The sequence below is a fragment of the Corvus cornix genome, chromosome 1A, assembly GCF_000738735.6.
Source record: "Corvus cornix cornix isolate S_Up_H32 chromosome 1A, ASM73873v5, whole genome shotgun sequence".
Lineage (NCBI taxonomy): Eukaryota > Metazoa > Chordata > Aves > Passeriformes > Corvidae > Corvus > Corvus cornix.
The window spans coordinates 45,398,205-46,419,980 of NC_047057.1; the positions used below are offsets into that span (position 1 = coordinate 45,398,205).

Sequence of the window (1,021,776 nt, forward strand, 5' to 3'; positions counted from 1 at the left end):
ACCATTCTTATTATCTCTTTGGAGTGTCAACACTCAAACTGTGTGATAAAAATGTCAGTGGCAATGTTATCCATTTTTGTGTTGATCACTTTCACAGAAGTATTCACCAACTGAGCCTATTTCTGAAACGCAGGTCATATTTGAAGCACTAAATCCTTCATTCATTTTTTTCTGTGCAACTGCCAAAATTTCCTCTTGCTACAATGATGTTGATAAGTCACTCTTAAAACTAAATTTACTTATTTAATACAAAATGCAAAGCAGGTGTGTTCATGCATTTGAATATGAAGTTCTGCCTCATTTCTTTTCTTTTCTTTTTTTTTTTTAAAGGAGATTAGCAATGACCTCTGTGATGGAAGAAAAGTAAATTGAATTTGATACCAGGGAATATTTTACTGACTGTCTTTTCAACTCACAGTTCAATAAAATTTGTCAGTTGCTGTGGAAGTATTTCCAACTTGTCTGGTAAAGTACCACAATTATAAAAGACTGACAAAAATCAGAGCACAAACTCTTCAGCCAAGTTCAGCATCAGAAGCAACAGGTGAGAGCACTGTAGTTCTAATCTATTTAAAAGCAGCTGATGATCTAGAAAACCTGAGCAAGACTTAGATGTGTGGATGCCAGGATCATGAATATATGCCTTCTCAAATGCCAGCCTCTGGTAGTTTTGTTAGTGCTTCTAGGTTTGACATACCACAGACACCAGGGAATAACATAACCGAGAGCACCTTCCTTGCCTGTGAAAAAACTCTGCCATATTTCAGGGGTTGAAAGCATCAGGTGCTCAGGAGCCCCAGTAACCCTGCTTGTGCCATGGTACCCCTCTAGCTCCCAGAAGCAGGGGGTGGGAGAGGAAGATGCTCTAGAGGAGGCCTAGGACAGTCAGCAAGCTACCTAGGACTTTTATCCCAAACAAAATAGGTACCTGTGGAAGTGACAACGAGGAACAAAAGTGACAAAGGAGATGTGACTAGACTAGGCTTCCATTTAAATAAGTGCAAGTCAGCACATTAGATGTGTAAGTAAAAGGCAGCAGAAGCAAAATGAAAATTTCTAATTTTTTCGCCAAACATTGCATAATTTCTGTCTTTGACTTTGGAAAAGAACTAGTACGTTATTGTAGGACCAATAAAATGGGTAGATTTGGGCATATAGTAAATCTATTGTGTATGTTCTAAAAAGAAAAATCTAAACAAGGCCTTAGTAAGACAATAGGAGACATTTTACAGAAAATATAAATATTTAAGGCTTGAAAATAAGGCAAAGTGTGATAAACGCAAGAGGGGTTTACTAAAGGTGCATTGTGCCAGGCAGAGAGGTTATCTTTGCTAAAATTAATGAATTTCTAGACCAAGCAGGTTTGGTTTACATCATCTGACTGTACTGGGTATCTGGTAATTAGTATCTGAACATTAATAGTCAAAAGTGAAAAACTGGGGATCTGCATAAGTAATAGAAGTGATTAGCTAAATGAAAGACAGCGCTGTTTAGTCCCGAATGAGAAAGTACAGGGTTGTGCAGGTGTCACTGTTGGAGTTCGTGGAGGATGAGTTTTGTGATCAGTCTTAAATTTTTCAAGTGACTTACTTGGGCATTGGAAATGAGAGCAAGTCGATGAAATTTACTCATGAGAAGGAAGAGAGTTGAGTCAATTAGTTGATCACTGAATGACTAAGTCACTGTTATTATACATCAGTTGGAAAGGGAGATGGAAAATCATAGGATGCATTTGAATTTGATTCTGCCCAGGTATTTTATACCAATTAAAGCACATGTTTAGTTTTTTGTGACCTAAACTGCAACAGTTAGGATTATTCTCACAATAGATCCATTTCTTTTGCCAGTAAGAGCCTTGCAGGTATGCATAGGCATATCTTAAATACTTTGCTTTACATGCAAATGAACCCTGCAGTGCAGTCATATGAGGAAAAAAAAAAAGGACAGGAAAGTGCTTTGGGAGACTTTACCCTGTGTGTGTGATGGTAGGAAGCACGGATTCTTCTGCAAGTTAAGCTGACTACCTCAGATTTGACACAGTGGTGAGTGGTTTGCAATGCGGGCTTGCACACCTCTGCAAACAAGACCATTTTTCCTGCAGAATCAATTTATGAGAACAGATCAGAGGGAAATGGTACAAAGGGGAGACTGAGAGAAGAGTGGTGCAGATAAGGAGACAGAAGAAACCAGAATATCAAAAAGATGGAAGGGAGAATAGTATAAAGATGAGCAGGGATAAGGGGCTCAGGAAGGAGGAGATGAAAAAAAGAGGAGAGGGCATGAGGGAAGGCAGGCAGAGGAAGGTTTGTGTGAATGCCAGTAGGAGCTGCTGAGAAAAGGCTCATGTGCACTGCAGTGGCAGAGGACGATGCAGGATGGATGCACGTACTGGGGGAGGGGGAGAGGCAGTGAATACTCTCAGCAGGAGGGGGAGAGAGATAGATGGCAAACATACACAGAGGAGTGGTGGGGAGAAATAGTGGATGTACACAGCAGGGAGAGAGCAAGTGAGAGAGAGACACAGCAGATGCACACAGCAGGGGGGAGAAATGCATAGAATGAGGAGGGGGGGGCTGCACAGGGAAAGTATCAAAAAGCCTCAACAAAATTTTACAATAAAAGAATAAGAAATAATAAAATTCTTGATTTGAACATTTATCATTATTTAACACAGGAAATCAAGAAGAGAATTGAAGAGAATTTCCATTAGTTAAAAATTTTAAGCACTTCAAATGTTAATAGTGTTTGGTTTGGAATAAGACTATGCTTGACTTAATGAATTCCTCTTCGCATTTGCAGTGAAGCAGATGTCTGCTTTCTGTGTCTGACAGGGGACCCAATCCATTGCTTTTTGACGTCAATAGGACTGGGGCTTTTTCAAGGGCATGCATTTATCTTGTCAATGTGGTCTAACCAGCTGGCCTCGCTTCACTGCTCTGGTCTCACACAGGTGAGGAGGGTGGGTGGGAAGTGTTGTCACCTAAACTTTCTGAAATCTAACAGCTGTCACATGCTTCTCAGTACTCCTATGCATGTTTGGGCACTGATCCCTGTTACTCAGTGCAGCAGTTAAGGGGAGGTTGCTGTGATGTGCCTCTGTGTGTGGCTTGTTGAGGTATCTGGCACCAGCCCAGTGGCACAGACAAGGTTAGACCACCTTGATGGTAAGTAAAAAGCAAGACCAGTAAGAAAGCAGTCAAACGATAAACTAGGTTAAGGAACAGTTTTTAGAGGATCCTTTATTCTGTTATTGTATTAAATGATGTGTATGTTTCCCAGATGCTGTGGAAATTATACAGGAAAACTCCAGCAATTTTTATGAGCATAACATGAACTCCACTGGTATGCATATGGAGAGAACACTGCCACTGGAGTGATTTTGTTAGTACACCTGTATATAAAGTTGCTTCTCTGTTACTGAGCTGGCAATTCAATACAAAAAAAATAATATGGAAAAAGGGACTCAGAGGGAGACAATTCTTATTCATAAGGACACAATGTTAGTACAGTAAAGTCATGAGGAACTGGAGGTTGAAGATGCTGTTTCTTAACAAAGCAAGGTTTGCTCCAATGGAAAGGGGGTGTCCCTGTGAAAGGAACAAAGTGTGGATGGACAATTTGGTTTGTTTTTGTGGGTGGAATCAAAGGAATGTACAGAAGTTGGGCATCAATAGGAAAGTCTCTTTCTCCTTCAAATGGTTTATAGCCCCTATAATGGTTTCTTGCCATTGCTGAGAGAAAGTCTCTACGTAGTGCTGATAGCATGCTCTTGAAGGGAGAGTGTCCCAATTCAAGGGACAAAGTGAGTACAGTCAATGTACCCATGCAGGCCCACACCTTTGATAACGGAATGGGAATGCGAGGTTTACGTATCTTCAGTGAAACATAGAATAGTGATTGGATTACTCTAAGGTGGAAATGTAGTAGAAGATATGCTCAAAAAACAATAACTGTTCTTATTCATATCACTCTTTTCCTTCCTTCTGAATTCTTACTTATTCTGAAAGCTCACAGAGAAAAGATTTATTCAAGTTTCATTTAACCTCTGCAATATGTTCTGTGGTTGCTGCCGTCCTCCTGTAGTGTAAGGAGCTTCATGGAGCACTGTGCTCTCTGGCCAAGCAGACACAGCAAAAAGAGAGAGAAGGTGGGTGAAATGTGTGGGTTTCAAGAGAGAAGATGTGTATGTCAGAGACTGGTATCAAAATGCCAGTGTTGTAGATCATACTGAGAAACAAGGAAGTTCTAGAAGGGTCTGTTTGTCTTGTCCAGATTTGGAAGGATCTCACTGCCCATTTCCTTCTGCCATGGTGAAGCCCGTTATGGTTTGACAAGCAATGTGGAAAAGGGGGGAAGGAGACTCTCCTGCCAAAAAGACTCTTTGTATTTTTGGACAAGTGGAACCAGAAATATGGTGTGGTGGGACTGATGCATTCGATTAGATTTTAGTATGTCTGAAAGGGCAGTTCAGAGACAAGCTGGGCCTTCTGCTTCTGTGCTCTGAGGGTCTATTAGTGATCTTAGTGTGAGTGCTGTATGTATTAATTGCCTGAAAGCATACTTCCATCAGTCTTCTGCTAGCTCAGGGTGATGAGTTTATGCTCCTTTTTCTGAACTGGTTGAATAGAAGGATTTTGCTTAGATGCTACTGCAGTGGGGAAGGGTTCATTCTGGACTGCTGTCATGGCCATCTCCACCCTCAGAGGCTCTGTTCTCTGGTAGAGTCAGTCCAGGCTTCTCTCATTCTGTGCCCTCATGCTGTTTTAAATACAGCAGGGCATGGTTAAGCTGCTTGAGTGGCCAAAACAAGTGCTGATGACTAAGTGCTCTCACTTGCACACATATACAACCACATTTTCAGAGTGCTTCTGGGGTTGAGGCAGAGGGAGGAACTCGCACCACTCCTGGGAACTGTGCAAAGCTGTCTGAAAGTGATGGGAGGATGTGTCTTTAAGCTGGGCCCAGTACACATAAAAGACTAAAAAAATGCTTTTTGAATGGTAAAAATAGCTAGGATATTATTATTGTCTCCTTTTGTGTTGGTAGAATAAGTTTTTTCTCTCTTCTTAGACGCTTTAAATCTCTACATGATTTTCAAAAGTAAAAATCCTGTTAGTCCAGATGTCTGAACGGGACTTGGAAAACATCTACCTTTGAATTCTGACAATTCTGATTTGTGACCAATGTTAGCCTGGGAAAGCAAGGGTTGTCTTGGGCAATTCAAGTGTGACAAGATGAGCTGAATCTTATTATCAGAAAGCCCCCCAAAAAAAGACTAAAGTACAGGGAATCATGTGATGGGGGTGATTTAAAAAAACCCCCAGTAGATACAGCTTCAGTAGGCCTATTACAAAAGCAAAAGCTTAACTGATAGTATCAGATGGGTGACAGCTGATAACTCGTGATGCAAATGTTGCCACTATATGGAACGCATGTGTGAATGTTGTGGGGACAGGAACACCATTTGGCCTCAGGTACCACAATTGCTCTGCAATTCTCTGATGAAATCTTTGCTTTTCAATAACTGTTAGTTTAGTTTCTTTAAGGTATGCTTATATGTCAATATATGTCACAAAAGTGTTTTGTGACATATATTCTCCTGCATAGGTATGTAATGCATCAAAAACCCTGAATCTTGTTTATGAAGTGACTGCTGTGAAGATTTAATTCTGGAAGGACAAGCTTGAGAAATATCTGTAAAATACTAAAACCTTTCTGGTTTTCATCAGCTTCTCTATTGAAATTAATTTTACCGAGTATCAAATTAGGTGCTGTTTGTTTAACTACTTGAACTGTAGGGGTTACATGCCAGATAAAGAAAAGTGTTCTGAATATAAAATAGTGCAAAATTAAGTCATTTTAAAATGAGAATGAATACTGTGAGAAAAGCTCGGTCCCCTTCAGCTCTGATTAGTGACTGCGTGATACTTAAAGGGATAGGCTTGAATATGAATATGGTTGATGTGTCCTATCTTCAATCTATTCTACAAAAATTACAATTAGGCGTAAAGCATAAATCACCTCTGATTCTGTTGTTTCATAAGATGTTCTGGGCTTTTTTGGGTTTAGAATTTTATAATTTTTGTGAGGCATGTGTGTTATTTGTTTTTAACTTCAGCATTAGCAGTGTTGTGATTTAAATTAACCTTCTCATATTCAGAATGAAATTAGAGGACCTTATCTGGATGTTGATTGCAGTTTTGCTGATTTTTGTTCAGAACCAGGTAGCATGCAGAAATTATAGCCTCTTTTTCCCTGTCAACAAGCAGAGGAAAAAACGTATAACTCTCACATATGATGAAAGACTGGAAGGAAGAGAGAGAGGAAGAGAGCAAAAAGTAAAATGGTAGGTAGGGTAAAGAGAGGAGTGTAATGCAGCTGAATTTCTGTGCATTTAAGTCCCAGCGCAAGCTGGGACTTAACACAGCAACGTGACAAAAATGTCAATTATGACCATTTCACTGCTATGTAACTAAAAGGAAAGGCCTGCTCACCTCTGGATATATAGCAATATCTTGATTTCAGTTATGTTATTGAAGTTGAATTTAAGTAATGTCATAATTCCAAATGTATTAAAAAGAAAGAAAGAATGGAGAGTTTATACGTGATCTTTCAGACCTATCTCACCATTGACATCTCACTTGACAGTTCAAAGCAGTTAGAACATACCATGCAATTTTTAAAGTATTTTTTACTTCATTATTAGTAAAGGTTTTCTTGGTGTATATTTGCATCAATTAGTGATACAATATGCACAAAAAGTATCTCAGTGACCTTATTTTGAAATACTGTTTTGGATATGTTTTTTCCTCCCTCTCCTCCCAATTATTAATATTGATTACAGATTCTGAGAATATTTTTCGATTCTATTTTAATTTTTTCTCTAGTCATTGTATTCAATCAGTTAACGTCTTTCCTTTCAAATGTCTTTGTGTCTAGGGGCTTGGCATATGAGGGCATGATGAGAGAATTCAGAGCATCATCTTCTTTCTTTATTGTTTTTCTTGTGAGAGATTTTTACCAGACTCTAGAGAAAATCAGTATATTTGAAAAAAATTAGACATCTCTTCCCTTAGGATTTTTTTTAGAAGATGGTTAAAATATTGACTTCCTGATATATTTTAAATAGGGAATAAACATTTTTACACCCTTAGAAATGCATGTTGTCTATGTGATTTGCATTAGACTGGAGCAGGATTGTAGCAATAGCCTGTATTTAGTATTCCTCAACTAATGACTCACACCATATAAATGCATCATATTCAATTCTGATAAATACAGATTTCCTTATTTCCTAAATGTGCTTTCATTTAGGAAATGAGTTAAAAATAAATATGACAGTTACAGATAAGATAAAACTCTGCCTTTGGGCACATTTGGAAGAGTATATGACAATAAAGTAATCTGTGAGTTGAGAGAAATTCTTCCTACCCTGTTAATGGATACCTGCTTGATTCCTCTCTTGAAGGATACTCAGGATGGGAAGAAAAGAAAAGGCCCAGTGAAATTCTTGGCTTTTGTGATGTCTTGTGGCGTTAAACTCTGAACTAAATTTGTGTAGTAAAAGCAATGGTTTCTTTTCAAGAGGCTAAAAATGCATTACTACATTCAAAAATTACTTTTTGTGTGGGTTGTGAGAAGAATTAGCCACTCATTTTTGCTCTACAATATGTGTATATTTATTTATTTACTTATTTTTGCAGATGGACACCCTAACTTAAGAGACTCCTGACCAACTGTGAGGTCTCAAGTAGGCTGAGGGAAAGATATCATGTCCTGTATTCTATATTGTTTTCTTTTCGTTGTCAGTCAGAGCAGGTCAGTTTTCTAATTATAGGGTGAAATGTTACAGATAGAATATAAGACATAAGGAATGAGAATAAATGAGTGAAAACCTGTTAGTATTCCTTTCTAAATAAGCAATAGGAATTGCATTTAAAATGCTAGGTGCAATATTGTATCGATGACTTGAGAATGTTGGAGACAATACAGAAAAACCTGAGCATTAAAAACACTTTTAAAAGGCAAAAGCAAAAAAGGCTGAAATTTCTTCCATCAAATAAGTGAGTTATTGTTAGCATTTTTTTATTAATAACAGGTTATACAGTAAAACAAATGTTTGAAAGCGTTCTTCCAGAGGGCTTCTGTGGAATAGTACTAAAACCAAATCAAGTTAATCAAGTGCAGTATAGTAGGAAATAGCTAACAGGTCTTTGACTTCTAAATCTAATTTACTTTGAACTTCAGACTATTTGTCAAATTCTTTACCAAACGATCTTCAGAAAAAAATGAAGTCAGTGTACCTAGATGACTTTGTCTACAAGGGCAGGCTGAACAGACTGGAATTTTTAAGCACAGAAGAGGTACATATGTGGGAAGTACTCTGGTAGAAGTGAATGACTGCTGCAGAGGGGATAAATATGGACTTATGAACTGCTAGACTTAAACAGGGGAGAAAAAGACCCTAACACACAGAATTTCTTTTTTCCCCTCTACCACAGAATTTAAACTGTGGAATGCAGCTCTACTATTTTTAGATGGTCTGAAGTGCAAACTGCTTTAAAAAGGGACTGGAAAAACAGGAGAGAACTGGCTAATGAATAGCTATTGAAGACAATTGTGTGGACACAACCTGTGACTTGAGATACTATCCCCATTTATTACTGACAGGTATTTTGCACATTCCTTGATGGTAGCAGCTCTGGAAACAGACTGTGTATTAGATGGACTAATGTTCTGATTGGCAGCTGCATTTTTCTGGATTTCCAATTTGAATATGAATGCATGTACAAAATCATCACTTTAATCTTTTTCCAGAGCGTAAGAAAGATCCAAAAATCACTTGCTGTAGTGTATCCCTGTAAAATACTCTGCATAAAGTATGGGTTGCTGTGTGGTTCATTGCCTGTTTTCTACTTGATAAAGGTGCATTACAAGACCAAAGGTGATAGAGTTTTGCTAAACTGGGTGGGCACAATAAGGTTAACAGTTGTTCTTGCGCTGGAAAATACTCTAGGGTGTGATGAGGAGAAATGTTTTTAAAAGTCAGCCTTTTCTGTATAAGGGGGACTACCTTAAAGCTTCTGGTGGCGATTACACCCGAGTTACGTTCTGCCTGGCTCCCGTTGATTGCATTACAGAATGACAATTGAACCTCTGGACGCTTTATAATGTATATACTGTTGGTGCATGAGTTGTGGTGGAAAGCAACATCCTTCTGCATCCCAGTTCAGGACTGAGGAAATAAATGCACTATGCAGTTTTGAGTAATTGCTTGTACTCTGTCCATGAATCTGTGTCTCTGCCATTTATTTAAACATAAACAACTCTCTGGTTGCCTCCAAGACTTTGGCTTTTGTTTAAAAAATTCTTTGGCAGAACAATGCTTTCTCTCCTCCTTCGAGCTTAGTTGCTTGTCAACCTGTTCAACTTGTCATTTCCTGAGAATACAGTTGGGGGACAGTCAGAGCAGGAGCCTGCTGTTGGGGGCCAAATTAAAGGAAGGTTCACTTTATATCCATCATGTTATATTTTTAACTGATAGGTTTTTTGCCTTATTTGAGCAAAATATTTTAAAAAATACGTATTTAAATGTAAAACATAAAAATGTTATTCAGTCAATTAATATATAGATCTAAGTACAACAGTCTTTGAAAAAGTATTTATTTTAAAACATAAGAATTATCTAGTTTAGAAACAGTAAATAAAAACGAATTCCTAGCATATGGATCTGGCCCTTCAGAAAACACACCCAATTGTGAAATGTTGGTGAATTAATACTTTTGAAGAAGCTAAAAGCTTAAGGAGCCACCTACTTAATATGCATAGCAAGTAATAACCTCTCTGCTGCATACGACTTCAGTTTAGCAACAGAGCCAAAGATTATGGTTTTGTGCAATTTCATCAGCACAATATTTGGGCTTATACTCAAATTTTCAGCATATTCTTATATTTCATTGGCTTCTGGACTGAAAGTGAAACCTATGCCCACTTACATTCCTTAATAGTGGTAGACCCCAGGACACTTCAATGCTTTTGTGTGCTTAGGCCTAATAAAGAAGTATATGGAATATAGGGTGTTTCTGGCATAGTCAAATATGTTACTGGTTTAACAGATCTCAAATCCAACCTTTTTTTTGGCATAGCAGTGTGTTTTTACAGAGTGGCTTGCTTTTACTTGCAAAATGTTATACTTGTGTAAGGACTCTCTTGTATGCCTTTCCTTTTAAAAAGAAAAGCAAAGAAACCACCCCAAAACCCAAAAGAGACAGAAGGTCTTGCATAACTCTTAATGGAAGAGCTGTGCTTTATTCTGAGGTTAAAAAGGAAAATTGAAACAAAAGATCGGCCAGTTAATAGAATGTAGGATGTTTAGGTAAAATAAAGTCATTTTATCCATGATGAAGATGCCTCCTGTCAAGCAAGCACAGTTTGAAGAAGGCATAGTAACTAATAACTTATTTGTACCTGGGTTATTAGGATAAATCTGCAGATAAGGATATGTGTATAATGGAAGCTTCAAAAGCTTCAAATCTGAGGTGATAAATGATTCAAAGTGAAACACATTAGCTTAGATTTTAATGTTTGTAAAATGAATGAAACAATACATCTATATACCAAAACCATATTATCATAAACGTATTTGCCAAACTGTAAGGCATAAATTGCACTTAAATTTAGTAATCTATGATGGTATGCTTGAATGTATCTTTGTGATTAAATGTGAACAATTGCTCCTTTAAGGTAAAGGTCTGTGTATGTGTGATTAATCAGATTGAAATGACAGGGCGGACAGCTCATGCCATGCCTGGTTATCAGAGTGATTGATTTTAGTCAATGCTGCTGAATGAAAAAAAATCTGTTAATAACTACAACTGCAAAACTCCTGATGTCACTGATAGCACAAATCACTTCTCACACTCATATTATCTGGCTCATTTGCAGATACGGAGCACACAAACCAATCCACTGAAACGCAAAATTATAACGTACAGATTTATGCAAGAGGGATGACTGCAAAGTGCGCTGCATGAGCAGTGTAAGAAGCTGAAAATTGCTGCTGTTGTAGCTGTCATAGGCACATTATTTTCTTTGGTATGTGTGGAGATTTTTCTGTCAGGCTTTTATCCTCCAGATTGTTTGTGCTGTACCTCTCTTCCTGCTTAAAATAGAAAATCAGTCACTGAACCTGGATGCTATTAAGTGTTCTTAGAATAGTTCTTAACTAAGTTGGCTGATTTTCACTTTCTGATGAAGGTACACTCGTTTGTTTATTGCAGGCTCTGAACAAACATGTTTTTCCAAAATCAACCAATAAGATTACAAATTGCATTTCATCAACAGAATTGTTTATCATAGGTATATTCCTTCCATCTAATATTTATCTTTTTAGTTGTTGTGTTTTTATTCTGAAAGATCTGGAGTTTGTCTGCATCCAACATTGTGTTTTATCTGCATTTTACAGGGATTAACACGGAATGTGAATGTCTTACGGACTTCAGAGGAGAAGGGGGACAAAAAATAAATCTCTGATGTTTGGTAGGATTGTTGTCCTAAATTCAGCCCCTTACCCAGCCTTTCTCCACTAGCTTTTCATCTGCCGTTCCCCACTGGCCTAAAGCAACACATTTGATATACCTCTAAGCATAAAAATCTTTTTGGGTTCCTATAGTCCCTTGTCCCCCCAGAATTCACAGATGCATCCATTTTCAGGAAGCCCATACAGTTACGGTCTGAAACACTGGGGCTCTTGATTTTTTGAAATGATAAAGTCATCCTTTGCTTTTTCAAGCTTCTCCCTTCTGCTCTGTAGGTAAGTCCTACTGCAAAAATATTTCTATGAAAGACCCCAGACTTACTAATGTGTATGCTATTTCATCACACTGCTCTTCAGTTCTGTCTGGTATTCTGCAGAAGACCAGAGTGTGCTTGTAAGGATACCAGTTTGCCCCAACACTTCATGTATGTAAATCACAAGGGAAAAAATGTTCACTTCAAGAAAGCAGAGATGATTCTTGCTTAGTAGTATATTAAAGCACTACTGTCATTATTATTTGTTCTTATTCCTCCAGAGGATCTGGGTCTTGATTGTGATTCTGTTGTGGTAAGTGCCTCTATCAATCACAGGGAGATCAAGTCCTTGCCTGAAGATGTGCATATAAAGGTACCCCATACAGTAGCACACCTTGAAGGAGCTTGATGGTAATTTCTTAGGTGCCAAATATATTAATGTGAGTTCAGGCATGTTTCTGAAGTCTGAGGTATTTAAAGATAAAACCTTCTGTTTATTTATTTGTTTAAATTATTCCTGTGATTCTCACAGGAATAATTGTGATGCAGAAACAAAGGACTTACCTGACTTTTAGATTTGTAACTTTCTGAACTTTGGATATTGTCCTTTAATATGTTGAGTGGGGTTGTGTAAGAGTTCTGTGTTAGGTGCTTTCATCAAAGGAATGAAAAACTGAAGATGAATCCTTGCCGCTAGTTCAGTTTACTTGGGAATTTACTGAGGAATTATCCCTTAATCTAAAGGTCATAACATTTTAAATAACATGCTTTTAATATTCAGAATGGACCCAGTTGCCCTCTAAGCAGCTGATAATTTTGAAATGCTTTTTGCCACGGACACCCATGCATTACCTTCTCTCACTTTCCTTTCATACAAATAATGAACCTTGAACTTTACTGCAAATATGCTTTTGTCTTTTGTTCAAGCAAAAGAGTAAGTGTTGACTTTAAGCCTGCTCATGTATGGTGTTCCTGAGTTCACTGCTTGATTTGTTTGCAGATATGGCAAACCGAGAAGATATGTTTAAAATACTGCCAGTTGTTTTTATGTGCAAGGAGAATCCCGTCCATGAAGGAATCTGAACTAGGAAGAGGAGACAGGAGTTCTTGGCTGCACTCTTTTGCTAGCATCATTAAGCCATTGCCATAAGATTGTATGAAGATGCACCACCCAAGAAATTTTAGATAAAAGGTCACAGTTTGACACCAAATACAGGACATATGTATACACATCCATTCCATTTCACATAGCATCCATTCTGTCTCCAGGCACAGCTGCAGGACTCTTCATAAATAAATAACCTCGTGTAAGACAGATTATGTTCCTCGGATATCAATCACTGGTACATATCGTGTTCCTACTTACGGTGTAAGAATACCAAATGGAAACTCAGGAAGATTTCAGATTGCCATTATATTTACAGTCCTGGAGCTTACTGCTGAGAATTATTGGATGTCTTTGCCTCTGAATGTGGGCTGAAAGCTGCAGTGGGACACTCATTCCTAGCTCACCTCTCAGATTTTCAAATCAACATCGATCGTACGTCTTAAAACCCTGCCTCTGAATCACTGTAAATACTGCAAAAAGATTCCAGTCTTTGCCAGATAGGGTCAGTGAGGAAAGAAAAGCCTAAACTCATCCTTTTCTGATTCCATATCTGGAAAATGTTTTGGACCAAAGTGTTCTGGGTATTGTGTGATTATAGGGACTAAATGAAGCAGGGGATATGGAGGGAAATATATGTCAAAAAAACCCCTGGAGTATTGGAGTGCCTTCTAGTAGCTGCACAATGAAAGGACAGTTATTTCATTCCCTTTCTTCTACTGGGTCATCAGCTCTTTTTCTGTCAGTGGTCAGACATTCCCCAATTCCAGCTGCAAATAATACATCCCTCCACATGCTGACATCAAGAAGTGGGGTTGGTTTAGTTCTGAATTTTTGCCATCCTTCAGAGGCAGTGAGTCCAATTTCTTTGGAATCCGTTTGAATGCTTCCCTCACCAGCCAGTGTTCTGCACTGGCCAGAACAAAGGTAAGAGATTGTTTACAAATTCAGTAATTCTGTGTTGGAGACTCAGTGTTTTGAATGAAGCCACAGTTGGGTGTTCTGAGAGGACTCTGATTTTTTCCAATGTGAATGCAGCTGCTGTTTCATTCCTTACTAATTTTGGCTTATTTATAAATAATTCCAGACAGGTTTCAATATGTCTTTTTCATATTCTATTCCATTCTGTTTATTCTTACAGGGAAAAATATAGTCAGAATATACAGATTCCCTTCCCCCCCCCATTATTTAATATATCACAGATTAGCTTGTGATCATTTTTATTGAACTATAAGGATAAGGAAAAACTCAAAGCTTCCTAAATACTCTTATTTTGATTAGGGAATGTATAAAGATAAATGGTTATCTGTTATCATTTACCTTCTTAACATAATTGCTCTTATTTTAGGGTTGGATTTCTTTAGTTCTGTAGCATTCTCATTAAATAGCAAAATGATGATCACAAACAGAGGAGTAGCCCAGCCACAGAAGAGTATCAGCAGGGCCAAGACCACCTTGGCCAAAATGTGAGCTAAGAGGGGTACACAGCACTTCTTACCCTGGTTTTGTCCAGGTACCCTGGAAGCAGACCTTTGGAGGTTATCTAGCCGAGACAACCAACCTGGCAAGAGAGCCACTGCAGCTTGGTGTAGCCATCTTTGTCCTTAATGATAAGGAGCAGTGGGATTCAGAGGGACCAAAATTCAGATGTTTGTTGAGGGATGATTGTTTTCGACTTGCATATAATAAGTATGATTTTTTTGTCCTCAAGTTTTTCTTATTTCTGTTTCGAGTTAAAGCTGCAAAAATTTAATTTTAATGTGCCTCTTCATTTGTAATTTTTGGGGTGATGTTCTACTTCATACAACATCGTGGTTAGTACACCATGGCCTTCATAACACAGCCTCCTGAATTTTCCAGGAAGATTGCTTCATTGTGGGGGAAAGCTTATTATCTTGCTATTAGTTTCTATTACAGAGTAAATAGTTTCCAGATAAGAAGTGATTTAGCTTTCCACAGAAATGGACAGTGTTTTCAAATGTAGAAATCAGAAGCTTATTTTTAATACTTCTATGAAACAGTCACTAGGAGAAAGCCATTTATGAATTGAAAAAGGGGTCTAGAGACTTTTTAGAGATGTATTCGGCTAATTTTGATTATCTTAAATTCTCTTAGGTTTTTTCAAGCATTTTTCTTCAGTGGATTAATATTTCAGACAGTATTTCTGACAATCTATTTTATGCTTCATTGACCACAAGGTTTGAAATTCTAGTTCATATTGGCATAGTAGTGTCAAATTTGTAGTGATAAATGGATAACTTTTTTTATTTCAAATAGGTCTCTTGTTTAATTTGAGATCTGTAATTTTTTTTTTTCGGTTCATTACTTCTGCTATTTTTCTGTCTAGGAAAAAGTGATTAAAAGAGACAGAGGGATCAAGGTGCTTTAGGCTTGTCCATGTGAAGAAATGGGTTGTCCAAGGCAGGGTAAAGGTACTCATGCTGTCTATTCATTTTGCTTTAAGAAAATTAATGTTACAGTTTTCTGATTTTTTTTTTTTTTTTTTTTTTTTTAGCAAACCAACACTGCTGCTCTTGGGAATCTGTTTAAAATGTGCAACCCAGGATTCATTATTGGGTAGTATGCTTGCTAATGTTATTTTCATAAGCAGAGATCTTTTATTTAGGTGTATTGTGAATTAAATTTCTTAAATTTCGACAGAGTAGTAGTGTTGCTAAATTATAACCTCCTTATACTTAAAGTGATAATATCTCCTATCATTATTTAAGTAAGTTCTACTATCTAATTGTAAGGTGAAGGAAGCTGAAGAGGAAATTAAGCACTGAGAAAATGCTTCTATTTTAGCATTTTCTCTGTTATTCTTTATCTATTTCATAACAAACCATATCTCCTCAAAAATGGGCCCTGAATCTAAAGTTATTCATGTTGCCTTCCCAAATTTACAGAAGTTTGCATTTTATATTAATCATGTAAGATAATTCTGATCTCAGACCTTACGCTTGTGTAGATTTTTTTCATCTCTTTTTTCTTAAAATTGATGGAAAATATTCATATGCTGTAATATCTGGGAGAGTCCACTTTTTATATAGACTGCTATTAAACAGAAAGGACACCGAGTGGGTTTATAATATGTCAGGAGGCAAAGAAGGGAGTTGCCTACCTGTGGCCAATGAATAGCTTGAGAGAGCTGAACAGAATTATGTTATATCTAAAAACAATACAGAAAAGTAACTATTCCTTAAAGTGGAATAAAGAGCGTGCTTCTGAAACCAGTGAGTGACAATGTAAAGGCACGGTGTGATGAGGAATAGGAGTATTCCCCTTATTTGGGTCTTTGGCTTGTATGTACTTATGTGTATTACATTTCCTTGTGTATGTTTTGTGTTGTGAACTATTCAAGTTCCTGCTTTTTGTGTGTATCAAACCTATGTGTGTTTATTTTCCCCAGAAAGATCTATTTGGCGTGTGTTTTTGATTGCCATTTGTCCAGGAACACATGATAGTGAATCATAGACTATCCTGAGTTGGAAGAGACTCAAGGATCAACTCCTGGCTCCGCCTGGGGCAAGCGAAAAGTTAAACCATATGTCTAAGAGTGTTCAAACACTTCTTGAACACTGACAGGCTGGGGACCATGACTTCACTGGGGAGCTTGTTTCAGTTCTTAATCACCTCTTTAGTGGAACTTTTTCCGAATCATGGAGTCAAAGAATACCAGGTTGGAAGGGTTCGCAAGGATCACCTGGTCCAACCACTCTTAGCACAAGCACTGTCTCAACAAGATGGTCCAGCACCCTGTCCAGCCAAAGTGTCCAGTGTTGGGGAAATCACCACTTCTCTGGGGAGGTTACTCCAATGCCTGATTGTTCTCATTGTGAAAAATTTTCCTTGTGTGAACAATCAGAATCTCCTCAGGAGGAACTTGTACACATTACGCCTTGTCTTTTACATGTGACTGCTTGCAAGAAGTGCTATAGAAGAGCTTCCTTTCACACTGGTTTCAAAAATCTGATTGTTTCTAGAAATGCTAAACTGCTATGTTATAGTACAAACAGAAAACCTTTTAGTTAAGAAAAGATGAAATGTTTCAACTGGCACATGTTGACGTGCAAATGTGTGTATATATACATATTCATATATGTAAAACACAGTCTTATGTATATAATACTTACATCATGAGTAAGTAAGAAATATAATACTTACATCATGAACTGTGATGATAATGTGCTAAAACTTGAACAGAAATTCCAGAATGACCGAATAGCATTTTGTCCTTAAAATTCTGGTGGAAAAGCTGCTGTTTTACCATTTTCTTTACTGTTAAAAATTCAAGAAAGCTGTCTTTCATTAAAAGTAAGAATAAGGGGAAATAAAAGTGCACAAACCCTTCTCTTCCGGATTCTTTTGACAGAGCTTACTGTTGGATTTCAGCAGGCACGTGTGTTTGAGGAGATGTTGGTTTGTATTCCAAACTGTGCTGACCTTACCACCATAAGCTACTGATATCATAAAATGCCTCAAATACTGTTTAGACATCAGATCACTATCCCACTCTCAGAGTTGATTATATTTGGCCAACAAGTTAAAAAATCACCGAACCTAGAAAAAAGCCATGATCTCATTAAGCTTAATTTCCCCCAGAAATCAGGCCAAAGTGTTAAGACAAAAAGATACAGTGTATTTGAGAAGGGAATGTAGAAATAGCATTTAGTGTTTTCAAAGAGAACTAAAGATTTTTTTGGGCTGGGAGTGGGGATTGGTTGCTGGTGAATCGCATATATAATTCGTCAGTTGTCCTCATTTATTTTGATACTTGTGAATTTGTAACACAGGCAGTGACACTTTAAAACAAAATGCTTCTCCTCCTCTTCTTTTTCTCACTGATTTTCTTTAACTTCATCTGTGTTGACAGAAAGGAGTCGGAAGGAAGGGAATTTGGACGAATTTATCTGTCATAATGGGAGAAGAAAGGCAAGGAAGAGCTTCTAATGTTTTAGCATGCATTAGAATGTTAATAGACAATTATCATAATTAAATAAAAACATTCTGGATTCTAAGTAGTGTGCCAGTTTTCGAAATGCAAGTATCCTTGTTGTCTCTTACTTGAGAGATACAAATCAAGTTGTCTACTAAATCCAGGAGATGTCAAAGCACATGTTTTATTTATCATGGTGTGTTCATCTATTTGTCTTCCCTTTATTGAAAATGTGGGTTGGTTTGAGATTTAAAATTGTTAATTTTCTACCCTCTCTCTCTACTTGAATGTCCTTTATTTTCATGTGCAGTCAAAGAAGCACGAGAATAAGCTTCCATGCTGTGCGGATAAATAACTCCTCTAGCAAGTGGAGAGAATTAAAACACGGCATTAGCAGCAATAGCTGCATTAGTTGGAATGGTTTACCCAGGATGTGCTTACTGATAAACTTGTATCTATTTAAGAAAGATCTAATTAGGTTCTTTTTGTTACATAAACGAAACCATATTATTATAATAAAATATACATAAAATAATGAATAGACATAATTTTTTATAATTTCATTCAAGTGAGATGACTTAAAGGTAATTTCTACATTTTAAGCACTTAGTTTCATGACATTTCCTAGCAATTTACCAATTATAATGCCTCAAATGTTTGCCATTATTAAGAAACATTTAATGTAAGATTAGATCAGTCATAAATATTTTATCAGGAGAAAATATATTATTTCAGGTACATCCCAACATCTTTATGCCTGTAATTCTGTGCATCTGCATACCAATAAAAGGGATGCTGTATTAGCATATTGCACTCCTACTACATCCTTCTGTTGTCGGTGAGTCAGTCTTGAAATAATCTGAAGATTGTTTCAATTTTGCTTCCAAAGTCAGCAAGATACATTTTGGGATGATTTTTCTTCTCTTTCTCTGCTACTGTCATCTCAGTAACCTTTGAAGTTAAGTTGTGGCTGTTCCCAGGCATCTGAAGATCTGTCCTTCACTGTCCATAGCATGGTTCTGCCGGGCACAGTAAGGGACAGGTCTGGCAGCCTCCTTGCTGTTTTTCTAGGCAGCAATCTAGAGACCACTGTGACAGATATGCCATTTTGGCTTATTTTTTAATGAAAAACTGAAGTACTATGATGTCTTAAGTGATGGTGAGGGGTTTTGAAGGGCTGTAGCATGGAGATGCTTTGCTCAGTACCTTTAACCACCTTTTGAACTGTATGACTGTTGAGGCATTGGTTTTCCTTCGCAGGAAAGAGAAGGTTTGCACCATGGCAGTCCCATGTGAGTAGGGCAAATCAGTCTTCATGACTCAAGCCAGTGAAGGGGAAAGTGGAGAGAAGGAAACTGCATTTAATTTCATATTTAATAGCCTATTATGGCAGGATTGCTGCAAACATAAATATTTTAATTTTTAGGCACACATTTTAAGGAAAAAAAGTGAATCTTCTGAGGAAACAAGACATATTCTGTAGAATTTTTCCCTCGTCATTCTCTTCACCTTTTGTAGTTAAGGAACTGCAGACCACCTGCTTCTGGTGCATTGTGCCAACATCCCTCCTGACTATACTCTCATTTTTATGACCCAAACAGCAGTTCCAAAAGTTCCTTTCTCAGGGGCTTACGACATGTGTCTGGGTTGTGACTCAACTGCAGCAGTCCAGGCATCCCACGGGTTGGTGACCACACAGCTGTAAGTACATCCTGTCTCACAGCAAATGGACCTTAACTGAGGAACTCTTGCCCTAAGCAGGAGGTGGACACAGGCAGCAGCAGCAGGAGCAGCCTGGTGTGGAACTTCCTGGAGAACACGCACTGTTTTACAAAGAAATAACACACCTCAGAAGACTTGCTTGGTAAGATTTCTCTGCTGTGTGCTTTAGGGCTGTTCTTCACTGTAGAGGTTTAATAAGCTTGAAGGAATCATAGTGTCTGCTCTGGAGCCTGTCTGCTCCATTTATTCTCTTGCAATCTGAGGACAAAACAGTGCTGGGTGATTCTATTTGGATCACACATTAATCAAATTTCTATCAATGACTTAAAATAGAAATAATACTAGCTGCTAAATACAGAATAGGGTATCACAGGACCATTTTAAACTGTCAAACCATCAAATTATCCGTAATTTCTTAAAGGGTTGTTTTTTAGTTTACGTCTATCCTCTGTTTTCTGCAGTTTTGTGCATCTATAAATTCTGACAAGTCTGTTTTTGTTGACAGGCAATATTGGTCTTTGAAAGTTTGATTTGCTTCCTGTGAGATTTCTTGATATATAGTAGAAGTCTAGTTATAACTTAGCTTAAAAAATCTCATCTTGACTGTTTCATTGCCTCTGTGATAACCTTAAAAATCTGTGTGATCCACATGCTATCACATGGGTTTTGAAGCAACAGCATTTCTTTTAAAAATGAGCACAATTATTAAGATAAGGGACTAAAATAATAAACCACAAAAATATATATATTCTTATGTAGAATATGGGATTCTTACAGTTTAAAATAGTTTCAGCTGTATACTTGGCAAAACTTCTTGAAATTTTATTTTCATTTAGCTATGGATTCCCCTTAGTCGTCTATACTAATGCAAACTGCAGTCGCCATTCAATGCATAGAAGGCTTTTATTAAGTTATAAGGGTAAGAACAGTGTCTTTGCTTTTCTATTTCTCCCCTTTTTTGGCAAACGGTTATTGGAAGGAGAGAGAATAGGCTGGCAATATCCTCTCTTGGTGCTTAATGAAAAGCTGTTAAAAATCAACGGTATGACAGACTTTATTTCCTTCCAGCAGACACAAAAGAAATACAAAGTTCTTTACAATAGCACCATTTTACCATTTATTTCCCTTTTTTCACTACGTGATAAACACAATATTTCTTGTGTAAGAAGACCATTTCTCTTCCTCATACCCCCTGTGAAGTAATAACAGTCATTAGTTCCTTGGTACCAGTTCCACTGGTACTACGAAATCTCTTCTACTGATTAAGCTTGTGGTTAATTTTACTTTGGAGCCTTGGAATGACATAAACATTGCTTGAAACTTTTCACAGGTTTTGTGCCTGAGCTCTTTCCCACGTTGGCTTCTCTGGTGCACACATTGAGGCCACAGCCTGTCCCTCTTTAGGGGTGTGTTCGAGGTCTCTCCCTTTCACCAGAAGTCTCTTTTGAGAATACCTGTGGGAAAAGTGTGTTTAACCTCTCCACCCCAAAGTTAAATTTCAGCAAAACTAACAGTTCAGAAAGTGATTAATGAGGGTGGTAAGCAGGCTGACAGGGCAGATAGTATTGACTTCATCAACCTGTTTAACTAGGGAACTGGGTAAAAAACCCATAAAAAATAAACGTAACCTCTAATGCTTCCTTGCCATGTGGTGTGGGAAGTGGGAATCACTCACAGTAAATTATAGTCCAAGGAAAATGTATGCCATTATGATAAATGTGAAATAAATAGGTAGATAGGCTGGCTTTCACTGCTGCCTTTTACTAAGTCATTGTCCCACCCCAGATTGGCTGTACTGTAGTGATTCATAGATAATTTCTTGTAATGAATTAGCATAATTTTGGTGGAATTTGGAAACTGGTAGTAAAGTTTGTTTTTAAAACACGTATTTATTTCTCTTAGTGATACAGTAGAAGCTGAAACTAAAATAAGAACAGAAGTCTCTTCCTTTTCTCCTTCAAATTCTTTTGGAAAGAACACAAGATTTGACTTTCACATCTTATAAAGGTATAATAAGGCAGATGTCCCTCTTTTTGAAATATCTGTCTTAATTAATTAGAAAAACTGAGTAACTCTTTGGGTTTGTACATTGCTTGAACCCAAAGTTGGAGATTAGCAGTCTCATCTGTGGTGGTGCTTGTCTACATCTTGCAAGAGAAACACAATTGAAAGGGCTCTTAACTTGGTTTGATTTTTCTAATAAAAGTATTTTTTTTTTTTTAATTCAAGTCAGGAAATGGAAAAGTGAATGTTCTCAAGCTAACACTAGCTCAGCTTCTTTACACAAATAGATTTTTTCCCCCAGTAGATTTCTAAAGCTTATTATATTACCATTTGTTTTGCTCTGCATGGAAGAAATTCCCTTCCTTGCAAGGTATACACTGCCTTCTGTACACTGTCAGAAACTAAACAATACTAATAGCAATGATTAAAGGATCAGATGTACAGTTCAATTAGTAGAAGTGGGCTTTCATTTCCTGAGTCTTGATTGGGGATGATATTGATGTGATCTTAATTTTAACTGTGTATATGTTTCGAAACGTAAATATAAAACAGCACATCCAGAAAATGTCACCAGGCATGAGTGGGATGTGCTAGGCTGTGTATCCCTCTGACACAAGAGCAAACAGCAAGGAAATAAGCAGCTAAGTTATTTGATACCCTGTGCTTCACTCAGGTCTGCATCGCAGCCTTATCTTCCTCCCTTTCATCACACGCAGCTCACATATCATTACCCTCCCCCATGCAAGCAATTTTGTTATCAGCCACAATTATTATTTGCCAACATACTGAAGAGAAATCATAGAACTGAAGTTTATAGATTAAAACTGTCATACAGTTCAACTACACCCTGCGTATTTCTGCTCATGAGTTGTGCTGGCTAGTGCAAGCTCGGCGATGAGACCATGTAGAAGGGCTTTTAAAAGTTCTTCTCAGGGTTTTTCTGCACTTCTGAGGACTGAAGAGGTGTCCTCAGCATTGAGTGTGCTGCCCTCTGCTGCTGCGTCCCTGCTCGTTGTAGCCTCCGCTCATGGGGAGCATCCCTCCCCCGGGCCAGGAGCCTCTTTGCAAGACCAGGGCTGGTGGAGGTGAGGTCAAGCAAGAAGCAGCAAGATTCAGGTCTGCCTGCAGCATAGCACGGGAGCAGACCAAGGGCTGGAGCTTAAATACAGCTCCTAAGCTGAGGGGCAGAGGCAGGTTCCTTGCAGCTCTTTTCCCTGCAGCCGATCCAGGGTTACCCAGCAGTGTTACCAGAGCTAGCCATGAGCACAGGCGGCTAACGCCCAGGATGGGCCAGGGGAAAGAGTGCAGGATGCCTCTGTGCCTCAGGCAGGGCTCTGTCATACACTCGTCTCTAGAGAGATAGGTTATCAATATAAATGGAGTTTAATTACTGTCTCTTCCTTCCCTGTTGAGAAATGGTGGGAGACTGGAACCAGGACATGGGGAACTGGCACCAGTGGGAAATTATCCCAAGTAGCATTTGTCTCTTATTGGCCACTTCTGAAACCCACACAGTGAGATTTACTATCATCAGAAGAGAAAATGTGGATCTGAACATTGCAGATCTGGTGACAATTCTGATCTTAGTGACTAATGCTCCCAGGGGAAAGGGAGGAGGTGATGCCTTGTGTGGGAAAATAGAGGTAAATGAAAACTGAGCTGGAGAAAAGTCAACTTTAAGAATTCTTTAACATTCTCAAGTCTTATAATAGACCTATTGCAACTCCAGAACTTCTGCTCAGATTTCAGAAAATAAGCTCCCATCCAGTATTTGACACTTTTGTTGCTCCCTGAAATTGTAAATTTTCCCCTCCTGTCTTAAGGTTCATGAACTATAATAGCAGCCTAAATATTTCACCTTTCTTTTGTCATTTTGTTTCTGTGGGAGTTGGGAAGCTGAGTTGTTTAACATATGAAAAGTGAATAATTAGGAGACCTCAATCCCTTCCCTAACGGATGTGAATGCCAAGAGTAGCTAATAATGAGGAGGAGACTTGCATTTGTTGATTTTTGTTAAGAAATGCAAGAAAGAAAGGAGAGAAAAGTGGTTTTCTCCTTTGTTTCCTCTGGAAAAGAATAGCAAACAGGCTGTAATATAATATTACTAATATTGGTCAAGGAAGAAGATATATTACAACAATGTAATTCCAGAGGTTCATTAAAGAATGGCTAATTGAAGGCCAAACAGTTCAAAAATGTGCCCTCAGGACTCTTTTTGTCCCTGCCGTTCATCACGTGGAATGATAACTTTTGCTTCTTCTCAATAATTATAAGGTGATCCATTTTATTTCCTAAAATTAATGAATTAAAGATGGTGAATTTTCCTTTCTATAGAAAGAAAGCAGAAAGAATACTAGAAAAGAAAAGGTCTAGAACTGCTATTTGGGTATCTTTCAGTCAGTGAGGAGGACCCCTGTGGTGTTATATTCAGAGACATTTATTCACTGTCTCAAAGTGAATCTTTTCTCAAAAATCTAAATTTCAGTTGTCAAAATTTTCTCCTTTCAGATATAGCAACAGAAGACTTTAAAGCCATGGGAATAACTTTTGGCTTGAATTTCAATGCATATCTCCAGGGACTATAAACTCAATTCAAACTGCTTTCTACTGAACAAATTGCAGGTAATACAACATAGTCCAGAAATTCTTTTCAGAGCCAGGCCTTGCCCAATCCACCACCACACACACTTTGAGGAAGGTGAAAGACGAACCCTCAGTACTCCAGACAGACACTTAAAATGCCTTTTGCTTATGTTCCCTGGCATTGGTTCTTTTTCACTCTACATCAGTTTTGCATGTTTTTAGCCCCTGGTGCTTGTTTCTATCTCTCTTTTAAACTGAGTTACTCATAGCTGTCTCTTGGTTTCATGGTACACAACACTTTCGCTCCAACTTTGGTTCCTTTGTTTTGGCTGGTGTGCTTTAGAATTCTCGAAGTGTTTTTCCATTTCAGACAAGGAGGTCTCTGAAAAACACAGGCCAGTCATCACAGCTTGATGCGGCATGACACTTTTGTTGGCTGTGAATGTGCTGAGGAGCTGTTAACATGAGGATTTTACATCTCTGTATAACATAGATGTGTGTGTACAGTCCTGCCTATGGCCTGTGTGGTGCATACACACACAGTCTTCTCTCTGCAGGCCACCCTAATTCATGAGGTACAGCTTTCTTCCTACACAAGAGGTTTCTGGGACCATGACCATTCATAATCATCATTAAACATTAAGGAATGATAATCCAGTGTCCTTGTAGGCATTATCATTTTGGTTTCAACTGTGTTGTGCATACTTCTTGTTCATCTCAGTGTAAGGATTTCTGTAGCACTGCCTGCTGTTTGATACCAGACAGAAGATGACCTTCACAGGTGATGAGCTTGTTTCTCAGAAAGCTAATGTTCTGAAAGAAGCTTTGCTCAGCCTTCCAGCTGCAGTGCCACAGCAGTCATATAATGCAATACAGTGGGAGGAGCATGTGTTAAAATGCTTATGAGAAGGACATATAAGTGTCATTAACTGAAATAAATTAATCAGTTATTTTTACATGTGTTGGGAAGGAGCAGCCTAAAACAGCAGTTCATTCCATCACAGACAGCAGCACAACCATGATGTGCTATTTTACCAAACCAGAGAACTCATCCTATCCAAGTCTTCACATGTATCACACTGTGCAGTGTTTTTTTATCCTGCATACACATTAAAAAGGAACAGAAAACAAGAAAATCACAAACCCTCAAGGTCAGTCAGTCTAAATAATGACAGGCAATACAAATGCGTTTTTATACATAAACAGAAAAGGAGTGGGGAAGGTCTTTCTCATTATGCCAAATGGCAGTCTGGCTATGATTTAATGCATTTGAAATTAAGTCTGTCTCTTCAGCTGTACATTTTTACTAGGTCTGCAGAACAGACTGGCAGACAGTATGAGCAGATGCTTCTGGTTGGATCAGGATAAATTTCTTTGTGCTGGCTTTTTGGTCTGATAAAGTCTTTTGAATCTTTTTGCAGGATGACAGCAGCCATGAGCTTTAGGTGTTTTCCAGATGAAGTGTTGGACCAAATGAGTCTACTGGTGTATCATTGTAAGGAGTCTGTAAAGGCAGCTTCTGTTTAAAGATCCCTGATTACTGCACAGGTGAAGAACAAATATGACTCCATGACTTCAGTATCTTTCTCCTTCTTTCCATTTTCTCATGGCCCCTAAAAAAATGCCATTTTTCTTGTGAATTCTTGTGATTTTTTTCACCCAGTCAGTGCAACATCTGGTCCTTTAGGGATTTACAGTATGTGAAATCAACACCTTGTTTCATAAGTAACCCAAAGAAATGGAGAATGTGGTTTGGTGTTTTTTTCTTCAGAATTTGAAGAAGTAGTAACCTACTCTTTTTCCTTCTGCCTTAGGTGTGTTGGTGTTCCTGGACAGTTCTAGTGGTAAGATATTTATCAGTACTCAAACTCAAAAAGTCCCAGATCCCTGTTTCCATCCCACAAGCAGACCCTGATGACAATGACATTTTCCTGAAGAGTGTGGAAAACACATTTTGCAGCCATCTATTATGAGCTGTTGTCTATCATACTTCAATACATAGCAATTTAAAAGCACTTCCAGAATGACATGAGACACAGTATAGCCAAAATCATGGCTGGGTATTGTTGACTGATATATTAGAGGTGCAATTCATTATTGCTGATGTAAACAGTTCAAAAGCTTAAATTTTTACTTTAAATCAGAAAATTATCTAGAATCCCTAAAAAGTGATTATGCTTGCTTAAAAGTCCAAATAAATTGAATTTATTAGAAAGGAACAAGAAAAAAGGGTTTAAAAGGCCCTTCTTGATAATTCTCTATATGCATGATTTTTCTTTGTTCCTCTTTTTTGTTCCTTTTCTTTTTTTTTTTTTTTTTCTACTTAGAAGCTTTGTTATCTGGATCTTTAGTTCTTCCTGCTCTTTTCATATCTTAGCTACTCTTTCAGCAAGAGTTTATGGCCTGTGAGCCAATTGCCTTTTTCTTCTTTAATTATGGAAGCTGAAGGCCACTTTGTCTGCCCTGAGTGCCTAATTGAAGGAGGACCATGCCTGCCTTTTTGTTCCTGGCTAGCTTGCCAAGAGTGTGGTGCACTGCACAGAAGGGACAACAGCTTCTTTGGTGATTTCTTTTCAACTAGTGTCCCAAAGTAAAAGGGGGAGCCAGTAAGGAGATTATAGTGTTCTGTCCCTTATTTAGGAGCGATTGTGATGGCTTAGTCTAGGTTAAGTATATGTAGCATGTTCTTCAGTTTTTCTTTTACATTGGCAGAAGATATGGAAAGAACTTTTTAAGGAGTTCACTTAACATATCCTGTCTCTCTCTTTTTCCCCATACTAAAAGGGGAAAGGGGTTATATTCACAAAGAAAGCTCCTAATTTCTACTGTTTCATCACTAAGTGATATTTTTCTCATGAGTTTATTTTGAAAGAAGTGTTTGTGTGGTCACTGCAAGCTGGTTGTTTGGCTTTTTATATGCCATTCCTATAAATCAGCCAGAATGTGACTTTGAACAATAATTATCTCCATTCAAGTTTTATTATTTATTTGCCTTTGTTTAATATATTTGCCCAGTTTGATATCTGAATGAGTCATTGTTTTATAGAAGGCATGTCTTTAAAATTATTCAATACAGTGATAAGATTTCTAAGCAGGGGAATCACTCTTACAGTATTTATGCTAAAATGACAATCAGACACTCTAGTTCTACCCTGAGATACTTGCTAAATTGGTAGTGGGATTGAACTTGGCTCTGACTTTTCAGAACATGCAGATCTTATGACTGAGTCATGAAAGGTGAGCTGTCACATATCAAAGCTTAATTATTGTTTAAGTTTATTCTTCAGTCATTCTCCTCTGATTTGCTCATACTAAAGAAAAGATATTTCCTGTTGTGATGTCTTTTATTTTCCCAGGAACAAATCCAATGATGCCAAAGTAAGCTGTGGTTGCAGTTTAGTGACAGAATACAAAAAAAATTGGGATAATTAAGTTATGCTATGAATATTGGTTATAAATTGTGTTGTCTCATGTAAGCACTTGGGACTTCTGTTGTCTTTTTCTTTCTAGTGCCTCATTTTTTCACAATATTGGAAGCTTGGCCATGTGCAGAGATTCTCTTATCTAAGGATACCAGCTGTTTACTGGAGGATGAAACTAGTTGTTCCTTTCTCAAGCAATGTCTGTCACAAGGAGACAAAAATGTGTGTATGACTTGATTTGTTTTCATAATGATGAATGTAGTTTAGTTGGGAAATTGATTATAAAAATAGAAACCAGGCTTTGAAAAGCAATTTGAAGATACAGTGTAGATCTGTTATGATCATTTCAAGGCTACTGAGAATATTTCACTTAATGTAGTTAATCTTTTCAGTGTCTAGCAATAATGTTAATGTGGGAAGCCAATGTTGAGAGTAGGATGCACGCTTGATATGCACCCAAATTATATGCTAACTACTTAATGTATTATTTCCATGGAATGAGTGCATAGAATGCAAATGTAATATAAAGCTGAGACATCAATCTTCAGAATATACAAGTATCAGCACTGAAGAGCAGTAATCTCATTTAGACTTTCTTCGAATAATGTTGAGAGGAGATTTTGACTCTCTACTGGTTTAGAGGCATAAGCAGCAATTTGAGAGTCAGGATCTATCAGATTAAGGCTACCTTTGAACCATGTTTCAAGTCCCAGCCTTGAAATATCTCAAAGCCTAAGCCAAAAGACGTATTTGTTGTATCAAGGGAGTACTGTCTTTGTATTACGCAGACAGGGACTGGGCTGTGTGCCATGCTTTTCCTCCACTCCTTCATGTGGTCAGTGTTGCTCACTGTTACTCTGTATTAATTCTGACCAAATTAAGGAAGCATCCTCTCTGTAGCTATGGAACAACTCTCTACCTGTTGATATCAACAAACTACGTGGTGTTTATCTTACAAACTGTATGCACGTTGGCTAGGCAGACCAGTTACTTCAAATTTGCTCAAGGCTTTATGTTCTCAGTACACTGCTGCCTTCTTTGAAAGTTCTTCCACCAAATGAGGAAATGAAGCAGGTGTCATTCAAACAAACAAACAAGTATACGAGAAAAGTAAAATTATCTTGGTCTTAAGTATGTTTGTTTGCCTTTTAGCATGCTAGAATTGTAAACTTTCAAGTTCTCTCGATTGAGTGTTGTCTTTATACATTCACTTCTGTGGTTATTTTGCTTTCGACAAAAGTAAGAGGGAGGCAAGAGAGGCATTGACAACAGCCCTAAGGAGGTGGAAAGTATATTTGAGCATGAGACTTGTTTTCTGTGATTTGGTTTAATCAAAATCAGTATGGAAATGCCTGTCTCTGCTTTGAGTTTTATTAGTCTGTGTAAAACTTTGCCATTTCATCTCTTTACTTTGCCTGACATATTTAATTTTTGTGGCATAAATGAGTCCATATCTTTAACAGAAGAAAATGTTGTAGATTATGAAAAGATTCAATTTTCTTTACAAAAAAACCCAGACATATTCTTCTTGATTCTAAACCCTAAGTATGTGTGAATCCACTGAAACAAATACCACTTTAGCTGAGAAGACCAACAGAACATCTACAGATTCTTTCCAGGCTGAGTCTCTCTCATTCTGTGAAGACCCAAGACTTGGTCAGGTCTCTGCACTTCTCAGGTGCTGCAATAGCAATTTTCAAGGCACTCTTTTGGGATATTTGGATACACACTGTTGGACACAGAAGACCTGGGATGCCTCATGGGTTTTTTCGTTTGTTTCCAATTCTATTGTACTGTTTTGCCAGCCTGAGTACAAGACTTCCTTGGGAGATGGGAGGGGCTGCAGGTAGAGTTAGAGGTGATTGCCCATGTTTTATTAAACACCAGTTTTTGCAATCCTTCTACACAATGACGTCTTCAAAACGTGATGGAGAATTAGTTAATCTGAAGCATGTTTAGCTTTGCGTGCAAGTGCAGATCTGGTTGTACATAAAAGAATTTAAACAGAGTTGTCATGCTAGCATTTAAATCTTTTCTTTCCTGCACAGCACCACAGTGGGTGTGTTACATAAATTGCCACAATGGGGTGTATTTCAGATCCTTCGTCTCAGAGCCCATCTGTCATTGTAAGTGGCACAGTCACCTGCGCATCACTTCTGCAGCAGTGTGTGCAGTAGATGGGGTACATCCCAATGAAGTTAACAACAGGAGCAGCTCTTCATACAGCTGACTTGGAAAGACTTAGTAATCAAGTCACTCTTTCAGATGGGAACAAACACCACAAATAGATTGTTCTTTCTGTCCAAGAGAACACCAAATGCTTTCTGTATTGCTTCAGAAAAGAGCAAACTAGTTCCCTGAGGGATATTTTTCTACTCAGTAGAATCCAACATTGCTTCTGTGAGCTCTTCTCTACTGTCTCTTACCTTTGACAGGTAATCACAGAATTCTAATAAGATAAATTATCCTCAAGTCCTTGAATGGATCTAGACAGGATTCAGCATTTTCATTTCACACATTTACATTTGTCTCTTCATTTTCCTTCCACCCTTGTATTTCCTTTAACTTGACAAAGTGGTAGTAAGACAGGCATGCTGTTGACCATTTCTAATATTATTTGTCTGGAGAGTTTATTGGGTTTGAGAATATGTATGCATTTCTGTATTTGTCTAACTTTTCCTTGTTCCCTATTTAATGCAAACTGTGTAAGTTGTTGAAAGAGGAACTTGACAGTGTGGATGTGTGCTCACAATTTGCTCAAAGAATTCCAACTATGGGTCAGAGATTTTTCTCTCTAATCAGTGACAATGTACATAACCTTTCTGTCTGCTGTAAATGTTCCTGTCTGTAAAATGAGGTTTTACTTGTCTGCCTCACAGGCATGTTGAAGCTTAATTAGTGTAGGTAATAAATGCTAAATATTATTTTAAAAGATCTATTGCTCTCTAAAATGGTCAAGTTTGGATCTTAATTCACAGCTTTATGAGCGAGGGTTCAGTATTGACTACCTTAGATTTTCGCAAAACCTCTCCTGAATTTAATAAGGGATTTAACAAAATAACTCTTGAAAACACTTAGGATTCTTCTTAATAAAAAGCTAACTTGTACTTGCATAAAACTCATAGAACTGTGCACATTATCAGAGTTTTCTTGAATGACAGTCTTTGAAATGCAAATGTTGTACAGGTCTTCCTTGTCTGAAGAATATATGGTTGTTATTGTATTACCATATGTAAAATGTTTTTCTGCACATATTTTCTTAAATTATTTTCTTCAGACTCCGATATACAGAAAGAGCATCATTTAAAAATCACATTCATGTGGCATTCTTTCAACATTTCATAAGTAAAAATAAATTACACAGTGGAAATTGATTCAATTTTTTAAGTTGGGAGAGCAAAGAGTAAAATATTGGAGTTTTGGAGTTCCTGGACTTGTGCCTCATCATGTTTGATCATGTTTAATCCATTTGTCAGAATTCCTTGGAAGATAAGCATTGCATTTCTTTGTTTTCTCTTCTTGTTTCAAACCTGGTCAAAGAGATCATACTTTTTTTTTTTTTTTAAATACATATCAAAGGTATTTCTGGAAAATTCTATCAATAAAGTTAAAATATTCAATATAACCCCAAGAAACAATAGGTCTTCTGCAAAGTTTAGAGAACAGTAAGAGGAGCTTTTTAGAGAAACTTCATATCTACTGTAAAGTTAGTTTTGTGTGTTTTGAATGCAATTTTCCTTTTTCTGCTCTTGTACTTTTTCTTGAGGCCACTTTTTGCTTTGTGGTATCTAATTAAAATTAACCTTACTTTATTCAGGGATTCTGAGAAAGTTCCTCCCATGAATTCTTCTAATCTAAGGGTTGTCTAAAGCTCCAAGATGAAAATGTGGTTGCAGGTGTCATTCTTTTCTACAATGTAAGCTTCTTTGGCAGTGTTAAAAATCATCTCATCCTTGGGGTTCATGTCAAGGCTCTGGGATTCTTCCAGAAGCTAAGAATCATAATAAATCTTGTTTCAATGTATTTTTTCATAGTTAGGAACATTTTTGAACTTGCCTGTGTAAATACCCAACAATAAATAGAAAACAATAAAATAAACCCCACCAGAGTTCCCTTCATTTTAATCCTTCAAACAACAGTTTAATGTGTACTTGCTGATGTGCCAAAATTCGTGGTGGTGGTTGTTGTTTTCAGTGCATGCACTGCAGTAACTTTAGATAGTTGCATTCACGGCTGTGCCAGATGATCTACAGAAGTGGTCATGCATAAGCTCGCACACATGTTCAAGTAGACATGGCTCAAAAAGGATTTATCTTTTGGTAGTTAGTTGCTGATTTCCAATGATAAGAAGGTGCCCTTGTACACTGGTGCAATTGTTAGGTACAACAGTAATGGCATTCAGGTTAGTTGTCTTCTAGCAAAAATTGCAATGTCTGAAAACCGTCCTTTTAGGATGGAGAATGAAATATGTTCAAGGATTTTCTGTCTAGCACAGTTCTGTCTCTCCATCTATTTGAAGGGGAAAATCTGCTTGTAAATGATCTGCTGAACTGTCATATGCAGTTAGTTATGTCCCTGATTCAGAGCTGACGCTCTTCTGGATGCATCTCATGCTTTCATTCATTAAGGAAGATTTCCAGCAAATGGTTTTATAGCTGCATATTTTAGCAAGTTGAGATGTCACTGAAAACAAAGCAGCAGAGCACTTCTGTATTCTCTAATATTGACCCAAATGAAGTAAGTGCTTAACTTTAGGAGCTTTAAACTGGCTCTGAATGACTGATCTGACACTTCATGCTGCACATCCTGTATTTTGGTATTTCTTTTCTTGTTCGGAAGCAAGTGACTTCTTAGTTTCCACTTACTGTACAAGAGAAATTCTTCGTGATCCTAAAGATAGTCTAAAAGGTTGCCTTATTGCTCTTTCTAAATATATATTTAAAGATCTCAGTGGAGATTTTTGGTTGTCTTTATCAGGAAATGATGGATACCTAAGATAGCAAATTCCTGATGCTACTGGCTTTGGTCCTGATAAAACAAACAGAAAATACACTACTGGCTTCTAGAGCTGGTGTGTAAGTAAATCAGGAGTTCATTTGGACATGAGGAAATGGAATGAAAATGTATCAGGAGAGGTTCAGAGTTAGCACTTGATAAAGGTTCCTCACGCAGAGGGTGTTTGATCGCTTGAATGGGCTTCCCTGGGAAGTTGTCATAGTACCAAGCCTGACAGTTAAAGAATGTTTGGATGAAACTCTTAGTAATACGATTTAGTTATAGGTAGTCCTCTGAGGAGCAGTGAGTTGGATTTGGTGATAGTTATGGGTCCCTTCCAACTTGAGATATTCTATGATTCAAGTCTGTAGTTTTTGACTGATTGAACTAGGATTGCAAACTTTAAAACATTTTGTAGTTCATGTCTCACAGGAGGTTGCAGATTTTCAGTATTTGATTAAACACACTTGATGTGGAGGATGGTTTTGGAAAATCAGAGAAAAAAGCAAACTGTTTTCCCCAGAAGGAAAAATTGATAAAACACTATATGAGTGAAAAGAAGGATGCTTCTTTTATCTTTTAAAGGAGAATATGTGTCCAGGAAAAATACTTTTATTTTCTTTTGTGGGTAGTTTGCAGGCTGGTATGTAGAAACCAATGATTATATAGTCTCTTTCTTTAGCTATGTACTCTGCTCCCCTGCCCCTTTCCACTCTAATCTGAAGAATGAGAAAAAGGGTCTCATTGCTGAAGAACTGTTGAGGAAGGGGAATTCTCTGTAGATATTTTTTTTTTTTAACTACAAATTTTAATGAATAAATGTGAGATCTAAAAGTGTTGGCCTCCAGTGCCTAAGCTAAAAGACAAACAGTGTTTGCGTGAGGTCTACCTGCAGATTGTGACGAGGGAAGGATTGTCACACTCTGAGCTTGACCTATTTTCCTTATTTGATGAAGAGAATGAGTGAATGTCCTGGATGCCCGTCAGCTGCATGACTGAAGAATCATTTATATTAGAAGAGATTTAACTAAAAGAGTATAGCAACAAATATTTGCTTTCTTTAGTTAGCACATTCCTGCTGTATTTAAGAATTTTCTCCAAGGAGAATATGCAGAGCTGTGTGCAAAGAAGCATGAAATTCTTTTTTTAATGTAGCCTGTTAGTCAGCTCTTCATTTCAAGTGCCCTGTTTAGTCTCTAACAGTTAAAAAAAAAAAAAAAATTAGTTTGTGTTTTCCTTTTAAAAAAGTAATTTCCTGAGGGTAAGTTGGCTTAGGGAAAGACTGGGGATAAGTTCAACAGTTTCATACAACCCCCAGAAAGTCAGTTACCTTGTGAATCTTACAGAAACCATTTGAACATCTTATATATGTAAAGTTTGGGAATAAAGTACTGTGAGAACATGATTTAGTGTTTTTAGGCAGGATGAAACTGACTTCAAAGATTTTTGTTTTGGAAAAGACATTTTTTTATCCTTACTCCTTCAGAGAAAAAGCTTTTCATATTTCTTTTTATTGATGAATTATTCTTAAGGATCTGCATTGTTGCACAGAATTTCTCCTCGATGATTCAGGTTTGTGCTGAGGTATGTGTGCATGCAGGATTTTAAAGTAGCTATAATGTTTAAAACAGGGAGTGTGAAAAGTCATACTCATATTGGAAAGTCAGGGTTCTACTCACTAATGTTTAGCATGGGTTATTTTTTTTCCCCCCAATGCATTAAAAATCTGCACAAAGACAATATTTATCATTGTGAGTCAGATAATGTTGATTACTTGAACACAGTGCTTAATTTGCTCATTAAATGGTCCTTGAGAGTGTTCTGGGGGAAAATAGGTATGAAGCGTAGGTTCAGATTCTGTCAGGTTTGCTACAAGGGACAGTTTAGTGTCTGCTTGCCAAGGGGTAACAGGACTTTAGGGAGCTCATCTAGCCCACCCTCATGTCCCAAGGCAGCAACAGCTGTCTCTGCATCTTTCCAAAAACTGCTGCATCTCTCTGTACCAGTTTTGGCCAGGACCACTTTTGGTGTATGTCAGTAATCAACACAATCTTAGTAACTCTCAGCTTTTTATTTACATTTAGTCCTTCGCTTACACCTTGCTGCAAATTCTTTTTTCCAATAAACCTTATTTAAGTATTAACATACTTCATGCTCACAGTTAGTGCCTACTTAGTGGCTGTGGATCCCTATTGATTTTAATATCCCAACAGCAAAAGTCAGTTGTATAATTCCCTGTATAAATAGATGACAATAAAATAGGGAGCTTGGTAGCTTTCTGTAGATAATCTCGTTGGAAATAAATAATTGTCATAAATGCATCCAAAAGGAAGTAGTCTGTTTTTTCTTCCCCCCCCCCCCCAAATTAGAATATCTGGTAAAGCCTACTATATTCTGTGGGTTTTTAAGATATTTGTCCATGTGAACTTTTCCATTTTTGTATGAAAGTAAAGAAACTTATTATTTTTATAATCACCTGAAAAAATTCCAGCTCAAAAAGTTTTTGTAATATATTTCTCTCTACATGATAGGAATCCAGTATTTTGAATGTTAGACCATTTTTGACTCACAAGTATAGAAACTCCCGAGAGTGAAGCAAATGGTTGGGGTTAACCTCACACCCAGTTTCTATTAAGCTGGTTAAAAGAGGGATAGGGAAATACTGTTCTTGCATTCTGCAACCTAAAGATTACATTTTTAAAGGAATGATAACTGAATAGAGGTGTTTACTTAGCTGAGTTCTGTTTTGTTGAGAAGATGATGGTTTGTTTAGCGAGGGGTTAAACAGAAACTAATCCTTTAGGCTTACTTTGAAAGGTGGTTACCTTTCCAGCAAGAGAGAGTGTTGTTTGCTTTGCCAGAAACAGTGTAAGTGTTCCTTAAATCATCATGTTCTCTAAAAGAATAAACTTCTTATAGGAAGAATGTCATTGGCATAAGCAATGTCTTTAGAAGATTCCAAAAATGAATGAAGGTGCTTTCATTTATATCTCACAAACAAGGCATTTTTCTTGATGTAGGCTGTATTAAAACTTTTTGTGAAGAAAGTAATTTTTTTGTGTGACAAGTACTCTAATAAAAGTATTGTAGGTTATGGGAAATAGAACAGAAGTGTGGTTGGCTCAAGTTAGTTACATTTATTCAGATGAAATACTATTCTACTGTACACTTCAGGACAAGCAGAGAAAATACCAAAATCTTTTTCAGCCAGTATTTATCTATTTCAATTATTTTTGACAGTTTGTGTTGCATGTGTGCTTTAGCTACAGTGCCTTTATATCGACAGTTGGTAGCACAAGCCTTTTAAAGCACAAAGGGTAGCAGTACTTCAGCCAATCTGTGATAAAAGGGAAAAAATGAAATCACTATGGAAACTGCAGGAAGAATCTAAAAGCTTTCTTTATAAAGTAAACGTCTGATGTTTGTGACTGCGGGGGCAAAAAATTCATAAATCTGTACGATGCTATCATCTCTGATTTGTTATCGCAGCAAATGCCAAGTCTAAGCAGTCTGACCTTAGCCTTATTAAGTGCTTTCTTTTCAGATACAGTTATTATTTGACAATAGAGAGACTGCAGTGCTGCAAGGGGGAAAACTAATATATTTAAAATATGTGTCTGTGTGTGTGTATGTCTACGTATATATATAACTATCCATCTTTTTTACCCTGTGAAGCTTGTAGAGTTGAGAGCACTGAATGTGGGAACTCAGGGACTACTATTCCGAGCACAATTGAGAAAACTGTGTTTCGTCCCATTGCATGTGCTTGTCTTTGATCTCAAATTGAAAATCTCTCAGCCTCTTCCTCCAATCCAAAAGCAAATAAATACTGAGAGAAAGAAACCTCTCTCCTCTCAGCACATAGGGCCTCCACAACTGAAAAATGAAGGCAGCTGTAAGAGCTCTGATGAACCTGTTTGGACAACAGACAGCAAAAAAAAATACCTGTCTTGGTGGAGGAGTTTAAGAACGCTGCAGAGATCATCAGACAGTACACAATATCTTGGCTCACACGGGCCATTCTCTTTATCTCAAAACAATACCAGCCAGGCTCCTCCGTACCTACAACTGAAGAGCTGCGGGAGCAGGAGGACAGTAACTGATACAGCTTTTAAATGTGAATCTCCTTGTCTTGTTAAGAAAAAAAAGAAAAAAGAAAAAGAAAGATAAATACATGAATTCAAAGCAAGGGAAGATATCTGGTAAGTATTTTTATTGCATTTGGCTGCTTGAGATGGAAGATTGTTTTTAGTTATAAGTGTCTGCTATAAGCAAGATTTGTATGAGTGTGGGGCTTTTGTGAAGTTTTTTAATGATAGATGAATTTCATGCCTATTTTTGCATATCCAACTTTGATAGCTTTAGGATTTCTTTTTTTGTTGTTGTGCTGTTATTAGTGTGCAAGCTTTCCAAGTCTGATCTTTCAAGATGCTCAGAAGAGCACTGTTATTCCCATGCTCTAGGAATATAAATATGCCCACGGGTAATACATATTATTGTATGTTATATATGAATACACAAAACCAGGCTTTAATATTTGTTTTAGAATGGCAGTTTTCAAATACGCTGGTAATGACCCAAGCCAGGCAAGTATTTTCCGACTGTTTCAAGGTCTCAAAACAGTGTGAATGTTTTAACTCCTATTGAATAAGTTTATATATGAAGATTTAATCTATGACAGCTGACAACACAAAGTTATTTGGCTATAAATGTGAGAGGCCAGAAGAATTCTTGATTATATTCGGATTTCATAGTACACTGGTGAATGCTACTGTAGTGTGTGCTTGTGTTACCAACAGAAAGATTCCAGGTTAACAGTAGAAAAACAGAGACAATGCAATCCTGTCAGAAGCAGGTCAGTCTTTCAGTAAAAAATATAACTGTAAGAAAAGATATAGTTTGACTTACTGGCTTCATTGCAGCTTTTTATACATACAATGAAAACCAATTATCTGTGGAGGAAATTTGACTTTGTGGAATGGAATTAAATTGCTTTTTAAAGGCTTGCTTAAACAGCACTAGCTGGAGGGAAGTCCAATAACATTTTTAGCTCTGAATTGTAATGACTTTGCTACATTAATAAATCAGGTTGTGTTCTGGCTTTTATCAAAAGATTCCAAGGAAGAAAACTAACCACGGCAGGTTGAAGCTACAGGGGCAGTCCTGACTTGCCTTTCTCCATCCAGCTACTTTACTTCAAAAAGTGTTCCTTCAAAAAGCAGCAGCTCCCAGGGATCAGTGCTTAAAACGGTAAGTCCACATCCATCCAAGGTGATGAAAACAAGTGATAAATGTTAATTCCTGCTAACAAGTGAATTGTCAAACTGGAATATCTGTGATGTAGTGTGCCTAGTTAAATCACTGTTCTTAAGGAAGTGTGTGTGGGGGGGAATCTTATTTATGTTCAACACATTTGGGGTAGTGTTGATACTGTTTTGGGGGTTTGGGGTATGTTTTGTGGGCTTTTTGTTTGGAGATTTTATAAAGAAAATATCTCGTTCTATTTATTCTATCTCTTGTCTTGATATGGGACTGGATACAAGATTGACTTAAAAAGTAAACTTTATCAAAAAGAGATAGTTTAATTCACTCTACATGTGTGAATGTGCCCTGTTGCTATAATTCATGTACTACTAGTTAGCTAATGTTTGGGCTCATTAGGGAAGCTTTACAAAGTATGTATTTGGGACTCAGAGTCTGAAACTTTACAAAAAGAAAAGGATATATTTGAACAGTGCTTTGCTCTACTGATGTTAACTCTAAAGTAATTGGGGGAGAACAAAAAAGAAGATACTGTCACCTTCTATTCATTTTCTCCAACAGATCACATATCAAACATGTAATCTGTAGGAGGAATGTGAACTGGTGAAATGTACCTCTGATGCTGGTTTCCTATGCCTTTATGTAGAATGTTTGTAATTATCTTGCTGAGTCGTAATCCCTGACATTTGGTTTCACAAAGCATCTAGTGGAGAATGCAATACTCTAATTATGTTTCTGTGAAAGAGTTGAGGGGAAAAAAAGTTGTGCTCTTTAGAACAGCATTTTAAAGAAGAGCAATTTCGTTAATAATATACATACCAAATTTTGGAAAGGTTAAGGATTCTTTATCAACTGTAATTCCAGGTTGTTTTATATTGCAGTATGCAAACATAGTTCAATGTATGTTAATCGTAAGTTCTTTTCTAAACTACATACTTTACTTGCCTACACCCAAAGCAAAATATGTACTGGTTTCTGTCGAAATATTTTTATATCTTTATGTTTGCTATCTTATATTTTTCAGTATTTTCTGAGATAAATGAAGTCTAGTTACCACATAATAAATAAACATGTTTTCGTTAAAAAAAAAAAAACAAAAAACACCAGTGCTTTCTTATATGATGTTTTACACTAGCTTTTATATTAAGGAAATGAAGATCAAGAATAACAATGAGTTAAATTTGAATTGCACTTCATGAAGATCGCCTCCTGTTACATTCATTTCAGTAGGGAACTAGCCACAAACAATGTGAAGTTGTAAAACTGACTTTTCATCACCGAGAGAGCTCACTTTTTATAGATAGGTTTGTCCGCAAAGTGAGGCAAAAGGTTAATTGAGGTTGCATATTTGAATACATTATGTGCATTTCACCTCTCTAAGACAGTTACTGAAACACAGTGCTTTTTTCATAGCTGGTACGAATAATTTCTCAATACAAAAATATTTACTACAGAATCATTAAAATGGAATCTCCAAAGGAAAATGGATACGTGACACTGGTGTGTGCCTTTGTTTGCCAAAGTGGGGCTGTGTGGATTAGCTGAAAGAAATGACTCCAGCGGTCTGTTCTCAAGCAAATTTCTCAGATGCAGAATTGTTATGCACGACATACCTAACTTTCTTTATGCTCTCTTTTTGGGAAATCAATTCAAACTGTTCAAATATCCCATGGTACATGAGATTAGTTACCCAATGTTGTGCCCATAATGCTTGCTTTTAGTAGATGACTTGTACAATTAAAAAAAAAAAAAAGCAAAATGGAAAAAGCCTTGCTTTTCCTCCCCCTTAAGTGGCCCCTTTTTTCCCTTCCACTTTGTGCTTGTGTGGATTTTGTTGTTTAAAATAAAAGAAAAAGATGAGAGAGAGAAAAAAAACCCCTAGGGCTAATCAGTGTATACAAACATCATCCTTTACATAAATCCCATAATGTGTACTTTACAGCAAGACATCTATTACTGGTGACTTGGGATAGACTTGACTGGGAAGAGTGGCCATTATCTCTCTCAAAGGTGACCTCCAAAGACTGAAAGTCTTTGGACAGAATACTCCTCCCCAGTCTTGTCTCAAAACCTGAAGAAAGATGTTTCCCTCATGAACACAGCCTGGGGATTGCTCCAGTAAAAGCAGGGAGGGTTTCTGAGGAAGAGGAGGAGGTCACACCTTCATATCAAGTGGCAGCTTCTCTGTCTTCCCATGACGTGCCCAGCTCCAACAAGAGCTCTCTCCAGAAAGTTTTCATTCTCATCCTCCTGTAAAGGGGTGTTTAGTAATACTGTGTTGCTTTTGAATTGCGTGTGTGTGTTCATGGAGATAGCAAGCCAGCAGCAGATGAGCACATACCAGGACAACACAGCACTGGAAGATGTGTGGGATTCTTGATTCAGGGTGAAATACCCCAGGGTTATTAACACTTAGCAGGGCCTTGCCAGAGGTTGAAATCAAATGTGACCATGCTCAGGAGCTTGTCACGTGGTCCTTGGCAGGGCTTCAAAGCAGGCTTTCCATGGCATGGTACTGGTGGTCTCCCTTTGGCAGTAGAGTACACGTGCTGGGCAGGGTAGGTGTTTCCAGACGGTAACGTGGCCACATTCTCACAGCTTTTCCATGCTGTACACCAGTAGCACAAGATCTTCCTGGCATATATTTCTCCAGAAATTTAAAATTCCATTTAGTGGCAAGAGTTTGTTACTAGTTTCCTCAATAGAAGGGAAACTGGTGCACAATGCTGCAGAGTTCATAATAAATTAATCTTTTTGTTTAAGAACACTATTAAATTGCAAACATATTTGTAACTGAAAGCTTTTTCCTATATAATGCCAGGCATTTACCTAAACTGATGATAAAAAGTACAGTCCAAAGATTATGTCTGTCATTAAGGACTATATTCCAATTGATATGAAAGAGATATTCTGGAATTAAACAGCAACAAGGTTTCTGAATGCAAAGTCCTGGTTGTTTAAAATGCACTGAGTAGACTAGAGGTATTCTGCCACACAGGGCGTTACACTGAAAAGAACTGATTTGCTTTCCTGTTTGTCTGTTTGTTTCCTTGCTGCACTGGAAGAATTTTGAATGGCTCTGAACGCCTGGAATTTTGGTAGGAATGTAATTAAATTCTCAAACATGCAGAAAAGGTTGCTTTGAAACACTCCAAAGTGACCACTGGCAACTTTCAAATTAAAGCACACGCAGATTTTTTAGCATGTTTTTAGCATGAAGTTGCTGATAAAATGATTGTGTATTTGTAATGGGTAGGAAGGCTGAGTTGATAGAGTCTGTCAGGGTAAAATACTGCTTTTGACATAATTTCTCTAATTTGCGCTTGTGTTAGCAGTCTCAATTTTTTTTTTTTTTTAAACTGTGCATTTTATAAATCTGATTGTATTGCCACTTGAAAACATTGCTGGTAATCTTCAACCTTTACACCTTAAACTTGCCTTAAAGCAATCCAAGCCACCCACCCTAATGCAAGCATACCCATGCATATACACATCCTACTGCAATCTGCCTCAAATGGAATTAAGACTGACTTACACAGAAGAAGGGAAAAAAGTGGTTTAGAGCTCAAGTCTGCACCTGGCTTGAACTTATACAATAGTTATCCAGAGTGAAGAATGATTAGCTTTTCATATAAAAATGCATTACTTCCTAAAAGTCAAGCACAGAGTGTAAATGTCAGGATATTTCCTCTAACAGCTTCATTGACCATGTCATTGCAAATAAATGCTTAAGCTCCATGTCATATAAAATTAAAAAAAAAAACCCAGAAATTTTTATGCAAATAAAATCTCCTTATAGAAATATATAACTGCTATGGGACTGAAATGAGTATCTCTGCTTTTTATGCCAGCTAATTGCTATTTACTTGCTCTAGCACAATTTTGTCCTGGAGATGCTAACTTCTTTTTCAGTCAATGCTTAAAATGTATGTCTGGTGGAAAGACTGCTGAAGCTTTTGCACTAAATTTCTCTGTTTCTTAATACCTAGATTATTTGAGCAAGGATGTATGTTATCTATTCCAACAGTTTTAGATCCCCATGAATTATGAAAATTCAGAGGAAGGCAGAGTAGGACTTATTTCCCTTACAGGACTGGAATCCTGTTTTACTGCTGGAGTGTACTACTGCTGTGTTGTCCAGCACCAGACTAGATGAGATTTCAAAATGAAAGTCAGTACTCCTAAATTTGCATAGGATTCCTGCCTATGTACATGAAACCGTTTTCTTAACAAAGCTAGAACAATTTACTGATTTTCTTTTTTTCCCTTCCCTGTCCCTTCCTCTCCAGGGCAAAAGGAAATCTTTGTAAAAAGTGAACTGCTAGTAAATAAAGAGTTAAACTGAAGGCAGGCTCACTGGTTTGTTGAGATCTGTCAGAGTCTGAGTGGCTGGCTACATATCTGTCTCAGGAACAATAGCTACCTGTATTCTGCACGGGCTGCTGGGCAGGCACTAGCAGTCTGGAGAAGGTCTGCCTCTGTTAGAGGCTTTTTAGTGGGAATCCCTAATGACAGCCCTACTTCTCATTGGGAGGGGGAAAGAAATCTTGTCTACTCTGCTGATGAGGGACAGAGCTTTGATCATTTTCATTCAGCCTTGACTTGGCCTGAGGTTTAGGTTCCCAGTCCTGAAGTCAGCAGGCTCTCTTTTCTCACACGCACACACACTCGCACACCCACACACACCCCTTTGCTGGTCTGTGCGGGCAGATTAGTGTCACGGCTGTAACTGAGGCACAGAGCAATAAACATAGCAGAACCAATCTCCATGGTGGCAAGAGGGGGCACTGGAGGTGACAACAATGAAGAAGGATCTTTCTTCTGACAAGTTTTAGGTAAGAGAGACTATTTATACCCTCTGCCAAGTATTTTATAGCCTTCTAAATAAGTTAGAAATTGGTAGATTGCAAACATGCCTTGTTATAGAAATATCTCAGTTTACTGCCGTATCCAGGCTGTTACTAGCGTTTAATCTGTAATTGTCGTGCTTTGTGCTAAGAGAATGTTTGCAGACAGGCTTTTTTTTTGTGCAAGTGGTGGCTACTATAGTTATATACTTGAAAATATAAGATATTTGCATTTTTAAAATTTATTTTGGCTATGTTAAAATTATGCTTAGCTATCATAAATATCCATATCTGATAAAATGTTGTATAGCTGATAGCCCACATGCAATATTAAAACAGTGCTCCCTCAACCCTAATTTGTAATTATTTTTACACCCTTAACTGCACTAGGGTCAGAGAGTTTTAAAAATTAATGAGGTTCCCTGCTGAGTTCACATAGTATAATCTACATGAGTTGTTGCTGCAGAGGGCTGAAATTATTCCTGCATGTTTTTAATTAGGTGTAGAATTTTTGTTTCGATATATTTCTGTCGAACACTCCTTTAAACATCAATTTATGCAACCTGCAGTAAGAAGGGAATGACAATCCAGTTTTAATAATGACAAGCTGAGCATGGGAAATACAGGGCATACAGTGGCAATACAACACAAACATTTGCTGGGTGTGTTTTTTGATTTCATGTCTTAGATCTGTGTTAGATTCCTGCAGCTGTGATCAGCTTCACCTATTTACAAATAACTACTGCTCGAGGGAGAGGAAAACGAGCAATACTTCGTGCTTTGTGTGAGATTGGAGTAATAGGTTACTGATGTGTTTGGAACATTAAAAAGAATTGTTTGAGTACTTGAAAAGATATATAAAAGAGAAGAGGAACAGTGTGAAAAGAGGCAGTAAAAATGAAATAATGTACTATCCCTTTTCCTGGAAACGCGAGACAGATAGATAGTATGATCAGTGCTCCTGGAAAGTAGAATTTGCTGGATATCCTCAAATGGAAAGACTCAAAGGAAAGGGGGAGGGAGCTGTTTACTATGAAATTTCCATATTGAAATTGTCAAAGTTTCATACCACAAGATTTAAAGTGTTGTTTATTATTTATTATAATCTACAGTGCATTATGTTTAAATGGCAAGCATTTTAAAGCTGAGTATAGTGTAATCAGTGCTAAAGACATGTCTTCCATTTGCAAGATCCACTCTGAGCTTCCTGTGATATATTGTTATGTAAATATGGTGCAGCAAGGGAAAGCAGCACTATGGAGATTCAATTTACTTTGAAAGTTCTTCATTATGGAAGGGATGAATGTTATTTATTGGATGTGAATCAAAGGCTAGAAATGACTTTTTCACTGTGAAGTCTATTGTGATGGGTGCAGCGTGATCTAATCTTTTTAATTTTGGCTTTCACACCAGTGGAGATGAAAAGAGATCTGAGCTCATTTATTGGTTGCTAAGTCTTACTGAAGGCCTAAGTACCATTCTTGGTTGCTATGGCCAATCTGACCTCAATCTATGCAGTTTTAGGGACTTAAGCAATCCCTTTTTTATTTAGGAGCATGTACCTTGATTTATGTCCAAAATTGTGCCTGAATGTCTTTGTCTACAAGTGATAAATGGTGGTGTACAATTCATCAGTTCTTACAAGTAAACACTGCTGTCCCACTAAAAATATGTTTTGTTCTGAGTTAATGGTATGGAACAAGCCAGTCTCCACAAATAGCTATCTTTTATTGTAGAGAGCCACTGAAAGTTGGAGCAAAGTGAAGGAAATTGGCATTCATCTTCTCTGCCATTAGCATTTCATTTGTGCTCTCTGGTGATGAGACTGCGTGTCCATGGACAATGAAACGCTAGCATTGTGTTTCCCCGCCTGAATATATAATTGATCAATTATGAATTTATTTACACTGAACAGATATTAAAAAGTCACGAATATGATTTCTTATGCTGTTTGCCTGCTACTTTGTTATTACTAACAGTAGAAGTATTTGCATTCAAATAAACTGTGTCTTAGCTGCAGGAAATTCTCAGTTTCCTAGGCAAGTTCCTTGTTTTCGAGTAATAGCAGATATATGAAACTTCCAGACATGTACTACTTGTGCGGTTCTGCGTGGTGCTTAGTCTTTCATCTATATTAGAACTTTTTTCAGTATAAGCTGTTCTAAGAGGTAATTGAGAATATAGAATGGTTTTTATAATACGAGTAATAATTTTTTTGCATGGAAATTGCTGGTAGCCATTCAAGATGCACACACACTGAACAAATGTGATATGGAATACACAGTAGTAAAAGCAAAATATTTTGCTGAGTTTTTGGTCATTCTTCTTCTTCTTATTATTTAGGTGTTTTTGTTAGGTTTTTTTTTAGATAGAGTAGTAATAAATACATAAAACTATATGAAGCTGGGTGTTAATATGGCTCCTGCAAAATTTGCTACAGTAGATTTACTAGTCCATAGAGGGAAAATCAGATCAATTGTTGATCTTAGTACTTACTATACGTAGACAGTATAATAAGTGTATTGTTTAAAAACCCAAAACTTTTTCTTTTTAAAAATGTAAGGAATAGCTGCATATAATAGAGTTCTGTATAGCTTTGGACAAAAATCCTTCTTCAGCTGTATGCCTTTTAAAACTAGTGTATTAGAAGAAAAAGTAGTATTTCCAGAAGCCTGATTTCTTTTCATAGCTTATTTTCGATATTAGGCTACAGTGAGGGTTAGTATTTTAACTGAGGCAATTTTTAGTCCTCCTGAGGTGGATTTTTAAAATTTGAATCTACAGTGGTAACAGATTTTCCTCCTATACTCAGTAGATGATAGTTGTTGAAATCAATTCTCAGAGATGGAATTTACAAAGGCTTCTGGAAATACTGAGCTGCTTTGCAGCATCAGATTGATAGCAGAATTTGCAGAGGTAGTTCCTTGGGGCTAGTTCACAATTGTGCTACTGCTTCAGGGCTTTTAAGAGTTATTAGCAGCTATTGCTAAAAATGGTCTGGGATGTTAGTTACAGAACTAACCTGGGTTGGTTGGTTTTTTTTTTGGTAAAGGTGCTTTGTAATAGTCCAGGGTTCACCTACTGTCTGCTTTATACAATAAGAAACTCTTAAATCAGTCCTGCACTTGGAAGTAGATTTATGAGATTTAATATAAGCACTACCAAACAAAAAGACCATGTTTTTAAAGAGAACTCTCTTAGAAAAAAAAACTAAAAATACTAATCAAGAGTAAGTTATTTTTACTATAATGTGATTTAAGTGTTTACTATTTGTTTCTACAAATGTAAGGAAAGAATAGCTAGTTCACTAATCTTAATGAAAATTTTTCATTTGATAGGACAGCGATTAAAGAAGCTTTGTTGAAGGGTTTATATCTTTTGTCTTTTGAACACCTGTGTTTAAGTTAACTGGTTTCTTACTGCAGAGGCAGAAATTGCTTTTGGAGTAAGGGTTTGTAGGATCAGGACGCACAGTATATCCTTACTCTTCTTGTTACAATTTGGTCATCTAAAATGCGAGTATGAAGTACTCTCTGCAAAGCTACAGAATTCTGCTTAAAAGAAGAGAATGCAGACATTCTTTGTGTTTCAGTAGATCATAATAAAAGAGTGTGGATTAACTGGCAAAATTGTCATTACCACCTCGGTGGAGTACCTGAGAGGAAAAAATCATTACTATTTTTTGGGAGTTCCTTCAGCTTATGAAAAAAGTTTCCTTTACTGGCAGTACAGTTTTAATTTTTGTAGCAGACTTTTCATTTATGAAAATATATAAGTAAGATCCATCAAATTGCAATTTGTTGCAAGAAAACAGGAAAAAATTATCATCTTATTTTAATCAGTGGTCATCTGTGAATAAAATCATTATTTTTTCTTGTCAACAGCTGCCTTATTAGCTAATTCATAGTCCAGGTATTGAAATAAAGGTAAAAGAGTGAAAAACCCCTGCATTTTTGCTCTATTAAATGCATGATTTTGCATGTAATCTTGCCAGTAACATGTATATATTTTGGATATACTCACTGTGAACTGTTAACTAACAGTTTGCTTTGAAAGCAAAATAAAGGAATATGTCATAATATGTATAAATAAGTGCATAATCATAAATCTTGCTGGTTTCCTTTTCTCTCCCTCATGTTTTCCATGACATGTACACATATTCTCTCACATGTACCAAGAGTGAGCAAGCTGTGACATGTAAAACCAGTTCCCCTGATTTTTTGAATTTTGGATGAAGCTGAAACTATACAAGAATAAATCTCTGAAAGGTACACCTAATTTTGGCTAAGGTTTTTTCTATGCCTACTAGGCTACAGTAGGTCATGCACTAGTAAATAATGCAAAGGAATTATAAACTAAATGTGTTGGGGTTTTTTTTTTCCTCTGACCTTTCTGGCAGCTTTGGCACAGTTCACATGTTGGGGACACCAAATGAGGTAGCTTCCAGATAACGTCTGTCTTACCCAGCCTGCTCTTGCCCCTGGCCATAAATACTGAGCACAGTATTGGGTTTATTGGTAAAAGGCCTTGGCTCCTCTTCCCTTCAACTGGGACAACAGAGTCACCCACCTGAGGCTGGGGGCAATCCTCTTGCTCTCACACAAGCAAACACCACATATTTGTCTCTATCACAGTCAATGTTTGTTGTCACACATGCATTTGTATTCAGCTACTAATGCATTCTTACTCTTAATTTCCTGGTGTAATTTGCCATAGCTCAGTGTATGACTCTCCACAGTTCTTGCCTCTCTCTTGAGATATCTTATTGACTAAAGTCTTGTAGAGGATTCAGTGTCTGGGTGGCTCATGTTGTTATTTTGCCTACAGAGGAGGACTTTTAAATTTGATGATGAACAGCACAAACCCCTTCAACATCTTATGGTTGACCCAGGTATCATCAATGTGTCATCCCTCCTCTCCTTCTCATTGTGGGTATTGTCTGTATATCACTCTGCAGACCAAAGATGCTTGAGAGTAGTTTGTATTAAATAATCCATTACTCAGTAATGGTCTTCCTGTGCACTTAATGAGATAGGGGTCCTATCAAAAAGAGAAAAAAGACAGTTGTGTAATTAAACATGGATAATGAGGTCCAGTTCTGATTTCATCATCAACCTTAATTTTGGTTCCTCTCTTATTGTTTATTTGATAATTCTCTACCCTCTATCATAATCTTAATATTAATTTCTGTGTGTTTATATAGAGAGAATGTGTGTGTGGTTACTTAAAGTTTGTGAGAATTGCGGCTTTGAATAGCATCCATTTTGTTGAAATGAGCTGGCAACCAAAATATACCCACAAGGTTGTCTGAATATTATTTCCCACATTGTTTTGTTTGCTGTAAATCAATACATTCTACCAGAGCCTGGCTAAGCAAGAGCACTTCGTTTTTTCTCTCTCTGTCAATTTCATCATCTTCAATCATTTTGATCATACTGTTGACCAATTATATCAAATATTTTCATGCTCCAAGTACAGGGTGACACATTGTTCTCTCTTCAGAATGCAAGGAAGAAGTAGTTACCATCTCTTTGGCTGGAGATATTTTGGGCCACTTGCTCTGTAATTTGAATCTACTTGAACTGCAGGCCAAGCTGTCCTCAACTAAATACTGCTGTGATGTGAAGCACCTGAGGAAGGGTCACCTGGTTAGCAGCACTATGATTGTGTGCATGAAGGAGTGAGCAGGAGCCTTTCATTGCAGCAGCTTTGCTGACCTGGGCCAGCAGTACCACAGAAACTGCTGGTCCTGTCTCCTCTTTGTTGTAGAAAGAGCTTGTAAAGCTTTGCTGATCAACTGAAAACTGATCTTCCTTTTCTTTCCCTTGTAGGGTTAGTTTTCAGATGGATCAATCACCTGATCCAGCTGACTGCATGGCTGCTCACATCCTGGTGTCTGCATTGGAGAGGCAGCTCTAGCAGGGTACGAGGCTGGAGAGTGCAGCTCAGCCCTTTGGGCTGCGTCCATCCTGGGCCCTCAGCAGGAGCTAAAGCAGTGTTTGTGGACAGGCAGCTCTGTTACACTCCCTTGCCCTTCTTGCTCCTGCACTTTTTGGAGCAAAAGCCATCTGCCTTGGTGATTTTGAGTGTCAAATAATGTTGTGATTAGGATGCTTCTCTTCTCTCCACTTGCATCATGAAAGGGATCTGATCCGGTGTTTCTTGCTCCACACTGTTAGTGTCATTTCTTGCAAAAACAGCATTTGGAACAGTCTGTAGGTCAATCTGCTAGACAAAGATATTATTCCCTTAAACCTGAATGAGAATGTAGACCCCCTTGAATTCTAGTTTCAATTCTCAATGCTCTAAATGTGCCATGCTGTGATTAAATTGCAGGTGCACTACTAAAATTGATAGGTTAAATTTTCCAGAGGTGTCTCTTACCTCTGTGGGGTTTTTTTTCTAGTCTGTCAAGGTATTTCCTTTAGCTTCTTCTGCTTTTGTTCAGTCTACTGTTATTGATTGCATGGGTTCCAGCCCTCTGCTTTAAAGAGGTAGAAGTTTGCTCTTTCATTTTGTGCTAGTAAATCCTCAAGCACTTCTACAAAATCATCATCTTCAATAACAGCTGTCATTTTCCTCTGGGCCTGTGGCATCAGAAAATGGTGGCAGTGTAGTCCTTGCTGATGGCATTGACTTGAATGAAGAAATTAATTTTTGTAGTGTTATTCTCAGCTTTCAACATTAAATTTTTCAATTTTGCTGAGCAATTATACTATCTGGGCAGCAACATGATCTCTACAAATAACTCGTGTAGCTATATTATGTTTATTACTGTTTAATATCTTCTTCTTAAAAATTTGCATTCCTGTTGTTGTGGCAGGGCCTTTGCATCTAAGAATGGAGAATGAAGGCATCCAAGACCTTCACTTGGCCCTCAGCTGGAAATCATAGCTTTGAAAAATGATCTCATTGTTGGAAACTGAACCAGCCTTCATTTTGCTGTTTAACATTTGGTTTCCGTCACTGAGGAAGTATGGTAAATTGAAAGAGAGTGAGTGTGATGGGGGCACTGTAAGATTCTCTGTCAAATTAAACTACGAGCTTGGCGTGTCTTGGCAGGGTTGTTGCATTGACACAGATGGCAACTGTATTGTCCCATACCAGGAATGCTGATTTGAGCAGACTGCTCTTCTTTCTATGATGAGAACACAAATTCACACCTAACATTCAGTGAAGTGAAACAGACACCAAAAAAAAAAAGCATAATACTGAGTATTATTTCCCCATAAATTACACCTTTGAAAATTTTTATTAGAAAACAAACTATTTGCTAGTAGGTTGAAGTGCATGGTTTTAGAAAATTTCTTTCTGGAAGCAGGAGCTACTAAATGGTTTGGACAAAAAATTTTGCCAATGTGATTAAATGTGTACTGATGTCACAGAAAATAACCATCATCTCGACAATAACTTGTGGTCACTGCTATCTGCATTCAGCACATTGGTTCAAAACTGTTATTGCACAAATCTGACATTTCTTCTTTCTGTTCACCACCTTCCATGTCCATGAAATGGACTTAAAAGCTAGTATTTGTCCTTACACATTCTTTATATTTAGAAATTCTTCACAACTCTAGATACAATAAAAACCAATATGCAGATACATTCTTTGCACAGCAACACGCATCTGGATTGTCAATTTGCTTTAGCATTTGGTTGAAAACAATAGACAAGGAATATCTACTACTTACTCTTTGTGTGTATGTATTATTGTGCAACCTCTAGACTTACCCACACCCACCAAAGCTCCAAATCTGTTCTGTAACCCATGGTTTGATTTTTCAGTAAGTACATATTTCATATAGAGGTTGAGGCTTTAATACATTGGAAAAACAAAATAAAAAATCAGTTCTGTTTCTTGTAGATTGTTCAGAGTTCTGGCACACTGTGCACGTATCTCTTGAACAGAAACTGTCTGCAGGGCCTAATAGCTACAAAGAGAAGAAACTGTGTTCATATACTGTTGAAGTAGTTCTGAAACATGGGAGGATAGCCCCTCCTTTCTCGGGGTTTCACAGGATACATTTTGTCACCCCTTACGCGGTGCTGAGTGTTTCCGTAGTCTCCCTTGTTGTTAGCAAGTTGCTAGACATTGTTATTGTGTTTTTGTTTCCGTAACCCACTTCTTCCTGTTTGTGTGCCCGAGAGCAGAGATTTTTTATTTTAAGAACAATTTACTCAAATGAAATGAGATTAACTGGGGCTGGCAGGGGAAACCATTCTGAGGGACTGTCTCCCTGAACATGCCCTCTCCTTCTGATGAGAGCAATTCCCCATCATGGAGTTTTTAGTAGTCCCCTTGGGCAGTCTGTAGAGAGTAGTAACTTCTTTTGCATTTGACTACTCAGTTTTGGCCACCTGGTGCCTCATAGCTGTCATCTCAAAATGTCACTTTTTTAGTATATTCCAGTTGGGATAATAGCAATGGAAAAGTTGAAGCAGGTAAAAGAAAAAGTTCATAAACTAAAACCCACAAAGTCTGGAAAATAAGTGAAAGGGAGGGATACTGAGCTACGTAATCCCAATCATCATGTATTCTTCTGTGCGAGGGTGATGGAGAAAAGGGAAGCAGCTAGGATTGGGATGAGCCTTCTGCCTCAGTCTGTGCAATGGGTTAGAGGTGACTTCTCTGTTTTGTACGCAGAGTCTCTGTGTGACGGGGCCAGCAGTGTGAACCTCAGCACTGGAGGGGTGCTGCCTTTATCCTCCCCCAGCTTGCCCAGCCAGGCTTGGCACCAGCCAAATCTGAAACTTCAGGTTAGTGAGGCAGGAGATGCTGCTGCAAGGTTTCTATGGAGACAGAAGTGGAAGATGAGAGACAGCTAATAGGAGCGCAACTCAGCCAGCTCCTGGATAGTGATTTGAAAATAAGGACTTTTAAAAATAACCCTTTACCTTATTTTCCCCCACCTAATCTTTGTTTCTGAAGAAAGAAATCAGAAAGGCAGTGGGTTGCCGGCAGCAGTGAATGAGAGCTCTCACTCACCACTTTCATCTGTTGGCTGTCATGCAAGACCTGTAAGTAGCAGTTTACTAAAACTGGCTGCAGGCTTACAAAGTGCGTAGTAATTGTAATTTCGGACTAGAAGAAAACGTGAAATGCATTTTAAAGGTATTTTTCCACTCTTGTTTACGTCCTTTTGAATGCAGTAACTTCAAGGATGGCACAAAGGCTCTTTCTAAGCCGTGAACTTGCACCAGATATTAGCTGTGGCAAAATGCATGTGTATTTTACTGCATTCAAAATACTTTTTGGTGTGTTGTACTCATATTGCAAACAAGATCTAGGTTGTTATTCCCTTTAATCTGTTTTGTTTCTCTTTATCCTCCACAGCGTTGTCCCTACACTAACTTCTAATGTAGACATTAGAATATTTCAAGAAAAAATTTATAAAGTTTTTTCCAAGAAAGATTTAGAAGAAGGTCATCATGTATCAGTGAAAAGGGGAATTCTTTGCCAAGTCCCTGTTTTACTTGGGTTTTTTTTTTTGTTTTTTTTTTTTTTTTTTTTTTTTTTTTTTTGCTTTCTCCTGAAAGGGTTTAGGAGGTGGGAAATTATGATTGTATCAATTTCTTACATAAAATTTAAAACTTGAACAACAGGCTGTAATTGGAATTAAGGGTGAATTTAGTGCTTTCAGTCTCATGCTGGATTGATTTTTGCTACTATTATGTTAATGTGATGCTTGGATGCTTGTATTAACCTTTAGATTAGAGAAGCTAGATGAGATTGTGACTCAGCTTCTTAATCAATTTTTAAAAATCTATCAAGAAATTAAAAATAAAGAAAAAATAGTACACTCAAGAGAAGTGGGAACTCCACAACTTAATATAATATGCCAGTCCCCATCCATGCTGATGCTAAACCAGAATGAGAAAACCAGCTAGTTGATACCCTTTTGCATCTGTGTGCCTCTTCTCAGACTGAGGTGTCCTGTTCTATCCCTCTGACCAATGCCTTAGGAATCCAGGGAAACCTGGGGCAGAGGTAGTGTGGTCTCTGCCTTCTCTGTCCTGTCACGTGTGCAGGAATATTTCTATTTTTCATATTGCACCCAGAGTCTTTATTTTCTCCCCAAAGCCACTTGTGTATCTGATGGGAATGTCTATGAACATGTGGTTGTGCCATGCTGCTGAGAAAACTCCCCAGAGAAACAAAGTGGTGGCAAAGATCAGAAATCAGCTGTTGGTGGGAACTGGGAGCACTGTTGGTTGATTTAGGTAAAGTTCAATTGGAATAAACTCCTGCACTTCATACCTCAGCTGAGAGGCACTTCTGAAATTTTAGAGAAAAAAATCTCTTTGTGTGGACAAGTGGGAGCAGAGAACAGTGTCTGATTAAGTTGAATGAGAAAAGTTATTTTGTTGGAAAAGGGCATAAGGAGGGCATTTGAACTCTGTGCATTTAGCAAAAATTTTTCTAAAGTGTCGTACAAAAATGCAATAACCTTTAGAAAAAGTTACCAAAACTGAAGCACCATTATAGTGTAAACCAAAGAAATTTCATTTACTTCTAAATTCAAATTGTTGGAAGTTGTGTAGGTTTCCATTACACAGACATCTCTTTTTTCTCAGTCGTGTTTTGGAAGCAGAGAGAGGAAAAGGAGTAGGGCGTTGAGGAAGGAGTAGCTAAGGCTTATTTTAATTAATAGTGATTTAAGTATGAGCAATTTCCAGCATCTTAGTATTTCTTACAGAAAAGAAGAAAATGGTTACTATCTACCAGGAGTTTTATTTTTCCCTTTGATGTACTCTGCATTCCTCCTGTTGATCATAATATACTTAACAGTTGTGCTTGCAGACTTGAAAGTGTAACACATGCTGATTTGTCCTCCCAGAGGCATGCTAGATTTGACATGCAATACACAATTTGACTTTTTCAAATACTGTATTTGTCACTGTTGAAAAGCTTCTAAGACTATAAACATCATTAGTTCATAAAAAACAACAACAACCAAACCAACCACAAAACACATCAATTGCTGTAGCTTGCTGTGTTTGTACATATATACAGGTATGTGTTTAGAATACTCATAAAAATATTGAATGTTGCAATGGTGTAGGTACCATAATATGTAAAACCAATTTTCAGTAGATTTTTACTGCTGTAAAATAATCCCTCTGGTCCTAAAATTTGTCTTCCACAGCACCATGCTGGTAAGAACTTGCTATTTTGAGTATCTCTTAGATGTCGGAAAAAAAGTAGGGTTATACTGCTGTCAGTACAGAAAGCAGGGCACTTTCCAGGGACAGTCCATGAAATTTAAGTCAGGTAAGTGTGGAAGGTCCCCTGGGAAGGTGATCTAGGTGCTTAAATACTTCCTAATTTTTATAGCACATTCTGGACTTTCCTGGATTTCCTTTTAAATCTTGCGCCAAGCAACAGCAGTGGAAATGCTGCCAGAAGGATTGGTAGACATACCTATCCATTCATGGAAATAATTGAGACTGTATGAAAGTAGTGAGGGTAGCACCCAGCACCACAACCTGGGAACATAATTAATTAAAATATTATTTTTTCTTTTATTTTCTTAACTAGCCCTGCTGGCACAATTTAAGCTTAAATTTAATATATTTAATGATGTTTAATACTTTTTAGACTAGTCCAGCTGGCATGAGTCACGCTAAGGGAAAAAAAGATAACATTTTTGATATCATTCGCTTAGATACTCATGTGATAGGTCCTAACACATGTGTGTAGAAATGGAACAGTGTTAACTTACAGTAGGACTACTGCAGGGCACCTTCAGGGTGTGGGGAGAAAATGTTAACATTTTCTCTGTATGTTTCTTTTGGAAGAGACATTTAGGAAGCAATTTTGCTTCTGTGTAAGTTTTTTTTTTTAATCCACCCTCATGAGTTTTTCTTCTGTTGCTTTACCAATTTCATTGTTCTGGAATGTTGCACTCACGTGAGATAGTGCCCTTGGAGGGAGAGAGTCAGAGAGAGAGGAGGGGGCCTTGAAGCAACTTGAGCTAATCTGATTCCTCCCTCAAATTATCCATGTTCCACAGGACTGTGTGCCTGGTGAGTATATGATAGCCATCCATCAGTATTTGCAACTCTGTAGAGATTGTTTCAGGCTGAGGTCAGATTTGCACAGCTTTTGTTAGAAGAGACGCACAGAAGCATGTTGGAAAATATATTTAATTTGTTTTCCCCCTCCATGTGGAATTATCTCTTTAAATGTTTTTTTTTTTTCTTATCTTTAGTTAAACTAAGAGATGGTCCTCTCTGTCAATGCAATTTACATTTCTGAGAATGTTTAAAGACAAATCTCACTGACTGATGGTGTTTTCTACTGTTCAATCTTATTTTTTCCCTTCTTTATGCCATCTCATTATAACTATCATATCTTCCACGTCACACTAAGTGATTTAATGAATCTAGTGAAATATAGACAAATGTGTTCCCTTGGCCATTGGTTCAGTCATCATCAGTTCTCTCTAATTGGAAGAAATTATGTCTTATTTTTAAACTTTATCATTCTCCATCAATTTCCTTTCCCTCCATTTTAGTCTTTTTGGTAGGGCTCAAGGCAAATGTGCTGTACCTCAGACGAGGTTTTTTTACCTCTTCTGAGAGGTCCCTGAGCCTTCAGCTTTCTTGAGATTGTGTATAAAGTGGCAGTTTTGGCCAGGTTGAACATTTGTTAAGATAAAGGAATCAGCTAGCAGGTCAGAGGGCTTTCCTGTGTGGTGACTTTAATGCTCACAAATACTATGGTTCATTTAAATAGTCATAACTAGATATAGGTGTCAGCTCAGGAAAGACTTGTGGACCAAAGTAACATACCAGGGCTGACTGCTAGAGCAGTCATAAGCCTCCTGACAGGAGCGTGCTGGAAGGAGAGAGTTTTTTAGAAGAGGAATTTACTGCTTTGTTCACAGGGTGAACGGGTTGAAACAAGAATTTGGGGGGAAAAAGAAGTCTCCCTGTCCTATGTTACAATTAATTCAGATTTGGCTCTCCTTACACCAGAACATGTGAGGAGAAGGTGACCAGAGAAGAGCCAGATAATGTTTCTTCTGCTGCCCAGGAAGAACAAGTTTTAAAACCCTTCCTGGCAATGTGAAGCGGAGTTGTGGAACTCAGTGCAAAAAGAAATTAAGGAGGACAAAGCTGTAAGTTAAAAATGGAATTAGTGAGGTTCTTGGAGGGTAGACATCACGGTGGCTATAAAATGTAGCTGTCATGAAGCTGCTCATTCAAGTTAAGTTTAAATCTCCAATTTAACCAGAAAGTGGGAGGAATATGTCTCTAGTTTTATAATCATCCTTAACTGCCTGGTCTGAGACATGGTCAAGGACAAGCATACACAGTACTGGCAAAGCTATTCTTGCAGGGGGCCTGGATTTTTCTTCTCCAGAAATGAGATGTTTATTTCTGTGTAGAGTTCTGTATTTCTTAAAGGTTGCACTGAAAATAAATTCTCAAATGATAGTATTCGGCCTTTTCCTCTGATTTGCATAAGGAGGAAATGCACAGGTGTTCATCAGGAACCTGTAGTGATCAGGCAAGTTGGATCTGTTACCAGAGTCTTCTGCTCTTCATGCAGCTCTGAGTCTCAGGTAGGGATTCAGTTACCTTGTTATCATCGCACCCTGTGCTTACAGAATGAATCCAACTGGGGTATCACTTTCATACCTCTAGAAACTGCTTCTTGTGATTTTCTCTCTTGCTTTTGAGATGGTTTGTATTCTTTAAAGTTATACTAGGAGCAGCTTAATTTTTTGTCAGACTAGCTAGATTTTTACGTCACACTTGTAATTTTGTGTCAGACAAGATAGATTTATTAGATTCTGACTCTCTTTCTCTCCCTGATAAGGATGATTTTTTTTTCTTTTTAATTTTGTACTGGGAAAGAAAGAGGGCTTTGGTTGAATCCAATCTATTTGAAGTTTGATTTTCTATTAAAAGGGAGGAAAAAATACCAGAAATCACTTCTTAGACTAATTTTTTTTTCTGTAGCTTCTTGATAGATGGGAATCTTGAACATTTTTGGAGTCAGCTCATTAAAGCACGTTTGAGGCTTAAATTTCAGGATTATGCTAGTATGCTAATTATTTCTGAAAAATGTGTCTGGCACATAGTGAATTATGCTGTTGAGTTCTTCAATCTTAAAACAAATATCTACAAGTGCATCTTGGTCCATTTCCCAGTGTTCTTTCACTGTTCTTTTCTCTGTTCCTGGAAGAAGTAAGACTGGGAAGCTGGTGGGGATGAGGTGAGTGGGAGAGACATTAACATAACTGAAGGCTGATAACTATTTTAGATTTTTAAAATCCCTACTTGGACTTCGAAGTTCAGTATATTTAGTAAAGAAAAAAAAATGCTAATTTAATTAGCATTTTCATTTATGGTTAATTCTGTTTCAAGTTGACCCTTCCCAAGACTAGTTTTAATATTGGTGTTATCTGTTCCAAGAAAATAGAAAGCAAAAAATGCCTTTCAGTTGGGGGTTGGGAATTTACTTAAACATGAATCCCTGAGGAGAATCACTTGAGTTTTCTTTAGCTCTACCTTAATTGTGTTGAAAAATTTCAGGAGATGAGAGAGAATATGAAATATTCTCCATCATTTAGAAATTTATGGAATATTATTTTAAAGATAGTACATTTATTTGAGTTACTAGTTCACAATTTTGAATTGTGCAAAAATTAGCCCATATATGTTGGGATGGATGTTAATTCTCTTGGTAACTGACTAAATTATACTGAAACATATATATATATATATGTGTGTGTGTGTGTGTGTGTGTGTATATATATATGTATGTATATATATATGTGTAATTAGTACTGCATCTATACACTATAACAACATTTTGGTGGAATTATACCACTTAGATGTATACCTCTTAGATGCCTTGAACCCGAGTTCCTGGAAAATATTTTCTGGTTATGTTAAACAGTATAGCGATATAGATTGTTAAAGCCCAGGGAAACATGTCTTTTTGTCTTTATTGCAAATCTTGTTGGCATGCAAGTCCATACGATGGCATGTGCATCCTTTGTTTTCTAGAATTCCAAAATCCAAGGAACACTCTTACAAAATTTTGCTATTCTAATCCACATTTTATATCTGTTTGCACAGCAAAATTTAAATGACTGAAACCTACAGATTCATAAGTTGTAAGTTTATATTTCATATTTGGTTCCTGAAAATGCCTCCTTTTCCTGGAAGAAGATCTGAGAGGATGCACATTGGTCAGAAATAGCCTCAAGTTCCCAAGCACCAAAGATCTCAGTATTTCATAGCTCTTCCCAGCTCGATTTCAACCTAATTTGGCACATAAATTGTAGTTGACGTCAGACAGAATAATTCAGATGTTTGAACCTCTTAGATGTGTAGCCAAAAGCGAATTGTCTGTTTGCATGTATTTTTAAACATCTGCAAGCTGAGCCGAGAAGCAGAATGCAAATTCTAGGACTTGAAGATACCTGTGAGGTTATGAAAATCCCTTTGGGACTGCAGGGAATCCTGGCGCCTATGAACACTTTTTTATTTCTAGACATGGTGTATTTAGAAATTTAGTATTTGCTTTAATTTCTGGTAACAGAAGTACAAATGACAATAGAAGCAGCTCATCAATAATTTAATAGTAAATGTACGGTCTGAGATAACAACTTTTGTTGAACCTTTTAATGCATATTCCATGAGGACTGAAGGAATTGTTTCCTGCAGTTTGTATTTCTGCTTTATTGGGATAGAAGAGCAATTTTTTGTTCATTCATGACAAAAAAGTTGTAGCAAATTAACACTAGCAGAATTGGTTCTTTCAATAGCTTTCTTTTAGTCAAGTAGATACCAGTATATAGACAAATGATATTTTCAATAGATTGCAGAGGAATTCCCATGGCTCTTAGGTAGGAATAAGAAACAGCTAACTTCTCAGCTCATGATAAGTGGGGTTTAGGTGGGGAGCTTCGAGCTCTTGGAAAATCTGACTAATATAAATATGTGGTGATTATTTCACGTAATTAAATGTTGCGTATATCTCTATAAATTCCCTATTTTCATGATACAGTAATTTTTCCTTGAGATATTTCATTCTCTGACTGTGTTTTTTTTAAAGTAGTGGGGCAAGCCTAAGTTTCAGCAGGATGTGCTACTTGCAAAAATTGACCTTTGAATTGTGTCTAAATACTGATTTTCAAAATGCTTTTATTATCTGAAACCAGGGGTTTGATTCCAAGATGGGATTGTTTGGTTCTTCACCATTATAAAGCCTATAAAATGAGCTCTATGAGATTTTTTCTGTGGATGTTGTTCTTACAAGCACCTATAATACAGGATTCTCTTGACTACAAAAGACATGACTCTTTTTATAACTGCAAGCTCTTTTGGCTAAACTTCTGTCTAGTCATAAGTCCATAACTTACACTCACCCTCTTCTACCAGCCATCCTGGACAAAGTTGCATGTCTGTGGTTGGTGAAAAGACTTGTCTGTGCACTGATTTATAAGATCCTCTCAAATCTTTGGAAAGTTTCAATATGTTTTCAGAAACATTGCAAGTGTTGATTCAAGCTGTAAGAAAATGGGTGTGTGGCACCATGTTTTAGATGACTTCGCATGATGTGCTATTACCCAACAACACAAATTCAGTAGGTTCAGAATTTGCCTTGGGCTTCCTTAGTTTGTCTATAGAGTTGTTAGTTCTGAAAGATGTTGTGTTCTGAAACAGAAGGCAATAAGTTACATGGGCTCCCACAAGCTTGTGAGTTCATTTGGCGTCCCCATACAGAATCTGCTGCCAGGATGCATCCACAGATGAGACCAAACATGCTGTCATCTCTCCACAGAGATCCCTTTTCTTCTGAAGATCTTGTTTTAAAAAATAGGCATATATTCTGGTCCAGGATAACAAGTTTTTTGGTTTGAGTTTTAGCAGTAGAAGCAGTAGAAATGGCCATATGTGTTTCCTATGACGTTGGGGTCATGTTTGCCTCTTCATCTTCAGTAATGAGGTGTGCAGGAGCTGCTTCTCTGAATAGTCCCCTCTCTGATCTTACTGGACTAGAAAATAACTAACATCCTGCCAGTGATAACTGAGTGTGGTATCTTTTGCAGCCACTGAAGGTAAGGAGCTGTGGTTATGATCTTTTTCCCCATCTGTGTCATGGAAATTAGCTGTTGTTTCCTCCCATGGGCCTCAGCAAAATGTTGGCCTTGAGCTTTGGAAACTTGAGGTGGAGAAAAAGGAACGAAATAACTGAGCTCCATTCCATAAAGCAAAATACCTAGGAACAAGATCCAGATGGGAATTCAAGAGTATTTTTGAGCACTAGGTCATCATATTTAGGAGCAATGATTTAGTATATCAGCAACCAGGAGTAGGAAGGGGCCTTAGCTGGTGTAATTTCAGTTGAGGATAATAGACTATTGTAGCTTTCTGACTATATACATTAAAACAGGTTGGAATACCAATACCTGATGCAGAAGAAATGTGTTAGAACTGCACCTTTAAATACCTTTCAACTTAAATAGGAATCTTTTCAAATCCAGGTTTGAAAGGCACCAGTGACTCACAGGGATGTACATTGTCTGGGAAAATGAAGCTCCTCTGAGACTGGCAGCTTTGGGATGTTGAGCTCAGAAACAGCTGCCTGAGCAGTGTTCCAGGAGAGTGTAAACAGGGAGGGAGATCTGCTATAGCCTATTTGAAGAAGACAATAGTGTGATGTGGTTTGCTGGGGTTTTCTTCCCTCATAACTGTGATGCTTTTGATTAATTAAAGTTTTTGACAATGTCTGATCATGAGGTAAACTGAAGTGTAGAGCCTGTTAGAGAACTAGTTCAGCTATGAAATGAAGGTTAATTTATTATGAGTTCAAATGGAAATTATGTTTTTGGGGAAACAACTTGGGGATCTATCAAGTCAAGCTTTTATGTGAGCCTAAGTGTATTTGACAGGTTAGCTTGTGGGTTTATTTCTGTCATGTCTTAAGACAGAAAGCAACATGTCTTTGTCACAAAGCAACTCCAATTATATAATTTCAAATGAGGCTATCACCTGTATTGTGGAAAACACACTTTTTACTTTCTGTTTCCCAGGACTTGCTGACAGAGCAGCAAATTTACCACAAATCACCTTTGTCTCACCTTGCACTTTCCCTCCACAGATGCAGGGGTCTTGCTGAGCCATTGCCAACCCTCGGCAGCGAGGCTGTGCCAAGCAGAAGGATTGCAGTGAGCCTCGTTCCATGTCCTGGGGGAGCCAAATCCCAAGTGTGGCAAAACCCTCTGGGGGGGGTAACACAGGTGCGTGAGAAATGCTGGGACCATGGCTCCATATTGATTTTATATTAATGTTTGACATGTAGAGTGGGAGTAATATTCCAGTGGCAATTCTCTCAAGACGTGCACCACTATACAAAATAAATGTCAGTGCTTGCTCTCCATGAATGCAGCCTTCTGATTCACACAGATAATTTGAAGATTTTGAAATTTAGGTTGTCCACTCCTCTTTCTTGGCAGCGAAAAATTAATTAGTGTGTCCTGAAATCATTGTTAAGAAAGCAACATCAGGAATTTTTCTGCTCCTTTTGCTCTTCTTTGGAGACTTTGAGCAACAGTAAATGTTCAGGCTCACCAACAAAGATAAATGCTGAGGTCTGATCCATCCTGCTTTTCTCCTGCTCTCTGCTGCACCTTCCCATATCTCCCTCAGCCTTTCTGATGAGTTCATAGTAAAAGTCGCATTTCAGATAGTCAGTACCAGAGAGCACAGAGATAGAACACTGATTGTAAGCATAAATATATTCTGATAAATCACAAGTCTGTGATTGGTAAAAGCCAAGTTTTGATAAAAAATGAGTCAAATTCAGATAAAACATAAGCCAGGCCTCATAAGCAATTCTGATATTTTTCTTGAATATGCTAATTTCTAAGCTATTACAATTATGTTCAGGTGCAATGTGAAGCTTTTGCAATTTTATTGCCAGTGAAAAGTGCACACTTCATAGCTGGAGACTGAAATCCACTATTCCTTTAGTCAAAAAATGTGCACAAAAAAGGGAAAAAAAAATTTCCCCGCTCTATACTGTCAGAGTATAGAGGCTGATGGTGTGGGAGCACCCTGAAATTTGCACAGAAAGGTTGTGTTCTCCTCTGCTGAGAATGACATCTGTAAACATCATGGTGGAGAACACTATCCATTGATACATGGAGAGAAATGTCTAATTAACTTACTTCATTGCCTGAGAAATAATTTGAATAATGTGAAATAATTTGATTGTCTCTATTCTGAACCTGAAGGCAAGACTGAGAAAGTCCAGGGTGTGAGTTTTCCATGGTGACTTAAATCAACCAGACTGGTGGGACTTGTATGCCTTGTGCACGTTGCTGGTACCTTCTGGGATGAGGACTTGATTCTCACTGCAAATTTTCTGAAGCTGTCTGTTCCTTTCTGTGGTCTTTAATTTCCTATAGACAGGGAAAAATTAAAATGAGTAAATTATCATGTCAGTAGGCTTTAGGAAAGGAAACATACTATTTTCATTAAACCAAATATATTCTTAGAAGTAATTACATTCCTTTGGTTGGAGAAAGTATGGTATCCTCACTTCCAGTTTCCCCTGTGACTTAAGAAAACAAACAGAAAAACCTCCATGGTGAGCTAGGATGTTTGCCTATTTTAACATTAAAGGAGTTACTTAGTCCAGTCACTTTAAAGTAGTAAGAAACCATAGATACTGTATTAGCTGCTCAAAAAAATTTAATTCTTTTTAGGAAAAACAGAAACACTGATTTCTTCACTTAAGCTTAAAAAGGAGTTACCAGGTGGTCTCTTTCCCAAGGTTTGGGCAGATAATACATTCAAGGCTTACAGAATAAAGAAGCATAAGCCTCAAGCAACTCTTCTCCCCATATTCTTTTGAATTACTGTACAGTTATTTATGTAAGGGGCTTCTGTTGCTCCCTTAATGACTACCTAATTTTCTTGCTGTGTTTCCTCTCACAGGATCACAGGATGACTACACAGTTACTTCAGTGATATCAGTACTAGAATAGATAATCTTAGATTTCTAGACTGAAATACCTTCACAGAACATGAAAAAAGGGAAAAAAATAATACGTTTTTCATGCTTGAACAAATATAACAGTGATGAGAAACTAGGTTGTTAAGATTAGGCAGTGGAGAGGTAATGCTTGAAACTGATAGCTTTCCATATCTTAGTTTTAAAATGATACCACAATGCATTTCACAAAAATACTGAATAAAAATATGACTTTTGACCATTTTCAGTGCTGTTATATTTACAGATATTTTCATTTCTTCCCTAGTAAGGTGCCAATTTTAGAAAAAAAATTATTATTCAGACTAAGTTTCTGTGCATGATTTTGAGTGGATATTACGCCGAAAGTATTGGTTTTTTACTTACTGGCAATATACTAAAGTGTAAATGGTATACCAAGTTAATTGAACAATATTTTCTTATTACCCTTTTGAGCACACAAATTTTTTTCAACAAGATAGAAAATGTCTTTCAATGTTCAGTTAGATAAAAAGACGTATACAAATATTGCTTAGTAGCACTCTTTTATTAAAATGATTTCTAAGAAAAGAAAATTAGGACTATTTAATGTTTTTCTTCACCAAGGAAAACAATACTGAGAACAGAAGAAACTGTTTATCTGGAGTATAAAATGCTTCTCTCTTCTTAGGAGATGCAAATACCTTTTGTTTCACCATATCAACAAATGTTTCTTCTTATGTTGTGGAGCAGAGTTCACTTATAGCTTCTGGTCCAGAAAATGATTTTAAGATGCAGTTTAAGCAGTAAGCTTCTAATAGTTTATTATGTTGTGAATTTCCATTGCTCATTCCTATTGTGCAGGTAATGACTTTGGGGGCAGAAAGTGAGATGAAATTCCCCATTGAGTAGATAAACACTCATTTATTACTGCTTCTCTGGGTGCCAAATTATAGGCTAGTTGATAGTGACAACCTCTATCAGTTTTTAGCCTTTGACTCCAGATGAGTGAGGTAATCACATGACTCATATCACCTCCAAAGGAAAAGCTTCTCTTCTGAAAGAGTGGTTAAAAGACTGTTGCTGCATTATTAATAAAAAACAGAGGCAACACAGAATCCCTGATGTCTCAGGATGATGAGGTGAGACTTTGAATTGTCCCACAGGAAATGGTTTTATTTTATTTATTTTCTTCCAGCAAGTTTTGCGTTTCCTTTGTTGCCACAGGCAGCTGTAGTGCTTTCATGTATGGGGTAAAAAATGCAAATAGCAACTCTACAGTTGATAAGTGGTTGGAAATGTTTAGTGCTACAGAATGGCAAACCTGCTTGCAATGTGTTCTCTCCTACATACACTTCTATTTTGTAGTACATCTGCTCAGGGTTCCTGGGTGACCTTGAGGAGCAAGGACACTCTGCTAAAGTCACAGTGAGGGTGATATGGGATGGTAAAATACTTGGAGCAAGCATCAAAATAGAGTATTATTGAAAAAAATCACTCTTCCTAATCACATACACACTGAATTGGTGAAGGGTATGTAGTCAGAGGCTCAGTGTTTCATTAATGATGGATGATGTAATTCAATAATGTAGTTTAAAATTAACATTTAGTAAGGACTCACCTATGGTTAATTTGTAATAACTTCACTTTTATTTTGATGATTTAGGTTCAATGCTCCAGCAGCCCTGCCTTGGGAACACTGTCTAACAAGTTTAGCTGGTAATGTTTAACAAGAGCCAGGGGAGCAATGACACCTAACCCATAAGAGATTTAAGGAGCAAGAGAGTCCCTCCGATCTAGAACATTCCTATAGCTCATAGCTCACTGTCATTGTCACCTCTATCAAAAGGAGCTAGTTATCTTCATACGATAATGCACTTCCTTGTATTTCTTATTTAACAGTTTTAATTTTTTCAGGTGTACGAACACACAATGTTCATGTTTTTGCCCCCTGATTTTGCACAGCAACTTGTAATGGGTGTATGTGAAATGCCTGTCAACCTACTAAGTACTTACCTAATGAAATAATATTTTTTAGTAACAATATACCTTGGCTAGGTGATACAATGAGGCTAGGGTAAGTCACACCACAAAACAGAGTGCAAAATTTAAATTAATGAGGTCTGGGTTTGGGGCTTTTTTTGGTGAAAGGGATTTGAAGTTAGGCATACGTTTATTGCCCAGTCAACAGTTTTATTAGTAAAAAGTGCTGAGGTACAGTTTTAGTAGAAGAACAGCAGCGCTCAGCAAGTGCTGAGTGCAGTAGGCAGGTACCATTTGTGTATGTTGGCAGTGGAGAGGATGGCGCTGTGGAAGTTAACAGTGTGTTTGTAGCTCCTTATCGTACTTTAGTTGATCCATGACTTTCACGCAAGTCCAAAGAAAATCAACCAGGATGGTCAGCATCCTAGAAAACTTTCCCCAAATCCACAATTTGAAAGATTAGTCAATTGAAGAAAAGGTTTAGGATTGAGATTCAAATACATGAGAGGCTGTTGCAAAGACGAAAGTACTAAACTGTCCTTTTGTCTGTGGGGAACAGGAGAAGAATAATAATGTTTTTACATTCTAGTGAGGGAGATTTAAGTTAGACATTAGGGAAACCATTGTAAGTGTAAGGTTAATGAAGCACAGCAGCTGATGGATTAGAGATGCTGAAGCATTCCTGTTGAAGATTCTGGGAATGAGTTAGGCAAACTTCTGTCAGAGGCAGGTTAGTGATCCTTGCTATGAGCAGAGGGGTGGCAAAGATGGCTCGTAGCATCCCTACCCACCCTGTCTAAGTCAGCTCTGTTTTCATACTGTGCTTGGGAGACAGTGAGGTTAAAAACTTTGAATTGGCTTCTTTATCTTGATCTGTTTTATGATTGTGTGTCTTACTTTGCTCCTGTTAGGGTATACGATAAAACCTAAATATACTTTTGACCAGCAAGTTTCCACAGCTTTCTTTTCCGAGGAAGGGGTATTAAAAGAAAATGCAGCATGTATTTTTAATACTGTCTTAGCTCTGGTTTTTTGTTATTCGGCAGTATTCTTTGTTCATATATTGTGAATGAAATATTTTTCTAATAATTTGAAACAAAATTTGCATCTTGTCATTGGGTAAAATTAAATCCCAGAAATTTATGGGTTAATTTCCATTGTTATTTAAGGAAGATTTGTGGAAATTAATTAATTGGGGGTTGTAAAATGCCCTTGTGCATTTTTTTTGGATATTGTAATATGAATAAATAAAGTCCATTTTTTTTTTTAAAGTCTGTGTAGCATTACATAATTTCCCACATCAATTTAAAGTTCTGTTCTCTAGAGAAGGTGTTATTCACAGTAAAATCCTATGGTATTCAAAGTAATACAATGTGCCTGGTCGCAGGTGATGAAGACATTGTTTTCTAGAATGGATGGTAAAGTTCATTGGAGCATTAAAAAGGGTATTCTTGGTATCTCATATGTAGATACAGCCTAAGCACTTGAATAACCAGCAGAGCCATTAGGATGTCTGCCTTTAAGAATACTAGTGTTGGCGGTGAGAAAATAGAAGTATTTTTTGCTCATCATTGTCTTTCTTCCTTATGTTTCCTTAGTATCTGACCTTTCTTGCTTAAATATTAATTTGCCTGACCTGTAGTTTGCCTTTTCATGTCTTCTTTTTGTTTCAGTTCAAGAGCTGGAACAGAAAAATAGTATTGGGTCCCCCCTGATATATTTCCATTGAATGGTAACAGAATTTAACTGACTGATATTATACATTCCTAATGAATTTTATTTACAGCAATGGAGATTAGAAAAACACATTCTAACAAAAAACCAAATCACTGTTTTCCACACAAGTGCTTGTTCCAATGTGCTCTTAGATTTGGAAAAAGAGCAGTGCAAAATTCCATCAACATTTTTTAATTAGGAAAGATTTTAATTGTGATCTCAGACTTCAGAAAGATTTGCGGTCTTTCTGAGTGGTAAAATAGTGGCATATATAGCTTCTGCCTCTCTTAAAACTCTTCGTTGAAAATCACAATTAAAAGTGTATTTTTGCTGCTACTGTCACCACACTTTAGTTCTGTGACAATTTTAAAGGAGGAATTTGCTTTGAGTCCAACAGGATGGGGCTGAAGTGCTACACATGAGAGAGAAGATATTCTAGTGGGTTTTTAATAGATTTAAAAAAAAGCACTGTTTGTCTTACAGAAACAAGTAAAGGGCCTCCTGTGACACATAAGATTTTGTAAGCACACTGAACTGGCAATCAGCTAATCTCTGGTGTCAGAACGCTATCAGTAATTGGATCCCCTATGAAACAACAGGAGTCAGCGGTGGGTGGATTGTTTCTTCGCGGTGCAGCGCAGGCAGCTGAGCGCTCCGTGCTCAGCTGCGAGGTTGTGGGAGCATGATTGCCACAGTATCAGGAGAATTGAGACAGGTTTTTAATTACCGCTTTATTGAATTATTTGGTATTATTTCTTGCAAGTGCGCAATGAAGCACCATGTGAGAATACTAATTTCTACTCGGTTAATCATGGATAGTAGGACTTCTGTTGCATGCTTGTAGCTTGCTTGTGTCTTTTAGTTTTATAGTAATCATGAGAGATACCACTTTTGCAGTTCTATACTTAATGTAGGTAAATTTTTGAGTCAGAAACAATATTGGTAATGTGCTTGAGATATTATGATTGAAAGTCACAGGAGGGATTTCAGCTTTTCAGGGCACCTGGCATGAGAATGCCTTGTTGTTTGAGAACAAAAAAAACCCATCAAAATTTAGAAGGCAGAAGTAAGAAATAATCTTATTTTCTGTTGTTTGTAATAAGTAGGCCTGTTTTGACTCAACTGATTATCAGAAGCCCCTGTTCTGCTGTGAGTATTTTCACCAAGAGCAATAACTCCTACAAGACAGATGTCCTGATATTTTTAAAGAGTGGTTTAAATATGTATGTGTATGGTTTTTTTGCATCTATTTGATGTTAAAATTAATTTTAGAGACAGCCATGATGTAAGATGCTCTTTTTCTTTTACTGCCTCAGTCCATACTTCTGTGAAATAGTATAGCATATTTTTCAAGCCATTTAGGGCCCTAAAAGGCTAACTTTTTAATCACCAAAGTACCAAATAAAGCCAAGTCTTTGAAACTGTATAAAAACATTTACTATCACTTATGTACTTAGCATAACTTGAACAACAGCTTCAAGTTTCTGAAGCTAATTTTTTCCCCCTGCTTTGACATAATTTTCCTTCACCAATCACCTGCGACTGTTATTTATGCTTGAATGAGTCAAAATACTTGAAAGCTGTTTTACTATCTTATTCTAAATCTGGAGGACCTCAAAGTCAGTCCCTACTCAAATTATATCCATTGAGTAGAATTGGAAATGGGGAGTATCCCTCTGGGGAATAGGGAATATATAGGCAGAGGAATACATAGGGGGAGCATTTTAAAAAGCATTTTATTTAAAATGAATGTTTGTGTGTTCTACATTTATACTCTATAACTTCAGAAATGAACATAATTTCAGCATTTATCATCCATCCACAGTGACACTTTTTTTACTTTGCAGACCAGACTAGGCAAATAGAGGGAGAGCAGTGTTGTGTCTTCTTAGCCATGTGTCATTACTATATGACTGTAACAACAGTAAACTGTTGTTTCATGCAGCTAAAGCAGGATTAGAACTGACTTTGTAAAGAGATAAAGGAAGGATATTTTAAGTCCAGTAAGTTTTAAAAACCTTTCACAGAAAGACAGCTTTTGATCTGATTTGGCATAGAAAAGAAGAGTTTTTTGTCTTTGAAATTAATTGCTCCTCTTCCAAGTATGGTTTCATGGAAATTAGTTCCTTAAATGAAAGTATTTACTACGGGTGAGCCCAAATCAGTTTTTTCTGCTCTCAGTGGTTAAATTGAAAAAACCCAAAAAAATCAGGTTTATTTGCATCATTTTATTATTTTGCCTGAATGAATGCTACACACAGAAGTGGAGTCTCCTCTTGCAGAGTCCTTAAATACCTGACTATGTCTTTATCTTCACTGGGGTTCTCTCCCTGGAGCATTGGTTCAGAGGGGGATTTGGGTTTTTCCTTGTCCTTTTCAAAACACACACACTGTTATGTTTTGGGTTTTATTTTTAAGATTGTTTCCTCAACCACTACCTCTTGCCATACTTTTCCCAGCCTTTAAATATTTTTCTCCCCTATTGTAGTTTTCTGTGAGAAGGCATTATGTGCAGGGTTTTGCTGCAGCCACTTTTCACATTTAGAGTTCTGCTTTTTCAGCTTATTTTGGCAGATTGAGCAAAGTGATAAGATCGCTATGTAGGAAAGTTAGACAAATATGTCGGTGCTGTCCTTGGCACCGATACTTTTCCAAATACTCTATTTTCTTAGCTGTCTTTTTCATATTCCACATAATGTCAGCATCACAGATTCAGGGTCTTAATCAGACCCCAACTTTGCCGTTATTGCCTCTCTTTTTACAGGTTTTTTTTCCAACAACATAAAAAGATAGTTTCCTTATCTTATTTTCTTTGTGTGAGAAACGCCATTTATGTTTTACTTTACTTTGACCAATTATACATTTTTTACACCTGCTGTTTCTGTGGCTGGGTGTGCAGTGAGGCAGCTTCTTGGTTCCCAGTGCTGGGTTGCTTGACAGGCTGTGTTGACTAATTGGTCTCTGCCATTTTCTCTGTCTTTATCTCCTTTCTCTCGCTCCCCCAGTCTGAGCAGAGTCTCACTGAGAACAGCCCACAGGAAAGCACTCTCCTAGAGCTTCTGACAATCACCTTGTCTTTGGTGCTGTTATTAGCGAAACAAAAGCAAAAGTCCTCATGTGGGCTTCCTGCAAGTAGTGAGGAGTCAAACTGTGAATTCAGCATCTTTTCCCTACTTTGCAGCCAGGAGTGAAACATATGAGTGATGTTTGAGGCACAGATCAGGCAGCTTTTTCAGAACACCAAAGAGACTGTTAAGTTTTTGATACAATGTTTATGTTTTGTCCTTTCAGGAGAAGTAATCATAGCATGTCACATTTGGTAAGGTAATAGATTTAAGAACTGAATCACAAGGTAGGTATAAGGACAGCACTCCATTCTCACACACTGTATATAAACTTTGAGCATCCTTTTGCTCTTCAAATTGAGTAAGCCCATATAGAAATGGATGGCTTTACCAGTGCTCAGAAAAGTGAAGGAAGTTAATGCCTAAAGTGATTTAATATGGTATTAAACTTCTTCACTAGAATTTTAATTCAATTTGAAAAGTGTAGAAAAGCTTTTTGTTCAAGGCATTTCATGACATCATTTTAACAGCATTTACTGGTAAATTGATGCCATCATAGAGCAGAACACTCAACTTTTTAATGTGTATTTCAAGGTTGGAATTTAAACATAACATTTGATGTATTCATGCTTGAAGTTCTACTTGAGAAAAGTGTCCTGAACAGAATACAGGAATTTAGAACTACAGCATCTAACCTCTCTTTATTCTGCCCAATCAAAATGTCCTGTAAGTATAACATGATTTAGTTTAAAACATTTCATCATTGAATAGTAAATTCACATATTTTCTTTTGTTTTAAGAAGATATATGGTCCAAAGTTAAGGCTTTTGGGGCATCTTAATTGTGTATCTCCCTGTTTAACCTGCTAACAGCTCTTTGCTTCTTTTTTTCTCTGGTCTGTGGTTCTGGACTAACCACTAGTCTGTTTAAAACCTATGTACGTATTTTTTTATTTCTGATATAAAGTCAGCCTTAATTCCATGGCAAGGTATTTTGCTCATTTTGGGATTAGATTGCTCTTTGCTATGATGTATTCCTAATGATCTGAAGTACTATGATTAAGTCTTGTATGAACTATAACTTTCCATCTTAGGTTAACTCAAACTTTAATTTGCAGCAGGGTAACTTTGATAATATCCCAAACACCTCTGTTAGAGTGACACAGTTGTCCAAGTGCACTATAAACTGACCTTGAGCTGCTACACGTTCTGCAATTGACTTGTTGGAGGATGTGCTTGGCAAGATCAGTGTCAGTGTCTCTGGATATTAAGGGTTTTCCTTGCACATCAGCTTCTTTGATGTCCACAGTAGGTACTCAAACCAATGCAGCTGCACAGTGTGACAAATACCACCAGCTACTATGGCAGATGGCCAGGAAAGTTGTTGACCTTCAGGCTAAATACTCAATTAATTTTAATTTTGACTCTTGGATCCATTCTTCCTTATCCTATTGACTCATAAAAATCAGTGGAAAGCATCAATAGAGAAGTTTCATTTACTTCTTTTTCACCTAAGATCACGTAGCTTGTATGTGTATGCATACATATCCATAAAAAAAATTCCCAAAGTATGTAGATTAAAGTTCATTGGTAACTTGGTTTAATTTCATCTTTTTCAAACTTAAACTCACAAAAGATTTAGGTTGAAAAATTTTGAAAGTGTGAACAATTGAATTTTAATTGTGGTCACTCAGGATTAAATCTAATCCTGACTGCTAGATTCCTTAGCCATTTGAAAACATTTTAATTACTAATTATACCTGTACAAAATTACTTTTTAAATAAATGCAAATCTGCATTTCAAGGACATAGTGTATTTTATAGTGTACATAGTGTATTACTTTCATCATCATGTTCTCAGTAATATACAAAGCAGAAGTTTTGTCAAAGAAGTTTACTAAGTTGAAGATTTATCTCACATCCCACTGTTTAAGCAATTAAGATCTGAAATCACTTACTTGGGAAAGTAAAAAACTTGATGACGTGCAAGGTATTATCTCTGACCACCAGTGGCCGTCTCCTCCACCAGTCTGTTCTCTGGGAGGAACTGAGGTCTGACTGATGGATACAAGGAGGAAGGTGATGAACCCCCCTATGGAGTTTGTCCCTCCTGCTCAGTCGTGGTTCCTCCTGCTGGTATCTGTGGAGGCTGGCCCTTTCCTTGACTTACCTTTGAGCAATGAGGGAGCAGAGCAGGAGAGAGCCAAGGAAAAGGCAGGACTGGCCTTGGCAGCAAACATCCTTTATGTGAAGACAAAAAGAGAAGCTTAGGGAGGAGGTGTGAGTGTTGTCTAGCCCATTTTGTCTGCTGTCAAATGCCTTTCTGCATTTCTAACTAGTCAGTGCAGACAGTTTCCTTAAAAATCTAAATAGGTAACGTTCTGGTGTACGTCAATGAACATGCACACAGACAAGTTTGGGGATCCTTTGACTTCAAATCTCTTAACCAAATGAGAAGTGTTAGAACACTTCATAGGGGAAACAAAACAGAACTAGGACAACTTACTCTTTTCTAGAATGCATCACTGCTGTCTTTAATTGCTCAAAGCTGTGGGTACAAATGACCACCTTTCTTTGCTGCTATTCTGTAAACAGGTTTAAGGTAACGCCCCTCACAAAAACCAGAATAGAAATGAATCCTAAATGAGGATCCTATCAAAGATTTCTCTTAAAACTAAAATTAGTCTTTAAAGGGCATGTTATGCAAAGTGCCTATGATGGTTTTTCTTGAAAATGAAGGTAAGATTTTGAGAAGAAATTAGAAGATTTTTTTGTATTTGTCATAAGTTTTTCTTCAATACCATATGAACCGCTGATCAGTTAAGTTCATTTGCAAATATGAAGTGAGGGGAAAGAGATTACTCAGAAGAAAATCTGTATGATATAAAGCCTTCTATTTCATAAAAGAGATCAGATCCAAATTCAACTAGTAGTGATTCAGTAGTTAGCAGTCAGCTGTAATCGCTTGGCCAATAGCAAAATGAGAAATCGAGATGATACCTACTTGGTATTTTTTAAAAACTCTTTTCCACCTGAAGCAAATGTATGTTAATGTTAATGAACATTGGAGCTGCAAGGGAACTGAAGCTGGAGACATTTTGTAAGGCATTTGATTTGTCTTTATTTAATGCTCTTGACTGATACTTGTAAATGGGGCCAGATGTTAGATAGAAAGTCCACAGTTTTGGCTGCGTTTAATTTCTTGTTGTAGACATTCTTTCTGTACTGTTTAAACCAGAGTACACTTTTCATTAACTTTAGTGGATGGAGGATCATGCCCTTGCATCATAATTTTATTGAGTCTTATTGGAAAAAGTATTCACATAGACCCTGAAAATGTTTTGTGTTTCAGAGGAAACAGACTACATTACGATTGTGTTTAGAAAATGGGAAAGAAGGCTTTAAAGTAGAACAGATTCCTACAGATGGTTTTGCATTAATAACAAGTGCTAGAAATGTTTACATGGTATGATTCTCACTTGGTGACTGGGGAGTATATTAAAGATGGAAGGTGTTTCCAAGCCACTGCTGTTACTTGTTAGTCTGTTCTATGAATACAGCAGAATTTCTGGCTGGTCTTACGGAAATGACTGAAAAATATTTGTGAAATTAAGAAAAAACATCTGAAAATTTACCATCTTCAGTAGAAGCTCATCCAATGTTAATGTATGCTGTGGGTTCAAATTTATGTCCCTTTGTCAGTAAGCTAATCTGAAAGAGTTTAATTGGGAAATAACTATTACCCTTTTCCTCAATGGGACTGAGCTTTCAAACCTATTGAAATTCATCATCAGTCTTATACAAATTATCTTAGAAAGCCTAAGGAAAATTCAATGGGTGTATTTCCCTCAGGGTCCACCATACTGATTACAAAAAATATCCATGCTTAATACTGAGTTTATGCTTATATCTTCACAACTGATCATGAAAGAGATTCAGTGTATACATTCATGTGGAGCCAGTGATGCTGCAAGTGCTTACAGCTCTGATAAATTCTCTAACGCCTTGCATTTATGCCAAACTGTGCTTTGCACTTCTGACAAAAATACATATGTAACTCCCAGGGCATAACATGTGTGTTCATTTTCTCACCACACATGCAAATCCGATGCATCAGACTTGACAGTGTATAACAGAACATTTCCTATTTTGAACTAGCTCTACTAACACTCTGTCACCTTCTGTAATAACCCTTTACCTTTCCTAGGGTGAACCACAAATGTTTGCACTCATGCAATGTTGACAATGTCATGCAACACTGATTTCTTGTCATCAACCACTTCTTGTCATATACCATCAGCTGCATGATCTTATATTGTACAATAGCAGCTGGAACTCAGTTGTGAAATAAAGACCACACAGTTGGCTTTTGGGACCTCCTACTTTAGTGTTGTGAAATTCCTATGGAGTATGATATCCTTTGTTTTTTAAGAATGCATAACTTTCTTAAAAGTAGTGTTGCTGTTTGTTTTCTATTAGGCTTGCAAAATTGTGCCTGGCACAGTCTCAATAGAAGCTTATTCTCCTTTTATTGTTTAACTTAAATTTTGCAGTGGTGGAAACTCAGCTGGATTTTTCATCAGGTTGAAGGTTAAATTCTTTTACAAATTAGGAAAAAATTAGGTTAAGTTCCCTATTTTTGGAGAACTTCAGTAATGTTAACATTTCTTCACTTCCTATATCAAGTTTCTGATGCCATCAGAAAGGACGGTTAGCAGCATTGCCATCAGAAAGGAGTGCAGGAGTGGCAGGGGTTCTTATTCACATGGGTATTTTTAAATCCATGACAGAATGGTGAAGGCAGTAGGAGACGCATATTTTCTTCAATGTCCACCTTATTGTAGACCTCTGCTGCCTGGTGTTATTTCAGTTTTACAGGCAAGGAGGTGTTAAATTTTGTCCCTTCTGTTCTCTTATGTTTAAACATTTGTGTTTCCATGTAAAATTCCTGACATCTTTAGCATCCTGTCCTTTTGCCCAAGAATGCTCTTTTGCATGTGACAAAAAGCTGTTCCTCCTACTAAAACAGGGCTCATATGCCAGGCTTACTTGAAGTCTCTGGAATGACAGCATGAAAGTTTCACCACAAACAATGAGTTGGTTGCCTTCTTAGGCATTTAGAGACCTGTTGGCTTCTCTTTGACCTGGTGGGTACCTGATATTCATACTTTTAGAGCTTTCTGGGAACCACAGGCAGGACCGTGAAGACAGTGTCCCGTTTATATCCAACCTAGACTCAGCAGATTTCATAGGAAGAATGGAATTCAGAAAGTGGTGCAACAGAAATCCAAAGCTAGGTGCCCTGTGCTGCTTCCTGCTGTGGCCAGCATGTTGCATCTGCAGTCAGTGGTTCTGATGCTCTCCTGGAGGGAGGGATAACTGCAGCTTGCTTGTTGTGGATGCTGGGTTTATCAAGCCCTGCTACTTAAAAGCATTGTTCATTAAACCAACCAAACAAGGGAATTAAACAGATTATAGGCTTATCGTAGAGCAAGTGAAAGACAGAAAGCATGTAATTGGAAGGTGGAGTGTTTTGACAGCTTCTGCAGATGGCAACAGACAGAAAGGGGGATTTTGTTCCTAAAGTGTAACTTTCTTTTAATAAGGCTCAAATAATTCTAGCAGCTCCTTTGAGGGTATTGTATTTGGCATGAAAAATATGGCTGCATCTCCTTCTATGTATTGGTTATGAAAATTTTATTTGGGCATTTTTTTCTTCTTCATGATCCAGAACATTTTGTGAGCAGTACCGTTGTTCAGTTTCTGTACTAATTTTTGAAGCAATGCTCTGATTTGTTTTTGCAATGTAGTGTTATCCAGAAGGATCAGGAATTTAGTATTGACTCAGAAACTTTGTGTTATTTTATCACTTGGCAGTGTTTTCATATTCAGTATGATGTCTGAAGCAAAATATTTACATGGAAGATTGTTTCAGAATACTTAATTTTCAGAAACTTATATAAACATAAAAATAATACGGTGAAGAATTTATTTTTACATGCTTTTTAAAGGCTTTTGCCTTTTAAAAACCAAAAGGATTTCCTGAGGGATATGCTTGTCTACATCTATTTTCTCTCCAGCATATGAAATGACAGGCTATACAAAGTGCCCAAATATTAATTTTTGTGGCATGTCTGTGTATTCATCTGTCAACCTTCAGTGAATTTTTTGGTTTTCTATTAGCTTGTCCCAAACTGCTGGCAAACTAAATTTCTCTAACAGACATCAATTCACTGCATTAAATTCCTATTCTACTCTGCAAGACATATTGATTATTTTTTTCTCAGCAAAGTGACAAATACCATTTTCATGACAATAATAGAGATTGATTATGATCTTATGGAACAGAGAAGGAACCAATATTGCTGAAAGAACCTTGGGGCTTATAAAAAATTGGAAAAAAGATCATTTGAATTAATAAAAAAAATAATTCATCTGTTGCTGATGAAGCTGAAGTATTTTTGATATAATGAAAACTACAGTGAATGCATGATCATTGCTGAAGTGAGTCAGATTTAAATCCGTTTGTAACATTTGGTGTCTGAAATCACTTGAAGAAATGCTAGTAATCCATTGCGAAGGGCTCAGACTATGAGCTCTAGAAGACTTTAAAAGTTTTTCCTATGCATGTAGGTATGCATGATGACATATACATTATCATGCTGTTTTATCTTGATCAGTGGAAGTTGAACCTGGAAGACTGAGGAAATATGGTTGGGCTTTGTATAGGGGCATCTATTGTAAACCTAATAGGAAATTGGTTGGTTTGGGGTTTTTTTGGTTTCGTTTAGTTCTTGTCTCTTTTTTTTTGTTGTTTGTTTTTGATTAAATTCAATTTGTATCTCATATTATCTTTGCTGGAGATATAAACTGCAGGTCGAGCTCCTTTACTCTTCTCTCATACCTGATCCACTCTAAATGAAGCTGGACCGAGAGACAGTGAGGTATCAAGATGAAACTTAAGTATTTAAATTTGACACAGAGTTTGTTTATTCATGACATGGTGTCAAAGCAAATTGCAACAACAGAATTCACGTGGGGTATAACAACATATACAGTTTGCATGTGCTATTATATCTTATCTTACATTTAAACAAAAAAAAGAATACCTGTTAATGGATGCTTTCATATAAGGCAGGGTTTTCTCTGTGTGATATGACTAAAATTCACCTCACATTTGACAACCTTGTATCAATTTTAATACTTTTTTTTACTTCAGAATATATTTTTCTGATTGATGTGTAACTGAAAAACCAAGGTTAGAGTAAAATGGATGTTAAGACTTTCAAACAAACTGGAAGTTAGGACAGAAAAGAAAAAAAGGTATGCTAATAACTCTAGTCCCTGAAATGACACTTCTTTTGCTTTAGCTTATTCTCTGATTTTCTCCATCAAGAAATACGAAGAACTACACTTTTAGTCTAGGAAACGAAATTCAGAAAAGTAAGCTTGTAGACATGAGCCAGAGTAGTATGCAAAACTAATTAATTCTGTGTCTCTTGCACACGTGAACATGTCAGTACAACTTGGAAAATTTTACTCCTGCCTCCATATAAAAAGTTTTAAATTATCACAGTTCTTATTTAGTGTTGAGCCAAACATAAGCCTGGTTTGAGGCAGACACAAAGAAGAAATGTTTCAGAATTAGGTGTGAGGGCAATACTTTTTGCCTTGTTTAGCATACTTACAAGTATGTCCAAATGTTTGGGTTTTTTCTTACAATTCCACATTAACTATAAACTTGTAAAAGATTTTTGTTGCTTTTTTTTAAATTTTACTTGAAAGAGTGAGAAAATGTATTATTTACCTTCTACCAATTCTATATACATAGATGTTTAAAAAAATTCAGAGCAACAGAGCTGGGGATGTAGTATGCAAATATAAAAGCAGAACAAATAAATGAGTACATACGTCCCACTGTGGGACTTGCATAGGAGCCTAGTGGTTAAATGAACAACAGAGATAACTTCTGTATCTGACTTATCATGACCTTCTGAGTGGCTCACATACTGTTCTAAAATTTTCAATGGTAAACTTTCAACACAAAAGTTACTTCAATAGTTCATGCAAAACTGTCCAGCAGGAGAAGGTAAATCATTACCTCATTATAAAAAGGAATGTTTATGACCTTTTAAATGACAGCTGTAGGACTAAAACAGCTGGGTAGACAGGTTGAAATTTTTCAAGGTGGCAGCTCTCTCTTGGGAGAAAAGTGTTTGAAACGCCTCTATGAAATCACTTGTGATTTGGTCTGAGCATATTGTGATTCGCCCACGGGCGGTGAAATTTGTGATAGTACATCCACCAGGTTACTTGGAAGAGCAGTTGGCTCAGTCTCTGCTATATATCTTACGTGATTTTTGCAGGATGTGCAGCTGGGATTTGCAGGAGCCCTGGTGTCATTTACTGTTGGCTGTAAATTGTAAAAGCTTGGGCTTCCACTTGACTAATTTACAGTGTGCTAACAAGTATGTTTATGCCCCAAGAAGTCAGGCAATTGGCATTGTTAATGATTTGGGAGCAATCTCAGTTTCCCCTAAGTTTTCCGCTTGGAGAGAAAGCTCTGTCCAGGTGAGATTGAGGGGTTGCAGTTAGACTCACGTGGAACAGAAGAGGATCCTGTGACTCCTTAGAGCAGCCGTGGTGCTGCACAGGTGGGGCTGCTCTGCCACTGGTGCGTCCTTTGGTCCACAAACAGGTGGAGCTGCTCTTGCGGGAAGCCGCTGCTGATCAGCCCTTAAGCACCCACATTACTTTTACATTGAAGCAGGGAGAAGTCTTGGTCCTGCACTCCCCAAAGGAGCCAGAGGGGCAGAGAATGACACGAGATACCCCATCTCCTGGTGCATACTTCAACCTTGCTCCTCAAAGCATGGTGAATGTGGGCTCTGTGGTGAGACACAGGCACGGTGAGCTCACTGCAGTTGTAGCTGGATGGCCTCCCACAGTGTGCTTTAGTGTTTTATTTAGGCTACATCCATGATGGTGCTGTCTGGCAATGTGTGATATCTTCAATGATGTATTTCACTGGTGTTTTCCAGTATAAAATGCTAAGTTCAGAGGGGTTCTATCAACAAACAGTGTGTTCATAACAGTATTGTGCTTCCACACCATTTTGTGAAGCAGGAAACTTCAGTGACCATAAAATGGTGTCAGAAAATAGTTAAAATGCTCTCTGTGACTTTTTGCCTGATTTGTTTATAGCTAAGTAATTCTATTTGACTGTGCAAGACCAGGCAAATCCTTTGGAAAGTTATTTTAAATATTATCCGCAACCTGAACCTATGCAATCACAAGTAATCTATCACCAATTTAACAACACGTGAAATTCCTCATTGGAATACTGGCTGACTTTTGTTTTCGTGTTCTCATTTTGGCTTGGTGTGCTGAAAGCAGCACTAGAAATCCTGCTTTAAATTGTGTTACAAAAATTAATATTTGCAACTGATTTTGGAAGTGCAATGAGAGAACATGCTTGTTTCTTATTTTAATTTCCACTTTGGAATATAAATTGAATTGAAATCATTAAAAACTGAATATAATGCTTGTATGTGATTGATGATTAAATTACCATTGCATTTGCTAATTTTTTAATATCCTGTTTTCATGGTGAAATCTTTAAGTATTTAGCCAGATTAGGGACTGTGGGATGAAGCCCTACTTTCATGCAGTAGGTGAAGGACTCTTAAATCAGTCTCTGGAGTTATTTAACGGTTACCAATTACTCCTGCATTGTAAACAATCAAAGTGCTTGTATCTGCAGGCAGTAGATAACCTGAAAATCAAATATATCAGCTCTGCCCAGATCCTTGAGGAGATTGTCCTGTCAGCTAAAACAAGAAAAAAATACGCGATTGTAAATAACATTCGTGGGACGAGCAGGTTAGTAACATTCATTTGAAAAATAAATATAGAACCACCTGTAGCCCGTGGTGGACATTAATTGTACACCTGTCAGAAAGCAAAGCCTTAAACTTGAGAGCACGTATGCATTCAAATGGCTTTGCTTCCTGATTGTTTTAAGTTACGGTTTGCCATCTTCTGATGTGAGGACTTCCCTTATCCGTTCTTTGCAAGGAGGTGTAATGCATAGCACTGATCCTGTCAGAGGTGTTGGAAACCCCTGCAGTTCTGATACTTTGAGCCATGGAGTGACTGCTAGCCCTACATTTTCCTTTTTTTTTGTGAGAGGGCTGTGTTTATGGCTACATGCATGTCATAGGAATTTTACTTTAATATGGGAGTTGATGAATGAATTAACTAAATTGAATAGTGTTTCTTACCTGTTGTTAACAACTTTTAACTTTTTTCTAGTTTTGTTTCATGTTACCAATCGTGACAGAAGAGAAACTAACCATTACCTATGAATTTTGATTGAAATGTCTCCACCTGTATCCATTATGTGGATGAGAAAAATGAAGATTTTTATATAAACTTACTTTAAATGCCATCAGTATTGGAAATAATATAAATTTTACTGACCATCACACTTAATCCCACAGCACTGAAGTTATTAGAGGTTTGGCCATTTACTGTGCTGGAGTACAAAAAGAGCTTCCAAACCAGTAATATTGTGACAGATAGCTTCATTGAGAATACTAGGCTGATCCCGCTATATGTGGATGGTAGTGTTGATAGTTTAACTGCTAAGCTTTTTTCTTTTCTTTCAAGGGAACGAGAGGGTGGTGATAACAATTTCTTTATAGTCATTTGTGATGGAAATATTTGGTAAATAAATGAAATGAAGGGGAAAGAGCAAATCTGTTAGCTGCTGTTTTCTTGTATGGGCTCTTTTTTTTTTTTTTCCCTCTTAAAGATAGCTATTTAGTCCATTAGTGGGTTTCTTTCCCCTTGCAGGCTGGCTTCCTGTAGGTTTCACTGTGGAGTAGCAGGTGTACAATTCCAAAGTGTCTTTACAAGTGGCTCAGCAGGGCTTCCTGTGCCATACATTCACTAGAGACAGCTCATCTGTTTAATCCCTATGTTTTAGTCAACCTTTCTTATTATGCGGACAGGGCTCCCATGCTCAGCTGGATTTTGACTCTCAGAATGAATTGATGGAGCTCTTTGATCTTTGCTGTGTATTGCATCTGTTTCATCTTTCATCTTAATGCATGATCTTCCTAACTTCTAGCTAAAGCTTTATTTTGTTTATTTTACTTTTTTCCACTTGAATACATCAATTTTACTTTGTTCTTTTGGCACGACTCTATTTTCAATGAACTTGATTGCACAGCTTTAACATTATGATAATTAAGTTGGTACGGGTATTTAAAACACAGGCAAAGACTCCGAGAGCCATGTTGTTTTCACGGTTGGCACTTTGCATTTTGGAGCCTTGATCAGACTCCTTAAAAGGGATTAGAGTAATTTTTTAAAAACTTACAGATTACTGCACCTGGTATTTGTGATAAAAAGTGGAAATGCCAAAGAAATAGGATGTGACAGTACAGGCATTTGGAGCAGCCTGCTACTGGGTGTCGACACCTAACTACAGTGGCATTGAGCAGTAGTCGGCAGAGCTGGTATAATGCAGAACTTGAGGTGTATCGCCTCGACAAGCTGACATATGGGCATATATTTAAGTTCTTCCCTTCTAAATTCCTGTTCAAATTAATCAGCTCCTTAAGAATTGTTAAGAAGTTATACTTTTTCTTAACTGTGGGTTTATTCTATTCCAGGCAATTTTGATTTAAAGACATCCAAAATTCCATGTTCTAGCTCAGTTAAATGCTGAGCTACAGTTACATTTTGGGTTATCTTCCCCACCCCCATCCTAAGTTTGACAACCAGCAAGGGATTACACTTTTTCAAATGAATTCAACAAATTAAAAATTTTCATTATACTTTTTAGTTGAAACTAGCACCATCAACAGAGCATTTTCTAATGGTATCATTGATTCCTTTACTTATACAATAGAGTTTAAATTCTGTTCTTAAAAATATTTATATCAATGTTCAGCTTTAAGTGAGAATAGCAGTTTAATTTTTCTCATGATCAATAATGCTGGAGTGGAAAGAGCATTTTCAAATGAGCAAAGAGGTCTACAGCAGCAAAACTCTTGAGTCTTTGCTCATAAGAGGTTTGATATATTTCACTGCAGTCTAGCATCTTATATGTGTGGCATACTCAGAGCTGTTCCCTATTTTGCTGCGTATACTCATCATATTTTGTCCCTTTGGGAACAGCTAGCATTTGGACACTGAAGTTTTTGTGGGGTTTTTTTAATGCTCTTTATCTGGAGAGGGCTCCTTATGCAGAACGTCCACTTCCATGTTTGGTGTGGTAAAACCTGGGGCAGTTGACTGTTGTGTGGTGGAGAAACCGACATTTAAAAATGGAGATGGATCCTCCAGCGGTGCTTCTTTGGTCAATGACATAAGACCCATTCAGTCACATCACAGGAGAATCTTTCAGTATCCTTGTGAAAATACCATCTTTATAAGTGAGGGGGGAAAAAAGCATAAAACAGTAACTTTTGGGAAAGAACAGCATTTTTACTTTTGAACTTGTTAGGCTTAATTTGAAAGGAACCGTAGCCTCACAAAATTACTTATGTTAGGCTTGATTTCACTGTGACATAGGTAGATAACATGTTCCTAATGATAATTTCTGTAATGAAAAAGTAAGAAGAGACCTGAATCTGATATAATACAATTACATCTACTGTTGCTGCAAAAAAGGTCATATGATAATTTTTGCCTGATACAATAAGTATCTTCTCCCCAAACAAGCAAACTAAAAACCTCCCAAACCCCCAGACTACGCTTCTCTTACTGTTACACCTTCTTCTTTTAGGTACTTCTTGACATAAGACTCTGTAAGAGCTCTCTGTCATCTAATGCTGAAAATAACAGAGAACTGACATTGATGTGAAAACCAGTTTAAAAATATATAAGAAAGAAATTAAGAATTTGGGAAAAAAAGTGATGACTGACTTGGCCTCCTTGTTATAATTTTTTTAATTCACCTTTGGAGCGGTTGCCTTTTTACTGCTCTGAAATTAATCAGTTGTAGAGTATTATCTGTCAGGAAATTAACTATTTGTATTGAAAGAAGATCATTAAGTGAATTTAGAAAATTATTAATATCCTGGAGGCCTGTGTTGGGCAGTTTCACAATTTGAGACATATCTTTTAGAATCCATACCCAAAATGTAGCTACATTAACTCTATACTTTATTTTTAATGAATTATAATCAGACAATTTTAGTGGTTTATGTTGTTGGATTTTACTTTTTTTTTTTAAATTTTCCTGTCAGTTTGGTGTTTTGGCTTATGTCACTTCGATTGAATCATTGAAGTTACAACCTTTCTAATGGGTCACGTACCAGAGTTTGTTTCTGCCACATTATTAGTGTTTTACATGTTCCAATTTTATTCAGACAAAATGGATAATTTTATGAGACTACTTCAGCTGTAAGCGCATTTTTTATTTTGGGGAAAAAGATAAAATGACACATTAAACGTAAGTACCATATAATCTAAAGAGATTGTGTTGCTGTAGCACGGCAATATGTTTCCTCCAATGTATTTTGTGTTTGTTGTCTCCAGTGCATTGGTTTAATTCAGTTGTTATTCTGTTCTATGTGTGTGTGTATCTGCCATCCCAGTTCCAGCTTACTGCAGGTGAGAACTTTTGCATAGGAGATGCCTTCAGGCTGTAGAAAAGACTTTTTAACCACAACACTGGGAATAAGTTTCCTGTAAAATAGTGCAAACAGTGCATTTAGGGAAGAACTGTTACTAGCTCCTGGAGTTGTGGTGCTCAGATGTCTCACTTGACCTAGTGAGTGGCTCTCTGGGAAGGTGCTTTATATACTGCCTTTTCATTAAGACAGTGCAAGTTTTTTATTGCCTCATCTTTACAGAATGATACAACCCCCAGCCCCACTTCAAATCCAGAATTGTTAGTCTGAATTTTAGCAAACAACTTTTTAAAAAATAGGCAAACAAACAGTTTAAGACAGATTAATTCTTTCAGCTCAGTCTTACTTTCTTATTCCCATGAGCATTTCTGTTACAGATATGTTGTCAGTTATTTAACCGTGCACCCTTGGTACTGATTTTTTGGGTCATTCTGTTATGTAGGTAACTGTATTAAAATTCTTGTCAAATGTGTTGCATTAAGCCATCCTGGCTTTGTGCTAAGTTCCATGCCATGAGTGGGTACAAGTTGGGAGCGTACATCAAGAAAGAAAATTGTTCCTTGCTTGCCCTTACGTTTTTTATTGGACACCTGCTGCTGGACATTGTCAGAGGCAGGATGCTGGTGTATATATATGCAGTGTCTATATTCTTAATGGTCAGTTTCAGAAGAGATATGTCTGACTACTAGTGTAAGTAACAAAATAACAGAGCATTGGTGAAAGGGAGTGGCAAGGAAAAAACATTTGCAGCTTTCAGGCTTGTTTGCATCTGGCCACAGCAGGACAGAACAAAAGTACTTTACTTCACGTGTCCTGACAATATTAAAGTGGGATAAAACTGGACCTGTTCATCATGCTGCAGGTAGAGAAATGTTCTTTTTAACCTTTTTCTTTCTTTGTCAGTTCCTAGAATACAGGCAAGATTGTTTTCCTTGCAATGAATTAATATTTCACCTCTGTTCATTCTGTGCTAAGGACTGACACAACACATGGCCTCTTCACATCTGCCTCATGGCGCTTCCCCCTCGAGAAGCTATGTGTGACCTTTGCAGACATTGTTCTGCACTGTGCAACTTTATTATTTCATTCTTTTCAGTGGAATATGTGTGCAGTTTATACTGCAGGCTAACTGCTTAAAGCAAAATTTAAAAGTAAAAACATCCATGACTATTTCAGATGCATGTGACGTGCCAAAATGAGAAATTATATCATAAGCTCCCTGTCTGTAGTTACATATGTTCTTTCTTGGAATGAGGGGGGAATCAGTGAGTGAGAGGGTCAGTCTGTCACCAAGCCTTCAAAGCTCCTGATTTCAGGAAAAGGTTCACTGCAGACAGGCTTGGGTCCTTGGACCCAGGCTCTGCTACATGTGTTCCCTTAAGGCTGTGCACTGGTATAAGTGTACCATCCTGCACTGGCTTTGTGCCCTTGTGTTACACTTTTCCTTCTCCTCGTTTGTGTTTTGTAGCACAATCAAACATGTAGGCTCCTCATTAATTGGCAGCCACTGAGCATTAAAAGTTAATTTAAAAGCCCTCTGGATTGCAACGTGAAGAGTGCTCCTTTCATTACATTGTTCATTATTTTAAATGTATAATTTACATATATTATTGCTTAATTTCACTGAATTTTTTGTAACGAGGTACTGAATGGAAGATTTACAGGATTTATGAGAGTACAATGGAAGGTTTATTAGATGGACATTTTCAAAGTTAAGCTTATGGATAGGTTGTTTTATTTTGGGTTTTTTTTTTGTTTAGATAATGGATCCTAGTCTTTTCTATACTTCTTTCTTCATTGGATCTTTGGGATTTTAAAGGGTTTTTTGTTTCTTTTGGTGTTTTGTTTTACCCCCCCCCAATATTCTGTGTTCTAAGAACGTAGCAAATACTGTGGAAATCCTGGAGTAATCCTGTCTTTACCAGAATAAACATCTCTTTTGAGCCTGTACCACCATTACTATGGTCATGGCTAATGTTTTCTTTTCTTAAAGTGATACTTTTAATTAACCATGGCCTATCCTTTTTTTATCTCCCTCCATTCTAATGAAATTTTTCTTTTATCTGACCCTGAGTTTACTCCGGCTTTACCACTTACTTTCCTTTTCTCCTCCTATATCAATTATGTTGTCTAGTTGCTTCCATGGAGGTCTTTTTGCACTTCCTTTGTGTATTCCCCTTGATATGTTTCCTTTTCTCTGAACCTCTTAATGTATGGAGGATTTGGTAATTCTAATATTTTTGTCTCAATGGACAGGGGACAAAAACCCCAAACAAATATGGCTGATTTTTCAAAAGGCTTAAGAAATTGAGGGCCAAAACACTCAGAGGAAGTGTCCTGCACTCCTGAAAAAATTACATATTTAATTCCTGTAATTTGGATAATCTCATAACTTTTAATATTTATGTTGCTTTTGCCTTAGTTCATAGATAAATAGAATAATTCAATTTGGAAGAGACATCCAGAGGTGAACTAGTCCAGCCTCCTGATTCAAGCAGCGTTAAAACTGAATTCAGACCAGTATTGCAGTATTCACGACAGATAGTAGAGAGAGCTAGTACATCCATCCAGTGTATAAGTTGTTCTACCAGTATCCAAGTATGGAAATGGGTATAATAATTCATGCTCAGCAGATTCCTGTCATGCTGTCCATCCTAGTGATGTCAGAGGAGATCATAGTGAAGAGCCTGGTTGCTTTTTTTTATTATAGCTGAGGGTAGGTGAAGTTAATTCCATATTTTTCCACAGTGAATTCCGAAGTAATGAAAAGGAAAAAAAAGTGTGAATAAGAGAAAAACCTGATGCAGTTATTGAAAATGGACAAAAGCATGTTCTGCTGGGGTCCCAAGTTTGATCCTTCTTTCATGCTTCTTTAAATAATTGGTCAGGTATATCTGAATCTGTCAGAGACCATCCTATTTGTTTTCTGTTTTGCCAGCTCAGATCTGTTCTGACAGCTTAGAAACCTAGACAGGTCTATGCTGGTGGCTGACTGGAGAGACTGCTGGGGATAGCCTTATGTATCTGATGATTTTGGTTAACCTTCCAGAAAAATGAATCGGTAGTTATGGCAGCATCCTATTTTCCTATCCTTCCCAAGTCCCTCATTCATTTGATACGCTCGGCTATTTCTTCTTGCCTTAAATCTCTGTGCTAAAATCAAGACTATTTCTTCATATTTAACTGCTGCGTAAAGAAAGCAAGGTCTGATTTGAGTACAGCAATAGAAATGAGAACAAATAGTTCACGGAGATCTTCCTTCTGAGTAAAATTCTCTTGGTGGTAGATATTTTAATGAAGTGAATTACTCAGGGGTTTCTAACAGTGTCTGCCATTGCATTGGTGACAATGTCTTGTGAAGGTACTTGAGCTAGATCTCAATTTGTTAACAATTTGGATATAGGATGCAAAGCAGAACTGGTGTAGCCTTCAATATCTGCCTGAGAAGCTGGTTGAATACTTCAGTCATCCAAGATTAATGAAACAATGACATCACATTTGAGAATGTAATTTATTTCTTGTCCTCATCCTTTCCAACAAATATTAGGAAGCAATTGGCTGTGTTTAATAATGAGTTATGAACACCATTACGATTCCTATATATTCAGCCTCCTAAACTTTCCAAATAAGGAAGTTGCACAGCAGAAAAATTTGACTTCTAAAGGCAAAGAAAGCTCTGCAACACTTGAATTTCAAGGGAGCAAGGTCAGGTAGCTGCTATTTTCTAACTGTTGATATTTTCTGTTTGCATTTCAAGAAAGTGTGAAAATGTTAGCTAAATTGCATGTGAAAACTTTCAAGAAAACGTGTATTGTTTTTAGTGAAAACAGAGATAATTTTATGCTGTAAAGTCCAGAAAATCATCTTCATGATTGAGACAGTATTGCTGGATACACCTTAAATATTAAACTAGCTTTCAGTTAAGGCGAAGTAAACATAAGATCACTTGGTCTGAAGAGATATGGTTTTGGAAAAACAGTCTTTGGTCCAAGTGCCAGGGCAGCCAATGTACCAAGAATCCAAAACTGATCCTAAAAATTTTTGCACGTCCTTATAAATTTATATTCATTGATTAATATACTCTTGTTAAATGGAGCTGTCGGCAGGCATTTCGAAATGTATCAAGTTAGTCAGTGGGGTTTCTTGTACCAGAATGCATTATTCTGATAGCTTTTGTTCTATTGTAACCTTTGTTTCTACTTCATATTAACTACCTTCCACTACTTTGCATTGTATTTGGTTTGTAAAAAAATGTCTTACACTAAGAGCGCATGATTGTTTAACGCTGCTCTAAGTGAAAAGCCCAAATATATTCCTGTTTTCTAGACCATTGCTGAAATTCACTGTCAGCTCAGATTCTGTTAGGATACTCTTATATTTTGGGTTTATAACGTATTTGAGTGTTTAACCTTCTCCACGCGTAGGCTTCACTTTGGGGTTTTATGTATGATCAGACTAGTTGGGAGGAAGATGTATACAGAGAAGCCTTTAATGGTAGCTAACTGCTTCTGTGGGCCCAATTAAGACTACCCAACTGTGAAACAGAGTCCCTGGAGTAACGCTGTGGTCTGCTTGCCTGGTCTTTCTGAGGTGGGGGGAAGGAGGCCTGGAATAAGAGAATATCCAGCGCAGCTTTGGAGAAAAAAAATTTAAGAGTTTTGTTAGGGGAAGAAGAACAATCAAAAAACCCCAAAAAACTCAAGACAAAACAAAGCTATAAAAGAACAGCCCTCAAACTTTTGGTATGCAGTATTAATGAAGGCTGAGGTCAGCTTTATGTATGCACTCCATTCTAGACTTGACACTGTAGTTGCTGTGCCTGAGATCTGGATGTGTTGTTGGTCCAAAATCAATCTTGTTGCTCCTCAGAAGGCAATGAGAGATAATAAGTACTATTCACCTGATTGCCTTCCTGTTCTGAGACAGCTGGTGACGCTTGTCTTCCCGATAACCAGGAGTTTCAGATCTAAGGCAGGGATAAAGAAAAGCTGGGAGCTTGCTGAATCTAAATTTGACAGTCGATGGCTGTGTAGAGGGTCAGGAGGGATAAAATCTGTGACACGTATAAGAAAGGAACAAAATTTATCTGCTCCTGTTGCAATGATTAGATGTCTCTTTGTCTGGCTTTCTTACAGTGGATGATTGATTGTACCCGCCAGCTGGCTAATATCATAATTAACAAAGTTGCTACCATGTCTGAGAAGTTTAATCGAAAAAATTGCCGGCAGTACGATGCCATTGTCACAGAGATCACAAGCGCAGCAGTGTTGACTTTTGTACTGGTGGAGCCGTAGGACTATGTAGATGTGCTGAAAAGTCGTTCACTGGGATAACTAAAGGTATGTTTCTTTCCCTATACATTTTTCCACTGTATGTTCTTTTGAAAAATGAAGTACGTGGTCCTTTGATGATACCTTTCGTTTCAGGGTGTCACATGCAGCTATTCTGTTGTATTTTAAAGCAGTTGCAATAGCAATCTGAAATACGTTTTATCAATGCGTCAAGAGGTGAATAATCAAAACTGTAGTTAGTGATACTCACCCTTTCGAAGTGGTCTTCGGTGTCTTGCCAGATGCTTTTTGCAAAAAATGTGGATGCAGTTGTTTCGTGGCTGATTTTCTCAGCTGGAAGGACAGTCTATGTTCTATGAACAGGTAGTTCAGCTTGGGTTTATGTTTTGCAGTATTTCTTTCATACATTACTTCAAGTTAGAATGTAACTTATAAGGCATATGAAAAACCCCCCAAAAAACAGAGAAAAAATGGTGTTCTTGCATCTGTAATTCAGCGTAAGAATGTCTTGCTAAAATGCTCTCTTTTTGTAGATGTATATTTGTGTTTGTGTGTGTGTGAAAAGAGAGAAGCATTGATGCTGTTAGCTGGGAATTCACAGCATCTTTGTAAAATAGTGCCTGAGAATCTCATTTACTCCTTTTGTAGGTTTACCCAGTTTTCCAAGTTAAACATTGTTCCACTGAGCTCTTTTTCTCTGCAATTGTATTTTAACGTGTGTGTGTGTGTGCACTGTGTGGTAGTTCAGTTATGCTCTGGAGTGTGTTGAAAATGCCAGCCTGACATATTGCTAATGAGTGTGCATATTGACAGTGACGGGGGCGTGTGTCTGTCTGTGTGCCATATATTAAAACAAAAAGAGGAGAGAGACAGAGACAGAGAGAGACAGAGACACAGAGAAGGAAATATTGGGATGGGAAAGAACAGTTTATTTACATTACGGTATGTCAAAATGTTATTATGGCTAAAAAATCCATTTTAAATAGACACAAGATTTCTTTCTCACAGGAGCTAATATGGCCATGGCAGGAGGATAAGGGAAACCCATGTATTTCGGTGGTATTAGTATTTTTCTGCCCAATAAATTTTGACTTTTTGGTAGCAGTTTCTAAAATTTGGGAAATGAATTGCTTGCATTGTGTTTCGGTTCTGTAACGAGCTGTCCCTGAGTTTTCTGTTGCTTTTCTCTGTCTCTTTACAGGTAAACTAGTTCTGAGCATTCAGATGGAATTGTTACAGTAGACCTTTGAAGGAATGTATTGTTGAGTAGCTAGCATAGCTGATGCTTATCTAAACTCAACATTTTTGAGGGAATGTGCTCTTTTATATTTGACAATTTTCTGTTCAGAGTTAAATAATTTTCTCGTTTTGAGCTGATATTGCAATGGTAATTTAAAACTAATGCTGATGTGATTTTTTCAGAGATTTTGCAGTTCTCAGTCAATTTAATAGCAGATAAATTGTTCTTAATTGGTAGACCAAATTGAAAGAACAAGCTGCTTTTTTAATTATTTATTTTTTAATGGGTTACCCCAAAAGAGACTTCTGTTTTGTGAGGAAATACTTCTTTCCAGGCCAGAAACATATTCCTATCATCATTATTATTCTTATCCTCAGTAATGGATTTTAGGTTTTAAGTTATCCTTGTAAATTATTGCTTTTCAAGAGCTGCTAAGCAAAATTAAAAATCTATATTTTGTTTTGAATAGAAAATGATGTGAATAGTGACAAAATAGATTAGAATTGTGATTGCAGACAATAGGGAAGATTAAGTTACTAAAACAGTATATTGTTGTTCTAAACTAAAGCCTGTAATATTTTCTGTAATTGAGACTTCGTGCATTGTTAGAACTCGGCTGAGTATCAAATGATTGTGAGGATTAGAGCAGACAACTAAAGCAATGTCACAGTAGATGTGGCTGGTTTTTAACAGGATTATCTTCTGAGATGTGTAGAAATGAGCTCTTGTAATAGTTTCGGAGGAATTAATAATTTTAGTAAAATGTTAATGGCAAATGTGCTAATGTAAAGAATTGGAAGATTAGCGATGCATCCTTTTGCATGGAAATAAGAATATAATAAATGTCCTGCAGGTGACTGAAGCTACTGCAATTTTATTGGAGATTAAAGTTTGATTGACCTTTGCTGAGGTGATTAACCCTTCTGAAATTAAAAGCCAGTAGTAAATTATTCTGTCCAATTTAAATGCAAACATGAATGATACAGCATACTGTTCTAAGTGTAAGAGAAAAAAATGTTTTAATTTTCGTTTTGCACTCAGTGAGATGTGATTGCAGACAGAGCGCGGCCGGGCTGCGGTAGAACCAGCCAGTGGCAACCTGCCTTTGCTCTGCTCGCTCCCGCCGGAGCAGCCGTGCCATGGGGACGCCGAACTTGGGAGCAGCTGCCTGCAATGAACCTTCACGTGCAGGAATACCGGCAGGAGCGCGTGGAAGCATCAGTGAGGTAAGCAGTGCGAGTCGCTGCGGATGTGCTTTATCTGCTCGTGCAGACCTCGAGCCAGCTGAACTGTGCAGGGGCAGCGTGACACAGGTGAGGGTCCCTGGCCAGCCTCACAGGGCGGCTCATCGCAGATGGGTTGCTCACCTGGGCGAGCCATCGCAGAATTAGGAATAAAGCTGTATCTATGTTGTTCTTTGAGTTGTTTTTTCCTTTTCCCTAATCCTTAAAAGTCAGATGTATGAGCTTGCAGAACTGTACTTTTTGACTGACAGAGCACTTCCTCCAGTGCAGGGTGAGTGCAGGTGTGTGAATTGCTGCGCTGCTTTAGGGTTGTGATTCCCATCCTTCCTACAAGTGTGAACAAGTGGCTTCTTAGGCTGTAGTCAGTACATCATGCTGGATGGGTAGGATCAGGACATGATCTTAGTAGTTGTCTAAAGCCTGTGGGAGTACTTGCATGTGTAAAGTCTTGCAGATGGTTGTCGCAGTTGCTGTGGCTATGCTCCTGAACAGCATTTAAAAAATCTAGAAAGTTAATTTCCAATAGATTTTATAATTCTGCTTCACATTACAGTTCCTATCTGTGCGTGCAAACTTTATTACTTAATATTAAATTGGAAAGACCTCAGCAATATGCTTGCTGCATTTTTTATAAATCTTTCATTAAAAGTTGAACACTTAGGAATTCCTCCCAGAGTGTCTGACTCTTTATTTTTATTTAGCAGACGAATGTCAGGGCAGTGATTTGTTTTATAACGAATTACACTTAACTTTTGCAGAGTAAGAGATCAGGGTGTTGTTATAAAGCAGCATACTGTCTAAAAGTCGTTCTGGAGGACTATAATGACTCTCTGAGGGCTTAAATTTACACTGACTAGAGCCATTATAAATGGGTCTAGTTCATGTATTTTTGTTGCTTTTGTTAGGAAATTACGTTTTTGTTAAAAGCACCAAAATAATGGTAAATTAGAAGTAGTTTTGTTATTTGAGGTTGGTTTAACTTGTGTAAACAAGTCCTTCAAGGATTACTGTCTCTTTCCTTCACCTGCCAGTCCAGAAGAGGGAGGCAAGTGCGTCCGGTCTGCACCTAGGACTCTTCATGGTCTTTGGCATACACTGTACTGGATCAGACTATGATGGATTTTTTTCTTTTCGGTTTGTTTTTTTTTTTTTTTCCTTTCTTTTTACTTCCTCTCCTTGAAGCCACCTCTCCCTGACCACCTGAGAAGAGATGAAATGGCTCTTTGAAGGCTTTTTCTTGCATGCCAACAGCAGTAGTGCTGGGAATTGGGCTGAAGGGCAGAAGGGCTGCTACAACTGTTTGGTCTTGAGTGGACTTTCTGCCTAGTAAAATTTCCTCTTTTTTCATGCAGCTGTAAGGCATTAAAATTATAATGAATGTGCCATCTGCATTCTGTATTTAGTTTATCTCCTCACTTTTCATCTAGGAAGATTTCATATTGCATCTGTCAAGGTAGGGAAGTCCAAGGAATTGCAGTTCAGAAATTAAGGACCCTGAGGTAGCAGCTCACTTCTGTCTTGTCTTTTCATTTACACTTTAAACAGTCTTCAGAGAGATAGGTTGCTGCTTCTGGGACCCAGTGAAGAAAGTGAGGAATAGATAAAAGCTAAACTTGTGGTGGAGTGACCTAAATGGAACAGCTGGCAAAAGTATAGAGGGGATCCTCCTGGGTACTGAATTATACCTTCAGGCTTGGATTAGTGGGATGTTTAACAAAGAGATCCATTTGCCAAAAGGATCTCTGCCTGATTTTTAATTATGGAACTAGCGCTTTCTTCAACATTTGCAAATTATTGAGCTTTTTCTCCTCATGTAAGGTGTAGAGTACTAATTGTTGGCTTTTAGCTCTTGCTTTTGCTTTTCTCAAACTAAAAATTTATTCATGTTCTTGAATTAACCATATGAACACCTGGAACATGAAGCATTTCAACAGTTTTTATGTTATGAATAATGGGTTGCATGCTCTATGGAGAAAATAAATCAAAACTTTAAATATTTATTGTTTTGCTTATAATTCTAGAATGCTCTTGAATGCTTGGAGTAGGATAAAACTTTTCTTTAAATTGAGGAAAACAGTATTTATAGATTTTTTAAAGTCATACATATCCATCATATTTTAATTAACAGTAATTGGTATGTAAAATCCAATTTTAAAGGGTTTTTTTAGTAGAAAGATGCCTCAATTATTTTCCATATTTTACAGTAGGGAAATACAGGAGAGAAAAAAAAATGGAGCTACATGTATCAGAAACACCTATTTACCAGCCAACCTTCATATATAGCATTTTCTTTTTTGAGATAGTATTAGCTGATAACAGACAAGGAAATCATGGCTACCATACATTTATTAAACAGAAAAAAACCCGCTCCAAATTGTATGAAATAACGATACTCCAGCATGATATCAAATTTTCAAATGGGCAGTGCGTCAGCAAAATTCATGATGAAGTAATGATGTATGCTAAATATATACGTGTTCAGTGAAGAGATTCTCCTAACTGTCTGCTTATATTTACTGAGGTAGTCAGGCAGAAGAGACAGGGCAGTGTAGTAAAGTATTTCTGGAAAGTTTCTTGGAACACTATATCTGACTACTTTAGCCAAAAAAATACTAACAATGTGGGTGGTGGAGGAGGGGGGCGCTAGGATGTTGTCACTGTCCTCACTTCCTACAGACTACAACATCCAAAATAAACACTGTTAGTCATTACAACTTCTGCTTTGCTCTTTTGAAAAACCATTTAGCACGCAGGTTCTTTCAGAGACAGGTCACATAAGATTGTTTTGATGATCGTCACTGTATGTCAATTTTAATAAGTCACGTGAGAGATCAGCAAGGTGCTTAGCATGTGATATGTCACATAGGTGACTGTTTCTCTCTTGCAAAAAACCTCAGAAAAAAGATGCAGTTAAAATCTTGTTTGTCCCCACCATTGCTCCTAGTGAGAATGGCATAGCAAACTGCATATACTTTTAGGCTGGTCTGATAATTGTTTAGAAATTATCTTTTCAGCATTTCTAACATTAGCAGTAGTCATTATGATTATTTGAAAAGAAAATAGTTCAGAATTTTATTCCTGCCACAGGCTTTATTTTTCTTCCCTGTCATTTCAATATTCTTTCAATATGCTACTCAGCCAATAGCTAAATGAAAATTGAACGTTTAAGGCCATTTTAACTGCAGCATTTAAAAAATATTTTTATAATGGAACAAACTGCAATTTTGCTATATAAAGAAGAGTTTCTGAGTAGTGAGATATGCATTGCATTACGTATGATGGCAAAAGAAACTGCAATTTCAATAGCTCCATAGGGTTAGACCTTAAAGTTGTAATGAATTCTTTTTCTTCACAATGATGTTTTTAGCAGAAGCTCTATATTCCATGTTGTAAATCTGCACAAAATGTATTGCGTATTTCCCCCCAGAGTTAGCGTAAAATCGGGGAGAAGATACAAAAAAACTAGATTGATTTTAGGCTTCTGTTAAAAAAAAGCAATTTCCTAGGTATTTCTTTTCATCATAGAAAATTAGCTGCAAGTTGATAATTGCATTTCTTGTTCATCAGACTTGTGTAGCTTTCTGAAAGTGTGTGTAACAGGGAATTGAATTTGAATAACTTGAATAGCTGCATATGAAAACTCGTGGAGTATAATGTTTCAATGAACATTCCTTCATTCCATTTCAATAGAAATTAAAATTCTGTTATGAATATGCAGTTTCTTACACTGCTGAAATGTTTGGGTTTGGGGTTTTTTGTAGTTTTTGAAAGGTTTCAAATTTTGGGTTGGGTGAGAGAAAGGGAAGGATGTGAAACTTTGTAGGTCAAGGCTGAATATTTTTGAAGTATTTACTACTTTACATTCTTGAAATGGATGGTGGTAGAAATTTCTAGCTTTTCTTTAAAGTAAACCAAAATGCACCTTCTTTGAAGAAATAAAACTTTTAATTTGAGGCCTTTCTCATTAAAGTTTTCTTGTCTGAAAATGAGAAAAAGTTGGACTATCATGTTCAACAGTTCAAAAAACACTTCAGGGAACATTAACTTTTAAAATCACTAAAGCTTCTGTCAAAAATGAATCCACTCTTTCAAGTAGAAACACTGAAGAAAACATTTATCTGAAAAAAATATAGTCAAATTTCTGAAAATACAGACCAATTAGTAAGATTTAATTTAGATATTTGTGACTGACTATATATCATGTATATGTTAGAGCTGATTTACCATTATATTCTTGCCTTATTTGCAAAAAGAGACCCCTACTTATTGAAATATTACTGAAGGATCTAGCTTTCCCCACAAATTACACATTTTTTGCATAAATGTGCCTAATTACCTGAATTCAGTTTTGATTAGCAGTGTTAATTGATGCAGCTGTGGATGGGCTCTGTTTACCTAAATTACCATGTGCAAACAGCAATACGTTTGAAAGTGAATATGCTAAACTGAAAATACTAATTAGCTAAGACAGATTGTTATTCAAGTCACATCTCAGAGCTTTTTAATGAAAGCCTGAATGTGTCAGGGCTTTATGATATTCAGACAGAAATGTCTATATTACATATGAATTCTAAATTTAATTCAAGGGACCAGATGGGATGTCGACCGGGGTTCTTCTCCATCACTTCCAGTATTAATGTGAATATTTTACTCCACTGGATACATTTTTGAGTGTGTGTATGTGAGAGAAAAAGAAGTGTGTGTGCGTGCGTGTGTGTGTGTGTGAGAGAGAGGAGGGAGCCTCTCTCATTGTGTGCATTGACAATGTGCCAGCCAAGAACATCTAAGTGGTCTATTTTTGACCAACATATTTGCAAATTATAGGCACCTACTTTCCCAGAATGAAGATAAACAAGCTATTTTGCAAATTTAATAAGTCTAGATAGTAAATGGAATAGAACCAAATAACAGAAAGATTAAACAGATCTCATTAACAGAACTTTTGCAACAACAGAGATTTCTCCTTTTGCAAGAATTAAAAAAAAATCAGTTTTGTGTATAAGAGGACAGTTGGGCTGCATGTATCAGATTGTCATGGAAAGGCTTTTAACCACTTTAATCTGTGCAGTGAAATACAAATAAAATTTAGTTTCTTGATTTTATTTAGAACAGCCCAGATTAAGGTATTCCATTTATGCATTTAATTCCTCTTAGTAGTTCAGTTGGATGCAAAACTGTAAATAAGTCTTAAAGTAGTACAAAAGAATATCTAGAGTGTAAGTGTTCTTAATATAGATCAGCCACCATACAGCGTATGTCCAGTTTTCAGTCCATTTATTCTTTTGCTTCAGAGCTTAAGTAATCAGAGGTCACCTCCCATGTGAAACTCAGTAATTCCATCAGAAGCTTTACCCTCAATGTCTTGACAAAATGAAAAGCAAGGGTTGTAAGTACTGTACCTATTAGTACCAAAATAATAATTAGAGTTGTAATGTTCTAATTATCTTATATGGAAAGTTCTTTCAAAAACGTTCTCAAGATATTTGTAGTGGTCCTGGTTCAATGTAGGTAGCTACGGTTATAGTTATAAAAAGTGTCAGATGTTTTGGTCTGAATTGGTTGGAATCTGTTTTCTTCTTTTGCCTCTGTTATTCCACAGTTATGGTGAATAGAAACTGTTCTGGTCACTTTAGTTTTGGGAACACAATACCCCTTTTTCAGAAGGTTCAATAGTTCTGGTTTTTTTGTTAAGTTGGCATGTGGAGCTGATGATATTTTCTGCAAGTAATTATCTAAGGTCTTAAACTTTATACCTGAATCCTTTAGTCATGGCCTCTTGTACTCCATTAGTGGAGGCTTTACAGATGGAACATATTCCTAAATAAATTAGTCCCAGGTACATTCATTGTTCAGCTGACAATTAACTCCGGCTGAAGAGGAGAACAGTAGTGGTGCAAGTCAGATTTGGACACCTATGATAAAAAAATCACTTCATTTCTATTACATTGCTAAATATGAGTGATCCTCTATAATGAACTGTCTCTTCAGTCCAGACATCTGACCTAGGAAAAAGCTTTTATCCCTAATAAATCACATTCATCAGGAGCTGTGAGTCATAAAATGTTACACCAGACCATTTAATGTCAAGTACTTCACCACCCTCAATAGAGCTTGACTTCTTTATGCAAGGAGTAGCTGAAAGAGAGAGAGAAGCATCAACTGCTGGAACACAGAAAGGCAAAGAGGAAGATAACTCTGTCCACGTTATTAATTGTTGTCTTCTGTGATGGGGGAGACATTCAGATTTTTGCCAGGAGAAAAAAGGAGGCGAATGGGACTTCATGCTTCTCAGTCTCCAGACAGGTGTTTATTAATTCTTATCTAAGGAGTACAAGCCACTGGCGTGGCCTAGACATAGCACAGAGCAGGGAATGCAGAAAGAAGACAACTTAGCAAGATTTCACAGCCTTTTTAAAGGTAAATTACCCAATGAAAACTTAAAATGCAAGATATTTTCACTTTTTTACCAATGTCCAACAAGTTCCTAAATCACGTAGACAGGAACTGTGGAATTCTTTATCCAATCATCCCAAACTACTTCTACTGCAGAATATGGAGTAGTAGAAGAAGAAGGTTTGGAGAACAACAATCCTCCATTTTGAAGTTTTTTGCTTTTATCTATTTACTATGCAAATAGAGCTAAAAACTCTAAATTTTTCACCCAGTGATAATCTCACATAGTATTCTATCACCTAGTTCACACCATTGTAGATTCAAATTCTTCCCAGAGGCTAGGCAAATTTTCCCATGGACAAAGGCCAAAAACAGTACTATCCAGGGGGGTAAAACCCTTCAAAACAGGCAGAGAAATATTCTCTGCATTCTGGGTTCCCACAGAAGACACACAAATCCAAACTAGTTTTAAGATGGAGCTTGAAAAAATCATGAAAATTTCCATCCAGACATTGCTCTCACTAGCAAATTTCTGGAATAAAAGATTCATAGACAAGATCTATTGGGCAGTTGATGATTTTCAAATAAACTGGTACATGAAAGAAAGAATGGATTAACCCATAGCTTAAAAGAATCTATCAAGGCCTTTTTTCCCATAGAAAATAAAGTAGCAACTTCCACATAAAGGTTTAAAGAAAGACAACACTTGGCACAGAAAATCTCTCCAAACTTTGACCTTTACTCAACCATTGTTTGAGAGCAAAATCAGTGCAAAAGAAGACTGCAGTATTTGCTTTTGGCCTTTAAAACAGAAGTTCAGGCCAGAATCTTGGTGGCAGCAGTCAGCTGTTACTCAGGGCATCTATATGATAACAGCTGCAAAAGTTGACTTAGCATTTCAACAGGTTCTTGTTTCCATTCAACAATGTAAAGGTGTGTTTGGTATCTTCTGACACCCAACACTGCTGTGCCCCAACTATGCATTCTAAAAATTTGTACAGAATTGCTTAGTAAAGAGATGCAATAGCATTTTTAAGATTATATAATTCTTTAGTTACAAAATTAACTAGTTTAAGCATAAATTAACCAAATAATGATAAATAAATACTTATGAGCTCTGTATTCAACCCTCAAATGACACAAAAAATCATGCCGGAAAAAAATAACATAGTGTCATGACTAATTGCCTATTTTGCTTTTATTTCCCAAAAAATTCTGCATCAGTAAATGTGAGTGGTCACCAAATTCCTATGGAAAATAGATCACTTTTGGTCTGCTTGAAGTGAAATGTTTTAAAGCTCTGGATGTAAGCACCCTCAGAAAAAGATCTGAAGTATCCAGAAGATTTGGTTCTTATGAAATATACTTAACCTGAACTGCAGATGTGAACCAAGGAGGAATAAAAGAAAAGGGGATTCCTCTTCCTCACTCAGCACCACCTTTGCAGATTTTATGTTCCCACATCATGTAGTGATGTTACATCTCTGGTCAGGGAAAAGCCCATCTAAGTATGGAAATGGTTTCTAGCACTCTTTATATGTATCTTTGATTTGAACTCATCTGTCTTGCTTCTTACTTAACCATTTATGTTGAATTTCACTTTTTTTTTTTTTTCTGCAACAGAAAGGCCAACCTGTTGCTAATGCAGAAATTCTCTCTTCATCTCCTCCTTAAATGCTTTTGGGCTTTTATTTTGCAGTCCCCATTACTGTAAATCTTGTCATACAGGGTTGACTTGGAAGAAAAGATGAGGCACTGTGCTGTCTTGGTTTCTGCTCTGTGAATGAGTTGAGTGACTATATAGATTCATCCCCTCTGTTCGGATGTTTCCAGTGGATTCCAGGGTTTTTTTCGGTTGCAGAATCAGAGCGATGCTTCTGGTCTTCCAAGCAATTAATGTGTCAGTTTTGGCTCTGTAGGCTACCTCTTTGACTTGTCAAGGAACTTCTCAAAACAAGGAGACTGCTGTTGCTGCACTGGGGAATCTTTTATAGAGTGTAAGTCAAAAAGCATCTTCTGCTTTTATAGATGATTTTTGACATTTTTCATCTCTGTTGTAATTTTCATTGTTAAGTTTTTGAGATCTGATGTGTTCTGAAGTAGTCTTTTTTTATAAGTTTACAGGAACATGTTCACTTACAGAAAATAACTTACAGCTCAGTTACTCACTTGAGTTTTTTAAAGTCAGTTTTAGTCTAAATCTATTGCACAATTAAATGTTGTCTGTTTCTGAAGTTCATTCCATAACATTAAGCAATTAACATTCCCCTCAGAGAAGAGAAGCATATATTACGTATTCTTTCTCTTTCATGTTCCATCTCGAAGTATCCATTGGTGTGAAGGGTCCCTGTTTAAAAATGCCTTCAGGACCCTGCCAGAAGTGAAGTTCTCCAGTCTCTTCCAGATTCTGTGTCCCCCTTCTCCTTATAGTCCAGTTGCTACTTTTATGTTCACTCTTGTTGCAGTGGCAAAGTCCACTTTACACCCCCATATTGCTTTGCAAATGGTCCCTCTGTAAACCTCTGTGCTAGAAAGTTCTCTCTTTACCAAGATTCCACTGATCCCTAACTCTCTCCCCCTCCCATCCCTTCTCCCATTGGCTCCTGTTATGTCACTCACCCTTGCCTCTGCCCCCTAGCCCTCAGACCATTGGCTTCTGATGCTTTGCCCACCCCGGCACCCTTTGGGATAAAACCATGTGCGCGTGTCGTTCTTGGTTCTTTGTCCCTGCTTGCTTCGGGTGTGTTGGTTTCCTTAAACCCCTTGGAACTGCGTGCAGAGAACCCCTCTCGCCTCTGCGGGTCGTGCACAGACTGTGTGTGTGAGTGGCTGCTCGCGGCTGCCTGCGAAGGTGAGATCGGGTGCACGCCAGGGTGCTGGCAGAGCAGAGCCTGAGCGTGTCCACGAGGACCCTGTGGGAAAAACACGGCATCGATCCACCGAAGCCCTCTTTCCATACACTCTGTTTCTATACTGCCACTGTATCTCACCTCATCATTTCCCCTGATTCTCTTTCGTGTCTGTCCCTTTCTCCTTGTGCTTGGTACAAAATTTGGGTAATTTTTATTTTTCTCGTTGATCATATTTCTTGTCTACTTAAAGATCTTTAGGCTGACCGTGAGTTTTAGTTTGGTCTTTATTATATTGCAATTGCTGTTTCTTTCTAATAATGTGTGAGTACTGCTATGCCCCTGAAAAAAGTTCTTCTACCTTTGAAAGGCAAAACCAAAGTGTGTTATGCCACTGGGCTACTCTAAACATCTGGAATTGCTATCACCAATGGTGAATATCTTTTCCTAAGTGTCTTGTGTCAGTGTGGATTTCAAAAAGTCTTGCAAACTCCTACTTGATCACCTATTTCTGTGCTATCACAGAATCACACTCACTTTGTGTGTGAACTTTTCCATATGCTTTTCCCTGGTAGATGCTCTAATGCCTCTTCTGCTCAGATTCATCTTCAACCTTCATTTTTTCATTAATTAATTTACTTCATGTCTATATTTCAAACCACCATATGTACATAAAGAGGGCAAGTATAGTAACTCTATGTTTTCTGAAAACTTCCATCAAATCAAGGCTGGTAACTAAAAATTTATTTTTTATATCACTGGTCTTTGTTAATTCTACTTTTAAATTAAATTTCCCAAATTTTTCTCTAATCTTCATTACCGACTAAATTGTTCCTGTTGTATTTCTTTACACTAGTTAGAAACAATCTGCTTTTAATCTAAAATTACTTTCAACTATCTAAAACTACAGAAGATAGTAAGAGAAGGAAAGTGGAGTAGGTCAGTGCTGTCTTTTCTGCCACATTGGAGATACTCTGCTTGGTGTGTGGTTTTCCATGTCTGTGCTCAGAAAGGAAGACTCAAGCTATGTGAATAAACTCCTTTCTTAGGTAACTCTATTAGGTTCTTTGTCAATAACATTAAATAGAGAGTTCTTGTCTTCTTTTAAACCTCGCATAGTTTTGTTCTTATTACCTCTCCTCAACAGTCCCTCATTTATTAATGTGTTTCCTCCATCTACATTCCTCATCATTGATGACAATGATGCTGCAACCCTTTCTTCTGGTAGATATTGCATGTGTGTTTGTGTGAGTGTGCATGTGTGTGAACCTATGAGGTTCATACTTTGGGCCAGTTCCTGTTTCAGACAGAACTGCCATGCAATGAATAAAGCCTCAGAGTAAGATAGTAAGTTTTCTTATGTTAGAATGTCTATTAATGAACCATTTCATGTTTCAATTGTCAGCTGTGCAAACTGAGAAGTAGAACAAACATTATGAGTATTTGAATTTAGTTTAATTCTTTCCTGCGTGTGTATGTATGCACTGAATGATGCTTGCGTGGTGGTTATGAACCAATATGTGTGTGGCATTTTTATGTTGCCATAAACATAGAGCATTTCATTTGGGTGAATATTGACTATAAAACATGGTATTTTTGAGTAATGGCTTTTCCAAGCCTATAGGGTTCTCAGAAAGAAAATTGCAAGACCAGATAAAAATATGCTGAAGTACATTTAGAGTAGTGAAAAGGCCTGTCTGGAAGCTGTTTGCACAATAAAGCGTGTTTCCATCTTGGCGTACTCACGTGTGTGCACGTACAAATGCATAGCCTGTCAAAATGACTGTAAAGATCACACAGAAAATTTATCAAAACTCTCACCATCTCTCTCATCTTTTTCTTGACAATTCCACTTTGGTTGATCATTTTTGGGGCATTTGGAGCATTTTCCAACAATTGCTGGTGTCTTTTTCCAAACAGCCTACAAAGTTCTTTTTCTCTTAGGTGAAAATTATCTGTATGCTTATTAGTCTCCAGAGCAGTATTAGACTGTTTAAATCAGAGACTATTTTTATGTTAATATTCTCTCTGGATGTAAGAATGGAAATTGTACTATTGGAAAGAAGGAAGAAAACTCGGCCAAATTCCCAGTGCAACAAAATACTTCTTTCCAAGCACATGAGCTCTCAGATGTGTAAAATCAAATCTTCACATTATTTTACCTAGCCCTTTTTTTGTTTTTTTAGGATTGTGTAACTTTTAAATCTTTTTACTTTGATTATCCTTTTTCTTTTGCACCTATACAATTCGCGTCTGCCTTCAACAATGTCAGCATGCTCCAAAATGTTATGCACAATATCAACTCTTTCCTCATTTCCTCATTGCAGTATGAACTTTGATTCCTCACTTGTTCAACATATTTCTCTATGAGGTCTCTTCCATCTCTTCAGAAAAAATCCAACCCTGTAAATTCATGGATGTGTGAGGGAGAGATAAAAGAAAGATTTTAGGCAAGTCACTTTGTTTCTCTTTCATTTCCAAATTCAGCTATAAGGCCTTTGAGGGAGGAAAGGGAAGAATGTGTTGGGTTGTAGTCTGTGCTAGAAGGAGCTGAGGGCTCCAGGTACAATTTTGGTACAAATAAAGGGAAAAAAAAAAACCAACAAAACAACTTATAAATAGCATGACATAGAAGAGAGGCATAAATACGAATAGTACCACTTTAACTGTTGTGGTTGTTTGTCAAAGACAAATATGTTGTAAGTGAAAAAATACTAAAATGTTTGAAGGCTGCAGTGGACAGCTACAAAATAATCAAAACACTGTAGTTTTTAACTCAAAGGATGACTTTCAAGGCAACAGGTGCATCCACTCTAGCTTGTACAGTACAAAGTAAAATGACTTCTTGGTCCTGACCATTCACTAATGGCTTTATTGTAATATATTATGTATTTATAGATGTATACCTACTTATATGTACATATTATGTAATTGAAAGGTTGGTTTCACTTGACAAGAAAGGGAATTCAGCCAAAAGGAAGTGCATGTTACTCCTTTCTAGCTTTCATGTGGCTGGAGATGGGTCAGGGCTCTGTCAGGGTGTAAAGCCAAAAGCAGTCCTCCAAAACTCTGTTAAAGAAATGATTGAATGCCTAAATTCATGGTAGATGTTAAAAAAGTCTGGCCTTAAAAAGAGGTTTTCTTACCACAGCCACTAGGTTTAAATTATTTTAGAATTAAATTTTTGGAGTAGAATCCACAGAGACTTTACTGAGAGCGAAATCTGAGGCCTAAAAAAGGACTTTCATCTATTAGGAATACAAAATTTGAAAAAGGAACCTGTGATGTCTGTGTTGCATTATATGTACTCTAATTTGCTTGACCATATATAAACAGCGTGAGGAGAACCTTGGCTGCATCTCCATTATACTTTTGTAGGACAGCCAGGCAGTTCGCTCACTTATTCTATTCTGGGTTCCAAAACCTGTTCTAATAACAAGAAAAAAATGTTCAAAATTTGACATTGTTTTATTAAATAGTCATTTATAGTAAGTACAACTTGGAGAGGATTCAACAATACACTGAAGAAAGATGCTTTCTGACTGTTGATTTAAATTTTACTCCAGAAAAATGATGAAAGGCTTAAAGTTCAATGTGCAATGCCCAAATCATTAAGGACTTTGTTTCAGAGAATTCTTTTAAAACAGCTGCTGATTGGAAATATATATTCACTTTTCATCTTAGAAAGATGGAAGAATTCAAGTGATAGCAACTGTTGATTATTCAAATGTTTAGATTCTCATTCTCCATGTGATCAACCAACACTGAATTGCTAGTTGAAATGCTGAGAGGAAAAATCAGTTATAAATTCCTCCTGTACCTGTGTATATTTTTTGAGACCCCTTCATTATAACTTTAATAACAAGAAAGGATTTTCTTTTTCTTTCTTCCCACTAAACATACATAAAATATTATCTCTTTCTGCTGCGGTACATACAGTATTTTAATTGCATTTCATTGTTCTCAAACCTAATTTGTTGCATGTTAAGTGTGATGATATTAGAGCTGGGAGCTGAATCAGCGTTCACATGAGAGAATTTGGCAAAATATACTATTATTCATAGTAAATCCAAAAGTGGGGGGTTTTTCTCTATGTCTTTAAGAAGGTCTAATTTATTTTAAGAATGAGTTGCCATTCAAGACATAAACATTACATCTAGTTAAGTGTATTGCAGCCTTTTTTGAGAGTGCTGTATTTCTTCTGTATAGCAAAAAATGACAGGTTCAAATTACACACATCACAGAGCAGCTTTTAAGAAAAAGCAAATGTTTACTAAGTGATTAACTGACAAAGAATCAGAGTCATTAAGTTGGAAAAAAACCTTTAGGACCATCAATATTTGGGACCTATTCTGAAGAATCAAAACAGGTTTAGCTGCCCCAGTATGGTGTAAGATACTGCAATGTTTTCTATGTCTTCATTGAGAAACTTTTTATATTGAGCTTAATAAAAACAAAGGCATAACCAAAAAGAACACAAACAAAGAAGCTCACCAGCCTTTTCCAGTAGCAGGTGCACATTCATAAAGAATGTGCACCTGTTGGAGCACATGGAAGTACTAAAACTGGTAGCCACCACCTAACACTGCTTTTTGGAGTTAATAATGATACTCATATCCATCTCGCAAGCATTTCTCCCTCATCCGTAAAATAGTTACCTAATTCTTTTGTGTGAACTGTGTATGTGAGCAACATGGTCTTCTGTAGATTGAAGCGATGCTGGAGCTCATCTAAAACTCGGATTGTGTCTGGGGCATGCTCTCAAGCCAGCTTTTTGTCGTTTTAGTTTTTGTGGGTTTTTTTGTTCGATTGGATTTTTTCCTCTTAGGGATACAGCCTAGGCATGTCTGCTGGTCAGAACAAAATTGGAGAATACATGGGCAACATCTAGTCTTGGTAAAACAAACATGACAATGCAGCCCTCCCTCTAGTCCTGTGGGGACTCTGGCTGGAGTCAGGACAGACAAAAGGTATTTTCCTTTGTTATCAGCTGTTTGGGGAGGCGGGGCTTTGTATCAGAAATTAAGGGGACAATTCATTCAAGTGAAAGACCTTGCAGGGAGTACCTGTCTTGTAGCTCTTATGGCTATGGGCTTCCAGTAGAAAAAAAATACTGTTTGGATTCATGTTTTTTGAATTGGCTAACATCACATGCTGAATGGATTTCAGTAATCTAGTGTTCACAAGACAAAGGCACCTACAATTTCTTTCATTGTTGGGACACAGAATTGCGAGGTCTTCATTTTCAAATTGAATATATGAATGTTGCAGTCTCCTGGTCACACACAGAAGGACAGAATATAAGACATCCTACTGGTGTGATCCTGTTACACCAACTGGCATTCCAATTGGATCACAATGCTTTAGACCTAAAAGGCTGGAGAGAAGTGTGATTCCTGCACCTAACCAAACAACTCACGGTTAAACTGTGAGAATATTGTTTAAATTGAAATACTGATTAGAAGTAACTGAAAATTTCTCACCTTTCTGAGCAAACTGTTTCAGTGGTTAACTAAACCTATTGTTACAGTTCATGTTAGCAATACTTTGAATTTTGTGCAATTTTACCATCATCATGGCTAATAATCACATGGGAGGCAAACAGTATCGTAAAAAGTGCTATAAAAAGGTGGAGAGTGTTGTCACCTGTTTGTGAGGATTAGATAGGATCAGCTTCTCACACGTGTTATGGAACATTTTAAAGATCTACCCCTTCTACATGTGGTACAATGAATTAGAGTTTAAGTTACTTGTCTGCTAGCATGTGCTGCCCTTGAGGAGACAGGGAAAAAAAAGGAACGGTAGCAAAGGTAGTGGGGGTCTTGTAAACATGGAATGATGTTATTGTGTTGAAAATGGCATCAAAATATGTTGATGTGGGAGTATTTTAGGAAAACTGAGTTCCGACGTTAAATGTTTGTGTCTTGAGCAAATATTTTTTCATGAAAAATAAGGGGTTTTTTTTGGGCAAAAAGATTGACAGGGTACGTGAGTTTGTCTTTGAGCTTAGGTCAGGAGGACGCCAGAACTTAATTTCTCTGTCACTCCTTCTGTTGGGAAAAAATGGGAATGAAAATCACAATGTAGTCATGTTGCCACAGAAGCTGGAGGGTTCCTCTATAGTTACACATCTGTGATCTTAGAAAACTAAATTCCTGTTTTAGTTTCAGCATCATCTTGAAGGTGACAGTGGGAATCTGATTAAAAACGTAAGAGTAGTAGAGTCTAAATCAATTGTTGCAAATCTAGTAAGTGACTACCTCTCCCAAGCCCCTTTTCCATAAATATAGGTGCACTTCTCTTCTTTCAACGGCTTCCTAAATTGTAGAAGAAAGTGTCACATTTAAATCATCCATGCATCTTCTCTGTCGGAAAGAGTCAATTTCAGTTGAAAGTACCAGCTGCCATTAGTGGAACAATTCCTGGTGCTTTTTGTTCTTTGCTGCAGCTAAGCAGTTTGTTTCTGACTTCCTTTCAGAGGTATAAAGTTCTGGAGGAGTGAATATATATATGCAACTCTTCTGCTACAATTTTATGTTACCCTCTGATGTACAGGGCTTGAAGGGAGGGAGTATGACCATATGGAGATGGCTTTCTTATCCAAGTAGAAACAGGTTTAGTCAGCTTACAGGAGGGGTGCATAAACAAAATACAGTAGAGAAACTCACAGAGCTGTACTTTAATGGCCATTAAAATTACCTCTGCAGTGCATTCAGGGTCAGGATACATGGAATGCATATGCTTGTATTATGAATGAAAGAAAGAGCAAAAGAAAATCTAATGTTAATTAAAATTTTCCAGGGGTTGGGTTGCATAATTCTTCTTTTGTGTTCTTAAATCTCTTTTGATTTTAATTGCATGACAAAAAAATTGACTGCGAGTGTAATGTTAGCAAATGTTCTTATTTGATTACAAGCATCTGTGAATGCTAAGTCAGAGAATTAAATGCCTTTAATTGGGGTTGGTTTGTTTTCTGTTTCTTCATGAGGTTTTTTGTATGTTGTTTTTTTTCCCAAGACAGCCACACTGGTAATAAAGCTTGTACTGTCAGTATGCTGAAGGTCATTCCTATAACCTATTCAGTAAGATCTGTTCCCCTTTAGGTGAAAAAAAAATCAACTGAGCATACCTAAAAATGTCTAGAAAATCCTATTACGCTTACTGAATTTCAGTTATGTATTTCAGATTCACATGGAATTCAATAAATGCTCAGATCAAATACGAAAAATTGTAGCAGGTTTCCAATGTTATGCAGAGTTTCCCTCCCTTCCCCCTTCTGTGCTGTCTTAGAGAAACAAGGAAATTCTTCTCAGATATGACAAAGGATAAAATGAAATGATTAGCATTAAAACATACCTAATAGTGTGTGATATGTTTTAAAACTGGAAACAAAGGTAGGGTATGACTTATCTGTCTGTCGTGACTCCTTCCGCATCTGTCTGTCTCTCTAGAGCAAGTCAATAAAAATGATTAGAGCTGGCATCTCACAATCGCACACCCTTAAAGCATGAAGCAATAATAACTGTGAAGGAAATTTTTTTTCTGACCTTTTCAAATTACATCCAACTGTCTAGGGAATTTCTCAGTGACTTGAGGTAATAAAGTTCAATCCGTTTTGCCGGTTGGCTTCAAATTTAGCTCCTCAGAAGCCCTAACTTATCTATTCTTTTTATCTTGGCCTTGGCATCTATTCAGTACAGTAATCCATGCATCTAATCTTTTTTTTCTCTCCCCTCTCAGGTTTAGCTGGTGGATCATATTGTGAAATCTGCAGCCATGAAAGGCCCTCCATTTACTGCACCCTTCAAAACGGAATGTTAGCATGGGAGGCTAAGCTGGTATGTTGCCTTTGAGAGGCTCTTGTTGAATTTAATTAGCTTTTAGATTTCATCTCCATCTCGCATCTCAGCTTTCACTATTGTGTGTGATTTAGGCTTCACTGACTTCCATTATTTAAAACTTTGCCGACTTAGATGTGCCACTTTAGAATACTGAGGGGAAAGTAAATTTTAAAGTTCATTGTCTTAAATTGATTTCTATTTAGTTTTTATGATAGGAGCTCAGAAACAATAGAGACATAGCCTCCCAGTAAGTTAGGATTTGAGTGACAAAGGCAAACAACCATTTCTGCATGTCTTGTTTCTCATTGTATTCCATGAAGTAAAACTGGAAACAGGTAAAGAACATTTCTAGCAAAATATTTCTTAAATTATTTTTAGGTTTATAAAAACTGGGCTTTACTGCTGTCACTTCCCTGAAATATTAAGTCTGTGTTTAGGTATATATCTGATCTGCTCTTGAATGACCTCCAGAATATTCAAAATGCATGCATATCTAAAAGCACATGTAAAACACTTGCATTTAATCATGGAAGTAATACACTGGAAGACACATATAGCTATCTTACATACATTTGCAAGGGAAAGGAGTAGCTACAAAATGGTTTGGTAAAGATAGGAGGTTTGGGTTTTTTTCTTTTTTTTTTTTTTTCTGAATTCATCTTCATTTTGATTCTCTCTTCTGAAGTGTAGGGAAACATGGTCAGATGGATAAAGTACAAAACTGGGAGTTTATAGGTCTTGCTCCTGTATGTAAATGGGCCTCTACTAGGCCTGTAATGTTTGTCAAGTCACTCAATCACTTTGTACCATAACCCTGACTACTGTGAAAAGCTCTCAGGGAGTGCTCAGCAGAGGATGAGCACAGGGTGGAATCTAACTGTTTCACTGTGTTTAGTTGATTTAGCTGAAATGAAATAGATTCATTTTTAATCAAAATGTATTGTACTCCATTGATACTAGCCATGTTGAAAGTGGGATAATCAGTAATCTGAAGGCCTTTTATGCCTGAAAGAATGACATTCTCAACAAAATTACTGAGGATATCTTAAATTTTGAAATTAATTTAGGAAAAACAGTACCCCACATTGGTAAGATTTCTCACATTGACCTTACTGTCACTTCCTGAAAAGAAATGTTGCTAAACTGACAGATCCAGTTACATTTTTAATCAAGCAGGAATAAGCATTTTGAAATTCTTTTATTAGTTTAGTGCAAAAGATAACATACCTGAATTCCCAATATGCTAAATAGTGTCCTTGTTTCAGAGGTGATATGAAGGGACACATTAGAGTGTACATGAACACCCAGCTTGGTACTAAAATAAAGTTAAATAAGTGTTTGTGTCAATGTGTTCATTTACTTTCACATCTTGGAAGCTCCATTAATACATGTAGAGTTATTTTTAGTAGAACCAACTGCTTTTCAGTCTACATGAATTAGGCTTCTCCTGATACTCCAGCATTCAGGTTGGTCTCTAGATACGGAGACAAGCAATCCAAAAGGGTCCATAGTTTACCAAGTATCAGAGGACTGAGAAATACCTCATGGAAGACTGAGAAATACCTCATGGAAGTAGCAAGTTTTAGCTTCTCAAAGCAATGTCACTGTTGTTGGCTGTATATATATATATATATATATATATATATATGTTTTTACAGTAGGTGCTTGAAAAATATACAATAAATACCCTCCCATAATATTTCAGGCAGAAATACATGGGAATGGGATTATTTTGAATACAAGTAGGATTTTAGAGATAGTGGCGATGTGAGTTTTCTTTCACTGAACAAGTTCTTATTTCCAGGATTCTTTCTAATTTGCAAACCTGAATGCTGGGCAGACGCAGCTGTTCTGCTGACAGGCTTTTCTACCATACTGATGGTTTCCAACTCAAAAGTTTTGAAAATTAATTTAAGGAGAAAGGATTTTTCTTACTCATTTATTTATTTGAATTCCGTTTATCACAGTATACGTTACATAAAAGGAACTGAGTAGTGATATGTAAATACTTACATTTCATTTTTTGGAGTGTCTGTGTGGACAACCAATAAGCTAATGGTGTTGTTTTCCACTTGGGATGTAGCTGAGTATGTTTTACTTTGTCATAGCCAGTCATTGTGGACCACTGAAGGCCTCAACACCTCAGAACGATATGCTAGTTTTTGGTATTACTGTGGAATGTCAAAATCTTCTTTGCAAGCTAATCCATTCCTTAAAGTAGCTAATTAAATAAAACCAAATGAACCACAAGTGTCTTTTAAATCAAACGTACTACATTATGTCTTATCGTGGGAAACAACAGATGTCCTGATGTTATTCTGGTTTAATGTCTTTATAGTTTTGCTGTCTGTTCCGTCTTTCCTGGTTTTCATAAATTGGGAGTACAATAATAGTGTTCCAGGGATAGGTATATGAATAGTGGTGTTCCAGCTTCGTTTTTTCCTCAGTTTGGAAATACCTAGTTTAACAAATGTTTGAGAAGAAAATACTGTAGATTGAATCAAAGTAACTCCTGTCCATGCATCAGTGGTGTTAAAATAGGAGATTGCATTGTGCATATCAAAGGGATTGTGTTCTTGTTATTGATACACTGTTGTTCAATGTTATTTATATTTTCATCATTAGTCCATAAAGTCTTAATAATTAGCTCTCTAATTTTCCAGCAAAAGCATGATAATTTGTTGAACTGATTGAAGGAAGGAAAAAAAAAGCTGACCAATCTGGCATTGTAAGTTAATAGTACAGACCAAAGCATAGTCATAATTAGTTGAGAAAAGGACTTTCCCTGTTCATTCCAGTTCATAATAAAAAGTGTCTCACTAAAGTGACTTAGAAAATAATGCATTCAGACTGAGCAGAATTACCGCCTAGCAGATTCTATTTATCTGTAGCTTAAAAAGCAGCTGCGTTTTTGTAAAAAGCAATGAATGTGGCAGTCCTACTTAAAGGTAGAAGAAAAAGAACACCCCTTGTTTTGTAATAAGGGGATTTTCAATTTAAAAGAGAGAGAGAGCCTGTTGTGTGAAGTATGGTTATTACATTCACTGTATTCTATCTCACCCACCAGGAGGCTAATAACGAAGGAGTCAGTGAAGGAGACCAATGCCACGAGGGTTATCTCGCAGCCCCAGATGCTGGATAAGTTGAAGGAGGCAGAATCGCTTTTGGATGACATTCAGGAAGGCCTTGAATGATTATCTGGCGAAGAAAAGACTATTCTTTCCAAGGTAAACAGTCCATTTCATCTGTCTGCTGTTGGTGTTGGTGTAAAATATGTTTATATAAATACCTCTAAAGTTCATTTTTTATCATTTTTCAGGTTTTTTTCTCCAGATGCAGCAATGATCTCTTAGGAATCCTTTTTGAGACAAAGGATCCACTCCACGTCCAACCAAACCTAAGGAAATGCTTTGAAGGAATTGACAAGCTCACTTTTAATCACAGGAGAGAAATTACCCACATGGAGTCAGCAGAAAATGAAAAAGTAGAGCTCATGCTGCGAATAATTTCAGCAAGTGCCAAGGGGCTAGTTGAGAAATGGCTTCATGAGGTGAATATCTTTAGCTCTTACTTAGGGTTTAGTTACTGTATGATCATTTTCTCTTTTAGGAGCAATGAATATTATAAGTGTATACTAAATAGCTCTCTGAATATTTTTCAGGATGTTGACAGATTTCAACCTTGTTGTTATGTATTGCAACTAATTTAGCTTCTGCAAACATGCAGAAATTAATCCTAATAAAAATCTCTCTTGAATCAAGCTGTCAGCTGTCAGTCTGTGTCTGAAACCATATGTGTGAATATATGTTTGAGTCTACATGTATGCGTTTTTGTGCTTATGTGGTGTAACGTCTGTAGTTCAGGAGGATAATGTGTAAAAAATAATTGAAGAAATGTAAGATTCTGAATTCTTCCCTCCACCCTGCAGAAAGTGTGTCCCATTGTGTTGGAGGGGTTTAATATCCAATCATTTTAACAAAAGGGAAGAGAAATTATGTCACTGATAACATCCTAACCTTTCCCCTTTGGGCCTCTAATCTAAATTCATTGGTTTCAGTGTGAAATTAGTTTGGTGACCTTTTTTGTTTGCTTTATTTAACCTTCCCCTCCCAGTAGATGGGAATGGGACCTTTCATTCTTTTTTCTTTCTGGGCATTTTTCTTCCATGTGCTTACTTTTCTCCTGGGGCAGAATCAGCCCCAGGAATTCCACTTCCCCTTTGTTTGCTGTTGTGGGTACTGTTCTTGTCCTCAGTGGCTTTTCCCTGGGTGCTCCCTAGGCAAGGGTAAGTGGCAGGGACTGGCACCCAGCTCCAGCAGGAGAGGGAAGGGGAGGCTGGGGGCTGCTGTTTTCATAGCCAGATAATTGGGCAGAGGCTGGGGGGAATCCCTGGGCAATGAAACCTGGAGCAGGTGATGGGTTAAAGGTGTTTGGCCCTATTGTGTGTTGTGTTTCTACTGGCTGGGTGAGCAAAGCTGGACTGCATAAGCCCACTTGTGAATCCCTGTTTCCCACCCAATGAAGCTGCACAGCAGCAATGTGCCAGCTTTGGATGGAGCCCCTTTAGGGACTGTCTGCACGCCGTTTAAAATGGTCCATCTGCATCATCATTCAGGATAGAAGGGAGAAGAGGGAGGGGATGATTTAGGCAAGCCCAAACACTTCCCATCCTGCTCTCTCTGTCAAGTCACTAGCTTGGTTTTGGACTAGTTTACAGACAAAACTTCCATAAAAAAAAAAAAAAAAAAGAGAGTGATAGTGGGTAAATGGCAGTCCTGAGGAGCTCAGAAAAACCCAGCATCTCAAGCCTGTGATACAATTCTTAGTTTTCACCAACAGGGTTGGGGGAGGTGAGCAGCTGTGTTTATTTTAATACATCTATTTTAACCCTCACCTAAAAACAAATAGGAAGGTTTGGGAGTGCATTAATCTGGATCTGATTAGTGTCTCTTTCTCCCTCAAAAGTGCAACCTGAGATTAATGAATATAAACTAGAGTTTCATATGCAGTCTTTAAGTCATTTGCATGTTTTATGCATGATAATTGAATTTATTTATGCACTTCCTTTCATTTAATGATTTCTCGCTCTTTTCTATGCTATCAACATTATATTATGCAAGAAGTAGGATTTGGTAGGCAAGAAAAGATAGCAGTATATAAATCAAACTCGAGTTAATTTTGAGTTCTAGTGTCAGCACTAGATCAGAATTAGTACTAGTCCCATGCCATGGGTTTACGTAGCTGGGAAAACGTAAAATATTTTTGGTAAAGCATAGACTTTTAGCTTGAGATGTTTCTGATGCAGCTTAGTTTGCTTGCAAGTGTACAAGCAAAATTATTTTTAAATGGCAGTTAAATTATTGTATTGACTTTTCAATGACTCTAGAGACTCGTGTTTCTACTTGGCCAATTAGTAGTAATAAGAAGATGAATACTAATTACACTAATAAATAACTGTGTTTAGACCAGGACCTCAGAATTATAGTCTGGCTTATAAAATAAGTGTATTTTATAATTTGTCTCATTTGGTCTTCCATCAGGAGAAATAGGGACTTTGCAGCTATAGTAAATTTATCATAGCCAAGAAGGTAAAGGTCCTAGGGATGAGAGGGTCATATTTGGTAGCAGCTCTGTGACAGTAGCTGTTTCAGTGCCATAGGGAGGGAATCTTGTTCTGTTTCTGCAGTTAAGCTCAGATGTCTTAAAGGTGTCTTAGTGTTGGAGTCCGATTTTTTTATAATGCATGCCAGGAAGTTAGTAAGGAAAATTAGGGAAAAGATGCTGGTAGTGGTGCTTTCATAGCGTTTATCTATACCAGTTTCTTTTGTGTCTCTTGTCTTTCCTTATGTCTTGAAAGATGTATGTGGAAGTGATATTTTTCTGTGGTGTCCTGTCTTTTTATCAGTGAATTAAATGGTTGTGTCTTGTGATTGTTTCTGATTCTCATAGGTAGGACTGTGTTTAAAGGCTAAAGCTCTGTTAATTTGTGATGTAACCATTTCAGTGTCTTTCTTGTCATTGAAATGTAGTTTAAAATGTTTAGTAATGTAGCATGAAATCATTGGTTAGTTTTGGAATGGTGGTGAAATCATGTGAAGAAAATAAGTATTGCATCTGATCAAGATAAATTCACTCTAGTGTTTTATGGCTTTTTATTCCTATGTGATAGTAATAAAGTCTCATGTAGGGATGGAAGCCATGAAATACATTGTGAAAAATCATCAACTCAGATGGGGCCATCAGGATAGCATGCTGTAGTTGTAGAGTTATTGAGAATGATTGGAAGATGGTTCAGTATGTCATCACTTTGACTACCATGTTCTTGCATTTTGTTTCTTCATCCTTCACCCACATAGTTTGATGAGAGGAAATCAGTTTGTAACAAGATGATCCATCTTTACATCAGTGTTCAGTCTTTAAATCGTTCCTACATCTTTCATTTTCTCCCAAAGATAATACTGTATATGAAACCCTTAGCTAAGAATTTAATATAGCTAATAAACACATGCTAAAATGAATACAAAGAAAAGCCCATGAACTTCTAAATGCTTGGAAATAAGGAAGGAAACAAAGCAAGGTCTGCCCTGTTAGCAACTGGTCCAGGTTCTTTATTTCCATATTTAAGAGCAGATCTGAGAGGTGATCCAGGGATTAAAAAAGAATTCTTTTCTCTGCCTGCATGTCTTTCTGAAAGTGCTTGTTCTTTTTCTCTCTGGAACTGAGGTGAAGGCTGACAGGGTTGGGCTCAAAACAATTTCTGACAAATTCCTTACACTGCTGCTATTCCACATATTGCCTTACTGCTTCGTCTCCTTTGCTTTTGTGTACCAGTTTCCTCTGGGAATATTTTGGGGAATGTTATTTATTCTGATGTAACTATTTATGACTTTTTGTTGTAGTATTTCTCTGAAGCATATGTTAATAAAACATTACTGATTTTTTAGTACTTTGACTCCTTTATTATTTCTCTTAGATGTGAATTTTTTCTCTGCTAAAAATACTGACTTTATTGTAACTAAAGTCATCTTCTGGTGAAAAGCCTCAGGAGTAATCAGGCAGGATGTGTATTTTCCATTGTATTATAGATTTTAATTTCTTCTTTAAATCAAACAGCACATGGAGAATTTAACCATGATTAAATTGACAGACATTGTGTGGCAATTATTTCAGTGTTACTTGGGCTTAAAAAGGGTAGACACAGGTTTGCTCCAATGGTGCCATGTGAAAAAAAAGTATAAAAACATGTAAAACACATTACCTTCAGACTCCTGTTAAAACTATTTTCCTCCCTATGTATTAACAGAATTTTTTACAATAGTGTCCAGGGTGTATAGCCAAGAGAATAAACTGCATTTATTTTTCAACTTCGTATTTGGCTAAGATAAAAATTGTCTTCCTGTTTTCAATACCTACTTTGGTGATAACTTTTCAGAGACCTGAGACAAAATCCTTTAAACATGGGTGTCTGTACTCTTTTTCTCCATTTCTGCTAGTTTGATGATGAATTGCAGTTAAACTGTTCTGTTGGTAAATACAATTCATCTTTGCTGCAGACTATATTTTGAAAAGTAGTCTACAATCCCACCTGTAGAGAATATTTTCAGTACTGCATTTTGTCTCCAAATTATTTTGAGAGTCAAAAGTTACAGTACTCTGAAATAACACCAGAGGTGAATTCCTCCTTGGAAACTAGGCACTAGAGTGACCTAAATGTGCTTCAGTAACTCTCTTCATAGCATGTTTGCAGATCTAACGCCACTGACTACTTAGAAGCAGCTCCAAGTGCCCACAAGTGTTCAGCCATGGAGTTAATGAGCAATGACCTGTCCTGGAGTGGTCACACCTTAAGGTGTTAGTGGAGGAGAGAATGTTACTTTGGGATTATACTTCTTTCTAGTAGCAGTTCATCCATAGATGTTGCAGAGAACCTTTTTTAGTCTATTCTTTCCTGAAAAAATTTCATTATTCATATCCTAATTATTTTCCTTTCCCTCTGCCTGCAGGGTGGACCTGATCTGTTTGGTTTGGGTTTTTTTTTCTGAGCAAGAAAAATGCTTTCTCATAAATCCTGAAATATTACTTCAGATACACCTCTTTGAATTATGTGTTGTAAGATCTTGAGAATCAGATTTTAAGTGACACCTTGCCATGATGGCAAAGAGAGTATTTTTTCTTGTCAGTGTCAAACTGAGTAAAAAGTGTGTATGTTTAAAGTGTAGTCAGTTGTCAGGAAAAAGCAAGGTCTTGTCACAAAGATGAAATGTTAAAGTTGCCACTTTGTTTAATGAATTGTAAATGTCCATATTGCATGTGTTCTTAATAAATTAACAGCCTTAGTCAAGAGCAAGACAGTGTTCTACCTACACCTTCAAAATACTGTCTGAGGTAGTGGACATACCAGCTTTCAGGAGAAGCAGCATCTTGATAATCTCAGATCCAAGCAGGACTTCCTAAGTCTTTCTTGGATAATGCAAACAGCTTGAGTGCCACCTGTAAAGGGGGAAGTGTCTGAAAGCAAGTGTCATGTGTTTTCCATGGCTTGAAATATAAAATCAAGAGCCATTGTTTTCTGCTGGAGCTAGTGCTTTAATGCAGTCTTCAAGGGCAGCATCATGGAGAATAAATTATTGCTGTTTGATCTGGATATAAGAGAGGCTTTGTTAATTGTTGGGAGGGCTGTGCCACTGGAAGGAGGAGAGAGGTTTGCACTTTCTTTACAAATACAGAATTGGAAAGGCTATTTCTGGAGACTGGCACTTACCTGTTCTCCCAGCAGTATCACTGTCGTGCTCGTGTCAGCATCAGTTCATTGTTCATCCACAACCCCATGGTGGGTTTTGAAAAAATCAGGTATGGCATTATGAGACAAAAGTTGGAGGAGCTGTGTTGTTCTGTGGAGTTAGGGGGTAGGAAGATTTATACTGAGAGAGAGAGAGAGAAAAAAAAGTTTTTCTGATCAAATTTTTCTGTGTTATTTGAATTCCTAGGATTAGTTTAAATGGTGCCTTGTCAACCTGCTGCTTTACTACCCTTTAAATTATTGTCTCTTCTAATTTTCTTAGTTTTTCTTGATTTCTTAAAAAAATATTACACACAATTTGTTATTTTTCATTCCTCTCCAAGACATGCTTTTTAATTATAAGCTATCACCCAGAACTTGACTGTCTGGCAAACATTAGATGAGTGGGTTTCTGGTTTTCTACTCTACAGCAGTTATGCTAAAATAAAACTAGTGCTTTCTTTCCATGGGAAAAGACACCTATGACAGAACTGTGCCCATCTTTTTCCAGCTCAACATGATTTACTCAAAGATGTTACGTATCCTTACAAACTTTCCTCTCATTATTTTATTACCCATATTTCTGGGTAGAACTCGGACTCCTTGTTCCTAATTATCTGCTTGGGCTGCTGAATGTTTTGAGAGGATTTTTTTTCAACTTTGAAATCAAACACCTTGGCTCGACCTAAGTTTTCAATAGCTTTGGTCAATCTTATGTGTTGTTTCGAATGAGTTAGCTTGGTTAGTTTTAGAACATCAGCAAGTAGGAAAATTCCAAGAGTCATTACAGAAAAAAAAGTTTGACCCCTATTTGGGACAAATAGGTTTTTTATTGTTATTTCACTTATGCTTTTTAGTGTTTATGGTCATTTTTCCTACCTCCACAAGAAAATACAGTGGGAAGGGTGTCTCCTTGGCACTTCAGCCCTGGAAGCATGTGCGCATCTGAAAATTGTAAGAGTAGGTATGAGGAGATGCCCTGGTCTGATAAAATCTGGAGACTAACAGTACTCAGAGGTGATAAAAATTTTTTGCTTAATCTCTGGCCAAAGTTCTTGCATTTTCTGCAGAATTTTTTGTGAGTGCAATTCTAGTCATGCTGAGGAGCTCCCCACTTATGGTCCACTTGAATACATTTCTGTAGGGTATTTTTGCTGTCTTCATTGTAGCCTTTTTCTATTGGCAATAAGACCAGACCAGGAAACAAAATGTAGGGGGACAGGGAGAGGTAGATAGGCAGTGGAGATGGGGAGCCAAAGAAAAGATCAGTGGGTTAGTGAAAGCTGCATGACTGGATTCATTCCAGCCCTCCTCTGCAGAGAAGCTTTTGTGAAACTCACTGTGGCTTCTGAAAGGAAGGTCCCTATTCATCCGGCCACTGAAGGAGATCATACTAATAGGCTCCAGGATCACAAAGACACTAACCACCTGCTGTCATGAGCACAGGTCAGGCTTTGTTTGCTCTGCTGAATGCTTTTTTTCTTCAAAAACTGAAGTGTAGGTATATATTTGGCAGAGTTTATGATTCTTTTATGTCAGCATTTCAAATTTTAAAAGATAAAAAAGAAAAACAGATATCATCCATATAGTTACAGGTAGACATAAGATGTGTTTCTTGCCACTGACGCAAGGTAGAGCTCATAAGAAATTTCTGGAATATGCAAAAGTGTAGATAATAAAACCATATCTCAAATAATTTGATTTAAAATTAAGACATTAAATTTCAGCTGAACTTTATTTTTATTGAGGAGCATTATTTTGGCAGACAATATTGGTTTACTCAAGTTTTCTTAAGTAACAATACATTTAAGTGCTCATTGAACTTTTTACCTTAATGAAACTTTTGTATTTAATTTCACATTAACAAAATGGATCTTTAATTTTACTTTTAATTTTATTTGGCTTGTTAGAAGAAAAAATTCTACATTTTTAACAAGGCTATCAAATTTGTCCTTTGAGAGAAACAGAAAATAAATGACCTAAAGTATAAAAAATATTCAGTGTAGACTGTTTCACATTCCCAGAATTCAAGTCATGGTAATCCTGGTTTCCCAAGATTGTTAAACTTTGTCCTGAAATAAGTAACCAAATTTGAAATGTAAACATCATAACCTGTATTTGAAATTATAAGAGTTCTGCTAGTGGTGTCTGAAGCGTTTAATGAGTCTTGTATGTGAAACAACAGATAGTGTCTCCTTTTTCTTATGTGACCTCATGCATGCCTATTTTAAGAAATCAATTTCTTACTGTGTTGAGATAATCGGAAACTTTAGAAGGAAATATTGTGATAAAAATTTAATTAAATCAGTACTTGAAGCAACAAATGTAAACATTTGTGGTATTGCATGCTTGATCCAAGTAAGAACACAGCTGCAAATAATTTGAAAACGAAACTATTTTTACATCAACACAGACAAAAATGCCTTATTAAGTAATTGCTATTGTGACATAAGCTTTATGCAGTAGCTGAATTACTTGGCAGAGCTAAAACATCAAGCTACCTTGGGAATCTACCACATTCTTTAATTTTCTGATTGATTAAATGGATTATTTGACATTTTGGCAGAGCTTTGAAATCACGGCATAACAAAGACTCCTTTCATTGCTCATTATTTGCTCTGTTCAGGCTTAGCACAGATTCCTTGAAATGAAAGGTTTAAGGTGCTTCTTCCCTGGGTAATTTTTGTTCCAGTTCACGTTTTTGCTAGGAGTGTCACATTTCCAACTTAAATTCCCTACTGTGTAAATGCAGTTCTTTAAAATGACAGTATAACCTATGAAGATATGTATTCTTGAAAAACACTTTTATGTACCTCACAACAGTGGGACTGAAGAATTCAACACAACTAGTCTGCTATCAGAGAGGCTCTTAACCCTTCCACCACCAGCATTTTCTGGAGTGTGGGAAGCTGGGCAAACTGCTGGGTGTTTTTGTTCAGGTTGTGACAATGTTCAGCTTTCTGCTGACCTAGGGACAAGAAGACAACTTCATGCAGCAACTTTGGGGCACAGTTCAGATATAACCAGGTAGGTTGGAGGTCAATTGCCATGGTCACCTTGACATCAGTGAGCAAATGAATTGCCTACTTCCAGTTCACATCAGTTTTGAGTAACAGACAAAACAATCTTACTTTCAACATAACTGCACAGTTCTCTCTACTGAAAAGCAGCTCATGAGGGTACCTACAAGCTTATAGGCTGTTCTGTGCCCTGCTGCTTCTCAAACACAAGTTTGATGGAGCTAGATAGCAAGCACAGAGATGAAGTGAGACCTTCAGTGTCTTGTACTCAAGCATTTTAATGGCAGAAATCCTTGGGCCTGCTCAGTGAGGGACTCCTGATTTTAAGCCTATGTCTTTTCTAATACTGTGAGTATAGTTGAGTCAAATTGCTTTGGTAGTTGCGCTCAGAGGGGTCTGTGTGTCCTCCCTCACAGATGTAGACAGCAGTCTGGGACTACACAATCCTGAGGACACAGCTGTAAGAATTCTACTGCCATGGTAAAATTTCTATTCCAAAATATTCCTTCCATGTGCCTGCCTCAGTAAGGGAGCTTCTAACATACAGCAAAATATTTACATGGGTTTCTGTGAGCTCCAGACCTGCTTTTGGAACTCTGGTAGGTTCATGAACAGTTGGGATTGTGCACACTGCTTGCTATTCATAAAACCTCTCTTGCAAAGCACAACTTTCTGTGATCCATCTCTGTCTCTTGTGCTTTTCAAGACAGAGAAATACCTTTTGAATATGGAAAACTGGGGTTATAAACTTAGAAAAATGTAGGTGTGATTCTTTCCTTTTCCCATACCATGGGAAGAAGAAACACTAGTCTCCTGTTCAATCTCCAGGCACTTACAGATGTGTCTGCAAGGTATGAAGTTCTGCTTGTGTGGCTAAGAATCCACATTTGTTTCCAGTCATTACAACTGGTTCAGAGGGGATGCTCATACCTGCCATGCTTTCCTGCCCAAGAGTGGGAGCAGGATCCCAGTAATTAGCAATCTTTTTCTGAGGTTATACCTTGAATTGGAATTTGTATGGTAGCCAGATTTGCCAACTTTGACAATTTTTCTCGCTGAGGGAAAACCAGTGTTTCTGATATTTCTCTACTATAAGGCAGTTCTAAATCTAAGGTTGAAAGACACTGTGTAAGTCTATATATAACTTTATTCATCTAAAGTAGTGATTCTTGAAGCCAAAGTTGCACAGTGCTTTTTTATAATATGTTGCTTTCAATTGTCAATACCTTTATCAGGTTGAAATTTTCTATGCCTGTAGTTTTCTTTGGGTAAATTACCAAAAAAATTCAACCGCAAACCCCAGAACCACAAGCCACCTAAGGAAAAAAGCTTCAACATTGCTGTGATATTTTGAGGTGTGGGATCTATCCACTGAATATAACCTTTCCAACACTCTTAATGAACTGTGTTGCTGCATTAGTTCCTCGGTAGTATCTATGTTCATTTGATAGCACTATGAAATAACATAAAAACTTAAGAAATAACGTACACAAAATCAAAGAAGAACAAAAAGATGCCCAATTCTCTGTTTAGGAGTGTAGGCAGATACAAATCTCAAAAGAAGGGAGAAGAAATCTTTTACATGCATTTTGACAAAGTCTTCGGTTACATATGAATAGTAGGTCCCACATTGCATAGCAAACCTAGTGGAAAGGGCACTTGGACCTAACCTTCTTCATGGCTACAAAGACAGGTAGTGTTTCACCTGAAATGGAACACCTTCAGTTGGAAAGGGTGAGGAATTTCCACTCCAGATATCCCAACTCAGATATCTGATGTGACTTCAAGAGCTTTCAGGCAAAGCCTTAAGCATCCTAATAACTCATGGGCTGGATAAGAAAGTATGAACACCACCAGTGTCCCATCTGGAATGGGGTGATTTTAGAAGTCAAAGGGTTTAGAGTACATTTACTAGTCGTGCAGCTGAGGTTGGGATGTATCAGAAGCAAACAGTTAATATGTGAAGTTTAGGAATTGGTGGGTTCCCAGAGCCAGAAAACAAAGGTATTTCTATGCCTAATTCCTGGCAAACCATGTAATCAGAAGTGAGATTTGTGGGAGGAAAAATGTGATTGTGCAACTTATAAATGGCAAAGGAGTCTGTGTAAAAAACATTACATGTCTCTTCATGTACCCTAATGGTTAAGGTTTCAGACGTGTGCTTGAATTATGGGTGAGGTAGCTGCAGAATGGGTGTTTATAACATTATAGCTGTCCATGTATATGCTTTTAGTCTGCTGCAAATTAAAGGAAATATGACTTTGTAGCTCAGTCATTTCAATTTGAATTTGCTGTGGGCTGGCAGCAGTTACTGGAGTTCAGCTGATGTGGGGCGGCTGGATTATGGGGCTGAACCTGGGGCAGGATATCAAGCACATGCATGAATCCTGCATGGGCAGCAGGTTCTAGCAGAGACAAAGTCATTACTGACTTGATTTAAAATGAAAGAAAGCAAAATTCCCAAAGGTTTTACATCTTACTGATAATGAGATCATACCACAGTTTTGTTTAGTGTAAGACTGCTTAAGCCACGGCTCTAGAGATAAAGTCATGCCCTTTGGGTCACATATCTGCATATGGTGTACCTCAGCTCTAGAAAGAGCAAGACCTTCAGGTTTCATTGCCCTCAGAGCAGTGGCATGTGTGTGATTAGCCATGCTGCTTAGAAAGACCTTGCTTAAGCACTTGTCTTAGTCTTTTCTTTAATGCCACCTTGTCGTCAATTTTAGTTCTCAATTTATCTTACCCTTATTTTAGACTCAAGCTGTCTACCACCATGGAAATAGCTTAGATGGACTCTAAATTTGCTGAAGAAAGGTTCTGTCTTTAAATATAGGCAGGATGGTGCATGAAATTTTGCTTGAATATGTCACAGGTAATTCTTCCTCAATCACAACACTGTATCTTAAGCCTAAGATTCACCTTGGCTGGTTATGCTTTGGTAGATATTCTGTTCCTTTCTTATGTTGCAGGATCTGCCTCTAGTTAGCTCAGTTAAGGAAAGCACCCTATGTAACAAAAATACAGTCTCAAAATGAGCACAGCTCAGCATATAATTTACATAGGGTTTTTTAAATGTCTATAAGATTTATGGTGTATTTTGCGTTGTGCATGTATTTGAGAGTAAAAGCTCGATGGGTTAGTTCTATCCAGAGTAAGTGGTAGTTAAGGAAACCTTTTATTAATAAAGTTTAGTTAATTATCTGGGTAATTGTACAGACAAATAATTCAGTAATCTGAAATTACTTATTCTGTGTATAATGGTACTTTATTCCCTTTAAATGCAGTTTAACATGTTAATTGCAGAGACTCAAGGGACTTTTGAAGAGTTATTGTAGTGATCATATGTTATTAATTCTCCAGGGACACTGCTTTTTTGGAATAGCACCTACAGAAAGATTCAAACCTCAAGCCAATATGCAACATTGGCAATTAAAGATTAAAAAACCCAACAAAACAGAAACCGACCTCCATTGTGAGGTGGGTTTCGGGTTTTTTTTTTGGTTGCTTGGTTTTGATTTTGAATTTGATTTTTGTATGAAAAGACATCACATCATTTCATCCTGTCTTTCCATGTGACAATTGCTGTACATTGCTGATCTTCAGGTTCTTACGATTGTAGACACCAGGGAGATAAATCTGGTATTGAAGACAACAGATCACTTGGTGTTGCCAGTCAATAATGTTAATACGTACCTCTGCTTTACTCTGTGATAGCATCTTTTCCATTGATACCTCAGTGATGTCTTTTGCAAATGCAGAGCACAGAAGTCTTGCAAACACTTGTTCTCTGTGAGTAATATCATGCATCTGATCCTCAGGTGTGGAAACAACATGCCCTGTGTCATTGGAGCTATTGCTATCTGATAAAACCCTCCCTTTTGTAAATGAAGAGGTTTGGTGTTTTTTTACTTTTTGGGTTCTTTGGGGGTTTTGTTTTGGTGGTTTGTTTTTTGTGGTTTCTTTGTTTGTTTGCTTAGGTTTGTTTTGGTTTTGTTTCGGCACATCTCTGATTACTTCAAGGCACAACTTCCTGAAAACCTGGCTCATTCCTGATGGCTGGTAAGAGAAGGCACAGCTGGAAGGCTTGTCATCTCTGGGCAGTTTGGGTGTGCTGGAGCTGTTACAATCCTTGTTTTTATGTGGTGGTTTGAGTACCAGCTTCATGCCAGGCAGCTGGGAGCTCCTTGTCACCCCAGGATATCAGAACTCCCACATTTCTCTGTGCAGCTGGGAGGGGAACTGCCTGGGCGCGGCTGTTGTAGACACAGAGGAGTGACAGAGTCACTGGGCACTTTCTGGTGAGTTGTTACTGAGAGGGGATAAGTCTTGAAACCTGCATGAATTAAGATTCCCAGTTGTGATTCTGCTCCATGTAAATGGGAAACTGAATAACACCAAAACAATGACAGTTGCTGTTCATCACCTGTGCAACCTGTGCTTCAGACAATTCTCCTGAGTAATTTGTCAATAGTAGTACATTCTGCCATGTCATATTCCTCACATGTGAACTGTGAAAGTTTGAATGGAGGCAGAGGGAGGGAAAATGGAATGATTTATTAGTAATAGATACCAAAACTGCAGTCATGCACACCAGGAATCCTGTTGGTGAGTTTCCACCTCAGTCCAGTCATATATGTAAATCCCACTGACCTCTTTTTAGAGTTAGAGCTAAAAATTTGTTGTTTAAATGGTTTGGATTACTCTGAATCCTCACCTGACCTTAAAATTGACAGGACAATAGGTGCATTTGAGGAGGCATCTTCTTTCCGTTACATAGAAATTTTTTTTTGCATTGACTATGTTTAGACCTATCATCCAAAAGACATCAGTGTCCAGAGGCATCCAACCCACTCAAGAAAACATGCTTTTTCCTTGGTCATATTATCATAATATGGGATTGTCTAGTCCCAGGTTTCACTTAGGTGGAACACCAGATCGTCTGGATAAAAAATATGCAGTTCTTAAAAGCAATGTATACTGTATATTTTCTAAAATGTCTAATTGTGTATTTTTACACAATTATAAGCAGTTTTTAGCATACTGTAGCAAAAATGAGGGGATTCCAGATATAGCAGAGGAGATACTGACATTAGAAGGCATTTCAAAACGTGCAGCAAGGAAAACGAAGTCCCATGAAATAGCAACATGAGGAATATAGAATACATAATTTATTTAGTAAATATACACATCACCATTCAGTGGTATTCAAAATGTGCTAACTGAGAATGAATGCTGTACTGATGTTATTAAAAAACCTTAGTAAGTTTGTACGTGATGGTTCATTAATGATTAAATCATTCATATGGTTTATCCATATATAAATATCCATAAAAATTGTGGATATTCATCATGCTATTATTGCATCTGATACACTAAAGAGATGTATATCTTATTAAGCTGGGAAAAACCTTGATAGCTGATATTTTATCTTTATGGCAATATATAAAGGGAGCCTCTCTAGCCATGCATAAATGTTCTGACATCATAACATACCATAACAATATTGTTCTCTCAAACTGACGACAGGTGGGAACAACTATGAAAAATCAGGAAATACCCAAAGGGATGGAAGTTGTGACAGGCTTCCAGATCTTGCAGGGATTCCCCAAATCCACTGGCTAGAGCTGCTAAAAAGAGGGAAGAAACATATTGGTATTAATTCACAGAATTCGAATTCCTGACTCAAATCCATCAAATTTCAGTTGTTTTGAGAAAAGATATTCCTAAAACTGAGTTGAAGAAGTAAAATGTAATTTTTAATGTGTTTCAGTACAAGGGCTTGCTTGTGGGAACATGCTGGGAGCTGCCAACATGGGGGTGAGAAGCAGAGGTTTTCCAGAGAATGACATGCTCCTAGTTTATGTTTCCCTGTGGTTCACTTGCTGTTTTTCCGCTGCTGCTGTTCAGAGTTCAAGAGGATGTCCTCAACAGGGGCAAATGGATATAGAGCATTGAAATAAGGAATAAATAAGGATTGCCATGAACTTATGTCAAAATAGATAACATGAAAGGTGAAACTAATTGAAGAGCTGATGTAAGGAGTACAGAGAAAAAAAGGCTTAAAAGTAACTTGGAATGTAAAATAACCAACACCTTCTAGGAGGATATCCATATGTGCAGCAATGTTGTATTATGTGTTTGGGCACCTAACATTATAGTGTATTGCATTATGTCTCCATAGCATGTGCAAGAGAGACTCCTCTCCCTAAGTGAACTGAACAAGGTTATTATAGAAGTGGTAAACTGACTGAAAATCTCAAGGGTTGTCTTTTTACATTGTCAGTGGGAGAAGAGAGAAAGGTGGGGGAGGAGAAGTGTTCTGAAGGTTTGGTCTGAATATTTTTTTCTTCCTTTTAGGTCTGTTAATAAACTTCTTTATATTCTTTTAAGTTTTGTGCCTGCTTTGCTTTCTCCTAATTCTTATCTCACAGAAGGTAAATAAGTAAGTAATGAGTATTTTTGGGCTAAACCACTACATTGAACTATGCTATTTTCTCATGAAACTCTTAGGCAATAGCGATGCAGTTGGATTGAAAAAAAAAAAGAAAATAAAAGCTTTTTGCAGCTATTTTTCATCTCAAGGCTTCCCTTTGTCTCTCCCACATTTTAAAGTCTCCTCTTCTCCTGCATTTGCTTTCAAATCAGGGACAACTTGGAGGAGATTGCTGAAAGAAGTAAAAGTACACAGCCAAATGGAAACCCTAAAGTGAGTGTTGTTTTTGAATATTTTATTCTCACTGAAAGCCTCTCAGGAAGTAAAATTTGATTTCTTTAAAAAACATTTTTGAACAAAAAAACAATCCCCTTTTTCTCTTGTGTTTGGCAAATTACCTTCAGGCAGTGAGATAAACAGAAGAGGAATTCTTTTACTGAAAACTCAGGAGAGGAGTTTCTTGTTGGCCAATTTACCCGTTAAGTTACTAATTCTTCTGACCTTGGAGAAGGGAACTGGAAATACATGTATGACACCTAAGCACCATTTCAGCTTAGAAAGAGGAAAGGAAACCTAATTTTATTCATGTTGTGGAAATTTACATCCAACCACAACTTTCAACCAAGTGTCTTACTGAGCCTGACACGTGCATTAAAATATTTTGGAAAAGGGATCAGATGTGTGATGGTAGGAAGATGTCCTTCTGATAGACAGCTGCAGAGTCATTCCTTGTCTCATTTCATGAGGCACAGTACTGGTCTTAGAGCTCCAGGAGCTATAAAACAAGGTCTTACTGAGCACTTCCCTTGCATCATCCTGATAAGAATTTCTGCTATGACAACATATTTTTTGGTCACTTCTATAACCAAATACTTGTGCAGCGAATATTATTTTTCACACTGGTGTTACATATTTATAGCAAGGGTAGAGAAAAAGCCAGTGGCTCACTTGGTTAAACACCTTCTGTAAATGTTATTAGAACTTGTCCATAATTTTTACTCTTTCTGCTATATTTTTTGGGGCTTCTCTTGTCTTTTTTACTAAGACCTTCCCCACTGCCTAGTCCCACCACCATAGAATAGTGTGGCTGTTTTGCTGATTATTGCAGACAAGTCCTAGGAAAAGCTTAATAAGAGGAAAGTAGGTTTGCCATAGCTGCATGACCTTTTCCAGCCTTGCCTTTAAACCAGTCTTTTTCTCAGGAACAATTAGCATTGGCAAAGGTTTGCAAATGATGACAGCAGCGTAGACACCCAGGAAAAACACCTGTGCTGAACTTGGTCCCCTGACACCAGCCCTGTAGAACAGAAAAGCCCAAGAGTTGCACACACAATGATACAGCTTCTTGTCTCTTCTCTTCTTCTTTTGCCTATGAGTTACAGAGAAACCCCAGGTCTTTATTACCACTGAACCATGGTCTGATGTTGGTTCTATGCACCACATCTACATTATGATGCTGCTCTGTCCTGTGCCATCAGATTAAATTCATATGGGCACTACTCAGCACTACTCTGGTAAAACTAGAGGTAGAATCTAGATTCTAGTGGGTTATGCTTGAGTTAACTATTCTTTCCAAAGGAAAGTACCAAATTTCTATGCTTGTTTCTTTTGTCTTGTGCTCACTGAGCGATAGTGTTCTCTGCAAGCTTCCCTGATTCCCACTGAGGACCAAATTGGCCTGCAGGTGATTTAGAGAGCATGTCCTGACACAGTGTCCTGTGCACAGGGAGAGGGGGGCCCTGAACTTGGCTGCAGAGCTACCGCGGTCGCAGCATGGGCTCCCCCAGTTTGGATCAGGGCAGCTGTAAGCAGCTGTGATCCACAAAGAAAGTCACAGTTCAGGCCATTTGTGAGACAAGAGACTCTTGATTCTTATATAAGCTTTTAATGCTGCTTAAAAGGAAGGAACTAAACACCTGAGGTTTATCTTGCAGCAGTTTCTCAAGAAAGATTTCACCTGTGCCATGCAGCAAATCTGCCACCCAAGGGATTCTTTCTCAAAAATCCCCAAAGCTAAAAATTATCTACCCTAGCAAACACTGAATTTGAAGTCATTCTTCCAGAGAAGTTGGATATATGTCACTGTTGTTGTGAAAACACTTCTAAAATATTTTAATGAACAAGAATTTTACTTGAAGAAGACTGCAGACTTGAACATATTATTGGCTTGCCTCTCTGCTGCAGAAATATAGATGAGATTTAAAAGCCACAGTAATTTATGAGCTGTACTTAGAAGCCATAAAGGGATATTTCGGTTTCAGAATTGTTTCATTCCTGATGTGATTTAGAAGATTAAACTGTCATATTTTAGCACAGATAGACGATCATCATTGCTATAATTAATCATGTACCATGAACTCTATTATTTAGAAGCTACTTCATATAAAAGTTGAAAATACTTTTTATACAGTGCAAAATTAAGTAGCTTTATAGTTATGTTTTAGAGATATATGTTGATTTGTTTCATATGCAGAGGATATTTACTTTGCAAAATAATCCAATATCCTAAATGCATACTGCAAAACAATACAGTAATAGAGTGTTTGCTAATGACTTCAATTTAAGAACAGCCTGTCTAATAGCTGAGATAAGATGTTACTAAAAGAGTGTGCTAATGATTTGAAAATTACTACCAAAATTGTGTTCGGTCTAGGAGGGGTTGCAGATGTAATTACGCTAATAAATATTGAAGTCGGCCCTGATTTTGAAGCTTGTATCATGATTGCTACAAGTTTTAGAAATCAGACAGAGCTAAATCATGCTGTTTTGCTCACATGAATAGCCTCTCTGGTGGCACTGCTCATTTGAGTAAAGAGAGCAGATACACCCATGCTAGAGAGAAATGCACTAAACTTTCATAAATGACTGGTTAAAATGCTTAGCTGTGCATGTTCCTTGCAATTCCACCTAATGAAATTTGGTCTATATACAATCCTGAATGTAAGTTCATATGTAGGTATATAGAATTTTAAAACTTGTTTAAGACAGGATTCTGTTCCTATCTGTACCTTACTGTAAAACATTGTGCGTGTACTAGTGTCACTGTCACCTTTTTATACATTTCTTAGGTGCTCAAAGTGCTCATCTAGGACAAGAGAGACCTGAGTTCAGTTTCTTCTCTGCCTGCATGGCACTAAAGTTAAGTGTTCCAGCTTCTAAGAAAATGACCTAAAAAGCAAGATAATAGAGAGGGTAAATCATAGCTTCTTATGGGAGCAATGTGTCAGTTTGACCATGGCTCAAAGAAAATCTGGTCTTGGCTTCTGTTCTCTGCTATGGGCTGCTTATGTAGTTTACCTTAAATAGGAAGAGAATAAAATGTATTGAATATATCTCGGGAGAGAAACTGAACCATAATTCATTGTTTCCAGTGAGCCAGCTTCAACATGGTGCCATCCCAGAAGACTCTTCAATTTGGTAATCAGTCTGTGAGAAGAGGGCTGCCTATTTGTGAGAAGAGGGCTGCCTGTTTGTGCCCTCTAATGAGGCATGAGCATGAGATGGGGTTAGAGATGGATTGTCTTAGCAATACTCAGATATTTCTGGGAGTTGCCCAATGCAAAATTCTGCAATCCCAAAGCAGATGTTTGGGAAGTTATGGTACTATTCCACAGCTGGATCAACAGATTGTAAATCACAATTTGGTGTTTAAGCATGAAAACCTCCCAAAGCTTTTGCACAACCTCCTATTTAAGTGTTGATATTATTTCAGCCTGTGTTCTTGAAAAAAAAGCTCTGCACTCTGGCACAGTGAATTTAATTTTTTTCCATTCAGAATCAGAATGAAAACCTCTGCACAGCTGCTCATAAGATGCAACATTTGAAAGCGATAGTTCTAAACTGAAGATGTGAAAAACAGTTTGTCCACCATTTCCCCAAGAAAGTATGGATTGTGTGTTCCTTCTGCTCCCCACTGCAAGGTGAGGCAGTGAACCAGCTAACCTACTGCTGTGTCAATCTCCTTGCTGCAAACTGATGGCTGAGGCTGACTCCTAAGGTACTTTATTAGGACACCTGCTTTACAAGCATGAAGTCAGTGGTGTGTGTTGGAGTGGCCTCAAGGGTGAGCTGGGAGGATGCCAAGGAAGGCAGATGTGCCTTTGGAGGAGCAGGTAAAAGAGGCAGCACCATGGTGTACCTGCCTTGGTATTGCAAATTCCCTACTAGTGACCAGAGGAGTGTTACAAGGCTCCTGACAGCCTCAGAGTGCTGCAGCTGCAAGCCATGAGGAGCAGTGGTAAAAGGCTGTATTCAGCTATAGGTCAGAAAGAGAAAAGCAAGGCTAAGTGAGGAACATGGGAGGCTTAATTCACTTGGCTGCTTCTCTTCCCATTGCAGCTGCTCTACTTCAGGTTATTTACCAGGCCTGAATTCTTTCTTTATTCATCATTGTTGACTGTAGCTAGCTTGCTTTGGGGTTGAAAGGAGCTGAGAGTCAATTATGTGTCTGGGTGCTTTTGAATGTCTTAAGTGTGGTAGATGGCTGCAACCCCTACTGCTCATGTCTAATGAGGCAAGGGGGAGAACTTCTAGCCTCTGGTCCAGCACAGGCCTGTGGAAATGCTCCAAAGAGCCAAATAAAAGCAAACAGGAAGAGAGAGAACCATGTCTCCACGGGTTTGCTGGGCACCTGCAGCTATAGCACTGTTTGCTCTGCCTCTCTGCTTGCTCTGGAAATGTCCGTGTGCAAGGCAGGGGTGTTGCTCTATGCCACGTCCAGTGCTGCCTAATGCAGGTGGACTGTTTTCAGGTGGCTTCAAGGTTTTGGGCAGGTAAGTGTAATAAGCAGTGAATGAGGTGCTGGGCTGCAGGTATTGTACCCTGTCAGAGCTCCAGCTAGCACTCATGGTGCCTGGCATCGCTCACCACCTGCTCATCTGCTGGGTTCTATCTTGCCTTTGCTCACGAAAGCTTGGGCTGACACAGTGGCGGTTGCTGACATATACTTTACAGCATCATTTACCTCACCTCTGCTTCTAGACCCCAATCTCTTGGATTTAGCCTAGAGAGTTCACATTGCTGTTCACCTCCTCTGACTCCTCTGGCTTGTATCTTAGTTAATTATCTGTAGACAAAGCCACAATTGATGCCTTATCAACTAGAAAGACTGAATTAATCAGCTTTGTTAGGCAAAGGTTATAGCAAGGGGGTGACCATCCTATCCATCTGTTCACTCATCTGCTGAAGAGTAACCATAACAGAACTCTTAAAAATCCTATTAATGGATTATAGGTCAATAACCTAGACACTGTGATAGCTCTGCAAGGAACTATGGACAAAATATCTGGGATTAATGGATTTTCTGAACATTTTAGTAAGGTCTTTTATAGATCTCTTTCTCTCAAATGCTAATATGTTCTGCAAGTAGAAAGAAAATGGCTTTTTACCACTGTATTCCCTTGATGTGGCTGGGCAAAGCTGGGAGGTACCTAAAACTATGTAAAAGGCATTGAGCTGATCAATTCATATGTAAAGTTCAAGGAGAAAACTTTGGCCTTTTGCCTTCAGAAGTAATCATCCAAGTCACAGAATTATCTCATCCTGACGCATGAGGAGTCTCATGCATTGAAATCCAAAAGTTCACCCAATTTACTACTGGTGATCAAATTGGCAAAATGTACTGGGGAAGCATCAGACAATTCACTGTGCAGCGTGCCTTGCTGAGGCAAATCCAATCTCCCTCAAATTCTGTCTTTTAGAAAAGTGTTATACAAGGAGGCAGAGAAATTCAGTCACCTTTTTTTTAATTATGGGAACTTTCATTTGGAGGTGTATTGTAGTCTATTCAAATGTTAGGGCTCTAAATACAGTGTTTGTGCTTTGTTTGTAGGAAGTATGGCTGTGAGGCAGGGTGACCATTTATCTCTGTTCTTTTTTGCCTTGACAGCTAGACTTGACATCTCTAATTGCTGCAGTGTAGGATGCACTCACACCCAGAATAGGGCACAATGCGTGCAGAACTGTTATGGAATCTTTGTCCCTGATGTCCATTAGTTGAAAGAACCTGAATGCCTAAATATGGGAAATTGAAGGTTTATGCCATTGTGGAGATTTGTTGCTATTATCTCCAGTGCTAAAATATTATTTAAAGTTTGCACCTTTCCCTGCTATTATTTTGCAAGAAGGAAGGGATCTGCAAGGACTGAAGATGATTTGGACTTGGTCTCAAATAAATAAGCAATCCACCTTTTCTGGAACAAAAGGTAATAGCAGGTTTTTAAAATACTATATTTATGCTCTGGAAATAATAACGTTTTTTTCCGAGAATTTTTTTCACTGGGGTGTGTTTGCATTATTAAAATTTCTGATTTTAAGCAGAGCAGATTTTTCTGTTCATTGGGTATACTAGTTTCCCAAAGCCTTTCTGTGCTTCTTCCAGGCTTACATAAAAGGACCCAGTACCGTGTCTTGCTTTTCAATCTCTCAGGATGAATGCCTGGGCTCATGTAGAGAAATATCTTCCTCCTTCCTGAGGCATGTGCCAGAGAACAGTGATGCTGAGATCCCCTCCTCTCACAGGCCTGGAGCTCTACAAGGAGCTAGTCTGCCCAAGTTGCTGAGGTTTCCTCTGCCACCTGCAGAGTAAAAAAAAAGTTTACAGAACAACCCTCTCCCTGTCCCTCAAGAGTGGAGATTTCAATGGGAGCCTGGAAAGTTGGCCAGGAAATGCCAGTTCTTCCTCCTCACTCAGAGGGGACATCATCAGAGAACTGACTTTTATTTTCAGGAACAACCCTGAAGAAAGTTGGCAAGCAGAGCTGGAACCAGGCTGAGAAAGTGGGGACACATACCTGAAGTGGCAAAGGTCTTTCTTGATAGCAGCAGCAGCTCTAGCAAAACCAGGGCAGCCACTGTCTCTCAGCACCATGCTCCTGAGGTGCTTCTGGATGTGTCTGACCCAGGAACTGACCCAGACTGCTGAGATTTAGCTTTGAGGTGTGAAAAGTGATCAGCATGAGCTCATCGGGCTGCTCTTCAGGCAGGATTCAAACACAGAGCTGTGCGGTGCTGCCAGGCTGTGTTTACTTATCGCCCTGGCTTCAATGACTGCCCAGCAAGATCAGCACTTAATTCTTTATGTCACATGTTACTTAGGAAAAAAGAAAAAACAGTAGAATCAACTTGAGAACATTTGTAAATCTTTATGATATATAAATTGCACACAAATTTTCTCTGAATATCACAAATTCTTTCCTGCCTTCTCATTTCTGGGAAAGGAGATGCAAGTCCTAAGGGATGAGCAATACAGGTATTATCTAAACAGTTCTGTGCACATCTTACTTGACCAATTCCCTAAAATCTGTGTCAGCAAGATGGTTTGTTTTGTCAAGGTTTTGTTTTTAATCTGAACTCACTCATCTGAACGGATGTTTCTTTTTTCTGCTTTCACATCTTATCTCTCATCTGTCACACATTTCTTCTGGAAGCATAGGAGTAACAGTTTCACTGGAGAGTAGGACACAACCAGAAAGTGGCTTATAAAGAAAGAGAGTTTAGACAGTAAGAGGTGAGGCCAAATCCCTTCCACAGCCCTATTGTAGTCCGTGAGACTACTTGTGTGAATAAAGCAAAGAGGATTTGGCTTTTGCTGCAGTCCCAACCACCTTTTATCATTGGAGAGAGAGAAAAACACCATAAAATTAAATAGGTATCATCCTCCCTGCATTCCTAGTGTAACTATTTTAACTGGAATGCCTCATAAACCAATAAAGGCACTCCTGAGCTTTGGGATGATAATTTTTTAAATGACCATTTAGGACTGGATTATGGTTTTACATTTTCACCTTGGAGCTTTTAAGGGCTGTTTGGGACATTAAATGCTAACATATCAGAGCTTAAACTGAAAGGCAATGTTGCTTGCGGTCTTACTGCCCAGCAAAATAATATAGTTTTGCTGCTGTTAATAGGTAAATACTTTCATTTGTGGGAGGAAAATGGTGATTCAAAATCGTTTGATGCCCCTTAAACTCTACAGCAGCTGGATATTTTACATTGGTTTCTATAATATTCTTATGATAACATTCCTATCCCGCAGGGGTCTGCTTGAATATCGAAGCACTCATCTTTTTTAAGTTTTGCATAATTTGAGATATTAAAATTAAGGCTGGTGTTTACTGTTCAGTTCTTACACACATATTCCACATTCACAGCTAGATATTATTTCCCTTGGAAATGCTTTCTGTCCCTGCCAGTTACTGAATGCAATCAGATAGCTTTGCATGGGCCAGCATACCAATTAAGTACCATGCCTGGGATGCACGCTGCTTCCTCCATCAGAAGCTCAATGGTTCATCGGCAAGTGAGCCGTGTATATTGATAAGGAAAAAGCCTGAACCCACAATGGAGGCAGAATCTATTTCTCACAAAAGCTTTCAGAGAGTGGTTTGAGGGGGAAAGGGGAAAGGGGGCAGGCGACATGTAAAATGGCTAGAAAAATGAAACAGGAGGAAAGATTAATGGAAGCAGGATCAGAAAAATATTCAATTAGAACTTGCAGGCCTGGTCACATTACTCTGTGTTATTGTACATCTTGTCATTACCCAAATCTGTTGCTAAAGTGTTGGCATTTGTCTTCATTATGCAGTAAAATGGTGTAATGAATAGGTTACAAATATGATGGAGGAAATGCCCTGGAATTATCACAATGCCTGAAAATGAAAAATGCCTTAATTTAAATTATTGGTGTGTGGCATCTGCCGAGTGCACAGACAGATGTGAAGAGTGTAACATGATTTTGTTCTGAGGATGCCTTTAAAGTTTCTGTTCCCCTTCAAAAGGGTTTCAGGCTGAACCCTTCCTTAAAAGCCAATGTCAGGGATGTGATACACAGAGAGCAGCATTTGACATATTTCTCAGCTGCAAGGAACTGCACAGCCTGATATCTATGGTCTGGTTTTAGAAACTTCTGCAAGCAGCACTCCCCCACATTTCAGGTGGAGAGCTGGTTAATGTATAGATTATGACTTTTAACAATTAAATTAAATTCGAGATGGGAAAAAGCTACTATCTCACCCTAGTTAATTAGACATGATTTAGTCTTCAAAATCGCAATGATCCATATAGACATGTTACCTTTCAAGCTCAATTTTGCATTTGACTGATTATTATCTTCTAGAAAGACCTTTTCAGGATATTTAAACCTAACATTTGGCCTACTTTAAAACTGCCACATTCTGAAAATCAGTACCAGTACGTAATAAAGAATTTTATATTAGGATCAGGATAGGAATTAATATTTTACTGAAAGTTCAAATAAAATCTTAAATAATATTGAAGCACTATTTCAGTAGTAAGGATCATAGCCCTCCTTTTCCTAGATGTGTATTAACTTTAACAAGGCTTCCTAATAACTGCAAGGACTATCCACCCAGGCTGACATCCATGCTTCCAAACTCATCAGGAAGTATGTATCATAAAAAATACCTGTACATGAGAGAAGGAGAATAAGAAGTCATGCAGTCATCCAGCCAGGATGCAAGACTGAAGCTGGAGGAAAGTCTGTCAGCTTAGTCCTCTGCTAGAGACTTTTTGTGTGATCTTCAGCAGATCTTGGTAGGTCCCTGGGCTTCATGTCTCCACCTGGAAACTGGGCATAAGCAGGAGTGGAGGAAGGAAGGCTGAAAGGGATATCCTATCAGGAATTGCTCTTTCTAAACTGAATTTTGTGGGACACTCAACAGTTAGAGCAGTGAGTTTGGTGGAAGGAAGCTATTAAATTATTTGCTTCAGTTTTTGAAAACTGTCACACATTGCCACAGTTCATGGCACTGCATGCAGATAGTGCAGTACATGAGAAGCTGTTTTCTACCTTGTGTGTGAAAAGTTAAGTACTCTGATGGAGATTTGTATAATTGTTTAGATACTCAATTCTTTATCTCATGCTGCTATCTTTATCTTGATTAACATGTGTTACTTTGACATAGATCAAACACTTGAGTGATATTTCTATATGAGCATCATTTTGTGTTTCATTAGATTTAATGATATATAGGTTTCTCCTTCACTGTGAATGGTAGATATATATTAAACATGTATGCTGAAGTTAATAGGATTATCCTTTCAGAGTGCAGTTCTAGTCTTATACTTCATAAATGCTACTAGATTCTTTTTGGTAGTATTTCACAATTAAATTTCACATTTGGAACCAGATGGCTGAGAAAATTGATAAGATGATACCAAATCTCTCGCTTCTCAGTCACTGTTGGGTTGAATCCAGCCTTGGTTCTGAGTAACCAAAAGTTGCTACTGTCTGATAGCTGTTTTGTGGCTTAGATGTTTCCAAGTGGACAGGTGTCCACCACAGGAAAAAAAAAACCTCACCTGCACAAATAGAGGGTTGCAGCAGAGGAGACTTTATGGGCACTGAAAACAGACTAACTTCTGTGATCACTGGATTAAGTATGTTGCAAAACGGAGTCCACAGCTCTTTCTGGAAATACCTAAAATGGCTAAACCTTGCTGTAACCCTTTAGTGCACACACAGCTGTCAGTAAGCTCCTGTAATGTCTTTCAAGAAATGCTGGTCAACAGCAGCTGAACATGAGCCAATGTGTGCCCAGGTGGCCAAGAAGGCCAAGGGCATCCTGGCTTGTATCAGAAGTAGTGTGGCCAGCAGGACCAGGGCAGTGCTTTTACCCCTGTACTTGGTACTGGTGCAGCTCTACCTTGATTCCTGTGTGCTCTACTGGGCCCTCACTACAAGAAAGACACTGAGGCACTGGAGTGTGTCCAGAGAAGGGCAACAGAGCTGGTGAAGGGTCTGCAGCCCAAGTCTAATGAGGAGAGGCTTATGGAGCTGGGGTTTAGCCTGGAACAAAGGATGCTCGGGGGGACCTTATTGCTCTCTACAACTACCTGAAAGGAGACTGTAGCCAAGTGGGTGTTGGTCTCTTCTCCCAAGTAAAAAATGACAGGACAAGAGGAAATGGCCTCAGGTTGTGCCAGGGGAGGTTTGATTGTGTATTAGGAAATATTTCTTCACTGAAGGGGCTGGTCAGGCATTGGAACAGGCCCCCCAGGGAAGGACACCATCCCTGGAAGCATTCAAAAAAATTGTGGACGTGGCAGTTAGAGAAATGGTTTAGAGGTGGACACAGCACTGCTGGATTAACAGTTGGATTCAATGATCTCAGAGCTATTTTCCAATCTTAATGATTTTTTGATTCTATCCTATGATTCTACTCTATGTTATAAATTCACCTAAATGTTGTGCTGGTTTTGGCTGGAACAGAGTTAATTTTCTTCTTAGTGGTAGTAGTATGGGAGTATGTTTTGTGTTTGTGCTGAAAACAGTGTCAGTAGACATTTTTACTCTTGGATAGAGGTTTTACCTAGCCACATTCATGACTGCTCCAAAGTGATTGGAGACCTGTACAGGCAAATGCATCTGACTTTAAAGGTTTGACTGTATGGTGGGATACAAGACTTAACTGACTGTGAAGTTTTGGAGATAGTTCTTGGTTGTAGGTGGCCCTAGCTATGGTACATGGCCAAAAGTTTTTGGTGCACTGTGTCCTGGTGTTGTGCTGCATTATCTGGTTGGACTTGATGGTCTTAAAAGTCTTTTCCAACCTAAGCAATTCTGGATTCTATGATTACTTCTGAGCAGTGCTCACATAGTGTCAAGGCCTTTCCTGCTTCTCACACCAGCCTGCCAGTGAGGGGACTGGGGGTGTTCAAGAGGTTAGAGAGGACACAGCTAGGACAGCTGACCCCACTGACCAAAGAGATATTCTATAGCAAATAGCATCATGCTCAGCATATACAGCTGGGGAAAGAAGAAGGAAGAGGAGGGATGCTTGCAATCATGACATTTGTTGACTTTGTTCTCAGGTAATCCTTGTGCATGATAGAGCCCTGCTGTCCTGAAGATGGCTGAGAACACATGCCTGCCCATGAGACGTGGTGAATGAATTCCTTGTTTTGCTTTGCCTGCATGCACAGCTTTCCTTTACCTACTAAACTGTAATTAAACGGATTCTCTTCCCTATCTCATGGAGGGGGAGCAAGTGAGTGACTGTGTGGTGCTTCGTTGCTGTCTGCAGTTAAACCACAACAAATGTGCATAAGATGAAATGCTATAATGTTTTCCCTCCCTTTGAAATAAAGCTCTGATCTTTAGAGCTTACAAGTTAGCTCCCTGATGAACAAATAGTTCATTACAGAACTCATGTAATGGTAACACTGTAGGAAAACATTTATAATGATAGGGATGCCAGAACTAAAGAACTAAAGAACTAAAGAACTAAAGAACTAAAGAAGCAGGATGATCTCCATGTTTTTTTAATCATTATTTCTTAGAATAATGTGACTGGTACAAAAGGGAAAAGAATAGTTCCCACTCTGAAGATGGAAACAGAGGGGAAAATCTATCCCTGATTGGAATTAGCTCTATATTTACTGGAAGGATACATGTTACAAGATCTAAACCTGTGATTCTGATTACTTATCATTAATGCCAGGGAGACTTGATGCAGGGGTTCATGTGGTAGCCCGAAACACAGGAGTGCCAAGTCCTTTTGCTGCTCTTGCCCTGAGAGCCTTTTTGTGTGTATTTGAACCAGTCCCTGTGCTTTAGTTTCCTAAATGTAGAAGAAAAAGAAGGATATCACTCCTGTTCCTAAATGCAGCAGCGTAAGTTAAGTATATTCAGGTTTGTGTACCAGTGCCTCACAGAGCTGGCCCTAGCAGGAGCTCCAGCTAGGCAGAGGGAGCTCCTGTTAGACCTCTTAGGATAGAAAAGATTTGTGAGTCTGGCTGCATTTGCTTTGCACTGTATTTTTATTTCTTTTCTTTTCTTTCTCACAAGTTCATGTTGATCCTGCACAGCGTGGCAATGGTATTCCCAACCTGCCAGCATAACATTGGCCAGAAGTATCTCTTCCTGAGCTGGAGCTGTGAGTCTTCTCCAGAGGTAAGCCAGGAACAAGGATGCATTCTTTAGTTCCTGGTGTTATCACGTCACCTACTTGAGCCAAGGCCGCACAGAACTACCTGGCAGAGCCAGCTGAAACAACCATCAGTGTTGATGCTGAGTTGAGAATGATTGTAAGCAACAGCAGTCTGATCTGCAAATTCAACTTGGTGTCTCCTTTCAGAAGGAAGACATGACTTTTTTACTGGGCGCTACTGGTGGACTGAGTATCGAAGTGGTAAATGTGGTAAAAGTAAAAAGTTGTATGCTTTCCAGCCCTTTGAGAATAATTACACAGCAATTAATTGAAGAAAATGACATCTGACACAGTCAGTGTTCTGAAGTGTCACATATTAGACCCCAAAAAGTAAATGAGACACATATTCATTTAAATTAAAATGTTATCAAGAGGTGCTGTTGACCAAGAAGCCCATTAACAATAATCTGCTTTAGTAACAAGTGAGCTAGTCAATTTATTGAACTGAACTAAAAAGCAAACCCAGTAACAGCTGCCCACTGAGCAAGCATTTGATCTTTGAGCTTTCTCTGATTAGCAGGGGGAGGCATTCCCTGAATATTACGGACTTTTGTCTACTTTCTCACTACTTTGTAGTTACTTGTAGAAACTGTCTCCATGGTGCAATCAGCATTTGCTCATCAGACTTAAAAGGGAGCTTTACTAGCAGATCCAACTTCAAAGAAGACATTTATAGAGAGAGCAGTTGCCAGGTACCATTATTTTCTTTTATGCCTCAGCTGTTAAAATCTTTGCACAGGATAGACTGTTTTCCTTGGAGATCTGGCTCTCTTACATACAGAGGCTAGTGCACAAGACTTGAGAGTTGCAACAGAGGCAGGCTACTTGCAATGTAAAATGACATGGTTGCACAAATTTACCTTTTCAACCTAAATTCATTAATTTCACTCTTTAGGATTGATTACTATGTGCTAAGGAGCATTAAACTGGCCAGATACTTCAGGAGCAGATTTCTGCCCTTACAGGAGATCTCAATATGAACATAAAGCTGGTGATGATGACCAAATTACTGCTTGTACCAGGGAGCACCAGGAATTTTGGTGAGGTATGCTTTGCTCTGCTCTCAGCATCAGAAATGGGAGCAGCCCTGCTGCAGCCCTCTGCCTGGGCCATTCTGGGGAGCCACCACTCCTGGCTGCATTCTTTGGCCACTTTTTGCTGTGCCTGTAAAATGGTGCCGATGTTTTTTTAGCCAAAGAAAATTTTAAAAATCCTTTCTCATGTTCCTTCTGCTCTTGATTGGTGAAAAAGGCCAAACCCGTTGCTATGTGAGCAATAGGCGTGGGAGTTTTTCTAGAATCAGCCATTATTTCAGAATAAATTTTAACAGTTTCATGCAAAAAAACCCAAAAGCAGAGTGGACTTCTGTGTCCAAAATACAGTACAAATGACAGCAGGTTAATTCTCTTTTTCACAGGAAGGAGTTCAAAGCTTTGGATTCTTCTGGAATCCATCGTCAGGCAAGATGCATCAGCTTTCTTGAGTGTGGGAGAGCATACCAGGTCCAGAAGCCCCCCAGATGCCTTTCTAAAAGCTCTGTTTTAATGGTTATGATCCAAGAAGAAGGAATTTTTATAGCCATTCTGCCAAATTCTGTCTGACAGAACATTTTAGGTGGGAAAATGAATCCTGTCAAAAAAGCACTGATGCCTTTTAAGTCCTACTGTGGACAATAGACACATCTGTCACTTACTGTTCAGAGGGCATACCGTGTTGAGCAAAACTGAAAGTCAATGGGATTTAGTGTACTTCAGTCATTTTGAAAACAGTATCCAGCAACCACTGGTCCAGAAGTTCACCCAGGAGTATATTTAAGGTAAAAGGAACAGCAGCAGCCACTGAAATGAAAAAGATTGATGCTAAAACTGAAATAAAAATTTCTTATTTTTTCATGTTTAATAAGTCAACATCCTTCTTAGAAACACAGACGTGTATGAAAATAATCTTAAATATTAGAATCTGAAGGATTCTTCTCATATTTTGTTGCAAAACATTTTGGAAGATTTGGCAAGAAATAAAGAAGGGAAATACTAAAAGAATGACTTCACAGAAATTTAAAATATCTTTTTAAAACTGAACTTCAGAGCAATTTTTTTTTTTTTTTTTACAATTCTAAAGTACTTGTATTGGCACTAGAACATTTGCAATTATTTCCAGTGGAGGAATTAGAGTGAGGAGTGAGCAGATAGTGGAACTCTTGAAAAAATTAATATAATGTAATCCTGTTATGTCTGATCTGCTGTCCATCAGCAGGGAAGATTATTGGCTCTACAAGACTCTTATTCCAGCTGAGTGTAACAGTATATTCAAACTTTAAATGCTGTGATAAAATAGCATCTAGAAATCTATGTTACTTCTTCCACACATTGTTGTTTAGTGAGATGCTGGTGACTTTACTTGTTTGCACTGAAGTCTTTTGAGGGTCCTTTATATATTTTATTTTTATTTTTTTAGTTGTTTGTAAGCTGATGCCTTTCATATTTTTTGGAATTTGTGTTTCTTCATGTCACTTTTCCTGGATATCCCAATCTAAGTTCAGTGGCAAGTTGATTTCCCACATACATACATTTTATTTTTAGGACCAATGGGTGGTTTCTCACGTGGGGTGCGGGCAGCTCTTCTGCTTGTGTGGATGTGGACTCAGCCCAGAGCTAAATGCCTTTAGCCTCACCAGAATAAGCAACAGGCACAAGCAGCCATCAGCCCTGTCACAGACTGATCTCTGTTGCAGAGATCCCTACTCACCCAGCCTGCACAGTGGTAAGTGGAAGAGTGAGAGAATTTGACTTGGAGGCTGCAATAGTCTGTGGTCCCAGTGGTCACTCTTGGCATAGAGCAGCAGTTGGTTTGAACATGTTGCAGATGGTGTTTTCCTCCTACAGTCCTTTCCTCAAGAAAGGGTTGCCTGCTTAAGCCTGCCTGGTTGTCTTTTGGAAATGATAGGCAAAAATAGAGCTCACTGAGGATCCAGACCATTTATTGTGTTTTTCTGGATTTTTTTGTGATGACTCAGCCACCATTTAGCAAAAACTCTTGGGAATTAATTAGGCCTGTTGCTGATAATAGATGGCTGACAACAAGTTATGTAAACTCTGCAAAATATACTGGGCATGGGAGAAGTTACAGACTACGACAGATTTAGCATTTAAAGGCTTGATTTTTAAATCTTAGTTGTTACTTAGTATTGCAGGAGTGGGGAACTTGGGTGGCTTAACCAGTCATTCAGGGTGTAGGTGCTATTGATGGTAAACACACAAATAGAGGTCCAGGCAAGGGGTCTGCCTTTAGAGGATCTTCTATTTCTTTCCATTTGTTGCATAATATGATGTTAATAACATGAATCGGTGTGTTTGGACTTCACAGGATTTTTTTACTTTAAATATAAATTAATGATGAACCATCCTAGTTAAATAGCAGGGCCAAAATCAAATGCTATTTCCAGACAAGAATCTCACTGAGAGGAATGTGCCTCTGGATTTTTAAAATCTTTTTTAATGGATGAGAAAGCAAACTGCAGAGGACAAATGGTGTTCAAAATTGTCTTGTCTCAGCGAAGTCCTTACATGTGTATGGAGAAGGAAATGAGACCACTGAGGATGAGTACTGACTATAATCAGCCACTGGTTTGCTGGAAGGTCTTCAAAAATTGTAACTGTTGTCCCTGTCCCCAGGTGCAGCATTGCTGAGCTGGCTGTGCCATTCACCTTCTTAGTCCCGAGCACTGATTCCAGCAGTGTGGCTGTGGTCAGGCACCCATTTGTGCTGTGGTAGTGTGTGGTCTGGTCACGTGAGATGTTTTTTTGTGTAACTTCTAGTGGTGACCAGGGGTGGAAAAATGTAAGACCATTCTCTTCATAACATATTTCGTAATACATTTAAAATGTAGAGTATCAGCAAGGAGAGGTAATATATACTTGTTCAGCCAGATCCTCTCTGAGGAGCCTGGAGCCCACTAAACTCTACTGAACAAAAACATCCAATACACATTAGCTACTTTTTTTACATAAGTTCCTATATTGCCAAGAAAAGAAAACCACAATGATAGTAAATGCAAAATTGTCAACATTCTCTATAATTCGTACAGGCTTTGGCAAGAAAATATGGATGGTAACCGTGATGAACTGAAAACAACATTACCAAAATAACTGGAATTTTCCCATTACCAGCAAAATGCAGCTATTACAGTCTACTATTATGAGTGTAGTTGAATGTGTAGACATGTTTTGAATGTGCAAAACAGCCTCAAGATTGGGCTTCTTGCAAACATATTTCTGAAAACTGCTTCTGTCTTAGTTTCTGTAGTAATACTAAAATATGTCATTTGAATCAAGCCAAGTATTATTTCCTCTTTACTGCTATCTCTTTTTTCAAATATCTTTTGGAAACTTACGGGGGGTTTTTTTGTGGCTTCCTCATGCTTGTCTTGGAGTTAGTGAAAGATGACACACCACTTGGTCGCAATGTCATCATCTTTTAAAGTGCATTCACAACCTGGGCCACTGGCTACTGAATCTGCAAGTGGGCCAGTAGACTTTTTTTCCCCCCTCTATTACTTCAATCCCAGGCTTATTTACAATTGTGGGCAAGTACCTGTGCTGGCCACCTGCAATGCTTTGGCTGAAATCTGGAGTTAATAACTGCTCTCTGCCTGGTGCCAGCCTTCACATTCCCACTGACACGCATCTGCTGCCCTTTTGAAGAGGGAAGGGGGAATAGCCTCACAGCCCTTCTTCTCTTGCACTGAAGCAACTTTTCTCATTGCCTCAAACTACTGCAGGGGAGGCACTTGAGCTTCTGTTTATAAATGTTCCAAACTTTAATTTTCCAAATTTCATGTTCTCTGGTTGACTGAAGGGTTTCTTTTATGGAAGGTAATCTGGTTTAGCCTGTCTCTTTCAGAAGAACTCATTTCTTTTGGAAAAAGTACACTTCAGGAAAAAAGAAAGTAGATTCTTAACTGGACATAGCATCAGATGAGCAAATACTAGATTTTACCTTTGAGAACAATCATGAAACTTAACAGTGAAAAAGAGCATGGGAGTCAAACCATAATCTGAAGGTACAGTAAAGACTAAATATATCTTATCTATGGAGCAGAAATATTTTCTAATGGTTCTGAAATATTATGAATGAAAAAAAAGTATGCAACTTTTCCCTTTATAACAGAATGTGTTGTATTTATTTGATGAAGCAATTAGCACCGTTTAATTAATTTTCTCTTTTAAGTGTCCAAATTGCTTTGATTATGCTCTTTGATAGTTTTTTTTGTTGAATTTGACATTATCTGTCACCAAGGTTAAATAAGGGAAACACTGCCTACTGGTAATACAATGGAAAGCTTTAGTGCAAAATCAATATTGTTTTAAGGACAATTTTCTTTAATTAGATTGAGATGATAACATGACTGATCTCTCAAGAAGTAAATTAACTTTCTATATATATGCAGGGTTTTGGTGAAAAGTATCATTTAAAAGGGGAGCGTACCTCAGATCAGGCAATTTGAGTTGAAAAGCCTCAGCTCCTGACTGGCCTGATGATAACTGTAGCAGGATTTTTCATTTGCAAAATATCAGATTCTTCCCTAATCTATTATTCATTAATTTATTTATGTGAGTGATTCAGATTTAAATATAATCTAGTACCAAGGAAAAGGAATATGTCAGTGCAATGAATTTACTGTCAGGGTGTTTTGTGTCATTAATGCCTGTCTGGGCTGAAGAAGAATGGGGTTTTTTATTTGTTTTTTTTTTAGGATGATTCATCATTATGTGATATAAAATAATATCAGTATAGGATTGGCTGTAACTTGTAGGAGTCTATCTGAGGGTAGGTTTCAGAAGACACTGGTTAAGTGAAGATGCTAATGGCAGAAGCTTTCTTAGGATCATAGAATCATAGAATATCCTGAGTTGGAAGGGAGCCACAAAGATCATCAAAGTTCAACTCATGGTCCTGGACAGGACACTCCGACTGTCACACCCTGTGCCTCAGAGATTGTCCAAACACTTCTTGAGCTCTGTCGGGCTGGTGCTGTGACCACTGCCCTGGGAGCCTGTTCCAGTGCCCAGACACCCTCTGGGTGAAGAACCTTTTCCTACACCCTGTTGAATCAAATATTTGTTTCAATGGTAGAAGTACAGTGAGAGATGATGTGAATAAGTGGTGAAACAATGAAAATGAAATAAAATAGATGCATTCTAGAGATGTTTCTCTGCTGTTATACAGAGATTGCTTTACATACGAGTTTCTGGGGAAAAAAGAAATAGGCAAACAGCTTCAATACAAGGACATGGAACTCACCAGAATTAATGCTTTTCTGTGGTATGCAGAAAGGTGACTCATTTTCTACAAGACATTACCTCCTTCACTTGCAGAGTAAACTGTTGAAAGTCCTGTCCGAAATCAGGGACACAATCAGAAACTGTGCTTTAAATGAAGGGCATGATTTTATTTTCATTTGTACTGTAGGTAAGCCAGATTTATCAGCGAAGATTATTGACTGATTTACCAACACTGGATCAATGTTAGGCTTTCTTGTTCAGGCACAGCAACTTGGAGTACCGCAGAGTTGTGCAGCCCTTGTCCCTTGCAGGAGTACACAGTGTGCATTTTACTATCTTTGTGTTCTAAGACAATTTTTTCAGGTCTGCATGATGTGATCTTCTGTTCTGCATGATCAAATGGGAAAGGCAACACAGAAAATCATTAGTTTTATTCAGATCTAAAAGACAGTGCTCGAAGTTGGATGTCTATGTACTAAAGATTTAGTCAATAAAAGAAAAAAACAATGTACAGTTGCTCACAGCGTGGCAGAAAGAACGTGGTTGAATTTGTTGTCTACAACTTCTATTTACATTTATGATTGAGTTTCAGTAGCAGATGATTGCAGCACATAATTTAATAATCAGCTCTTGGATGGTTCTGTAAATATAGTAAAGATCACTATCTCGTTTAGGTATGTAGTTTGTTGAGTAGATGATAAATGAGCCAGGAGACTGATCAAAACAAAGCCGTGACAGAGAAACTGTTGGAGATTTTCTTGAGTTTTTAGTGAACATTACATCTGAACCTAAGTATCTCTTCAATTTCCCTAGGGTCAGAGAAAGAGAATCAAAGGAGAATGGGACTCCAAATCTCCTGAGAAATGAGGTGAAAAGGGCATCAATGAAACCAATTTCAAAATCAAATTGCTATAGGTTTTAGGGATACTGATAACCTGCTAATACTCCAACAATAAAAAAGCAGATAAACAGCACCACCTGTTCCTGTCTTGTCTTTTTCATCAAGTTAAGAGGTGTCCTGATTTCACCGGATATTTAAAATGCTTAGACATTCAGTGACAAAAGGAGAAACAATGATTTCAGTGACAATCATGGTGGCAAACAGTCAAGTGAGACAAGGCTTTGGCAGGAAAAAAGTAATTTGCAGGACACACAGCTGGTTTTATTTCTTAATGTTCCCAAACCTTTTTAGGTTCATAAACATTACCATCCCTCCAGGTTAATATGGCTGTGACAATCTACTTTTCTATTGTCTCAGTAGCATTCATAACAGAGTCAGTTTAAAAGATCAAATTAAATGATGCCACCAAAGATGTCAGTTAATGCTTTCACCCTTCACTCTGGAGCTGTGATGGATGATGGACCACCTTCTAGATTGCAGATGAATCAGACCCTGCTCTGCTGGCTGATTTGGCTTATCCTCAGATGGAAGTTAAATCTGTAATACACCTTCTTCCTTTTGCTGTGCTGCCTTAGGGCTGTCTGTTTCAGGAATACTAAAATAATCACAGCTGCAGTGTAGCTCCACATCTTTCGGTTTAGCTCCAGCCTCTTTGGCACATGGTCTGTGTGACCTTGGTTATTCACTTAATCTCTCCATGTATTATTCTTTTCTTTCTCTTTTGTGTGTTTTGATTTTATAGTCTCCAGGGCAGAAAAGCCTGTTGCTTATCACAGCATGAGGGTATCTGGCTACTATTGTAATGCAAAATAAATTATGAAGTGAACTTATTAATACTAAAAAACTTATACTGGTAGAAATTCAGCATTTAATAACTCTTCCCTGTTTAAAAATGTTTTCTCTATCTAGTTTTCATAGCAGTTGAAGGCAAAAGGGCATAGAATTGAAGCTGTAGTGGAAGGGAAGCAGTGACAGATGCTGGGTTTTCCAGTAGGCCAGAGCGTTTGGTTGTAACTGTGCAGTTGTAAGATTGAGCCTAAAATTTTTACCACCTAGCCTAACATTTAAGCAGTATCTGTCTCAGCTACTTGCATGAAGTTACAGTGTGGTCATAAAACAGTCAAATGCTGCCTGCGGGTTCACCTCCCATCCTGGCAGAGCAGCAGCTCCATAGGTCATTGCCACCTCCTCAGCTTTCAGCAAAAGTTGCTCTCTTCTTCCAGACACCTTTCCCTGAACTTCTGTCAGGATTTGACCCTGGTTATATATCTGACTGGTTGCTTTTTGTATTTCCCTGAGTCCATTTTCACAGCATCTGGAAGAAATCTGAAAACATACTTTTTTATGGGGCACAGTCTTGGATGGGGTTAGTGGAGAGCATCACTATGTTTGGAGTTTTGCTGGGTGCACTTTTCAGTGCCTTAATTTTCCCCTCATGTCCCTGCTATTTTCCCTCATTTCCCTATAGTACAATACAATATACTGTTTTGCAATTATTGACAAACAAATGGGATAGACTTGAATAAAATACCGATCTCAGTATTTGAGGGAATAAATGTGCAGGCAAGTGACATTTCCTGGGGCTCTGGTGCAGTAAAAAAATGTGGGAAATGTTGCTTCTCAGATCTAGTGGTGTTTGCAGCCTGTAACCTAAGTACCATATGAGCAGAGGCAGGAGGAATATTAGCAGGGATAAAGCAGTGTTGGCCAGGACTTCCGTGGTCACTGAGATGCGCACTGAAAATAATGCATCCTCTTAAGCTGACCTCCTAAAAACATTTTTATTCTTTGATTAATGCATCTAGAAAATCTTAACTCTTAACAACTTTGTGCTGCCAGTACCTGCTGGCCTGTCAATGCACTCACATGCATGACTGAGGAGTCAATTGTCTGCTTTGCAACCGTAGTTCAGCTACATCTTTTTAAGAGTTAGCCACAGTTGTTTCTTGGGGGCTTTTATGCAGGTTGTTTTTTCTTTTAATGTGCTTTCTGCAATGCAGTTGTGTCTCGCTGGCAGGCAGAAGTGTCTGTAAGCTACTTTTTTTCCCTGTTTTCAAGTATTCATTCTGCATCTGCCATCTCTGCAACAGGGACTGTCCAATTTGCAAGTGGGCACTGTTCCATCTGAACAGACGGGGAGGAGTGGAGACAGACAAAAGATCATATGGAGTTGTCATCTAAAAAGTGTGGTGGTGAACTTGATCAAGTGGCATGGATTTTTCTTTATTAAAGTTTTGGGTTTTGCTTTGGTTTTGTTTTTTCTGTTGGCTTTTATTTTATAAAATTTAGAAAACCCTTCATAAACTCTATTACAGGGCAGCCATTAACACAATTGACGGTAATGCTGCTCCCTGAGTGAATGTAGGGTTTGTAAACTGAGTTTGACCTCTCCTCTCAGGCTGTGATTTCTTGTTCAAGGGATTAAAACAAACAAACAAACAAAAAAGCCCCTATTTTCTGTATTTTGTTTCTGTGCCTGCATCTAAAGTGTATTCAGAAGAATTCTTTTCAGTGGTCATGGCATAAAGTCTTACACAACAAGATGAAGAACTGGTGTCTAACTCTGTAACTCTTCGAAGTGAAGAAAAGCTTCCAATTTTTTAAGCTAGTTATACAGCTGGTTAGACAGGAGTCTAACAGGTAATTTGAAAATCAACCTCTGCCTCTGCTTATGTTATTGCAATGTAATCTGGGCACAAGGCTCAGAAAGATATTTTATCTGAAGTGGATTTTTTTCCTTTGTTTTACAGTATTTGTTCTGAGCTTTTCCAAAACCCTTTTTGTTTTCAGTTGCATGGTGTTAAGTGTCATAGGGTACAGAAGATTTAAAAAAATAACCTAACTTCTACTTCTTGCCTTTTTCATTTCCTTGTTTTTCAATCCTAGCCAGTTCCATCTGCTCTTTCCTTTGCCCTTGACTAAGCAAGCACAATTTAATCAGATTTATTGGGAGATAGGAAAGCAGAAACTGAGAAACAGATAAGAGAAGCAATTCAGCATGTTACAAGTTACTAGTGCATCTCACAGCCAATGCGAGCACATTCTGGGGGCCTTTTTTACCTTCATGTAGTCCTGTGGGTCATTTTAAATTGTTGAGTCAAGTAATGTTTTGGGTGGACCAATTAAATTATTTTTCTTCTCTCTTCCCCCCCGCCCCCCCCCCCCCCCCCCTTTCCAGAGCTTTTTTGGGACAAGCTGTTTGTTTGGTTCTTAACAGCCTACAAAACCTCCATTTTGGTAGGTTGTAGTGACTTTTACTTGTGTGTTTCTGAATAGAATTTACATTCCTAACAAAAATGTATTAGAGCCTGTTTCATTCCTGTGTTGTCTGAATTTGAAAATCCTATACCGGTTGTCACTGTATCAGACAATTTTTAGATGTAATATATGTGGTTTTATTATTTTTAACACTGCTCAACTTTTATTCATAGTGGTTGCTGGCAAAAAATTACCTCTCAGGGTAGAAGAGAATTTATCCCCATGTGAAATCCTGTCTTGGTAAGATGAATAGTAGATTGTGTTGCTGACTTTTTAAAACTCCAGACCTTGGTGCATACCACGTCAGGAGCAAGGCTCATTTACTATATCCCAAAATGACTTTTCTTAAAATCAGACTTCAGCTTTTTATTTTACCTGGTTACTTTAGAACCCATTATTAAAAAACAAACAGAAAGCCAAACAAAACCCAACCCAGGTTTCAATACAAGTCCCTTCCTTCCTGCTAAAGTTTATTAACTAGGTGGATTTTAACACCCTGAACTACTCAAGTGTTGCCTCATTTTGTGTTTCAATTGGGGTATATTTTAAAGTTCCAGATCTGTGTCTCTTTATTTTATTTTTTTAATGAAAATTTCAGTTCTTCAAAAATCTAAGTAATTTTTTTTAGCTCTTCTACAGGGGAAAAAATGAAAATGTAACTTGAATGCACCTTGCAGGCTTAGAAACCTGACCTGCAAATAAAATCAACCTGAAGCTTTTTAGGAAATCTGACAGAGTGGAATCCATACTCTGTTGAAATCAAATCTGCCATCTACTTCTCTAAGTCTTCATCTCAGATGTTTAAGGTGAATTTATGACTCCTGGAGGTCATGTATTTGTGTGTGGTTTTAGAATGCCCGGAGATGATACATCCGTGGTGTCTTTAAAAGTTTCCTTCACATATTCAGCTGTCTGAAAAAAGAATTTGCCCTTCATAATGGAATGTAGAAAAATATGATAACTGGAAATATGGACCCTTAAATTCTCCACACTGGTCTCATTTTATATTGCTTTTGGGTAGCTGTTGCAAAAGGTGGTGGAATACTTTCTCTTTCACAGAGACTCTTTTGACTGGGAAAAGGCTTTTTGGCTGGATGATCTGGCTACTTTGCTGAGCTCCTCAACATTTTATTTTAATTTCTTAAACCAGCCTTGCAATTGTCATCTGTAATGTTTACTGTCTGTGTTTTGACATTTGGGGCACTAGTGATTCCGTGGCTTTTGAACAGCTGGTGTCAAAACTGATGTACAGGACCCAATAATGGAGATTTGAAATCTTGGCATTACACCGCACACCAAGCATAACTGATTTAAGATTTACACTGTCTCATTCGTCTCAGCTGCTGCATCCCTCTCCATCAAAAGGCACGTAAGCAATAAACTTCAAGGAATATGTGTTTTTGTTATATGTATCCTGGTGCATTTTTCTTCCTCCATCTTTACACCAGTTCCACCCACCTATTTTCCAGTTGCTTCAGATTATAATGATTTCAAAAATCCATTTTATTTCTTTGAATTGACTAGGGAACATGCAAAATGTGGCAGCTGTAATGGGGAGTTTACAGAGTTTCTTGTGTATTGCAGTCAACAAGGGAACAAAACAATTTCGTTTTCAACTTGCATGATAAAACACACAGCTCTGTGGTAGTATCTCCAGGCAATTCACAGTATACATCTAGTAACGCAGTCTCATTTGTTAGAAATATGTGAGCTGTGTCTGTTGCTACATAGAAATATCAGTAATTTCATGTATATATAACTATATAAATAAAAAATATCCAGGAAGTCACTGAAGTTAAAAGATACCTTCTGTGTAGCTCTTATTCCGGAAAGAAGTTTGTCAGAGAAGTTATTTTCATAACCTTGCTGATACACAGCCCTGGAAGTCCTGCCCACTGAAGAGACATTTTAATATGTAGTGTTAATACAAGCCTAAGAAATGAGGTTTTGTTTCCCACCCGCTGAAAACAAGAACTGTCTCCTTCCAGCCCAGCAGTGACAAAGGAGGAAGACAGATCCTCATGCCTTGGGAATGACGCAGATACTGTCATTCTGGGAGCTCTAGGCTTGTCGTTCATGGCAGGGAACGTGCTTGGACTGGGTAAAGAAGCTGCAGTGAAGTCTGTGGCCTTACAGGTATGAAAGGGAGGCCTTACAGACCCCTTTCTTGCTCCACATTTTCCGTAACAAGCTGTGTGCAGGGCAATAGTAATAATACACTGCATTTGTACATAATGCACAGAAGGCAGGAATTCACTCACAGTATTTTGCTCTCAGTGATGCTTTCAGAAGAACAGTGGATGATTTTGTGCAAGAAGCCAGCTGTTTGTATGTGTTGACAACTATTTGTAAGCTGGAGCAGGGAGGGAGCAGCAAGTAGTTTCTGCCCAGCCTTGTCTCTAGCGCAAAGCTATTGCTGTCCTGCAGTTCACAGCAATTCTGGGTGGGTGTTCAGTGACAAATTTGCATTCACGTGGAAGAAATAGACCTGAATTCCACCTGTTTCCACTCTGAATGTTACAAGCTGAGTTAACATTCAGGAGTACATTATGGATCCCAGTTTAATACTCTTTGGGGCTGTTTATTAAGCAGCACACACTGCGGAAAGGTACTTTGGTTACCAAATGCCTGGTAGTTACTTCAGCAAAACGTGGAACAGTGGACTCAATGTGGACAGGTAATGTTTCAGCTAGGGGTTTGGATGGGACTTTGCAGTCTTGGTAGAGGAAGGGAGAAGAGATTTGATGCCCTGTTGAAAGCATGAGAAAGAATAGGAAGGAGGAAGAGAAACAGGAAGAGAAGCAAGAGAAATAACTCCAGTAAGGAAGTTTCAGTTTTTGATGATATTGATGTGTGTGGTAACTTCCTCCATTTGTTTTGGATGGGCAAACATTTAATTGTCACTGCCTAAGGAAAGACAGGAGGGGTCTTTGGAGGCATTGAAATTCAGTGATGTAAATACGCTGTTTTTTTCTTATTCTCCCTTTCTTTAGGGGAAAGAGACCACCAGGTAACAGGATGTTTAGGTGCAACACTGTGCAGTTTCTTTTTTGTATGTAGGCCCTTAGCTGCTTTAAGCTGCTGTTAGATGAAAGGGCACTGCCCAGGGATATATGGGTATTCTTCTTACATTTATAAGGGGGCATTGCATGGGATCATTGGGAAGTGGGCAGGGGTGAAAAATAGAATATAAATTCAGGACAAAGAGAAAAGTACAAGAAAATAAAGGGTAGCCCAGGGGAAAACCTATTGTATATTCATAAAATGAAAGAAGCATTGATGACCTTCACAGAAGACAGTAATTTAGAAGATGGTCAGTCAGATGGTGCCTAAATTATTAAAGAATTGTGAATACACTGGCATACTAATACCATGGAATTAAGCTACCATTACTGCAATTTGAGCAGAATTAACAAAATGGAAGTACCCTGAGAACTATCAAAGGAAAACAAGGTGATTTGTTTTGCAGCTGATATGTAGTGCTGATTGTAGTTCACTAGCTGATTTTTGTTGCCTGGTACCCCAAAAGCAGAATAGGAGGGGCAAGTACCCATCCCTTCACTCTTTTTAACAGGTTTAGAGGAAGTGCCATGAAGCTGAATCAGAGGATGTTTAGGTTAGATATCTGGAAAAAAAATTTTTCACCCAGAGCACTGGAACAGGCTCCCCAGGGAAATGGTCACAGAACCAGCCTGACAGAGTTCAAGAAGCAATTGGACAGCACCCTCAGGCACATGGTGGGAATCTTGGGGTGTCCTGTGCAGGACGAGGAGTTGGAATCAATGGTCCTTCCAACTCAGCATATTCTATAATTCTATAATCTGATAATGCTGTGGATTGGGGACAGTGTTCCTTAGGCTTTCCCTTTCTCACCCTGGTGTTTAGCGCACTAAGGTAAAGAAGTACTCTTCATCCTCTAACTTTTTTGTTGAAGTTTTGGGGCCCATTAGAGGCTTGAAAGCAGGATGGTGGGGTGGAGATTGGTGGTGAACAACATACAGAAAAGTAAGATGACCTGTACCGGATGCTGCCTACAGAGTTCCCAGACTGAACTGTGTCTCTAGAAGCAGTGGGCAAAGTGTTTATTTATTTAAATAGAAACAGGATCTGAATTCTATGCACTTTTAGTGGCTTACAGATAGTTTTGTTAATATTTTTAAAATATTTATTTATTCTGGCTAATAACAGCAGCTTTAACAATACAACTTCTAAGTTCCAATCTGTGCAATAAAAAGTACCCAGAGGTTATTTAGTACTACTTATAAGTAAAACTCTTATGTTTCATCTTTTTAATCAGAGTTTGACACGTAATGGTAATACCTTTGAAAATGTACCTGTTCCACAAACAGTAAGAAGTAATTGTAAAAGCAATTTCAGATTTTAGTTGTTCCCATTCTCACAATTTATGGCCTGAGAAGGCAATTGGCCTGTAGGAAGCTGAATACCCTTTAAGTCTAGCCAGGTTTCTCCTGCATATAACTTTTTTTTTTTTTTTAAGGCATGCCTATTGGCCAGGGTTTTATTTCCTTGACTGCTTCTTTCTAGGTAATGGAAAGAATGGTATCATTTTTCTGTTTTCCAAGGATAGTGTAAGCAGCATGAGCCTAGATGTAAAACATTTTTGGATTTAAGTAGAGATTGTCTTTTTGTGAAGTCTGTGAGAAGCAGATTGTTTTCCAATGAAATGAAGTAGCCTATCATTGCCCACCTAACTATTCTGCAATGTTCGCTTTTCAGGATATACAAAAGCAATAAAACTGGTGCAGTTTTCACTTTTTCTCCAGGGCAGATCCCATTCCCTAATTCCTATTTCTCTTTCCAAGGTGTGTTCATTGTTGCCATTTGCTCCTTTGGTTCATACTGCTGCATAATGCAGTGCGAGCCCAATCTTAAACCTGGACTCAGAATAGGAAAGGAGGAAAAGCTACTATGTGTAGCTGCCTTCATTGTCTTTCTCAGGCAGCTGAGGTTTCTCATTCTTCATTTTACACTCCTGGTTGCTGATTTTGAAAGAAAGGAGATATAGTTCTCTCTAAAAGAAGAGATTTTTCTTAAAGAAAAAAAATTAAAACTCACAACAATCCAAATTCTGGTGCCCAAACTGAATGGCAGATATGAAAATACTATTATTAGTTTTGTGATGAATTTCAGAAATCTTAGAACCTTTACAAATGTCTTCACTAGCATATTTGACCATTTTGACCCTCTAGTTTGGCATGAGGAAGGCTTTGCTGCTTCCAGCTGGACTCTGTGCCTGACTGGGGAGTAGCTTCAAGCAGGCTTGTTGTTTCCTTGCTTACTGGAGAAGTGAGACTGACAAAATTGCCTTGAAGCTGAGCTAGCTGATTTTGGATTAAAGGGCCAAATGAACACTCAAAAAGCTGATTTCAGGTCTTCCAAAGGGAGCAGTGGCCAGTAGCATTGCATGGCTGTTATGCCCAGTGCTGGCTGATGCCACAGCAAAGGTGCACTGGGAAGGTGTCTGGGCTGAGCCCTGGCACCCCCACCTGAGGTGAGACTATACCTGTAGGATGCTCCAACAAATGCCAGCCAGGAGTGAAAACTGTAGATCACCTAGACAGATTGTCAAAATTTTTCTACTACCCTGGTCTTCCATCCTTGGCACCATTGCTTGGATAGTAGTGGTTTGAAAGGTCATGCCTTAAAACAGGTTAAAGGAAACAGTGGAGGAGGCAGCAGTTGCCATAAGGGGCAAATTTAGGCCTGAGCCAGAGGGAATAAATGGATGTCTGTGGTGAATCAGACAGCTTCAACTAGACACCTGAAGTAGTATTGTTGATATTCAGCCTATCTTCTGCCAGTATAATACAACATCCCTGCAAAGGTTAATCAATTTGAATGTTAATATCATTCTTATTTTCCAACCATTATCTTTCAAATGTATGGTGTGCACTTGTCATCTTCCAGGATTAACAACATGACAAGTTTGAACTTTTAAAAGCAAGACACTTTTTGGTTATTGGAGAGCAGAAAAAGGTCACAACGCTTTGTACAAAACAGAACCATGTACACTTCCAGGCCCATAATTTGCCTGCTCTTCTCAATAATTTATAAAGCATGGAGAATGAAAGCCAATTTGGTAAGAAGAGGGACTTCTCTGCTTATGTGTACAGTGGAGGAATTATTGTACAGGATAAAAGGAATTATCTGTGTAGGTTGACTCTTGCAGCCTTGTTTTGGTTGGCACAATACAGCAATTTCATTTGTTTCCTAAGCATGAAACATAGTGGGCCCAATTCACCATTCTGCCTGATTCTCTCTAGAAGTTATTTCTTGGTTGCAAATAATAGTAACAGAGAAATGAGAAAATGTATTGGCATCAGTGTTCCCTTGATCAGTGTAAGGCAAAGGAAAACTCAAGTATTTACTTTCTGCTGTGGCTGCTATTGTCCTGGGGGACTGCTGAAACTTTAAATCAGAGTCCTAATTGGCACTCGGATAGCCATGAAATACCAGAAGCTTCAAAAAGAGCTTAAGAGAGTAGCTGCTGCCTTTTCCCTGCTCCATCCTTTGCTATCCACAGCACACACATCACAAGGATTTGGGAGGCAGAGTTATTGGCATTAAATCTTGCTGTGTGACTAGCTCAGGCTTTGTAAGACTAGGCACCCCTGAGCAAGGAGCTGACATAGAAGTCATAAACCTGCAGCAAATTACACTGTGCAAGTAAGTGACTGGAAATGTGACGTGATTTGCCTCAACTCACCCACTGTGTTTTTTCTGCTCTTCAGGTAAGCCTGCAATGCTTTTAGGAGTTGTGTTGTCATTTACATCTTTTTAAAATCAAGATAGCTTGCAAAAGTCAATGTATTCATGTGCCCATAGCCTAAGTAGTCAGGAAGGGTGGGATAGGAACTGAAGGGATGAATGAATGAATGCCACTTGCGGTAGACTGGAGGCAGAGACACTTCCTGCTTGGCTGACACAGTTGTGCATCCCTGGTTTGGAATTTGCCAGTTCAGAGCAACTTGGTTGTCTAATGGCTCCCTCCACTGCTCCCTCACCTCTGATATGTAATTTGAATTTATTAACGTGGCACCAAAACCTGCTTTTATCAGAAAGCCCCCTTTACAGTTGTAGTAATCAGGGTAGTTAGTACTCGGGGTAGTAGTGATCACAAAGCATTAATAGAAAGTCTTGGTGATCTGCACAGTGCTGGTCCCAGTGCTTTTGAATCCATTCCTGCAGTGTGGAGGTATGATGAAGTACAAACAAGCACAGCTGGAGCTGATAGTCTATTGTAGCCTAGCTGGATCATTGGAAACCAGGGAATTTTTTTAGTTTCTCCAGTTTAGGACTGCTATTCAGCTATTGAAAGCTGTTCTTGGTGATGATGTGTACACCATGATGGAGAGACAGCACAGCTGGAGTAGATGTTCTCTCTGCTTTCTGCTGGCAAAATGGAGGAAAGAGGGGAAACCACTCTAAATCTAATTCAAAGGCAATGAAAGTTGTTCTAAATTCACTTGAAACAGATGAACCTTTACTTTCAATAGAAAACAAGTTTTCCTTGTGCAGTGGCAGGGTGGGTCTACTCCACAAAGAGGATCATTGAAGGCCCGGATATTTTGAGCAATAATTTGCTGGGTTTTAAAGAATCCTTTGAGACTTAAAACCCAAAGATAACTCCAGAGCTGATGCCCTCAGGCACTCAGGCTACCACATATCAATTAGGTACGCTGAGAGGACATCAGAGAAACTTTTCTTGTTTTGTTCTCTTTCAGCTGATGCAATGTTAAGTCAGGCATGAATACTGAAAGGTGCCAGAACCCCCCTGTTGGTACCAGATGAGGTTTTCTTCTGTGCTTTGCAAAGAGAAGTGGGTACACCAAGTCCTGAACCACCTTTGCTCTAAACCTCCTATCCCAGTAGTCCCAAGAAGGGCTTCCTTGAGGACAGAAGACCCAGAATTTTAAAAGGAAGCCATTAAACTTGGTAAGAGACACCAGAAAATTTATAAGGGAGAAGTCAATACCATTTGTACAACTTTTGAGTCTGGACTGAAGCTCCATTGTCTGGAGTAGGTTGTTAGAGGTTTTGAGTAATTTTTTTTCAGTTTCATAAGTAACTATCGCTATTTATTGATCCTGATTGTTAAAGAGTTATGTCACAGAAATGGCATTATACAGGGAGTATGGGATTTTGGTTACTGAGGAGCAAAGAGTACAGCTTTATAAGATCATTCCCCTTCCTGCATGGGAGTGGGCATTTAGGCACTCACAGGCTCTGTACCCCCAGAAATCCATCACTCCACTGGGCTGAGACTGGTGCTGAGAGATCCCTGTGGTTGTGCTCACGTGACCACCACCTCAATCTGCAAGCTCATCAACTTTCTCTCTGAACACTTCCCCTTATCCCCTTCTGCCACAAAAGTGTGTGTGTGTGTATAAGTATACAGAAATAATATTGTCAAGCATAAAGATAAAATAATTAATTATAGCCATAGTGCAAAACAGTGGTGGGAACTACTTCCTAACCCTCATTTAGTTAATTCTTTGTGAATTCTCACATATCCATATTGTAGAAATTCTCTGATAAAGGACTTTAAGTTCTGTTTCTGAGGGTTTTTTTTAATTACACTTGACTAATTTTGTGTGCAATATTTTCAGCCTCCATCAAATGTAATGGGTTGTTCCTTTGCTTTTCAGCTGTGGAAGTGCAGCCTATAGCCAGAGTTAGGCTCAGTTTTTCCAGGTAATACCAGTTTTACGAGTAAAATACAGTGGCACCTGGGCCACCTCACTGACTATCCAGAGTTTGCTCATGTGTGACAGGCTGGAATTTAGCTAGCAATTCAGATGGCAAGGTAGTGTGATGTGGAGAAAACTGTCCATCCATCCATCCATCCATCCATCCCTCCCTCTGTCTGTATGTATGTCTCTTTCAATATTGTAAATTTGAAAAGTAACAAGTTTTTTAATTGGTGTAAGTAGAAAGTGCCTATTTCACATAGTCTTTTCCTGGAGGAGAGCTGCTTTTTAATGCCAGGCTCCTTGTTAGAGGAACTTGATAGGTCTAATCAGTGTCATGTCTGGGAGGGAGTATAATTAAAACATGATAATTAATTTATTTATGTATTTTCTTTTATATACAGAGTAACATTATACAGGATTATACAGGAGTATACAGGAGTAACTTATTTTTACTTCCAATTTTTTTACTGGAAACTTAGAAGCCACATTGAACAGCTGGAATGAAGAGCAACTTTCAATTATTCGGTAACTTGATTTCACCAAGGAAAATGGATACCTTCTTTCCTAATAGTACAGTGCATTTGAAAGAAGTAATAACATGACAAATACTGATTTTTGTCAAATAAAAGAAATTGCACCTGATAGCATTGCAATCACAAAAGAGCTGTATTATGTTATTAAAAAACTAAAGTTTATACTCATGAATATCTTCATTTACTGGAAACTTAGTTAAATACTTAGTGTTTGATGGCGCAGGCTGTTGTTTTCTGCTTTGTTAGAAGCTATATTTTGCAGGCAATTTAACTTTTGATATTGCTCTAATTTTAATACCTCCAAATGTTGCTGGCAGGGTTCTTTACCTTGAATAAAGGCTATTATTATTAAAAAAAAATCCCAATTCTGCCAATGAGAATGAGATAGTAATTTCTCCTGGGAGACTAATTTAGATAACTTCTCAGGTATGCTTTTTTAAGCAAGAGTTGCATGAGAAACATGAAAAATGTTATCACTTACCGGAAATGCAAATGTGGCATTTGTTCACCCTAATATGAATGCCTCTGCACCAGGCAACAACACCAGAAATGCCAATTAGGATGCAATCCTGGTTCCAAAAATTCACCCTTTCTTTTCAGCTAATATGACATTTATGTGTCGCATCTTTTTTCCTTTCAAAGCGTGGCTGTGTTTCGACCTACTTGCACAGAAATGCCAGTAGTGCTTGAATTTTATTTTAACTAAAAACCTGTTATTGTGCCAGGCATCAATACAGAATGGTTATGCATGTAATGTGTTTTATTATGGCTAGAATTTAAAGACCAGTGCCATATAGGTCAATCACTGTTACGAATGACAGCAGTTGTTATCTGCTAGTGAGGACAGCAGTGTAATAATAATGTTTATTGCACATCATTTTTCAATGATTTTATGCTATCATTTAGGAGATGAATGAAATGGCTCTCTAGCTGACATGAATGTAAATAAATTAAGCATTAAGAACCAGAGAGTTCTAATCATCTTTCTTTAAGATTGCACTAAATGGTTGCAATCAGTGAAATAGATGAGAGATTGCATTAAATTGCTCTTCCAGATACTATATCATGCCAGCTCAAACAAGGTTCACATGCATTACAAAACAGCTCAGGTTGAAGGAGCAGCTGGAATGCCTCATAGGCATGCATTAGCTGAGCGTAATGCATTGGATGTGTACCTCTGCTTACAGTCTTTTATATTAACATACATGGAGTGACAAAGAGAAACCCAAACAAATAGACAAGGGAAAACCTGTCCTGTTTTGTTCCAGGGATTTGCTCTCATTATAGATTTATATTAATATATGCCATGGTTTAGAGGATTATGCAGGAGCATTGGTTGCAGTATTTTCTCAGCTCTTTCATTCAGCCTCTGCTGGTTTTTTTTTTCAGGATGTTATTGGAAATTCACAGGGCAAAAAGATGACAGGTTGGAGAATGAAGGGAGGTTTGTTACTGTTATGAGGAGAAAATACAGGCACTGTCTTGTGGCTAGCAGATAGGCAGTATCTGAGAAGCTGTCAACAGGACACATTAAAGCTGGGTTTTCAGGAGCTGACCTCTTATTCTGCCAGTACAAATCCACAAATTAAATTGTGTGAGCAGTTAGGTCACAGAGAGGTAGAGACTTCTGTGTTCATCTGACCTAAGGCAGGCGCACCAAAGTGAATCTGGAATAGGAAGGGTCTCGGGGTCAGCGAAGACAGATTGGAAATTTGTCTCCTTATATCTTTAAATAGCAGCACAGTGAGGACAATTAAAAATGTGATTGTTCAGGTCCTCTGCTGCCAACAGTAGGAGCAGCATCCCTTTTCATTTAAGGGTAACATGGCCCAAAGTCATCTCATTACTGATAGTACTCTAGTCCTGGCTGTGTGGCATTGCCTTGGCAGGATGCTTCAAGCACCACTCCAGCAGTTGCTCTGGAGCCAGCTAAAGCCGAAGCCCTCAGCACAAGGCTGTGCTGGGAGGCGAGGGAGATTGTAACACTTCCCAGCTTCTGGGTTCATGTTCTGTTGATCTGTTGTCCTATTAAGAATTAGAAATTTCCATTATTTCTAGATTTCCTTCCCTCCTGCTGAAACATTCATTGGCTATGCCTAGCAGACATGCTAGTTCTTACTTAAATGAAAAAATGAGTCTGTGTTGAACATTTAGATATAGTATTTCTTCAGCACAGTACAAGAAAATAATGGATGAAAGAAAAAACTGTTTTCATGTTTTATCCAATATTTTCAGTGACTACTTAAACTGTAAACACAGTTGGTTTGGTTTGATTTAGTTTGGTTTGTTTTGGTTTTCTTGTTTTTGTTATTTTTGTTGGACTGGACATTCATTCAGTTTACTCAGGGCTAGACAGGAACCAGCCAGGTCATATCCTACACAATTATCAAACTCAAACACTTGGGTAAACATGTGGGTATCTGCCTTGTAATTGCACGCTCTTCACAGACCAATACCCTTTTCAAAGAGTGACACCTGCATCTTTCTTTAGATGCCTTAAGGTTCAGTAAAAAAAGCCTGCAATATGACTGCTCTTTCAAGCTACAGTGGGAGACAAAAGGAATGATTCTGGTTCTTTTTGTTTTTTGTAGTATTGCTCATCCTTCTCAGTGGGTTAAAATCTTTGGCAGGAAGAAGGAAGGATAAGAGAGGTCTTCACCAAGTTTTTCAGAACTGATACTTACTCATTCCATGAAGGGGAAAAACTTAATCCTTATCTCATAACTTCAGGGGAAAGAAAGATGGGGGCACCTGATTTTTCCCTGTGTCTCCCAGTTTCACTTATGATGTCACTTTTTTCACTGCAAAACTCATTGGGTGTCTACAGTGTCTGGTGCTTTTAAAATCCTGAAGTATTCCCAGTAAGAGTGCTTTTCTGAACCCACCAAGAATGCGGACTCTAGACTGTGAGATTCTTTAGCCTACAGAGGAGTTCCTTTCTGTCACAGGTGGTGCCCAAGCAGTGAAGACATTGATGGACTGTATTGCAAGGAGACATCATCTGCATTTGGTAAGTAGCATTTGAATGTATTGTGTAAGAGGCCACACAAAATTTCACCTGTGCTGTTCAGGTATGAGGTGATATTTTCAGTGCTATGGCTGGAGAAAGCTTCTATCTTAAGTCTCTAAATTAGGAAGTTTTAAGACCCCACAATTCTTGCTGAAGTTAACGGAAGGTATGAGAAAACTGTACTATAAGCTACAAAATTTCTGGTACCCAAGAGGTAGAGAGACTTATGTTATCTTTCCATTAATGTCAGCTAATACACTTGGGTGGCCTGCTGTCTTTTGGTTTATTTAAGACTTGAATCTTCTAACTTACAGACAAAAATAATGGCTTAGTCCTAAGTATGAGAGCTGGCCACATAACCATTACCACTCAGCTTATATAGACAACAGTTTGCTCTCTGCTGAAGGGAGGCAGAATGGTAATCCTATCACCTTTTTACTTTTTCTCTCCAGAATTTAACTGCAGAATTTAGAGCCTTCCTCAAAGCAGGTAGGGAGCACTGCTGAAGTGCAATTTTGCCCCTGTTTATGAAGTACTGTCTCATATTTCATTGAATTTCAGAGGTTTATTGCTTTAATTCCCAACCAAGTAAATTATATCATAACTTGAACAATAGTGTGATGCATAAAGGAATTTCAAGATGATGCTGACTGAATTGTTAGTAAATATTTGAGACATAGCTGTAGTCCAGAGTAGGAGGTTATAACATTGGCTTGATGGACATGGTAACCGAGACTGAGATTCAAATTCAGTGGTTGTTCTTAACAGAGACTCTGAAAGAACCCCAGTGCAGCTAAGAGCAGCCTGTTTTTCAGCATTTCCACATCACTTGCTCTGGAAGCCTTATGGTTTTTTCATTGCAGCTTGACACTGTTTGAATGGTTTTTAAATCCCACCCAGGTCAATTCTGATGCTTGATATCCATGTTCTGATAGTTAGCAATCTGCAGATGGTGTCTGCAGTCTGCAAAGAGAGAGAGCTTTTCAGCCAAGGCAGAAGTGCACCAAAAATGATGGAAGGCACCCCGACAAGATAATAAAGCCCATCTTTCTTTTACCTATGCAGCACATAAGAAGAGAGCAGGAGAAATCAAGGATATTATTGGTGTCTTGTGTTCCTGTAGCAGAAGTGATTTTGATAAGTGAAGTGTGGTTAGACTGCAAGAGAAGAAGGATAGATATTATCTGAAATTATACATGGTTTTGCTGGCTGATATTTTAAGAGCTTTCTGATATACATCCAGGTACCTGAGGCTCTACCTAGTCAACTAAAGCATATATGTGTAACAAGTTCTATCCCATTTCCAAAACACATAGAGAGTGGTGAAATAGGATGTGATGATGAAAACCTGTTTCTACAGTGCTAAAGAATTTGAAATGTGTGCTCTGTTCTTGTGGGGGTTGTGTGCTTGGTGTGGAAATGGAAGTAGGTCCATGTCTGGCTGGAGAGACTAGCAATGCAATGCCTTAAAATGCCTTAAAATGGTGATGGGGGCAAGGCAGTATTGCAGCTTGTGACATCATGGTGTGAAACCTTTGCTAACCAAACAGGACAATGCCCCACAAAGGGAGGATCCTTCTGTCCAGCAGCACCGGTTGCATGTGACAGCTCTGTGAGTTGAGACAGAAGACTCCCCAGCTTCATCTTTCTTTTTACCTTCTGGGTTAATTTTGCAACCAATTAACCCCCAGGCTGGTTTGCTGTGTGGTGCAGAAGCAGCTGTGCTGATAATGCTGAAATGTGCATGTGTGATTAGGTTGGGAGGTGGCCAGGAGAGCTGTGACTCTGTTCCAGGGTGTTGGCACCAGTCATCCTCCCGCGTGTACTCCCAGCTGGCCTGAGGTCCACAGAAGCAAAACATCATCAGCTTTTGTGCATGTATATTGCTTATGTTTTTCTAGGCTTCTACTTGGCTGAAGTTTTTTAATTGCTGTAACTGTCTGAGAGGGTTATAAGCTTTTTTCTCCCGAAGTATTACTCTGAGCACAGATAACATTAGACCAATACTACAGTACCTTCTATCAGTACAGTTTATTACCCTGCAGGAAATAAAAGCAAAAATCTTGTGCTGATAAAAGCGTTTTCTGTGGGTGCATCTGTGTTCATGTCCAGTTTTAACCCCAGAGTGTTTAAGACCACACACGTGTCAGGGCTTTATCCTTTTATCTGAAAACAACTGTCAGGTTGCCTCACACTGCTGGAACAATGCATTAACTATTTATGGTGGAAAGGCCTGTCCCTTGCACTGGCACAAGGGGTAGGTGATATCTGCCGGGGATGCTGTTTTCAGGGTGAGTCAAGTGCTAAGGCTGGGACACAGGTCAGCTGTGACTGGTAAAGAAGGTGTCATGGTTATGTTGATGCCATGCTCCAAAGATGACCAGGCCAAGTCTGTTAGAAGTGCAGCTGTTTCAAATACCACTGAGATAATATCCTGGGGAGTGCTGTTATTTCAAAGACCATCACAGAACCCCAGGAGCCCTTATTTTTCAAAGTTTCTATAACCTTCTACAGAAGAGTTGGACTTTTCTACAGAGCAGCAGCACTATAGCTGGTGTCTGCATCTCTTCTGGTTCACAGTCCACAGCCTGGAGACACTGCTCAGTACTGTGCTTAATGATCTGAAAGTCATCACGCTCAGGACTGTCCAAAGATGTCTTTAAGATCCAGAAACACTCACATTTCTTCTCACAAAAGCAAAATGAGAGATCTTGGAGGCTGCATGATTAGCCTGGAAAGCATTCATGTCTGACACTGTTTTCAGAGTAGCAGAAATCAAAGCTAAAATCAGTAAAGGGCATTGTGAAAGGAAAAACAGCAGGGGTTGGGTTTTAGGAGGGTACCAAAGTAACATGAAACATGTTAGCTTGGGTAAGTTATTGTAAGTGCCCCAAAGTCACCATCATGATGCTATTGAAATCTACTAAATAACCCAATTACATTTAGAAAAAAATTAAAATATGGAGCGAATCAAGTTTAATTGGCTTTAAGACAAATGATAGTAAAAGTAAAATACAGAATTCTGATTCAGATGTCTCTTTCTTCTGAATTTTATCTTTAAAAAAATGACAAGAAAATGAAACACTTTCCACTGTTTTGTAGAATAAAGGTCCTTGCAATTAATTACTTTGTTGACTAATGACACCTTTTCCATGGGGTTGAGACAGAGTCCTTTTTGTAGCAAATATTTTTAATAAAAGGAATTTGAAATGTACTGGTAAACCACAGACTTTGCTATTGTACTGCCCAGCTATGGGAAATGATGTTGGATGGGTGATAGAAAACATATTTGAAAACAAGTAATAATGCTAGTAAAGGAACTAAAGCTTTAAGCTGTTAAGGACATTTCTGTCGACTGCCTGATAAAGAATAAAAGGTGGGAATTGGAAGCTCCAAGAGTCATCAACTGGAATTATCTTTCTGGAGATTCAGGAGAAAATAGAAGTCTGTGGGAAAGACCATTTTTAACAGAACTGAACAGTAAAAGCTAACTCAACAGGCTATTTTTCTTGTTGGTAAAAGTGATTTCTTCTAGAAGACTATTTCATCCTCTCATTCCTGATTTTTCTCTTGATTGAGCAGGTATTGTTCAAGGGGCAAATGAGAATAAATTAGTCTTTGCCTTTGATGATGGTTATCTTTTACAATAATTTTTGTGTAGCAGGAATATAGATGGTCTCAAACACTATACTCTTAAATCAATAAAAAGAATAAGAGTCTTAAAGCAGATGGTCAACATGGCTGGAGAGCCAGTGGCAAGTATAACCCCTACCTCACCGTAATCATTGTGAATTTTTTGATAATATATTGTTAAATCTACATTTTTCTTCACTCTGTCACAGTAGCCAAGGATTTCAAGGATGGAATGTTTTAAAGGGGGTACTAATGGCTTATGGTATTTTGAATTTTTTACACAGAGTGGAAGGGCTGTGATGGTAAACAACGGAGGTAATTTCAGTGAGAACCTTGAGTGGAGCTAAGTTACACAAAGCAGACGAATGGAGGCAGTGTCCTCTGGGACCAGAAGAGTTGACTCTCCTGCTCAGCTTTGGCACTTGAATATCAGTACCAAACATGCAGACACAAAGAAGGATATAAGCAAATTCTTAATGACTTGACCTTTCAGAAGATACTGTATATGTGACTTTTACCCTTTTCTTTGTTACCATCCAGTACCCTTTCCTTAAAAAAGAGGGGAAAGAAGTCTAGGACAAAACAAATCAGCCCTGAATTAATTAACGTGAATATGATAAGTTATAGGATGATCCCTGGGAGCCAAGCAGAGATATGGCTGGGATTTTGAAGTGTCTTGCTTGCACATAAAGAATGACATTTCTGCACAGTCCTCATCACTGCAAATGATGAACTTTGTATCCTGGCTTAATGAGACTGTATAGCTTTTGTGTTTGTTTGTTTGTTGGTATGGGGTTTTTTTAACAGAAACAGCTAGTGGCAATAATAGAAAGGAGAAAGGAGCAACAAAGAAAATAAAGTCAGAACTAAACTATTTAAGAGAGAGAACCTAGTAATGGACTTTGACACAGGGCTTTTTCAATAAGCAAAGGCAGATTCACAGAGGTTTCCTCTGACAGAAATCCAGAGCTTAGGGTTTCTTCACACGCATCATTTCTTTCTGAGCATTTGGACTGACAACAGGCACAGCATGACAGTTTCCAAACTAGAACTTTAGTTAGTATAGTAGGGTATGTCAGAACCCAACTAAATTTCTGTAAATTTTTCCCAATATTTAACATTATTCAGGAGTTTGTAAAAATGGAAACCTAGTGGAAACCATGGGGAGTTCTTTTAGTAAAAGCAGACAGTACTGAAAATATATATCCTATAAGGAAATAAACTATAAATTGTAGTATGGGACACTTAAAGGTGATTTTGCTAAACTCCCGGGAAATGGGCTGCAGGCTGCAGCAGCATGGTAAGGAGCAAATTTATTGTAATATGAAACAGGCAGCAGTTCAAGAGAGGTGTTCTATGAGATGTGTCCATGAAGTTGGATAAGGGTCCTTCCCATATAGAACCCTGCATATATGAGCATCAAGGGAAGAAAACAATTACTTGTGGCATTATAAAAGAGGAGTCATGCTATGGAATACGGAGCTTGAAAATTCTGTCTAATTATTGTGAATGCTGATTCCAGCAGCAATACCAGGTGAAGGACTGACCATTTGATAAGAAGCATAGGATTACTGTTCCATGGGCCACTTAGTTACAGACACTTTGTACTATAGAATTGAGTACAGGACTCTGTACAGCATTTCCCTTTATTTTTTCAGTGATTAATTCTGTGAGGTGGGATGATACCACCTGAGGTTTTCTCTGATGCTAAATCAATTTTCTCTTGCTCATATTTTATTGTTATTGTTATTGGTTCTGAATAGCCTCTGAAAACTTACTGCCGTATATGAAACTGTTCTTTCATTAGTGTCTGACAATCCACAGGGTCATTTTCATGGAAGCTGCTACATCCTGATCTGTAAATTTTCTAGGATTTGAACAATCTTAATGTGAGCAAAAATCTCCGCTACTACGGAGAGGGGGAATTATTTATTTGTACAGTCAGCAGTGAGTGAACCCCTAAGATAGAATAAAAGTGTTGAAACCAAGTGTTCAGTAACTTCCTATCTAGAAACATTTTCTGAACCTTTCTCTCTATAGTTTTCTGTGGTTTGAATTATCATTTGTTAAATATACTATGACATACTATTTACCACAGATGACAGCTTTGAGACCTTTGTATGGCTATGTCCCCAAGGAATTTCATAAATAAATCACTGAAAACTAGACATATTCTTCAATCCCTCTTGCTGTATTTTATGTCTTCTGAATGATATCTTCTTTGACTAGGATGAGACCAGGTTTATTAATGTTGTTTTATCACCTGCTAAGGGATGCAATGTGCTGAAGCAGAATTTGGACACTGCTTGTTAACACGTGTGGCTTGTAGACCATAAAGCTGTTATCCCAGATGGGGGGCAGGGGGAAGGGAAAAAAAAGGGGGGGGGGAAAAGTACTTATTATTCAAGACAGTGGAGCAGATTGAGGACTCTTGGTTCATCTGAAAACCTCAACTGAACTCTCCCGAAACAGGAAAAGTAATGAAATGCTGCTTGACTATGTTTCTTTTCTGTATTGTATTTTGACATTGATTTGATCTGAAATTTCATCTTGACCAAAAGTCAACATCCTTAATATTCATATTTCTTTGGCGGCTCAGGTCTGTGCGCTCAAGGATTTGCTGATAAAGCAGCAGTGTTTTATAAAAGTTGGTGGGTTTACTTGGTTGCTTGCAGAAAGTAAATCTAAGAGAATTGGTCTGTTACTGGATGTTCATCTGATTCTGAGTTAGTGAGAGATGTAGGTGATCAGCACTTCTCATTATTGAACCATAAAAATAAGGAGGCACCTTATAATGGCTTGTGCAGGCCTTTGAAAGGAAAAAAAAAAATTGCTTTATTCTGAGCAGCTTGGTTCATATCTTATTGCCTGTCCTTCAGGCATCATTCGTTTAATAATGCAGCCTTATCATACAGCACATGTAAGCATATATCTAATTGAACCTTAATTGTTGATTTGGTGCAATACTGCATATGGATAGGCCCAAAGGATATGGGTTTAGATGTTGTTGCTGGAGTATATGTGAACTCAACAGAAGTAAGGCTCAGAACAAATGCCTGTACTTACTGCCTTGCCACAATGGGATCAATTGCCATCACACTTTCCTGTAAAATGAATTCCCTGTTCTGATTTTGTTTGAATTCAATATGATGCCTTTTGTACAGTTTTTGTCATACTTGTTTTGTGAGCAGAAGAAAGATTTTTAATCTGAGTTGCCTTTTTTGTCCTACCTCCATTAAATAACCAGATGATAATAAATCTGTTTAGATATTATATTTACTTTTTAAATAATAATTAGATGGGATTCTTATCTTCCAGAACTATTTTTTAATCACGCATCATTCTCTTGGACCTCCTTGGTCATATATATATACTCTTTGCCTGTATTCATATACATGCATTTCATATACACTGAAATAGAATTTTTTAAGTTGTTCTAATTCTTGTTACATAAAAATATTTGATTATTTTTCACCTTTCAATCGGGGAAGTTCTTTTTGTAAATCAGCTTGTTACTGTTACAATACAATCAGTACTGTCATGTTATATATTTCAGCAGTAGGCTTACCAATGTACTTTGGGCTGCAATGTACTGAGATCAGCCATCCATTTACGAAATGCCCTCCTGGCATTTAGAAGCAGTATCCATTCTGAAAGAGCAACAATGTGTGAAAACCTGTAGGAAGTAACATAAATAATGGTTTATCCAGTTGAAACGTGGAGCCATTGGTTTGTAAATGGCACAGATCTAACTCACATGCTGCAATTTGGACGCTACTCTGTCATAAAACCATCTAACTTTTGCCATGTCTAAGACTTGCCACACAGCGTATCACCTACTTCATACTCTGTAGCTGGTGGTTTATTTTTGGTGACCTCTGAGAAATTAATTATTACCTCTAATGGCTTCATGAGATTAAATAAATTCTCAAGCTGAAGTAGAACATCTCTATTCTAAGTAGAGCATCTCCCTCTATCTTGGGCCCTCTAAGTTGCCTCTCAAATAGTGAATATCCTATTTACTCTTAATTACAAATAGGTGATGTGTATTTGCATTAACCTTTGCTTATTCTGCCATTAGAAGAAGTAAATTAGTGGCACTGAGACTATAACCTTTTTTAAACAGTGTAGCCAACCGATCTGCTATAACCACAGAGTAAAAACCTGAAAAAGGTGTTTATGGAAACTTGATGAGATTTCGAAACCTAACAGTAGAGAATTAAGGTTTTTTTGTGTGCTGTGGAATAATTTGTCTTGTAATTTAGCTTTAATTCACATTTTCACAATTAATTAAACATCAACCTAATCATTATACACATAAAGCATTTAAATTGATGTATGAAGAATGATGGGGAATGAATAATGCTTTGAAGATCCATTTCAAATTAGTTGTTTGATTAATGAATATTCCGCAAGGGCATTTGTGTGATGACCTCTGTTGATGACTTAAAGAAAGGCATGTCTGTTTAGATAATGAGAAGACAAAGTGAGTGAGAGTTATCTCTGCGAATAAGCACTGTAGAATTACAAGGATTAATCTATACAAAGCCTATTACTCTTTTGCATTGCTTGTAAGAGATAACATAGAACTGTAAGTTCAGTAAATAAGTTTGGCACTTGTAGATGTTGCTTAATGATAAAATGTGCTGACTGTACATTCTGGTTGTCTTTCTCTAGATATGGAGGACTGTGGTGGAAGGCTGTTCTCTCTTCCCAAGCCCATTATGATCCTTCACAGCACCTGACATTGATTTCTTGCATGCGGAAACACTGCAGCTCATTCACTTCTCATTGTGTCTAAAATTAGCAGGATGAGTTGTAAATGTTTTACTTGGTAACCTTACTTAACAGATTTGATTTCCAGCTGTTTTATTTAAGCAGTGTACACAATGTATGTATAGAAGTAATAGTAATCTTATACCTTATCAGGGAATATTGGATAATGGAAAGAGAGATAGAAAACTTCTCATGCACTGGCTGATCTAGAACAGAGACAATGTGGGTTTCAGATACCTTCTCTCGCATTTTTTCCCATTCCCCTGAGTCCCTTTATTCCAGTATTTTTGTTCTCTCAGCTGCAGTCTCAGCAAAACTGAAACAAAATTCTAACATTTACTCTTAACCCAGAAAGTCAAGGAACAGCCAGGTTTATTTGCTTTCCCTGGAAGCAGAGACAAGAGGCAGCAGAGCATAGCCTCCTATCTCTGCTGGGTAAGAGATTTCAAATTTGCTATAAAATGTAACTTTTTTTCTAGATCCTATGTGATTTCAAGGGATTTCTACAAAGTCTGAATACAGGAAGAGCAGGTGTTCCCATTTCCCCAACCTACATAATATTAAAAATAATTAGAAGGTAAATTAAAGCAGACTTGAAACAAGGGCTAATGCAGTGAAAATGGTGAAATAAATTTTGAATTAGAGAATATCAGCACACAGCTGTCAATCACAGTATTTACACAAGAGAAATCTGAATCATGCCCGCTGTAATGTCTTCCAATATGCTCCTTTGGAAAGGCACTATTTAAAGCACAGTACAAGGCCACAAATAGTAGGACTTAAAATATAGAATACCTTTGCATTCATCAATGGGTAATAATGATTTGAAGTTTGTATCTCCAGAAGTTATCTCTTTGAACTTTGTCATTATTTTTTGCTATATATTCTTAATTTTGTTGCTGAGAAAATTAGCTGTCTTGTGATTACAATGAATATGTGAGAATGACAGGAAAACATATCTATTAATAAGTTTTTTTACATAATACTTCAAATCAATAGGTGCAGATGAAGCTGAACTTGCACAGAACATTAAGCTGTGACCAGAGAAAACTTTAAAAATAAAAGTTGTCCCTGCCCATGGCCTGGGGGTTGGAAAACTAGATGATCTTTCAGGTCCCTTCCAACCCAGGCCATTCTGTGATTCTGTGATGAAAATTTAGAAAGTTACTACATTGTGGAAGTTAGAAAAGTTACCTGCAGTGAGAAGCTAGGAGGTAGATGTTTTAGGCATGAGAAATGTCATTTCTTTATTCATGCATAACACCTAACTCCATCTAGTGTAATGTATAGCCTCTCATGTGGTATTGATTACACTAAAAGTAATCACTATTTATATAAAATATCCTTAAAACCTTCTTGCAATTAACTCATTTCTAATGATCCATGTAGCCTAAAGAAAAAAAAAAAATCCTAGGGAAGAAACAAGGACTATTCTGCCTCGAGAAAAGGGAAAGCAAGTGCTTCACTCCAAGTTTTCAGCTGGTGCAATCAGTGTCCTCGAGGGACCCCACTGCTCAGAGATTTGTTGCATTATGTATTTGTCTTTGCTTGTAGTATAGCTGAAGTGAAAAGAAGGCAATTGTTTATCTCTAAGCTTCTTATCTTGTGAACAATATGTGCTGGAGCATATGTGTGTGTGCGTGCATAGATTCAAAGTTAGCACCAGAGCAGAGGAACTACCATTTAACCGGAGATATTTCTAAAATTGTAATGCATACCCCCAAACCACTAAATGTTTTTATATACCCATAATAGAAGATCAATTGAAAGATCAATTAGAAGTTTTCAGCTGACTGCCCTGTGCAAACTGTCCTCCCAGGACAGAGCTCCAGTGGGAGTGGTCAGAGAAACCCTGCTCGGTTCAGCCAGCAGCCAGAGTAACAGCAGGCTGGCATTAGTATGCCTTCACTAAAGGGCGACACTCTCTGCAGTTTCTTTACCACCTGTGTATCTAGGTTTTTTTCCTATTCAAGTTTCTCCTCATTAGTGTCCTAGAAAGAAATAGCCTTTCTGTGAAAATGAAATGTTGAAACTCTACTTCTGAGTGTATACTATTCCACCCTTGCATTTTCAGTGTTGAAAACCAGTTGTTACATCTACAGCTGAACCGTTCAAATCCTGAGCTTATTGAAAGAAAAGGGATCAATTTTGAAACTGTGCTGGAGAGAAAAAAATCCAGAGAGGAAGGTATTCAATGGTAAGGTATCCAGCTGTGCAAAGCTGTTTGGAGGGGAGAGCTGCTGCCTTTATTCTTGAATGGCACAATTCAGAGAGCTTTTAGAGCAATAAAATCGCACCTTTGGCAATCATGGGGAATGATTTCTGCAGAGAAGTCTTGCAACGTAAAAGTAAGTGCAATGGACCTTGAGCTTGTTTACCTGGTCCACCTTGAGGGATCTGAGCTGTTGTTTATTCATCACTGTCGTGGTTCTCCAAACTTAGCCACAGAAGCCATTCATTTCCAAAGAGCCAGGTGGTTCAACACCTGCCTGAAGGGCCAGATATGATCTACTTCTGCACTTTGCAGGGCCAGATATAATCGACTTCTATACTTTGCAGACCCTGGTACAAAGAGATTTTTATCTTACTATGCAGGTGGATTCCTAAATTCTCATCCAATCTTTCCCTGCAATTTTAGGTTTAACCAAACATATCAAAATGAAATTCAGTGAAGTGATGGCTTTATTTTGCCTGGTGTCATTTAGAAAATGGTGTGGACTGTGAGGTATGTGGTCTGTCAGGTATCTGTCCTAGAAGAGAATGAACTGCAGCTCCCATGAAACACTGTGGCAGCTTGAGGAAAGATTAAGGTTGAACTGTCCTGAGACAAGAAATTTTAATTGTATTTAGGAAACCAAATTAGGCCTGCATGGATCAATCCAACCTAAGCCAATCTATTTCATTTCCATTTTGCACATTGGAAATTGAAACATGAGACAGAAAAATTCAGTTCTCACAAATTTGCTTTCTATTAAAAGTCTTACCCTCAAATTCTCTATTGAATTCTCAACTGACATGTAATATTTACTTTTTCCTGCTCATGGCTGAAAGCCAACTTCCTTCAAGGTTACTGTTTGCAAAATCCTTTTGCTGGACAGAAGGCATGCAAAGATCAAAGCTCTCCCTGAACTGCCTGGTTTCATCAAGGAAAGGTGCTTCTTCAGCTCATCCAAATATACACTCTAAAACCAGGCAAACATCTCAGAATAAATAATATATAATGATTTCTCTCAAAGGGGCAGGTTCGGGGTTGTAGCCATTCCGCCATGAACATGGACAGCTTTAGTCAGCTTGGACAGTGAGTTAATTGTCCTTGCTTCTGTCTGCAGTAAAATGAGCCATTTTGAAGAATCGCAAGCCAGCAAATTCAACAGCAGGAAGGGAGAGAGAGAGGGCATTGTGGAGTTGTTTCACAAGGACCAGTAGCTACTGCTTGCTGGTGAGAGCCATTCCAGACCTTATGCTTGTAACTGGCACTCTAAGATGCTTTTGCTTTTAATGTTTCCAAGTGAGCCATTCAGCTAACGTTAATTTCATTCAACGGCAGTAAAGGTGAAATCTCTCTAAAAATAATTCTCTTCTTTTGCATCAACATATGATGCCTAAGTAAACAGACTTTAATTAATGGCAGCGAGCATCCTGTCAGCCAGCAGCCCTCCCTCACTCTGTGCAGCTACGCTAAATCCATGGTGCTTTTAAAACAGCTCCTTAGACACAGCATCAGTGTCTTTCATCCTACTGCCCAACACCCCTCTCTGCAGTGAGACGCAGTGGTTTTGAGTGATGTGATACAAAAATAGCACCTAAGCAGCTGTAGCAAGCGAGCCTGCTGTGCTGTCGGAAAGGAGAAAATCTTTCAGTTTGTTTTGTGGAGGTTCATGCAGTGGTGGTATTTCCATGAGTTTTAAAAAGTCTCATCTTTTTTCGTGACCATATCGAGAGGTGATAGTCTCCAGCAAACATGGTATGCCTATCATTGTCAGCTTTGTCTAGGAGTTATTCTCACCAGAAGTCAGGGCATAAAATTGTTTTGATGACTCACAGGTTAGGTAAAAGGGTGTTGTACTTTTCATCAGCTGTCGCCTGTCTCTGTCTCGCTTTGGGTGCTGCGAGGACCAATGATGCACCAGAAGGGTCATTTTAGCCCTCAAAATTTTTTGGCAGCAACTTGCTCTTGGCCTGAGGTATCCCACTTCTTCTTTACCTCCACAGCTTGTCTGAGAGTTGGGCAGAGCAGACGCTGATGTTTCTGAGCGTTTTCTCACTGCATATGGCTATTTCAAATTAGCTCTCTGTGCTGGTAATATTTCCAAAGTGATGAGTGGCTGCCTGCTAGAGACTTACAAAGCAACTTGCCTTGCAAAGTGTTGCTGACAGGATCCACCCTGCCCATGCTGAAGGGACCAAGTCATTCCAGCTCCCTTCTGCCATGAAGGACCCATGCAATGCAAGGGAAAGTGCTTTGGGAAGTGCTTCATTCATGAAGACTTCAACACCTCACTTCTGTTCCCTCTGCAAGGGCACCTCATTGACAGCCTATGTGTGCTACCTGCTGGTGAGATTGATCTTTGCCCTGTGTCAGAAAGATGCTTAATGATCATTCAGGTTAATTTCCAAATGTCCTTGTGATATCTTTGGGAGAGGAAGATGAGTGGTGGGTTTGCTATATGTGACTGGGTTTTGTGAGAGATTTGTTTTGCTGGTGGATCAAGGCAGTGAAGAAAGGTTTGCCGGCAGCTATGACCTCACCAATGCCGCTGACCAGACGGAAGGGCAGTTATTTCTGCTGACTTGCCTGAGCACCTGCTAGAGCTTCTCCCTCTGCAAAGAGCAATGGAGATGCTAGTGGTAAGTGGAGCATTGCACATTGAGGAGTTGCTTGTTGAGGAACACAAGGAAAGAGATAGAACTTCACTTAGAGAGAGAATGATGAAAATCAAATAGGTGACAGACAGGGTGCTGTGGGCACAGCATGCTGAAAACTCCCCGGTGGGCGCATCAGCACAAGCAGTAGCTGCCCCTGCTGCTGGCTCTTGCCCTGCATTTCATGCCTCTCTCCTCATCCCGCAGTCCCATGCTGGCACAGCTGGTTTTTCCAGGAAACAAGTGGAGGAGGCTTTGCTTTACTTCTTCATTACTTTCTTCCAGAGGATATTCTTCAGCTGAATCAGGTTCCTCCAGCCTACCACACCACATGGACACAAATGCAGCAGCAGGGACACAATGATTCATGGCCAGGAGCAAGCCATTGGAAAGGACAGATGGATGGGGCAGGAACTGGTTGGAGCAGACCTGCCTCTAAATGCCCAACCAGTTCAGTCCCTGTGATATCATGGAAATGCTCTGTCTTTTTATTAATATGCAAAAGCCTGCAAGGCATAAATTATGCCAATTAATTAACTGGATTTCTGGAAAGGAGTCCCTATTTTTTTTTAAAGAACTTTGGTCATATAGTCAAAGGAACATGTACGCATAGCTTTGGATCTCCTGTGTCTTTTTCCAGCAAAGAATCAATATGTTTTTTTGAAGAAACTGGCAACTAGTTGCTTGTAAAATTTTTATTGTAGTTCTTGCCTTGCTTGACTGTTATGAGGAAGGAAGATTCACCACACTCTGTTAACTGGGAGATTCTGTGGAGTTGCTGGCAGGTTTCTGGTCTGATCTCTGCATTGACATAGGGAGCAAGCCCTCATCCCAGAGCTGCAGTATGGTTACTGGGCAGAGGTCTGGGGGCTAAAAGGGAAACCTGAGAACCCCTCATTCCTAGGCCAGGCAAGAAACCGTGAACTGGACTGTCTAAACCAAAAGTTAAATATTAAATGAAAGCAAACCATAAAAATGGCTCTTTCTCACTTTATACAGAAGGCTGCAGAGGAGTGTAAAGGGTTCCATCACAGATGGCATAATTACTACATGGCAAAATCCACCAAAATTGTGGCTTTAATATCAGTGATATAATCAAGATTTGGCCTACTTGTTGCATATTTCATTTTACAGGCAAGAGTTATGGGTTTATGTACTGGAACTCTCTTTATAACAGCTTATCAAAAGTGCTTCACACGAACATATGTTTTCCCAGGGTTGTGTTTTCCAAGCATGCTGAATGATTTAGTAATACTGGCTAATGATGCAAAATGGTTTTCAATAGCAATTTTAGTGGCTAAATGAATCATACTTAGATAAGGGAAATCTGAAACATTCCGTTTTATGCAAAGCTCCTAAATGACCTATCCAATGTATCTCTGAGGAGAAGTTAACACAGGGTGGTTCATGGAACTGGAAAAATACAATGATATTTTCTCCTTTACAAATGGTTCGGATTTTAAAGAGAACTCTAACATGCAATGCCAACAATTTTCTTTATGCTTGTTATCTTTGAAAAGATTCATGTACGTCTTTGGAGATGAACTCTTTTCTTCCTTTTTGCATGTAATATGCTGAAATACTGGTTTATTGTCATTTGTTTTCTTTTACCTGTGATTTCTGGGTCTTTTTCCCTTTTTTCTTTTTTATTAGATATTAATAAACAGGAAAATAGAAATATACAAGTGCTGTGACTTAAAAAAAAAATTATGTAATGCGTATTTTATCCTATTTTGTTCTGTAGACCTATCAAGCGAGTTATTTCCTCCAAAAAGAGTTTTTCAAATCAGCTTGGAAAATATGAGAAGATATCTTACACAGTTTTGGACATGCCAGAGTTGATTAACAAATGCATTCATATTTGTACAACTAAAATCAAATTACTGTAAAGCCTAGAGAAAATAAAAATGCAATTAGCCAAGTTCCATGCCATGATTTTTATCAGAAAATTATTTGCACTATTCACATGCTTTTTATTTTTCTTAGAGCCCTATCCAAAAGATGTGATCTACTTGCTTGTTTGGGTAAACAAGAAAAAAGGAGGGGAGAGCAAAAACAATGGAAAATCTGGTTGACCTAATAAAAGGCAAGCTGTCCAGAAAGGTAACTATTAGTCTTGAGACACTAATCACTAAAGATGTTCATTGTTTGTGAATTTCATTCAATATTCCAGGATCAGTAGATTACTTTACTAGAAGTGGTGCATGAAAAAGTGCTTCATTGAGGAAGCGTATACTATTCACTACAGCACTGGGTAGAATTTTATATTGTAAAACACTTCTTAACTTTTAAATAAATTTTATCCCTGGTGACAAGTTAATAGATATCACACTAGGCTATTTGCTAGGAATTGATTTATGTTGGTAGTAGACAGAAACAGTAGCCTTCTTATTCTGAGAGAAAATTGGGAGTGGGATGTGGAGGAGGAAGTAGAAGAAATATGAATTTTATGGTGATCTTAATTAGAAAAATATTATAGCACCAGGGTCACACGAAAGGGGTGAAGCATTGTTTTACTTTATGACAGAAAGATTGATAGTTTCCACCTAGGATTTGTGGCAAAAGCCCATTTTAAATTGCCATAAACAACAGATAAAAATTACAGCCGGAAACAATATTTTTATGCAACTGCTCTGCACAATCAGGATTTTTTTTCTATTTTATATTTTAAGATGAGAGATATGTTCCTATCTAGGGAATGTCCATATTTTCAAACCCATCTCTGCTGAGACATGAAAAAACTATCAATAGAATATAGAACTTAAAGATTCTGTGAGGTTATGTTATCCTCAAAGCATATAATGAGAAAAATAGAATACTTAAAGTTGACATTGACCTATTTCAATTATCTCTTTGCTTTTCAGACATGGAAATGAAGTTTAGGACCAGCAACACCTAGCATGTGTTCTCTCAATAGGCTGGAAGCATACTTGGGGACTCCATTGAAGTGTAAAGGAACATTATGGGTTCGCATGATAACTGACGGAAGATTACAGACTCTGATTAAATTACTGCAAGCCAAAAGCAGTTAAAAATGCACAAGAAATTAATTTACAGAGAAATCGGTCTTGAAATGTTTTCAAGCAACACTAATTTAAGATATTCATTGCTTTGAAGAAACGGTGTTACATGAAACTCAGAACTCATTTCAAAGGCCTTCAAAACCCTATGGCATCTAAAATTATTTCCAAATTACAGCCCTTCATACCTCTCTTTTCTTTTGGCCTCACTAAGAAGCATGATGGAGATCTGCATAAAGGTAAGGTGTGCATACTTACTATGTTTGGGAAGTAAAAAAACCTAGAAATCTGAGCCCTACACCTGGGCATGTCAAGTGATACCTTCCAAAAATTAAATCTGACTACCAGATAAGCAAACAAATGCCCGCAAACAGCTTCATGACAGTAAAATTCAGCAAACTCTTTATTTTTCTGGGCTTCAAATATTTTTTCTTTCTCAAGGCTGCAACTTGCGTTGCTCCAACCATGACAAACCCTGACCAGATCCTTGTTTCATTTGGTGTAATTCCATATACCTTAATAGGGCTCCTGTCTGCTTCCAACAGCTGCAGGCTGAAACCTACTCTTTGCCCCCAAGATACCTTTTATTTATCAAGTCTTCTGTAGGTTAAATGTTCACCATGTAGGAAGGAACTCCCCTTGATTTTGTTAAATTTGATGTTATGACATTCACATGCTGTCTTTCTTTTTATTATTTTAATACCTGAAATACAGAAGCTTAGAAACCAGGTTATTCCAATGATTCCGTATCAATATATTTCCAGAGAAAATACACCTTTGTATGTTAGAACAGAAATTGAGAGAGTAGAATATATTTTAATGTAAATCTAATGATTAGTTCTAAAATCAGCAGTTAAATATGTTTCTTAAGAAACTGATTTACAGTATCATTAACAGGTAATTATGCAGTGTTTATAGTCTTGCTCTTTTAAAACAAATTGTCTTCTCTAAATATTCTTTCAAGTCTCAAAGTAGCAGCTGTCTAAAAAGAAGACATATATTTTCCTTGAAATTAATCCTTGGCATAGCAAATATTAGAAAAAGATAAAAAATAAGATTGCATCCTTTCTCTTTATTTTTTTCCACTGTGAAATTGTACAAATGACTTTACAACATTTCAGAGTGTTTTCTTATAAATAATTTTCACTTTACTTTGAATACTTGCACATTAATAACTTGGGCATTTCGTCATTTTCAGTGTATTCTTCTTTCATGAACACTGTGATTATACATAATGAGCCGATGGTGTCTTTGAAAGTACTGCAGACTATGCAAGTAAGATTTAAAAAAAGTTTTAGTGACTGCAAATGAAAGACCTCATTAATCAACTAAATTCCATTTAAACATTAGCATTAGAAACTTCAGTATGTCATCATTATATGTTTAACCCCTTAAAGCCGTGCTCCTCTAAGTCACACCCTGGAACCTGTGTGACAGCATAACACAGAGAATCAGTATCCTGAGTTAACAAAATGTGTGCTCCAGACCAAGTGTGGAGCAGAATGCATTCTCAGACTTCTCTCTGTGCTTACTTAAAGTAATATTTGAGCATTGATGAGAGAAACATCTCCTGCTAAAGCATTTGGATGGGTTAAGAAACTGCTGATTCCTCAGTAAAAAGAGTATTTATGGAGCTAATGTTGACACATTTTTGTATTATAAAGTCAGCCCAGTAATGCTGACTGCATTTACATTTCTCTATGTGAGTGTGTGTATTAGTTTGCCATTTTAAAATTCGTTGAAGAAATATTTAAAGTATTTTAAGTTCTACCACTTTTCTCTGAGGAAGCTGTGGAGGCAGCTGCTGCAGTCCATGGTTAAATCTGGGACACATTTTTGCATTTATTAACCATTCAGCCGCTGTTAATTCTGAAGTATGTATTTTGGCACCATATTCTGGAAACACCACAAGTGACAGGGAAAACATCCTGAAACTATGTATCTCTCAAATCAGTTTAATGAGGAGATATAAGCATAAAACACAAAGTTTCTTACTTGCAAATTATAATAGGGTGTCACCAGAGATATTGCTTGCTTTACCTTTTTTAAAAGACAGTAAACCTTCTGTAAGCATAAAAATAAAGCAAAACAAATCCAAAATGAAACTAAAACCAAATAAACAAACAAAACCCAACTAAACACCCCCCACAAAAAACCCCTCAGAAGTCATTGAGCTCATAACTTGGTTTGTGCTCACTTAGGGCTCTAAGGAAAGAACAGAGACCTGAAACAGTGCCAGTCTAAAAGAACATTTGTTGCTGGTGAGGCAGCCACTGACAGCGGCATGGTACTAGGTTAGACTCAGGTCTAACTGAGCAAAGCCGTGGCTTCCCTAAACACCTGAGTGAGGACAGAAAATTAATGTGATCCTTGTGTGGTATTATAGGATGTGCATTTCATTTATGCTAATATAAAATTTGTATTCCACTGTGATCCCAAGGGGCTGTTTATAGGTTAGAATCTCCCATAATCTTTATTTTTACTAGCTTAACCTGGACTCCACAGCTGAGAAGTTTCTGGACAGAGAAGTTCATGGTGGGTACTAAACAAACTCATAATCGGTTCCTTTGGCCCGGGAAGAGGTGGGAGGTGGGACAAATACTGCCCTCACACCCTCCCCACGAGAGCTTGCGTACCTGCATCACCCCCACGGTGTCATTTCGTCCTCCTCATTAGCTTCCCACGATATGAGACAACAGAATTGTCCATGCAGACAAGCAACTTGTGCTTGATTTATTGTCACTGATGCTGACACAAGTAATAAATTCAAGGGAAGATGAAAATTGCCTAACAAGAATGATTCAAATAACACCTGCCTTCCTGGGCAAAGGAGCACTTATTTTCTTCTACTCCACTGACAGCACATTCACTGACCTTTACAGGAATGGTGAAAACTGCACACATGCCAATATTTAAGAAATTAATGCCTTTTTATATCTTGTCTCTAAACAAAAATAAAGGAAAACGCAGGTTCTGTGCTCTGGCACTTATTATATCACAAAAATATGAAGATTGACTTTCCTACTAACAAGGGGTAGAAATCTTACTTAATAAAAATTTAAAGACATATTACAATGATGTAGAAGATGCATTAATTCTGAAATGCTGATGAATATTTTGAAATGCTGTGTTGAATAAGTGGTTTTTGTAGAAGCTAGTGGCAATATAAGTTTCTGTCCACATATTAAGTATAAGCTGTGATTCTTCCAAGTGAATGATATTGAGACTTGAATTTGAAGAGTAATTTGCATCTTAAAACCACTATTCCTCATTGGGCACAGTTGATAGTATCTTTCTGCCTGTTCGCATACCTTCTGGGTTTCAAGACAGGAAATAATTGCTGGAAATGTATGTCTTTCTCTGACCTTACAGCTGGAGATCCTCCTATATATAAAAATATAGAGAAATACTCTTTTCCTCCCAAAGGCCTGCAGAGACAGTCGTATCTCCATGCCAGAGATCCAAAACTCAAGCTGAAGAGATCTTGAGCCTCCTTCCTTCAATGGACTCCCTTTGAGAACGAAGCTTCACCAGAAGACCTCTGGAGATCCCTTCCAGCTACTTTGCTCTGAATCCCTCAACCACTTTATGCTTACTTGGTGGTTCGTGCATGTGTAGCATTAAGAATCGAGTGATTTCTGAAGGAGTTAAAGGGCTAATAGATGATGCAAAGGGTTGGGAGAAGAAGCCAAAGGCGCAGATTGCCTTGGGTTAGGGCTGTCAACACTTCTAGTACCTGAACTGAACATCTCCAAGAGACTGAGGAACAGTGTTGCATAAAAGGTGTATATAAAAAGATATATGAAACTCAATCAGGATAGTGTTGTTGGTAGGGAGTACTCATCTTCTGGACTGATCTTACTGAGAGCTTGGTGGAGGAGTAGCAGTGGACAGTCTGAATATATACCATATATACCCAAGAGCAGTCTTTTGAGGAGGGAGATAACCAGTATATCACACAGCCACCTTGTGGGCTGATCTTCCTGCTGCATCCCAAAGCAGGAAGGAGCAGGGAAATGAAGGCAGAAAAATCTCCAAGACTTCTTTTTGTTCTCCCCTTCTCAACTGCACCATGGCTACTATGTCTAAGAGGATGACATGCTTCCGCCATTAAAAGACAGTCTAGTAATTGTGTTTCCTATTATAGGGACTAAGTGTCTACTAAGAGCATTCTTTAAATGCTATTTAGTTGGGGTTTTTTACCTTCTAGCATATTGGCCAACATAGCTATAGTTGTGTAAAAACATTTAAGCAATTAGCACTCAGTAAGTTTTAAAATAAATGAAAATATGTGTGTTCAAGTTAGAAATGCCAGCATAAAAGCATTCAGGTATGGGCTGTACCAAGCAGAACTCTTAAGCTCTTTTTACTCTTTTATGCTAAAATAACACATATTGGCATAAATCTGTGTAGCTGGGTACCTCTCTCTTTCAGTTGTGAGACCCTGGGAAATCTAGAGCGCCAAAATGTAAAGAAATGGACAGCTGATCTCTCCAGTCCCAATAGATTGGAGATGAACAGGTCTTCACACAGCCACAGCTGCACACCAGGACATGTGCTTCTTCATTTAACACTTTGGGACTGACCAAACCTGGAATCTGATGGACTGCTCAGTGGACGAGTATAAAAGTTCTTCATCCTAATTTGTGCTGCACTGTTTGGTCAGCTTCTATTATAGCTGTCTAATATGGTGATAGCACATAGCTTTTGAGTCACCCAATAGTCTCTCCCAAATTAAGGAAGGAGTAAAAGAGCTTGAAATATTTATAATGCAAGACTGCGTATCAAGTTATAGACAACTTCAGTTTGAGATGAAGTCAGATGTCCTCAATATTTTTTTGTTTGTAATTCTGGAAATTTTGATGTGATTCTGACACAGGTCATAGTCCATGTGTTTCTGAGCAGGAGGCTGATAACATTGTAAATTGTGATTGTGGGATTGAGAGATAGGAATATCCTTTAGAGTGTGAGTAATAGAGAGAAATGTTTTCTACGATGACCAAATATTATTTTTCATCAGCCCTCTAAAATATTTCAGCCTGCCCTGATTTTCTCCATTGAATCTAATAGAACTGGATTAAACTACAGGGGAGATGAGAACATAAATTTGATTCCTTTCATTCCATGTAATATTAGGTTTTGTATTCTTTCAAGCTGTAATAACCTCTAGACTTCAGCAAAATTGAAAACCTTTAAATAGCCTTTCACAACCTTTCAGTGTAGTAATGAAGTTTTAAGTGCTCACTGGGGATTTTCAGTTCAGAAAAATCTAAGCAGCAGTAGATATTAAAATCTAATGTTTACTTCAACTCTTTTAAAGCCTAATGGGTTTTTCTGACAGTGTAATTTTTAAAAGGTTGGGTTTCATTTATTGATATAGTATACTCACCCCGGAAATCTTTCTTCTTTAAGAACTCTGGTGGGAACCCTATACTTTGTTGGAGCACCTGAAAAGCCAGCTAGAACAGGGAAAAGGAAAAGTTGCCAAGACCTGACTAGAACAACAAGCAAGTTAAAAAAACCCAAACCCACAACTCATGATTTAAACACCACAGGAGGCAAAAAACAAATTAAGGATGTAGATTCCCTGTGTGCACATAATTACAAGTATGTGATTCACTGGAGTCAGCACGGTTGCTCATCTACCTAAAGACATGGAGAGGATGTCTGGCTGCACTCAACTCGGGGAGTAGCTAAGCAGATTTCATTTATTTATTTGTTTGTTTGTTTATTTATTTATTTATTAAGCTGTTGCTCAAGGGGGTAGCAGTGGGGAGAGAAAATTGCAGGGTGAATTTACACTGATTAAAGAAACACAGTCTGTGTACACAGGCATTTCTGAGGCACAGTGTGGGACTGCAAGGATTCTGGGTTTTTGTGCTGCTAAATTAGTGGCGAAAAGAGGATCTCCACTTCATTGAGACAGTAACAGTGTAAGTCCTAGAGGGATATTTTTCATTGCTGTACTGCTCTATATGCAATGTTTTATACATATCCATCTTTATTATGCATACAAGCAGTTATTAGTATTTGCTGGGAACATATAGTAAGGTGACTTGTAGGTTTGCTTCCTGTTATAATAATCAATTCAGACGTCACTTAGATATCTTTTGTTGATAGTTTTTCATCTTCTTAAATCATAAAAGCAGAAGGAAATACAGAAACAAGGAAATAAGAAAACGATCAAAAATTCTTGTATCTGACAAATAAAAGTCCAGAAAATACAGCAACAACTTACAGCTTATTTTCATTAAGAAAATAAGCATGTAGGAGAGAGGATTTGCTTATGAATATCTCTTAAATACATAAACTTATGCAAATGAAAAGAAACAGGTCCCAGCATAGATATATATGTAATAGCAAAACATCCTATGGTTGGTTTCTAATTTCTAGCTAATTTTGACTCATCAGTGTGTGCTTAACTTTAAGAGCATGTTTGTATCTATTGGTTAAACAAAATGTTCTCAGGCTAACTACCAGTGCAGTGTCCCAAGCTGCCTATTGAGTTCCTTGTTATAGGTCCTTGTTTATCCATTCAGGCCAGTGGTAGCTTCTCAGGGAAAGGAGCTTCCTGACTTTTCTGTGTTGCTCTGCTTTTGCCCTCAGACTGTACTTCACAGAGAAGTGCAAGGAGACTCACAGATTGATGGCTGAAAATTAAGAGTTAAGAACTATTACCAAAGAACATGAAGGCCTGTGCTCAGGGCCTTGCTCTTCCAGTTCTGGGCAGACATCCTTCCGCTGTCCAGCACTCCTGGTTCAACAGCAGCACAGTGTTAAGATATCATAGAATGTCAATTGTTGAGCAATCCACAATGGCACAACTCTTCAGCCTTCCCAAGCTGAAGGAGACTTTAGGTAAAGGGAAAAACTAAGAAGCCAGAGAAGTGTTCACAATATGGGAAGCAAAGCCTTAGAGAGAGAGAAAACATACAGTGAAAGAGGTTTGAGAGAGACATTGCTGGTCCAGAAAAAGCAGTCACAGGAACATTGCAGAGAAAGATGTTAGAAAGTTTAGGAGACTGAAATGTGTGATTGCCCATTTCGCTTGTACTCAGTATTAAATACTTCAGTTGATGGAGATATTTTCAAGGAGTCATTTGAGCACCTTTCATGGGTATGGTTCAGGCTACCGCTTCTATGAGGGACACAAAGCTCCAGTCAGCTTTCTCCCCTGTCTCCAGATATATGCACTTTCTAATCATGTGAATGTAGCTTTCTGCAGCACATAAGGTGTAGAAATGCAGTGCCAGCAGAGCACTTGCTTTTCATTTTGCAGGAAAAAGTCCCACTCACATTACTTTCCTGTAGATTTATGTAAATCAGTCTTGGGCAGATAGGAGACGGAAGAAAACAAAAGGTTAGGAGCAAGAGGGAATGCTGACAGAGAAGAAAAGCAGGTTAGAAAGAATAATTGAGACCTAGAATGAAAAAATGACAAATGGATTACCCAGACCTCTGTTCTCACACAGTAAAAGAAGGAAGCAGGGGAATGAACAAAAGGGAAAATGCAGTGCAAAGAAATGATAGTTTAGGGATATGAAAAGCTCAGAACAGCTGTGAACACATGCTGGGCCAGCTACTTCACTTGGTGTAACTACTGATTTTGTAGGTATCTGGAAGTGGCTTTATCAGAGTGGGTATGTGTGTCAGACCCACAGAGGGGAACAAAGTCAGGTTTACCTCTACAGTAGGTCCTGGTCTTTCCTTTAAATATTTGAAGCCCAGTCGTGGGAGATTTGTGTGCCTCTGCTGTTCCCCACTGGTCCCCAGCCTTATGCTTGGGTGGAGTAAAGCATGGAATTTAGGCAGACCAAAATGAAAGCACCAGGCAGCACAGTGGCAAATGAAAATACTGCTGACAGATACAGGCTAATGGACTTCAGAGAGAATAATCTGAGTTTTCATGCACATTGCTGCTTTGAAATTAGCTGTTAAACACCAAGGAAAAGGATAGGATATCATTGTAGACAGGTCACTCTAAACCCCTGCTTAAGGTGCAAATGTGAAGAAGTCAATTAAGAAGTGGCCCAGTAAAAGTGCTTTTTAATTAACTGGATACATAGTAATACTGAAAACATTTCCAATGCCATGATTCGGAAAGACTCCCATCTCCTTCAGCTCCATGCTGATTTTCAGCTAAAGCAATTCTGTCTTGGGAAGAAGCAACAAAAGGGAAGGTCTTCAAATGACAGATTTATGGCACATTTTAAGACAGAACAAAATTTCAGGTCTACCATATGATCTTACAAGGTCCCTTCCAACATGAGCTGTTCTATGAGCCTATGATTTTGAAATGAGAAGAAGCTGAAAAGTATTTTATATGATAGTTATACGTGAACAGGGCATTGCCCAGCAGAGGTACTTCACTCCTTTGTCCCTTTTTGCTTAACAACTCACGTAAGAAGACAAAGTAAAGATGAAAAACAATGAAGTTTAAAAAAAGTAAAATGAAAAAGTGTAGCCAGTTTATCCAGTTGATAAAGATACTTTCAGATCCTGGGAGTTGAAACAAGAATTTAATATTTGCAAGGGCAATTGAGACCTCCATTCTATCTTCACATAGGACACTTTTTTCCACACTTCTTATTATTTGGGATTATAAAAACTGAAGTTGCTAGGCACAAAGTAATTGCCAGGTGTATGTCTCCATTGCAGAAATGAGTGCTGTGCAGATATGATTGAATGAACTGAGAAAGAGGTGATGCACTCTCTGTGACTCACAGCACTTGAAATTGTTCTGTTAATTATAGTTTGGGTAAGCCTCCATGGCACTGCTACCTTAAAACTGACAAAGCAAGATGGGAACTTCTCTTGTCAGAGATTAGCTCATATGTCTTGCACCTTTCTCTGATCTTAGAATCACATGAAAAGATAGACTGAGAAGAGTTCAAGGTCATCCTAGTCTGTTTTACCTCAACAGAGCTGGACCAAAAAAGCTGTGTCCTCATGTACTTTTGTCTGTCTTTAAGACCAAAGAATGGACATCCCACAACCTGCCCATTCACCAGTGTCACTGCTCTCTTTGTTTTTAAAAACAGCCTGGTTTTTTTGATTAATCTTATTGTCTCTTTCCGTTTTCTGAAATGATGTATTGTAGAACATTCCTATTTCTCTTTCAAGATGTTCTCCAATGGCATACTGTTTTGTTCAGTTTCTTCAAAATTCAGCACACCATTTAAGCTGGAGATTCTCCAGTGATGGATGATTATTTTTGAGCATATCTCTATGCTTCTTGACCTCTCATCACAGCATTTTTGAAACAACAGGGCTTTATTTATTCACATTAGTGAATTATATGCTTTTTAAGTTTTACACTGTTCTGTCACGTAGGTGCCAAATGAAAACATCAGAGAACAGCAGACTCAGGTGTAATGCACTGCAGAGCCATGTTCGATATAGTCCCCTGCTTGATAATCAACCACCAGTAGCTCCATTTAAACTATTTTTCCAGCAGTTTCACGCACCCTGAAAAAAAATTCCCCCAGAACACTTTTCCGTAACTTTCTTCTAGACGGTGTCAAAAGCCCTACTGAAGAGAAGGTATTTGACATCTACTATGACTTCCATATCTACTCGTCAGTCTCCTGTCACAGGAAGAAATTAGACTGGTTTGGTGTGATTTTTCCCAACACTCAACCCAGACTGTTGTTTATCTTGTTTTCTTTTCAGAGTTTATGGACAGTCCTTTGTTTAGTTGTTTATTTCAGTGCTTTTTAGGGGATTTGAAATTGGGCTGGTAATTCTTCAGTTTCTCCTGTACAAATACCAGCTTTCTGTTGGTCCTTGCCAGTTTTCTGGTATCTCACTAGTCACCCACGAATCCTCAAAGACAGTGGGTAATGATTCTGACTTTGCTTCAGCCAGGTATTTAAATACAATAACTGAACAAATTGCTTTTTAACCTCTTACCTGCGTTAACCTGAGATATTATCCATTGGTGCTGTTGGCCACCACATGCGGCTGGCCTCTCTAGTAAAAAGATGCAAAAATTAGTAAGCTTGGATCTTCTCATCACTACCTGTTGCTGATTTTTCCTTTTTAATTTGTGTTCCAATGGTTTTTTTCATCTTCTAGTATAACTAATGTTCTCGAATGATTTCTAGTTACATACCATGTCACTTTGTAGTTGTATCTCGTTTCATGCTTTTGTGAGTCTGTCATCTTTGACTATTTCTGGAAGCCTGTCTGTAAGCAAATATAATTTTTGCCTCCTGTATGTCTTCCAGTATTTTTCGTATGTGAAAAGATTATTGTTTAGTGAACTTTTTCTCTCTTATTTTCTCCTTATTATAGTTTGCATTTATGTCCTAAGTACAGTCAAATTGGGGAACTGCCATTTCTTCTCAAATATTTTTCCCTTTCTACTTAGTTCCTGAAGAGCTGACCAGTCAATTTTTTGAGGTTATCAATATCTTGCAGTCCATTGGTTTCTGTTTTGCTGTTCTTTCTCCATAATGATGTTCACTTGAGCTCTTTTCTATATTCAGGTTTTCAAATGACTCATGTCATTAGACTCAACTACAGAATTTTTTTTTTCTGAAGGTTTATCTGCCATCTGCATTGAATGGCAGAGCATCTGAGGGAGAATGGGTTTGTGTGTCCTGCTGTATCCAGTTTCCGTTAGTTACATATGTAGCTGAAATGCTTGAGTGCCACTAAGTCCTTTCATTTAAATGGTTCTGCTCATGAAATTATCTTCTACCAGATCATCCTGTTTTGCTGAAATTTTATAGATTCCCCACTACATGTTTTTCCTCTACTCACTACTTGAGAGCTCTTCGGCTGCTCATCCTCTCTGGTATCTCAGAGGAAGTAAATATGTCCTTAATATTTGAAATGTCAGATTCTTCCTTTCTCCTCTACCTCTACTTCTTGAGAAAGTTTCCTACCACTTCCTTTGCTGGTTCTGAGAAAGTGGTTGGATTGAGCCTCTATGCCATGTAAGCAGTAATTTTGATCATGTTTGAAGACTTCAGTCCTCTTGTTTATTCTACTGTAGGTTTATTCCACATACTTGGTATGTAGATGTCAAAGATAATCACTGAATTTGATACATTATTCTCTTCCCAATTTTTGTGCCTTGACCAGATAACTCCTGCTAATGCTTATTCATGTTGACTTTCTTGCTTTGTCACCTCTCCCTTTCAGTGCCCAGGATGGCTCATATGGGCTTTAGCAGCTCATGTGCGAAGATCGACCTCTGGTGGATTAGAGGGGCTACTGGTGTGACCTGATTGGGTTATTCCTGCATCTCCTATATCATTGTACACTTTAGAGCTGAGGCTCCTGATAGTGGCAGGTGAGTCTCCACTTGGTGTTCTCCACCTCTGTATGAGCTGGAGCCTGAAGTCTCCACAAGTGAGCCATCTGTCTGAGTCTCGCTACGACATTTATCTTGAAGAATAAACATGAGAGTTTTAGATGTCTTTTCTTTATAAGCACAGTACAGGGAGAAAAGTTCAGCAAGCATAAAGCCAGGAGGAACAACTTACCTGCAGCTGCATCAGGTGTCCATCTGTGTTACCTAATCAGCAAACCAAAATGAGTGGTTATTTGTGGAAGAGCTTGTGAGTAACTGAAAGTCCCATTGTCTCGAGCTTGTAATGTAGGTTCAGAACTTCACTTTCCTTGTAATTCTTTCTTCTGTGTATAATTTGAGAATTTTGTTACTTTTATTCTACACTGTGTGCTGCCAAAATAGCTTTGCCACCAGTGATGCAGCATTTGCCTCTTCACCCACTGCACTCTTTAGCCCAGCTACAGTAACAGGAGTGTGCGCAGCACAATGTAAATCAGCGTGCTTATTTTTAGATTTTTCAAGCCATACCACTGTTGATGCTTGCATAGGTACTTTAGTTTCCACAAAAACACATCTGTGGGCAGTGATTTCTCCTGCCTGTTCTTCAGATGAGGCATATTCAGTTCCAGGATGGTATAAAGAACATGGAGCAAAAACAATGACTTGGTTTGGGGAACACCTGGGTTGCTATATTGCTTGTGTGCCCAGGGGCTGCCAAGGACAAGTGTCCAATGCAGGGTGTACCCAGTGACATACCTGCCCCTAGGCTGTACTGGAATTGGGCTCTTCTTGGGGAGCTTGGTCCTTCTCAGAATACCAGACATTTTGGTGAGAGAAGAAGACATGGGAATGGAGGAGGAAGCTGGGTCTCACCCAAGTGCCTCTTGGTAGTAACAGTCACCTCACCCTGGTGGGGGTTTCCTTGTGTCAGCAGAGAGAGGAGAGGAATCCAGGAGCATCTTTTCTCCCATTGACCTTTTCAAGCATGAAGCATTCCTCCCTTATCAGCTCATTACTTTCAGAGGGTTTTTCATTTTTTTTCCCTGAAAGTTACATCTTTTCTTAAAAAGAATTGATTGTTTATGAGTGATTTTGAGAAGCATATTCAAGTGGAGAAGTTGGGTGGACATGAAACTGCTGTTGTTCCTCTTTTAACTTCATTTTCCTGCTGTTAGAGATTTATTTTTTTAAATTGTGTGTAAATGTATTTCCCATGCTACTGTGAAAGACTGAGTTAGTTAAGAACTGCATGAGCTGTCTTTATATTACAGACTCAGATTGGATAAATAAGGGGAAATTCTGGGGCTGGAGAGTAACAGCAGGGGAGGCCGAATTACAGGCAGTAAATGTTGCTGAATCCTATACATTTTAAATAACAAAAAAAGAGATCTTTTTAAGGCCTTTTCTTTTGTCAATGCATTGTGTTGAACTGTTCTGATGGACGAGACTACAAAGCCATGGGGAAATTCTTCAAAGGTCTGGCACAATCTGGAGCCTTGGTGTGCTTTGATGAATTTAATCGTATGGAGCTGGAGGTAATTGTAGTACCAGTTTCTTAGCAAAGTTGGTATTCAACAAAAGTGACAAGCTTGACAACTTCATTAACAGCACTGGCATTAAACAACATTGACTGAATTTTACTGTTAAATGAAGAAAAAATACAATTTTAGTACAATTTAACCAAATACAACCGGTTGTCCATGGCAAATCTCTCCTTGTGATTTCCTTATAGTTTCTGCATTCCTTCCTGAAAAATATAGCAGAGAAATATTGCTGTTGCAACCTTCTGAGCATAGTGACAGAGGGAGGTTTGTGGGGAGACATTGTATTTTGTTCGTGATAGATTAGCGGCGAGATTTCTCTTTCGCTCTGGTATGCAACCTGCCACTCATAGCACTTTGAAAGACAGGAGTTAACTTTCATCTGCAGAAAGCTCACAGCCAGAGAGAGAGACTGCTTTAATACCACATTTATTACCTTGCTGGGGAGGGGGGAGCAACAAAAACTGAAAAACAGCCCTGCAAAGAGGGATCTGCAACAAATGAGAGCTCTGGGTTTTAAGACAGTGATTTATTGCACTTACACAAAGCATAATTAAGTGTCCGTATTGGCAGATAACTGCATAACTTATTTTCTTGTATGACCTGATCTGATTGCTCTTTTATAGCTCCAACATTTTTCTGATTTTTTTTCTTTTGGAGTCACAGCTACTGGCAACCCTAAGTAGAAGTTACAGACATTGAATTAGTTTTTGACTATTCATTTAAATTTCTGCTTCTGAGGTGGCACAAAAACAGACTTTAAAAATACAAAATGCTTGCTGTATTTTCCATTATCTTGTATTAGACTGTTAGAGATACACAGCTATTTGTGAAAGATGCTATAGCTTTAGCATTTTCATTCATTTAGCAGGTTATCCTTATTTGATGCATAGGGAATTTTTCAATGCACTGGGCAATTTATTAGCCTAAGGGTGTGATAGATTTTTGTTTTTATTACACTTAGTAACACATTAAAGCATCATTTTGAAGTTTAAAAAAAAAAGAGCACCGGTTTTTTCAAACTAAAATCACATCAAAAGTCTTGCTTTGTGCTTCACTTAGATGATCTTTATAGCTGTTCAGCAAATGTTGACCCTTCAGACAAGTGTGAGCAGATGTAGGTGCAGGAAGATATGTCTGTACTCACCTTCCACTACGTTTATTATCAACAGTTTTGGTGAGCTGGAGGAGTGGAGCTGTCAAACAATCCAAAAGGAACAATAGTGTAACCACTTTGCCACAGTGGACAAAATTATAGGATCGTTTCTTCCTTATTTCTGTTTTGCTTCTCAGCTAGACTTAGAGAGATTTTCTCCTTAGATCACAGTACCACAAAGAGCAACTGTGCCTTCATTGGTTCTTTTTCAATAAAGAGGCAGCAGGCACCCATTTTTCTATTAGAGTGCAGCATACACCAAGTAAATGCCTGAGCAAAATCTCTTTTGCCTTTGTGCACTTTTTTCCTTTGCCCACTGACAGGAGATCCCTCAAGACCAGCACTAAGCTCCTCTTCATTAGAACCCAGTTTTCAATTTAAATTTTAATTAGAATGGATGACTAGGATACTCACCATTTGGTGTGATTTCTGCATGCCACTAATTAACAACCAGGAAAATACTTCTTTTACAAATTTATTTATTTCTAAAAACTAAGCTCCTTTTCTGTAAAAGGTTTGTTGCTTTTAGTTAAAATTATTTTAGCTCACCTTATATAGTTGCATTTTTGAATGGGCTTCATTCTTGCAAAGTGATATTTTTTCATTCTTTTAATGTAAGGTCACCTAAAACCTGGATTCCTACATTAACTTAGGGCTAAGGGGTCGTTAGAGTTAAACTACATACACGTGCAGTCCTAAATGTGTTGTGGTTTTTAGCCCTTCTTTGACTCATAATGAAATATTATTTTATGTTAATGTATTATCATAAACTGGATATGATGATATCTACTTGATAAGAGTCAGCTGAAGGATTAAAGCTACCCAGTGTTGGTTTTACTTGTCTTTTGATAATTTGTTTGTTTGTTTGTTCTGAGACCTAGGCTGTATGTATTCCAGCTGGAAGATTAACCATTAGATCTAAATATTACCTATGTGGTATTTCTAGTCCTCAAATTGCTGAAGCAATGTATTTCCAGAGAAAAACATACCATATTAATGGCAAGGAATTTTATCTAAACGAAGGTCAATATATCTGTTTAAGGAATGTTTCAGCTTCTGGCGCCCACAGGCTGCCATAGGCGGAGTGAGATGGCAAAGGATAACTTTGGTAGAGGCCACACATATATCATTTGAAGTCTTTTTATAGCATGTATAGATCAGTGCCTGGAAATCAAACAGAGGTCAGTGGGTATTTTATTCTGGTTCGTGTTTTTGATCAATCCCTGCAACCACTCCCAGATACTGCTCATGTTCACTGCAATTGCCTGGCAGTAAGACAGTTCAGTCTGTGTTGGAGCACTAATATCAGAGCTGTGAGTCAGGAAAGACTCTGGGTTTGCTAAGGCTTTTCCATGTCTGAAAAAGAGCTCAGGCTTAATACAGTGCCTAGTCTGTAGATTTCAATTTTTAAAAAATCACCTTTACAATATGTCTGGTTTCTTCCCTCATTCCAGTACCGTGACATGTGTCTCATCTGCACAAGCCTGACACATCTGCTATCATCCACCCTGAATCTAGAAATTCACAAAGTTATTCATTTTTTGTAAGTCTTGTAATGGACTAGATTAAAACACAGACAGAAAATGTCCTGTAAGGAGAACCATTGGGAATTCCACTGGGAATTTTGCCATTGAAGTGTGTATATCCAAAATTTTGTCTCATTATCTTTAATTGCTCTTCAAAAGCTCTGATACTGTCACTTTTAATTTTGTATAAGTACACACAGAGGAACATTTAGAATACATGGTGGAGGATTTGAAATTTCTAAATATTTTTAAAGTCACATACTGGAACATTTTCTTAATGGCATACTATAGGAAAGAATAAATGGGAGAAATAGGAAATAAAATATTCCCTTAGAATTCTGAGTACTGAGATCTAACTGACTATAAGTTCACTGGTGTGTTACAAGGCCTGAAGCTGTGTAAGGGGCAAGTTTTTACAAGAATTTCAGACTGTGGAGAAAGCTAGCTAGCATGCCACTGCATCAGGCCAGATACTACATTATAATAGATCACACAATTCAAACAACTTCAGAATTTCTCTCATTTCACAGAAAGATATTATGCTGCTTCTGTGTGCTTAAAGAAAGTACTCTTTGACACAGCTATAATAACAAGAAAAGTAATATTCTAACTGGAAAATGAAATAGGACAGTATGTTGTGCTGGTAGATGGCAAAAGAAGTGAACTCATTTTTTCTGCAAGTATATTCCCCAAACTAGTGATGAAAAATGATTTAATTTCTGTAATAAATATTCTAAGAGAGAGAAATCCAACCTTTTGCTTTGTGACACCAAAAATATTTGTTATTCATAATAAAGTATTTGGATTACTAGCCTCAGCTATTTTTTCTCTTTTTTTGTGTGTGTGTAATCTGTTCCTTTGTGTTCTATTGCGGGTTTTCTTCAGAGCCTGAAAGAATGCAAAAACTTCTTCTTGCCATTGAGGTAGTGGTTGGGTTTGAGCTAATATCTGTTTTGCTATTGGTATTTATAAATAAAGAAAATCGATGGAATTATCTTCAAGCAGAGCTTTACTTTCAATTAACATCAGGTAAAACAGGAAGTCTCTGATTTTTGCCTCCCTAGACCCACTTGATTTGAACCACAGCAAGTGCTTTCTCATTGCCATTATTTGTATTCCCTGAGCAGCAGAACCCTTCTCTTCCCAGCTTCTTAATCTCACCTACACAATTTCTGCCACTGGTTAATGTCCAGATTGGGTTCCATATCTCCATATTACCTTGTAGAAGCTGAAGCATGCACACAGCTCCAAATTTAATGTTGTCTTCATAACCACATGCTCTACTCTGGAACAATGACACAAATGTTAATTTGAAATCTGAGAGTCCTCAAAAGATGAATTATTCGTGCTCCCTCCCACATCCAAGGAAAGGCCACATATTGCCTGATGGAACGTATCTTCTCAGTAATGCCAGGGCAGCTGTCTACTCCCAGGGCTGTGATTCAAACTGTCACACTAGAGTGACCTGTGTTGTAAGCAAAGGCTTCTGTGTTACAAGATCATCTCTCACTTTTGAAAACTATTAAATTTTAGAAACAGAAATTGGAAAGCACTCATTTCTAGCCTGTGTCTTCCAGACCAAAATCAGCAAGAGCAAGACAGCTTGTACCTTTTCCTTCCCTGTGACAGAGGCAAGGTAAGATCCATCCTGCTTTCAAGTGTGATTTCCTCATCTGTAACCAGTAGCCCCACCTGAAACCCACTCTGGCCTATTGATCTTTAAGCATTCAAAATATTGGTGAAATAGATTCAATACCACCTCCAGCTTTTCTGCCACCCTGAAAAGATGTGACACCCTCCAATATAGGATATGGTTAACTGAAGGCATTGAGTTGAGCAGGTAGAGTGCTAAGGAAATCTTGCACCACAGCCTTATACTGCCTAATGCTGAGCCTCTAAATTTTGTGCATGAATTCTTTCAAAAATGTGCTTTCCCAGCAGTCAAACCTTTTCTGATGTGTATCTCTGTATATCAATGATGGTTGTCTATTTATGTTAATTTTGCGATATTTTTTATTTTATGGGAGCTCACAAGGCTGTTCAATTTTCTCTACTATTCTGTGACATTCTCCTTTGCAAGGTACCACTTTGCTATTTCCCTGTTTAGTTTTTTTAATGGCCATGTGTTTACACAGCAGCCTTGCAAACAGCATGCCATCATCATTTTTCCTTACAAATGAAACAAATACTTGACTTTTCCTGTTCGTTTTCCAAATGTCACTATAAAGTCAGCTGGTTTTTATCCACTGAAACTGTTGTGGGTAGGACCTGCTATTTACTTATTTCCATAAGCAAACTTTAAGTTCATTTGTCCTCTTTCTAACATTTTCAATACTTTCTTGGAAAGCTTCAAGAAGACCTTGGATAATTAGTTTCAGTGCTGAAATCCCATTTTTTCTTATGTATTGTCTTGATATTTGTGACTATAGGGATGCAATGTCAGCTATTTGTAGGGGTTTTTTTAAAAAAAATATGAAAACATTTATTTTATTCTTAAAAGTAGAATAAGTAAAAATAATCCTTCTCTCTACCCTCCTAAAATTCTCCTGCAATGTATCTCTCACTGTCTTTTAAATCAATTGTGGTCAGTTTAGAAGACCGAACATAAGAGTATCTAAAGATGTAACATCTTAAGATGGATCTGGACCTTTTTCTGCTGCTTTTAAAATTTAATGCAGTGCAAATAGTGTGGACTGGGAATGCTTTCCAACACCTTTGCTAGCAATTCAGAAGACAGAAGAGGATTTAGATTGTTCCTCCAAAGCTCTACACTAGCACTGCAGTACCAGTCTCAGTAAAAATTTTTACTATACATGTAGTAAAGCAACTTGAAATCTTAACTTTAGAGCAGTCAAAGTGTGGCCATTAATTTCGAATGCATGATATGTTCTCTTGCTAATTTAGTGATGCATGTTGGCATGTGAAAAATGAAAGAACTACTCCAATTGGTTTACTTGGCTGAGGCTTGAATCTCTGCAGATTCCAAAACACATGGAATTTCTGTGGTTTGGTATTAATTTTTTCCCTTTTCACTAAAGTCCTATAAAAAATTGAATCTTATTGGACTGATTTTTTTTTAGGATGGTGATCCTATATTTAAGTGAAAAATTCACAATTCAGCATGGTATTTTCTTCTCAGACATATTCCCAAGTTTATCTAGAAATCCACTTTAAAATCTGTTCTTCCCTTACTATGTTTTTGCATATGTACAAGGAGTAGATATTCTGAATGCCCCAATGATGGCATTTTAGCAGATTACTTCATTACCCTGGCCATCTTGGATTTAACTCCACACTAATTTTTCAAAGATTTTGATTATTTGTCATTTAATGTATGTGAAAGTTGCACTCAGGTAATGGGACCAATATGTTTATAGCATGTAAAAGACTCACTTGCATTTCAGCAGTGTTTTTGATTATGCTGGTATTTATCTCAAGTATAGAAATTTGCCCAGCTGATGACCACATGTCTGTGTATGTATTTCATCCTGGTGAAAAGCTACAATATTTTCCTCAAAGAAAATACATGTCGTATTTCATTTCCTCACGCAGCTAATGTTGAGACAGTTGTTGTTTTAAACTGGGGGCTAAAGCCAATGTTTATTTTCTTACTTGTTTAAGAGAAGACCTAGGTTGCTATACTTCAGTGTACTGCCATTTTTCCTGGATAAACAGGCTTCTAGTTAACTAAAATGTTTTAAAGGATTTCTTCTGAAAAAGTGCATTCTTCTGTTGGGATTTTATATTTCCTTACCTTCAACAGGACTAGAATTTAAAGGCCTGAAAACAGGTCCCATCGATTTTTCTGGAAGTCCTTAATCAAGTAACCAAGAAATAAATTTGGCCCAAAATAGGGATTTTTAAGATAAGGAGAATTTGTCTGGGCACTCTACTTCTGAAAGAAAAAGCTATATTCTTTCCTCTCGTGAAGGACAGTTGAAACAAACATAAGGAATTATGGGCAGAAGGGAAATAAAAGGTTTCTAACGTGCAACTAGAAACAATATCTCTTTTGATGAAACTAATGATATTTTGTGTTAAAAGCAGAATTTAGGCTGGAGTTACACCCCTAGTGTGACGATTTCCTGCCTCGTGCCATCAAAGACTTACAAGCACCATTTTGACTAAAGCACCACTTGAAAACAAGGGGAAAACACCAGCCCTGAGCTGAAAGGTCATGAATAGGTGTTGCACTGTCTTTTTCAGAGGGAGATAGAGATCTCGAAGAGTAAAGTGACGGGGCAGAGACATGGTGGGGTGGAGTGTTTCAGCTGATGGCAGCATGGAGAGGAATTACATCCTGAAGGCAGCGTGAGGAAGCGTAATACTGCCCTGGAGGCTACTGACTTACTACCCACGCAGGTACCCCAGCCAAAACTGAATAGTTACCTGTTTCCCTTTTTTTTAAAATGGCTTCTTTCTGTTTGTTGTTTATTTAAATTATTTTTTTTAAAACCACATTCCTAACCAAGATAGCCCGTGACATAAAAATAAACAAAACAAAATCCAAAACTACCACGTAAATTATCTATCCACTACCTCAGCTTCAATAAACCAGCAGCTTCCTTTCAACTAAATAATTTATTTTTGCCTATCAAGGTTTTAAGCAATAGGTTACTACTGAGTAAATTTTCTGTCTGCTACCCTAGACTGGATAAACTAGTAGCCCCTTTTCAAGTAAGTCATTTATTTTTGCCTATTATGGTTTTAAGAAATAGGTTATCATGAGCATGCTCATATTAAAAGGGACTGTTTATCTATGTTCCTCTTAATACAACATTGGGAAAATGATTAAAAGTCAAAATAAAATGGAATATTTATTATTTTGCCTATCTGTTACTTACATTTAGGTTTTGCATCCCTGGACAGTGTGGAAAATAAGTTTGCATTAATTAATTCAACCAATTCTCTGTTGTACTATCCAAACACTGTGTGTAATATTTGCAGCCTATTTCAGCTTTCAAAATGGGCAAAGGGAAAAGATAGAGATATATCCAAGAGGTGAAATGATAACTTAGCAGGGGAATCTTTTAGGAATGAGAGAGGCTGTCATTTGAGGGGGTTTTTTGGTTGGTTTTGGTGGGGTTTTTTGGTGCTGTTGTTTTTTTTTTCCTGGTGTAATTGCCTTCACATATACATGAAAAAACTGTACAAATAACAACTGAACTTCCTCCTGACTACCTGCAGTTAAGTTGGAAACAATGCATCATTCCCTGTACCTTTTGCCCCTGCCCTGTGTGACAGCACTACATCTTTGATGCTAGGTTTCCAGTAGGTAACCTTGTTACTTTGATGAAATGTCTTTGAGAGGTGGGTTCACAGAAGTGAGTTCACTAGTCTTACAGTCATAAAATGGAATTTTAAAAGAAAGAAAAAAAAAGAATGGAAGCTGCTTGCTCTTTGCACTTAAGGAAGGCTTTGTTTCACTCCAAAGCATGAAAATTTCTGGCATAATCCAAACAGAAATTATTTTCCCATTAACTACACCATTTTTTCTGGCTAGTTTAGTTTGTTTAGTTCTTAATGTCTCATTTCAAAGCTGTGTCCAGCAGCCTAGTATGGAGTGCATGACATATTACTACTTCTCTACACATCCTGTCCATTCTCTAGGTTGGAAAAAGAAAAAAAGGACCTAGTATGGCTCCTACTTGGATCCTACCAATCTCCAGTAGGATTTCAAGATGGTCTACTGTGAGGGTTGAAAATGTGGCAGTCAGCATAGCTCTAGCATCCACTGTAAAACAAAACCACCGTTTCATGGTGTATCTTGTGGCAACTCATCAGCTTTCCGTTTTACCAATCAAAGTTGTTGTTAAATTATGGAAGAACAAAGCCTTCTGGAAAAGCAAATATTTCATCTAACACTGAACTGTCTCTGGTAAATAAATTTTTTAAAGGTAAATTTCTTTAGATTTGCCATTACATTCTGGAGAGATTTATCAAACCTTTTTCTGTGTGTAATTTTAGAAACTCCAACTAGGGGAATATTTTTACAGCTAAATAAGTAGCTCAGCTTCACTGGGGAGCAGGCTACAGAGATTGCAAACACTGACAGTTTTGCTGAGATAGTTTCATGGCCCTCTAGCACAAAGTGATGAGCAAAGAAAACTGCAACTCTTGATTAAAAAGAAATTCACTTATTTAACATTCTTGCTTTTAATATCAATTTAGCCTTCAAGTAGCCAGTGTGAAAGCAGATGCAACACTTCATGTCTTGCTCATATGCATTAAGTCCTTGAATTTTTTCATTTTAATATGGAGCTGAAGTTTGACCTAATTTAAAGTTTCCCAGTCTTATAATTATAAATTGGATGCATTCCAGTGGCTAGTGTTGTGTCAAATATGCTTTTAAAATGAGTTCCAGGTTTTAGTTCTTGTCACAAGATCTGTCTTTGCAACCCATGGGTGACAAGGGTAAAATCTGTCCTCTTCCTCACTGGAAATCTGAAAGTTAATTTCCAGACATTGGAAGTGTTGGTTTTCAGCAAAACAATCAGAGATGTCAGCTTGCCAAAATTAGCTCTTCTTGATGGTAGCAGAGGGCATTTTCCTTGGAGGCATCTATTTTATACTCACATTGCCTTTGTCTGCTTGTTCTCAGGAGGAGCTGATGGAGTGACAGAGCCAACTTCTTCCCTCCCTGCTGCCAAAATATCTTTCCTGACCATTACAGAAAAAACATCCCTGTGAAACTACTTCTGTTTCAAACCATGAAGTATCAACTACTTCTCTCAAATAGAAAGTTTCCTTGAATGTTTATATCCTGCTTTTGCATTGCATAATGCAGATGTGTGCATTCGCACACCTGAATTCATAGATTTGCTTACAGAATTTCTCTGTGCAGAGGGCTGTGAGTTTCTGGGGCACTTGGCTGGGAGGCAAGGAGCCAATACCCTCCTGCAGGAGCACGGACCCCCTCCTCAGCTGCTGCTCCGGGGTGGGAAGCACTGCTCAGCCCTCTGAGTCCCTGACAAAAGCACAAAGCAACATGTTTAACATCAGAACCAAACCCAACACCCTGAAAAAACCGAGCGCTCCACTGCACTCCCTGCTCTCCCCCACTGGAGGGAAGAGCACAGAGGGAATAAAACTTAAATGGAAGGTATTAGATGTGGTGTAGAACACATGACTACAGGGTGTACTTATAAAAGTTATAATATATACTAATAATGAATATAAATATGAAGTATAATACAAAATTATATCTATAAATATGTATTAACAATATGCTTGATTTACCACTTCTGAGGTAGCATTGTTAAAAACCTAGTATGGTTTTTTTTTTTAACGAAAAGCAACGTGTCTTATCAGGATGATTTAAGACCACATACATATATAAAAATAATCTATCAAAAAGAAGAGTTATGCTTTAGCTGGAAATGGGATTAACATGTGATTATCAGAGGTGTAATCAGAGGTACTGGCAATGGAATGTGTAACCACCTGCTGGAGGGGCTGCCCAAGCTGCCCCAGTGTGCAGGATGAGCATGGCTAAACTGGCAGGTAAAGTGTGTTAGTCCAAACCTCAAGGAAATAGACTGAGGCTAATGCAGTTAGAAAGAAGTTTCAGAGGCTGCATTTTGGCTCATCATTGAGGAAGTGTGCAGATGTTGGCTGGGATGGAGTTAGTTTTCCTCACAGTAGCTAGTGTGGGGCTGTGGTTTTGATTTGTGATGAAAACAGTGCTGATAATTAGGAAATGTTTTAGTTATTGCTGGGGAGTACTTACACAGAGCCAAGGCCTTTTCTGCTTCTCACACCAGCCTGCCAGAGAGGAGGCTGGGGGTGCACAAGGAGCTGGGATGGGATGCAGCAAGGACAGCTGATCCCACTGACCCACCTCCTACCACATGGCATCATGCTCAGCATATAAACCTGGGGGTAGAAGGAAGAGGGAGCATTCGAAATGACGGTGCTTGTTTTCCCACTCACCATCACATGTGATGGAGCCCTGCTTTCCTGTGGATGGCTGAACACATACTTGCCCATGCAAGTGGTGAATTTATCCGAAACAATTATTGTTTTGCTTTGTTTGCATGCACAGCTTTTGCTTTACGTATTAAACTGTCTTCATCCCAACCCATGAGTTTTCTCACTTTTACTCTTTCAATTCTGTCCCCCATCCCACCGGGGGCAGTGAGCGAGTGGCTGCATGAGGATTAGTTGCTGGCTGGCATCAAACCACAACAGGAAGGCTCTATCAAATGAAAGTTAGGGTTTGGGTGCTCCACTGAGAGGCAATAATTTATTAAGCTGTCGTAATTTGGTCTTGTTCATGTGAGAGCTTTTGTCTGTCATTGCTGCTCTGGGTGGATAGGTACTGGCTCACCTGTTTCGTGGCTCCTGAGCAGGGCATATCTGTGCAATGCTATAGTTTCTCACAGCCCACCCTTTTTTTACCCTCATGTCTTTTTGTTTTATTAGTGTTGTTCCCCGTTTTGTTTTTGGTCAATCATGAATATGTTTCTTGATATTTTACTCTAGGAAAAGCTACACAAGGCTTTTCAGAAGGAGAACCATCCTAGCAAGTCACCTCTAACAGTTGCTTCTTGCGTGAGTCAAACCTGAACTGGGATTTCCACTGTATTTAAATAAGCTATGATCTCTGCATATCAGAAATCATATCTCAGTGGAGACTTTATCAGACACAGTCAGTATGGCCCATTATGGTTAGCAATATGACCCTTTAAATCAAAATTATTTTAGGAGGCTATTTGTTGTCAGAAATGAAAAGTGATGTATTCTAAATGGGCTTTTAAACTAAAGAAATAAAGGACTCAGGGCTTCATTGCAGGGCTTGGAAACTCTCCAAGGAAGATTTTTAAAGTTTATATCTTATTTACGGTGTGTTCTCAGTCACATATCTGATAAAATGTTATGTTTTCTTTCCTTCACAGCTACAGATGAAAAAGTTTAGCAAACAACTGAATGCAGGAATTTACAAAAAATAATGTCCAGGAGGATATAGCAGACAGTTCTAAAATGAACAGTGTGACTCATCAAAGTAGAAATGTTTTATTTATTTTTACCACCAGTTTGGATGTAAATTCATGAGGATCACACCACGTTTGGATACTGTTCATTTTGTCTTATCTTTTTTTAAGACAAGAAAATGAGAACAAAGCCATTAGTATCTCTGGTTCATGTTTTCCCCAGTTTATAATGACACACCAGGAGACTCATAAGGACTAGAAATAAATGTCTGCAAAAGAACCTCTGTGCTCTTTCTCTTCTTACCAGGCAATTGTACAATCTGAATTGACTTTTAATTTCAATTAACGTATGAAAAAATCTATATAAGACATTGAAGATTCTCTTCAAAAATCAATCAAGCATTTTCCTCCCATGAAACCCCCAGTTCAGATTCACCTTATACTGTAAATAATGAAACAGGAGAAATTTTACTCTTTTGTTGCAGCTTAAAAAAAAATAGTGAATGCTATGCAATAAGGCTTCAGCACCTATGTTCTGAAGGTGTAATCCTACATCAGTATCAATTTGCTGAATATGAGTAATTTAATTTTTTTCAATAATGCTCATGTGCTTAGTTTGTTTTGCAGTCTGAAAGTGAGAGGCGAAATTTATAAAGAAAAGTGGTTGTCCCTTACATTTGTAGCTGCACCATATTTATGGAGACTTATAAAACCGTATGTACAGGGTCATCTTTTCAACAGCTGTTGAAAAGTTGCTGGTGAGTGGCCTACAACTACCACATTGACCTGGAGACTAGGAAATAGATACTGTTTGCTCTCTCCAGGCTGAAAAGCAAACAAACATGTGGTTTATGGAAGAATCAAGGCATTATCCAAAGGATTTTTGTTACTTGCAGGTCTCCCTAACCTTGATTACGTGCATAAGAAGCTGTGTCTGGTTAAGGGATCTTTTTGCTGAGTGTTTATTTCTTGTTTGTAACCTGAGAAGTAGAAGAATTCTGAGTAAAATACAGCCTTTTTGGTATCTATTGTCAATTTTATTTACAGCTCATGGCTACTGCTTGGTTTTAGTAGGACCAGACTTTGAAAATTGCATCTTTTGAGCCAGGGACACCAGGTACAACATTCTTAATTAGCTAGAGGACATTTTTTAATATGATATATCTTCAAATCCTTTGGATTTTTAAAGTGAGACTTTGAAAGGATTTATAATCTATTTATAAGTAGATTATAAAAGATTAAAGGATTTTTTTTACTTAGTGGATAACAAAATCTTACAGCATACCTCCTGAAAGGTAACTTATGTTGATTCTCTTTTATATCCTAGTGACCATTTGTACTTTGTAGCTGCCTTCTCCTTCAACCTCCTGAACATATGGGACTCTCGATGATCATGCATCAAGCACAATAAGCCATTAAACTCTTTGTTAATCTCTTTTGATTTCTATATAAAAATGGGATGCTCTGAATGCCCTCCTGAAATTCACCCAAAATAATTCTATGACAGTAGTAGGATTATGGCACCACCTATATATTATTAATAATACAATTTTAGCTCATTTTGAAAGATGTTGTAAATTTTGTGTTAGAAAAATTGGAAGTGATGATAATGTACAAAAAAAGGCCAAATTTCCAACAAACTATATAAATCAAGTGTTTTCTTCTGCTAAATACTAACTTTTCCATATGAAGAAATCTTTGCCTAGTTAACCAGACAGCAGCCCCAGAGCATTAAAAAATGTAAACTGTGTAAGGAAAACAAACAATGACTGCTGCTCCATTTTGAGCTAGGGAAGAGAAAGTATAGCAGCTATTTGGGTTTGAAAGATCACAGAATCACAGAATGGTTGGGATTGGAAGAGACCTCCGCAGACAATCCAGTCCAACTCCCCTGCCAAAGCAGGTTCACCTGGAGAAAACAGCATGGGATCATACCCAGGTGGGTTTAGTATATCTACACGGAAGGAGACTCCACAGCCTTTTTTCCCCAGGACTGCACTTTAAGTAAATCACTTGAGCTGGGCTACATTTCACCTGACTGATTAAGATGTATATGTTTGAGCCAATGACTTTTCACTGCCCTGGCAGGAGAGGTAGAAATTGAGATGTTTCTAGAGGATTACTCAGTGGATGAGCCTGGGGTGATATCTAACTTTAAAAACTTAAATTAGGGCAGGAAAACATTGGGCTTTTTTCCTCTGAATCATAAGATAATGCCCCAGAGAGGCTGGGCAATAAACATATTTAATACAGAGAGGTGCTGGGGAAGCCTGCTGTTGGAGGCAATATCAATATCTTAAATGAATACACAGACAGAATTTGCCAGGACATTCCCAGACAGGAGAGCACTTTCAGGGGTTCTGGGATTTATTTTTTGTTTATTTTTAGAATCTGTTTGTTCAAAGTGCAAGTGAGGGTTTAATTGAGTGGCAGCTTGGGAGAATAAAACTCCTTTAGTAAAATAATTAACATTACTTTAATTAATATTGAGTAATTAATGTTTCTTTAATATTACAGGAGAGAAGAGAAGAGAAGAGAAGAGAAGAGAAATTTACTGCTCATGCCCTGACTATGAATTAACCACTTCTGCAGGAACTTTAAAGAAATGTTCACACTTTTATTAAGAGTGTAGGTTTGAAGCTGCTGAGCTCCTGTGAACAAACTCATCTGGAAGTGGGAAAAATGAATCAGTACCACCAGATTTGCACTGATCTTGCTCTTCTTTATTCTTCTCATACCCTATCAATTTACTAAGTTCCCACCCCACAGCCAAAGAAAATTCCTCTTTGAATAGGTGCTATATGTCTTATAATAACTGAAAGCAGGTTGTGCTATACACTGAAAGCTAGGAATTTTATTTCAGATAACTATTAAATAGAAAGTGTAGTATTTAACATGTCAGTTTGTATATATTTATTTAATTTTTATATCAAAATTTTACTGCCAATTTTTATATCCCTGAAGCTGGTCCAAGGAAAACCTTTTCTTCAGTTAGAATTAATTTTTCTTCTTAATTTGCATGGTAAGAGGCATAGTTATTTGTGTTGAACATGAGCATTCATAGCAACAGATCTCAATTCTGCAAGAAAATTCCAATTGCCTATAAAAAAACTTAATATGTTATACTTTAAATTCTGAGGAGAGCACAATCTACTCTGGAACAAAATTTCGGAGCTCTGGAAAATAAATTGATAGAAATAGATTAGAAGTTAACCGAATTTTATTTAATTAGCACGTTGCTAAAGTTTTAAGTGGCAGATGTCACTTGGAATAGGTCCTATTCTCCAGATCCACAATCAAAATAATCAATAAAACATATTCGCTTCAATGCTTTCTCAACGTGTAGAAAATAGAAATTCTGTCTCATCTGCAATGTACAGCTCTCAGTTCTTGGGTGGTAAAGGTGGTATTTTCCTTGACAAAAATTAACAAGAAATGGTTTTTTGTATCCCCCGCTATCTGAGCTTGCTCCAAAGAGCCAGCTGGATCCAGCTGGTTCACACAGATGCAGACAGTGACAGTCAGATGGCTCCACAGGAACTGTTGCTCAGATTTGGGTGCAGTTCTGGCCGCATTCAGGCTGTGATTTTTTAGCACAACAGCACTGTCCTTTATCACCTATATAATTCCAAGGAGTAAAAGGGGGTAAGTGGGAGAGGGGGATGCATGCTCAGGATTTTGTGGGAATAGCAGCCATTTCTGTAGTATCTCTCTTAAAATGGAGACCAGTCAGGGTTTGCTCGTTCTACAGGGAGACAATTTTCTGCTTGAGATCCTGCAGATTAATTGCCAAGTGTCTCAGCTATCCCAGGAGAGGTGGTGCAAGGTGTATTGATAGTACCTGCAGATAGCCAGGAGATATGAGCAGTTAATGGGATTCAACAAGTCACCTCCCCGACTGGGAAAAAGCTTCTGGTCTTAACTTAAAAATCAAATTCACCTGTCAGAGAAGCTCTTTGACTTTGCAAGGTTAAGAGTTTCTCTATACACTCAGGATGCCTGAGCTTAACTGCATGATTTCTGCACAATGTGGGGACCCTTTGCTTTTGGTCAAGCCTTTTCCCTGTCACTGCAGTGCAAGGGCAAGCAAGAGCTCTCCTTGGGATAGCCTGGGTAATCTGCTCCTGCTAGAGCTCATTCCCAACCTAGTCCTGGGGATGGGCTTTGTGAAGGGGTGGGAAATTCCCCATGCTGATGATACACACTGTAAGAGGTGCATCATCATCTTACAGCCAAAGATGATGTAAGATCCAACCAGATCTATGTTTCAGGTCTGCCTCAGCGATGTGCAGCGCTGCCCACAGGGAGCTGAGGAACTGCGCTCCCAGCCGTGTGCTGCCACAGCGAGTGGACGCACAGCTTCCATTCTTCATCAGGCCCAGGAATGGATCAGTTAAATGCTGGGAAACAGCTGGCTCATAAGACTGCATTGGTGAGGCTTGTAAAGAGGCATTTTAGCACACTGCTGCCTGTGAAACCTGTGACCCCTTAAGAATAGTGGTAATTTTGTGTAATTCTTCCCCACTAGGTTGTGCAAGTAATTCCCTGCATATATAAACCAGGCATTAATGCATACTACGGCAGATTTCAAAGGCAGGATCATACCATGTGGAAAGGTTTAAGGAACACTGGAAGCATGTGCATGGATGGGGCTGGCAACCAGACAAAAAGGTAATATGCTAATATTTGCAGATTGTATTCAGCATTGAAAATCAGTAGAGAATACCTGGAGGAGTACAGCAGACCATGGAGTAAGGAGGTATTGAGCATTTGGGTAAACTATGTGCAGCTGGTTAGACAAGCCAGTGTGGTAGTAACTTGGGTGAAAACATAAGTGCTCCACAAATTCCTTGTTCACAAAAAATTTTACTCAGAAAAATAAATGCAAAGTCACTGTAAACAACTAATTCATGTAGATTAAATGCCTTGAGAATTAAGAAATGTTTTGAATAATAAATAAGAGGATCTTCTCATCTTAGTATTTTCAATAATGCCAATGAAATTGGGTGTCTGGGGTTGAGAAAGGGTTGAAAAACACTAGAATGAATCAGCTGAGTGTACAGAGAAATGTTGCAAATAAATTCTCCTTAATTCATGAACACATATACCAAGTTCTCTAGTACTGCCACCCCAAATGATAGCCTGTAAGGCTTAGTGAATACTGTGCTTATTTCTGTGTGTGGATGCCTAAGGTGTCTGATGAAATCAGAAATGTTGCAAGTTCTCATCTGCACATGAAAATGAAGAAAATTCTTTCCCAGGCTTGGAAATAAGTTCAGTTCTATGATTTTTTCAAGTCGTCATAGGTTTTTCAAACAATTATGCCCTGTCTGGGACGGAGGAATAAAAACATTCACCATCTCACACTTAAGCTTGTTTGCATGAGATTTAATGTTGGTCTTGCAGGCCCAAGGGGCTCAGCTAATCACCTGTATCATGTAGTGAAACAATCTCCAGGCTGTTAGAAGTCCACTCATCAGTGCTCTGCAACAAAACTAAAGGGTACGATCGCATCTTTGCACCTGGGGAGGAGGCACTTAGCTCTGCACTTTGTTTTGTATCATGCCAGGCATGATGGGCTCCCTGTGCCAGGTTCTCCAAATCCCCAAATGAGCCTTTCTCTTCACTTCCAGGCACCTTCCTTGCCTGCTCTCCTAGTTCTTCGCAGCTTCTCCTTCCAGTTCCAAGGCTCCTGTTAATCCCAGCAGGATGAGTCCACACCTCATGGGCCCCAAACAGCGTGTTTCAATTACTAAAGCTAACAGTGGAATTAACACATTTCCCAATTATGATGTGCAAAGACATCATGTTGAACAAACCTGAAACTCTGTTTTGCTTTTACAGAAATAGCAATGGAAGGGACAAGACTTTCCAAGAGATGGGAAAGGGGATGTGAGATGGAGGCTTGCAAGGAGGGTGTGCAGTGGTGGATCAGGACTGTACATCTGATCTGACTTGCCTTGTTCCATGGCTGGGCTGTTCAAGGCATTCAAATCTCAACTCTTTTCATCAGCCCCAGTGGCTACTTCTGGGATATGTGTGTGGGGAGGACTATTTAGTTGTCTTAGCCTATTTCCTGCATGGAAAATGAATAGATCTTGGAAATTTAAGACTGGGTCTCTGAAGAAACTAGCACTGTCCTTCCCTGATTACCCTCTTTCACCCTCATCTCCTCCAGCAACCCCTTTGTATTGAGATCTTCCCTGCCAATGGGCTAAATACAGGGTTATACATGTATTTGGTAAATAAAGGCATGATTGCCATTGCATCAGAGATCACAGGCTTCTCACAGAAAGTTGCCTTCTTGACTAAAAAAGGCTTGCAGGGAATCAGAGGGAAGGAACCATTTTGTCTGGGCTTAGCCACATCTGTCAAGCAAAGAAAGCATATGTAAATATAGCTAATTGCAGAAAGAGGACCCTAATATTTGCCTTACTTGGAGGTGAAGTTCCTTGACAGAGGGGGAAACAACTGGGACAAATCTAGACAAAGAAAACATGTCTGTACTAATGCATCCTTAATAGACTTCCCCAACAGATGAATAAGAGAATGTTTTCTTGCTCATATATATATATTGTGTATGTGCATGTACATACAAATATAATCAAAGCTTTATATCTTACCATGCCAAGTTTTCCTAAAGCAATTGACTACTAATCTCCTACTGAGCTCCTTCTTGTAGCTCCTGCTCTCTTCTTTCCCTGTGAAATATGGATTTGCAATGTCTGACAAGTCCACGTTGTCCTTAATGGAATTACTTTTAATCTATTCTAGCATCGATGAAAGGGACATCTTGTCCTTTTCCATGCCTACTGTCAGCAAAAAATCATTGTTTCATAGTTGCTACAAAATGCGGATGGGGAATGACTGGGATACTGTTGCAGATATTGGGAATTTGAAAGCGAAATGATTTTATTTATGTGAATCTAGTCAAACTAATCTGTGAGATAAATAGAACATAAAATTTCTTTGCTGATCAAACTTAATTTCATTAGCTAATGAGTCATGTAATTAAAAGCAATGTGTCCATTTTCCTGTCTCGCCAGACAGCTCCTGGTAGGTGCTGCTGACAATATCAAATGAAGGGGACTGCTGAGAGCACAAAACTAGAGAGAAACAGGATACTGATGGCCTCACTGCAAACATGGTTCTCTGCACTGTGGACATCTATACCTACTTTTTATAAAGTGTGATCATGCTGGGCACCTTCTCCAATGATAATCCTTAATTTAAGGGGCATGCTGTCACAAGACAATGGAGTGCATAGGAAATTACTAAGGATATTTTCTCTTTCTAAAACAAGACTTTTTTACTGTGAGAGAGATGTAAATTGCAACAGGGAAATTGGCCAGCTAAGCTACCAGGGGGCTAGGTCTGGGGAGAAATTAAAGTTGGTCTCTTTATTACACACCTTATGAAGATGCAGCATTTGAGATGCAGCCACAAGGATGGCAACCTCATGTCTCCTGCATCCATAGCCACAACAAGCTGGTCCTTGTGTCCCTTTTGGAGTGCTGCCTGCCCATCAGTCTAGCTGCCACAGGAAGTGCTGGCCTCTCCAGAGGCTCAATGCCTGCTTGGACAGAGAAAAACAGATCCCAAGAGCAGCTCCAGGGCAGTTTTTGTAAGATGGTCAAACTTCCCATGGATCTTGCATCTTACAGTTCCTCCAACCTGCTGCTGCCAGGTCCATGGAGCAAAAAGAGGAAAGTTTGTTTTCTATAGCTTTAGCCAACAGAGTCCTAAAGACATACTTTTTTACCTTTTTGTGATCTTGCACAGAAGGAGATGACTTGCAAATATGTCCCTCTATGCTAGATTCTAATTCTTTATTTTCACAATGTTCTGCATTGTGTATTTGCCAAGTAATTCCAGGTTGTAATTCACTCAAAACAAAGGGGTTTGTGTGGTGTTTATTCTTTAATGATTGGACTGAGTATTAGAGCAGACTTTTGGCAGAGATCCTTCAAACTTGTTTACATTTCCATCTGTCTCTGCATCTTCTTGAGGTTTTTCAGGTTATTATGCATGTACCTTATTTTATATTCCTAAGAGGAACTGGCATTTTAAAAATAGAAATAAATTAGTTGTTTCAGGTTTTGAAATTTTGCACTTAGGTATCTCTCAGAGTTTTACAGGCAGTTTTTTAGTTGCCTCAAAATTCTGAACACTTTTGTTTCTTCTACAGATAATTTATTATGCCCTCCTTGAGAAAACCAGATTGCTTGTTTTTCAGCCTTTAAATGCTTTGGTATAGCTTTTAGTCGTTGTCTTGCATTAATGTGCTGGATCTATAGTTAGGGAGAATAAGAAGCATTTTTCTTTCATGTGTTGGCTACAACACTTTGAAAAATAGATCTTAGACTGGGTGTTTCATATTCATCTCCATTTTGCTTTTGAACATGCATGGAAAAGTGGCACGGTAATTTGTTTTGGCAGGGAATTTGCTAGTAGCCTTTACTCCTTGAAATGCATTTGGAAATGTTTTTCATTGTTTGAAAAACCTTAAAGCATCAGTACAGCCCTGTAGAGTTATTAAATATATATTTTAATGGAAGCTATGAGATGTTATTTTCCCTTGGATGTGCATCTGTATGTGTATGGAGGAGGTAGGGGATTGACAGGCTTTTATTCTGGAAGTTGTCATTCTTTTTGTTGTTACGAATTATGCTTATTGAGTGATAAGTTTCTTTTTCTTAATGGCATGAAACCTCTCTTTGGTGTATTTATACTGCCTTGCAGCAACCAGAGTGTTTTAAATGTCGCAGTGAGCAATTGAGTTCAATGTATCTGTGATTTGATCACGGAGTGCTTTTCAACTGTTTCTTTTGGGCATGATTGAAACCTAATCTCTGATGGGACTAAAAACACGCTGACAAACAAGATGTTCTTTACCATTTGAAATTTGAATTTCAGACATTTTTGTGTGTTGAAATAATGACATTGTGATCTTAGAAATGTGAATAATGTCATTTTTACATACTTTATCTGAAACAGTAGCATTCCTTCAAACTACTTGTCTGTGAAAACCAACCTAGCTCTGCTAGCTCAAGAGGGTAGATCAAATTAGGACATCTCAGAAAGCCAACTGTTCAGATCAGTCTATTCAAATGTTGTTAAGCTGGACAACCAGAAACAATTCACTTTTGAGAATCTTTGGCATGTATATAGAACATATTATGCACATCACTGTGTTTTGCTCTTTCGTCCTTGCAAGCCAGGTTGGATGGGGCTCTGCGCAACTTATTCTAGTAGAAGGTAGTAGAAGCCCACGGCAGAGGGGCTGGAATGTCATTCTATGATTCTCTGTTTATATATCATAGAATATAGGGTTCGTCATTTAAAAGATACATGCAGCATGTACTCCTGTATTGCAGTGGTACACACAAGATATGCCTATTCAGGCATCCTGCTGAAAAACAACAACTTGCTGGTGTCAGCCTTCTTCCATGGCTGCAATATTATTACTAAAGTATCCTTACTTTTTTTAGTGATCTCAGGGGACACCTCTGCCAGGGTCCCCCTCTGTGCAAGCGGCTGGCAGCAGAAGTGATCTTACCTGCTCACTCCCTGCCTCTGAATCATTCTGATGCCACACACATTGGGAGGGTGAGGTTGGAAACTAGGGAGCACCGAAGAGGTTGGCTATTTGGATCCAGATAGGGTGTCACCTGCTTTCAAAGCTACAGGAGAGAACATCTCCAAAATGCAGAAACTTCCCGCATTGATTCCAAACATGCTGTTGAAGAAAGACAGGGAGCTGCTTGACCAAGGGGACAGATCCAGAGTAGATTGATTTATTTTCCTGGGTGCGTACACCTATCTCTCTATATACAAGAAAAACCTTATAAATGATGAAGGGTAATGCTGTCTCCTCTCGTGATAAAGCAATGCCATTTCCTAAATCTCTCAAGGCAACACTACTGCTCACACTGTGTCATTCTTGTGGTAGCAAATTTAGAATATCCCTTATGAGGAGAAAAAACAGGACACAGTTTTGCATGCACAGGTTCTTTCTCAGTTCTGGAGTGGAATCAGGAAAAGATTTCTTTTGTACCTGTTATTAAGCTGCTTGGTCCTGATTTGGTTTTTTAAGTATTTCCTCTAGGAGCACTTACTACACAACATGACATTCAAAGGTGAAAAAGATAGTCCTGGCTATACAACATACGAAAATGCAATCAGATCGAAAACAAATATATAGAGAAGAATGGAAAAAATCTCTCTTTCTATGGCTGTGTAGCTCTGGAGCTGGTCTGTGGTGCCTGCAGCACACCAGTGTCCTCTCTTTAGTCTCTGGCTTTGGTCAGAAGGGGGACTCCATCTTGTAGCTTTATTGTCTCTTCCCTGCTCTGCTTCCCTACAGTATCACAGTCTCTCTGGCAGGCTAGTGAGCAGGATGGGCTCTGTTGCCCCCAGGGCTGGTTGTGCCCACATGCTCCCTACTTACCCCACTGTCACCTTCCCACCTCCAGGCAGAGCAGCACCAGCTCCTCGGCAGAGCCCTTCGGTAGCTGGGCCATCCGAGCAGGGTTGTCCCACGGTGCGTTGCCTCACCTGGCAGCTTGGGTGGAAGGAGAAGGGAGGATGCACTGCAGCTGGGACTGCCTGTGTTCCCTCAGTGCAGGCTGAGCCCAGCATGGGGCTGTGAGACACTAATGAAGGGAAGGCACACAGGTGCTCTCCTGCCTTGCACACCACATCAAGCTTATCTCTGTACAGCAAACAGGACTTTGTTTAGCAATCTAGGGCTATGAAAATAGCCTTTTTGTTGAGTCACTTTTGCAAATACATCATCTGGGTCTAAATGAACACAAAATATGTGTATGTGCATTGCCTTTTTTATCTTGCTATTGCTGGCATTGCTGTTATGAAAGTCCACATTTAACATTAATTTGGGGTGATTTCCTTGTGCTTATTGCTTCTGTTCTTCCATATACTGGTCTGTGTGACCCTTATTAAGTATGAGAAAGATAATCTCGGCATCTTTAATGCATTTTCCAAAATAGATGGCATGTTCATTCCCTTTGATGACGGCTCAATATACCACCAAGCATCACCTTGGCTTAAATCTTTGCTACTCTGTGCTGGGATTTTGACAATAAAATGTTCGTTTTTGGCAGTTTTTTAACTTGTCATCCTCAGAGATATTTGAAAGAGACTTCTGATTCACAGAGTTATATATATATATTTTAGATGATGAAAGGCCAAAATTTTACTTTTATGTTTTAGCAATAAGTGTGGAACCCTCTGAACTAGTTTTTTTAATAGCAAATCTTATTAATTGTAGATGAAGGATTAAAGGAGTTTTAAATAAGAGAAGCTAGAATTATTACGTTAGTTATGGCCCTAGCAGCACATTTCTTATCTGTTTTGGTTTTGGTGTTTTTTAGTTTTCTGTGCCTGTCCCACAGTATTTTGTTCTCTGACAGCATCATTTCTGACCTCTTCACAGCGGTTGTCTCACCATCTCCTGACCATAGCATCCTGCATGTATTATTCAGGGAAATCATACAGAAAATGAAGCTGCAGCTGGTTCCTTGGTTCATTGGTTCATTTTTTAGATAATACAAACCAGGACGTGTTTCTATTTAATGCTTTAAATGCAGGATTCTTTGGTTTAAAAAATAATGTAAAAATATTCCAGTGAAATCATACATAATCTTTTGTATCTTTAAACGGTTATTGTTTTGAACTATGTATGCTCACAGTTTAAGCAAGCTGATAAATGGAACTCCAGGGCAAAACTTAACAAAGGAAAAAGGGTATCCCAGGAAAAAAATAACCTTTCCTTAAAATCCAGCCTTCTTGCCTTCCTTCCCCAATATCCCACCCTCTTTATTTAGGAAAGTTTTGATATTGCTACCTTTGTATATTTTATAATGTATTGTTTACATTACGGCTTTGTATATCACAAGGTTATAACTTCGAGGGTGCACTACCTGTCCTTCTGTCATCCTCCATTAGATAACAAACAAACAAACAAACAGACTCTTTCTAGGACATAATATACATCTAATCATTTTAGGAGGGGATTTAGGCTATGCATAGCAACTTCTGTCATGGAAAAGTGAATGAACACTTGGTTAAAAATTTTGTCTTCATAAATAAATATGAAAATATTTTTGTCTTTGAAAGTCTGTGAATGAGTGCTAGTTTGGATTGGTTTTAAGTTTGTGGAAAGCCCTCAAGGGTGTAAAAACCTCTACTTCAAAAGTACTTGTTAGATTCTTGAACAGCAGGAAGGGAAAGTTCTAATAGGTGACCATAGAGTAGAGCATGTTCTCATATGCCCCAGAACTATCACTGTGGAGCAGTTGTATAGCAGATTTGATCCAATTTCACATGAATGGAGTGATGGCTGGCATTTCAGAGAGCAGAACAGGGCTCCTGTAGTGAAAACTACTAACCACTTTAATTATATTTTCATGCATGGCCTATTTTATGGTGCAATTTTCCTGAAAGGCTTACCATTTGATTTCTCTGACTCAGGAGGTTAGTTTGGTTAGGGTTTTTCCTTGGAAACTAATGGACACCTGGCAAGTTTTTCTTTTTCTTTTTCTTTTTCTTTTTCTTTTTCTTTTTCTTTTTCTTTTTCTTTTTCTTTTTCTTTTTCTTTTTCTTTTTCTTTTTCTTTTTCTTTTTCTTTTTTCTTTTTCTTTTTCTTTTTCTTCTTCCTTTTCCTCTTCTTCTTCCTCTTCTTCTTCTTCTTCTTCTTCTTCTCCTTCTCCTTTTTTTTTTCTGTGCCTCATGTGTGAACGTATGTTACAAATCAACCTAACAAATAAAACACTTAAAACTATTTTTAAATGTGATAATAAGTTAAAGGCCAGTCTTAGCCAGCAGTGTTCAATGTGAATAAGTGAATTGCAAAAGGCTGAGGAGTTTCTTATGATGAAGTGCCTGGCTACAGTTCACTTCGGTCCAGAAAATTGCTTTGTGGAGAGGACTGAAGTGAACAAGATGACTGTAAGAATGCATGTGTATAACTATCTGTCTGTACAGCAATGGCTTGGCCTTTCTGGGTGTTTCCTGTTCTGAATTACAGGCCAGTGTACCCTGGAGTTAAGTGAGTTGAAGATCTGGACAGGATTTGGCTATGGGGAAGAGAATAAATTCTAAGTCCATGTCTCTGACTATAAAAATATTGAAGTTAAAACTGTCATGGACTCATGTTATTCACAGAAGGCATCTTCCTTTCAGAAGAGTCCGTGTTAGTGTTTTCTGTGAATTGGATGCTATAAGGAGATTACTTTGCAGTATAGTTTAATCTGATTCTGAAACAAACTGTCGTAAGGGAGCACAATGCCGAAGCTGTCCAGAGATATCAAAAGAGAAAGATATTTAGCCAACATGATTTTCCAAAAGGAAAACAAAACTCTGTCTTGAATCGTCAGTACATAATCATGAGCAGACACATTTTCATAACATCTTTGAAACAAATCTGCCATATGAGATAAAAACATAATATATAAAGATACTGTGGCAAAAGCTACTTCAGTATAAGCTGGATCCAAGAACCTGAGACAATATTAAATGACAGTATTAACATATAAAATGATATTGCTAAGAGAAAGGAAAAGGAATTAGGGAGGGAAAGAGAGAGAACACATTGCCAGCAGTGAATTAAAGTGAGATAGAAAATAGGTGAGAATTATATAGAACAAAGTTTCTCACAGATGGTGGGAGTGTGGAAGATGGTGGGTGAATGCCCCTGAGAGGAGCAGGAGTTTCAGAAAAGGGGGAAGGGCAGTGCTAGCTTAGTGGAAGGAAGGAGAACACAAAACCAGAAAATAATTCCGCATGCAATTATATGCTTGTTAAAAAACTGGCTCCAATGTAATTTATGGCATGTCTGTGCCAGTCATCAATGAAGATCTGGGTTTTAGTTTTTAGGGGCAGCTGCTCAGGATCTCAATAGTTCTCCCACATGAGGATTGCCTGCTCACAAAGAGCTGAAAATAAGCAAAATTTTTTTCTAATATTTTCAGGAAGATAAAAATCCATGGAGAATGTGTTCATTTTAACGAGGTCACAGGTTTGCCAGCAGGACTGCTCTGAGACTTATCTGGCAAGAAATGGATTGTTTAGCACAGGTCTTTTTTTCTGCCCTAGACTCCTTGTGTGCTCTCACTTCTTCAGACAGCTGGGACTTCATTACCCTCTTCCATATTGCTGGGCAAAATGGTTTACCTTTTCTTGAGTCATAGTTCAGGACATCTGTTGGGAGAAAAGGGTTAAAAGCAGAACAATGGAGAGGAGGATGGTAGACTCGCTCCAGTGACATCGCAGCTGGGAATGCCAAGGCCTGGTGAATAACAGTGTGGGAAAGCATATGTTATGCTTACTGCTGTTTATGCTCTCTCTCTTTTGAGAAATAGAATTTCTGTGTAAAGATAACATAGGTGCTTACAGAGGTCCTCTCCCAGACTTGCTTGAGCTCCCTGTCTTGGGACAGAGATCCAAGCAGAGATCATAAAAATCAGAGGTGATCACAGCATGGAGGTAGACTGTTTCTGCACGGGCCTTTGATAAATGGGTGCAGAGAGCAGCCCCTCTGGACGCTGGGATGGGCTGAGCCTGATGGTGCCTGTGTTCCCATTTCCTGTGTCTCTTCCTATGTTTCAGGATCCTCCAGCCAGAGAGGTAATGAAACACATTTACTGTTTTCGTTGCAGCTGTGGTTTGGTTGCCCTCACTCACCTGCTTGTGTTGATTCATGCAGCACCCAGCGTGTTAGTTCAGCTCTGGTTTAGCAGGACAGCCCACATTTCTTACTGCCAGCCTGTGTAGAGTAGGGCACAAAGACCTGGCACAGCAGCTTGTGCAGGAGCAGTCTGCCGGCTGCAGTTCCCTCAGTGCCAACGTACCCTGCCAGCACGGGCTCATCCTCCCTACCCAAATGGATGCAACCTAGGCCTCTAGTATTTTAGGGACTTGATTAAAGTTTGCTTGGGAATTGGTACATGAAACCAGAAGTGCCTTTTGGATGATACGTCCTGCCTTCAAGACCAAGGAAAATTTAATTTTTTCTTACTTTGAGGAATCTGTTCCACTCTTCTCCACTTCTCTCTTCTCAAGGATATTTGAGATGTATGGTCTCAATGAACATACGACACAGACACTGGAAGAGTAACTGTCAGCACAGATGTCCATCCTTCCCAAGAAAGTTGAGGAATTCTGGACAGGATACAGTGAAGTAGACTAGTACAGTGCAAGGAGACATGACACAATGAGACAAAGAGAAGACAATTCAGAGACCTCAAGACAAAGAAAAAAAATCCATTAAAAGGATTAACCCAAAAAAGAGGAGGCCTTGTAACCAGTTTTCTTTGTGCAAAGAAAAATCTCACAGAAGAGAATTAAAATATGTTAATACTTCTGCATAGTGCTCCAGGGATGTTGGGTAATTGTGACTGGGAGGCTGGGAGGGAGGGTGATCACTCTATTAGAATGTGGCCCACACTGTGAGAAAATAATAATAAATGGATTGCTGCTTCTTCAACTCTTAATTTAATTTAATTTAATTGCATTTAATTAATATGATTTTTTAATCAAGAAGCAAAATCTAATGTATGATAATAACTCTGCTCTTCAGGAGAGCCTGTAAAAATCATGCATCTTATTTGTGGATGATACCAAAAGCTGTTTAGTCTGGGGGATAGATGCCATAAATTTCAAGGATACTCAGTTCAAACTCTCTGCAGTCTGCATTTTCATTACGATTTCTGTTAACATTGTTTTATTGATATGGGACTTAATTTTTTTTGTTTTTCAAAGCAGAAATTGATGTATAAGAGAACTTATTTCTCATGTAAAAGAGAGAAATTAACTGAGAGGTAAAGTACTTGTTCATCAGCTAGTGAGTATCTTTATGAAATTTTGGCAATTCATTTATTTCCAATATTCAGCTTTAATACATAAACTATTCTTTAAAACACTCAGAAAACCTAAGATCTGATTCAGATGTTGCTCTGTTTTTAATCTTCTCACGTTATAAAGTTCACAACTCCACATTTGTATAAAGAAACATACAACAGGCTCCCATGAGGTGCCCAATGCCTAAACTAAAATGCCACAATGCTAAATAAATAACTTCATTTTTTCATACCCTGGATAAGTATGGACTGCCAGTGGAAATCACCTGTGATAATTCTATCTTTTTTTCCTTCAACAGAGTGAATGATTCCTTCAGAATGCTAATAAAGCCTGTAAGATGTGTTCTGCACTTACTGCATTCGCTGGCCCCAAACTGTACATTTCCATTGCCATGGGGCAAATTCCAAGTCCGCATTTGGGAAAGTCTTTTCTGACTATGTAGATGAACATACTGGTGGGGACAATCTGGCCTATAGCACCCACAACACGCTTGAGGCTTCTGTTTCTCATGTCCCAGTTGCCTGAAGCTAAAAGAACTACATAGAACTGTAGTATGTTTTGTCCAGGTGACAAGGGTGTTATTAAAATGCTGGAAGAATAGTAATAACTAAGTACTTGGTGCAGAGACAATTTTCATATACTATCCATAACTTTTTAAATTGTTGATATTTAAAATGCAACTTTCAGGCTTGATTCTGATTCCATTTGTCACATTGCTGTTTTTCAAGGTGTCTTTTTCCTATACTGATATATTATTCTTTGGTCTGAAAAGCAATTTCAAGTACTTGAGGCTCATAAGGGATTTGAATCCTTTGCTGACTAAGGATGTGGTTTAAATAAATGCTCATCATTAAGCAGGTACGTAAAAACTGTGTTACACGGGAACCTCAATCAGCTCTAAGTGGAATTTGGTGCTATAAAAGCAGAAAGATATTTTGCATAAAAGGCCCATTCTTGGAAAGGTCTCACATGAAAAAGAAGAAACAAGTAATGCAGGCAACTTTGAGCTGGTCTTTCACAGTCCTCTCTCTATCTTTTAATTCTTCATACATTGAAAAGTGACACAATTACCGTGATATTGAACTGTGAACAAAAACTGGCTAAATACATCTTGTGCTCTCTGGATGAGGCAGACCAGCAGTGTATGTACCTTCAGAGCACAGGTATGTCTGAGGACCTGCACAGCCAGGGTGACCTTTGGCCACTTGTTACCCCTTCAAGTTAGAGCTTCCTTCCCCAGGTAAATGCAGCAACAGTTTGTGGTTTGGGCTGCCTCACCCCCACCCCTGCCATTGTTGTTTTTTTTGTTGTCCCTTTGGCTTTCCAGAGCTGTCAGCAGCAATTTTGGCTGGTCTGTGAGGAGAGCACCACTGTATTCCTGGCATCAGGTGAAGGAAACTGCAATAAAATTCTGTTCTTCTCAACAGCTTTGCTGAAAAATTCCCGTTACTGTTCTAAACACAGGCAGAAGAAGTTGGAATACCCAACAGAGGTCGCAGCCACATACCTGTGCACTGTTTTTCTCCCTCATGTTTGAACACTGGTATCCACAGAACCATAGAATAGTTTGGGTTGACAGGGACCTTTAAAGATCAGGAAGTCTAACTATCCCTCAATGAACAGGGACATCTTCAACTCTATCAGGATGCTCCTTTCTTTTCTGTCTGCAAGATTCATAAAGCCAGAGAAGAGGCAAGGAAGTCCCTCAGTTGCAGACTCTCTGATTCTTCCCTTCTCTGGCCCTTCAGCAGCAACTGCTCAGTGAACTGGGTCCTCAGTGACCCCAACAAAGCATTTGCTCATCCCTCCACTGTACAGTGGCATAGGGAGCCACTCAGCTGCTCCTTCCTCTCTGCCTTTACTGTCTTGGGTTTGCTCTGCTCAAGCTGCCTTCATGTTCTCTTCTGTCCCCTGTTAAATCTGTGTGCTCCCCACAGTGCTCAGGAAAGGTAGTGTTGCAATTTCATACTGGTTTCTTTCAGCTTCTTGCTCTCAGTCTTAAAATCTCTTGGTGATGCTGCTGTGACCAGTAGTTGAAGGAGACTGGGGACAGGCATTGACTGTGTGATTTGTATCTAGATCATAAACCCATATATTTAAATGCATCCCAAAGGTTCTCTAGGCTAATGGTATTTTGACCCTGGGCTTCTTCAGAAACTAGGTTTCTGTGATGCTGTCTTTATGTTTCTGTGTCTAAGGCTTGGAAACCACTCTGTCAGTGTCAATCAGATCTGCCATAGAGACAAAGAGGTCAGACAACACATTCACAGACAGATTCACACTTTCCTGCCTATGTGTGGTACAGCTTGACCTGTGATCCTTGTATGGGAACAGGAATCCACCTTTTCTCCCTCTGCAGAGATTTAATTTCCAAATCCAGATGTTGGACATGCATCAGAGACTATGAAGAGCTTCTGTGTTCCATACTGCTGACAGGAAAAAAAGATCTTAAAATCCTTCAAGTTATGTGCAAAAAGAAGGAGCAGGAGAGGATCAAGATTTCTGGAGTGGTTCACACTGGAGGGACATCTGTGACCTTCCCAGCTGCACACAAAGCTTTGCTTGCAGCTTGCACTTTGTTAGCCACCAGGCAGACCAAGCTGAAGACACAAATACATTGGAAACTCAAGTTCATTAATTCTGCTCTTCATAAATACTTGTCTGAAGCAATAAAAGCACAACAATGTTTCCTTCCTCCTTTTTTCCCACTCCTCAGTTTTTATCTTTGCACTGTGCTAGCCCTAAGCCTCAGCCTGTGCAATATTTTGTTAGAGACTATAACTGTTTTAGAGGCTGAAAGTCAAAAGCTCTTGAGATTTAATCTCAAGCAATGTTTTCTAAGGAAAAGGGAGACTCTCAAAGGGGTTGAATGAACACCAGAATTAGATATTAGAAGTTGAATTTGTTGAATTATTATGTATAAAAAGGTTTTCTCTCAAGGCCTATAAAATAGCATTTGAAGTATTAAAATATCTCTTGCTTTTGTGTAAGTAGGTGATGAAACAATGCATTTAAAAAGCAGTGATTCAAAATATTTCTGAAACATGTAATCTATAAAGTATGTAGTGTATATAAAATATATTACTACATAAGGATCCCTTACCTAGGGCTAGAGCTTAGAAAAGTAGTCAGAAAAAAGCCCAAGGTGGGTTGAGGGTAGTTCAGGATAAATTTGACTTTGTGCATTGCCAGGAAGTCGCTAGGCAGCTCTCTTTGCTGAGCGAGTTACATGTATTTGCATTTTAAGTTGAGCACCCAGACAAATCCTATGAGCAGTGAGAAAGTAATTAGTTTTGTCTGTGAAGTCAGATGTGCAGAAAAGAGAGCATGGCCCATAGGTTGAAGGCTGAGGATGCTGAATTTAGTCTTTGGTTAAAAATCGTTTTCCTTGATACTCCTCATACTTGCAGGGTGGTTGTTGCATGAGAACCACATTCCTGGTAGAAACAGGTCTTGTGGGTAGGTCACTTCTCTTCCAGCATGTCCAGGAAAACAACCTGTCTGGGCTCTTTATCCCCACCTGTGCATGAGGGACTGGAACATCCTGTGCTGGAACATCTGGAGGTCAACAAGTGAATAAACTTCCATTTCATTAGCAGCAAAAGTAGTTGCACTGACAGGGATATACAAAGACAGAGGAAGAAATTATTTAAGTTTGAATAACTTTATGGATTCATCTACTGTTGTGACCTTGACTTTGTGACATTGCTCTTCTTTTAATTTACGGTTTATATCTGTATAAAAATGTGTGCTTATACAGACATGCATACATATGTTAATATAAATGTATATCTACGGTCATTTTCACGTGAGATATGGACAAGTATAGAGATACTATCAATATATCAAGCAAAAAAAAATGCTGGTAATAAGATCACCCCAGGGTAGAAAATGAGAAAAGGTGTTTAAAGACTGAGAGAATAAACATGGAAAATTATTTAAAGTTTCTTTGGGTAAGTTAAGCATGAATGTGATAAGAAAACACAAGGGAGGGAGGGAGGGAGGGAGGCAGGAAGGAAAGGAGGCAGGAAGGAAGGAAGGAAGGAAGGCAGGAAGGAAGGCAGGAAGGAAGGAGAATGAGTAGTAGGTTCAGGAACAAGTTATCAAAGAACATAGAATTTATTTAATAAAAAATTTATTACTTAACATTTGTAATAAAACATAACCAGATTTCAAGTGAGGAAAGTACCAAGATCTATCCCTGATGTGCATCAGTACGTATTATGTACAGGCCACAGGCTAATGATCCCTGGGTCTCAGACATTTTTTACCTCATTTACAGATTGTCAGACTGACCCTTCCCCTCCTTTCAGCTCTGCTCTGGGCTCTTCAGACACATGCAGTGACTTTAGTTTCAGTCCATTGGTTTGAAGTCATTCTTATTCTTGTTTGGATGTGTGACCAGAAAGACTATACTCTGCAATCTTGCAATCTCTTATCATATGCCTCCACCTCTTGAAAAACAGAAAACAGGATAAAATAATTTTTTATATATATATATGGCAAAAAGAACACAAAAGTTGCAAAGTCCAACATTCAAAAGTTAGGCAATGTCAGACTGAATTTCTCAAGGCATCCTTAATTTCACCTCCTGGTGAATATGCATTATGATACAGCTTTAATTACAAGGTTGCATACTATTACTTTTCCCCAGGACACCTGCTTCAGCAGGGCACAGGATGGATGGTGCTCACTTAATGAGCAGCTATTCAATATGTTCTTTTATCCTCATTGCTTGGCGTTTGGCCTCAGGCCTTATTTACTGCACACTGCTCAGACTTGGTTCTAAAGACAGAATTATTCATTTCCTACTTGACTGTTCTGCAGTTCTTGCTCTATCTGAACACATTACAAACTTAAATGAATCTTTATAATACCCTAGGAAGAGCAAGGTCCACTGACCCCCATTTATAGGTAGAGACCTGCAACATTTCCACTTATCCTTGGTTTTAGCATTCATTTGAATTGCTTTCTCTTCCCTCCTTTCAAGAGAAACCTTCTTTTACTAGATGTTTTCCACATCTTATTTACTAAATGTTGTGACTGAGAATTTTAAAAAGCAGTGCAATCCGAGGTAGCAATCCCAGATGGAAAATTCTGATTCTTTTGACAGAGCAATAAGCTCTCTCTACAGAGCAACAGCACTCTCTCTAGAGGGGAAAAGACTGACAGGTGCCACTTCAGTCACAGAAGCTGTAACTTTAAAAAAAGGCTCAAACCTTCCCTGAGCAGTCCTTCCCTGGGCTTCAGCACAGCTTTGTCCAGTTCCTCCAGCTGAGGAGCTGGTCAGTGTCTTCATGGCTTTTTCCTTAATTATATAATGAATGGATTTGCTCACAAATCTAAGCCTTATAAAATCCATTTATTTTAAACCCTGGACTCTGCATATCTGTTTCTAGTAATGTGCAGTTTTAGGCCACCTTTTTCTAGAAAGACAAGGAAGGTGGGCCCCAAAATTGAGTCTTCCCTGTCCTTGCTTAACCTCTTCTGTTTACCACATAAAAGTGGAGAGTTAAAATAAAGACCTGGTGATAGTATATCCTGGGCCAGTGAAATCCAAAATCCAATACCCTTTGGTGGATTTTTTGGCTTAACAAGGTGGCAGTGTGCAGGTGCTTCAGAGAGATTAGCCTCTCTAGGAATCACTGAGACAAAATGGTAGAAATGATAGCAGAAAGAATCTCTTTGTTGTGTATCTGGAAGATGATTAAAACATTGACAAATTTCTTACACATTGATTTTTTTTTTTATGTATAGATATAAAAAAAAAACAGTTGGGTAGGTTTTTGGTTGTTTGGTTGATTTTTTTAGCTGAATAAATCAGCAGCCAAGTTGAGATTAATTGAAGAGTTACTGGCATGCATGATGGGAACTGTTGAGCCTCCTGAACTAGGGAACCACCTTTTTTGGTAAGTGGAAGTTCATGGCCTGAGGTTCAAAGCCTATATAAGAATATATTCCTTTTCTAGACTATATGAACCTACCTAGTTGGAGAGGAGGATCCACTAGGTTATGAAATAGTGTCTGTAGAGAAACCTTTTCACTGTTCATGAGTGCCTATATCTGATGCTGCTGTTTTGAGTTCAGGTGTGAACTCTGATGCTGCCAGGTTTAGCAATTGGACACATGAGTTTGGAAAGCGAGATTTGCTTGAAAGTAGTGAAAGAAATCCTGGAGAGAGGACCCCAACCTAGGCCTACCCTCTGTGGCCTTTGTGCAAAGATTTTGTAGTTGCTCTGGTTTTCCAGTGGAAGAATGCTTCACTCCTCTTTCGGCACTGAGGATACGATGACATTTTTTTAGCTTTGGTAACTAATGAACACTGTCTTCTGAAATGCCATAAGATCAAGAATAGAACTTTGGGTGAACTACATTAATCAGGACTGTATTGTTTTTCCCTTTTCCAGTTCATGGCATGTTCTCATTTAGTTCACAGTTTACAGTGCAAGATAAATGGGAAAAACACAATTGCAGGAAACAGAATTTTCTTTCTTCTCTTTACTCATACTTGTTTTGTGTACATTCTCCTTCTATCTATCCTGCTCCTAGGCCTAAAGAGAAATTGAATCTTTCCCTAGGGACTGATGGAAGAAGGAAAATTTGGTTTCCTTTAAACAAATATATATTCAAAAACATTATTAAAATTTTCTTAGACTGTAATTTTAATTAAAAATTAACAATATGATAAATGTAACTTGATTTTCAGGTGGTTCAGGCTTCCAGTTGGAGCAAGAATTTCAGATGTGCTCCATCTCCTTCTGTTGTGTCCCATTCTACAAAAATCTTTTGACCATCTGCTGAACTACTTTTCAGAATGGTGGCCCATATTTTTGACTTCTGTTTTTCTAGTTTACCTTTCTTTTCTGCTTGGAATATTAGCAAAATTATTTTAAATTATGGGGTATGTAACCTGGTTAGAAAATAGCATCCATTTGGATAGTAATATAATTTGCACTACTTCTGCACTGTTAATTATTTTATAGAAAATCACCATGGTGAAGAAAAAGGATTTTGCTCCATAACACTTCCTGGCATTTCATTGTCCTTCACCATCGAAGATGTTCACACCCAGTTAGTTCAGCTAGCAAAGAAATGGCTAAATAAAGGGATAGTGATTGACAGGAACATGGAAATTAAAAAGCAACTTCATTGCACAGGTATTTCACTGTTCTGCTCTTCCTGTGATAAGCCTTAGCAAGTAAGTGCCTCCAAAAGCAATGGGGTTTTTTTAACACTGATTACCTTCCTCTGCTTCTATCATTATTTAAATCTGTAAGATATTTGTCCCAGAGCTTGCCATGAATTTCAGAGACTCCATTTGCAAGGAGCTCAATCTATTTTCTGTAATTAATACAGTTCAGATACTGGATACTACTGGTTTTTTTTGAAAGGGGAATACATTAATTTGTCACAATACTTTTTATTTTCACCTAAGCAACAAGAAAAAGGCAGACTCTGAGAAGGAAAGGGAAAAGTTCTTGTCCTTGTACTTGCCCTCTGGGGGTGCTCCAAACAAAAAAAATCCAGAAAGTACTCTGAAAAATCCAGTAAGTTCAACATCAATTATCTTTCTTTGGTGTTTTCCCCATCCTGTTGACTGGAGGCACATAATATGGTGCCAGAAAGTCATCAGTCTGCCAGCTGGGGTGTTTTTGTTTTGTTTTGCTTTGCTTTGCTCTGCTTTTCTAACACTGATCCAGTAAATATTTGCTGGGCCATTTGTACCATCTGCCATGCAAATGTTAGTCCAAGGAAGAATAGCAGACAGGGTGAATATCTATGTTAAAGCTCCGTTTAAAGTGGAACTGCTGGTGCCAGTGGCAGGAAACTGTGAGAACAAGTAAGTTAATCAAGAAATACAGAGCAGAAAAGGACACAGCCCCTGCAGCTTTTCTAGAGAATCATCTGTTTCCCCACATCTCTGACCAAAAGTGGGGCTCACACATTTCACATCCTTCTCTTTCCTCAAGATGCAGTGAACGTGGGAAACTAAGGACCTACATTTGAGTGGCTTGGAACTAGGAGAAGGCAAACTGTTTTGGCTCAATTAGAAAACAGAGACTTTGCCCAACATCTGCAAGCAAAGATACAAATTTATGTGGCTCAAAACCACTTTGGTTTCTGTCTGCTGCTCCTGTGTGCTCAGGGGCTGCTGTCTGACTCAGAAGCTGGAGGAGGCATGATTTAGAGCCAAGTTGGGGTCATCTTGGCATTTGAGAGTATTTTTTCAAGCAAAACACCATGAGATGCACTAAAGTAATGAAATGCCCATGTTGACTCAGGCCAAAGAGGAGAACTTGTGATATTCTTGTAAGTACCTGGGTTTTGATCCCCTCCTCAATTGTGTGAGTCAGCTCCTTATTTAATAGAAGAAAAACTCATCATGTTTCTGAATACTTTTCCTTTTAATGGAATCAGCTTCCTTTGGAGTTTCTTTGTTACCCACTGGATTATTTCAGATGAACTCTCTCAAAATTTTTTTTTAGAAAGAGACAAGAAAATACACCTTCCTTTTGTTTGACCTGTGATACAGAGAAAGGGGAAAAGACCATGGTATCGATTTTCAGATGACATGTACTTCACCACAGGTCAAGTCAGTGTATGGTAAAATGCATGGATCTGTGTAACACAAAAGGAAACAATAAAAGGTGATTTCCTGGGCATCAACCACTCACTGTTAGTGTTGCTGCAGCTATACAAAACCCTGTGTAGTCCTGTTGCTTGACCTTCAATCACTGTAACAGTGATGCGTGGTTAGAAAAGCACCAAATTTCACTTTCTTCCATTGTAGCATTCTCCACCGGCATTTGTGCTAAGAATGATTGCTGTCAGAGAAAATGAGGTGTCAGGATGCTTGGACAAAGCATCACAGACATCCACAGTGTTAGGAAATCACATAAACAAACCAACAATGTTATGCCCAGTGTACATTAATGGAAGAATGATTGTTTCAACAGGGAGAAATAAAAACAACCCTCAAAACAGAAAGTGTCTTTCTCCTTTGGAAAAGTGATGAAATTATTACCAGTGTTGTTGGTATTAGTGATTCCTGATCTTATGTTTCCAGCTAATATCTGATGCATTTTTGCTATTTCTGGTCATTTTTCTTCACTGTGTCAAAACCAAAATGTTTCCCTTTTGCAAAAACATGCAAAGTACCAACCTTCTAGCTCAGCTCAAGTCTGATGAGGGTTCACAGATAAAGGGACACCACTGACCCCTTTTCATGTTCCAATAGAAAGTAAAACCAAAACCTTCCTATTGGAAGAAAATATAGCAAATCAGAGTTTGGAAAGCCAGGGCTGAATGAACTTATTTGCTTTTATTGTATAAAAAGTAAAATTGTTTTCCATATGCTTGATTGCATTGGGTTGACAATTCTCATTGTGTATGCACATGACAGGGAGAGAGGTTTAATTTTTTCTTTCCCATCCATTGTCTCAGTGAATTTACTGATTCCCTCAAATCTGAAAAATACCAATTATACTGTCAGAAGGGAAATCAGGATGGCATTTCTTGCTTCCAGACTTCCTTTGCTGCCATGTAGGTTATACTTGCCTTTGTTGGAATGGAGAGTGCTGTGTGCTGTATCAGTGACGGAGTTGCTGTTGTGGATTAGCAAAAAGACAGTGATGTGAATTAATCTGAAACTGTCATCTTTTTATTGTTTTGTGAGACAAAAGGTAATTTTTAACTCAGTCCCATGTGTCACTCACATGTGCTCAGCATTCTCTGCAGCACCATCCATTTGCTACTTTCACCCAGCCTGAGGACTGGGAAGCCCAACTCTGGCAAATGGAAAGCATACATTAAAAATAATGAACACTTGTTTTTCAGCATTCCAGAGCAATTTTTTCAGTGATGTATATGTGTAAGCTTATTTATTTCAATTGAATTTTTTTCTACTGTTTGACCTTCATAATAGACATAGCAGCTATCAACCATTAATTGATTCATTATAGAAGTATTGATTAATCACAGGCATTGAAGAAGGTCAGTGCCCAGCTGATTCCAATTTTAATTCCAAATGATGCTTTTCACTGTCTTGATTTAGTGAGCTCGCACTATATTCTTTGTCTCTTGCTACGAGAGGGATGCATCTTCCTTTCCTCTCAAGCTGATTAACAGTCACTTTCAGGCAGGAGATAGCAGCTGCAGCAAACTCACATTCTGGTCTTCCTTGTTTGCCCCAAGTGAGATGAAACTATATAAAGGGAGTTTATTCTCTGAGATCACTAGAGCTGAGACTTGAGGCATTTGGTGCCACAGGACTGCCAACCCTGACTTTTTCAGAGACAAAATTTCACATGCTTTTCTGAAAGGAATTTAAGTTTTGGAAAAATGAAACATATTTCTGAAAGTACTTGTGTAATGACCAGATGTAGCAAAATTACTTTCATAAAGGCCATGTTGCTATGCTACAATTTGCAGTGTCACTGCTACTGGGACACTATAGATGTATGCAGTGCTTAAAAGGGCCTGCATAATTTAGTGGCTCACATGTAGTTTATTTCTCAGAGCAATTGCCTGTTGCCTGGAGGAGAGGAGAAATTTACTATATTAAGGAATAAATACAATGAGTAATTGTGTTTAAATGTAAACTCATATTTTCATGTAATTTTTTTTTAACTGGTCACCCTGAAGGTGGTAGTTAATTACGAATAATGGGTGGACATCAGGAGTGACTATGAAATTCTAAGGCATGCCTTGACATACAAAATCTCTTGGTTTACAATGCCTGCACATGCCAGTTTTTCATTTCCTCACTATTTTCAAATATCTAAGTTGGGCATGAACTGAACAACACATTATGTCAGTTGCAGACCCCACAAGGTGACAAAGCATCAGAGCATTCAGCCATGTCAGAGAGAGATGTATGGCAGGAAAGACAGTGTTGTGAGGGTCAGGTAGCATGTTTGGTATTGGCTCTGTGCCTGTGCCACTTCTGCATGATTGCTTTGCTTTTCAGACGGAGGGACCTCAGCACAGCTTTGTTTAGGACAGACTCCAACGTTTACATTCTTCAGGTATGTTCTCACTCTGTGCAGTTGTCATCTTGGGGTTTGAGAAAAGTCACTACCCTTACTCACAATGGGAGTAGCTGAGAGTGTGACAAGGTTTCTCCTGTTCAGAGAGTACCTGCTATCCATCATCATCAACGTGGAGTTTCTAGAGGTGTGCATGCTTGCCTTCTCTGGTTGGGCCATGTGGCAAAGCAATCTCTTGCCAACAGTGCAGAACTTTGCCTGAGTGCCAGTCCTGGACTTCTCCAAGAGCTGTGCTTTCAACATTGAGGGCAGAAAGAGAGAACTGCAAGACTTCTGGCTCAGTTCCTCTGGTGGGGGAAACTCAGGGTCTGGGACTGATGTGCTGAAACAAAATGGGATTTTCCAGATGGCATGCCAATGCAGAGGAAGGGGTATTTTGTACTATGTCTTCATTAAGTAAGTTAACTAAGTTAAACAGTAGTACTTCTCAGACTATTCTGTTTCCTGTATCAAGTATGATTAATGTGTATATAAATATTATAATTATGATTGAAGATAAAGATAAGTGAATTGCAACTAGCTTAAATTTTTTTTTCTGAAAAATCTCTTAAGAAATAAGTTCTTTTTCTAGTGGTTGATTTGTTTATTTTCTTGTAAGTCAATTTTCATTCATGCCTCAGAAGATGGGGGAAGGTGACTAAAACAATTTTGGCATTTTTGTCTTTATTCAGTATTTTTGCCTTGATTGAATCTAGTCAGTGAGCAAGCCACAGGTGACTCAGAGGATGACTGTATGGAAATAGACGCTGTTGCTGGGAGGAAGCATTTCTGAAGGATGGGAATGGGAGCTTCATGCAAGTACAACTACTCACATCCTGGTATGTCTGAAGCTCTGGGCTTTGGTCTGATACATATTGCAACCTGCAAGGCAGATCTTTTAGCAACTGATGGCATTCGTTACAGTATGACAATGATGGCATTTGTATTGGCATCTGTCTAGCAGCAAATATTTTAGTCTCATGCTAAGCATGATCAAGCCAAACAGGAATTGATTATAAACTCAAGTCAATATTTTGCTGGCAAAAGTAAAGTATTCAGTGAGAAAAAAGTGGCCACTTTTCAGCCAAACTTATTGTAATGTATTATTAATGCAAAGATGATCAGATAAAAACTGGAACTTGGCAAGCTGTCAAAAACTCAGAGTGAATCAAAAATTTATAAAACACTATTGAGTTAAAACAATCCTATTATAGATCCTAGCAATCATTTTTGCTGAAGCACGCTCCTTAGATTATTTTACTGTTGAGACATTAGTATACAAGGATTTAGAGCTTTGAAACTTCCCCCCCTCTCTCTCATTCTCTCTCTTTTCTTTTTCAATGGCATAAAATTAAAAATGAAATTTACACAGTAAATTATTTAGCTTCAATTCACATTTGGATTGAATAAGAACAATAGAGTTTAAAATAATGGCAGTACTTTTTCCTTTATGGATTGTATTTTGCTGACTTACATGAAAAATTACAGCTATTACATTCAAGCAGAATAAATTGCTTTATGAAATCTGTAAACTTAATTTGTGCATGCACTCAAGCACTAGCTGCAGACATGATGCTTTCAGGAAAGAAAATAACCCTGGTGAAATGCTTCTTCTTCTATGGATTTTTTCGGCTTGTGAATGCTTTAAATTTTTATTATCTGTGTCATTCTTAAACATGAGATCCATTTTTCCCAAATACTGGGCAGTGACACTTGGTGGATACATTCTGAAATGGGTGCCTGTAACTGTCTGTATCTCTGAGCATCTGTCCCTTTTTGTATGGGGTTTTCTAAAGTGCCTACATCACTCTTGCATTTAAGCTTCATTTTTCCTGGAGATAGCTTAAAGCAAGGGATGTCTTGAAATATCAGCTCTTCTAGATTTCATCTTTGTCCTTCTCACTTAGGAGTAGGCAATTTTTGTTCCCTAAAAGTAAGGTCAGCCCTGAAGGTTTGTTAATTTAAAGCAATGTAGTTCTGAAACAGGCATAAAACTTCTCTTTCTTTCTTAACCCGGGTATCTCAGAGCAGAACGTGAGCTTACCGGCAGGTCCTGTCAGTCACAGATACTGCAATATAACTGCCATAATTTCATTGAAGGAGTAAGGTGTTACATGTAGTTTCCTCTGCTGGGTTTTTGTCAGACTGCCAGCTCTTTCAATTTGTATTCACAAATTAATATTTCTAAGTGATGAAGTAATAATTATATATTACTTACTATAAAAGTAATAATATGCTTTGTAATAATTGGCTTTCAGCATAGGAGGAAAGGTCTTTAGAAGGGACCTGGAAGATCTTTCTTTTAAGCAGCATTTCCCTGAAAACCGAGGCACGCCATCCCAGGAGAGTGCTGCCAGGCACAGGTAGGGCTTGTCTGCAGGGTGCAGCACAATTCTTGGACAGAATGCAGGAAGCCACCTCGGCATGATGCTGCTGCTGAGCTGCTGTCCCAGCTTCCCCAGCTTCCCCAGCTGGCTGGCGAGCCATCCTCAGCATCACACTAGTTACGGCCTCCCAGCATCCCACCCTGGGTTAACACAGAGGCTGCAGGCTCAGAGTGCAAACAGAGCTCACCAGGATTTGCCCACCTCCCACTGTGCAGAATACATTGTGTTCTCACTTTAGCAGTGTGGGGAAAATGAAGACTCTTTGTAGGTATTTGAATAATTGATAATCTTAAACTGAAATAGATTAAGCTTTTCTTCGTTTACAAGCTCACCTAAAGCCTGAATGCCAGAGCAGCTTTTGTCTGCTCAGAGACATAAGGTAATGAAATCACAGTTGATACCATGACCCATGAATTGTTATTTTTAACTTGACATTTCTTTCGCGTCACTGCAGATATTTTGAGGAATAGAAAATAAATGAAATTACTGGGTTCTTTCTTTTGAACTAACAGTCTATTGTCAGGTTTATCATGTTACAATGGTAACAGCAATTGCCTTAAGTGATTTTTAATGGATAACAGTACACATCAAGTTATGATCTTGTCAGATGTGAAAACTAACCAGGGTAAAGTTTCATCAATATTTGAATAGAAAACTGAAGAAATTCCTGAGGGCTAAAGAAAGCTTTGAGAACAACAGGTTATTAGGAAAAGATAATAGCAACAGGAGAATGTATTGCTGCTAATTAAAATTAATTGACCATACTGTTTTCAAAAAAATTAATGTAATTGCAGCTATCTATGAAAAATAGGGATGATGAATTTGTAATTAGGAAGAACAGAAATTTTATAAACACAGTCACAATTACTTCATTTACATGTATAGATGTGTGGGTGTGGGGGTGTGTGTGTATGTATATGTATACTCACACATGATCAGCTTCATATTCTCCAGTCTGACATTTGTCAGGTGAAAATGCCACACTGCAATTATACACATACACAAACAGAAGCAAGTTCTGCTGTTTTGACGTTGCATAGGATCTAACATGTAACCAGTAGTTTAAGATCAATAATACAAAATTTTACTGGGATATAGTCCAAAAAGCCAGTTGCTTCCTGGCTCCCATTATGCTAGAATCTGGCAAATATAAAAAAGAAACTGTCCCTAGCTTTCCCAGTCAGACAGAGCAAAGGGGACTGGAAATAGACTGAGGAAACAAAGAGATGAGTAGCTGACTTCCACTAATTTAAATTAATTACAATTTTACTCATTTTAACTATGCTGAATAAGGGCAAGAGGGTAAGAGCAGCCACAGAGGAGAAGAGAAAAAGTCTTAATGCGTGACATTTTAAGACACCTAGGTTTAGGTGGCTATGTGAGTGTCTTCATCTGCTCTGGATGTCTAAGCTTCTACTGTGTTCAGTGGGTATTTAGCTGAGACAGGGGAATCAAAAAAGCCATTCAGCTCATATACCGAGAGGTTTATCAGCCAGATTGCTCCTAGAGACAGTGTTAAGGGTATGGAAAGGAACCTGATCCTGCACTATAAGGGACCTATCCTTCGAGTAAACCATTTTACAGAGCACTGTAATCACCTTCCTACCTGAATGCATTGCTTTGTAACATTCAATGCTCTTAATTTAAACAAATCCTTAGTTGAGACAATGTATGTGTGAGGTAAAATCTGCGGCATGGCTTCAGGATCACAGGCTTTCCTCTTCCTCTGTGAGATGAACGAGATACAGCTCAGCAACACAAATCTTCCCCAACCTTTCCATGGCACAGCTGTGAATTTCTGATTTGAGTGTAACTTTTCATATTTATTTTCATATTTATTATTTGACCTATATTTTGTCTTATTGGGTCTTCTCACTTGAATGGAGCTCCACGCATGTAAACTTAAACAGTTTTTTCTTATTCAGGCTTTCAAAAACATCCTTTGCTCTCAGCATCTGAACTCAGCACCTGTGCTGATCAGGTGAGCAGAAAACAATCTCCTGGAGTAATTTTAAGAGCTTTTCTCTAAATGATGCTGCACCAGTTATCTAATGATGCATGAAAAATGACATAAAACTGGAAATGTTCTTACCAATGTTTCTGTGTAATCACAACATTAGAATGTCAGATCTTTGGGCTTGAACTTTTTGAGTGGCGTAGTATAGTTCACTTGTATCGCTTGATGCTCAGGTGTGAGTCATCTCCCTTCTGCATAGTGGTTGACTTTAAAGCCATGGCAAGATTGTAGCTGTCAGCTTTCTCAGATGCTGTTTCAGGATCAAGAACAAGATTTTTATTAGCAGAAGAGTAGTTGAGTGGCCAGGGCTATCTTCTAACGTCTGAAGTTAATCTCGTTTCTCTCCATTTTCTACCTGTACTGCAGAAAAAGCAGATTTTTCCACAAATGCTGTTTCCACACAAGGATACCACCAGCCATGCCATTATCTCCGAGTTACCTAGAACTGAGTGTAGTTTCTTGAATGATCATGCTGGGGTTGCTCTCTCTCTCTCCCCGCTCTGGTCCCATCTGTGCTACTTGGCTGTTATCTCTGGCTCTGGACCATAGAAGGAGCATGCCATGGGACTTGTAAGAAGAGCTCTCAGCTTATTAGCATCTCAGCCAGTAAAGCATTTGATTCCAGAGGGGCATGTCAGTAAACCTCAAGGAAGATCTTGTCTGCATTAATATCTTTTTGGCTATTAATAGTGTTGACCAGCCCATAAAGCTATCAGTAATAAGAACTACCAGCTGCATCTGAAGCCCTGGTACTCTAAAAACCTTAAAAATTCCTCCAATGTGCATGGTGACACATTATCTCAAATAAGCTCATCACAAATAGAGTGTTTTGTGACTACTGCCTCAGTGTGATTCACTGGAGTGCTGGGTAATGCGTTGCTTGCTTTTGTTAGTTTCAAAAGAAAAACGGTAATAATCAATTATCAGCAGGTGGCGGTTTCCTCCATGTTCAAATACATCAATTTCCAGTTGCTGTCAAGCTCTGCTGGGTGCATCACAAATGGTCATAGCCTCCCAGAATTTCTGTCTCTGGTACTTTGCATGGCAATGATTTCTGACCATTTTTACTCTCTGTGCATTCATGTCGGCCCAATGAAGTCTACTTGTTGCCCAGTCTTTTGCATAGCATCATCTGAGGTGTCCTCATGAATCTTTTCAGGCTCTTGGTGCATTTTAATTGGAGTCTCTGTCTTCCCTTCTTTCTTCCCTTCTTCCTGCACTTGCTCTTTCTCTCAGTCACCTCTGGGTTTTTTCCATTCTAAAAGTGTCTGGTAATCAAGGGAACTAGTTTCTGTGCAGCCCAGTGAGAGCTTATTATCTTTTAAAGGACTCACTGCATTGTCACTCTTAGTTTCTCCATTTTCCAACTCCTGTGTTTTGCAGATCTGGTAACCATTACAGCAGTGTGTGTGTGTGTGTGTGTGCGCTTGTTCTTTCAAATAGTTTTCTCTGGCTTTTTGCTTCACTTTTTTCCATTCTGTGTTTTGTCCTTCTTTGAAACTACTCAGTTTTCTATTTCACATTTGAGCCGTACTTTTATAATTCTAACACTGAGCATGGAAGTCACTTTGGCACAAAAGACAAAGTTTTGTCAAGAATCTCCCTTTATTCACAATATATAAGAGCAGCCAGACCAAGCTGAGAAAAAGGTCTATCCAGCCCGGTGCCTTACCCCTGGCAATGGCTCACGGCAGATGCCAAAGGATGAGTTGAAAAACTGTTGGCCATCTATGATAATACTAAAATATTCTCCAAGCATTCTACAAGTTGCAGGTCAGTGGTTTCATAAGCCAATACAATGGGGATTTTGAGACGGTTATAGTATTTCTTTATTTCTCAATTCATTACCCTCGGAAGAAATGTTTTCTCTTCATTGGATAGGTAGCATTTTGAATCTCTGTAAGCACTTATGTAAACCCCCAGCAATGTGAAGCAAGAAATTCCACAGCTGAAATATAAGCTGTGTGAAGAACAACTTACTTTAATTTTGTTTTTATGAACATAACATCCCTGAATACCTATTCATGTTTTCTTGTTCTTTTAGAGGAACAGACTGCAAAGTCTTTCTGAAATGGTCTAACCCTGAAAATTTCATAATCTTCTGCCTCTCTCAGTCTTTGCTTTTCAAAGCATCATGTTGTTTTCCGGTTTGATCTGTGTTCTTTTCATTATAGTTCTTTATGTTGGCAATTTGGTTTTTTGATCATAACTCCTCCTTGTTAAGATTTTCAAGGAATTTTCTACTTATCCACTAGAAGCCTAGGATCTTGGTCCTGAAGGGTAGTATCAGACAAAATTGCCCAATTTTGTTTTAGAAGTTTTTCCTCATTGTACCTTTCTCTCCACTGAGTTATGATGCCCAGTCATTCAGCTTTAAGATGTCCTTAAACTTTTTTCCACTGCTGGTCTTCAACTTTCTGACCCCGAACAACCCAGTATTCTCAGTAAACTTTGCCACTTCACCATCCACACTGTTTCACAGCATTTTAAGAGTATGTTAAACAGCATGAGTTCCAGCATGGTCCCTGTAGGACTCCACTGGTGACCTCCCTCCACAGTGAAAACTGGCTGTTTACTCTTACCCTTTCTTTCAATTGTCTAATCAGTTGTTTATTCATGCAACAACTTCTTATCCCACACCCATTTAGATACTTTAGGAAATTTTGTGGAAGAACCTTGCTGAATGACTTTTGGAAATCCATATACACTGTATCAGACAGATCTCTTTCATCCACATGAATGAAACAGGCAGTTTTTAAAGTGTGAATAATCTGACCTATTTTCCAGTCACCTACACTAGGGTAAAAAGAAGCTACCCTTGGGGTGCTTATTCACTCCACTGACTTGAGAGGGACTCTAGACATACAACCACTGGCTTCAGTGAGCTTTCCACTAGACACCACAGGTACCCTGCCTTTACAAAATATATAAGGAAATATGTCTACAACTTCCTGTCCCACAGATCATTTATCCCATAGAATCCCATAGTTACTGTCCCATAGAATTAACCTCTTCTCTCCTAGACCAGTTTTCTGAAATAGCTCTTGCTCCAGATTCCATCCATTTGTTCCTTTTTTTCTTTTTTTTTTGGTCATTTTTCTGATGCTATGCATTAATTTCCTTTGAATGCTTACCAAAATGGAGAATTCCAAGGAAGTGTCATGGTATAACTCCATCATCAACCATGCCCCACACAGCCATTCACTCCCTATGCCACTCCAGTGAGATGGGGGTGAGAGTAGGAACGGTGTAGCAAAAAATCATGGTTCGATATAAAGATGGGTTAATAGGTAAAGCAAAAGCTGGATGTGCAAGAAAAACAAAACAAGAAATTCTTTTACCACTTCCCATGGGCACGCAGGTGTTCAGCCATCTCCAGGAAAGCAGAGCTCCATCACTTGGGAAGACAGAATCATAGAATATTCTGAGTTGGAAGGGACTCTTAAGGATCATTGAGTTCAGCTCTTAAGTGAATGACCCATACAGGGATCAAACCCACAACCTTGGTGTTATTAGCACCAGGCTCTAACCAACATCATCATCCCTCCTTCCTCCTTGTTCTCCCAAATTTATATACTGAGCATGGCACCATATGGTCTCGAATGTCCCTTTAGTCAGTGTGATCAGCTGTTCTAGCTGTGTCCCCTCCCAAATTCTTGAACACCCCCAGCCTCCTCTCTGGGGTGTTGCAAGAAGCAGAGAAGACCTCTGCTTCTGAGCAAGTGCTGCTCAGCAGTAACTAAAACATCTCTCTATTACCAGACCTGGTTTCAGCACAAATCTAAAACAGCCCCATACCAGCTACTATGAAGAAAATTAACTCTACCCCAGCCAAAACCATCACAGCAGAGCAGGGAAAGCTACTGGAGAGACGTTAATAGGGCTTTTAAAGGCTGAATTCACTCTTATCAGCTCACATCCATACACCTGGGCACAGAAGAAGAAGCAGGATGATCCCAAGATGCTTCCTTTATGCCCTCAAGGGTTCCCATCTGGCGAGTTGTCACACAATGCTGTCTGAACACATGCACTTTCCATTACTTAATGTTTATTTTCAGAACTGTGGAGCTTGGTTTTACACTGTATTTTTGATTTCTTTAGCTTGTGTTTTTTCACATAGACTAATTTCCTTCCAGATCGACCATTTTCCACAAATGAAAATGTACAGATTCATATGTTCAATATCTTGCTTAAATATTTCATCTGCTCATATAAATTGAGAGAAATATTGATATATTTGTCAGATATTCTTATTGTAATGGAGAAATAACCATTTATTTAATTCATCATATTACTCTAACAACCTACTACAGGCAATTTGACCTTATGAAAATGTTTTCTGTAGAGGATTGAGAGTTTCTTTATTCAAAGGTTTCAAACATTTTAGAATTAACCCAATCAGTTTTCCTTTATGTTAAATATATTAATTATTAGAACTCAGATAGATGTATTTTCTCTGTCTGTTTCATCTTAGCATAGTAATCCAGATTTATGTTACCGTTTGGTTGGCTCCATTTCTACTGATAAAGAATTAGTGTGGGATAGCTTCTTCGTCCTTCTGGTCCACTCTAGTTTTTTTCTTTTCCTAAGAGTGCCTGCTTATTTATATTTTCTTTTCCTTAATCTGCTGAGTTTATTATTTAGTATGATTAATTCTAAAGTATTTTCTTCTGTTTCCCAGATCACATTGTAGCACCTATTTCAAAAGCTTACTGGCAGTTTGCGATTAGAAAATTTTAGTCTGAATGAGCTTAAAGTCTTACATTTTACATATTATTCTTAGGCAACCACTACAGCTGTCTTCCTTGATTTAGACTAAATGCCTATAATTCTACAGCTAATTAAATTAAATCTTCAAATGCCCTATCTCTAGACTTAACTATCAGACCACTTTAGAAGTATGAATATTTTAGGGGGTTAAAATTAGATGATTTATAGTAATGTATCTGGGGATTTTATTATGCCTCCTTTGAAATACATAACATTACTTAATTCCAGATTAACATGTCTAGCAGCAAGTCCCTCAGTATTTCTGACTTATTCTATAAGCCCTTGTTCTACCATCTGGCTACTGTTGCTTTTGCCCATGCTTCCAGACCAGACCCATCAAATGTCACTTGGTTTTGGCCTCATCCCTGCTCTCTTTCATAGTGATATTTGTCCCTCTCATGTTTGAATTGAAGTGTTGAGCCTCTCTTCTGCTTTTGAGCCTCAGCAGTGGCTGTGGAGCCCAGGTCTTCTACTGAGGCGTGCCTGGCATGGGGTCTCCTTGCTGGAATAGCCATCGGTGCAGGCCACCAGCATCCAGCAGTAGGACCCTTTCTTTGTCAGGGTCATCCCTGTGGTTACCACCTGGGGTACCTGTCACTTTCTACTGTTTCCCACGTGCACAGGACATGATGCAAAGTGCCACCACATTGCCCCAGCCTAAGAAGGTGGTTCCCCAGTGCAGGGACAGCTCACACTAATCAGAGGGTCACATAGTGATAGATGTGTACAAACACAGCTCATCACATCCAATTTCTGCTTTTCTGATAAAGCAGGCAAAGGCTGGAAGACAAGGAGGCTGGTTGCAGCCATGTTTGTCATGGCAGAAGTGGAGTCCTGGAAAGATGGACTTACTTCTTCTCTGTTCTGCAGGAAGCACATGGCAGACTGGGGAGATAAACCCAGATCTCCCAAATGCCCAAGAGTGCCTTAGCTGTAAGACTGAATGTCTCCACTGTGATGATGAACTGCTTTTCAGATGAGTTGCAAAGCAGTTAGCTTGCTCCTCTGCAGTCATTAAAGATCCCAAGATTGCTTTTCATGAGCTTCCAGTAGTGTTACTTAACGGAGTACCCTGGCTGCAGTCCAGCCTGGCTTACTGTAGACCACATTTCTAGACTTCTGTCATTTCAGCTGTGTAATGTAAATCATCTCACTCAGCACTGCTGATGTTCCTTGAGAGTTAGAAAAGCTTGCTTCATAGCCACTGTAATGCCATGGAGTGAAGTAATCCTTTTATATAAATGCTGTATGCAAGTTATAGTCTCTCTGTCTGTGTTTCCTGCATTTCTTTCACTCTTTTCACTATCAATGTTGTTGTAGTGTACGCTCATACATAATGGCATGGACTAAGGAATGCCGTTAAATGCCAGTCTTTTGCCCTGGACTTGAAACTGCTTATATACACGGATGTCAAGGTCGTGTTTCAATAACATGTGTTTTGGAAAGTCTGCATACAGACAGAAAGGGATGAATAATTGTGATTGTTTTTCTGACTCTCAGGCAGAGTCCTTAAAAATTTCTGGGCACCTCTTGAGAATTTTCTCTTCGTTTTCATATTAAAGCAGCCATAAGGTCTGAATCAATCTCTCTTTTCTGCTCTATGGTCCTCTCCAGACAAGATATACCAATATCAGTGAAACATTGTAGATGTTACTGTAGATGTAATCCTGGTGCATTCATATCCAGTAGTTCTGTTGTGAGGTTTCCTAGGTTTGACTGACCCACCTAATCATGAGATAAAGTTCTATATGGTCAACGGCCTCCACTTTTCTATTCTCTGCTACTGGGGCAAGGCTGTGTTTTCAACACTCCTCTTCCTTAGGGAGACAGTGCAGGAAACAAAACCCAACACAGGTTACAGCCTCCTTGCCTGCAACCCACACCAGGCACACAGGCCAGCAGCAGCCAGCTGACTGCAACATGCATTCCAACCCCAGAACTTGTTGTACGCTTTGCTTTTGATTGTATCTTGGTTTTTAAAGTACATCGTGGCCATTTTATGGAAGTATTGACTCTGTCTGACTGTTTTATGTATTCTGCTCTTAAGCACCAGGAAGATATTCATCAGCCCTCTTCAGAAGCTTTGCCTGTATTTCACGCAGAGACTTTTGCCTTCTCTGCTTAAAATAGCATTCAAGTTCAACTTGAGTTTCCTCCATGGATTTTTTTTCCCATTCTATTCTTATGCACTGATTTCAAAGGCAGAATAGTTCTTTTTTCAGATATGCAAAAATTCTCAAAGCACAAGACCATCAGTAGACTTCAGTTGCTTGCCTTCTTTTCAGTTGAGACTGTATAGTATGTCAAGACCAGCTTTGGCTGTAAAGCCCTGGGTATGGTGAGCAGGTTTAGATTACCTAATTTTATTGCCTTCATTCATCATTCATAATCCATTATAGCATTTCTGTATGATATGACTGCAATAACATCTCAGACCTGATTAGAATATTAATTTTTTCTCAGAGTTATTTCTTTCCTGGGACAAAGATTTTGAAACTTTTCTGCATAAGAATTGGTTAATTTTTTTTCTTATTATCCTATTGCAAAAGTATTTCTTACATTAGCTAGAAGTGGGAATTAATATTTGAGACCTCTCAATGGGTCTTTTAACTTTCTAAACTCAGACAAAGATGCCATGGCATTGTCAGTTTGCCTTTTTGTTATACATCCTCAAAAAATTCCTAAAAATATCCATTTCTGTCAAATGAAATCCAACATTTGTTATATATACTCACAGGAATGTACTCTAGAAATTGCAATATATAACCAACTTGAGAAAATTAAGTTGATCAGTACTACCACTAGATTATCAAAGCTTCACTTAAAAAAAGTCACTTAAAAAAAGGCCCAGAAAACCAAAGCGTAAATTCCGCTTGTCACGTTCTTGCATTATTGACAGATGCCCCAGGCAACTCTGCTTTCTCTGTCTCAGATATTATTACCCTAAAGCATGGTGTCTGAAGCGCTCTCAGGGCTCAGAAAAACTCCAGGGCAACAGACATATTTAATAGGGATGTGGGATGATTACGGCAAGGATTTCCAAATCTCACCACCTGTAGTTCTCTTTTATTGGAAACCTGAACATTTGGGTGCATGTTTCAATTTCAAGACTTTCCCCAAGTGGCTGAAGGCGGTAACATGCAGTTCAGGGCAGCTGGCACAAGCAGCTCTGTTGTGTTGTCTGTCCTTTTGTGCTGTTTGTCCTCTCAGCAGAACAAGCCATGCTAAAAGCCAAGGATGAGCACTGGCCCTTGTACCAAATAATGGCAAAGATTTACTCTTAATGCCATATTTCTTCCATCCACTCTTTCTCCTCTGTCCTTCCAGAGAATATGGTTCTTCTTTCTTCAATCCATGTCCAGTAATTTGTGATGACACTGGATACCATGGTGTAGGGGAGCAAGTGTGACCCTACCTCAGGACTCTGGCTCCTGCCTAGCAACAGCATCCACTGGCCTGCTGGTTGTGTGCTCTCCCTCCCCTTGCTGGAAGAACAAATGCTAATATTCTTCACATGAGACTCCAGAAACTGAATAATAGGAGCTGACCTGACCATAAATGCCAGGATCACAAAGTCTCAGGAGTTTAGTGGCTAGCATAATGCATCATTACGCTGGTGAACCAAACTCCTTGCTTGCTGTTTGCAGCCACATTAAATATGAATAAGAGAACTAAACAAACCACTGAAAAATAGTCTAATTAAATTGTGCAGTGAGATAGACCCATGGCTTTTAGTGTTTTTAATTCACTATGAAATAAAAGCATATTCTCTTTCCTTCTTTTTTGTGACGTTTTCTCCCACACAGAAAGGCTAAAAGCTGCTGGTGTTGGCTTGCTGTTAACAAAGGACTTTTGCCCGTGAATTTGGCTGCGAAGGACTTTCGCAGGGTTAAGCAAAGCATCTGCAGGACCAAAACAAGACTTAAAGCAACAGTGAGTATAATCAAACTTCACTGATCTCTACTGCAGAATAATCCCTGCTGCCGGGAGAGGTCCTTTGCTCTCTGGCGTAGAAAAGGAGGGGAGTCAGGGGCACAGAAGACACAGCAAAGCTTGGCATGGCGCACTGCCACCTTTCCAGCGCCTCTTCTCCATCCAGATTGAAGACTATGCTCAGCTGTAAGCACATCCTTTGGGAGTCAGCATTGCTACTCACAGGCTGAAAGATAAGTGGGTGCCTAAGTGCTGTGTAAGCCAAGGTCTAATTGGGAGCTCTTGTATCTCTTCCATATGAAGCATTTCTTTCACGCGTTTTACAGAAGTTAAAAGTGAAACACTCCGTAAGCAGCACTTACAGCGTTTTACTTTTTGGTGCTCCATCTCAGTTGAAGGATCCATAAAACAACTTTCTTTAGCTCTATTCATCCACACTTGTCCCTAAAGGAGAAGTACCTATTAAATTTTTTATGATGTGTAAACAAGTATATTTCCTTTAAAAATGACAGTGTTTTCACAAACAATGCCCCAGTCCCTGGATTTAGCTCCAGAGAGGTATTTCATGGAAAACACCTTCCAGTCACTCTGCTTCTGATTATAGTGGCAGATCTGAAATATGGCCACTTGCCACATAGGCCTCCAAGCACTTGTAATATCCCCCTTCTCCAAATCAAATGCATTTGAATTTCTTTGCCTCAAAGAATCCAGGAGCTTTTTTTGGGGGTGAGAAAAAACACGTATTCTGGAAAATGAGCAGCTGAATATTTCCCTCTGGATTTGGGTTGATAAATATTAAAGGATGGCAGCGGTTCTTATTTGCACAGAAGAAAAAAGACACTACTCCAATCTCCTGAGCCATATTGGAAAGTTTATTTTATTTAGCAAAGATGAAAATTGCACTGGAGACGTCAACACTTTGATAGCCCTGAAGCATTTTGGCACCCTCTGATCCCAGGAACTGAATCAAGAGAGACTGCCCCATTGCTGTGCTCTCTGCTGTCCTAACAGGTGTATTGGGGAACGTTTGCCAAAAAGACGGAGAATGGTGCATTTCTGATGAGCCAGTGGATGCCATTTGGCCAGAAAAGTAGCTGGATGATAATAATATGTAAAAACACAAGCAAAACATGTGTGAATCTCTGAATGCTGTCTTTTTCCTGCACTCTGCAGCCTCTAAAAAAATTAGAATTAGGCAATCTATTTTAAATCACATCAACAACCATTTTTTAGAAAAGAACACAGCCTAGGACCTGCTGATCGCTGATCACATAATGTGAAATAGTCCATGAACAACCAAACCAAATCCCTCTTTTTGTCTTTAATCAAAATATACAACATTTTGAAATTCTCTAGTGAGAGTGTTTTTAAAAATGGTCTACTTAGGTTATCAGCACAGAATATTCTGCTAACCTTTTCAAGTGTTTGCAAATGACAAAATTGTTCTCATTGTGTAATGGCATTACATTGAGGGATATTGGGGAAACATACCTAAAGGCTCTGACAATAATTTTGTTACTAATATATTCCCCTGGTCTGCCTTTGAACCCTGTCATTCCTTGCCTTGCAGCTGTGTTTAATGAGTGGTGAGATTATTCAAATGAGCACACAGCAGAACATTGTTTTCTTAGCTCCTAGGTCTTGAGAAGACATCTCCTGCCACTGTCAGTAGGTAAAACCTACATCACAACCTTAGTATTGAATTCAATGTTATGCTTACGAGTTTGTAAGTACCTCTGTACCCTATAAATATAATTGTGCTTGGTTGTGATGGGGCTGATCTCTACTTATAGCAGCTGCCAATGAGCCAGCAATAAAACAAAGGAAGAAATGGCTCAGCCTGTCACCGATAAGTGAGAAGCCAAATGTGACTGTGCTTATGCCATGGCATACAGGCTTCTGCAAGTACTTTGCAAAGAGAGTTTACAGGACGCTCAGATGGAGCAGATTTGTATATGGGAGATTGTTGCCATCTGTTATTTCCCATTCTTAACCACTGGGTTTTGTCCTTGAGAGAGAAAAAGGAGACAGAAAGAAATTCAATTCTGTCTGAAGATAGATTGTGAGAGACATTTTCCAGCATGGAACAAAATTAATATGGTCCAATTTAAAACTGATAAATAGTCAATTCAGTATGGTGGGATTAAGGATTTTTCCTAAGGAATTTACAGAGAGATAAGCATCTCATGAATAAATAAATTCAGCTGCAGCACACAACACATTTATTGATTCACAAGCCATTTGTTTGAGAGTTTGCCCCTGAGGAGCAGAAGGTACCCTATTATTATTGATAATATAAGAGTTACAGTTATATTCAGAAATGACAAACTGCATTTAAATAATATCTTGGGGTTAGAACAAGAACCCACCAAAGCCAGGAAATTCAAAGTTAAGTCTGACACTATGTCAGACTGCATGGTGTCAGGAAAAATGACAGTCATATCTTTGCATATCTTGGCTTCTGTGGTTTATATCTCAATTTTAATGGCATGGAAGTGATATCATTTCCTTCTAAATTCATTTTTGTTTTACTTTATCATAAATAAAACAGAGCAGTGCAGGACTGAATATGGAAAGAGGCCACAGCAGCTCTCCTGAGGTAATACCTCTCTGTGATAGAAAGGACTCTTTACCACTTGTCTAAAGACCTAGTTTCTAAATCGATTATTATTTATTAGTTGCATGTTTGCCTGGTTGAACGAATTACTGATAGCTTTCACGGGCAGATACAAGGACAAAATATCTGGTCAAGAAGCTTGTAGAGAGGACAGGTAATAGAAAAAAAAAACTTGCAGGGGGACCCAGCAAATTCATGTCACTGTGACTCTGAGTGGTGCTGGGACTTAGAGCTTTTTCAAAGACAGGAGATTCTCTTTCAGTTATCCCTTTTTCTAGCATCTTCTGGAGAAAAAAACCTTGAAAATAACATCCAGGCTATGTCACATCATTCTCTAGCTTGAATAGTGGCTGCTGGTACTGCTGTGTCCAGTTTGCTGCTGTATGAAGTCAGGGCAGCTGAACTGGTTCACAGTGACTGCCTTCACCAGCAAGGACATACACTCACTTGGTGGGAGTTTTGGGGGAGATCTTGCAAGAGACCTTTGATGTTTTCATACTCCACATCCTTAGAGGAACAGGAGGATCTCCTGTTTGTACACTAGCTAGTGGCACCATAGGTGTAATTTCCTCATGGGTGGAAAAGCTTTAACTAAAACCGCACTTTCATAGGTAGAGGAAAACCCACATTTGCCTTTACTGTGCCCTGGGAGGCAATTAATGAAGCTAAAATTATTGTTGCTAGGAGTAAACTATGCTTCTAATCCTCTTTATTTGTGTTCTCTGAAGGGCTATCCCAGGTTACACAAACTCTTACCCTTCCGTGTGGCAACTTCTGGCTCCAAATGGGAAACCTAGAGCTGTTTACATGGTGAATTTGTTGTGTGTTGCAGAGGACAACACATCTGTTCATCAATGGATTATATTTAAACATCTATGTATTCATAGAAATTGCACTCCAGGTTAACTTCCATGCAGCAAGTTGGGAATGCATACACTTTAGGAAGGGCAATTCAGGAATTTTGTACTACTTAACAGGCTGACATTAGAAGTGTTTGATAGGCTGTTTCTCAGGTGTGGGGCAAATTGACAACCTAGACCCTTTCTTTACATATCTCAGTGCAGTAAAAGACGTAAGATAGAAAAGATGTAAGGTAGATGCCTAGGTGCGGATCCTCTGTTTGAACATGGGGCTTGATAATTATATTTCCTTCAAAGATATCCCAGGAGAGGTTTGTCTTCAAAAATACAGTGTACATATATATTTTGCCCATAGCGGGCAAATTCACAGGTAGCAACTCCTCTGAGATATTTGTGCTGAAAAAAATCCATCATAGTAATAGATTTTTTAAGGGTTGAAAAAATAAAGCCACAGATGTGATGAATTTCAGATGGACATTAATAGTTTAAATGTGGCTAAATTCAAACTGACAGAAATTCTCACCAAAAAAAAAAAAAAGAATAAAAATCTAGTGCAGGTGAGATCTGTTTGATTTGTTTATTGGAAGCAGGGTGGAGATAATATTCTTTGGGGGCAATTTTACACATAATTCCTGTTCTCCTAGATTTGGTCAGCATTTCAGCATGCAACTAATAACTAAGCTCACAGAGAGGGCCTGCCTTTTTTTTATCCCTGATACCCTTACAGTTGTAATCATGCATCTTGTCAGTTGTTATAAAGACAAATGTTCTCTATTGCTGTACTGTCAGTGCATTTCAGTACAAGCAGAATGGTAGCACAGCACACCTGTTAGATGTGTGGAATATACCATTTGTCTTGTCACAGCAGCAGAATCAGGTATACCTTGAGACGGCAGGGTCTTTGGTGCAGGAAAAAATTGGGTCTGCTCTTTGCACTGCCGTTGACTATTCTGCCCCCGTCTGCGCACTTCCACAAGGCTCTTTTAATGAGTTAGGAAATAGCGACCAAGTTTCTCTGCAAAAGAGCTACTTTTAATATGCAGGAAAAACCCTTGCCTTTTTCCTTGAAACGCATCACATAGAGAACCACTGAGCTATACATTCATTATTAAATACACACGATGTGACTTGAAGGCAGAAGTTCATGATCGTGACCTTTCTCCCTTTATTATATTCAGCTTTTGAAGAAGCAGATGGGGTTTAGCTTAACTGTTAACATAAATTGCCATACAGAACAAAACACAGCTGATTATTATATTAACACCGATTTTAATAAGTTTCATCATGTTATTGCGGCTTCAGTTGCCATGCTATTCTGTTCAGTATATTCATTCGAGAAATTTAATGTTGTATCTTACAAATGGAGATCCTATTACAAACATATGGTGTATAAATAGATTTTGCCACCTGGTGACTGTTAAAAATCTGTAAGGGAGAGATTGCTGTAGTGTTAACTCCTCCCTGCTGGAAGTCACTTTTCCAATTGCAGACATTTTAAAGAAACAGTGAGAGGTGAAAATTCTTGATTTGCTGCTGTGACAAAGGGTTAATTGTGCTAATTGCATTGTAATACCTGCTCAGTTTAAAGTGTTTCCCTGTTGTGATTGTCTTGGGAGTCAAATTGTTTTTAAATTGGTTTGTCACTTGAATGCATTTGGAACTTTGTGATTAGGGTTGTGGAAACGGAGATAATGTTTAAGTTACATAACTGTTCCTTCCATAATCAATCACTGTCTCATTTTAGATCTACCTAAGAAGGTTCCTGTTCACATGAGAATACGCCGATTGAAGTAATGGATGAGGTAAGCTAGCTGCTTGCTGGCTGTGAACATTTGCATTTCTTTCCACCGTGAGTGCTGTACAGAATATTTGTGGGCTTTCTCCTTTCTAGAGTCACACCCATGACCTCCATGAGTCATGGTACACCATGAAATGAGTAGATAAAAAAAAAAACCTCTCCTAAATCTTAAAAATGTTTGCTTAGTTGTGTTGCTCTTGTCTGCTCTTACAAATGAAGAAATAAGGCAGCAGACCCTACTCGCTGACCACTCAAGCCAAGGTGAACTTTTCTGGGCCGTGCACCAGGCCAGGGCATCTGGCAATCTGCAAGGGTGGAGGGGAACGTTATATACATTTCAATACGAGCTAGTAAGAAAGGGATGAGGCTAGTAGAAAGAATATTTAATTAATGGGTTGAGTTTTAAGGAAGTGGCTCCAATGGTAATTGGTGATCTCAGGAAAGGTAGTGGTACCTATGCTCTGTAATGACCTGAGGACCATAAATGCTGAAGATAGATGGGTAGACATGATAGGAATACAGTTACTTCAACAGTTTTATAGGGGGCAAGTAAAGGGCAAGTAATTCTCTAGGGACAAAACTGATAAAAGGCATCAGGGTAGATTGATGGAAAGAACAAGAAATGGGTTAGCCGAAATTTATTGCAGACCTGAGCAGTGTTTGCTGTGGATAGAGTGGAAGTATGAAAGAGAATTGAGTGGCAGAAACAGCCAAAGTGGAAGCAGCTAATGGGGAAAGGAGACTGAAGAGGTGATTTAGATACTGAATGGAGAAATATGTATAGGTGGGAACTGGATGCAGAAAAGGCAGGAGTGGGAGGCAGAGACATGGGGGATCGGCATCTAGGTGGGATGTAGGTGAGGGCTTCAGGGCCATGTGGGGATAAGCAGTGAAGAAAGGAGCAAGAAAGAACAGGAACAGTGAGCATTGTGAGCAGGCTGTGGATGTAGTGAGCTGTGATAGGGACAGAGGCATGAACTGACAGCTTGGTGTGCTGAGGACAAGGGGTAGGAAGTTTTCTCTTAAGCCTGTGTACAGTTCCAATGTGATAGGGCCTTTGGCCAGGCCATAGGGTGCCTAATGAAAAGTCCTTGCCTTAGGTACCAACTGCTGGAACTACAGGGATTGTCAGCAGCAAAAGAAAATGCAATAGCAATACAGAGAAGTGAATTCTCTTCTCAGCACGTCCTCAATTCACTGCACAGTCAGCTCACTTAAACGAGCTGTGCCAGACAACCAACAGGAGGACTGTGGAAAAAATTTCTGGAGCATTTTGTATCTAAAGCAATTATCAGAGGTGCTATCAGGTCTGGAAAGTGGATAAGACACAGAAGACTTGTCAGGCTATTCTTGAGTCCCTCTACAATGAGTTTTGTCCAGTTGCTGCATCACAGCAACTTCTGGTCACCCAAAGATCCTTATTAGCCAGTGGTGTGTGTTCTTTGGGTTTCTTGGCTGTTAACCAACAAATGAAGAGAAAGTATAAGATCTGGTCATCACCAGAAATTCTATTGTAAGAATAATCAGTTCTCTCTGTGTTTTCATCTTTCTATGGGCAAACTGTTATAATTTGACTGCTGCAAGCAGGAGTGAGTTTTTATTCATTCATTTTCTTGCCTGTTCTGGACCCAGTTATTTTTCCTTGGCTAAGATTTTGTTGAATTTAGATGCAAGTTAATCCCAAAGCCTTCTGTTGTGCTACTTCTGCTATTTGTTTTTCCTATAGAAATGTGTAAACCACCATAGTAATTTTTAGTGATGAAAATACTATCTAGCATATGAGATATCATGAAGATCACACAGAATTTTGCAACCAAGATAAATTTTTGCCAGTGTTTTTCCTCATATTAGTGTCAGATGAAAATTGCATCTAAGACAACTTGTTAGTGAAACAGAAATGTACTGTATCAAGATACTGGTATGTGGTTTCTAAATGACTTTAAATCACATTATATCCAATAATTACTGATGCTCCATTAAAGATCTGAAAGGCAATTTATTAGGAACTCCCCGAAGTCTTCTTTAAGCAATGCAATCTGTGTTTGGTTAAAAGTTTACATAAAATCAATACAAAATTACAGTAGCATAAATAGTTAAACCTTTCTCAGTTAACGTTATAGTTGAATCCATTCTGCTCTCGATAATTCACAAAATGTAAGTTACAGAGGAAGGATAGTTGAGATCTTGGAGAAGGAGGATATAGATGATTTTGCTGTTCTGACTGTTGTGTGGAATGGAAGAGCATCAATCTATTACTCACCAATTATGTCTTTGTAATCTCTTTTCACCTCCTTGAGGAATCTTGAAAGTGCCATAAAAATAATGGCAAGAGGAAGTTTTTACTAAATGCTAGTTCTTGCTAGGAAAATATTTAATATCATTCCATGGGAAGAAGTGATTCTAATTTTCATTAAGGTCCAAATAATCTCCTCTCTACACAGAAATAAGAACAGTAAAGCAGCAGGTTCTCAGGGAATAAGTGCTTCATTCCTTAAAATAAAACTGAGGACAAAAAGTCCCTTTAAACAAACCACAAGTGAAAAATAAACTAAGGAAAATTACTTTCACCTCCACCTACTATGCCAATTTATTCATGAGGACATTTATTTACCTCTATCTAAAAGTCTTATAACCTTAGGGAAAAAAAAAAGTTAAACCACCTGTCTGTTTTTCAACCTTGCAGGATAATTTCAGCTGTTGGATTATGAATAGAATATGTATTCTACTTACTGAACTAAAGCAATGGATTAGTCATAGCTGGTGACAAAAGTTGTTTTTGTTTACAAAGTCGCAGTGTTGTGTATCTCTAAAGAAAGACCCCCAAAGGTCACATTTTTACCACAAGCAAATAGTTAAAACCTCAAGCTGGAAACATACATATTACTTCTCTTTCTCTTCTTGGCAAATAATATAAAAGAAATTGTCTCTGAACAGCAGTTTCAGAGCACCACTGTTAAGAGAGACATAACAATTACACAAGACAGAGCAGAGGCAGAGGCAAATAATCTGTTTATTTCCATTGTGTTAGTCAAGAATAAAGGAGGGGTGCTTTGTACCTGATTTGGAAGTGCATAAGAAGCAAAATATTTACAAAGGATTTAATCAGTGTCCCATATCACATGTATCCCATTTTTTTTCTCTAGCTTGGTCCCTGAAAGGCTCTGCTGTCTGGGCTTTGGGAAACACAGACAAAAACACTTCCATCCTTTAGGGCTTTTCATCCCACTCCAAAGCAAAGTGGTCTGACCTTGCTCCAGAGCAAGTTCCCATAATTGTCTTCATGTGCAGAATTTCTTTTGCCCATCTGTACTCTGACACCACAGACGTGTAATTTTATGTCAAGTGAAGGATGTACTGTTTGCCAGAGGTGTTGCTTCTCTGCCAAAACAGACTAAAAGCCATGGTGTAATGAACTTGCTTTACTTACCACAGATCTGCCTCAGGAAGAAAGGTCTATATTTAGGATTTATAAAAAAATCAGCAGTCCTTCTCTATCTGAACATCCTATTAGCTTTAGACATAAAATCTAATTTCTTAATGAGAGTATCTTCATTAAGATGTGGATCTTATCAACCTGCAGTTAATGATAAAAGCAAATCTTATAAACAAGCACAGTTTAAATAACACATTAAAGCTTATCACTGATGATATCTTTAATTATAGTAAAGCAAATTGTAGGATACTCTAATGGGAAATACAAATTACTTGTTAAAATTATTAACAGAGTTAATGTGCTTACATTTGTTTATGTGTACAGGAATCATTTCAAATATTTGACTGCAATGACAATATGTGTAAAGATCAATTAAAAGTCAGGAAGATGAGATATTGGATTTTCAGACCTTAATAGGATTTCATCTGCACTTGTTATATTATGTTATCCACTTATAATTGAGCTTCCATCATATCATAGAATCTGTCACTTCACCAATTTATATTTCTAACCTCTAATGAAACTTCTGTTTACTAAGGAGAATTTTTGAGATCAGTGATCCTGCTGGAGCTGTTTGGTACAAACATTAATCTGCCCCACTCAGAGGCTGGGGTTCAGTCTATCGACCAAAACCCAAATGTAGAAGTGAAAATACCTATGTAGCCACGTAATTCACAAGCATCACTACCCACACAAGCTGACCTAATAAACAGCTGAGGTGCAATAAATGGCAGTTTTATGTGTAAAAAGCCAGGTACATTGTTAACAAGAAAAGTTGCCAGTCTTCCCAACCTCTAGTTTATTAAATTTAGCAGAAAGAAAATAACCACCATAAATGCAAAAAAACCCACTTTTTTTTACTTGCCTGCTGAGTCAGTCATGCCCCAACTGAGGTTTTGTCCCTGGAATGGATCCATGATAATCCACCAACACCATTTTCAGGGTGGCACAGTGAGGGGGATCCCCTAAAAGCAATGGCTATGGCCCCACTGCATCCAGCCCTGCCTATCCTTTGCATTTGCAGTCACTCCAGTGGCGGGATCTATTGGCATTTTGGCTGGGGAAGTGTGAATGTGAGGATGAACACGTTTTACTTTTCATGAACACATTCTCAAAGATAGTGCAAAGCCGGGGTCTTCCAGTGCTCTCAAGCTGAAGCTATTGTAAACAAAAGTGATTGCTACAAACAAATATCCTTGTAATTTAGCTTATATGTTCTTCTAGTTTCAGTGCAGTACTATGAGACAATAATTTGTACATAAAGTGGACCTCAGCCAAGGTATTTCTACAGAGAGCTAACATTTTAGCAATACTTTATTGTAACAGCAAGCTTAACCTTGAAACCAACAGATGTTGCTTTGAAATGATCTGATGTAAGGTAGCGTATAAAGCCCAGCTTACATGATAATGAAGAGAAAAACACCAGACACAGAGGATATTCTGACACTGTTTGAAAGCATCTAGCCATAATAAGTTTTTTGGCCAAACTACACATATTTTTAAAAACGTTTCAGAAAGCAGAAGTATTTAAATTTTTCCTGACATGAATCTGACCCTTATTTAAACTCTCCACTGCTAGAGATTGTCTCAGTTGATTAAACCTGGGACATTAAGCAATGTGCTACAAAGATATGACATTGCACTCTGTCTTCTCTGATATTACATACAGTTGCTTAAAATAAAGAAATACTTCCAGAAAAAAAGTTAGAAGGGGGTAAAAAAAAAGGAGAGAATATGAAAGAATATACACCAGGTTCTCCGATGGTATAAACTGATATTGCTCCTAGCCTAGCCTCAGGTTTATTTACAGAGCCAAATACTGATGCTGAGTTGATTTTTAATGACATGAGAAAACGCTGAATAGAAATGGACTTGCAAAATAAGCCAAAATACCTATGATTAAAACAACAGCTTGGAGGAGAACAAGTCTCACCCTATGGGTTGTCTCTCCTGGCTGGAGAGCATTCCCTGTGGCAAGCTGCTTGCCACCTGTGTAGATCCTCTCCAGATGTACCTCATTTTAAACACTGAATATGGAACAGAAAATGTTTATTTACGTACATAGGCACCCACAGCTGTGAGGAGCAGTTGTGTGCACATTCATTCCCTCACAAAGAGGGTCAGAGAGGGCTCTGAAAGCCATCAGGAACATCTGAGACTACCAGGGAGCTTACCAATGCTCTGATTTATGCCTGTGCTCCCTGAAGTATTGGATTCCCCATTCCCAGGTGAGTGTCCTGAGCACCCCAGTTGATCTGGCGAGTCAATGATTTGCCCCAGTGATGTGTGTCCCTTACCAGCAGACAAAGTCAGGCATTGCCTGCTACCTCACCCAGAGTGTTCCCTGGCTGGGTGCCTGGGACAGGGACCCTTGTCCCAGAGATCACCCTTTTGACATCTTGTTATCCCCCATGCTGGTGGGCTTGGGTTGCTCCCTTCTTGTCTGCTGCCTTTAGTGAGGCAACCCTGTTTCACCATGCCAGCTGAGACAGTTTTAGGCGCTGAATTTTCCTCAGGCACCAAGTGGGAATTCATGTTTTAAGCACAGGGCTCTGATTTTCACCAGGCAATACAAAAACCCTACTCTACTCCTTTCGTTGGTTTTCCCTAATTGATTTAAATGCCTTGGACATACAAGGTTCTGTATCTGCATCCATTTCCACAAAAATGTGTTATTTGGAAATCTTCTCACTATCACTTTTGGACTGACATTTCCTGATCTGGTGGACTTTGCTTTTTGGCCTAAGTTTCCTTTTAATAAAGCATTTTGAATGACACTATCTAGATTTTTAGAAAAAGACAAGAAAAAAAACCCATAAAACTTCTCCACTCATTGCAGAACTAAGTTCTGGGTGATGCTGAAATACCTGTCTCATGCAGAATGGGGCTCACTGAGGCAATGCTCCTGCACTCCTCTGAATGCTAAAAGTGATCGTATGGTGGGGATTCAGGATCATGCAGAACTGATGTTGCAGGTGTAGACATAAGTAAGAGTAGCCTCAGAATTTACAAATGGTTGAAATTTCGGAGGCTGAAATTTGTAGTTTCCCCCTTAAAACCAAGAAACTGCTTTCATTATTTTATTTGCTGGCTTGTTACTATAGCAACATTTATATGAATAATTCATTACATCTTCAACTTTATCTTAACAAAGTCAAAGACTGCATCCATAATATCAAAGCAGACCAAACTTTTTTCCTTCCACTTTTTTCAGCTAAAATGGCATTGTTATCCTTTAGTATTATTATGCTTATGATTATGAGACAAGCATTATTCTCAATTATTATTGGTCATGGCCTGAAATTATCGAGCATGCAGTCCTTTCCATAATGTTTGCACTTAGAGATTAATTTAGCCTATTCCTTTTGCTAATTGATCTGCCTAAGCCAGAACCTTTCAAAAGAAATATTATGTGTGATATTAGCTTTTAAAACCTCTATCATTTCTCTGAGTTGTTTTCCCTTTGCTGATATTTGTTAGTTTAATGACAAAGACACAGTCATTGAAATCCCCAAATTTCACTTTGTGTATGAAATACATCCCCATGTCTGCAGTGAAACTGCCGAGCATGTAAGACATCAACTGCCTTTGATCACACCAAGTCACCAGGAGAGATGCACTACAAAGCTCCAGGTACTGCAGAAAGCAGCACAGGCCTGGCTGGCAGTCAAAGGAAAAACAGTTGTGCACAGGAATTGCCCAGTCTGGCACAGGACTCAGCAGCATGGCAGAAGAGCAGGAGACTCCTCCTCACATCACCCAATGAGTGACTGCCACAGTGGGATGGCAACACAAAGGTAGAAGGCTGGTGGCACCAAACAGCAGTCTCAGAGACCCAGCATCCTGGTAACCCTCTTACATAAGAGGGTTTGACAACATCTTATATTTTCCCAAAGGTTTTCATTTACTGGCTGTTTTCACCAGAAAACTCAGAGGTTTGCTAGGATGGCATTTTGCCCACAGCTAATATATTTCTAAGCCATTCATACCTGGAGTTGGAGGTGAGAGGTAAGCTCTTCAGACTGCCCTCTGCAAAATATTTTTATTATTGAAGGGATGTGGAGATGAAAAAAATTTTGTTCTAATTCAGTAGATGTTTTAAAAGAAGCTATTTACTTGATGACTTTTCAGTCAATTCTCTTTTCATCCCATTTCCTCTGCATATAGTCTCATATTTATTGACTTAAAATCAGACAAAGAAGATTATTTGCTAAACTTTCTGAGAGTTGCAAATGAGAAAGCCTATCAATGCTTTTCAGAATCTAGAAAAAGGCCCCTTAGGGATAGTTGACATTTTAAAAAATCAAAGCAACTTTTCTGCTATGTTTTTAAAGATTTGGACAACTTCTGGAAGAAAACCAGGAAAAAGTACTCCAAATTCTGAGCAAATACAGATTTTTTTTAATTACATTCTCAGTCAATTTCCTATGTTGTATGAATGATCAGCAAGCAGAGTTGTCTGATTCTTGTCATATTTATTAATGATGTACAATACTGGCATGGTATCCTGTATCAAATTATAAGTTGATTAGTTTTCAGCCATGTCAGCTTGTACTTTGATCCTGTCTAAATCGATATGCTAAGCAAGGAGAAAGTAAAGCATTGCTTAGATGGGAAGCCTATATCAATACCACATACTTTCCTCTCAGCAAGGCAGAAGAGGGAAAACATAGAGTTCATGTAGGCTGTTTCTTGTTCTTAAGACATCCCAGCCAGACCTGGCTCAGGTAGAGTGAGTGCTGTTAGCCTTTTCTGTATAAACATACAGAAAAAATAACCCCAAGCTGCAGAAAATGGTGCTGGGCCTTTGGTAGGTCCAGGCTGCATCAGTACCGAGTCCAGACAGCAGCAGAGACTGTGCTGCTGGAAGTGCTCTCATTTAGTTGGGCCATGAGGCCAAGGGTCTCCTCACCTTTGTGCACTGCGGGCAGCCTCATCTTTAAGCCTCTGACTATTAATCCTAATGGCTTCACCAAATCTCAGTTTGTGACTGGTTTGCTCCTTGAAGCTCCCCTGTAGCCAAGCCCACAACTTCTTCAAATTAATGTGCATGACTGCATGCCGTTAAATAGCTGCAAGTTTTCACCCTCTACAGGTCATGCTTTATCAGCAGACAGGCCATTTCTGTTGCAGTTTGAGTTAGGCAATGTGTGTATGCACATCTGGGTGTGCATATGTCTATGATGAAGTGCTGTGAGCAAGAAAATCTTAATGCTGGGCAAAGGTTCAAAAAACTAGTCTCTCTCCACTAGGTCAAAGCAACACTGTCCTTCAAGACAGCATTATAAAACTGTGACACAGATAACCAGATTAAGACTCAGAACTTGAAACTAACTCCTATAATTCAATAGTTATTTGAATTATAATACTGCTAAGGTAGATATTGTCTTTTGACAGAAAACAGAAAGGATTTAATAGTTTCTTTTTAACAACTGCAACACATCCCACAATTTAACTCCTCTCATTATGGCTTTTATTTCAATGCACTGTACAGTATTTTGCTTTGAGAGATCTGTATATCAGTGTGGATGAAATAGAGTGATGGCTTTACAAATAACTGATTCTGGTTGCGTCCTGAAAATCATTCTGCAGGGAGGGATGAAAAAGGGAGCAGCTAAGTTGCATGGGAAATGGTGGAACAGAATCATCTTTTAAAGCACCTTGTTGCAGAAGGACAGTTATAGGACCATTTTGATTGCAAAACTCACTGCCTTTTAGGAATTATGCAGGATATGCTAAGGCATTGCAAACAATGGGAAACGAAACTTTCCATTATTAGACAAATGGGTTTATTATTCTTTAATGCTTTGTGGAAAACAAATAGGGGTAGGAAAGGAAGGCAACAGAAAATACATTGCATTCTCATTATCAAATGAAATGCTTGTGTTTATTTCTCTTATTTTATGTGTTGCAGTTTCAGACTGCTGGTACTTTCTCTGCTCATAGGACAGACCCAAAATGAATCTGATCATGCCTAAGCATAAAAGCCCTTGATATATTTCATTGCTCTGTTGGGTGCCTACAGTGAACAGCATTTTACTTTTAGTCATCCATTTTATACATGAGACTCCAATTTGGTCAAGTTTTCTTGCTCAAAAAGCTATATAGGCATGGACTTTAATCAACTGGATTTAAAGTGGGCTTTAAAATAAGTCTTTAATAGTGTAGTCCTAGAGAGCAGTGTAAAGGGACTTAAGTATATACTTAAAAGTATTCCTGAGCTAAAAATATAATTCACATGAGAAATCTCTGAGAAAACTGGTAATCTCTCAGCTGCAGTTATGTCCTCCATAAAATGGAAGTAATTGTACTGATAGCATAAGCCTTTCGGGAAATCCACGATACAATGTTGAAAACAGCTTGCATACAGCAGCCTCCCCAGGGACATGATTCCCTTTGCTGTCAAAGAAGTGCTCCTGAGGAGCTGGCAACATTGCAGATTGCACAGGGATATGAACACATAGGAATGAGACACAGGGCAAGGGAGCCTTGCTTCAGGATGTATCAGAAAGAGGGGGTATGAAATTTTGCCGGTGGTGGTCCTGTGGCTGCCCTCCCTGACATTTTTAGCCACAACTGCTTCCCAAGCCTCATTATCAGAAGCTGCTACAAGAGAAAGGAGGGAGAACATCTGACTTCATCTTTTGCTTGCTCTTTCCAGTGCCTTCCTGGTGAGGCTTTGCTTATTCCCTGGAAGTGCTAGATGAGCAAGTGGGAAAGTAGAGGAGGTGTAATCACAAATCTCCTGCTCAGTGGGTACTTGGTATGTTACTTCCCCAAGTAACCTGTTTGAGCCATCTCCTCTGCAGCAGATGAGAAGGAAATCTCTCCTGGAGGGATTCATTCTCCTGGTTCTAGAAAGTTGCATGCATCAGCATGCAACAGGCAGGGATGGAGAAGAGGACAAAATCAGCTGTTACATTGGCTGCCATCAAGCAGGGTATTGCTTGCCTGGCAGCCACACAATCTGTGAAGAAATCCACAGATTTGAAGTTTTGCCGACAGATCTTCTCTGAACTTCTAAATTTAAAGTTAAGTCTTGGGTCTGAGTTCTGTGATTATTGTTAAGGAGTCAGTATTACAGACATATTTTTCACAAAAAGGGCTCATCTAGGTGCAAACACAATGCGTGAGGGATGTAAATGGGAGACCTGTGGAATAGGCTAATTATAATCCTTCAGTATATGCATACAGAGACAGGAAAAAAATTATACCTTTTCCTGATGATTTCCACACAATTTCCCATTCCACTGTGACCATGCTGATCTCATAACTTATTCTTCAGCATCGTAAACAAGTCATAATATATTGGTGAAAACAGTTGCAAAGAGTTCATATAGCAGACTGGAATCCTGAGAAATGGGTTATACAGCATTGATCTCCCGGGAGGTCTTAAATAACAATCTAAAATGTATGGGACAATGATCACTGGGTTTGTTACTGCCATTTCAGCTTGATGTTTTGCAATTTATTGTTTCTTGATAAATTGAAATCCACTCAGCTGGTTCATATTATGTGGGACTATGGAACTGTCTATGTTACACTGAAGGATTTAAGTGAGATGCAAATGACTTGAAGGAGTCTAATGACTTTGCTTAGCAAATTAATGTAGATCTGAAATAATCTCTACCCCATTAGATGGAATAAGAAGCTACAAAACATCAACATGCAGACAATGCACTAGTTCAGGGTGCCTCCCCACTCCAAGAAGACATTCCAGCCCCTTGTTTCAGGATTCTCCACTTAACTGTTTGAAACTATTGCCTTAGGCTACAACTTGTATTTGTAAAGCAAGGTTTCAGGTTGGTGATATATTATTTTCCAGTCACACTTTTAACATTGCAGAAGGGGGTGGGGGTTGAAAATCAAGTTTTCATTCTATTTGTAATGCACTGGGAATATAAAATGGAATATTTGCAGTTTGAAATGTACTTTTCCCTCCTAATTAGTTTCTGGATGTTGGTAGCAATCTGATTTTTCTGTTAAAGAATTCCACTGGTACAAACAGACATACCATGAAACATTTGCAAAATATTTTGAAAGGTTATGCTTTTCAAGCTAACATCTTTGAGGCTCTTAAGATTGAATAGGAATTGGTACTTTGAGAAAAGTTTGTTAAAAGCATAAAAGTTGAAAGAGTCATTTTCCTTAAAAATCAATCTACTATATGTGAGTGAGAATTTTCGTTCAATGGGAAGTAGTTATGGCTTTCATGTGTTCTATATGAAAGTTTTTGCAGATTGTAGCTGGTGCTCTGCCACCAGCTGGGAATGCAGAGTTCCTCACTGCAGAAAGAATTCATTCCCTGATCCACACTATGTAAGGAACCCCAATACTCAACATGGCAGGACTGACTTGTAGACTTCTCTTTTTGGCCATTTTGGGGACATTTTCCTGCTGGAGGAAATGACTCTCACTTTTATTTTATTTTATTTTATTTTATTTTATTTTATTTTATCCTCCTTTGCTCAGCCGCTGCACTGAAAATCCATTTGACTGCTTTCCCACAGAAATCATGTGGACTAAACCCACCCAGCAGCTGGAAAGCTGTTGGCTATCATTTGCAGCAGAGCGTTATTTGGCATAGATTTTTCTGCTGGGTAATTTTTAATTCAGATCATTTCAGCAATCTGTTTTACAACCTCACTGCACACAGGACAGACCTGGAGCAGGGCTGGGAAGGCTGTCTGCTCTCTTGGGAGCAGAGGGAGGGCAGCAGAAGGCCTGCTGCCTTCAGACTGGGGTACTTGAGCTAAGATGATGCTGCTTCCCTTCCCCAGACTGAACATGCCAGATCCTTTTTTTCTACAGGTCTGATCCCATGACTGGATTTGGTAGCTGCAGCTTTAGCCAACAGCAAGTTTTGTCTGCTGTTATTGAGAAAATTGAGGAAAATGCTGAAAAATCGTAGTCTTTTCAAAGCACATGCTGTGCCATTCAGTCAAAATACTCAGCTGGTCTTGCCACAATGCTACTGCAGAATTAGGATATTGCTAGAGAGTGAAATCTACCCAAGAAACTCTAATGGATTAAAAGTAATGTCTTTGGTAAATGTTATGCTCATTTAGATATGTAGTTGCTAGAAAATTCTCTTCCATGCTTCTGTAATGATTCCCTTGCTTTCCTGCAGTCTCTTTATGGGACGGGGCATTCTTGGCTACCACCACTCAGAATACAGGATTTGGGACAGATGTAAAAGATACGCAGCTGGCAGGAATCTCAGCTGAAGTGGAAGTTGAGGTCAAGGCCATTTCCAGTCTTCCTACTTCATCCTCTCCCCAGCACAAAAGAGGTCACTCCCCCTTCATCTTCTCCATACAATTTATGTATCTGTAGGCTTTAATCTTACCACCCTTCAGCTGACTCTCTTCCAGGCTGAGGAATTCTTATATATTCTTCTCTTCTTGAAAGGATGCCATAGGCTGGCTTTCTGTTTTCTTCTTCCTCCTTGTGTTAGCCAGTTCTCTCACATCACTTCTGAGGTGACTAAAATCACACGCAGTCATAAAAATGTGTGTAAGTGACATAAGGTCTTTTCCGTGTTGCTCCAGTAACTTTTTCAATAACTCTGAATATCTGATTTGCCTTTTTTACTCATCATTGTGTTGAGGTGCCTACAAATCCAGTATTTCTTTCTGAGTAACAATTGTTAATTTAGAGCTCATCCCTGTACATGTATAGTTTGGATTATTTTCCACACACATACTGTGCTTCATATTTATTACCATAGTATGTCATTTTTCCATTTTATCACTCAGACATATAACAGTAGTAGATCCTTCTAAAATTATTTGCAGTCAACTGTAGTCTGCAAATGTGGTTGCCTCATTCCCATTTATAGCTCAGTTCTAAATACTCTGAGGAGCACAGATGCATCTGGAACCTCATGGCAACATTCCTGCACTGTGAAAACCGGGCATTTGAACTTACCTTGTAGTACTTTGTTTCCCAGTACTAACTTTACATTTCCATCTCAGATAATCGCTTGCATAAATTTAAACCATTTGATTGTATCTCCTTGAGACCAGTTTGGAAGTCTGAGTCTGGGGCTTCTGTTTTGAAGCTTTTTGGTTCTTTTTTAATTTGCTCTCTGGGATTTCTGATATTTGTTTGAAGTTCTGATACTTGTTCGGGATTTCTTGATTATTTCTTCAAAGCATCATTTTGGTAGAGAAACAATAGAAAGCATTTTTTTTTATTTCTGCAATGCAGTGCATAGGTATAGTTTCATTTGTTTTCTAATATGATCATCAATATTATGAGTAGTTCCCTGACCTGCAAAAATCACAGAGCCTCTTTTTGGTAGATTTTTCTGGGTCTAATAAGTATTGCCCTTATTAGCCTTTCAGTGGCATCACTGGTAAGGCTTTCTTCTGTGTAGCTGCTTATCTTTGCAAACCTTGTGGGAGATTAAAAACCTCCCTTTTTTATTTTTGTCTTTGTTTAATGCAGTTGAAACTGGGTTCAATGGTTGCATGCCAGAGACAGACACACGGACATGTGCATGCAGTGTGACAGCATGAACCCTTTCCACAGGCAAGTGGCCTAAAGCAAAGTACAGAGATGTACTACGAATTCTCCTGGAGTCTAGTATGTGCACTCCATTGCCATGGATCTGGCTCTTTGTAGTCTTTGTCAGAAATCTGACATCTCTGGATATGCACAATGCCTACTTAAGAAAAAACACCTTGCTATATACATAGGCATATAATAACAGTGATACATTAATTGTTTTGTGAGCGTCTAAAAGTATTACTCTATTGTCAGCTAATGTTGAATGGAATAATGTGAGATTAAGCAAAAGCAGTTTCCATGGTTACTCTGGAGGTATTCTAAATATAGCAGATGACGTAATCGGTTACAGGGACTAGATACAAGATTGCTGTGTATTTCAGTGAGAATTTTCTTCTCTGGAGATACCTGTGAAAAAGTGTCTATATTACTTGAGGATACTATTTTTCAAATTATTTCTGTTGCCCCGTGATTTTCTGCTCCTCAGAGCCTTTCCATTTTTCCATTTACAGGCTGGTAGCTTTGTTATAGTTATTATAAATCATATACATCAGATCACTTTAATGTTTTTACAGAATTCTTAAGAGCAAAGGTAAAATTCCTTAAAACAGTTTCCACATCTGGCCAGAGAAAGACTGTAGTTTTTGCAATGTCTTCTACCCCACGTATTAACACCCTGTTATCAGCATCTGTCGTATCTGTCTATCCATCTTATCTCTGTATATGTCCATCTATCTTTGCTACCGTTGCTGTCATGTTTCCAGTGCCCTCTGATCTGATTTTATCCAGACAGAAAAGAATGGCTTAATGACCCAAACACATCTTGTTTTTCAAGATGTGTAATAAAACATTCCCCTTCCTCACCCCCAGCTGAGCAATTATTTCCCAGTGGAACAAATTTCACTCCATGAAATTTGGACTACTTAGCACGCAATACCCGAGAATGAGTAAATAGGTAGGACGAAGATTTGTTGTCACTGAGGGGGTAAGAGAGGGAAGACAAAAATATTCCGGGAATTTATTCACAGTTGGTTGCCCAGCTTTCCTTTGTGTCACCTTTCTGGCCCTATTGAGTCCTGTTCAAATTCTGATTTTTCTCTGAGTTCATAGTAAGAGCAAGTCACTTCCTACAGTCAGTGCAGTTTTCTTCCACAATATATCTAACTTCAGTCATTCCTGTTTTGATTAAAAATTCCTTTCCATTCCCACTATTTCTTTTACTGTTCTACTTAATTTCAACCTTAATTCATTTTTTAAATGACACAGTCCAATTCAGGAGTGCTGGGGCAAAAAAAAATAGGTAAGTTAGACAAACCAGGAAAAAAAAGCGTAACTTTGATAAACTGGAAAAAATGTCCTTCTCAGAAAGCACTGCTATATTTTGAGTCAGAGTTTCTTTGTTTATTAATAGCAACTGGTCAACAACCACTTGTCTTCTCAGAGCAGTATTGTGAACATGTTCCATGTCCAGTATCAGCAGAAACAGCATTCCTGTTTTCCAAAGGCAAAGAATGCCAGCGTAAGATGCTGCATTAACAGCTAGAGGCTAAAAATCATGCATCTTACTGCATTTTCACCCCTTTCAATAAAACTGTTATTAATCGTAGTTCCTAAACAATTTTTTTTTTTTGTGGTGCAGATAGCCTGAAGATGAAGATGTGACAGTGACGAAAGACTGCAATAAAGGGCAGCTGAAACTTTTTGGGGAGACGTTTCTACTTTCACAAGGCAAAAGACAGCGGCAGCATTCAATGATCAGAAATTTTATTTTCCAAATATGAAAGCTCATGGAATTATAGAAATTATGGACAAAAAAGATATATTGGGTCATCTTTTCCACACTGGAAGCTATGGCAGCTTTGTTTCTTTCTTTTACAGTACTTTCTGAGTGTAGGTTTAACGTCTCAGTAGACAGGTCTCAATGGCTTACTGTGAAAGGCTGTTCTCCTATATATTATCAAAGCTTGGCTTTATATTTAGCCATGAATGTGTCATTTCTGAAAATATGATCCTGCTACTGCTCCTGCTCTTACCTATGACACTGCTTTAATCAACTTTCCATTCTTGGGGTTCAGGGGTTTCTGGTACTTCTGGGTGGTTCATGTATCCTCACACTCATACTTGGTAGTTGGCAAACCTAGTCATATTTAGGTTTTGTACCTTTCCACATCAGTCAGACTTTCTGATTGTCGACTAACCTCTCTCAGCAAGTGACCCTTCTTCCAAATAGGTTATTGATGCAGTTAAGTAAGACTTTACCAGAAAATAAAATTGTTTCTTCAGAGTTAACCGTGTTGAAGGCTTCAGCTGGTGCTGTACTCCTTACTGGAAATTCTCAGTGGTAGATTTGGATGGAATGAAAAGCAAAAAGTATTCGGGTATGGTAAATGTCAACTAAACAGGCCTGCTGGGTGAAACCCTAGTCCCACTGAAGTAAAAGACAAACTGCAACTGGCCATGATGCCTCTTTGCACCTGTAATCCAAGTGAAGTTGCCCCTGAGGATCCTCTTTTCAACACGGGTGTTCAATCATGTCCAAATAAGGGCTGTTAGGTGGGCACTTGACTTCCAATTACCATTTTCAAAAACAATAATCCTTTTTTTCTTTTGCTTATTTTTTTGAAAGTCCCATGATCCTGCCTCTCTATAAGTATTGAACTGCATGATATGACATTTGGCATCCTGGAAGCAGGGGAAGATGAGCATGATGAATGGAGAACTGTCAAAGGCAGTCTTCTCCGATGGAACAGTATTCTTCCAGCAACCATGGATCTGCCCTAGAAAACTCCCAGTTCAAACCACCAAGCCTCCATACCTTTCCTTCCCCCGTGAGGTCTTTCTGCTCCTGTAGTTGTACCAGTTCAGTAGTTTATACGGTTGAACTCCAAAGGGACTTATAGAATACCTGTAATTTTTATGTTTTGCAGTGAGGGGCTTTTTTTCAGTTTTACCTACCAGGCAAAATTAACAAATGCAGAGTAGGTTAACTCTGTTAGTTCTCTCACAGTCTTTGTCCTTGATTGAAAACCAGTGGGAGTCGTTTAGTGACTTGTAACCTAACAGTGAGTTCTCTAAAATTTACCTATGGCTCCCACATGTGAAGTTTTGCCACTCCTTCCAGCAGGGTAATCATGCACCCTCCTGTGTGTCAGTTGGGCGAATTCTGCTCTCATTATGGAGTCTGTGCAGAGAAGGCAATCAAAGTCTTTGTGCAAATTTATTCTAGATGAAGGCCCAAAAACCCTCTAAATGGACTGGCCATATGAGATTTAAATGGGAATGAAATTGGGTACCTGGCCCTTTCTGACCAGCCACCACGTTTGTACAATAGTCAGCAAGAAGTTTGGGAACATATTAGCAGCCTTGGAAAAGAACTGGCAAAGAGAATAATCCTTCCCATTCAATCTTTCAATGTTTCAGGGGCTCAGGACAAGGCAAGAAAAAGATGGTTTAGGCAGCAAGTTTATTACCTTCCCTCATCATCACTAAGCAATCCAGGAGTGGCTTTAAAGTATAGGTCAGCCATTCTTCTTCATTAATTTTAGCCAAATTGTGGGCAGCTGCATCCACTCTTCAGGCATCATACCAACCAGTTGCCAGTATCCCATTTTTCTCTTCACACATGAGCTATCAGGCTGGAGAGAGGTGGTTTTCTTCTTGCTTTGGAAACAGAACAAAAGACTTTGGCACAGCACAGGAGTCCACCTGTGGCGAGACAGAGGAAAAAGCACGGAAAGGAAATGCATGTTATGCTCAGGAGAAGTTAATTAATTAACAACAAACAGGGGTTTGCAGCTGAGATAAAGGCAATGGAAGGCCATGGCACATAGAGCCAAGGAAAAATTTTCATGATAGCCCCAACTCTGTCCTCCTTCTGTGCACAGCAATAGATAAGCATCTCACTAAGCAATAGGGATGTTTCTTTACTCAGAGTGTTTCTCTGGTCCCTAGCTGCACAGGGTCTTTTTCAGCAAAACGTCAACACAGACCTCAACTAACCATGGTCAAGTGCAGATATCAACCTAAAATTAATTTTTCCTCCTACCACATATTAAGTGAGTGTTGGGAGGTTTCAGACGGCAATAGGAGACCCTCTCCACTATGAAGATGGGTGCACCAAATCTCCCCAAACTGTTCTGTTTCATCTAAAATTCCAGAGCAGGAAGGCTGCTGCAATTCCATTGGACTAAGTTCTTATCCCCCTAGTATAGAACATCCTCCCAGTATGAAAGGAATGAACTAGGCTATTGCCCATGTGGAAAAGCTGTGGGAAATATCCCTTGAAGGCCTGCTTTCCACTTCCTGCAGACCAGGGACTGAATGTATGTGAAGGCAGTGGGGCATGTGTGTGTGTGTGAAGACAAACACAGTACAAACACAGTCTGCCTCTGATCTTATGAAACCTGTCTATTTGCAGTCCTGCCTTAACCCTGCCCATGGTATTCCTGGATACATGTGAATTTCAAATTATGGAATATTATAAACATGTCTTACAAGTGTTTGTCAAACTTTCCCTACATCTACTCTATATAAACCCAGTCTCTGTCTCTAATTAAAGTAGCCTGTTATTGTAGCCTCACTCTCCTGCTCTCACTTCCCAATTTGCTGTGAAACCCAAGAGGCTAAGCCTTGACATGGGGAGCACTTTTCTGTTGATGGCAAGCCTGTGTTATTTCAGAGGTCCCAGGCTGGTGTGGCTGGTTTTCAGCACAACTAGAAAAGTACCAAGTACATTGTTGGTGTCCAAAATGGAGCCAGACATACAGAGGCAGAGGGCAGATCATGAGAGGCATGGGTCTGGTACAACCTCCTTGTTTTTGCAGATGTACAGGGTGTGAGCTCAAAGGAGGTGTAATGTTTTCGCATGCCTGGGTGTCCACCTGCATCTGGCAGGCAAACAGAGAGATTGAGAACAGCCTTCCATGTGTTCCTGGAAGCTGAGCACCCCAAACCACTGGTTTTCTGGCATCTGACTGAATGGAGTAGAGACAGTGATATCCCGGTGGCCTTCTGATCCAGGAATATGGAGAAAAGTGTTGCCAGAAAGCTGGAAGGCTCCTTCTTCTAAAGGAAGATAATGGTAAAAAAGGTCTCCAGGGGAAAAGAGTGAAGTGGAAAATTCCAAGCAGTTTCTACTGGTTTTACCCACCGACTTTCTTCTACTCTTTCATCTGTGGGTTATTTTTGTTTTCTCAGTGCACTTTGCTGTTTCTGACTGCTTAAAGCCTATCTCTCTGTTCTGCTTTGCAAAGCATCAGGGATGCATGGCAAGTTGATTATCCACATGAAGCAGCTACCATAACATTGAGATTCAGGCATTTTCTTTATCATTAGCCTAACAAAGCATATAGAGTTGTAGCTAACTGGAAAGATACAGTACATTATTATTGTTATTATTTCTATTTTTGAAAACCAGGACACGGTGGTGTGGGGAGGGGGTGGGATGCATGACTGCGTAGACAGACAGTCATTTAATCCGAAATGGAGAGCAAAATGTAATTGGTAGCCTTAGACTCATTAGTATGCTGAAGCCTGGGTCTGTGATTTCTATTAGAAAAAATATTAAAGGACCACTGTTCAGGGAATTGAAGGTGGCACAAACAATTTAGTGGAGTTTTTAATCAATATCTTGCAGAGGAGCTGCACCTTTTTGACTTTTAGGACTGGAATGCAATATTTAAGGAGAATATACTGCATCAACCGTACTTGCAATATAGTACATCATCCTTTGAAATGTAGATCTTTCAGAATAATTTTTTTGTTAGTCTTTGGTCTGTATCCTTGGACTGCAACAGTTGTTTAGGTTTTTGTTTTTGAGTGGCTTGTGTCTACCAAAGTAAAACAGAAACAAAACAAAAAGTCAAAGGGAAAATGCCATTCATGTTCTTACCATCAGACAGAAGAAAAAGAAGAAAACTTAAAAAATCAGGATGCATGTGTTTCTTTTACATATTTCTAATCAGAAAATAGGATGAACAATAATATTTTCATTAAAACAGTGCAAAGAAAATTACACGGCTTCACACAAAATTAAGCTCTCTTCTTTATAAAAATATTAAGTATTCGAAATAATTGAATTCTTTATGAATTATTTATAGTCAATAGTTCCGTATTTAATTGTGACTGAGCTGAGTCTGATTTGTTGCTAGACTTAATGATAAACCTCTTAACACGAGGTATTTTTTCAGTAAGCTAGAAATGATCATAAACTTCCTGCTCTTGTGAGAAAATTTTTTGTGAGAAAATTAACCCTATACAACGTATATGCTGTCATATACAACTATACAACTCATAGGTATATGAGAGTAGAGGAGATACATGGTATTCAAACATTTCATTCAACTGATGTTATAACGTGGGTTTGTTTTAATACACCAAGGTCTGACTTAAAGAAAGCAAATGAAAAATTCTGTATTAAATACCCAAAGACTGAATGTACCCATGACAAAGGTCACTGTTCAGAACCTCTAAAAGGATGGCATAGTTTCTTCCTTACTAATTATTTTTAATGATAAGTTTTACTTAGAAGAAATCCCTTCCTATTTTCAAAAATTATCACATATGCTGTTCCCAAAATATGTTTTAGAATCCCTTGTACAAGCAAAGACAAAAGAATCACCCTAGAACAGAGATGCTGGCAGAGACATTTTAATGTATTACATTTAATCACAGTATTGTATTTCATTCACCTAGAAATTCATTAATCATGATTCACACCCCAAGAAACCATATTAAAATATAGTGATAGTGGGCAAGCAGATCTGTGTTCACAGCAGGGTTATTTCAACAACCTGTACACCCTTGTAGTTATGCAATTAACCTGCAGTAATAATCTTTCTTATTGCTGTTCTACATACCTCATCTGGAAGGTGGCCTAAGCTGACAGTATAAATATCACTGAAATAAAACATTTACCTCATCTGGCACACTATTTTTCTCCTGTAAATTGAATGGGTAACTTTTGGGGACACCTTAAATCTTCATATTTAGGCAGAGTTTTGGTCCCAGTCATTTAGTACTGTAATCCTGAACCCGAAACAGATGTGTTTACAGCTCATAGGTCAAGGATTCAGATGTGTTAGAAAGAAGGACACTTTTGCTCCTTTTGGCTTCTGTTTATATATATACATATTTTAAGGTGTTTCTCATTTAGTATGGATGAGGCTTCTCTCTGCCTATTTGGCTAGGATGAAAATGACAGTAGTGAAAATTGTGAATAGTATTGTCATATTATTAGGAACATTATGAATTATTTATATATAGCATGCACAGGGTGCTAGACATTTAATATGCATATAACCAGACTACTTCCCATTTCTAAAGTCAGAGTTGTTACTGAGGAGTTATTACTAATAAGTAAGAGATGTCTCGGACAGGATACAAGCATACAAACTCATGGCTGAAATATTTGTTGTTGATTCTTTTGCCTTTTTCAGTATTCTCTCTCATATCCCCATCCCATCTAATTTTACAGCCAACTGTGCCCATGCTCTGTATGTGGTGAAAGCAGCCAGCAGACACCATAGCAGCTGCTGGTCCCAGCTCTTTAGAGTGCTTCTGAGGCACTGGGGTTGTCCTGTGGGATGATAAGTTATTAACAGCTATCATCAGGAAATGCTGAGCTGGTTGAGATCATCACATCAGAGGCAGAAGTAAAGCCATGCCTAGAGGACCTGTGACCTCCACCACTCATTCCAGCCCTGGGTCTCACAGCAGAGTCTAGAGGTACATCTTTGTGGAGGGCTGAGCACAGTGTCTGGCTCACACAAGTTCTAGCTTGACGCTCATGTGAACCCTGCCAGCGTGACTGAGGCTGAAGTCCACCACAAGCAGTTCCTTCGAGCTGAGGAGATGAAGCAATGCCATTGACATGCAACAGACACAGGTTGATTCTCAGCTCCAGAGCCCTGAAGACCTGAGGTGCTCAGGTAGTTCCCAAAGTTTTGGTGGGAGCTGGTTACTCCAAGACAATGGGAGAATAAAAATCTTGTTGCTTTGGTATAAGGAAAAATTACTCTTGTGCCTTTCCCAGAAACTCTATGCTAGTGGAGTGGCTGACATTTGCTTTGTTTGCAGAGACAATATTTTTGCTGCTGCTCAATGGGGCATATTTCAAATGCTGCCCATAGACCTGGAGGTGTTTTGTAATAGGTGACTCCTGTAAAAAATGACAGGTAATTGGCTTACTGACAGCTGTGGGAACAGAAGGGTTTAATAGAACAACAGTTTCCCAATACATTGCTTATCAAGTGATTCCTCCATGATTACTATTTGCAGTAAATGCAGTCAGCACTCAGCATTTTAACCAAACATGAGAGGTGTCTGTGATAGTGGTGTAAGGAGGGGAGAATCTGATACTTGAGGTGCATGGACTGGTGCAGCCATGACCAGGAGGCAGTGTGGCAAGCCTGGAAACCAGGCAAATATGAGGTGCTGAAAGATACAGAGTGGGTGGTTTCTCTGCACCAACCACCTACAAAAAAGCCTCCACAAATATAAGCACCACAATTCTGCATATTGCATGAAAATTTAACAGATTATGCTAATTTCAGTGTGGTCACAGACATGCAGGTGACCCAGGTGTAGCTCTTGCAGCAGAGATTCAACCATTCCCAGTATTTTCTCTGTGAAAGCCTGAGGAAAATGCTGGACCCTTGGGTAAAACTTCCAAGGCCGTGAGGGGGCTAAGAGCTCTCCATGGGAAAGCCAGAGCCCATCCCATCTCCCCTGTCAGGAGCAGGGCAGACAGGGGTCACTGGCCTTGCTGGGACAGGGGCTGATGGCTGAAATGGGTGCTGAAATGTAAGCAGGGTGGGGGGAACCCCAGGGATTCAGACAAGGACAGGGGGTGCTGGGGGTGCCCTCGGGGCCCTGGCAATAGTCACCGGCAGATCTCTGTGTGCACATTCAGACAAAGGCAGATGCGTGTAAGCACCCAGTCTGCAGTTACAAACCAGACCTCAGAAATATGACAGAGCACTTAGAAGTAATAATACGGTGGGGAAATTACTTTATGCTGCTCTTTAGTCCCATCTCTCCTCCCTCCCTGGGAAGCACCTATTTTGACTGTGAGAGTAATATAATGTGCTTATGTTTGAAGGAAGAGACACCTTGAGTGTATGTGTGCTGCTTAGATAGCTTACACATAAAAGCTTGTGATTCAAGGAGCTCACTGTCTAGCTGAGATAGGCAGTACCAGAAGAAGCAGCATTAAACTGAGAGATGAGATAGCATGCAATAATGCAAAGGGAGGCAAGGAAAATGCTCTTGGTGAGTGTATGCTGTGGGTGCAGATGTTGCAGCTTTAAGCTTATACTTCCCAGGTTTTCTTCCATATGGGCTGATGGACAAGGCTGGCACTGCAGTGATAGTAGAGGCTGTCCAGGGAATAGAGCACTGCTCTGGCTGAGACAACCTGAACCATAACACGAGACTACTGTGCCCAGTGGAAGAGAGAAGATATTCAAACCACTAAAGCACTGTTAGCAGAAGTTCTGGTGTTTCTAATAGGAAATGAAGAAGAACTAATAGTTGATAAAATATTATGACTACAAAGTTGCAGAGAAGGAGACAAAGACTACAGGGCAAAGAGTTAAAATAGAAAGAGTCCAGGAGAATAGGCTGTGACATCTGACATAGGGGGATCTCTCAGGGACTGAAGCAGAAAGCTGCAGATCCCTGGATATTTGGCTTACAGACAGGAGAGAGTCACTTGCAAAGATTAGATTTTGTGGCTGGCTGTCAGGAGTATCAGGTTTGCTATGGAAGGAAAGTAGATGTCAGTGAGTAAACGAAAAGCTGCAGCAGATGTTGTTATGAGGATGACCTGGTAGCTAAGTGCATGGGGTAGGAAACTAAGGAGGAAAAGAGTGGAAAACACACAAAGGGTATAGTCTCCCTTGGAGCAGTAAGAACTTGCCTGACAGAGCCTGCAGCTAAAACTGGAGCAGAGCACAGTAGGTCAGACAGGCTGGGAAAGCTGGCTGAAGAACATCACCATATTTAAAATGCAAAGAAAAAAGAAAGACAGCTGTAACTGAGCTTTTGACAGTTGATTTAACAGCTCACTTTTAATTCTATTTGTCATTTGAAGTGAAATGTATTCCTTTGAAATAGTTTATCCACATAGCTCTTAGCCTTTCTTCTAATTATATTGCACCCATCCTCTTAAAGATTAACAAGCTTTAATGAAATTTATTGTTTCTAATTCATCTCCCTTTTGTTCTGACAGTGTGACTTTTGTTTACAATTAGTACAGCTAACATTATACAGGGTCATGTGGGTCGAAAGAAGAGGATTTCTATTCAACATAGTAAGAAAACAAATGAGTCCTGTCCTGTGGAGTGCTTGTTAAGATTTTTTTGTAATGAAAAATCTCCCAGATATGGATCTTCTGGTGGGACTTAATCAAACTTGAGCATCTGGTTCCAAAAGATACTTATGAAGACTTTCCTTCCCTACGCCTTACCTTTGGAAGTACCTTAGCTTCACTGGTACTGCAGATTTTTACCTAGTTTCATAGGAAACTTTTACTGATATCATCCAGACTGATATCATCCAGAATACGTTTGTTTTACCTACACTCTAGATTCTGTTTGAGTACATTTTGAACTTACAATTTAGTTTCAACCATATTTCAAAGTGGAAAGACAGTCTTAAATATATTAAATTCCACAAGTTTGATGAAAATAAACAGCTGTGTAGAGGAGTAAGACGGTAATTAGGGTGCCCACTGTGATAAAGCCTGCAGCATGAGCTTAATCCTTATTAGACACTGAAGCCTCTATGAGAGAGAAGAGAATCACACATCCCAGCTGTGGTCTCAGAAATCTCAAGTCAGAACTCATATTCTGTCAGAGAGTAGATAACCCAAAAAAAAAAAGCTTTTTGTAGCATTGCTCACATAATTTCTCCTTTTACTCTATTTTTAGTTTAGTTAATAATTTTATTCATATGACTCTGAAATGCCTAAAGACTCAGTTTGTTCCCTATCAGTTTCCCTCTGTTTTGAAAGAGAAAAGTAACCCATGTCCACCTGAGATCAAACCCAGAGGAAACTTTCCCTCTGAGAAATCATCTATAGGACAGAATGACCAGCCTTTGGAGACCTTGGGCAGCCAGACTGGACTCCGTGGGGAGGCCAGCCCAGCTGTGGCCTCCTTCAGAACAGCTCTGAGAGCACTGCTGCCTTCTCCTTCTCTTAGCATACAGTCTGTGCTTGTGGCTTCTGTGTTTGTCAATCAAGTGGTCAACTGATCACTGCTCAGTTCTGCTTTGTCTGCAGGACCCTCTGAAATCCTCTAACTTTCAGGCCAGGGTTGCTCTGGGGCTGTGCCAGTGTGCACTGAACAAGTTCAGAGATGATGTGATGGACTGGGTATAAAGCTATAGTCTGTACTAGTTCGGAGGCTCACATGGGATAACACCTCACTTTAGTTCTTGTTCTGGGTTGTTGGATTCAATAATTTTGGAACCCAGGCCTCTCTTCTCACAGCAGAATGTTTTTTCCTTAAGCTATGAGATTTATAATATAATCAAATATGTTTCATCAACCCCTTCTTCCTGATTCCTGTATGTATCTTGCATTGTTTTTATATAGTTACAAACTTTCAATGTAGGAGCTGCTTAGCGTCCTTTTCCATGCTAGCCTACAGCTTCCTGGTTTTGTCTTTGTGTGAGGAGTAAGGAGGATAATGAGTAATAAGGATTACCTCAGCAGTGGAATTGAGATCTTGCTTAGGACTTGAGAAGAAAGAAAGTACAGATGTCAATCTTCATGGGAGAGTTCTGGTGGCAACTTCTGCCTGAGGGACAGGACTTAAGACTTATTGTTGTCATTAGCTGCATGTGTTGATTAGCTCTAGGCAGCTTCCTGCCCAGCATGGTGGCTATTTGCGAGCCCATTTTGCATACGAGAACGCCTGTGTGACACGGTTTTGTGGCGCCATTGGAGACCAGGCTGGATGCACTGTCAGCTGGGGAAATGGCCCTGGGTGTCACGCCAGTAGGGTGTAGTCATGCAGGGCACCTCATGGCCATCTGAGTCTCTACTGTGCCGTGCTGGAAATGGATCTGTTGTTTAACCACTGCAGAGCAGAAGCACTGTAGCTCATGCTAATTTACCCTCTTTCTCAAGGCTGCTTCAAACTTTGAAGATAGCTGGGCAAAACTTTGCATGTTTTGTTGCTCTGTATGACGATGACATACAAGATCAGCTGGACCAGCAACCTTTTAGGTTGCATAAGAAATCTTGACTCTCAGAAGGAGAAGGAAGTTAAGAACTCAGCACTTTGGCATCTAGCTTTGGGTCCGTTGCATTTTGAGCCTAACTTTTAATCCTGGTCATTGACCATCTGTGTTTTCACAAATTAAACTCCATAATTCTGTCGGTATTTGTAGTTGTATAATGAACTCAAACCTCCTTCAACCTGAAGACCTATAAATAGATTTTGTCTTGGGCTGCCTTTCCTTTTCAGCAATCACACTACCCGTGGCTGTTTGCTGTCTGCCTGTTTGCATTTTTACCTCTGAGCATAATCAAGCAGGTAGCATGTTTTCACTTCATTACTGTTTCTGCTGGTGTACTGGATTCACTCCAGTACGAATGACAACTGCATCTTTTTCCCTGGTGCATGGTGACTATTCAGGACTGCACAGGTCATACAGTCCTGCAGCATCACCTCATAGGTCACACATGTGTAGAGGCTCTGTGAACAGCTGAGCCCCTTCAGTTTCTGCAGGAGTCCTGGTGATAAAGTTTGACTTGAATGGGGAGCTGGCACTTCAACAAAAAGCCCCAGGGTGAATAATGATCACAAGCAGCAAAAGTATGTGGCTTTTCTGGGTAATGTGAGAGGCTGCTGAATGTAATCTTTTTCTCTTTAATGTTCAACTAGCCTTGGCATAAAAATCTTCTCTGGTTTGTGGCATCATGGAGGTGTCTGACTCAGAACAGTGAGTAGCATGAAAAATGAGATGTTCACAACTTCTTTTTTTTATGTATTCATGCAGAGGAGATGCCTTTAGATTCCTCTGGTGGCTGCTGAAATCCAAACATGAAACAGTTCCTGTCTTTGATAAAGTCAAATATCAGACTCCTGAACTGAGATCAGACTCCACAGAAGATGTAGGCATGCATAACTTTGTTTGTTGTAAGTTTTCTCCCAGGATGAAGGATATGATCTGTGGTTTCAAACTGAGAATGGATTTTAATTACTTAGTTATTTGCCAGGAGGCAGTAGTCACTAACATGTGGCTGCACTGTGTGAATTACAGAATTCAGTATGTTTGTCACCAGACTGGGTGAATAGGATCATAATCCTTCTATTCAGTTGAACTGTAGATCACTGCATGACCTTTTCAACAAATGCATTTTAATTAGCTGTATGTTCACCTTCTTCCTACTGCTGAAAGCAGGAAAAATGGATTATTGACAATATGGAGTATTATATATTTAACCTTTTAGGCTGAGAATTTGGACTGGAGTGAAACCAATCTGTAAGACAGCTAGCAATATTGTCCAGGCCAAACTGTACCTAATTCACAGCTTAACTGTGTACCTTCACATGTGTACAGTGCACATCTCTGGAGCCCCAAAATTTCTGTGATAATTAAATATTTTTTGATTCTTCTCTTTCCCCCTTTCTTTGGCAGCACAACAAGGTCCCCTGGTATGTGATTTGTGCAGGGGTGAGGCACTACTAAAAATGGTTGTCCATCTGCAAAGACATCTAATTCCAGCCCATCAGTAAATTATAGCCAGGCCCAGAGACAGCTTCTGGTCAGGGAAAGGGCTGACTAGAGAGACAGTACCTCAGGACACACTCCAAACACAAGTAATTCATTTTTTTACAAAAATGGGTTGGAATCCCACAGAGGCCATATTCTGCTCCAGGAGTACTGGCCAACTGCTTCCTCTTCAGAATGTAGCTTTAAAAGGCTTCAAAGGCTTCTTGTTAAAATGGGAAGGATACTGTTAACTCCCTATGCACTGATGTATTTTGTATATTTGGCCAGGGTTCTCTGTAAATGTTACAGACATCCTCAATAGAGGATGATGGGTCTTACCCTCCTATGCTGCCCACCACAATATCCTGCTGGAAGGAACCCTGTCACAGCCAGCCAGGGATGCTGTCAACTATTTTGCTCCAGAATTGCTATTTTGACCCTGGGACGCCATACCACCTCTCTGGCTTTCCCTCCAACCTTTTAGCTGCTTTTTCTGTTCATAACTCAGGCTCTTGCAGGAGGTGGGTTAGCTTTATCTCTGTGTCTGCGTGCTGCCTAGCAAAATGTTGCTGCACACAATATGCCCATTGTGGAGCAAATGGATTGTCAGTAGTAATCCAGGAGAATGAGGGAGGAGACCTGAGTGGTTTGACCTCAGCCAAAGAGAGTTCATATGAAAAAGACAGAACATTATGTAAGAGGGTTTTTTTCCTTCAGTCCTCTGCACTTCCACACCTTGACCCCTCTATACCAGGGCCTGGTACAGTACTGTATCGCTGGCTGCTCAGTGGTGTGGTAGCTGTGCTGTGGCCAGGCTGAGCTGGGAGGAGAGCTGTCAGCCCACAAACTGGGGAAAACAATGCAGACATGGCACTAAATTTAGCCCTGGACAGGCATGGAAAATACTTGCAGCCGTTATTGCTCAAAGCACAATTTGGACCCTGGTAGAGGGGACTGAATAACTTCTGGTTTTCAGGAAACATAAGTGACAACCTATCAACCCCAGCAATTGGTTTCTATCAGCTTATATTGGTTACATTTTCAAAGCTATGTTCGAAAGGAAAAGGGCAGAAAACGTAATGCTTCAATGATACTGTCATTTGGTAGATTCCCCTAATAAGCCAGCTGTGAATAGATGAAATTGCTTTGTGAACCTGCTGCATGGAGCACATATTCTTTGTAGCTTTCTCATGTGGAGGAATAGCTGCTGAGGTTAGAAAATGCCCTGTGGAAGAGCCAAATAGTTCTGCCACCCATACTCCAAGTTCAGGTAACTCCTTTGGGAGGGTGTGAAGGAGGAGTGCATGCAATGAGGTCATTTTCACCTCTCTCTAGCTGGACCATGCACCTATAGCAGCAATGAGGGCAGGAAGCTAAGCCAGATAGGGGAGAACAAAATAAGTGCCAGTTTGATATACGAGTACATAGCAAGTTTTAAGCCTGGCTCCTGCCCTTTTCTGTGTGTAATAAATGAAATGACCTTCCAGTTAAAGTGTAAGAGATTGAAAAAGACAAAGCAGAGCAGTGAGGCCCTTTTTTCCCAGTGTATACCTACATTAGAATTCTGCTCTCACACTCTTGCAAAGGAAAACTGTAGCTTGAAGAGAAAACAACATAGCATTAAGCCATCCTGGTGTCAAATATTGTAAAAGAAAACAGTTAACGACACTGCATTCTCATTACCAGCTTTGGGTATAATAGCCTCCCTCCCTCATACCAAACAGGATTTCTTAGTGCTCTTTTGTGCTTAACTCTCCAACTTGGCAATTCCACCCAGCTCAATGCCCATAAACTGTAACTCCTTTGTCATTCCCAGGTATTTTCTGTGGGTTTCGCTTTTATTGTGACCTGAAACTATTTTATGACTGAGTTCTACAGTTGTTCTGTGTACAGTGGGTAATGAAACACCTTTATCTGTATCTGCATCTTTTGGTACTTTCTTTTTTTCCTTTCAGCTTAATGACATTACTGTGAGCACCACTGGGACTGTTATGCAGATGTGCTGCATACTGGAGAAGTTGCTGCTTCAGGATAAGCCATTACTTTTTGTTGCCCCCACAGGCCTGGGAAAGATAGCTATTACAAACGACTTCCTGCGACAGTTACCTCATGAAAAATATGTTGTATGTCAAATTAACTTCTCAGCACAGGTCTCAGCTAATCACACCCAGGACATCTTCCTAACAAAACTCGAAGGGTATCCTGAGTTATAATTAAAATCAAATATGTAATTGGGCTCGGTTTACTCCACAGAGATCATCCACAAAATAATATGAAATGCTCTTCTTCCATTTCTGACAGAATAAATGAAAGCTGATTTGTTTCTCTACATACTGTTCGTTACTGGGGAAACTACATTTTAATTGATGTTGACAAATATTCTTATTTATGGCATATATAGAACAGCACATAGTCCAGAAAGCATGTCTGCTTAACTTTATCTTCTTAGATGTTTTTGCTTTAGGAGAGTGAATCAGCTCCCTGTCCCTGGATATTCTTCAGTCTAAAGCATATTAAAGGGAATCACCAGATTGAGTCCCAACTAGTAAAGAGAGCCATCTGTTAGGGAAAGATCTGAGCAGTAGGCTATATATGGTACTTGCCAACCCACGGAGGGCAAAAAGATCAACTGGAAGAATGGCAGCATCCAGGGGATTATATCTAGAAAATGGTTAGCTCTCCAGCATCTAAATCATGCATTTTTAATTCATCACATGGCAGACAAACAAGTCAAACGTTAATTGGCATGATAAAAGGGAGCTCATAGTGTATTCTGCACCTTTCAATATGGAGAGCCTCTCTTGCCAGACAGCCGAGACAAAACTTCGAACTTTGTATTTGCAAGCACAGAAATGAGATCTGTGGGTAGTATCACACCTCAATGAATGCAAAAATAAATAAATACCTTTTTTAAAAGTGAAAGAAAGTACTGAAAATGCTCAGTGCAAGCTTGAGTCTTTAGGAACATTATAGATTATATTCCATAAGTGCTAAAACTTACTGTAATATTTGTAGTTTCCCTGAGCAAACAAAACAAAGAATTTGACTCAGCTGTGACATAAATAGTTTGACTACATAAAGAATGCTTTTTTATGCACACTGGGGTTTGATAAATGCTATTATGACAACTGGCAGGCTCTAGCGAACGGAGAAATATATCCTATCAACAATACAAAGGACTACAAAATACCATAAGGGTATTTGCTGTGGGGCTCACAAGTCATGATCATTTTAATCTCTGGGTAGTTGAGATAAAACCACTTGCTCCATGTATTTTTGTTTTATATTTGTGTTTTTCTATAAGCTGTTCTTTCAAAGTCTGTCATAAAAAAAAAAAAAAGTTAAAGTAGCCTAGGCAGAAGATTTGGAATAACTAGACATCCAAAAATGATCTGTCCCAATCCTGATAAGGTCATCATAAACTCTCTCACAGCTGCACTGTTTTAGCCCACACTAAAATAGGAATTTTCTCTCAAAAGAGAAAAATTCTCAGGAGGGGACTCTTTTCAATTTGTCAAAGTACATATGCAAGAGCAGAGCAGATTCTAGCAAAGTGCTGGTTCAACACAGGGATGGTAAAACTGGTGAATTTTTGATTACTAGCATTTTGATTTTCCAGTTCATAAAAGTTATTTGAAAAGTCCATGTGTTTGGTTGATGGATTGCAGTGGATTAGCTACAAAATGAGTGAGAACATGCAGATTCTGAAAAATGTAATATATGTCTAGAAAAACTGTTAAATACTTTTTTAAGTGCCTTTCATGCTCTTTTATATCTGTTTCTGAGCTAAAAGCTGCTGAAGGACCTGAAAGGTGGTGTTTCAAAACGATATTAAAGAAATAGCTTTTTTTTGGAACAAGAAACACCAACAGCCCAGTTAAAATAGTTTTATGGCCTAGATGTGGTTTCTTCCCTGATTATGCTTGGCCAGGATCACTCAGGATTATTTCTCAGAGGCCAGAATAATTTCCCAGAGTTACTTTAACCTCCTCAACTGAAGCAGATAGTGAACATAGCAGAAAAATTTACTCAGAGTGAGCAAATCTTTAACGTATGCATCTACAAGTATTTCTGGGAATGAAATCAAACTGTATTATGGGTGTTGCAGAGCTTAATTTTAAGGTTTCCAGTTGATCACAGAGACTTGTAGAAGTAAAGAACAGAGAAAATATTTTTGTAATAAAGGTCATTGCATTTTATTAATGTTTTAATTGCTACACATCTGCCACTAAGCTAGAAGCCCCAGCACCAAGGATGCTGTATTTTATGTAGTAGTCAACACAATCTAGTGTTGTAAATGTCAGTGATGGAATAACACAGCACCCAAATTGGCCCACATGGTGTAGGTGGCTCTCACTTTGAGGTAGGTGCAGCAAAAGTTAGATGTGTGGAAACAATTTGAAAAATGCAGCCTAACTAGTAAAAGAAGGCTGTGGGTGGTCATGGCACTTGAGAACCCCCCAGAAAACATCTGCAATGCAGATACTCGTGGGTGAGGACCAAGGGTGAGGCTGGACAGTGTGCAGGGCTCTCTTGGGGGAACAGAAGTACTGGAGTAAGATGAAGAAAGCCAAATGAATACAAGTCCATTGGGACAGTCAACAGCTGAGAACGGGGAGGAGGGCAGTGGTGGCCCCGGAGGAAGGAGGAGGACAGAGAGGGTCATGGTTTTCAGGCAGAGTGGAGGCAGCAGGAGGCTGTTCAGACAGAGGTGCACAAGGTACCTTCAGAAGAGCAAACAGTGCCAAACTGCCTGATCAAAGAGACGTTTAAGCTACATTCAGCACAAGGCAACTTTCTAGTCTACAAAGAAATCAGCTAAAGGAGAACCCAACCTGGATCTGTCAGCATGATTCAGCCAGTGGTTATTTCATTAAGTATTTGATCAAATGACTCAAACTTTCAGGCAGTTTGTCAACTGACTGAAAAGGAACACCTGACATCTGACTACATGACTGAAGTCGAGTACTGAATTAAACAGTCAAATAAACAAGGGATCGAAGAGATAGTGTACAGTGTGCTCTGAAAAATGAGATTTATTTCACCCCTCACGACAAAGAGTGGTTTTCCCTTTTTGAAACAAGTGAGGAAGGACACCCTGTACTTCTTTGCCTGTGTCTGCTTCGTTCGTAACTTGTCCAAATCCTCACTGCTGAAGGGCAATGAGGGAAAAGCAAGGGCTGCAGTGTACCCTCTTCTGTGTCACTCAAAATACTCTGGCCTGGAACTTAAGATGAGGAAGGATGCTTTTCAGGGGCTGGAGAAACGATTTAATCTCCTTCTGTGGAGCTTTTCTTGTGCTGCCTCTCTCTCAGAGCAGATTGCATTTACCCACCTGTTGGAGCAAATGTGGATTGAGTGATTTCCATAGTTTGATTACAGCTTCTGTTTTGAAGCTCTTTGCTGAACTCTTGTACCATCCCTTGGAGACCACATTTAATTAATTCTTGAAAAAAAAAGAGGGATGTCTTTGCCAAGAATCTTCTCTCATGGACAGGTCTTTTCAAGGTGTACACTCAGGCCCCTGAGTGGAAACTTAGTTGCATGCAGCAATATTTTCTCTCAGAGCATATAGGCAGGTTGCACTGTTAAAGCCATCACTTCATGCCTGTTGGGGAATATGAAGTGCTGTACTGAAAGGCAAGGAGCAAACCAGCACATTTTCATGCTTGTCCTCCCTGGAGAGTTAGTGATTAATGCAAACCTTTCCTGTGTTTCCTCCAAAAGAGAGATGAAGAAAAGCTACCATCCTTATGAGCATCGCTGTGCCCACCTGGCACTGCTGGAGCTGATGTGTGTTGCCAGCCCCGACATGCAACCTGATGAGATACTAGAATATAGACAGAAGCTTCGTGGTGGATTTCCCAACCTGTAGAAACTCAAAATGGTACTCTGTCAACTGAAAATGAAACGTCTGCCTTTGGGAAAAGGCTTTCCCAAAGAGTTCTCCATATATATTCCTTGGATTTCTTTGGTGCTCAACTTCAAGCAGAACACAGCTTGCAGGAATCCTCTGGACTCCCAATCCCCCCTTTTCCTTTGATGCAAGGAAACTGCTGAGAATCCATGGTTGTCCAGCTGTTCCACATGGAGGAAAAATGACCTGCTCTGAGTACTACAGGCAGTTCTCTTCATTGCCAGAGAGAAGCCACTCATAAACGGCATCCTGTTGGTATTTCTGCAGGGCTCCCTCATCCAGACGATTTTAGAACATATCTTACTCATCTACATGGGCTTCCACTTCCATTTATTTCAGGCGAGAGGCCTAAGTTAAAAGGAAAATCAATGTGTTTTTTAACTTCTGTCTTATTTATGTTTGTTAGCTTTTCTCTTATGCACAGTGTATATTACAGTAAATTAAAAAATAATAATGGCTAATCACAGCTTGGCAGGGATTTTTAATGGATTTAATTTTTCTCTATCATTCTTACATGTAATCTCTAACATTCAGTGTTTTATGGGCTTGTTATCACTTGTAGTGTTTGCAGTGTGTGCCTGGAGTGCCTGCAAAATAACAGTGGGAATTAAAAATTCCCCCAAGACCAACGGGTGCTGGTTCCATTCCCAGGCCAAGCAGCACATGTCCTATGTCTGGCTGGTTTAGTAGGATTCACATCATGGGGGTTTTTGTCCTTCCCACAACCACCTTGAGGGAAGGGAGCATTTACTGGAATGACTTACATCACGTAATCAGTAGGTGGCCTGGAAATGACGCTCAGGCTCAGCCCTTGAACTGCCCTTGTTGTGCTGAGGCTGACAGACTCCACATGCTTTTTTTCAAAATGAAAGGTGGTCGCCTTTCATCACGTTGTGACATATTACATACAAAATTACCACATTATTACATGTGAAATAGGAGAACCTGAACATTGCCTATGTGGGCATGAGTGATGTACGTGTCAGCTGTGGAGGGTATCAGGACAGACTGGGGTTCATCATTCTACCCACACAGGTCCTGTCACTGTCCGGAGGGGGGGCGGCTTTTCATAAAGCATGAATCCATTGTAATGCTCCAAAATAGTGAGGATCATTGGTCCATGCAGTGCAGAAATCACTGTTGCTATGGTAACAAGTTCTGTATCATTTTTTGTGTGTTTCTGTAATAAAAAACTATATATATGTGTGTGCATTACTTTTATTAGATTATGGTACCTTCAAAAAGCATTGCTCAGCTTTTTACCTCAGAATCAACAGTTCAATTTCAGACTGGGTCAGTACTAAAATGATGATCATTGTTATTCCAGATGTTTTTTGGTGGCCTTTGTGAGTTTACTGACAGTCCCAGCTCAATAGATAGTGACAGGTGTCTACACTATTAGTGTCTACTACAATTAGTACTAATTGGTACCTCTATTGGCAGTAGAGGTTGGCTAGGGATTTAATGGAGATGAGAGATGAACATGCTCTCTCTGAGTTCTTCCCTTCTTTCCCCAAATAGAGAGGAAAACACATCTGAAATAAGTCTTCACGGTCAAAGCAAAGAAGAAAGTTTCAATATTTATTACTTGGTTTGTTCCTGAGTGGTGGTTTAATGGAAGAATTCAATCTCTGAGACTTCCAATTTGGCACTTTTCAGGTGAAATTTTCATTACTAGTCTAATTTTTTCCAGGTGCACTTCTGCAGCTGCGAGGTATTGTGCCATAATTTAGCACCTGCAGCTCTTTCTAACAGCAAGAATTTCCAGCCAGGAAAACAAAGGTTGGGTCCAACCTTGATTTAAATAAATAAAATTTTAAAAAACAACCCCTCATGAAAAGAGCAACAACAACATGCTTTTAAAGAAGGTTTAATCAAGCAAAAGTGTTAGCAATACAATACTCTTTGTTGAAAACCTTTAACAAAAAGAGGAAGGAATCTCCATGTATTGCATTTTAAAGGATTTTCTACAAGACTGTTCGTTTGCTTAATTGTTACTCCCCTTTGTAGAAAAATCTCACCCATTTGTTAATTTGTTTCTTTTCTTCTTATGCCTGACAAACAGCTCTAACCATGTTAAATTGTTTGCTTGTGATAGGGGAAAGGGTTTTTTCATTTATGCCTATGAAGTTAGCTGAAAGTCTTAGAAACGTGAAATTTATAGTGAGTTCAAAACAGGCGAATTACACTCCAAGTAAGTGTTGGCAGCTCTTTATCTTTTCCTTGTTTTCCATATTTAATTCCACCCTTGAAAGATGGAATATGCATCATTTCCCCATCGTCTCTCTGTGGTTCACATTGAGTGAAGTGTTTTGAATTAATTATGTTAAATTATTAATAGCTCAAGATTTGAAAACATTACAGGATTTGAGTAATGTTTTATCAGGCAGTAGCTGTATGATAATTCTGACGTTTTCACAGAGTAGAGTACACTTCCAGCTGATAGGTAAAAATTATGACTATATGCTGAAAGCACTGAGTTCATTTCATTGTGAAGCATAATAAAGTAATGAACGTTTAAGCTGCATATTAGGAAAAAGCTCCTGTTAATGAATAGACTCTGGGAGAAACAATGAAAGCAGCGTTTCTTAGGTCATGTAAAATGAACTGTACAGATATATAGAATACAGAACAGCTCCATAGCAGTAGGGACATGAATGGCATAAGAAGTCTCTTCTGCATCTAATTCCTGTGATTCTCTGATACCAAATATTATCTGGTAAATCACCTCTATCTGTCAATAATTAACTGATGGCTAACTTGCAGCTCATTTGTCAAGGAAAATAGAAAATGCTGTTACCACTAGGCCCTCAAAACACAGCTTTGAACTGCTAGAATTATTCTAGCATAAAGGGCCAAATACAAAGTTTATCTTCTGTTAAATCTCCCTGACATTTTCACTAGGGCAATAAAATAAATGGTCATCTAAATCAAACTGTATTAATTTCAAGTATTATTTTGAACCCATTTTATGGCTGTACAACCATCCACGAGCATTTAAGAGAGCAGTGAGACAGCTGACAAAAGACCCTAGAATTAGTTCTATAATTATTTGCACAGGCAAAATGGCTTCTTTCCACAGTCAGACCACAGTGTTCTTCTTGATACATTTCACCAGCCTCATGTAATAAACCCTGTGGAGGAATTAAAGAGCCAAGAAATATAGGTTAGATTCGCAAGACAGACACCGGCACTTAGCACTCATTTAAATTCCCCCTGCTGTTTGCATCCTGCCTCCCCTGCTCTGACTCTGGCTCCCTGGCTGCCTGTGCTTCCCTGCTGGGAGCTGGGGACCCAGGCTCAGGCCACTCCTCCACTTGGGCAGGGACTTATGCCATTTCTCAGGAGAGCTGCCCTACCCAGGGTTGACATAGTTCCTGTTTCTTGTGTTAAGCGACCAGCTATTAAAAGAGTGGAGGGGGGCTTAACTTTCCTTAAGTTGATTTTGCCTTGCTGTGATACTTGAAGTCTCCCGGTGAATAAGGTCTTTGTACAGAAGCATTGGCAGGTGGTGGCTTGGAACCTGCTTTTCTCACTATAAGGAGAAGCCTCAAGCACCCAGCTTTGAGCTGTGGTTTTCTTAAGAAGGCAGAGTGCCTAAAAGCTGTGTGTGGCATGACCTAAATCTTCCCGGTGGATCCAGACCCATCTGAGTAACAAGCCTTAGTATAAGAGACAAAATATGTATACATCTGTCCTTGTATATCTAACCATAAAGGACTGTATTTTCTAAGGTATTTAGACATCTGTTGAGTCATGTAACTGCTAAAGTGATTTTCGAATACACCTTAGTAGGTTTGACAGCCAGTTTTTATTTCAAAGAGTTATTTAGACAGCCAGTGAGCTTTTCAGTGTTTATCTATTTCTCTGAGTATTGTACTGAAAAACCCAGCCCAGAGTCTTTTGCAGGGAGAAGCATGATGCTATTAATATGCATCTATAACATTAAAACACCCATTCACTGACCATTTTACAGTGTATTCTCTAAGTCTTGGCATCTGTTTCCGTGTTCACAAGGACTCATGCAGGAATGGGCTTTCCCAAGACAATCTATGTATTCTCCAAAAGAAGCAAATGCTTTACTCCTCTTCTAGCCACTAAGTTCAGGTTGTTTCACCACTTTCACTCTTGGTAGCTGGTATTTCAACTCTGCCTCCTTCATTGCTAGACCTTCCTGTATGTTAGACATTTCCCAGGGACCCAGCACAACCAGTTAAGCTTGAGAAGAAGCAGAACCAATACCTCACTTTTGAATCCTTAGCTTATATAGTACCCACACTGGAGCACACTATCCTTTTTCTGACATCCTAACCTGCTATTTTTGAGGGAGGAAAGAAAAAGGGGGGAATTCTTTCAAGGCCTATAATTAAAATTTATTGTCATACTACACATAGAAATGCAGGGAGTCATAGCTCTCTTCCATTTATGTTGTTACTTCACAGTGTCCCAAGTGTTTGTGATCAATCAGGATACAGGCTGGTAGAACTGAAGCAGTCTGCTCTGTGGTTGCCTTTAGTTCAAGCTCTCTTTGTCTTGTAATTAGCTGGAGTGAATACATCTCCCCAGCAGCACACTGTGCACCACAACATGCTTTGGAATGAGGTGCAGGACTGGAAATAAAAGCATTTTACTTGGGGTGCCAAAGAGCCTACTGTAGGTGCAACACTGAAATTCACTTATTATAATCCTTCTTGCCTAATTAATTCCATTGATACATTCAAGTTCATCGGAGTTCTGTTGACAGTCTTTAACAAAGGGTTTTTTCCTTTTTTTTCTTTTGTTTAAACTGGAATAGTTTTATTAGCTTGTTTACTTCAGAACAACATGCCACCTTTGATTAAACTCCATGTGGATTTATAACTATGTCCTCCCCATGTTTCTGTGACCTTTACGGCACATCTGATAAAAATAAAAGGTCATGGATTCCAAAAGAACTGGTTCTAATAATAATGTCAGGCAGGCTCCCCAGAAAGTGTGTGATTTCCCTTCTTTCTTTTCTTCCTTTCTTTTTTTCTTCCAATCTCTCTCTCTTTTTCTGCTTTTTCAAAGATGAAAATTAACATGAATAAAATTAATGGTTTAATTTTGCAGGAGAAAGAAGAGGGTTTACAGTGCTCCACCAGGGAAAAGGGCTTTTGTCTTTGTTGATGACCTAAACATGCCTGCCAAGGAGAAATATGGTGCCCAGCCTCCCATTGAACTGCTGCAGCAATGGATTGACCATGGCTACTGGTTTGACAGGTGCAATAAATATTAATTAGTGTGCTTGGCTACAGAGGAGTAATGATATACACTGTTTCTCTGAAGCGTTAAATTGTAGTGTTAGTCTTTTATAATTCCTCATCTTCTCAGTCACAACAGGAAAACACTCTGAGTTACACGACTCCCTGTACAGGGAAAGGAATAAAGGCTTATATGTTGCAGTGAATTACAGCATGAGAATGCCAAGCCTATATGGGAGAAAGGCACAACATGCATTTTCGTGTTTTTAAGAAAACACCGTCAGTATTTAAGCCAGCACAAAAGACTTTCAAATAAATTTTTAGCTCCTGGTTGTTAAGGACTGAAACAAAATAATTTGTCTTTCAGCAAATGACTTTGAGGTTGGAATGCAGCTGAAGATGCTTTTCTAAAGTGCAGTCAGTGTTTAGAAGAAGAGTGTGTAATAGACTCAGGCACTTTTCTGCATGATTTATGGTAATACTGGTTGTTAGAAAGACTTCAAATTCTCCCTTTTTTATGCCTCATATATATGAACATAAAATAAGTATCTATTGTTTAAGAGTGAGCCTACTTAATCCACAGATTTAAAAAAAAACCCTAAATTGGAACAGGAAAAGTAAAATAGCACCTAGTCTTGCACTTAGCCTTTGCAGAGCTCAGCTATTAGAAAAATGTAACCCTACTTTATGATACACTTAATTATATACACCTAAGGTATAAAGCAGCTACACTTTAACCAAAATAATGGGCTGTTAATTAAGAACTGGTGCTTCTTGCATGATTTATTATTATTCTAGTTTGCAATTATGCTTAAACCTCTCATTAGACACATTACTGTACTGAAAATCTTGTTTTCTAGTAATGCATGTTTAACATTGTATTACAATTTTACATGGCAGTCTCAGACTGTGATCCCTCTGTGCTTTTCAGGAGAGAGGCATGAAAGTTGACAGGTACTGTCTGCATTTCAATTGGAACTCCTACCTTTCTCTTTACCCTAAATCAAATAAAATAAAGGCTTCAGCTTTTCTGTAGTGCAATACAAAAGAGTAAGGAAATAGAAAATGAGAAATGTGGGTGTTTTCAAATCTGATGTTTTCTCAAAATCATAGAAGGTTTCTTAATATGTTCAAAGTGAATTTGCACTTGAAGCTTAAAGCATTAGGTAGAACCTTTTTACCATTTTATACTGAGCTTGGGATAGTGTGATTGAAATGCATGGAATTTTCCTGCTCCGAAGTCCCTTGTTTTCTGACAAATACAGAGCAAAAAAAGCAGAGTTTCTTTCCTTATAGGAACAATAAGACTTTTCATTGTCAGAAATGCTCATCCTCCCCTATCCTCAGTGTAAGCCATGAGATGGAGGTTAGGAAGAAGCAGATGGGGACAATGAGAAAACAAACTCATGCCATTTGAAACACAAAGGTTTTGCTCCTTTATATACTCAGAATTACTTGAGCTTGTGGGTGCACCTTGTCACTTGTCAGCCTGTCTGGATGAGCAATATACACAGAAAGAACAATTCAAGCAAGATGGTCTTCACTGCTTAAAAACAACAAAGCATTAGTTACCTGGGAGGCAGGAAGACTGGCATGTTTTTTCCCCCAACAACAGTTTATAACAAGCAAATATTTGCTGATAATGTCTGACAATATAGCCACGGGAAGAAGCAGATGAGGTAATTCTAGGTAGTATCCTTTACTGTCAGAGGGAACCATGGCTTTCTAAGGTGATTAAACTGTTGGTGGCAAAGCCATTGAGGATGCTAAATAGGAAAGATTTGCTAGTAAAAGACCCACTACTGCTTCAGAGGCTGTTTTCTGTCATACTATCTGCAAGGTTACTGCAGACAAGAAGAAAAGTTCCTGATTTCTTGCAGGTAAGAAGTCCCAAGGAAATCATGTTCCCATGTTTTCATTATCAGTCAGCTCCTGCTCCCTGAGAACTTGTGAGCCAGTTTTGACACAGCGATTGCAGTCTCAGAGATGTCAAAGCATCCCAAACACAGAAGGTGTGACCCCAGTGAGGGATGGATGAGAGTGGTGCAGAAGTGGGCCCACGTGTTGTGTGGTGGGGTATTGTGGAGGGAGGGCTATAGGGGACATATTAGGGAACCTGAAGCTGTAGAACTGGATGAAGTGATGAAAGGTCCCTTGGTTTCCCAGTCTATGAAACAAGTAATTTTCATTCTAACAAATATTCAAGAGATCTTTGTGGCTACTTGCCTGGACATTCTGCTTCACGGCATATTTGCATTTCTCTACTGGTCTGTCTTTCTGTAAGTTTCAGTCCCCTAAAGATCCCCCTCCAAACTGCTGGAGCCCAGCATATCAAGCTCAGACTACCTTGAACATTCCCAAACACCTCTGTCAGAGGGAAAAGCAGATGGTATAAACTCATTCATATCAGAATTATCCCACATGAAGACTCCTCAATTAATTGCCAGCTGGGTGTGAGTAGCTCCATCACCTTTGCACTGTCCACACAGGTGAAGGAGCAGGAGCCAAGACCTAATATCCGACCTCTTGAATAGCCTCCATCTGGCAGAGGACCACTGTTGAAGCTCCTTTGAGGAAGCTCCCTCCATGACAGAAGTAACATGGCACTCTTTAAAGGGGATAGTGAACTGCCAGAAGGAATTAACAAACATGACTCACTTTCTTGCAACTAAGGGTGTCACGACTTTTAATCTCCTTTCTGGGAGTTTGTTTAAAACCTCTTTTGAACCCATGGGTACACTTGTGTTTGCTTGTCTAGGTTTATTTGTTTGCATCTCTGTGCATCGCTTTCAAGCCTGCTGGGGGTTTGTCTTGAATAATGAAATGCTTAGATGAACACATAGATGCCCTGTGCAAATGAGGTGTAGGAGGGGGAATCACAGTGCAGTAATGAGGGAAAGAAGATCTAAGCTTAGTTTTGGATGATGAAGCCTTGCTGGCTGCAGCCACACGTATCACCAGCAGAAGACAGGTGTACTCCACAGGAGAAGCGGAATAAATCTGATTCTGAGCAGTATCATTATCCTTTTGCATCCACAGCATGTTCGTCCGTGTGTTCATTCGTACATCTGTTGTATACCAAGGTCTTTGTACTCCAGCAGGCCTTGAGTTATGCAAGCAGTTGCAGGTCTACACCTAATAGACCATATGTTGCAAACTGGCTCTGAAGTGCCAAAATAAGGAACATGAAACAGAAAGCTGAACTGTGATAGGGGTGAAGAAATGCATGGGATGTGCGGAAATGAAAAGGAACAAATCCTGCCTTAAGATACATACTGTGAGGTGGGTAGCTTTCCCCATAATGACAGAACCCTGTTTTTTCCTGACACAAGGAAAAAACCCACTTGTGTGAATCTCTTTTTGCTTTGCTTTCTCTCTCATTTGTCTTCCTCCCTGTATGTGAGCCTTGATTGCCTCATTTACCGGTACTGGCCCTGACAAAAATGTCATTAAAAAGGTTAAATTTAAATGCAGTATAGCGCAGTCTGATCTCTTTCAGAAGGAGCTTCTACAGCCAATGGTTGAGCAGGCAGTCTTATGTCCTCAATTTATATTGCTTTAAAACTATGGCTTTTCCATAACGCAGTTTTAGTGGTCAGTGAGAAACTTAGTGGATATGTTTCTTAGATGGATCACTCCTGATTTTGGAAGTTTTTTTCATTAAGCAGGAACTGGCCTTTGAACTTGGTGTGAAGGAATGTGTAAGGGATGAATTTCATAAAGGAAGATGTGTTCACTGGGTCCTTTGTAGATCACACGGGTGGTTGAATTACTGGGCTGTTTGACTCAACCAATCTGAGACAGTCATGTTCACCTCCAGGTAGAGTAAGAATTTGTGGTCCCTCCCAGGGCAGGCAAACACACAAATGGTAGGTCTTGTTGGGGATGAGCAAATGAAACTAGTTCAGCTAGACAAAGATGACAGAAGGCTTTCCTGACACACTTCTTGCATCCACATATCCCATAAGACCCAGGAGATATTAAACAACACAAAGGTCAGAATTCTGGCACATTCTGTGCAGTATTTTCCCTTCCTGTAAATATCACACAGGTATCCTGCTTTAATAAAGAAGCAGCTGTTCATCTGTCCACTACTTGCTTCTAATCACTTTAAGAAGAAACAGGTGCATTTGTATATATTTATCTCTGTTTCTCTCTCTCTCTCTCTGTATATATATGCATGTACATGTATATATGTATGATTATAGTTAATATAACATCATACAATATGAAGTAGATCTGTGGATGTTTGTGCCATTTTATGTAGATATGAACACAGTAGGGAAGCAATCCACCATGTGGGACTTTCCATCATAACAGTTTTTCATCGAATCAACAGGTTTTCTTTCATTTATTTCATTAGGACAAGTCTTTTCCCCCTCCATGTCCATCCCTTAAGAATCCTGTGGCTTTGTTTGAAGACTGCAGCAGAGTCTAACCCAGAGATAGCTGGAGTCTGTTCATTTTGGTAAGGGATAAAAAATCCTAACTCACCAGCTATGCCTGGTGAGGACAAGAGGTCTAGAGCATTACAGTTTGCATTGCAGACCTGTGCAACTGTACTCAGAACAGACAGGCAAGTGCTGCTCTGCCCGGCTGTCAGGGCTGAGCCTGAGGGTGGACTTCCTGCTGTCCCCACTGATGCTCATGAGAAGCAGCTTGAAGCTACTGGAAGGACATTCACAGCAACACAGGGCTTTGCATGGGCTTTGCATGAGCTGCAAATCCTGCCTAAGAATCTGTGCAAATGCTTAGTTATCTGTGCCATTTTGTTGTCTGTGCTGCTTGAGCTGTCCCAGTTAAATAGTGTTACCCGAGCTAATTTGTTTAATATGGGTTCAAGCATGTCTCTGGAGATGGTAGTCACAGCAGTGTCTGTGGAGCAAAGCAATCCCAAGTATTTACACATCTGGGGTTTGGGGTTTTAGTCCAGTTAATGAACAAAAAGATGTCATGAAATGTGGAAAACTTGGGTGGAGATTGACTGACATCTCTGCAACTTTTCATCTTCTACATCCTGTCCCTATACCCATTGCTCCTCTGTTCCTACACTGCCTATTTTCCCCCTTGCTTTCTTTTCAACCTCTGTTTTTTAAAAATGAACCCCCCAGGTCACACTTTTTCAATTTTAGATATAGCATTTCATACTCTTCTCTCTCATGTGGTTCTGAGAAGTCATAGATGTGAAACCAACATTTGGTCCCTGGCAATTGTCCCTACCTTCTCCAGGCTGAACTCAGTGTTCAATCCCCAATGTGGACAGAGAAAATAAGCTGAGTTACCTGAAAAAGGATTGTTGCAAATGGTTCGGATTCTCTGTAGGGCACAGAAGAAAAAGAAAAACATTTTCCCCTTACTCCTCATGAAATAGACACTATAAATCTTGCTAAAGCAATAAAATATTTCAGCAGCTTCTGAAGATGTAAAATTTATTATTTCTTCATGCAGTCATATTATCATGAGATTATGAAGTTACATTTATTTATATCGTACTTTTAAAATTGCCAGAGCTAAATGTGTAGTCTATTTATACTTGATCTATTAATGAGAGAACTTACTTGATGGGCACAAAAAAAGGAAAAGAAAAATATGTTTCAGTTCCTTCTCGGATTTTAGGTTTTGGAGAACATTTATACATAGGAAAGTTTCAGAGTTTTAATTTTTTAGTCCCCCATCATCTAATGTGCTATTTTTAGAAGTATGGAAGAGAGTGCACCGTTCTTCTGTTGCTTGCAATTCCACCTGAGAAAGTTGGTTCAAACTGTGCAAAGGATAGGAAAGGGGAGACAAAATTAATCTCAGAAACTTTTCTTTCTCTCGATTTGCACCTTGCCACTGAGTTTGCAAAACCTCTGTGTACTCTGAGCTACAATGGAAACAGGTGCATCTCTGCGCATTCCTTAATTTCTGATTTACAGGAGGTTTGAATGTACTCCTCCATCCCTGCCTATGATGATAGAGCTTGTACAGTCTGTACAAGATTTAGGTGTGTTTTTCTCCTCTGTCCTTCTTCTCAGTGGCCTTGTCACACACAAATCCTTCCTTACATGATGCAAAATGACACCGTTTGTGCTGTCCTGGTGAGTTCTTCAGATAGCTACCAGGCAGTTGCTGATTGTTACTTGCCCTCAAAGGCAGCACCCAAAGGGCCCCTTGATTTCTCACAGTCAGTGCAAAACTGGACAAGGATTCTAGCTGTACTTCTCTCTCTTCTTCTCTTGATCTCAATTTCTTTTGGTTTCTGTAATGTATTTTATCCACCACTCTTCGTTACTTCCCTTGGTATCTTACCATCCCTCCATAGTTTGAAAATACAGACTCTTGGAGGTCACTGATGAATGAACAGCACTTAAAAGTTATATATAAAACCCAAAATTATTGTCTCTGAAATGATGGTTTCAGAAGTGTTAGTCTAACGTTTTGGGAGCGTGGTTATTTCTACTCATTACATCAGTGCTCTTGGAAAACTGCGTAAGCATTTAGAAAGAAGATTGAGATACACAAACAAGACCATATATTCAGCCCTATCATAATTATTTTAGTTCTATTACTCACTGAACAGGACTGTCAGTGTCAGACATTTTTAACAGCAAGAACCAAGGTCTTGCCAAGAAATTAAGGTAGTTTTTTTCAAGAATTAAGGACTATTCTGTGATTTAAAAGACATTAAAACAAATCCTGATAAACAAAAGAAATCACTAAAATGAGTAGCTGGAACTTTTTAAATAAATCTTTTCCATTGAAAAGTGATGAAACATAATACTATTTGGTTTCTGGGTTTGTTTTTGTTTTGTTTTTTCTATTTAATTTTTATAACAAAATGCTCTATATTCACTTACTCTGTTATTGCTCTAGTAATACCTGCTGGTTTATTTCCTAGTCAGAAGTTCTTGCAAACTCAAAAGTATAATTATATATAGCCTTATAGCGTGTGTATAGCCTTATACACATCATGAAACACACACCTTGAGTCAGAATCTTGTTTACCTTCTCCAGTGTGTTTTCATAGTCAGTTTGGGAGCATTTCAGAGACAAAGAAGGGGGCTGACTATAGAGCAAGGTTACACTTTGGTAATTTACCTTTGAAATGAAGCATTCTTGATCAAATGGTAGCTTAAAAAAGCCAGTCTGCTTACAGCCTCATAACATGGTGGGTGACTTGAACGAGTCTTCCTATGAGCAAAGGAGCACAATGTGAAGCCATGAAGGTGGTGTGACACTGGAACAGTTTCCCACAAAATTTGTGGGTATCCCATCCGTGGAAGTGTTGAAGGCCAGGCTGGATGGGCCTTTGTGCAGCCTGGTCTAGAGGAAGGTGTTCTTGCCCACTGCAGGAGGGTTGGGACCAGATGATCTTTAAAATCCCTTCCAACCCAAACCATTCTGTGACTGTATGATTCTGTGAAGGACAGGTTTATTTCACAGCCCAAGAAGAGAGGGACACAGAAGGAGGTCCAAGGATGGAGAAAAAGATGTTTCCTGAATGCTTTAAAAGAATCTGATACTTTAAATTGATAAGAAAACTGATTCAGAGAGCAGCAGGTAGGAGTTGGGATACTTTATAGGTATATATTTCTTGTGCAATCTTTATGTGCACAATATTTTCAGAGCAGTGTGGTTAGAAACCTCTGCAAGTCCTGTTGGATTTCTTGATTATTGCACACTTGTGGAGAATTGCATGGCAAATCAAAAAGCCTGCAAGTCTTGTACAATGGTGAAGTCTAAGGTTAAGCAGTGAAAGATGATCAGTTGTCCTGAGAGCATGGCAATCACACCCTGTGCCCCTGTCTCTGTAAGAGGCAAAAGGGAGCCTGTGCAAAGGAATCCTGACAGGGAATCAGAAAACATGGAGTTGCCAAGCACAGCCCAAGCATGAATTAACATTTATATTAATTTTATTTGAGAATTCTCACCAACATTTAATAGCCATTTGCAGGGGAAAAACAGTGATCCAACTAACTCTGACAATTGGTAATCTTGTGTGTCAGGGAAGAAAAGTACCTTGATCTCTCACCCCCACTCAGATTCTGCTGCCCCTCTCTCATTGCTCTCTGCCTTTAGCCCTGCTAGGTTGGGTTGGCAATCAAACTGTCAGAGAGCACCACGTTTCAGATCACAGCAGCGACTCTCTGTCTTCTGCTCTTTTCATGCATGAATAGAACCGTGCAATCCTCTCACAGCAAGCCATAAAGAAGCTGAACCACCAGATGGACTGGTCTAGCACCAGTCACGCTGCACTTTTCTACAGCTCAGACTTCATCAACTTCTGCCCTCATCCCAGCACCCCCCCAACCTCGCCTCACAAGGTTTTAGTTTTATAACTGCAACAAAAATGTGATGAGTCTTTCAAGCCTTCTGACGCTGCAGTCCAGGCTCTTTCCTTGCCCAGTGTATATTTTCAGCTGAAATTCAGCAGCAGTATTTTGGACAACACAGTTTCAGATCTCTGACAGGGACATGTTTTGATGACTTGAGTTACACACTGCTACTATGGTAGGGGGTAGGGAGAAGAGGAAAGGGAGACAAAAGGAAGAGTTTCTCTGAGAAGGGATGAAAGAGAATGAGTTGACTAAATTGCTGCCAGGGCTTTTTAAACAAAATAAAAGAAGCAAGCAAAACAAAAGCAAGGGACAAGTACTGATTTTCAAGAGGGAGACTGCAAATTTTTAGTAAAAAAGAGCCTAAATCTCTGCTCTGTTATTCTGGTGTAGTTGTGGGCAGTGATGATGGCAAAGGCACCTAAGCAAAGTTTCAGAGGAAGGAGTTAGGTCCAGTTTAGGAGGAGAGGGAAAGGGGGCAGCTGGGCTAGTACAAACATGGCTGCATGCACAGACTCCCCTACAACTGGTACTGCATGTTACAAAATGATGGCCTTTACTGGGGAAACAGTGCCCAGTAAACTCCAGTGCCTTGGAGGACACGTGGGTGAAGCACATTCTCCTGAATGGTGGGTCTGCCTCTCTGAAGGCAGGCAGGAGGATGGGAGAAAGCAATTTATTCCTTTAATGTTTTTCCTCTGTCTGATTGGCAGACCAGAAATTAGGCCTGTTCCAGTAATTTCTCTGAGAATGCAAATCTTAATTCACTGTTTGTTAAATGCTTAACTAACGTCTGAGATCATTATTTTAAACTCGAGCTGCCAGAATAAACACTGTCAGGAATCCATTTACTTTAGAGAATAGCTCTTCCTGACAGCAGCAGAGATGCAAACAGTTACCTTTTAATACCAGGCTGTGAAAAGTTCGGCCCCCAGCCCAGCTCCCCACTTTCTCTTGCAGTAAACAGCAACGCCTGTCCCTATTCTGTGCTATGACTCTATTCTGCTTTCTGAGGCACTCTTAATAGCACAGGGATAGCATGGTGTGCTTTAAGTTCTCCATTCAAGAGAGTTTGTGGTGGGAGAGCAGGCAAATTCATTGGGTTTGAGGTTTTGGCAAGGACGTGAAAGAAAAATTAAGTCATTTTTGGTTTTGGTGTAAGAAGGCAGGGCTGTGGTACAGGTCAAGGACAAGTTCTTGGTTGCAGCTATGGCCCCTCCTGGTGGTGGAAGACAAACAGGTCTCCCTGCCCTTTTTTGATGGAATCCCCACAGATGCCTTCCCTAACCAAAACAGGACAAGTGTCTTTCCTAACAAGGTCCTTTCTTCAGGAGCTGACTGAGCATTTTGATGCAGAGTTGACTCTTTTCTGAAATCATATCCAAGCTTAAAAGCTTAGCAACCATGTATCTTCCTTTCTCTGACCATATTGACAAAAATATGAGCCAAATTCTGTTTCAAGGGTTTGGACCCCAAGGAAGTGAATGGGGCTTCTGCATTTGTGCAGAAGTAAGAAAATAGTACTATGATTATACGATTTTTACAATCAATATAACAAAAAGTCCTCATAGGCATTCATTAAAATAATTTCTCAATAGTTTTCAGGGTTTTAAACCATGTATTAGCTATTTCTTACATTTAGGTCATAACCAAGGTCTGTTTAATGTGCTAATCTACAGCCAAAAGTAACTATGAGTGAGAGTTTTGATGGGAAGAAATAATACTTTCACTGTAGGCAAATGCAGCATGCCCTGCTAAGTTCTCAGTTAACTTGATATATAGCCCTTTTCAGAAAAAGGGAATTGTCTCTAAATTGTTGCCTTATTTTATCCTTCAGTGGGAATAAAATTGGCCTATAAGAATGAAAAATTTTAATACATCTCTATTACAATGTGCTCTCCTAATTGATATTGATCTTCCCTGTGGTACCTGAAATGCGAGAAATTATTTCAGCATTTCAGGATTTGAGCTAAGAGAAATGGGAAACGGAGAGAAAGATTGGCACCAAAAAAGGTGGTGGGGAAGAGTAGGGATTGGCAGCATGTATGGCTTCATCATCAAATAAAGAAAATGGTTTTTACAAGGGGAGAAAGTATAAAACAGTGTGAGGTTGAAATGGAGATGATAAATAGCTTTAGTAGGAGAGAAATAGAAAAAAACCCATATGGAGTAAGGAAAAACTCCTCTTTAGAGTTTCTAAAGAGGAAGGACATCCTTTTAGTGAGCTAGCTAGGTGAACAAGCTTTGGGAATAGATTTGGTTGGGAAAGTAGCTCATGTCCAGCAAGATCCAATGAGGTGCTACAACACCCTGTTGGAAGGTCAGAGGCTCTGGAAAACAGACAGTGCCAGAACCCTGCCAAGAAACAGCTCTGCAGGTGGCAGTGTCCTACAAAGAGATAAGATTCAAGGAATTCCTGAACTTAGTTGAAGCACATCTTGGCGGGTTTTTTTAGCTTGTCTTGCCTCCCCTTCATTTTATGAAGTCCAAAATATCCTAAACTCCACTGTGCCAAGCAAGCAGAGACACACTCCTCCAATGCAAGCAGTGCTTGACTACCCAATGGGCTGGATACAAGATAATGTTGTGTGCTGATAATACAACCCCAAATGTATTTATCTTGCAACAGAGCACCAGGTAAGTAATTAATTAAAAAGCTGATACATACAGCTTTCTTGAAATGGGGAACAGCATTAGTTCTGAAACATAAGATTAAAATTTAGTAAAGATATTCAACATTATGTGGAAAGCCTGGTTGATTACAGTTTTTCAAAAGTCTAGTCCCATCGTTGTAAACAGAACAAGGTAATAATGAGGCTCTCTGTCACTGTGTCATAATGGAACACAGAGGGCAAAACTTCACTGCACTCTTTTGACTCCCCTTCCATCAACGTGAGCGAGATAAACACAGGGATCCAAACCACTCCATCAGTTTCTGGATGTGTAATTCAGTTGTTCGGTGGAAAGTTCGTTCTTTTTCTGCAACTATGGAGGGAAACCACCGAGACAGGAGAACCCTCAAACATGAGCAAAGAAGACTGTAGATGATTTTTCACAAAGCGGTGTGCAGGTTTGATATGCAGGCCTTAAACAACTTGAATGAGGTGTGGTTTTTTTCCTGTTTAGCCTTGTTTGTATGTATCATTCATCCACATTCTTTGGCAGTTGTGGAGCTACTTGGAAGACAGTACTGCAGCTAGTTGCTGAGTTTTGTCTCTGAAACCTTCCTGAGCTGAATTTGGGCACAGCCTGAAGTAACATAGAGTAAATTCAGTTCTCTAACTTCATTCCATATAGGACATAAAAGGTCTGAATTATTTCTCTGCTTTGCCAGGTTAACTTCAGATTCTCTACATTATTTGTGACTGATGTGCATGTAAAGGGAGGGGAAGGAGTTTTGGCATGCACACTAAAAAATGAGAAATCATACTTTGCAAAGAGTGGGAATAATACTTTTTTTTTTTCATTTCTATTTTTTTCTTTCATAATCAATCCAATCCCTGGCTATACAAGTCCTTGTTTCTGGGCCCTGACATCCAGCCAACAGAGGGAGCACTAGTTTAATTATAAAACCCAATTTCCTCCATTGCCAATGTTGCTGCTGGCTGCACAGATAAGAAGGTCATTACAGAAAAGATGTGCAAGCCTTTCCCCTAAGAACTGGTGGTGGACAAAACCATTGCCAGTGGTACAAAAAGAAAACCTAGTGAGGAATCATTTACAAGCCATTGTGCGCACGGGGCACAAAAAAAGAGACACAAACACACACAAATGTGAAGCACTGCCCGTTAAAACAAATGGTGCCTCCCAGGGTGCAGCCCAGTCCTGGAGTTCAGCTGCTACCCATGAACAAGCAGAGCCCCCCGAGCCAGTGCAACCCTGTATTGGATCTGGGGCCATCTGTCACCTCATTTACTAGAACTGGTTAAAAAAGGGATGAAATTCTTTGCAGAGTCCTTCTGGTGAATTTTGGCATTTTTTTCAGTGAGGACTTAATTGCAAATCTTATTTATCCAGTCTATAGGTCTGTCACTCTCTGCATGGTAGTATGGCAGTAAACTACAACTGTGAGCTAAAAAACCAAACGGAGCCAAATGAAGTTTTGCATGCTTCTTTGTTTTCTTCTTTCTAAAAGAGCTCTTTAGTATTGTTTTGACAGGCAGGTGTACTCAGAGATTTGAACTCCCTCAATATTTTTTCATGTTCAGGGTTTACTTGCCTGCATCTTTAATTCAGGTTTATTCTTTCCATAGTTCTGAAGAAGAAATTAAATGCATCAAATCTATACATACATATCTATATCTCCTAAGAATTGTGTTTGTATGAAATTGGAAACTTTTAATTAGGAAATGCTCTGGTCCTGAAATCTACTGAAGAAATGAATAGGGACACTTTTCACAGAGAAGTCACAACACTGTAGGGAGACAAACATGGTTGTATCAAAGGAGCCCTGTGGATAAACTCATCTCTGCTTGCCTGGTTTTTTGGTTGGTTTTTTTTGTTTGTTTGTTTGTTTTGGTGGTGCAGGCCCCTGCACAATATAACACAAGTAGGAAAATAAGGCCCTGAGGTAATAAGACAACTGCATATGGCCAACACTGAGCAAAAGTTGGGTTTTATTTGGATTTGTGGTCCTTCAGAAAAACCTTCCCTCCTGCTGATTAGAGGCTTATCTCTCTGGCTTCTCTAGCATAATTTTTCAGTCTTTCTGTCTGTAAAGGCTGGCAGAGCCCTTAAAAATACCTGGAAAACATAAAACAAGAAGGAAAATTGGGGAAGATGCAAACAGGAGGTTGATAATGTAGGATGTAACACCTAAGAACAATGAAAATAGCAGAGAAAGCTGTATATGGATTAAAAAGAAAGTAGTCTTCATGCTGAAATTTTATTTCATTTTATCACTTCTTCAAATTGATTCCCTTTCTCTTATGTTTTGATTACATCCATATTTATTCTGTTGACTGATCTGACTTACAGCTTCTCTGGCTTGATTGTCTAGAAACATGATCAAAGGGAGATGTTTTTAACTCTGGAAAGTTTTCTTTCACACACATTTATCACTCTCCCTGGAGACCAAGGACACAAGGAATGGGGGATACATCCAAGCACAGTTTATCACCAAAGGATTCCTAAGAGCTGCACACATTTCTAAACAAGATTTAGCTGAACTCTTGACTGACAGGCTAGAGCTTCTGTTTGATATCAGTGTACCCAGTTTCTGCTGATAAACCTGAGCTCTAATGTGGTGCTTTGAAATATCAATATTGATGTACTTTTAATTTTTTTTAAAACTTTTAAAATCTTCTCTTATTCCATTTCTCACCTTTCTTCTATTCCATTACAATTTTGGGCAACAACATACATGAATAACCAAGAAGTGGCTGCTGTTTATGTAAATCTTCTTACACCTTCCCCAGAAAGGATTTTTCAGCATACTTTCTGGGAAGTATGTTCAGTTTGAAATAGCTAAATGTAATCCATGTATTTTTGTGATTCTGTAAGTAGAAATCTGTATTCACAAGGAAAAAAAAAACAGGGGATGGAGGGTGGAGGGAGGAGGATTTGTGAGTGGAAGAATCTGTTTGTATGATGCTTGTTACACTCCTGGATATGAGCATAGTTCAAATGATGAAATGACAATGCAGTTTAGACATCCATTTGAAATTATAGTGCCCTGGCACATGGAGGACAGGGCAGCTGAGGCTGTCCCCTGCATTGTGCTGTGCTTTGAAAATGGTCAAAGGCAAGGAAGATCAAGCTGGTACACAAGGTCTTTCAGTGTTTTGTACCAACCCAATAGAAAGCAAGAACACCAGAAACTGAGGCTCGATTTGAAATAAACTGCTGAGCACTGTGGGCCAATGTGCAAACACATACTTTTGTGCCAGGCACCCTTACCTCCCCTCATTTCCTACTGTCAATTTCTTAGTACTTTCTTTGCAGGAAAGCAAACTTATATGAGGACAAAGCTCAGAATGAGTTTTTTCTCTAAGGAAAACTTTAAAAAGTCCAGCCCCAGCTTGCAAATATCTCAGATTCAGAAAAGTGTCCGTATTTGAAAAGGTTGAAAAGTTACATGGCAATTATTTGATACCTTGGAATTTGAAGGCTGCAGGTTTCTTAAAAACACATTACATAAGTATATTCTTTAGGAATCAGTGCCACCCCTAGAGCATCCACCAGCCAGCTTTCCATTATGACCGAAAATGTTATGAAGATGAAAACCCCAGCCCTTCACCCAAGGGGATTTCTTGCTGAATGTGAACTTTCCAATCTGCTTTCAACTTGCATTGTTGCAATCATTTCTAACTGGCCTTGTAATTTTTACTTCTGTAAGGCTGCCTCATGAATCCTCTTTGCACCACATAAATAGTTGGTGTGAGAGCTTAGCACTCACATACACTATTTTGTTCTTTCCCACCTTGTCTGAACTCTGCCATTTCGGTCAGCAGCCAGCAGTAGAAAGTTTTTGATCAAACTAAAAATCCTCACATTTAAGTGGAGTTTGTTTTGTGAAAGTTGAGGGAACAGGCTGAGGAGTTAATACACCCACTCATCATCTAACCTTGACACTGGCTCACACAAAAGTACAAGTGAATAAAACTACATAATTTTCTGCTACTTTCTGGAGGCTTTGAGATCATTGGTCCTGGGATTTGCTCTTACACTCCAACTGTCGCTAGCATACTTGTGTGATTATTGTACATAATAATTGATTTTGACAGATTCATATTTGCTGGGTTTTTTTATTGATTGGTAAGGAGTGATTTTATTGAAGGTAGAAAAGTACCTGAAGCTATTGAAGGGACATGAAAGTTAATGCAACTACGGGTACAGGAAATCTACTGGGTCCTTTGTGATAAAGTTGTAGACAGTCAAAGCTGGTACAGAGGGAACTTTCCTTCCACACTTTTGAAGGTAATGAGAAAATCAGCTAATGATTTCAGCCAAATCCTCAAAGCCTTGGAGCTTCTAACAGCAAAAATGTTATGAAAGATGCACTGATGCTTCTTTATTTGGCTTGTTTGATTTTTAACTTGGTGAGTCCAAAATATGTTCAGGTAAATGAAATTCTGCCCTTGGAACACACATTGTACAATGCAGTCAAAATTGCTAATGGTAGTGGAGAAATGAGGTGTTCAGTCCAGGTCCCTGTAAGCTTAATTTCATTTCACAAGTCATTACTGCTAGCCTGCTCTATGGTTTCTGAGACAGAAGCAGTCACCCATTCATTTATTGTTGATGTTATTCAGAATTTGCTTTGAACTGTTAAACGATCAACAGTTACCACACAACTGAAAGGCCATAACTTCCCCGTGGTTCTTCTTTTAAAGGGAAAGAAATTACATGGTTTCAACTTAGTGATGCTGCCTGCAAAATATTCAGTTAAATCTGTGAGCTATGAAATACCCTCCCCAGCTGAGGATGAAGTCAACAAACATGGCAACCATGCAGCCACTGTGTTAAACAAAGCTTCTCTGGCTGTGTCGAGAGGATGTGTTCGATAGTTAAATCAGTTAAAATAGGGAGGGAGTTCATCTCATTTTTGGTAGTCCTTGCAGTGGATCTTAGCATCATGCAATAATGCAGGAAGAGACCAGCAACATGAGGAAAAAATATATTTCATGACAATTCGTGTCTTCAGGCAAGCTCACTGCTGAGAAATGAAAACAGATGTGCAGTTTGTAAAGGTCTAGAGAGCCACTTTTGATGAATGAATAATGGGACAACACCAAAAGCACATTCCTTGAAATCATGGGACACCTGATAGAGGTTCCTGCATTTTGGAGGTTTCATGACATTCGAGAGAGATTTTGCACAGAAAGTGAGTTGACATGTTATTCATAGTTCACCACTGATGAGCTATGATCTACTGAGCAAACAAACTGAAGATAGCAGGCCCTCAGCTCACCATCAGACTTGCTCACTGGCAGGTCAAAGAATTACAAAATGGTTTGGGTTGGAAGTCACCTTTGAAGATCAACTAGTCCAACCCTCCTGCTATGGAAGGGACAACTTTCACCAGAGAAGGTTGCTCAAAGCCCCATCCACCCTGGCCTTGAACACTTCCAGGGATACAGCATCCACAACTTCTCTGGGCAACTTGTTTCAGTGTCTCATGGTCCTCGTGGTAAAGAATTTCTTCTTTATATCCAATCTAAATATAGTCTCTTGCAGTTTAAAACCATTATCTCTTGCAGTTTAAAACCATTATCTCTTGTCCTGCCCCTACAGGCCTTGGTAAAAGTCTTTTTGTATTGAAAGGCTGCAACAAGGTCCCCAGCACCTACTTTTCTCCAGGCTGAACAACCCCAACTCTCAGCCCTTTTACACGAGAGAGGTGTTCGAGTTCTCTTGTTATTTTTTTCTGAGATTTAAACAGGAAAACTCCCTGAAATGATTTTCTCTGATATTTCTTTTCTCATGTCTTTCAAATCCTGAGACTTTTCTAACTCTGTTTTTTCCTCTCTATTTATCACCTCTCCAACAACCTGGTCTCCTTTTAAAAATGGTCTCATTTCTTCTGCTTCTAAAGTGTAGTAGCATTTTGTGGTTGCAAGGGAAGCATTTCTCTGCAATGGAAAGATGACAGATGCAGGCAGACTGAGCTGCAGATATACATGGATATGGCTATTGCTCTTCCTAGTGGCTTGATGAGTTATCCCAGGTGATAACTCTAGGATTATGTATGGTTGGGACTTCTCGGCAAGGTGATGACTCTATCACAAGATGGCATTCTTCTACTTGTGTTTTAAGTCATTTGTCTCATCCAGGGTATGGGGGAATCAGGGTGGACCTATGACTAGAAATCTACCACAAGTATTGCCATAGAGATTAAAGGTTACCACAGTTTTGCAAAAAGGCAGTTCCTAGAGGTTATCTAGTTTTACCTGTGTTTGGACTTTGATGGCTGAGTAATAGCGACAGTGTAACTCCCTGGGAATCAATCACTGGATTCTTGAGACCTTTTGGAAGGTACTCAGTCACTCATGCAAACTCTGAACGAGGAGAACACCTCAGCTCATCTAGCAAAGTCACGTAGCAAAATGTGGTAAGACGTAGCAGGGCTTAGCGGGGAACCTTCAGCTTTTGAAGAGCTACTGCAAAGCCAAATCAATCTTATCTGTTCACAGGTAGAAATGTTTTGTCTCACCTGGATCTTCTCATCCTTTTCTCTGTAGCTTAACAGGTAGGCCAGAAATGGTCTTTGGAAAGTGTTGAGGTTGTGGTAACTATTTCCACTGAGTATCTCAGACTCAGTGACTCTGATGAATGTACTTGGTTTCTTCTCTTTTCTGGGGAAAAAAAAAATTAAAGTAAGAAAAACTATTCTGAAACCTCCAAATAAAATGTCTCTGAAAGGTGGTGTATTACTATGGAAAAAGAAAGAACTCACCAAAACTGAAGCTGAATACAAAACCAGTCAAGGGGGAGTCAGAAGGGCCTGTGTCTCCATGCCAGAAGGACAGAAAGGGCTGACAGTGGGGCACGTGGTTCTTCCAGGGTGACACCACAGATGGAGAAGAAATGCAATTTACTACTCAAGGCTTATTACAGACCTAGTGTACTTTCCTGCTAGGTATGTCAACATTACTAAATGGCAAGGAGAATTACTGGAAGTTGCATTGTTTTATTAAAGTGTTTCAGTCAACGTAATACACTCTGGATTTTAGAAGCAAATTAATGTCTCCAGCCAAGTTTTCCATTTTGCATAAGCACAAGGTTAATTTGCATGGTTTGGCTGGCAACATGCATGCTCCAGGTGATTAAATCCTAGCTGTAAAACCCCTATCATTATAGGACACTATAGCTCGTAATTGTGTCCGGGTGCGTGTGTCAAGAGCAGTCTGAGGCTTGTCCATGTACTTTTTCATCCTTTTATTGATTCCTCAGCACCTAAAAAGCCACAGCTGCTTCCATTTCAGGGGATGTACTATAGTTCTTCTTTTAAAACAGTATGACACAGTTCAGTAGCTGGACTGTGCTGCAGAGCTGGGACTGCTAGATAGCTTGTTTTTAATTTTCTCCACAGGAAAGAGTAATGTGTAACTTCTCAGCAGAGTAACTGTCACAAAGAAAGAGGATAGAATAAAAGGCATATTTTGGCTCATGTCAAGATAAAACTGAACAAAAAAAAATCTCTCTCACAGTTCTGTCTTTAAAATGCTGAAACTGAATTTATATTAAGATTTTTGGTTCAAATGAGAAACCAGCCTCAGACGCTCATTGGAGATTTTGGAACAATTCAATCTTCCCAAGATTTTCAGTGTGTTGGTTTCTGTATTTTGATTCAAATGGATCTCTAATTAACACTGTAAAAGGTTCCCGTAAAGAAATCACTATCAGCAGAGAGGGATGATGCAAGCATAGGGAAGAATAGTCAATTGGGGAAGAACTTCATTACACTTTTACACTTCGCAAAGTGCCTTTCACCAATGTCTGGGTGGCAATCTTAGCACTCGTGGGCAAGGCTAGCAGGGCGCTCTGAAGCAATAGGGACTTGACCTCGTTGCTTTATTTGCTAAAAATGTTTTAACAACTGCTTTTAGACATTCTGCTAGCATTAGAAGTAGTGATATCTTTTTAATTAAAATCTCTTAAAAACTGATGTGACAGGATTCTCTGGAAAAAAAAAGAAAAAAGAAAAGAACTGGCAAATCAATTAACTAAACTAGAAGGTCAGTTTTAAAATCCTGCTGCAGCCTAATTATGTCCTAGGCACTGACATTTTTGGCTAAAGATTGCAACCATAGTAATTAGTGTTGCAGGAAATTTCCATATGCCATTGTGCCAAATGAATGAGAGTATTTCATAATTGTTCCTGTAGGACTTCTTGCAAATAGCTGGGAGGGACATGATCCTATTGTAGGAAATATGCAAAGGCAATGTAGTATTTTCATTCCTATAATAGAGGCTCTCCAGGTCAGTAGTGTGAAGGAAAGAAAAGTCTAATACATGATAGGAATATTATAAATTATTGTAATATTGGTCTCTCCTTATTATTGCCTATTTAAAGAAACAACCACTATTTAAATAAATAGGGCAAGCTGTTAGTCAAAAGGCTGTGGATAAATACCTGCTGAATATGCAATTAAAAATCATGATAGTGAAAAATTTTATATGATAAAACAAAAGACGCTGCTAATTATTTTATTTGCATATATTTTAGTTAATTCCACAGAGATATTTTTTTTTACTTTTTTAATCATTAACTTTTCCAGGACTGCTAAGGCTTTGTTAAATGTCAGGCAATAAAATTAAAATGTCAGTATATGACATATGGGTCAAGTAGACTTAATAAACTTGAACTACATAATTCCACATTTATGTCTGGATTTTCCTTTTCTACTGAAAAATATGGTGAAAATGTGGTAAAAGTATGAAATATTTTTTGTACAGTTCACATGGCTTATGAATACAATGGACTGAGTCATTAAGATCTTTCTCTTCTCATAACACTGTGCAAACTTCACTCAAAGGGAAAAAGACTGCTCCCTTCTTGAGGGGTACTGCTACAAGAGGATGATTTTTGTAGCTTTTCTTTAACAAATCTGTCTCTTCAGAGAAAATTAAAATGCCAGAATAAGAAAATTACCGATTTACCCCATAAATAACATGAGTAAAAGATAAATTACTGTTTCACATGCGAAACAAAAAGGTAATTCTGCCATGCAGAAGGACCAGCCTAAATTCACGGATCTTGTATGTGTGCCTGAAATGGTGCTCTCAGATGGCCCAGCTTCATCTTCTTGTTCTAAGGCACTGCTCATTACTATTATGTCCCTCTTTCATTCTCCACAAAAGTGTGATGATTAGCACTTGGAAAAATAGTTGACAGCCTTCTCTGTGGTCAGCTAAACTGCAAAATGCTCAGCAGTGAATCACCGTATGAGAAACTTTCAGAGTGTCTACAAGCCCTGCTGGCCTAATGTCCTCAAGTCTCCACAGTAAGCCTGCAGTTTCTTCTTTCAAAGACTAATGTGATGGTCTGTGACTGACTGTGGCAATCAAAGAGCATTCAGGTGCATGTAGAGAACAATTTTCTGGTTGATCTGTTCTTTCAGGTGAACTCATTCAGTGAAGTGACATTTCGTGCTTCTCTTAGAAAATTTCAGTATTTTTTTTATTTTATTGCAGGTGGAGAATATGTGTTTTTCAAGCTATTGTTTCAGGCTCTATGCAAACTTAAGTCTTCTCACAGTAAAATCTGGTGTAAGAGTGAAGAGCAGGTGAGGATAAACTGGAGTCATAATGGCAGATTTTCAGGCACATATGGTCTAAAATTCAAGAAGTGGACAAAGGGCAAGTGTATTTCAGCTGCCAGGTGATCCAAATTTTGCACAGGATCTTGAAGTTTTGGGAGATTTACACAAAGCTCATTCCATGGCACTGTCCAATCCGTAGCCTACACTAACAATTTTTGAGCTACACTAGCAATTTTCCTATGCAACCAGTCTCCCCTAAACCTCAGAGTGCTTTGGCTTTGGGGATGGGGGGTGGTCCAGCTAAAGTGATGGGGGGCTTCCTACTCCAGGAAGAAATGCAGTTTGGGATAAAAAAAAAGTGTGTTCCAGTGCTAAATATTGTACAAACATACATCTAAGTAGAAATAAAATTGACAAGCCTAGGTAGATTTTACAAATATAGTGGCAGATGTTTTTTCTGGGTGCAACAGCATTGATTTTCTCTTTAGGGAACTTAGTTCAGCAACAACCTCCCTCACCACCCATGAGACATATGCCCATCACATCCTCTGCTACATCAGTGGGTCATTATCCTTCCAATAAGTGAAAGGAAATTTGCTCTTGTGGCATCAAAATGAGCTGTTGATCACAATATAGCATTCAGTTTCCCAATAAGGCCATCTTTTTTTTTTATTTTACTTCATTAGTGAACACCTTTTTCCTCCTCTAGGAATAACCCCCCCAGGCTTTTTAAACACTCAGGCAGAGGAGGAGGCTATTCTTTCCCTGTACTTATCACCCAGAACTGGAGTCCTGTATTTCTGCCAACATTTCAACTACAGGACAAAATCTCAACAAAAGTGGGCTTCTGATCTGCTGGGACACAAGAGTCAAATTCAGGACCAAATTTGTGGCAACCGATATTTTTTCCAATGGCAAATATTGCTCTTTACTTGATTTTGCTGTTGGGAGACACCATCACTGGAATGCATTTATGTCAGCCAATTAGCAATATTGGATTAGGTCACAGAGCAAGGAAATTTTGTAATAGATCTTCTGTACAACACTAGGACAGGTACCTCACAACTCTGGTGTTTATTTCCTCAGCCCAAAATGGCAACACTGATGCTAAGCCATCCCTGCATCATACACAGTTTGTATATGATGAGGGTACCTACACTGTTTTATAGGCTTTGAAGTCTGGGAGGAGAAGAGGAGAAGACCCTGGAAGGACTTTGATGAGCACAATTTGTCCTTTTGCAGCTTTCAAAGCACCACAATATATTCTCACAAAAGACCTGTTTATATGAAGCCGTCTGACAACATTTTCAGCACAAGTGTATATCTAATGCAGGTATGGTGGTACAGTCTCTGGATTTTGAGTGCACATTTAAATGGAAAAAAACTTTCAATATCTTCAAATAACAGCAGGATGCTGGATAATTTACATTGTGCCTCATGCAGGCAGGCATAAAATCCAGCACCCTGAAACTGTGCCTGCCACACACTGAGTGCTAAGAACTTACTTGTGTTTGTAGAGTGTTTGAGAGAAGAGGCTGCTAAACTCACTGAGCAACAGTGCCTTTCTTGAGACAGAGTTCATCCTCTCTAAAGGCTTCAGAACAGATGAAGCTGAGCTAATCATCAAGAAACCCTCTAATCTCTATCATTACTTAGGTTTTCATGTTAGTCATTGTGACAGCTTTTCCCCCTTGTCATCAGGGGAAGAAAGCAGTGGTTGGCACTCTCTGGCGAGACTGGAGCCATTTATGGCAGGCTGAGCTTTTCCAAGTTAGTATTCAGGAGTCATACACAGTCAGTGAATGGAGAGACAATCTCAAAAAGGTGTCGTGAAGGGCCTGGCACAATGTGGGGCTTATGTTGCATTCCTCTTGGCTGACTGTCAAACAAAGGTAGAGCCAAGCATTACCAAAGGGTATTAATGTGAAGAGAAATACAAAAATAAACCGGTTACTTAGGCCACTAGCTATTACAGGCAGAGAAATAATACAGTAAATCACTGAAATGAAGAAATAGTGGCAAGAGGTACTGAAAACTGAGAGATATTTTGTCACTAAATTGCAGCATTAATAGCACTTTGAAGCTTCACATTTAAATTGCCTGTTTCTGACACTCAAAATGCACATTAGGAAAATGATGCTTATTTTATAGTTGCTCATTAAAAGGAAGGGGATAAATAAGATGGAGTTTTAAACTATAAATCTCTTTTGTAACAAACAACCAGTAAGAACATATGGGGAAGACAAATAAATGGATAGTGAAAGAAAAATTTTTAAAATGCTTTTGTAATCTGGGGTGTAAATGAGCAACTGTCTCATCTGATCTAGGAAAAGTAATTTTTAGAAGGTCTGGTTGTGATTGCGAGTGCAGGAGATACTCGTATGTTACTTGATAATGAAGAACTAGAAATAACAGAAAAGGTTTTTTCTTTTCCCTTGCAATAACTCAGGCATTGTGCAATTATACTATTTGTCTCTTCTGTACATGACTGCAATACTACATGTATTTCCCCACCTACAGATACATCAGCTTTCCGTAAATAACAAGGCATAACTCCAGATTACTTCTGAATAGCCTGTATGACAAATTCAAGGAAAGAAGCAGAAGGAACTTACACATCTCTGTGGCATTTAGTCTTCCTGGAAAGGTTTTTCATGATCACCTGTGTAACTTCCCAGCACTTGTTAATGGCTGCCCAGTAGCCTGCTGCTGCTTGACTATTTGCATAGCATCTGCATTTATCTAATCTTTATTTATTTTTTAAAGACTGCAAAGTTACAGCTCATTTGCAGTGCTTCAGGATTTGAGTATTAAACAAAAATGCAAATACAGCAGTAAGCTCTTAATGAGATGTATCCAGCTCATTTTTTTCAGCATTAGCTCCATTCTTTATCTTGTTTGAGCATTCACACTATAAACTATTCATCAGCTCCAAACTTCATTTCATTATATCAACAGCTTTTGCCATATATTTTACAAGTTTAAATTCTAATTTTATCCACAATAAGAATAATAATGATGTTTCAAACTGGCATTTATTGTCCAAAGGAAAATAGCTCAAATACTGTACCAAACCATCTTTTATTCTGCACCTTGGAGAGTTACCGACCCAAAATGCAGTATTACAAACTTCTGGGTTTGTGGTACTTGACTGCTACTTTGCACTAACTTGAAAGATGATAAAGTCACAAGGTAAGGGAAATGCTAGTTCCACACACTTGTGGCTATAATAGGAGGTCTGCTTAAGGCAATTTAAATACCCTGAGGAAAATTCCTACCTTTGGATGTATATGAGCATACACCACATTTTTAGTTTCTAATTTTAATCATCCAATGATATAAACCAAACTTTTGCCTCCAAGAAAAGGAAACATGATTCTCTGATTAATAGTGCAGTGTGGATAAAACCCTCAGGCCTGGGCCACTGAATCACTTGTGATGAAACCCGTGTCTCACCCTGGGAGTTCTCCTTAGATGCAAGGAGTGCAGCAGCTCTTCCCCAGAGTTGTCAGAGACCTCCTTCACCTCCCTCATTTTTGGGCTGGATTCCCAGGGCTAAGGAGAAGGGATGAAAGGGAGTACTTGCAGTGCTCATATTTATTCTTTCAGTACTAATATTTCATTACCAGTATTTTTTTTTTTTTGTCTCTCCTGACATACTAACTGTCCTGGAGAGAAGAGTGTGAGGTGCTGGACACCCATAAATACAACTTGTAAGGAGCATCAGGGGTCACATCCTCTCCCCATCACTGCCAACAGCACCCACCTTTTCTCATCACTTTGATAGCAGTGTCAGAATCATCCATAAGGTAGTTTGCTGCCACTGCTGCAGAGTGACCCACGCCCAGAAGGATGATTAGTCCTTCATGTCAGGCTTTCTCAGCATTTCCTCTGGGATTATGTGGTCTGCAACAAGGACTATCAATCTCTCCACCAGCTTTGAGAGATCAGATCTGTCCCTGATCTTATTGATGGTCCTCATTCTACTGCATTTCCCTCCCAAACTAAGAAATGAAAAACAAGCTCTGGAGCCAAAAAACTACCTGAGTGTTTCATGAATGCCTCTATTGCAGCAATAACACCGGTTAAGCTTCTACACCAAAATCAACTCCACTGTGAGCTACAGAAACCCTTATTTTCTCCCCAGAAAATATGCCTGGTTCAGTTTCAGCTTAGTTTTTAAAAAACTGCAGCCTCTTTCCTCCTGTTCCCTCTATGCCTCATGCTTTAATCTGTGGGTTTGTGCACACTGCAGTTTTGATGAACAGGCTACACTGTGCGGGGTGCATATTGCTCTGAGTGCCTCATAGCAAATTTCTATTTACATTCATTACAAGCAAAGGCTATAAGGCTCTACAGGTTTTTCTTTGCAATTTTAAAATGCATTCATATAAGGTACCGAATTTTATGCCCAGATTGGCTTTGATGGTTAATGTGTTCATTTGAGAAACAGAGCTCAAAACTTTGTCACTGTGACAACTTTTACAGCATCTTTGGTATCTTGCTTGGGAAGGAACAAGGTTTTGCAATATCGATTTTTTGGTCTTAAAATCCTCAAGATAAAGACTTCATTGATGCATCAACAATAAAGCTGATAATGTAATATACATGCTAATATAATAATATCATAAATATTATTACATAAGTAATACAATAAAGATGGTAATATAACACAGTCCTAGGGTTTTTAACTGCCAACATTTTCTTAGGATACTGCAATGTTTCTGAATTTTCACTGTGGAAAATTTCTTAAGTGTCTTGTCTTTATTGTTTGTTCGTTTGCACTAAAGAATTATCAGCTCCACAAACTCCTTGTAGCTCCCAGTGGAACTAGCACAATTATAAAGTTGTGCCTTATTGTCTTCTTAGCAGAAGGTATCTATTGGAAGAAAACTAATCTCTACATTAGATTCCATCATGAACAAACAAATCGTTTTAATTGGCTGTGTAATGAGATGTCCTTTCGTAGAATACGTACTTGGAAAGTTCACTGTTACAGTGGATCTGCTAAGTTCTGCACAGGATGAGCATGACAGCAAAACTAATTGTAAGAAATACAGCACAGCTGTATTTTGGCTTTTGAAATGTAGATCATTCATGTATTGCTCTTCATTATCTGTTTAGCTGTTTTTAATAATTTATCAGACTAAATTCCCACTATTTTACAACATTATGTACTTGGGGGTTTTATTTGTTTAAGAGAAAATGGCAAAGTGGTATACTGCAGTTATAGGTCAGTTTCATCTTAAAATAATTTGTATTTCACCTGTTCCTTAAACACAGCTGATTTTAAACAGACGACTCCAGGATTTCTAAGATATTAGGTTTGGACTGCTTGATTCTACTGCAACCTTTCTTTCTGTAGATTACTAATTGTGCCAACCAGTGTATTTCTGATAGTGGAGCAGGGAGAGCTCTTACCTTCAAGGTTATGGGATCCAACCGCACAACAATTTCATAACCCTTAGTAAAATCTTTCTTATCCCTCCTTGTGGTGAGCATGGCTGGTGCACACAGCAGCATCCAGCCCCATAGCACAGCAGAAGTGAAAGCACACACACAGTGGCAAATTCCCCAGCTATTCCCAAGGTCACAGATGTGGGTACATGCATGCAGGTTGGACTGAGTGAAAGGAGAGTTTTAGGATATAATTGGAAGGTCACAAAATCCCATCTGTCCTGTGATTTTGTTGATGAGGCAAGTAGTAAGAATTTCTTGTATAGCCGTGTGCTTCAGCTGTCCTTTTCATAATGAAGCTGAACAAAATAGATTGGCTTTGAGTTATAAAAACTAGTTCAATAAATGCATTTCATAGCTCTTGTGCATTTGTGTGGTAGGTAGCTCTTAATGGGCACTTTTTTGTCTGTCCTCAAGCTCATAGAGACGGTCACAAGGCAACTTGGCTAGGGCTTGAAAAGAGGTCACAGAAGAAAATCAGAAGGGTCCTTATAGAATGTACAGGAACATTTTATCTCTTTTCCAAAATCTAATGACTAAATTTCTTTTGTCTTGTTGGGGTTATCTTTCTAATAAAAAACTCTACTGTTGTTTTGTGCAAGTGTACTCTCTTAAACTTTGATTATTTAAAGCATATCCTAACATGCTCAGACATCTACTGCTGCTGAGATCCCTGCTGTTGAGTTAAAAGGTATCAGCACCAGCCCTGCAATGGGTTTCAGCGTGGCTTCAGAAGACATGACCACAAAATATTTCTAAGGTAAATGCTTAGAAATGTCTAAATAATGAAACTGTGTCCATAGAATTAAAAATCAAGTTGTAATTTTAATGCAAGTATTCCATCCAATTTTTTAAACATTTTCATAAAGTATATTAAGCTATCACATTTCTCTTTTCATTATGAACAATGTATCAGAATTTGTGTAATTTGTTTCATTTTATGTTTTTTGATACTTTTCTATACTCACTTTTAATATCTAGAAGATATCACCCCTGCTTGGACTTCCTTGCCTTCTCAAGGAGCTGCTGTTTAGCATTAAAGAAGCAAGTAGAAAAGGCATGTTTGAATCAAGATCTTTGAGGCAGATCTTTAAGATCTTCTGCTTCAGTGGAACAGATCCACTGAGACAGTTAAAAACATATAGCTGGGAGCATGTGAATGGTCCCCTTAACATGAAAGACAAGCAGGTGGTGTTCATGTTTGGGTATTCAACTGTAGCCTAAGTCGATGTTAACAACAAATTATTTTCCGTGGATATTTTAGTGCTGTGTGAGAAATGGGATTGCTTGCTTCCTACTGGTGCAGGAATTGGCTTGAAGAAAAGAAAAAAAAAGGGGAGGGGTTGGGGAGAACAGAGAGATCCCACAACAACAACAAAACACTACTGTAATCTTCAAAAGCACCTCTTAAATGGACAAGTCAGAGATTAGGTGGGCCGTAGAAGTGGGCAACTTTTATGGCTTTGAAGTTGCTCCAGGGTCAGTGGGCAGCACACTGCTGGATTGGTCTGGCTGCTACTTTTGCATTATTTTACTGGTACCTTTGGTGCATTTGTTTGGGGGTAGGGGTAAGCCAGAGTTTCCACTGCGGTGTCTTTCAGAGGTACTGTGTTCACCAACATTAAATATCTCTCCAATTTTATTTTGAAAGTAAATACCTCTTCCTGTGGTGACTAAATGCAGTATCAGCCATCATATTTATCATTCAGCTGACACTTGTCTTGACCTCACTTCTTCAAGTGTCCAAAGTTGGCTCCTCTCCTTATCCACCACAGACCAAAGCCTTTTGCAAAACTTCAGCTAAGCTTCTGGCTTGACAAATGCATCCATACTAGCAAATGACTGGGACACAGGACTGGAAGGGATACTAAGCAAGTTTGCAGATAATACAAAACTGGGAGGAGCAGTTAACTCCCTTGAAGGCAGAGAGAACCTGCAGAGACCTCGACAAATTAGAGATGGGCAATCACCAACCATAGAAGTCCAACAAGGGGAAGTTCCAGATTCTACACCTGGGACTTGATAACCCTAGATGAACGAACAAACAGACTGGAGAGCAAGATGCTGGAGAGCAGTGCCATGGAAAGGGACCTGGGGGTCCTGGTTGATGGCAGGTTGAATGTAAGTCAGCAATGCCCTGGCAGCCAGGAGGGCCAACCTGGGGTGTCCTGGGGAGCATCAGGCACAGCATCGCCACCGGGCAAGGGAGGGGATTGTCCCACTCTGCTCTGCACTGGGGTGGCCTCACCTTGAGTTCTGGGGGCAGGTCTGGGTGCCACAATATAAGACAGACATTAAGACATTACAGACCATCCAAAGGAGGGCAACAAAGATGGTGAAGGGCCTTGAGGGGAAGCCTTATGAGGAGCAGCTGAGGACACTTGGTCTGTTCAGCCTGGAGAAGAGGAGACTGAGGGGAGACCTCATTACAGTCTCCAGCTTGCTCACGAGGGAAGAGGAGGGGCAGACACTGATCTCTTCCCTGTAGTGACCAGTGACAGGATGCGAGGGAATGGCCTGAAGTTGTGTCAGGTAAGGTTTAGATTGGACATTAGAAAAAGTTTCTTCTTCCAGAAGGACACTGGAATGGGCTCCCCAGGGCAGTGATCACAACACCAGCCTGACAGAGCTCAAAAAGCATTTGGACAATGCTCTCAGGCACAGGGTGTGACTCTTGGGGATGGTGCTGTGCAGGGCTGGGAGCTGGACTCCATGATCCTTGTGGATCACTCCCAACGCACCTTACTGTGTGATTCTGTGATTCTGTGGATATCAAGTTGCTGTCCTGCTGCTGAAGCTGAAGCTGGACCTTGCCTGATGCTGGCATGGAGGAGCCTGGGACACCAGGCCACTTCTTGACCCCAAAAGATCCCAGTACAATAGCAACTCCTGTTTCATCCCAGCACCTCAGAAGAGGCAGAAATCTAGGAATTGGTATCCCAGTATCTGTTCTGTATGAAATTACATTTACAGGTCATTTGGATGTGTTGGCATGAATCAGATATGTTTGAATTATTTACAGGATGTGGTGGCTTCAAAGAACCTAATTAGAGTAGAGTAGCATGTTTTAGAACCTGAAAAGGCAAGCTCTGCTCCTGCAAGTAATTACTGCTCTAATGAACAAACTCAGAAGAGTGAAATGCATAAACGGATTCTGTGGGATCACTGCACAGAACATATTTTCAAGGCCAAGGAGAATGGCAGTGTAATAGCTGTGAAACTGTAAAAGTATTAGTGGTAAAAGAAATAACAGCACTAAAACTTTATAGTGCAATATAGTCTATTCAACATCAAAGAGGCAAAGTATCTCATTCAGTATGAATTAATAGAAAACCAGTATTTACTCACCAGAATGGAATTCAAATATTCACAGAAAATACTGTGTTTTAATTTTACAACAAAATGAATCATACTTAGCCTCTGTGCTGCTGACACACCTGTTACCTCAGGTTCTTTGTCTTCATTTCAGCAGTCACAAACTCTGCCATAAACCTTAAGGACTTTCATATTCCATAATTCAATTTATAGCAGCTTCAGGTACTATAAGAAGTGTCCTTATAAAAATGACATCCAAACAGTCCCTACATATTCCTGCACCATAAATGCCGTATGAATTCACTCATTTTAAAAGTCAGTTCAGGAGTTTTTGATCGAGAGTGGAGATTCAGCCTGATAACTTCAAGTTAAACTGTGTTATTTCTGTGTTTTAAGTATCATTGCTGACTATAAAAATTGTAAAATAAAAACTTAACTGAAAATTCTCCAGGGAAGTGTTTGAGTCAGATTGCAGTATGTTCATGTGTAGCTATATTGTCTCTACTCTGGTGACAGAAAGAAAAATATGGGGGTTTTTTTCAGTAAACTGAATGCATATCTTTCAAAGATCTCACAGGGAATGGTTATTTATAGCACTGAACTTCCATTTTAAGATGGGTACTTTTTTTGTTTGTTTTTGCCTGCCACCAATAACAAGGATGCAAGGCAGCAAATCAGATCCTATAATGGGTATTTTACCACTTTCATTCTTGTTGGTGTTTTAGACGTAATTGTGAACTTCTGTTGAGATACTAAGGCTGAAATTTGGACCGGTTGTGATCATTAAGAAACCCTGGTCCTAAACTTATCATGTCTGTAAAATATTGGTGTTCAAAAACCCCTCAGCTGTGGACAGCTGTAAACCTACTTACTTATTACTGTTCCTAAATCCCTGCAGGGTGAAAGAGAAATGAAAGATATTATAGCTCTCCCCCTCTTTTATGTTTTTATTTGTGGCATGTCTGACCTGCACCTCAGCCCTTCAGTTATGATTTCACGGTGCACCATTTACTACACACAGGTAACAGCAGCCTACCTTGTAATCTCCCAATCAAAATCTAAAGACCTTCTGTATGTCAGGGATATTCTGTTATTAAACCCCAACATTATTAGTTTTTCTTTCCTTTTGACAACAGAAATAGAAACGTGTCAGTGAGAGAAACTCCTCAATTATATGGATTTTTTTGAAGGGCAGATCTGAGCCTCCTGAACTTTATCCTGTTTTTAACAGCTTGCTACAAATAGGGAAGAAGTAGCCTGGCTGGTTGCCAAATCCTCCAAATCCAACTTAAACACCCATTCACTGGCTTTGTCTAGACTAGGGTCTGTAGGGGATTCATTTGCAAATGTTTGCTCACCCTTTCTAACCTGAAAGGGCAGAATGCCTGTAACAAACACTGATTTGACCAATCTACAGTGTCCCAGATGTCCATGGCTCTAGTCAGCCACTGAGGCAGTAGGGGTGAGGGTACTGGGTATTACTGCCAGACACCAGTTCCTTGTTTCTATGCAGCTGAAAGCATCATATCAGGGGATTTTTCCCCTTCTGAGTGCAGCATTAGCTCAAGGTACCACTCAAGACTGGTCCAAACTCAGCGAGCAGGTACTGCACTGAGGCAGAGGAAGAGCATGGAAACCTCTGCACATGACTCAACCAGAAAAAATTCTTTGTGTGGTGTCTGTTTGATCAGCTTAGCAAGAAAAGACCTTGGTGAGGGTCTTTTCTGAGACAGAACCTCAGGTTTGTACCTGGAGCAAATATTGGAGAAAAGAAAGCCCTCAAAGAACATGGGGGACATACCTGCAGCCAGGGAGGTGAATCAGAAGAAGTGCATATGGTCCTTCATCTTGCCAGGTACATGATCCTCAGGAATTCATTTAGGCACCCTTCATGCAGAGCCAGAATTTGGGTCTACTGAAAGTCATAATCAAAGCCTGCAGGTACCCAGCTTGCAGAAACTGTAAATGTTGAGCTGACGGTCAGTTTCCATGCTTTACTGTCAGTTTCTGATCTTCCTCTTGAAAACATGGCCCAGCTATTAAATTCTTATCTCAGGGACTTGGTCCTAAATGTTATAAGGCATATATAGTCTCCATTGCCCTTAGGATCCCAGTATATAGAAACATCATTTATGAGGATGCTGTATAAGGTTTTTCTTCCTTATGAAGAATCTCAGTCTTGTGAGTGGCAAAACTTTTATCACCAGCATGCAGAAACCTTCCTGCCAAAGACAAAATTGCTTGCTGAATACCAAAGCCAGAGGAACAGAAAGAGGTGGATCTGTGGAGGAGTGAAAAAAGGGAGAGGCCAGCCCTGAGATGGATGTTCTTTTCTACTGTGAAAGCTATTCTCATTATTTTTGGAGTCCAAACAGTTACATAAAAGGACATTCCTTTGACTAGTGTTTATCTCAGTTTTAAAATACAACTTTCATTATGTGTTAGAGCTCAATAATATTTATAAACACAAGTGTCTGCATTGCTTCACCTCTGACCTAAACTTCAAGCTGCTGAAGTGGAAATTAGTTTCTGTTTTTAACTTGGCGTGATTTTTGCAAATGATATTTGCTGGATTTGCTGAAGACTGCTTCTACAAATTACACCCTCACCCCAGAACAGAAAGGATGGGCCAAATACAATGGGGAGTGGAGAAACCTTTTTTTTTTCTTTGACAGACATAATTGTTACTCCAACATGAAATTTTGGCTCATCCTCTATTTTGAATCCCTATTAAGAAAATTACATGATTCTGACTCCTTACCTTTAATTAATTATGGGTTTTCTTAAAATAAACATAAAGCTTGAGTTCCTAAGACACATAGTTAAGTCTTGAAATATTACATTTTTCTGCTTTGCAAATATATCTGAAAGGTTAGCACCCAGTGAAGCATGCAGAGTCATCTTAATGAAAAAAAATCTGAGGTGCATCCATAAAGATTCTCATCCAAATTAAGACCTGATGTTTAAGCAGGTGCAGCTTCCCCATTATGTGAATGGAGTTTCCATAAACTGCAGTCTCGAGTTATTGACATTAAAGAACAGGTGGAACAAGCTTATCCTGTTTTAATTGGACTATAATACTCACTTGTTAGAAAGAAAAACAGCCACCTTGGCATCACAGGCACAGAAATCATCACAATTTTCTGCTGCCCAGAAAGGTTAGGAAGCTGCTGCTTTCTTCTTTTCTTGCCTTTTGATCAGGTATTTACAGCAGAAACCTCACATTATGTTTTTTTCTCTCCCAGCCCTGGTGATTTTTAGTACATTTTTTTCTTCTACGGGTTGTGAAGCCTGAGCTTTTTTCTGGAAGAAGAAAGTAACCATTGTCCTTTGGTGACTATTCAGGTGTGTCTGCAGCTTTTGTTGTTATACCCAAATTAGCTTGACTTGAGGTGCTGGGCAAATTCTTGAAATACCATACCATTCTTCTCAGAATTAAGAATCCACCTGGTGGTGTTTAATTTATGTAGGGGATTTTATGTACAGATATTTATACTTTTTACACAGTTGATATCTGTAAAGTGGAAAATGATTTGAGCGTAAAGAATGTGACTAAGATCCATGGGATTCATGTCCTCCTCCCCACTGCCACTCACTTCCCATCTGACTTTTGAGCAAGTTATTTACATCTCTTTGCATCTGTTTCCCAGTGCACATAAAGGAGAGTTTACAGCTACTTCAGAATAATTCATTAATAACATTAATATTGTTTCCTATCTTCCCTGTATTGCTCTGTTGGGATAGAGACCCTGTGCCTACACAGTAACTGGCAGGAGAAACTCTGCTACAATTAGAATTCGTACAGTTTAGAGTTTGTAAATACTCAGTTGATGAAAGCTTGTTTGCCTAAACTATCCTGCCGTACACACAGATGTGACACATGCCCTGGCAATGAGACATCTCAGAAAAATGGTGATTCTCCAGCTGTCACTCATCTTTCACCTGCCTCTGTTCCACTTTCAACTTCCTTCCCAGTGGTAAGCAGGGAGACACCCCTTCCCATTTACAGCAAATTCAGGCTGCAGACACAGAGTCCGTTCATTTCCACTTTCCATGTTATAGCCGTAATGATCAAACACTTCTGCAGTGCTCTGCACTCCACATGAGGATGGAGAAAACCCAATGTTTCTTTGGAGTCCTTCAACACCTTTCAGCTTTGGCCCCTTGGCAATTAATGAATGGCTTGAAAGCTTGCTAGAAAATGTTCTTTAGCACTGCAGCACTTCTTCATTTAGTACTTTGCAAGTGAGTTGTAAAAATTTGCCCTGGAGACAGGGAAATGCAAATATAAATTAGATGGAGCACTAATAACATTACATTACAGAACAATGCAAACCGGTTTTGACACCCCACAGAGAAGAAATCCATGCATTCCTTTCTGAATCATCTTTATGGAAATTTCTGTAAACGTGGTGTTATTAAAAGAGAGTAGCAATTATTTCCTTCTTTGGTTCATCAGTTGCAGGGAGGGGGAGAATAGGCAGGGGAATTAATTTTGTTTTCTTCCCTCTTTTTTTTTTCTCGCACGTCCTTGTTGGAGAGCTCTCATGACAGGAACCAACAGCACAGAAGCCACCACTGGCAGAAGAGAGCAAGAAGGATGGAAGAAGTGGTCAGTACTGTTAGAGATGCAGTTCCTTAGGTGGAAGTAGTTAAGAGAAAAGCAGAAGCAGGCTGCAGTTAATAAGGCTACTCAGAAAGCCAAAGCTATTAAGAGATGTTGACATAACATTTGCAAGCTTCACAGGGGCCATTGTTATAATTTAGATTTAGTATTGATCAGTTCAGCATCAGGGCTGGAGGAAAACTGGACACAGGGTTCTTCATGAAAGTGGCACTTTGGATATTGCCTTCCTCTTAACACAGAAAAGCAGGAATCCCCCATGTCCTGGCTGGCCTGTGACTGCTGCCCTCTCCCTTGGGGCAGACAGAAAGTTGCAGTCACTTGGTATAATCTTTTCAAATTGCAGCTGCAATCATAGCAAGGACCTTAAAAACGTGCCTGTGAAATACCAGTTCAATCCAACACGTCTGCACATGCTAGCAGCTCCCTGCTAATGAGGCCTACTGGAGATTTTGCAGGCGTATCATTCAGGATGAAAACCAGCTGGCTGTGCATTACAAGGTGTGCTCAGGAAGGGATCTGGTGATTTAACACATGGTGAGAAAGCAGCTTGTGAGGCTCATTAGATCAATGGGGATTCCAGCCTTATACCTCAAATTATATGCCCTCTCTTCTAACATTCACCTTTTCACTGTGCAACACCCACACCTTCCTCTTTTTTCCTCTTTTCTCTCTTTTTTTCCCCCTCCTTCTGTTCCATCAGTGCATTTTCATGCACTTCCAGTAAGCACCACCAGAACAGAAAATACCTGAGGTTTACAGGGAAACCAAAGGTAATTCACTCAAGAGAAAGTTTCTTTGTCCAAAATGATGATTCCACTGCCCTCTGTATCACTTGGCAGTTTTTGAATTCTCAAAGAAAAGTGCTGCCAGCAGTTTGACAAGCATGCAGGGACCAGATGCTCTCACCATGCCAAACCCCAAGTAACATGTATGTGGCAGAGGGAGGTGATGGTGATCCACCACATCCCTCTCCAACCCCCCAGCAGTCAAGTACCCTTCCTGTGGTGCTGAGACTGGTGGAAACTTTTCCCCTGCCTGGCTGACTTGAGCTCCAGGTCTCCAAAGTGTGTGCAGAAGTCGGATGGTACTATCTCCACTTGCTCCTTCCTAGTACAAGAAGAGTGACATTGTTCTGGGTGTGAGCTCCACATGTTCTCCCCAGTGGTGGCCTTTCTGGGTGGTTGTCCTTGCCCACTCACCATTCACACTGTAGGTTTTGGTCCTATTTCTAACACTGCCCAACACACAGTTTATATGGGGATCCCAGATACCATGTCAGCTGTGTTCAGTGTCCCCCAGGATGTCCAGCCCCTCATGGCTTGCTCTGCACCTCTTCCCAACCCCTGACACGGCACAGGGCACCTCTGGCACTGAGCAGATGTTCATGGTCCCCCAGGCAGGACTGGCAATGGCCTTTCCTTACACCTCTCCCCTCACCCTTCTGGACTGCTGGCTCCACACACATCCTGGGCTTTAAAACATTTGATGTCCATTGGCAGACAGGAGCCACTGTTTGGTCTTCGGCAACTGTGAGCTGCTACGAAACAGCTGCTGTTAAAGCAGAAACCCCTGACATGACATCAGCACTTAGTGATTAATACTTAATGAAGTACAACCTCTCATTTCCTTGCCTGTGAGGAGAGATGAAGATCCAAAGACAGCAAGACCCCTTCTGAGCTTAGCCCTTAATTCCTGGGGGTATTTCCAGACCGCTGCCACTGCCTTCCATCTATTCCTCCAACCTCTACCTCCAGAAGAAAGCATCTTCCCAGAGTCACTTCCAGCTCTTAGGTCTCTAGTAGGCACAGGAAAATGAGAAATGCCCTTCTGAAGACACAGAGTAAACCAGGACTGTTCCGGGGACCTAAGGGGTGGCTCAAAAGTAAATTAAAACTTTCAATTAGGAAGGACTGATTCTCTGCCAATCCCTAAAGCATCAGGCTTCAATGAGCCTTATGGGGTATTTTTAAACACCCCTTGGCTTCAGAGACGTGCAGGGCATGTGGCTGGGAGCTGTGGCTGGGAGCCAGGGAGGGGACTGGAGGAGGAGGGCAGTGTGGCCACGTCCTTGAAAGAGCCAAAGCAGAGTAGGTCAGTCATCTCTACTTGCCCATGAGCCACGGCAGTGAATTACAGCTGAGTGAGGAAGCAGCAGAGACGTACAGTACAAAGGCCAGTGGAGGGAGAGGGGCTGCCAGCATCCTCCCGCCTTTGCACTGTGGTGGCGTGAATGGGGGTGCTCGAGTGCTCAGTCACAGAGAGGGCCACGAGAAAGAGGCTCTTTAAATGAGACTATTCAACCCTTTATGTCTCGTCTCTTCACCCACAGTGCCCCAGCAAGGAGCAGAGACTGCCCATAAATTGCAGTTTAAATCCATAATACCTCTGCACTAGACTGTCATCAAATAGTTACAGGTAAAATAACGAGACAAAAATGAAGGCTGAAGAAGAACTTTTATTGCTTTTAAAAGGTCTCTTGCAAGTTTCTTGCCTTTTTTTTCAAAGACAGTACTGAAGAGTATAGAGAAAGCGAGGGAAAATACAGCCCCCACATCTGAAGTGGGCAAAACCACTTTTTTGACCACTCCTATTTATAATGTAATCTTTCTTACACTTTGTTTCAGTACATCTTTTGTAACCGTTTCTCTACTGATTTTCTGGAAGATTATGCTAAATGTCAAAATGTCTCTTTGGGCTCATAAAATGATGCCATAATAAAGCATCATTTCAACTTAGAATGGGTAAAACAACCTATAAAATAAAATGGAACATTTTGACATTAATTGAGAAAGTTACCTGCTTTTTTAGTTTCAGCAGATTCATGTCAGCATTCAAGAAAAAAGAAATTAGGTTACAGTTTATTACAACATGCAATGACCTTTAAGTAATTTTATAGCACTTTATGGTTCTGCTGCAGCCTTCTAATCAGCATTGTGTCTGAGGGAAATGATAAGCAGACCTTCTTATTCCTTCAAACTTCTGTTAATTTGAATCCCTACACACCAAGCATTCCTGCTGCAGCCAGGTGACTCAGCTTATAGTACAGTTATTTGAACCTTGTAATGTCTTCCTGATGCCTTTTTTTATTTCCTATTTATTAACTTTTGAGAGTTTCAGACCTTTTTTATTGCCAAATAAATGTAAATAAAAAACTGTATTTGGCTACTACAGAATTCAGACCTGTTCCTCTAACTTTGTACTCCAGTAAATAGTTCTTCTAGAAACTGCATAATTTTCCATCAAAAGACTTTCTTGTACTCGCTGCCATTTATAGAATGAATGTACCCTCAAGGTAAATTTATACTGGCAGTCTTGATGCATGTTTACAAAATGCACAACACCACACAAGCACATACACAGAAACACACACTAGGATGGTGTTTTAAAAAGGCTATAAAATTCTTTTTAGAAAGTCTTTGCAGAAAGACACCCTGCAAGTTTTTCTTAGTGGGTTTTGTAATTTCTTTTTTAAAGGAGAGAAAACTGCATTAACCAAATGCTTCTAGCTGAAATTAAAATGTCCATGATACATTGCTTGAGTATAATAAATTCACCCCGTCTGTTTTTCCTATGATCTAGTTATAACTGTCTTAGAATATAAAAGAAGATACATGATTTAAATTACAAAGGTCAGAATTGAACACTTTTGAGAGTTCAGTAAAAAGGAGAAGAAAATGGTAATGAAAAGCTGCAAAGCAAAGAAGCCAGCAACCAAAAAATCAGTGAGGGACTGATGCTGCTGCCTTCCTGGTACGGGCTCCTACGCCAGAGGAAACCTCAAACCTCAGCTGACTGCTCAGATCAGTTTTCTTCCCAGCACATATCTGATCATTTCATGTGCTAGAGCTGTTATTATAAAGCATTGTAATTTCCACTGTCAGACAACTAAGAGAAAATATTTCTAAAGCTTAGCAGTAAGAAGATATAATAGTTTAGATTCTATTGTCATCTTTAATCTGCTGAAGCGTTTAATTCCTTTTGTTATAATGAAAATACTGTATTTTTGTTACAGTATCCAGAGAATTCTGGTGAAAATTGTAAGTTTTCTCAGAAAAAGTAGTGTTTGACTATTTCTCTGATGAGGTGAAAGGTCAATTTGCTTATGGTTTCCATGCTTCATTAAAATTCAGCTTCTGTGCTCTGTAATGTGGGTAATATTAATTTTCTAAACATTGATGTACAGCAGCTGCTAACTAATTTCCATAATGGTTGTTCTATTCTAAGGGCATTAAACCTGAAACAAGGTGGATCCAAATGGAAAAAAATGTAGATGATTACTGGCCATCTGCCAAAAAGATGCTTGGGGACGTGAAATTTCTGGAATCACTGAAGCTTCATTTTGATCAAATATTCATATTCCGAGCCATGTGCCAACAATTTTACTGTTTAAAGACAAGGAGGTTGTGGAGGGGAATATTGACACCATTCTTCGCATGGGAGTTTGCTTTCAGACTTCTTATAGAAAGGGGAATATGTTGCTAAAGAACAATGGCATTAACATTAGGGACATAAAGAAAGGTGCAAAAGAATAGGAGAATTTCTTCCCTTGGGAAAAGGAGAGTGCGGAGAGAGAGGTCATAGAAATGCGCTCAGCTTTGAAGTCAAGCATGACCATATGCATGACCATTTGGGAAATGCTTCATGTATTTTCATTTCCACAGAATCATTATACAGATGCCAATAGACAGAACTGGGTTTTTTTAACTGAGGGAGCCACAGTCCTACCTTAATAGACTCACATGCTCAGGTATAATCCCAGGCTTGGGGTCCTGAACTGGAAAACCAGCCAACACCTTCTGATTGCTTTCTCTCTGTGATCCTTTACCTTCTGCTCCCAAAACACTTCTGGGAGAATTTGCCTGCTGCATCCCATTCAGTCCTATCTGCATACTGCCAAATAGTTCACCAAAGATTCAATTGTGATCAGCAGACCATTTTTCCATCCCTGAGAATTGCCCAAAACACCTCTCATTTTGTCTAGTGGATGTGATAAGTGATCTTACTCAAACACATATCAGGCCAGAAGGCAGGCAAAGTGTGGTTGTGGGATTTGTCTTCATTACTGCTCTAGTCTGGCTGCACGTCTTGGTTACGTGGTGCCACACATGACGGAGGTGTTTGTGCCCTTCCCTAGATGACAGCAATGTCATTCCCAGGGCTTATCGGCGTGGGTTTGTCAGAGATGTAACCCAACTTCAACACCAGACCATGGGCAGAAATGGGGTTTTATACCTGCTCCTGAGTGCTCTAAACTACTGGGAGTTTGCATGTGGGAAAGGTCAAATACAGCTTGACAGTGGTCTATTTTTAACCTTTAATTCCCTTGCTGCCTAAGTTCTCCTGATTTCTACCTTTCTCCCCCTCCCTTATTCACACCCCAGCAATGATTAGGTCAGCCACTGATAGGATTTGGCTGTGTGTAACTCCTGGTGTGAAAGTTTTCATGAACGTCAGAAGCAGCTGCCCAGCTTGTCTGGGAACTGCACTCACCACTTCTGAACATTTCTGTGGCCTTCCACCTTCCTTGTCAGTGCCTTTCCCTGCACGTGTGCAGACCTAACGAGAAGTTGCTCCACAGACGACCTTCTTCTCTAACCTAGACAGAGCTCTGTGTGGCAGTGCAAAACACAGGCTTCATATTCTCATCCCTTAATGGTGTGTTTAGCATTGACAACCTGTGTCTCCTGATGCAACACATGCCAACGAAATCCCCGTGACAAATACTTTAAAAAGGTAATTTGGGTTCTTTGTCTTCTGGCTTTACAACATTAAAATGCCAAGATGCATGCAACGGTGCATCTAAGCCATCTCCCTCTGGTTTAAAGCAAGATTAAATCAAGGCAAGAACCATGTGATATTTCAGTTTTCACTAGTCTTAGTGACTTAACTTACTGGCTTCCAAAGCCAAAAACTGAGTTTGCACCTTTGTGGTTACTAGTCCTTGATGAATGTTTCTTTTGTTAATTTATCTAACTGCCCTTTCAACTGCTCTATACTATGGCCCCAGTAAAAAGAAATGGGAAATGCAGACTTAACTAGTAAGACTACGCACTCTCTTACTTTTTTGAATTGATATCATTTGAACAGAGGTGTTACACATTTTTTTTTAGTCTTTCAGAACAACTCTTTTCTGAAATTAAGAGAAACATAGTAATTTCCAGCAAAAATGTAGTATTTCGGGAAATGTAGGCGTTTCTGTAAGTAAGAGCTATGAAGAAAGGGAAAAAAAAAATTCTTAGCTTTTAATATAGCACTATAATGAAAGATTATCATGTAGAAAATTAATGACTGTGTTTTACCAAGCGGAACTGATTCTGCCTTTCTGCCCTCAGAGTGGCCATTTGATTTTAACCCTGCTAAGAGCATCACATAAATAAGGCTACCTGTTGGGATGAGCCTGGGGAAAGGGCAATGGGGCAGGCAGGGCTGGGGACACTGCTCTCACTCTGCAGGGCTGCATCCCCATCGCTCTCTCCACACGCAGAGGACTTGAGGACTGGTCCCCATTGGCCCTTAATACACGTGTTCGCCCCAGGGAGAAACAAGCCCAGAAATAATACCCATGTTTTATAGGTAGGAAAAGTGGATTTTTGATGCAGAAAAGTATGGATGAGCTGCACGAGCATTGTTTTGGCAGAGAACTAACAAGCTGGGAATGCCAGTACTCTTTACAAAAGCTGTGCTCAAAGCAAAGGTGTTGCCAAAAAGAAAGGAGAAGATCATTTTGTGTTCTCCATTAAAAGTGTTTTTATGGTGCTCTCTGTTCTGTTACATATTTTATTAGGATAATAATTTCAGTAAACTACATCTGGCTTTCCTGAGGGTGGTCCCCTCAGGTTAAACAGGCTGTCTAAAAATATCTCCTTTTTTTTTAATGTTCCTCCTTTTTATCTTCCTTTTGATGGCTTTTCATTTAAATTATTTCCCCCCCTTTTTTAAGATTACATTAGCACATTTTCCCCCTTAATTCTATAATCTTTTCAACTCTAGGTTCCTTTGTACTTTGTGCTTTCATAGCCTTTTCTTCTCAAGTCCTTTTCATGTTTCCTCCCTTTTGTTTTTCCCTGGGAGCCTTTATTGTCATTTTATTCTTTATTTTTAGTCTTAAGCTGTACAGTAGGAAGTAATGCTAAGAAAATTGAAAAGGAAAAAGCTGCATAAGCCAAAGTAGTAAAGAACAGTCATATACTGAGCCACAGAACAACTTACAAATGAAGGCGCAGTGGTGAAGCCCATATACTTTGGTCTCCATGGTGCAATACTCATGAAAAATAAAACAGTGACATTTCCTTTAAAAAAAAAAAAAAGAAAAAAACAAAAACCGAAAAAGTCAAGCCAATAAACCAATAAAAAACCTACACCTGTGTGTGACTATGACTTTGCTATAAAAATGGCCTGGAAATGGACCTCTTTCCAATGACAATCTGAGCTAAATCCCCCATGCATTGAGATAAATCTATTTTTAAGGCGCAGATGTGAGAGAAATTGCCTGGAGACTCCTACCAAGTGATCAGAACCTGACAGTGACTGATTTTGGCTTGTGCTGGAAGCTGACTTACTGTTTTATGAGTTAACAACTTATTGTTTAAATGCTTTAATGCTGATTTATGCCAAGATTGCCTGCTTTGTATAAAGAGGTATAAAACCAGCAATCTTTTATATAAATCACATTCCTGATAAAGTCTCTTTTCAACTGAGGAGACAAACATGGCCAATTAATATTGGGAATTTGGCAGATTGTTGCCACTATTAAACTGAACTATCTCTGCATGCATCAAATCCCTTCCTCCTATTTTACTTTTTCATGCTGCAACCAAAATTGAAGACAAATGGAAGTTGAAAACAGGAGACTGAACAGCAGCTCCCAGGGATGATGTTGCATGGAGCTGAGGCTCCCAGTCTCACCTATCATGCAGTTGCAAATGGAAGCTGAGGACACCCAGCACCTGCCCAGAGCACTGGGATAGGGTTCTCACTGTCTGATCTCCTCACCACGGCTGATGGAAAGACCTTTTCTTTCTTGCTTATTGTTTTTCTGCCCCTCCTTATGAATTGCTCCATTGGTGCTGTTGGTTCTCACCAAGCCCAGAGCCTTGGGCAGGTCCAATGTCCATTTCACTTTTGGCAGAACTACTCCTTCACTCCTGTAGTCTGTGAAAGCCTTTACACCAGAGCTTATTTCGAAGATTTTGATGGCATTAAGTATTGCTAAGATATATACGAAAGCAATCTCAATGAAGCAAGAAATCTGCTTCATTGTGACTTAGTGCAAAACTATCAGCTGAAGCTATGAACTGGGAGGAAAGAACAGAACCGGGTTGAGGGATAAAGTCAGTTCAAGCATTTTCTCACCAGTGTTTAAACCATAAAGGTCAGGCAGGTTCTAGATACATCTAAAGCAACAGGCAGGAGGCCTGGACTGGACACCTTCTGGTGTCTAGAAGGAGTGACTCAGCAGCACTTGCAGCCAGCAGGGCATTGTCCAGATACAGACAGTGTCTCATCCACAGGCTTGACCTGCAGCTCAGGCTTGTCTTTGTAACCACTCCACTTCTCATCCCCTTTTTCACCAGGACACTGTGGGAGGCAAAAGGCACCAAATGTCCAAAAGAAAGTCTAGATGGCTTCCCCTATGGATGTGTGGGGAGGATGTGATTAGCCAGCTCCATCCAACTGTTCTACAAATATGTGCCCCCCAGCCAAAATTCATAAATAACCATCTAAGTTAAGTTCTTCAGTCAGAAACCCTGGCAGAATGATGCTGTCATAAATTTTTATGGAGACATAACCAGAGATGATGAGTTCTTGGGTTATGGTGTTTATTAAAATGTTTATTGGGACCTTGTGGTACAGTAACAAATGATATCATAAAACAAATTGGGCTGTTTCTAATCAGCAAAACAGCACAAAACTGGGATAGCTGAGAGAGATACTTTTTTTTCTTTCAATTTCCATTTTGTGAAAAATTGCAAATATCTTTCTTAAATTCTTCAATCACTTTGAATTTAGAGCACTGTACTATAAGGATGCCTTTTCCCCTATCCCATATATATTTCACCATCTATGCTGTAATTATTTTGGCCTACTTCAGAGGTGACACATCCCTGTCTAAAATTTTCAACAGTCATGGCTTATAAACTCAGAGGAGACCACTGTGAATATTTAATATGTCTTAATGTTTTACTCAGACTGTAACATCCTCAATTATTTTTTATTTGAGCTAGTTGTTTAAAGAGTTAAATTCAGCATTGTTGAGGATTGCATGGTCAATCATAAAATCTTGCAACCCTGCATTCTGTGAGTCATGGTCCCCTAGCCATACCCTGTTCTTTTTGAGATGCAGGTCCATCTTAGCACATCTAGCTCTATAGACATTATTGATGTTCTCTGCGTTGGGCCGTCCTTTTTCTTCTCTATGCTTTCCTGTTCCCCTTCTCACAAACTTCTGCTCAACCTGTCTACCAAGACTGTAAATTCTTCTTTGCAGCAGCTTTCATGGCCAGAGCTTTTGTCAGCTTTTTAGGGCTGGCATCATGGTGCTGTGGGGCTGGGGTACACCTGACAGCTCCAACTTGCTTCCCGTGGCTTCTCAGCAAGAGCTCGGGCTGGCAGAGCGTGGGCAGAGCTGAGACATCAGAGGGGCAATATAGCAGTGCTTTGCTCGGAGGTCAGAAATGTTTATGTCAGGGCACAGGCTAACCCACTGTGAAACCCACACCCAGGTGCAGCATAGGGATTGTGTGAAAAAGAATGTGCTGGCTGGGACAGAGAGATATCAGGGACCAGGAATGGGCAATACCTGGGGAGAAGGGAGAGAAGGAAGTGGACCAAATGGTGCAAAGGCCTGCAAAGTTTCAGTGGTCTGGGGAGACTACAGAGGACCTTTGGTGGTGTTAGGTGATGGTATAGGTTTACTGTCTCCTCCTCCCTTCTCCCCATGAATCTGTACCCTCACACTAACGGCATGGGGGGAAGGAGGGGGAAGGTAAAGACATGGAGAGCGGCCTGTCTGTCTCTCTCCACCCTGGTGAAATCTCCGCCAGCACCACACCCTGATCCCAACCACAGGGCAGTGGCACATACAGCTATGTAGGGAGAGAGATGTCTGCTCTGAGGGTAGCTCAGGTGGCTCAGACAGCCTATTCCTATCCCTTCCAGGAGAAAGGACAGACAAAAACCGGCACTAGTGCCAAAGCTGCAGCAGCCAGGGCCGATCACGGTTTTACAGCCACCTGCTCTGCCTGTGCCTGAACTTTGCCCAGCTGATCTGAAGGTGAAAGGATGAATCGAAATGATAAATGTGTATGTGTATCTACATGCAAAAAGGGATATCTTTTAGCTTTGGAGACTGTCAAGTGAGCTGGAAAAATATCTTAAATAACATGAGATGTGGAAGCAAATTTGATCTATTTATCAGCATTTAATCTAAACCTACTAATACCTGTGTCTGAATATCTACAGATGCGGAATTGAGGTTTAGAATGAGTGGTGGTTTAGGCTGAGCATATTTGTCCTAAAAAAATGCATCTTTTCTGCAAACAATGCCTTCAAATTTGTGGAAAGAAGGCTCGTGCTCACCCCAGCGTGAAGGAATGCTGAAGCTGCTGTCACACGCACTGTCACATCTCCAGCCACAGTCTTGCACGGGTACACAGTGCTCATTTTTCAGCCACAACTTCTACAGTTTCCTGCCTAACATAAGCTGTGAAAGGGAATATCTCCCTTTGACATGCAGATTTTCTGTTTACATATGTAACTTTTATCTTGGAGTACAGGAGGTCCATCCCCATCAGAATTTTATAAACCTTGCTAAGATTTTTTCATTATCATTCTCTCTTAATAGTAATATGAATAATGCAATGGAGGTAACTACAAGCTTCATTCAAATTTGTTGCAACATGTAGCAGTTTACAGCATGCAATAGCTAATATAACAGAAAACAAAACTTCCAGTTTTTCTTTCCTACTTTTATTTCTAAGAGTCTGGAAAGCTTTGCCAGTGTCTCATGGGTTTGTGCACTGGTACAGTGTTCTTCAGTGGGGATTTTGCTGTTTAATCCTTGCAGAGATTGGCATGTGATGACAGGGGCTAAGCATGAAAAGGAGCACATTGGAGAAAGTTAGGATTCTAAAAGCCTTTTTTTTCCTGACACATAACAATTTAATATTCTTAAATTGTTAGCATTATTTTGAAGATGGAAAGGGATTACCTTGACCTTTAGAAATTGGCTTTCTTTGTGTTGTGTCAGACAGCTTTTCAGGGCTGGCATCATGGTGCTATGGGGCTGGGGTACAGCTGACAGCTCCAAGTTCTCTTGAACCTCCCTTGCACATTCACAAACACACCAAAATTTTCTGTTGCAATCCCTACCTGCTAAAGCTTGCCTTTGTCCATGAGTCAGCCCTAGTGTGAAGTTGGGAAGATTTACAAAACTCACGTTGAAACTTGGCTAGAAGGTAGCACCTTGTAACTGAGCAAAGAGGTCAATGCCATCAACCTCTCTGTAGAGGAGATGTTTTATTTTTCTTAATTTAAACAACACAGTAGTCAGCCAGGAGGCTCAGACCTGGCCCAGAGATACCATGTGAATACGTCATTAAAAGCCAAAATTTTGATAATACTCGTTTTCAGCATTGCAGAAAGAAAGACCTGGGAAATCATAGCAACATTTGCCCATGTTATTCTCTAAATATTTCCTTGCTGTCCCAATTCAGTCACACCCATAATTGATTTCCCTGTCCAGCAAAAGACAAAATTGTCCTTTTTTTCATTAAATGGTGGCAGGGGAGGGAAGGCAGGTACAAAAATAGCAAAAGGACAAAGCTCTACACTGACTTCGAGACACAAGATGAGGCAAGGCCAGAGTTCACAGAGGAAATGGAGAGCTGGGGATGTGGCAAGGGGATTCCTGGTGTAGGTGGCATGGGGAGAGCCATGGGTGAGACAGACAGGACTAAATAGCTATGTTTGAGAAGGTCTAGAGGGGAGGAAGTGTAATCACTGTTAATTAATTATGCTGTGTTTATTTTTACTCTGTTATTCAGTGCCCCAGGCGCTTTACTGGTGGAGAGGGAGGGCACACTAATAAATTGGTATTGCTGCTTATTATTGTGTACTAATTTGTAGCAGCAGTTTGCGGGCTTTTTTTTTTAAGCAAGTCAATAAAGATAATATTCCTCAAAGGTGTTTTCCAGATAAGAAGGCAGTTTATCAGTACTCCCAAATTTCATCCAGCTGTCATTAAGTGTGTCTCCTCTGCTTGTGAAGGGCTTTGTAGCTGGGTCAGGGCTGCTGGAGCTGGCTGCAAGGTTGCTAAGGGAACCGCTCTGTCCTGAGATTCTTCTTATGCATCAAACTTTCATCTTGAAAAATTTCTGTAGGCAAATCGCTGTGAGATGAATGCTAATATGCTACACAACTGGGACAAGTGGGCTGAGGTATCTAGAAGGACTGAATCACATTTGTTTGATTTCATTTTCATATTAGGTGTGTGCACAGTTGCATATCTAAGAGGTCATGAATATATGGTATTACACATGCATTTGTACACTGTACCACAGGGATTGTGTTTAATAATATTTGGGTTGGGGGGGACACCTACAGTTTTATGGAAGGCGTCATGCCAAATAAAATCAATATAAAGGTTACAAGAACAACCTTATTTTGATGGGCTTTGGATCAAGCTGAAGTCGGTCAGTCTCACTGAAGCATTTCTGTCTCTAACTCAGGGGGTAACAGTCACTCAGAAGCAAGACAGGTTGAACTGCACAGCTGTTGGAGCTGAAAACTTTTGGACATGAATTTGAAACAAACTTGTCCTTGAGAAAAAGGCAGTAAGCCCTTTCATGTGTGCAGAACAGATCGCAAGTCTCTTTTTCAGGTCTCACCTTACAAGAGAGGTCCATAGACAGTGTAGTGCACTGCACACCATTTATCTGCCTCAAAAAGTAGAAGGGTTGAGTCAGCCCTGTTGGAATTTAAACCTTTGTTTCCAGGGCGTCTGGATATTTCAAAGTTGATACTGAGACTACTAAGCTGACCCCTCTGGCTTGGTTCATTATACAGTGGAGCAGCTTATAATGAACTCTGACCTACAGTGAAACTGTTGAAAGTTAAAATCCAGAACAGCTCCAAAGATGGTGCTGGCTTCTGGCAAGACTATAATTGGTTTATAAACAAGCACAAAAGTTACAGAATTTAGTGTATTTTAACTATTCTTTGCTTCAATCCTTTTAACACAATATTCAAATTTTCATCTTAAATTAGTCTTGCATTGAAATGGCATGTCTATGACATGGGATGCAGTCTATCAAGAGAGGAGTGTGATTTTTGGCCTCAGAAGTTCCCTTGCATTTCCAGCAACTAGCTAATGGGCTGATTTAAAATCAGTAAAATAATTAAAAATTAAATGTTTAGAAAGATTCCTTGTCAATCAAGATCATTAGCCCTAAAGAATACAGGTTTGACGGACCATCTGACTAGTATAAATTGCTCAGCTCTGCAATTTCCAAGAGCACAGAAATCTGCTACAACATAGTCTTGTGTTTGGACTGAGGAGTCTGAGATTGATGCAGTTCATAAAGACAAACAGGTTACAATCAAAGGCTGACTTACAACAGCCTTCAGCAGATTGTAAGAAGTAAGTTTTGACCTATATCAGGATTAAGACTGGCAGCATTCCAAATTGGAGTAAATTAAACTTTGTTTTATATCACCTGGCTTCATTAAAAAATGCAATTTGCAGGCAGAGTCTGGGCATATGCCTCCGCATATGGAAATAGGTGCCAGTGGAAGAGAGCATTACCCTTTTTTTTTTTGAAAACATGGTTCTTTCAAATTACTTAATCCAGAAAAGTGGCATTGTTGTTGAATCATGATAATCTATGGATATAACTGGTGAAAGGTTTGTAGGGGAAGATAATATGTTTTATTAGACCCAGCAGATTGTTGGAAAGAGCAGACAGCCTTTCAGCTATGAGAGCCATTTTTCAAAGCTGAAATAAATGCAGCATCTTCAGTGTTAAAGGCAACAGTTGGTCTGAGGTTAACTTGATTATGTTAAATAGTTAGACTATGTGGGCAAGAAAGTGGTGGGTACCTGTGGAGCATATGGGTGTTGTGAGCGATGAAAAAGCTGAAAAGGTCATTAGCTCCTAGTGGGCAAAAAGAGGAAAAGACAGGTAATTCATTGCCTCTGAAAGATAGAGGGGCTTGGGGAGGGAATTACAATGTGCTATAAAGCCAATCTCTCTATTTAGTCTGCAATTTTTAGTGTCAAGCTGGGGTGTGTATTTTACTTCCTACATTCTTCTTCTGAAGGTGCTTTGCACATCTCCCTGGATGGTTAGGCCTGAGCAGCCACAGATGAAACTGCTATTTTGTGAAAGAAAGAAAAAAATACCCCAAACCTTCCGCTAACTGGAAGCTTCTGTCATTTACTGTTCAACTCTGTGAGTTTTTCCAGTGTGTGGTTACTGCACTTTTACTGCCATGGAAACAGCCTGGTAGCTGCCTCACTGGATAGTGCATAGTATGTTCTGGGATGTGTTTGTACAAGAATCAGAGGTTTTGATGCTTCTGTAGTGGTGCATTTAACATTGTGGACATGGAGGTATATTGGCAGGTCTCACATGTGTTGCTCAGATGCAGCATGGCTCACAGAACCATTGGAATTTTGATTGGAAGAGTGCTCAGTTAGTCCAAATTCCTGCTTAAGCAGGTGTATGGCAAGCACCAAAGTACACTTTGTGGCTCTGTCTGGCCAAACAAGTATTGAAAAACTTGCAAAGACAGAGATTCAACATCTCTCTGGGAAGCGTGTTCCATTGTTGTCCTGTTCTAATGAATGTCATTTCTGATGTCCACTCTCAATATTTAAATCTGTGACTTGCGGCCATTGCATGTTCTTATATCATCAGCTGCCTGCTAGAAGATTGTGGCTCTGTTGACTTTGCAATTCCCCTTCAAGCTGTTGTGGGCTACTCTTGGATTCTCCCTCTATGGGTCCTCTTTAGCAGACTAAACAGACTCAGTTCTTTCAATCTTTTTTTACTGGCCATGTGCCCCAGGCTCAGGACTGTCATGATGCACTCCACCAAGCCTTCCACAGCTTTTAGGCGGTGCATTCTGCATCATCATCCATTTTTCTGGTGAAGATATTGGACAGTATCAGCCTCATTATCAAACATTTGAGCACTCTGCTGGCTGCTGTCTTGACCTTGAGACATTGATTACTATCTTTTCAGCCTAGTGGTCCAGACATCCACAGTTCATTTAGGAGTCCATTCGTCCAGCCTATTCTTCAGCTTCCAGACGGGAAGGATAGAAGTCCGCATGCACCACTCAGTGCCAATGTCACCAGGTCTTTCACCGCAGGAAGGAATCAGGTTGTCTAAACACAGAATCATAAAAACATTGGAGGGTTTTGGTTGGAAGGGAACTCAAGATCCTACTGTCTAGGATCCTGCTCAAGGCAGGGCTGACTTCAAATGTGAGATCAGATTGGTCAGGGACCTTCCCAACTGAGCTTTGTACATGTCTGATTATTCCAGTGACCAAAATTGCTATTTCTCTAGCATGTTCTTTCGCCAGGCACTTTCAAGAAGTCTCTGTCTTTGCCTTCTTTATACTTACCTATTAGGTAGAAGAAATCAGCAATCAGACTTCCCTGTAGCTTTCTCTTCTCTGGGCCATGCTCATCCTGTGTTCAGAAATGCATGTGCTCTGTTATTTTTCTAAGGACTGAAGTGAGGCTGATCAGCCTGCAGTTATCTAGATCCTCCTTCTTGTCTTTCTTAAAACTGGGGGTAATGTAAGCCTAGCCATCAGGGATGCTCCCCAAACACCATGGCTTTTCAAAAATGATGGCAAGCCTCACAAGCATATCAGCCATATCTTTCAGCACCTCTTGAGGAGTCCCATCCAGCCCTACGGATTTTAATACACTGTTGGCTTCCCATGTAGCATTGGTGTGTGTAGACATCTGGGAGCAGGTTTTCCCTGAGACAAAAAGTCATTGAGCAGCCTTTTCCATACTGTCCATCACTAGGTTTTCTTCCATTCAGAAATGGACGCACATTTTCTCTGAGTTTCTTTTCACTTCTGACATGCTCGTAAAATCACATCTTGTTAGCTTTTATGTTCCTCTCCAGTTTTAAATCCAACTGGGCTTTAGTCTTTCTGGTTTTGTCCCAACATGTCTGAGAAGTACTTTTATACTTTTCCTTTGTTGTCTGCCCTTGTTTCCACTTCTTATGTGCTTTGCATTTTAGTTCATTAAGAAGCTCCTTGCTTAGCCAAGTGGACCTCCTGCCAAATTTCCCAGTCTTCCTGAACAATGCCCTGAACCAGTGGTGCATGTTGATCTCCAGGAAATTTTCTTTGAGCGATGAACTGAGTGAGACTGGAGGGGGTGGAGAGGGTGGGAGGGAATGTGCTGCCAATTTGTTTTCCAATAAAGGAAATAAATGCCAACTTTCTTCAAGTGTGGATGATAATTCAGAGTTATTTTCAAGGCTCGGGTGTTACACAGGTAGCTGCATACAATCGAGGTGATTTTTTAAATGAAGAGACTTTGTATATGGTAGTGTTGTCGTTTGGTTACATATGGGGTACATTTTCACAGAATTGCCTCACAGGTGGTGATCCTTTCTTGAAAGCTCTGGTGGGGGGTGGGTTAGGTGGATTTAATATTTCCTCAAAGCTAATACACTGGCATTTCAGGTTCTGAGCGTATACCCCAACATTTTTGCTTTGTTTTACATTATTGCTTGGTGGATAAATTATTGCAGAGGTGGGTGCACTGATCTTGGTTTTGTGTGTATTTCATCTGCTCTTTATGCTGCTTGTGAAAAGGAAATTAGTGTTTTGCAGAAAGTGATTAATGAAGCTGTGGTGGAAATCAATAGGTATTGTAGGTTTTCCATCCAGGTGATGATGTTTTCTTAGGCTTGTTGGTAGCTATTTAGAATCTCTTCTTCATGGTGACTCCTACAGGATATTGGGAAGCACACTGTTCTTCCAGCTGTGAAAATGTCTGAAGGAATGTTTGTTATTGAAGGCAAAGTTTGAGGGGCTAAGGATAAAATCCATGAACTGATCTTGGTGCCTAGTATTTCTTCTCTCCACAATGCTCTTCTTCCTGTTAGTTTCCTTCTCACACTTGAGACTGTAAAATTGGGTCCAGGAGTGCAGCTATGGTCTCACTGGTACTAACTGTGGGGAGACAATAACTTCCCTTTCCAGTCTTGCTGGCTACACTCCTGCTAGTACAGCCTGTATGTGGCTGGTCTTTGAGGGCTCACTGCTGAATCAAGTTCAGCTTCTTCTTCACCAAACCCAGAAGTCCAAATCTTTCCAGTAAAAAAAGGGGCCAAAAAAGGGAATTTAGCACCTCAGTCTTTACCACGCCCCCTTGTCTCTAGGTTTCCTGTTCCACTGAGCTATGGGGTACCCATTTTCATTTACTAGGGGGTTTTTTTGCTACCAGCTTACATCTATCTGCCCTTCACAACCCCCTTGTTAGTCTCAGCTCCATCTAAATTCCATCCCTGCAGGTTCAGGTAATGTCCCCCTATTACCCCTGGGTAGGTGTTCTTATTTCTTCCTTCCATGTCCTTATCTGTTGCACTTAATCAGGAGTTTCCTGCTCATTCATGCTGGCCACCTCCTTATTTTCTTGACTTGCTGCTAGCCTAGAGACAAAATGTGAAAGGGGACTTGTGTTCAGAAGAAATATTTCTCTTGGCTTCTAAATCTGATAAATTCAGGCATCAAGCAAGAAAAAATTTATACTAAGAACTTTCTTTTTGTTTTCAATTTACTTTGATCAAAATAATATTAATAATCTCAACTAAAAGAAACTCTCTACAAAAAGGTGCAGTATGGAACTGACAATCAACCAAGGAGCCAAAAGTGATTCTCTTCAGAATATTTTCCAGTTAAGGCATCCAAAATTGAAAAACACCTTCTATAAGCCTTCAAAAAATTGATGTGGGAGAAACAACTATTCTAGGTCTCTTACATAGGCAGGTTGGTTCTGAAAAGTCTGCTGAGACATGTTTTATTTGCCTTTGCAGTTTTCTTTCCCTTATATTTAAATATAAGTTCTATGTTTTGAGTCTCAGTGGCTTGTAAAAATATTTAAAACATATTCTGGTTTCACACCTAAAATAATACTCATGACATTGTATGTAAGACTTGATATTGCACAGTGAAACTCCTAGAAATTAAGTAATAAGAGTAAAAAAGTTTAAAATATCTGAAAAATCACTTATGAGCATGCTTGTATCTTCAGCTAAATATAAGCAGAATAGAATCAAGTCCCAGCTCTTCTGTGATGCCATCCCATGTCCTTTGTTCAGGACCAGGTTTAAGGATGGTGAAAACAGTCCCTGAGGCAATTCACAGGTGTCTCATCACATGCACATGCAAAAGTGTGATTTTTCTTATAGAAGTGAGAATGGTGCTCTGTTCCACACCAAACTACTTTTTTTTCACATTCTTTAGCAATCTGTAAACTTCTCAGGAGAGAGGGAGAAAGGGTGTTGTGTTTTTTTAAAGTTAACAGTTCAATATCTCTTCTGCTTTAAAGAAAACATTGTAAGGGAAGGTCAGCTCAGACTAAAAAAGCTAACAGCCAAAAAGAGAAACCTGTGACTTGGGTCAGGAACTTGTAGACTATGTTAGCTATACAGAGACCCCTTGTATAGCAAGAGACTGGATTTCATTTCAGTCTGCAATATCAGTGTTTCTATTTCTACTGTTTTCTGTCCTCTTGGTTGGAGGGAAATTACGTACTGTAGAGGGATTCCTTACGGAACAAGGGCATATGATACCCCTGGAAAGATTGGACAACCCAGGGTTGCTGAGGAAAAGCCCCTGAACAGGCCCCTGGCTGCAGGCAGGCCTGGAAAGCACCTGGCTGCAGGCAGCCTTGAGAGTCCTTGGCAAAATTATCCACTGGTCAGCTCCCCCAAGGATTAGGGGCCGTCTAGAGGGACTGGGTGTGAATCTTTGCAAAAGCAGATATAAGCTTGTATAGGTAAACAATAAAGGGAGAAAGATGCTCAAATCGTATCGGTGTTTGTGTCGTTACTCTGGCCGGCTCTCCAGCACTCGGTCCCTAACAATGTACAAAATGAAGCATACATGTGAAAACCGGCAAAATAAAGAGAAAACCCAGAGATGTCCAGGACTGACTGAGGACAAAATACCAGTCTTGTAACCTATCATTAATTATTCAATTTCCATGTTTGTTGCAGATGAGCAATTAATATCCTTCACTTTTGATAGGAGTATAATATAAAGAGATATATAAGGTGATTCCTTGAGACAGCAACACAGAGAGCATTGAGACAGATGGAAAAGGGAAAGGTTTAACAGATTCATCGGGATTTCATTTCAGTCTGCCTTAACAATATTTCTACCTCCACTGCTTTTCTGTTCTCTTGACTTGGTGATGTCCTTTCCTTACTTCTAACCCCCTCCTCCAGTTTGAGGGCTGCATGAATCTTCCTAGTCCTGTCACAAAAGTGCTACAGGTACAAATAAATGTCTACTCACTGCATGTTACACCACAAAGTTATTTTACCTCCATTACACCTACACTGCTTGGGAACAGGTTAGAGATCATTCATCGAGTATTTCAAGGTTAAGCAAGCAGTGATCTGCTGGCAAGAAATTTAAGCTCAGCTTTCAATAACCATTTCGGTTTTGAGTTGACTGCCAAAATTATAACAAAGCCAAAAACTTTGCAGAGAGCACAACAGATGGCATATGGGTTTGCAGACCTCTGCTATGATGCTGGTCCTAGTTGATGCCAAACTGTTGTGCCTTAATTGTCTAACATGGCTACCTTGCAGAGAGCATATATGCCCAGATCCAGACCTTGATGGGAACCAAAAATGAAGGCAGAGTATCTCCTTAACCAGAAGTCATCTGGCTCCATTTCGTATTCTTCAAATTAGCACCTCAGTGTCTATCATTACAAGTCTGGGGAATGACTTGGTCCCATTAAAGTATTTTCAAGCAGTTAACTACAAAATGTAGCTGGCACCAGTTGAAAAGTCCCTGAAAACAGCTAATTGCTCGACTCTGGCAATGGGTTATTCATTCCCTTGCTGTGAGCTCCATGGGTTGTTCTCTTCTCACATCATTCCTCTACTTTTGGTCTTGCAAGCCTCAGCCTGCTCACCTGCACTGCTGCAGGGAGGCCAGAGTGGACACAGAAAACCTCATTCAGCCCCAGGGCCTTTCATTAAAGTCTGCATGAGACTCTTACAGAGGAGTATGTTGCAGACCACTTACCGATAGGACAAATGCAAGAAAGTCCTTGCTAGCAATGGGGTAAGTGCTTCTGGGATGGATATCAGACTTTTAGGCAGCCCACTCGGCTGCAGCAGGATGGAAGTAGAAAAAGCACTGAGATTCTTGGCAATGAGGTGAATGAAACAACATGGGTGTCTCTTCCCAAGAATCAAGTGACAGAAAAAATGGATATAGCCTCGAGTAACACCAGAGGAGGTTTAGATTGGATATTTGGAAAAATTTCTTCACTGAAACGGCTGTCAAGCATTGGAACAGGCTGCCCAGAAAAGTAGTGGAACTGTCATCCCTGGAGGTATTTAGATGTGAAGATGTAGTGCTTAGGGGCATGGTTTAGTGGCGGACTTGGTAGTGTTGGGTAACAGTTAGACTCAATGACCTAAAGGTCAACCTTTTCCAACCTAAATGATTCTATAATTTTATAAATATGTGTGAGGGCCCTTGGAGGCATGGCAGTGCCTGCAGGAAGAACATGGATGATCATCTCCAGTGTGCTGTGTTGACCATCAACTGAAATCCTACAAGTGCCTGCCTGAAACCATCACCAGATACCCAAGTGTGCTGTAAATCTGCCACTACCTCCTTTTTAAGTCAGAGCTACATGAGAGCCTAAGCAAAAGTTTCCAAATGTACTAAAAAATATCATGTGTCAAGAGAAATAACCCTCCACTTCAGGTCTGTTGCACTTGTGAAATAACTCAGCCTTACTCCTCAAGAAGGCCCCAGCAGATTAGCTGGTCTAGGCACGCCTGCTTCCCTTGACTACGACGCGTTCAACTACATTTGCAGCTGTATCCACCTTTGGTACAGCGGTTGGTGCAGAAGCCCAGCCTGTGCACTGCTTCCCTGGAGGGCTGCTCTTCAGGAAATCTTAGAAGCCACCTCTGTTCCCATTCAGCCACAAAGCTCTCTCTGAGAGCTTCTCTGGGGCTACACACTCAAAGCTCAATCAGTCCACTTAGTGCTCCTTCTCTCTCCTTCATCCTTCTCCAGCCATCCCTGCTTCTCTCTAATTCCTCTGCTTCTCATGAAGAGACTCTTGGAGCATTGAAGGCAGCAAATTCCTCTCACCCTGCATACAAGGCACATGCTTTTATTTTGGCTGATGCAGCAGAGATGACAGTATGTTCAGGCCCTAGTCAGGACAGCTTAGCTACTCCTCATAACTATCCTCAGTGAAGATTAACATTTACAGCCGTATGATAATGCTAAGAAACAATTGTTCTGCTTCTTTTCATTTCTATTTAAAAATAAAAATAAGTAATACATAATAAGATCAAGTAAATGCCATGCAAAAAAATGTCCCTGCAGTGCAAGACAGAGTCATTAATGCTGAAAAAGACCTCTAAAGGCTCTGAACCCACGCGTTAACCCAGCACCACTGTGTTCACCACTAAACCATGTCCCCAAGTGCCATGTCTAGATATTTTTGGGTGATTCCGCCGCTCCTCTGTGCAGTTAAAATTCTTCAAAAGGACAGAATTTGACCTTCCAGACTGACTGAGCCCTGCTAAAGATCTCCTATTCCTGCTTTTTCTAGTACTCAGTAAATATACTGACTCTGTAAGAGTCACAACACTTCTCTATTAAAATGCTCATCCCTTTGTGCATCACAGTTCACCATGTCATTGCTTACCTACCAACAACTGCAGTACAGAACATATCAAAATGGTACAGTAAATCAAAAATGGTAATAAATGACCAGTACTACTCTCACACTGACTACATGTGTGCTCCTCTTAAAAGTTTATCATCTATTCAGTCCCTATGTAGAACGCTGTGCTTCTCTGGTTAAATTAAACCAACAGAGGTTGTTCATTTCCACCTCTAAGTATCACACAAGGCAAATTAGATAGTAGGATAATGGTCTCTGTTAAAGAATTTGTAGACATAAGAAGCAGTAGCACACTGCACAACCTGGCTAAAATTCTGTATATTTAACTTCATAAAAGAAGCGAAAAATAATCTAAGTACCTCTCAATTAAAATAATAATAAATATTGCTATTTATAGTTGTATAATTACTGAATTTTCTCTACCTTGGACTGTTCTGTGCCTTTCAGTGTTTGCCATGACAGACACATTGGATATTGATAAAACACCATCTTTTAGAAAATCCTTTACAGATAATGTAAACACATGGCAGATTTTGAGATCCTTTATTTGTTTTTAACTAATCTTGTTTCCTTTTAAATGGGATTTTTAAAACACACATCAGAATATATCAATAAAGGAAGTCCAAAACTGCTTTTAAAATTTGTATGTCATTCCAGGCAAGAGATAATTGCTTTCTGCATGAATTTTAAAGACCACTGCTTAGTGACAGTGACTGGAAATTCAGAAGAACTATCTTAAACATGCAGGCAAAGAAAAAACAATGACATGCCAGCAGTGCTCTTAGGGACTAAGAGGTGAAGTAGCAACCTCAAGGCCCAGCTCTGTCATATCTGTCAGAGGAGAATGCTGGGGGAAAACATTGAACTAAAAAAGTAAGTGATTTACAACCTCATTCTCATAGAATGAGTGTCATTGTTCTTGCAGGCAAAAAAAGTGGTGCAAGTACAGTGGGCCACCGAGCTAAAAACACAGTACAAATAAATTTCCATAATCTCAGCCGGGAAAATCCTGCACCTGGGAATATCTTAGTCCTGCAAAGTATTAGGCTACCTTTGATATAGGTATCATGTATCTGTTGAATGAATTGGTACTTCAAAAAAACCTTTTTAATATAGAAAAATGACAGGCAGGACTTGGAGATAAGGGAAAACATAAGGATTAATTTTGTCTTATTTCACCTTCATTTAATTTGCCCTTTGCCTGCCTTTCCTCTCCTTCTCAAGGATTTGGGCACTAAAAGCCAGTGTAGTGATTAAGACTATTTTAGTGTGGTTTGTATAAATTTTTTTCTCCCCTCTATAATCTGCATGTCTCACAGACAATGCCTGAATCCCAAGCAATTACTTCAGTATTGCTTTATCATATGTGTCAATAGAGTTTAATCCACTGGCATTCATTGAACTGCTGAATCTGGGCTTGGGGAAAAAAAAATATTTTTGTAAAACATATGCACCAAACAGTAATGATAACCAAAACTCCCTAATCAAATATTACCCTATGATCCTCATGGAGCTTCTGCTCCTCAAGCTTCACAGGTCTTTTGCTTTGAGTCACTCCTGCAGCCTACCCTAGTTTATAGTTTCTGTATAACACAGCTATTTGTGCTGCTGCAGATCACGCTGATTTCTTATTAGTGCACCTGCAGATCCCTAAATCTGCTGTCACAAATGCCCAATGAGCAACTGATAGTTTTGCAGAGTTTAAGATGAATCTCTGGTTCAGGTGCCTAAGAACACAGATGGGTATCTGGTGGCATTTTTAGATGCCCATGATCACCTAGAGCTCATAGCTTTTGTAATTTCGTCTGCATTTTTAGAAGACAGTTTTAATGCTTTGTCAGGCCTTCAAGGTCAAGCTGGTACACAAACGAAAAACAAAGAGAGAAATTAAAATCCATTTCTGCAAAGCCAATGACATTTGTAATTTGGAACTTCCATTTAGGCACTGTTAAAAATGGAAAAGACCTTCTATCAAGCCTTATTGTTTACCTAATAAATAAACTGTGGCTTCTGGTTTTAGACGAAATTTCTACTTTCTTACTGTTTCTCATAATATGTAAGTTCCTGCAGAGCTGCCTCATCATTCATCCAAACTCACATAAAGCAACAAAAGAAAACATAATCAGAACTGTGCTTATTAAATCAGTAGACATTGTCTATCTGCTGATAACAAAAAGCTGATAAAACTTGGGGGGCTGTACTTTGGCACAACATGAGACATCTACATTCTGCAAAGATGTATATGTATAACTGGAATTTCTTACAACAATAGAAACAAAGCTATGAATAAATTTTTGCAGATTGGGATCATATAAAATGGACAGGGTTTTATAAAGTCTCACAAAGGTACATAACTAACTTGTACTGCAGTCTCTTGGCTACTGAAGCAGGCAGGAGGCTGAACATTCCTTGGACCACCAGACCTGTGCAACTATAATTGCTCTATTTGTAGCATGTCAGGATCATACCAGGCAAACTCTGGTACTTCACTAATAGCAACCACCCCATTTTATTTTGTACAGAAAATGGTTCTGCGCAGAGTTTCAGCTGACAGATCTTTCCTTTGACATCTCTTGGTGTCAGCACCTTTTTCCTCTCCAACCAGGCAGTGAGTAAATTGTGGATTTTGGCAGTAACCAAGCACTGAATGAAAGAGATTAATACAGTCAAGCATAAAGTATCAATGCAACTGAACGTAGTGGTCTAATGTCCCTCCTGCCTTCAAACATACCAAGTACATGCAATACTTAAGACTGAAATTCTTCTTTTTATCTTGGTTTCCTCAGGAAATGAGGAAATATATTTGCGAATACACTATCTTCAGACACATTTCCTTCTCTCCAAAAATTTTTGAACCATAAAGGCCAAGTTTATTTTATTATCATCATATCTAATAGAAAGATGGTGATCTGAGAACATTCAGCTTTGGTAAGAAGAAAGACTTCACTGTTGACTTTGCTCTACTGATTGCATGGAACCTTCTTCTCTCTATGAACAGGAGCAACCCCATAACTATAGCTCCTTCCCCAGCCCTCCTCTGTCAGCGTGCCACCAGACCAGAGCTTACCTGGAAACCCCTCCTTTCCAAGGGATTTGGATCACTCGTGTAAGTGGAAAGATTTTACACAGATCTACCATGGGAATTTTCTTTTCAATAGGCAATTACATTTTCTGGAAATTTCAAACAAGAGAGGAGATCAGTATGGGACTATTTGCTGCCAAAAGAATGCAAAAGTAACCAAAACAATTAAGACAGGGTAGAAAATATTGCGAAGTACATTACTTCCAGGCCTCAAGGAGCATGATTTTATTTTAAACATGGTATTTCAAAGTATGTATAGAGCAGCTAATCCCTAATATTTCTTTTGCCTCTTGACTTGACTGGTCCTTGCACCATCACAAGATGGAGTGCAGCAAATTACATCCACCAACAGTCAATTCCAGATGCTAACAGCTACTAATTAGTAAGGGAGAGAGGGAGAGCACTGCTTTGCTACCTGTTGCCATAGCATTTAATAGACTCTGCTCCCTCAAACCCCGGGTTCCCATCCCTCCTGCCCCACAAGTGCCATTAGTAGAGAATAATGGTTCCCAAGCTGAGGTCTGCAGATCACAGATGAGCTGCAAAGCCTCACTTTGAAAGGTTTCCTAATTGGCAGCACACACGTGTTTTCCCAGCTGCTGCAGAGTATGAATGCTCCCGCCTTAGCTGGGTGAAAGCAGGTATGTTCTCCAGCATGTGAAAAGCCCATGTCCAGCTGCCACTTATTTATCTGGGGAACTTAGAGCAGAGGAGTTCAATAGAGGAATTTCTTGTTGAGCAGCAGTATGTTCCTTCAATAACAAGCTGTGTCTAGAGGCAGTACTTCAAAACTTTCCTGGTTCATGTTACGAGCTTTCAATGCTATCAAACCAGGGCAAAACCTGCAAGTTGTCATATACTTTTAAAACACATTCATGGTATTTCTGAAATACATAAGACTTCTGTGTGTTCATGGGTTTGGGTTTTGACTTTTTGTCTGTGTCTGCTGAACATCCATTTGTACCCAGGGAAAGTAATATTTATTTGAAAGAAGCTTATTGCTGAAAGTCAAGGTAAACCTGTGTCATGGTTTAAACCCAGCAAGCAACCAACCCCCACAGAGCCAATCATTCTCCCAGAAGCTGGGGGAGAGAATGGGAAGAGTAAAACTGAGAAAACTCATGGATTGAGATAAAGACAGTTTAGGCAAAACTCATGCTCACAAGCAAAGCAAGGAATTAATTCACACTAAAAAGACAGGAAATCCTTAAAAAAATTTATCACTAGCAAAAAATGGACAGCATATAACTTGATCTAATAAACCTGTTCTATTATTCTGAAGACATACCCATTATTAACATAACAGCTTTAAATTGGGTTCATTATATTCATCACTCTGCATGCAGCAATTTGCTACTCTAGCTTTTCAGTGCATCAAATTCATAACTTTGTAGACTTTATTTTTGTATGCATGTGATCAGGAAAATTCACACCACTTCAAAAGAACACCTTTTTAAAAAGTTGTTGAACAGACCAGTACCATTTTCTAAAATCGTGGACGAATTTTCCTTCTGTATTAAATGGGTAAATATGGCAAGAAATGGTCTTCCTCCTCCAGTCCCCAAAACACAGTTTGTATGCATAACTGAAGTTTTCTCTGTCATTGTAGACACAATGGTATTCTTGGCAGTCACAGCAGAGGATGGAGGGATTGTCAGATTTCACTGTCCATTCTCTACTCTGGTTTCATGTCTCCAGTTTCCTCTTTCTTGCATGATCATTTCATCCACTCCCCTTTGTAACTATTCCTTCATTATCTCTTTCTTTTCCCTTCCTCCTGTTCCTCATGACCTGACTGCACCTTCATTCACCCACCTTCTCTCATGTTATAAAACCATGGGTCCTGAGGTATTCCAGTTCCTCTCGTGCCCTCTGTGGCTTCACTAGTCTCTTGTTACATGTCCGTGCAACACTGAGAGCACAGTCACCACACACTGAAGAAAGCTGAAGCCCTCCAAAGAACTTAAGCACAGGAATTAACTTCTGTGAATTGATTTTAGGAATCAGTGGATGACAACCCCTGCTTTCCTTCCCCAAATCTCAGAACCAAGTGTCAGCTCTCATAACTCCGTTTTTTAATCAGCTAACTTTGATGAAAAGTTTAGCAGAGTCCAGCACACTTGCTCAGGAGGAAAGGACACCAATGTTAACTGCCTTAAAATCCAAGCCAACAAGAAAACACTGGAGTTTCAGGAGATTACAAGTGAAAATAAGTGGGCTATTACAAGTGAAAATAAGCCCCAGCAGTGAAATCTGTTAAAGAAAATCTTATGCCACAGCTTTTCACTGTCCTGAAAATAGGGTAGGCTGATGAGCTGTCAAGGAAGAAAGAAACATTGTCAAACTCACATCATCTTTCCAAATTCCTGTCTGCTGGGAAGCTTTTCCAGATGATGACAAATGGCCACTCTGCATGGAAAACTAGACTCAGCCGCTATCCCACACCCAGGATCAGGATGAAGTAAGAGAAGATAGAAAAAAGATCTTAGAAAAAAGATCACTTTTGTAAAGTTCAAAAGCCCTCTTTTACCCATTAAATCCCTGCATTCCTGCTGAAGGGTGTGGGCGCAAAATGATGCTGCCTGACTTGGGCATCAGCCTTGTGGGTTTTCAACTCTAGTGAGAAGTAATAAAATACAGCTAGAAAAATCTACCCATTCAGAGGACAAGAGCTTTTTACCAAATCTCTTCATATAGGTTCAAGGACAATAATCCCTTGGAATCTTTCCTCTCAGTAAAGTAATGCCTGTTCCTGCTTCCCCCTGACAGGAAACTGCAGAAGGCAGTCATCAGTTACCCAGGCTCAAAGGGCTGTGTTTCAATCGATATAATTACCCTCCTCATGGCAGGAGCTCCCACTTCATCTAATAGTTTAAATCCAGGGACCAGTCTCCTCTGTGGCAGGTGTTGCGCTACCATCCCATGCTCTCAGGTTTAAAAAGAAGGTGAACATCCAAAGTCAAGACAAAAAAAATTCTGGAGCATTATGAGGGGTGCTGAGAAATGAAAAATCATTACTTTCTCACAGAAGAGAAGAAAACTTTTCATCATCTGTTAATGCAAAGGAAACATTTTCTTCTCCCTGGTTTGGTTTTTTTCCTTATGCTGAGTATACAAGCTCAGTTTTCAATTAAAATGTTTCACTTATTTCTGCTCACTGCTTGGAAATCAAAGCAATGCACTGTATTGACTAAAAGGGAAAAAACCCAATACTTGACAGTAACAGGACTTTCAAAATTAGTTCATTTGGCTCCATTCAAATTACGTTTCTTGCTATGCTAAGTGACCAAAATTGTTTAAGGATTTCAAAATAAAATTTTTAATTGTTTGCTTCCCTCCCCCCCCCAGCCCCTGATACATTTCTGCTTTGATAGTCTGGAATACAGTGCTAATTGAAAACCTTTCAGAAGAACTCAGTCCTACTCTATAGTCTGCAAAGCTGAGACAGACATTTAAACAAAGTGAAATGGAACACATCCAGTTGGGGAAAGGCTGTTATTCATTACAGCAGGGATTACAAGTACCACATGATCACCCATCTCCAAAATCCTCATTATCTGCCTGAAATATCTGTCAAAGTATGTTTTCTCTCTATACAAGTTACTAGGAAAGGAAAGCATAGAAATCAAATACTGTTGTTGTTGAAAAATACCTGGTGGAAAAGATAGAAAGGAAAAATTATCCCATAATGTGGTAAAAAATAAAATTAAAAAAAAAATTAAGAAGAGAAAAGGAAGAAGTAGCTGGAGAATAATGTTTAAGAGAACACAAAAGCTGAAATATATAACCAGGGTAGTGGAGATGGCAACAAAACAATGCACAGAAAAAGAATGAAGTGCTCAATGTTGTGTTGGGGGAACAGAAGGGAGAGATACTGCTTAGAAGAACATATGAAAGTGTGTTTCATAAAAAGCATTATGGGTTCTTAGATCTAAAGACTATTGGCTCTTTCCAGAGGCTAAAAGTCCGAGTTGTTTCCCAGCAGTGTAGGTCCAACACCTAGGTTTAGGATACATGCAAGATTTTCAAAGGTGAAAATTTGGAGTAGGAATATTGAAAACATAAAAGCTCTTATTTTTTAACAACTGTGTACACCCATCATGATGCTGTGCATCTCACTTGTGTATAAAATAACCCAACATGTAAGGGCAGACAGGGTCTGCACATAATGAGGGAGTGGGGAAGGTGTAGAGACAGAACATCTGTGATTCCTTCCCAGTTCTGGAAGCACAAACATATTCACTCCATTGCACAGCATCAGAAACACCAAACCTGACTATCCTTCCTCTGAAAGCATCCTGGAATTCAAAAAATGAAGAAAGGAAAAAAGTCAACTCTGTATGGAAGGAAATCTTTTTTTAATTATTGCACATTTAACTATTTCCGGTGGCTGGAACTAACCCAAGCAAACACAATTTAGAAACATTTTCCCCTTTAACACATTGTTTAATGTTAATCAGCTATTCTCATCACTGCATGGTGTTAGTGGATACAACATCCAGCGTGTTTTATGGTACATTTAAACCAGACATCTGGAGAAATAGCCATCAGAGTACTTATCTCTAACACCAATTGTAAAAACAGACTTAATAAAATGAGAACAAATAACAGTGCTGGCAATTACCCTTATCATGTGTATTCTGGCAAGAAAGGTCAGAATGTTGTTGGTCTGTATATATATGAACGGATTTTCTCTAATACAGTTTCTCACCTGATTTCCCATAGGTTTTCAGAGGTTTTTGTTTGAAGGAATAGGGGGAAGAAAAGTTAGGTTAAGCTACAATATGCTAGACAGTAATCAAGTAACTAATATGAGAAGCTGGTCCCCCTACCAGGTAGTCATTTATATTAACAAAGGGAAAAATAACCCATCAGTCTAGAAAGATAAAAGGTAATTTCACAGATTTTACAGATATGTACAGATATGGACAGAGAAGTCACAGTCTCAGCTTTACTATCACACCAAACAACTATGAATTCAATATTATTTTTTGTTATAGATCTATTCCAGGGTACATAATTTTGTTGAATTTTTTTTTTCAGATGGTTTCGGAGAAGAGCTAATGTCTCTTGTATGCACTTCCAAGGATCCCAGTGCTCAATAACTCCAGAAGCATAATCAGATAGGAACTAAAGTAGTAAATACGTGGAAATAGTTTAAATCATTACACAAGTAAGTCTCCTTTTCTCTCCATTTAGAGCCAGGTTTAGGGAATTTCTATTTAGATGGTGAAGGGGGATAAAATCAAGTTGTTGGGGGAGGGGAATCTCAATCCATTGTGGTGGTTTGGTTCAAAATATCCATTACTTACTTATTTTCCTCCTGTGAGATAAGAATTAGGAGAAAGCAAAGCAGGCACAAAACTTAAAAGAATATAAAGTTTATTAATAGACCTAAAAGAAGGGGAAAAAAAAATCAGACTAAACCTTCAGAACACTTCTCCTCCCTCCACCTTTCTCCCTTCTCCCACTGACAATGTAAAAAGACAACCCTTGAGATTTTCAGTCAATTTACCACTTCTATAATAACCCTTTTTCAGTTCACTTAGGGAGAGGAGTCTCTCTTGCGCATGCTATGGAGACATCTCCACAAGAAGTTCTCTCATGGCCTCAGTATCACAACGAGCCAGCCGCCCGGGCTGGTTCTCTGCTCACATGTGAGAGTCCCTTCCCCTGACTTACAGCTTTCCCCACAACTGCTTTCAAGGGTCCAATCTTGAGCTACTGGGGTACCATTTTAAGGTTGAGCTGTTCAGAAACAAAGGTTCTCTTCACCTATCTCTGGGAGCATCTTCACCTCCAGGAACAGAGGTTTTCTTCTTCCCTGGGAGCAAGGGTCTTCATCACTTTCATCTCTCTCTGTTCAAGCTTCTCATCAAATCACAGCTACTTCAGCATTTGCTTATTTCAGCACAACTACTTCTACTCACAAGTACAGTTTGAACGCTCCACTCCCCCATGCTTTCATGAAATTACAGTGGGTACTCTGATGTATCATAGTCCATCACCATAGCTTTACAACAGAATTCAGCTTCTAGGTTTGAAGCATCTCCTCTTTCTCCTCTCTCGGCCGCACTGGGTGAGGGCCGGCCTGGCCTGGCCGCGCTGCGGGGCCACCTGCACGGAGCAGGGCTGTGGGTGGAACAGGGCCACTCGGCTCCAGGGTGGCTGTCTCCCGGCCGGCCCGGCCCGCACTGAGGGGGCTGTGCTGGGTGTCCAGCGAGCAGAAGCGGCTGAGATCTCAGCCAAGCCACACCGCGGCCAACCCGGCCGGGCCACGCCAAACAGAGCCCAGCCCAGCCCCGCTGGGCCGCGCCGCGGGTTCCCAGTTACCTGTCCGAAAGCCAGAAGACAAGAGAGCTTTCCCGCCGTTTGTTTGTTCTTAAATGTGGACCACAGAGGCGTGTCAAGCCTCTTAAGTGGCTTTAAAAAGTTGCCAATATTCAAACTAGTCAGTTGATTGGTTCTCTTGGGTCTAGAGGAAGCTGTAAGCACCTCTTTGCAAGAGAATCACTTCAGTGGCTGATGGAGCCCTCTTTAACTAAAAACCCAAACTATGCTAAACCATGACATCCATCCCATTCATATCAGTTTGATGATGGCAGTGTCAGCAACAGATACCCAGAGACTGGAGGGAGATCACAGGTCAGCAGGAGAGCACCTGAAGAGCAGCACAGAGGAATGCCAGTCTTTCCTGCCAGTAAGTTACCTTATGGGGGCCCCCCAAATGCCTCTATGCAAGCGAATGCAGCATGAGAATCAAAGAAGAGAAGTTAAAGGTGTGTGCAGGCCTTCAGGACTGTGATCTTATTGACATCACAGAGATGTGGTGGGATGGCTCTTTGGCAAGAAGGAATGGAAGGATACAGGCTCTTTAGGCAGGATGGGCAAGGGAGATGAGGAGGGGGCATCATCCTCTGTGTCAATGACCATCTGACATGCATGGAACTCTGCCGGGGGATGGATAAGGAACCAATCAAGGCCTTACAGGTCAGGATTAAAGGAAGCTCAAAGACAGGTGACAGAATTACGAGGGTCTGCTACAAGCCACGTGACCAAGAAGACCAAGCAGATAAGGTCCTCTATAGATGGATAGGAGCAGCCTCACATTCACAGAATTTGACCCTCATGGGGGATTTCAACCGCTCTGACATCTGTTGAAAGGACAACACAGTCAGGTGCAAGCAATCCAGGACGTTACCGGATTGCCTTGATGATAAATTCCTTCTTCAAGTGATAGAGCATCCAATGATGAGAGGTGTTCTGCTGGACAAACAAAGGGTCCTGGTGGGGGATGTGAAGCTCAAGGGTAGCTTGGCTGCAGTGACCACGAAACAGTGAAGTTCAAGATCCCTAAGGCAGCAAGGAGGGCACACAGGAAGCTCATTACACTGGATTTCAGGAGAGCAGACTTTTCCTCTTCAGGGATCCTCTTGACAGAGCATGGTCAAAGAAAGCTGTTCAATGTTCAAGGATCACGTTCTCCAGACTCAGGAACAATACATGCCAACAAAGAGGAAGTCATGTAAAAATGCCAGGAAATTTGCTTGAATAAGCAAGGAGGTCCTGGGAAAACTCAAAAACAGAAAAGAAGCCTACAGAAGGAAGAAAGAAGGACAGGTAGCCTGGGATGAATACAGAGAGATTGTCTGAACAGCCAGGAATCCGGTTAGGAAAGTCAAAGCCCTGATGGAATTAAATCTGGCCAGGGACATCTAGGGCAATAAGAAAAGCTTCTATAGGTGATGAAAAGAAGGATAGGGAAAATGTGGTCCCTCTCTGGAAGGAAACAGGAGACCAGTAAACCAGCATATGGAGAAGGCTAAGGTACTCAATGACTTTTTTGCATTCTTCACCTGAAAGTGCTCCAGCCACAGTGCCTAAGGAGCAGAAGGCAAAGGCAGGGATTGGGAGAATAGAGAACTGCTCTCTGACTACATAAGGAATCTGAAAGGGCACAAGAGTTAAAAAGGCCCTGAAAGAGGGCTTTAAACGGAATATGTTAGGAAAAAATTATTTACTGAGATGGCAGAACACTGGAACAGGTTGCCCAGAGAAGCTGTGGATGCCACATCCCTGGCAGTGTTCAAGGCCAGGCTGGATGGGGCTTTGAACAACCTGGTCTAGTGGGAGGTGTCCCTGCCCATAGCAGGGGGTTTGGAATGAGATGATTTTTAAGATCCCTTCTGACCCAAGACATTCCATAGTTCTAAGTCCTTGTCCTAAAAATTAAAAGTGTATTTTTTCCAGGATGACTGTAAGAATATTAATCTGGATTAATTCGGGCATAAACAGAATGTTTGCAAGTTGCAAAGCTATTTTTCCTTACATATGCATTTTAATTCTGGAATAAGAATGCCCTTCTTCTGTTTGATATAAATACAGGATCTGCTTAGACAATTAATCCAGAATAGCTATCATAGTTAATTTCCCCTGGTAGATACACCCCAAACAAAGGAAATTATCTTTTCTTATAAATTTTAGATAAAGAGATAGAAAATAGATGCTTTCCCCACAAATTATATCAAAGAAAACTTAAGCTCGCCACCTACTTCAAATTTATTTCCCTCTAGAATCCATCCAGAGTACAAATACTTGCCTGCATTCATGCTTATATTTCCTTACTTTTTTTTTTTTTTAAACAATACTACAAACACTACAGTGCATCATCATATTGCATGGGCCAAGAAATATCTTATGGTCCCAGGAAAATGAAAACTAATTCTTAAATATTGCAGCAGACTGACCTACAGGTGCACAACCTTTAATTGCAAGTTTGATGAATATGTTAGTGAAATAAAAAAAAAAAAACAAAGCATAAATCACTTCTCAGATGAACTTCATTTAGCACCTACACTATTCTGAAATTACAACCTAAAATGGACTGGAATTTCACTCACGGTTTTTTTGAAACTTATAATCTATTTTAATATCCTTTTATAAAAACCAAGCAAAACCAGGCTGTTATTAGACAGCAACCTTATTCAGATGATGCTCATGTTTCTTGACTATTTTTTTTCCTTGATTTTACAGAGAAGAGGCAAAGGAATTAGATTAAATTTGGGGAGTATTCTCATTGTTGCGAGGAAATATCCTGGAGGACTAATGAGCTATTAACATTCTCTCCTCAAGCAAGAAGATGTCCCAGGAGATACATAAGAAACAAGAAATAACAAAGACTGAAAAACAAATTGATGAAACTAGAGATGGCTGCAGACCTGCAAACAGCTTTTCACACCGTCACAGTTACTGTTTGAATTAAATAGTTTAGATTTGCAAAGAGATGGAGAAATCCACTCATTTCTTTAAAAATCCTTGTGAAAAACATATTTCACATTAAATCCAATTTTAAAATAAATACTAATGCTTATATTTAGTCTGCAAAATCATACCTAGTGTAATAGTAAGGAGTGTCTAGGGGACAAACCACAACAGAATTTGAAACATTGCTTTTAATACTTAAGCTGGGATTCACTGTTTCAGTGCTCACAAGTTAGGTTTCCAATGTTTCGTAGAGGATTAGACTGCAAATCAGTCAAGTATGTTAATTAGCTTCTCCTCTAACCTGGTTTGCATCAATTCCATGTATCAATACTCTTTGGCCTGGTTTATTTATCTCGCATCAGTCCTATTTACAGCGGTGAAAAGTCTAATTCATTACACAGAAGATCAGCGATGTTACAGATCATTATACATACAGATGTATTTAAAAATACACACCATTATAACAAATTTAGGAAATGAAGGAGCTTGGAACTATCAAAGCCTTTAGCAGACATAAAAATGCAAATATTTCATGAAAACTATTTAAAACCAAGCAGTCATTAAACCATACTGGGATTTGTCCTTGGTGAAACCTGCTGCTGCAAACACCCTGCTATAATTCTTTTTTTTCTCTCCTCACTGCAGGCTGCTGTTGATGTGTAGGTTCAAGTCATAAGCTTCAGCATCATTATGAATATTCCCCTTCTCATAAAGGACACCCTCATGTAAGAAATCTTCTCAGTATCCCAAAATATTACAAAGAAACAATAATTAGGGCTAATTACTCACTCCCAGTACACTTATTTGTGGTTTACAATTTCAAAAGAGTGAATTGAAGACAGGTGCATAAAATAGGCTTAATGAGAACATCAGAAAATAGTTGCTTTAGCTGTAAATTACTACTTTTAAATGCTGTATTTTATTTTTAGAAGAGAATGTGTTGCTTGTAAAAGATATAAAATTAGTAGGGCTAGAAACTGAGTTCTTTTATTTCACCCCAGAAAAGGCATAACATACTAGCAGTGGTACTGAAAGCTTGCTAATGACATAATATTAATATTCACTAATACCTGGTGGGGTAAAGTAATATTGTTTGGCTTTAGCTGTAACAAGCACTGATTCCCACTGTCTCTCTCAAGGAGTTTCATTCACCTTCTATATTTAGTGCTTGCTTTTATGATGCAAACTACATCATTTCTCCTACTATGATTATTTTTCCCACCCTAACTGAGAAACTGTTCTTTGCTCTATCTTTCCTTTTGGTTTTGTCTTCTAAGCAGGGACACCACCTTCTTCTGCTTTTTCCTTCCAAGAAAATCCATCATTCAGTATTAAGTTTCTGCCTTTCTCCTGGCTCAAACAGAGATTCTCCTCTTTTTTGATATATAATTTTCCTCCCTTTCTCATGGCCTCTATAAATACTGGTCTTTTTCTCAAGGCTCCCACCTACAGGCTCTTCCCTTTTGACCTAGCAAGGGACAAAGCCTTCAGACTCCGCACCCATGCCTTCCACTCGTCACTGGCACTGAGCATAAATCATTGATGTAGAGTGAAGAGATTCCCCTCTGTCTCCTGCCTTTGTTATGTCTCATTTTGCAGGGAGTTTCTATCAGCTAGATGCTAGATCAGACAACAAGAGAAGAGACAGCAGCTGAAAGCAAAAAAGCTTTAACCTGTGGTGAGAGGCTTGCCTTTTAGCTGCAGATAATTCCTCCTTGCTTTCCTCATTCTCCTGTTTGAGCACTTCTGCAGCCGCAGGTCAGATTTGCGGATGCCAGAACCTAACCTTTGTCATTGAGCAAAGGCCTGAGACGAAAGCATTCTCTGCCTTCTGAGTATAGAAATGTATTTTGATCACAGTTAATCTGAGCCAGACAAAAAACACTTCCCAAAAGATAAAAAACTTCAATTTTATTAGTTATACTGAATACCTCTTAACTTTGTTTCCTTTTGCTTATGTAGTTACTAATAACATAGATTAACTTTCTTTCCCTTTGGGGAAGGTGTTAGCATCTCCAGAAATCATTGTGAAATCATTGCATAGCTGGGTGCCTACTTAGTTTCCTGGAGGTCCCAAGGCTATCCTCTGCTCTAAGGCAAGAACAAAGTACCCTATGATGCAGGAAGTACTGCCTGAAATTCCCTGGCTTGTGTACTGTTTTTGGCCTGGGAGGTTTATGGTCCTCGGGTTTATGAAGGTACAAAATGGGCCTTGATTAAAAAGAAGCAAGGAATTACCAGGAAAATTATGATGAACTGAAGGCTGGTTTCATACCTCCAGCTGTGGCCCACACACTCCCTGTTACTTATGTGGCTGGAAGGCTTCCCCATTAATGCTGATGATGGATTATCACTAAAGCTTCCTGTAAACACAGGATATGTGTAGATATGTATGTGTGTGTGTATGTGTTATTTTTTCCCTCAGCTAGATTCTCTCTCACAACAGTAAGCACTTGAGGTTTTGTTTTATTACAATACACTCTTGTGCCTATCTACAATCATAATACCTCTGAACTTCATTAGGTAAGCAGATTTAGGATGCACTTTTTTCAATTTGCCATACAGAGGTGATACAATTTCTTCAACATTTTCATCCCGCAGCATCAGCAGTAATGAATAATGTCCTCAAAACAATAGGTAGAATTCCTTAAATCTTTATACATAATTGAAATTTCTAGTACCTTTTAAATTGCATTCTATCTGGATGTAAAATTGGTCCTAGATTTTAAAAAGTCTATATTCAACATTCAATATTTGATAGATCCTCATTGCTGGCAGCGAGAACTGCCTCTTTGCCTGTATATACTCAGGCTTAAGCAAAACACTTCTAACTGCTTCTTCCCTTTAATTTAACTGTAAATGAGGAAAAATCGTGGCATAATTTGGAAAATAATTTCCTATCCTAATTTCTTATGGCCAGCATCCTGCATCTTACAGATTTCTGACTGACCAATCATTTGAATGTGTTAAAAATTCTCAATGCAAAAAAATAAAGAAGACAGAAATGAATACTGTTTTCTCAGCTGTTTCTTAGACTAATCTGGGGGGAAAAGAGTATAATTTCATTATGTTTTACAGTGGTTGTATGAGGCTCTCTGTACCAGATCCTGAAGGATGTACAGCACTATTTGGTGCAAGTACTGATAAAATTTCAGCAATATTCTCTTACCTCACATATTACATAGATGTGCTAGACCTCTAATACACTTCTTGGCATAGTATCTCCTTACTAAACACACGTTCTTTCTCTAGGTCCCTAGCAAAAGCAAGCTAAATCCAAATTCTTTGCAACTCTTCACAATGCATCTTCCAGATGTCATTGTCACTTGCTCCTGGTTTCTTCTATCAGCTGTCACAGATACACTGGAAATGTGTCCTGTCCTGAAGGTTTATGCATACTTGGAAAAGGATATCGAAGTCTGAAGCGTGGGGATTGTCCCAGCATGTCCAGATGTAAACACTCAGGAGAGTGTAGTGGGATCTCAGCCCAAGTGGCATCAGATCTGAGCTGTGTGTCTGTGGCTGCCTTGCAAAAGAGCGAGCCAGCTCTTGGCTTTTTGGCCCACTGCTGAGGTGCAGAAATTTGATTATTTGAAATCTGATTATTTGAATGTCTTCTTTCGCGGCATCATGCTTTACTGTCTGGTTTACTTTACTATGCTTAGGACATTTTTGTTTTTTCAATTTTTAGTGCAAATGGAACCATCAAGAGAGAGCGTTTCCCATAAGGAAGGATAAAGGTTATCAGCACAATAAAAATTAACACTAAATGCACACTAAAATTAACACTAAATTAACACTATGCTCTCTAATCTGTCCTTGTATGTTGTGGACTACTAAATGTCACTCCAGTAGTTTGTAAAAAGCTCATAGACTGTAGCTTTACACTTCCCACAGAAAGCCATGTTGTGGGTCACTGAGGGGAGCAGCTGAGGTCTCACAGCTACCCAGGGCTGACAAGGACAGGGATGCTTTCAGAGGAACGCCCCCATAGCCATGTCTGAGCCAAGACACACTGTAAAGGAGGGTTCTCCTGCTCCTCCAGCCTCCCAACATACTCCTTCCCAGGCTTGACCTGGCCATCACAGATGCTGGGCAGATGCCCAGAGGGTAGCTGTGACCCCTGCAAAGCAGCAGCCCTTCCGTTCAGGTCCTGCTTCTGGTGTGGTAGGTTGAGTAAAGAGCCCTGCTTTGCTGCAAAGGCACACGAGGACCCAAAGAACAAAAATATTTAAAGAAATCAAATGTAGCCCAAGAGAAAAATTTCCTTATTTACCTTTCAGGTGAGCATCTGAACCTAAGTTTTTCAAAATTATTTCTGCCTGCATATGAAGCTGTAAGCACTGGTGCCCTAAAGGAAGAGAGGAAACAGAGGGTCATGCGTCCACAGATCTCAGGGCCAGGAATAAACACTGCAGCCCACCTCTGTTCCTTCATAAAAAAGTCAGAGCCAAGCATATTAAAATTTGGTATTTTATCAGATGATCAATTTTAAACAGCAGCTTGAGCTTCAAGTAGTCATGTTCAGGAAAAAATGGAATTAATTTATTTCTTTCTTTCTCTTCCCTGTGCCACTCAAGCGTTGTTTCAAATAGGATTATTTTGTCATTCAAGTTTCAAGGTTAAGATTTGCTCCTATTTATGACTCTAAAATCCTTCAAACCAGTAAACTATCACAGTAATTCCAGAAACATAATGAAAAAACTGAACTGAGAATTGAGAATCCTGTGGGCCACGAGGAATGGAATATATTAACATTCACCTCTAAATGCTTTTCTCAGTTGCTTATATATTAAAATACAATAATAATAAAAAAAATCCTTGAAGCATCTGTGTGATTGCGTGTTGGTCTCCTTTTGAGAAACACAAATTACTCTTTATATCTCTTCTCTGTGAGGGTTTGCAGCACAACAAAAGCCCAGTAAAGAGCCTTGAATGGCTCTTCCTTCTCACTGGGGGAGCAGCTTTGGAGCGCCCACATGCTAATCCTGCCCTTACCTGGCTGAAAGATAAATTGGGGGGGGAGTTCTCTGACTTTCCACCCCTCCTCTGGCTGAATGAGTCAATTCTGTTCACATGTCAGTTAAAGTATTTTGTTTCCCTCTTTCATTTTTTGCCTTTGAAGAGAGAGTAAATTGCAACAATCCATGCCTATTATTAAGACCTGAAGAGAAAATGTTTAAATTAAAGATTGTACAAACATTTAAGCAGCAGTGTAATAAGCTCCATTTGGGAGGCAATGTAGCAAGTTTCTTATTTTTTATGTGGTTCATTACTTAAAACTAAATAACAATTGCTAGTTTTATTGCCGCCATTTCACAAATGCTGGGATCTTCTCTGTTGGTGTTGAAATCTAGTATGATTTCAATATTTTGTCTCCTTGACATTTTACTCTGCTAGTTTTATATTGATCAGCAGATACATATTGTAATCTCTGCTTTCTGCAAGCTGTAACAGAGCAAGAAAAAACAAAAAAAAAATCCTCTGGAAATAGCCTAACCACACTGGTTTTTACTGTAATATAGGGCTTGCATCTGAGACTACCATATCATCCCTCTGGTTTTATTCCACTTTTTTACCTTGTGGGAATTACTTAATGATGGGAGGCAAACCTTTGCTAAAAGGCAATGTAGTGTTTAAACAGTTACATCAAAATTCCAGCTAACTGTATTTATCATTCCTGAAAAGGACTGTTAAAGGAAGTGCCATGTTCCAAAGCTGCTATTTTGAAATACGTTAGAAACAGAGTAAAGGGCCAATTTTATCACTTGCCCATTTGTCTGTCTATATATTTCTGTCTGTCTATTTACTTCTCAGAAGCTCTTCTCATTCCAGTCATCAGAAAGAAAATAACATTTTTTCCCTCAGAAGTGTTTTTTTGCACCAAACACTTGTCACAGCTTCAAGCATTTAAACAGAGCTCCTGACAGAGATGCAGTATTACTTTGGCTTGGGTTATGAAATGGAATGCCATGAATGACTGCCTGGAATAGCCTCTCTTTCATGCAAGATGCTGCAGGTGACCCAAGGACAGTTTGTGCCTTTCATGAATGTCATGTAGGTGGAAAAGTGAAACTTCAGCACAAGCTAAACTAGCCAGGGGACTGGGATAGAAGAAAATATTTTAGAATCTCTGTTGCCTTCTTGTTGGCTGGGACTGTAGGAAAGACACGAAGTATGCACAAGGAAGCTGGGGGTATGTTTGGGCGCAGAACCTGGCAGGAGAGACAGGGTGCCAGGAGGTGCCCAGAAGTAACACCCATTTAATGTCAATTACTTAGCAAGAAGGAGATGGCTTTTTTCAGGTGGTTTATTCAGAAGTGAGAATTCCTGAAACTGCACAACTTTGAGCAAATATTCTAGAAGGCTTGTGGAGTCCCTCCTACAATTTTTATCTTCTTGTTGAAATCTCACAGCTGGTAATCCCATAAATCTTCTGAAAAAGAAAAGGTCTGTTTGTTTTTCCAAAACTTTTTTTCAAATATTGCACTAGCAAAATTTCTCAGATGTTCCTTTCCTGAAACCTTCAGTGGAAAGCATCCTAAGAAAGCATTGTTTGATGTAGTACAAGAGATCATGGTTTGGGAACTACTAGAATAAGTGAGAGAATGAATGAACAAAGACTCTAAGAACTTTTTCGAGCTAAAAGGTAGGCAGGCCAAGAGAGAGACCCAGTGCTTCTCTGCCCTAGGAACAGCAAAGTCACTCACAGGACTTCTCTGGACTGGAAATTACTTTAAAAATGCAAAATGCCTCAGCACAGTCCCAGAACAGAACAATTCTTGCTGTGAGGAGCTATCAACTTGCTTTGTGAAAAAGATCTTGATATTTGGGATAGTCTATAAACACCAAGAAGAACAAGCTGGGAGTGCAACCAAAAGCACAAACCCATTCTTGCAAAGTACAGATGGGGCCTACAAAAATACCAAACCAGAAGGATTGAATAAGTAAGTTATTCCTCTCTCTCACCCTCTCCCCCTCTATCTGTGTCTGTTTTTAACCACCCTGAGCTTTAGAAATGCCAGCTTTTTTAATCTCTAAAACCATCTGTGTAGCTTTTCTCAGTGGTATCCTTTCACTTACATCCTGTGTCATTGGTTTGTCTGTCTCTCCTGATGTTGATAATGTTGTTAGCAGCTTCTCTTGAAGCTTCCTATGAGCATACTTTGAATGACAAAGAGGTGTAGGGGGAAGGACAGGCAATGCAAAGCAAGCACAGAGCTGATTTATATAGCCTTGTGCATATGGAATAGGTTTAGTTCTGTCTTGGTCTATTTTTCTCTAGCAGCAAAATTTTTAACCACAGAGAATTTTGCAAGAATGGTCGACGTCTCCCCAGCCCCTTCCCCTCTGCCCTGCAGCAGGCTCCTCAGGGAGCACCTCAAGGCACTGTAGAAGTCTGGCTATTGTGATATCATTGTTGTTTATGCAATTATTTGATAAAAGTCTCCATGATGCTTTCTCAAGCTGCATAAGAAAAGGGCCCTTTGGCTAACCACCTGAGAGAGGGGATGCTCTGAAAATCAGGGTGGCTGTCTTTTTTTCTTTTTTCTGAACAACAAATTAACTGTTTAGTTGCCATGTAATCCTGATATTTAAATACTTCCTGGTTAATAATAATTCCTTCCTTCCACACTTCTCTCTGTGCCAAGTCTTCCTTTTTGCAAAGACTAAGTGCCCAAAAGGCACTTAACTGTAGCCAAAAGTCTAAGGGCACTAAAATCCCTTTATTTCCCCCACTCCTCCACAAATCCACACTAGCACTTTTCCTTGAAAATAGCACATTTTGCTGTTTATGTCTCTCTGGTGCAGAAACTGTGCTGGTTGTATGAGGAGTGGTTAATACCACGGTTAACCTCTCTCGATCTTCCTGCCACGGCAGATGAGTAAGCCTCAAGATCAGGAGGCCAGGGAATAGGGTGGTGAGGAAGCTATCAGCTCTAAAAATATATTCTGTTTTGTTCTGTTCTGGTCACACCATGCCATTTCCATTCCATCCATTCTGTACCATCAGCCCAATGACTTAACTCTTCCCAATCGATCTCCCTTCAGCCTTTGGCAAAATGAGCAAGTCAGACAACTGCAGTCGAACAGCAACTGTGTCAGAGCTGGGCAGCCTCCTCCAGAGAGGCAGTAAAATGGGAATGGCAAAGCTGTCCAGAAGAATTGCTATGCATCTTTGGCAGGGATAATCCCTGTTTCAAAGGATAACAGAGGACAAGACCCCTTTGCAGTCTCTCATCCTGGCACTGGGAGGTCTGTGCAGCCCCGAGTGGGACTGTGCTGCCTGAGGCACTGCTTGCAGACAGGCAGTAGGAGTCCTGCCTTGTGCCAAGCTTACAGGGATCCCCTCAAGTTATCCTCCCATCCCTGTAGTACCAGCAGTTGGGACAGATGTTAACTGCTGGATGTGGATGTTGCTCCAAGCCCATCTCCTTGCTGCTCCTGGCAGGTGTGGAGCGTCACACTGCGTCTCAGCCTGTATTTTCCCTGCCAAGAAATAGATATTTCTTTGAGGAACTAATAAACTAGCTGTCTTCTGTGTGTTCAGCTGGCTACATGCCGATGAATACATAGACAGATGAGGAGAGATTTGACCAGTGTTTTCTCCATCTTGGGTATTTCCAAGTGTCCTCTGATTTTTATACTGACTGTTAGGCATTGCAGGCTGGTTGGACAGACCGAGGCCTCCTCACTCTCCCTCCTCTATATATCTCTTTCCATTTTTCCCCCAAGATTTCTAATAAACTTTGGAAATTCTTTCTATCTCATTGGCTAGGAAATATGACCATTCTCATGTGAATGACTTACCACAAGGTCTTCAAACTCAGCTACCCAAGGAAGTCAAGACTGGCTTTCAACATCAGGGACCCACAAAGGGTTTTCTGAGTCCCCTTTCACAGCAGCAGAAACTTGGGAAGTGACACCTCCTAAAATACAATGCTCTTCTCTGTCCTCAGCAATCCATACACTTTAACAACTTGCTTCCTAAGAAGTCATATCCAAACAGAATAGTTCAAAGTTGCAATTATTGCACAAAGGGGCTGATGCTCAGTCTTCACAGTATTCCATAATTGGAACAAGCCCTCTTTGTAGACCAAGGAATAAAATCGAGGCCCTGAGACCTTGCTGTTCTGGCATACTTAGAGACCTTACAATCCTCCACTGTCAGAAGTCCATGACCTTTTTCCTTGCTTCCCTTTCACTCCCGCAGTCTAGGTTTTTGCAGTGAAAAGATCCAGCTCTTCTCACAGACATCAGAGAATGCAAAATTTCAACCCTCAAAGTTGCCTCCATGTCGTGTCTTCAAACACCTGTCTGATCTTTCCTGACAATACCATTGTTACAAGCTCCCAGTTGTGTAGCTATCAGCCATGTACTTAATTGGAATGTGCTGGTTTAAATACAGCTTCTATTTGCATGCCTGTCATTGTACTTCCACAACTAACCGTGAACAAAAGTACTGCTGCTCAGCAGTTAGCAAAATTGATTTCACTAGCACAAATTCTTTTTAAAATTCACTAGAAACCAGGTTCATGTTTTGCAAATTTTTGTACAGCCTACAAATCTTCTGCTATCAGAATGTTGTGTTGGGCAATACATATCCCATGCAACAGCTCCTGTAACTTTGTTCACTTGTCCTTCCCTGCTCCTGCAAAATTATGCTCCTAGTTCTGATGTGATGTCCCCAAACCAGCAGAGCAGGTAGATACATTCATGGGTGTAGAAGGGAAGAAGATGGATCATTTTCCTTTGAAAGGCAAATATTTACATTTGTTTCTTTACAATTATTTCAGCAATAACTCATCAGGTCAAAACAAAGCTGAAAAATACAAGTGCAGAAAAACACAGTTTTCTGGACTGCCCATCTGCAGCTAAGCAGCAAAACTTGTCCTGGTTTCAGCAGTGCAAACTCCCCCAATTACTGATGGTGGGATACAATCAGTATAAGACTCTCCTCCACTGAAAAAGCTCAAACTCAGAGCAAGTGCTTCCCCAAAATGGTATTCTATTTTCTAAACTGAAATTTCTCCCATTTGAAAGAATTTCTCCAGCTTGACACGACATCACGTTGCTCCCACAATGCTGATTAATACCTTCTGTAGAGCAGGATGGAGACAGACAGACAATGAGATCTGAGGAAGTGCGGTAGGACCACAGTTTCCCAGCCATAGTAGAGGGCAAATAAACTGTTCTTCAGGCAAGTTACCAGAAATCAAAAAAGGGAATGGAGAGACCTGCCTTGGGCACAGTGACAGTGACAGTGACAGGGATGACCTGAGAAGCATGGGACAGTTAAGCACAGGCCAGAGACCACAGTTTAAAATAGCTTTGACTCATCTTCTTATCATCTTAATTTTGAGCATTCCAGAAGCCCAAGGGGCTTACCAGGGATGCCCCAGTGACATCACAGCAAGATCCCCACTGCACCAGGACCTCCCACAGGCTGCAGCCCCATGCCACCACGTTCAGCCTGGACACTTCACCCTGAGCCGCTTCCAACCACCACACTTGGTCATCTCAGGAGCAACAGCAGCCACTTCACTGAAGAAAACTTGGCTCCTCAAGCCAAGCTGGGTTCACACAGAGGAGGCAGTGGCAGGCACAACATAAACACAGATATGGCCAAAAGGAGCTTAAGTCCAAAGAGGATTTGAGGTCAGTTCCTGCAACTGGAGTGCTGCTGACAGGTTTATTAGTCAATAAACTCTGTGAGGGGCAAAAACTATTGCCATTCTTCAAAAATTTGGATCCTAAAAAGCAATGATCATTCTAGGACGATAAGGGGAGGAATGTATCAGGATCTGCTCTTTCTACCTTGTGTTTGAAGCCTGTATTGCTCACTCTCCTCAGACCCAAGGGTCTAGTTTGGCTTTTCAATTCGTAATTCCGTAATATAGATACAGCTCAATAGAATATTTGAGATCTCCTATCAGAATTTAGTAATGTTATCTCACTGATGTCTAATAGTTGCAGTAACTTGTATATGTTCATCTGTAGGAGATAAAAGCATACAGGCACTTAGCAGTGAGAGACTCTTGGACTTTAGAGCATCTCAACAGTTCTCAGTACTGAAATATCAGAGCTGGAATTCAAACTAAAGTTTTAAAATACTGAACAACTTTATTATTCTTCTGTTTGTTTCATTAGCAGGAAAATGCAAGTACTTTCATGTCGAGTTACTGATAACAGAAGCTGGCTAGTGCCGAATGTCCCGCTGAATTCACAGTGGGGCTTGTGGAATGGGATTGTACAGCAACAAATGCCAACTACTTAATGTCTCACTGAATTATAGATTTTTGGAAGACTGTTTAATAAGAAGGAAAACAGTTAAGGTGCTTTCCACCTAATTTTGCACATGTATAAAAAGCATGGGACTGACACTGACAACATAACTCAGGAGGATTAAATTACTGTTTCACACTCCTTGTAAATCTAAGCCCTTAATAATACATACATTACCCCCACTTATGCATTGAGATATAATTAATACTAAAAAAATCTGGGAGGTCACTTTTTAAAAGACCTAACACTTTTTATTTTTTTATAAGCAAATGATTCTTTTTTTCCTCCATGTCTCAAGATTTTTCCTCCAAAGGTGTTAATGCATTTCAAAAGAGGAATGACAGCAGTAGGTTCCTTTGCTTTGTACTTCATTTGTTTGTATGATTCTGTGTTTACCATTTAAATTCAAGTAATTTGAATTAGGCTACAGCATGCAGCTTTAAGCAATTCTGCATTGGGGAAACATGAGGAGGCCCTAGTTTGTTCAGGATTTCATCCATCACTGGGGTGGGAGTCACCTTTTGCCACAGTATGTATGCTCAGCACGGTGCACAATTAATGCCATGGTGTTCTTCTGGATTTATGCAGCATTGCCTTCTGATGGGTTCTGCTCTCAGCGGCTGAAAAGTTACACCAATTTTATACAAACTCCTGCCGTTTCCACCAGCTCACGATTAAAGCGAACTGTCTGCAAGATTAAGCTCTACAGAAAAGAACAAGTAAGATAAACGAGAGGGCATCCAGCATCCTGCTAATTATTGTGCTTGTGCATGCACACACAGTCTGTGTGTGGGTGCATACGTGCGTGTATCTGCCTTCTTATTAGCAGCAAGGCCACTACAGCAAGGAACTACTTAATAGTAAAGTCATCCGGGATTTCTCTGCTTCATCTGCTAACACTTTTGCTAGACTTTAACCTGTTGGACTGAATTATTCTAGGCAGATTTTCCTGCAGGCTGTACACTTAGGGAAATATCCAATTTCAGACTGTATTTTTTTTTTTTTCTAAGAACAAGTTTAAGGAAAAAATACATATCCTGGCCTCATCTTGAAAGGTTAACACATCGTTTGCTACTCCTGTGCAAGTCAACCCAAATTTGACCATGTTACATGCCTTCCTGAGATCACAGTCCAAGCACAGGAAAGCAGGAAAATTCCTCAAAGAGTCTGTGCTTTCAGGGCATGGTCCCCACTGGGATTCCTCAGCATCGCCTAGCAGCTGCTCTCCAAGGCTGCTGCTGCTCGGCTGGAGACAGTGACCAGGGCTGGCAGCAGAGCGCCCGCTTGGCTCGCTGTCAGTGGCACTGTGATGAAACTGCCCTCTTCGGCTAGAGCCAAGGTGGGCTGCCCATGGATCACTGGCTGTGGAGGGGGTGACAGATGAGCCTGTGTCTGTCTGTGGTGTGTTTGTCTCAAAGAGTTTGGGAGGCACTTTGGGGCTCCAGCGCTTTGGGGTTTCAGCACTTTGGGGCTCCAGTGCTTTCCCTGTCACCAAGTGGCTGTGATGGCTGCTGCCAAGGCTTTGCTAGCACTGAACCACGTAAAGGCTGTGGCTAACTCTATCAGCTTTCCACAAGGGTAATTAGCAGAGATCTTTGGTGGCTGAAAGTAGTGGTACCTCTGAACTACAATCTTTCTTGGTTTTTTTCCACCTGAAAAATTAAGATAACAATGTCCTTTGATCTTAGAGAGGGAAAACAAAATTCAATGCTATTTGTGAGTCACCTGAAAACAATAGCAGTGCCTGCCACCAAAAAGCTGCTGATGGAATTAATAAGTATGTATCCAGATCACAGCTTGAATAGAGTGCAATGCCCGAGACATAGGGCCACGTGCTGAACTATGAAGATAAAACAGAATATTGAAAAGCTGCCCAGCAAGTGATCCTAATCCGTCCCAGCCACCTGTGGGTAAAAAACATGTAGCTTTATGATGGAGCACTCATCGTAATGTGAACAGAACTCAATTAGACATGCACAGGAAAACTTGATTCTGGTATTTCCTAAATTCTAAGGGCTTGATTTTATAAACAACCATATCCTTTCAATGTGTGTTTTTGAACATATGTATATGTCTTGTGTACAAATACAGGTATGAATGCACATTTCATACCCTGATTTGGCTTTCACCTCACTCTGGAAAAAAATATTGCCTGCAGCGTATGGGAGGGAGGGAGGGAAAGAAGGCAGGAAGGGAGGCAGGAAGGAAGGCAGGAAGGAAGGCAGGAAGGCAGGAAGGCAGGAAGGAAGGAAAGAAGGAAGGAAGCTCTACTCGACCTATTACAGTGAACAGTACAGTTAGTGATCTCCAGTGCTTTAAACAAAGTAAGGGATTAAAAAGAGTGCTTATTTGCATGCTCAGCCTACTTGCAAAGCCAGACATACTACGTGCCTGGACATATACTTACCCACCTGATTATCACAGCAATCTCAAAATCTTGATCACACACTAAATTGGTGCAACTGTCATGAATATCTTTGGGTGCACAGTTGCAGATGCCAGTAATTTCAAAGTTCAGCACATCTTTAATTTCCATATGCTGAAGACACCAGGGCAATCACTTTCAGCTATAGAAATAGTTCATCCTGTGCAATTTGAAACCATCTCAAAAGATTAGTGTTTGCAGCACTCCTAAAAAATCCCCAGATTGGGGTGCTTGGTTTAGCTACTTGGAAATTCAGTCTTGGGATACATTCAACTCTTGTTTTGCTGCAGGGCAGCAGTGGCAGATTAGCCATCTGCATCAGAAATGGCCAGCTATTGTAGCTAAGGCAGCAGCAACACATATGGAAACATTTTGAAAGAACAGTCCAAGTGTAGGGCTCCCCAAATATGTAGCTCCACTGACTGAAAATCAGCAAGGTATTCCCTGTTCACAGTGGCCTTGCTGGGTTTCACAAGTTGCAGAGGAAAGATTTATTCTTGACTTGATCCCACTTCTGTCAACTCTGCAGAATCCTGGTTAACATGCTGCAAAGTATCTCATTAGTAACCACCCCAAACACTGCGTGGACATCCTGGGTCTGCTGCTCATAGGGTGTTTGTGGAAGAGGACACCTACAACATACACCAACCTAAAGTACCACACTTATGGGAACTGAAGAAAATACCATCTCAACATAATTCTTTTCTTGCCAGAATTCTCTAACCAGTAATGAAATGGCATTAATGAAAATGTTCCATAATAAAAATTCAAAGTCATTACTCTAAGCACTGTAATGATTTAGGATTACTAAGCAATTTGCACAAATTAATTGGAGGCAATAAGTTAAATACACTTTTCTACTATTGAATCAAGCCAAGCCTTTGGGTCAGGAAGAATTCACGAATACCTGTAGCAAATACACCCCTGCCTTGCAGTCCTGATGTTCTCTCCAGCACTAAAACATCCAGGATTTGAAGCACAAGTGACACAGCAGTACTGGACTAGCGTACTTGTAATCGCGCAAATTACTGCCCAGGTAGTTTGTCCAAAGTTTTCCAGAGAAACCGATAATCCAATATGTTTGTGTAAAATCCTAAAGCCGCCTTCATTACTGAGAAGGAAAAAAAAAGGAAGCAGCTTTTCTTTTGGACAGGAAGTAAAGCTTACCTAGTAAACACCAGTGGGGATTTATTATCTAAGTGAGTTCTTCCCATGGTGAACTTCTCAATGACTGCCTGTCAATACTAATGAAATCAACCCATCTTTCTTGTTTTGAGCACTGCCTTTAAATTCCTAATTGTGTTCTTACAGCCATGTACTATGCCTGACCAGTCAAAGCTCACGCCTCTATCGAGTTTAGACTTTCTCAAACTTTGAAAAAGAGTTCAGTAGCTACCCCTAAAATTGGTGAGGGCAATAAAGTTGAAAAAAAAAAAAGTAAAAATAAATCTCCTTACTTTATCCGCCTGAAAAAAATCTTGGTATACCTGACATAAATGCCACAGATATTTCAAAGGTGAAATGCAGACAATTCATTGCAAGATTCCTTATCAGAAAGCTCATATCCCTTGCTAAAATAATGAAAAAATTTTTACACCTAAGTAATAAAAGTGGGCAGTGACAACACCTACAAATCAAGAATATTTTCTCAAGCAGACAACTTCTGATTAAGGTAGAGATTACACTAGTTTCTGGCTTCACTTATTCTACCTAAGTATAAATGTAATTTGAGGGTATGTTTTTACACTTATTTGGGTCTATAATTGACATCCCCTTCAGCAAAGGATTAATACATCAGAAGAAAATGAAAATACTCTAATGGTAATATAGGTTGTTTGAAATATAATGATTTTTCTGAGTTGCCAAACTCCTTGTTCCATATGTTGCTGTTACAAAAGCGTGTATAATGTGAATTAGAGAAAGACAAGGAGGTTTGTATTCACATCTGGACTTTTAACTGTTACCATTTAAAAGAGCTGTGAGGTACCTGTAGGTACAACTCATTCTTTTGTGACCAGTCCATTTAGCAGTTTATTCATCTTGGGGAGAGTTTATTTGTTATTTTGCAGGCTGGATTGTGCTGGAACTTTGTGTCTTGCTGTTCTCAGTGGAGTTTGATTTCCTGCTGTCTCTCTTCATCACCTTTCTCCTTTTGTGGATTCCCCTGCTATTCTCCTGCTTGTATCTCTGAACAGTGGGCATGCTTTTCATTTTCAAAATTATTCCTACTGTGAGCTCACTTAATGGGATTGAACATTTGTGATTTTTCTCTTCAGTGGGTTGTTCCACTTTTGATGAAAGAGTTCAGGTGTGTCCTGGTCATTGCTGCTTTCCACCAAAATGAACTTCATTTACCCTTTTTTTCCCTGATGCCTCCTTGTCTCATAGGTTTGGAAAGAGCCAATGTTTCTGATAGGCTGTATATTCAGATACTTTTTAATTCTCACTCTCCACCCAGGAGACACACACACACAGACACACTGTTCATGGCAAATATCTGCTGGGCCTGTTAGCCAGCAGCACTGAGACATCATATTGGAGGTCCTGTGCAATGAAGAATTTCCAGGCTTAGGATTATCGTGGAGACACGGATGTCACTAGTTTTTGGGTTCCTCACCACAGCACCTGGGTGCTCCCCTGCAAGGGAGCTTGCTTCTGACAGGCTCTTTTGTGGCACTTCTGGCCAGGTGTTGCATTGTAGCCCTGCTGCACAAATTTACTTTGACGCCCTAAAGAAACATCACTGCTGGTCTTAAGAAGCAGTATCACTTCTCAAGTGACAGCTTGTGGCTATTCTTCATTGTGCTATATCAGGAAGTTAAAACAGGCAAAATTGCTATTGTCTTTTCTATCTATTGAACCTGCCACTCAGTGCCATACTTGTGGTAACTACAGCCTGGTAAAGCACCTTAGTTATCTGTGATTAATTTTTATTTTGCTCTTTTGGTCCTTCCTTCATTCACTGTAAATGAATGCTCCTTAGTCAATGCTCAGTTGTTCTTCCTCAGCCTAACATGCTTACACAGGACGAAGTGCTTGATGCACTGCATCTCTCAAAATAAATATTGGAGCCTTGGAGCAGAGATATTATCCTTTCACCCCATCTTTTACTTATTCCATGAAAATGCTGTTTCCATGGAGGTATTGCAATGTTCTTTAAAATGCATAAATGTGGGTTTCATTTCAGATCTTTCAAAGTCAGGAACATGCTCCTGGGAAAGCAAAGGTCTCACAGTGAGTGCAGTGCACAGGGATGGCTGTGATTAGGCAAGTTTCATTCCTGGGTATTGAGAGCTCTGAACTGTAATGCCCAAGTTCTAAATAGGCAATTAAAATTACAGTAGCAGTATACCAAGTGAAATTCTTTAGTCTTAGATATCCTCCTACTGCACCTGTGCATTTATCTCCTTTATAAAAAAAAAAAAATCTTTTCTAACAATTAGGAAGGTGAAGTAAAATTAGAATGTGGAAAATGAAGGATAACAGAAGAAATCTCAATAATAGTTCCTTCCTTTTCATCCTCATGGAGTGATGTGCTCTGTCAGGATGAAGGTGAGGGATTGTTTGTATGAACATAGGTGGAATAGTGTGGGTAGAGCCCTCTTCCACAGCCATAGAGAGACGTGAGTTCAGGGCTTTTTGCCCATGCTTAGACAACACCTCTCCTAAATAATATTCATTATGAGAAGAGAGTCAGCAGCTACATTATCAAGCGCCTCACAGCACAGTGCAAAGAAATAAACTTGGAACTGTGAATTAAATGTTACTTGTCACCTCCAGGCCATATATTCAGACAGTTTTTTAGCTTATCCATTGGTCAAAATTTAAGTTGGATGTTTCCACCCCCTTAACAATAATATTAGAAATTTTGGTGTGTGATTTAACGGCATCTAGCCCTGCTCTCTGCAGGCCTAGGGTGCAAAAGCACAATATTTTGTCTTTTGTATGCCAATTACATTAAAAGTAATATTGGTGTAGTGGCACTATTTTTGAAACCCTCTACTAGAAGGGCTTGGGACCACAGACTCCATTATCAGGCTTTTACATTACCCAGGAGAAAGTAACTACAAACATAAAGGTATGAGTTGTAATGGGGACACGATCAGAAGAGGAAAAGCCTCTACGCTTCATTGCATTCTCAGCTGCTGATTTTAAACAGCACCCATAGTAAGGGATCAGTCCCTGGTGCTCTGTGGACTGTGGGAGAAAGAAAGACATCTGAGGATACACACTTCAGAGAAATAGCAAGGAGGCCTTTGGGACCACAAATATAATTAGCTGAACTCACCTGTGTGACACTAGTACAACCTGAGGAAGCGAAGAGTTGCACTTTGCATGTTAGCACTGAAATTTGTTGCTCCGAAAGGAACTTGTGAGAAGTGATGATGACAAGGTATAAAGCTTATTTTCAAAAGAGAGGAATTTTTGAAATCTAGGCTAGACATTATGACAAATGAGAGTGATATCAAGATTCAATAGCTATAGAAAGATAAGAAAAGCTGAAGACATGATAAAAGAAGAGACTTGTACAGTAGGAAGCTGACTGCTAGCATAGTACCACATGAGGAAGCTAAGAATACTTTATTGCACAATTAAAGTTACAGGGGATGAGGGAAAAGTAGCTTAGTGTTCTTCAAGTCAAAGCTAAAGATGGTGTACATGATCAGAAATAATACCATTCCTTCTTGGAAACAAGATTTAGTGGAGATTTTTAATAAGACTGCTCTGTAACATTCTGCTAAAATAAGCACAGAAGAATCAGGTCACCCTGGCTTTTTTTCAGAAGTGCTCTTGTCTTTTTACAGAAAAGCTTTCCTTGTCCTTCCACAAATTGTTATTGTCTGTCATTGGCCACTACCATTTAAAAAGTAGCATGTTTCTCTTAAGTGCTTTTTGTTCGCAGAGCACTTTGAACCTAAAAGAAATGGAGGCCTTTAGAAAGCTAATGGAAGTTTAAGGAGCTCAACACCTGTGAAAAGAAGGCTCTGGTTTTCTAGTTTCTCTCCACTCCCTTTTAAGCTACCTTTAATAAAATATCATGTTGAATTGCTCACAGTAATGTACACACACAGGACCCTGGCTGAGCAATGCTTCTCATCTTCTGTTTCTGATGTTTGTGACACAGCCCTTTACTTTTGTTTCAGAAAGCTGAGAGGCGAGAGCAAGACTTTCTGTAACAACACAGTAAAGACAGGAACGTGAAAAGCTGTACAATTCAGAATAAGCAGTCACCTGATGACTGTTCCATTCCTGGATTTATGCTGAAATATGAGGGAGAGTGCCAATGCATTTGTTGAATGCATAAAATCTATGAGGCTGTCTGTCAGGTGGGAATCAGTCAGGAAGCCTGGAGCAAGGATACCCATAATTATGCCGTCAAAAACCTTGCAATAAGCAGCAGAATATTTTATTTGCCATCAATCCTACGAAAAGTCTTTTATAACATCTGTGTCAGCAGATTCCAGGTCCCAAGAGGTGCCACACTTTGAAAGCAGCAGAGAACTCAGTAAGGATTTGTGTTGTGTTTGCCAAGTACATACTGTGGAAAACCTCACTGGTTTAATGAAGTTATAGAAGGCAAAGGACATTTCAGTTTTGCCTGTGTTTGAGGCATTGTTTCTCAAGGTGAGTTGGACTTTCATGTTGATGATGCTCATTTAATTTTCACTGTTAGTGATTCCTGTTATCTATTACTTGTACTTCAATAGCAGCTCAACTCTTTGAACAGCCCCCTCTCACCCTAGTGCTCTTCAGTGTGCAAATGCCTAAGTCAATTCCCTTTATGTGTTAAGCTGACACATAAATCCTGGGAAAGGATGTGCTGGCAGGCACTGCAGCATACAGTCATTTCCACCAGCAGAAGCCCACACCAAAACTTCAACACAGGGATGCTGTCAGTGTTTACAAGCTAAAGCTCTTCCCATGAGCTGGAACACCATGGCATACCTATATCACCTCTGGGTACAAGCTGGCTCATATCTGATGAGTGTACATCCTCGTCACATCCTTCTGCACATCCAGTTCAGGAACTAGCCTGAAGGAAGCCAGTATTTCAAAATTAGCCATGCCTACTAAGAGGCTTTACCAGAGTGGAGTGCTCTAACATAGCCAGAAAGTTCAGTTACCAATGCTATTTACTGGAACATTGTTTTTGGCACAGAAGACAGTTGTTGCGCCTTCTCTATCTGATATTATAAGGTTCATCCATGTTAGTAAATAGGGATCATTCTCCAGTGCTGAGATCCACTGGCACAGCACTGCTCTCATTTTTATGGCTACATTTCTTTGCAAAATGAGGGGTCACATCTGACCTGCAGTCAGGCAGGTCCTCAGCCTGTGCTAACCCTTGGGCTGTGTCTGAAACCTGGGAGGGATGCTAACTGACACAGGTCAAAACCATGTCAAGGACCTTGTAATGTAAACTCCAGTATGGATAATCCCAGGCCAACATGCAGACCCATGCCCTGGCCTGGTTCACTGCCACAAAAAAAGCCATATAACATCAGTAGCTTAAAAATCTAAACTTTTCATTTTGGTGACTGTAAATATAAGTATCCCACCTTATCTCAAAAAAGTTGGAAAACACAGTTCACCATTTGCATTCTGAGTAGTTGTATCTCTTAATTTATTTCTCCTGCCTCAATAAACCACTCTGAGGTCAATAGTATCTAATTCAGCTAAATTGTGTCATAAAACCTCTCTTATGACAATTTGTAGTTACGATGTAATTATCTTAATATTGTCTCTGATGAGTCTCTTTCATAGATAGAGGTTTTGATTGACCGTATCTGTGCCTAAAAAGAAAAAAACCAGCCATGTCTTGCTGGAGCTTTTTTCACTGACTGTTTCATATGGTGCCTGCTCTACTGGAGCTCTGTAAGCGGTATGTGAAGCAAAAGATTCTGCTTGTCAGCCTGCTTCACAGATCCAGTGAAAATAAACACATCAGACATTGAGCTGAGCTAATGGGAGACTTGCTTCTGGTTGCTCATTTTTGTTTCGGGTTAATGTTGTGCCCCTGCATGTACCATCTGGAGAGGGGGAAAATATTTAATCAAAAATAAAAATAGCTGGTTTTGGCTTAAGTTTTTCTTTTGTAATATGAAGTGCAGGAAGGGAAAATGAAAGGGTGTCATTTGCTGTGACCATTGAACAGAATAAGTGCAGTGAATGCCAGCAGGTCTGCTTCTTACCCATAAATCCAGCGCTTCATTTGTCTGGGGGAAAAAGCTCTGCACACCTTTCCACTGAACCTCAGCAGTGCTTCTCAGCATAAACAATAGCTCATACTGTTGAGGAGGCTTATCGAGAAAGTTATGTCAGTAATGATGGGGATTTTCAGCTGGCATTCTCCAGGATTTGTGAAGCATTTGCTGCCAGTAAGTGTGCTGATAAGCTGCTTGCTGATTAGAATATTCTATCTGCCGCGCAATCGGGCTTCTGTTTCCCTGACATGTTTCCTCTGTGTCTTAAAAATACCAGAAGCACATCAACAGCTTATCACAAGAAGCTATATGAATTCAGAACATGATTCTTTTGCAAGATCGTTCAGGTTAGGTGTCAGCACAGACTGAAAAAACAAGGCACTAGCAAAAGGTGAACATAACAAGCATATCTCATAATCTTTCGGTTGTTATAGCCCTCATTCTCTCATTCCTGCACTTTTTGAATATTTGTAGCCTTCACTATCCTGTTGTCTGCTTCTGACTGCAGATTGCTCAGGGCAAGTGTGCCTTTGTGTCAGTAGTACACTCTACCCACTAATGGCACTGCACAGGCAGTAATGAGCGAGCCCATCACAAGCAGCTGCAAATCCAAGTATCAGCAATAGTCTGGATGCTCTGCTCTGTATTGAGATGCTTAAAACAGAATCACCTGATAGTTTATCTGAATAATCACATAGGGGACCTGTATGTTTAACAAGTCTTACGCAAATTCAACAGCAGTCATGCAGGAGACTTTCCCATCCCCACCATGGTGTCTAATGAGACAAAGAGCCATAAAGGACTGCAGTGATGACTCCCACATGGAAAGCTGACATGCCTAAAACAATCACCACTGTCTGGGTTCACTCAAACATTGTGGTGGACACTGTGGGCTCTTGAAAACTTCACTTCTCCTTCTCTTAGTAGACGTTGGAGAAGGCCAAAGAGAAATAGATGTGCACACCAACACACATTTGGCACTTGTCAATGTTGTTTACAGTTGCAAATATAAAATGTCAGCAGTGTTGAAGCCCTCATCTCAGGAGTTAATAGCTGCTCACTGTTAGGGCTTTCAGTCCTTTTCTTTACAAAAGCTCTTAAAATTGGTAGAATTTTGCTTCAGAATTGAAACTGTTGCAATATCTTCATAGTGTCTAGTGACTGAGCTTTCCTGTGTTGTCTTAACAGCAAATGTCTTCTCTGCATTTGCCATGTGTGTGTACAGAAAAACAGACTGACTCAGCCAGATAGCTATGCTTTCAGTTTTATCTGCTGTACTTTATCTGCTATATTTATATTTTAAATAATTTATGTAATTTTTGATATATCCAGCTTCTCTGAAGCCTGTAGGGTGAGAATTCACCTCACTCTCTACATCTGAGAGTACTGAAGTCCTAACTCAGATACATGGAATAGCCATGGGTTAAGTTGTAATCCAAATAATTTCAGATCAGTTCCCTCTTTGTCTTTTCCTTCAAGCAGAGAGACCTTGGGCCAGTCCTGGGAGCAGTGAAGAGGATTTCCCATGCCAGACCAGGAGGGATAGCCCCTATGTTGCAACAATCTGGAGTGAATTCCCTTCTCTTCCCAGCCCTTGTGCAGAGCTCTGATGAGCCCACTGCCCTGTGGGCTGCCTCCAGCCAGGATATGAGAAACACACAGAGGAACGGACACCCTGATATGAGGGGCCCACAACCAGAGGAAGAAAGAGCTTATTTCTTTCTCAGTATAAACTAAAATTTCTTTTGTATTTTTGTAATGGAAACATCCCTGATGCTGGCAGTCGCACCCACACCACCTGAGCTAGGCCTGAGATCCCTTCACGGCTTCAGTGACCAATGGGTGCCCTGCTTGACTCCCTGTACTCACCACACACAGCCAGACCAGGTTTCCTTACCGGTTAGACCCCAGGTTTCCCAGAACAGTCTCAGAAATCCCAATCCTTAAAATAATTTAGTCATGGTGAAACAACAGGATAAACTTGAGCTGGTGCCTCTGCAGAGGGACCCTGAACATGAGAACCCCTGGGCTTTTATACCCTTACAGTCTGTGTAAGTGAGTCTGAGGTCTTCCAGCTGAGTCCTCAGCTCCTGCCATGTCTCTGAGTGTTGGGTGGTCCCCTGGCTGGGCCACAGGTCCCTTGTGCCCTTTGCTGTGCAGAGGGTTGGCACCAGTTTACAGCTTCTTACCTGGGGCTCCAAGCCACCCAGAGCTCAATCTGCAGCTCAAACTGCAGCTGCACCCCGAGCTACCTGCACTAAATGTATTGCTCAACATTTTTTTTCTCTCAGACTGATCAGGCCAAAATTTCCATCAATTGCAATACAAATTTCTACTGTATAAAACATTCAGGGTCTGATCGATCACTGCTTGTGTGTCCATTAGAGCACTTGTGCAGGAAGAACATTCAACACAGCATCTCAAACCCACCTTTAAAATATTGGTTCTGTTTTTGAAAAACTTTTAAATATCTCTGTTCTAGTGCCATGGAGATAAAAACCTTTCAAGAAGTTTTTTTTCTCTGTGAAAAGTTTGTTTCATTTAGCTAAGAAGACCTTAGAGCCCCATGTATTTATTAGTGTATTTATTAATGGCAAGCACCTGTATCTGCAGCAGAGCTACAACAACAGCACCAATATACCCTGAAGCAATTTAGCACAGCCAAAGTAGGGTGGGGGAGGACATGTCATCTCTGGTTTATACGTAGACTTTTTTTGTGGGAATAAAACTAGGACACCTTGACTGCACAAGGAACTTTACGTACTCAGATTTGCTCCCTCTGATAAACATTTTCACCTACTCAGTGGCTATAAGAAGAGTTTAGGCTGTTCTCTATGTGCTTTACTCATCTTGCCTGAGGTCTGGAAATATCTGTGGAACATCTGAGGGGGATTAACCTAGGTATAAATGGAATTCCTAACCATCAAACCCTTTCTTCTTCCCTTTGTTCATAGTTGTAAGATCAAGGTCACGTTTCCATTTATAAGTTACCCCCACATTTGAACAAAAAAATACTTTTATTTTCCAGAAAGTAGAGGGCTAAATTCTAGTTCTAAGTTCACACTAGTGCTGAAATGCTGCTTCCAAAACGCAGGTATTTGTAAGCCCTGTTCCTTTCACTCCAAAGCACCTGCAGGCTGTGTATTTTATAGTTCAAACATCACCTTTTTCTGGTCCACTATCTGACTTATCCACAGAAGCCTCTCTCCCAGCCTCAGGGAGTGGCTCAACCCTGACTCAGACAGCGGCACAGTTGGGATCCCCAGACTAGGGGCTGTGTTCTTTTGCAGGGCTTGCTGCAGTGGAGGTACCTCAGGGTGCTTTTTCTACCAGGGATTCAACTCAGTTGTTTCTATCACTCACCTGTACCAGAAGGGATTAATCCCTTGCACTGCTTGACAGGCTCGAGGATGCCCTAACCCAGGCACTTTAGACTGTCTCCCGTGCTGGGTTTGGACTAACTCTGCTCTAGGCAAGTTGTGTTCTGTACAGAATAATCAAATACTTCTTGCAAATGGGAGAAGGAAAGGTGTAACTTGATGGTCCTTCACATGATTCAGCTCTTTGAAAGCAGAAAACATGTGGTCTGAGATCCCAGTTATCTATGAAGTATTTAATAGTCAGTACCCAGGAAGAGCTTGGGAGCAGGTACCCAGAGCATCCTGCTGTTCAGAAACTTGAATGTGCTTTTCACATTAGTCTATCTCCAGAAAGGAAGAACCTTCCCGAAGGCATGGAGCCTTCCTGAAGGCTTCCAAGAGACAAACATTCTTTAGACATGTCACTATTTGGTAGCGTTAGCTGTTGCCTATCTTCATCTTCTCACAGTAGGGAAAAGAGACAGAGAGTCTCCTTGGACATCACCTCGAGGCAGGTACATCTTTCCATGTGCTGGACAGGGAGTGTAGCACACATGTTGGAAATCCAGCAAGGTGGCTAGGAACAAAGCTGTGATCCCCAAGCACAGTTTTTGGCACCAGAAGCACTTCTTAAAGGGTTTTGAAAGCCTGTCAATGTTATGTCCGTTTTATAAATGCTGGATAACATTTTCATATTCCATTTTTCCTGTCTATATGAGGTGATTATTTTTAGACCCACATGACCATCAATATATACTGTCAGATTAATATTCATGCAAATTGCATTCAACAAGGCATTTACCTGAGCTCTGCAAAATCACCATGCACACAGCAATCATTTTTAAAAGAATAAAGGGCTTTTAGCTTGAATCCCATTGAATCAAAATTACTTGCCTACAAAAATGGATACTCATGTTTCAAAAAACATAATTGCACGTGCAAAACTAGTTACAAAAAATTAGAGCTGGGTTCTTCACAATGACCACATGAATTTAGCTCTTGTTTTGTGAATTGTTGGCAAACTGCATCAAATTTTTTTCACCTCAATGCAATTCACTGCTAGAATCCATTTGTCATATAATTCAAGCATATATTCTTGATTTATAGTTTGTTCAGAGAAATTTATGGCAGCATTCGACATTCTTTGTTGAGCTGTATCGGTTAATATTGATTGATAGTGCGTATCAGACGATAGTTTTCTGTTCCCTGATTAGATGACATTCTTATAGAAAGTTTTCCAATGCCAGTTCTAATGCTTTTTAATCCCAAAATTACTTTTGATGAGAATGCTCTTGTAATCATTCAAAACGCCGCTTGTTTTCCACCTATCACTCTTACCAGCTAACATGTATCATAGAGTATTCAAACAAGGAAAATTTTAAAAAGTGAGCAAGTACATCTGAAACAAGTTCTAATGGAACATTAACTTTTCACCTCCAAAAAGAAGCGCAAACTTATTCACATTGTTGCACACACACTCGTAAGTGGTAACGTTTCTGAACTCGGGATTTAATAAATCTCAATAAAATCTCCGTAGGGGAATCAATTTCTTCTCCAAGAAAGCAGTATTTTTAAGAAAACTATTCCTGAGCATACAGCGGCTTAAACAAATCGGCGACCCGCAGTCTTCACCCCAGAGGCAGGGAGCAGGGTGTGAGGACTCCCTGTACCTTAAACGCCCTACCCAACGCTGCACTGGGAGGGCGAGGGAACTGTGCCTCTGGTCTGGGTGCACCGCGAACACGCGTGTTTGTGGCGCTTTAGCTCAGCTGAAGTGCCAGAGGCGGAGCGGAGTCACACAGGGCGCCAGGGCACCTGCGGCTCTGCTTCCTGGCCGGCCGCGCGGTGCGGGCCGTGGCGGGACGGGGCGGTGCGAGGCGGTGCGGGGCGGGGCGGGGCGGTGCGGGGCGGGGCGGTGCGAGGCGGTGTGGGGCGAGGCGGTGCGGTGCGGGGCGAGGCGGTGCGGGGCGAGGCGGTGCGGTGCGGTGCGGTGCGGTGCGGGGCGGTGCGGTGTGGGGCGGTGCGGTGCGGGGCGGGGCGAGGCGGTGCGGGGGCGGGGCGAGGCGGTGCGGGGCGAGGCAGGGCGGTGCGGGGCGGGGCGGTGCGGGGCGGTGCGAGGCGGGGCGAGGCGGGGCGGGGCGAGGCGGGGCGGTGTGGGGCAGGGCGGTGCGGTGCGGTGCGGTGCGGTGCGGTGCGGTGCGGTGCGGTGCGTTCCGGGCCGGTGAGGGCCGGAGCGTTGCGCGGGTGCCGCAGTGCGCCACCGGTCCTTGTGGTCGCGCGCGGCCGCCGCCGCTCCGCCCCCGCGCACGTGCGGCCGGGGCGCGGCCCGCCGGGGCCCCTGGGCGGCAGCGCCCCCTGGTGGCCGAGGGGCCCCGCGGCGCCGCCCTCACGGCTCGGCGGGGCTCGGCGGGGTTTCAGGCCGTGTGGCTTCGCCGCCCGCCGTGCCGCCCCACAGCCGCGCTCCGGTGAATGAGAGCCCTGTAGGGCCGTGGTAAACCTGGCCCCAAAATAACTGAGTTAATAAATCACCTGGTTTGCACATTGGCCAGAATAGAAGGTAATTTCAGGTAACCCGAGTCTTTGCGAACAGAGCGGAGATGGTTTGGGAGGTACTGCGGTCCCATCCTGCACCCAAATAACCTCATCAGACTGAGCTCTGAGCAGCTCTTCCCGCCTCTGGAGCTGGGATGGAAGCAGAGTCGGGGCTGAAGGGGTCTGTGAGGCTGCAGAAGCCTCACAGCCCTGCAGAATTGCGCTGTCTGCGGGTAGCACTTGGCCTGCAGGACTGGACCAGGCTGGCAGAAGGGAGCTTCTGGCGTCACAGACACCTGGAAAACCGTCACTGAGGGACAAATGGCATTAGGAGCCCCGGGGCTGGAGGAGAGCCTGGCTGAGTTCACATGCTGGACTTCGTCAGCTAATGATACTAGACCCGGAGTGGGTCAAGAAACTAAAAGGTGGGAGGAGCAGCCTTTGAAAGGGCAGTCGTTTGTTGACCAGTCAGGCAGACGAGAAGAGTGAGACGAACTACTAGAGGTTACTCTCTAATCGGATGTTTCACATGTTATTCGTACAGCTGAACTGTGAGGTCTCCCCGATTTGCTGCTGCTGGGTTTGGGGTTTTTTCCCTAAATTTAAGTTCATTTCCTCCAGTTAAAATTTCCTTTGTTTCGTGCACAGACTTGGCATTCACAAAGGGGAAGGTGTAGTTTCTCAAGGGACACCAAAGATTCTTGTTTTTCCCGGTGTCAGAATTTGGGAGTCAGGCTGAAAGCAACTGCTAGCTTTTTGAGGCTAGCCCAACACTGCTTCTGTATGGGTTATCCTTGTCATTCAGCCAGGGTCATCCTGATGCCTTGATGGGCTACCTGAAAACAGAGGCTAGACAATATTAAGAGAATAAAAGCAGTTATATTTCTTGAAGGGCCTTCAAGGCACACTTTGGGCAGTCAGAGCCCTAGGGGCTACACCCAGCATGGATGACCAGGTCACGGGTGTCCATACTATAAGCTTGGTTCATTTGCATAGCAAGGGTTAATCCTCCAATTACAATTTCAGGTAATGAAGTCATTACCCCAAGTTTGTTTCCCCCTTAACCCATTTTTGTTTACATATTTTGGGGCCTGAGACAGTAAGGTGTCCTTGAGTTTCAAGCCTAGAGAGGATTTGTTTTGTCTAACTGAAATGGGAGAACAGTAACTAACAGGCTATATGGAGTTTTAGAGTTACATACAAAAGCATTACAGGAAATAAAAAAATAAAAAAGCTAAAATCCTAAGGCGTCAATCCTAGAGGATGGACTTCTGCAGCAGTTCCCTCTGAAAGGCCTGATGAGCTGTAGAAAAATTGCCAATATCCAAGGACATCCATGTGCTGGGCTAGAAGCCATATGCTGTGGTTGTCTGTGCAACAGTTCAATGCCCCTTTATAGCCCTTTGTGCTTAAGAAATCTGTTGTCATGGGCTTCTTCTCTCAACTACCCTGAGCTTTCTGCCAAAGTTGTCCTTGTTCTTGACTATAGGCCATGACTTCTTGCCCATCTAGCAAACTTCTTAAACAGCTCCTGATTTTCAGGCATTTTTTTCTGTCTTTTATCCACCCTCTGGTCAAATTCTCTTTAATATCCATTAAGGATGAGATGTTTAGTTCTGTGAAGCTCCAAACAAAAATATTAGTTAGAAACTTTTGCAGTATGATTATTAACAAAAATAGTTAGAATTGTCCTTTGTTTATAATGAATGTAACCAGATTATATAAGCCTTAGGTGATCAACAACTTGTAGTCCTAATATTAATGTATATATAATATATTATATATATTATATGTATTATATATCTGTTAGAATGAGCCTCCAAAAGGAGATTGCTGTCACATGCGATATCCTTTTGTGGAAAGAAAAAAAATCAATCTCTAAAATTTGTAATGTTTTACTACCAGTTGCATGAGATCCTCCAAACTTAAGTTCCCTGTAATAATGCAGTTTTTATCCTTCAGTGCAGACAGATGCTTTAGGGGTAATTCATCCTACTTTCTGGTTTGATTTAGTGTTTTCTAGCAGATCTCATCACTTCATTGCTCCTCACTCCCCCAACATCCTTTCTGGAGTTTATCATTTGCATGTTTTCACACTCCTCCAGCTACTGATCAGTGTAAAGGGGATAGTGCAGGGTGCCGTCCCTCCCCCTTAGTCCTTCCTACAAGAACTACACACCGATTTCAAAGATTCCATTCACCTGAATCACCCTGTTAATGCTCTGAAATGACAGCTACATCAGACTTCCTCTCATCAGTGAGAATTTCCGAGTCCTTTAGCACAATAACTACCCAGCTATTATTTACACATGAACTATTCACTTGCTCTGCTTCCCAGCCAGCTCCAGCACTGTTCAATACAAATGTGACTTCCTAAGGCTGAACTACATTTTACTTCCTAGTATCCTTCACTCCCTCCTAATTGCCCTCCTGATTAGACTATCCCTTTCCCCTCTCTTGCTATGTTTTCTTGACTGGAGGGGAAAGCACTGCAGCCCTGAGGCATGATAGCTGCTGTGGGAGAGCAGTTCCACAGCTGGCAGGGAAGAGTTGCCTGTGTCTCCACTTGAAAGTTTTGGGAGATTTCCTGATGGCAAAGCTGGTGAATACTCTGTTTGTCAGTGCAGGGCAATGCTTAGAGGTGTGCTTTTCTGCTGAGGCTGAATGTTGGGCATGGCACACTTGGCTGTGCTGGGCTACTCCACTGAGAGTAAAGCTCTGAGAGTGCAGTGTGGCTCTCTGTATCCTCAGGAGAGGCTCCAGACCCAGAGGTCAGACTCTTCCTTTCATTAGGCAGTGAATGGGAAGAAAAGTGAATGTCTCAGTTGGGTGCAGCAGCTTGTCCATTGCATCCCAGGACCCCGAGTCCTCCCTGCTGCTCTGCACTGCCAGAAGCTACCTCTGAGGCTGCCAGCTCTCTGCTCTACTTCCAGTCTTTGTAGTTTCTGCTCAAGAGCCCATGGGGGAATTAATCCCTAATACAGCACTGCCCAGGGCTAAGCAGCATGATGCAAAATTATCAATTTGCAAATACACATTCAACTATAAACCACTTGGGGTTAGCAGCATCCCCTGGGAAACTGTGGAAAGTGTGCAAAGCTTACATCCTGCATAAGCAAGTGATGGGGGAGCTTGCAGGGAGCCTCAAGGCAGCTGAGTAGAGAGGGATCAGGGACTAATCATTAGAGGGTAAAGATGGTAAGACAGACCTGTGGGGAAAACCATGGAATTTAGTCAACCAACTCAATTTTGGGAGAAAAGGGCTTTCCTTTCCTCACATCCTTCCACCTCTGCTGCTCTCTGCACAAAAGAGAGCAGAAAGGCTGTCTCCTCAGCTGAGGTACATCGAACCTACAGTGTTTAAATTTTGCAGTTTGTGAATCGCAGAGGATTTGTGACATGTGTCTATGATTTAGCCTGAGCAGCACAAGCAGAGCAAGAAAAAGCATGGCAGGTGAGAACTTGTTGGCTGTACACACATCTTCTGTCCTGCTGGGGTAAACAGGGTCTATATGACTTCCTAGGAACCTGAGTCATTATGAGATCCTCGGAAAATGGTGTTTTAGAGGTTCCTGGATAGGCTATTGAGTTGTCAAAAAGGCAATCCCTCAAAGTGATACCTCCATCTGCTTCCTTGGCCACCTGTGTGCCGGCTTTCAGTAGCTGGTACTGTAGGTGTAGGGTATGATCAAGACACATCTCGTGCCTGAGGGACATTACTTCTGTTTGAGCTGCAGTGATGGCAGCACAGACCCTTGGATTGAATTTGACACTTTGGGTCCTAGCTGTGGTCTATTATATTCACAGAAACTTCTTTGAACTACTCAGTGGTATTTTACAGTTTCATTAAAGGTTCATTTTAGATTCACATTGAAAATATTTAAGCATTCAGGAGACAGAAATTCAGAATTCATTCATTTCTCCTATCCTAGCTGTAAGTCAGCTCTTCTACAGTGGGATTTCCAGAGCCGCCTTATGTTTCCCTCCCTTCTTCTCTGTGGTCACTTGACTGAAGCAGATCCTCAACTTCACATTTACATTTTTCACTTCTTTAAATAGAGACACATTTGCCTTTAATTAGCCTCACAGATTCACTGGAGTTTTCTGTAAATGTACACAAACATGGATAATTAGTAACCCCTCAGAAATCTCCAAGAGACTTTTGGATAATCCAGACAGTGGATTCAAGGCCATGATGAATGACTGGATGATAGTTGGTGGTGTAGTAAGTCCTATGGCCCATCATCAAATTGTTTTGTATCCTCTGATGGTTTTAGTGGGTTGGCTGACCAGAAGCTTGTTATTATGAAAAGAAGTTATCTTCACTAGGTGCATGTGCCGATATGCAAGTCTTCAATTTCTTGAAGACTTCCTAGTGAAACAAACTAAGGCCCTAGACTTCTCTAGAGGTAGATTTGTTTATTTAGATGTTTTCTGTGGCCTCTGACTTGGAAGATCCAAGAGGACAGCAGTTATCATCTCCTAAGATTTCTGAATGGATGAAAGCATGCCTTTGTATCAATAGAGACTGAGAGAGGGGACCTCTGGGCTCCACTGTTTCCAGTGAAGCATAAGGGTCAAACAGCGAAACAACATCCCACTAATTTTTACAGCTGAAAACAGTCTGAATCTTTTGATCTAAGTGACTTTGCAGCTGGCCACCATCCTCTTCTGGGCATCACATAATGGCAATAATAAAGACACTTCAGAGAGCATATTAATTAGCACCCACTCATCTTCCAGCAAAGCAATCTTTCATGACTTCCGCTTTGGATGCCGAATTCTGCCCCACATCCTCATAAGATGCAGCAGCTATCAGGATGGTCTACGGATGCACTTGGATTTCAAATCACTTTCAGAAGTTGGCTTTTTAACAGGCTGCTCTCAGATTTAGGTCTGGAGCTGTTTGTTACTGTCCTGCTGCAGGACTAAAGTTTTAAGGAATGAATGTACAACAAAAACCACACATATTCTTGGGTATATGCAAAATAAATACAGAAAATATCTGACATTTTCACAGTAATAGGGCATATGTGAATACCACTCCATAATAAGATGACTGTTGCTGGTTAAAACATGCATTTTACCCCATAATATTATCCTAGTGTTTGATAATTCATTTTAAGAGAAAAATATGTCAAGTGAATTTGGATATGCTGAAAATTTGCATCTGAGCACCATTCTACATAAAAATCATTCCAAAGCCCTTGAATATAAATGAATCTAAGTTATTTCCATAACACATTGAACCATTATGCCAATGAATGAAAAGCTCCTCCTAAAGCTGTCAATTTATGTTTCAGATTGTGTAACAGGAGCACAATCATACTGCAAAAGTTTCCAAAGCAGGAATGCTCACATACAGTGTGCTGTATGTTAGCCTAGTCTAAAATGGGTTTTACTTATTCTTGTGCTGGTAAAACTGCACCTTGTTGTAAATACTTGTGCAGTGATGGAGAATTTCTGTTAATCTCTTTATTATCAGTCATATAAAATTCAGAAGAGAGACTATTTCCGATTTTTCCCATCCAAAACAATAATCCTGTCAGGCTTATCAGTAGATATTCTGAACATTGCTTTAAGAAATTACCTGTGACACCTGCAGTATGTTGTCACATAAAAGGAGCAATAACATTGTCACTAGAAGCAACTTTTTAATAGTGCTTCATGTAATGCAGAGTTATATTTATTACAATTTTGTGATATGCTCCTATCTACTAGTCTAAAACTAAAAGCAGGAAAGTTATTTAAAATATATCTGTGGCTGAAATCATCTGTGTTCTTAATTATTAAATGCAGTTTTCTGAATAACAATGCCAGCTTAGTTTGTTTTATAGCCTCTGAGGCTATCCTGTCAGAAGTTCAGCCCTGATAAATCAGCTTAACCTACTTGCAGGTCCTAGGGATGAAGAAAATATAGGGAACTTAGTTTCAATCTGCCAGCACCAGGCCAGATATACTATTTTGTCTCTACTATACAGCTTATGAAGCTGGGATTAGGACTTTGTGAGTGCTGGGAGACTTGGGGAAATGGCAACTTTCTAAACGTTTATTGATTAGTTGACTTTAACCTTCCTTGTGCAGATTCTGTTTAAATTCCTGATGAATTTCTTTCCTCCATTAAATTTGGTTCTCTGCTGAGACATCTTTTCTCTTTGAAGATTTATGTCACTTATTTGACTGCCTTTTACTTTGTTTTTCATTCACCTTATTACATTCTTTTGAGTTTTTTCTACTACCATTAAGTCTGCAAAGCCTAGTATTCCAGACCCATCTTCAAAGATTAATTCCTGAGGCAATGAGAGATCCTACTCTCTGGAAAGTCATTCAGCCAGGACACCGAAAGCCATTCCAAACTTACCACTTGAACAAGACATGATAAACTCTTCCACCAAGTGGCTAAGGAAATGATTACCTCCCCTTTGGGGGATGTGGTCCAGGTTACATATCTAACATTTATCCATTTTTCATCGTTACCACAAAAGATGATGTTACTAACTTTGTAAATAATCCCTGATGGGAGCCCAAGAGAACCTCTTGGGAAAAGCTGGAAGGGTGGGAGGCTGTGGAGTAATGAATCCAGCAGATCTGCAACAGAGATTTCCCAAAGCAGTTTTGGAGGCAGCTGCCCAAGAGTTCTTGTCTCTCACTTCCGGATGTAGGGTCAGCAGTCTCAGCAACGCTGTCCTCAGGGTTTGATTATGATTCCACTCTTCCACTCTGTGAGTCACCTGGGACTCTCTGTTCACTCTTTCCCATCATCCCACTCCAGGTCCTGCCTGACCAGGAAGTAGCCCATTCCCAAATCTCTCCTCTCCAACCAAGGAATCAAGACTACAATGTCACTTGTCTTCCCAAAGGAGATATGAGGAAACACAAATCTTCTGTCATGTTAAAGCCCTCAATAGTCAGTATTTTACCAAGAATCTTCTCCTTCAGTCTCAACAGTCTTCTTACTTATCTTTGTATTCATAAATATTTTGGCATAAACCTATTTGTATGAAAACTATCTTCCATGGGCCAGATGGCCTTTAAGTGTGTTTTAGTATAACTGCCAACAATCTGGGTAATGGGACAGAAATCACACTCCTTTTCACAACTCCTATCAGTGCATTTTAATGATTTAAGGCTTCTAAAAAACACCTATTATCAGATGGAACAAGGTTGGTTAGAGTTTTCTGAAGGAAAAAAGGAGCATATTCATGAAGAGGAGGAAGGTACATGACACCAAAACTGTGCACCATCTATCATTGTTTCTGGTAAGCTCTCAGAAAAGCAATCAAAATTTAGCTTACTTTTGCACAAAGATTTTTCAGCCAGAATCATGTTAGTCCCCAGGTTACACCATTGCAAAAAAAAAAAAAAAATCTGACTATCAAATATTTTAAATATCTTAAATCAGGATAAAAATATTTTGAAAAGTGTTTTTTCCTAAACTCTAATCTGTCTGAAAGGGGCAGGTAGCAATTCTGATGGGTTCAGAAAAAAAGTGGTGAAATCGGAGAAAAAAAGTGACTTAAAGCCCTGACTACCTGGAATAAAAAAAAAAAAAACGCAAACCAAAACCAACCCTACAGCTCCCTAGGGTCTGATTTGTTGAAACCATTTCAGTTTAATGCTAAATTATCTATATTTTAAAAGGGCAATACAAGTAAGGTATGATCAAGAATAATAGGAAGAATATATTTGTTTAGGATATTAATGCAGACATTTCCTGAGATTCAGCAATTTCTGAGCAACAAAATGGGTCCCATTTGCACTGAGCTTCTGACCTGCAATATAGCTATAAAGACGCCTTTGAGATTTGTCTGTTCTCCTGGAGCTAATCTGCTGGCTTGATTCCTGCGGTATGTTGAGGAACATGATATGTATTGAATGATAAACACCACATAGAGGGTTTCCTGAGAAAGGTCTGTCTCAAAAATAAAATAGTGACATTTTAAATGCCAAGGATTATCAACAGGTGGAAAATAATAAGAAATCACTCTGTTGGGATTTCTTTAATGCCTTTAATACAGCAATGGAAATTCAGGACAGATGTGTATGGCTAGGTAAAAAAGGAGAAGCCTGATTCTTTAGCAAAGAATCTAGGTGAATCCTTTTCACATTCCATTCTTCTTGAAGAATGTTTAATATCCATTTACTTGTTGTGCACAGAAACTCTAAGGTACCTGGGGGGGGAAAAATGGTTCTTATTTCTAACCAGATCAGAATTGAAATTACTAGAAATGCTATAAAAGAACTTGTGCTCAGATCTGCAATGTGATGACTTAACTGAAGAGATCCAGAGAAGAGAAATAGAATTAGCCATAGACCTTCTGAACATCTGGCCAAATCAACCTCTAAAGCTTTGGAGATTTCTCTCTTCCTACTTAAATATGACAAGAAGAGATATTTCACCCCAAATGTTCTTAACTCTGTCCAGTGTGGAGAAGGCCTCAGGGCCCTGCACTTCACCCATTCTTACTCTAAAGAGCTAAAGGACTTCAGACTGCAGAACGACAGCCTGCTTCCAGCAAAAGTGGGAGGCAAAGCTCTCACCAAGTTCTGTGGAGCCAGAATTTCAGACTCAGGGTCTCTATCCCCATTCCTGCTCCACATGCTGCTGCTTACACTTAAACACAGGCACACATGCACACACTCACACACATGGCTGCACTGATGTTGTACAAAGCCGTACTATGGGCTGGAACATTACTGCTCAGAGAGAAAAATCCTTACATTTCTAAGGAAGTAAACTTCCTGAAGTCCAGCAGAACCGGAATATTGGCATCGTGACGCTGTTACTTTTGATTTGCATTTTAGCCAAGCCTTGTTTCCTGGTTAGCTTTTAAAATGGGATGTTGGGATAGCAACAGTATTGCTGCATAAGAAAAATATGCCTGCATAAGGGCAGGGCTTGTCACAATAAGGATGGGAGTCCTTCTGCCCTGCGACAATTTCCTGCATCAGTCGGTGCTCTGACTTCAGAGATCAGACCCATTAGCATGCATACCACCTTTCCAAGTTTTATTTGTAGAAGTAATGTAGAAGCAGAAAATGCATAGGTTCTGTGCTTGGGGAAAGTAGAGAGTGTGCTGTTCATTGCATTCAAATTAGACTGCCTTTATGGACAGAAGTCCTACTTGTGTGATAAAAGGCAGGGCATTTATCAATGTTCCTCTTCCCTATTGCTATTCAGTCCTTTATGAAACTCAGCCTGGAAACATCTGCTGAAACTCTCTTCCTCTTACAATTTACCTGCTTTAAATAAAAAGGACTTTGGATAGAGCTAAACCATTTTCTTCTTCCATTGTTAATACTGACTTTGCTGTCCAGTTTCTGAAATCTGTCTGCAGCTCACTGCTTCCCTTTCTGAACATGTAGTTGCACAACCTCCTTTTTTACACAAGGAAGATTCACCTGGGGACTGTCTTCTAGGATATTTAGATGAATATTTAAGAAGAACATCACATTTTAATCAGAATTGTGCACTTCACATACAAGTAAATTGTCATGTAACAATGAAGGTCTTCCTACTAATAAGAAAATGTATTAATGATAAAATGGAAGATACTAGCACAAGAGGCTGGCAGACATTTAGATCTTATTAACAAATAAAGCAACCAACAAGTCAACAGTTATTCCAGAATGGAAATCTGATTTAAATAGTGTTTTGATCTAATGCAATACCACTAACGTCATTACCTGCACAACAAGCCAATGAATGGTATTTATGTTGTAAGGCAGTCCTGTATGGAACACTTTTTTCAGGTAAATGCAGAATAAACTAATTGAAATAATCCTAAAATTCATGGTTATTCAGTGGTTTTATTGCATTTTCTGGGTTTAATTTCATTGACCACTTGACAAAAATTTCTGTTCATTAAGTACAAACATCCACAATCATGGAAAAAATACTAAACCAGCATATATCTGTGAAAAGGGCTTTAAAACACGATAGAGATTTTGTTAGTCTGAGAGTAATGAAGTCACCATTACAGCTTTTTCACCTGTTTCTGTATGCTCTTTTCATAGATACAGATGGATTAAAAAGGGATTTAGCTTTGAATTGCCAGTCTTCCCTCTGCAAAATTGGCTCCCTGTGCCTGCTGTGGTTTGAAATAAAACCCCTTCTGAACAGGAATTCCAAATCTTCCAAATCACATTAGGAAAGAAGAACTTGGTATCAAAAGGCCAAGCTGTCACTATTTCTTCCTGATGACTCTCATTTAACAGCCATTAAAATGCAAATAGAACTATGATTTTCAGATCACAAAATTAACATTAACAGCTGGAATGATTGATTAAAGGTCATGGCAACTGTATAACTTAATTTCTTATGTAATTGTGTTCAGTTTTCTACAGATTGTTTGGATTTGTGAATTAATTTTAGCTGTTGCTGAACACTGACAGGTGCATTTATTGGTCTCTCATTTTTGTTAATATCTTCCTGTGTGAATGATTCCCTTCTTTCAAAGAACCAGAAGAGTACCCAGAGGGGACACTAAAATTACTATCTTCAACTAACAGGCTTTGCAGCGTATTAGCAGATCTCTCAGAAGTTTTTTATTGACCCAGACAAGACCAAAATGACAATTCATGGGTATCTAACAAGTTGCTCCCCCAGGAGTTTTCTCATGCATGTGTTTACGGAACAGAATAAAAATGGCACTTAAGTTCCCAAGGGACTTTGAGCTAATAGCTCAGATCCTATCTGAGCAGACCATCTTAGATGTAGCTTGCTTTATTGGATGAAATAAGCCACAGATAGACCAACTTTCATATTACTTCTGAGTCAAGGCATTGACAGGATGAGAAAGGAAAGGTTTCGGGCAGTATCTCCCTCTACTGTTCCTTATATGAACAGCAAAAATGAATCTCAGTTGAAATTCTTATTCTACTGCAAGAGTCAGAGTCATTTTTCAAAGGCTCTTAGAGCAAATACTCATCACCCACAAATGCAGCCAGAATTTCAGAAGTATTCAGTCGAAGTTTGAGCTTTTTTTGAACTCTACCTGCTTACTTCAGTGCTCAGCTGAAAGCACGTTTGAGAAACAGAGCCCAGGGCCAGGTGCTAAGCATTTCCAAAAATTATCCAAATGAGTAGGACTTGAGGCCTGAAAGAGTCTAAGCTAGCATAAATTGTACCTGATCTCTTTTCCACACCCGCTCAAGAACATGACATCAGCACCAATGCCTGCACCTCTTCCCAGTGAGAGCTCTGTTCTCCATCTTCAGTTGCTCAGTCCAGAGTGTGCCTGCTGAGACATGCAGTTGTGTCTACTGGAAGAGATTACCAAAATATTTCAGCATTTGAAAAGATCAGGGGAGTGTGTCAGTCTGAAGTCAGGGAGAGACAAATTGGCACAGAGATAAAACATGACGTATTTTATTTTTTACTTGCCTTGGTACGTCTGGGGACAGACCTCTTTCAGAACCATTGAGACATTCTCGACTGACAAACTCCACGGACTTGGAAAAGAGCAAGGCAGTGCTGATGTACCTGCTCCCATCCTGGGGCAAAGAGTAGCTTCTGAGCCTTCTGCTCTTTCTCTTTGTTATAGAGTATTGGCGAGGGTTTATGGAGCACAGATGAGGTAAAGAGCCTGGGTTGCATGTGCCTGCAGGCGCCTTCCAGACCTGTACTGGGTTTTGGGTCCTACACTTTCCTTAAAAATTCCCTCTCACACCCTGCCCTTTCAGAATGAGAAAAAGCAGATTTAAAGCATGTGCATCAGGGCAGGGAATGTTGTAATAACAGTGAGCTTAAGCAATCCCCCACATGGGGGAAGATGCTGGATATTTTTTATTTTCATAGGCTTCCTCACTACTTGAAGTATGAAGGTTTAGCTGTAAAAATCCAAACTGCTTCAGCAATGCCCAAAGGTCTAATTGTTGTTAAAATCAGGAAACACAGATCCTGAAATTACCCTGTTCAGGCAAATAAGAGCAGAAAGGATATAGAATGGTTAGTTTTCCACAATCAGATGAAAAGACTGAAACAAAATTATCCTTTAAAGTTTTGTCACAGAAGGCAGGATAATGAGTCCTTTTCTGCTTAAATGAACTGAGTGTTCTCACAGCAAAAGTCTCATCTCAAAGCTACATCAGTGCTTTCGTAGTCATTATTCTCTGCTACCCACCTTCTGAGATGGCTCATACCTGAGGGGGAGCAGAGGATCTTGACACTTATGAGAAGAGGATTTTACCTTGTGGGTACAACTAGCACTTGTAAAAACCTGAACTTCTGCCCTTGAAAGTCTTTGTTTGTCAGTCAAATACAGATTGCATGAGGAGCATGACAAAAGCAGTCCCACAGCCATTGTCCACATAGTATAATCCCAGTACAGAAGGACTATCTCTAGTGAGGAGAAGGTAGTTGTTTTCGGTCACATTAATTCTTGATTTCTATAGTAAAATTGCCAAAGGGGGCATCAATATAGATTATAGTGGACTTGACTGCTCCCACATCCCATCTTTTACATATGCTATTCAACAGCTGTGGACAGAATCCTTTCGGGTTATACAACGTTCTCATGGATAAACCAGCCTCTCTTCATGTGAAATTGAAATACATCAGTCACATTTTTCAGGATTTCATTAATATAGAGAGAATTTAACCCTGTTTAAAAATTAAATGTTATTGTCATACACGCTTTTCATTATACAGCTGTCAGAGAATGTTAGGAAAGTACCACAGTGACTTTAGCTCACATCCGTGTAGCTTTATAGACTTATGTTACATTATACCTAATTATATATATTAAAACTATATTTTAAGTTAACTTTTGGAGTTAATTTTTTAAATATCTATTATTAATATATAGGTAGAATTGATCTGTATAAAAATAGCTTTGAATTTTCACAATACTGCAGTTAGTGGACAAAAGGACTTGCACTTTTGCCTGCATGAAAATACTTGCCAGAAATACAGTTGGAAAAAAACTTATTGGCCCAAGAATATTTGGTGTTTAGTACCTAAAATACTTTGTGAGGGCACCTAAAATCATGCCCAAAAACAGATGGTTCAGGAACACAGCAAGATGTACAGAAAACTGTCATTTCAGGATAACACAGAATTTTCTCGAAGTGCAGAGCATGTTTTTTCCAAGATCAGTACTATTGTAAAATACAGTTGTAAAATACAATTATAAGAATCATGCCAATTCGATTAAAATATCCTTTTGGCTTAAACTGTCTGAGTAAATGATTTCTAATTTGCAAAAATGGTAAGGCTAAAATTATGCAAAAAGGTGCAGTTATGTATATATGCATATTTGAACAACCAGAAGGAATAATTAGCTCTTAGTAGAACACTCTGATGGAGCTCGAAATATGGCCGATTCAAACTCAGAAAGGAAAGTTCTTAATATCCCAATATGAAATCGAATAACTTTTTGATATGCATTTTGACAATACTCTTTTTTCTTCACCCACAATTTTGCTAAATTGCACTAGTACTGAGCCCTTGGCAAAAATGTTTCCTTCATTATGTAAGTGAGAAGTAGTCATATTATTATTCATCAAGATTCCCTGCATGGTTTTATTTTTGCAAGCACCAGCTTGCTTTGAAATACACTTCTCACTTTGTTTTGCCAATATATTCAGTACCTGTGGGTTTTCTGTGTATGTGGGACATTTGGGTGGTTTGGATGCTTTATTGCTTTTCTTCAGTACTCCTATATATTTCATCTATACTCGTGCAATATCTCTCTAATTGAATTTGTAAGTCAGAAGTTTTGGTGCACTTGTAGCACGCTTTATACATATCATCATCTTGCTGCTATTTGTTTTCAATTAAGGTAAAAAGCCCAGACTTTTGTTTTGCTGGTAATGGTTCATATTTCTGTAATTGTTCATGTTTTCATTTAAGGTTTTGGTACCCTTCTGAAACACTAACTGAAGCCTCACTACCATTTCAGAGAGAAATGAAGGCTATAAAGTAGAAATACCTTGTCCAAATTTACAGACAAAGTGAGGATCAGACTTGAGGTTAGATGCCCCAGTTTCAATCCCACCCCACTGAAGCCTGCAGATGATCTGTCATTGATTTCCTTTGACTTTTGACCAAGCTCTGTATCATCCGTCTCTTCTCACTCTGATTTCATATGGTGCGTTACTGTGATCTTGCTAGGGGTTATGGACTTCACTCCTTCCTAACATTGCAGCTTGTGCATGCCACTGTAATGAGGGTCTTCAACTACCTGCTAAAATAAACAAACAAACCAACCAACAAACAAATAAGTAAATGAAATTTGAACTGATCTTTGAATGGATGGAAGCAGCCCTGGCTTGAATGCAGGATACTGCAACCACAGCATGTAATGCAGTTTTGCTCCTACAGCAGTGCCTTTTGCTAGCCACTGCTAGTGAAGGCTGCTGAAGCTTTCTTTCATTTTGCTGGTAATTCTGTGGCTGATCCTGCCTCTGAGTGACAAACTATTCTTGCAAGTGGAAAGGATATCTGAATTTTTTTACCCTGTTATTATTTGACTATGGATTTCTTGAATGTATGCATTATTTCAAACATTATGTTGATGGCTTACTCAAAAATAAATTCCTGTCTGCATTTTATTCTTAATCCATAGAAGGGATTCAATGTTTGAAATGACATGTTCTAACCCTTTGGATTGAGTATATAGTTTTCCGTGCATGATTTTATGCCTTGATTACATATTATAACTTGTAGACTAGTATTTCTACTTTCAAAGCTTACTTTTTTTTTTTTTTAATACAGTTGTCGGGGTTTTTGTTTTACTTATGACTTTACTCATCAGTTTATGAAAATTTACTTAAGATATGAGCTTTCAATAAACAATCTTGCCAGACAGTTCATTTGTCAGAATCTAAATTCTGAATAAATAATCTGGCTGGAAGTTTGTAAACAGAGTCTAAGGAGTTAAACACTAAGTTTGCCAATGCACTTTAAAAAGTTTTAGGGATATTTATCCAATGCTCTTACTTTATATGAAGTATGCAAGCCGCTGATAGGTGTCCATTCTGGCTCTAAGAGAGAGGAGTTGTTTGTAGCAGATTCCTCTGCAGAAGGAATTATAAAAGTGCATCAGAAATATAACTGGATCTTTTGACATCACAGACCTGTGATCAGTGTGATTTGATTCCTCTCTTCTCTCTAAGACAAAGCACTTGTAGAAGTCAGAGAAACTAAAAGCTTTATTCAGCCCTATCTTGGGGAATACGAAGCAGTAACTTTAAATCAGTTTTTCATAGTGGCTCTTATAACTGGGAAAAGAGTGTATTTTTGTGAGAGAAATAGACAAAAGAGACGGGGAAAAAAGAGGGAAATTTTGCAAACATTTCTTTCAAAGCCAGTAAGCCCCTTGTATTTTATGCTTACAGTGTAACTTCTTTGAAGTTCAGACTCTCTTAGTTGTATGCTTTTGATATATTTTGGACACTGAAAGAATACGAAGTAATAATGTCCCACAACCACTTATTATTAACAATATTAACAAGCAACCTCAAATTTGATTCACATGATTTGCCAATCTGACATCTTTGCTGTCAGTAAATATTCATGCAGTCAAGCTTCACTTCCACTGATGTTCAAAACATTGATTTTCACCTTTGAATTCTGAGTTATTCAGAAAGCAAACAAAACCCCCCACATTTAGCCTTGATTGTTATAATTTTTATTGACATGGACGGTTACCTAAGTCACTCAACCAGAGAACAGAAACAATGCATGCAACTTACCTAATTAACTCCAGGCTGGGAAGTAGTAAATGTTTGTGAAACTTCTTTGTGTGCTATTCCAACGGTGAAAACATACTTGGGAAGAAACTCTTACCCATTTAAAACATATGAAAAGTAGACCCACTTTATTTCTTTTTGTTCACTGATCTTTCTCTAGATTAGCACAATTGCTGGTAGAGCTAGCCATGAAGTAGTCAATCACCCTTCTCATTTGCTTCAAATTTTTAAAACAACAGGGTTTCTCCATGTTGCTTAACAAAGACTGAGCTCCCAAAAGAGTTTGTGTCTCAGCCTTGCAATTGGCAGGGACTAGAAGACACTAAAGCTCTTTGAAAAGAGGCAGCTGCCAGCATCACATAACCTGCCATGACCAGCTGATCCCATTATGCACACAAGAGGGTCTCCTGGCAAAGAAATCCAACAAGCTCCAGAGTGTATAGCTGGCCTACAGTTCGGAGCTTTGAATGAAAACAAGAATTGCAGAAAGGAAAAGATGCTGTGAAGTACTTTTCACCTATCCTCTCTCTAGGGTTGGTGGGCAAGTGTTGCTCCAACCTTTTCCTGGAAAAGGGAGTTACTAATTACAAGCATCGAGGGATTGTCCTGCAAAGTCAGCATGGACCACATGCTGATCTGAGGAGTGAGCTGTCTTTGCAGCACCTTAGCTGCGACCATAGTCACAGTGATCTGTTAACTTTCTTGTGAGAAATACCTTAAACCCATTTCTGTCTCCTGTGAGGCTTCCACAGAACTGCTGACAAGGAGTGCAAATGTGTGATGATCAACCTTCCCTAGACCCACTGAACTCGGGACAAGCTGATATAAACATCCCAGTGGAGAAATCAGCCACCCACTGATCCCCCTTCTCAGATTCCAGCAAACAAATTAGTCAAATACTAAAAGTAAAGATAGCAAGAAGCAATGTAGTTTGAATGGAAAAGTCAGAATCATAGGAAAAAGAAAAGCAAGATGTAGTAGAGGTCTGGACTCACTGAACAAGATTGCCTTTTTCCTGCATAGAATAATCTAATCTTTAAATTATATTTCTTAATTATATTTTTCTCACAATCCCATAACTACACAAGTATAATTACCAGAACTGCCCTAGAGTGTTATCCAGGCAATTGCCAGTGTCTTCGACAGACCTCTTGACAAATCCATCATCAGCATAATTTTGTACAAAAATTTTGAATTGCTATCAAGAACCAAGATGCAAATTCCTTACATAGAGTAGGACTTTTCAATAGAAGGTTTTGTCTCTCATTGCTTTGCTTCCAACCACTGCTCAGACAGGCTAACTCCAGCACTGCAGAAAAGAACTTATTCTAGCATTTCAGTGTTATCAACATGCATTTTTACTTCTCGCTGTCCTGATCAGTGAAGATGTTTTGTTTGTTTATGCAGCACAACAGGCATCTGGCACCTCACAGAAAAGAAAAATATAAGCAAAAGATCAAGACTCCTGCTGATGGAGCTTTTGGAAACCACTGGAGCACTATTCTCTGGCTCTCCCAGGGCGTTAATTCAAATTCTGTTGCCACTTAAGCATCCAAAAGCAGGCTGTGAATCTGTACACTAAGTATGTCTAAGACTAGGTTCTCCAAAGAACGTATACTCTTTTGTTTACAGAAAAAAAATACTGACTATTCCATTACAAAAATAACTAGGTGGGTTATGAGAAATTTCTTGGACATGATATAGTAATTTTCCTTTCTTTCACATGAGAAATATGTTCCTCTGATTCAAAATAAAGCCTTCCTAAATATACAAACACCTTTGGTTTTTCTTTCTTCTCTTATCGCTAAGTCATAATGTAACAGATGTTTTTCTCTACAGGTCCAGACTGAAAGATGTTTTGCACTTTCACTATTTTTTAGACTCTGAAAATGCTGCAGCTGGTGATTTTAAACTTCCTATTTCCTATCAAAGTTGCTGAGGCTGCAGAAGCAATCTCTGCGATGGTTACCATCTTCAAGCCTGTCCCAGATATCAGTAAACAGGTATTTAGTCTTTTATTTATTCTCTTGTCTGGAATGAAGGTGAAAATTAGGCCTTCTTTATTGATTTACAGCTGAAGGTTTTTTCAAGATGTTGTCAAACAAAGTTAAGAAACCATACAATTGCACTGGGTGTTTACAAGAAGCTGTTTATTGGATTAAAATTGAAGGGATTGTTTTAAAAAATATGAACTGCTAAGTGGTATCACACCTACAGATTGATATACCGTAGCAAAATGCAAGCAAGAAATCTTGTCTACTCTGACAACTGAATGTGAATACAAAATCACAACTACAGGCAGGAGAGCAGCAGTGAGAGAGGGGACACAACTATTTAGCATTTCACTCTCTGACACTTTAGAAACTGTTTCCAACTTTTCTTTATAAGCTGGACAGAGCTTCTCTGAAAAAAAAAAAAACTTCCGTAGGTCGACTTTGCAAACTCAGGTGTAGACCAAAATAATGAGAAGAGGAAATGGCAAAATAAAGAGTTTATTTGAGACTGTGGCAAGAATGGGGAAAGAAATGGATGAAAATATTCTACTAGAAAATGAAAGTGCATAAAATAGCTGTTGAAGGCTTTTGTTTCCTAGTAAGGCACACAGTTGATGCTGACAAAATAACAAAATCAAAAAATATTCCCTTTTCAGCCTTCAAGACATTTGGTCTTAGGCTTACAAAACCCCAAAACACCCTCTCCATTTTACAAGTTTTCAAAGAAATTCTTCTCTGTTTCCTTTCCTATAGGGAAAAACAAGCTTCTGCCAAGGCATGAAATATTTGATATTTCCCACATCTAATTTGCAGTGCAACTAACAAAACAAAAAGCCAGCTTCTTTTTGAACATATTCAAGCTTCTATCTCTCTCTGCCTTCCAATCTTGTTGCAGAAAGACTGGTGTTACAGATTTCCTGGGAAACTTGCCTCTGACCTCAGTGGCGCAAAGTTTCATATTCCATCTCTTTTGCTCTTCTATACAGATAGGGAATTTTGTCTTCCCTATTTGCTTTTGAGATGTTCTTATTCCTCCCACAACTGTCAAAAGGCAGGGAAAGGACATATTTCTGAAATGCCCTCATGGCCCACAACCTCCCATTCTGGTCAAAGAAAAGAAAACCTGCAGGAACTGGCTGCATCCATCTGACGCTCAGTAGGGGGTGGGACAAGATGCCTTGTGGTGGGTGGCATCTCACATGGGATGAAGGTGCAAGACGGCCAGGGAGCCAGTGGCCAGGAGCCTGCTGGCCAATTTTGAAGGACCACAGGTCCGGTGTCTCGCTGACACCTTCCAGCCCTTGCTCAGCCTCGAAGCAAGAGGGCTGGGCTGGCATTCACCAGTGACCCTTCCTTTCACTCATCTCTGCTTTGTAGAAGATAGTGTCAATATCCCCTCTGGGGTGTCACACTTTGAGGAAAGAAGCACCCTTTTCCCAAAGCAGCCTGGAGGGGAAACACTATTCCTGCATTAAAGAAGGTAACTGTCTTCTAATCACATTCTTTCTGCAGAGCTGATGAGCCAACAGCTGATGAAGCAAAGGAAGACATTTGTCTAAAAGTTCAGTCATTGCCCGACTACCACATTTGTTGAAGCTTCCCTCAAAGCCTCAGGCACAGAGTAGCTGTCAGCTCCTGGAACAGCTGAATCTCCATCCTGGCAGTCCTTCTGTCCACTCAGCTCTACAAGTACACATCACTAACAGTATCCTAGGTCTTATGTGTCCTCCCATGCAGCCTGGTTCTTCTTTTGCCTTTTCCCATTATTTAATGAGCTCTTGGATTTGACAGCTATTATCCCTAAACAGATGTCAATACACACACAAATCTGATGTGGAGAAAGTATTGTCATATTCAATAAGAAATAAATGAAATGTCTGGAGTCACTTTGTTGTCATTAATATTGGCAAAAAAATGTTAATAGCAAGAATTTATATGGTGATTTTGCTGCCTTTTCAAGTCAGTCTATCTCTCTAACATCAAGCTGACTTCATGGCACCATAAAAGTTACCACACTGAAAAATTCCAGTCTCATTTTACATACTGTTTCACAGTGTCTCTGGATCACTTCTGTGTTTGGTGATGATGTCCTACAGAGTGCTTCCCTCTAAGAAAATCTTCCTAGCACCTCTTAGAATATTTATACAGGGACATTAATATCTCAAAGCTGTGGGATATGCCCAGCCACTGCCCTGGAGGGATCTCTGCTGAGATAAAAGGTTTTGCAATCGCCCAGCAGGACTCCCTGGAAAGGTGACTACTTTGGAGTCATGGTGAGGAAAAGTAGACCCACAATCCTTTGGGAGACCCTATGCAGATCATTCTGTAACCCATTGGTCTTTCCCAGACCCTCTGTAATCCATTGGTCCCCTTGCTGATCCCCTGAATCCCTATAAAAGAAGACCAATTCGCCTCTGTGGGGAGAGAGCTCGTCCCTGGCCTCCCTTCGCCGGAGGGGACCCACAATAAAGCTCCCTTCATGCGGAACCAGCCACACGGGCCTCCTCGTCTCTCTCTCTGGTCTGGTTTGGCCTAGAGGCTGCCCTGCAGAGCTGAGCTGGAATCACGAGCTGATATCACTAAAGAGCTGACAGCCTCTGCAAGGGCTCCTCTGCCAGCAGCTGAGAGGAACACACCGGACCCCGGGAAGGCGATTCCTTTCGGGACCATCTCCCTGGACTGGTCATCTCTTCCTGGGTCACAGCCACGGACCCCACCACCAGCTGTAATACAAAGCCACTTCAATTTTTGCAATTCCACAGGAAATACAGTTCTTATATGCAAAAACCTCTTGTAAGCTTTAAGTGCCCTCCTTCTTTCTGTCCTAAAGTCACCCCTAAGTTTTACTTGTGGAAGTATTGTTCTTCAGTGTTTTCTGAATTTCCTTAATTTCATTTTCTTCCTGAGAGCTGACTGTGTGCTTCTGTGGGGAGAGTATTTTAGAACTGTCTTCTGTGATGACAAGGAGAAAATTACTAATTTGTTTGACTTGCCACAAATAGTGGGGAAAATTTTACACTTTTAATTCAGGAGAAGTCCTGATTACTTCCATAAGAGGTTTGCTAAAAATGTTAAAGGTACCATTTCTAGAATTCTGCTTAATCTGAGCCCACCACAACATACTTGACAAAAAAGCTTGATGCTGAAGACTTAGACCTGCATGATTAGCTTCAAACATATGCACTGTTAATTCAGAAACCATTCAATACCTGAAGGGGCACAGTGCGACAACTCTAACTGTGATTTGTGTCAATACGTAATCTGTCCTAAGTCAAGGCCTCAAAATAAAAGATTCCATTGTTACCCAGAGATGTGAACACCGATGTTTTTGAAAGAGAAAAGAGAGTCATTTGAATCTTCTGTTACTTCAGTAGCACCAAGTATTCCCCTGTCCCTCCCAAAGGGGTCCTATCTAATTTGGGGAGGGCTTTTAGACTAAAATGTTTATAGGTGAACACTATTTACCTGTTCCATATACACAAAGTGTGTAATGTGAATTCCTTGGGCCAGATTTGGATGCATGGCTACAGCTGTATATTAGACCTATGGCTTGAACTCACTCATTTCAATAAAATCATTAACTTAAAAAAGCCAGGCTCTGGGTATTTTGAGCAGGTTATGTAAGTGGCTGTTGAGTGCTATTGAGACTTACCCTTTCTGTATGACTGACCTACTGCATTAGCCAAGAAGCTGAGCTCTGAGGTTGTCAGCAGATGCTTGTTAACAAAACTCCTTTATGATATACCCTGTTAAACATATTTTGGTAAAATGTCCAGGGTTTTAACAATCTGCTTTCATTGCTTGAGCACATAATTATTTTTTAAATATTTCCCTTTTTAAATAATTTACTTAAATATATCCAAACTGATGAAAGTCCTGTCAAAACAAATATTCACACTGAGATTACTAACACCTGAAGCAATAGTTCCTTAGAGAAATGGTGACCTTATTAACAAATTTCAGTGATGCAAATGTGCTACTGCTAGGACTAGGTTACGTCATTTTCTCAGAACGGTCTAGGCAATGTAAGTCTAATTTATTTTCTGCCTTACTGCCTGGCTGTACCTCGGTTTGGTGTTATGACATACTTTTCTGGCATGACACTGTTTATGATCAAAAACTGGAAGCGCCAAGTTTGAAAAAGTTTGATCAAATATAGATTCACCTTCTGAATTTAGCTGTACACAGCAGCAAAGAAAAAGAAGTGGTGTACTTCCCAGACAGAAGCTTGTGTACAGTGTGAGAGTGCCTGTCAGCATCAGAGAAGTAAAATATAAGAGAACTTTAATTCTCTAAGAGAGACATTCCAGTGTTAGTGTACACATTGTAAGACTAAACTGAGAATGCTTGAAAGGGGAAGTGATCTTCAGGTGTAGTTCTAATCTTAGCTCTCTTCCACAGCAATACCAGGCTTTCAGTCCTCCCCTCTGTGTACCTTTTTATCTGTTACACAAAAAGTGCTAGGAGCATTCTCTATGATCTGTAAAAGTAAAGCAAAGGATTCAAAGGTTGTGCCAATATAGGAATGAGATTGGATTTTTCCCATATAGAGCTATTCTGAATTCTCTGAGGGCAGGTATAAAAAGCTTGTTGCTCAAAACCAGTGGCAGAGTAGAAAGTGTATCCATTCCTGGATGATTGGAGCATCAAGGAATATAAGAGAAAATCGTCTTCCAAAGGAGCCGATTTCCTCAGACCCGGCAAACACCATACTAAATTGACCCAGGCAGGGAGGAATGAACTGTAAACATGATTCCCACAATTACTACTCATACCTGCACTGAAACAAGAAACAAAGATTTGTGGATAATTTCTTTTGCACGGTGATTTTCTGTTTGCTGGCCTGGCATACGGCATACCTGGCAGGTATGTGCTGGTCAGCAATAGATAACAAGAGCAGGTGTACGAAGAGAAAGGAGGCTTTTGCAACGTGGTGAGTGAAGCAAAGTAAATAATATCATTGGTGATGTTTAGATTTTTCACAATGAATACTTCTAATGATCAGGATTCTTCAACTTTCTTACTTCATATTGTCTTCCAATGTTACTTTTTTTTTAAAGAGTAAAAAAACCCAAGTGGATGGATATGCCACTTTAATTCTCTAAGCATCCAGCACTTTCTTTTTGAGCAGTGTTGGTCAGCTCTAATTTGCCAGCCAAGTCACCCGATTTGTGCTGTGCTTGTTTCCTAGCTGAATTCAGGTGTGAGTGCTCCCAGCATGAATACTGACAGATGAATGTAAAAAATTGCTTCCTCAGAACACCTGCACCTGTCACTGTGTTACTTGTCACTAGATTTTCATTTTCTGAAAATGTTCAGAAATGTTATGTGAATTTCACTGCAAGCAAATACAAGGAAAGAAGGGTGAATTCAGCTGGAGGAACTTCACTTCCCATTTTACCCAGTAAGCCTTACACATCCAGCCTGTGTTTTTCTGGGGGTCTTGAATTTAACAGGAAGTTTCAAAGAAGAGACACTGCAAAGTGTGGCAGAAAAAAAGTTTTACACATTTTAACACCAGTGTCCACAGACCTGAACCAAATAAACACCCTGCTTAAGTTATCTGAAATGGGAACAAAACGTCTCTTTTTGCTGCTCATTGTGGTCCCAATATGTGAAAGAGGAATGGTCTTTACTGAGAATTTCAGAGTTGAGGCCAAGATTGAGTTTATAATGGAAAACAAGTTTCGACCTTAGCAATGCAGAGCCAGTAGCCTCTCCATAATACAACTGTCAGTTCAATTTCTGTCAGCGACATAAACATGGAATTGAAATAAGTGTTAGACTAGGATTTGGATGAAAGTTTTAATCAGATGAACACCTGCACTCCAAGTCTTATTAAACCGTTGAGACTGAAATTGTGTATGAAACATTGCCATCCAGTGGCTGCTTGTATGATTTCCAACCTGCCACAAAAACATTTGTGGAAGAGAGAAACGTTGCAGATTATGTCATTCCTCTTCTCTTTTACGAAACCACAGTGGTCTCTGCATTTGCATCACAATTCTAGACAGAAAATTCAAACAGTGATGGACTGAAGTTCCCTGAAGTTTTCGTTTTAGGTAAACATTTGTTTCTTACAACAATGCATGGTTTCAACATTTCTGTCTCAGAAAAAATTTCACTACTGCATCTACAGTGTATCCATCAAAAGAGGAGTTTGCAGCTAAGGGATGAAAGCCCAAAGGAATGAAACATCAAAGGCCACACAGCCCAGATCCTGAAATCACAAGAAAACATTGCTTTTCTAGCTGAATGACATTGCTCACTCCCCTTTTTGTTATACTGTGCCTTGGGTTTCCTGGTATTTCCTCCTTTCTTGAAAGAACTGCTTCTGATTTTTTTCCTTATAGGGGTTTGAAACTTTTGAAAGCTGCACATGCTGCCGCAGGGAACTAACTTCTGCTTTACCAAAGAAGAGTTAGAGCATGACTGGTAGTGACTTTTTTTCTGCCACCTTGTCACCCACACTCAGCACTGATCTGACAGGAACAAATTTGGTCTTTATCTCTATTAAGTCCTCTGTCCCTCTGCTACCCTGGGATTTTCAGATGGCCAGAGCGAGGCACAGCTGCAGAAACTCAACCAAGGGCTTAATTTCTGCGGAGAACACTGCTGGTTATCAAAAGCATCTGCAGCAGTAGCCACATTTTTTGCAATGGGAGTGCTAATCTAAAGGAAATATTGAGTGTAGCTGTATTAGTTATTGCTATGACTCAGTTCTTTTGAGTCATGGCACACACCAGGTGGAAATTAAGAAGCTCTGCTCCTATTCCAGGTCCATAAACCACTTAGTTCTACTTTGTTATCACCACATTCATCTGATCTCCACCAGGCTATGTAGATCTGTTTTCTCATCACGGCCTGTTGCTATGTCTGGAATCCCATGGCAATGAAGTCCTGATCCTTACTAAGGAAAACTGATGCCCACAAGTACAACCATCATCTCAGCCAGCTGAAAAGCATTCCTTGTAGCATAAGATTAGAGCTGGTTCCTCAGCTCGACGAGTTGCAGCATTCAGACTGGATGCTACAAAAGGGCAATAATGAGAATAAACATTTGCTTTCTCTGTGATACCAGACTGGATTGTATACGGCAGCTAACTTAAAGGTCACACTTATTACTAAAGATAAGAGGGTTAGTACAAAAATGTAATTTATTTTGTTAACAATAAAAGTAACTACAGGATTGCAATACTCAAACAAGTAAAACAAAGAAATTAGAAGCTTTTCAATAGGCCTGAACTCCCAAACTGTTTCAAGTTTTTCCTTTTGGAAGTCTGGCCCTGGCTAGACAAGCTCAGGAACAAACTCACAATCCTATTAAATGCTATCTTAACAGAATAAATCAAAAGCACACTAAATAACATGTAGCTCTGGGACTGATTCATGAAGCATTACTCTGTCTTATAAATATGCCTTATGGACTACTCAGCTATGCATCTAAAGAGTCAAATTCACCAAGCAGTAACCCATCCGTTCCCACAAAGGAGAGGAACTCATGAGCCTTGCGGTAAATCTACAGAACATCAGAGGATTATAGTATTTAAACAAAACATCAGAGCCTTTCAGGCTCTCTGCTTTCTTTGCTTTGCTAATTAACTTTTATGAAACTCATTGTATTACCTAGCTGCAACAGGGAGCTGGCACACTAATCCATCTGCAAGGTGACCCCTGTTGTGTGCTATGTAGATTGGGATATTGATATGCTGTTGTGGACTGCAAGACATATCTGTTTCTGTCCCTTGCCTGTCATTTGTAGATACAAAGGGAGGAATGGCTGAGTGTTTAACCAGAGAGTTTGATCCCACTGTATGCCTAGGCTAATGCAGGGAAGAATAAGGCTGGAATAACCATCCTCACTTAGACATTATGGTGATTGGCTTTGATGCCATGCCTACGATTGATCTGTGAGCTGAGAGATTTAGTCAAATCAAAGCTCTAAATAGATACAGCTTTTGTGATTGTTAATTTTAAGGCTGGATTCAGTGCTTTTTAGCTCCTGGGCTTATCTTTGCTCTCTCTGCATTTGACTCTATATCATCAAAGTCCCTTTGGGAGCTGTGATTTACTGCAGTCAGACTCACTGCAGTTATGGAAGCCCACAGAAAAGATCAACACTTTTTCTTAAGTCCTCTGGGCTTATTGTAAAGGCATCTGAAATGATGATCACTATAAATATTTTTCAGTGGGATTTGCTCTGCCATGAAAAAAAAAGCAGGTGTTAAAGTTATTAGAAGTACGTCAAAAGTTTGCCACTTAATACCAGCCTAGAGGTATGTTTACCAATGATAACACCAAAAATGAGGAAAAGAAGTTCTGCAGGAATTACAATTTGTCAGGTTATTTCAGAAAGTTTGGGGAAAACCAATTTTTGAGAAGCCTGTATAAAAGCAGTATTTCAGCAGTCAAACTCTCTAAATCCAAAATGTAGGAAACCTTTCTTGCATGAAATAGTGTGTTTCAGTTTCTAGTGATATCTTTTAAAGAGTCAGTCAAAGATTATAGAGTTTACTTGCCCTGGGATCACCAAGTGACAGCAGAAGCGTGGACAATGACTTGTAAAAAGTCATCTTTCACCTGCTCAGATCCTGGGCAGAACCAAGACTTTCCTGCCATTTCCATCACACCATTTAAAATATTCACCTGGACATCTTCCTTGCTTGTGCAGCACCCCACCTTTATGCCTGCCAAGGAAACAGGAGCAGTAACAGATTTGAGAGCCTGTTTATCATTACATACAGATTATTCTGAGATATACATTATGCCCCATCAAAACAGTACTGCATATTCTTCTGTCCCCAGCTCAAAAAAACCCACCACACCTACTTCATTAATTCAAAAAGAGCTGTGCACAGATTTCTAGTCATGAGTTTTGCTACTGCAATTGCTACCGTGGTCTTTTGAGAGGCCCAAGTTTTGTAAACTATTGGAGTCGGGGGAAGGGAGTTAAAAGACAGAGAGATGCAAATTAATTCTCTGGAATGTTTTGAAGTGGGGTTTGAGTGTAGATTTCCAAGAATGTGCTCTTTTTTTTTGCTGAGAGCAGTGAGTGTTACTGATTTACTGAAGTTGATACTGACTAAGCTGCCTGGTTACAGTCCCAGGCACAGAATTATTTGCCTTCCAGGCGGCCAAAATTAAGTCCTTCCACTCATCTCTCTTTACTTCAGACACAGTCCAGGAGGTAGGAAAAGAGATGCAGACTTTCAAAAAGAAGTCAAGACACAAACAAACTGGGAAAACAATGATTACATTCATTAGCAGTTCCAATTTTCACAGGTTTGTTCCAGATGGCGCAAGTCCATGTCCAGGTGCCATGAAAGAGAATAGAGAGGAGTATTGCTGTGTCTCAGAGAGAAGTGGGATGTCATGCAAGCAGTTCTTTGTAGGTGGTGTTTATCATGGGAACTGACCTGGTAGATTGAAAAACCTGGTAGCTTGATTTTTTCCTGATGCTTAACCAAAGTAGTGTTTGCTGAAATTTTGGCTGCCATTTTCCTCGGTTTGTGGTGATGAGCAGTGAGAACAGTTGATCACTGTCCTCTTTCTTTATTATAATCTTTTAAATTTTACTGAGTTGAAAAGTTATCAGCATTACCTCTCCCCAGACATAGTTTTTTCTCTTCCAAAAGCAACAAATGCTCTCCTCTTTTATTTGTCATAAATAACACTTTTTAAATGCCTCTGACTATTCTCATTGCTCTTTTTGGGCATGTCTTCCTTTTAATGTCTGGTGCTTTGACCTCTCTAGATAATGTCATACCAGCACTGCAAAGAGCAAATTCTGCTCAGTTCAGTGACACTCTTGCTACTTCTCAGAGGGAGATTGATTTTCTATATCACAGTATCTCACTCACTGGCTTTTTTTTCAGTTTGTGACCCAGTGTAAGCACCAGGCCCTGTTCTGCAGCTCTTCTACCTTGCCAGGCATTGGATATTTTGTCCTTGATTTCATCTTATTATCATCTTCTACATTAACTTCTACTAAACTTCACTTTGTTGACTTTAGATCATTAGTTTCTCCATCAAGGTTGGTTCTGCATTTGGTACAAAGCCAACAATTACAGTTACCTGTAGAGATTATGCTGCTCAGCAAGTGTCTCAGCAAAGCAGAACCAAAGCTGGAGCTGGGCTCTCCAGGACCAGAGTCCCTCATTAAGGAAGGCTTCTCAGGAGCATGTAGAGGAGAAATAGCAGCAATGTTAGAGATGTAACACTCTCTATGACTGTGTTTGTTTTCTTTCATTATAGCTCTAAGAGCAAAAAACCAAAAGGAAAACCACACAAACCCCACCTTCATTCTTCTGCTGGTAATGTCCCTCAAGTGTTTTGGTCTTTCAGATATTCACACCTACCTGTAAACAAAGGACTGGGTCCCATACATGCCCAGTTGGTCACAGCTGAACTGACCCCTTTTATCTGGCAGCTTTCTGAAAGCAGCTCACACACTAATGGAAGAGAATGTCATAGCCCAGGAAAGTCAGTCTAGCTCAGTGGACCTGCCAGCTCTTGACAGCACACTTTATTCTACTAATTAGAACAGATTGCTTTTAAAACACAACTGTTGTTAAGACCTGTAGATACCAAATTAGACCTAATGTACAACGGCTTTTAAAAGTGTTAAAAGCTGTTAAAACCAGCAGATGCAAAAATTACAAGTAATGCCAATGCCTGCATTCACCAGATCCTTGGATTCTAGGAGAATGGAGCTTCCATCAAGGAACAATAATGGAGAAAAGATATTCTTGAGCTTTTTGAAAAGACACAAGTTGAATAATATTGTTGTAATAGGCAGGAATCAGTCTAAATTGCTGTCCCAGTGGCCAAGTGGTGCTGCTGGTAAAATGCTTGCCTGGATACCCTTGTCACAGCAGATGACATGAATATTTCACAGTGCTGAAAGGAATGTTCTGTTTCTCCACCCCTCACTGAAAAACAAAGACACTGTTAACTGAAGTACTTAATATATTTGAAGTACACTCACTCAAGACTAAAGAGAAGCCTGTTCTGATTCATCCTAACTTCCTTATATTTTCTTTAATAATAGCTACCTTCAAGCATATCCTGTATATAAGAACTTGAGCCAAGTGTGTTTAACCAAGTGGGCCTTCATTTTATGAAGACCATTTATAAAGAAAAAGTTTATATATATATATATATATTTCTTTTCATTTATAAACTGGGTTACACTGGCCTAAGATCCTACAAGTGAAAAACTATCCAGAACCGTATTTTACTTTATTACAGAGAACACCCCAGGCATAGGCAGGGGATTTCCCACACTATCTCTGTTTCTCTTGACTTCTTTTCATTCATTGTCTAGAACAGACAGTAAAGTATTCACACATAATATCATTCTACTTTTAATTTCCTATAGCTGGCTTTGGAGCCCGGCTCTTGTTTGGATCTTAGACTGAATTCTCTGTAGCTGATAACAATTGAAATTCCAGTCCAGCCAAAGGAGAATACCTACTTTGCTGCAGCCAGGACTTTAATATGCCCCATGAAATAAGGACTGAGACACTTCTTGATATGCCTGCTTTGCACACACACCATCACTGCTTCTAGTTAGAATGTGTATCAAGAATGGTATGAATTCTATTTTATGGATCAATCATTACTAAAAAAAATTACACAGCATTAGGCAGCAGCCACTTTCAAAAATGTCATTATCACAACTGCTGGATTAATCTAAAAAGGAATACCAACGTGATTCATTTGTATTAAGGGGGAGTAGGCTGCAGGCTTTGATTTCAAAAACCAACTTTTTTATACACAGAAATAAAACAAATGTATTAAAATGCAGTGAGTTGTTACAAAACAGCCTCTCAAAGTTCTGGTGACATGTCATTAACACCACCAATGGACAAGAAGAGCTTGGTCAGTGGTCCTTTCCAGCCGTCTGGAATACACTGGGACCAGCAGCTGTGGCAAACAACTCCTGAAAAATTACTGTGCAGGTTCAAATATGCCAAAAGGCATATATGCAGTGCATGGGGAGTTTCATTCTCATAGATCTGTGTTACAACATTCTAGGAGATTCTTGCCCACAGGTGAGGCAACAGCAGCAGCTGTGTGGTGGCTCTCAACCATTGCACTTCGGATTCTGGTACAGCAGCTTAAACTACTATCACTGAACTCAAACTGTGCAAACTGATGTATCAGGCTTTAAACCAGCTGGGAAGCCACAACATACCACATCCTGAGCTACACTCTGTCCACTGCACTGGCTACAGCAGTTCCCACATTACATGGGCAAGGCAGACAGCCCCAGGCAACGCTTCTGGAACAACTGCAACAGCTTCGTCTGCCATGGCACTGATAACACTTCATGCTTTAGACTCCTGTGCTGTTTTGGTGGTAAGAGATAGCAAAGGCTATAGGGTGGATGGAATGGAGGTCAGGTTGAAGGTGAGCTAAATTAGTGTAGTTATATTCCTACCGGCAGTTCAGTGTGAAACACTGTTTTTTCTGTGAAAGCACAGACTCAAACTACACACAACTGTGCCCTGCAGATATTTGAATGCTGTCTAGCTTTGATTCATAGGTTAAATATATTACATAACACACAGAATCTGTTATACAAAACCTGAAACAGAACTGTCTAATTTCACGCATTCCTTTCAGTGTAAATGTGCGAGACACAAAGAATGTCATTCCCAAACTTACTGGGATAGGAGATAAACCTAAAGATACATTTAGGCCATGACTGTGCAAAATAAGTCTATTTTCTGCTGCAAATGTGGTTAGACATGCGTTAAATATGTGATATTGTTAGATATGTTCTGTATGTTAATAAGCCAGGCAATAACAGACTAGCAGAGAATCTACCATTCTCTGCAGGTGGAAGAACTTTCATTTCATTGCAGTTTGGTCTGATTTCACGTTTGTTTTCCTAGCTCCTATGGTTGCCCTCTTTGCCTTGGCAAAAAGTCACCTACTGATTACTCATTGTGAAATAAACAGTATCTCTCTCTGAGGAGAGAAATGTACACAATGTGCAGTAGAAGCAAATTGTGCAGACTGAAAGAAAATGGTTTAAAGCACAGTTACTGGAAGAAGAAAGTAAAAGCAGTCCTGGAATTTAAACTGTTCATGGAGAAAAACATATGTGGTTTTGGGGACCCTACTCAATAATAAATGTAGAGGACAATAAACAAGAACTTGTTAGTGGATTCGTCTTTCCACCTGCAAAATAAACTGAAAAATTCTAATTTTAAAAATGCAGCTCAAAAATTAATGTTCAAAGATCAAAGACAAACCAAGAAAATGTTATTTTTCCGTGTCATATGAGGAGTTCTAACAGTAGCAAAAGGGTAAAAAACATATAAAAAGCCTGTAACAGAAAGTAGAGGAAAATGCACTCATAAAACAAAATTGTCTATGTTCCTGTATCCATACCAGTATCAGAGGCAAATGTTGTTTGTCTTAAGCTATATACTGAAACTAAATCTGAGAAGGAAGTAGATTGAGCAGAATTGTTTCATTAGTATCACTCTATATATTTTTCCAGACAGACTAATAACAGCCCCTACTTCTTCAGCAGCCTAGCTAAATCTGTACAGAGTTCTGAAGAAAAGTTCAAGTTATTTTAAGCTGCAAGGATGAAGGTTTAAAGGTGGTCCCTTAGGCAGTAGCAATCTCCATCACAAAGCTGTCTTAACAATTTCTGTCCACAACTCTCAGCTGCACAGTGCCACAGAAGCTGGACGTGCTGCTAAGGGTACATCATGTCAGCAAAATTCATGGCCACTAATTGTATTACTGGTGTTCCTGTAATTACTTCTGCCCTACTGTGGTAGTGCCTGTAGCCTCAGGATCTCATTACATTCACTATTGAATAAGAATATGAAAATTAGATGGTCAGGTGTTTACATCATGTTAATGGAGGCAGTGGCACAGGGTGCAATGGAACAGGTAGGTGGTAGTGCTCACTGATATAAAAGGTATGCACAGAACACTGGATGTCATCTCAATCTTGGGATTTGCAGCAAAGAAATTTGGAGTGTAGATTGTGGGGTAGAAGTTTAAACAAAGTACCTTTGGACAGCAAATTACCTAATGTAGCAAAATATTTATTTCTATTATAGTGAGCTCATATATCAAAACAAATGTTTAATTTCAGTGATTAAAACAGTAAGGTGCACATCTGTTTACCCCACCTACAGAATTATATTGAGATAAAACACAAAGGTCTATATTTTCCATACGAGTCTGTCAGATCCATAAAAAGCAGACTTTACCAAGTTCAGTCAGCATGCCCTTCACGTGACTAATCTCACCTTTCTACAGTAGGGTGACAAAATGTGGCAGCTGACAATACTTCCCTGTTTTTAGAAATAGATATAAAATTGAGAAAAATCAGCCTTATTGTGGTAAACTTTGCACAAACATAATGTAGATACTCCTTAACACAAAAGGGCATATGAAGAATGTGGAGAAAGCACACAGAAGGCTAAGTGCAGGTTTAGTTAGTACCTTTTAAAATACAGAGCAGGGCTTTCTACTACCAGCTCCCAAAAAAGCCTAGTATGCTTTTCATTGCTGTTCCTCCATTTTGCTCTTTTCCTCCACCCTTCTGTAGCCCTGGTTAAAACGACAGTCATTTTTGACAGTGTGTTTTCCCAGATTCTCCTTTTCCCCTTGGACACATTTACCTTTGAGGATTTGCTGTGTCTGGGATTCCATGTGTCTGGGTAGACAGAACTGGTGGACACTGTACAAGGTGTGAGCAGGAGCCTTAGTGATTCCCCAAAGTGTGAGCCTGCCGTGCTGGTCCCTGTGCAACATCCACACAGCACAGGTTCAGTGTGTCAGACATGAGTAGAAACAGTACTTGCAAGACTCTCTCTGCCGAGGACATCCCAGGCAGGCACATGACAGTGCTTTATAATTTATCCGTTTCTGATAAATTATTGCTTTTTTGCTCCTGTTCCTGATGCTGTGAAGTGCCCAATGCATGTCAGGACAAATGCAGACAGCTGGTGACACTATCAGCTCTGATGAACCTTGGTGGGCAGACAGCCCCAGGGACTTGCTGCTCATCCATTTTTAGCCAGGCCGCCACACAGCACTGCCTCCAGTGTGTCCCAGCTGCCTCCTGCCCCTGGTTACTCCTGCAGCATGTGAAGGGGCCAATCCAGCCTGGTCCCTTTTCAGCCTGATCCCCTTTCAGCCTAACGTCATTCGGCTCAAAGGTCTGTAAGGCCAGCCTGGGTAAGGCTTGTGTGACTGCACTGCAGGCTCCATTCTTGGTTCACAGTCATATTCATAGAATCACAGAATGATTAATGTCAGAAAAGACCCTTAAGGTCACTGAGTCCAACCCTTAACCCAGCACTGCCATGTTCACCACTAAACCATGTCAATATGAGCTGCATTTATATGTTTTTTGAACACTGCCAGGGATGGAACACTTTCCAGGACATGGAAACTTTTTTCAATGTCAGATCACTCCATGAAGAAATTTTTCCTAATGTCCAATCTAAACCTGTCTTGGTGCAATTTGAGGACATTTCCATTTGTCCTACCACTTGCAATTTAGGAGAAGAAACTGATCTTCACCTCAATACAATCACCTGAAAGGAGGTTGTCGAGGGCAGTAAGATCCCACCTGCGCCTCCTTTTCTCCAGGCTAAACCACGCCAGCTCCCTCAGCTGTTTCTCATCAGACCTGTGCTCCAGCCACTTCATCGGCTCCATTGCCTTGCTCTGGACACACTCTAGCACTTCAATGTCTGTCTTGTAGAGACGGGCCCAAAATTGAACGTGGTGTTTGAGGTGCAGCATTCAAATCACTGCCAACAGCATCCAGTTTAAGAGGCTTTGTCATGCTCCCTGCCTCAGATTACATTTCCAAGGCAGGTATTTTTTCCCTGTGTCCTGATGCAAGCTACACACTGCCCACTTCCCTGCTGACACTAAACACCCTCCACACGGTAGCAATTTTCATAGAATCATAGAATAAGCTGAATTGGAAGGGACTCATCCGGATCACTGAGTCCAGCTCCTGGCCCTGCACAGGACACCCTAAGAGTCACACCCTGTGCCTGAGAGTGTTGTCCAAACGCTTTTTGAGCTCTGTCCGGCTTGGTGCTGTGACCACTGTCCTGGGGAGCCTGTTCCAGTGCCCAAACACCGTCTGGGTGAAAAACATTTTCCTGACATCCAACTTAAACCTCCCCTGACTCAGTTTCGTGCCTGAACTTTGTTGAAGCTGATGGCTGTGGCTCCCAGGTGTTCGTCAAGGAGAGACTGAGTTTCTGTCAAAGCACACCCACTGCAGAAAGGCGATTTTTTTTATAAGTCCTGGACTCCCGCAGCTCAGCTGGGAGCAGGGAGGTCTCTCCTCTCTGTCCAGCGAGGCTGGGCACGTCCGGGGGCTCGGCAGCGAGCGCCTGGCGGCGGGAGGCAGCCGTGGGCTGCCAGTGGCCGGAGCGGGCGAGCTTCCCCCGCTGCCCACGAGGTGTCCCCCCGCACCAGCATAAGCCCCGCAGCGCCGCCTGACAGCGGCTATCGCCCCCGGCATCAACTCCTCAGGTTCGTGTTGATGATGATCTCTTTTCCCCGCTGCGGTCCAGCTCGGGTGTCCGCGTGCTGAAACACGGGCAGCCTCTGGCTGGCGCGTTGGGCGCGGCGGCGGGGTCTGTGCACTCCCCGGAGCACCGCAGGGGTTGTCTCTCTCTGGAGTGGTGCTGCTGGGCTTTGGACATCCAACAAGACAAGTGAAAGGCTTTATAGCAGAAACGGTAAACGGGCAGAGAGCAAATAGTGTATTTAGCAAAATGTTAATCGTATTATTTCTTAATTGACTATGATTTCCATTCATGCCCAGATTTTGCCGATGAGGCTGGCAGGCACCCTTTCCATTCCTCTACACTGCCCTCAGCCAGAGAGACGATAATTTCTGTCTAAAACCAGAGGCAACACATGACAGGCAGAGGATACAGAACAGAACAAACTAAAGAAATGCAACTGTTCTGTATATGGGGTCATATCACAGCCAGTGCACAAGGGTGATGAGAAAAGCCATGAGAGTGTGCTGAAGGTCAGCATCAGTGTGGGGCACCATCTGTTTTAAATTCCAGTTTGAAGCTAACACTGCTTGGCCTCTGTACTCAGCAACCAGAGTTTTCTGTCCCCACAGGCAGATACGAGTGGGTAGAGGAAAGCACATCAGTTGGTTTTGGATATGGTCCAGTGAGCCCAAGCCCAAAATGAATGACCTCCACTGGCTGTGAACTGATCAATTTTATGTATTCAAACAAAAAAAAGGTAGTCCTGCCTAACCTTTCCAGATTATTCTCCCACAGCTATGGAAATGTCACCACATTCTATTTATCTGCAGTGCAAAGTTCATGTGTCATTACATGGTATTCACAGTGTCGGCTTTCTTTAAAAAAGTTATTTGCATTCAAGGAAAGACAAGGGAACATATGTGGTACTAAAACAGCAAAATATGTCCAACTGTTTTATAATTTGGGAGTCAAATATCCTTCACTATTGAGAAAAATGCAGAAATGTGGTTTAATTGTCCCAAATTTAAACTAAAATTTGAATACAACTCTCTATATTTCAGCCATAAAAGACCGGTAGTAGCAACACTTACACAGATGTAAGAGTATTGTAGGCACTATGAAAATGAACTATTTAAATACTAAAAAGATGGAAGGGGAAGTTATAAAATTTTGAATATTAAAGGCATTCATTCTAGTTCCTGGTATGCCAGTATTAAATTCCACATATAATTAACCATTAAGGATCATGAGAAATTTTCTGAATAAGTAGTTTCCAAAGTCCTGGTTGAGAGAAGAACTTCATGGCCTGATGTGAACTATGGAAATTTTGAGTCCAACGAAAGAAACAAAATTTAGATCAAAAGCGAGGAACCCCTATATGCTCTTCTACTTCTCCAAACAGGCTCCTACATTTGTAAAAAGACAATAATACTGCTCATTTAAAACACTAATATCACACCAACCCTGTCTTTAGACATTCATAAACTTCAGATTACCAGAAGCCAGGAGTATGTATTAGGAACTGCAATTCTACATGTGCACTTTTCTCACATTCCTTTCCAATTTCCCACTGTACAAACTGGCATATTTTGGCCAATCAAGAATTAAAATTCTTATGTTATTGCCCAACATAGTTCAAGGAATGTCTGATAATCACAGCAGGATTTTCAGTGTGAGGACTGGGAAAACAACACAAGGTTAGAATAAATAATAGACTGGTGGCCAGCAGCCTCAAGAAAGTGAGCAACTCCCTTTTGGTAATTGTTGCTCTTCTCCTGAGGTTACTCGTTGCACTTTTCCTCCTGTCACCTTATAGGATGTTTTAGATAAGCTGGGGCAAGTTCCTGAAGCGTCTTGAATACAGTCACCAAAACAGTAAACTGCACTGAACACTATGGAAAGTGCTTATAGAGACAGGAGGCCAAGTCTGAAAGGGGGCACTGATCCACCCTTTACCGATGAAATTTTCATTCTTTACTGATCAGAGTACCTAAATACTGAAAGATTCAAGTCCTAGTAAACACAGTACTGTAGCCTAGCCAAGAATTGTATCATTGTGTAACTATAAAAGAGAGATAGAGCTTCACAGAAAAAAAAAGATGCTCATCCTGCATAAGTTATACAAATACTACCTTAGCAGTATAATTATAGTAGTGTAATTGTGTAGACAACTGTTTAAGTTACCTTTGTAAGCGTTTCTCTTATTTTATATAACTCTTCAGTATAAAACAATATTTAAAATTATGCTTTATAGCTTCAAAATACGTTGAATAGCAGGAGGCTGTGGTTCAGCTGCCAAGCAAATTACAGAGATGAGCACTCTCCTTAGATAATAACAAAGGAGACAGTTCAATAGCAAGCTTTTTCAGGGAATTGAGAGTAGTTATTTCACAGCTTCTGACCGTAGATCTTTAGAGTCACTGTTCAGAGGAACAAAGAAGATGCTCTGCTTGTGCTGTGTCCAAAGGCAAATACAACAAGATGAAACTTCAAGTCTTAAATGCAGCAACCCAGAGACGGAGAGAGCAGGACAGGGGTGTGTATGTACCCCAGAACTCCTGTGAATGGCGTCTGCTAATGCATGCATTCTTAAATTCCTTTCATTAAATGGTATAACTGCAATGTGGGATTTCTATTTGGTTAGTCCCTCCTATGCTGCTGTCAGCATTTTCCCTCGGTGACTGCTGCTGTGCTTCTCATAGCCTCTGTTTTCATAAACGTGGGGTTTAAGAAGCCATGCGCAGACAGCTTGGGAAAAGGGAAACTAATGCTGTATACATACATTTGCAGATACTATTGTCTAGTCACAAGAATTTTTCTGCTGAAAGAATGTAAAAAGCCTCTTCTCTTTCAGACTAAAAACTCAAATTGTCACAGCAAAGAAATTTCAAAATCACAGTTTTCAAAAGTCCAGATCTGTTTGTGTTTTTACCTTTTCACAAAGTTCCCTCATGTTCCCCAAGCCTTGCTACACCAATGTTTGGGGTGGCTGGGCAGTTCAGGCTGAACACTGAGGATTTCTCCACTGCTGTCTCCTGGCAGTCCTAAGGTGAGATTTGCAAAAGCTGAGAACAGAAAAGCCAAGTTTGCAAAGAGCCACATGCTTGGCTCCGGAGCTGTGGGTTCTCAACTTGCCATTGCCCCTTGCTCCATCAAGCTGGCAGATTCTCCTCATGCCTCCTCAGCAGACAGTTCTATTCAATTTTTGCTAAAACATCTTCCCACAAAACAGTCCAATTTTGATAAATCAGCACTTTTAGATGAAAAATAGTTCTGCCTAAAAATAAACATCTAGTTTCAGTTTTGAGAGCTGTAGATTAGTTAATTGTATCAGCAAGTGATGACTTTGAAGCTTAGATATAAACACCTCTTTAATACCCAACCAAGCTCTGCTAAGAAGAAAGGATGATTTATAGAGCAATGCTGAAGCTGGCAGAGCCTGAGGCTTGAGATTAAACCCTATCTTAATACTGGTTGATAATACTGCATCCTATGACACCCAGAAGGGGTGATAACAATTCAGCAGAGAGGGACCAGGGGCTTTTGGTCATGCTGTTTTCTGTTCCTGTTAATTATCTCCTAGGTCGAGGCGTACGTACTCTGCATATGCATCTGCTGATGGCAGAATCTGTTACAGTCACACTAAAAACATTCTGCGGTCTGACCTGAGTAATAAGATAGGGCAATGTTACATTTTGTTTCACAAAGAATGTCCTTCTGTTTGGGTTCACTTCACCAATTATGTTCTAAATGCTTTTATCACGCTGTATTGACCTCTAAAAGTAAACTCTGTAATTCACAGCTATCTTTCTCTCCCATTTCAACTAAACTGGGAGGAACTTACACCTTTTTAAGGGAATCAGTGACGAGCTATTTTTCTTAGAAACAGTTAAAAGTAACACCTGGAAGATTCAAAGTTCATGCCACCTGACCACCATGTGGATTATATTCTTAACACCATGAATTTAAAATAGGGGAGATGCATCAAAAGCAGCTGAATATGCGACTGTGATTGCCCTCAGTTTTATGCAGCCCTGTACAGAAGAGGGAGCACAAAGGTACTGCAGCCCTTGGCTCCAACAAAGTCCGGAAGTATGTGGAAATGCACTGGCTTCATATTGATTCAAAAGCATAGGTTAGACATAGATGGTACTATGAATGTGAACATAGAGTTCTAGGGCAGTGGTTGGAACACAAAACTCTAAAATATTTCTGTGAACTGCTCTGATCCCATAACTGCAGTTGTGCAACTCTCTGGCTCCGTGTCTAATTGCTGGCATTTTCTGCTTGGATAATATGCAAAAGTCTACTCTACAAAGTGTATCCTAATCATCTGACATTTTAAATTGGTTTTGACTTCAAAATAAATGAAATTAAAATGGAATTAGGCAATACCATACTAGATTTTCTTCATCATGTGCAACATCTATTACATACATTATTCAATGTGCATAATATTTCAGAGCCTTCAAGCAGCATACCAAAATCACAAAAAGCAATCCCCCTGACATCTGAAGAGAGGGGACATCAGCACTGTTCCACAGAGAGGTGGTTACACTAGATCCAAAAGGTCCCACTGCCTCCTTCTCCCAGCAGAGGCTGGGTTAGCTGGACAGCTGAGTCCTTCTGTCCCACACATTGCTCTGGTGGCTGAGGGTTCAGATCACTGCACAGACTCAGTGCCACTGCTAATCCATAACACACTGTGTGACATAGTAGCCGCAGAGCAACTTCAACAGCTCATGTGGATTCATTCATCATTCCCAAGGCTTTCAAGTCACATTTAGACAGAGGATATGAATTATGAGAAGTTTGTGAGCTTAAGTCAGTGCTAGTACTCACTAATGAGGAATTTACCAGCTGAACACTAGGCAAAGGACAGGAGGAGACATTCTCTGTCCCAAAATGTCCTGTAGTTCAGCCTACCCACAGGAGCTGTGCTGGTCTAAACGCTGGAGTAGTCACTTTGGTGACATTACTTATTTAGAAAAAGCTCAAAGGAATTTGATAAGCCTGTCTGGTCCTTATCATCCTTCAGTTTGTCACAAGACTATCTTCTTCAATTCCTACAACCTATGGCAAGGCAGTATGTGCTGCTTAGGTGACACTCATATGCCAAGGCACTTTGGGATGGTGCACAGTAGCCTCTTACCCTCATTGCACACCAAAGCTACACCACTTGCTGCACCTGCTGCAATCATAAAGAGCTGCTTGCCCCAAAGCATTCTTTGATCTCTGCTACTATTTTTCCTTTTTTATTTTTTTCCTTTGTTTTCCTTTCTCCCACCTTGCAAATCTCTCCTAACATCTATCTGCAAGTGTTAACTACAGAACAATCTAACTATCCCTCTGCAACATTTTTGAAGCTATTAAACCATGCAGAGATTCAAAAAAGGGAAGAAAATCTGGTCCAGAGAATGGGAGAACGGTTGAGATTATGTTGTTGTTTTGAAATTCTCCTTGGAGGAAATACATTGCTGAGAATAGCAAATATATGTGCTGGTTATTTAAGAATCCCTGCTTACATATCTTTGCCCCTGCCAGTTAAACTTTTATTCAACATTGCTACTTTCTTGCCCAAATCACATTAAAACTTAATTGGCAATGCTTCTTATTTACACGTTTTTATTTACCCTATTTTTCTCTTCCTCCAGGCCAGCTGAGTTTAGCCATTCCACTAACCTCAAAAACAACCCATTCCTTTATACATCTTCATTTTTTTCCCATTATTGTGCAGTTTTATCCTGTTGCGTTTTTATTCCTCTCAAGCTACCGTATAGTTTTTCCTGAGCACCAGCATTACATAGGCTTGAATCTTGAGGTAAATGTAATAACTCCAAAGAGTTTGTACAGGTATATCTGTGTTCTGAGGCCTTAAACTAGAAATGAGCACCAAATTTAGATCAGATCAGTTATACAAATCAGCTGTTTATTTAATTTTTTCCTGGTATCCCGAGTATCATAGTATCCTGTGACGGCATGTGCAATCAAGAGAAGCCAGTTATGTCTGTAACACTCACTGCAGGTTAATAAAAACCAGAGGGAACACACTGAGATCTCATTGCCTCATCATCATCATCTGTGTCAGTGGTGAAGAACTGGTTCTAATTAGAACCCTTAGATCTTCTGAAAGTAAGTGTTGAAGGGCTCTTTAGAGCTTTGGAAAGACTTGCCTGGAGGGATTTGAGAAAGATCTGGAAAAGAGTCCCCCTCCTCCCTATAGCTTGTTAACTAGTAGCATTATGGAGGGAATGTATTCCATGTTGGTAAATATCTATACCTTCGGTTTACCCAGACCTTTGAGTGAATACTAAAATCCTGGCTCAGCCACACATGGAAATGGTGAAATTCTTAAAAACATGTCTGAATCCACTGGTACCTGATGAGCTAGAGGCTTTCTCCTGAACAGAACAAAAAGTAATTACTTTAATAAAATGTTACATTAAAAATATAATATATGTAGAATGGTTACATGCAAAACACTAAGACATATTTATGATAGAAAGCAGGGACCCACATGTACACAGATAAAATTAGTATGCTTTCTTGTTAAAAAGCTGCAGTTTAGTTCAATCCAAGTTACTTGTGTTTTTCATTTTGCAAATCTTGATGACAAAGGACTTTTCCCTGAAGAATGCCTGACGATGCTTGATCATTTATTTGCCTCATTATTATTATTATTCTTCAATGCCAAATAAATTACCTATCTGTTTCCCTGAGTTAAAAATCAAAATGGTTCAGTCTTGGCTCCGAGTAGAATATTATTGATTTGTCATGTTGCAAGAAAGATGCTGCCTGACCTAAATCCCCTCAGGACCTGGATCAGAAGAAAGAATTTTGGATGCTGACCACAGAGTCATCAATAAGTATTTGTAAGCTGAACATAGAGTTGGATTTGTAATGGTAGAACATGTATTGGCTTCCTTAATAATTTGTCTTTCTATCATTTCCAGTAACATTTTCTGTTTGTCAGGTAAAACATTAGCATATGGTGCCCTATAACACATTTGCCACATAGTGAGGCTAATGAACACAGAAGTATTTTAGCAACTTCATCTATTGTGCTTTTACCAGTTGATAATTGCCATAATGTGGCGTTTCCTATTTTGACCTTGTAGAGCATGAAGTCCCATTACATTTGTACACTAATCTGGTCTGTCTATCAGTCCTTGCTCATGTGAATAACTGTTTGCAAACTCTATTCCAAAATACTTTGCCCCATACTCTCTTTTCCTGTGGTTCCTGCTACTTCCAGCACACCAGCTGTCTGACTCCCACACCTTTCCCAAACCCCTTCTCCTCTAAGATGTCCTCCTCCTGTGAGTTTATCATACATGGCTGTGTACAGGAGAAAATGATGCTGTCTGCAAAACAACAAAAAAATCCTCCCCCACCACAGACTGTAGAAGAGCAAATAATGGGTATATAAAAAGGTCAGCTATTTTTAAGCACTTCAAAAGATGATGAAAAATGTCTCACCTGCAGACAAATCTAGAAACCATAGCCAGATGCATGATAAAAGAACCCTTAATAATAAAAATATTTCCAAAACCTTTTTGAGTCTTTTCATGCTACCTTCTGCTACAACCTTTTTCTCTATTCCAGCTTTTCTGCATTTGGACTAGAGTCATGCAATGAAATTAAGTCATATGACATCTTTAGTTGCTTGACAGCAGTCTCATCTATGAAACTCAGCCTCATCTATGAAAATGTATCTTTGCAATTTGAAAACTTGGTAAGATACTTACATCTTTCTGAGAAAAATGCAGTTCAGTCACTTCAGCAGCTGCTATTAGGCATCTGCTGAACAAATGACACAATCGCCTGCATAAAACAATCAGTCCAGCTGGCCAGATTTCCTATGTCCTCTGGATACAGTCTTTGATGAATAGATCCCCTTATTTTTCATGTCCAATCTATTATTAATAACATTCTCTGTGATCATCCAGACACAAAGAATTAAGACAATAACTCTCTAAGTGAATAACAGAGCCTTAGCTTGCCCAATGGAATAACAGTCATTAAGCTTCTGCCACAGACACAAGGATGAGCAATTGCTTGGGAAGTGTTCATACGTAGTATGTTAAGCTAAAACATCCCCCTTTCTTGGGAGTTCCTTGTGGTAGCACCAAATGCATCAATCAAATTACCTAATGAAAAGCATTTCAATAAAAATATCTCCTCATTCAATGTAACTGTCTCTTTTGCAATAATATAACAAGCATATAAATTAAAGTTTTTGCATATGACAATCTTCCTGCAGACAAACTTAATGAAAAGAAAAAAAGGGTCAAGGTAGATAATATTTCTGTGTCACTGAAACAACAAAAAAATCTAGAAAATAGCTTCTTGGGACAAGCAGGGAGATACAAAACAAGGAACAACAATTTCCTTGTCAACAAGCTTACGTTTATCCCACCTGACTTTGGACACTTCAGGCAGCCCAGAATAACACTGCGCTAGCCTCACTCTGAAATGCTGCCTCTGTCTCTCTGCAGTGTTGTGGTTTAACCACAGCCAGCAACTAAGCACCACGCTGCTGTTCACCCAATCCCTCACAGTGGCAGGGGAGAGAGAGAGTGGAAGAAGTGAGAAAACTCACGGGTTGAGATAAAGAGAGACAGTTTAACAGATAAAGCAAAGGCCACACACACCGGCAAAGCCAAACAAGGAATTCATTCACTGCTTCCAATGGGCAGGCACGTGTTCAACCTTCTCCAGGAGAGCAGGGCTCCATCACGTGCAAGGCTTCCTCGAGAAGACAAACACCATCACTCCAAACGTCCCTCACTTCCTCCTTCTTTCCCCAGCTGTGTATATGAGCAGGATGATATATAGTCTGCAATACCCTTTTGGTCAGTGGGATCAGCTGTCCAGCTGTGTCCCCTCCCAGCTCCTTGTGCACCTCCGGCCTCCTTTCTAGTGAGGTAGGGTCTGAGAGGCAGAAAAGGCCTTGATGCTGTGTAAGCACTGCTCAGCAATAACAAACACATCCCTGTGTTATCAACACTGTTTCCAGCACAAAACCAAGACACTGCCCCATACGAGCTACTATGAAGAGAGTTAACTCCACCCCAGGCAAAACCAGTGCAAGTGCCTATATAGAGAGGGAGTGTTCCCAGTGTTCTCATTAAGTATTGCAGTAGGAAGCTAGGACAGGAGCAGTCACAATGTGGGCATCACGTTATCATGCACAGAGGGATGATGAACGCAGGCACAAGCACCTGCTGAGATCTCTGACTTCCTGACAGTGTGCACTGCACGCCTGCTGTCGTTGGACAGCCCTGATACCATCACACATCCCCATCCTTTTTTTGAACCATATCCATCCATTCAGGACTAGCCATTAAACCAACATTGTTCATGCATAACTTCATGCTGTTTTCCCTTTCAGAAAGTGACCTGTCAAAGGGAGAGAGCACATTGCACAACCATTTCTTGGCTGTATTATTTGAACATATAAAGGAAATATGGTTTATGGGCTGCCGAAACTGGAGTTTCAGCCTTCCAAATTTCATATCCTCTTTACACAAATTCTGTGTATATTTTCCTCTCTATAACTTTCACTGCCTTGTCTTTTCAAAAGCCATGAATCCTTTTTATTTCACTCACCAAAATCTCAAACTAAGTAATTGTTTAACCACAGAGGAAGTTTAAATATGGAACTAGCACAAGGCAACACCCAAATTCAGAATGCATCCTGAAACACAAAGGTATTAGGATGTGAGATACGTATCTGTCACAACATCCTTCTCCCGAATATCTCAGCTGAAGTTCTGCATCCGGTCTGCAGAACTGCAATGCTCTCCTGACCCTCCCTAAATTGTAAGCAAACTCAGGTCTAATTTAAACTTTAGACACAGGCATATCCCTTGTTAAGAGAACAGAAATATTACGGGCCCTGTAGTGCCCATTTTTGAGTTGTTCTTTCACTTGCAAATGTAGGGAAAGCAGATTGCTACACTCAGCAGTTACAGGAGGTGGCATATGGTAAGAATGAAAACTGCAATAGGACTGCCATAATTAATTTACCTAAAAAAAACATAAACCTGTACACTTCATATTTTAATCTTTCATCCAAAGAAAATACAGTGTTATTGAACAAGACAGTCTAACTTTAGCAACTCTTTCCTGTGCATCAAAGACTTTTCTGAATAAGAGTGATGACCAGAAGATTGCTCAATTAATCCATTCATCTATCTTCTGATACAACTTCTGCCCTGAATATACACCTTTTGGTCAGATTCCCAGACTGATCTAAATAGTCTCACAAAGTTGCATCCCTTAAACTTTGCAATATTCTATGGAGTTGCACAGGTTCGTGGACACTGTAGAAGTGATTTAAGGCTTAGGGATTGACACACCCCTAAGAGCTAAATACCTTTGTGCTTGCCTTCATGTTTGCCACTTATCCTGAAATTATCCTTAATATAACCCAGATTAATATAGAACAAAAATGAAAAAGCTTGGATTCAGCATTGTACTGGAATTGAGCCCCTATACAAAGTGTTTGCTTCCTCTTCTACATATTTGATGTAGATCCTTATTTATTTGATGGGGAGGGGGTTTATTTATTAGTAGTAATAAATGACTATTAAAAATACTAATATAATTACTTGTTAGAAGTAAATTTTAAAGCATTACGAGTTTACATTTTTAAGTCTCTATAGGAGGCAGAGTTGCTTTACAAATAGTTGCTGACAATTTAACCTATTTTAGCTCTTTTTGCCTGCAATTTTACAATTTTTTGTATCCAAGCAATTTAGACATGCCTTCTGGTTTCTAACTATTATCTTCATTCTTCCTCTCTTTTCTTGCACTGCACAGGTCTCCTTAGCATGCACATAACCTAGGAGTGCACTGTCTGTCAGGTTCTCTGATTAACACGCATTGCTCTTAGCAGTGCTTAGCTGTAAATGGTCAAGCTCAGCTTTTAATCGCACGTTATGAATGTTATGAATGACTTTCCATTCTTAATGCACAGTTGCAATAATTTTTGCCTTTTAAACACAGCTGAAATTTCTTATATACTTTCTTTGCTCAGAGGTTAGATTTATTTAAAAACTGGTAACTTATTACTTTGGTTCAGTTGATTTTAAAAATAAGAAGACATTGTTCGAAACTAGTGGGGTTTGTAGATGTAAAACAAACATTCAGTGTGGGAATGTCAAGTAAAGATTTTGCTGAGCAATATAGGACTTCTGCATAAGAAGAAAGCAAGATTTAACAATACTAAAGTCCATATCAAATGTTTTAGAGTAACATGTTGACACGTGCAATGTATTACTTATCTGACGTTGTGTGTCTTAAAGGTTAAAGAAATGTTCCAAGAACTTTCAGGTGTGCAGAATTATACACAGAAGTCACAGATGTACAGCTCTTACTCATAATACTGTTAGTTGTGGAGTTCTTGTGAAAATCTGAAATAACCTGCCTGAAATAATTCTGAAAAGCTGAAGTTTTGGACTCGGTGGACCAATAAATTCATTTTTAAAAAAGTTACCTAATAAGTTTGTTTCAATTCTTTTATTTAAACAGAGGAGTACGTAGTGTCAGGATTTTGCCAATGTCAGACTGAGCAAAAATTATTCAGCTGAATTTTGTCAAAAGTGTAAAATATTATTGGTACTTAGCACTGAAGTCCTTTCAAAAACTCAGTCTTCATGCCACTTAGAGAACAATGGTTCCAAAAATAGCTTTAGCATTTCCCTTTCTGCCTTTCTTTAACTATGTCAGAAAAAACTGTGGCCTCCTCGTCCATGTAAACAGATTCTTCCAATATGAACAGTTAATCTACAGAAAAACTTGGTTTTTCCCTGTCTTCTTTTTTTCAAAGTTTCTGAAGTGCTATAATTAAAAGTACATCAGTGTGTCAACCTGAGAATATTTATACAGCAGAGCCTAAAAAAGTTCTCCCTTTCTCTGGCTCCAGGCAAGAGTTCTTGGACCCTTGGTTACTATTAAATAAGAGGCAGGAACATATATTCATTTGGGAAACCTCTCATGTTCAGTAATGAAGACTTACACGTGACAGGGGACTGGAATGGAGTGATGATGCAAGTATAAAAATTTTTTCCTCTCAGTCAGTCTTGCTACGCTGAGAAAGGGCAATCATGCAGTTACCCAACTCTAGGTGAAAGGCTTAGATTCATTTTTTTTTCCAAAATTCTCAAAAATTTAAGTCCCTCCCACATGCATAAACAGAGGAAATAGTCTAACAGTTTCCCCATTTCCTGTTCCTCTTCATCTTTTTTCTCTTTTCTATATTCATTATTAATAACAAATGGACAAATGGACTGCACATCTGGTTCAGGTCTGGTGAGAACCCTCAGGATGGAAGTGGCAACAGCTGCCAAGCGACTTAATTTCAAAACGGAAATTCTCCTATGAAAACTTTCTGTAAGAGACTGATTGATTTTTGCTGCCAAGTAAAACAGGCCATTCCCACAGTTATGACATTTTTGTAACTCCTTTCCTTTCCAAACACATACTAGCAAAATGCTAACCATGATTCCAGTTACGAAAATGTGAGCGAGGGGAAAAGAAAGATGTTTTCTCCAACCATTTTGACGCAGATTGCTAAAATTTCATTTCATGAGCTCATTTTGTGTAAGCTGAATTGTATTTATGAGCTATGATTCTTTGTTTTTCCTATTTTTAATGTAACCATTATATAAACAGTAACGTCACGGGTCATCTATCAAACGAAGTGTGAGTCAGTAATTTTACTGGACTGTAAAGTAGAGCACTTCAGAATTCCACCAGAGGGAGCCAGTGCAATTGAAAACTTGACATTCTAAGTTCCAAGGGAAAAAAAAAAATCAAACCCAAAAAGCACTTAGGGAAAGATCATTATCGTGCAAAATAGCAGACTGAAAAGAAATAACGACTACTCTTCAGAAGCACGGTGGTTTTTCCTTTTGAAGAAAAATTCTTCACATTCAAAATAACACAAAATTGAGATCAATAACATAAATTAAAAACAACCGTGCTTATATTTTTTCCCCAGGAAATGCATTATTTTGCATTACACTGCACTCCAGTAACCCCTTATTTTGATTGTTTATTATCACACTGACAATTTCTCCCTTCATATTTTGTCCCACACCAATTCCTCAGCCTTTTTCTCTTCTCTTAAAACGGGCATCTCCAAACCACTGGTTGCAGATCACCATCTCCCCACCATCAGCTGTGAGAAAGCTGTAAAATATCCTGTGACTCTACCTAGCAATGCATCTGATATCTTTTCTTTTAATGCTTTTTCTTTGATTTTACTAGAATTAATAGTATTTTGGTGATTGTCAGGCAATATATTGCAGATATGCAGCAGTATTGAGATCTGACTTCCAGTAGCTGTGCTCTAAGCACATAATTCTCAACAGTTCCTCATTTGTTGTTTTGGCTATTCAACTGACTTTAAATATTCATCTCTTGCTTGAAATTTAAAGTGCACTGTGATCGGTTTCTGCTTCTTTTTTTAAGTGTCAGGCTTTTACAACTGAGCGAAATAGTCAACCAACCATCACATCCGAAGCCATTTATGGTGAATGTGCATATTTGGTTTTCTCTGCCATTAATAACTTTGGAAATGGCAATTAATTTCTCTAATGGCTTTTTAATCTTTTATTTTATATCATCTTCCTTTTTCCATCTGCTAAATCTAGAAACCTATCCACTTCCCTTCTACTGCTCATTCACCCACCAAAAATAGTGTCAGTAGTCAAAGAAGCCAATTCCAGCATTGGCATGGCTGAACAGGACCAGTAGTTTCTTCCAGCCATCAGGTCACTCTTTTGCACCCTCATGAGTTACATAAGACATAGGGCATCCCATTTTTTCCTAAGGAAATAGAGTTAAACAAAAACAAAGGTGGGGGGGCGGAGGGGAGGAAGAATAGTGAAAAGGAAGACAAAAAAACTCCTGAATGAAGAAGTCAGAAGTAGAAGTAATAGTAAAATACATGGTAAAGATAAAAATCAACTTCTGAAACGAGAATTATGTCTTACTGGTTTTTACTGGTTATGAGGATCATCAGGGATTTCTCAAGATTTCCCTGTGCACATGGATTACTGCAATCATTGGAGCACACCCCTAAGTAAGGAAAAGAAGAACGTGGTTTACATGCCAATGTGGTTCTCATACCATAAGAAAGGAGAAGGGAGGAAGCTATTATCCTATGAAGCCACAGTTTTGTCTAGAAAGGGAGCTGTTCTTCTGCTCCCCATGCATAATACAATGAAACAGCAAAAGGTGGAGACTGGAGGACCAGGAACACACAGTAAAGGCCACACTACAACAAATTGCTAGAGTGCTGGTAGTTTTCACCTAGTTTGGTTGTTAAATAAGTTGTCAACTTTGCCTTTTGTTGAGACCATTCTTAGCACTTTTGGGTTTTTTAACATTTTTCTTTTTTTTTCCCAAAACATTCATCAAGTTCCAAAGATCCTCTCTTGTCAAACTCTTAAAGCAAGATTGCTAAGAGAAACTGTTCTCTTTATATAAGATCCATTAACTCATATGCCATCTAGAGGATTCCAGACTGTCATTTGTTATGCTTTCTACTTTGTGTTCAATGATTTCACAGACAAAATGTACCTGATGATGCACTCTGATGTTTTGATATCTGCTCACAGTGCTGCTTTCTCTCAGCTCCAGTGTTTTCTAAACTCTGAGTTTTGTGTGTTCATAAATACATTTTTCAGTGATGCATATCTTTCTGTCATGCTAGAACTTCTCAAAAACTTTACAAAAGCAGCAAAACATACAGAAATTTCCCTTTATACTTTTGCTAAACATTCTGACAGTGTTTTCAAGGTGAGGTCAGTTTGCCTTGTGTTAACTACTAGATAAAAACCAAACTGATTTCTATTCATTCTTGGCTCTGCACTCTGATTTTTTTTATACCCTCTGATTTTTCAGTACTACAGCAGTGTAATCTGTCAGAGAACAGCAAGCACTGTTTAAGATCTGAAACATTAGTACATTCTGAAGTGGCAGAATGTTTGGGGTTTTTTCCTGTCTTCTGCAGGGTCTTCTGTATATTTTTTATTTCATACCTCAAGCAAGCACCAAGGTTTTGGTTTTCACAGCAACTCTTCCCTATGTTCATCTTTGGTTTCATTGTCCTATTTCCCCATTGCAATAACGTGGCCTGCACTTGTCCATGAGGTCTGTATTGACTGAGCACTGGAATGCATAAAAGTGTGATGCTTTCCAAGTTAAATTCATTGCATATAGACTCATTTATAGTTTTGTAAAACCAATACCTATAAACCTCTCCCCATGCTCTTTTCAGTGTAACTAATTTCTCTGCATGCTTTTATCTCATGACATCTTTGTTGGGTTACCTAACTTCAGTTTATGATGCATTTTCCTGTATTACTTTCTGTGGGTTTGGCTATCCCATATTTTTCCTGTCTCTACACTTCATTTAGCTTTATTAGGTTTGCAATTCCTTTTTTTTTTTTTTTTCCAATAACAGTTGTTTACTTCTGGAATGAATATGATCTGAGAGTCAATCCTGATTGTTATAACTTATATATATTAGAGTATTTGACTTTTTCCATGTTTGTCCCTAGAATTTTCCTTAATAGGCTTTAAGTGACAGGTCTGTTTTGAGGCTAATCATTGACAATTTCAAGATCCTAAGAAATGCCATATTTCAACCCAAGTCAGACCAATGAAATTTTTGAGTCTACTGTAGTCTTTCATCACAGCTAGACAGTTATGATTATTCTTGTAGTCATTTGGTAGACATACTGTGGTATCTAGAACTACATTACAAAGGAATACTTAGAATAGTACACAATCTATTTGGATTTTGGAGTGCTCTGATATGTGTCTAAAGACTTTGCTGCATAAATACTTTTTTGAGATTACTCTGAAACAATATATCTCATACACAAAGAGAGGTTTACTCTGCTCACAAACTTCAATCATCTTTGTTTTAATTACCAGGTCTTATCCTTCTAAGTAGGACCTCTCTCAGTTTTTGCTATTGTAAAGTTGAAATTATCTATTAAAACCAGGCAGCCTCTACTTTTCCTGGATTTCATTTTCCAATTTTTATGGCATCTCTTTAGTACCTTTGTTTGGCAATCCCTCCTGAGGACATGTGATGAGAATGCAGATTCCCTCCAAGAAGGAGTTTATTCTTATTGGAAGCATCCACTGGATGCAAACCATGCTACAGGAATAAAAATGGCCAGATTCAACTGTTCAACTTTATGCCTAAACAGAAAATGCAATTCTGCATGGGCACTTCTTGTTTACTTTATTTCAAAATTCTTAGGATATAAATATTCAAGCTCTGAGATTCCTCCAACAAGTTTTTAAAAGGCTCCATTTATTAGACAGTTCACATGACTAAACATGGAGGGGAAGCTGCCCAGCTGTGTGGCTGCATTTAGAACTGCATAACCTATGCTAGGCTAATAGGGGAAAGCCCCTTAAATCCCTCCTCCCACTAATCCCCCCGGCACTGACGTACAATGTCACAGTCCTCTTTACCTGGAATTTTTCAGCTCTTCAGCTGCTAATTTCACGTGGGATGCCTGATCACTCCTTCCCTTAAGTGGTGTAAATTGATTTTTCTAATAACTTCTAAAACTTCATTTTAGCTTAATCAAAATACATTAGCACAGAAAGAGATCACTGAGTCATACAGACTTCACTACAATCCCATTACACTGGACAGAAATTGTATAAGGCCAAAACTATACAGAAAGAAGCCCTGTAAATTAAGATGCCATTTGATAACTCATATGTTCTTACTGAAAAGATCATTAAATTTTGTCCTGTGAACTTCACAGAGGGAGGGTACATACAAAAATTAAAAGGAAAATAAAACACAAAGAGCAGATGGAGTGTTGGATATGTGTGAATGGGCAGGAAAAAGAGCATACAAAATAGCTGCAAAGATTAATCAGAATCAAATATATTCATGTTGCAGCAGCTGTTCAGGATTGTGGCATCCTAAAGACCACATCCAGTAAAAGGCTTCACTCCTTATCCAGGATTTGTGTTTTTTCATTGATTTAAAATAATTAATTTCTGCAGCTACAGGAGGCCCCATCACAGATCACATTGCCATGATGATATCCCTGTGCTGAACCTCAACATGCCCATAACAATGTATGTTACTTGCCAAGGCAAACAGGTATCAGCAGGTGACTCAGGTGGACGACATCAAATTGAGGGAAGCAGCTGATTCCCTCAAGGCCAGGTCATTAGCAGGACTCTGAAAGGCTGGGGACGTGGGCCAGTATGAATTTCTTCCAATTCAATTAAGGCAAAAATAAAGTCCTGCACCTTAGATATAATAAGCCAAGCAGCCAGGAGCTGACTGAGTAAAGAGCAGCTTTACAGAAAAGGTCCCACAGGTCCTAGTGAACAACAAGGGTAGGCTTGAGTGAGGGATTGCTCTTATAGCAATGAAAATTAGTGATATACTGGGAAATATCAGTAACAACATAGCTAGAAGACCAAGGGGAGTGATTTCTGTCCCCATCCCCTTCTGGCACTTGTGAGGCTGCCTATGGAGAACTGTGCCCAGTCCAGGGCAGTGTGAAACAAGAAAGATACCAACAAACTAGAATGAGTCTAGTGAAGGGTGGCCAAAAGAACAGATAACTGGAGCATGTGACAAACAAGGAGACGCTGAGAAAGGTTGGCTTGCTCAGCCTGAAGAAGAGGAGGTTACAGTTTGTTCTAACTTATGTCTCCAGCTACCCATTAGGAGAGAATAAAGAAGATGGAGCCAGACATTTCTTGGAGATGCACAGCAAAATGATCAAGTTGCAACGTGGCAAATTCCAAGGAGGAGGGTATGTGGAAATTCTTCACAGTGAGGGTGGGCAACCTGTTGTGGCAAAGAGGTAGTAGAATTTCCCATCCATGATGACATTCAAAACTCAACTGGACATTTTGCAAGATGAGATTCAGCTAAGCAAGCCAAAGGGGAGGTAACTAGCATCCAGTTACTGTGATGTGCTAGATCCCAGCCCCACTCCTGTCTGTGGCTGTAAAAGGCCTCTTACAGGTGATTTTCTCCAGTCACCTTTTAGCAGCCACTAGGGACAAGCTAAACAGAAAGCTGATGCAATGATGAGGAAATCATGCAGTAAGACTGTTAGAACTGGACACATGCAATAGCTGTATGTAGATCCTGAGGAGAAGACGGAGCCTCCACAGATCTTGGAGCATTGAGAGTAGTTCCCAGTACCTGTTCTGCTTTGCATTTGCATGTCTCTGTGACAAATCAACAAGGAATGCATTTACTCTGTAACTGCAAATCATTGCAGCCTCACAATAGTCCATCCACTTCAAAACAGCCCTTTTGCTGTGCTGACTCATACCTCCATGTCTCTTCTTGCTCCCCTTCTTAGGCATTTTTGGATAAGTCGTCTTGGTTGGGGTACATAAAAATAACTGAATCTTAGCTCCCTGACCACAAGGGTTAATGAACAGAAGGAACTGAGAAATTGCAGGCAAAAAGATCTAAGCTAAGTGTGTGTGGTCCCATAAAATGTAAACAGGCAATGCTTGATCCACCAGAAAGTCTCCCAGCTTCAAGAAAACCATCAGCATCTTTTGAATAAAATTTAAACAGGCACAGCAAGTGTAGACCAGCCTAGCAACACTGGTTTTGATCATGCTCTGGGAGGTTTAAAGCCTATTGCCAGATCACAGCCCTACAATATGACTCATTACACTACATCTAAAGTAATGAAATTGTTATGAGACTGTAGTTGTTATTTTTCACTTATCAGGACAAAATTTGAATCTGTGGCATCCCCTGAGAAACACGTATTTATATTCAAATGTTTAAATGAGTAGGCCAATTCTCAGAAATGCATTGCTTACAGGCCACAGATATTTAGAAGTCTACATATAGGATGTTGTTTGCACTTTAGCTATGATTATCTGAAAAAGCTAAGCTGGGGTTCCTTTATCCAAAGAAATACTAGCAGTAGTGGAGGCCATCAAAAGAGAACACCATTTGCTCCAATTATATGGGGTTAATTCTTCATCTCAGAAGTCAGCAAATTAAATATAGTTTCTTGTCTAATGTCACTGTGATACAAACTTACAACCATGTTTCTGCTGACCGGGTCAGCATCAAGCCAGATGGCCAGCCCATATCCGCCTGCCTTTTACTCTCAAATCTCACAGTAGCTGGTTTCCATTTCCCTCGTTCCTTTTTTAGGTAGGTAAGGAGCAGGTGCTCGGGTTCCTTCACCTCAGGGACTGCTGACTCCAGCACTTCTCAGGTTCCCGTAAAAAGAAACTCTGTGCGAAGGAGATGCAGAACTACACACGCAAAGACACCCGAGCTGCCGGTGCTGCTCCGCTCCCCCCGCCTCCAGCCGGGCGGTTTCCCGGGGTCCGTGCCCGCAGGTCCGCGTGCGGCGGGGCGGGAGCGGCGGCCGAGCCCGTCCCTGTCCCGCCGCTGTTGCCCCCCGCTCGCCGCCTCCGGCCGGGCCCACCCGCACCCGCCCCCCGGCCTGGGCGGGAGCGGGGACCCGCGGGGAGCGCAGCGCCCGCGACTCCTCGTTAGTATAGTGGTGAGTATCCCCGCCTGTCACGCGGGAGACCGGGGTTCGATTCCCCGACGGGGAGAGCTGCACGGGTGTGTTTTTATTGTCACTCCTTTTCTATTGCCCCGCCCCGCGCGAAAAGGTGACAACGATGGCAAAAGGCGCCGCCTACCAGGCAGGAAAATGTGCTCCTGGCCTCCCCGTCGGGGAATCGAACCCCGGTCTCCCGCGTGACAGGCGGGGATACTCACCACTATACTAACGAGGAATTGCCTTGCAACGCGCTTCGGCGTTGCTCCCTTTATTAGCAAATTCGCACAACCATGTCCCCGTTAGCTGCTCGTAAATGCAGTGCTGTTGGCGGAGGAACAGCAGGGGCGACCTCCGGTAGCGGGAGCATGGACCCACGAGCCTGCGTACGGCGGCAACGGCGCGGGAGGCGAGCTCGGCACCACCAGAGAGCGGGGGTGAGAGGCCCTTGCTGCTGCAGACCACTAGCGGGGGTGTGGGTGGGGAGAGCTGACGTGCTTGCGCGGGAAGGCGGTGACGGAACAATGTCGGAGCGGAGGGGCCGGCGCAGGGGTGCGGGTGCCGCAGCGGCCGGGCAGCGTCGTCGGCCGCACCGGTCCAACCCGGCCCCCGCCCTGCCCCTCCGGGTAGAGGGGCTGCACGGCCAGCGGCCAGTGGCGGGTGAGTTGTAAGCTCTGCGGAACGATGCTCAGCAGGACCTCGTGGCGCAACGGTAGCGCGTCTGACTCCAGATCAGAAGGCTGCGTGTTCGAATCACGTCGGGGTCACATAGCTTTTTCCTCTTTCTGTTAGCTTTTACCGCCTTCCTCGCACAGGAAACCGAGGGACGTTATTGTTCTTTTGATTCTTGTTGTTTTCCCCCACAGCTTAGGGTCTCCTCTATCGTTTGAGGCTAAGAGGGCAGCGCGAAGCAGAGGGCTCAATGGGGGTCAAGGCATAGAATTGCTGCTGTAGCAATGTAATCATAAAGATCCCGTTGGATAAAATTGGTATGTCTTTGTTTATGGTCTTTGTGTATATAGGACTGTCTGATTACACACCTAAACACAAAAGGCAAGAATGTGTCAAAGATTTACTTTATTAAGACAACCGACTGTTGTCTGTGGAAACGATGAGAAAAATTCAGAAAGCTGTATAGAAAGAGTAACTTCTGAAGGGGACAGAGGCCTCAAAAATGGCAGAGGTACCATGTTTTCAGTACAGAAATTCACATAACAAGGAGTAAAAGTAAAGGCAGAGGCAGCAAGTGGTCTAACTGAGCCAAGAGTGCAGACAGATTCTTGCTTCTCTTAAGAACCCTGCAGAGGACTGAAACACTGACAGGGAGGGAGAGGGAACCAGGGTGCTGGTGGAGGGAACCTCCGAGGGTGATGGGCTTAGGCTGCGGAACAGAAGAGTTTTCTCAGAGTAGCCATTTCCACATGCTGAGGCGGACAGGTACCCACGGCAGAAGGGCACAGAGAGTACTTACCTTTGATCTAGACATGAGATAGCAAGTCCTAGAAGCAATACTTTAGTGATTCAGATGGACTGAAAAGTTTGACACTTGATAAAATTTAATTGGGAGGGAAACAATAGTTTGTCAAGGGCCTAAATTGAGAGAGAATGCCAGAGATGCAATTCTCACTTTGTAAGAACTGATTATTAGTGTTGTAAACCATAGAAGAAAATGAATACAGAAGTCTTAGAAATCAGATTCAGCAGAGTAACAAATTATGTGGGGCTTATTAAGCCAAACACTTTAGCTTTTACAGGCTAATGCTTGTTCTATATACCCTTAAAACTTTTTAAATACAGAAATTCTACATCTTCCTTAAGTGATCTGTTCCAGTACATTGCTACTCTTACTATTACAAAATGACTACATGTAGTTTAACCCTGATGTCTCTTTTGCCACAACTTAAATCCAGCCCTCATGTCATTGTGCTGGAGAACAATGTATTCCCTTCCTTTTTATAGGTACTTCTTACATATTTGAAATTTGTTATGCCTCTTTATAGCTGTTCTAGCATAACAGACTGTGTTTGCCGGGCCTCTGGTTATTTTATCGCTTGCCTCTGGAGCCTTTCCAAACAAGCTGCATTTTTAAGTGCCCAGAAGTGGTCACACTATTTCAGTTGACTCAGCTTTTACCAGGTTTCAATGGACAAGGAGGATTGCCTCATATGCTATGCTAACAGGACTTCCATTTAATGTGGTTAGTCCTTTTTTTTTTAATGCACAATCTGTTAGATGGATTTTGTATGAGATGCATAATCTGTAAGACATTTCCCTGGTCCCACATAGTATCTTATCTCTCAGCCTCACCACCCACCAGAGGGTTGGATGTAAGAAGCAGTAGCAATCTGTTTGCATTCCTGTACCTCTGCCAAAGCAGGTGCCCTGCTCTAAACATTCCAGATTGTTGCCAGACAATATCTCTGGCTTGCAGTAAGGGTAATATCTGCCTATAGGAGTCGAAGTTTTCAGGGTGTGGTTTCACACTTGTATACTTGACATGTGCAGGTTGTCACAAAACAGTCTGTCTCGACCCACCGTGTCCATCCCTGCCTGTGCATTTTCCCTTCCACTTGGATCACATCGTGCAATGGCACTGCAGCAGCTGCTGGCTCAGCATGCGAATCTGCTGGCACAACTACTAGATCCAAGACAGGAAAAAGCACCAGGAGCACATGGCCTGGGACAGGATAGAGAGCAGGATCATCCCCTTCAGCAACAACCAGAAATACTAGTGGTTCAGTTAAAGTTTTTGTCAGCTGCTCTTTGGGAAGAGAGGTCACTGTCGCTAAATCAAAATCATCTAGTGATATTTCAAAACTAAATGAAAGAATTAAATGTGCCTTAGCTGTGTACAAACTCTCCCACACAATTTCCTATTGGTGAAGTGGGCATAATAGTTCTCTTTGGTCTTACAGGTGTTTTGTCAGGTTGACTCCATTAATTCCAAGGCATCCAGGTATGCTGGTGGATATTTATCTCTCACCAGCATTTCAACAGCACATGTGCTTCTGTGGTTTTGTCTTTTCCTAATTTTTAAGTACTGCATTTTGTAACCTGGCTGATCTCTTAACAGAGATGTTTTTTTCTTATGAGAATGTTACTAGCTAAATATAGACAAAAGTTTAAATCCACTTAAGCTTCAAAAAATAGTGGAGCTGAAGTAATAGCTTGTATATGGTAAATATAGCTTCTGTCTGTGTTTGACAGAAATAAATATCCAAGTAATTCCGGTTTGGAAATGATTCAGTGTAGGAAACTACCCTGAAAACTGTCCATTTCGCTTCTGTCAGAGTACTTAAGCAGCAGCTGGTACTTCTGTTTTCAATCCTTGTTGGTATAGACCATCGACTATCACAAGATCAGCAGTAACAAGTTTTAAAGCAGTTGTACAAATTTATTTCCTTGCCTGGGGACAGCCATACAGTGCTGGGCATCCCTTTATTCACCCTCCCTTTGTTCACTGTGTCAGGTGACACGGGAAGAGCAGCATTCCCAGTGGCTGCCAGCTCCAGAACTGCTCTAGAAGCAATATGCTCTATTATCCTAAGGCATGATTTCTTTCTTGTCACTTTTCCATTTCTACTTCAAAAACAGACATTTCTAATGAGAAAACTAGAGTTATTAAAAAGCTACCTAATTTTTCTAAATTAATCAAGAATGTGGGAAAGAAATTATTGATTCTGGAAAGTATAGTTACACTGTGCTCTAATGATTAGGCAACTGCTCATTTTATTTCTAGTAAAGCTTTCCAGTTTCCATTGCGTTTCTCAAAGGGAATATAATTTTCATAGTGAAACCTGCTGTGCACCAAGACTGAATTAATACTTCATACAGCTTTTTTACACTTCCTTATCAGCTCAGTCTAAGACAAGAGCATGTCTGTAACACTTGCTTAAATGCCTTCACTATGAATTTATAGTCTTCACAATGTTATCTATTACGAGGCAAATGTGAAAATTATACATCTATACTTTATTATAGATTGTTTTCCAGACCCTCCCCTGAATTTAGGATACTTTTTTGAATGAACATATATAGAAAAGTAATTTTTTCAGCATCCTGTGTCATAAACTAATTATTTCATCTTTATGGGTGGCATTAGAGGTTAGAAATCACGAACTTAGGGAAACTCAAGCTAGAAATCTGAGACAGTTCAAAAGGCATTCAGTGTTTTCATGTCAAAGATGAAATTGAAAAAAAAAAATTGTATGATTGAAAAATCTCTTTCTCACGCTCGGGAAAGCTAAGAAATTCCAGACATTTGGGAGGGTCCTACAAAGGAAGGATTTTTGGCTTCTCCTTTCAGCACATTTCACATTTTTAGGCAAGCTTAGAGCAGTTTTTTAAGCACTGGAAATGGCCACAGTCTCACAACATTTGCACTTTTTTCCCTAAACTTTGCTTTTGTCAGCATTTATACTGACAAGAGGTAAATTGTAACTACCTGTTTCTCAGGTAGAGGCAGGTATTCTGGTCTTTGAAAACCAGAACTTGCAGTTAGGGATAAACATTCAAGTACTGGAAAGTGTCACAGAAGGCATGGTAAAACAACAGTTCCATGCTCCAGCCTTTAAAAAGCAAATTATTGAATAGGCATATGGACCAGAGACCCCATATTTGTGGTTTTTTTCCCCCACTGTAACAACATTAGAAAGATCTTCTGAGCTCATTCACAACGAACTCATTCCCTTCACCCCTTTGACTGCTGTCTCAGGCTACGAAATGTGACTTCCTTTCCTTCAAACAAAGCAAACTGTAAAGGTGCAGATCCTCTGCTGTATTAGGGTCTAATTGTTGTGACAGCTGCAGGTTCCAGTGTCAATGATCATGTATCTGCAGTTAGGTGCTTTCTTATAGTACTGTCCCTGACTTTACCTTGCCTGGAAGACACCTGTTGATCCCAAAGTACAACAGTAAAAAGTGTAGAACCAATGAAGGACAGTTTTGTGCCAAGGACTGTTTAGGCACTTGGCTTCCCAGAGAAGCCTACTGCTTGGAAGAAGAGTGACATTGAAGTATTATATTGTGCCTCTCTAGCTTTGGCTGCTTTGGAAGCAACTAAAGGCAGCCAATAAAAGCATTCTGTGTCAGTGCAAGGGAGTTACATCAGGGTAACATGGTAACAGAAAAAGTAATTCACAATAAATATTTTTTTTTAATAGTTGGGGAAATAACTTTCAAAACTTAAATGTACTTTAAATATGAACTTTAAACAATGTTAATCAGAGCCACAACCTCAGTGGCTCCACAACAACTGTACTGGAGCTTGAACAAATAGCCAAAACATATGATATGTTTCTGCTATCTTTATGCTTCTATGCCAGTTTCGTCTGACAGCAAAAATAAAAAAACCCCCACAGATCCAAGATAAGGCCAGTCAACCATCCATTTGCTATGACCAAAGCTGAACTGTGTGTGCAACTGTAGGGATTTACTACTTCATACCATATTCCTGTAGGATTTTTTTATGCTACACTTAATGCATTAAAACCAGACCTACCATCAGTGTACTTAGACTTCAAGCTGAGCAGTTGTATTTCCTTCCACTCCTAAATTGTCACTCACAAGAAAAGCCAGCACCAACTGTATTGCAGAATCTGAACCTGCACTCTTCCAAGAAGCACTGTCAGGTAACAAGCATCAGGCCTATTGTACCATTATTGTCCATGGGGATGTTAGATGGTGACTGCACTAACTTTTTAGATTGCATTTTCACTGTTAACTTTGGCTAAAATTTCCCAGACCCAGTTCCCCCTTACGCTGCTTTAAAACATTTTAGACTTTATACGAGTTGAAGTTGTTATTTTTTACATTAGTATGACACCTGAAGAATTTCTCTAAAGGATGCTGTGCAACTGGTTCTATATCTGAATAAGAAGCGAATTCCTAAAGGTAGGGGAAAAACTATTTTCCAAGCCACTTAAAAGCTTTTCAAGGTGAAAAAACACTATCTATGCTTTAAATCAGTACTATCAAATTTGCAGAGGAATTAAATTTCCTTTAAGCATTTCCAAAACACCTGTCATATAATACCCATGTACAATTTTGGATAAAATATGCTGAAAAAATAGATAGAACCATCTAATTTGTTCTATTCAATCTTAAAAGTGATAGTAGTCAATCCACATTGATACATTACTTTTTACAGTGTACGTATGTGGTATTAATGGAGGAAGATGTTTCTACCCGCTGTTCAGCCTCGTTGTCAAACAAACTGAACAGGTAAAGTATGTACACCAAGAACCAAGCACTTTCAGATATAAATTATAATGAACTTCAGATGACTGCCACCTCCTAGAGCTACTTGCACAACAAGGTAAATGCCCTAAGCTAAGCTTCTCCCTCGACTTAATTACTTTGTTTCACCACACCAATTCTTCTTTGTTGCACCACATCAATTCTCCAGTGGGAAGCATCAGGCTTCCTGTGGGTGGGTCCTTGATCCGCCTCGAAATTACCTTCCACAAAAAATAACCTTCATCTAGCTGATACTCAGGCTATAGCAAGATAAACAGGAACAACAGCCACCAGGACAGCTCCACGATGGAGCACACACAGTAGTGGAAATCCCTTTCCCCAACAGCAATTTAGAACTCTTTCTGGAACACAAAGAGTACTAGGTGCAAACACTAATAATCCTGATTCAGACCCATGACTGACGGGAAAATTAAAATATCCACATTTAAAGTCTTATCTCTGGTACTGCAAAGCAGTTCTCAAAAGCATAGGCTATAGAGTCAAATCTAAACACGAAACACTTCCCATCATAAAATAGAAGCAGTGCGTGTTCCAGCAAGCAGCTTGTAAACACAGAAGGATTTAACCCGCTTGTTTAAAGACTGTAGGACTGCAGTCTTGAACTCAGCCGAACTTTCCCAGCAGGGACACGCGTGTGACATTTTGGAAGTCGGCTTTACAAATAAATAAATAAAACAACTATACGCCTTTCAACCTCCGCAGAACTATAGCTGCGAGTTTGGGGTTTTTTTACGCTTAAGTCAGTACACCGGCGGTAGTCACACTAACAGGTTAGCTACCGATTTCCCGGCTGGATTTCTTCTGGAGCCCGACAGCTAACGGGTTGGGCGAAGACGCTTATCCTGGGGCAGAGAGAACTCCCGTGCCCGCCCAGCCCGCGGTGCTGAGCGCGGGAGGGAAGGAGGGACGCCCGCGGCGCGCTCCGCCAGGGCCGCAGGTGCCTGCGGGGCCGCGGGCAGAGGCGGCGGCAGGTGTCGCGGCAGGACAGCGGGATCACAGCAGGTAAGCGGGATCTCATGAACCGCCTCCCCGGCGCTGGCGGCAGGGAGGGGCGGTCGCGGCGGCGGGGGCACACCTGCGGCCCGAGAAGGCCCCGGGACCCGCGGGGCGCGGACAGCCCCCCGCCCTCGCCTGCGCGCGCGAGCACCACCCCCGCGCGCCTCTCCCGCCCGAGCCGAATTTAAACTGCGTTACTGTCCCTCGCGCAAAGCACCAACGCCGCTGCGCCCGCGCGCCCCGCCCCTTTTCCGCCCGACAGCCAATAGCGAGGCCGCTTCGTTGCCCTTCCCGCCAATCAGGGCGCGGTTTATTGCCGGCTGGGAAGAAGCGCTCGGTGCGCGCGCCCGCCCGCTGTGGAGCTGGTCCCTGGCGCGGAGCAGGCGAGTCCTCCACCTCCTGCCGCTTCCCCCGCCCCTTCTCCCCGCGCTTTGTTGGTGCCTCTCCCGGGAGAGCGGCGGCGGCTGCGGCCGGCGGCGATGCCCGAGTTCCTGGGCGGATCCGTCGGTGCTGACCAAGGAGAAGCTGAAGAGCGAGCTGATCGCTAACAATGTTAAGCCTCCCGGGCGGCGAGCAGCGCAAGGACGTGTACGTGCAGCTCTACCTGCAGCACCTCACCGCCCGCAACCCGCCCGCCCTTGCGCAGCCCGACTTTTCCAGCGGACGAGGAGCGGGAGCCCACACCTCTCGGCGCCCGGAGCCGCGGCGCTGCCGCCGCCGGGCGGGGTGAGTACCGCTGCCTCCCGCCCGCGCCGCCTCGGCTTCCCGGCAGCCTCGGGCCCGCTTTCCCGCCCGAACGGGGCTGGCCGCGTCCGCCCGCCGGCCGCGGCTCGGGGAGCGGCACGCCGCGCCGGGGCCCTCGCGCGGGGTCGGGAGAGTCTCCGACTCGGCTGAGGGCGGCACCGCGCCCGGCCAGGACGGTGCCACCGCCTCGGGCAGAGGGGCAGCGGCGCTGCCCGAGCGGCCGCCCCGCGCCGGGGCACGAGCTGGGACAGCGGGTCGGTGCCCAGGGGCCGCCGGCTGCGCCTCTAGGATGTGTCCCGCCTTGTGCGCCTCCTGGAGGGGCTGGCTCGGGTGGGCAGGGGCAGCGCGACCGCGCGTGGAGAGTGCGACGGCCCCCGACTGTAAATTGGGAAACCTTTATAGTGTCTTGGCGGGGGGTCTCCTAAGTAGACTATTTGGGTGTTGGAGGAGCGAAACAAGAGAACTGCCCGAGGTTGCAGCTTGCTCAGGAAAGGACTCCCGTCCGCTGTCTCGGTGTAAATACCTCTAGATGAGAGGATGAAGCTGTGAAGGGAACAGCTAGTTTGTTTCGCTTAATGAAGTGGGTTGTTTAGTGTAAAGAGGGTCTGCGTAATGTAGGTATCTAAGATGCGTTGTATAGCAAAGTGCCTCTGGTGCCTGTTCAGTTAGTTCACTGTGCTTGTTTTCTTAGACTTTATCACACGTAAGGAAAGAGGGGGAGCTGATGCCATTTGGAATTCTTCTCTTTGGGAAGATGTGATTTCCTTCTTAATTTTTCATAAATGGACCATATATTTGCATATATTGAGAAAGTAATCTTGTAATTGATAATTCTAAGATGTCTGGTCTCAAGAAAAGACTTGGATTATGGTTGTCAGCTTCCGGAGTTGTAAAGTGTGTGGTAGTACAACTATTTAATTGTATCTTAGATACTATGTTTCAAAGGTCATTAGTAAAAAGGGTGCCATGGAACGGAGTCCTTTGAAGGCCTATCACCATTTAACCTTCAAAAGCCCAAAAGAACACTTCTTGAATTAAGAAATTAAAAACTAACTTCAAGAGGAAGAGATCTCTAAAACCAAGTTATTTACCTCTTTTTGACATCTGTCTATTTCAGACGCTTAACTGGCATTTACTGAAGTAACCTTACAGTGAAACAGACGTTTCTCTGACTTAGAGTGGTCTGCTGATAGCATTCATAAAGTGCTTTTGCGTAAAACAGGATGAGCTTTAATCTGACTTGTTTCATGCTTGTCGGAGGAGAAGCGTCTCAGAAGTGCTAGTTCCTATCCCAGATCTGATTTTTCCTTTCCACAGTGCTTAAGCTTAAACAATTATGGGTGACTTTTTTGATGTTTACAGAATGGGTGGTACTCCTACACTTTCATTAATAATGTCTGGAAGGCTCTGTGCTATTTATGCTTATCTTGTATGTCAGTATCAGAGCACTGTATCATCAGAACTTCAGCAAATATTCTAGTGAGAGTTGCCCAGATTTGGGTCTGTTGTGCCCTGTGTTGTGTCATCTTCCCCCCTCAAACAACCAATCCAACCCAAAACACGCAGAAAAATCACAAACAATACCTGCCAAGCAAAACAAACTTTGATGATGTGTGCTTGTTCCTCCTTTGTGCCACTTGAGTACGGAAACTGCTTGTAGCTTGAGTAACTGTTATCCCTGTTAATGTCTTTTGGCATAAGGGTGTTTGTCTGATCGGCTCTCCTTCATAAAGCATAGCACACGTGTCTCAGAGTGATTTGCCCCAAGAACAGTTAGCAGGAAGACGAAGAGTGAGGAAAGTCTGACATCCCAGAGGACTGGGATTCTGGTGAAAAAACAAAGCAAAACATTTTGATAACATTAAGAAAGAACAGGAGGGAAAGCACTCAAATGTCTGAAAGAAATTAGAAATAAGGGGCCAAGGGGGGAAGCTGGAACTGCCAGGCTTTATGGAAAGGAGGAATAAAATAAAGGAACGGGCCTCCCCCCGTCCCTCTCTGGGCCCGCTCACCCTTCCGTTTATTAAGAGCAAATAGTTATAAGCCTCTCTGAGCCTGCCGCCAGGCTGGGTTGCAGCCCTCGTGTGTGTAGAGGAGTCCGAGGGCGGAGCAGCGCGGGCGAGGGGCGCGGCCCGTGCGGCGGTGCGGGCAGGGCTGGCGGGCGGGGCCGGGCGCCAGGGGGCGCGCCGGGGCCCTGGGCACCGCCGGGGGGCGGCGGCGGCGGTCCGAGCGGCGGCACCTGCGGGCTCGCTGGCTGGCTTATGGGCCCTGAAGGGCGGCAGCCATCGCGTGTCTTAGAACGGCTGTGAGCAACAAGTGCAGAGGAGTGATCTGAATAGCCGTGCTGCAGTCACTGAAAGCTAAACCACGTCTCTTAATACTGGCGTTAGTGTTTTGGCATGGCTGCAGTCATTAGTAATTTGAACTGTCTACACTGTCATTTAAGTGTTCTTTTTTCTAAGTTCTGGGCATTTGATAATGCACTTAGAAGTTAATATTGATAAAAGCTGTGCGGAGACAAAGTCCCATAGTTTGAATTCTGTTGCAAATGATGTGTTTGGAATCCATCACTCTTCTGGTTTAGCTCTATCCAGCCCAAGAGTATACAGCTGACTTTGGCTATATATTCCTATCGGGAGAGGAAAAGCCTTTAAAATCATGCCTGCTTGTGCCTCAGTCTGATAATATTGTCTGGAGGAGCCAGCTTCTCCAGCTCTACTAATGTTTTTGAGCAACTTTTTTTTCCCCCCTAAGCCTGTTTAACATAGTGGTATGAGAGGACTGTGACTGGGTATGCAAGACACCGTTTTGCTGCAGGGGGAGCCATCTGCATCTGAATGCCCCTCGTCCTGGTTAGTTATGGACTGAATATCAGGACAGAGGGCTCACAGGAAAAGTAACTTTGAAATGACACTTTTGCCTCTTTAGGACCGTTATTTAAAGCACATACCGAAAATATTGTCTTGATGCTGTTGTCAAATGGGAACTGTTCAGAACTTAGAATGTGTAGATTACTATGACTGAGCTTATTGGTGTATTACATGTCCTGGAAGGATCACTTCTAAAATATATATTGAGTGATATTTTTCACCTTTAAAGTGACAATTTTAAAAAGATCAGTCAAATGTCTCCTTCTGTTAATGAAGGTATGATGAGAACATCTGGACCTGAAGGGCCTGTTTGAAAGGTCATAGAAGAGACCTATCAGGTAAAGATGTTTGGTTTGATTGGGGGGGGTGTTTGTTTGGTTTGTTGGGGTTTTTTTGTTCTAATCAAGTAGTCAAGTAAATAAAGAGCCAGCTTCAGCTCTTCATGGTCAGAATGATGTGGCTGTGATATCTGTAGCTGAGGTAGCAACAGCTTCAACCCCTTCCCTATTGGAAAAGAGAAGGTAATAGTAAAACTGGTAGTTTATGAAGATTAAGTGTGTGGAAAGTGGAACTGCATGCTTGGAAAGGTGAGACACTGTAAAGCACTGTGCCCAGTGAAGGAAGGGACTCTATTTGGTGTTTCCTATGTGGCTGTATGTCTTAATTATGATGTGCTGCGCAAATGTGACCCAGAGCACAGTTCAAAACCTCAGTGGCCTTCTAAAAGGTGCTCATCTGCTGGCTGAGAGAAAGCTGTGGGCAGTAGGGATGAGTTGACCAAGCTAGTTCCCACTACAGTGAGAAGTCCTGCCGTGCTGTTCTGCACCTTCAGACTTTGAGTGGGTACATTTCCTTTACCAAGTAACATGGAAATTAGTGTCTGGGAGGAGAAGGGGGTGGAAGGGTTGAATAGTCCATAGTAGTATAATTTACGACTGTTTCTGTACATAGGCTTGGAAATTCTAAGCCTGGCACTTACTAACTATGGTTAGAAGGTAGTGAATTCTTTAAGTTGTGTGTATCAGTATCTTTGAGTTGCTGCTGCATAATTTCCTTTCCATTGTTTATTTTGTCTGTCCTGTAGCTTTTGGTAAATATTGTTTCCAGGCTTTTGAGGTTAAAAAGTTCAGTAGGACTTGATTTTTAAAAAAGGAAGTTCTTCTGCAGGAAATGTTTGTGTATGGTAGAATAAAAAGTACAAGTGGAATAAAGACCTATCTATTATTAACACTTTCTATATCCAGTTCCTTATCTTCATCTCTCCTAAGAGAAATAGTTATTTTTTACTAGAGGGAGCTCTGCAAACTGGAGAATTAAACAGCATTCTATTGGTATGATTTGGGCTTTCTTTAGCCTATCTTAACCTCAGTCAGAGAAATCATAAATGAGCCCCTACCCTCACTACTTCTAGTTTAATCCCTGTTGGGGATTAAAATCATTGTGTATCTTGATCTAGATGCTATTTAATTTGGGATTTGAAAATAGTTTTCTGCTGATGTCTCATAGTTGTTTTTATTATTTAATGGCTCTTAACATGTCTCTTATGCTCATCTTTGGAACAGTGCTAGGACTAGTACAGGTGCTCATGAAGTTTGCCTGATTAAGCTGATCTCTGGCTGTTCATTTCTATTCAGCAGGAATGCCAAAGGTGAGGTAAGGGATAGGTATCTTCCAAGTTTGAATCCTGGTTGCTTGCATTTTCTGCTCTTCTTGCTAGCAAAAGAATGTGAAAGCTTTGTGCAGTCAAGAGATGATACTTGGAGGAGATGAGCTTCTCTTATGCTCTTGTTTTTATGTGGCCCTAGCACTGAGAATGCTGTGTGGCAGCCTCATGCTTATAATTCACAGTAGTTGTTTGAAGAGTTAGTTCCTGGGTAATAGGAAACTGAGACTGACAGATACCACTACCAAATTGCTGTCTCTGATGTGAACAAATCTCTCTCAAGTGAAGTGTGCAGATACTCTTCCATCTTTTGCTTTCTAGAAAATAGAATGACTAGAAATATTTTTTTTTATGATGCTAGCTCTGGATGGGATTAGAAGATCTTCAGATAAGGATTTATTGGTTTGGGTATATATGCAAAAATATTTACATAGATTTGGGTGTATTATTGCAAAATATTTACATTATGGGCAAAGTGGTCAGCTGTACCACCTTACTTTGGTAAATCCTGGATATTTCCACAATTTCATTTTAGGCGTTTCATCTCTGCACCACAGTAAGACAAATTTTGCTAGTGGTCATAGACCAGGAAAATGTGGGTGTGGTTTTTTGTGTTTGTTTTTAATTCACAGTGATAAACTTTTAAGCTAGTTTTTTGATCTGTCTCATGGTGTACTCCAGTGGATAAGTTGTCATGATGCACAGGAAGTGTAGTGGTGCATTATACTATAATAGTAGTGGTGATTAAAGCTAGTGCTGTTGCTGAAGTTAATGCTGTCATACCACAGCCAAGGTATGAGAAATTCTTCTATCCTGCCTTTTGCTTCTAGGGACTCATCTTGTGGTCCAGTGAATGGTTAAATGGCAGCTTTCTACTTGTACAAGGGAAGTAATTTGCTCCTGCTCTAAGGAGAATAGGTGTTCAAAAGTAAAAATTGTGACCTTGCAGAACACAAAATCAACTCTGACCCAATTATTGAAGAACACAGATTACTTACAACTTTTTTCATCGCCTCCGTACCCTTTTTCTTTGCTGAAACTGACTATTCTGATGCTCTCTGTTTGTTACAGTAGTGCAGGGGAAAGTGAAATGGTATTTTGAAGGAAAAAAACTACAAAGAAACCATGAGATATGTGAGTTTGTGTTAAAGTACCCTAGTACTCATTAGTTGCAATTAGATTTCTGATAGGTAAGATTTCTGTAAAGCATCCTGTAGAATGCTGAGTAGTTCTTCTGGTGTATATTGTTATAGTATCTTCTGTAGTCTCTAAGTGAACAAAGGTAGAGGTACATTAAATTAGGTTTCCAGTTTCTCTGAAGTGTCATTGGAATGTCAACTTCCTGCACCATGGTCGTTTTCTTCTGAAATATAGAATACCATCTCAGTTAATCTGCTTGGTGATGTGAGCGAGCACCAAAGCTGTTATTAGTCTAAACAGATCTCAACAAGAAAACCCAGCGTTTTTTCTGTTTGGACAGTTCAGTAGTCCAGAAAAAATGCGTTTAACATGAAATTGAAGTTAATGTGATATTTACCTTGACATATGTTATGACCAACATGTTCAAAAGTGGATAAAAGTCTTGTGCATCTGCAGGTTGATTATTTCTTGTGTACTATGTAAGGAGGCTCAATTACTTCAAAAACTAATTAGGAATTGAATGACTGATAAAGTGAGTTGTAAATCTGTCTTTGGTCAAATCTGCCACTTTAATGACCCTATACTTTCTTCAGATTATTTGGAGTCTATTTCTTAGAATAAAGAAATACCATGATCTCTTGGAGATTGTTTCTTTTCAGCCACTGATTTTAAGTTCATTATGCTGGAAAATATTTGCAATCCAGAAGATAGAGGAAAATCTGGAGTCAGATATATTTGAGAAATCCTCATACAGTCCCTGATTACCTTTAAAATACCAAGATATTTGAGGCAAGACCAAGCTTGCATGCAAACAAATATTGAACTGGCATTAATAGCTAGATAGATACTGTTGACTCATGTCAATCATCTTAAAGTGTTTTGTTGCTATCTTATAAAATGCAACAAGGAAAAAGACCTGTTAATTATTACTGAGTGTTTATAGCATATTTGTATTTGGAATTTTAGTCTTTTGTTAGTACCAAACAAACCAGGTAGGCCCTCTGGACAACTGAGTTGAGAAAAATGATAAGTGTAGAAATAGTTTCTGCTTGTATCATACAACTTTGAGATACAAATATGACTTATTTCAAAGCAGTATCAAGGTCTTTCTTAGTAAAGAGCGTGCAAATCCTAAGCATGCTTTTTTCTGTTTTACCTCTTCCCTTTCACAATGCCTATTACAGTAACAGAGGCTTCCCAAGTTGGAGGAATGTTATGATCGCTCTGTTTGGATCAAGCAGAAACTGCTAATTTAGGAGTAGCATCTCAGCAGATTATTTTGATAGCCATCTGTATGTGGTGATGATACACTGCAAACTGTTCAAGTAGTGTTGCCAGAGTTGGGTTTAGAATTTATTAGAGCTACAAGTAGCAGAGGCCTAAGCAAACAAGCAGGATTTTGAAAATTTGAGAGTTTTCTGATTTTTGCCTTTCTTGCACTCACTTTGTAACATCATGTAATCTCATGCCAGAGAATGCCAGGACAAGTAGGAATAGGGATTTTGCAAACTTGGTTGAAAGTATGTAGATACTAAAGAGCTTCTTCCTTATCATTAGAGGAAGAAATGTTGACCTACCAGGTAGAAAAAATAATGCAAAGAAATGCCAATGTAACATAAATATTTGTAGTTTTGTGTAGTGATGGTGAAACAGCTAGAAGCTTACTTCTCCAGTCCCAGGAAAGCAATCCCTTCCCACTGTATACTTGAATTTCAAATTAAAACACAAGACCAGAATAATGAGTGATTTTTTTATTTAACTCTGGAGGAGGCTTGTAATGGGTATTTCCTTCCTAAGTAGAAAACCTGTGTGTATTTGCTTAGCAGGTGTAAATGTCTGTACTGTTTCACGTAAGCTTTAGTAGTGATCATGGGGGAGAATAGAATTAATTTTTTCTGGGTTTTTATGTTTAGTACTCTTATGTCTTCCTATTCCCTTAGAAGAAAAAGATGTGTTCAGTATTAACTGGAAACACCCTGTCTCTCATTTCTCCCTCCTACTCTCAGAAAGCTACAAAGAAAACTGACAAACCCAGACCAGAGGAGAAGGATGACCTAGATATAACAGAGATGAGTAATGAAGACCTTCAAGAGCAACTTATGAAGTATGGAGTAAATCCTGGCCCAATTGTAGGTAGGTCAACTGAACTAGCAGATATTAATCTGTTTTTTCTCACTAAACCTCACTTGTGAGTTCTCTAAGTTCCCCTGATACAGGTACTTTTTAATACCAGTACTGTTGCAATCCTACTTCCCACATAGGATATTTTCACTGAAATGTTTACATTGCAAAGACTTGAAGCATTGCAGGTGGGCAAGTCTGCAGCTTGCTTCTCATGTTCTAGGCCAGCTGGAGATGTTCCAACTTCTGTTCTGAGCTGTGTAACTATTAGTTAAAGTTCGGTGCTGGGATAATTAGGTCTTCTGATACAGAGGCTTAGACCTGGGCCCACTTAAATAGGAAATACATCTTACATAATAACCTAATAGTATTGAGAGCAGAATGAGAACAGGGAACTTCCCTTTCCCTAGAGCATTTCCTACGCACTGCATTGTGCAGTAATGTTTTCCTTTGCTAATGTTTTTTTTCTAGCCTAGCATTCTGTCCTGTATGCTGGCCTATGGCAGGAGTAGTCCTGACCCCAGCCTAATCTCCTGCCTTGGGCACTCATCTGTGATGTGGGATCAAAGTGCCTCTCCTTTCAGATTGTGCAGTAGCCTAATGGCAAGGGAATTTGATTTCACAACTCTTCAGAAAAAGATGTTGACTGTATTATGCAGAGCCTTCTGTGGAATGTTCTTGAAATTCTAGGTGGATGGAAATGTCAGGGACTGAGCCTGCAGTCCTGTGTGTATTCAAAGTCTTATTTGTAATATTTTCAGTTAGCTGATTCTGCATGCCTTGCTATTCATCCTGTACCTTTTGGATAGTACTCAAATATGAAAAACTCAAGAACCTATGTAGTCCACTGGAAAGACATTCAGATTTGGTCTAATTTAAAGCCATTAATTCTTAAAGGGTATGCACTGTTTCTTGAGAGGCTGCCATTTCTTTTTAATGGTGGTTTCCTCTTATCAGAAAACTTCAAAGGTTAGAATTTTCTTTCTGCAGCTAACAGGTCAGGCACTAGCCACCTCTACAGAATTTTTTGCCAGCAAAGTCCAGATATGGAAGTATGTGCTAGACTTGATACCTTTTAAACAACTGTCCTCTTGGATCAAGCAAGCCAACCCCATGGCTAGATGGCAGCAAGCAGAAAGTTCTGTTATTGCTGCTTGCTTGCACCACCTCTGATGCTCATTGGACTGAATTTGCCAACAAGGCAAAGGCAGGGGCATTAATTCCAGTGTAGGGGAATTAGAATAATAGTGCAATCTGCGTGGAAACTATTGCAATATCAAACTCACTAATTTTTTTGTGAGGGCATAACAACTTGTATATTGCAACATATGAAACAAAACATCTAAGAAGCAGGTAAATTCCCTTTTGCTAGATTTCCTTTTTGTAACTTTCAGCCTATGAAGAGGTCTAAATTTATCTAAGAGTTCTCTTGAACTGAAAAGTTAGAAGCCTTAGAGGCAGGGTTGTGTACCTAGAGAGGGTGTGTGTGTATATATATATAGACACTGTGGGCCATACAAACTGATTAAAAATAAAACATTATGTTCAGAAATTCCCAGAGAATATGGAACAGCCAAGTTCTATCAGTCAAGTCAGGAAAGATTGAAACTGTATCTTTAGCATGTATCCTTCCTTGTTATAGCTACTACTAGGAAACTTTATGAGAAAAAGCTTTTGAAACTGATGGAACAAGGTCCTGAGCTGAAGGCACCTGTGCCTCTCCCAGCGATTTCAACTACTGAGAACACCAGACAGAATGGGAACAATGATTCCGACCAATACAGTGATAATGAAGAAGGTAAGACTTGAGTGGAACTTGCGTGGGAACCATTCAAATTATACATCAATATTACTTGCAGTCAAAACCTAAAGAGAGTGTGGTCTTGCTGTTGGGTGAGGCTGTAAGATACTGCTGTGGGGCCCTGTGAGTCATGTACTTGATCATGCATACTAGCACAGTGATCCAGGTGCCTGTTCTGGGAAAGGAAACCTTTTGCTGCTGAACTGGTCCCTTTCATCCATTCTCCCTAGACAGGAGCCTGTAAATCCAATAGACAGGAGAACTGCATATTGGGTGTTTCAATGTTCTTCTCACTTCATACTTAAGTACCAGTCCAATTTGTCTTATGGTGCTCACAGTAGTTATTTACTATTGGATAGTGAATGAATGTTTGCTTATTAAACTTTTGTACTTTTTTGTTTAATGTCTAGGACTTATGATCCAACCCTTTTTATGCTGTGTTCCTTATGGACTTAGTTGGGGGTGGCTTGATTGGTTGGTCCTGGGTGTGTTTTTTGTGGTTTTAATACCAGGTGTGTATCAAGGAAGTGTAGTGGTGGGGGAAGCGGAATCTAAAACACACCCAGTTTACAAAAAATAAAAACAGCACAGGTTTTAAAGAATTACTTGAATGGAATGTTAGAAGATGCTTATTTAGTGTGGTTTGTTTTGGTAGTGGTTTTTTTGTTGTTGTTGTTTTTACATGAATTTCCATGGGCATAGGGCAGACAGGGTTGAAATACAACTAGTAGTTGATGTCCCTTGCGTATTTGGGCTTGTTTTTCAGTTTTTATCTCTTGCACTTTTGAGAGGGAAAGGATGTTAGAGATTGATTTATTAGGTTTTGGGACAGCCAAGAGCCCAGTCACAACTGACAGCTAACTTCTTAAAATTACATATGCTTCATATAATTACTGAACTGTTCACGCACTGGGGAAAAAACTCAAACCCAAAATTTCCCTTCTCCCCTGCCAAAAAATATTTTTTATAAATAAATCTTAAATATGTTGGTGTAATGCTATTAGAGTTTTAGAAAAGCAGTGGAAATAATACATCCTCTTATTGATGAGATGACTGCTAACCGCTTTCCTTTCTACTGCATCAAAAATGGGGTTTTATGTAAAAGGACATATTTTAAAGGAAACTAAGCTAACAACTTCAAACAACATTGACAAGCTTCAATACCTTTACTACAATCAATAGTAGAATAGTACTTCAGTTAAAGGAATTGCAATTTGATACCAGTTTCTAAATGGAACTGCTGAATTGGTCAAGGCTTATCTGAAATGTAGGATTTTTAGCACAAAATACATGGGTCAGTGTTTTAAAATAATTTTAAGGTTATTCTTCAAAAGTCTTTGTTCTTGTACATTCAATAGAGAAATAACTGTTTCACAGCTTTTTAAGGAAATGGTAACTCTTATGAGTTTTGTTGCCTCTTAAAATGAATTTTTATTAAAATACATTTGGTTTCAATTGGTACAACAACCAGTAGTATTATAGAAACTAGTTATATTAAAACTGGTTGCAGATCCCAAGACTGAGCTGAGGCTTGAGAAGAGAGAACCTCTGAAAGCCAGGACGAAGACACCAGTAGCACTCAAACAAAAAAGAGTCGTTGAACACAACCAGGTATGTTTATTTTAGTGGCATGTGGAACAGCTACTAACTGCAGGTGATGTGCTCACTAAACACCTCACTACTTTTAACATCACATTTGACTAAGTGAGCTATGCCGTTTTTTAAAAGTTTTTAGAAAGCCTGTTCTATTACAGCATGAAGATCTTGTGAATTAACTATAGTGGCTGTTTTTAGCCTCTCTGATAATTTTCAAAGTTATGGTCTGCTAAAATCTGTTTGTCTGACTTGCCAGCTGCTGTAGCACCTCCTAGAGAAGAATAGTAGGCAATCTTAACATGTTTCGTTTAGGAAACCTGACAGATTTTTAAGTCACATGGGCTGATGGCTTTCTGTTGGATGTTTGTAATCAACTTGATTTAATAAAAGTAGTGGCTTCTTAAAAAAAAAAACTGGAAAAAGGGGTGTGTGAGTTTTTTTGGGTTTTTTTAAGAAGTGTTTTTAAATACATATATATATCAGGTTTGGTATATATAGATACAAGTATGCTTCTATATTCTATATTCTATCTGCATTTTAAATATGTCTGTTTAATGACTCATTTTCATGAAATATGTGCAGTAATATTTTTGGGTATATGCCTATATATAGGTGTGCGTATGTGTGTACACATGTATAATATATATATAATATTTTTTATATAATATATATAATATCTTTTTATATAATATTTTTTCTTCAGCTATGTTTGTAGCAGCACTACTAGAGTTGAAAAGCTTCTCCTATGAAGAAAAAGAATAAATAACAAATTTAGATCTCCCTGTATGTACTACCTGTCCTTTACTTAAAAATACTAGCTCTGCTGTCTTGATGCAGGAGGGATTTTACAGAAGCACCTCTGATTTTCAAACTGCTGAATACAGGGTTTGGTAGTTGATGGCTGATCTGTCCTTGTGATGTGAGAGTGTCACTAAATAGTCTGTTCTCCAGCTTAGGACACTTAGAGTCTACAGTGTTCATCTGACCAGTAAGAAGTGGAGTTATGCTACAGTAAAGGACTTGTATAGAAGCATTCATTGACTCAGAATCTGACTTGTTAATTGCTTGGTGTATTTTAGCAGATGGCAGTGACTTTTCTCAACACTTTGTTAAATGCCTGATGCTGCTGTTTAGTGAGTGTGTTAAGGTATAAACATGCTTTAGCTATGGATGTCTCTTAAAGCAGGTAAATTGCTGCTATATGACCTGAAGTAATACAACACAGTTAGGAAGATCCATAACTAATTCTGCATATTTTAAGTTGGAGTTTTAGGGTATGAGCTGAACAGATTTTACTTCAGAAAATTGAAACGCACACACACAGTTCAACACACCAAATATTCTTTAATTTGTTCAGGCAGCTTCTGCTTGTGATGGTCTTTATAATGAGCATCTGACTCTTTTATGTTCTTGTATTTTAAGAATTACTTTTTTCAAGATTGTTACTCTGCCAGAAATCCCTGACAGCTTCAGTGCAATAGAGATATTTCATTCTGCTGTCAGCAAACATCATTTATAGTCTTCAGGAGCCCACTTACAGAATAAAAGAAGAGATTTAGTGAGGTATTTTTGTGGCATTTTAAGTGATGTTTGTTTACTCAATATTTTTGTCATCCAGTTTTGCTATATTAGTATCAGGTCATTACTGTTTTATCTTGCAATCTTGCATGTGCAGTATAGATGCAATATTTTGCAACTTGCATATTTTAATTACCAGGAGTTAATCAAAGGAATATCAAAAGAATTACCTAATTTCAAAATTGCCAAATTCTTCAGAAATTCCCCTTAGTTTGTTAAACCTTTAACCTTTGGACTTCTGTTTGGTTTTTGTTTTGTTGTTTTTTTTTTTTAATACAGCAAACAGACAAAACCATCTAAAAAACCTGCAACAAACAGCCCCACCCACCCACCCCCCAGTAAAATTTTGCAGCTGCTTGAAGCCAAGAACAACTTAGTGCTTTTGGCTAGAAAGTGTGTAGTCATGTATTTTGCTGAGAAGAAAACCAGAAGGCAGAGAAGATTTTTTTTTTTTTTTTCTTTCCTCCCTTTCTTCCTTTGGAATCGGATTGTAGGTTTTCAGCTAATGTGTCAAGGAACTATGCTTATTCTGCAGAACTATTTCAACTGTTGTGTACTGTGTGGCATTGGCTCAAGGATTATGAAGAATGGGTGAGGCTGAGCTGATGGGCAGTGTGGCATGAGCAGACTTGCTAGTTGCTTCTAGGTCCTGTGCAGCACTTGTTTTAGACCAGACATACATAGCTGACAAGATTGTCTGTCATTTGGCATGGCTGGATGTAGCTGTTCTCTTGAGAGTGCAAATAGATATTTATTAAAGCAGACTGCTGCAAAAGAAATTGGGTGGGGAGGTTGAGCAGGTGTATGGGTCTTACCAGTGAGTTAGCAGTGGAGGGCTGGATGAACTTGAGCTCAGCTGTTTGTGTTTAATTACCTCTTCATAGTGAAAAGTTGGCAGAAAACCCTAATTTAAATACCCCCTTCTAATCCAGTAGGTGAATCTAGAGTTGGAGTTCAAAACTGAGCCTGATACCTCATAGTAAATGGCGCTGGACAAAAAGAGGCAGGCTAAACAATGTAAATGTTAAGGAGCAATGTAGAACTAACTACTCTCTCTCCTGAGACTTTGTACAGTGATCTTCTGCATATGCTGTGTTCCCCTACTCCTCCCTGTATCTTTTTTGACTACCTGTATAGTAACTTGGTAGGTGATAGGTGAGGTAAAGTCATAATCTATAGCTCCACTCCTCATGAGTTATTTGACAGTTAAAAGCACATGCAGAAAACTGCTTGTGTACCACAGTGGTGTTGTTTCTCTGGTTAGGTACAGGGTGCTGGTGTACCTAACACGAGTGTTACGTTTTGATAGGGTTAGAGGCCTGATCTGTTGACAGCGAGGATAACTATAACTATAGACAACAATTTTTATTTTTTTTATTTTGTCCGTTGACTGTGTTCTACTGAAGTCTGGATGGGTTTTATGCAGTAGATTCTGATTTTTCTTAGACTTTTCATGCAAGAAAAAAATTGAAACTTGGTACTTAAAACATATGATTGAAGTGCCTGAAGAAGAGAGGCAGTTGTAAGTGAAGTACTTCTAACTTTTCATTAGAAGATAAGTAATTCCTAGTCAAATAGTCTGGGATGGGGAGCTCTTCATTGCTAGTATGAGTGCCTTCCTGCTTTCCTGAGTGGACTGTGTTTGAGTAGAAAACACTCTGAAATTAGTATTTTTTCCTCTAAGCTTCTAAAGAACACCTCTCAAATAAAAAGTATATGGGGTTGAGGCGGGGAGCTGTGATTGTAGGGGTTGCAGGAAGAAAAGAGAATGCAGTGTCTGGTAAATATTTCGGGCGGGGTTAGAAGATGTTTCATCAAAAGTCTGTTTAAATTGTAAAGAATTTTGGAGAATTAGGCTGAGATCTACAATTCTGAACAAAAAAATCTGTATCTGTTTGGACCTGAGGTCTGTGCATTTGTTTTATAAAGTACTTCAGTGACTTTGGAATGACGTGAAGCACTTGTGCTCCCTCTGCTGGGTATGTAGTAGCTGTAATATAGAATTTATCATAGAACCATAAAGCTGCTCAGCTTCTAGTTCCACTGTACCCTCTCAATTAATAAATACATTTCAGCCTTTTCTCTTAACACATTGTTTTGGGGCTAATACTGTTCTAGTGAAGTAATTTCCACTATTGAACCTGTAACTGACAGTCGCAGTGTATGACTTTATCGAGCAATGTGTGTAACTTCCAAAAACTTGGTAATGCATCACTGTATGAGGTGTTAATGTGCAAAGATAAAAGTATTAACAAAGTAATAATATTTATTTTTAAACTTAGCCTAATAAAAAAGAAAATCTTGTTATCTAGAAGGAGCAGATCCGCATCTCCCTTTCCATCCTGGAATTAGTTTTGAGGGGGATATTTGCTTTGAGCGTGAAATGTGCAGTAAAGCATAGGGAATGATCTGCATTTGTTAACGCCTATAAAAGTTTGGTGCTTCATGCTGTTAGATTGTGAGAGATCTGTGTCAGGCTCGATTGTTTAAACCTGCTGTTACATGAAAATTGTTAATTTCATCCCTGTATGTGGAACCTTTTAAGATCATGAAGTGTCTCCTCCTGACCCTGTGGCTGAAGATTAGTTCCTGTTGAAATGTAGGCTGTGCATAAGCAGTTCCCAACTCTGCTTGAGAGAATAGAACCCCATCTGTGTAGAGAAGGTGATGCTTTCTGCTTATGCTCATAGATTGATTTTTGTGCGTGTGTGTAGACAGGAAATATAATGGTCCTGAAAGCTTCATGTCTGCTGTCCATGACTCGATGTAACTTCTCCTAGTGTTAGCTCATTCAAGGGCAGTGAGCAAATTAGCAGTTTTTACTGTTGGACATTATCTATTCAGTTGTGTATTTGAACAACAGTGTGCTCAAATGTAAGTATTATGGTCAAAGCTACTAATCTAGCTAGCTATTCATTAATGAATGTATTAGGATCCACATTTTTTTGATTGTAGACATGTTGCTTTTGGAGTATGCATGCTATTTTGGCCTTTGGTTGTGAGCATCTGATGTTTGGAGCTGGTTTTCATGTATATGATCATGTGTTTGATGCTTGAATAGACCTATTCTCAAGATGAAGTTACTGAGACTGTCTGGACAAGTGGATCTTCAAAAAGTGGACCTCTGCAGGCATTTTCTAGGGAGACTACAAGAGTGTCAAGAAGAACACCAAGAAAAAGGGTGATGAGAGGCTTTTATAATAGACAAGCTTTTTTTTTTTTTTTTTTTTTCTCTCACTCTTGGGGTCCCAGTGGCTCTTCTATTCAATTGTTGTCTTTTGTTTGTTTTAAACAAACAGGTGGAAGCTACAGCACAGTTGCCTATAGATGATGCTGTAATATCAGAAAATACTTCCATAAATGAAACTATATTGGCTGCAAGCAACAAGACCCTAGTAAATATGTTTAATCAATTGTGGTATTCTTCTGTAACATATCTTCACTGACAGAATCATTCTGTTTTGGACAAATAGAAGACTGTTTTAAAGAAAGCAAGACTATTCAGTAGTCTTTGAAACCACATACTCAGTATCTGTTTTAGTATGTAATGTTCACTTTGAGATGGGACTAGGTTGACACCTAGGTGTCTTTTGGGGGGGGGAGGGCTGAAAAGAATCACTTTAAAAGCTTAGTTACTTTCTTAACTTAAGTACATGCAGAATATTTGCTTTTAAGTTTGGCTTTTCTAGTGAACTAAATAGCTTTTGTTTCTAAATGGCTTAAAGGAAACTACTTGAAATGATAACCAGTGTGTTTCCTGTGCTGACCTTGGAGTATGTGTCACATAACCTTCTTGAGTTAACTTCTAACATGCATATATTCAATGCACATAAAGGTTTTGTTGTTTGGTTCTGCCACCTTGCCCCTTTTCATTTTGTATTTTGGCTGTTTCTGAGTTTGAACAATTTTGAATCTCGGCAGGTTGGCAATAGGGTGCCTGGAAATTTCAAGCATGCAGCTCCTACACTGTCAGTCAGTGAACTCTCAGACATGCCCAGAAGAACACCAAAGAAACCACTGATGGCAGCTGAAGTAAATAAATTAAAACTTAGATTGCTCTTGCTTACTCTCTTGTGAACAAAATTCTCGTGTGCATGTGCTTATTTCTTAGTACAGAGGGGGTGGAGGATGTCATTGCCCAGGTGACACCAGTCAAAATAAACTAGTGTTGTCACGTGACATAAGAGAATTTAAACTTATTTTTATCTTCCCCTTTCAGATTTGTGTGTGTGAAAATCTGCTTTTTTCTTTTTTCCTAAGACAAATATGTTTTGATATGTTATTTCTCCTTGTGCTGCTATTTTTCTGAACAGAGTGTAGATTTTTTTCTTTTAAATTCTTTGAATAGCTCAAAATAGGGTAGACTTGGGTTGTCTCCCTTTGAGCTTGTAAAACAGCCTATTCTGAAAAAACGTAATGTGCTTTAATTTAGGAAATCAAGTAGTAGGATTACTATAGACCAAATGCCTGAATTAAAAAAGCATCTGTAGATTCCTGTCAGTTATCAAGAAAGAAAATAATTCTTTTACTGTTAACCTATTCAAGCTGTCAAAAGTTATGTCTCTTGGAGAACTGTCTAAAGCACCTGCAAGTATATGTAATTGTATTAATGTAATACTGTGATGTTGTGGAATTTTACATTGCAAGATATCGTTTGTCTGTTCATGTAGCCGTAGATAAAGCTGCTATTAACACTTCATTTACAATATGACTGCAATGTAGACTTAGTTGTCAAGTAGAAGGTTGTGGGTAAACTTGATGATCTATTCCAAACTGCTGATGGTTTTTTTTAGTCAGTATTTTACTGTACTGTGGCATTGTTTATTACAGCAAGAAGAGACAGATTGCCCACATCACTGCTTTTTAAATTATGTTGGCCACAACCAGTCCTGTGACCTGCTCAACACAGCCATGATAGAGGTGATGGTTAAGTTTTTTTGATCATCTACATCATCGGCTGGCAGGTGTATAGGATTTATACAATGTATTCTTTATCTTAAAGGAAACTGAGGAGATCGCTGGATGCTTTGAGACACTAAAAGTGACTGGCTGGATGCCAATAATTAAGGTTAAACAAACTTCTAAAACTCAAGAAGTAGACTTTTTGAATGTCACTGGGTGACTCATTCATTCTTACAAATTGCACATGGTTGTGGTCTCTTGAGATAGCTATGCTGAAGCTTTTTGTTTTGCTGTCTGTTTGGCCTCTAACTGTTTTTTGTTTCCTAGGTGCCGGAGAGAACTACAGAAGAAAGAAGAGTAGAAAGGGATATTCTTAAAGAAATGTTCCCTTATGAAGTATCAACACCTACAGGAATTAGGTATTTCTAAGGTTTATGGGGTTTTTTTTTCTTCAGTTCTTGTAAACTTAAGCTGAGAAATACTTTTTGATTATATTGATAGATTTCTGAGAAACAGTTTTTGCACTCTGGCTCAATGACATTTGTGACAGCCACCAATTCTTCCATTCTATGTACGTAGTTTTGTTAGCAAAACAGCCCCCTCTTTATTTAAATTGGAGGAATGAGAACAAGGTAGTACTATAGTAGGAATTATTATTGGAATTTCTGGATGTGGAATTTAAATGGAAAGGGCTTTTCTGTAGTAATAATTTGCAGTATTTAAGTTTTTGGCTAGATGCACCTGCTTAGACCTGCTTTTAAATTAAGGAAAGATCTTGCAGCATATATTTGAGTTTTCTTTTGCAAAGAAGGAACTTTCACATACCCTATTTCTTCATTTAAGTGGCAGTCATGTTGATTACTCTTAGCATGAATAAGGATGGCATCTAGGAAAGGCTATTACTTGCGGGTTTGGGGTTTTTTTTTGTTTGGGTTTTGGTTTTTTTCTTTTTTTTGCATCTTCATATTTAAAAATCGAAACAACCTTCTAGTTAATTAGGCAATTTTAAAAACTGCTCTGTTTAGAGGATTTGAGAAAAAGTTTCCCCATGTTAAGATGTGAAATCATCTCCTGTGTTTCCAACATGTTAATTATAGCTTCAATTTAAACTGCAGTTGCATAAAGTCTTAATTGTAAGGTGAATATACCAGTACCAGTTAGTACTACTGTAGTGTACCTGCTAACCACTCAAGTTTGCTCTCTTGTTTTGAGGTCTAGTTAAATCCATACCACTTTTTTTTTTTCTTTTAAATAAAAATCATATATGTGTACTCCTTGTATATAAGAACTTGGCAGAGTACATGGGGATTTTTAAATCCTTACTGCTTTGTCTTCTGGGTCTGTGTATTGCCTTGGCCATCAGTAGCTATTTTATTGGCCAGAGATAATCTTATGTTTAGAAATCCCAGTGGGGCTGCTTAAGTGATCATTAAAAAAGCAAATAGAGGGAGATGCTTTCTACAGTTTGACTGCCAGTTATGATCCTTTTTATGTGGATAGGGTGAAGTAGCATTTGAGATTTTTTTTAAAAGACTGTTTGCTTGAACACTGAATTATTAACTTTAATGTGTCTTGACGCTTGACAGATAATGATAAAATAGTATTTCAGGTATTGTATTCACCAGAAAAAATTCTTAGTTCTTTAATTATAGCAAAACCTCCCTATGTACTTTAGATTGCTCTTTTAAATAATGCAGTATTTCAATTTTCTTTTTTTTAATTAACAGTGCTAGCTGCCGTAGACCAATCAAAGGAGCTGCAAGCCGGCCTCTAGAGCACAGTGACTTCGTAATGGAGGAAAGTTACTCTAAGTATGCGCAAAAATACGGTACTTCGGCTGACACCAAGTCGGAGAAACCACCAATAAAAAAAGACCGCTCCGTTCCCCTGTGGATAAAAGTTCTTCTCTTTGTTGTTGTTTCAGTCTTCATGTTTTTGGTTTATCAGTCAATGGAAACTAATCAAGGAAATCCTTTCTCTAAATACATGAATATTGTCACTCAGAGCGGTGCCAAATGAATATCTTTCTGAAAGGCACACCCAATTTGATCTCCTGTTTTTTAATTGTAGAGAACTCTTCTGCCCTCTCATCGGCTCAAGGACTTCTTACAAATAATGTGATTGGAACCTGATAAATTGGATAAATGAAGAAATATTAAATGGACATCGGTAACTTTCTGGACTTTGGACTAGTAGGAGATCACTGCCATAGGAGTAACATTTTTTAAATCTTTGAACTTTTTGTAGGCTTTATTTTTTTAATGTGGACATCCTTTAAATTCACTTTTGAGAAAATGTATATTTGTTTTTGCAAGAACTTGGAAGCTGAGAAGGGCAAAAATGTAGTAAAATGTGAAGCTGTGTTTTTAAAGCTTTTCCTTTGTACAGAAAAGAAGTTGTACTTCTGTCTCTAGATTATAGTGGAGAAGGGTTTTAACACGGGATAAAGGGAAATGCATTTCTCTATGCATTTTTTTGGTAATGATATAAGTGAATTTGATCTCTTAGGATGTAGATAGAGTACAACAGCAACCTTTTCTGTAGATTACTGTAACTTTTTAGTAAATGTAACTGTAAACCTGTTTGCATTTCTGTAAAAGTCTTAGTATCATATTAGTAACTGTTTAAATGTAACTTCATTTAAATGTATCCCTTCATTTTAGTGCTTACAGTGTTGTAGGAGCTGAATACAAATCTAATTGGCAAGAGATGTCTTAGAGGAACTTATTTATTAGTAATATGTGTGGGAAATAAAAACTACATCATAATAATTTGCTACTAAAATACTTTTTTGGGTCAAGATTGTTATCTGAAGCAGTCTAAATTCCAACCTTAGCAGTGGTCTTTTTTCTTTTCTAAAAAAGCGAGGTCTTTCCAACACAGCTTTATGTGATTATCTTTAAATAGTCATGTAGAGAAGTATTCTCAAAGTGTGAAAATTCCATATGAAGTTTTATTCTTGTATGAAGAGGGCATTGCTGCATATTCTGCTACAGTTTCATCTTTTAAGGTGAGATTTACTACTTTCATGCCATTGACTATTCTTCTCAGTGGAAGCATGCTGAAACACTCTCTATTGTGTAACTTGGTTGAGCAGGCAGCTGACTTCACTACTACCAATGAAGAGTGATAAGCAACAATTTTTTTAAAGTGAATGTATACATTTTTGGTGTGCTTAAATCTGCAGCATACAGATGTTCAGTCTTATTGCTTGGTACAAAATTGCAATAAATCATACTACTTATTCTTTAAGTGCTACTTATAAAAAGCTGAGAACATTAGTTAATAGTCAATATCTTTTTACTCTAGGTACAATTATTGTGTAGACTATAGCTATGGGGAAACTTTACTTTCTGTGAACTTTGGGACAAACATGGTAATTTGTAGCAAAGCAATAGTTTTGGGGTTTTTTTCCTGTTTAATGTTTTTTTTCCTTCTAAACTGCTTTTTTGAGTAATCCAAATAGCTAAACTTGTGTCCATCCTATAGAGAATTGTAACATAAGACATTCACTTTTGGTGTCAAAAATGGAGAAAAATAAAAATGATTTTAATGTGTGTGGATTTTCCTTATCAAAATAAATGAGTTGCTGAAAGGCAGCAAAAGCAAGACAAGTGATGTATCAGTGGTGTCATTTTGTGCTGCTGCAGTCTTCCATATTGAAAAAGAAGAGTTAAAAATCTGATAATAAACTCAGTCCATGTCACTTGGTGGGAGGAATATTTATCATATTTGCATTATCAGAGTTTTGTGCTATAATCCTTTAGCCTCTCTTAGGCCTTTAATTTGGATGGGGGGAGAAGATAGTTTTCATTTGTTTTTCAATGCTTAAGGAACTTCCTTTTCACTTTAAATTATTTCTCACACCCATTTGCTGTGTGTTCTAATGTAAAAGATATCTTTCTTTCTTAGTTACATGAAATATTTTCAATTGATCTCCTTCAGGGATACTGTTAGCATCATCAAAGCCACAACCAACTGCAAACTGAATTTCGTTGCAATTAAATGTCATCATTCTTTCGTTTTTGCACTGTTGTGGAGAATGCTCTCAACTTCAGTGTTACTTCACAGATGGTAAAGAGTTTTCTAGGTAAGTCCTCAAAGGAACCCACCTCTAGTTCAGTTGTTGTTGGAAGGCAATGCATCTTCAAGAAGGGAATAGGCTTTTTTATATTTGAGACATTTAATGGTGTGAGGTAGCCCTGAGACTAGGATCTTTCTCCTGGCCCCAAAGATGAATTTTTTACGGTAGTCTAAGAGTAACACGTGTAGTAGTGCTATTAGCTGACTAGTTGTATGTGCTTAAAGGCTTCTAAACTGCTGTATAAGTTATGCTGAAGTATACAATTACACTGTAGTCTTTGTAGCAATGTGCTGAACCAATGGAAGCTGATAGTCCTTTTTTTTCCTCCCTTTCACATAGCTTCACTTTTGTTCCATTAGCTCATCTTGTCTTTTGGCAGCTTAAACTTAACTAATGGCAAAATAGAGCAATTTTATGGACTAGTATCCAAAATCCAGTTGCAAAAATGAGTGGAGTTCTAATGTAGTAAGTTCTGTTTAAGTCCCTTTTAGAGCAATGGCTACAACAAGCCTGTGACAGGTCTTTGAAAGTTAATGGGCATGACAGTGTTATTTTGGGCTTGGTGGGTTTTGTTCTCATGCTGTGCTGTCTTGATTTCCTGTCTGAATTGGAGCCAACACAGCTTGTATTTCTCCCTTAAATTTTGTGCTAATATTTCAACATGCATCCAGTCTCAGGAGCCTGGTATCACTCAGGCTGTGGATCACTAGAGGATTTCACTTGCATTCCTGATTAATCTTGCAGCATCTGATCCATGGTGAGAGTGTGAGAGCTTCAGTAGCATCTAAGACAAGAAATTTTCAAGAAGGATCTTAAATTAAAATTCTCTGTGTGTTTTAAGACCTTGATTTGTATTTGCATAGGAAACTGTGTGAAGGAACTCATTCTCCAAGTTTACTTGCTAACAGCATGCTCGACACTGCCCTACAGAATGATTTCAGATTCCTCCTAGGCTTGGTCTTTGTGTTTTGTTTTGTTTCCTGTGGCACAACTTGCAAAACTCTTCATGGTATAAAAATTCCTGCTAATTACCTTCTCAGCTAGTTTTGTGGACAAGACACCTTTTAAAAATATGTTAACTAGTTTGTGGAGAATCTAAGCAGAAAAGCTGAGTACAAAAAGAATACCTTTAAATAATAGAGCTCCAAAAGAAAACTATTCAGCAGTAGAATTTGTATAATTGCAAATGAAGCTGGTAAAATTGTGTGGCATGTCTTGTGTGTGGGTATATTTGGCTTGCTTTGATATGGCTTAAGTAACATATTGGGTGGAATAGACACGGGCAGGTTGTGATGTATAATTTTAAATCTTGTATTTGCAAAGGTAGATGTTTCATCCTACCCTTTATTGTCTCTTAATATGGCTTTTATTGTGTGTTTGGCAAGTCTAGTAATCTTTGTCTAAAACTGTCCTTTGACTTGCTTTTCTTTTTCCTGAGGATGTATACCAGGCTCCTTTGCACCAGTGCAACAGCAAGTTACTACAATGGATATGTACCTGCATGTGTTCAGATAGCTCAGGGTCTCCAAGCTAGTTGAATGTGTAAAGCAGTCCTGAGGTGGCACAGACACCTGTAAGTACTAAGGATACGCCGATACAGAACAAAATCCCACAAGTTTTCTGTTCCGCCTCACTTTGAAGTTCTTTGTTAGCACGGTAGTCTGTGGTTAAGACATGGTAACTACACTCTTATTTTTTTGTTCTTTAGGAAAAAAAATTGTGATGTTTGATAGAGATAAAACATGTGATGTTCAAGGAGAAGAAAAAGTTAAAGAAATATTATTAGATGAGGACAGCCATGGCAGCAATTAATAAGAATAGAGGTTTCACTGCTTTGTGTGTTGAGAACATGTGACTGCTGTTGTTCAACCTTGGAAGCTTGGATCCCTGTGAAGGAAATGCTGCAAGTTAAGGCAGCATTTGGGCTGTACTTGGGCTGTAAAACAGCATTACTTGGGCTGTAAAACCTCATGCATTACTGACTCTAGAATCATGGTCTAGTAGTTCTGGTGTTGAAACAAGGAAAGCGTATATAAAATACACGTTTACAACCCAAGCAGATGCTGCTCTGCTAACCTGGTTATCAAAGGTGTGGATGGTTGTTTCACTATCTCATTGTATATTTTTGAAAACAAGAGCTTTGATTTTGCTTGCAGGCTTCACCAAAATGTTAGAACTGTGAAAAGTTATTGTAAGACAGGAACTAGCCTGCATTTTCTTGATTGTATGCAGCTTGAGGTGAAATTCGGGTGAGAAATGGAATGGGTGTGTGGTGGGTGTTACAACAGAAGGATAGATGAAATTAAGAACACTTTGGAATTGCCAAACCAAAATTTTCCTAACCTCATAAAACTTGAAGATTAAAAAGATGGATTTAATTTACAGTAGCTCTTTTTACTGTGAACTGGACAGGTTGATACTAGAAGGTAACATCTTTCAAGTCTTCACCCATTACTACCTGCAATGTCTCTCAGAAATCAGATTAATCTAGATGGTTTGAATTACAGGCTATTGCTATTTTATTCCCTCACATCTGGGATAAGTTGTAGATACTTTCTTGTAAAATTATATGTGTTCAACAGGAACATATATTATCCCTGTATTTTCATGGGGCTATCTTCGACTGCTTTTTAATAGTTCTTGTTAATAGTACAGTTGTTAGAAGTTGATTGCCAGTTAAAATAAAACCCAGTTTGTTCTAGAAAAGTTCCACAGACTAACTCATAAGCATCTGTATAGTTGTGCACATAAATTGCCATTAGATGTCTATCAATAAATAGTCATCTGTTCACCCTTTATAACTGGAAGGAACAGAGGTTTTCTCTATGTTAAAAATTGGAAAAGCCTGCAAGAATTGCAATCCTTTATATGCAACTGCAAGATAAGAGCCCAAATCTCAATCATGTTTAGAGGTTACTATCTAATTGAAAATAAGTGTCAGTGTTTGGCTTTTAAATAAAACATTGCTACCAACAATTGTTTAGATGCAAGTGAATAGAGCAGAACTGGTAATGACAAAATAAACAATTCTGGTTGGTTTTCACTGCTGTCAGTGGCAATGAATTAAACAGCACTTTGGGCTCTCAGCTGGTTGCTAAACAAAAGTATTTGAAGAGTGAAAGTTTCATTTGACCTTTTCCTACTGAGCAGCTGGAGTCTAGTTTATTCAAGAGGCACTTAACCAGCCTTGATTTCTGTGACAGTGCTCTTGGGCACTTTTGTCTTTGTAGGACAGTCTCCCTGGAGAAATAGAGTGAGTAGAGCCAAGGCCTAAGGCCCTTCCTTGGAAGTTCGATAGAAGCTGCTGAGCTGACAACAGTGGGGTGTTTCTTCAGTGTGGTGCTGCTGGGGGTACTGTCATTTGCCCAGAAGAAAGAGCTCGGATGTTCAGCGCATGTCTCTTGCTTTGCTGGCTTCTGTGTGTTTGTGCAGAGCACTATAATGGAAGGAATATGATCAAAACTATGAAGAAGCGGAGTTTTTGCCTCTTCAGTTATTGGAGAGCTAACTTGTCTGGACTAGTCTTGTACTATGTGAGTCACTAAATGAGTGAAACCACCTTGTGTTGGAAAAGGCATAGTTTAAGGTAGGTTAGGCCAAGCATGGGTCCTGTGTTATGTAACATTCTGCTTTTAACAAACCAGTAAGAAACAATTCTGTGAGCAGCTGCAGCCGTTGTAACATAGGCCACATCACGATGCCTTGCAACCTTACCCTCCAAAGGTGGAATTCAGCCAGGGAGTCTGCAGACAGTGCCTGGTGGTAGATTTGACCGTGCTTGGCTTTACAGAGTGCTGCAGCCAAACCCTGGTGAGAGGGTGAGCTTTCTGCTGAGGGAGTTGCATCCTGCGTCTTTACCAGACAGTGATTAGAAAGTAGTACTAGATGTGATTACCAGACTCGGAACGTGGGGTAATACTGTGGACTTCTTTAAACTGATCTTAAAAAATGGGTGCGATGCGAGGGGTTGGACTGGATCTTAAACATCTCTTCCGCACCCGATGCTTCTATGATTCGGTGGAAACGCTATAGAGCACGGGTCAAGGCCAGCACAGGGAACTCGCATTCGGGCGTGTCTCTGGTTTGACATTGCCCGGGGCAAGGCTGCGGGAGCACGTGGCGCAGCTGGCAAGCTCCGCGAGCCGGGCGGCGATAAGGAAGGAGCGGGAGTTGAGGCGCGGGTGTTAGCGCTGGACGGCGGGCTCATACACGCCGAGTCCCGGGCAGCAGTGTCGGTGCCGCGGCGCTCCCGGGCAGCAGTGTCGGTGCGGCGGCGCCCTGCGGCGCGGCGGGCCAGGCCCAGACCGGCCGCGGGGCGGGTGCGGCCCCGCCGCGGCGCAGGCGCGGGCGGGAGGGCGGTGGCCGCGCGTGCGCGGCGGTTGGCGTGGCGCCTCCGCCAATCGCGGCGCGGGTCGTTGTGCGGCGGCCCCGCCCCCGGCGCGGCGAAGGACAAGGTGACGGCGCGGGGCCCGCGTTCAGCCTCTGCCGCAGCGGCTCCATCTTGCGAGGTGAGTCGGGGCGGCGCGGGCCGCCCGCCCGCTGGGGACCAGGCTCAGGCCTGGGGCAGGGCCGCCTGCGGGTGGGGGGCCGGGGTCCGGCGGCTGCGCCGTGCCGGGGCTTCCCGGTCCCACGTCGCTCTGCTCTTCTCGCCCGCCTCAGGTCGCCATGTTCTCGTCCATCGCGCCGCTCGCGCGGCACAACCCGTTCTACGCGCCGCACTTCCAGCTGGTGCAGGACGGCGTGAGGAAGCGCACAGCGGAGCCCGCGGAGGCGCCCGCCACACGGCGGGGCCTGGCGGCCGCGTCCGCCGACGAAGGTGAGAGCGGGACGGAAGGGCCGCGGCGGAGGCGAGGCCCGTGGGCGTCCGGGGCGGCGGTGCTTGCGCTGTCCCCGCCAGCACGGGCCTGTGCCCGCCGGGGCGGCGCAGGGAGGGTCAGCGCTCAAGCGGGGCTCGGCCGGGCCGGGAGGGGCCGGCGCTGGGCCTACGCGCCCGCTTGGAGGACGAGGAAGGGCACGGGCGGGGGAGGCGCTGGCAGTGCTTCCGCTTTCCCGGTGGTTTGTGCTGAGGAGCAGGAGGGATCCGGGCTTGCCGGGAAAGGACACGGGAAGGTTCTAGTGCAGAGTAATCACAGAGACCCCCAGAGATTCTGTTTTGGAGGGCAAAGAGCACTTCTGGTAAGGCAGGGTCTGCAGCCTCGGGCACTGAGGTTGTAGGTCTGTACTTCTTTCATCGGTGGAGAAGAGCAGTGAGTGACTCTTTGGATTCAAAAGATCATCCCTCCCATCCTTTATCCATTTTTCTCTTATTTTTTTTCACTAGTTTATTTATAGCTGGGCATCTGAGTCTCTAGATACATTAGGGGTGCTTGCTGCTCTTCTTTTTTAGTTCTTTTTTTCTTTTTACTAGCTGTGGGGCATACACCAGATAACTTGCTATTTAAGATATAGGGATGCACTTTAGAGTTAAGTGCGAGTGCTTCCCGTATGCTTCCAAGTCACTTTTTGGACTTCTGAAGGTCAGACCTTGATGGTACTTGCAGTATCATAGAATGGGTAAGATTGGAAAGGACCACAGTGAGTCATCATCATCCTCACAGGTCCAACTTCCCTGCTGAAGCAGGGTCGTCCTAGAGCAGATTGCACAGGATTGTGTCCAGATGGCTCTTGAGTATCTCCAGGGAGGGAGCCTCCACAGCCTCTTTGGGCAGCCTCTTTCAGTGCATGGTCACCACAGTATAGAAGTTCTTCCTTATATCTTGACAGAACTTCCTGTGCATCAGTTTCTGCCCATTGCCTCTTGTCCTGCTTGGCACCACTGAGAAGAGCCTGGCTCCATCCTCTTGACACCCTCCCATCAGTACTTACAGACAACGATGAGGTCCCCTTTCAGTCGTCTTCTCTTGAGGCTGAACAGACCCAGCTCCCTCAGCCCTTCCTCATAAGTGAAGTGTTGCAGTCCCCTCACCATCTTTGTTGCCCTTTGCTGGACCCACCCCAGGGGCTCCATGTCTCTCTTGTACTGTGGAGCCCAGAATTGGGCACAGCACTCCAAATGTAGCCTCACTAGGGCTGAGTAGAGGGCAGGATCACCTCCCTCAACCTGCTGGCAGTGCTCTTCCTAATGCATTACAGGATACCATTGGAGTGGCCTTCTTGGCCACACGGGCACGCTGCTGGCTCATGGACAGCTTGCTGTCCAGCAGGACCCCAGGTCCTTCTCTGCAGAGCCGCTTTCCAGCAGGTCAGCCCCCAGCCTGTACTGGTTCATGGGGCTATTCCTCCCCAGGTACAGGACCCTGCATTTGCCTTTGTGAAACTTTAACACAGTTCCTCTCTGCACATCTCTCCAACCTGTTGAGGTCCATCTGAAGGAATGCACAGTAGTAGAGGTGGATATTAAAATTTTAATTCTTTTAAGCTGTTGATAACTTAAAAGCATCTCTCTGGTTTTACTTTAAAAAAAAAAAGAATTGCTTTCAGCAGGCTATCTCTTCTGAAGTAACATGATTATTGAAGTATTTTAGTGCACTTACATGAGCATTCATATAATGCATGAAAGAGAGACAGGTTAGGTTTTATAAAGTTTTCAACAAATTATTTGCAGCTTTCAGTGTAGTAATCCTGCTGCCAGCTAACTAAAGCCCTAAATCACTCTTTGGTATGCTAAATATATTCAGTAGGTGCACTTACTTCTTTAAAGCATTATGCTTAATCTTCATCCTGTTTGTGGGCAGTTGTGGTCAAAGGTGGCCAGTTTTTCAGTCTTTGTAATCTTTTCTGCTGAGTTCATTATTTCATGTACCAGTTGGTTCTCTGGCTTTTGTGTTGAGAACCTAACACAGTGCAGAAGATATCTGAACTTGCACAAGGTCACACAAAGTCAGTACAAGCTACACGACCTTCTGAGATCAGCTCAGGGCATCAGCCACAACACAGCTCATAGATGAAGTATTTTATGACCAGCTCATGGAATTTGTCCTTGCTAATGTGTCAAATGGGAAGCAGAGATATGAAGTAGTTACGATGTAGCTGTCTCAACAGAGTAGGCATATTTTTGTGCTGTATGTTTATACTTGAGTAGGTTAAGGGTGTTTGTCTTAAATCAGTCCCTGGGTATGTGAGAATGACTTTCTTCTCTGTACTACGTGGTCAGCTGGTTCTCTTCTCAGGTTATGGTTTTTAAGAAATTTAACTCTACTTCTGAAAGTCCAAGATCATCTGTAGCTTTATTTTCCTAATACTACTGTACCACTACAAACCTAGGCACCTCTAAAGAGCTCAAGCCTAATTGATACTGGCTTTCTAAATTACTGTATTTGAAGACTAGGCTGTCAGGTCAGTCTGAATAGCATCGTAATACAGCACATACATAAAACTCTACTTTTCTGTGGCTACTGTATAGGTTTATCCCTCTCAGTTGAGGAGTATGACTTCTAACAGTAAATTACTTAAAGAAGGGCGGTGTGAACAAACAGTTCTGGAATCTGGGCAGCACAGTAGCAGGTGCAGGGCTGTTGTGCTGTTGGCCAAAGACACAGCTAGACAGAGCTGCCCCGAACAGACCTAGAGTCTGTTCTCTGATTACACCTGCATAGAAAGCCTGGTCTGTGTGTATTTAACCAGCCATTCTTGAAAGTCATAAACAGACTGTTTCTGCTGTCTGCAAATCTGCTAGCATAGCCAAGCTATCTCGGAGCGATGTGTAAGTCCCAGATCAGCATATTTCCAGTCTTTAGCAGTGTCTCAGTTAAAGATAAGTTATTCTGATAACTGACTTTCAGCTTTAACCTTAGGTTCACTATGTCATCTGTGATTTGATATTTATTATTTTAGAATAAAGAAAACTTTATTGTTTTGGTAGTTTTTAAGAGTAAGGTGAAAAATGTAACTATAAAATGTAATGTAGAATCTGGAACACTTGTGGGAAGGAGTGCCTTTAAAATAGCAAAGTTATGAGCTGGGTAAGCCTGCTAGTGTTACCTGCTGCTCTGTTGATGCTGTTGAACATCATTGTCTATTTCTCTTGAATTCATAACCAGATAGATTGGGCAAAGAAGCTCTGCATAAGATAGGCTTTTGCTGGCTTTTAGTTTTCATTAGTGTTTCTTGGAGATAGTTCTTATTAAGTTGTAACACTTTAATGTCTATTTCATTATATTGAAGTGACACCAGTAGATTTAGTAGCAAAAGATTAAGCCTTTCTACTTTTGGGAATATTTTTGCATAGTATATTATTTTCTGTATGTTTATTCAGTATATTAGTTTTACTTATGCATTTAAAATGTTAAGTATTACACCTGTGCTGCTACTGTATGCTTATTTTGTACTGTTGTAAATTTGAGTGTTTTCTATTTGCACTCACTGATCCCTCTGTAGCTTTTTCAGAAATGAAAGAAGAAAAGGGATTATTTTTTCCAGCTCCAGTAACTTTGCTGTATAGGAATATGTGAAAAGTAATAACTTGTTGTTTTAAGATTGGATGGTTTTTTCCACAGTATATACACTGTATTGAACAGTGCATGTGAAGTATCCCTTGATCAATTGTTGTCTGAAAGATTCTTTAATGAACCTTGTGTACAAGCATTCAGTGGGGCAAAAAACAGCAATCTGCAGTTTCATCAAACAAGCACTTGAGATACTGTATTTGAAAGAAAATTTTTTTAAAAGCTGTATAAATAATGTGAATAACACCAGAAAATATATCTGCATATCTCCAGCACTGATATTGTAGATTTTTATAGTCTCTACTTAAATACAGAAGTTAAACTGTCATAGAATATTTAACAAAAGAAGCTTTGTCTTTTGAGTACTAGAGGAATACTATTCTTCCTTAATTCCTGGATATAAGAAATTGTTAGTCTTTGCAATTTTGAGTCATAATTTCTGCTAGTAACTTCTGGGATTTTATATGGTTTAAGTGTGCTGTGAGCTAAAACTTCACTGTTGCTTCCTTCGCTTATTTAAAGGGACAAATTCAATTTGGAAGACTTAGAATAAAATCTTGTCAGTCCAAACTGTTTTAATTTGAAGCAAAAGTATTATTTTTCATTATAACACTGTATAGTCAAATAATGCAGCATGGGAGATTATTTCAGTTTAATACTTTTGGGAAAGTAGCCCTTAGTTTTGTTTCTTTTCTGATCATTGTTACCATTTATGATTGATCATATATATGTATTTTTTTCCAATTAACTAGAATACAGCTGTGCATATGGCTCAAACAGATTCTTTCTCCTTTGTGGTCTTGGTGGGATTATTAGCTGTGGAACAACACATACAGCACTGGTTCCTCTAGACCTGGTTAAATGCAGAATGCAGGTTTGTTCTGCATGTTATGTGATGACAGAGCATGTTTAGTGTGGTATATTTAATTACTAATGAACTGGAAACATAAAATATACCTGGGACATCACTGTCCAGCAGTGCATGGAGCTTACATAAAAGCATGGTGTGTCTTTTTTTTTTTGCTGCAGAATACAGTTGTGAATATGGCTCACTCAAGTTTTATGCTCTCTGTGGCGTTGGTGGGGTCCTAAGTTGTGGCCTGACACACACTGGTGTTGTACCTCTGGATTTAGTGAAATGTCGTATGCAGGTTTGTATAAACTTAAACATTTCTTGAACTTCTATTTTCTATCTAGCCAGCATATTAAGAGTTTGCAGTAGGGATGCAGTATTTTGTGGATGACAAGAAGCAAGTAAACTTGAACGCTGCTTTATCAAATCTACTGCTGTAAGACTAGCAAAATACCACTTTCAAGAGAAGTAAAGGTATTAAGGATAATCTGGATGAATTGTTTTTGACAGCATTTAAGGTATGTTTAACTGACTATATTTGCTAAAAGGCACCCACCACAGTGTTACTCTGCTGGCTGGTTGGCTGTCCAGCACTGTTACAGTGCTTTTGGAGTAATGAAATAGTATCTTTTGGATCTGCGTTTTTTAGCCTGGAGTGACATGCATGTGTAATTTGATCCATTAACACTGTGGATATCAATGCATGGCTTATGGATTGGATATTTTCTAATGATGCCACTTTGAGAAGCGTGGCTAAGACTTGATTTGGTATCAGGAAGGCCCTCAGTGCTTGCGACTGCTTTCCTTGAAGTGGTTTTTGATTAAACTGAAAGGAACATCATTGCATTGCATTTATGACACATTAAAATCATCCTGTGAACAGCCATGAATGAAAACATACTAGTGGATTTATTCAGGCAACTCTGCAAGAATGAAGCAAATTAAAGCACACTTGTAAATTTCTGGAAATACAGTATTGCATAGGCTGTTGCATAGGCTGACACTGATTATAAGAATGGCCATTTTGTAATTACAGAACTTCTGAAATGAGGAGAGAACTATGAATTAGTCAAACCTCCTCATCACACTAGGAGTATGCATGTGCTATTCTTCAAAATTGTGTTCTTCTGAATGGCCTTTATTTAACAATGTTTACCAGAGAGGCTTTTTCACATTCTTGAGAGCACCTGAAATTCTGGTCTCAGACTAGGAAATCTGTAACACATCAGATGTGCTCAGTGTTCCGTTTTATTACATTGTAAGGGTGGTGATACTGCCCCTTCACTCTCCAGCACTTAGAGGGAGGTTCAGGAGGAGGGTTCCATGTGCATTCCAGGTGTGATCTTGTAAAACCTGTCAGCATTTATCTCTTTACAGATCCAGTACAGAGCATGTTACTAATCCTTCCTAAGTTCTCCAGAAGAAACTGTTGCCTGCCCTCTCATGTCTTTTTAAGAAGAGGTCACCTTTGCCATGGTTTAACTGAAAACAGGACACCTGTTACACACCTAATAACTAAGCATGGTTCTGACTTGAACATAGTCTCATTTTACAATGCCCGATTAAATATCCAATTTTCTAAAATTATGTCTTTTTAAAATTGACATATTTAGGTGAACTAGATCTCAAGTATATTCCTAGACTGCAAGACAAAAATACTGGCCAGTGCAGGTTGGCATGCACGTCCCATAGCTCTTTCTGAAAGCTTTGATTGGCATCCAGTTTGATATCTTCTTATCCTCTGAGGAAATGTGGGATGATGTCAAATATGAAAAGTAACAGTGGGATGTGACTTAATTACCTGTTAAAAAGTTTCTGCTAAATTACTTCCTTTCACCTGAAACAAAATTATTCAAGTCAGTCTTTTTAAAATTTTGTGGGCAGAAAACAATTTGTGTGTAGCCTTTATTGCCAAGTCAAAGTACAAATGTAGAAGTTTTTGAATACTCTTCGATCTGCTTTGCTCCATCTGTCTTAGTCTGACTATGTGGAGAGATCACACAGGAAAAGCAACCACCTCTGATTAGTAAACAGGTGAATCCTTATGTTTCTGGCAGTGCTTGGATGTTACATAGGTTTAGTGTGTAAAGTAGATGAGATTGCTGACAGGACCCATTAACTTTTTAAAAAATCTGACCTATCCATAGTTGTACCAGTGCACCATTTACAGTGTTAGAACAGGGATTTCAGTAAATCTTTTCATTACAGTCACATTGTTAATTTGAAGAATTGAAGTAAAACAAAATTCAGTTTGGTGGTTTCTGAGTATTGGGGAACATACCGGCTGTTAAAATAAGTCAGGGTTTGAGATTAGCAAGTAACCATTATGGTTACGTTAGTGTAACTTTGTGGTGAGTACATCATCTGTCCAGGGAATTATGGGAAGCCGGATGTCTGAGGAATTTAAAAACTAAAAATTTTGGATGGGGGTGTGAGAAGGAAAATAGTAAGCTTTCTCAAACATTTAACTGCCTGTTCTCTTTAGGTTGATCCACAAAAATACAAGAGCATCTTCAATGGATTTTCAGTGACAATCAAGGAAGATGGTGTTCGTGGCTTGGCTAAGGGATGGGCTCCAACCTTTATTGGCTATTCCATGCAAGGGCTTTGTAAATTTGGTTTCTATGAAGTTTTCAAAATCCTGTATGGCAACATGCTGGGAGAGGTAAGCCTTAAATGTTTTATGTAAAGCTATATGTCTGCAGCATAATAGTATTAGTGATAAGGAGTAATCACAAAGGCATGATTTATTAATAAAAATATGTTTAAATGAATTTCAGGAAAATGCCTATTTGTGGCGTACTTCGCTATATTTAGCCGCATCTGCCAGTGCGGAGTTTTTTGCTGACATTGCTCTGGCTCCAATGGAAGCTGCTAAAGTTCGTATTCAGACACAGCCTGGATATGCGAACACTCTACGGCAGGCTTTACCCAAAATGTTTGCAGAAGAAGGCATCTGGGCGTAAGCATCTCTTCATTTAAATTGAAATTCTTGATGTTCAGTACATTTTGTTAATGAAGAACTGCTGCTATAACTAATTCTGGCCTTAGTTTGTAATACTTTGGCCTTTGTATTTCAAGATAACACACTTCAGGCAATTTGTGCTGAACTGTTAATTCCACATGCTCCTTAGATCCATCTTTGTGAGTATCTTTGTGCTGAGTTCTGCTGGATAACTTCAGTTTCTAGCAGTTCCACTCAGAGATATTCAGCAACTTTCTGGTTGTACAGTCAAAGATGCTTGAGTCATTGGCATGTGAGAGTAATATAACTGCATGTTAGCTTTCTGTTCTGATAGAAGTGGCTGTAGATGTACAGGTCATGTCTCACTATCAGGACGTGGCTGGTATGCAGACATTGGCATTACTGCACTGGTAGTATCAGTACTACATTGCTGCAGTGCACTGTAATCTGAAAAGTGACTACAGAAACTGCTGTGCAGCCTGGGGACCGGGAAAATTTCTATTCATGTTGCTGTTTTAAGGTAGTACTCAGGAATGAATACAACTTAATTTTCTGTAGGTATTGACTGCATTACAGGTCGGTATGAAGAAATTGTATTCTTGATAGCAGCCATAAAAAATTTATTTCAGGTTAGAAATGTACCCTAAATACTGAAGAAAATGAAACTGAGTTTGTCTCTTCTCTGATTAAGTTTCTATAAAGGTGTTGCTCCGCTGTGGATGAGACAGATTCCATACACAATGATGAAATTTGCCTGCTTTGAACGTACTGTTGAAGCTCTCTACAAGTACGTTGTTCCCAAGCCACGAAGCGAATGTACAAAAGGAGAACAGCTGGTAGTCACATTTGTTGCAGGCTATATTGGTAAGGAATCTTCAAGTCCTACACTTCATTAATGGATTACTGCAACTCTAGGGACCTGTTGCTTTTCAGAATATTAAGCAGATGTCACTAACATGGGAGAATTTACTTGCAACTTCAAAATGTGGAGAAATAACTATAATCAGTCTGTTAGGGGAAAATGGGTCTGTAATAGGACACTACTCTTAACCAATGTTGATGGCCACATTTAGAAACTGCAGCTGATTTAAGTGAAAATTTGCATCTTTTTCAGTCTTGGGAAGGTAAGAGAAATTTGGATGGAAGGGGGATTTTCAGTATCCAAAGATTCACAAGTTTTCTTCTGGTTGTTTTCTTCTGCTCAGAAGTTTCAGCTGGTTGTACTTAGCGTGTCCAGTAATGGTACAGCTAAAACATCACAGAACTAATGTCAAATTATTCTTTCAGCTGGTGTGTTCTGTGCAATTGTTTCCCATCCTGCTGACTCTGTGGTGTCTGTATTGAACAAAGAAAAGGGCAGCTCAGCTTCACAGGTTCTTATGAGGCTTGGATTCAAAGGTACATTCTTACTTTCATGTATTTTGGATCAAGTGTTTTTGGTGTTTTGGAGAGGATTTAGTTTTTTTCATGCCATTTTATGCTGCTCATGCTTTATGGTTTGCTCTCCAGGTGTATGGAAGGGTCTGTTTGCTCGTATCATCATGATTGGTACCCTGACTGCACTACAGTGGTTCATCTACGATTCTGTCAAGGTTTATTTCAGACTTCCTCGTCCACCTCCACCTGAAATGCCAGAATCTCTGAAGAAGAAGCTTGGTCTAACTGAATAGACAACTCATGGACTGCTGGCTGCCCCAGTGATGAGTTTCATGAAACTTTTATATATTTGACTATGTAGAAAACAAACTCTATACAATGTCATTATTGGCTGTGCCCTCATCTCACATGAGGGTTTAAATTCTACCACTGTCATTGCCTGAAATAAATGAGAAACAGAGTGCTTAGTGTCTGTTTACTACTGCATATGTAAGCTTCATTTCATAGTAGCAAATATTTCAAATACTCTCCTGGCTTCCCCTTCTCCCCCCCCCAAAAAAAAGTTTAAAAAAAAATATCCTGTTCCACAGTTTAGAAACTCTAGAGAAATGTTACTCTTCCACTTAAAATTAGGCTTTCTCTGTTTCCAGAGAAGTGCCAAGAACCTGTCCTTGCAGAACTGCAGAAAATTAACTGCAGTCGTGTGCACTTTGAGCCCACTGATCATTTGCCTGTAGTAAGCTGTTACTGTAGAACAGCTGAACTCCTGAATGGCTGAGATGAGACTGGAGTCTGACTGGGCGTCGTGGTCATGATATCAGTGTTCCCCACAGAGATAAAAGGAACCTTATGCATACTGGAGCTGTTTCTGCCTTGGGATGGTCATCCCAATTTAACTTATACTTACTTGACTAATTTCTGCTTCTGTTGGCTTTGAACCACACCAAAGAACTTGGCCCTTCTGATTGTCCTGTGGACTTAAACAGTAGTTGCTACCTCTTAACTAGGGAAAAGCTGATGTTAATAAAGATTTTAAAATACATTTCACTACTAATGGTGTACTTCAGCTTTACAGTAAAATAAAAGTGGTTTGTGTTTTATCCTAGAGTTTGAAAAACTTCTCCCTACATTTGCTACAGCTGTAGTTTTTTATTTCAATTATTTTTTGTCTGAATTAAATTAATACTGAATTATGGTTGAACCATGTATTTCTGCAGCACAAGGAGCCATACCAGGTTTTTTGGACATTGATGTGAAGAAATACATGCTCCTTGGCACACAAGAGGAGACAGTTGAGGCAATGTTAAGGTATTTGTTCTTGAATTTTTTCTCGAGTCTTTTAGTGAAGGGTGATCATGCTGCCTTCTGCATTTCACCTGCTCAGTAGCCCACAGATGAATCACTACACCCTATCCAGCTCACAAAGTAGAGCTGGAGCTGATGTGGTTTTTGTGCAAAACTGTGGATATGCTGCCTTACAGCATGTGTGCTGTTGATACTGAACTTAGCTTGGCACTCACGTATGTTATCCTGCTTCTTCCTCTTTACTTGGCTCCTTCGGAGCCAAAAGGACAAATCTGGCAGGTGCTATTGAAATGGCATAAACGTACTGACTGCTGCATCTTGCTGGAGTTGGATGTGCCTGTTATTGTAGCACTGAGCATCTCACCCCCTGGGAAAACTCTCCAGCTTCCAAAATTTAGAATAATTACGCTAAATAAGAAAGCTGGGCCTTATTTTGAATTGTTGCCTTTCAGAATGCGGAGTAAAAGCTAAAATGACACCATTTTCCTGTCACCATGACAGTAATAAAGGCACTCTTAGAGCAGCTGGTATCTGCTTGCATTACACAGCAAAGTCCAATACCCTAAGTCTAAATAAAGTATTTGTACAAGTACTTTGTAGTTGAATTAAAATTATTTAACGCTAAAAGTATGCAAACCTTGTTTCCCCATTGTGAATGGGAACCTTTGGAATTATTTAATGAGTCATTAAATGTTTGTAAGAGCTTCCTTGGAGAAGAGCCTTTACTATGACTTGATCTTGTATCAAGACTGTTGGAAGTTGTGTGTATGGTGCAACTTGCTAGGCAGAACTGTCACTTGTGTATCAAGTGATACTGGATATCAGTTTCTCTAGAGGCATGTTTCAACTCAGTAGATTTTTCTTTGTTTGCTGAAAGTTCCTTCTAATCCTGGGGAAAGTGGTCTGTCAAATCTTAAGCCTGGCAGAAGAGTGAAACAAGCTTGGCTCATGCAGTGAGGTAGTCTGTCAAGCAAGCTAGTGCTGAGCTAAATTTCTCAAGGCTCTCATTCTATATGTGGAGCACATATGTGGAGCACATCGCACATTTTTTCTCTAGGATTGAGTCAGTGTTGCACAGTTGTTACAAATATGTACAATAATAAGAGAATCTTAAGTCCCTTTTCTCATCGCTTAAGGGTAGACCTAAAATTATCTTTTTAAAGATGCTCAGATAATTTTATCTAGGTAGATCTGAGATAAGACTACAAGGAGCAGCCAGCAGTTCTCCTTCTGTAACTGAGAAAGGGAAAATACACTTAGTGCTCCTTGCAGTGTTGTGTTTCAGGGGAAAACCCAAGACGGGGAGAGAATTGCCTTGCAGCTGCCGGCTTCATTGACATTCAGCCATAGGATTGTTCAGATGCTTGTTAGGAAAGGGGGTTGCTTAAAGGGTTTCCTGCTGGTGTTTTAAATAAGCTTCAGTGGGAAAAATGTAGTATTAAGATGCATTTAAAAGGTCAACTTTGTTATTGATAACTGCTTTGTGCATAATGCCTGGTACATTTTCCGAAGGTTCAGATGGAGCAGTGGTGCTTTTGATGGATTTGCATTTCCATTGCAAGGAAAGTCCTGCATCAAAAAGGGGTACCCCATTTTGAACTTGGATAACTCCAGACCCATCACTATACCCCAAAGTGCTCTGTAAAACATGGATTATGTATATGCTGCTTGTGTATATTTTATGAAGGAGAAAACATCCTTTCTTGCTGGTTTTGGAGCTGAGCTTTTTTGTTTAAAGCATACCATATACATAAATTTGGAATAACAAGTGCATTTGCACATGGTGTTTGTATCAGGTTGTACTACAGATGAAATGTGCTGACACTTGCTGATACTCGCGGAAATGTCTGTTGCATATCATTTTAAAATGGGCTGTAATAATACAAATAGTTGTAACTCATTTACATTTCTACATAGAAATGATGTAGTTCACAGTGAAAACAATAAACATCCTGCTTTTTTATAGCAAATATGAGTACTTTGGGTAGATGAGCTTAATAGCTGCATGGCCTTGTTACAGAATACAATTTTTGTAACTCAGTACTGGGGAGAAAGAGACTGCTAGCACGAAATTCTTGGCTGAGCAGACGTTCTGGTGTGTAAAAGTAGATTTTAATGTTTTGGGATTACTTTGCTCACGTAATTTTTCATCATTGATCACTTAATTCTGTTGCTGGCTTTTGGGTTGTTTTTTTCAAGTTGCTGACAAGAATATTAATTGGCCAGTTTTGTACCTGAAAACTAAACTGAAAGCAAAGATGGACTGAATATCACTACAGGCTGGGCTCAATAGGATGATCTGTTTTAAGTAGCATAGCTGTAATTTTCATTATTACCTGAATCTCACAATCATTTAATAAAATTGCAGAGTATCACTGCATGACCCTAGAAATGAACTAAGGGGTTGCAGTTTTCCTGAGCTGATACTCTCCCCAGCACTAAGAGTACTAAAACAAGGAGGCAAGGTTACCAATCTGCTTTAAATTTTTGAAAAATACCTCACTCTCTGCTCACCTTTTTCACTGCAGAAAGAGCTCTCTGCTTCTCTCTTTAGAGCTACTAAGCTACTATAAAACTTCCATTTTGTAGAACAGTGGAGATGTGTGCTTGAAGGGCAAACAGAGATTTGCAATACCTGTGGTGATTATGGGAGAGTTTCTGATCGCTCGCCTTAACTGCTGAAGTCAGTACGGTGGTGTGACAACTTTATAGATACAGATTATTCTAAAATATTTTTTCCAAGTAAACTTTACCTTTGTGACTTAATTTTTTTGTCTTGCTTGCAGCAAGAAAAATTTCTGAAAGGATTATAATGCTTTAGACCTGCACTTCCTGGGAAGGAAGGGTGGGAGGTCTGCATACCTCTAAAGGCAAAGGGAAATGAATGGTCCTGTAACACTTTTTGCACGCTTAACTTACCTTGGAGACCATGCACAAGACTGTACACTCAGCTTTTCACTGGGAGATGTGTTCTAGAATTTGGAGGTTGAAAGTGAAATCCACAGTTGTTTATCCTGGCTTGTTTTCTGGTTAATGTTCCAAGGAGTGAGTGTACTCTTTTCATGCAGACAGACCTGTGCTGTGTCAAGGCTACTCAGATTAACTGTGCAGCTGGAATGTATTTTCCACATCACTTGTGTAGATGTTGCTCTACCAGTTCTCCAGTTCTGCCTCTGCAGATTCTTACTGGCTACTGACCACAAACGATGCATTCATAAAATTGAAAGCAAAGTAAATAAAATTACTGTAGCCTGGGATGCCTTTAATCCACAAAATATTTATTGTATAACCCTCCAACTCCTAAGGTGTATGTGCATGTGTACATACGTTGTTTCAGATAGGATATGCAATGCATGCTTTAGCATGGCTGTTCTTTAATTCTGCTGCCTCCTTCAAATGCCATTTGGTTATTTTCAGGGGCTCACTTAAGAACTGTGTGGAAGAACAAAGGGACAGGGGTTGGTACAGTATCTGCGGATGTTTTCTAGGAAAACTTGTCTTTTGACAGGTTTATTCTTGCCATTTGTCAGGCGGACTGGAAAGAGGTAAAAGAAAGGGGGAGGTAGGAATGGACCTATACCAAAAAGAGAAAAGCTTTAAACAAAGTATTTGAGGTTGACTGTGGGCAAAGAAGCAAAGAAGGTACAGAAGACCAGCAACGTGAAGCAGCCCAAAAAGACATGGAATGTGTATGAGGATGAGAATAGTGGGGGAGAAGAATGCTTGTATCTTCCATACAATCAAGAGTCTAGTAGTTTCAAGATGTTCAGGTATGGCCAACTGAGAACTTAACACAGGCCTTACTGTATACTTACACTTCTTGATATAATTTCATTTACAGGCATTTTCTGAGTTGCTGTATCGCTTCTAATTGATCTTTATAGTAATTTTTATTCCTATTTAGTGCACTTCCCTCCCCCACCTTCCTCTGCTAAAACCATTCCCACTATCTTGTTACTGCCAGCTGCATTTTCAAATGTCTCAGCTCTGTTGTTCTTCAGCACCAAAATAGTCCCAGTAGTTCAGAGCAGTAGCCTTTTGGGACGCAAGTGGCTTCTCTTTGCTAATTTTGCTGCTCACTATAGTATTTTACAGACTTAAGAAATAATGAATGAATAAAACTTAGGATTCTTGAGCAGACACCGTGACACTGGGATAAAGCCATCAGCAGCATCAATAGGTCTTTCAGAGCATTGTCCCTATAGATCTGTATTTTAAAGACAGAACAGTGCTGCACAGTAATTTTGATTTACAGTTACAAAGCCTCACACAAAGCCTTACACAAATTATTCCATCTAAATGTGACAAACTTTTGCACGGCATCAGCAATAGTTCTGAACATTTCTTGCTTTGCTGCATTTACCCTGTTAAATACTATTTAAAAAATAACCCAGTTTACAAAAATCATAGAGTGAATATATTGAGACAAAGTGCTACTGCTGTTCGACTACCTCTTGTTTAGCTGAAAGCCACAATTCTATTCCTTCTTTTGGAGCAGGAAAGCAAAACTGGAGAGCTGTCATTCTTGGGTCCTGCTTTCTTCATGAAAGCAAACTCTAAAGCTTAGAACATAATTTTATGCTTTAACACTGCTTTATTGTACAAAACAAGCAATTTATTAAATATAGCATCTGTCATTCTTCAGAAAGACAAATACATGCAGAGAGATATGTTTTTTGTTCACATTATTATTTCTCCCTTGAAATAAGTATGACTTTCCTGTCCTGCTCAAAGGAATAGGAAAAATTTCAGGTTCAGGTGTGCTTCTAAAGGAAGCCTTTAAATATTGTCTGTCTTCTCAGTACTACACATGATGGAGTTAACAGTCCTCAAACACTGTTCTTTAGGCAGCAGCCTTTCAGTGATCAATTCATGTCTGAAATCTTGGTTATTTCATCCTTTGCATCCTTGATCTCGGTTTGAACTCTTGTTAGATTGGCCAATTTCTCATTGAGTAAAGCAATTTCCTTCTCCCGCCGTAACACTTCCTCCACTAATCTTCCTATTCTCAGTGTTAGGTCATTTATTAAGGGCTCCAAGATGGCAAACTCCTTTTTAACTTTGTACATCTTAGGTTTTAAATCATTTGCAAATGTAACTGTCTTCAGAACTTTTGCTCTGTCACCTTCAAGATTCAAAAGTCTATCGGAATGCTTGTTAAAATCACTCCTTAACTCAGACAGTGCTGTCTTAATTTGTTCGATTTTTCTTGCATTACTGGAGGCCAGGCTTTGTATTTTGGTACTTCGGTCGATGCTACTGGTAAGGAGGTCACCTATATTTTTTACTGTTGCCTTTTCACCTTTTTCTACTTTATCTTCTAGTGTTTGCAAAGAATCTGTCAGTGCAGTCATTTCGGAGACCAGGCCTGAAATGCGCCTTATGTCAGTTTTTACTGTCACAATTGTCAATGTTACGTTTTTTGCTACAGAAGCCACATTCTGTTCAGCGCTTGAAACTGCATGAAAAAGGCTGGTTAAATTCTTCTCCAGTTCTTCTTGTTTTTTAATTATGCTGCTAGACCATGTTTTCATTGTATAAATATCTTCCTGGAGATATTTAATGTGAGAAATTATGTGAAGATCTTCCAGCTGTTTCATTAAGTTCCAAGTCTTTTCACACTAGAGGGATACAAAAATATTTCTAGCTTAACAACTCAACGTCAAAATTCAAGCTATACTTTAATGAAATATCTTACTATTCTGATGTTCAATTTGAGTGCAAACCCTGTCTCTAAACTTCTGTTACAACACAACCAATTTTTTTTTTTTCTGGTCAGTATACGTAACAAATGTTAGTGCTTCTTCTCTTACAACAAAAAATTACAAGAAGGTGCTCCATGACTTTCCAAGGTGACCTCTGGAAACACAAGTCATCAAATGGAATCTTCTTCCATATATAGGAATTTTTAAGTGTCCATAGAAGCTATTTTAGTGAAGGAAAACTCATGCTACTGCTGGATTTTTGTCTTGATTTCCTAGTTCACTCTTTTATTTTCTTATGATTGGTTCTTGATTTTCAAATTTGAGAGGAAAAAAGGAAATTACCTGAGTGATACAATCCTGTTCAATCCCCAATAAGTCAGGGTAGAACTTGGAGAGAAAAAAAACACTGAACAGGCAAACTGAAACACATTCTAAGAGGCTAGAATTAGTTTCATACTAATTCTTTTCTGGACACTAATAGTAAAAATATCACAGAAACAAATATTTTTAATTCTTCATACCACTGGCAATGTAGCCACGCTGCCCCAAAAAGATACGAAGTAGAAACACTAGAATTGGAACACACTTGTGAAAAGTATTTAAAAAACATTGCTTTATATAATAGCTTTTCCTAATAGCACATGGAATATTGATGTCTTTACTCTGTACCCTTTCTGAAGGAGCAGTTTATTTTGAATTAGATTATGTACCAGGATAGGGAAATTCACTACAATATATTTTTATTTTGAATATGACTGTAAACAGAAATTTATACATAAGCAATAATTATATGAAACCAACACAGCTTTAGAACATTGAGAAACACTGGTTTCATAGTCTCTTGAATGGGCAGTGTTACCCGTTTAGTGAAGATTGCAGTGGAGTTCTAGAGAAATGAATGTACAAACCCAGAATAATTCAAGTTAGGTCTGATTAAGTCATAAATGTTGTGGGTTCATACTGTTTCTACTAAGCAATCTCCTTTCCTGAGAAATACAAAATTATCAAGACAGTAAGTCTGCAGACGATTTATGTTGTCCCTGAGGTCCAAATTTCAATAAATGACTATCAGGCCTATTTGGTAGTACTACATCATGTGTAAGTAGGTCTGTGGATAAACTGGGTATTCCCTGGCCCCAAGCACGTAACTCCACTGATTTCATTAATTACTTTTGCAGCTCTTGGTTCAGCAAACTTTGGGAAACAATGTCAGCAACACTGTTAATTTTTTTTTCCTTTGAAATGCAGAGCAATACCAGACATATCGTGTAATGCCTAACAAAGAACATCCTACAGAAGAAAAGGTTAAACTTTGTTTCTAAAGCACCAAAACACACCCCCCAAAAAAACCTCAAAAAACCAACAAAACAGCCCTTGCACTAATACAGTGACAGACCAAGCCAAACATGTAAATTAAATGATGGAAGAAGAATCTAACAGGAGTATCTGTTAATAAGAACTTCAGTCTACGTGTAGTTCAATGACTTCAATGGCAGAACAAACCAATGCCAGTGATTTTAGGAGGCTGGAAAAGGCTGGAAATGAGGTCTAAGGATGCCAGGTCCTTGGGGTCAAACAAATAAATGGTAACACAGCTGCTATGTAAATACCAGCTGCTTGTACGTGCCAGAACAAGACAAGGTTCTCATTAGGGGGTACTTCACTAGTATTTTCTGTAAGGGTGTTGTATCTAAGCTTCAGCTGTTAAAAATGTGTTCAGTGCTTTCCTGCAGCACAAAACCAATATGGTGTACAATACATTAAAAGCAAGCTACAGCTATCTCTACTGAGAAATAAGTGATTAATTGTTCACTGTTACAAGTCCATGGAACATAATACAAACAGTAACAACAAAAGAAACTAAGTAGGGAAAACTAAATATAAACTAAAAATATGACCTTTTCCCTCCTTAAATCTAAATTCTTTGCTTCAAATTAATTTTTAATAAAAAAGATATTTTAATAAATAAGCTGAAAATGATCCTTAATTTAAGAAAATACTCCTTTCCTTTAACAAAGTTACTGTCTTGCTCTCCAGCCTCTTCCTCAGCCTTTCAGGCTGTTCCAATGTCTCTTTAGATCAATGACAATACCTCAGCTATCCTTGACATACATTGAAATCACATTATTTACAAACAAGTGCTTTTTCATCAATGAAAAACCTAAGTCCAAATTCACTGATCCCCATTGTGGTCATTTTCTAAGTTAAAGCTTTCTAAAGTTCCTTCTTCTGCTTTTGAAGATACTGTTACGTCAGGCACTGTTTCTAGAACAGCTATTTCAGACCACACTTTGAACATGCTGCCATTGGACTGTAGGCCTTCAAGAACCTTCTGCATCGCCACTGTATCAGAAACAGTTTTCAGCATGTCATTTTCCACAGCGTACAGCTGTGTCTTCAACTCCTGTATCTTTTTCTCCATACCAAGCAATTCACTTGACAATCTAAGAATAGAGTGAATAGCATTTTCAATTGTTGGCAAATGGGTCTTGCACTCCTCAATTTTAGGTTCATAGTTTGCAAGTTTCTGATTCAGGTCTGTGTCCTTGGCTACCAGACTATTCTGTTCTTCTTCTAGCTTTTCAACTGACTTTGCATCCAAGTTCAACTTTTGTTCAACTCTAGAGAATTCATCATCTTCTTGTAGTTTTAGTGTTCTGATATTTCTGGCTGTACTGTCTTCCAAGTCTCTTACTCTTTCTGAAAGGGCTTTAATTCTTTGGTCAACTTCATTAATTTTAGAAGTAACTTCTGTGTGTATGAACTTTGCTTCGGATTTTAAACCACTAGCATTTGTGTTCATTTCATCCAGGCTTCTTCTCCAGAAATTTGTAACATTTTGGAACTTGTCATTAATGCTCTGCATCTTTAGAGAGAGAGTCTGTTCATTGTTCTGAATATCATTTATGATGTTATGAAGAGAAGATATTTCCTGCCCAAACTCAGTCATCACAGAGACGGATGAGGCAGCTTCCCGCAGGATACTTTCAGAAGGCTCAAGCTGCATTTACAACACAAAACAATGTCTGTGTCTACTTAACAAAAGTAAGAACAGAAAACCATTTCCATTTATTAAGAGAGAATAAAGTCCCTTAAAAGCCACTGTACTTGTTACAAAGCTCCTCCATGATGCGTTTCCATGTTTCATCTTTAAAATATTGTTGGTTAACCTAGCATGAAAAAGTCATGGAAAAAAGGTATGTCTGTTGTTGAATTTCTATAGAATATATGCAATTTTCCATGTTTGGTTTTTTTGGTGTCCAAAATACAGTAAATCCCATGCAACATTTTGCAATCTGAAGTGCAGTATATAAATAAACAAATTACATCATGTATAAATGACATTATTCTGAGATCAGTGCTGAAACAAAATCACTGGCATGAGCCATGTTGTGCTACCATCATTATCTGTGAGGTATCAGGGATAATTCGGCAGCCAGCACAGCTTTTCTACTTGATAGTGTCACACATGGTAATACATGTTTCACTACTACTGTATTTTCTTATCTATCACTTCATTATGTCTTCATATTATTAGAACAGATCTGCTACATCAAAATGCCTGTAAATTTTCTTCAAATCAATGTATGTTAGAATCACACACAAAAGAGGACTGGTAGAATGAAATATGTGCATATATGTAAGTTCTTAAAAATAGTTTCGTTCCTGAAAAATAATACTGATATACAACCACTGTATTCACATACTGGAACAATGGCATGGATTGACATGCTTTGTCACATGAAACAGTCTCTAAAGGCCTATTCACAGGCAAGTAAAACACATTATGAAAACTTATTTTAAATCAGTCAGTTAAACTAACAAAATAACAATGAAGTAAAACAATGACAAATGTTCACCAAAGATTATCCAATTAAGATGTTAATAATTACCTTTTCAGAAATTAGGTTTACTTTATTTCCCACATCCAGGATTTTTCCAGCTTCTTGCTGCAAGAAATTGTACTTTCTTTCCAGATCAGCAAATTGGCCTGACTGCTGAAATAGAAACCTGCAAATTTCAAGTAAATAAACAAAAAACATAAGTACTTAATTAGCATATATTAAGTATTCCAGGACCTGATTCACAGCAAATAGTTACTGGTGGAATTCGTGTTCACAAAATTTGCTAGATCAATACATGACAGAAAAAAAAATTAATGAAGTTGATCTGTCTTGATACTGGAGTTACGTTCCAAAAGAGGTGGAACAAGGAAGCATCCGTAGATGTCTTCGCTGTTAGACTGCATGCTAAGGTAACTAAGGCACTGATACTGCTAAGATATTTTAAAACATCTTTAACAAAGATATTTGACCTTTACTTAAAGACTCCACCTGATGAACAGTTTATCACACTGCTGAGCAAATTATTTTCAGAGAACTCCACTTCTTCTGTCGAATTATTTACTGCCTGCCAAATGAGCACTTACAGTCAGACTAAGCTGCTCTTCAGGTAGATGTAGTCTCCAAAGGAGTTATTTAGAATTCATGAGCAAGGCACCTTCAACACGATGTAACAGATGGAGCTTCTATAGTAATGTAATAGTAACTGCACACCAATGTTTCCATGCTGGTGAATACTGCTACTCTTTCCTTGATCCTTATGGCTTTAACAAGTTTATAAGCATTTAGCCCAAGCACTCTGGTGACATGTATATCAAACAGCCCACAGAATACAAAAGAAAATACTAAAACCCTCTTTAGAGAATTACCTACCAGGTCACCACCAGGCAAACAGCAAGAGAAATGATACTCAAACTTGTTCTTGAGTCCATCCAAAAAGAATTCCGATTATTGCTGGTCCTGGGACTTGCCAGCTTCCCATAATTACTGTGCTTCTCGGCTTTTTGTGAACCTTCGTTGGTCTTGGATGAAGAAATACCTTTTTTCCTTGGCTTAACTTCAGACATATTGTGGCCTGAAGCAAATGAGAGAGCTAGAAAAAAAAACCAGAAAGGACTAGTTTTTACTTCTTACTTTTAAACATCCTCAAACACAAACTTTTGCTCTTTAAGTACACAAATACATCCCCAAAAATGTTTCTTTTGGTGTTTACTATGCTTCCTAGTTATGTGAACTTTTGTAAAGTATCATAATACTTTCACTAGCTTTCTGTATTACAGAGCACTGCTTTCGTGTTTTCTCCAACTGAACTGGCTTTTCAAGCTTAAGCTAATTTCACCTTTCCAGAAATATTTCATCTGCTGTGGCATAAGCTATTTTAAATATGTAAAATCACAAGGATTAAAAGCATATTTCTGTTTGTAGCTGATGACTGTCACAAGTTCATCAGCAATGTCACTGACGACCTTGTGTTTTACCTGTAGATTTAAAAAATATTACCTACACCACACTAAAAGGGGAAAGTTAATTTATCAATTTAAAAAATATAATAGCAAATCAAGCTTTAATTTAGAAATAGTTCTGTTATAATGATTTCATGTCATCTGTAAAACACAAACATCAGTTAATAAGTCATGATAGAAAAATTCAGAAGATTCGTGAAATCATGCCTCTAGAAAAAAGAAAAACTGTAACTTCTTGATAAAATTAAGGTCAGAATAGATTGAGGCAATATGAATCTCTAGCTCATATTTTAACCAACCAAGTGAAGTACAGAGTGTAGGTTTTAAGCCTAAAAGCTTCCACCATACAGCTCAAAATAGATTTGATCCTTGGCAAAGTTGCTTTAGCATAATTTGAGACCAAACTGTTGTGCTGTTTTGTTAGATCGCTTTGCAGCATTACCGCTTAGTCACATATCAAAATATAAATATTTGGAGATTCTTACAAAGTCACTTACAGGGGTAAAAAGCATTGTTTAAAATCTAATCTGTCATGCAGGTACCTTAGAGCTGTTTGAGTCACAGTACTAGGAAACATGCTCTGAGCTTGAAATATGGAGAAAAACAAGTTTTTAATTTCCCAAAAAAAAAAAAAACCCAACCAACCAAAGTTAAAGTGGAGGCAAAAAAAATAGAGATCTGAATAGTTGTTAGGAAAAGAGTTTAACAGAGAAAAGCAAAGTTCTGCTTTAAAAGGACGGCTTCAGCGCGCAGCCCGGTGCGATACAGAGGGATGAGCCGCAGCTCCCCAGAGACCCTCCCGGACCCCCGGCCGCGCTGGATCCGCGGCACCCAAAGTGACCCACTGCCCCCCTCCGTCCCCGAGGCTCCCGGCAAGCCCGACCACCCAGAGCAGCCCTGGCGGCCCCTCTCTCTCGCCCCCCCGCCGCCGCTGCCCGTACCCGCCGCGCTCCTCCGGCCTCAGCTGCGGCGGGCGGAGGCGGGCCGGCCGCCCTGCCCCGCAGGCACCACGTTTACAGGCCCCGGGGCCCCTCCCCTGGCTGCGGCTGGCGCATCGCCGCCCGGCGCGCCACGTCCGGGGCCCGCCCGCCGCCGCGGGCAGGCGAGCGAGCGAGCGAGCGATCCCGGCACGCACAGCCGGGGCTCGGCGGCTCCGCGCCGGCGCGGGAGGGAGCGCGGGGCTTTGTTCGGCGGCGAGCGGGCGGGCGAGCGGGCGGGCGGGCGGGCAGCGAGCGGGCCGGGCCGGCCCTTCCCCTCCCTTCCCCCCCACGCCCGGAAGGAGGAAGCGCTGGCGGCGCCGCCTTCCCAGGAGCCGCGGGGCAGCGGCTGCGCCTCGGGGCTCGGCGGGGGCTCGGGGCCGGCGGTGCCGGGGCTCCGCACCGCCCGCCAGGTGAGCGGCGTGGCGGACACGCAGGGACGGACCGGAGCTGACCGCGAGGGGTCCGCCTGGGCGGGGCAGGGGGCGGCCGCGGGCGGTCTGAGCGCCTCGGTTTCTGTTCCGTTCGCGGCTAGCAACAGCGGCACGGTGTGAGTTAACCCTTTGTTTTGGGTGTTTGTGGAGCGATTTCTTTTGTGTTTGACTCACGTGTGGCATTATTATTATTAGTTTTTCTACCGGGAAGCTCTCGCGTCCCCTTTCCTCCGTGTGCGGTGAGATAAAGGTAGGGTGGAAGGCTTTCCTAAGTGCGTAATTTTCAGTGAAATTAGGAAATTCTGTCAGTACGGCAGAAGAGGCGCTCCATCCCGGACTTACCCAAAAGCAGCCGTTCTACATCTACCCCGCTCCTGAAGGAGAGAGTGCCAGAAAAGGTGAACGCTTCTGCAGGTACCTGCCTAGTTGCTCTGTGGAGGATTTTGGACTTGTTTATGGAGCTTTCCTGGCAGGATTGTGATCGGAGAGAGCGTTTTGATCGATTGGGACTCGCGGAGCAGCTGATTAGTTCTGGAAAACCTTTATGCTGTAGTCAGCTTCACCTTCTGTTTTCTTCAGACTTTTTTTTTTTTTTATGACATGGAGGAAGAATGCAAGTTTAGAGTCGTGTCAGATGCTGGCAAAGGAAGGTATCGCACAGTCAGTGGCAGTGTTGGGTGCTCCCTCTTCCATCATATGTCAAGATCCAAGCGTCCTTGTGTGGAGTCTTGAACTTGGAGACAACAATGTGTTTATCCCCTGCAATGAGACCCAGTCCTCTTTCTCATCCCGTTGTCCCAATCACATGATCCAAGGACTTAAAAAAAACTGAGGGATGTAGTGGGTGGGGAGAAGACCTTTTCATAGAGACATTTAGCAAGTTGCTAGTATATGAGAAGCTTTTAGTCTTTGGTTTTGTAGTTCTGAAAGTGCTCATAAACATAAATTAATAGGAATGGGGAAAAGAATTTGTATTTTCAGAATTACCAGATGCTTTGCTACTCTTTTAACACCAAAATTCATAAGCTGTTTTAAAACTTCTCTCCTTGTGCTTGTAAGTTATGTTCCCATTCTTACTTGATTTCTCCCCCCCCTCCTCTTTTTCACACTGAAGAAATATGGATGTCAGGAGTAGAAACTATTTGCTTATGAATCGTCAAGCATTGGAAAATGACATCAAGACTTCTTATATTATGGATCGTATGATTTCTGACGAAGTACTAACATTACAGGAGGAGGAAAGAGTGAGGCAGCAGGTAGAATAATCTCTCACTGCTATTTATCTTCCTAGTCTACTCATATATTTTACCATCCTTTTTAAAAATACTAATTTCTGGCTAATTTCTGGATTTTTCAAATTCTAAAGTGTATGCCTAGCACACAGTTTTTATTGTACTTCCTAAGGTTGAGTTAAGAGCTTGGTAAGTTAAAGGCTATTTCTGTAGCTCTAAATAGTATATAATTTACAGAGTGATAGATGAAATGATTTCTAAGGTCTCTTAGTTTTGTATAATACCTCTTCTAATTTTTTTTTCTAGAATACACGGAAGGAGCGAGCAGCTATGCTAATAAACATTATTCTTACAAAAGATAATAATTCATATAGATCCTTTTATAATGCACTGCTTCATGAAGGGTACAGAGATCTTGCTGCGCTTCTTCAGGACGGCATCCCTGCCATCTCGTCTGGTAACAGAAAGAGTTCAATGGATGGAATGACTTCCCATGGTCAGTGTAACTACAGCAATCCCTGTGCTTGAGCGTGAAGACAAGTTGTGTTTTTTATTCCTTAGAATAAAAATATATGTATATATATAAAATATATATATAATAATGTGTCATACCTGTTCCAATGAAAAAGGAGCAGTTGGTGCATTGGCTTGTTTTCATTGTGTAATAACTATGTGTGTATTTCATGTAATAAGTAATGTGGCAGGAGAGTTACAACAGTTACAACTTTTATAGGTCATCTTGTAAGTGTTCATATTAAGTAATGTTTGTTTTAAAAGGCAGGCGACCTGAAGCTCTTACGGTTTTCTCTTATTGGTATAAGTTTTGTTGTAAGTGAAAGAAGGACTCTCATTTGTATGCACTAAAGAAGTTGAATCTATCAGAAAAACTTGTAGCCTCCAAAATTCTGATACTTACCTTGAAGAGTAATCTTTAATCTTTCAACCTACATTCCAAGAATTGATCTAATTATTAGGTTACTTAATTCTTTCCACCAGATCTTTTAATGACCCTACATAAGTTCCATAATTTTACCTGCATTGTCATCGGTATCATCTTTAACTGACATGAAATAAATTTGTAGTTTCTAATGGGCAGAACCTTCTAACTGCATATGACTGACTGCCGTATTTACTGGCACTCTACATTTAGTAAGTGTCAAAGGCATGTGGAGTTTAAGGCTGTCTTAGATAATCAAAGTTCATCAGTTATGTCGCTCCACATGGCCACAAAGTGGGCAGATGAAGTACACATTTCCTTTCCTGTTATGCTTTACCTCTTCTATTTCAAGTAGTGCTATCTCAGCTTAAATCAGTGGAAGTCATGCTTGGACCCCAGTGCTGTGCTGTGAAGTGCCAAGGAAAGGCCTTACACAGCATCCTTTCTTTTCTGCTGCATCCACGGCGTGGTGACTTCTGGCTGAGAAAGTGACTTGATTGCTGGGTATAGTAATGTTGAGCTCCTGTGTTTGCTACAGTTTCCACTGGAGCTGTTAATTCTCTTTTTACTTCTAGGGATTAATGTAACAAGCTTTCCTCATGCAGTTATTAATTTGAACACTGTTTTAGGTAGGGGGCTAGTTGCCTGCTAATTAATTTGTTTCTAAAAAGCAGGTTTTTTTCAGTATTTGGTTTTTGAGTCCAGCAGTTTTTAGGGCATTTTTATGGGACATGAGAAGGGGAGGGAGCCCACTAGTTATTTTGGGTGAAGATTTGTGTGGTGTTGAGTTTGAAGAGGCATCACATTTAGAACTCCTGTTTTATTTTGATGTTTCTTGTTCTTAACTTTAGTGAAGACCATTCTCTGCGAAGGAGGCGTACCACAGAGACCAGTTGTGTTTGTCACTCGGCCAAAACTGGTAGATGCTATTAAGAAGAAACTGTACTGCTTGGGAAGTGAGCCAGGCTGGGTCACAGTTTATGGAATGGCAGGCTGTGGGAAGACTGTCTTAACAGCAGAAGCTTTAAGGGATCCTCAGCTCTTGGAAGGTACTGCCAGAAAAACATCTGTATTTTTATAAAAATCACTACAGGTGTAGGCATGTATGGTGCAATATTATATGTCATCTTGAAAGTGATTTAGGTTTCTAAATTTCTTAGGTGATTCTGAAATATTTGCTTGCAACATACAACTGTCACAACCATTTAGTGCTCTAGGATTACTAAGTATTTTATTAGTTTGTAGAAAAAGGTTTTGAATAGCTTTTCACCTTAGAATCTGCTTTGGTTTATGAGAGTAGATGCATCCTTAATTAACTTGAAATTGCTATTTCTGTTAGTGCAAAATAATATATCTAGTTATACTCCTTTTGGGCATTGCTTGTAAAGTCCTCAGACTCCTCTCCTTGCTATGTGAATTTGAAAAAGTCTTGCTCTGACTTTTACCTATATTTTAATAGAGACAGGCATTTGTGGATGGTAGTGTTGCCTTAGCTTAAAGCAGATCCTAGACAGAACTGTTCAATGGCATTTTTTCTATTTTATTTACTTTTCCTTGCATAGGACACTAGGAGGAGAAAGTAGTACTTGGCATTTAAAAAAAAAAAAATGTAGGGATAGGTACTGTAGCATCCTCTGCTACAGCTGACTCTTCTAGATGGCTTTTGATCACTGTTTCAGGATTATTTTTACACCCCGAACTCCCAACTCCTGCAGTACTACAGGGTTAAAAATGCAAATGCTAGGTCAGGCTAGCAGAAAGATGGATGCAAAAGGGGCTGTGGAGGGACAGGCAGGAAGACATGTGGAAAGGAGGGACAACAGCATCAGCGATGGTGTGAAGTTTCTATGGGTACTTGCCCTATAGAGTCTGTTCCTTTAAAAATGAACTGGAGTGGTCTTGTAGAACCACCCTTTGGTGTTAATTGCAAGGATGGCTTGCAATATACTTTACAGGTTTGTATTTTAAGTAATGCTGACTTACTACTGTAAGTTGCTAGTAAATATTTAAAATTATTTAAAATGTATAGCATGATTAATATTGCTTTTCTTGTTAGATTACTTTCCAGGAGGAGTTCACTGGATCTCTGTTGGGAAACAGGACAAAGCAGGGCTCCTCATAAAACTTCAGAATCTCTGTAGTAGATTGGAACATGACTCCACTCTTCCACAAAGGCCACTTAACATTGAGGAGGCTAAAGATCGTCTTCGTTTGCTGATGCTACGCAAATACCCCAGGTGATGTCAGTAAAATCAAACACTATTCTTTAACTGATAAAACTCTGCAGAGTAACTTTGGTCTAATTATGTGAGGTGTGTGTGTTGTGCTTACATGTGTCTGTGACGTGTGTTTTTTTTTTAACCAACATCCTAACTTAGGCTAGTAAGGCTTCTGCTAACAAAGTATGTTAAGCAGCTGTACAGGAGTCATATCTGCTTGAAAAAGCAAATAGTGAAATAGTGAAAGATGGGAACAAACAATTGGAAATAAGGATTGCTTTAACTTCCCGTGTTCTCATTGTGTGTGTAGACTGGTTTACTGATGTGTGAGGATCATACAGCAGAAAAAAGGGTGCGTATCACTGCAGAAAATTCTTCCTTTACAGAACAGCTGGTGTCTTTAAAAAGTGTGTGATCTAGAGGTACCAAAATGAAAACAGATTTTCATGATGTGACCAGTTATTGTCAAGAAACCAGGGAAACTGTTCAAACTTCAGGGAAAGTGACTTGATTTAATTAAGCAACATCTCAGTCACTGCACAGCTTTTTGGACCTTTGAGAAATAGGTTTTATTATTTGTTGAGGATTTCATTACTCTCTGGGAAAATCTGTACTAAATTAAATAAGCCTGCTTGTCAGTGAGTTACCTTGGGAATAATACTCTAGCCTTGTGATCTTTGTAGATAACATAGAATAGAATAGTGGCATTTTTGTACAGGGGGAAAAGAAAAAATCTTTCTTGTGAAGAAAAGATGTGAAAAATATTTCCAGGTCCTCCAAAATAAATCTATCTGTTTATCAGCTGCAAGTGCACTTTTCCGTGAAGGGTGTGAAGTGGTTGTCTCCATTGAGACATTTCCGTTGCTATTTCTTGTTTATTAACAAGCAAAACAAATTAAAACTCTTCAATACAGAAGTGGCCATGGGAGGAAGTAGAGGGGAATGTGCTGGGGAGTAAGGTTCATAGAGGGTGCAAGTGTATTGGAAACAAAGCTTCACTGGTTGTGCAGCTTGGGAAGGAGCTGGCTCTACTCTGGAATTCTCTTTGGCGACAAGAAGTCACTTTAGCTGTATCTGGATTCAGGCACATCTCTTGGGAATGAAGTATTAGACAAAGGATTCAGATTGTGAAGCTAGTATGTTTCTTGGGATTAAAGTATTAGTCAAATGAAAAATTGGAACTATGATATACTTAAAAATAAGAAATTACAGAATTGAGTCTCCTGTGATAGTTATCACAGGGTATTGCTTGTTGGTTTGGGGTGGTTTTTTGTTTGTTTTGGTTTTTGTTTTAAGGTTTTTTTAATAATCCTAATTAGGATTTAAGATTTGTTGGTGTGATTTGAGGAGAAAAATCATGGGTGCCTAATGAATTTGAAGTGCTCAGATTAATTAAAAACAAAATCAGGCTGTCATTCATGCCACCCAGCATATTTTCAAGTGTGGAAGTGACACAAAACGGGTCCTTTATGGCTGTGATAGTATTCTTGTGAACCCTCTGATTTATCAAAAGGAGGAGTTGTATAAAAATGAGATAGGGGTATCCAAGAGTTAAATGTGTCTTTGAGAATGGGGTATGATGTGTATGCACTCCTTTAAGGAGGATGAAATCCTTATTTACGGGCTTTGATGGTGTAAGTACCACTTAGCCGAACAGAAATGCGGAAGTTTTGTCATGCTTTGGTGGGAATTGGACAATTTAACCAGTACCTAGTGGAGCGGAAAATTCCATCCCTTAAAAAAAAAAAGGTAGTAAATGGAGACCATTTGTAGGATTAGATGTCAATGATTAAACTCACTGAATGCAAATAACTGGTATTTCTTTTCGTACATCTACTTGCTGCTAGTCTTTTTGACTTCTTGCTTCCTTAAAACCAGTCTTGTAAAAACAGTTTTCAGTGACTTCTCTGTCATATATAGGCAGGTGTAGGGAAGTCTACTGTACATTATTCTAGTGAGATTGCATGTGGGAACCTGAAAACCTGGCTGGCCATAGGACTGGAATATGTAGTCATTGAAACGTCGTTTATGTATGAAGAGCCTTGCCATTCAAGACAATTGCTTCACAAGAGGATTAGTCTCATATAGCTTTCCAAAGATACAAGAACAAAACTAAAACTCCTGAGTCAAAAGGAAAGCTTAAATGCTTTCCCACAAAGCTTATCACTAGCCTGTGTCAGAGTTACCTAGTCTTGTACAACCCTTTTCTTCATTTATGACACCTAGTGACTTAAAACCAGTAAATATTTCTGTTTTGCCTGGCGTCTACTAATGGAAATATTTCTCAAAACATTGTTGTTTACACTTCAGTTGTAGCTACGAAATAATAAATGGTAAAAATGTTTTTGAGATAACTGCATTCAGCTTCTTGTGCAGTATTTAATCACGGAATCACCAAGGTAGGAAGAGACGTTCAAGATCATCAAGTCCAACCATCAACCCAGCACACCACCATAATCACCCCTAAACCATATCCCCAAAGTGCCACATCCAGACACTTCTTGAATGCTTCCAAGAGACAGTGACTCCACCACTTCCCTGGGCAACTTATTCCAGTGCTTAACCACTCTTTTAGGAAAATTATTTTTTCTGATATCTAATATGAACCGCACCTGCTGCAACTTAAGGACGTTTCCTCTCATCCTTCCACCTGAGACATGGCAAAGACACTTGACTCCCACCTGGCTACAACTTCCTTTCAGGTCATAAAGATTGTTAAGGTCACCCCTGAGCCTCCTGTTCTCCAGTCTAAACAACCCCAGCTCCCTCAGCCGCTCCTCTTAGGACATTTTCTAGACCCTTTACCAGCTTCGTTACTCTTCTCTGGACATACTATTAAGATACTCTACATACTAATATAAAAAAATTATGCAGTGATACTTTGTAAATTCTGAAAACGTTCTTTTATTATTAAAATGCAATACTCTATTTTGGCACTAAAAGTTGATCTGAAATATTTCTTCATGCCCTAGATCTCTTTTGGTCCTGGACGACATTTGGGATTCCTGGGTGTTAAAAGCATTCGATAATCAATGTCAGGTTCTCATCACGAGCAGGGACAGGAGTGTAACGGATGCTGTGGCTGGTAAGGAACAGTTTCCTCTCCTGCACCACAGATTTTATGTGTCTTTGTCTGCAGCTTGTTCATGTGAACTTTCAAAAAAATCTGATAGAATCTGTCTATCAATTTGTGCACAAGTGGCCAGGTTTTAGAACTCTGCTCTGTAAGACTTTATGCTCTTTGTGAAGTAAGTGTTGTATGTTATCATGGAAATTACATGTTTACATTGAAGAGTGCAGTGATTCTCAACAGAATAAATTAACCTCTGTGGCACTGATGCTGTTAGATTGATTATCTCTACACTATTCAGCAGTGACTGCCCATAATGCATGTGTAATTATTAGCTTATAGGCTATTTTTTTCTATGTATATATCTCTAATGCAAGCTGATTCTGGTAGGTAGAATTTATACCCTTCTTAGTCCTATAAAATACTATGCAAAAAATCATGAACCTTTGCTCGAGATTTTACTTGGAAAATACTTTGAATTTCCATAGGGTTTTTCACATGTTTTGAAATTTTTTCCATGTTTCTGTTTCTAGGCAATAAGTACGAGGTTCATGTGGAAAGTGGACTAGCACATGAGAAAGGCCTGGAGATTTTATCCCTATTTGTGAATATGAAAATATCAGAACTGCCAGAACAAGCTAACTCCCTTGTAAGAGAATGCAAAGGTATTCCAGTTGCTCTTTGTTGTACAATTCACCACTGAAGGTAGTATTTTTCTTCTGTATTTTGACTTAAAAATAGAGAAGGGAAAACCCTTTGATACTGTGTATTTTAAGCAAAATACAAGTGCTTGTTAAATATTTTTGGGGTTTTTTAAGCTAAGCAGAAGTCTCATGTTGATTTTTGAGTAGTTTTCTTCAGCATATTTTCTCTCTGCACCACAATTACACTTAAATTTGTTGAGTTTGCAGATGTCTACATGGAGTGCTTGTTTTGTCTCTCCTCCATGCCTCAAGAATTTAATCAGTGCATTGGGAATACTACCTGATTCAGTCACTTGACCATCAGCTGTTGGATTGTGTTCCTTGATGACCTCTAAAATTGATTTAATCTTTTCCTTCAGGTTCTCCTCTTGTGATATCCTTGATAGGTGCATTACTACGAGACTTCCCTAACCGCTGGGAATACTATCTCAGGCAGCTGCAGAATAAGCAGTTTAAAAGAATAAGAAAATCTTCCTCTTATGATTACGAAGCCCTTGATGAAGCAATGTCCATAAGTGTTGAGCAACTGGATGACAATTACAAAGACTACTATAAAGACCTCTCTATCCTCCCAAAAGATGTTAAAGTACCTACTAAGGTAATAACAGCAGTGCAGAAATCTTGTGATTTTTAGTGAGATACAAAAAAAAACCTTAAAGAATTCTTAAAATTTATAATTGTCGTGTATAACTTCTGCAGTATATAACTTAATTATAATTGCTAGATTGGGTAGATTTGTTCCATTATCGTGTCATGACTTGTATTGTTAGTAATGGAACTAAAATAATCCTGAGTAAACATATCTGTAATGTTTAAGTTTCATGTGCATTCTGTATATTGTTTTTTAATTAGATTGTAGTTGAGCTCATTGAAAGCTTGAAAACTGTTATTTGGAATTTGTCTCCTTTTATGATCACCATAAATCAGCACAAATAGACAAAAGATAGGCTAACTTGTGGTATCTTTCCTGTGTTTTGGTATGAAGGAACTGGTAACTTAGTGAGCTGATTACTCTTTGTAATGTGTCTGTATTTATTAGTGTGCATTTTGTTGTCAGTTACTTGGTATCCTTTTATAATATTCATACAAATCATATTACAACTTGGTTCTGATTCTCTTCTCTGTTAATGCATTAATATTTCTTAGGTTCTTTGTATTCTTTGGGATATGGAAACTGAAGAAGTTGAAGATATACTACAGGAATTTGTTAACAAATCCCTGTTGTTCTGTGATCGTAATGGGAAGTCGTTCCATTACTATTTACATGATCTTCAGCTTGACTTTCTCACAGAGAAGAATCGCAACCAGCTTCAGGTAGCAAATCAACTGATACTTTCAGCTTTACTCTTCACAGCTGGGCATTTTTCAGAAAATGTTGCTTTGTTGTATGTTATCCTGAGTAGCTTCATAGCATAGGTGCAAATTAAGTTTAGCTTAAGGCTGACTAATTAAAAATATTTATTTTCAACTTGAAACTGTGGAGGGATTTCTTGATGATTCCATTTGCACCTAAGAGACTAATCTAAGAGAAGACTCTATATCCATTATTTCTCTATCAGATGTTTCCAGCAGGAGATGTAATGTTCCACTGTTGATTCCAAAGACATCAAGATTCTATCACAATAGGAAACTTCTTCTTTAATGCAGAGAAATGCTTTTTGCTCCCTTTTTTTCAGTTTAAGGCAGTACTTTCATGAAGATGACCTGTAAGTTGGACTCAGTTTCACTTCTGAAGGACAAGGCAGAAATAGTAGATATGAAGAAAAGGCAAGTTTTTTGACTTGCTTTAATTCTATATATGTAAGGGTCCTATTTTTGTTGGCTACCCACATTTAAGATGAAAAGAGATTTGGTAGCTAATCTCAGTCTGAGAAAGAAGGTTAACAGCTTGCTTTTGTGTCTTTCAATATCCAGAGAATGTTTCTGGAGCAGTCTTTAGCAATAAATTAGGTTAGGTGTATAATTTTGGAAGGTAAGCTTTTGTATTTCATTTTTTAATGTATTACAATTGAGAAATATTATTCCTCAACGCTATTTATAATGTAATAATAATACTACTTATAATTCCTCAGTGCCAAAAGTGTGTTTTTCTTCACATTGCAGGAGCTACATAAAAACATAGTAAATCAGTACAAGAAATACTACAAGCTTAATACACCTGTTCTGTCTCAAGAGGATTGCATGTACTGGTATAACTTCCTAGCGTATCACATGGCAGGTGCCAACATGCAGCAGGTGGGTTCTGACAGGTGTCCTTTGCTTCCTTTTTTCACCCATTCTTACCTCTGCTTTTCCCTCCAGGCCTTTTCCCAGCTGAGCCTCTCTTCACCCAGACTTCAGTCCAGCTGGGTAAACACTCAGCATAGTCTTTAGGAGGTCCTCTGATAATCACTGTCCCTTACAAAAACTACTTTATTTCTACCCTTTGTATCTTGGCTTTTCAACCAGTTCTTGAGAAGACTTCCTATTTTATACCATAATAGCTTGTGTTTTTCTTTTCCTTTTTAACAAGCTTTAATAAGAAGCCTTCTCTAAACCTTTTTGAAAACCCAAGCTTTATTTATTGTATAATAATACAAGTAAATTGATTTCATCAGAGAATTTCATCATAGTTACTTTTTTCTCTTCAGAAGTCTGGTTAGATTTTTGCTCTTATGTCATACAGATTTGTGTGTAAAAATTCATTATCTGACTTCAACAGCAAAATAACCCTATCAAGAGTTAGATGGGCAAGTCTCTTGTTTCCAGGATTGTCTTGGCACCTTAAAAAAATGCTGTCATTTTTGCCAACTACTGTTCTTTAGATACTGAGCTAGTATAAGATTCAAATCATGCAGAAAGATTAATAATTAGTAGTTTCACTTGAATTTCAGTTTCAAACACACTGAATTGCATTTGATCTTGGTTTTTTATTGCTTTATTTCACATGTTCTCAAACCTTTTCATCGAGCTTCTTTCAAGATGGCTCATCTGACTCATCATATAATACACTTTGTGGATTTATGTCTTATAGGAACCTTCATAATTAATGTTGGCTACAAATACAGGTGTTTTGGATCATACTTATTTCATTATCTTAGTTTCTTTAGTTTCAGTGTGTTGTCAAAATGTTTTTATTAGCAGCCTTTCTACATTTTGTAGAATTAGCTTCTCAGAGGTCTTTAACCTGGCTCATTATGGCTATATGCTTTCTAGAGTTTATATTATATGTATCACTTACGTTTCATTATTTAGACATGATTTCTATGTTTTGGAAGACTAATAAAGCTGGGTTGTATTCCTTTTCTTTGTTTAACCATGATAATCTTTTAATCCTTGTGGTATTTACTGATTTTAAATTGGAATATGCTTTAAACCTGTGCAGTGTTGTAGCTAAGCAGTTTTTCTGTAGGAGGTCTAAAGAAAACATTGGACCAATAATTGTTAAAGATGGTCATCTAACTAACAGGGATAAAGCAAAAAAAAAGCTTTTTTCTGCTTTTGGGTCTTTAATAATACTGACAGATCTTGTCTGCCCAGCCCCCTGGTTTGGAGGACCATGAGTGTGGGAACAGGGACTTTTCATTTAGGGACACAAATGTGAAATTGTAAGGAACTGGCTGGATCAGTTGAGTGTTCACAAGTCCATAGGGCCTGATGTGATACAATCCAGAGCACTGAAGGAATGAAAGGATGTTATGGCAGGACTCCCTTGATCATCTATGCATGGTTTTAGGAGTTTCAGCATCTCTTAGGAAGATCAACAATCATTATTAGCAGTGATCTTTGCTAGAAGAAGCTTTTTCAGAATTAAAAAAACAGGTCTTGTGCGCTGCAAAAGTCAAGAACTGCTTTGTATCTCCATCTCCTCTCTGACTAGCTGTATTAAGGAGAAGTTTAAAATAACAAACTTAGCCTTCTATACACAGAATTTATACCTGAACAATTAAGATGCAGGAAACAGGAAATTGCATAAGTTTTCAGCTAGGGACAGTTGTACCAAAGTGTATTAAATGCCTAATGTAGTTCCTGTGTTTTTCTTTTCCCCCGAGTAGATTCTGTTGTGAAGCTTGCACTCTGAACTTAAAATTGTGTTTCTTGTAGGAGCTCCGTGATCTGATGTTTTCTTTAGATTGGATTAAAGCTAAAACAGAATTGGTTGGGCCTGCTCATCTGATTCATGAATATGTAGAATATAGCTCAATCCTGGATCAAAAGGTACGATACTAAAAGGTAAATGATGAGTTGGTTCCAAATGCAATTTTCTATTTTGTAATTGCATTTTGTTGGATGTATATGTATGGCAGGTATATAGAAAACTTAAAAAACCAAAGCATGAAACCAATATTAAATTGAACTTTAACTTGGAGAAGATAAAAATGAAGGAAACTCAGTTTTCTGTTTCTGTTTTAACTTCAATGTGTAAGTGATTGGCCATGGAACTCAGTAACTGTAGTCATCAATACCTAGTGGTGGGTACATAAGGTACTCTGCTTTTGAGGAAGTGTAGAATTATGTTGACCACTTGGAATAGTCTTTCTGGTGTTTCACACTGCTTATTGAATAAATCTCTATTGCCAGTATTCTTTGTTTGAAAAATAAGGATATTGTGCCTTCTGAATAGGATAATGAAATATTTCAATCTATTGTATGTACTTGCTAATGGAACTTAATAGAAAAATAGAGCTAAGGGCTTCTGTAAGAATATTACCCATACAGAAAATTTAAAAAGCAAGGAAATAAATCCTAAGATAAATTTGTGTTATCAAATATCTGCTCTGTATTTAGGATAGCACAGTACGTGAGAATTTCCAGGAATTTCTGTCCTTAAATGGGCACCTTCTTGGACGGCAGCCATTTCCTGACATTATCCAGCTGGGACTTTGCCAGCCAGAGACATCAGAGGTGTATCAACAAGCCAAGCTACATGCTCAGAGAGAAACAGGAGCATTTTATTTGGAGTGGATGTAAGTAGCTGCAGTCCGTCTGCTGATACGCTGATCCCTTGACAAGGAAATCATTTAATGTACAGCTAAATACAATGTATGGTAATAAAAGGATCTTTGTAAGAACTGGTGGGGTTTTTCTCTGAGGAAGGAAAGTGTAATAATTTTCAAGAACTTGTGGGAGAAGGGGAACCCTGGATATGCAAGGCCACAATTTAGTAATAATTACAGAAAAATAAATTGAGTAATATATTTATTTCTGTATTCAATTATTGTTCCTTTTAAATAACGATGCAAAGAGGAAATTATAATACCTTGAAACTTCTTTAAATAATTTTATTTTAAAGTTAGAATTGTAGTGCAAGTATTGGATAAGGTAGAGTAGGTTTTTAGGTTTTAAAGTAAACTCTGGCTTTAAAAAGGAGAGCTCTTGTGCTAACTTGCAAAGTTTTATAAAGTAGTGAGATGGGAAATGCTTTGTAATCTCTACACAATCTTGAAATTTCTCCTATTTAAATAATTTTTTGCTGTTCCTGTCTTTTTGGAAGTTGTTTAAGGAAAAAGTATACAGATCTAAACATTCTCCCAGCCTTGTCCAATAGTCAACTGACCATGTAAACTCTTTGATTCCGTTTGATGTTTCTTTTCTGATTATTTGTAGTTCTTGGTGCTTGTAAAACAGAGGGACTTCATGTCAAGCAATTATTATAATAAGAGCCAGGCAGATTAGTCTCCTCTTTGAATATTTGGTTCTTTTATTTAGCAAAACTGCTTGGAAATTGCACCGTTCAGAAGAGTCAATCTCCAGTTAGTCCAGGGTTTTCAGCTTGGATGCGGGAGGCGTGCTGAAGAGCATGATTGAAATCAACACAACAGAGAGGAGATGTTTTGGTCATTCATCACCATGTCACTCATTACAGTGCCAGCTTTCTGTATTAACATCTGGCTAAACAGGATGATTATGATAGCTGCTAACTCTTAAGTTTTTGTTCAAGTGAGGCAAGAGTCATCTAAGGTGTGTTAGATTCTGTACCTAATCTCTGACTGAAAAGTGGTGATAGTCACAGATCTTATTTAGCTATTTAGTGATACGTGTTGAGCCATTGTCATGAAAATTAAGGAAATTTGCAAAGATCTAAACAAATTTACAAATGTTTTTGAATATGCTTTAAAAGGAAGAGTTCTCCTGCAGGAGACAAGAATTCTCAGGAAAAAGTTTGTTTGGAAATAGTGTATTTCAGATCATAAAAATGTTTTCTTTCTTGATCTCTAAACTGTAGCTGTTGGAGCACAATATAAACCTCTGAGTGAATGTTGGAATTTTGTTTCCTTTATTAGTTCAGCATGAAGGCTGAGAGATAAGGTGTAGTGGGTTGGTTGTTTTGTTTGTTATAAAGCTTGCTGCTCAGGATGTGTGAAAAAGTGTTAATCTTCTTAGAGATGATTTTGAATAATACAAAGGCACTCATCTAAATAATTGTCTTACCCTGTAGAAATAAAAAATCCTTGAAAAATCTCTACCGTCTGGTTGTTCGTCCACACCGAGATGCAGTTTACCATGCCTGCTTTTCTAAGGATAGGCAAAGAATAGCATCATGTGGAGCTGATAAAACACTTCAGGTAAGACACCTATGCATGAGTCAAAAGAGAGGCTGTGTACCATTTCAGAAACACTTGTTAAACAGTCCTGTCACTTTTCTTCTGTTGCTATGTGGAAATATTTGTATCTAGATCATAATTGGAGACAAATGATTGAAAAGGATATATTATTGCATAAATGTCAAGTTGTGTGTTTAGAATGGTAAGCATTATCTTCAGGAGCTAAATGGTGTGATTTTAGGGCTTACACCCTCCTTGCCCTGATGCGTGAACATGAGATGCCCTTTAATGATATGGAAAAGGTCACAGCCCAGCAATGCACCCCAGCTTATTTAATATTTACTTGCAAAAAATGTTATTTCCAGTCCTAGTAGACCTTCTACAGTACCAAGGAGCAGTAAGATGTTTTAAGTACAGCTTTACTCTTTATATGGGAGGGTAGTGGACATTATGCCACTATGGTGTTTAATTAGTGAAATGCCCTAATGCAAAAGAACTGTATCGCTGGAGAAAACCCCTGAAGCTGAGGGCAGTATTAAATTGGAAACAGGCCCAAAGTGCTTAGAAAGCAGATTAGAAGAGACAGAGGGGAATGTGACTAATATAAATTTGCCAGCAGTCTGCCTGGAGGGGAATCAGCCAGCTCTCAAGAAAACTAGCAATCAGCCAGCCACTAACCTGGTAAGGTACCCATATTCCAGACAGCCAAAGGTAAGGGAAAAGAACAACTTTGCTGCAAGCCTTTGGTATTGTTTTGGATGCTTGAGAAATTGAGTACTAAGTTGCTTTTCATTTGGCTACTTCATGTGTTGTTACTGGGTTTTTTATTTGCTTATTTTATTTGCTGGCCTGTTCAGTATTATGATCATGGCATCCACTTAAGGAGATGCCTGGTGAATGTGCTCATGCTATGCAGCAGTTGCTGTGCTGGGCTTCTGTACTGACTGACATGGCAGATTGCTTATTTTTTTCTTCGTTTTACACCCAAAAGAATCTGTGGATTGCAATTGCACTTGAACTAAACTTTCATTGAAGAAACAATAGGAAAATTAACTATAATCCTTTTTTCATTTTTTAACTTTGAACTTATTCATGTTTTTTCTAATTACGGCTTAAGCTTTTCAGTTTTTGAGGGTACTTAAAAAATGATTGCTAGATTAAGAACAGATATTTTGCAGAATTTACTGTGAAGATAGATTTCCTGTTACTTCAGTATTTATGGTCTTATTTGAACAAATACCAACCATTTAATTGTCACTGGTATTCCTGTTCAATAAAAAAATAATCTGAAAAGTGCTGTAAAGAACACCTTGTGGTTTAATAATTAAGAATATGTAACCTGAGATGGAAAGGGAGGCCTGATTTCCACCCCCTGCCCACCCCACATTGTACAGTTAAATCCCAGGATGTGAGGAAATTGATTAATATGTAGCACTTTTCCCCAGTTGTCCTTTCGTTGCCTATGTCTAACTTGAGACTAAAACATGTGTCATCCTGTCAGTTTTTCCCTACTTATTTCTGTTTTTTTGTTCCTTCAATCATCAGTTCTGTTGCAGTTCTTCATATGTATGGTATCCCATGCATATAAAACTGGAATTTGTAGTTTTAAGAATAACTTAGATTTTGTTAATAGTGTTTTGCAGTTACTGTTAAAAAACACTGTGAAAGGGCATGGCTCTTGGCTTAAAGAGTGGGGGTAGAAATAAGTATTTTTAAAAATCAGTTTTCACTAATTCTCTCTCTTAGAATTTCTATCATCCTTGCAGAACTTTATGTTATTATCCCTGAAATTATGAATGCTTTCAAAAGCCAACCCAGTTTTTTAAGAGGTTACATAAAGAGAGCTGTTTGAGATGATAAAAGAAACTTACACATGTGTTTTAAAATTGTCTGCAAGTTAAAAGGTTTTACTGTTCCTTGGTTCAGGTGTTCAAAGCAGAAAGTGGAGAGAGACTCCTGGAGATAAATGCCCACGATGATGAAATACTCTGTTGCGCTTTTTCTGCAGATGGTGAATTTGTAGCAACTTGTTCAAGTGACAAAAAAGTGAAGGTAAGGGAATGAGGAAAAGGCCATTCTTTTTTTCAAACTAATAATTCTGATTTCTGTTTAACCAACTCAGTGCAGATTCTTAAGACTAAAAGTGTTTCAAATTGTCTAAATATTATGTGGATAATTCAATAGCTGACAAACAGAAAAGCCCCACTTGTTCCATAGTATAAAAGATGCTTAGTGTTAACATCATATGTGCAGAATTAACCACTTATTTCATTTGTATTATCGGATGTTTCTTTTTAACTAGAACATAATGTGTGAGTCCAGTCCTGTTCATGGGATGAATAGGAGATGAATCTATCCATAATTCTTTTTTTAATGCTTCTTTTCTGTTACCTGTGAAATATTTGGGATTTTTAATTCCTCATTATAGTAGCAAAATCTTGTTGAAGTTCCAGAAATTATCATATTCTAATCTGAATTATGACCTTTCCCCTCATAGTGTCTTGCTTCTTTTTTTAAATATATAATCTTTCTCCTCAAAGTATTTTTGAGGTATTATTTGAAATGTTTTAGGACTTTATCTGTATTTCAGCATAGTTTACAGATTTTTAAAAATAATTACTTTAAATATATTTAAAAGTCTTTTTCGTCTTTCAATTCTGCCTAGGTCTGGAATTCAAGAACAGGCCAGTGTAGGTGTGTATACGAAGAACACTCTGAGCAGGTTAATTGCTGCCAGTTCAATAACAGAAGTGGTCAGTACCTTCTAGCCACCTGCTCAAATGACACTTTCATCAAAGTAAGTGGAAAGGGTGGAGATTATTCTCATGCTGTTTGTCATAACAGGGTAGTTATTGATGTATAAATATATCTAAACACTGTAAATTAATGGGTTTTTTTAATGAGCCTGGTCGAAGAGAGGGTAGAAGAGAGATGGCAACAGATTAAGAGTATTGACTACTGTAATCAGATTTCAGCAAGGTAGAGCAGGAGTGTTTATACTCAGCAAAGGAGAATGGGCAAGTCCTCTATTGGTAGGGCTTGAAGGTGAGGGCTTTGGTCTGATGTTATTCAGACTGTTCAAGACTAACTTGAGAGATTTCATTTTTGTTAATGTGTGTAAGCTACATGATTCTAATTTACAAAGCTGAAAAGGAATGAGGCAAGACAAAGCTTTTTTCTCAGTCTGAGGAAACTTTGAGTAATTTTGTGCTGGTCAAGGGCCTTGTCTGTACTGTACAGAAAGTTTTAAGTAGATTTATATAATTCTGATGTTAATAGTTTTCATGCATCTTACCAGACAGAGGCAAATTGTAGGGTAGCCTGGGTCATAGCATCCAGTCCATGAGCATGTGGGTAAAACTAAGAAAAAATAAAAGTGGTGTTTTGGCTGCCAGTGCATGATTTTGAGAAGAGCATGAATGTTCTGTCTTTGAATAATTCATGAATATGATGATATTTATATGTTTATTTCTCTTACAGGTTTGGGATTTGAATAAAAAATACTGTAGAAATACAATGATAGGTCATGAAAATTCTGTCAATCACTGCAGATTTTCACCAAGTGATGAATATGTTGCTAGCTGCTCGACAGATGGAACAGTAAAGGTATAGAGTATATTTTTAAATCAGCCCTTTGTTTTGATGATGGATGGGGGGTTTTGGTATCAAATGCAGAATATGTATAAGAAAATTTTGTGTCTGCATGATCAGCTTTTAATGAATTAAATCCTGAAACAGTTGATTATTGGTCCCATTTGTAATGCAAGACTTTGACATGGTTTTTCCAGTAGCAGGAAAAAAAAGTTGACTGCCTGTAGTTGCAAATTCTAACTAGCCTCATTTTGAATATTTTTGCCCCCTAATGCACTTTGTTAAGAAAACTTGAAGGGGGAGTAAGAATTTTTTAACCAGAAATAGCAGTAAGTTTTTAGGTTAATTGAAAATTCTGTCATCTCTGAAAACGACTTATCAGGAGACATAAAAATTAAAAGCAATTTCCATGTGCCGTTTTCTTGTATGCACCAAAAGAGAACTGAAAAGATTGTGTTTTTCTGAGAGTGTAAGTATTATTTTTATTGCCTTTAATTGCAACAGAATTATGCTATTTCAGAATTGCAATTCTTAAAACACTGTTACATTTCTATGTAGTTGCTAGATCAGGAAAGAAAGATTGCCGTAGCTGTTGTTCATAAGGAAAAATGTGGTGAAGGGGACAGAAATATTCTGTAGATTTTTGGCATGTCCCTCAATGAAATTAAGGTGCAAAGCTAGGTGTATACCAGATTTCTTATGGTAAGTAGATTGTTTATAGCGTTGCAGGGCAGGTGTTAATTTTTGGTTTTACTCTTTTGTTAAATAGAAGTTGAGGCAGCATGGTAGCTGGAATGATAGGAGTGAAAAACTCAAGGAGAGGGTTTTGCTACAGCATAATCCTCTTTGTGGTTTGTTTTTATTTCTTAATTTGTTTTTCTGCTTTTTCTTAATATATAAATCATTTGGACTTGTGATTATTCTAATGCTATTTGTTGACTGGGGAAAGTAACAAGGGACTTTTGCTGTATTTATTCCCTGCCCTTTTTCCTTAAGAAGTAGTTGGGAGCTCTCTCCTGTTGTATTCTGTACCTACATCAGCAAAAAGAGATTGTGCCTATTTCCTGTTTACTGCAGCTTTGGGAAGCACGCTCAGGAAATGAACTGAAAAGTATTGAGATAAAAGATTTCTTCAAAAATGCAGATGAGCAACCAGATGACGTGGAGGTTTTAGTAAAATGTTGCTCTTGGTCCAGAAATGGTGACATGATTTTGGTGGGAGCCAAAAATAAGCTTTTGGTAAGTACCTCACTTTAGTAATCTTTTGGAGGTAGTGCATTGCAATATAGAAATTATGATTACAAATAAAATTCCAGGCCGCTAAGATCTTTCAGATAAAAGGTGCCTGATTTCAAGTGTGTGTAAATAAAAATACGTGGTCAACAAACTTCTGACTAAGAGAAATACCTTCTGAATTCAAGAATGTACAGTGTTGAGCACATAAGCTATTTGTCAGTAGTGAGATCATTCAAACAGGGTTCCTGTTGTAATTATGTCTTCACAGCTTTTTGATATCAAAACCTGTGGTTTGTTAACTCAAGTCATCGTCAGTCATCACAGCACAATCCAATACTGCGACTTCTGTCCTGGGGATGAGTTGGTGGCAGTTGCTTTGTCTCACTGTTCTGTTGAGGTGAGTGATTGTCTGCAATATACCACGAAGGACTCCTTGCAATTTAAAATGCTACATTTGTCCTAATAGTTTCTTGTGTGCAGAGATAAAACAAATGTAGCTATTTTAGCCGGCTTTTGGTGTGCTCCATTCTTTTTAATTTTCACTTGCTTCTTAAATTTAAAATATGATCTGGGAAACAATGTTTTAAAGTTACATGTTCATTTTGGCAATGGAACCCACATTTATCTAAAACTAGACTAGTCTGCTAAGTGTGTCTAAAGCTACTCATGTCACTCTCAGGAGTATTGCTTAACTCAAACCAAACCAAATCCTCTCTCCTTCTGTGTGCTGGTACGTAAGAAGGAAGGAAACATCTAGAATAACTTTGAGACTAGCATGGCTAGAGTAGGTCTGTACAAATATCATGTTTGGGGTTGGTTTGGGGTTTTTCCTTGCTGTTGTTTGGGGTCTTTTGGTTTTTCAATCTATATGTCAAGTTGAACTTGTTTTTTTTTTTATACTGTGATTTTTTTTTCCTGTGTCTTTTAAAATAACAGCAGTCAAAGAGGCTGCTGATTCAATTTCCCTGACCACTGAAATGTGATAAGCAGGCACAGTTCTTGTTACATCTGATTTCAGAATAAGAATTAAGAAAATACTAGAAGACGTAGTAGTTAAGTGTACTTGCACTGTTTTTGCTGTAAATGCAGTCTAAATCCACTTGAGTTTTTCTTTCGTATTTTTATTGTAGTTATGGAATATTAAGTCTTTATCAAAAGTGGCGTATTGCAGAGGACACATGAGCTGGGTTCACTGTGTGACATTTTCACCAGATGGATCTTTATTTTTGACTTCATCTGATGACCAGACAATACGCGTAAGATAACTTTTCTTTTTTGAAATACCTGAATTTAGATAAGTATTATTAAGTTATTAATTTAAGGAATTGTTCATTGTAAAATCATATATTGCATAAAACACATAAAAAATATACTACATCTTTTGTATGTAAGTTTATAGTCAACATAAATATAAATATTTGTTATAAAATAATTTACATATACAGTAAAATGTGCTGGCTTTTTTGCTTTATTTTCTGTTTATCTAAATTTCCTCTATAAGTTTTTTTAAAGTCTGGTGGCACTTCAAGAGTAACTATAACCTTCTGTTTTGTTTCACATTTTATCTGAATTGGGAATTTTGAAGCTTTTTGAGGATTCTAGCAGACTTGATATGTTCCGTTGTTAGGTATATTTGTCTGTTAATATTTAGGATAGATTTCTGTAACTGTAATGTTTAATTAAAACCTGTGAAAGTACAACTATATCTTACCAAGGTAACCTTTCCTGTTCTACTAAGTTAACACATACATTCTTGAAATTTTGAGAGCAATTGAAGTAAGAAATCTGTACTTCATATTTTTTGTAATTGGATTTTAATGCTGCTCTTCGGATTAGAAAACCTTGGATGTTACAGCTATGACTCTAAACACAGGGGAGTCTCGTAGTCAGCCTGGAAAAAATAGTTCCATTTCATCTGCTGGAATCACTGTAGTAATTGCACAGGTTTAGGTTTCCCTAGTATTAAAAAGAGCAGAACCATCATTTTCATTGTTTTAAAAAAATCAGTGTTACTTGCAAATTTGTAAGCCTTTGGTTTACAGGTGCTGTTACTCAGCATGTTTTACATCTTGTTCTTTGATGAAGCTAATGAAATACTGTGTTCTTCAACAGATTTGGGAAACAAAGAAGGTGTGCAAGTCTTCTGATGCTGTGCTGAAAAGTGAACTAGATGTTGTATTTCACAATGGTGAAGTGATGATTTTAGCCATCTACAATCAGAAGCACTTACAAGTAAGCTGTATTTCTCAATATTTTAGTATGTGTGAATGTTACCTGCAAATCTCAGGAGGAAACTGAGGAAGCACTGGAAGAACCTTCCTTGTTCTTGGCTTTCAACAGCTGCATCTGTAGCAGATGACTCAATGTATGATAACATTTTTATATCTAGAAACTGTGCCTAGTTTAGTAAGTGAAAAAATGAGGTTTGGGGGGAAATTTCTACACTGATGTTGAAACTGAGTCTGGATGCAGAGGAACAGAGCTCTTATCCCTTCATGATGGGTGTCTGTGAGCCCTCCAAGTGGCTCAGATGTGCACAGCAGTGTGTAATGTGTGCAGCTTTGATAGGCCAGGTGTTACATAGCAAATTATGTAATGCTTCAGAGCTCTGTGTAACAGCTGAAGGAATCATCCCAAATTGGGGCAGCTAGAGGTGTGAGCACTGCCTATAGCCTTAGATTTGTGTTAAATAATAGTAGTGGCTACAGTCTTACTACTGTGGGCCCTGCCGCACCAAGTGCTATGTACACCAACATCCAAAGTGTATTTTTCTATCCTGTGGTAGCAGATACATGCACGTCACCCTTTTTCTAATCATGATTCTCTAATCTATCAAGTAAGTTAATAGGATTTTCAGCTGCTTCAGTGAAGAGCTGGGAGAAAGCACAGCCAATGGAGTTACACCTAAGGAGCAGTTTAGGACATTTGCTAGTTTTTAATCCTCCTGAATTGTAACATCTGTAGTAACTGCTGTGTAACGGTGTAGTCTCATTTGAATTTGTCGACCTGATCTATCTCTGTGTTCATGATGAGTAATTTCTGTCATAACTTTACTTGAACTATTTCCTAGAGAAAGATGGTGCTTAGATTCTGTGCCCTAAATACAACACTGACAACCTGTAGACATGCAGTCATGAGAGAAGACTCCACTGTAGAAAGAAAAAAGGTTTTTCACCCTTGCACGGGAAGAGAAATTGACTGAAAAGACACATTGCATGTGTACTGTGATTTAGCAGTGTACCTCTGCTATCACATCCCTCAAAGTTTTTCTTGGAACTTTTGTGATTTATAGGCTCACGGGACTGGAGTCCTGCTCACCCTTTGATGTGCAGTATATTCATTTCTAAATACTTCACACTGATAGCTTTTTAAACTTAAACTCAGTTGTAAATTATTGTATTCTAAAGATTTTCTTTCTCCCCCCCTGTGGAATTGATTTTAGGGTGATACTGAGTTGAGACTTGGTATATTGTGTGTGCTAGTAAGTTTAAAGTCATGCTTACAGGATGCACCTGAAGTATTTTATGTTCTGTTTGACATGGGCTGTTTAATCTGGCTGGCAAGATAAATTTGAGCCTGAAGCTTGGTCTATATGGTTTTTGAAATTTGGGGGTAGCATTTTGATTTACTGTTTCCTGTAGTCAGACAAGCTTTAAAAAGCCTTCTAATACCGTGATGAGTTTCCTTCTACAAACTTGTCCTGTTCAGACTATCTCTAAGGAGATAGTTATATGGACCTTCAAGGCAAGCAGTTATGAATGTAACTCATTCTTAAAATGTAAAGGTTGGAACCGTTCCCTTTGGCATTCTCAGCTCTATGTTGTAATTTATTTAAGTTTAAATTTTAAAATATTTTAACAACTTAATTAACTTCCTATCTTACAGCTTATCAATGGAAATACAGACAACGTTATTATGCAGACAGCAGCCCAAGAATCCCCCATTTCCTGCTGTTGCTTAAGTGAAGATCTTAAGTTTGCAGCTTTCGGACAGGAGAGTGGAACAATAAAGGTATTAAATTCTAAATTTGATTTTAAAAATAGTAGGAGATCACTGTCCCTTATGCTTTCTCTTTTTAAATAAATGTCATTTGAATGACTTTGTACAATACTATTCTTCAATATAGTAATTCAATTTACATTTGTGAGTGATGTCTAAATTAAAATAACTTAAAGGTAATGCTAATAATCCAGCTCTGAATTTCATCTTACCCAGACTAAGCTAATAGGAATTTTTGGTTGTTCCAATCCAGTGACTTAAAATTATGTATTTATAATCTCATGTTACTTAAAAAAGAATTTGCATGTTCTTGTTTTCCTCAAGTGTGTCAAATAAATGCAATTACTGCATTCTTCATTGTAAAGGTACTACAGTTGTCAGATGGGAAGGTTCTGAAGTCCTGGGAGGCCTGCAGGACATCTGTGCAGCACTGTCGATTCACACCTGATTGTCAGACTCTCATCTCAAGTGCTCATGATTCAGTTATACAGGTTTGGGCAATATTTAAAAAGATAATGCTGTAACTTACTTAAAATAAGGAGCTTTTATATGATAGATCATGTAAACTCAGTAAATGACTACTGTGTTTTATATTGCACCACCCAGGGGCAAAGGGACTGTAGAAAGTGTAGCCTTTATTTATGCCTTACATGATAATGAGTATTACAGGTTTTCTGTTTTTACTGCTGTGGATGATAGAAAGGCACTGACTGCTTTGAGAAGAGTAAAAAAAAGCCATGGTCAAACAAAGTGACTCATCAGTTCTGAAATGAGGGTTTGGGATGCTGTAGGTCTGTCAGTGGGCTTGCTTCCACTGCCTTGGGGAATGATGTAAAAAGCCTCTGAGCAGGCTGGTGTGCCCACCCCATCCAGTGCAGTGCTGAATACCAACTAGAAATAGAGTGACTGCACTAATGTGGGCTCAAATTAGGAACCTCTGCCTCTCAGCAAAGTAGGCTGGCTCCGGAGGTGCATTCTGGTGTGTCTGTGTTAGCTTTTGGCCACCTCAGGGGTGCAGTTCTGCAGTAAAGGTCCGTGCCTCAGCTTCAGCTTGCTGAGCCTTAGTTTGCCCTGCAGAGCACTTCAGAGTGCTGACAGGATCCCTAAGCCGGAGCACGTGTCCGGCTGCTCAGGAGCCTTCAGCCCGCACAGCTGAACCTGGGGTTCGAATAAAACCTCCCAAGCAGTCCTGGGTGCCCATCCTCTGCCTTGGAATCCTCCTCCGGGGTCTGCCGTAGGAAGCGTTTCTGCTGGCCCTCAGCTCCCTCTGGTGGGCAGCGCCTCGCTTAAAGCCCCAGCACTGGCACCTGCTCATGCTGCTTTCTGTTCACCCTGCTGCAGGAAACTTGTTCATTTGAAAACTATTAAATCATTGCCTTTTAAAATAAATTGATGCCTAATAGCTTCTGTAGAAAAAATTACACTTAGTCCTTTTTCAGTGAATAGTTGAATTAAAAATAGAAGCGTCGTTTCGTTATAAAAAGGCAAAGCAAAATGGCAGTTCATTAAATAATACCCTTTAAAAATATAAAAGAAATCTAATTTAAGTAAGAATAATATGAGTTCTGCCAGATGAAATAAGTTTATATATGTTGTAATAATCAAAAGTTTAAAACACCAAACTACTGAGGTGCCTGAAATTTATTGATTTGCTTTTTCTTTTTAAATTACAAGTGGATTTTAAGTATCAAATTCACTTTGAAAATAGATTATATGTGTATTATAGGGAACTCTATCATAGGTTGACCATTAAATACTATGGCACCCTCAATCTTTAGTATCTCTATTATGGATTGCTTCAATATCTAACATTTTAATTAATCACCACCACCATAAGAACTTGTTATTAGTCTTGTTACTTAAAAATCAAAAAGTTAGTTCATGCTTCTTATGTTTGCTGTTTCAATTTTTAAAAAAAGTATTTGATTTTTATGATTAGGTATGGAATTGGCAGTTGAGCGAATGTGCCCTCCTAAGAGGGCACAAGGAAGCCATCAAGGACTTTAGACTTCTGGAAAATTCAAAACTTCTCTCCTGGTCATTTGATGGAACCGTTAAGGTGAGCAAAAGGCTGTGAATTGAAAAATCAAACACATTTGGCTGTGTCTTGTAACATTTGGCATTTCCTGCACTTCGTGTGGACACACATTTTACTGAATTGATCGTAAAGTGTAAGCTGACTTCTAAGACAAAATTTTGGATTTTCTATTTTTGGTAAGATCTACACTGTTGTATTTTAGCTATACCAGTGAGTATAACAAGATGTTGGCCACATTAGAACAATCTAGCTGAGTTTTATTGCTTATATATTGTGTGAGATGCCAGTGTTTTAACCTTTTTACTGCAGTAAAAAAGTAACTTGTTTCTTCTGTATATGTGGTAGGTTTGGAATATCACTACTGGAAACCCAGAAAAAGATTTTGCTTGTCATGGAGGTGCTGTTCTTTCTTGTGCTGTTTCACCTGATGGTAGTAAATTTTCATCTACTTCTGCTGACAAAACTGCAAAGGTTGGTTACCTTCTGTACAGAGATAAAAATGACTTATTTGTCCTGAAAAGCAATCTTTATTTTTCATTTTGAGGTAACTGGTGATTATTCAAGTTATCTTGTTGTATTTCTAGTTTTAAATTTCCTATATCCATCATCATGTTTCTAAAGCTGTTGCAGTCATTTGCAATTGATCTTGGATATAAGTTAAGCTGAGTGGCTTCTGTACAAATAAAATGCATGTTTAATGCACAGCTTTGTGCAGAACACTGTTTATTCCTCTGTATCAGTTTGTTGATAGCCTGACATTCTTAATTTTTAAAGTTAAGAAAAATTTCTGAAACTTCCAGTGAAGTTTCTGTTCATAGGTTCAGAAGGCAGGTGCACGAAGTAGTGAACTGGGGCTTCCCCATTATGTTCCTAAAGCATTCCATTAGATTTTTAAAATATAATTTTCAAGTGATTGATGAATCCTATTTCTGTGAACAGCTTTGAACTTTCTTGTAAATGAATAGATTTCATTAAAACTTGTATTCCAAGGAAAGATACACACAGTCAGTTCAGTAATTCATAGCAAGTGCATTCTTGTGTGATTCAGGTAATAAAAGGAAACCAGACTCCACAGTATAAAATATTTACATAAATTCACATACAAATATGGATATGTATAAAAAGTCTTATGCACATTTTAATGCTAATGCCTTTTAGAAAGAAGTCATAATTGGTTTTGAACTTGTCTTTTTTCACTCCTCTGTAATGTTTTCCATTTAGATATGGAGCTTTGAAAGTTCATCTGTTCTTCATGAATTGAAAGACCATGAAGCCTGTGTGCGGTGCTGTACTTTCTCTCCTAATAACAAACTATTGGCCACTGGAGATGACAAAGGAGAAATAAGGGTACTGCTCTAATTGTGATGTTTATTTTATAATTTGGTTGATTGCCAGTTCACAGACAGAAGAGTTCTTATGGTTTGTGTTCTGCATGTGTAATTCCTTGGCATTGTGGTGAACATTTGGGGTGAAAATAGCAGTATGCCACGTGAGGCAGTAGTTTGTAACCATATTGATGGATTCATGTTCCATGAATGCTAAGGAACTGATTCACATGATTTAATAATAATTCTACTGTGAATTGCATGTGTGATTAAATCCTCTATATAAGATACAGTTCCAAGACGAGAATTTTTTTTAAATTATGTTGCCTCTTCAAGTAGAATACATATTTGCAAGGGTTTGGTTTTTTCCTCTAATACAGAAAAATATGTTTCAGGTTTCCTTGTTTGAGTCATTTTGTTTCCTGTTAGGTTTCCTTCTATAAATAATCTTTCCTCTCCTTTAGATTTGGGACGTTTTAACGGGTGCATTACTTCACTTCTGCTCCCCAGTCACTGTAGATGAAGGAGAACCAACACATGGGGGTTGGGTAACAGACCTCTCCTTTTCTCCTGACAGTAAAATGCTTGTGTCATCTGGAGGCTATCTGAAGGTAAGCCTTGAAATAATAAAATATCCTATCATATGTAATTAAATGTCAGTACTCTGACAATTAAGATAAAATGCTTCAGGTTTGTTTATTGAATTACTTAACACAAAGCTTCTTCATTTTTGTGAGAGTCTAGCACTTTTCAATTCTTTTCATATCTGCAAGTCCCCTGAAAAAGTCTTTTAAGAATTCAGATTCATTTTCAAACTCGGTATGTGCCATTTTTATTGACTTCAGGTTTTCATTTGCAATGTCCTTTCCTAATATCTTTAATTTTAAAGATCCTGGTCATTTTTGTCTGTCTTGATATCCACTCAATTTTGACACCAATTGTGTTCTGTATAATGAGTAGAAAAATGCTCTATATCAGCTTTTTTTTTTTTTTTTTCAATTTTGTCATAAGTAGAAATTCAGAAGAAATTGCAAGTGATGATTTTTCTGCAGTTTGTCTTTGAAAGACATTTTGGAGGAAATCAGTGTTTTCATCAGTCTTTCATTGGTTCAGGCATCTACTGGGCATATTTTTTTGGGGGGGAAGGGGAAGAGATGGCCTTTTTTTCAGTCTGTGAACGGGTTCTTCGTAATTTTAAATTTCTCATCAGTTTTTGCATTGGTTTTTTTTTTCCCATGTGGTAGCCAATACCTGTTATTAGAAAGGTGTGTGTTGTGTGTGTGTGTGAAATGACAGGTGGCAAAGCTCTCACCTCAGAGGGATGGAGTTCAGCTGATTGTTGGTCAGTGCCTAGCTGTTAGACATGCCATCAGACTAATTCTTTGAAGACAGTAACCATGTAACAAAGAGTTGAATTTTCTAAGTTGCAAATCTGTACTTTGCACACAACTATAAGGTTACATATTTCATGAGATGGGTAAGCTAAAAGGTAGTAATACCATCTGCTTTTCAGTGTGATCAAAGCTGAAGGTAATCTGTTACGATATTTTTCTGCTGCACTGAAATGCTGCAGGAATAGAGGTAGACTTCTTACTGGCACAATGGAATAGCAGCTTTGTGCTGGATTGTGTTAGGTCCAGTTTTGCATTGGTCTACAGTTTTTTTTGAGAAATGTGAAATTTCAGACTATGGTTGAAAGGTTTCTTTGTTTCTTTGTTATTAGTGCTTACTGCATATTCCAAAAAATAATAATTGTAATCTCACTGAAAAAGAGGTCAGTCCTACTAAAAAAACTGCAAATGGTTTCAAAATTTTACATGATCAATCCTATTGTGTGTCTAGCTAAGTTTTTAAATTCAGCTATAGTTTCATTTATCTGGCAATGTGTTTCATGTATTCATTTGGTTATATGACAACACATAATTTTAAAAAGTTTGGACATATTGCAATTTATTGATTGCATTTTGTGATGGGGTAAGGGGCAGTACCTGAATTTATTGTTTTGTATGTTTTCTTGAAATTTGACAGCTTCACTCTTTTTGAAGTTTCTTTTCATCTGAAAGCCTTATACCTTTAGTAATTAGTCCTAAACTTATTCTGCATAAGCTTGTTTATATTTTTATTTTTAATTCTGCCTCTTTGGTGAAAGCAGTCAACTGGACTAGCCATGCTAAGCCTGTTAATAGATTTTATTCTAAGATTCCTTCACATAACTGAAAATGTGGTGTTATTATTTTTCTTAGTGGTGGAATGTAACTACTGGAGAATCCTTACAAACCTTCTATACAAATGGAACAAACCTCAAGTCAATACATGTGTCCCCTGATTTCAAAGTATATGTGACTGTTGATAATCTTGGTATTCTTTATGTATTACAGAAGTTCTGATTAATGGGCTGAACACTGCAAAGATAACTAGTTTTTTTAAGCTGGGAAGAAAATTCTGCTTTGTCTGACACTCATTAAGCTGTGAATTATATTTAATTGTTGTATTCATGATGTTTTCATGTGTATTTATGTACTTCTATGCATGTTTTTCCAAATGAACTTGCATTTAATCTCGTTTTAATAAGCTTTATTATAATCCTTAAATCTTGATTTTCATCTTAAGTGTGTTGCTTCCAATTTTGTAAGGAAATTATATTAAGATTTGTTCAAATTAGTTGAAATTAATATTAATAGCAGTGAAGAAAGAATAAGAGTATAATACTTTGAAATGATATTTTATGCTAAAGCTGATGGCTAAATGCTCTCTAGCCGTGAACACAACTGTGTAAGAGGCAAAAAACCAACTTTTTCATGTGATGCAAGAATTTTCATTTAGTACAGAATGGAAAGAAGCAGGGGCATTCTTCATTTGAAAAATGAACCCAGCCATGTCGGTGCTTGACGTTCAAACCAAATTGAGCAGATGTTCAGTTTACAGCAGCTGTGCCTCCCACTCGCAGTGAGAACCTTCATGCTTCAAACCTGTGGAGATAAAGTGCATTGTGACATGTCTGAGCTTTTCCTATTAAGGGGAACATCCTGAGTCTTGTTTTCTCAAGGCAAAATCTGAAATTCAGTGTTCTAATTGAAGCGGAAGAGACCTTGCCACATTTCCAGTCAAAGCATGAGTACAGCTAACCAGCTAAAATGAGAATGGAAATGGCTTAGAACTTATGTATTGAAAATTATAAGAAGGTGTGAATTTTAGTTTTTTTTTCTTTTGGAAATAACATTCATTTTATACTATGGAGACACTTTACTGTTGTCAGCTTTGTTTACATGGGATTCAATGCCCAGCTGATCTCTTGCCTGGTAATATGTGATCTTGTGGTTTTTTAATGGTTTTTTTTTTAATTTTTACCATCTATTTGCAGATTCAATATAACTTGTGCTTGACAAATGTTTTGTGAATAATTCGGTAGCAATTTTTTATTTGGTACCTAGTAAGCCTTTTTCTATTCAATTGCCTCTCAACTGCTATGAGCAGCTGCACAAGCATTCATATGATTTTCATAGTTTTGTAGCTGGCAGTAGAACACTGTCTAACTACTTGATTGTAAAAAGTACTGTAGCAAGTATCTCAACTGGTACTGAATAATGAAATTTTTACTTATATTATTTTTTGTGTGCATTTCATAAAATTTAATAGGCATTCTTAGTATTTCCCTGTTTTTGACAATCACCAGTTTTTCCTCTTTTCCAATTTGAAATTCTACTCTTTCTAAGGTGCTGTTAAATACGGGTCAGTATAATCAAAGTACTGCTGGCAGAAATGTAAAGAGAAGAAATTCAATAGAAAGGACCACAATGTTTTGTATTCCAAGTATGTACAGTACTTAATAAAGATGATCCAGGCAATACTGGCCAAAGTTGTAAATGAATTTAATTCCTGAGTGAGTTTTTTTTATACATGGGATGGAGGGGAGTGCTGCATCTCTTATTGTGGTTTTGTTTTCCATCCAAACATAATGCTGCTTTACAAACTGCATTGAAAGTGCTTTGACAGGTGAGCAACAGTATTAAATATGGGTGTGGAGGAAAAAGGAAACAGAGGGAAACCAAAGTCTTGGAACATGCCCTGCAGTGTTCAGGACAGAGTTGCTTCTAATGTCCAGTTTGTAGAGAGCCCATCAGTACTCCCTGAGCAGCTGAAGATCCAAGGAGCAAGAAGCTTCTCTTACCCAGTGTCCCTCTATCCCAGAGTCTGTGCTGTCCTTACTGCTCAAGGACCATGTTGGGCTGAACTTAAGAGACCCAACCAGGTTAAAAGGTACAGGAAAAATGGTTCCCTTGAGGAACCAGGGCAGAAAGTTCTCTTCCCTGGGAACAGTAATGAAATTCTGATGGAAAAAAAAAAAAATGATCACAGTTTAATGCAGAAAGAAAATGGTGCATGAGCAGACTTCATAGACAATTGCAATTTTAGAGTGAGTAGGAAGCAAATAGCACAGAAACTTGAAGAAATGTGAGATAAATACTACATTCCTGGATATTCTGGAAGAATGCCAGCACAGCAGCCTTGTACTTATTGCTGAAACTGAGGAAGCTGTTCTTCACAGAAGGTGATGTTGGGATGGTTGCATTCACGTATGTAAAAGTATGGAGTTGGCTGTAAGTATTTGAAACTGAGATGGAAGAAGAGAAATAGTGATAAAAATATCTGAAGAGCCAAAGAATAGATCTGATTTGCAGGGAAAGTATGAAAAAATCCAAGTGAAAAATTATTAAAATAGGAGGCAGGAAAGCAACTTCATCAATTTAAAATATTTAAGAGGACTGTACTGTTTGCTGTAATAAAACATAGGTCTTGCTGTATCACGAGATTTGTCTGTTCTCTTCAATGATACATACATTGTAAAGGAAACAAAAGAGAATGTGGTTAAAAGAATTTTTATGTAGATTGAACATTAGTACTTCCATTATCTTTTTTAATGTCAGATCAAAATTAAACAGTCTACATTCAAATTTAACTAATGAGCATTGCCAATTTTATCTAGTTCTGTAACTGAAATTATAATATGCTTTTGTGTAAACAATTTCTATACTTCCTATTAACTATGCCTATCAGTTTCTGTAGCAGTTTTGAGTCTCTTTGTCAGTTAGACCTACAGCTCTTTTTTTCTCTTTCCTTGGGAGTCATACCCATGTGTGATACAGCTGCTCAAGAGGATGCTTTGTATTGCCTTAGAGTGTACCATTCCTCCACCTACAGTGTTCTCCTTCCCCCTCTCTTTCCTTACACAGTTGTTTGAAATAGAACTGTGCACTGTGTGCCTGAGGATTTTTCCATATAGATCTCTTATAGTGCTGGAATGTGGGGGTAGAACTGGAACTGGTAACTTGTTGCCAGTAGAGGAATATCCTCCACCCCAAAATTATTTTGCCTCCTTTTGAAAATTGCGCAGTTGAATTCCCTATTACAGAACGCTGTGCAAATCACTGTTTGGAGGGGTTTTTTACAATTTTTAAATTCAGTGAAGTCTCTGTTCAGTGAAGGCCCAGTTCCCCGGGTTGCATCTAGCCACAACAGAGTCTGTGTCCTTGTCACTGCTCTCCTGAGGTGTTTTGCAGAAGCTGATGCCCTTGCAGGTTTCCAGGGAAAGCCAGGCTCAAAGACTCTGACTTGGGTGGTTTCTTCTGCCCTCCTGGAACAGAACATTGCAGGGAGGGCGCTTGTCCTCATCTTCAAGAAGCCAGTAAATGCAGAATAGCAGCAGATCACAGAGAATTCAGGTATGTTTTTGCAATAGCTAGTAGAACATAGCTCCCTTACTGAACTGTTTGGTTGCCTTTCTCCTTTATAGCAAGTACAAACTCCATGGCAATGCCGAGGAGTGGAAAAGTCAGCCATGAGGCTGTATTTCCCTCTGATAGGACACCTGAGCCCTCAGGTGCATTTGTCCACCTTGTGCTTTCCTCTTCCTTGTGTCTACTATGGAGGCACAAATCTGTTTGGGTTCATAGATGGTGATGATGATGCCCAAGAGCTCTGAGGACTTGGGACACCTTATTTCTGTTGTGATTCCAAGAAAAGCAGAAGCCAAATGACCTTTACTCTTTGGAGAGGGAGGGTGCCAGATACTCTGAACACTTCCAGTATGATTTTTTTTTTCTTTTTCTGTGCTCAATTTAATTTTGTTCTTTCAAGCTAGGAATGGGGCACAGTCACTGGCTCTTCCAATATGCAGGAAGATGTTAAGCTGAGACCAGGCTTGTTTGTGGCTGGAGCTCTGCAGTAGATTGACAGTAGATTGACTGTGTTTTTCAGCACTTCCAAAGCTGTTTTGTGGCGTGCTTCTATCCACATCTATGTTGGTGTGAGCTTTTATTTGGGAGGGGGGGACCAGTGGGTTTGGAGCACGGATGCTGGCTTTGCTTGGGTTTTAAGAGGCTTTTCTTTCAGATTAACTTATTACACACCTTTCTTCTAGGAGAGCTTTTTATGAGAAACCTTGCAACTGGATTTAATGGAGGCCTAGGCTGAGACTGTTAGGGTGCATCCTAAAAGAGTATAAAGGAGTAAGGTTTTCAGTCTGCATGTGTCACTGACAGCTTCATCACTTCCTATATCATCTCCCACAGTTACACTCAAGGGATATAGCACAACTGTGTCATAATTGGACTAGAACTATTTAAGCTGCATCTGTGTGTTTGTTCAGGAGGATGAGAAAGCTAAAGTATCTTGTAAGTGTTTCAATAGGCAGTTTCTCTCTTGGGGCCTGACTGTTTACAGAACAAATTAGCTTCCTGTGCTTGTTTCCATTTAACAAACCATATGTTGTACATAGGAGAAGTGCTCTGAGAATGGTTGGATTCATGTCCTTCAGGCTAGAGAGGATTCTTGTTCTGTACTCAAGAGGCATCCTCTGAGTACTACTTAGGATGCCACAATTAGATTCCATGTGTTTATGTGGTATTTTTAATTTCTTACTGTATTAGCTTCCTTTAATTTATTTGTGTGTCTGATTTATTTTTAGCTTTGTTCAGTTTCTCTAATAATGTATGAACTTAGATGAGTTTTGAAAATCATGATGTTTAAAATGACTCAAAATGAGGCAAAGACAGATTTACCCATTCAAACTCTTCAAAAGTAAACATGATGCTTCTTAGGTAAAGCATGTGTTATTTCTAATGCATAAATTCACACGAAGTATGCTTGATATTAAAAATACCTTTTATGTTACTTTTCTAAAGCATTAGACTCTTCTAACTCTTCTCTGTAACTGTATAGAAAATATAATTTCTATAGCACTTTTCTGTAGTACTTTCTAGAACATGATAGCAGTGTTTTCTTTTAGTTCTAAAATTCATATTATTTGCCTGCAATATCCTCTGAACGTAGTAGTAACTGCTTATATTCCTCTTCCTCATTAGAGTCAGTATTTAGGTGGATAAGACTTTGTAGCCTGCTGGTTCAAACTCTTACTTCAGTGTTAAGAAATCTTAGTCTTAATATGTTTTGAGAGCAAGTTTTCCTGTTCTGGAGTAACAATGACAACATTTCTTTTTGTGCTTCCCAGTTATAACCGCTTAAATTCATCCTTTAATTTAATACTATGATCAGTATTGGCTGTTGCTTATAAGCTGCTTGGCAGAAGTAGTGTAGGGAAAAAGGATTAAGAGAAGACTGAAAAATACACTTTCGGTTTAATAGCCCTGAAATAATACCTGAGAGGAATAGCATATTTTTAGTGTGAGACTTGGAAATGCTTAAGGTTTTGTCTTTTTAGTAGAGAATAGATGAATGAACAGACATAGGCATAGACCAGTGGAAATCTGTCTCTAAATACAGATCAAACATTTTGACCTAAAGAATCCAACCTGAAGCCAATAATCATGTCTTTATGGGTGAACACTCAGCATCTACACAATAAGGTAAGATATACTTATGGAAGCTGGTAGCTACTAATTTTTTCAGTGTATTTGCATGATTTCTTAAAAGGTGCTGTGGAGTTTATTTATATTCAGTTCAGGATAGCAATTACATGGTTTATATTTCCAGCTGAGATATTGGAGAAAATGTGTAGTCTTACCAATATGTGACTTAAATTTCAGAACTAGGAAATAGGAGGAGGAACAGTTTAAAAGAGTTTAAACAGAAGAAATGTTGCCTAGATTTTACCTCTATTTGAGTGTATGTTTAACAATAGCATGAAAAAAGGTCACCTGAATGTGTCTGAGTTTTCAAAACATTTAAAGACATGCTTTAATGTCTTGCGGATGTTAAACTCTCAATTTATCCAAGCCAAAGAGTTGTAGCTTTTCCACTTCAAAAATTATAGAGCAGATACTACTTTTTAAAAAATTATTTCCACGGTATCAAGGATTGAGCTATTAAATTGTTATTTTGACTCAGCAGCTGGTTTTCTATAGTCTGAAGCACTGGGTTTGAGGAAGATCTTAAGGGTACACATTAATTCAAAGGAATGGTTGAGGGGCCAAGCTGAACTTGTGGAAGAATTGTTTGTTTTCCACTATGAGATTGTGAATACCTGCCACTTGTATATAAAGTGAATACCTGCTAGAGATAGGTACAATTCAACTGAACTTCATGAGACCTGGAATTTTCTTCATAGCATATCTTGAGAATTGAAATTAGGTTAAAAAGATATGGAACACAGTAGGTGGCAATAAGCTGTAAGTCTACCAATTTCACTGTTTTATCTCCTTTTCCAAGAAACATCTTTCTTCAAAGGGTTAAACTTCTGGTGGCTATAGAAAAAAAACCTCTCTTCCTTGAGTTATGATCTATTTTTCCTCTTAAGCTTCTCCTAGCTGTGAGCTCTTTACACGTTGCAGTTTCTCAAGCTCCTGTACTACTCTTTATATCTCATATTTAGTCCTTAATTACTTACGTCAACCTTCCTTCAAATAAGGGGTTCCACTGCTCTGGGTTCTCATATTGGTAGTGTTAAGGGAAGACTCGTTGCAGTGAAGTTGAACTTCACTATTCTTGTTTTCTTTATCACAAAGTGGTTCTGTGGAATGGAACATTTTCGCAGTTTGTGTTCTGGATTCTGGTTTTTTCAGCATGTAATAGCAAAAAAAAGAGTGATCTTTAACAAGCTGTTACATTTATGTGTTATGCATCATATAGCTGGTTTTTTGCTAAAATACAAATTTAGGAAATTAAGATCATGTTCTTTGAAAATGATAATCCGTCCTATATCTATTTTTATTTTGCATACAAATTACATCTCCTCCTTTTCAAAATTAAACCACAGTGCCTCCAGCTCGTGCAGCTTGCCCCTCCATTTTGCTTCACTTATTTTGCTCTTTGAGTTCTGTGATGGGTTAGAAGTTACTTTAGGATTGTTATGTGTCTGCCTATGTGTTTGTTTTGTTAAGCAGGAACCTATCTGGGAAATGAGAATTTGATCAAAGTGAATACTTTGAGCAGTTAAAACCAAATACAAGAGGTCTTAACTTCACTTTTGTGAGAGAGAATATCTTATAGTTTGGATGTCTACATTGGAATTAATACCCATGACAAGAAGCAAAGGGCTTGGAGCTTCTGTTTAGAATGTGTTTTGTGCAACATTTGAGTTCTAACAAAATGGTTTTTCTATTGAAAATGAGATTTTTTTGTTGTTGCTGTTATTTATAAATTGACTGTTCATAGCTGCTGAGATTCCTTGAAGGGAAAGAAAGGAATGATCATAAACAAAGTCAGAACTTCAAAGTGAGAACAGCCAGTTTAGGTATTGTAACCCAAGGACTTAGTCCAAGGGGAGGACTGCAAAAATTCTTTCCCGCAGGAAGTGAAGACAAGGTTTGAGCAACCACTGTCAGAGATCAGTAGCACAGATAATCCAGCAGCAGTGGCACATTCAAGGTAACTGTAGTGGTGGTGTTTTTGCGGTGACTGGCAGAAGCAGCACTTCTTTTAGCAGTTAAGCACTTTTCACTTACCATTTGAAATGCAAGGTTTTCTCTTGCAGATTCGTGGACTTTGCTTTTTCATTCTCTATGTTGATTTTAGAGGCTTTGTTGAATAGGATGTTCAAATAATTCTGGCATTCCTTAAGGACTGAGTAGAGTTTGAAAACTGGGTACCTTAATCTATCCTTCCCTTTCAGAGTTGTTTTTTTCCCCAACAGATTCTTGTTACACTAAACAAATGAAGCCATATAGCAAACATTTCAGTAATCAGGCCAACATAAAGTACTCATAAATTATCACCAAGCAGCTCTAAATCTGTCATAAACTCTTACTGACTGGCTCACAGGAATGTTTATGTAATTGAGAGGAACTATAGAAAGGAAGTTAAGTCTCCTCTTACAAGTTAAATCAACTACAGTGAGATGAAAAACACCCACACATTTGGCTTTGAATCAGCAGAGACATTCTTGAAAAGCAAACCTTTATTGTGTAAAAAATTACCACTTTTCCAGGTGTCATTGATTGTACTCTGCTTGCATATTCCTTGTATAACAGGGTATTACCTTGATCAGGGAGTTACAGATTTGGAAACATTCCAGCAAATAAATTTTGACATGGTTGGGAGCACAGATGTAATGTAGGATGTGTTAAAGCTGGAAAGCTTTGAAAGAGGTCCAAGAAGTCACAGTTCCACAGATGTGAAAAAAGCCACCACACCACCAAATCCACTGAATGAGATGTTATCTTACATGACGTCCTTTTACAAAAGGTGTAGAAGCTGCAGTGCAACACAGACAAATACATTAAGAGATGATGATTATAATATTTTAGAGTGCAAATTATGAAGTATAAGAGCAACTGATAAGGGTTTTTACACCAAGGAGTGAAATACCAATAAGCAAAGCAAATGAGAGATTAATATTAAACCTATGTTTTAAAAAAAGAAATCTTAGAAAAAGAAGCTTATTCCGTTGATCAAAGTGACACAGTTTTGAAATAGGATGTTGGAAATACAGCATTGGAAATTGATAATCTTAACAGAACAGGTTGCAAAGATGCATTTGTTCAAGCTAAAGAACTTTAAATCAGCAAGTCCAAATGATAAACAGCAGTTTGTCCGCAATAGATAGGATGAAGAGTCCTTTGAACCACACCTGGTAAAATTCATCACACCTTAAAAAAAATGAGGAATTTCCACAAAGTTCTGAATCATGGCATTTCTGGTGTTTTTAAAGAGGTGACCAAGGCAACTACTGACCTGAAGTCAGTCCTGAGGGAAACAGTGGAATGGCAGATTTGAGGTTATATGGAATAGTAGAGTCTACTCTGAGCACCACAGAATTTTTCTAGGCATTACTGACTGCTGTGGTTTTTTGAGAGACTGGTTTTGGCAAATGTTACTGACAGATTTCTAATTGTTTTGTTTATGATTTTTATTTTTGTTCTTAACATATCATTGTCAATACAAGAACTTTGGATTTCTTAAAGTAATTTAATTTATTATCACATCATATTTTGATTCAAAACAATCTTGTAGAATCATATACAACAACAGAATTAGCTCTTAATTCCTACGTCTCTATGCAAAATGGAGTCTAAACAAACATCTCAGGAAAACATTCTGTTTCTGCTTAAATACTGTCAGATGTTCTGTGTGTTTCAAATGTTATGGGTTATTATAAAGCTAAGATCTTTATTTCCTTGCTTTCCATGTCTCACCTAAAAATAGGTACAGACAGGAACATCAGAGACCCTCTGATAATGCTCCTTGACTCAGGTCTGCATAAGTCTGCTCTAGAGGAGGGATTGTAATGAAATACAAGGATTCAGAGGTTTTGTTGGTCATCTGCAGATCAGGAAGAATTTCATTCTTGTGCTGTGTAATTTGATCTTTAAGTCTTTTCACCTTCCTATGAGATTGGCTTTGGGATGTGCAGTATTGAACACAGGTGATCTGTACCTTCAGGTACAATAGATCCTCATAGTTTTGTTTCCTTGCAGACTGCATCTTGCAAGGACTAGACTTCTGGCTGGGAAACAGATACTCCCAAAGTCAGATTGGCAGGAATATTTCCTCCTGTCTTTTTCTTAGTCCATGGAGCAGGCTGTATGTATCAGCAGCTGGAATTACTTAGGTACTTCTCACCAAAGGGCTTTGCTGCCACATCGGGGGCTGGGGATAATGTTGGCACCTTAATAGTCTCTTTTCCCTACTACTACTAACAATCAGTTCAATTTTCCAGGTTCTTGAGGTACTTAGCTTGGTTAACTCTTCAAGTTTTATGTAAGTATAACTGAGTTAAATGTAATGGCTGTGACAGAGAAATGAGGCCACAGTGAATGATCTAATATATTTTTATATTAACTTCCCCTCATGCACAGCATTCCCAGACACTTGTATGTTTCAGTAGATTCACTCAATTCCTATGCAGAATTGTTAATTTAATCCACAAGTGATACTTTTATAGACTTACATACTGTCTGGAAGGTAAATTAAAGAAAAAATATTAGTCTTTGCAACATAAACTCAAGAAAGAAGTAGTGCTAGCCTCAGCTATATACATTAGGATATTTTTGCTTAGGACATGCCCAAGCCTGACATTCTCCAGCCTAGCAATTATCATTATCCAATAATCACAAGTGCAAGAATGGACACTGCACTGCATCTAATGCATTTTTTAAATTAGCGTGGTCTATTTCTTTTTTTCCTCATGGTGTCACTATAGGATAAAGTTAATGCTCATTGGGTATTCTCTATATTGGAGCATATCTCCATTTCCTTTGTCTCACTGGCTTTCTGATTTCCCGTTATGTGTTTAGAAAATATGATAACAAATATACTGCCTTCAAATTTGAACACATTCTCTCAAGCATTGGCCTATCCTTAACACTGAGCACAAATTTTTATTTTTCTTTTCCTTTTTTTCCCCCTAAGGATTTAATATTAGTATGACTTTAGCTTTATATAGTGTGGAGAATTTGAGCAGTTCTAATGATTTGAAGTAGGAAATGTCATGTTTAAAAAGATGAAAAGGCATGTGTCTTACAATCAAGTGAGCTTATGAAGTTACATCTGTGATAGACTTCTTCATCACACATAGAAACTGTATGAATCACAGAATGGGTAATGTTGGTAGGGACCACAGTGGGTCCAACCTCCCTGCTCAAGCAGTGTCATCCTAGAGCACATGACACAGGCCTGCATCCGGGCAGTTCTTGAATATTGCCAGTAAGCTTCATCTTTCCTTATTGTTGGTGTAAAGTGTTTTGAATACAGCTTTTATGATTGATAGAAAAAGCAGTTTTTCTATCTAAGCTCAGAGTGGCAGGAGAAGACAGGAGAGAGACAGAAGAGAGAGAATTTGGTTTCATTTACATACTGATAGCATTTTTGTTTGCCTAGTTGTTACCACTTCACCCAGACCCACATTCTTAAATATATCTAGGTACCTGACTTCCACAGAAGGAAGAAAGATGTGGCACTATATAAAGGTTAAGAAGGACTGAAGAGAAATTTGCTTGTGGTCTTTACAAGAGCAGGAGCCAGCTGGAGATGTGATTCCCCGTTCATGCATTTGGAGCACAGCCTTCCTGAAAGGCAAGGACCATAGGCCATGTCTCTGCTTTCCCTCTTCTGCCTCTTCAGCAGGACAGTGGTGTTTGGGCTGGTTGCATTCAGGCTTTTAATGAGGATAAGTGTGACTGTCTAATCAGTAGGACTGAAATCATCCACCAGTTCCACAAAATCTACATCCAGTGTGAACTCTGGCCACAAGTGAGACTTGTGGTCAGCCTCTGTCTAGCTCAGGTCATCAGGTGTGAAAGTTAACAAGAACCAGCATATGGTTAACCAGAATCAGTGTGGCCTTGATAGCAGTAGAGTCAGGTTGCTGGTTTAGCAAAGAAGTTGGTTCACCTAAAGAAGCTGAAGAGCACTGAACAATTGCAGAGCTTTTCAGTAGAAGCTTGAGCATTATCCCCCTATGCTTTCCAGTAGGCTGAAAATCCTGCCAGGATTTCCAGCCAGTTAAGAGCCTTTTTTTCTCTCCCACTCTCTTCGGATGGTCTTTTAACATGAGATAACAAATATCCCTTTTCTTAGATAAGTGCCCACAACTAAATATTGTCTCTAATCCCTGTGCCATGTCTCTCACTTACATGCTTGTCACTGCCACACAGTTCCTTCAGAGTCAATTGTTCTTTGGGCTGGTACTTTGGAGATAGTTGAAGTTACTATTTCTAGACTGTTGTCTTGATGACATCTTAGACATCATCTTCCAGTTAAGTGTGAAGCAGGCCAGCTGAACAGCACACATTGAAAGAAATCTAGGGCAAAATTAGAGTCCTGCATGTGGCACAAACTGCCTGTTTTAACCTAGAATGGGAGATAAACTATTTCACAGTTGTCTGTGCATTAGTTGTCTAGCATGCTGCTTCTTTTCCAAATCTTCTTCACAACCTGATGATTCCCTTGCCAATGGTTACCATTTTATGGCCATGGCAGTTTTTGATGCTGAGATGTTGACTTTAAACTGCAATGCATGTGCACCTTGTGGTTCTGCAGGTGAAGCAGCCTCTCACAAACTTCCTGGCAGAATACCAGAACCGGAGATGCTGTCTTCCTGCCAGCAGTGGCTCTTCTGGCTCTTAATAAACACCAGGCCAGTTTGGAGGAGTCACTGCATCCAGTCTCAAATGCAACATCAACATCTGCTTTAGGAAACCCTCTAACTCCACAAACACAGAAGTTCCCTGTTGTTTGTCAGGACAAATTTTAAGCCTTCTTCCAGCAGCAGCTCTTTTACTGTGCATATGTGGTGGTGCATCCCCCCCCTCACACTGGCCCACACTATGATTTCAGAAATGCTTGTTAGGCCTTGGCCTTGATGAATGACAGCTCAGCTAAGCTCCTTGAGCTTATCAGAAACACTGTGTGCTCCCAGGAACTTATTTTGGCTAATGAGCTCCTGCTTTTTAGCGAACAGTCTTGGGAACCTATTTTTCTTGCCTGCATAAGAATGCAAGTGTAACACCACTTTTATGATTGAACTTTTACAGAAAGTTACTGACCTGAATTGTGGCCAAGATGGAAAATTGCTGTGACAAAAGAAAACTCTCTTGCAACCCTATAAACAGTGGTTCTAAGTAAGACCCTCTGAGCTCTCCTGGACCACAGAGGGCTGCAGCCAGCAATTCCCTCTGAGCACGACACTCCTCGGAGCAAGCAAATTCTCAAGTGCACTCTATTTGTAGGACCACTGCCAAAAGCCAACAATGGAGCCTGGCCTGTTACCCCCACTCCCCAAGGCTCAACTCTTCACCCTTCGAAATGATGCAAAGGCATCCAGTATGAGTACTTCACTGAACCCGAGGGGAATTTTTCAGAGGTATGTGTCCATACTCCTTTAGAGTGTGTCTGCCAAGTGTGAATATACTACAGCAAATTGTTATGGTTTAAAACCAAACAGCTGCTTCTCTTCTCCCCAGTCCCCTCCAGTGAGAAAGGGACAAAAAGGCAGATATTATGGGTTGAGATAGCAATTTACTAGAGAAAAAGCAATGAGATAAGGAAAACAAACAGAAACAGCAAACAGTACTTGTAACAACAGTGCATAAAAGAGGTGATTTACATACAAAAAGGTGCTCACCACCCCCCTCCAGCTCTGTATGGCCACCAAGATGAAGACAAAATGGTGGATGTTACTGCAGCCCAGCAGCTACACGGCTCTTCCCAAGACAAAGGACAACATGGCGAACACTCCCACAGCTGGTGTCCTCCTTCCCCAAGCCCAAGACAACGAGAAACAATGATGGACAAACCCTCCAAGCCAGATGGTCTGCATGGCACTGGCCACTTTGCTTGCACTGGCTGCCCTACTCCACATCCGCACCATCCCAAGGTCGCTGTTTTGCTCCGGAAAAAAGAAACAAAATGGCACCATTTCCACTGCACGCTCACCTTTTCTTCCACCTGGAACTAGGTCCCCCCACAATGACCTGGGTGGTTTAGAAGAGCGACCCAGCCACACCCACACGCCTCTAGGCCCTGGCCCTCTCAACAACGGTGAGAGAATTAACGCTGTCCTACACATGTGCTATGGGTGTTGGTCTCTGTAATTCTTAAGTAGATTAAATATGTACGCAAGTTATGCCTCTGAGTTACTGTCCTGCTCATTGTACATTCTAAACAATCTTGTTTAAATTAGGCTGTCAATGAAGTGCTGTTACGTTTAAGAGCTGTTAAAAACTTTAGGCCTAAACCATTGGTCAAATCTGGAGCTAAGCTTGGTAAGAGGGTCTACTCTGAACTTTGTGACTCGGTAGGAGGGTCCCCCTCATTCCTTTCCATCCTTACACTTTTCCATCCTTGACTTTTTCCCATCTCCAATCTCCACATAGTGTTAGATTGATTTTAGTTTGATAGATTTTAGATTTTAGTCTATTTCTGTGTGCTTCAATGACATAGTTCAGCAGTAAAGTGAACCTTGCCAATGTACTTTATCACACTTTCACTTTATTAAACCTGCTTTAGCTGATATCTTTGCCAGTGATTCTTTGAGCAACCTAAAACACCTATTCACAACAGCATATTAGAGACCTCACTTACTCATATAATTCTCAAAATCCTTTGTCACCCACACCTCATTTAGATTTCAATTTCCTTACCTTCTCATGTCAAATGCAATCTACTTCTGTATCGCCTCTCTGCCTGTTCTCCACCTTCCCACTTTAAGGCAGTCGTTGGAATTAATTCTTGGCTTTACAGCATCCAAATGTTCCAGCTTCTTCATCTGCCCTCCTTGAATGCCTCTGCTTCCCTCTTACCCTAGATGTCAAGAATAGCAATTTTCCTGACTTTCTGATCTTACAGAGATCTCTGGCTTTTTCCCTACCTTCACTCTTAAGACTGACCATTATCCCCTTACTGCCTATGCACTTCCAGCGTACCAGGACCTTAAATGAAAAGTCACCTCAACCAAAGAAGACAAAAGATCAAGTGGTAACTCCTTTGGATTAGTGCAAGTTTGTAGAAGTCCCTTTGGATCTGAAGAAAGGACTGCTGAACCACTGTCCCATGCTAGAGGAGACCCCGTGGACTTCTCTCCAACTGGCTTACACTAGTATTGGTTAGTAGTGATGGATACGTTTCCTTCTAAAATCCCAGGTTTCTTCAAATACATAAGTCCCTTATGTGTGTTAAATCTTTCTTTCCTTCCAGTTCAAATTTATGTCTGCTGTGGGGGCTTCAGTTGTTCACTGCCTGTGTCCCAAAACCTTCACACTCAATTCTCTGCCCTACCAGTCTTTCATCTGTCTCATCTTTCATCACTCCTGCTAGTTATCTTCAGTCTCTCTTGCCCCAATTATCTCTCCCAAATGAGTTCAGCTGCTTACTGTGCCACCTTACCTGCTTGACATCCCTTTGATGAACCTAGATCAAATTCTTCCTGCAAGGTGCCAGTTCTTCCTGTTGTTTCACACCTTTCCTTTACATCTGCTTAGTTTTGCTGCAGCTCCTGTCTCATCCTTTACTTTTAGGGGTCACTCAGCTGCATAAGAGGTGCCCCAGTTTTATATCCTGAAAACCTGGCTCATTTGTACTTTACGTGCCTGAAGTGAATGTGTTTTAACGTAACTCCTGCACAAGTCTTTACAGGGTGTGATTAAATATGGGAAGTCAGCAGTTGAGTAGAGCATGGAAGAAGCAGTTAATTAAGGACTTTAAAGTGTGAGGTTTTTACCATCTGTAAACCAAATCTGTATTGCAAACCAAAACTCCCTCCACAGCAGTTCCTAGGTTTCCTCGGTGCAAGATCCAAAGCCCAGTGAAATTAATGAAATGCGAGGGGGGATCTTCCACTGATTTCAGTATCCTTTGCATCAGGCCCCTGATTCCCCTTAGCAATGATAAAATGATACACAAAGCTGGGACTGTACAACTTCCTTTTATTTTGTGTGCTTTTATAGGATATAAATAAATGACAAAATTACAAAATTTATAACTGGAAGCCCAAGCATATTTACATAAGTATTTGTTGCAGTGAGGCTACTATTTACTGTTCTCCTATACAATTTTCCTTTTGGTACCATATTTTTAGTGTTATTTTTTTTTACTGTCAGTTGACTAAGTACATATCAACAGTGAATAAGCAAAAATATGTACAAGGAACTATTTTGTTCAAGTAAATTGAATACTGTATTAAAAGGATGTCATCACTCAGCGCTATGATTAGGTTTAACTAAACCATATACAATTATCAGTTTCAAACCAAGTTCAATTATCCATTTTTTGGAATATACCAACTGATGATTCTAACTGAAAAACCTCAGCTGGATATGAAATAATAATTAAAAAAAACATTAAGACAACCACACAATTTATCAATATCTCTATAATGAACTTCAAAATGATTCACAATTTGACTGGATAGAACAATATACATTAAAATGTCATTTTTCTCCTATAATGATATTTTTACTGTTATAATTTCAGTTCTACATAAATATACATCATGGTATTATACAAATACTCCACAGACATTAAAAAAATTAAAACACTTTAAAGAAAAAGTAAGTAAATCTTATTTAACCAAATATTAAGCAAATGCTTAATTATTTTGTTTCATGAAAACAATTTTATTACTTCGGAATTTTTTTCTTTTTCTTGCTGTTTTTATTTAGAAAATGTTTTGCAGTAGAATTTTATCAACACTGTTCCAAACAAGCTTTCTGTGACAGAAATCTTGATAGCAAAATCCATGGTTTTGACTTTTTTTAGAACCACTGAGATTATTTTTTTAAAAATAGTAGAATTCATGGCTATAGCAATGTTGAACTGCATAAACTATATGTAGGTGTAGTAGAATGACCATTCCACTTTCATTCCAGACTTATCACACAGAACATCCAGTGCACTGATGCTACAACTCTTACAATTTTCATAATGCTGCAATATCAGTCATTTACTTAACTTTAAAATAAACAGTATTTCTCATCTTTAATCTGGCTTCCTTCCATAAATATTCATATGTTTTCCTATAGTACTTCTCTTCCATAAAAATATCTAATAAATGTTTTCTGTGCATTATTAATACCTTTTTCTAACCATTCATAAAACTCTGATCCTTTGCTACAATGCAAGAGGTTCTTATTTCTGTAGAGGATCAAAGGACATCAATGATTACATACAAAATCAGCGCACACAGAAATCAGGGTGCCTAATTTCTTGTCACTTTAATGAGTTCTTTATTCAACACAGTAATTATTAATGAATTCAGTGGTTTCACAAATAATCTATTTATTAATTCTGGTTCTATTTCAATTAAAAACTGCCAAGATTTAAATAAAAAACCCAATCAAATACTCTACTCAGAGGCAGCATTAGTGTTAGTTTAGAGACCTTTTGTTTTTTTTTCTTTAAAAAGTAGAATTCTAAAATAAGAAATCAAAGAAAGCACTGTGGCAGAGTCACAAGGGAGAACTGCATGAAAAATAAGGTTTCTCACTCCTCTTGTGGACTGTAATTTTAAAAGTCTTCATATAATGTCATTCTTCTGTCAGTGCTGCAGGAAGAAGAACATCACCAGAAATGACTGTCAGCCTTTTTTGTTACAAGGCCACTCATACAGTGCAGTCTTCCTCTCTGCTGGATTGAAACGTTGCCATAAAGGAAAGGCTGTGCTGTGACTGCTTGGCGTGCAAGGCACAACAAGGAACAGGGGGACAGTTTTGTATCAGAAAATTGTAGTTTCATACTTGGTATTAATGCCTCTTTTGGCCTCTTGTCCAGGTTCAACAATCCAGGGTAGATTCGCAAGAGTCTTTTGTTCGGATGGATCTATCTGCTTTAAGACAAATGCAAACATACAGACGGGTTACCATCTCCGTGCACGGCAGCTTGAGCAGAGGGGTTTTCTTTAAACTAACAGGGCAAATCCTGAATTGACAAAGTCGTACAGCAGCAAGTATGGTGGTGTCTACACTCCCATGTACTCATGGCTGCCTTCTTCTTCCTGTTGAGATCAGAGCTGTGTTTACCCCCAAGCTATAGGGTATCATAGTTCATTAAAGCCACACTTCATCCTGAGAAGTCTGTTCGCTAATGAGACAGACGATGGCATCAGGAAATGTTTCTACTTAAAATTTTATGGAGGAAGATTCTGTGGCAATGGATGACAAAGTGTACAGTCATACATTCCCCCCCGCCCCCCTTACTCTCACCCAATAATTAAGTGTCATAGAGTACAGTTCTCACTTTATAGTCAGTGAATATGATACAATGTGCAGTCATTTTTCTCCTTTCCCTCCCAAATCACCCTGTGCCTGTGTTCTCACTTAATTTATGATAGTTTTCATAATTTTTTAAAAGGTCTACTGTAAAAGAATATTTCTCTGTCATCTCTGCACTTTAGGAGGGCACTTTAAAGACAATCAATACATATGCTTCAATGAGCTTTGTTTCTTAGGAGTCTGTGATCAATACTGAAAAGGTATATTGAATCCCAGATTAAAAAAAAAAAAAAAGGAGAAAAAACAGGGTAAGAAAAGAAAAGAAGTTGCTTGGTCTGACAGGATAATTGTAAATTGATGTGGATTTGTAATTTAATTAGGATACATATGCCGTGATCGTATACCAAACAAGTTGGGTGATAGGAGATTAGGAAAGTCTGTGAAACTGCAGAGTTTGAGAGGTATGCATTGATTAAATGGAATTAATTAAAGCTGTGTAATTACTGTAAGATACATATACACGAGACTAACCAAGCAACATCTTAAACTGCAGGAATCTGAAATAAGCAGTTGCTTGAAATGGCTGCCAGTGCTGTGGTGACACAACCCTGCCAGCTGATGAGCAAAGGTGGCAACATGGAGCATTTCTGACTCAAGAGGTATTTTTATTTTACAGCTTCTAGTATATAAACTCTTAACTGTATAGCTGAATTTTGGATTTTTTTGCATGCATAACTACCTTCTACTTACCACTGACTTCCGAATACTAACACGTGGTTTGGGAATAGGTTTAGAGGGTTTGTTTTCAAAGCTTTCAGGGAGGGTTGAAGAATGGCCCCCTTTTCGTGCTTGTAGTGCAAGCTGATAGGCCACCTCAAATGCTTGTCCTAGTGTAAGAATGATTTCGTAAGCTAAATTCTGGAACAAAACAGAAACAGTTAAAATTGAGGTGAGGTTGAATTATTGTCAGATACATGAAGTGGGGTAGTGATTTGTAATGTAAATAATTAAAATCACGCTGGTAATACGCTCCTCCGTCTTGGTAATGTTTGTATCTGTCATTTGATTTCTCATTGATTAAAAACAATCTAAATGTAATTTATTGTATTGAAAGTAATTACTTCTAAACCCCTTGAAAACGTCTCACTAAACATGAAAACATGAGTGGGTGATTGTGTGCCATCTCTTTTTAGAACAAGTACATTAACCTTCCCACCTTCCCAACTCATCCTGTATCTGCTGTTCTCAGGATCCAGCCCTTCTTGCACTGTTGCTGTGTGATATTTGGCCTCTCTTTATTTCAGAACTCCTGAAAGTTCTGTCATCCTCCAGAGCTGGCAGCCTGATGTGCTGCTTCCCCAGGCACATGCCTTGGGATGCTCTGTGCTCTCACCAAGCAGCACAGGAAGAGGCTGCAGCATGGGTGTGATGCTTCCAAAAGGACAGAAGGCCAGTGCTGGAAGTGTGTGCTCTGATTTACAGATGCAGTGCAGCTGGGTATGTGTGCAGGTCAGTGCGCTGCTTCAGGTGTGTGCTGCAAGTCCTAGGGAAACCTCCTCATGGGTTTGTTTTCTAGAAGTAAAACTGAGCTCAAATGCTGGGGTAACAACGCTCTTGTAAGCAAGGGGAAGGGAGGTTAGTGGGCATAACCAAAAAAGTCAGGCTATTATGCCTAAAACCAGTCCTCTGTTTATGGGGAAAAAAACTTGTTGAAAGATTTATAAAGCATGAGTGAGGTATCAGAGGGGCTGCTATAAATACCTTTTTCATATTTATATGTACAGTTTTACATCAATGAAAAAGCAGCTGTGAGTTTCAAATTTGACCTTAATCTAAATGGCAAGTGAATTCCTATGGTAATTTTTCTTCAGGTTTGTGGGTTTGTTTTTGTATATTTCTTTTCGGGCTCCTACTGGAGCCTATTTTTAGGCTCCTACTAGAGCCTATTTCTGGGCTACTAACTCTGCAATAATGTTTGGAACCCCTGCAGAGCAAAGGCAAGCCTGTTGGCTTGCCTCCATATGATGTCCTACAGTCCCCTTAGAGTAATTCATAAATCTTTGATGTGATTCAGACATTACCCTCTCCTTCCTCAACCTCCACAGCCTATAGTTGGAAGCAATTCTGCATTGCTTTGAACCTAGGTAACCCCTTCAAATTCTCATGTTTCTGATACTTTTTCAAATGGGATATGCCTTTACTAGTCAAGTCTAACTGTTAAGCTTGCAGTAAGTGAGAAAGCAATGCATGCACTTGGAAGAACACTATTTGCCACCCTTCAATCATTAAAACAAAGTTAAATGGAAAAGCATTTGATTTCATGCCCTACACTTAAATTTCCCTGAAGAATTTCCATTCCTCTTTTATCACTCATATATACTGTGATAATATAGGCTAAATTCAGCATATTTAGCTCATTAGAAGAGCTTCTTATAAAGGTGCTAGCTCTGTCCTGTGTTAGGCCAGACAGAAAACAATTATACTCCTGCACTGGGACATGCTCTCTGATGACTACAGTCACAACAGCAAGCCAGCCAAAGTTTCATAGCTTCCTAAATAAGAATGTCTGCCTGATTTGATAGCTGTAGTCTCCAAATTATCTCCCCTTTAACTTCAAGGGAAACTGGCCAGGACTGAAAAACACTGAGGATGCAGTTTGCCAGTGGAATAATAAAAGCAAAGCTAAAGAGGCTGTTATAAAGTGCTCTGCCTTTTAGCAGAATTCTGGCTATGGAATTAAGAGCAACAGAGTATAGTCGTTAAAAATGTCGAGAATAATATAATTTGAAATGGAGTGTGCTTTTCAGTGGGATAAGAATATTATTCTAAAGAGAGATGTCTTTAGAATCAGCTGTCACGACAGTAAGAGAGCACACTATATCATGATGAGATTGTCTGCAGTGGATATTATTATTACTAAGGAACACATCAGCAGGACAAGGTGTAGGAATGGCTTGTTGGAGAATATGCAGGCTACAATACTAGTAGGAGTGAGAAAATACACCATCCAGTGTGGCATACAAAAAGATCACTGAGACTGGCCTGAAAATTTGGGAGATAAGAGTGGAGACAGACTGAAAGTTTGCCATACTGAGCCACAATTTTAGTTTAAGTCCTGCATCTTGTATGAAGCCACTATAATCTCTTTTCCTTTGTTGTCTGTAAAATGAAAAAAACAGGCCTGCCTGGGACCTGAAAACCGTAAGAAACATGTAACTGTTTCTCTGATTAATAAATATTTGAAATATAGCAAATAAAACAGAATATTCACTGTTCTGTTCAATATTTGAAAAGCAAACTGAACCATAGCTTGTACATAAATTCATACATTGTGTACTGTGGTAGAACCTTGACAAAGGGAAGTCTGAAAATGGAGGCAAGAAGGGCTTTAGAACTGTACCTTGTGAAATTTTAAAAAATTATCTGAAAAAACCCCATAAGTAAATAAGGTTGGTTTGAAGAATTTCCCACCTGTAGTACTGGGAGAGGATTATAAGGACCAGAGTTGGTACAGATTCATGCAGGGGCTATACTGGAGAGGTAGGAGCAGGACTCCCTTGAGGAGAGGGGTGGAAAACCAAACCAAAATCCATAGTGGAATTCTTCTGATGGAGTGAGGAGACTATTTACACCTTTTACATGTGGCACAAAAGGAAGGATACAGGTGTCCCTGCCTGACAGATGCCTAGCACGGAAGCTGTAGAGCCCCTGGCTGCTGTAGGAGAGTCTGATTCTCCCAGCACCCCATCAAGCTCCTTAGAGAGGAGGGCCTGCAGTGCTTCCCAGCTGCTGCAGTCCTGCTCCTTGCTTGGTATGGCACAGAAGGAAAGTGAGTAAGCCAACGCCCTTAAGCAACAATTTCTGGGAGGTGAGGAATGAGGTCAGCTGCCTTGTTTGCCAGGCAATGCTACAATTCAGAGCCCCAGTGAAGTCTGAGTCAGGATTCTTCAGCTTTAACTCAGCCAACCTGTTAAAATGGCTAATTGTTTCCTTAAATTTTAACTGACGTTTTTGTTGTGTGTTCATAGGTGCATTGGGCAATGATGGATATTACTTTGGATATGTCCAATACCTGAACCAGAAATTGATATAGGATCTGTGTTGATGGTTTGTTTCTCCAAAGGGAGTCCTTCACTTGTAGATAAAAGGCTGCTCAGTAAATGAATGAAAGTGAAGTGGATTTCAAATATTGAGCAATAAATCCTATTCTTCCCTCAAACCTCTTCCCCTTCACTATTCTGTAATAAAGTCTGATGGTTTTGCAATTTTGATTATAGAATTTTAACTCTGAGTACTCAAGTTAAATGTACAGTTACTCCTAAATAGTATCAGTAATGCTTGTGGTTGCATGTCACTAAAATAATACTAAAATACTTCCCTATCTACAAATAAATTATTCTTGCCCACATTTCCTGAGAAACTGAAGGACCCAAGACAGTGATTTTTTTTTTCATAACATATGCAATATATCGCATTACAAAAATATATATGGTTTAAAACACCTTCCACCTTATTGAGGATTTCTACCATTTTAAACTTCAGGTTTTTTTAAATGACTGTACTTCTACCCATTGGCAAATGGGTAGAATTATTTTTATTAGCAAATGGGAAGATCAAGTTAACATGAACGTTAGCCTTTAAACAGAAAATTTAGTTCACAGTATGCTTGCATTCTGAATATCTTGCTGGTTTTTATAGAGCTTGTACTTGAATCAAAAATGCTAGTTCCTGAGAAATAAAACAACACAAAAAGAGGGTATCTGAGTAGGTAACACCCCACTGAGGATTAGGTTGTAGGAGAAAACCAAGTAAAGACAGTTAGACATTAAAGTTTCCGTATTGCTTAAAATAGCCATTTAAAGTGCTTGGGATATTAAATGCTCCTCTTAAGGTACAGGAAGTGGGCAAAATGTAATTATTCCTGGATTACTTTTCTTCCCTTGCCAAGAAAGGAGATGAATTTCATCTGCAATACCTGAGTCTATGTTTCTGCTTGATTACTAAACCTATAAATGAAACTGCAGTACTCCAAAACCATTAAGAAGAATTTAAATGGACCAGGAGAAGTAATAACCTCACTCACTCAGTCTAATTTCAGTTGTTCACATAGCACTAAAACTGATGTAATGTACCATCTTGTTGATCACTGTCTATCTATTTTTAACACAATTTCAAAGTTTTTCTACTCCCTGTGGATACTAAAATGTCAGCAGAGAATTTAAATAACAAAAGCACTCAACCAAAATGCTAAAATTCCTCTAGCCTACCTGTACATCTTGTTATTTAAGTTCTCCCACACACTATTGCTGTGCAATGTTAACTATTTCCCCAGTCCCAAATAAAAAGCTGCAGTTCAGGCACCCCTGGTTTTTTGATTTAACTTATTTATATTCATGTAAGCATGTTTCAAGAATTCATACACATTATATTAAAACATTTTTTCTTGAATAATTTTGAAGTTTTAATAGCACCTGAAATTTCTCTTGTTCACAACTCAAAGGGTAAGTTTTGGACTATAAATCTAAGTAATAAAAAATTTAGCCACTACTTACTTCACCAAATTTAGCTGAAAACTGCATGACTGATTAATTGATATGTGTTCACGATTTCTTGAAACAATAATACTTTGTGCATCCCCATCGGAAAAGTACAACTGTAGGAAGAAATTACTAATTTTCCACCAACGTAATAGGAGCTCTAAGGACTTTTGCTGAAGTAACATTTTGAGATATGTAGGCAAGAATTATAGAACAAGGAAATAAGAATTAAATAATTAATTTGCTATTTTCAAAATAAAGGCAATCTTTTGGTGTGTGCTGAGATTTTAGAATGGATGGCAAAACATACTTGTTACAAACTTTTTGGAAGGCTCAGGCTTAGGCTTATACCTTAGGTTATAAGAATTATATGGCAAGTCTTGTATGAAAAGCTACTCGCTAAGTTTACACTCAACAGCTGAGGTGACAGAGGTGAGTTATTTCAGATGGGAAATATCCAAGAAAATCTCTGCTCTTCTCCAGAAACGTCTTTTTTCTATCCCATAGTAATCTTTTCCTGGGGTAAATGAATGATGCCTTCCATTAATCACCATTAATATATCCTGAAAATGTTTTAACAGAACAAAATAACTAATACTAATAGAAAGAACTATTAAATGAAGTATCTTCTATAAACTGACCACATCAAACGCAGTGAATACGTGGCAGTAGTGGTGATTAGTCTTCAAGTCTTTAGTGATGTACGCAAACGTAGAAAGGTCTTCGGGGTCTTGTGCAGCACAGGAAATGTTACGGATTTCATGTTCAGCAATAATATTCTGTTTAAAAAAAAATCCAATCAATTTAGGAATTAAATTTAAAAGAGCCATAAAAGGTATGGGTTTAGATTCACATCTGTGTTGATCTACCATGCCAAAGTATTTCAGAAATGTCTTAAAAAGAGATTTAATAAACCCCATGTGTGATCTTATACAGATATTTGGAATTTTGACTCTCTCCAACTGCCAATCATCTGGTAGGAAACCATTATGTTCTAGAGTCTTCCCTATGAGGCCACTTGTGCTTTGGAGTTTATTCATGATCCTTTGACAAAGAGACATCTTTCCTGGCACACAGGACACAACTTCATAAGATGCTGGTATAGTGCTTAGAAACTGTATTTATAGATACAGTTTCCAAGCACTATACCAGCATCTTGTGAAGTTGCTGGGGTTTTGTATAATCAAAATGGGACACTGTTTCAGTCCACTGACAGACAGGATCTGGTGAAACCTAGGAAGCTCAATAGCCAGGTTTTTGCACATGCTGTTTGACAAATTTTAGCTTAGGAGAAAAAACCACCAAACATCACTTATAATTGAAACCGTGAGATATCGAAAGGATTCTGATTACTAAAATGGTAACTACAGGAGGATCTGGCAACTTATCTCCCCTTACTGACAACAGCATCCTGTAAGAGACATGTAGGAAAATGAAACCGTTCATGCACCGAGCCACATTACTTGCAACAGCCAATGTAAGCTATAGCACACTACTGGGAGAGAGGTGGGACATGTCTGTCTGATGGAATAAAGAAAAGCTGTCTTAAAGCTTTGGAGAAAATTATGAATACTCATTACATAAACTGCTGATATGTAATCACTGTGTTCAGGCCAAAGAAACCATGAAGCCAGAGAAGAAGATACTGCAGAGTGGCTTATGACTAGGCCTTGCTTCAACACCACACGGGTTTCAAATGGTTTGTTTAAAAAGAAGAATGATTCATTGAATAGGAATTTACTTAGGGGTTAGTTTATATGCTTTCTTGAGTTGTAGCCCTGCTGGCTGTGGCTCTGGCATTTCCACAAAAGCCCACAGTGACAAATCTTGCTGCAGCATGACATCACTACTGCATCATGGAACAGGTGACACCTGTAGTGTCCCAGTTCCTCACACAGCCACCACTTCCTGCTGCCATGGTGGCATCTGTCCAAGTTAAAACAATCTCTGAGCATATCTGGTTTTCCCTCACCGCTCTCTTTTCCTTCCCACCTAGTTTCCTCCACCTCCTTTAAAAATTTTTTTTTAAATACGTGCAACTAAATCGCTTCAGATGCTTTGCCATATCTTTTCTCATTTGCTAAGTGGCAACTTTCCCCTTGCATGTAGGTGTCAAGTTATCGAAAAGAGGTATTAACACATCTAATTGAAGAAATCATGACTTAGGAAAAAATCTTAATAAAAAGCACACCAAATTTCAAATTATGGAAAAACTGAGATAAGGAAACTCTTACTGAAGAAAAGAAATAATCCTCTTAAATTGTTGCAACATACTTGATTATTTCTGTTTAATGCATTATTCATAAAAATGACAAAACCAGTACTTGTGTTTCAATATATGCCAATTTATAATGACATGTATAATCTCTGCTCAACAACTGCTTGCTTTTTATGTTACTTGAAGCATTTTATTTCCTTTGTTCTCAAATTGATAACTTTTACCCTCAATAAAGATTTTGATGAGAATTAGAATTATACCAAAACCAGGGATTTAGGTATCCACAGATAGAGCTGTAATACACTGTCGTTGATGTAGTGTTGGCAACAATGTAGTTCAGAAAGCAGAAAGAATTCAAGCTTGGAAGGTATTAAAATCATATGTGAAGTATTTATGCCAAATCATGAGCCACAATATAATCACCTGAATTTATGCAGCATATGTGAAAAGAGCTCTGCTATGCTGAAGCTTTTTCTAGGTGACCTGGGGTTGACACAGGGATTTGCACTTGAGTCAAAATTCATGGAGATTATTTTAATGTTTTAATTTTAAACCAAGTGAATTTTAGAAACATACACATATCAAGTTTGTTTTGAATAAAATAAAGTATACTTAAACTAAATCTTCTGGACAGAAATTGATAGTGAAATTGAGTTTTTCCCTAGCTGCTCTAGGATATCCTCTGTGTTCTCCTTTCAAAATGAAACATTTTTCAGTGCATGTGTTTACTGTGTCCTACTGTCACATTTCAGTAGACCATGGTCTTATTCTGTAGGAAGTAGAAGGCTATGAACCAGCTTGCTGTTCTGGGTACACTCCTCAGGCACTGACTGACACTCTACAGCTGTTCTAAAAATTGTCTTTCAGTTTGGCAAGAGAAACCTCCAATGCTTCTCAAAAAGTGGGGAAGCTGAAAGTCAGTTCTGGTTCTGCCAAGGAAATACCTTGGAAAGACCAGGTTTTTGCTAAACAGCCTTCCTTTTGCTTGCCTAGCTCATGCCAGCCAATCTCCCTTCTGGCAGAAATCACCCAGAAGTTAGGGTGAGCTGTGAGCCACAAGAAAATTCTGTAATCTGCTTTTTCCTAGGCAGCAATTTCTTTCTGGCCTCACTTGCAAAGAAATGGTGTCATGCCAAGCTTCAAGGTGCCACTGAAATAGCTGTCGTGGAATGAGGTCAGGGCCCCTTCGTCACCTGAAACTTTGCCTGCTATGACTGGGAATACAAATTCTTAGCTTGGTGGCATAAAGGAAAAGGATGAACAGCCATGAGAGCTGAGTTTTCAAGCACAGAACTGCTAGCTAGTTTTGTCATTAAAAAGTATGTATTTATTGCTAAGTGGTGCCCAGCGCTGTCAACTAGAAGCTCATATGGAAGCAGTACAAGTCTGAATATGCTCTCACCTTAGTGCTAATCTGTTTTGGGTCTTGAAGGAATTGGGAACAGCACACTGTGGACAAGGATGATAACAACGCTTCTGGGAGAGTTGCAGGCTATTACCTGGTTTTTACAGAAGGGAAAGGCAGTGCAGATTTTGAACTGGAGAGAAAGCAATCTACCACTTGAGAAAAAACATTGGACTGTGGCACTATTTACCTCCATCAAATACATCCGTTGCACTACTAGGTTTCAGTGGGACTCATCTAGAGTGATCTAATGCAATTTGCCAAACTTCTTTCAGGTTTCCATCTTACATAAGACTCTATGCACTGTGCAAAGAGACACAAGAAGCTCCTTTTCTTCTGATTTTTTTTGTAAACCGAAGGACATTGCAGTTACATCCTTTACACTACAGAGGAGATTTAAGAGCTGAAAACAGCATTATCCAAGTTAGAGTCAATAACATTACAATGTCCTGATTTATGCCCTACACATGAGAGAACATAAAGGGAATGAGGGTTGTAGAAGCTCAGTTTTGAATCAATGGAAGGAAAAAGGAGCTGTCAGGAATCCCTGGTCCCTCTGCTATGGCAAATATGCCAGACTTGAAACAACAGTAATTTCACCTCAGTTTTTCTTTTATGCCATCTTCTAACTATAAATATGGCTTCCAAACTTTAGCAGAAGTTCACAAATCTGCTTCCACCCTTCACTTAAAACACAGTTCTAATTAAACTTAAAAACTGATTGATTTGGCAAGTTTGATGGATACTGGGATAGATGTACTGTGTGGTCTGAATGTTCAGCAACACAAAGCTGCTATATACATTATTAACCTGGTCAGGTAGCTGGGTTGTCAGATTATTCTTTATATTGCCTAGTCAGTTTTAGTCACATAACAGAAAAGAGAATTTCTTTTCTGTTCATATAAAATCATCAGTATGGATTGTATTTCCTTGCCATTTTAGACATATAAAGGAGAGAAATTAATGCATTACTTTACTTCTGTTTACAGAGTTTATACATTTTACTTTGGCTAAGCAATAATCCATTGCTCTATCCATCACTGAATTCTCTGATCTCTCAAGTTCTGCTTTTGAGGCTTTGGTTAGTTGGGGTTTTTTAAAGATTTGGATGTATTTCAAAATGTAAGAAACAAAGCACAGGAGCATTGCCACACAGGAAGATGAAAAAAAATGTGGAATAACAACTATTAAGAAGCTGCTGCAGTTCAGGTAGTTAAATGGCTAGCATCAAGAAAACAGCTCACAGAGAGGCTGTGGTATTTGAGTGTCTGGAAAGGACATTCAAGGCTTGCGTTTCTTATTCTTAAAATAGCTGGCCCTGGATGAAACTGCATCTTTATTCCTTATTGAGACATCTTTTTTTTAAAATTTCCCCAGATTATATTAACGAACATATATATATATATATATAATGCATACTTAAGGAACTGTATAGAGAAGAATATGGTAAAGGATTCCACAGAGGCTCCCTGCTGAACGTCTGTTGTGATAAGCTTGCATTTAATAGCAGAATGCTGGATGCAATGATCTCCAAATAAGCCATTAAAACTGCTTCACTTGTCCTCCAGACTGAGTTTCTGGAGAATGACAATAACATTATACCCATTTTGGAGAAAAGAGGAGAAAAAAAGGAGAGGAAAACACGAAGTGCAAATCTGTCCCCTCTCTGGCCTGGCCTTCATAGGTATTACTATTTTTCCTAGTTGTGAGAAAAAAAACCTAATATTGAATAATTGCACATACCTTATTTGTGGCATCAATAAATTTGACTCCCTTGTAAGAGACAGATAGGACAATAGTTGGTACTTTCTTCATCTGTTCCGTAGACTTCTGAAATCAAAATGAAGATATTATTAGAGTTGTGTTGCATTGCAAGAACAGTGCTCTCTTCTTCTAATTAAATACCTAAGTTAAACAAATATTTTACTTTTTCTTCAGCCAGCTCCCAATTTATGCTCTCTTATAGTTACAAAACTAAAAAAAGCTTTAAGTTTGTTATGAGGATGGTAAAAATTTTCCTTTTTCATAACACAGTGGGAAGATAATAAAGCAACTTTTCCAGGCTTAAAAAGACCAGTCATGCAACCAGTGTTTCCCAAAACATGTGTGTTTAGGACATCTATCTGATATGCCCCATCCACTGCTGCCTCCCTCCCCTTCTCCTGCCCTTCCCAGCTGTAAGAATCAACAGCACAGTACTTCTTGTTGTACTGTTTCTTTGCTGCAATTAGTTGTTATTTAGAAAGATTTCCCTGGTTTTCCCTTCTTCACAGTTGTATTTGTGGCACGAGGTATCCTTGCAGCCCGCCAGGCCTGCCAGTCAATCCGTCAGCCCAGCGTTGTATCTTGTCACTCCACACTTCGACTGCAGCTGCTACTGGAAGCTGCTTTACACATGAATTAGCACACAGGCTTATTCTGCATTCTCTCTGTGCCAGGTTCTCCTACCTACAGTTCATGCCCTCCTGTAAGATTGTTTTTCCTTTTATGCTAGTCTGCTTCTGTGTGCCTTCAGTGTGATGCACACAGCAAATATATTTCCCACTGAACAGAATAGGAAAATATTTGGAGCAGATTTAAGTTCTCTGCAGAAAAAAATGTTCATTAGTTTACAGATTAAATTTACTAGAACAATCCCAAAACCAACCAAATAAAACCCCAAAATACAGCATAATAGTTTATAACTGATTTGAGTTCTTTTAAGGTGGAAGACAATGATGGACTAGACTATTCTACATAAAACTACTATAGATAAATAGGTAACACTCAGAAAATGCTTATTTATGGAGCTATCTACAAACAATCACAGAGATCAATCCAATATTTTCTTGAGAGGAAATGAACTTGAACTTTTGACAGTTACAGGCAAACACGAAGAAACATCGGCACACAGAAGGTGAGTGCAAACACACTGAAGTCTAGAATTGGCACATAGGAATATCATTAAAGCAGCTGAACAAAAGTAGCAGCGGTGGCTTTGTATTATTCAAAAAAACCCAAAGCAGCAGAGATAGAAACTTGAAAACACAAACAGTAACTAAAAAAATATGTTTGAAAAAGTAGGTGATGCTAACACTAGAGAGCAAAACAAACAGAAGCTTAAAACAAAAAAAACCAACCCTGTAATCATGTCTCCTTATTGGCTCTTGATCCTCCCAGAATCAAACAAGACTTCATTTTTGTCAGCGTAAAGTTCTAAGCTACAGATCCAGCTACACTCTGCAATTAGTGTCTGGGCCATGAAGACTATAACCTCTAATTAAACTTCAAGGAGGGCCCCACCCGTCCGTGTAATAGAGAGGACTTGCTGGATCTCTCCATATCAAATGACGAGAGACTTGAGACAGCAATCAAGCGTCAATTTATCCTGGAGAAAACTCCTTTCACCCAGAATACTCGGCACTTTTAAGAAATGAAAGCTTAAATGATAAAACATCCTGAAGAATTTTAACAAAATCTGAAGACACTAATCTGATCTGTGTGCTTCTGAACTGAGTGGAGAAAGAAATGGTATCCCTGCCAAAAGCAGAGCAAACAGCTACCTGTGTGTGTGTGTGTCACTGTAACAGATCTCAAATGAACCTTTTCATAAAATTCAATTTCAATGCACAGAAAGCATGACAGTGACTGTACAGAAGCTGCAGGACATACAGCTATCAGAATAACAAGCAATAAACCCCATACATGCTCATACTAGACAAAATAGTCACAAATATGACAATATCACTTTAATCATCTGGCAAGGCAGCAATCATCCAACTTTTGTCCTTTCATTCTAGTCCAACAGCTACACACAAGAGCGCTTTCTTTTGCATTTTGATTATTGCAATTACCTCCTTAACAGCAAAATTCCTTTTCTCCAATGTGCTATACAAACACAGGTACTCAGCTTTTCGGTATAATTCCCACCATCTGCTATTTGCCATAAAGGTGAAGCATCCTGTTGGCCAGGCCACACTGTACCAATAACCTCCTTCCTCTAGACCTGCAGTTCATAATTTAATCATCTTCATCTGCTCCACATTCACCTGGGTTTGTCTAGACCAGACCTGACCTCTAGTATTTAACTGGGGTTGCAAACTGCCAGAAGACTGTCTCTGAGTGAAATAGCTCACCAAGATGCTATTAAATTACAGCTGGCAAATTAGGAAATGAATCAGAGACTGATGGACGCTTGTAATTTATTAAACCAAACTGTCTCATCTGGTAAGGAGCACAGGATGTTCCTCATCAGCCTGTAAACCATACAAACCCCAGGATTTGTGCAAAGGTGTTCTGAAAGACTGCAGTCCAGTGTAGAATTATAATCTGGTGTAACAATTCTGCACTTGTACTCCCATTGAAACAAACAGCTGGGCAGTGGAATAACATTCTTTGTTATTATGACAGTGCCATCAAGAAAAACACGCAGCTCTATTGCCTGGCTCGACTCTTAGTGATACAGTAACTGAAGCCCACCAGATAATTATTATTTCCAAGCAGTTTCCAGGCTTCAACAGTTTTGAGTTGTCATGGTGAGCTCACACTATTTGCTTGTTGTTCCTTTCTTTTTAATGAAGGAGTTGTCTGCCAGAACGTGTAACGTGAGAATTCAGAGATACAGGATGAATACCTTTTGCTCAGGCACTGTAGGTGCTTTGGCTCTGAATTCTAGGATGCTGAGATGAAGTCCCACAGCTTTCTTGGTCAGACATTTCACACCTCTGTGCAGGCCAAGTGGGCATCTCTGCCCATGTCTGTGCCCAGAATCTGAGAATAAGGTGGAACACAGGAGTCAGTATTCCCTTTCCTCAGGCTTTTAGGTTCTAGCCACTGTATCAACTCCATGAGGACACAATGAGATGACAAAATATTCTTGTCCATCTGGTGTCTCTGTGGGAAGCATATGGACTTGAGCCAAAGTTACAGGAGCCACAGCTGAAGGCTGGCATTGGATGTCATGTGCATGCTGACATATGGTCTAATGCTCCAAGGCATGTTCATACCATAGTAGCAGGATTAGATTTCATCTCACGTAGAAGCAATCATAGTGACAGGACACTGTCTTTGGGCAAGTGCTCACTAGCCTGGAACTGGTCATAGTTCCTATGAACTGCATTGTTTGTGACTGTAACTGCTCTTAATTTCAATGCACTTCTTCAGGAGAATCACCTGGGTGAACAGCAAGCCTCTTCCAGGCTCCCTGCCAGTGCCTGTTGCTGATCAGCTGGTCACCTATGTCAGGACAGATGTGCATGCCCTGTTTCCATGGGTGCACTGCTCCTGCAGCCAGGAGTCTCTGCACTGCTAGAGAGACTGAGCTTTGGTCCCACCTCTGAAATCCTTGCTGCAAGACAGGTAGGTGACTACATGAAAGCAGGCGATGTATAATTCAAGAACCATAAAACAGGTTTGTCTGCGTACACAGGAAGACAGAAAAAAGCATCACCATCCTGAATCTAATGTGACATATGTGCAGCTTCCCCAGACTTCTCAAAAGACACAGAGCATCTTTCTCTTCAGAACAAGGAACATCAGGAGTACCAGTCTTGTCTGTATTTTGATGCAGCTGCTGCAGTGAAGCTGCTTCATCCCCTCAGCACCCACAGTGGAGATCAGCCCAGTGGAAGAAGGTAGAAGGTACCTTCTGCATAATTGCCTGGTTACTATAGTGACTGCTTTTACAATAAAGGTCTGAATTTAAGACTCTTCTGAGTTTGCATCTGAACTCACAGCTGCCATTATTTAGGACAGTGCCAAAAACCTGCACACGCTTGGACAGTGCTGCTCCCAATTCCTCCTTTTGAAATGGGTCACAAGGCGACGCAAGACCAGTGGTGCCAGAGAGAGCAAGAGAGGGAGTGCAATCTTGCTTCTCATCTTGTTCATGGATTTTCTTTAGTTTCATGGAAAAAAACATCACTCTCATATCCAGAGTCTAAACTCATTTTCATACTACAGTAGTACTACAAATTATCTTAAGTATGGTAAAGCATTTCCACTTGCATATTGATTTTGAGTTAAAGGCTGGACAGAACTGCTAGACATTTATTTAGAATATAAACTAAAATCCAACTAATTTGAGATCCACCCTGACAGTGTGCCTAACAAATCAAGGTAATTAACAATGACTTAAGAGGCAGAGGACTGTTTTTTAAATAAAGTAATATAAACTACTGGTTTATTTTTAAAAATCAAATACAAAATCTGCAACCCTGAAGGGCTTTTAACCCTTTCAAGACAGGATTGTACCTAAATACCTTACTCTGTGCAGAACTGAGAGCACTAATTCAAAACCTTTGAATGCTCCTGCAGTGTACAAACCATGCTATCTCAGAGCACACACACACAAAGCAGCCGAATAAGAAATTCAGAAACACACATAGAATGGCGTCCAAGTAAGAAGCTCACACATTCCCTTGATAAACTGTAGCACATGGTGTAACACAGCCCACTCTGAAAATCTTGCATCTCATTTATTTATTTCCTGACAAAAGGAAATGGGACACCCTAGTACTTCTACTTTGTCACGTTGACCACCTCAATGCACTTATACATGTATTTATAATTATATATATATATATATATATATCTGAATATACTATATATAAATATACCTGATTCAGCTTTCACACAGTGGCCAAAATGAAAAGGTTCACTTTTAGGTTTATATGTAATTGTATTTGATATTGCAAATATACAGTAAAGAAACATTATTCAGCTATGACAAGTCACTAGAAATCCCATACCTAAATAAATTCCAAGTAAAAGTTTATGAGCCTGTAAAATCTTAAGTCTTCATCTTGGCTTTCTACTTTGTCAAATGAATCTTCAGTCCTATATTGATTTTTAATATCTATATGAACACTGTAGCTGGCAATTCTATTCAGTTATGTACTGGAATCCACTTCATTATAAGAATCTGAACTTTTTCCCAAACTGGGAGCAACTATTAATTCTAAATGGCATCAGACTGCACATTTCAAAACATGTGAAACATCTGTTGGTAGCACCTACTACCATACCTGTAAGCCTGTTATTTATTTAAGGCTTATGAAACTTCACTAAGCAGTTCAAAGAATCATAGAAGTCTTAGCTGGAAGGGAACCAGAAGAATAATTGAATCCAACTGCTGGCCTGCACAGGGCCACCCCCAAGAGTCACACCCTGTGCCTGAGAGCGTTGTCCAAATGCTTCTTGAGCTCTGTCAGGCTGGCGCTGTGACCACTGCCCAGGGGAGCCTGTTCCAGTGCCCAGACACCCTCTGGGTGAAGAATCTTTTTCTGATATCCAGGCTAAACCTCCCCTGACACAACTTCAGGCCATTCCCTCTCACTGGCCAGCACAGAGAAGAGATCAGTGTCTGCCCCTCCTCTTCCCCTCATGAGGAAGCTGCAGACTGCAATGAGGTCTCCCCTCAGTCTCTTCCAGGCTGAACAGAACAAGTGTCCTCAGCTGCTCCTCACACAGCTTCCCCTCAAGGCCCTTCAACATCCTCATGGCCCTAATTTGGACACTCTAACAGCTTTATATCCTTCTTACAGTGCGGTGCCCAAATCTGCACACAGGACTCAAGGTGAGACTGCACCAGCACAGAGTAAAGTGGGATAGTCACCTCCCTCGACCAGCTGGGGAAGAGGAGCTTGAATGAATCACTTTGACAAGATCATGCATGAGATGAAATTGAAATAAAAAGTCTAAGTCCACATTTGACCAGTTAGTTTTGAAGCCAATTTGCCTTTTAACAAATATTTAAATACAATTATACGATCTGCCTTTTAAAAAATATTTACTGACTTCTCTCAGTCCAAGAGGTTTAAAAATGCATTAATGACATAATTTAACACTTCTTGGAATAAAACTACATCTGCAATCCTTGTGATACAAAACTCTTTACTTCTCTACAATTAGTGGATGTCTCCAAGCTACATCATTAATATGAACATTGCACTTGGAGTGCACCTGCAATGCGCCTGGTTGAGAGCGAGATGGTTTTTGTCTTTTGCAACATCTCCAAACATTCCTCTGCATTCCTCCTGCCCCTTAGATTCCTTTCAGCCAGAATTCAAGGATGTACAATCCTCTGAAGAACATGGTACAACACAATGTGGATGTGCATAGAGACTGAATGTGTGTAAGATCTTCCACCACTACTTATTTTTAACTTTTGTGTAATATCCATGTGCCTGTTCCACTGCAGATCCGCTGAAAGCAGTGGCCACACAATAGAGAGGCAGAGCTACAAGTCTCAAGAGAGCAGAGACTGAAGAATCTAAATCCTGAAACAGTGTTTGATCCTGACATGGTATTTGCCTAGGGAGTTTCACCAGGAGGCATATGGAGGCTTCTGCACTTCTACTTTTGGAGGAAAAATGAAATGGAGATTGAAAAGTAAGAAAGGATTTAGTAGAAACAAAGAGAAACTGTCATCTAAATTCAGTTCCTTCTTTATATAAGAAGAAATGAAATGAGGAAGAAAGGCCCCAGATGCTGCCTGTTTTCAGTGAATCAACTCTGCTTCACCTTCCTCTCCAGAGATAAGAGAAGCAGATTTTGCAGCAATTCCAACTTTGACATTTTGGTCTTAAGTTAGAAAGACATTTAAATACCTGCTTTGTGAGCAGAATTATATTGCTGCTTCCTCAGAACTTTGACCTGAAGTTTAAAAACCTATTTCTAACAAGAAAATATTTAAGAAAGAAATATAGTACTCAGGAAGGTGGCAGGATCCAAGAACAAAATTTAAGTTGTGGGAAAAGCTGCACGTTGGGGGGAAGGGACTACTGCTGCAGTAAATATTTGACTGCTTTAGACTGTTCAGTTGGTGTATGCAACATCAGTGATTTAACACTGCTGCAAAGAAAGAGTCTACCTTGCTGCTGTGCTCGTGCCAGTAAGTATAAAACAATCCCCTTCCCACCTGGTCAAGGAATTCAGATGTGTAAATGCTAGATGAAGTCTTCTTTACAGAACAAGTCTCTTTCTAGCTCAAATTTAACTTTATCCCTTGTCTTTATTTTGATGCAAACACATCTTACTTATCATTCATGTTCCTGTGATAATTTGCAATGAAGGCAGCAATCTGATTGAAAACGCAACTTGCAGTATTTCCTGTTCCACACTGGAAAAGATGAAAGCTCTTAGCTTCTTGAAGGCATCTCTCAAATATAATTAATAAATCTATTCTGGCCAGCACAGCAAGATTTAATCTCCAAGTAGCAAAGGTCAGCTTACAGCAGGTGGGGATGGAGATAAGGACACAGTGCTGTCCACTAGAGAGGGATTTTATGACAGAAAATAGCTGGAAGCAAGTAAGAAACCATAAAATATAAAGGAGTGCAAATATATGAATGGGAAAGTAAAGTTCTTGGCAAATACCCATAATTTTGTGTGGTTGCACGAATCTGCAGTTTGGGTGGGAAAAAACCTTGACCCCAATGTTGAGCTCAAGCTATTGCATCCTCATGATTTTCCCCAAACAAATCTATCATCTGCCCTGCTAGAGCACACTGCTGCACAATGCTGAGTAGCACAGTAGATTGCCAAGAAGAGTTATTAAGGTAAAAATTCCCAGGTTTTAGGGGTTTTTTAATTACTATTGGAGGTTTTTTTTACATTATAGAAGATTTAGGATCTCCCTTCACTCTTAAGGTACAAGAGAAGGAGGCTGCTGTAAGCCTCTCTGCAGAGAGACACAAGGGATATCCACATGACACTTCCCTTGAGAACCAAAACCATCAATTGCAATAATTGAAAGCCCTGGGAGCATCTACAACTAACAGCGAGGGATCTGCAGTCAGCAAACATGCCATTTTTGTTGTTTCTCTGTATTTATAAATGATTAAGGAAGATCAAGGTATTTTTTTTCACTGATACACTTCTTTCATCCTTGTGTACCTGCTGACTGAAAGACATCCAGTGAATGTCAACACTTTTTTGAGAAGCATTAGGTTAAAGATGGAGAATCAAAAGCCACATAGACAGAAAAATTAGGTACCTAATTTTCACACATTCTCCATAAAACCATTATGTGGCTGAGTCCAGAAAGATTAAAAAAAGTGTGGGGAGTGACTTCAACCTGGTACAAGTTTATATGTGACATACTGCCCCCATACCCACCATGTTTCAGATTGTAGCATGCTATAGTTTTGAAATACGTACATGGAAAAACAAATAAAATACTAGAATAAAAAATTATTGCTCTTATCAAAATAGTACAGCCTTATGAAAAAATCTTACTGACTCTAGAGATGCTGGACAAGTGTAAAGAATTCAGTACCTGAGAGACAAATAAAGTATCTAGCTTTTCACCTTTTTTTTTTTTTTTTTTTTTTTTTTTGGTAAGTGAAACGTCCCTTTCAATGTAAAATGTAACTAAAACAGAAGCCAGCTTTTCAATGACAACCCAGGGTTACTTAAATACAATAATGAACATCACAGCAAAATTTCAGGATGGGTTTGGACAACCTGGACTCCCAATTCACAAACAACAACTTTCAGGAGACATCCAGAGGGAGAAAGTTTTGGAAAACCACACATTTTTCTCACTGCAAAACAGGCTAAAATAATAATTTGTTCCCATTAAGTCAAAGATTCTTGCTTTTGACTTGAATAGGAACATGATTAAAAGGACTACATAGAAAGAATAGTAGAAATCCTGATTAAAAACTATTTTATTCAAATATCTTTGCAATAAAAATCCTCAAACCAGAAAATAAACACTCTCACAGAACAACTGTTTCAAAAGAGTACAAAAAAAGAAATGTACATAAACTCCACCACTGTATTATATAAGTGTCCTGTATGGGACTATAGAAAACTAGTGTAACTGCACTATTTATATAGGAAATGTGTATTTTAAATTAAATTTTTTTCGAACACTTAGTTTTTTCAGTTTTATAATTTTAATTGGCTAAACTTATTACTTATAGAAATAAATATTAAGGTGCCTATAAATTATTTAGAGTGCCTTTTTTGATGTTAAACCTCCTAGTTCAGTCAGAAAACTTACTGAAGTTGTCATATGCTACTATGGTGTCAACTTCTGCCCTAATTTCTGCACAGGCACATGCCTAAAGAATTGAACTGCTAAGCCTGACAGTTTCAAAACTGGATTGGAAGATGGTATGCTTGTAGCCTCAAGTAATTCCCCAGAACATCTGTATGTGATTGTAGATCCCTCTGTGTCAAATTGTCAGGATTTTTTTTAGAGGACTTTAAGCCAGGTAAGGAATGATTAGCATGTAATTAGCTGAGAAGCCTCAGATCTTCAGGCAATCTAGTAATTGAGAATTACTGCCAGCCCTCAGCTAAAACAGCTTGTACGAAAGTCTGTGTGCTGCACATGTGTAACCAGCAGGAAATGGTTGTCTGATTGCATGATTTTTACACATATTCCAGCTTTCTAGATCCGAATGTCACGTCTTGTGCTCAGAGACATCTTGCATAAGAGACGGATGATACACAGAAGAAAAGATTTTGCTCATTCACCTAGGTAATTGTACATGTTTGGTAGATTAGCAAACAATTATATTCTTCATTAATTAATGATACCAGACCATTATATGTTCACCATGGCTGTGAACAGGTGTGTTCTTATTACAACTACAGTTGGGAATAAATCAGGTGTGGCTTGTTTTGACTTTCCAGCAGCAATGTTTCTTGGAGATAGACTACTGTAATTTTCTACAAACCAGCATCAGGCCAAAGAGACACAGGAAAACATATTCTTAATAGTCTGAAGGAAACCTAGCTGCTTTTCCACCATCAGGTGAAACTGACTTAGATCCCATTTCACCCTTTAATCAAAAAGTATGTAAGTAACTCATAATTAAAGGAAATACTCACATGAGTAAACGTATCCGTAGGATTATGTGACTGTTGGATTAGACCATATGTAAAAACCAGTGTGCCTGGTAACATGTTAATATATTTGCTACTACATATTTAACACTGAAAATTCAATCTAGATTATCATATAAAAGCTATAAATTCTGTTTGTAAAACAATTGGATATGGGCATGCTTAAACTGTGTGGACAGTACTTTGAAATCTACTTGAAGATTCATGAGAAAACTAACATACATTTGGGTTTTTTTGTTAGAGACAACGTGCAAAATAAAAATTTACCTTTAAATTCTGGTATTACTTCAAATTAAGATATAAGGCAGAACAGATTTCCTATTGAATACCAATGTAAAAGCAAGGAAAGGAAATGGGTAACAGTACATTACAAAAGCAAAAAGGATACAGTACAAGCAATCACAGATTGATGTTATTTAATACTATTACAATAGAGAAAGAAGTAGGTTTACAAACTTACCCTCATCTTTGCACATGCATCCTGTGTTGACTCTGTGCCTCGTAACTCTTTTACCAGCATAGAACCTAAATACTAGAACAAAAATCCATTGAACTTAAATTAACTGAAATTCCAGAACAGACAAACATCTGCAGAAATGCACTAAAAATGCTTTAAAAAACCTAGTGGTATCAGTCAATTTCTTAACATATTGCTTTAGAGTTTTTTTACTCTGGAGTTAATGTATTAATCAACCCATGAGACAAGAATGCACAGCAACAAGTGTATTGAATCAGCTGGAGTCCTTTGAAACAATATCCAAAAGTCCTCGAGCTTATCATTTTAGTTACTGAAACAACAAACATATACTAAAGATTCCATCTTAAAAAGCCATTGGATTAAGAAATGGAGAATCTGCTTTTAGCTGCCATCTGCTCAACTGCTATTGTTATGTGTGCAATAACGTGGATAGGAAGGCCACCAGTGATCTTAACCTCAGTGTACTCAATCTGTAACTAATTTACGTGCAAATAGCAGAGCCCGATGTCAGCAAACAGAGAAAATAAATCTCTACTAAAACTAGTTTAAACCATGATTTCTTCCTAAGGAACGGCTGACCCTGAACTATTATTTTGAAGCCTACAGTGATCTGGAGGAGGGCTGTGTGAGAGGAAGCAGAAGGGTGCTGTGTCCTGGCCCAGCTCTCTGGAAACCACCGTGCCCTCAGAGGAGCCTGCTCATCTCCAAGGGCAACAAGGCAGGCAGAGCCTCAGCGACACAGCCCCTGTCCTATAGGCCTCTCCCTCACTATGTCACTTGTTGGCACACACAGTTTGAGCCCTCCTGCACCCTGACAGCAGGCTCTGCTCCTCTGAGGTCTCAGTACCCCCCTACACCACGTCTGAATGGCGCTGCTCCTCCAGGGATGGAGCTGGCTGCATCAACCCTGCCATTCCCACCTAGCAGGGAGGGGTCTCGTTACTGCTAACTGGGCTGTACCAAAGCCACACCATGGTCTGCATTTCTCCTATAGATGCTACAGGCATGCACCTTTGTTGGTGTGCATGTGTTCTTATAGCTCTGTGCAAACGGGACATTTCTGAATTTCTGTATGATGTCACATGCAAGTCTGGCTTAACTGGGCAGAGAGCACAAGGCACCCTTCACCTGCTCTTCCCCAGGCACAGAGAAGTCTCTATCTGTATTCTCACTGCAGCACAAAGCTACTGCTTCTCCTAAGTCTCCAGTCCTAAGTGAGCAATGTGGGAGCTGAAGAGAAGTCATGCCATTGAGAGAATATGGTAAGTAGGCTGCAGGAGGAGAGAAAGCACTGTGGGCAGGAGCCTCTTTCCGGAGGATGCTGCAGCCCACCACTGCTGACCCTTCTCATTCTACCAGACTGACTCCTCTTGGAAACAGCTTAAGCTGACCCAACCAAATGGTGAACCAGCTTCAGCTTAGACAAGAACCTATCAAAAAGAACTTCAATTACAGATGAATGCAAGCTGGAACTGAACAGAGTGTACTGGTTCAGCTCTCTGGTCTCCTGACTGAAACTGAGATATTTTCTTTAAAGCTTTCGGTTTACACTGTGTACTGCAGGAGTCTCTGACCTGCAAGAAAATGCATAAATATTTCAATGTAGACAGTAGCCAATGCAGCAATTAGTGAGAAACACTTTATAGGGCATTATAAATGGGCCAGTGAGCAAGACCAACACTACCAGATAAGAACAAGCATAAAGGCATGAATGAAGGGCATTCCTAGAGGACTGCAGATGTGAAAGATTCATAAACCGAGCAGCTGTGAGTCCCGCTGGGGGCTCAATGGTGACGTGGATAGGGGTTTGGGCATTAATTTGATGGGACAGTTTGACATCACCCTTGAAGAAAAACAACAAACTTAAAGCAAGCTCTGAAATTAGAAGAGTAAACAAAAGCATATTGAATTGAACTGTATTTTTGTCTGGATCCTGGTCTCTGACACCTTTGGAATCCTTAGCCTTCTCTGGGCAGGTTGCAATTAATGTCTTCAATTTTTCGCTTGTTTGGTTGGATGGTTGTTTTTTTTTGTTTTGGTTTGCGGGTATTTTGTTTGGTTTTTCGTTTTCTCGTTTTTTATGGACTGCAGTACAATGAATTGGTTTTTCCTTGAAAGCTATTAGTTGGTCAGGCACCAGGGTAACAAAGCAGTGCTTTTTGGTTACGGCAGAACAAGAGGAAGAAAGAGAGGAGAAGGACAGCTTCTGTCCCATCTGCACAGCAGCAAAAAGCCTCAGCTGAAGGCACTCAGAAATGCTTTGCAAGGTGGACTGTGGAATAGACACACAAATCACAGAAGTACCATCCAATTTAGTTGTCAGAAAAATCTGAAACTCTAGGAGGAAATTTTGCTTCCTTTTGACTTGCTGTGCTTTTGGAAATGTTCCTTCTCAAACACCCAGAGCATGTGGGAGTAATACAGAGAACATCCAACTGTTTAACTGAGTGATGCAGCACACAGTGAAAGCTGCCCCAATTATAACTTACAAGCCAGGGTTTTACCCTATAAGGCTGAGGTCAATAGAGCTCAAGGAGCTGAAACAAAGCCATGACACATGGTCCTCTAGGAAAGGAAGGTCCTTCCTTAATCACCACTATCTTGGATATTCCTGGTCATTCCAACTTCATTTCTTTAATGATCCATTTTCCAATCTACTACAAAGGTTACCTTCAATTATGAATTTACTGCTGGATCATGCAGTAAGAGAAAAGGCACTCTTGAGATAAATATGCTCACTTCACTGAAAACTATGACAAATATTTGAAGAACTGGAAGCTCCTTTTCAATCTGAGGTGAGCAAGGAGGTTTTGAATAGTAGGAGAAGAAGACTGAGAGCAGGTGAGATGGTCCTTGACTGTAACTTCTGTAAGGAAGGCAGAGGTTCTAGTTACTGTCCAGGGATAATCACTGCATGCCTGGCAATTTTTAACCCCATGAAGGTCTGATGGAAGATACAGATGTGCTCCATAAAGACAGGTTTGTAACACCCCTTCTGCCCTTCCTCAGTGGGAGCCAGGCTCTGTCTCACCTGCATTTAGTCTCTAATTCCTATCTTCCCTGATACGCCTTAATCTGGTCCAGCAACCTCCAACTGTTCCCCAAAATGCAGCAGTATTTAGTGAACAGAGCATTATCCTAAAATGCATCGAAGATCCAAGCCCCTTCAAGTGAACAGGATCTCAACCCCACATCCTGGACCAGTAGTTAACCCCCAGCTATTATCCTAAAGACACTGCAACTATTGAGTTTACTACCCTTTCCTTTGTACAATAAGCCAGCCTTCCTTCATAAGGTGGCCACCTCCAGAGAGGACACACAGTGGGCTGGCAAGCACCTTCAGCAACTTCAACAATGCTATCCAGCAAAGTCGGAAGGGGAAATGCAAGCATTTAAAAAGGTGGACTCAGGTACCTCCTCAGCTCCGCAGAAGCTCCAGTCCCCCCACCCTGTTGACAGGGAACTCAAGATTTCAGAAAACTTTTTCATTTAAAAAGAAAGCGTCCAATGACTTTCTGTATGGTAGGAGACTTCTCTCCTCCACAAGCATTTATAACAGCCAGAGAAGATTAACTGTCTTTAGTTATAGAGGGAAGCTCCATTTCTCCAGGAATGGGAAGTGGTAATCACCTGCAGCCACAGGGAGGTAAAAATAAGTATGCCCTGACCCTGATGGAACTGACTGCTACTGGTACCTGAAGTAGCCATCAGTTTGGGAAAGGTCTGAACGTGCCCTTGTCCCATGGACGGAAAACACTCAGGACCCTCATCTTTATCTTCTCTATTTCCTTTCCCAAAAACATATGTATAAAATTCAGGTGAGGCAACACTTACTTTAGCTGCCATGCACACAGCATTAAGGTATGAAGTATGGGTATGAGGATCCCATATTATGTTTTATTATTCTTCCATAACTACTAGACAGGGATTTGTAACAGATGAAAAGTGGGGGTGTTTGCTCTCACTGTCACTTCAACAACACTTAGCCACTTACTCACAGTGCCCTTTCTCTAACACTAATGCCACATGGACTGCAATATATCACAAAATTCATAGCAAAAAAGTACTGTGCATCCTTGGTTCTCATTTATTACAATTACAGTATTTCAGAAGAATTGACCTGTCTCTCTAAAAGTGACTGAAAAAATACTATAAATGAAAGTAAAACACAACAGCCTATCAAAATCCAAGTTTAATATATCTATACCCCAAATCAAACCACTACATTTATCCACACTTACAAATGCTTTATAATCGCATGACTGGAAGATGAGTTTCTCTGGATGATGTTGCCAATATTGTACAGGCGTTGATGCTGTGGCTTCATTTGGAGGTCGCAAGGTAATTGAAGGCTCTCCCCAGTCTCCTGTCTGAAAATCACAGTTGTTCAAGATGTAAGAGCATGTGCAGGCAAATTCACTATAAAGTAGCCCTCCATTGTTGTGCTCAATTAGCAAGAATTTATTTTCTACACATAGAGCCATGTTACTAAAACAAGGGAACACAACTCCTACAACATTTTTCATTATTTAATTTATAATCCAAAGTCATCTACTGTAGTGTTTAATGAGGCTTTAATTAAATCTCTTTGCTTTGAGAATAAAATCATTAGGCACCCGAAATGTTCCTTAAAAATAAGTGTTTACAATACATATATGAGGATGAGAGCACTTGAAAAAAACATGAGATGCACAAAAATGCCTTTCACAAATTCTGCTATGTGTTTCACAAGCTTTTCTGCAGAGTTAATACACCTTCCATTATCCGGCACATATAACCAATAACTGACTTTCCTAAATGGCTAAATAACAGAGACTTTGTTTTGATCTGAAGACTTATTATACATTCTTCAAACACGAGGCATTCTTTAATCTCTTTACGAATATTTACTTTGATCACCTTCTCTTGATGCCTCGTTGTGGAGGTACTAACATTGCCCTTCCACATTCATCATTCTCATTGATATAGGAGATTGCCTTTCTGAGCTGTCATCTCCTCTCTTTCCTCAAAGTCCTCAGAGAACACAGGTAGGAGTGCAGTTTGCTGCCAAATCCCTTCGCAGCTCACTCTTCTTCCCTCCAAAAGAGCCAATGTAGGCATCAGTACAGGAATGTCCCCAGCCTGGCAGTGCTGGTCTGGGTCTCACTTGCCATTGTGTATTTTTGATCCTGGCTCCACAGGACCTGCACTGACCTCTCCTTAGGGGCTCCTTCTACCTTGCAGGCCCATGCATCAGCTCACTTTAACTGAAAATGACCCGTGGATAGACTTCTCCTCTTCCCTCTGCCACCACCCTCACGTCTCTCCTATCCTGTCTGGTCTGGACTGCCTCTCAATTCCCCTCTTCTCAAAACTCTGTCTTTTTGCAATTACATTTGTCCTTCCTGATGCTCCTTCTTCCCCTGTCTGTTCTCTCAAACTATTTTACCCTTTCCTATATGATTATTTCACTTTGGGTTATGCTACTTCTTTCTTTACCTGCACTTATCTTTGTGTATTTTCTATGTATGTCATATTGTTAAAATATGTGTTGAAACTGGCAAGGAATTGTCATCAGCATTTCACACAGAATATGGCTAGAAGTTTAGACTTCTACAACAAAAAGAAGTTAAGCATCAAAAACACATGAAAAAGTTCTATCAAAGACATTCAAAGTCTGGCAAACTATCACATCTTACTAATTAAGTTGGGACAGAGTAAACAAAACAAGTACATCATTTTCATGTGTCACAAAATAACGAAATGACACGCATTTGCACAGCTCTGCAATGAAAAGCAAGAAATAAATCTGGAAACATCAACATTACCCTGCCAATATGGCAACTTTAAGCAAGAGAACATCATAAAACAAGTCGAACCTAGCTACTGTTGGGACCATTAGCAAATGTACCAATTACACAGCAGTGTAATTTCTGTTTTGCCTAGTTAAGTTGCCTATATGCCATGGATATGACTTCAGCATCAGATTTTGAAAGGAAAGCAGCAAGAGCAATTGCTCCAATTTTTGGGAGTTTGCATTCACAAAAATGAGTCCTTCTGGCCACTAATGCATAAAAACTTTCTATCTTATTTAATCTGAAGTGGGAATTTGATTTCTTTATGAGGCAGTTCTTCTTATAAAATAAATTTCCATCATATTACAAGAAGCAAGGACCTGCATTCTTATTAGTGGAGTCTGTCTTTGACAACAAGAGAAGATGGATTGCACCCATCACAAATTCTCACAGTGTGCTCAGCTGTCTCTTATGAACTGTTCAAGCTAACAGACCACTTGATTTAGTTCTTTTTTTCCCCCCTAGTAAAGATACACTCCTGCATGTTTTGTATAAGGAAGCAGAGCTCAGGAGGTACATCCAGGCAATTTAGTAAAAGGCCACTATGATGGAGAGGGAGTAAATTCAGGACAGAAAAGCTACAAAAGTACATCTTTTGACCACCGGTCTTTCCACCACGCGAGGAAGCACAGGGATGGCCAGGAGGCAGGACCAGAACTTCTACTGAACAAGTGACTAGGGGTAGTGCTCCAAATCCTTGTTGCACTGCTCAGCAGGTGGCTTTCCTCACATGCAGGAAAGGGACAGCACTGGCAAAGTAAGCAGGGTACATAAGGAGTAAAATGAGTACATAGTTTTACAGTTTGTTTCCCTTTTGCACATTAAGCATGAAAAGCACTGAGAACTGCATTGTTTCTGTCTGAAAATAAAGGGCAGAAAAAGGGGAACAGTGATCACCTCCTGTTTTGGCTCAATTTTACAAAGAAATGAGAAATAATCTTCAACCAGGCTAATAAAACTAGTGTGTGAGACGCTTAGAGAGGGACTGTGCAGAGGCCATGTTTGTATCCATTTATTGCTCTATAAATACAATCATCCTACTACCTACTCCTTTTAAACTAGACAAAACAGAATTGCCAAGATTGCTATACATATCTCTAGGATGTTGTAAACACGCAATAGAGCTGAGGTTGAGGAATGCAGATACAGGATTTCTAGTGTTCCTGACAGACCACTGCCTCTGGAAGCCTTTACTGTATTTCAGTGTGTCTTGTAGAGGGAGCAGCTACTATGAAAAGACATTATACATAGTCAAATTTTTTTAAACAGCTGTATCATAAGTGATTTTTAACACTTCAGCAGAAGTGGCTCCCGGTTTCTTTTCCTTTTGTTTCACACCAAACTCCTTGGACTTTTAAACAGTACTACTGTTAGCACTCAAAACCCATTTAAATGGAGTCATAACAGGGTAGTCTCCAAAGCCCAGATCCATGAAGATGTTTAGAAGTGTAATTCCTGTTACATATTCCCCACCCAATTTCCTTTCCTTTTTTTTTTTTTTTTTTAGGGAAGAAAAGCTTTTAAACAAGATTTAGATGGCTAAATACATTCATAAATCCATATCTAAAAACCTTAACAGGAAGAACGGGAGCTCCTCAGCAGACTGGCTCTAGTCAAATACTGAAATTCTGAGATTTAAGATGTGATGATGACAGTTAATATCAGGCAAAATACAGAATAGGACCATCTTTGACCTAGAGAAGACTTGAAACCATAGGGCTCAAGTCAGGGAAGAAAAATATGAATTACTAGTAGTCCTAAATCCAGGGAGTTGATGTGGAACAATTCATGGGTGATGTATTGAGATTCCGGTCCTTCATAAGCACCTAATACACTTTTCAGGCAGTACAGAAATGTTCATAAATTGCTGTGCAAGACCAACTATAATGTTTGATTTAAGTTTTAAAAATAGATATGATAGGATAACGATTTTCTGGTTTGAATATTTAATTTGCAATTATAAGAAATAATCAAACATTTAAGCTTATGTATTTTTTATGACACAATATACGGATGGAGATATTTATCTCTCTGATGAAGCAGAAAGGCAAGAGATAATTTCTTCTTCATCTAGCTTTACAGCTCATCAGACAGCTGTGCAATTTATCACATGGGTTTTGCTGTAATGCCTGTGTTTTAGTATTCTAACCTCCCTATGACTTTAACCAGCACCCTAACTCTCTTTGGCCTCTACTAACTTGAAAAAAAAGCTTTTTTTGCTCTGCATTTTGCAGATAAAGAATTTATAATCAGAAAATGGTCTCAAGGCAAGTGTCAGAGTGGTAAGGATTCAATACTTTTACAATGACAACTTTTAATAGCTTTAGAGACCAATACCTCTGCTCTTGCTGGGTTTTCTAACCCCAAAGATGGGCAGATAGGCACTTCTCAGTGCTCTAGAAAGAGTTGGATGCTTGATGTCAAAAAAGCAACAGAAGCAGACTACAGCTATTATTTTTCTACAGTTTTTTTCTACAGTTGCTGCACATTTATCCCATTCCCTGAGAAGTGTATTTGACTTGTATTGAAGGCACCTGGATGCAGAGATAGTTGCAGATAAGAAGTAACCTCAATAAATCTTCTATAAAAATCCAACACCTCCCTCGTCTTTTTATAAAAATGTCAAGTTAAAAAGCCTCCATGCTAAAAGGAAGAAAAAACCAAGAAGGCCTGGTTTTGAGTGGTTTGAATGTAGTTATTTTTAACAAGGACCACATCTTATAACTTTTCACCTGTTAAGCCTCATGCCTGGTTATGGTAATGTGTATTAGTCACCATGACAACAACAAATTGGAGCACACATGGATACAACAGTTCTGGCTGAAAAATTTATAATTTTCTCCCTGTAAAAATTTTAAATGCTCTGCAGATCTGTCAAATCCTTATTATTTGCTTATGTTTAAATTCCTAGAGAAAGACACATTTTTTTAGCTCCTTACATGTTTGGCTTTTGAAAGAATGGAAACACGGTGTACTTAGATTTAAAAAACTTCTAAAGCTCAGTAGCCAAAATGGCCCCTCTCTGGCAGAAATGTTCCCAGGAGTCATGACAGAATTAGGAGAAATCTACAGCTGCTCTCAAATACTCTGCTGAACAACTGGCTGTCATCCTTACCAGTCTGCAGTACGGATCACCAGGTTTGCTCTCACGCGCACAGTGACTGCCACAGAAGTGACAAAAATTCAGGGCACCATCAGCATTACCTCCAACTCCCCCAAAGTGCCTCTGCAAAGGCAGTGTGTAACCACAGCTGGGCAAAGCCTACAGACCAACACAGAGAGGGCAGCACAACACACTGCGGGGGCGAAACTGTGCAAACCGAGCTGTTTACACGGTTTCCCGCTTTGGAAGAGTGAGTGAACAAAAACATCAGGAACAGAATTCAAAGCTCCCCGGGGCGAGACGGCTGCTGGCAGCACCCCCGCGTCCTGTACGTACGCACACCATGGAGCCGACATACGCTAACCACACGGCACGATACACGAATGCGCGCACACACGGTCCCCGCACGGCGGACAAGGTACGGACTGCTTCTGTCATTTCAGCAACATGACACCCGTAGAGAACACCAAGGCAACAGACTGTACATCCATAGAGTGACAACATAGCCATTTATCGCTGTATCTTACATTATGAACCTGATGAATCGATGAGAAAGGATATCCTGCATTCTGGTTGGTCCAGATCTCACAGACCGAAGACTGCTAATATAAACAGAAAACTGTATCTCATCTTGTAAATATTAATGCACTGCAACTGCCAAAAGGCAAGAATAATTAAGAAAAGGCTTGCAATAATACTAAAGAAGGAAGTAAAACAGTTGTTAAAAGTAATTTTTTTATTTATTTGCTGACAAAATATTTTTGGACTGACTGAAAAGAAACATAGCTTATTCAGAGACTTTAGAAGAGGTTTCAGACTGTGAGTACAAGAAAACAATTTAGTCAGAAGTGCTTGTGATGTAAAGAGATAAAGTTATGCAAGCATAAATAGAAACTGCCTAGAGCAGAAGAAATATTGGTTACTCTCAGTTTTTGGCAGGGAAGAAGTTTGAAGTCAACATCCCAAGTAAGTTTTGACTTAAATTTCTCTCTGTTGGAGACGTTCACAGGGAGAAAGGAAGGGAAAAATCTGGCAACACAATCAACAGGAAAAATACATTTTCTTTATAACAATTACCAGAAATGAATGCATTGCAATTTAGTGAAGCAGCTGCCCACCATCTCCTTCCAACAACAGTTCCTTTGCATACTATGATACAGATAATATTACCTTTGGCATTGACCATGACCCCAACGTGTAAATGAAAGGTTTCAGTCTACCCTCTACATTACTATACAGAGAACCTGTAGTAATGAAGCAAAGTAAGCATATTGTAGCATCTCTAGCAAAAGCAGCAGAACTAGGCAAGCACAGCATTCACCAGCATCTTTTATATATTTCCTTGTTTGGACAATCATCAATAAAGCATCTGTGGCACCTCAGCAAAAGCTAAGATAACGTTTTACAGTAGCCAGGCAACTAAAACAAAGCATCAGACGTAGGATCTGCCCACGCTATCTTCAGCAGGCAGCAACAAAAGGCAATAAACAGACATGAAAAATGGAACTGCAGCATCCAGAAGAGATAGCAATTAATATATCAGTAATTTAACACCATCAAGAACATGCATTGCTGGTTTTTGTCAGCAGCAGCAGCAGGAGTTTAGCACCAATGCTCAAATCAATCCGAAGAAGTGCAACTCTTCTTAAAATGCTCTTACCTTTTGTAGCCTGCAATCTGGCTGCCTGGCTGGTGACAGAGTAAGTTACCACTTCTGGTTACTGTCAGGGAAGCCTGGCATCCTCTGGACTGACTAAAGAGTGCTGCCAGACAGCCTGGTGGCTGCCTAATGTTGTTAATTGTCCCTTATTTCCTTCATCATCTGAAATGCATGAGCACACATCCCTTCCTCCAGCTTCAGTAATTGTAAAACTTCCACATATGTGGTTAATTCCACATCCCTCATCTTGTTTTCTAAGTTCTTTGCTTCTCCTTCGTGATGTGCAGGGCTCTACATTTTGATATCATTAGCTAATTAGAACTTTGACTTTTGTTCAGTCTTCTACCTCGTCCTCTGCAACTTACTACAAGCTAGTCCTCCTCCATGTGATGAACACATAGTCTCAGTGCAAGGCCAGCAGCAAACACTGCTGCAGCTACTTCTGCTGTACCATCCTTAGGACATTGCACTAGTGGTTACCAATAACCTTTTTCTGTGTATGTCAAGCAAACTAACTTCTGGATGTTCTGGCCATGCCCATCACTATGATGCCTATATCTGTTTGCCTGAGGAGGGGAAGATTCCTGAATAGGAGTCCATGGCGGAAGGCTGTGCCTCTGCTTTTCAAGAGAAGAGCAAAGAAAAGGCATTTCCATGCTGGTGCAGCATGCCCAAGCATCTGGTAATCAAGGTACCCAAGAAAACCTCCTGCACTGCTATTTGTACACACTGAGGTACTGAAAGCAGGAAGGAATGCAGCAGGGTACCACATGCTGGCAGACGTTTTGTTTCTCCCCAGCGCTGACAAGGGGTTGCCATGATGCTGCCACACTGTGCAGCCACTTCTCAGCATCACGATATTCTTGAGACAAAAGTGTGCCCTTAAATCCTGCACCTCTCCAGGACCTGCCTTTAGGGACTGGTGTGGGGCCACAGCCAGCTCGGTCGTGACTTCTCCCAAATGGAAGCACAGCAGTTAGGGTACTCCCTCCAGGAACTGGGAATTCTCAATTTGGTGCCCTTTTCCCACTGGGGGAACTCACATCTTTGCAGCTCACCTTTGTCTTTCACAGGTTAAAGCAGCAGCAGAAGACAGGCTGTCTTCAACCCCTTTTATAAATGGGGGAAAGAAGAGTGCCTAAATGTAGATGTTTGGAGCACTCACCTATGAGAGACAAGCGTTGGGTCCAAGCCTTTGCTTCAAGAACTGTTCAAGTGAACTTCCCCCAGTCAAACAGACCTACCTCCAGAATTAAATTTTGAAGGATCTAGGCTTAAGCGAAATCATCTTAATACACAATCAACAATAAATCAAGCAGGCCAGAAAAGATTGAGAATTTCCCACGACTTCATGAATGCCCCATCAGAAGGGCAGCAGTGCAAAATTCATTATTTAGTTTTGCATTCATTAATATTTGAATGACTAAGGTACTGAAATGCAGTGCAGATGGAACATTAATTTTAGGGATGGTAATGAATTCAAATTCAGAAATCAACCTTTTCCTCACACCATTGTAAAAATATTTAGCATTTACTAGATACATATTTTATATCTTCAAAGTACTTAAATTTTTTAATGAATTATGAAATGCCCAGGAGAAGTACTTAAAGTTGCATATTCCTGTGCTGGAGAGGAAGGAACCAAGGCAAGGAAAAAGGTTAAGTGATTATCTGAGGCCAAAAAATAGGCAGTAGAAGAAAGAATGGGGATTAGGCTTCAATCACTCACAATTTTCAGCTCCCAAAACATATGTTCTCAAAAAAAAAAAAAGCCAAGGAATTCAGTCTGTGTATACACTTCCACCACAATAAACACAAATACACTTGGGCACCCAATACCACTGACACAGAGGTTCTGTGAAAAAGAGTTTAATGAAGAACATTTTCCTAAGTAATATGGTAAAGAAGAGCAAAATAACAGCATCATCTATTGTCTGATTAGTATCAAACATGCCGTTATCTTAATACTTCCCAAAAGATAAATGCTTACGAGTAATGTCACAACAAGACTCTACTATAATATCCTTTTTGTGGTTTTCCATGTATAAAAGGTTTCCCTGTCTAGTCATGGTGGAACAAACTGACAGGCAGGAGGGGCAAAGGAAGGGTGAAAAGAATTATCCAAGGAAAACTTTAGGCTTCCTCCTCATAGACAAGAAAACTTGGTTAAAAATCTGAAGAAAGAAAGTAACTGTAAGACTGATCACAGAAATCATATACTTTCTAAGGAGAGGAAAGGAGGAAAGTGACAGAAAAGAATACCTGGACAGCACATGCAGGAGGAGAAGGAGCTGGGTGGAAGGCAGTCCAGATGTATTCATTACAGTTACATCAATGAGTTTCACTCAATGGCATGTTAGGAGATATTAAAGAATCACCTAAATTAGGTGCAATTATCCTTGAAAAGTCATAGAAGATACTAAAGGAGCAAAGAAGGGCTAAAAGAATATTTAAGACGGGAGAAAAGGAAGGTTCAGAAAGTTTCAGGCAGCTTAACTTCAAGGACCAGTAAGTGACTAGAAATGTTTAAAAATCCAGCCACCATCCTGTGGTTCTCATGACCTTCTGGCATCACTCCTGGCCATCTGAAATAAACACTCAGGAATATATGTATGCGTGTGTATATTTATATCTATGCATACATTACTGAGAATAACAAAGAAAAAGTGTAATACTGCCTGCCATGTGCTACCGAGACAGTTACTATGCACCAAGAAAAATTCAAGATGTTCAGAATGAGATGATTCAGTATGAATCATCTCAGATCAAATTTCCTTCCTGTGTCAGAAAACTGGCCGATTAAATCAGCAGCAGCAAGGAGAACTACAGCAAGGCTTGGACACTGTGTGACTCCTGATGCAGCACATTTCGAGAATGATTATTGGTATTTAAGCACAAATGGACTGAACATGTTGAGGCAATCTGCAAGGACCTGCTCCATGCTGTGGCTTGGAGGAGTGCCAATGCTCTCTAAGGAGGATCCAGAAGTGAAGGACTTTTCAGAATGGGGTAAGAACTGAAAACAGATCTGATGAACTACAGATCAGTCGGATGAAATTTAGTAGGATTACACATGGAAATAAAATAGTAAATAAATTAGCAGAGTGATTTAGGTTGGGGGAGATCAAAAAAGATTTGAAAGTTTCAGTATACTTCAAATTAGATAGAGCAGTCTTTCAAAAGAATAAGGATATAAATCACAGGATAATTCATGCGGCAAGAAAGCTCAGGAAATCTCCACTCCAATTCCAGCTCAAAGCAGAAGCAGCTGTGAGATGAGACCAGATTGCTCAGGGCTTCATCCTGTCAGGTCTTGAGAACCTCAAGGACAGAGACTGGACAGAGTCTGAACAACCTGTCCCCCTGTTTGCCTGTCCATATGGGGAGAAAGTTTCTCTTGGTGTCCAGTACCTCTCTCAGTTTTAATACCCAAAGCCACCTTTTCTCCAGCCAGCCCTGGTTGCCCAGACTCTCCTTGGAGGGCAACTGCTTTAGCTCACAACCCTCTTGGTGGCTCTTTGCTGAATTTCCTTCTCCTATATAAAAAAATTTCAGGTATTTAATAAAAGTATCATGGGAAGAAACTTTTATGCCATATGGGGCAGCCACCAGTGAGGTCTCATATGGGGTGGCGTTCAGTTTTAGCCACTGCAGTGCAAGGAGGGAATCCAGGAGAGAGTGACAACAACAAACAGAAGTCTAGAAAACACCAGGGCATGGCTCTGGGTAGGAAAACAGTTTGTTCAGCCCTGAGCTGGTCCAAGTAGAGGTCGTTGGTGACTCCTGATCTTCTGCCGCCTTTCCCAGCTTCTTCTCATTGACAGCACCCCTTCTGCTGGTGCTGCCAGCTACCAGTATACTCCAGCCTCTTAGCCTTGCAGAGAGGATACAAACTTCTGGACAAACACCAATGAAAATTATGAGACTTTAATTCCTGAACACTGGGTAAACGTATCTACCTTTCTGCCAAAAAATACCCACCCCCAAACAACTAAAACGCTCTTTCAGAAAAGTGCCCCCAAACTCTAAGCACAGCTTTTTCCAGCAGATCAAAAATGTAAATGGTAGATATTAAAATTCAGTTTTCATACAATCTTTTCAATGTAGACCTTCTAGTTCACAAGACTGAGTGTGAAAAACAGTAAATTAATGAAGAACATTTGTCCTTTTCTTGGTGTAGTATTTATGGCTAAAGTTTGGAACATTAATACTGAATATAGAAGCGGCTTTCTTAATTCCATTTGCTGAAGCAGCTTGTAGGTAGGATCGACCTCACATGAATTCAGTCCTAAAATGTTAGCTTCTGTAACATGCTTGAAAAATTCTCTCTCTCTATTCAGGCAGAAATTAAGTAGATTTCTTATAATGCCTTTATCAGTTTACTTGTCCATTGCGCAGAGAAGTGCTGGATACCGCACACGTGGAAGTGTTCAAGGTTATGTTGGATGGGGCTTTGAGAAACCTGCTCTAGTGGGAGGTGTCCCTGCTCAGAGCAGGGAGGTTGGAACTAGATGATCTTTCAGCTGCTTTCCAACCCAGTGGTGGTTCTATGATTCTAGGAAATACACAATTCTCAAAGGATCTACGGATGTAAATGAGCTGAAATTTACAGACCGAGATACAGCCATCTATGGCATTTGTATCTGTGTGAACTACAAATACAACTGCCAGCAATACCTATACCATGCACTGGATTTAGTTAAGCATTTTTCTTTTGATGTTAAATTGAAGGTTGTCACAGCTCAGTCATCTTTCCATATTAAAAATATAATGCACCTAAAATATGAACCTTATAGCATTTTGTTTGGATTTGACTATTTTTAGATAGCTATTTATCCTCACAACATAAACTATTTTATGCTTATAAAACATGGAAATAAGAAGCCTAAGAAGTAACAAGAGAATGAATCTAGAGAACCGTATTTTTGTATTTATTGCTTCATAAATCAGCTAGTAAAGAATTCTATTATTCCACGAGTAATTTCAACCATTGATAAAAAAACCTTCTTCATTGCTTCTTAGATAATCTCATTTTACACACCAGTATTCTCTTGGGCGCATTTTTCTTCATTCACAGTAATCTTTAAATCCTTCAAAAGCAGAGGAGATGGGAAAACAAAACATGAAACGAGTAAATAAAAAGTCATACTGTGGTTTAAAGTTACAAAACTAAAGATGACTTCTTTATTTTTGGTTCCTTCAAACTCTCTGTGTCATCTTACTCAACCAGCAACATTCCAGTACGTCAGCTTTCCTAGCTGAAAAATGGAAAGTATGATTTTCAATCACACAGCCCGACAATGCACTGGAAATACAAATGCTTTAGTATCTGTGAAGTATTTGGAAGACATTGCTGAGTTGAAGGTATTACTTTAGAAAGAAGCAAAAATATTTCACAATTTTAATATAAAACTGCCTTTGCTAATTCTGTCTTTTTTTTAATGACATTTCTCCTCTTCTGTAGGTAAAGGATCTGCTGTACTCAAACCATTTAAATGATTGTCCCCTACTTATCAATCCTAACCCAGCAATGAATTATTGTATCTTACAAAATAAAAGGCAGAATCCCAATGCTTAGGACAGATTTACTTCAAACTTACTGTGCAGTCATTACAATGACCTTAGATTTTAGCTATCTTGTGTTTTAGGAAAAAAAAATTAAAAATCTTAAAAAAACTTAAAAAAAACCGCAAGAGCACTCAGACCATGTGACTGAAGAACCCAGAAAGGCTTTCAAAATGAAGTCTGAGTTCAGCAACTCTGGGAAAGAACTTCTCCTGTCAGCATTTGTGAATAATTTTTTCAACTCTCTCAGATCTTAAAAGATCTCTTCCTTCCATCACAACTCACTGGGGTGCCCCCATATGGCCCATGACTAGGTTTATCCTACTAGGAGGCTTACTCTGACTCACTACCAGTTTGTCCTCCCAGAGGCAGACACACGCTGGAGCTGTCCACAGAGCCCCAGAGAGGCTCCCGCCCACTGCCTCCCAAAATGACAGACCTCTCCTAGCTCGGGCTGTGCCGGAGGCTCAGCACCATGGGGAGGGCGTGTCACAGCATCAGGGGGAAGCCTGTCCCAGCTCTCCTTCTGCAAGGAGTGCCGTGGGCAGGGGTGCTTCCCGCATCTCCCTGCATGCCTGCCATGGGAAAGATGTTCCTGGCCCTCACTCCTGGCTCAGGGCAGGGTGCAGAGCTCTGAACACCACAGCAGGAGGTCTTATGGACCAGGGTGGCTAAAAGCACCATATGTCACTGGCTGGCGCAATAAATAGCCACAGCCTCAGGGCTGGCAGTCTGGAATATGCTTGCAGCTAGTACCTAAAGCTTCTCTCCTGCCTGGAGAATTGCAAAACCTAAAAAGGTGACATTTTAACTGATGTATTTTAATGAACTTAGCTACGATTCCTTTGGACCTCCAAAGTTCTTCCCTGCAACTATTTCAGGGCTGAACAAAGAGCCCAATCCCTTCAGTGGGACTCCTCCTCCTACCGATTTTGGTTCCAAAGTACTCAAGCTTTGCCTGCATGATTTCAGTTCTATTTTAAAGGTTCAGCCAATCTTAAGAACAACCTCAGCTATTTTAAACTACGTTAATTTGATCGTACTAACCTACAGTTTGCAGGCTCAGAATTCAACATCCACAGTCAGTGATGACTCAGACTACTCATTTCTTTCTAGATATTTTTTTTCTCCTTTTTTTTGGAAAACAAACCATCTCACAACCTTCTGTATTACCATTTTGGCAGTTATGATTTATACAACCAGACATCACAGACTTTTGGAGCTGGATGATCAACTAGGGGGTTGGATGACCAAACCTATTCCATTGGGGAATCTAAATTGGTTAGACTCATTGTTTATATTATGATTTTCCCCTTAGGTCACAAACAGTATGTGAGGGAGCTGCGAATGAAAGTACACGCTGGCCTTGAGACAAAACCACCCACATTAAGTAAATTTAAATCAGTACTTCCTCCAGGAAACAAAGAGTTGTATTACTTACAAGCAGATTTGATTATGGTTTAGAGAACTGCTTAAACCCATCTAGCACATCAAAGGAAAACAGATTTAACCTGCGGTTCTCATTGTTTAAGGAAGACTGGTTGATTGATGCAAAGATCAACATGCTTGATGACTCCCTGTACCAGTTTCATGACAACACAGGCCATAGTAAAGATGGAAACATCCAGTTTCAAAATATCTTCAGATTTTAGATTTTAAATTAAGGATAAGATAGTCTTATTCTAACATTTTTGAAATAAAATCAAGTTCATGAAAGCAATACAATAAATAAGTTCCCAATACCGTGTTCGCCTCTCTCTTCAAGGCCATAAAAATGCCCATTAATCTCATAATCAAGAACACACTTAAAACACTTTCAAACCATCACAGCATCCAAGATGTGTTTGTGCACATTTGTGTACTATAGCATCCAGTAAACATGCAGATTCATACAGCAGCATGCAAACAGCCTAGCAAAGAAAGGACTAAGACAGAGGAACATCCTCAAAGCAATTCAAATAATCCCTCTAGATCATTCTATATGTGAGAAGTATTCTAGCTGGGAAGCTGGACTAGTATCAGTTCAGAAGTTGCTGTTGATCTGACACAAGCCAAAGGAACCAGCAAACTGCAAGGAGAAAGTTGCTAGATAAAAGAAAAACCCCAAACCCCCCACAATATACAGAGCAGAAGGTTCATGTTAAGAAGCAGTCAGATCTCCTTAATTTTGCAGAAACAATTATTTTACTTTTAATTTCAAAGGGGCTTTGGGGGAAAAGACTGAAGGAAATACAGTTCATTTTGGCAGAGCAGATATTGAACAAAATAAATTTAAGAATCTATTTTTGGGCTAGAATGGTTGAAGAAATCCCTGATTAGCCTCTTAATGGGGTGAGTCCAATTTATTGAGAATGATCACCAGAGGGAGTCATTGACTTTCCCATTAAAGTCAAAGGGAATTTTACATACATCAGGAATGCAGAATTTGGGGGCAGAGCTGAAAAAGACTTCAAACAGATTGGAGCTCAGGGAACAACACAAACCACTGTTTTATGGATTTCATCTGAATCCATTTTCCCCTTTGGAGTCCCAAAGGATGACAGCTATATTCCATGGTTAAAGTTAGAGAGAAGGCACTGAAGTCATCCATTCAGTGGGTACACACTCCCACAACAACAAAAAAACCCAACCAAAAAAACCAAACAACAACAACAACAAAAAATGCCCCCAAAACCACACCAGCAAAAAAACCCCCTCAACCAACCAAAAAAAACCCAAAAAGCCCAACAACAAAAAAAATCCCTTAAGCACTTAATTGGTTCTAGAGGAGTTTGGAGCGGTGTAAGTAATAGCTGCTCAGTTTTGTCTTTGGGCGTACAATGTACCACAGTCCTTCTGGAAATGCAGTACTCAACAGCACAAAGAAAATTTCCAGGTGTCTTTTATGAGAGTATGTCAGACCTCTTGGGAATATCAGTAAAAGAAAGGAGTGAAACGGAGTCAGAAAGAATTGTTAGCATAGGGGTTTTTTGTTGGTTTGGTTTGTTTTATTTTTTGTCTTCAATGTTAGTGACTAAAAGAGGTAGTGAGTATAGGGATTTGTGAACGAAGTGATAAAATGAACTAATTAGACAAACAAGTCTACTCAGCCACGAGCAAGCGTTCATTTTATGCTCAAACACCTAAATTTCATGACCTTCAAAAAATATTTTCATGTTAAGAACTTGTCTTTTCTTTGCTGGACTTCAGCTCAGCCTTACTCTTGCCACAGAAGCCCAGCAGACTTTGGTTTGAAAAGAAGCTCATTCACTCAGCAACTTTCTCCTTAATTCTGTACAAGAAGATTATATAGCAGAAAATAAGATTAAAAAAGGGCAAGGCAACAGCTCCACCCAACCAAATGCAATTTCACTTTCCTAGAAATGTTCTCTGAACAAATGGAATTCAATTTGTTTCTGTGTTCCCAGGTAATGGCAGCACCTTGTTTTGTTTGTTTATTTAATTACTTCTTGTTCATGTAATTAGCTGACAGACTGCAGCCTTTTGTTCATTATAACACAGTTATTTGCATAGCTGTTTCCATTTTGAGGCTGAATTTTGGACAGAGGCTCTATTTTGGGTTGTGGCAGGCAGAAACACTGCTGGGAAGCCTCATGCAGGGAAGCATGCAGCAACCCTCTCCTTTGTGGAATGAGTCTCTCCAGGAACTGCCCTGGCTGCCCATCTGCTTCTGACAGCAAGTCAAAGTCCTATTTCCAGCATGCAGCTTAAGACCTGGCTGTCTTTCATCATCATCAGTATCAGCAAAAACCAGTTGAGTTCATTCTAAAGCATTTTCACCAACAGGGTGTCCATGTATAATCTACTGCACTTAGGTTGAATATTAGGAAAAATTTCTTCACTGAATGGGTGGTCAGGCATTGGAGTGAGCTGTCCAGGGAAGTGGTTCAATCATGTCGGCGTGGCCCTTTGGGACATGGTTTAGTGGTGAACATGGAAGGGCTGAGTTAAGGGTTGAAGACCTTAAGGGTCTTTTCCATCCTACGTGGTTCTATGGTTCTGTGGCATCACTCTGCTCAATGCATGCTTAATTTAAAATTATCTGTACTCTTTCAGTGGTGGGGGGAAAAAAACATAGAGATGGAGGCTACTTTAAGCTTTCTTTCATGAACAGTTTGATTTAACATCCAGTTGGAGTTTAGTGCTGTTCAAATGAATTTTTGCATAGTTAAATCTTTTTTTTAAATAATAAAAATATATGCCCAGATCACAGTTTTTCAGAATGCTGACCCTTCCCATTAATGAATGCAGCAATCATCACCCTTCAAGTCCTCTGAGTTTCCAGCAGTGAACTGACGCCATCTTATTCCTCTGAATTTGAGGAATCTGCACCCTACTACAAAAACAAGAGGCAGAGTCAGTGCTGGGGGAAGACTGTGCACTCTGGTGCACAGAAGCCACCTTCATCTCAGCCTCCAAGCATCTAAACACCCCCAAACCTCCACGTCTCAGGGGAAATTACACACCAACACACCAATTTACACTAACTGAAATATAGACAGCTGGAACAGACAGCTTGGAAAAATTGTTAACATTTGTTATTTACAACTCAGCCTTCATTTACAACCTACTGCCATGGTCAGGATTAGTCCTGTAACTAAAAGCAGCAAAGCCCAGCCTTTTAATGGCACTGGTTTTAGTCCTACCTGTGCCATCTGCCTCTCCAGCTTTGACCGCGGGATATCATCAAAATAGTTTTCATTTCTTCTTCTCCTTGCATCGCCCTGCATGATAATGTGGGGAACGTCCAGGGAGCCACCAGTAGTGAAAGTGCTTTGGCTAAGTGATGGAGACAACTGAGGAGGAGTGTGGTTACCACTGGGTTCCTGGACAGAGAAAGAAAAATGCAGCATAAGAAGAACAGCATATTGCTGACTTCAAATCACACATTTATAAGTGCATTTGAATGGCTCACACTAAAAAAATTATGGAAAAATTCCTGCAGTAGAGGTTACTGTGTATGGAATTTGGAGATTTCCTACCTGAAGTGCAGAGCCCATGCAGAAGGAAAAATAGTTCACTATTTACATGAACTAGTGGCAAATTTCCTCTCCAAAACCTCCTTGTGTAATATATACCCTCTTCTAGAGATAAAACAGTGAGCTACTTCTTGCCAAGGCCCAAAAAAAGCCATGATTTAGGACTAGCTATTTGTAAGATGAAATACATTCTCACCACTTCTGAGCAGCTGCTCTGAGCAGTGAAAGTGATTTGAACACTAGCAACATCTCTTGCTGGAAAAAAGAAACGCGTGTCCATTTACGCAGTATAGACACTTTGTTGCAATTTTTATAGGTTTTGCAGAACATCCATTTTAACTTGAAGTACCAGATATCAGACACAAGTTAAATACCAATTCCTGGAATGCATGAAAGCATCAGAGTACAAATATTTTACCTGCTTTTCTTGTTACCTGTACTGAACTGTAGCCTTGTATCAGTCAGTGTGCAAATACCACATTGAATTGATACATAAACTCTACCTAATAAATAAACAGCTCCTCCTGGTACACATTTTGCCAGGATCTGCCACCACACCGCCCACAGCCAGACATCGTGTGTATGTTTGGAAACACCTACTCTCCTGCACAGCACATCACATCCCTTGTTCAAATACCAGCTACGAACATTGGTGTCCAGGTTCACCGTTCCACACTCTCTTGGAGCTCCATCAGCAGGAGCAGGGAGCTACAGTGTACTGTCCAGACAGTCTGCATGACTACTGCCCGGTGTGAGCAGGAAAACTCTGTCACAGCAACTGAATGGGAAATGTTCCTCTCTCATGATGTAGGTTACTGGGCAGAATGTACCCAGGAGTATGTTCACACAGTGCAGAGATTCTCCAAACCACCTGCTGCTGTAATGCTCTACTTCCAACACAGAGCAACCAGAGGGGACCTGAAGATAGTGGTGCAAGCAAAACCTGCTCCAGTGTGGAAGGTAAAAAAGTGCTGCGTTTTTCTTTAAAGAGAGAATTAAAGTGGATGATTCATGCATTATTACACTGAAGCAAGCCCAGTTCTGAAAAGCATCAAGGTACTTTACTCCATGCTGTTAAGAAACAAGATCTGTTGTAAGAAATCAGAGAGTTGCAATCTCTTCCAAATGGAAAGGAAAGTTCCAGTCATAGTAATGCCTGATGTCAATATTTGAAGTGTAGAAGTCTATATGACATTATTCCTTGAAATCAAAGTAATAGATTAGTATTTTTCATGTTGCCAACAAGAAAAATGCTAGGAAAATATAGCTCTTTAGTAATTTTTAATTAACTGGGATTAAAATTTTTTTTTAAAAATTCTCCAGCTTTTCTATGATCTGACATTTTTATGATCTTGACATTTCCCAGGGCAAAGAAAAGAGTGTTTTCCTCTTAGGAATAATCTTTTCCCTCCTTCACAAAAATCCACCTACATTTGGCCCAGTTAAAAGCTTCTGAAAAGCTGTAGTCTGCACATGCTCAGGAAGTTTGGTGAGGCATAATCTCTAAAACCCACCCTCCCTGGGCCTAACAACATGGTGCACACACCTCTGCTCTGAAAATAACCTGAGTACAGGGGCACCAAACAAGATCCTCTCCAGTGACTGCTACCTACTGCAGAATCTCTGCTCTGAATCAGGATTCACCCACTGTTGCAGGTTGATAGGGCCACCAGTGTATCAAACTGACAGATGAACACAGAGATTCCAGCCCTCATCGAGCTTTTCATATTTTATCAAACTGCATATGAAGAGGAAATTCACTCCGAGAGGAAATTCACTCCGAGATCTATATTGGAAGATTGCTGGCAAGGCAATACAGACAAGAAATACCAACTCAAGAAATAAAAGAATTACCATGCCTCTGCATTATGGAACAGTATGTCATTGTATGACTTTATGCTATTTTCTCAAAGTTGTCCTTCACAGCACAGATGGATCCTCAACTGTGCAGCATGTTGTCATATCCTCAGCACCGCGTTATCATTAGTTACCGTGTAGTCAGTATTTTATTCTTGCCTCATTTCATGGCCCCGAACCTCTCTCCTAAACTCTTTTCAAATCCTGCTCTGAAGACACAATGATTAATATCATCATATTCATGATGCTCATAAGTGCTTTACAAATGTCAATCAATTCATTTTCACCACACCCTGTGACTTCTGGCATTTTATAATCACTGCTTTAGTGTGGGTGACCTGAGACACACAGGCAAACGTTAGAAAGTACCAGTCACTCAATTACAACATCTATTGCTCGATTTCCCAAGTGCTTGAGTTACAAACTCCACTTCTGTTGATCTAATTTTCAGCACTGTGTGCTCAGCACTTGTATAAATCAGACTCAAGACTTTAGTCAAATATGGAGATTGTCAGTAACATACAATTAGTGACTCTTCAGGAGGCAATTAAATAACTTCCCATTCATTATCCAAGTTTTTTGTGGAAAAAACAGGTGTAAATCTATATTTTCATAGGTACAGCTATTCCTTCAATCATGAGCCTCTCTCCCATTCTTCCTTCATTCTTCTTCCTCACTCCCACTCACCTTCTCATCTCCTGAAACAAACCTGCAGACCAGGCATGGACACCCTTGCAGGTGCTACCATGGCCGAGTACCACGCTACTGTTAGTCACCAGGTACTCTTGCCATGTTTCTGCCCAGCTGTGAATGCAAGGACACATGACCTGCAGGGATGTCTGACCATATATTCCACTGTCAAAAGCTGCCTCATCCCCTCTCAGACCTGCTGCTGGAACCACAAAGGTCAGGGCTGGAAGAGAGTTTAAAAGATCCTTCCCCAAGCTGCCTGGGCACACTTCATGTCCCATAGGTGTTTGTCTAAAAAAACCCAGAATTGTCTCCAGTGAACTAACAATTGTGTTAAACTATCATTACCATTGTAACATTTCTCCTCCAAATTTTCTGCCTAAATTGTTGGTCCTCCAGTATAAATTCCAGCCTCCAGTGCTGACTGGGTGAGGAAGGGCTCCCATAAACAACATGGACACTGGTCCTGTAATTAAAGATTGTCATGCACTCCAGGAAAGAAAGCAAGATTGCGTAGGTAACCTGAGATCCAGCAATTTCTACACTTTTGTGTATAGAAAAGTATATCTGTATATAGTGTATATATATATATGTAACAGATATATAGTGTGTATATATATATTTGAATATAGTATATTTGAGTATAATTGAAATTGAAGCAGTGTTTCCTTAGTACACAGTAACATACAACAGGGAATAACATATGTTGTGGATATTTTTAAGATTTTAAAGATTTTTTGCTTTTCCTCAATATTTAACCTTTTACTTTGGAATATTTTAAAAGCTAATACAAAAACAGTCAAAAAAGATGAAGCATTAGCATTGCTTAGTTTGAGCTTGGGAACGTAAAAGTAGACTTTAAATAACAAACTATATTTTCTACTGATGTAGAGCAGCCTGATCTAGTGGAAAGTGCTCCTGCCCATGGCAAAGAGGGCTGAAACTTGACGATCTTTAAGGTCCGTTTCACTCCAAACTATTCTATGACTCTATATGAATCAATCTCATAGCAGCAGCGGTTTATTTAAGCCAACTTTCAAGACACAAATTATTGCAGACTACAAACTAAACTTTCTTTGGTTTTGTTGTTTTTGTTTCACGTGAAATGGCATAGTAGCAGTTGATGGGAAAGAAAAACTTTATTCCAAATGCATGTCCTCCTCTTTAGGATTCTCTGTGAAGACTCCAGTTCCAAGAGATGATAAATAACATTAAGCATTGCATCAGTAGCTCTAGCTGTGCAGCAGCAGACTACTTTTTATCATTTTGACTACAGATGGAGGACATCTGGTCTTCTCTTCCATATTAACTGAGAATATACAGTTCTGACCAAGAATGTGGACTGTGGAAACTTTCTCACTTGCTGAAGAGGAATTAATTATGCAGTGCAGAGTACTGAAGGCATTGAGGAAAAAAGTGTGCCTTTTCATCTATTTCTCTTTCCTTGGAGTGTTTTAACACCTGCCATGCATTAGGAATCATTCACAAAATGCATTAAAAAATAAAATACAAGAAAAACATCCACATGTTTGCTCAGTGTGCCTTAGAGCATGTTAAAGACTTGCCAGACCTTTTTAAATACGGTATTGGGAATAGGTTGAATTAAAGGATGGGATCTAAAATTTCTGTATGGGGCATCTGAGAATATGCAGGGTGAAAACAGGCTGGTCACCGAAATTTTAAGTACACTTAAAAATAAGCCCTCATTCTGTCTTTCTGTTTTTCTCTTTACACCAGGAAATCTAACTTGGGAGCACAGACACTCTCTGACTTTGAGATTTAATCCCAAATGAGATTCCCATCAGAAATGCAGCCCCATGAAAATAATCAGATCCAATCAAATGCAAAAGGTGTGACCTAAAATATCAAAATTAAAATGTTGCTATGAACTCTGTTGGAGAGAACTCAGTAGGAATTGGTCATCAGACCACAACTCATTAAGAGTTGCAGACAGCAAGTAAGCAAAGACATTGGATTGAGAAACCGAGTGAAGGTGGTGTAATAAGAGGAGATTAAATGTGGTCAAGTGTGGAAAAACCCCAGGGACATTGCAACAAGGTTTCTGAAAGAGGGAATATAAATGAAAATAAAAACATGATGAAACTTTTGATATACAGAGACGCCTTAATGGCATTTTTATCTCAACAATTTCAAGAGGTTCTCCTTAAAAAAAGCCTAAAGCACATGTTGGAAAAGTAAGTGCAAACATTCAAAAACAAGAAAAGGAAATTGGTAACTCTCCTGCAATATCGATCAGCTGGGCTGGGATTCCTGTGGGCAAATGTAGATGTGCAGCTTTTACATCCCTGGTCCTGAGCTAGTTTCTTGAACAAAGATAAGCTGGTACTTCTAAGATTCTACTTATCCTAAGGCAGACATCTGAAGCAGGTCAGATGCATCACCCTGTAAAAATGTCAATATATCTCCGCTGGCCATACAGGGAAGTGTGACAGAGTAGGTCAGCCTAAGATGTCCATATTGTACACCTCCGAAATGAGGTAAGTTGGACCCCACTCAAAGCAGCCACTGTTTTCATGTGAATGTTATGAAACCCTTGCTGACTTGTCAAGAAATGCAAACAAATTTTCATGAGGACTCACCCTGAGGGTTATTGACCGAGGTGGTTTCTGAGGAGGATCTTCGTGAAGCCTGTCTCCCAAAGATGCCAGAACACGCTTCCGGTGGCCAATCAAGCTAATTTTTAAGACCTGAAATAATACAAAAAACACATTATTAAAAGAGCACATGGCAGTCATTAAATGAAGATCTATTCAGATTGAAGCCATTTTCTCTTTAAACCTCTTAGCAAGTTAGTCCTCTAGACAGGCTGAGCAGACGAGGAGCTGTGCGAGCCAAAAAATCAGCAGAGAAAATGAGAGGTGAGATCAGAGGAAAAACACTGTAAAATGAGGGAAGAAACTAGAGCCTGTATAGGTGTGGAAAACTGAAAAAAATAGACTCAAACATGAGTAAAGAAGAAACGAAATGAAGAGAAGGCAGAAGAACAGAAAGAAAAAAAGGGAAGGGGATGAGAAGACTGGAGAAGGAAATGCAGAGGTGCATGCAAACAGTGAATGATGAGCATTAAAGTGATTCATGGGATGAATGAGGAAAAGAGTGAGAAACAGCCAGTGAACGCTTAGAGGGAGCAAGAAGGGAAAACAGGAATTGTACAATGAATAAATGTTACCACTTTTAAATCTATTCACCATGCCTTTCACAGTGTTGCTAGAAAAGGGTTAAAACTGGAAGATTTGGCAGAGGATGAGGGAATAGTTTTGCTCAAAGTGACCTTGCAGCTGGGAATGCTAAAAATGTTGGTGTGGGAAAACTCCATTTATTATGCCTAACGTTGTTTATCCTCTGCCTGTTTTGAGAAGTAGAATTCCTGTGGAGAGACAACACACTCTCACAGACATGCGGGTAGCCTTGTGTTATGAAGAGGCAGGAGCCCTCCCCTCCCCTCCCCTGCTGCTGGCTAGAACAGAGCCACGTCCCTGTCCCTCTGTCACTCGGCGTGGTTAGCAAGGTAATGAAATAAACCTACTCTTCGCATTTTGGCTGTGGTTTGGTGGTTGCCCGTGGTTACCTGTATGTGTAGATTCACACACACAGGTAATCTCCAAATAAGTCCCACAGTTTGCATCACGTAGAATCATCCTTGTGCAAGGAACACAGGATGGAAAAAATTTGCCCTGGAGTTCTGTTACTTTTATCAGACACAATGAAAAAAATCTCTGTTGAATGGAAATGTGTCCATCAGTGAATACGTTCACACACCTCATGCTTGTCCAAAGTCCAAGAATACTGCCAAAAAGTTGCCCCACGTTTACTGCAACTACTCTTCATTTGTATTTCTCTGTGTCCCTGCCTCATACAAAACCACCACTGCTCTCAGGAAAACAGGGAGAGCAGATGCAGTGAGTAGGAAATTTTAAATATTAGAGGGAAAAAAATCATGTTCCAATGCTATTCTTTAATGGCCACAATGGCTGTAGTGTAAAGAGTGTAAAGCAGCACTAATTGTAGCAGCAAGCCTCTGCTCTGCAAACAGCAGTGTCCTTACGTAACTCCTCCAGACTGTACATGTGGTTTCATACTCCAGAGCTGCCTCCATTCCCTCTCAGAAAACAGTACTTCCCACTATATTTAGGACCACCGTGTGTCAACACCCTTCAGTTGAGAGGAAGTTCTTGCTCAACCTAGAAAAAGTAATAGTCCCTAAAAAAACCTGGAAATGCTGCATCTTAAATGAACAACTACCTCAGCTTAAGCAGTAGCACTAAGAACTACAATTCATGAGAACAAACAAACCCCAGCAACTCCCCTGCTGCATCTCTTAGTTCCAGTATCTCAAAACATGTCCAGCAACATGCTGTCATTATTCTGGTCTCCATGCCTATCCACCCATTATCCTGCCTATCCATGTGCACATGAATTCATCCATGCTTCCTCTGATAGATGTCTCTGTGCTGATACTGTTGAACATCAATAACCTCTTTTCTGCCTGCATCTCCAAAATGATGGGCTACGACATGAAGCAGATGGAGGCCTTCCTCCAAGAGGCTGCTTACAGGGGTGTTGCAGACCCTGCAGTTCAGCAGCAGACACAAGCTGCAGTCCCACAAACCACCCTGCTAATGTGCTATCCTTTTAGTCTAAATCTAGAGAAGCACGAGTGAAGCTGAGATAATGCAGCACACAGAGAAATGCCTGAGGCATGCAGGAGACTTAGTTATGTATTCAGTTTACACTGAGTGTTAAACAGAAGGGTGCACAGTTTATCTCTGTATTTAACTATATGAAACACGTGAATGAACTACAGCTGCTTTAAGCATTACTCAAGTAATGCACTTCAGCGAACTTGCTTCTTTCATAATGCTTCCCCATCAACAAGATCATTTATCCAGAGATTTTTTAAGCCAAGCTAAAGTTCTTTGGGTTGTTTCAAGGTCCTCAGCACTCTGACTGCCTTATTAGCTATATCAAAACACACAAAGCAATTCTCTTTGACTTCACAGAGCTGCTGAACAACAGGAGAGAAAAAGACATGCGTCTTGAGGGACTGCACACATAAGAGATCAGTAGATGGGTCTTAATGACTAAATTATTTCAAAAACAGTTCTCAACTTGAAAGTAATACAAATCTTTAAACACCATAGGCACTGCTAAGCTAACTCCACATTTTGTTTTTCTATTATAATGGTGGTTGCCCCAAATGTGAATGGGAGGGAGTTAACGACGCAACCTACAGAAACATATGGTCCTCGTGATGCCATGATGATTTTTTGCCTTTTCTTTTATACCTTTTATACCTTTTTACAACTTCTGTATTCTTAGTGTTTTTAGCCTACATTCTTAGACTTATTTGTCAAGCTAGGAGACTAAACATTTTAGAAGCTTCGTAGTTAGGGGTTAGTGTGCCCCAGACCCCAAGGTCCTCTCCAGAACACATTCTGTAAACTAAGATAGAACCATCCAGTGTAAGGTTCCTTGGGGAGGGGGGGCTCCTTCAAGCCTCTCATTGGGGAATCTTTGATAGATATGTTAATTAGTAAGACCTATAATGTTAGATCTTTTGGGGGTGTGCATTTCGGTGCATTCGACCTGGACATGTGCACTTAAGGATCCTTAAAATAAATACCAAGGTAAAATCCCTTTTTCCCTTCTAACTGTGTATGCCTCTTGATTTTAAGACCAGGAAAAGGCATCACTCAGGCAACAGGCAGCTGCATCCCAGTCTCATCTGGAGCACATACTCTATTAACTGAAGACAGCTTTATTCTTCTGGAAATGACTCTCTAGCAATTTTCTTATTTGGCAAACCTGTTTCTCAACCTAGGAACGTAAAATACTGTTTTCTGAAACACTTCTATATTTGAGTTATGAGGGTTTAACAAACATCCTGAAACTCTGGAAACTCATCCTGTGATGGATTATCTTTGACAGTATTTATCAAAAATGTCAAATATCACAAATATAGGTCAACAGTGTGGAATGGTACAGTTGCCTAAAGCACTACCATAGAAATGTGTTAATGTTGTGTATCAGGTAACCATTAGAAATCTTGCACTTACACAGCCCACAAGTTAGCTTTCCTGGTAAATAATTTCTATAAATCAGGTAACAATGTACTAACACTGAATAAGGACAGTCAATACAGTGCACTTAAGTGTCATGCAGTGAGGCATTTTGTCAAATGGATTGTAGCCCACTTACTATACAACAATGAAATGAGTTTTGCAGTGTGGCTGCAGGAATCAGCAACAACGTCATCAAACTGTTCAGAGTAGCTAAAGGCCCTCCAGAGCCTGTTACTTCATTACTGGGACAAAAGGACAAAAAAAAAGCACTTACATGACATGCTTCTTTCCACACTGACAGCAGGATACCTGAGTCAAAAATGATACTACTCCATTTCATGTATGTGATGTCACAATACACTTAGAAGAGAATGGGACAAGTCATTTGTCCAAAGAACTGGTACACGCACAAAAATTTAATCTTATTTTTACTTCTGTACTCTGCAGTGATTATCACACAAAATGAAATTCCACTAGGAAATGTAAGAAATCCACAAATATAACCAATGTAACACTTTGCATTTATATCTCTGTCTTAGTTGACAGATGTTTCAAAAAAACACATGTAGCCCAATAACTCCCTGATGACTGTGTACATGCAGATGCTGGAATGAACAAATTATTCCATCTAAAAACAAGCATTATTTCTGCAACATTCTTCTGCCTGATCTTTTCTTCTAATTGAATAATAATATCCAATAGTGCATGATTCTAATTTTTTTTTTTTCTGGAATATTACAAAGATTACTGAAATTCAAGATATCAATTCTCTTTCTTTTGGAATAATCTGAAAAGTTATGGTACGGGCTAAAATCAGTATCATAATAGCACAAGAGGTCTGGACTAAATGTGTAGCAGTAATTGGGCACTAGGAACCAACTACGAAATGGAAAATTAAAGAGTGATCGGAACAGTGCAAGTGATTCTCTCTCTGGTAGCAGCATCAGACACCAGAATTCAAGAAAAAATGGTAAATGTAAGCCAAAAAAGTGGGATCTTCCTATTTCTGCAAGAAAACAGCCCAAAACATTTGCTAAAATCAATATTATTAACCATTTTACTGCTGGTCATATTGTAATAAACTCCAAGCTATCTGGAATTATGGATGAAGGGATACATTTGATTACTACCCCTCTCCTGCCACAGTGCTGCCCCACAGGGCCCAGAATACCCAGGAAGCGAGCCCAGATCAACCGTACAGCTCACCTGACCAACAGGACTGGTTTAACTGAAAATCTGAAAAAGGTTTAAACAGACTTGTATAAATTTTCAGCATCAATTTTACAAATCCTACTCATAGAAGTGCTCTCAGTGTTAACAGTTAAAACCAGCATACAAACAAAACCCACCAAACAAACAAAAAGTGTCAAAAAACTTCATATTCCCCATACTGACCAAGATTATTTGGTGTAATAATTGGTATATTTTGAAAATTAAATAGGCCCAAGTCAGCTATGATACTTAAACTCAAAGAGGGCAGGTTTGGATTAGATATTAAAAAGAAATTCTTTATAGTGAGGATAGTGAGGCACTGGAACAGGTTGCCCAGAGAAGTCGTGGATGTCCCATCCCTGGAAGCATTCAAGGCCAGGTTGGATGGGGCTCTGAGCAATCTGGTCTAGTGGCAGGGGGCCCCCATGGCAGGGGGTTTGGAATTAAGTTGTCTTCAAGGTCCCTTCCAACCCCAACCACTCTGTGATTCTATGAATGCCCAGTGGCTTTACCAATACCAGACAAAGCCAAATCCAGTCAAACTATATTAGACTTCCATCGCATTTTTCACACGGGGATACTTTATGCTCTTTCTCAGCACATGGGAAGAGAGAAGCACCAAAGCACCCTGCTGGTCAGAGGCTTGCTGCAACTTCTCTGGGATCCACACCTGCAGGGGAAGCAAGTGTTTGTTATGCCTATGAAGACACTTTTAAGAGACTTATTATTTAATATCATAATGATTTCATATCATAAGGATATGAAATATGCATCACGATCCTCTGGAATTTTTCACCCAACTGGAAACATTTGTCAGTTGTCTTGCTGACAGCATTTCACAAAGGCTGGAGGCTGTCTCATAAGCCCCATTTCTATACGCTACCATGAGGAACTGATGTTGGTCCTGGATCACTCAAATAAATAACTGAGATGCAGATTTACATTTAAGGACATTGAGAAAACAAAGGCCAAGAGTCTTCTCCAAGTAAATTTGCCATTGCCACCCCAGGTCAGATTGAGGCAGGTGAGAATTCATCACTTTTTGTGTGGGTTCTCAGGACAAACTTTGGTGCTACCAAGGCTGCTGGAATGTTTGTCCTGACTTGGCCAGACAACCCATTTTTGTCATTAAAGTCTTCTAAATTCTCATTAGTTTAAGAAATGGCTGACTGAAAATACCAGGTGCTAGTATTTTGGCTCCACTAAAGATAAAAACAGTAACCGTAATTTTGTGCTTGTAATCAATAACCATTAATATTTCAGTGAAAAAAATATAAATTTAATATTTCCTTAAAAAATACCAGGAAAATGCAGTGCAATAAGACCTGGCCAAAACTGATACCTGGCCACTTTGCCTCCTGAAGATGCGTCTCAGGCTACATGCTGCACTGTTTTTTTAAAACAATTTTTAAATGAAAAAGTTAAATACATGGCCTCTTAAGAAATAAGTCACAGTTCAATCATTTCACAAGCCTCAGCTGTAATGACAAATATTACATACGTGATTTTTATCATGTTAGACTCAAGCCCCCATAAATCAGAAATCCTGAAGATCTATTATACATGCAAACACCAAGATTGTTACAACAATGATTACCTATTCTAAGAGACAAGGCTGCAAGTATTATTTATGTGAAAAATGGCAAGCACTAAGCAGGTCTGTATACACAGGAAAACATTCCATTTTCAAAGAAAGTAAGTAGAAAAAATATTAAACAGTTCGAAAGGTGGACCACATTTCCAAATTGTGTCCTAGAAGATAGACTGTTCCCTCCACTGAGGATTTGCATTTCCACCTGTGTGTTGAGCTAATGACAGGCCCAGTTACTGGTTCAGGTCAGATCTGAAGAATGTGTGTTCACAGAGACCAGGAGAACCTGCTCCTTGAGGTCTTCAATGTTAATCATTTAGCACTACAAGAGAGCAATTGCAATACCAATATGTTATCCCATAATATTTTTCAGGATTACTTACACAGCAGATAAATTATAATTAAAGTTACTGGTACTACAACATCTTTCATAATGAGCTAAAAATTTATTTATCTATTTTTAATAAGCAATTACCAGCAAAGCACATTAATCTGTACACAAGCATGAAATACAGCTCATGTAATGAGAAATAAGAGATAAAATAAAAATCTCTATAGAAAATTTTGATAGCTCTAAAATTGATCCTTTTTTTCCTGATTTTGATTCAATTTCATTGCAGAATTAATTCCAAGCAAAAGGAAAAAAAACCAAACATTCAATCCCATTTCAAGAATGGGACATTTGTCTACTAAATGAATAGCTTTTTTAAAAAGTCATCTAATAACATAGAGTAATGAGCGTTTTTACAATATCAGAAGAAGAAAACAGCCATTCACTGCTTGGAGTAAAAATGCAGATTACTCTAGCTCACAGTCATAACCAAGGCTGTCATGAAAAGGTAAGCTCTGTAATATGGGAATAGTATCAGTTAATTATAAACATATAATTAGGATTGGAAATAAATTGTTTACTTCTATATAATGCAATTATATATTCTGATAAAAATTGCAGCAAAAATAGTGAAAAACCCAAGACAGTGTTAGATATCTTCTAATACTAGAGTTTAATGAAAGTCCCTCTATGGATTTTTTGGTTTTTCTTTTAAATCATCAACATTCTTTAGATATACAATGACTGCAGAAAGACTGTTGTCAACATGCAGAAAGAAAACCCAAACACTGGAGAGAAGAACCCGGACCAAGGATCAGAACTAATGTTGTTAAGAAATGCTATTCAGAACACATTTAGCTTCTTGGTATATTTACCAGTTACCACATGTATGCAGGAAGACCTAATTACTTCTGCATCACAACTATTTCAGTTTAGTAAAACTATTTTTCTTTACTGTAAAACATTCACATTAAAAGCATCGATTCCAGTCTTGAATATCTAGTTCAAGCCAGATCTATGCACAGGGGCTATGGCTTCATTCAGGCTGTGCTATCAGAACCACAGAATCATGGAAATCATTTAAGTTGGAAAAGGCCCTTAAGGTCACTGAGTCCAACCGTAGAACTAAAACTGCCAGGTCCAACACTAGACTGTGCCCCTAAGTGCCACATCTACACATCTTTTAAATATCTCCAGGAATGGTGACTCCACCACTTCCCTGGGCAGCCTGTGCCAGTGCTTGACAACCCTTTGGGTGAAGAAATTTCTTCCTAATACCCAAACCTCCCCTGGTTGCAGCTTGAGGCGATTTCCTTTTGTGCTGTCACTTGTTACGTGGGAGAAGAGGCTGACTCCCACCTGGCTACAGCCTCCTTTCAGGTAGTTGCAGAGAACTATAAGGTCCCCCTGAGCCTCCTTTTCTCCAGGCTGAACACCCCCAGCTGCCTCAACTGTTCATCATCAGACTTGTGCTCCAGCCCCTTCCCCAGATCCATTGCCCTTCCCTTGGACACGCTCCAGCATTCTGTGGAGCAGTTCACACAGGACATACAGCAATCCAAAATACACTTATCGTCTACAGCAGTATATATCCCAGAGTTACAAACATGACAAGGTATTATTGTTCTACTGCTAGCATTAATATTCACCCACTTTTTAAGGGGAAAAGTTGTAGAAGTATCACAACGATAAAAATCTGAAAAGTGTTTGTAGGCTTTGATACAAGAGCCATCACTGGTAATGTCAGTAATCTACCACTATGAAGTGACAGCATGATGCTACGGCCACAATCCATCCCAATTCACTGCCAAAACACACGCACATTGCCTATAAATCTTACGAAAACTGTGTGGAACCGCTTCCTTAAAAGAAAGATCTGCAGGAAGAAATACCAGGGTTTGGTCTCACAGGAAGAGTTCTGGGCTGCAGAGTGGGAGCAGCTGCAGCAGAGCAACCTCCCAGGGATCTCACTCCTGGGATGCCATCCACTCCAAAAATGGACCTGGGAGGTGGGCAGGGAACAGCTTTCTGTATGGCCAGCTCCTTATCTCCTTCGTTCTTTGGTCACAGAAATGCTAACACTGGCACAAGTAAATGGGCTGGAAAGTACAGCCAGATATGGAGCAAAGAGGAAGGGATGCAGCTGCTTGTGCTTACAGCAGCACAAAGCAAACATGAGATGAACCACTACAGTGAAACTGCAGTTTCTCTCACAATGGACCACCCAAGAGAAGAGGGCAGCTAGGATAAAAAAAATCTGTAAAGAGCCATAAAGCAAATGCTTTAACAGAAACCATGATCTATGAGCCCACGCATTCTAGTACTCAGCAGCTCCTGTCTTAACAGCAATGAGTGTGGACTCACCCTATTTCAGAGTGGCTGCTTAGCCCTGGCCATACCACTGTCGCAGACAGCATTTGGCAAACTGGAGGAAGCAAAACACATTTTGTGACATGTTGGTAATAGGCAGCATTAACTTTCTTTTTGGGTACCATGTGTTATGCCGTCCAGGAATGTCACCACTATCAAGATCTTAAATTCATTAATTTACAGGAAATATGCACCAACATGTATGATGTGACCTAAAGAGGGTCCTCAATTATCGCTCTACCTGCACTGCAGCAACAGCCAGCTGACCAATTTCATCATTTTTCTTTCAGCAAGGACACTCCCTAGAAGAATAAACTTTGAATAACTGATAAACTCAGTATAGGTTATGTTGTGACATACAACCTTAGCATGAAAATAATTAATAAAAAAAATTCTCCATCTAATTTTTTTTCTAGACATCTTTTACTACCTTGGTTTGTAATCTTTGCTCATTAAACAACTATGATATTAAATGCCAGCCCCTCTCCCCAAGTTTCACACCCCCATCCACCTTCACCAACCTCATATTTTAACACCAAACGGAAGAAGCTACTGCATACGTAAAAGCTACAAATTCATCTCAACTCCAGCTATACTAATCTATACTATATACAGCTATACTACCTATACAACTCCAACATCTAATCTATACTAATACTGTTTTCTTTCAGGTAACCTGATTGATCAGCCTACTTTAAATAAATTGAGAGAAATTTTGACTAACCTACATTCAGTTTGGATTGTGATGTTGCTTGCCAGATTTTTAACCCCAAATCTTGTACATTTTCCAAATACATGATACGGCTTTAAAAAAGCCATTAGTTCTCCCTTATATCCTGGCTTTGTTCATATCCTTAATGCTATCACAACGGTATCAATGGTAGTCCTTAACTTAAAAAAAGGCAATGGCCATCATGGCAGAGCAGAATCATACATCACAGGCAGAGCCAGCATCATACTGTACTTTGACTCTTAATCTGTGAGGAGGAAGCACTGTGGGTGGGAAAGAACAGGCTCTATAAGCCCAGCAGGACGGCTGGATTAACTCTGCCAGGGGCAGCAAGGGGACAGCAAAAGCATTTCTCAAAATACCTCTTTCTTTCATGCTTTGAGGTAAGAGCAGGAAGGAATACCATCAAAAAGTGGGGTTACAAAAGGATACAAATAAAGTAGCAAAAATATTCATCTGTCAATAGCTCAAGTAAGTTCTTCCCATGTGGTTCTGAGCAACACATTGAACTCCAACAGAAAAGATTATTGTCTGTATGATTCGAGAGAAATTGAAACCACAAGGCAGTTCAGATCATACACATCTTCTTATGCAGATTCCTTCATTAAACATTCAACATTCATCTGGCTTAAGGAAGAAACGTTTTTGTACACAACCAAATTAGAACAAAGCAAGCCGTACTGAAGAGCTCTCCAAACATGAGGCTGATTTTGTACTCTGGTTAAAAAAAAAGATAAACTGAACTTCATATTAACAGTGAAAACTGGCAAAGTTTTGGTCATCTCAAACTTCTGTCCTTGAAGTTATTTTATAAATGAAAAAGAATACAGATGTATGTTTTTGAATCTGCAGTTTGGGCAGATCCATTATTAATGAAGCATTCTGGCAAAACCCACCAATGAATGGGCTGTCATGGGAAAGGCTTTCTTGCTACAAATTCTATTTGAATTTTCTCAGTGAGAAGGGCTGTACAGGACTGCCTCCTCATACAGGGTAGTGCAGCATGTGCTCTACACCTCCACTCTTTCTCCTTTTTCTCTTCAGCCTTACCAAAAGTTCCTGAAAAAGGAAGGTTCTCTTCAAAGGGAGGATAACCCTCATCTCCATGGCCCAGGCTTTGATTTTCTTGTTCTTTACCTTAACCCCACCCAACCCATACCATAAAGTCAAAAGAAGGAAAGACATTTCCAAGGATTCCATTTCTCACTTTTCCCATCAGCAGCAGTAACACCGGCAGGTCCTTATTTTGCAGTGTTACATGAGGGGATATTTGGACCTCCATGAAACCAAAATGACTTATCAAACCTGTGGGTTCAGCTAACCGCAGGATAGTTGTCCCATGTTGCAAGAAGTCAGAGGCCCTGAATTACATCTATAATGATTTCCAAACCACATGGAATGTGGAATCTCTAGTCATGTCTTTTTATAATTCTAAATATTATAATTCAGCAAATATCTTGGCAGTGCCAGCTTAAACTTAGCATTGTTAGCTTAACAGTTGGACTTGATCATCTTAGAGGTCTTTTCCTACCTAAATGATCCTATGACTATAAATATCCTTTACCCAACAACTAACCCCTCTGATTCTTGAATTATGGTTTTTGTTAATATTTAACCTAAATGGTCACTTCTGTATCTCTTGTTCTGTCCTCACCAATTTATGAAAAGAATTCATCATTATGAAGAGTTTTACTTTCTTCTGCAAGTCCTTTATTGTAACATACATACCATTTTGCAAAACTCTCCTACCAAGAATAGAAATTTGTTTTCTTTTCCTAGTTTATTTTAAGTGGACATAAAGAATATATGTATAAACACATTTTCCCAGGTGAAATATGAAGGGAAACATGCTAGGGGACAGAAATCTACAAGTTTCTATACACACTCCTCTTGCTACTATGCACAACATTCATATATCACTGTCCTTTTTTTGTGTTCTGTTGTTGACTGATGTTCAGTCAAATATCCAGTAGCTCTAGTCCTCCTGCCCAAATTATTCCCCCATAGTGCTGTTCAGTGATATACTCAGAGCTCATTATATTCTCTCATGTGATCTGTACTTTCAAAATAAATCACTTTCACATTTCTTCAATTAAATCTTATATAACTGTTCAGCCCATTTATGCATTGTGAAGATCATACTCTATTTTAATCCTATTTTACAACTATTACTACAATGTTAAATAATCACCCTTCAGATCTGAAATAATGCCATGAAAACCCACATTTGTTTGGGATGACAAGTTTTGCTACAGCAAAAAAAGAGATTAGTTTACATGTACACTTATATCTCTTTATATATAGTATTAGGTATAATAGCCAGAGGCATTATTGTGAAGCCAATTAAGTTTCTATATCATCTTGTCACAAACATGCGCTAAAGTACAGATCACATTAACTCACTATAACATAAGAAATCCTGTCATGAACATTTTACACCAAATCACCACATGAACTCTGATTAATAATGAATCAGAAGAGTAGATTTATACGAATAACAGGCAAAGAGAAAAAAACTCTTATTATGGACAATTAGATGATAATGTAACCTACATATTTGCTATATTCTAATATGTAGCCACCTGGGGTATCTTCACATGACTTACTTAAAGTGTATTTCTGAGTTGTACTAGAGAATTAAATAACATTTTGGCTTTTCAAATTAGTCAGTAAGCCTAAATTTAGTCACTGTTAAGTATAGTTTTAGAAAGTCTACTATTCAAGCATGCATCTCATTTATGTGGGTTTTTAAATTCTTCCTGTTTTTGTGATCCAGATCTGGATCCAGAAAAGTGTAAGCCTTTTCTCATTTTAAGAATCCTGACATTTAAACTTACTTGTTTCTGCTGTAATAAGAATCTTTGAATCATAAAGTATTTTCCATTCATATTTTGTGTCCACATTTTCTTCTCAAACAGATTTGTCACAGACACTCAACTGCATAAATAAACCAAATTTCTGAACAGACTTGTAAGGAAATGACTGTGTTGAATTTAAAATATGCTTTTGAAATGTTATATTATATTTCTGCATTAAAAACCGCAGGCTTACTTAGCAGTGGGCAACTTCTTAATTTTCAGGAACTTTTGCTTTGTTTTGGCCTAAAGTTGGTCCAGTGATCTTTCAGGAATGAACACCAATTGCAAGGAATTTACCAAGCGCTGATGTTCCCACTGAGCCCTGGGAGCTGGGTGCCCTCCCTGGCTATGGGCCCAAAGGACAGAACCAGCACAAGAGTGGTGCAGGAAGCTTTTTCCCATCAAAGCATGTCATGGATGGACTGGGAAAAATTATCCAGATTCTTCACACTTGAAGATTCAGAATTATATATAAAATTAGCAAAACATTTTAAAATCATAGAACCATTGAACAAGTTGAGTTGGAAGGGACCCATCAGGATCGTCAAGTCCAACTCCCAGCCCTGCAAAGAACCATCCCCAAGAGTCACACCATGTGCCTGAGAGTGTTGTCCAAACGCTTCTTGAGCTCTGTCAGGCTTGGTGCTGTGACCACTGCCCTGGGGAGCCTGTTCCCAACCAGTGCCCAACCACCCCCTGGGTGAAAAGAAAGCACTGAATGTACTGGCTCTTCAGAATTGCTCAGGATATGAAAATGTGTATTTCAGTTTGGAAAACAGAGGGAGCAGAGCACAGTGCACTGACTAGCTCCCTGAAATTTCAAGATTGTTCCTAGACAACAGCTCTCTGCTGGCAGAACCTTCTGGGGACTGACACAGAAGATCCAGTTCAAAACCAGGATGCTGGCAGGCTTAGGAGTGGAGTAGTCTGAAGCACAGTGGAATGCTACAGTGCACAAATTTTCCTACCACCACCCCAGAGTGCCCTTTCTGCTTGGAGCTGCTTTGCTGCCATCCTGCAACTCCACTGCTGCCAACAGGATCATGCTGAATGCATTGCTGCATGCTTCATGTCTGGCTTCACCTCAGGCATCAATGAATGCTCTCATCTTCAGAGATAGCTCGGACTGTAGTGACCAGTAAGGCATCAGTAGAACATTACAATCTACATTTGTTTTACAGACCAATGGGAAATAAGACCTTGTACAGGCCAGGGATGCCTCCGCATCCATGCTCAGGGCAAGCAAACAAATGACAAAACACCATGTGCAAATCATAAATGAAAAGATGGTGAGAGACACCATGAGTTACAACTAAGTGCTAACTGTACAAGGAACTATATCTGTTGAGAACTTAAAATGCAAATGTTAGGTTTTGTTAATCTGCTTTTTAACTGCAGATACAACCAACGCAAACTCCTGAAATAATAAGGCAAAATGAGAATTTGGAACCTACGAGAGATAAAATGAGTGCCAGAATTTTAAGAGGATGTATAACATGGGAGAAGAATAGGAAGACCAGAAAATGGGTCATTATAGTAATCAGATGAGAAGTAGCTAATGGAAGGATTAACATTTTACAATAAAATTAAAAAGCAACTATTTAAAGAATATCAGTAGGTGACATCAGAAGGCATTTGTGATAACCAGAGTAGATTATTTTATCTGTCTCTTCTGGCTGTTGGGGTAACTTTCCCATTTTCTTCTTTGCAAATTCAACTTCCTTCCCTCTCTGTCAACCTCCCTCTCTCTCTTTACATCTCATTTTCAGCTCAACAGACCCCAAATTCCTTTTCCCTTGCAGCTTTCCTCCTTATTAAGGAGGAAAAATGTAAGTAAAAATGTGTGATGTGTGTTACCGTCTATGTACACACACAATGGCTAGAAAGGTCTCCTTTATTTATTTAGCACCCATCACCCAGCTCAGCAATTTATCTGCACTTGCAACCATATTCCCACCTCATCCAGCTGACCACTGCAGAGGTGACAGGGAGAAATAACAACAAAAGAGTAAGCAAAAACTGCTGACCAATGAATAAGGCAAAAAGTCCACAGAAACATGGGAAGGAAGCAGTTGGATTAATAATAAAATCATATTTGATTTAGTCGCATCTGCTCTCCTCCATAAGCAGTGAAATAACCATGTAATGAACATTTTTAATGTATGTTTAATGTCTATTATATATGTTATTTACAGGATAACCACTCAGGGTTGCAGAAAAAGACCACTTCATTCTTCAGCAATCTCTGTCCTTATTTTGCAACTCTAGGATACCGTGCAAATGAAGAGAACAAACACCCACATACGTTTCTATTCTTTCATGATCTGTGCAGTCTTGTGTACAAGTGGTGCTGCAAGGAGAACTGCAACCAACTCCCCTCATCAGCTGTGACCTAGGACGACTGAGTTTACAACCACACATAGTATGATTGCTTAATTCTTTTTTGAGATAAAACGTATAGAGAACACATTGTTTTACCAATAGGAAGCATTATGCAGAATGGATGGCTATTCAATAACATTTTGAAGAAAGAACTGATTTTGTGATCATGGGCTCCTGCTATGAATTTTATTTGTATAAAATTGTGCATCTAATTTTTAGCTATTTAAAATCCCACAAAATCTCCTCACTGGGATACATTTTCTTACTGTCTAAACCAAAAATTATTACACTGTCATGACACAAGAAATACTTAGAAAATCTAAAAATTTAGTCCTGTATGTGTTACCATTGTATAATTTTGATAAAAAATTTCATAAACCCCCAGGAACAGGCATGTATGTTAAAACCATTTAGGGTCATCTTTAGTAATTTACAAGCTTCAATGGTTCAGAATTTCATATTTTTAAGAAAATGTGGCATGTGTTTGTATAAGCAAGTTTCATCCCTCATTATCCATCTTCCTCCTACACCTTTCTAGTATAAAAACCCCTTCTGCTTGCTGACAGAATACTAATTTGGCTTTATTTAAATGCTAAAGCAATGTAGTCCAGCTATCTCATTTAAAACATGTGTAAAGCTGTGAAACAATTGACAAGCACAACGAAGAGTGTCTATCATAAGATTTGCAGGGAACTATTTTTCAATAGGTACTCAAAAGCCAAAAGCTTATACTAGTCATCTTTTTCTTTTTCCACGTCTCTTAAAATCAGGGACAGGAAAAGGGTAGTATTTATCTCACAGCTCACCATTTCATATGACCTGTTAAGATTAAAGGCCAGGTGATGTATATTCAGAACACATATATATATATAGGTCTCTCTTTGTGCAAGGGCAGTCACTTATTCTTTTAACTTCAACCACATTTTTATTCTGCATGTAAGATAAGAAAATGTGCATTAACAAAGCCTGCATCAAAAATAAACTGAGGGCAGGAAGAATTTCCATATATGAAGAGTACAAAAACTCTAAATACAGAGCACTCTACAGACAAGACCTGGGCTGGTATCCCTCAGAGGTACCTTCCAGAGACCTGTATTGACAAATCTCTCAGACAACCCTCCTCACAAAGGCATAGTTTTAAGGCAAAAATGGAAAGTATAATGAATCTTGCATTGGCATGATTCATTGAGTTGATTCCAAACACTTGGTCTGCAAGTATGTGCGGTTTAAATAAATACACCCACTCTTAAGTAAAAATGCGTGATGTGTGTTACTGTCTTTGTACACACACAATGGCTAGACAGCAGGAAAGAAAAATGTGCAAGAGACCCTTCATACTACTGCAGCAGAGCCAGCCACAACACGCCTGAGAAACAGAGATCACCAAAGCCTGCATTTGAGTAGCATCAATCTGCTCCAGGTCAGAGCAAACTGGGAGCTAAGCCTCATATTTCTGGGGTACACAACTGAGGAATTACTCATTCAGATGTTCCACAGAGGCTCACACAATCTATTTTAAGTTCAATATCAAGGCAGCTTCCCCCACCCCAAACAAAAATGCAGACACAAGCTACTGTGCTAAAATGTTACTCACACAGCAGAAAAGGTACATGGACAAGTGAGATAGCAAAACCTGATAAAATTTACAACTGAGATTAAGATGGGATGAAAAAACATTTTCTCTCTAAACTCTCTAATTCCTGAAAGGTTAAAAACCTCCAGAGATTTATCAGCAGAAGAGTCACTAGTAAAAATAATTTCTTTCAGAGGGTAAATATAACTTTTGTTGTGCAGCTTGCAAGAAGACAAGAACTGTTGGACACATCTGTATTTCTAAATATAATAATCTCATTTACAGTACAGTATTTTAAAGAAACGAAAATGTGGAAGACCTGATTGCAGTCTAAACCTGCTTTGTGCAACAACACCAATGTAAGACTGACTTAAGAAGTTGACCCACATACTGAAAAATAGGATCTAAAATTAAATGGGAAAATGTACATCATTATTTTAACTTAGCTCAAAGTTGCACAGCTAAATCTCTGTGCAGCAAACTGAAAAGTTATCTGTACACTGCAGATTATTATGCACTCAGTGAACACACATTTAAATCATTCTTGCTATGTCAGTGGCATTGAATTTTTCATGCATTTTAAAGTTGGATAAATGGTTATGAAAATAATTCAATAGGTCAGACATTTAATTAACTTAAATATTAACAACAAAATCCTCCAAGCAGAATCGAAATAATCAAAATGCCTTTTTTTTTTGCCCTTGCCTGTGGACCTATGTACTTTTTCCAGGGCAGGAGAACCCAGTGAGAAGCCTTCTCAGCTTGCTGAAGGCCCCAGTATATCTGGGGCTGTACAACCCATACTCACTGTAGAAACTGCTCATGTTTAGATCTGAGCCAACACTTTATCTTTTGTCTAGATTTACACTTACTTTCTTGGTCTGAGGCGCCCTGTTCCCAAAGGAATCTTTGCTTTGTAAGAATTTTTGAATGCACACTGAATATCAGCTTGACACTGTTTAGTAACAAAGTGTACATGCACTACAACTTTGAAAGTACCTAAAATACTTTCCACAAGTTTATAAGTTAACTCCCTGCAATGATCTAATGCCAGTGAAAGATTCTCTTTCAAACACCACATATTGGTAACAAGGATGAGAACCCGGTTTTCTTGATGTCAATGTCAAATACCATTGACTGGAATGAAGCCAGTGTCTCGCTTGGATATGCTGTACTCCAATAAAATAGGGATTACACTGCATTGCAGAACTGAAAAGGATGGGTACAGTTAAAACAAAATGGTAGAATGAAAGTTGACTGTGTAAAAATAGTATTTTCTTATTCAGCAGACCTACCCTACAAATGTATTCAATCTCACAGCTGCTTATGCTCAGAGCTAGAAAAACACCCTAGGATTACTTTTAATTTCAATTTCAGAGATTGGCACAGTTATGGTGAGAGTAAGCAGATCCTGTATATTGTCTTCCCCTCTAGTGGTCTCATCACAAGCCTTGACAAAGTCTACCTTCTTCCCAAAATCACAAACTTTTGAATCTCAGCTTTTGTTAGGAAGACAAATGCACAAGTCCCATGACTGCGTAGACAGTTTTGAATTAAGACTTTTGTTTTCCTATGATATTTCAAGCCCTGAGCTTGACTAGTTTTTCATCACGTAGATAATCACTAATTAAAGGACAACTGAACTTCCAAATTCTACACACAGGAACAATCTGCCCAAGCAAGAGCAGCCCTACTGTAAATTGTCACCTTATTACGGTATAAGGGCAAGAAAGAAGCCTTACAGACACCAAATTAGGCTTTCAGGCAACATACATATTCTATTTAAGGGAAACCTCTTATTTCCAAACTTGACAACTTTTTCCTTGTGGTTCATAAGACAAAATGAACAGGGCACTTTGTTAATTCCCTAAAGCTTCAGCTTTTCACAACACTGGGTTGTCAATGATTCTAACTTTCACTGAAGTAAAAGGAATTTGCAATCTCTGAGGGATGCAAAGAAAAGCTTGGACACAAGTGTAATCAAACTACAAAAACCCAAAACCATATACAAAGATGAGAGGAGTTGTATGACGGTATCTCTCCCTGACTGTGTTTTGCAAAGACCTCTGTTGAGACTCAGGTGTAAAGGACACTGCTGTTAGTGCTAATCTCCTCCTGCCAACCCACTGATTCAGTGTGTAAAGCTGAGGCAGATCTGAGACAAGCTGGGGACAACCTGCAGTTTTGACGTGTTTCTCCCTCCTCTACAGGAACTTCATCCAGGAGGTCGGTGCTAAGAGCCACAGATCGGCTCATGCCAGTCACAACATTAGTGATATGCTAGGATAAGACACTGATGTTAGCAACTTTTACTAATAGTTGCTCTTGATCCTATATTGTCAACTCTCAACTTTTCCAGACTGCTTTGTTAACACCCATGTTTTACTACAGCAGAAGCTTACAAGGATCTTGGGTCTCAAGAAGAATGATACCCTTGGTGAAATGAAGACAACTGGATGCATCCTATTTGGTAAGATTTGTCTTTGCATCTCAGGCATCCAAGACTTCTATCACTCCATGGTAAAGCATAAGAGAAGACATGGGCCATCAAGATTAAATGAAAAAGGGCAGTAAACTGAACATCAAATGAGTTTGGAACTGGAGAGCAGGCAGCAAAGTACAAGTGCTCAGACACAGCCTCCTGCTTCACTAGATAAATAAGAATAGGGTAGAGCAAGGTGATATAAGAAGAAAAATATATGACACGGTATGTTGTATTTCACAGCATGTTAAAAAATGATTAAAGAAATGTGAAGAAGAATGAAAGACTTGCTCTTTGAGTTTTACTTTCAAATACAGCAATATAACACAGAACCATTCTGATATGTGGCTGTATGCGTCACTTCTGTGTCTATTATCCAGCTTCCTAGAAAAATGAAATCCAAACCTACACATTTTATCTTATAACAGCAGCACAGGTTTTGCAGAGAGAGAGCTTATGAATGGTAAAACATGAATTTGGCACAGTGAAAAATACAGTCCAAGTTCAGGGGTCTATTCTCTTCTCATTGCTTTTATACACTTCTAGTTCTGGAAAGTTACGTAGAAGCATTAGGAGTAGAATAGACTACTGTGAAATAAGCTCACAAATTAAATTAAGAGAGGGAGAGAGCAATGAATAACTGAATCCCCTGAGCCAGAAGAATGCCACGCTGGAGTGTCACAGAAGGATATACAATATGTGCTTCTATGCACCCACTTTGCAGCGGACCCACATAATTTATTAACCTGACAGCAATGCCATACATACCCACAGGCTCTTCCTAACCTCCCTCCTGCCCATCAGCATGCTTCCACAGAGAACTGCCAAGGAGACTGACACAATGAAAATGCAGTGGTTTGGCTGCTTTTCAACCTTCTATATACCCTGGAGACATAAGGATTACTTATTATTAGCAATTAAGAAATTTAATCCACTATCCTACATTGCATATGATCAAGCTTTATTGTACTCTAGTGAGTCTTATCATAGTACAAACATCAGGCTATAAGCCCATTTTTTAAATGCATTGACTTTAATTTTATATAGAGTCAACCTTCCCTGTTGCAATGTCATCACTTGATTCTGTGTTGTTGATGAGAATGTGGCTCTTGAGTCTCTGAATAATGCAAGTTTATGTTTCTATCAGTGCAGAAGGGAAAAATATTAACTTGATTTCTCTTTCCTATTTTCTTTAGAACAAATGTGAACCTGAAGCATATGTGGATTAACTGAAAAATCTGAGGCTGCAAGTGAAACTTGGCATACTAATAGGAATGAAAACCACATCTTCTAAATCCTAACACCATGCCTTATTCATAAAATCATTCTGGCTTTACTTGCTGTATCCACACAATCAGAATGGGTGAAATAAGACCATAAAAAAAACATCTACCATGTATACAGTCTGGCCAGGCACTGTAAGAAGTGATTCACAGTTTTCACTCTCTGAAAGCCTAAAATCAGATTTACCATGCTATTTTCTTATAGTGGCCTTTGTTCTCCTTAACTAAAGATGATATTTATGAAGGTAACAACACTCTTTCTCATGGGCTGCTAGTTCAAGTGAAAAACTATTATGGCTACATAATAGACATTGCATTTACTGACCAAAAATATAAAGAAAGTCCCAATCAAGGATTGTCAAACATTAATCCTTGTCAAAAAGTAAAATATCTGATTAAAATATGTGAGAAAGAAAAAGTGAATTTCTAATGTCACCATCTATCACACCACTCCATTGCCTTCCATCCCAGACAGAAGGCATATTTATCTGCCTCTGTCTTCCCAGCACAAGCACCGAGGAACTTTCCCACAAACTGGCATTCTGCTCAATCCAGCTCCCATGTGGCACTGGCTTTTTCCTGGGCAGAAGACGAGAGCACCAGGTGCTGGTGGTTCTCATCAGCCAGGGTACACTATCACAGTGAGAAGAGCAGTATGAGAAGTCACCTGTAACTGAGAACTTTTACTTAAGCCAATATGCCATTCATCACACAGTGACTTGTTTTAAAGAGGCAACTGGTGACTGACCAGTACTACTGGGAGCATAAATAACAGTACATTTTCCTATGGATTTTCATGTATGTGTCCACAATCCTTCCCTTGGCTCACTGCAGAACTCCTCCTTTCTCTGTACCACTTTCTCTGTATTATTTTCAGCTTCCTCCATCCTCACTGTAATTTCAGCTTCCCACCATGGCTCTACTACTTAACTGCACTTTTTCCTACCCTCAGCAGTGCAAGCCACAATATCCCTGCCACAACGAGGATATTAAAAGGGTTCCATCTACTCACTTCCATGAAAGTTGTGAGAACTTAATACCTCTGAAAGAAACCATTCTTCCAGCTCAAATGCCCAATCAGTTTGAAAGACCAACAGAATCACTGCAAGACCATACTTCTTTAGGAGAAAAAGTATTCTCCAAAAGGAAACTTTAATGAAGTAAATCACTGACCAAAAATGCTAACATGCATGTCTTTCAATAATACAGTTCAGAGCAAGAACATAAAATCTTGTTTCTTATGTAACTTCACATAACTGCAGTTATTTAACTACTGCTCACCTCATTAAATAAAAGGATCGCCCTGCTCTTAATATTCTTTTGCTTTTAACAGAAAAGTTAAAGCACTCCAAATTTAGATTCCATTCTGTCCTTCTGCAATGATAAACACAAGTCAGCAAAAGAAACCTAGGCTGTGCACTTGTGTTTACCTAAATGACATGATGTTCATGTAGAGTGAATGTCAATCTGTGCTCCTGTCAGAACAGTAATTAATTAAGCAACTGTCTTCAGTGATTCCTCTCACCTGAGTATTCATGTCCAGAATTTATACACAGCATTCTTTTGATGCAGATTGGAAAGAGAGATCTGATCCTTAGGAAGAGCAAGGATCAGATTGATTTCTGAGCTTATAATACATCTACACTAACATATTAAAGTATTTTGAAATTAGAAAAATTCCAGTTCTTTGATGGTTTCTCCATAAAGGAAAGCATTTTTACCAAAATAGCCATACAGGTGATCTTCTGTTCAGTGAAGAACCAAGTCGTCAGCCTGGCTGTTCAAATAACGAAAACATCAGACAGGCTTCTGTCAGTCTCATTATTACTACTGGGGAATTTTAAACAGGGGTGAAATGAAACACAAAGCTCACTAAATCTGGGGAGTTAAGGAAGTCCTACAGTCCATGTTAGTATGCCGCTGCTGCTGATGATGATCCAAGGGTTCTCTAGACGCTCCCAGTGCCAAGATAAATCAACACCTAACCCCTAACACCTGAGCCCTAACACACTGACTGCAGCTAGGTGCTGTCAGAAGAGGTGAAACTGAGGTGAGGATGGTCAAACAGGCAGTGACCAACCCTGGATGCATAAGTTTCCTTACTGCACAACTTTCACTTGATAGGACATGAAAATGTAAAAAAAAAAAAAAAAATTATTTCCTCTAACTTTAAGAAAACAAAATTGTATATACTGAAGGCCTTATCCAGCAATGGCTCCAAATTCTCCTTTTGATGATCTACAGAAGAGAACCATCCTTATTTATCCTTTTGACTCATACTGAAGCATAATTGCTGCACTTTTTTATTACAGCACCCATTTTCTCTCATTTATCCTGTTTTCCTTTTATTTCTTTTGATCTTCTACATTTATAGATATAGAAACAGCTTTCTAAATTTTATTCTTTTTAATTCTATTGTGTTTTGGCTTTTTTTCCCTTTTCTGCAGCTTTTCAGGAAAGCCAGATACTGAGAGAGTGCCATTTTGCCTTGTTTTATTTATGCATTGTTTGTGCTGAAATGGAAGCCAAAAGATCAGGACTACTTCAGTTCTTAAGACACTGTCCAAGCCTGCAGCTATTTACTTACGAAATGATCATGTCGATGACTGCGTTGGAAGTCATTAGAGGTCTAAGTGAAAATGTCAAGTGTGATACAATACAAAAACTACAACAAGCTGCAACGTTACCCACAGCTGCAAATACTTCTTAGCACAGGTAAGGCACATTGAGATAAACTTTGCTCTTTCTATCCTGGTTTTGTCTGCCCATCAACTGCCCCATATAGACTAATTTTGTTCTCCATCATAGACTGATAAACGCCCCATTTTATTTAAATGAAGCAGGATCTTGCTTTGCAAAAAAACCCCAACAAACCAATGAAACTGAATGATCAGGACTAAAGATAATAGCCTTTTTAAAGGTAAAACCACCAGGGTGAGAAAATCTGTATGAGTGGAGTGGAGGGGAACTGCAGCCTTCTGGAGCAGTAGGTGAATATCTGGAACCAAAGTTGAAAGCCTAACAGGTAATCTTGCAGGTTAAAAAGATTTGTAGCTGCTAAGAACTGACTGACATGAGGAAAAAGTCAATGTTTACTCTAAAAATAGCAGAATTATGCATGTGATTTATTATTAAACTTCAGTCCTTGCAAGAAGGAAAGGTGTCAAAAATTTAGGCAAGGGTGACTCAAATTGAAGCAGATGGCCAGGCACTAATCTGCTGTTTCTGGTGACCAGCGACAGGACCCAAGGGAACGGCATGAAGCTGATTCAGGAGAGGTTCAGGTTAGATATCACGAAAAGGTTTTTCACCCAGAGGGTGTTTGGGCACTGGAACAGCTCCCCAGGGCATTGGTCACAGTACCAAGCCTGACAGAGCTCAAGGAGCATTTGGACAATACTGTCAGGCACATGGTGTGACTCTCAGGGATGGTCCTGCGCAGGGCTGGGAGCTGGACTTCGACGATCCATGTGCGTTCCTTCCTACTGAGGATAGTCTATGGTTCTGGGAATCATACTAAAGAAACGTTCAGCCAGACCACATTCACTAATTTGGCTAATGCTGAAGACAACTTTCTTCTGAGTCAATATGGCTCCCACCACCCTGAAAGACCAACTGTTCTCCTTCAGCATGACAACAGAAATCCTCCTCCATGCACTCCAACAGTCATCCTGCATCCATGAACACTAGTGAGACCTGGTTAATATATCTCACATAACAGACAGGGATGAAGTGCTTACCTGGTTAAGAGTAACCTGACCTAAGAGGAGCAAGCATCAAGTCGATGGGGCTCCTCCAGGACTGTATATGCTTCCCTCTCACAAATAGCAGCAAAACTGAACAAGATGAACAGCAGTGACATTTTGGTCATGCATACAGCATCCAGCTCCCCCTAGTCAGTCACTGTGCCAGCAGGGGCAGCAGGTGGCATTAGCATTTACCCTGAAGGCAACTGTGATCATTCTGAATTTCCAGACTTGTGTGAGAAAGGAGGCAGTGGAGTGGCCTGGAGACCACCTGCCGGTCTTCTTGGAGGCAGAACCGAGATGGCAGCCTGCCACAGGAAAGGAGCCAGCTTCTGCCCTGGTGACTGGCAGGTTTGGCCTTGATCCCTGGAGGAAAATGTATTGCTGCTGAAAAGGCAAGCCTGTCTGTGAAAGGCCAAAAAAACTATGAATGGACAATTACAGCTACACCTCATAAATCCCCTTGTTTTGGTACCACTTTACTACTTGTTTTGTATCTGAAAGAACCCATTTTAAGACACTAAATAAATGATAGATTCTGGTGCTTTACTAAATAACTGGACATTCTTAGTAATTAAGCATTTATTCTACACAGTAGAAGGAAATATTCTAATGAACTGATTATATATTTTTTCCATGGCATGAAGCACATAAAAATAAGCAATTTCAGTAATCATTATTACTGCTCCACTATATATTAATACATTTCAGATAAATCATTGCCTCCACTATAACTCAGCTACTGCTCCTGCAAATAAAGCAATACCTTGTTACCTAGCAACAAAGCAAGTCCTTGCTATGCTGCAAAAAAATACATAAAAAAGGAAATATATATATTTATATATTCCCTTCGTTTCATGTTGAGAGAACATCCATAAAGAACAAAGAATAATCCACTCAAATGCCCTCAAATTCAATATTTAAATAAAATGTTTGATCATCCACATTTCATGAGTATTTTCAGAAGCTTGGTCTAGATTAAACATGCATAACCTCTCGCTGACAATATAATGTTCTTGCTATGTATTTCTTGGAATATCTTAATGCATACATAAGTACACAACCATAACACATATAAGTCATGACAGGCTCTTAATGTTACATCTGATCTGTATCAGAATAGGAATAGGTATCACAGGGCGTGTTTAAAGTTCGCTTGCTTATGCTAAATCAGTTCCTCTCCCATTTAACACAGCAGTGCATAGCATCGCCTCTTACTGATGCAGTATCTCTTTTTAGGGTGCTGTCATTTGTACAAATTGTTCCTTGCGTTGCATTAAAAAAAAAAAAATGTACTAAAAGCCCCACTACTTTGTTGCTTTATATTTCATGTCTGTTTCTGATAGATTGTCAACACTGTGTGGTCAAAACCAAATAAAAGTAGCTCAGGAGTCCTACTCGCGTGGATGAGCTACAGAGTTGGGCAATGTGGAAATCTGACAGCAGCTGGTCAAATCTGAAATCTGAACTCTCTGGTTACCAGTATGTGCCTGGTCCGTGCTTTACTCAGAGCTGGAAGAGGCAGCTCAAGAATTCATGGCCCCATGACCACGAAGTATGAAGAGAGATCCTTCCCTATGACAAGGAATGCAATTGAGCTTGTGCAATAGAGAGAATATGAAGTCATTAAAATCGCTGTCCTGAAGGCCTACAGTTTCATTAGTAGGTTCTCACATCCAATATTGTCTAGGTCATCACACTGCCCCCAGACACAACATGAGATACATCTTAAGAGAAAGCAAATTTCACTTCAAATTTGGTGGCTAATCACATACCACTACTTCTAATCACAAATTAGAAGATCACTAAACACCACACAAAAATTTTGAATGTTGCTCTTGGTAGCAACACCTACAGGGAAAGCATTCCTGAAACATTCTGTTAATGTTCTCTGGAAACTTTTTGAAGTCACCTATCTCTTAGCATGCAAGGATATTGGCTCAGTTAATCAGAGCACAAAGGTATATACAATCTATATCATGCTGCCTCGAACATCTGCTGCTGCTGTAATCCTTGATAATTCATAGCAAAAATATTCAGAAAATGGTATGCTTGCACCCAAAGGCACCTTAGTTTTTGTGGTTTTTGCCATTATCTCTGAGCTTTATATACTAGTTGGAAATTTTTTGCAGCTTGGTGTTGCCCATTTTTTAATACTCTTGCAATCTTTAACAACTAGGGATCATAGTTCACCCCTCAGAGGAATGTGTGGAGTTCAGTAAAATGCATAATGCATACAGAGGGGCAAGGATGAAGTATCAGCTACTGTTGTGTTCAAAAGCCTCTTGCAATAAAGATTTTAGAAGTTAGTGCAACACTGGAACTTATACATATTAGAAGGATAAAACAAACATCAGAGACCATACCCTACAGGCTTTGCATGACGAAGTCTGTGCATATTGTCTCTCCCTCTGGAACACAGTCTTTAGTGACAGATGGCACAACCACTACCTACAGATGGCTCCAATGGGGGCTCCATAGCTTTGATAAATACTGCAATCAACTCCTAGGATAGGTATGGTTCAGGCAGCAGAGCAAACACAGGGAATAAATCCCTCAAAAACTTAACTGTATAAAATTCACACACATAGTATTATCCTAAACAGTCAGATGAAAGTCCAGGGCTCTTACTGAGCTGACAGAAATTCAGGACTACTTAAGAGGAGGTCAGTAGTTTAGGATAAAAGTGTTTGAAATGAGCATCACTCAATTTCTTATCTACTTCATCCAGAAAAACATTTCCACTTTCATCACGGACCAAGTGCTCCTAGTGAAAGTATTCTTGCTTTCCAGTGGGATTTGTTATACTTTGGAGGAGCAATCAACCCTATCACCAAACAAAGTCTTGGTTTGGTTTGTAGAAAACACCCTTGCCTCAGACAGATGATTCACTACAGTAAGCAGAAGTATTTGAATCTACTACTCTAATAAAATCAAAAGTCATAGACTGATACTGGAGCTATTTGTAGCAGACTAGCACCATCTTCTTCTAATCTTCTATAGAAGGCTTCAAATAAAAGCAACTGGAGTGATTTCATAAAGGAACATTTGCTTTAGTTGAGCCAATGCCTCAGAGACCCTGCTCTCTCACTCCTTACTGTTCAAAAAACCAAGTATGACTTTGCAATGTCTTTTGTGGCAACACAGGGCTAGTGATGAACCACATCTGCTATGACAGAATCATAGAATATTTTGGGTTGGAAGGGACCTTCAAGAACATCTAGCTCCAACCCTCCTGCCACGGACAGGGAACCTTCCACTAAATCAGGTTACCCGGAGCCCCATCCAGCCTGGTCTTGGACACCTCCAGTGACGAGGAGATCACAACCTCTCTGGACAACTTGTTCCAGTGCCTCACCACCCTCACAGTAAAGAATTTCTTCCTAATACTAATCTAAACTTACCCTCCCTCACCTTAAGGTCATTCCGCCTTGTCCTATCACTATATGCCCTTTGGGAAGAGCCCCTCTCCAGCCTTCTTACAAGCCCCCTTTGTTGTTACCTGCATTCAGCCACTCACACTTTGTGCTGTTTGGCACAAGAGCTTTCTCCCAAGTGGCATCTACCAGAATGTTCTCATTGATGAAGCACTGCAATGCTATGGACAAATATGCAATTCAAAATACACCGATTCCATAAACTTCAGATAGTCAGTTAAATAATAGGAATATTGCATTCTCAAGGTGATGTCAGAGATGCACTCTGTAAAAACTAACATGCCCTTTGCTCTAATTTGCCTAGTCCCTGTAATGTGCATACCTAAACATAAACACACGTAACTATCAAAGTATCTCCCTGATACATTAGGAAGGCGGACTCAAGCTCCATGCAGAGTCCTTGGATTAGACAAGTTCCCCAGCCTGCACCTGGAGTATAACAGAAAACAATACCTTTACAGAATCCTCACAAATGTAGCTCAGCAAGTCTTGTATCCCAGAAAATAAAACAACCCTACCCCATTAGCAGGAACTATTTTGGTCTTTCAAACCAGCCCTATCAAAATCTAAACAAGAATATGTCTATTGGATTCTCATCTGTGGAAAAAGATACCAGAACACAAATAACAATAATTTAAACCTTAATTATGGTCCAATTAATACAGTATCTAGAATCAATCCTGAAGACCTGAAGTTTCTATTCTATTCTGCCATTACTGTTTTCCAGACTACAAACATGAAACACTAAAATTGCTGTTTTCAACTACTCCTCTTCACAATTTAACAAGTTTACCTTCCCTAACTTTCAACCCTCAGACCCTGTAAATTCAGAGCACTGTAGAGTGAGGAAGAAGTCCTCTTGTCAGAGCTTCAAGAAATAGAAAAAACCCCTTTATCTAAATTTTTTAGGATGATTAACTAACACAATTTTTATCCCTTCTCAGATTATAGAAAACCATGACTGATACTCTTCTTTCTGAAAAACTGCTGCGTAGAAAAGGGAGACAGAGTTTGCTAAAATGTCAATGTAGTTTCTGAATGCATCACACAATCTTTTGTAGTATGTCAAAAGGATAAACAAAAACACTCCATGTGTCACAGTCTACAAAGGGTATCATGTTTGATAGCCTAATAATGCATGACAGGTCTCTTAATGCTTCCGATGTATCAGTAATTATGTAAATGCCTTCAAATTTGATTATACATTCACACACACCATTAAAGTTTGAGGCAAATTCAAGCTGCTTTATCTGTGAATTCAGCAACATGAAAACCTTTAAACCAAACTCGTTTGGTTCATACTGCTGGACCCTCTGCTCACCACAGCAATGTGTAACAAAGAGTGACTTGAAGTTATATTACAATCCTCTAATCCTCATTTTGAAACTGTAAAATATGAGGATGCCTCAAGACTGAGTTAAGCTTCAACCACCTGCTTCCTCCTATGCACATGGAGATTCAGAGCTTTGTCTCATCACTGGGGCCCAGTGCTGAGGTAGGAAGTCAGGAACAGGAGGAACAACAGGAAACTGAATGGTGAGATCCATCTTGGAGACCATCAGTTAAGGGGATTCTGCACACACACTCTGGAAGGGCACCACCACGTCTCCTTTGCCCATGGAGAAGCACAAAGGCATCAGGGCAAAAGGTCAGGATTTGTTTTTTGGAAATGGCAGATGTGAATAGTGAAGTATATGATCCATAATATAAAAGTATAAAACTTAAGTCTAAAAAAAACCCAGGGGGAAGGTAGAAGAAAAAATTTAAGATAAACCAAAAAGAATAAATTCCACTTAGTTTACACATTCAAATCAACCTCTTTAGGGACACCTGACTTGTAAGGATTTCCTACATTCCTAATAAATTAAAGTAATACTTCAGGGATGTTATTAGTTTTTAACAAGCCCCCTCACTCTCTCAGTTATGTCTGCATTAGGATCAACATAACAGGGTTTTAACCAGAACAGGGCTGTGGTGGCTGAAATAAGATATTCTAAAAATAAGATTTATAAGAATGTGACACATCAGCCCCTAGCAATAGCAACAATACCAGATATAGCTTTTGTATAATGCATGAACACAGGATTACTTCCATGAATCAACAGTTTTGCATTAAAGTATAAAATCATCATCAGATAAGATAACTAAAAGTGAAGATTGATTAGAAAAGAAGAAATTTTACTTTACACGAGTATTTGTACCTCCAGTATAGAAAGAGATTATGAAGGTCAAAGAACAATCCTATTACTTAAGTTACATAACTCAAAGCAGGGTGCATGTCAATGTAAAAACAACATGGAAAGATGACTGCTGTTTTGTGTTTATTCACTGCTTCTAACTGAGATTGTTTATTTTACACTACTTCTGTTCTAAACTGCTTTTGCAAAAGAAATTTTTTCACATGAACTCTAATTTTTTCTACTGTAAGTCAAGGAAGACATTTTTAAAAATCAATCCTATGCGATGCTCTGCAGATAAAAGAGGATCCTTCTCTAGCAAAGATCTCAGCATAGATTACCAGTCTCAGACACCGAAGAGCGAGAAGCTGGGGAATCAGTTCCCAGTCTGACCAAGCTACTGTCCTCAGCTGAGGTGGTCTGACCACTATGGGGCATCACCAAGTCCTCGGGCCCCATGCGTGTAAGACACTGTACAATACCGAGAGTCAGCAGAAGCAAGCAGCAGCTTTTCTTTACGTGTAAAAGTATTTAAGAAACTGGTCAAAAAAGGAAGAAGCTTCCCAATTTTCTCTTAACTACAGTAGTCTTTAGTCTCTCTAATAACCAAAAACTAAAATCTCAATGCCATCAACTATTTAAATGGAAAAAGAGTTGCTATTTTGTGGGCTATGATTTGCTCTCTAGCTTATGTTTTTAATAGCATATATTTTTTAATGAACATTAACAATATTTTCATTACAGAAGGGTAGCGCTGCAGTACTACCCTTAAATATCAAGGCCAAAGGATTTCAACAAAATTTTCGACCTAGGAACATCCCTTGCTTGTATATACAGTGGAACATGGCATATTTAGTGAAATATACTTCAAAGGGAAACTTAACACTCTTCAGCCAAGCTTTTCAGATCAGGACCACCTAACATTAGTTCCCTATTTCCACAGCTGAGCATTTACAGAGAATATTAACTATACTAACATTTCCTCTAAAGGCACCTTTCCCTTTGAAAACCACATATCGAGTTTCCTCTTCGACATTTAATATTCTTTGAAGTTTTAGCCAATTAACTGATCAATGCAAATGAATCAAGAAGTAAATAAAATCACGTTAAAAGACGGCATCTTTAGCAAGACTCCACAGGGTTTCTCTCAGTGTCAGAGCTCTCATGACTGTGACAGCAGTAGGGAGATGCTCTCTACCTTCCGAAAGGTACGTCAGGAGCAGCCCAAACGCTGCCTCACTGCAGTGGTAACTGAACACACTCTATTGCTTGTCCTTCTTCCTAGTATCCAGGAAGATTACTCCTGACAAGGTACCTGACACAAACTCTTCAGCCTGTGCAGTCAACAGAATCAATGGTGCTATGACAATTTTCACTAGCTGAGAACCGTGTTCAAAACCTCTGAGCGCAAACCCTCGGGGTACGTGATGCTTCCTTCCCCTGCCCTACGCTTCCCTGTGCATATCATCACTGCAGAGCTGCTGCTTAGTCCCAGACAGCTCTGTAAGGAACAAAAATGGCAACAGCAAGGAATGGGCATATACAACTACAGGTGTAAAGGGCATATTTCATCCAGGTAAACCCAAAGATTATCCTGCACTGGTTGGCAGGTGCTTGTGAAAGGAACATGATGTGGACAGCATTAAACAACTAAACTTGTAATTACTGTGCTGTGACTGTGACTAACACATACACAAAGTATTTAAAAGATAAGTATGGAGCTGTCTGGCGGGGTGCTGAGATGGTTCAGAGCAGGCAGTGATTTGGAAGCACTCAAGTCACGGCACCACAAGATGATTCCAAAATCTGTATCTTGTGCTAAGGCAATGGGTCTGTTAATCTTTCACACAAGTTAAAGATACCCTTGCCAACAACAAAAATTAGGATCAATACAATTCAAGCAGAAAATGATAGTTGTAATATTTAATGTTCTTTCCACATTTTAATGCTTAAAGAAGTGCAACTTTGAAGTATAGAGACAATATTGAAGATTTATTGCCATTTTGCACAAGTATGTAAAAATGACATGGTTTGTTAATTAATTATATTAATAAGCAGTGGTGAAATCCCTAGGAAAAGGTTAGAGCAACAGGTTTTTAAACCTGTCAGCACCAGTTAAACATAACACTTCTATGTGAGTTTTTAAATGAAGATGAGGTTTGGAAGTTTTTTTATAGTATGCCTCCTGTAGAGCCAATTTTTGCTTCTGAAATGCCCAAGCTGGGCATAACATGGATTAGAATTGAAAAATACTCACAAAAGCCTATGGAAATCCTTGAATTCTTGTCTCTTGCTAGTGCTAAGAGCCAAATCCCTACCACATTCAGATTTTAAAGAAAAATAATAACTTACATCCAGTTTATAATAGCTTCAGTAAAAATACAATGAATCATACAATACTTCCCTTAGGTTTTGCTAAAGTATTTTTCTGTGTGACTATTCACTCCAATATCTACTTACCTCTGTGGTGGTTTATTAATACTGGTACAGAAAATTGAAGTTCTATGTATTTTGATCGTATAATTACAACACAGGTGCTTCACAGACCATTTGGGTACACATTAATAATGTGCTTTCCAGGTGGCTGCACTATTAACAAAGTAACACTTTTCCAAGGTTTAAAATTATATCTGAAACATTCCTGGAAAACAAAAGCATTAAGAAAGCACAACAGTGACATAACAGCTCTTTGATTACTGGATTCTGAAGGAGATAATTAGACAGTTTTCAGTTAAGTTAAAAATTAAGTGTTTTAACTATTTGCAAACTGACATTTACCAGCATATTTATTTATGCAGTGACACTATCTAAGATTGTATAAACAGTAAGAATTTACTAGATTATTTTTACAAGCACTTTTTATGATTCTTTTTAAAATTATGAGAGCTTTAATATCAATTTCAGTGGGTTAAGATGAAGCTTGAGAACAGTGAGATGATCACATATTACAATAGTAAAACTTCTAGAATTAAAATTATTCCTATTATACATGCATACACACATACATAAACACACATTTTAGTATTGTAGAATAAATCTTGATGAATACTGTAACTGACTTTGCATTTTCCTATATTGGGAATAATTACACCATTTTTACGGCTCACCAATTTACCAGTGGCTTGTACCATCATTGACTGTATTGAGATATTTAGAAATAAAGATATTGTGTGTAATAGTGTTCTTCACTGAACAGATACACGAAGAAGAAAGAAATTATCTTCAGTATATCCATGGTAAAAGAAACATATATTCTCACTGATATCATAGCAAGAGCTTTACTTTACAGCACACAGAACCAGCAAAGGCAGCCTACATGCAAATACCCGGAAATACTGAAGGTCTGACTCCAAACTGCAGCCAGGAGGACCAGTCAACTAAGTGAAGAGTTTAGAAAATCATCAACAGTTGGACAAGCAAAACAAGTGGTTATCACCTTCATATGTCACCATGTTTGAATGTACCACAAAACTAAATGTTTATTCTCCACTGTAGAGAAGCACTTTCTGGAAAAAAGAACTTCAAAAATGAAACAATGGTCCAAAATATTCTGTCAAACAGGCAAAACTCCCTGCTGACTTCATCTGCTATTATTGCAGCTATTATTTACCCTTTTTACAGCCTCAGAACTTAAAACATTCTAAACAATAGAAAAAACTCTCTCAACGTTTGCTGACTGCGGGAAACAAGAGCAGAATGAAGAACAAACCAATTACATGTAATGAACTTCATATAAATCACCTTGGATCTCCTGCATCAAAGAGCTGGAAAAATGTAAGAAAAGAGACATATCTTTCCTTAACATGTCCCAGTTTTGTGCTTCTAGAAAGAGCAAACTCCAAAGACAAAGGCCTGGGAGAAAGAACTTCCATCTGAAGCTTCCCAAGACCCCACCAGACACTTATTTCAGGCAATGCCAGTAAGCCTGCAGCATGTGTGGTACATTTAGAAAAAACAGGATGGTTACAATTACTTAGTTCTGAACCAGCTGGAATTTCCAGTTGGTTTTCCCAAAGGAAAATTACTCTTCTTTTAGCAAGGGATCATGCAAGTCTTGGAAACAAGCCAAGATATGAATATCCACAAGGAAAAGAAAGTACAACCTTAACCATCCACAGAGTGAGTATATTCCAGTGCTGAAGACTGCTTTCTAACACTGAGCAAGTGCCCTCAAGTGATAGCACAGCCAGAGATTTTAGAAGGTCCTCAGATATGCTGTCATTGCTCATTACTTCTTCTCTTGATCAAGCTGTGTTTCAGGCATTTGACTTTAACCCAAACTCAGTTCTCAGGGCACAGATATATTGGGATTTGAGTCCTAATGAAAAAGAGACAAATGCTGGGTATTGTTAACACTGATAACCCTGCAGACCCTATGTTCTTGTTATTCCCCTAGAGATACCATGAAGATACTATCCAACCTCACAGGATGGGCCAAGCAGGGACCAAATATCATTTGCCTTTAGGAAAGGCAGTGTAAAACTCGCTAAGATTTTCCTCAGTCAACTGAGTTAGAAATAACCCACTGGTAAGAGGCTGAAGGCAGTAAGAAAGGAATGGAGGGAGAACAGATATGATCCTGGATTTTCTCTGTACTTGAGCATTTTCATGACAATAAGAAGCACTTTGACTCTGTGATCAGAGGACAGAGACAGTCTCCAGGAGATGTACCAGCACTTCTCAACCAAGAATCACCATCCCTTTAACAAGGAAGAAAGGCTACCTCCCTGGTGATTTTCCTTTGGTTAAGGTTTGTCCAACACCAGTATCATCACTCCCTTAGGCCAGACATAACAATTGCTATCTGCACCTAACATGAAGCTGAGCACAAACACCATCTGAAATGTTGCAAGATACTTCACTTCAGAGAAATTCATTGCGGGGTGTCAATGTCAACAAGATCCTTTAACACTATGCTCAAGTTTGTGAGAGTGAATCCAGCCCAAGTTTGAGGTTTTTTAAAATGAAGAATCTTTGGAGAGAGGAAGAAATGTTTCCTGCTTGACTGAAGGACTTTTAGAAAAATTCTACTGCTCCAGAGTATGTAAATAGAAAAGAAGGAAAACAACCCCAACCCAACACCCTGTATCTCCTCTTTTCTCCGAGTACTGAGCAGTATGTAAGTCCATGTGAAAAGCAGTCTGACCACTGAAACTGACCCAAAAATGCCTCACAGTCTTTACATGTAATCTGTAAACCAAGACAAGCTCCAAGAGCAATTCAAACAGACGCACAGACTGATGCTCGATAGAGCTAAGCAGTTGAGAATAAGGTATGTGAAGACCTGCATCTTTGAACCGCAGTGCCCAAAATACTCAGTTTAACATGCTGAAACACTCTAACAAACTTACAACCTTTTGAATCTTTTCTCCTCAAAGGCAAAGAAATATGGAAAGACTAGGGACAGAGACAGCAAGCAAACTAAGACAATGAAACACCTTCCCCAGCTTAATTACCTTGTCAAAGCCATATTTACTTGCAGCATAACCCTTTGATACTTGGAACCATGACTACTGTCTTGTCGACAAGCTGGCATAGTTGGCACACGGACTAAAAGATCAAGTACAAGCAGCCCTCTGTTATTGCCTAAACAAAGGGAAAAATTGCATCGGATTGTAAAGAGTGCCAGTATGGTACAATCTTCTGAAGGTGTTATTCTCTGGAATTTGACTGTGATTTCTTAAAAATAAGCTTGCAGCTCATAGAACTGTGAAGACAACATTGAAATTGTGAACTAGTATAAGCCAGTACGTTCCCAAATGTACAAACAATACCAAATCGCATCTCTCAGAGTAAAAACTGGCCAGTTCATTACAATGCATGTTGATTTACAAGATTAATATAAATTTCCAACATTTAATAAGCAAAGCATTATGATAATAGGATCATCAGAAAAAAAATCTAGTCATTGTTGGTCTTTGGCAAATGAATAAGCTTGGACCCAGAATGGTGCCATTCACTCATCTCTGCTTTAACTTGCAGTCTGCATGCAGAGCAGGTCTCAGGACCAAGAGCTGAAAGAGCTCAAGTCCAAGGCTTGACAGTTTTTCAGTCTGCCCAAAGCAAGGTGGGAATTTACTATTTGTGAAGAATATTATTCATTATGCCTATCACTAACAGGTAACAAATAAATACAAAGATCCTTACCAAAATGCAAATTGTTCAATGTTAAAGCAAAACCTGCATCCTCCTGAGTGATGGAAACAAAATTAACATTTCTGACAGGGAATTCTGCTTTCTTCAACACTAAAGTGTCTTGTTCTTGGAATGACATTATGACTGATCTAGCTCTCTCTTAAGTTCCTCAGCAGCAAAACTTTTACCTAGAGCCAGTTTGCTTTAGGTTCTTACTTTAGTGCAGCCACCTTTGATGGCAGCTTCATTGCCAGTTCTGTTCCCAATTTTCACATCCTCCCTTTTTAACTCCATGTGCCCACTTCCAGTTAGAGTTGTCATTCTTCCCTCCCCCTGCCCAAGAAAAACGCTAAGAGAAAAAGCAGCAGAACCTCAGCTTTCTGAATTAATTTTGGGGTACTGCATTTCAATGCCTTCTAAGTAGAATGAATATGTATAGTACATTTTAATTTGCCTTCCTACTGGATAAATTTATCTCTTCCTGACTATCACATCTCCTTTCTCTGGAAAAAAAAAAATTATACAGGAGCTCACCAATAGTACAGAAAGCAGAACTTACTTTGGGCTCTTCTACTTCTCATCTGTCAACCATTCGCACAAATTCTTGAAATGGAACTTCTCAGGTGTGTAAAGTTAAGAGGGTGTGGGAGCGACAGCACAACTGCAGCTTGTATGTGTTATACTCATGTATCAAAAAGATCTCTTACTGAGCAACTGCCAACAGACCAAAATTTTCTGCAAAAATCACTTGCTCTTCATTTTTTTCAGAGGACCACTGAAATTTTAGAATGCTATCAGAATGGAGCTTTAATTAATCCTAATTATACACCATAGGATCAAGGTTTTGTACTCAGCAAACAAGTATCAACTTCACATGAGCGTTTACAATTTATGATCATATTTATTCAGGAAAAAAAAAAGTCATATGAACAACCTTCCACTGAGGTTTTTTTCTAGCAGGTGACTATATTTTGGCATATACAGAGGAGGACACAAATTGATTCTTAAGGTGCATTCAAATGGGAAGTCACTATCCATCATGCCAGGGTCTAGTCTAACAGTATTTTGTGCCTCGTTAAAGGAACAAGTTAAAACGTTCTGTAAGGAATCGTAAGATACGTTCTATCGGTAATGCTGTCACTGTAGCATTCCTCATTAGTACTGCTGCTCCTAAGAACGGTACGGAGTACACCTTGATTTTGTGCATGTTGGCACACATTGCCACTACTCGCACAGCTAAAGGAATTTTGCTCGGCACATGGCAACATGCATCACTCCACATGCTAAAAATGCTCAGGAAAACTGTTACTGCACGTGTGCAGCAAACTAAATTCCAAATTAAATGCTAAGGTATCATTTGTCTCCCGATACCAATGCTGCCTTCTCGCCGTAAGGTACAATAAATGTTCGTATTTTTCAAACACGAGCCTTTTCTGAGATACGGAAACATAAACCATCATTCTGATCTTTACACACTTCTGCTTTCCATCCCTTTTATTCTTCCTTTTATTCTTTCTCCTTTTTTTTTTTTTTTTTTTTAAACAACCGTAACACTTCACCCAACTAGCGTTCCTGAAGAACCGAGCGGACAACCACAGGTGCCGTGAAGGCGAGACCTCACTTGGCAAGTTTCGGACCAGGGCACACCACGGCCAAGTTAGCAGACCCAAGCAAAGAGAGCTTTGCAGCGCACACACGGACACGGCCCCCCCGACAGCCGCTGCTGCGGGCTCTGCGCGCCGCGCTGCCGCTCTCCCGTGCGGCACCAGAGGTGGGTGCCCACCTCCCCCCTCCCCTGGGATTCATCACCGCTACGAACGGCTCGGACGGAGCGCACCGGGGCGGGCGGGGCTGCCCGGGACGCCCTGTTCCCGCGGCCAGGCCGGCCCGGTGAGAACTCACGAGCCCCGAGCACCGGCTCCATCAGGCGGCTCAAGCTCCGTCCGGCCCGCCGCCCACCGCTGCCCCGTGGCCGCCTCCCCGCCGACCCCCGCCCGCCCCGGAGCGCGGCGCCCCGCAGCGCCGCCGGGCGGGAGCTGCCGCGGCCGCTCGCCCCAGCGGCACGGGCGAGGCGAGGGTTGACATAATCCGGCGAACGCAGCAACCGCAGCCGCCGCCGGCTCCCGCCCGCCCGTCCCCGGGGTCTGCTCCCAGCTCTCCCCTTCGCCTGGGGCCGGGGAGAGACACCCGCGCCGGGTCCCCGGCTCCCGCTCCCCCCGCGCTCCGGGCTGCGCGGCGGGGCGGGGGCGGTGCCCGGTGGCCCCGTGCCCGGCCCCCCGTGCTCGCCCAGCACCTCCCCTGGCCCCCGGTCTCACCTAGGAGCGGCGGCGGCGGGCTGAGCTGCCGAGCCCGGCGGGGGCGGGGAGAGAGGGGGGGCCCCGACGTCTGCTCCGCAGCCGCTACCCCTCCGCGCTGAGCATCTTCCCCGCGCCCCGCGGTGAGTCAGGCAGGGAGAGCGCCGCGGAGCCGCGCACACCGGAGCCCCCGCCGCCCTCCCCGTCCGGCCGCCGCCGCCGCGCGCGCGCCCCCGCCGGCCCCCGAGCCCCCCTCCCGCTTTCCGCGGGGCCGCGCGCGCGCGCTCCGGGCCGCGCTGCCCGCGGGGGGGAGGGGCGGAGCGGGACGGGGGCGCGCGCGCGCGCTCACCGCGGCTCGGTGCGGTCCCGGCTGCGGCGGGCGGGAGCTGCCGCGGCGCCTCCCCCGGCCCCCGCCGTTACTATGGATATGGGCCCTGCGCGCCCCCGCGCACACCGCGCGGGCGGGGCGCTCCCGCGCGGCGCCGCTGCCCCGGGCCTGGCGGGGCCGCCGAGCGGAGCCGGGGCGGCGCGGGGGCCGGGGGAGCCGCCGGCGAAACTCCGTCCCCGCCACCGGCTGGCGAACGCCTTCCTTTGCTCCCTCGGCAGAACCACTTAACCACTTTTTTTTTTTTTTTTTTTTTTTTTAAACACGGGTGTCTAAATCGCATCCGAGCTCGAATTCCTGCGTTAGTACGAACAAATAAGCATCCCACGGGACTGTTTACTTCGGTAACTGCATCCCATTAAGCAGCACCCGCACTGTCTAATAAATGAAATAAAATACAAAAGATAACGCCCCTACAATTTAACTTTACAAAATGTCAGAGGACAGAGTTGCACTTTCAGTCCCCCACGGCGGCTCTTATCTCTTACTCTGCTTCCCTGAGGAAGTTATACACTTGATGGCTGAGCACATTATCTGACAAGCTCAACCGGTGGAGACTTGAAGAAACATTTTACCAGGTCAAAAAATTTTACTCAGTTACAGCAGGTGAAGTCATGGGGAGGATGTGGTTAGTAACGCCTGCTGCATTTCTCCAGCCCACTCCCGGCAGATCTATCCAAGACATCAACCAGGCAGGTGCCTCAGGCCCCAGTCCTGCCTTTGGAGGCTTTCTGTTTTCCATGAAATAAAATCCTTGATAAACAAGTGGAAGAAAAACTAAGTGTTTCTCTCTGGGCACCACAGCTTTACACAGACAAGTCACAGTGCTGAAATTCAGTGTCATTTTCAGCCTCTGCAAGAGGAAGAGCACTGATGAATGATGTAGTTAGTAGCTGCAGATCCAGCACACCAGCAAGGCAAACTTTCCAGGCGTACAAGTTCACGGTCAGATTTCTCAGAGACCTCACACTGATTAAATGTAGAAGCCTAATTCACTAGCCCTTTCATCTGGCACGTTCAACTGCATGTGCTTATACAGAACTTCAAACATAGATGGCTTTGAGCACCAAAATAAATTGTGTTTAAGGCTCCGAGTGTATGTCCCTCAGAGCATTAATTAGGTCTCAAACTAGTGCTAAGCTGCATTTTTTCAAAAGCAAATCTTTCAAGGAGTAAATGATCATATTAACGAATGGTTCTCTTGGTTACAGAGTTGATAACGTGCACATAGCCATGAGCTCAGCAACTTGTAATGGGTTGGCTGGACTGACTCAACCACAAGATAGTGCTGACTTTGAATGCACTGGTACGTGTGTGAGTAAAGGCAGCAATGTTTGCCTATGAATCACTAAGATAAACTGCTGATTATTTAAGGGTTGAAAGGAATGCTTAAAGTAGTAATGAAAACTCCTAGAGATACAGTTTTCCATATTGTAACTGATTTCGGCTAATTACTCCTGCCAAAATAATGTTGGGGAACCCTAAGCATTAGTTTGAAAGCACATTTTGGGATAAGATTTGGAAAGTGATTTTGATTTTAACTGAATACTCTCTGCTTGTTCGCAGAGCTGCATTGTTTCAATAAAATCTTACAGTCTGGTGTTTATATAGATTTGATGTAGCCCATCTGGAGAAGGACTGGACAGAATACAAAAGTTTAGTTTCATCCTGAATCAGGAGAAAACATAAACATTTTGCAACACTTCCTGAACAAAATTCCAAAGACTGAGGCTGTAAATATGAAAATGTCCATTTCAAAACATTTCTTTTTCATCTTTTCAAAACATGTCAATGCAGTTTAAATTTTTACATCTAAATTGTCAGTATCACTTTTGTTCTGACATGAACAGGTCTTTTCAAAGTAGATGCTTTGGCAGCATTTCCTTAAAATGTTGAATGATGTTTATGGATTTGTCTATATTTTTCCAACACCTTGGGTCTCCACATCTCTATCCCTGCAACTAACAAGACTTTTAGCACAGTTCCAGCTTGCTTTGTCCTGGATTTTGTGATCTGCATTTTTAAATTGAAATCAGATCTTTAGTATCGGTGGGATGTGATCCATTAACAACTGTCTGAATTAGGAGCAATAATTAAATGGAATTGCTAAGCCAGAGGAGGAACCAGTTAAGGCTGTCAGCATGAGGCCAATGTGATGATGGCAGAGCATAGCAGATGTGCCAGCCGTTTTCTATACCTGCCATAAACTTCATTACTTCCACTAATTGTAATGTATTCCAGACTATAGCAGCTCTCCATGAAGGAAAAAAGTGTGTAACACCTAGCAAATCCTAGGAAAGGATGAAGGTTTCTAGCAAGATGGTGAAAGAAAGGGCATTTTTAGACATTTAGAAGCTCAGTGAAGAGGCGAACATGAACCCAGATTTTGTAATCTTTTGACAGGGAAGATGCGCATGATTTCCCCACTAGGTACATCTCCCATTCTATCACTCTGGCTTTCTTTTTGCCTGGATTCCTTTCCAGCCAGTAGCACTTTCTCTAAGGTCTGACCACCTACAGGTGAGCAGATGCCATGGTGTCTTGGGGTGACTTTATGATGCTGTATCCCCTATGGGCTGCTCTATGCCAGACATGCATCCTGTGCCTTTCTGTGCCTTTAAACTGGGTCCAGGAGAGGGGGAAGAGAAGCCGAGCGAATTCTTCAGAGCGGTTTTGTGTTCAAGGACACATACACTCCCCTGCGTTCTTACAGCTGCAGAGCCGAGGAAGCAGCTTCCTGCTTTTCCCCAGTTTTCGGCTGTGTTTCTCAGGACAGTTAAAATTCTTTGCTTTTTAGCTAGCCTGCTAGCTGAGGCAGGACGGTTTTGTCCCTGTGACTTTGGCTTCTTCTTCTTCTTTTCTTCTGGACTGTTCAGCAACACCAGAACATCACCGAGAGGCCCCACACCATGGCCTGGGGTGGGGGGCCCACGCTGAACCCCAGCTGTGGAGAGGGCAGAGTCACACCTACAAAGAACTCTGAATCTACCTAGGTCTTCTTCACAGCAAGAGGTTTTATTATTTAACATGATTAATTCTCTTTTTTGGTGCCTGTGTGCACCCTGCTTGTTAAATAAATAGGTTTTTTTTCACTTTCCTCCAAAGAATTTCTTTCCGAACCTGGTGGGGGAGGGGCTGCTGAAATCTGCCTTCTATTAGAGGATACATTCATTTCGGATGTTTTCCTCCAAATTTGTCTCAAACCGGAACACATGGCTGTGTCAGTGGTGAGTGAGCCATGTCTGCACCTGCACGCTGTCATCAGCCCAGACAGTTGTACCTGGTGGTCTTGCCCTGCTCATGTCATGGAGCTGAAGAGAAGTTGGCTACTTGGCATCCTGACAGGGCCAAATAAGATAACAATAAATGAAGTGAAGGACCTCTGTCATAGCAGGACTGTACATTAGAATACCTCTCAGTCTGGTCTGTTAGGGAGATCTGGTACTCTAAAGGGAAAAAAAACTGCTTCTCTCATAGCCAGGAACAGGCCATTTCTTCAGTGAGTGTTACAGGCTGGACAGAGATGGGGTGTGAGAAGCAGAGACTGTGGACAGACTGCAGTCCTGGCTTGAGGGCCATGGGGACAATTCTGTGTTTCAATAAGTGGGATGGCTGTCTTTTCATGAAGGCAGTGTAAAACCTTATTTTAGTAATGGGGATATAGGTAGAAGAGACAGGGATTCATTCAAAGAGTTTTAGTGAATACTTTTTTAAGCTTCAAAATCTTAGATGTGTATGTTGAGGCCAAACTTTGTCAGTGATATGAGTGGATCTGATCACAAATGTAATTTTCTTTTCTTAAAAATTCACTGTGATTTTCCTTGAACTGATCAGCAAAGAATGCTGATGTGCTGATAACAGTGATCAAAGCTTGGTTCAACACTTCATTTATCTGTAGATTTGTAGATCACTATGAGGAGCTGCTATAGTGGTCATGATTCTTCTCATAAGGAATTAGGCAGTTTGCTTTCCCCTTTACAGCGATGAGACAATCCTGTCAAATTGTTTGGTTCTGTGAATGGCTTCAGAATTTTTTTGGGTGCCATTACATATTCCTGCTATCTTCATCCACTGTGACTGATTTGTGGACCTGGTTCTCTCAGCTGATGTGATGCTAGAGGGAAACTCCTAAGTGCTAAAAACTGGAGAACAGTGGACACCGCGTGATTCTCCTGCCCTGGGAGTGGCTCAGGCTGAGCAGCAGTGGTTCAACTCGGGTGTCTTCAGCAATGTCAGATGAGGAGTGCTACTTGCTAACCAGCCTCACGGGAAAGGACTACCATTATTGTAATTGTCTGAATGAAATTTATCTGACCAGTAGGGCACTATGGTGAAGAAGTCCCCATTCCTAGAGAATGGCTAGAACAGGATCTGCTTTCTTGTACTCATCTGGTATCGACATATACCTTAAAATCAGGTACTCTGGGGAATTCCTCATTGTTGTGGAAACCACCTGTGGGCAGCAACATTCCATAGATTCTAGTCCTGAGTCACCTGCACGTGAAAGTAGCAGAAATGTCTTCTACAAATGAGATTGCAGAAATGGGAGAGTTGGATTATTTCTGGAAAAGGATCACCCTAATCTATAGCATAGAAGACCGTTTCAAATAAAGAAACCAGTTACCACATGCATAGAGTTAATTACATCCCAGATTTCACAGGCTTAATCCGTAAGTATCACCACACTGCACATTGATGAGTAAGTCAAAATAGACCTAGATTTTTAACAAAATGGCCCCTGAAAGTTATTTTTTCTACTGACAAACAATGTTAGATATATTTTCACAGAATGTGAAATCTGTTGAAACATAGGGAGGAAATCTGTTTCCTGCTTAAAATTCATTGTTAATAAATACTTAATTAGCTTCATACTGCAAGTTTTAGTCATAGAAAATTAATGTCTTTAGCAATGAAATTTATTCCTGAAAATAAGTTGAATCAGCTTCTTCTTAGTAAAATGTAAAAATACTGTATCCTGATTCTTCAAATAACTTCTCCAAAAGTTTGTGCTCCTTTTTTTCTTTCACCTTTACAGTGCTGTAAAGGTCTGTGTTATAATAATTTGACTCTTTTTTCTTAGAGATAAGATTTTGCTAATTTGAACTGCTTTGCTGATATCCATACTCTTACTGGTTTATAGTCTATCAAGGGATCTAGAAAGTTAAAGCAAGATAAAATTAAATCACATTTTCAAGTAGAGAAGTGATCTTCATTAAAAAGCAAGATAAAAAGACTGAAATTATTTAACTGGACTGCTTTTACAATCTTTTTTCAGAGCCATGTTGATTTTAAATTTCCCGAATAGGGACTGAGCAGATTGACTTTATACCATAGGTTATTAGAAGTACACATAAACATAATAATATTTAAATATTGAGTAAAGTAATTGCTGATGTATATTTACTGAGCAAACAAAATCAGAATGAGAATCTAAGAGATAAACAGAAAGCATATTTGAAAATTTTACTAGTAAATTATACTTGCCAAAATGCCCCTATAGCTGGTATATATAGGTCCCTATAGCTGGGAATATACAGGTGAGAAAGGACACGTGGAGAGGGAGAGTTGCAAACAAGAATCACAGAAATCTGTGGCTGTGCACAGTCCTGGAAGTCCAGCACTCAGTGAAAGACTCTGCACTTGGTAAAATCTGCTTACGTAATGCTCATGATATATAACTTGACAGAGACTGTAACTCTTGCACCAGTGCTGTAGCAAATCAGGACAAAGGGAATACACTAACTGAAGATAGATGGAACAGCTGTGTTGGCTCAGGTAGGAAGCAGAGACTTGAGTTTGAAGTGAGGAAGAAAAAGGAATTTGTCATTTTTTGAACACAGAAAGCTAACAGAATGATGTTTTAAGCAGGGAAATCTCATGGGGAATTGAAGCCAGTCCTGCAAGCTTGCTTTATTTTCAGCTCTGGGTTAGCACTCAGACGATGGGATCCTGCTGTATAGCACAAACACTTCTGACAGCTTAAATATTCTGGAGAAAAAAGTTAAGGACTAGAAAGAAATCTAGCTATCATACTACAATGAGAGCTGTCTTTATATGTTTCTTTTAATTCCAGTCTCAGAATAAGAAGCTGAAATGCCCATATTTCAAAATAATTCATAATTTAAAAAAAATTTTATTCTTAAAATTGTCCAGTGCTGGAGAGAATTTCAAAGAAGCTGTTAAATTTGGACTATACAGTCCCTTTGGCAAGAGCAAGCTCCAGATAAAGTTGTGTGGGCATGCAGGAACTGCAGGACCCAAAGAGATAACTGGAGCTATCTTCTGGAACCACTGGAGTCTCTGCAGGAGCTGGTGCTATGGTGTGCTGGGGTTTAAGGAGAAATTCTCAATGGCAAACATAGATTGTGCCCTCCCCCCACCCCAGGACAATCTCATAGGTCTGTAAAGAAATAAAGCGTTAATCAAAGAAATTCAATATGTGAAGATCAAACGAATGTACAAAGAGAGAGGTCTTGTCCATACAGACTCACACAACACCTGGTTCTTGCTTGCTGAGAACTAACAAGTATCTGGGTGCCAAAGGAATGGAGTAACTAAATCCCCTTAACCTGCCCTTGAATGAAGTGCCAAGAAATGATCTGGTCAATTACCGATGCTGGTGGTGCTTATAAACATGGAATGTGCTTATAAACATGGAATATTTGTAAAGTCAGTTTCTCTGAGAGCAAAAGACAGCGCAAAGAGTTCCTGAGATAGTATGGGCTTCATGCTTTCAAGTTTGGGGTCTTTTTAATTTCCCTAAAAGAACCACATTGCAACCTGAATTGATACAAAAAAAAAGATATAAAAGTAATTTCTAGAAAACTATATAATCTAGTCTGAAGTGTCTTTAATTTTCCATATGGAATATTGATGTGAAGTATAATCTGGTTTCAAGTAGGTTAACGGAAAGAAACAAAGAAATCTAGGAGAAGTATATGGATCCATTTTATTCTTGTGACCACAATAGTTATTCTGCCTTTGACTAATTAAAAAAGAAAATAAAGAGTTGAATGAACAGATATAATCTAATGTGTGATCAGAAAGCAAAGCAATGAAAAAGAGTGAAAATCTGCTCTTAATCCTGATTAAGCAATGTGTAAAGTGGAATATTACCTCAGAATTATGGAACAGAATATTTGTTTCCTAGTAATCAGATAATTAACCATGGACCCATGAAGGGGATGTATGTGAATGTTAATGTGCATGTATTTACTGGGAGAAGGGAAACAATAATGGAATATTGAAGTGAAGTAAGGAGACACCTGGCTCAGCCACTTGGTGGTTTTTATCTAGAAAAGGAAAGCATAAAATCATAGAAGTAGTTCTGTTCTATTATTTTTTCTGAGAATGTACTATTTTTAAAGCTTGGGAGTCAGAGAGGAAGGAATAAATGCTTCCCGGAGAGTTAGGGAGAGAAGGCTACTTGAGAAAATTAATTTTGAGCTGGATGGTATAGCTAGTCCAAAAATACCATGAGATGATCAGCTTCTAACAGAAAGAAAACTTCACCTGACTTTAGAAATGTATGCATATGCATGCAGATTGTATATAAACACTAAATATATGGCTTCAAATGTATATTTAATGTCCCTGTAAAATGCATATACATGTATTAAAACAATCTAAATACTGAATTCTGCTATTGGTGTCAAAGGCTATGCTGCAAGTAGTTACTGTATTGTAATGGTGGTCATAATATATTTGAACTACTCAAATATTAGACACAAACAGTCTATAGACTCTGGTGTAAAATTTTTCAAGATATTACTAGCAGATTGACAGATGGACTATAAAGTAGAGGGATCAGAAAAAAGTTTGAAGATAATCAAAAGGTACACAGTATCTTTACTAGGTGGCTTACTTTATTGAGAGCTGTAGTTTCTTCATAATTCCATGTTCCATTAAAACCACTGAATTTTCATTTGGAAGTCTAGGAAAAAAATTTCTTCCTCAAATGTTGTGTTTTGAATAAGTAAAACAAAATTAAATATCCCATATTAATAACTTCTTAAAAAAAAAATTCTTGACTATCTTTCCATATCAATGATTTTCTCCCAGAATCTATAAGTAAGATTTCTATGTTTTCCCAGAAGGGTAGAATCCCTTAAGGTCTTTTACTACAGTACAAGATTCCTTCTGAACAAATACCATGGTGAATCAAAGGAATCAGTGGACTACAAACTATGATAAAATGTGTCTATGAATACTGATCCCACATGAAAATGAATAGTTTAAAGTGCAATGCTACTATTTTGTTTTTGCCTGAAAATTCCAAACAAGTATCCGTCTATGACCAAGAAATATGGACATATTATACATCCAGACTATGTTCTGAAAACATTTTCAGAACACTTTCTCCATTACATATTTTCTGATTTCAGTTTCTTGACATGAATCAGTTAAAAGACATTTTAAAGTTACAGAATATTCACTGAACGGAAAAATCTTTATTTTTACCATTTTAAGAAAAAACCTATTAAAATTTTAGTAATTAATAAAAGAAAAAACATACATTGTATAAATACAAAACCACATTAATGATTCAGAAAATTCCTATCTTCTGTGGTCAGAAGGTATTGCTACATAACAAATGCAAAACAAAGGTACAACGACCTTTAGTTCTCTCCCCAGGATCAAATATAAATTCATCTTATGTTAATATTTCACATGGCTACAAAAGAGAGAAATGTGTTATTTTTCTGTATGACGATACTGGAATATCATCCTGTAAGACAATTTATGGCAAGGGGGAGGATCTAAGGAAGCTGTCTCCCATACCAGGAACGCTTGTATGCAAGAAGGGTGAGAATACACACACTCCTCCTGGGCTTGTCAGAACAACATCAGCTCTTGCTGTTCTGTAGTCACACCTGACTGACCTGGGTAAGCCACGGGAGAGAATTTCAGGACTCTCGTGGCTGCTGCCCCTTTTAACATCACTCTTAATTTCCCCCTTAAATTGGCCTCTGTCTCCTCCTTGTTTGTAGGGTTCGCTTTAGGCTCAGATGTTATTTTTCATTCACTCTAGAAAAGCACAACGCAAACACTGAGCAAGATGGCTGTGCAGTACTCGACAGTGATTAAAGATCAGAGAATTGTCAAGGGACACAGTATTTAAAAGGATGTGCTCTGGCCAAGCAAGCTGAGTAGACTGGAGCTGAACAGAGGTGTTTGGAAAACAAGATCTGTGTGGGATTATACAGCTGAGTATGCCATCCGGAGGAAAATGACATAACGAGAACTGTCTACGAATAATTAAAGGCATGTCATAAAGTAGGCCATATTTTTTGATTAATCAAAGAAGACTGAGGAACTCATTTAACATGCAGAGGGGAAAATTTAGGTTACACATTAGGAAAGACTGTGTAAGATTTGAACAAATAAGAGTTCATATACAAACCAGAGTGTGCCATCACTAGCTTGAAGTGAAAAACCGTTCAAGAAGTCTTAATTTCTTTGGGGTTGTTTAGAAATAATTAAATAAACTCTGTGCTTTATAAGAGAAAGTATCAGGTGACCCCTAGAGGTCATCTCAAGACCCAGCAACTCTGCAGCTGCAATCGCCTATGGCTTTTGTTAAAAGGCAACAAAAACATGAAACTGATTAATACCTTTGTACTGTATACAATAACACTGTATTTTAACCACCCTCTGGGTACTTCAGACATCTGCATACGATGTATGCAAACCATTCATTTTCATAAATGGTTTGCTTCAAATACTGTTAGATTAAGGATGTTAGTGTAACCTTGTAATATAAACAGGAAGTGGTGATTTATGGGCATGAGCGAATAAAAAGCAGACTGAAAAGCCAGACTGTGAAAGAATACATTTGGTTTTGTCAGTAACAACGTTTTCAAGGCTGCTGTAGAAACCAAATCTAAAGTGTTATAACATTGAATTGTGTATGACAGTGACTACTTAGTCCCCAGTCTTATAATTTGCATTGTGGCGAGACAATCACTGCCAGCACGGTGCAAAGTCCAGTGCCTGGCAAATTACATTGGATGTTGCATGTTTTCATCCATTAAAAAAGATTCCCAGGAAATTTTTTTCTCTCTTCCATTTCACAATTCTTTATTTGAAGATCCTCCAAATTTCTTTCTTATTTCCAATGAGCTTTTGTGCCCAATGAGACTACACCTTGTTCTTTCTAAATGCTGTTTGTTCCTCCCAAATATGTATTAGTCAATGGCAATTTTAGCAATCACATTTTTGTCAAGGTAAAATTTTGTAGATGCTTCAACTCATTATTTTAAAATGGCATTCATAATTACCTATTCAAATTATTTCTTGAATTTGGCATGGTATTCTGCAAAGGCCAGGGCTGTTAATTAGCTGTTAATTAATCTGAATCTGTGATAGTTTTTATGCATATGTTTCCAACATTATATCGTCTGTATGCACAGTACATACATCATTAGGAAAGTAGAAAGGGTCTCAATGACAAAAGTCCATCAATAAATGAAGATGTGACATAATTCTCTATCCATTCATTTGTGATGGGGCAAATGGATATAGTGGAGGGTGGACCATTTAGAAAAATTCAATTGACTGCCTCGAAGAACACATAAGCAAGGCAGCCCAGCCAGGTCAATTCAGATTTTTGTTATCAAAATTCTGCCAGTTGATAAAGTATCAGAGTTTAGCTGGCTGTATGACTTACAGCTGGCTTTAGCACCTGTTTTATGACCGTTTTTAATGTAAGTTTTATATAGATAGATAGATAGATAGATAGACAGATATATATATATATATAGATATATATATAGATAGATAGATAGATAGATAGATATAATTGAAGCTTTAATACAGTATCTGTATTAATGACACCAATGCACAACAAACTGCAAACTCCAAGCACTGAAAAATGTAATTCTTTGGTAATTCATGATTCTGGAAAGTTTAGCCTGAAAGATTTTTGGTTCAACCGGAACTCTACCCACAGCTTTGGGGTTCAATACAGCCTCACCTAGAGCAGTCAAAGGGGTTTGAGTTGCCTTTTGTACAAGCTTCTCTCATCCATTGTATTGATTTCATGTTGTTTCAGGCAGAATGAAGCAAAATACCAGCAAGCTTGAGCCTGTTCCTGAATGGATACTGCTTTTTTTTTGTAGTCAGCAGAACCTGCGCATGCCAGAAAGAGACCCTGATTAATTTTTTTGTAGTGTATAATTTTGATAGTTATTTTTTTCATTAGAATATGGGAAGATTCACTGGTTACAATTTTCATCTTCACCTACGAATCTATAAAAGAAATGGCAGGTGGTGATAATGAAATGAGAGCTTTCAGGGTGTCAAAAAAGGTAGCTTTAGGATAATCCGCATTTTCAAGTTGTTTTCCAATTGGTGCAAGGAATCAAGCAGTTTACTATTGATACAGGCAGTTTTGTTGTTGATAAATAAACCTAATGTGTATAACGTTGTAACATTTAAATAATGGATATATCAACAGGTTTTTTACTCAAAGCACCACATTCTATCAAATAAATTACATATTTTAGAGGCCAAATGACTAAAGTAAATTATTATATGAAATCAATTTTAATAATATACTTTCTTCTGCTAAAATAACCTAACAAAAGGCAATCTTAAATAAACATATTGGGGAGCGCAAACAAAATTTTAATGACATTTGTAGTACTTTTAAATCTGGAACTATTTTTTTATCATTCTTTACCAAGAGAACTTGCATTTTTTTCCACATGCACAATACTATAGAGCTCAGCAAATGAAGAGTAGTGGAATTACAGAGCAGAATAAAATTATTCCTTACCGATCTGGAATCTAGTGTAGTGATTAAAGCATGTGGGCCATGCTTTAATCAACAACAACTACCTACCACAACTATAAAATTATTCAAAAGCAAAACACTTAAGTCTGAGCCTAGAGAGGAACAGAGTCTTCTGGACAAAAATAGAGTGGGAAATATGCTAATGGCTCTGTAAAGATGCTCAATCAGGTTTTTGTAGACAATTAAGATGAAAATAACTTGTTCCTACAAAACTACTTATTTTCCTCTTAGTTTTTCCTTAGAAGCTACTGTTCTCTTGGGATATTGTAGAAATTAATTCAGCTGTACTATTTTTGTATTCCATTTTATAAAAACACAAACTGTTGCATTATCTGTAATTATTTTTTGTTATCCAAAGTTGCATAATCAGCAGCTGCATAAATCAACATCTCAAAATTTGCTCTTCCTTGTGTTAGCAGCAGCTGATACAGTGGTTATTGGAATGAAATATAATGTATGTTATTGGGTGAAACCTCAGGTTAACTTCTGTCACTGATATGTTCAAACCTAACTATAATAGCTCAATTCCAGAATTAGAGTTCTCATATGGAAAACTAAATTTTGCTGATGTTTTAAAAATATAAAATAAAGCATCTTCCCTTACCTCTTTTAGATGAATGGAAGCACAATAATCTTTCAAACTTGAAAAAGTGATTTGCTACTCCGTATTTTTCATATTCCAGGGCAAAAATTAAGTTTCTTTTCCACCTTTTCCTGTATTAGTTGGTAACTGTATACAGGACTGTCTAGTGGCAAACTTCACACATTTCTCTAGTTAGGCCTATTTCCAAACATGCAAAAACCCCCCAAATCTGTAACCAAATGAAAATAGCCTTCTGTATTTCACTGACGTAGCAGTATATTTTCAGCTACCTATCTATATTGTATTGAGTTAAAAAAGAAAAAAAGAAAAGGATGACAGCATCACGATAAGATTCTGTCTTAATGAAAAATGTGTGGTCAGCAAGGAATACTTTAAATTAGGTCTTATGCAGTAAGAGCAGCAGCAAGGGCTGGTAACGTTGCCTGACTCTAAGGTCTGAGCAAAGACTTGCCAAGAGCAAGAAGTCCAGGCTGGGGCTGGGGTGCTCTTCATGAACCAGAAGATTGACTTTGAGGAAGAAAATAATCCTGAAAGAGAAACTGGATGATTCATTTTCATGGCAATACTTTGGTTTATCAGGTTTGGATAAACAAAGGCAATGACAGGAAATACCTGATGTTCTTTTTCTCCATGCAAGACAGCTGAGGAAAAAATTCTTCAGATCAGTTAAGTAATTGCTGTTATGGTTCTCCAGTGAAGGCCAGGTTTGAGATGAGAAAGGAAGAAAATCTTCCACTGTGAGTGAACTACTAGGAAGACGTTTTCCTAAAAAAAAAGTTCCTGATCCTGATGGAAAGATTGGCTCAGTAAGACATTTTGTGTAGTATTAGTGATTTTATTTAATTAAGTAAGACATTTTGTGTAGTAGTAGTAGTAGTGTAAGACATTTTGTGTGTGCTAAACAAGGAGGAACTCCCCAGCTCATCTAAATGAGTGTTAACTGAGCATAATTTTCTTACAGCCCAGTCAGCTGTTCACTTCTGCCTGTCTGTGCTGAAAATGTCACTTGGCTGGCAAGTATCTGAACATCCTGGAAATGGTGACTCAATCCCAGGCCCCCATCACATCTCAGGGCTATAAAGCATTGATTTAATGACACAGAAATCCCACCAAACCCATGAGCATCGAGGTAGTTAGAAAACAGCTAATGCCAACTTCATGAACAACAGACTTTGTGTCTGATTTTTACAGGATCTTTTCTTCTGAATGTCAGTGGAAAGGCAGTTGAGACTGTCCAAGCTGATAGCTACATTCTACAGCAGCACGATTAAGGAGATTTCACAGTTCAGAATGAAAATTTACTTTTTTTGGGAATACATATATTTGAGCATCCTCTCCCTAATAGAGCAGACATCCCTTGCTGTACTCTGACAAAAAAAAGAAACTGATATTTGTATGAGACATTTCCTGGGTAATATTTACCTTCCTGATAAGCCTCTAAAATGTCTGCAAATTCACATGTGTTCAGAACTGACCATACAGGATGAATATGTTGAAGTACTTTATAATTTTAGAGATTATTGCAGGTTACTGTCTACTAGAATGGTAGTTAAACAGCTTTTTTATTTATCATTTGGACTGTGTAGCTGTCAGATCTTAGTAATTGCAGTCCTCTTTATTGTGATGGATCTCGTGTAAGGAAAGCCCATAACACTGAACAAAATGCTTCTGGTTGTTTAATGAATGGTGCTTTTCCTTGTGAGTAAATAGCAAAGTAGTACACAAACCACAGGCCATATTATATAAACATGATGCCTAACTACTTGCAGTTGTAAGGGGAAAAATACTTTAAAGTTTCCCAGAAAACACATAAATCTTGCTGACTGACTCTTACTTTGGATGATTTACTTCACTTTATTCAGTGAATTAATGAAATTCTGTAATTCTCATACTTTTTTTTCATTTTATACATCACTACTCTTTTATCGTTATCAATTTTTTTCCTGTTATTTCTCTTTCTATTCCTGCCTATTCTCCACATTTATTTTCTGCATCTTGCATTCTCTGATCTGCACTTAAATCTCTTTAAAAAAACCCTATTTTAATTAAATAAAATCAGTTTGTAGTGATGTTAAAGTACACATAAAGTGAGTAAATTCCAGATAATTGAATGAAATATAATCTTAATTACAAATCAGAATTTATAAAAGTTCCTAGTGAGACATCAAGCAGTTTGGTGAAAATGTACTAATGTTTTACCAGTTCTACTAATTTACTAGGATTTTATTTATTACACTTATCTAGAAGCATTTTGGTAAAGGAATACAGACACAGGCAGATATTCTACCATGTTAATCAAAGGATTTGAGATTCAATTTCAGTACTGATTAATTACAAAAGTACTGCTAAAAAAGATCACAGCATCTGAATTAAAAAGTTAGAGAAAGAACAGCAGCAATGAGACCCTACTTTAGAGTTTTTCTGGGAATAAGCACTGAAATAAACAAGATGATCCTGTGTGTGGTTGTAGGACAGAAGATTAGGGTGGTGAGAAATTACCAGCTGTAATGGGCAAATTTCATACATATGATACATTGCTGGGAACTCTGTATTAGTCTGAAATAAGCTTTTATTACATCTTCCAAACTATTAGAAGGCTTAACCTCTTGAGAAATTTTCATTAGTTGTACAAAAAAATGCCGTCAGACGGCTTCCTTTTTCCAATCAGGGATTCCACTCAAGAAACTCTGTGTAGCTGCTGGCTTTGATCTTTGTCCCATTATTTCAGTTTCATGCTTCCTCTCAAAGAGTTCTATAATATCCACTTTATGACAAAAATAATTTCCCTGCCAAATGAGAACTCCCCTGATAAATCTAGAGTGTCTGGATGTTTTTAAAAAACGATAGAATACAGTAAAAACTGCACTATAACACACCCTTTTAACATCTGAAATAAGCAAGACAAATGCATTAAAAAATAAAGGATTTAAAGGGGCATCTGGGAAAAAAAGAGTAATCGTGGTAAATATGAGCAAGAGTTACAGTAAGATCACCTTAGGAAGAATCTCTCAAGATTTGGTATAAATTGGAAGTGTGAGAAAACGCTTGGTAACAGTGAGAAAGTCTGGCAGCCAAGATGTTTCTACATCCAAGATACAGTTATTTTCTGTCCTAAATTTCATGGTAGAAATCCTGAAAAGGCGATAGTCATGAAAGCCCAAACAGCAGACATTTGAGGTCCATAAAAGAATGGCCCAGATGGAAGCTAGACTTTTAAATTAAGACATATAAGAGAAAAATATGGCAAAGTGGAATTGAACATACTTATATTTTTAGATTAAACATCTTGTAACAGGGAATCTTATGATTTTTTTTCTTCCCTAAGGAATATCAGCATAACAATATGTTGTCATGGGTAAGGGTTGCTCATCTTTACAAACCTAATTTCTGTCTGTTAGTACAGTGCCACTGGCCAAACAAAGTATTTTAGGTTGCTTTACTGCATCTCTGTTTACTAGTTTCTCCTGGTGTTTGCTCTTGTGCTTTGCTGAGATATCCCTGTAATTTGTTTACTTTCCTAACCACGGCAAGATACTGCATCAATGACTTTAAGTTTTCTATTTAACATCAACATTTTGGGCTGTCTTGCCCAAAATTGATTCAAAGAAGTTTAGAGCTGGAGAAGATCTTTATTAGTGTCCCATTAAATCTCTGCAAATACAAGGATATTCCCTATATTTCCTAGGGGTTTTTTTCCCCAGACTAGATTAAAAGATGCCAAATGAGAAAGTTTTGGCAGTTTTCACAAGTGTTTTATTTTTTCACTATTTTCACAAGTCTTTTTCACTGTACCTCGATACTTTATGTTACTGAATTCTCAAGTTTTTTTTTTCTTTTCTTTTACTAATGGCCTTTGCTGCTGTTTATTCTTTTGTGAATAAATATATTCTTCTTTCATATTTCAGTCACTTGGACACTATTATGTTACTGGTTGTGTATGAAAAGTTACACAAATATTCAAAAAAGTCTATGCCCTTAATCAAACCAGATCTATTGAATGCTCTATAATATTTGTATTTAGTTTCTCAAGACCAAGGTTCATTTGCTCCACTGTACTTCCTGTTATTTCCCTGACAATGTTATTCTCATAAAAAAAAGCTTGATACTATTTTTGCAGCCCATTTCTACAGATACGGTTCAAAATAAGACACCAGCCTTCCTAGATTTATATAATTTCTAATAAATATTTTGATTTGGTTTAAATAAAGCATTTCTAAAGCTTAGTGAAACCCCTGTCTTATCAGATTGTCTAATAAACATGGTAGTATAAGAAACAAAAACCGTAATACCTACCAGCAGTAGAGCCACTTGAAAGTGACAGGAGATACACTAGAAAGTGATTACAAACAGATACTAGGAAGGAAGGAAGGAAGGAAGGAAGGAAGGAAGGAAGGAAGGAAGGAAGGAATAGACAATAATTCCTAATAAATATACACAAGGATCATATAAATTGCTGATAGGGAAAGCATACATTTAAATAAAATCACATTGCATGCAATTTGTTGAGGGTTTCCTGAACACAGAAGGCTGTGGAACCTTTCATGGCTTTTCTACTCCAAGTCCCATATTCATTTATGTGTTCCCTTTACCATCCTATTGCCATTTCCTCTTCCCTGTCTTCCTTCCCCGCCCTGAGAACTCAGAGATTCTGTTTGCCCATGGTGAATCTCTGGCTGCACCAAGGGCAAAACAGAAAATTTATGTCCTTGAGAAGTGGACTGTTTTCAGTGTTCTGGAAAAAACAATGGGAGGGAAGAGGATTGGCACAAATTAGCTAGCTCGGATGATAATAATAATGAAGTTTAATAGACAGTCCAAAAGTGACAGTTATTTTTGACATATAGTGGACAGTTGAGGAAAGGCAAATGAGGAACAAAGTGCAGACCCAGCAATTTGTTACTTTGTGGTACCTAATTACTACCCACAACTGATATCCTGACAGAACAGGGAGGAGTCCTGCTGCAGCTTCTGGCAGAGGCAGAAGCTTAATAAAACCAAATGAAGAGACGAATTCTGACAATTCTTGTAGCTTTTTTTTGAGAAGTTTTTCTACTTCTGCCATATCTTTGCATAATCAAAGTAAGTCACTTCAGTACCAATGCTTGTTACAGAAGGGAAGGAATATATTCACCTGTCTGTCATATTGAAGAAATCACTTGGGATTTCCCCCAAATTGAAGATGACATGGAAAGACAAAGTGCTGGAAGGGGTTATGAAAAAGTCATAATCTAGACTTGTGAGGGAATTGTAAGAGAAAACATCCTAGATTTTCTTAGGACAAATCTTGACTGAAAACTTAATTCCTTTCTTGAGAGACTTAGTATGATACTGGGCAAAATAAAAGGACAAGGACATATTCTTTGAGCCTTTTTTCAAGTAATAGGAAAGACTAAAGTAAAAAAAAAAGGTGTTATTGGAGCAGAACTCCTTGCCCACACTAGCTGTACTGAATGTGTTGCCACTGTAGAGGGGTCAGAGAGCTACAAAATTCACCATTGAGCACAGACTTCCAAGGTACCTCAGAGCTAGCCAAAGAAGGTTGAGCGGGAACAACATCCTGCAGCAAAAACCTGTACATTTCTGACCAGAGAGAAGAGCTGTTCAGATACAGAAAACATTGCTGAGAAGAGTTTTACAACCCAAGCATGCAAACTGCTCAATTTTAACTTTAAAATTAGATTACATCTCTTTACGCTAGTGCGTGGACAGCATAGTAATGCAGTGCTTTTTAAATGCCTAGGAAAAAATGTGGTATATTTATGGAACTGTATACCAGATTTTAAAAAGGGAGCTTTTTTGTCTTTTTGAAAGAAATAATCTCTTTCAATGTGAAATGGCTTTTTTATGGTAAAAGGAGTATACCATTGAATATAAATGGTGCGGTGACACATAAAATCTTAGGTTCTAATGTATATTCTCAGTAGTATCTGAATACTCTAGAATTTGCAAACATATTTTTCTAGTCCTGTTTTCTTTGAGTCCTCTCATCTGGCACAGATGGCTTCTAAAGGTCCCTTCCGCCTTAAATTACTTGGGATCCTATGAAAGAAACAGGGTAGCATAGAAGTAAAAATAACTAAGACCTGCAGATATTTTTGTGTTAGTTATACTTTGAAAAATAAACCCTAGCTTCAGTATTCTTAGCTGGTAGTTAGAAGAATGCATGGATCTGAATGATGAATTTATACAAGCTGAATTCTGCCCTCAGTTATTCAGATTCCTTCCCACTGACTCCCTCAGACTCTGGAATTTGTTTAAGCAGGATATGAATTAGTTCATGGAGTACCACCAGGCCAATTCATTCTGGGATATTTATATAATGTCTTTTAGTAAGTAAATTATTTGGGCTCAGACACTGTTAGTTTCTTTAGATTTCAGTGACATTACCACCTGAGAATCTGAGTGCCCAATAACCAAGAAAGGCGGAAAGTCTAACTTTGAAAAGCTATTCAAAATAGAAAAAAATACAGGTCAAAAAAGTAATCTTCTTTTTAATTTTATGGAAACATCTGATTTGATAATTAGCAATCATATTATTCTCAAATTGCTACTGCTTGTAATATTTGCAATTAGATGTAAGCATTATACAATATATTCATGTGTATTATATTATAATCTCTATATGAACATGTGAAAGTTGCCTACCAGTAAATTATACAAAATCTCAAGCAAACTGTAATATGCAATAACAGCTACACTAGTTAAATGAGAAAGTATTTACCACATTAAGTTGTTACTGCATGATAATTACCAGAAATTAATGTAACTCAATTAAGATGCTATTCTTTCACTACAAATCACTCCGAGAATGGCTACAGCACATTTCTAATCAGCATCTGGTGAAAATTCTTCTGAATGTATTATTAGGCCTGAGGCAGTAAGGCAGGTATGCCTCAAGGACTCATGTCCAAAGGGTAGGTGGGGTATTTGGATGTAGGCGGAGGCTGTGTCCAGGTGTGTTACAGAATGAAAACTCTGCATTCAGCACAAAAAACCCCCACAAATCCAAGGAATTTGTCTTTGCCAGTGACCTTTAGCCAAGTCCTGGATATGTCAGAATAAATTATTAAAGGCAAATGCCCCTATCTAAATAGATAACATACTCTTCTTTTTCTCATTTCAGTAATGTATAGATTTCATATAAAATTTACTGGGATAATTCTACCAGTGTATGTAATTCAAAATACTTTCATGGCAGTAAAGAAAACAGGAAAACACCTTGACTCTTCCAGCCTCTATCCATGGGGAAACAACATAATATGATACTTTCAGCAGACCAAACTCCTAAGTTGCGTTCATGTGTTCTCTCTGTCATGTACCATTTAGCACTGTTCTATCTTTTCCCCAAAAGGCTCAGATGGTTTGCTGGATTTCATTCCTTTTGAGTGACAATAAAAAGCAGCACTAACTCCTAAGTTGAAATACACATGCCAACAATGAGCTACTGTTCAGGACAAGATCTGTAACCTTCAGATTGTACTCTTTCACTTCAGCTGACTGAGTTAAATACTGAGGCAAGCTGTCATTCAGAACTCTCAAACCTTAAAACTAAGATCTGATTCTAAGTAGTCTGTGCAAACACAGACAGAGTTGCAGCATTGTTCTATTTATTTTTCACACATCTTTTGGGCTTTGTGAAATAAAATTCGAGTTGTGGAAATGAAGAGCCATTCAGAAAAACACTAATGTAGCCATTGACTATAAATACCCTAAAAATCAATCTGAAAATAATTAATGCATCCAGTGGCCCAAAATTGACAAGCTGTGTGAAATGCAAATTTAAAGAATGCCAGGAGTTATTTCTGATGCATCCACTAGCCTGCCACAACAATTGTATTTTGTGAACTACTATATGTAAAGTTTTGTACTGTTTGATACTTAATCAATAATAACTGAAGTATAATTGGAAACACCTTCTAGTAACCATGCCCTTTAAGAACTAACTACATCCCATAAAAGGGAAGCAGTCAAAGCACCGGGATGCATACTAAATATAAAATATATCAAGAAAACCAGATAATTTCCTACAGTGGAAAGCATTATCAGTTCCTCTCCACACTCCATTTAGCAGTCACCTTTTCTTATGATCCGTCTTTTAGAGCTCCAGTTTCAGCAGGGGCACAGTATCTCTCTCTGGATTTATGCCTCTGAATGGCATCCCAAAGCAAGCCAGTGGGAACCACAGGTACTTGGGAACTTGCTCAGCAGTTTGCAGAACTGGAATCACTGAAGAGTTCCCAGGCAAGCACTCTGACAATGAAGTATGGGTCACCATCCCTACAGAGCACCAGTGCACTGCTAATAGTGATACATGGCGTATGTCATTGAAATCAGCCCGAGTTTCTTTGGGTTTTGTGGTAGCTGGAATTTGAATTTCTGCCACATTCTCTCTCTTCACTATAGGAATTGTTTATTCTAACATAACTGTCAAAGGAAAAGAGAAATATTTTGTGGGAAAACAGTGATTTAAATGCCTAAGGGATCAACCTCCCATTGATGTCCATGGACAAGCCAGTGACTCTGAATAGTCCCTTTTGGACCAAATTCTCATCAACTTAGTTTAATGCTTTACTCCTTTTGAAAGGATGGACAGTGAGTTTAAATTCATTATGTTTTAATGACTCTTGTTCATACTTGGATTGGACATTCCAAATCAAAGCCCCTCTAAAATAGAATAAAATTGAATTGAGCAGCACCATTACAAAGTATAAGATCAATGGCTTTAGGCTGGTAACATTTTTTAACAAATGAAAATCTCCAAGCTACTATTTGCTTTACGTGAAACTAATGCACATGCCATTAGAAAAACAACAACAAAAAAGAAGTAAGTTGACCGTTGCTCTGTGTTACTGATAATTACTTTCCTTGCCTTTTAATGAAGATTTAGCACCACTGTCATGCCCAAGTTTCTCAATTTAAGATGAATGGGCCTGCAGATGCCAAATCCTTAATCCCCACAGGTGAGGAGGTGTCCATATTGTCCAGCAGTAATTCTTCTGGGTAACTACACTGTGTTAATGGGTTCTCAAGAGAATCTTTTTTTCCTAGACAGGAGTCAGTGATCAACATTAAAATATTACTTATGGTCCTGCCCACAACAGCAGAAAGGAAAAAATCAAGAATTTTAAATTGGGAACTTGAGAAGCTCTTCTGAGGCATATTTTATTACCCATATATTCTGAAAAATTCTCTGCTCAAATTTTCCTTGAACTTCAGGGGATTACGGATAAATTATGAGGAGAACACAAATGTTGCTTTAGCTTTCTCAAAGAATGAAAGCATAAAAGTAAAAGTTCTGTCACTAGGGGAGGAGAGAAAGGGAAAGAGATGACTAAGCCCTGCAGTTCTGGCACATTAAGGGGAGGAAAGGACTGTCCTGAAGCAGGAAAACAATAACCTAAAAAATAAAAAGAAAAGAAAAGTTATTAAAGCACTCAGAAGAATTCTTTTTTATTTGACTTTTAGTTCAGTTCATAATCAGATTTTTCTCTATTTAATACTGATTTTGAAGAACTGTGGTTTTTATAACAGTATTATTTCAGTGGGTTCTTTTCTAATTCCAAAAAGAGTTCCAGGAAATGTACTGGCAAGAATGTCACCAAAAAGGACTTCAGTAGTTTCAGCTCTTACTCAAGGCCTGGGCATGGCAGCCTTTCAAATGAAATATACACTACCATGCCCTCTTGCAGAAATTTCAGCAATAATGAATGCCTTTGGAAACAAACAGTTGCTAGCATGACAAGAGTTAGTTAAGAAACTACACAGAGCACCCTAAGAGCGACTAATTTACAAAAAAATTGGATGAGGTGCAAAGAATAAACAGACCTTTTTTCCTCCAGACTCCTTTTCTAATTAAAAGTAAACAAACTTCCATTTCATAAAGTAGACCAATTTCTTTAACAGCTTTACTTATTATCAGCCTCATTTTATGCTTGCAATAGAAAATTCTGTAGAAAGGGGTTCAGATGTCATCTCCATGGAGACTAATTCCATAATGAGCTGATGGGTTTCAGGAAGATATCGCTGCTTTTCCTTCCTGTTGCCATGTGCTTTGGATCATGCTCATGTTGAATCACAAAAAATCACAACAGTGACACTTATTGCAGAAAATTTTCATATATTTGATTAACTACTGGAATAGAGAACTGTACTGTTCACAGTTCTCAGTTTCTGCTAATCAGGTAGTACAATGTGAGGAAGGAGGAACTATTTTAAAGTGCTCTAGAGTGAAACATTATTTTCTACTTAGATCATGATTTGAATTGATGGTATTATGTTAGTGCTTTGGCTGACAGTCTTTGATAGCCAGTTCCTCCAGATTTAAGTGAGGCTTTTGAAGTTGTTGTGAAAGTGCTTTTGATGGCTTCTCCTGGAAGATTATACTGAATTGTGAAGTTTTAACAAAAACTGAGTCCGTTATGCAGCATCGTGGTTTAACCCCAGTTGGGATTAACTCTAATCCAGCCAAAACCAGCACATGCACAGAAATTAAGTGCATAGATAGGATTATGTGAAATTTATAGAGGTCTGGGTTTGCTATTTTTTTCCCCTGGATCATTTAAAATAAGTCTTTCAGCAAATGGAGTCTTTTCTATCAAAATGCAGATCTTCTCTATACATTGAAGATTTTAATTTAAAAAGTGATCATTTTTATTCTCTGTAAAATTATGCCCTATGTTGTTCTGTTTCATCCTGAGATAGGTTTTTACTATTATTTCAATCACCTCTCTCTTAAAGCACTTCTCACCACAACTACGACAAACAGCATTGTTCCACATCTGCCTTGCTTACAGAACTCTGTTCTCTTCCATACTTTGATCTCTTCAACCTGTGACCCACCCTATTCATTTGTTTAAATGTAGACATATTCAAAACTTGGCAGCTGGTAATTCCAGCACATGACAAGGCCTTTGATGGTGAGTCAGCTGGATGCAGAAGTCTTGTGCTTCTGAGCAGGCATGATACAAGATCCTGATGTTTCGTGGCTTTAAGATGAGGTACATTTTAACTCTGTTTCATTTATGTCCTAGCACATTACACTTACTGTATTTAACCCTGTTTCCAGGGGGCAAGCTCCTTGCCAAAGTTCTCAGGCTGAATAACCAAAACCCAAAGTCAAAATAACCTTTCTCAGTGCACATTTCCATATGTGCTGCATGAAAAGCTGGATCAGGTTTTTACCTGGCAGTCACCACAGAACCATGATGTGTGTTCGGTATTTTGTGTCTGACTTGCTATACATCAAACATTTCCCTGAGACCATGAAAGCCACCAGAGTGCAGCCAAGAGAAATATCTGCTTTCACTTGCCTTCAGCCTGTTTTCTACCCAGTGAGTCCCACCATCAGATAGCCTATGAGAAAGATAAGTAGCAATGTTGTAGAAAGTCTCTAATCCAGGAGGTACAAAGTGCATTAAAATTAAGTCTCCCATTGCTGCTTGCTGTATAGGATTTGAAAAATTCTGCACTACCTCTACATTTAGTAAGTAATGACAGGACAAGACTTCAATGTCCTTCAGTCCTCCAGCTGCTTAGGTGTTTTTCTAATGCTGTGGCACCTTCAGAGTATTACTGAAACAAGAAAACAGAGCAGTAAAAACAGTGACATATTTTCCCCACTACACATTTTAATCCTTTATCTATAAATCAAATAAGACTTCTCCCACCTTTTCTGATTTGTTTGACCATTTCATCTCCTATAACTGCTTCTGATCCTCATTTTTCCACTTGGTAGTGTAACACATTCAGAAAGAAATAGTGATGCCCTTGAACTTACCATGGCCATGTACGAGAACAAAAGAAAAAAAGTCCAAGAAATATACCAGTAGAAAATTAACATAAGGTCACAGATTTGGTACCATACCAAACTTTTAGAGATAATAAGATTTTCTTATACATAAAATGAAATCTAAACTGCACACAATTGAGGCTAAATTATTTTAAGCTTTCTTTTAAAAACCATATAAACACTATAAGCTATTGTTACATAACGATTAGAAATTCTTTTCCAATAAACTTTCACCTGTAAGCAACACTTAAATTTGTGCCAGTGTTCCTGCTATGTCATCACGATCACTAATTGGTACTGATATTGCTGCTTCACTTTGCTTTGGAGTTGGGGTTATAAAAGTTCAAGCAAAGCAATCTAGAGGCTTGGCTGCATGCTATGTAGGTAGTCCTTCCCCTACTTCATCACCATCTTGTGGAAATGGAGGTTGTTTCTGCAGTGTTAAATCAGAGTTAAGAGGCAGGCCAACGTTTTATACTTCAGGAATTTCTTTTAACAGCCTTGTGTGCCCCTATTAGTCTTGCCCTCTGAATCATTCCTGCATATCTTGAAAGCCAGGCCACTAAAGGAACAGTGTGGTATTTCCAATGACTCAGCTGATTTTTCTCTGCCAATCCATGCACCTATCTTGACCTTATTAACATTCTGGTCAGAATTCCTTTCCCTTTCACCCAAAAAAGATAAGGTGAGTGGAACCTGAAAGTACATTAATATGTAACACCCATTCCTTCTTCAGGTGTCCTGTCCAGATACTTCCAGTCAGAGTAGATTTGAATCACTGTTTAATGGCTATTGAAATACTGTCCTGCCAAACTAAGCAGCTGACCCAGAAACCATATCTCATTAATACTATTTTGTATAGTATGAATAGAGATCCTTCAAGAACAGGAATATGTCAGAGACTTCTTAATGATATGTCCACTCCTGCTGTCATCAATTTAGTCCAAATTCTTGGAGAAGGAAGAATTGATACTACCCTAGACCTCTTTTCTATATACTGACTAATTCATCTATACAATGACTGAGAAGTAATATATGGTAATATCATTGCCATAAAAATAAAAGACAAATCATAACTATAAGAAATAGAAATCTAGGTTTAGAGATTTCTTATTCATATTTCAAATTAACTGTTGATTAACCTGAAATGTGTATTTTTATTCACCTTTATGAATTGGCAGGCTTAGAAATACAAATCATAAATAAATTCATAAGACTAATTTTCAGAGCCTGCCTTACCAAAAGGATTCTAGGGGAGGTTAACTTTTTGAAAAAGAGCAGCTGGCACTATAACTAGCAAATTCCTCTAACTTTGCAGATGCCATAAGATTTATAATAGCAACTGAAAAACGGATAGATAAAATAAAAAAGAATCCACCTTGTTTTCAAAGGAATCCAGGCTATATCCTTGCCAAATTAAGTTCCCATAACAGAACTTAGTCTTGTACTGGTGAGTACAAATTAATAACACCTTTCATACATTTCTAAACTATATCATGTGCAAAAGTAAATTTATTGTCTAGGGATATAATGTGCTGCAGCTGCTCAGTGATACTCTGACAGAAATTTTTCTAGACCATTTAAATAGACTAAATATGAAAAAAACACATTGTACTGGCACTCACATGGGATCAAGATGTTGGTCAGGGTCTAGTTTAAACATTTTGCTCTCACAATAACTTCCTGGAATTGATCATTCTACATCTCAGAGAAAGGCTTTTCAAGGACCACTTAGATCTTTATCCCCTGTATAAGAAGAGAATCTGGTTGATTAATTTTCTTTTCCTGCTTATGAACTGCATCTGGTATCACTGGCAGAACACTGCTGGAGGAATGAAGAAACTTTATGTACTTTTTATCTTGTTCATAGAGAATCAATTAGTAAAACTGTAAGTTATATCTCAATCACATGTTGTTTAAGAGGAAAGAGCATTTCTCCAGTGTAATGTATTTCCCCCCCAGTTCAAAAGAATCTGATAATGGCAGCTTATCTTTGGCAGTTTTCAGCTGAATAAAAGGTTAGATATATCTCGTTGAACTAGATCTCTTTGAGCCGATTCATGTATACATGTTGTTCCCTGCTGGCTTGATCCTCTATGCCATTATCCTTGCCTACAAAAAGGATATTGACTTATTGGTCTCTCTCAATTTTTATGCCATTTGCTAAACCCTTGGTCTCAGGATGCTGAGGAACTTTTAAGTGCATCTTTCCAATTTTGGGGTTTTTTTTGATTAATAGTATGCTTTAATTCTGGTTGGTGCTATCTTCAAAGAAAGGACAGCCTGTCTTGGAAGAGTTAAAATGAGGTTATTAGTCTTACTACTTTTAAATCCTTTGCCTCTGCTTAGGAAGATGTGTGGTAGTATTTGAAAGGCTATTGTTACACTGTATTGCAGGGAAAACACACCAGAATAAAAAAAAGAAAAAGAAAGAAAAAAAAGAAAAAAAACCCACCATTTAAAAATCTTACTCCTCTTCCTGGAAAATTCTCTTCAGTAAGGGAATCAAAAATGTTTCTCTTTTTTAGCACCAAGTACAGCATAACATGAGGTGAAAAAAACCTGGTATCAGTAGGTAATATCTTTCTTTATCTCTAAGTGATGAGAAAGGGAATGAAAAAGAAAAATTGTGTTGCTTTAACAAAACCCAGCTATTCCTCCAAGTTAGCAGCTGCACAATAGCAGAAAGGAAGACTTACGTTAGAAGAGAAGAACAAGGCAGAAGAACTAGAAAAATGCCAGAAAAATTCAAGAAAAGGAAGAATGGACAGAAAAAGTTGTATCCAGGAACAGATACTGGATATGAAGCAGTAGAGCTGAGCTCACTGAAGGACAGTGATTGACATGCATAAGTGTATTGGCCTATCTAACCCTGTCCTAAAACCTACTGAGAACACAAGAACACTGAAAGTTTTCTACTTACATGGGACAGACAGACCCTCCATCAGCTATGGTCCATGGCTGTACAAATATGCATTCATCCTGCACACTGCCTTTTGCTATGCTGCTTTAGTTTTCCAGTCTACTATGCTGTTATACCTCAAAGCTACAGCTTTATTACTCCAGAAGTGCATTTCACTGAAAAATACCATTCAACTGCGTATCTCCTTTAATTATGAATTTTACTAAGAAAACTAAGTAGGTACTATAGTGTGAAATTTCCTACCGAATATTAACCACTCAAAACCTAAAATCCACTTTGCAAATAAAGCACAGTGTTTTCTTGGTCATGACCCCAAAGCCCAAGAGGACATCTGAAGAACCACAGTTGCAGCCTATTGAGAGCATTCTGACAGACTCTCTAGACCGGGGCCCCATCCATCACCTCTGTGTAAACATCCTTCTGATGTGCAGACACTACAAATGTCTGAATGAGTATCATTCTGTAATTTGGATACAAGTAACATCTTTCAGCATACAAACAGCAATAATTTTTGTGAAACAGGGAACCATGAGCCAAGGCAGATCTTTCAGAATAAAGTCTGGAATTATAGCACCACTAATATCTGTTTCAGGCAAGAGTTCAATTATTCAGTGTTTGGAGAAGGGGGAAATCTCAAAATGTCGTGCTACAATGGAACTTTTCAGATATTTAATAATGTTAATGGATCAATCACACCTAATCAACTGGCACTTGCAGTGTCTTTTGCTCAGTGGCGAGAGTGCAAATACTGGCTATATATGACTCAGAGAATCACAGAATGGACAAGGTTGGAAGGGATCAATCATTTGATCCAACCTTCCTGCTCAAGCAGGGTCATTCTGGATCACATTGCACAGGATTGTGTCCAGATGGCTCTTGAGTATCTCCAGTGAGGGAGACTCTACAACCACTCTGGGGAATCTGTTTCAGTGCCCAGTCACCTGCAGTGTAAAGTTCTTCCTCAGGTGGAACTTCCTTGTGCATCAGTTTCTGCCCATTGCCTCTTGTCCTATTCCTTGGCACCACTGAGAAGAGCCTGGCTCCATCCTCTTGGCTCCCCCCACTTCAGATATTTACAGATGAGGTCCTCTTTCAGTCATCTCTTTTCAAGGCTGAACAGACCCAGCTCCCTCAGCCCTTCCTCATAAGTGAAGTGTTGCAGTCCCCTCATCATCTTTGTAGCCTTTCACTGGACCCACTCCAGGAGCTCCATGTCTCTCTTGTACTGAGGAGCCCAGAACTGGGCACAGCACTCCAAGGCCTCATTAGGGCTGAGTAGAGGGGTAGGATCACCTCCCTCAACCTGCTGAAGGGCTGCACACCACTCTGGAGTACTGGCCACTCCTCCCAGCTTTGAGTCACCAGTGAACTTGCTGAGGAAGCATCTGCCCCCTCATCCATGCCATTGAGAAATAAGTTAAACAATGCTGGGCTCAGTATTGAACCTTGAGAGACACCACTAGTGATAGGGCTCCCACTAGACCCTGTACCACTGTTATAACCCTCTGGCATCTGCTGTTCAGTCAGTTCTCAATCCACCTTGCTGTCTACTCACCCAGTCTGCACTTCCTGAGTTCGTCTATGAAGACATTGTGAGAAACAGTGCCAGAAGACTTCCTGAAGTCAAGGCAGGCAATATCCACTGCTCTCCATTCATCCAGGTAGTTGTTTCATTTTAGAAGGCAATCAGGTTGGTCAAGCATGATTCACCTTTAGTGAATTCGTACTGACTACTCCTGATCACCTTTTTGTCATCTATGTGGATAGAGATGGCCTCCAGAATGAGGTGCTCCCATCTTTCCAGGGATTGAGGTGAGGCTGACTGGCCAGTAGTTGCCTGTGTCCTTCTTCTTACCCTTTTTGAAGACTGGCACTACCTTCCCGTCCTCAGGCACCTCTCCTGACTGCAATGACCTAAACTATGGTGTCCACCAGCTCTCTCAGCACTCGTGGATGCACCCCATCAGGGCCCATGGACTTGGGGATGTCAAGTCTGCCTAGGTGTTTTCTGACCTAATCGTCCTTGACCAAGGGGAAGTCTTCCTTCCAAAATTCTTTTACCCTGGTCTCTTGGGTCAGAGATCCAGAGGGTTGGTCTTGTCGGTGAAGACTGATGCAAAGAAGGCATTCACTAACTCTGTCTTCTCTGCATCCTCTGTTACCAGGCTCTCCCCTCCATTTAGTAATGGGCCCCCTTTTGTTTTTCTTTTGTTTTTGAAGTGTTTGGAGAAGACTTTCTTGTTGTCCTTGACATCCTTGTTCAGATTTAATTCCAGATGGACTTTGGCTTTCCTTGTCTCATTTCTACTTACTCTGACAACTTCTCTATATTCATCCCAAGTGGCCTGACTCTCCTTCCATTTCCTGTGTATTTCCTGCTTATGCTTGAGTAAGGACAGGAGTTCTTTATTCATTCACACAGGTCTCTTGCCCCTTTGCCCAATTTCTTGCTCATCAGGATGCATCATTCTCGAGCCTGGAGGAAATGATCCTTGACTATCAGCCAACTCTCTTGCACCCCTCTTCCCTGCAAGGCCTGTTCCCACAGGATTCTTCAAAGAATATCCCTGAACGGGCTAAATTTAGCTCTCCTAAGGTCCATGGTTAAAATCTTACTCACTGCATGACTCCCTCCTCACCCAATACTGAACTGCACGATCTCACTGTCACTACAGCCAAGGCTGCCCCAACCTTCACATCTGGCCATCAGCAGAGGCCTTCCCTGTTTGTTAGTATGAGTTCAAGCAGCACAACATTCCTTGTGGGAACCTCCACTATTTATGACAAGATGCTTTCCAGGAACCTCCTGGACTGTTTGTGCTTTGCTGGATAGCTTCTCCAGCAGATGTCGGGGTCATTAAAGGCCCCCAGAAGAACCAGGGCCTGTGACTTTGAAGCTGCTTCAAGCTGCCTGTAGAAGGCCTCATCCACTTCTTCCTCCTGGTCAGGCAGCCTGTAGCTGACACCCACAAAAACGCCACCTTTACTAGTCTGCCCTTTTATCCTGACCCATAAGCTCTTGACTTACTCATCATCCACCCCAAGAGCCTGATACATTCCAAGTGTTGTTGTGCAAAGAGGGCAACTCCATCACTGTGCCTTCCTGGTCTGTGTCTCCCAAACAGTGAGAAGTCCTGCATGACAGCACTGTAGTCATGCGAGCTATCCCACCATGTCTCCACAATCACAATGAAGTCAAAGCCCTGGGACTGCATGGGGCTCTGTAGTTCATCCTGTTCGTTCCCCATACTGCATGCATTGATGTACAGGCACTTTATACAAGTATTTGATGGTCTCAGTATCTCAGTGAAGGTGGGGGTGTGAAATGATGTGTCACAGTCCTGTCTTTGGCTGCTTATGCTTGCTCGACTTTAGAATTTAGACTAATTACTAAAATCTGTAATTAATCTTCTTTTATGCCAAGGTTTATGGCCAGTGCAGGCTTATTATGACTTATCAGAGGATATGTCTTAATAAAACACCTTCAGTGGTTGATTTACCAACATTAAAATGGCTGATTATAGGCTTATACAACTGGGAAAGAAATAGCTTTCCAGATGGCAGTGGCTAAACACTTTTAACAAGATACAAAGTGCACTCCTATTACAGCTCAAACTACAGCTTCATCTAGGTCATCAGACCCATGCTCTGTGTTCAGTCTACTATGTTCTGAAGTGCCAAAAAAATAGTCTTGTTCCACCAGCTGAAGCCACTTCAGAAAAATATCCCGTAGAAATAATGCTTGGTCCCACCTCCATCTCTTCTTGAGGCATGAAGGTACTAATGATCTTCCATGCTTTCCAAAGTCATCAGTCATCATGACTGCCCATCTATTCAGGGCAACCTATTCATATGTATTGCACTGTTAATCACTGATGTTCCCACCTGCTCTTTAACATAATTTTGAAATAACGTTTTGAAATCTGTTTTGAAATAATTTGAAAATATTGCTAGCTGGGGGCAAAAGAATGACAGAATTGGTGGAGCTTGATTGTAACTTCAGGAATTGTGTTTGGTAGATATCTCAACAATCACCATTAAAAATTCCTTAATGTGTCAATATATGTTCAGAATATTATGTAATTGCTCTTTAATTGTCTTAAAGGCACTTCTCAAGAGACACCAGCTTCCTAACAACCCAACCTCTAATGAAAGGTGGAGAAATGCCTGCAAAAGTTGAAACTTGACAAAAGTTAAAAAAAAGGAATCTTGCTGGATATTCCCTAAATAAACTTCTTCTGATCTTAACTGTGACTTCATGTACATTCAAAATTGTTTTTATAACATGAAACTTGATCTATCTTTAATAATGGAGAAAGTACTGTCCCATACTAGGACCTTATCACCAGGTATCCATTTATGACTATCGCCTTATTAAAAGCTTAAAAAATGTGAACAGACTTTTTTGACCAGAAAATAAACCCTTTTCTAAATAATTTTTGTGTATCACATAGTAAGTGGAAAGTGAAAAAAACTACCTTTAATAATTAAAATAACTTGAAATGTATTTTGCCTGATTCCCTAAAAAATGCAAAAAAAAGATGATCCAGCTATCTAGGTATACAGTACCTGACAGTATAGCTTAGAGAAAAAAAAATATTTTTAAAATAATAATCTCTCTGAGGTGCGAGTAGCAATTAATTATATTGCAATTTTGAGATTTCCCCCTTTTGATCCTATTCATTATTCATTGTCATGTGAAGTGTTTTTTCTAATTTTCCCAATGGTAATTATCATTCCATTTATTATAATATTTTCTTTTTTGTAGTTCATTTTCACATTTAACTCAGGTTTCTCTTAACTGCTTCCAACTGTCTATGTATTTCATGAAACCTTTTTTGGTCATTTTGTTCATTCTTTCAAGTTCCCATTCCCTCACCAGAGAAATGCATCAGTTCCCATTGCGAACTTCCCCAGAGCCCTGACAGCACTCTTCAAATCATTTTGCAAGCATCAGCTCCACAGACATGCAAATAATTTTGCCTTTGAGTACACACAGTCTTTAACCAACACCACTGACAATTTGTAACAAATATAGAAGCTAGAATGGCAGCCATGAAATACATTTCACATAGTCCACTCCAGAGTCATCAAACAGCAGTATTAACAATTTGGTATTAACAGCTTGTGTCAGCTTTGAAGGATTTCAGATCCAAAAAGAAAGAGCAGGCTCTGTATGATGATCCTAATTCCTCAGCTTATCTAGCTGCAAAAAATTATGAATGTGTATGAATGACTCAAAGGAGTTCACTCTTTCTTGCTATTCAAAAGACCAATATCCTCATCAGTGCAGAAATACTATCATCAAATATTCCCACACTACACAACTAACAATGCTGAGGCTTAAAAAGAATGCAATACTAAACTGTACCAGAATTATTAGGCATATTGGGCATGACAGTTAGCATAACATGAACCTTGTTCTTGGTTCTGCACAGTACTCTCTGGTCCAATACTGTACATCTGCTTTTGCCCCCTTGACCTCTTAATACAATTTCTCCTAGGAGCTAGGGACACAGTACCTGATAGTTATCTCAGAGAGTAGATGTACAATCCCTGAAACATACCATTCTGCACAGCCTGCAGCATCCCTCCTTCTCCCTCACAACTCCTGGAACAGATCATAGCTTCCCCATGATCTTAGTCCACTGAGACCAGATTGGTTGGACAGTAGGAGTGAGAGAGAGAAAAACATCCTGCCTATGGCCCTTGAATCCTTGGTGACTCTTTGTCCAAAGATTTAACAGAACTGTGATAACTTAAGGCTACCATGATCCATTTCTGTTACCACATTTATCAAGACAGCATCAAATTAGTTCATTACTAATCCAATGATGTTCTTCTAAGATACTAATGCTTATCTACTGAGCTGTGCTCCATGAGACATTCTCCACACTTACACATCATATCAGAATATCTTGCAACAAGTCCTAAGCTTTAAAAAAAAGGGAATGGAAACAGGAATAATACTCTAATATAAAGCAACACTCTTTTATAAGAAGAAATAGTTAATGCCTGAACAATGGAATAGATGGATGTTTTACTAAGGATGTTTTGTTGGACTTCATGTTGATCCCTACTGCCACTTTTCCTCTCTCTTTTGAAACTTTTTTGCTTATCTTTATATCTATTTTTACTTTCCACTCTTATTTCTCTGATGTTCAGTGTACCACTGTTCTTACAGGTTCTGGAACAACAGCAAAAGTAAATCTATCTGGGCTATGCTCCTGTTAACAGCATTTTTCCTTTGGCAAACAGGCAGCAATAAAGGAAGGCTCTCATCAGAGACACAACATCGTTCCCATGCAGTCAAGTGCACCTTTAAAAGTCTGAGGTGGCTTATCTCACCCAAGAGAAAAAAACATATGCCCCACTGTATAACTGGCAATATTTATGTTCATTTCCCTGCTTCTGGGTTGTTTGGGGTTGGGGTTTTTTTCCCTAGTGAAATTCTACACCCCTGAAAGAAAGATTTCTCCCATCAAAACAAAAAAATGCTCTCATGGTCCTGTCTTTCTTTCTAATGAACGTTTTTTAGTAAGCTTGGAGTTTTATTGAACTTTGTTCCTTTTCTTGCCCCTACAATTAGACAATAGTGATTTATGATTTCTTTTCTTGCTAGTCCAGTCTCTATGGAACAGCGCCTTTCAAACTCATTTCCAAAACTTCACTGTTTTCTATTAGTGCAAGGAAGACTAAAATGTAACCTTGCAGTGTGAATCCATCAATCCATTATTGCCACCTCAAATAAAAACCAATGACAGATCATTCAGAGTACTTGTAAAATAATTTCAGATACATTTTTGGGAGTCATCTGGGAAAAATGGCACTACACTATCTAAAAATACCAATTTTTACCCTGAGGCAGACTACCTACTGAAAAGAAAGACTTTTACTTTGAGAATGATTTTGAATTTTTACCATAACTGAATTGACTAATTCTGAGTCTTATTTGAAGAGAAACAGAGGGAAAAACAGGAAGGAGTAACATTAACAGTCCAACTGAGTAGAAGAAGAATTCCTAAGATGAGAAAAGGAAATGTGCACCATCTGGAAGAGAAGTTTCTAAACATAGGCTATTAGGTTATATGGTTCATGATTAAAATCTGGCAAAAGCCTTCTTTTTTCTGGCAGAACAGACAGTATCTTGACTCTTGAATAATATTCATGATACTGCTTCAGAGCAGAGAACATTAGTTTCTAGGGATATGAAGTTCTGGATCCCCTGGGAAGAGGCCAATCTCTTGTTTGAGTTAAATACATTTCACAGATGAAGGGAAGGAAGAAGAAATAAAAAGATCTTGCCTATTTACCATTGATGCTATCAGTTGGGGAAAGCAGTCTGGCACAGCTCCATAAAGTGGGCTAGCAAGTATCAGTAATAGTTTTATTTCTTTGGTTGAAAGGACACAACGTTTTGAATCAGTCCCCATAATTATTTGAATTTTTAATTTATCAATATCCATAGTCCAAACTGGAGCAATTAAAAAATGGCTTGAAATACATGTAAATACATGTAAATTTAGAACTAATTTTTTTAGCTGTGTTCTGTAGGCATCTGTTCCCTATTAGTGAAATTATGCAAGATAATCTTGAAAAATCTGGGTATCACAAGGGATTTGGGAGTGATGACACCTGAGAAATCATTTTGCCAGGCACTACACCAGAATTTCTTCTATGCAAGGGAAAAAGGAGACTAAAATTAAAACCAGGTAATACTACTCAGAATAATGTATGAAAAAAGAAAATCTTTCATAATTGCTTATCTTTACATTTTTACCAGAGAAGAAACCTTTTCAATTATGATGATACAGCACAATTCAGCACAGAGTACATCAGTGACTTGCAGCATCGCAGTCACACCAGAGAGGGGATATGCCTTGTCCAACATATACAACTTCTTGGCAGAACAAATTAAAGCAAGCAGAGTGCAATAATACAGCTATATTGCTTCTTACTAGGTAAGCTGCCACTGTCTCCTGCAAATACCCTGGAGGTTAGGGCTGCACAGAGCTGTCTACCTCAGGGACTGCAGCTCCCTCTAAGGTTATGTTCTGTGTTTAGCTACTACCTTGATTATTCAAGAAACAGCATATTTTATTGAACTTTGAAAGATTAACATACCTTTCTATCTAATTTTTCTATCTTTATGGATGTTTTTGCAATAATAAAGCCAATTATTTTCTTCTAGTCTTCTAAATTCTCAATTCACAATTTAAAAGTATCCAAGATAAGATAGTCTTGCTATGTTCTACTTTCTCACCCTCAGACTCTAAGTAAGTTACTCAGAATGGTAGTATTCTCAGTTAAATGAGTATCTTGTCTTTCTTCATCAGTCTCCATGTACACAATAGAATACGAGCATAAAGTGGATAAAAAAAGGTGCACGTGTTTAGTCACCTTAGAGACATTTGGACAATATGTTTTTTATATTTAATTATTTTCTTAGATTTTTCAGAGGCTGTGGGATATTCAGGGTCACTTGCCTTTACAAGGAGAACAAGCAGGCCAGAATGTCCTCAGGTCAAGAACTATCAAAAATGAAGGATCTTTTTCTAAAACTGATTTTAAAAAAGATAAACCATGACTAATGCAACAGTATGGTAGTCTAAAGTCTGCAGCATGCAGGCTGCACACAGGAATTTTCAGATCATGTATCTAATTATGAATCAGGGGAATTGGTTCCCTGAATTATAAGAGAAAGTTGGACAGATTAGAGTGCATAACTGTTACGTAAAATTTGTTGAAAATAATTTAGGAAGATTTCATGAGCAGATTGGTGTCTGATGGTCTGTTAAAAACCTCAGTAATGTTTTCTTCAGGCAGAGTGCAGAAGCTTTTTCCCTTTTGAGAAGAAATGGAGGTTTCTGATTTACTGCAGACCAGCTGGGTGCAGGAGGCACCTTCCCCTAGAAGACTGGAGAAAGCCGTTTTTCACTGTAGGTCTTGGGCAGCTGATTTAGCAGGGAAGAGGAGAGAATGAAGGTAAAACGAGCTAAAATAGCTAGGAAAGTAGCTTCTAGTATCTGAATGCAGAAATACACATACTGCAGCTGTGGCATTACAGAGGCAATTAAATGGGTGTTCCATAATCTTAGCTTGACTCACAAGTCGAATGGGATGTACCGTTTTAAAATTCTGCCTTCATGTACTACATACATGAATAAGTGCTGTATAATAATGTTCTATCTCCAGAGCAGTGGAGACAACATGACTAAGCTTGCTATTTTAATCACCTTTGCAATGATGATTACTGTAAGACGCTTCTGAGAATCTTTAATCTAAGACTCGTCATTCATCTCCATTTCTTTCTTGTCACAATCCACCCAGATGCTGTCTATCATGACCTTTCTGCTCTTATTTCACTGTGCTGTTTGCCAGAAGATTATTTTTGATCCCTATACTACTTCATAACAAATATGCCTTACTGCTGTCTTTTTATAGACTGAAAAATAGTGGTTATCTCAATATCTATGATAATCTGTTTAAAGTAGTACAGTGAAAGAGATTGCACAGGAAATACTTTTATGTCATTTAATTCTGCTTCTTCTATCTGCTCTACCTTTGTTTTTAGAAAGGGAGAAAAGAAGCAGACACAGGATGTTTTTGTGGAAGAACAGGAATATTGGATAAAACTGCTCTATTCACTAAAGGACTGTCAGTGGGATACTATCACTGCAAAGCAACTCACTGCGGAAATAACCTTTATATCCCTTTTGTGCTACCAAACTTGTATTCTGATAAATAACAGTGATCCTTAGCTATTCTCTCAGGATATGAAGCTCATACAGGAAAAAAAAAAAATTGCAAAACCTGCATTCATCTGGTGCTAGTTTTTGCTACTTCTTTACTATTCATATAATAAAATAATGCTGATCCCAAACTGGTGATCTCAGAGGGCCTCAGGTAAGCCAGCAACATCTTTTTATGAGAATTATGTTAAAGGGGCTTACCCAAAATTCAAATGGAGGGCTCTGTGTTATCTTCTGTTCTTTACAGAAAGTGTAGAAGAAGTGATGGACCAAAAGTTCCTATATATCTGAGAGCTCCCATTCTGCTATGCTCCAACAGATGGCAGGGCTTCCAGGAATTTCTAGGGTTTTTCCTGCTGGGATCCTATGTAAGGTATGGTTGTCCCTCTGCGTGAAAAAAAGGCAGAAGAACAAGCCATCATAAAACATAAGGGATATCCTTGTGTTTATTTTGCTAAATGAATTTACATAATTAAAGAAAGAGAAAGCTATAATTACCATTTTTGACTGCTAGATAGTATTGCTGATTTTTTAAGCACATCTCTACAAAGGGCAAAATATAAAAGTTCGTCTTTCTAAGATGTTCTAAAGATAGCATTTGTTGTCAGAGCATTACCCATTCTAAGTGGTGGGATAGCTCTGGAAAAATAACACACATTTAATTGTGTCTATTAGATATTCAAGATAATAATTTATTTACTGGGAACAGCTTCACAGCTTTATGAAATGTTGTCAGAAGGAGCATCTGCTAACTACTTGAAATAAAAACCAGGCAATTAAGATATACAAATAGGAGAGAAATAATAGTCTGTAGTAACTCCGGCCATGCTCTGTCCTCAGATCCCTCTTTGTAGTTCCAGAATAAGTCTTCCAAAAGCTAACAGTTACTCTGAAACAAGAAGACTGAAAGCAGTACTTGCTCTATGTTTGGAAACACTGTGTTAATTTCTACCTGAGACTACAGAGGTGAACAAAAATTAAGGTTAAGTTATACCAACTTCAATAAATCTGACTGATACTATTTAAGAAACCACATTACTAACTGTCTTGCTGGTAGCAGTAGCCCTAAAAATGCTACTTGTAGAGAGTCTCTCATCACTGGCAATTAAGACGTATAAATGAATGTTTCTGATGTAGCACACTTATAGAATCTTGTATTGTGTTGAATGAACTCTGTGGCACACTTAGAGCTTGCTGTAAAATATATGTACCTTCCTCTGTTTAGACAAGCATATGCTTGGTTTTAGTTACCACAGAGCAGGAAGAGCCATAGTAGAAATGACAATTTGCAATTCTTACATGTTTCAAGTCTACAGAGAATTTAAGCATATTCTGAATTTTGAATTAGTCCCACTGAAGTATTTCTTAATAATTTTAATTAGTTACGGTTAAAGTACATGACACTAAATGTCCTTATGACCTAATGATATCTGCAGTATGAGTCTACACTAATGAACATATCCTTATGCATAACTTTCTTTTAAAATTATACTAACCACTACAAAACTGTGGAGTGTGTAATCAATAGATTTTGTTCATTTCTGTCTCTTCCACAAATTATTAGAGGTAAAGGGCAGGTCAATCCAATTGTAACAAAGTATTTTGTTCCATTATGGGGTGTGTGAATTAGGTGATCAGGCCAAAAGTGACCAGCTTAATTCACCATGATGTATCAGCAAAACTGAACAGCTGCCTTGGGGTATTAGTGCCTCAGAGCTTTAATTTTTGATCACTACATATAAGTAATCATGTCAGAAATACACTTTTGATTTAGTTATAGAATTTAGAGTAACAGAAATATATGTACCTCCTAAACCTGTCCTAGAGTCGAGTATTAGTTTAAGGGCTAGTTCCTTTAAATGGTACCAGAGTAGAAAACCTGTGAATGCAAAAATGAGTATACAGTTGCATTCAGAAATTTTGGGCTAGTATTCAGTGCTCATTATATGAACTCAGACACTCAGGAATAAATGCCTTTCCTTAACTACAGCACAAAATACCCCAGAATTCCAAATGACCTTTCCTTCCCTCCCTCCTCCCCCAGTTTGCAAGATCTAAGTACTCCCATGACAAAGTCACTTCAAAAAAAGTATGTCAAAGCACATTTGAAATGGCCAGTTCATGAGGTATATATCTACCTGAGTGGAATTTCCAGAAATACTTACTTGGAAAAATGCTGACTCTACTGTGGCTGTGTTTAGACTCATTCTGAGGCTAGTTTTTGTGTGCCTATTCAGGCAAATTAGTCAAGTAGCAGAACAGTTCACAAAAGAGAGAATAAGAACACAGAAAATTTTGAACTTAGAAATGTGACTAGTCATAAAAACGTGTAAGTTTCTTTTAACGAGTCCTGGAACCAAAAAATACTATATGAGGCATACATCCAATCAAAGCTCTTTAAAACAGCTTAGATGCTGAATTTCAAGAATTTGTGAACAATATATACACTAAAACTTACTCAGAGAAATTTTCTAATGAATACATTTGAGAAAATGATAACGTATTCATGACAAAATCACATGCAGAAACAGAGCTAAAACTAATTAAATCAATTATTTCCCAGAAATTATTTGAAACTTCTAGTTTTACCAATATCAGATAACAAGCTTATGAAATAAGAGTAAAAATGCTTTAAAGCAAGAACAGTATCAGTCCCTTCCAATTTAGCATATTCTGTGATTCTGAGACAGTAGCCAACATTCACGCCCTTACTCATGATTATATTATTTACATATGATTTTAGCTATGACAGAATACAATCAGTCATTTTTACTTAGTTGCTTAATTTTATTAAAATTGTTTCTGAAAGAGCTCAGTATTGTTACAACTGCTGGAAGCATGCTAGATGACTTACAGTACAAACAGAAGAAAATTAACTTTATGACAATGAGTTTATTGTAAGAATGTTTTTACTTTAGCTTTCTGGCAACTTCTTATCAAAAAACCCCAAAGACATTGATTATTTGCATATAATCAATAAGTAATATATATTTGGATAAACATAGGGTCACAGACTTCTATGCAAATAGATAATGAAACAACAAAAGAAAAACCTCATTTGTTCAATTCGATACTGTGCATAAAAATTACTTCCAACTCTTAAAACTGTTAATTTAGCATGAAGCCTTAAATCATAACATAAACCCAAGTGGATATCCTCCATCAACCCAACAGTATGGCTTTAGACCTACAGTCAATGAAGTGATCTGCAGAGCTCACTTAACCTCCACTAAAACGATTTCTTACTGCTGGGTAGTTGCTAGAAACACAAAAAGAAATCTGAGTGAGAAAAGCAGCCTTCAAACTGGAGATATGCTAATATTTCCCTAATCAATAACAAATTACTAACGTGATGGCGCTTTGAGAAGGAGCTTCACATTTCCCCAGAAGAAATCTATTTAAGAGGTGCTCCACAGGAAGGAGGAAAGTTGTTTGGAAAGTCAGGACTTCAGTTTGAACTTTGGGGATAATGGCCCACAATAGGGCTTTTGAATGGTTTCTATCTCTAACCAAGAAACTGCCAGGAGAAGACCACTCTCCCTCGAGTCTAAAAATCACAAACAGTTGCAAAGTGGAACAGCTGAATTAGTAACTAAGTAAAATAAAACAGATTTATTTGAGTAATTTTTACTTCACTGCCTGCAATTTTAAAATTCACATTTGTATTTCAAGTAGATGACTTTGAGAATGGCCTGACAGACATAGTAATGCAGGAAGAATAGGAGACATGATATCGAGTATCTCATACAGATGGAACCTTTTTGAATGAAAAGGTAAAGAGAGACAGGGCAGTGCAATGCACTGCAAAGATGATGACTTATTAATGCACTAAATTATTAAAATGGATGTTAGTTGTTGTGAAATGTGTAAACCAATTATTTCTATAAATTCAGGGTTGTTCTGTAATTCATTCTCATGATTCAGCAATGGACATAAACAATAACATGAAAAGCTGCCAGTAGGTTACTTCTTCTCATTCCCTCCTCCTTCTCCAAGAGAAGACAGAAGGATAATATGAAGGTCACTGAGTCTATAAAGAAATGGTTTCAGAGAAAAACTAGTCTTTGCTCACTAGCAGCAAAACTGTGATTCCCTCTTGATGCTTTGTTACAGTCTATCTTACTTTCTTCTGCAGTGTTTTTTTTTCTTGTTGCTATTGATTCCCTTTTTTCAGTATTGTTCTGATATGCTGAGGATACAAACTCTACGGAAGGACAAAGGGGTTCACATCCTATTTTTGCTTACTCTTTTCCCCTTTCTTATTCGCCTGGGCGTTTGCAATTCAGGCTATCTTCATGATTCCTTGCATAAAAGGAGAAAGACGTTGCATCAGTCTTCTGTTCTTCTGAAAGTTCAGTTGCTGTGCAGCTGAGCTCTCTCCTGGCCTCTTTCTGCTGTTTTATGACCATATGTAATGTCTTCTCACATAGAAAGAAAAAAAAAAAAAGGCATGAGGAGGTTAGCAGTGATATTGGGTACTCCATTTCTCATCAAGTTTTAGACATGCAATATGTAAAAGGTAAGCTGGCAGTGAAGCAACACTAATTCAGATCCCCTGGGGACCTCAACTTTAGTATTGATAAATCACCTTTATGGAAATGCACCTACTTGGAGGGCCAAATCAGAGTACAGTAGCAGATAATGCAAACCTGCATGTTTGGTCTTAATCCAGAAGGTCCTATTTGCACTGGTCAGCATTAGCTACAGAAGATTTGGAAGACCTCTTGGCCTCACAAGCTTATGCTACCAGTATTAGTAAATTCAGTAAACAAAAGTCAAACTTAATAAACCAGCACAGGCAGAAAATCTTGATAATGTGAGGTGGCCACCTAAGCATCTACAGATTGAAAACTAAATAGGCAGCTATTCCAGTGCCCTCATCTAAACATATTGATCAATTCATTACTAGTAGATAGACTATAAATAACAAAGTAGGCTACTTGCTTTCTAGTAAATTAATTTAGTGTTTGCTATTTCTTCTTTGGAATACTCACATTCTGCAAGACATTTATCTTTTACAGTAACAATGAGATACCATTTTTACTCTGGGGGCTAGCATAGTTCTTACATCAGAAGTGAATATTAAAAACCATCAGCTACTTAAAGTGAAATGTAAGACTAAGAAATGGTCTATAAAGGATATTGTGATTGACATATGCAGGTGGTTGGTAGAGACATTAATGAAACAACAGATCAAGTCCTGGATGCTAAAATTATAAATTATGACATCAATTCCCACAAAAAACCACACACCCATAAAAGCTGTGACATTAAAAAGCAAAATACCTTGTCTGGTGGCTTCACTTTTTGATAGCTCTCTGTTTCATTTATAGTAAGCTCTCCTGCAGGTCCAGAGAGGTGCTTTCCCTTCCAGGGGTGCTCTTTCTCTTGATCACCATTTTGAATGTTTTCTGTAATACCTGCCCTCCCCTCATGATACAGGAGATTGTTCTTTGGTGCTGTTCAATAACATGGTAGGCTCTGCAAATGCAAAAAACTTCACAATCTATTCCAAATCATTTAGGAAGAAGCAGATGTATCAGCCTACCACAGAGATTCTTTTGCTTTGCAAACTTAGAAGGGCATGGCTTAGTGTTTGGTCCCATCACTCCTTGTTGCTGTGACCAACATCTGAATGATGCCTGGAATGCTTGGAATAATCAAGATGAGAAGATCTTCCAAGATGTAAGAGCCAGTGCATCTCCTGCTTGGTTGTGGGTTTCAGAAGAAACAGCTTATATAGTAATTACTGACATGTAAATAGGTCTATTGGTCAAAAGGAACCAACACCACTTAGAAATACTGATAATATAGGTTGCAGAACCCACCTAAGCAATCAGATTTAATTCATTAATTCTCAAGAGGTAAGCATTTGCCTCCTCCTGGCTCAGGAACAACCTTTGCTGAAAACCATCCAGATGCAAGAAGAGTCATATCCTCCTGGAACTACTACTATAGCGCAGGAGAGGGAACTGGGTCAGAGTCCAAACAAAAGCTGAAATCTGGGACTACAGCTTCGTATTTTCCTGGTGTTTTTCTCTAAGCTCTTCTGGGAAAACAGTCCTTTTTGTGCAGTAGGGAAAAAAAGCATTATAGTTCTCATAAAAACAAACGCAGGCTGCTGCAAATCTAATTCAACCATTGCACCCAAGAGTAAAAGATCAGTGATCTGGATTTGATTAGGTGCTGTATATATATATATTCAAATTATTTTTTTAAATTCCTGTAGAATGGGACTTGTGACTGTTGCCAGGGCATTTTTTATGGTACGCGCAAAACCAGATTCCTTGGCTAGGTTGCTCAGAAGTTGCCTTTATCTCATAATAAAATTGCAGTAAGACTGCATGAAAGAGAATGAGGTATAAGCTGGTCTTTTCCTTCCATCTCAGGCACCAGGTTCTGCCAGTGCTCCAACAGAAGGGCTTGCATCGATTTATAAAGCAAGGCAAGAGAAGCAAAGCAGCAACTGACTGAACAAGACTAAATCACAACTTGCCTTTGAATCAATGACCAATGCCCATTAGCAAGCCTGAAGCCTGCAGAGAAAAGCTGCTCATTCCAGCAAGGATAGTTCTGTTTATGGCTAAACTGCTCAGTGGAATGGAGCCAGGGAGTGAACCCAGGCACCATGCTGCTGATCATACATGTTAATTAACTGATAGCCTTCACCCTGGGATGGCAAATTAGCACTCTCTGTGGCACAGTTCTCAGGACAGACTCCTCCAGGGACCATTCTCACTAGTTCAGACCTGTTCTTTTGGAGGTAAGAATGAGATTTTTGCTGAATAGATACCAGTCAGCTCGTGCCACTTAATTTCAGAACTCACCAACAGTCCCTAACCATGTTCAGCTTGCAATCTAACTCAGCCTCTCTATCACGACCCTCAAAAAATCCTTCTTTAAATAGTTTCTAACTTTAACAGAACCTACCTTATCCTAAGTCCATCAGCAGAGAATGGCCTTGATAGCTTTCTAAAACCTACACACTGTTTCGTCATACACAGGACTTTACTGCTTTTCTTAAATCCTTAAAAAACTCATATGCTCTGCTAGTTTGTCAGTGTTCTTACTGCAGTTGGAAACAGAAAAGAAGAAAATTCAAGTTTTGAAGTTGTAAATACTACATAACAAAAAGTATCAATCAGAGGATTTCCACAAACCAGCGAGCAGCATGAAAGCTGCAGAAATATCAAACAGTACTACATTTCTTGGAGTCTGTATCAGTTTTAACATTTAGGAATTCTCCACAACTATGGGATATATGACCTTTTCCTGAGCAAAAGTATTTCCTTCAGAGATAAGATAAGTTGCTTTCAAATCTTTTTAGGTGAAACTTCCTGCCTTCTCAATCACCCCTGAAATCCAAACTTCACCTCAAAAAGCATAGACTCTGACTCCTCTGGCTGTTGCCTGCTTCTGTTAATGGGTGAGAACATGTCTTTGCTCAATTTATATGAGGTATTTGATGTAGTAGGAACAAGAAGCTACTGGATCACTTCAAGAATGATCAGAAACATTCTAAAATTCTTCCTGCTCCACCCTCCAAATCAGCCCAGATGATCACCACACCACTCAGATTTGGTGACTCATAAAAGTCAGAAGTTTTCTGGCATATTACTCAACATGCAGTTACTGCTATGATGCGAACATTGCTCTCATCCCCAACCACTGCAGAAGAGATCACTATCCAGACGTAAAGAAGATTTTCCAACAGAACAGAGCTCAGTGACATGGAATCTGGATATTAGCACAATTTTATTCCCCACCATACAGTCACCGTTGAACAGTAGAGGTCAAAAGCACAATTTCAGAATAAACCAACAGTTAGGATGTGATAATTAGTCATGGGAGGGATCTATTTCCTTCCACTGACCTTGGAGAATGCCTACAAAGTAGCAAGGATAATTAACTAATATGCTTATATCAAAGAATAAAATTACCAAATAACCTATCTATACTTTTGTGAATTTAAATATTACAATAACTAACAAATGTATTTCTTTGTTAATAATAAGTACAACATTTCATCCAACATAACTTATTTTCTTGTATTTGCAACTGAAAAAGAACTAAATGGCATGAGTGTGATATTTTGTGGAAAGCCTCAGCTTTCTGCCAGCCTGCACAGTCTGATCAACTCAATTTTCAGAAACCTATGAAAGTTTGAAATTAATTTAGAGAAATAGAGATAAACCAAGCCAAACAATAACAAAATCACCAAGCTTCATATTCAACTCAGTTAAAAGAGCTAGATTGTCATACACGAATGACAAGCCAGAGTGAGATATCCTAGAAGTGATTCTTGAGTAGAAACACTTAAAATGTTCCCGTATCCTATATCCTAAAGAGTTTCTTCAAAGGTAAGCTGCTACAGTTATGCAGTAGTGATCCTCAGCAAAAGGGTCTCTTTTATACTCAGATTTTGACAAAAAGGATAAAGAAAAACAGAAGGTTGCATGGAGATGTTATAGCAACCTTCCAGTACCTGAATGGGCCTACAGGGAAGCCGGAGCATGACTCTTAATCAGGAATACGGAGTAACGGGTACAAAGTGAAAGAGAGGGAATTTAGGTTAGATACTAGGAAGAAATTCTTTACTGTGAGAGTGGTGAGACCCTGGAGCAGGTTACCCAGGGAGGTTGTGGATGTCCCAACCCTGGCCATGTTCAAGGAAGGTTAGATAAGCCCTTGAGCAGCTTGGTCTAGTGGGAAGTGTCCCTGCCCATGGCAGCAGGGGCTGGAACTAGATGATCTTTAAGGTTCATTCCAACCCCTTAACATTCTGTGATTCTATGATATAAGCAAGTAGACTACTACATCCAAATCTCTGAACACGCCGAACGATCTAAACAATCTCAAATTCCAATAAGAAAATACTGATATATTGGAAACTACATAAAGAGCGATTCTGGACTATTTTAACAACTGAAGGAAGAAAAGGAGTCATTAGGCTCATGCCACTGTCATGTTGCATTCAGCTACCCCTATGCTTCTGGTGAGGCCCAGAGCATGTCCACTCTGGTGTCCACGGCATCATGGAGGCCTCCAGACACTGCCATGGGAAAGCCAAAGCCCTGCACAACAACCCTGGGGCCATGTCTGACCCCAACCCTCACACTAGGCCTGATCCTGACAGCCACCGTGGGCCGATATCCCAGTGCAGCCTGCTCCCTTCCCCAGGGAGATACCCGATCTCTGGGGCTGCCCCAGTCCCCCCCAGATGCCCTGTTCCTGGCTGGGGTGGTGGGACAGGGCTGGCCTGCCAGGCCCTGCCCTGCTGCCCTGGGGAGCCCAGTCTTGTGGGACCCTGTCACTTCTGGATCCTTCCTACATCTTGTTGTTCCTCTGTCTATTCTCAAAATCCATTCCTTTCCAGCACCAATGGTAAAACATTGCTTTAAGTGTTCTGCAAAGTGACTCTCTCAAACAGACGATGGAGCTCTGTGACATGTGTTACACATCCGCTTAGTTCAGCTTGGAAATACTATAGTTTTAAATAGCAGCGCTCGAGACTTCCGTCAGTATCTTACAGAGAAGTTGAGTCATTTCTGGCTCAGGCACTGCCAGCAAGAGGGAAGAGGCTGCGAGCAGAAGGGTGCTTTGCCCCTGCACCGCCCCACCTGCCAGGCACAGCTGACTGCTGAAGCACTGTGGCACAGTCAGTGCAGTGCCAGGCTCCCCCTGTACCATCCCTGATCCACCAGGAGACAAAGATTCCCAGTGGAAGCAAGCCACAGGCTGGGACATACATAAGCACCAAGGGAACAGCTGCCCAGATGTGTGGCCTCAGCATGTGCTGATGTACCCAGGTAGCACAGCTACTGACAACATCACGCCTGTGGTACTGTGAGTTTCAACAGCTATTCCCTCAGGTAAAATCTGAGATGGAACAATTCATTTGTAAAGGATAAACCAGCTTCCATGGGGTAAACCAGGATGCATGAGACCTCTGAAATCCCACCTTCACGCAGCAGTGCAGGCAAACAGAGCCACCCTGTTGATGCAGGACAGCTGGAAGACTGTGTAGATAACACGGTGATCCCTCTTCCGAGGAGTTTGCAGTTAAAGTAGTAATGTCTACAGAATGAACAATGGAAAAAGTAGCAGGCTTTAATTTACAGCTGATGTCAAAACTAGAAAGCAATCCAAAAACCTGGGTATTATAGAATGTGAGAGCACTGAAAAGTAGAGCAAAATTGTTGGAAACAAGATAATAATGGATGATATATAACAGCAAATGCCTAGATTATTCTCATTCATACTTTGTATCAACTCTTAAAGAAATTTTTCAAAATTATGTATAGTAATAAAGCAAAACACAGTAATAAGGGCAGGCTGCCAAATAGTACTTACAACACAAATGAGAGTAGTATGCTGGAGTACACATTAAAATTTAAACCTTTCATCTGCTGCTTGTATGACAGTATTGTGAGAAAGACAGAAATGGAAAACTTTTGTCCCTAATTAAAACTCCCCATTGAGATGCAAGTCATTAGAATTTCATACAAAGGGTTCTTACAGCAAGACAGTAATGAAGATGGGTTTTGGTATAACTAAGACAAAAGGGACAGGGAGTTAAAGATAGACATTTGTCATTGCAGATAACAGGATATTTTTAAGCTGGTTTAATGCATGTATATACTTTATGATACCAGGCTAAAAATCACGCCGAGGGCACAAATTCTCCTGCCTTTTCCAGAATACTAGGATACAATGCGATGAGCAGAAAAATAAAGGAAAAAGCAGAAAAGAATCTTCATCTTTTTCAAGCACCTCTTCAGTGGTAGTGGGTATATGCCAAAAGGATACCTGGGTCCTTCTGAATGTGTGCTTTAGTGCCTAGACACATTTTCTAAGCACTGTTTAATTTACTAATATAGACATAGCTATGGAATTCATTGCTCTAAAGTCACAACTAATTTGGTAATAAGCCAGAGAGGTTATGTCTGTTTGCTTATTATTGCAGCAAGTACAAATCCACCAGGAATTATAGACACTTACACAGAATTAAACAGGTAGTATCCTGGGTGGTACACACGGAAATGAATGCAATAACAGCTTTGCAAAACGTGTGTGAAATCAGACTTCTAATCAAAACCATTCTTCAAAGTTTTCTTTCTCTACTAGTTTCCAAAATTGTCTTGGTGTGTCAAGAACCACCAGGACAATCTGTAATCTGCCAGGCTAGTCTGTGACATTTTATGTGTTCTCTTGAGAAAAAACATACCATAAAAGGTTACTCTAGAAATAAGGCTCACAATGACAAACAGTATTTAGGACATAACAGAAATATTCTTTTGAAATACCAAGATAAAAGAAGTATACTTTCAGGCTTCTGAGTTCAAGGTCAATTCTGGCAATGCAAGTTATGAACCATATGAAAAAGCTTTTTATGACAAAATGACTGACCCCTGTGTTTTTTATTTTGAGCAGTAAGACAAGTTTGAAATGTCCAAATGTTGGCAGAAGATTATTTTGTTTTCATATAACTATGTAATTTTTGTAGATCACGAATAATAGAATTCTCGAAGTATGTACTCTTCCTTTGTTTAAGGTAGGGCTTGTGGGCAGAACTGAAGCGTGGGAGTGTTGTAGCAGCACTAGTATTGTTGCAATTGTACTGCTTAGAAACAAAAGTTAAAAATAATGCTCCTTGCTAATTCCTCGCACTCACAAATGCCTTCATATTGGTTACAATGATAGTTCCTGCTTATGTCAAGCAACGGTAGTCAAAAGAATTGAAAAGCAAACTTCTAGTGGTTGTTAACTCGTAAGATTCTGGGTTTTAATCATAAAGACTGAGTAGGTTTTTTGTAGTTCAAAGGCATGTCTGCTCCAACTTCACTAAGAAACTCTGGCAGAAGTAAATTTTGCAAATACCCACATTTCCGCACCCAGTACTGGCTACTGAGTGCTTAATTGCATTTGAGTACAAAGAGAATTAATTTCTTTCCATAGATACATTTCTGTATTGCAATATCTAGTTCTAGTTGGTCTTATGTTTTTCTAGAGTAACAGAGGTCACATAGGTATTTCAACACATGAATCACAATCCATTTCACATTTGATCTTCTATTTACCTGGAATTTTTAGGCAAGCTTCCTAGAGCTTAGAAGGCATTTACATCACACCTTTGCAATACTTCTGATATGGAGGGTTGGCTATGGCAAGATGAAAGAATGAGTATGAGCTTTAGAAAAAGTGTACCACTTTTTTTTTGATTATAGAAAGATATAGCTTTCTATGTCTGTCAGCCAAAAAACTGTTTTTTAAAACATGCCACAGCACTTTTCAGACTGGTTTACTCTTTTTGATGAATGTTTTTTGGATGTTGCAATCTTTTGAGACCCTTATATACAGAGAAATACCTCTACTTCTAGTCTTGTTCAATGACTGAAGTAGATCTCCATTCTACACCTACCATGAAAAGAAGTAAGATTATTCTGGTAAAGTGGTGCACCAATCCAGTTCCCCACATAGGTTGTTTGGCATGGCGTTAGATGAAAATAGCTGATGAGTAGATGCTCTGCACCTTTATATTTAATAGAAAATACACAGCCTGATTTTGCAAGCTTTCTTAACAGTGAGCTAAAGAAAAAGAAAATAGATACCAGATAAATTGTAATTATCAGTAGTACATGATATAAGCTCGCATTTCTGGCCTGATGGGAGTCTGTGCTGCGTTGTGGACCTCTGTGATCTGACAATAATTTCTAGTGTCTCAGCAGGGCTACTGTCAATAGGCTTGTATTTGCTGCATATGAGCCTGCATGTCCACCAGAAACAAGACCACATATAGTGAATGAGTTTAAAAAACATTATCCGAATTGGTTTTCTGGTGTGCAAACTGGAAATTTATCATATCTGTTATGCTTTATTTTCTATATTATTCTCTGTAATATTCCAAAACTCATTCATTAGCATATTAGGAAAATGCAAACACAGCTGAAAAAAATTGAGTCCTGTAGTTTGTTTGCAGAACCATTTGGAGTAGTTACCTAGCATTAATAACATGAAGCATGTTTGCAAAAATAGCCAACTGTGTAACACCAGAAATGGCAAAAAAAAAAGACAGAAAACCTTTTCAGACTCTTTCTTTTTTATAGAAAATCTTACGCTTTTTGTAGCACCAGCAACCCACTCTAAATCTTCTCAAAAGGGCAGGATTTGTAGTAATGAAAAACACCTTTTACTAGACCAGATTGACACATCTGGGAGATACAGGTGTTTGGGCAATAAGGCCTTCAGGTCTCAAATAGCAATTGCAGCCTTTAAAGAAGAATACAAGTTGAGAATATACAAGCTGCATGCCTGAAGTTGCATATCTCAGGCCATCTGAGAGATAAGGGTGATAAATATAAACTGATTTTAATAAAAATACGAGTGACTGCACCAGGCCATAGCAGAGCTCTGTGTTTAAATCAACATCCTCTTAAGCAATGGCTCATACAAAAAGAAAGTTTCCCTGGTTGCTCATGTTCCATTCATGTTGTCACATTCTACCTTAGATGATAAAAAATTTTTAAATGTAATAAATTTACTAATTAAAATTCTACTTAGATTGATGATACTTCACACAAAAAATGTAATTAAAAGTTCACTGTGATTACAGTGCAAGTTTAAAAATTCATGGCATTTTTGAGGGCTGCAATAAAACACAGCTCTAGCAGTTTAGATAAATACTAGTAGTAAGATAAATACTAAATACTTAGCAATGGAATTACACATTATTAAAGTCTCATATCTTGGTCTTATTTGACCACAGGTACTTTATCCTTAAAGAAATATAGTATTAGTGCTAACATCCAAAATATAACTAAATGTTTGGATTGTGACATACTCAGAGTGTTAAGAAAACTATCAATTCAAAAAAAAAAAAAAAAAAGAGCACGGAGTTGCTGTGCACAAACATTCTCAATCCCTGTTAGAAGAGCACCAGACCCACCTAGTGGAATTTTCCTTTATTACAGTGACTCCAAAATGCCATCTTGTAAGTAATATCGCAATATATGCCTCTTGGTGGGGAAGCTGATATGGATTATTGTCACTGAATCACGCAAGTTAGGGCTGGGGAGATTCCTGCTGGGTTTCTTCCTGTCATGCATGACTATTATGCTGGTTTTCACCTACTTTAAATTTATGAAAAAATGATGTTTACACTGCTCATTTAGAGAGACAGTATTTTCTAATTTTTTATATGTCATGAACGTTTTTTTTCCTCTAACTAAATTTAATGTGTATTTTTTGTGTAATCTTATTTTTTAAGCAATTGAATACATTACTCTGACAATTATCTGGCTTTAAACTTCAAACCTATAAAGTTCTGTCACATTCCTTCTGTAGTCCATAGCAGTATTGGAAACAGTATTAAATTCTGTTACTGATATCTTTTAAACTCTCTGGTGAAATTCTTCTTTCTTCTCTCAACTCCCTGAAGCACATACTAGTATCTTTCTTGTATATGTGCAAAACTGTACTAAGATCATGCACAGAAATATCAAGGACACTTAAAAATATGTTTAGATAACATGCTTTTCTAAAACTGTAAGACCATATTCAAACTATTTTGTATTTTAAATTAATCTCAGGAATATGGGCAGGAGTTGGTGATTCTGCATGTATGACTCCTCTGTTTTCAGCACATAGGAAAGCATAATCAGATTTCATTGATTCTTTGCCATATAAATACTTATTTACTAACAGAACACAAGAAAAATGTTTATAAAGTTTTCTAGGCCTCAAATGTAAAGCAGATTTATTAGTTGAACCAGCAAGACATGCAGAGTTGTAGTTTCTCAAGTGCTCGGTTTGACTGCTGAACATAGAATTAGTATTTACTATCTTGCCATGAAGTTTACAAATTATCATCATATATAAAATTTATCCTTAGGAAGTGCAAATTGGTTCAAATCTTTAGGCACAGCTGTAAAGAGCACAGCCCTTATAAAATCAGGTCTGTGCTATTTGAATGGGATTTATCTTGCCTGAATAAAAAGCACAAGTCCTGGAAAAATCTTAGGAATTTAAAAAGGAAATTGGAAAATCTGTTTTATATGGGATTATTATGGACTTTTTCAGAAAACTGACATGGTAGAAAAATGAGCTTATTTACTTTACATATTCTTTCTATTCATAACTAAGAGCATGGATTTAAAAAGACATGGTAGAAGTTGTTCTCTTTTGTGATACAAATGCCCTAGAAGTATGAGAGACATAGTTGCAGGACTGAAAAAAGCCAGACATATGATACATGATGTTCCTAAGGAGTAGGCAGCATTTAGCAGTCTGGTACATCCAGTGGCTGTTAATGATAAAACGTGTTGGTATACGATGGTGTGCTACAATTACTTTCTCAGAACATACTGAGACTTTCCAGTACGTTTCCTCAATTAAGAAACAGGTTTCCAGGGGAAACAGGTTTCATGTCAGGAGTTTTGATACTGGGTCTTTCTTTTAATTATTATTTTTCCTGAATATCACAATTTTAAGTCAATAATTTCTACTGTATTTTCTCAAGTACAAAGCCAAGTAGACATTCAGAGCTATATTCATCTTATGGCATATCAAATGTCCACAATAGAGATCTCAGTACTCACGCAAAGGTCTCTTTAATTAACAGGGAAAAATAGGCACCTTTAAGGTATGACTCATTTGATATAATTTAAGCATTTGCTGCTTTAGGACTAGATGAATCACATCAGAGAAACGGCTGCATATCTTCAATGATTATAGTGAGAAGCTAGACATGTATCTCCTATGACTGAATTGTACATATGAATTTCACTGATACAGTCAGAAACTGAAATTTTATCCTTTCATAGATACTTCTTTTGCTAAAGTAGAATACAATTTAGCATGTTCATTACAGGTCAAAGAAAATACTAATGATTTCATTCCAATTGTCTGCAATTTCAAGTGATCACCTAGGTACATGAAATAAATTTTCAAGATTTTTTTTAATATTTAGATATTTAAAAATGATATCGAATTTCAAATGCAATTTAACTTTTAAAATATTTTTAATGAATTTCAAAATTTTATTTTCATAATTGTGATATAGTTATGAAAAAGCGTGTCTGTTTCTTAAGCCAATTTATTTTAGTAAAAATAAAATAATCTGGAAAGTTACCAGTATATCCATGATTGCATACTGTAGGACCAATCATCACAAGAAACTTAAAAATTAACACATGCATAGGAAAAACAAAGGGTTTTCCAATATTGCAATGTCTTGCTCTACTTCCACCTACTTAATGAGTGGAATATGTAAAATAAGTAATTAATATAATGGGCAGATGAAAGATGCAGTTATGAATTTTGCCCAGCTGTGCCCTTTATTTGGAATAATTTGGTAAAGTTGTACTGTAAACTCTTTTGAATTCGAAGCATTTTGGGAATGGCTGGTTAGAAGATGCACTATAAAATACCAATAATGTAACAGGGTTCTTCTGCTTATCCATAAGGACAGAAACTGATTAAGTTAAAGCTCTCTGAGAATATTGTTAGCCTTGTTTTTTACTGCTCGTGCTGTAATACCATATGAAGACTGGCAGAAGGGAAGTCTTAAAAAATAAGAGCCAGGGGAGGGAGACCATAAGCAAATGAAGCATAACACAAGAAGCAGATCAGGATAACTATACATTAAATTATATAACCCTGTTAAATGATTGTGAAACGCTTTTTTTTAAATATTGTTTTGTATACAGCTTTACACAACAACTGAACACCTCATGGTATCCTACCACCAGAGACACTTGAGTGCACCCATTTAAAACATTCCCAAGAGCCTCATGGCAAGCAATGCACTGAACAAGCATGCTGGGTTGTTGGAACCCCAGGTTCTGAGAGTTTCAGCCTTTCAGTGCTGAGAGGCAGTGATCCTCAGAAACACACTGTATTTGATCCAAAACCCTGGGAAAAGTTTCCTGAATTGTGTGCTAACACTGAGGTTGTTGCTGTGTAATTAAAGTTATGCCACTGGGTGAAATATGTAGAAATGTAGAAAATTGGGTTTAGAACATATAGGTAAGAATAGGTTACAACTGGAGGATTTTGGGTGTGGATTGATGTCCTCTTCCTTCTCCTTCTTCTTCACAAAACTGAATGTTCTGTCACTGGGTCAAAAGTTCCGCACTGCAGAACATGAAAAGTTAGTAATTGGGTTGTAAGTAAAAACATATCTCATTATTGGTTAATTTAGACTTTAAAAAGCTTGGAAAAGTGAAACTCATGGCCATTTTCCACGCTTCCAACAAAGAGACAGTCTTTGCAGCTGTGTTACTGGTAAGATATAATAAACAACTAAGTCCGAACAAGAATACTCAATCTCCTGTGTCTCAAGTCAAATTCTGAGTAAAAAGAACTCGAGATGTAAAAAGTAAAAGAAGTAAAAGTAATACTGGATTACTAAAATATCAGTAAGTTTTATGAGGAGGTACAGAAGAATTCCAAGTTTTCAGCTGCTGGCAAGACAGCTTTGGTGAAAGCACTGAAGGTGTAAGACCTCCAGGTATGTTCCAAAATGTACAAAATGTACCTTACACTGACCAGTGTTTGTTCTTTCTGTACCAAGACTACTTACTTTTGACATGTCAGGATTAGGAAACAGGACTAGGGACTCAGGTGGGAAACTCACAGTGAGAGCAAACAAAGTTCTAAAATGTTTTAATGGGAGACTGCCCTTGAGATAAAAAAGATGAAGCAGAAAACAAAATGAACAACGAAAATAATTGATTTCCCATAGCATTTTTCAGAGCCAAGTGTCAGCTAGCTTCTGAAATAAATAAAACATACTACTACTTATTATTATTTTACTAGTTGCATGTAAAAACTGACTGTGGGTATTGTCACTAACACTCATCTCTCTTACAATTCAGTAAAAGATTTATTAGACAGAGATAGTTCTTTTGACAGATACTTGGGAAATATTTTGGGATTTTTTCCTTTTTTTTTGTTTGTTTGTCTGTTTTGTAATAATTTTTTTTACTTGCAAGACATCAGGAGGACATGACGAAGACTAAACCCAAGTACAAGATCTCACATATTCAGAATTATGTGTGTTGTGATTCTGATCACAGATTTCTGCAGTTATCAGTAAACACGTTTCTAACCCTCCTATTAATTTAAACTTACCTTGACATCTTCCCATCAGAAGATTTATATTTCAGAACCTCTGAGTCTATTTAGTTTTTTGGTAATTGCTACAAGCACAGTCAAACAAAGAAGTGTGTTTCAGGACTGAATAAAATTCTTCATTTTCCTATCAAATGGCCTGTGTTTCATTATCAGCAGTATCTTCCTTAATTCCTTGTAGAAAAATGCAGTAGCTAATTCCATACTTACACGGAAAAAACTCTTAGGTTAACACAAACAAATGGGATGCTACAATGCTGATGCTTATGGAAATATAACAAATTGTCAGCAATAAACACAAAATCTCAGCCATTTTGCTTAACAGCACCTGCTGCAAAACAGTGAGGGGGTTTTATCCTTGACACATTGGAATAATCTGTGTTAAATCCCTGGGGAAATGCAGAGAAGATAGCAGCCAGATTGCTTCTCTTCCTTATCTGAATTCCAGCGACCATCAGAAATCTCATGGTGGAAAGCTGAAGTACACTATACTAAAATCCACAGGAAAGTATTTTGCTGAGAACCTCATCTTAAATGAAACATCTCTAAAGAATCTTTTGTAAACTCTTAAACTCTTTCTCACATCAAGGCATTCTTGACACAAATCTCCTTACCTGAAACACTATCCAGTGTTTTATTTCTCCTATAATATATGACATGTGGTCATCTTTCATATTTTCTGTAAATCATCATTTTGATACCACAGTATTGTCTATTAATAACACCATAAAAATACTGAGAGAAACTATAATTTTTGATCATATTTTAGAGTGTTCTAGGAGCTTGCTATCAAATCTTGAGGGTGATTCCCTGATGCAAAGGGTCAGCAAGCTGATTTGACTAAAGGAGAACAGAGAAAACCCAATTGTGAAAGCAATTTTGAGTATTTGAAACTCTCTATGTACCTGTGTAGTCATTTGCTTCCATTTTAAACAGACATAAAATAAGGACTTTCATCTTTTTTCCATTTTATATGATACTTAGGTACTCTGTGCTTTTTCTTCAAAATGCATTTCTAGTCATTCTTGCTAAGCCCATTAGCATCTAATGGCACTTGTTTCTGACTCTTGACATCCTTGCATATACCTCCCGCATTTACTACTGACTCTCCTCAGTTCTCGGCTTCCTCTTTCCCACGCTTCAGTTCTAGCGAATTTCCAAAGCCAACCACTCCATATGCTTACAGGCATATTAAACTTCTGTCAACTTTTTTCTCTCACATTGTCACATCTTATGCTTCTGATTCCCAGGGAGCCACAAATTAACAAAAAAAAAGTTCACAGATCAGAGCAGATAACCTAAAATAATGAACTTTCTTTTGGTGGATGTCATATACTAGTGCTGCTGTATACTTTGCTATTAAAAGCAGGTAAGAAGAATTATTTCTACTTGCAAATTGGTGCTCAGCTTCAACTAAAGAAGCAGCATAGATCTATCACTTCTCTTTAATAATGTAAATTTATGAGCTAGCCTGGTGTTTTGCCATCCATCCTCCTCGGCTATGGCTTTGATGATTATCTATTGCTTATATAAATCTTACATAAATTTAACTTATAAAGCAGGAAGCACAAACTACCTTGCATTTGGTTATGTTCACTGAAAACACAGTAGAACCATATTGCGTGTGGGAACACAAATGTTTTAAATACTTAGCTCTGCATAATTCTTCTTCTTGTGCTTTATGTGTGCACATGAGTGCATATGCATTTCTTTGTTGCTTACTGGAGGGGAATGTATTTTAAAGTACGACATTATGACTGTTTTTTCTGTTTCCAAGTAGATCATGCATGTAGAATAGGAGATGATGAAAAAATCCTTTTGATGATAGAGACTGAAAGACAGTCATTAGAAGCTCATCTGCAACTACTCAATAGAATTATTATTGAATCTATTACTTTAAAGGGTAGCATGAAGTCCAGACCCTGACAAAATCAGGATGGCCAGGTGCTTGGCTGATGCCTCAAGAGTGATTAAAAATGCTATTTAGAAAACTGATATATGTCCTTTACTGATGAGTGTGTTCATACAACCTGATTAGCTCAGATAGATTCTGATCCAGCTTTCAACACATGAAGAAAAGAACAGTGAAGGTCTAACTATATTTTTTCCAGTACCTTCTGTCATTAGTGCATCTGAATCAGGTACTTAGTTCATTGATTAAAAAAACACAGATAAAGCATTCTAATAGATTTGAAACTGATTTTCTGGTTTAAACGCCATAAAACTAGAACGATCACTAATTTTCTATTAACAGACTCACAGACTTGCAACAGCTATGTTGTAATTAATTATCTGAATAACATTTTGCATATCATTGCACAAAGAAACAAGTTTAACTGCATTTTCTCAAATTATTTTTCAAATTATAGCAGAGCATTCAAATCCATAGGCATGCTGCTTTTGGATTAATACTGCATTTTCAAGATCTCTATGTGGTATGAAGAACATTCTTTAAAATAAGCAACGAGTAGGAAAGTACAAACTGAGGTAGGAATATAAATCAGGAGTTAAATGTACATAACCTTGCAATGTCTTGATCATTGTGAAAGGGATCACAAATACCTGCCAATAACTATTTCAAGGATGTAAACATTTGGGCTGCCAGTGTGTTATTTACATCTATAGAAAATTTACAACTGGAGATAATGGTATGTAATTTTGAAATGATACAGACTGAATATGACAGGTTTCTCCGCACCAACAGCTATTAGAATTGTGCATTGCCCTTTATGGAAAGTGACTGAAGCCTTATTCCTTTGAAATTTAAAAACAGTGAAGGACAAAAATCCTTGAAGATGACTTTAAGGACTCAAGCCCTGTTGGCTGTAGGCTGCAACAGAACCTTTTACAGTTGAGTAAATACTTCCTTTCCCCTCAGCTTTATTGTATCAAAAAATTTTGACCTTACTTCTATTAATAATCTTGGTATAGTACTTTTCAGCCTTTTTTGAAATCCAGGACTGTATCTGTATGATACAAAAGCAGAGGATTGCAGAGATATCCAAAGTAGCTCTGGACAATGTGAGACAGGAGAATCAAGCAAAAGACCCAGAGTAAGGCTGCTGTCCTAATTCTGGCACATTAATCACACGGATAGGTCTATATGGCACAGCACTGCATTGGCTCTCGCACCTGAGAACGTCAACAAAATCTGCTATAGAAGGAAAATATTTCTAAAACATTTCTGATCTTCAACATCTCTGTAGTTAAAATGACTGCCATACAGTCCCCTTTACCTCTAACTATTGAAATCAGTTGCAAACAGAAGACAAATCATGCTACCCAAGCTCTGATACACTTGGAAATTTTAACTGGAAATATCAACTTGTCACAATATCCTATAAAGCAATGTAGAAGCAGAAAAAAAAAAAGATCCGAGATGATTGTAAAGAAGAATTATTTCTCCTTTGCACACTACTGAACACAGTATTCTTTTAAAAAGCACCAAAATAGAACTGCAGTCCTTGAAAACATTATGTAATAAATTCTGCAGCTTTATCTCTTTGCAAAAAGGGATATGTCTTTATGATTTTTATCATTGCAAAATTACTTCAAAGTAAAGGCCGAAGTATTAGTTTACAACATTAACACAATTATGTTCTTGTTTGCTTTTATCTATCATCACCTCCAAGTATTTTATATTGACCTTCAATCAACACAATCTGTTTTAAAGTGCCTTAAGCTAAAACTATGAGAGGAAGGTTTTGTGGGCAGAAAATGCAAATATTTGAAACAAACAATTTATTCCAGCCCAATTATCACAAATATTGTCTACAAAATAAAAATAATATACCCATAATGAAATTATTTAGAGCAGCTATCTTTTACTACAATCAAATTCTTGTTGTAATGAAGGATGCCATCCTAACCCTGCACATTTCAGAGTTCAAATTCAAAATAGGATGTGTATAAAATTTCTAAATTAATATCAGCTTGATCTGAAAAAGGACATTATTTTAAAATAGAAATCAAATTTCCTTGCTGGCTCATCAACACTTAAAAGGTTAACCTGGTAAAATATAATTCTTTATTCAGGCCTCTTCTAAGCTACTGAAGGCAGAACAAGTTGTTGCCTAGGACAACAAAATATTTAGTGACTGTATTTCATCTGTTTTTGTAGAGAACTTGTGGGCTGGAAGAAGAGGTTATTTTCCAGAGGTTTGAAAGGAAATAAGAAGTCTATTGTACTCCCTGGAAAGGAGATCACATTCTGAAACTTGAAATATGAATCTTCTGATAGAACACTGAGATTTTAGACAGAAAATCAAATGATAAGGCAATTTATTTGTTCCCTGAATGGAGAAAGATTTTGTTAGGATACTTCAGAGACAGTACTCTCTCTGGCAATAGGTAAAGCAGGTTGCTTTATAATGCAAGATAATTTTTTATTAAATCAATCATTTGTGCTACCCAGTGTGTTACAGGACAAGAAAATGATCCTGCAGATGAAACACAATAGGTGCTAAAATTGCTCAGCTTTGATTATTAGTGCTAAAAATGTCTGCCAATCACTACCTGATTATAATTTGTTTTGAAGAGAGCGTGGGGAAGAGAAGGAAAGAAATAAAGGAGAAAAAGAGCGGGGGGAAAGCTCTGATTTTAAAAATTCTAACGCTAATGTTTGCCTCAGAAAAGAGTGAAAAGCAATTGCTATCTGCAAATTTCAATGACTACATTTACAAATCAAACACGGTTGTTTTAATATCACTTTTAAATCAGAAAACAATATTTTTTTTATTGCCATAATATAAGGAAATAATAGAATCAGGGAAATTACTTCAAAGTAGTTATGTCTTCTATTTAAATAATCTGTAGTGCAAAAGGACATCAGATGGATTACAAGAGAATCATTATACAACCAAAAAAATAAATGTCATGATATTCTTCACAGTGCAAATGTTTCCTCTTTCTTTCTTTACCATACTGTATTGTAAACTGAATAAAGCACTGCATTTGAACTAAAAGAAGTGTTTTTCCTCCCACTTCTCCTGAGTCTGGGCACTGCCATGATCCAAAGTGGGAGTGGGAAGAGGTAAACAGTAGATGTTTAAAGGAACTGCCATGGTTTATGTCATCTTGTGATCTTTTGCAAGTAACAGTACAGAGGAAAGAGAATGATGTATTTAAAAAGTATTTTCTTTAGCATGAGGAACAGATGGAAGTTTGCACATCAAATCACTCCAAGGCTGCAAGATCACTACCTATGCAGTATGTTAAATGCAGAAACTGTATGGAAGAGCTAAACATGTTATGAAGTTAAAATACTGGCACATGGATTTGTTGAGGATACAGAGCTTCCAATGAGATTTCTAGAGACAGCCACTGCAATACTACAACAACAGTGTCTAAATTGTAAGTAACAACCACAGTAATTTAGGAACCAAGTGAGTAATGGAGATGCTATCAGCATTCAGAACAGAAAGAGTCTGACTGCAGAAAGAATAATTTTCAAATGCAAGATCCAAAGGAACAAATTTAATACATGATTGCAATTGTTAAGTATTTAATTATTGCAAAAGAAACAGATATACATTATTGAAACCATTTTGAGACCTCTGTGGGTGCCCTGGATAAGGGAAATCTACACAACTACTCTATACAGGGGAAAAATGCTATTTGTATACTATCCCATGGCTTTTTTTGTACATTTAATGAACCTACTGATCCTGTTTCAAAGGGAAATAGAGTAATTTAGTGAGTTATCCTTTGTATTGGCAACCGTAGTGGCTAACACATATTAATGGAATCTCATTTACAGTACTGTCCTACTAATGCAGGAACAACTGAATAAATCCATAGACATCTTACCTCATGAAGAAATAATGCATCATGATAAAAGCTATTCAGTTCCATACTGAGAGAGTTTTTAATATGAAACATATGAACAACTCCTCTGTTGTAAAAAGAATGCTTAATATTTGGTCCTATATATATATATATATAAATTAGGATAGCTTTGCAAACTAAGCCAAAGAATTTGAATGTATATTGAAAGTTTCCTTTATATTTTCTCAAACAAACCAACGTTGTCCATTACCCATTTCAAAACTGTAGTTATTTAATATAAAACCCACCACAAATGCAGTAGAAAATGTTTTCCTGAATGTCTTAATGCATCGTATGCATAGACTGAGTGAGAAGACCCAAAGCTCAGTCTGCCTGGCAGAGAATTTTAAAGATTCTCATTAAACTTTCCAAGGCTAGAAATACCTGTTCCTTAGTAAAAGAGGCACATTTGGTTTTGCAGGGTGTCGGAGACATTCTCAAGCATTTTATGCTACCTAGAAACTTTGAAATACAAGACTTTTGGTCTTGCACCAGTACATCAATATGGTTGTCTCTAAAGAAGTATTGGTTCACATAAACTAACTTCAAGAACTTGATCAAGTACCCTAGTAATATGCTTCCAAATGTCTGGAAAGAGTGAACAAAGAAAAAGTCATACAGAAAACTTTCTACACTCCACAACGGTAGAAAATATTTTTAATAATAAAATACCTAATAACCTGAGATCCCACAACCTATTGCTAGTGCAGCCTCATGGTCTTGAAAGCTCTTCTGACCATCAAAATTTTTGGTGCCATTTAGAAAGCAACCACAGGAAGAGCTATGGGCATCTTTATCAATCAGCAGTGTCTCTGGGAGATCAGAAAGGACTGCGGCTCTAAACACTCTTAGTTCTTTTCAGTGATATGAAATCTAGCAGGGGGCTCTGAAGCAGAGAGGAAAAGGAACAGGAGCTGTAATTCTGCAGTTGCAATGTCTCAGAGTATGTTCCATTCCTCTCCCAAAACTGTCTCTGCAGAGCGGCACACTTGGGAAATTAGGTAAGAACAAGAGAAGAGCCACAGAGTAATTTTTCAAACAGAATCTGAAGGACAGCCCTCTAAAGAAAAAGAAATCTTTTCATGCCAGATAGCATGGGAAATGAAGTTGTCAAGTGAGCACTGTACAAAATCCATCCATTTGGTGTGTACTACCCAATCAAACTGTGGAGTTCCTGTCTGCTTTGTTGGAGTAGATGAAGAGGCTGCTGAGCAAGACACTAACCTGATCAAGGTATCTGAATGCAGTATGTGCAGTAGGTTTAAGTTCTTTAAGCACAGACTATAAGATGTATAGACATTGTAGGTGTATTAGTCAGCTAATGCCTTATGACAACTCTGAGAACTAAGTTCAGCACAGTGGCTTCCATAACTTAGACCTACAGGCTCAAGCTAGATATGTATAAAGAAATTCTGACTTTGAAATTAGCCATGTATCATTGCCACTCTCTGACTGTACTGGAGCTGTAAAGAGAAGGAACAGAAAGATACAGAACAAAGATTTCTGAATGTCTGAAATTACTAAATGATGTAAGACTCATCAGTTTGCAAGTGAGACCACTGAATGGAGAAATGACAGAAGTGTGTAAAATGAACCACAGCACAGGAAAGATAAACAGAGAAGGAATTCAAGGATGAATTTGCTGAACTGCTAGCAGCAATGGGTAGTTTTTTTCCTTAAAAACTTCTTAACTGAGGACTGGAGAGTGACAAAATTGATGCCAATTTTTGAAAAGAGTTTCAGGGAAGATCCATGGTAACACTGGTCCCTATGCCTGTCCCAGGTGAAATAGTAAGAAATTAAAAACGCATACTTAGTAATGGACACGAATAAAGAACAAAGAAGAGTTAATGTGACTGCATGTAAGGATGCCTCATATCTCAGGAGCCTATTTGTGTTCCTTGAAGCAGTCAAAATCACATATAGAAGGTTAATGATTTGCTTGATCTGCTTGTTTGCCTGAATTTCTAAAGTCTTTTCATGGAGCCACTTTTAAAATGTTTTTATGAAAAAAACCCCAAAACCCACAAAACAGCAGTCATGAAAGTAAGCCATAAGAAGATGTTCTTTCAAGGAGAAATTGCTGTTTTGACCAGGAAACTGCAGGAGAAATTGCAGTGCAAGAAGGTATCTAGTGAATTCCTCAAGAGATCTGTGAATGGACCTTGGTGGCTCAATATATTTATTCATTCTGTAGGGAAGAAGACTAGCAGTAAGATCACAAAACTTGATGATGATAGAAACCTATTCAAGGTCAAAAAGTCAAGGACCAGTTGGGCCCATTCCAGAAGTCCTTAAGAGCTCAAAATTATTATTTTACTAATGCTATTCAGATAATTCATAATATGGTTGTTCATCATATACTTGCCTTCCCTGGTCATCTGTTCATGGGGATTTTTATAGACACCACTGTGGGTTGTGTAGACCCACTGATCTGCTTCACTATGGTCATTGTTCGGCTCTTTCATTCCAAAAGTAAAAACATCATGGGCTTCAATAATCATACAGCCACTTCAAATAAAACTGAAGAATCACTTTTCCACACAGTATGTAATTCAATTAAATTGTGGGACTCATCAGTGATCGCGTGAAAGGTCCAAAGTATTTAGCTATAAACTAAGGGAAGGCAGCGGTAGCTAGTTTCTCTCTCTGGTATCTTTGCTCTGATCCTGAACAGCAATCATTATATCCTAAGGGAAACCAGGAACGCAATTTGGGAGAGAGTTTCAAGAACACTTCCCAAAAAGTTCAGGATCTGGACAGTAACTGAACCATATCATAATGATTAATTTTACAGAAGACAAAGACTGAATCATCCATGTGAAAGAAGTATGTATGAGGAAAGAAGCTCACAGTGCAAGATGAATTAATTGAGAAGAAATGTAAACCAGGCCACTTCCATGTAACCCTCCTCCCAGGAGTTCAACTATCTGTGATTCCAGACCTACTTTCAGTACAGCGCAGCTGTGCAACTGTTCTCAGTTTCCTTCTGAGAAAATTGCTAGGGCGTGAGAGGGAGCTGTGAGAGAGTGCATAGGCTGGAAGCATTCAAGATGAGAAAGGTAAAGTTGCAGACATAAGTAAGATTGTTGAGACAGGGAAAACTGGCACCTCAAGGATTCAAGGAACAACACTCACATGAAGAGGTATAAAATCCTAATGAGAAAAAAGAAAGGGAAATCAGAAGATAGCAGTTCGGCAGTACAACAGATCAGCCTGTTCCAGTGAGCCCCAGAGGCCAGCTCTCCCCTACCTGAGTGATGACTACTTGCCCTTTACACTGAGTGACTCATTCGGTGGGGGTTGATTTAATGCCTAGTTCATTAGTCCTACAATGAATTGTGTTACACGACAAATAACCTGCTTTGTGCTTTTAAGGTGTTTATATCTTGCCTGAAGAATCTCTATGGTAAAAGTTCCCTGATGAGAGTGAGTCCCAGAGGGGGAGGGTTATGTAAGTAATCCAGAATAACTGACGAGAATAATATGATTAGTCATATAGAAAAGCTTTTATACTTCAAAGCACAGGTGCACAGGTGGGTTAGGGGATTACAGAACATACTGGACTTTTTTCAGCCAATGATTTATATTTCAGAAAAGTTTCTCATAGCTACAGTATTGAATAAATTATATCTGAATCTGGATACAGAATCCGATCTCTCTAATGAGCCAAGAAATCTGGGAGACAAAAGCAAAACTGTTGGGAAAGCCTAATCTGGGAGAAGGCATTCTGAATACTTACAATCTCAGGATAGGAAAATTAGAACAATGCTGCTCAGAAAGCGCATCACAGAAAGAAATGGATCTGGGAAAATTCTAAATTATCTAAATGAAAAATTAATTAGAGAAACAAAATCTAAATTTCCAAGTCTGACTTGTTGAAGAAGAACTGAGAATGCTGGTGGGAGCTTGCAAGAAACACAAGTGAATAACTTTTAAAATTACTCTTCTGATTCAAATGCTTTTAGAAATTGCTGCTTGATGGCGTTTGAAGAAACACACGCTCCATATACACGTAAAAGTTTGAAGAAACTAGCATGTAAGTCAGAGATGACATTACCTTGCCAGAATAATTTGCAATACATTTTAGGAAGCTGAATATTAAATTTCTTTCTTAATGCCAGAGAATGACCAGAAAAGCTGAGAGAAGATGCCCTTTACCACCAGTGCCTCAGACATTCTCCCTCTCTCATATGCTTGGTGTTCTCCTTGCAGTGGTTTTAAATATGATTATCTAGATAGTAATTTACAAGAACAATAAAACTGTGTTAGAAATAAAGTAAGAACTGTTCTTTTTAGGAAGACAAGAAGATTCAAAGTTCTGATCATTCCAGTATCCTGTGGGAATAAAGGGTAAATCATGAAGCTTAACTTTAATCATAGAATCATTTAAGTTGAAAAAGACCTTTAAGTTCATTGAGTTCAACCATAAGTTTAATGCTGTCAGGTCCCACTAAACCTTATCTCTAAGTGGCACACCTACATGTCTTTGAAGTATCCCCAGGGATGGCAACTCAACCCTGGTGACTTCACTGGGCAGCCTGTTCCAATACTTGACAACTCTTTCCTTTCAGCGAAGAAATTTTTCCTAACATTCAATAGTAACCTTGAGGCACTTTCCACTTATCCATATTGTTTGTTACTTGGGAGAAGAGACTGACCTCCACCTTGCTACAGACTCCTTTCAGGTAGGTGTAGAGTGAAAGGGTCTGCCCTGAGCCTCAATTTCTCCAGGCTGAACAACCCCAGCTCCCTCAGCTGCCCTTCACAGGATGTGTGCTCCAGACCCTTCACCACCTTTGATGCCCTTCCCGGATACACTCCAGTGCCTCAAACTCTTTCTTGCAGTGAGAGGTACAAATCGAAGATATTATCTCTACCATCAAACCTGCTTATACCCCTCCAGGACCCATGGTTGATTTCCCAATAGCTAAATGGAAAGAAGCACCAAATATGAACAAAGGGATTCCTTGAACCAAACTAGGCATGGCTTTTATGTCAAATTCAGCGGGTGTTTAAAAAGCTGAAATGAAGAAGTTATCATTTCTGTAGCCCTTGATATATTTTTATTGCATATTAGGCATAAATTTAATTTAAACTTCTTGTTCCATCTACAACTTAAGCACCAAGAGACACCAAACCAAGGGTACTCTGAATTCTTTTCAGGATTCTGAGTCTGTTTTTTCTCTTACTTTTCAAGTGCCTGGATTTTGACCTACTCAAGTGAAGAGTCCTGTTCCTAGCTTAGTGGCTTTGACCTTTATGCATTCTTTTATGAAAAAACTTTCTGCGATAAGCTTTTCTTTACCATCACCTGAAGAAGTGAGACCTTTGAAATCAATTTCAGACAGCAGGCCTGCTGGTCAAAGCTAAGTATCTCATTCTGACAGACTGCACAATGATTCAAACCAATTTCTTGTCCATTTCTGAAAGATTCCCATCAATTGAAAGAAAATAGTAATAGTAAATACCTTTCTAAGCTACAGATTTTCTCAGTGAACATAATATCATTACATTGAGCTCCTACTGTTTGGGGGGAATCAAATACGGCTAGACTAAAATAGAAATTCTTATAATGCAAAACTGTTTTATTAACTCTTCTCTTGAACAACATAATTCAAACATATCAGGTGGGAAAAGAACTTATCTCTGTAGATTCCTATATCTATAGAAGTACTTGTATAACTATTAAACAGCTGCTTCTTGCAACTCATGGCAAAAGGGCATGTTTTCCCAAGAAGTACAGACCTTTAAATGGAACATAATGTTAAGCTTTAAAATTAGAGGGACATAGTGGTCTGGTTTATACTAGTTTTACAGAAGTGTACTCCTGTTAACTTCAGTGCAGGTACTCCCCTTTTCATCAGTTTAAGCAAGTTTGGAATCAAACCACAAACCTTTAATGACGTTTTAATGATCCACTTGGGGGAGCTAAAGGGTAATTTGTTTCCAAATTGATGATGGCAAAATGGGATGCAAAATTACAGAAAACAGTAAGAGCAGAGTCTTCTACTGTTTTTTTTTAACTCAGTGCTGGGTGATGACCTATATTAGCTCCTGAGGCAAAGAGTCCCCTGTTCTTAGTAAAATTTCAGCCACTTAGAGAAAAAAGAATCCCAGTTATAACTAGCTTAGCTGAAGACACCTGTAATGCATCAGTCATATCCTGACTTCAATTATGCACCTACAAGATACATTGAATGCAACAGGGACATAACACATGAGGCAGAGTTTGGCCTTACACTACATTTTTGTGCCAGTTAACATCAACTGTGACAGCAACAAAAGAAATTCTAACATGCAATGGTTTTGTCTGTCAATTAATATGAAATAACTCCTTTTATATTTTTCTTTCTTTTCTTTAGATGCTGGTCTCAGGCTACACCTGTCTGTGCCTCATGAAGCAGATGCTGTGTCGAAACATGGCTTTGCACCATAGTTATGTTCTTCATTTCTCCAGCCTGGGACACAGTGGGAAGTCTTTCCTAGCAACTACACCAGCTGCTTCATCTTATGCTTGATTGACTATGGTTACTGGTAGCCCTTTGACTGTTCTGGGACTCAGGCACTAATCAGAGGCAGAAATGTAGTATCACCTACACTGGAAGGAAGTGCAGAGCCTTTTGTCTGTGAAGAATCAATAACATTATATCAAGCTTCTCTCCATATAGAGGTTGCCCTAAAGTTCATATAAACTGACATTACAGTTGATTTCAGAAGTCACACCAAAGCTACAATCATTCCTCTTTTATAAAAGAAAACAACTCCGTTCAAGACATATAACTCACACAAAAATTCCACTGGCAGAGCTGTACTGTCAATGTCTTCACTGTAACATTACAAACTTCACTTTAACAGTACAAACTTCCTCTCATTCCAGACTACCCCGCAGTGCAGTCCACATTAAAGTTTATGGTTGTCCATATGTGGACATCTAATTAAACTGAGTCATGTAAATGAAGTTTCAAGCAGAAATTATAATTAAATTGAAAATTGTGTTCTTTTAGCATAACTTACTAACTATAAGGTTTCCTTATTTTATGTCTAGTTCAGCTGGAGCATGTAGAAAAAGTAAATTGTAAGTATCTCTACAGGAAGTACTGTTCCTAGGCACTTTAAAAGCAAAGATGTGTGCTTTGTAGCTATAAACTCCCCAAAAACATTTTTAAATGTCATTCAGCCTCCTGAAGGCAAACACAATAATGCTGATTGAATAACATGCTAAAGACAATGGCGAAGTAAATGGAAGCAAAGGATACAGTCAACCCAGCTACAGGCATGAAAGGTGTAGTGATTAACAGCCCTTGATGACTGTGTTTGTAGAGCAAATTGCTTTTATGCATTCTCCTTGATGTATAAGGACAAGAAACTATATAATGTATTTGGGAGAAACTACTGCTATAAATTCATCAACTTACATTAATTAATTCAATCTCCCATATTTTTTTCACAAGGTCCATCGATGTATAGCCATTAATTAGAAAGGATTTGGTATAGTCACCCAGTTCAATGGAATCCAGCCATTCAGCTACAGAGGAGGGATTGTAGCCATCGTGACCAATCTGCTTCATCTGAAAAACAAGAATGAGCAAAAATTACCAGTGACACTCATTAAACACTTTTCAGAACAGGAGCTGCACGTATTATTTGCTTTGGGTCAGTTGTCTTATTCTCTGATCAATATTCTTTTAATGGTTAGTACAACATGAAACGATTTTGTAAGCAGAAGCAGTAATAAATCTTAGTTTTCAACATATCTTTTCCTTACGGCTGCTTGCCTTTTACACCAGAGTACCAAGACTGTAGCCAGAGTTCAATTCTTTCTAGACATCAGAAAATTCATAAGTAGGGGAATATGAAAGGGTAAACGAGACACTAATATCCTTACTGCTCAAAAATGTCAGATTTTAACCTCAGATTTCATAGAAAGGGAAGAAATTAGACTGAGAAATGGTTCTTTTGGTATCATACTGCAAATGAAACATATGGTCTTGATTATATTATTCCAAATCTATCTTTTCTACCAGGCTGTATGTTATTTTATAATGGCTGAACCTGCACTATATTTTTCCGTCCCCAGGGAAGGTTTAAAAAAAGTCTCTTTCCTCTACCTGCTCACATTTTTCATGGAACCCCTGGGAATTTACCATGTTTTAGATTGCTCACTGTCTGTTAAGTTGCCTGAGATTGGACAATTGAATCAGATATTATCAGAATGGAATTGACAGAATGTACACAGAAGTGCACCACTTGCATGTATATAGAAACACAGCCACCTAATCTCATAAATCTTGTTTTCATAAAAAGCTGAAAAATACCACTAGCATCTAATTTTTCTGAACTTTTTAAGCTGCCAGGAAGGAAAAGCTGCAATTTCTCTTTCACAATTGCCTCTCAGTGACACAAGTGAAGACTTTCAATCTAGCCATTAAAGATAAATCTGTATAAAGCCTATTCCTGTGCAGTTTGTTATGCCATACTGTTTTTATGAATTTTAAAGATACCTACAATAGTGGCAGAAATAGAAGTAGAATGAAGTAGAAAAAATTACGAAATAGCCTCAATTTTCAACAGTATTTTACACATACCATCTTTCTATGGAAGTGTAACTATTGCTAACTTGATAATTCACTGAACTGGTAAATTGTTAAGAAGCTTTAGAGGGTTAGAAACATGGGTTTTGCATAGGTTCCTGACTGTGCAAGGGTGACTGCAAATAGTAAAAGCCAGTCTCCCATTTTTGCCTGCTAATATACATTCCTACTTTCTGAGAAACAATGGAAGTGTGACAGAAACATAACACTTTGAGCTTAAGTTTGAAGTGAGTGATGAAGTAATTTAAAAAGGAGAGAATTCTGAGCTTAATATCTTGCCTGAACCAATTTATTTCTCACAGTTTATTTGAAATACAATTTAAATTCAGAGCAGAGAAAAGAAAATGAAAGTCTGCATTTGAAAGCCGCAGCAGTGTTTGTCGATCTGTCTGCTCAAATGCAGAAAGCCAGCATGTCATGGTCTTGATCTTGGCCTCCTGCAGTGTCAGAGAGGAGTGATGCAGGCACATTGCAACATGACTGTGAGAGTTTACTCATAGTCTTTTGCTGCAGATATTGGGTATAAAATATTAATGGCAATATTTAAATGATGTAATGAAATCATTATCTTAAATCACGAAAGAAAGACAAGAGGAATCACAAACTTAGCAGTGGAAATCATAGCCTTTCAGGTCACTGCTGTAACAAAGGAATCATACTGGAAAGAAAGAGCTCAGTTTTGTTGTTGAACTTGAAATTTTGGAATTTACTTTCATCCTAATTTAGGATGAAATTATTCTATGACAAAAGCATGGCAATGTCTTCTTTCATTGTCATTCAGACTTACATTAAATATTAGATTGACAGTAGTCTGTCCAGCAAACTGCAAAAACACTGGAGGATTCTGGGATCTCTGGCTCCTAGGAAACTTATTTCAGGATTTGATTTTAAACAAGCTATGCTTAAATAGCAGATACATGAAAAGCAAGAACCTGATAATTGGAAGAAGAAAAATCTAGGATAGAGAAGATAAGAAGACATATAGAGCCCACGGGAAACACGGGAGTTTTGGAAAATATAAGGTATTTTTGTTTCCTTTCTCTAACAACAAAAACTGAAGCACCATGAAAACAATTTTCAAAGTATCCAGATGGGGCACGATATGCAAATTATTTATTTTGTTTATTATTATTTATTATTTATTATTTAATCTTTACATTTAATAGATTCTGATTTTAAAATGCTTTTTTTTTTGGCCCACTGATTTGAGATAACTCATGCAGTCTGGCCCGTACTTTTGGTAACCCATCAGCCTCTGTGAAAATAAACACAATATGGCAAGTTTCTAAATTCTCAATTCCCACTGGAGATCTCCATCAAAAGGGTTGTTAAGATGGATATTCCTCTACTACACCAGAGTTGCAAAGGGCTGCAGGCAAGTAAACACAGGTGAGCAGTGCAATAAACAAGAGGCTGAGAACAACTGAAATGGATGTGACAATTTCAGTCTTCGGATTCAGTGTCAATAGACAAAATTGTTATTGGGTCACTCAATAGCCTACATGAAAATACACTAGCCTGTTGTTGGGCAGCAGTTGATTCTGCAAGCATTTTCCCTCTTCCTGTCCCAGAGTTTTGGCTGCTTTTATTCAAGGCCACATTGTGGGGAGTGCAGCTGCTTAGCCTTGGATCAGACTCGTGTGAGGAAGAGCAGTGAGATGTCTGGCCAGGGCCATCCCACCTTTTGCAGGAGCTGCATGTGAGCTCAGGTCCATGTCCTGACACTTGCCTGAGCTGTGCTTTAGGTATGTCTGTGCCCAGCAATGCACCCTTACCCATCCTCAACCACTGACCCTCTGGAGCGACCTTGTCCTGTCCTCATCCCTGTAAATGTCCTGGGATTTGCCCTGGGATGTGGCTGCTCACAGTCACTGCCACTGTCCCTGCCCTACTCACCTTGTCCCAGTACTTCCTGCCCACTGCCCCCCGAGCTCTCAGCCCACCTGCCATGGCAGGACAGTTGCTACTATCACAGAAAATTAATCTCAGAACTGGAATATTTATGATTAGTTTCAGCACAAAAGCAGTATTTTGTTTTGTCATGAACTGAGAACCACTCTCTCATCTAAAACAGCCTTTCTAAAATGTGTCTAAAATGAAAATTAATAACATTTCAGTATCTGTCCTATTGTATGGAAAGTCTCTTTCTGTCTTTTAATAATATCAACTTTATTAACTGTCATTCACAGTTACCTGACTGTTTTCCTTTCAAATACTTACTGACAGACATATTGGTTATCTAGATGTGACAGTATCATTAATAGTATCTGCTTTTCCTATAAAATGTTATTGAGTTTTTAAATAAAAACACTTTGAAATATCTGTCTGAAAGTGCTGCCCCTTTACTTAGTCAGAGATCCAGTTTAGTTGCATCTTACCCCAGTCTTCATTAACAGGTCATGGCTCTTAGACTGTATCTTTTCTTCTGTACTGCACTGTTATCTTGGACTCCTCTCACAGATCATTTACACCCTGTAGGCTTCCTTGCTGATTGATATTTCTTGAAATAAAAATTCCCTCCCACCTACTGAGTGTATTTCCATGCATAATATTTCAATCATTTTGCACCAGCTACAACACAGGCACCAGCGGTGTCAAACATCCAAGCAAGGTGCGCACTGTTTGACTCAGATTGGTGCAAAATCTCTGAGCTGCAAGTCATGACAATGCTTCAAATATTAACTGCTCATAAATAGGGGCACTATTGTTCTTCCACAGACACTACTACTAGTTCATTCAGTTGTTTAGAGAACAATACTAATGTTAGCTCTTTCATTGCAGAAGATCTTCATGTGCTGACTGTGGAAAAGGCTAGGAATTGAAGCCCATAGGATTTAGAGAAAAATTAATGTTTAAGAAAATATGATTGAAAAGAAGTATGGAAGAAGATACAAACCATATGAGATTTCTCTCCTAGGTCCTATTGATATATCACCAGTATCACTTCCTTTGAAATTAACAGAAAGCAGAAGCCAGAAAGAGCTGTTCCTCATAATAAAATAGCAATATCAAGTAGTATTCTAATGGGTTGAGAAATCCCTCACAAGAGACCATCTGTACAACAGACTTTTTAAAAAGTATATCACTGCTTTATCTATAGAACATTCTACATTAGGATAAAAGGTACTTGAGTCTTTTCTCTCTGAAAGGTGGTCAAATAAACACAAATAGAGCTTCAAAGTAAACACATATGTGCCAGAAACATCAAGGTAAATTCAGTAGCATGGACTATTAACAGTTTTCTCTGATCTTCTCAGACAGATGGGGAATTAATACTATGTTCTCCAAAGGTAATATCACTATCTGGTGGAGCTTAACAGTGTGTGTATCAAAATCAAGCTTTTTATGTTCTGTAAAAGGAGGATGAGATTACTTGACTTTCACAGCTTTTTAAATGATGGCTGTGATTACAGTGAATTTACACTTGTGTTCGTTTGGAAGAAAGATCTTTTTAGCAAGCATATAATGCTTTCTTTTACACTGCTGTCCCAGTCAAAAGCTTTAAGCAGCATTTTTGGCAACTTATATGAAACTATCAACTATGTAGCTAAGAAATTTTAGGTGATTGTATTGGGGGATATGTAAGTTCTTTTTTGTTTCCTATCTTTGTGAGTTGTCTGTTATACATTATGTACTTTACAAATGTGTTCAGTTGGAGTCATGTTGTTGGAAGAGAAGATCATTCCTCCTCTGGACTGTTGAAAGAAAAGGCTCAAGAGAATGACACTTCTGAAGCCCAGGGAGCCTGGCTGGCACACGGGCACCACATGGAGTTGGTGCCTGCAGTGCCTGGGCAGAAACTGAGCCTGCAGTCAGGGGCAGAGGGGCAGCTTTCACAGTGGATGGGGACAAATCACAAAGGACCTGAGAAGACTTTGCATATGCTGCTGTTGAGAAAGGCACTGAGTGGAAACAGGGTCTGCCAGCAGAGACACAGCGGGTGAGGAAGAACTGTATATAAACCCTTTGGTTTTCTATTCTGTCTACCCTGTCATATATTTCAAAAGTTAACTATTCAAGCTTGTGTTCTATTAATGTTTGACTTTTCTTTCCACTAATCAAAAGCCTTCTGTCTTCTTGTGGAGGTTGCTAGAAAAAGACAGTACAGGCACATTCACTTCACAGCACTGCCTGATTCAGGATCTTGCCTCAATGGTAGGTCCAGAATACCCCTGAGTTCAGTGTTTCCTACCTAAGATTGTCAGAATTTCAATAGGCTTCCTTTCTGTGGTTTTTTTTCCGTTGGAAACTGTCTTCCAAATTTAAAGGAAAATAGATGCACACATGGGGGGGGTTGTATTTGTTGTTTTTTTTTTCTTTTTTTCTGGAGAAATGTGAACCATTCCACATCCAGGAGAATGAAGAGACCTCCTAGTTCTTCATCAGACACAATATATGAGACAAGGAAATAACAGTTGTCATTCAGTGATAATGTATGTAACAGTTCAGGACATATCCATTGCATAAAATATAATCTTAAGAAGATCAAAATCTGAAGTTTGTGGACTAAGTTGTGGACTAATCTAAGTTTGTGGACTAATCTAAGTTTGTGGACTATGACCTTTGATCTCATGAAAAAGTTTATGTCAGCTCCTTCAGGTTGTCATCCTAGTCCGGTTACGAAAAAAGGGAATAGCATTTCCTCTCATATAGCATATTTCTTTGCCTGCTGACTATTCTCAGAGCAGCCAGTAGACATTGTGGAGTCAATCACAAATAAGAAAATATAAAAGAAGCAGGAAGGCAAGTAAGACATATTGTTTGGCAATGGTGACAGGACCAGCAGCATGCTACCATTATCTTCACGATACAGATAAATGTCACTGCCTCATGTCTAGAGTGGCCCTCTGGTAGGCTCAGATAGGAAGAAAAATGCTTGTGATGCTGCTTTCATCAGGCAGTTTTGAAGCACATGCCTGGAGAGGATATTTAGTCTGTGGGACCAGTCTGAAGCTAGTCTGAAGTAAACACCTCCAACTAAAGCTTGCATGTATCTAACTGCTTTTACTGAATCGTTCCTATTGTGCTGCATTACTTAAATAACATAGACTACTCATTTGTATTTCAGACTTGAAAAATTCATGTGTTATGATGGATTCTAGCACTTTCTTCCTGTCCTTACAGTTAAAGGTCTTGCAAGTGGTTCAGTGAGCATGTGAGTGGCCTCCCTTCAAACCAGGAAACTAATTCCCGGAGGCATTAGAAGCAGGGAAAACAGCAAAGTAGAAAGCACTTCCTTTGAATCCTGTTTTTCATCTTTACGTCCAGCAGACCAGAAACAAGGAGTCACAGTCCGAAAGGGTCATAAACATTTTGCAGCATCTCCTAGTTTGGAAACTGTGTTAGGAATGGAAGTGCTAAATGGGAGGTAATTAAACACCAGGATTAAAATCAGCTTGCTGAGCTCTGGGGTGTCTAAGCCAATAGCAATATAGCAACAGCAAACACATGATGTGATCTTTCTCTGCTGTATACACAGCATAGCTAATGAGCACATGCACAGTCATTCTGTTCTGCTAAATGCCAGACTTACTGTGCCTGCACAAGAGTGTCACATATGAGTAGTAAGTCCAGCACTTTTTGGAAGCAGAGCTTTATCGCTCTTATAACACCACTCACAGACAGGATGTGCTCATAGCCTGCTCAAATCCTACTTCTTTACTGCAAAGCACCCAAGAAAAGAGGCTGGCTGCCTGCACACCACTGCTATTCCCAATCCTGCTTTGTGCTGAGACCTCTCTGTGCAGGAAGGAACAAGCTGCTTTAAGAATAGCTCTGAAGCCAGAAGAAAGCTGCTCTCAGCTAACATCTTTCTTCCATCTGTCAAATGAGAGCATGTGTTCCCATTATATGCTGGGAGAAGGAGCCATACACTGAGCATCCCACACAAAACCAATCCTTTTTCTTAGATAAATTCAGAGATAAGCTAGGATAATTGTCATTAAAAAAACACCTTTTGAGGAACCCCCAGAAAAGTCACTTGCTCATAGGTTTGGGATGCTGAAATAGCTGGACAATGCTCCTTAGGTTTTCTATGTAACTAAAGTGTGACTAAAATTTTATGCCATGACTGTTACTACTTTCTTAGTCAATTAAGCATACACTGCACACAATTCTTTTCTCATTATTTTTTTTTTTCTCAAGGTATTTGCAACTTCAGTATCTTTTTATATGTTGTCTCCTCAACATATGTGAACTTCCTTTTAATAAAGCATATAAAATCCTTCTCCAAAAATTTATTGATTTCATTTTTTCATACAAAAATCTTGAATGCAACATTAAATTCTGCTATGAAATTTGCTTTAAGACTGATGCCATGTATAAAATACTTCCATTTCAAGAATTAATTTTGTAAATGATATTTCTACTAGACTGTCTTAACCTTATGTTATTAAAATAAGCCATAAAGTGCTCTAGTTATTATTCATGTGAAACTTGAATAACTTAAATTACATTGGTACAAGATGAGAATTAGAGCTACAAGCTCTAATCCAACAAAAAAAAGGGCATTTTGGAAAGAAGGATTCTAACTCAAAGGTTTCAACTCTACCTACCTACTGGTGAATATATCAGTTTTCCCTCTTATGAAATGTTCTTCTTAAATACAGACTTTCATGGGAAAACATTTTGAGAAATCCAGGTAAACATACCTTTTATACCAGTTAAACACTGCATAGGAGACTACAATGATTAATTAATCTATATTTGGCCAAAATGTGGGTATTTTTCCCTATTTAAAACTACTTCAAGCTCTAGAGAATGGTTCCTAATCAGGACACTGGTGTTTGACATCTAGAAATTCGTCACTCTTTAGGAAGGCAGCAATTACGAGCAAAAAAGACAGTCTTTCTTTTCAGCTACTAAATACCTGTTGCATTTCCAGGCTGCAGAGAAGAATATGTATCAGAATAACAAAAGGAGCTTTTAAAAAAGGTATTTTAAAGCCTTCACAATAGATTTGTTGCTTGAGTTTTACCCTCTAAACTTACTCAGTGCTGCCTGGGACTTTAAGGAAGTGTTGTTTGATAGGTGTTTTTTAAAGCACTTAACTTCCACCTCAAAATATGAGCTAAAAAGTATCTCAAATCAGGAAAGATTATTAGTAAAACTAAAAATAACATCATCAACAATGTCATTAAGTAAAAGCACACAGAGTCATCTAGTTTTAAATTAAATGAGGTACAGAAAAGAGGTATATGTTCAAAACAAACAAACTAAAAGAATTTTTATCTAATGAGATTCAAATTAGTGAGACTCCAATTATGATTTGAGGTCTTAATATATTTAGATGGTATGCACTATTTTGAATGCATGATGACAGAGCTGAACTTATCAACACACAATATTTCATGGTTTGTTGCAAGATGTGAAAGTGTTTTATGTCTTTAGCAAGCTGTTGTGAATGCAAGGGTGCATTACATTACATAACACTTACCATGACCCTAATTTTTGGGCTCTATAACTATTCTGCCTTCAAAAGAACTCACGTTTATATAGGAAATTATGTGCTTTTACAATGTAAGTTCTCTTACATTGCTGAGTCATTTATGCGGAGAAACATGATGCACAGCTTCAGCTTGCAACTGCCTTTGTTTTGGTGTAACATCCTTGCATCAAAGACATGTTAAAATGCGGTCCTTAGGGACTGCTTTTTGAGCTCAACAGGGAAGATGCTAAAAACTATCTCACCATTATTCAGCACATGCTTCAAGCCATTACTCAATTATCTTTGGTTCAGAATTCTTCTGAGTAACTGCATTACCATCTTGTTCTCAACTGGTTTCAAGAGTACCTCTAGATCTTAATTCTGTCTCACATTAAGCAGATTTTGAAAGGACTGCAGTTGTAGTTTTATAACAGAATCTGGTCTCAGCATTAGTAAACTCTCCAAAAGCAGACAGCAGATAGCACTAACATGATGATATATTAACAATTGATTCATTAATTTTGAAGAATGTAAACAAGACTACATGAAAGCTGATCTCTCTAAGAAGTATGAAAAACAGAATAAATAGATCATCAGCTAGGAGCTGGGCTAAAGATTACAAAAATTTTGTTTGAATGATAGCATTGCTGAAAAATTCGTAAATTCATAGATAAACCTTTAATATGTTTTGCAATTAATCAAATGCTACTTTTAATACCCTACTTCTTGTACCATTTATCTCATTTGTCTAATACGGTACATGGCAAATGATTAGCTTTAATGATCTTTGGTGTTTCTGTGCACAGACTCACACTGTAGTATATACGGATTGACTAACACCTCCAGGTACAGAAATTGCTTCACAACTTCTGATTTTCCCATACAAAAGAAACCCTTGTGCTCTTTTATAAGTCATCCACCCAGGAGCCTTGATGCATCAAAAAGCGTTTTCCAGCAATGTCAGCTTCATGATCTAAACTGAAAAGTCTTTTAATAACTCTTGTCATTCTCCAGTATTATGAAACATCAAGTGGACTAATTTCTATTTACCGTGATTATTTCACTCATGCTGCTACCAGAACACTCAGTGCACTTTACACTTGGTTTTATTCCTGCCCTAGTATTTTGCCCAAAGTATCAGCATCACATGTGACAGCCTTCTGAACCTTACTGGTGTCTGCTATTTGTCATTCATTCTCCTTATAAAGTTTTACAAATTAAAGTAGTAATTTTCCACGCTAGGTCTGCTATCTCTTGTTTGGAATGGTAGTAGAAGCCTCCAGTGATATATTGTGGTGTGCAGAATATTCTATCACTGATTTTAAAATCTAAAATTTAAATTGGGTAGTGCTAAAAATGGTTGGAAAAATGGCTGCAAGTTTTTCCGTCTGCAGCTGAGAAGCAAAGTTCATATACGGAGCAGAAAATTAAATACGAAACCTGCAGGAAGTCTCTGCATCTCACATGAAAGGCAGGTATTAGGAAAACAATGTTTCCTCCAATGCTTTTAAGAGTACTTACATAAGGGGCAAAGTATTTCCAGGGCAACTGCTATGTTAAGACAGACAATCTGGAGTTCATGAACAGCCTTATTTACGCATATGTAATGGCAGTCTATAAATAGGCTGAAAGGCCAAAAACAATTCAAATACATTCTAAACAGCCATCACTTCAAATTACAGGTTTTACTTTCCTTTGCTTTGTCAACTACATCCATACAAAGGGAGTCCAATGCATTGACATTATATTATGCCATATTTTCATATGCAAAAAACGTGTCTACAGAACCAGTTATGTCTATCTCCATTCGACAAAGTGTTTTAAATAATGTCAAAGCTGCAGTGGTTGGTTCCCTCACTTGTATAAGAAGAGGAACTATACCTTTGGGAGAAGCTGGATTGCTTGGAGTATTCTCTGCCTGTGCCCAGAGTTAAGGATTCCTATTTCCAAGAGATCCTGGTCCTCCATCACGTTGCTTCCCTAAAAATAGGAAAAAAAGATGGAATAAAAATGAAAAACTTAACAGCTGCCCTCAACAGCCTGAAACAGACCCTTCTGTCACACTTAAAAGAGAACACTTTGCTTAACTTACAGTATCTGACAAGAATAATAAATTACTGATGACTGGATTCATTTTCATGATGACAAAATATGGTGGAAGGAGCTTGAACCCATGGACACTGCTAGCAGCACTGCCAGTGGAGAAATTGTAGCTCTCACTCAAGCCAAATACCAGATGTGAACGTCCTTTCATTTGACTGGAACCAAGGACATGACAATAAAATTGTTCAGAAACTCTCCATTTTTTCAATTCACCTCCTACCTCACCTAGCTATATACAATGTTCATTTTTCTCCAGATAGAAAAGAAACCAACACAGAATAAGATGAGGAGAGTGGATGAGCATAAAATTATTTAGTTCATTGATAGTAAAATGATGAAGAAAGGGACTGGTATCAACAAACCCTGTGCCGTCCCCATCCCCCTAAATTTAACTGCACCAGTTCAATCCTAACCTTACTTGTCACTGCTTTTATCTTCCTGCTCGTGGGCAGGTCAAATAGTTCCAAACATTCAAATAGCTGAAAAAGACCATCTGTTCAAATAAAACACAAAATAATTGCCCAGAAAAGGTAATGAAATAAACCTCCACAATTCAAGCATCTCTTCTTAGGAGTTGCTAGCAGTAGGAGCTACACAAACAAGATAACACAACTCCTAAATTCAAGGAGTCTGACACCACCTAGTAAGTTCAGCATTTGAAGGTCAATGATCTAAATGAGCCAGCAGTGACTATTGGAGGAATCCTTGGAGGCACTATAGTGGCTCAAAAGGGGAATCACAGAGAGGGATCAAGTCAGGATTACTGGAAATCTTGTGTTCTTTTTTTACCTTTTCATTTCAGAAAAAAATTCAACTTTTAAAAAATATATTTTATTTTTTCGACGTTTCTAACTCTTACAGTTGAAAGCAAAACCTGAAAAAACAGATGACCTGTCCTGATCTCTTAGCCCTGTTGGAGTCTCATGACACTAACTGGTCACAAGCAAGAATTATCATTTGTACTCATTTAATTTGATCATGAAATAGGCTTTAAGTGAGTAAATCCATGAAAACTTCATCTCTACCTTTCCATTTGGCTTGTTACTTCTGACTTAGCACAGCTCTTAAGAAGCAGCAAAATTAAAGGCAAATATGCATGTAACAGAACATGCTTAAACGCTTTGCTGAGTCAGGGCTTAATAAAGGATATAACTTCTTTCTGAATACAAAATCTCCTGTCCCAAAACATCATGGATTTCTTTCAAAAATCACACTGGAATAGGCAACACTTCACCCTGTTCAGCTGCTAAATCTTCACTCTTTTCAGATGGACTGATTAATTTACAGGTGTACCTCTGAGAACTCTCAAGTGCTACTCCACACAGTACCCTGCAAAATCTAGGCGATGTCTTTTTAAGGGAATCATGGAAACTTTGCAAAGCTATTATATTCTATTTTCCAGTAAGTGGTATGATTTAAGACTACACGTCCACAAGTCATACCCTGAAACAATCTGTGTGCAGCATTCAGAACAAGGCAGGCAGAAACCTGCTCTACAAGGAGAAGCTGTACAATGATGCTGGCTTCAGTAGACCACCCGGTGTAGGAGTGCATGCAGCATGGGCTGTGCAAACAGTGATAGTGATTAGGTGGGGGTAATACCCCCTTCACCTTCCTGGTAAACACATGAAAAGTAAAATTTCCTCTTTCTGCCTTTCCCTTTTAAGCAACCAAAAGGAGGCTGTAAATTTACATGAAAGACTCTTGAAAAAAGCCATCCATTTTGGGCTGGATTCTCCAGCTGCTGGAAATAGCTAGCATAACAGGATTTAAGGAAACTGAGCCAACTAAGGATCCAGTCCAAAACAAAGGCTATACATTTTCATTCATTTTAATAAATGCATCTATTTTGTTTGCAGCTACTGCTTTCACTTCATTTCACCGTTTTTAGATTTCACCTTCATTACTGCATGATGTTTACACACAATCATGGTGTACTCATCACTGTTTACTGGTGCCAGTAACCTTGGCATACAGCTTCAAATATTGCAATGTTTAAAACTCAATTAAACTAACAGGCACAGGAAAAATATTTGCACATAGTTGCTGCATAGCAGAGAAAGCATTGTTTTATTAATTATTCGCTACTGTTTTTTTCCTTATTATTACTTAATGTATTTTTTAAAAGTATGTCAAGGTTACAAATGCAAATATTTAAAACTCAGGAAAGCCTGAAGTTCATGTTGCCTCCTTGTTCCCAGTTTATTAAGGCAACAACCTTGTCTTTCAATGTGCCCAGATTTTAGAGCTTTTGCTGTGTCAACATTAAATGTCAACAGTAGCAGACATTCATCCCTCCTGCAAAACTGATTTTATTGTCTTCTGCCATGGAGCTAAAACAACTTTTCATCTTTCCACAAGAGCAAACCAGGAAAACTTAAATACTTAGTGTAATCCACTATTGCTTAGCATAGAGGAATAAACTCATAGTAGCAGAGAGCTGCTGTTTGGTTTGCAGAAATACCTGTGAAGAGAAAGAAACAGTCTTTCCCCCACAGTCCTATCTCCCTAGTATCTGCTCACATTGCCCCACTTAATCCTAATCCCTGATTTTTTTTTTACCTGATTATTCCTCTCGTGCTCCTCCAGTCTCCTTCCATAGGCTCCTACACTGAGAGTGAAGAAAACCTAACTTCCTTCTGCAGCAGAGAAGATACAAGGGGAAAAATTCTCTCCCTGCTCTTAGCTTCCATCTATTATATGCTGGGCCAAATGTAACCTCAATTAACTTTACAGAGATGACACGGTAAATGTAATTAAAATGAATATGAATGCAAGACTGTCTTGTCACATTATTTCATCCTTAAAAATAGTTGAGCTACATTAGCAGAAATATTCACCAAAAAGAAATTATCCTAGACACCTAGAGAATTTTAGTCCAAAGATTTAACTTTTATATGCTTACATACAAAACAGGTTCTTATAACAAAAAATATGGGACAACAACCTTTACTGAGCTTATTATGCTTTCTGCAATGAAAACATAAGAGACTTTGTGATATTGTAGTTTCTTAAGTCTATAGGAAAACTTAGTTGGAAGGAAAACTTATTGGAATTAAAGCCGTAAGAATACACCAGAATTGCTTATACAAGGACAGATTCAGATCTCATTCACTTCAGCTTACAGTGTTGAAATTCCTGTATTAGTAATGCAAAATACTCTTATGAACTAGAAAGATGCTGATTCTGAAATTCTAGTTAGGAAAGAGTGTATCTGAAACCCTCCACCCCTCAGACTTGTGGTTCTGCATGACTCCCAGGATCATCAGCTTTTCCCCTGTAAGTGCACACAGGAAGCCAATCCCCTGAGCAAGAAGGCAGCAGTTTCACGGAACAGTTGGGCTCAAGAACAAAGGAAAAAAGACTCTGCATGTGGGAGACTGGAGGCATATGAAAAACAACATAATTTTAAAAACCCAGAAATTTTGCAAAATTCTGAGATAGTTCCTATAAATAAGTTCAGAATAAAATGCATAATGATATCTTATGAGATAAAGATGTCACTGGCATTTATTTGGGTTGTTCAATACAAAATCACCTCTGGCATTCTCCACCTAAATACAGTCTTTCCCAAAAATTCTGGATTACACCTCAGGACCCATATGCATTCTACCTCCTGCAGGAACAAAAGAACTCTGAAGATTTGTCTCTGAAGATAATAAAATATGGTGATTGAAGAACATATTAATTAGAATGGCAGGCATGACTGTGTGTTTCCCATTCTTCCTTTTGTACCTATGTTTTTAATCTTCCTTTGCATATTTTCTGTGCTGGAGAATTATCACGAAAAATTCTAATGTCTGGTTCTGTCGCCTAAGTAAAACGGTACAGCAGCTTTAAAATAGCTGGCGGATATATCACTAGACTTATCTGAAAATTCAACCACTGAAGCTGGAAGAGATGAGCTGTGGGAAACAAAACAACTGACTGAAAAAAAGAGAACAAATTGATTTTGCATTTAAAGCTTTCTTTCTCCCCTGCAAAGGAAAAAGACTGTTACATTAGAAATAGAAGATTTGGGGGGGGTTTTGCCTTTAGGCTGACAATGCAAACTTAACCAGTTCTTTCAGTGTTCATCTGTGTCAGCAGAGGAAGAAAAGTAGCAAATCTGGTACCTAAAGTTGTGTAAGAGCTGCTGCTCAACAGACTGAGTTGAAGTCATTTGCTGCGCAGCCACTATTGAGACCAAGGTCAGCTGGAGATACAAAGTGCTACTGGAGGTAGCAACAACTTCTGGTAACATTTTATGCTTCTGATATACTGGAAACTGGTTTGACAAAGAACAGGATTGGTGTGGCTAACGGAAGGATGACTTCTGAGGTAAGTACCGGGTTGATGGGGCAGCAGTGGTGCTTGCATCACTCCCAGTGTGAAGGGAGCACTTTACACTCTCCTTTGCCCCCTCCCAGCCATCCATGTAGTAATCTGTGGCACCATCAATATAATGAGATCAGAAGGGACTCTGAGGAGCTGGTCCAGGTGGCATCTAGCATGCAGCAGTGGGTGGGATCACGGTGTATATGTATGAAAAACAAGGTCTGGTGGGTGTTTGAAGTGCCTTGCCAATGTCTGTACCAAAGTGTACTGCACTGAGTCTCACCCTGATGGACTGAGACCCGGCACTGCGGGAGCACAGCTGGGGAATTTCAGTGGAGTTGTGCAAAAGGCCTCATACTTCGGCTTATAGGGCTGCTGGAAATATGACCTGGCATAGAAAAGAAAATCTGCTGGGCTGTACACTTAGCTGGAGTATCCAAGAGTACCATCATTCCTGTCACTCAGATAAGAGAGGTCGGAGCAGGGCAGGAGCAGACGGGAATGTTCTTCCATTACACATGGTTGTAGACTGAAGTCAGAGACAGAAAACTGAGATCAACAGCACCAAAGATCTCTATTCCTTCTTACTTTCTACCATCCCAAATGCATAACTGGTGAGGAAGGGAGCATGTATCTAGTACCAATGGGAATAAGGATTGTTACAAAGCACATCCTCAACTGCTCACTTAAACCAGCCTCCTCAATCTGAATTGCTTTGTTTCTCACCCACCTAACCCTAATATCCTTCCAAACTGCATCCCCTTGATACAGTGGACATCTAAACTGTCCTCTGACTCGGAACAAATTAAAGACATCTCACAATGTAATAAGGAACACACTGAATAACTAAGACTTTTCTTTTTCCTAATCTAAAGCACATGCCAAAAGGGTTTTTTTTGACACAACACAGTTTTTCCACAAGGTAAAAGAACTTATTTCTTAGAAACTTGCAAGAAAGGACTAGAGAAATGTAACTTTCAGTAATGAGCATTGTTTCTTATTAGTGCAAAAATTTCAGGCAATGTGTCACATTTTTAATTTCTAAACAAGAACTGGCAGATGACCAGAATTTAGCAAGCTTCATTATAAGTGAAAAGGTTGCCTCTCACTAGTATTTCCACTGTTAACATGAAAACAAGATCTGTAAGAATGATTACTGAGTTAAATGCCCAACTTGTACTTTCAGGTCAGAAAGATTTATCAGATTCCTGAAGATACTGCAGACATTATTTCATCTAAAAGCCCAACAAGGTTTTGTTAGAAAAATCCCCTGCAGAAGCACAGAATTTTGTCTTGGGAGAAAGAGATTGATTATAAAATATGTTAGGAAGAAAGGACCAGGCAGGTTGCAAAATAATAATTTGATAACATTCTTCCAAAATTAATTTGCTGTACAACTACTGATACTCATTCTCAATCCTCACCTTGCTCTATTGTCAGTCTTTACATTTATGAGTTTCTTAGCAATTAAAAAACCCACAAAACTAGAGAAAACTGGAAGAGAGTTTTCCATGTTAGTGTCATACAAACTACTGCTGAAATGTTAACTAAAAAAAAGGCCATTTCACTCATAGATAAGGGTGGGATCATAGCACTTCTGTGTACAAATTTGCAACCTGCATTAAAAGTGGTGGTGTAAGCAGGACCAGTTCAAAAAGGAGTCCCAGCAGACCTGAGGCCTGAAAACTTAAGTTTTAAAGATCTCTTTCTAGTTCACATTCAGCTCTTCCAGAAATGAACCTGAAGCAACCAGTGCCATCAAAAGCTTTTCAAATATTGACATTCAAATGAGCATATAGTCACATACATTTCACACAACAGGAATAGTTAATTAAAGTGTAGTGGTAACTAAACAATACAGATAGCTGGGACAAGGATCCTTGTAGGAAGAATTTCTGCTATTTTTATCCCTCCTCCATGTAGCACTGATTCATTACAACCAACACAATTGTAACATGCAAATTAGCTGCACAGATAAGGTGGCAATTGAAAAAATTACCTCTGATGTCACACTAGGCCCACTTAATTGCTAATGCTGTGGACCCAACTCTGTCTACCTATTTAGTCATAACAATTCAATAATATAATTACTAATACTTACCTAAATTACATCTTAATGTCTTGAATGTATATTGTGAAGATAATTTCACTTCATTTGAGTAACGAAAATTCCAGAGGGTCTATATTGTACCATTATTCAGATTACTCGCTATAAATGCTGCTTAGCTTAGATGCTAAATTTCTCAAAGGACCCACTTTAAAAATCAATATTACTGTGAGCTAATTAACAGACTTATAAATTCTCAGAAAAATATTCCTTTCTCCAGTAAGTGTGTAAAGCTGTGGAGTGCAGGAAGGGGCAAAGATGGCATTTTCAGACATAACAAATACGTTGAATACCTACTCTGCATGTAATACGGAGTTTTAACCAGCTAACACTGGTGGTATTGTAACAAATAAGGAGATGATAATAAAATAACAAAGTAACTTTTGTAATAAAATTAGGTGGTGATTGCTGCCAGCCAACATGCCTTCACTAAGAGCAAACCGTGCCTGACAATTTTGGTGGCCTTCTGCAGTGTGGTTACAGCACTGGTGGATAAGGGAGGGACAACTGATGTTCTCTACCTGGATTGTGCAAAGCATTTGAAACTGTCCCACACAACATCCTTGTCTCTAAACTGAGACATGGACTTGACAGATATGCCACTTGCCGGGTAAAGAATTAGCGGGATAGTTGCATTCAAAGAGTTGTGGTTAATGGCTCAATGTCCGAGTGGAGAGTAGGGATGAGTGGTGTCCTCAGGGACTGGTGCTGGGACTGGCAGTGTTCAAGATCTTTGTCAGCACCATGGACAGTAGGATTGAGCGCACCCTCAGCAAGTTTGTCAACAACAGTCAATACAGAGGTATTGATGCCATCCAGAGGGACCTTGACAGGCTTGAGAGGTGGGCCCATGTGAACCTCAGGAAGTTCAACAAGGCCAAGGGCAAGGCCCTGAACGTGGGTCAGGGAAATCCCAAGCACAAATACAGCATGGGCAGAGAATGGATTGAGAGCAGCCCTGAGGAGAAGGGTTTGGTTGACATGACCTGGCAATGTACACTCACAGCCCAGAAAGCCAACCATATCCTGGGCTGCATCAAAAGAATTGTGGCCAGCAAGTCAAGGGAGGTGATTCTGCCCCTCTACTCTGCTGTCGTGAGAGCCCACCTGGAGTGTTGCATCCAGCTCTGGAGCCCTCAGCATAAGAAGGACATGGATCTCTAGTCCAGAGGAGGGCCTTGAATATGATCACAGGGCTGGAATACCTCTTCTATTAAAGCAGGCTGAGAGAGTTAGGGTTGTTCAGCCCCTCCTCTTCTGGAGAAGAACTATATGATCTTTAAGGTCCCTTCCAACCCAACCTATTTTATAATTCTACGATTCTATGAAATGTAAAAACTCAGTTCACCTCTCAGACTGTCCTACACAAGTATTTCCTTCTCCATATTTTTATCAACCGTAATATAATGTTTTTTTTAAAATGTGAGCCACCAAAATCACCCCAGAGAGCACAAAATGCAAAGTCAAAGATTCTAAAATTCTGGGCAGGATCCACATCTTAAAAATAGGTTATTCCCAGAAGGGGCCTGTCAAATAGCAACAAGGAAAACATGCCCAAGAACATACGTAAAATACGTTTCACACACTTAACGCCCTGAAGTTATGACTGACATCTTCAAGCACTTGTTCACCTCCTGCCTGCAACTGAGCCCTGCTCACACTTGTGGATTTACATTTGGGCTGTCTGGTATTCAAGTTCTCTGTTCTGAGCAGACAGAGCAGCTAGGAAACCACGTCAGTCCTTTGTGTGAGTCTAGAAAGTAGGCCCTCCTCTAAAATGTCATCAGAGCTTGATCTGGTAGGAAGTCTCAAAGTGTGCCCAAGGCAGAAACAGGAGCACGACATGAACTGGCTTCTGCTCTTTCTTAAAATGTGTCGAAAGGAGGAAGAATGGCTTTACCTTTCTTTCTCATAGCACAGCCGACCTGTTAGAGGATTCATGCGGAAGGTGGGAGATCAGTTTTACCTGTCTTTCTCATACTCAAATTTCCTAAAAACAGAGGAAACTATGCATCAACTGTTAGGAAAGAGCACTCTGCCGTTGAGGAGGAGTTGTTCATTGGTCCTGTTGAAATTAAATTGCTGCGAGATTTAGTCAGTACGCCAGAAAGAAATATTATCCTTTAGACCAGTGACAGCTGGTTGTGGCAAATCGATCTTCTTCTGCTGTTTCTAGAAATGTTTCTAGTTTATATCTAGCGACTGACAAAAAATAAGCAGGAAAAAAAAGCTAAAAATTCATTACTTTCTTTCATCCAAGTACCCTAACTTCTAAGCTACAGGCTCATGCTTGTGTTTCAATTTGAAAGAAAACAATGAACCAGATGTCCTTATCCAAAGGGTTGACTTGCATGTCAAGATCCAGGGAGCAGGACAGGAAATCCGGCCTCCAAACAGTGTCTAATGCAGGGAGGCAAAGGGAGGCACAACTTTCAGATATAACTCCTGCTTTGGAGCATCTCACTGGCTTCCTCTGCTTAGCATTGCAAACCCTTTTTCTACTTGCCTTTCTCTTCCTGTTAAGTTATGCAGGGTCTTCTTTGCCTAATTCAGTTGTAGACATCCTGCTCCCAGAAACAGGAATTCTACAGTCAAACATCATGATGCTCACAAATCCCTGCAACTCACTTGTGTTTTTATTATGGTTTTAGAGGCCTCACTTGGCTGTTTTTTTAGTCCACTCCATGTGCTGCAAAATGAAGGCACTGCCTAACATTCAGGTACCCAAATCATTTTCAGGATGTAGGTGCTAGTAACTGGAGGTTGTTAGGTTGACTGAAACTGCTGGTTTGTTCAATATTACTAACTATAATAAAATATGAAGCAGCTCCCCAAAATGAGAAATACTGGAAAATGAATGGTGCTTTCTATGCACCACTGATTTATTATGTTTAAATGTATTTTACAGTCCACCATGCTGCTTTTGATATGCAGCCGTGCAGCAAAGGTAAAAGGTAAGAGACATTGTAAGATAACAAGAAACTGCAATATATTACCTTCCTCTAGCTAAAAATTAGTGTACTTAGAGTCCCTGCCAAATATAGTTGTTATATTGAGAATCATTTTAACATATTCTAACAGATTTTGTTTGCTAGAGCAAGCACAAAAGATAGCAGGATTGAATAAGGTTTTGTCATCTCCCACTGCACACAGATACCTTTTACATATGATTTTTCTTATACAAACCTCTGTCATTTATTTACACAGTATGTACAGAGATATTACTAGCCAAATCCCTGAGGCCCAAGAGGTAAGCAGAGATGGTCTCCATTTTCTTCAATCCCTTTCTAAAAATAAGAGAACATTTGATTAAGGGTTGACATTTTTCTTTTCTTCCTTTGCTTGTTCTTGTAATTCATTTCACATGGGAAGTGGGCTGTGTTTTTCCTTATCCCTTCCAACTCAGCAGCCAGGAGGCTGGCTTTGCGGGCCCACTCCCGTCACCACGGCAACCAGCGGATCGCTGTGATGCAATCCCATGCACTTTGTGTCACTACACAGTGCTATTGTTCTCCAGTAACCATTTGGGACAGGCATGTCAATATTCCCACGAAGGAGGATTGATCACCGTTCCACTGGTCATCCTGTGCATCATGTATGGACATCACGCAGCATCACCTTAGGATGTGCTTCACTTCCCATGCAGTGACTTCAGGAATGACTGGTTTGCACCATGCCTACATTCAGCACCAAGCAGACCCTGCTCCTCAGAAACATTGCAGGAAATCTGAATTGAGGCTGCAGTTCAGAAGCATCAGTATGACCATACTAGATGAGAGCAAAGGTCTCCCTAACTCATTGGTTCAGTGTTTCTGCTAGATGCCAAAACTGCCCAGAAAAGGAAAATATATCAATAATTTACCTTATATATTTTTTTTTTCACTCTCATCTTCGGGCTAATTTAAAGTTAAGCACATGGGCATTTAGCTACACCAGAGACTGAGTGATATATATATATATATATATACACACACATATATATGTACATATATATATATGTATGTATGTATATGTATGTATATATACAGCAGGCAGAAGACCTGATTTTCCTAAATACAAGTCTACCATAAATTTGAATGGATACATGAGATTCAGCAGCTCTTTAGCATTTGGAGGAAACTGATTTACCATGCTTTTTCTAGACTGCAGCAAAACATGTCTGCACTGCAAAGCTCTCTTTTTTTTTTTTTTTTTTTATGTATTGCAGAGATGACAGAAACCCTGGACTATCTTTCTTACAAATTAACTTTGGGAAGATATAATCCACAAGAATAGAAGCAAAAGCATGCCCTTCAAAACTGTGTTATGAAAGCAGACCCAAACTTGTAGAGATCATGGAAGAAAGGATATTTAGCATCAAGCCCTATACTTGGCACTGGTGAGGCCATACCTCAAATCCTGTGTTCAGTTTTAGGCCCTTCACTACAAGAAAGACATTGAGGTGCTGGAGTGTATGCAGAGAAGGGCAATGGAGCTGGGGAAGGGGCTGGAGCACAAGTCTGGTGAGGAGCAGCTGAGGGAGCTGGGGTTGTTTAGCTTGGAGAAAAGGTTGCTCAGGGGGGATCTTATTGCTCTCTACAATTACTGGAAAGGACGCTGTAGCCAGGTGGCAGTCAGTCTCCTATGTTACAAGCAACAGGACAAGAGGAAATGGCCTCACTTGCACCAGGGGAGGTTTAGATTGTATATGAGGAAAACTTACTTCATTGAAAGGTTGGTCAAGTACTGGAACAAAGTGCCCAAGGAAGTGGTTGAGTCACAACCCCTGGAGGTATTTAGAAGACATGTGGATGTGGCACTCAGGAACATCATTTAGCAGTGGACTTGGAAGTGCTGGGGTAATGCTTGCACCTGATGATCTTAAGAGTCTTTTCCAAACTAAATGATTCTACAGAGTCATAATCACTGACTGGTTTGGGTCAGAAGGAATCTTCAAAGATCATCTAGTTCCTGTCACACACAGGGACAATTTTCATGTTGCTCAAAATCCCTTTCCACTTGATGAATGAGCTCAAAGAATGAGAGAAATACATCCCATTTATGCTAACTTTATCTAAACTGTAAAGGCTCCACTTTGGAAAACAACTAGGTAGCCACTGATATGTAAGAAGTGCACTCTGGAGCAATTCACTACATTTCTTAATAGTCCTTTTTCAATGCCTGACAACATATTTCTAATATTAAACAGTAACATTTCATGTAGCATGGTCTAGCTACATCATGGATAATGCAGCAACCGTCACCCAGAACCTATAAAAAAACAATGGCTACCACTTTGTAGCTGTTGATTGGATCTCATATAAAATATTAACTATCACAGGCTTCAAAATAGTTTGCCCACGAATTTTAAGTACCTTGCCACGGAACAATAACATTTGTAATTCCAAAACATAAAAATAAACAAGCACATCCAAAAAATAAACAAATTCAAAATCAGATTTCTGGTTGTGTAAGTCAGATAGCAAATTGTCTACTTTCTGTTCCTTTTTTTCCTTCATATCTGTTTCTTTTCCCTCTGCAACTTATTCCCAGTCCACATAATTTATTAAGAAATAGTTCCAATACTGTGACCTTTCATTCTGTACACATTCTCTCCTTTATTTACACATTTTCACTCTTTTGCAAATGTTCTTGAATTGTTTACCTCAGATACAACACAAAAGCAGTAATAAGACTACCACAGTTCTGTGTTTTCTACCTATACCTGAGTAGTTAGAAGATACAAATGCTCACACAAGATGTCATTTTTACACCAGTCCATAAATTAGTTGCATATATAATGGCAAGCATAATCTCTTATTACCAGTGAATATAAGGGGAAAAAAAATCCATCCATTTGAAGAAGCTTGTTCAGAGAAATGAACTATCTAACTTGTGTTCAGCCAAAGCAAGTACTGTCTGTGAAACCTAAAATCACATATTGGTCTCATACACAGTCCTAACACTTTGATATAGCCCTCTGAACTCTCCATCCTGACTAGCAACCAGTACTTGTCTTCAAGAGTCTTCTATATAAACTGATTCTGCTTTTTGTCCAAGGGGCTCATTATTCTTCTCATGACCTACTGCATTTTCTTAAAAATCTGAATTCATGTGAGAGGTATTTTGTATGAGAGGACACCTTGATACACTCTTTGGGTAGTATTAACTGTACACAGAGTAATTCAGTTGCAAAACACTATGGAAGGATTTTGCAATGTTGCTACACAGCTGATTTTCAAGGTGTTGGGATATCTACTGCCAAAGTCCATGAATCTGGCACTCTAGTACTTAATTCCCTCAGTCACAAGGAAACCTTCATGCAATCCAGTCCACCTTGTGTGGCACCCTTCTTCCTGATGCTATTGTGACGAGTGTTTCCACCAGTCCCTTTCTATACAAGGATACTGCATTTGACAATTAACATTTAGGGATCCTTTGGGGCCTCCTCCTATCCTAATTGAAGACAAGTGTTTTCCTGACTATTTACACATTGCTCCATGAGCTAGCTCTGTCTAATTTAACTTTTCTTTGCAATAAAAAACTGCTCCTAATAGTTTGGTGAATACCTGTGAGTTTCCCTTGTCCCTTATGCCTCTGATATTTGGTCCAAACAGACCAGTGCTACCGACAAATTGGACAATACAACCGTATGCTCCTGATTTAGTGAGACAAGATTGTGGGAGACTGTGACTTCACTTGATATAATTTCTAGATTTCAGGAAAAAAGGAAAAGTCATTGCAAAGAATAAACCAGACAAAATAAGAGTTAATAATCCCCACTATACATTATAGGAATGTCACGAAGCTACTAAATACCAGACTGCAGATTGTTCAACACTGGCTAACCACCCTTCGCCCCGGGTTCCATATCCCACATGGCACCAAACACACAGTATAATTATATTTCTGAATAATCAAAGAATTCAGTACAGGAGGATGGGATGGTACTTGGAAAACAAGGCAGCTGATATTTCTTTTTTTAGCATTTATCATTCTCTGTGTGGGTCCATGTCTTATATATAGTTTCCCATTGAAGACCTCACCAGTAAGAATGACTCACTTTCTTCAGACTTTTTTTAGACATTCATTGAAATAATATTAGACAGCTCCAAACAACGAATTAATGTATTTTATAAGACTCCACCAAAGCAAGGTGGCATTTTAATACCCATTATACACATAAAGAATTAAAGTAGAACAAATTCGGGCTAGAATTAAAAAAAAATACAATATATTAGTTCTCAATGCCTAAATGCAGGGATTGCTTTCTTCCATTTCAGTAAGTACTTGGTATCTATCTACATATGTATTCAAGGGACAACTGTAGTTACATTCAATTTTAGCTGTGAGCATTCACACTTCAGCAAATCAAAATCTGCTCCTTCCCTTCCACATGTGTATTAAAGGATTTTGAGTGCAAGAGTTTTATCTGACAACTTTGTCACAATTTGTAGGTAGCAGTCCAGGTAAATCAGAAGCCTGAGATACCCTGGAAAATGGAAAAATCTGAGTAACATGGAACTACAAAGCATGCTGCAAAGCATGGCCAACTCTCTGCACGAAGTCACCTTAAGCCTAGACAAGGAAGTCAGTTTTCACTCAGCACCAGCTCTGCTGGGTTTAAGGAGTGAGTGACAAGAACATCACTGTGAAAACCATCCAGTTAAATGTCCCACTGCTTTTCAAATCAAGTTAAGATGTTTTAAGTCAGTAAAAGAACATGGATGTGAAGCAGACATGTACCCCTCTGTTTTCTGTTATTCCATCTCCTTTTTTCCTCTCCTTCCTTCCCTCCCTCCTTTGATTTGGAAACCAAAGAAAAGACATATGGTAATTTCTACTTGAGAAAGAGCAAAGGGAGAAAAGGAGGACATGGGCAGCACAAGAAGAGTCCAGCCTGCAGGAATGGTGAGGCAGAGAGAGATCTCACAAACCAAACAAGGGGAGAGGGTCAGACACAGAGAACCTCATAAATAAAAAGAAAGGAAGGGTGGCACTCAGGCAGGTCCAGGGAAGACAAGAGGAGTGTTAAGAAACCGTTTCTGCCATGAGTTTGGTTTATGGAATAAAATGCATGACTTAAAGACTAAAATAATGATAAATTACATTTAGGTAGCTCCTACACAGAAAAAGGTTTCTGATTCATTTTGCTTAATTATTAAATTAACTATTAAGTACTTGTTTTGTTATTCTGCACTATTTTGAGCTTAAGTCCAATCCTTGTCACTGACTTAATTTGGAACTTAACTGACAGTACTCAGTGAGATTCTTCAGGTAATCTGGCTACCTCTGACTCCCTCCTGAGAAAGTGTTCTTCCCAACTAATGTACTTAGAAATCTGGATATCAAAGGTTAGACACAAGCAGATAATTGTCCACAAGATAGCTCAAAATACACAGATATGTCTATCCCAGGATCCTCTCTTGATTTCATATATGTAGGCCAGCAAAGTTACGTAATTTCCCTTAGCCAGATAAGGGAACAGAGAGGCATTTTCCCCAAACTCATAATCCAAATCAAAAGCCAAACTCAGAGAAGACCCTTAGATATATTGTCCTATGGATTCTCCATGGACCAGGCTGCTTCTGCATGTGCTAGCAAGTGTTTTCTTTATTCTCTTTTCCCCCAAGACGCCATTTCTTATTTTTGAAGAAAGAGGGAAATCAGAATGCTTTTTAAAAATGCATATACTTAAAGCAGAGTTAGGAGATAGAGGGAAATCAACCACACAAGCAGAAAGAGCAGAATTTTCTGACAAAAAGCATGATATTACTAAGAATAGATTTGTTGGTATGTTGATTCTTTGGTGTAATATTCCACTCTTGCTGCATAAAGTTATTTTTTTAAACAGAAAGTGAAGATCTACTATTTCTATAGGCAGTAAAACAAGTACTTAAAATATCAGAATGTCAGGAAATAAAAAGCTCATGGACAGAATAGACACATTTCCAAATTCCAAGGGAGATGGAAAACAAAATAAAATAACTTGCATTGTCAATTTGTAATTCCTTTCTGGCAACAAGAGGGATGCCTAGGGAGTTCAGAGAAGCTAACAGGGCTATAATATTCATACTATATTTAAAAATGGATCAAGGCTAAAAACCAACTCAGTTGGGCAATCTTTTATCCTAATGCAGCATAGCAGCTAAGAACTGCTATTTCATTTTAAACGCCATCTTAACTTTCCTCAAGAAGTGGCCTTTCTATGTGATTAAAAGGGGAGCTCTTTGGAGAGAGCAAACCTCAGGAAGTGAAAAAGCTGGTAAATAGTGTGGCTACTGAAGAACAGAAGCTATCAATCATTTCAGAGATTTAAGAGCTGTAACCAGCTGCAACAAATAACATACTTTTTCTTAGTGTAAGCTGTAAGATACCAGTGAATAACATGCAGACTTTTTCCCCTTCTTTCAGATTGCCAAGGGGGATTGCACACAGAGGGGCAACTATTTGCTAATTTTTGGCTGCTAACTAGGCATTCTGAGAAAATACCATTTGAGATTTATATTGGAAGGTCATTTGATATGTATTTATCCATTGTATTTTTATTCATGGTATTCCAGTTTTTACTATTTAGCATTTCTATTCACAGTAACATTATCTCTCAACTTCTGTCACCTGGGCAATTACTTTGGCTTTTATATTTCAAAGCTGCCACCTTTTGGATCAAAAAAATTCAAATAATTATTATCTAATCAAAGACATTCAACACAAATCTAGAGAAGGTATGGTACATCTTGCAAATTAAACCCATTGTTGTTCCCATCAATAATGTTATTAAGGCGTTCAATTTCCATTAATTCGATAAAAGACTGCATAAAATAAGAGTAATAAACATCTGAAATATGAGGTTTCAGTTAAGTCAAGGCAACAAGTGTATATACCCTCAGTTTCATCAGTACTAGCCAGTCTAAAGCAAATACAGTGTATTGCTGCATGGAGATTTTATCCCATGTGCACAATAATTGGGGTTTAATGAGGGACAGCAAAAGATACAGAATAGAACGTGTTCCATGGTGAATAAAACATTTGAAATGTTTAATGTAGTGTTTTAAAGACTACAGAAGCAAATGATTTCGGGATTAAAGTAGCATTTGTATTTCTTGCTTTACTGAAAATATATTTCAATCAGGAGTGGGCTAAGAACAAGACCAGAGACCAGGTGTGAATTTCATTGTGTGACCTTGTATTTTCAATGAACAAAAGCTTTCTGTTAATTTGATCAATTGTGCACATGTGGAATAAAATCGTAGTTTAGACAACAGCAGCTTGCTTTGTCTACACTGGGCCTTTACCTTACTTTCAGGAGATTGAAGAATGTATCCTTTGTCCCATATAAAGTCAAGAATACCAAAATTTCTTATAACTGAATTTGTGCTTAGAACCATGTGCAACACAGGCAAAGTTTTTGGATGTGACTTCTGATGCACAGTTCTCAGCTTCTGAAAAATTGTGACAAAGTGTTTCTGAATATACTAATTTTCAAATTTCTAAAGTCATAATCTGAAGTATTACAATTTTATCTTTTCTAACTCTTTACAACCCAGTTACTAAAATGCAAATGAAAAGCATCCTCAGATATATAGGTATTTTTTTCTAATGTTCCAGATGAACAACACTACGCAAGTGTACATCACTGCTGAACGAGAAAAGAAGGCAGTTTAGGTGTTTAATTATTGTTTTAAATGACTGTTGGGCTAAGGTTGTAAAATTTAAGAAATGCAGCATAAGAAAAATAAAAACAGGGTTTTTATTAACTGCTAGTTCTTTGAAATATGTGCCTGTGCATACTCAAATCTCAGTACACTTAGTGAGAAAGGAATTTTGAGGGAAAAAAATTAGTAAAGAAACCAGTGACTGAAGACTCTATCATAAAGCACATGAATCTGAGGGGTGAACTGAGGTCACCCAGGTACTGTAACTCTGCAGTTCTTTATTTCTGAGCATGTAGAATATTTCACTATAATGAATTACCTTTTTGTGTAATAGGTGTATGCACAAACGTGAGCGCGTGTGTGTGTGAACAGACAAAATACACAGCATGGTGATAAGGCTACATGGGTGTCACCGCTTTTGTCATTGCCAAGGTTAAAACAGTTGCTGGGGTGTTGGCACCATAAACAATATATGGGCATGGCATGCAGGAGAAGGAAAAAAATCACCGACACGTGGGAAAACAAAAGATTTCCGAACTGAAGGACAGGAAATGTAGATATCCAGGAAATTTAGAAGCAGTCAGGCAAACGCTGTACCAGGAATGGCTTGCTTGCATGGCAATTCTGGTACATCATTCTAAACCAGCTTTTAAAAGGTAGCTGTAGTTTTACTAGCAAAATTAAGCTTGTCTCCCTTGTTGAAATTCTAGTTACTTTTGACGGAAAAAAATTTCTCATCTAAATGATGGGGGGCACAGTATGTTGTACAGTACAACTGTTTCTTTACAGGTTTCCTTTAAATGGTTCATCTCCCAGCTGCTGAGTTACTTCATTTAGCTTTATTCTCTTCCCATTAGATCCCATTGCAGCACTCTGTCTACTTCCCCATTTTCTCTCCACCAGAGTCAGTACTAATGACCCGTAATGACAGTAACTATCTATTGCCAATAACACCACCATACATCTCCCTCTTGATTTAGGCAAAGGTTGTATGGTGAATGGTTGAAAACAAACAGCTCAGGAGATTGGAAATCTGTACTGAGGAAGAATCCTGTGATCTGACATACATATTGGTACTACATTTATATTTTAGTTGTCCTCTAATAATTTATTCACTCTCCAGAAGTTCTTGAAAATGATTGCTAAAGGATTTGGTATTTTCTCTTCAGTTTCTTAAAACTCTTCATCAAACATCACCTAACCTAGATGATTCAGCTATTCTAATTAACCAAGTATTCTTTTGTCTGTTTGCAGTATGATTACTCTCACTCTTTCTCTTCCTCCAATTTCTCAGTGGTCTTCATTAACACTATACTTGACTAATTATTATATTTTGTTCTTTATGCTAAAACAAAAATGCATTTTATCAGATTCCAACAGTGGTTGTAACTTTCTTAATAGTCCTTTTAGCTATAGCATGTTGATAAAAACTTCTCTGAATATATTCTAGTCACATAGTTAATAACATAGCATTTTCTCCCCTAATTATTTTTCCTTTTTGTATTTTTATTATTTATTATTCTTTCTTCATTTTAGATTGTTTCTATTTTCTGATCAGCATTAATACTTACAACTGCCTCAGCTTTTCTTATATCATCCTGTCTTCCTTCGAAAAGGATAACATGCTCGAGAATCATGTATTTCCAGTTATCTGTTTGTACTCATTAATCTTTGCCTGAAAACTCCTTCAGAGTCCCACCATGCCATTATCTGTAATCAAGCCACTCTGTACTGCTCTGTCCTTTAACTTAGTCAGGGAAGTCTGTCATTGTTTGAAATTAATTGATCTAATGTTCCAGAGTCCATTTAATTGCTTCTTGTTGGACAATGCTGTTCTAAAGAAGTAATATACACAACTATATACTATGTTGCTTTGAGAATTTCTTTCATTCTGTTTGGGTTTTTTTCTTAATTTAATTAAAAATTATTCCCATATGCAATAACTAAGAATAAACTGTAACTTCTTATTACATACAGGACATTAGTTTTAAAACTGTAAATAGAACTAAAAACCGATTGTCCTGTGAATCTTCAGTTTTTCACTCTGAAGAATAAAACCTCTTTGATTTTTTGCTTTTCTTAATCTTAAATTTTCTGTTACTTTTAATGACTTTTGTATCTTGTCAGGTTTTCCATAACTTTCATCAGTTATTGAGAACAGCATCATACATATCACTCTATACACAAACATTTCTAATTCTTGAAGTTTGACCATTGTTCTTTTTGGTCAACAAAATCAGCTGGAAGGTTTTGGCCTTAAATAAATACAGAGCAAGATCATTTTACTAGCATTAAACCTGTTATTCTAGAAGTTATTAAAACATCATGCTTCATTCTGATTATTAGAGTTTTCATCCACTTTATCAAACTAAATTTCAGATGAAATACTTGCTACTAGTTTCTCATAAAATTGCATTTAGTGCCAATAGCCAATTCCTCCAATATGTAGTCTCAAAATACAGCTCATCAGTGTTTGTACATCAAAATGAGGCCACCCTCTGCACTAGGCAGGCTTTTAGCTTAAACACGCTGTTTAACATTAACATTTAACATATTGTTAGAACAGATGGGACTAATTCCCGTCCCCACATATCGTACTCACAGATATGTACCATGAAATGGTTTCACTGTTAGTGGTGACTGTACATGCAATGGCTTTCAGTATCTGGATTTGGCTCTTTGTTCCTAGGGAGGTGTCTTGGGGTGACTTTATGATGTGTATCCCCTATCGCCTGCTCTATGCCTGGACATGAATCTGTGCCTTTCTGTGCCTTTAAAACTGGGTCCAAGAGAAAGAAAAAAAGCCCGTGGAATTCCTTTGGCACTGTGTTCAAAAACAGAGGACAGGAGGGTAGGACTGAGCCCAATACATTGCTGTGTACCTTGGACAAGCTCTTTTCTCTAAGTCTGAGCTTAGCAAAGTGGCACATATGCACCAAATGTCACTAACGTGAATGGCAGAGGTGAGTGCAAGGACATTCCACTCAAGATACTGGTACCTGGATTGTTGACCAGGAGTGCAGCCCAAAGTCCTCTCTGCCTTGTAGGTACAACCTTGTGTGGAACAACACTTAAATGAAGATGGCCAAATATTCTAGAACAACCAGAGAAACCCTCACCTAAAGGTTAACTTAGCAGAACTTAGCATACAGGCAGATGGACCCATCCCTGATTATACCTTCAAGATACAATTGCTGAGACAGGTTTAGAAGAAAACATACTCCCTCTGACTCTCAAGGGATTCACCATATCCAGGATGTCTTACTGAAGCCAACAGTCTGTTTGGAGGTGTGTTCCTTATGAATCAACCACTCAAGTGAAATACACAAAAACTTCATCTCTCTGTCAGGCAATCATTACTGCCAAAATTTTCATAAAGTCCTCTGTCCAGTGCAGGACCAGTCCTCAGCCTGCAGTGCTATGTTTTTCACACACACACATTACATATATAGATATATAAACATGAAGCAGATTCCTCTAAATTCCCTTTCCACTGGGGAATGAGCACTGCCTCTCCATTTCTGCACGCACTCACACAGGATGATGCAGACTCGCCAGACACCTCAAGAGAGAAAGACAGTGTAAGCTATTATTTACACATGCAATACTGGGTAGTACATTAATAAGCTCTTCTCTCTCTTGACTAGCTTGAGGAATACCATGACAGAGACATTAACAGGAGCATGTGGAATGGGATTATATGTTAGACCCACTGCTGTTGCAGGATGACAGGCACAATCTTCAGCTCTGGCACCCACCTGAGCTCTAATTTGCAGTTTCTATAGTAAGAATTCCTACTAGGATGAAAAAGAAGACCTTGAAGCCCCAGGGCTGAATGTTCTGAGGGAGGAGAAAAAGCTCTGATAAAAATACTTTGTGTTTTGTTTTCAGTGAACCCTGTATGGATTCTAGCCCAAATTGAACCATCAAAACTTTTGTGTCTACATTATAGCTTCAGGAGATCTAGTACAAAACCATCGATACAGCCCAGGCAGTGGTTCAGCTGATCAGATGAATCTACTTTAATTTATCCTCAAATAACTACCCAAATAGTTATTCAGCCACCCAGCTAAATTGCATTCTATGCTCCATTGGCTTTAATGTCTGATTAGGTGCTTCACTTAGTCACCCACAGAAATGAATTTAGAGTCATCTGAGGTGCTGCAAATGTATGTTGCTTGGAATCTGACTGAAGCTCCAGACAGGTATGGTTATTTTATATATCCTGTACCATAAAGTCCAAGCCTACACAGATGTCTCAGACATCTCAACTTAAATATGAGGGCAACTGAACTGAGTCCTACTGACCTGTAAATAGACATGTAATTGTCTATATTTGAACTTAAAATCTGCCCCGTTCTTTTCGGGCTAAGGGAAAAGGTGGCCTGCCATCAAGACCCACAGGTGCAAAGGTTACTGAGGTGAAGGAGAGGAAGACTCAGAAGACACCAGAATGACAAAGTCACTTTACTCATGCGAAAAGCCAAGGCTACACTGGTACTGAGAGGAGCTCCACAATTTTAGTGTTAAGTTCTGTAGATCTGCCCTGAAACTAAAAGCAAATCCTGGTTGTGAGGGTGAGGTCCAGGTGAGGGGACTGAAACTCATGGTTCTAGGCATATATTCTAAGATTTTATCAGATGTATAGTAAATCTTAAACCACAGCTTATTCCAGCATCACTGGGACTTATATTCCTTCTACTCTGCCAGAAGTATGGCTTGCTGTATATTATCAACTTATCAACAGCCAGTTTTAAGGTTGCCTTAATTTCTGGGTAAACTACACACAGACAATGTCTTGTAAATCTTCTTAGGGTCCAGATGATGCTTGAGTACCCTGGTGAGTACCAGTGGTAGCCATTATGGGCCTGGAGAGCTCATAGCCTGGATGCTGCAGAGGTTGATCTGCATGTTAGGAGTTGGCTTCCAGAAGTCACTGAAGTCACTGCAGACTAGAACCCTTGTCAAAAATTGGCCTCTTTTTCATCACCTGCCACATGGTTAATTTAAGAAAGGTGCTGGCAGACTGACAGACTCTTTTTTAGCTTTCATCTAACTCAAATCACCAATATCTGTATCTTTGGTCAAAAGATCTGGTGGTCTCCACAACTGCAGGACATGGAGCCAATGCACTTAGAGATTTTTCTTAAAGGTGCATTTCTCTCTAAGGAAATAAAATTGCTTCTGTCCTCTATATTTAATCTCAAGAGAGATTAAAGGCAAGAAGCATTACTGTGTATTCCAGAGGAGCAAATCCCAGGAATGACACGTGAGAGAAAAGAGTCTCCAGATAAACTTCACCGAATCAACCTCCAGAACTAGTAACAAAATGAAAGAAATGAAGAAAGAGACAGAGAGGAAGGGAGAAAGAAAAGCCAAAACATAACTCAAAACTATATCCACAGCAGTCAGCAAAGGGGAACTGAGAAGTTAGACCATGCCTTGCAGTGAGAAACCAGGTAAATACTTTTGCAGGTAAGTTCACAAGATGAATACAAATACAGAAGATTATTAGAAGGTAAAGAAATGCATATGCAAATAAATGGAAACTCAAGACATCTATATTCAGTTTCTAGACATGTTACTCTGTGTAATTTAAGATTTGTTTCAGCTGCCTAAGCATCAGGACTCTACAGCTGTCTGAGGAGCTGAACTTGAGCTGCTAATCATGAAGGGTCTGGCTGTCTCTGGTCCTCAGCAATATCTGTCAGCCTTGTCTAGATCTCCTGGATTCCCTATGGTATTTCAATTGGTACTAGACACCTATATTTAAGCAACTGACTTGATCTGTTAAACATTCTGTTAGTAGGTATTTTGAGAATTAGTGCCTCTTACATCAAATGTGTAAGAGTTTTAAATCCCACCCTGCAGTCACTCCATGCCTCAGTTTCCCAACAGTGAAAAAGAGAGATTTAAAAAAAAAAACCCAAACCACTTATGCAATACTTAGATCATTAGGCAATGGAAGCCACAGAAGTACTTGGAGGGGTAGAGATGCATGTCTTTTTAAAGGAATGAAAGCCTAGGATCTAATGCAAATATTAACTGTTGACAGCGAAGAGTACTTTAGAATGCCAAAGATATGATAAAATGCTTCGTATTTTTCTGTTAACTCATTTTGAATGCTGGTCCCTGTTTCTGTCATAATGTGCTTTATAGATCTTTTTAAGAGACTTTTTTTTCATCAAACTGCAATTGTAAGCGTTAAAACTTCAGAATATCTTAAATTATTAGGACAATCTACAAATAGATAGTCATATGCAGTCCTTAATCAGAACTAGTCCCCACTGGGCAGTGATTTGATGGAACTGTTTTTATCTCTGTGAATCCAGAATGGAGTCTTTGATGAAGTTTCACAGTTGTAGAAAGCTGCATGAGAGCTTTTAGTGACCTTGCATATTTATATATTTACATCTGTTTCTCTGCAAGTCAACTTTTTTTTCTTTTCTCAGCATACTAAGTGATGTAGGCCTGCAAATCTGCATAAAATTACAGCTTGTCCCAGGGATATCCATTGCACCTACGCATCAAAAAGATTCATAAGTTTTGTTATTGTTTATATCTCATTCATATACTGTGATTTATGACTGATCTAATTGTTTTCTTGCACTTTGGAATTGGTTTACCTGCAAAAGAGTCTTCACATTAAGAAACTGCAGTATCATCTGCATCTTCAAATATAGATTATCTGCACAAAGTCACTACACATTTTTACATCTGAAGGACACTGCAGCCTATTACACAACAAATGATCAAAGTTAACGATGATTGCATATCCATATACATATTCAAGTGTCATACTACTACAAGCACACGCAAGCCAAGTCTTGGGACTGAATCTGCCCGGGGCCTACTGAATATGATGGAAATGTCACTCCTGCACGACACTGACAGTGGGTAGGAAATGCACTTGCTATGTGCGCAAACACGCTGCAAGTAGAAATAAAGTATTTCATGAAAAAACACTAATTTTTTAATACTATGTTTCAATGTCTTTTTAAAACATACATATTGATAAAGTACTGAAAAATATTTATACTGTAAAGTTAATAGGAATACAGCTGTTTCTTCCTGTAAAGTCCACATACTGCAGGTAAGATAAACAAATCTTCCTAATTCTAACTACAGTCTAGCGAATAACTTTCCTAATGCCCAAGGGAGACTAAACACAAGGAGTTAATTTCCATGATCTAATGAATGATTAACCATGAAATCTTTTTATCAGAAAACCACCTTTTTATTAAAATGCTAATTTAATTAATAGAATTTTGCTGTTGAGAGTAGTATATATAGGATCTATTTGTTCTCAGATGTATGTTATTCCATGGACATTAATTATAACATTGTGATATTCCCTCTTCTGTTCTGAACAGCTAGTAAGACCTGTACTACTAAATCATACTTAATAGGAGTGTGATGGTTGTTGCTTAGGCAACAGAATGAATAAATGCAGGTCAGAATGTGCTTCCAGAAAAACAAAAGCAGGAATATAGTACAGAATGAATAAGAAATATGTCTTAACTGATTTTTAGTGCATTGAACTATTACATTTCTTCGATGTAAAGTATCTAACCTATCTGAAACATTTAAGTTAATAAGATTTTAAACTCAAGTTTAATATGTAAACCACTGTAATAAAGGTAAAGCTGTTCTGTCTTATTAAGGAAGGCTACAACATACTAAGTTTGGAATAATCGGAATTTTTCTCTTAGCATAGCAGGTGTTTCTTCTCTCATTTTCCTATATACTTTCTAAGTTTCATTTTCCCTTTAACATTTTGGCTAGGAGGAAAAATAGCTTTAAAAACACTCATTTAAATTTTTCAAGAGACGCTTTTCTTACATAATGCTAATGTATTCAAAGGAGTGATATAAAAAGAAATCGATGTTTTATTTCCAATAAAATTTAGGAAATATTCAATTTCTGGTACAGACAAAAACTGAAATATGCAAAAGCATGATGAACAGTGAAATCAATACATTGAAAATTATAAAACTACTGAAATTATACATTTTTTTTATTACTATACAATTTCCCAGCTCTTTTTTTGTTATTGGATTCATGAGTCTAATACTCCATTCCCATACGCATGCTACCCCAGCCAATATGAAGAGTAATTATGTGTTTTATCTGTAATATATCAGAAAAGGCTTAAAAGGACCAGAAAACACTGGCTAACAGAAGTATGCAGGCAAAACTTAATCCGCCTGATACATTAAAAGTTTGATTTGTATACAGCATAATAAAATCTTGTATGTAATTTGTATGTTTACATAATTACAGTAATAAGAGATGTAGGAAAGTCTTAGAAATTCTTTGAGAACATGGTTCAGGCCCCTCCAGAGCCAGGGTAAGACTGAAAAGCCCTCCAGGGCAGTTTATTTTACTTCTCTGGTGCTCCTAATTTACATGTGGTAGGTGTACCCCTCTGCATTTGTTATGCCTCCTACAGCCTCTTGTGAACAATTTCCTTTTGTAACCTCTTTAAGACCAAATGATCACCTACTTATGTAACTAAGGCTACAATATTACAACATATGTAAGAATATGTAGCATTTTGGGAAACTGCAGCATGAAACACACTTTTTTTTTCTTTTTTTCTTCCCCATATTGCTGGGCTGACAGCACAGCTTTGTTTTAAAGAATATTTAAAGGTATAGATTACAATGATTTTTACTGATCTAAGCAAATGATCACATGGCAGCCATGTAAAAACAGCAAGAAACCTCTACACTATTATAATGTGTAAATGGCAGAGATATGTGCCTTAATTTTTTGATCAGTAGCCCAAAGGCAGGTAATGATGTTGGCAAAATAATTTAAAGAGGAAGAACAAAACTCAGGTGATGATTTTATAGTCGTAATATTCATGCCATTTCACTTCTGTTTCTTATATGCCAGATACAAGTTATAAAAAGTTAGACGTGTTCCCAGGTATACATGGATACTTAAAATATATTTTAAAGTATGTTTTAAGCCCTGACACTTTTTAAGAAATGCAGTCAGGATTTTTGGAAGAGGCTCAAGTAAGAGGAATACTGAAGCGGGTAGAAAAGTGATTATATAACAGCCTTCCAAGTAAGCTTCTCTCTTTAGTGTCAATATTCATTTCAATGGAAAGTTTGTGCATGACAGGTCTGTTACTTTAAACCACATGGTGATACTGTAAATCCTGAACTAACTAAAATTTCATTTCATTCAAATATTCCTGATAAATGCCTAGAGCTAAAATATGAAAATGGAACAATTAATAGGAATTCATTACTTTTTCTCCCAGGGCATAAGTTTCAACAAGTGAATCCCATAGCCTGATTATCTAAGATGCAAAAATATTTAATCGAGACATACAGAATTACTTGAAGAGAGAACACACTTCATTAAATAATTTTCTGTTATTAAAATACCTCTCAAGGCAAGAATGGCATTGCATGTTCTTTAATTATCATTACAAGTTAATGCTGAAATAAAAGTAAGAATGTGATGCACTGCAGAAAGGGATGTTTGCAGCTTTTTGATACTATGAAAATCCTACAATGGATTAAAAGAACTGTGCATTTTTCTTCTTTAATCAGAAGATTAATGAGGGAGAGAAAGAACCTTAATATTCAGTTTTTATTTTACCAAATTTCAGGCTAGACTATTTTGTAATGTGTACAGTTTGGAAGTTATAAAAAGACAGTTCATATATTAATTCAGCTACATAGGAAAGTGAAACATGAAACAGATCTTAGTGCAATGCAGAATAGCTCTAAGGTTTTTATGAGCACGTAAGAGACAGACAAAAAAGGCAGCTACAGTGTATATACACAGCTATGCACGGAAGGTTTCTTACCATAAATTGAACATTGTCAAATCCATTAGCCAGCAAGTGGTTTTCATACTGAGGTAGCCCAATATTTTCCAACCATTGTCCCACTGTCTGGACAGGGCATCGGGGTCCTGTAGGAGGGTGAAGAGGGAGGCGTTTAAGCAACGAATAACCATCCACTGGATAATAGCGGTAGTCCTGGGCTGAGAGGTGGCATTGCCACATCGTGTTCCTGGAAAAGTTGGTATCAAACGAGCCCGCCAGCTTGACAGATTAATGTTTTCAGCAAGCAGAAAAGTCAGAAGTAAAACATAGTTTTCAGGGCAGTATATAACGCAAGATCTGATCGCAGCTCTACATTTCCTGGTTATTAATCTTTACTACAGACCAGTACGTCATACAGTAGGGGGGAAAAAAAAAAAAAAAAGCATATCAAGCTGTCAGCTAAGCTGTTCTCCGTTATATGTGATTGTTGGAATACTCCACAATGAGCAATGCACTGCCGGCAGCAAGAATTCTTTTTATCAAGTACTCCTACACTCATCAGTATGCAGCTCCATGCTTCTTGCTCCCCCTCGCTCGCTCCCCTTCATTACCCAGCCTAGGCTACACCTCGCATTTTCAATAATAGCCATCAGATAAGGCAGATTTTTTTTTGTCTGCAAGCTGTAAGCCTGCTGCTGCTGCTTCCTCCTACACACCCATCCAAGCGTCAATCTTGAATGATGAGAGCAGTCAAAACAAATGCAGAAAATAGCAAGATTCAAAAGCAACCTAGAGCACTTAAATCTGAATAGAATCTTCATAGCAGTTTTGCTTTACATATCTATTTGTTGTAGATTTTTACATTTCACAAGATATTAAGGCATGCAATACTTAAAGCATAGCCCATGGCATGGTTAACTATGCCTTCCCTTTTCCTCTTTTAATGTATGGTAAGTAGTGGTCCACATCTCTGCTTATATAATGGCAAAACCCTTTAATGAATCAATAATGAATATATTTCACAGTTTCTCTCGTGTAGTACAGCAAAAGACATAAAAGGCACAACAATTTGAGTCAAAGTAATTAGATTATCTGCATGATTTCTTGAACCGTAAAATATTATAAGACGCAAGAAAACCTTCATGCCAACATATAATAATTCATCTTGAAAAGGCCACCATTTCAAATGAATAATTAAAAGAATGAAATTGTAAGTTTATATTCTTTCCCACAAAAATGTGAATGATAGCAAGTAGACATATAAGATTCACATGATTTCTAGAGAGGATTTAAATTTTATCAACTATAACTGGGAAAAAAAAAGATCATGAATTTTAAACGAGCGGAAAATTCATTTTCTGCATAAGAAACCAAATACCTCATGATGTGTTTTCTATCTACATTCCATCTTTGAGACAGTTTCTCTTGAGATGGAAATATTTTATTCCTTTGTTCTGAAAGGAATGTTTACTAAACTTTTGTTTTTCATAACTGTGTGAAAGGACTCAGCAAAAAAAGGCAGGAAATAGGTATATTCAGGGTACAATTCTAGAAGGAATCCTGTCAGCGGTGCTTCATTTATTGAACATATTAATTACTTTTTTTGTTTGTCTTATCCATTGTGAATCTCAAGCAATGACCATCTCTAAGGAGGAATTTAATTCCAGGCATGAGGAAATGATAGGTATTTGTCAAGGGGATAATATGGGACTGATGGTACTATGGTAGACAATTGTTTCATAGAAATCCAAACCTACAGTCTGACCAACACATTATATTACAAAGTCTCTGCAAGTACCACACAGAAGGTCCCTGAGCAGTCACAGAACAGATTCTAAATATAGCTGAATATTTAGAATTAACAGTATTTTAAGAGTTTCAACTCTAATCTGACTAGTCCTTGGACTAAAACTGGATGACCTTTCACTCTGATACTGATGCTTGGATTTGTGAAACATCTCATGCAAACCGAAGTCCATAATGATTTTTTCTAGCATAATTTTCATTGAGCCATAGAAGACCTTTCATGAGGTTGGAAAGTTGCCTAAGGTCTCTTATAACACCTTCTATTATTCCAGGTATTCTTACTGACTTGATAAATTTACTACACAAAGTATGAAAGGTTCATTAGGTCTTTAAAAAGAATACTGAACATTCATCAGGCACTGGTAAATGTGCTGTTGCTGATGAAACTTTTAGGAGTTTTCTAATTGCTAAATGTACTTCAAATAAATGACTGGATGATTAATTTCTTCTTGGAGAAAGTAGGTATACCAAATTGATAGGAAATCCAGGACTCATGGAGATACAAAGGCATTTGTTCACACATGTCTGGAAATCATCCCTATTTTGCAAAGTTTTCTCTACTATGAATCAATATCTTTGTATATAGACAGATCATAATCCCTTCAGGACTGTGCCCAGTCAGCAGCATGAAGAAGGGTAGGCTATATTGAGTTGAAATATAGGGGACTTCCCATGAGAAGGAAAATTCAAAAGACTGGGCAAGATCTTCAGGGGCAAACTGAGAACAAAGTTATCTTAAAATGAGAGTTATATCCTTTCTGAATTTTTCTTAGTTGACTGAGAATTAATAAACTTCTTTGAAAAGGATTCCTGATTTTGTTGTCCCCTTTCCCCTGTAAGCAGAAAAATTGATATCAGAAAGAGATCTAGTGAAGCATAATCCCTTTGAATGGATTATGCATGACTGGCTCCGCTATTTCCTATAAATGCAGAGACACAAATATCTCTGCATTGTGTTCCCCAATACCAAGAATTTTCTGCCCACAAAAAGGCACACACAACCATCAATATACTAGTTTCATGGTCAAACTGCTTCTTCCTTACCTTACTATAAACGGCATGGAAGCTATGCTGCCAGTGATGAGGAGTGCTTGGCTCAATGCCTAGCAACAGTGTAGGCAAAATTCAGTTGCTGAGTGGCTCCCCAGACACATTTCCTCATGTAGCTGTTGGTACTGTGTCTAACTATCTCCATGGCTCCGGCACTGGATGATCATAGCACTGCTGGTCTCACTGTGCACTCCTCCAACTCTGTCCTTTGCCAGTATAACTACACGTCTGAACCCATCAACACAACATAAGGTTGCTCAGCAAGGGGAAAGAAAATAAGGAGAAACAGTCAGCTTGCTGTCTAGTCCTCATCCCTGACTATTGTCTCATTGCTAAAGTATCCTGTTATCTACAAGTTTTCTTCCCTCCTTCTCCCACCAAAGGTTGTAGCAAGGCAAAGGCAAAGGCAGGTACAGAACAGAGCCAGGAACTTGCAGCTCTTTAAGAGATCAGTTCAGGTGTCTTACCTCAGTGGGGTGCTTGGGCAGTTTTTCTGAGCCAGTGCAATGGGAACCTGGAGCAGATGTTCCTGCTTTGAGACTAAAAGGCTATCTCTTGATTTTTTTAAGTCTATGACTCAGTGCCAGCCCCACCAGTGTGCTGCTGCAGGCAGTGCCTACACTTTGCCTGTGCCTACAGCTGGTGCCGACATTGAAAAACACCATGCAGACTGTATGAGATGGTCTCACCTCAACATATTTACACACTACCATGCTTTCCTGTCATTTCAAAGGACATAAATTCCATGATAATCCTTCTGTGATACCACAATCAGAAAAGATGTACCCATTCCTACATGGGAAAACTGACACATAGGTCTCTTACAGAGATAGCAGTACTTGGCTCTTTCTTCTCCAAGGCAACAGAAGAAGCACACTGAAGTGATGTCTGCAAGAAAGATGCCATCTGGTATGCTATACGATAATTTCTACAAGACATCTTGTTCCCAATGGGATTCAGAATATGTTTATTGTGGGGTTTGGAACTGACTGAATCTGTGATATCAGAGGGCACATGATTTCAAACATATTGTAAGGCAGATCTGCTCTAAATGCTAAGAAATTTAAGTTCCTCTCAATTTTATTTTTTTTACTGTTAACAATATGAATTTTTCTTGATTTTTTTTCATTTGTTTTTTTTGACTGAGGAGGAGGAGAAGAAACTGCTGTGATTATTTGTAGAGGAGGTGTTCCCCCAGTCATTATGAATAGACTACTTTAAACAATTCTTTTTTGGTACCTAAATACCTGTTAAACATTGATAAACACTTCTGATGTAAAGAAATCAAAAAGTGGAGGATTTTAGTAGCAACTAATACTGGCCAAAAAATTTCTGAGTAGAGAATATGAAAGAACGAATCATTTAGGTAAGCTGGCAGCCAGTTTAGCAAAGCTGGAGAAGAAATTGATGCTAGAGTAAGCACTAAAAAGTTTTTGTTTTTTTTTTAATTAAAGCTTTCAGCCTTGTCCAAAGCTAAATGGGATAAATTTTTTCTCTTTATATTTATGAATTCAGGCAGATAAAAAAGTTACCTGTCTGCATTGTGACAGAACTTGTGCATCAGCAGTTAGCACGGCAGGGTGTTCTAGTGAATAAACTAACCTAATGCATGTATTCCTGAGAGGAGATAAGGATAGCTAGGAATAGGATGTTGTATGAGAAAAACTATGCCTAACATCCAGAAGACCACTATAAATAAATTTTATTATGGGAGAAGCATACTAGGTTCCAAGAAGTGTATGCAAGATTCTGGTTTATCTTACACATTTCGGTTATACTATAAGGCAACTCCAAAGGCTTAGAGATTTTAAATGATCTTTTTCATAAAACTCTGAAAAAAATGGATGCCTTACATAAAATCTGTAACTTCTGTCAGCAGCCTGGCTCTTTGGGTGATGATGGCACTGTGGATGATAATATTTGGTGATGCTGAATATTTCTCTGAAAGTGCTTTTAGAGACATTTTTCATGGCATATAAAACAAAACAAAATCAACAGGGACAGCTTGAATTTAAGTAACACTATCTAGCATCTGTGATCTAAAGGTTACATTCCATTGCTTATGTGTAGCTCAGAACTCACAAAAATAGCTCTCAGATCACAGCTAATCAAGCTAATGGAAAAACCCTCAGTGACTAGGAAAAACCATCCTCACAGCTCCTTTCTGATTTTTATACCCATATTGATTATAACTCTACATTACCACTATGTAAGTACATATTACCATTATGTAAGTACTGTATCTATAATAACTATAACCTCAAAGTCAACAAAGAAAACTCATTTTACTTGACAGATGATTTGTCAGCATTGACCTATACTTTGTGAACTGTACTGGCCCTTCTACGAGTTTGCATTTCTGACTGTTGATGTACTATTTACCCAGAAAGAGCTCAGTCAAAGCACTCCACTATATCATGAAACATGCATTTGTCACAGACATTTCAAAGTTAGAATATTTTTCATGTTCAGTTGATTGCTTTGACAACTTTAATTTAGCCTCCTTCAGAACACATGCTGTTCAGTCAATGAGGAGCAGATCTCACTGGAAAATTAAAATACCTGTTTTCTAGAGCACAGCCACTGGACTAGGACGATATTTTATTTTAAATTAATAGATTTGGAGGGTAATATTTTAAAGACATTGGGACAATCAAACTATATTATATAGCATTGCAACACTCATGACTTCAGTCAGGTGTATATCCTTGGCTTACAGAACAGAAATACAAGATGCATACTACTGAATCACAAGAATTAGTTAAGAACAGATGGATTTTTCACTGCAAGACCACAGGATCAACTGCATTGGATCAGAACACAGCTTTATCTAGATCATCAATCATCAGCTTCGATCACAGTGACTACTATTAGATGATTACAGAAGAGCATAAGATGGACATCCAGTGATCCTTTCCTAGCATTTTCCAGCAATTTGCAGCTAAATGTCTTTCTGAAAGAGAAAGTGCCTTATGCTTAATTGTAATTTATGTATTTTTTTGACAGTTTGGTGGTTGATGAAATATGGTCTAAGAAAGAGTCATCCTTATTCTGACTTCAATGGAAGTTAATAATATTTTCTGAAAAAAGGAGTTACTGTCTCAGAGCAGTTTCTGTCCTTGTCTTGGGAAGTTTTACGGGATAATAGTAACACTACACTCACCACCTATGAGTAATCATTTTCACTGCTTTCGTCTAGTAAGAAAAAAAACCCTTGAAAATTTACATGACACCATGACCAATCAAAATATTTTACTTAATTCAGTAAAAATTTCAGACTACTGTTAAAAGCTAGTACACTGAGTGCATATATATGAAAGACGTATACTGCATAGTCTTTCTAAAAATACTAAGGAAGCTCAACCCTTTATACTATAATTCCTGGCACCATAAATCCAAATTCATGTAATTTCAAATTTGAGCAAATCTTTTTTCAGCTCTGTGCTAAGCAACACTGGACTAGCAAACAAGCAGAACTAGGTAACAGAGAACTATTTGAAGAAAGTGCTCAAAAAAAACGGTATCTGCACAGAGATATCTTAAGAAGTTAATACAGTTGTTAAATAAGTAGTAACCTTGATTTCATAAATTTGGTAACTGCTGCAAGGTCCTGTGAAGAGCAGTGGAAACAAGAAGCACATACTGGCACGTATCTTTGAAATTCTGAATAGTGAAATTATACATGATGGAAGATTGAAGATTTCTCCTGGCATTATTTTATAAAGCAGATTCAACCTGAGACAGTGTGGCACTTCTTTTTCTGTTTGCTTTTGCCTAGCTGGGTTCAGAGGCTCCCTTGCCCCCAGTGCACCAGCTTTTGGAGAGAATTCCTCCTTTGAACAGCTGATCAGGTGAATTCCCTTCTCTCCTTCCTGTTCTTTATAACTTTGTTTTAGAATTCATTTTCTATGCTCCCTATTTATCTCACTTCTTCTTATTCTCCTTGTAAATGATGGTCATTTGCTCTTTTGTCATCATTCACCTCCAGCTACTACAATTTGTTTTTCTGTTTCACATCAGTCTTTTTCCTTTTTCTAACCTTCTTCTCCCACTTCCCCTTTCAAATCTTTTAAAACAGGTAAAAAAAAAAAGTTCATTTAAAAATGAAATTACTTATCTAAGATTAAATTACCCCGAGATTTCTTTAGAGTTGGATTTGGTATTTGAGGTAATACTAACTTAACTTCAGTGGTCAGCGGAGCGTGTTACCATCACCTGGCTCTGTCCACTGGGTGCAGATAGCTCCCTGCTTTTTAGGGAGCAACCATCCCTCTCAGCTTCCTGACAAAAAGTCAGGTTCTCAACAGGAACTTGCCTTATTACACAAAAACTCTATAACCACCTTCTGTAATATTTATCCCCTGCTAACACAGGCTCTGCAGCACCACAAGAAAACTGCAGCATCTTTCAATGAATAATAAAGACGTTGCTTGAGTGGGTGGCACGCTGGCACAGCTCTGGCAACTCACTGGACTGTTTGCATATGGATGAGCTTACATAAACCCAGTTCGACCTGTCTGTGAGCTCCCTCATGCCAACAGCTCACTCTCCCACCTCTGGAGCCTAGGGTCTTGCTTCAAGAAGCTGCGCTGATGCTTACAGCAGTGCAAATACCTCTCATGGCACTGTACTTAGTCCTGCATGGCTTTTTGTTTTAGAAATTGGAATGATACAAACACAACTCTTCAGACAAGCTTCATAAAATGCTCTCCAAGAATCATTCCCCACCTAGTTCATTTGTCAAGGCTAAAGGAACTCAGATTGAGCTCAAGCAATCCTACAGGTACATGTCACCTGAAAATGCACTCATCAGACTAGTTCCACTAATGTTTTATAATTATTATTGCATGTTAATGATTATTTCCTATACTATAAAGCAGATCAAAACTTGAACTGGTTTAATAAGCAAACCCAACACCTACATTTAGTCTCTTACATTCTTGTCTAGAGCTGTTTAGCCACATTTCTTGCCACTTGTTTCAAAAATTTCATGAACATGGATTTTCTTCTTGCATAAATTTGAGAAGAATGGCTGGTCTCTATATAAATGCCATATTGATATGCTAATAGGGGGATTTGTGTACTGACATGATAATATATTCTTTAGAATTATGCTCTATGAAACACTTCAAATAGCCTACCAGAAAACAAAAGTAGCACAAAGTAACTGAGATAGGCCATCATACTCTGTAAATAGAAAAGCAAACAGCAGAGTTTGTAAGAAATATTTATCTAAACTCATGCATGAAGTGCAAGTGTTGTCAATGAATAATAAATACACTCTATAAATAGCTTCTGGAACAATTCACCACTTTAGACTAAATGCTAGTTTTAGCACTTAATGGAAATTCTTATTAGCAATCAATAATTTAACCTCAGCCATTCTCAGAATTGTCATTATGCAATAACCTAAAATAAAGAGCTAAAGGCAGCAATGGATAAAAGTAGAAAAACAGCTTTGTAAAATTCTTGGTATCATTAGTTATGATGCAGGGGTGGTAAGTAAGCAAATAATTTTTGAAGGATGTGAAGGCATTCAAATGCAGTACCTTCCTGAACACAGGGCAATGAAACAAGAAAATACTGACCCCAGCATTACAATCGCAAACTCAGGTTAGCAGTCTGGGTGAGAAAGTAAATGAATTCACTTTAATAAGTTCAATATTCTGAATTACTTCATTTGCTCTAGGTGGAATGAAATCTAGAAACAATTTGGTGTGCTGTAAATTCTGTAACAAGCCAAAAATTTTTCAACTAGAATGTGATGTTCTTGTGATTATTTGAAATGTGATTACTAGAAATATGAATCCAAGGATTCACATCTATTTAAATCCAAGGACTACTAGAAGGAAACATGAGTGAATCAGCTGAACTTTCAAGAAACTGTTATTAATACAGTTTTAGTAGACTTAGAGCTCTATATTATTTATGAAAGATAAACTTCACCATAGTCTCACTTGCCTCAACATCTCCAACCCTAACATATTTGTAAGGGTAACACTCCTATCACCTCATACAAAACACCACCAGAGATACTGAACAAAATTTTAGAGATTTGCCCTTAGCAATCATGTATGAAAATAATAAACTGATTACTAAAGGCAAATCTGTAAAATCTATTTTAGAAGTTAGGAATATTCTGTTGCCTTTAAAGTATTTCCTGGCCACAGGCTGTAAAAGCCTCATTTTTCATCAGATATTTTTAATTCCATTGATGTGCTAATTCCTATTCTGCATACATTTTTTCAACCTGGTATTAAATTCGATTCTGCTTTAGAAATAAATGCTGTTTAATTTAGTCAAATAAATTGAATAAAAATATTAACATGCATGTGTGTAAGTGGCTACACAGTTGCAAGGTTCAGATTAAAAAGCAAGGAAAAAGCTGAATCTAAGGATATGATTTCTAAAACTTTCAAGTAATCTGATAATTCTTTTCATGTCATTTATCATGGTTTGAAAAAAATCTCTCTTATCCTCTGGAATTACAGTAGGATGATTACTAGAGCATTATAGAATGAGGGCATCATTGGTTTGCTCATTTTTAGGCACTCTGGAAAAGCACTCTGGCATTAACTTTGTGAAAACCAACCAAACTGTCCTTGTGGAGAAGACACAGATTATTAGGACTTCCCTCATACTGTTGTGGCTCGGTGGAGAAACAGACAAGACCTCAGTCTTACTGGAAATAACTTTGAAAATGTTTTAGTCCATTTTTTTTCCAAGTTCTGAAATCTGCAATCTTCCTTTGTCGATCCTTTTATCTCTTATCTAGATGGGCAAAGCTCAGACATATATTCAATCCCATGGAGGAAAAAGATACATTCTATACAGCTCGGTGATTTCAGGAACTGGTCTGGCAGAGGAGAGAATTGACCAGGAAGAGCAGATTGCAGCATTAACATCATCCTCAAAAATGTTTTTAAATCCACTTTAAGTAAGGGACCCATTTATTACCAATAGAACCCAGGACATAATGTGAGCAATATTATTTTTAAGCAACTTTCACAACCAATTTATTTGACATCTAACACGATTTGTTTTTATCAGTGTGATTTTGTAAGGTTAGGCCATAGGCAGGTATATCCAAACTTTTAAAGTGAGAATAACTTTTATTTACTTAATTTGGATTTTCTGTAGAGTAACATATACAGTTTTTCTAAGCACTGTCCCTGAACATGCTTAAACATCATGCTACTGAACTCTCCATTTTAATATTATTTGTCAGTATTTTTGAGCTTCATGGCCTTGGAAGTAACTGAAAATCTGATTTTCTGAATTTTGCATTCTGTGTATTCATACCATTCTACACTCTGTCTCAAAACAAATATTAGAGGTGTTTATGAGTACAATATAGGTCAATATCATGACATAGTCACTTATTACCATACACAGCTTCTTTAAAACTCAGTATCTCTCACTTCTTCTAAAAGGAAATTATATAATGTGAGAATATTTTTAAAATACTGAAACAAGGCTTTAATAACAGTGGTAAGTACACTATTTGAATTTTCATAGATTTCAGTAGCATTCAAATTGTACACAAATTGCTCATGTCTGTGGTCACAAAGACTTCTTTTTTAACCATATTTAACAGTAGAATGTATGGATCAGCTATTAGTTTAAGAACAAAATAAAAGAAGAGATGGCAGGGATTCAGTATGCATTACTCCTCTTTCTGAGAAGAAGTATTTCTAGAAAATAGAAAATAAGTACCTTTAGATCTGACAAAATTTTCCCAAGAAGAATACATTACTTGTATTCTGTGAGGGGGGGAAAAAAAAAGTTTGGTTGCTCAGAAATAACAGTACTGCAGACCAGACTGCTGAGGTTTTTAGTTATTATTTTTTAAAAAGGAGAAAGTATCACTATTGAAACAGCGCCTTAATTTCCTATGCTGTTTCAATAAAACATTGCATCTGGTGTGGGGAAATACTGCTGAAAAGTCTCAGCATGTTAAGTCAGTCAAAATTACACATCAATCCTCCAATTGAAGGCTCCTTTTGTCAAGCAGTTCTGCTGCAGACCAGGCCTGACAACCACAAGTAGACTACACCAAAATTGACAAGAATTAAGCCACACATTTACTCTCTGATGGATGCCAATATTTATGACATTATAGTTCCATTTTCCTAAGTTTCCTTGTTTGCTATTAATATTCTCTATTGCTTCTAGAAGACGTATGCCAGAAATCATTTATCCAAATCTGTGAATATAATGACTGAATTGCTTTGCAACAGTTTTGGAAAAAGAAGCCTAACACTGAAAAGCATGGACAGAGATAAAAGGTAAATGTTGACTGGCACTTATAGAGAGAGTGAATTTTTAAAAAGAAAATGTATCAGAGTTAAAGACTACTTTGGTAAATATGGTCTGATGACGTACATTTTTACTCTATTTTCTGTTTAGCCTGAGTCTTCCTTTGTAGTATGATGTCTCAAACAAAATCGGTATATGAAGAACATAGAGCTGAATATTACATTTATGACACTACAGGGTAAAATTGCTAATATAATAGGAATACTTGAGTATAAGAAAATAAAATAAATGCCTGCAGCTTTTTGCATCCAACTCCCATTGCATTTATTATAAAACATGGCTAAAAGCTCTACAATTATCTTGCAGTTTGCCCAGTTTCTGTAAGGTTTGTTTTGGGATTCAATGAATCATTAAAACAGATGCATTTTTATCTCTTGTTTAGGTTTTTATAATGTAGAAGTCAAAAAAAATTTAACCCAATTATATGTGATAACTTCTGTAGAATTTATATCATCTTTAGGTAAGTTCAGTGACATGCAATACATTAGGACTATCATGTTCTCAGTAAATAAATGTTAAAAATACTTCCTCATATTTTATAGCTATATGTCTTCTGTTCTCCACTATTTTATAATCTAGATGATTGCATACACTTAAATTACAATTCAGATAATTTGAAATGAAGATAATAGTAATAGAAATAGGAAGATTGGTACAAATAATGCAAGGACAAAAATGCATATGTGAAAGCACCAGAAGAGACAGTGCCTCAAAGAGTTAAAGGCGTGGTCTGTACTGATAATCAAGGACACTGCTGGCAATGGTGAAACACTAGGGAATATGTTCCTGTCAAGAGGAGGAGTGTGCTCTGATAAAACAACAGCTCAGACAATTTATCAGCAGAAGACCCTGCACTACAGCAACAACATTATGGCACATGCATGTGATATTCATCTTTTTGCTACTTCAAAAACATGACCTAAAATATCTGAGAAAAGGAAGCAAAAACAATGAGTGCCACTGAAGAAAATTTTGGACCATACCACTGCAAAGGTTTAGTTCTAAAGGTCTATGAAAAACTAACTTGCTTTTCCTAATCAAAAGGAACCCAACAGCTACAGTAAGAATGCAATAGTCAGCCTACCACAACACACATAATTGACAATGGACAGGCAACTTGGCCACGCACACATGCACACCGCGGTGCTTTTGGGTACTGAGTGTGACAGGCTCCATACGAGAATCTGACTGACTGGAAACAGTTTTATCTCAAAGAAGAATCCCTTTTGCCCTCCATAGCATCACATACTGACTTTGATTATGCAAATCCCCCCAGCTGTTCTGCCATTGCAAATTAAAATTCCACATTCACATTCCAGTTGTTAATAAGATGCAAGGAAGGGCAGAACTAAACACAAATGTGTGTCTCTTTTTCTTAAAGTGTGGTCTTATAATTGTTGCTAAAGAGTTCAAAGACTAGCAGCTTAATAATTTCAGACTACATATGCATTTCCTATTGAGGAGGCCATCAGACAGCACTGGGAGCAGACACCAGCTGCTGGAGCTGCCTCATCTCATCCAGTCCCTCTGCTACCAGCTACACAGTCAGGTTCCCTCTGTCTTTACTTTTTTGCTGTCTGTGATGCCACAGGTACTTTGGTCTTTTTGTACAGCATATCAGCTTCAAAAGGAAGTTGGGAGGAAAGAGATGTTATCCTTATTTTACAGTCTGGTTGTTGTGGTAGGCTATTGCAAAATTATAGTTATGTGTTCAAAACTGTAAGCTTAAGAGACATCCCATTTTGTGAGAAGTTGCATGGCTTATTTTACTAAATTCTATTAAGTCCACTTTATCAAAGCTCTTAGTTTAACCAAAAAGTACATTTAAAAAGGACAAGGTAAATGCTGGAAAACAGGGATGAAATGACAATAAAATATATACTTTTAAGTCTATAATGTACCACTGTGAAATCTGCCTTATGCCAACATGCCTACACATATCCAATTAAAATTCTGCCTTAATTAAGTACTTATATTTTATCAGTTTTCAGCTCTTTGAGGAGGGAGGATATTAACAGCTTTGGAGGAAAACCACTTTGCCAAAACTGCAGCCATATGGCAGCAAACAGAAAAGGGCCAGCCAAACAAGTCTTCATTTGTTAAAAGTTTGACTTACATACTATAGCTATATATTAGCTTTTATAGGCAGAACCACACCAGGAATGATGAAGGCTTCATGTCTGAGCAGTGGCAGTGGAGCAGATGGAAGGAAGAGAGGAAACCAAGCATGTAGCTTCAGGCAGTCAAGAGTTTTGCCCAATTTCAATTATATTACAGCTGTGCAGGGCACAACACAAACCCTTACGCTTCTCATTCAGCTTTTTTGGCTGTAGCCCCACCTGATTCCATCTTTTCCTAAGCTGCTGAAGTCACGTCTACTTCAATTTCCAAATCTTTGTGCTCAAAGTCACTTCACTCACTAATCTGAAATGTAAGATTTCTTAACATTTTCCCCATACTGCAAAGGAGAAATCATCAATAATAGCCTTGGTCATACCAGTAGAGAAGGTAAATAAACAAAGAAAATAGCTTTTGTATCATGACTGTCCGCAACTTTCATCCTGAAATGAACATTTGAGAAAGAACACTACAAAATATATTCTAATACAGTGCTCTGTGACCTACTGTCAGTCCCTGGCACTACATGACATTGAAACACAAACATATAGTGGGCACATCGAGAAGCAATAAGGTCTCATTTGTGCAAAAGCTTGACATAAAGTGGAGTTGTAGAATTCATTCTGAATACAGCACAATGTAGTGCAGTCCTGCTTTCAAATGAGATACAACTAGTGCAGTCAACTCAGGCACAGCCTTCAGGGATCCAGCGTCCTTCTGTTTTCAAAGCAGCCCTAAAAGAGCCAACTCATGAGTCTCTCTGAAGCTTTAGACATGAGGATACACACTGCTAAGTAAATATTCCACAAGATTTGCTAGCTCCCTTGAAAATCTTTTTTTTTCATGGAGTGTGATTCTGTTTCATATATCTCTTCCAGTAAAAAGCAGCATTAATCTTTGAAAGGTAATCTCTCAGGTTGTGTCAGTGAGCAAGGTTTGTAGCCTTGACATTGATATTAAGACATAGATGCTGCATGTGGTGCTAGGATTATCTCCAAGCACAGGAAAAGGCACTGGTCTCACAAAAGGGCAACAAAACCCCCTGTAAAATACAAACTTGCTAAATGCAATAAGAACTTTGCTTATTTCAGCTGTAAGAAAAAGTCTTGTTCAGTATATTACAATTCAAACTAAAATTTTAGATCAAGAAAATTAAGTTAATTCAGTAAACTCTAGCCTGTCTGCCTCTAGGTGGAACAATGATAGCATTCAAGGGTAGGTACAGGCCCAGCTGACGAAAAATATCCTGACTTGTATACACACAGCAACTGTTTAGTGCATTTATGGATAGCACCCAAAATAGAATTTATGATTAGTAGAATTATAAAGCTGTAAATCACCCTCCATGTGCTAGAATATATTTGACAGAAGTGGCTCTCTCAAAAGCCTCGCACAAACCTAAAATGATTGTTGACTATTTGGATGTGGAATGACTTTCAACAATTATTTTCTTAGTCATTATATTAATTGGTCTGATTTGACAAACAATTCTAGCTTTAATCATGATAATGATATGATATCCATTACCCATGTTAGTTTGGGTTTTTTTGAAGTGGATTATTTTTTGATTATTCCCTTCCAAGTGGTTTGCAAATACAAGTAAACTCTGAGTCACGCACCTGCAAACAGCTACCAAGCTCCAGCTAACACAGAATTACTGCTAGGTATGTCTTGAAAGACTTCTTATTGTTGAAAAAAATTTTTTTTATAATTAGGCAAAGAAAATACAAAATTGTAGTGTTTCTTCTTTTTACTTTATAGATAGGTTCCTTCTAAATCTTGTTATCACAGTAGTCACAGAATCATTACAAAATAGACTCAAAGGGGCATAACCCAGCGACCTACTCCACTCTGACTCAAGCCAAGGTCAGTTACATCCCAAGCGTTATTCCTTCTCAGTCTGGCAAATATTCAAAAGCCTTGAAGATGCTGCTGAACGTAACCAAAGTTATAATCTTTCTAATAATCTATTTGGATGCTTCGCTATATCACCTTTATAATTTTGTCCTGAGGAAAAGAGGGAGATTAATATTAGGTAGTTTTAGACAGCTGCATCTGAGGAGGTCCTCTAAGGCACTCCCAGTGCCATTTTGCATGCTTCAGAGATTTAGACATGATGAACAATAACAAAAAAGCATCTGCTTATCTAACTTGGCATTAGTGGCTCAGATGTGTTCAATGCAGTCCACACTCCAGAACTCTGAATTTAGACATTATGAATAAGATTAATCTGTCTGACCTACCATGTACATCTGTCTGACCTACCATTATTTCTATCAAGCTCATGCTTTCTTAATTCGTTTGCAAGGAAAACACGAGACGTCAAAACCCTAAATGATGTCCAAATACTGGACCCCTACTGTTTTTCCCTTGCCTACAAAATTTCATATTCACTCCTAGAAGGGAATTGGATAGCTTTAATAGGTTTGCTCTTGGCAAATCCATGTTGTTTATTACTTATCTCTTTGTTATTCTCGAGCTACTTAAAGTACTATATCTGTTCATTGACTTGCCTATTAAGTGAAAATAATTCCCCATATTCTTCTTCCTTTCCTCTTTTAAAGATAAGTTCTATGTCATTCTCATTTAGTCTTTTGGTACCTGATATATCCTTCAAGAAATCTCACAGAAACCCACTAATAGGCCTAAGTTTTGCAGATAGTTAAGAAACCTAACCACCTAACCTATATAGTCTGTTCTTTCCTTATCTACAGTTTAGGTTCAAGGTCTAGGATTAACTGTGCACGTTATATGTTCACCAACAACCTTGTCAGTAACTCATGTAATAAAAAAAAAATCACTGTATGCTTTTCCTTCACTGTATGCTGCACCTTCTCCATGCACCTTTTCCTTTCCTCCAGTTGCTCTCTTATGTGCCGAATATTTCTTTGTTCTTCTTCTATCTATTGATGTATTGATATTATTATGTTATATTAAATCTTGTTAGCTGCATCTCACTGAGTGCTTTGTCATTTCTGACATGTCTCTACATGCATGTGTTGCTAAGATACCTTGCAAGCTGACCCTTTACTTTCTCTAGTCACTTTTTAAATCGTTTTAAATAATCCCAGGGATGAGACCTGTGTTCAAGTTGCCTTATTTAAGACTATGATTTTTGTTCTTGCCAAATGGTTCTCATTATAAACTTCTCTCAGGAGGGAGAAGAGTTATATTTAGGGTGTATCTGACTGATGCTAGACTTGGACATGAGATAAGAGACAATATTATCTTGAATCTTCAACCTCTTTATTCACTGCCCTGCCACAGAGCCTGATAAGAACTTTTGATTTGCTAGGAAAATTCTTAGTAGTACCATTATTATTCTTTATCCTATGCTAATGCTTGGTGCAATCCTTTGCAATTTGGCAAAATTTGACTCTTGTGAAGAAACACATCAGCCATAATTTAAGTGCCAGGTGTTGCAGATGTTTCTGCACCATCTTGAGTAGAAGATCATTAGCCAGCAGCATCTTTTACTTCCTCTTGGCAACAGAGATTTTGTATTCCTTGTGTTTGGGGTTTTTGTCTGTTATCAAGATTTGTTCTTACTTGCTTCCTGGTCAGCGGTCCTGCTTTTGATTTGTCAGAGGACATCAACAGGCATCTTCCTCTCTGTAGTTTTAAGCTCACTCCTCCAGTACCTGTACTTCTACCAAACTGAAAGTTCGGTTTTAATTTTTTTGTTCCTGAATGCATGCTGTAGATGAAGTCCTCATGAGCATACTCATTTTTGAATCTCTCCTTTTACTGTTCCTGAAAGTTCGGTTTTAATTTTTTTGTTCCTGAATGCATGCTGTAGATGAAGTCCTCATGAGCATACTCATTTTTGAATCTCTCCTTTTACTGTTCCTCTCATTGCTTCTTAAGAGATTTCCTTGGAGATATAAGAGAATTCTTCTCAGATATCAACAGGAGGAAAATACAGGCCAAAGTTCTGGCAAGTCCATTCAAGAATTTAATCACAAGATGTCATCATTGTCTAATTTTAAATATAGCTATTTAATTATGAGTATATGACATACTTCCTCTCAAATATTTTTCACTGAGAATGAGATACTATGTAGTACAAAAAGCTCTTTATGTTCATGACTGATAGAGTACTTGCATTTGAATTGTATATATTTTTGTTTTTATCAGCAGTTGATAAAAACACTAAAGTATAATATGACATACAGGTCTAAGCACACCCTAAAATGAAGGATTCCATAGGAAGCTAAATTTGCTCTTCAATATTATCAGAAATTTTCCTACTTGCTAAAAAGTTATTAGACAAGTGGAGTTTACTGAATACAGTGCTCAGTAATCTAGATGCTTTCAGTTCAACAGTAGAAGTTTCTTCAACTTACACACTCTGAACACTAAAACCATTATTTTTAAGCTTTATTGGATAACCTTTTTCCACAAATATTCAAGTAAAAACTAAAAAACCTCATATTTATGCAAAAATAGCTGTATTTTGATTGATTGTAGCTTGATCTCTTAATTAAGAGCAAAATCAAATTATCATCCTAAACTAGCTAAAGACCCTTAAGTAGTTGACAGGAAGAAAAAAATGTTGGTGTTCAGAAAGCTGCACACTGAATAGAAAGTTGGGACTCAATGTCCACTCTGGGAAAAGCAAAGAGCAGAGCAGATCTTCTGCCAGGTGCAAGAGTTGAAACACCAAATGCCATACTTGAATGTCAAGAAAAATAACGTATGCAGTAGAAGCCACCAAATGGCTGATGACAAGAGTAACGAGGTATTTTCTGATCTTAAAAAAGAAAAAGAAAAGCAGTGGTCAATCATAGGAACAGATAGAGTAGTATTTACACATCACTAAGTTATGGAAATTTGCAAACACAGTCTGTTGCTATTGTCTCCTTTTCATACCTCTTACTTGCTGTGCAACTTCTTACCCTACACCCAATTTTGCCTTTGGTGCCTGTGTGCTACTGTGGGAAGCTGACCCTGGCTGGATGCCAGGTGCCCAGCAAGCTGCTCTCTCACCGCCCTCCTCAGCAGGACAGGGCAGGGCAGAAAACAAGACAGAACAAAACTCTCTTGGGTCAAGATAAAGGCAATTTAATACAGCAAAACCAAAGGAAAACAAAAGATTTATTCTCTACTTCCTATCAGCTGGTGATATCCAGCCTTCCCCTCCTTTTTCTTAGCTTTTATTGCTGAACAGCCTTGTCTGGTATGGAATATTCCTTTGCAGTTTGAGTCACATGTCCTGGGTATGTCCCCTCCCAAGATCCTGCCCACCCTCTCCCCACTGGTGAGGGGGGAATGTTGGAGAGGCAGCCTTGGTGCTGAGTGAGCACTGCTGTGCAGTAGCCAAAACACTGGGGTGTTTGACAGGTGAACGAACACCTTTCTAGCTACCAATACAGAGCACCATGAAGGCTGCTATGGGAAAGATAAGTCCATCTCCAGCAGACTTAGTACAACTACCAGGATAAAATATAATAAGCAAAAAATCCTGAATTATTTATAATAGCTTCAGAAATTATTCACTATCTCCTAACGTAGAGTTTGCCTACAAATAATTCTGTTTTCCAACACTGCAAGTTGCAGTAAGAAAGAACAGACTGCCAGTACATCATGCCTAGCACTTTTCATGATACTGCCCCTTACTCTTTCTAGAAGAAAAATAAGCTGAATCTTCTTGTTTTATCTGCAATTATATTTGCACTCAGTTATTTTTTCTTTATCCAAGATCCCCTTTTCACTGTAAGCTGCTGTTAAAATAGTTGTGTCAATTATATTTAATTGATAAGACACAGTTTCATCCTGTATTTATGTAATACTCCATTAAATGGACAGCTGTCCAAATATATCCTTTTCCACACTTTAAGCTATAAGGTCCATAACATCCTGCCCTACACATAAACCCAATGCAATTTTTAGCAGGGATGTACCAGTACAGGTGAGCTAACACAGCTTTGCCTCAGGACTAAATTATTCGGACATGCAAGTCAGTTTTCCCTCCATGAGTTAGGGAGAAGACATAGTAAAATGCTTTAAAAATTCTTATCAGCACAGTTGCACAGGTTTATGCTGACAGACCAACAGGCTAGGCATTACTTAGGGTTCTTAGAATTCTCCATGGCAGGGAAAGTTTGCAAATTTTCCCATCATTGCTAACACCAGTCACTGGCTGTCAGCAACATTTTCAGCCCTGTGCCAAATATTTCTTCGAAGCAGCATTACGTAATACAATACTTTAAAAAGTGTCAGCAGTTATTGGATTATATATACTCAGAGTTCCATCATTCCAAATAAAACCTCATCTGAAAAAGATTGTAAAATACCCCCCTAGAAGAAAAACTTCAGCACAAGGACATTAATGGAGTATTTTGTCTGGTAAGATTTCAAAACAACATTAATGACTCCAAGATGCTATTTAAAGCAACAGCTCCAGGTCACTGGGCCTAATGCATCCCTAACAGTAAACAACATAGATTCTGTTCATGGTTATTCAAATACCTACAGATGATTTCAACACAGAGGTTTACTTAGCAATGTCTTATCCACAGTTTCCCTATGGACAATTAAGTCAAAATTAAACAGTAGTTGGTTCTTTTTCCTTACTTGTAGCATGATCTTTCATCTCCCCCAGTCCAGTATTAATTCCAGCATCTATCGAACTCATGATTTTATCAATCTACAAAAGAGAGAACAGTGAAACAATTGATGGATCCCATCTTCATTATTTTAGTTTAGCTTTTCATGCATAGATTTGTAGCATTATTACTCTCATTAGGAAAACAACAATCAAAATTGTGAAAACACATAAATCAAAGGTAGACAATTAATTCCTCCACTTTGATTTTTATTTTGCAATATTTGTATGCTAGCAAAAACTAAAGCTTGGGAATAGTATTTCTTTTTCCATGGTAAGTTTCTTTCATATTGATGACTCTGGCCATCTAGGTATAACCACTAGTGGTTTATTTAAGCAATAATATTAATGAATAAAAAATATTAATTTGCATGTTATAAAGTATTTAGAATACGCACAATTAAATCAATTGTTCAATTAATATTTCCAGAGAATTTCCTAGCCCCCTTTTTTTTCCATCTGCCCCACGGGCACTGAATAGGTACAAACACAGCTGTGTCCCCACATACCGCAAAACAACATTCTCTGTGAAACAGCACTGCACCGATCTCAAAACTTACTCGCAAGTTTCTAAGGTATATTGAACTTACTAAGTCAAAACCATTATATCTATTTTATTTTCTGTAAGAATGGAACAAAACAAAAGGTAATTCAAAAGGTTGCTGTGGACTAAGAAGGTAGACAAAGAGAGACACACTTTAATAAGCCTAATATTAGGACTAGTAGGAAAAGTATGTATTAGTCACTGGTGACAGGAGAAAGTCTAGGAATTATGACAGAATCTGCAGATTGAGAATTCATTATATATATATATATATATATATATATATATATATATATATATATATATATATATATAAACTGCACTTTTTTTACTCTTAAGAATAACCAAACCTTGATGACCATGTAGAAAGGCAAACCTGGACCTGACTCTAATCAGGATTTTATCATAACATATCCAAGCTGTAAAGATCAAAACCTGATATCCTTAGTACATTTCCACTGAGAGAGTGTCTCCTTTACAATAAAAAGTGCTTTAAAATGTCCTATCAAATCAGAAATTTAGGCTAGCTTGAAATACTTTCCTAGAAAAATAACCAACCGCATAATCAAACTCTGGGTTCTTTCTGAACACAACAGCACCCTGGAGATAGATGCATTTCCCCATTGTAGTAGTTTTAAAAGGAACTTGCTCACTTCTCTGTAGGAACAGCAAAGACCTAAACATTTCAGACTTAATTTACCTCCATGAGATGGGAACTTCTGTGTCTATGAAAAACTATTTACATTCTTGAAATTCAGCACAGGAAAAACAAATTAAACCTAAAGGTGTCTAAAAGTTAATTTAAATTGAATTCTAAACCTAAAATAAAATCTCTCATATGAGCAAGCATGTGCACTACAAATTCAGTGTGGAAATTTCTCTTAGTAGTCCTGAATTCATTGCAGCTCTAAGAGTACTCCCACTTCACACAGCAGTTAGGTATGTGCCAAGATTTAGTACACAGGCTACATACCAGCTAGAGGATATGATACATAAGGAGGGTTTGTAGAATGCACAATCAACTCTATTGCTGCCATTTTCTCCTGGCTCTTGCTGATGGGCACTGCCATGGTGGAAATAATTAGCAAGTCTATAAACAATAGGCACAGTTAGTAAGGATTTTACCAATTTTATTAGTGTCAGTTAGGGCTTTAGTAGACAATAATTTCAGTGCCACAAAAAATTGCAGAATTACTTCTGGTTAACTTCATTCACTACAGAAACAATAGACTTTATTGAGTGGGCAGCATTTGAACAGAAATGTTTTACATTTTGTGCCAGCTGTTGAGCTATCACGGAGTACACTGTGACATTCTCTCTGAGGCTTTGGAAGAATCACTTTTTATTTTGTCTATGAAACTGAAAACAACAACAGCGTCTTCACAAGACCACAGTATTTAAAAAATGAAAAACTTACTTCTTCCCATTCTGATGTGAAGGAAGGTGTTCTCTCCGAATTTCCTTTGGAGCACTGTGGCTTTGGTGTGGGTTCACTCCAATTGCTTCTTGCTTTTTTATCATTTGGTGGATGGGTGATAAGATTAGAATCAGATTTCGAAACATTTTTGCACAAATGCATTTCCAGCAAAGTCTTTGGTAAAGATCGTATTCTGCCCAGCGTGCACGCTCGCTCCACAAATCCCCCAGTGGTAATAACCCATTGTTCACTTATCCTTGGCGCGCCAACCAGGGTATGATTTTCTGCTGGTTTATTTTTAGTATGAAATATGGTTCTGTTTACAATTGGTGGCTTTTTTTTCTTAACAGGAGGATCAGAGCTGCTTTCTTTCCGTAGTTGTATCTGCTGCGCTGCACTCTTGCTCAAAATGCTTTTCTCTAGTGGCCCACTGCACGGGTTTACTTTGCTGTACAGCTGGAGTGGGTTTTCAGGTGGGTCACATGCAGGTGATGATCCATGAAGTAAACCTGCAAACTGCTCAGCAGGGTGTCCTTCAGGAAGCTCACTTTCAGTGGATGTTTCACCCTGGCAAAGTTGGTCTGAAATGAGAGAGTACCTTGTAAACATAAAAGGGTGATAAAATACTTCAAACTACAAAATCTTTCCTCAAAATTACTTTTTTATGCTGCTTGGTTGTTTCTTATGTAAAGAAACAAAAGACAATTATGACATGAACTGAATTATTATTCTCTTAAAAAAAAAAATCTTAAATTTGACTATTTTATCCTGACTGGTTGAAGAACAGCCAACAATGCTCAGTGCTATATATAAACTCCATGAAAAAAAAATTTATAACATAATATAGGCCATTGCTATTCCATCAACTTGATGATATCTCTTTTAATTTGTATTGAGTTGAAATGTGCACAAATTATACAGTTTAGTATGATGAATTAGGTAGTTAGTTTGTAGGTGGTAAAATACATGAAGAACAAGTATTGTCAGGAGTATTCTTAGTAATTTTTCTTTTTATAGTCTTTATAATAATAGTGAACTTACACTATAATGCCTTTTTACTGACAGTCTCTAAGGACTAGATCTGAGTGTTGTTTTTATTTCTGGGAACTTTTGAGTATAGTAATAATAACCATAGGGGAAAAAAGAATACAAAATCAAGTCTTTTCAAACAAGCTTTATATGTAATTTAGCACATACATACACAAAAAGCAACTGCAGGAAAATGTACTTTTAGGTACAGTTCAGAGTGTATTATTAAAATTTTATAGCTCTTTTTTTACACTTGTTGCTGTAAGGACTAGGAGGGGAAAAAGAAAATAGGCCTGTGTTGCCTCCCTTAAAGTGCTGGTGTGGTTAACATCACTCTATCAACATGGCATTAAGTTAGCATGTTCTAGTCAGAATAACTGTCCCCACTAATGGTCGCATCTGTATAACTACTTCATTAAAGATAAATAAATTCACCTCAGTCTTGCTAGAAGTTGTATGTTCTAGACAGACTCTAACTGTAGGACTGTGTGCACAGCAGTAGTTACCACAAGGAATCAAGCACAGCATCATGTCATAATTTGCAAAGATATTAAGCAGTTTTCTCCGATTAACTAAAATATCTGCTGGCAAAAAAACCCCAATCAAATCTCAAAATATCCCTTCTAAAAGAAAGCAGTGCTTGACTTTATGAATGAAAGAAGAAAGATTTTGGTGTGTACTTCAAAACTTCATCAACTCTTTTACTAGTCAGCAGCTTAAAAATATAAAATTAAATGTTTTTCTTATTTGTCTAAATATCAAAGATATTTGATATATGATATATATATGATTAAATTCCAAGAACCTCAGTAAATATACTTTTCTTCTTTGAGAAACAAGTGACTAGAATATACACTTCAGACATTTTGCAACCAAAAAGATGTGAGGTGTTACAGAGAAAGGTTAAATGTAGGACATGATAGAGCTTAAGGGATCAATAAACCCAGAAAGCTTTGGTTTAGGGGAAAAATTCAGGAAAAAAGGAGGACATGGGGCATTCTCTCTTTGATTTCTGCAAGTTGCTGATTTATACATACGTCTGCAATTTTGCAGGTGAATTCAAAATGAGGAATAAATTATGCAAATAATTATTGGCTTTGGTGCTTTTCCTTTACATGAAAAACTCAGCAGGTGACACTCTGCTCCAGATTAAGACATCTCATTTTTCTACATGGGTAAGAAGCATGTTAGCTCCCACCATAGCCAGAGATTAGATTAATAACATCAGTGGAACCTATCACTCCCTGTACTCTGTTAACTGGGCTGACTACACTGCCAGTGACTTACAGGAGACAGCATTCAGTTTGTGTTCAAATACCTACATTTATATATCTCAGTCAGGAACTGAATCCTATTCTGATGTTTCAGACAGGTATCTTACAGCTGTGTATTGAACTCATTGAAGAGATAAATATTTTTGTCAGGACAACGTAAACCAGGAGGAATAAATCAGGAAAAAGAAAAGCTTACAGACACCTGGATTGAAAGAATTTCACTATCTTTGCTACATCTATATTACTAGATAGCACTGGCCAACAGCTATTGGATCTCAAGGAATTACTAGGCTCATGTCCTATAAGTTGAACTCTCCTCCTTCTCAAGACAGAGGCAGCCTATCCAAATAATTACTGGGAATAGTCTCTGGTCTCAGCTAAAACTTGCACTGTGTCTGGGTACTGTCTAGGTGGGTCTATTCAGTATTGGCCAAAGACTGGGAAAACCCAAACAGTTTAACAGTACAGGCTGCCAAGAACCAATGGCATCTCATGCCCTGATTTTGTTCAATTTACTACTGTAAACAAAGGAAGTTCTTACTGAGAACTCCCATCCCTCTGTGGTCAGTAAATATATGTAGTGACCCCTAGAAAGTGTGTGTGTGTCTCTTACTTTCCAGCAGTGTTGCAGTGACAACATATCAAAACATTAATTCTGGGTTTTTTTGTTAGTCAAAGTGGGAGCAGTTTACCATGTATTCAAAGATTCCAAATATACTACAAGAGCCTTTTTCAGCTTGATCTTTCACAGCAGTTACTGTGCTGTGTACACATAAGTATCTATATTCTACTTTTTATAAGATCACTACTAGTTTTCAAAAACACCCTGTCTGTTTCACTTAATGTTCAGAATGAAGTTTGCTTAATGAAGAAGATGCCCCTCAACATTTTCATAGTATCATAGAATCACAGAACTGGTTAGTTTGGAAAAGGCCTCTAAGAACATCAAGTCCAGCTGTTAAACCAGCACTGCCAAGTCCACCACCAATCCATGTCCCCAAGTGTCACATCTTCACATCTTTTAAGTATCTCCAGGGATTTATATTGTCTTTGCTCCAAAAGAGCGGTACTATTACCTATTTACTGCACAGCACTTAAACTCTTCTTTGAATATCAAGTTATTCAACAGCTTCTCAAATTCTTATGACATCCATTATCTAAGGGGTTCACAAATATGGAATCATGTATCATTTTAAGGTGAGACTGTAATGTGATACTGTACTAATTTGATAAATGGGAGATGAGGCAGAACGATATAATGCTGAAAATGTACAAATGTTTGGGCACCTGATCTGAAATTTCTCAAGATTTTCTTTGTTCAGAGTACTGAACATTTTTTAACACTGAATATTTTCAAAGCATGGTTACTATTCACTTCAGTAGATCCAAAAATCAGACCCCTAATGTGTCAAATTCATCACTCAAAAACCAAGGAACACTGTTAATGGCTACTTGGATAAACTTTGATCTGTCTTGACCAGAGTAATAAAAGCCCTGGCAGAGACAGAGTATTCTCTCTGTTGCTTTCAGCTGCCTCAGTTGTCACTTCTTCTCTTTGATATCTTTTGCTTTCAATAAGAGCTTTGTTAATTATGTGACAAAGTAAGCAAAGATCTCATAGCTATACCTTCTTCACCCCATGATTTTGAGCAATGCAAACCACATCTATACCAGGCAACAAAAAAGACTGGGGCTGTCAGGGAAAAAAAAAAATCCATGTGGTCATGATGAAGGTTAAGAAGCAAGCAGCATTGCATGCTGCACTGCAGCCCTAAAATAGGTTATCCAGAGTGGTGCCATCTGCACCCTTGGAGGGTTTCAAGGCCTGGCTAGGAAAAGACATGTCTGATCTCATGATGACAGTCCTGCTCCAAGCAGGAGGATGGACTAGAAATCCTCCAGACATCCCTTCAAACTGATACTTTAATGAGCCAATTATAATTCTGAATCTTTTGACTTTTAAACTGGTAACTGTTGAGGCTAATGCTCTTTGAATACAGACTTGTATTATTATTTTAGTTTCCTAATGTAGTTAATGCTTAATACTTTTATGTTTAGCAAATAAGGAGAGTACAGAGATGGACTATAGCGCTGCTCTAAACAGTATAGTAGCCAACCACTCACTGTCATGTTCTACAGAAATCATAGAAGGAAAGAAAATAAACCATGCAACATATAATCATAAAATAATTTGCCAGCATAAGCTTTTCTTTCTTGTTGACCTAAGAACTGAAACATGAGATGTTAAATAATGTCTTCAAATTGCACCAATAGCTAAAAATGGAGCTTCATTGTTCATGGGAATATCCACGATCTCCATCTCAAGAACTTAAAGTATGAAAAACTGTACACAGGATAACATAATAGTACTACTACATCCTTGCAAAAATAGTCAACTTTATATTAAAAAAAATTAAATCTTAGCTTTTAATAATTACCCATCTCTGAGATAAGTGGTTTTTCTTATTGTTGCATATTTCTATCATCAATTTCAAGAAAAGTGATACTAAAACCAATATTTCTCCTGAGGTTTAGTAGTAATGCACAAAATGTGATATTTTATATATTATTTTCTGTTTTTAAACATATAAAAACAATTCTTGTTTTGAATATTGCTGTGTATTGAAAAAAACCCATGCTATTGAACCTTTTATTAATTCTTATTTTTATTTCTTATTATTTCAACCAACTTAACTGGCACTAAGAAGTGATATAAACAATTACATCACCTAGGTCTATACTCAGTGAACAGCCATTTAATAATGCCAGAGTTTTTTTCTCACAGGCATTTGAGTAAGCTTTCTGAGAAGGGACTTTAGGAAAGAGGATGGGAATACAAGGGAGAGCAAACAGGAAAAGTTCAAGCTCTTGGACTGAATCCCAGTGGAGAGAAGCATTCAGTGTATAAATATTTTTTTTTTCTTTTTTGCAAATACATTTATTTTTGTAGTTTAAAAAAAAAAAGCCAACAGAAAGAGATCTTGCTTCCTTACCAGATACTGCTTTTCTTACCACTTTATCTTTTTACTTGTAAATAGTATCATAAATACCAAAACATAAACAGATGCCATTTCTACAGAACTTTAGTGTTATTATAAGTGCACGTACAGCTTATCCATCTGAGCAGATTACTTCTGAAAATCACTGTGATACTGCCATATCTGTGCTACGAGGAAAATATTTACATTTGGAACTACAAATAAATTCAGTTGTGCCATAATCTCAAAGCCACAGATACATATTGCTATTATCACCAGTTTATATACAACCAAACTGGTATTTAGGCAGAAGAATGCAATTCAATCAGTTATTTATTTTCACATTGATGCACCCCAGCACAGTTGCTTGTGGTACATATATAGAACTCTATGGAATACCATTTCTCACTTTCAGTATTCGAGAGTTATAATTTACAGATGCTTCATCAAACTCAGATATTTTTTCCTACTTCTGACTCCAAGACTGCAGAGCACATTAAGAAAATCAGAAGCATACTGAATATTGTGAATTTTGCATTCATGTAAAACTGGAAATTGTCTTATTCACATTTGTATCTCAAGAGATTCCATGTTCCAAACTAAAGTACATTCAGGAGAATAACAGTTGTTAATAACACTAATGAAAAGAGCTGTAATAGATAAATTATAATGACAGAGTAAGATCTTTAACAGGCATTGCTGTTGCCATGGCACAAATTTCTAATGTAAAATAAAAATCCACTAGAAAATTGTTCTATAGCTATGGTAACAGCTATATTGCGACACGATTAATCTATTTGAATTCTCTTTTCATTTGATCCAGAAAGATGTTTTTAGCATCACACTTTGCACATGTGTAATATCTGCCCAAAAATGTATTCTCAACTCCCTTTTCCCTACATTCAGTTGATTGCTAAAACCAACAGTCAGAACTGAGTAATATTTGGAAACTACCCTCTTATAGAGGGATGGGTAAGCATATTTGCATAGTAAAGACTGCTTTGCAGACAGTAGAATGCCCTCAGTAGTGAGGATTTCAGCTGCATTGCCAAAGTGATATAAAAGGGCATGATCAGCTAGAAAAGATGCAAGACAGAAAATTCATAGTATTTAAAAACAGAAGTAGAAAAATTCAGGAAGGCATTATTTCATACAGCAAATAACATCAGGCTCTGACAAAGCTACAGCTCTTTGATGGCAGCACATCAGCTGCAGATATCTTAGATGAGGCAGAGCAATGTTTGCTCACTCAAGTAAATGCAATAGCAAGGCACTATGGACCTGGGAGACAGAACAAGAAGACTACTAAGCAAGTAATGAAGACTGTGGGCTTCTACTGTCACCAGCAACAAGACAAGAGGAGCTATAATGTCCAGATTGCAGTTTCTTCTTCTGCTTATTTCTAAATCTGGAGAAACCACCTGAAGGTGGTTGGCAGGGTTGGTGATGATGGACTCCAGGCTCTGTGCCCAGGTTCCAACACCACCAGCTTCTCAAAACCCTTCCCTTAGAAATCACAGTGAGCGTCTCTGTGGGTTGGGAGTTTGCTCTTATAAGCTTCAAAACTGCCAATTCACTTCTTAGTGTCGCAGTCTGCACTTGACTCTGTACTGAGGAGTTTTACTGCCTCACTATCTCTACCTTCATAGTTTCACTGTCCTCATCAGTTTCACAATGACCTATAGGAACTGAAAAGATGAGAAAGATTTTCTGGAAAGAAATCTCCATATGGAGTTTTCTGAACACTGCTTGCCAGCATCTAACGAAGAAAAAAAGCTTTGGGTGAGGAAGGATATTAGGCAGTAATTACTGCTAATTCCAACCACATTATAATGCCTAAATATAGTCCTCTCCCAAATTTTCAGAATAGCAGTGTAATCTGGTACAAACAGAGTTAATTTTAGCTCTTATTGAGCTGTTTTGACTTTTCTGTACATCTTCAGAAATTTTTTTTGATACATGTATATTCCATATTTGAGGAGGACAGAAATGTAACTTTCACAATCACATAAAGGGTTAACCTTTTACTGCAAAATTCAACACAGACAAAAATAAAGAGCTGCAGCTGCCACCTCCATAATGCCGTTTCCATGAGGATTTCTTTCTATGTGACTATATAAGGCATGGTTCCTAGACATCTTAAAGACAGACAGGCTCTCCTGAACAATCACATTTTACAGCACAAAATTCTGCCTTATGCCTGCACATCAAAATAAGGATTCTTCAGAAAAATAACATGCTAACATTTTTATGGACTAAGCATATCAGACAGATAAAATAATGGTCAACACCCCTTAGGTGAAATAGTGGACAAATTTAAGACTCACATTCAAGCTAAAATTCTACTGGAATTTTTCAGCTCTGCCATGCAGCAAAAGTAAAAAAAATAAACATCTCAGTGTTTCTTTGCAACTTTCAGTGAATCTTGCATAAGAAATTCTGAGAGATGAATGGCAGTGGATGTAAAATGTAATTTTGCAGAAAGATCACATATAATCGCATTGAGAAATTCTGTGGTGATCTCTTTTTGCAGCAGAAAGCAGTTGAGTGGGTTGTGGCTGTGCTCAGAAAGTACATGTTAATTTGACAATACAGTACAGCAGGGAAGAGTAAGTCAAGAGGAAAACTTGGTGACAATAACCAAAATCAGCGTAAAGCAATATCAATGTGATAGATGAGCTTCTGAAACCATATCCTTTTGTTGAAGACTGTAAAAAACCCTGTTACATGTTCCACTCCTGATATTTCACACATGCAAAGAAGGAATGACAAATTCCTCCACCAAGTGGGAACAAAACTTACTAATATTCTAGGCAAAAAAATCCGGTAAAAAATAATGGATGGTTCTTACAATAATGTTTCTAAAAGGAGACGTTGCACAACAATGTCATTTACAAGGAATGATTTGCCCTAGTAACAACTCAGTTTCCCCCAACATGAGACACGACCAGAAAGCAAACAAAGTGTATGTTCTGTCATTTGCACTGACCATACATTTATCTTTTCTAATCTTAGTAAAGAATGTATTTCTGATCAGAGTAGTATTTTTAAGATACTTCATCTTGTCTCTTTCCTCATTCCACATAAAAGACCTATGCTCTGTTTCAACTTATGTTTCAAATCCAGAAAGAATGGAATTGGTGTTTTCACAAGAAATAATGTAAAATAAAGGCCCCCTATCCCAAATGGCCTCTTCCAGTTTTTGCTAAAACTCTTGTTAGGTAGTAGCAATAAAGCTGTAAGGGACAAAAGCGTACAAAATTTAAGAACGTCTAGAAAATATCTCTGGCTGTAGAATGAAAACTCAGTTCTAGATGTAGGTACATATACAGTCATGGAAAATTACATCCAGCTTTTCAAATCTATGTGGAACATTTACTGAAATTTTATGTAATTGCTTACATGTGACTGTATTGAAACTAATCACTAAAAATCATAGTCTTTTAGGAAGCTTGCAACTCATCACATCTTTTTAGTTATAAATATGGAGTGGGGAAAGTGGGAGAATAAAAAATAGATTAACTGTATTTACTTTCTCCTAATGATTTATTTGGGGGTTGTAAACGTGAGAGGAGAACGATTTAAATTCTTTTGAAAAGTATTTACAAAACATGAATGATCTTTAAAAAAATCTACACAATTATGTGCAAAATAATTTAGCTAAGAATAGTAACTTTCTAGGCATATTGACAATCTCTAAAAGTTGTTTACTTTAAATAACTGTATTTACTTTAAAAAGTAATACACACAGAATGCTTAAAAACGGATGTGAAAAGAAGGGCAGAGATTCAGGCAGCTAAACGCAGACATACATGGCCATTTTAGACACTAGAGGGTATCCAACGTGACTGCAAGGGCTGACAGGTGTGACACACAGCTTGCAAAACCTTGTCTTTCTTGTGAAGCAGGAAGAGGTCAGAACCAGTATTTGTAGTATCCAAGTTGGTCTAGACATCTGTTTTAGCACATAAATTGTTTCTTAGAGGTCAAAGGGTAGCAGACAAGGAGTACTGAAGGTAGATGTAGAGAATACATCTCAAAGAATCCTTTACTGTAGAATAAATAATTTCATATGTGCACACACCCCACTTCAGATGACTTACACACACTTTAGATAGGAGCTGAAAACTTGTTACTATTTTAAGTAATGATTGTTGATACTTCTACCAAAACAGCCATCAGGTTAAGAGGCCAGATTACCTGAGCGGCACAGAGCATGAAATGTTGGCAGACCCCAGGTATCAGTTTAGGATATTTTGGAAATATATGTCCATTTGGAACATGGAATTAACCTGCTCTGAATTAACTAATACTGCTAGGAGAGTCAATGTGTAGCTTTATTAAGCTGCTAGGATGCAGAAAAGCACTTGCTCAATTTTAGATACAGCTAAAGGAAAAACAACCATTAGACTACAGCTGCTCAGAAATGGAAGAGCGGGGAGCAGAGTTGGAAGACAATTACAAACTTTCATGCTCCATAACAAATAACACTTTATTAAGTTCTCCTACTAAATAAACACAATCAAATAAGCTAAAATATTATGAGAAATTGTATGAATCATCAACTAGTTGCAGGGTAGAAGCTCCCACAGAGACAGAGAGGCACAGTTTTAAGTAATTAAAACCCCTCTTACACAACTGGCTGGAAAGTCACACAACACAAATACTACACATAGAAACCCTGAATGATTTATCTTCTGTTAGGATTACAGAAGAGTTAGAGGACAGTTTCATCTAATGAATAGCTGTGGCAACAGAAAATGTTATCACTCACCCAACTGCTCTTCAGAGAGAAGGGATGCCTTAACAGCTACACAATCAAAGCTGGGTGTAATAACAGCCTCTGATCTGCTTATAGGGCTGATCAGCTGCCACAGTTTGGGTAGACTAGTTGAGTTCACCTGGTTTATTTTGCTTGAGATGGATTAAAGGTTCTCACAGAAATGCTTCTGCTGAAGCCAGATCTGGGGACAGTCTATGAAAGAAGTGCAATGATCCAGAGGTGCTGACCACACCTTCAGCTGCTCCCACAGAATTCTACCGTTCATGAAAGGATGATAGTTCTCTGCAAAATAAGGGTCAGCTGTCCTCTGAAATGCAGCAGGCAGATATCCCCCTCAGGCACCAAATAGCTCTGCTTTTCTAATATGTTACACCTACTAAGTATAACATTTTCTTAAGTAGGGTTAATAATGTGCATGAGGATAATAAATATTAGCATGGTCTAATAAAGAGGACTAATTTATCAAGCTGAAAGCACTAAGATGGTACAGCTTTCAAAAACATCCTCCAGACCAGTAGAAATACATACATAAATTTTTTAAGAGTCCAGGAACTGTAAATAGGAAAACAGAAACTGAGTCTAAGGGATCAGAAAATAGACTAATATTTGTGGGAATGATACCGTTCTAGTCCCATAATTGATAGACCAGATTCTGTTCAGGTAACAGTCTGATCAGAACACCAGGAATAATAGATGGTAGAAAACTCTTCCTTACCAAAGAACCTCATCAAGTCATTGGCACATCTTTAATAAGTAAATGAAACTTCCTTACTATGTAATTAAATACTTTGGATTTAGAAAACACCTTTTTTGATCATGAGTTATTTACTTAACATCTACAATGCTTCAAGACAGGTGATAACAGCTCATTAGGTCCTTAAACCAGATACATCTGAAGCAAGGCAGCCCTAGGATGTTATTATTGCTTCATTCTGCTCTAATTTATTTATGTTACACTTGGTATCATCAATAATTATGTTTACCTGCAAACTAAGGACTCAAACCAGGCATATCTGATCCTCCTATCATTTATGTATTTCTGCTATTTAAGCAAGTGTTCTTACATTTCACCCGAGGAAGAGATGAAGAGACAACAGATCATGTTTTCTAGATATGTGGATGGGAAGACTCTCCATCAACAGGGAAGTTCCTTGCAAGTGCAAGGTGAAGAGATACAGCAAATTACCTAACTTACCACACACCCAAGAGAAATGAGTGTGCAGAAGTAGTTCGTTAAGTCAATCCTAAGTAACAAATAATTGCAGAAACAATATTACAGTTGTTTTAATTAGCATGTTCTTCATTTGGAATAAATTGGAAATCAGGTGATCGGGGTCTCCTGAGAAATTTAAACAAGTCACTTTTGCTCTCTTTCTAAAAGCAAACAAGCATGACTAGCAGCTCAGCATATCAGATAGCATTGTAAGAGATATATCAGAAAAAGAATCTGCAGATGATTTCTTTCTTTTTCTAGATTTTGTTGTTGAAATAATGAGAAATTACCATGAAAACATTTTAATCACTTTTCTGATTAAAAGTGGGAAAATGCTTTTTTTTTTTTTTTTTTTTTTTTTTTTTTTTTTTTTTTTTGTAAAAATAGGAAAGAGAGAGAAGAAGGGAAGGCAGAGAGAGAACAGGAGGAAAGAAAGAAGCCATTCTGATGACCACAGATAGTAAACCCAGAAACTCTTGATGAGACTTTCAAATTACAGTTGGTCCCAAAAAGGACTTTTTAAAATGTGCATTGTGGTTTTATGCTTGTTTTTTTTTTTTTTAATTAGCTTGCAAAAATCTTATGAAGATACAAAGATGAAATGTCTAGTATTTAGCCAATGCTGGTTCCCTGAAAGCATTTTTATGGAAACACCTATTATAAAGAAGCACAGTAAAAAAAAGAAGTAAAGATGGTCACTCCTGGAATAGGCTGCCTTGAAAATGATAGTGTTATTAGCATTTTAGATTAAGTTAGTTAATTATTCTGCCTGTTTGCACCAACCTAAATGAAAGAAGGCTGATGAGGGTAGTGGGAATAAATGACATGCATTAGGTATTTCCAAGGAGAATGACAGGAGTTCTTAAATGAACAAGGAGTCACCTACCAAGTGGGTCATGTGTACTGGCCTCTTTCTAGCCCAGTGTTCTGGTTTGGCCAAATTTTAAAATATTATCCTCTGAGAGAAGGCAGGTCACCATCCCTCCCCACCAGGTTCGGGAAAAAGAAATTTTCCTCGAAGGAAAGTGAAGGAGATAAAAACTATTTATTTAACAAACACATGGGAAAAGAAAATAATGCTAAATAATAAAATCTTCCGCTGTGTAGGAAAAAACCTGGGAAAGTGTTCGAGTCCTCCCTTTGGTCTCCTCGGAGCTGGGGCTTGGCCCAGGGCCAGGCCCTCTGTGCCCGGTGGAAAGTCCTCCTGACGTGTTCTGATATTGAAGCAGTCCAGCAGAAAAGGGAGAAAATCCGAAATTGCAGGGAAGGAAAAAAAGTTCAACTCTCAGTCTCTCTCCGGAGAAAAAGAAGCTGAACCACTGGCCAAAAGCTGACTGGAAAGCAGCAAGCCGGCTGCTTCCTCCCTCCCCTGCCGCGGCTGGAAAAAAAAGCGCTATCTCTGTGTGACTTTGAACAAGCTGCAAACTGCTTTGAAAAAGTTTTGCTCAGTTTTTCCTTCCCCCTCTCAGGCTCAGTTTAGAGGCATAGAAAGGCACAAAAATTAATTTCTGGGCATAGGGCAGCGATATGGGATACACATCATAAAGTCACCCCAAGACACCCAGTTAACAGATAACTGCATTTTCTTCAAGTCTTTAGATGGAAAAGAAGGCACTAAGCTATTAAAATCTTCTCTGCTTAGAGAACACCTGGGGGGCCAGAGTTTAAAATCACTGGGACAGCTACAGTACTGGTAAACAAAGAATAAATCTTCAGAGAGAAAAGAGTCATATATACCTTTGGTTTTTTTGAAAGCAGCTTCCTTTCTTCCAAGTATAACTTGGACAAGTTTTAAAAAACCCCAAAACCATCTACACATATATGAGGATATACTATGTGTTTCTAAACCAAAACTAACTCCACAGATATGAAAATTGGCAAGTGAAGTTTAAAAGTAAATTTTAAGTGAAACTTGACTTAAGTTCACCTTGCAGTCAGACTATCAATATGAAGACTAAAAGTCTTGTCACTTGTAAGTGCTTTCAAATTATCTCTAATCAATCTGAACTTCAATTTTTTTTGTCACTTTATAGAATCCCAAGACATGCAGTAATCACCACAGAGAAGTGCAGAAGTTTCAATCAAAATAACTGCCTGCTTCTTAAAAATGGCATCTTTCTTCTACATCAGGTAAATCCCACTTTATACTGAAGCCAATACAGCAATGTTTATCACAGCAAAGACAAAGATTCAGAGCAAGTCAGTAATTTCCAAGGTCTGATTCTTCTTGTCAGTTTTTGAAGTCAATTAATTGAGGAAGACTATTAGAAAAGAAAGACCAACACACCTGTATGACTTTACTTCACAGTTCTCAGGTGAAGGGTTGCAGAGCAGTATTCTTCCCCTACATGGCTAATCCTATAAGAACTCCTGTGGGAAAGTAAGAATTCTGAGCGTTGTGGTATGAGTTCTTAATTTATCTTGGCAGTTAGAGAGATTGACTCATAGAAAATAAAAATATTTCATCTTAATTGTGGGGATGGAGGTATTGCTTTACACCAAGATGTGAGTGGTCTATGGTGAGGAGGTGATTTTGCCTCTACTCCACTCTGGTGAGACCCCACCTCGAGTATTGGATCCAGCTCTGGAGTCTTCAGTACAGAAAAACACGGACCTGTTGGAGTGGGTGCAGAGGAGGGCCACAAAAATGATCAGAGAGGTGGACCACCTCTCCCACGAAGACAGGCTGAGAGACTCAAGGCTGTTCAGCCTGGAGAAGACTGCGTGAAGACATTATTGTGGCCTTTCAATAATTAAACAGGGATTAGAAGAAAGATGGGGTCAGAATTTTTAGTACAACCTGTAGCAGTATGTCGTGGTTTTCAACTAAAAGAAGGTATATTCATACTAGATATAAAGTAGTTTTTTACAGTGTGGGTGGTGAAACACTAGAACAGGTTTCCCAGAGAGGTGGTGGATGCCTCATTGCTAGAAACATTTGAGGCCAGTCTGGATGGGGTTTTCACCTGGTCCAGTAGAAGGTGTCCCAGCACATTGCACAGGTGTCCAACTGGATGACCTTTAAAGATGCCTTCCAACCCAAACCATTCTATGAATTTTAAAGTTAGGCATCAAAGGTCCCCAGCTGATTAAAGTGGACCAGAGCTTAAGGCAGTGCTGGCCTGTCTTCTTCAGAAGCTGACAGGTGTGCTACAATGTCTTTTAGAAAAACACACAATTTTGTATTTGGTAACACAAAATCATGAATTTGGGGTCAGAAAGTGCCATTTCCATCTGCCCTGCACATAAGAGCATAGAACAACGAGGTTCATCTCCCTGAATATATCTGATACTAAGACACTAAGTATGGAAATCAGTTTTCAGTTTTAATCATGGGATGGTTCTTTCACAAATTAGTGTTTGTTGAATTATTTTTAAAAGGCAAAGCCCCTATAAACTCACTTTATTTCTATTTCACACTGCATTCATATATGGAATATACAAAAAGGCTGCTTGAAGATACCTAAAAAAGAAACCAACCAAGAAGAAAAAACTTAAAAGAAGAGCTACAATACTGGAAAAAATTAAAAATATTCTAGAAGAGCAAGCAAGAAAATGAGAGTGGTAAAACACAGAAGCAGAAGTCAAGGGGGAATATGAATTATAGATATAGATACACATATATATTAACAGTTCTATATGGTTATATATACATATTAATAGTTCCAGGGAACTATTACCAGAACTACACTACTTGACAAGTGCTTTCAGTCTTCTTGCCACATCTGCCACATCTCTTGTCAAGAGTCTCCTTTGATGAAAATAACTGAAATCAGACATCTCTGTCTTTCCTTTCTGCTATGTTCCTTGCTCATATTATCACAGCCACAGCAACTCTAAATTACTGCCCAGGTACAAGCTGAGGTTTTCAAATACTTGTTTCAAATACTTTTTTGTTTCTCTATAGAGAAAGAGAACTACAGGGAGTTTTTATTTTTTACTGTGCATCTTGCCTGAAGCCAATCATATTTAAACGCTACTTTTCTTACACAAATAACAATGACATTATTTTCTGTACCACATTTTATTTTCCTGCTTTAATTAAACCTATAGATTTGTCATTGGCAATTTCTGGACTAAGTCACAACAATGTTCTCAGTATCACAATCATGACAATCATGGGAAAACTTATGACAAAATCAAGGACAAATTTACACTAGTAAAGTACCTTTGAAAAACTATGTGTTTACTCAAATGGAATAGAGTAACCCCAAATACCTTTTAGTTATTCATTTTAGATGGGGTTTTTTTGCTAACTTAATTTCGACAGATGTCTTTTTTTTTTTTTTTTTAAATGAAGGCATCTCACATGTTTAGCTGTGCCAACAGTGAGTTTTCTTAGCATATTCCATATTCACTCAGCAATCCTTTCAGCTGTGCCATGTGGGAAGCTCAGCCATGCTGTTCTGAGTTGTAAACCAGGTTGTAAAATCAAGGCTATTGCTAAGCAAAGATAGCCTTCAGTCATGAAGGCAGAATTTTTTCAAAGTCATCAAAGACACCTTCTCAGTCCTTATATACTTCTTTGGTGTGCAGTCTTACACACGGTGTGTGTTTTGACTCCTGAAGGAGGATTAGTGGGCTTCAGATAAAAGTGCGGTGTCCCAAGTGTTTTCTTCAGTCACTGTAATTTTCCAGAATAATTTGAAAACAAACGAAGAAACATCACTCCAAACCTAACAAAAGAGTACAAAGCACAAAGCTGGAAGCCAACCTTCTGGCATAGCTGGAAGCAGATACCAAGATCATACCTGAATCCTGGACTAACACAAGGAGAAGTCACCACTTTGGGAGAATTCAAATAATATCTGAAAAACTAAGGGCAGAGGAGGCAAAGTTCAACCAAACAAGTGGAAAGAAGACAGAAGGGGTCAAAGAGAAGGAACAAAATACTGAAGGTATTTTTAGCCTGTTTCATGAATCTATGCCTTTCTTGTGAAGAGTTGGCCTATACTGGACAAAACAGAACAAAAATCAAAAATCCCAAACACACATGTCCATTACTACATAGACTTATATTTGCCATCACAAATGTTGTAAATTGGAAGGCAGCAATACACACTTACAGAACCTACTTTTCCTTTCGCTAACTTTATAGAGAGAACCCCAACCTAAAAATGTTAGTTTCATTCTAAATCCTCATGAGATTGAAAATGTATTCATGGAGATTGTACACCTAAGAAACACATTGGGATAGAGGGAAAAAAGGAAAATAGCTTAAGCAGGTAAAGAAGTCATTGGGTTCTATCACTTTAAAGAATATTACAGAATCTTGGGATGAATTTCAGCCTTTTCCCAATGCCTTTCAGCCTTTTGACAAAAAGGTTATTTGATGAGCTAGGAAATTATGTACGCTATCAACTGCACTCTTCAGAAAATAGAAACACTGCTAATATGCAGATCCAATATTTGTGACAGAGCACAAGAAATGTGTGGAAAAGCTATGCTTGAGATTGTTATTGTTCTGTTTTCCCTACAACTTCAAAGCCAGCTAATACAATTAGACTCCCACATACCCTTAAATTTAATGGGTGAATGAGACAGACTTCTTTCTCAATATCATATAGAAACACTATGACTGATTTGGAAGCATTATCCATAACTGAGTGCTAGGTGTGACTCTCATTCCTTACACACCCTCAACACCACTAAAGCATACTTAACATTAGGATGGCACACAGAGCCTTTACTGGGGCACTCTCAGCAGCATCAGGAGCACTTAATTGACAGCTGTGATCTTAGCAACACCAAGAATAAATTTTTAGATGTAGTAGATCATCTCTCACATCCCACTCCAGTGACACAGCTGGCACTGTCATCGGCCACATCTCTACATCTCTGGTGGCCTACAAGCATTTGCTTCTCAACATCCTGTCTCCACCCTGAAGCTATCTTCATACAAAAGAAATTCCCTTCCCACAATTTCAATGGGAATGCTGCAGATCTGTCAGTAAGTTGATGGTAATTTTTTTTTTTTTTCATAAATCTGACATCATGACAAATTTCCACTCTCCTAATTAAAAAGTAGCTTTCAAGGTAACAACTCTTTTTTCTTGAGAATGTGGGAATGCAATGGTGCTTTCTTGGAAAATGTCTTTGCATATGTGACACAGACTAGCTGAATAATAATAATAATGATTCAACTACATTCACAAATATGAAGCCATTTTGTGTTGACATATATTTTTTTTTTCACAGTAGAGCATTCAAAACCTACTAAATCAAAACTAGAATAAAGATTTTACCTATTTAGAAAGAAACTTGATTTTTATATAAGCCACTGGAGAGGAATTGATTTTCTTGAAAGAGATCAATTATTTATTAGGATTTTACAGACTCTCAAGAATCACATAAATCAAGAGACTAACATATTTTTCATTTATTTTTGAAGTAATTTTTTTTTTAAGTATGAACAAAGAAAAATGGAATATAATTTAAGCTTCTAGTCTTAGTTTCAAACTAAGGCTGAGTCATAAAATCACTGAAGACAGCTGTAATGATATAAAATTTACTGTGTACCAGCTGTTCACTGAGAGTATTACGTTAAGAAATTACCCCTTCCAAATATAAATTGTGGCATCCAGTGAAAAATCTGAACTACCTGACGTGGTAATTTCCCTTCTACTGAGGGGACATAAGGTTCTACACAACTCCTTCTAGATACAAAAGAGGATAGATAGACTGTTTATGAAACATAGAAAATGTATTCATTATCTGGTTTAATGGCAAATTTTCTTCTGGTCTGAGAGATGCTGTAGCTGCCAGAAAAAGGTTTAAGAAGTTAAAACTAATTTGAAGAAAATAAGAGTTTGCATTGAAATTCTGTTAAATACTCCTCTGCTCTAAGTATTAATGCAAGTGTACACTAGAAACAAACTCTGCAGACATGAACACTTCAGAACTGTCTTGTTTAATGGCTGGATACTTGCATGCCTACAGAACATCCACAAAAATCACTTTCTTGTAACTTAAAACAAATGCCTTTGCTTGAATCAAGTTCTCTCATCAGTATTTAACATTGCAGCTGAATCACACCAAGGGGGCAAAGAAGAGATAGGAAAGGTCAGCAGGAATTTCCTCAGCTGCAATAACACCAATCCTTCTAAAGGGCTTTAAGACCTGCTAAGGAAAACAGCACTGTAGGAAAGTTAAGTATTACCACCGTCTTTTAAGATGTTTATCAGACTTCACCATAAACCCTGAATTTTTCAGAAGTTCTTTAAGAATGCTTATACTGTGGTTTTGTACTTCTCTAATGTTTGTAGGAATCTTTTTTTAGCATGAAAGGAACTGAATGTATGTGAAAACAAATTTAACCACAGAGTATACAAAGTGTCATTATATATATAGTAAATTGAAAAATTGGAGAATGTTTTATAAAGCCCTCTGGCTATAATAATGATGTGTTACTCCTAGGCACACATACTTGAAAAGAAAATGGTTATGGTTTAACTCAGCAGAATGAATTTAAAATATTTAAAAGATTTGAATGATTAAATATTATTTTGCAAAACATGATTTTTCACACAGTATGATACAATGAATTTAAATCAGAGGCAGATGGTACACAGCATTCTCACTGAGAGGACTGATATGTCAGACAATTTTGTGTTTTGTTCTGTTTAAGATCAACAGGGTCTCTAGGGTCGTCAAAAGTCATTTTATATTGGAAGGGGAGCTAGAAATATGGTGTTCACTTAAAACATTTATTTACTGTGCAGCTGTATACAGAAAAGGGAGGAGAAAAACTGCATCAGGAGTCCGTAATGTTGGCATGAATGCCAGGTTCAACTAAATACCTTGCCCTTTTATCATCTTTCCCACAGCAGCCCATCTAGCTTTTAGAGTTCCATTCATCGCTCTTTTTTTGGTAATAAAACCAATATTCATATTCTTTAATGCTGGCAAGAAAATCCTCCCCAAAATCCCCAAATAATCTCTGCAAATATAACCTTATTTCAGAAGCTGTGGCTGGCTCACTAACTATGACAGAGATAACCACTGACCATAAAGTTTTCTAAAAAACAAAGCAGTATTTTTTGAGAAGAGACATTTTCAATAAACTATCTAGGTAACTAGGCAGTCATTGAGCTTACTGCCTAGATCCTGATATGATTTAAGGTCATCTGAGTAACCTAAAGAATTTAATTCCATATGAAAAGTAACATCCCTTGAGATTTTATACCTGTGAGAGCTAACCTTAGAAAATATGAGAGTTGAGACTCTATCAATCCAGCTATGAAACTTCCATTTAAAACACTGTTCTTAATTGTCCCACTACACAGCTCCTGCTTCCAAAACACGGTGTCAACCCTGTGCCATACAGCCTTTCCTCATTGCTCCAAGTTATGACCCCAAACCATATCATCTGCCTCCTCCTCTCCTACACATTTCATTTTTCCAGAAACTGACTCAATCCCTCTGCTTTCTTACACTTCTTATCTAATTTCCCTACCGAGGAAAGCACACCAATAAGCAATGCTGCATAGCTGTGGAACATGCTTTATCTAACTCTGAACACAATGCAATGCAAAAATAGAAGCCCAGGTGCAAAATACAGCCTTCTATGTCAATATATTTTTTGTCTATTTAGTGTGCTCTCTCAGGACTAACAGGTCCTCACACAGGTCTGCAGGTTAATTGTTTCTATGTCCTGAATTGCTGGGTTTATCTTCATACGTTCATTGTACAACACAGAAATATTGTGCAATGGAGACAATACTGACCTCTTTAAGATGGTATAAGAAATAATTAATAAAAATACATGTTTTAAAACACAGATATTGCTCCACTTTTACTACTATCATTAGTATTAAAGATTATCCAACTATCTTCCAAGCTGTTTCTTTACTGAATACCATCTATTTGCCATTGGATTGAGGGGAGAAAAAGATACTTATATTACCAGAGAATGATTGCTTTTTTACTTCCAGGTCTCTCTCTTCTGGGTTTTCTATACCCATTTCTTCTTCCAATAGTGGCTAAAACTTCACAGAGAAGATGCTCGTGTTGTACCAAAAAATGTCATTTGTATTAACTACCATCCATTCACTTCAGTTCCAAGAGGAGACTGTGACTCTCGTGGAGGAATACCATGACTAAAGGCTGAACACACCCAGGATGGGGTCACTGCATCCAGTCCTCCCTAAGAACAGGCATTGCTGCTGAGAACACTGGTCTGAAGAGCTCAGAGACCATCCGTAGACATGCCATGAACTAGAGGTCCCCAAGCAGCTCCTCAAAACAATTTAAGGCATACAGCACACAAAAAACCCCCAGAGTTTGCAGTGCAGTAAGTTGGCAGGAGAGATCAAGAACACTTCAGATGTCCTTGGGGTCTTTCATGCCCACACAATTTTTTATGTGAAAATACCCAGAGGATCCTCTGCCATACCTCACATTCATGAAGCTGTTCCTGACTAATCCATATGGTGTAAGCATCTGCCACTTTTCAATATCATATTCATTTCCAGAGTGTCACATTTCCCACAGATAGCATGAATGACTAAAAAATAATAATTTTGTGATAATTCTGCTTCTGGGAAAACATGAAATGGTGAAAAACTGACATTATCTTTGGTATGTGCAAAGTCTCCAGAAGTCAATGAATATACAGTACTGCCTCAGCACACATTCAAGGACTATATGTCTTAACAGGAACATTTGCTCAAGGAGTTTGTAGAAAGGTGGGGGCTGGCCTCTTCTTCCAGGAACCTAGGGACAGGACAAGAGGAAATGGCCTCAAGCTGTGCCAGGGGAGATTAGACATCAGGAAGAATTTTTTCACTGAAAGAGTGAAAGCAGTAAAACAAGCTCCCCAGGAAGCTAGTGGAGTGACCATCCCTGGAGGTGCTCAAGAAATGACTGGACATGGCACTTAGTACTATGGTTTACTGGGCATGGTGGTGTTTGGTCAAAGGTTGGGCTGGATGATCTTGGAGGTAGGTCGTGTCCACACTTAACGATTCTATGACTGTGAAGACACCAATGTCTTTAGAAAGTAAATCATGTAATGGAACCATTCGGAAATAGAATGCATGTTTGTACATGGTTTAAATGCAGCTTATTAAGTTTTAAAATACTGAAAACTAAATAAAGTTATAAATCCAATTTTTTTCTTGTTATTCACATTTGAGTACAGACCTTTTTTTGGTCTGCAAGTGATTAGTCAGTGTTTTCCCCTGCAGTAAGTGAATTGATATTGAAATCACAAGTATAAAAGAGAATTGTCCAGTCTGCATACAGAAGCGGCTAATAGATGATAAAAACCTAAGAGCAGTAATTTTGCTGTCAATTCCATACCTTGGCAATTACTCCTTAAATAGGCTGGACATTTCTTATGTTAATTAATAGTATTTTTAAAAGAATAAATTGTCAAAAACCATTTTTATTTTTCAAGAAAAAACCTGATTTTTTTTTTCCTAGAAAAAGACCACGTTTATATCTAATTATGCATATGGGTAACTTCATTCATTCAAACTGACCAGTTAATTTCAGCTTACATGTGTGTGAGCAAAGCCGCATGGGTATGGAACTGGTACATGGATTGCTGTCTCTCTACAGCCTGTTTTCTCCTGATACTAAAATAGCTGCAGGGTTGGATTTTCAGTTTAGCTGTAAGTGTTACAGAAGACACACCACTCACACCACTTCCACCACCCCCACAAAGAAGGGACACTTTATACAAGCAGAAAGCAAAATCACCACATACGTTACCAAAAGGGCAGCTTTCAAATAAAACACCTCTCTACACAGTTCTTTAGTAGCAGAGACATGATGAACAGTGACATGGCTTTTTAATACTCACACCCAGCCTGGCTATGTAAAAAAAAAACTTGTGGAGAGTCCCTGCCATAGTGTTTTATTGTTTAGGGGACTGTAAAATATAAAAATGTAAAATTTGGGGACTGTAACACTACAGATCATTGTGATGACAAGAGATGAGGAAGGAAAAAACCCTCAAATCCATCATCTCTCCCTTCAGGTACCAGAACTCTACACTAAACAAGTGAGCTAAAATCATCCGAGTGCTTTATGCACATGTGCAGGAAAGTTATGCTCCATTAATTTATGCTAAAATCTAATTTTACTTTCTTCACCACTAAAAGGAATAAAAAAAGGAATAAAATGTTTCATTTTTCCTTTCACTGCATGTAAGCATGTTCTTAAAATACCTTCTTATTGCCTCAGGAAAGGAAATGTTAGTGTAAGAATTTCACCTTTTCTCACTGTATAAACTCAAACCCCCCAAATATTTCTAAAATATAATTACTGTTTTTCACATTACAGCATCTGATCCAAGAGTACTTAATCTAGTTAATACTTCCAAGAAACATACCATGGTTATTTTTGATCTTCCACATATATCAACATAATTGACCAATTAAATTTTGCTGCATATTAAACAAAGGGATTGAAATTTTCAATTTGCAGTAGAACAAATTAGACTGATAAATTTTCTTGAAGTACTGGGCCTACCACCCTCTTTCTGTTTAATCCAAGAGGAGGAGCAGTTGAGTGTCTTTTTATCTAACAAGAGCTCAGGAGTGAAAACCATCAACAGAACTCAGGCAAACAACCTTCCCAGGAACCCTGCTTCTCATCTCTTGGGCAATCCTTTACCTGTGTGCAGAGCATGTGAAGCTCTAACAAGAGTTTGGGATTTTCTGTGCATCTCTCTGCTCCATGTTTTATATGTGTCTCTGAACAAGTCATGCCACTTGTCACTGCTACATTTTTTTCTCTGAGAAATTCCCCTCTAAGAACAGAGGCTAATGTAAGCTTGTGTCCTCAGATATGCATCCTTAGTTCTCTGACTTCACCCAGTGCATCGGCTCCACCTTTGTATTTCTTGGGAGAACACTCAACATGAAGTTCCACAGATTTTGTCTAGTTCAGGGGAGTTTATCACCTTTCACTTTGTAAAATGTGATGGACAGTGCATTCCTTACAGCTCCCAAGACTGGGAGCTCTGCACAGCCCTAACTGTGTTCAGGTTAGAAGTGAGGAAGAAAGCACCAGCCACATCCCAGTCTTGGTATTTTACCGGTTGCTCAGGCAACCAGCTCCACTGTGAGGAAACTAAACATGGAAAAAGTAATCTCACTGAATGGGAATCCACTTAATTCAGAATTGGTATCCAGTTTAAAAAGTAGTGTGATGTTACCCAAGACCAGAAAAACTGTCCAGATTTGATGCACATTTTACATCAACAAAATTGTGAAAGAACTGATACTAACAACTTACATTATTTCCAAACTGCACTGAACCATTAAATGCATTGAATCACTAAGAAAGCTGAATTTTAAACTTGCTTTTCAGAAAAAAATACTCACTGATATTCAGCAACATATTCATAACAAATAAAGCATTAAAATATCTGGGACTAACTTTTGTGATATCTATGCAAGGTTTATAGAAGCTATTCTCTTATTAATGTCACAGGAAGTTTTATGTCAGCAAGAAATACTGGATAAGCTCTTCTGAGTTTAATTACCCATCTGATGTGCTGAACAAAAGCATAGCTTTATAAAATCACTGTAATCTAAACACTAGTCCTATTGGAACAAATTAAGGTAATCATAGCACAGTCCTGGTACCAGCTTTCATTTTGCTGATGTGGTTAGGGTTATGTCTCACCAAAAAAAAAAAAAAAAGCCAGTAATCTATACTTGAACTTTTAAAATATGAATTAGTAATGGAATAAAGAATATTAACTATACCATAATACTACCTCCCCTCCTAGTATTTTAGAATAAATATTTACAATAAAGCCAGCTCCAATTTTAGCAGTCATTCTATGGCTGTCTTTTTCAGAGCTTAGTCTTTGTAGATACTCTGAATTTCATTTGAGAAAATGAGTATCATTTGACACAAAAAGAAATGTAGTCAGGGTATGTTAAGCCAGAAGGACAACAAAAGCAACTGAAGAGTTGACAAAGTTTCCCATCCAAGAGCTCATTATTTAGCATATTGAATTGCATTAGAAAAAGAGCAGATGTGTGGTCATTCCTGGTGTTTTAGAAAGGGGGAAGGGGTCCCTCTAAAGACAGAAGATCAGTGATAAAAATGTTAGGGCAACAGTGATTAATTCAAGGCAACTATGTCTTAGAATAAGTAATTTTCAAAGCATCAAACACAGAAGAAAAAGCTAAATCATAGCAATGAGGTAAATATTGAAGTAGATACTGCAGCTGCTCACAGTTCTTCTTTTCATATCTCCGTTTCAATGTAAAGTTCTAAGAATTGGCACTTAACCCAGTTTCTCAGCTACACGCTACACATGCATACTTGATTTTTTATGTATGATTTCCACTAATAAGAAAACAAGCAATAGTATGGCACCTAAAATAGTGGCTGCATTTCATATTTTATACTTAGTGTAGACATGAGCTAATGTCTCTTTTAGGAGAAAACAAGTATTGGTCTACTGCTGTGTCACAGATTAGCTTACAACCAAGACACATTCCTCTGCTGTTGGATATAAGCCTGTCATGTTCTCCTTATTTGATATAAATATTCAAGAAGTCAGGATCCATACTTCAGCTTTTAAGAGAAATTTAAATTAATACTTCTGTATTATGTTTTATTTTAAAACATGGTTGTTTTAAGAATCACATCTTTGGCTGCATTATAAACTGAACTGGATCTCTCCCAACTTTTCAGGTTTTCCTCTAGTATTTTACTTCTGGCCTCAAAAGAAAAAACAGAATAATTGTCTTTAAACAGCACCTTCATTTCTCAATATCACAAACTGAAAGTCTTATATTGTTTGCCTTCACAATGCTGTATTATGTATATACAGAAATGTATGCAATAATTCTCTTTGAAAAATAGTAATTCTCCTTGCACAGATTTAAATTAATGACTAGAAGCACAACCATTCCCACAATTGCTTTGATCCAAACCTCACGAAACACATTGGAACTACCCCTAACAGGCAGCTACCTCTGAAGAACACAGTGGCAACTATCCAGCAGACTTATGGGCAGCATCACATCTTTTCCTGCCACAGAAATTAAACAGTACACTTTCCTTACTTCACATTTTAGATAGAAAAAGATGTAACATATTGGTGAAACTGTGATCAGCTTCTAAATTATGCAGGAGCAAGGAGAGAATTAATATCAGCCATAACTGAAGACCTTTTGTCCTTGGTTTGTTTTTCATAAAACGTTGAATTTGTGTGTTGGAAACTCTAGGAAAACATGTCTGTGCAGAAGCATGTAGAACTACTTGTTTAACTTAAAAGATTCTTCCCTGCATTAAGTTTATAGATATTTTAATTAAGGAAGTACTTCATTTTGTTTTTTTCAATATAAGTTATACTCAGCAAAGAATGTGCCATTTATTGTATTAATTAGTTCTGATTATTATGCCAATAATGCCAAATTAAATCTGTATGTTTCTGTTCTTTAATCAAATCAGCATTACTTGCCTTGCTTGAATCAGTATGCATTAAGCACATATCAAACACTGGAAAACAAAATTATATGCAAAAATTGGGACAAAAAAGTCAAGTAGTGTAGACAGCAAAACAGTTTTAAATGGTGCATTTCAATGTTACGGAATTTGAAGAAAGGTTTATATTAGACTGGTATCATGAACTGACTCAAATATTTCAAACACAATGATGAATCCTTTGATTAAAAATATTTTTTAGAAACTAGCACTGCGTCAAAAGATCGTAAGAAATCTTGCTTACACTGAAAGAAATGTCTCTGTAACTAAATTAACACTGACAGTTGTTTCATAAGGGCATGGTGTTTTACTGATATTTCCCTGAAGAAAGCTCGGTTTCATGATAATACAGCAAAAACAGGTCACAACTTGAAAGATGAGAATATTATGCTGCAAGTTTGTAATGCAGGGAGAGATTAAATTTCCACCTGCAATTTTTGTGTTCATTTTATCTTCCCTGTAAAAAATTACAGTACAATTGGCAGTGATTAGAGTACATTGCAATTTTCTTTTTAAAGATGCAAAAAGAGCTTCATGAACACAGCAACATTTTGAGTACCAATTTAAATTCCTTGGAGTGAATTTTTACCATCTGGGAAATGCTTCACACTTAACTTATTTTCAGTAACTCTTTGCAAAATACCAGGGCAGCACAGTTTTCACCAAACCTTTCTTTATCACAATTCTATAATTCCAATATGCTATCTAATTATATAAAAATATGCAGAATCACACTTGAACTGTAATTGGGAAAATTGCATCGGTTTTGCTTATTCAGGCTTTGAGCTTCAAACAGCTCTGGTAAATACTTCATTGGAAAGGTACATTTCTATTGTTAACCACACTTTTCAGAAGAGTTTTCATATTTACTATGCACCTCTGGGTCCAGAAAGAGGTTCAAAGTCACCAAAAGGTGATATCAAAAGAGAATGCTCTATAAAGTTCTATTTCCCAAACACTATACCATATACCATTTAACAGTGCAAACACCTTTCAAATTTTGTATAAGCATCTTCCAGCCCACTACATGTTCCTATACATGGTATTCCAAAGCAGTACATTCAGTTTACTCCTCACAGAAATTTGGACACTCAGAAGAGAATGTCACATTAATTTCTACATGCTTAATATGCTTATTCTCCACTTTAGATTTTATATCATCAATCAAATTCACTAATGTTTTATGTAGACAAAAGCTCCAATAATGGATCCTTAAAAGGAAATGTATCCTCCCCACCCCAAGACAAGAAGGGATTCTGGGATTTGCACTAGATCTGGGAAGGCTGTGAACAGAATGGCGACAAAATTAATAGCTTGAGAGATCCAATTTAGGCACTGAAAACTCTAGAACTGTCTCTAGCACGATTCACAGATCCTATCCTTAGTGATAACATGCCCTGCATTCACTTTATATGAAATCTCCTTATAAACCATACTAACACAAACAGATACAGTTGACTGAATGCCTCAGCAATAGAAATGATGACACAGAGCTTTACTGTGATGATCTTACAATATTTAAGAGTTCTGAGTTATGCAGAAAACTGCTAAGAAAATGTTCTGAAAACAAGATAGTAGTAATGTGACTACAGCTGTGATGGTCTGAACTAGGTATCTCTTTCTGTGATTTTCTGTTTATATACTGCTCTGAATCTACACAGATTGTGTACTGCGCCTGATCTTCTGTGAATGTGTGAAAGCCTCCCACAAGACCTAAGGCCAGCTAGCAAGACAGCTGTCCAAAAACACCAGACAGAAGCTCTCCCTGAACTCTCTCCATGGTAAGGACTGAAGAGAGAAACCAATCCTCTCTTCTTTTGGCATGTTATACCTTATACATCTGAGGAAAGGAGGCAAAGACAGGGTCAAATTATTTTGCATTAATCTGCACTGTTAAGAAAAAGTAGAAAAGAAGAAAAACAGAGCAATTTTTTCTAAAACCTCCATGCTTGTCTAATAACCACTTATCCAATGGGATTCAAGTAAACTTTATCATTGGCATGACATGCAATGGACAACAGACACTCCTCTTTCTCTTCTTTCACAGAGCAGATTGTGCCCAACTGAGACAGACTTCTTTGATGCACCTCCATCAGAAAAGCTTGTTGACTTTGTGCCACAACTTAGCCCATAAAGTTGTCTGAATGCTAAATGTTCAACTTAAAATTAGGAGTTACATATTATTCTATTTTTAAAAATGGTACTTTTCCTGAGCAGAGATTGACTTCATATCTGAGGAAGCCACAGAGAATGAGTTATTTCATCTATGGGCAGAAATAATTTTGCTTCTGGCATATACTTCAAAGCAATTTTTAGAATCTGAAACAGAAATAAGTGATGTACTGTGCTAAAATGCCCCAAATTGATTGCTAGCCTTAGAAAAACAGGAAACATGCAGATTTAAATGCCTTTTTAGAGCACAGAATAATCCCAAGTCTTGTCAGTTAAGTGTGCCAGTCCAATTCAAACCTGTTTTAAATCACTTTTTAGTTCTATCCTGCACATGTTCTACTTTAGAAATATAGATTTAGTTCAGAATGATATCCCACTGGCTTTGAACTAATGTATTTCCCTCCAGTGTTTTAGAAAGAAAAAGCCCTTCAATGCTAGTAATTTTTAATGTGTTGGAGTCTGATTGTATCTGAAATCTGCTAAACGGAGAAAGAATATTTCCACTAATACCAGTAAGCTTTGGATCAGGCCCATAGAGAATTTTAACTGATAATCAGCATTTTAAACACATTTTCTTACAGAATTGCATATATTGTTAGTATCAAATATTCTACAATATCAGATATCTTACAAAACCTTTTATTTTGCAAAATACATTTGCACATTTTGGTCTAAACAGTGACTTCAAAGAATAATACAGCATATGCAACTACAGCATGTAATTAAAATGCCTTTATAAACAGTCTAATTTATTTTTCAGGTTTTATGAATGAATAGGTGGTAGCACGCAGAACAGTTTGCTATATCCATTAAAAAACAGGTACTTGAAAGAAGAATTTTAAAGTATAGATGAGAATTAGCAAACAAACTGCTGACTCTTGTTTTCACCTTCTCTTCTCTCTCCCACTTTTGACCTAGTCAATTTTTCTTGTTCTCTTTCTTATAGTTTTTGATAGTATTTCTAAGTCAGAATACAAAATATTTCTAAATTTCTCCTCAGATTTAGCATAATCATATTATTGACATTTACTTAAGAGAAAAACTGGACCTACTTCCATATTTTTAGTTTATTTTAATTTTAGTTCTCAAGTTTCCAGGGGATGAGGGGTATACGAAATGCTAAGAATTACATTTCCTTTACAAGAAGAATTATTTGCTTTGGAACTTTTTTCTTTTATTTCATATCATCACTGTCATTACCCTTGGATCATCAGATTTAGGACTACGACAACTGAAAGCTGGGCAATACAGTTAACATCTTTTTACTATTTTGTGTATTTTTTTCCTAATACTACTTTAGTGACAGTATTTAATCAATTCTTTAAGCTTAATTTTGCTTACAGATATGATGCTAATTGTACAAGATCTGCTGTCTATGGTGCTGAGGCAGAATTTAATTACACACAGAGTGATGGGTGGGGTTTTTATTTGTTCAACACTATTGCAACTCAGTATCAGTATCTGAACCTGGGGTCTGGAAACGTGAATGGCCTTATTGGTTGTGACGTGGAAGAATGGAACAGGAGAGCACATACCCAGTAACCAAGCTTGGTTTCCAAGTGCTGAGAAGAGTGCGTATAGCTCCCATAAAAAGAAATAAAGCTCTCACAAGGAAAACACAAAATGACATCTAATAAAAATGAGAAGTTAAAAACTTATTCAAGGCATAATAATCTATGATCATTTAAATCCCAAAAGGTGAAGAAAGGCAACAAATATATGACACTTTCTAAATTGTGCTGATTATTTATGTAGTGATATAAGTATTTAAGGCAACTCAATATCATTCTTGGAGTAATAAGAAGCAGAGTAGTTTAGACCAAAATATATGACATTATTAAACTCAAAGAGTGTAATTTAAAAGTCTAAAAAATTGAAGTATGCATTAAGAGTGTTTACTTCATCAAGATTCCAGCATAATGAGATATTCTTGCTTCGATGTTGTGGGTACCTCATTTTGTGATAGTGGTTTGCTTTCACTGACGGAGAAAAAATGTTTCCCCATGGCTACTGTTGCTATAGGTGATGTTTCAATTGCTGCTTTACTGTGGAAGAATGTTCTTCAGAGAAGGAATATATCAGTTCAGAATTTTCTGAAATCCTAAAATAATCATGTGTGATTATTTCCTGAAATAATCACTAAGATGCGTTATGACACTTGATTGGAATTTGAAATAGGTCTGTTCCAAAATTTTTCTATGAAATTAAATGAGGCACTTATTACCTCAGTACTGCTCAGCTTATCTTTAATTGAGATTAGTCTTATTTCCATTTCCCCATCCCATTCAAAGGGTAGCTATGTGATAAAAGACAACACATCACTCGAGTATCAATGCTCTGGTAGTCCCTTATCAAGAGTTTACTCTTAGCATTCCTACATGGATGGTAACCAACAGTACTCCGTCTCTATTCCACTGTGAAGTAGATAAATTCAGCATTTGCCGTAGAGTAAAACCACGAAGATACAGCAGGTGAGGGCTGGCTGCTTGTTAAACCACCAATGCACAGCTGCCTAAATTCTCTCAGTAACTCTAAAGTGATATGCTGTCCAAGCAGAACTTCCCCTGACAACATGTAGGCACCCCATGCGGGCTGTCAGTTCCACTGGCCTGGCATCACATTATCGAGGGGCTTTCTGCCTATAGGAATTACTGGAGTACGGTAAGCTCTGAAGGGCAGTACATCACTCACAAAGGGAATGAAAAGATGGACAGATTATATATCATTTTACAATATGAAAAAAAATATTGTGATGAATATTTATTATTCTGTGGTCATGATATAAAAACACTTCCTAAGTCACAAAAAAACTTGGGGGAGTATAGACCATGCAGTACATGCTGCTCTGAGAAATAATGTCTGTTTTTAGCTTTGTGAAAAATGCCTGGTAATACAGGGAAAAATAGTCTTCCCTGTTCCCTGAACCTGTATTTTCAGCACTGTTTTTCTTCTTTTATGTTGTTACTCAATTTTTTTTCTTTTTCAGTGTCTCCTTTCTCTTGCCTATGAAGAAGACATAGAATACCTTCCAGAGGAGGAGGGAGGGGAGGGCAATTTTGAGTATCATCTCACTTTACCTGAGGGATATGAGCGAGCTAGGAAGCAGGTAGGGGTTATTCTAATTGCTTGGATAGACAGCAAGCGATTCAAATAATTGAATATTTATGGTTTTAAAAATTAATTCCTGGAATTGTTCCCAGAAAAGAAAAGCAAAACAATAAGCTTGGTTATACAAAAACTGTATCTCATAGTTAGGCTTTCTGATATTTGACATGGTAAAAGGGACAATTAGAGCTTTTTGTACAGCTGAAACATTCAGAATCTGCCATTTCTCATTGTTTTCATTCTTCTTATTTTTTCATGGTTAATAGGAGCTCATTTGTACTGAAGGCTTACAGGTGCACCTGCATTAGTGTTTTAGTTTGGCTGGGAAATCTCTCCACAGTTCCTATTTATGGTGGTTTTGTTCACATCCTGGAGCAATCTTGAAGTGCCATCTTGAACTGTCTTCCTTCTGGCTAAAATTAAGTGGGGAGGTGGGCCAAAAAGTGAGCACTATACCTTTGTTTAGTTTTACATTATTTACATGATTTGTTCTTCCATTATTTTTAAGGTGCCACTAGACTTTCAAAGCCAGTATTTTAAGATCCAGCCAAGATCTATATGATACACAGTATTCATTTGAAATATATCTGGTTTTTTTACTTTTGCCTTAGTAATAGCAACATTAAAGTGCCTCTCAGACGACTGCTGTGTAGGCAAAAGTTGTTTTTTCATAATTTCAACCCTTTTATCGGAAAAAAAAAGTCCCCAATGATAACCTTATGGTCCTACTCTGGGAAACACCAAATTAGACATAAAAAAGTAAATTGACCTTTAATCATTTGTTATTGAAGTCTTTCTATTAAACATTGAATTATTATTCAACTATAGTATTGGTTTACAGTATTCAGTGGAATCCAGTGAACACTAAAACTGAATAAACCTATACTTCCTTTCTCCTGATTAAAATTCATGCAAGTCAAGCATAAGAATCACAGCATAAGCTGAGTTGGAAGGGACCCACAAGGGTCATCGAGTCCAACTCCTGGCCTGCACAGGGCCATTCCCAAGAGTCACACCCTGTGCCTCAGAGATTGTCCAAACACTTTTTGAACTCTGTCAGGCTGGCGCTGTGACCACTGCCCAGGGGAGCCTGTTCCAGTGCCCAGACACCCTCTGGGTGAAAAACCTTTTCCTGATACCAGCCTAAACCTTCCCTGACACAACTTCAGGCCATTCCTCAGGTCCTATCACTGGTCACCACAGAAGAAACAGCTCTCAAGCATGCATACATACATATATATATACATATATATGTGTGTGTGTGTGTATGTGTGTATGTATGTATCTTTTAACTTGATACTTTCATAAATTAAAAGCTGCTTGGGGAGCATTATATTTGAAGAAAACTTAAATTTAGTTTTTAAAAAGCAGGCATACTGGGCCCCAGAGATGTATTTAAACTAAACTAGATTTTCAATTAAAGTTTTACTAAAATGGTATGGTGAAATTATTTTTTTCATGTCTTTGGGTTTTCACACATAGATTGAGGTTTTGCATTATGATTTTTCTTTCTTGACAAGCAAACAAGTTGCAAACAATTGCACAAGGACGTACTTCTCTACAGCCACTTACAGACTGACTTTTGCCAGAAACACAGATCCCATTATCAAAGGTACAATCTACCTAATACTTTAAAAAGATCATCAGAAGTGTGGCACAAACTCCTTGGTGAGGCTATGGGGAAGTCTGTGTTTGGTCTTTTTGATGACATGAGGTGTGTGTTACCTCTACTGTTGACAAAATGGATTCTGGGGAGGAAGAATTATAGAGAATCTTGCCATTCTAGGAGATATGGCTGGAGGCACCAATTCTTAAATATTTTCTTTAAAAATAAAATCCGTAGGAGACAATTAATATTATTCCTTGTGAGCTGTACAAGATTGATCCAGAGTTTTTTCTTAACAGGGCACTTCAGCATGACTTAAATATTAAGAAAGAGCATATATAATGCCACTACAGAGTAAGTCCTCAACACTTTCATCCTTGTAAATACATAAACAATAAATAGCTCCTTATGAGATCTACAGAACACTAACAAAAGTGAAAATAAGACTTTCCTTTAAAATGATTTAACAAAAGTCTTCCTTTGATATAAGAAAAATATGCGTAACTAGAAAAAAAAAGCCATGAGATTAGCTAATTGGTCAGAGCATGCTGCAAATAACATTGAGGTTGCAGGTCTGATCCCTGTATGGGCCAGTCACTTAAGAGCTGGACTTGATGATCCTTGTGGGTCCCCTCCCACTCAGAATATTCTGTGATTCTGTGATTAGAAAATTATTCTATGTCTCAGGAACTGAGAATCTTAGTTCTATGAACCATGCTGTTGAAATGCAGAAAACTGGTATCAGACAGTGTCACAATCTGCTGAATACAAGTCACACAAATGAAAGCTCTAGAACATAAACAATGGACCCACTTTTCAGCCTTCTGAGTTTTGAAATTATTGGAAACAAAAGATGCAACTCCCTCATGGTGATTAGATACTTAGTTAAATGTGTAACTCCTGGCAAAAATTCCTTGTGGGAACACAAATTGCATATTGGTTGCATGGAGAATGGATAAATCCATGGAACATAAATCTACTAGGTTACATAACACACAGGAAATATCCAGGAGGTACTTGGGCTTAGGAGGACCTTGGGCTGCAAATGCTGTAACATTCTGAGGAGGTGTCACTATGCTTTTGTTTTGCAATTACACATTTCCCAAAGGCATTCATAATTGGTCAAATACAGCACAGGGTAGATAAACCTTTAGTCTTACTATTTTCTGTCCTATTTTGCTAAACTTTTGAGAACTTATTCATTTGGGTATCTGACAGTTCTGACATATTTTCAGAGTACAGCTTTCTATCTTCCTCAGACATGGCCATCTGCATTTTTCTTCTTCAAATGATTAAGTCCAGACTCCCAGTGAATCGTCTGCATAACTCTAAGAAGATAATCAATCTCTAACTAAATCAAAATTAGAAATGGAAAAAAAATGCTTTCAATTTATTCAACGTTACAGTTAGAGCTACATTGCAATTATAAATAGGAACTGAAAAGTCATATACAGAATTTTTATGATCAAGTGCTAAATTAGGTGTAACATATAGTGTTTCTGTGGATTTTCCAAGAAATTTTTAGAGTTTCAATTTTATTATATACTGAATTTGTACAAACAATCATTTCTACCAAAAGATATAAATGCTCCCAAAAGCAAGGAATATTTTAAATTTTTAAATTTCTAATTACAAATCAAACTATCCACTGTATAGACGTTATTCAATATAGCAAAAACCAGATGCAAATATTTTATCTTGGTTTATAGTAAGATGTACTCAGTCATTCTGAAACCATTCATGAAATTGTCTCAAATTTATTGATCAATTCCTGCAGAAAAAAGGGCTTTCAAGGCTGGAATCAAAATTCTGGAACTCATAGCATCATATCCATTTTAGGAAAAATGACAGTGGCTATTCCAGAACGAGGGAGACTCGTGTTCAGTTTTCTTCTTTCACTAAATGGCATCAAATGTTCATTTTCCACAAGAACACTACCATCAGCAATGTACTCTGATACATGTCATGTTTATGTTGTTCCACTAGAGCTGTTTATAAAATACGTAGTTAATTAGCTAATGAGTAAGACTGGCTCTACCCTATTTTTTGGATATTCACCAAAAGTAAAGAAGGCTTGTTTTCCCACCCCATTTTTTTTATATAGCTTGGAACAACATAGAGAGAGATGATTGTTACATCAAATGATACTAGCATTACAACTGGACAGCAAGGAACAGAAAAAAAAAGAAAGAGATCTAATGAGTTGTGTGCAAGAAGGAGAAACAAAAATTGTCTTTAATTTCAGAATGGCCTTAGGAGAAAACATGATTTTTTTTTGTTACTGGCTGGTATGTAATACAGAGAGCTTTTTGTTTTTCTTAAAACTGGACATCACTAAGTATATTCAGAGGCCTAAAAGTTCTTAAAAAAAAACCAGGCACATTTTGCCATTTCCTTCAGTTCTAATCATCTCACGTAGGGCTCAGAAATACAGCTGGTGAGTAGAAAGCTTTCTAAAAGAAACAAAGGAGAAGAAGCAGAAAAGTGATTAAATATGAATAAGAGGACATGGCACAGGAAAAGAAAAATAGATTGAGAGGTAAGACAGAGTATTCTAAATAATGTTACAATCAGTTTAGATGCATTCATAGGGTGAAAGAAAACTGTACCACAAACAATATTGTGAGGAATTGAAGACTGAGACATCTTAGTGCTCTTTGCTCATTGCCTTCATCTTGCAATGGCAATTCTTCTGACTGATGAAGTGATTAAATTTTCAAGAGCATCCCTCCAAAGCTTGGTCAATCTTATTTACAAAATGTCCAATGGAAAGGTAAGGGAACAATACAAGGCATGGTGACAGCCTAAAGACTAAAACAATCTGTCTCTGCAAAAGGTCCTACTAAAAAGTTAAGGACTTACTTTGCTTTCAGCTCAGTAAAAAAACCGAACCAAAACAGCAAAGCAAAGAGCTGACTAAGATGGCAATCAGAAAAATATGAGTACTGTCTATAGTTAATCTGCTTCTAGAAATGGCTATGAGTTGTAAATGACACATTACAGAAAATATTTTTTCTTTTGACCTTACACGTCAGGATAGTTATTACACCTGGAAAAAACTACATTAAATTTAGATAAATAAAAAATTTAATTATATTACTTCTAACAGCTGCACTTATAACCTCAAAAAATGGTTCCTCAAAAGGCTCTTAGAAAGTCTTTATTGACTTAATATGGTAATATCTGTTGCTCCTTCAGGGAATCATTTTATGATACGATTAATTTTATTTATCTGTGCTGACATCTCTCAAGGAAGGGCATGCATGCAACTAAACGAAGTGTAAAAGATTTTAATAGTTGCAAATAGACATGTATACAAACATGCATACATTGCAGTAAGCTTTACATTATGCTTACTTCAGAGGCAAAAAAAGATTCAGAGAAATAGCCAACTCCTGAACCTGATAGCAGTGTAACACACAGTGTTCCTAAGGATCCTGAGGAAAATTTTCTCCACTTTTAGGACAGTCTCTAAAATTCTCATCTCCAGCATCATCACAGCATTGTTCTATTTCCTACCTTCCTCCTTGCCAGACTGAGGCCTAAGAATACAGGTTTTCAAAATTAGTAAATATATCTTAAATATTGCAAGGGATCTTTTCCCCCTTGTATTGTCAACAGTTGCCAACTGGCTTTATTTATAATAAGCAAATAATGTCGTTGAAAAGAGCAAATCCTGTGAATAGCTATTTGAATAAAAGATAGGCAGGCACATGGCTCAACACATGCCTTTCCACATGTGGTCAGATGGTTCAGAATTTGATTTGAAAAGAGATAAGCTGTTTGTGTAATTTCTTGTTTGATTAACACATCCAGTGCTATATCTGACAACAGGGATTTGAGACCCTTCTGCAGTTTTATTACCCCAATATGCTTGCTATAAATTGTTTTATTTTCATATTACTTTACCATTTTTTAGCAATCAGGATGTCCGCATAGTGAGTGACATGTGAGACAGTATGTTTGGAGAGCAGGTTCACATGAACAACTAAGTGGGTTTAGCCCAGATAATTCCCTTAAGCCTCACAAAAGACTGAATGACAACACTGCAGAGGCATTACTGAAGGGCTGGGTAACACTGTCATGAACTTTAAGTTGGAATAATATGGCTAATTCCAAGGAGATTATTTTTAAGTGCAGGTGGCATGAGATTTAGGGGCATTTTGTATCAAATGTTTCATGCAAGCACTAGCACACACCAGTTTCTTGAAATAAGGTATACTGGTTTTGACTGGAACAACAGGAATTGGTTTCATCCACAGCTTTCCAGGTATTGCCTCAGAAGACCTTTCTGCCACCAGATTTTTGGACATGTTGACACATTTGTAACACTGAGATATAATTACAATGAGCTTCATGAAATACACTGCTTTGAAACTGGACGGTGCAAAGAAAATAATAGTTAACAGAGAGAAGTTTATAATATTAATCAACCCTACATTTCTCTGTCCCTGTGGGACAGACCATGTCTTGCCTCAGATAACTGTGAAAAGGCTGAAATTAGAAGCAGCAAAAAGAAGGGCAACATAAGGAGACCTGAACATGCTGCATCTGCTGGACAAGTTAATTAGAACAAAAAATAAACTGTATGAGACAGTACTGAGTATGATCCCCAGTAGCAGTTCCTGGAATAGCTCTACTATATCTTACTAATGGCACTCAGTTGAACTTAGGTATAAATTATAGGGAAAAAACATATAATCTTCACAGAGGAAAAGGTTAGAATTAACATGTTTTGAAGAATGCCTTGGCAGAATTTGTTGCATTGTAATCAAGAAAATGATAAGGAAAATTAAAAACCAGAGAAAAGAGGGCCTCAATTTTACCTTCAAAGGCGTTTCATCTGGAAAAGAGTTCTCAACCAATGACACATTGGTACAAACCTGTAATACCAGTTTTTCCACATATTCCATAACTGGATGTACAGGTGTCCATATAAAGGAGATGGGAATGCTTTATCTACCAAAATTGTTGATTATTCCTATTTCATTGCAAGCCAATATTTTCCCCTTTTTCTGTCACTGGAAAATCATGCATTCTTTTGCTAATTAGTGAGGTATTGTTAATAAAGACAGCGTACCATGGACTTGCATGCAGCACACCTAAAAATGGTCCGGCAATAAAAGTTATTTTCTTCTTCTTTGTATTCCTTTCATTTTGTGTTTCACTTCCAATAATTTCAAAACTTTCTATAATTGAAGAAACAAGGCTTGAAGAGTCTACATAGACATCACAGTTTGATCTTTTCCTATCAGCTCTTAATAAATGAAATACTTGAATGAGAAAGTAATGTTGACAAATATGTGATCTACTTCGAAGATCAGCTTAGTTATTGTCACCTAAAGAAACATTCCTGCAGCAGAATAAGTTCTAACTGTATCTAGGAATGCAACATAGCCAAGAATTTTAGGCCAGATCTCTGAAACAATTTTCTAATTCTAATAGGCTGTGTTTCTTGATTCTCTCAAAAGAGAAAGACAAAACTGCAAGTTTCAGGCCTTTAGGGCTACTTTTGCTTCTGGAATAGGGCTTGTGAGACATAACAATTTCATCAGATATGTACTTTAAAGAAAGATCTGAAGACACTTATAGAAGAAATCGAAGGTGTGAGTCAAATATAACTTTTTCAAAAGTAGAAGAGAAAAAATTATAGTCTATATGTTAAAGATTAAATTCTTGAATTGTACATTCTGGCCTGTTTTAAGGAAAAATGTAGCCTTCTTAGATGAATTAAATAATGTCTCTCACAGTCAGAGGACATGGCATATAAAAGCACTAACAGCTATATTAAGGTCCTCTCCAGTGGAGATAGGGTTTCTAACTAAGAGATAAACTAATTAAATACTTCTCAGTACCACAAGATGAGAGAAAAACTGTATCCTCTTTTACAATAAATGGCATACTGAACTTACTGAAAATGTACAGATTTTCATGGACTGAAAATAAAAATTGTAATGAGGTTACCTTCAGACGTCTGCTGACATTTTTGCAGCATACATGAATCTGAGTACCGACCTATTTTGTGATCTGAAACAGAACAAGAACCTCTGCAGAACTGTCTTTTTAATTTCATGGCCCAATTATACTCAGGACAAGAAGACATAATGAAATTATACGGGTTAGAGAAAGATCCATTATTCCGACTGATCAAGCAAAAATGAAAAAGAAAGTCATCCAGACTGACAATTTCAGCTGCTAGTGTTTATTATGCCAAGCTGATGCTACCAAAATGGCCACAATTTTGTTGCCTTCAATCCTTAAGATTTACAGTTTCAAGAGAGCTTGAGGGATGTAGAAAACAAGGCAGAGAGATCTATATTAGACAGGCATTTCCCTGAAAGCCCAGGCTGCCCTCTCCTGGAGTGAATTATCTTGCACATCTGTGGTCTTAGCTCATGGTCAAAGTTACATGAGGAACATCTCACAAACAACAATCACCTGATCATCAGGTATTCAATTTTTCATTTGTGTTATCTTACAGAACACCTACTAAACATGTATTCAGATGATCAAGAAAGTTACACACATCTTGCCAGGATGGAGTTACATACAGAAATGACTTCCCTGTGCAATGAAGTGATCCCACTTTTAGTATAGTAACTTACTATACTACTATGTGTAATACCTGACATTACTGGGATGTACTGGCCTCCAACTTGGGGTGAAATTCAATGCTATGAAAGCATGACCATTCACTGGGAATTCGAGAATGCTTCTCTGATGTCAGTGATCTAGCTTCAGATAAAGCCCTGAAAACAGGTCACACCAAAGCTGCATTCACATAGTCTGCTCTACACATACTGGAGTAAGAAGTGTTCCCATCAACTTGTTGCAGATTCTTCCACCAGTTAAAGCTCAAAAAAAAGGACAGAGTCTTTATCCTTACCTCAGGCAATCTGATATTGAGGTATCTCCTGCCATCCATGCATGCAACATACATGGTTTGTTTACTCTACAAGGCCATCTGATGCCAAAGCTAAAGCAAATATTTACCATGGTATGTGGACTGTTCTCCAGATAATTGAACAGAAATGTTGTCATATGCTGTCATTCAGATAATACACAGCTGTGGAGAGTTCAGTGTTTTTCTATTTGATAGAAATACACTTCTTAAAAATTGGGACCCCTTTTTCAAATCAGGGGATGTAGGGAATTAGCAAACACCAAGAGTAAAACTGCAATCCCCAAACATAAAAAGGGGTTGATTATTCTTCGGTAGCAGACTACTGAGGTAAAATTATGAAGACTTGAGAATTTGAATAATTATTTTGTTGTATTCATCTCTCACTTTTACTTGAATGATAATGAATCATTGCAAATTTCCTGAAGAAAACATAAAAAGCACTGAAATTGAGTAGGGAAATACTAATGCCTTATTTGAATGGAAGTCTCTGATTTAGAAATCCTGTAAAAAGCATTTTAATTGTTTCACTCAAACGCAAACAAATCCTCAATTATTATTAAACTAAACATTCTTTTAGGATGCAGATCTTCCATGAATTTTCAGAAGATTATAATTAGGTCATATGATGAATTGTACTTGTCACTGTAGATCTCGAAAAGGAAAAAGGAACCTTTCAGTGAAACTACAGCTAGCTAAAGCAGAGAAAAGCTGCAGCACAACACAGAACACTGTTTCTGATGCTCCTTGCTGACCATTATTATTCAAGGTTCAGCTTTTAACATTGTAGATAAGAGACATGCCTTAAAGACTTTTCCAAGAGAGACAATTTTGATCTGTTCTTTCCAGATTTTGTTATTCCCTTTCCACATTAGTACTCCTTGTCTCTTGCAGAGTTACCGTGCATCATCTATCAGTAAGGAGTTGAAAGGAACTAAATGATCAAAATAAAATGTTGTTTTTTTTCATGCAGGCTAATATTCTGTCCAATATGTGATCCTGTATATTACTTAAATAATTCTAGGATACCAGCTGAGAATGGAAGGTGGAATTGTAATTTTACTATAATTATTTAATAATGGTAAATCAATAATTTACTGATGGTAAAATGTACTATTGAAATGCTTGTAGAAGATGGCCTGAACTTCAGTCATTTTGCCTGTTATTTTTTCTTTGCTTTCTAGGCAGAGACAAGAGGAAATCCAGCTTTCACTCAATCCATAAATGAAATCATCCCCAAATTAGAAACATAAAATTCTACTAAGCATGACCTTATAGTCCCAATCTCAGACGAAATTAAGTGTAGTAATTAGAAGTTACTGAGTGTAGTCCATTGTAAATTTAACCAAAGAAGATAAGAGTCAAGTGAACCCAGGTACTATGAAGAACTTTAACAGAACTGCGCAACAGCAGAAATCTGGAGAAGTTAATTGTGTAATGTCAGCAAATTTTCTTTCCGTTTTCTTATCTTTGCTTTTAAACATCAAGAAATATTCTGTATCATTCAACTACCCAGAATAAAATTGTGATTGCTGAAGAGAATTTACAGTAATACAGAAAACAACCAAAACCTTAAAGAGTCAAATGACCCCAGACCTAGGAATAAAAGATACCATTAAAACTAATTATTTCTAGTTAAGTTTGAAAATATTTACTATATCCATCATATAAACACATTCTGTTAGCTTCAAAGTTAGTGATACATATTATCTTTGTTTATATTATATTCCAAAAAACCAAAATTAGTAATTTCTGATCATTTTAACTCTCTCTTCATCAAAGAAAACAGGATTTCTCACTCTTATTTCACAATAGTTTCCTAACAATATAGTTTTCTATCAATCCAGCTATGGAAATAATTTTTTTAATCTTTTAAAAGCAATGCTTTTCAGAATTTTTAAACTCTACCAGTTAGGAATGAAGAGGATTCATCTCATTTCAAGATCAATACTACAAAAGCCAATTGATAATAGCACTGAATTTCAACATTTGTGTTATTTTTATTTTACAGTAATCTACTCCTATTTATATTTTAAATACAATATCCCTTTAGAATTTGATCTGCAAATCCCATAAACTAGCTATCAAAGATATTTGCTTCAATACATCAGCTTTCCCAAATACTATACCCTTCTGCTACAAGTTTAGCCTATATAAAGCAACTTGCACATTGAATTTGAAGGGAAAAAGCCAAATGCTTGCTTTACTGACAATTTCCCATTCCTGAAGTTCTGATATGTGAAAAAGGATATACTTTAATCCTTCTTAAAGCATTTTAATTATGTGAATCTCTACTTGCAGATAAGTCCTTCCCCATTACAATCACACTATCATTCTATTCAACTCTTATCATCAGCACAAATACATTGAAGTTTTACTTTAATGAATCCCATTGCTACTGCAGAAACAACATGCAGTAACAGGTTTCTTAGAAAGTTTCCCTTCCTTATCTTTACTGGTGGTTACATAATGATTTCTAATTACATTTTTTCAACTTAAAACTCTTATTGGAGTGTATTGACCACACAATGGTGAAAGTAGATGTACAAATCATCATAATTTCAAAAGCTACAATACCTAAATTCTAGGCCAGTCTGGAAAAAAAAGGTTTTGTTTATTCAAAATATCATATTCAGGGAAAAATTATGTTTCATAATACTAGTCATAAAATATCAAAACTCTTGTAGAGTAGAAGGAATAAATCAGGAATAATTCAGTGTATTTATGATAAATGTATTTTACTACCAAAGACAACAGCAATTCCAACTTAACCCCAAAGACCTAAAGTTTTATAAAGCTTTGTTGACAGTCAAAGTAAGCTTTTTTTCTATACCTGGATGTTCTTTCTCTTCAAGACTGTATTCCAGAGATCCAAAGGAATAATTAGCTGGACTGATTGCAGGAGTAGAAATAAAACTTGCACAGCCAATGGGTGGGTTGATTTCAAAATAATTGTGGCTGTGATTCATTCGGTGAAATTCCAGAGAAGATACTATGGATGTACGTTGCTTTGGCTGCAAGAAAAATAGAAGTTTGGCATGAAAAATACAGACTTTTTGTACAGTTTTCATTACTTTAATAAATCTATATTTCTCCATTTTTACTGTTTTTATTTGGCTCAAAGGTTATACTACTAAAAATCATTTCATATGACAAGCTGTGGTGTGTAGAGATAATTTCCTTTCAAAATCTGGATAAATCTTTATTAGAAAAAATGCACGTCTGCATTCTAATCAATTTAATTCAACATCAAATAGGCTTTTAGAGCCTTGCATATAATAATTGCAATCATCTTTTGATAAGAAAGGGAGCTCTTCACCAGCTGCATTGCTGGGTACATCTTGCAAAACAATTAGAGCGCTGATGCCTGTATAATGAAATTTACTAAATAATATCGAGTGCCCACCACTCGACAGCCACCCTCTGCTGTTTATTCCATTTATGAATATGCCTCAAATATTCAAAGACTGGAATGTCTGGAAGCTTAAGGGAAAAGTGTCAGCTTCAAAAACATACATGAAAATCAAACTTTCTGCATGAGTTTTCATGGAACAGTTAAAAAACTTGGTACTCCTTTATTTCAAATATTTACTTTTGAAGCAAACATCTGAGCAGACCCCACTTATTGGTTGTGCTTTGGATTGCAGAGTAGTTCCAGAGCATGAGAAACTCATTTCTTTTGGGTGGATCCACACCATCAGGCATAGAAATTAAATCTATATAGTGTGATCATCAGGTAAGCAATAACTTTTTCACTACATGGACTTGTTCCCATTGCACTGCCCTGCTTACTGGTACAGACATACCCTTAGTGCTCAGTATAATGGGTTTTAAGCCACAGACCACTGCTGGTTTGCAATGCCATGCTAAATAGTCTGTTGCAACACTCATTTGGTTCCATACCCAAAATACCCTAACCCTACGATGCTCCTTGCTGCTTCAAGATCAATGACCTGAAAAACTGAACATCTCCAAAACAGAGGAGGGCCTGAATCCACATTTACAGCTGTCTGTGTGTTTATTTCACAACAGAGAAAAATACCTCAGGAAATGCTGCCTTAGAGTACCAAACATGGACAAAAATTGGAAAAAGAGAGTAAAAGATACGTTATCTCCTCGTTCTAGCATGTCAGGCTTAACAGGTCAGAATATTTGTAAGGGTCAAGAATTTGTTCCTTATTGGTGTCAAGACCTAATTACTACCTTTGGGAGCATAAAGATCTTCCTTGGACCACGAAGGTATTCACCTAACTACCTGTTAAAATACAACCTATCCCAGTGGAGTAATTTTCAAACTTGTTTTTGGTCTATTTAATTTTTAGGTTACAAGTCCTGCAATGCTTGTGTTATAAATACCAAACCAGGCTGTTTTCACTAAAAATTCACTCTTTCTATTGGAATGTCAGACAGAAAAATTCAATAGAATTAGGTCTGTATAATGTTGATTATTTCTTAAAGTTGTGTTAGGCACCATATAAATTAACTGTGTCCAGTTAAAACTGAGAAAAAAGGGAAATTTGGGCAATCATCTGGAACTCATCTATGGTCTATGGGTCTTACTTTCTTTAATAATTAAAACCAGTTTCTGCTTTGAAAGCCTGACTCCTAAGCCTAGAATTTCATGGGAGAGTTCAATGAACAGGGACAGACTCCAACATCAAACAGTATGGCTGAAAGTCATTGTTTGGGATCTGAGCCAAAATAACTCTCAGATCAGACCAAAAAAATTCATGTGTATTAATTAAATCTAAATGGCACACTTTTGCTAGACAACAGATCCATGAATGACCTAATTATTTCTAAAACTGAAAAAGATCTCTGGTCATTTAGAAGTATGTTTGTTGCCCTTTCCCAAGCAATGTTGTCTTTGCAGATTTGCAGGACTTCAACTCCTGAGTTGAAAAGGGGACACTTCAAATACCATGAGGTGTGGTATCTCTGGTAATTCTTAATCTGAGACAGTCCCTGCCTAAATGGGCAGCTGGAATGGTCCAGCTTTGTGTCCCAAAGCAGCTCCAAAGGCAACTGCCCTGGCCTTTGTCTAGTCAGGCCTCCAACCACTGTTTTGACCGTGTGCCCCTTTCTTGGAGGCAGCATCTGATGCACCATTTGGCCTTTCACTATCTTATTTTGGACTTGGGCATTATTATTATTATTATTATTATTATTATTATTGATTCAGAGAAACATATCTCAGTTTAATATGCCTTTCCAATCTAAGGCTTCTGCAGAGAACCTCACTCAAACTCTAGTACTCTACAGCATTACACTGCTGCTATACTGTTTGGAGTTAACAAGGTCCATTTGTCAACACGGGCCGATAATTTTTCTACATAATTAGGAATCCAGCATCTAAGCCTTTATAGCTAACTAAGAAACTTGAGGAATTAGAGGAATCTTTTATACTTTTTCTGTGTCCTGTAAAATGTTATGCTGTTGAAGTACACTAATTGTTCATTAATATATACTATGACAGATTCAGTAAACCGGTTTGTGTTGAGTGCATCTCTCTGCCTTTATCTCTCTAAACTACAATTTGCACAAAAAAACCAAACCAAAACAAAACAGTAGAAGTGAATCAATCTTTTTTTCTACATTTAGGATTAAATTCCATTCCAGATTTGAACAACTAAATTTCCAGCATAGCTATTTATATCTACCCTAGTTATTTAAGCTCCCATAGCAGCCAGTTGAGGTCTAGTCAATAAAATCAAGATCCAGTCAATACCATCAAAAGTTTAGAGAACAATTCACCTCACCCCAGTCCCATTGGTACTAATACCCTTGCCTTAGTGCAGGTATCTACCATCACTGCAGATTCCTTAGGGCATCCCACCTGGCCTCCAGCTGCCATTCCGAAGAGTGCAGGTCTCCCCTATATATACAATTCTTGACAGCCTCCATGTGCATTTCAGAGACATCGCTATAGCACCTCAAATGACATCAGATTCCTACTTTTAGGTAACTGCATTGAATCCTGCATCTGTCCTAAGCATGACAGGAGATTTGGTATATAAATCAGACAGAGATTCTTATATACAGAAATGAAAGCAGAGGTGTTTCAGTCCCAGATTTAATCCCACCTCTAGCTCACATCTAGACACACTCTAGAAATCTTTCCTTAGAATCTGATGTCAAATTCCAGCCTTACTGGCAGTAACCTTGATTTGTTGATTGCATCCGCCAAAGCCACTGTTTGTCAACATTTACCAAGAACTGTTGAGATAGGTTCTGAAAAATTCTAGGATTATTTACTATATGGAACATCATAACTCAGTCAGGGGTCAAGATTTCATAGTTGTGAAAGACAAACACAAAACTTTGTCCCAAAGAGATAATGCTTCTTTCGTTCTTTGAAGCCAGCTTTGTCATTACATGCCTTTCTTGTATTACTCCAAAGGTCTGGACATGCTTAGATAACCCTTGTGAAATTCTGGCATACTTATGGCTTCACTTCACCCCAATAAGCATGTTACATAGAATGCAGATTTGTCCTTAAGTAGATTTTTATTCATTACATTCACGTGTTTAATCTACTTGTTATGACTTGTTATGACTCTTTAATGACTGATATTTACTTTTAAGGCATTTCTTCACAAATATTATTTCAGTCATAATAATACCAACCTAGAAAACCCTCACTATCCTATAACAGCATACTAAATCAGGCTAATGAATAAATCTTTTCAATGCATAATCAAAAATATATCAGTACAAATCTTCAAAGATGTTGCAATAATATTTAAATAACTTTTAAATCAGATGTAATAAGAAGAATATTTTCTTGTGCAGTCTGTAGTGAACATGTATCAATGGAAGATATCCCTTTGAAACTGCAAAAACAGGAAAGGCATCAAAATACACATATTGAATTGCTTTTCCATTAAAAAGACAAGTAAGGACTTAATGACTCCATTAATGGAATTTGCATGCAAATTCTGTAATGTTACCATGACTGGCACGTAACACTATGAGCACACAAGGGATCATTCAAGTATTTCTTACAACATTTAGCAGAGGCAGCAGGGCAAAACTCCTTTCTCAGTTTAACACCAAAATATTTCCTCAGCTTTAAAGCATACTCTGCAATACAAGCTTCTGCCTTCACCCTCTTTTATCTTTGGGATTTGTGTACATAGCACAATCATAGCCTTAAAAAAATTAATTCTCACAACACTCTGTACTATGACAGAGCTAGTTGCCTCATTTTACAGATGCTGAACAAGTGCATAGAGCTTTCCCAAGGGACAGATGTGTGGTTTGTTAAAACACTGAGAACCAATGAGCCTAAAGAAATTCTGCATTTGGCAAAACCTGCCAAATTCCAGACGCCCTACATAATGTAAAAACTGGTTTCAGTTGCAAGACATCATGCAGAAAATCTATGATAGAATAGAGAACTGCACCCACTTTCTCAAATTCTAGTTAGCACATAAAATACAGACTTATCAAAGAAAGCAAGAGGCTGCAGCCCCTTCCCCCAGGCTCATCTCACATATATAACACTGTGTGAGTGCACTTATGTGGCCACACAAATCCCTCATTTTGATACCTGCCCAGATGGTTCCATTCTTTCAATTCTCTGATCAACTCACTCCTTCTTCAGAAATTTTTCTTTCTCCAGCTTCCTTCCTTCTAAAATCTTGCTCTAATTCTATACACTTATTTTCCCTTTCATAAACTCACAGAATGGTTTGATTTGAAAGGGACCTTTAATGGCCATTAGATCCAAACGCCCTGCAATAAGCTGGGACATCTTCAACTAGACCAGGTTGCTCAGAGCCCCATCCAATCTGACCTTGAACACTTCTAGGGATTGGGCATCCACAACTTCTCTGGGCACCTCTCTTTTTCTGTTTTCTCCTATCCATTGTTACACTCCTTCCAAAGCTACTTATGTTACTCTCAAAAAACCTTCACAGTACACAGTTGATGCCAGTTCTATTTGGTATTCCAAAATTTGCTTTTCTGCTTTCTCTGTGGTTTTGTCACCAAGATCTCTCAAACTCCCTAATGGTCCTACCTCTACAACGACTTTACAGTCACTACATCCCTCTCATTGTCCTTCAATGCATCCAATTTTAACCCCTGTCCTCCCTTTCAAATACAACTTTCACAACACTTTTATGGTTTCTGTCTTTTGCCTCAACATTCCAGCATACCATCTCTGTTCCTATCTTGGTCTCCTTTGCTCATGTACACTTATATAAAAGCCCAAAACATTCAAAATTTTATTGGTAAAATACATCCTGTTACAGGACAGGCTTCTTTGTTTTCTTCTGTCTCCAGTTTGATTTGCAGAAATCAGTCCTGATACATTCGCATCAGTCAGTGCTGCTGTCAAGAATTATTTGATTTATAGGATCTGAGCTAAGGTGATCAAGTAGCCTTGAAATTGCAAAAACTGGAGATTACAATGCATTTGGGTTTGATACATCTATGTCACCTAGAAGTGCAAGACTACATTGAATTATTACTAGACTACTGAATCAATTATTCTGTCAAGCCTCAAAATACCGTGTTGAACAAGCTCAAGACACATTTTCTTTTTAATATGGTAATATAATTTTCTCTTTTTTCATTTCACAAAACTTTATCTTAAATTATGGCAACAATTAAAAATAAAATATAGGCAGTTTCAGCACCCATCTTGACATTGTTGATTTTACTTGTCAACATTTTAATTTAGTTTAAGAGCAGAAAGCAGAAAATACACAGAGGCTGGTAACTAATACATCCCAAGCAGCCACATCAAGGAGCTTACAGGATCATGAGATTTACCAAAAAAAAAAAAAAAAAAAAAAAAAAGAAAAAAGATGCTTTCACTCTTTTTTTTTTTAAGTGTAGGTCCTTTATGATACTAAAAGCATAATGCATTCTAAAACTAAACTAATTTTTAATGACATCATAGAGTCAAATCCTAGGAATTTCTGTTTGATTGACTATTAATTTAGAGGAAGACACTGCTTGCATCCTGCATGAGCAGCAAGTGCATACTACTTTACAGTAATCTCATGGTCCCTCAGCATACTTGGATCCTTCCCCTGGCAGTGACATGCTCAGGAATGACACAGACTCAGCTTTTCTGTATAACCTGTGGTCAGGAAGCTGTGCTGTGTGACTCTGGGTACCAGACACACACAGTGCTTTCTGTTCTCTGCGCACATTATCCTAGCTCTGCCTCAGAAGTCCTCCATTGGAGTACGTAATTAAAGGTCAGAGGGCTGCTGCCCCTTCTGCCTGTGGTCTTATCTCAGATGACAAATCAGACAGGACAGTAAGGGAAAAAACTGATCTTCCCCCAGTTTCTATTTTCCTTGCCTTCTACTTTTATTTCAGTTGCAACCATATTGCAGCTGCGGGTTCTGAGGAGCAGCAATCCTGAATGCCAAAAACTGCAACACCTTTGGAGCGGTTTCCCTCTTTGACAGATGTGACCAGATTTTGAAGATACACAAATATACCTACCCTGGGAAAACACTGCTTGAAATGAGATTCAAATAGCAAGAGATAAATTTGATAAATAAGAGGAATGCCTTATTCCACAGATATAAAAATTTCCTAACTTTCAAAGATTTAAAAAAAGTGTTATTTTTGCTGAAACAGTTGGAGAACGGATGTAAGACCATTTTCTTCAAAAAAGCTCAGCTTCCAGCTGCTAGCAACATCCCATTTTGACCTGTAGATTATGAAAATTGCTTGTATGATATATTATATTTTTATATCATAAATTTTGAAGGGCCAAGGTGATGGCTCTTTTTTTAAGCTGCATGCTACAGACAACATGCACGTGTGAAAATGTGCATTATCAGATGATGATAAAGGCTTACTGAATAACTAAGGTGCCCAAACTCCCCCCCTCCCCATACTACACAGAAACAAAGGAAAATGTTAAGAATCTAATGTAAGAAATCCACCAAGGTACTATAGGTAGGGTTTTAATCTTCCAAATTCTGAGTGTGTTACTGTTTCCAAGCATTATGGGTACTAGGGCAGGGAAACTGGCATGGATTTGTTCACACCCCTACAATTAAACTTCATTAGGTGTCAGAGAAGGGTCTTCAAGGCAGAATTATCTACCAAGAATGGTGCTTGCTCTATGCAAATCACAAATGAGGCCTGAAAGCGGATATGTTTGGAGAAAGAAAATTGTACACTACCAAAATTATATCCAGGACTATGTCCATAATTCAACAGTGTAGATGACAACTTCGTGGAGCTAAAAGCTCATTTTACTAGCATAGATGTGCCTTTCAGTATCTGAACTACCTTTAAAAACAGTATTTCACCTGGTCTGTTACAAGTTCATATAGGAAAAATGTTGTATATTTCTTCATTATTTGTGTTTATATTGAATCAGGAATCACAACCTAGAGAATCTCTCCAGGCGAGTAACCAACTTCAACCAAGAAAGACATGCATGTACAAGTGATATTCTAAAAACTTAGCACTCTTGACAATAGAGTGTTATTGTGCTTTAATTTATACTTATGTTTTAGTATCCTGTTGAACTGTAATTAAATGCATTAACACAAACTGTTTGCTGTTTTCATTAGTACCGTGTACTGGGTAGATGTGTTTATGTTTTCATATCAGCTCTAATTAAAATATCTAAATAGAATTATGTTTTATAGTTACTTGTCAAAGGAGATCTCTTACTATGCATCTCGTTAATAATATTTTGTTTAATGTTGTTATTAAGAAGTCCATTATTAAGAATATCCATTATGCTCTAAGAAATTTTTGTTTTTTTCAAATATTCTCCTCTGGAGCTGTTACATGTCTTCTACCCATAAATGCTGTGGTAAAACGGGTGGGTGTTGGGGGGAGGGGTTGTCGGGGGAGAGGTGTGCATAGGAATCGGTCTGGTGTCCAACCATAGCCTTTTTTTGTGTTTGCTACTCAGTATTCCAGAATAAAATAATTTCATAATGTCGGTCCTATTTTCAGCCATGCATGGATGAATTGCTAACCACATTTAATGGCATTGACAGTATACCTCTTACTCTGCTTTGCTCCCTTTTTTTCAAGGGCTATTTAGGAGCTTTATTTTTTATTCAACATCATTAGAATGAGAAGACATCAAACTACGTGCAGTAGATTGGTATAGACATTCTCTGTCCCACAGAGAATAATCTGAAATATATTTACATACCTAGAATCAAGGTCACTGCTGTCAACCACCTTAATATGCTTGCAGCCCTAACAGATACACACAACCTTGGAAACACTCTGACATCCAGTAAAAATCTCCAGACCAGGCACACAAAGGATGAGTCCTACAACTACCCATCTGCGGACTGCAGAATAAATCTTTATTTTAGAGGGTTTGGGGAATGCTCAGCACCTTCCAGAACTTCATAAAAGCATGTACACGGGAGTATGGCTTTTACCTTGGTATGATGGGTTTGATCCCCCACAAAATCATAACTCTCAGCAAAGTTTTTTTAAGTTTTATTTGCCTCTTGTGCTAAGTATGGACACAGCACAAAGTGCAGCACCAAAACACAGGAGCAAAAGAAGTGTGCACCTCAACAGGAAGCACCGTGTACCTGCACAGTATTTCTTCACTGTGGTTTTCCTGGTTATTCCCTGCCTGGCTGAGCATGTTGTAAGTGGAGCTTACCACATAAAGCAGCTCATAGGAGAAAGAAGGTCCTTGCACTCCAGCTGTCCAGTGATCTCATTCAGAGAGTGGAGAGAATTTATTGCACAACAGTGTTCTCCAGCCCTCCTTTTTATGATAAAATGTAACAAAACAGATTTTGTGTGTGTGTGTGTGTTGCAAAACAAGTTCAGTAGATGCAACACAGAGCTCTCATGGTGTTGTGTACCGGTGCAACAGCCTGCAGCAGGGATTTCACTGAGCTGGCAGAGACAGGAATGTGCCAACTCAAGCCAAATGTGACGAGGCGTGCATTTCATTTGTGAACAACTAAGGGAACCACAGCAGGGTGCCGGCACAGGGGAGGAACCAGGTGGAAATAGTTTCATTGTTTCAGCATGGGGAAGCAATGACACTAATCAACTTGAAAATCCTGTTTATGTAACCATTAGTTCTGGAAATTTATTTTCTGGAACTGTGATTTTCCAGAGTTTCCTCTAAAACGATTTTTTGTTTGATTGTTTGTTTGTGTTCGAAGTAGTTCCTGCACCTATCTGCAAAAAGAATGACACATAATTTCATTGAATGTAAATTATTATCACTTCTTAAGTCAATTAGGGAGGCTCCAGAGCACTCATCTCCTACAGCTGTCCAGGCTGATACAGGGAGTGGCATGTCACGGTCCCTGTCTTTCCCTATGCCTAGATGAACCACATATACACAAGTGACAGGTACACTCTGCATGCAAACACAGTTGTACATCTGGTAGCCCAAACAAGTGGGATAGGTCTGTCAGAGGCAGGATTCTGCTAGAACTTGCAGGAAAAGGAGACAATTTTTTTTGCCCACTAATGTTTAAACTATGAGCTGCTATTACATTGATAGATGTCTTAGCCAGATGAATGAGGAGCCATAGCTTGAATTGCAACTTTGTTTACAGAGGTTAAAAAAAGATAAATGGGAAAAAAAAATGCTTCCTGTAAAGACAGCACATCCATATCGAAAAGAAGAAAAACCCAATATTATGATTAATAGATTATTGCAGATCTTAGCAATAAAACCAGAAAGAATAAGATTAGAAAATTTCATCATGTCAGAAACACTGAAATTCTTTGTTCCTTTGTCCTCCTACCAGAAACCCTCCTTATAGCATTTAAACAACACTTTTAGGGAATTGGGTTATTCACATAAAATAAGGAAAATACTAATTCATGGTAGATAAAATCAAAGTCACTTTTAAATAACCCATATTTAGACATCAAAAGCTGTACCTACAGTACGCCATTTGAAACATATCTTTAAAAGACAAGACGACAAAATGCAAACGCTGGACTACATTTAATAAATAAATTTAAAGGTGAGAAGTCAGAATTCAGTTTTATGAGAATTGGCCCAAGACCCTCAAGTAAATAACACTGGCAAAAGAAACAGTCTCATAGGAAAAAAAAGTGCTCTTTCTCCCTCTATGGATATAGTTTATTTGTTCAAATGGAGTTGAACAAATAAATAAGGAGAAGCTTATTAAATTTAGTAGCTAATACAAAAAATACATGAAGCATCACAAGCAGTTCAATTTTGTTCAGGCTTCATCCAGACTGAGAGCTGCAGGAACTGCTATAGAACAAGCTCAATTTTACTATCACTTTCTAAAATTACAGTCTGATAAGGTAAGTTATATTTTACTCGATGTACTAATGTAACTAAGTTAAAAGTTGAAGAAACTTACCTACTTGTTCTCCTACCACATCTTATTTTGGATCCCATGTGCTGTTAGTATACACAGAGGCACATGTCTTTAATTTGAAAGTATATTTCTTTCTCAAAGTCTTAATTAACCAGCAATTCATGAGTTAAAACCTTAGGAATTCTCATCTGGACAATCATAAAAAAATGATCAAGCAATCCCAAACCTGAGCTAAATTCTGTTTAGTTCTTTTCTGCATATATGCAACTTTTCAAAAAACCTTCTTTTTCAGAGACTGACCATGGGAAAATTTGAAAAGAAGAAATTTATTTGCAAAATACTAGATCACAGGTACAAGCTATAGCTAAGGTGCACAGACAAAAGAGCACACAGACCCTCAAGATACTGTTAAGTATGCCAGCCTCAGGACTGAAGGTAGTAGAGGTGGGTGGCATTGTGGCACTGAGCTTAATACTGCTTCTGAGAGCTGTCTCTCCAGGGTATTGCACAGTGCCAGGGAGATGCACCATCTACATTAAAATGGGCTTCAGCTTTAGCAATAGTACACTGGATTGAACGGTTGAGACACATCTAAAGAGAGTTTAAAATAGATCCCAGAAAGCAATGGGATCTCATAAGGGATGAGTGGTAGGGTCACAACAAACTGCAGGTTTGTCATCTCAAAATTAATCATAATTAATTGAAGAAAGGACAAGTTTTCAGAAAAGTGAGTGAAAGATTGGGAGAAAATAGAAATTCCCAGCCATGTTTTGGGATATCATGTTTTTTCATAGAAGAGGGGGATAATTAGGGCCAGGTAAAGAGAGAACTAGAACGAAAAAGACAAAACAAGTTTTGTCTGAGGAATCCCTTAACTGATCCAGGCCCATCAGGATTCACCCTTTGTGCATGAAATTGTTTCTGCCTTATACATCCCATCTATGGTACTTTCACTCTGTGAGCTGACAGTGCAGTATCACAGCCTCCCTCCTCTTCAGGGACCCCATGAAGCAGCTGTAGCTGATGGGATCCCCCAAAAGATGCACATGGTCTGTGAGGAGAAACCACTGTACTGTGCTAAACCTTGCATTCACACCAACATCTACAAAATCTGTCATGTGCTGAAGCACTGCCATGATGTGAGCTGGCACACGTGCTTAGGAAAGGCCAAAGAAAACAGGAGGCAGAATGACCCCCACCTCTGCCTTCAAACTTCAGGTTTCTCTTTTCCCCCTCTCTGCCACTGCCTGTCCTCACCACACGGGTTGGAGGAAGGAGTCTTTGGTCCTCTCAGCTGCTGGTTCACAGAATCACAGAATTAATTAAGCCAGAAAAGACCTCCGAGGTGATTGAGCCCAACCTCCAACTGAACACCACCAGGTAAACCAGCCCGTGGCACTAAGTGCCACATCCAGTCTTTTCTCAAACACCTCCAGGGATGATCACTCCACCAGGAGTGATCCATTCCAATGTCTAATCACTGTTTCTGTGAAGAAATTCCCCCTTATGTCTAGCCTAAACTTCCCCTGATGCCGTTTAAGACTGTGTCCTCTCATCCTGGTTGCACAGAAACAGTGTTTCTCCTCACTGCTGGTAAACCATTATGTGTACAACCCTACAGGAAAGATAAGTAAGCCTGTAAATTAAAATAACTGTATGTGTTGAAAGACCAGACTTCCCTGGCAATTCCATCCAAGCTGCCAAAGCCTGCCTCATGCAAAGCTGGCTGCTGAAGAGTTACCCATTCTGCCTTTCACTGGTACTTTCCTGTGCTGGATGCACAAGACATGAAAAAGGGAAAGAAGTGACAGCTGTTTTGGAAATCTATATGATCCCTGGTTTAGATCTCTTAGAAATCAATTTATTTTGCTAGAAAAATGCAAAGAGGCCCTGGCAGCCAACAGAAAATTAATTATTGTGCATACATTGTGTAACTATTCATTAGTTTTGCATGAGTGGTGAGAGGTCAGTCAGGAATAGAATCCCATTGTGTTACCCTTCAAAGAGCTTGCCATGTAATTGAATGGAATAAAGGAAGTAAATATGCAGGCAGAATTAACACTAATGGTTAGCAAACAGCACATTGCGAATATCTACAACTTCTTTGTCTAAATTCTTGAGTTGAGGTCTTAGGGGAAGGTGATTAGATAAAAAACAAAAACAAAAATACTGAGGGATGTGCATAAAACATTTAGAACAAAGAGAAGCACAATGGGATCTGAATGCTGTAGCACATCCAGCTTCTCGTGTATTAGCACACAGACTTACAACATACATTATGCCTGTCTGCTGTTTTCTGCATAGGGAGCATGCCATGTGTCCGGCCACGTGAGAGACATTTTAACAAACGTGGTAAAGTTCTGACCATATATATCACAGAGCTAGCTTTGTTCTGCAGAACGATGAGAACACTGTGAGTCAGTAAATTGAATGATTTAAATTTGAAAATAGCTTCCCAGAATCTGCTGAATCCATTCAGAGTTAACTAGCAGGAGAACATCACCGTTCAGCGTTCTGGGTCCATCTGTTGGCAATACCATGATGGAAACAGCTTTTTAAATGCTATTTTCAATAAGCTTTCACACAACAGCTTGTTTCAACAATATTTCATTACCTTTCTGTTTGTTTGCCGCCTACTATAAAAAACAGCTTAGAGGGAAGGAGGCATTTCGGTACTACAGACTGATGTAGGGTGGGAGGGACAGAGAGACTACAGAAACAAGCAAAAAGAGAAACAACTATAAAAAGAAAAAAGGAGAAGCTGCTGTTATTTTAAACCCCCTCCAATCTAAATTTAAACCAGCATGTGGAACTTGATCTGCAGTGGTGTCAGAAGGGGATGGTCTGCACCACCCAGTCACTTGAATTACTGTACAGCGACAGTGTCAGCCATAGGAAGCCAATGGCTCCCAGACAGAAATGGCAAGTGCACCTGGTAATTTCCTTTAATTCTGCAAGACCTTCTGAACTGTGTGCTCCAGTGTGCTCCAACAAGTACCGAAAGGAAGATTCACCTCCAACACTGTAACAGTCACTTGTGTGGTACAAAAACAACCTGGCCTATGCAACTCCTAGGAAAATATCATGTGTTCATCAGCTTGTTTTACTCTTCAAGTAAAACAAATGCCAGTGACTTACTGATGAAACAAAGCTTGCATCTGCTTGCATCAGAGTGGCTCAGTTGCAGGGATCAGCTCAGCAATAAAGAACAGATGGCTGCACTTGAACCCTAAATTAGTAGGAGATGAAGTTCTTTTGGTTCACACTAAAAAAGTTTCACAATTAGTCAGTTCAGCATGTAGTTGTCCCAGGTAGCTTTGGCACACCTAATGTCATGGCTTTTTAAACAAGGAAATAGATCATCCCAAGGTTTCTTCTGACTTACGTTACGCTCTGATCCCATGATTCCAGAATAAACTCCTCTATGCTGATTATCTCTACACTACCGAATCAAGTTCCAACATGTATTGATTTTAAAGTTTTGATTTAAAAGAGCTGCACTCCTTAAAGAATTGTATGGAGCACTCAAGTCTTACACACATTATGCATTCTGTTTCCCAAACAATATTAGATATAGGGATAGTTAGGAAGGATGGAAGTTCATAAGCAATACTATGTGGGAAAGTAAAATAAAAAAGGCATGAAGCATTATAACTTCATGCAAATGGAGATGCAGAAAGAAGAAAGTAAACCTGAAAAAGTAATATGGAAATAATACTGATAGAATCAGAACCTAACCTTGAAAGAAAACCAACAGTATGCAAAAATACAAAATACTGCATAAGGACTTCATTCATCACTAGCGCTGTAAGAAATATATACAGATATCTCTCTGTACATTTGGGCTCATTCATAAAATATTTTATCTTCTTCTGCTACTAAGATTGATTCTTAAGTAGAAAAAGTATTTTGTGTTCTGTTTATGTCTTTGCCCTACTCAAATGCGTAAAGCCATAACATCCTCTTAGAATATGTGCATCGTAGCCTGCTATTAAAACGAGAAATACAACAAATAAGAGGATGCTTATGGTGAGCACCTACCTGAGGACGTATGACTTTCACTATGTTTTTAAGTGCAGTGTCTGGTGATGGAGGAGAGCAGTCAGGTGTTGGGCCTGTAGAGCTGTTTCTATGGTTACCAGATCCTGGTGTGGTAATTGCTACCTGAGGTGCATTATCTGTGAATAAAAATAACACCTATGTGAAATTACAAATACTTCATATATTTTAAAATACAAAAGAAATTTGAAAACAGAAGGTTACTCAGGACACTATTTAAACTTACAAAACCTAATATAATTCAAATATATTTGTTAAGGAATATATTGCATATCTACACTTGTTTTTTCAGCCCATACATTTATTCTATGTTAAGGCAAGATACAGCATTTTCTCAATACCTAAACAAAATGATGTGGAAACCAAGCACGACTATTTTACTTTCATTACCTTGAATTACTGACTGTGAATCCAAATATTATCGCTATAACAGGGGTGAGTTGAGAGATTTATAATGCAACTTCTAGCTCATCCTGGAAAATCCTAACACATACAACCCAGCTCTACATGTTAAACAAACACATACTAACTTAGAACATGCTAATAGCCATCATTGACAACTTTCCTTAACATTGTGATCAGCATAACTGACCAGCAAGGACTAATTACATGAAAATATGCTCAGTTTCTCAGGTAAAATTTTCATCCTCCATAGAGCTCTGCACTGCAGTAGCTTCCTTTCCAGCAGTACCTCAGCTAGATAACCTACAGCTGGCTTAAAAATACCTGCACACCTGCATGTACATGGGAAACGCCTCTTTGGACGTATTTTGCTCTTACCATTTTATGGCACTCTGAAGGATCATTAAAAATACTTAAAATATCATTCTTACCTTCTCCACAAGTTCTTAATGCTGTTTGATCAATGTAAAGTTAGTGAAAATCAGATCAGAGGATAGACAGGATGATGAAATAGTTTCTCAGCTGTAATAGTAACCAATCACTGGAATGACTTAGCAGAAGGCCAAAAACTCCACATTACTTCATGCCTTTAGAATTGTAAAAGTAATGAAATGCTTTAGTTCAGATTCTGGGGAAAGTGCCATTGCCTGTGCATGGCTGTGGTGGTTATTAGAGTGTCTGTGAGTTTACTGAGCACCTTTGTCTGTGAGTCGCAAAGACGTGCTCCATGCTCCTAAATGTGCTGTTAGACCTGAAGCTCTGCATCTAGACAGTGATGTCTCATGTCTGTGGGCCTCAGCTGACAGACTATAGGGTTCACAGAAGAAAGCAAATTTATTTGTGATTGTGGTGGTTCTCAAATATGTGCTTCCCCTCTGTGCACAAATCCACTCCAGAAAAACCCAAACACCAATAAGCAAGAGCAGCTGGAGAATTTTGGCTGACCAACTTCCACAGGTACACACATAAGCTCCTCCATCTGCACAAGTCACAAATGCCTCTATGAAAGCCATGACAGAAGCTTCCCTCTCTCAGTCCTACTAACATGAAAGAATTCTTGGAAGTGTAACAGAGATATCAAAGGCAAGGAAATATCCAGTTACATTAACAGAGAAGGTACATTAACATAGGATAGAGGGGAATAGTTTCAGGAATGTAAACTTTATGGCCTTTCCACCTTAGACATACTTTCACAGCATGGGTGACTCTAGGATATACTTCCTGAAGATACACTATGTAACTGGATGAAGTCTTAAAGTTTCTAATCAAATACAGACTGACAAATTATTCTTCTAAAACAAATATCAGGCAGGAATGTTTCAGCAATACTGATACAGCACTTACTGAAAGTATAAACAAAAGTTTAGATGGCAGATTGGCAGACATCCAAAACGGAGCCATCCTGTAGATAACCGACAGAGGGAACCCTCCCCGTCACAGAAACAGAAAAGCACAACTTTTTTTAAAAGTATCTCATTGAAATTGCCAGTCCCTTAGATGTGCCATCTTACCACACAGATGAGTTCTTCCTGAACCATCACAAGTGTGCACACAAAGCTTGGATCTGAAGTGTTTATTTCATAAAGTAATAGATGTGTGTTAATATGATATATCAAAACAAATTTTAAACAGCCTTAGAAAGGAATTGAAAATGAATTCTCACAATAACATAATCGACATGGAAGAATTTTGATAGCATTTTGGAAAGCCTTAAGGCTCTCATATTCTTTCCTGCCTGACCTGGTGTCTAACTTTAAAACTGTTCACATGTACCATGTAAATGAGTATTCTGTGTTTTGAAAGCCCAGCTCATCAAAGGAGGGATAGGGATTTCACAAGAGGACACACCTCTAAAGCCTTGCGATACTCTAAAAACCTCATAACGAGGAAAGAGGCTGGATATGAGTAACACCTTAACTGAGCTGAAAGTCTCTTTTGCTCCAGAACTATGAAATAGCATCTTCTTTCACTCTATGGACAGATAGAAAATCATCAGTGAACCTCCCTTACTGAGCAATCAGAGTTACTCTAAGAGATCCCTGCCCTGTGTTTGGGGAGACACCAAACAAGGGACTATACTACTGTCAAGAAATGTGGGAATACAGGCACCATACAGGAAGGTAAGAAATAAATTCCAGAGTGAGAAATGCTCCACATGAATCCAGCTAAGTGTACTTAGTGCACTTATGTAGTCACTGGTGTGAGAAACAAACAGAATGAGGGTCTCTGACAAACAGCTAAAGCTATAAAGGACACCAACTCCTCCGTACTTCAGCAGACCTTGCCTTTCTGTCACTATTTCCCTGTGAGCCTGTGTGGCTGTGCTTAGCACAACTGCCCTTGAGCTATTCAGCACATGAAACCCTTGCAAGTGCAATCAGGGAGTCTTGCCAATGCAGAAGTATCTCAAGGATGGATCACTCAAAGGACAGATCGTAAGAAATGCAGATTGGTGCCGATGGTACCAAATGCAGTTGTCTGCCCACCAGTTTATTCTGTTTCAAAGCTTTGTCAAAAGTCACCTCAGCTCAGTTTAACCACACTTTAAATACACAGAAGAAGGTAACAGAGGAGTCAAATTATATCAGCAAGATTTTGGTCTTTGCATAGGAAAGACTTCTTGTTGACCATGTTCAATAGTAGTTCACTGAAGGCTAGGTTTTGCCCCTACATACAGTCCCACTAAGTGGCATTGAACTGACTGGGAGTGACATTCTTGGAAGGAAAACTTATTGGAAGGCATACAAGAGGGGGAACAGGGCTGTTACATGCCCCACTAGACAGCTGAGAAAAAATTCTCCAGCTTCAGTGTGTGAATACAACCATAACCAATTCAGCAACATACACAATATGCAGCTATCTCAGAAAAGAGTAGTTACAGTCTGTCTTTCCAAGAAAAATTAAGTGGCAATACAGAAAAAAGATCATGTTTATAGAGTCTAAAAACAAAACTTTACTTTTTTTTTTTAATAAACAGCCCAGAAAAAAACATCCAACTGCTCAGTATTTCATGCTGTTCCTTCTTTCTCAAGGGGCTAAGTGTCTGAAATGTAATGGCTTCTTGTAAACAATTTCTTTATTGTGGACAGCTGTTTATTTTCACAGTAGGATGTTCCCATTAAGCAACCAATAATGATTTACTACCTGGGTCTGCTCCATCAGAGAGAGAACAACACCATCAAATTAGTTCCTGCAACCAATTTAGAGAACCTGTCGGTTTACAAATACAGTACTTACAGTTTCATTAAGAGTATCTTTGAATATATTTTATTTGGAATTAAATTATATAATAATAATGTTTCCATTTTCTCTGGTGACAAAACTAAAGCAAATTTTTTTCCTCTTCAGTTAACTATGATGACAACACTGCAAGTTTCAGAAAAACATTTCATGGCAAATAGAACTTGGAAACTTAAGAACCTACCAAATTTACCTAGGAAAGATTAGGTCTCATGCTGAATTTCTCATGGGGCCAACAGGGAAGTATTTAGAGCTGTCATTCTCTTCTAGTTCCGGGCTCACATTGCAATAATCTAGATGTTTCTGTGTAAATCAGATAAAATCAGGCTCCAGGAATCATCTAGCAGCTAAAAACTAATGAACTGCAGCATGTTCTAACAATATTCCTTCCTTCCTCCCTCCTGTCCCAAGGTCTACGTAATTGGAGCTTATTCTGATTTTTGCAAATGCTTACTGAGGACTTGACATTCTCCATTTTCTTCATTTCAGGGCAAAGGAAATAGAATAGAACAAAAAAAAATATATGAATGTGGTCTTCTTTTAGTATATTGTAAGAGCAAACTAAGGTGTTATTCTAGGGCTGTCTTCTAAGATGTCAGACAAAAACATCAATATCTTAACTGTTTAACTGAGATGACTAAAAAAGTCATGCCCAGGGAATTCTGCCTTTTCCTGTGCTGTGTGCCATCAGTAGTCAGTTTCACAAGTCTTTTTTCTTAGGGAACACTGCACAGAGAAAAATGCCCTCATGGATAATAATAGACCGCAACACCAGAGTTCAACAAGTGCTTCATCGACATTTTCATCCCACTCTCTATGTACTGTGAGGACAAACTGCTCACTGAAACTTTTCTAAGAGATATTTTTTTCTCATAATGTACTCAAAGAAAAGGCACTAAATGGATATAATGCCACAATATTAACTATCAGGCAATACCAAGGACACCAACCAGAACACTTACTACAGCCCAGCAAGCAAAATATCAAAAGCCAGACACAGCCCATGTTCCAGAAATATAGTTATAATTAGATTTCACCTCAGAAATAAAGTTTTAAAATGGAAAACACAGTTAATCTAGTTTTCCACTTTCACTGCAGAAACATGCTAGCATCCTTATCAAAATTTACAGTTATGTGTGTATTAGCTGTTACATCAGTTATTTCTACAACTTAGTGTAATGGCAATGGATCAGCAGATCAAAAAAAGTTCATCTGCATGACACTCCATTTAGAATATATGTGGGTTTGAACTTTTAGCACTATATAGCAACTTATTTATTCTACCAGACACCCCCACCATACACACTCCTCACAACTTCCAGCTTCCAGAAGGACCCTATGTTTTTGGTGCCCACCTAAAATGAAGCTTCAGATCCGGAAGGAATCTGGTTTATGTGCTCCAAAGCTGTCCTGTGACTGAAGCAATAAATAGTAACTGCAAATGATGATTTATTTCATATTCACATCCAGTGCTCTGAGCCAAAATGCAAATGTATACTCCTCCTATTTTATTTCCATATTCCAACTATTTGTGGAGTCACTTAAATACTATTCTCAGATTCACAATTTGCTATAAAAATGGAAGAAATGTGTATTTAACGTTAGAGGTATGGACCACTAATAACCTAGAACTAGATTATACACTACACACCTAATGCTGTATTTAAATACATATACTAAATTCCAAAGCATCTGTAAAGATAATACTAGGCATGAACAAAATACTTAAAGCACAAAGCCTACTCATTATGACCTTGTAGAGATTTATACTATAAACTCAGGGCCTGGATAGATTTGTACACTGCAAATCTGGGAGAAGAAAAAGACAGGGGTGGAAAATGAATGTGCATGAACACAAAAATATATAACGATACACCTGCACACATGAATGGACCACAAATCCAAAGGCATCCTATTATTGGTAATAACTTCCTCAGGCTCTGTTCAGTGTAGAATATTTCATGCTATGCTTCAAACTACTTGAAGTTAGGTCAAAATCCTGCATCTGTTTTGGGCACCCCAGCATCAGGATAATGCAAAAATGTGGATAAACGTCCAGACAGCTCAGTGCCGTCTGGGCTCAAAATGCTTTTTAGTGTGGTAACAAGACAGACCTAAGTTTGATCAATTATAGCAGACTCAATTTGCTAGACTATTAGAAAACTCTTATCTAGTCTGGCAATTTCTATGTTTTTGGATCTGCCTTTAGAAAAAAATGTTGGAGTGCCTTCGTCTGTACATGTTTTATGTCCTCTTAACATCCAATATGCCACATGAAGGCAAAAAGCTCTGAAAAGGACACGGCAGAAATCAGGTCTTGGACAGAAATCAGTCATAATCACAATAGAAATCTTGGAAGAGTACAAACGGAGATATTATGGAAATCGTACTATTTGTGGAGGATCAGTCCACAGTGACTGAACTTACATACATCTCCTTGCAGAGAACAGAGCCACCAGAATGGCTAGTTTAACTGACGGGTTAAGAAATTAACACATTAAGGTAGGTCCCATCATGTGTGGTACCATTAGGAGCAGATTTTAATGCTCTTCAACAATGGGGAAATGGTCATCTAGTCCTTTTAAAATATTCATAGCTGGAATGAAAAAGGAATTGCCACTTCTAATCACACTGGAGTGATAGATAAAACAGTAATTTCTGATTCCTGTGATAATCAAAGATACAGAAGCTTTATCAGGAATATGCTGATACCTTAATGCTGAGGAGACAAAGAAACTTGCCCTGATTATGCGTCAGGGAACCTTTGAGCTTGATCTGCAAGCAAGAGACACAGGCCCACATGAAGAGTCATCTAAATCTGATTCTCCATGGTAAAGAGAATTTGGGCCCAGTCATGCCATGAATCTTGTAGAGGGCTCATTAACAGCCCTTTCTAAGGCAAAGCAAGGAGAGTCAACCCATTATTCTAAAACAAACCCACAGACTTCAGTAAAAGTATGTGTGTTTGTATGAGGACAGCACTTGGGCTCAGTCTGTTCATTATGAATAAATCTTGGCTGCTGGATTCCAGCAACAGCAAACTTACAAGGTAGGAACCGAAGCCGTCAAGTAGGAAAGAACTAACATAGACCAAAAACTGAGCAGAGTAGGTCACAAAATAGCAGGCATCACACAGATTTGATTCAGAGATACCGTGTGTAAGACTTCTTGGATAGCATGTGTGATAAAAATGTGGTGTCCCCTGTAAGTGGCTGACCTGTTACAAAGATTAACAGCAATGGCATACAGTAAATTAAGCAGTTCATACAGAAATCCAGAAAACAATTTAGAAAATCTCCTATTTTGTCAGGCAGATTAAAAAAAAATCATGTTACAGAGTAGCCTCAAAAAGGGCTAAGTAATTTCCCATAGCATAGGATTCAGCTTTAAAATTGTTTTAACTTGACTAAATCCCCACGGCAAACCTTCTCTCCTACATGACTATTCAATATGGCATAAATCTGCAAACTACAGATAAGGACAATCATGTATTTCAGGATTTCAAGGAACAAACATTACCAGAGACATTTCAAAAGAACAGATGGAATAGTGAATAACAGAATCAGTAGGTAGCTACACTGGATGCATAGGGAGAACAGTTGGACTCAACTGTTTGAATCTGCTCTTTTGAATTTGCTTGGTTCCCACACACTTAAACCTGAATAACCATTGTTCTGGGTAGAATTGTAAATATATATCTGCAACTGTCTTGTTGAAAGCACTTGAAGCTATAACTGGCCCAATCCTGGATGCGGCAGCTATCTCAGGATTGTATTTGGAATTAATTACCAGTGAAGTGCATTCCAGTGGCAGCAGGGGGTCTGTTTAGTTGTTTCTGCATCATGCAAGAGAGTTGGGTATGACTATTATCAAGTTTTTATTTCCTCTAATCACCCACCTGCACAAATAGACTTTGGAACTGCTTCAAGCTTGCATAACCCTTGTAATACCAGGCAACTGTCTGGAAAAACATCTCTCATTAAGTACTAATGAGAGATGATGGGTGATTTCCACCATTTCCTGAGTAACCTTTTGAGACTGCCTCTGCAAGCTACTGATGTCTAATTGAGCATTCAAAAACAATATTGCACAGTTGCCATCTTTTTGCCATCTACCCTTTTTTTGTGTAATGGCTTTTTTGTTGGCTTTTCCATATTTAAAAGGTGTGTAGTGAAATGATTGCACTTGTCTATGACAGATTTCTGTATTTGCATTGTCTCAGCATATAGGCATCATATTTCTGGAAGTTCAGTGAAAAGCATATAGTTACAGGCACCAAAATATTTTTGGTTATTTTATCCATTAACTAAAAACTGGAATGCCTAATAGTCTTGTAAAAATAAAAAAAAAAATACCCCAGAAAAGAATGGTATATATTGGGGATGTCTGTGCTTATTTTTAAATATAACTTATCAGTGAGAGGTCACTGAATGTGATCATATGCACGCCTTAGTATTTCATGAGGCTTCTCCTATAATCCAAAGAAAATAACCAAGCTGTGCTGTGCAGAAAAAATATTCTACTATTAGAAAGGCAACAGATGATTACTGAATTAGGCTACATTGTCAAATTATTTCAGAAAACAAACCACAAAAGGCAGTGAGAGTAAGTGCTCTCAAATCATTTAAATAACAATGATAGCCATACACCCCAGGGATCAAGCTCAGTTAATAAATAATTAAAGCAGTCTTGAAGATCAACCTCCCAATATATATCTATGCACAGCTGCAGTGAAAATCAATTAATGGAAAAAACTATATTTTCATGAGCTTCAGTTCTTCCAAGTATCAATTAATTAATAAAGCTCTTTATCAGAAGTGAAATCACAGTGCCAACTAAAAAGATTTTAAAACCAAAGAGACAGAAATGATGTTTTAAAATGTTTCAAGATCCAGGTATTCTTATTTAAAGTATCTAAATTTTTGAGCAGCTTCAGAGAGACTTAAAAAGCTCAACTCTCACCCTGAAAATTTACATTTTTGTATTTTATATATATTTACACTGAAAGAAGTATCTTGTTAATATATATTGCATATTGTATCCAGTGTAACAGTTGTACTCATTAGGCATAAAGAACTTGTCCACTAATACACAGTCAGAATTCAGGGAACGTTCATGGTCTTTACTGCTCAATTTGAAAGTGATACCAAAGCATCTGTACCAAAGTGGACCAGTTATGGTCCAGTATGTTGCTCTGATAGCGTCCAAATGACTTGAGAAAGGTAAAGGAAATACTGTGGATAATTTTGGAATAACATCATTGAGCTTCCAACCAGTAACAGCTAATTTGTGGCACTACAGCATTAAAGTTTCTAATAACTCAAAGCCCTCAAAAACTTGATTCCAGTTTTTAATTTCCAAATTTTCCATTTTATAATTAATGTGCTGAAACATTTTTGCCGTATTTTATATACTTCATTTGTACATAGCATTTTCATCTAAAAAATACTAAAATTCTACCCTTTTTACTAATATTCCCGCATTAATTTATTTTCTATCTCCTTCAATTCAGATAAACTTATATATTATAAAAGTGTTGTGTATTTAGACATTATTAATCTTACCTTCTGACTGACAAAGCAGGATTTACGTAACTTCTGCTCTGACTGCTTAGAATCTTCTCAACACTTCAGCATATTTAATTTTGCTAATGCCACAGGTTTCTCCTCGTATTTTGGTTTTATGTTCTCTAAGATCTGCGTGATAGCTTTGAGGATTCCTTAAAATGCTTCCCAATTAAGTATTTCCACTAATACCACCTACTACATTGGTTATAGAGACCACAGATACGTAGTTTAGATAGACGTGGAATTTTTGAGAGCTGCAGTTAACTACATGAAGGAATGATAAAGTTAGCACAGAACTTTGTATAACATTGAAGAAAAATTGAAGTGTGCAAATTGAAGACAGCAAATGAATAAATCTCAATTTCTAGACCATGCAGCTTTGGCCCATTTGTTTGATATAGATCCAAATGAGTATATTCAGAAAAGAAGGAGTATTCCAGCACGGTGGAGCAGAAACAAAGAGGGATTATAATGAAGTGAAACTATGGGGGGGTGGCCAAGTTTTATGGAGAAAAATATGGCTTGAAACTTTTCAAGTACCTTTAAGTTAAAGCTCTTAAAATATAACAAGGAATCACAATTAAATCACACTGGAGTACAGGAAAGAATTTAACTAGAACCAAAGACAAGATTCACATGTCCTGTCATTCTTACTGGCAGAACTCCTAACCACTAACAATTTCCTACTGCAAATGCCACGATTCCATTAGAATATGCATCACAAATGCATTCCATATTGTGTTAATCAGGCTGATACCTGGCAGTTGGAACAGCAAGTTATAAAATGCATTGCTTTTTGTTTGCAGTGACTTCACAAAGCAATTAACACTTTTGTTAATCAACAGCAAATCCTTGTTGCAGTTGTAACAAGTTGGATGAGAAAAACTCTGAGAGACAACTTATATAATTGATCAGAAGAAGTATTTTTTTCAAAATTTACTTGCACAATATTCACAGAAAGTTCTGATATCTTTTCATTGTAATGTAAGACATAAATAGACGTAAAAGCAATGGAAATGCTCTTGGATAAAAATTTAGTGTCAATCCCAGTACTACAGGTAAGAAAATGGTTTTAATTGTGCTGCACTATTCATTATGTATCTTCCATCAAGGAGAGAATGATTTCTGAAAGAAAAAGGACATGGGGTGAATTGTATCTGGAGCTAGACTGGAAAGAGTATTCTCACTAACAGCTGGTTTTCATGTCATCATCTAGAACAGTTACAACTACATACAGTGATAGACTGTATTACAGAAAGCAGGCACGCTGCTCTGGAGCCACAAACTGTGAAATGGTCTTTTTGAAAACTTCCTGTTTTCTGACAACAATAAAGCAGCTGGGTGTGCAAGTATTCTTTCATATGGGTTCTTCCAAATCTGAGGTATTTTAATGCATATCAGTAAAAAAAGAGAAAAGACTAGTTTGACATCCCATTGCAGTAGCAAATTATTCTATTATTAGATACTATAAAATATATGCTGCAACTGCATGTTTGTGGATTGGCAATAGAAACCCATTCCCACCCTATTTTGATATATAGCAAAATCCTACATCTCTTGCACACTTCCAGTTTTCTTCTGAGGTGGCACAAAAAGAAAATGGTATAAAAAGAACAAAAATCAAATCTCTGTAATGTAAGAGAAGAAAACTTTTTGGCAGCAAGCAACATGTTGCCATCAGGACTAGCAGATGAGAAAGGGAGACAGAAGCAGAGAAAATGGAAGTAAATGAGTGTTTTTTATTTAGCTTAAAATAGAACAGGAGGGAACTTTATTTTTTTTTTAGAGAATTCAACACTGATTACCTTCAACTAGGAACCAATGTTTTTCTATTTTTTAATCATTTATGACACTGAATAAAGAAAATAAATCTGTTCGTTATGTACAAAATTGGTTTATTTTAGAAATTGCTTAATATTTTCCCAAATATTTTGACTTTAACAAAATTTAGAAAGCCATGCCAAGATTTCTGCTTTCCAAATGTACCAAAGTTAATAGAGAAGTTTATTCAAATTGCGTAAAACACATAATTCTCATTAAAATGAGTTCCCAGTGGAACGCGGTTAAAAGTATTAAATTATTAAATACACTCTTTCAATTCCTTTTAAAAAACCACCACGATTAAGTTGGTTTTTACTGGAGAAGTAAAGACAGTAGAAAATCTACTATTTCAGATCTGATTCAGGCCAATGCTGAAATAAAATTATTAGTGCGGATGTTCAGTTGATTGTATGATATAAGCTAAAATTATATTCCAATTTTGACACAGTAAGTCGCCAAAATAAATTCTCCTAAAGACTGTTAGTCAGAAGAACCAGAAAAACTTTTTTTAGTTTGTTCGGTGGTAAATAAAGGGAAGAGTTACTGCCTGGAGTGTCTGGGATGGAGCTGGGATGCACAGAGCATGGACTCAGCATTGAACAGAATTCTCATGTTCTGCGATACAGATATAGTCACTCATATTATAGCCTGATACTTAGGGCTCTCAGCTTGATCTTCCACATCCCTAATATGGGACATAGAAATACAAGGGATTGCCCAAGTCATCAAATCTAATAGCTAAATCAAAGGTAATGACGTAATAAAAACTGTGTTACACATCTGCTTGTCATCGACAGCAAGTCACAAACCATTCCCTAATAAACTGTGTTAAACTTGCAACCTTCAATACAAACATACCAAAAAAGCTGGAAAAGCCACATAAGGAGCAGGAGAAGGAGAGATCAGGAACATTTGCAATGCTAAGAATGTCTAGAGTACCCTAAGTTATGTATATTTCAGTGTCTATCAATTAATCCTTCAGAGCTGAGCAGCTTTATCATCTGAAATTGAGAGACCAAACAGTGGAGAAATTAATCTTCCACAAAAGACAGAGCTCTTTGTGTGATTCAATAAATATCTATATTGCATTTCCAGTGTTTCTGAAAACCACTTTAGCTTTTTTTACAGTACTTGAACTGCACTGCATTATAGACATAACTCAAGTGAAGCACTAGCTCTTGAGAACTGATCTCTCAAACTATAGGACTCAGTTTCATCTTAATCCAAAATAGCACAATATGCAAAGTCTTGAATACAACAGGATAAAAAGTATGAACTTGAGATAACTGGTTCTTCCCGGCTTCTAAAATGGAGCAAGATTCAAACTGAAAAGCTTTGTAGAAAATTCAACTTAAGGTTTGCAGAAAATTCACAGGTGCATCAGGAGAATTAGCTAATAATAATAGCTAAATAATAATAGCTAATAATAATAATAATAATAAATATTAGCTAAATAATTAGCTAATAATATTAGCTAAACGCACATTAAGATCTCCATGCAGTGCTATACCCATTTCATGCTTACATTCCTCTGAATGTACCAGATGCATGTAAACTGTAAACAAATTAATAGTAAGACGAAGTTATTTGATGAGTTTTACAGAAGTATTATTTCCCATCTATCTATTAAGTTACTGCCAATTATGAAAGGCACTATCATTTACATCTGTGCAATTATCAAACAATCTCATCACCACTCTGAGGGGTAGTATTACTAGAATGGAATATGCTCTACATGGTCTATATATGTTCCAGCCCTCACTCAAAAGTACATACAAAGGATGTTGCAACTAATCATCATTTAACAAAGATAAATTCAAATCCTGGTAAATAATACTTGCATGTGGGCTTTAAAATGCAAAATAACCGAAAATAATTATCTTCCTTTGAATTATTGTTTTGATTTGAAAAAGGGTTTTTGTCTGACAGCATGCAGTCAAGTGTATAATGAGATCATTCTAGACGGTAATCACACCAGGATGGATGAAAGTGAGCGTTGGTCAGAATGCACACACTTTGATGAGCATTCATTTGCAAAAATTGCCAAAAACTCCTGTGAGGGCTGATTTTTTTCAACTGCATTTTAATGAATAATAATAAAACCCAATGGAACATCAGAAAATGTTTAACATATGTCGAGCAGAAGCCTTTTTCTCTCAGTTTGTAGAGAAACCAGAACCTAGTCCTTTGGCAAATGAAATTACTTTAACAACGTAAACATATTTACTGGAACATAGTGGATGGGCGGAGACGCGCACGTATTTTGATAATGAACTGCTCACGTGGTATCAGTCATCCCCATGTGTTTTAACTTCAAATATGACAGAGTGTTTTTAAGACTGACATTTCATTCTTCAGGATATTATCAGAGATGTTATCCAGGGGAGCATTTGATGGGGAGCAATTATCCTAATTATATACTAAAAACCTTTTAGAAGGATGATAAGGTTTTAAAGGAAAGTACATTAGAGCTGCAATATGTAAGAATTGACACGACTTGTGCAACCTCAATTCAGTCTCCTGTGCATATGCATTCTGAAGAAGCCTTTATGATTATAATGCTCTTTCTCCACATGACCTCTCCTGCATCAAGGTCATAAAAATGTGGTGGAAATGGACAATGGAACAAAAGAAATTATGGCACATTAGCAATGTGGAAGGAGCAATAATATTACAAACAGAGAGATGCAAAAAATTTTTCCTAAATATCAAACAGAAACTCACATGAAAATACCCAAAGGGAATGTGAAATGAGAGAAATTTCTACTAAAGCTAGAAATTTTTAATCAACAGATCTATCTAATTTGTATCCAAGAATTTAAAAAGATCTGGCAAGAAGTCATCTCAACAAATGGTGCTGTTTCTTAATAGCACCTGGCATATTGATAAGATTTAAGAAGACTAAAAGGAAGCTAATGGAGTAAACTCAGCCATTATAGGCTTTCAGCCTGAGATCAGGAATAATGGAATAGCTGATATGGATCACCATTAATAATAAATGGAAGGGACATAGGTCATGCAAATTAGCATTGCTTCAGAAAAACTGGATCTTATTATTTAAGCTGGGTTTTTAAAATAAAACGTTAAGTTTGTTGAATAGAGGTAAACACTTCAAGTACATTTGGATTAATAAACTTTAACCCCTTTATTCAAGGGGTCTATCTTTGCAATGGAGGAAATTTTAAAAAATGTTATATTGAATTGTTCCAGATACATGTCCATGAGAAGTGTGCACTAGCCAAATGGAAAAAAAGGTAACAGTTTCACCATCTTTATCCTACAAATCCATTATGGGTAGGAGAAGTGTCAAAAAGTCCACATAAACCTCATTCTTTTAATGCTCTTTGTCAGGATTCTGGAACCTGCCAGTTTCATGGGCAAGAGTCAGCCAGGAAAACATTCTAGAAACAGCAATCACTGAATACTTCTGTCTCTTCCACTGTGTACTTCTCAGTTTGTGACACTGAAGTTTTATTTTAGCCCTGCAGGATAAATTCTGATTTTGTCAAAAGGCAAGAAGTGAAACAAACAACCAAAAAAAACCCCCAAAAACAAAAAAGCAGAATTTTTTTTATTTCCAACACAGCAACGAATTAATTTTTAACACAGTGCTTTGGAGTTAGAGACTGCCACTCACGTGATGACAAAATTGGAGGATTTCAATTTTCTAGTTGTTAATATGAGAATTTTGTGATGAGAGGTTTGTTCAAATAAAAAATTTCTCTGTTTAAAATAGAATAACTAAGGGAACAGATGTGTTAGGGGAACCTATGGCTTTATCTCACACTGCCCAGGACTGCTTAGAGGGGAAGCCAGAGGATGAATTGCTACTGAAATTTTTTATCATTTATTTTCTCTCATTTATTAATTTATTCTGTAATACATTTATAATTAGAGTAAAATCCTAATGAAAATGGTGCTTATTTTGCACAACAGAAGCTAAATTTTTTTCTCTCCCTTTGTAACTTCTAACAAGAAAATTGATTTCCATGTTGTACAGGAAATTGAAACACTAAAGCAGAGATATATTTTCTTCTTTAAACATTAGAGAGTACATGTGTGCACTGTGGGTATATCTACTGACAGCAGGCTACAGACATGTCAAGAAAGAATATGGGACAGTATCTGTCTACATAAAGTGAATACAGATCACCAGGACCTGTTTCTTGGATAATACCAGAAACCTGCCCTATCTGGACAACCTAGCAACAAACTTCACTGTAGAAAGAACTTTCAGGCTGTCTCAGTCACCTCCTGAACACTACCCAAATATAGCTAGAGTGGCCCACAGCTTTAACGTGCTGTTACAACATGGTTAGAGGGAGGCAGTTAACAGGGCAAAAATCAGAGTTGCACACCTCACTGACCTGTCTACAGCCACTTCCAACTACAACAGTGGAAGAGATAATTTAAGAGGCATCTTCTCCTGATTTCAGACAAAATCAGAAGGGAAATATTCACACAGACAGTACCTCATTTTTCATCTCAGAAGAGGTATTTTTCCCAGTCTCATATCAATACCTAATTGGCTAATTCATAATTCTAATGAAGACCCTTCTTTTGGAAGATGATGTATACAGTGAAAATCTAACCCAACTGAAATCAGTGGTAAAACATGTGCTAACATCAATGACATTAGGAATACATGTCAGGCTCTGAGACTCAGACCACTTGAAGTCCTACTCATCAAGACCAGCAGGTCAGTAACACCTGTCAACAAAATAGTAACCAACATAGGACCACGGGTGAACTGTGCTCCTCTAGGAGATACAGTATTTTAAAAAGTCAGTAGAAAGCATCCTAATTAAATAATATCAGAAATACAAAAAAATAGGTATGAAAATATTATGATGATGAAACAAAACTCCCAATCTTCTCATAATTTGGGGATTTGTATTTTGAGAAAATAAAAGGAACTATTAAATGCCAGAAGATGCTTAAAAAATTAAAAGGAATTCTAAAATTGTAATTTCTGTTATAGAAACAGCTACAGCACCAAATAATCTAGGCATAAACTTCAGGAACCTTTTCTGGTTTTGAAGGGTGCTTTAAAAAGTACTAGCTGTACTGAGGAAAAAACCCAGCAAAATGCAAGATGGAAGAGCTATTGTATATTTCACTCTTCCATCAGCACTCTCTTGATTTTTATTAAAATGTCACATGAAATTAAAAAATCTTAGCTGTAAACATATGTTAATATATTAGACAAAATAGCTTCTGATAAGTGTGCATTCTATACTGTGGCAGTCAGAATGACAAATACAAAATGTGTCATCACTGAAAGTCAGGAGAAGTTTGCTTTGGTTTCTGGTACAGTGTTCTGGCAAAGATGTGTATCTTGAAGCTCTGAATGTGAACCTTACAATACTGTACATGAACCTGTTAAAACAAGTAAATTGATAAATTGATACATTCTGCACCATGGCCAAATTATCTCCATTTGGCTCAAACATGGGTTTAAGGAAAGAAAAGAATAGGAGAGAAAAAATATGTATAGGTCTCGACACTAAATTTCACTATTAATAAGTTATCGACTGAAAATTCAGCTGAAAATTTTTGATAATTTTCAATTTTTACTTTGAAGTAAATTTTACTAAAAAGCTCATAAACAGCAAAATCAAACTACTTTCATTTGGACTAAATATAACATTTAATTGAAAAAATGGTATCTGTTTTCCAGTTCAGCCGCTTCAGTTGGTATAAACATCATAACCCAGATTTGCTTTCTGAAGAGTTGCTGGAGAGCTCCAACTTAGACAAAGACAGAATGTTAGGGTACCTCTGTCTTGACTGCAGTTGGCCATGAGTACACTGAAGTTGGAAACGACAAGCTTCTTAATCACTAGCACAGAAATCAGTGATTCTAATACAGACTTCTGTGCAGAGTAACAGGCACTAAACCCCAGATAATTTTAAGATGTATTTTGAAAGGTTTATTAAAGGAACTACACAAAGGCTAGAACCTAACTTTTCTCCCTTTAAGGGGAGTATTGTCATTGTGTCAGGGCACTGTGAGACTATTGCTCATTCTTTCCATGGCCTATGATACTCCTTCAGTGGTAAATGTAAAGGGGAATTATATTGTGTGAAACATCCTGAGAACGGGGAGACTTTAGTTAACAATGGGAGCATTTCTCTAAGGCAAAAAAATTACTTAAAGAAAAAGCTTGCTGTCTAAAACAGTGTTCAGCTATTAGGTTGTTATGGAAACACAAGCCTCTTTTGTCAGCGAACTACTCCACCACACGGATGCAAGGCTCACATTACAATGCACACCTATGCCCTGTGCTCCATAATGACAAGCTCTGAGTGGCTCTTCACTTCTCACTCAACATACAGAACACTTATACTCTTTGGAGATAATGTTCCTTGAGTAACAGACAGAACAATAAGGGACATTTGATTATCACACATATATCATCACAGAATATCTTGATAATAATTCCTTGGAAGGGATCCACAAGATCATCAAAGTCAAATTCCTGGCCCTGCACAGGACAGCCCCAAGAATCACACCATGTGCCTGAGTGTTGTCCAAACACTTCTTGAACTCTGGCAGGCCTGGTGCTGTGATGCCATGTCAAGTCCCAAAGCACTAGTAAGTTTTACTGGCCCTGACAAGGTTCTCCATTCACATCCCTGCTGCTTAGAAAATTCAGCACTGATGGCAGGTAGGTAGTAATGACTTTGAATATGCACCACAATGTCAAAAGCCTTCATGGACAGTCGGTTGTTTCAGAAACATTTGTGTTAAATTAGGCTGAATTTCATAGATTAGGCTGAATTTTCATCTGGTTCTAGACCAACTGTTACACTGCCTACTCCTTTATTATGTTCTTTCCTCTACACAACTAAGATGATTTTTCTTTGTCATTAAATACTTCTTCTTGACAGTATTTAATCCTGGGGAGTTAGACTGTAGGTCATGTGTTCAAGTGCACTATATCCTGCTATCTCTGGTTTAAAAAGCACACTTAAATGAAATACAGCTCTATTAGCAGTCCTTCTGCTTGAAGCAATTTGTGAGTGGCTTTCAGAAAGGTTTGTGTGTGACCCTTCAGATCAATTGGAGTATCAAAGTGATGAAGCATCGATGACTAAAGCTACACTCTTGAATTTCCATTCACCCAGACAATTTTTTACATCTGGCAGTGTGATGGTTCCTTCTTGTGGCCACTTTTCACTGCTTTGCTTATAACTAGAAAATAACTGCACAAAAGTGAAGGTATAAATTCATCAAGTTGGAAAATATGTATTTGGGATCTGAATCTCAATCTGGAAAACTGAAGTGTGCAAATATTCACGATTACTGAAGTCAAACAGAAACTGATGATCCAACAAATAGAATTTTATTTACCAAGCCAAGTATTTGATGATTTTGGAAACGAAGTAAAAGACAAATTTTAATGTTGATAAAAATGTTACCACAGCTAGGCCCTTTTTTCAATTCAGGTTTCTGGAGAATTGTCTCCTAGATATCTGTATGAGACTGCTGACACAGCATTAAACAGTAGACACAAGAATGCAAGCTAAGGTGATCTGACACACTGGCTACAAATTTTCAGGTTCATTTTCTCTGTAAACACAGGAGAGGGATGCCAGACTGAGAAAGCAAAAGAACCTCAAACCCTAATATTGCAAAGAATTGGCCAGCTTGGGGACAGTTTGATATATTGTATTAATTCAATGTCAACTATCTTTTTCTTAATTTCCCTGCTGTGATTATGAGGCTATAAGGAAAAGGTATGATTAATTACAGATTTATTAACTGCATAGTCCTCCTTACAAGTTACTGGCATTTAAGCACAAATCAAGTAATTTTTTTAAATAACGAAAACATCCTGACTGACAACAGCAAGATTGCTTCAAATACACTTAGCTGGGTGAAGGAGCAGAATAGCTGCTATCTCTTTCTTTATGTTTCAGCTCCATGCCTTGTGTTTGCCTGCTACAGGCTAGTGGCAACACATCACATATTCAGGGACAATTTTTATCCCTGATAGAATCCATATCTTTGATATAGCTGGGTAGAGTAGTTGTACAAGAGCTATCTTTAAAATTGCTGACTTGGGAATTGCTGACTGTGCAGTGGCTGAGAGCTCAGCACAAGTGAAGCCCCATAGTATTTATCTTATTTCTCAGCTGGATTTTGCAGCCCACACTGAGTTCTGATTTGCCACAGCTCAGCTGTTTTCAGAGTTGAAGATGGCTCACTAAGGTGTCCCTGACCTGCAGCCACAGTGAAGTAACATAACAAAACATAATAGGTTCTTGAACTAGAATTCTCTTATCCAATGGTGATTCTCATGCAGTTTACATAGAGAAATGTCTCTTCTTGTTATTGAGATGCTTTATTAAAACCTTTGTTAATTTGCATAGACAGATTAAATTTCCCAAGGAAGGTGGTCGGTTTTTTCTTCCACAAGTTGTTCAGGAGAAACAGAGTTTGAAAAGTCCTCTCTAATTCCTGATAATATTCAAGGAGACCTAAAAATAGTTTATTTATTACTGGCCTTGACTCACTATTATTGAAAATTTAGCATGTAAACTGCCACCTGGTCTCACTCATAGGGAGTTTCTGCAGTAGAAATGATAAAATCAGACTCAAAGAGATATAATCTCCCCACTGGGTAGGGGCATGCACTTAACTACAATAAAAAACCCCAAAAACATTTATTCTGTAATGTATCTCAGATTTTATTCAATATTTCTCCTAAATAAAATGGATGACACTATGAGGTGCAAGGATGGACTGTGGTACAGAATGTCTAAGCTACCAAGGGTACAAGTTAAGTCTGTAAGGGTCTTTAACCTCAGAGCCCCAAAAGCAGCCTAGTGGAACACCTAAATCAGTATTCTGGACTCTATATGAAGTGAACAAAACCACAATAACTTCAGGAACACCTTTTGAACTTCATTTACACTTTTTCCAAGATGATTTGTTGCTATAGTTCACAAAATCTCATTACATTCCTAAAAGCAAAAGGACAATACTAATGCATGGCTTATGAACTAATAAAATTTCATTACTATTTTTCAAGATTAAATATGTCATGTGACTTCTTTTCTAAATGGAAGAGTGCTGTAGAAATTAAAATGAGTAGCAGAAATGTCTAGTTTAAGGAATAAGGAGACTGTCCTGGAAGAGGACAGGACAATATCCAACAGGACAATATCCAACAGAAGAATCACTAAGATTGATTCATGAATCAATTATTTTATATTCATTTTATGATATTGATCTATGAAAATTTAAACCCAAATTTACATTTTACTTAATGGAAAAAAATGGTCTTAAAGAGTGCAGTATTTAGAATATTCTTATCATGTCTTAACAACTATTTTAAAGGTAGAAATGCTGAGAGATGCTTACACACTCTGCCAAACTTGTCCTACTAATCTATCACAGAAACAAAGAACCGTTTAACTTGGACTGAGACACATATGCAGTCTCTTTTAGTCTTAAATCAGTCCTAATTAGAAGCAACTGCTTTAACTGCCAGTGTAAACCAATAAATGTTTCTCTTCCTATATAAACCTAATCTCTTGCAAACCAACATAAAACCCACACAACACAGGATTTCAAAAGTATAGGTAACCAACTTTATGACTACTTTTATTTGCTTTCTATTCAGTTTTTCTCCCTGAAATCTAACAAGCCTTTACCATTTGTTGCATGGAGTTCTCATCCTCTGTGATTCTGTACCAGTTCAACAATAAAATTCAGGAGAACTATGGAGCAGTCTGTTTTTTCTCCCCTGTAGATCAGAGAATGATGGCTGATAAGGTGACTATTTCCAACCTGCTAGGAGTTTACTATCAGGGTAGATAATAGCAGCAACATGTAGCTCTACAGTTTGAAAGGCCAGCCAGAATGACCTTTCCTCTCAGTACAAGAAAGGAGAATTTGCAATCACTGAGTGCAGTCAGCCTCACTTCTGCTGCCTAGAGGTAGGAATGCCCCAGACAGTGCTGAGTGTTGATCACACTGGCCTACTACCTAGGGAGAGGACACTGACAGATGCAATTTTATGTTCAAAGTGCTGCTTCATGTTCTTAAAGAGCCCTACATACCACATAATACAGAAATTTGAAACAGTATTCCCAAAGTTGGCATGTCTCAGTGACACAAAAATGGAGGGAAATTCAGGGAAAAAAGCATGCAATATTAGATATTTCTTTTAAATAAATGATCTATAATCATATGTAACTTATTCAAGCAATAAATCTATATGACCTAAAGTGGCAGGGTGACATTCACATGCAATTACACATAGTGCTAAATACCTTATAACTGAGAGTGACATGTTTCATTTCATTTGGTCCATTTGTAGTATAAGATAAGAGCCAACACGATTCCAGATATGGCTTGCAAGCCAGGCCAGTTGGATGACTTCTACATTTACAGCTTAAAATAAAACTACATTTTTCTATACAGCCAAATGTTCTTTTAAACAAAATGCCAAGGGGAAAATATCATAGTGGTATATGGAAAACTAAGACAGAAGGAATTACAGTACATTCGTATTGTCAACTCATTGATCTTGTTACATCTTACAAATACCAAGGGTACCTACAGCATGAATGTCCTACAGCTTCCCTGGCTATACTCTAAGCCTCTGATACACGCAAATTTAAACTTCACACAAAACATACTTCCAGACTAAGACATAAAAATGTCCTTTTTAGGATCTGTGTTTCACCTTGATCTTAATGGACTTACTATGCCTAAGGAAAATGCTTGTGTTCAGCAGACAGTGCAGTTCCAAAGCCTGGTATTTTAACTAGTGAAAACTCCCTCTTTTTTAAAAAATACTAATTACAATGGAAAGCTTTGTTGTTGAGCCCCATTACTAAGAAGGCAGGTAATGAACTCCCCCTACCAGTTCATTGGGTATGTGTATGGCAGTCTTTCCAGTGCAATACATATGTTTATGGTGATTATTCAAGTAGAAGTTTGAAAAAAAAAAAAAAGATAATTTATTTTCTTCCTTTACTGAACAACAAACTACAATATTGTCCTGCACAGACTAATTTTTTTTAGATTATCAGAGCCAAAATCATCAACAAAGTAAGAAACACAAGTAGTCATGCTGGTCCTCAAGTCAGATTCTGGTTCATTCTGTACAACTATGCTATGAAGATGCTATCCTATTTTGCGCCACCTTTTGGACTGCTGCTCATAATACAGGTTCCCTCAAGTCTTCTTTAGCCCAAATTTAATGGAGGGGTGGGAATTATGATCCACTCCACCTTACCTTGCAAACTCCAAAGCTGTATCTTGCTATCTGGCCCTCATATACTATGCCTCATACAGCTCTGGCACTCTTCCAATACTAGTTCAGCCGTGAAAGCAAGAAGGTGCTGCCCCTTACACAGACCAGATCAATAACATGATGTTAGTCAACAATCATCTGTCACTCTTGTCTATTACCCAAATCATGATTCCTAATCAAGATCACACAGGTCGGAAAGTCAATTGCCTGTTTCAAATAGGTCTCTGCTGCTGAGAACTGTCATTTGTCAAAGCAGACTCTCAGTCCAATTAATTAGAGCAAAATGACTATATTCTGAAATTCCTGTACCAGGTGGTGACTAATGAAGAGTTCAAACAAGGGTAATGGAAGAGATCATGTATTTCGGAGAACGTAAGCAGAGTTCTTACAAATAATATCATACTTATACATAATATCTGACTTATCATAATTCTATTAGTTTTTAACTATTTTAACTCATTGCTGTTCAAACCTGTATATAATACAAATAGCAGCCTGTCAAACTGTCATTTAATATTTCCCTTAATTCTCATTCCCTATTTCATTTTCAAAAATGGATCAGATATTCCTTCACGTAACATGAAAATGCAGAGTATTTTAAATTTTGAACTAGTTCCATAACGTTGTTGCTAAGCAATACTTAGGAAAAAAAGAAACAGGTTGGTTAAAGGATTACTGCAAAAGGCTTGACTGCAAGAAACTCTTATTTGGCTTTTTGCAACCTTCTATCTATCTAGGAAAGTATTTAAACATCTGCTTTGTTTTCACTTCTACAACATTTTGCTATTAATCTTTATTCTGATGTGAAGCTCTTATGGTAGCTAATGGAAGACTATAATCATACTGTCATAAATAAACAGAGTGCTGCATGCTTAAAAATATAAACCTATATATTCTATAAATTAACACTTAAACCAATGACTGTGTAAAGGATTATTTGGTGATTTACCTGGTCTTGAGGAAGGAACTCTTGCTATCTCTAAGGAACAAGGCTTTTTGGTGACTGCTATGTCTATCGAATCACAAAGACTGCTGTCATTTTCTGAAGGAACTGCATCCAGAGGTACAGAGGGTATTGCTTCCAATGCATAACCTCTCTTCTTTGAATAAGATTCCTGAAATGCAAAAATTTAAGTAGGTAAGAGAGATATTTCTCAGATGACACAGGAAAAGAACCAGGCTCAATAACTCTGGCTTGCAGGGTTTAGAATTCAGCAAATTAAATACCACATTCTGCTGAAATCCAAACTGTATCAGACCAGAAGAATTACTTGCATGCTAGAAGATAAAATTTCTTATTTCTTTAAGTTTTTGTATAATACAGTTCTTGTTCAGTTTACAGAAGAACTTCATTCATCAAACTTTGTATTTAACGAAAGCCAGATAACTGCTTTTGCCATACCTGTTTTGCTGGTTCTAACTCAGGGGATGTCTCATTTTCTTTTTTAATTGTATCTCATGAGAGCAACAATTACATTAACCACTACAATTACATTCTCTTCAGGGATGGTTTTACAAAATGTTTATATTACATTTAAGAAAACTAAAAATATGCTTTCTACATATGGAAGGCAGGATCCCAGGCTGTGAATGAAGATGAATTACTGCTCTACGTTTGAGCAAAATAATGACAAAGGGTCCCATAACAGCGATACGTACAGCAAATTCTACTGATTAGCAAATGTTTAGGGAGGGAAGAAAGGAATTAGAAGTTTTGCTGGTACAGTAATCCAATCAAGCAGACTAAGTTTTGAAGTTTTGAACATGACTAAGAAGATAACATCCAGTTTCAGCAGAGTTTCACCAGAGATTTATATTTTTTAATCCCAGCAGAAAGCAATTGCATGGTCAAAGACATATTTCCACATCTTTCTTACATTGGACATATGGATGTCTCGGAAAGTCAAGCATCAGACATAAATCAAATATGATATAATAAAAGGCAAAGGGCAAGAAAGCACCCTGACAGTTAGATATTATCATAGCCCTACTCAGAAAATGATTGAGGAATGTGATGTCTGAAACAAAATGTGGAATAACAATTTCTTCACCAAGAACTCGCATTACCTAAGGCAAACTATGGCTGTAGGTAACAGTGCCTTTTCAGATAAATGATTTATTTTATACTGTTAGCAGATAATTACATGACTCAACTTCTTGCCTTTTTTTTTTTTTCTGGTGATTGTGCTCATTTGATCTTTATGAGAGTTCATAGTTTGGCAATAATTCAAGGTCTCTTGAAGGACAGGGTTAAGATGGCAGCAAGAGGAGCTTCACTTCAAAATTCTTCTGGATGACTTCAGTAGAGACAGATTTAAATCCCAGGTTAAACTAATAATGAACTTGAAAATGAATACTGGAAACAGTGATCAGGGAAAAAATCATGCAAAATAAAATAAATAGAATACTAAGATGCATTTGTAATAAAAAAATTAGTATATACTATCAAACAATACAAAATTGGTGGTCAGCATTCAAAAAACATGTCTAAAAGAGGAATGTGACTGCATCTCTACCTGTTTCACCCCTTCCAGCTTATACCTAGTCAGAGTATGAGCTCTCAGTAGTCTCACAGATATAAACTAATAGTAACTAGTTTCAGATAGTAGACATAATAAGGATTAGAAAAGTTTCCAAGTGGGCTTCCTGCAGCTCCAAATGTAACTTTATTAGCTTAAGCCATTTCATTCCTTAAACGAAGTTAATAGAAAATTATACAGAGGCATTGAAGCAGCTGAAGTGCAACTGCAGGACAAGAAAAGGAATCCTTCCAACCTTGAAGAAAAAGGAATTTCTACCCTGTCCATTTAAGTCTGATGTAAAAAGGCAGAGGCAAAAATTTATTTACCAGAGCAATTAATAAAACAGGAGACTTCAATTTAATCCTTGTACTCTTCTAGAAACATGCATTTAAGACAGAATGCCAAAACCCTAATTATAGTAAATCTGCCTAGAGAAGCCCATGAAGAAATACTGCAGCCTTAAAATTGTGACCAAACCCCAGAGTGAAACTGTTCAGTGCCTGAATTCAGCCACATTAAAAAAAAAACATTATAAATCGATACACAAAACATTAGAATAGACATTGGATCACACTTTGTGTCACCCAATATTCTGTCTGTAAATGTAGCCAACAGTGCTGACCTAGAGAACAGTGAAGCCAACATGAGACCAGGTCAAGCATACAGTAACTGTTTCTCCTCCTGCAACACTTTGTGGGTCTCATACTTCATAGTCAAAAGGTGCTGACTTTGTTTTGCATGTCTACCAATCCAACTTTCTAGAATTACCTTCCTAAGTTGCCTTTAGATGTCCCCTTTCAGAGTTTGCATGCCCCCCATTTTGTTTTTAGCTATCTCACCAAGTTTGACATGGCTGCTTTATACATTAGGTGGCCATGAAGGGTTGCTCTTTACTTTTCCTCTCCTTGTGATTTCACAGACATATGCACTTCCCATGTTCTCTCCTTTAAGGAATGTGAGATACTAACCCTACTCACCCAACTGCTCCCAGATTTTCACCATCCCTGTCACCCTTCATCCTCTCAGTCTTCAGTGATGTGACAGGGATGACATTTTCACAGATTTCCTCATTCAAGATGAGGGCTCACCAAGTAGTCATACTGACATAATGATGTTCCCTCTTTTGTACTCTACTCCCTTCCTAATTGCTCTTAACATTGAATTTGATTTTCTGAATGTAATTCAACATTCTGTAATTAACATTGCATGAATATAAATGTCAGAGAAGAATAAATAAAGATGATGGAGTTACTCAAAAAATGGTTTGAATGTAAACTACTGACAAGTAAATTCTTACTAAATATCTCTCTAATAAATAAAACATAATAATAGTATGTCCAGCAGAAGTTAAATGAGTTAGAGTCAAAAAAGAATTGTTAAGACTTTAGAAAGCCTGAAATTGAACTGATTAAGCAAAGATTATGAACCTTAATTAAAAAGTGCATATGTAGCAAAAAGGAAAAAGAAAATTTCTCATTGCTGGAGAAAAGCATTCTGAAGTCTTCTAGTCGCTACAATATGTTCTCCATTTTGCTGGTAATGAGCATTTCTAGAAATTTCTAAGATCTAAACTAGTTCACTAACTTCAAGTTAGATGTTAGCAGATGACGTAAGATTGTCTTTAAGTATCAGGCATGAAGCAACGTGATTCTGTTTTTCTCTAAAAGTTCTTCACCAACTGCAGTAACAAGTAACTCTACAGTAATTCTACATGTCCAAGTTATTATCAACTGCATAATAAAACCTTCTAAAAATACTTTTCCTTTATCTTTAGTCCTGAAATCAAAATAATCTGAGTCTAATTTTTGTTTTAAAAAGAGATTATTCAATCTCAAATTTCTATTAACCATTCCAAATTGCTGAACATGAGACATACAACTGACCACCACCATCATGACAGAATTAGTCCTTATTTGAAATTAATAACTTCATAAAAATCATGTGCTGGGCTGCTAGTACATTAAAATAAGGAAAGGATAAAAATACATTCACAATCGAAGTAAAAAAAAAAAAAACAACAAAGATTGAGAGTGACTGAGTCCCTGAGAAATCACTAGAGAACAGCCACCCATACTGATAATTAGAAATTAGATTTTTTGTCTTGTAGAAAGAAACAGTAATGTGATATTGAAGTTGCAGAGCACATGCCAGGGACACAGGGCACATTGTGGCCCTTATTCATAGGCCTGCAGTCAGCTGGGTCTCTTCTGAGCATATACTTGATGGGATAATACCTATGACACACAATCTGAAACCTGAACAGGGCTAAGAGCTTGTTTATCAGTGGGAATGAAATTGCTTCTAAATATCTATATGGCCATTGCAAAGAGTTATATACAGTTGTGAAACAATGTGCTATAACATGACTAAATCTTCAAAAACTACTGATGTTGAGTTAGACCTTTTTTCCACCTTTTTGCCAGGTTTCTAGCTGCTCTTGCTTCTGCCTTCTATATACTCTTGCCTTCCTTTTAACAATCAAACTGAATGATGTATGCTTAAGGGCTGAAATACAAGCAGTATATGCAAATTTGTGTTTGTATGAGCTATGAATAAAACGACAGAGGCTCAGAAGGCACCTAATCTGAACTGACACTCTGACAAGAAGATGAAATTCGTACCTAACAGAAAATTTTTCATTCTGTCAATATCCTCTCCTATACAAATCAGGTCACTTGAAGCTTTATTACTTCCCTGGAACATGGGACAACACACCAGGGTCACACATTACGTTCCTCTTACAGGAGAAATAATCTGGGAAATACAGAAAGGAAAAATGCAATATATCTGCCACCTTTAGAAATATTTTTTCATTTATACAGACAGTGAAGAACAGCTATTAAATTCTGACATACCCCTTGAGATCCACCGGGGTATTGTGCTGTCTCCCCTGGCTTGCTGCAGGCCAGAGGACTAGTATGTAGAATCCAGGTGGCTTTTCTTCCATCATAGTATGATAAATTCTGCCCAGCTGTTCCTTAGAAGAGTACAATGATACTTTATTGATGAAAATTTGGAGAGTTATTGATCTTACATTCCCCATCACCCCAAAGCTTATGATTATCCTGAGAGTGAGCAATGAATTTATCCCATTTATGTAATAGAATCACAGAATTAGGGAATGGTTTGGGTAGGAAGCACCTTTAAAGGTCATCTAGTCCAAACCCCTGCTATGGAGAGGGGTATCTTAAACTAGACCAGGTTTCTCAGAGCCCCTGACCTTGAATGTTTCCAGGGATGGGGCATCTACCTCCTCCCTGGGAAAACTATTCCAGTGTTTCACCATCTTGATGGTAAAACATTTTCTTTCTTACATCTAGTCTGAATGTATTTTCATCAAACATACTTCTTGACATTTGTAAACAGACTGATGTTTAACCTTGTTGGGTTGGGACACTTCACACTGAAATATTAATGATAAGTAACTGAAGGTTGCTGAGAGGAATCAAGAATCCAAGCAAGAAAGAAGTCCTGACCAGTGATGGGAGATAATCAGAACAGTTTTCTGACATGCAGCAAGGGGGAAAGGGAAACGCTTGAACCTGAAGGCCGTTGTGCAAGTTTGCCACAATAATGTACTAAGCAAAACCAGCTGAAAGTATTTCCTATGTCACAATAACCCAAAAGCCCAAGTAGATGGTGAAATATTTATTTTGACTGCCTTTCCAGTCGAAGATATCACGAATATTACTGTAATTTATGGCTAGTAAAAACACATTTATCTCTTACTAATAATTTAACCAAAGATAGTTTCATAATATCGTGTAATTAGAATAATTTGTCATGAATCAAACTATCATAAATGTTCATTGTTATGACAGCTAGAAACTTTTGAATGTGTAATTTGTCATATAATATACAATAAGGTTCCTGGTATATTACAGAATCTGGAAAATCACCAATAATCTTATTTAAGGGTAATGACACTGGAGAATCTACTCTGGTCTGCAGAAAGTATTTCTAATACAGATTTTTACAATAATATGCTCTTTTACCCTTTCACCAAACATCTGAAATTGTGGGTTTGCTGTTGTAGGAATGATACATGTACAGAGTTAACTGAAATAATTATTTCCCTTCAGCACCTGAAACAGCCTTCGTAAGTTTCAGTAAGCCTTCCACAGAGCTGAGAAAAACATCATTTTTAAAAGCATGTTAGAGTTGTTGTCCTATGTATTTAGTTAGAAATGTAAACATGATGTTTAGTTTTTCAGAAACCATTCAAAATTTATATTTGCTTTTTCAAACTTCATATATGAAAAAAATGAGTATAATTTATATAACACCCCAAAAGTAGGTTTATTTTCTCCTTTTCCTATGCATATTTTCACGTATCCTGTTTAGAATTTAAAAGTTCATACAAAAACTCTACAGAAATGAATCACTGAAAGCTAAAGATTCCTACAATGCCTTACAACACAAAAAATCACTACTATAGCCTAAACTATAAATGTCTGAAGACATGGGTAAATTGTGAGCATAATGAATGCAGTGCTAACCTCAGCAGCAGGAACATGTCACTATATTTTATGCAGTGTTTTCATAATTCTAACTGGCAGATATTCAGCATTTCAAATGAAGTTAGATTGTTGTAGTCATGTTACATGCTTTCCCATGCACTCAACACTAAGGCCATGAAAAAGAGCAGATGCTTCCTCTAATAAATAACTCACTGTGACAAAGAATATACTAAAAGTGTACATAATCTGGTTTATGCAAATGCTAACTGTTGTGTATGGCAATGTAGCAAAATATAATGACTGTTTTAATAAATGATTCTTAGTTTAGCTCAAAAAAATATAAACTAGAAAGCAATTTCCAGTTTAAATACCCTCCCTTTTTCTATTGTTTTCATGAAAGATGTTAAAAAAATCATGTCTTGTTGGAGTATCAAGCTGTGGGAAAATGCCTCTTTACAATAAAGGCTATTATATTAAAAAAAGATAAAATTAGCTGAAACCTAAGCTCCATGGAAACAATACTTCTCTGCAAGATGCTTATGCTCTAATGCCTAGGTTTTAAACATACACACACAGTTCCAACTGAAGCAGCAAACATGAAGAATAATTCCTCACATTATAAGGGCAGAAGCCATGGAAAATGTTAGATATTGAGAAACCTTAAAGTGATGTCAGTATTTGACAGCAAATGCAGAAAACAATTAAAATGCTACTCTATGTTAAGGAGACTCACATTTCTCACATTTTATAGCTTAATTTCTATCAATTACTGTGCCAGTAAATGAAAAATGTATGTGTTGCTGTGAAGGAGAGAGAGGACCTGAATGCACCTAAGTAAACCTCGAAGCAAAACACAACAGCTCTGTGAACAGTAACCCTAGAGCTGTAAACTGACTTGATTGGAGGGCAGATAACATCACTAAAATGAGACGTTATGGGAGAAATTTTCTTTGAAAAGAGATATTTAACACCAAAATATGTTAATCCATTATCTATTATAAATAACCTGTGTCCTTCTTGAAAATATTCTATATCTGCCCATGCATTGTGTTCTGAAGTCAAGTAAATACTCTGACAAATTTGCACAATAGAAACCAATTAATTGATAACACATACAATAAATTTGATAGAAGCGACAAATAAACATTTGCTATTTCAGGAAGGACAATCTCCCATGTTTGAAAGTTTTTGACACTGAAGAAACAAAAAATTAAGTATGTTTGGTATAAAAGTTATTATTGCAACAGCATAAGCCAAGACTCTCTGTAAAGAAACCTCTCCTACACATGTTCCCACAATAAAACAGAAAGAACAAGAAAATGTTTTTTAAAATACTGAAGTTATGGAGAGTCATATTATCAAAATGAAAAAATTTTGTTTGTTACATACAAACATACCTTTATTTGTTACACAACTGAAAAGTGAAATACAAAATTAACAGAAAAAGAGTTTGAAATTGTTCTTTAAAGATCCCAGCAACATGCAAAGTTTGTAAAACCTAATACTTCCTAATTAAATATTACCAAATAAACTTTGTCTGCAGGTATTTCAGCAATGTGAAAATTAAGCCTAACAGTAAGAGACAATTGGAAGGAAAGTAAATTCAAACTGTAAGTTGGAAGTGGTGCTTGAAACACTAAAACAAGTTATTGCACGACAACAGAGGACATATGCACATTAGCAGTAAACACGAGTTAAGGGAATATTGCCTGTATCCCCTATGATCTTAAAGAAGAAATTTTCTATTTCATACCATAGTTCAGAACAGTAGTTCTGAATGGGAATCTATGAACTCTGCTATTTCCTGGCTAAAAATGTGCCAAAGCCCACTAACATTCATAAAATGGATGTTTAGTTTTATGGCTACAAGGAGCTCCATTGTTCTGTGCTATCTCACCATGGTGCCTATTTTCTTGGGAATTTTATGAGAGCTAATGTGGCCATGTTGAACTTTAGTAGCTAAGATGGAAATATAAGGACAATACAGGAACTTAATTCACTGCTCATTGCTGAAGGAAAACCATTCCACTAATAAACATGCGCCTTCAGTACCGCTCTTTAAACAAGAAATCCCACTGGTTTATGTCAAAGCTCTACTGCTTTAATTGTTACTATGATGATTTCTGTGATATCATAATCTACTTACTCATTGCTAATTCTCAGCCCTAGCTATTAAAAAATGGAAACAGAATGTGAAGATTACATAAAATGAAATTAGAAAGGATTATAAGGGAACCTAAATCACATTTTCAATAAAATTTGAACTTTTATTTTCTATGGGTTCACTGCAAGATTCCAGTTTTGGAACAGCTACCACAGAATCATATGTCTATTTTACCAGAACTAAGGGGTCTTGCTCCAGGTTTGCAGTCACACTAGCTGTATGGAATACTTTTACCACAGGTATTCTCTGTTAATGCTGTGCAACCCTCTTTCATATGCAAACAAACTACTATGCCAGTGCTTCCCAAAACCAAGATGGTAAAAATTTTTCACACAAAAAATCATTTCCCTAATGATTCTATTGCTCTCAGTTCTGATTCAATTATTTTCTTACATTTCATCAAATTAATAACTCATCTTCAAAATAGCAATGTAAATGCTAAAAGTTAACAAACATTCAAGTAATTTGCAAACTCAAGATCCTTTCATAATTTCATGATGAGAAAACAGTGTTGGTAAATAAAAGAAATTTGCTAGTTTGAATGCCTGGACATAACATGAAACCACTAAAGCCAGACAACAGGAAACCCTTGGCAGTGGATCTTTCTTTCTGGGTCAAAAATGAGATTCTAGCCACTAAAAATCCAAACTGTGGAGTGTGTGCAGTTGTTCTTTGATCTTACAGTCCTGATGAGAAATAACTGTCTGTGGGAGAAAGATGCTAAGATTGCTATCCCTTAAGAGGCAGCTCAAAAATTGTTCATGAACCTTACAATAGAACATTATTGAATTCAAAAAGACAAAGAAAAGATACACTCAGTCTGCCCACTTTGGAAGTGGGTAGAAAGGAGCAAAGGAAAGCCTTCTGCTTTGTCAGCTGTGTACCCTTTCTAAGTGCCCTGGTGTTTAATTTGCACACAAATTTAGCTCAAAAACTAGGCATGTAGTCAAACACATCCATCTACTTCCTGTCTCACACTGGCTGGTTCGCAGTAGCTTCCTGTTCAACAGAAAAGAGCAATCAGTCAAACACCTTCAGAGATGTGGACACTTTCCCAATGATACAAGGAGCAAAAGCATCCAGATGGGTTTCTGAAGGAACTTTCTGCTGTTGATGTTTGTTTTTCACAATGCAAAACCACTAACTCTATAAAACCAGTCTGAATAAGGCAGAATTTAATCACCTGTCCATATACAAACAGATTACAATAGTGTACTAAAGAAAGCTTTATGTGTATATAGAACTGCTATGTGTATGTAGTATCTGCTAATCATAAAAGCTAATTAGGGACAAACCTAGTGATTTGTAAGTACTTAGATCATTAGGCTAAAACATTGTCTCAGAGTTATAGACTCAATTTTGTTAAATTCAAAATTAGGTAGATATAAATAGGACTGAACATTGCCTAAAGATTTTATTTTCTCTCTTCTTTTTCACAGTATAAAATATTGTGAAACAAAAACTAGGATGCTAAAAAATTATAGCACCTCCAAAAATAATATAGTTGGCTTGATACTGTCAATTCATTATTTAACTTCTATGTCTTCACATTTGCATCTTTTATCTTGAAAATCTGCAAAATGCCTGGTGGACTATTCAGGTTATACAGAGACATATTTATAACTTTTTTTTTAAAAAGCTATCTCCCCCTTTCGCCAAAGGAACACAACTATTCTCCATACTATTAGGAGCATTAATGTTACTTCTTTCTATTATAGTAGATTTTATGAAATGAAACTGCTTATTGCTTCTGGAAAGTGAAAAGAGCATCTGCATCTACAGCAATGTATAGTTTTAACACCATTCCAGATAGAAGAACATAAAACGTGAGATTCCCATTTCCTAGCTGAATTGCCTTTCTGAGAGACCTTAAAGTACAAAGAAGTATTTCACTATAATTGGTAGATGACATTTGCTATCAAAAACAAATCCAAAATACCTTTTCATGAAAACATGAGACAGTGTAGTCTTACATATTTCCCTTTGATATCTCATATATGGACTCCCCCGACTTCAGTTTCATTTTATTTTACATCCAGTTCATGAGTTCTTCTTAATTACAAGTTGCTAGCAGTGAAAAAAAATCATAAAAATCAGTTTGGGATTTTAAGAAACTGTTAGTCTTAGACCAGTTTTGAATTTTGGTGAAAATATAAGGTATCTCTTTATAAAGTTCCATTTGTATGGAAACCCAAGTGAGACTGAGCACATTAATGCTTAAAAAAGTTGTTGATTCAGGATCTATCTCATTTTCAGACTCAGCATACATAATGGATACCAGTATTAAAAGTTTTCAGTAAAATACAAGCGCTAGACATGACTTTAAACCAAAGGTATGCAATTCCTTTTGCACAGCAAGAGAGGATTCACAGTTACAGACCACAGAGCTGTTCTTTTTAAAAGTCCGGCTTTCAGTCAGGTCTTTTCTTCAGAAAGAAATTGGGTCTGTAAATTGTACAGACTTCTCATAGACTTACTCTATGAAGGCACTATCTCCTGTATTATAAAAACTGAAGTAAAAAAAAAAAAATCCCTCACAGGTTCCAGTATTAGCTGGGTTCTCAGATAGATTTTTAACATGATTAAAAATAAATCAAACAAAATAGAAAATAGATTTTTAGGCTCAAAATAAGTCCAAAAATGCCAAGCGCCTTTAAATAGCCCTTCACAGAAATACAACCTGACACAAAGCTTGACCTCATGGATAATCAGTGTAGCAAATCCATTTAGTAATCAACATGTCCAGATACCCCCATTCAACCAATATCTTAACTCCAGATAGCTCAATACCAGCACTTCTGTCCATAAACTCTTTTCCTCCTGTTACTACGGTAAGAACAACAAATACGATGTATCTATGATGGCTTTTTTCCCACGAAATGTAATACTGAACAGTGGCCCAATTTGGTCAGATCAACCAGGAACTTCTACATAAATTTTTAAGTTCAATATAGTGCTTTAATATTTCTGTTACGAAGCAGCTGAAGTTCAAACATGAAGTTTTTAACACTAAGTTGAACTTCTTTCATGTACAAAACTAATTGCTATATGTTATTACTATCTATTTACTGTGCAATTCAAACATTTTTTTTCACTTTTCCATAATCTGACAGGCAGCACCAAAAGCAAAAACATTCCATAGGCGTGTGTCTTCTGGTTACCACTAAACTGCAAACCACAAAACAACAAAATGTAATATACTTATACTATGTAAGATTTTCCCAGATTACCATTGTGACATGTTTCAGTTAGGTATGTGACAGTGTTCAATTCAACATTAATTTCTACATGAATTTGAATACCATTAATAGGAATTAAATTTCCTGTTTTAAACTACAGTCAACAATATTTCAGATTATTTCTGACATAGGTCAACAATTTCAGCACAATTTGACACCTCTCCTTTCTCTCTCATCCCATTTAATTTTGCTGTTTCATGATCACACCAAGAGACAACACATCCCAGCAGTGACCAGATTTATACAGTGCTGGACAGGGATAGCCATACTTTCACAAACAGTCATTTGCAAACTGCAGAGTCAGTGCTAAACTTTCAAAGCAATAAACTCATCTGAGGTCACACAGCCTTACAAAGAATTATAGAACACAGATGTTAACAACAATATGAAAGAGATCTCTGGAAGTCATCCCATCCAAACTTGCAGTTGAAGCAGAGCTAATTTAATCATTAGATTACCCTGAAGCTTGACTAGTCAATTCTGAAAATACACAAGGATAAAGAGATTACAGCTTCTCTGGTCATATTACATACCTGTGCAGTGGTGTCTGGATTACACAACTAGCACAGTAAAAATCCACTTGCCACAAGACACCTGCAGTCCATGGGCAACTGCAAATTTACACTGGAAATTAAGCAGCTACATATGTAATACATACCATAGGCAAGAACAAAACGTTCAGCTTCATTCCTTAAAACACCATCAGAAAATGTAGCATAGCACTAAAATAAGCCACAGTTTTTTCAATATACTTATTTTCTATCACTGTTCGGCAGGGTATAATCATCACCTGCTGATTCTTTCTAGGCAGAATACATATTGCACTTTTCAGTAGCTGCTTCAGTGTGTAGGTGGTGTGTTCCTGAAATTACTAATAAGACTTAAGCTTACTGCAAAAGAGACAACACTGCAAATCAAGACTTAAACAGAAATATTTTTTATGGGTAGTAGAGCTTTCCATGTTACTCCCATTTAAGTAAACTCATAGTTTAATCCACTAAATTAGGAAGAAAAAACTGTATTTCACTGAAGGTTAGAAACTATAGGAAAATATTATAGATAATATAACAATCTTACTCTGGCTATCCTAACTCAGGCATATTTTAGGCCAAAGCTTTCTCTACTATGTCTATATCACCACGAAACAAGATCACTGGTTTCCTCCCCTGTAACACAGAAATTAAATAATGCCACAAGACTTTCTGTTTCTAATTTTGGAGAACTTCAACACCAAGTAAGATCATCCAAATCTGCTTCTTTACTAGTCTAGTTTGAAATGTGCTTCCACTGAATGCACTGAAAGGTAAAGTTATTAATGGATTGAAAAACCAAGCTGAAAATTTTAGCCATTATCGTTTAATTAAAAACATGTTTGCTTTTCTGTTTTTATTAAAAAATACTTCCTCTTTTATGCTACTTCCCCTGCACCTTGGCAGTTCAAAAAATGACTATAACATTCGCACTGAGCTTAAAATGTAAGACAATTTTTTGAGGCAACCGAAAATAGAAGGAGTTCAAACTGAAAGAGTCTGTTAAAATGAAAACAAATAATACCATATAAAATTTCCAATAATAAAATTTTTCAAAAAGAGACATTATAGAGTCATGTTGCATCTCTCCAGAGAGTGTCAGTACAGAGGGGTTTTTAGGAATAGACTTGATCTCTATGTGAAAATTGAGTTAGCTCCTTACTTAATTACCCCCTTTATCTCTCATGTGTCCAGAAGTGACTTTGAAAATGTAAACATAATTGCAACATAATAATTTCCAATGTCAGGCTTTCTACAGAACAGCCTTAACTAGCTTCTACAATACAAACAGTATACAAAACTTCTTCCCATTAAAAATTACTTTTTAAAATTTACAAAAAAAAGTACAAAATTACAGACAAAATGACCTTCTGGAAGGCAGACATGAAATGCATAACCCTAATAACTGATGCATCAAACTCTAAACTTTAAATATTCCTACCATAGCCTGTATTGATAAAGAAACAGTATTATATACAGCTCATCTCCTAAACATGTAGTTAGGACTCCACTTTTTCTTCCCTCCCTCTAAATAAAAAGGCATTTTGTGGGGATAGTCTCTTCCACAGGAGAATCCATAACAAAGTTCCTGGAGTTCCTGACCCTAAGAATCCTAGAGTTATATAAGCAGAATTTTGATCAGTCTTAAAAGAAAATGTCAAGGTCTCCCAGAAGTTAATTTCCTCTTAGAAGATGAAAATTTGACACTAAGCTAGAAACATAGCATTTATATGTTTAAGTAAGTTTTCCATATATTTTTTGAAGAGGCATGCTTCCCAGCAACTGGCAACATGAAGATTTATACTTAGGGCTTTTGAATCAAAGTTCAATTTTCCCATAGCAACTGCACTGCTCTCTTTACAGACATTATTTCCATTTTGTAACAGTTAGACAAATGAGGTGCTCCTGGTTGTCACCATGTCAAACACAGGGAAAAACTGCCAGGATTTTTAAGTTATATATACAACACAGTTCAAGACAGAGTCCAGTCAAGCTGACCCAGCAGCATCCTAAACAGGACAGAGGTTAACCTGCCTTATCTCACACTTACTTTATATCATAATTAGAAAAATATGCAGGCATGCCTGTTCAAGATTAAGGTATGTGAACTGCTTACTTTAAACTGATAATACTGGAGGGATCATGTCGAACTCTGCAGCACTCGTCTCTCTTTTACTGTAGACTGCCCTCTGTTTATCTCTGTACATCAGGCCCTGTTTGCCCCTTAGCAGAGGAATATTCAAGCTACGCTATCCATGAAAAAGAAAATGGAATGATATACATACATTCAGACTGTGCTGCTTTATTCTCAAGAAAATATGAATATGTATGTGGGTCCTGATAAACTTGGTAAAATAAATCTATTAGGAGCTAAACAGTAAATTAACCTGCACCACCAAATTGATTATTAAGAACAAGAAACAATTTTATTACTGGAAAACAAGAGTGTTCTGCATTTTTTTACTACATTCCCTCTCCTTCCTTACCTTGCCAATTGATAAAGTAAACAAACACCCTCAACCAAAATTATGTTTGTTCAAAATGCTTTCCACCACTTTACCAAAATATATGTTCAGGCAAAGTAGGAGAGAAAGGAGTTATCTCTTATTTTATCTTCAACATTTCTGCCATAAGGAGACTTATTTGAGAGAAATGGCTGAAATATTCCAGTCCCTTCACATCCAGGCCAAAGCTGCTTCATGCCTATTTCACATTAAAGTATAATGAGATTCCAGAAGTTACCGTTCTGTCTTCCCCAAAAGGAATGAGAGAAGGAATGATGGACTGACATGCACACCACTCTTCATCATTCATGTTCATCAATGACTTGGATGAAGGGGCAGATGCCTCCTCAGCACGTTCACTGATGACACAAAGCTGGAGGAGCGGCCAATACCCCGGAGCGCTGTGCAGCCCTTCGGAGGGACCTCGGCTGGTTGGAGAGATGGGCAGAGAACCATCTGAGGTTCACAAAAACATGCATCAGTTTTAGCAAGGATGGAATTTCTGCCCTAAACCACAGATGAGCTCCAGAACAAAGCAACAGCCGCAAATTAACCTTAAATCATAATCTATATGTGGAATACACTGTCTGCTAAAATAAGAAGACAGATCTAAATTTCAGCCTCCAAAAATCCAGCTGCATATCCCAAACCCCTGAAATTTTAACAAGACACAAAGATTTTTCCATAAAGCTCTTCCAGCACGTCACCAATTTTGAGATTGTAAAAGAGAGTTGCTTGTCCTGAGAATACCTATATTACTGCTATGCTAGGTCTTAAATTTACACAGAACTTTCTGTAACAGTCCCTTCTGAAATGACACTTACCAGCACAGTACAGATAGCAATGACATACTGCATGCCAGAAGTACCTCCAGACAAGCTTTTTTCCCTAACAGCAAAAAAGAAACCAAGTTTATCAAGGAGATTACTGCCCTCTCCTTTGGCATATTGAAAACTGTTAGCTCACTAGGTCACAGATGGACATTTTCATAATCTCACCTAAAACTCAGTTTCATGTTATCATTGTGCCTCTGACTGTGTATATAAAGCACGAATCAATCTTTCTGTTTGTTCACCTTTGATGTGCAAACACAATATATTTATATGATTGTAAAATCTATTTTTAAATAAAGGAGAAGTGTAAAAATGAACTTCTTGTTTGTCTTTAAAAGTAATTGATAGACCCTTTTCTCTATTTTTGGACCTTTAGGAGAGTATGGATTCTAAGACACCATGTCAAATATCTTCTCTCACTGCTTTTTCATTATGAAGTCTGTACTTTCTGATATGTTAGTGCACTGACATGAGTATCAGAAACTGTTTTTGCACTTCTACCTAAAACATGCTGTTGCACATAATATATAATTTGTTAGACCAATTCAAGATACTGTTCTTAATTCAAAAATTTACATATATACTTTGTGTTTTCAATCCCTTAGAACAAGATGTTCTCTACTGCATTCTGAAGTAAATGTGAAAGATCCAACAGATTAGCTAACATCTTGAAAGACTGCATAAGGTGACGGCAACAATTTATAAAAACCAAAGTCACTGTGTTTTAGTTTGGAGATTTTTCACTATCTAATTTCTTTCCTTTCTCCCATAGAAAGAAATCAACAAAAGACTAAAACTATCTCTGCCTTCAATTTTTATGGATAAAAACAATCTAGAAAGGCAATCTGTCATATCATGAATGAAAGCATAATAACTATACTCTTTTTTGTACTCATAATTAAAAATCTTATTGTTCTCAGAGCAAGAAGGATGAGATATTGCAAGTCTGAGCTTAAAATTCAGGTACAATAAATAAAACTAATTCATGAATCACTGTCTTAAAACTTACATCGCTGTTGAAATGAATTTCTCTTTATAAATAGGAAAGACATACCAACCAACTAACCAAACTTGATCCCATTTTTCAAAGGCATGCCTCAATTTTATAGCACCCTTTATGTATACCTTACATAAAAAAAGAAACAAGGAAAACAAAAACATTTTCTAAAATTAGGAAATAAAAATTGCATGTAGGTTCATCATAGGGAAGTTTAAGAATAATTCAACCATAAGTTACATTTAAATATGGAAAGTTCCATTTAAGAAATAGGTTTTGAAACAAATGCTTAAAAATGAGGAATTAGTAACTATAGTACTCCTATTGCAAATCAGGATAATTCCGACAACTCTGCACTTTGCCAAATGTCTAAAATGATGGATAATATGAAGTAGGAAACAGCTGCTGAAAGGGGAAAGGAATATAAAGGCTCCTTATCAAGAAACAGGGCAGTGCTTATTGTCATTCAAGCACATTAGCTGCCGTATCCTGTTTCCATTGACTGCAGGGAAGGCTTTAGCATTGACTTCAAACAGGTGCAAGTCCCATGAGACTTAAAGGGAATAAAACGTACAGTCACAGTATGAAAGCAACAGTGTATGAAGTGTGGTGAGACAGGATATGTAATTCCAATGTGGTACACAAGAATCTGACAAAGCTATTTAAATGCAGTGCCAAGTAAGGATGCAACTGAAAGAACCAGACATTTCTAAACAGAAATTTGGCAGGTCTTCATTCAATGCTACAAAAGAAAAAGCGCAGGAAAAATGTTGCAGAAACGAGAGTGCTAATTTATAGTGTGGGGAGAGAACAAGGGAGACCCAGAAGCAGCAATAAGCATCATCCTGTTCTGTAGCAATACAATATCACTTGTTCAGGACACAGCTGCTGAAATGCTTTGGTAGATACTGCAGACTGGTCTTCTCTGAGAATTGCTGGGACCTAGACCCACTTCTATTTATTCTCTTCTGTATTATCATGAGCATTTGAAAATGTTTGGGGATCTTTTCTTTAACTTACATAATCTTCAAAGAGAAGTCTTAGGCTTCTTACATCAGTTGAGTTATGCATGATGTCCTCAATTAATTCTATAAAGAAAGTAGCTGAGATGTCATTATACTAATTAGAAGCTGGTCAAAAATAGAGTACTTATCTCAAAGGAGACTATGTGACTTCAAAATTTCTTTCCAGATGGAAAAGGAAGATATCCAACACAGCAACTATCTGTCTAAAATAGGGGTAGTAAACATCAGTCTCCATATTAAACTCGTATGGATAAGTATTATAGCAGGATGACCAAACCTCAACATTTAATTCTGGAACCAGATTTTGACATTAAAATGAAGAGTGAAAGTACCACTTTTGAAGGGAATCAGGCAAGACTATAAATAACTCTAAGGGTTATGTCAGAGATTAAGCAGCTCTTCCATAGTTACTAAGTTTTATGATGAAAAGGGAATCACATACCTGCGCAAGCATGGGAAATCCGAGGTTCCTGCATCCATTGCAAGGTGTCAGTGCCTCCCATAAACCTGAGGGTCCACAAGTATTTTCACCTCCATCATCATCTTCTTCCTCCCTTGGTGATAAACGCATTGAAGAAGGCCTCTGTGCATAACGACACAATACTTTCAAATTAAACACAGTAAAGAAACTTTTTACCTTATGACCTTAGGAGTTTGCCATTCACAAATTCCAAAGTATAAACTGGTATTTTAATACAAAGTACCTACTCAACTGTTAAACTGCTGTATGAAAAGAATACTTTCTAAGGAGGGTGCATAATAAGCTATATGCAATTATACTTTAAAATTGAGTGAACATATTAATATATGTTGAAAATATTGATTGTCTTTATTTTCAAGAAATTGGCAATTTCTACTTCATTTTACTTTAAAATTTGCAGTAATATCATTAGGTTTAGGATATTCCACAAAGAATAAAAACTAACATTTGCCTGGATGAGTTCAAGGTTTTTGCAGAAAAAAAAATACTAAATAAATCAAAATATGAGGTTTCAATTTTTGCATGATATTTATCAATAATAAATGTGCTACATTATTTTTTAGGCAAAATATGTATTTTAAAATGACTTGTATTACTTTGCTTCATAGTCTGGAAGGGATGAAAAGTATCAGGAATAGTCATTCTCTTATGAACACTGTGACTTACATATTGATCTGAGTGAAAAGGGAAAAATGCTGATTTTTGCTTAAACCAGTATCCTAATTTTCTGTGACAGACAGAAATAGGAAGAGTGTTCAGTTCCCATATATTTATCTTATTTTGCTACACAGGATAGTCCACCCCAACTGAATTGCAGCGGCAACTTTTAAACTTTTATTGAATTCAGGAGAAATTAATTTCTTTCCTTCAGAAGAAGAAGGAAAGTTATCCCAGTAATGAATGACTTTTAAAATCTCATGTCAACAAAAATTGCTACAAGTTAAAAAAAAGTAATTTTTACATCTTAATTATTTGTCCATATTTAAATTGGAATACTGAATAGCTGTTCTAGCCTGCTTCACATTTGCTTGAGCAGCCTGCCTGATACTCAGTTAGTAAATGCTGTCTTTAGGAATGCTTTTTTCAGAAGTGGCTGGATTTTTGCCTGACCAGAATAACACTATTTGAGACAATGGCTGACCACAACTATCAATCTGATGGTAACATTAACTCTAAAGCACTGCTATGAGATCCATGTAAAATCGTTTTTAAATCCCCAACACTTAAATGCAGATTATTTTAGCCAATAGAATAAAGAAATGCATGGAGTCTGCTGCAAGGAAGAGAATACAAAAGGGAAAGAAAAGTAAGAGGGAAAAGTAGAGAAACAGAGCAGTTCTAAAGATGAACACAAGCTGATGGAAACTGTAAGAGAAACAAAGGCACCATACAGACAGGCACTAACTCAAGTTGTGTAACATCTGAGGATCATTTACCTCCTGACTCTTGTGCTCACTTCTTAATACAAATGTGTTTGGTATACCATTAATTTAAGCAGAAAAAAATATTTCTAAATTCTATCTCAAATCACACATCAAAGATGAGAAACACAATATATCCCACTCCATTAGTCTGATTGCCCTCTGTTAGAAAATGGTTGTTCCCGTGTTTCAGACTTCATGAATCTAGCCATATCTTCTAAAGTTAGGTGGATTTATTTACTTTTTATTTTAAAAGTCAATTTCTAAAACATTGTTAGCATGGTATTTCATTAGGTTATTTTGACACACTAGTAGTACCACAGAATATGTTGCCATAGCAACCAATATTCTCACACTGATTATTAAAAGGATTGGGTTAATTCTGCAGAGTGTAGGTTGTGAAAGACTATTATTGCTAGGTATTTGTATAGACAAAGGAAGCAGACTAGAGGTCTTCCCCCTCTATTTATGATGCCATCTTCAATGGTGAAGATTTATATTTTAAATCTCAGCATTGCTGTACCAGAGAATAAAGCGCTTCTTGCCCCCTGGAGAAAAAAGCAAAGAACTGCAGCAGTGCTCAGCACAGGAAAGCAGGTACACATCAGCTGTGACCTTACAAGCCAATGGAAGTGAATGAAGACAAAAGTCATATGAAAATGTCAGTACACCTTATAAAGACAAAAAACATATACACATTATATAAATGAGAAATTTTCAACACAACTAAAGGAAGATGAATTACAATAGAGTCACTGGAGTATGATCATATGAGTATTTAGGCATTACAGGAACAGAATGAAAAAACCCCATGCCAAACAATTATTGGATGATAAAAAACAAAATACACAAGCAGAATGAGAGCTGTATATTTCCATTAGACTTATTTTATATAAATAGCCTAAGATAGAATGTGAATCACAGGAATTTAATGTCAATATGAATGAGAGGAAGTGTGAAGTATATAGTCAGATCTCCCGATCATTCAAAAAAGGATCAGTCAATGCCAGAGTTCATTAGACACACTGTTGGAATAAACTGACTGGTACTCTCATGCAACTAGACAATGCAGGTATGAACATGATACAGGCTAATTTACAGACTACTGCAGATCCGGGTTAGCTCTTTTTATACTTGCTCAGATTTCTGCTGTCAATAAAGCACTAGAAAGGAACTATTAGGAAAAAGCTATGTGAAGGGTGAAGAAACAGTTATTGCTATCACCTTTCTCACCCTTCCCTGCTGACAGAAGCCCAGTTCTTCCCAGGAAATGGGAAAGAGATGTGTGGGAATTACTGCAGCGAACTATTGCAAAGAGGAGGGAAGGAGTTAACAGCTGCATGAGAGAAAGGGGTCACAAATGCCCCAAATTCGATAGACTGGGGTTGCATACCCTGGGGAGAGGGATGCGTCTGGACGAGGCAAACGAGATATGGAAAAATCTACGATCAATTCACAGACCTCAGACTGTCACACAAACCCATGAAACTCCAAACCCAGACCACATAGTTTCCTGTTACTCTCTCACAGCCTTCATTCCTTTCCCAGAACTCCTTAATTTTTCTGTTCTGTTGCATAATTTAATTTTGCCTCCTTGGAGATCCTTTGAACATGAAAATCTAATTCTGTGTGTGCAACTGGGAAGCCTTGAAATAGCCCTGTAGGGAGAGTTTTAGTAAAAGCAAAGTTATTTATGCCCACTTCTCAGAAAATAAATAAATAAATAGAGTAGAAGATATTTCTGTCAACTAAAGTAAAACAGACACAACTGAGAACCTCTTACTTATGCCTGTTTTCAGTTAAAATAACCCCAAAAACTGTAGTTTAAAAATGCCATCCAAATCACAGTTACTCAATTAATTGAATTAGACATTATGAAATGGCAAAGTCAATATAAACTGCAATACTAAGCTTCAATAAGGCCACTTCTGCCTAAGTTAGAAGAGACACAAGTATAAGCAACACATATCCTCAAACAAAACAGACAGAAAACCTTACCTGATATTAAATATGATATGCAAAAGGGAAATTTGGGAGAGAAACTGCAAGATATTAATAGAGAATAAAAGATTTATTAAAAGTTCTGGTTTTTACTGGAACACCAAATTAAGTACTAGACATTGCTTGCAGCAGTAAGAGGCTAACAAAGTAATGATACAGCTGTGAGAAAGTAGTAAGATCTAGCACAAGGACATTGGACCACTACAATTAGTGCAAAATTTCTTCAGACTCTACTGATCTTATCACATCACCTCTCATTTTCATACTTAATGAGCATTTAAACCACGTCTTCAAAAATTTAGGTATGGAAGCCTTCCTCTTCATGTCTCCATCTGCATAAAAGGCAAAATTTGCCCACTAGGATACTTTATATTTAAGGACACTTTATAAAGAGGCTATTTATTCTCCAAAACATGTATGTACATCAGATTGTCTATCATAATAACTTGGAATCTCTATCCCAATCTAAGAGAGCAAGCCAATATTTATCAAGAGAGAATGATGAATACAGACAGAAAAAGCAGAGAAAGTCTGTTCTACTTTTAAAAGTCAACAAGAAGAGAAGGTGAGAGCAGCTTTAATCTTACCTATTAGTTACAAGTTCACAGCTCAGCAGCGATACACAATGTATAAAACATACATAAATATCTTTATGTAGGGCCTTCCTCTTAACAGATATCAGCTACTTGCTATCTAACATATGACCTTATTATCTAGACAAGTTTTCTCTAGGAATATAGTAAATGAAACAAGAGGTCTTATTTCCTTTCAGTCCGTCTTTTTCTCAGCTTTTAGTGAAGACTGGTCTGCTTTCTGCCTTGACATTTGCAAGCAGCATCTGCTAGGAAAAATATGACTCAATTCCCTTGTTTGAGAACACATAAGAATCTTTCCTGTACTAGTCCAGCAAAACTTAAAAACCAAACATCAAAATCCTTACCTATTTTATCTGTTTTTTCATAATTATCATCCATTTGTAGTATTTCATATACCCTTTCAAAAAGTATCTGCTAGAGCAAAACAGCATCAGCAAACTATTACAGGTACAAAATAATAGGACATTTACCATTTGCTATTGCATCATAGCTCTGGAGACATGAACATTAACTTATCATTTCTCTTCATAAGAAAACAAGATTTTTAAATGGAGCAGGAAACATGAAATCCAGAAGGCAACATCCTTCCGCTTACAGGAGGCAGAAAGCAATCAGACATTTGATAAGCCAAATGCTGCCACTCAGTTTGAAACAATCAGGTCAGTACGAAGTTTCTTTTGTAGAAATAATTTGTCAGACATGTAATTATTTTCTATCATGCTAGCAGAGATGTGCCTCTAACTCTCCTAGGCCCAAAGAACATGCACCTATGTTGTGAAATAAAAGTAAAAAGCTACGGTTCTGTTATCTAATATTCTATTTTGACATTACACTAAACTAATAGAGCAGGAAACTGCTCCTGAATCTCTTCTATGAATTAGGATAAGCAGGTCGATCTCTGCCACGGTTGTCCCCAGCAGCTGTAGCAGTCAAGCCACGGACAGCAGAGCTGGGAGAGTGTTCTGTGCTCTCAGTGCTCCCCCTGCTGCTGCCCAGGCTGCACCCAGGGGAAAATGCCTGAGGTATGCAGAAGACAAGAAAAAAAAAGGAGCCTTAGGGCATGACATACAACATCATCAGTTACTATTTTTCTACAGCAGGATCCCTGCATTAAGCAAATGTGCCCTTCTGGAATTCAGTAAGAATCCTGAAAAGAAGGAATCTCAATTGTGACATACATCCTGTGTCTCACAGAGAGTGAAGGATTTTGGTAACCTGGGCACACCTTTCCCACATCCCCCAAGGCCTTCTCCCTACTCATGTTTTTCTGTTTCCCATCCTCAATATCTTTTCTTTCACCTTACACTGCACATCTGCTGCTATTCTTTCACAAACACGTTCCAAGTTTGCATCTCTTTCATTCGCTATGAGTCCGGTTAGAGTTTGACTGCACTTCCTGCACTCTGTAAAGCAGTACCAGCAGGACAACAATAGTCTTGTACTTAAAGCAGCTGAATGATGGAGAAGTGTACTCTGTACCTGCCTCTGCCATAATCCATGTGGGATGCTGGGCATGTCATTAAAACATCTCTAAGTTTGTGCTCCTGATCTGCTGGCTATATTGAAACTGAAGGTGAGTTTGCACAAATGCTGGGCTACATCAGGAATCATCTTGAGAGATTCTGTGACTATTTTCAGTAGTATATAAGCCTAAGTACTCTGCAAATCCCAGCTTTAGCAATCCCAGACATAGAATCTTGATCTCTACACCACTGCACATCAGCCCAGCTGCATGGGATGATATTTTCTGACTGGGGAGCCAAAAGGAACACCACATCTGAAGCAGTCACACAACTTGAACTCAAGACTACAGTGACATATGATTCTGAGGAGAAATTCCTGTAACTTGAAGTCAGTACAGTCAAGTTAATTGACTGCATGTAACAAACAAAAAATGTATTAACTTTAGGCAAATGTGATTAATTCACATACATGAGGAAAACCACATGATTGTGTAGTTGCTGCCCCTCAGTGGGGGCTGTTGACACCTATCATGATGAGCACCCCAAAATTAATCATCATTCTGTCTCCAGAGCAGGATCTGATGCTATATAGGAAATACACCCTGGAACCAGATGACAAATACAATGCATACTGAATAAGGTCAAAAATTTAAGTAAAAATGAGATTACAAAATGAGTACACCTGAACATACATTGAAAGTAGAGCAATACATTTGAAATTTTTAATTAATCCTTGCATGTAGCATAAATAATGACAATTAAGATGATTCTGGATCTTTGCACTACTCTCATAAAAGGATGCAAGCATTCATAAAGCAAAAGTTTTAGGATTTAGAAACCTAATAGCTTATCAATTAATCAGAAAATAACAGGCATAAACTAAAAAAAGAAACATTTTTTCTATTGTTAAAAGAATTGTATTTTTCAAACCTTAAGATAGCTTTTCATTTGCTAAATAACCATAAAAGAAAAAATGATCCATCAACAGTCAGTCATTTACGAATAAAAAGGTTAATTTTGACTAATTAATTCTTCAGTAAACATAAAAGCTTTTGAACTGAGTGTTGTGATCTTCATATGAAAATTATGTCATCTATACATAAAAGCCACTACCAGGACTCTCACATTTAACAATAGAAATATTCTGTGCATATATCTTAAGTGCAAAGCAAAAGACACCTCAATGTAACTCAGTAAGAATCTTCACTCTTTTCTAATTCCTGCTTAATTTCACCAAATGACAGAAAATTCAAGGACTCAATAAATCAAAAAATTGCACAGAATGGGTGACTAAGTGCTTTTAGTAATTATAATTTAACCACAGTACAGTGGTATTCAGTACACAGTATTTCCAAGAATTGTATAGTAGTTGGAGCCTACAGAATTTTCATTTTTAAATATCTTGGGAAGTAAATACTGTGTTTGTGTATCAATTGAAATTAGGAGGATGAAGTATTAGCTGCTTGAAGCTACAATATGCACAGTTCTGAATCAAAAAAGCACTTAGAACATCATTCTCTTAAACTAATTTGAACTGTTTGAAACAGCATCTGGATAAACACATCAAGCAATGCCTGAGCAACTGGCTCACGGGTCAGACACAAATGAATGTTACAGTGAATGGGATAACATCACACTGGAGACCTGTCACTTGGTGGGGTAGGTTTCACATGGCTCCATCCTTGACCCAGTGCTCTTCAATGTCTTCATTAATGACTTGGAGACAGGACTGGAAGGGATACTTACCAAGTTCACAGAGGAAACAAGACTGGGAGGAGCTGTTGTCTCCCTCAAAGGCAGGGAGGCCCTGCAGACAGACATCAACAAATAGAGGACTGGGCAATCACCAACCATAGGAAGTCCAACAAGGGGAAGTTCCAGATTCTACACCTGGGACTTGATAACCCTAGATGAACAAACAGACTGGAGAACAAGATGCTGGAGAGCAGTGCCATGGAAAGGGACCTGGGGGTCCTGGTTGATGGCAGGTTGAATGTAAGTCAGCAATGCCCTGGCAGCCAGGAGGGCCAACCTGGGGTGTCCTGGGGAGCATCAGGCACAGCATCGCCACCGGGCAAGGGAGGGGATTGTCCCACTCTGCTCTGCACTGGGGTGGCCTCACCTTTAGTCCTGTGTGCAGTTTCGGGCACCACAATATAAAACAGACATTAAACTATTAGCGAGCTAAACTATTGGGCCAAAGGCGAGCTACAAAGATGGTGAAGGGCCTTAAGGGGAAGGGGTATGAGGAGCAGCTGAGGACACTTGGTCTGTTCAGCCTGGAGAAGACTGAGGGGAGACCTCACTTCAGTCTATGACATTCTCATGAGGGGAAGAGGAGGGGCAGGCACTGATACCTTCTCTGTGCTGACCAGTGACAGGATCCCAGAGAATGGCCTGAAGTTGTGTCAGGGAAGGTTCAGGTTGGTTATTAGGAAATGTGTTCTTCACCCAGAGGGTGTCTGGCCACTGGAACAGGCTCCCAGGGCAGTGGTCACAGCACCAGCCTGACAGAGCTCAATATGTGTTTGGACAACACATCTCACACACGTGGTGTGACTCTTGAGGTGTCCTGTGCAGGGCTGGGAGCTGGACTCGATGATCCGTGTGGGCCCCTTCCAACTAAGCTGATTCTGTGATTTAATAAGTTATTTTTTTAATCTACAGATTAAGCTACTTCTCTATAATGTATCAAAACAGGCACTTCCATAACTTACTCTACTCTAATATTTGTGTTTGGGACAGGATTGAACTGCCAAATTTCTCTCTCTTAATATTACCTAAAGTAAAGTGAACCTGTGTTTTAAACAATTGTCCAACTTTGAGCACATACCTAATACTAATAAATCAGACTAAGCACACTTAATTTTAAATGTTTAATATCAAAGCACTTCAAGTGCTTTACTTTACCATGAAAAAGAACTTAGCACATGAAGCATAAAGCCCTAAAAACAGAATTCACCCAGGAAGTAATATAGACTGCAAGGACACGCTGCTACAGAAATGTGTTTCTAGGAATGCCTTTCCATCCCACAGGCATAGTAGATTTGACCTAAGCTGGTATGTAGGAACGGTATACACAAATATAGGCTGTGCAAAAAGGTAGGAATTTGGTAACTATTTTTTGAGTCTTGAAATTTAACCACATGAGCAGTTCCAATAAAGTTAATGGAATATCTCATGTTAATGACAGACTTATGCGTCTCCCTGAATCAATATGCACATGACTCACTCCAAAATGTGACTCACTGAAAAACTCATGTACCAGATAAAAAGAAACTGATAATGAAGGGCATAGGAGCCCACAGAAAAGCAAAATCAAGTGTTAATAATTTTAAAAATATTAAATAGAATTAAAAGCTACAGAATATTTGCCCTTGCATAAAGGAAAAAATCATAATTCAAAGTAATGACCAGTATTTTTGGCTTTAAATGTCTCAGAGAAAATATTGTTTGGAGAACAGTACAGAGGCATCTCTGTATTTAACAGCCCTATACCATCTGAATGTTTTCATATAACATTTTAAAAATTCGGTGCAATGTAATTGCCATGAAAATCAGCTGTAAACCATGCATTTTTCCTTTTTTAAAATTGTGAAAGAGAGGGTGGTTAAGTGGGTGGCAGTATGATGAAACGTATAGAAAATACATTATTTGTCATGAAATAGAGCAGAAGGGAGAGAAATTAAAGTAGGGGGAAAAATCAGGTGGTAAGAGAGTAGGCAGAAGTCACCACTTTATTACTCCTCCAGTGCACAGTTTTTTTTTATTTAGCACACATATTCTCAGTAAAAGTGTGTTACTGAAAATGCAGTTATTATTCCATTAAGTTGCTGTTGGCTTAATAAAGGACATAAAATATAATCATACCTGAATAGACACAACCAATCTAAAGATGAACTATATACAGTACTGAGTTAGCCATCTGAAGATGAATGCTGGTTGAGAGTGGATAATCAAAAGAACTTTGAAGAACATTTTTACTAGATAATTTACAGATCCAGCAGTAACAAATTACTAGTGGTTTGCCATATTGGCAGCCAAGTGCTAAACATCATGTAAACATAACACAGTAGAACAGCTGCCAGTTGAAATGTCTTAGCCAGCTATAGAAGTTGAAGGCCTAACTGGAAAAGATCAGTCAAAGAGCAATGTACTTTTTGCTCTCAGAAGCACAAGCAACGGCTCAGACTCCTGTAGAGGTGTTGAAAATGATCATGCACGCACACACCCCCCATCAGAGGTGCAGAATACTATCTACTGGACAACAGCTCTCAATGCAGTCCAATTTACATGGCATGTGGAAGCAGCATTCAAAATCATCTTCACTAGCAAGGCAAAGTCTTTGCTACGGCTGGTAGGAAAATCTGCCAGTGTGAAGCTCACATACTGCAAGTTGCTGCTTTTTCCTGTCTTATATAATTAAGCCAGTGATGTCACTGCAGTCATCTCAATAACCACTACTAGCAGAAGATGCAGGACAGCGGGTGCTTTTCCTGTGCTAGCTCATCAGTACCTTTTTGCCTGTGGTAGATTCAACACTGCCCATACAGATCCACCGCAATACAAGCACACCTTTATGTTCTTTTCCAGACACACTCCTAAGGAGCTGAAGACTTAATATTTAAATTCTTTCTCCAGCCACTCATAATATAATGTCTTAAAGCTCCTATAAAATACAGATAAAAGCATGTTACTGACTGGCTTGTTTATCTATAACTCCTGTGAAACACTGTATTTCTTAGAAAGCATCAATGACTAAATAAGTGATCGTAATCTGTTAAAATTATTTAGATTTCTTAAAGGAAACGCCACTGACAGAGACAAAGGCAAGGCGATAAATATTCCAGTACCCATAAGTAAGAAAATATTAATAATTAAAAGAAAGACCAGCATAGCAATAAAAAAAGTAATTATATTTCAATATGCTTTTTGTCTAAGTTGGACAGGCAGTATTGAGGCTACTTCTTTGCAGATTGTATACAGCCCATAATTCAGAGATGTTATGCAGAGCACCAATATCAACAAAAATAATAGTGGTAGTATTCATGCAAGTTGCTTAATCTCAAATAATTACTGAAGCAAATAAAATTTAAGAGCCTCTTCTGAGATTTTCCCTCATGACACTAAACTGAAACTTATGGTAAGTTTAGGAAGGATAGCTGCCAAGAAAAGAGAAATGAAAATATTCAAAAATTGTGTATATCATTCAATCCCCACATTTCTCTGGAAAAATAAAGAAACTTGTGTAAAGACCAACACGTGCATCACGTGACACGACACATCAAGTAAATCTGGTTTCTGATTCTAATCTCAGTTTAAAAACTTATACCACTGAACTCAGCCAAGGATATATTAAAGTCCAGTATATATTAAAGTCACAGAAAATCTAAGGGGTACATTTCTAGCACACTCTTGATCTTCACAGGCAAACATTTCTAACGCATAGTAAATATCAGGTGTTTGCCCTTAACTGAATTCCTCAAGAACTTATATTTTATAGAGCTATAGGAATCTGGTCCAACATATTTTTCTATACATTTTCTACTTGCTAAGCTCATTAATGTGGGCTGAAAAAATCTGTCAACAGAATAAAATGAAACTCTCTGTCATAAGTGGTCAACTATTTCAAGACTTAAGGACAAAAATACTGAATCTACTTTATATGCCTATTATAAAATAAATCTACTTGTTGCCATTAGGATGGAATAAAAATGAAATTAAACAAGTAGTCCAAACAAACTATCAGTGTTCTAATTTCAGCTACTAAACAATTTTAAAAGAAAGCATTATTTTGTATTAGCTTATCATGGGTGGTCATTTTGCCCTGTGAAATATGGCCCACCATTTATCATTAGCATTATTTGTATACCTCTTACTAAGAAGAAAAGAAAGTGAGACTGGTGCTTCAAAGAAAATACCTACTTACTCAACTTCAAAAGAATCATACAATAAAATATAGTGAAACTATACATTTAATCTCCACCGCTTAATGGATCCTGCAGAAGTTCACACAGCTCTGATGGATTAGAGGTCTCCATCTCCTGTTTATACCATTTGGATAAAATGATGCTGTTCCACTCACCACAGAAAACCACTGAGACATAACCATGTGGTTTTTACTTTTCTCATGCATTTCCTGTCAGATGGTGATCATCAGGCTTCACTGCAAGTTCCAAGTTTAATAACTTTATTCTTACACTAACAGAATAAACCTGAAATCAGTGTTGACTTGAGGTATATATAAAAACATCTAATTTTTTTTCCTCTACTGTTTGTAACTTGATGTGTAGGTAGAACACTAATTTATTCTGAGGTTACTACGTATTACAAAGCACAATCGAACCTGCACTGGTACCTGCTGACAATAGTGATAACAGTACTAAAATACTACAGAAATTCCCACCTCTTAAAAATGCAGAAACATCAAAAGCTAAAAAGTTCTAGAAGTTCTAGTTTTGTTTAGATTGCAGGCTAGATTCTCCTTCTTTCCTTATTAACTCAGTTATGGTTTCCCTCAGGTAAATATCTACATACGACTGTGAAAAACAAATCTCCCCTGTATCTAATCTCAGTCTTCTTATATTCTATCAAAAGCAGTTTTTCCAGAGACCAAAAAATATGTTTTCAGAAATTAAAATCTGATTGTACCTAAATGTTGGCAAAGTCTTTTATATTCCTTCTAGACCTCATACATTGTTCCTTACTCTACTGCTCAAATGTGATAAACCAATGCACCTTTGGAGTATCAGCACTCCTACTGGTGATGCTCTAAATCACATAGGCAGAAAATGTATTTTGAGAAAACCAAGGAAGATCAAGATGAAAAGAACTTTTTGTTCTCTTGTGAAAGAGAACCTGAAAACATGATTCTGACTGGAACACTGGAGAACAGTCTGAGGAGAGGAGAAACCTAAGGGAAAGGGAGGGTAGGAGTCCACAACAGATTTTTTTTGACAGACTTCTAAGGAGGGTCAGGGCTTGAGGGAAGCACCTCTGGTGATCAATAACTTAGTCTTCCTGATGATTTGGTTTTATAATAATATGACAAAGAGAGAGTTGATTTTAACATTAAAAAGTCACCTCTCTGGGTGGAAATCTCATGGTATTATCTTCTCATTCTGTTCTCCAGAAGTGACTGAAACTCTCTTGGAAGGTCCTAAATTAATCTGGAGACTGCATCTTAAAAATGGACATCATATTGTACACTACTGCATACTCTCAGGATGATGGACCCTGAGGGTACTGAAAAAAATGGAAGAGATGGGGGTTCTGCAATGCATGCACTGGCAACAGTGGCACAATGGCACAGGCAGCTTAGGGATGTTAAAAAAAATAATGAAACACAGATGAAAAAGAAGGTTCTCAAAAGCATTGAATAACACATAAAAAAAAAAGATATTTAATGAATGCAAATATATTTCATATTGGGAAGATTATTTCAAGATCAGTTCTGATAGAAACCTCAGATCTTGGCTAATCCTATTGAGTTTAGTAGGTATCTTTGGTATTCATCTAAGTATAATGAAACAGAGATGACTCTTCAAATCACATATGTGCTCAGTATTGAACTAAAATTGTCCTTGTGAAAAAAAAAATTAAATATACTCTAGTCAATTTAATAAAACCTAGCTGTCTAACAGAATTGTTGAGTAGACAAAATTTTACTCATCATTGCCAGAGCACCCCAAATTTACACACAGCTTTATAACCATAAAGACAAACAAGCTCTTTGATCTGAAAAGCTTGTATTATAATTACTTTATATGGAAAAAATTCTAAACCCATATCCAAGATCCTTATGTAAAAGATTTAGCTGAGATGAAAGAGTCCACAGCAGGACAAGTGAAAGTGCTTTGCAGCATGGAAAGACTTACACACAAAATAAACTTGAAAATGCTAAGATTACTTAGTCAGGAAAAAGAAAGCTTTAAGAAAGAACAAGCCTGAAGTATTGCAAATTATGGGGGGTGTGCAAAAAGCATTTGTTCTTTTCTACTGTCAGATTTCACCATATAAGAATAAATGGAAGCATATACTCAGCCAACAAAAGAAAATGCCTGTGTATAGAGCACACGTTCTGCAAAACAGCAATACAGGCTCATGGTGGTAAACAATGTGACAGACTGGAGCAAAAGGATTAGATACCTTTAGGCTTCACCACTGCAAGCTAAACACGTAGCAGCATTGAGAGAGATGCATTTGTCTGTAAGCTATTCTCCTGCTAGCACCTGATAGTCAAGGAACTTGCCGCACACACATAATTGCACAAACTGCTTAAATATTCCAGAAAATCATTCTAGTAGAAAAAGGAGTAAGTACTTTTTAATGCAGACTAAATGAACTGGTGGCCTGGCCAGCACTTTCCCCTAGTTATACTTAACTCCATGTAGTTTAAATCATACCAAGTGTTGTCATGTTTCAAGATTTTGTATCTTAAACAAGCATTAGCTTTCTCACCGGGTAGGTCTGTGCTGCTCGCTGGAGGATTGTCTAGCAATCCTTCTACCCGAAATCACAGCAGCAGGGAGCTGCAGGCCAATTTAGCCGGCTGTGAAGCATGATACCAGGCAAATTATTCTGCACAGAATTCTACATAGCTGCTATTAGGACCCCTCTAACACAAATTTTTGCAACACTGTGCTGAAGCATAGCCTAACCTACACATACAGATTATAATCTTTTTTAATAGCTATAGAACACAGGTTAGGAAAGGACACATTAAGAATGCCTGAACTCCCCTTCACTAGGTAGCTTAAAAGAGAGAGCAAAGATTTGTATCGAGTTGGTTTCCCTCTGCTTCTTCATAATCACCAGCTCATGTTTAAATAGAATTTAGAAATCATTTTGTAAAGCAGCTTATGGCAAGTATATCATTCTGTGTTGACTGAGTGGATGTTTGGTACTGGATGTCCCATTATAAATAACTAATGAAAAAAGGTAGCAGCAACAACAGCTCTCAGTGGGAAATACTACTGTGCGCTAGAAATTGGGAGTAGCAGATGGTTTTTAGTTGGGTAGTGGCTTTTTAAATCAATTTTTAAAGTTATATAATCTTATCTTCAAAGAGTGGGTAGACCTTTCTAACAAGGGAATCTCAAAAAGTAATGTTTACATGTACCAGGAGAGACGGCCTTCATACTTTTACTTCCCATAGAAATCAGCATCAGTGTAAGCTTGCAAAATAGGATTCATAACTGAACTGGGTGAAAGAGCAATTTAATACAAAATTCTTGCAACATCATTATTTGTCAATACCTAAATGATCTAATACTATTATAAAAAGGGAAATCAGTAAAGCAGCAATATTCCAAACATTGTCTCTCAGTACAATTCTCTTCCCTTTTTTTAATACATCATAAATACCTGCAAAATACACTGAAGCTTTATTATCAAATTCAGTAGATGTTACTATATTAAATAATTTAAAATTTATCTGTTTCTGTCCTTGAAGCCCCAAGCAATCAGGCCTGATTATCTTACTATTCCCTAATGAATAAGCAACCAAAATTGTTCTGGAATGTGTTTTTAATGTATCCTCATTAGTAAGCCATTTTATATACTTCTGGCTCGCTCATCATCATTGTTCTGTGAAATTTTGTATCCCTCTCTCAATAATGCAGGCATGCAAGTGTGTGGTATTTTTAAAGGCTCAAGACAGCAATTATTTTACTCAAGCATGTTTGGTCACTCTTAGCTATTATATTTCAGTCCAGCCATCATTTATTTTAATATTATATTAAAAGTAAAAACCAAAACAGTATTCTGGAATAATGCTACCAAATTGCTTACTTCAATATTCTTCAACAAATTCTAGTGATTATTACACTATGAAATAATAAAAACAAAGGTGTGCTTTTTATAAAAAATAATTGTTCTTTTCCTTAGAGAAAAAAAATTAATCAGAATAACTGACTTCTGAAAAACCACACATAAATTTTATCCACCCTAATACATTCTCTTAGTCAACTTCTTTCAAAACCACATAATTCTATGCTTTTGAATCCCTCCTTAGATATAAACCAAACACAATTATAGTTTTATTGCTGTTATATAGCCTCATCATCTTGATATCCTGACATAAGAGTAAAAAGTATATCTTTGAATATGTACCATCATTGTTTTCAGCAGTGTTATTATATTTTTAAGTATATTTTTTTCCACTCTCTCAACATGCACAAGTATCAACTTCCCTTTCTGGATGACAGAATTAAGCAGACACTGACATTTATATGCCTGTGATGAAATCCAAATCTTTTTCCTGAGACTACACAGAACCTTTCCTCATGGTTAAATTTAAATTGCTGCTGCCAACCTTTATTATCTATTATATAACCACATTAAATTTAAACAGATATGCTGCTGCCACTTCTGTGAAATCCCTCTGTAGTGCAGTCACTACATGGTTTTACTACCTTCAGTTTAAAAAAAAATAAATTAGGGGCACCTTAAGTTTCTCAGTATTTATGCCATGTAATTAAGCAAAATCCTTTAACATATACTCTGCTTTTAAGAACACAGAAAACTGTCTGGAACTGTTTCTTTAATCTAAACTCATGTCACAAATCCAAAGACAGTAAGATGCTGCATTTGCACTTGAAATTCAGTAACACATTTTTTTTATTATGTTTCTGAACACAACAGCATAAATGTAAAAGCAAACATTGCAAGGAACCACCTACTACAGAAGATTAAAGAGACTGTTCTGAAGAAAATACTTCAATTTGGAGCTTCAGTTTTATTGAAGTGACACATTTTAAAATTAGCTGTAGTTCAAAAAATCTCACGAGTTCTCAAAAAATATGGAAAATATTTATGGTTACTACATGAAAAGAAAACCACACTTTTCAAAGTAAGGACTGGAATAAACTTTTGAATACAGAGTAAGATGAAGCCCTTTCAAGAGTCAATTTTAGGAAAGTATTTTTTAAATAAAATATCAAGTTTATGAAAGAAAAAGTCTGAGATTTATTGTATCCAACATGTACATCTAGCAAATGTACATATACATACACATGCAAGTGTAGAAGTTCTTAATCCCTACTTTTTGTTCTGCAGTCACAGGCTGTCCAAAGCAAATAAAAAGTAACATATTCTTTAACATCCATTGGAATTTCTTACATGTACAAAAAGCTTATATTTCTATTTTCTGGTGTTATTTTGTACAGAAACACAATGTGAAAATACATTGCAATAAAGATGGCATATTTCTGTGTTTAATAATACATTTAGAATGATTTGTCCTCACATGAATACATACACAGGACTCTCATACCTGACAGGAAACTGATAATGATCTTAGTACTTCAAGGACAGAGGAATCTAAAGCAATTTACTTGCTGGAGCTCAGAATTCTCACAATACACATTTTGACAGTCTTCTGTTCATCTTCCTGACACACTTAATTTTTCTGCATCCCTGCTTTGCATGTTATACCTATTTAAATTTTCTTGCTCGCTCTTCAATTCACACAGATTGTTTGAATACACACCCAGTGTGTAACCTCTTTGCCATGATACACTTCTAAATTTAGTCCTGATGCTTTAGTTTTTAGTTTAAATGTTGTTCCATAAATTTTTCTCCTAGAGGAACTAAAGGTGTTCATTTCGAAGCAGTTTGGACTATTGACTGTGTTAAAATGCACAATTTTAACACAGCAATGAAAAAAAGTTGGAAAACTCTTATATAAGATGGTTGCTTTTGTTCTCGAAATTACTGAACCAGACTGCCATCTATTGGAAAATAAATATTTTTTTTTAATTATACTTCTTTTTTTAAGAAAAAAATCCCTGAAACTGCTATAATTTACTGTCAAAAGCTGATTTTGCTAGCAATTATACTTAATTCAGCTTGAAAAGGAAACACCTTTGTTGACTGAACTGTGATAAAATCAAGGATTTTCCTATATCTTTTTCCGCCTCATCTTTTCTGGAGCCTGTTTTGAAGCACAGCTCCTTTTCTGACTCGCTGAACAATCAAGTTGTAGTTTTTTTGAAAGATTTTCCAAAAGGGCAAGATTTTAAAGGGAACATAGAAAACCTGAATTATGTCAGCACTGTGCAATACACAAGTATAAAGCTTTCCCAGCTTGCCTGTGCAGCACCAGTCAGGGCTTTCCATGCCTTTGCACACACAGGGTAACTAAAGAGCATATTCAAATCACAGTGACCAAAATGGGAGAAGCAAAGACAGGAACTGGAGGCAAAAATCTATGAATTGACCATCATCCCCGCCCAGAATACAAGTCATAGAGAAATACTAGGAATTCCAGCTAAAATGATGCATAGCTGCACGAATGCCTTTGGAGCTCTCTCTGAAGTAGAATTGCAAAACTATGCTTAATCTGGCCTTTAATTTTGTGGAGACAATGAACAGGGGGTTGTCGTAATGTACATGTTTTAATGACCGGTAAAGATAGACTAGGAAACATGGGATTAATATTCTGCTTCCTATTTGACTTGAAAATACTGTAAGCGCATGAATCCCTGGGGTTTTAATGCCTTCTCACAAATCACACACCTGGCCAATAGAAACATATAAAGTAATAAAAACATGTATTGTTTTCAATGCAAAATTTGATGAAAAGTAGTTCCTTACTACAAACATTCCAGAACAACTTGTTATGTTGTTGGATGACTACTTGTCTAATAACACAGCAAATGGAAGAATGGATTCAATTCTGTGTTTGATCTAAAAGACTTCCAACCCACTTCTTTCAAAGAAAGTACAGAATTCTACAAGTGCTGTATGACTGAGCAAGAAACAATGCAAGATGGCTAAGACCAGAAAATGAAGAGAATGTGCCTGTGAACAAGGCATCCATAGTCCTGCTCTCCAGATTGCACTGGTATTCTTTTCTGTATTGTACACTGGTGGCTGTACAACGCAGAAACAATAGTAGAAGGGATCATGGACTGATGATTAGTACTTTATCTGGGAGACTATAAAACCAATGTTGAAACTCACCTCTATGACATGGACAGAACTGAACATCACTCTTCCAGATGAAGCCTTTATTGTCAAGTTATTGCATTAAAAAGCAAGCATCCACACTACCCTTACACTAAACAAAAACTGTGAGCCCCACTTTTTCAAACAGTAGAGGTTGGCACTTAAAATTCAGGACAGAATTCCAGGCTGTGGATTCTGGATAGACAGACACTTCCTTCTGCAGTCCCAAATCAACCTTAACCTCATTTAGCCAGGGCAGTACTACAGTTGTTTTGGCCCTCTTGAAAAGAGCCAATTGTTAAAAAAATGCTTTGAAATACACTCTGCTTCCTGATGCCTTCTCTTTCCCAAGCCCATGCTATCTTCAGGAGGTGGCTCCTGATCCTCCTTGCTCCATCTTCCTAAGTTTATGATCCATAAGTTACTATTTAAATCAGAAATTCCCCAGTCTTGGCCTCCTATTTCTCTGAACAATAGCATGATGCAAAAAAAGCAGATGTCTCCTAGCAGCCAGTGCCTTTGCAGAATCTCCCTAAAGGTCACAAAGTGGCATGACTTGGGGTTTGGAAACTTTTCAGATTGCTGAACTGCATGAAGTTGAAAAGCCTTCAACAGTCATTGTCTCTGGAATCGACATTTGTTCAGGAAATGGCACTGTCTAGCACATCAGCAACAGGGACCTAACTTCTACACCTCTTCAGAGCTGATGCCGGCACAGCCAACAATGAAAGTTGGGAAAAACCTGCTGATTTGAATCTGAAGTAACTGCTCCTTCACGGAAGCACACCAGGTGTGATTCCAGCCCTCTGTTGGAGCTGGTAACAGAGAAACACTCAGTCCAGTAGGTAAAAAGAGTCTGTGCTCCAGTGTCACATACTCCTGTGCTGCCCATACTTCCACAGGGTCTTGGCATGTGCAATGGAAACAAATGTGAGACAAACAAATGCAGACAACAGACAAGAACCCACTTGGCCTATTGAGATTCTTACAGAAGCTTCCCATGGAGGAGAAAACTTAAGTCAGAAAGAACTGCAAGAATCTCTCTTCTTTAGAACATATCCAAGGAATCTATTTCTGACTCTCCACATCTATATACATCCTCACTTCTTTCTCTCTGTATCTTCGTGTTCTTACACATAAATATTCATTTAAATTTCTTCAATCATCACCGTACTGTCACACATCTTCCATGACTATGCTTGCTGGTCCTGCCCCCAGAGCAGTTTGGCAGCATTCACCTTTGAAATAATTTTCAGAGCTAAACATATCTCTTCACTTTAGTGCTTCTTCCCAATTAGTCTTTCATGACTCCTTACAGAGCATGTGTATTTTCGTATCACCCATGTACTACATAGGGAGCCTAAACACAAAAGGAAGGCAGCACCTGCCCAAAACTAAAAGACATTGTATCAAAAATGGAAGCAACTTCCATTTTTTGGATGCAAGGCATCCAGGCAGCAACTGAACAGACTGAATCACCCTAAAATACATTAAAAAATGAAATGGATGCTTTAGAACAAACAGGAAAATCTCACATCACAGCAAAGAGTCCTTTCCATACAGATCTATATAGTTGCGTTCACTGTAGGGGAAAACATGTTCTGCCCTCCATCCTAACTTTGTGTTGGGAGTGCACACCCATCTTCTTGATTACAGTTTTCTCTGAAAGAAAAGCTGGATGCCCTAGTAGGAGAGCACCATAAAATGCTTTTAACAGTCCCCAACTTTGAAGATTTGTTTTCACATATAGTTCAATATAAAATACATGAAATATCAAAAAAATATATTGCCTGATTTACCTTTATATTTCCCTGTCACAGAAATTACAGATTTAGTGTCTGAATATTTTCTCTTCACATTGTATTTCATTTAGGCCTGAGCAGAAGGGTTTATATGGAATACATTTTCTGCAAAATAGCAGCTGAGAAGATTTAAATAGCAGTTAGCACCTAAATTCAGAGAGACACTAGACAAGTGTCTAAAAATGCTTAAATGGGATCAGTACCTTGTTCAGATTGAATTCAATATGAGTTATATATCTAAGCATTCAAACATCTAGAAGGGCTTTACAAAAGTATCTACTGCATTTCAGGGCAGCTATGCATCTTTGTAAATCTCATTTTGTCTCTATATATCGTAATAAATCCTCCAAAACATGAAAGTCCTTAACTTGCCATAGTTTTCCTTGCATAAGTGAGCATAATTTTTCTTAATTTATGAAAAACATTAACTGAAATTTAGAACATAGCAGTTTTCCTTTGTCCTCTCCTTTATTCCCTGGGCAATCACATTTATTTAGTATCATGATTTAAATTTAAGCCTAAACTAGCTGAAACCAGGAAACCTACTGAGGAAGAGAATTCAATTATAAAAAAAGCCTTGTTACAGCAAAGAAAAAATTAATCCTAGAGTACTTTATTCATAATATTAGTAGCAATGAAGTCATCTTCAACTGTAGTTGGAAATCACTGACGTGTCACAACCACTAATTTCTCTATTAGATCAGTCTTCAATACCATTAGGCTACTGAGAAAGCTATATAGTAATAAAATGTGTAAGAAAAATAACTGAGGATGTTTAGGTGGTTCTTTTGGGGGCATATCTGATCAGATTCTGTTGACATCTGGTATTCAGTATAGAATTAAACATACTGATCTCCACTGATTTCTCAAAAAACCCCTTCCTCACCCTCCCCATGCTCAAAACAAGTAACCTGAATGTATTAGTGGTGACATAAAAAGCCTTTCTGAGGTGTGGTAAGCAATACCTTTGTAAAATGAAGTGAACATTACGTTCTAAATCTGTAAGAAGCACATACTATATTATTTTTCTTTTATTATAATGTTAACCTTGTACTATTCTCACTCTTTTACTATTTTTTCTTGAATGTGCCATAAATAAATCAGATGTAACTGAATATATTGTCCTTGTATCCCATCTTACTTACTACATTAAGCTTGGTTTGGCTTCCACTGGTCATAAGATCTTCCTCTGATACTTTACTAAAATTTTCCAGATAATGGTCTGATAGAGTATGAGACAGATCTTCAAAAGAGTATTCCTTTTCTTGGCACAATTTGATTTCATCTAAGAGCTTTGATAATTCTCCAGTCACAGCTTCACCTTTAAAAACAGACACACCATTAGTCAGTAATTGGAATATCAGGAGTAATTTATGCCTAAAAAGGAAATGCACATTCTTTAAACTTTATTGAATATCTGTTATTTTCTGTATCTTGTCTTCTAAGAAATGATCTTCATGCACCATTCTCTGCTCAAAAATAATGGCATCTTGTTCCAGGATGGGAATTTGCTAGAGGCAATCTACATACTTCTGCATTGCCCTATACCTTGCATTTAATTAGGATGAATACATACTTACCCTTTCTCTGTTTTCTACTCCTGAAAATTTCTAGAAATAGCAACTATCCAAGAATATAAAATAAATCCAGCAAAGGAAAGTTTCTACAAACCTACAAAATCAATATCCTATACTCTGCATTGGGCTCATGTTTGCTGCTGTAATTAATAAATACACTACATAAGCTCCATAAACTGTGAGTGACTAAGAATGCATATCTCCCCCATCAAAGCAGCTATGCTTTATGAATAATTCTTGTTCACTCTCCCAGGATTAAATGAAATGGTGGAAGAATATACTGGGCAAACTCCACACATTTAAAACATGCCTCCCTACAGCAGTCTATCAGAAACCCACATTCTGCATTGTGTTTTGTGTTTTCTCCTTAATTTATCAGATTTCTTAGCTAAGAAATCTACCAGAACAGTAAGACAATATTGGAAACGGTGGTAGTAATAAGTACTAAAATCACACTGAGTGCTAACCATTCTGCAAATAGTCTACTGGCAGCAGCAAAGCCTCCACAGACTGAAAAGCTGCTCATTATGATCAACCACATTGGGTTCTGATTATCTGCTCTGTGTGTGTTACACAGCTACCTTTAGTAATAGCAATGAAAAATGAAAAAGCCAAGGGTTTCCAGGAGCAAGTAAACCCCGTTTCTTAACTAGGTTTACAACCATCATATTGGTGGAAACTGCAGCGCTTAGACTTGATAAAATACAGATGCTTCCATGTTACTCCATCTTTGAAAATAAAATGCTGTAAAGGAAAAACAGAGTGAGCATATTAAGCTCAGCATACATAAAACAGATTTAAGTACACTCGCATAACTGAAGAGTCCACTGGCAAGACTGTATCTGCTTGGTGTACAGCTCTGTTTCATTTCTTTTTCATAGTGACTGTTTGCTATGCTAAGTAAACACTAATACTCAAAAATATATTTCAAATTATTACCATGGCCAGTTATTACCAAAATTTTCAGAGATAAGAACAGTTCTTAATTAAAAGCATTTAATTACCTTTTAATATCTAACAGAAATTTTGCATTCAAAACTCTTGCTACTCTTAGTCAATGGTAGCTTTGCATGAAACTTGTAAATTAAGCAAAAATATAATCAGGTTCATTTATACTCTGCTTTTTAATTAGAAAATTGAAATTTTTCCAGATTAATATTATAACTAAAAATTGGAAGCAAAATACCTAAATAATAAAACTATTCTAAAATCATGATACATTGTGCTATAAAGAAACAGAACCACTGCTTCCTACAAAACTGTGTTCATTTCCCCAGTCCCATATTCTCCCACATATGGCCTGCAGGATGTCTTACTGGGCAAAAATGAATTCTGTGTGACAAAACTGGACTGACCTGGGTGAGAGTGCACTAGCTGACTGCAGCCAGAATACATAAGAAACACATTTTGCCTGTTTCTTTCAGGGCAGGGTCTAATTAGGGTCTTTCTCCTCTATCCAGATCCCTATTTTCATGAAAGTCACAGAAAGGTAATTGATAGTGCTATCCCTCTTCCTAAGTTGGTTTAAATTATTTGAAATTAGATTGTCAGAGAATGGCAGACAGATTGATGAGAAGCACAATAAAGTACAATTTCTTTTCTTTAGCATCAGATTACACAACAGACAAGCAAAACCGAGCTAGCATATTTTACATTATTTATACCTTGTAAGAGGAAATAAGGAATGTGAGATCATGACCTTATTGTTAAGAAGTAAAACATATTTTAAAAATATTTGCTACTTAATTTCAGGACAGACACTTCTATTGCATATCGTAGTTGGCTTCACAATCCCACTAATCTCAAAGGAACCATTTATCTTCACACACCACATACGCATTAAGTACCCCAATGGGAAACATCCTTGGGACTATAGCAGTTGTTCACTATCACCATGACAATCATAATCTGACATGCATCAGGAAGTATTTTTTTCTCATGAATGAAAACTCTCCCAGTGAACATGTTAAATAAAAAAAGAACATGTTAAAAAAACCCCAAAAAAACCAAACCAAAACCACAAGAAACCACTACTGACCAAAGTAACACCACAACTCACAGAACAAAACCAAGGACAGGGTTAGTTATTTGCCAGCAGTCAATTACATTCAGTCTGGATGATTACTGAAGGCAGAAGTCAGGTTTGGTTCTACAGGAGGATGATTTTCATGAAAGAGTAGGATGACACCACACTCAGGAAAGGCCCTGTTTTAGTGGCTGTGGTGTGTAAATGGTGAAAGAACATAAAATGAAAGCACATGCACACAACAGTGACTGCCACAATGTATGAAAGCTGTGTTAGAAGATGAATGGAAGAGCAGTACACTTGTGACCTTTGAAAGAGGCTTCCAAAATGTAAAACAACTGGTAGATGCACTCATTGAGAAAGATGAGGTAAATTCAATTTTTAAGCCGAATGTGAACAATGCCTGCAGAGTATTTCAACATATTTAGAATTTTTTGTTTTACTTGATTATGAAATGGATAAGGTCAGCTGAATTAAAAATATTTAAGATCAAACAACGTAGTACATTGTAATCCATGACTTGTCCTTTCTGAAAATACAATTCCTTGCTTTTCTATATGACATGGATTACAGTGTATGTAGTCAAGATAGGTAATTCATGGTAGAAAAAAACCTACTTGATATCAATAACTTTCTTAATCTTTTTTTTCCACTTTGTAAGTTTGTATGAATGTTAATAATAAAGAGAAATTCAGTGCAGCTTTTGCATTCACAGAGTACATGTATTTACTTTTAGCCTTTGGAGACGGAGGAACTTCTGGGGACAAAATGCAAGACTGATGTTCTGCGCATTCCAGTGGGCGTTCCTCTGAAATACTTGCATTTCCTGTTTCCATATATTCTGCAAGTTAAAGATACACATACACTTAAAAGACTGAATTAAGGAGGTTTATTTCAATCAAAAGTATATCTGCTACTTCATTTTACATAAAAGCCTTTTCAATTTTTCATATTACCACCCTGTAATTATTCATAAACATTGCTGCCAGGCAATCATTTGTTGAAAGTACTGTAAAACACTATAATGGCCAGTCCTCTAATCTGTGGAAATGGCTACAGAAATTTCGTTGTAAGGGTAATGAGTTCAGACTATCCTGTGTTTTTCTTGTCTCCTTGAAATATCAATGTAACTGTTCCATTATATTATTACAGTTAAAAGAGACTTCTATTCTAAGTTTGTGGAGAGTTTTTAGTGAAGATATTCAGGATGTTCACAATACATACAAACACTGATATTGTTAAGAAAACTGAATGTTCTGCTTGCAGCACAGATATAATACATGAGAAAAAAAAGCAAACTTGAAAATTTAGTTAAAAACAGCAGTCTCAAAAGCAATGTGCTAAAATTTCTGGGTTTTCTCCTTAAAACTTCCCTTGCCCCATGTTCACAATGTTTACAAAGACAGAAAACCATGAAATAATGCATGTGCTAAACTTCAATTTCATTACTGTTCTTTTCATATAAATACCTACATTACTTTCATGTGCTTTTCTACACAAGCTACCTCAAGAAGACCAAAACCTTAATGAATTGCAGTGCAATAATAAATAAGAGATTGATTTATGCAATAGTGGCACCTTTTTTTTCCAGCAGAGTGACTGGTTCTCAATTCCGGCATTTATTCTGCATCTGCATTTTCTTGAGTTTCTGAAGTTGCTTAAATAATTTCATTCTGATACCGACGGTAACCACAATAGCACATGTTGCACCACACACAGCAGCAAAGTAGAATAACTTCCATAAATGTCACACTGAAGCACTAAGGAGTTTCTAGGAAGTGAAATCTCCCTCATTTAATTTCTACAGTCTACAATGCACTTGTTTAGTTTGCTGTTACTCATCATTAAATAACAAATCCCAAAACCCAAATACAATCTGTGATAAAATAGACATCGGAGAAATTGAAATTGGAAATGGCATAGAACAGCATGCAGTTTGAAAATGCTTTGCAGATTGTTGGGGTATTTTTTTTTAATTGTATGATTTGAAAGTGCCATATATTAAATTTGATGGCTGGCAATGGTCCCTGGCATAATCTGTCATAAATTTCTTTATATGAAAATGGGTACTTTATTTTGTGTTTGTGTGTATGTGTGTGGGTCTGAAAGCAAAGATGAGCTATAAGAGACTATGAGAAAACTAGTACCATGACAAAATGCACTGGAATGTTTTCCAGCTCTGTCAGCTATGGTATTTATCAAGCTAACGTGCAAGACGGAGGAGAGATAAAAAGGAAGCCAGACCCAAAGAAAATTAAAAGAAAAAAGGAATTAATGTCCAAAAAATGTTTGCTTGGTAATTATGCACCTGTCCAAAAGGAAATGTAATTCTATCAGGTGAATGCTACAATTACTAGATCAATACAGCTATGATTAGAAAGCAAATAAAGGGAATATTGTGAAGAAGTCTAACCTTGCTGTCACATAACCATACAAGATGGGTTTTAAAATATTTCTCTATTTTTATTCTTTGTCAGGCCCCACTTCCAGACCAATGCACTTACCTGCTGGAGGCTAGTTCTGAGGAAGAAATCCCAAGTTCAACATAAGTCTTAAATACTTTAAAAAATGCAGAGTTCCTTCCAGAAAACCTTTACAAGTGGCTCACACAAGGTATGGTACAAGAGGTTTACAGCAGGCTGGCAGTGTGCCAATGCTGTCAGTACAACCCTTGAAACTTCGGGCTTCTGTGGGACTTCTACTCCTCACTTGGTTTCATACTATTGAAAATTCTACCAGATGCATACAAGACAAAGACAGGGCCTCAGCTGCAAGAGGCTTATAGTCTAGGTAGATGTAAATATACATCTACCCATAAATATACATAATATTGTCAAAGAAAGAAACACAAAACAGGTGATCTCTATCAAGAGCCAAAGAAAAAACACACAAAAGCACTGGATGCTTTCAGCAGCACCTGAATTCTATTCACCTGCAGCTGGCTAGGAATTCATCTTCAAACCCTGCCCAAACTTACTGACTGCTGGGTGCTTGAGAGACTCCTCTGTATTATTTTTCTCAAAGCAAAAATGTAATTCAGAAAAAGCTAAGCTTAGTGAATTATACCACTCCAATACCAGAAGAGTTTCCCCATCTGTGGTTTCACACAATGTGAGAAGAAAAACCGTCATTCCTACAATAGGGGAGAGTAAAGGCTGTTTAGGACACAACCTGTTACATTCATAATGGGAAGAATGGACTATTTTATCTCTGTAAAAGTAAATACTACTTTACTTTACCCAAAATGGACCCTACAGCTCAGTGAGGATTAATACTAAGAGCTAAAAAAACTTTTTTAGTAGGATTCTTTCCTATAGTTACCAGATTTTATCAAAGCCCCACTCAACTGAAATAGGGTCGTGTGCACAAAAGGTAATACCATAAAAATGGCCCACACAGCAGTGGATATAACAAGAGTGGGGAACATAAACTGAGGAGGGAACGAACAAGCTCTGGAAAGTTCAAACAGCTGGAACTCGAGCTTTCTCAGTTTCTGTAACACCAACTAGGCCAAAGCCAAACAGACAGTAAAGACTGAACACAAAAGCACAGAAACACAGCTGCCTCTCCACCATGAAGAGAGCATGGCCCAGCTCAGATAGAGCTGCTCCTGAACTTCCAAGGAGTGTAAAAGCACAACTTTCTTTAACTTCAGCTTCTCTTTGATCCTAATTTCTCAGTGAGGTGATAGGGTTAAGACTTTTGCTTTATTTACAAACCTTGGCTTTTTGAGTAATGGTTATATTCACCTCAGAAAACTTTTTATTTTAATGGAAAATTAAAAACCCAAACAACTTTTTCAAAACTTTTTTTTCCTTTAAATGAAGTATAAGCTCTTTTCTTTTGTTTTTAGACCCTACCTCAGCCATGCCATGGGGTAGATTCATACAGAGTGCTTCCTAGAACAATTTTTCCCCAAGGAGACCAAAAGGCTCTTTAACACTCTAGAAAAACCAAAAAAGCCAAAATTGATCAGAATACTCACTTTTTAAAACAGAAGGCTCTCCAAGTACCTAGATCAGAGAAATAGAACACATAGAAACCACTCCTCTCTACAGCCAATGTCCCTGGAGGGGGGAGCTTACACCTCCTTCACTCCACATCTTCCTGAAGGGCAGCAATCTTCAGAAAACCCTCTGCCCTCCCTAAGACTCTTCCAGAACCTGTCTGAGGATCCTACAACTCCACTTACTCCTGCCCCAGCCTGGAAGCTCTGAAAAAGCTCTTCCCAAAACAGCTCACTTGCTCCCATGGGAAGGAGCCCATGAGGCTTCATGACCCAATTCCTCTTCTCTTTACAGGACCAGCATTAGCAGAAAACTGACTGGTAACTACTATTGTCAGGTGTGCCAAGATAACAGATGAGCTGAGATGGAGGCTGGTTCACTTCAGTCTCCTAAATTTCAGAGGACAATTTCTAAATGATTAAAGTTTAACTAAATCCCAGAAAAAGCTGACATCAGTAGATGTTTTTGTGCATGTGTTCAGGGAAGATAACAGAAACAAGCACTGAAGTACTCCTATGACTGTGAGATAGGTAAGGGTGCAGCTAAACTTTCAGTCGTAACAACAGCAGTTAAATTAATTCGTGAACACAGTTAATACTCTACAGCTTTTGCACAAGAGCCTACAGAAGAAGCTGAGAAGTCCCCAGAAAAACAAAACAAAACACCCCATAAACAACAACAAAAAAACCCCATAAACAATGAAGGGGGATTGAGATCTCAATTATTTTCGTCCCACACAGCTGTAATTAAATACTTGACTGAAAACCTATTCCAGTCTTCCGTGAGGCTGGCCTCCTGCACTCAAGGGAATGGAAGATCTACTTGTCCACAGAAAGAGCAGAAGAGAGAGTGAGAATACAGGAAAGAAAAAAAAAAAAAAAAAGCCAGAGCTAGTGACACCAAAGCTATTTAAGCAGAGAGGAATAGAAAGGAGTTCTGGTTCTGCAGCTGCTTCTGCATTTTCCATTTATGAATAATTTGGTAACAGGTACAAACAATGTTAGGTTCCTAAGCAGCTTCAGCAGAAGAGAGGAAACAGTTTTCCACTGCATCTCCCTCCATACTGTCTATGCAGCAGTGTTTACTGTGCCTTCCTGGGGCTTGTGCCATTTTTCATCTGTTTATCTAGTATCTCCTTTGTTTCACAATAACAAGAATTCTGCTTCCAGAAATAGTAAAAGAGCAAGATTCTAATAGAGAGCATAGTGGGCTGTGGAGAAAGAGTTGAAAGACGGTATAGCTCGCACCTGCGTCACGTTCACATGTGCTAAAACTAAAACACAGCTGGTTGGTTTAATTTTAGGCCTACCAGCCTTGGCAACATCCCTTGTATCTCCAATGCCTAATTATAAAAGCCCTAAGTGCCAATACTGTTAACTGCTTCAGCACTGACTATTGTTGTTTCACTGCACTCATGAAATGCATCCAATAGCCTGGCCTTGCTTGGCACAATATCCTAATTCTCCCCTCTTTGAGTACATAGTGCCTATACAGCTATTTCTTCCTTACCACATTAAGAATCCAAACCCTAATAAGCATTTTTGAGTTCAATGCTACTCACACCTGATGAAGACACAGAAAATGATGTGACATATGCAAAAGACATAGAATTCAAACCTGAACTGTCATTTCTATGAATTCCAACTATTAGCTTACTCCGCCTTTTCCATGTTGCTCTTTAAAGTGATCTTTAATTTATTTTCCTTCTATCAGATAATGTGCCAACCTCTCAAAAAAGATGGCAGACTTTTCAAACAAAAAAAAATATTTTTGCAGAAACTTCCACTCGTCTTTTCTCAGGATAGTGAGAAAAGATGTAAAATAAGGACCACAAAAATACTAGGATCACATCTAAAACCTCACGGGCAAAAGGCTTTGTTTCTTTAAACCTAAAATCTGTAAAAAGTCATTTTCTAAATATTCTTTAAAAGAGGGAGAACAATTTCTATCCACAATATTAAATTCTGGGAGGGCCTTTATCCACAGGTGGATATCAGCCCTGTTGGGTTTAGTATCAGCTGAATGGATTTAGTGTTACTGCCTCCATGAACTGCTTCTAAACACATAAATTACTTTTATCTCCTTCAAAGAAGTTTCTCATAAATATCCCCAAAGGCAACTCATTTTCTTTCTAAACATTTCTCAGAACTCTTTTATCCCTCTGCATATAGGAGTGTGGAACCTATCAGGCCCACCAGTAGTACCAATCACATTATTTCCTTGTCCATTTCTGCCAGCCTGTTCATATGCATCTTTCAGCCTTTGTTTTATATTTTAAAAGCTAATGTTTTGTGGCAGGGACAAATATTATGCTATGTTAATACTGTAAACTGTAAAGTGACACTCATAACAGTGCAAGGGTGAACCAGTAAAAATTAATGAGAATGCTTGGTGATAAAATCTTAGTCTATCCTGGCAACAAGGTGAAAGAACAAATTTAGTGCCACTATGTCTGCATAATGCACAAAATTAGCAAGAAAATTACAAAATCTAGCCAGTAATTGTCTGACACCATTAATTTAATTTCTATTTCCTATAAGTCTACATGAAGGAGACATGTGAGCTGCTCTAGACAACCATCTGAAGACAGCAGCCTTAACGGGAATGTATTTGGAAGTCACTAAACCTCTTTTAGTAATTGCCCTTTCTTTGCATGGAATTTGTTATGCACTGAAGTCAAACTCAATTATAGTACATTCAGGATTCCAAAAATCCCAGTGCTTCACTGATTTTTCAGCTACAATAGGATAAATACCCACACTTTAGTGAAGAGTATACTCAACTGTCTTTTTAGAGGAGGGTAGGTCAACCATATCATCAGTAGTGCTAGTACTGAATCCTGCCACTCCTGATTTTTTCAGCTTCAGCTTATAGTTCAAACTTTGATGGATAAAGGTTAAGCGAACATCTTGCTTATGAAAAAGAATCTAAGAAAGTTCCACAAGTGAGTTCTGAAGGAGCTCCTCAGGTTGTCTTAAGAGTCAGAATGGCATCTTTGTAACCATTTCTCATCCTTGCGCATCACTTCTTATTATAGGCAGAGAGCAAAAATAAACAGCTGCTCATTACGAGGCAGTTTCATCACACTAATAAGAGCTGAAAGTACTAAGCAGTCATTTTTATACTCCAAGGCACACATTTGAAAAAGATTGCATGTCAAAGCAACAAAAAGCCTTGAAATTAATATATTTCTTTTTCTCTGTGTGTGTGGGAAAGACTGAGGGCAGGTACTGATCTACCAACATGAGAAACCCATGAGAGGGGTTTGGGTGCTTTATTTATTCATAAAGCAAGAGTAATTTGAAAAAAATGTTCACCAGTGGGGTTGAGACTGCAAGGTTATCACACTAAGGAGAAAATGGAACAAAAGAGAGATACTCAAATTAAAATTAGTTTAGTTGATGATGGGACTTTATGATGAATCTTAGATTAATACCTGAAGGACGATTGATTTGGATCTCTAAGAAAGTGGGAGCTCTGACTGACCCTTTTCCTGCCACTGAAGAAGTTCCAGTATGACATTAACCCTCTTTTCCTCTACATGGTACTATATTCATGCTGCAGCTCTGTGAGGACATAAAGGTTGAAGTTTGAGTCTGAGTCAAATTAGGAACTCCCTTCTGCTGACAGGGGAAAGCCCCTTGTCCCCCACACATATCTTCCTCACTACTTTTCGATGCACATTTCTGTCAGTTACCTGGGACAGAGGTAACTCTGGGACCTGAATTACACTGGAGACAAGCTAATTAAAACAACAAGTACATTTACAAATTTTTAATATTATTTCTTATTATTTTATATGTATAATAAATATATATTCTATATTCTACCAGTTCATTAACTGAATCAAGTCACTTTGAAGCCTCATGTAAATGGGGAATATGTAAGGGAACTGTGTAGGTGGAAGTAGGGGAGGAGGAAGCAGGGAAGTGAGAGAAAAGGCAAAGGAAAACAGGAAGAAGGGAGAGAGGGAGACCTCAAGGCAAGCTGTTAACTGGTTCATAACATGAATTTAGCATATATTAAACAGAAATAACAATTATTAGATTCATGCATAACATGAATCTGCTCCTTACAGGAATACCTCTCCTAGAGCCTGAAAAAGTTTCATTATAGGAGCTTTGTGTCTTTAGTCCATCATCTTACTGGAAAACTTTACGGAAGCTCATCAACAAGTTTGGAAGTTATTCAGAAAAGAAACAGCACAGTGTGGCCACGTGACCTCATTTTCTCTAGGAACTGTCCTTATAAAATACAGTTATGCATCAGTCTGAAGCATGAGCTAGTTCATATGTAGAACCAACATTGAACTGATTAAAATGGCTTATTTAAAGGTGGGAATAATCAATACTGATGAAGATGCAGCACTGATACCTGCAGGGACCTCCTCTATCAAATGCACTTAATGAAAAGCTAATCTGAAAATGCAGGGAACAAATTCCAAAGGAGAGAAGAAATTAAGTTTAACACTGAATTATGTGCTAGTTCATGTTTTACCACTTCTAGAGTAAAAGATTGAAGTAAACAATGGACTTCCATCAACCTTACACCATGAAAGTAAGATAGGGAATGAGAAAAAATGTATGAATGAAAAATTTTATTATTTCTCCTGTAATAACAAGAAATACTGCCTGGTTTATTATTTTTTTTAATTTATGGAAAATGAGAAAATTATAATGAAATTATTTGAAAAATTGTCGTCATCTTTCAGTCATTTAGTTGCTATTTATGAACAAATGACGCATTTCAATTTTAGGTTATCATTACAATTTAACGGAACTGCTATTGAAATATTACAGTATGTTATGGTGTAATGAAGAATGTACAAAGACTAACTGTAAGTGACACACCATGCTAATGTCAATGGCCCACAAAAAAGAAAGGTTTTACTCTGAAATTCAGATATTGGACAACTTATTTTCTTTCAACTAGCAAACAAGACTTCTGTCTTTTTGAAACAAAAGACTGCTCCTTTGTAAAATGAAACATTTAAAGAGTAGAAATTACCATGTACATTAATATTTCTCTATTGTCTCTAACAAATGTATAATAAAATATGGCTTACCTTGAAGTAGAGCTGCAATTTGGAGAGACTGCTGAGATGGATGCTCTTTAAGTATATCCAAAACTGTTCTACCCAAACTGTCCTTTATGTTGGTATCAATCCCTGAAAAAGAAAGGGATCTGTGGTGGAATATTTAACCCTAAGTGCTTTGGATTATAAATGTGGTATATCAGACTCAACTACCCGACAAATTGAAAGCAAGTGGTTTTACAACTGCATTACAGCTGAAGTACATGATACATTTCTGTTTAAAGCTTGAGTAGCCTAAAAATCACATGCTGACGGATGGTTTTTATGTTTCTATATATCCTGGGGATATAAAGTAACCAAATTTGGGATTATTTTAACAGATTGTTCCTAAGGAACAGCCATCCTGAAAAGGATATTTTATAAAATCAAGAATTTCTCAGAATAGTATTACTACATTTCTCTCCAAACTGCTTTAATTAACTGGGGACTTTCTAGTCCATAGTACCAGTATGAGTTTTGGGAGCAAGACTGAAAAGGTTTTTATCTTTATGTTAACAAAATTCTACTTCATGGCAACATTTTCAAAATTCATGCCCTGAATAGACTGAAATACCCATGTGTAGTATACAGGCACTATGAACAGCCACAGCATTTCCTCACAGACTGTCCATACTGCTAACAAAGTAATGTTTTGGCTTAAACTGTGAATTAAGTTTGAGACTTGCCCATAATCAGAACCTGTTGCATGTGGTACTGTGTGACTCTCTACCTTTGTCTTGGAAATGTTTGCCTTAAGGTAGAATGCTCAAGTTGTTTTTCAGTTTAGATGTACTTTCATAAAAAGTAAAGGTATGAAATGTCCTAAAACAAAGTGAAATTCTTCTCAGGACACTGAACAGAGAAAATCAGAGGAAGCAGGATTTATAAGGACATTCTGAAAGCATTCTCCAGAAAAGGCTGCAATTACAGTTATTTCCTAACCCAATGGATAGTTTCCTAATTTTGTTTTGTGAGAAACACAAAATTTTCTCACTGAAAAAACCCCCAAAATATTGCTGGGCTATTTAGCAGCAGCAGTTGACTTTCAGAGGCCAGACACACTAACTCACATCTTTCCTTTGTAGTAGCTACTTAAAACATCTTCTGAGTCTTTTTGAAGCGGAACTAGAGAAAAGGGGATTGTTAGGTACAAAAGGCAGAAGGTGGGGAGTGCTGCAGAAGTGCAGAGCATTTGGGGTTGAAGGAGTTCGCGGTGAAGATTCTACTCCACTGTCTTGACAATTGCATACTGGTAGAGTCTGTAACATGTATTAATCTAAAATAGGTGGGCTTTTTCTGTGGTCTAAAGGGCTTCCTATGTTTGTGTGATGTTCTCCAGTCCTTCCTCTTTATGAAATAAAAAGGCCCTGCCTTTTTGCGGGCAGGTGAAGATCCCTTTCAGCCTCCTTTTTCATCCAAACAGAAAAGCAACTTGGAAGGACCTTTTTTTTTCTGAAAACAGAGCTGAGATCAGGGATACACTAGTTGAGATTCAGATGAAGAGCTGTGATTAGCATATACCTTTTTTTGCAATATAGAAGTAACACAATGAGAACTGATAATAAAGATCAATGAGATCCCTCGGTGTAATGGAAGTTCACAGATCTACAAGAAATTATTTCTAAGTATTTTCATTCTCATTGGTCTTCCCACTTATCTGAGAAGACAGTTGTCTAGATGAGTAATTTACCTATAACAACTCTGAAACTTATTGTGTAGTAGAGGAGTTTGTGTGGACTTTATATCCCTGTTCTTCTTTTCTTTCAGGACAAATGCAATTCTCAGAGACACAGTGCCTTCCCCCTTCTTCACAGGCACTCAGTTTATCCAGGAAATGAAGAAGCAAGCAGAATGGTGTATTTTCTAGGAATAGCTAACTGAAGGAAATAAATGCGAACATGAATCTTCTGGTCTCTACATCAAAGAATATTCTTGGCTGCCTTTCAGAGTGAATAACAAAATTTTATGTAGCCATTTTGTTCTCATAATCCATTTATTCTCAGAATATGGTGGCATACACTGAGTCATATATGGAATTCCTGAGTCTGAACATCACCTTTGTTCTCTGTGTATAGCAATTTCTTATTCTAAAAGAACACTGTTTTACTGAGAAGTACATGTGATTAGATTTGCAAAGGCTGATAAAGATAAAAGTTATTTGTATAACCAAAATTTAAGGAGGCATACACCAGATTAGGAAAATTAAGTATATTTGTTCAGTGTTTCCTGTAAATCAGATTTACCTGTTTCAAGCAAAATGCGTACTACCTCCACCTTTCCAAATAGGGCTGCTTCATGTAGGGCACTCCCTTTTTCTGTCTAGAAAAGAAATATTGTGACATTTAAAATACCAATTAATCTTTCTGTAAAGAATACACTTGGAAAATAAGTATTTCTTTTTTCCCCTCTACCTACACATAAAAAACTGAATGGGCAAGAATAAATACTACCATTTTTTATTATTCAAGACAAAAGCAAAAACGCTGTCAGTTCTACTATAAAATTAATAACCATATAAGAAAATATATTAGGAATGTAAAACAGCTCCCTGTTAACAAGCCTGCACTTGTGTAAAATTTCTAGACTCCTATTATAGGCAGAGAAAATCTAGTCAACATCATCAGTGGAACACAGCTCTTCAAGCAGAGTCAGACAGTTTAAATGTGGACATCTACAATTAGATGTTTTAATGTGAAACGGGATCACACCCTAGAAGGTCAATTCAGTTATGTGGTGAGAGATGCCCTAGGATATCCTGGTCTCCAGCTGATGATCCAGCTGCTGGTCCAGTTGATGTTCACATTTGATCTACCTCACATCTGCCCCATACAGATGACTCAGATATCCTAAGGCACCCCCAACAGCTTTAGATGCCTATGCTTATGTCATTTAAATTCTACCTTATATGTCTGTGAACTTGATTTTGCAGATTTTTTTGACACAAAATTCTTTGTGAGCAGACTTCTGCTCAAATAAAATTTACAGTACTGAGAAACACACTACCTCTCTTAACAAGCTACTTTTCTTAGTATTTTATACTGCTGTTAATGAAAAATGTGAACAGAATAACTTTCCATCCAATAGAATTAGCATTAGCTAGAGCATTACTAGATCTCACTGAATATCTGACTTACCTCCTGTTTTTTTGATAGTAAATTAGATTTTGAAATTTATTTCTGGCAAATGTTAATGGCTTTACTGCTTGAATTTGTTTTTTCTATACTTTATCCAAGTCATACGTGCTATGGTAGAAAGAACTTAAAGATACACACACACAAAACCCAATTCTGAAATAAAAGAGTAATTCATTATTAATTAGTTGTGTCAGAATGCATCAGAGTTACAGCAATGCAATGACAGGATATTTAGAAGTAATCAGAGATCCCGAGATAGGATGTGAGCACACTGTAAGTGTACATATGTCCTACCAACGCTTAGTACATGGAGGTATAAAGTAGAGCATGCCCAGTGACATCTACATCCTGCCCACCACTTCCACTAACAGTATAACAGAGAGCAGAGGAAGTCAGTAAGAGAGTATACATATGAAACACATATCTCAAAGCAATTTCTAATATTTCCATTTTCAGAAGCAATCCAGTTGAACATTCACAGGTTTATTTGGAAGAAGACTAAATATTCAGATTTACTTAGAGATGGTTTCAGAATCCTTTACTCAAATAATATCTTCAGGATATTTCCAGTTAGTTCAATTGACTTCAACGTGGGATAACTCTGCAATGACAGTGCAACCACAAAGATACACATAGAGATTACTGTGCAGCTCAGACATTTCTCAGAAATGTCACCGATCATTATAGTTCTGATTACTGAAAGAGGCTTGACATCAGCAATCTTGAAAAAAGCCTATTATCCTCTTTGTGTCATATGGCATTTCCTTTGGATTGATCACTTACTGACATGAATAAAACTCAAGACTACTGGGTGGACCTGGTACTATTAAGATAGAGTTCTCTGTCGTCGAGGAGGAGTGTTGACAGGTCAAGGGAGGTGACCTCCCCTTCTGTTCACTACTGGTCAGTCCACACCTGAAATGCTCTGTTCAGTTCTGGGCTCCCCTGCACAAGATGGAGACAGAGCTACTAGAGAGAGACACTAAAATTGTTAAGAGACACGAGCATCTCTTCTATGAGGAAAGGCAGAGAGAGCTGGGACAGTTTAGCCTAGACAAATGAAGGCTTACAGAGGATCTCATCAATGTGTACACATATCTGAAGGGAGGGTATAAAGAAGTCTAAGCCAGTGACAAAAGAGATAATGGGGAAAAACTGAAACACAGTAGGTTCTGTTTGAACATAAGAAAACTTTTTTTTTTTCTGCTTTGCAGAGCAACTGAGCCCTGGTACAGGTTGTCCAGGGAAGTTGTAGGGTCTCAGTCCTTGAAGATATTCAGAAATTGTTTGGACACAGTCCTGGGCAACTTATTCCATGGGATTCTGCTTGAAAAGGGCAAGTTGGACCACATGACCTCCAGAGTTCCTGTCCAAAATCAACCATGCTCTGATTCTGTCAGGGATAGGAATTAGTGATGTATACACCAACAATGAAATCCACAGAGGTTCAACTGTTAGAGGAAGCCAGAGCACTAAATTTTATTTCTAAGAGATTGAACTGCAGAGATGGAAACCAGTTGCACCTTGACTAAAATTGCAGAGGTAATTCTGTACTAGTAAGGAACCTTGTTTAATGGAAAAAATGGATAACTTTACTGACAACAACTTTCTAAAATCCATTGCTGTACTACGATCTGAGACTGAGAAAGATCAATGTTCCAGCATACTGAATCAACAGCTTTGAGGACAAGGAATAGGATCTATCCTCAGATGACTCAGTTAAAGGGTGGAATACAATCACTGACACTTGCAGCAGTCCTTTCTGTTGATCAAAACTCCCCACTGGAAGAAAGGTAAGTCATATTTTCCTTGATGAAAGCACACATCTTGTAAGAAAATGAACGAAAACTAACATGAGAAGAGAAACTTCCTGCAGATGTGTAAGGCAAACGAATCTATCTGGGGTCAACTTGAGAGCCAGAAGACAGTTCTGCTATGCAAAAAGGGCATAGAGGAACTTAAGCCACTTTTACATATGTAATTTGTAGAGTCAGGAGAGTTAAGTTAAATGTCATTTTTTTTCCTTATATACTTTCTTGCTTCTTAGTCTATTCTACCATGATATTTCCTGTCATATCAGAACACGATCCTAAGATGCTTTACAGACATTCCACACTGCCCTGCATTTTAGGGCAGTCTATGCTTTATAACTCTGAGATATCAGACAATACTAATGAATGTCATATCCTGGAAATGAGACATATACTATGAACAGTTTGCTCAAAAGAGGAATTTAAAAGGCACACCATATCAACAGTGCCAGGATTGGTACACTATAAAGGTGATTTTCTGAACAAGAGGGGAAACATTACCATGAAACTGAGCTAAAATCAACCTGAGAATATGGAGGTTGAAAGCACAGTTGTAAGATGCAGATCCATAATCCTGCATAAGATGTCATGGAGACGAATGCTGACACAAATCTTAAAAGCCCTAGGCAGGTTTTCATAGTAAAAGTGAATAACTAACAAGTGAATCAGATCCCTTGACCCAAAAACTACCCAGAAGGCAGAAATGTCCTTGTTACCAGACAGTTCAGTTACCAAATTCTGCTTTAACTTAGAGGAAATGCTGAACCTCGGGATGAACAGGGCCAAGAGAAATTTAGACTGGCTGAGTAGATGTATCTCTCTTTGTAAATGTATGTCTTACTACTTGAAGGTAGGTTTTTTTTCTTGTGCAATAGAGCATTTGCAGAAATTGCAATTAAAAGAAGGATTAAAAACTATAGTTGCAAATAATTTCTATATATTAAGATGAGCTAGATCTTTTAAGTAGATCTTTTTCCCTTATAACGGTGTACTTGTGCACTAATATATTCTTCTTGTTTATACTACAGCAAGTGAGCTTAAGATTTATAGACAATGATCACTGCTTTACTTCCTGAAACTTTCATTGCCTTGGATCCTATTTTCCTGGCAAAGTGAACACTACCATTGTATTTGGAAAGTCTTCCCCAGTCATATTAATACGAAAACTGCTGGCAATTTTTCATGAACAAAGTGAGCTAAAGTCTGCTTGAGTTTTCACCAATGAATAATATATTGATTCTCTGGAATAAGTTTTCTGTATATGAAATACAGAGAACTAGAGCACAAATTGTGCTAAGCGTATAATAAAACGGTCCCTGCCCCTGCTTACTGCTAAATACAGGTAAAATGTCACAGCTGGACACATAAACCAAGCTAGGACAGGAGGACATTGTCAATAGGCACACCAAAATACTCAAGTCAACTTGGCATAAAATTTGCAGGCTCACAGAGAAGCATCAAGGGTTTTAAAAATTACAGATTTTCTTTTAATTATGCAAATATGCAAGAGCTTGTAATTAGGTCACTTGTCCCTATTCATAGGCAGTTTACTGCAGTTCTGACAGGGATTTCAGACAGAATCTGAAGGACAGAATGGTAGCTTTGCAAATTGATTCACGGAATATCCTTCACATACAGTGAGAGCAAAAATGAAGGGGCACAGCTTTTTGTAGGAGAACTACAGTGATAAGCAGTGGAAATTGCAGTCATTATTGGAACAGACAGGGAAAACAAATAGGGATAGATGAAAGGTGGATAAGCAGAAGGGCCCAAGATTTTAAGGTACTTACAATTATTAAACTACTGTTTACATGAAACATACTGAACTGTGCAGAATCTTAATTTACTGAGGGCCCAAAATCTATCACTCAACCAAAACCTGTGTATTTTTCATATGTTTCAATTTAAATGAAAACTTCAAAGCATAAAGAGATTAAACAGATGTGTATTGCCCACTCCTAAATTTCAGATTGAAGGATATTGGATAGACCTGGGAAATTAATAAAATGTATGATTAATTAAACCAAAAATTAAATGCTGTCTTTTATTAGCCCAAATATTTGCTGTGATTAAAAGTGCTCAGGGAGTACAGAAGAGAAAGATAAGATGGCTAAAGTAAACTTCCCATTTAAACCAATACATCTTTACAATTACAGAGTGATATGTGACACGCTACTTCTATAATCATCTCTAAACGTTCCGAGAGGTTTTTACTGGCGATAAACTGAATTTATTTAACATGTGTACAATTGTATTTACCATGTAAGATTTTACTTTGTATATTGTTCTTTCCCAATCAGTGATGCAGACCAATTTAATTAACAACAAAATAATTGAGTTTAGTTTGAAGTAACAGGCTGATATTTTATGTTCTCCTTAGTTTAATAAGCTGCCAGTAATCATCAACAGAATTTTTCAGAGGCTATTGAAGTAATAACTTAACAGTAGGTACAGAGCCAAATTACCAATATGCTAAAATGCTGAATGAAAAGGAACATATTGATAGAGAATATGTACACCGGTAAGAAAATAAATAAATGATATTTCCTTATGGCAAGTAGGACAAAAACAGAAGGAAGAAGATAAACTAGTGGAAAAAAAAAACAAACCCAAAAACCCCTGCCTCTGAATAACTACAAAAAAAAAAAAATCTAAGAATATAAATTACTTAAAAGCAATCAGAATAAAAATAAGTAAAAAAAATTATAAGCCCTATAATTTTAGTGTAGATGCCAAAGAGATCACCATCATTAAAAGAAAATCTCATTTCTTAAAAGAAGTTTGCCAAAAAAAAAAATGCAGCCACTGTATTTTTTAAAGACCAGTGAAAAACTTTTTAGTATAACTCTAGATAAAAATGGCTTAGGAGAATTCACAGTAGTGCTAAAATTATCTAAATTACATAAGAGGAAGAACACATTTCATAAAAGCATTGTGTAATATTTTGCCCTCATGTAACCATCAGTTTGTAAGTTGCCATGACAGAGACTATTTTTCTTCAATTATTCTATTTCTTAAATATCAATTCAGGCATCAGTTTCCTTCTGAATTTTTTCTCATTCATTTTCTAGAGATAGAAAAAAAATTGTACATTCAGAAATATGCATTTGAAAGTTCTGTGTTGCTGTAGCATTAAACTTTTCTAAATTACTGAAGATGTAGCAATAGTAAAGGACAGATAAAAAACGAGCTGCTTACATTAACCTTTGCAAGCATCTTTCTTTCTAGTAAAGAAAACCAAAATCAAATTAAATTGAAAGCCTGATGGGAGGCAAACTCACAAACAGACAAATCACAGAAAAGTGTTTCACTTTAAAATAGTTTGAAGCAAGTACCAACATTAACTCAAAACAGGCAAGAGATAATAAAAGTAGTAAAACAATTTTACCACATTTTCCTTTGGAAGGCACTTGAGAATATCCTCTTTTAATCTTAAAATACATTAATATTTTCTGATTTGCTTTCTTGCTTTTTCTTTTTTTTAACCTATCCTTTCTTCCCCACTTCACATTCTTTTTCTCAAAAGTTGAAAAACATGATCTTGATGGTTCCAGAATCCAGAAATAAAACTGCATGGAATCCAGGTCCAATCTTTCTATGTAAAAGGGAATTTTGTGTATAAAGGAGTTTGATTAAATGCACCTAAAGCTTAAAATGGACATAAAAATTAATCAAAGTTAGGCAAAGTTCGCAAGATTTGTTCACAGATTCACAGAATCTTCTGAGTTGGAAGTGACCCAGAGGAATCATGATGTCCAAATCGCAAGTTAATGGCCCATACAGGGATCAAACCCACAATTTTGGTGTTTTTATCACCGGGCTCTAACCAACTGCTAAGTGGTAGAGAATGGCTGAATGCGACTCTAAAGTAGATATAATTATGTTTGGTTGGGGTTTTTTTCTGAAAATAGATATAAACCTGAAAAAACCTTAATTCAAGCATATTTTATATAGCAAGAGAGACAGCAAGAAAGTTATTTTAAATCTGAAGATAAAATCCACACTACGACAAATACAGTGGCATCAATCAAATCAAGAGAAATCATAAGATCGAGGTAACATTTCAGAACACATAACAGAATCCAGTCCTCTGTAGTTAAAAGGCTTGGACACCTTCCAGTACAAAGAATTGAATATAAAATGTACTGCTGCTGTACCTTGTGTCTCTTCCCATCTATGTCTATTTTATTTAAAGTTACCCCTTTTTCGTCATTATCAGTTACTGTGCATAAAACTAGACGCAACAAACAGCTGACGGGTTGGAGTCTGTAACTGCAAGCGTGTATTGCTATAGAATTTTATCTTAGATTTATACAACAAGTGCTTAGAAATGCAGAAAATCAAAATTGTTATTACTTAGTAAGTTGAGTTTAGAATGGAATAATTACAGGAAAATGAGCTCTCAGTCAAACTGTTTCAGATTGCTGTGACCACGAAAGGCCATAGCTTTAGAAAATCAGCTTAGTATCTTTACAGTCACTGCTGTAGAAAATATATTTATATACACCTACATGAACAGTTGATATGATTTGTGTATCTACATGTCTCAAGACATTAAAACATGCACCCAGCTTTGAAGAGATGTATCTTTCTTGAGTTATCCCTTTTAACACCTCCTTTTTTGAGTTGTAATAAATAAAGCTGTATTATGTATCACCTTGCAGCATTTCTAACAAAGTAAATGCAAGTTTACTTTAAAGAAAGAAATGTAAAAAGTTACTTCATTTAAATAGTAGTCTAATGATAAAGGAAGGGAAAGGGGGGAAGGAAGGAGGGAAGGGAGGAAGGAGGGAAGGGAAGGCAGGAAGGCAGGAAGGCAGGAAGGCAGGAAGGAAGGAAGGAAGGAAGGAATTACACACTAACTTGGCAGCTGACATCCATTCCAGCCTCCAGAAGCACCTGTACGACAGCTTTGTGGCCATTACGTGCAGCAAGATGCAAAGGAGTGTGTTTTCTTGTATTACAGTTCATCAGGTTTGGATACGCTTTGATGATCATTTTTACAACGCGCAGACGTCCATAAAGCGCTGCCAGATCCAGAGGTGTTTCCAGTTTGTTGTTTCTTATTGTGGGGTCTGTCAGTTCTTCTAGCAAAACAGCAACAACTTCTGAATGACCATACTGAGCTGCACAATGCAGTGCTGTTTCATTTTCATTGTTCTGTTAAAACAAAACAAAAGCTTCAGAAATTCATGTTTAATCACACAATAGAAATGCTCAGCTTCTATAAATTGTCTCCATGAGATCAGTACAGAGACAAGGTTTGTAATATAATGTATGGTAATGTATGTTAAATGCTTCAAAATTACTCCACTGAAATTTTAATAATAACACATTAATACTTCAGCTTGTGGCTCTCAAGCAGATGAGCTCCCTACATGTCTACACTGCTCCCAAACCATTTCAACATGCCCCTCAAAACCTTGTAGCTCATGCTATGCCAAAATCCGTAACCTTCTTTGATTCAACTGTTCTTGAAATTATGATTAAGTCCTTCTCTTAGAAATACTCTGACACTGAAGTCTTTCTTCCTGTTTTTGCTGGTTTTGTACCATAGCAGTTTGTTACTAGAGAATTGAAATTATGGAGAAAAACTGTGCAATGAAAATGTATCAGGCACAAGGTTAGTTTCATGTATCACTATAAAAAGTTACTATCCAGACAACAATTAAAACTCAGAAAAAGACAAAATAGCACCTATCGAAAGACTTAACAAATCACTTAAGCAGTTTGTCTTCTCAGGGCTCCAGGGAGAGGTATGTATGTGTTTTAAGGCATATGAGTATGTGTATGCTGTGGACTGAACAGGTTTTGGCTTTATAAAGCAATGCCCCCCTCAGTGTTTCCCAAAACATTATTCAATAAACTTAATAATAAATATTGAAAATAAACATTATCTTTTTTAATTGTTCTCTTCCAGTTCTGTCTGTATACTTGCAATCCCAAAGAGACAAATAACTTCAGACAAAGAGGAAGGAAATAATTTATCAAGTTCTCTGAATTCTATATGCCATCTATATTATTAATATATCATATGTAGACTTTACAAAGCCTTAAAATACACTAGACTCTATAAATTTTAGAAGTATGTACATCGAATGCCTCTTCTGATATATGATTTACAAAAAGTTGTGACAGTTTATGAATGCTGTAAAAGTACAAAACCAATAAGCTAATGCGTTATAGAAAAATTAAAAATTAATGTAAATTCAGGAAAGATACTAAAAAAGGGAAGAGATATAATTCTAAAGAAAGAAGAAGTGACAAATCTGAATCCATAGTTCTATTTCTCAAGGAACCAGCTGAAGAAAGTTCAGGGGACTGAAAACAGAAAAAAACAATTGTCTTTTGAAAGACGGAAAGTCAGAGATTCAGAGAAATGAGTCTTTGGACTCCTACTCAAAAGCTAGCTAGGATAAGAGTATCCAGGCTGCACAGTAAAAACTAGAAAGGTAAGGGAAAAGGGAAGAACTTCTCTTTTTTTGGTAATGATGTATCTAATTCTGTAACCAAGAACTCAGTTCTTGGTTCTGTGGTTTTAACAACAATGCTGTCATTTTCATCTCTTCTTGCAATCTAAGATGGCTCAGATGAACTTGGGAAACAGAAGAGACAGATCAATACATTCAGGTAAATCAATGTTGCAGTTAAACTCATCGGGTGTCTGCAACACCACACAAGATCTGAAAGACTGGAATGTGTTTCCTGCTAAACTGCAAGACAGAGGCTGGAGAAGATCCAGGTGGAAAAAGAGAAGCTTCCAATGGCAGACACGGCTTGATGACCCATAAGTATTTAAATCATTGTGCATTATTCAGACCACCATGTGGGCCTTCTTTATTACACAGACCAGAAATTCAGATTAAAAAATACATACTGTCACAATACTACATTGCTGCAATGTTCGATCAAACTACCTGAGACAACCTTTTTTTGCTCTAGTGACTTTTAAGGTATCCTTTATATAGGACTGGGCAAAGCAATTTTCCTATGTACACTAGTATGCCCACAAACCACAAGCAAAGTTTATTAAAATTTATTTTTAGATTTTCAATATTTCATGGACATATAGATGAACAGGCAATTGCAGCCTGATTTTGTGTACAATTAAGTATGAAACTCAGATAATTGCACACAAAATGGACAATTATGGTAATTTTTGCCTACAGTTACTGTATGTATGTATGCAATGGAAATAGTTACACAAAGAAGTTTTATGTATAACTATACTGACATTCTGTGAGGTAAATAACAAAATACATGTTTACAATTGTAACTACCTGTCCAGTATCTGCTTATGTTTGAGGTTTTTTTCAAGAACTTATGGAAGTACTAACTGAAATATTTAGAATCTTGTACCAATGATCTAATATTGTAGCTTAAAAGTATTCTTTGAAAATTAAATTTTCAAAGAAACATAAAAATTAAATTTGCTATGGCCCTTTTCCCAAAATGTGACAGACAGATACAGACACATAGAGATCAAACAGTCCAAGTTGCTGCTGCTGAGCAGCAAACTGAAATTTGCTCCCTCTGAATAAAGAATATACAGCTGAATTTTCACACAAGAGCATATTTAGAGAAAAGTCTATTTTAAAACAGCCTGGTGCATAAAAGCAAAATAACAAAATGTTATTGTTTTCATATGCATATTGTTGAACAATTTTCTATGCTTTTTATTTGCCAAATAAAAGCCACATTTCAGTTCATGACCAAACTGATACAAAATTATAAAGAGCTAGGTAGCCCTGAAATAAAGCAGAACAATCTAACCTGGGCAAACACAATAATGAAATTACCTACATATATGCACTCAGAACAGGCATTGTATATATTGTGTTATCAGAGCTGAGAGGTATTACCTAATTTGAACTTGATAATACAACACTTCCTTCTTCAAAATGTAATTTAATCAACTCAGGTAGAGAAGACAAAATAATTTTTAACTTTCAAAGAGTAAATTAAGACTTGTTTAACTGACCTCTAAATTTATCTATTTTGACAATTTAGAACTACTTATATAAAATAAATCAGCTTAGAATGGGGAGGGAAAGGGAAAAGGAAAGGGAAAGGGAAAGGGAAAGGGAAAGGGAAAGGGAAAGAGAAAGGGTAGAGGAGAGGACTATTGATTTTGAGGCAGTTTGTCTTCTTATCTTTAAAACAACATACTGTTTTGAAGCAATATTTTAAAGATCTGGCAAAATTCTTCAAGAAATTCCTAATAATTTAGTGTTGTTGCCTGTATTTTCAGTTCCAAGCATAACAATTGTTTCTGTAGCACAGAAAGTTTATATGTTAACAGTCATTGCAACAAGCAGGTAATCTGCTATAAAATATCTGCATGCAAATCACGATTTTGTAATTAGAGCTTCAAATCTGATATCTAAGGGCTAAATAATACATCTAGTGCTGAAGAAGAAGACTAGAATCCTCATGGAAATTTCAGATACTTCATTACATGTTAGCAACTACAAGACAGACTCTATGACTGAATGGTTCTAGAAAAAGAAAGATCAAGAAATAAGAACCAAGTAAAGAGACACAAAATGTAAGATAAAAAGAGTAGACCAATATTATGCAAACACAGTATTTTTAAAAAGTCTCTAATAATTAAATTAATTATAATTAATAATTAATAATAATAATTAATAATAATAATTAATAATTAATAATTAATAATTATAATTAATAACCCTAACCCTAACCCTATATTAATAATATTTTTACCAAGTAGTTACTCTTATGGTCCAATTGATCTCTTTCAGAAATAAGGAAAGCATTCTATAATTTGGCTTTTAACCTTTTTAAAATTTTCTTCATTATTTGTTACATGTGTCTTTTCATGGGCATGATCCTGACTTTTTGTAGCCTTTCTCTGAATTTATTGTCTTCCACATACAGCCAGAACTCAGGCTTGTGTGGCTGCAAACTGAATTGTGCCTTCACAGCCCTGCATCTCATCAGTATTGCAGGCTGTGCTACATCATTTAGCTGCTAAGGATATGTGCCACTGCAAAATGTTCAACGTATCTTGAGGTCTATTCATTAGAGGGCAGATTAGCAAATACATTACAGAGACAGTTATTGCAGCTTGGCAGTCTGATAGTGAAGAAGTACAGGAAGTATCGAGAGAATGAATGGCTATCATGAATATTATATAGGCCCTTGTGAAGTGACTATTAAACTGTGGGTGAATTTAGGACATTTATTGCATAGTTGTGAAGACCTTTTTTTTTTGCCAAGCAAGTTTTAAAGCTCCTAAAGTCCATGCAAGTACTGTACAAGCAATGATAACTCAAGGAGTGATTTAACAGACCTCTCCAAAGAATGCCCAACTCCTTTTTGTATCAAAGCATTTTGATGCTGAACTTGAAAAAGGAGACTTCCTAAATCACTGAGCCATTTCTTTGTCACATAATCCCAATGTAACGTAATTGAACAAGACATTTGTTATGAAAAGCTTTTTGCTATTTTCCCAGTTATGAAATGAGAATTTAAATTAAAGAAGGAGGGAACAATGGGAGATTTTGGAAATATCTATCTCTATGCTGAATATACTCAAGAGTAGTCAGCTAGACGAAAAAAAATACAGAAATAAGGCTTTAATGACCAAATAATTAAATAGATAAAAAAGTAACAAAAGACTATATGCAAGACAGAGAGAGGAATGATCTCAGGATGGTCTTACTTTATGTATTAAATCAGGAAGACAGTTCCCTTAGAAGTTCCACCAAGTAAATCATTCTGAAAAAATAAAGGAAGTTTGCCTGAAAATTACTCAGTGTGAATCATAATCATTTCTACTGACTTCCCATTGAAATTCACCTTTACTTATGTAAATGTTATTAAAAAGTAATGTAATTTGGTTGGCTAGTTTGAAAAAAACTTCTTTCAATTTATTGCTGCAATTGGCTTAAATCAAAAAGATTGCTTCTGCACTTTTTTTTCTTCTAAAGAAAGCATCGTAAGAGTTGCAAGGGAAACTCTGAAATTCATCCACATAGTCTCAAATTTAAATGAGGGGTAAAATCAAATGCAGAACTTGAAAGATATTGTGTTTTCAGGCTATTTTGGAACCGAATTGAACTTCTGGAAGCCCCTGAGGTGACACTGAAAGAAGCATGTAATGTCTCTGTTTCATTTGGAGGATTTGGATAAGTCAGTAAATAGTGAAAAGTTGGGTATTTACATCATATGAATGTATCCTGAACTCTTTTTCTTTGTATTCCAGAAGAATTGTTGAATAGTATTAAAGAAATGTGAGTGGGTTTTGTGGCAATTACAATCTGATGCACAGGCAAATTCTACAGAACACCGAATCCATAAAAATTTCAGAAGTGTTCACATTTTTTCCCTGTAAATTTTTCACTACGCATATTCTGTATATATATAATTGGCATAGATTTTATTCATATTTAATACTAAATATTTGTATTTATTCCTGATGTTATTCACATTTTTTTCCTGCAAAAAACCCAAACACTACATATTGACCTATATGTGGCTGTTATTTATTATTCTTTTTTTCACAGATTAGGATTTGTTATCAATTATGCAATTTTATGATTGAAGCTGCCATAACAAATGTTTTAGCTATCCAGATGTCCTTACATAAATAAACATGAAAGTAGTTTGACTGTTAACAGCACACCTTTTTATCTTATTTGGTGTTATCGATTAACAAGTCTTGATCTTATACTATTTTATTGAGTTTATAATTTGCATAATTTTAAGTCTTCATCAATGAAGTTAAATACATACATTTTTGCAGTGTCACCATATTTTGTAATTTAAAACATACCCCATATGTGTCATTTAAAACTCCCATATTAAACAATGATAGAATTCTTCTTACATAATTGTTATGCTGTAACCATTTTCTGTGTGTAGAGTTGCCAGTCTACATTCTACCACCCCCACAATATAATTGTCATTTAACTGTTTGTCTCTTTACTGTTTGTTCCAATTTTATGTAATAGGAACAGCAGGGGGCATTCAGAGCTTTAGATGCTGGATATGGTTGGATATGATGCTATGATGCTACTTAACTGCATTTTGAAAGTGTAGAATGTGGTTCAATCAATTTACAAAATACCATATAAAATCCATTATTTCATGTAATATACATTTATGCATCATGAACTTGTCATTTACTTCTTTTTTGTGTGGTTCATTGCTTTCATGTAAGTTTTTAGAAGCATTTCTTTCACATAGAATTTTAATAAGATAGATGAAAACAAAAATGTATTATAAATTAGTTGCAATAATTTTTATATCGTGAACAAAATTATTTCCTTAAAGTGCAAACCATTACATCTTAATGTGATCCTAGAAAAAAAAACCACAACAAAAACACGAGAAAAAAGTCTGACTTGAGTACACTATTTGCTGTGGTGAAAAAGTGTCATGAAAAATGGCTGTCCTTATCTCCAACTCTCAGAAGAAAAAGGAAGGAAGAAAAATAGTCCAGGATTTCTTACAAGCTGTAGCTTCAGCTCCAGAGATCTGAGCAAAGTTACGAGAGCTTTGAGGAGTCACCTGCCTTAGAGAGCCTATCTGCAAATAAGCAAAAGCCTCAGAATCCTACAGGCTCCTAAGAATGTACAACAGGTGTTAGGGTGAGGATGCCTCTCACGTGTTATTTGAGGATATGTGGGTGGAGGTGGCTCTGTAACAACATGACATTTCCCTCTTTCTGTGATACAGTGAATATTCTCCTGCACAGAGTGCTAATTAGCAGCGGAAAGTAGGCGCCAGCAAAGTAGACCACATACTAAACCTGGCCATTGTCTAGAGTGGAACACAAGGAATTTACAAGGTCAGAAAAACTCTGTATGCTTGAGTTTAACTTCAAAGTTTAATACGATCGAAATTCCCTCAAAAGACTTTAAGGTAACACATTTCTTGTGAGGATTGCTCACACATTTTCTGTTATAAGGTTTTTGGGTTAAATGCATAAACAGGAGGACATCTGAGGACCTTTTTTGAGTCAGTGGGCTATAAAAGTATCAGCTGTATCCCTGCTTATTTGCTCCAGTGATCAAACCAGATACAGCACACCTAATCAAGTCTGAGAATATTCTAGAAGTCTGGAGGTACATGTGGGATTGGGGAGAAGTAGGTTTAAATTTACATTTCTCTCTCCGATCTTACCAAAATATCTTTTTCACTCTCACCCTCTCTGAAGTTCCTACACAGCTTCCAGTATTCTGTCAGTAGAATGTATGTAATGTCTTCAAGCACATGGGTGACACGCAATCCAATAGTTGCTTTTTGTTTTGTTGCACAAATAAAATGGAAAAAACCCTCTCCTTGACAAAAGGTAATCCTACAATTCAACTGGTTTCATCCTACACAAAACAGCTGATGAGAATGAGAACATTGGAGAATTATCTTAATCTAAAACTGAAATCACAGAATGACAAATTCTGAGTTTTGTTTGTTTCTTGGATGTGTCAACGTATCATAGGATTTCCCAGGAGACTGTCACATGGGCATATTTTATTACTTTATTTTCCTATATTTTGTGCACTGATACTTGATATTCACCATCCTAGTGATTGTATGGATTCCAATGTCTAGATGTATAAACTCAGATATCAAATACATTACTCAAAGCACAGCATCTCACACTGGTTAAGTGTTTGCAATCTAGGTCTCACATTTCTTATTTTCTCACAGTTTGCCCTCTGGCCACCCTAATGTAGGCACTGAGAGAGCAACTCATTTGTTAGATTTCACTTTGCAATTTGAGCAGCTGTGGGGTGCCAGGTGGTACCGTACCTGGACTTCATCACCCACTCCACAAGGACCTGGAAATTCTGAGCACCCTCTGCCACACTTTCAGGCCCATCCAGATGTCTCAGTTACTGCAGGCCCTTAGAAGGTACTGCATTTCTGGTTTTGGACACTTGAATCCTCCTTTTAGTCACCTGAATAGCCCTGTTGGCTCCTGTGATTACACCGACCAGACCTCTGTGGAACCAAATGGTGCACATACAGGCAATGCAGACATTACAGCTTAGGTCTGAATCAGGAGCTGACTCCCACCTTCACATTCCAACAACTCTCTGACTACCCAGGCAAATTCAATAGCTTAATGGTTACTATCTGTATTTCACAGCCTACTTCCAGTCTGTAAGCAGCTCAGCCTAGATCGTGTCAAATTTTAATCAGCTTCTTTCTATTTCTAAACACTAACCCTATGAATGGACCATGTGAGAATATACAGAATAAAAACAGAAGGTGTACCATATGTTTGACAACAGAATGCAACATTTTTATACTGCCCTTACCCACTGTAATACTCTCATAATTTTTCTTGGTCTTTCTCTTTTTATGTGTCCTTTCTGCTGCACATGCATACATGCAGTCATGGTTTGTCATTTACCACTGCATACCTGATACTTTACAGTAGTCTTAAAATATACAAAGGATATTAATTTTATCCCAAAGATTTTCAGGAACTTAATATCTAATATAGTGAAAAATACACAAAGTTCATGCAAATTTAAAACCATACATAAAAGATGCATAGTTAGAGTACGTCTTCATGTGACTTTTCAAAAACAAACAAAAGTTCTTCCATACTTCTTAAATCTAATATTCTTTAGGTCAGTGCCCATCCAGAATAAAGGTATCTGGCATGCTTGTAAGGGAAGATTTTATCAGTCTCACAGAAGAAATTACTGAAACAATGGAAAATAGACCTTTTTCTTTTTTAATTTGTCTATAAACTGGTCAGACCTAAAGAATATGTGCTGCTCTTTTCTGATGATGTACACAAATACTTTTTATCACTTCACCTGTTCATTCACTCTGGAGTGTGATGGTCCATGATGGATGAGAATCTTCACAATATCTACATCTCCTCTCCAAGCAGCCAAGTGAATAGGAAAGTAACCTTTATTATCTGCTACATTAGTTGATGCTTCATACTGAAGTAATTTGAGAACTATATCCCTGGAAAACAGGAGGCAAATCTAAAAATCGACAGGAAGCTAATTTTATTAAGTTTTTACATGAACATATATATTACCAATATTTTTATCCTGGAAAAGAGAAAAAAATCCCATACCTGTATTTCAAGTGAAACAGCTGCAAAAAGTGAAGACCAGTAATTTTTGAAAATGAAAGAGACAGTAAAACATAGACAAAATGCTATTAATTGTAATGATTCTCACTTCTTATTAATACCATTAATACCAATATTATCATCAGCTCTCTGAATCTGTTTCTTGCAATAAGATCACCTGGCCATAGAATCATTTTTAGGATTTGCCCGTCCAGGCTGGGTGCATGTCACTCAAGGCACTAAGGCAGAGAAGTACTCTTGTCCCCATCACTGCTGAATTCTGGAGGCAGGATGACAAGAGGATAGTTTTATGGAAACATTTCTCACAGTAAGGCTTAAGTAACAGTTTTTCCTCTTCTTTAAGGCATTATCTCAAAGACAGGTAAAAAATTAATGATGATGTAGCTAGAAATATACTACTTCTATGAAATAACTGCTTCTATTTTCATTTCCCACATTCAGCTGCCTTGTAGCAGTGAGGGGAAAAGTGACTTATTACCATTTTAATTCTCTTAATATTCCTTTCAGTGCTTTTGGTGTGGCTTATCTTACATTAAATAAAAGAGTAGTATAAGTTGGTATATTGCATCCCTGATTTTTAAGTAGCCTTCTGTACTTAACTTCAAAAGCTAAACATAAAGATCAGCTGTGTGGTATGATAACATTACCAAGTACATCAGAAAGTAAATAAATTCTGTCTTATTGCTGCATTTGTCATCTCATAGTTTGACACAGTCAGGCCTCATTAGTTATTAAGCTAAGTGAATCCCCAGTGTGGGCAGTTCTATGCACACTTTTTACAAATATGGAAACACTGACTTACTGATTTGGCTTAAAAAATCAGTGAGGGGAGAGAGCTCAATGTAGCCTATCTTATGACTAAAAATGAAACCCTTGACGACAAATTAAGACAGAAGATATATCTAAGGCAATTATTCTTCCAACCTTGATGGAACCTTATTTAATTGCCCCTTGAAAGAAAAATGTGGCGAGTTATGAGGGAATATATCCAGGTCAAAAGAAATTCCCAGCTGACTTCAAAAGATACTGGAGTCATCACATCTAAGCTTTGAGGAGAATTTAAGCTGGATTTTGGTTACTCATGAAAAGGTCAAATGCCATGAGAACAACCAAGAAATAGCAGCTCCACTACAGAAAGACTTCTGCTACACAGAAAGTTCCAGAAAAGTGACTCCTGAGGGAAACTTTTTAGTACACATAAGGTTTGAGAGACTTCTCATAAAATAATAGTTGGTTTTGCAGAAAATGGTCCAATGAGAACTAGAGATACACAGCAGTTCCTTTGAAAGAAACACAAAACAAAGGAAGCATAAATTGAACAAAGTGGAAGAAAATCAGTAAAAAGCCTTCCACAGATGAAATCTAGAGATAAGAACATACAGGAATTGTTGGGAAGAGTCCACTACAAGAGTCAAGCTACAATATAGAACATGCATCTCCTTCTTCCTTCAAGAATGCTCTGACCCATCACACTTACCTAGGGTCAGTCTTTTTTAGTGCTTTGTGAGAACTTTTTCATTTTGTACAGATATATGTCAGAGAGGAGAAGATTGAAAGTCCTTAGCCCAGTAACATTACTGAGCTAAGTGAAATTACTTAGGGAGACTGAGATTCCAGTACCTGCCCCAGATATGATTTAATTACTTAAATAAAGTAGAATAGTTTCCCAAGGAAAGAAAACCATCCAAGAATAACCAAAGAGGAGGGAATTCATCACATACAGTGATCAAGCAAGGATTTGAACAATGGTGTCCAACAAGTATCCCAGCCACAAATTCATGGTTGGGTCATTAAGTCTTATGTTCTTACTTTTCCTGAAAACTTTGAAAACTCTCAGGTTCAACCTGGTGTAAAGGGGGAAAAATTAAAATCCCATAAGTTTTTAAAGCACAGGAACTTCTCCTAAGTGGCAAGATTTTTGTGTCAAAAGATTGTATGTCATTTTGATTTTGAATATCAAGTTTGAAAACTCAAATAGAGTGTAAAGTAGTTATTTGTTATTTGTGGTGACTAACAAAATTAGAACCACCAGGTGTCTGTCCAATTCTCTTGCTGGCAGTGCTACCATTGCAGCAGGATCAGTAAAACGGCTTGGATTTATCACACAGTAACACATGATGTATTTCAGCTTACTTTAATGAAACAAGGTATAACTGTGATGTCAGTTACTGCTACTTATCCTGCTGCGAGTGCAAGGGGTCATAGCAGCCAACATTGGACTTTTCAAAGGCTGCTGCTGTACATAAGTCCACATTTTTAAGTTTACCCTGACTTCAGCAAAAGTTCAGTCAACACTCTCTCTGAAAACATAATTTGGCTTTTGTATGTTTTGGGATTTTTATAGTTTATATTGCTAGGATTCACTTGAAATCTCGGATAGTTTCAGTGTTTATATAGCAATACTTTTAGCTTTCTGGGTAACTATTGGTTTATTGCCAGTATTAAACATACTAAATCCAGTTTTCACCTATTTAAAAATGGCAATCTTTGCAAGGCAATGCTTGTAGTTTTGCCAGTCAAAAATTAACAATAGCACAAGAAACAATCCATAAATTATGAACAAAAAGGCTAAGTTTAATAGACCATATTAAGAACTTACACCTAATTCCATGGAGGTAACAATATATTAATGGATGATTCTGAATCTTCCTACACACCTGAAATTTTGGAAAATGCACAATATCTAGTTCAAGAGTATTTTAACTTCATATATTTATTTAGAAACAGAATATCCCACATTTATCAAAAGATTAATCTGTCCTAAAGAAAATAGGCACCTTTCTAGAATACAAGACACATCCTACAGTTTTAATTTTTCCATAGAAGGGTGCAAAAATTGTGCAATGAGTAAACAAAACACATAATAATCTATTCATGTGCTATTTTATGGACAGTCCAAAATCACATTAACATTCATGCAAATCACTCTTAATTTCAATTGGGTTTGGATCAATTCCTTATCTCCCACAGAGGACTTAAGCAAAGCTTTATGTCAAAATTCTCTTTAGTGAAAATACCATTTTTTTCCTGCTTTCAGGTGTATAATTATTAAATATTCTTTTCACATTATTTTTGCTTCGCTAATGACTAATCTATACTTTTCTTTATGTCACAAAATTGCTTCCTGAAACATTCACACACTAAACATTTGTACATACACATAAAAGTATACCACAGTATTTTCTGCTGCAATTTCCCAGCAATGAAAAAGCACTAGAGCCAAGATCAGCAGTAACAATACTAAATTTCCCCCAAACCAAGGAAGAATTTGGAAGAAGCAGTATAGAATCAATAGCTTTTAAACTAAACATTTCCCATTTGTCATTACCACTTATTGATATTGATGACAGTGTCAGAACATCCTATGTTAATACATCCCATTGGAAATAAGGCTCTTTTAATAAGTCAAGGTTTGCCAGTTTTTGGTACGAATCTCAGAACTATGCTATATTTTCTTACGTTACAGAATTAAATACCATTCTACATAAAAATCAAACATGAGGCACTTACTTATGTCCATTTAAAGCTGCATGATGTAAAGCAGTATAACCTGAACTGTCAGTGCAGTTTATGTTTGGTCCTCGCCAGATGCTGCAAATAAAGCAAAATTGTGAAGTTAATTTTTTAGCTTGGCAAGTACAGACGTGTCAGAAATTTGATCTACAAATAATTTAAAGATCTCTGCAACAAGTGTGATTAAACTTTAGAGATTAATTACCTTGAAAGAAACTTAAAATAGCAAATGTCATCTTGATATCAATATAATTTATTTATAAAAATAATTTTACACATCCATATATATAAGAGTCATGAACTTTATGTAGGACGGTCTCAAAGACTAATGACAGAATAGTCATTTCAATTAGAACTGTTCTCTCTCTTTTACTCTGGTAATTACACTGAGGTTATAATCTGTTTTTCTACTATTTTTCCACAAGTTTGTAGTCATTGTCTTTAGGTCAGGTGGTCTAGAATCAAACAAACATAAGATTAGTGAGAATGAATCATATTGTTTAAAGGGGCAGTAAATTTATTCTTTTTAATTAACTTGGTAGTTTAGCTCCCACTTTAATTGATTATATTTTTAAAATAAATTAGATATACATTTAATAATAAATTAATTAAATTATGTTTTGTTATCTTTCTGTATTTTACAGTCAACTTCACTTCATGTCCTGTTTAACCAGTTTCATGATCCATTATGGACTCTTCAAGAAACAGTAAAGGAGATATTTTGTTTCAAAGCGGAAAATATGGCTGCTAATCTACCAAAACCAACCACAAAACCAAACCCTGGAAATTGGTTAACAGAGGTGTACTGAGAACTGGCAGGCTTTTTTATCTAACCAACCACATTTGAAACTGATTGCATCCTTTACAGAAGCAACTTACTCTTCTGTAACAAAGTTTTCAATCATCAGTATTACAACTTCCAGAACATAAAATTACGAGTCCTGAATTACAGACTGCTTTCTTTAGTTTCTAATACAGTGCTAAACAGTCATTGGTGAGCCATAATTCCCTTCACTTCATATATTAAAAGCAAGTGCTGTAGTTTAAAGAAAATAATTTGAAGCTAATAAGTAAAAAGAATTTCTCATACTGACATTTTTCATTATCTACATCAATAAAATGACGTGTCATGCTTAATATATGACTTTTAGGAATTATTTATTATTGAATCTGTATTTTACTACCTATAAAATGGAATATATATACGTATATATATATACACGTGTGCACACTACAGAATACTGATGTAGATAGGTCTCTTTTTCATTGTGTGTATTTGAATGATTCATTAGCTCATAAACTTAAGCAGTTGTTTTCCCACAAGTAACACTGTGCACATACAGAATTATTTGTGTGAAACATTGTGTTCTGCAGTGAGCATAATTCTACACAACGCTGGGTACCTCACCTTTCCCTGCAATTTAATTTCTTGGAAGAACAGGATTGAATTATTTTCTTGGGTGCAAAGAAGCAAAGAAAAAGTAACTTTTTTTAAAATCTGCACAGACATCTACAGATGTTCTTTTCTACAGAAGGCAATGTTCAGATAAGAAAAGACACTCTAATCTTTTCAGTTAAAGGAAATTATTTTAACTTCATGGAATAGTAAAAATTCAGTCCTTGAACTGATAGCTCCTCCATAATAGACAGATGTTATTTATATGGCAAAGACAAGCTGTCTTTATCTACTGGAAGAAAAGAAGTCCTTACTTACCGATAAGGTACAACCTCTCTTATACTTTTGCACAGCCTTTATTAATTATTGTCTTATTTATTGAATAATATTTTCATCCTCTAATTTATACCAGCTTATAAGAGAATGAAGAAAACAAGAAGTGGTATAGAAAGTAAGATTTTAAATAGTAAAAAAAAAAAATATACAACCAACCATACCATAATTTACTTGGTTTTGATATCTTGCTTGCTTTACTTACAGTTGTTAGGATTTGTCTGTTGGTTTTTTCAAAATGGAAGGATCTGTGTGTTCATACACTATTCATGATGCACTAGGCATCACGATTAAAAAAAAAAAAAAATCAAAGAAAAACTAAAGAAATGCTCACCAAAACCCCCAAACAAATCCTTGTACATTCTCCCCTAATTTTCTCCTTTAATCCATGGACTAATTAAAACATTGTTGTACTTCCTGACTCTGTTTTAGGAAATATTTTTCAACTGAACCTGATTTTAAAAAAGTACCCTGAAACTTTATTAAAGAGTATATAAATGCACCTATGTGAAACTCCTCAGGACACGCAGGTTGGGAGGCTGAGGCTAAGGACAAAAGACAGTGAGTAAATCCTGATGACTCAGAGACACAAGACAGGATGGACAGACTAATCACTGTCAGCTCCCAAAGGGTACACAAAGACATGCTCAAATTCACAGCTTGGTTATCAAACTACAGAACACAGCAAACACGAACAGGACTCGGCTGCAGGCAGCTCTCCTCCCTTGGGCCAGCGCAGAAATCCTCTCCAAGGAGGTCTTGCATTGCGACAGTATTGCAACATTATTTCCTACAAAAGGAATGCAGGTCCAGTATATACACGGGATATTTATGCTTTAATAACTGAAAATCAAATTCAGATTGGACAGTCTGAATACAAATCCTTGCATTTTTACTTTTCTTTTACAATTCTTACTATTGTTTCTTCTTTTTTATGAGCTTAAATATATATACATATATATATTACATATAAAGAACAGTTACATATGTAACATATGTTACATATAAAGAATAGCATTTCAAAAGAAACGTGAAAATGACAGATAAAAGAAAAAGATGGTTACTTGATTGATTTCTTATTTTGCTATGCTTTTTGGAAAGAAAGAATTGTGAAGTGGCTGTTGTTACATACGTATGAACAGAAAAGCAAGGAATAAACACTTTTTCCAGCTAATCACCACACAGACACACTCCCCCTCAACAGTACAGGAACTATGCTTGCAAGGTACACATGATTTTTCCATTGCATTTCTTCTCTGTACATAGATCTGCTTTATATCTTTCCATTACCATGATACTATTTCATGACTATACAATAATATCTCTGGTCCTTATACGGTAGTTTTGCTAAGGTGAAAGGAAAATATTTTTGGTAGACAATGATAAGAATTTTTAAAAGCCTTAGAAAGCTGACTGATGACATGAGTGTCTGTCTGCCCATTGGTTTCACTAAACCTTCTCTGATTACTGACTGGTAACTCTCTTCGGAATTCATTTATTCTCTGAAATATTCATTTATTCTCTGAAGCAGCAAAGCAGAGGATGACACTCCAGTTCCTCCAGACAAGATGCACAAAGCACAGTGTTCATGCCTGCATTTTTTAGGGTCTAAACCCTGTCGAGAGCTGAGAGGCTTACATAGCCTCGTGCAAATCCCTCCCACTCCTCTCTCCACCCTCTCTCCTAAGTCCTCAATATCTTTGGAGGCTCTTCCTAGAGACACCTGGCTCTTCAGTACAGCAGAAGTAATGAATCTCATCTTGCCAGGTCAGTTTTAACAGCTGGAAATTCTAAACTTCGTCCTCCTTCCATTGATGTCAGTGGCAAACACCAACCAGTTCAGATTTATACAGCTTCCTTACTCTTCCTGTGTTCCATAGAATAAATACATGTAACAGGAATTTGTCTTGTTCTGAGCCAAAATCTTCCAAATTTTCCATGGTTTTTTTGTTAGTCTGACAGAAACACATTGACTAAATATTTTTGAGCACACAGCCAGGCTCTTCATTAGTGCTCTGTCTACATTTCTACACAAGTTCAGTTGTGTAAACTCAGTTTATACAAAGTACATGGACAATTTTACAGATAATTTTGAAAATGTAAACTTTTACACAATAATATGTACCAACATTCAGACATAATAATACTGTTACTTACTGTGAACAGCAGAAAAATAGCTCCCATTCTCTGTTTTATGCACAAATACACCAAACTCACATTTGCACCTCTATAAATTAATAATGTTACTTATCAAATATAGAACGGTATAATTTTAGTAAAGGTGATTTTTTTTCCTTTCTGTGGATTCCTCTTTGGTAGAATCCAGTGTTATGCCAAATATAGTATCCTATAATTTTTTTTTTCATGTATGGTTTTACCTATTATTAACACTGCCATTAGTCCAAACTGCTATCCATAGCTTCTCCAGTGAAAAGAACTATGAAAAATGTTGACTATAAATGACTGAAGTTCAGCATTTGGCTGAGAAGAGGCAGAAAGCCAGACACATAGAAATACCTAAGTCCTGGATATCCAGAAGTGACTTAGTTATGATGAGTTTTAGAGAGTCAATATGGCCTTATCCTTTGAATAACTTCAGGATAAAAGAATTGCAATTGAAAGAAAAAGGTCTTACAAAAGTGTATTTGATAGAATTAGAACTTAAGAAACATCTTTAAAGCAACTCTGGATGTGAGAAATTATAGAACCTGTATATGAGGACATTACAATTGTGAAGTACCTGAAGAACAGGCTTGAATACTACTGAGATAATTGGAAACGATACAAATTCTTATTCCCATGTTAGGTTATGTGATAAACAGTGCCTGTGTATATCCACAAATGACCACAAAGGGACAGAAAGGGGGAGAATCAAGTAGTACCCTGGCCCAGCTACTTTGGAGTTCATCACAGAGGCATCACCAGTGCATTAAAAGCCCATCTCTGTAAGTCCAGCAGGGCACAGCAGCACCACATCAGGCAAAGACACACGTTGTTGGGGTCCCTCTCATAACTGGGCGGTGAGAGCCTCCGCCCCACTGCCCAGGGGTGACACACATCAACATGAAGAAATGCTGGAGAACACTTCAGGCTGAGAGAGACCACTGTCTAGGGTTACGGGACACATGGATTGGGTAAGACTCCTGATGGGACATTTAGGGGAGGAACCAAACGCAGGGAAAGGAATGGATTTAGGTGATTTGGGGAGGAACAAGTTTAAGTAGATAGAGGGGTAAGGGGACAGAAAGGGTTGATCACATGTGTATAGTTGGCTCTGCAGTACAATAAGCCTATTGCAGGTCATGTCCTGCACTCAATCTCTTTAAATTCTGATTCTATTTTCCTGGGCAAGGGCCTCTATCCTTTGTGCATGAATGAGGGTCAAACTGCCTGTAACTGAGTCAAATGACAAGTTACAGAGAATATATGTCAGTCTGGCCGGGAACTGGAGCAAATGAGGGTCTGCATACCAGAAACTGGAGGGACACCATGGATCAGAGGACCCATGTGTGTCCATGGAGGCTGAAGCTGTAGTGTGGGTGTGTGAGACAGCATGCGATTGCTAATGAAGACCAAGCTGGATCAGTCAGCAAAGTAGGTGAAGTAGCCTGGGAGCCAGTTGTGTGGCTGTATGTCTCTGAGGTTAAGACAGTGCAAGGAGGTGATGTCATGTGAGACCAGGGAGGAGGTTAAATTTTGCAGAACAAAAGATAACCAGGAGGCTTCCGCAGAAGTCCTACTAAGTATTTTGGGGGTTAGCCAACTTTGAACATCTATATTAAAAATACTAGAGAAACCAGTGGTCTTCTATGGCTGACATAGACCACTGGGAGGCATGTCCTACACCTGCAGGCTGGACAGTCTGTGCATGTGTAACTACATGAAAATTTAGGTATGCTCAGTTTGGGAAAGAATCTACCTGGAAAAAAATTTTGATGACCACTCAGTCTCTCCAATTTTACTTTGTATGGTAAAATCTAAATAAAGTAAACCTGAACAGAAGTCACATGAAATATTTTAACTGAGTTAGAACTCTGTTTACTTGAAGCCGCAATCTATTTCCCTTGAGGGTATATAGTTTTATCCTGATAGCCTTAATAGTTACATCACTTTAAATGTTCTAAAAAATCAGTTAACATGCAAAAACCAAAAGGAGAAACACACTGACTTCAGGATGATGTCACACGAAGGAATAGGAAATCAATTAGTCATGCTTTATTTAAAAAATCTGTCATATATAAGGTAACTTTGCATTTGACCTTTATCTAACCAGTTTGGCTTCATCATTCTTTATGCACTACTCATATGGAAGTACACTGGCTGAGTATACTCCATAATACTGTGGTTATATTCAGAAAGCAAAATTTTCCTGACTAGTACTGGTTACCTTTTACAGTCAAGATCAATTTGCCTGGAGTGGTTAAAAGAGAGAAAGCCTTCATCAGTTACAATGGAAGGGTTCCTCTGTATTCCACTTGTCTATAGGGACAACCTGGGGTTTTGCTTAGTTCACAGAGAACCACAGTAACTCCAGCTTGTCAGTGATGAGTCAGACAGATCTTTGGATTCAGTCCAAAGTTCTGTCCTTGAAAATCCAGTCATTCTGATAGGAAAAAATGTTACCTCTCATTTGGCATCCTCCTGCAGAAGAATGCTGTAAGAACAGCTACTAAATTATGAAAATACTCAGTTCAAAACCAGATCAGCAGGCAGTACCTTTAATAAGTAAAATCATTCATGTTTAAGCAATGTGAATCATGTTCTAAAACCATTGCTAATGGTATCTCCATGTATGATCTTAGGTGATTTGAGCAATCTGCAGGAATACCACCTGGCTAATGCTAAAGATCAGTGTATCAGATTAACTTGGGCTCCCTAATCTATATGAGGTAGATGGGTTCTATGTATTTGTCATGAATCAGATCTATGCACTTTGTACAACACCTATAGATTGATCAAGATTAACCAGGAACACAGCTCACTGTGTCAGTATTAGGCCATATAATAGAGAAAGGCAATTAAGCAGACATGCTTGACTGTATCTTTTTTCACTGTGTATACAATACTTATGGGTACGTACATATATTAAACTCCCTTTATAAATAAATACTGGGTTCTTTCAACTCTTCCCAGACAACTAATATTTAGTGAAATTACATAAACAATCATTATTTTTCTATAAGCACAACAGAAATTGATCTCCTGAGGGGTTGTGAAAGTCCTTGCATATCTCATGATTCTAAGTACATCAAACACTCACCCACCCATTGGTTGAGGCAGGGGATTGTCCCATTCTACTCCGCATCAGTGCGGCCTCACCTCGAGTGCTGTGTGCAGGTTTGGGTGCCACAATATAAGAATGATATAAAGCTATTAGAGAGCATCCAAAGGAGAGCTACAATGATGTTGAAGTGCCTTGAGGGGAAGCCTTATGAGGAGCAGCTGAGGACACTTGGTCTGTTCAGCCTGGAGGAGACCTGAGGAGAGACCTCAATGCAGTCTGCAACTTCCTTTTGAGGGGAAGAGGAGGGGCAGACACTGATCTCTTCTCTGTGCTGGCCAGTGAGAGGATCCCAGAGAATGGCCTAAAGTTGTGTCAAGGGAGGTATAGGTTGGGTATTAGGAAAAGGTTCTTCACCCAGAGGGTGTTTGGGCACTGGAACAGGCTCCCCAGGGCAGTGATCACAGCGCCAGCCTGACAGAGCTCAAAAAGCATTTGGACAACGCTCTCAGACGCATGGTGTGATTCTTGGGAATATCCTGTGCAAGCCCAGGAATTGGACTTGATGATCCTTGTGGGTCCCTTCCAACTCAGCATATTCTATGATCTTATGATTCTATACACTGACAAGGATATACCCATGAATGCTGAGGTACAGTATATACATCAGTATTTTCTTTTGAAGAACAGAGCGCATTCTCAGATAGACCACTCTGACTTCTTCTTTTGTAGAAATTAGCTGACATTAAAATAAATTTTTTAAAAAGCCACTCTAACATTACTTTTATCAGAAACAAACTGAAGCAAAGTCCTATTTCTCTTTCTCTCATGAATACAGATATGATGACATATTTTGTTAGAAGAGATATTCCCTTAACCATTCTTTTTCCTAATTCAACTGACCTTGAATCTTTAGTGAGAAAAGAGAGTTTTTTCCACAATACATTTCTGGAGATCCAACACAGTATTCCCATCCATCATAAATTCATGGTGTTTGTAATTTTAAATACATTCTTATCACAGACAGGCAAAGTCAATATTTACTAGAAAAGGAGATTTTAAAACCTCTAAATGATTAATTATGCATCCTGGAACACTTACTGACATTTGTTTAAGTGGAATAAAAATTCCTGGAGCCCTGGCACCAGAAGCAGCACTTGGAAGAGTAGCAATTTGCATCAAAGATTTTTGAATATGGATGCTGTTAGATCTATGACCTCATTCCAGTACTAAAGATTGTTCATCTTAGAAACCAACCTGAGATGAGACTCTTTGTTACAGCTCTAGGACGTGCAGAACAGAGCTTGCTATATATAGAGTCTGCAATTCAGCTGGCTTTAATACCTTGTCCTTCCTCATCTGGGTTTCCTCAAAAGTAGGATAATTCTATCAGACACTAGCAAAACAGACACCAGAAAAAATACATTATTCCATTTCCTCTTGATTCTTGAAGGCCTTCTCACAGCTCATTCTCAATTTATGCTGAGATTTGAAAATGAGATTCAGAAATCAACTATAGTAGCATTAAACCCTGCATCAATGTAATCAATCCCTCACTATCTTGACATATGAGAATGTAACAGATGTGAGAGGCTCACTTTGTGTGTTTGCATCCACATGGTACTAAATCAGCTATCTACATGATCTCCCATATTCTCAATTCAAAGCTTCCATATCTTCATCTCATAACAGCAGCAATAATGTCCAATCCTTTTGGACAACCTGCCATAACCTTACCCTAAACTCAGAACACTGAAAGAGTGCAAGCTCCTGGAACTAAGTTCCAAAATATGAATCCTGAGATATTCGGGCTCTTGAAGCCTATCAATGACCTATAAAATATGTAGAATATATACATAACATTTGTCCTTTCCAGTAGAGTATTTCCTCAGTCATTCAGACTCCACGGGCCTAAGCAAACAATGAGTGAGGCAGAGAACATCAGAAGCCTGCAACAGTACATTTTTGCAAGAGATAAGGTAAGTGAAAGCAACCTTGATCAAAATGAATTCAAAAGAGTACTAAGACCCTTTGCTGTCCATAACATAAATATTAAACAATTTGAGTCTGTTCTTTGGAGAAACAGTTTCAAATCAGAGGAGCACTTACTGCATTTGCTAGAATGCTACCATGGAGTATCTACATGTTGACTGCCTCCATGCAAGTGCTAACACTCATTCTTTCCATCAGCTTTGTATTACCTTCATTAACAAGAACACAACTTAGGAAAGACATATGAAATATAAAGATAGATAGGACAAATATATGATAGAAATGATAGTTACTGCATAGAAAAAAAAATAGCACCTGTTCAGATTACATCAACATTTCCTTCTTCTCCTTAATTATCAAGTTAAATAAAGAAGTTAATTGGTGTGAAATTAGCTATTCCAGTAAGTACAACTGGGGAAAACCAATCCACTGATCAGTTTTTTTCAAAGCCTTAAAAATTGGTCTTTATCAGACATACTGCAAACCTCAAATGGAATCTTTGTAAGATCTAATCTTTAACACATAGAACTATTATAATGTGACATTTTCAAATGTTTTTGGCATAGAAGAGAAAATCTGAATAAGAACAATATTGGATGAAACTATTGTGTGGTACAAAAATTACTAAATCAGGTAATATTATTAACTAAGGACATTTCAAGCAGAAATCCTCTATCCTATGCTCTAGCTAATTGGAACAGTAGGACAATAAAAAGCTTTCCAACAATAAAAACATAGAATTAGTGCCTTAATTTCTTCTCTCAGTTAACATGTCATATTTGAAATAAATAATATCAAAACAGAAGCGTGATACTCAGCAATACATTTCATTTGCTGTGCTTTGCCAACAGAGGTCAGAATTACCTCAGCAGCATCCAAAGCATTACTATGATCATGACTAGAAATACTTTTATTACCACAAAATTACTTTCACAAAGACAAATAACATACTTTAACTAGAGGCTGAAGTTTCACAGCGACATACTGCAAAGGTCTTCCAAAGCTTTTTGGCATGTAAAACAATATCACCACTTAAAATGTCCTGAACGCTGTTACTGAAATAACTACAAAGGTCATATCCATCACAAATACCAAAGTATTTGGTAAGATATACTAGTAACCATTTGGATCACTCAGAAAAAATCAATTCATCCAACATGATGCTTTTCATTGAACAAAATAATTTATGACACATAGCTTAGAAGGCAAAATGTAATTACAGTAAAAATATTCAGTAAGTTTGCAGTGTATTTATGTTAGAATTCCCTATTTAAATCCATTAGGAGTTATTGTTTCTACTCTATTTAAAAGCCTTATCAAGTGTAGAAATGAAATCCAAGACTAAGAGGTTTAAATGACACAGAAGCTTCTATTATAATTGGCTGATGTGGAGTTTCAAATAGCTTAAAAAGAACAATAACTCATCACTTATTTCCAGATGTATCTAAAGTGAACACTGTGTTTTATAATTTTCCAAAAACCAATTAAACACTGACAAAGAAATATTCTTTGTACCTCAAATAGTTTTACTGTGGAATGTTTTCTAGAAAATGAACCTGAGACCTACTCTATAAGTATTGCAAGTGCTCCATAGAGTTGCAGCGCTGTGGATCATGAACTTTTCAGCAATATTAAAATAAAAATGCTAAATTTGGGGGAATATATTTCAAGAACTATCTTTCAGCAACTTTCAGCATCTTTCTGCTTCTTTAAATTGAAACTGATAGGATACTCCACAAAACCTGTTTTGGCAAATATCTTTATGTAAAATATATTACAAGAGTCAGCCATAACAGGAATATTTAATGTTTTTACTGAACTGCCTGTCTGGTAACAGATATCTAGAGAACCCAAATTTGTGTGCAAATACTCCTTCTAATACCATAGATTTAAAAAAAAACATTGGAAAGGAGATCCCAGTTCCACAATAAGACACCATGCAAAATGATTCATCGCAACTCTCTAACCTACTATCAGCACTATGGCACCTGCAGGACTCATGGAATAATTACTGTGATTTTTTCTGCTGTGTTTAATTCAAATAATGTTCCTAATTCTTTATATAATTCAGCAGGAAAAAAACAATCCCCAACTAAATACCTTAGGTACTAAACTAAATGTATCATGCAAGGCTAGACTGGCCTACAATAAAAAGAAGGGAAATGATACACCAAAAAAGGTCATGAAATGCATGTGTGGATGGCAGATTCCATCTTGCTTTCCTTTATTATATATATGTAAATTTTTTTTTTTTCCATTAAAGATCATACATTTACAGAGAGGAAGGGATCCTTGTTTGTGAAATCTCCAGAAAGCTGTAGGTTTTTAGAAAATGGTGGAGATGGGAAGGCCTCTAACATACACATGGGCTAGGTTCTCTAGAAGCTATTTAGTATTAACTGTTAAAAGAATCCAGACCCAAAACCCCCTGAAAAACAGACCCCACCTGAATTTACCTTATTGTGAATTCACTTTAAATTTCAATTATCTTTAATCTTGGAAAGAAAGATCTTTTACTACATCTCATTCTAAGGTCACTTTTAACAATTAGATTTGACTGTTGGTTCAATCTTGGCAGTAAAATTATTCAGACGAAGCCATCATTTCACCAAAGGGGGCACAATCAGATTTCAAGTACTTAGAAGAGAGACACTTTCACCCAAGGGCTGAAGCCTGTCCAAAACTACACTTGTCATATTTGGAATCACACTAGAAAATCCACATATATCCTTCTAGTGGAATTAAATTTTAAAAGTGGCCAAGGCCAATCTAATTGGTAGTTCATGGCTGGTCCCCCATGGCCCCACTACCCAGGCAAAGAAGCTCATACAGATGTTTCTGACACAGCTTAAGTTAGTAAAATTCGAGGAACATTCCTTTCCTAGGGCAAGGGGGTTATAGTAGAAGGTAAATGTTTAAAAACCATCTAGTTACTAGCATATCCATCTCTTCTGGACTTTCAAGCAACCACCTGAAAAGAGCGCAAACTGATCTGAAGGAACTTGGCATCTTAAAAGACATGAGAGCTCACCCCAAATTTACATGAAAGACCTGCATTGATAACATACAATTTGAAAAAAAATACTGCACCACAGCATTACTCCTGTAACATTGATAACTGAGACACTGATTAATTGGGGGTACATTATTAGCATAAAGACTCCCTACCACCGTGACTCCATACAAACTTTGATCATGCCAGTCCAGAGTAGACTGAATACACAGAGAATCTGTAAATATTTTCAATAAAAGCATAATCAAACAAAGCTGGAAGGTTAATTTCTCCTTGGGCACGGAAACAGAATACCAGGATGCAGTTTACGGTTGTAGAAATTCTAAATCTATACCAAATCTACAGCAAACAAAACAGAAACAAAACTTCTGACCTTTTTTAGTAAAACTTTAACAGTTTGGCCAATGAAGGAATAGATTCTTATTACAGTGAAGCACAAATTTTAACATAGTTAATCATATAGTTCTGCCAGATAGAAGACAAAACTTTAGGAGCAGTCCAGAGCATGAAATAATTTCAGAACAGCTTGGAGGCTTTTTTAAATGGCAAGATGAATTTTATAGTTTCAGTTTTGTAGCCATTACAGTTACAAAAATCTTCACATAAAGGTAAATTGGTACAGGATTGTCTTTTTAAGTTTGCAAACAGAAACTGGGTTTTGGCTTTCCTATATCAACTAGTTCCTCTGAACAACCTAAAATCCCTAACAGATTTTAGTTTCATCTACTGTTTAGACAGTAGAGTTTTATGTACTTGTCTTCCATGTAACAGAGGCACAATTGTTTCAGTCATTTACAAAATGGCAGTGGATATTGTGGGATCTAGAATATTTATGTACTGTTGAGATCACAGTACAATCAAGATCATTAAAACTATCCGGCTCTGCTTAGCTCCCAGAAAATATGTCATGGGTTGTATGCAGGTTAGGACTCTCCATTCTGCCAGACTCTGAATGCCATGTCAGTTCTCTTGTCACTTCAACTCTGAACCATCTAGGAACTCAGGCTGCACCAGCAATAGTAAACTAAACATGTTTGGAACTATTTTCTGGCACTGAGGTCATACTGGCATAGAATGCTCCACACATACACTAATCAAACTTTCTAAACAGGATAGCTGCATCCAGATTGTCTATCAGGCCCTAGGCACATACTAATTCTTCAGCTGTGCCTGGTAGCTCTTTCCTTGGGAGAATGCCACATGGCACCTTCCAGTAGCCAGAAATGTTCCCTGGCACGTTAAAGTTAGATGCAGCCTCACATTCCTGTCATAAATTTGGCAGAAGCCTGTCTCTCACCAGCAGCATTTATCAGCTTGCAAGAGCACCACTGCTTGAGTTTGGGTCCAGACAGATCATGATGAGCCTCTGTCCCGTGGTTCATGTTTCTGCTTTATGCCTTTGATTCTCCCAGCAAAGGGCATAGAAGGGAGAAGTGGTGGCACACTGACCCCAATTCCTTTTTTAGCTCCTTGCTCGAGTGCTTGACTCCATGATAGTGGGTAAGGGGAAGGAAAGTTGTAGATGTGACTACCCCAAACAATACACTGCTGTAGTTAATTTCTTTTCTTCTATTCTCCTTCTTCACATGCACGCTCATACTGATGGAAATTCCTAGCAGTGCACCCATAATGGCATAGTGTATCTACAAGGCAGTCTAGGAGTCTCATTCTGGTAAAAACTTAAGAAAGGAATCCACAATGGACTCAGAATGACCTTATTGCAGGAAAATACTGCTAATGGTTACGGCAGCATGAATCTCTTCAACTTTTTAGCAGAAAGAACACTTACCAAAAAAAGCAGGTTTTTTTGTCAAAAAAGCAAAGGTAGGCATAGATCTGAAAAACCTTCATATTGAAAATACCTACATTTAAGTTCTATAAACAGGCACTCCTGGAAAAAACTCGTTGTGTAGAAGGAAGCCAGAAGTGACTGGGTGGGAAAAAAGAATTAATCCCACCAATACAAAACGAGCTGAAATTAAAGACAGCCAAAGCTTACTAAACTGACAGATTTCTCACTTCTGATTTCCCAGTCATCACAAATCAAGGAGAAAGAAGCTTTCTTAGGTGAGAGGGACCTAGTTAAACATCAGAAATTTGTCCCACTTATCAGAGATATTATTTTCCATAATTAATTAGATGGTCTCTCCAGAAGGAAGAATAAGTTTCTGCCTTGTGAGAACAGGTCAAGGATGAAAGTGAGACTTGGATATCCATACCCACGATAAAGGATATCCTGGAACTAGGCAGGAGATGCCAGCCTGTCATATTGTTTCTGAAAATCCCTTAAAAAACGGAAAAGAAAGGAAGATGTAAATCAGGAAATTTAAAAAAAGAACGGAACTCCAATGCCTCATCGCAGTTGAGGCAGGGCAGGAGACATATTCTATTGATCTCTGAGACAAAGTTTCAGCTACTGGAAGGCTGAGGCCATAAAATGAAATTACAGAATGTTGTCCTAAATCTCCTACTCACAGTTTACAGTAGGTCTGATAGTGTATTCAGAGCTTCTAGGAATTCGAGTGTTAAACTCGATATACTAATCTGAAAGATTAGCCAGCTTCCAATATGGCAGATAGAATTTCATATCACTTTTTTTATGGATCACATGGTGGCAGAGCTACACTTGCACACCTAATCATCACAGTGAGGTTAAAAAGGTGCTCCAGTCCACCTGAGCATGGGAAACTGTCACTGAAGATACTTGGAGTCACAGAGCCCAAACTACAGGATTATATACTGGAATTATTCATAACAAATTTTAAATTACACTTCCCACAGATAAATCACATTATGGAAAAAAATCTGTCTTACAAACCAAGAGATACAAATGACCTCTGTTGATTTAAACATAAAACAGCATTGAATTTTATAATTTGAACTATTCTTCAAGTTCAAGATGGACTCCATTTTCTTTCAAACTTGAAAGTAGCTGGTTTACCATTGGTTTCTTACGCATTAAAAATTGAACTAATTTCTTGGGCACTGTCACACAAAGTTGAAGGAAAATGGGAATGGTTCTGTACAACAACGGGGCGGGGAGGAGAGACTTTAGCAGATTTTTAACCAATGCCTGTACAAAGATAAGCCACAAAAGTAGAGTCCTCCTATTTTAAACACAACTTTGATAAATTCAAAGGGATTTCTATTATTATTTCTCTCTATTTCTGGGGAAAAAAAAAAAAGTTTATGCCAGTCTCTTATTCTATTGGCCACATAGAAGCATTTTATGCTTCAAACATTGTTGGCAGTTTGGCTGTGCACAGAATCACAAGGGAATCGTACTCTTCAGTGTCGTTCCTCATACAGCCAAACTGCCAGCAATGGTTGTAGCAGATGTGTGTTTTCCTGACCCCATGCATTAAAAACAACATTAGAGACATATGAGCTCTCCTGGATATGGTATTTTCCTTGTGCCAACATGCTGTAAGATTTTGAGCTCTGTAATTAATAAGTTATCATTCATCTAATCTAGGGGATCATCCATTTATAATTTTAATTGCCTGAAAAACTCCAGTGATAACATTTCTGGTGTCAATAACTAGAAACTGGAAGCATTCATACTTACTTTTTTGCACACAGGTGAGAAATAAACTAAATACATCACAAGAAAAAGGAAGAAAGAAATCAAAATACAGTTTATCTGAACTGAGCTCCTACTCGTTCAATCCTGCAATTATAAGCATTAAAAGATCACAAAGATTTGCTAGCAGACTGTACCATCTTGTTTTCACTTGTACACGGTGGATGAAGTGAATTACAAGCACTGCAGGTCAAGCAGTTCTAATTTCAGCTGCATGGTCTTATGTGTGCAGAAATCAATCAACCACAAACTTGTGGTCAACCACAAGATTAAAAATAAGAAGAAGAATTCAAGTTAGTTATACTACAAAAGTAGGTTTGGGTTTTTATTATTATCCATCATTTACTATTCCTAGAGGTGTGGTTCGCTGAGAAATAAAAGCATATAGTTCTAAACTTACACCCCAACCCATGGATCTCAAATGAAATATACCAAAGTCAACATAGTTACTATCAAATCGTCATCAATATTTCAGCATTGCAAAGACAGCAACATAAAATTAGGTTTTACTACAACATTCGGTCTATACTATAAAACATATATTATGCATAAAATATTTTGAAGTTAAATGAGAGAAGTTACTTTGTCAATAATGCAGGCAATAAAAGAACAGCAATTTCCCATGTTTTAAGTTTTTCCAACAGCATTTGAGTCTATTTTTATTGGTTCTATTGCTATTTCTTTATTCTTGTAGTTAAGATGAAAACATAAAATGAGGGGAAGTTATAGCTGTATAATACATTAATAAAACAGTGACATTTTTTTTCCTGGTATTTTCCTGAATTCTTTTTATGTAAAGGGATAAAGTTTTTTTTAAATAAAGCTATCTTTTCAGGATAAAATAAATCAAAATAAAAACATTTGACAAATTTAAGTCCAAACCATCAGCATAATTACTTCACTATTGTTACTGAAAGAAAAAAATAATTGAACTTCCAAACCTAAGGGACTGGAGTATCTTTGAAGAGTAGAAGCTGTCTTACAGCACTGTTTAGGCTAGAGAAGGCTTGGGGAGGATCTCACAGTAAGTATACAATGGGAGGGTATGGACACGGCAAAGCCAAACTCTTCTCAGCGGTGCCCTGTGGCAGGACAAGAGGCAACAGACATGAAGTTCAACACAATTCCATCTGGAAATAAGAAAACATTTTTTTACTGTAAAGGTTATGGAACACTTGAATGGGATGCCCCAAGAGGCAGAGTGTCCATTCCTGGAGAACCTCTTCTATCTGACCTCTGCAGATGATCTCCTGAGGGCCCTTCCAACATCAACTCTTTTGTGACCTACATTAATTTTACATGAAGATGTATTAATTTTTTTTACTAAGAGGTCCACCTCTTGATGTCATGCATGAAAGAATATATAACAGAAAATGCCTCTGTAGTAATTTTTTTCTTCCAATCCAGAGAATTCAAATTCTCATCTTCAACTATACAGAGTTTCATCTAAAAAATAAATCTGGACACCAGTAAGTGGACTGCATCAAGAGTAACTCAGATATTATAGTGATGGAGTAAGTATACCCAGTCAATCCAAACCAGCCAGGTTTTTTTCCTTTCTAACACACGTAAGGCAGGTGCACCTCTCATTCCGTCCTACATACACTTCCTAAGAAACTTGGAGTTAGGATGCATTCATGACATCTCAGCTGCTTTTGGCAGTCCTAGAGAGGCATGTAGGAACTACATTCATTACTGCCATAACGTTCTCCCATTAATCACTGGGATAAGAATAATGAGACTGGTCAAAAGTTGATCAAGTGACTTGTACCAAAACCAAGACCGCAATACGTAACAATCCAAATAAACTTGCAACATAATTATTTCTTTTCTCCTGAAAATCTAAATGTTTGTGGTCCAATTTGGACAATTTGAACAATTTCATCTTTTCAGAGTGTTTGTGACAATGTAGGTAATGGACTGACTGGGATTACAGAAGTTCTATCCCACTTAAAGGTAACCCTCTAATTTTCAGAGGATGAAGGAACTTCTAGGTACCAGAACTACTTTACTGTGAAATTACTTGTGAAGAATGCCACCTTTAACAAAGACAGACTGCAGTGGAAAACAAAGGGAACACGCAATCATCTCTATCAACTCCTAATGAAGAAAGTAACAGATAAGGAAAGTTACTAAATTAGTACACCTTAAATTAGTCAATGAGGAAATAATACTATCAAAGAGGAAGGGAGGAGAAAATCACACTTGTCCGACAGTCTCACGGCTTAAGAATCTGAGTAACAGTAGCAAGTACTGAACATGACAGATCATGATCAATTCTTTGGCCAAGCTTCAGCACCAAAAGAACTTGCAGCTGTGGATATTGTTGCCAGAAAAGACAGAATGCTTATGGTGAGAATGTACCTGTGAAGATTTACAGAATATACGAAATGGACCTTTGGAATAATTTCATTCAACCACTTTCTCTGAGATGGGAAAATTTCAAAGCTGGAGCTAATTCTGAGGTCAGTTCAGTTTGCTCGGGAAATTGTGCAGTCAAGTTTTAAGTATCTTCAGTTATGGATATTTCACCATCTTGCTTGCCAATCTTTTGCAGAGCTTGATTACCCTCACTGTGATTTTTATCCATAATACCCAATCATAATTTTCCTTGTTGCATTTTGTATCTGTCCCCATTTTCCCCTTGCTGTGCACACCTGACAAGAGTGGGGCCCTTTTTAACACCAGAAGAAGTACTTTAGTTGAGGACATCTTAATGAGATCCTGTTCAGTGTTCTTTTCTTGAGTCTGAACAAACAGATCTTTCAAACTCTTGTATGTCAGTGCTCCGGCTTCTTAATGATCTTGGTGAGTTTCTCACTTCTGGATTTTCCCCAGTTTTTTTGTATCTCCTATAATTAAGTCCAAAACTGTAAAAATCTTTGAAGAGAGGTGAATAGGTACTTCCCTCAATGTGCTGGCCGTGTATTCTGTTGGCCTTCTCTGCTGCGAGGGCACACTGTTGACCTGTGTTTTCATCAGAGATGGCAGACAGGGTAGCCAACTACAAATTAACCTTGGTAAATCCATGTTGATTCCTTCATTCACCCTCTAGTCCTTTATGTACTTGGACACGCTGTCATGAAGAAAATACAGATGCCCTGATGGGGCTGAAGATATTAAAAAAACTGAAGATGATTCAAGAAAGGAATAATCGTTTTACATTCTTTATTCTATACATGGTTTAACAGAAGCCCATTATTATAATGGCTGTCTTTCAAATCTTGAACTTACTTCCTTATTCATAGGCTGAAGCCTAGATATTGTCCTTCAATTCACTACTGTGAAGCCCTTTGAATTTCCAAGTTCTCTTTTAAAAAGAAGAGGATACCAAATTGTAAACAAATACTACCTGGATAAAGCTGAAAGGCTACCACGTTCTGTGCTCTCTCTTCAGGTTCCTATGACCTGTATTTCCTTTTTTTCATTCAGTTTAAAGTGCAGTGTTGCTTTTTGCTAAGGCCTAGAATTATGATAAGGACAGTGCATACAGGATAGGTAATATAGATCTTTCTCCTCCAGTTAAGTAAGTTAAATACCTAAGAACAAATACACATACATTGAGTTGCCAGAATTAGGCACCTCAGCTAACACTCAGCAGAGTAATTTGAAAGAAGAACACTATGCAGTTCCTTAAATTTAGTCAAGAAGAAATTCTTAGACACACGTTTCTGAAAACACCCTTCATTTCAAGGATAAGGTATCTCAAGACTAAAGAAAAATGTCCTCCATTTACAACCCATAGATTGGAGGGCCTTTCAGAAATATAAGCAGCCATCTTCTCTTCCCAAAGAACACAGAAAAGACTTTTTTCTTTTCAAGGTGCTCAGTGGTGGTGGTAAATCCTTAAAAAGGGAAATGAGAGCTTTCACCTGGGGAATACCCTGACTCCAGTCCCTTAACTAGTGAATGACTGTATATTTTATATTTGGGTCATTCTCGATAAAATACAGAAACAATCATAAGGATAGTAAATCCTCACACAGGCTTTGCAACAGAACATTTCAAGCATGAAGAAGAGCAAGGATTTTCTCTCAGTAACCTATAACGAGTCTCTATGATAAAGCCTACACTGAATTATGCAGGAGATTCTGCAAATGGCTTGTGTTTCTAATGACTAGTAGTTTTATTAAAATCTGTCAAACAAAAGTAAGAAATATGGAGTTTGTGGCAAGATACCCAGCAAAAAAAAAAAAAAAAAACAAAAATCTATGGAGTCACATCAAAGGAAAATTAGGACATCTAATTTTTGCTGGCAGTAGCTTTCAGAAGTTATCCCAGAAATGTGCCATATTTTCATGATTGGATTCTTTCTTGAATTTAAGACTGAGAGATTACTACATATCAAAAAGGATAAAGTAAATATTATCTTACACTCCATATGAACTGAAATCCTTACAGACCCAAGTAACAACTAATTCCAGGCTCTACTACTCCTGGTCTTCCTTGCACAAAGCAGGAATGGAATCTTTCACAGCCAGCTCAGAAGAGAAAAGAGAACATCAAAGGATCTAGAATACTTTAGCATTAGATTGGTTGTTACTAAATGAGCAGAAAAAGTGAATGGAAGTGAACTTCATTTAGTTGTCTAGATTTTAGCTGTGAAAAGAGCAGTAGGCATATTCACAAAAGAGTACTATCATTCTGTGAGAGCATATGAGACAAAGCTGGGAAAAGGTATGGGAGCTTTGTTAACTTAGAATTCTAAGGACTGTGACATTTGCCTTATGTGATTAAAGGGTTAAAACAACAGATATTCTCATTGCTAATAGCCTGGTCTGTCAGAGTTCAAATTTACCAATCATCCTGAAGCCAGCTGTCCATACCATTCTGTTCTAAATTTAATAGTCTTGAGAAAATGCTATCTTTCTAAATTAAAATGATTTGCAAAAGACAGAGTAAACCACTATCAAGTAACTTAGGCACACACATACATCTTTCACTCTCACTGAAGACAGTCTCCCTGCTTTTACTATTTCGCACTATACACTTGTTCCTGAAGAGCATTTACAGCTTTAAAGAAGGCATTTCAGTACTTTTATCCATTCCAACTTTAATCCCTTTCTCCTACTTTATTTCTCCCCATGACAAGTAAGAAGCTTCTGGTAGAAGCTCCCATTATGCAGATGCATATTACTTTGGATGCCTACAGAAATATGAAATTTGTCAGATTTATTAAACTCTTGCTTTATCTTGAATTCTGCAATTTCCAATCAACTAATTTTAAAGTCTTTGCTCATAACTTAATGGATAGTCTTACACCATCAACTTTAAAACAGACTAAAATTGAAGTTCAGTTGAAAGCATCACCATTAAAAATTTGATTTTAAGGCAAAAGATCAAGATAAATAGAGAATAATTTCACACTAAAAACTTGATCTGTTATTATATTAATAATATGAATGAGCTGACATACATTAATTATAATTATCCATGTAGGACCTCCTCAAATCTAAACAAAAATGCCTGAATACTTGATCTATTCATTAAAAAAAAAAATTGTAATTTCAAACCATCTTCTGAATTTTGTTCAGTTTTACATCTAAAAAAGAATGACAGCTTGGATTTACTTTGACCACAACTGCCACACTTTAGAAGGCAAACCCCACATATAAAATATTTTTGGGTGATGGGTAATGCTAGATCCATTTAAATTAAGCCTTAATGTATTTGATTAATCTGTTATCAGTCAACTGTATGATGTTTCACTGACATTGCTTCTTGTCATTTCTAATACACTGTCTATTATGCTTTCTGGGAATTTTCAATCATGAGCTTCACTAAACGTATTCATAAATACCTGAATAGGAAATAATTTAATACACCTGCCATGGGATAATGTAACACAAAACTAATGCATGATGTGCTCATTCCAACTGTTTAAATATCATACTCTTCTCAGAATAGCAATGCAATACTCTGAACATGTGCTTAAGTTCCTCTTGACTCCAATATCCTTGGTAATGTACAGAAAGGGAAACATCTCTTGAAGACTGTAGAAGAATTTACTTCTCAGGTACAGCTTCAAGGATCACCATCTAAAGGAGTTTTTTAGATTCACTGCAAATTGCATCTTCAGTATGGAAGGACAAATAGGATGGTTCTCACAGATCCAGTATAAAACATAAAGATCTATTTCAAAACATGGGCACCTAGATATCAAGTGTAAGTTATATATAAACATGTTGGGTGCTGCCAATAGTCACTAATTTTCACTACAGTGAAAGTCAGATTATCACTAGGTTTGATAAAACTTCTGAAAATGAAATGGCAAACCTGTACACAGGCATAATTTTATCAAGAGAAAGCAGTACACACTAGACCAGCAATCTTCTATGATAAGAAAATTTTCACTAATCTGAGGAACTCATTTAATATCAAATTATTTTTAAAATTATGGAAAATATGTCACAACTTACTGCCTCGATACATCATTTAAGTAAAAAAAAAAAAAACAAACCCTATTTGTGATATCAAGAATAGATCCCAGTGTATAGTGCCAGATCAGCAACAGGGTTAAGTAACAGATTTTGCCCCAAATACCTTCAGGTACTGACAGATTAGAATTCCCACGGATGTTTCAAAACAAAATGAACCAGGCACCAGGATGTGTCCCGGATTCCAACTGTATAAAAGACACTATTTTTATTACAGATACCAGAGAAGAGGAACACAAATACCAAGATGCACCTACTGGAAGTTGAATGGAACTGAATACCAAAATGCAGACATCTGAGGAACTCTAGACAGACTCAAAATAAATAAGAACCGCTTGCCTGTACGAAGAGATGTGAGAAGAAATTACAATTTTGTCACACACTTCTTTTGTCATCTTGAGAAAATTTGAGAAAAACTGTTGGGAACATTTCTATTAGTGTTGCTTGCCAATACTGTGGTTTTGTATTGTAAACTGCGATTAGGAGTATTCTTACTGTATCATGCTAGAGAATTTAGGTTCCCTGAGCTTTCTTGAGATCTCTCCATTCTTTTGATAGTATAAACAGAAGTATATGTATAGAGTGGTTATCTAAAGAATCTGATACCAAATTCTTCATATTCAGTATTCTTTATATATTTTGTCTTTAAAAATATATTTTTGTTCTTAAAAATATTCTTTACTCATCAAAATGTTTAATTGTATTTAACCCATGCCTGAAGATTATCAAGGTTTTACTACAGTCTAATCCTGTTCTATAAAGTATTTTGCAATAGTTTCCAGTTTTTCAGTACCTGTCAATTTGACTAATGCAATTTTAGTGTCTTCCTCCAAAATGAAAATACTCAGCAGAATCAAACTTTGGCATGTCTCTAAGTGACAATTTATTTCAAGACACTGAACAAAGGAAACAAACAGGTTGGAGAAATATGGGAGCTTTCAGACCAGATTTTGTTGAGATTATCTTGGGAGTCAGCCACATTTAAAAGCATCTTCCTCTTTGTTTTACTGTTAGAGTAACCCTCTGGCTACTAACATTAAAATTTGGTAGAATAAGCTGTCATTTATAGTCTCTATGTTTAAAGTCGCTTATCTAGTAGCACTTTAAACCATGACAACATTCATATTCAAGCTAATTCAGTGTTTGGTTTTTTCAACTTTAAGGTTTTAAGAATCACAGTATGTTTGATTTACTTAAATATGATTATATATTTAAAATAAAAATGTTGCATATTCTGTATTCCTTTTATTATCCAATTTTATAATTCTCTTTTAAGATGGAACTTAGTTTTTCATAAATTATCATTCATTAATTACTAATGCTTTCTGCTCAGGTTCTAGATAATTAATGATTTTTTTTCTTCATATTACAAGTTAAATGATAGTAAAATATTATACTAGACTTAGAGAAAGTAATATTTATTGTCATATTTTTCCTTTCTGAAAACTATACACCATACCAATGGATGAGTTCAGTTCTTCACCATTTTCTTTAAAGAATTCTCAGATATGGCAAACATTTTCAAGCTAATACCCTTAATAAAATAAAACATCCAGCACATACAAAAAAAAAAAAAATTACTTATGTAGCATGTATTCTGAAATTTGCATTTTTTGGGTGGAGAAATTTTACAAGGTCTTCTCCCACTGTTCATCAGTCAAATACTTTGAGAATGTATCTTTCATAGTCAAGATGGATTTATAAAAATGTTGAATGTACTGACATTCTGAAACTATTTCTCTACTTGGAACATGCTACCAGTGCAGCAGTTCTAGTGCAACACAAAGTACCTGCATCAGGCTGGATGTGAGCAAAACAGGGCTTTTAATGGCACAGAGGAGTTCTTCCATTCACTCTCCAGAGTAACTAATCAAACCAATAAAATTAACTTCATTTACTGAAGGATTGTTTTTCCTTTTAGATATATGTATATATACACATACAAATAAACGACCTTTCTCCCCTTTTCAATCAAAAACTTGTTGATTCCAACTTTTCAAGCATTTTCATTATTTTTTTGAAAAGTCACTTAAATCTTAAGATTTCTAAAATTACTTCCATACTACTTGATTGCAGCATTCCCATCATTCTACTATAATAATCAGATTTTCTTTTATAAACAAGAAGTTCCTCGAGTGTACTATTTACACACTAGTGCACTCTATGACTCTGTTCATCCTACCACGCAGAATTAAATAAATCACTGTCTTCTGTACAAACCATGCTAAAAAGCTACTGCCCATCAGTAAAAAGCAGATTCAGATATGTTCTTTCTCTGGCTAACTTTTCTTCTTTATGGATGGTGAATTTAGCAAGTGTTCTAGCAACACTGCCTATTCTTATGCATTACCTCCTATCCCCAGTGTAAAATCACATTTTACTTTGCTTATGACTAAAACTGCTTTGTTTAAGGTGAAATTTCACAAGTCGGAGTTCTAAGAAAGGAGCTCTAGAGTAGAAGAAGAAAATAGGGGATGAGGGCAGGAAATCTGAATTAGCATATGAAGGGAAATTTACAGGAAATTAAAATAAAATTAAATGAGAAGACAGAAAAGAGAACCCAAGTCATACAGGCAAGACGTGAAATTTGGAGAGAAGGTGTTGAAATAATTAAAATAACTGAGGAAAAGACTGGCAGCATTAGCCTTCCAAGGGTAAAATGAAGAGCTGTGAAAGGACACGAAGAAACACAGGATATTTGGAATAAAGGCTAAAGCTAAGAAGACAGTTGGACAGACTAGAAGAGTTGAACTTTCATCAAGTGACCAGAAACACTTGTTAGACCCTGCCAGACACATTTTCCAAATGTGAATCTCTTGATAACTGGGCGAATATCAGCAACACTTTCAAAAAAATAATAATGCACACGACCACTGGCTACCTGTACCAAGCATTCTAGTAAAGCACACACGGAGTTCTGTGCAGCACATCCTGATGTGCCATTTCTCACTGATTTACATCAGGTTCATCTAGTTAGTGGCTTACAAGCTTGATAAGGCCAAAAGATGACTTCTTTGGCCATGAATACTCAGGGTCTTAGCCCCATGAGTTGCTATCACACAGCTGGTCAGCTGCGATGCAAAAATTGAACAGGCCTAAGGTATCTGAGTGTTGGTACCACAAACATGATGGAATTGCTACTTTATCAGGGTTTTTTTACAAAAAAAAAGAAAAAAGGAAATTACATATATATATAATCATGTAAAAATATTACAAGAAATCACACTGAAATGTCAAGAAATAGCACAGATAAGTTATGCATGCATTTCTTTCCTCATTAAACCTGCCTCAGCCTCTCTATGTAACCTACTCTAAAGGTAGGTCATGTACCAACAGAGCCTGCTAAATGTGATGTTAAACAGAAAGGGAAATACATTCTGAATGAACTAGACGACTGCATGGGAAAAAAGAGGAAAGTCGTATTGCAAGGTAGTGCAATATTGCCCTAGAGATGTAGACCTTGTACTACAGAGGTTTTCCAACAGTAAGAAAGTCTCTTAAATCTAACTTTGCAAGAATGATCGTCAAGCATGTAACTTTCAGAGTAGCCACTTCATATTCTGAATTTTAACAGCAAAAGCACTATTCGAAGTTGCCCTGCTAGTCAGAGGAAATTGCGCTTTGCACTTTTAAATAGTTTGTGATGACAAATATTCTGCAAAATCATAAAGCAGGTTTTAGGTGTTTTGAACCAGGCATCTAAAATTACTCAATGATGTTGACCCTCGTGTCTCAGGGCTTCACATACCCATTTGTAAAGTGGAGTAATTATACCCTGTCATCAAACAAGGTTGTTTCTGAAAATAAATGCATTATACTTGCAAAACTCTGCTGTGAAATAAGTAAGGAAAAGAATTCTCTTTACAGAGGCACCTGCAAACTGTGTGCTAAAGGCATAAGCTAACAGTCACAATGAGAAAATAAAATACTAAGTAACAACTAAGAGAGCACCATCCCTCTTGTATGAACTAAGTGGAGTGAATTTTATCTGAAGAACACCATGTGGTAATGTACAACATTCAGTGATACACACAATATGCCACCGACACGCCACAGTTCACGGGCAGACCATCTGCAGACCAATGTGGGTACACAGACACAGGACTGTCTGCAAAAGCCAGGGTGGATCTAACAGCACTTCTTAGCCAACTGCATGCATTTATAATGTTCCCAAAACTAGCTAAAGTCTGGAAGAATTGTAGCCACACTTGCATGACACTGAATCTGAGCTAAGAGGTCCTGCTAAACCCAAGCTCGCTCTGTGTAGATCTAGGCTGGGTATCATTACTCCATGCATGTAAATCTAAAGAGAACCATATATAGATTATTAGATCTATATATCAACAGGCTCTTTGATCCTGACACAGATAATGTCATCACAGGTAACATCGGTGCTTGTTACCTCACCATGCTTTCCAGTGCTTCAGGATCTAAGAGATCCTAAATTTGCTCTCCCCACTTTCTATAACTCTTTGCCTAGACATAAGATCTTTAAGAAAGAAAGAGGATTTTGAAGTGGAGTGCAGTATATGACCTTGATCTCTGCAAGACAGCTTTTTTACACATTAGCTGATCTATTTCTCAAGACAATTGCATGGCGACTGTAAAGGACATCCCTTCTGTACCTTCTCTTTATATCTCTTTTAAATAGAATATGTTTATTCATGCTTAACTAACAAAATCATGTATCCAGGTTTTTTATAAACCAGTAAACCAGCCAGTCACTGTACTTCTCCTCACTCTTTCTGCTTTTTCATTATTTTAATTATCTTATTCCAAAGCAGCCTCATTGTAAATCTGAAGCATTTGAGTGTGAAGTTCTTTTGTTTACAATATGTTATAAAAAAAGGGCCATCCAGCACAATCTAGTAATGCCATGGAAGTCAATTAAATGTGCGTGATCTAAAACTTCTCTCTTTACTGCCAGGAATCCCTAGTCACACCTTTTTCTCTTTTCACTATCATCTAAATTATCTCTGAAAACATATCAGACATCCTCATCTTCAGCTCTATTTTCTGAAGTAGTTTATTTTCTTATCAGGTATTTCTGCATAGAATTTTATTTCTTCATGAACTTACGTATAATTAGTCAAATAGTCCAACAATTCTTTAGGATACTTGCTATCCTTATTATTATGTTAAGTCTCAGCTCATAGAAAAGAGTATACAACCCAAGCAGATTTCCATATTCTAAATAAAACATGTCTCCTCTATTTCACACTTTTCCTTTTTAATGTTGATGGGACTATGAGTGACTTGTCCTGTTTTAGTCTAATCATACTTGCCATTCACTCATCCTCAGGAACACCAACACTTTTCCTAAACAAAGACATGAGTTTCTCTCTTTTCAGACTACTTTGTCACTCTATCCTTCCATCTAACTATTTTCAGCTCAATAGGCAATGCTTCCTGATCTGTGTTCTTGTATTATTTTGTCTCAGGTGATTCTCTTTATGGCTTAAACTGCTGGAAAGAGAGAAGAGAGAGATGGTGGCGGGGCAGAAGTGGGTGCAGAGATGTGGTGAGAAAGGGATGAATGGAAAGGCAGAATAATGGAGATAGAGTGATGGGGGAGAGAGAGGCAGAGAAGGGGAGCACAGGGAGGGGGGGACAGGTGGGCAGAGAAACTAAGAGAGAGGGATCAGAGGAAGGGGGAAGAAAGAAATGGAGATATTAAAGAAAAACCTCTATGCTCCAAATTGATATATTTCAGTAATGTGATATTTTAATGAATGTATTTTTCTCCAAACAGTTTATCTAGAAGTCACACATGAGTAGTAATTACTTCAGCAGACGAAAATTATTGCACAAATATAAAATTTCACCACAGACGAGAATGGATTGATGATACTCATCTGAAAAAGGATTGGTTTGAAATCTTGTTCAGTGCCTAAACAAATCAAACCTATGACCAATACATGCATAACTGCACAGTTCTGTTAAGTCTATAAAACTATGGTCATAATAGTCTGAGAAGCCCAAAGCCCTGTACTTCGAAGTCCATGCCACAGAGAAAACTGCAGGTCCACTTCAAACAGTGCTAACACTTCTGAACCTACCATCAGCACTCTAACACATTTCTTAGTCATTCAAAATGTTGTCACACAAAAACAATGGAATTGAAAGGTGTGGTTTAGAAAGGTTTCAATACAGTACAAACAGAACACTCCCTTACTTTGCAACAAATTGCCTTTAGAATTCACTAAAGTATTTGACTTCCAAATTTTGAGTCACTGGTAATTCCACTTTCCTATGTGAGGCTTAAACTCAAGAATCATTCTGAAGTGGGGCTTTTTTGTGTTGACTCTTTTAAGTTCCTTAAACAGAAAAGAACAGAATGTGAAACTCAAGGCTGCTGGATTATGATGGGAAGATTAAACTTAAAGTAACCCTGTACCACAGTTCTGTTTCCCAAGCAAGTGCCGTGACCAATACTGCTTGTATGTTTTGGATTTAGTATCTTTAATCTATTTCAATATTTTTATGTAACTCTGTATAATCTTTGGTTTGAGGAAAAGTACATGCTGGATAAACCAGTTATTGAGAACTCTCCTGGGATAATGACAGACCAGAGACTTGAACCTGAGTCTCCACATCAGAGGTGAGTTACATGGTTATCAGCTTAACTACTGTTTTGGGCTCTGTTACACTCCATGCCATTTCTATGGTCAGAAACTTAGATCACAACAAGTATCATAAAAACTGCCACAGTTCAACAAGAAAAGCTGGTGTTTTTCTCACTGAAGCTGTTTTTTTAAAAAATTATTGAAAAGAAATTATCCACTTTAATATTACTACCTGATTCATTAGGACTAAGCTGCTCTTCACCACTATGTGAAACATTCATGCACAACTACAGACATACAAACACCTCTACTTTCTTGAAAAAAAAGATAATGATTGGGAGGAAAGAGGACATGTACCTTCGACTTCATCATATCATTGATGCATGCCTCTAAGGAAAGGAACTTGGCTCTTTTCACTGAAGCATAGATCTAGAAAATGGACACATAACTACCTAACTGTGACTGAGCTCATTTCAAGATTTTTCAAGGTTTCCTATATAGGCAAGATATAACTCAAATTTATTTGCAAAATTTCTTCAGTATCATTTTTCCCACTTGCATTATTTTCTGGAGGATGGTGATACCCAGCCCTGTCTCATTAGCATTGAAATAACATCCCACAACAGGGGAAAAAAAAAAAAAAAGTGTAAAGATAAAGTGAGAAATTATTTACATTTAAGTTTTTAAGCTGTAGTGGAAAATACTGACCTATTGAGAAAGTGATAGGCTCACTCACTATTGATTAACAGTGAAACACATAAACACAACTTGCTAGTGTTTCAAATGAAAAAGAGAATCTCATTATCAAAGCACTAACAGAATTGGAGTCATAATATTTAGCACAGGAACACTCAGTTACACAATATCATTAATATGGTCAGTGTCTAGTTACAGAACACACTGCTGTTAGCCAAAATGCATTTTCTTCATTTGGAATGTGAACTAATGTTTAGGTGTGCAAGTCTTCAGCTGTTATGCTAAAGATAAATGATCCCAGCTTAAGTCTGAGAATCCATTTAAAGGGATACAATGCAAACTTCTCTCTGGATACTGTAATTGCTACTCAGAGCATATGCTTACTGACCCAAAAACCTGCTCAAAAAACAACCACTTGAAAGTGATGGAAAAAATCAGATACTGTATTACATAGAGCCAACTTCAGCACAGCAGCACAATACCAAATTAAAAGACATATTACACTTCAAATGAGAAGTTAAAGTCAGGCTACTTTTTTTCCTTTTCTGACAATTTTTAAGCCAGGTCACAAATCACCAATCTTAGTTCGAGATGTTCGTTACCAGGTTTCTAAGCATTTTCAAATCTCGCTAAAAAACTTTCCAGGATGCCCATGAAAACTAAATTTAAAACATCTTCAGAAAGAAATTCTTCACACATGAATCAAAAGTGATTTAAATATCAACTTTAAATGAAAAAAACCCCAACATTTTAATCATTCATATTATTGTCAAATTCTGTATGCTTAGATGTGTAATAATGTACCCTAATGGAGTTGCAAAGGGAAAGAGATTTGTCATCAAAATTATAGTGTGTTTGCCTCTGACTGTTAGGCCACATGACTAAAATTGCAGACAATTAGAAGTATGCCCTGAGCAGTGCTAACGCAGTCAGGACAGCCTCCTTTGCTGCTCTGGTAAATTTTAAATAGTTCCTGACAACTCCCTATGTGAGTGTCAATTCAACTGCTTTGAAAGGTAGCATCTGCCTTATAGTTACAGTGAAAATAAAGCCATCCTTTGCTGAGTTTTGTATGCTTTACCCAAGGTTCATCTGATGCCCAGTAAGTTTGGTAGTGCAATACTGTGAAATTAATCTGGTATATAGATTGCTTTCTATGGAGCTGAGAAAGAAAATCCCCCAAAGACCCAACTTTCCAGGAGCATAATGAATTGCCAGTTTTACCAAAAGATTTATTTTCCTCAGGAAAATCTCAGCTGTATTCTGGACTTTTCCAAGAATCCCAGAAGACTGCAATAATGCATGTTGCGTGACAGTTGCTGGAGCTACTGTGAGTGCTACAGCAACTCACAAGACAAATGAAACTTAGCAACAGAGATGCATATTATGAGCTGACCTTCTGCAATAACTGTTCTTAATTCCTCTTTAGGAATTGTGACACGCAGAAATGGTGACATCTTGTGTAATTTAACAAAGTCATACTTTCAAAGGAGATCTGGGTAATTAGCTACTATGAAGACTAGCCAAAGTAGTAAACTTTCAAAGAAAGAAGTCTAGACATTCTGGCTCCATCCTTAAAAAAATAATCCTGAGGCCTGCCTTCTCATTCTTGACTGTTTTTTTTTAACCCAAGAACATACTCTAACAGAAATACCACAAAGGGACTGAGTTCCTTCCGTCATTTTTCAGAGACAGTGGGTTTGGCTTTGGCATTTTCCCAAGTAGCTAGGCAAATTTATCCACATTTGCTATGGATCCCTTGGGCAAAGACCAGACAACATCCAGCCACCTGCGTGTATTTTCTTGTCACTCTCAAAAGAAATTCATTTGCCACTTCTTAAGTTTTCATCAGTCTTTGAGGAAGGTTCTGAAAGTGGACCTCTACCACTTTGCCCAGGAAATTATCATGCCCTACTTTGCAAATCAGTCCTGTACCCCTGATCTTACACTTTTGATCAGCACTGTGTCTGTTCTTTCAAACTACCCAATGAATTCTGTTCTATGTTCAATTTTTCCATGCCATCTCCAGCCTAGTGCCTTCTACATTCTCTAAAATCATTAAAATCATTAACCTAGATTTTTTTTTTTTTTTTTTTTCACATGGACTCCCTGGCCTTGAAGTGAGTATCTTCAGCAAGGTTCTCTTTTTCAAGGCTGGCATAAGCAACCTCAGGATTCTTCACATCCTAAATTTTTCCCCTGTTTCAAGCTGGGCATCACAATTATATTGGGAAAAGAAGTGATGATGATGAGAAAAAATCCTATGAAAACAATATTTAGTTACTGAGGGAAGGGAAAGAAATCTCTTTGTCTCTTACCACCATCATAATTAGCTCATTTATTCCCTGGAGATTGTCTACTGAAATAGGCTGCCTAACAAGGAGGATGCTCCCTTGGCATTTTAAAAAGCAGACACTTCTAAACAACCTCACTTGCTTTTCTCAAAACTTATTTCCTCAGTCTGTGCTCTGTTACAACCAGTTGAACTTTAAAGCAAAAGAAGGAGAGCAAATATTGCAACAGTTCATGTCATAGCAAAAACTATTCATGCACCGGAGATGCATGACAAGATTTCTGCTGCTTTTACTCCTTTTATGCCATTTATACCTAGGCAGCTCTTTCTTGCTTGCATGACAGAGACATGGATGCTCAGTGCTGAAGCTTCTCTCTTTTTTTGGTTAAGCAGTACCAACACAGTAAGTACCACAGACCAGGAATGGCGTCACTTCTAAGTCACTCATTAGTTCTGGTTCACAGTTTAAGTGGGAAAATTATGCCTCAAACTATCTTTCTAGGGCATAAGAGGAAACGTTTCATCACTGGGGAATGGCCTTGCTGTTTCCCCAATAACTGTTTCCCACAAGAGAAGAGAGGAAAATAACATCCTTCCTCTACAGAAAGCTCTTTCATTTCATCTCTTCTTCACACTTTACTTTCAACAATTAAAGTTTGATTTTTCTTGCCTCACCTTTGCTGTTTCAGGTAATATAATGGGAATCTTGTTCAAATGAGTACCAGTAGTTGCTGAAAAGGAAAAAAAAAGAAAAGGAAAAAACCATCCTCCAGCATCTCAAATTCTAGATAATGTCTCATAAAGATATTAGATACACATCAGGAGTTGTAATCTTTTGTAAGTTATTAGAGGTATCTCCAGTTTCTTTATATTCTGTTCACCACCATATGGGTAGTCTATATTTTTAATCTCAAAATAAATATATTTTTCTCTGGAAAAATATTTTTTTTTGTGGAAATGTATATATAACTATATACAAAAAAAAAAGAGTATTAAAAATTGTTGAGATTGCAAAGGCAAGGATTAAAGTTCTGGTGTTAAGTCATCCTGCTACCACATAGGTATTAGCCTTAATCACATTATTTCCTTTTATTTTGCAACGAATGCTGATCTTGGAACAGTTGCAGGCCTATCCCCTAGAATGGGGATGATTGAATAAAAACTCTTTTCTTTTTGAAAATCAAAGGTATTAAAAGGTTCATTGGTGTTTATTAAATCAATCAAACAAGGTAAGAACAGCAGCAGCAGTTTAATGCTGCACCACAGAACTGAATTCTATCTGTGCCTGTTCTCCAGAAACAAACCTCTATATATCTGAACAGATCTTTATACATTTGGACATACAAAATGCTACTTAATTTATAGAGAATGTTCTTCACATAATACTTCATTAAGATGTGAAACCCTTGCTGTGAGATGCCATAAATGCTAAAAATTTGCATTGCTTCAAAGACCAATTGAAAAAGAAAAATCCACTGGAGCTACTTAATGGAAAGACAATACATCTGTCGTAGAAAGCTGCTGTAAATTGCTAAAAGCTGTGAGAGCACACTGGAGAAACTGTTACATACTACACGTTTGCTTTGCCACTATATTCTTCTAAGAACAGGCTCTTAACTCCCAGTCAAAACTGGAGAAGAGTACTTTCCTGGACAGATATTCATTCTGACCAAGAAGATCCACTCCTATAATTTTATACTAACTATATTAATACTGTGAAAAACAAGCTCGCTGAAGTCACCAGATGGAAACACCAATTCAATAAATACTTCTCACCATAATCTAAGAGTGCTTCAGTCAGCATTTTTAAGTGCAGATATTAAAACCCCTACCCAGTCACTGAAGTACAGGGACAGTAAACTCATTAATGTTGTGAAGCAGTCAGACACCGTAACGACAAACATCACCAACAAAAAAAAAAAAAGCTCAGGAGAAAAATTAATCATTCTTCTCCTAGAGAAGAGTTTGAATTGTGTGCAGAAAATGAGGCTCAGGGCTAAACACTGAATAGTAAGTTTAAAATGCTGAATAACTGCTTATTTAATGAGCACTGTCTATCCTGGGCTGCAACTGAGGAAAAGACTACAGATTGTGTCATTAAAAAAACCATGTAATTCCTGCATTCAGTGGGATACATAAAAACTTCACTGGCAACCTTATTTTTATCATTCATAAAAAAAGCAAACTAAAACTCCTGAAATTTCACCATGCAGTGTCATACTGGCAAAACTTTACTAGATGATTTATCACAACTACTTCTTCCACTTATACTAATGGCATGACTGGTGGCACTTTATTAACCACTATTATAGCAATTTATTTTAGCACTAAAAGAAAAGGAGACAGTTTGCAAATGCTTTTCACAAATATAGCAAGGAAATATGAAAATGTCAAGCTTTGCATGAAAACTGTATTTCAGTGCATGTACATTTTCTCTCTATTCTGCTGAATGAATTTTTCTTTATTCTGTCCTGTTCCTCGTAGCTCATCTCCTAAACTTTTCTCACTCTCCTCAGCACTGCTAACTACCATGGCGAGTCTCAGTTCTCATTCCTAATTTCAATCTTTATACCCATTTCTTTTACAAATCATTTCTAGCATTCCAGCCTTCTCAAGAGTTTTACACACAGTCTGCTTGCTAAACCACTCCAAATACCTTGAGTCAGGTCTCCACCTGTCTTCTACCCACATCTTCTCACCCAGAACATACACCTATTCCATACCTTTAGATGCTTCATCTTCTGTTTACGACAAGACTCCTCTCCCTCTGAAATCAAGACTTACATAGTCTACATGAAAGGAGGAATAGAGGGGATAGATTTAACTGTTGTGACAGGCAAACAACAGATTGGTAACATATACATAAACTACATGCTGTATACTTTAATTCCACAAATGATAGATTTGGTTCTCTGAAACTTTGCTTGTGCGCATTATGTGAGAAGATCCCTGGCGGATCTACCATTTGGTTATGCAAGATACTGCTCTGCAATAAATGTGCACAAAACAGGAAGCAGAGTGATTGCAAATCACTTAGGAGCATATTTTGACAAATTAACTACACAGATGACAAGAAGGACAAGGAAGTGGATAAATAATTACTTGAGAAAACTGAAAACTAAAAATAAGTGCAAATTATGTTTTTAAGAAACCTTACCAATGACTTAATTGAGATTCTGGGGTCAAACTGCTAATATTACTATGCTGGGGGGGTTAATTTGCAAAAAATAAGCTAGACATAGAGATTCACTATTCATATCGAGTGACATCTAAAAACAGAAAACAATGACTCTGACAAATCAGTACATAAAGATGGAAGACACGAAACTCAAGAGTTAATTCTCAGAATTACCAGTAAAAACGATACTGGAAAGTTATATCATAAAAGCTTAAAATTCAAGCAACATGCAGTGGGAAAATATCTAGTCTAAAAAATATTCCCAATCCTGATTTATAAAACCCTTCTTTTTTCTTACTTTCTCTAAAAGGCATCTATCTCCTGGACGCTCCTCATACTGTGACAGCATGAATACTTTACAACTTAACCTATTTCTTGTCCAGGCCATGAAGGATTAGGAGAAAATCCACACACCAATCACACCATTCTTACAGGAGAAAGAAGTTACTAATGTGTAAACTCAAAGACTAAATGTGATATTTGCAGTTTTGTAATGACTAACATGTCAGAAAAAGAAGTAAAACACAAAAAACTGTCCAACTCCAGCACAAGAGCCTGTGAAGGACTACATAAGATTTTTGCCTGAATTTTGAGAGGCTCCAATGAGCTCATTTCTCCAGCCTGTCCAGGTCCCTCCTTACAGCAATTCTTCGTATGAATGGTTTCTCCCCAGTTTGGTGTCATCTACAAACCTGCTATACTTGATACATTGCAATCAATACTGGCCCTTGAATCCTTTGGAAACCCTCTAGTAGATACAAGCAATTGGATTTTGGACTGTTGATCACACCCTCTCACAGTCCAGCCAAGTTTCAACCCACCTTATCATCCTCTTACTCAGTTCATAGCTCACAATTTTGACTGAGACTGCCCTGAGGTAAAATACCACGCTTTTCCCCTTGTTCACAGACACAGTTTTCACACTGTAGAAAGCAATTAAGGTTGGTCAGGCATGATTTAAGCTTAGTAAGTCCATGCTGGCTGTTCTCAGTTGTGTTCTTATCCTTTGTGAGAGAAGAAATTGCATTCATGAGGACATGCTCTGGAACCATCTCTAGGACTTAGGATGAACCTGATGACCCCAGAACCTTCCTTTTGCTCTTCCTGAACACAGGCATGACATTTTCCTTTTTCAATCACCAGAAACTTCCCATGTTTGACACAATCCTCCAAAAATTAACAGTGGCCTCACAGTAATATTGGTTCCTCGAATGTAAATGTTCCCCTGATCTTCCTCTGCTGTGGGCCATGTTCCATTGCCACACAAATCTTGCTAGTAGGCTCACGACTTTGGTAAGTCAAACTTTACCACCAAACAACCAAAGCTCATGGAAAAGGCAATGATTCTTTGCCTTTTCCATGAGCTGTGTCACTATGTCTTCTGCCCCACCAAGCACTGAGTCCACATTTTCTTTTTGTCAACATATTTACTTTTGCCTTTCCTCTCTTAACTAGTTTCAACTCCAGTTAATGTTTTCTAATTTGTTTCTTGTACAGTTGGAGCATTTTCAATAAACCTCATGTGATACAAAATCATGCATTTTAAGTAATTATCATGTATCTCTAACTTCAACCATCTAGAATTCTGCCTCTTGGCCAGCTAATCTACTGATTATCGATCAGTACCTATTATCTACTGCTTCTGAATTAATCCAAACCAGCTATAAAACACAAAAGGAAAGCAATTCTACCCAAATTTAGCTTCAACCTACCTATGTAAGTGGTCATTTTTATATATTCTACATATACTTTCAATTACAAATGTTTCCCTGTTCTTCAAAGGCTACCTACAAAAATATTTAAATTAGGGACATGTTTCATCTTGAAATAAAACCATTCAATATCCACTTTGGGGTGAGCTCAGTCGCGCTCTATGCCCCCTAACTGTATTGACTAGATCTCCATTGGCTGTGATAGGAACTTAGACATCTAGCACTGACATCAACACCTGTAGAAACACAGCTGCCACTGGCTGTTTTAAAGTAGAACTAAACTGCACTTGAGATGTCATTTTTAACATTTTTTCTCTCTTTAGAAAGTGTATGTGCAATACATAGGAAACAGTGTAAAATGATTATAATAAAACACAACCTTGTGGAATTAAATCTCACAGAACCTTTCTTAGAGCAGATACCTGTACATTATTAGAAATTCATAGATGTTGAGGTGCAGAACAGTTGTTGTATCACTTCTTAATGCAAAGTGATCATACTGAAAATACTGTCATCAGGAAAAAGTAATCAAAAAAAAAAAAAAAAAGTCTTCCAATAAAGTCTAGAAGGTTCAAAAAAAGGTATTCCCTACTTCCCAAAAGGGTCCACATACGTGAAAATGTCGTCAGTAGACAGAAATTAACACTAATTACTATGCCTTACACATTTAACATTAAAAGCTGTCAATATATTTTATCTTGAAGTATTAGTATAGGATTAGAATGTGTACTCTAACTAGAAGTGGCCAGCAGAGAAATTCCATGGCAGAAGAGAATTCCAGCTGCGGAACCCTTGTATCCGTCACCTCCCCAGGTGAGCACACTAAGCTTGCTGAAGAAAAGGCACTGTAGCTACACTCTACATTACACAGTCCCTTAGAGATTATATACCAGTAGCATAAATTAAAGCAGTTTATAGGATGCTTCAACTAGTGTCTTTGTCAAGAAAATTTTAAAAATGGGCTAGAGCTGTAAGCAGATCCTTAATGGCTCATCCATGAATACTCATACAAACAGAAACTGAGGCAAATAAGATAATCTACCTGTAGAGTTTCAGAAACATGGCTATGTCCTGGATCACTACTGCAGTGACTGTGAAACATCTGCCCTAAAAGCATCTGTATTTTTTCTTCATAACATTTCCAACCCTCACAAGATACAGACCTCAGACCTTTCAGATAACATCAATCTTCATTCTACTTCATTTATTTCCCCTCTTAGTTCTGCTACAACATTACTACTTAAAAACAGTACTATCATGTCAATCTCAAAAATGTATAAAGCAGCATTAATTCTGTTGAGTTACCAAACTACTAAAATCATAGATGTTGGACAAGAGGGGAAACACAGTGATGATCACAATGAATTTATAGGGTCCTCTGTGGAGTTAGACACTAGACATCTAGTGGCTAAGAATTTTAAAAGTGTTGTTTTAAGTTATAGACACTTCAACATTCTGAAGGTTTTTCCTTACCTTCTCCTTTTAACATGTTTGTCAAATTTCCCTTACTAGTCTGACTGATTCTGTCATGAACTCCATCAGTCCTCCCAGTACAGTTACCATTACCTGATCCTATATATGGTTAGATAAAATGACCTTGGTAGATTTTACACCAAATCTGTACTTCTTGCTGGTCATTTTTTGCATTTGGTCTAATATTTTAGAAAAATAATAGAACATACACTTGACCAATACTCAGGAAACAAGTTCTGGAGTAAGGAGAAGTGGGAAGTTTATCCATGGAGTTTAACTACAGAGCTTGAATCCAGGATCATGCTGAACTCCTAGGGAAGATTTATTACACAGACTTTGTGAATTGACTTGCCTTTAACCATCTACCAGATGTCCTGGATACTGTTATATTGCTACCTATATATATTGTAAATATTTCAAACTAGAAAAGAAACCTAAGGAATTCAATAGATAAAATGCTGTCTGAACTTTGATTGAAAGCATTTACCAAAAGTGAGAATAAAAATAAGTCTAAGAAGGGTAGAAGATAACAAAATGAAGGCTAAGAGAAGCTCACACATTTGAAAGGGCAAACGAACAAAGCCAAGGCAGCAATCAACTATCACTAATACCAAAAAGCATAAACTAACTGTTGTCCTGATTATTAGTTTGCATTCCATACTGAAAGGCAAAAAGAAGAAAGATTAAATATGTCCTCAAAAGAATTAGGTTACCTACTCTAACAGGATAAAGAAGGTAATTTGGAAATCTGGGAACGCCGGTCTGCTTAGGCCATCGGTACAAACCCCTTCGTTAATTAAAAGTAGTATAACTAAAATTAGAAATAAATACAGACTAAATGGATGCCCCATTGAACTATGTAATAAATACTTTCCATTTTATTATCTGTGCTGGTTGTCTGAAATAAATACCTTGGAATTGTGTGAGCCCAGAACTCTGCTACTGCAAGCCTCACATAAGAAAATCTCCCTATAAAAGAACCTAAGAAAGCTCCCCTTACTTTAAACAACGCTAGTTGTAATGATAAACAGAAGTAGTCCCCTTATTCTCGTTGATAAGTTGATCCATTTGTTATTCAAACTATAACATGAAAGAACTTTCAAACTGTTAACTAAAGCTTCATAAAGTATTTCAACATTTTGAATACTTCCTGCTCTACAAGCCCTACCAAGTGTGATCTGTTTTTGCAAAGGAAGCTGAATGAATCAGAGGGCTCTGCACAAGGACAGAAGAGGATCTGTGTGGTTTTCAGCACGCACTGCGGCCATCAGGCTAAACTGTGGCTTTGCTGCAAGCAAGACACTGCTCTGAGAAACAGATGAGGAAACAGATTGCAACTCCCAGACTGACAATCTGCTTGCCGTGTTTCTTATACTTTAGAGGAGAAATAACTTGGGCCAGGCCTATACACGGTGTAGCTGCGCTAAGTAAGGCTGAGCAAAGAACGGAGCCATTCCCTGCCACAGTGCCAAGTGTGGAAGGGGAAGAAACCAGCTCCAGGCAGGCTGCTCCGCCCTCTCATGCTGTGTAATGGCAGCAGCCAACAAAGAGCAGAAAAGGGCCAATTCAACCTTCCCTACTACTCCGTGCCAGTTCATATTAATTAATATTCAATCCCACAGTCCCATTAAAAATCCGAAGCTCTTAACATGTACAGTTTAAAAAGAATAAAAATTAGCATATAATCAAAACCTTCCATTCTTGCTAGTAACATGGAACAAACAGGCATGTACATGACTACATGTGGCAAAATGTGATAAGGTCTCTGAGATACATTAAAACCTTCAAAGCTATTTTTCCTAAAAACACTTTGAAAGAAACGAAGGCTGTCTCTATCCAACAACGAAAAACTGATTGGTCAATTAAAACATGTTCTGTACAGAGAGATAATCAAATTAAGTAAATTAAAAATACCAGGTTTGTTAGAAACACTTTACTCTTTCTATGTGTTAAATCCTTTAAAATGTGAACATTTACGCATTTAAGGATTTGGGATACAGAAATTAAATGAAACATTGTGTTAGAGAGACTGTGGGATTTTACTGTGAAGTTTCTGTGTTTACACTGGAATAATATAAGAGCCAGTGAAATCGTGTAAAATACGTGAAAATTCTATTTGCAATCTGGAAAAAAAATCCCTAATTCTAAACTTAAAAACCTTTTCTTTTTAATATGAAACATATTTAATGTACTAATGTGTGACAATTCCAGGCAGTGGAATCCACAAAGGAACAGAAAAAAATAAGTTTAGACTTAAGTCTTCTAAACTTTGAATGTTTTATGAGGCGTCTCAAAATAGCCTTGTTTCATAGTAAAAGAAGAGAGCCCAGCTCTGCACTAATGCTTTGGGTTGGGGACCATAGGCAAGACATGTAACACAGCTTTAGATATCCTAGTGTATCACACCTGGAATTTAGATGTATCTCCAGAGTTCCTGGTTCTTTGTCAAAGCCCATCAGTCCATTCAGAAAACACCTGGGCACCTAAAATACCAATAAGTACCCAGGTTTAAGCAATTAAATTATGTCAGGTGTTAGGTTACTTGCTCTAGCATGTTGCAATGCCTTATGCTGATCTTTTCACCTGAGGAATTCCCCTTCACTATGTTCAGCCACAATCTTTATAATAAAGAGCTAACTATGGAGATTGAGGCAGGGGGCACAAACTGACCCAGAGCAGCCTTCCGACGCTTCTCCTGAACTGAAACGAGTTAGAAAGTCCACACAGTCAAACATCATTGATTTGTTGTCATTGTTTTAGGTAAACAAATCTGGGCATGAGGTATTATATAGTAACTATTACAGATATCTGGGTGCATATGAGGTCTTAATTAAGCATACATCATTTTTATGCACTTTGCACATACTCTAAGCATATGTTTAAATTCTCGCAGGAATTCATTCATACATTTATATGTGTGCTTAAATAGCTTTCCAGAACAGAGCTGTTTTCCTGAACTGTTGTCATAATTTAATGACTTAGAAGTCAGGCCTTTAAAAATTAAATAATTTAGTTTGCAATTAGCATCAACAAATAGGTTCAACTCTAGAATAACCATACAAAAGTTTACCCTATTTTCCCCCCAAGTACCATAAAACACATTAACCGTTAAGGAAAAAAAAAAGCTGTTATAAAAATGTGAATAGGACATCAGAGATCAGATAGTTTGCTCATTGGTTCAGATAATAATCAATTTGTATTTGTCAATTTATGAATATTAAATTTCATTCACAGGGAACATAATTACTGTAAAGCCAATTTCCACCAAAAAAAGGTGTCTAGCTGTAGAGAGTTCAGCCACATAAATGCAGTCGTCTCCAGCACTTTGAAGAAATCCAAAGGGAAAATGTACTCCTACTACCTAGACCAATGCATCAGGCACAGTATTAGTCCATTTGCATCCTGAAAGAGTTGGACTTTTCCAGCCTAATGCTAGAAACAGAACTGCCAAAAGGAGAAAGAGCAAGCAACATGGACTTTCTCACCACAGTGGGACACCTACAGTCCTGGGGCACCATTTTAGAAACTGAGCAATAATTATAATCAGTAAAACAGCAGGAGATACTGTCAAACATGACTCCTAAAAATTATATAAAATGAAGAAAATTATGTCCCTATATTCTTCTCCGTTGCTTTTTTAAAAACAACTTTCAAAAGAAGTTTTTATTCTAATAAACTGCATGCGAAAATACGAATATAGCTCTACTAGTAAACTTCTTCAACAGATTTTCTATTTAAAAAATCTTTGGATCCCCCTCAATTTCAAAGTTTTATACTGTACAATTATGGCTCTTCTACAACTTTGCTATTTTCAGTAAGTGTTGATTTCCCAAACAGGATCAAGATGTTCATATGACTCTCAGTACCTTATTTTGTTTCCGTGTTTTCTGTACCAAGACAGATCCAACCTTAATCTTGCATGTCATTCTGGACTTAATCCATAATTAATGGCTTCAGTTAGGTCATGGAACATCTCCAGAAAAAAAAAAAGCTATGTCAAAATACCTGTCACATACAATTCTTTCTTGAAAAACATTTAGTATAATGCATAGTAGTTTCTGCTTTGAGCATCCTGCTGAACCCTCTAAAAAGTCTTATGTTCCATACTGTGTTAGATTGTGAACATTTACGCATCAAACCATTACTGAATTCTTTCTAAATTAGAAATATTTAATCATACAGCTGGATGCAGCATACAGCTGAAAGTTTGCTCTTAATTTTTGAAGTTGCGTTTACAGAAGCCATAGACATTCTTGTTAACATTAGTAAGAAATGCCATAAATTAAACATCTGCTTTACTTCTCTTTAAGCTAAGTGCACTTCCAGGACAAAAAAGCCAGTTGACTTTACAACCTAAAATATTTCAATCCTGAGTAACAAACAAGGACTGTGCTGACCCATCTGTACATACAAAACACATGGTTCACGTGTTCTGTGTACACAACATACAACAGTGCTGTTAAATAAAGGAAGGCAAGCACAAGCAAATACATCCCCCTCTGGCTATACAGAACTTCCGACATACAACATGAAATTAACAGTGCAAGAATACAGCTCAGGCACTAGCCCTGGAGAAAGCCACTACACCAATCATGCATTAGCACTAGATTATAAATGGCTAGTCATTGCACCGAAGTGAACTTACTTCTGTAAGTTTACCCCAGAAAAGTGGGTATCATATTTCAAATTCAACTGGCTATCTGGCACACTTCTTCCTGAGCAGCCTATTTGAGTACAGTACAAAAAGCAATCACATGGTATGTTTTGATTTTGGTCAATGGGTTAGTAATTCAACAATGGTGCAATAGCATAGAACTTTGGTAAACTACAAATACCTGAACTGCTATTGTTTACAGCACTAAACCTAGCTTTAAAATAGCAAGATTTTATAATAGAGTTTAAACAGTATAATTTGGAGAGTTAACACTAAATTTTCCCTGATAGGGAGCTTTGAAATAATAAAAATACCTTGACAAGAAGGCACTGGCAATAGAATCACAAATACATTTTCATTTAATCAATTTCCATTGTGCCAGGCCTCCTCTTTCTTTAAGGAACAAAAAACCAAACCAAACCCCCATTTATTCAAGTTCTAGGTCAACAGTGTTTCAGTTTATTTTGTCTTCTTTTGCTATGCCTAGTTTAGTGTTGGACACTAGCACTGGACTGTGCTGCAGACTTCCTCTGCTCTGAATACAGTCAAATGTCATAAATGATTGTGACAATGCTCTGACTTAAGAGCATGATGAAACTTACGATCAAAGCTATGCTGTAGATCCCAGGAGATACAACTAATGACTGAAGTTAAGCCCTTTCACCCAACATGGCCAGCAACCCAGTTTCACTCCACTAAATCTAGGTACCTTGAAAGTAATATTGCTCTTACCTAACCTGTTCCCTAAGTTTTACACCTCCTCTGCCTCGATGATCTCCCACAAAAAAGATTCCCTTTCTTTGTTTTGTAGGCTTATTACGATGGCATGCCTAATTTCTTCTGCAAGCAAGGGTAGCAACTATGGATGAGGGTATGGGGTGAAGCTATGTCTTTTTACAGAGAATTCCACGATGCAATGCCTTGTCTGTGATAAACACTTCCATCTGTGATTAAAGTAGCAATTTGAAGACGGAAATATCAAAGGAAGGGTAATTAATACATTGTATATATTATCCTAGCAGTCAAAACATAAGTTCTGCACCACAGCTAGTAAAAGAATGAACAAGGACCCTGCAGACGCATTGAAGGCAGGAAATTCAGTACCACTATATTAATAAAATGACTGCCTGTGACTTTAAACCCTGGCATGCTTCTACTTGGCGAGAGAGTGAAGGTTTTATTGTTACTATGAAGGATGCGGGAATGGAAATGAAGATGAGAGGGGCGATGATAATGATGATAGGGAAGAAGAGGTTAATATCCCCAGCATTTGATGGGGAACGATGTCCCTACCTCAATAAGCTGGATAAGGGAATAGCTCCAGATCCACTGCCCAGGATCCCTCCTTTCCTCCCAGAGAGGAGTTTCTCCACCAGAGCCACATTCCCAGTGCGAGCGGCTTCCAGCAGTTCCTGGTCCTTCCCCATGGTCGGGAACCAAGCAGCCCCCCACGGAAGAGCTGCACCCCGGGCCACAGCGGCCCCCTCCCTCCACAGAACGGTCTCCCCTCCCCAGACCCTGCCTCAGAGCAGAGCACAGCAGAGATTCCTGCAGTCCCTTCCAGACCAGCAGGAGCAGCAGCAGGAGGGAGGAGGAGAATCACCTCCTCCTAGTTTCACTGGATCATTTCTGGGTGGAGTGTGGAAGAAGGGGGGAGGGAGGGAGAGAGGGAGGACGAGGCCAATAAAGAACCTCCCCCCCCACTCCCATGCACACACGGCCCCGGCCGGGAGGATGGGGTGGGGGGAGCGGGCAGCCTCTGCCCCTGTGGGCGGACGGGCTGGCGGGGACAACGACGCTCACGGACGGACGGACGGACGGATGGAAGCGGGGAGGAACGGGCGGAGGGAGGGATGGAAGGAAGGAGGGAGGAGGCGCAGCCCTGCCGTGCCAGGCCCGTTGCTGAGGAGACGCGGCTGGCGCGCTCCCAGTGGCTGCCCGGGCGCGGTGCCCCTCTGCCCGCCCCGGCGCTCCCCGGCCCCGCGCTCCACTGCGGTGCCAGCAGCACCGCCCGCCGCCCCCCCGCCAGGTGCGCCGGCCGCGGCCCCCGCGGCGGCTCCGAGCGGCCTCAGGGCAGCGCCGGGCCGGGGGCGCCTGCCCGCGCTGAGCACGGGGCCGGGGGGGCCCGGGTGCCGGGGCGCAGGGGGCTGAGGGCCGAGGAGCCGCGGGAGCGCAGGGAGCGCAGGGCGGGCTCCTGCGGCGGGCGCTGAGGGACATACACCCACCCCCGGGGCGAATTGTCAGCAGGTGCGGGCGGGGCGAGGGGACCGTGGCACAATGCGCGCGTGTGTGCGAGGCGGGGGCTGGAGCAGGGATCCCTGCCCATCCAGGGACGCGCAGGAGCCCCGCGCCGACACCGCCGGCCCCGGAGCGCGAAGCGGTGCAGGCAGATGGGAAAACCCGGGCCCGCGGAGGTCAGGAACGAATCGGGCGGGCGGCACCTGCCGCACGCCAGGATCGCGGTTTTCAGTGTTCCCAAGGATAGGAGGTATAACGGAATATATTTGGTATCAAATCCAGTCAGCCCTTCTGGAGCTCCCGGTTCTGTTATAGAGACCTTTTCAATTGTATGACTTTTCTAGGCACTGAAATTAATCATTCCTTCTGGATTTTGGGTTCTTTCAAGCAGTGCTGAAAATACTCAGTGCTGGCCAGGTCATAGGTACATCCTTGACAAATGCGCCGTTTGATACTGTGCGTATGTGAGAACCAAATTATAGCCCCGTGTTCCTGTTCTAGTTTAATAATTGGTTTAGGTAGGACTACAGGCAAATAACTTACGATACCTCACCATTTCCCCCACTGACATCAGTGGCACTTTCCTATGAATTGTGTTCAAAAGAAGCAATGGCAGCAATGGCAAAATAATATTGTGTTAGGCAGGATTCTAATGTGTTTTCAGAGAGTGTTTAGTACACCAAACCTATTGTACATGTAAGGCAGTGGAAAGATCCTTGTTGATTTCTCAATTGATTTGTTTTAGTCCCTGTCAGTAACAGTTCTACAGATGTTTTTGTGTTTCTATTAGCTAATTAAGCAGTTTTAATCTCTTAAAAATGGATAGAAATTTCATTCTGGGGTCTGATTTTCTCTTACAAAGGAAAATAATAAATTCTTATGGAGACCTATCATTCCAATAAAGTAGTCCACAGAAACAACACAGTATATTTTAGCTAAAGAATGTAATTTACATAGTTTGTCATTTTCAGGGTGTGAAATAATGTCTTCTCCAATACTGTCAGCAGGACACAGAATTGAGCACATGCATAAAATTATTAGGGACTCTGTAACTACAGCCTTTCTTATTGAAAGAGTCTGATATAAATAGCAATTTTAAGGCCTGATTCTGTGATCAGAAGTGTTTCCTTATGGTTTGAATATATAAATGTATAATCACATGAATTAGGATTTATAGTTTAAGTCTTTAGTCACAGCAGAGTCACAGTGGAAAACAGTAATGTAAAGCTGGACTAAAAAGTTGTATCTTGTTGCCAGGGACTTGAGAGTTAACTGGTGCCAAAGAAGTTAGCCATAAACTAAGAACACCCCTGCCTTCTGAATTCTTGATGTCCTCTGTTAAAGTTGCCATAATTTCCCTGTATTCCTGCTGTGCTTTTGATTTTATATGCAATCACATGCATTGCCTGATAAACACCTTCTCACATGTATCCTCTGCATGCTTTGCATGAAGACATTTCTTCAAGTTTGCTGAGAGCCTCTGAAGAGGTGCCAGTATTTGGTGAAGAGCTAATCATAAGGCAGGAGTGTGTGCATAAACCTGCACATTTGTGAAAAATTAGATTAGAAGCAGATACTAAGGAAAATCTCAGGTTTTTAAGAATTTGTATTGTTTATGTGGTTGGATCAGCAGATGGCAAATATGACTCAGTATAAACGTTACATAAATCTTCAAGGGAAAATAAAATCTCAAGACTGTGCTTTAATTGAAATGATCGTCCAGAAAGCTGTTGAGGAGCAATATGGATAATCAGGATAGAAATATCAATGGAGCAGATGCATGCAGTAGCCAGCAAATTCAGAAGGATTTTATGAATGTAGCAAGCCTCAAAACCCCAGTAAACCCATCAGCCTAGTGCCAAAAAAACCCTGTGAAGGCCAAGTAGATTTCGTTTCATTAACAAATAGGGCAGAACAGAGTAATTCTATCAATTTGCAAAGATAAAAGGAATAAAAGCAGCACTAGTTAATGGAAGGGTTAAACATGGATCAGTTCTTTTTGACAGCAGAAAATGAATTAGCATTAAATAGGCCTGATTATTATTCTAGTTTTTGTGAAGGCTGCCCAAGAAAAAGTAGTATTTTTCATGCATCTGGGTGGCAAGTGTTTTTCAGTCTTGATATTGTCTTTTGCTCTTTAAAGTGTATACCTATAGCAAAAAAAAAGAAACTGAGTCTCAAGCCATGAGCCCTTGAGGCCAGGCGTGAATGCCCAACATGTCCTGGTTCCCTGCCAAGGTGAAACCCAGATGCAGGTCAGCCCTCCTCTGAAGGCCCTCCTCAGGGATAGGCTCAGCAGGTGGATGGCACAGTGGACATGTCCTTGGTTTGGATAACTGGGACACACCATAATACTCACATGATGCTTAGTTTAGCTCTCACCACTGAAATATGCAAAAGGACTTGCATTCTCCCCCACTGTAAAAGAAAATTATAGAAACTGAAGGTACTAAAACTAACTCATGAGGGATATAAAAACATGAAGAGTGCTGTGGTTTTAAAAGACTGCATGGATTCTCGGATTCACCCGATTAAGCAAAAGCTGAGGTAACACGTGAGGAAAAAGCCATGTTTGACAGCTTACCCACATCAATCCTATCTCTGACCATACAATTCTGACTAGATCCCATTTTCTATAAACACTTACTTCCTTTCAAGCATGTTGGAAATTTGCAGGGGAAAAGAATGGAAAACCAGTCCCTTAGTGATGTTGCACAACAGCAAGACACTGTCTCAGCATTTGCAGTGATCCCACCACATCATTCTTACGGGGCTCTGAACACATTAAAGAAGAGCAAGAAATTAAACCGTGATTCTGTCTCGCAGCCATTAACCTACAGAGTCATCTGAATATATCATGGGAAGTGTGCTGCATTCCCCACAGGGCTGAAATGTCCCGCTGCTGGAAAGTGTCGAGTACACACAGGCTGCAGGTTGTGTCAGTGCTGGAGAGCTGAACCTCCAGAATATGGGGATGGGATAGTACTGACAGAAAGTCAAATCTGTCTGCCGTGCCATTTCCAGTGCAATTGTGATTTTGCTCTCATGGCAGATGCTAAGGTTAACTGATATATCTATACATTTCTTTACATGTATTTCTTGTGTGACAGCAGGTGGGATTAGCAGTATGATTATTCATCCAATCCTTCTGCTCTGTGTTAGGTTTACATCAGTGTGCTATCAAAATATGCCTGAGACTATTTTTAATGCATTAGAGAGAAATGCACAATCAAACGTGGATACAAGTTAGTGAGAGCAGCATGCTGATTAGATGCCCCAATCCAGTGTGTGCTGACAGATACAGTAAAATATTAAAGCTTTGCCTGTACTGTTTAATGCACAGCTTATTGCATAAAAAACAACTTGTTCCTACCTTTGATACATTGTAACCTCTTTCGGACTATAAAATATTTCCCCCTTCTCATCTTCCCTTGAGGATATGTACAACATTGCCAACACATCAGATTTTGACTGCCTGAAAGAAGGATCATAGAGAAGTCTCAGCCAAAACATGCAAGTAACGAGGGACTGCAACTGCAAGTACAGACAGCTGGTAGAATTGTGTGCAAGTGTTATCCTTGCTCTCCATCAGTAATATCGAGGAAAGCACCACAAGGGGACTGGTGCACTGTAAAGCAATAGCATAGCTAGAAGTGTTCTGCCAGGGTCTGTTCTGGTTTTGTCTCCACTAATAGTAACTATCCTACATGAATACATAGTGGTAAATCACTCCTCAGAATTAATATAAATAGTTGAGCAAACACTCATACGTCATACATTCTTTAGGTTTGTTTATGTTTGTGCTTACACATGGTGATGACCAACAAGGCAGAATGTATTTGAAATTTCAACTGTGCTGTTGTGCAACATCACTTCAGACCTCACTGGGTCCAAAAGAGAGCATGGTTAGTGGAAATGAATGGTGCACACGGAACAAAATAGAGTATATTTAGGTAATGATCTGGGAAGGCTCAAAACTGTCTATATGTATTTAAAAGGAGTACCTGTCAGACGGAGAGCTGGGCGGTAAGAGGTGTACAACTAGGAAAAATAGGAGAAATATTTAAAAGGAGAAATATATGACAAAACCAAATTTTTTATTAATGTTTCAGTGGGAATTAACATGGAACCAAACAGACACAGCATTCTTTTTTTCTCAATATAGCATTGTCAAATATACAGTTTTCTTCCACTGATTCTCTTACTAGCTTTAATTTACCAAATCCTTGCAAGTTTTAGCTTCGGTGCTTTTTCTTAACACAAGTGATGCAGATAGCTAACTTTGCATGGGATTCTTGGTCTGGCCAGGTTTTTTTTTCCAGTGAGTGTAACTATTTGTGGTGAAAAAGTGGTTGATGTTTCAACTACCAGGGCCTTTCTTTACAGGCCAAGTCCAAGGTGTTAACTGAAGTTACAGTCCCATAAGAAAAGACTGTGTTGAAACAAATCAACAGATCAAAATAACTCGCCTGGACCAGATTCAATTCTCTAAAGACTCTGAAGAACCTCAGATCTAACACTCATGAAATTAAAATGATGACGTGTGAGCTATTGTTTCAATTTGCCTTGTGCTAGATGAGTAGAAGGTGGCAAATGTGATCCTGATAACTCCTAAGGGGCTTGAAGGGGGACCTGGAGAACTACTGAGTCTGATTTGCATGCTTCCAGAATTGTTAGACACCTGGCTGCATACAACAGTGAAGATTCAGTACAGCTTTTGGAGAAGAAAGTCATGTCTTGTGTTTCTATTAGAGTTCTTTGGAGGAGTCAAAGAGCATATAGAAAATTGCCAGTCAATCAATAGGTTGTATTTGGCTTTCCAAAAAGCTTTTGACAAGGTCCTCAGATAATACTTTTAAAGAAATCAAATTGTTATTAAGAGGGATGATTTGCTTGTGAGTGGACAATTGGTTAAAGGAAGTAAAGTAAAAGGGGGGAAGAGTGACCAGTTTTCACATTGGTGAGAGGTTGTCAGGACCACTGTGTGGAGGTCTCTCGTAGGACCTGCACTGCTCATAAAGAGCCTCTGAAGAAAATATGAAGTGAAATAAAGTATCAAAACAACAGGTTTCAGAATAGCTTGGACTAAAACTGAGTATGAAAGAGTACATTGTTCTAGTAGATAGTAAAACAGAAGGTGGAACTCAACGTTGACAAAACAATGGAATAATTCTCTAGTGGAGGGATATTTTGGATTCCCCTTTTACAATTCCAAAACTTCTGTTACATCTCCATACATTTCTATAAAAATGCCCATTTAATGCCATATGGTAGTCAAAACGGCAAATAAAATTATTGGGAATTATTAGGAAAGGAAATGAGCATCAATATGTCAGTGTGTAAGACCACTGACATATTGTCCTGTCTCCAAAACATTACATCAGAACTAAGCAAGGTACAGTAAAGGAGAAGAGCTATAATAAGATGTATAGTACGTACAGGTTCTTAAAGCCTAAATAGATGAGGCCTCTTCAACTTTTAAAAAATTATAACCATAGGGAGATACAAATAGGAGTATATTAAATAAGTGGCATGGAAAAGGTAAATATAAAACAATTACCCATTATTTTTCCTAAACAAGAACTTAAGAATCACAGTGGTCAGGGGACAGACTTAAACCATGTTAATATATTGTTTTCATTCAAATATTTTAATTTAGAATAGGCTTGGGGTTGCTTTGTATTCTACTTGGAAGCATGTGCTTTTATTCTGAGAAATGGCATTTTAGTATGGACCTGTATGTGTGCACACTGATAGCAACACAGCACAAATAACAGGTATGTAAACTGTGCTCATCATCTTGCTAATCTGTTTTATCTCAGGTTACTGCCTTGTGTAAGAGTGTCGTTTAATGGAGTTGTTGTATGTAAATTAAAATACGCAGCACATTGTTTACTGTGGTTTTGTACAGTACATATACAACCACGCAGTTATTCTGATGTTAAGGGTACTGCTACTGTCTGTCAAAAAAGCCCAATTAATATCAAATTTGTCAGAAACTAATTTTGTGAAGCTGGTACTTTGCTCCTAGCACAAGATTAGGGCCCCAATGTATTTTATTCAGTTAGCCCAACAGTAAAAAGGTTCTTCATTCTCAATTACTTCTTCAAGCCCCACAAAACAATATTATAGAGTGTTTATTAAAATTAGAAAGCTAGTCCTGCACTGCCTAGAGAAGAAAGTTATTGCTTTTTGCATGAGGACATGGTTATGCAGTGAATTTCTTAATCTCAATTACCTCTTATGTAACTGGATTACAGAGGAAAATATTAACGTGAGTAATTTGTTTGCTGATGTGCAACTCCCTCATTTTGAGCCTTCTAACAATACAATAGGTCTCGGTCCAAAAAAATAATTGGTGAAGTCTGTGGCTAAACCAGCCAATTAATTTGATTTACACTTATTCATCTGAACTGAAGGTGACTATCAACCCCAGGCAAAAACCCCTGATTTTGTTTCAGCAGCTAAGTTAAAGCTAAGATCTCAGAGGAAGAACCATGCACAAAAAATTATTACATGTAAGATTAATGTTTCATGAACACAATAGCGTGCTGACCTACCCCAGAGCATCAGTAGCAAAGGTAGCAGAGAGAACTACAGGAATGCCAGCATATACGTGACACTCTTCTAACTGGAGCTGATTTAGAAAAACACATTTAGGAATTAATCTTTGCATTCTTTCACACTGGAAGCAAACTGGTGCAGCTATTTGTGATAGATGTTCTATTTCCATACTCTATTAAGAGAATAGAAAGTACAGAGACACCCTCTGCTATGGATATGCAAATATGGCATAATCCTAGAAAAATATGCAATAATTAATGCAAAGTAATCTTTAATCAAATAATTACGTATATAACAAATTGGAACTAAAAAGATCTACCTCCAATAAAGCTGGGTGAATAACTAAAGTAGGATGAATAATTCAAGTAGGAAAATTCTGAAGGCACATAAATCTGGTAACTGCTGTTTTCTTACATTTGTTTCCTCTTTTCACACCTCTGGACCTGCCACACACTAATTTTTTGAAAACAGGTTTTGTAATGGCAAATTAATGAACTTCTATGACACTACTACTTATCACATCATGCCCTTTTATATTGAAGATTCAATAAAACATTTTTAAATTTGAAATATCAAAATATGGAACTGCTCAGTTTTATTTCTATGTTAGTATTTCATCAAATGAATGCTTTTCTCAGAAATATCCTAGTGAAGACACCACCCTGCATTAGCCCAATCCCTTTACACAGAAATATTCAGGTTGGAAAAGACGTTTAAGGTCATCAAGCCCCACCATTGGCCCATCACTGCCAAGTCCACCACTGGACTGTGTCCATAAGTGTCACATCTACACGTCTTTTAAACACCTTCAGTGATGGTGACTCTACCACTACCCTGGACAGACTGTTCCAGTGCTTGACAACCCTTTTGGTCCAGAAATTTTTCCTATTATCCAACCTAAACCTCCCCTACTGCAACATGAGGCCATTTCCTCTTGCCCTATCACTTGTTTCTCGTGAGGAGAGACTGAAACATTTCACCACCACCACCATCTGAGCAAGGAAACAACAGATTTGCTGTGGAAGCCAAATCAGTTTCTTTTTTTTCAGGTAGGATTGTTTTTACATAAAACCATATTTTCCAGTTATTTTGAATGCTTTGATACATTTTGTAATGTAGCCCATCTAACGCACTTTGTGTATACAGTAACTAAATGTTCATAGCACCTGCTTTAATTAGTATTCAGTTTGTCTGTTTATTGTGCATTTCTCTCTTGCTGCAATTTTTAAATTTCCTTTCATAGAAACTCTCAGTCTCTCTTTTCTACTTCCTTCTATAATACAACCCTGTCTTTCTCACAGGGAAGATTACCCTGTTAGGGTGGTTGTAGTGAAAATGTACATCATGCTGAGGATGTGTTTGTGCTACAGCTCTGCCTCATCCTTTCTTAGTTACACACAGCTTCAATTAAGTTCTCACAGTAACTTCACCTCCAGTGTTTCAGGCTCAGATTCTTCTGGCAGGCCCATTTCCCATGGATATCAGGAATGGTAGAGTGGGTGAGATTGGATACTGAGTATCTGATAAGTAAATTTCCTGTTATTCATAAATCCCACTTTATGTAGGTTCTCCTGATTGGCATAAGAAGTTTCTAAGGATCCTTAAAATGAAAGGACATCAGCAAAGTGGGAGATTATGACAATGTTTGTCAGTTAATAGCTAGCTAACACATGCAGTATGATGTTGCTCCATATATGAGTTTTACCACCAGATGGAGAAGAAAAAAATAAATCTGTTACTGCCTTTAAATTACTATTTGCTGCTAAGTAAAAATATTCCTTTTGATTCCAGCAGCTGTGGATTTAAAGGCAGCCACACTGACATTAAGGATGAAAGATATTCAGCCACATAGGAAGACGTTCTCATGAATAAAGTGCTCAGAATTTGTTCTAGTGTATTGTTTTCCCTATGCTTATTTCAAACTCTCCCCTTGTTCCTCATTGACTTACAGTAGCTAAACAAGAGACATGTTTTGCATAATGAGAAGGCCAAAGAGATTAACTCTAGGTTGCCTTTGCCTGCTGAAGTATTTTGTCAAGTCCCATTTCAAGGAGTCTTTTAAATCTTCTTAACATTATGACTTTGAAGGAATACTTTCCTGTAGCATGAGCTGAAAATGTTTCTGATAATTGCAAAGGAAGGTTTAACAACAGCATTCAGGTCATGACCGCTTTCAGATATATCTTCAGATGAGTATGAGCTTGGAACTTAACTTGTAGTTTTCCATGAGTTACATTGCCAGCTGTTAGTGATTTGGGAAGATTTAGGATCCAGTTAAAGCAAATAGCACTGATACTGCTTTAAAGAGTTTCTCAATGCAACTGCAACTTACCATATTTCTTACATTACTTCTGGATAGGAAATGAAATGCTGGGGGTGACATTTTTTTTATAATTCTTTAAGAAAGCTGTTGTATAAGTATTCTCATATATATATATATATATATACACACACACACACACTCAAAAGGTCTGGTGAATACTGCAGAAAGAGCAAATCTCATTTTTAGAAAGAAGTGGTTTTTCAGGAGACTTCCTGCTATCTTCCTGTTAAGTTTGAACAGAGAAGCCTCATTTCTACATTAAACTCAGTTCAGGAAAGCAGCTGTGATCATGCTCGTGTCCATTATATTGTCACATTCTGCAACATGTCCTAGTATGTGGCACTGCAGGATTACACCTTAAAAAACTCTCCCTTGTACCTATCCTAAGTTGCAGCCTCTTGTTGGAAATAGAATTAAAAACAAGCGGAAGGAAAAAACTACATTAAGATTCCAGAGGAATGAAGAGACAGCTGCTTTCTATGCTATTTTCTCTATTTGACAAAAATAAAGCGACCCCATTCCTACAGTAAATTTTATATAAATTGCTTTTCTCTCTGCTTAGTCATTCTGCCTGTAAGTTTTTGAATAGCCAAACAGGATATAAAAAGAAGTAACTCCAGATCACTTACCACACACTATGGTGTTAATATAAACTGTCATGCTAGATTACCATCTGGCAAAGGTGAGTAAGGTAAACTTTTTTTAAAGGATTACACTTGGTTATTCCCAAAGAAACATAGGGAACCTCTCTATATGCTCCTTTTATTAGAAACGAGGGTTTTTTCTAGTTAGCAAGGAAATGGAACAAATAAATTGATGATATCACGGTGGAGCTTTTAATCTATATAATGATGAGAAAACAAGAAAAATTTATTCTACACTTTTAAGAGATAATGATGAAGCACAAAAATTCTTGAAAAATCTTACCATAAAAGGGACAATATGTGGAGAAAATAAGTTTTTGGAATTTATTTAAAGCTAAAAGGGGGTAGAAAATCCTTCTTCTGACACTGTTTAGGCAGTTCATGTGATTTTCTTAAAGAGGGAAACATATGCCATAAAGAAGGCAGTATAAACAAAGCTAAGCTATCTAAGTTTGAAAAAAAATTCCAAGCCCTCAGATTTAAAGTGATGTTATGAAACTGATCATGAGAAGTTTATGGAAGGCCAGGCTGTACGCTGACGCTTCCCAGGGTGGTGCCCCCCGGAGTGGCTCCCGCACCGCCACCTGGCGGCAGCGCTGCTCAGCGGGGGCGGCGCGGCTGTACCCCAACCTGCACCGAAACACCCGCACCTCAGCGCGGCTTTTCTGATCGCTGAAATATTAACCTTCAGAGACTGCGAGATGCTCATTCTCATCGCAAAACGATTGTCCAGTGCTCAAAAACTCCACGGTTACCAGAACAATATAATTACACTGACAGAAGTTGTTTCTGGCAGTTGCACCTTCCGTGGTAGTGGCGTATTGAGGTTTGCAGATTTGTTCCACAGGTAAGTTGCATAGAGGCTGCCTCTTTATTCAGCACTTACTGCCTCAGACTATCACTTCTGAAGCGCTCATTTGTTCGTGTCTCTGTCAAATGTTTAAAATACTTACCAATTATCTAACTCAAATTAAATCATGGTGGTTTCAAACATACTCTGTCCTAGGAAAAATGCATTAACCAGTTCATGCATTATGCTCCACACACTGCCATCTTACTCTCACAGAAGATACAGCATAAGTACATCTTATTTTTACTTCCAAAACAGTGCTTTCAGAGATTCTTAAAACTATGTAAGATTTAATACTGAGATTACACGGTGGAAAGCTTTAGGAAATACATATATTCTACTTCCACTCATACTAAAGACAGTGATGGCAACAAAAAGAAAGGCAGGAGATAGTGAAGAAATAATAAATTACAGATACTTTAATGTAACTGCTTAGGAGTGGCTTAGGCAATGGCAGATAAAACCAAAAATTGCCTTTAAAAAAAGTTATTATCTGCTTTTTTAATTAGGTGGCAATTGAAAGATTCATCTTGTTGGGATGCAGAAGTCACCCGTTATTTTGGGAGAAAACACAGACTATCAAGAGTTTAGTTGATTTTTAAAGATTTAATTCCTGCAAATGTGTTTCAGCTAGCAAGTAGCATGAGACATACTTGCAAGATATTCTACAGTATCTGAGAAGCTGTGAGTTACAAAAAAGTTCTTGAAATATTGAAGTGATCAAAAATATCTTTCATAGACCTTAAAATCAGACAATTCAAGTTTTTATGTAAGCATGATAAAAATACCTAAAACTGTAAACAACTGTAACTACACAGCTTCTATTTACCAGCAATCTTTATGCTTTTTCCTAATTTTATTGAGAAACAAAGCCTTGTTCCTCCAGCAAAGATCACTATTCCTATCCAAGTTTTGTATCCCTTAATGCCGTTTAGCACCATCTTTGTGCTGCTTCTGCTTTCAGGTTTCCTGTTGTTACTAAGATGAGGAGGTCACTGCCAGAGAACTCAGCAGAGTGAGCTGAGCACGCTGCTTGGTGCTGCACCACTGGAAGCCACACGTTAGCCTCAGCATGAGAGCCGTGCTTCAGCACTACAAAGCCTGCCACTGGGTTCACAAGGACACGCATCTTTGCTGAGGCACAGGAAATGGGGCTGCTATTCAAAAGCCAGTCAGCAAAAGTGAAGTGGCATGGGTCAGAATTAAAAAAAGATAAGGTTGTATTGCAGGGCTGTCAAAAAACTCATTTCCCTACTGGAAGGGGTGAATTGGTGGATTTCACAGCAAGTGCCCACAATTTAATTGCTACTTAACATATTAGCAAGGTGATGTTCTGTTCCTACAACAGATAAAAAGACATTCACTTACATCAACAGCTGAACTGGAATCTGATGTACTCTCTAAAATGTGCAGATGGCAACAGTGAGCTGAAAATCTTCTTCAAGCATTTTGTGATGAATGTTTTAAGAACTAGACCAATGTGAGCACATTTTTCTATGTAGAAACCATTGTGTCCATCGTTACTTACCTGAAATCTGGTCACTGCGGGGAGTTTGCTTCTGCAGCACTTACATACATTTTGTACTCTTGGAATTGTAGATGCTTGATCTATCACATTCTCCTTACATTTATTATAAAATTATTTTGAATAAAGATAACCATTATCATGGCAGACGTAGGAACCTTTCTGCAGCTAGCAGTTATCCTTTAGAGATCACTTGTGATCCTAGTTTAAGACTCCCAAGTAATTTCCTAAGGGAGACAGTGTACAAACAGACATGGCTATTGAAACTGGGAAATAAATGATTTAGGCAGAAGGGGCTGGAGCAGGTATGGTCTCTACAAAACTCCCTCTCCAACACGCCTTTTATAAGTAATACTGTAAGGCCCCAGAATATTGATTTAAAGCTGGTGCTTACCAACAAAGCTAGAGTTGCAGTGAGAACTGGAACAGCACATGTCAGAAAGATTCAGTGATGGAGCCTGGGGAAGGGCACAGCCTCTTTAGGGTGAACTGATGTGAAAGTTTCATTAGACATTAAACCAGCGTTTCTAAACAAGATGAAGAGTGTTAAGCTAAACTGTAGACCAGTTTAAATTTCCATTAAAAATGTAAAATAAAACATGGTAACAGTTTTCCTACCGGACTTCGGGAGTCAGTTTTCTGTATACACTGAAATTCTCCAAACTATCTTCCATTTAGTTCTTTGCAGAAGAAAAGCAAGAGGCTCTATTGATAGTACAAACTTCCTGTCTAGGAGGTTATAAAGACTAACAGAGCCTTGAGGATGAATTAAGCCCTTTTTTTTTTAATTCTGAGGCTTTTCGTAACTATGCTTAGTATAACCTATAAGAGCTTAGTTTAACTTTGCAGTTTCAAACATTAAGAAGTTAACTCTCTCTCTGCAATTTTTTAAATGGCCAAACACATTTCAGAATGCTGTAGTACAATTACTCTCAGTATTGTCAAGCTCACAACCAAGCACACCCATCTCCTCTGAACTGTCCACAGGTGATGCTTTTTACTGTATAAAGGCCATGAAGTAGAAATGTATTCAGTTATAATGAAGTGCTAGGAAGTGATACCCTGAATTTCAACAACTGTTCTCAGAAGGCCTAGTCTGGGCTGTTATTTTGGGTTTGATTTGCGATTGGTTTTTCTCAAAAAAGCAGGTTTTAGCTTAGGTAGTAAAGAAGACAGGCATTTGATATTGCTATTTATTTCTTTTTAAAAATTAGACAATTCTCAATGTAATATTCTAGCAACATGCTACTAAGCACTCTATACATTCCTTTCTTCAGAATAATTCCAACTAGATCTTGGCAAGGATAAACCAAATGAGAATTACTTTAATAGTACCAACCAATGGAGAACTCCTCTCCTGAATCTGACATTATATTTATGTGAAATTGCACCACTCATATTTAATACTGTGTTGTCTTATATAACTATTGAAATACAAATATTTCACTTCTCTAATAGAAACATTGTGTGTATATTTTTTCATCTAATTCAGAATAATAAAATTAAAATTTCCATGGGCATTAAGAAGAGTTTCAACTAAGGTTTCATAAGGCAGGCTTTAAAATAGTGCCTGAACCAGTTCTTCCATAGAGTTCTTGATTAAAATCTACACTTTCAATAACTATTTTCAGCAGTGCAAATTACGTGTGCTCCAAAAAGATTTAATGAAAACCATTTTAATTAAAACTGGTTTGACAACCTGAATATGCAAAGTCAAACCACAGGATACTAAGTACTTTTTGAGATTTGTTTGCTTATCTACAAACAGAACTTCCCCCCAACATCCCATGGAGCAGAAACAATTGTGGTAGCAATTAGAAAATACTCATTTGTCAGATTCAAGGTCACTAGTTAAATTATTCAGTCAGTTTTACTTCTAGCAAAGACAACCTCTTACAGGCATGTATGGTTTTGTATGTTGTTTCCCAATTTGTTTAGAAGCACACTCTTATATTCTCTATTTTACACTGTTGTGCTTTTTTACTTATTCATTTGTACCAGTTTTTAGCTGAAAATTATTGTTCAATTTGTACAAATCACCCATAATTTAAACTGTATAATTACATTTCATGTAATCTCACAATTTCATTGGGTAATTAAGTGATTCTCTCTCTACAGCTTTTTTATGAAAAAAAAAAAGCAATATACAACTAATGAATCCCAGTAGGATTTTTCCCCCTCACAAGCACTGACATTAGTTATTTAAACACACTGAACCAAATCCGTGGGCATGTCTGATGAATTGTGCAGGAATCAGACATGCATGCAAAATGGCTCAAAGCTCACCTGTCACAAAGGGCCAGATCCTATAGCAGGCCTGCATCCTTTTCACAGAGAGAGGAGAAACAAAGTGTGAATGTCTAAATTACATCAGCTGTACAGCTACAGTGGACCTTCATGCAGAAGGAAAGCCCAGTAGTATGCCCTCTTAAATTCTCCAGCATTTACTGTATTATTTTAGGAGTGCATATGGAAAAGATATATAGAACTCTATAGCACCAGAGGATTAGGCTTAAAATCCTCTCGGGGCAAATTACACTGAATTTAGGGCCATTTTAGGGCTGGTATTTTTATTTTCAGTAGCTATACTATTCTAGAGGATCTAGCCTCTATCATCATAGTGCAAATGTAACCTCTTGTATAGGTATCTTCTGGCAACAAACAAACAACATAACCTTAACAAAGAGAGGTACACTTTGTTAGTGAGGCATCATACATGGACTCTGTTATGCACCCAGGCACCTTCTTTCATTGCTGAACCATCCACTTTTCAGAAAACATTTTAAAAATAACATTTCCTTTGATAATATTAAAAGTAGATGAAATTATTTTTTCCTCAGTAAATTAATAAAGTACAGTATAAACTGACTTTTCCAAAGTCATTTCAGTTTAAAATGGGCTGAAAAAAGTTACAATGTTTAATGATAATTTCAGAATAGTACCTGGTTCACAAACATTGTTTTTTTGCAATGAGAAAACTTTGTAAGCAAAAAAATAACCGCATTTTCAAGTGATTTGCAGACAGTATTTTAGGTGCCACCACCACCTGCAGTTACGATGATGATGCCTTGCACCAACAGAACACTGTCCTACTGATGATCAACATTCATCTTCTTCATGTGATGAAGCAGGGCGTCTTTTTCCATTTGGACCTCAGCAAGAGTCATTTTGGCTTTGGCTAGTTCCTGTTTGAGACATTCATTTTCTTCAATAAGCTGAAATGATTAGGTTAGAAAACAAAGCTATTAGTATCCCTGCATACTGACAACTTTTTCCATTACAGCAACTTTTAAAATACCAAACGCTCCCATTCATTGCTGGGCAGAGGTTTGTTGAGGCTGCGTCAATTGCAACTGATTCTCAGTCAGTGAGTGTAGAACATGGAGAGAGCTGATGTCATTAGCTCAAAAGGTGGGATAGCCAGTGTTTTAGCTATACCATTTCCATTCTGGAATGGAATGGAAATGACCCAAGTTTCTAAGCTCTAGGAACAGATTCTTACCCGGTAGGAAAAACAGCCAAATTAATGTGTGAGTTCTATCCTCATCCATTCAAAATCTGGGTATGACTGATAGATCAGTAAGGGTCTGACCAACAGCCAATTCCCTTGTCTTTGGCAGCTGTGTTGTACAGGGATGAGGGAGATGGGGAGAAGAAAATTCCCTCATAAAACTCCCTCTGATGTAAAGGAAAAGAATCAGTGTGCAGTGTATTAATACACTATATAGAAAGCAGTAATTAATTGCTGAACCATACTTGAATATCCACAATCCATATTTTCCATGTCTAAAAGATTTCTAAACAGAAATATATCCCAGGCCCACCCCCAGATAGCCTTACAATTATGATTAATAATGATTGTAACATAATTTTGAGTGGGCAAGGTGAAGTCAAAATCAATTCTTAATACCTCATTTTTAAGGAAGTCAGCTGAATCCCTGCTTGATTTAGAAGGTCTGGGAGTTTCACAAGTAGTCTGCGTGGCTTGGTCCTGTGTTTTACGTTCAACAGATCCTACTGCTTGCTGCAATGTACCGCTTGAATTCTTCATCTTTGACACATCATTTAATTTTTGATTGTCTATATCACAGAAATAGTGTGCAGGGGTTTTGTCAAAAAAAATTTTTAAGCTTTATTCTTATCACTAAAAAATTAAACCCACCTACACCAAATATAATACTAAGTACATTTATATTCACCTCTCAAAATCAAATTCAAGAATAAAATTTAATTAAAACTCATAACCTTTTAGAGGAAGAAAGAAACAATATGTAACTTCCAGCCTGAAGAAAATAAACACATTTTTATACCGACCCATATCATCACCACAGAATATGCATTCTGAATAATCAGAAATTTGGGAACTATTAATATTGCTATTAACATACTATCTCCAGGTTCTCTGAAGACTGCATTTACATTTAAAGACACAGTGAGATAAACCTGCAGGACCAAGTTTTTAAATTAGAAAATAGCTTTAATTACTTGGCATTAAAGAAACTTTCTAGCATTTGTAACTGAAGTGCACTGTAACATCTGTTAAAATATGCTCTTGTACATCAAGGGGAAAAGTGAGGGTCATGGTCTAAAAAATACTCTTGTGCTTTTTTTGTCTTTTAAGCATTTCCTTCTAAACAAGGATTTTTTGTTCATTACCCCCCCCCACCACACACATGAGGACTCAAAAGATGTAGCACTGCAGACACTTATCACTGCAGTGCAGATGGCATTTGACCTATGCCTTTGAAGTCACTGTACATGAGCAGTCCAAGAAAAGAATAGGGATCAAAGCACTTCAGCAAAAGGGAAAAAATATGAACTGAAAGAAACCTTAAAATTATGTGTTTTCTCACTACATTATTAAACTTTCAACGTTTAGTATAAAAAGACGACCAAAATGCATTGAACATCTTTAACTCAAACAATGCATTAGATAACATGAATAAATTGATCATGCCACAGCATACCTCTGAAAAGTCTGGTCCATCCTTGCTCTACCTTCCCATCAGGTGGATGAAGGGGGCATTAAGATCATCCTGCAGCCTCTAAAGTCATACAATACATTGCTTATTGCTGGATTAACATATCCAGGATCTGGATGAAAGGTTGGGTGCACCCTCTGCAGTTTTGTGAAATCCACCAAATTGAAGGGTGGGTGACTGACACACTGATGGGTTTCAAAAAAGAAAAGAAAAATAGCTGTTTTTCAGAGGAAAGTTGATGGGCTGGAGAGATAGACTGACTGAAGCCTCATGAAGTTCAGCTGAAGCCAATGTGAAGTCCCATAGCAGGGAGTCAATAACCTTGCTCTGCTACAGGCTGGGGACCAACTAGACAGAAAGCAACATCGCAGGAAATGACCTCTAGGCCTTGGTCAACAGGATTTATCATGAGTCAGCAGTGGGCCCTGACAGGAAAAACCAGGGACATACAGGCTGTACTGGCAAGCATATAGCCAGCAAGGTGAGGGAAGTTGTTATTCCCCACTACTCAGCACCAGTGAGACCATACCTAGAATACTGCATCTAGTTTTGGATTCCCATGTGTGAGAAAGATACTGACAGGAGGGGACTACCAAGATAATTGTGGCCAAGAGCACATGATGTACAAATGAGGGGCAGAGTGAGATGCACTCATCAAATCTGAAGATGAGACGGCTGTAGGGTGATCTTAATGCCACCTTTGCCTGCCTAGTGGTAGCATATGGAGAAGATGGACCAGATGTGCCTGAGGTGCCTGGCAAGCTATCAAGCACCTCTGTCCTGAGATGGCAGGACAGGAGACAGTAGACACAAGCTGGAAAAAATGGGAATTCCAACTACACATGATCAAAAAAATTAATCATAAGAGTGGCCAAACACTGGGACAGATTATTTATGACAGGTTGTGGTATTGTCTTTTTGATGCTCAAAACTTGCCCAGACACAGCATTGAGCGATTTTATCGAATCTGCCCCTGCTTTGAGTAGGAAGTAGGAGTAGGACCAGATGACCTCTAGAGGCTCCCTCCAACCTAGACTATGATTCTTTGACATATCTGTGAAAGGCAACAGTGAAGTTTCAGCTCTGTATGTATTGCCTTGTTACGAGTGTTCCGCATTTGCCGGTGCATGTAAAAAACCCCCTCTAAGCACATGTATATGCTTCATGAAAAATACAAAGTTAAATCACTGTTCTAAATGCAAGTCTCAGTGCAATCCAGCCCTGAGCTGCCAGGACAGCACTGTGATACACAGAATTGAAAATTGCTACTTGTACTTCTTAAATAGTTTTTTGTTTTACAGTAGTTTCTACTACTACCTGTAACACAAAACAACAAAGACAGTAACCACCTTGGTATCTTTCTGTAAAGAAAGGCAATTTTTTTGTTTGCTTTGTAGCAACAAAGGGACCCTAAACTTACAATGATGAAGTGATATGCACTGATGAAGCATATCCTGATGACATTATAAGCATATTTTTATTTCTCTCACATCGATTCAACTGTGGGTTATCACAGCCAATACACTATTCAAAAAGGTAGTCTTCCTCTTGGTGACTTAAGGTATATGGCAACATACCTTCCACAAATTATCATCAGTTATCTTTTCATAATTAGTCACATGTATGCACAAAGGAAAAAACAATAGGATTATAGAATTGAGATATCAAGGTGGAGGAACATACAAACCTCTAATGAGAAAAGTGCCATCATCATTTCTTTCTATCCAGAGTATGTCAATATGCAGTTTTATGGGTACCAGCTCAGACGCCTTGAGATTTTCACGTGGACTGTCATCCTAAAAAATACATATAATCAAAAATGAGTTTACCAGGAAATCAAAATAGATAATTAGGATGTTCATTTAAACATAAGTGGATTTAATGAAACTTGAAAGGGAATGTTACAGAGCAGAATTTTCTAATGGGATCTCCACTAAACTTTGGCTCCATTTTTTTTTCCCCCCCAGGGATCGTATTAAAGGCTCAAAATTATCTGTGGAGTAAGTCTGCTGAACTCAATATACAGTCTGACTAAAATACTTCAAAGTGTTTTTACAGACATCTCAGTAAGACTATACCCCAACCCAAGACATTTGTTAGCTCAGGAGCTCCCTGAGTCACAGATAAGAAGCCTGTACTATATAGTATCTGATTCTCCCTTGAACTATTTAAAGATTGAATGGGTACAGCTATCATTCTTAAGCAGATTTTGTCTTTTTAAAATTTAGTTTGGTATGACACCAGCTGCAGTTTAGTTACATTACTATACTCAACAGAAGAGAAACTTCACAAATTACTTCTTTGGGGACTCCCCAGGAAGTCTTTATAGTTCATTATCCCTGTCAGACAGAATAAGGCAGCCAGTATAATCAGAAACTATACATATCAGCATTAAACATGTACCAAGAAAGCTGTTGAGATATAGCTTCCAAAGTTTCTGGAAACAGCATTGAGACTGCTGTAGAAAAAGCAAACAATAAAATAATATTTCTTAAATTCCTCCCTTGCCATGAAACACACTGCATCAAGTCTCATGCAGAAGAAATAAAAGAACATACTGCATTGAATAGGCAATGCAGCATACATTTGAACCATATCCTCTCACACTATAATACCCAACAACTCTGTAGAAATGAATCATCTCTATGTCAAATTTGCAGTTTGTCAACCATCACAAGTAACTTCACCATGACTTGTGTGCACCGCTGAGTGAGCACTTTGGTGCTTTTGCTGCCAAGCAGAATCTTGTTGCCAGTTTATTAATACACATTCCCCATCTCAAGCAGCTGCTTTCTCAACATTTTGCCTAAGTCTGCCTTCTTGCCAATAAACCAGCACAATCCTGGTTCTAAATGCAAATGACTATATGTAAAGACTTTGTTATTTGCATTTGGGCATTCATGTTTGTAATCCACTGAAATCTAAGCAATAGATCCACAGATCTTAAGGAAAATGCTTGTGCTAATCCTGTAAAGGAGAAACAGCTCTAAAAGGGTGCCCAAGGATCCTCAGGGGCTGGAAGGGCTGTATCACTGAGGGAAGGAAAACTGATGCATTTTGAGTAGAACACAAAACAATTGTCTTTCCAGTCAATAATAATCTTGGCAGAATCAAGACCTTAGCCTCAGATGTAGAACTGGAGCTGGTATTCCAGTCCTCACCTTGTTCAAAGTTTATATGTGTGATTATTACTGTCCAAAGCAATGTAATAATTATCTTTATGTTTGTTTGTTTTTCTGTTGTTCTACACCCCTCCAAAAAGTGTCCTTATCTTTATATTCAGTGGTTGTGCAGCACAGAACTCACCATCTTCTTCAAATGTCTGAAAGAAAACCCCCTAAGAGACTTGAGCAGAAGTGTCCTCTTAATGTTACTATTTTAAGATATGGTGCTGAAAAATGCTTGCATAGTTTAGTATCTGTTTCTAGGCAGAGCAGAACATGAAACTTGGGTTGTAAGAAACAGTGTTCAAGTGGTTTGTACTGGAATTCCATAACCTTTTCCTTCTTTTGTACAGAATTTTCATTGCAAGTACTATCCTCCAACTAGGAGAGAGAAATAACCTTTAAAATCCATGGTTTGTAATTAGAAAACCATATACTTTGCTAGGCAAAAAGCCCAACCAGAAAAACCCACATTGTGCCTCTGGAAGCTTGATATACCTTACGTATAAAATTCCCAGACACTGTCCTTCTACAAGAGAGATTTGGGAGAGGAGGAAAAAGTATAAAATATTAATTCATACAAATAACTTGGCCATGCAGATAATTCCCCTCCAGGCATACCACAGAGCTAACCAAATCTATGGATTTTAAAATTGTTTTAGTGTTATCTAAAGACCTTTCAGAGATGATAGCAGTTTCTTTGAAGTTAACTGTATCCAGATTAGTAGTTTATCATCAAAGAAACGAGAATACAATGTTTTTTTTAGAGCAGCCAAGTATCTCATTGTTAACATACTTTTAAATTAATCCTTGCATTAGAAACTTTTATCTTCATAGGCATCACTTCTGCGACAGTTTCATCTTCTAGAAAATGTTGAATGTTTGTAAGAGAAGATGTTAGAAATTCAGCACTGAAGTTCTCCACATGACACTGAAGAAACCCATTTTTTACAGCTAGCAGGGAATGTACAACAGCACTAGGCCCGCTTTCCCATCTCAGACTAATCTCAGGTGATGAATTAACAGGTCCAGCCACAGATTTACTGTCAGAACCTGTTGCAAAAAGAAAACAAATTTGCATTAAAATTTTGCAGTGTACAAAAAAATCAATTATGATGTAATTATTTCTGCCCCTATTGTCCAACGGATTTTCCATAAAGTACCATGTAGCTATTATTCATAAAAGGCAGTGTTGCAAATACAGAACTTCAGAGCAAATTTCTAAGTATTTCACTTCAAAGTACAAAAATAAAGAGTACATTTAAGGACTAGTACCTCATTGTGACAAGAGAAAGGACAATGCAGAAGTATCACCATCCACAAAAAAAGTTTGTGTTTCCTTGGTACCTTGACAATGGAAAACCAATTATTTTGCATACTCTTCCACTAAGTCCTTACATTTCAATTCAGAAAAACATTGAAGTCACTTCACTCTCTGAGGAGAGCAGGTATTTTCTTGGAAAAGCTGAAGTTCCTGACTTAGGAAACATAAATAGCAATGCAGTAAGATAGAAAGTATGGCCACACGTGCATTACTTGAGTGGCAACAGACTTGAACCTTAAAAAAACTCTGGCACTTTCTTGCTAATTTCAGTGTCTTTAATCAGTAAGGACAACTGCAACATTCAACTAAAAAAGTTCTAAAAACCATAATAAACTAAAGTAAACTAAAATAAAAATTTAAGGTAACCAGATTGGGGGGGGGGGGGCGGTCAGTAGTATCCATTTCTGGTACAATATAGTTATCCCCGTGGGATTCTCAAGTCATCTCATCACTATGACAGCTGACCTACAGAAATCATCTCTATGACAGGAAGCATAATCACAGTAACTATAGAAAAAACAAGCATTTAAACTTGAAAGATACCTCAAGAAAGAAACTCAGGAAAAATCAACTGAGTTATGTCAATTCATCATGCCACAGACACTGCCTGGAGCTACAGCAACCTGACTAATTGATTTGCCTTCCTATCTGTACATTAATTGGGTTCCCCCTCCTGTATAGTGTGCCAGTTCATGGATGACCTGGCACAGCAGCAGAGTCAGGACTTACACACTTATCTACTGGCACTAGACTCAGGGTGTATGGACTGTCAATCTGGGCTGACAAAGGCCAATGGCAACATGAACATGAGAATCTTCAGCCTCTGCTGTGAACCAGAATCTCTCCCTTTGTTACCTCTGTGAATAGAGGTTTCCACACCAACAGCCATGACTCCATCCTTCAATCTTTCCAAGGTTTAAGAAGTGCTAAATCACATAATCCCTTTTCCCTCAAAAACCCACCCCAAAAACAAAGCAACCAACCAAAACCACACTGCACGTATCAGGTATTAGCTATCTTTTTAGGCTCAGTCCAGACAGAAGTGAATAAACTACCAGCAGCCCAGGAGAAGAAGGGAAGCTTTCCAGACAGAAGAACAATGACCACTCTATTCAATGAATCTCTGCAACTGGTTTGGGAAACTTCGTTTTCCTCAAGCATCCATACACTTCTCACACATATAGATAAAGAAATAAGCAGTAGGTGCCCTAATTGTTTCTGCAACAGTAGAGAGTACCTGCATCATTGCTGGAAGAATCCAAAGTATAGAAAAAGAACAGAGGAAAAGACCATGCATTCAGTCTCAGATTTGAGTCAATTTTAGTTACCTTGCAGATACCTGAAAGGGGCAGCATCATGGCAAGGTGGAGTAAAAATTACATTAAACAATTTGGAAGCTGCTGTGAACTGCTGTTGCCTTCTCACAAGCATGTCAAGCATGGTAATATCTCAATAAAAGCACAGCCCTCCCACAATACCTCTGCTATACTCCAGCCCCACCTTCTTTTGGTTTTGCTGCCAGGCAAGATCTGATAAAGCTGCAGTCCTGCATCCAGCCCGGCAGGGAACTGCACAGCTGCCATGTTGCCCCCAACTTAGTCCAGCTTTTAGCCACATTTCTCCTTTTCTACATCTACTGAATTAACAGTATAGTAGGCTTTAAATAGTTATTTTCATCCAGAACACCTTCTAGACTGTAATTACAACTTGAGTATTCACTGCTTTGAATGGTTCGTCAGGTTACTGGTTACAATTGTTAATGCAGCACTTGAGAAAGTTTTATTAAAGGTCTTGAAGGGGGAGGTTGCTTTTATTGGGATATTATCATACACATTTGCTCATTTGTTCTTTTAGTTGTATTTTATTACCGTTAACTCTTAAATAGTCTCTTTTGATCTGATTCTCCAGCTTCTTCCAAACTTCTTCTCCCTTTGTTCTTCTAACAGAAATGAATATGGGAGATGGGGAGCAGCAACAGCTGCAGAATGTTCCTGACAGTACAGAAATCACAGCTCTATGGCAGAGAGAAGAAAAGATCAGCAGAGAGAAGATGTACATCACAGAATGGGAGTAACCAGCAATGCACAAAAAACCAAAAAAAGTGGTGTTGCCTCACCCCTTCAGGCACCCACCAGAAAGAGAAAGGAAGAGATACAAAGTGGAAGTATTTGGAGATCCCAATCATGTTACAACCTTTTTGTCCACGAAATAATCAGACAGTGCACAAGCCTCTCATTACCAGCTGAGAAGCATTATCATTACCAGAGGAAGCAGGTTCTAGTTGTAGATACACACAAGAGCAGGAAGGTGGCATGTTCATATTATTTACTCCCTCTGGCTTTTACAGAGGATATGGCAGATAACCAGAAATCAATTTGCCTGCTGTATGAACTGAAGGTCAGTCATGAGTCCTCCCTGCTGGACCTCCTCCTTGCCCTCAGATGCTTGAATCATGCAACAGCTGCTCAGGCAGCAGCTGCTGGCAATGGCTCAGCTTACCAGTAAATGGATTCTTTAGCCAGGGCATCAAAGGCTGTACCACCTCTGAAGCTGAAGCACCTCCTGAACAAAATCCATGCTGATAGAAGGTTGGAATACAAAATGGCAGCCAACAGCTGCTATAGCTATTTCCTGGGAAAGGAGCTGAACCAGATGCAGGTGCATCAGGGATCTGCCCCAAAAAACCCACAGTGCAAAAGAGCTTACATCCAGCTATCCACGTAGAAGGCTGGCAGAGAGGAGCAAAGCAGACTGTGACATGAACTTCCATGCCAAAACATCACGCCAAGGAAGAAACCTCACCCTATGAGAACTCAGTTTTCTGGCAAAGAATGTATATATTGTACTCATGGCCAAGAACAGCTCTGACAAGACACTGATTGATCGAGTTGTGCAAATATCTGGCATGAAACTACACTCTTTGTATCAAGCTTAAAAAACCCCAAAAACCAACCAAAAAACCAAAACAAACAAAAAACCCAAAAACAGTTGTCTATCTTTAAAGCTCATATTTCCTGACAGGAAATTTTTAAAATTTTCTTAAACCACGTATTATAAGTCTGTTTAAACAGTTTGTGTCATTTAATCTAGAGAAACTAATCCTGAAAAAAAGAAACTTTCCTTCACAGGAAGGTACATTAGGCAAAGTACTATTAGAGTCATAAGGGAGCTCCATCTTCACGAAACAGTACCACAATGCAATGTGTCAAGGTTCCACCCTGCCAGCAGTCAAGACCCACACAGCCTCCCACTCACTCCCCCGCCAGTGGGATCGGGGAGAAAATTGGAAGGGTAAAAGCCAGAAAACTCATGGCTTAAGATAAAGACAGTTTAATAGCAAAAACAAAATCCAAAACATAGCCCCATACTAGTCACTATGAAGACAATTAAGTCTACCCCAGCCAAAACCAGCACATAATGCAGCTTACTTCATTTTCAAAAAAGCAAACTAATGACCAGAATTCAATGCAATGCACCTTTTCACCCACATCATCATAGACAGCTCCATTTATTTACTCTTCCTTTTTAATGTATGGCAATGGAGAAAGAAATCAGAGTTCTAAACCAGCATAAAAGGGATGCTACTATACTAACATAAAACCGTGTTTGCATTTTTATTTACTTATAACAAATACTTCCAGCTCCAGTTTCACCACACTGAATTGTTAGTTCTTACCAACAGTTCTGCTGCACAGATATTGTCGAACACCAATATTTCCCAGTTGGTTTGGTATCACTCGGTTGACCTGTAAGCATATTTCTGTGTCTTCTCCTCTGATGTCAATTTCACCATTAACACCAAATACTTGAAAAACCACAACAGACATCTGTCAACAAGACCCAGATAAGATTATAAAATGAAATTACAGTGATTATTGTTCGTAAGGTATGTCTAAACCTTTTCCACCACAAAAGGAAAAAAATACCCCTTTGTATCCAAAACCCTTGCTCACAGAGAAGCACAAAGTATTCTCATTTCTTCTTTTCTTTTTGTACACATTGGCTTCATAATGGATTGCTCAACAGCCTGTCCAAAGACAGACACTTGTATTTATACCCCACTGACACCAATTCAGAATTGGCTAGAAAAGCAGTAGAAGTGAGACAGATTTTCCTTACTCTGACAGAGAAGCACACGACCTATGAGGTACCTGAAATGCATCTGACATTACCTACAACATATCTACAACTGCATTTAACTTTATGCATATCATAAGCACAACCAAGCATTTGCAGTGCTGAATCAGACCAGGTTGAAGAGCTAGGATAGGCTACTAAACTTTGGCTATCTGCATAGTAGTCAGCCCTTTTCCTCTATCTCCTGGGTTGCAGTATTTTTAAGAAAGAAGTAGAAGCCAGAGTTAAGTCAGCTTTGGTATCAGATGATGTGTGTCCATCATCATTACTACTATTTTGGATTCAATTTTTTAATGACTTGAAAAATCACCTCTAAAAGCAACCATTTTAGTTCTGTTTTAAGGTTTAATTTACAGAATCATGTATTCTAATGGAATACAATAATATTACCATTTCTTCACTAGTCTCATGGGCATTTTCTGAAGCAGCACTCATGGCATCTGGAGATGACCCATCACAATTTTCAATCACCGTGCCTCCTTCGTGGGCATTTTCTGATGGCCTTTGATAGTTTGTGGCTGTAATACCTTCCATATATACATCAGAAAAAACACAAAGTTAGCACAGCATAATCTGAATCACTCCTACATTAAAAATAAAGGCAGTGTCTGCTACTCATAAAAAACTCATTTTTTAACATGAGCTGAATGGCTTATTAAACAAATATTTATGATTGAACTGCCAAATCCATTCCTCTTACAGAGAGTTCAAAGTTCTAAATGCTAATCAAAAGTAAAGCAGGATATAGTGACAAAACCAGAACAGCACTCTACATGCATTGTTAAAAGAAACTGTGAAGGCATTTTTTAGTCTTCCAAATAAATGTGATCCAGCCAGGAAAAAAAATTCCAAGTTGTGTATCTAAAATACTGCACAGTGCCTTTAGAGCAGATGTCTGTGTTTGTATGTTTAGAGAAATAAGCTACATATACTTTCATCAGAGCAATGATGATAATGTTTCCTTGACAACTGGAAAGCATTGATACTTAACCTGCAGTTAAATATTGTTTAACAAGCTAAAAAGACATATAAAGGTTATTTTAAATGGAAAACGTATTTTATGGTACACTCCCACACAAACACATGCAGGAATACTCCTACAATTCAAATATGTAACAGGCTTGCAAGTGAAACAGTCTTCTCATTATTGCTCTAGACTGAAGAGAAATCCTACAGAAAAAAATAGTCTTTATGCAAAGTAGAATTATCAGAAAAGAGGTAGCAATAAGGTCTTCTTACTCTATTTCCTGACATGAGAAAATTATTTCATGAGTATATGCACAGATGAGCAAAAACTGGACAAATACTTGCTATTAAGACAGTCAATAGCTAGGAACTACTCCTTAAGGATGAGCTGCAAGGAGACTACCAAACCTATCTGCCTGGTAATTAGCATGGTGAGCATGAGTGAAAACTCATTTCTTTTTCATCCACCTCTAAAATGAAAGCTTCTTTACCACTTCATTTGTAACACCAATTCAGGCTACGACCTGTAAGTACTTGCAGCCAAACAGTTGCTTTTAAGCAGAGCAAGGAACAAGTTCTGCTGAATTCAGATTTGCAACACAGCACTTCAATGCTCTTACTTTCCTCAAGAGAGGAAAATTAAGCTGTGTTAAAATTAAATAGTGCTGCTTAAGTAGCACACATTATTGCTTTCACTTGAAATGATATATGGTGAATACACTTGGTATTACTGGTGAAAGGAACAGAAAGAGTCTTGTAAAGTATCCAGGATTTGCTGGACTAGAATCCTTTTGAGCACAACTTTAATAACAAACAACATTTTCATGTATTGCTTAAAAATATTTTGTTAAACCTACTTACCTTTCTCCAGAAAGCTTTGACTATCACTTCCATCACTCTCTGTCAAATGATCCTCTAGCATCATACTATCAATAGAGATGGTATCCAGAGAAACTTGTGATGGACTTCTCTTCATATTTTTGTAAGAAACAGAGAATGCAGGGAGGTTGGACGAGCAGCGGTCCTTATGCTTAGCACTTTTAAAATATAAAGATACAAAGAAATTATTATTTCAAATGAAAGGAAATACATAGAAGTTACTTTAAAAAATTCCTCTAAAGCAGGCAAGATATAAAACAAAAAAATATGATTATTCAATAATCCTTTGATAGGAAAAAGAGGTAAATGTAGAAACAACATATATTCATCCAGGTATTTGTGTCAATAATTCTCTCAATACTTATTTCCTAACATTTAAACTAAAAGCAAACAGTTTAAATCAATTAACTAACACTTCATCTTAACTTTCACTGAATGCTGGATATGGCGTAACTTCTAACATACAATCACAGAACAGCATTAGTTGGAAGGACCATACAGGCCAACTCTTAAGATGTTCCCTTCCTGACTGCTAAAAGTACTACAAGTCTGTGGCCAACAGGATTACTAAATATTTTCAAAGAGTAGGAAAACTGATTTAGTATTAAATCTTCTATACCTTGATGAAGACTGGAATGCAAACATCTTAACTGAAGTCACTTTTTCTTTGTTGATTTCAAGCTCTTCAGATTCTAAGGCAGCTTCTAAGTCAGCGACTCGGTTAGGACAGCCTTCAGTTGTGCCTTCCTGTTCATTTAACTTATTTGAAAATATGTTTCTGTCATCCTCTTTATCAATGAAAAATTCAGTAGAATCTTCTCTCTTATTTAGAATGGACACCGAATCCCTAGGATTCAAACTACTTTTCTCACTTAGAGGTCCACAGACCTCCTCTGAATCACTTCTACTAAAAAGTCCACTGCTTCCTCCTTCACTTGTATCGCCCAAACCTTTTTCTGATGCATCATCAGAAAATGACATTGCTTTCTGAAAATCCATATTACTGTCTGATTTAAACAAAAGAGGATCTATTAAAATTCCTTTATTAACTTCAGCATTCAGAGGCTTGCAGTCATTTACATAATCAAAATTAGTAATACCAGCTTCCACTATCTTACTACCAACTAATTTACTCTCTGAAGTAAGAGTTGCCCCATTTCCCACAGGGGAGAGTTCTGATGCCACGGGACTTCCTTCTTCCTCAACAGGAGACTTACAAGGGTTTCCCTGAGTCACTGGATGGAGCAGTAAGGCTACTTCTGCACTTTTCAGTAGGATCCCAATGCAGACATCTGTTTGCTTTGCGGGTTTTCCTGTCACTGCCTCTACGTCATTCCTTAAGTTTTCCAGGAGCAATATAAGAGATTCATGGAGAAACAGCAAAAAAAGATACTGGTAGTGATTGATCTGCACGCTTACATGTTTTTGAACATGGACAAGAACATGGACATCTGCATCAGAGGAAGAGCTTTCAGAAAGCACTCCTAAAGTCTCAGACATTTGAATACCATTGGTCAAGGGCTCTGTCTCACTGCTGTAATACTCCTTTAGAAGTTTCTTACGTTGCAATCTACTAGAGAGATCACTAGATTCACTTTTTGGAATGTTCAAGGCTGTCTGGCTATGTGATACAAGCTCTTTTTGTGACTTCGCAAATCTTATTGGCTGGCAAATCCAAACTGAAAGCGGGAAAGAGTCCACAAAGCTTATTGGTCGGCCTTTCCCACTTTTCGTTCCTTCGTAATCTATCCAAAACTGGGAAAAATGCATGGACCAAACATCAGTAGCTGCAGATGTCTTTAATGCATATTTATTCAGTTCTGGGATGATATAACCTTTATAAACATCATGCATTTTGGTATCTTGTTCATGAGCGTGTCTCTGGAAGATTGGATGCAAAAGATTAAAATTTTTTGGGGATTTAGGAAAAGCGGTGAAAGTTCTACTGAAAAATTCAGAGTCCTTGAAGTTCTGAAACAAAGCTTCTAGATCAGAGTGTCTGCAGTTTGGTGAGCATCTGGTATTTGTAGCAATCATCTCTGAACTTTGAATGGAAAGTGCACGAGGTTGATCCTTATGAATTTCAGGTTTGTTTTCAAATGGGATGATGATCTGCAAGGGAGAAATACATTTTGTCTAGTTAAAAATACATAGATTAGGAAGGTATACAATTAAAGAAACAAAATAGTAGCCATGACAGCTGATATAAAGGAATACAATTACAGTTTTATGAGAAATCAAGTACAGTGACACAGAACAGGGGTAAGTCAGGCTCACAGACTATGATTTATGTTTTCTCTCATTTTTAAGAGGGATGATGTGGCATCAATATTTGTACAAAAACATAAGGGTCTCAGGCTTTTCTTATCTGAAGGTCTTAAATTTAGTTCTGCTATATTAGGCTGAAGTGGCTCATTTGTTCAACTCAAGCAGCTTGCTAAAAAGTTTCGTCAAGTGTTTCCAAAATTTACAGCTTTGAAAAACAGAGAATTATAATTTGGAGTTCAATCTGGCTTGTCAGACAGGGTTTTTCACCATACCGAGTCCTACAGTATTTTATTTCTATGTTAAGATACAAGCAAGCAGTTAAATGTGCTAATGCAGCTAATACTTCTCTATTTAATTTAACCTGCATATTTTTAGTGCACATTTTAAAGTAAACATATTTTATGCCAAATCCTGTTTCTTAAATTGTTAACATGAACATTGGCAACTCTAGTTTTGCTAGTATCAGTTACACTGCCTTCTATCACAATATCTCCATTCTGAATCTAGAAAGTAGGAGTAAAAAAATCATCCCTAAAGACACTTAAAGATGGAGGTAATGAAGCTTCTCCATTTAAATACAAGGACTCAGAAAAAAAAAACCAAATAAAATAATTAGCTATCTGATATGTAAACATCAAGCACGCTATTAAAATATTCATCATTTGCTAGAAAAAAAATAATGCTGTTAATACATGGGTGACATAATTAGTTTAGTAGGCTATTCACATATAATAATTCAGTATCAGATCAATCTATATTTGCAGACTTCCAGTCATTTGCTCTTAATAACTGTTTTTATTCAATACAAACAGTATTTCTCCCTTGCTTGTAAAGCTCCATTAAGTACGTACCAGGAGCTTAGACAGATAACCATCTCTCCATATGCTGACTTTTTAGAACCCTTGAAACCTCTCCTGTGGGCACCACTGAAAAGACTCGTTTTGTTCACCTCTGAACCTTGGAAACCATACAATGAAATTCACAACGCAAACAGGGGATGGGTGGGAAATTTATCTGCTCAATAATCCTTTTTTTACAAAGGATGAGAAGACAAGGGAAGCAAAAATTTGATGTTCGGCCATATTAACAAGCACCACTCCTCTGGAATAAGCATACAGAGAACTCATGTACCTGAACTACACCAAGAGCCAGCATGAAACAGAAAATGGTGAGAATGGGCTTTGGAGAAGGAAATAAACCTTCAGATAAACTGCTTTCCTTACTCTAGGCACTCATTAACAAGACAAAAAGAGTTTTGATATAATACAACCAGTGGAACAAGGGAGGGCCCTTGCATTAATATAGAGTACAAATATTAATTTTTCACTAGTTATTTTTACTTTAGTGCTCAATTTCTTTTTAGTTCTGCTATGTCAAGTTCACTGATCACAGGGAAATACTTTGTTAGTACTCCCACTCAGGTCTTCAATACAAAACCAAAATCCCCCTAGGACACAGATGAAGGAGTATAGGAGATAAGATGTCTGTCTTCAAACCATCGTATTCTGCAGAGTTTTTTAGATTAGTGTTTTTTCATTCATTTAGGTATTTATTTCTTAAGTTGCTCTGCTAACAGCTTTTCAGAATAAAAGAAACAGTCTTCCAAGGAACCACAAACCCCATCCTCAGTGACAGTGTACCTTTAACATTAGTCCATCCACTCTAACATCAACATGTTCATCTGATTTTGAATTGTCATTTAACTTGTACATGGCCATGAACTGAATAAGACTCTGTTTCAAATCCAACACAAACTGGTTTAGCCAAAGAATACTTCTCTGATCCAGGGTGAACTGTAAAGCATTCAGCTGGCCATACAAATTTGGACATGGAACTAAAAGAGAAAAGAAAATGAAACCATTAGAATAAGTCAAATGTTTATGGGTTGGGTTTTGTTTGGTTTTTAAATGATTGCAAACTTACATTTTCACCAGTACTTTTCATCAGGGAAAGAAAAGAAACCTGCTCCCTTAGTCTCAAGGACGAATAAATTGTTAGCAGATACCTGAAGCGATGCTTCTTTCACTCCAAGCAAGTAACTGAATTTTTGAGTGTAAAAAAAACTAATAGAATTAAGTCTGAGGAAAGGGGGAGAATATTCTCATTACAGAGGAAGGGCAAGACCATGGAAATTTGCTGTCCTCGAGCCCCATCCCCAAGAAATCCACTAACATTTCTGTATATAAAACAGGGCCAGCCACAGAATACATTCCTACAAATAACTCCAGCACCTCTTTGTTGCATTTTAGGTATTACTGCAATAGTTTGAGTTCTTTTATGTAGCCAGACAGTGAAATTGCAGAAACAATATGTGGATGCTGGAGAACGAATAATTCATGTGCCAGTAAAAATGCTGCAAGTGTTTTTAGACTGAAAAACCATGTTTATAAAAAAATCAGTATTAACAGGAGTTTGCCAGGAGCAAGCACTATGGAAATAAAGCAGTCTTGTGCTCTAGCCATTTTAGAAAGCCATTACCTATTTCTGAGCGTTAAGCTTCACAAAGGTGAAAGTAACACACAAAATTTATGCTTCAGTACAAAAAAAGAAAAAAAAAAAAAAAAGAAGTCTTACTAGGAAAGTCCTTTCCATCTGGGTAGTAATATTCAGTGAATTCAATATGAATAGCTGGCATTTCTGGTGGAAGATAAAGTGACTTTTTATTGCAAGAGATCAGAGCTTTAGGGGAAGAACGACATTGGTCTGCTGTTGAAACCTGTAAAAGATAGAAGATTATTTCATTAACACATTACATTTTTATGAATGATTAAGCATTTGTAGTTGCAAGGTACTGCCCCTAGTAAGGTAACATTCCACTGCTCTTGGGTGTAGGTCCTCAAGCACAACACAAAGTGCTGACAGTAAGAAAGACTTAACTGCCTTGTAGCAGAAATGACTTGCATAGAACTGTTTCACAAGAAAACTGTTTCAAAGGTACCAGATCCTCTTCCCTCATACAAGGCAAGAGGCAGCAGGTCACTTTCAAAGGCATTCAGCAGAAGCCGAGAATGATCTGATTTTTTTATTGCAAATCTTACAGCTCCTGTTTAAACATTTATGCTTGCATGGAGTGTGTTTCCATACAGTCTGGTCTAGATAAGGGAGAGATTAGAAGCTAGATAAGTTTATTACACATTAGGAAGTTCTTGTACTGTCATAAGAACAAATTCCAGTACACAGGCCAACTCTCACACTGTATGCTAAGCAAGGTGTTCAGCATGCACTTGGCAGAGATACGTATGCTTGGATATGCCTGATGGTCTGCTTCACAGGAGAATCAAGACACTATGGAACAATAATCTCCATTTCTATTTCCTTACAATGTAAATGAACAACAATTAAAAACAAGTAAGAAATCAACATTTGATTTATATTTGACCTTAAATTTTATTGAATGTATCCTAGTTTAAAAAGTATGTTGCCAAAACAAAGCTCTTTCATTCAACAGTTAGCAGGTCAGACTGCTAGTTTGAAATTACCCAATGTATTAATATTGAACAGATGATGATGTCTACTAGAATGAGTTTCACTGGAAATAATGAATACTTGACCTTTACAAGCCTGCTTCACTCTATGTAGCTGTTTTCAAGAGGCAAACATATCTGCATTAACACACACAAAAATTCAAGTAAAATGATCTATTTAGAAAAATAGCTTTTAGGAAACTGCATAGAAATAATAACAATTCAAAAATTGAAAATGTGTTTGTGTAGAGAGGAGGAGACAAGAGCAGAAGGCAAACGGAAACATGAACAGTACAAAGCAGTAGTATAAAACCACTTCAGATCCAGATGAATGCTCCTAGCAGCAATCTGCACTCTCCCACAACACCAGAAGCGATATAGCAGAAAAATGTTAGAAATTGGAACAAGAGCAAGCAGAAATCACAATGACGAAGGACACATACTTAACATTTTTGTTAGGACCTGAAATTTATGATCCTCCCATATCACTACCCTTCTGCCTAATGGAGATACACTTCTGTATTCCACTTGCCTCAGAACAGTCAACCTGGACCACGACCAGAAACTAAAACTACTCATTCTAACAAAGGGGAGAGGGATGGAAATGGTTAAAGCGTCTGCTCAAAATATCACTGGAGAGGGAGTGGCTGGAAAAAAACCTTAAAAACTTAAAGAAACCTCTTAACAGTTTTTAATGTACTTTGAAAAATATAACAATTAGAAAACCATGATATACAAAACCACATATTAAAATATTGGGCACATAACATAGTACAACGAAAAGATTAAATTTAAATTCCAAATTCATAATTTGGAGAACAGTAGAACTTGGATCCAACACATAGTTGTGATAGGATCACAAATTTTAACAAAGCAGAAGCAGTTCCATAAAGGTCTAATCCAATAATGAATGGAAAGACTCATTAATTTCAATGGGCTTCATACTGTCCCTTAAAAAGCACAGTTACATAACAGCCAAGGGTGGAGTAGCCCCAATTTTACTAACTTAAAGAAATGTACCTGATATATATTGAAATCTGCAAGTCTAACCACAATAGGACTAGACATCAGTTTGCCCTTTGGTTGTTGGGAAGATACAGAGGAAGCCCTAGATGTTCCTTTCGGTATCTGTTCCTTGCCTGTAGGAAAGAATAGTGATGGAATCATTGAAAAGAACAGGGTTTGTTTTTTTTTTTTTCATAGTTTTACTATTTCATGGAAGTAGAGAATTAAGTTATGTAAGCAAAATACCTGTTTGTAGAATCTGAGGAAATACAGCAGGTGGTGATTTGGGAGGAGAATCTATGACCTGATCTTTCACAGCCTGCTTAAGCAATTCAACATTGCTTTTGAATTCATTTAATAATTCTTTGGCCCATCCACTTCTGGTTTTAGTTGCATCACTATAATGCATCCAGTGATCACAGCTGTCTCCTGCAAATAAGAGAAATGGGGGAAATATTAATTCCTTTGAAATTTTGCTTCTAACAGGATAACAAGTTTCCACTATTTCACAATTACTCTTCAAACTATAAGCTCATCGCATGCTGTAATTATAGAACAACAGCAGTCATACCAGACGTTAAAACAGAAGTTATATATTCCATAAAATAAGTCCCAGCACTTCACAAAATCACTCAGAATATAGCATTACCAGCTGCCTTATAACACCACTAACACTCAAAACATCATTGAGTATTTTCAGTTCAGAGAAATCTTATGACACATTAATGTCATATGTGAGAACATGCAAAAAAATGCTCAACTGAAAAAAAAAAAGTGAGAGCAAGTAACAGAACAATGTTCTCATGCTCACTTTTTCCAAGCTTATCTTTCCTGCCAGAACTGTGTCCTAAGAAGTTCCTGGTCCCTTTCCAGAAATGAATTCTTTTTGTCTTGGTTCTCTAGCACCTTTATGGCACACAAACAAGAAGGTAAGTTTGAGAAGTGCTGCAGCACACACAGCCTTAAAAATCAATCCCACTGGAAATTCTTTTGTTCCTGTTTTCAATTCCAACATGTTTCTGTTGGTCAAGCACTCAAACCTCTGAAAGAAATCGCTGTATATTTAAATAGTCCTGTAAAGATATTCTACCAACCTGTTAAATAATGAGGATGCAATAACAAATAATTTGTAACAGTTGGTAGATCACTCTTTAAATAATACCATGTGAACACTTACTTTATTGGGGCTTAATGAATTTTTGGATACTTATACTAGGGATGAGTAAATATGTTTGCTATTAAAATAGGAAAATGATTTTGGAAAAAAAGAGATTTTAAGTCTAAATGCAAATATTGCAGCATTGAAGAAACTTTTAGGGTGGGGCCTATCACAAGAGATTATATTTTTCCCCACACTTCTTCCTCACGCTTATCTTTGCAGGTTATTCACATTTTTATAGCTAAGGAAGAAGATAAAGGAACAGGGAAGAAACCAGAAAGGGAACAAAAGGACAAACTCCGAAGGACCTACAGGACTTGGTTAGCATTACCATAGGGAAAGCTCTAATACCCCTTCTGGGAAGTCAGTCTGGGCAGCTGCCTCTCTGAAGTGCTTGCACACAAACACATGCAGCATCACGAACGCGTGGGAGCAGGGCAACCACAGGGGTGTGCAGGTGTATGCAAATGTATGATCTCATTAGGATCACAGATGTGGCGAGACAGCACACACAACTGAAATGCTGCAAGGGATGAACACGGCCTTTTGGGAAGCACAAGAGGGCACGGAGGGTGAGACCAATGGGAACAGATGGAACTCAGCCTCGGGAGGGATGATCAGCCAACTGAGTGTTTACAGGCTGGGAGTAGAGGACAGACCAACATGAATGATGATGTGGATTTCTGCTCCAGACCATCTGATTAGGAAGATGATCAGGCCCTTTTTCTTGTCACATGCTTTGTAACATATCCTGTCTCTTCTAAATTTTTTATATTTCTACTAGAAATTATTTATGAGAAATGTTTTATTTGTAAGAAACACTTCTTTGGAAATTGCTAACTTTTTTTAATAACATTTCTTAACAAAAGGCTACACAATTGAACCTCTACACACTGAAATTCTTGTTCAGCAAAATAAGATAAAAAGCAAAACACTGATTGGAAATGGACATAAAATGACAGACTTCTATATATGAAAAAAATCTAGCAGATTGATTCTTGCTAATATCTAGTTACTGAATTCTCAATATGCAATACTGCCTTCCTCTGTCAACACAAAATTCTCTTCATGTCAGAAGACCAAACAAAACAGTGAAGAGCGTTTGGCCTAAACCAGCTCATTTGCAGAAATTAAACTGGTTCCCAGGTTGTTGCTTTTGTTGTTTGTTTTTGCATATAGAAGGAAGTAAAAAGGTGCATTTCAAATGGTTTGAGCACGATTATCTAAGTTGTATACATGTACACACAAATTTTTTTAGCATTCAAGCATAGGTAATTCATAAAATGCTTGCTTTCATACCTGCTTTATGAAATGGATAATAGTCCACTGTTAAATAGCTGAAGGAAAGCTGCATGGCCCCTCCTGTAACACGTCTGTTTGGGTCTGTAAAACAAAACAATGCTTGGCTCTGCAGATATTGCATTTAGCATGTTAGTTCTATGTTGCTGTAATCCTTTAAACATCTAACAGCTACTGCTTTCTTCCCTTTACTGTCTCTCCTTACAACCTCATTATCTTCCCTCAAAATCTTCATTCATATAGTCTTCACTGGTTCCTAAAGATCAGCTTGTAGAATTCTGTACTCAGTCACTACTTACAAATTCCATACTGTTTTCAATGTTATTTAAAAGACAACACTTTGAAAACATACTACTGCAGTTTTTCTGAAACAAAACTTTTTACACTGAATATATGATTATGATCAGTCTTTGAAGCCAACATTTACTTTCAAAATACTATATAATGAAATTTTATTTGACAAATACTGCAGGGAAGACGTCTTCTGAGAATCTTCTCCTCTGACTTTTTCCACTGTTGAATTTAAACTTCATGGCCAAAAATAAGGGACCAATAAAGAGATCTCATCAGGAGTGATAAATTCCAACTGCAGTGTATACACTGCATGTAAGGAAATATGCCTCTAGCCAGTGAACCTTATGCTCTGCTGCTCTGAAAGTCTCTTTCCTAATCAAGGAAATGCATTTGTTAAACCCTAAGTTTTTCATACTCTTCTCCAGCAGACCTTGCATGTTTCCATAAATTTTTCCGTGACTAGCCAGCTTCTTAGATGTACACCAATATGTCACTCTTCTATGATCACTTTTAAAAGGCATGAAAAAAGTGCCCTCATTTGTCTTCTTTTATTCCTGATTCTAAATGTGACTATGTGCAATAGGCTTTTGTTAAAAAGAAACAGTACAAGATTTACACACAAAATTTTAAGGTCACAGGATACTTGTTCCATTCTTTCCATGCAGTGCAGATCATACCAAACTGTCTCAATTAGTAACACAAAGAGGACTGCTCTTTTATTAGTCTATATTTATGAGTATTACAGAAGCAGATTTTATAGTGACCCCTTCAAGCCACAGAAATGTTGCCAGTGCATTCTTCATAATGCAGTTAACTTATAAAAGAAAAAAAAACCCAGCAGTAACCATCAGACTGACAGAATCAGTTCCTAGAAGACAGAAAAGCACAGAAGCTACTAGCAATCTTAGTTTTTGCACTTATTCTAAAACAATTACATTTAATAGTGAAATGTTGTCCTGCCAGAGCCACCTAAATAATTTTACATGTGTCCACAGACACTGGAGACAATTCTGACTGTTCCTCTAAACAAAAGTCTCTTGACTTTATTGTATTATTATTGTCTCATTGTTGTATTCCTCAAAATATCTCCTAAAGATGATTATGATTCTCAAACATGTTACTTAAAAAAAAAAAAAATTACCTTTTTCTTTAGAATGGATATCATCACATATATGTAGGTCCAAATGGGAAATTACTAAGTGATAAGAAGTTTCTTTAACATCAAAATCATTAAACAATTTTACTATTGCATCGTTTTGATCAGGTGCTGCTGTTGTCTGGTGCGCTTTCACCTGCTGGGAGCTGGGTGCAGGGGCAGAGCTCTGAAAAAATATTTAGTCACATCAATTTATAATGTTTATTGTTTCTTTCAAGCATAAGTACCCGTTTACTGACACAAAACAGGCCTTTGAAACAAGGAAAAATCTGCATGACACGCATTCCCTCTGGGATCATTACTGAGATTTAAGTGTACTGTTCTAGAATAGCTAAGTCAAGCTAATGGATGTGTCACTGCACTGCCAGTGCATCTCCCATTCTCCCTGTTCCCCACACTTCCTTACACTCCTGTCACTTGCAGCACTGGTATTTTTCTAACTTTTGTTGCAAGCTGTTCAGGGAACTAAACCAACAGTGGGCTCCTTTCTGCTAATGTAGCTCCTCAAGCTACATCACAATCGGGTCAAACATGAGTCAGTGCCAGTATCAGGGAACAGGTGAGATGCAAGCACAGGGACTGAAGGATCAGAACCTCCCAGCTCAACAGCAGGTAACCATTAGATTGCTGTGGCTAGACCTTCACACCACATTGTAATGCATAAGGACCAGCACAAGAACTGAACTCTCCATTACAGTACACTAGCTTTAATCTAAGAGATTCTCTACAACTGACTTTACAGTAATAAATCATGTTTTATTTACAGCATTATCTTTTTTCAGTGTACCTGTCCTGCTTCTTCAGACAAGAAGAGGTGCCTCCCCTCAACACTCACAAAGCCCAGTTGGTCTAGCCTGCTCTGTGTGCTGAAGAATACCAAGATTTATATGCAGCATCAACAGCACAGATGTGCCAGCAGAAATATATTGAAAGTAGAATTGTTTTTCACTATATATTCTAATGAGAACCACATGAAGGTAAGCTCTTAATAAAAGCTAATTTTTCAGTACCATGAGAACAAATTGGACAAGCACTTTAAATCATTATGGTAAGCATATCTACCCACACATTAAGGTTACCTTAGTGTGTCTTAATTATTTAAATTCATAACCAGAAAATATTTGAAGAACAAATTTACTTAACAGTCAATAAAGAGTTAAGTAAATACAGGAATCTAAACACTCTGTACATGGATAAAGAAATAAAATTTCTTTTATTTTCTGCAATTAACATCAATACACAAATTTTTGCAAAATAAAGACTATTTTATACTACAATTCATTCCCAGTGTAGTTTAAGATATACAGCTGAATGAAAATGAGTAACTGAACATTTTCTGAAATAAATTAACACAACTAACCACACTGTGTTGTACTGTGGAACACCCAATAATGATACAGTGAGACAATCAATTCTCATACCTGGGCTGTTTCAGAAGCCAAGCTCTTCCTCTGTTCTGCTGATTTCTCTATGGCTTCACTAAGAGATTTGGCATACTGCACCATGGCTTTCAATTGGGAATCAGTCAAAACCCACAGTAAATCATCCAGAATCAGAACCAGTTTGGATGCCACAACATTACAGTCTTTTAACTGTAAAATAAAAATTGAAAGAAGTTGAACTAAGTACTTACATTTCTTATATTAAGTAAATGGGGTAAAGAAAAGCTGAATGCAAAAAGCAGTAAGAAACATTTTTTATTTTAAATTTTATTCCTCTCATTACCTAAGAAGTACCTAAGACACAGTATATTTATGCCTCACTCTATGTATTTGGCACGCACCAGGTATTAAACTGCTGCATTTCTCTAAATATAAGTAGTGTAAATATTACCTGAATCTAGAGAGATAAAACAACAAGCATCATCATAAACAAAGCTCTGCAAATTAAACCATTTTATTAATAGGACCTGTATAAGGTCTTCATTTTCAAAATCTGGCTGTACTATTTCTTGTAAACTCTATACAGTCTCACAGTTACATGTTACTATAAATTTAGTTCAGGGAATTCTACATTTGATATGGCCTAAATTAAAATCTTTACTATGGGCATGCATGCATTAAGAGCACAAATTACAAATTAAAAAACAAAATAAGATTTCAAACTTTTCTAATTTACCCTTCTTTTAAGTGTGACCCTAATTTTTGATTGGTTAGTAATCAGTCGAACTGGAGCACTCATGATTTCATGCTTAGAACTCTGGATTGCATCAGCTTCTATTCTGATCATCTGCCAGTTGATTTCTTTAAAAGTCAAAACCTTTAAAGACAGAAAAAAGAGAAAAACACCTTGATGCAATATGACAGTTTACTTGCACCTAACCCTGTGCATGTGTATGTGTACATCTGTCCATATGTAGACACAAACTCACATGAGCCTCATACAACACTTGTTATTCCACTTACAGCTGTCAGGAAGTAAAGCCCTCACCCTGCTTGCCACAGAAACATTAAGCTACTTCCAAGCAGGCGCAGGTAATAAGCAGCATTTAAAATATTCAGAAGAAAATAAAGGTCACAACTATTGCATACAAGGTTGCTTTTGGGAGAGGAATAAAAAGATTGTGTAGTTTAGTTTCAAAATGTTAAAAAAGAAAAGAGCAGGGAGGGAAACAAAGCTACAGGATAGGAAACGTTTTTTTTGAGTGTTATTTGGAGTTATCTCAATTAAAAGAGAAAGTTAAACACTGAGCACACGGCATGCCATGTAAATTCAAAGCTCTGAATCCACTACATGGATTTCTAGAAGACACAGCAAGCAAATGTTAGAATAATGATACAAGAGCATCAAGTACAGCTGGACACTGAAAATCAAATACGGAAAAATGAGTGATGGTCCAGCAGGAACATCATGGAGAACATCAAACGAACAGGACATCAATAGGAAAAAACAGTAATTCTAGTTTACCTAAAACTCCTTCCTACATGATCTGGATGATGGGATTAAGTTCCCTCAGTAAGTTCACGGACAACACTAAGCTGGAAGATTGTTGATCTGCTGGAGGGTAGGAAGGTGCTGAAGAGGGATCTGGACAGTTTGGATTGATGAGCCAAGGGCAATTTTATGATGCTCAACAAGGCCAAGTGCCAGGTCCTGCACTTAGGTCACAACCACCACAGGCAGCACCACAGGCTGGGGGCAGAGTGACTGTTCAGTTCTGGGCCCACCACTTCAAGACAGACGTGGAGGTAGCTGGAGCATGCCCAGAGAAGGTGAAGGCTCTGGAGCACAAGTCTTATGAGGAGCATCTGAGGGAGATGGGCATGTTTAGCCTGGAGAAAAAAAGGCTCAGAAGTGACCTTATTGCGCTCTACAACCTGAAAGGAGATTGCAGCAAGATGGGGGACAGTCTCTTCTCCCAGGCAGGAGACAAAACTAGCAACAGAACAAGAGGAAATGGCCTCCAGCTGCACCAGAGGAAGTTAAGGTAGGGACATCAGCAAAAATTTTTTCACTAAAAAGGTGGTTAAGCATTGGAAGCACCAGGAAGTGGTGGAGTTACCATTCATGCAGATGTTCAAGAAATGACTGGACACGGCACTTAGTGCTATGGTTTAGTGGGCATGGTGACATTTGGTCAAAAGTTAGACTCAATGTGTTGGAGGTCTTTTCCAACCTTAATGATTCCATGATTCTACGATTACCCTCTGAAGAAACAAAGATCAGCCGTGAGTAAAGAGCAAGAAGGAAGAATTTGTTTGGTATGTGTCTTATTCTTCACCTGTCATTCTCCTCTTGTCAATTTGAAAACCTTACAGCATATGTCCTGAGAACATAAGCAGAGACTTAAGTAAAACATACCCAGTGGGTCTGGAAAGGACGCACACTCAGTCAAGTGAGCAAGATGGAAAGTGCAGTGCAAAGCATCCTGAAACAATATTTGCAGAAAAGCAGAGTACCTATCCTCCTCATACAGGAGATGCAGTGTGATTGAAAGCTTCTAAAAGAATTCTAAGGAGACTCCTTAACACATTAACAATGTAGCTACAGTGCAAAGCTAAATGATTACACCCTAAAAATATCGTTCAGCACATGTTATCTTCAAAGTACAGCACTGGTTTTGGTATTTTACCTTTTCATGAAATTTACTGCTAACAAATCATTCTCTGTAATTTCTAGACATTTGTTTCTGGTATTCATTGCACAAAAAGGAATACTCCCCCAAGGAAAGCTCTGTTGTGTACAGTCAACTGTTCAGAATCAAATTCTTCCTAAAAGCCACAAAATCAAAAAATCTGCCAATACAAAACTCCATCTAATCAAACTTTAATTCATCCCATTTAGATTTCATTAACATGGGAGCATCAGCATACAGATAAACTGCAAGAAAGGAAAACTGTCAGAAAAGTAGTTTTCAACTTCTTACTTTTGTGGTATTTTTAACTGATATTCTCTCGGCGTTTCTTTCCCTACATAAAATCAACTACCACACTCCTTAACTCTGAGTAAGCTCTATTTGGTTCAGAATTATCACCTCTAAACAGGCACTCATGGGCAAAACTTAAAACACCCCTTTATCCAAGGCCAGATGTATGATGCTAAAATAAATCTCCTTGAATACAATATTTAGAATCAACTTTGCAGTCAGTATACATTTGCCTTTGGTTACCTGGGAGAAGGCAAGTGAATGGTGTACATCAAAGTAGCATTTCCATGTGCTATTCTCCCAGACAGTAGAAACATATGCACTTTACTGCTATTACTTTATTATATATACATAGGATTTAGGTATTCCAAGAAAGTAATTGCACAAAGAACTTAACTAAAATTCATTTGAAACTGCTTTAGAAAAAGAAAATCCTTATCAGGCAGACCCTCACAAGCAAATAAATAACCAGTTAAAACTTCAAAAATATAATTCTTGTTGTTGTTACTATTATTACTACTACTACTAACAACAACAATAACAAAACCAGCACAACTTCTTATCCTTCCACATTTAATATACCATTCTTTGTTCTTTCAGTAGTCTTCAAGTCTGGCTCAGTTTGCATTTTAAAATAGTTACAAGCTTGGAGAACGTAAGAGGAAAACCATACACCTGCTTGCCCTGGTCTTTGTTCTTGCCTAAGCATCCACGTTGGCCATTTGATCTGACTCAAATCCACTATTTTTACATATTTGTGTTCCTAGAGGACAACTGAAATTACTGAACACAGAGTGTCTCCACTCCCAGTAATGGCATGTTCTCTACACTGTAAAAGGTTGCAATTCAACTTCCTCCTTCACCACAAAAACAAGGGAAAAAAGTTAGTAAAAGGTATTATTTACCTCTCCACGTTGAGCTTCTTGTATTCTGGTAAATCTAAGGTCAGCATGTTCCCAGTTTGCATTTACACTATATATTCTCAGCTGGGAAAGTTCAAATGAAGCATTAAAGGCTTTTGCACCAATCCTTATTATAATGGAGTTCACAGAAACTGAAATGCCTTCTACCACTTTTTCAGCAAAGCCATATTCACTAAAAAGTGAAATTCCAACATATTAAATATAAACCGAGTGAAGGGCACAAAATCAAACAGATGAAATAAATAATGAAAGAGATGTTAAATGAAGTTACTAGTGCATTCTACAGTTAGCAGCTTTTGCTCAATATACCTGTAGTTCACAATAATTTCCACTCTGTGATCCTAATCTCTACGTAAAGAACATACATTTGACCAAGATCAATCTACATGCAGTATAACAGTTAACACAATCCTTCCACGTGAAATTATATGGAAGTATGTATTATATGTTATGTTATGTATGTTATACATACATAAAAATAGCAGTCTACATCATTACACAGAAATCTTACTCTTCTTTATGCACAGATGAGGAGTAATTAATGTCAAATTAATTATTTGACAATTCCAGTCTGGTTAGTATTTTTCTCTGTAAGCCGAATTATTTTGTCCATTAAGAATAGTAACTTTCACATATTCAAAATAGTATAAAGTATTTGCTTTTTTTCATTCTATAAAGAAAGGCATCCCAAATGGTGGTTACTCTTCTACAGTATTAAAAAAGATTAAGCAGTTGCAAATAATTTTTTAATAAAAATCTTATACATTCTGAATGTTTTACATTAGTGAATGGAAAATTGAATATTAAATATTATTTTAACATCTAAAAATTTTTGCCCTTTTGTTTTCTTGGGTTTTTTCTGCTTCTTTTAAAAGAACAATTTGTGTGATTTGTCATTCCCTTCCTTTTGACAACTTTCATTCTACACAAAATCTCTGTGGCACACATTTTCAAGCTGTACCTTAGAGACACAGAGGCCCATGGACTACTTCTACACATTGCACAGAAGTTAAAACGAGAAAAGCAATTGTATCATCAAATTTATTTCTCTGCACATAGGTCCCTGTGACCACTGAAAAATGTTTTGGGTCCATGTAAAGGAAATAATTGGGGGTGTGGAGAGATGAAAATCACCGATGTAATGCTGAACTGTCTCACCAAATTATTTAAGTTTTGGTCTACACATTGTGCATGAAATCTCCCAGTAAGAATTGGCTGATACAACTAAGAAAATAGAACTTTAAAACACTGCACTCACAAACAGCCGTCAAAACTCTTTAGACAAAACAAATGAAAAATAAAATTTTTAAAAACCCACATGAACATTATATATATTTTCCAAAAAGGATGAAGGCAAGATATCATTAATTTTTTAAAAATTTAATATCAATTAAATTCAGTAAATATCTGACATAGCAGTTGCACCCACAGGAAACATATCTTGCAAGCTCCATACTTAGTTCACATGTTCTCTCCAGGCTTGGGTCTGGATAGCTCCATTACCACTACACTACTTCACACACAAGCAATAAAATAAAATTTTGGAGGAGATAGGAATGGCAACCTGCAACCCTATACACTTCTGAAAATTTGCAGCCAATCTGTTTTTTGACCAATTACATGTTAGTACCATCACTGACCTCTGCCCAGATGCAGTTGCTATAGGAGAGGGTCCATTAGGGGCACGTGGCTCTTCACATGTGCTCATTTCCATTACAACTTTATCCAAGGACTTGAAAAACAAAACAAAACAAAAAATTTAGAAACCTAAGAAGTAACAAAGTAAATAGACAACATATGGAGAACAAAAATACAAACAAAAAAAGGTCACTTGAGAACTTTTTCTGAAATATACATAAAGAATTTCTTACTGTGTCAATTTTTCCATAAACTTTTGTAACACACTAGAATTATCTTTTTTTAACTTTTTTCATTTTTTTTAAATTTTGTGTGTTCTAATACACATCCCCAGTCAAATATTTTATCACTGAATTCTTGATGCCTGAATATTATTTATCCAACACATACATTTTCAAAAATTGCATTCCAAAATGGACATGCTTTAATGTGTGGTTGTCTTGAATTTTCTTTCTATCAGTGAAAATACTTAATGCAACCTGATTCAAAGCAGAGTAGTTAAGATTTTGTTCCTGTCTAATTCTAACTTTCTACCACCCCTTCGGAATTCCTCCATTAATGCTCATAGGTCAGACAAACACCAAAAGCCCCTTTGTCCTCAATTTTAGATTTTTCATGATTCAACCTGCCCTAGCTACTGGATATTATCATATTGTGTTAACCATGCCTGTTGTCATAATCTGCTTGCTCCATATTTTTCTGTGCTACTCTTATCCATGAAAACCTGACTACAACCAAAAAATTAATGAACTGTTGAGTCTGGATTTATTTATACTTCACTGTATTTTGATGCTTGAAGGGAAGCAATAGCTGTTAACAGTAAATCGGACATTTAAAAATTATTTTTTCAGCTGTCTCAATGATTATCTTGCCTTGAAAAACAACAACAGAGGAAAAAAAACCAAGGAAAACCCAATCCCATAGTTTGAGGACAGTGGGGAGAAGCAAAGATTTCTCCCAGTTATCCTAACATTTTTGGATGTTTGACCACTCTTTTAAGAAGTCCCTTTACTACATGACTAGTGCAAAAACCAGTAGGACAGTGATTCGAGGAGATGGCACAATATAAATAAAGAGGTAATGAAGAATGCCTGGATGCAGATCTATGTCTTTTCTCACTGACAACCACTGTACTTGGATAGAGTAAAACCTGCTGTGTATCATCCTTGGGGTCCAAAATAACTCCTCAAAACTATCTTGTTTATAATACAAAATCAGAATTGGGTTGTGAGCAAAGATAACAGTATGTGCCACTGTGTTAAGGGACTGATTCTCACAAAGGGCAACTCAGCCCAATGAAAGGTCCTTTGCCTAGACAAGTGGGTTCTAGTTACCTAGTAAGCTGTGCAAACAGAGGATGCTATGCCAACTTAACTAAACTCTCAGTAGCAAAAATATCCCCCTTCCCCTGTCCCTGCCAAAATACCAGAAGTTCAGTGATGTAATGAAGGGCTGAGGTTTGGCACTTGGGCCACTGAATTCACTTTCCTTTAGAAATCAAAAAGGCTGTTGTGCAATCTACCATTGAATAGTGAACTTCTGTTACTATCTAATGCACTTTCTCAAGGAAACATTTATGTAAAAAAGGTTACCTTGAAAGTTATCTTAGCCTCAAAGAGTGCTAATGTAAGTTCAGTAGGAGCAAAGCAAACAGTGCCTTGCTACCATAGGTCAAAGTGTGTCATGTTTAAGAATAGCACAGCTTAAACCAATTTCCTAATCTGGCAGTTACATCTCACAGCCAAGAGGTTGAAACATCCCACCTCGGCATTACCAGACTTTAAGCTCTGGGTGTCATTAAGAAGCAGTACAGACATTAGTACATTACAACTGGGTCACTAGCAAATGCATCAATTATTTAATACAGCGCGTCTTTCCCAAGTCTGATTCAGAGCAAAGGAATTACAAGCACATTCACTGCAAGACTGGGAAACATGACAGCTAAAGGAATGTTCACTCTTAAGCAAATGCAATTAAGAAAGTTTACTCATCGTCAAATAAATTACTTCTGGTGCTACCACAATTGTTAGTATATTTAAAAAGAAAGAACAAAGGAAAACAAATGCAAGAATTAACATTACTTCTAATTGTTGTTGAGTCCTATCTACGCATTTTACCTCCTATTTATATCCAGGCTGAGTCCTAGGTGGTCACAAAAACCCTATAAATGCTATGTGTGTGAAATCACTGTGTAGAGTACAGACACAGAATTGAAAAGTCCCTAGAAAAGATAGCTCCAAAAGAGAGGCAGAAACTTGTAAAAGGGATTAATTAGACCAATAACTAACCTTCAGGTAAACCCAAATTAACACGTAATGACTAAAAACTTGACAGAAATGAGCTAATGGTCAAACATTACAGTGATTACACTGAAGCCACAGATTAAGAAAACAAACCTACCATGAACACATTACAGCATTTTGCCTTGATCTGCTGCTACTCAGAGGACACTTAGTAAAGGCCTGTTAATGCTTCAGTTATTTCTAGAATCACGTCAAGAGAACTATATAAATATTAGATATAGATTCTGCTACACACAGTATATTTCAGAGTTTATTTCAGAACTCACCAAAGAGATGGGATGTGTTTTCAATTTTGTCCATGGTATCTGCAAGAGAAAACAGTATTCTAAAGCAAATTAAATATTAAAAATACAGTAAAATAAATCACATAGAATGTGTTTTAGGCATACAAATTATTTTTCTAACTTCTGAACTCAGCATAATATTACTTTCAAAATATTAAGTTTATCTGAAGATACTATATGGTAACTTTATGCACACACTAGATGTTAAAAACTCTGAACTTCAAAATCTACTTATCACTGAGCAAAAAAACAGGGGAGCAAAGTAGAATCTGTCCCTTTAATAGTGAGTTGTCAAGCGTCAGAAAAAGCATCACTGCCTTACACATTCTTTCTTTTAAAAGGAAAGAAAATCTACATTGCCTTTGTTGACCTACAACTGATTGGATGCCTGCAACAATACATCAAGTTCACTGCATTCAGAAAAATCAGAACAATCTCCCATCGGAGAAAACAAAAGCAAACAAAAAACCCACCAAAAGACTGAGGAGGTGCCAATGTTTGACCACACTGTAACTTCAGTCAAGAACAAGCCATCCTTCATTTCTTAATCCCACATTAGTATAAAGTGGTAGAGATTATATACATTGTTTCAATTATTAGCAGCCACAATGACAAAAAAAAAGCAGCATCTACTAGATTTATTGTGTTTCCATGTTCCCCACAGAGATCCAAATCCTCAGAAAGGTATGTTTTGGAAATGGGAACAGAACAAGAGGGAAAGCAATAAACAAAGAGAAGTGAAGAGAGAATACACAAGAAAGCGAATAATAAATAATTATGACAGACTCATTACCATGGACAAATACAAACTTTTACTTCTACCTCATTTTCAAAACATGCAGGAATAAAATTTACTCAGAAAGAAAAAAAAAAATTAAAAATAATTGCTCTTGTTTTCATCATTTCCAGATGTATTTTATGTCATCACATGAGAAACAAAAATTAGGAAGAAATTATTGCTGATAACATCTTTGTTGTTCTTTAAAATTTTACCAAGCACTTATCACAATTTCCTATTACTACAAAGTTGCTTGAAAGTTTACAGAGACAGAAGGAAAAGAAGAAAGATTTAATTACCATTCCAGCACAATAAATTACTCACCCTAATGGATGCTTTATTACAAAACACCTTGTTTATAGCCAGCCATGTTGGGAGATCCAGCATGTTCTGAAGTACCTCTTGATCCAGCTCTAAATTGGTCAGCTGACCTTCCCCCTTTAACGTGCTCAGGTTGATCTTGTCAGGTGAGAGATTTTTGGTGAACCTAAAAACAAGCACACCTTAAGTAAATACATATAAAGCAATCAAAGCTATCCTGCATATTAGTGACAATTTAACTTAAAGCAATGGTCTGAGGGTGAAGAAATCATCTTAGGTTCTTAGATAAATTTCATCCTGCAAAGAAATGGTACAATGGAATTGATTTGTCCCTCTAATTTTTTTCATCTCATTAGCTCAATATATAAATACATAAACAAAAACATATTGTGAGATATCTTCTAATTTTTGCATTACCCAGAATAACAAATGATCCTTTACTCAAACTCTTGATTTATTTTAAACTATATAAAGTAGAATTGAATCTATTTCACTCTTCTTTAATTTTTCAAAATGACAAAATAATTCCAAACCCCTAAAATTACAGTCATAAACAGTACCTTTCTATATATTTAGTTAAAATCTTTCAATAAAAAAGTTTTATTTACAATATTAATTAGATTTAGCAACAGAATTTAATGACAAATTAGAAATACACATACACACACATAGCAGTATGAGGTATATAAAATACTGGATAAAAACTTGAAAGCTCAATATGATATCCATGTGGTAAAAAGTGTAACTATTTAGAAGAGTACATATAAATTTATTTATATTTCAAAGGCACTTGAATCTGCTGATGCAATAGAACAATCTGTGTGGCTGTATCAAACGGTTCACATCCTTGTGAGACAACATGATAGAGCTCATGGGTTCTCCAGCGTGGGTTCTTCAAACCAACAGCCGTAGCATTAAATCTACCACAAGCTAAGAACAGGCTATACTTAACCACACTTTCAATCTGCCATGAAAAATTGTTTCTACTCATGAATTGCATCCAGTTTTACAAGATTAGTAGAAAATACTGCTGCTGGCATTATGCTTTGTGACTTTTCCCACTGAAATCTCCCAGTGCTGCTATTCTCCAGGCAAAGGGATTCGTCTGTCCTCAATGACGGAACATCGCCCAAAAGCAATGTCCCAGGAGGTGCAATTACAGCATTGGCTTTCCATTCAAAAGACCAACTTCTAACTGAACTACAAGGTCCTCATTAAGTCTGATACTGGGGGAGATGGTGGAAAAAGATGAAGAAGGTCACCAAGCTTCTCCTCTTAAGAGTTTCCAAGAAGAGCTTGAAACAGAGTAGGCATTTCTGAGTCCAACTGCCTTACTCCATATTCCTGGGATGGTTAGCTTTGGAAATGCATTTACCTAGCCTGACAAAATGCCAGCATTATGTATCTGCAAATAACACTAGACATGTTTTTTATGACAGAAGTGCTGCAGTTGTTACTGTATTGCTTACAAGGCATAAATTATCCACAAGCAATGAGATTTAATCTGTGAATAATATAGTTTAATAATTTCAGTACTAAAAATACATTGAGATAAGGCTATTGATAAATGTATTTTCCTTGGCAACTAATGCACTTCTAACTGCTCTGTTTAGAAACATTATGAGGGGAATAAAGGACTTGAATTATTTTGTTTTCTGGTTACCCTTTTTTCTTCCTTTCAACATGAACGAATAATGAGAAGAGCTAAATAACCTGCCTCATTGAAACAACCTATCAGTAACTGCAAAATATAAAACTTCCTATCTCAGACACCATTGCAAAGTCTCATCTGGCTCAGGTTATACAAAATTCCAAGAAGAAAAAAAGCAGCCATTGAGTGTTTTCAGTCACATGGTAGTACCGCTCACTCTTGACTTTCTACATAAGGGTCAACATAAGAATTACGAAGTGGTGTTACAAAGTCACATTTACACAGCAGAGGCAAAAACCTTCTGCCATTACACACACACACGTACACACAAGTCTCTGAGACTTGTGCTCTGTGAAAGAAGTCCCCCTCAGAGTCCGCTGTTGCTCAGCCACACCAGAAATGCCTCTCAGCTTAGAGACAGATCTAAGCATTATCCTGGTCACAGGTGCAGACGCATCACAGTGAAACACACAGGACCTACAAAAAGAGGTTTTCAAACTTCAAAGCAAGAAAGTTACCAAAATACCATTAAGGAGGAGAATGGCAACAGCAAGCCAATTTGAGAATGGCAACAGCAAAGCCAATTTTGAGTTACCACAAGCCTCCAGCCTCATCCCCACTGAGCCAGAGGGCTTTGTCCTTTCTTTCTGGTGCGCTTCACACCCAACCAACCAAGACTCAGGGGCAGATGTACCACAGACACACTGTTGTGTGTGTACCGCAAGTTCCAGTGAACTTGCCATGAAGCTGGTATAATCATCACTGAAAAAATTGTAACCCAAATACAATCTGCAATTTAATATTTTAATACTATTAATTCTTCATTTTATTATGAAATTAAATGTCAATATTATTCTAAATATTCTGGTGTTGGAGACTTTTTCTAATATTTATTGCTAGGCAAAATCTAAGGAGGCAGCATGGCTTTAGAGGTTGGCAAGTTATCTCTGTATCTAAAAAACTTCTGTGATTCTTAGTACTGTAACCCAGAATGCTTAATTGCTTAAACTTCAAGAACGTATTAGACTATGATATTTATCATACATTTTTATGTAAAACAGAGAGGTAATTCCCGTAAAGTTAAGACCATGTAATTCTGAATACAAAATAATTAGAAATCTTTGGTTGTGTCATGATGTTTCATGATTAGAAATCCCTGATAGGGCAAAACCAATTAAAATTTTCTATGAGCTTTTCATGTAACTACTCAGAACAATGGGCCTGAGTTCATGATACACACACATTCTTCTCCCTGACCAGGCACATGCAAACAGCCCACCTGCCAGCCTGCCACTTGTTTTTTACCCTGGTGTTCATTCCTTAGAATGAGTTAATTACTCCTTAAAAACTTGGGTCAAACTGGGAGCAGAGGTCTCAACAACAGGGCCATTTCTCTGTACAACATCCCAAGAACTTCTGACTGTTGCTCCTTTTCTAGGACACAGACCAATTGTTAATATCCACTACTCAGTACATGAAATAAATAAAGCAGGACAGAGCAAAGTAAAAGACAAGGACAAGAGGAATGGAAAAAAAGGTCATAAGGTTGAGTTCACCGAAGCTTTCTGTTACCTTGTTTTGCTGTGTCAGTAAGATACCACTTTTACTGAGGCAATACAGACTTGGTTTACTAATACCACAAGATATTCTTAGCAAAACTGTTTTCACAGACTGAGTTTCCATTTCACAAACTACACTTCCTTTCTCAAAACATATCTGAGGTTTGAATTACTATGTGATAGTATGGATTTCAATACAGTTTTAATATTGAATTTTATAAGTTGAATAATGCTGTAAAATATTTACAGTTAAAATGCAAGAACCCAGAAATATGAATTTATCAGTATCACAAGCAGCCTGCCATAGCTCCTTTGGGTATATCTACACATACATGCACTAAATCTTGCTATGCAGTTACAGATAGATGGTTCAACTTTAATTTACAAAGTACAGACTAAGAGTTTAGTGAAAAGTGTAAAAGACTGTACAGTAACAGCAGAATATTAAGAATCAAAGAGGAGTAAGTTACAATCAATGTATTTTGTCAGGACCACAACAGTTCTTTCAGATCTTTCCCTCTAAAATAACTCAAAACCTGCATAAAACATGCATTTATTTCCTTGCCTAAAATATTTATTTTCTAAAGGTTTGCTTGTAACACCACAGGCTTGGAGCTCTGAATGGAGCATTCCACCACACTGGCAGAGAAGATGGCCAAGAAGTTGAAAACAGAAACAAAAACCCAAGAACAGGTAGAGAAGATGGGAAAACACTTTTCTGAAGTCACAAGCTTATGGTTTGTACAATGAAGGCCACAGACCACATGAAGCTTAGAGCAGCGATCCCCAAAGGTTTGGAGCGAATACCAGATGCCTTGTCAAGTTTGACAACAGAAACTCCAACCTCTGGATTTAATAGAGAAATAACAGAAGTCTGGATTACATTTGGACACAGATTCTCAGCTGTTTTGCACATCTCCTGTATATACAGCCACTTTCCCCAGCTCTACCATGTGCCTTCCCTGCTTTTTAAATAAAATTTCCTCAGCGATATGATTCTAAACGTATGCTCTAATCATGACAGACTATTAAACCACAGTATGTGCTACAAGTTTTGCTTATCTTCTTGTTATGAACTCAAACTGCTTAAACAACAGGCTCTGAAAAAGGGAAGCATGACCTACTAACCACTGGCAACTGGATCAATAATAGAACAGCAGAAACGGAACACAAAGATCACTGCTTGGTTTTTGTTACTGTTTCACCTGGCTGAACCATGTTATTTGATCACTAAGGAACATTACACAATTTCTGAAACAAGAAAAATGGTCTTTTTCAATTGACTTTCTCAGGAAAATGTTTGCTTCCCATGACTCAAAGTAACAGAGTGAAGGAGGTCTACTGTCAATCCTCTCACTATACCACTTCAAATTTTAAGACTTCAAGTGGAAGAGGAATAGAACTAACTCTCTGTCAAATCTGCCCCAGAAACAAAGTATTGGGATCAACAGTGTATACTGTTATAATTGAGTTCCTCTCATCCAGCGTAACACCACAAACCATAGCTGATTTTCAATAACTGGATTGGTCTGGAAAATAAATAAATCTAAATCCCCCCCAGCTTTAAGTAAGAAAAAAACAAAGTTACAGGAAATAGCATGCTGCAGGCAACATAATGATTTCCTCTCACATACTTTCTTTGCTGAAGCCAAAAGAAAAATCAGTGTCTCAGGGGAAAAAACACCACATGTAAATTCTGAGTTCAGGAGCATTGCTGTACTTTTTCCTGTGGCAGATCTTCATTATTTAAGTCCTAAGTATCAAAATTATTAGATCTATTTAGATGGCAGCAAGTCCTATACAAGAAAAAGACTCCCTAGATTAAAATACAACTCTACATACCAGCAACATTAAGCACAATGACATTCAGAAGAGTTCTTGGTAGCATTCCGCTTGATCCAAGTATGACAGGACAGAAAAGGTGAGACCCACTATCGTCACACATGGTTAAAGATAAGCTGCCATTAAGTAAATGACAGACTGACTAAAGACAGTCTCTGCAGATGAAACAAGTGATTGACCTGTATTGAAAAAGGAACTAATGAAAATTAGTTAAAGGAAAATTAAAGGACGTGATAGGCCAGAGGAAAAAACCCCCAAATTTAAAAGAACAAACTTCTGTAAAAGATGTCAATTTCAATCCTTCAAACCTAAGAAACAAGATTAGAATCAGGCAACTGATATCTTTCCTTGGTACTCCAAAAAACGTCAACCAAAAAGCATCACAAAAAATGCTATAAAAATTAATATAACAGTAAAGACTTAAGGTTAGTATTGATCAGAAGACTGCAAGAGCAACAATATCACATATCTCACTGTCCAAAGGGTAAGCAGAAAGCCAAAAGCACTGAATATATTTAGTAATGCCCTAGAAAAAGCTGGTGAACTGTGAATTACCAAAAACATTTGAGTGAATCCTGGTTGTCCTAGGGATGCTTTAATTTTAGTGCATTAAAGTAGTAATTTACCTAACAAGAAACCATTAGCTGTGCTTTGTGTAAGCTTATGAGTAAAAAACTTTTAGCTCTGCAGTCTGAGTTAAAATGCATAAAAGCTGACAGGCAGCATACAAGTCACATTCATCAAGTCCACAGAAAACTGTCCTTCTGAGGAACCCAAGACAGCAGCAAATGGTTTTGCAGCAATAGCTGACTCATTGCTGATGCAAGATACTCAAGATTTGAAAATATAATTCATGGAAACTACTGGGTTCCAAGTGAAAGATTTTTGGGAAATAAAGAGGGAAGATAAGAGACAATTGATGAAAAATTGTCTGAAATACATAAAGGTTAAAGTACTACTGTGTATAAAAAAAATGAATGGGAAGTAGTACTAAATATCACCACAAAATATGGAATGTCTTCATCTTGGACACTACTTCCTTTTCTGAAAATACTAATTTTATAAATTAAAATGTATAATTTTTATTATAAAAATAATAATTAGTGTTATTTCTTTAGCACGAAAAGTTAATTGGATGCTCATTTACCTTAATATAGGAACAAAAACATACATGAAACTAAAAGGAACACTTTGAAAGCAAGTAAAAGGAAACACTAATTGCAAAACATTTTAATGTCCATGAAAACATCAGACTAGAAGACAGTACCAAAATCAAAAGCTCTAAAGAATTTAAAAAATTTAAAAATTAAGGCACTTGTGGAAGGGTTTTTGGGGACAGGTAACACCTTCTATGTTTACAACATAATAGGATTGACTAGACACACTCTGACACATAAAACGCTTTAGTACTTTATTTATTAATATTAACAGTACATTAAGTTGAAAATAAGCATTAGTAAGGATAGATTTTAATATTTCTGGAAAAAAATTCCTCCCATAAACAATGGCACTCTCACATTCTGCACCAGAAGAGCATTGCCATAAGAGCACTGTAAAATACCACCACTGTGAGCCAGTGGGTGACCAATACACAAGTCTAGAGTGGAGGCATCTTTGGTGGTGTGAGAGGCTATTCCTCCAGCTATCCTCCAGCTTGTATCCAGAAGTCATCTGTGTCAGCAATGTTGTGTCCTGCATGGATTCCCAAATAGCATGCAGTTTTCTCCCAAGAAGTCCCTAACAGCAGTTGAACTGCAAGGGTTACCATCCCTCATTCTGCAACCAACAGGGAATCATAGGGGACTCCTAAATGACAATACCAACTGCAGCACCTACCCCTGTCACCAGATCTTTCAAGTACACCCCTCGCTATCTGTGACACCCAACTGGCATCTTCTTACACCCTCCAACATTAATTTGTACACAAGAAAGGTATCACCCCTTTACCTGTTGGTATTGTGGCCACTCCACACAAATGCCTACATGCTTTATCGAATTTCACCTTGAATGCTTACAGAATCATCAGGTGTGTATTTGGTGTCTGATTTCAAGATGGAGAACCCTCCATGGCCTGTTGGATGTCCAGCATGGAGAGGATCTGCATCACCTGCTGCAGAGCACTTCGTGAAGGTGCTCATAGTCCAACCCTCTGGAGCAGGACAGGGCATTCCCTTGTTTACACACCCATGGAGCTACTGCTCTCAGGCTGGCCATGAGTTATAGCACACCAGACAAGTCCAAAACACCACCTACAACCCTACAGCTTCAGGTGGGACAGGCTACCATATAGGGCCTCAAGCACCTATCACTGATCATGCTTTTTGACCTATCATAGTCTAAAGACAGATCTTCCTTTCCAGGAAAATCACTAATTAGGACCTTGGCTCAACTAGCAACACGTTTTTGCGTAATATATCCGGTGCAGTGTCACACCCCCCCCTTATCCATCCCATAATAGGACCCTGAATAATACATCTGCTTTGCTGACATTTCCAAATAATTGCTTCCATTTCATCACAACACAGAAGGACTTTAGCATGGACTCCTACTCCAGGTGACTTCCTGAAGACATCTTAGTACACTCTTATTCACTTCAAGACCCATTCCACACTTCTCAAATACTGACATCCCCACCAAGTCTCTTGACAGCACATAATGCTTCCCCTAGTTAATTCTGTAATAACACATATAGGAAATGATTTTGTTTCTATTTAGAAAAGCTGTATTGCTTGCTTTTTGGGTACAGGCAGAACTGAGACAGCTGCTGTCATCAGTGGTTATTATCTAATTATGTGTCATGAAGCAGATCTGTGCAGACACAGCCAAGCACTGCGCATAAATGAGGAGCTTGTACTGCATGAATGATAATCATCTTGCAAGCAAAATATTGCTAAATAAATTTATCTTTCATTTCTGATAAACCCTCACACAGACCAATATTAGCTTTTCTATTCCATGAGTCTTTTCACATCAAGCAGAGAAATGGCCAATATGATCAAACCCAAAGAACTTTATTCAAACATGACAATCCTATACGTGTCAGGCCTTAATGATATGTTGAGTACAAGATAACATAAAATCCTGAATATATTAAACCACATGTGGCAATGTATATGCAACTTCCCCACTGCAGGAAGCAATAAAACCACGTCAATTTGCTCATACTTGATAACAATTAAATTCTACTTAAAATACAACATTCTGTACCTAATGCAAAAAAACCCCCATTTGATGAAAAATCATTTTAGAAATTTAAAATCAAGAAATAATGATACAGCGTAAAATAATAACAACACCTGCTTTGGAAACGGCATCATTTATTTATACGACATTAGCAGATATCTTTTTAATGCTAACTGATCAGACTTCACAACAAAGTAAGATCTTTTGATAAGACATTAACTATAAGAACTCTTCTAATTTAAAAAAAAAATAACATCAGTCATTTTCTTCTGTAAATTAGGTAAAGAGCTGACGGATCCTTCAAATACATCAATACAGAGGTAATACACAATAATTTATGAAAAGGAATTAAGTAGATGCAAATGATAAACAGTAAACGTCACATAGCCTAAACATATCGGGAAATACCCAGATTACATTTAGAAAATACACATAAAGGTATGTTTATAATGGGATTGCTGATTTAGTTCACAAACCAGTTTTGCAAATTTAGTTCAGGACTTATAAAAACCCCAAAGAAGCCAAAACACACAGCTGCATAGCAAACTATTATCTTTTGCAGAATTTTAAATTACAAAAAGAAACAGGAGTGGAAACCCAAGTAACATTTTATAGAGCACACTTCACTCCTACGTTTATATAAATACATACCACCTCTTACATTTACTCTACAAAGGTGGGAGAGGGGAAGTTACCTGAGGGCAAGGTATTCAGACATAAGGCCCCTACTCCTGGTGAAAGCAAGTGGTCAGTTGCCACGGCTTCTGAGAAGCTTCTGGTACTCATTTTGGTAGTAAGGATATTCACAGCAAACCAATCTCCACCAGAGCCAGCTGGGATCGCTGCAGGGAACGGGACACAGGGGACACACAAGGGATCAAGTTCAAAGGGAAAAAGGAGTGATACAATAATGTAAGAGAGTTTTAGCTGAAGATAACTGCAGTTACAACAGTTTGTTACACATCATGATACTTCAGAATTCAAAAGGAAACAGACCTGGGTAAAACACTAGATTCCCATGAAAGAAACCCTTGCTGTCTAATGCTACAATACTGCAGCCCTGTTTAAATGAACAGCTTAAGAAGCAAATTTTAATCATGCAGAAAAGATCTCTATAATGTAGCCAAGTGGTTTAAGTGATACTCAGTTAGGACATCTGGAAGATGAGAAGGAAGATAGCCCAAAGATGAAGTGTAAGAGGGTTTTATTTTATTTTTAAATGGGAGACAACTCTTCAGTTTTGTTTTGCCTAGCCTGAGATTTCTCAACCCACATTATTTGCTCCTATTTACAGTGTCTCAGCTATTCAAAATTCATACTAAAGAAACCTGACTCTAGAGATATGGGGGAATGGAACTTCTGGATTAGTTTTTGTGGTTAGCGTGGTGCTACAAAGACTTGCACATGTTTGAAAGTCTGATTTTGCAAGCAATGAAATTTTAGTACAATAAGCTCCTCAAAAAAAAATTCTCTGTTAATTGTCCTCACTTCAAAGAGATGCCTCAGCTTAAATATAACTAATTCCTACACTTTTACCCTTTTGGGTGCAGTAAAACCCAAACATTTGGACAGTGACCTTGGTAGGCAGTTCGTTGGGATATCTGAACAGCATTGAAGAGATTTATCACTAACATGAATTAGAGATACCTAATTACAAATTTTTACTTTTCTCAGGTCTCCAGACCCCCAGCAATGGAAGAAACTACAATATGAAAACTGTTCCAGATGTAGCCAACCATGTAACTCTCAGATTCCTGGGTAGCTGGATCCAAGTGTTGCTTCCTAAGAGTCAGAAGCAGCAAGTGTCTCTGAGGAAAAAGAATGCTCTGGTATTCTCAAGCTACGTGGTAAAGATGCATGGCAGAGCTGCCACAAAATCTGTGCTGGGGACATTCTTCTTCCAGCAAGGCTCACACATCGATCTGGGGGAGGCTGAAAGAATTAAAAGGCACAGCCTAGCTGGAGCTCTTTCCTCTCCTGTTTTTTCTCATCAAAAAAGCAGACAATGAAGATATCTGAACCGTGGTTAGCACCAGCTCCAGAAAGTACAGGAGTTACTGGATTGAGAAACCTGGGTTGTTGTGCAAGTGGCCAAACCCAAGATAACACTGAGTAATAAGATACTTGTTAGAAATTATTCTCATGATTTGCAAAAAACCTGTGAAATAAACCACTTCATGTAAGCCTTTAAAATTCCATTAATGTCTCATCAGAAATTACCTGATCTCCTTCATCCAATGTGCTTGTAGAAAAAAGAAAAAAATAAAACAAGACACTTTAAAAAGCACCTCTCATTCTTCGAATTATTTAGTACAGACTTTTATTCTGCTTTGATATTAAAAAAACCCCTCAAAACACTAAGGCTTTGGCAAGAGAAATAACAAATTTTTAAAAAATGTAACTGTGGGTTGGTTTTGATTCTTACATACTCCATAATCACTTGATCTTAAGAAACAATTTTATTCCTACAGGTTTTATTTAAATATCCTTTTTTCCCAGGGTATACTTCATACTAGCGTGTCAGATACTTGAACACAGTGATCTTCAATGTAATTTTCATTGTGAAACTTACTAGTAAAACTATTCTGAGAATTCTTTAAAGAAAATGATGACATACAACTAAAATGCTGCTGATTAATTCCTCTTGATTGTGCAAATGTATTCGTTTTTATTATGTATGCACAAGAGTTGTCTGACTTCAACAAAGCTTCAGCAGAACTTTAATTGTACAAATGCAATGTCTGTAGAATTAGCATTTAAATTTATAATACATTTGCAAAAATAACATAAAACAAACTGAAAAGGAGAAGTCAGATTCTGTGAGTTTATTTCATTAACCCAAATGCTACTGAAAGCTTAAGAGATCTTTCTGAGATGTAGCACAAGATTTAATATCAAATCTTTATAAATGTAATGATTAAGAATTTTACCAGAAAATACATTATTGCTTCTTTATCTCCAAGATATCTGTATAATTTCATAAAGCACCACAGCAATTTCAGTTTGGATTTTGGAAGATGTTTTGTCACAGAATCTTAAAATGCACTATGATGCATGAAGCTACTAACAAAAACAGAAGAAAGTGAAAGTTTTTAAATTCTCTTCAAAAAAGCATTTATTGATTCCTTTATGCTCATCACATCACAAACACATTCACACAGAAGAAATTGTTGGCATGAAGTCTCCACTTAAATACTAAAAGTATTGATTTTCAAACATAAGGGAATTTAAGAAATACAGGATTATAGTCAAACTTTAAATTGCTCTTTCTCCTTCTTCTTTTCTGCTGTCTCAAGCAGTTCTGCTCTACTACCTGTGGGTTTTTTTAGGCTTATTCTTTCATTAGGAGCAGCATTTAAGACAGACTTACTGCTAACACTTTCTGCAAGTATTCAGATTCAATACAGACTCATTCAGAACAACAGAGATTGTTATGTCTACATTGTGTTCTGCAATTTTCTCACATAATACACAAGCCAATAAAGTCAGTCATGTAGAATACACTCTGCAAAATTAGTACAAGTGAAGAGAGAAGCAGAAAAGTACACACTTTATGCTCTTTGGCTGGCTAAAGGAACTGGTTAACTTTCACAAAACTAAAGTGACACAGAAGTGGAATACACAAAACTGAAAATAAGCAAAAACCTACTTATTTTGCTACCAACAGAATTTTCAACGTTCATCCAAACAATTTTGGTCATTTACTTACAGGAAGGAAACAGCCCATTCTAGCCAAACAAAGATGTTACACGGCTTTATTCTAAAAGGAATCACCTCAGATGTTTTGAGAAGGTAACATTCCTGACCAGTCAGGCATGTCTGACTGGCATAAAAGCAGGTCAATATACAGGGCAAATATTTTGGTAGGAGACGTATCAGTGAAGCTGTACCAGATGATGTAGGGTATCATTGTTTATATCAGGACCAACCCATTCCTGATATCCATGCAATTAGTATGCTATTCTTTGTACAACCATTCTTCATATGAGCTTTAGAATGATTTCCCAGCTATGAGTTGAAAACAATTGTCACAAAACTCACTGCAATTTTCTTCTATTGAAATCTTAGTATGTTCACATCTATTGATTCAGATGAGCAAAAGCCAAGGTCTAAGTTCATGCAGAACATTAACTAATGACACAACTGAAAAAAAATTCTGCCATATCAAACACTTTAAAACCTCTTCCTGTTTTCTTTGTGGAAAATAATGAGTAAGATACAAACTATAACTTTTTAAGTTGAACTATGTCTTATCATTGATAAACTTAAGAGTTAATATCAATTGAGGTGAAGACTATCATATTCAGTGTGGCCACTTAACAGAGAATCAAAGTTTACAAGCTTGCCTTCATGCTTCTTATACATTCCTTGATAAACAAAACTGGTTTTCATAGAAGGGCATGGATCATGCAGATATACAGAAGACTCAGACTGCTCATTAACTAGAAAGGGAATTTCAATGATACTAAAAGCCACAACTGAAAAACACCTGAAAACAACCTTATACAAGTCTGTGTTAGTAACACCTGATCTCTGTACCTCCCACCCAAACAACCCAAGATGCAACCCCTGACATGGAGATGATCCCCTTACAACCAGAGACAGTATTACAGTAACACCACAGTGAACTTGCACAGGGAAATCTAGATTCCAATTGGAAATCTTTAACACCATTGTTTCATACACTTGTCCACAAAGTCTGAGAAAAAAGAAGGAATGCTGAAGGATATCTGCAATCATCATAGCAGAGCACTGAACAAAAAATCTCATAATAAAAGGTGCTGTTCAACAAGAAATCTCTCACCCACTGAAAATATGTAACAGCACAAATGAAGATTCAACACAAGTTTCAGTTCACTGGCGAAGATCTTCACAGTAAGTGTTCCCAACACTACAGAGAAGACTTCTCCCAGGGATGGTTTGTCTTTCCCACCTCTGTAAAGGATGATGCCATTATCCAGAAACTTGTTTCATTTTAGGGCACATTTATTATGAAATAAAGACATCATCATTTGTATTCAGCAAAACTACACCTAACACATATGGAGCTGACAAAAATTAAAACCTCCAAATGGCAAACTCATCTCTTCAGTTTAGTTGATAGATTTAGGTTAGTATCCTACACCAAGCACCACATGATCTGAAGTACAACAAAAACACATACATTTCCTAGCCCTTCCCTGCTTCTCATTTTCTACCACAGCCTTGGGAAAGAACAATGCATGTTGAAGATAAAGGACATTTTTAAAAATTTTAAAATATTGAAAAAGCAAAAAACTCATCACCACATCCTGACACCACATCCTGACACATACAGACTTGTAACAAGTTGAATAAAACAAGCTTTATTACTTTCACTGCTCTTAAACTGTAACACAGCAATAAGAAAAACCCTTTACAAAGGTAAAAAGTAATTTAGGTATCAAAACTGTTTCAAAATGCAGTTTGGATCATCTTCCTGTGCTCAGACGTTAAAGACTCATACCTATGTAAAATTTTCGCTGTTTAACAAATGTAGAATGACGAGGCTCCTTCACACCAGTGCCCATTATCAGTTCAGCTAATAAAAGCACTGTGAATTGCTAAATGGAAACTGCACTGCTGAATGACACAACGCTTTTATATTTGCAAGTAAGGTACCTTGATAGTAAAAAGAGCTGAAAACTGCTGACACATGATTAACAACTATTGCAGCAATCATGGCAAACATTGACAAATCAATGATGATTGGGGGAGCTGGACAAGATGATGGCTAAAGATCCCTTCCAACCTCAACTGTTCCATGGTTTGTGGTAAAAAATCGAAGTAGGTCTCTGTAATTTAAGGTACAAGTTCATATCTTTGTTCAAAGATAAAGGGAAATAAAATAATCAGAAATTAAAATAAGTCGAGGTAAGAGGGTAATTCGTTCCACCATTGCTTTATTATTTATGGATTTCTTCCAATAAATTTTAATCCTGCCACTAATACCTGCTTTGCTGAAGATGACGAACAGGCGGCAGTTTCAAGAAACTACGAAAACTGCAGGACAGGAACTAATGTAGTAAGAGTAAAAAGTGAAAATGTCCTTTGGCACTCTCTCTATTACAGGAAATTCCTTATGCATTTGGCTCCTTAATCATATTCTTACAAAACTTATTAGAGAAAATCCTGAAATAATGCTGGTTTAATTTTTGTTGAAGTATCAAGGTCCTGAAATTTAAGCAGCCCATGTCGCTTGAATTCTGCTTTCCTGAGTAACCAACTTCTGCAACCACTGAAACACCTGTTCTGCAGGAAGTAAAGATATTATCTGAACATGTCATGAAGAATACCCATAACAAGGGGCTTAATAATACTGTCTATATTTTAGGTAGCAAATACACTCTTTGAATAGTATGGATTACGAGCATGAAGTTCAACTTACAAGCCTCAGATCACTGGATATATCCCATAAGCTTTCCAGAAGTAATAAAATGTGTCATAATCATTTGACAGAGCCTTGTTGAGTAAGCAGGATCACAACACACAAGAGAGCAATCATAAATTTACCAACATGACAAAGTACTTAGTTCTAATCTCAGCTGTTCATTTGAAAAACTAGACAAAAAACAACTCATCTTACTCATGCCTAGTTCCAGACACCTATAACCTGTAGCACAGACATTAGAGTTCACCTCTCTTTCCATACAGCTTGCAATATACCACTACAGGAAACAAGCTGCTAAATCCAGCTATGCCAAGCACACTGCTGATTAGAAAACTGACTCAAGCCTGATGACATCTTCTCGTTGCATTTCCATTCACACGGTGCTCTGTCATTTTCATGCAAAGAAAAGATTTCTTTATCAGCATTCCCTGCTACAAAACTCATGAGCAGGGTGGAGAAGAAAAATTTTTCTACTACTGCTTCATACATCACATTTAGCAGATAGATATCAAATGATTTGGAATGAGAATTATGTTTTCCATGTGCATCATCAACAGATTAGTCAAATGACAATCTGTCACTTCATTTTGTTTTTCTCCATAAACACTTTCCAGAAATACCACACAAAAGTGGAATAGAACATTTTGGTAACAAATAACTAAAAAATTGAAGTATTTCAGGTTATATTTTTTAAGATATAAAAGTAAGCTCTGAAGAATTAGCAACGCTGTGGTATTATGACAGATCAAGTACCTAACATGTTTTTCCCTCTCTTTAGAAAATGGGAGAAACGTGATGTGGCTTTTTAAAACTGTATGAATCAGATTGTGCACTTTCTGCGATTTCTCCATCTTTCAAGCACACGACATTGACAGCTAAGAAATTTACAGTAGGCTTGTTTGTTTTGTTTTAGGCCTCGAGACACCTCAGACATGATTTCAGTCACCCAGAAAACCACGAACTTATTTTCATCCCTCTGCGCGCACCCTTTTGTTGCCCGGCCTCACCTGTGTCTCTCAAGAGCTCGGAATTCGCGAGCTGATCTGCAAGGACACAGGCCGAGCTGCCCCAGCCGCGGCCAGCCAACGCACCGGGGCGGCTGCTGCTCGCCCCCGCCGCCTGGGAATCACGAGGGTCGGTCTCCCCCGCTTCTCTGCCCCCCGCACACCTCGGACAGCGGGGGCGGGCACCGTCTGCCCGGCGGGGAGGCGGCCGGAGCCCGGCGGTGACTCACTCGGTGACTCCCACCTGCGCCAGGCAGACCGAGCCCCCTCCCCTCCTGTGCCGCCGGCACCGACCGAGGGAGCCGAGGGCCAGGGGCCAGCTAAGCGGCTGTGGCCGCCGGACAGCCCCACACGAGCACCCGGCCACCCCCCCTGCCTCTAAATCACTACGAGGAGGCGGCTTCAGCTCCCCCTTCCGCGGGCAGAATGGACCCGGTTCCCCCGCCCAGCGCCCAGCGCCCAGCCCGGGGGTCACTCTCCGGGACAGGGACCCGCCGTCGCCCCCGCCCTGCACCCCCTCAGCCTGCCCGGTGCACCGCACCCCACTGACCTGGAGAGATGCTTCAGGATCTGCTTCTTGATAATCCCCGCCATGGTGTCTGCCTGCCCGCGCCCCTCACGACGACCAGCCGGGACCAGGAACGCACCTCATCCCTGCGCCCGCCCCTGCCCGAGGTGCGAAAGCGCCGGGCGCGGATCCGCTACCCCACTTGCGCTCACTCGACGCCCGGCGCCATCTTGGCCGCAGCATCGCCTGGTGACGGGGCCGAGACGGGGCGGGACGGGCCGGGGGCCCCCGCCCCGCGCGGAGAGCGGCGGCCCCAGGCGGGCAGGGCGGGGAAGGGGAAGCGGCAGGGAGTAGGGGACAGGGCACAGGGACAGGGGCACGGCACGGGCACACGTAGGGGCAGCGGTGCCTACGCCCTTCGCTTGCTCGCAGAGCCCCTGCCCGCCTGATCAGCGTCTTCGTCCCCATTCAGCGCCCAAAGCCTCTGCCCGTCTCATGCCCACTGCCCGCCCGCCCGCCCGCTCTCCTCCGCCAGCTGTTTCTTTCATCCCTCTTCAGCCTTCCCATCTCCAAAACTCTGGAAGCGTCTCTCTGCATCCCCGCCTGTGGCTCCATCGCTCCTGCCGCCTGTGGAGCATGTCCCAAAACCATCACATCTTTGCTTTGCTTGGGCCTGACTTTGGCCGAGCTAAGACAGGATAGCTGCAGCTCCTACAGCACCACACTAAAGTAACAAGGCTAGATAAGATGAGCTCACTGACAGAAACTTTCAGTGCTATGGCAATAAATTCACATCTGTGCACACACAAATATATTTATATATTTCCCATACCCGAATTGCTCAAACCCAGAGATTTATAAAATCAGGTTGTTCCTCAGATGCTTATGTTTCACTGTGTATCTGTGGCAAGTATAAGGCCTATGAGTTATTTTCATTTTGAGAGAACAGCCTCTCATGCTGTAGCAAAATCTCCAAGTCAGTTAAGAAATTAATGTCTTGTATTAGTTTTGTTGATCCAGTAGCCCTTTTCCTCTGGCAGTTCCTCATTCAGAAAAGGCATCTTGAAGAATTTCAGTGGTGGGTAACCAAGTACCCTAAAAATATTAACTGGAAAAAGAAAAAGAAAAAAAAAGAAAAAATTATCAATTTAATTTAATTTAATTTAATTTAATTTAATTTAAATGTTTTTCAGATATGACTTCCATATGCAGGATGGTGCTCTGTAATAGTGTAGAGCTGCAGAGGAAAGACATCAGATACTATTTTCTCTGCTTCTCATATACGTAACATTAATAATTTGCAAGCAATGAACCAAAACCCTAAGGACTTTTAAATGAGAAATATAAAGCAGTAATAGAAAAAAATAGGTCAGGAGGTTAATATTTTCAATTGATTTTCCCAGACATTTAAAAATCAGTAAGTTGTGTAATACTGGCCTCATTATATTCTTAAGGAGATTTATAAAGTAGGAATGGGCTGTGTATGAAGCTAACACTTTTATGCCTGTTTTAAGTTCAGTTTTCTCAACTGGGTAAAAGTCTACCAGTATCATGGAGAAACAATGCTCATCATCATGATGGGTCAGCTTCTCATCCAGAGAGAAAATACAAGGGTCAAGGAAAGCAGGACCCATGCCATGTGTTCTCTTTCAAGTGTCCTGCAAGCATGGCTCTGGAAGAACAAGGGAAGTCCTGAGGCTCTTCACTGATGTCAGAACTGAAAAACAGAAATCTTTCTGTCCAGATTGATCTGAATCGTGATCTCATGTGGTACTCCCATCTCCTGGAACACACTGTGTGAAGGAACGGAGGAAAATGCACAGATCAACATACACCACACGCCACGCCCTCTCCACCCAGAAGGGAATTAGAAGGGCACCAACTTCTCATGTTGATTTCAGACCTTCCCAGTCACCATGGACCTGCATGGTGATCCCTAGACTATGTCTGGCTCTTGCTAATCCAACCAGTCCTGATTCTGATCCTGACTTGAGGATTGTTTTACGTGCTTGACATTGGACCTGCTTTATTACCATGTTTGCCTGATAACCTGGGCTCTGGGCTTCACTCCCATGCCTGTCTGCCTTGCTCCCTGGCTGGCGGGTGGTGGGACAGGCCTTGGCTAGCAAGGCCCTACCCTGCTGGCCACAGTATCCCTCCCAGCTCCCAGATTCTCTCTCTCACGGAGCAGCTGGCACTCATGTCACCAAAAAAGAACCCCACTTGTGAGCATATCCAGGATACTAAAGTGATCCCAAGAAAAAATTTGCCTTATATTTGCCATAGGTATTTTAAGGGCCTATTTGTGAACACAACAGAGTTTGTGAATTCAACAGAACACCCAAGAAGAAGCCATGGCTGTAGAGTTTTCCATCAGGCAGTCATCTCACCCACCAACCTGCCCTTCACCATCACCTAGATAAAGGTATGTGGAGTACAGTTCATTGATGTGAAGACCAGGATAACAACCCCCTGTGTCAAAGGGTGCAATAACTTCTTCCTGAAGGATATTTTTCTTTGGATGCTCGAAACAACCTGGAAATTCTGTACTTGGCACAATTTGGTCATTCTGAGGCTGCTCGTTCCCACAGAGTGGAGCCAAAAAAGTACCTGTGCTTTGTATAGGGTGTGCAGAGGGAGTTTGAGGTGGTCATGGGGATTTCTTAACTGTAAAACTGGAATGGAGTTGAGAGGAAACCAAAACCAACTGGGGCTCAAGCAACTTCAGAAACATGAAGGTCAGAGAATTAATAAAAAAAACTATTTGTTTTTCATATTAGATAAAATAGTAAGAGATGTAGTAAAACAAACTAAATTCAAGCTAAGTTTCAGTGGGTGCTTTGTATCATACTTGCAGAATGAGAAATTTGGCATGGCTTCTTATGGATAATGCAAAAAATGCAAAAAATGGTCTGTCTTCAAATGCAGATGTGCAAGGCTTACGTAGTCTTACAGACCATTATTCAAAGAGCATCACAAAATACCAATTCTCACTATTGTAAGGGGCAACGTATAAGGTTTGCTACCACATGGACTTTTGAAAGCCCTATGTATGCGTCCTTGCTGTGTGGCTGACTTTGTCTGTGTTATGTACTCTAACAACAACAACAGAAAGTATTATCAATATATGGGTGAATGTGTAAACAACCTCAATAAATATGTATAAATTGCCCTCAGGTAGCAGTGACAGTAAATATACCAACTTCAGTTCAAAGAGATTTTAAATATTTATGTGTATCAACCACTACACATAAATCTAAGTGAAGTCTTAAAAGCCTCTCACTTGTCCTACATCTTAAAAAAAAATATGAAAAAAGTGAAAGTAACTCCAAATCCAACACAAGTCATTGAATGATAACAGATGTAGCTTCATAAACCTGGAGCTAGTATTTAGAAGGGGAAAAGTAATTTACTAAATTCTGGTCTTTCACTTTTATTTTCACAAGGCAAAAGTTAGTGATATTAGGTTTTTTTGAATCTAAACAATTATTCTAAGAACTTTATATTAATAAAAGGATAAAATAAAAGTCTTGCAATTTTAAGAGTAATATTTTATTATTTTATTTTATTTCTCTTTAACGCTGAATACCTAAATAATTTGTTACTATTCTGTTTGTGTCTTTTGGATTTTAATTACAAACCCAAAATTTACTATGGCTATACCTGTCAGTAGGCAAAAAAGGAGAACAACCTACAGTGTTCCTTAAAAGCACCCAAGAGCTCCTGAACTTGAAAAACAAGCTCTTGATAATTCCTGTGACCTCTTCTCAAGAATCAAATAACATATCTGCTAGAGTCAGGATTAAGGATGCTGTCCTTAAGCTACACTTCCTTTACAAGCACATAAAGAGGATTTGTCTAAAAGCAGATTGCCATGTGTTCCAATGAACATCCCAGCTCATGGAAAGACATTTGATACTTCTTAGGGCAGAGAGTCATCATACAGAGTAACATTTTTAAGTTAAGGAAAGTCAATTACACACAAATACAAAACTGTAACGCTCTTTCTATTTTGCTTTCTATTTTACAACAAAGGAACTAGTGATTTTAAGTAAAAACATATAAATAGAGCAAAATTCATCATCAAGACAAGTGCAAGGTGCTGCACATGAGACGATGTACCCACAGAGCCCAGTGCAGGCTCAGACCTGTGTGCCAGGGAAACAACCTTGTGGAAAAGGACCTGGGGGTCTGGATGGACATCAGGCTGAACAGGACTTGGCAGTGCACCACTGCAGCAAGGAAGGCAAAGCAGATCCTGGCTTGCACCCACAGGGGCATTGCTGGCAGGGACAGAAACTTGATCATCCCACTCTGCTTGGTGCTTCTCAGGCCACACCTGAGTATTGTGTCTACTTCTGCTCCCAGCAATTCAAAAATCTGTGGACAACTGGAGAGCATCCAAATTAAGGTCATAAGGATGATCAAAGGTCTCAAGAACACACGCTATGAAGAAAGACTGAAGGATGGAGTTTTTTCTGCCTAGAGAAGCTCATGGGGGACCTCATTGCAGTATTGCAGTACTTAAAGAGTGACTACAAAGATGGAGGCTGGTTCTTCACAGGAAGACAAAGGGCAACAAATTTAATTTGTACCAGGAGAGCTTTCATCTTGATATATGGAACTTTTGCACAGTGAGAACAACCAATCACTGGAAAAACCTCTCCTCAGGGAGTTCCCATTGCTGGATGTTTTCAAGATGATGTTGGACAGGGTGTTAGATTATCTCATCACGGTTCCCTTTACCACGAAAGGTTGGACCAGATGATCTTTCAAGGGCCCTTCCACCTGGTCCTGTTCTATGGTTCTGTGATTCTATAAAGGTGTGTGCTACGTTACACAGACTTCAGTAAAACAAAAGCTGGTCAGGGACAAAGAATTCCAGTAGTACTGCTTTCCATACTGTTTATAATAAAAGTGTTAATTACAGCATGCTTAGAACAACTTTCTACATGAAGGAAGGTTGTAGCCAGCTGGGTATTGATCTCATCTCCCAGACAACCAGGGACAGGATGAGAGGCCTTACTCTTAAACTGCGCCAGTGGAGGTTTAGGCTGGGTATCAGGCAGAACTTTTTGTTTCACAGAAAGGGTGATTAGACATTGGAATGGGCTGCCCAGGGAGGTGGTGGAGTCACCATCCCTGAAGGTATTTAAGGAAAGGCGGGACATGGAACCTAGACCCACCGTCTAGTTTACATCGTGTTCAGTCGTAGGTTGAACTGGGTGATCTCAGGTCTTTTCCAACCGAATTGCTTCTGTGATTCGGTAACAGTAAAATAATGATGATGGAATTTAGAGTTGTCTCCCTTTTCATTTTGTCCCATTCTTACACAGCCCAGGCCCGCGTTGCTGCGCACTTCTCAGTGTGACGGCCACTCATCACCTTTC

The 1,021,776-nt window shown here is 38.3% G+C and overlaps 6 protein-coding genes, 2 long non-coding RNA genes and 4 other non-coding genes across 47 annotated transcripts; 7 read left to right on the plus strand and 5 right to left on the minus strand.

Moving 5' to 3' along the window:
* The first annotated feature begins 334 nt into the window (after positions 1 to 334).
* On the plus strand, positions 335 to 114,863 carry LOC104696429. 10 transcript variants are annotated; one of them, XR_005604576.1, is made up of 22 exons: positions 335 to 544; positions 2,800 to 2,950; positions 4,008 to 4,147; positions 10,945 to 11,094; positions 11,465 to 13,822; positions 15,243 to 15,327; positions 15,411 to 15,472; positions 19,593 to 19,695; positions 20,390 to 20,472; positions 21,456 to 21,560; positions 24,066 to 24,179; positions 25,562 to 25,688; positions 25,955 to 25,984; positions 27,651 to 27,784; positions 36,416 to 36,759; positions 37,671 to 37,807; positions 60,794 to 60,932; positions 88,195 to 88,398; positions 90,632 to 90,816; positions 107,817 to 107,914; positions 110,985 to 111,144; positions 111,237 to 114,863. It is a non-coding gene; the product is annotated as an uncharacterized LOC104696429 (long non-coding RNA). The 10 variants fall into 10 exon arrangements; XR_005604585.1 differs by having other exon boundaries at positions 90,648 to 90,816; XR_005604582.1 differs by having other exon boundaries at positions 36,604 to 36,759.
* A 168,446-nt stretch (positions 114,864 to 283,309) lies between these two features.
* On the minus strand, positions 283,310 to 318,159 carry LOC109146109. Its single transcript, XR_002047919.3, has 4 exons — positions 317,747 to 318,159; positions 304,365 to 304,464; positions 304,122 to 304,263; positions 283,310 to 284,561 (listed from the first exon to the last, which is right to left on the minus strand). It is a non-coding gene; the product is annotated as an uncharacterized LOC109146109 (long non-coding RNA).
* A 117,264-nt stretch (positions 318,160 to 435,423) lies between these two features.
* On the plus strand, positions 435,424 to 435,495 carry TRNAD-GUC. The gene has a single exon. It is a non-coding gene; the product is annotated as a tRNA-Asp (tRNA).
* A 114-nt stretch (positions 435,496 to 435,609) lies between these two features.
* Positions 435,610 to 435,681, minus strand: TRNAD-GUC. The gene has a single exon. It is a non-coding gene; the product is annotated as a tRNA-Asp (tRNA).
* A 457-nt stretch (positions 435,682 to 436,138) lies between these two features.
* Positions 436,139 to 436,210, plus strand: TRNAW-CCA. The gene has a single exon. It is a non-coding gene; the product is annotated as a tRNA-Trp (tRNA).
* Positions 436,211 to 443,165: 6,955 nt separating this feature from the next.
* Positions 443,166 to 464,726, plus strand: TMPO (thymopoietin). 3 transcript variants are annotated; one of them, XM_039570872.1, is made up of 9 exons: positions 443,166 to 443,249; positions 451,121 to 451,247; positions 452,878 to 453,033; positions 454,547 to 454,647; positions 459,272 to 459,391; positions 459,510 to 459,605; positions 460,132 to 460,242; positions 461,440 to 461,531; positions 462,840 to 464,726. In XM_039570872.1, exons 2-9 carry the CDS (start codon positions 451,184 to 451,186, stop codon positions 463,129 to 463,131), a joined length of 1,032 nt encoding a protein of 343 aa, XP_039426806.1. In that variant the 5' UTR covers positions 443,166 to 443,249; positions 451,121 to 451,183; the 3' UTR covers positions 463,132 to 464,726. The 3 variants fall into 3 exon arrangements, with proteins under 3 accessions (XP_039426806.1, XP_039426808.1, XP_039426807.1); XM_039570874.1 differs by lacking the exon at positions 443,166 to 443,249 and adding an exon at positions 443,258 to 443,422; XM_039570873.1 differs by lacking the exon at positions 443,166 to 443,249 and adding an exon at positions 446,631 to 446,649.
* A 4,869-nt stretch (positions 464,727 to 469,595) lies between these two features.
* On the plus strand, positions 469,596 to 482,110 carry SLC25A3 (solute carrier family 25 member 3). 2 transcript variants are annotated; one of them, XM_039571478.1, is made up of 8 exons: positions 469,596 to 469,704; positions 469,856 to 470,012; positions 474,393 to 474,514; positions 476,979 to 477,158; positions 477,274 to 477,455; positions 478,150 to 478,322; positions 478,746 to 478,856; positions 478,968 to 482,110. In XM_039571478.1, exons 2-8 carry the CDS (start codon positions 469,862 to 469,864, stop codon positions 479,126 to 479,128), a joined length of 1,080 nt encoding a protein of 359 aa, XP_039427412.1. In that variant the 5' UTR covers positions 469,596 to 469,704; positions 469,856 to 469,861; the 3' UTR covers positions 479,129 to 482,110. The 2 variants fall into 2 exon arrangements, with proteins under 2 accessions (XP_039427412.1, XP_039427411.1); XM_039571477.1 differs by lacking the exon at positions 474,393 to 474,514 and adding an exon at positions 474,670 to 474,791.
* On the plus strand, positions 477,614 to 477,853 carry LOC120412011. Its single transcript, XR_005604646.1, has one exon. It is a non-coding gene; the product is annotated as a small nucleolar RNA SNORA53 (small nucleolar RNA).
* A 1,287-nt stretch (positions 482,111 to 483,397) lies between the features above and the next one.
* LOC104696426 (IKBKB interacting protein) lies at positions 483,398 to 492,224 on the minus strand. Of its 2 annotated transcripts, none has more exons than XM_039571476.1 (4): positions 492,092 to 492,218; positions 490,561 to 490,780; positions 489,739 to 489,856; positions 483,398 to 485,761 (listed from the first exon to the last, which is right to left on the minus strand). In XM_039571476.1, the coding sequence occupies exons 2-4, from the start codon at positions 490,752 to 490,754 to the stop codon at positions 485,006 to 485,008; spliced, it is 1,068 nt and encodes a 355-aa protein (XP_039427410.1). In that variant the 5' UTR covers positions 490,755 to 490,780; positions 492,092 to 492,218; the 3' UTR covers positions 483,398 to 485,005. The 2 variants fall into 2 exon arrangements, with proteins under 2 accessions (XP_039427410.1, XP_039427408.1); XM_039571474.1 differs by lacking the exon at positions 483,398 to 485,761 and adding an exon at positions 486,569 to 488,846 and having other exon boundaries at positions 492,092 to 492,224.
* Positions 492,225 to 492,444: 220 nt separating this feature from the next.
* APAF1 (apoptotic peptidase activating factor 1) lies at positions 492,445 to 543,800 on the plus strand. Of its 12 annotated transcripts, none has more exons than XR_005604550.1 (28): positions 492,569 to 493,817; positions 494,100 to 494,289; positions 495,582 to 495,779; positions 496,787 to 496,967; positions 499,922 to 500,034; positions 500,553 to 500,684; positions 501,083 to 501,321; positions 501,870 to 502,037; positions 502,827 to 502,958; positions 504,807 to 504,920; positions 505,491 to 505,669; positions 507,142 to 507,268; positions 509,174 to 509,299; positions 509,913 to 510,044; positions 510,728 to 510,853; positions 511,916 to 512,077; positions 512,343 to 512,471; positions 513,205 to 513,330; positions 514,187 to 514,306; positions 515,960 to 516,085; positions 516,439 to 516,564; positions 518,013 to 518,132; positions 518,457 to 518,582; positions 519,333 to 519,458; positions 519,901 to 520,047; positions 536,249 to 536,432; positions 540,089 to 541,044; positions 543,564 to 543,800. XR_005604550.1 is itself a non-coding variant. In XM_039571473.1 (27 exons), the coding sequence occupies exons 2-27, from the start codon at positions 493,680 to 493,682 to the stop codon at positions 521,821 to 521,823; spliced, it is 3,747 nt and encodes a 1,248-aa protein (XP_039427407.1). In that variant the 5' UTR covers positions 492,445 to 492,540; positions 493,676 to 493,679; the 3' UTR covers positions 521,824 to 523,309. The 12 variants fall into 12 exon arrangements, 7 of the variants coding, with proteins under 7 accessions (XP_039427407.1, XP_010409085.2, XP_010409086.2 ...); XR_002047932.3 differs by having other exon boundaries at positions 540,089 to 540,194; positions 540,840 to 543,800; XM_039571473.1 differs by lacking the exons at positions 536,249 to 536,432; positions 540,089 to 541,044; positions 543,564 to 543,800 and adding exons at positions 492,445 to 492,540; positions 521,680 to 523,309 and having other exon boundaries at positions 493,676 to 493,817.
* ANKS1B (ankyrin repeat and sterile alpha motif domain containing 1B) lies at positions 537,233 to 950,865 on the minus strand. 8 transcript variants are annotated; one of them, XM_010410776.4, is made up of 26 exons: positions 950,670 to 950,865; positions 906,827 to 906,907; positions 903,027 to 903,183; positions 894,085 to 894,381; positions 886,520 to 886,595; positions 884,268 to 884,369; positions 875,926 to 876,036; positions 872,738 to 872,913; positions 851,320 to 851,460; positions 833,553 to 833,718; positions 810,280 to 810,416; positions 795,783 to 795,963; positions 753,429 to 754,009; positions 751,437 to 751,509; positions 731,607 to 731,713; positions 704,495 to 704,593; positions 694,012 to 694,164; positions 587,303 to 587,410; positions 581,823 to 582,002; positions 570,479 to 570,553; positions 565,256 to 565,384; positions 560,997 to 561,068; positions 550,439 to 550,525; positions 545,714 to 545,851; positions 540,286 to 540,453; positions 537,233 to 539,318 (listed from the first exon to the last, which is right to left on the minus strand). In XM_010410776.4, the coding sequence occupies exons 1-26, from the start codon at positions 950,801 to 950,803 to the stop codon at positions 539,283 to 539,285; spliced, it is 3,765 nt and encodes a 1,254-aa protein (XP_010409078.1). In that variant the 5' UTR covers positions 950,804 to 950,865; the 3' UTR covers positions 537,233 to 539,282. The 8 variants fall into 8 exon arrangements, with proteins under 8 accessions (XP_010409078.1, XP_039427405.1, XP_010409077.1 ...); XM_039571471.1 differs by having other exon boundaries at positions 537,233 to 539,147; positions 570,479 to 570,550; positions 950,670 to 950,863; XM_010410775.4 differs by having other exon boundaries at positions 537,233 to 539,147; positions 950,670 to 950,863.
* A 13,830-nt stretch (positions 950,866 to 964,695) lies between these two features.
* UHRF1BP1L (UHRF1 binding protein 1 like) lies at positions 964,696 to 1,016,653 on the minus strand. 5 transcript variants are annotated; one of them, XM_039570562.1, is made up of 22 exons: positions 1,016,429 to 1,016,652; positions 1,009,161 to 1,009,307; positions 1,000,234 to 1,000,396; positions 999,114 to 999,152; positions 996,547 to 996,638; positions 994,889 to 995,078; positions 991,736 to 991,876; positions 991,039 to 991,209; positions 989,603 to 989,783; positions 988,168 to 988,251; positions 985,956 to 986,138; positions 985,725 to 985,843; positions 983,815 to 983,956; positions 982,881 to 983,074; positions 979,592 to 981,084; positions 978,955 to 979,130; positions 977,518 to 977,654; positions 976,667 to 976,817; positions 972,463 to 972,719; positions 970,190 to 970,298; positions 967,431 to 967,600; positions 964,696 to 966,735 (listed from the first exon to the last, which is right to left on the minus strand). In XM_039570562.1, the coding sequence occupies exons 2-22, from the start codon at positions 1,009,181 to 1,009,183 to the stop codon at positions 966,610 to 966,612; spliced, it is 4,341 nt and encodes a 1,446-aa protein (XP_039426496.1). In that variant the 5' UTR covers positions 1,009,184 to 1,009,307; positions 1,016,429 to 1,016,652; the 3' UTR covers positions 964,696 to 966,609. The 5 variants fall into 5 exon arrangements, 4 of the variants coding, with proteins under 4 accessions (XP_039426496.1, XP_039426495.1, XP_010409072.2 ...); XM_039570561.1 differs by lacking the exon at positions 1,009,161 to 1,009,307; XR_005604425.1 differs by lacking the exons at positions 964,696 to 966,735; positions 1,009,161 to 1,009,307 and adding an exon at positions 968,488 to 968,687 and having other exon boundaries at positions 967,514 to 967,600; positions 1,016,429 to 1,016,653.
* Between the last annotated feature and the right edge of the window lie 5,123 nt (positions 1,016,654 to 1,021,776).

Excerpts from the sequence above, each read along its gene's own strand:
- ANKS1B (XM_010410772.4), bottom strand. The coding sequence starts at position 950,803 with ATGGGGAAGGACCAGGAACTGCTGGAAGCCGCTCGCACTGGGAATGTG. Across the intron at positions 704,594-731,606 it reads TTGACAATGTTCAATTTATG|GGAAGCAACGTGATGGAGGA; the intron begins GTAAGAAACCTT and ends TCCTATTTTTAG. Across the intron at positions 587,411-694,011 it reads GGGAGATTGAATTAATTAAT|GTCTTAAAAATTAGCTTGAT; the intron begins GTAAGTTGATGA and ends GTATTATTTCAG.
- UHRF1BP1L (XM_039570561.1), bottom strand. The coding sequence starts at position 1,016,472 with ATGGCGGGGATTATCAAGAAGCAGATCCTGAAGCATCTCTCCAG. Across the intron at positions 991,877-994,888 it reads AAGAAGCTCAACGTGGAGAG|GTTTTGACTTTTAAAGAAAT; the intron begins GTAAATAATACC and ends CTGTCTTTAAAG. Across the intron at positions 991,210-991,735 it reads GGGTCACACTTAAAAGAAGG|TTAAAAGACTGTAATGTTGT; the intron begins GTAAATTAGAAA and ends TTTATTTTACAG.
- APAF1 (XM_039571473.1), top strand. The coding sequence starts at position 493,680 with ATGGATGTCAGGAGTAGAAACTATTTGCTTATGAATCGTCAAGCATTG. Across the intron at positions 513,331-514,186 it reads CTGATGACCAGACAATACGC|ATTTGGGAAACAAAGAAGGT; the intron begins GTAAGATAACTT and ends GTTCTTCAACAG. Across the intron at positions 518,133-518,456 it reads CATTTGATGGAACCGTTAAG|GTTTGGAATATCACTACTGG; the intron begins GTGAGCAAAAGG and ends TATATGTGGTAG.
- TMPO (XM_039570872.1), top strand. The coding sequence starts at position 451,184 with ATGAGTAATGAAGACCTTCAAGAGCAACTTATGAAGTATGGAGTAAAT. Across the intron at positions 453,034-454,546 it reads ATACAGTGATAATGAAGAAG|ATCCCAAGACTGAGCTGAGG; the intron begins GTAAGACTTGAG and ends AACTGGTTGCAG. Across the intron at positions 459,392-459,509 it reads GAAGAACACCAAGAAAAAGG|GTGGAAGCTACAGCACAGTT; the intron begins GTGATGAGAGGC and ends TTAAACAAACAG.
- SLC25A3 (XM_039571478.1), top strand. The coding sequence starts at position 469,862 with ATGTTCTCGTCCATCGCGCCGCTCGCGCGGCACAACCCGTTCTACGCG. Across the intron at positions 477,159-477,273 it reads ATGGCAACATGCTGGGAGAG|GAAAATGCCTATTTGTGGCG; the intron begins GTAAGCCTTAAA and ends AATGAATTTCAG. Across the intron at positions 477,456-478,149 it reads GCAGAAGAAGGCATCTGGGC|TTTCTATAAAGGTGTTGCTC; the intron begins GTAAGCATCTCT and ends TCTCTGATTAAG.
- LOC104696426 (XM_039571474.1), bottom strand. The coding sequence starts at position 490,754 with ATGTCTGAAGTTAAGCCAAGGAAAAAAGGTATTTCTTCATCCAAGACC. Across the intron at positions 489,857-490,560 it reads GTTTGCCTGGTGGTGACCTG|GTTTCTATTTCAGCAGTCAG; the intron begins GTAGGTAATTCT and ends TGAAATTTGCAG. Across the intron at positions 488,847-489,738 it reads TAAACCTAATTTCTGAAAAG|CTTGAGCCTTCTGAAAGTAT; the intron begins GTAATTATTAAC and ends TTGTAAATGCAG.